General features: G+C 52.7%; 12 protein-coding genes and 2 pseudogenes across 12 annotated transcripts; 8 read left to right on the top strand and 6 right to left on the bottom strand.

Annotated features, from left to right (window-relative positions):
* The first annotated feature begins 31,382 nt into the window (after positions 1–31,382).
* On the top strand, positions 31,383–32,147 carry LOC144248766 (olfactory receptor 14J1-like). The gene has a single exon (XM_077790758.1). The coding sequence runs from the start codon at positions 31,383–31,385 to the stop codon at positions 32,145–32,147; it is 765 nt and encodes a 254-aa protein (XP_077646884.1).
* A 10,592-nt stretch (positions 32,148–42,739) lies between these two features.
* LOC144248778 (olfactory receptor 14J1-like) lies at positions 42,740–43,372 on the bottom strand. Its single transcript, XM_077790773.1, has one exon. The coding sequence runs from the start codon at positions 43,370–43,372 to the stop codon at positions 42,785–42,787; it is 588 nt and encodes a 195-aa protein (XP_077646899.1). The 3' UTR covers positions 42,740–42,784.
* Positions 43,373–137,353: 93,981 nt separating this feature from the next.
* LOC144248765 (uncharacterized) lies at positions 137,354–783,529 on the top strand. The gene is given in 13 exon segments (XM_077790757.1): positions 137,354–138,132; positions 151,995–152,849; positions 158,727–158,754; positions 161,953–162,010; positions 162,197–162,261; positions 162,388–163,196; positions 202,980–203,347; positions 307,229–307,496; positions 432,350–432,810; positions 642,939–643,254; positions 675,919–676,692; positions 677,310–677,312; positions 780,954–783,529. Coding segments are annotated over 13 exon segments (5,709 nt in total). The 3' UTR covers positions 781,879–783,529.
* LOC144248748 (olfactory receptor 14C36-like) lies at positions 172,479–173,492 on the top strand. The gene is made up of 2 exons (XM_077790741.1): positions 172,479–172,500; positions 172,543–173,492. Exons 1-2 carry the CDS (start codon positions 172,479–172,481, stop codon positions 173,490–173,492), a joined length of 972 nt encoding a protein of 323 aa, XP_077646867.1.
* Positions 187,682–188,623, top strand: LOC144248779 (olfactory receptor 14J1-like). Its single transcript, XM_077790774.1, has one exon. The coding sequence runs from the start codon at positions 187,859–187,861 to the stop codon at positions 188,621–188,623; it is 765 nt and encodes a 254-aa protein (XP_077646900.1). The 5' UTR covers positions 187,682–187,858.
* On the bottom strand, positions 213,245–214,177 carry LOC116184802 (olfactory receptor 14J1-like). Its single transcript, XM_031507890.2, has one exon. The coding sequence runs from the start codon at positions 214,175–214,177 to the stop codon at positions 213,245–213,247; it is 933 nt and encodes a 310-aa protein (XP_031363750.2).
* Positions 247,402–284,601, top strand: LOC144248747 (olfactory receptor 14J1-like; annotated as a pseudogene).
* LOC144248746 (olfactory receptor 14A16-like) lies at positions 319,813–320,745 on the bottom strand. The gene has a single exon (XM_077790740.1). The coding sequence runs from the start codon at positions 320,743–320,745 to the stop codon at positions 319,813–319,815; it is 933 nt and encodes a 310-aa protein (XP_077646866.1).
* LOC144248744 (uncharacterized) lies at positions 328,924–380,914 on the bottom strand. The gene is made up of 5 exons (XM_077790738.1): positions 380,900–380,914; positions 379,638–380,694; positions 367,941–368,346; positions 348,829–349,091; positions 328,924–329,354 (listed from the first exon to the last, which is right to left on the bottom strand). The coding sequence occupies exons 1-5, from the start codon at positions 380,912–380,914 to the stop codon at positions 328,924–328,926; spliced, it is 2,172 nt and encodes a 723-aa protein (XP_077646864.1).
* LOC144248745 (olfactory receptor 14J1-like) lies at positions 339,194–346,286 on the top strand. The gene is made up of 2 exons (XM_077790739.1): positions 339,194–340,179; positions 346,207–346,286. The coding sequence occupies exons 1-2, from the start codon at positions 339,261–339,263 to the stop codon at positions 346,284–346,286; spliced, it is 999 nt and encodes a 332-aa protein (XP_077646865.1). The 5' UTR covers positions 339,194–339,260.
* Positions 452,141–460,136, bottom strand: LOC144248775 (syncytin-A-like). The gene is made up of 2 exons (XM_077790770.1): positions 459,376–460,136; positions 452,141–454,093 (listed from the first exon to the last, which is right to left on the bottom strand). The coding sequence occupies exon 2, from the start codon at positions 453,954–453,956 to the stop codon at positions 452,766–452,768; it is 1,191 nt and encodes a 396-aa protein (XP_077646896.1). The 5' UTR covers positions 453,957–454,093; positions 459,376–460,136; the 3' UTR covers positions 452,141–452,765.
* LOC144248743 (olfactory receptor 14J1-like) lies at positions 504,884–505,887 on the top strand. Its single transcript, XM_077790737.1, has one exon. It carries the CDS (start codon positions 504,955–504,957, stop codon positions 505,885–505,887), a length of 933 nt encoding a protein of 310 aa, XP_077646863.1. The 5' UTR covers positions 504,884–504,954.
* Positions 659,014–660,032, bottom strand: LOC144248785 (olfactory receptor 14J1-like; annotated as a pseudogene).
* Positions 738,360–739,292, top strand: LOC110468466 (olfactory receptor 14A16-like). Its single transcript, XM_021526428.3, has one exon. It carries the CDS (start codon positions 738,360–738,362, stop codon positions 739,290–739,292), a length of 933 nt encoding a protein of 310 aa, XP_021382103.2.
* Positions 783,530–847,500: the final 63,971 nt, after the last annotated feature.

The raw sequence follows: 847,500 nt of genomic DNA, 5'->3' as shown, positions 1-847,500 counted from the left end.
TCCTCCTCCTCCTCATCCTCCTCCTCCTCTTTGTCCTCCTCCTCCTGCTCCTCGTCCTCGTCCTCCTCCTCGTCCTCCTCGTCCTCCTCCTCGTCCTCCTCATCCTCGTCTTCCTCCTCCTCCTCCTCCTCCTCCTCCTCCTTCTCTTCCTCCTGCTTTTCTTCCTCCTTCTCCTCCTCATCTTCGTCCTCGTCCTCGTCCTCCTCCTCCTCCTCCTGCTGCTGCTCCTCCTCCTCCTCCTCCTCCTCCTCCTCCTCTGAGTGTGGTTCTCAGGATTCAATGACTCCAGGCTTCCAGGAACATGGAACTCTGGGATTCCATGGCTCTGTGACCCCATGGATGGATTCAGGACTGTCTCCAAGGCCACAAGGGAACGTTGGTGCCAGCGGGAGGGGCTGCAGTGCAGGGGCACCAAAAGCTGAGAGGCGACTGCAGCTGCTGCTGCTGCTGCTGCTGCTGCTGCTGCTGCTGCTGCTGCTGCTTGTGGTGGTGCTGCTGGCAGGGGCAGGGCCCTGGTGTGGCTGAGTGTTGCCATCTCAGCCTGTGAACTCCTGGGAGCTCAGGACAGAGCCAGGACTGACCCAGGTTGGCACTGCACTTGAGGACAGACACAGAGAATGGAAAGTGCCCACAGAGTGGTTCCGAGCAGGTCTGTGGGAAGGAGGAGGGAGGGAGGATGAATCCCCTGCCCAAGGCTGCCAAGGGAAGGCTTTGGGAGGGAAAGCAAGCCTTGACCTAAGTCCTTCAAGGGCTCAGTTGCCCACGCTGAGCAGGATTTCATCGCGCAGAACTGACAGGGCCAGATCCAGGGATGGGGAGGACATCGAGAGGGGTTTCAGGTGAGCAAACATAGCAGTGCTGAGGAACAAGGAGACCATGGCCAGGTGAGGGAGGCAGGTGGAAAAGGCTTTGTGCCGTCCCTGCTCAGAAGGGATCCTCAGCACAGCCCTGAAGATCTGCACATAGGAGAAAACAATGAACACAAAACAACAAAATAATAAACTGCTAGTAACCACAAGAAGCCCAAGTTCCCTGAGGTGGGAATTGGAGCAGGAGAGCTTGAGGATCTGTGGGATATCACAGAAGAACTGGCCCAGGTCATTGCCATGGCACAGGGGCAGGGAAAATGTATTGACTGTGTGCAGCAGAGCAGTGAGAAAGGCACTGGCCCAGGCAGCTGCTGCCATGTGGGCACAAGCTCTGCTGCCCAGGAGGGTCCCGTAGTGCAGGGGTTTGCAGATGGACACGTAGCGGTCGTAGCACATGATGGTCAGGAGGAAATACTCTGCTGAAATGAAGAACATGAAGAAAAAGAGCTGAGCAGCACATCCTGAGTAGGAGATGTTTCTGGTGTCCCAGAGGGAATTGTGCATGGCTTTGGGGACAGTGGTGCAGATGGAGCCCAGGTCGCTGAGGGCCAGGTTGAGCAGGAAGAAGAACATGGGCGTGTGCAGGTGGTGGCCGCAGGCTATGGCGCTGATGATGAGGCCGTTGCCCAGGAGGGCAGCCAGGGAGATGCCCAGGAAGAGGCAGAAGTGCAGGAGCTGCAGCTGCCGCGTGTCTGCCAGTGCCAGCAGGAGGAAGTGGCTGATGGAGCTGCTGTTGGACATTTGCTGTGGCTGCACATGGGCACCTGTTCATGGAGAAAGGACAGTGAAGGGTTAGAGGAGATGCCTGTAATTAAAGTTAACACCATTTCCCATACACCCTCCTCTGTAACACAGATGTATACACTTCTGTATTTGAGAGTTTTGTGGTTTTCTTTTTATGCTGCCTCCATGTTTCTCCTGGTATTCCTGGATATCAGAAACCCTCAGCATATCTCCATCTCATTGATGAATACAGTGAGTTTTCTGAGGAAAGATGATGAGTGGAGACTGAGAGAAGATGATTATTCATTATGTTTGGAGCTCCGCTTGGCTTTCATTTTTCTCACATGAAGGATGGTCACACTCCCATGTTTCTCTTATAAACACTCAGGTACAGGTAAGAGCAGATGGATCCACTACAGCCCAGCTCCACATTTGTAGCCAAGGACTGACCTTGCTCATTTCACCAACCCAGCAGCATTTTCAGTGTCACAACACCTCTACCTTTCCCCATAAATCTCATAAATCAGAGATTCTCTAGGACAGGTTTGCACTCTGCATTGAAGCTCCCAGCTTGGACTGAAATCTCAGGGACACTTCCAAGTGTCCCTCTGATGGCACTGGATGAAGGGAGGTGCAGCTCCATCCCTGGCTGCACTGCCAGCATTGCCCAGAGCCGGGCACTGGGGACAGCTGTGTCACCCTGAGCCAGCTGTGCCCCTGCCAGAGCCCCCAGTGCCGGGCAGCTGCTCCCAGCCCTGTGCTCTGCAGAGGGAACTGGGCCCGGGGCTGCAGAGCTGCCCCACGGCTCTGCTGCAGCTCTGCCTGCACAGGAGGGGCTGCACGCCTTGGAGCCCCGGCCCTGAGGGCAGAGGCTTGGCTGGGGCACAGGAGGGAGGGGGCTTGTGCAGAGGGAGGGGCTGCACTGGAGGGGATCCTCTGGACATCTCTAAACTCTCCCTGCCACAGCATTTCTGGGATTTGTTTTCTCTCCTTCCCTGATCTCTCTGCTTCCGGGAGATTTTCCTCCTGCAGGTGTTTCCCTGTGCCTGATCTCTCTCTGCCAGCATTCCCACACCCCAAATCTCTGTGCACTCTCCTTGGCCTGACAGAACCCTGCCTGTTTGCAGGGCACAGGCTGGGGGCAGGCTCTGTTTGCAGCTTGGGGAAAGGACAGCGCAGACTGAGCCTGATGGCTCCAGCAAAGGTGCTGCTGGTGCTGTCCATGGGCAGAGTGGCTGAAAGCACAATAGGGATCTCCTGTGAACCTATTGATCACTAAAAGTAACAGTTCAGACGTCTCATGCACTTGTCAATATTCATAATCAACCTTTAATATTTATCCTTCTTTCCCTGCCACTCTTCAATAGTAGACAGCTGACTACAAATTCTTAGGAAATTTCCACATTTTTATCAAAATCCTTGTCTTGGAAATATTCTATGACTAATCAGAAGCCCTCAGTATGTCAGAGCTTCATGAGCATTTCACCTCCCCTGCACCAGAAATACTCCGTACTCACAGGGTCTGTGGGCATTGGGATGTTCCAGCTTTAGGAGATCTCTCCAGGAGCTGCAGCTGCATTGTCCTGCAGCCAGAGGTTCCTGTGCCAAGGGCTGGCAGTGATTCTGCCCCAGGCACTTCTCAGCCCCTTCCCAGCCCTGACTGATTGAAGCTCTCTGTGCCTCTGTGCTGTGCTCAGGCTGGCTGCAGGCAGTGCCCCAGCCCTGCTGGGCTGGGAGAAGAGCTGCTCAGCAAGAGAAATGTGCTTTTGAAGCTCTGCTTGCTTACCAGGATCACCCTCTGTGCCAGGAGCCCAGCCCAGCTCAGCTGCACAGACACAGCACAAGGACTTTAATGACCCTCTCAGGGGCTGCTGTTGTTTTCATTAGTCTCAGTCCCAGAGAGTGTGCTCAAAAAACTTCTCAAGAACTCAAAGTTTGATTGAAACACTGAAGTTTCTTGGACTTTTAATGGGTCCCACTGAGGGACACGACTGAGAAAGTGTCCCCAAGTAGAGCATAATGCTGGAGCAGAGATGACAGCAAGGGACAAGCAAGGGGAAGGTGGCTCTGGTGCTGAGCAAACCTGGATGTGTTTCAGGAATGCAAAGGGCCCAGGCCTGAGCCCCAGCCCCTGGCAAGGCAGATCCTGTCCCTCCCTCATTGCTCAGGGCTCTTCCCGGGATGGGCACTGGCATGTGGGGATGTGCAGTGCCAAGGGCAGGACCATGGGGCGGCCCCTGCCAGGCTGCTGAGCAGGGACAAGGAGGCACTGAGGCCCCAGGGCTGCAAGGGTCACTTGTCCCCTGGTGGCCTCAGGCCCAGGGCCAGCAGCCATGGCCAAAGGGCTGCACAGGTTGGCTCTGTCAGGGCCTTGCAGCTGCTGCACATCCCTGAGCCCTCTGCAGCCCAGGCTGTCCCACGGTGTCCCTGCCCTGCGCCTCTGTCCCTGCAGGCTGTCGTCACCCCCGGCTGCCCCACCTCGCTGGCCCTTCCTTTGCTGGCAGCTCTGCCTCCTGCTGCCCCTGCCTGGCCACACAAAGCCTTGGGCTGCTCCAGGCTCCTGCTGGGGACGTGCTGCACCACAGCCCTGCCCTGGGAGGGAAATTCCTTTCTCCTCCTGTGTCCAGTCTGGACTTCCCCAGCTGCATTTGTGGCATAATTTCTCTCCCTGCCTGATTCCCACTATGGAGAAAAGCTCCACCATTTCCATATCCACCCTTCAAGCCCTGCCAGGACACTCCTGATCTGTCCTCAGTCTCTTCACAGCTGAGCCCAGGCACATCAGCCTCCATACGTGGGTTATGTTCTTGAAGCCTGCAAAACCCAGCTCGGGAGATCTCTGGGCCCTGTCCAAGGTGTTTGCAAATGAAAACATTCTGCTCATATCACCAGAGGCCAAGGCCAGGCAGAACTGTCTGTCCTGGCAGCTTTTGTCTGGGAGCAATCCTAGGATATATGGAATTTTGCGGGCCAAATTCCAGTTCCTGCCATGGCCCCTGGACAAGAGGGTCAGTTCTTTTCTGCAGGAAGGAAGGCACAGAGCCCCAGTGCTTCTGAGGCAACTGAGATGCGACCATCAGAGGCCAAGGCCAGCCAGAGCTGGAAGGTTTTTTTCTGGCAGATGCCCTTGCATACAGGAAATTTTTTAGGAGAAGTACCAATTTTGTCCATGGGTGTCTGAAAAGAGGGACAGTTCTTTTCCATAGCAAGGAAAGCACGGAGCCCCAGTGGTTCATGAGCAGATGAGAAGCAGCCCTTGACATTCCAAGATCAGCCAGACCTGTCAGGTGGTCCCTGGGAGGCCAAGCCAGCCAGACCTGTTCCCTGTTCCCCTCATTCCATGGAGCCCCACAGTGTCCCAATGGTCCCTTGCTTCCAGGAGGCCCTGAGGTGTCACAATGCCCCCTTGGTGACACCAGGCCCTGAAGGGTCAGAATGGTCTCCATGGTTCCACAAGGCCCCACAGATTCATGGTGGTCTCTGGGTTCCATGGAGCCCCACGGTGTCACCGTGGCCCCAAAGTGTCACAATGGACTCCATGGTTCCACCAGGTCCTCACCGTGCCACCATGGTCTCCACAGGAAGGGAACAACCCAGCCCCAGTGCTGCAGGGGCAGACGAGCCACAGCCACCAGAGGCCAAGGGCAGCCAGATCAGATGGTGCTGGCAGATTTTGTCCTTGGATATAGGGAATTTTAGAGGTGGAATGCCAGTTTCAGACCTGACTGCCTGGAGGAGAAGGACAGTTCTTTTCCATAGGAAGGCAAGGATGGAACACCGGTGTTTCAGGGGCAGATGAAAGGTGACCATCAGAGGCCAAGGGCAGCCAGACCTCTCTGTTCTGGTATTTTTTTGTCTGAAAGCAACCCTTGCATATAGGGAATTTGGGAGGTGGAACCCCAATTTCGGCCATTTCTGCATTGTTAAGAAGGATGGTTCTTTTCCATAGGAAGGAAAGCCCAGAGCCCCCGTGTTGCAGGGGCAGAAGCAGAGAGAAGGCTCCTGGGAGGCCAGGCCAGCCAGACCTGTTTGTCCTGGCAGCTTTTGTCACTGAGAAATCCTTGGACCTAGGGAATTCTGGAGGAGGATTCCAAACTTTGGCCATGGGCATCTGGTCAAGATGGATGGTTTTTCCCATAGGAAAGAGAAGCATGGAGCCCAGGTGTTTTGGAAGAAGATGAGAGGTGGTGACCATAGGCCAAGAGAGCCAGACCTATCTCTCTGGCACCTTTCATCTGGGGGAAATCCTTGGATATTCAGAATTTTGAAGGTGGAATCTCAGTTCTGGCCATGGGCACCTGGGCAGGAAGAAGAGTTCTTTTCATCAGAAAGGAAAGCACAAAGCCCCAGTGTTTCAAAGGCAGATAAAAATCAGCTCTTTGGAAACCAAGGCCAGCCAGACATGTTTCTCCTGGAAGCTTTCACCTCAGAGAAATCCATGGATACAGGGAATCCTGGAGGCGGATTCCCAACTTTGGCCATGGGTGCCTGGATGTGAAAGGTGCTTTTTTCCCATAAGAAAGAAAAGCACAGGGTCCCAGTGTTTCGCAGGCAGATGAGAGATGGCCCCTGGGTGGCCAAGCCAGCCAGACCTGTCTGTCCTGGCAGATTTCATCTGGGAACAATCTTTGCATAGAAGCAAACTAAGAAGAGGAATCCAAATTTTGGCCATGGGCACCTGGAGGAGAAGGACAGTTCTTTCCACAGGAAGGAGAGCACCAAGCCCCAGTGCTCCAGGGGAGATGAGCAGCAGCCCTGGACATGCCAAGGTCAGCTGGACCTGTCAGGTGGCCCCCAGGTGGCCCAGCCAGCCAGGCCTTGATGCCTTGAGAGGCCACCTAGAGCAGAGGCTGGACAGTGTTACAGGAGTAAAGTGGGGATTTATTAAAAAGGCCTTCAAAGGATTCACCTGGGCAGTACAAGGGCTTGGCTGAGCGTACATCCAGGATGGACGCCAGGTCACACGTTTTCACAATTTTGTAAGATTTGGTTCATTTCCATATTGGGGTTAATTGTCCAATTACACCTTCAGATTATGCAGCCCCACCCTCCCAGTCTGCTCTCCTCAATTCGCTGCTGTTTTCACTTTTTGGGCCTGAAGCTACAGCAGTGTCTTTGGATCTCGGGCAGGAAAAGGATTGTTTTGTCTGACTACACTGTAAGAGAACTTGCTGACACTCTGCATGAAGTTCAGAGTTACAGACTGATACAGCACAGAATCGGGAAAATATGGAAGCTAAAACTTAAGGCATCAGCCTGTCCCATGTTCCCTTGGTTCCATGGGGACACAGTGTCACAATGGCTCCTCCATGACACTCTGGGCTCCACAGTGTCACCCTGGGCCCTTCGATCCATGGGAGCTTCCCAATGGTCCCCTCTGATTCCACGAGGTCCCCACAGTGACACAACTGACCCATGGTCCCATGAGGTTCCCCAGTGTCACCAGGGTGTCTTTGGACCTGCCTTGTCCCAACTGACCCATGGCTGCATGATGCTCCATGAGGTTCCGCAGTGTCACCGTGGTCGCTGTCAGAGGCTGGATGAGATCAATGTCCCCAGACACCTTGGGCTGAGCTGTCAATCAGTCACACAGATGGGACAGCGCTCACCCAGCTCTGAACACCTGAGGTATCAGAAGTCCCAGCTGGGGGGAGGCCCACGAAGGCCCAGGGGCTTAAAACCAAGGAGCACAAGGTCAGCCCCTGGTATGGACTCTGCCTTCTCCTGGGGTTTGTGTCTCACCCACACTGGAACCCCCGGAGCTGGGAGCCACATGTGTGTCGTTCTGTGGAGCTTCTGTCTTCCTGTCTCTCTCTCTCTTTCCTCTCCTTCTAATGCTCTTTATATGGAACAGTTTTGGGTACCTGAATAACTTCAGTGTTTAGGGCTTTCCAGGCTAAATGGGCTGAGGGAATGAAGTTACTGCTATGACAAGTGATTTAAGTTGGATTGGATTTGTATTAAACGCTTTTCCAAAGTTCCTTGTTCTTTTGTACTTCGCCAGTAAAATTTTGGGGGTCCCGAATGGGCGCTGAGGGCACTTGGGGGTCCCGGAGGGTCTGGGGGACACTGATGGGACAGATGGGGGCGGTACCGGGGTTCTGTGGAGCGCGGGGCATGACGGGCGTTGTAGTCCCGGCTTTAATGGGGCTCTATGGGGGCCGCAAAGCATGACGGGAGTTGTAGGCAGATGACAAGATGGCGCACACCTCAGGCCCCGCCCCCAAAGCCATGATTCCTGGCGCTGATTGGTTGGAATCGTGATAGGCAGGAGCCTCGGCCAATGGGAGCCAGTGCGGGCGGGAACAGCCCATTCAACCCCTCCAGTCCCTCCCAGCCCAGCCCAGTTCATCCCCAGCACAGCCCAGTACAGCTCCAGTGCCCCTCCAGTCCCTCCCAGTACAGCCCAGTCCCTCCCAATACACCTGAGTTCATTCCCAGGCCCTCCCAGTCCCCCCAGTGCCATCCATATCCCGCTCCAGTGTCCCCCAGCCTTCCCCACAGCATTCCTGCCCATTGCGGGGCAGCGGCGCAGACGGAATGTCCTGCGGCCCAAACCTCCTGCTCCTGCCACACAGCGCCAGCCTTCTCCCCTCCTCCTCCTCTCCCAGCACGGCACAAATTCCAGCTCGGAGGAGGCTTCCCCAGAGAGGGCTCCGGCTCCTGTCTCAGCCCGAGTGTCCCTGCAGAGGAACAGGGCATCCTTCAGGCACTTCCACAAGCTCAGGGTTCCCATTTCATGGCGAATCTGGGATGCCGGGGGAGAACGCCGGGGCATGGCCGGCCCGGGGCGCTCGGGCGGCGCTCGGGGCCGCTCCTGGCCCGGGCCGAGCGCTGACAGCCGCGTCCCGCCCGCAGGGAAGGCGCAGGAGGCCCGGCAGGAGCGGCCCCGGCGGGTTCGCTGCTGGGCAGCGGCGGCTGCGGCGGCGGCTGCGCGGCCACGCGGCTCTCGGACGGCGCCCGGGGAGCGGCGGGGCCGGCGGCGGGCGCGGAGGAGGGGAAGGAGGAGGAGGAGGGAGAGAAGGAGAAGGAGGAGAAGGATGGGGCTGTGCGGGGCAGGCGGCGAGCTCAGCCCGCTGCTGCCCTCGGCTCGCAGGTGGCCATCAAAAGGGTGCCAGGGAACCGCGTCCGGCACCGGGGCGAGCTGGTGATGAGCGGGGCCAGGGGCAGAAGCCGGGCCGTGCCGGGCGGGGCTGAGCCGGGGCCCGGCAGGGTGGGAGCTGCCAGGACGCCTGGAGGGAGAGCGGGCGTGGGGCCAGCGCAGGGCGCAGAGCATCCCGGGCTGGCTGAGGGGTTCCCGACCCCCGGCACGGCATCAGCCCCACTGACGGCATCGTGCTCCTCCCGCAGCCCCACGGCACCAGCGCAGCCCTGGAGATCGTGCTGCTGGACAAGGTCTCCTCTGGCTATGCTGGTGTCATTCAGCTCCTGGAGTGGCTTCAGCTCCCCGACAGCTTTGTGCTGGTGCTGGAGCATCCGGAGCGGTGCCAGGACCTGTCGGGTTTCCTGGCGGAGCGGGGGTTCCTGCCGGAGGAGGAGGCGCGGGGGCTGCTCCACCAGGTGCTGGAGGCTGCAGCATCCCCCTGATGAACTGTGTCTGTGTTCCACAGGAACCCTGTCCTACAGCCCACCAGAGTGGATCCACCAGCAACGCTACCACGGCGAAGCAGTGACGATCTTCTCCCTGGACCTTCTGCTGCACCACCTGGTCATGGGGAAGCTCCCGTTCAGGAGGGGCCAGGAGATATCTGGGGGCAGATCTTGTTCCCAGGATGGCTCTCTCAAGGTGGATCCTCATCTCTGGGCAGAGGGGCAAAGCCAGGGCTGGGAGACAGCAGCAGCTCATGGGCGTCCTGCTCTGGCAGCTGCTGAGGAGGTGGCACATGTCCTGCTCTCCTGCTCTCCTCCAAAGAGAGAATCCATGGGGAAGTTTAGGCCCAGCTCTGGGCACACCCAGCATGGCCTGGGAGTTGGGGGGCAATTTCTCCAAATGACTGGTGATTGCTGGTTTCTCTCCCCAGAGTGCCAGGATGTCATTAAGAGGTGTTTGTCCATGCAGCCCTTGGACAGGCCATCCTTAGAAGAGCTTTTCCGTGATCCTTGGGTGCAGGGTGTTCCTCTGCCCTAGAAGGTGGGAGAGATCCATGTGCACAGTTGGATCCAGGAGCCTGGCAGGTAACAGCTCCACACATCTCTTGGCACTCAGTGGCAAAGCCAACCAGACAGGTTTTGTTCTGCCTGTAGCTCTGAGCAGGGGTCAGCAGAAGGGAACACGCAGCTCTTGGGCTGGAGCTGAGCTGGAGACCTGGTGTGGCAAGCACTGGGGGCCACCATCCCCCTGGTTTTGCTTGCCATGGTTCATGGATGGCTGTGGCCCTGGGCAGAGCCATGACAGCCTGGTCTGGCCCAGGGAAGGAGAAAAAGCCCCTGGAGAAGCTGTACCAGGTGGGGCTGCTCCTGCTGGGGACAGTGAAGATGATGTCAAGGATGACAACCTCTTGCTCCACCTGGTTTCTGGCAGGCTGGAGATGGTGGACTTTGATTCTGACACCTTCTCCAAAGCCAGGTTCCACAGGGAGTTTGCAGATGAGTCCACACGCAGGGGGATGCTCCCAGATTTGGGCATTGCACAGCCTGGCTGGGAAGCAAAGGTTCCCCCTTTGCTGGGGCGGATGCAGCTGATCCTTCAGTCGGCTGCCAGGCTGCTTTTGGCAGGGCTGGGGGCATGGGCTGGGGTGGGTACGAAATGGGAGTGGGCTCCTGGCCCTGCCAACAGCCCCCAGCACCCACCGTGCCCCGGGCTGGGGCTGGGCTGGGGCAGCCAGCCCGACACAAACAAACCCCCATGGTGGGAGCAGAGATGGGACTCCAGACCCTGTGCAGGGGCTGATTTCCTTTGCAGGCAAAGGAGGGCTTGGGCTGCTCTACTCCCCTTGTTTGCTTTCGGATCACCATGGGGGCCGTGCAGGGGAAGGGAGAAAGCCTGGGATTCCCTCCCCCATGGTGGGTTTTTCCCTGGCATGCAGGGGTTGGGCCTTCCTTAAGGCCCTGACAGAGGTAAGATCTTTGACCTTTTTTCTTGTTCCCCTTTTTGTCTGTAACCTATTTTCCATAATTTGATATTTGTTTTTCTAGAGGAAGTGTTCCAGGTGGGGCCCAGTCTGGATCAGGACGTGCTTGGGAGCAGCTGTGGTGTGGATGGGCCGTGTCCTTGCAGAAGGCTGAGGGCATCGTTTGGGAGCATCTTTTCTTCCAGCGGGGGATGGCGTGAGGTGGGTCCTGTCTGCTGGGGATGGTGGGATCAGAGCTCTGGGGAGATGGCAGCGAGCCAGGAGCGTCCTGCTCTGGGCAGCTGCTGAGGGCTGGAGGTGCCGTGGCTGGCTGCAGGCTGGGCACATGTCCTGCCCTCCTGCTCTGCTCCCAAAGGCAGCAGTGATGGGCAGCTCTGGGCACAGCTCTGGCACGGCCAGCATGGCCTGGTCACCGCGGGCGGCTGGGACAAGGGGACAGGAGCCTTCAGCTGACGGGGCTTTCTGGTTTCTCTCCTTGCAGCCGGGCTCTGTGGGTGCTGAGGCTGTTCTGGGCTCTGCCAGGGCCCTGCTGGAGCTCAGCACCGGGCCGCAATCAGCCAAAGGAGAAATGGGGTGACCTGCAGCACAGACTGGCTTGAGCATTTTAGCAATACAGCTCAAGAAAACATGCAGCCACCCAAAAAATAAACTTGTTCAATAACTTCTGAAATGAAATCAATCTGGGATGACCCCAAATGACTTTTTGCAGCCTGCTCAAGCAGTACCTCAGCCCTTCTCTGAACTGTTCTCTCCCCCACCTGCCTTTTACTTCCCAGTTGCTCCTTCTTTTTCCCCAGTGACTTCCCAGCCTATTCCAGTCTCCATCACACTGTTCCCTTCCTTGCTGCCCCTCGCCATGAGGAAGGCCAAGCCCCAGGCTTAGGGACTCATCCTGTCACTGGCTGAGGAGCAGCAATGTCTCAGAGGTCCGGTGGGATTTTAGTGTCATTCAGAGCTGCTCTCCAGCCCCCAGCTCTCCTCACTGCTGAGTTCCCGCTCCCTTTTCCTCATCCTTGCAGCAGGATGAGCTCTGTGAATCCCCTTGAGCCTCCCCACTCTTCCCAACCCATGCACCCACCTCAGTTAGGCTGAAGCTGCAGCTTCTCTGTCTCCTCTGGCACACCAGTGCAGTCTCCTGTGCAGGGAGCCCCAGCCCCAGAGCACAGCACTCAGCAGTGCAGTCGGGGCTGGAGCAGCTGCCCTGCAGCCCTGCCTTGGCTCTTTGTGGCAGGGAATGCTCCCTGTTTGCAGCTGTCCCTGCAGGATGGCCCCAGGGCAGAGCCCAGCCGGGCTCCCACTGCAGCCCCTGAAGCTTGGGGCAGACAGTGGTCCCAGAGCTGAGGTTCACGGGGAGCTCCCGGAGCTGTGCCTCGCACTCTGTTGCCGTGTGTCACCGTGCAGGCTGGCTTGTACGGGGTGAATGTACCAGCCCTGCTTTGACTGACAGGGGCCGGGCCCATCTCATCTCTCCCAGGGCTGCAGGCATTGCCCAGGCCAGAATCTGAAGGGGCACAGAGATCAGACCAGTGAAATCATCCAGACTGGGTTTTCAAAGGCCCTTTAGAAAGAAGGGCTTGAGAATAAACGTGCTCTGTTTGCCACACGAACATCGGGGTGAGTGGTCTCTTTGGCTCCAACCCACATTCCTCCCCGAGCCAACGTTACCCTCTCCCTCACACGTCCCCCCTGTGCTTTCCCACTGCCTCGTCCTGTCACGGCTTCCGCAGCCCCTCATCCCTTTGTGGCCCCGTCCCCTCAGGGTCTCCCCAGCCCGGCCAGCCTGCCCGGCAGCAGCGCCGCAGCCCCACAGGAGCTCCAGAGGAGCCCCACCAAGAGGCACCTGGGAGCCCTCAGCAATCCAGCCAGCAACACACGGGCAGGAGGACACGGATGGCGCTTCCTGCCTGGGACAGGGCTTGTGGCCATCTCCAGGCACCGCTCTCACAGAGATCCCCACAGCTCCAGCCCCTGCCCATCTGCTCTGTGGGCAGCACAAAGGCTTCAGCAGAACCACCAAAGGCCAAGGGGCTTCTGGCCATTTTCCCTGCAACCCTGCAAGCCTGGGCAGCTTGCTGAGCCCAGGAACCCTTTTCTCCCTCTTCCCCTAGGCCCTGCAGAGCCTGGGCAGCAAAAGAAAGATCCTGGGAGTCTGTCTATTATAACACATCCTATATTAACATGCTAAAGAAAAACAAAAGAAGAAAAGAACAATGTTAAAGAAATAAAACAGTCCTGCTGGCTTGGGTGGCCCTGCAGACAGAGCCTCTGGAATTAGCTCTGTGCAGAGCTCCAGCAGCGCAGCCAGCTGAGCCCCGACAGACGAGGCCGTCTCCTCCATGCCCTGCAGAGCCGATCACGCAGGTTATTGAAGATGGAATATGGAGCTCTCTCTGCTTCCTGGAGAATGTACGATGTTTGAACTGCCAGGCTTCCGACGGTGTCACTGATGTCATTGGCTGTGCCTTCAAGGGCTGAAAGAGAGAGGAACAGAGCCATGGTCAGTTCCCACATCTGAGGGGACCCGAGGGGACTCTGTGCCAGGGCCATCCCAGCCGGCTCTGGCCATGGCCAGCAGGGAGCAGGGACCAGCTGGATCAGCCCAAAGCTGCTGGCCACGAATCCCCCAGGTGCCCTGAAAGCTCTGTGTGCTCTGCCCACGCCGGCCCTGGTCCGCACAGGGAGCAGAGCCCTCCGCAGCCGGGGCAGGGCTCGCAGCTCCCCCGGCAGCCCCCGCTGGCAGCCCGCTGCCCTCACTCACCCTCAGAGAGGAGCTGGAGCTCTTCCTTCCTCCCCCTCAGGTGCCGCCCGGCCGTCCCTGGGAACACAGAGCCTGTCAGGCCCAGGGCACAGCTCCCTGCCAGCAGCGCCGCCAGCCCTGTGCCCACACGCCCTCCTGGCCCGGCTCGTGGCTCACCCAGGAACCTGACGGCCGCCTCTCGCAGGGGCTCCTGTGGGCTCTGCAGGTAGGGCAGGGCCCGGCGCAGGTGCTCAGCCACGCTGCTGCTGTCCTCTGCCAGCTGCAGAGAGCGGCAGGAGGGAAGGGTTGGCCCCGCAGCCCCCCGGGCCGGGGCTCCATGGGCACCCGGCTGGGGCCGCAGGAGCCTGGAGCAGAGCCCGGGTGGCCTCGGGCTGCAGCAGCGGGCAGGGGCACAGCTGCCAGCCCGCACACCGAGCACCGCGCTCAGGGGCTGCTCCAGGCTGGGGCTGCGGCTTCCCGGCCCTCCTTACCAGGCACTCAGGGAACTGCCACAGCTTCTGGTTCTGCACCAGCTGTACAAGATCCCTCCTCTTGAGGAACTCGGCCGCACAGAGCAGTGTTTCCTGAGAAGCCTGGAGAGCAGCAGAGACGCGGAGATGGCCCCACAGCCCAGGGCGCAGGACCCCGTCCCTGTGCCAAGGCCAGCAGGAGCTGCAGCCTGCGAGGCGCCAGGGCAGGGCCAGCCCAGCCCCTGCCAGGGGCCAGCGGCAGCTGCCGAGTCCTCACCTCTGCCACTCGCTGGTTCTCATCGTGGCAGTGGAAGAAGAGTGGCACCAGGCTCCGGCGCACGTGTGCCTTGAGGACCTTTTTTTCCTCTTCTGGAAAAACATCCAGCATCTCCTTGAAGATAAACATGGAGCACAACTGCACCTCGCTGTCCTCCTGTATGGATGGGAGGAAGAAAGGCCTCAGCGTCAGCTGCTTCAGGCCCACCTGGGCACAGCCTGTGAGTGCACAGGGCACAAAGTGTGCGGGCAGCACCTGCTGGCCGTGGCTGGAGGCGCAGAGCCTTACGTTGTCAAAGAGTGGCAGGAGTGCCTCAGCCAGCTGCAGGGCGAGGGCGCTGGTTACTGGGGCACCATTGCACAGGAACAAACCCCTGAGGAGAACCGTGGTCATCCTGAGCATGGTGCTGTCATCTTCCTTCAGGAGTTCCACGAGCCTCTCATGCAGGCTCCACATCCTTATGGCCATCTACTTGTGGAACACAAGTGTGTGAAACACCATCCTGCTGCCACAGGGCCCAGGGGCCAAAGGCCTGTGCCAAAGCCCTGGGGCAGCTGCAGCAGGAGGCAGGAGAGCTGGCAGCAGCTGCCCCAGTGCCCCAAGGCCAGCCAAGCCCCAGGGACTGCCTTCCCCAGCCCCACGCTGGCAGCACGGCTTCAGCCCCTGCGCTCTTCTCACCGAGACACTGGTGGTGCCGAGCGCCACGAGGCCTCGGAGTGCCAAGCGACGCCTCCCCCTGCACTCGCCCTGCAGGTGCTTGGACAGGAACTGCAGGACGCTGTCCCGGCACTCACTCAAGTTCAGGTGCTCCAGGATCTGAAAGGCACAGGCCGGTGACGGGGGAGCGGCCGGCGGGAGCCCAGAACTGCCCAGGGCCGGGCCCAGGCAGCAGCACAGGGCACGGGCTCCGTCCCAGGCACTGCGGCCAAGAGAGGGCAGAGAGCCGGGCAGCTCAGCCAGGCAGCGCTGGCCTTCAGGCTCACCTCCACAAGGAATGCCAGGGCGGCCAAATCCCGGCATGGCGTGTCCTTGCTGAGCAGCCCGAGCAGGTGGAACGCAATCGCGGAACACGCGGCTTCGGATGCGCGGTGCATTTCTCTGACAGGAGGAAACACGAGTCAAAGCCCTGAGCCAGCGGGGGCAAACCTCTCCCAGGACTGCCTCACAGAGCTCTGGCCTTTCTCCACCACCCTGCAAGGGGCAGCTGAGCCCTCTGGGAGGTTGCTGCTCTTGGGCACGCTCCTCTCCCAGCCTTTTGCAGCCTCCTTGGCCGTCCCTTGGTGACAAGGCCTTCTGGCCCACGGCCACGGGGACTGTGTGGGGCACCTCGGGCACAGGGCACACATGCCGGGGACAGCTGGGGAGCAGGGGGTCTCACCTGGCCAGCACGCCCACAGCACAGTGGTGGGTGTCAGCACAGAGCAGTGTGTCCCAGCCACGCTTGTCTTCCATGGCCACCACCACATCCTCATAGTGCAGTCGGCAGAGCAGGGCCTTCAGGGTCTGCTCTGCAAAGCTGTGCACAGAGCAAAGCCCAGGTCACGCTGGGAGCACTGGCCCTGCCCTGGGCACATGGCAGGGACAGGAGGACTGGCATGGAGCACCTGCTGGGGCTGCTGGCAAGACCGTGTTGCTGCTGACATCCCTTCCAGAAGGTATCGACCTCCTCTGGCACATCCAGAGTGCTGAAGAGCACTTGGAAGAGCAGATGCACAAAGAGGCCGGGGAAATGCACGGTGACTACATGTGGCACACAGGGCAGCTGGAGGAGCTTCCACATCACCACGGTTGCCTGCAAAGGACAGAGCAGGCCGAGACAGCGCTCAGTGCCGAGGTGTCCGTGTGGCAGGGCCCGAGCACGGGAGGGAGAGGCCCGGGGAGACGCAGGGGGAGCACCGAGCCTGGTGGCCCTGGAGCTGCCCCGAGGCCAGGTTTCAGCCCAGCGCCTGAGGCAGGGAGACGCCGTGGGGGAGGGAGGATGGAGAGCTGCTGTAGAGATGGCCTTGGGGCCAGCAAAGGCAGAAACTCACAGCCAGGGCAACGACAGCCGTGTGGTCCCCATCGCAGGTGCACGTGCTGTGCTCTGGCCAGCTCCCCAGCACATCAAGGAGCACGAGCATGGCTGGCTCTGCAGTCCTCAGCGAGCACATGATGCTCTTCCACATGGCCAGAGCAGCTCTGTGGGGTCAGAGCTCTGTCTCAGAGGAGTCTGGGACACAGCAGCGTGGCCTGGGCGGCAGCGGGGAGCTGAGCTGCTCTGCCAGCCCTGCCTCTGCCCACTGCCCCTCACTGGCAGCATGCAGGCAGCCCAGCCCTGTGGGCACTGGCCCCTGAGGGGCAGGGGGAAAGCATGGCAGCACGCTGGGTGGCTGGCAGGGGCCAGGGCTGGCAAAGGGAGCAGCCAGAGGGCCCTGGAATTCTCTGTTTGTCAGACACCTGGGACAGGCTGCACAGGGGGAAGGGCTGCTGAGCCCTGAGCCCTCTGGGCAGGTGGGCCCCGTACCTGTCACACAATGGGGCCACACGCAGGAGAGCCATCACCACGTCAGAGGGCTGTGCCTCTGTCAGATCCAGAAGGGGCCTGTACAGATTGTATTCAGGAAACTCATTGGCCACGAGCCACTGGTGGATGAACCTCACCATAGCGGGCACCTGGAGAAGGAAGGGGAGACTTGGAAAGCTGCTGGAGGAAGGAATGTGTCCAGCTGCCCCAGAGAAGTGCTTCCCTTGCCACCACACTGCCATGGCCTCAAAGGCTCCCAGGGAGCAGCAGGTGTGGCTTGGGAGGCCAAGCAATTGCTGGGAGAAGAATAGCCAGGCCACAGGCTGCTTACTTGCTTTGGGCTGGAAGGACCCTCCTCCACAAGCATATCCAGCAGGGCAGCGCTGGTCTTGGTTTTGAAGATGGGAGAGTAGACTCTGAGCACGGTGCCCATGGCGCTGCTCTCTTCCTCCCGAATCCTCTTCATGAATTTGCAAACCATCTGCAGCAGAAGGGCAAGAAGCCCGGGATGCTGCATGGAGTGCTCCGAGCACAGTGCTGGGCTGAGCAGTGCCAGCAGGCCCAGCCCAGGTGGGGATGGCTGCAGGTACCTGCGCTGTTCTGCGGAAGCGGCCCCGGGTGCGTTCCTGCTCTCGTGTGCGCTGCACGGCTGCACCTGGCAAAGAGCGAGCGCAGCCCGAGCTGAGGGGCTGCGAGAGAGGCCGGAGAACACAGCCCAGCCCTGCGCTGCCCAGGCAGGGACAGCCCCGCGACGGCCCAGGGCACGGAGCACGGCTGTGGGGTGTCTGCCCGGCCCCTATTCCATCCTGTCCATGGGCATGGCCCCAGGGGATGGGATGGGATGGGATGGGATGGGATGGGATGGGATGGGATGGGATGGGATGGGATGGGATGGGATGGGATGGGATGGGATGGGATGGGATGGGGACAAGCTGGCTGAAGGCACCGGCCCTGTGGCCCAGCTCTGCCACTCACCCTTCTGCCGTGGCTGGAACTGCTCCACCTCTTCAGGCTGCTGTGCTGGGGCAGCTCCAGGGCCTTTTTTCTCCTCCTTCCCCCAGGCCAGCTTGGGCACGCTCGCAGGTCTGTGATCTACGTCACAGCCTGGATTCATGGCTGCTTGCAGAAGGTGAAAAGGAAAAGGTCCGAGTCAGCAAGTGATGCAGTCGTGCCTTGAGGGCACCTGCAAGAGTGAAGACTTGGCAAGGCTACAGGACAGCAAGTCCTGCACTCTGCTCTTGGGGCTCCAGCCACAAGGACAGGAGACTCCTGTCAAGGACAGTGCTAAGCAAATGCCACAGTCTGTCCTCGAGGGTCAGCTGCAGAAGAGATGCCTCGGGAAGGCCAGGGGTCACCAAGTGCTCTGGTCTGGCCACGAGGTCACCTGCAGGAGTAACACCTCGGGAAAGCCTCAGAGTCATCAAGGAACGAGTGGCTGTGCGAGAGCTCTTCACAGCACCTCTCTGTCCTGTCCTGTCCTGTCGCGTGCACCGAGCACTGTGGCGTGGCCATGTCACTGCCAACACCTATGCCACAGCGTGTCACAAAGGGCCCTTGGATCCCCTGTCCCGTTCCATTCCACGGTGACCATGCTGCACCGTGTCACAAAGGGCCCTTGCACGCACTGCCACCTGCCCTGGGGCCAGCCCCAGCCCCCCAGAGTGGCCCAGGTTGGAAGGAATGCCTTGCCCCAGGTGTGTCAGACAGCCCAACAGGATCTTTAGGAAGGGCTCAGCCCATCAGCAAACGCTGCCCTGCTCTGCGGGCTCAGAGCAGCAGGAGCCCCCGCAGCTGCCGACGCAGCCGCGGCGGGAAGGGCACGGGGCCTCCACAGAAGCTGGCACGGCCTCCTCGGGACACGTCCCACATGGTGGCCATCCTGAGCACGGCCGTGGGACACAGACCAGGAACGTGTGGGCCAGGGCAGGAATGCTGCTCTGAGCCCTGGGGCCCAGGTAGCGCTGACAGCAGCAGGTGAGGCACAGTCCCCGCCCAAGCAGAGTTCCCCCGAGCCCTGGCAGCACCGGTGCCCGTCTCCTGCCCAGAAACCTGTGCCCCAAAAGGGCTTCTCTGCCAGAGGGCAGCCAAAGCTGGTTTCTGTTGGAGCAGTGGTCCTGTAGAAAAGGTGTAGTTGGTCCAGTGGAAAACCCCAGCTGTGTCTTCTTGGAAAGCTGTGGGAAGGCTGCCTCTCTGTCTAGAAATCCCAGGTTAAATCTAGGTGGGAATGTTTAGCTCTTCTCCCCTGGGTGGAGCATCTCACCATGGGCTGATTTCATTCTGAGTAACACAGTGGGTCCTTGATAAAAGCCAGGAATGTCATAAAATGGGAAAGCTGGCCGGACAGAATGCACATCCAACCAATATTATTAATGCAACGTTCTCTGCTTATTTGAGAGAAGATGGCAGTTTTTATACACATCTACATAGTTTACAATTTACAAAGGTACTCTGATTGGCAAGCTAACATTGTTTATCTTTGTCTTAAGGTGGCCAAAACCTTACACTATAAACCTATACTACTTCACACCCAGACAGCCCAGTGCTCCCCATCACACCTTAATACAATTTCTAACTGCGCCACAAACTATTAATTTCTAATTGCGTCAGAGGCTGGAAGGCCTCACAAGGCCCAAATCTGAGGCCCAGACTGGAGTAGCTCAAATCTCATTCCAAACATAAATCATGATCTCTCTCTCTCAGAAATGCTTCAACACTTGATCCCCTGTTAAACAGAAATGGCTCTGGAGGGAGTTATCTCTGAGCCATGTGGGGAGACATTGATGGGCCCATTCACAGGAGATAAGGAAAACAGTCCAGAGGCAACTGCTACACAGATGGCAATAGAAAACATCTGGACTCTCAATCTCAGACAACAAACGAACTGTAGGTTTACTGATAAATGAAATTGGATATTGAAAGATGAAAGAAATGATGGGGAAAAAAACATAGATTCCATGAAAATTAAAATCTAAAAGTGAGGGTCATACATTAGAGGGGAATCTTTGGTATCAGACATATCAGGAAGTCTGTACCGCATAAGTGCCTCATCCAGTGTGGGAAGACAGAAGGGAAATTAGGATAAAAAGGAGGCTGCATCCTCCAAAAATTGGAAAGACCTCAAGAGAATGCCCCATGGCCTCTCCCTTTATTTGAATAAAATAAAAGGACTCCTCTGTCTCTGTTTAGGACATAAACCTGTGGCAGCAGCTCTCTGGCCACAGAGAGAAACAACTTTCCCAGGCATTGTCCTGGGGGCAGGCTGTGAGAAGATCAGAGAAAAGAATGAGAAACAATTCTTATCTTCACTTGCTGCACCTGCTGTTGTGAACATATGGAATGTGTTATGGAGATTTGTTTGCCAAAAGGGTGTTTTTTTAATTAGCCAATGGTGGTGGTGTTTGGATTGGTGGACCAATTAGGTCCAGGTGTATTATAACTGTATAAAAGCAATGGATTTCTTAATAATGATATATAATATAATGAAGAGGTTGATCAGCCTTCTGTGAATCATGGGGTCAATGCTAATTATTACCCAGCTGGGGGCATGTGACAATGACATAAACCTCTGTTGTTTGTGGATTAATTTTCCTGACAAGTTCTTCCCAAACTGTTCCAACGGGGATCACTCTTCCACAGAGCGCAGTCCTTCAAGGACAGCCTGCTCCAGCTCGGGTCCCCCCAGGATCACACGTCCGACCAGGAAACCTCCTCTGGGGTGGGCTCCTCTCTCCACAGGTCTGCAGGTCCCTGCCAGCAATCTGTTCCAGCACAGGCCTCCCACGGGCTCACAGCCTCCTCTCAGGCATCCTCCTGCTGGAGCATGTGCTCCTGCAGGGTTGCAGGGCAATCTCAGCATCCCCGTGCCCTCCCTGTGCTCAGGGCTCAGCTGCCTCCCCAGGGCTGCCCCAGGGCTACAGGGCAATCTCAGCATCCCTGTGCCTGGAGCACCTCCTGCCCCTCCTGCAGGGACCTGGCTGTCTGCAGGGCTGCTCCTCTCATACATCCTCACTCCTTTCTGGACACAATTCCTTTGCTGCACTTGCTTTTCCCTTCTTCAGTGAGTTTACATATTCACAGCAATAACAGAGGCATCAGCACATCCCTGATGGGCCCGGCCCAAGCCAGTGGGCCTCTCCTGGAGCCGGCTGGCATTTGCTCTGTGGGCATGGGGGAGCTTCCAACAGCTTCTTACAGAAACCATTACTTCACCTACCAAAACCTGGCCATGCTAACCCAACAGACTTTCTTATCTATTTCCCACCTCCTCACTACACTAAGAATTTAATGCTAGTGATGGTAATCATCAAGTGGTGACCAAGAGAGAAATTTAACATGTAAGTCTGCAGGCACTGAAGTTCACACTACAGACTAAATGAAAAAATGCCTCAAACCTACTCATCAAAGAGTCTAACTGCTGGCACATTTGTACATGTGCATTTATTCAATAAAACTCATAATTAGTTGTAATGTTTAGGCTGAATACTAATTTCGCACCAAGATCCAGGTGGCACTGAATTTTAATGTTAAGAGGGACTGGAACATACTACATTCTTTATAATGATTTACATTGACAGTTCACCCTTACTGCTTATGTCACAGCCCTCAGGTATCCAGCTGACACTACAGACTGTCTTTCTCAGGTTCAACACCTACACAAACAGAGAGATGGCCTCCCAACACATCTGCATAGGTAAGATGGGTAAAACGAGAGAAAAATTTCCTTTTCTGATTGTCCAAGATTGGAGCACCAAGATGTTTCTTATTACCATCTGAGTAGGAGCTGCCTCTGGGCAGTTTTCCTTAACTCCTGTTAATGGCCCATCAATGTCTTGCCTCATGGCTCAGAGACACTCTCCAGGAGACAGTTCTGTTCAACAGGTGATCAAGGACACACCTAGTGACTCAGAATAACATCAGCCAATTGTGAGATGCTCCAGCCAGGGGGGAGGAGCTAGGCATTCCCACCTGGATAAAACCGGGACTTTCTAGACAGAGAGGCAGTCTTTCCACAGGTTTCCAAGAAGACACAGCAACCACATCTACCAATCCAAGAGAACTGCAGCCACTCCAATTTGGACTGCTACCAGCATGCTGGCCAGAGGGGTGTTAGGTTGTATTCTGACTTTGTCAGTGGTCTTCTTTTTGTATTATTGCACATATTTTTGGGTTTTTTTCTCTTTTCCCAATACATTGTATTTCTGACTTACAGTCTCTCACTGGTTTTTCTTTCAAACCAGAACATTGATACAAAATAAAGAGGAAAGCTGGCAGTCCTCACCCAGAGCTCTGCAGAAGGCTCTGTGGGGAGCGCACCTGATGTTATTGAAGCTGTGTGTTCAGCCCAGAGCCCTGGAAAGATGGGATTGGCCTGGCTGCCTCAGCCTGTTTGGCGCTGGCTCTTGCACCGTTCTGGCCCTGCTGGTACAGCACTCACTGCTTGCCCAGCTTCCCTGCCATGTGTTGTACATGTTCCTGACCCATAAATCCTGTGAGACTATTGCTGATGGAATAGGGAGGAGTCACACTTTGAAAGAATCCTCTTCAATTCCCCTTTGTTTGAACAGAGGTAATTCAACAAATCTATCCACAAATGCTGGAAGATATCCTCCAGTTCTGCCCATGGAGATGCAAATGGCCCTGAGCAGCACAAGGGCTTTGGCAGGAAGGCCACTCCTTTCCAGGATTTCCCCAGGAACCCCGGGTCAGTCTTTTCTTCTCTGTGCTCCCCTCTGGCTCCATTGCTACGCTGCCTCCAGATCATGAATGTGGCAGGGACAGCCAAGCAAACCACCGTGCATGTGTGACAATGGATCTTTCCTCCAGTTCCCACAAAGGCCATGCCAGACACTCCTGTCTGGCTTCCAGGTCTGCAATTTCCTCCTCCAAGTGCAGCTGGTGCTGCCGAAGGGTTACCTCCTGCTCCTTCATCCTCTGGGCAATTCCTTTGTCGTCCTCAGGAGAAATCCCATTTTTTCCAGGGGGCTGGTTGATGCTGACAATGGCCATCAGCACCAGGTACCTATGGAAGATTCCTTCAGCCATGGCTGATCCTTCCCTGAAAGACAAAGAAAGGAAGACAGAGCCAAGATCCAGACTATATTGCCTCGGGAAGAGACAGGAAAGAGGCTCGCCCCTGGCAGGAAGGCTCTGGCCAGCCCTGCAGAAAGGCTGGAGGCCAGAGGTGCTCCTCAGGGCTCACCTGCTGCTGCCAGTTCCAGCCCAGCTGCCCAAAGAGGCTCCATGAGTATGTGATAAGGAGGAAGAGGAGGAAGTGTGAGACACAGGGACACAAACCTGAGCAGCTGGGTCTGAGGAGAAAGAAGCTCAGCATTGTAGATGGCAGGAGAAACCAAGCCCAGTCCCCCAAGCAGGAGGAGGAGAGGAAGGGCCCCCAAGCTGGCTGCAGGCAGACAATGGAGACCTTGCCCAGATGTTCCCAAATGGGCTGGGGGGAGGGAATACACGGCCTTGCTTTCCAGCTGCTCCCACCACTTCTGTCCCTGCCACTGACTTGAGACAAAGCCTGATGAAATCCTGCTCAGCATGGGCAAATGAGACCTTGAAGGGCTTAGTGTCAGGTCAAGGCTTCCTTTCCCTCCCAAAGCCTTCCCTTGGCAGCCTTGGGCAGGGGATTCATCCTCCCTCCCTCACTCCTTCCCACAGACCTGCTCTGAACCACTCCATGGGCACTTTCCATTCTCTGTGTCTGTCCTCAAGTGCTTTGCCAGCCTAGGTCAGTCCTGGCTCTGTCCTGAGCTCCCAGGAGCTCACAGGCTGAGATGGCAACACTCAGCCACACCAGGGACCTGCCCCTGCCAGCAGCACCCCCACAAGCAGCAGCAGCAGCAGCAGCAGCAGCAGCAGCAGCAGCAGCAGCAGCTGCAGTTGCCTCTCAGCTGTTGGTGCCCCTGCACTGCAGCCCCTCCCGCTGGCACCAACGTTCCCCTGTGACCTTGGAGACAGTCCTGAATCCATCCATGGGGTCACAGAGCCATGGAATCCCAGAGTTCCAGGTTCCTGTAATCCTAGAGTCATTGAATCCTGAGAACCACACTCAGAGGAGGAGGAGGGGGAGGAGGACGAGGACGAGGATGATGAGGAGGAGGAGGATGAGGAGGAGGACAAAGAGGAGGTGGAAGATGAGGAGGAGGAATAGGAGGAGGAAGAGAGAGAACAAGGACAAAGAGGATGATGAGGAGGATGAGGAGGAAGAGGAGGAGAACGAGGAGGAGGAGGAGGAGGAGGAGGAGAAGGAGGAGGAGGAGGAGGGGGAGGAAAAGGATGAAGAAGAGGAGAACAAGGAGGACACGGAGGAGGATGACAAGGAGGAGAATAATGAGGAGGAGGAGGAGGAGGACAAGGATGAAGAGGACCAGGAGGAGAAGGACAAGGAGGATGCGGAAAAGCAGGATGGGGAGGACGAGGAGGAAGTGGAGGAGGAAGATGAGGAGGAGGAGAAAGAGGAGAATGAGGATGAGGATGAGGAAGAGGACGATGAGGAGTAGGAGGAGGATAAGGATGAGGAGGATGAGGAGGAGGATGATGAGGATGAGGAAAAGGACAAGGATGAGGAGGACAAGGAGGATGAGGAGGACAAGGAGGACAAGAAGGAGGAGGACGAGGATGAGGAAAAGGACAAGGATGAGCAGGACAAGGAGGATGAGGAGGACAAGGAGGACAAGGAGGAGGAGGACGAGGAAGATGAGGAGGAGGAGGAATAGGAGAAGGAAGAGGAGGAGAATGAGGATGTGGAGGAGGATGATGAGGACGAGGAGGATAAGGATGAGCAGGACAAGGAGGACGAGGATGAGGAGAAGAAGGAGGAGGAGGAGTAGGAGGACAAGTAAATGGAGGAGGAGGATGAGGAGGAGCAAGAGGACAAGGAGGATGAGGAAGACCAGTAGGAGGAGGACGAAGAGGAGGAGGAGGAGAAGGAGGAGGAGGAGGAGGAGGACGAGGAGGAGGAGGTGGAGAAGGGGTTGTTCAAAGAGCAGTTAAAGAATGAGTGCTGGGAACCTGTCCCCATGGGGAACCCATCTCCAGATGTGCTCCATGCCCTTAACAATGGCCCCTGGGGAAATGGAAACCCCCTGGCTGTGCACGGCTGCTCCCAGTGTGCAAATACAGCCCTGGGCAGTGAGACTGGGACTGCCTGGGAAATTGTTCTGGGTGTGATGGCCCTGGCAGGGCCAGCCCAGAGGCTGCAGAGCTGGACCTTCATCCACTGGAATTAGTTAGGATAAATCAGAAGCAAAGGAGAGTTAACAATGCAGGAACAGGAATCCAGATTCCTCCAGGACACTTCGGAAACTGCTCTCTGGAGCTTGGCCTTGCAAAGTGCTCATGTCATGGGAGGAGGAACTGATGCAGATTATCAAGGAGAAATTGAAGTAATTTGGTTAAAGAATAGTGAACAAGATGGGATTATTCAACCCCATGACAGGGTAGCACAATTATTGATATTGTCAGGGTTTAAAACAATTGGAAAAAAGGAGATCCACCTCAAATCACTGCTGTTGGTGGAGATAAAGGGTTTGGATCCAGCAGTGCTAATAATGGAGCCAGAGTGTGGCTCCAGAGGCCAAAAGGCCTCCCGAGGCAGCTGAAGGAACAGCTCCTGGGAAGGACAGCAGTGTTTGAATCCTGAAACCTGGGCAGGAACGATGGGAATGTGTCCCTGCAGCCAAGTGCTCTGTGTGAGAACAGGTAGATATTACAGGGGATTGTTTTACACATCCTGCCAGACCAAATCCCCCTGTTTGCCCCAGTGAAAACTCGTGACCTGGACTCCATTCTAGGATGGAGCCAGGGCCAGGCTCTTGTACTGCCAAAGGTGTATCCCTTGAAGGCCTTTTAATAAATACCTGCTTTATTCCTTTAACACTGCCTAGCTCTGTTCTAGGCAGCCTCTCAAGGCATCACCACCAAACCAAGGGAACACAGACCAGGTCTGGCTGGCTGGGCCTCCTGGGGACCACCTGGCCACCTTGGCATGTCGAGGGCTGCTTCTCATCTGTCCTGAGGCACTGGGGCTCTGGGCCTTCCTTCCGATGGGAGAGAACTCTCCTTCTCCTCCGTGGGCCATGGCCAAAACCGGGATTCATCCTCCAAGACAGTACATCCAAGGATTGCTGCTAAGTGAAAGATGCAGGACAGACAGGTCTGGCTGCCCTTGGCTTCTAAGGGGTCATCTCTCATCTGCTTTCCAAACATTGGGGCTTGGTGTTTTCCTTCTCATGAATGGAATTGTCCTTCTTCTCAAGGTGACTGTGGTCAAAATAGAGATTCCTCCTCCCAGATTCCCTATATCCAATGATTCCTCCATGACAAAAGCTGCCAGGAAGAACAGGTCTGGTGGCTGAGCCTCCCAGGAGCCACCTCTTTCTGCTTCTGCCTTTGAAACACTTGGACTCTGTGCTTTCCTTCCTATGGAAAAGAAAGGTCCTTCTTATCTATGCAGAAATGGCTGGAATTTGTTGTCCACCTCCCAAATTCCCTATATCCAAGGGTTGCTCCCAGGCAAAAGTTACCAGAACAGAGAGATCTGGCTGACCTTAGGCCTCTGGTGGCCGCCTTTCATCTGTCCCTCAAACACCGGTGTTCTGTCCATTCCTTCCTTTGGAAAAAACACATCATTCTACTCCATGTGTGAAAGTGAGATTCCACCTCTAAAATTCCTTATATCCAAGGGTTGCTTCCAGCCAAAATCTGCCAGTACCATAAAGTCTGGCTGGCCTTGGCTTCTGCTGGCTGCCCCTGCCACACCGGGTCTCGGTTCTTTCCTTCCCATGGAGATCACTGTGACACTGTGGGCACCTCATGGAACCAAGGGGATCATTGTGGCACCACTGGAGCCCATGGAACCAAGGGACCATGGTGACACCGCAGGGCTTCATGGACCCAGAGACCATTATGACTCTGTGGGGCCTGATGGAACCGTGGAGACCGTTCCCACCCTTCAGGGCCTGGTGTCACCAAGGGGACATTGTGACACCTCAGGGCCTCCTGGAAGCCAGGGACCATTGGGACACTGTGGGGCCCCATGGAAGCGAGGGAACATGGAACAGGTCTAGCTGGCTTGGCCTGCCAGGGGCCACCTGACAGGTCTGGCTGACCTTGGAATGTCAAGGGCTGCCTCTCATCAGCTCCTGGAGCACTGGAGCTCTGTGCTTTCCTTTGTATGGAAAAGAACAGTCTTTCTTTTCAGATGCCCATTGCCAAAACTGACACTCTGCCTAAAAAATTTCTGATATTCAAGGGTCTCTCTCAGAACAAAATCTGGCAGCTCTGGCTGGCTTTGTCCTCTTGTGGTCACCTCTCATCTGCCCCTAAAATAGTGACACTCTGTTCCTTCATTCCTATGACAAACAACTGGTATTCATGTCCCGGAACCATGGCCAAAATTAGAATTGGCTAATGAGCCTGGCCGGGCTAACGGAACCATCTGCAGCCCCGGGCAGATATTGACTCTGCCAGTGCTGCCATCCTCCCTCCAGTGAGAGAAAAGGACACAGGGCAGGCACACAGAGGAGCAGCATGGACACACAGAGGTCACTGAAGAGGAAGTTGAGTCCCAGATTGGAGGGATGAGGAGATGCCTTGATCTTAGGGCTGAAATCCTCTGGTAAAGCTATGGAGAAGGATGTAATTGATACATCAGACTCTCTTTTAAGGGAAAATTATGGGGAGATTACTTGTTCAGCAAAGGCCTCCATGCTAAAGTAAGCAAAGATTGAAGTAGCTGTGATCCCATGAGAAGTTTGAACAGAGAAACAGAGTAAAGTGATGAGACCCTGTGTCCTCAGGGAGAGAAGACCTCTGTTCCCAGAGATGAAGATGATTTCAGAAATAGATGAAGAGAACATTTACTCTTAAACAGATCATCTTGAAACTAATACCTCATAAATGGACATGGCCCCTAAACACAGCTGTGGGAAAACTGAAAAAATGGAAGGGACTTCATGAAGGCAGATTCTTCCAGATAGCTGCTATTCATGGTAATGAAAAGACATGAGATAACTATTTTATTGTGGAGAAGTCTCCATAACATTAACAAGAAGGACTTCTCTCCCTAAGTGAACTGAAGAAAGACTATTATAGAGGTAGAAAACTGACTGAAAATGTTAGGTTTTGTCTCTTTACATTGTCAGTAAGAAAGAAGATTTTGTAGAGAGAGGGGATGGGTTCTGAAAGTTTTGTTCTGATCCTTATTACTCTTGCTTTTAGTTACTGTTAATAAACTTTTCTTTATACTCTTAAAGCTTGAGGCCACTTTGCCTTTCTCCTAATCCTACCTCACAGCAGGAAATGAGTAAGTATATTCTAGAGAGTGCACTGGTAATTAGCCAGCACTGAACCTACCACACTAATTGAAGCATTGGCCGAAAAATCTCAAAATGTTGAACCAAAACCACTACAGAAACTTCCTGATGAACTGGACAAGAGCAAAGGGAAATCAAGGCAGAGCCATGGTTTTTCAGGACTTGCTTGATCCTAATGAGCCCCGTGGTGCATTTGGAGCTAAGACCTGGAACCTCAGGGCCTGAGAGGAAATTCCAAAAACTTTTCCCAGAGTCAAAGTCAGAAGAAGACACCAAAGTTTTTCAAGGCAATAATGGGTCCCACTGAGGTCCATCCCCAACACAGGCTCCTCATGGACTCCTTCGAGGAGAGAACTGGAGGCCAGGATGGCTCAAAAACCTCTCAGAGACTCAAAATGGTTCAAGAACCTCTCAGTGTACAAAGGAAAATACAAAGCACCTCAAAAAAAGTTGAATATTTCAGAGTATTAATGAGCTCCACTGAGTGTCAGAACAAAGCTCTCCAGGGTCTCATTAAAGCAGATAATTGGGGCCATGATTGCACAAACCTCTCACAGAGTCTGTATCAAAAGGGAAACACCAACTACATTAAAAGAACTGAAGTACCTTGAAGCATTAAAGGGCTCCACTGTGTGTTGTTAATTACAAAGCCTCTCCCGGGACTAATTACAGCAGATAATTGGAGGCCATGATTTCACAAACCTCTCAGAGACTCCAAGGCAAAAGCAAAAGCCAAAGTCCTTTGAAAAACCTGCAGTCCCTGGCAGCATGAAGGAGCCCCCAGGGCCATTCCTGACCAAGGCTCCCCAGGGACTCCTTCCAGCAGATCCTTGAGGCCACTGGGATGTGGGCTAGGGGGGGATGCTGAGGGCAGGACCAGGGGGTGACAGTGCCCAGCCTGGCTGGGGCTGTGCCAGGAGGCCCCAGGGCCTCAGGACAAGGTGTCTCCTCACAGCCGTTGGTGGCACAGACCCTGCTGTGCCCCAGGGCATCAAGACTTGGCTTCTCTTTGTCCCCACCTGGCATCAGTGCCTCCAGTTCTCTGCTCTGCCTGGGGCCTGGGGACACTTTGTCAGTTGTGTCCCTCAGTGGGACCGATTAAAAGTCAGAGAAACTTTGGAGTTGGATTGTGACTTGGAGCTCTGGAGAGGTTTCTGCAGCTCCCTCTCAGGGCCTGATGTTCAGGGCCTGAGCACAAAGCCCCAGAGGGTCATTAAAGTCCTTGTGCTGTGTCTGTGCTGCTGAGCTGGGCCGGGGTCCTGGCACAGAGGGTGATCCTGGTAACCAAGCAGAGCTTCAAAAGCACATTTCTCTTGCTGAGCAGCTCTTCTGCCAGCCCAGCAGGGCTGGGGCACTGCCTGCAGCCAGCCCGGGCACAGCACAGAGGCACAGAGAGCTTCAACCAGTCAGGGCTGGGAAGGGGCTGAGAAGTGCCTCGGGCAGAATCACTGCCAGTCCTTGGCACAGGAACCTCTGGCTGTAGGACAATGCAGCTGCAGCTCCTGGAGAGATCTCCTAAAGCTGGAACATGCCAATGCCCACAGAGCCTGTGAGTGCATTCTCTGCTCATCTCCTGTGCAGAGCAGCCAGGGGTGCCCAGGGCTGTCCTGCAGAGCAGGGTCCTGCAGCCCAGGGCGCTGTGCTGGGCCAGGGACTCTGCTGCCTGCCAGGGACAGCTCTCAGTCGGCCCTGGAGCTGCTCCCAGCGCTGGCCAGGAGCTGTGGGGGGAAGGAGGCACCGTGAGCAGGGCAGGTGCTGCTGCTGAGAGGGGCTGGCTGGGGCAGGGCTGCTCCCAGCTCCAGACCAGCCTGGGCACAGCTCTGGAGGACACTTCCCAAAGACGGTAAGGCTGGGATTGCTGTAAAGGTCAGGAGCTTTCCTGAGAGTGTTTTCAATTTCCTGCTTGGAGCAGGATGGGACAGTTGGTTTGGTGACAAAAAGATTTTTGCTTTTCATATATTTTTCACATATTTTTAGTTCTGGAACTTACTATGAAATTGTTATAAAACTATAGTTCTTACCTAACTCTATTAAACTCTTAATTAACTTTAACAACTATTATAGAGATAATATAATAATAATCCTTAAATAACTGTAGTACGTTTCCTTACCTTTCTCCTAGATTTAAGAACAATAAGCTGATTTTCTAAATACATTTTTAAAATACTAGATTGTCTTACTATCCGGAAGTGGACGTACAAGAAAAGCATTTTGGTTTTAGAATGTGAGCAGTGATAACAAAAAGCTGGGCAAAGAAGCCTTGGACCTACTCCAATGGGTTGAGCCAGGGGTGTGTAACTGGGGCAACTGAATGTCTTCTTGGATGGTCCTATTAAATATCCTAATTAATCAACCATAATAAATTGTTTAAATAAGAGTTTGAATGTTCCTCATCCCCGCTGGGACACCTGGAAGCTTTCAATAAAGGTCTGGTTTTTACTTTACTGCTCTACCACTATTGCAAAGATCCTTTTTTTCTGTTTTGATTATAGACAACAGGGGGATGAGAGAAGCAAAACAGGAATTGTAATCCCAGAATCACAGAACATTCTGAGTTGAAGGGATCATCAAAGGAATGTTTGAACATTTACAGAGACTCCAGAACTGTGACTTTGGGTGGTCAGTGTCTCTGCTGGGAGCCTCCCAAAGGGCCTTCAGCCACTCCTCAGCCCTGGGCAGCAGCAGCATCACCTCTGCAGGTGGGGTAACAAGCCCATCCAGCCCGTCACCTTCTCTCAGCCACAAGGAATCCTTTGCCTCTCACATCTCTCAGTGCCAAACTCTGAGTGCAGCAGGAATATTGGGGATTTCTGACCTCAGAGAGCCAGCAATGGTGTGTGGGTAGGAAAAACATTCCCTACATATTTTCCCTGCTGTCCATGTCCTCCAGACATGGTAGTGCAGATGGTACCAAACCCTTCTGCAGTATGAGCAATTCCCCTGACAACTCCTGAATATCCAGCCTTGTCCCTCTGCCACATGGCCACAAACCCACGGCAGTAGGGCAGGGATGGCTCCTTGAGTGCCCCCACACACAGCCCTGGCTGCTCCTGGCACACTCAGCCAGCACAACTGGAGCTCAGGCAGGGACCTGGGTGAAGGTTTTCCCAGAGCAGGAACAAGGGTGGGTGAGTCCCAGCAGGACAGGCTGCAGGGAATGGCCCAGGTTTGGCTCCAAGCATCCTCTCCTGACTTGTCCCTGTCCTTTCTCCATGAACAGGTGCCCATGTGCAGCCACAGCAAATGTCCAACAGCAGCTCCATCAGCCACTTCCTCCTGCTGGCACTGGCAGACACGCGGCAGCTGCAGCTCCTGCACTTCTGCCTCTTCCTGGGCATCTCCCTGGCTGCCCTCCTGGGCAACGGCCTCATCATCAGCGCCGTAGCCTGCGGCCACCACCTGCACACGCCCATGTTCTTCTTCCTGCTCAACCTGGCCCTCAGCGACCTGGGCTCCATCTGCACCACTGTCCCCAAAGCCATGCACAATTCCCTCTGGGACACCAGGAACATCTCCTACACAGGATGTGCTGCACAGGTCTTGTTCTTCATGTTCTTCATCTCAGCAGAGTATTTCCTCCTGACCATCATGTGCTACGACCGCTACATGTCCATCTGTAAACCCCTGCACTATGGGACCCTCCTGGGCAGCAGAGCTTGTGCCCACATGGCAGCAGCTGCCTGGGCCAGTGCCTTTCTCTATTCACTGCTGCACACAGCCAATACATTTTCCCTGCCCCTGTGCCATGGCAATGTCCTGGGCCAGTTCTTCTGTGAAATACCCCAGATCCTCAAGCTCTCCTGCTCCAAATACTACCTCAGGGAACTTGGGCTTCTTGCTGTTAGTGTGTGTGTAGGACTCAGATGTTTTGTGTTCATTGTTTTCTCCTATGTGCAGATCTTCAGGGCTGTGCTGAGGATCCCCTCTGAGCAGGGACAGCACAAAGCCTTTTCCACCTGCCTCCCTCACCTGGCTGTGGTCTCCTTGTTCCTCAGCACTGCAGCATTTGGCAATCTCAAGCCCCCCTCCATGTCCTCCCCATCCCTGGATCTGGCCCTGTCAGTTCTGTACTCAGTGATGCCTCCAGCCCTGAACCCCCTCATCTACAGCCTGAGGAACCAGGAGCTCAAGGCTGCACTATGGAGACTGATGAGAGGAAGGTTTCAGGAACATTAAACTGCTGTCCAATTTCTGCAAATAACCTGTAATAAAAGTAATCTGTGATGCTTCTTATTGGTTTCATTTTGGAGGTTCTTTTTCTTTGTTTTATTTCTTAATCTTGTCCACAAAGGAAAGCCATTCCATGTGCCATTTCTCATTTTGCTTCTTTCCACCTTCCTTGTGCCCACAGACTGTGTCAATGAGGGGCTGCGCTCTCAGTGGCTTTAAAGGAACTAAAGGATCTCTCAGCAGAGTTTTCTGCAGAGATGTGCTTTTGTTGACTTCTCTGGAGCTGCAGCAGCAATGTCTGTGTGCAGAGCTGGGGCAGATCAGTGGGCACAGCAGCTCTGCTCTCACTGGCCACACCATTCCTGATCCAGGCCAGGAGCCATTGGCCTTCTTGGCCACCTGGGCACACTGCTGGCTCATGTCCAGCCTGCTGTCCATCAGTCCCTGCAGGTCCCTTTCTGCCTGGCTGCTGTCCAGCCCCGCTCTCCCCAGCCTGTAGCACTGCAGGGGTTGTTGTGGCCAAAGTGCAGGACCCGGCACTTGGACTTGTTAAACCTCACCTTGTTGGATTTGGGCCCTGGATCCAGCCTGGCCAGGGCCCTGTGCAGAGCCCTCCTACCCTCCAGCAGACCAACACTCCCAGACAACTTGGTGTCCCCAGGGTTCCATGAGGCCCCAGAGTGTCCCAATGGTCTCCATGATTCCATGAGGCCTCCCAGTGTCACAATGTCCCTTTGGTTCCATGGGACCCCTTGGTATCACAGAGTCCCTTGGATCCTTGGGCCCTGCAGTGTCACAATGTCACCGTGGTCCCCCAAGGCCCTGCAGTGTCACAGTGGATCCTTGGTTCCATGATGTCTGGCAGGGCAGCAATGCTCTCCTTGCTCCCACAGTGTCACAAAGGCCTCTTGGTCCCAAGGGACACTGTCAGTCTGTGGTGGTGGCGGGCACAACTTTCCCTGGGAGTGTTTTGTGCTCACGGGTAGGAGCCACGGGAGCCCAGCACACACACACACACACACACACACACACACACACACACACACACACACGGAGCTGCTCAGCAGTGAGGACACGGGAGGGCCCAGGCATGGAGCTCCAGCGAGGGTTTATCTGGCGGTCAAGGGGTCTGGGGGTTAAAGACAAAGGAGGGTTTAGGGTATAAATACAGGAACAGAGGGGGTTGAGGAGAGCATCAGGGATGTCAGGGTTTAGGGGTGGTACACAGGAAAAGGGACTAATAGGGAATGCCAGGGTGGATAGGCGGGGACATAAAGCAATGAGAAGACAGGGAAGGGAGAACTTGCTAGAACATGAACATATGAGGGTAAAAAGGTTAGGAAAGGCCAACAGGCCAATTTGGAGGACAGATCTGGGACAAATTAACACAGTGCTGCAGAGTACCATGGGGGAAGCTTCTGTCCTCACCCTGAGCTGTGAGGAATGCCCAGAGCCTAAGGTGCATCTCTCCAGGGCATTGCTGTTGCCCTCTCCCCAGTAAGCTCACAGGCCTCCACACACACACACACTGGAGATGTCCGGGGCCATTCATCATTTCTCTGCTCTCAGCACCGAGGCAATGGACTCTGGCACAGCACTGAGCTCATGCCTGTGGCAACCACCCCTGGCCATGGGGCTCCATGGAACTGCTTTCAGGAGACCCCCCAAGAGGTTTGGGAGTGCCCCAAAACTGCTTCAGGAATGTGAGATACCCCAGCATCTCTTCATGAATGTAGACTATTCAAAAACTCACTCAGTAACGGGTTCCCCCTATCTTAATCATCCCCAAACTTTGGCTGTCTATTCCAGACCCCACCTCACCTCCCCAATGCCAACCCCAACTCACCCCACCCATCCTGGACATCAATACCTCTTCACAGGCTGTACTTCCCCCATTTCACACCTCCCAAACCCCATCCCACCCATCCCGCCCCACCCAATGCCCATCCTGATTTGCATCCCACTTTGCCCAATCTCCTTGCAACCTAATTTCACCCTGAGATGCAGTGGAAGCAAGTAGTTTTGGGGTGGGATTCAGTAGTTTTTAGTGGCACTGAGTGGTTTTGAGCTGACAGATCTGTCCCTCTCACCTTTGGAGTGCCAAGAAATAAAGACAACTAAACCAAATACGCTCAACACCCCCATTTCCTCACAGATATCTCCTGGAATCGAAGATTCCCCAAAACACAAGTAAAATGTGAGGCTTTAGATGCCTTTGATGAATTTGTTGATTTTTACCACAATTTTCTGTGTTTTGAATGGAGGAAGAGAAAAGATAACTGGAGCAAAAATAAAAGGAACACCAGCCAATTCCCTTGTGTATCACAGGGAATATGGTCACCAGGGCTCTGACCAGGGCGGGTCCTCTGATGGGGATGGAGCTGGAGCAGCACACGAAGCTCTTCCTGCAGGCGGGGTTCTCGCAGGGCTTCCTTTACTGGTGCCTCCGCTGGTGCTGGATAAAGAACGAGCGGTCTGAGAAGCTCTTCCCACACAGGAGACACTCGTAGGGCCTCTCCCCAGTGTGGATGGGCCAGTGGGTGACAAGGGCAGAGCTGCAGCTGAAGCCCTTCCCACACTCCCTACACTGTGAGGCCTGTGAGACCAAGGGACCATTGTGACACTGTGAGGTCTCATGGAATCCTGGAGAGCACTGTGACATTGCTGGGCCTCATGGAACCAAGGAGACTGTAGTGACACTGTGTGACTCCAGGGAATGTCGGGATCATTGTGACACTGAGAAGCCCCATCAAACCAAGGGTCCATTGTGACACCACGGGGCTTCATGGAACCATGGAGACCATTATGACTCTTTGGGGTGTCATGGGACCAAGGGACCATTGTGACATGGTGAGACCCCAGGGAGCCAAAGGTCCATTGTGACATTGGAAGGCCTCATGGAGTCATAGAGACACCATGAAGAGACTTCACAGCCTCATGGAACCAAGGGGCCATTGTGACACTGTGGGGCACTTTGGAACCAAGGAGACCATTGTGACACTGAGGGGACTCATGGGATCATGGAGACCATTGGGACACTATGAGGCCCCATGGAATAAGCAAAGCATTGTGACACTGTGATGTGGCTGCAACTCTCTGGCCACAGAGCTGCAGGCACAACTTTCCCAGGCATCATCCTGGGGAAGGCTGTGAGAAGCTCAGAGAAAAGATTGAGAAATAATTCTTACCTTCACTTGCTGCACCTGCTGTTGCGAACATGTGGAATGTGTTATGGAGATTTGTTACCAAAAGGTGATGTCTTAAATGGCCAGTGGTGCTGTTGTTTGCATTCAAGGACCAATCTGTTCTGAGTGCATTGGACTGTCTGTAAGCACAATGAGTTTGTCTGAATAAGTATAGTATAGTATAGTATAGTATAGTATAGTATAGTATAGTATAGTATAGTATAGTATAATATAATAAAGCAATTGATCAGCCTTCTGGAATGATAAAGTCAATGCTAATTATCACCACGATGGGGATATTATGCTACAATACTGTGAGGCCTCGCGGCACCAGTGAGACCATTGTGACTATGGGGGGTCCCCACAGAACCAAGGGGACCATTGTGACACTGTGGGGCCTCGTGAAACCAAGAGGCCTTTGTGGCACTGCAGGGCTGCAGGGAACCAAAGGTCCATTGTGACACTGCAGGGCCTCGTGTCATCAGTGTTCTATTGTGACCCTGTGGAGCCAAAGGAGATCATTGTGACATCGCAAAACCCCAGGGCCCAAAGATCCATTGTGACATTGTGGCCTCATGGAACAGAGGAGTCACGTGCCATTGTGGGGCCTCAAGGAACCATGGAGACCAATGTGACACTTGAGGGTCCCATGGAACCAAAGGTCCATTGTGACACTGCAGGGCCTCGCGTCATCAGTGTTCCATTGTGACACTGTGGAGCCAAAGGAGACCATTGTGACATCACAAACCCCCAGGGTCCAAAGGTCCATTGTGACATTGCGGCCTCATAGAACAGAGGAGTCACATGTCATTATGGGGCCTGAGAAACCACGGAGACCCCTGGGACACTGCGGGGCCCCAGGGAACCAAGGGAACACGGAACAGGTCTGGCTGGTTTGGCCTCCAGGGGCTGCCTGACAGCTTGGCACCTGCAGGGTCTCTTCTCATCTGCTATTGAAGCACTGGGGCTCGGGGTTTCCTTCCTATGGAAAAGAACTCTCCTTCTCCTCTAGGCACACATGGCCAGAATTGGGATTTCACCTCCATTTCCTTATATCCAGGGATTGTTCCCATGGACATATTGCCAGGACAAATCTGGCAGGAAGTTGTTTGGAAAGGGTCACTGCTTATCTGCGTCCAAAACACGGGGGAAGGCTCCACACTTTCCTTCCTTTGGGAAAGAACTGTCCTGCTTCTCCAGGTGCCATGGCCAAAATTGAGATTGTCTCCAAAGACTGCCCCTGGACAAAATCTGCCATTCCTGACAAGTCTGCCTGGCCTTGACCTAGTGAGGCTCTCACCTGCCTTCCAAACACTGGGGCTCTGTGCTTTCCTTCCTATGGAAAAGAACTGTCCTTCTCCTGCAGGTGCCAATGGCCATATTGGGATTTCACCTCCAATGTTGACTATTGTGACAGACTGGAGGAGATTACTGGCTGGAAATATTTCATGTGTGGGGGAGGAAGGGGCAGGTCCAGCCTTGCCCTATCCTGGAACCCCAGCACTGCCCTGCCCTGGAACCCCAATCCCCCCAGAGCCTCTATCCCAGCCCAGCAGTGTCTGCCAGTCCCTGGCACAGCACAGGCAATGCTCCACAGCCACCTCTGGAGCCCCAGCCCAGCTCCTGAGTGACCAAATGACCCCAAGTCCCACCTGGGGGAAGGGCCCAGGAAGACCAAGGGGTATTTAAGGCTGACCACAAGGCAAGCACACATCTTGACTCTACCTCCTCTTGGAATTTCCATCTGAACATTGCTGGAATCCAGGAGTTGGTAACTGAGTGTGTGCTCCTCTGTATCTTATTGTTCTCTCTTTTTGTATCTATTTCTTCTATTTCTGTACTTATGCAAATATTGATTAACTTTAAATTGAACAGGCTTAAAGTTTGTGAGGTTGAATGGGCCAAGTCAATACTTTGAGAAGTTTTTTTTTGTTGATTGAATGCCATATTAAAATGTTTGCCAAAGTTTCTCTGATTTTCTAGATTTCCCAGTAAAGGCTGTTTTGTTGTTTAGAGCTCCTGAGAAACTCTTGATAGTATTGCTCCAGTGCATCCAACTCAGAGGACACAAATTATTGTCATTCCTTTTAAATGTCTCCATGAGAGAGTTTTTTAGTGGGTGGGGGTCAGGGCTTGTGTGTCCTGCTTGGCACAGCCCAGGCAGGGCTTTCACAGCCCCATCCCACACTCCATTTCCCACCTGGAGCTGCTGGTGCCTCTGAGTTCTGCTGCCCCAGCCCCAGGGACGCTCTCCTTGTCTGCCCATTCCCCCAGGGTCTCTGGGCAGGGATGGCCTCAGTGGGGGCTGCTGACATCCTCAGCAACTTGGAGGCTGCTGCTGAATTTTCCTGCTCCAGAGGCTTCTTCAGCCTTCAGTTCTTCAGTTCAGGAATTCAGCGCCCCAGGGCTCATTAATATTCAGAACACCTTAACAAGCCAAGCCTCTGGGAATAATTTGATTTAAGCTTTCAAATCCTTTGTGGTTGACTAGGTGAATTCCATTAGTTTAGTTGAAATAAATGAATTTTATTTACACAGGGAGTGAGAAAACATTTTTTAGGTCCTGTTTTGATTTTTTAGTTAATACATTGATATGTGCAATCTCCAATTGAGACTGAATCCAACTACCTCCCCATGCAGTTGAAATAGATATGAATATCAAGACCCTTTATGGCTGACAATCCATCAGACTCTGTCCCTACCCCCACCCCACCATTTCCCCCATCCAAGCCCTGGCACTCAGAGCAGCCTTGTGCAAATCTGAGCTTCCTCCAGCCCAGGCTGCACCTGCAGGTTTCAGCTCCTTGGCTCCCATTCCCACCTGCTTTCCTTGGAGAAAGAGCTGCCCCAGACACAGAGGGATGTTCATTTATTGCCAGCCAAAAAAGCCTGGGGAAGGCACAGCTCCATCAAATGCAAAAGTCATTCCTCTGCTGGATATTAAACCCACTGTGCACAGCAGACAGTCTCAGAGCAATGGAAAACACCTTCTGTGCCCAGCACAGATCCCAAGGTCCCCCCAAACCTTCCCTGCCCCGATTCTGCCCAGATTTGCTCTTTGCACACATGAGTCACAGGCTGAAGGCAGGAGCTCCCTCCATGCCCAGAGGGAGGAAAAGAGGGAAAGTGGATGAAGAGCTCTCCTGTGCAGAGCCAAGGTCCAAGTGCAGCCCCTGCAGTGAGAACCACAACTCATCAAAGAGGAGAGCTGGAAACACCTGAAGGAAGAGGGAGAGGAAATAATAAACAGAATATTGGTGACACTAGTCAACAGGAAGATTAATATTTCTTCTCCTGCCACTTGCAGGGAATTCCTGTTTCTGGTGGGAAAACTTTGCCATTTCTTAAAAGTACTCAAATGACCCAGATAATAAAGATGTCCTTGAATATTATGAAACTAACAGGTATTAATACCTGCACCCTTTCCAGGCAGACATCAGCTGTGTGCCCATGAACAGACAGTGCCACTTGTGCCCTGAGGTGCCGAGCTGGGATTGGATCTCTCAGAGAGGAGCTGAGGGAGAGCAGAGCACCTTGCAAACTGCAGGTCCCTGCCAGCCCCGCAGGGCTCCTGTGCCATCAACATCTGCTCTGCTCCAGTCTGGAACAGGGCCCAGCACGGTGCCGGGACCATCAGAGAGCTGAGGTGTGTGCTGGAATTCCATGCCCTCCCCATGGCGCAGCAGCCCTGCATTTCCCTGCTCCAGCCTTGGTCTCCAGCACAGCCATGGATGCTCTTTGGGCTCCTGAGTGTTCCTGCAGCCCCCAAGGGCAGCTGAGCTCTGCCTTGGGCACAGGCAGCCCTGGCCAGCGCAGGCCATGCTCAGCAATTCCTTGTCTGTGCCCGGCCTTGCTGCCAGCCCCGGCAGCGGCTGCGTGGCCCCTCGGTGGCCCTGTGCTGGCCCAGCCATGGTGCCACAGCCCCTGTGCAGCCCAGCCCAGGACAGGAGCATTGCAGCTGGGAACGGCCCCTGTGCCGTGGGGCCCTGGGCAGCCTTGGGGCTCTGTGCCCCATGGCCTCCCTGCTGGGCAGCCTCTGCCAGCTCCTGCAGAGCCCGTGGCACCTGTGGGGCTGCACAGACAGCCCTGCCTGGGCTCTGCCGGCCTCGGGGCCAGCAGAGAGGCGGCCAGGGCTGGCCATGGCCGGGAACAGGCCCTGAGCCCCGCAGGAGGATGGAGCTGGGCCACAGCCAAACTCAGCCCAGGGCAGAGCTGGGCTCAGCAGCCAGGGCTGCCCAGGGCTGGCACAGACAGAGGCTGGCGCTGACAAATGTCCTGGGCCCCTCCCTGCTCTGGCCATGCCCCAAGGGCACAGAGCAGCCTCCTCTCTGGGGCTCTTGCCTGTTTTCAATGCCTGCCCAGGCGCTGGCCCTGCCCCACGAGGCCTGGGCTGAGTCCTGCCCCTGCCCGCTCAGCCAGGCTGAGATGGACACTGATGGTTTCTGTGCCAGGCTCTCCCAGCCCAGCCCAGCTCCCTGCCAGCTCTGCCAGCTGCCCTGAGCTCTGGGCAGCACCAAGGGCCTCTCCCCAGCACAGCCCAGCCGGCTCTGGCCCCACAGCTCTGCTCAGCCCAGGCTGCTCTGGGCACTGCCCCACGGCCTCAGCCCCTGCCAAGGGCACAGCAGCAGCTGCAGCTCAGCCAGGACTCAGCCCCACCATGGGGGAAGGGGCTTGGCCAAGGCCAAAGGAGCTCCCTGGCTGCCCTGCTCCCCTCTGCCTGAGGTGCTGAGAGCTCTGCAGCCCCTCCTGCCATCCCATCTGCCCAGGCCAGCACAAGAGCCCTGGCCCTGGGGCCCTCCAGAGCTGCTCCTGCTCCAGGCCCAGGGCCCATCCCAGAGCTGGGGCAGCCACAAAGCTGTGCCCATTTCTGCTCATTGCTGCTCTGATGGGGATGCACCCTCAGCCACTTGGAGGTTACTGATGAATTTTCCTACTCCAAAGGCCTCTGCTTTTTTGAGCTCTTCTGTTCAGGAATTCCGTGAAAAAGGCCCATAAATATATGTTATAAACACCTGAAGAAGAAAAACCTATGGGAAAATTCATGTCCTCAATTCATCTGTGGTGAATTAGACAGATTTCAGAAGTTTATTCCAAGTGAATATACTATATTGAAAACAATGCAGAAAGAATTGTTTTGTCTTGTTAAGTTTTCTTTTCCAGTTTATCGATTGATATCAGCAATGTCCAATTGATATTTATCCCCAGCACCTTCTAATACAGTCTAAAAATATATGGAACCAAGGGGCCACTGCTGCTCCTCAGGGACTTGTAGAATTAAGGGAACATGTTTGACATCATGGTGGCCCTTGGGACCAAGAGGCCATTGTGACACTGTGGGACCAAGGAGAGCATTGCTGCCCTTCCAGACCTCATGGAACCAAGGATCCACTGTGACACTGCAGGTCCCTGGGGGACCACGGTGACATTGTGACACTGTGGGGCCCAAAGATCCAAGGGACTTTGTGACACCAAGGGGTCCCATGGAACCAAAGGGACATTGTGACACTGGGATACCTCACGGAATCGTGGAGACCATTGGGACACTCTGGGGACTCATTAACCCTGGTGACACCAAGTTGTCTGGGAGTATTGATCTGCTGGAGGGTCGAGGGCTCTGCACAGGGCCCTGGACAGGCTGGATCCGGGGCCCAAATCCAACAAGGTGAGGTTTAACAAGTCCCAGTGCCGGGTCTTGCACTTTGGCCACAACAACCCCTGCAGTGCTACAGGCTGGGACAGAGGGGCTGGACAGCAGCCAGGCAGAAAGGGACCTACTGGGTCTGATGGACAGCAGACTGGACATGAGCCAGCAGTGTGCCCAGGTGCCAAGAAGGCCAATGGCTCCTGGCCTGGATCAGGAATGGTGTGACCAGCAGGAGCAGGGCAGTGATTCTTCCCCTGTGCTGGGCAATGGTTGGGCAGCACCTCGAGTGCTGTGTCTGGTTTGGGACCCCCAATTTAGGGCGGACATGGAGGGGCTGGAGCATGTCCAGAGAAAGGCAACAAGGCTGGTGAGGGATCTGGAGCACAAGTGCTGTGAGGAGTGGCTGAAGGAGCTGGGGTTGTTGATCCTGGAGAAGAGGAGGCTCAGGGAAGACAAGGTGGTGTCAGGGCACAGGTTGGACTCGATGATCTCCAAGGTCTTTTCCAGCCTTGCTGATTCTGGGATTCTCTGAAAACACCCTTGGAGCAGTTGCAGGAGAAGCCCTGGGCCTCCTCTTCAGAAGCTCCAGCAGCCCAGGTCCCTCAGCTTCTCCTCACAGCCCCAAAGCCCATCCTGTCAGTCCTGCAGAGCCTCTGCAGCTCCTCCTCACTGCCCAGAACAGGGAGCCCCACAGGCAGACACAGCAGCCCAGATGTGCCCCCCTGGCCTGGGGTGCCTCTGGCAAGGGAGCAGCACCAGGCACTGCAGGAGCCTGCAGACAATTCCTGCAGCACTTGTGGGATGATCCTGCTCCCCAAGGGACGTTCCCATGGTGCCAAGTCAGGAACTGCAATGGGGAGTGGGGGAGGAAAGGGCAAACAGGGATGGGCTGTTTGCAGGGGAGGGAACAGGGCTGGGCAAGAGGAAGAAATCTGGACCAGGGAAGAGTAAAGAAAGCAAAGGTGAAGCCAAGGAAATTCCTAGGGCAGTTTGGGGGTGGCTGCCAGGCAGCTCTGGCTCTGAGCAGCAGCGTCTCCAGTGGGACAGGAAACTCCCAGCTGAAAGGAAAAAACTTTCTGGCTGACTGCAGAGGCCAGGACAAAGCTGAGTGGTTTCCCAGGCATCACCCAGCCCTTCCTGGCCCCAGGGGCTGATGGCATTTGTGCTCCCTCAGGTTCATGTCCCCACACCAACAGCCTGCAGCTGCTCACGGGGGTTTTCTGTGCTGAGCATTGGCCTGGCCGTGTTCTTGAGAGAGCCTGGGCAAGGAGCCTGGAGCCCCCAGGCCCTGGCCTGAGGCATCAGCGCTGCCCCAGCAGTGCCCATGGCCTGTCCGTGCTGCAGCCCCGGCACTGCCACCCCCAGGACTGTGCCCGGCCCCGAGAGCACTCAGGCCCTGCAGCAACACCAGGGCCACCAGGGCAGCGGGGCAGGGCCACGGGAGCAGCACTGGCAGCACCAAGTGCTGCTGCTCCTGGGCACAGCTGCTGTGCCAGCCCTGATCTGCCCCAGCTCTGCACACAGGCATTGCTGCTGCAGCTCCAGAGAAGGCAACCAAAGGGAATTCCTGCAGAAAACTGTGCTGGGAGATCCTTTAGTTCCTTTAAAGCGACTGAGAATGAAGCCCCTCATTGACACAGTCTGTGGGTACAGGGAAAGTGGAGAGAAACAAAATGAGAAATGGCACAAAAAATGATATTTAGTGCAGACAATGTGGAAAAAACTAAAACAAAGGAAAAAATACCCAAACAAATCAACAAAATGTGTCAAAGATGACTTTTATTACAAGTGATTGGCAGAAATTGGCCAGCAGTTTAATGTTTCTGAAGGCATCCAGTCATCAGTGTCCACACTGCAGCCTTCAGTTCCTGGTTCCTCAGGCTGTAGATGAGGGGGTTCAGGGCTGGAGGCACCACCGAGTACAGAACTGACAGGGCCAGATCCAGGGATGGGGAGGACATCGAGGGGGGCTTCAGGTAGGCAAACACTGCAGTGCTGAGGAACAGAGAGACCACGGCCAGGTGAGGGAGGCAGGTGGAAAAGGCTTTGTGCCGTCCCTGCTCTGAGGGGATCCTCAGCACAGCCCTGAAGATCTGCACATAGGAGAAAACAATGAACACAAAACAGCCAAGTCCTAAACAGGCGTTACCTGCAATGAGCCCAAGTTCCCTGAGGTAGGATTTGGAGCAGGAGAGTTTGAGAATTTGGGGGATTTCACAGAAGAACTGGCCCAGGGCATTGCCATGGCACATGGGCAGGGAAAATGTATTGGCTGTGTGCAGCAGAGCAGTGAGAAAGGCACTGGCCCAGGCAGCTGCTGCCATGTGGGCACAAGCTCTGCTGCCCAGGAGGGTCCCATAGTGCAGGGGTTTGCAGATGGACACGTAGCGGTCATAGCACATGATGGTCAGCAAGAAATACTCTGATCCAATGAAGAAGGAAAAAAAATAGAGCTGTGCAGCACATCCTGTGTAGGAGATGTTCCTGGTGTCCCAGAGGGAATTGTGCATGGCTTTGGGGACAGTGGTGCAGATGGAGCCCAGGTCGCTGAGGGCCAGGTTGAGCAGGAAGAAGAACATGGGCGTGTGCAGGTGGTGGCCGCAGGCTATGGCGCTGATGATGAGGCCGTTGCCCAGGAGGGCAGCCAGGGAGATGCCCAGGAAGAGGCAGAAGTGCAGGAGCTGCAGCTGCCGCGTGTCTGCCAGTGCCAGCAGGAGGAAGTGGCTGATGGAGCTGCTGTTGGACATTTGCTCTGGCTGCACATGGGAATCTGTAAAAAAATAATTATGGAATAGTTGGGTTTGGAGAGGACTTTAAATATCCCAGCACAGCTTGCAGGCACTCTTCCCCTCACTGCCTGCCCAGGGTTCTGCTGCCTGGAGCTGTCCCTGCCAGCTGCTGCTTTCCTGTGCCCAGGGCTGAGCCCTGCCAGAGCTGCCAGAGCCCAGCCCAGCCCTGGAGGCTCGGGTCTGCCCTGCAGACCCCTCCCAGCTCAGGCACTGCCCAGGGGCAGCTCTGGCTCTGCAGGCTCTGATGGCAATGTCAGAGTAGCCCTGAGGAGGCTGGAAAAGCCACACTGATGCTGTCTCTAAGGGGCCCGGTGCTGATTTCTGTCACTCCCTGGGTTATTCACATCTAGAGATTTTTTTTTTTTATTTTTGTAAACCTAAACTGAGAGATTAATATCTATCTGCAATTTTCCATCCAGGCAACCCAGAATATTAGATTTTCAAAGCAGGATTTCCCCCTTGATGTAGCCCCTGCCTTACTGTGGTCTTTGTATGATCTGCTCGTTTCTAGAGTTTAATGTTATGCTGGGAGCAGTCCTGAAAAATGCAGCATCCTCACCACACAAGAAAATTCCAAGTCCTACCAGCTGTGTCCTTCCACCCAGATCTTGTCCCCCAGTGCTGGGAGCAGCTCCAGGGCCGGCTGAGAGCTGTCCCTGGCAGGCAGCAGAGTCCCTGGCCCAGCACAGCGCCCTGGGCTGCAGGACCCTGCTCTGCAGGACAGCCCTGGGCACCCCTGGCTGCTCTGCACAGGAGATGAGCAGAGAATGCACGCACAGGGTCTGTGGGCATCGGGATGTTCCAGCTTTAGGAGATCTCTCCAGGAGCTGCAGCTGCATTGTCCTGCAGCCAGAGGTTCCTGTGCCAAGGGCTGGCAGTGATTCTGCCCGAGGCACTTCTCAGCCCCTTCCCAGCCCTGACTGATTGAAGCTCTCTGTGCCTCTGTGCTGTGCCCGGGCTGGCTGCAGGCAGTGCCCCAGCCCTGCTGGGCTGGGAGAAGAGCTGCTCAGCAAGAGAAATGTGCTTTTGAAGCTTTTCCTGGTTACCAGGATCACCCTCTGTGCCAGGATCCCAGCCCAGCTCAGCAGCACAGACACAGCACAAGGATTTTAATGACCCTCTGGGGCTTTGTGCTCAGGCCCTGAACATCAGGCCCTCAGAGGGAACTGTAGAAACATCTCCAGAACTCCAAGTCAGAATCCAACTCCAAAGTTTCTTGGACTTTTAATGGGTCCCACTGAGAGACACGACTGAGAAAGTTTCCTCAGGCCCCAGGCAGAGCAGAGAACTGGAGGCACTGATGCCAGGTGGGGACAAAGAGAAGCCAAGTCTTGGTGCCCTGGGGCACAGCAGGGTCTGTGCCACCAAGGGCTGTGAGGAGACACCTTGTCTTGAGGCCCTGGGGCCTCCTGGCACAGCCCCAGCCAGGCTGGGCACTGTCAGCCCCTGGTCCTGCCCTCAGCATCCCCCCCATGCCCACATCTCAGTGGCCTCAAGGATCTGCTGGAAGGAGTCCCTGGGGAGCCTTGGTCAGGAATGGCCCTGGGGGCTCCTTCATGCTCCCCGGGACTGCAGGTTTTTGAAAGGACTTTTGGTTTGGCTTTTGCCTTGGAGTCTCTGAGAGCTTTCTGCAATCCTGGTCTCCAATTATCTGCTTTAATTAGTCCCTGGAGAGGCTTTGTCAGTAACAACACTCAGTGGGGCCCATTAATGCTTCAAGGTACTTCAGTTCTTTTAAGGTACTTGGTGTTTCCCTTTTGCTACAGACTCTGTGAGAGGTTTGTGCAATCCTGTCCCCAATTATCTGCTTTAATGACTCCCTTGAGAGCTTTGAAGTGACACTCAGTGGGGCTCATGAATACTTTGAGATTCTTAACTTTTGTAAGGTACTTTAGATTTTCCTTTCCACATTGAGAGTTCTTTGAGCCATTTTCAGTCTCTGAGAGGTTTTTGTGCCATCCTGGCCTCCAGTTCTTTCCTCCAAGGACTCCATGAAGAGTCTGTGGTATAGATGGACCTTTGTGGGTCCCATTAATGCTTTAGACTCCAACCACTTTGGGGTTTTCCTCTGACTTTGACTCCGGGAAAGGTTTGTGCAATCTCCTCTCAGGCCCTGAAGTTCCAGGTCTCAGCTCCAAATGCACCATGGGGCTCATCAGGATCAAGCAAGTCCTGACAAACCATGGCTCTGCCTCAATTTCTCTCTGCTCTCGTGCAGTTTGTCAGGAAGTTTCTGTAGTGGTTTTGGTTCACCATTTTGAGATTTCTCGGCCAATGCTTCAATTAGTGTGGTGGATTCAGTGTTGGCTAATTACCAGTGCACTCACTAGAATATACTTACTCATTTCCTGCTGTGAGATAGGATTAGGAGAAAGGCAAAGTAGGCTTAAAATATTAGAAGTGTATAAATAAAATTGTATTAATAATAACTAAAGAAAGAGTAATAAGAATCAGAGCAAAATTTTCAGAACACTTCCCCTCTCCATACAACCTGACAATGTAGAGACAAAACCTGAAATTTTCAGTCAGTTTACCACCTCTAGAATAGTCTTTCTTCACTTCACTTAGGTAGAGAAGTTCCTCTTGTTTATGTTATGGAGACTTCTCCACAACAAAACAGCTATCTCATGGCTTTTCATTTTCACAAATAGCAGCTGCCTGGAGAAATCTGCAATCATGAACTCCCTCCCATGTTTTCCCACCTTTTCCCACAGATGTGCTTATGGGCAATGCCAAGTTATGGGGTATTAGTCCCAAGATGAGCTCTTTAAGAGCAAAGGTTCTCTTCATCTCTTTCTGAAATCATCTTCATCTCTGGGAACAGAGGTCTTCCTCTCTTCCTGAGGGTGCAGGGTCTCATCACTGTTCTCCCTTTCTCTGTCCAAACCTCTCATTGGAGATCACAGCTACTGCAACATTTGCTTACTTTAGCATGGAGGCCTTTGCTGAAACAAGTCATCGTCCCATACTTTTCAATTCATTATAGGGAAAAAGAGAGTCTGATGTATCAATGACATCCTTCTCCACAGCTTTACCAGAGGATTTCAGCCCCAAGATCAAGGCATCTCCTCATCCCTCCCATCTGGGACTCAACTTCCCCTTCCCTGCCCTCGGTGTGTCCATGCTGCTCCTCTGTGTGCCTGCCCTGTGTCCTTTTCTCTCAGTGGAGGGAGGATGGCAGCACTGGCAGAGTCAATATCTCCCGGGGCTGCAGATGGTTCCGTGAGCCCGGCTGGGCTCGGTGCTTGCGGCCGGAGCTGTTTTGCCATGGAGGTTTCTGCAGCGGCTGCGCTGGGGCTGTGTCAGGCTGGGCCGCGCTGGGGCAGGGCCAGGATCTCAGCAGCCAGGCCAGAGCCCAGCAGCAGCACGGCCGGGGCCGATGGCTTCTCCTGCCCTGCCCGCCGGCTGCGGGCGAAGCCCAAGGGCGGCAGAGCCTTGGCCGAGCCGGCCCGGCCCGGGGCTGCTCCTGGGGCCCGGCGGATCCTGGCCGGGCCCGGGCTGGCGGCGGGGCAGGGCTCGGCAGGGCCAGATGTCAGCACCCGCAGCCATGGCCCGGCCTCGGCCCCGCGGCCTCCCCTGCCCTGCCCGGCAGCCAATGGCGCCTGGCGGCTCCCTGGGAAGGGGCCCGGCCCCACGGCAGGAGCCGCCCGGCCCCACGGCCGAGACGGGGCTGGGCCGGCCTCGGCACCTCTGTGGGGCCAGAAGGGAGAGAGACCCAGCCAGGCTTTCTCATCTCTAACTTGTGTCTGCACAGAGGCGTCTGCAGCTTCCTTAGTGCTTTAACAGACTGTCAGCTCTCAAAGCTAATTACTGATTGGTTTTTTGTCAGACATGGAGGAAACTGCTAGCAGCTTCTCTCAGGACATCACTTCTGTGATGCAAAACCACCACAGCAGCACAGAGCACAGAGCTCCATGTAGTGGCCATGTGCCCGAGGCCTCGAAACCCCTCCTTGGGAGATCTCTGGGCCCTCTCCAAGGTGTTTTCAAATGAAAACATTCATCTCAGAGTCTAAGAAAATTATCAGGGCATAGGGCTAGCCTGACCTGTCTGTCCTGACTACTTTTGTCTGGGAGCAATCCTTGGATATATGGAATTTGGAGGCCAAATTCTAATTTTGGCCATGGGCCCTAGACATGAAGGCCGGTTCTATTCCATAGGAAGGAAGGAAGAGAGCCCCAGTGAGTGTTTCACGGACAGATCAGGGGTGACCACCAGAGGCTAGATAGAGTGGCAGTTTTTTTTCTGCAAGATACCCTTGCATATAGGAAAATTCTTAGGGAGAATATCAGTTTTAGCAATGGGCATCTGAATAGGCAGAGCGTTCTTTTCCATAGAAAGAAGAACACAGAACACCATTGCTTCAGGAGCTGATGAGAGGTAGCCCTTGACATCCCAAGATCACCCAGACCTGTCAGGTGGCCCCTGGCAGGCCAAGCCAGACAGACCTGGTCTATGTTCCCTCGCTTCCATGGGGCCTCACAGTGTCCCAATGGTCCCTTGCTTCCAGGAGGCCCTGAGGTGTCACAATGCCCCCTTGGTGACACCAGGCCCTGCAGGGTCGGAATGGTCTCCATGGTTCCATCAGGCCCCACAGAGTCATAATGGTCTCTGGGCCCATGAAGCCCCATGGTGTCACCATGGCCCCTTGGTTCCATGGGCTCCAGTGGTGCCACAATGATCCCCTTGGTTCCATGAGGTGCCCACAGTGTCACAGTGATCTCCATGAGAAGGAAAGAACCGAGACCCAGTGTGGCAGCAGCAGCCACCTGAGGCCAAAACCAGACAGATCTCTCAGTCCTGGTTGCTTTTGTCTAAAAGCAACCCTTGGATATAGGGAATTTTAGAGGTGGATCCCCAGTTTTTGCCATTTCTGTGTAGATAAGATGGACAGTTCTTTTCCATGGGAAGGACAGCACACAGCCCAAATGTTTCAAAAGCAGATGATAGGCGACCCCCAAGGGGTCAGGGGCAGCCAGATCTGTCTCTCCTGGATGATTTCACTTGAGAGCAATCCTTGGATGTATGAAGTTTTCGAGGTGGAATCCCAGTTTTTGCAATGGGTACCTGCTCAGGATGGATGTTTTTTTCCTATATGAAAGAAAAGTGTGAAGTCCAAGTCTTCTGGAAGAAAATGAGAGGTGGCCACCCTTCGGACAAGCCAACCAGACCTTGGCACCTTTCATCTAGAGGCTATCCTTGGACACAGGGCATTTTGGAGGGGGAATCTCAATTTTGGCCAAGAGCACCTGGACAGGAAGATGAGTTCTTTTTCATAAGAAGGAGAGCACAGAGGCCCAGTGTTTCAGAGGCACATGAGTGCCAGCCCTCAGGAAGCCAAGGCCAGCCAGACCTGTCAGTCCTGGTAGCTTTTTTCTGGGAGCTATCATTGGATATATGCTATTCCTGGGATATGAGAATCCACACACAAAATTGGCAGGTGCCAAATTTTGGCTATGGGTGCCTGGTCAAGATAGCTGTTTTTTTTTCTTAAGACAGAAACACACATAGACGTAGTGTTTGAAAGGCAGATAAGAGGTGGTCCCCAGGTGCCCCAGCCAGACAGACCTGTTCCATGCTCCCTTGGTTCTGTGGGACCCCACAGTGTCACAATGGTCTCCTTTGTTCCATGAGACCCTGGAGTGTCACAATGTTCCCCTTGATCCTGCAGTGTCACAATGGCCCCGTGCTTCCATGAGACCTTGCAATGTCACAATGGCTTCGTGGTTCCACAGAGCCCTGATGTGTCACAATGGCCCCTCGGCTCCGTGTGCCCTCGCTGTGTCACAACGGCTCCTCTGTGACACTGCGGCTGCACAGGGTCACCATGGACCCTTGGTTCCATGAGGTTCCGCAATGTCACCGTGGTCGCTGTCAGAGGCTGGATGAGATCCATGTCCCGAGACACCTTGGGATGCTCGGAATGCCCGTGTGGGGCCGGGGGCGGGTCAGGCCTTGGTTTGTGGTGGGACAGAGCCCCGCCCCCAGCCTGGCCTGGCAGAGCTGTCAATCACACAGCAGGGGCGGTGCTGATTGGCTGAGCTGTCAACCAATCACACACCAGCAGCTGGTGCCTACCCTGACTCTGATTGGGCAATCAGCTGGCAGTCCCACCCCAGGGGCGGGCCCATGGAGGCCCAGGGGGTTAAAAGCCGGAGCACGAGGCCAGCCCATGGTCTGGATCCTGCCTTCTCCTGGGGTTCGTCTGTTAGCGACGCTGGGACCTGAGCAGTTTGTGCCTCTGTGCATCTTTCTATAGATCTTCTGTCTTTCTGATGTTCTCTATTTCTCCTCTTTCTAATCCTACTTACCTGGAAACTGTTTGGGGTAACTTAGCATTCTAAGGGTTAAAGGTTTTTAGGTTAAATGGACTAAGTTAATGAAGTTAATGATATGATAAGATTTTATCTTGAAGTGGATGTTGTATGAAACCCTTTGCCAAACTTCATTGATTGTCTATATTTTGCCAGTTACGTTTTGTGTAATTTTGACCTCTTAGCTCTGTTGGTTAGAGCATGGGGCTGGTATCACCAAGGTTGTGGTTTCAGTTCCAAAGTGGGCCATTCACTTAAGAGCTGGACTTGATGATCCTTGTGGGTCCCTTCCTACCAAGAATATCCTTTGCATCTGGCTATGGTGAGAATATCAGGTTGATGTTTCTCCTGTGCACCAAACTCAAGTAAAGGAACCTTTGGTGACCCCCAGCATTTTCAGTGTTCTGGGGTGTTACAGCACTGCAGGCTCACAATGGTCTCTTGTTTCCATGAGACCCCACAGTGTCACCCTGGCCCCTTGGATCCATGGGCCCAACAGTGCCACAATGATCCCCTTGGTTCCACAACTTCCCACAGTGTCACACTGGCCCCTTGGTTCCATGAGGATCTGCAGGGTCACACAGGTTTGTGACATTTGTCCTTGCTGCCCCTCACATACCCCTGCCCCACAAACAGCCCTGAGTCACCCGTGAGGGACAGGCCCTGCTGTGCCAGGCTGGGCTCAGGGCTTGGCCTTTCTGCTTCCCCCAGCCAGCCCAGGCCTTGCTCAGCATTGCAGTTCCCTGCTCTGAGCCTTGGGCTCCCTGCAATCCTGGCCTCAAGGACCTGCTCTCACCTGGGAGCCTTTGGCAGTCCCTGCCCTCAGTGGGGCCCAGTGATGCTCCAAGGGACTTGGCGTTTTGCTTCTGACTCCTTGAGCAGCTTCTTCAGCCTTCTCTCAGTGCCTGAGGGTTCTGGACTCAGCCCCAAATCCACCATGGGGATAATCAAAATGCAGGAATCCTTCAGGGGTGCTTTGTCTTCATTCAATTGTCTGCAAATCTCCTGGGCTTGTGTAGCTGATTGGAGTCAGTTTGGAGTCCTTGTAAGGAGGAAGATTTCCAAGTGCACCTCCTGAATTTTTTTTTTTTAATCAAGTGAGCATTCTTAGTTTCCAGTTCAGGGAAGAGCTGATAGAAGCATTCCCCAGGTGACCTTGATGCTCAGTGTCTCCTTAGGAGGTCTGGGCATGTAGAAGAATGAGCCCCCTGAGGACTGACCCTGTTTGGACAAGCTGCTCCTCACCCCCAGCCTCACCATGTCTGACATCGCCCACCTGGCACTGACATCCCTGTGCCCTGCAGCAGAACCTTGTCCCTGAGCTCTGCAGCTCCATGTCCCAGCCCATTGCACCATGTCCCACCTGCTCTCCTCAGGGCTCTGCCTGCACACAGGCCCAGGAGAAGTTTTCCTGTTGGGAAAGAAAGAATGCAAAAACCTGAGCAGGTTTCCTAAACAACAAACACAACTCAGGAGCCACCTGTTCAGTACAGGCTGCCTGTAATGGTGTCACCTTTCTACAAGGGACAGTGTGACCAGAAATGATCTCTGGAAGCAGAATTCTCTGAGTCTCCTAGCTGAATTCTCTGTCCCGGCCTTTTCCTTGTATCCGTGTTGCAGATGGAAGCTGCTGGTGCCATCCTCACCTTTTACCTCTCTTTGGAATGTAAACAGATGTTCCCAGCTGTGTTAAGCAGGATTTTCTCAATGTTTCTATAAATCTTTTGTGTTCCCCATGGAACGAAGGGGCCATTTTGGCACTGAGGGGGTGATGTGGAAGCAAGGAGTCAGTTGTGACCCTGGGGTCCCATGAAACCAAGGGGCCACAGTGACATAGCAGGGCCACATGGATCCAGTGGTCCATTGTGACACTGTGGATCCAAAGAGACCATGGAGACACCTCCAGAACCTCATGGAACCAAGGAGTCCATGGTGACCCAGTGGGACTGCATGGAGCCAATTGTCCATGGTGGCACTGCCCATCCAAGGAGGCCATTTGGACACTGTGGGAGCTCATGGAGCAAGATGGCCATTGTGACACTGAAGAACTTCATGATACCAAATATCCATGGGGACACAGCAGGGCATCATGGGAACACACAAAACGCTCTTGACAGTGTGGAAACTCCTGGAACCAGGGGCTGTTGTGGGACTGCAGAACCAGCACAGCTGCTGCACCTTGTCCCCTGCCCTGCACAGCTCCTTGGGAGGCACGGCAGGAGCAGCACCCTGGGAGCCTCAGGAATGCCCCTCTGGAATCCATGGCACACACTCCCAGGGCTGGAATTCCAGTTCCCAGCCAGGAAAAGATGTTCCTGCCCTTGAAGGCAAAGCTCTTATGGAAGGGCCAGAAGACAAGCTGAGCAAGATCTTAGAGTGACATTTCACTGCCAGCCTTCCTAACTTCACCTATGGTTGTTGTAGCTCATGGATTGGGAAATAAATCAGGGCAGGGTCTTTGGTGGGAGCTGCCCTGGGTCAAAGGAGGCACTGAGAGAGAAACAGAGCAGGCAAAGGAAGGCAGGAGAGAAAGGAGGTGTTTTGGTTTGGAATTGCAGGTGTCCGCTAAGGAGGGCAGGAGCCTCCCCTGAAATGGTAAAATGTAGACTCTTTCAGAATTTTCATAAATTTGAAATTAAGGGGGGGGCTCTCAGATAAAAATATGGGAGCAAGAATAACTGTTTTTTATTAGGGAAGAAAATAGAACTATAAAATAAACAATGCAGTAAACTGAAATAACACTGACAGAGTCAGAATATAACCTGATACCCTTTTGGACAGGGTATTGCCACAATCCAATTGGATTTGTGGCTGCAGTCCTCCAGGAATGTCAGCTGTGGTTCTGTTGGAGAAGTGATCCTATAGGAAAGGGTGTCTTCCTCTGAAGAGGAAGAGGCAGCTGTTCCTCTGAGAAATCCAGCACAGAAAAATCTGTGTTGGTGGGCCAGAATCTCAAGACTAGATGCAGGTAAGAATGCTTGGCTCCTCCCTCTGGATGGAACATCTCACAATGGAATGTTACAGTTCTTATCAGTCATGCAGTGACATTCAATAGCCCATTATCAGCAGATGTCTCCCCTGAGGGAGGATTAATTGTGGAAGAGATAAGGAAAAACTGCCCACTTAACACAGGACAACTGCCATACAGATGGCAAATAGAACACATCTTGCTTTTCAGTCTGGGACAGGAGGACACAAACAAAATCAGCTGAGAAGGCAGCACTCTGAAAATCAAATCAGAATTGACGGAAAATGAATGGGACAGAAATCAATAATTCTGATAGTTTTACTTATTATCAAAATAAATCACACCCACCCAGCCCCACATAATCCTGACCCCACAATCTCAAATTTGGATCTCGCTTCTCCCGATCACCTTCCAACCCCATCTCTCCCTGGAGGCTGAGGAATTGAGCAATTTTGGCATGGGACTGAGGTGGGAACCAGCCATTTTGAGGTAGGATTGAGTCACTTTAGGTGACAGACCAATCCCCCTTGGGTTTTGGAGTGCAAAGATATGGAGAATACTACCAGATATCCGCCAAGAACCCAGAAATTCTCCAGAAGATTTTTCCAGGCAGTGGTTATTCGTGGAAATGAAAAGCCATGAGATAACTGTTTTCTTGTGGAGAATTCTCCATAAGATTAACAAGAGGCACTTCTCTCCTGATGTGAACTGAAGTGTTATAAATTGAAGTGAATAATTTGATTCAGCCTTTTAAGATCAATTAATAATTTTATTAATTACAGCAAGCGATAGCAAGCAAACAGCGCTGGGTGCAGCTGGGAGCCTGGCTCTGCCAAAAGCTGACGACCTTTCCTTCTCTTCAGTCCCTTTTTATCCAGCACAAGTGGGGGTGATGGGTTTCCTTCCACTGTGGTTATCAGTTCCAGCAGTAGTTGGTTTGACAAGTGGGAGTGATGGATCTCCTTCTGCTGTGGTTATCAGTTCCAGCCAGTCCTGCAAGATTTTTCACAATCTTTGTTTGCGGTTACCAGCCTTGCCCAAGCCTGCAAATTCCATGCCCCGACTCCCCAACCCTTTTTATCCTAATTTCATACTTTTGATGAACAAACAAGTCAATGCAGTTTTTCACACTTTAGTAGCCTTGTGTTCCTCACCTTGGGGTGAATGATCCTTGTCAGTCTCACTGGAATCATTTGCTCCCTTTCCTCCAGTGATTTTAACAAACTTTTCAGGGAAGGACGAAAAAATATTTTCTTTGCAATGGACACCCACAAAAGCCATTTTCCTCATAAGTTCTCCCAAATGTTGCTCAGAGGAAGCTGCATCCAAGTTTCCAAGAGTTCCTCCAGAAAGAGCCACGAGCTCCTCAGAGGAGGGAACCGGGCTGTTGTCAAAGGCACTTGGGGTCAGACAACAGTGCCCTGAACTCACTGTGCCAAAATAATATTGTAATCTGGTTAACAAAATTGTTACATAGATACCTCTGCCCCAGTTAAGGAGCTCAGGCGACCAAATCCAAAGTGGATTTTATTGATCAGTAAATGTGAGGTAGAGAGAGATGCAAAGAAAAAGAAAAGGAGGGAGAGCAAGGGAGTGACAGGGACAGAGATCTCCCCTGGTGCGGTGCAAGTGTGACATTGTCGCCTGTGTGCGTGGCCTTCCCAGGGTGGGGGTTTTACACCTGAGCCAGTTTGGGTAAGGGGGGTGGTGTTCACCCCCCACCCCGAGCAGGGATTGCCTCACTGTTTCCAGTTACAATGTCAGATGTAACCAAAAGTGTTTTCAGTCACCATCTCCATAAACTGTTATCAACAGGTGGGGCAGTGTTCTTTATCTCTTCCATGGCTCAGCTCTGATAACGCCCTCCAGGGCCATCTTCTGTTAATGGGCCATTGAGTGTCACTGCAGCACTGATAAAATTACATCATCCCATTGTGGGATGCTCCGCCCAGGGGGAGGAACCAAGCATTCCTACCTGGATATAATCTCACCATTGCAGCACCACGACCACCTTGCCTACTGCATTCCCAGAGGACAAGAGCTCCATAACCACCACTAGACGTTCAGAGGAAGACCAGACCCTTCTACAGGATCACGGCTTTGACAGAATCACGTTCATCATTCCAGCTGGACTGCAGCCACCATTTCATCAGACAGCTACCACCACCCTGACCAACGGGGTGTCAGGTTATATCCTGACTCTGTCAGATTAAGCCAGTGTTTCTGTATCATTGCTGTGATCTTAATTTTCTTACTCAATTGTCATTCTGGCTTAGACTCTCCCACTGGTTTACCTTCAAACCAGTACAAAACTCAATGTGCTCATCCCTTGTTTTTTCCCAAAACAGGATTTCCCATTCCCAAACGTTTGCCAGATGGAGGAGAAGGTCGCGAGGAAGAGGAAGGAGCCCTGGGAAACCCAGGCAGGTGAGGAGGAAGTCAGTGCCCCTTTCTCCCTCTCTCCTGCTCCATCTCCCAGCCCAGCACAGCCCCCAGCTGCAGGACAGCCCCGCTGCCAGTGCCCTCCTGCCGGGGATGCACTGGGGGGATCTCCTTGCCCTTCCCTGTGGCACGGAGGCAAATCGCATCCTCTCCCTGTCCTTCCGTTCCCAGAGCAGGATCTGAGGATGGAGAGCAGGGAGGAAAAATCCCTGCAGCAGAACCTCATGGAAGAGGCCATTTTGAGTGGCTCCACAGTGCAGGAATCCAACGGGAAGGAAAAGCCCTGGAGATCCCACAGGAGGAGGGGCTGCAAATCCAGACCAGGGTGTTCTGAGGAGGAAAGTTCCACCCTGGGCCAGGAAGGTGGGCAGAGCTCCAGCCAGAGCTTGGAGCTGTTGGTCACTGGGCAGCATAATGGTGGGGAGAAGCCCTCCAAGTGCTTGGAGTGTAGGAAGAGCTTCAGGCACAGCAAAACCCTGATCCGCCACCAGATGATCCACACCGGAGAATGGCCCTACGAGTGTGGGGAGTGCGGGAAGGGCTTCGGCTGCAGCTCTGCCCTTGCCACCCACCAACGTATCCACACAGGGGAGAGGCCTTACGAGTGCCCCGGCTGTCAGAAAAGATTTCACTCCAGCTCCAATGTCTTTGTACATCATCGGATTCACACGGATGAGAGGCCCTTCCTCTGCCCTGACTGCGGGAAGGGCTTCAAGCACAGCTCCAACCTTGTCAGGCACCGGCGCATCCACACCGGGGAGAGGCCCTACGAGTGTCCCCAGTGTGGGAAGAGCTTCTCAGACCGCTCATTCTTTACCCAGCACCAGCAGAGGCACCAGTAAAGGAAGACCTGTGAGAACCCCGCCTGCAGGAAGAGCTTCGAGTGCTGCTCCAGCTCCATCCCCATCAGAGGACCCACCCTGATCAGCATCCTGGTGACCACATTCCCTGTGATACACAGAGGGAAGTGGCTGATGTTCTTTTTATTTTTGCTCCAGTTATCTTTTATCTACCTCCATTCAAAACACAGAAAATTGGGGTTTAAATTAACAAATGCATCAAACACATCTAAAGCCTCACATCTTAGTTGTGTTTTGGGGAATCTTGGATTCCGGGAGATATCTGTGAGGATATGGGGGAGTTTGGGGGCTATTTGGTTTAGTTTTCTTTCTTTCTTGGCACTCCAAAAAATGAGAGGGACTGATCTGTCAGCTGAAAACCACTCAGTGCCACTAAAAACTACTGAATCCCACCCCAAAATTACTCAATTCCACCGCCTCTCAGGGTGAAATTGGGTTGCAAGGGGATTGTGCAAAGCAGGATGCAAATCAGGATGGGCATTGGGTGGGGTGGGATGGGTGGGATGGGGATTGGGAGGTGTGAAATGGGGGAGGTACAGCATGAGAAGGGATCATGATGTCCAGGAGGGGTGGGATGGGTTGGGATAGGGATTAGGGATGTGGTCTGGGGTCTGAAATGAGACAGCAAAAATTTGGGGATGATTAAGATAGGGGGAACCCATTACTGGGTGAGTTTTTTAATAGTCTCCCTTAATGAAGAGATGCTGGTGCGGTGGTGTGTTTTTCTTTCATTTAATATTAGTTTAATATCTGTTTCCCCCCCCCAACCCCCCTTTCCCTGCCCCTTTCCCTTTCCCTGGAACCTTCCCTGTCATGTTAGTTCTGCCCTAAACTCCTCCCCTGCTATTCCCTTAGTGGTTACTGTTCCTACACCCCTCCTCCTGAGTTCTGTATAAAACCTCTGCTCCCGCCCCCGAGGGGGTCTTGGGGCTCACTAAATAAAACCATCCCGTTCACCCCCCAAGTCCCGTGTAGCCTTCGTCTGTCCCCGCGTGCCACGAACTGAACTGCAGAGCTTGCAGGGGGAAGCGGCCGCCCGTTCTCTTCCCTTACCGCCCAGCACGGCTCGGAGTGCCGCGGTGAGAGGAGCGCATGCCGCGCCACAACATATGGTAGCAGAGGATGGTTCCCTCCTTCGTCTTGTAGGAAAAATGGGCAAATTCGTGGGGGTGCCCGCCTCACAGAAGAAGAAGGAGAGAAGAGGAAAATCTACGGCCGTAAAAGCTCTGCCGGATGCTATGAGAAGCTGAGCGCCGAGCGAAAAAGATTGAGGCTCCGGGACCTCTTTGTTCTCGCCATCTACCCGCCCTGGAGCAGCCGTGCTGCATGGGCAGCCGGGCTGCAGAGCTTTTTGGTGGGCAGTCTTACCCGAGGACATAGAGAGCGGTTTTGGCAGCGGCTCGGGGGAGCCTGAAGAGGGGCTGACCGAGAAGAGGTTCGTTCCTCGGTCAGCATCTGCAGCGAGACCACCGGAGGCTGATAGTGGCCGAAACCAAGGCTTCGGGGACGAGTCTTGGTTTAACGGGAACACCCAGGCCTCCGGAAGGGCCAAAACCGGAAAGGAACATCCCCAGTTTTTAGCGCGACTTTTCCATCGAGTCGAAGAGAAGATTCAAGCCATCTCCGTCCGAGCCTGCAAGGTAAGGTAGGCTACACGGGGTGGGGATCGCCCCGACGGGCGGCTGGGTCTGCCACTTTTTTTTTTTTTGCGTTTTAACCCCCGTCTGCGCCCAGACTGGGGCTGTAGCCTTGCATGTCCCTGCCAGGCGGGTGGGTTTTCCTTTTCTGGGGGAAGCTAGCACTGAGTGCTATTCTTCGCCTAGTCTTCTGTGGGGACCTAGATTGGATCACTTTTTCTTCTCCTCGAAAATGTTGTCTTCTCTATCCTCCCCTCCCCATTCTGGGCTGGACGGAGGGGGTAGAAAAGACACCAGTAGGGAACAGCTAAGAGGGCGACACGTTAGCTATAGGAGAGTTGTTAAAACGGGGCCCTTTACACCCACGCATTGCGCCGACATCCAGCTGCGTTGGGCCCCCCCCCCCTCCTATAAATTTCCCCTTTTTGCTTCTGTGAAGATCCCTATATCCCCATCCCCTCGGACTTTCCTAAAACCCTTTCCTATCCTCCCTTGGGGATTGCTGTGGCCGAGCCGCCCCAAGTGCCCTGCCGGACACTGCTCAGGCCAAGTGCAGTGTATCTGGCACCCCCTCCCAAGATGGCGCTGGCCACGCCGCTCGGGACCCATTTTCCTGCCTTGACCCTTCTTTTCCGCCCCTGGTTTCCCGCCAGTCCCATTTCTCTCCCAATAGCCCTGCACCATCCCTGCACGAGGCTAGTCCCTATTGTGGGGAGGCGGGGTTGGATATTCCCCAATCCTTCTTCTGGCTCTTCCTCCGGGGGGAAGGTCGGGAGGGATCTTCTTCTGAGGAAATGGAGCCGAAACCCGGGACTGAGGATCCGTCATTTTGTCTTCCCCCTAAAATGGCGGTGCCCCGGTCCACCCCTTACCGATACCCCCTGTTAATCATGGCAATCACTAATTAAGTGATTGTCTGATTCCCCTATCCTATTCCTTAATGTACCCTACCCAATACTCCTTTTTATTTAACTACGAATTCCTCTTTTTGCTTTTAATTATTTTTTGAATAATCTATTTGTTGAGTTATATTTTATAGAAAGAAATATCATCCCAGTTAATTAATACTCAAGATATTATGCCCACCTCGCAAACAAACATTCAAATTGAACAAACCACATCGCTATCCGCTGACTCTGCTTTAAGACAAGCGCCGTTATCCACTGACTCTGCTTTAAGATAAGCGCCGTTATCCGCTGACTCTGCTTTAAGAATTTAAGAAGCTGAACATCGCAAACGCCGTAACGAAGCAAGTTTTAAATCAGATGTAGTCACAAATCCTGCTGTGCTTTGTACCCTTAATTTGGACTTTCGTTTAGGACAATTTTATATATTCCAGATGAAGTTTTTATATGTTTCATATGTTATAATCACAATTAGTTTATCATTTTTGGATGTCTTTCAACTTATGTTTTTTTAATAATATGTAATGTTACAATTTAATTCAATATTAAGTTGTTTTGTTATAATTATAATTAATTCAGTCTTTTCTAATATTTTTTGACTTAAAGGCTGTGTTTTTAACCATTATTGCTACAGGAATCGCATAACTAGTATATCGCTTCAGGCTTGCTGCATTGCTGCGAAGTTTAAAAATTTATTAGTTATATTTAGTTGATCTTTTATTATATTTAATTCCAATAATTCCATTTAATTATTTTATTTAAATTAGATAGTTGTAATTTTAATCATTCTAATTAAATTTTTTAGTTTAATTTCTGTCAATTATTTCATTCTATTTCAATAGTTTCAATTATTTACATTGTTTTAGATTGTTACTCAGAGCAGCAAAACAGCAAGTTTTGTACAGTCTTATGTCTGATTTAGGCTGTTACTACTCTTCCTGCCCTATAAATGCAATAATGTGTCTTTCATGTCCTTTAAGTAATTTACAAAGTTATCATATAATTTTACGTTGTATTAATTTGCTTAAACCACAAAATTCTCCTTCCTTTTGTAAAAGAAAAGAGGGAGATGCGGTGGTGTGTTTTTCTTTCATTTAATATTAGTTTAATATCTGTTTCCCCCCCCCCCCAACCCCCCTTTCCCTGCCCCTTTCCCTGGAACCTTCCCTGTCATGTTAGTTCTGCCCTAAACTCCTCCCCTGCTATTCCCTTAGTGGTTACTGTTCCTACACCCCTCCTCCTGAGTTCTGTATAAAACCTCTGCTCCCGCCCCCGAGGGGGTCTTGGGGCTCACTAAATAAAACCATCCCGTTCACCCCCCAAGTCCCGTGTAGCCTTCGTCTGTCCCCGCGCGCCACGAACTGAACTGCAGAGCTTGCAGGGGGAAGCGGCCGCCCGTTCTCTTCCCTTACCGCCCAGCCTGGCACGGCTCGGAGTGCCGCGGCGAGAGGAGCGCGTACCGCGCCACAACATGCTGGGGTATCTGACATTCCTGAGGCAGTTTTGGGGCACTCCCCAACTCTTGGGGTGTTTCCTGACAGCAGTTCCATGGAGCCCCATGGCCAGGGGTGGTTCCCGTGGGCCTGAACTCAGTGCTGTGCCAGAGTCCATTGCCTTGGTGCTGGAGAGCAGAGAAATGATGAACGGCCCCTGACATCTCCTGTGTGTGTTTGTGGAGGCCTGTGAGCTTACTGGGGAAAGAACAGTGGCAATCCCCTGGAGAGATGTACTTCAGGCTCTGGACATTCCTCACAGCTGAGCGTGGGGAAAGAATCTTCCCCCATGGTGCTCTGCAGCACTGTGTCAATTTGTCGCAGTTCTCTGATCCCCATTGGCTCGTTGGCCTTCCCTACCCTTTTACCCTTATCTGTCCAAGTTCTAGTGAGTTCTCCCTTCCCTGTTTTCCCATTGGTTTATGTCCCTACCAATGCACCCTGGCATTTCCTATTGGTCCCTTCCCTGTGTACTACCCCTGAGCCCTCCAACCATTGCATCCCTGATGTTCTTCTCTGCCCCCTCTTTTCCTGTATTTGAACCAGTTCAGGGAGAGCCTGAGCTCTTTTGTGGCTCTAGGTAGGAAGATGCTCAGGATCTCCCAGAGAGGCTCAGCAGGCAGTAGGATTGTGCCTGCATCTCGCTCTGGACATGCCAGTGGCTCAAGTGAGAGCTGTGGGAATGATTTAGAATGCACTGAGAGGGGCCACAGTCCTGCAAGGCTCTTACATCAGGAGCAAAGAGCAGCCTGGAGGCTGGGGAAGGCTGGAGCTGTACCACTGTGTGCTCATCCCTCACCTTCATGGGGAGCTGCCCCCAGAGTTGCTATGTATCACTTTGATGGTTCTCCCGTTGGGTGTATTTTGGAGCAGCTGTTATCTGTGTTTTTTGATGGTGATCCCGTGGAAAGCAGCCATTTGCCTGCTGTGATGAACTCAAAACTAATACTAATTCCTCATTCCCTTTGGTTTCATCTGGGCTATTTTAGTCTCTGTGTTTGATTGCTTTGCGTGGGTTTGTTTGCTTCTGGGTTTGGTCTGTTTTGGTTTGAGTTTTTTGTTTGCTATTTTATAAGACTCAGGTGAAGTTGGCATAGCCAAACTCAAGAAAATGTACACCAGGCTTGACTTTCCAGAAATTACTTTTGGCTGGGTTTAATGGAATCCTTCAGGCTCAGGATCACCAGTACATTGGCAGGTTTTGCTCTGCAACATCAGCTTGCCCAGACTCTGCTCGGTGTTTCACCAATGGAGAAGACAATGGATATTGTGCCAAGCTTCCTTTCAAACAGCCAAACCTGCATAAGCATGACAGAAAAAAAGAAAAGAACAGAGACTATATTCACCAATTAGAGCAGAACCAGTGTCCCACCATCTTGCCCTCCACTGTTATTAATTTTGTACATTGAGAGGCAAAGCTGGGCCTAAAGCTTCCATCTCCCAGTTCCTGATGCCATTTGACTCCAGCCAGGACTCCCCCTGATCACACTGCCTGCTGTCCACGTGGGGCTGGGGATGCTCAGCCTGGAAAGAGGAGACCCTGGGGAGGCCTCACTGCAGCTCTGCAGCACTGCAAGGGTGCCACAAGAAAGACTGGGACAGAGTGTTCCACAGGGCCTGTGGCAACAGGACAAGGGGGGACGTCTTTCAGCTGCAGGAGGCTGATTGAAGTTGGATCTGAGGAAGCTGCTCTTTGCCACTGAGGCTGCTGAGGCGCTGGCCCAGGCTGTGGATGCTCCATCCTTGGGAACAGGGCTCTGAGCACCATGCTCTGGGGGAACGTTGCTAAGCATGGAAGCAAAGGCTCTCTAGCTCAATGGTCATGTCACAATCCATGTCCCATCTGGAACTGCCAGCAGCCAGCAAGCAGCACAACACAACCGCTGGCCCTGGGCTCAGCACACGCTGCACGCTGCTCCTGCTGCTCCTGTCACCCTTCTTGTTCCTGCCCCCATACCTCATCTCATCAGTCTCCAAAGCTGCCTAAGGCCTGGATTGTGCCATCCATCCCTGCAGGATGCTGGCATTTGTCCTGAGGAAGGTAGGGTGCCATTCCATGGAGGTGGATCCCCCCAGCTGCCCGGGTGGGCTGGAGTTCTGGGCGGATGGGGTGGGACAGGGACCCCACTCTGAGGTTTTGCTACCTCTGCAGGCTGTGGCAGGCAGAGAGGACAAGATGGAGGTGGACACGCAAACTGATAGAGAGGAGGAGATGGAAGTGGAGGGAGAAAAGAATGGAGAGGAAGAGATGGAGGTGGACACAGAAATTGATATGGAGGAGGAGATGGAGGTGGATGAAGAGCAGACTGGAGAGGAAGAGATGGAGGTGGATGGAGAGCAGACTGTAGAGGAAGAGATGGAGGTGGATGTGGATGTGGAAGAGGAGATGGACTTGGACATGGAAGAGTACACCGAGGACATGGACATAGATGAAAAAGATAAAGAGGAGGCCATGGTCCTGGGATGAAGACCAATGCCAGCAGCAGGACAGGCATGTGGTCCCCACAGGCAGAGTGGGTTCCCTGCAGCCAGGCTGGGGCGGGGCTGGACTGGGTGGTCTCTGCTCAGGCCCATGGTACCCAGTGCCTTGGATTCTGGTGGCCATGCCCAGCCTGTCCTGTGCTTGCTCTGGGCCACACAAGCCCCATGGCAGTGCCTGGGGCCCAGCCCCCAGACCCAGCCAGCCTCAGCTCTGGCAGCAGAGTCCCGCTGTGCCAGCCTGGGGACACACGGAAGAGCCCTCTGTGCCTGACTGCAGTGACCATGGCACCTGCTTTTGTTCCTGACTGATGGAGATCCCGGACAGAGATGGCACCCTTTTGTACATAGTTTTTACAGTTTGTTGTTGCCTTTAGGATATAGGTTTTAGGGCTTTGTTTTGTCTTCTGTAAATACATTTCAGATATTGTTGTTAGATATGTTCTTAGGTATATACCTTCTATAAACTGTTGTTATTACAAATATTCTTACAAATCTAAATGTGTTCTGTGTTTTCATTGCTGTTCTTCTGTAAATAAACAACCGTGATTTTTCCCACCCCAGTTCTCTTTCCATTTGCTTCAGGCACAGGCAGTATTGGCCAAGTTGTGGTTTCCACTTGCTCCAGGTTCCCAGGGCTGGAGGTTCATGGAGGAGCTGGCACAGCCACCCCAGGAGGGGTTGTCCCACTCAAAGGGTCCCGCTGACAGAGGTCACTGTCTCCTTGCAGTCTCTCTGGACACACTGGGTAGCTGCAGTGGCAAATCCCAGCGTGCCCTGTCCCATGGGATCCCATGTTGGGACTCAGTGTCCCAGCCAGGGTGAGCACTGCTTGTGGCCCTGGGCTCAGCATGGCAGGCCTGGTGCTCACACCAGTGCAGACTTCAAGCTGGCCATGCACAGCTCCGTGTTTCTCCCAAAAGTATCACTGCTGCAGCACCTGGGTGTTCCCCAGTGCTGGGCTTTTTATCCCTACTGCATGGAGGATCACATGGCAGGGCAAAGGATGGATCCCATGTGGCATCCAAGCTGCCCTGATCCAGGCTGGGCACAGCCTGATGAACGATGAACACATCTCGCAGGGATATGGAAACCTCCCCTGAAAACCCAGTTCAGGGAGAGCCTGAGCTCTTTTGTGGCTCTAGGCAGGAAGATGCTCAGGATCTCCCAGAGAGGCTCAGCAGGCAGTAGGATTGTGCCTGCATCTCGCTCTGGACATGCCAGTGGCTCAAGTGAGAGCTGTGGGAATGATTTAGAATGCACTGAGAGGGGCCACAGTCCTGCACGGCTCTTACATCAGGAGCAAAGAGCAGCCTGGAGGCTGGGGAAGGCTGGAGCTGTACCACTGTGTGCTCATCCCTCACTTTCATGGGGAGCTGCCCCCAGAGTTGCTATGTATCACTTTGATGGTTCTCCCGTTGGGTGTATTTTGGAGCAGCTGTTATCTGTGTTTTTTTATGGTGATCCCGTGGAAAGCAGCCATTTGCCTGCTGTGATGAACTCAAAACTAATACTAATTCCTCATTCCCTTTGGTTTTATTTGGATTTTTAAAATCTATTTTTTTGATTTCTTTGCGTGGGTTTGTTTGCTTCTGGGTTTTGTCTGTTTTGGTTTGAGTTTTCTGTTTGCTTTTTCATAAGACTCAGGTGAAGTTGGCATAGCCAAACTCAAGAAAATGTACACCAGGCTTGACTTTCCAGAAATTACTTTTGGCTGGGTTTAATGGAATCCTCCAGGCTCAGGATCACCAGTACATTGGCAGGTTTTGCTCTGCAACATCAGCTTGCCCAGACTCTGCTTGGTGTTTCACCAATGGAGAAGACAATGGATATTGTGCCAAGCTTCCTTTCAAACAGCCAAACCTGCATCAGCATGACAGAAAAAAAGAAAAAAACAGAGACTATATTCACCAATTAGAGCAGAACCAGTGTCCCACCATCTTGCTCTCCACTGTTATTAATTTTGAACATTGAGAGGCAAAGCTGGGCCTAAAGCTTCCATCTCCCAGTTCCTGATGCCATTTGACTCCAGCCTGGACTCCCCCTGATCACACTGCCTGCTTTCCATGTGGGGCTGGGGATGCTCAGCCTGGAAAGAGGAGACCCTGGGGAGGCCTCACTGCAGCTCTGCAGCACTGCAAGGGTGCCACAAGAAAGATTGGGACAGAGTGTTCTACAGGGCCTGTGGCACCAGGACAAGGGGGGATGGCTTTCAGCTGCAGGAGGCTGATTGAAGTTGGATCTGAGGAAGCTGCTCTTTGCCACTGAGGCTGCTGAGGCGCTGGCCCAGGCTGTGGATGCTCCATCCTTGGGAACAGGGCTCTGAGCACCATGCTCTGGGGGAACGTTGCTAAGCATGGAAGCAAAGGCTCTCTAGCTCAATGGTCATGTCACAATCCATGTCCCATCTGGAACTGCCAGCAGCCAGCAAGCAGCACAACACAACCGCTGGCCCTGGGCTCAGCACACGCTGCACGCTGCTCCTGCTGCTCCTGTCACCCTTCTTGTTCCTGCCCCCATACCTCCTATCATCAGTCTCCAAAGCTGCCTAAGGCCTGGATTGTGCCATCCATCCCTGCAGGATGCTGGCATTTGTCCTGAGGAAGGTAGGGTGCCATTCCATGGAGGTGGATCCCCCCAGCTGCCCGGGTGGGCTGGAGTTCTTGGGGGATGGGGTGGGACAGGGACCCCACTCTGAGGTTTTGCTACCTCTGCAGGCTGTGGCAGGCAGAGAAGACAAGATGGAGGTGGACACACAGGCTGATAGAGAGGAAAAGATGGAAGTGGATGGAGAGCAGACAGGAGAGGAAGAGATGGAGGTGGACACAGAAATTGATATGGAGGAGGAGATGGAGGTGGATGGAGAGCAGACTGGAGAGGAAGAGATGGAGGTGGATGTGGATGTGGAAGAGGAGATGGACTTGGACATGGAAGAGTACACCGAGGACATGGACATAGATGAAAAGGATGAAGAGGAGGCCATGGTCCTGGGATGAAGACCAATGCCAGCAGCAGGACAGGCATGTGGTCCCCACAGGCAGAGCGGGTTCCCTGCAGCCAGGCTGGGGCGGGGCTGGGCTGGGTGGTCCCTGCTCAGGCACGTGGTACCCAGTGCATTGGATTCTGGTGGCCATGCCCAGCCTGTCCTGTGCTTGCTTTGGGCCACACAAGCCCCATGGCAGTGCCTGGGGCCCAGCCCCCAGACCCAGCCAGCCTCAGCTCTGGCAGCTGAGTCATGCTGTGCCAGCCTGGGGACACACGGAAGAGCCCTCTGTGCCTGACTGCAGTGACCATGGCACCTGCTTTTCTTCCTGGAGTGATGGAGATCCCGGACAGAGATGGCACCCTTTTGTACATAGTTTTTACAGTTTGTTGTTGCCTTTAGGATATAGGTTTTAGGGCTTTGTTTTGCCTTCTGTAAATACATTTCAGATATTGTTGTTAGATATGTTCTTAGGTATATACCTTCTGTAAACTATTGTTATTACAAATATTCTTACAAATCTAAATGTGTTCTGTGTTTTCATTGCTGTTCTTCTGTAAATAAACAACCATGATTTTTCCCACCCCAGTTCTCTTTCCATTTGTTTCGGGCACAGGCAGTATTGGCCAAGTTGTGGTTTCCACTTGCTCCCGGTTCCCAGGGCTGGAGGTTCATGGAGGAGCTGGCACAGCCACCCCAGGAGTGGTTGTCCCACTCAAAGGGTCCCGCTGACAGAGGTCACTGTCTCCTTGCAGTCTCTCTGGACACACTGGGTAGCTGCAGGGGCAAATCCCAGCGTGCCCTGTCCCATGGGATCCCATGTTGGGACTCAATGTCCCAGCCAGGGTGAGCACTGCTTGTGGCCCTGGGCTCAGCATGGCAGGCCTGGTGCTCACACCAGTGCAGACTTCAAGCTGGCCATGCACAGCTCCGTGTTTCTCCCAAAAGTATCACTGCTGCAGCACCTGGGGGTTCCCCAGTGCTGGGCTTTTTATCCCTACTGCATGGAGGATCACATGGCAGGGCAAAGGTTGGATCCCATGTGGCATCCAAGCTGCCCTGATCCAGGCTGGGCACAGCCTGATGAACGATGAACACATCTCGCAGGGATATGGAAACCTCCCCTGAGAACCCAGTTCAGGGAGAGCCTGAGCTCTTTTGTGGCTCTAGGCAGGAAGATGCTCAGGATCTCCCAGAGAGGCTCAGCAGGCAGTAGGATTGTGCCTGCATCTCACTCTGGACATGCCAGTGGCTCAAGTGAGAGCTGTGGGAATGATTTAAAATGCACTGAGAGGGGCCACAGTCCTGCACGGCTCTTACATCAGGAGCAAAGAGCAGCCTGGAGGCTGGGGAAGGCTGGAGCTGTACCACTGTGTGCTCATCCCTCACCTTCATGGGGAGCTGCCCCCAGAGTTGCTATGTATCACTTTGATGGTTCTCCCGTTGGGTGTATTTTGGAGCAGCTGTTATCTGTGTTTTTTTATGGTGATCCCGTGGAAAGCAGCCATTTGCCTGCTGTGATGAACTCAAAACTAATACTAATTCCTCATTCCCTTTGGTTTTATTTGGATTTTTAAAATCTATTTTTTTGATTTCTTTGTGTGGGTTTGTTTGCTTCTGGGTTTTGTCTGTTTTGGTTTGAGTTTTCTGTTTGCTTTTTCATAAGACTCAGGTGAAGTTGGCATAGCCAAACTCAAGAAAATGTACACCAGGCTTGACTTTCCAGAAATTACTTTTGGCTGGGTTTAATGGAATCCTCCAGGCTCAGGATCACCAGTACATTGGCAGGTTTTGCTCTGCAACATCAGCTTGCCCAGACTCTGCTCGGTGTTTCACAAATGGAGAAGACAATGGATATTGTGCCAAGCTTCCTTTCAAACAGCCAAACCTGCATCAGCATGACAGAAAAAAAGAAAAAAAACAGAGACTATATTCACCAATTAGAGCAGAACCAGTGTCCCGCCATCTTGCTCTCCACTGTTATTAATTTTGAACATTGAGAGGCAAAGCTGGGCCTAAAGCTTCCATCTCTCAGTTCCTGATGCCATTTGACTCCAGCCTGGACTCCCCCTGATCACACTGCCTGCTGTCCACGTGGGGCTGGGGATGCTCAGCCTGGAAAGAGGAGACCCTGGGGAGGCCTCACTGCAGCTCTGCAGGACTGCAAGGGTGCCACAAGAAAGACTGGGACAGAGTGTTCCACAGGGCCTGTGGCAACAGGACAAGGGGGGACGGCTTTCAGCTGCAGGAGGCTGACTGAATTTGGATCTAAGGAAGCTGCTCTTTGCCACTGAGGGTGCTGAGGCGCTGGCCCAGGCTGTGGATGCCCATCCTTGGGAACAGGGCTCTGAGCACCATGCTCTGGGGGAACGTTGCTAAGCATGGAAGCAAAGGCTCTCTAGCTCAATGGTCATGTCACAATCCATGTCCCATCTGGAACTGCCAGCAGCCAGCAAGCAGCACAACACAACCGCTGGCCCTGGGCTCAGCACACGCTGCACGCTGCTCCTGCTGCTCCTGTCACCCTTCTTTTTCCTGCTCCGAAACCTCATCTCATCAGTCTCCAAAGCTGCCTAAGGCCTGGATTGTGCCATCCATCCCTGCAGGATGCTGGCATTTGTCCTGAGGAAGGTAGGGTGCCATTCCATGGAGGTGGATCCCCCCAGCTGCCCGGGTGGGCTGGAGTTCTGGGCGGATGGGGTGGGACAGGGACCCCACTCTGAGGTTTTGCTACCTCTGCAGGCTGTGGCAGGCAGAGAGGACAAGATGGAGGTGGACACACAGGCTGATAGAAAGGAAAAGATGGAAGTGTATGGAGAAAAGACAGGAGAGGAAGAGATGGAGGTGGACACAGAAATTGATACGGAGGAGGAGATGGAGGTGGATGGAGAGCAGACTGGAGAGGAAGAGATGGAGGTGGATGTGGATGTGGAAGAGGAGATGGACTTGGACATGGAAGAGTACACCGAGGACATGGACATAGATGAAAAAGATGAAGAGGAGGCCATGGTCCTGGGATGAAGACCAATGCCAGCAGCAGGACAGGCATGTGGTCCCCACAGGCAGAGCGGGTTCCCTGCAGCCAGGCTGGGGCGGGGCTGGGCTGGGTGGTCTCTGCTCAGGCCCATGGTACCCAGTCCATTGGATTCTGGTGGCCATGCCCAGCCTGTCCTGTGCTTGCTCTGGGCCACACAAGCCCCATGGCAGTGCCTGGGGCCCAGCCCCCAGACCCAGCCAGCCTCAGCTCTGGCAGCAGAGTCCCGCTGTGCCAGCCTGGGGACACACGGAAGAGCCCTCTGTGCCTGACTGCAGTGACCATGGCACCTGCTTTTGTTCCTGACTGATGGAGATCCCGGACAGAGATGGCACCCTTTTGTACATAGTTTTTACAGTTTGTTGTTGCCTTTAGGATATAGGTTTTAGGGCTTTGTTTTGCCTTCTGTAAATACATTTCAGATATTGTTGTTAGATATGTTCTTAGGTATATACCTTCTATAAACTATTGTTATTACAAATATTCTTACAAATCTAAATGTGTTCTGTGTTTTCATTGCTGTTCTTCTGCAAATAAACAACCGTGATTTTTCCCACCCCACTTCTCTTTCCATTTGCTTCAGGCACAGGCAGTATTGGACAAGTTGCGGTTTCCACTTGCTCCCGGTTCCCAGGGCTGGAGGTTCATGGAGGAGCTGGCACAGCCACCCCAGGAGTGGTTGTCCCACTCAAAGGGTCCCGCTGACAGAGGTCACTGTCTCCTTGCAGTCTCTCTGGACACACTGGGTAGCTGCAGGGGCAAATCCCAGCGTGCCCTGTCCCATGGGATCCCATGCTGGGACTCAATGTCCCAGCCAGGGTGAGCACTGCTTGTGGCCCTGGGCTCAGCATGGCAGGCCTGGTGCTCACACCAGTGCAGACTTCAAGCTGGCCATGCACAGCTCTGTGTTTCACCCAAAAATATCACTGCTGCAGCACCTGGGGTTCCCCATAGTCGGCTTTTTATGCCCACTGCATGGAGGATCACATGGCAGGGCAAAGGATGGATCCCATGTGGCATCCAAGCTGCCCTGATCCAGGCTGGGCACAGCCTGATGAAGGATGAGCGCATCTCGCAGGGACATGGAAACCTCCCCTGAGAACCCAGTTCAGGGAGAGCCTGAGCTCTTTTGTGGCTCTAGGCAGGAAGATGCTCAGGATCTCCCAGAGAGGCTCAGCAGGCAGTAGGATTGTGCCTGCATCTCACTCTGGACATGCCAGTGGCTCAAGTGAGAGCTGTGGGAATGATTTAGAATGCACTGAGAGGGGCCACAGTCCTGCACGGCTCTTACATCAGGAGCAAAGAGCAGCCTGGAGGCTGGGGAAGGCTGGAGCTGTACCACTGTGTGCTCATCCCTCACCTTCATGGGGAGCTGCCCCCAGAGTTGCTATGTATCACTTTGATGGTTCTCCCGTTGGGTGTATTTTGGAGCAGCTGTTATCTGTGTTTTTTTATGGTGATCCCGTGGAAAGCAGCCATTTGCCTGCTGTGATGAACTCAAAACTAATACTAATTCCTCATTCCCTTTGGTTTTATTTGGATTTTTAAAATCTATTTTTTTGATTTCTTTGTGTGGGTTTGTTTGCTTCTGGGTTTTGTCTGTTTTGGTTTGAGTTTTCTGTTTGCTTTTTCATAAGACTCAGGTGAAGTTGGCATAGCCAAACTCAAGAAAATGTACACCAGGCTTGACTTTCCAGAAATTACTTTTGGCTGGGTTTAATGGAATCCTCCAGGCTCAGGATCACCAGTACATTGGCAGGTTTTGCTCTGCAACATCAGCTTGCCCAGACTCTGCTCGGTGTTTCACAAATGGAGAAGACAATGGATATTGTGCCAAGCTTCCTTTCAAACAGCCAAACCTGCATCAGCATGACAGAAAAAAAGAAAAAAAACAGAGACTATATTCACCAATTAGAGCAGAACCAGTGTCCCGCCATCTTGCTCTCCACTGTTATTAATTTTGAACATTGAGAGGCAAAGCTGGGCCTAAAGCTTCCATCTCTCAGTTCCTGATGCCATTTGACTCCAGCCTGGACTCCCCCTGATCACACTGCCTGCTGTCCACGTGGGGCTGGGGATGCTCAGCCTGGAAAGAGGAGACCCTGGGGAGGCCTCACTGCAGCTCTGCAGGACTGCAAGGGTGCCACAAGAAAGACTGGGACAGAGTGTTCCACAGGGCCTGTGGCAACAGGACAAGGGGGGACGGCTTTCAGCTGCAGGAGGCTGACTGAATTTGGATCTAAGGAAGCTGCTCTTTGCCACTGAGGGTGCTGAGGCGCTGGCCCAGGCTGTGGATGCCCATCCTTGGGAACAGGGCTCTGAGCACCATGCTCTGGGGGAACGTTGCTAAGCATGGAAGCAAAGGCTCTCTAGCTCAATGGTCATGTCACAATCCATGTCCCATCTGGAACTGCCAGCAGCCAGCAAGCAGCACAACACAACCGCTGGCCCTGGGCTCAGCACACGCTGCACGCTGCTCCTGCTGCTCCTGTCACCCTTCTTTTTCCTGCTCCGAAACCTCATCTCATCAGTCTCCAAAGCTGCCTAAGGCCTGGATTGTGCCATCCATCCCTGCAGGATGCTGGCATTTGTCCTGAGGAAGGTAGGGTGCCATTCCATGGAGGTGGATCCCCCCAGCTGCCTGGGTGGGCTGGAGTTCTGGGCGGATGGGGTGGGACAGGGACCCCACTCTGAGGTTTTGCTACCTCTGCAGGCTGTGGCAGGCAGAGAAGACAAGATGGAGGTGGACACACAGGGTGATAGAGAGGAAAAGATGGAAGTGGATGGAGAGCAGACTGTAGAGGAAGAGATGGAGGTGGATGTGGATGTGGAAGAGGAGATGGACTTGGACATGGAAGAGTACACCGAGGACATGGACATAGATGAAAAAGATGAAGAGGAGGCCATGGTCCTGGGATGAAGACCAATGCCAGCAGCAGGACAGGCATGTGGTCCTCACAATGCAGAGCGGGTTCCCTGCAGCCAGGCTGGGGCGGGGCTGGGCTGGGTGGTCCCTGCTCAGGCACGTGGTACCCAGTCCATTGGATTCTGGTGGCCATGCCCAGCCTGTCCTGTGCTTGCTTTGGGCCACACAAGCGCCATGGCAGTGCCTGGGGCCCAGCCCCCAGACCCAGCCAGCCTCAGCTCTGGCAGCAGAGTCCCACTGTGCCAGCCTGGGGACACACGGAAGAGCCCTCTGTGCCTGACTGCAGTGACCATGGCACCTGCTTTTGTTCCTGACTGATGGAGATCCCGGCCAGAGATGGCACCCTTTTGTACATAGTTTTTACAGTTTGTTGTTGCCTTTAGGATATAGGTTTTAGGGCTTTGTTTTGCCTTCTGTAAATACATTTCAGATATTGTTGTTAGATATGTTCTTAGGTATATACCTTCTATAAACTATTGTTATTACAAATATTCTTACAAATCTAAATGTGTTCTGTGTTTTCATTGCTGTTCTTCTGCAAATAAACAACCGTGATTTTCCCACCCCACTTCTCTTTCCATTTGCTTCAGGCACAGGCAGTATTGGACAAGTTGCGGTTTCCACTTGCTCCCGGTTCCCAGGGCTGGAGGTTCATGGAGGAGCTGGCACAGCCACCCCAGGAGTGGTTGTCCCACTCAAAGGGTCCCGCTGACAGAGGTCACTGTCTCCTTGCAGTCTCTCTGGACACACTGGGTAGCTGCAGGGGCAAATCCCAGCGTGCCCTGTCCCATGGGATCCCATGTTGGGACTCAATGTCCCAGCCAGGGTGAGCACTGCTTGTGGCCCTGGGCTCAGCATGGAAGGCCTGGTGCTCACACCAGTGCAGACTTCAAGCTGGCCGTGCACAGCTCTGTGTTTCACCCAAAAATATCACTGCTGCAGCACCTGGGGTTCCCCAGTGCTGGGCTTTTTATGCCCACTGCATGGAGGATCACATGGCAGGGCAAAGGATGGATCCCATGTGGCATCCAACCTGCCCTGATCCAGGCTGGGCACAGCCTGATGAACGATGAACACATCTCGCAGGGACATGGAAACCTCCCCTGAAAACCCAGTTCAGGGAGAGCCTGAGCTCTTTTGTGGCTCTAGGCAGGAAGATGCTCAGGATCTCCCAGAGAGGCTCAGCAGGCAGTAGGATTGTGCCTGGATCTTGCTCTGGAGATGCCAGTGGCTCAAGTGAGAGCTGTGGGAATGATTTAGAATGCACTGAGAGGGGCCACAGTCCTGTAAGGCTCTTACATCAGGAGCAAAGAGCAGCCTGGAGGCTGGGGAAGGCTGGAGCTGTACCACTGTGTGCTCATCCCTCACCTTCATGGGGAGCTGCCCCCAGAGTTGCTATGTATCACTTTGATGGTTCTCCCGTTGGGTGTATTTTGGAGCAGCTGTTATCTGTGTTTTTTTATGGTGATCCCGTGGAAAGCAGCCATTTGCCTGCTGTGATGAACTCAAAACTAATACTAATTCCTCATTCCCTTTGGTTTCATCTGGGCTATTTTAGTCTCTGTGTTTGATTGCTTTGCGTGGGTTTGTTTGCTTCTGGGTTTGGTCTGTTTTGGTTTGAGTTTTCTGTTTGCTTTTTCATAAGACTCAGGTGAAGTTGGCATAGCCAAACTCAAGAAAATGTACACCAGGCTTGACTTTCCAGAAATTACTTTTGGCTGGGTTTAATTGAATCCTCCAGGCTCAGGATCACCAGTACATTTGCAGGTTTTGCTCTGCAACATCAGCTTGCCCAGACTCTGCTCGGTGTTTCACCAATGGAGAAGACAATGGATATTGTGCCAAGCTTCCTTTCAAACAGCCAAACCTGCATCAGCATGACAGAAAAAAAGAAAAAAAACAGAGACTATATTCACCAATTAGAGCAGAACCACTGTCCCACCATCTTGCCCTCCACTGTTATTAATTTTGAACATTGAGAGGCAAAGCTGGGCCTAAAGCTTCCATCTCTCAGTTCCTGATGCCATTTGACTCCAGCCGGCACTCCCCCTGATCACACTGCCTGCTGTCCACGTGGGGCTGGGGATGCTCAGCCTGGAAAGAGGAGACCCTGGGGAGGCCTCACTGCAGCTCTGCAGGACTGCAAGGGTGCCACAAGAAAGATTGGGACAGAGTGTTCCACAGGGCCTGTGGCAACAGGACAAGGGGGGACGTCTTTCAGCTGCAGGAGGCTGATTGAAGCTGGATCTAAGGAAGCTGCTCTTTGCCACTGAGGCTGCTGAGGCGCTGGCCCAGGCTGTGGATGCCCCATCCTTGGGAACAGGGCTCTGAGCACCATGGTCTGGGGGAACGTTGCTAAGCATGGAACCAAAGGCTCTCTAGCTCAATGGTCATGTCACAATCCATGTCCCATCTGGAACTGCCAGCAGCCAGCAAGCAGCACAACACAACCGCTGGCCCTGGGCTCAGCACACGCTGCACGCTGCTCCTGCTGCTCCTGTCACCCTTCTTTTTCCTGCCCCGAAACCTCATCTCATCAGTCTCCAAAGCCGCCTAAGGCCTGGATTGTGCCATCCATCCCTGCAGGATGCTGGCAATTGTCCTGAGGAAGGTAGGGTGCCATTCCATGGAGGTGGATCCCCCCCAGCTGCCCGGGTGGGCTGGAGTTCTGGGTGGATGGGGTGGGACAGGGACCCCACTCTGAGGTTTTGCTACCTCTGCAGGCTGTGGCAGGCAGAGAGGACAAGATGGAGGTGGACACGCAAACTGATAGAGAGGAGGAGATGGAAGTGGAGGGAGAAAAGAAAGGAGAGGAAGAGATGGAGGTGGACACACCAATTGATAAGGAGGAGGAGATGGAGGTGGTTGGAGAGCAGACTGGAGAGGAAGAGATGGAGGTGGATGTGGATGGGAAGAGGAGATGGAAGTGGACATGGAAGAGTACACCGAGGACATGGACATAGATGAAAAAGATGAAGAGGAGGCCATGGTCCTGGGATGAAGACCGATGCCAACAGCAGGACAGGCATGTGGTCCCCACAGGCAGAGCGGGTTCCCTGCAGCCAGGCTGGGGCGGGGCTGGGCTGGGTGGTCTCTGCTCAGGCCCGTGGTACCCAGTGCCTTGGGTTCTGGTGGCCATGCCCAGCCTGTCCTGTGCTTGCTTTGGGCCACACAAGCCCCATGGCAGTGCCTGGGGCCCAGCCCCCAGACCCAGCCAGCCTCAGCTCTGGCAGCAGAGTCCCACTGTGCCAGCCTGGGGACACACGGAAGAGCCCTCTGTGCCTGACTGCAGTGACCATGGCACCTGCTTTTGTTCCTGACTGATGGAGATCCCGGACAGAGATGCCACCCTTTTTTTGTACATAATTTTTACTGTTTGTTGTTGACTTTAGGATATAGGTTTCAGGGCTTTGTTTTGTCTTCTGTAAATACATTTCAGATATTGTTGTTAGATATGTTCTCTAGGTATATACCTTCTATAATCTGTTGTTATTACAAATATTCTTACAAATCTAGATGTGTTCTGTGTTTTCATTGCTGTTCTTCTGTAAAGAAACAACCGTGATTTTTCCCACCCCAGTTCTCTTTCCATTTGCTTCGGTCACAGGCAGTATTGGCCAAGTTGCGGTTTCCACTTGCTCCAGGTTCCCAGGGCTGGAGGTTCATGGAGGAGCTGGCACAGCCACCCCAGGAGTGGTTGTCCCACTCAGAGGGTCCCGCTGACAGAGGTCACTGTCTCCTTGCATTCTCTCTGGACACACTGGGTAGCTGCAGGGGCAAATCCCAGCGTGCCCTGTCCCATGGGATCCCATGTTGGGACTCAGTGTCTCAGCCAGGGTGAGCACTGCTTGTGGCCCTGGGCTCAGCATGGCAGGCCTGGTGCTCACACCAGTGCAGACTTCAAGCTGGCCATGCACAGCTCCGTGTTTCTCCCAAAAATATCACTGCTGCAGCACCTGGGGTTCCCCAGTGCTGGGCTTTTTATCCCCACTGCATGGAGGATCACATGGCAGTGCAAAGGATGGATCCCATATGGCATCCAAGCTGCCCTGATCCAGGCTGGGCACAACCTGATGAACGATGAACACATCTCGCAGGAACATGGAAACCTTCCCTGAAAACCCAGTTCAGGGAGAGCCTGAGCTCTTTTGTGGCTCTTGGCAGGAAGATGCTCAGGATCTCCCAGAGAGGCTCAGCAGGAAGTAGGATTGTGCCTGCATCTCGCTCTGGAAATGCCAGTGGCTCAACTGAGAGTTGTGGGAATGATTCAGAATGCACTGAGAGGGGCCACAGTCCTGCAAGGCTCTTACATCAGGAGCAAAGAGCAGCCTGGAGGCTGGGGAAGGCTGGAGCTGTACCACTGTGTGCTCATCCCTCACCTTCATGGGCAGCTGCCCCCAGAGTTGCTATGTATCACTTTGATGGTTCTCCTGTTGGATGTATTTTGGACTAGCTGTTATCTGTGTCTTTTTATGGTGATCCCATGGAAAGCAGCCATTTGCATGCTGTGATGAACTCAAAACTAATACTAATACCTCATTCCCTTTGGTTTTATTTGTATTTTTTAAATCTATTTGTTTGATTGGTTTGCGTGGGTTCGTTTGTTTCTGGGTTTTGTCTGTTTTGGTTTGAGTTTTTTGTTTGCTTTTTCATAAGACTCAGGTGAAGTTGGCAAAGCCAAAGTCAAGAGAATGTACACCAGGCTTGACTTTCCAGAAATTACTTTTGGCTGGGTTTAATTTAATCCTCCAGGCTCAGGATCACCAGTACATTGGCAGGTTTTGCTCTGCAACATCAGCTTGCCCAGACTCTGCTCGGTGTTTCACAAATGGAGAAGACAATGGATATTGTGCCAAGCTTCCTCTCAATCAGCCAAACCTGCATCAGCATGACAGAAAAAAAGAAAAAAACAGAGACTATATTCACCAATTAGAGCAGAACCAGTGTCCCACCATCTTGCCCTCCACTCTTATTAATTTTGAACATTGAGAGGCAAAGCTGGGCCTAAAGCTTCCATCTCTCAGTTCCTGATGCCATTTGACTCCAGCCTGGACTCCCCCTGATCACACTGCCTGCTGTCCACGTGGGGCTGGGGATGCTCAGCCTGGAAAGAGGAGACCCTGGGGAGGCCTCACTGCAGCTCTGCAGCACTGCAAGGGTGCCACAAGAAAGATTGGGACAGAGTGTTCCACAGGGCCTGTGGCAACAGGACAAGGGGGGACGTCTTTCAGCTGCAGGAGGCTGATTGAAGCTGGATCTAAGGAAGCTGCTCTTTGCCACTGAGGGTGCTGAGGCAGTGGCCCAGGCTGTGGATGCCCCATCCTTGGGAACAGGGCTCTGAGCACCATGGTCTGGGGGAACGTTGCTAAGCATGGAACCAAAGGCTCTCTAGCTCAATGGTCATGTCACAATCCATGTCCCATCTGGAACTGCCAGCAGCCAGCAAGCAGCACAACACAACCGCTGGCCCTGGGCTCAGCACACGCTGCACGCTGCTCCTGCTGCTCCTGTCACCCTTCTTTTTCCTGCCCCGAAACCTCATCTCATCAGTCTCCAAAGCCGCCTAAGGCCTGGATTGTGCCATCCATCCCTGCAGGATGCTGGCAATTGTCCTGAGGAAGGTAGGGTGCCATTCCATGGAGGTGGATCCCCCCCAGCTGCCCGGGTGGGCTGGAGTTCTGGGTGGATGGGGTGGGACAGGGACCCCACTCTGAGGTTTTGCTACCTCTGCAGGCTGTGGCAGGCAGAGAGGACAAGATGGAGGTGGACACGCAAACTGATAGAGAGGAGGAGATGGAAGTGGAGGGAGAAAAGAAAGGAGAGGAAGAGATGGAGGTGGACACACCAATTGATAAGGAGGAGGAGATGGAGGTGGTTGGAGAGCAGACTGGAGAGGAAGAGATGGAGGTGGATGTGGATGGGAAGAGGAGATGGAAGTGGACATGGAAGAGTACACCGAGGACATGGACATAGATGAAAAAGATGAAGAGGAGGCCATGGTCCTGGGATGAAGACTGATGCCAACAGCAGGACAGGCATGTGGTCCCCACAGGCAGAGTGGGTTCCCTGCAGCCAGGCTGGGGCGGGGCTGGGCTGGGTGGTCTCTGCTCAGGCCCGTGGTACCCAGTGCCTTGGGTTCTGGTGGCCATGCCCAGCCTGTCCTGTGCTTGCTTTGGGCCACACAAGCCCCATGGCAGTGCCTGGGGCCCAGCCCCCAGACCCAGCCAGCCTCAGCTCTGGCAGCAGAGTCCCACTGTGCCAGCCTGGGGACACACGGAAGAGCCCTCTGTGCCTGACTGCAGTGACCATGGCACCTGCTTTTGTTCCTGACTGATGGAGATCCCGGACAGAGATGCCACCCTTTTTTTGTACATAATTTTTACTGTTTGTTGTTGACTTTAGGATATAGGTTTCAGGGCTTTGTTTTGCCTTCTGTAAATACATTTCAGATATTGTTGTTAGATATGTTCTCTAGGTATATACCTTCTATAATCTGTTGTTATTACAAATATTCTTACAAATCTAGATGTGTTCTGTGTTTTCATTGCTGTTCTTCTGTAAAGAAACAACCGTGATTTTTCCCACCCCAGTTCTCTTTCCATTTGCTTCGGTCACAGGCAGTATTGGCCAAGTTGCGGTTTCCACTTGCTCCAGGTTCCCAGGGCTGGAGGTTCATGGAGGAGCTGGCACAGCCACCCCAGGAGTGGTTGTCCCACTCAGAGGGTCCCACTGACAGAGGTCACTGTCTCCTTGCATTCTCTCTGGACACACTGGGTAGCTGCAGGGGCAAATCCCAGCGTGCCCTGTCCCATGGGATCCCATGTTGGGACTCAGTGTCTCAGCCAGGGTGAGCACTGCTTGTGGCCCTGGGCTCAGCATGGCAGGCCTGGTGCTCACACCAGTGCAGACTTCAAGCTGGCCATGCACAGCTCCGTGTTTCTCCCAAAAATATCACTGCTGCAGCACCTGGGGTTCCCCAGTGCTGGGCTTTTTATCCCCACTGCATGGAGGATCACATGGCAGTGCAAAGGATGGATCCCATATGGCATCCAAGCTGCCCTGATCCAGGCTGGGCACAACCTGATGAACGATGAACACATCTCGCAGGAACATGGAAACCTTCCCTGAAAACCCAGTTCAGGGAGAGCCTGAGCTCTTTTGTGGCTCTTGGCAGGAAGATGCTCAGGATCTCCCAGAGAGGCTCAGCAGGAAGTAGGATTGTGCCTGCATCTCGCTCTGGAAATGCCAGTGGCTCAACTGAGAGTTGTGGGAATGATTCAGAATGCACTGAGAGGGGCCACAGTCCTGCAAGGCTCTTACATCAGGAGCAAAGAGCAGCCTGGAGGCTGGGGAAGGCTGGAGCTGTACCACTGTGTGCTCATCCCTCACCTTCATGGGCAGCTGCCCCCAGAGTTGCTATGTATCACTTTGATGGTTCTCCTGTTGGATGTATTTTGGACTAGCTGTTATCTGTGTCTTTTTATGGTGATCCCATGGAAAGCAGCCATTTGCATGCTGTGATGAACTCAAAACTAATACTAATACCTCATTCCCTTTGGTTTTATTTGTATTTTTTAAATCTATTTGTTTGATTGGTTTGCGTGGGTTCGTTTGTTTCTGGGTTTTGTCTGTTTTGGTTTGAGTTTTTTGTTTGCTTTTTCATAAGACTCAGGTGAAGTTGGCAAAGCCAAAGTCAAGAGAATGTACACCAGGCTTGACTTTCCAGAAATTACTTTTGGCTGGGTTTAATTTAATCCTCCAGGCTCAGGATCACCAGTACATTGGCAGGTTTTGCTCTGCAACATCAGCTTGCCCAGACTCTGCTCGGTGTTTCACAAATGGAGAAGACAATGGATATTGTGCCAAGCTTCCTCTCAATCAGCCAAACCTGCATCAGCATGACAGAAAAAAAGAAAAAAACAGAGACTATATTCACCAATTAGAGCAGAACCAGTGTCCCACCATCTTGCCCTCCACTCTTATTAATTTTGAACATTGAGAGGCAAAGCTGGGCCTAAAGCTTCCATCTCTCAGTTCCTGATGCCATTTGACTCCAGCCTGGACTCCCCCTGATCACACTGCCTGCTGTCCACGTGGGGCTGGGGATGCTCAGCCTGGAAAGAGGAGACCCTGGGGAGGCCTCACTGCAGCTCTGCAGCACTGCAAGGGTGCCACAAGAAAGATTGGGACAGAGTGTTCCACAGGGCCTGTGGCAACAGGACAAGGGGGGACGGCTTTCAGCTGCAGGAGGCTGATTGAAGCTGGATCTAAGGAAGCTGCTCTTTGCCACTGAGGGTGCTGAGGCAGTGGCCCAGGCTGTGGATGCCCCATCCTTGGGAACAGGGCTCTGAGCACCATGGTCTGGGGGAACGTTGCTAAGCATGGAACCAAAGGCTCTCTAGCTCAATGGTCATGTCACAATCCATGTCCCATCTGGAACTGCCAGCAGCCAGCAAGCAGCACAACACAACCGCTGGCCCTGGGCTCAGCACACGCTGCACGCTGCTCCTGCTGCTCCTGTCACCCTTCTTTTTCCTGCCCCGAAACCTCATCTCATCAGTCTCCAAAGCCGCCTAAGGCCTGGATTGTGCCATCCATCCCTGCAGGATGCTGGCAATTGTCCTGAGGAAGGTAGGGTGCCATTCCATGGAGGTGGATCCCCCCCAGCTGCCCGGGTGGGCTGGAGTTCTGGGTGGATGGGGTGGGACAGGGACCCCACTCTGAGGTTTTGCTACCTCTGCAGGCTGTGGCAGGCAGAGAGGACAAGATGGAGGTGGACACGCAAACTGATAGAGAGGAGGAGATGGAAGTGGAGGGAGAAAAGAAAGGAGAGGAAGAGATGGAGGTGGACACACCAATTGATAAGGAGGAGGAGATGGAGGTGGTTGGAGAGCAGACTGGAGAGGAAGAGATGGAGGTGGATGTGGATGGGAAGAGGAGATGGAAGTGGACATGGAAGAGTACACCGAGGACATGGACATAGATGAAAAAGATGAAGAGGAGGCCATGGTCCTGGGATGAAGACTGATGCCAACAGCAGGACAGGCATGTGGTCCCCACAGGCAGAGTGGGTTCCCTGCAGCCAGGCTGGGGCGGGGCTGGGCTGGGTGGTCTCTGCTCAGGCCCGTGGTACCCAGTGCCTTGGGTTCTGGTGGCCATGCCCAGCCTGTCCTGTGCTTGCTTTGGGCCACACAAGCCCCATGGCAGTGCCTGGGGCCCAGCCCCCAGACCCAGCCAGCCTCAGCTCTGGCAGCAGAGTCCCACTGTGCCAGCCTGGGGACACACGGAAGAGCCCTCTGTGCCTGACTGCAGTGACCATGGCACCTGCTTTTGTTCCTGACTGATGGAGATCCCGGACAGAGATGCCACCCTTTTTTTGTACATAATTTTTACTGTTTGTTGTTGACTTTAGGATATAGGTTTCAGGGCTTTGTTTTGCCTTCTGTAAATACATTTCAGATATTGTTGTTAGATATGTTCTCTAGGTATATACCTTCTATAATCTGTTGTTATTACAAATATTCTTACAAATCTAGATGTGTTCTGTGTTTTCATTGCTGTTCTTCTGTAAAGAAACAACCGTGATTTTTCCCACCCCAGTTCTCTTTCCATTTGCTTCGGTCACAGGCAGTATTGGCCAAGTTGCGGTTTCCACTTGCTCCAGGTTCCCAGGGCTGGAGGTTCATGGAGGAGCTGGCACAGCCACCCCAGGAGTGGTTGTCCCACTCAGAGGGTCCCGCTGACAGAGGTCACTGTCTCCTTGCATTCTCTCTGGACACACTGGGTAGCTGCAGGGGCAAATCCCAGCGTGCCCTGTCCCATGGGATCCCATGTTGGGACTCAGTGTCTCAGCCAGGGTGAGCACTGCTTGTGGCCCTGGGCTCAGCATGGCAGGCCTGGTGCTCACACCAGTGCAGACTTCAAGCTGGCCATGCACAGCTCCGTGTTTCTCCCAAAAATATCACTGCTGCAGCACCTGGGGTTCCCCAGTGCTGGGCTTTTTATCCCCACTGCATGGAGGATCACATGGCAGTGCAAAGGATGGATCCCATATGGCATCCAAGCTGCCCTGATCCAGGCTGGGCACAGCCTGATGAACGATGAACACATCTCGCAGGAACATGGAAACCTTCCCTGAAAACCCAGTTCAGGGAGAGCCTGAGCTCTTTTGTGGCTCTTGGCAGGAAGATGCTCAGGATCTCCCAGAGAGGCTCAGCAGGAAGTAGGATTGTGCCTGCATCTCGCTCTGGAAATGCCAGTGGCTCAACTGAGAGTTGTGGGAATGATTCAGAATGCACTGAGAGGGGCCACAGTCCTGCAAGGCTCTTACATCAGGAGCAAAGAGCAGCCTGGAGGCTGGGGAAGGCTGGAGCTGTACCACTGTGTGCTCATCCCTCACCTTCATGGGCAGCTGCCCCCAGAGTTGCTATGTATCACTTTGATGGTTCTCCTGTTGGATGTATTTTGGACTAGCTGTTATCTGTGTCTTTTTATGGTGATCCCATGGAAAGCAGCCATTTGCATGCTGTGATGAACTCAAAACTAATACTAATACCTCATTCCCTTTGGTTTTATTTGTATTTTTTAAATCTATTTGTTTGATTGGTTTGCGTGGGTTCGTTTGTTTCTGGGTTTTGTCTGTTTTGGTTTGAGTTTTTTGTTTGCTTTTTCATAAGACTCAGGTGAAGTTGGCAAAGCCAAAGTCAAGAGAATGTACACCAGGCTTGACTTTCCAGAAATTACTTTTGGCTGGGTTTAATTTAATCCTCCAGGCTCAGGATCACCAGTACATTGGCAGGTTTTGCTCTGCAACATCAGCTTGCCCAGACTCTGCTCGGTGTTTCACAAATGGAGAAGACAATGGATATTGTGCCAAGCTTCCTCTCAATCAGCCAAACCTGCATCAGCATGACAGAAAAAAAGAAAAAAACAGAGACTATATTCACCAATTAGAGCAGAACCAGTGTCCCACCATCTTGCCCTCCACTCTTATTAATTTTGAACATTTAGAGGCAAAGCTGGGCCTAAAGCTTCCATCTCTCAGTTCCTGATGCCATTTGACTCCAGCCTGGACTCCCCCTGATCACACTGCCTGCTGTCCACGTGGGGCTGGGGATGCTCAGCCTGGAAAGAGGAGACCCTGGGGAGGCCTCACTGCAGCTCTGCAGGACTGCAAGGGTGCCACAAGAAAGATTGGGACAGAGTGTTCCACAGGGCCTGTGGCAACAGGACAAGGGGGGATGGCTTTCAGCTGCAGGAGGCTGATTGAAGCTGGATCTAAGGAAGCTGCTCTTTGCCACTGAGGGTGCTGAGGCAGTGGCCCAGGCTGTGGATGCCCCATCCTTGGGAACAGGGCTCTGAGCACCATGGTCTGGGGGAACGTTGCTAAGCATGGAACCAAAGGCTCTCTAGCTCAATGGTCATGTCACAATCCATGTCCCATCTGGAACTGCCAGCAGCCAGCAAGCAGCACAACACAACCGCTGGCCCTGGGCTCAGCACACGCTGCACGCTGCTCCTGCTGCTCCTGTCACCCTTCTTTTTCCTGCCCCGAAACCTCATCTCATCAGTCTCCAAAGCTGCCTAAGGCCTGGATTGTGCCATCATCCCTGCAGGATGCTGGCATTTGTCCTGAGGAAGATACGGTGCCATTCCATGGACGCGGATCCCCCCAGCTGCCCGGGTGGGCTGGAGTTCTGGGCGGATGGGGTGGGACAGGGACCCCACTCTGAGGTTTTGCTACCTCTGCAGGCTGTGGCAGGCAGAGAGGACAAGATGGAGGTGGACACTCAAACTGATAGAGAGGAGGAGATGGAAGTGGAGGGAGAAAAGAAAGGAGAGGAAGAGATGGAGGTTGACACACCAATTGATAAGGAGGAGGAGATGGAGGTGGATGGAGAGCAGACTGGAGAGGAAGAGATGGAGGTGGATGTGGATGTGGAAGAGGAGATGGACTTGGACATGGAAGAGTACACCGAGGACATGGACATAGATGAAAAAGATGAAGAGGAGGCCATGGTCCTGGGATGAAGACCGATGCCAGCAGCAGGACAGGCATGTGGTCCCCACAGGCAGAGTGGGTTCCCTGCAGCCAGGCTGGGGCGGGGCTGGGCTGGGTGGTCTCTGCTCAGGCCCGTGGTACCCAGTGCATTGGATTCTGGTGGCCATGCCCAGCCTGTCCTGTGCTTGCTTTGGGCCACACAAGCCCCATGGCAGTGCCTGGGGCCCAGCCCCCAGACCCAGCCAGCCTCAGCTCTGGCAGCAGAGTCCCACTGTGCCAGCCTGGGGACACACGGAAGAGCCCTCTGTGCCTGACTGCAGTGACCATGGCACCTGCTTTTCTTCCTGACTGATGGAGATGCTGGACAGAGATGGCACCCTTTTGTACATAGTTTTCACAGTTTGTTGTTGCCTTCAGGATATAGGTTTTAGGGCTTTGTTTTGTCTTCTGTAAATGCATTTCAGATATTGTTGTTAGATATGTTCTTAGGTATATACCTTCTATAAACTGTTGTTATTACAAATATTCTTACAAATCTAAATGTGTTCTGTGTTTTCATTGCTGTTCTTCTGTAAATAAACAACCGTGATTTTTCCCACCCCAGTTCTCTTTCCATTTGCTTCAGGCACAGGCTGTATTGGCCAAGTTGTTGTTTCCACTTGCTCCAGGTTCCCAGGGCTGGAGGTTCATGGAGGAGCTGGCACAGCCACCCCAGGAGTGGTTTTCCCACTGTCTTGGTTTGACAAGACAGGAATCTGCGAAGTAGGGCTAAAGCCTCCTGTGCAATGGAGAACGTAAACCCCCTCCCTCTGAATTACTAGGAGTTTTAAATCAAAAGGCTCTCAGGCAATGATATGGGAATGGGAGTAACAATTCTTTACTAGGAGAAAACTAGACAACAATTTAAAAAGGCAAATGCAATCGGTACAAACAAAACCAGTGAAAAAGTCCAGAACCTGAGGATTCGGGGTGCCAGTGGCAGTCCTGCTGGGACGATTGCTCCCCTTGCAGTTGTTGATGAACTGCAGCTGCAGTGGTGATCTTTAGAAGGGTATAGTTTTCCTCTGAAGATCTGGTGGCAGTGGGGCCGGTCTTCTTCTGCGCCGGGGTTGCCTCCGAGCTCCGCTGCTGCCGCCTCACTGGCTGTTTGGCTGCGAGATCCTGTGAAGAAAAAGAGAGAGAGAGCTGCTTCTCTGGGAATCCCGCGAAGAGTGAGAGCGAGCTGCTTCTCTCGGAGTCCCGCCCAGAGAGCTGCCTCGTCTCCCCAAAAAGCTACCCCTTTAAACAATAATAGAGTGCTTGGCTTCCCCCCCTCTGGGTGGGACTCCTCACGGTGTTACATTTACCAGCCCGGCAGTGAGTCAGTCAATAGTGTATAAACAAACCATTGCCTCTACCGGTCAAACCATTGTTTTTTGGGAGAGATAACAAAACCTGCCCTACCTTTCGACAGATGGCAAATAGAATACAAGCTTATCTTACAACCCAGGACATTATACACCCCTTATTCTATTTCCATCTGCACACCATGAAATCTTACACCCAGTTCTCTCTTAAGACCGTTTCCCTGTGGTACACAGTGGGTCTCCCCAGGCACTTTCTGCCAAAGGCTCCAGGACAACCCATAGTTCCCGGCTGCAGAGTAGAGCACATTCTTGACCTCTGGTCCTGTTCTGACTGGGCCAAGGGCTACAGCATGAGCGATCTCCTGCTTGATCTGGGTGAAGGCTTGTTGCTGCTCAGGGCCCCAGTGGAAATCATTCTTCTTTTGGGTAACCAGATAAAGAGGGCTCACAATCTGGCTATACTGGGAATGTGCATTCTCCAGAAACCTATGGCACCCAGGAAAGCTTGTGTTTCCTTTTTGCTGGTTGGTGGGGACATAGCTGTGATCTTGTTGATGACCTCAGTGGGAATCTGGCGCCATCCGTCTTGCCATTTCACTCCCAGGAACTGGATCTCTCGGGCAGGTCCCTTGACTTTGCTCTTCTTGATGGTGAAGCCAGCTTCTAGTAGTATCTGGATGATTTTCTCTTCTTTCTCGAACACTTCTGCTGCTGTGCTCCCCCACACAATGATGTCATCAATGTATTGCAGGTGTTCTGGAGCCTCACCCTTTTCTAGTGCAGCCTGGATCAGTCCATGGCAGATGGTGGGGCTGTGTTTCCACCCCTGGGGCAGTCGGTTCCAGGTGTACTGCACGCCCCTCCAGGTGAAAGCAAACTGAGGCCTGCATTCTGCTGCCAGAGGAATGGAGAAAAACGCATTAGCAATATCAATGGTGGCATACCACTTTGCTGCCTTGGACTCCAGCTCGTACTGGAGTTCCAGCATATCCAGTACAGCAGCGCTCAGCAGTGGAGTCACTTCATTCAAGCCACGATAGTCCACAGTCAATCTCCATTCTTTGTCAGATTTGCGCACAGGCCAGATGGGGCTGTTGAAGGGTGAGTGGGTTTTGCTGACCACCCCTTGGCTCTCCAGCTCCCGAATCATTTTGTGGATGGGGATCACGGCATCTCGATCCGTCCGATACTGCCGGCGGTGCACTGTCGAGGTCGCAATTGGCACGCGTTGTTCTTCCACCCTTAGGAGTCCTACTGCAGAGGGGTTTTCTGACAGTCCAGGCAAGGCGTTCAATTGCTTAATGTCTTCTGCCTCTACAGCGGCTATTCCAAAAGCCCACCTGAGTCCCTTTGGGTCTTTGTAATAGCCGTTCCGGAGGAAGTCTATGCCTAGGATACACGGAGCATCTGGGCCAGTCACTATAGGATGTTTCTTCCACTCCTTCCCAGTCAGGCTCACCTCGGCTTCCACCAGAGTCAATTGTTGTGATCCCCCTGTCACACCAGCAATGGAAACAGGCTCTGCCCCCACGTGTCCCGATGGTATCAGAGTACACCGTGCACCAGTATCAACTAAAACATCATATTTCTGTGGCTCTGATGTGCCAGGCCATCGGATCCACACTGTCCAGAAGATCCGGTTTTCCCGTGCCTCTCCCTGGCTAGAGACAGGGCCCCTCTAACACTGGTTATCATTCCTTCCCTGGGCATACATACTAGAGGTCCCTTCAAGGGGGTCTGACAGATCGTACCCACAAGCTTGGTCACGGGAGGTTGAGGCTACCTTCACTTTGGTGGAACTCCCCCGGTTAGAGTTTCCCTCCTTAAGTTGACGGACCCGTGCTGCCAGGACAGAAGTGGGTTTCCCATCCCACCTCCCCATGTCTTCCCCATGGTCACGCAGGAAGAACCACAGATTAGCCCTTGGGGTGTACCCTCTCTCTCTAGCTGGGGATTGTTGGGCGCTGATTCTGGGGCCTGTGACTCTCACGGGTGCTGTATTAACCTTCCTTATCTCCTCCCTCATCTCCTCTTTAAAGTCCTTAATCACGGCTGAGATATGAGCCTGCATTGGGCCATTAATCATACTCTCATAATTCCTAAGTTTGTTGGCAACAGAACCCACTGTCTCTCGGTGAGCGTCAGCATTGATTGTTGCAATGAAGGTGGTGTATTGAGATGGCCCCAGATTTGCTAGACTCCACAGCATTTGTCCCGTACACCTGACCTTGTCGGGGTCATTATTGTGTCGTCCATCCCTCCCAAAGAGTACCTCCAATACTGCCACTTCCCTCAGCTCTTGGATCCCTTCCTTGAGGGTCTTCCAGCGCATTCTATGATGGTGCTCTTGCATTCTCTCTCTGTGGACAAACCTCTCCCTGACACTCATTAAGAGCCGCTCCCAGAGAGAAAGGGACCCTGGTTCCCTTACAAAAATCTGATTTATACCCGAGTCCTGGGTCAAGGGTCCCAAGTTCCTTGCCTCACCACCGTCCAGCTGCACACCTGTACCCATAAGATCCCAGACCCGGAGTAGCCAGGTAGCATAAGCCTCACACCCTCATCGCACAATGTCTTTATGCAGATTACGAAGACTTTCGTATGTCAGGGACTCGGTGGTGATAGCAATCTCTGGGTCCCCTGTGGGTTGTGAGGTTCCTCCATTCCTGTCCCTATCTGCAGGGTGCTCTGCTTTCACCTTAGACTTCCTTGTTTCTACCGGGGCAACTGCTGCTGACCGTGACTGCCTTTGTGGTTCAGCGGGAACCTGAACAGTGGTAACATTAGTGGGTTCCACAGCTGTACTAATAGACTGTCCCTCCTCAAGGCAAAGGGCCGGTTTCTCACCAGCTGGGGAAATGCACTCCTTCAGCATCTCTCGTATCTCCTTAACCAGAACCCTCACCCAATCTGGGCGGTTCATTTCTGAGGTGGGCTGTGGGGCAGGGTCAGGCTCTGGAGCAGCAGCATCTCGAGTCTGTGGTGTAGGTGTGAGGGTAGTTATCCAGGTTAATCTTCCCTTATCTCTGAGTGCTAAATATAACAGCACTATCAGAGACACCACCCATTGTATGATATCATTAGAACTTAGAGAGGATCTTAACCCTTTGAGAACTGTTTGGGCAGACCCAAAAAGATGGTTAAAAGGTTGGGAGAAAGTTTCCCCAGGTGCTATTTCCTCGCAGTAGGTACCGTTATTAAAGTAACCCCAAAAACATACAGTTAGTGTGTGATAGCTATGAATCCATGTACCTGCCTTCCAGAGGAAATTAAAGATCCATGAATTCCTCACCCAATTAACCCAGAAGCCAAACTTGATAACAGACACAGTAGCCATAGTTATAGGACCCATTTTTAGATAAGGGTCTGCAAATGGGAAAAGTATAGCTACGAACACATGCCACCCAAACCAAGCTAAACTAGACCACATGGTGATGCTTAAGATGTTTCTACACACAACAAAAAACAAATTACTTAAGAACTGTTAATCCTTTTTCCCTCTCAAATGCCCTCGAGCCTCACATTGATGCGCCAAAATCTGTCTTGGTTTGACAAGACAGGAGTCTGAAGGAGGGCAAAAGCGTCCTGTGCAATGGAGAAGGTAAACCCCCTCCCTCCGAATTACCAGGATTTTTTAAAGTAAAAGGCTCTCAGGCAAAGATATGGGAATGGGAGTAACAATTCTTTACTAGGAGAAAACTAGATAACAATTTAAAAAGGCAAATGCAACTGGTACAAACAAAACTAGTCATAAAGTCCACAACCTGAGGATTCGGGGTGTCGGTAGTGTTGCAGTCATGCTGGCATGGTAGCGTGGAGGAAGGTTTTAGCAAGGCCTTGGGAATGGTAAACTGAGGAAAAGGATACATTCATGTATGCCCTATTATATTAGAAAGGCCTTGGGAATGGTAAACTGAGGGAAAAGATACATTTATGTATGCTCCACTGTTTCGGGAAAGTCCCGCTTCAGCATTCCTCTGTAGACCCCCTTCTCCCCACCCCTGAGCAGTTCCCATTGGACCTGGCCCCTGGGGTGGTTCTGATGTGCCTTAGCTGAACACTGTCTCTATTGTTTAAGACCTTATCTCTTAATTTTGCTGTATAAAACTGTATCTGGGCAATAGCCCAGGGCCTTTGGTCACTGCAATGCTTCAGGCAATACAATCTCTCTGGACAAGCATACCATTGGTCTCTCTTGGTCTCTTTATCTCAAACCCTTGCAGAGACTGAGGCAGCGCCGCAGCTCGGACCGTGCTAACCCAGACGCTGCCTGGTAAGCCCAGGGCAGCGGGACCGCGGAAAACCCCGGCCCCGAGAGGGGACAGCTAGCCGGAGGGTCCCGGGGGGCCGGGGAGGGACGGGGGACAGCGGCGAGTAACCCCCGAGAGCAAAGTGGCGGTCGAAAGAGAAGCAACAAGTGGCGCACCAACGTTGGGCTTTGCACTGGTTTGAGCAAGCCTGCCGCAGCCGTCGTGGACATTGCACTGGCTAGGAGCTTTTCCAGACACTTTGCAGTGTCACCGCGAGCTACAGAGCGGAGAGCGGTGTGAATAAATCGCTACGCAGGCTGTCGGCTCCGCGGGGAGAAGCTCTGGGATCACGCTGGTGGTGTGAGGCACTTGCCTCTCCACACAGCCCAGCGGGACTGTTGCCGTGGAGACAGACGCCGATTTCTGTCCAGCGAGGTCCCCACGGGTCGGACGGCACCTCTCCACACCCGGGAGACCGCCCGGGGTTCGGGAACCGTTGCTGCAGTTGGTGTCTAAAGGACAGCGGTGGGTGAGTCTCGTACTGGGGGGCAGGGGCCCGGCCAGGAGACATCGGCTCCTGTGTGCCCGTGGGGGGACACGCCAGCGCGCAGGCGTGACGGGAGTCTCCGTCGTAGCTTTAGAACTTTGGGTTTGCTGCAGTAATTGGTTGAGATTTGCTGTGAAGCCAGCCATGGGTGTTAGGCTGACTACACAGCAGAAAGAGATTTATAAACAAGTTCAGGAGCCCCTGCTGAGTGCAGGTGTCAAATTTCCTAAGAGCCTTGTAAAAGAGTTTGTCAGATGGTTATCAGTAAGTATTCCAGAGGTAACAGAGCAAGTAGTGAGAGAAAGACGCTTTTGGAAGCGTGTTGGTGCAGTGCTGAGTGAAAGGACAAAGGCAGGAGATCCCTCAGTGAAAGAAGGTTTTATGAGAATGTTTTTGGTCATTTACGATGTTGTGAAAGAGAGTGCGGACACTCAGGGCGCCCGGGGAGCAGAAAAGCGCCCTGTCGCGTCCCCGGTGCCCCCCCGCACCCCCTGCGGTGAGAAAACTAACTGTGCAGATGTAGATTTAGTTTCTAACCCTTCTCCGCCTCCTGCTTTTGCTCCCACAGCTGAAAATCCATGCTTTGCACCCCCCATCTCCCCCGTGCAGCCCCCACAAGATGGAGGCGGCCACGCGGTTTTCCCTTCTCCATCCCCGCATTCCCTGCTCCCTGTGCCAGCCCAGAACATGCACCCAGCCCTCGCATTCCCCCCTCCGCCTGTCCCTGACCCCAACCCCTCCTCCCTTGCGGCGGTTCAGCCCACATTCCAGCCCCCGGTCCAGCCCTCAGCTCCTCCTCTCGCAGTTCCATCACCACCCCCTGCCCCTGTCCCTGCCCCGCTCCACACGGCTCCCCCGGCTGCGGCCACTCCCTCACAAGCCGGCCCTCCTCCTCCTCCCCCTCCCTCTCCCGGTCTCCCTGGCAACGGCAGCGCCCAGGCTGTCAGCCGGGAAGTGCTCAGAGAGACCGAGCCTGCGTTCTTAGCCCCTGTGATTTATAATGCCAGGGGACAGAACGCCAAATGGGAGCCCCTTTCGTATGATAGTATTAGGGAACTTTGCAAAACGAAGCGTGAGTTTGGGGAAAGAAGTGAATTTTTTAAGAGCATTTTGAAAGCTACGCTATGCTCCAAGACATTTGTCCCCGCTGATTTGAAACGTCTTTTCAGTTGCTTGCTCCCTCAGTCTGAGTTTAGATTGTGGGAAAGAACGTGGAAAAGACTTGCAGCAGATCTCCTCCCAGAGATTCTGCAAAGTCCAAGCCTTTCCACAGATATAGAGGATGAAGAAATCACTTTAGAACATCTAGTGGGTGAGGGTGATTGGAGCCAAGCTGAAAAGCAAGCAGCAGGCATTCCCAAAGCAGTGTTAGACCTGTCCAGGGATGCAGCAGAACGTGCATTTTTTAATATGCCTTCTAAAGACCCTATTGTCTCATATACCGCTTTAAAGCAGTCTGTTTCAGAACCATTCATGGATTTTGTGGATCGAGTGCGAGCCTCTGTGGAAAAGAGGGTGCAAAATCCAGAGCTCCAAGACCAACTTACATTAGAACTGGTCACCACAAATGCAAATGAAGTCTGTCAGCGAGTCATCCTGGCTCTTCCATCATCGCCTCCCCCCACACTCGATCAGCTCATCGAGGAGTGCACCAGGAAAGCTGTGCTGATGACAGAGGACTCTGTGATAAAACCACGGGAAAGGGTGGTTGCTTCAGCAGCAGCAACCCCGAGGACTCCAGGGTCCGAAGGGCCTCCTCGACAAGGGGGGAAAGTGGGAGGGGGGAGAATCATTTTCCTTTATACTGGCAGAGCAAAAGGTATCTTTTTCAGAGTTAGTTCACTTTGTTGTATGATTTTATCTCTCTTTCAGACTAGCAGAATGTCAATTTCCACATTCCTGCTCATCGTTTGGTTCCAGGGAATGGTCATCTACCCTTCCACGGTGGATGCATGGATTGTTCCACAGCCCAAGAAAAATGTGTGGGTCACGCTAGCCCAAGCCTTGCAACAGGATCATATGTGTTTGTCCACTGCCTCAGCAGAAAATCCGATGTCCACATGTTTAATAGGGGTTCCAAGTAAGGGGGATGAGTTTCCAATTGGTCTGGTCCGTTTGCAAAAGCAGGTGAACGAAAATAAAATACCTAAAGGTGCAGGACAAGTTGAAGCACAAGTGCGAAATCCCCTCATTTTGTGGCAAGGGTGGGTTTCACATTTGCCCACTGCTGAGGGGGAGCCCCAGGAATTAGAACTCCTAGGCTCTGCAAAAGCTGAATTTTGCATTCAATTTGATTTTTCCCCAACCAAAGAAGTAAAATTATATGAACATGTCAAACAGTACAAGGTAGAATTCAGAGCAGGTCAATGGTGCACAGCTGTCTACAAGCTGAAATTTACATCCACCACTGATTTCCGTCCACGCAAGCTGGACAAGGGAATGTTTCTTATCTGTGGGGACAGAGCGTACCCAGGAATCCCATCTCGTCTTATTGGAGGTCCATGTACTTTTGGGCATCTGACCCTTGCTTCCCCCAACATGACCCAAATTCCAATTGGGCAAGCAAAAAGTGGAAAAAAAATTACTAAGCGGAGTGCAAGCCAATTTGATGAACATTGTGATGCAGAAATTTATCATTGGGCAAAATCCAAAAGAGTTGCTGTCTCTGTGTTTTTACCATGGGTTGCAGCAGCCAAAGCATTGAGTGAATTAGGCAATCTAGAATGCTGGGTGACCAAGCAGGCAAATTTAACATCAGCAGCCCTGAGTGACCTCCTAGAAGACGAGGAAATAACCAGAAAGGCTACCCTCCAAAATAGGGCAGCTATTGATTTCCTGCTGTTGGCACATGGTCATGGATGTAAAGAATTTGATGGGTTGTGTTGTTTTGATCTGTCATCTAAAGGGCAGAGTGTCCACTCGTCCATTCAGGAAATGAGAAACCTCATTGGGAATGTGAAGCAAGAAAATGAGGATTGGTTTAAAAATCTGTTCAAAGACTGGGACCTTTCTGGGTGGGCAGTGTCTCTTTTAAAAGACATCTTTTACTTTCTAGTTGCATTGTTTTTAGTTCTGTTAGCATTTGGGATTCTGAAGCGGATCGTCTCCAAGGTCATCACCTCGAAGCCGAAGGCTTCTGCGCCGGTTTTCATTGCTGCTGCCACCACGGAAAGCGATTGGTGGGAAGACGACAAGCAGAAAGACACTGCAGTTTAAGAGCCACAGTTTACCTTCTCCCAAGGCATTGTTCATCTTAGTAATTGAAAAGCGGGGAATTGTTGCAGTCATGCTGGCATGGTAGCGTGGAGGAAGGTTTTAGAAAGGCCTTGGGAATGGTAAACTGAGGAAAAGGATACATTCATGTATGCCCCATTGTTTTAGAAAGGCTTTGGGAATGAGAAACTGAGGGAAAAGATACATTTATGTATGCTCCACTGTTTCTGGAAAGTCCCGCTTCAGCATTCCTCTGTAGACCCCCTTCTCCCCACCCCTGAGCAGTTCCCATTGGACCTGGCCCCTGGGGTGGTTCTGATGTGCCTTAGTTGAACACTGTCTCTATTGTTTAAGACCTTATCTCTTAATTTTGCTGTATAAAACTGTATCTGGGCAATAGCCCAGGGCCTTTGGTCACTGCAATGCTTCAGGCAATACAATCTATCTGGACAAGCATACCATTGGTCTCTCTTGGTCTCTTTATCTCGAACCCTTGCGGCGACTGAGGCAGCGCCGCAACTCGGACCGTGCTAACCCACACGCTGCCTGGTGAACCCAGGGCAGCGGGACCGCGGAAAACCCCGGCCCCTGGAGGGGACAGCTAGCCGGAGGGTCCCGGGGGGCCGGGGAGGGACGGGGGACAGCGGCGAGTAACCCCCGAGAGCAAAGTGGCGGTCGAAAGAGAAGCAACAGATATGGACACACGGACACGGGGACACACGGACACTCGACACACGGACACGGGGACACATGGACACGGGGACACACGGACACAGGACAGATGGATACAGGGACACACAGACACGGGGACACATGGAAACGGGGACACACGGACATGGAATTTCAGCTGCAGCGGCTGCAGTGGCAGCAAAAGCAGCGAAAGCAGCGAAAGCAAGCAGCACTAGGGTGAGCTGGTGAGTGAGCGGCAGAAGCCGGGCCGTGCCGGGCGGGGCTGAGCCGGGGCCCGGCAGGGTGGGAGCTGCCAGGACGCCTGGAGGGAGAGCGGGCGTGGGGCCAGCGCAGGGCGCAGAGCATCCCGGGCTGGCTGAGGGGTTCCCGACCCCCGGCACGGCATCAGCCCCACTGACGGCATCGTGCTCCTCCCGCAGCCCCACGGCACCAGCGCAGCCCTGGAGATCGTGCTGCTGGACAAGGTCTCCTCTGGCTGTGCTGGTGTCATTCAGCTCCTGGAGTGGCTTCAGCTCCCCGACAGCTTTGTGCTGGTGCTGGAGCATCCTGAGCGGTGCCAGGACCTGTCGGGTTTCCTGGCGGAGCGGGGGTTCCTGCCGGAGGAGGAGGCGCGGGGGCTGCTCCTCCAGGTGCTGGAGGCTGCAGCATCCCCCTGATGAACTGTGTCTGTGTTCCACAGGAACCCTGTCCTACAGCCCACCAGAGGGGATCCACCAGCAATGCTACCACAGCGAGGCAGCGACGATCTGGTCCCTGGGCCTCCTGCTGCACCACCTGGTCATGGGGAAGCTCCCATTCAGGAGGGGCCAGGAGATATCTGGGCACGGATCTTGTTCCCAGGATGGCTGTCTCAAGGTGGATCCCCATCTGTGGGCACAGGGGCAAAGCCAGTGCTGGGAGACAGCAGCAACTTGTGGGCGTCCTGCTCTGGCAGCTGCTGAGGAGGTGGCACATGTCCTGCTCTCCTGCTCTCCTCCAAACAGAGAATCCATGTGGAAGTTTAGGCCCAGCTCTGGGCACATCCAGCATGGCCTGGGCATGGGAACAGGGGGCAACTTCTCCAACTGACTGGTGATTTCGGGTTTCTCTCCCCATAGTGCCTGGATGTCATTAAGAGGTGTTTGTCCATGCAGCCCTTGGACAGGCCATCCTTAGAAGAGCTTTTCCGTGATCCTTGGGTGCAGGGTGTTCCTCTGCCCTAGAAGATGGAAGAGATCCATATGCACAGTTGGATCCAGGGGCCTGGCAGGTAACAGCTCCACACATCTCTTGGCACTCAGTGGCAAAGCCAACCAGACAGGTTTTGTCCTGCCTGTAGCTCTGAGCAGGGGTCAGCAGAAGGGAAGACGCAGCTCATGGGCTGGAGCTGAGCTGGAGACCTGGTGTGGCAAGCACTGGGGGCCACCATCCCCCTGGTTTTCCTTGCCATGGTTCATGGATGCTGGGGCCCTGGGCAGAGCCCTGACAGCCTGGTCTGGCCCAGGGAAGAAGGAGCCCCTGGAGAAGCTGTCCCAGGTGGGGCTGCTGCTGCTGGGGACAGCAAGGATGATGTCAAGGATGACAACCTCTTCCTCTACCTGGTCTTTGGCAGGCTGAAGATGGTGGACTTTGATTCTGACACCTTCAAAGCCAGGTTCCACACGGAATTTGCAGATGAGTCCACACTCAGGGGGATGCTCCAAGATTTGGGCATTGCACAGCCTGGCCAGGAACCAAAGGTACCCCCTTTGCTGGGGTGGATGCAGCTGATCCTTCAGTCGGCTGCCAGGCTGCTTCTGGCAGGGCTGGGGACATGGGCTGGGGTGGGTACGAAATGGGAGTGAGCTCCTGGCCCTGCCAACAGCCCCCAGCACCCACCGTGCCCCGGGCTGGGGCTGGGCTGGGGCAGCCAGCCTGACACAAACAAACCCCCATGGTGGAAGCAGAGGTGGTACTCCAGACCCTGTGCAGGGGCTGCTTTGCTTTGCAGGCAAAGGAGGGCTTGGGCTGCTCCACTGCCCTTGTTTGCTTTGGGATCACCATGGGGGCAGTGCAGGGGAAGGGAGAAAGCCTGGGATTCCCTCCCCCATGGTGGGTTTTTCCCTGGCACGCAGGGGTTGGGCCTTCCTTAAGGCCCTGACAGAGATAAGACCTTTGACCATTTTTCTTGTTCCCCTTTTTGTCTGTAATCTCTTTTCAATAATTTGTTGTTTGTTTTTCGAGAGGAAGCGTTCTAGGTGGGGTCCAGTTTGGATCAGGAAGTGCTTGGGAGCAGCTGCGGCGTGGATGGGCCATGCCCTTGGAGAAGGCTGAGGGCATCGTTTGGGAGCAGCTTTTCTTCCAGCGGGGGATGGCGTGAGGTGGGTCCTGTCTGCTGGGGATGGTGGGATCAGAGCTCTGGGGAGATGGCAGCGAGCACAGGAGCGTCCTGCTCTGGGCAGCTGCTGAGGGCTGGAGGTGCCGTGGCTGGCTGCAGGCTGGGCACATGTCCTGCCCTCCTGCTCTGCTCCCAAAGGCAGCAGTGATGGGCAGCTCTGGGCACAGCTCTGGCACGGCCAGCATGGCCTGGGCACCGCGGGCGGCTGGGACAAGGGGACAGGAGCCTTCAGCTGACGGGGCTTTCTGGTTTCTCTCCTTGCAGCCGGGCTCTGCGGGTGCTGAGGCTGCTCTGGGCTCTGCCAGGGCCCTGCTGGAGCTCAGCACCGGGCTGCAATCAGCCAAAGGAGAAATGGGGTGCCCTGCAGCACAGACTGGCTTGAGCATTTTAGCAATACAGCTCAAGAAAACATGCAGCCACCCAAAAAATAAACTTGTTCAATAACTTCTGAAATGAAATCAATCTGGGATGACCCCAAATGACTTTTTGCAGCTTGCTCAAGAAGTAGCTCAGCCCTTCTCTGACCAGTTCTCTCCCCCACCTGCCTTTTACTCCCCAACTGCTCCCTCTTCCCCCAGTGAGCTCCCAGCCCATTCCAGTCTCCATCACACTGTTGCCTTCCCTGGTACCCCTCACCATAAGGAAGGCTGAGCCCCAGGCTTAGGGACTCATCCTGTCACTGGCTGAGGAGCAGCAATGTCTCAAGAGGTCTGGTGGGATTTTAGTGTCATTCAGAGCTGCTCTCCAGCCCCCAGCTCTCCTCACTGCTGAGTTCTCGCTCCCTTTTCCTTGTCCTTGCAGCAGAATGAGCTCTGTGAATTCCCTGGAGCCTCACCACTCTTCCCAGCCCACGCACCCACCTCAGTTAGGCTGAAGCTGCAGCTTCTCTGTCCCCTCGGGCACACCAGTGCAGTCCCCTCTGCGGGGAGCCCCAGCCCCAGAGCACAGCACTCAGCAGTGCAGTCGGGGCTGGAGCAGCTGCCCTACAGCCCTGCCTTGGCTCTTTGTGGCAGGGAATGCTCCCTGTTTGCAGCTGTCCCTGCAGGATGGCCCCAGGGCAGAGCCCAGCCGGGCTCCCACTGCAGCCCCTGAAGCTTGGGGCAGACAGTGGTCCCAGAGCTGAGGTTCACGGGGAGCTCCCGGAGCTGTGCCTTGCACTCTGTTGCCGTGTGTCACCGTGCAGGCTGGCTTGTACTGGGTGAATGTACCAGCCCTGCTTTGACTGACAGGGGCCGGGCCCATCACATCTCTCCCAAGGCTGCAGGCATTGCCCAGGCCAGAATCTGAAGGGGCACAGAGATCAGAGCAGTGAAATCATCCAGACTGGGTTTTCAAATGCCCTTTAGAAGGAAGGGCTTGAGAATAAACTCAATGTTCTTTTTGCCACACGAACATCGGGGTGAGTGGTCTCTTTGCCTCCAACCCACTTTCCTCCCTGAGCCAACGTTACCCACTCCCTCACACGTCCCCCTCGTGCCTTCCCACTGCCTTGTCCTGTCAGGGCTCCCACAGCCCCTCATCCCTTTGTGGCCCCATCCCCTCAGGGTCTCCCCAGCCCGGCCAACCTGCTCGGCAGCAGCGCCGCAGCCCCACAGGAGCTCCAGAGGAGCCCCACCAAGAGGCACCTGGGAGCTCTCAGCAATCCAGCCAGCAACACACGGGCAGGAGGACACGGATGGCGTTTCCTGCCTGGGACAGGGCTTGTGGCCGTCTCCAGGCACCGCTCTCACAGAGATCCCCACAGCTCCAGCCCCTGCCCATCTGCTCTGTGGGCAGCACAGAGGCTTCAGCAGAACCACCAAAGGCCAAGGGGCTTCTGGCCATTTTCCCTGCAACCCTGCATGCCTTGGCAGGTGGCTGATCCCAGGAACCCTTTTCTCCCTCTTCCCCTCGGTCCTGCAGACCGTGGGCAGCCAAAGAAAGATCCTGGGACTCTGCCTATTGCAACACATCCTATATTTATACGCTAAAGAAAAACAAAAATAAAGAAAAGAACAATCTTAAATAAATGAAACATTCCTGCTGGCTCGGGTGGCCGCAGCAGACAGAGCCTCTGCAATCAGGTCTCTGCAGATCTCCAGCAGCGCAGCCAGCCGAGCCCCGACAGATGAGGCCGTCTCCTCCATGCCCTGCAGAGCCGATCACGCAGGTTATTGAAGATGGAATATGGAGCTCTCTCTGCTTCCTGGAGGATGTAAAGTATTTGAACTGCCAGGCTTGCGACGGCAAAGCTGTTGTCATTTTCCAAGCCTTCAAGGGCTGAAAGAGAGAGGAACAGAGCCATGGTCAGTTCCCACATCTGAGGGGACCCAGGGGGACTCTGTGCCAGGGCCATCCCAGCCGGCTCTGGCCATGGCCAGCAGGGAGCAGGGACCAGCTGGATCAGCCCAAAGCTGCTGGCCACGAATCCCCCAGGTGCCCTGAAAGCTCTGTGTGCTCTGCCCACGCCGGCCCTGGTCCGCACAGGGAGCAGAGCCCTCCGCAGCCGGGGCAGGGCTCGCAGCTCCCCCGGCAGCCCCCGCTGGCAGCCCGCTGCCCTTGGTCACCCTCAGAGAGGAGCTGGAGCTCTTCCTTCCTCCCCCTCAGGTGCCGCCCGGCCGTCCCTGGGAACACAGAGCCTGTCAGGCCCCGGGCACAGCTCCCTGCCAGCGGCGCCGCCAGCCCTGTGCCCACACGCCCTCCTGGCCCAGCTCGTGGCTCACCCATGAACCTGACGGCCGCCTCTCGCAGGGGCTCCTGTGGGCTCTGCAGGTAGGGCAGGGCCCGGCGCAGGTGCTCGGCCACGCTGCTGCTGTCCTCTGCCAGCTGGAGAGAGCGGCAGGAGGGAAGGGTTGGCCCCGCAGCCCCCCGGGCCGGGGCTCCATGGGCACCCGGCTGGGGCCGCAGGAGCCTGGAGCAGAGCCCGCGCGGCCTCGGGCTGCAGCAGCGGGCAGGGGCACAGCTGCCAGCCCGCACACCGAGCACCGCGCTCAGGGGCTGCTCCAGGCTGGGGCTGCGGCTTCCCGGCCCTCCTTACCAGGATCTCAGTGAACTGCCACAGCTTCTGGTTCTGCACCAGCTGTCCAAGATCCCGCCTCTTGAGGAACTCGGCCGCACAAAGCAGTGTTTCCTGAGAAGCCTGGAGAGCAGCAGAGACGCGGAGATGGCCCCACAGCCCAGGGTGCAGGACCCCGTCCCTGTGCCAAGGCCAGCAGGAGCTGCAGCCTGCGAGGCGCCAGGGCAGGGCCAGCCCAGCCCCTGCCAGGGGCCAGCGGCAGCTGCCGAGTCCTCACCTCTGCCACTCGCTGGTTCTCATCGTGGCAGTGGAAGAAGAGTGGCACCAGGCTCTGGCGCACGTGTGCCTTGAGGAACTTTTTTTCCTCTTCCGGAAAAAAATCCAGCATCTCTCGGAAGATAAACAGGGAGCACAACTGCACCTGGCTGTCCTCCTGTATGAAAGGAAGGAAGAAAGACCTCAGCGTCAGCTGTTTCAGGCCCACCTGGGCACAGCCTGTGAGTGCACAGGGCACAAAGTGTGCGGGCAGCACGCACTGGCCGTGGCTGGAGGCGCAGAGCCTTACGTTGTCAAACAGTGGCAGGAGCGCCTCAGCCAGCTGCAGGGCGAGGGTGCTGGTTACTGGGGCACCATTGCAGAAAAATAACGCTCTGAGGAGAACCGTGGTCATCCTGAGCATGGTGCTGTCATCTTCCTGCAGGAGCTCCACGAGCCTTTCATGAAGGCTCCACATCCTTATGGCCATCTACTTGTGGAACACAAGTGTGTGAAACACCATCCTGCTGCCACAGGGCCCAGGGGCCAAAGGCCTGTGCCAAAGCTCTGGGGCAGCTGCAGCAGGAGGCAGGAGAGCTGGCAGCAGCTGCCCCAGTGCCCCAAGGCCAGCCAAGCCCCAGGGACTGCCTTCCCCAGCCCCACGCTGGCAGCACGGCTTCAGCCCCTGCGCTCTTCTCACCGAGACACTGGTGGTGCCGAGCGCCACGAGGCCTCGGAGTGCCAAGCGACGCCTCCCCCTGCACTCGCTCTGCAGGTGCTTGGACAAGAACTGCAGGACGCTGTCCCGGCACTCACTCAAGTTCAGGTGCTCCAGGATCTGAAAGGCACAGGCCGGTGACGGGGGAGCGGCCGGCGGGAGCCCAGAACCGCCCAGGGCCGGGCCCAGGCAGCAGCACAGGTCGCGGGCTCCGTCCCAGGCACTGCGGCCAAGAGAGGGCAGAGAGCCGGGAGGCAGCTCAGCGAGGCAGCGCCGGCCTTCAGGCTCACCTCCACAAGGAACGCCAGGGCGGCCAAATCCCGGCACGGCGTGTCCTTGCTGAGCAGCCCGAGCAGGTGGAATGCAATTGCGGAACACGTGGATTCGGATGCGCGGTGCATTTCTCTGGCAGGAGGAAACACGAGTCAAAGCCCTCAGCCAGCGGGGGAAAACCTCTCCCAGGACTGCCTCACAGAGGTCTAGCCTTTCTCCACCACCCTGCAAGGGGCAGCTGAGCCCTCTGGGAGGTTGCTGCTCTTGGGCACGCTCCTCTCCCGGCCTTTTGCAGCCTCCTTGGCCGTCCCTTGGTGACAAGGCCTTCTGGCCCACGGCCACGGGGACTGTGTGGGGCACCTCGGGCACAGGGCACACATGCTGGGGACAGCTGGGGAGCAGGGGGTCTCACCTGGCCAGCACGCCCACAGCACAGTGGTGGGTGTCAGCACAGAGCAGTGTGTCCCATCCACGCTTGTCTTCCATGGCCACCACCACATCCTCATAGTGAAGTTGGCAGAGCAGGGCCTTGAGGGTCTGCTCTGCAAAGCTGTGCACAGAGCAAAGCTGAGGTTACACTGGGAGCACTGGCCCCTGCCCTGGGCACATGGCAGGGACAGGAGGACTGGCATGGAGCACCTGCTGGGGCTGGTGGCAAGGCCATGTTGCTGCTGGCATCCCTTCCAGAAGGTATCGACCTCCTCTGGCACATCCAGAGTGCTGAAGAGCACTTGGAAGAGCAGATGCACAAAGAGGCCAGGGAAATGCACGGTGACTACATGTGGCACACAGGGCAGCTGGAGGATCTTCCACATCACCACGGTTGCCTGCAAAGGACAGAGCAGCCCGAGACAGCGCTCAGTGCCGAGGTGTCCGTGTGGCAGGGCCCGAGCACGGGAGGGAGAGGCCCGGAGAGACGCAGGGGGAGCACCGGGCCTGGTGGCCCTGGAGCTGCCCCGAGGCCAGGTTTCAGCCCAGCGCCTGAGGCAGGGAGACGCCGTGGGCAAGGGAGGATGGAGAGCTGCTGGAAAGGTGGCCTTGGGGCCAGCAAAGGCAGAAACTCACAGCCAGGGCAAGGACAGCCGTGTGGTCCCCATCGGAGGTGCACGTGCTGTGCTCTGGCCAGCTCCCCAGCACATCGAGGAGCACGAGCATGGCCGGCTCTGCAGTCCTCAGCGAGCACATGATGCTCTTCCACATGGCCAGAGCAGCTCTGTGGGGTCAGAGCTCTGTCTCAGGGGAGTCTGGGACACAGCAGCGTGGCCTGGGCAGCAGCGGGGAGCTGAGCTGCTCTGCCAGCCCTGCCTCTGCCCACTGCCCCTCACTGGCAGCATGCAGGCAGCCCAGCCCTGTGGGGACTGGCCCCTGAGGGGCAGGGGGGAAGCATGGCAGCACGCTGGGGGGCTGGCAGGGGCCAGGGCTGGCAAAGGGAGCAGCCAAAGGGCCCTGGAATTCTCTGTGTCAGACACCTGGGACAGGCTGTGCAGGGGGAAGGGCTGCTGAGCCCCAAGCCCTCTGGGCAGGTGGGCCCCGTACCTGTCACACAATGGGGCCACACGCAGGAGAGCCATCACCACGTCAGAGGGCTGTGCCTCTGTCAGATCCAGAAGGGGCCTGTACAGATTGTACTCAGGAAACTCATTGGCCACGAGCCACTGGTGGATGAACCTCACCATGGCGGGCACCTGGAGAAGGCAGGGGAGACTTGGAAAGCTGCCGGAGGAAGGAATGTGCCAAGCTGCCCCAGAGAAGTGCTTCCCTTGCCACCACACTGCCATGGCCTCAAAGGCTCACAGGGAGCAGCAGGTGTGGCTTGGGAGGCCAAGCAATTGCTGGGAAGAGAAAAGCCAGGCCACAGGCTGCTTACTTGCTTTGGGCTGGAAGGACCCTCCTCCACAAGCATATCCAGCAGGGCAGCGCTGGTCTTGGTTTTGAAGATGGGAGAGTACGCTCTGAGCACGGTGCCCATGGCGCTGCTCTCTTCCTCCCGAATCCTCTTCATGAATTTGCAAACCATCTGCAGCAGAAGGGCAAGAAGCCCGGGATGCTGCATGGAGTGCTCCGAGCACAGTGCTGGGCTGAGCAGTGCCAGCAGGCCCAGCCCAGGTGGGGATGGCTGCAGGTACGCTGTTCTGCGGAAGCGGCCACGGGTGCGTTCCTGCTCTCGTGTGCGCTGCACGGCTGCACCTGGCAAAGAGCGAGCGCAGCCCGAGCTGAGGGGCTGCGGGAGAGGCCGGAGAACACAGCCCAGCCCTGCGCTGCCCAGGCAGGGACAGCCCCGTGACGGCCCAGGGCACGGAGCACGGCTGTGGGGTGTCTGCCCGGCCCCTATTCCAACCTGTCCATGGGCATGGCCCCAGGGGAGGGGATGGCATGGCATGGCATGGCATGGCATGGCATGGCATGGCATGGCATGGCATGGCATGGCATGGCATGGGGCCAAGCTGGCTGCAGGTACCAGCCCTGTGGCCCAGCTCTGCCACTCACCCTTCTGCCGTGGCTGGAACTGCTCCACCTCTTTAGGCTGCTCTGCTGGGGCAGATCCAGGGCCTTCTTTCTCCTCCTTCCCCCAGGCCAGCTTGGGCACGCTCGCAGGTCTGTGCTCTACGACACTGCCTGGATTCATGGCTGCTTGCAGAAGGTGAAAAGGAAAAGGTCCGAGTCAGCAAGTGCTGCAGTCGTGCCTTGAGGGCACCTGCAAGAGTGAAGTCTTGGCAAGGCTACAGGACGGCAAGTCCTGCACTCTGGTCCTGGGGGCTCCAGCCACAAGGACAGGAGACTCCTGTCAAGGGCAGTGAAAAGCAAATGCCACAGTCTGCCCTCGAGGGCAGCTGCAGAAGAGATGCCTCGGGAAGGCCAGGGGTAACCAAGTGCTCTGGTCTGGCCATGAGCTCACCTGCAGGAGTAATACCTCTGGAAAGCTCTGGGTCAGCAAGGAACGAGTGGCTGTGCGAGGGCTCCTCACAGCACCGCTCTCTCGCGTCCTCTCTCGTCGTGTGCACCGAGCACTGTGGAGTGTAACTGTAACTTGTAACTGCCAACACCTCTGCCAGAGCGTGTCACCAAGGGCCCTTGGAATCCCTGTCCCGTTCCATTCCACGGTGACCATGCTGCACCGTGTCAGCAAGGGCCCTTGGAATCCCTGTCCCGTTCCATTCCACGGTGACCATGCTGCACCGTGTCACCAAGGGCCCTTGGATCCCCTGTCCCGTTCCATTCCACGGTGACCATGCTGCACCGTGTCACCAAGGGCCCTTGCACACACTGCCACCTGCCCTGGGGCCACCCCCAGCCCCCCAGAGTGGCCCAGGGTGGAAGGAATGCCTTGGCCCAGGTGTGTCAGACAGCCCAACAGGATCTTTAGGAAGGGCTCAGCCCATCAGCAAACGCTGCCCTGCTCTGCGGGCTCAGAGCAGCAGGAGCCCCCGCAGCTGCCGACGCAGCCGCGCTGGGAAGGGCACGGGGCCTCCACAGAAGCTGGCACGGCCTCCTCGGGACACGTCCCACATGGTGGCCATCCTAAGCACGGCCGTGGGACACAGACCGGGAACGTGTGGGCCAGGGCAGGAATGCTGCTCTGAGCCCTGGGGCCCGGGCAGCGCTGACAGCAGCAGGTGAGGCACAGTCCCCGCCCAAGCAGAGTTCCCCCGAGCCCTGGCAGCAGCGGTGCCTGTCTCCTGCCCAGAAACCTGTGCCCCAAAAGGGCTTCTCTGCCAGAGGGCAGCCAAAGCTGGTGTGCACTGGGGGCTGTGCTCCGTCCTACAGGGGCTGCTGGTAGCAGCACCTGCAGCATCTGGGGGCAACACTTGGTGCGTGTCAGATGTTGTTGCTCCTTCCCAGAATTATTTTTTCATGGAAGGGATTAGCAGCAGCACAGAAACACCAACAGCTACTGAACTTCACAGGACAAAGAGACTCCACCAAAACACTGTCATGTTTCCTTGTGCTTTTGCGTCTTTCTTGCACTCTGAAAGAAAAAGAATTGGCCCAAGCCCTGCTATTCAAATCTCCAGCTGCTGTGTGTCTTCCTGTGGCAGCTCACTGCAAACACAACTGGCTGCCTGCTCAGCTGGGCAATGGACGGCCACAAACAGGGAGGGCCCTGGTAAACATCTCTTTGGTCTCGTGGGGCAGCGAGGGCACAGGAGACAAAGACTGCTCCTCCCGAGTTCATGGGGCAACAGAGAGATTTTATTTCCCAAGTCCCCCCTTACACAGGGCATTTGAAAGACCAGGCCTGGAAGCTCTCATTGGTTTGAGCTCCACGCCCCTTCAGATTCTGGCCGGTGAGGTGCCTGCAGTTTTGGGAGATATTTGATTGGTCAAGACCCCTGTCAATCATGGGAACACCTCGCCCTTCTTTTCTGTATAAAATTCTGTGTATTGTTCTCTGTCACCCATCTGCAAGGGCCCTTTGCAAACATGGGGACAGAGGACAGCGTGCATCTAATTTACACTGGAGCTGCAGCATTCCCCTCCAGGAACTGTTAGGGGAGAACTCAGGCCACAGGCATAATGCTTCTTGGATACAAATTGAACTTATCTCTAAAAGCAGAAAGCTATTTAACCCTGAGCCCATTTAACACTTAGAGAAAAACCCAATTTTAAAAAACAACCTTTAAGCACTTGATCCCTTGGGGAAAAACTGAACTCCCAGAAAACAATCTGTAAACAGAAAAACTGTTTGTAAACATGAGAAATAATTTGTAAACAAATCAAGTCCTTCTATGAACTGTCCATGAGGCAGGTGATCATTTGTAATGCTGTCTGTGGTTTCCAGTGTCCATATTTTAGGCAGCTGCATTGTACTGTTGTAGGATTTATTGTAAAACATGAGAACAGACTCAGAGGGGAGGAGGGTGTACCCTCAATCCAACCCCTTTCCCCTTTTTTCTTTGTATAACAAATAATAATAGGAACAGCACATGGATTTTGAATACTATTAACTTATGCAAAGTTTCATCCACATTTACTGATAATATTTTTCTTTACCAGCCAGGTTCAGGGCAAAGTACTTGATTGGGAGATGTTTTGATAAGGGCAAGGAACTCGGTTGGGAGACATTTTCTGTATTTATATTTTATCTAGTGCAAACCATATACTTTTTTCCCTTTGTTAGAAATTAGAAAGTTTTTTATTGACTTTAATAAAAGCTGACTTTTCACTTTTAAAATGATGACAAGTGGCAGAATTTCAGTGAAAATCTCTGCAACTGCAATTTGCTTATGACAAATCGATGTTCTATGTGTACCCCCGTGGCTATTCTTTGAATCATACCAGTTTATCTTGAAGCAATGCAAGAATAATTACACAAATATTAAGAAAAGACATGTTAATGCACATACTAGGACTTCTTTAAGACAATGATTTACTGAAATATGAATATCAATCTAATATCGATATCCGACTGAGATGGACAAAAACTCTCTAAGGGTTTAAAGTTAGAAAGTGTATGTTTATTGAGTCAGACGGACAGTACGTGGGATAATTCCCTAATGCACACTGCAAAAATCACAGGTATTACAAAGCTTTTTTATTTGCAGAAGTCTTGAATACACAAAATATGAATGCATATTCATATCCCTGTCACTTCCTCTGCTCTGCTTCATATGCTAATTGGCAAAAAGGCAATTAAGCATGTGTAGTTCTGTTCCCTGAAATGAGTCAGGGGTCCATTTTGGGGAGGGGTCTCCAAAATGAGGAAGTAAAATAAGTCTTCCTCGTTCTGACCTTTCTGCCTTTCCCATGCATACGTGACAAATGAATCCTTGCCGTTTTCCTGTGCTTAATGGATCCCTAAAGTATGGGAAGACTGCAACTGTTTTTGTGTCCCTGAAATCTGTTTATCACATTCTGTTTCTCATGATAAGCACAGCTACTCAAGCATAAAGCTGGCAAGCAATGAGTTAATAGATCCTGGATATCTTATCTAAGATCCAGCTACTGTTAACTATGAACAAAGCCGATTTATCTACTTCCGATAAGTCAGCAACATCCAATTTAACTATCATCTTAACTTTCCTAAAATTCTTAATTCTTCAAAATTAATGTCTCACCGGGAATGGGGACAGGGAATAGGAATGGGAATGGGGATAGGGAATGGGAATGGGGACAGGGAATGGGGAATGGGAATGGAGACAGGGACTGGGAGTGGTGATAGAGACAGGGAATGGGGACAGGGACCAGGAATGGGGACAGGGAATAGGACTGGGAATGGGGACAGGGACAAGGAATATTGTACAGGGTTCAAGAATGGGGTCCAGATTGGGATGGGAGCAGGATGGGAACGGGACAGGGGGGACACGGGAACAGGCAGGGGCAAGGGGAGTATGGAAGGGGAGTAAGGAATGGGGCAGCCACTGCAGGGGATGAGGCGTTGGGATGGGGCACATGGGGACAGTTCCAGGGCAGGGGGTCCTTGACCAGCTGCCCAGAACCTCCACCAGGGTCTCCCAGGGCAACTGGAGCCGCTCAGCCTGGGGTGCCCAAAGCCCTGAGCAACTCCCAGGTCCCTCCCAGGAACCCCCAAGTCCCTCAAACCCAGCATCCCCCACATCCCCTGCAAGACCCCCCCATGTCCCCATCCTTGTCTTAGCTCAACATCTTTATTTTTACCTGCTTTTAAGAGTTTTGAAAGGGCAAAGAGAAATGAAAAGAAAATCCAGGCCACGGGGAGCCAGGAGGATGTGGATCCCCCCAGCCGGGTGTCTTCCCAACATGGATCAGCAGCACCACGGGTCACCAGGACTCTGCCCACCGGGGCTCATTGGGAATCATCCAGCATGGATCCTCCCATGGGGGATGGAGCTGGAGCAGTGCACGGAGCTCTTCCCACATTGGGGCACTCGCAGGGCTGCCCTTCGTGGTGCCTCTGCTGGTTTGCGGTCAAGGTTGAGCTGTGTGATGAGCTCTTCCCACACCTGGGACACTCGTAGGGCCTGGGACATCAGCAGGAGCGGGGCTGGGATGTGCCCTGGTGCCTGGGACATCACCAGGAGCGGGGCTGGCTCTGATGCTCTCCGGTGCCTGGGACATGACAAGGGGCGGTGCTGGCTGGGGTTTGTTTGGTGCCTGTGCAATCCCAAGGGCAGTGTCACAGCGGGGCAGCTCTCAGTGTCCCCAGCAGGTCACAGTGTCCAGGGCAGCCCATGCCAGCGGTCACTGCGCACACGGGGCAGGCTGGGCTGGACAGGGGACGGGGCAGAAACGCTGCCCCAGGACTGGGGTCTCCCCCTGCCTCTGGGGCCCAGCCCCTGCTGGGAGCGCCTTGGGCAGGGCACGGGGCTGCTGCTGGGCCAGGGGGACAGGCCGTGCCCCCTGTCCCCTGCTGCTGGGCCAGGGGGACAGGCCGCGCCCCCTGTCCCCTGCCGCTGGGCCAGGGGGACAGTCCGTGCCCCCTGTCCCCTGCTGCTGGGCCAGGGAACAGGCCGTGCCCCCTGTCCCCTGCTGCTGGGCCAGGGTGATACGGACAAATTCAATTGGGGAGGCTAATTATAGATAAATCAATTAACAAGAATTTATTAAGCAAGCGGTATTAAGCAAAAGAACAGCGCTGGGTGGCCAGGAAGCCTCTGCTCTGCCACGGAGCACCTTCCCCCTTTGACCTTTTTGGTTTTATAATCCCTTTCTTTTTCGGTTGACGTATTTTCTCTCGATGCACTCTGCGCCGGTGCAATTGGTTCCTGGGGGGGTCTTTTTTTCTGCCCTTGGTGGTCATAGGAATGAAGGCTCCTCATCTTCCCTGCGGATTGTCCTTGGCCTAAAAGTTAACTTGTATATAATTAGTTACACAGTCTTCTATGCTAGTTGCATTCCCTACTCAGTTCAAATTCTTATCTCCTTTAATGCTCATTTTGATGAACAAAGACCTTTTTATTTATTACAACACCCCCTTTTTCTCTTTACCAATTTGTTCATTAAAACGCTTTAACTCTTGGTAGCTTAAGACCAGGGTTTCATCTACTTCTAAGTCCCTGGGCAATGTTTCCTACCTATCTCTAATAAGTGTTAGATGAGCTGCCTCTAATCTTCCTTTTACAATGTCTATGATTTTATTAAAAATGTAAGGTTTGAAAGTTAAACTTAGTAACAACAATATTACGGGATCTGCAATCCCCCTTATACAGAATTCTCCTTTAGTGCCATACCCTGGAGTTTTGCACCCCTCAGGGTACCATGAGACCTTTAAAAGTTTATCTGGATGGGTGACAGCCAAGGCAGTTGCTATGGTTTCACAGCCCCAATACCCACACAGATATTCCCCAGGATAATGACAATATCTCCTCCCAGGATTGGAACTAGGACACCAATAGGTAGCCTGGAGTTCAGGTTTACTCCATCCCCACATAGAGTTTACCAAGTCTTTGTTAGTAACAAAAAACTGGGAGCTACAGTGGTGGCATTATCCTTAACAACTTTCCCTTGGTCTGTTTTGGTCAGAGTCCAATTAAATGGCTGGTGTGCATAGTCCCCTTGTACAGGCCAGGTACAACATATAACTAATATGCACAGAATTTGCCAGCAAGGGTGGAGTCCAAACCGCCCCAGGGTTTGATTATCATTATCTCCCCATTCCCAGTGTTTGTTTTGACATGTTATTGCCTGGCTCACCTTTAACCTTGGGAGATCAGTATCCTTGAGGCAGTTCTTGAAATACTTTGAATTGTCCCAGTCTGAGGGCTCTTTCCTCCACCGCTTCTTATCCCTCTGCCTCGCTCGCCGACTCAGTTGCTCCAAGCCACGAGGCTCACCATCTTCTCAGCAGCAAGGATATTCTTCAGGAGGACCCTTACTCTGTTTTTGTTGCCTCTTTTTGAATGATTCCCAGCTTTTATCCTTCACTTGTGGTGAGTCACACTGAATCCCAGGTAAAGTTTTCCAGCAATTCCCTTTGATAATTTGAACAATTAGGGGAATTGATTCAATGGAGTGGAAACAACAATTTTCGGGTCTAGCCCCCTTAGTAAACACCTCCCACCACTCTTGGGATTCCCTTGGTAGGGTCCCGTTCTCTTCTCCAATCGTTAGGCCTGACTATGTCAGTTCTCTTTCTAACTGATAACACCTTTACAAATACCCCTAGGAGGAGTGCCTCTGTAACTATGGACCCACCACCGTTCCTGCAAATTTTACAAATATAGCATACACAAGGGTAACAATCACTATCCTTATTTGTACAATATACTCTAAAATCATTAGTTATAGGATATCCATAGTCCAATATCTCACTCTACCAGCTGGTTGGTACAATTCTTACTGAGTCCATTCAGTCCATTTAAATGTGACCTTAAGGTCCCCGGGCTGGCTGGTTTTTCTCCAGGGCTCTTTGGCAGCAGCAGGAATCGCTCCCTTTATTCGGCTCGCATGAGTCCACCCCTTCTCGGCAGTTCTGACTGCAGTTTCTGTAGTGAGTAAAACAACATAGGGGGCTTCCCAGTTTGGGGGTAGTGAGGTTTCTTTCTAGGTTTTTTATTAACACCTTATCACCTGGATTTATATTATGGATTGCTAGGTCTAAATGAGGTTGTTACACTAGTAACTTGGCTCTTCTAAGCCCTTCCCGAGCCTTCACAACTTGCATGACAGATTGGTTAATTTGTTGATTACTTATTTCAGGGTGATCTGTAGGAGAATCCATGTCATAAGGCATCCCATAAAGCATTTCAAATGGAGAAATTCCAATATCGGTTCTGGGCTGAGTTCTTATATTTAACAAGGCTAAAGGCAAACATTTTTACCCAGGATGATTGTGTTTTATACATCAATTTAGTTAGTTGTTTCTTAATTTTCCCATTTACCCTTTCCACTTTACCTGAGCTTTGTGGATGTCAGGGAGTATGATATTGCCACTTTGTTCCTAGAGTTGTAACTACTTCTTTAATTATTTTGGAGGAAAAGTGTGGCCCTCTGTCTGAGTCTATTACTTCTGCTAGTTCATAGCGGGGGATTATCTCTTCTAATAGTATTTTTACTACTGTTTGTGTAGTTGCCCTGGAGGTAGGGAATGCCTCTACAAAGTGAGTCAAGTGATCTATTATCACCAATAAGTGTTTATACCTTCCTACTTTAGGCATATCAGTAAAATCGATTTGAATGTGGGAAAACGGTCTATGTGCCAATTCCCGTCTCCCCCATTTCCCACACCACTCAGGATTTCTCACACCTGGGTCTACTCCTGGGTCAGGGGTCTCTTCAGCCCCTCTAGAAATCTCAGCCCTCATTCTAGAGAGACTGCAGACTGTATAGAGAAAGCTTACCAGATTAAACACCAGCAAGATGGTCTCTTTAACAGTCAGGGGAAACGGAACATTCTCTAATAGGGAGCTTAGAGATTCAGAGGAGAAGAAGGAAAGCAACGGCTGAAAAGCCTCAACCCCTGCTTCCCCTCTAACAAACTGGCTGCACAAGCAGGTCCATGAGCCATGCATTCCTGGAACAGACTTCAGCACCTTCATAAACCCCTGAAAGCCATGACACCCAAGCCCAGCCCAATGGATATTCTGGTCAGTGCCCTTCTACTACAAAAACTACATATTAGGGACAATACCGGAGCTATTCCTGAATAAGAAAATAAACCTAGGGACCATAGAGGGATTAAGATCTCAAAAAACCCTAGGGACCAGAAACACATACAGGCCTGCACTCTAAAAGACACTATGAATTCAAACAACATAGCCAGTAACTGCTCCATACTAACACAAAGTAATTGGAACCAAAATATGATTAGAACAGGTTGGTTTTTTTTTTTCACTCTCTCCAGACACGAAATGGGCAGCAAAATATTTGTCCTAGTTTAGGGCAAATTTGGGAGAAAAACCTCTGGAAGGAGCCCCCAGAAAACAAACCCCCACGGCCCCTCCCCACCCACCTGATTGGGGAAGTATTTTCTCTGAGAGAAGTGGAAAATAACCTGTTTATTTAACAAACAAAACCCTTCCCAGCAGTAAAAAAATGAACAACATCAGATGACAACAAAACTCTTTCACCACTCTGCAGAGATGACAAATCCAGAAAGTCTCTCCTGGGGGTGGTCGCCCGGGTCTGGGCGCTGGGGATTGCCCTGGGCACTGGGGATGGCTGCTGCAGATCACAGAGCGCAGGCTCCCGGTGCTCCTCGGGGTTCCCAGGTCCCAGTCCAGAGCAGGTTGGATGGTATTCAGGAAAGGGAAAGGGAAAGGAAACAGTCCAGGCAAAGAACTGGACTGCTCAGCTAAACTAACTAGGAAGAAAAGGCAAAAGCAGAAGCAAGCAAAAAAAGCAAAGCAAAGCAAGCAAAAGCCAGCAAGCAAAGCAAAGCAAGCCAGCACTGGCCTCTTCTAGACAGCAGAGCAGGGGGGGAGGTGAGCCGGCTGATAACAAGGCAAAACAAACCTTCACTTTCAGAGTCAGTTCTGAGAGCACAGAACAGAATATCAAACATGAACAGAACCCATGATTGGAGATACAAACACCATAACATCACCCTCGGACATTCCACCCCTTATCTCCATATCTTCAACATCATGTATAAACTTCATCAAGTAAAAACTTCTTTCATTTACTCAAACCTTTGACACTTACACATTTCCTTCTATTTCACTTGCTCAAACCTTTGACACACATTTCCTTCTGTCTCATGTCTGTGTGTTTTTGTGTACAGACACTGGCAGCACCATCCAGCAAACAGTGATATTTGCACATGAGTCTCACCCCACAATCAGATCCCCCTGAGGTACACATCGTGTTGCTCCATCTCTCTGCATTATCCACCATGTACAACCTGGTCCCTGAGCAAAGACAATCTCACAAATGGGTTTGTCTGTACTCGAGGCAGAATTGATCCACACTGATTTCCTAACAAACCTCTGGCATGTGCCACTGGGACTTTATCTCCATCTACTATATTCAGGGGCTCAGACTGGGCAGGACCTGCTCGACTGGTGGAACCTCGGCTGTTAACTAACCAGGTGGCCTTTGCTAAATGTTGCTCCCAATTTTTGAAAGATCCCCCACCCAATGCTTTTAAGGTGGTTTTTAACAGTCCATTGTGCCTCTCCACTCTGCCTGCAGCTGGTGCATGGTTTGGGATGTGGTACACCCACTCAATGCCATGTTCCCTAGCCCAGGTGTTGATAAGGCTGTTCTTGAAATGAGTCCCATGATCTGACTCAATCCTCTCAGGGGTACCATGCCTCCAAAGGACCTGCTTCTCAAGGCCCAGGATGGTGTTACGGGCTGTAGCATGAGACACAGGGTAGGTTTCCAACCATCCAGTGGTGGCTTTTACCATGGTCAGCACGTAGCGCTTGCCTTGGCGTGTCTGGGGCAGTGTGATGTAGTCAATCTGCCAGGCCTCCCCATACTTGTACTTGGACCACCGCCCACCATACCACAGGGGCTTCACCCGCTTGGCCTGTGATGGCAGCACAGGTCTCACAGTCATGGATCACCTGAGAAATACTGTCCATGGTTAGATCCACCCCTTGGTCTCGTGCCCACTTGTAGGTGGCATCTCTGCCCTGATGGCCTGAGGCATCATGGGCCCATTGTGCTCATAGCAACAACCACTGGTTGAGGCTCACAGTCTGGTTTAGCTGCTGGCTTAGGCTCACAGTCTGGTTTAGCTGCTGGCTTAGGCTCCCTGTCTGGTTTAGCTGCTGGCTTAGGCTCACAGTCTGGTTTAGCTGCTGGCTTCGAGCCGGGGCTGTTGGCTGCAGCCTGAGTGACTGGGATCGCTGATGATTTATCTCCCTGCCCCCCTTCCTCTGTCTGCTGCCCTACAGTATCTAGCAGGGTGTGATAAACATATGTGAGGGCCCAGCTCGCTGCAATGATCTTTTTCTCCTTAGACTTATCATGGCATTTATCTTTCAGGTACTCTGCCACCTCCGCTGGATTCTGAATTTGTTCACATGGGAAGTCCCGGCTATAGGGTCAGAAAATTCCTTTAAGGTTTGGCCCATATGCTCCCATTTCTTTCTTGAACTCCCTCACATCTCCTGAGTTGAGAGGTACCTCCACATAACCTATTCCCAGAATTTGGGTTGGTTGTCCCTGCTGACCAGCACTGGGGTTAGGGATCATTCCCAAAGCTACTTCCCTTCATGGATATAGAGCTTGCCTTTCCCTTTCTCTTTCCCCCCTTGTTAGACTATGAACAATGCAGCGATTTTCCTCAGGGACAGGCTCTGGGATTTCTACCTCTTGGTTATCAAAATCTCCCCCTTGATCTAAATCAGGGTAGACTGCAGGTGGTGCTGGTGGAGGTGGAGGAGGAGGAGGAGGAGGGATGTATGGTAGAGGGGGTGCAGTTGGAACTTCCTCAGGCTTTTTATTTTTCTTTTTCCCTCCCTGGGTGCTTCAGGCAAAAAGTTTTGCTCTTGTTTCCCCCACTATCCAGAGAGCAGCATACTTGCTCTCTTCCATATCAAAAGGTTCTTTAGAGTTTACATAAATGTTTAATGCCTGGCAAATCGACTCCTTGAAGTTTCCAAACACTGGCCAAAATAAATTATCACTACAGATTTGTTTTCCTCCCCATTCTTTTATACAATAATGTATCATTTTTGCCCTAGCCTTCCCTTTCCTTGAAGGATATTCATCCCAAGATTTTACCATTAGACCTAACGGACTGTCAGGGGGGATCTGGGGAAGCGTTACCGGGGTCCCCGTCCCCATGGAAGCAGAGGCCTTGCTTTTCCTCTGCCCCATCTTCCAGGACACCTTCAGGCACACACACACTCGCAGCCCCTGTTGGTGCCCAGCCCCTCGCGGGCTCTGCAAACCGCACTACTCAGAGCTCTGCCCGTGCCTCGTCCTACAAGGACATCTCATGAGTTATGTCCTGGGATCCCAACCCCAACCCAGCGGATCCCCACTTTTATACTCACGCTGTCCTGCGTCTTCGCCCGGCTTCGTGCACAAAGATTACGGGGTTACTGGTATCCCTTGTGCTCAATACCGAATTTGGGTTCGTCGGTAAGGGTCTGGGAAGGAAAAGCCTGCACCAGGGCCGCTGCAGAGGCAGCGGGGTGACTCCCTGATTAGGAATTCCCACCCGGTCACCCTTATCCGAGTCACGGCACCAAATTTGCTATGGACAAATTCAATTGGGGAGGCTAATTAGAGATAAATCAATTAACAAGAATTTATTAAGCAAGTGGTATTAAGCAAACGAACAGCACTGGGCGGCTGGGGAGCCTCTGCTCTGCCACAGCGCACCTTCCCCTTTGACCTTTTTGTTTTTATAGTCCCTTTTTATTTCTGGTTGACGTATTTTCTCTCTGTGCACTCTGTGCCGGTACAATTGGTTCCTGGGGGGTCTTTTTTTCTGCCTGTCTTGGTTCGACAAGACAGGAGTCTGTGAAAGAGGGCAAAGCCTCCTGTGCAATGGAGAACGGCAAACCCCCCTCCCTCTGAATTACCAGGATCTTTAAATTAAAAGGCTCTCAGGCAAAGATATGGGAGTGGGAGTAACAATTCTTTACTAGGAGAAAACTAGACAACAATTTAAAAAGGCAAATGCAATCGGTACAAACAAAACCAGTGAAAGAAAAAAGTCCAGAACCTGAGGGGTGCCAGTATCAGTTCTGCTGGGACAATTGCTCCCCTTGCAGTGGTTGATGAATTGCAGCTGCAGTGGTGATCTTTTGAAGGGTATAGTTTTCCTCTGAAGATCTGGTGGCAGTGGGGCCGGTCTTCCTCTGCGCCGGGGTTGCCTCTGAGCTCCGCTGCCGTCGGCTCAGCGCGCGCCGGCAGCTTCGCTGCGAGTGCCGCCGAAGAGAGAGAGAGCTGCTTCTCTGGGAATCCCGCGAAGAGAGAAAAAACGAGCTGCTTCTCTCCCTAAAAGCTACCCCTTTATACCATAATAGAGTGCTTGGCTTCCCCCTCTGGGCGGGACCCCCCTCACTTACCAGCCCGGCAGTGAGTCAGTCAATAGTGTATAAACAAACCATTGCCTTTACGGGGCAAACCATTGTCTCTGAGAGAGATAACAAAACCTGTCCGACAGGTTTGCCTTCAACAGATGGCAAATGGAATACAAGCTTATTTTACAACCCAGGACACTGCCCTTGGTGGTCATAGGAATGAAGGCTCCTCATCTTCCTTGCAGATTGTCTTTGGCCTAAAAGTTAACTTGTATATAATTAGTTACACAGTCTTCTATGCTAGTTGCATTCCCTACTCAGTTCAAATTCTTGTCTCCTTTAACACTCATTTTGATGAACAAAGACCTTTTTATTTATTACACCCACTCTCTCCCACTGCCTCCCAGCATGTCCATCTCTCTGCTGCCCTCGAGCTCCCGGCCCAGCCCCGACCGCCTGCTCCCATCCAGCTGAGGTGGTTCCAGGGCCAGCAGGAGCTCTCTGTGGTGGCCACCGACGTGGTCCCCAATGGGGACTGGACCCACCAGCTCCTGGTGCTGCTGGAAACCCAAACCCGGGCTAGGCTCACCTCCACCTGCCAGGTGGAGCATGTCAGCCTGGAGCACCCTGTGAGCCGACACTGGGGTACACGGGAGGAACTGGGGGTGCTGGGAGAGCCACTGGGATGTGCTGGGACCACCTGGGAGGGAGTTGGAGGGAGCCTGGTTTCAATGGGAGAGGAGGTTGTGGGTTTGGAAGGGCTAAGAAGGCATTTGAAGGATATTGGGGAGGGTGGGATGGGGTTCTGGGGGTCCTGGTGGTACTGAAGAGGGACTGGGAGAGGCTTTGGGGGTCCTGGGGCAGTGCAAGCGACTGGAAGGAGGCTGTGGGATCCTGAGAGGGACAGGAGGGGCTTTGGTGGGTCCTGGGGAGGTCAGGAAGGGATCAAGAGGAAGGTTTCAGGGGATCCTGAGTGGGCTGGGAGCAACCAGGAGGGTGCTTGGAGGGCCTTTGGGTGTCTGTGAGAGTTTTTGGGAGATCCTGACCCCTGCGGACCACCAGAGACGCTGCCGGATGCTGCCGCAGCAAGATGCTGACAGGAACTGAGACTCCCAAGTTGGGTTTTGTCTTCCTGGCACTGGGGATCGGGTTCTACCTGTGCAAGAATGTCTGGGGGGGTCCCGTGAGTCGTGTCTCCCCTCCTGTGGAGTGTGTGTGCTCCCCGGGGCCCCCAGCCCGGTGTCACCCCCTTTTCTCTGCCCATAGAGTTCCTGAGCCGCCGGCGGCCGCAGCCGCTCCCCGTGGCCTTGGGCCCAGCCGGGACCCCCGCTCCATCCCCACGCTGATTTTGGGGGGGTCGTGTCCCCCCAGCCCTGCTGTCACTCTGCCCCTGCCCCCTGCTCCCAGTGTTCCCAGTAAAGCTTCCCAGTTAAACCCAGCCCAGTTCATGGGGGCACTGGGGAGGGACTTGGGGGGACCCCACGGCGGGGCCGGCCCTGGGCAGGGAGGGCGGGTCCAGGTGGGGAACACTGCCTGCTGCGGGTCTGCCCGGCAACTGGTGAGTCATCAGCGCCGCTCTCGCTGATTGGCTGACTCTTCTCCACCGCGTTCTCTCATTGGCTGAGGAGAGGCCCGGCAGTGCAGAGAAGGAACGGGAGAGATCCCGCCCCGAGCACCGGCACGGGGACAACAGACCCGGCCTGGGCACAGGGAGGGAATTTATTACCAACCAAACCACGGCAGCACCAGGAGAAGGGAAAGAAATCCCTCCAGCGCCTTCCCCCACCCAACGGGGATCACCCACAACAGGGTTATCCACCATGGAGAGACGGGGACATCTGAATTTAGACCAAAGCCAATTTTATTGAGTGTACCAGGTGTTTATACAGGGATTTACTTGTATGGTGCTTATATAGGGCTCTGTTTTTGGTAACAATTTCTCATTCGTTACACATTCTTCGAGACATCCAGTAACCTGGGAACATTTATCTTATCACAAAGACTCACACCATTTTTTCTGGTCACTTCTTGCCCAGGGAGACTTAAACTGTGTCTGTGTCTCCCACAGTTTCTGCTCAGTCAGGCCTCAGATATCAGGCCCCTTTATCAGCTCCATTGCTTTACTCTCTGTTTTATTCCCCATACGGGGGCACCAGGGCTCTGCCCAACGGGGGTCACTGGGGATCATCCAGCCTGGATCCTCCCATGGGGGATGGAGCTGCAGGAGCACACCAAGCTCTTCCCTCGCTCTCTTCCCTCACTCCAAGCTCTTCCCTCGCTCTCTTCCCTCACTCCAAGCTCTTCCCTCACGCGGGGCACTCACAGGGCTTCCCTTAGTGGTGCCTCCGTTGGTGCTGGGTCAAGTGAAAGCTCCTGGAGAAACTCTTCCCACACTTCCCACACTCGTAGGGCCTCTCCCCGGTGTGGATGCGCCGGTGCACGGTGAGGCTGAAGTTGTGCTTGAAGCCCTTCCCGCAGTCGGGGCAGTGGAAGGGCCTCTCCTCTGTGTGAATCCGCTCATGTAGGAGGAGATTGGAGCTGGTCTGAAACCTCTTCCCACACTGGGGACACTCGTAGGGCCTCTCCCCAGTGTGAATGCGCTGGTGTATTCTCAAGGCAGAGCTCCACCCAAAGCTCTTCCCACATTCCAAGCACTCACAGGGCCGTTCCCCAGTGTGGATCACCTGGTGCTGGATCAGGCCAGACATGTCTTTGAAGCCCTTCCCACACTTCCCACACTCGTAGGGCCTCTCCCCGGTGTGGATGTGCCGGTGCTTGGTGAGGCTGGAGCTTTGCTTGAAGCCCTTCCCGCAGTCGGGGCAGAGGAAGGGCCTCTCCTCTGTGTGACTCCGCTCATGTAGGAGGAGATGGGAGCTTCTCTGAAACCTCTTCCCACACTCCCCACACTCGTAGGGCCTCTCCCCAGTGTGGATCCTCTGGTGCTCGATCAGGTGGGAGCTCCAGCTGAAACCCTTCCCACATTCCAAGCACTTGTGGGGCTTCTCCCTGCCATGAGGCTTCTCCACCAGCTCCGAGCTCTGGCTGGATCTCCGCCCGCCTTCCTGGCTCAGGGGGCTCTTTCCTCCCCGCAGCTCCCTGGGCTGGGTTTGCAGCTCCTCCTCCTGCAGCATCTCCGGGGCTTTCCCTCCTCCTCCATCCAGCCACGCCCTGGCAATGACAAATCCTGGTTTGGGGAAAAAAGAAGAGAAGAGCACCTTGGACTGGAGGTTCCTCCTTGCCCAAGTTCATCTCAGGAAGTCATTGGGAATCTTGTGTCTGTAAGAACCTCCAAAGCACCAAGATTCAGCCCAAAAATCCTGTAAACTTCCAAGACACAGAACAAAAACACCCCAAACATCAAAAGCCAGCAAAAACCTCCTCCAAAAGATAAATATTCAGCTGCCACATAAAACCAAAGCACCAACATTTAATCCAAGAAAGCTCAGAAACACCAAGAATCACCCCGTGAAAATCATGGATCCCCCTCCACAGTCACCTGCTGCATGTGGGGGGAGCAGCACTCCTGGGGCTGGGGGGAGGCTGCACCTATAAGGACTGGTGGAACCTTCTGCTGCTTCCTCTTTCTCCTCCTCCTCCTCCTCCTGTGTCTCTACTCTTCCTCACACTCCTCTTCCTCCTGCTATTTTTCCTTCTCCTGCACAATCCCACACTCTCCTCTCACATCCATCGTTTGACCATTCTGTTCCTCAAGCCTGCTTCTCCTTCCCTTCTCCTCCTGCCCCCAGGCCCAGCACCCACTGCCGGCTCCCTCTTCCCCCCAGCCCCACAGCATCCCAGCGCAGGGGCAGGGATGGAGCTGGGGCAGGTCGGGCTGGGGCAGCGCTGGGCTCTCGGCCGCTCCCGCCCGCACTCGGTCCCCACTGCAGCCGCTCCCGCCAGGACAGCGCGGGGGGGCCCGGCCTTGGCGCTGCCCCACTCCCACCTCCCCAAATTCCCCTCGCGGGGCCATGGGGCCGAGGGGGGGCGCAGGTGGGGTCCAGGTGGGGAATGCTGAGATAATTTCAAGAGTGGGACCCCAAGAAGAAGAATTGGAATTTGTGGTAGACACAGGGGCAGAAAGAACCTTTCTGTTAAATATTCCAAAAGGTTATAGTGTAAGCAAAGATACCGTAATAGTAACAGGAGCAAAAGGAGAGAGTTTCACAGTACCCGTTATTAAAAATGTGGTAATAGAGGGAGAAACTAAATTTTGGATGAGGGAGGTTTTCTTGGTCCCAGGGGCAGGTAGCAATTTATTGGGACAAGATTTACAGGTGAAATTAGGAATAGGGGTTGTTCCAGAAGATGGGAAGATGACAGCTAGACTTTTAAAACTAGGCCAGGAGGATGGAAGAAGAATTAACAAGGAAGTTTGGGCTGGGGAGGGAAATAGGGAAAGATTAAATATTGACCCCATAAAGATTACAACTGAGGAAAAAAAATTGTCCCATATGTGTACGGCAGTATCCTGTATCTTTAGAAGGATGGGAATGTTTAAAGCCAGTAATAGAAGGACTAATAAAGGATGGACATTAGAACCTTGTATGTCTCCCCATAATACCCCAATACTCCCAGTAAAGAAGCCTGATGGGAGCTATAGACTGGTACAAGCCTTAAGGGAGGTTAACAAAGGAACTCAGACCCGCTATCCAGTGGTACCAAATCCTTATACTCTTTTCAGTAAAGTTCCTCCCCAGCATCAGTGGTTTAGTGTAGTGGACCTTAAAGATGCCTTTTGGGCTTGCCCATTAGCCCAGGAGAGCAAGTTATCTTTGCTTTTGAATGGAAGGACCCACTAACTGGAGAAAACAGCAATTAAGATGGACAAAACTACCACAGGGGCTTACAGAATCCCCAAACTTATTTGGACAAGCTTTAGAAACAATACTACAAACTTTCCCCACTCCCCCTGAAATACAAATTATCCAATATGTGGATAATCTTTTACTTTCTGGGGAAGCTGAAGCTGAAGTTAGAGAGGCTACTATAAAACTTTTGAATTTTCTTGGGGAAAAAGGATTAAGGGTATCAAAAGGGAAGCTGCAATTTGTAGAATCAGAGGTAAAATATCTTGGACACTTGCTTAGAAAGGGTAGTTGGAAGCTCAACCCTGACTGAAACACAGGGATTCTATCCCTTCCCCCTCCCTCTTCAAAGGGGGAAATCAGAAAGATACTCAGATTATTGGGATATTATAGATTGTGGATTGAAGGATATACACAGGCAGTAAAATTTTTGAATAAAAAAAAAATTGACAGAGGGAGATGATATAAAATGGACCAAAAAGGATAATGAAAAACTAAGAAAACTGAAGTTAAAACTAGCCCCAATATCAACTTTAAGCTTACCTTCACTAGCAAAACCCTTTTATCTGTATGTAAATGAAGAAAAGGGGGTAGCTCAAAATAGGGTTTTGTTTCAAGAGTGGGGAGGAGTAAAGAGACCCATGGCTTATTTATCAAAGATGTGGGATCCAGTAAATCAAGGCTGGCCAGTGTGTATTCAAGCTACAGCAGCTACTGCAATCCTGGTAGAGGAAAGTCATAAACTGACTTTTGGAGGTAAATTAATTGTGTGCACACCTCATGCAGTACTAAATTTCTTCCAATTTGCATTGTGATTTTTATCTTGAAATACATATCTTACTGTACTAACTTTGAAAAACTAGTTTACAGCTGTGACATAGCAAAACCTGCTATTAATTTGAGTCAATGCAGGCTGTTCAATCAAGTGTTCTCAGTGTGTAAAGTTAAACTAAAGGTAACACCAGCTGCTTGGTAGGTCAATGAGAAACATTTTTCCTTCCAACCAGTCCTTTTTCATGTACCCAAATGTGTTTTGCTTTCTTCGTTTTTTTGTTTTGTTTGTTTGCTGTTTTTTCTGGAAGTGCTAACTACTTGCAGTGTATCTAGAACAGAAATTAAAATTGTGCATACAAAACACTTGTAAAAAACATAGGGCTCATTTTTTCCCAGAATGGGAGGTGGCTACATATAGAAAAGGGAAACTACAAAGCTAGATGAAGAAAAAGTTTCAGTATCTTCTAATGTAAACAATTTGTTACTTCCAGCGTCACAGTGGGTGTGTGACACACACATATGAAAAAGATGGTGAGGGAGATCTCTGTTTACTACAGTTTCCTATTTCTTGAATGAGTTAGAGAGCTATGAAGCAATTGTGATTCCTTGTGTGGATTACCCAGGCCTGCAGGGAGGGCTTGGCCATGGTTCCCTCTGTGCTGCAGGCAGCCCTGCAGCGTGGCAGCAGTGGCTTGCCTCTGGTGAGTTTGCAGGCAGGGTGCTCCAGCACTGCAGTGCTCAGGGGCAGTTTCCTACTTTGACATCAAAGCTTAAATTCAAGAGTGCCTCTTCCCATCCAGTTATTGTTTGTACTGTAAGAACCTCTTCAGAGAGTGTCTCCTGGCAGTCAAAAAGAGAGTATTGCAGAGATAAATTCCTTACTTGCTGTCTCCCCCACTGTATCCACATTTTGTCTATTCCCTCTTCAAATTATAGATTGGTAAAACTCATGCTCTGTGTCCTCAGATGCCCTTCCCAAATCAAACCTTGGCTTCTTTGCAAATTATATTGCACTAACAAGCATTGCCTTAAATTTTTTACTGCAGGCAAGATCACTTCAGAAGTAAGTTTTTGTTTACCTTGTTCCTACAACGCTTTCAAGCTTGTGAATGGAAAATTGTGACAGCAAAATAAGTCTTTAGTTTTAGCACTGTCAGCTGTGGGTAGCTGGTAGCCTTGGTGGAGGGTGCCGTGAATTACAAGCCTGCAGAACACACATAACAAAAGTAATTAAATTTGTAAGGAAGTTGGAAAAGGAGGGAGAGGTGATTGGCAGAGTCACCTCTCCAGGATGTAGGACTAATGTTAGAAAGTGGACTGATATTGGAATGTGGATGTTGAAATGTGAAGAGAGAAAAAGAGGGCGAAAGAGAGAGAAAGGGAGAAGAGAGAAGAAGAGAGAAAAAGAGAAAGAGAGAGAAAGGGAAAGAGAGAGAAAGAGAAAGAGGGAGAGCGAAATATGCCCCAAAGTCCCCATACTGCAGCTATTTGTAAGTTCTCCCCCATTCCTGCTAGACAGAGTGACAACAAGGGGAGGGGAGTGAGGAAGTACAGTCAAAGGCAAAGCTGTGAAAAAGAGGGAGAGCTGGACCACCAATAGAGATAAGATCAAAGCAGAGATAGCTGACTCTCACAATGTGCTTTATTTTTTTAAACAAGACTTCTTTTTTTTCCTTCTGATTTTTGTTGTTAAGGAAAGGAGGCTTTTGTTTTGAAGAATGGGGCTGTAAGACTAAAACAGTTGGATGTTGCCTAAAAAGCAAAAAACCAAGAGATGTGATACATCTTGTGTTAAATTTGGGCTAGTCTTTTTTTATTTAACTAATTATAGCTCACAAGAAGAAGAATTGGCCTCTGCAGCAATTAGCACAGCTGGATACAAGAAGAAGAAGCAGCTATAGAAAAAGTTTTTAGTTAAACCCAGAAAGTTTTGAAGAAAACTAATGGTGAAAGTTAATGCAGTATTGTTTTTCTTTTCTTTTAACACTGTGTTATTAAGAAGTCCTTTCCAGGTACTACTAAAGCAGCAATCCCAACCATGGAAAAGAGGGTGAATTCATGCCAGCAAAATAAAAGAATTTGTGAAGAAACGTGAGGAATGGACTATCACATCTAAACCGGGTGATACCAAATTAACTTTCACCCAGGACTGGGTGGTAATGGTTTGGGAAGACCCAAATGACCCAAGGCAGGTACAAAGAATAACACCTAACTGAGAAATAAGGCAAAGCTTGCATCACTGGTTCTAAGCCCTGCCTGAATAAGCCCTGAGACGCCTCCGACACCTCCTTGGCAGAGGAACACTGCCACTTCAAACAGGAGGGTCGGGAGTGTTTGAGTCAAAGAGTTCTGATAGTCTGGCCTTAGCCTGTGACTTGTACAGGCAAGAAGGGAAATTGCCATTAATACTATGCTGTATACTTTATTTGATTCATCCCCATATTGGACATGGCAGCTGGGTTATAAGTGAATGTTTAAATTAAGAGAATAATTGGCATTGTAGCTCACAAAATCTATGTTCTCGTGGCAAGAAGTATTGAGTACTGAATCAATCCCCTATACAGAAAGACCTCAAAAACTGAAGTAATAAATTGGTTTTGTAGATGGGGATTATCAATGCCTGTGGACTGAGAGATACTTGAGGAATGGTGGAAAACCACAGTTAAAAGGTGTCAAAAACAATTTGCCTGGAAATGAGTAAAAAAGGAGTGACAAGGGAAACAGAGGGCAAGCCTGGATTGAGCACTGCACTCACCAGCGAGAAGATCACACGTACCTGCTGTGGGCAGCAGCCCCACAGGCAGGGGAGGTGGGGGTATAAGCCAAGCCAGACCTCTGTCATTCCTGTTTCTGTCTCTCATTTGTTGTCTTTTCCCTTCTGAGATAGCAGCAAGATCGTGTCACAAATGCTACAGAAAGTATCACATGGAAAGAAACCAAAGTTCCTTTTTATTACACACACCCATGTCAACAGCCACTGTTATAACCCATCCAAATCAAGTACCTGCAGGAAAAAGGGGGAAAATTATCACATTACAAAGAACTTTGGAAAAAGTAGTAATACTTGGGGCATGGAATGTCCAAAAGGAGAGAGATGGATTTGTTTTACATTTGATCTTAGAAATATAGTCCAAGATTCGGTAAAGAGACAGTTAGTAAAAAAAAAGGTAAAACAAGCACAGCAGTCTAGCTCTGTGTTAACCCCAAATTATATCCTGAGTCATATTAAATGACTCCAAGCAGTTATAGAGAAGATAATAAACAAAGCTGCTCAGGCATTGGAATTAATATGGAGTCTGCAAAGCCAAACATCACCTGCAGTGCATTAAAATAGGTTGGCTTTACACTAGATATTGGCTAAAGAATGGGGTGTACAGATTGTTGAAAATAGATGGCAATGAGGATGTCATCCTGGAAAAAACAAAGGATATCAGAAAAAAATTACGACCCAGGTATCAGTCCAAAAATGGGAAAATAACGTTAAAAACTAGCAGGTGGGGTAATGTATTGAGAATGGGATGGTGGAAGAAATTAGGATTCTTCCTTTTATGTGTTACAAGTGTTTTGATATTTCTTCTTTGTTTAATCCCATGTTTTATTTGATTACCAACAGAGTCCAAAGAATGCAAGAGGACAGGAAATATTCTTTATAAATCATTTGGCTTGAGCAGTAAGAGGTGGGATTGTGAAAAATGCATATTTATGATTGGCTTTTCGCAAATGTTACAATGAATATTATATGTGTCATGTTAGAAAGTTATGCTGTATTAATTCCCTTACGTATTGTGTTAAGTGTAGTTTTAGGTTACAACATAATGTTAAAATAGAGATTATGTATGTGGGGGGAGTTTTCTTTTTAGGAATGAGATGCTCCCTTCGAAGAACACCTAAATCTTCCAAAGGAGAGGAATTTATGGCTTCTGATCAGGAGAAGCTAATTTCTTCAGGCCTTGCTCAGACTTGAAGACACCAGGGGATTAAAGGGAACAGTTGACATACAACAGAGTTTCTTGTTTAGAACAGAATGTATGCATAACCATGAAGGATGTATGAATATGCAACAAGTGTCTTGGTTTAAGGGTGATTCCTTTGTTCACAAGTCAAGCTTTTCTTGACTTAGGGTCTGAGAGCATCTGGACGTCTGTAATTCTTTGCTCTTTTTGTCTTGTAATTGTCCTAACTCTAATTGTATTATTATTTTTAAAACCATTTTATTACTATTAAACTTTTAAAATTTTAAAAACCAAGTGATTAGAGTTTTTCAAAATTTTCAAAACTAGATGAGATTTAAAGGTGACCCTTTAACTCATGAACAATAAATAGATGATTTGAAGGGGAAAAAAAAAGCAGCAGATTGTGGGGGGGGCACAACTGAGGCTGCTGAAGGCTGCTGTGGAAGAGAAGCTGCATTCCAGGCACCCAGGAGGAGCTTCAGAAATGCAAATTAACACTGCTGGGGCAAACTGGGGACAATGTACCTGGCTCTTCTTGCCTGGGGCAGGAATTGGCTGATTCCCTCTGCCCCTCACCCCGAGCTCTGCCTGCTTGCACAGATGGAATCTGCACAGCTGAAGGCAGAGCCCATGCTGAGGATCTCTGACTCTGCAACAGAAATGGCTGAAGCTGCAAAGGGAAACAGCAAATGGAGAATGTTGGGAAAACTTCACTAAAATAAGGGGGGGATCATCCCTCTGCACACTCCAACATCTGCTGTCACTGTCTGTGCTGTACAGGGTGTATCAGAGCACTGGGGGTTTTGCTAGAACAAGTTCAGGGAAATCAGTTGGAATTCAAGTATATGATGAAGGAGTAAGAAAAAAATGGTCAATTGATGCAGCCCCAGCTTGAGGGAGCGCCCAAACATGGGGAAAAGATGAACGGCCACCAGAACAAATCCTACAACACCATGGACCAGCCCCTGGGAACCAAAATGATTTTGTGAAAAATGCATGTTATATGGCTCTGTGCAGATAGTTACTACATGTATTATGTTATAATGATAACTTGTGCTGTATGAACATCTTAATAGTATGGTAAACGTAGCTTTGTAGATAAAATTAAGCTTTAGCAGTTAAAAGAGAAAATATGCATGTGTGTGTGTGTGTGTGTGGGGGGGGGGGGGGTTAAGGAATGAGAACACCTAAATTCGCTCAAGGAACACCTAAATTCTCCAGAGAAGAGCAATTTATGGTTTTCTTACTAGAAGAAGTTAATTTCTTCAGGCCATGCTCAGACTGGAGGATGCCGTGGGGATTAAAAAAAAATAGCTGACATACAACAGACAGAGTTACTTGTTTGAAATAGAATGTATGCATAACCATGAAGGATATAAGAATATGCAACAGTGTATTTTTTTAGGGGTGATTCCTTTATTCACAAGGTATGCTTGTTGTGGCTTAAGCACCCAAGAGAGCATCTGTCCATCTGTAAGTCTTTGCTTTTTAATGTCTTGCAATTGTCCTAACCCTAAATTTTTAGTAGTCTAATTGTATTCCTACTTTTATAACCATTTTACTAGTATTAAACTTCTAACATTTTAAAAACCAAGTGACTGGCGTTTTTCACAAAATCAAATAAGGAGACAGAGAAACCATTTATGATTTCAATGGCATCATTCGATTACAAGCTGTCCTCAGAATAAGAACCAACCAGACAGCTCCAGCTCCTGACCTTCCTGCCGACCAAGCCACTGAAATGAGGAACACAACATTTCACCAGGGGATGGGATCAGATTATCTGTTAGCAGAAAAAGCAGGAGTTTGTGGAAAACTAAATTACTCAAACTGATGTTGGCAAAGAGATGACAAGGGGAAAGTGTTGAAAAAGATAAGAAAGGAAATAGGAAAGCAGTTTCTGTATTGGTCCAAGCATGGAAAGGATGGGAATGGGACACGGTTTCCTGGCTCCCCGGCAGACCAGGGGTTAAACGTTGGGTGTCTCCTGGATTGTCCCCGGAAAGAGCCCATCTCTGCAGAGACACCTTTTTTCATTTGTAAATTAGGTCTTTCTTTCTCTGCCAACTCTGGTTTTCCAGCCCTGGCTGCAGCCACCGGTCATATAAAACTTTAAGAATCTTTTTCTACAAGCACAACTGACTTAATGTATATTTTACATAAGCACAAATTATTCCATAACATATATTACAATGAGGCCGCAGAGATCCCCCTGCAGGTCCATGGGGAGGCAGAGAGAGATCCCCTGCAGGTCCATGGGGATGCGGAGATCCCCCTGCAGGTCCATGGGGATGCGGAGATCCCCTGCAGGTCCATGGGGATGCAGAGATCCCCTGCAGCCCCTGGAGGAGCCGGGCTGGAGCTCGGCGATGCCTGAGAGGAGCTGTGAGCCCGCGGGCAGAGGGGCCCCGCTGGAGCAGCCTGTCCTGGCAGGACTGAGCCCGTGGCACAGTGACCCACGCTGCAGCACTCGGAGGGGGCTGTGCCCAGGGGATGGACTCCGCTCCGAGAAGTTCCTGGAGAAGTCTCGGCCGGGAGAGAGCGCAGGGTGCAGCAGGGAACGACTCCTGTCCCTGAGCAGAGGGAGAAGCCCCGGGGGATGAGCTGAGCATGGCCCCATTCCCTGTCTCCTGCCCTGCCGGGGGAGGAGGTGCAGCTGGGAGCAGGGAGGCGTGGGGAAAGCTGCATTTAAGGCTCTGCACTGACTTCTCCTGCTCCTGCTCCGAGTCTTTGGAGTTTTCCGCCAGAAATCTCTCCCCTGCCCCACCCACCCACAGGGCTTGGGGCAGGTTTCCCTTTTCGGGGGAAATCAAAGCGAAGCTCTGATGCGCTAACGAGGGGCAGGAGAAGTGAGGCTCCTGGGCTTCCCGCAGAGGCGGAGGCACGGGAGGCGCAGGGCCGGGAAAGCCGTGGCGGGAGGCGCGGAGAAGTTTGTTTGTGTGGGCAGCTCAATCCCGGCTCGGCCCGGGCCCGTGCCGGGGCTGTTCCTCATCTCCGGCTTTCCCCTCACGCAGCCCGGGGGCGCCGAGAGCGCGGGGCGAGGCGGGGCCGTGCGCAGAGCCCGCCCCGAGCTCGCTGCCATTGGCCGCCGGTGCCGTCAGTCGCGGTTGCGGCGCGCTGATTGGTGGGAGCGGGGCGCGGCGCGGCCCCGGCGGCGGGCTGAGGGCGGCCGTGGCCGCGCAGCGCCGCCATTGGCCGAGCGGCTGTGCGGGCCCGGCAGCGGCGGCAGCGGCCGGAGCGCGGTGAGGCGGCGGCGGCGGAGCTCGGAGGCGGCCCCGGCGCAGGTGGGAGCCGCGCTGGGCTCTGCGGGGGCTCGGGGCCGGCTGCGGGCGGAGGGGGCGGCAGGGGGCTCCGGCGGCTCGCCGGTGCCGTGTCCGGCCCGTGCCGGCCCCGGGCTGAGGGCGCTGCGGGAGCGGCTGCCCGCGGTCTCCTTCCCGCCGGGGCCGGGCAGGAGCCGCTGCCGGAGCAGCGCTGGCTCGGCCCGGCTGCTGTGGGTAGGACAGAGGGGCTGCCCCGCGGCCGGGAGCGGGCGGGGAAATTCCCGTCGCCGGAGGTTCGTGTGCCCGGGGGAGAGCGAGGAGTCCTGTCAAAGTGACTTTATTGCCGAGCAGGGGCAGAGGCCGTGGGGCATTTGCCGTGCGCTCTCTGCCGTGGCTGTAGTCCGCAGCCTCCTTTTTATCCTCATTTTCCCGGCCGCATCTCCCTCTGCCTTTGCCCACCGGCTGAGTTCCTTGGAAGGTTCCGACTTCCCGATGCGCCTGGAGCCTGTCCTCGTTAATGTGCACCCTCCTTTTGTAGAACAGCCGATATTCATGGTTCTGTTAAGTCTTTGTTCTTCTCCTCGAAGTTCGGGAATGTGGCGGGACTTTGAGCAGCTCTCTGGGTCAACTTGTAACATTTATTGGAACTGATGGTTTCTTTCGTTACTTCCTTATCTACTAGTGCCCGACCCGATCTCCAGGCAGATTCACTCCTTGACTCTGTTTTGTCCTTCCCGGGTCCTCTTTGGTTTTGGGATTATTCTCGGTGCCCTCATTCGCTGTCCTTTTGTAGCCGTTTGTGGATCAGGAGGCCTGGCTGCCACCTGCATGCCCTGGCTCAGCTGCTGGATGAGCTGCACTGCCAAGGTGTGGAGCATGGTAAAAAGATGAGAGTTGCTGCAGCACAGAAGAGGAGAAGCAGCATTCCTTTATCCCCTGGTGTGCTGGGGAGCCAGGAAAGCGTGTCCCATTCCCATCCTTTCCATGTTTGGACCAATACATAAACTGCTCTCCTATTTCCTTTTTATCTTTTTTAGCAGTTTTCTCGTCATCTCTTTGCCAACAGCAGTTTGAGCCATTTAGTTTTCCACAAACTCCTCCTTTTTCTGCTCACAGATAATCTGATCCCATCCCCTGGTGAAATGTTGTGTTCCTCATTTCAGTGGCTTGGTCGGCAGGAAGGTCAGGAGCTGGAGCTGTCTGATTGGTTCTTATTCTGAGGATAGCTTGCAATCAAATTATGCCATTCAAATGAAAAATGGGTTCTCTGTCTCCTGATAAGAATTTGTGAGAAACGCCAATCACTTGGTTTTTAAAATGTTAGAAGTTTAATATTAGTAAAATGGTTATAAAAGTAGGAATACAATTAGACTAATAAAAATTTAGAGTTAGGACAATTGCAAGACATTAAAAAGCAAAGACTTGCAGATGTCCGGATGCTCTCTTGGGCACTGAAGCCACAACAACCATACCTTGTGAATAAAGGAATCACCCCTAAAAAAATACACTGTTGCATATTCTTATATCCTTCATGGTTATGCATACATTTTATTTAAAACAAGTAACTCTGTCTGTTGTATGTCAGCTGTTTTTTTTAATCCCCACGGCGTCCTCCAGTCTGAGCATGGCCTGAAGAAATTAACTTCTTCTAGTAAGAAATCCATAAATTGCTCTTCTCTGGAGAATTTAGGTGTTCCTTGAGTGAATTTAGGTGTTCTCATTCCTTAACCCCCCCCCCCCGCCACACACACACACGCATGTTTTCTCTTTTAACTGCTAAAGCTTAATTTTATCTACAAAGCTACGTTTACCGTACTATTAAAATGTTAATACAGCACAAGTTATCATTATAACATAATACATGTAGTAACTATCTGCACAGAGCCATATAACATGCATTTTTCACAAAATCATTTTGGTTCCCAGGGGCTGGTCCATGGTGTTGTAGGATTTGTTCTGGTGGCCGTTCATCTTTTCCCCATGTTTGGGCGCTCCCTCAAGCTGGGGCTGCATCAATTGACCATTTTTTTCTTACTCCTTCATCATATACTTGAATTCCAACTGATTTCCCTGAACTTGTTCTAGCAAAACCCCCAGTGCTCTGATACACCCTGTACAGCACAGACAGTGACAGCAGATGTTGGAGTGTGCAGAGGGATGATCCCCCCCTTATTTTAGTGAAGTTTTCCCAACATTCTCCATTTGCTGTTTCCCTTTGCAGCTTCAGCCATTTCTGTTGCAGAGTCAGAGATCCTCAGCATGGGCTCTGCCTTCAGCTGTGCAGATTCCATCTGTGCAAGCAGGCAGAGCTTGGGGTGAGGGGCAGAGGGAATCAGCCAATTCCTGCCCCAGGCAAGAAGAGCCAGGTACATTGTCCCCAGTTTGCCCCAGCAGTGTTAATTTGCATTTCTGAAGCTCCTCCTGGGTGCCTGGAATGCAGCTTCTCTTCCACAGCAGCCTTCAGCAGCCTCAGTTGTGCCCCCCCCACAATCTACTGCTTTTTTGTTTTCCTTCAAATCATCTATTTATTGTTCATGAGTTAAAGGGTCACCTTTAAATCTCATCTAGTTTTGAAAATTTTGAAAAACTCTAATCACTTGGTTTTTAAAATTTTAAAAGTTTAATAGTAATAAAATGGTTTTAAAAATAATAATACAATTAGAGTTAGGACAATTACAAGACAAAAAGAGCAAAGAATTACGGATGTCCAGATGCTCTCAGACCCTAAGTCAAGAAAAGCTTGACTTGTGAACAAAGGAATCACCCTTAAACCAATACCCTTGTTGCATATTCATACATTCTTCATGGTTATGCATACATTCTGTTCTAAACAAGAAACTCTGTTGTATGTCAACTGTTCCCTTTAATCCCCTGGCGTCTTCAAGTCTGAGCAAGGCCTGAAGAAATTAGCTTCTCCTGATCAGAAGACATAAATTCCTCTCCTTTGGAAGATTTAGGTGTTCTTCAAAGGGAGCATCTCATTCCTAAGAAGAAAACTCCCCCCACATACATAATCTCTATTTTAACATAATGTTGTAACCTAAAACTACACTTAACACAATATGTAAGGGAATTAATACAGCATAACTTTCTAACATGACACATATAATATTCATTGTAACGTTTGCGAAAAGCCAATCATAAATATGCATTTTTCACAATCCCACCTCTTACTGCTCAAGCCAAATGATTTATAAAGAATATTTCCTGTCCTCTTGCATTCTTTGGACTCTGTTAGTAATCAAATAAAACATGGGATTAAACAAAGAAGAAATATCAAAACACTTGTAACACATAAAAGGAAGAATCCTAATTTCTTCCACCATCCCATTCTCAATACATTACCCCACCTGCTAGTTTTTAACGTTATTTTCCCATTTTTGGACTGATACCTGGGTCATAATTTTTTTCTGATATCCTTTGTTTTTTCCAGGATGACATCCTCATTGCCATCTATTTTCAACAATCTGTACACCCCATTCTTTAGCCAATAAATAGGGTAAAGCCAACCTATTTTAATGCACTGCAGGTGATGTTTGGCTTTGCAGACTCCATATTAATTCCAATGCCTGAGCAGCTTTGTTTATTATCTTCTCTATAACTGCTTGGAGTCATTTAATATGACTGAGGATATAATTTGGGGCTAACACAGAGCTAGACTGCTGTGCTTGTTTTACCTTTTTTTTTACTAACTGTCTCTTTACCGAATCTTGGACTATATTTCTAAGATCAAATGTAAAACAAATCCATCTCTCTCCTTTTGGACATTCCATGCCCCAAGTATTACTACTTTTTCCTAAGTTCTTTGTAATGTGATAATTTTCCCCCTTTTTCCTGCAGGTACTTAATTTGGACGGGTTATAACAGTGGCTGTTGACATGGGTGTGTGTAACAAAAAGGAACTTTGATTTCTTTCCATGTGATACTTTCTGTAGCATTTGTGACACGATCTTGCTGCTATCTCAGAAGGGAAAAGACAACAAATGAGAGACAGAAACAGGAATGACAGAGGTCTGGCTTGGCTTATGCCCCCACCTCCCCTGCCTGTGGGGCTGCTGCCCACAGCAGGTACGTGTGATCTTCTCGCTGGTGAGTACAGTGCTCAACCCAGGCTTGCCCTCTGTTTCCCTTGTCACTCCTTTTTTACTCATTTCCAGGCAAATTGTTTTTGACACCTTTTAACTGTGGTTTTCCACCATTCCTCAGGTATCTCTCAGTCCACAGGCATTGATAATCCCCATCTACAAAACCAATTTATTTACTTCAGTTTTTGAGGTCTTTCTGTATAGGGGATTGATTCAGTACTCAATACTTCTTGCCACGAGAACATAGATTTTGTGAGCTACAATGCCAATTATTCTCATAATTTAAACATTCACTTATAACCAAGCTGCCATGTCCAATATGGGGATGAATCAAATAAAGTATACAGCATAGTATTAATGGCAATTTCCCTTTTTGCCTGTACAAGTCACAGGCTAAGGCCAGACTATCAGAACTCTTTGACTCAAACACTCCCGATCCTCCTGTTTGAAGTGGCAGTGTTCCTCTGCCAAGGAGGTGTCGGAGGCGTCTCAGGGCTTATTCAGGCAGGGCTTAGAACCAGTGATGCAAGCTTTGCCTTATTTCTCAGTTAGGTGTTATTCTTTGTACCTGCCTTGGATCATTTGGGTCTTCCCAAACCATTACCACCCAGTCCTGGTTGAAAGTTAATTTGGTATCACCCAGTTTAGATGTGATAGTCCACTCCTCACGTTTCTTCACAAATTCTTTTATTTTGCTGGCATGAATTCACCCTCTTTTCCATAGTTGGGATTGATGCTTTAGTAGTACCTGGAAAGGACTTTTTAATAACACAGTGTTAAAAGAAAAGAAAAACAATACTGCATTAACTTTCACTATTAGTTTTCTTCAAAACTTTCTGGGTTTAACTAAAAACTTTTTCTATAGCTGCTTCTTCTTCTTGTATCCAGCTGTGCTCATCGCTGCAGAGGCCAATTCTTCTTCTTGTGAGCTATACTTAGTTAAATAAAAAAAAGACTAGCCCAAATGTAACACAAGATGTATCACATCTCTTGGTTTTTTGCTTTTTAGGCAACATCCAACTGTTTTAGTCTTACAGACCCATTCTTCAGAACAAAAGCCTCCTTTCCTTAACAACAAAAATCAGAAGGAAAAAAAAGAAGTCTTGTTTAAAAAAATAAAGCACATTGTGAGAGTCAGCTATCTCTGCTTTGATCTTATCTCTATTGGTGGTCCAGCTCTCCCTCTTTATCACAGCTTTGCCTTTGACTGTACTTCCTCACTCCCCTCCCCTTGTTGTCACTCTGTCTAGCAGGAATGGGGGAGAACTTACAGATAGCTGCGGTATGGGGACTTTGGGGGGTATTTCACTCTTTCTCTTTCTCTCTCTTTCCCTTTCTCTCTCTTTCTCTTTTTCTCTCTTCTTCTCTCTTCTCCCTTTCTCTCTGTTTCGCCCTCTTTTTCTCTCTTCACATTTCAACATCCACATTCCAATATCAGTCCACTTTCTAACATTAGTCCTACATCCTGGAGAGGTGAGTCTGCCAATCACCTCTCCCTCCTTTTTCAACTTCCTTACAAATTTAATTACTGTTGTTATGTGTGTTCTGCAGGCCTTTAATTCACGGCACCCTCCACCAAGGGCTACCAGCTACCCACAGCTGACAGTGCTAAAACTAAAGACTTATTTTGCTGTCACAATTTTCCATTCACAAGCTTGAAAGGGTTGTAGGAACAAGGTAAACAAAAACTTACTTCTGAAGTGATCTTGCCTGCAATAAAAAATTTAAGGCAATGCTTGTTAGTGCAATATAATTTGCAAAGAAGCCAAGGTTTGATTTGGGAAGGGCATCTGAGGACACAGAGCATGAGTTTTGCAAATCTATAATTTGAAGAGGGAATAGACAAAATGTGGATACAGTGGGGGAGACAGCAAGTAAGGAATTTATCTCTGCAATACTCTCTTTTTGACTGCCAGGAGACACTCTCTGAAGAGGTTCTTACAGTACAAACAATAACTGGATGGGAAGAGGCACTCTTGAATTTAAGCTTTGGTGTCAAAATAGGAAACTGCCCCTGAGCACTGCAGTGCTGGAGCACCCTGCCTGCAAACTCACCAGAGGCAAGCCACTGCTGCCACGCTGCAGGGCTGCCTGCAGCACAGAGGGAACCATGGCCCAGCCCTCCCTGCAGGCCTGGGTAATCCACACAAGGAATCACAATTGCTTCATAGCTCTTTAACTCATTCAAGAAATAGGAAACTGTAGTAAACAGAGATCTCCCTCACCATCTTTTTCATATGTGTGTGTCACAAACCCACTGTGATGCTGGAAGTAACAAATTGTTTACATTAGAAGATACTGAAACTTTTTCTTCATCTAGCTTTGTAGTTTCCCTTTTCTATATGTAGCCACCTCCCATTGTGGGAAAAAATGAGCCCTATTTTTTTACAAGTGTTTTGTATGCACAATTTTATTTGCTCTTCTAGATACACTGCAAGTAGTTAGCACTTCCAGAAAAAACAGCAAACAAACAAAACAAAAAAACGAAGAAAGCAAAACACATTTGGGTACATGAAAAAGGACTGGTTGGAAGGAAAATTGTTTCTCATTGACCTACCAAGCAGCTGGTGTTACCTTTAGTTTAACTTTACACACTGAGAACACTTGATTGAACAGCCTGCATTGACTCAAATTAATAGCAGGTTTTGCTATGTCACAGCTGTAAACTAGTTTTTCAAAGTTAGTACAGTAAGATATGTATTTCAAGATAAAAATCACAATGCAAATTGGAAGAAATTTAGTACTGCATGAGGTGTGCACACAATTAATTTACCTCTAGAAGTCAGTTTATGACTTTCCTTTACTAGGATTGCAGTAGCTGCTATAGCTTGAATACACACTGGCCAGCCTTGATTTACTGGATCCCACATCTTTGATAAATAAGCCATGGGTCTCTTTACTCCTCCCCACTCTTGAAACAAAACCCTATGAGCTACCCCCTTTTTTTCATTTACATACAAATGAAAGGGTGTTGCTAGTGAAGGTAAGCTTAAAGTTGATATTGGGGCTAGTTTTAACTTCTTTTTTCTTAATTTTTCATTATCCTTTTTGATCCATTTTATATCATCTCCCTCTGTCAATTTTTTTTATTCAAAAATTTTACTGTCTGTGTATATCCTTCAATCCACAATCTATAATATCCCAATAATCTGAGTATCTTTCTGATTTCCCCCTTTGAAGAGGGAGGGGGAAGGGATAGAATCCCTGTGTTTCAGTCTGGGTTGAGCTTCCAACTACCCTTTCTAAGCAAGTGTCCAAGATATTTTACCTCTGATTCTACAAATTGCAGCTTCCCTTTTGATACCCTTAATCCTTTTTCCCCACGAAAATTCAAAAGCTTTATAGTAGCCTCTCTAACTTCAGCTTCAGCTTCCCCAGAAAGTAAAAGATTATCCACTTATTGGATAATTTGTATTTCAGGGGGAGTGTGGAAAGTTTGTAGTATTGTTTCTAAAGCTTGTCCAAATAAGTTTGGGGATTCTATAAGCCCCTGTGGTCGTTTTGTCCATCTTAATTGCTGTTTTCTCCAGTTAGTGGGTCCTTCCATTCAAAAGCAAAGATAACTTGCTCTCCTGGGCTAATGGGCAAGCCCAAAAGGCATCTTTAAGGTCCACTACACTAAACCACTGATGCTGGGGAGGAACTTTACTGAAAAGAGTATAAGGATTTGGTACCACTGGATAGCGGGTCTGAGTTCCTCTGTTAACCTCCCTTAAGGCTTGTACCAGTCTATAGCTCCCGTCAGGCTTCTTTACTGGGAGTATTGGGGTATTATGGGGAGACATACAAGGTTCTAATGTCCCATCCTTTATTAGTCCTTCTATTACTGGCTTTAAACATTCCCGTCCTTCTAAAGATACAGGATACTGCCGTACACATATGGGACAATTTTTTTTTTCCTCAGTTGTGATCTTTATGGGGTCAATATTTAATCTTCCCCTATTTCCCTCCCCAGCCCAAACTTCCTTGTTAATTCTTCTTCCATCCTCCTGGCCTAGTTTTAAAAGTCTAGCTGTCATCTTCCCATCTTCTGGAACAACCCCTATTCCTAATTTCACCTGTAAATCTTGTCCCAATAAATTGCTACCTGCCCCTGGGACCAAGAAAACATCCCTCATCCAAAATTTAGTTTCTCCCTCTATTACCGCATTTTTAATAACGGGTACTGTGAAACTCTCTCCTTTTGCTCCTGTTACTATTACGGTATCTTTGCTTACACTATAACCTTTTGGAATATTTAACAGAAAGGTTAATTCTGCCCCTGTGTCTACCACAAATTCCAATTCTTCTTCTTGGGGACCCACTCTTGAAATTATCTCAGCATTCCCCACCTGGACCCCACCTGTGCCCCCCCTCGGCCCCATGGCCCCGCGAGGGGAATTTGGGGAGGTGGGAGTGGGGCAGCGCCAAGGCCGGGCCCCCCCGCGCTGTCCTGGCGGGAGCGGCTGCAGTGGGGACCGAGTGCGGGCGGGAGCGGCCGAGAGCCCAGCGCTGCCCCAGCCCGACCTGCCCCAGCTCCATCCCTGCCCCTGCGCTGGGATGCTGTGGGGCTGGGGGGAAGAGGGAGCCGGCAGTGGGTGCTGGGCCTGGGGGCAGGAGGAGAAGGGAAGGAGAAGCAGGCTTGAGGAACAGAATGGTCAAAGGATGCAGGTGGCAGGGGAGGGTGGGATTGTGCAGGAGAAGGAGGAATAGCAGGAGGAAGAGGAGAGACACAGGAGGAGGAGGAGGCGGAGCAGAAAGAGGAAGCAGCAGAAGGTTCCACCCCTCCCTGTGTCTGCAGCCTCCCCCCAGCCCCAGGAGCGCTGCTCCCCCCACATGCAGCAGGTGACTGTGGAGGGGGATCCACGATTTTCACAGGGTGAATCTTCTTGTTTCTGAGCTTGCTTGGGCTAAATGTTGGTGCTTTGGTTTTATGTGGCAGCTGAATCTTTATGTTTTGGAGGTGGATTTGCTGAGCTGCTATGTTTGGGGAGGTTTTGTACTGTGTCTTGAAGTTTGCAGGATTTTTGAGCTAAATCTTGGTGTTTTGTAGGTTCTTATAGACACAAGATTCCCAGTGACTTCCTGAGATGAACTTGGGCAAGGAGGAACCTCCAGTACAAGGAGCTTTTCTCTTGTTTTTCTGTCAAATCAGGATTTGTCATTTCCAGGGCGTGGCTGGATGGAGGAGGAGGAAAAGCCCCGGAGATGCTGCAGGAGGAGGAGCTGCAAACCCAGCCCAGGGAGCTGCGGGGAGGAAAGAGCCCCCTGAGCCAGGAAGGCGGGCGGAGATCCAGGCGGAGCTCAGAGCTGGTGGAGAAGCCTCATGGCAGGGAGAAGCCCCACAAGTGCTTGGAATGTGGGAAGGGTTTCAGGCGGAGCGACCACCTGGTCCAGCACCAGAGGATCCACACTGGGGAGAGGCCCTACGAGTGTGGGGAGTGTGGGAAGAGGTTTCAGAGAAGCTCCACTCTCCTCAGACATGAGCGGAGTCACACTGAGGAGAGGCCCTACCGCTGCCCCGACTGTGGGAAGGGCTTCAAGCACAACTCCGACCTCACCGTGCACCGGCGCATCCACACCGGGGAGAGGCCCTACGAGTGTGGGAAATGTGGGAAGGGCTTCAAAGACATGTCTGGCCTGATCCAGCACCAGGTGATCCACACTGGGGAACGGCCCTATGAGTGCTTGGAATGTGGGAAGAGCTTTGGGAGGAGCTCAGGCCTGCGAGCACACCAGTGCATCCACACTGGGGAGAGGCCCTACGAGTGTCCCCAGTGTGGGAAGAGGTTTCAGACCAGCTCCAATCTCCTCCTCCATGAGCGGATTCACACAGAGGAGAGGCCCTTCCACTGCCCCGACTGCGGGGAGGGCTTCAAGCAAAACTCCCACCTCACCAAGCACCGGCGCATCCACACCAGGGAGAGGCCCTATGAGTGTGGGAAGTGTGGGAAGAGCTTCTCACAGAGCTCAGCCTTGACCACACACCAACGGAGGCACCACTAAGGGAAGCCCTGTGAGTGCCCTGAGTGAGGGATGAGGGTTTGGGAAGAGCTTGGAGTGAGGGAAGAGAGTGAGGGAAGAGCTTGGTGTGCTGCTGCAGCTCCATCCCCCATGGGAGGATCCAGGCTGGATGATCCCCAGTGACCCCCGTGGGGCAGAGCCCTGGTGCCCCGGTATGGGGAATAAAACAGAGAGTAAAGCAATGGAGCTGATCAAGGGGCCAAATATCTGAGGCCTGACTGAGCAGAAACTGTGGGAGACACAGACACACTTGAAGTCTCCCTGGGCAAGAAGTGACCAGGCAACATGGTGTGAGTCTTTGTGATAACATAAATGTTCCCAGGTTACTGGATGTCACCAAGAAGGTGTAACCAATGGGAAATTGTTACCAAAAACAGAGCCCTCTATAAGCCCCATACAAGTAAATCCCTGTATAAACACCTGGTACACTCAATAAAATTGGCTTTGCTCTAAACTCGGATGTCCCCGTCTCTCCATGGTGGATAACCCTGTTGTGGGTGATCCCCGTTGGGTGGGGGAAGGTGCTGGAGGGATTTCTTTCCCTTCTCCTGGTGCTGCCGTGGTTTGGTTGGTAATAAATTCCCTCCCTGTGCCCAGGCCGGGTCTGTTGTCCCCGTGCCGGTGCTCGGGGCGGGATCTCTCCCGTTCCTTCTCTGCACTGCCGGGCCTCTCCTCAGCCAATGAGAGAACGCGGTGGAGAAGAGTCAGCCAATCAGCGAGAGCGGGGCTGATGACTCACCAGTTGCCGGGCAGACCCGCAGCAGGCAGTGTTCCCCACCTGGACCCGCCCTCCCTGCCCAGGGCCGGCCCCGCCGTGGGGTCCCCCCAAGTCCCTCCCCAGTGCCCCCATGAACTGGGCTGGGTTTAACTGGGAAGCTTTACTGGGAACACTGGGAACAGGCGGGCAGGGGCAGAGTGACAGCAGGGCTGGGGGACACTCGACCCTCCCAAAATCAGCGTGGGGATAGAGCGGGGGGGGTCCCGGCAAGGCCCGAGGTCACAGGGAGCGGCTGCGGCCGCCGGCGGCTCAGGAGCTCTGTGGGCAGAGAAAAGGGGGTGACACCAGGCTGGGGGCCCCGGGGAGCACACACATTCCAGAGGAGGGGGGACACGACACACGGGACCCCCCAGACTCTCTTGCACAGGTAGAACCCGATCCCCAGTGCCAGGAAGACGAAGCCCAATTTGGGAGTCTCCAGTTCCTGTCAGCATCTTGCTGCGGCAGCATCCAGCAACATCTCTGGGTGGTCCGCAGGGGTCAGGATCTCCTAAAAACTCTCACAGACACTCAAGCCCCTCCAAGCACTTTCCTAGTCTCTCCCAGCCCACTCAGGATCCCTTGAAACCTCCCTCTTGATCCCTTCCTGACCTCCCCAGGACCCACCAAAGCCCCTCCTGTCCCTCTCAGTATCCCACAGCCTCCTTATAGTCGTCCCCCACTGCCCCAGGACCCCTAAAGCCTATCCCAGTCCCTTCCCAGCCCCACCAGGACTCACCCAGAGCCCTCCCAGTCTCTTCCCAGCACAACCAACCTCATCCCAATCTCTGCTTTTCCATCCCCAATCTCCATCCAGCTCCTTCAGGCTCACTCTATTCCCTCCCACTTAAACCTAGCGCACCCAAACGCCCTCCCAGTGCCCAACAGGACCCCCAGAACCTCATCCCACCCTCCCCAGTATCCTTCAAACCCCTTCTTAGCCCTTCTAAACCCCCAACTTCCTCTCCCAGTTGAAACCAGGCTCTCTCCAACTCCCTCCCAGGTTCTCCCAGCACATCCCAGTGGCTCTCCGAGCACCCTCAGTTCCTCCCCCATACCCCAGTTCGAGCTCACAGGTTGTTCCAGGCTGATGTTGTTGGCAGGTGGAGGTGAGCCCAGCCTGGGTTGGGGTTTCCAGCAGCACCAGGAGCTGGTGGGTCCAGTCCCCGTTGGGGACCACGTCGGTGGCCACCACAGAGAGCTCCTGCTGGCCCTGGAACCACCTCAGCTGGATGGGAGCAGGCGGCCGGGGCCGGGCCGGGAGCTCGAGGGCAGCAGAGAGATGGACACGCTGGGGGGAACTGGGAGAGAGTGGGTGTAATAAATAAAATGGTCTTTGTTCATCAAAATGAGTGTTAAAGGAGACAAGAATTTGAACTGAGTAGGGAATGCAACTAGCATAGAAGACTGTGTAACTAATTATATACAAGTTAACTTTTAGGCCAAGGACAATCTGCAAGGAAGATGAGGAGCCTTCATTCCTGCGACCTCCAAGGGCAGAAAAAAAGACCCCCAGCAACCAATTGCACCGACGCAGAGTGCATCGAGAGAAAATACGTCAACCGGGACGTATAAAAACAAAAAGGTCAAAGGGGGAAGGTGCTCCGTGGCAGAGCAGAGGCTCCCCAGCCACCCAGCGCTGTTCTTTTGCTTAATACCACTTGCTTAATAAATTCTTGTTAATTGATTTATCGATAATTAGCCTCCCCAATTGAATTTGTCCATAACAAATTTGGTGCCGTGACTCGGATAAGGGCGACCGGGTGGGAATTCCTAATCAGGGAGTCACCCTGCTGCCTCTGCAGCGGCTCTGGTGCAGGCTTTTCCTTCCCAGACCCTTACCGACAAACCCAAATTCGGTATTGAGCACAAGGGATACCAGTAACCCCGTAATCTTTGTGCACGAAGCCGGGCGAAGACGCAGGACAGCGTGAGTATAAAAGTGGGGATCCGCTGGGTTGGGCTGGGATCCCAGGACATAACGCGTGAGACGTCCTTGTAGGACGAGGCACGGGCAGAGCTCTGAGTAGTGCGGTTTGCAGAGCCCGCGAGGGGCTGGGCACCAACAGGGGCCGCGAGTGTGTGTGTGCCTGAAGGTGTCCTGGGAGATGGGACAGAGGAAAAGCAAGCCCTCTGCTTCCATGGGGACGGGGACCCCGGTAACGCTTCCCCAGATCCCCCCTGACAGTCCGTTAGGTCTAATGATAAAATCTTGGGATGAATATCCTTCAAGGAAAGGGAAGGATAGGGCAAAAATGATACATTATTGTATAAAAGAATGGGGAGGAAAACAAATCTGTAGTGATAATTTATTTTGGCCAGTGTTTGGAAACTTCAAGGACTGGATTTGCCAGGCATTAAACATTTATGTAAACTCTAGAGAACCTTTTGATATGGAAGAGAGCAAGTATGCTGCTCTCTGGATAGTGGGGGAAGCAAGAGCAAAACTTTTTGCCTGAAGCACCCAGGGAGGGAAAAAGAAAAATAAAAAGCCTGAGGAAGTTCCAACTGCACCCCCTCTACCATACATACCTCCTCCTCCTCCACCCCCACCAGCACCACCCGCAGTCTACCCCGATTTAGATCAAGGGGGAGATTTTGATAACCAAGAGGTAGAAATCCCAGAGCCGGTCCCTGAGGAAAATTGCTGTGTTACTCATAGTCTAACAAGGGGGGAAAGAGAAAGGGAAGGGCAAGCTCTATATCCATGAAGGGAAGTAGCTTTGGGAATGATCCCTAACCCCAGTGCTGGTCAGCAGGGACAACCAACCCAAATTCTGAGAATAGTTATGTGGAGGTACCTCTCAACTCAGGAGATGTGAGGGAGTTCAAGAAAGAAATGGGAGCATATGGGCCAGATCTTAAAGGAATTTTCTGACCCTAAAGCCTGGGACTTCCCATGTGAACAAATTCAGAATCCAGCTGAGGTGGCAATGTACCTGAAAGAGAAATGCCATGATAAGTCTGAGGAGAAAAATATTGCAGCAAGCTGGGCCCTGGCATGTGCTTATCACACCCTGCTAGATACTGTAGGGCAGCAGACAGAGGAAGGGGGGCAGGGAGATAAATCAGCAGCGATCCCAGTCACTCAGGCTGCAGCCAACAGCCCCGGCTCGAAGCCAGCAGCTAAAACAGACAGTGAGCCTAAGCCAGCAGCTAAACCAGACTGTGAGCCTAAGCCAGCAGCTAAACCAGACTGTGAGCCTCAACCAGTGGCTGTTGCTATGAGCACAATGGGCCAGTGATGCCTCAGGCCATCAGGGCAGAGATGCCACCTACAAGTGGGCACGAGACCGAGGGATGGATCTAACCATGGACAGTATTTCTCAGGTGATCCATGACTGTGAGACCTGTGCTGCCATCAAACAGGCCAAGCGGGTGAAGCCCCTGTGGTATGGTGGGCGGTGGTCCAAGTACAAGTATGGGGAGGCCTGGCAGATTGACTACATCACACTGCCCCAGACACGCCAAGGCAAGCGCTACGTGCTCACCATGGTAAAAGCCACCACTGGATGGTTGGAAACCTACCCTGTGTCTCATGCTACAGCCTGTAACACCATCCTGGGCCTTGAAAAGCAGGTCCTTTGGAGGCATGGTACCCCTGAGAGGATTGAGTCAGACCATGGGACTCATTTCAAGAACAGCCTTATCAACACCTGGGCTAGGGAACATGGCATTGAGTGGGTGTACCACATCCCCTACCATGCACCAGCTGCAGGCAGAGTGGAGAGGTACAATGGACTGTTAAAAACCACCTTAAAAGCATTGGGTGGGGGATCTTTCAAAAATTGGGAGCAGCATTTAGCAAAGGTCACCTGGTTAGTTAACAGCTGAGGTTCCACCAATCGAGCAGGTCCTGCCCAGTCTGAGCCCCTGAGTATAGTTCATGAAGTCCCAGTGGCACATGTCAGAGGTTTGTTAGGGAAATCAGTGTGGATCAATTCTGCCTTGAGTACAGACAAACCCATTTGTGGGATTGTCTTTGCTCAGGGACCAGGTTGTACATGGTGGATAATGCAGAGAGATGGAGCAACACGATGTGTACCTCAGGGGGATCTGATTGTGGGGTGAGACTCATGTGCAAATATCACTGTTTGCTGGATGTTGCTGCCAGTGTCTGCGCATGAAAACACACAGACATGAGACAGAAAGAAATGTGTAAGTGTCAAAGGTTTGAGCAAGTGAAATAGAAGGAAATGTGTAAGTGTTGAAGGTTTGAGTAATTGAGATGGAAGGAAATGTGTATGAGTAAGTGAAAGATGGAAGTTTTAACTTGATGAAGTTTTTACATGATGTTGAAGATATGGAGATAAGGGGTGGAATGTCCCAGGGTGAGGTTCTGGTGTTTGTATCTCCAATCGTGGGTTCTGTTTATGTTTGATATTCTGTTCTGTGCTTTCAGAACTGACTCTGAAAGTGAAGGTTTGTTTTGCCTTGTTATCAGCCGGCTCACCTCCCCCCGTGGTCTGCTGTCTAGAAGAGGCCAGTGCTGGCTGGCTTTTGCTTTACTTGGCTTGCTTGGCTTGCTTCTGCTTTTGCCTTTGCTTCCTAGTTAGTTTAGCTGAGCAGTCCAGTTCTTTCCCTGGACTGTTTCTTTTCCTTTCCTCTTCCTGAATACCATCCAACCTGCTCCGGACTGGGATCTGGGAAACACCGAGGAGCACCGGGAGCCTGCGCTCTGTGATCCGCAGCAGCCATCCCCAGTGCCCAGAGCAATCCCCAGCGCCCAGACCTGGGCGACCACCCCCAGGAGAGACTTTCTGGATTTGTCATCTCTGCAGAGTGGTGAAAGAGTTTTGTTGTCATCTGTTGTTGTTCATTTTTTTAGTGCTGGGAAGGGTTTTGTTTGTTAAATAAACAGGTTCTTTTCCACTTCTCTCAGAGAAAATTCTTCCCGAATCAGGTGGGTGGGGAGGGGCCATGGGGGTTTCTTTTCTGGGGGCTCCTTCCAGAGGTTTTTCTCCCAGATTTGCTCTGAACTAGGACAAATATTTTGCTTCCCATTTCATGGCTGGAGAGAGGGAAAAAAAAAAAAACAAACTCATTCTAATCATATTTTGCTTCCAATTACTTTGTGTTAGTATGGAGCAGTTACTGGCTTTGTTGTTTGAATTCATAGTGTCTTTTTAGAGTGGAGGCCTGTATGTGTTTCTGGTCCCTAGGGTTTTTTTGAGATCTTAATCCCTCTATGGTCCCTAGGTTTATTTTCTTATCCAGGAATAACTCCAGTATTGTCCCTAATACGTAGTTTTTGCAGTAGAAGGCCACTGACCAGAATATCCATCAGGTTGGGCTTGGGTGTAATGGCTTTCAGGGGTTTATGAAGGTGCTGAAGTCTGTTCCAGGAATGCATGGCTCATGGTCATGGTTGTGCAGCCAGTTTGTTAGAGGGGAAGCAGGGGATGAGGCTTTTCAGATGTTGCTTTCCTTCTTCTCCTCTGAATCTCTCAGCTACCTATTAGAGAATGTTCCGTTTCCCCTGACTGTTAAAGAGACCATCTTCCTGGTGTTTAATCTGGTAAGCTTTCTCTCTACAGTCTGCAGTCTCTCTAGAATGAGGGCTGAGATTTCTAGAGGGGCTGAAGAGACCCCTGACCCAGGAGTAGACCCAGGTGTGAGAAATCCTGAGTGGTGTGGGAAATGGGGGGGACGGGAATTGGCACATAGACCGTTGTCATGGTTTGACACTGGCACAATGCCAGTGCCCCCATGAAAATGTGATCCCTCCCTTGAATGCTGTGAAGTGGAATTTAGAATAGAGCAAAGCAGGGCCAAGCTTAATAACAGAAAAAAAACTTTATTAAACTACTACTACAAAAGAAAAGAGAAAACTAAAGAAGGAGAAAAAAAACACACAAAGATCAAATTAAAACCTTGCAAAACATTCCTCCCCCCACCACCCAACTCCAACAAACCACAGTGAGACACAATCTGGACCCCAATCAGGTTTCCACCCTCCAAACAATCGACACTTAGTCCATCAAGGGAACAGAGTCTCTCCTGTGCCACAGACCCCCCAAGAAACACAGCTCCACATCCTGTGTTTCCATGTCACACATGGCACCGCCCGGAGAAAAAGTTTGCCATGGTGACCCTTCTCCTTGCCATGCACAGTGCTCTCACCACAATGCATGGATGGTCACTGCCTTTAGGATTTTTCCTTTCAAGGATGCCCTGCCAAGAGGGGAGAAAACAACAGTTCAGTTTTTCATTGTTTGGGACCACAGTCCCCCCCATTTTCCCCTGGGGCTGAGGGCTCAAGAACAGAGATCTTCTTCTCTTCTCTTTCCTTTCCAGGGCAAGGGGGCACCACCACAAACCCCCTAACCTTTTCTCTGTTCACTCCAATTTTGTCTTTTTCCCAGCCGAAGCAGGTCTCTTGACTCACTGGCATCCTCCCAAAACACAGTCCCTCTTGAAGGAGAAGATTGGTTCAGGTTGTGGCTAACACGGAAAAGTCCAGCCAAAAGCCACTCCTTGTCCCCCTCCCCTCTAGAATTCCTCCTTCCAACATCCCAGGGTCCAAGGTGTCCCTCTTCCTCTCTTTCAAACCGAGGAGGGGAAAGGAAAATTCACAAAGCTTTCATTTTCTCAAGAAAGGGTTAAAAGTCTGAACTCCCAGGGATGGCTCGATGCCCGGACATCCAGCAACTCCCACACAACTGGGCACCTTGGAGCTCCCCCCGCTCCTCCTTCCTCGCGGTGGAATTGCTGACAGGACAGGATCGCTGCCGTCTCTTTCTCTCTCCCCCTCCGGAGAGAAACCGGGGGGGGGGGAAATGGAGACATCCCAGATTTCTTCCACCCTTCCATCTGCAGGGGCCAGCCCGGTTCCAGTCCTTCCACCACCCTTGGGGCCTACCTTTCAGGCCATGGGGGCTTCCCCTCCCCCACCCAGCTCGTGGCTGGGCAGGGGAGGTTTGCACTGCACGCTGACCAGAACCAAAGAGAGCGAGTTCCCCTGGGAATTCTGCTTTCACCCCTCTGTGTTCTCAGAGGCGTGTCTACTTTCAATTGGTCAATATCTAAATTGACCTCTTCCTTCGGGAAAAAAATTCTCTTTCTGTGTCAAACCATGACAGAGGGGCTGCACCTTGGTTCTCCCGTGCCCCTCCCTGAGGAGACTGGCAGGGGTTGCAGATTTTTGGCATTTGTCCTTGCTGCCCCTCACATCCCCCTGCCCCACAAACAGCCCCGAGCCACCCGTGAGGGACAGGCCCTGCTGTGCCAGGCTGGGCTCAGGGCTTGGCCTTTCTGCTTCCCCCAGCCAGCCCAGGCCTTGCTCAGCATTGCAGTTCCCTGCTCTGAGCCTTGGGCTCCCTGCAATCCTGGCCTCAAGGATCTGCTCTCACCAGTCCCTGGGAGCCTTTGGCAGTCCCTGCCCTCATTGGGGCTCTGTGATGCTCCAAGGGACTTGGAGTTTTGCTCCTGACTTCATGAGCAGCTTCTTCAGCTTTCTCTCAGTGCCTGAGGGTCCTGGACTCAGCTGAAGATCCATTGTAGGGCTCATTAAAGTACACAAAGCCCTCGGTGGGGCGGGCTTCCTCTTCCTGCAATTGTCTACAAGTTTTCAGGCCCTGTACAGCAGATTGGAGTCAGTTTAAAGATCCTTTAAGAAAAGAGATTTAATGGAACATTAATTATTTATTTTAACAGAGTATTTTTTATTTTCCAGTTCAGAGAAGAGCTGATAGAAGTGATCTTGATGCTCACTGTCTCCTTAGGAGGTCTGGGCATGTAGAAGAATGAGCCCCCTGAGGGCTGACCCTGTTTGGACAAGCTGCTCCTCACCCCCAGCCTTACCATGTCTGACATTGCCCACCTGGCACTGACATCCCTGTGCCCTGCAGCAGAACCTTGTCCCTGAGCTCTGCAGCTCCATGTCCCAGCCCATTACACCATGTCCCACCTGCTCTCCTAAGGGCTCTGCTTGCACACACGTCCAGGAGAAGTTTTCCTGTTGAGAAAGAAAGAATGGAAAAGCTTGAGCAGGTTTCCTGAACAACAAACCCCACTCAGGAGCCACCTGCTCAGTACAGGCTGCCTGGAATGGTGTCACCTTTCTACAAGGGACAGTGTGACCAGAAATGATCTCTGGAAGCAGAATTCTCTGAGTCTCCCAGCTGAATTCTCTGTCCCTGTCCTTTCCCTGGATCTCTGTTGCAGATGGAAGCTGCTGGTGCCAGCCTCACCTTTAACCTCTCTTTGGAATGCAAACAGATGTTCCCAGCTGTGTTAAGCAGGATTTGCTCAATGTTTCTATCAATCTTTTGTGTTCCACATGGAACAAATTGGCCATTTTGGCACTGAGGGTGTGACATGGAAGCAAGGAGTCAATTGTGACCCTGGGGACCCATGAAACCAAGGGGCCATGGTGACACAGCAGGGCCACATGGATCCAGTGGTCCATTGTGACACTGTGGATCCAAGGAGACCATGGAGACACCCCCAGAACCTCATGGAACCAAGGAGTCCATGGTGACCCAGCGGGGCTGCATGGAGCCAATGGTCCATGGTGACACTGCCCATCCAAGGAGGGCATTCGGATACTGTGGAAGCTCATGGAGCGAGGTGGGCATTGTGACACTGAAGAACTTCATGGCACCAAATATCCATGGGGACACAGCAGGGCATCATGGAACCCAGGAACCGCTGTTGGCAGTGCAGAAACTCCTGGAACCAGGGGCCGTTGTGGCACTTGAGCACCAACACAGCTGCTGCACCTTGTCCCCTGCCCTGCACAGCTCCTTGGGAGGTACGGCAGGAGCAGCACCCTGGGAGCCTCAGGAATGCCCCTCTGGGATCCATGGCACACACTCCCAGGGGCTGGAATTCCAGTTCCCAGCCAGGAAAAGATGTTCCTGCTCTTGAAGGCAAAGCTCTTAACTAGGAGCCACAATCCAAGTGGAGCAAGATCCTACAGTGACATTTCACTACCAGCCTTCCTAACTTCACCCATGGTTGTTGCATCTCATGGATTGGGAATGAAATCAGGGCAGGGTCTTTGGTGGGAGCTTCCCTGGCTCAAGGGAGACACTGAGAGAGAAACAGAGCAGGCAAAGGAAGGCAGGAGAGAAAGGAGGTGTTTTGGTTTGGAAAGACAGGTGTCTTCTAAGGAAGGCAGGAGCCTCCCCTGAAATGAAATAATGTAGGCTCTTTCTTTCTGAATTGTTATAAATTTGAAATTAAGGGGGGCTCTCAGGTAAAAATATGGGAGGAGGAATAACAGTTTTTTATTAGGGAAGAAGATGAAAATATGAACAATGCAGTGAACCAGAACAACACTGAGAGAGCCAGAATACAACCTGACACTCTGTTGAACAGGTTGTTGGTCACAGTCCAATTGGAATTGTGGCTGCAGTCCTCCTGGAGTGATAGGTGTGGTTCTGTTGGAGGTAGTGATCCTGTAGAGAAGAGTGTCTTCTCCGGAAGAGGCAGTGCAAGAGGCAGCTGTTCCTCTGGAAAATCCAGCCCAGAAAAGCTGTGTTGGTGGGCCAGAATCTCAAGACTGGATGCAGGTAGGAATGCTTGGCTCCTCCCTCTGGGTGGAGCATCTCACAACAGTTCTTATCAGTCATGCAGTGACATTCAATAGCCCATTATCAGCAGCCGTCTACCCTGAGGGAGGATTGATTGTGGAAGAGATAAGGAAAACTGCCCACTTAACACAGGACAACTGCCATGCAGATGGCAAATAGAACACATCTTGCTTTTCAGTCTGGGACAGGAGGTCACAAAATCAGCTGAGAAGGCAGCACTCTGAAAAGCAAACCAGAACTGACAGAAAATGAATGGGACAGAAATCAATAATTCTGATCGTTTTATTTATTATCAAAATAAATCACAACCACCCAGCCCCACACAATTCTGATCCCACAACCTCAAATTTGGATCTCACTTCTCCCAATCTCCTTCCAACCCCATCTCATCCTGGAGACTGTGAATTGAGTAATTTTGGCATGGGGCTGAGGTGGGAACCAGCCATTTTGAGGTGGGATTGAGCAATTTTGGGGTTAGATTGAGGGGTTTCCAGTGGGATTCAGTCATTTTGAGGTGACAGACAAATCCACCTTGTTATTTGGAGTGCAAAGATATGGAGAATACTACCAGATATCCCCCAAGATCCCACAAATCCTCCAGAATATGTTCCCAAACAGTAAATTCCACCTCAAATACCTCTTAAATGGTGGGACTTCTGACATCTCTGGTCAATAACAATTTTAGTTATTTTTCAAGTGCTTTTAAGTGATAAAGACAAATTGGAAGAAAATTAGGGACAAACCAAAACCAGAGACCCCTTGAGCATCCTCTGAGCACTGGACAAAACAAACTCAGCAGAAATCAAATTTAACCCTCCATAAAATGCCTTGAGGAAGATTTGCTCTTCCCACAAGTCACTTGTATTGAAAATGCAAACAAATCCCAAACATTAATAAACCAACAACAGAGGCAATTCTGTGGCAATTCCAAATTTCATCAGTTCCAGCACAGTTCCAGCTCAGATGCTGGCAGGTTCTGATTAAAGAAAAGTCGAAATTTGTCCCAATACAGATTATTAAAAGGAAGGGAAAGGTCTGTGTAGCTGTCACAAAGGTGAGAGGGACCAAGAAAATAATGCTTCTCCCCCAAAAGCCCGTGAATTCAGGAGTTATTTGGGAATTTAGCTACTTGAGCTGGGCTTCTTGTAGGACTTTAGTAGCCTTGTGTTCCTCACCGCGTGGTGAATGATCCTTGTCAGTCTCGTTGGTATCATTTGTTCCCTTTCCTCCAGTGATTTTAACAAACTTTTCAGAGAAGGACAACAAAATATTTTCTTTACAATGGCCACCCACAAAAGCAATTTTCCTCATAAGTTCTCCCAAAAGTTGCTCAGTGTGTTATGAACAAAACAGCCTGGCAGGGACACTTGGCTCGAACTAAGTACTGACATTGAAATGTTAATTAGCTAATCGCTCCTGGGAATCACCTACACCCCCACCCAAACTAGGATTAGAATGCAAAATAAGCCAGTGGAATCATGGGAGAGGGTTTTTGGGGATGAAAAACACCCCAAAATGAAAAAGAGGGGCACAGTGGAGGGGGCTGGATGGGTGTGCTGGTTGGGGAAAAGGGAACCCCATCCCTAGTCTGTGTTTAACCTGTCACTATAACCTGCAGAGAACCAGATTGGACTGGGCTGTGGGAAGCAGGCACAAGGAATCAGACACTCTTCCTGGTGTTACCAGGAGGGAAGGAGAGGGATAGCTGCTGCTGGACCTCGGCAGCAGGCTCTGCACATCCCCCCACCCTGCGGCTACCAGTGTGCCAGGAGGAAAGGAGAGAGGACGCTCTGCTGATCCGGACTTCAGATACAGACTGGACACCTCTTCACCTCTGGCTACCAGCATGCCACGGAGACTCCAGGGACAGACTCTGCAGCCTTCTCACCCTTCGGCTACCAGAAGAAGCTACAACTCCCCCCCGCCGAGCTGACTTTTTAATAAAGAGATGAACACTAATAAAGGCATAGACCCTGTTCATTTCAAGAGGAAGCTGCATTGTAGTTTCTAAGATTTCCTCCAGAAAGAGCCACAAGCTCCTCAGAGGAGGGAACCAGGCTGTTGTCAAAGGCACTTGGGATCAGACAACAGTGCCCTGAAGTCACTCTGCCAAAATAATGTTGCAATCTGGTTAACAAAATTGTTAGAGAGATGCCTCTGCCCCAATTAAGGTGCTAACAAGACCAAATCCAAAGTGGATTTTATTGAACAGTACATGTGAGGTACAGAGAGATGGAAAGAAAGAGAAAAGGGGGGAGAGCAAGGGAGTGACAGGGACAGAAATGTCCCATGGGGCGGGGCAAGTATGACATTGTCCCCTGTGTGCGTGGCCTTCCCAGGGTGGGGGTTTTACACCTGAGCCAGTTTGGGCAAGGGGGGTGGTGTTCACCCCCCACCCCGAGCAGGGATTGCCTCACTGTTTCAGGTTACAGTGTCAGATGTAACCAAAAGTGTTTTCAGTCCCCATCTCCATAAACTGTTATCAACAGGTGGGGCAGTGTTCTTTATCTCTTCCATGGCTCAGCCCTGATAACGCTCTCCAGGGGCCATCTTCTGTTAATGGGCCATTGAGTGTCACTGCAGGACTGATAAAATTACATCATCCCATTGTGGGATGCTCCGCCCAGGGGGAGGAACCAAGCATTCCTATGTGGATATAATCTCACCCTTGCAACACCATGACCACCTTGCCTACTGGATTCCCAGAGGACAAGAGCTCCATAAGCACCACTGGACCTTCAGAGGAAGACCAGACCCTTCTACAGGATCACTGCTTTGACAGAATCACGTTCATCACTCCAGCCGGACTGCAGCCCCCAGTTCATCAGACAGCTACCACCACCCTGAGCAACGGCGTGTCAGGTTATATCCTGATTCTGTGAGTTTAAACCAGCGTTTCTGTATCATTGCTTTGATCTTAATTTTCTTATTCAATTGTCATTCTGGCTAGACTCTCCCCCTGGTTTGCTTTGAAGCCAGTACAAAACTCACTTTGCTCATCACTTGTTTTCCTCCCAAAACAGGATTTCCCATACCCAAACATTCGCCACATGGAGAAGGTTGTGAGGAAGAGGAGGATGCCTCAGGACCCACAAGCAGGTGAGGAGGAAGTCAGTGCCCCTTTCCCCCTCTCTCCTGCTCCATCTCCCAGCCCAGCACAGCCCCCGGCTGCAGGACAGCCCCGCTGCTGGTGCCCTCCTGCTGGGGATGCCCTGGGGGGATCTCCTTGCCCTTCCCTGTGGCATGGAGGCAAATACCATCCTCTCTTTGTCCTTCCTACCCCAGAGCAGGAGCTGAGGATGGAGACCAGGAAGGATAAATCCCTGCAGCAGAACTTTATGGAAGAAGCTGTTTTAAGCAACTCCACAGCGCAGGAATCCAACAGGGAGGAAAATCCCCAGCGACACCACAGGAGGAGGGGCTGCAAGCCCAGCCCAGGATGCTCTGAGGAGGAAAGACCCACTCTGGGCCAGGAAGGTGGACAGAGCTTCAGCCAGAGCTCCAGGCAGAGCTCGGAGCTGGTGGTCCCTGAGCAGCAGCATGATGGGGAGAAGCCCTACGAGTGCTCAGAGTGTGGGAAGAGCTTCAGGCAGATCAATAATCTGAAACGACACCTGATGATCCACACCGGGGAATGGCCCTACGAGTGTGGGGAGTGTGGGAAGGGCTTCCGCTGGAGCTCCCACCTCATCAGGCACCAACGCATCCACACTGGGGAGAGGCCCTACGAGTGTGGGGAATGTGGGAAGGGCTTCAGCTGCAGCTCTGCCCTTTTCAGCCACCAACACATCCACACTGGGGAGAGGCCCTACGAGTGTGGGGAATGTGGGAAGGACTTCAGCTGCAGCTCTGCCCTTGTCCGCCACCAACGCATCCACACTGGGAAGAGGCCCTATGAGTGTGGGGAATGTGGGAAGGACTTCAGCTGCAGCTCTGCCCTTGTCCGCCACCAACGCATCCACACTGGGAAGAGGCCCTATGAGTGTCCCAAGTGTCAGAAGCGGTTTCACAGCAGCTCCAGTCTCCTTGTACATCAGCAGATTCACACGGATGAGAGGCCCTTCCGCTGCCCTTACTGCAGGAAGGGCTTCAAGCAAAACTCCCACCTCATCATGCACCAGCGCATCCACACTGGGGAGAGGCCCTACATGTGCCCCACTTGTGGGGAGAGGTTTCACAGCAGCTCAAATCTCCTCCTGCATGAGCGGGTTCACTCCGAGGAGAGGCGTTTCCTCTGCCCCGACTGTGGTAAGGGCTTCAAGCAGAACTCCCATCTTGTCAGCCACCAACGCATCCACACTGGGGAGAGGCCCTACTTGTGTCCCCAGTGTGGGAAGAGCTTCACCCGGAGCTCTCACTTGACCAAACACCAACGGAGCCACTGGTAAGGGAAGTCCTGAAAATTCCCCAGCTGCAGGAAGAGCTTTGTGCACTGCTCCATCTTCATTCCCCATTGGAGGACAATGTTGGGAAGAGCCCTGGTGATCCATGTTCCCTGTGATCCATGCTGGGAAGACATATGTCCCTTTTCTTGCCCCTACCAATGACCTGATGTGGGATTGAAGAACATGAGGGTCTGGCCATGGCCCTGTCACTACATTCACTCCCACCTCAGGTCATTGCCAGGGGCAGGAAAGGGACTCTCTCTGTCTTTCCCTGAGGAGACGGGTGTCCTTTCCATGCAGGAGGAAACACGTGGCCAGGAAGATACAATTGATGGTGATGTAGTTTTCCCTGTAAATAGTTTTCTTATCCCTTCTGTTGTCAATTTTTTTTCTATTCCTGTTTGTTCCTCATCTCGTTGCTATTCCCAGTAAATTGTTCTTATCCCAGCCTGGGATCTTTCCCTTTTTTCATTCAATGGAAGGTGGGAGGGCAATGAGTGCATGCAAGGTTTTAGCAGGAGCAGGAAATTGAGAAATGCCATTCCTGAACCCCAGCCCGTGGAAACCGAGCATCCCAGCTGGTGCCAGCCCTGGTGGCCATGGCAGCAGCCTTGGGAGCGGGTCCCTGGCTGGGGCTGAGGGAACCTCTTCACTCTGGTGCCCAGGTACAGGAGTGGAGGGAGCGGCTGCAGCTGAGTCGGGGCAAGCTGAGGTTGGATCTCAGGAAAAGGTTTTTGCCCAGAGGCTGCTGGGGCACTGCCCAGGCTCCCCAGGGAAGGGTCACAGTTCCAGGGCTCTCTGAGCTCCAGCAGCGTTTGGACAGCGCTGCCAGGCCCAGGCTGGCAGTGTTGGGGTGTCCTGTGCAGGGCCAGCAGTTGGACTCGAGGATCCTGATGGGTCCCTCCCAGCTCAGCCAATTCTGTGGTTCTGGATCCATGAGCCTTGGAATGGGAGTGCCAATGGTTGCCATGGCAACGGGCTCCAGGCCTGAGCTGGTGTCCATGGCAACCACCCCTGGCATGGGGTCTCCATGGAGCTGCCCAGGGACTGACCATAGCAACAGGGGCTGGGGATGGTTGCCATGGAAACTGACCATAGCAACAGGGGCTGGGGATGGTTGCCATGGAAACTGACGATAGCACCAGGGGCTGGGCATGTTTGCCTGCTAAGGATGAGATTTGTTCACAGGCCCTCAGAGGGGTTCCATGGGGACTTTCCAAGAGTCTCCAGGCTGTTCAAGAGCTGGAATGTCACACACAGAGACAGGGGCTCCATGGAGCCCTCCCAAGGGTTTCTGGGCATGGCAAAGAGCCGTGTGGTCAGAGGCAGTCACAGCCATTCCATGGTGACATCCCAGGGCACCTTGGGCTGCAAAGGCACCGATCTGTCACAGGCACTCACGGGGGCTCCACAGTGACATCCCAGGAGTCCCCAGGCTGCCAAAGAGCCGGGATATCCCAGACACTCACAGGGCTTCCTGTCATGGCCAGAGTGGGAGCTTCAGGCAAAGTTTATTAGAGAAGTTCCTGTTGGGTCACGAGGTGCAGAAAGGAGTCCCAACAACCCCCTCAGATCCACAAATACCCCCAGGGACCTCCAGGCTTTCTAATCTCTTTCTGTGAGAAGAGCCTTGGAGCAGCTTGTTCGAATCCCAGTCCCAGACTTTTCAACAGTGTGTGTGTAAAGAATTATAAAGGTGGAATTAAACCTTTATAGAATTTGTCCCAATGGGTTAAGGATGGCAAACCAGGTCTATTGCTATAAATATATATTATCTATTATGGAATTGATTAGACAAAATTATCTTAATAAGAAATATTTACACCAAGGCATAAGAGCTACAAAATTTTTATTATTATATATGATTATTATATGATTATGATATATGATATATGATATATGATATATGATATAATATGATATGATGATATGATATGATATTATATTATATTATATTATATTTATATTATATTTATATTATGCACTACAAAGTGATTTCAAAGCAATTGTATTAAAGAAAAAATAGTAATTAAGCAGAGATTGATGTCACTCCCTCAGAGCAATGACTGTGGGTAAATCTCTTTGGTTCAACCTGGAGCAGTGACCTTGAGGGGTGTCCCCAATGCAGGGAGGAATCTCCACATTCCCCAAGAAGGGAAAGGTCAGGAGACGCTGCTGTTAAAATCTGGGATGGGGCTTTTCTAGTCTGAAGTGCTGCCCTGCCGGTCAGATGTGCCCAGGCTGGGCCAGCTCAGCAGCTCTGCAGAAGCTCTCAGTGGTGTCCCTTGGTTGCTCCTTTCTAGGGGGATTTTTCCAGCTCTGCCACAGCTTCAGCTCCCTCTGAGGATGTTGAACTTTGGGATGGAGGAGTCAGGCTGGTTTCAGCATTATTCACCCCAAAAGCAGCGTGACCCCTCTCCTTCATTTCCCGCTGGGGCTTTGCAAACAGGGCCTGGCTGGAGTGGTTTGAGCCCATTGCAGGCAGAGCCTCCTGCTCCAGCAGGAACTGCCTTTCCTGTGCCAGGAGCAGAGCAGGTCCCGCTGCAGGAACAGCCCCAGGCCAGCCCCAGCACAGGGAAGGCCTCGGGCACAAGGGCAGAGTGCCGTGCTGGGAGCTGTGCCAGGACAGCCCGAGGCACCAAAGGCACCTTGGCAGCAGCAGCTGCTTGCAGGGCATGGCCAGAAGCCTCCCTTGGCACCCGGCCTGGTGGCCAGCGCTGCAGGGTTAGAAATGACACAGGTTCATCAGGAGGCTGATTGGCATAACGTGCCGTATATTTGGAACTGCTCCTTTTTATAAGCTGTTCCAATCCAGGGAGATTTGATTGGTCACTTCATTAGTACATTTCACCTGATCGGCTAATTAACAAGTCACCCTTCTGATAAACAATCTTTGAGAAAAACAAGAAAACAGAGAGTAGGAAAACAACATCTGCAGGTTGTTTATAATAATAAGCTATCTGTGCTTATCTTCAAGTCCCTGAAGTCTCACAGGCTGATTCTGTGAAAACTTACCCAGTTTTCTTGCTCTCTGACTAGGCTGTCACAACCACACTGCAGAGCTGCTGCTTCAGGGCTCATTTCTGGCTGGGCTCTGCCCCAGCCCACAGAGTGTGACCTCAGCCCTGCAGACCAAAGGTCACTGGTGCCAGCCTGGCTTTGCCAGCCCCTGGGGCAGGGACAGGAAAGGCAGAGAAGGGGCTGGGTTTGGCTCTTAGATGTGGGCTCCAGCAGAGACAATGAGGAGTCAAGGGAGTGGATGGAGTCCACTGAGCAGCCCCTTCTCTCCATGCAATCCTGGAATGTGGATGGGAAGAGCTCTGCAGTGCGCATCTCATCCAAACCCCGCCATGAGCAGGGACATCTTTCACCAGATCAGGTTGTTCAGAGCCCTGTCCCTGCTGGACTGGAATGTTTCCAGGCATGGAGCATTGACCACCTCCCTGGCAACCAGCCTTAGTGTATCACCAACCCCATCATCAAAAATTTCTTCCTTATCTCTTCTTATCTGAATGTCCCTCTTTAGTTTAAAACCACCAGGCTTTGTCCTGGTGTGACAGGCCCTACTAAAACCTTTGTCCACTGTTGTATTTCCAATGGGCCGGGTTTCCATGGCAAGTGCCAGGACAGGTGACCCAGGTGTCACACCCAGTGAGGGCTGCCATGGGAACAGAGCCCAGCACTGCCCCTTTCTGTCTGCCTGACCTGGCCTTTGGCCCTGGCTCTGCTCTTTGCTGCTGGTTCCACGGCGCCCAACCAGCCAGCGCGGCACAGGGCAGGTGGCCATGGCACAAGCCCCCGGCAACGGGACCCCCTCTGGCTCTGGGTTGTGACACCAGCCCTGAGCAAGGGGCCCAGGGCAGGTGTCCATGGCAAACAACCATCACAGTGGCTCCAGGCCTTGGCTGCTGTGGCACCAAACCAAGGAACGGGTCCCTGTGGCCGCTGCCGTGGCACCTGGCGGCACCAAGGAGTGTCACTGCAATTGTACCTGGAACAGCTCTGGCACTGCTTTGTCCTGAGGGCTGCCATGGCAGCCGAGGGCAGCAGCAGCTCTGCAGGCAAGTGGCCATGGAACCTGGCTGCAGAAATGGCTCCTTGGGCTGGTTTCCCAGGAAACCTGAACTGATGAGCACTGCCATGGCACCCAAAGCCAGCAGTGGGGTCAGTGCAGTGACCATGGCAACAGCCCCTTGCAATGGCCCAGTGCAGGTTGGGATGATGATCCCCCCTCACAGCTGGCCCAGGGCAGGCCTGGAAGTGTCTTGGTGGCACCTTGGGCTTGGCACACAGCTGAGGACATTGTCTGTTTTCAGTGGGGAAACTCAGGAGTTTTAGATTGCTCTGAAAATGAAAGAAGGGAAATCCCTCTTTCCTTGAGTGTAGCCAGCTCTCTGAGTAAAGCAGGTCCCAGGTGAGTGAGGACAGACAGGATAGGGGTGGGGAATATGGAGCAAGGCTGTCCACACTGGGTCAGACCTCAAGGCACAGCTTCTCTGACCAGACCAGATTTCCTTAGGAGACTCCCTGGGTCAGTATCAATCACTGAATGATGCAAACACCTCTTCTCGAAAGAGACCAGGAATAAAAGACATCCTTTAAAATAGGAATATATATTTCCTAGAAACTCTTTGAAATATTTCTCCAAAACTGGAACAGCAAACCTTCCTGATGAACTGCCTCAAAGCATGAATGGGTCCCACTGAGATCCATCCCCAACACAGGTTCCTCATGGACTCCTTGGAGGGAAGAACTGGAGGCCAGGATGGCCCAAAAAACTCTCAGAGACTCAGTGTATGAAGGAGAATCCAAAGTACCCTAAACACCTTGAGTATCTCAAATCATCAATGCGCCCCACTGAGTGTCAGTACAAAGCTCTCAAGGGACTCCTTAAAGCAGATAATTGGGGCCATTATTGAACAAACCTCTCACAGAGTCTGGATCAAAAGGGAAACACCAAGTACCTTAAAAGAACTGAAGTACCTTGAAGGATTAATGAGCCCACTGAGTTGTTAATGACAAAGAATCTCAGGGGAGTAATTAAAACAGATAATTGGAGGCCATGATTGCACAAAGCTCTCAGAAAAGAAAAAGCCAAACCCAAAGTCCTTTGAAAAACCTGCAGTCCCTGGGAGCATGAAGGAGTCCCCAGGGCCATTCCTGACCAAGGCTCCCCAGGGAATCCTTCCAGCAGATCCTTGAGGCCACTGGGATGTGGGCATGGGGGGGATGCTGAGGGCAGGACCAGGGGCTGACAGTGCCCAGCCTGGCTGGGGCTGTGCCAGGAGGCCCCAGGGCCTCAGGACAAGGTGTCTCCTCACAGCCCTTGGTGGCACAGACCCTGCTGTGCCCCAGGGCACCAAAACTTGGCTTCTCTTTGTCCCCACCTGGCATCAGTGCCTCCTGTTCTCTGCTCTGCCTGGGGCCTGGGGACACTTTCTCAGTCGTGTCCCTCAGTGGGACCCATTAAAAGTCTAAGAAACTTTGGAATTGGATTGTGACTTGGTTTCTGCAGCTCCCTCTCAGGGCCTGATGTTCAGGGCCTGAGCACAAAGCCCCAGAGGGTCATTAAAGTCCTTGTGCTGTGTCTGTGCTGCTGAGCTGGGCCAGGCTCCTGGCACAGAGGGTGATCCTGGTAAGCAAGCAGAGCTTCAAAAGCACATTTCTCTTGCTGAGCAGCTCTTCTCCCAGCCCAGCAGGGCTGGGGCACTGCCTGCAGCCAGCCCAGGCACAGCACAGAGGCACAGAGAGCTTCAATCAGTCAGGGCTGGGAAGGGGCTGAGAAGTGCCTGGGGCAGAATCACTGCCAGCCCTTGGCACAGGAACCTCTGGCTGCAGGACAATGCAGCTGCAGCTCCTGGAGTGATCTCCTAAAGCTGGAACATCCCAATGCCCACTGACCCGGTGAGTACTGTTATAAATGAGAATTTATTCAGACAGATTAAAAATAAAAATCATTTTATTTGAGGTCAAATTCTATCTAGTCAGCCACACGAAAAGGACAGAGCTGAGCCCGGGGTCGACCTTGGGTGTGCAACAAGGAGTCAGCCTCATCAGAGGTTTTCTCCTATGCCCACACACCTCCATCCTGGCACAGGCTGTTTTTATAGGGAAAATTCCGCGTGAGGCCAAGATTTGAGCAGTTAATCTTTTCTTCTATTCAGAGTCTATAGGTTAATAAGATTATAAGATTTTCTTTTTTTGGTGATGAGGAGAAATAATTCAATGTCCGGAGTAGTTGAATTCTTGATGAGAGTTTACGGGAAGGCTGCATTCACATGGATCTGTCTGAGGATTTCCATGATATCCATCTTGGACGATCAGCACTGATGATCGTGACGATTAACACCTGGAGTCTTGACATGGCCCATCTCCTTGCCAAGCGACATCCTTTTACTTGTAAATCAGTTTCTAATATACATCCAGTCTCGCCTATAAAATGGGGGGGGAGGGGGGACTAATACAACGGGCATGATTTAACAAATATCCAATATTACATATTTCATACGAGGAATGGCGCGAATTATATTTATTACACATAACAGTTCTGTTGGAGAAGTGATCCTGTAGAAAAGGGTGTCTTCTTCTGAAGAGGAAGAGGCAGCTGTTCCTCTGAGAAATCCAGCACAGGAAAAGCTGTGTCGGTGGGCCAGAATCTCAAGTCTAGATGCAGGTAGGAATGCTTGGCTCCTCCCTCTGGGCAGAACATCTCACAATGGGATGTTACAGTTCTTATCAGTCATGCAGTGATATTCAATAGCCCATTATCAGCAGATGTCTCCCCTGAGGGAGGATTGATTGTGGAAGAGATAAGGAAAAACTGCTCACTTAACACAGGACAACTGCCATACAGATGGAAAATAGAACACATCTTGCTTTTCAGTCTGGGACAGGAGGTCACAAACAAAATCAGCTGAGAAGGCGGCACTCTGAAAATCAAATCAGAGCTGACAGAAAAGGAATGGGACAGAAATCAATAATTCTGATAGTTTTACTTATTATCAAAATAAATCACACCCACCCAGCCCCACACAATCCTGATCCCTCAACCTCAAATTTGGATCTCACTTCTCCTGATCTCCTTGCAACACCATCTACCCCTGGAGGCTGTGGAACTGAGTAATTTTGTCATGGGAGTGAGGTGGGAACCAACCATTTTGAGGTGGGATTGAGCATTTTGGGATAAGATTGAGGAGTTTTGAGTGGGATTGAGTCATTTTGAGATGACAGACAAATCCACCTTGGATTTTGGAGTGCAAAAATATGGAGAATACTACCAAGAACCAACATATCTTCCAGAATATGTTCCCAAACCATAAATTTCACCTCAACTACCTTGTAAATGGTGGGACTTTTGACATCTCTGGTCAATACTCTTTTTAGTAATTTTTTCACGTGTTTTTAAGTGGTAAAGACAAATCAGAAGAAAATTAGGGCCAAACCAAAGCAGAGACCCCTTGAGCAGCCCCTGGGAACTGGACAAAACAAACTTGGCAGAAATTAAAATTAACCCTCCATAAAATGCCTTGAGGAAGATTTGCTCTTCCCACAAGTCACTTGAGATGGAAATCCAAACAAACCCCAAACATGAAGAAATCAACAACAGAAGGAATTCTGTGGCAATTCCAAATTTCATCAGTTCCAGCACAGCTCCAAGTCAGATACTGGCAGGTTCCAAAAAAGAAAGGTGGAAATTTGTCCCAATACAGATTATTAAAAGGAAGGAAAAGGTCTGTGTAGCTGTCACAAAGGTCACAGGGACAAAGAAAATAATGATTCTCATATTTGGAAAAGCCCCCAAGCTTGTGAATTCAAGAGTTACTTGGGAATTTAGCCACGTGAGCTGGGCTTCTTGTAGGACATTAGTAGCCTTGTGTTCCTCACAGGGTGGTGAATGATCCTTGTCAGTCTCGCTGGTATCATTTGGTTCTTTTCTTCCAGTGATTTTAACAAACTTTTCAGGGAAGAACAACAAAATATTTTCTTTAAAATGGCCACCCACAAGAGCCATTTTCCTCATAAGTTCTCCCAAAAGTCACTCAGAGGAAGCTGCATCCAAGTTTCCAAGAGTTCCTCCAGAAAGACCCACAGGCTCCTCAGAGGAGAGAACCATGATGTTGTCAAAGACACTTGGTGTCAGACAACAGAGCCCTGAACTCACTGTGCTAAAATAATGCCGCAATCTGTTTAATAAAATTGTTAGAGAGATGCCTCTGCCCCAATTAAGGTGCTAAGATGACCAAATCCAAAGTGGATTTTATTGAACAGTAAATGTGAGGTAGAGAGAGATGCAAAGAAAGAGAAAAGGGGAGAGAGCAAGGGAGTGACAGGGACGGAGATCTCCCCTGGGGTGAGGCAAGTGTGACATTGTCCCCTGTGTGCGTGGCCTTCCCAGGGTGGGGGTTTTACACTTGAGCCAGTTTGGGCAAGGGGGGTGGTGTTCACCCCCCACCCCGAGCAGGGATTGCCTCACTGTTTCAGGTTACAGTGTCAGATGTAACCAAAAGTGTTTTCAGTCACCATCTCCATAAACTGTTATCAACAGGTGGGGCAGTGTTCTTTATCTCTTCCATGGCTCAGCCCTGATAACGCCCTCCAGGGGCCATCTTCTCTTAATGGGCCATTGAGTGTCACTGCAGCACTGATAAAATTACATCATCCCATTGTGGGATGCTCCGCCCAGGGGGAGGAACCAAGCATTCCTACCTGGATATAATCTCACCATTTGCAACACCACGACCACCTTGCCTACTGGATTCCCAGAGGACAAGAGCTCCATAAGCACCACTGGACCTTCAGAGGAAGACCAGACCCTTCTACAGGATCACTGCTTTGACAGAATCACGTTCATCACTCCAGCCGGACTGCAGCCACCATTTCATCAGACAGCTACCACCACCCTGAGCAACGGGGTGTTAGGTTATATCCTCACTCTGTGAGTTTAAACCAGTGTTTCTGTATCATTGTTTGGATCTTAATTTTCTTAGTCAATTGTCATTGTGACTTAGAGTCTCCCCCTGGTTTGCCTTCAAACCAGTAAAAAACTCAATGTGCTCATCCCCTGTTTTCCTCCCAAAACAGATTTTCCCATTCCCAAAACAGTCTGAAATGGAAGAGAAGGCTGCCAGGAAGAAGGAGATGCCCTGGGACAACGAGGCGGGTGAGGAGGAAGTCAGTGCCCCTTTCCCCCTCTCTCCTGCTCCATCTCCCAGCCCAGCATGGCCCCCAGCTGCTGGACAGCCCCGCTGCCGGTGCCCTCCTGCCGGGGATGCACTGGGGGGATCTCCTTGCCCTTCCCTGTGGCACGGAGGCAAATCCCATCCTCTCCCTGTCCTTCCTCCCCCAGACAAGGAGAAGAAGATAAAGACCAGGGAGGATAAATCCCCGCAGCAGAACCTCATGGAAGAAGCCGTTTTGAGCAGCTTCACAGCGCAGGAATCCAAGAGGGAGGAAAAGCCCCAGAGATCCCACAGGAGGAGGGGCTGCAAACCCAGCCCAGGGTGCTCTGAGGAGGAAAGACCCACTCTGGGCCAGGAAGGTGGGCAGAGCTTCAGCCAGAGCTCAGAGCTGGTGGTCCCTGAGCAGAACCATGATAAGGAGAAGCCTTACAAGTGCTTGGAATGTGGGAAGAGCTTCAGGAAGAGCAACAACATGATCCACCACCAGATGATCCACACCGGGGAATGGCCCTACAAGTGTGGGGAGTGTGGGAAGGGCTTCAGCTGCAGCTCTGCTCTTGTCATCCACCAACGCATCCACACTGGGGAGAGGCCCTACGAGTGTCCTGAGTGTCAGAAGAGGTTTCACACCAGCTCCAATCTCCTTCTGCACCAGCGGATTCACACAGATGAGAGGCCCTTCCGCTGCCCTGAATGCGGTAATGGCTTCAAGCGCAACTCCACCCTCATCCGGCACCAGCGCATCCACACTGGGGAGAGGCCCTATGAGTGTGGGGAATGTGGAAAGAGCTTCAGCACAAGATCCCACTTGATCTGCCACCAGATCACCCACACTGGGGAAAGGCCATACAAGTGTGAGCAATGTGGGAAGGGCTTCAGCCAGAGGTCCAACCTGATCATCCACCAAATGATCCACACTGGGGAGAGGCCCTTTGAGTGTCCCAAGTGTCAGAAGAAGTTTAAGACCAGCTCAAATCTCCTCTGCCATCAGCGGATTCACACAGAGGAGAGGCCCTTCCGCTGCCCCGACTGCGGGAAGAGCTTCAAGTGCAACTCCACCCTTGTCAAGCACCGGCGCATCCACACCGGGGAGAGGCCCTACGAGTGTCCCCGGTGTGGGAAGAGCTTCACCCAGAGCTCTCACTTGACCAAACACCAACGGAGGCACTAGTAAGGGAAGCCCTGTGAGTCCCCCAACTGCATGAAGAGCTTTGTACACTGCTCCAGCCTTACCCCCATGGGAAGACCCATTTTGGGCACAGGCCTGTTGATCCACATTCCCTGTGATCCATGTTGGTAAGACATCTGACTGGTTATCTTTTTGGTTTGGCCCTAATGTTCTTCTGATTTTTCCTTATCAAATAAAACACCTGAAATAGGACTGAAAAGAAAGTAATTATTCAGAGATTTCCAAAGTCCAACCCTTTAACAGGTATTTGAGAAGGAATTTATACTTTGGGCACATATTCTGGAGGATTTTTGGGTTCTTGGGGGATTTCAGGCAGTGTTGTCCATATCTTTGCACTCCTGAAGTCAAGATGGATTGATCTGTCACCTCAAAATGACTCCGTCACACTGAAAAAACCAAATTTTACCACAAAAGGTTACAATCCCACCTCAAAATGGCTTGTTTCCACCTCAAAAAATTCTAACCCATGACAAAATATCCAATTCCACAGCCTCCAGGGTGAGATGGGGTGGAGGGAAATTAGGAAAAGTGAGATCCAAATTTAAATGGTGTGGGATCATGATTGTGTGCAGCTGGGTGTATGGGATATATTTTGATAGTAAATAAAACTTTCAGAATTATTGATTTCTGTCCCATTAATTTTCAGTCAGCTCTGATTTGCTTTTCAGAGTGCCACCTTCTCAGTTGATTGTGTTTGTGTCCTCCTTTCCCTCCCACCTCTCTTTGCATATTCAGTTTCTCTCTCAGGGCCTCCCTTGACCCAGGGCAGCTCCCACCAAAGACCCTGCCCTGATTTAATTCCCAATCCATGAGCTACAACAACCATGGGTGAAGTTAGGAAGGCTGGCAGTGAAATGTCACTCTAAGATCTTGCTCCACTCATCTTCTGGCTCTTCCATAAGAGCTTTGCCTTCAAGGGCAGGAACATCTTTTCCTGGCTGGAACTGGAATTCCAGCCCCTAGGAGCATGTGCCATGGATCCCAGAGGGGCATTCCCAAGGCTCCTAGGGTGTTGCTACTGCCGTGCCTCCCAAGGAGCTGTGCAGGGCAGGGGACAAGGTGCAGCAGCTGTGTTGGTTCTGCAGTGCCACCATGGACTCCTTGGTTCCATGGGACCCCAGGGTCACAATTGACTCCTTGCTTCCACATCACCCCTTCAGTGCCAAAATGGCCCCTTCGTTCCATGGGGAACACAAAAGATTTATAGAAACATTGAGGAAATCCTGCTCAACACAGCTGGGAATATCTGCCTGCATTCTAAAAAGAGGTTAAAAGTGAGGATGGCACCAGCAGCTTCCATCTGCAACAGAGATCCAGGAAAAGGACAGGGACAGAGAATTCAGCTGGGAGACTCAGAGAATTCTGCTTCCAGAGATCATTTCTGGTCACACTGTCCTTTGTAGAAAGGTGACACCATTCCAGGCAGCCTGTACTGAGCAGGTGGTTCCTGAGTGGGGTTTGTTGTTCAGGAAACCTGATCATGTTTTTCCATTCTTTCCTTCCCAACAGGAAAACTTCTCCTGGCCCTGTGTGCAGGCAGAGCCCTGAGGAGAGCAGGTGGGACACGGTGCAATGGGCTGGGACATGGAACTGCAGAGCTCAGGGACAAGGTTCTGCTGCAGGGCACAGGGATGTCAGTGCCAGGTGGGCGATGTCAGACATGGTGAGGCTGGGGGTGAGGAACAGCTTGTCCAAACAGGGTCAGCCCTCAGGGGGCTCATTCTTCTACATGCCCAGACCTCCTAAGGGGAACTTTAGCGTCAAGATCACCTGGGGAATACTTCTAACAGCTCTTCTCTGAATTGGGAAATAAAAAAATATTACATTGATAAAAGAAAAGAAGTCATGAGGTGAACTTGGAAATCTTCCTCCTTAACAGAACTCCAAACTGGCTTCAATCAGCTGCACAAGCCCTGGAGACCTGAAGACGATTGAAGGAAGACAAAGCGTCCCTGAGGGTTTTCTTTGTTTTGATGATCCCCACGGTGGATTCGAGCCCCTGTCCAGGATCATGAGGCACATAGAGAAGGCTGAAGAAGCTGCTCAAGGAGTCAGAAGCAAAACTCCAAGTCCTTTGGAGCATCACTGGGCCCCACTGAGGACAGGGACTGCCAAAGGCTCCCCAGGGACTGGTGAGAGCAGATCCTTGAGGCCAGGATTGCAGGGAGCCCAAGGCTCACAGCAGGGAACTGCAATGCTGAGCAAGGCCTGGGCTGGCTGGGGGAAACAGAAAGGCCAAGCCCTGAGCCCAGCCTGGCACAGCAGGGCCTGTCCCTCACGGGTGGCTCGGGGCTGTTTGTGGGGCAGGGGGATGTGAGGGGCAGCAAGGACAAATGTCACAAACCTGTGTGACCCTGTAGATCCTCATGGAACCAAGGGGCCATGGTGACACTGTGCTGCCTCATGGAATCAAGGAGACCATTGTGAACTCAGAGACCCCAAGGAACCAAGGGTCCATGGTGACCTTGTGCAGCTGCAGTGTCACAGAGGAGCCGTTGTGACACAGTGAGGGCACACAGAGCTGAGGGGCCATTGTGACACATCAGGGCTTTGTGGAACCACAAAGCCATTGTGACACTGCAAGGCCTCATGGAAGCACGGGGCCATTGTGACACTGCAGAAGCAAGGGAACATTGTGACACTCCAGGGCCTGATGGAGCCAAGGAGAACATTGTGACACTGTGTGGTCCCACAGAACCACGGGAACATGGAACAGGTCTGGCTGGCTGGGCCTCCTGGGGTCCACCTGAACACCTTGGTATGATTAGAGCTGCTTCTCATCTCCTCTGAAGCACTGGGTCTCTGGGCTTCACTTCCTATGAGAGAGAACTGTCCTTCTCCTCCAGGGACCCAGGGCCAAAATTGGGATTCCTTCTGCAAATTTGCTTATATTGCAAAGATTGTTCCCAGATGAAATCTGCCAGGAGAAACAAGTCTGGCTGCCTTGGCCACCCGGGGGCCATCTCTCATCTGCCTTTCAAACACTGGGACCATGTGCTTTTCTTTATTATGGGAAGAAAACATCCATTTCAACCAGGTACCCATGGCCAAAATTGGGCATCTGCCTACAGAATTCCCTATATCCAATGATAGCTCCCAGAAAAATGATGCCAGGAATCACAAATCTCGCTGGCCTTGGCTTCCTGAGGGCTCGCACTCATGTGCCTCTGAAACACTGGGACTCTGTGCTTTCATTCCTAATGAAAATAACTCTTCTTCCTGTCTAGGTGTCCACGGCCAAAACCGAGATTCCACCTCCAAAATGCTCTATGTCCAAGGATAGCCCCTAGATGAAAGTTGTCAGGAGAGAGAGGTCTGGCTGGCTTGGCCTAAGGCTGGCCACATCTCATCTTCTTCTAGAACACTTGGATTTTGTGCTTTTCTTTCCTATAGGAAAAAAACATCCATCCTGAGCAGGCGTCCATGGCCAGAACTGGGATTCCACCTCCAAAACTCTGTACATCCAATGATTGCTCCCAGTGAAATCTGCCAAGACAGACAGATGTGGCTGCCCTTGGCCTCTTGGGGATGCCTCTCACCTGCTTTCAAAACACTGGGGTCAGTGCTTTCCTTCCAATGAAAAAGACCTGTCCTTCTTCTCAAGGTGTTCATGGTCAAAATTGAGATACCTTCTCCCAAATTCCATATATCCAAGGATCTGTCCATGACAAAAACTGCCAGGACAAACAAGTCTGGCTGGCTTGGCCTCTCAAGAGCCACCTCTCTTCACTTCTGTCTTTGAAACACTGGGGCTCTATTCTTTCCTTCCTATGGAAAAGAACTGTCCTTATCTACACAGAAATGGCCAAAATTGGGGTTCCACTTCCCAAATTCGCTATATCCAAGGGTTGCTTTCAGACAAAAGCTACCAGGAAAGAGAGGTCTGGCTGCCTTAGGCCGCTGGTGGAAGCCTTTCATCTATCCCTGAAACACCGGTGTTCTGTGCTTTTCTTCCTATGGAAAAGAACCATCCTTCTACTTCGGGTGTCCATGTCTGAAATTGGGATTCCACCTCTAAAATTCCCTATATCCAAGGGTTGCTCCCAGCCAAAATCTGCCACTACCATCAAGCCTGGCTGGCCTTGGCCTCTGGTGGCTGCCCCTGCCACACTGGGGCTCGGTTCTTTCCTTCCCATGGAGATCACTGTGACACTGTGAGCACCTCATGGAACCAAGGGGATCATTGTGGCACCACTGGAGCCCATGGAACCAAGGGGCCATGGTGACACCGTGGGGCTTCATGGACCCAGAGACCATTATGACTCTGTGGGGCCTGATGGAACCATGGAGACCATTCCGACCCTTCAGGGCCCCGTGTCACGAAGGGGGCATTGTGACACCTCAGGGCCTCCTGGAAGCAAGGGACCCCATTGAAGTGAGGGAACATGGACCAGGTCTGGCTGGCTTGGCCTCCCAGGGGCCACCTGACAGGTCTGGCTGATGTTGGAATGCCAAGGGCTGCTTCTCATCAGCTCCTGGAGCAAAGGGGCTATGTGCTTTCCTTGCTATAGAAAAGAACTGTCTGTGTTCAGATGCCCATTGCCAAAACTGGTATTATCCCTAAACAATTTCCTGTATGCAAGGTTATGTTTTAGGAAAAAACAGCCAGCTCTGGCTGTCCTTTAACTGTGGTGGTCACCTTTCATCTGCCCCTGAAAAAATGGGGCTGTGTTCCTTCATTCCTGTGGAAAAGAAATGGTCTTCTTGTCCATGGTCCATGGCCAAAATTAGAATGTGGCCTCCTAAAGTCCGTATATCCAAGGATTGCTCCCAGACAAAAGTAGCCAGGACAGACAGGATGGGTTAGCCCTGTCCTCTGGTAATTTTCACACATCATGAGCTTAATATTTTTATTAGAAAACACCTTGCAGAGGGCCCAGGGATCTCCCAATGAGAGGTTTTGGGGGCTTGGGCACATGACCACTACATATGGACAAGTTAGAGATGAGAAAGCCTGGCTGGGTCTCTGTCCCTTCTGGCCCCACAGAGGTGCCGAGGCCGGCCCAGCCCCGTCTCGGCCGTGGGGCCGGGCGGCTCCTGCCGTGGGGCCGGGCCCGTTCCCAGGGAGCCGCCAGGCGCCATCGGCTGCCGGGCAGGGCAGGGGAGGCCGCGGGGCCGAGGCCGGGCCGTGGCTGCGGGTGCTGACATCTGGCCCTGCCGAGCCCTGCCCCGCCGCCAGCCCGGGCCCGGCCAGGATCCGCCGGGCCCCAGGAGCAGCCCCGGGCCGGGCCGGCTCGGCCAAGGCTCTGCCGCCCTTGGGCTTCGCCCGCAGCCGGCGGGCAGGGCAGGAGAAGCCATCGGCCCCGGCCGTGCTGCTGCTGGGCTCTGGCCTGGCTGCTGAGATCCTGGCCCTGCCCCAGCGCGGCCCAGCCTGACACAGCCCCAGCGCAGCCGCTGCAGAAACCTCCATGGCAAAACAGCTCCGGCCGCAAGCACCGAGCCCGGCCGGGCTCACGGAACCATCTGCAGCCCCGGGAGATATTGACTCTGCCAGTGCTGCCATCCTCCCTCCTGTGAGAGAAAAGGACACAGGGCAGGCACACAGAGGAGCAACATGGACACACCGAGGGCAGGGAAGAGGAAGTTGAGTCCCAGATAGGAGGGATGAGGAGATGCCTTGATCTTGGGGCTGAAATCCTCTGCTAAAGCTATGGAGAAGGATGTCATTGATACATCAGACTCTCTTTTTCCCTATAATGCATTGAAAAGTATGGGGAGATGACTTATTTCAGCAAAGGCCTCCATGCTCAATTGAGCAAATGTTGCAGTAGCTGTGATCTCATGAAAAGTTTGAACAGAGAAAAATAGAGAAAACCGATGAGAGCCTGTGCCCTCAGGGACAGATGACCACTGTTCCCAGAAATGAAGATGATTTCAGAAATAGGTGAAAAGAACTTTTGCTCTTAAACAGCTCATCTTTAATCTAATATCCCATAAGTTAACATGGGCTATAAACAGAGCTGTGGGAAAGGCTGTGAAAAAATGGGAGGGACTTCACAATTACAGATTTTTCTGGGCAGCTGCTATTCATGGAAATGAATATCCATGAGATAACTGTTTCATTGTGGATAAGTTTCCATAACATTAATAAGAGGAACTTTTCTCCCTGTTAGCTGACAGAAAATTTTATATTTGGTCTCTTTATATTGTCAGGTTGTATGGAGATGGGAAGTGTTCTGAAAGTTTTGTTCTGATTCTTATTACTCTTTCTTTTAGTTACTGTTAATAAACTTTTCTTTAAAAGTTTAAACTTTTCTTTTAAACTTCTGAGCCTACTTTGCCTTTTTTCCTAATCCCATCTCAGAGCAGGAAATGAGTAAGTATATTCTAGTGTGTGCACTGGTAATCAAGCAACACTGAACCTGCCGCACTAATTAATACAATGGCCAAGAAATCTCAAATTGAAAAACCAAAACCACTACAGAAACTCCCCGATGAACTGCACTAGAGCAGAGGGAAATCTAGGCAGAGCCATGGTTTGTCAGGTCTTGCTTGATCCTAATGAGCCCCATGGTGCATTTGGAGCTGAGGCCTGGAATCTTGGGGCTTGAGAGGAGATGGCACAAACCTTTCTCGGAGTCAAAGTCAAGAGGAAACACCCAAATGTGTCTCAAGGCATTAATGGAACCCACTGAGGTCCATACCCAACACAGGCTCTTCATGGACTCCTTGGAGGAGAGAACTGGAGGCCAGGATTGAACAAAAACCTCTCAGATACACTCAGGGTGGAAAGGAGAATCCAAAGTATTTTAAAAACCTTGAGTTTATCAAAATGTCAGTAAAAAGTTCTCAAGCAACTCATTAAATCAGATAATTTGGGCCATGATTGCACAAACCTCTCACAGAGTTGGTATCAAAAGGGAAACACCAAGTACCTTAAAATAACTGAAGTACCTTGAAGCATTAATGGGCCCCACTGATTGTTGTTCCTGACAAAGCCTCTCCAAAGACTAATTACAGCAGAATATTGGAGGCCGTGATTGCAGAAACCTCTCAGAGACTCCAAGGCAAAAGCCAAACCCAAAGACCTTTGAAAAACCTGCAGTCCCTGGGAGCATGAAGGAGCCCCCAGAGCCATTACTGACCACGTGTCCCCAGGGACTCCTTCCAGCAGATCCTTGAGGCCACTGAGATGTGGGCATGGGGGGGATGCTGAGGGCAGGACCAGGGGCTGAAAGTGCCCAGCCTGGCTGGGACTGTGCCAGGAGGCCCCAGGGCCTCAGGACAAGGTGTCTCCTCACAGCCCTTGGTGGCACAGACCCTGCTGTGCCCCAGGGCGCCAAGACTTGGCTTCTCTTTGTCCCCACCTGGCATCAGTGCCTCCAGTTCTCTGCTCTGCCTGGGGCCTGGGGACACTTTCTCAGTCGTGTCTCTCAGTGGGACCCATTAAAAGTCCAAGAAACTTTGGAGTTGGATTCTGACTTGGACTTCTGGAGAGGTTTCTGCAGCTCCCTCTCAGGGCCTGATGTTCAGGGCCTGAGCACAAAGCCCCAGAGGGTCATTAAAGTCCTTGTGCTGTGTCTGTGCTGCTGAGCTGGGCCGGGCTCTTGGCACAGAGGGTGATCCTGGTAACCAAGCAGAGCTTCAAAAGCACATTTCTCTTGCTGAGCAGCTCTTCTGCCAGCCCAGCAGGGCTGGGGCACTGCCTGCAGCCAGCCCGGGCACAGCACAGAGGCACAGAGAGCTTCAATCAGTCAGGGCTGGGAAGGGGCTGAGAAGTGCCTGGGGCAGAATCACTGCCAGCCCTTGGCACAGGAACCTCTGGCTGCAGGACAATGCAGCTGCAGCTCCTGGAGTGATCTCCTAAAGCTGGAACATCCCAATGCCCACAGACCCTGTGAGTACAACTCTGAGTATTTCTGGTGCAGGGCAGGTGAAATGATCATGACGCTCTGACATGCTGAGGGCTTCTGATCTGACATATAATATTTCCAAGAAAGGGATTTTGATAAAAGTGAGGAAATTTCCGATGACTTCGTATTCAGTTTCCTAATACTGGAGAATGTCTGGGTTAGGGGGATAAATATTAAAGATTTATTATGAATTATTAACAATGAAATTTGGCAAGTACCTGAGGCATCCAAATTTTTGCTTTTAGTGATCAGTAGGTTCACAGGAGATCCCTAATGTACTTTCACCCTCTCTGCCCGTGGACAGCAGCAGCAACACCTTTCCTGGATCCATCAGGCTCAGACAGAGCTGTACTTTCTCCAAGCTGCAAACAGAACCTGTCCCCAGCCAGTGCCCTGCAAACAGGCAGGGTTCTGTCAGGCCAAGTAGAGTGCACAGAGATTTGGGGTTTGGGAGTGCTGGCAGGGAGAGATCAGACACAGGGAGACACCTGCAGGAGGAAAATATCCAGGAAGCAGAGAGAAGATCAGGGAAGGAGAGAAAACAAAACCCAGAAATGCTGAGGCAGGGAGAGTTTAGAGATGTCCAGAGGATCCCCTCCAGTGCAGCCCCTCCCTCTGCACAAGCCCCCTCCCTCCTGTGCCCCAGCCAAGCCTCTGCCCTCAGGGCCGGGGCTCCAAGGCGTGCAGCCCCTCCTGTGCAGGCAGAGCTGCAGCAGAGCCGTGGGGCAGCTCTGCAGCCCCGGGCCCAGTTCCCTCTGCAGAGCACAGGGCTGGGAGCAGCTGCCCGGCACTGGGGGCTCTGGCAGGGGGCACAGCTGGCTCAGGGTGACACAGCTGTCCCCAGTGCCCGGCTCTGGGCAGTGCTGGCAGTGCAGCCAGGGAAGGAGCTGCACCTCCCTTCATCCAGTGCCATCAGAAGGACACTTGGAAGTCTCCCTGAGATTTCAGTCCAAGCTGGGAGCTTCAATGCAGAGTGCAAACCTGTCCTAGAGCATCTCTGAGTTATAAGATTGATGGGAAAAGGCAGAGGTGTTCTGAGACTGAAAATGCTGCTGGGTTGGTGAAATGAGCAAATGTGGAGCTGAGCTGTGGTGGATCCATCTGCTCTCAGCTGTACCTGGGGCATTTTTAGGGAAAATGTGGAAAGGTGATCATCCTCCCCCAGAGAAAGGTTAAAGCCCAGAGAAATTCAAAAGAGGTCAGAATGAGAGAGCATCTCCCCTCACTCTCCTCTCATCACTTCGCCGCACAGAACTTATTCTGTTCTCCCTGACTGCAGCAGAAATGCGGAGGGTTTCTGATTTCCAGGAACAGCAGGACTGATATAAGGGTGTTTATGAAGAAAACCCCAGAAGTGTAGAACACAAAATGCTGTCTATGTGTGTTCCAGGGGAGGGGGTTTGGGAAATGTCTTTGATTTTTGTTACAGGTAACGCCTCTAACTCTTCACTGTAATTTTCTCCATGAACAGGGGCCTATGTGCAGCCACAGCAAAACAGCAGCTCTATCAGCCACTTCCTCCTGCTGGCACTGGCAGACACGTGGCAGCTGCAGCTCCTGCACTTCTGCCTCTTCCTGGGCATCTCCCTGGCTGCCCTCCTGGGCAACGGCCTCATCATCAGCGCCGTAGCCTGCGGCCACCACCTGCACACGCCCATGTTCTTCTTCCTGCTCAACCTGGCCCTCAGCGACCTGGGCTCCATCTGCACCACTGTCCCCAAAGCCATGCACAATTCCCTCTGGGACACCAGGAACATCTCCTACACAGGATGTGCTGCACAGCTCTTTTTCTTTCTGTTCTTCACTGGAGCAGAGATTTCCCTCCTGACCATCATGTGCTACGACCGCTACGTGTCCATCTGCAAACCCCTGCACTATGGGACCCTCCTGGGCAGCAGAGCTTGTGCCCACATGGCAGCAGCTGCCTGGGCCAGTGGCTTTCTCAATGCTCTCATGCACACGGCCAGTACATTTTCCCTGCCCCTGTGCCATGGCAATGCCCTGGACCAGTTCTTCTGTGAAATCCCACAGATCCTCAAGCTCTCCTGCTTCAAATCCTATCTCAGAGAACTTGGGCTCATTGCTGTTACTATGTCTTTTGGATTTGGTCGTTTTGTATTCATTGTTTTCTCCTATGTGCAGATCTTCAGGGCTGTGCTGAGGATCCCATCTGAGCAGGGACGGCACAAAGCCTTTTCCACCTGCCTCCCTCACCTGGCTGTGGTCTCTCTCTTTGTCAGCACTGTCATGTTTGCTCACCTGAAGCCCCCCTCCATGTCCTCCCCATCCCTAGATCTGACAGTGTCAGTTCTGTACTCGGTGGTGCCTCCAGCCCTGAACCCCCTCATCTACAGCCTGAGGAACCAGGAGCTCAAGGTTGCAGTGTGGACACTGATGACTGGATGTTTTCAGAAACATTAAACTGCCAGCCAGTTTCTGCATATCACTTTTAATAAAACTCATCTTTGATATTTTTTGGTGGTTTCATTTTGGAGGTTCTTTTTCTTTGTTTTATTTTTTTAATCTTGTCCACAAAGAAAAGCCATTCCTTTTGCCAGTTCTGATTTTGTTTCCCTCCACCTTCCCTGTGGCCACAGACTGTGTCAATGAGGGGCTGCACTCTTGGTGGCTTTAAAGAAACTAAAGGTACCTCAAGCAACGTTTTCTGCAGAGATGCCCTTTTGTTGCCTTCTCTGAAGCTGCAGCAGCAATGTTTGGGTGCAGAACTGGGAACAGATCATTGCTGGCAAAGAAGCTCTGCTCCTGCTGGCCACACCATTCCTGATCCAGGCCAGGAGCCATTGGCCTTCTTGGCCACCTGGGCACACAGCTGGTTCATGTCCAGCCTGCTGTCCATCAGTCCCTGCAGGTCCCTTTCTGCCTGGCTGCTGTCCAGCCACTCTGTCCCCAGCCTGTAGTGCTGCAGGGGTTGTTGTGGCCAAAGTATAGGACCCGTCACTTGGACTTGTTAAACCTCACCTTGTTGGATTTGGGCCTTGGATCCAGCCTGTGCAGAGCCCCGTGCAGAGCCCTCCTACCATCCAGCAAATCAACACTGACATCCAGCTTGGTGTCATCTGCAAAGATGTCCTTGGTTCCAAGGGGCCCCTCAGTGTCACAATGGATTCCATGTTTCCACGAGGCCACACATTGTCACAATGGCCGCTGTGGTTCCACCAGGACACAGTGTCACGGGGACTCCCTGGTTCCATTGGGCCCCAGAGCACCACAATGCAGCCCTGGTTCTATGGGGCTGCACAGTGTCACCATGCTCCTCCTAGTTCCACAAGGCCCTGCAGTGTCACAATGGCCTCAGAGTGTTCCAGTCATCACAGAATGACAGAATCAGGCTGGAAAAGACCTTTGGGATCATCAAGTCCAGCCAATGCCCTAATACCGCCTTGTCACCCAGACCATGCCTCTGAGTGCCACTGGAGAGGGACAGTGACTCTGCCACCTCCCCCGTGGCCTGCCCATTCCAATGCCCACTCACCCTTTCTGTGAAGAACTTCTTCCTCTTGTCCAGCCTAAACCTCCCCTGGTGCAGCTGGAGGCTGTGTCTTCTTGTCCTGCCCTCCACTAGATCAACACTCACACCCAGCTTGGTGTCACCTGCAAATTTGGGGATGGTGGGCTCGATCCCCTCACCCAGATCATCAGTGAAGATGTTAAACAGGACTGGGCCCAACACAGATCCCTGGGGGACAGCACCAGGGACTGGACACCAGCTGGGTGCAGCACCATCCCCACCCCTCTCTGGGCCCAGCCTCCAGCCAGCTCTTCCATCTCCCAGCCAGGAGGGAACCTGCCCCAGCCGTGGGCTGCAGCTTTTCCAGGGAATGCTGTCAGAGACAGTGTCCAAGGCTTTGCTGAAGTCCAGATGGAAACATCCACAGCCTTTCCTGCATCCACAGGTGGGTCACCTGGTTATAAAAGGAGATCAGGTTGCTCAGGAAGGACCTGCCCCTCTTAAATCCACGCTGGCTGGCTCTGACCCCTCGGCCATCCTGTGGGTGCCCTGTGGTGGCTCTCAAGGTGATCTGTTCCATAACCTTGCCGGGCACCGAGGTCAGGCTGACAGGCCTGGAGCTCCCCAGATCCTCCTTCCAGCCCTTCTTGGGGATGGGCTCACACTGGCACCTCCAGTGCTCTGGGACCTTCCTGGTGAGCCAGGACTGATGGTAAATGGTGGGGAGCAGCTTGGGGAGCTCATCCCCCAGCTCCCTCATCCCCTGTCTTGGTTCGACAAGACAGGAGTCTGTGAAAGAGGGCAAAGCCTCCTGTGCAATGGAGAACGGCAAACCCCCCTCCCTCTGAATTACCAGGATCTTTAAATTAAAAGGCTCTCAGGCAAAGATATGGGAGTGGGAGTAACAATTCTTTACTAGGAGAAAACTAGACAACAATTTTAAAAAAAAGGCAAATGCAATCGGTACAAACAAAACCAGTGAAAGAAAAAGTCCAGAACCTGAGGGATGCCAGTATCAGTTCTGCTGGGACAATTGCTTCCCTTGCAATAGTTGATGAGTTGCAGCTGAAGTGGTGATCTTTAGAAGGGTATAGTTTTCCTCTGAAGATCTGGTGGCAGTGGGGCCGGTCTTCCTCTGCGCCGGGGTTGCCTCTGAGCTCCGCTGCCGTCGGCTCAGCGCGCGCTGGCTGCTTCGCTACGAGTGCCACCGAAGAGAGAGCGAGAGAGAGCTGCTTCTCTGGGAATCCCGCGAAGAGAGAGAGAGCTGCTTCTCTCGGAATCCCACGAAGAGAGAGAGAGCTGCTTCTCTCGGAGTCCCGCCCAGAGAGCTGCCTCCTCTCCCCAAAAAGCTACCCCTTTAAACAACAATAGAGTGCTTGGCTTCCCCCCTCTGGGTGGGACCCCTCACGGTGTTACATTTTACCAGCCCTTCATTGAATCAGTCAATGGTGTATAAACAAACCATTGCCTCTACAGGGCAAAACCATTGTCTCTGAGAGAGATAACAAAAACCTGTCCAACCAGTTTTGCCTTCAAGAGATGGCAAATGGAATACAAGGTTATCTTACAACCCAGGACATCCCCCTAGGATGGATCCCATCCCATCCCATCCCATCCACCTGTGAGCATTGGAGTGGCTCAGCAGGTCACCAGCTGCTTCCTCCTGGATTACAGGGGGCTGTTCTTCTCCCTGTGCCCATCTACCAGCTCAGGAGAACTCTTGTCCTGAGGACAACTTGTTCATATATTGAAAATTGAGACAAACAAGGTGTTAAGTAGCTCAGTCTTTTCCTTATCTTTAGTTACTCTATTTTCCAATGCATCCAAAAAAGGGTAGAGTTTCTCCTTATTCCACGTTTTGCTATGAATTTATTCATAGACACATTTTTTATTATTTTTCACAGAAGTGGCCAGGTTAATCTCTTATTGAGATTTCACCTCTTTCCTTTATTTTCCTGCATGACCTAACAACATCCTTAAACAATTCCTAAGCTGCCTGACCTTCTGTCATAAGTTAATGCACCTTCTTCCTTCCCTTGAGTTCCCACAAAAGCTCCATGGGCAACCAGGTCAGTAATTTTCCTCACCAGCTCATCCTTTGCCACACTGGGACACACTGCTCCTTCCCCCTTAAGATTACTGTCTTGAACTGTGTCCATCCTCCCTGGACCCCTTTGTTTTTAAGGGCTGTTTCCCATTAAAAAATCCGTACCTGATTCAGTACTCCTGGGGACCACCTGACAGGTCTGGCTGACCTTGGTATGTCGAGGGCTGCTTCTCTTTCCCTGAAGCCCTGGGGCTCTGGACTTTCCTTTCTATTGGAGAGAATTCTTCTTCTCCTTCAGGGTCCCCGGGACAAAACCAGGATTCCTTCTCCAAATTTCCTTATATTTCAAGGATTGTTCCCAGATGAAATCTGCCAGGAGAAACAACTCTGGCTGCCTTGGCCACCCAGGGGCCACCTCTTATCTGCCTTTGAAACTCTTGGACCATGTGCTTTTCTTTCTTATGGGAAGAAATCATCCATCTCAACTATGCACCCATGGCCAAAATTTGGCATCTGCCTCCAGAATTTCCTATATCAAAGGATAGCTCCCAGACAAAAGCAGCTAAGATAGGTCAGAGACATGTCTGGCTGGCCTTGGCTTCTGAGGGCTGGCACTCATCTGCCTCTGAAACACCGAGGCCCTGTGCTTTCCTTCCTTATGAAAAGAACTCTTCTTCCTGTCCAGGAACCCACAGCCAAAATTGAGATTCCCCCTCCAAAATTCCCTGTGTCCAAGGATAGCCCCCAGATGAAAGGTGCCAAGGTCTGGCTGGCTTGGCCTAAGGGGGGCCTCCTCTCATCATCTTCCAGGACACTTGGACTTCACACTTCTTTTTCTTATAGGAAAAAATAATTCATCTGGTCTAGGTGCCCATGGCCAAAACTGGGATTCCATGTCCAAAACTCTGTACATCCAAGGATGCCCCAAGTGAAAGCAGCCAGGAAAGAAAGGTCTGGCTGCCGTTGGTCTCTTCTGAAACACACAGGCTGCCTCTCATCTGCTTTTGAAACATTGGGGCTCTGTGCTTTCCTTCCTATGGAAAAGAATCGTCCTTCTTATCTACACAGAAATGGCCGTACTTGCAGTTCTACCTCCCAAATTCCCTATATCCAAGAGTTGCTTTCAGACAAAAGCTACCAGAACAGAGAGGTCTGGCTGCCTTAGTGCTCTAGTGGCCACCTTTCATCTGCCCCTGAAACACCGGTGTTCTGTACTTTTCTTCCCATGCAGAGAACAGCCGTTCTCCTCTGCGTGTCCAGGTCTGAATTTTGGATTCCACCTCTAAAATTCCCTATATCCAAGGGTTGCTCCCAGACAAAATCTATCAGTACCATCAAGTCTGGCTGGCCTTGGCCTCTGGTGGCTGCCCCTGCCACGCTGGGGCTCGGTTCTTCCCTTCCCATGGAGATCACTGTGACACTGTGGGCACCTCATGGAACCAAGGGGATCATTGTGGCACCACTGGAGCCCATGGAACCAAGGGGCCATGGTGACACCATGGGGCTTCATGGACCCAGAGACCATTATGATTGTGGGGCCTGATGGAACCATGGAGACCATTCTGACCCTTCAGGGCCTGGTGTCACCAAGGGGGCATTGTGACACCTCAGGGCCTCCTGGAAGCCAGGGACCATTGGGACACTGTGGGGCCCCATGGAAGCGAGGGAACATGGACCAGGTCTGGCTGGCTTGGCCTGCCAGGGGCCACCTGACAGGTCTGGCTGATGTTGGAATGCCAAGGGCTGCCTCTCTTTAGCTCCTGGAGCACTGGGGCTCTGTGCTGTCCTTTGTATGGAAAAGAACTCTCTGTCATTTCAGATGCCCATTGCCAAAACTGACACTCTGCCAAAAAAATTCTGATATTCAAGGGTCTCTCTCAGAACAAAATCTGGCAGCTCTGGCTGGCCTTGTCCCTTTGTGGTCACCTCTCATCTGCCCCGAAAATAGTGGGACTCTGTTCCTTCATTCCTATGGAGAAAAACTGGTCTTCATGGCCAGGAACCATGGCCAAATTTAGAATTGGCTACTTAGCCCAGCCGGGGTCACAAAACTATCTGCAGGCCCTGGGCAGATATTGACTCTGCCAGTGCTGCCATCCTCCCTCCAGTGAAAGAAAAGGACAAAGGGCAGGTGTTGGAACTCAAAATTTCTCTCAGACATTTTTAGAGGTTCCAGGCCTTGGTCAGAATCATTTTAGACCCTGGCAGGCAGCTGCAAACAGCTGCGATTTTGAGTTTGAGCCATGGAATGAGTTACCAACTTTGGAGGTGGAACAGTCACAAAGTGTTAGATAGTACAGTAAAAGTAGTTATAAAGTAGAGGGGAATTTTTTTAGCATTGCACATGGGGGTTTTAGCACCTGTACAGGGGGGTTTTCACTTTGTACATGGGGGTCAGAAGTTCTAAGATGGAGGAAAGTGGGCTGATCCTGTTCTTCCTCCTTCTTTTTCCTTGCCCCCATGTTCTTGGTGATGCTGGCACTTATGGATTGGTTTAGAGTAGAAAAGCACCTTGTAACATAGGTAGTAGGTATTGAGGAAAAACTGTAAACATATAACATGTAATATATCATATAAAAATAGCAGCAGCCAGGGACGGGGGAGAGAAGAAGAAGACAGAAGACAGAGAGGATGTTAGGGGTGTGTGTGCCTCTGCCTGGGCTGCTGACCAAACCGCAGTTAGCCAGAGAAGACAATCTTTTAGATAACTCGCAATAAACTGCCTTGAGACTGAACAACAAGAGACTGCGGAGTTTTCCTTTGGAAGCACAGGTTGGAGGAGAGACTTTACCACCACACAAGACCCCTGACCAAGGCTGGGGTTCTCACAGCTCACAGGGTTTCTGTAAATCCCCTTCTCCAGCTAGCTGTTGGACTGTAAAATCTGGCCCATTTGCATCTTGAGTATAAGTCTCTGAAATGTTTTTAATTGTCTTTTCCAATGCCTTTCCAATAGCATATATTCTGCCAGGGAAAGAAGGCAGTGGGAAATGTTTTTAAAGTCGTGAGGTACCAAAATATGTGCTGAAAAGAGAGCTTCCAGGAAATTTCTGAAAATATGTGAACTTCTACCATGTTCTTTGGCTATATTTAATAGTTGTATCAGTTCTTTATTTGTGTTAGGTTCCCACGTTGTTTTAGTGGTGGCCCCACCTTTTTTCCCCTTTATATAAATTGCTGGGAAGGCAGAAATTCTCTGAGCTAGTTCCCAATCCCCTTCCCGAGTCACTTCCATTTTGATTAGAGCCCATGGATCAATGTCCTCTGTGTCAGAATCAGACTCACTGTGCTCAAACGAGGAGTGAGAGAGAGCAGGAGGTGCACTGCGCTTTTTTTAGCGTGTTGGACAAGGGTTTGCAGGGGTGTGGGGGCTGGACAGAGTGCGAGGGGGCAGCTGGCTGGGCTTGGCTAGAGGGAGGCAGCAGTGGAGCGGCGATGGCAGCGCCGCTGTGGCGCAGCCTGCGCAGGGCTGAGGTGCGTGGGGAAGCGGGGTGCCCCCGTGGGGGTCTCGGAGGTGCCGTTCGGGGGGCGCTGAGGGTGGGTGGGTGGGTGCAGCGCTTGGGGAGAGGGCACGGGAGGAGCGGGGCAGAGGAGGCGGTGGGGCTGGGGGAGCTGCTGCCATCCCGGCGGGGCTGGGCGGGCAGGCAGGGATGGGAGCGGGCTGGGGAGAGCCGCAGCGGGGCCGGGAGGCACGGCTGCAGGGCTGGGGCAGTCACGGGGGCTGCGCGGAGGTTTTGGAGCGAGGCAGGGCGTTCCCGATGGAAACCGACGCAGTTACAGCCGAGCACTGAGCGGGGCACGGGGCGCGCAGCGCGCCGCGTGTTGCGGGACCGGGAGCGGAATCCGCGCCTGCCGCGGCCGAGGGGGAGCCGGGGGATGGGTGGGCTCCACGGACCCCGCGGGTGGGTGGGTGGGACAATTTCCGTGTTCCCCGTCCCGGGGACCGAGAGAGGAATGTTATCTGGCTAATCAGCATTTGAAGGGACAGTGTCTGTTGAGAAAGATAAGGGTGGGATTTCCTCAGCAGAGGGAAGCTGCAGAGAATTTGTCTTTTAGACTGCTTTAGTAATTGAGTGAAATAGGGGTAGAAACTTAGGTACAGAAGAGTTTTCATTAGTTTGGAAAGCGTATATTAGTGTCCCTACTGGTCCCAAAAAGAATCTAAACCAATAGTGTGTGTGTTAGTATCTGGAAACTGGGAAATTATCTATTCTATTCTATCAATTTTTTCAAGTTAGTTTTTGAAAGATTGCCTTTAGAGAAAGAAAAGCTGTTAGCAGATAGGATTTCTAGGATTTGTAAATATAAGTCTCATTCTGGGATCGTTTTAATTTACTAAATTTTGATCCCATTTCAGTATAGTTCCCTTTGCCCCCACAGCAGTAAAAAAAAAAATAAAAAAAAAAAAAAAATGACCCAAGATAAAAGCGTGCAAAAAGGCTATTTTAAACTCAAACTTCTTCAGCCAAATGTAGATCAAAAGTACTGCTGGGTGAGTGGTATGCAGTCCAACTCCTGAGGACCTTGTCCCAGATTGCGATGTGCAGATTTGTTGGACACCTCTTCAGATAACTTCTTCTATAATGGAGGAGTTATCTTCCAGGGGTCATAGTGCACCTGAGGCAGTAACGATTCACAGGGAATGCTGCTCTCAGGGGTGCCAGGATGCCAGTGCTCCCTTCAGGCGTAATGCGGACTGGGGCTCAGGGGTCCATCTGACCCCTGGGCTGCCGCTGCCGTGGGTGTCCTGGATAGCACTGCGCTGTCAGGCTCAGCCTGTCTGGGTCCCTCGGTTCAGCTCCCAGCCACGGGCAACTTAGCGAGCAGCTCTGGAGTGATTTCAGCTCTGTGAGTTCAGCTCTCAGTGATTTCAGCTCTGCGCTCACAAGTGCCTCTGGCAGACACACAGGGATAGAGAGAGAAGGCTGTATGCAGTTCCACAGCAATGTCCTTTATTGCCAGCTCCTCTGAAGGGATGCAGTGTCAGTTCTTCTGCCGAACTGGACAGAAATGGGTGTTTATATAGGGTACTGGGGTGCTGGAAATTGTCCAGTCACCACAGCTGGGAAGAATACAACCCAATAGCCTTACAGAGAGATAACAAGGGTCTGAATGCAGAAAAGGGGCTACTTTGCTCCCATCACCGTGACTCGGCATTTCTTATCTTAGGTGAGTGACTGCCAGGGAGGCCTTGCAGGGCCTCAGACTGCTACAGTGACACTACAGAACCTCTTGGAACCACGGGTCAGTTGTGACAATGGAGATCCAAGGACACCACGGTGACACTGCAGAACCTCATGGAACCAAGGGGCCATGGTGACACTGTGCTGCCTCATGGAATCAAGGACACCACTGTGAACTCAGAGACCCCAAGGAACCAAGGGCCCATGGTGACCTTGTGCAGCAGCAGTGTCACAGAGGAGCCATTGTGACACAGCGAGGGCACACGGAGCCGAGGGACCATTGTGACACATCAGGGCTTTGTGGAACCACAAAGCCATGGTGACACTTCAGGGCCTCATGGAAGCACGGGGCCATTGTGACACTGTGGGGTCCCACACAACAAAGGGAACATGGAACAGGTCTGGCTGGCTGGGCCTCCTGGGGACCACCTGACAGGTCCGTCTGACCTTGGCATTTCAAGGGCTGTTTCTCATATGCCCTGAAGCACTGAGGCTCTGGACTTTCTTTCCCATGGGAGAAAACTGTCCTTCTCCTCCAGGGGACTATGGCCAAAAGTGGGATTTGTTCTCTTAATTTCCTTATATTTAAAGGATTGTTCCCAGATTAAATCTGCCAGGAGAGACAGATCTGGCTGCCTTGGCCCCCCAAGGGCACCTCTCATCTGCATTTCAAACACTGGGATCATGTGCTTTTCTTTCGTATTGAAAAACAAATAAATCCATCTCGACAAGGCACCCATGGCCACAATGGGGCATCTGTCACCATAAGTCCCTATATCCAAGGATAGCTCCCAGAGAAAAGCTGCCAGGACTGACAAGTCTGGCTGTTCTTGGCTTCCTGAGAGCTGGCACTCATCTGCCTCTGAAATACTGGGACTTTGTGCTTTCATTCTTTGAAAAAACCTCATCTTCATGTCCAGGTGTTCATTGCCAAAAATGAGATTCCACCTCCAAAATGCCCTATGTCCAAGGACAGCCCCTAGACGAAAGGTGTCAGGAGAGACAGGTCTGGGTGGCCTGGCCTACGGTGGCCACCTCTCATCTTCTTCCAGAACACTTGGACTTTGCACTTCTCTTTCCTAAAGGAAAACTGGCCAAAACTGGAATTCCACCTCCAAAATTCCAAACATCCAAGGATGTTGATTTCACAAGTGAATCAGCCAGGAGAGAGAGGTCTGGCTGCCCTTGGCCTCTTGGGGGCTGCCTCTCATCTGCCTTTGAAACATTGAGGCTTGGTGCTTTCCTTCCTATGGCAAAGAGCCCTCATTATTGTCTACAAAGAAATGTGCAAAACTGGGGTTTTACCTCCAAATTTCCATATATCCAAGGGTTGCTCCCAGCCAAAATCTGCCAGTACCATCAAGCCTGGCTGGCCTTGGCCTCTGGTGGCTGCCCCCACCACACTGGGGCTCGGTTCTTTCCTTCCCATGGAGATCACTGTGACACTGTGGGCACCTCATGGAACCAAGGGGCCATGGTGACACCGCGGGGCTTCATGGACCTAGAGACCATTATGACTCTGTGGGGCCTTGTGGAACCATGGAGACCATTCCGACCCTTCAGGGGCTTGTGTCACCAAGAGGGCATTGTGACACCTCAGGGCCTCCTGGAAGCAAGGGACCATTGGGACACTGTGGGGCCCCATGGAACCAAGGGAACATGGACCAGGTCTGGCTGGCTTGGCCTGCCAGGGGCCACCTGACAGGTCTGGCTGACCTTGGGATGTCAAGGCTGCCTCTCATCAGCTCCTGGAGCACTGTGGCTCTATGATTTCCTTTGTATGGAAAAGAATATTTTGTCATTTCAGATGCCCATTGCTGAAACTGACACTCTACCAAAAGTATTTCCTATATTCTAAGGTATGTCTCAGAAGAAAATCTGGCAGCTGTGGCTGGCCTTGTCCTCTGGTGGTCACCTCTCATTTATACCTAAAACAGTGCGGCCCTGTTCCTTCATTCCTAAGGAAAAGAATGGGTCTTCGTGTCCAGGAACCATGGCCAAATTTAGAATTGGCCAATGAGCCCGGCCGGGCTCACGGAACCATCTGCAGCCCCGGGCAGATATTGACTCTGCCAGTGCTGCCATCCTCCCTCCAGTGAGAGAAAAGGACACAGGGCAGGCACACAGAGGAGCAACATGGACACACCAAGGGCAGGGAAGAGGAAGTTGAGTCCCAGATGGGAGGGATGAGGAGATGCCTTGATCTTGGGGCTGTAATCCTCTGCTAAAGCTATGGAGAAGGATGTCATGGATACATCAGACTCTCTTTTTCCCAATAAGGCATTGAAAAGCATGGGGAGATGACTTGTTTCAGCAAAGGCCTCCGTGCTAAAGTAAGTAAATGTTGCAGTAGCTGTGATCCTATGAGAAGTATGAACAGACAAAGAGCAGAGTGATGAGAACCTGTGCCCTCAGGGAGAGAGGAAGATCTCTGTTCCCAGAGATGAAGATGATTTCAGAAATAGATGAAGAGATCCTTTGCTCTTAAACAGCAAATCTTGAAACTAATACCCCATTAGCTGACATGGCCCATAAACACAGCTGTGGGAAAGGCTGTGAAAAAATGGGAGGGACTTCACAATTGCAGATTTTTCTAGGCAGCTGTTATTCGTGGAAATGAAAAGCCATGAGATAGCTGTTTTGTTGTGGAGAAGTCTCCATAACATTAACAAGAGGAACACCTCTCCCTAAATGAAGTGAAGACAGACTATTCTAGAGGTAGTAAACTGACTGAAAATTTTAGGTTTTGTCTCTTTACATTGTCAGGTTGTATGGAGAAGGAAAGTGTTCTGACAGTCTTGATCTGCTGCTTATTGCTCATTGTTTTAGTTACTGTTAATAAACTTTACTCTTAAAGTTTGATCCCACTTTGCCATTTTCCTAATCCTACCTCAGAGGAGGAAATGAGTAAGTATATTCTAGTGTGTGCACTGGTAATTAGCCAACACTGAACACACCACATCAATTAATGCATTAACTGAAAAATCTCAAATTGGCAAACCAAAACCACTACAGAAACTTCCTGATTAACTGCTTCAGATAAGAGGGAAACCAAGGCTGAACAATGGTTTGTCAGGACTGGCTTGATCCTAATGAGCCCCATGCTGCATTTGGAGCTGAGACCTGGAAGCTTAGGGCCTGAGAGGAGATGGCACAAATCTTACAAGGAGTCAAATGCAGAGGGAAACCCCAAGGAGTCTTGAATCACTAATGGGACCCACTAAGGTCCATGCCCAACACAGGCTCCACATGGACACCTTGGAAAACAGAATTGGAGGCCAGAATGGCACAAAAACCTCTCAGTGTGGAAAGGAAAATCCAAAGACCCTGAAAAAAGTTGAGTATCTGAAAGTATTCATGAGCCCCACTGAGTGTCAGTACAAAGCTCTCAAGGGACTCATTAAAGCAGATATTGGGGCCATGATTGCACAAACCTCTCACAGAGTCTGTATCAAAAGGGAAACACCAAGTACCTTAAAAGAACTGAAGTACTTTGAAGCATTAATGAGCCCACTGAGTGTTGTTCCTGACAAAGCCTCTCCAGGGACTAATTAAAGCAGATAATTAGAGGCCATGATTGCACAAACCTCTCAGAATCTGCAAGACAAAAGCCAAACCCAAAGTCCTATGAAAATCCTGCAGTCCATGGAAGCATGAAGGAGCCCCCAGGGCCATTCCTGACCAAGGCTCCCCAGGGACTCCTTCCAGGAGATCCTTGAGGCCACTGAGATGTGGGCTAGGGGCGATGCTGAGGGTAGGACCAGGGGTGACAGCCTGGCTGGGGCTGTGCCAGGAGGCCCCAGGGCCTCAGGACAAGGTGTCTCCTCACAGCCCTTGGTGGCACAGACCCTGCTGTGCCCCAGGGCACCAAGACTTGGCTTCTCTTTGTCCCCACCTGGCATCCGTGCCTCCAGTTCTCTGCTCTGCCTGGGGCCTGGGGACATTTTCTCAGTTGTGTCCCTCAGTGGGACCCATTAAAAGTCCAAGAAACTTTGGAGTTGGATTCTGACTTGGAGTTCTGGAGAGGTTTCTGCAGCTCCCTCTCAGGGCCTGATGTTCAGAGCCTGAGCACAAAGCCCCAGAGGGTCATTAAAGTCCTTGTGCTGTGTCTGTGCTGCTGAGCTGGGCCGGGCTCCTGGCACAGAGGGTGATCCTGGTAACCAAGCAGAGCTTCAAAAGCACATTTCTCTTGCTGAGCAGCTCTTCTCCCAGCCCAGCAGGGCTGGGACACTGCCTGCAGCCAGCCCGGGCACAGCACAGAGGCACAGAGAGCTTCAATCAGTCAGGGCTGGGAAGGGGCTGAGAAGTGCCTGGGGCAGAATCACTGCCAGCCCTTGGCACAGGAACCTCTGGCTGCAGGACAATGCAGCTGCAGCTCCTGGAGAGATCTCCTAAAGCTGGAACATCCCAATGCCCACAGACCCTGTGAGTACAACTCTGAGTATTTCTGGGGCAGGGCAGGTGAAATGATCATGACGCTCTGACATGCTGAGGGCTTCTTATCTGACATATAATATTTCCAAGAAAGGGATTTTGATAAAAGTGAGGAAATTTCCGATGACTTCGTATTCAGTTTCCTAATATTGGAGAATGTCTGGGTTAGGAGGATAAATATTAAAGATTTATTATGAATTATTAACAATGAAATTTGGCAAGTGCCTGAGGCATCCAAATTTTTGCTTTTAGTGATCAGTAGGTTCACAGGAGATCCCTAATGTACTTTCAGCCTCTCTGCCCGTGGACAGCAGCAGCAACACCTTTCCTGGATCCATCAGGCTCAGTCTGAGCTGTCCTTTCTCCAAGCTGCAAACAGAACCTGTCCCCAGCCAGTGCCCTGCAAACAGGCAGGGTTCTGTCAGGCCAAGTAGAGTGCACAGATATTTGGGGTGTGGGAATGCTGGCACAGAGAGATGAGGCACAGGGAAACACCTGCAGGAGGAAAATCTCCAGGAAGCAGAGAGAAGATCAGGGAAGGAGAGAAAACAAAACCCAGAAATACTGTGGCAGGGAGAGTTTAGAGATGCCCAGAGGATCCCCTCCAGTGCAGCCCCTCCCTCTGCACAAGCCCCCTCCCTCCTGTGCCCCAGCCAAGCCTCTGCCCTCAGGGCCGGGGCTCCAAGGCGTGCAGCCCCTCCTGTGCAGGCAGAGCTGCAGCAGAGCCGTGGGGCAGCTCTGCAGCCCCGGGCCCATTTCCCTCTGCAGAGCACAGGGCTGGGAGCAGCTGCCCGGCACTGGGGGCTCTGGCAGGGGCACAGCTGGCTCAGGGTGACACAGCTGTCCCCAGAGCCCGGGTCTGGGCAGTGCTGGCAGTGCAGCCAGGGAAGGAGCTGCACCTCCCTTCATCCAGTGCCATCAGAGGGACACTTGGAAGTCTCCCTGAGATTTCAGTCCAAGCTGGGAGCTTCAATCAAGGATGCAAACCTGTCCTAGAGAATCTCTGATTTATGAGATTGATGGGAAAAGGCAGAGGTGGGTGAAATGAGCAATGTGAGTCCTTGCCTACAAATGTGGAGCTGAGCTGTGGTGGATCCATCTGCTCTCAGCTGTACCTGGGGCATTTTTAGGGAAAATGTGGAAAGGTGATCATCCTCCCCCAGAGAAAGGTTAAAGCCCAGAGAAATTCAAAAGAGGTCAGAATGAGAGAGCATCTCCCCTCACTCTCCTCTCATCACTTCGCCGCACAGAACTTATTCTGTTCTCCCTGACTGCAGCAGAAATGCGGAGGGTTTCTGATTTCCAGGAACAGCAGGACTGATATAAGGGTGTTTATGAAGAAAACCCCAGAAGTGTAGAACACAAAATGCTGTCTATGTGTGTTCCAGGGGAGGGGGTTTGGGAAATGTCTTTGATTTTTGTTACAGGTAACGCCTCTAACTCTTCACTGTAATTTTCTCCATGAACAGGGGCCTATGTGCAGCCACAGCAAAACAGCAGCTCTATCAGCCACTTCCTCCTGCTGGCACTGGCAGACACGCGGCAGCTGCAGCTCCTGCACTTCTGCCTCTTCCTGGGCATCTCCCTGGCTGCCCTCCTGGGCAACGGCCTCATCATCAGCGCCGTAGCCTGCGGCCACCACCTGCACACGCCCATGTTCTTCTTCCTGCTCAACCTGGCCCTCAGCGACCTGGGCTCCATCTGCACCACTGTCCCCAAAGCCATGCACAATTCCCTCTGGGACACCAGGAACATCTCCTACACAGGATGTGCTGCACAGCTCTTTTTCTTTCTGTTCTTCACTGGAGCAGAAATTTCCCTCCTGACCATCATGTGCTACGACCGCTACGTGTCCATCTGCAAACCCCTGCACTATGGGACCCTCCTGGGCAGCAGAACTTGTGCCCACATGGCAGCAGCTGCCTGGGCCAGTGGCTTTCTCAATGCTCTCATGCACACGGCCAGTACATTTTCCCTGCCCCTGTGCCATGGCAATGCCCTGGACCAGTTCTTCTGTGAAATCCCACAGATCCTCAAGCTCTCCTGCTTCAAATCCTATCTCAGAGAACTTGGGCTCATTGCTGTTACTATGTCTTTTGGATTTGGTTGTTTTGTATTCATTGTTTTCTCCTATGTGCAGATCTTCAGGGCTGTGCTGAGGATCCCGTCTGAGCAGGGACGGCACAAAGCCTTTTCCACCTGCCTCCCTCACCTGGCTGTGGTCTCTCTCTTTGTCAGCACTGTCATGTTTGCTCACCTGAAGCCCCCCTCCATGTCCTCCCCATCCCTAGATCTGACAGTGTCAGTTCTGTACTCGGTGGTGCCTCCAGCCCTGAACCCCCTCATCTACAGCCTGAGGAACCAGGAGCTCAAGGTTGCAGTGTGGACACTGATGACTGGATGTTTTCAGAAACATTAAACTGCCAGCCAGTTTCTGCATATCACTTTTAATAAAACTCATCTTTGATATTTCTTGGTGGTTTCATTTTGGAGGTTCTTTTTCTTTGTTTTATTTTTTTAATCTTGTCCACAAAGAAAACCCATTCCTTTTGCCAGTTCTGATTTTGTTTCTCTCCACCTTCCCTGTGGCCACAGACTGTGTCAATGAGGGGCTGCACTCTTGGTGGCTTTCAAGAAACTAAAGGTACCTCAAGCAACGTTTTCTGCAGAGATGCCCTTTTGTTGCCTTCTCTGAAGCTGCAGCAGCAATGTTTGGGTGCAAAACTGGGAACAGATCATTGCTGGCAAAGAAGCTCTGCTCCTGCTGGCCACACCACTCCTGATCCAGGCCAGGAGCCATTGGCCTTCTTGGCCACCTGGGCACACTGCTGGCTCATGTCCAGCCTGCTGTCCATCAGTCCCTGCAGGTCCCTTTCTGCCTGGCTGCTGTCCAGCCACTCTGTCCCCAGCCTGTAGCGCTGCAGGGGTTGATGTGACAAAATTGCAGGACCCAGCACTTGGACTTGTTAAACCTCACCTTGTTGGATTTGGGCCCTGGATCCAGCCTGTCCAGGGCCCTTTGCAGAGCCCTCCTTTGCTCCTGCAGGTCAACACTCACATCCCACTTGGTGAACTTCTGCAAAGTTGTCCTCGGTTCCATGGATCCCCTCAGTGTCACAATGTCACTTTGGTTAAACCAGGCCCTGCACTGTCACACTGGTCTCATTGGTTCAATGGGGCCCCAGGGTGTCACAAAGGCCCCATGGTCACATGAGGTCCCACACTGTCACAATGCTCTCTGTGGTTCCACAAGTCCCCTCAGTGTCACAATGGACTCCTTGTTTCCACAAGCCCACACAGTATCACAACAGCCTTCCAGATTCCCTGAGGCCCCAGAGTGTCACAGTGGCCCCTTGGTTACACAAGGTCCTGCAGTGTCACAATGTCCCCTTGGTTCCATGAGGCCCCGCAGTGTCAGAAGGGCCCCTTGGTTCCCCTGGGCCCTGGACTCTCCCAATGCTCTCCTTGGTTTGGCAGTGTCACAGTGGTGAAACCTCTCGGTCAAACAAGGCCCCGCAGTGTCCCCATGGCCTCTGTGGTTCCACCAGGACCCAGTGTCACGGGGACTCCCTGGTTCCATTGGGCCCCAGAGCACGACAATGGAGTCCTGGTTCTATGGGGCTGCACAGTGTCACCATGGCCTCTGTGGTTCCACCAGGACCCAGTGTCATTCCAGTGTAATTCAGTGCCTAATACCGCCTTGTCACCCAGACATGCCACTGAGTGCCACTGGAGAGGGACAGTGACTCTGCCACCTCCCCCCTGGCTTGCCCATTCCAATGCCCACTCACCCTTTCTGTGAAGAACTTCTTCCTCTTGTCCAGCCCAAACCTCCCCTGGTGCAGCTGAAGGCTGTGTCTTCTTGTTCTGCCCTCCAGCAGATCCACACTCACACCCAGCTTGGTGTCACCTGCAAATTTGGGGATGGTGGGCTCGATCCCCTCCCCCAGATCATCGGTGAAGATGTTAAACAGGACTGGGCCCAACACAGATCCCTGGGGGACAGCACCAGGGACTGGACACCAGCTGGGTGCAGCACCATCCCCACCCCTCTCTGGGCCCAGCCTCCAGACAGCTCTTCCATCTCCCAGCCAGGAGGGAACCTGCCCAAGCCGTGGGCTGCAGCTTTTCCAGGGAATGCTGTCAGAGACAATGTCCAAGGCTTTGCTGCAATCCAGATGGACACATCCACAGCCTTTCCCACATCCACAGGTGGGTCACCTGGTTATAAAAGGAGATCAGGTTGCTCAGGCAGGACCTGCCCCTCTTAAATCCATGCTGGCTGGCTCTGACCCCTCGGCCATCCTGTGGGTGCCCTGTGGTGGCTCTCAAGGTGATCTGTTCCATAACCTTGCCGTGCACCGAGGTCAGGCTGACAGGCCTGGAGCTCCCCAGATCCTCCTTCCAGCCCTTCTTGGGGATGGGCTCACACTGGCACCTCCAGTGCTCTGGGACCTCCCTGGTGAGCCAGGACTGATGGTAAATGATGGGGAGCAGCTTGGGGAGCTCATCCACCATCTCCCTCATCCCCCTAGGATGGATCCCATCCCATCCCATCCCATCCCATCCCATCCCATCCCATCCCATCCCATCCCATCCCATCCCGTCCACCTGTGAGCATCGGAGTGGCTCAGCAGGTCACCAGCTGCTTCCTCCTGGATTACAGGGGGCTGTTCTGCTCCCTGTGCCCATCTACCAGCTCAGGAGAACTCTTGTCCTGAGGACAACCTGTCCTAATATTGAAAATTGAGACAAAGAATGTGTTAAGTAGCTCAACCTTTTCCTTATCTTTAGTTACTCTATTCTCCAATGCATCCAAAAAACGCTAGAGTTTCTCCTTATTCCACGTTTTCCTATGAATTTATTCATAAACACATTTTTTATTATTTTTCACAGAAGTGGCCAGGTTAATCTCTTATTGAGATTTCACCTCTTTCCTTTATTTTCCTGCATGACCTAACAACATCCTTAAACAATTCCTAAGTTGCCTGACCTTCTGTCATAAGTTAATGCACCTTCTTCCTTCCCTTGAGTTCCCACAAAAGATCCATGGGCAACCAGGACAGTAATTTTCCTCACCAGCTCATTTTTTGCCACACTGGGACACACTGCTCCTTCCCCCTTAAGATTACTGTCTTGAACTGTGTCCATCCTCCCTGGACCCCTTTGTTTTTAAGGGCTGTTTCCCATTAAAAAATCTGTACCTGATTCAGTACTCACCAAATCTGCATCCGAAATAGGCCAAAGGCTGCCCTTCCTCATTCCAGTGTGGAAGTTTTGTTGCTGCCCCTCCTTCTTTCACAGATCATTGAAAACTTGATTATTTCATGGTCCCTGTGCCCCAGGCAGCCTCCGACCCCCACATCTGCCACCAGCCCTTCTCTGTGAACAGCAGCAGACAGAGGTTTCCTTGGGAGTGGAGTGTTACCAAAAATTCAGTAAAACAGAAAACTCCTTAACACCAGTGCAGCATTAAGAAGCAGCATTCTTTATTCAGCTGGATGCACGGGGGATAGCTCCTCCCAAAGCTGAGCATGCTGAGTACAGGAAAGTTTCTGTTCATATTCTGTACTTTGCACACATATTTCTTGATTGTCCTGGACTAAACACACATCTGATTATCATTTACCCAAAAATCCCCTCCCCTTTACCCATGTGTTCCTCTGTCCTGGGGGTCTCTCTGGTGGTCCCTGGTCATCATGGACCCCAATGTTCCCGTGGTCCTGGCTGAGCTGGCAGGACACTGAGGCTGGTGAACTTCCAGTTCCCCTTTTCCCACAGTGGGCATTGTGTGGTTGCCATAGGCCTGGGGTTTTGGAGAACAAGCTCCAGTTGTCAGCTCACCTGGTGGAGACAATTTATCATCTGGTCACATGAGGTCACAGAGTGACCTATGACATCACAGGAGTGATCTATGACAGAATGGTCCATGACATCATAGAGTGGGTTATGTGAGGTCATCAAGAAGTTATGATATCATAGGCCATGTCTGTTATATCACAGAGTAGGCTTTGATATCACAGAGCTGGCTGTGACATCAGAGACCAGCTGTGTGACATTACAGAATGGTCTGTGACATCACAGGGGGCTGTGTGACATCCCAGGAGGGCTCTGTGAGGTCACTGGGTTGGTCACTCTGCCCCAGCTCCCCCTCACAGTTTCTCCCAACAAGTCCAATGCTGTTCATGCCCAGCAGGGTCCCTGTCCCCTGGTATCCCCCCGGTCCCCCTGGAGCCACAGCCTCCACCAAAGGATGTTCCACAGGATCCACCCCAGAGCATGTCATGGAGAAAAGGGGCCAGGGCTGTGTGACCAGGACATCAAGGACGTGGATTATCCAGGTCCCTGTGGTCTGGGTTGGGTTCCCCAGGGCAGGAAAGATGTCTGGCAGCTGGAGCAGGGTTAGGGAAGGGCCTCCAAGGTGGGATTGGAGCACTTGGGCTGTGAGCAGAGGCTGAGGGAGCTGGTCTTGTCCAGCCTGGAGCAGGGAAGGCTGAGGGGCTCCTCATCCCAGCCTGGCAGTGCCAGCGAGGAGGGGATGGAGAACACAGAGCCAGGCTCTTCACCGGGGTGCCTGGTGGGAGACAAAATCTAATGGGAGGAAGGGGAAAGAGGGGAGATCAGCCAGGCCAGGAGGAGATGAAATGAGTCAGGCTGGTTTCAGCATTTCCTCAACACCAAAAGCAACCTGACCTCCCTTCTCCATCCACCACTGACAGCTTTGCACATCAGGAATTGCCTGAGCTGGTTTTCCCCCACTCCAGGACAAGCATCCTGATACAAAAATGTAATTGTGTTTATACCTATCACAGAACCATGTTTGTCTAAAATCAATTTTAGTATGGAAATCCCTTGTGGATGGTGGACTCATTCAGATGCTGCTGGGGTGATGCACATAGCTCAGGGAAAGGAGTGATTGTTATTAAATTGTTCATCTGTGGTCTGTTGGCCATGAAGAGAAACTTTCTGTGCCTCTGAGTCTCACCAGTTCCTGACCCCGAAGGACACAAACCTGATGAGTTGTGGTTCCCACTCCAGTGGTGGCACTGGGCCCTCCCTCCATCTCCAGAGCAGAGCTCCCTTGTCCCAGAAAGTCCCTGGCAATGCAGGGATGAAGGGAACAGGACAGGCTGTGGGGATCAGGGGCAGGGTACGGCCAGGGATTTGGGGTGGTTGTGAGCCCAGGGCAGGACCCAGCCCTTGGCCTTGGTGAACCTCATCCCATTGTCCTGGGCCCATGGCTCCAGCCTGTCCAGATCCCTCTGCAGAGCTTCCTGCCCTCCAGCACAGCCACACTCCACCCAGCCTGGGCTCACCTGCAACTGCCTGAGGGTGCCCTCGATGGCCTCATCCAGATCAGCAATAAAGAGATTTCACTGACCTGGCCCCAGTCCTGAGCCCTGGGGACACCCCTGGATGTGACTCCATTCCTCAGCTGCTCTGAGTGCCAGGGCTTGGATGGGGGAATTGGTGGGGAGGGGTAGGGACAAACTGTTATTGATTGTCAGCCATGAAGGGTCCTGATTTTCATATCTGTTTAGACTGCATTAGGAGGGGCTGGGGGTCAATGTCAATTAGATATTTCTGATACCAATCCATAAACAGAAAAAGAACAATTCTCTCTGCATTGTTTTCAAAACAGTATATTCACTTTAAGTACCCTTTTGAAATCTGTCTAGTTAACCACAGAAGAACTGAAGACTTCAATTATTCTCAGAGGCTTTTCTTGTTTTGAACAAATGTTTATGAGCTTTTCTCACTGAATTCCTGAAGCGAAGATCTCAAGAAAGAAGAGGCCTCTGGAGTAGTAAAATTCATCACCAGCCTTTAAGTGGCTGAGGATGCATCCCCATCAGAGCAGCAATGAGCAGCAATGGGCACAGCTCTGTGGCTGCCCCAGCTCTGGGATGGGCCCTGGGCCTGGAGCAGGAGCAGCTCTGGAGGGCCCCAGGGCCGGGGCTCTTGTGCTGGCCTGGGCAGATGGGATGGCAGGAGGGGCTGCAGAGCTCTCAGCACCTCAGGCAGAGGGGAGCAGGGCAGCCAGGGAGCTCCTTTGGCCTTGGCCAAGCCCCTTCCCCCATGGTGGGGCTGAGTCCTGGCTGAGCTGCAGCTGCTGCTGTGCCCTTGGCAGGGGCTGAGGCCGTGGGGCAGTGCCCAGAGCAGCCTGGGCTGAGCAGAGCTGTGGGGCCAGAGCCGGCTGGGCTGTGCTGGGGAGAGGCCCTTGGTGCTGCCCAGAGCTCAGGGCAGCTGGCAGAGCTGGCAGGGAGCTGGGCTGGGCTGGGAGAGCCTGGCACAGAAACCATCAGTGTCCATCTCAGCCTGGCTGAGCGGGCAGGGGCAGGACTCAGCCCAGGCCTTGTGGGGCAGGGCCAGCGCCTGGGCAGGCATTGAAAACAGGCAAGAGCCCCAGAGAGGAGGCTGCTCTGTGCCCTTGGGGCACGGACAGAGCAGGGAGGGGCCCAGGACATTTGTCAGCGCCAGCCTCTGTCTGTGCCAGCCCTGGGCAGCCCTGGCTGCTGAGCCCAGCTCTGCCCTGGGCTGAGTTTGGCTGTGGCCCAGCTCCATCCTCCTGCGGGGCTCAGGGCCTGTTCCCGGCCATGGCCAGCCCTGGCCGCCTCTCTGCTGGCCCCGAGGCCGGCAGAGCCCGGGCAGGGCTGTCTGTGCAGCCCCACAGGTGCCACGGGCTCTGCAGGAGCTGGCAGAGGCTGCCCAGCAGGGAGGCCATGGGGCACAGAGCCCCAAGGCTGCCCAGGGCCCCACGGCACAGGGGCCGTTCCCAGCCGCAATGCTCCTGTCCTGGGCTGGGCTGCACAGGGGCTGTGGCACCATGGCTGGGCCAGCACAGGGCCACCGAGGGGCCACGCAGCCGCTGCCGGGGCTGGCAGCAAGGCCGGGCACAGACAAGGAATTGCTGAGCATGGCCTGCGCTGGCCAGGGCTGCCTGTGCCCAAGGCAGAGCTCAGCTGCCCTTGGGGGCTGCAGGAACACTCAGGAGCCCAAAGAGCCTCCATGGCTGTGCTGGAGACCAAGGCTGGAGGAGGGAAATGCAGGGCTGCTGTGCCATGGGGAGGCCATGGAATTCCAGCACACACCTCAGCTCTCTGATGGTCCCGGCACCGTGCTGGGCCCTGTTCCAGACTGGAGCAGAGCAGATGTTGATGGCACAGGAGCCCTGCGGGGCTGGCAGGGACCTGCAGCTTGCAAGGTGCTCTGCTCTCCCTCAGCTCCTCTCGGAGAGATCCAATCCCAGCTTGGCACCTCAGGGCACAAGTGGCACTGCCCGTTCATGGGCACACAGCTGATGTCTGCCTGGAAGGGGGAAAAGGTTTTAATACTTGTACTTTTCATATTATGAAAGGAAATTTTTATTATCTGGGTTACTTCAGTCCTTTAAAAAATGGCAGTTTTCCCCCCCCCGAGCAGGAATTTTCTTCAAGTGTAGTAATGGCAGGAGGAGAAGTTACTGACATTGCCTTCTACTTGTGTCACCAATATTCTGTTTATTCTTTCCTCTCCCTCTTCCTTCAGGTGTTTCCATCTCTCCTGTTTAAATGGCCTTGTCTAAGGACATCTCTTCACTAGCCCAACTGGATCTATGTCCTTCCTGCTGCTCCCAGATTTCCTCCACCTGATGCTTTCTGGTCATTCAAGTACCTCTCAACTGACTGGTTTCATGCTTTGAGCTTCAGGGAGTTGCCCAATCCTTCCCAAATTAATATAAATATTATATAAGTCAACATCCTTATTGTGCTTATATCAATCAAACTACCTTTTCTTATGTCTTTATCAGAAGCTGTTCCTGTATGGAAATCCCTTGGGGATGGGGGACATGTCAGATGCTGCTGGGACATCCCAGAGAGCTGAGGGAAGAGCTGTGATGGATATTAAACTGTTCCAATGTGCAACTTGTGTTTGTTGACAAGAAACCTTTCTGTGCCTCTGAGTGTCACCAGTCCCTGAGCCCAAAGGACACAAACCTGATGAGTTGTGGTTCCCACTGCAGGGTCTGCACCTGGACCTTGGCTCTGCACAGGAGAGCTTTTCATCCACTTTCCCTCTTTTCCTCCCTCTGGGCATGGAGGGAGCTCCTGCCTTCAGCCTGTGACTCGTGTGTGCAAAGAGCAAATCTGGGCAGAATTGGGGCCGGGAGGGTTTGGAGGGACCTTGGGATCTGTGCTGGGCACAGAAGGTGTTTTCCATTGCTCTGAGACTGTCTGCTGTGCACAGTGGATTTAATAGCCAGCACAGGAATAACTTTTGCATTTGATGGAGGTGTGCCTTCCCCAGGCTTTGTTGGCTGGCAAGAAATGAACATCCCTCTGTGTCTCGGGCAGCTCCTACTCCAAGGAAAGCACGTGGGAGTTGGAGCCAAGGAGCTGAAAGCTGCAGGTGCAGCCTGGGCTGGAGGGAGCTCAGATTTGCACAAGGCTGCTCTGACTGCCAGGGCTTGGATGGGGTGGGGGTAGGGACAGAGTCTGATGGATTGTAAGCCACAAAGGGTCTTGATTTATCTTCACCAACTTTAAGCCTGTTCTATTTTAAGTTAATAAAAATATTCAAGAGGAGAGAAGATGAAGATACATACAGAAAGAGAGAAAGACAAAATAGATACAGAGAAGCTCACATACAGCTACCAACTCCTGGATTCCAGTAGTGTTCAGCTGGAAATTCCAAGAGGACGTAGGGTCAAGATGTGTGCTTGCCTTGTGGTCAGCCTTAAATACCCCTTGGTGTTCCTGGGCCTTCCCCCAGGTGGGACTTGGGGTCATTTGGTCACTCAGGAGCTGGGCTGGGGCTCCAGAGGTGGCTGTGGAGCATTGCCTGTGCTGTGCCAGGGACTGGCAGACACTGCTGGGCTGGGATAGAGGCTCTGGGGGGACTGGGGCAGGGCAGGGCAGCACTGAGTTTCCAGGGCAGGGCAAGGCTCGACCTGGCCCTTCTTACTCGCACATGAAATGTTTCCAGCCAACAATCTCCTTCAGTCTGTCACAACAGGCAGTGTTGGAGGCGAAATCTCAATATGGCCATTGGCACCTGCAGAGAAGGACAGTTCTTTTCCATAGGAAGGAAAGCACAGGGCCCCACTGTTTGGAAGGCAGGTGAGAGCATAACTAGGCCAAGGCCAACCAGAATTTTCAGGAATGGCACAGCTGGCCTGGTGCTCACACAAGTGCAGACTTCAAGCTGGCCATGCACAGCTCCGTGTTTCTCCCAAAAATGTCACTACTGCAGCACCTGGGGTTCCCCAGTGCTGGGCTTTTTATCCCTACTGCATGGAGGATCACATGGTAGGACAAAGAATGGATCCCATGTGGCATCCAAGCTGCCCTGATCCAGGCTGGGCACAGCCTGATGAACGATGAACACATCTCGCAGGGATATGGAAATGTCCCCTGAAAACCCAGTTCAGGGAGAGCCTGAGCTCTTTTGTGGCTCTAGGCAGGAAGATGCTCAGGATCTCCCAGAGAGGCTCAGCAGACAGTAGGATTGTGCCTGCATCTCGCTCTGAAGATGCCAGTGGCTCAACTGAGTGCTGTGGGAATACCTTATAATACACTGAGAGGGGCCACAGTCCTGCAAGGCTCTTACATCAGGAGCAAAGAGCAGCCTGGAGGCTGGGGAAGGCTGGAGCTGTACCACTGTGTGCTCATCCCTCACCTTCATGGGCAGCTGCCCCCAGATTTGCTATGTATCACTTTGATGGTTCTCCTGTTGGGTGTATTTTGGAGCAGCTGTTATCTGTGGCTTTTTATGGTGGTCCCGTGGAAAACAGCCATTTGCCTGCTGTGATGAACTCAAAACTAATACTAATTCCTCATTCCCTTTGGTTTTATTTGGATTTTTTAAATCTATTTGTTTGATTGGTTTGCATGGGTTTGTTTGCTACAGGGTTTTGTCTGTTTTGGTTTGAGTTTTTTGTTTGCTATTTTATAAGACTCAGGTGAAGTTGGCATAGCCAAACTCAAGAAAATGTACACCAGGCTTGACTTTACAGAAATTACTTTTGGCTGGGTTTAACGGACTCCTCCAGGCTCAGGATCACCAGTACATTGGCAGGTTTTGCTCTGCAACATCAGCTTGCCCAGACTCTGCTCGGTGTTTCACAAATGGAGAAGACAATGGACATTGTGCCAAGCTTCCTTTAAAAAGCCAAAACTGCAACCGCATGAGAGAAAAAAAGAAAAAAACAGAGACTATATTCACCAATTAGAGCAGAACCAGTGTCCCACCATCTCGCCCTCCACTGTTACTCAATTTTGAACATTGAGAGGCAAAGCTGGGCCTAAAGCTTCCATCTCTCCGTTCCTGATGCCATTTGACTCCAGCCTGGACTCCCCCAGATCACACTGCCTGCTGTCCACGTGGGGCTGGGGATGCTCAGCCTGCAAAGAGGAGACCCTGGGGAGGCCTCACTGCAGCTCTGCAGGACTGCAAGGGTGCCACAAGAAAGATTGGGACAGAGTGTTCCACAGGGCCTGTGGCACCAGGACAAGGGGGGACGGCTTTCAGCTGCAGGAGGCTGATTGAAGCTGGATCTGAGGAAGCTGCTCTTTGCCACTGAGGCTGCTGAGGCACTGGCCCAGGCTGTGGATGCCCCATCCTTGGAACAGGGCTCTGAGCACCATGCTCTGGGGGAACGTTGCTAAGCATGGAACCAAAGGCTCTCTAGCTCAATGGTCATGTCACAATCCATGTCCCATCTGGAACTGCCAGCACCCAGCAAGCAGCACAACACAACTGCTGGCCCTGGGCTCAGCACACGCTGCACGCTGCTCCTGCTGCTCCTGTCACCCTTCTTGTTCCTGCCCCCATACCTCCTATCATCAGTCTCCAAAGCTGCCTAAGGCTTGGATTGTGTCATCCATTCTTGCAGGATGCTCACATTTGCCCTGAGGATGGTAGGGTGCCATTCCATGGAGGTGGATCCCCCCAGCTGCCCGGGTGGGCTGGAGTTCTGGGTGGATGGGGTGGGACAGGGACCCCACTCTGAGGTTTTGCTACCTCTGCAGGCTGTGGCAGGCAGAGAAGACAAGATGGAGGTGGACACGCAGACTGATAGAGAGGAGGAGATAGAAGTGGAGGGAGAAAAGACAGGAGAGGAAGAGATGGAGGTGGACACCCCAATTGATACGGAGGAGGAGATGGAGGTGGATGTAGAGCAGACTGGAGAGGAAGAGATGGAGGTGGATGTGGATGGGAAGAGGAGATGGACGTGGACATGGAAGAGTACACCGAGGACATGGACATAGATGAAAAAGATGAAGAGGAGGCCATGGTCCTAGGATGAAGAGCGATGCCAGCAGAAGGACAGGCATGTGGTGCCCACAGGCAGAGTGGGTTCCCTGCAGCCAGGCTGGGGCGGGGCTGGGCTGGGTGGTCTCTGCTCAGGCCCGTGGTACCCAGTGCATTGGATTCTGGTGGCCATGCCCAGCCTGTCCTGTGCTTGCTTTGGGCCACACAAGCCCCATGGCAGTGCCTGGGGCCCAGCCCCCAGACCCAGCCAGCCTCAGCTCTGGCAGCAGAGTCCCGCTGTGCCAGCCTGGGGACACACGGAAGAGCCCTCTGTGCCTGACTGCAGTGACCATGGCACCTGCTTTTCTTCCTGACTGATGGAGATCCCGGACAGAGATGGCACCCTTTTGTACATAGTTTGTAGAATTTGTTGTTGCCTTTAGGATATAGGTTTTAGGGCTTTCTATTGTCTTCTGTAAATACATTTCAGATATTGTTGTTAGATATGTTCTTAGGTATATACCTTCTATAAACTGTTGTTATTACAAATATTCTTACAAATCAAAATGTGTTCTGTGTTTTCATTGCTGTTCTTCTGGAAATAAACAACCGTGATTTTTCCCACCCCAGTTCTCTTTCCATTTGCTTCAGGCACAGGCAGTATTGGCCAAGTTGGGGTTTCCACTTGCTCCAGGATCCCAGGGCTGGAGGTTCATGGAGGAGCTGGCACAGCCACCCCAGGAGTGGTTGTCCCACTCAGAGGGTCCCGCTGACAGAGGTCACTGTCTCCTTGCAGTCTCTCTGGACACACTGGGTAGCTGCAGGGGCAAATCCCAGCGTGCTCTGTCCCATGGGATCCCATGTTGGAGCAGGGCTGAGCCTGCATTGTCCTGCAGAGCCTCATCCATGGCTCTTCCCTGGGTAGCCCCAGTGATAGTAAAAGGTTTTTTAAATCATAGAGATTTAGGGTTAGCAGGAAAAATAAGCTTAGTAGGCCCTAGAAAAATAAATACCCTAAGCACCAGAAGAACTTGTACTTGCTAGAACTGCGCCTGTTTAGCTAGTACATGATAAATGACATAACAGTTAGATGTGACGATTGTTTAGTAATTAAATAAAGTTACTGTTTAATCATTAGAATAATCATGAGAAACTGTGGTCAGGGGCCTAAGAAAGATCACAAGAAACTCATGTCAATGTATATAAAAGAACAATATAAATTTAATAATTAATAAGTGAGTTATGTAACGATAGAATATAAAATACTTTCAGCTCGAAAGCCATGTTGGAGTCAGATTTGGGTCTGTACACCTGACTCCCAGAGCTCTTCGTAAATCACCTGCATATAATCATATCCTGTGATTATGTGTGTTCCGGAACGCTAACACCCGGGCCAGTGAGGGTGCACTGGGCTGTGGGCAACCCCTGTTCCTGGGCATCCTGAGGGGCTGGAGCAGCCTGGAGGCAGCCTCAGCACAGGGGCCTTGGTCCTACATGGACCAAGATTTCCTTTGGTGCCATGTCCCCGTCCCAGACCACTGTCCTCAGCCCCGGCTAGCTCTCCTGCAGGATGAGTAGGGCGAGTGGAAGCACACTCTGCTGTACCCGGCTGGGCTTTGGAGAGTGCTTTGTGGGTCCTGAGGTCGCTGCTGATTCCAACGGCGAGGAAATGAGGAGAGACACTCGTTGGGGGTGAAAATCCGATGTTTATTGAGGTCCTTGGGTCCAACAGCACCGGAGGGGGCCAGCCAACAAGTGCAACTCGGGGGTGCTGGCAACATGTTACATAGGGAGAGGGAGGGGGGCCGATCAGCCAGTGGGGAACAGACAGGAGTGACTCTTGTGGGGATTGACATCTGGGGATCCAGTGAGGGATGGGCAGGGTAGGGGTCCCAGGACCTCATCCAATCACTCGGTGCCCTGGATGGAAGTTTCCAGAGGTAGAGGAAGGGGCACCGAGTGACAGACAAGGCACTTGGAAGGGGGCAAGGAAGTGGCTTGGCATTTTCTAGGGAAACTGACACTTGGGGAAAGGCGGGAAAACTCAGGGAGAAACCAATACAGTATGGGGGTACACTGGAACAAACAATGACAGAATAAAGATGTAATAAAACATATAAAACCGCAACTCCACAGTTTGGTTAATAAAATTGTTAGAGAGATGCCCCTGCCCCAATTAAGGTGCTAACAAGACCAAATCCAAAGTGGATTTTATTGAACAGTAAATGTGAGGCAGAGAGAGACATGGAAAGAAAAGAGAAAAGGGGAGAGAGCAAGGGAGGGACAGGGACAGAGATCTCCCCTGAAGCAGGGCAAGTGTGACATTGTCCCCTGTGTGCGTGGCCTCCCCAGGGTGGGGGTTTTACACCTGAGCCAGTTTGGGTAAGGGGGGTGGTGTTCACCCCCACCCCGAGCAGGGATTGCCTCACTGTTTCAGGTTACAGTGTCAGATGTAACCAAAAGTGTTTTCAGTCACCATCTCCATAAACTGTTATCAACAGGTGGGGCAGTGTTCTTTATCTCTTCCATGGCTCAGCCCTGATAACGCCCTCCAGGGGCCATCTTCTGTTAATGGGCCACTGAGTGTCACTGCAGCACTGATAAAATTACATCATCCCATTGTGGGATGCTCCACCTAGGGGGAGGAACCAAGCATTCCTACCTGGATATAATCTCACCATTTGCAACACCACAACCACCTTGCCTACTGGATTCCCAGAGAACAAGAGCTCCATAAGCACCACTGGACCTTCAGAGGAAGACTAGACCCTTCTACAGGATCACTGCTTTAACAGAATCACGTTCATCACTCCAACCGGGCTGCAGCCACAATTTCATCAGACTGCTACCACCACCCTTATTATTGGGGTGTCAGGTTATATCCTGACTTTTTCAGATTAAGCCAGTGTTTCTCTATTATTGCCTTGATTTTAATTTTCTTATTCAATTGTCATTCTGTCTTAGACTCTCCCTGGTTTGCCTTCAAACCAGTACAAAACTCACTGTGCTTATCCCTTGTTTTCTTCCCAAAACAGGATTTTCCCATCCCCAACCCTTTGCCAGATGGAGAAGGTTCTGAGGAAGAGGAAGATGCCCTGGGACACCAAGGCAGGTGAGGAGGAAGTCAGTGCCCCTTTCCCCCTCTCTCCTGCTCCATCTCCCAGCTCAGCCTGGCCCCCGGCTGCAGGACAGCCCCGCTGCCGGTGCCCTCCTGCCGGGGACGCACTGGGGGGATCTCCTTGTCCTTCCCTGTGGCACGGAGGCAAATCCCATCCTCTCCTTGTCCTTCCTCCCCCAGAGCAGGAGCTGCGGATGGAGACCAGGAAAGACAAATCCCTGCAGCAGAACCTCATGGAAGAAGCCATTTTGAGCAACTCCACAGAACAGGAATCCAACAGGGAGGAAAATCCCTGGAGATCTGACAGGGGGAGGGGCTGCAAGCCCAGCCCAGGATGCTCTGAGGAGGAAAGACCCACTCTGGGCCAGGAAGGTGGGCAGAGCTTCAGCCAGAGCTCGGAGCTGGTGGTCCCTGAGAAGCTTCCTGATGGGGAGAAGTCCTACAAGTGTTTGGAGTGTGGGAAGAGCTTCAGGCAGAGCAACAATCTGAAACGACACCTGATGATCCACACCGGGGAATGGGCCTACGAGTGTGGAGAGTGTGGGATGGGCTTCGGTTGGAGCTCAGAACTCGTCATCCACCAACGCATCCTCACTGGGGAGAGGCCCTACGAGTGTCCCTAGTGTCAGAAGAGGTTTCACACCAGCTCTGATCTCCTCAAACACCAGCGCATTCACACGGATGAGAGGCCTTTCCGCTGCCCCGACTGTGGGAAGGGCTTCAAGCACAACTCTCACCTTGTCAGGCACCGGCGCATCCACACCGGGGAGAGGCCCTACAAGTGTCCCCAGTGTGGGAAGAGCTTCACCCAGAGTTCTGACTTGACCAAACACCAACGGAGGCACCGGTAAGGGCAACCCTGCGAGTACCCCAACTGCAGGAAGAGCTTCGTGCTCTGCTCCAGCTCCATCCCCCACTGCAGGACCCACATTGGGCACAGGTCTGGTGACCCACATTCCCTGTGATCCATGTTGGGAACAAACCTGGCTGCTTCTCCTGTTGGTTGGGCCCTAATTTTCCTCTGATTCATCTTTATTCTTTAAACACAGCCAAAGCAGGGTTAAATTAAAGAAATTGATCAAAAATATCTGAAGTCCCACCATTTCACAGGAGTTTGAGGGGGAATTTAGGATTTGGGGATGGATTCTGTGTGGAGTGCCCCTGTTGCTAAGAGGTAGGAATTTGATCTCACCCTTCTTGTGTTGCTAACAACTCCTCCCTAGACCCAAACCCTTACTCTACCCCTGGGATACCCTATACAAACCCCACGGCCCTGCCTTTACCCTGCCTTTCGGGGGTAAGAAATGGATTCTGGAACCAAGACCCGTCTCCTTTGTTCCTGCTGCCGGCAGCTGCACCCTCCCTGAACAGTCTGAACTCAACTTCTGGAGAATTTGTGGGTTCTGGGGTGATCTTGGGCAGTGTTCTCCATCTCTTTGCACTCCAAAAGCCAAGAGGGATGGATCTGTCACCACAAAACCACTCAACCCCACTGAAAACAACTGAATTTTAACCTATAAAGGCACAATCCCACCTCAAATTGCTTGTTTCCACCTGAAAAAAACTCAATCCTACACAAAGCTCATTCAATTCCACAGCTGCCAGGGTGAGATGGGGTTGGGAGGAGATTGGGAGAAGTGGGATCTCAGTTTGGAGTGGTGGGATGGGGATTGTGTGGGGCTGGGTGGCTGGAATGTATTTGATAGCAAATAAAACTTTCAGAGTTACTGATTTCTGTCCCATTCATTTTCAGTCAATTGTGTTTGCAGAGTGGTTCCTTCTCAGCTGATTAAATTAATATAAAAATCCCTTTTTAAAATCATCTAACTCAAACTATCTAAAACCTAATATCCAAACAAAACCACCCATCTACAATTAAGTTTTTTAAAAATAATTTAACTTTTTTTGCGTACTTAAGGATGTTATTAAAGTTTAATTATTTGCTTAAAATGTATGATAAATTATAGTGGTGTGGTTTTTTTGTGTTTAGTAAATTTGTAATTTAAAATGTTTTACTAAGGTGTGTTAGATTGTATCTTAGTTTTTTGGATATTTTTTATCTTAAGTCTATTAGATAATGAGTTTAAATTTTCAAAAGGTATTTCTTGGTATATAATTTATTTATTTATATTTATTGGTAATGTTACATTAATAGCCATTGTTGTTTTGGGTTAAATCATTATTGGATTATTGTAAGTAAGAGTTGAAATACTGATGTTTCAATTTTTTTTCTATTTAATTTTAATTATAATTTATTGATTTTATTATAATTTGTTGAGAGAATAGGAAGGAAATTCAAAGGCAGGAACATTTTTTCCTGGACAGGAACTGGAATTCCAGACCCTGGGAGTGTGTCGTGGTTTAACACAGAAGGAAGAGGGTCAAGCCAGTCAGTGATTTGGGTTGGATATTGGCACTTGGACACGCCTCTGAGAACACAGAGGGGTTAAAAGCAGAATTCCCAGGGGAACTCGCTCTCTCTGGTTCTGGTCAGGGCGCAGTGCAGCCTCTCTCCTGCCCAGCCCGTGGCTGGGTGGGGAGGGGAAGCCCCACAGCCTGACTGAGGTTGGCCGAAGGGTGGAGGAGACTGAACCGGGCTGGCCCCCTGCAGATGGAAGAGTGGAGGAAAATCTGGGATGTCTGCGTTCCCCCCAGAGTCTCTGTGGAGAGAGAGAGAAAGAGACAGCAAGAGCGGGGAGGGGAGCGGGAGGTGCCCAGCATGGGAGCTGGAGCTCTGGGCAGAGAGCCCTGCCAGCTGGATGGGGAATTTGGACATTTAATCCCTTCTTGGATGATGAAAGCTTTGTGAAACACTCCTTGATTTGAAAGAGAAGAGACAGTCTGGGGCCTGAGATGTAAGAAGGAGACATTCTAGGTGGGAGGAGATGATGGGGTGGTTTTTGGCTAGACTTTCCCTTGTTAGCCATAGACTGAACCAATTTTCTCCTCCAGGAGACTGTATTTTAGGAGGATGCATGGTAAAGCAAGAGACCTGTGTCGTGGTTTGACATGGGAAAATAATTTTTTTCCTGAAGGAAGAGGTCAATTTGGATATTGACCAATTGAAGGTGGACATGCCTCTGAGAACACAGAGGGGTTAAAAGCAAAATTCCCAGGAGAACTCGCTCTTTTTTTGGTTCCGGTCAGTGGAGAGTGCAGACCTCCCCTGCCCGGCCGTGGCTGGGTGGGGGAGTGGAAGGCCCATGGCCTGACTGAGGTAGGCCCAAAGGTGGAAGGACTGGAACCAAGCTAGCCTCTGCAAATGGAAGGGTGGAAAAAATCTAAGATGTCTCCGTTCCTCCCCCAGAGTTTCTCTCCCAAGAGAGAGAGAGACAGCAGCAGTTTTTGTCACCAATACAACGTGGGGAAGCAAGGTGTCCAGCTGCTGTGAGAGTTGCCGGAGTCTAGGCATCGAGCCATCCTGGAGAGTTCAGACTTTTAACCCTTCCTTGAGAAATGAAAGCTTTGTAAATTTTCCTTTCCCCTCCTCAGTTTGAAAGAGAAAAAGAGAGACACCTTAGACCCTGGGATGTTAGAAAGAGGAATTCCAAATGGGAGGGGGAAAAGGAGTGGCTTTTAGCTAGACTTTTTCCATGTTAGCCACAAACTAAACCAATCTTCTCCTCCAAGAAAGACTGTATTTTAGGAGGATGCCAGAGCAAAGTCAAGAGACCTGCTTCAGCTGAGAAGACAGAAGTGGAGTGAACAGAGAAAAAGTTAGGGGGTTTGTAGTGGTGCCCCTGTCCTCAAAGGAAAGAGAAGAGAAGAAGATCTCTGTTCTTAGATCCCCGGCCCCAGGGGAAAAATGAAAAAATAGGGGGGACTATGGTCCCAAAAAAATAAAAAACTGAACTGTTGTTTTCTCCCCTCTTGGCAGGGCATCCTTAAAAAGAAAAAAATCCTAAAAGCAGTCTGTCCATCCATGCATTGGTGGTGAGAGCACTGTGCATGGAAAGGAGAAGGGTCACCATGGCAAACTTTTCTCCGGGCGGTGCCATGTGTGACATGGAAACACAGGATGTAAAGCTGTGTTTTCTTAGGGGGGGGTCTGTGGCACAGGAGAGACTCCTGTCACCCTCAAAAAGCTGAATATCGATTGTCTGGAGGGTGGAAACCTGATTGGGGTCCAGATTGTGTCTCACTGTAGTTTGTTAGAGTTAAGTAATAGAAAGAGAAATGCTTTGCAAGGTTTTCATTTGATCTTTGTGTGTTTTTTTTCCTTTTTTTTCCCTTTTTTTTTCCTTTTGTAGTAGTAGCTTAATAAAGTTTTTTTCTGTTATTAAGCTTAAACCTGCTTTACTCTGTTCTAAATTCCACTTCACAGCATTCAAGGAAGAAATCACATTTTCATGGGGGCACTAGCATTGTGCCAGTGTCAAACCATAACAACCTGCTTCAGCAGCTGGGAAAAAGATAGGAGTGGAGTGAATAGAAAAGAGCTGAGGAGGGTTGTGGTGATGCCCCCTGTCTTCAGAGAAGAAGAGAAGATCTCTGTTCTTGGACCCTCGGCCCCAGGGGGAAATGGGGCGGGACTGCAGTCCCAAAAATGAAAAACAGAACTGTTGGTTTTTTTTTTTTTTTTCCCTCTTGGCAAAGCATCCTTGAAAAGAAAAATCCTAAGAGCAGTCTGTCCATGGAGCAGTCTGTCCATGCATGGTGGTGAGAGCACTGTGACATGGAGAGGAGAGTGTCACACTGGCAGATTCTCTCCGGGCGGTGCCATGTGTGACATGGAAACACAAAAGGTGGCAGCTGTGTTTCTTGGGGGGTCTATGGCACAGGAGAGACTCCTCTTCCCTCGGTGGACTGAGTATTGATCCTCTGAAGGGTGGGAACCTGATTGGGGGTCCAAGTTGTGTCTCAGTGTGGTTTGTTGGAACTGGGGGGAGCAAGAAGGAGTGTTTTGGAAAGGTTTTAATTTTGGATTTAATTTTTCTTGTCTTGCTTTTTTCATTTTATAGTAGTAGTAGATAATAAAGTTTCTCCTTTGTTATTGAGCTTGGCTCTACTCTGCTCTGTTCCTGATTGCATTTCACAGCAATCATTTGTGGGGTTGCATTTTCATGGGGACGCTAGCATTGTGCCAGTGTCAAACCATGACACAGGGGCCACCTGACAGGTCCAGCTGATCTTGGAACATTGAGGGCTGCCTTTCATCAGCCCCTGGAGAACTGGGGCTCTGTGCTTTCCTTCCTATGGAAAAGAAACATCCATCTGTCCAGGTGTCCACAGCCAAAATGTATACTCCCCCTGAAAAATTCCCTATATGCAAGAGTTCTCCCAGACAAAAAATGTCAAGATAGACAGCTCTGGCTGGCCTTGGCCTCTGGTGGTCACCTCTCATCTCAAGGAAGCCTTGAGGAAAATATTTGAACAGGTTTGGCAGCTGGAACATCAATGAGTCTCTCATCCTCTGAAAAATTCAGATGCTCTTCTGATAAAATGTGTATTTTTTTTCTCATTGTGCATTATGCATGAAAAATAATTTTCAGCAAAAAAAATATTACTCTTATCACTCTCCCAGTGTTATCTGACACAGAACACCTCGTCTACATATGGATCCAGGTCATCTGTATAAACAAACACAATAAAGAAACCATCAGGAATTATTTGTCTCTGCTCCCATCTGTCACATCTCCTCTGGAGCTGGAGGTGCACCCCCAGCACTTGGGAGGGCTCAGGGGGTCACAAGTTCAGCTCCCACACAGAGAACTTGTGGACCTTGGATGATCTTCCTGCCCCTGCCCGCTCAGCCAGGCTGAGATGGACACTGATGGTTTCTGTGCCAGGCTCTCCCAGCCCAGTCCAGCTCCCTGCCAGCTCTGCCAGCTGCCCTGAGCTCTGGGCAGCACCAAGGGCCTCTCCCCAGCACAGCCCAGCCGGCTCTGGCCCCACAGCTCTGCTCAGCCCAGGCTGCTCTGGGCACTGCCCCACGGCCTCAGCCCCTGCCAAGGGCACAGCAGCAGCTGCAGCTCAGCCAGGACTCAGCCCCACCATGGGGGAAGGGGCTTGGCCAAGGCCAAAGGAGCTCCCTGGCTGCCCTGCTCCCCTCTGCCTGAGGTGCTGAGAGCTCTGCAGCCCCTCCTGCCATCCCATCTGCCCAGGCCAGCACAAGAGCCCCGGCCCTGGGGCCCTCCAGAGCTGCTCCTGCTCCAGGCCCAGGGCCCATCCCAGAGCTAGGGCAGCCACAGAGCTGTGCCCATTTCTGCTCATTGCTGCTCTGATGGGGATGCATCCTCAGACACTTGGAGGTTGCTGATGAATTTTACTGCTCCAGAGGCCTCTTCTCTCTTGAGCTCTTCAGTTCAGGAATTCATTGAGAAATGCTCATAAATATTTGTTCAAAATACCCAAACAAGAAAAGTTGATTTGAATAATTGAGGATTTCAACTCTCCTGTGGCAAATTAGACAGATTTCAGAGGTGTATTCAAAGTGAATATATTATACTGAAAAGTGTACAGAGAGAACTGGTTTGTCCTGTTTCGTTTTCTTTTCCTCTTTATAAATTAATATCAACAGTATCCAAATGATATTGACCCCAGCACCTTCTAATGAAGTCTGCAGATTTGAAAATCAAGACCCTTCATGGCTGACAATCAGCAACACTTTGTCTCCAATCCCTCCCTACCATTTCCCTCATCGAACCCCTGGCACTCCTATGGATCAGGAATGGTGTAGCCAGCAGGAGCAGGGCAGTGATTCTTCCCCTGTGCTCAGCACTGCTTGGGTAGCACCTCGAGTGCTTTGTCCAGTTCTGGAGTCCCCAATTTATGAAGTGTCAGAGTCCAGGACATCCCTCTGGTTGCCCTGGCTGTCTTGAGACCCTGGCAGGGATCTTGGAGACCCTGGCAAGAAGTCAAAAAACATCTGTGGCTTCCATTTAAGCCTGTGGAAAGCTGTCAACTCTGGATGATGAATTACAAGTCACAAGGTTTTTAGTATAGTGTGATATTTGAACGAACACCAGATGGAAAAATAGAATTTTGGGATCTTTAGAATGGGGTTCAGGGGACACCATGGAGGGATTTTGTCGCTTCCTAACCTTCTTGTTCTTCTTGTCTTCCATGTCTTGGTGTGATAGTGGCACTTTTCTATTGGTTTAAGGTAGAGATTCACTGTCTAACATAGGTGATGGGAATTGGTGAAGAAATTGTAAACATACACACATTGTTTTGAGTATATAATGTGGGAGCCGCCCAGGCTCCAGGCCAGACTGATATGGCTTCAGTACTAGGCAGACCACAGCAGTTCAGAGAAAGAATATACAGATAAGAAGAAATAAACATCTTGAAAAAGCAACTAAAAGCATTCCAAGACTCCTCATTTAACTGCGTTCAGGCTAGGGAAGCAAAGAGTCTTGGATCTCTCTTGGGGTCACTCTGACCTTCAGGAACCACAAGAGAGAGAAATCGACAAGGAATGACATGGAGGGGCTGGACTGTGTCCAGAGAAGGGCAACAAGGCTGGGGAGGGGTCTGGAGCACAAGTCCTGTCACAGCGACTGAGGGAGCTGGGGTTGTTGATCCTGGAGAAGAGGAGGATCAAAGGAGACCTCATCACTCTCTACAATTCCCTGACAGGAGGGTGCAGCCAGGTAGGACTCGGGGTCTTTTCCCAGGGAACAGGGACAGGACAAGAGGACACAGCCCTCAGCTGCACCAGGGGATGTTTACGCTGGACATCAGGAAATATTCTTCACACAAAGGGTGATTGGGCATTGGAATGCACTGCCCAGGGAGATGGGTGAGTCCCTGGAAGTGTTTAAGGAAAGACTGGATGTGGCACTCAGTGCCATGGTCTGGGTGACAGGGTGGTCTTGGGTCCCAGGTTGGACTTGATGCTCTCCAAGGCCTTTTCCAGCCTGGTGGATTCTCTGATGATTGTGACAGGCAGGGCCCTGGGGAAGCAAGGGGCCATTGTGACACTGCGAGGCCTGGTGGCACTAAGAGGACCATGGTGACACTGTGTATGACATGGCACCACAGAGCCACGGGGCCACTGTGACACGGTGGGGCTGAATGGAAGCAAGGAGTGCATTGTGACAGTCTGGGTCCTGGTGGGACCACCAAGGAAACTGTGGCCCTGTGGGGCCTTGTGGAACCAAGGGGCCATTGTGACACTGTGGAACCAAGGAGATCCTTGGGAGAGCCTGGGGACAATGGAACCAAGGGGCCATTGCTCCATTGCAAGGACTCTGGGAACTGAGGGAACAATTGTGACACTGTGGTGCCCCATGGAACCAAGGGTCCCTGGTGACACTGCAGGATCTTGTGTCACCAGGGCTCAATTGTGACACTGCAGCACCAAGGAATTCACTGTGGCACTCTGAGGCCTCATGGAACCAAGAGGCCACTGTGACCCTTCAGGGCCTTGTGGAACCATGCAGAGCTTTGTTACAGAGCAGGACCTCGTGTCATGATGGGTCCATTGTGACACTGCAGGGCCCCAGGGAACCAAAGGGCCTGAGCTGTCCCTCAGGATCTCACGGAATGAAGGAAACATGTTTGACACTGTGGTGACCCTTGGGACCAAGAGGCCATTGTGACACTGTGGAAGTAAGGAGAGCATTGCTGCCCTGCCAGGCCTCATGGAACCAAGGATCCACTGTGACACTGCAGGGCCCTGGGGGACCACGGTGACATTGTGACACTGCAGGGCCCAAGGATCCAAGGGACTTTGTGACACCAAGGGGTCCCATGGAACAAAAGGGATAATGTGACACTGGGAGGCCTCATGAAATCATGGAGACCATTGGGACATTCTGGGGCTGCAAGGAACCATGGTGACACCAAGTTGTCTGGGAGTGTGGATCTGCTGGAGGGTAGGAGGGCTCTGCACATGGCCCTGGACAGGCTGGATCCAGGGCCCAAATCCAACAAGGTGAGGTTTAACAAGTCCCAGTGCCGGGTCCTGCACTTTGGCCACAACAACCCCTGCAGCACTACAGACTGGGGACAGAGTGGCTGGACAGCAGCCAGGCAGAAAGGGACCTGCAGGGACTGATGGACAGCAGGAAGGACATGAGCCAGCCTTGTGCCCAGGTGGCCAAGAAGGCCAATGGCTCCTGGCCAGGATCAGGAATGGTGTGGCCAGCAGGAGAAGGGCAGTGATTCTTCCCCTGTGCTGGGCACTGGTTGGGCAGCGCCTCGAGTGCTGTGTCCAGTTCTGGGCCCCCAATTTAGGAACGATATGGAGGGGCTGGAGCATGTCCAGAGAAGAGCAACAAGGTTGCTGAGGAGTCTGGAGCATAAGTCCTGTGAGGAGCGTCTGAGGCAGCTGGGGTTGTTGATCCTGGAAAAGGCTCAGGGGAGACACAGCAGTGTCAGGGCACAGGTTGGACTTGATGATCTCCAAGGTCTTTTCCAGTCTGGCTGATTCTGGGATTCTCTGAAACCACCCTTGGAGTAGTTGCAGGAGGGGCCCTGGGCCTCCTCTTCAGAAGCTCCAGCAGCCCAGGTCCCTCAGCTTCTCCTCAGAGCACCAAAGCCCATCCTGTCAGTCCTGCAGAGCCTCTGCAGCTCCTCCTCACTGCCCAGAACAGGGAGCCCCAGAGCCAGACACAGCAGCCCAGATGTGCCCCCCTGGCCTGGGGTGCGTCTGGCAAGGGAGCAGCACCAGGCACTGCAGGAGCCTGCAGACAATTCCTGCAGCACTTGTGGGATGATCCTGCTCCCCAAGGGACGTTCCCATGGTGCTAAGTCAGGAAAGTCAGGAACTGCAATGGGGAGTGGGGCCAGAGATGAAAGGGCAAACAGGGATGGGCTGTGTGCAGGGGAGGGAACAGGGGTGGGCAAGAGGAAGAAATTTGTATCAGGAAGAGTAAAGAAAGCAAAGGTGAAGCCAAGGAAATGCTCAGGGCAGTTTGGAGGTGGCTGCCAGGCAGCCCTGGCTCTGAGCAGCAGCGTCTACAGTGGGACAGGAAACTCCCAGCTGATGGGAACAAACTTTATGGCTGACTGCAGAGGCCAGGACAAAGCTGAGTGGTTTCCCCGGCATCCCCCAGCCCTTCCTGGCCCCAGGGGCTGATGGCATTTGTGCTGCCTCAGGTCCATGTCCCCACAGCACCAGCCTGGGGCTGCTCACGGGGGTTTTCTGTGCTGAGCATTGGCCTGGCCGTGTTCTTGAGAGAGCCTGGGCAAGGAGCCTGGAGCCCCCAGGCCCTGGCCTGAGGCATCAGCGCTGCCCCAGCAGTGCCCATGGCCTGTCCCTGCTGCAGCCCCAGCACTGCCACCCCCAGGACTGTGCCCGGCCCCGAGAGCACTCAGGCCCTGCAGCAACACCAGGGCCACCAGGGCAGCAGGGCAGGGCCACGGGAGCAGCACTGGCAGCACCAAGTGCTGCTGCTCCTGGGCACAGCTGCTGTGCCAGCCCTGATCTGCCCCAGCTCTGCACACAGACATTGCTGCTGCTGCTCCAGAGAAGGCAACAAAAGGGCATCTCTGCAGAAAACTGTGCTGGGAGATCCTTTAGTTCCTTTAAAGGCACCGTGAGTGCAGCCCCTCATTGACACAATCTGTGGCCACAGGGAACGTGGAGAGAAACAAAATGAGAAATGGCACAGAAAAATTCATTTATTGTGGACAATATGAAAAAAAGTAAAACAAAGAATAAGAACCTGCAAAATGAAACCAAAAAGAAATATTAAAGACAACTTTTATTACAAATATTTTCAGAATTTTGCCTGGAGTTTAATGTTCCTGAAAGCATCCAGTCATCAGTTTCCACACTGCAGCCTTGAGCTCCTGGTTCCTCAGGCTGTAGATGAGGGGGTTCAGGGCTGGAGGCACCACTGAGTACAGAACTGACACTGACAGGTCCAGGGATGAGGAGGAGAGGGAGGGGGGCTTCAGATGAGCAAATATGGTTGTGCTGAGGAAGAGAGAGACCACGGCCAGATGAGGGAGGCAGGTGGAAAAGGCTTTGTGCCGTCCCTGCTCAGAGGGGATTCCCAGCACAGCCCTGAAGATCTGCACATAGGAGAAAACAATGAACACAAAACAACCAAGTCCTAAACAGGCACTAACAGCAATGAGCCCAAGTTCCCTGATGTGAGATTTGGAGCAGGAGAGCTTGAGGATCTGTGGGATTTCACAGAAGAACTGGCCCAGGACATTGCCCTGGCACAGGGGCAGGGAAAATGTATTGGCAGTGTGCAGGAGAGCATTGAGAAAGGCACTGGCCCAGGCAGCTGCTGCCATGTGGGCACAAGCTCTGCTGCCCAGGAGGGTCCCGTAGTGCAGGGGTTTGCAGATGGACACGTAGCGGTCGTAGCACATGATGGTCAGGAGAGAAAACTCTGCAGACATGAAAAAGACAAAAAAAAAGAGCTGAGCAGCACATCCTGTGTAGGAGATGTTCCTGGTGTTCCAGAGGGAATTGTGCATGGCTTTGGGGACAGTGGTGCAGATGGAGCCCAGGTCGCTGAGGGCCAGGTTGAGCAGGAAGAAGAACATGGGCGTGTGCAGGTGGTGGCCGCAGGCTACGGCACTGATGATGAGGCCGTTGCCCAGGAGGGCAGCCAGGGAGATGCCCAGGAAGAGGCAGAAGTGCAGGAGCTGCAGCTGCCGCGTGTCTGCCAGTGCCAGCAGGAGGAAGTGGCTGATGGAGCTGCTGTTGGACATTTGCTGTGGCTGCACATGGACACCTGTTCATGGGGAAAGGACAATGAAGAGATAAAGGAGATGCCTGTAACCGAAATCAAAGCCATTTCCCATACCCCCTCCCCTGGAACACACATAGACAGTATTTTGTGTTCTACAGTTCTGGGGTTTTCTTCATAAACACCCTTATATCAGTCCTGGTGTTCCTGGAAATCAGAAATCCTCAGCATTTCTGCTGCACTCAGGGAGAAATGAATAAGTTCTGTGCGGCGAAGTGATGAGAGGAAAGTGAGGGGAGATGGTCTGTCATTCTGACCTCTTCAGAATTTCTCTGGGCTTTAACCTTTCTCTGGGTTAGGATGATCAGCTTCCCACATTTCCCCTAAAAATCCCCCAGGTACATCTGAGAGCAGATGGATCCACCACAGCCCAGCTCCACATTTTTAGTCAAGGACTCATATTGCTCATTTCACCAACTCAGAAGCATTTTCAGTCTCAGAACACTTCTGCCTTTCCCCATCAATCTTACAACTCAGAGATGCTCTAAGACATGTTTGCACCCTGGATTGAAGCTCCCAGCTTGGACTGAAATCTCAGGGAGATTTTCAAGTGTCCCTCTGATGGCACTGGATGAAGGGAGGTGCAGCTCCTTCCCTGGCTGCACTGCCAGCACTGCCCAGAGCCGGGCACTGGGGACAGCTGTGTCACCCTGAGCCAGCTGTGCCCCTGCCAGAGCCCCCAGTGCCGGGCAGCTGCTCCCAGCCCTGTGCTCTGCAGAGGGAACTGGGCCCGGGGCTGCAGAGCTGCCCCACGGCTCTGCTGCAGCTCTGCCTGCACAGGAGGGGCTGCACGCCTTGGAGCCCCGGCCCTGAGGGCAGAGGCTTGGCTGGGGCACAGGAGGGAGGGGGCTTGTGCAGAGGGAGGGGCTGCACTGGAGGGGATCCTCTGGACATCTCTAAGCTCTCCCTGCCTCAGCATTTCTGGCTTTGGTTTTCTCTCCTTCCCTGATCTTTACTCTGCTTCCGGGAGATTTTCCTCCTGCAGGTGTTTCCCTGTGCCTGATCTCTCCCTGCCAGCACTCCCAGACCCCAAATCTCTGTGCACTCTCCTTGGCCTGACAGAACCCTTCCTGTTTGCAGGGCACAGGCTGGGGGCAGGTTCTGTTTGCAGCTTGGGGAAAGGACAGCTCAGATTGAGCCTGATGGCTCCAGCAAAGGTGATGCTGCTGCTGTCCATGGGCAGAGTGGCTGAAAGCACATTAGGGATCTCCTGTGAACCTACATATCACTAAAATAACAGTTCTAATGTCTCATGCACTTGTCAAAATTCAAATTCCACCATTAATATTTATCCCCCTTCCCTGCTACTCTCCAGTAATAGGAAACTTAATAAAAAGTCTTAAGGAAATTTCCTCCTTTTTATCAAAATCGCTGTCTTGGAAATATTCTATGACTTATCAGAACCCTTCAGCATGTCAGAGCTCCATGAGCATTTCACCTGCCCTGCCCCAGAAATACTCAGAGTTGTACTCACAGGGTCTGTGGGCATTGGGATGTTCCAGCTTTAGGAGATCACTCCAGGAGCTGCAGCTGCATTGTCCTGCAGCCAGAGGTTCCTGTGCCAAGGGCTGGCAGTGATTCTGCTCCGGGCACTTCTCAGCCCCTTCCCAGCCCTGACTGATTGAAGCTCTCTGTGCCTCTGTGCTGTGCCCGGGCTGGCTGCAGGCAGTGTCCCAGCCCTGCTGGGCTGGGAGAAGAGCTGCTCAGCAAGAGAAATGTGCTTTTGAAGCTCTGCTTGGTTACCAGCATCACCCTCTGTGCCAGGAGCCCGGCCCAGCTCAGCAGCACAGACAGAGCACAAGGACTTTAATGACCGTCTCAGGGGCTGCTGTTGTTTTCATTAGTCTCATTCCCAGAGAGTGTGCTCAAAAAACTTCTCAAGAACTCAAAGTGTGATTGAAACACTGAAGTTTCTTGGACTTTTAATGGGTCCCACTGAGGGACACGACTGAGAAAGTGTCCCCAAGTAGAGCATAATGCTGGAGCAGAGATGACAGCAAGGGACAAGCAAGGGGAAGGTGTCTCTGGTGCTGAGCAAACCTGGATGTGTTTCAGGAATGCAAAGGGCCCAGGCCTGTGCCCCAGCCCCTGGCAAGGCAGATCCTGTCCCTCCCTCATTGCTCAGGGCTCTTCCCGGGATGGGCACTGGCATGTGGGGATGTGCAGTGCCAAGGGCAGGACCATGGGGCGGCCCCTGCCAGGCTGCTGAGCAGGGACAAGGAGGCACTGAGGCCCCAGGGCTGCAAGGGTCACTTGTCCCCTCGTGGCCTCAGGCCCAGGGCCAGCAGCCATGGCCAAAGGGCTGCACAGGTTGGCTCTGTCAGGGCCTTGCAGCTGCTGCACATCCCTGAGCCCTCTGCAGCCCAGGCTGTCCCACGGTGTCCCTGCCCTGCGCCTCTGTCCCTGCAGGCTGTCGTCACCCCCGGCTGCCCCACCTCGCTGGCCCTTCCTTTGCTGGCAGCTCTGCCTCCTGCTGCCCCTGCCTGGCCACACAAAGCCTTGGGCTGCTCCAGGCTCCTGCTGGGGACGTGTTGCACCACAGCCCTGCCCTGGGAGGGAAATTCCCTTCTCCTGTGTCCAGTCTGTCCTTCCCCAGCTGCATTTGTGGAATAATTTCTCTCCCTGCCTGATTCCCACTATGGAGAAAAGCTCCACCATTTCGGAATTCACCTTTCAAGCCCTGCCAGGCCACTCCTGATCTGTCGTCAGTCTCTTCACAGCTGAGCCCAGGCACATCAGCCTCCATACATGGGTTATGTTCCTGAGGCCTGCAAAACCCAGCTCGGGAGATCTCTCGGCCCTCTCCAAGGTGTTTGCAAAGGAAAACCTTCTGCTCATATCACCAGAGGCCAAGGCCAGGCAGAACTGTCTGTCCTGGCAGCTTTTGTCTGGGAGCAATCCTAGGATAGATGGAATTTTGGCGGCCACATTCCAGTTCCTGCCATGGCCCCAGCACAAGAGGGTCAGTTCTTTTCTGCAGGAAGGAAGGTACAGAGCCCCAGTGCTTCTGAGGCAACTGAGATGCGACCATCAGAGGCCAAGGCCAGCCAGAGCTGGAAGGTTTTTTTCTGGCAGATACCCTTGCATACAGGAAATTTTTTAGGGGAAATACCAATTTTGTCCATGGGTGTCTGAAAAGAGGGACAGTTCTTTTCCATAGCAAGGAAAGCACAGAGCCCCAGTGGTTCATGGGCAGATGAGAAGCAGCCCTTGACATTCCAAGATCAGCCAGATCTGTCAGGTGGTCCCTGGGAGGCCAAGCCTGCCAGACCTTTTCCCTGTTCCCCTCATTCCATGGAGCCTGGTCCCTTGTTTCCAGAAGGCCCTGAGGTGTCACAATGCCCCCTTGGTGACACCAGGCCCTGAAGGGTCGGAATGGTCTCCATGGTTCCACAAGGCCCCACAGATTCATGGTGGTCTCTGGGTTCCATGGAGCCCCACGGTGTCACCGTGGCCCCAAAGTTTCACAATGCACTCCATGGTTCCTCCAGGTCCTCATCATGCCACCATGCTCCGCACAGGAAGGGAACAACCCAGCCCCAGTGCTGCAGGGGCAGATGAGCCACAGCCACCAGAGGCCAAAGGCAGCTAGATCAGATGGTGCTGGCAGATTTTGTCCTTGGATATAGGGAATTTTAGAGGTGGAATGCCAGTTTCAGACCTGGCTGCCTGGAGGAGAAGGACAGTTCTTTTCCATAGGAAGGCAAGGATGGAACACCGGTGTTTCAGGGGCAGATGAAAGGCTTCCACCAGAGGCCAAGGGCAGCCGGACCTCTCTGTTCTGGTATTTTTTTGTCTGAAAGCAACCCTTGGATATAGGGAATTTGGGAGGTGGAACCCCAGTTTCAGCCATTTCTGCATTGTTAAGAAGGATGGTTCTTTTCCATAGGAAGGAAAGCCCAGAGCCCCCGTGTTGCAGGGGCAGAAGCAGAGAGAGAAGGCTCCTGGGAGGCCAGGCCAGCCAGACCTGTTTGTCCTGGCAGCTTTTGTCACTGAGAAATCCTTGGACCTAGGGAATTCTGGAGGAGGATTCCAAACTTTGGCCATGGGCATCTGGTCGAGATGGATGGTTTTTCCCATAGGAAAGAGAAGCGTGGAGCCCAGGTGTTTTGGAAGGAGATGAGAGGTGGTCACCATAGGCCAAGAGAGCCTGACCTGTCTCTCTTGCACCTTTCATCTGGGGGAAATCCTTGGATATTCAGAATTTTGAAGGTGGAATCTCAGTTCTGGCCATGGGCACCTGGGCAGGAAGAAGAGTTATTTTCATCATAAAGGAAGGCACAAAGCCCCAGTGTTTCAAAGGCAGATAAAAATCATCTCTTTGGAGACCAAGGCCAGCCAGACTTGTCTCTCCTGGAAGCTTTCACCTGGGAGAAATCCCTGGATATAGGGAATCCTGGAGGCGGATTCCCAACTTTGGCCATGGGTGCCTGGATGTGAAAGGTGCTTTTTTCCCATAAGAAAGAAAAGCACAGGGTCCCAGTGTTTCACAGGAAGATGAGAGGTGGCCCCTGGGTGCCCAAGCCAGCCAGGTCTGTCTGTCCTGGCAGGTTTCATCTGGGAACAATCTTTGCATAGAAGCAAACTAAGAAGAGGAATCCAAATTTTGGCCATGGGCACCTGGAAGAGAAGGACAGTTCTTTCCATAGGAAGGAGAGCACCGAGCCCCAGTGCTCCAGGGGCAGATGAGCAGCAGCCCTGGACATGCCAAGGTCAGCTGGACCTGTCAGGTGGCCCCCAGGTGGCCCAGCCAGCCAGGCCTTGATGCCTTGAGAGGCCACCTAGAGCAGAGGCTGGACAGTGTTACAGGAGTAAAGTGGGGATTTATTAAAAAGGCCTTCAAAGGATTCACCTGGGCAGTACAAGGGCCTGGCTGAGGGTACACCCAGGATGGACGCCAGGTCACGTGTTTACACACTTTTGTAAGATTTGGTTCATTTCCATATTGGGGTTAATTGTCCAATTATACCTTCAGGTTATGCAGCCCCACCCTCCCAGTCTGCTCTCCTCAATTCGCTGGTGTTTTCAATTTTTGGGCCCGAAGCTGCAGCGGTGTCTATGGTTCTCGGGCAGGAAAAGGATTGTTTTGTCTGACTACACTGTAAGAGAACTTGCTGACACTCTGTATGAAGTTCAGAGTTACAGACTGATACAGCACAGAATTGGGAAAATATGGAAGCTAAAACTTAAGGCATCAGCCTGTCCCATGTTCCCTTGCTTCCATGGGGACACACAGTGTTAAAATGGCTCCTCCATGACACTCTGGGCTCCACAGTGTCACCCTGTGCCCTTGGATCCATGGGAGCTTCCCAATGGTCTCCTCTGATTCCACGAGGTCCCCACAGTGTCACAACTGATCCATGGCTCGATGAGGTTCCCCAGTGTCACCGTGGTCGCTGTCAGAGGCTGGATGAGATCAATGTCCCCAGACACCTTGGGCTGAGCTGTCAATCAGTCACACAGATGGGACAGCGCTCACCCAGCTCTGAACACCTGAGATATCAGAAGTCCCAGCTGGGGGGAGGCCCACGAAGGCCCAGGGGCTTAAAACCAAGGAGCACAAGGTCAGCCCCTGGTATGGACTCTGCCTTCTCCTGGGGTTTGTGTCTCACCCACACTGGAGCCCCAGGAGCTGGGAGCCACATGTGTGTCTTTCTGTGGAGCTTCTGTCTTCCTGCCTCTCTCTCTTTCCTCTCCTTCTAATGCTCTTTATATGGAACAGTTTTGGGTACCTGAACAACTTCAGTGTTTAGGGGTTTCCAGGTTAAATGGGCTGAGGGAATGAAGTTACAGCTGTGACAAGTGATTTAAGTTGGATTGGATTTGTATTAAATACTTTTCCAAAGTTCCTTGTTCTTTTGTACTTTGCCAGTAAAATTCTGGGGGTCCCGAATGGGCGCTGAGGGCACTTGGGGGTCCCGGAGGGTCTGGGGGACACTGATGGGACAGATGGGGGCGGTACCGGGGTTCTGTGGAGCGCGGGGCATGACGGGCGTTGTAGTCCCGGCTTTAATGGGGCTCTATGGGGCCGCAGAGCATGACGGGAGTTGTAGGCAAAAGAAAAGATGGCGCAGGCCTTAGGCCCCGCCCCCAAAGCCGTGATCCCATGCGCTGATTGGTTGGAATCGTGATAGGCGGGAGCCTCGGCCAATGGGAGGCAGTGCGGGTGGGAACAGCCATTCAACCCCTCCAGTCCCTCCCAGCACAGCCCAGTTCATCCCCAGTACAGCCCAGTACAGCCCCAGTGCCCCTCCAGTCCCTCCCAGTACAGCCCAGTCCCTCCCAATACACCTGAGTTCATTCCCAGGCACTCCCAGTTCCCCCCATTCCATCCATATCCCGCTCCAGTGTCCCCCAGTCTTCCCCACAGTGTTCCTGCCCATTGCGGGGCAGCGGCGCAGACGGAATGTCCTGCGGCCCAAACCTCCTGCTCCTGCCACACAGTGCCAGCCTTCTCCCCTCCTCCTCCTCTCCCAGCACGGCACAAATTCCAGGTCAGAGGAGGCTTCCCCAGAGAGGGCTCTGGCTCCTGTCTCAGCCCGAGTGTCCCTGCAGAGGAACAGGGCATCTTTCAGGCACTTCCACAAGCTCAGGGTTCCCATTTCATGGTGAATCTGGGATGAAAATGGCCTTTTTCAGAAAGACAAATGCAGAGGAGATGGATTAGAAATTATTTGGGAAAAGTGACCCTTCTTCCAGACAAAGTCCACCAAGTCATTGCCTGCATTTCTCCTTTTCAGATACCTACAGTCATCTCCTGAAAGGTCCAGATTGTTCTGGTGCTTTTCATGAACTGATTGAAGTCTTGATATATATCAGTGCATGAGATGTGGAAGCTTCTAAAATGAACACAGAAACAAACTCCCTCTGTCAGTCCATTTTCATCTTCTACATCACTTTCAAGCTGTCCATGGGGATGTTGGAATGATTATCACACAGCTCTCCATTTCTGGCTGCAGGCTCTGGAGATTCTTTCTCTGTGTTCAGTCAGGCTTGCATTCCCTGACAATTCCTGGTAGCCCATCATGTTTTCTTAGGGTAGAACAATAACAGTGAAAATCTCACCAATGGCCCAACTGCCCAGCCCACAAGGAAAAGAAAGAACAAATTGTAAAATTTTTCAACTATTTGTCCCGCTTTTCTGCAAGAGTTGAGCTGCACACATGGTGTGGAAAGGCAAGAGAAGCTGCAGCTGGTGGCACATCTTGTGACAGAAGCTGCTCAAACCTTCCTCGTTTTCCAGCCAAGGTTCTTGGAAACAGCAAACAGGACTGTGTAGAATATTCTAGGAAAACTGAAACAGCTTTTAAGAAATGAAATGAAAATGGAAAGAAAAAATCCAAGATGTTTTTCTCTGTTTATTTTTATGCTACCCTTTTCTATCTTTCACTACTTCTCCTTCCCACTAATTGCAAATGGATCTCACTTTTATAATCCACGACGTGGCAAGTTTTAGACAAGTTTTGAGGTTGTGTTTTTTTTTTTTTTTGGATATCAGTGCTGGGGACTAAGTGCAGTGCTTGGGTCAGGTACAAATTCAGCATTCAGGGAATGTGCTCCAAGAGTGTTTGACCCTCAGCAGGGACAATGCACATTCCTGTGCCCCTGGGCAGGACTCCAGACTCTGGGTCTGGGCTGGACACGGCAAAGTTCCCGTGTTTGGACAGGCTCAGGGGCTGCCCCGGGGAGCGCGGGGCTGGGCACGGGGGCGAGCGGGCAGCGGACACACAGACACGGGGACACACGGACACGGGACAGATGGATACAGGGACACACGGACACGGGGAAACACAGACACGGGGACACACAGACACGGGGACACACGGACACGGGGACACACGGACATGGGGACACATGGACATGGACACACGGACACGGGGACACACGGACACGGGGACACATGGACATGGACACACGGACACGGGGACACAGGGACATTGAGCTTAAGCTGCAGCGGCAGCAGCAGCAGCGAAAGCAGCGAAAGCAGCGAAAGCATTGAAAGCAGCGAAAGCAGCGAAAGCAGCGAAAGCATCTGGCACTGGGGCGAGCTGGTGAGCGAGCGGGGCCAGCGGCAGAAGCCGGGCCGTGCCGGGCGGGGCTGAGCCGGGGCCCGGCAGGGTGGGAGCTGCCAGGACGCCTGGAGGGAGAGCGGGTGTGGGGCCAGCGCAGGGCACAGAGCATCCCGGGCTGGCTGAGGGGTTCCCGACCCCCGGCACGGCATCAGCCCCACTGACGGCATCGTGCTCCTCCCGCAGCCCCACGGCACCAGTGCAGCCCTGGAGATCGCGCTGCTGGACAAGGTCTCCTCTGGCTGTGCTGGTGTCATTCAGCTCCTGGAGTGGCTTCAGCTCCCCGACAGCTTTGTGCTGGTGCTGGAGCATCCGGAGCGGTGCCAGGACCTGTCGGGTTTCCTGGCGGAGCGGGGGTTCCTGCCGGAGGAGGAGGCGCGGGGGCTGCTCCTCCAGGTGCTGGAGGCCGTGCGGCGCTGCCCCAGCTGCGGGGTCCTGCACAGGGACATCAAACCAGGGGACATCCTGCTCGACCTGGCCACCGGGCAGCTGACACTGATTGACTTTGGCTGTGGCACTTTCCTCCAAGACACAGCCTACACCCAGTTTGCAGGTGAGCCCTGCCAGGGGATGCTCCTGGGCATCTCATAGCCCAGCCGAGGTGCAGCACCGGGGCTTCCCCTATTGCGGCCGGGATGGGATTAATGCTGGAGCCAGGTTGATTTGAGTGGGGGTGTGAGGGGGTCCAGCTCCCATCCCTTCCGACAGCCTTCAGCACCCACTGTGCCCTGGGCTGGGGGTGGAGCTGGGGCAGCCAGCCCGACAAAAACCCCCATGGGGGTAGCAGAGAGGGGGTCTGACCCCGTGCCCCAGACGGTTTGGTGTGCAGGTGAGGAAGGGCTTGGACTGCTCTGCTCCCCTTGTTTGCCTTGGCTTATTAACAATTTGTGGGGCCATGGAAGCAGGGAGGAGAGGGGGTTTTCTCCACCACTGGGTGAGTTTCTTTTGTGTGTCATGGTTGTGCCTTCCCAGGGCTTCTGCTGCCCTCTTCCAGCACCAGTGGCTTCTTTTCCAGCCCTGTGTCTGTACACAAGTCCCAGGCGCTGGCGAGAGGGCAGCGGTCACACAGTGTGCCACTGGGGCAGCCCCCGCATGCCCAGGGGTGCAGGGGCCAGGCTCTGGGAGCAGCAGCATCCCCCTGATGAACTGTATCTGTGTTCCACAGGAACCCTGTCCTACAGCCCACCACAGTGGATCCACCAGCAACGCTACCACGGCGAGGCAGCGACGATCTGGTCCCTGGGCCTCCTGCTGCACCACCTGGTCATGGGAAGCTCCCATTCAGGAGGGGCCAGGAGATATCTGGGGGCAGATCTTGTTTCCAGGACGGCTCTGTCAAGGTGGATCCTCATCTCTGGGCACAGGGGGAATACCAGTGCTGGGAGACAGCAGCAGCTCGTGCGCGTCCGACTCTGGCAGCTGCTGAGGAGGTGGCACATGTCCTGCTCTCCTGCTCTCCTCCAAACAGAGAATCCATGGGGAAGTTTAGGCCCACCTCTAAGCACACCCAGCATGGCCTGGGCACGGGAACAGGGGGCAACTTCTCCAAATGACTGGTGATTTCTGGTTTCTCTCCCCAGAGTGCCAGGATGTCATTAAGAGGTGTTTGTCCATGCAGCCCTTGAACAGGCCATCCTTAGAAGAGATTTTCCATGATCCTTGGGTGCAGGGTGTTCCTCTGCCCTAGAAGATGGGAGAGATCCAAGTGCACAGTTGGATCCAGGGGCCTGGCAGGTAACAGCTCCACACATCGCTTGGCAAGCAATGGCAAAGCCAACCAGACAGGTTTTGTCCTGCCTGTAGCTCTGAGCAGGGGTCAGCAGAAGGGAACACGCAGCTCTTGGGCTGTAGCTGAGCTGGAGACCTGGTGTGGAAAGCACTGCGGGCCACCATCCCCCTGGTTTTGCTTGCCATGGTTCGTGGATGGCTGTGGCCCTGGGCAGAGCCCTGACAGCCTGGTCTGGCCCAGGGAAGGAGAAGGAGCCCCTGGAGAAGCTGTCCCAGGTGGGGCTGCTGCTGCTGGGGACAGTGAGGACATCAAGGATGACAACCTCTTGCTCCACCTGACCACCGGCAGGCTGAAGATGATGGACTTTGATTCTGACACCTCCTCCAAAGCCAGGTTCCACAGGGAGTTTGCAGATGAGTCCACACACAGGGGGATGCTCCCAGATTTGGGCATTGCGCAGCCTGGCTGGGAACCAAAGGTTCCCCCTTTGCTGGGGCGGATGCAGCTGATCCTTCAGTCGGCTGCCAGGCTGCTTTTGACAGGGCTGGGGCATGGGCTGGGGTGGGTACGAAATGGGAGTGGGCTCCTGGCCCTGCCAACAGCCCCCAGCACCCACCGTGCCCCGGGCTGGGGCTGGGCTGGGGAAGCCAGCCCGACACAAACAAACCCCCATGGTGGGAGCAGAGGTGGGACTCCAGACCCTGTGCAGGGGCTGCTTTGCTTTGCAGGCAAGGAAGGGCTTGGGCTGCTCCACTGCCCTTGTTTGCTTTGGGATCACCATGGGGGCAGTGCAGGGGAAGGGAGAAAGCCTGGGATTCCCTCACCCATGGTGGGTTTTTCCCTGGCACGCCGGGGTTGGGCCTTCCTTAGGGCCCTGACAGAGATAAGATTTTTGACCTTTTTTCTTGTTCCCCTTTTTCTCTGTAATCTATTTTCAATAATTTGTTGTTTGTTTTTCTAGAGGAAGTGTTCCAGGTGGGGTCCCGTCTGGATCAGGACGTGCTTGGGAGCAGCTGTGGCGTGGATAGGCCGTGCCCTTGGAGAAGGCTGAGGGCATCATTTGGGACCAGCTTTTCTTCCAGCGGGGGATGGCGTGAGGTGGGTCCTGTCTGCTGGGGATGGTGGGATCAGAGCTCTGGGGAGATGGCAGCGAGCACAGGAGCGTCCTGCTCTGGGCAGCTGCTGAGGGCTGGAGGTGCCGTGGCTGGCTGCAGGCTGGGCACATGTCCTGCCCTCCTGCTCTGCTCCCAAAGGCAGCAGTGATGGGCAGCTCTGGGCACAGCTCTGGCACGGCCAGCATGGCCTGGGCACCGCGGGCGGCTGGGACAAGGGGACAGGAGCCTTCAGCTGACGGGGCTTTCTGGTTTCTCTCCTTGCAGCCGGGCTCTGCGGGTGCTGAGGCTGCTCTGGGCTCTGCCAGGGCCCTGCTGGAGCTCAGCACCGGGCTGCAATCAGCCAAAGGAGAAATGGGGTGCCCTGCAGCACAGACTGGCTTGAGCATTTCAGCAACACAGCTCAAGAAAACATGCAGCCACCCAAAAAATAAACTTGTTCAATAACTTCTGAAATGAAATCAATCTGGGATGACCCCAAATGACTTTTTGCAGCTTGCTCAAGCAGTAGCTCAGCCCTTCTCTGAACTGTTCTCTCTTCTCCCTGCCTTTTACTTCCCAACTGCTTCCTCTTTTCCCCCAGTGAGTTCCCAGCCTATTCCAGTCTCCATCACACTGTTCCCTTCCTTGGTGCCCCTCGCCATGAGGAAGGCCAAGCCCCAGGCTTAGGGACTCATCCTGTCACTGGCTGAGGAGCAGCAATGTCTCAGAGGTCTGGTGGGATTTTAGTGTCATTCAGAGCTGCTCTCCAGCCCCCAGCTCTCCTCACTGCTGAGTTCCCGCTCCTTTTTCCTTGTCCTTGCAGCAGGATGAGCTCTGTGAATCCCCTGGAGCCTCCCCACTCTTTCCAGCCCATGCACCCACCTCAGTTAGGCTGAAGCTGCAGCTTCTCTGTCTCCTCTGGCACACCAGTGCAGTCCCCTGTGCGGGGAGCCCCAGCCCCAGAGCACAGCACTCAGCAGTGCAGTCGGGGCTGGAGCAGCTGCCCTGCAGCCCTGGCTTGGCTCTTTGTGGCAGGGAATGCTCCCTGTTTGCAGCTGTCCCTGCAGGATGGCCCCAGGGCAGAGCCCAGCCGGGCTCCCACTGCAGCCCCTGAAGCTTGGGGCAGACAGTGGTCCCAGAGCTGAGGTTCACGGGGAGCTCCCGGAGCTGTGCCTCGCACTCTGTTGCCGTGTGTCACCGTGCAGGCTGGCTTGTACGGGGTGAATGTACCAGCCCTGCTTTGACTGACAGGGGCCGGGCCCATCACATCTCTCCCAAGGCTGCAGGCATTGCCCAGGCCAGAATCTGAAGGGGCACAGAGATCAGAGCAGTGAAATCATCCAGACCGGGTTTTCAAAGGCCCTTTAGAAGGAAGGGCTTGAGAATAAACGTTCTCTGTTTGCCACATGAACATCGGGGAGAGTGGTCTCTTTGGCTCCAACCCACTTTCCTCCCCGAGCCAACGTTACCCTCTCCCTCACACGTCCCCCTCGTGCCTTCCCACTGCCTTGTCCTGTCAGGGCTCCCGCAGCCCCTCATCCCTTCGTGGCCCCGTCCCCTCAGGTTCTCCCCAGCCCGGCCAGCCTGCCCGGCAGCAGCGCCGCAGCCCCACAGGAGCTCCAGAGGAGCCCCACCAAGAGGCACCTGGGAGCCCTCAGCAATCCAGCCAGGAACACGCGGGCAGGAGGACACGGATGGTGCTTCCTGCCTGGGACAGGGCTTGTGGCCGTCTCCAGGCACTGCTCTCACAGAGATCCCCACAGCTCCAGCCCCTGCCCATCTGCTCTGTGGGCAGCACAAAGGCTTCATCAGAGCCACCAAAGGCCAAGGGGCTTCTGGCCATTTTCCCTGCAACCCTGCATGCCTTGGCAGCTTGCTGAGCCCAGGAACCCTTTTCTCCCTCTTCCCCTCAGCCCTGCAGAGCCTGGGCAGCCAAAGAAAGATCCTGGGAGTCTGTCTATAGCAACACATCCTATATTAACATGCTAAAGAAAAACAAAAAGAAAGAAAAGAACAATCTTAAAGAAATGAAACATTCCTGCTGGCTGGGGTGGCTCAAGCAGACAGAGCCTCTGCAATCAGTTCTCTGCAGAGCTCCAGCAGCGCAGCCAGCCGAGCCCCGACAGACGAGGCCGTCTCCTCCATGCCCTGCAGAGCCGATCACGCAGGTTGTCAAAGGTGGAATATGGAGCACTCTCTGCTTCCTGGAGGATATACAATGCTTGAACTGCCAGGCTTGCCACGGTGACGCTGTTGTCATTTTCCAAGCCTTCAAGGGCTGAAAGAGAGAGGAACAGAGCCATGGTCAGTTCCCACATCTGAGGGGACCCGAGGGGACTCTGTGCCAGGGCCATCCCAGCCGGCTCTGGCCATGGCCAGAGGGACCAGGGACCAGCTGGATCAGCCCGAAGCTGCTGGCCACGAATCCCCCAGGTGCCCTGAAAGCTCTGTGTGCTCTGCCCACGCCGGCCCTGGTCCGCACAGGGAGCAGAGCCCTCCACAGCCGGGGCAGGGCTCGCAGCTCCCCCGACAGCCCCCGCTGGCAGCCCGCTGCCCTCACTCACCCTCACAGATGAGCTGGAGCTCTTCCTTCCTCCCCCTCAGGTGCCGCCCGGCCGTCCCTGGGAACACAGAGCCTGTCAGGCCCAGGGCACAGCTCCCTGCCAGCGGCGCCGCCAGCCCTGTGCCCACACGCCCTCCTGGCCCGGCTCGTGGCTCACCCATGAACCTGACGGCCGCCTCTCGCAGGGGCTCCTGTGGGCTCTGCAGGTAGGGCAGGGCCCGGCGCAGGTGCTCGGCCACGCTGCTGCTGTCCTCTGCCAGCTGGAGAGAGAGGCAGGAGGGAAGGGTTGGCCCCGCAGCCCCCCGGGCCGGGGCTCCATGGGCACCCGGCTGGGGCCGCAGGAGCCTGGAGCAGAGCCCGCGCGGCCTCGGGCTGCAGCAGCGGGCAGGGGCACAGCTGCCTGCCCGCACACCGAGCACCGCGCTCAGGGGCTGCTCCAGGCTGGGGCTGCGGCTTCCCGGCCCTCCTTACCAGGCACTCGGGGAACTGCCACAGCTTCTGGTTCTGCACCAGCTGTCCAAGATCCCGCCTCTTGAGGAACTCGGTCGCACAAAGCAGCGTTTCCTGAGAAGCCTGGAGAGCAGCAGAGATGCGGAGATGGCCCCACAGCCCAGGGCGCAGGACCCCGTCCCTGTGCCAAGGCCAGCAGGAGCTGCAGCCTGCGAGGCGCCAGGGCAGGGCCAGCCCAGCCCCTGCCAGGGGCCAGCGGCAGCAGCCGAGTCCTCACCTCTGCCACTCGCTGGTTCTCATCGTGGCAGTGGAAGAAGAGTGGTACCAGGCTCTGGCGCACGTGTGCCTTGAGGACCTTTTTTTCCTCTTCCGGAAAAAAATCCAGCATCTCTCGGAAGATAAACAGGGAGCACAACTGCACCTGGCTGTCCTCCTGTATGAAAGGAAGGAAGAAAGACCTCAGCGTCAGCTGTTTCAGGCCCACCTGGGCACAGCCCGTGAGTGCACAGGGCACAAAGTGTGCGGGCAGCACCCGCTGGCCGTGGCTGGAGGCGCAGAGCCTTATGTTGTCAAAGAGTGGCAGGAGTGCCTCAGCCAGCTGCAGGGCGAGGGTGCTGGTTACTGGGGCACCATTGCAGAAAAATAACGCTCTGAGGAGAACCGTGGTCATCCTGAGCATGGTGCTGTCATCTTCGTGCAGGAGCTCCACGAGCCTTTCATGCAGGCTCCACATCCTTATGGCCATCTACTTGTGGAACACAAGTGTGTGAAACACCATCCTGCTGCCACAGGGCCCAGGGGCCAAAGGCCTGTGCCAAAGCCCTGGGGCAGCTGCAGCAGGAGGCAGGAGAGCTGGCAGCAGCTGCCCCAGTGCCCCAAGGCGAGCCAAGCCCCAGGGACTGCCTTCCCCAGCCCCACGCTGGCAGCACGGCTTCAGCCCCTGCGCTCTTCTCACCGAGACACTGGTGGTGCCGAGCGCCACGAGGCCTCGGAGTGCCAAGCGACGCCTCCCCCTGCACTCGCTCTGCAGGTGCTTTGACAGGAACTGCAGGACGCTGTCCCGGCACTCACTCACGTTCAGGTGCTCCAGGATCTGAAAGGCACAGGCCGGTGACGGGGGAGCGGCCGGCGGGAGCCCAGAACCGCCCAGGGCCGGGCCCAGGCAGCAGCACAGGGCGCGGGCTCCGTCCCAGGCACTGCGGCCAAGAGAGGGCAGAGAGCCGGGAGGCAGCTCAGCGAGGCAGCGCCGGCCTTCAGGCTCACCTCCACAAGGAACGCCAGGGCGGCCAAATCCCGGCACGGCGTGTCCTTGCTGAGCAGCCCGAGCAGGTGGAACGCAATCCCGGAACACGCGGCTTCGGATGCGCGGTGCATTTCTCTGACAGGAGGAAACACTAGTCAAAGCCCTCAGCCAGCGGGGGCAAACCTCTCCCAGGACTGCCTCACAGAGGTCTGGCCTTTCTCCACCACCCTGCAAGGGGCAGCTGAGCCCTCTGGGAGGTTGCTGCTCTTGGGCACGCTCCTCTCCCAGCCTTTTGCAGCCTCCTTGGCCATCCCTTGGTGACAAGGCCTTCTGGCCCACGGCCACGGGGACTGTGTGGGGCACCTCAGGCACAGGGCACACATGCCGGGGACAGCTGGGGAGCAGGGGGTCTCACCTGGCCAGCACGCCCACAGCACAGTGGTGGGTGTCAGCACAGAGCAGTGTGTCCCAGCCACGCTTGTGTTCCATGGCCACCACCACATCCTCATAGTGCAGTTGGCAGAGCAGGGCCTTGAGGGTCTGCTCTGCAAAGCTGTGCACAGAGCAAAGCCCAGGTTACACTGGGAGCACTGGCCCTGCCCTGGGCACATGGCAGGGACAGGAGGACTGGCATGGAGCACCTGCTGGGGCTGGTGGCAAGGCCGTGTTGCTGCTGGCATCCCTTCCAGAAGATATCGACCTCCTCTGGCACATCCAGAGTGCTGAAGAGCACTTGGAAGAGCAGATGCACAAAGAGGCCGGGGAAATGCACGGTGACTACATGTGGCACACAGGGCAGCTGGAGGATCTTCCACATCACCACGGTTGCCTGCAAAGGACAGAGCAGCCTGAGACAGCGCTCAGTGCCGAGGTGTCCGTGTGGCAGGGCCCGAGCACGGGAGGGAGAGGCCCGGAGAGCCACAGGGGGAGCACCGGGCCTGGTGGCCCTGGAGCTGCCCCGAGGCCAGGTTTCAGCCCAGCGCCTGAGGCAGGGAGACGCCGTGGGGGAGGGAGGATGGAGAACTGCTGGAAAGGTGGCCTTGGGGCCAGCACAGGCAGAAACTCACAGCCAGGGCAAGGACAGCCGTGTGGTCCCCATCGGAGGTGCACGTGCTGTGCTCTGGCCAGCTCCCCAGCACATCGAGGAGCACGAGCATGGCTGGCTCTGCAGTCCTCAGCGAGCACATGATGCTCTTCCACATGGCCAGAGCAGCTCTGTGGGGTCAGAGCTCTGTCTCAGAGGAGTCTGGGACACAGCAGCGTGGCCTGGGCGGCAGCGGGGAGCTGAGCTGCTCTGCCAGCCCTGCCTCTGCCCACTGCCCCTCACTGGCAGCACACAGGCAGCCCAGCCCTGTGGGCACTGGCCCCTAAGGGGCAGGGGGGAAGCATGGCAGCACGCTGGGGTCTGACAGGGGCCAGGGCTGGCAAAGGGAGCAGCCAGAGGGCCTTGGAATTCTCTGTGTCAGACACCTGGGACAGGCTGCACAGGGGGAAGGGCTGCTGAGCCCCGAGCCCTCTGGGCAGGTGGGCCCCGTACCTGTCACACAATGGGGCCACACGCAGGAGAGCCATCACCACGTCAGAGGGCTGTGCCTCTGTCAGATCCAGAAGGGGCCTGTACAGATTGTACTCAGGAAACTCATTGGCCACGAGCCACTGGTGGATGAACCTCACCATGGCGGGCACCTGGAGAAGGCAGGGGAGACTTGGAAAGCTGCCGGAGGAAGGAATGTGCCCAGCTGCCCCAGAGAAGTGCTTCCCTTGCCTCCACACTGCCATGGCCTCAAAGGCTCCCAGGGAGCAGCAGGTGTGGCTTGGGAGGCCAAGCAATTGCTGGGAGAAGAATAGCCATGCCACAGGCTGCTTACTTGCTTTGGGCTGGAAGGACCCTCCTCCACAAGCATATCCAGCAGGGCAGCGCTGGTCTTGGTTTTGAAGATGGGAGAGTAGACTCTGAGCACGGTGCCCATGGCGCTGCTCTCTTCCTCCCGAATCCTCTTCATGAATTTGCAAACCATCTGCAGCAGAAGGGCAAGAAGCCCGGGATGCTGCATGGAGTGCTCCGAGCACAGTGCTGGGCTGAGCGGTGCCAGCAGGCCCAGCCCAGGTGGGGATGGCTGCAGGTACCTGCGCTGTTCTGCGGAAGCGGCCACGGGTGCGTTCCTGCTCTCGTGTGCGCTGCACGGCTGCACCTGGCAAAGAGCGAGCGCAGCCCGAGCTGAGGGGCTGCGGGAGAGGCCGGAGAACACAGCCCAGCCCTGCGCTGCCCAGGCAGGGACAGACCCGTGACGGCCCAGGGCATGGAGCACGGCTGTGGGGTGTCTGCTTGGCCCCTATTCCATCCTGTCCATGGGCATGGCCCCAGGGGATGGGATGGGATGGGATGGGATGGGATGGGATGGGATGGGATGGCATGGCATGGCATGGCATGGCATGGCATGGCATGGCATGGCATGGCATGGCATGGCATGGCATGGCATGGGGCCAAGCTGGCTGCAGGCACCATCCCTGTGGCCCAGCTCTGCCACTCACCCTTCTGCGGTGGCTGGAACTGCTCCAACTCTTCAGGCTGCTGTGCTGCGGCAGCTCCAGGGCCTTCTTTCTCCTCCTTCCCCCAGGCCAGCTTGGGCACGCTCGCAGGTCTGAGCTCTACGTCGCTGCCTGGATTCATGGCTACTTGCAGAAGGTGAAAAGGAAAAGGTCCGAGTCAGCAAGTGCTGCAGTCGTGCCTTGAGGGCACCTGCAAGAGTGAAGTCTTGGCAAGGCTACAGGACAGCAAGTCCTGCACTCTGCTCTTGGGGCTCCTGCCACAAGGACAGGAGACTCCTGTCAAGGATGGTGCAAATGCCACAGTCTGCCCTCGAGGGCAGCTGCAGAAGAGATGCCTCGGGAAGGCCAGGGGTCACCAAGTGCTCTGGTCTGCCCACGAGGTCACCTGCAGGAGTAATACCTCTGGAAAGCTCTGGGTCAGCAAGGCACGAGTGGCTGTGCGAGGGCTCCTCACAGCACCGCTCTCTCGCGTCCTCTCTCGTCGTGTGCACCGAGCACTGTGGAGTGTAACTGTAACTTGTAACTGCCAACACCTCTGCCAGAGCGTGTCACCAAGGGCCCTTGGAATCCCTGTCCCGTTCCATTCCACGGTGACCATGCTGCACCGTGTCACCAAGGGCCCTTGCACGCACTGCCACCTGCCCTGGGGCCAGCCCCAGCCCCCCAGAGTGGCCCAGGGTGGAAGGAATGCCTTGCCCCAGGTGTGTCAGACAGCCCAACAGGATCTTTAGGAAGGGCTCAGCCCATCAGCAAACGCTGCCCTGCTCTGCGGGCTCAGAGCAGCAGGAGCCCCCGCAGCTGCCGACGCAGCCGCGGCGGGAAGGGCACGGGGCCTCCACAGAAGCTGGCACGGCCTCCTCGGGACACGTCCCACATGGTGGCCGTCCTAAGCACGGCCGTGGGACACAGACCGGGAACGTGTGGGCCAGGGCAGGAATGCTGCTCTGAGCCCTGGGGCCCGGGCAGCGCTGACAGCAGCAGGTGAGGCACAGTCCCCGCCCAAGCAGAGTTCCCCCGAGCCCTGGCAGCAGCGGTGCCCGTCTCCTGCCCAGAAACCTGTGCCCCAAAAGGGCTTCTCTGCCAGAGGGCAGCCAAAGCTGGTGTGCACTGGGGGCTGTGCTCCGTCCTACAGGGGCTGTGGGTAGCAGCACCTGGAGCAACTGGGGGCAACATTTGGTGAGTGTCAGATGTTGTTGCTCCTTCCTGGGATGATTTTTTCATGGAGGGGATTAGCAGCAGCACAGAAACACCAACAGCTACTGAACTTCACAGGACAAAGAGACTCCACCGAAACACTGCCATGTTTCCTTGTGCTTTTGTGTCTTTCTTGCACTCTGAAAGAAGAAGAATTGGCCCAAGCCCTGCTATTCAAATCTCCAGCTGCTGTGGGTCTGCCTGTGGCAGCTCCCTGCAAACACAACTGGCTGCCTGCTCAGCTGGGCAATGGACAGCCACAAACAGGGAGGGCCCTGGTGAACATCTCTTTGGTCTCGTGGGGCAGCGAGGGCACAGGAGACAAAGACTGCTCCTCCCGAGTTCATGGGGCAACAGAGAGATTTTATTTCCCAAGCCCCCCCTTACACAGGGCATTTGAAAGACCAGGCCTGGAAGCTCTCATTGGTTTGAGCTCCACGCCCCTTCAGGTTCTGGCCCGTGAGGTGCCTGCAGTTTTGGGAGATATTTGATTGGTCAAGACCCCTGTCAATCATGGGAACACCTCACCCTCCTTTTCTTTATAAAATTCTGTTTATTGTTCTCTGTCACCCATCTGCAAGGGCCCTTTGCAAACATGGTGACAGAGGACAGCATGCATCTAATTTACACTGGAGCTGCAGCATTCCCCTCCAGGAACTGTTAGGGGAGAACTCAGGCCACAGGCATAATGCTTCTTGGTTACAAATTGAACTTATCTCTAAAAGCAGAAGGCTATTTAACCCTGAGCCCATTTAACACTTAGAGAAAAACCCAATTTTAAAAAACAACCTTTAAGCACTTGATCCCTTGGGGGAAAACCAAACTTCCAGAAAACAATCTGTAAACAGAAAAACTGTTTGCAAACTTGAGAAGTAATTTGTAAACAAATCAAATCCATCTATGAACTGTCCATGAGGCAGGTGATCATTTGTAATGCTGTCTGTGGTTTCCAGTGTCCATATTTTAGGCAGCTGTATTGTACTGTTGTAGGATTTATCGTAAAACATGAGAACAGACTCAGAGGGGAGGAGGGTGTACCCTCAATCCAACCCCTTTCCCCTTTTTTCTTTGTATAAAAATAATAATAGGAACAGAACATGGACTTTGAACACTATTAACTTATGCAACGTTTCATCCACATTTACTGAAAATATTTGCCTTTACCAGCCAGGTTCAGGGCGAAGAACTTGATTGGGAGATGTTTTGATCAGGGCAAGGAACTTGGTTGGGAGACATTTTCTGTATTTATATTTTATCTAGTGCAAACCATATACTTTTTTCCCTTTGTTAGAAGTTAGAAATTTTGTTATTGACTTTAATAGCTGACTTTTCACTTTTAAAATGATGACAAGTGGCAGAATGTCAGTGAAAATCTCTGCAACTGCAATTTGCTTATGATAAATCAATATTCTATGTGTACCTCAGTGGATATTCTTGGAATCATACCAGTTTATCTTGAAGCAATGCAAGAATAATTACTCGAATATTAAGAAAAGACATGTTAATGCACATACTAGGACTTCTTTAGGACAATGATTTACTAAAATATGAATATCAATCTAATATCGATATCCAACTGAGATGGACAAAAACTCTCTACAGGTTTAAAGTTAGAAAGTGTATGTTTATTGAGACAGCCAGGCAGTACCTGGGATAATTCCCTAATGCACACTGCAAAAATCACAGGTATTACAAAGCTTTTCTATTTACAGAAGTCTTGAATACACAACATATGAATGCATATTCATATCCCTGTCACTTCCTCTGATCCACTTCACATGCTAATTGGCAAAAAGGCAATTAAGCATGTGTAGTTCTGTTCCCTGAAATGAGTCAGGGGTCCTTTTTGGGGAGGGGTCTCCAAAATGAGGAAGTAAAATAAGTCTTCCTCGTTCTGACCTTTCTGCCTTTCCCATGCACACGTGACAAATGAATCCTTGCCGTTTTTCCTGTGCTTATTGGATTCCTAAACTATGGGAAGTCTGCAACTGTTTTTGTGTCCCTGAAATCTGTTGATCACATTCTGTTTCACATGATAAGCACAGCTACCCAAGCATAAAGCTGTCAAGCAATGAGTTAATAGATCCTGGATATCTTATCTAAGATCCAGCTACTGTTAACTATGAACAAAGCCGATTTATCTACTTCCGATAAGTCAGCAACATCTAATTTAACTATCATCTTAACTTTCCTAAAATTCTTAATTCTTCAAAATTAATGTCTCACCGGGATTGGGGACAGGGAATGGGAATGGGGACAGGGAATGGGAATGGGGACAGGGAATGGGGAATGGGAATGGAGACAGGGACTGGGAGTGGTGACAGAGACAGGGAATGGGGACAGGGACCAGGAATGGGGACAGGGAATAGGACTGGGACAGGGACAGGGACAGGGAATACGGTACAAAGATAAAGAATGGGGTCCGGATTGGGATGGGAGCAGGATGGGAACGGGACAGGGGGGACACAGGAACAGGCAGGGGCAAGGGGAGTATGGAAGGGGAGTAAGGAATAGGGCAGCCGCTGCAGGGGGATGAGGTGTTGGGATGGGGGCACATGGGGACAGTTCCAGGGCAGGAGGTCCTTGACCAGCTGCCCAGAACCTCCACCAGGGTCTCCCAGGGCAACTGGAGCCGCTCAGCCTGGGGTGCCCAAAGCCCTGAGAAACTCCCAGGTCCCTCCCAGGAACCCCCAAGTCCTTCAAACCCAGCATCCCCCATATCCCCTGCAAGACCCCCCCCTCCATGTCCCTATCCTTGTCTTAGCTCAACATCTTTATTTTTGCCTGCTTTTAAGAGTTTTGAAAGGGCAAAGAGAAATGAAAAGAAAATCCAGGCCACGGGGAGCCAGGAGGATGTGGAGCCCCTCCAGCTGGGTGTCTTCCCAACATGGATCAGCAGCACCACAGGTCACCAGGGCTCTGCCCACTGGGGCTCACTGGGGATCAACCAGCACGGATCCTCCCATGGGGGATGGAGCTGGAGCAGCGCACGGAGCTCTTCCCACACTGGGGCACTCGCAGGGCTGCCCTTCGTGGTGCCTCTGCTGGTTTGGGGTCAAGGCTGAGCCGTGTCATGAGCTATTCCCACACCTGGGACACTTGTGGGGCCTGGGACATCACCAGGAGTGGGGCTGGGATGTGTCCTGGTGCCTTGGACATCACCAGGAGCAGGGCTGGGATGTGCCCTGGTGCCTGGGACATCACCAGGAGCGGGGCTGGGATGTGCCCTGGTGCCTGGGACATCACCAGGAGCGGGGCTGGGATGTGCTCTGGTGCCTGGGACATCACCAGGAGTGGGGCTGGGATGTGCTCTGGTGCCTGGGACATCACCACGAGCGGGGCTGGCTCTGATGCTCTCCGGTGCCTGGGACATGACACGGGGCGGTGCTGGCTGGGGTTTGTTTGGTGCCTGTGCAATCCCAAGGGCAGTGTCACAGCGGGGCAGCTCTCAGTGTCCCCAGCAGGTCACAGTGTCCAGGGCAGCCCGTGCCAGCGGTCACTGCGCACACGGGGCAGGCTGGGCTGGACAGGGGACGGGGCAGAAATGCTGCCCCGGGACTGGGGTCTCCCCCTGCCTCTGGGGCCCAGCCCCTGCTGGGAGCGCCTTGGGCAAGGCACGGGGCTGCTGCTGGGCCAGGGGGACAGGCCGTGCCCCCTGTCCCCTGCTGCTGGGCCAGGGGGACAGGCCATGCCCCCTGTCCCCTGCTGCTGGGCCACGGGGACAGGCCGTGCTCCCTGTCCCCTGCTGCTGGGCCAGGGGTGTTATGGACAAATTCAATTGGGGAGGCTAATTATAGATAAATCAATTAACAAGAATTTATTAAGCAAGTGGTATTAAGCAAAAGAACAGGTCTGGGTGGCCAGGGAGCCTCTGCTCTGCCACGGCGCACCTTCCCCCTTCACCTTTTTTTTTTTATAGTCCCTTTTTATTTCCTGTTGATGCATTTTCTCTCGATGCACTCTGCGTCGGTGCAATTGGTTCCTGGGGGGTCTTTTGTTCTGCCCTTGGTGGTCATAGGAATGAAGGCTCCTCATCTTCCTTGCAGATTGTCCTTGGCCTAAAAGTTAACTTGTATATAATTAGTTACACAGTCTTCTATGCTAATTGCATTCCCTACTCAGTTCAGATTCTTATCTCCTATATCGCTCGTTTTGATGAGCAAAACAATTTTTATTTATTACAATTCCCCCTTTTTCTCTTTACCAATTTGTTCATTAAAACGCTTTAACTCTTGGTAGCTTAAGACCAGGGTTTCATCTACTTCTAAGTCCCTGGGCAATGTTTCCTACCTATCTCTATTAAGTGTTAGATGAGCTGCCTCTAATCTTCCTTTTACAATGTCTATGATTTTATTAACAATGTAAGGTCTGAAAGTTAAACTTAGTAACAACAATATTACGGGACCTGCAATCTCCCTTATACAGAATTTCTCCTTGAGTGCCATACCCCGGAGTTTTGCACCCCTCAGGGTACCATGAGACATTTAAACATTTACCTGGATGGGTGACAGCCAAGGCGGTTGCTATAGTTTCACAGCCCCAATACCCACACAGATATTCCCCGGGATAATGACAATATCCCCTCCCAGGATTGGAACTAGGACACCAATAGGTAGCCCGGAGTTCAGGTTTACTCCATCTCCACATAGAGTCTGCCAAGTCTTTGTTAGTAACAAAAAAAATGGGAGCTACAGTGGTGGCATTATGCTTAACAACTTTCCCTTGGTCTATTTTGATCAGAGTCCAATTAAATGGCTGGTGTGCATAGTCCCCTTGACCAGGCCAGGTACAACATATAACTAATATGCACAGAATTTGCCAGCAAGGGTGGAGTCCAAACCGCCCCAGGGTTTGATTATCATTATCTCCCCATTCCCAGTATTTGTTTTGACATGTTATTGCTGGGCTCACCTTTACCCTTGGGAGATCAGTATCCTTGAGGCAGTTCTTGAAATACTTTGAATTGTCCCAGTCTGAGGGCTCTTTCCTCCACCGCTTCTTATCCCTCTGCCTCTCTCGCCGACTCGGTTGCTCTGAGCCGCGAGGCGCACCATCTTCTCGGAGCAAGGATATTCTTCAGGAGGACCCAAACTCTGTTTTTGTTGCCTCTTTTTGAATGATTCCCAGCTTTTATCCTTCACTTGTGATGAGTCACACTGAATCCCAGGTAAAGTTTTCTGGTAATTCCCTTTTATAATTTGAACAATTAGGGGAATTGGAGTGGAAACAACAATTTTCAGGCCTAGCCCCCTTAGTAAACACCTCCCACCACTCTTGGGATTCCCTTGGTAGGGTCCCGTTCACTACTCCAATCTTTAGAACTGACTCTGTCAGTTCTCTTTCTAACTGATAACACCTTTACAAATACCCCTAGGAGGAGTGCCTCTGTAACTATGGACCCACCACTGTTCCGGCAAATTTTACAAATAGAGCATACAAAAGGGTAACAATTACAATCCTTATTAGTACAATATACTCTAAAATCATTAGTTATAGGATATCCATAGTCCAATATCTCACTATACCAGCTGGTTCGTACAGTTCTTACTGAGTCCATTCAGTCCATTTAAATGTGACCTTAAGGTCCCCGGGCTGGCTGGTTTTTCTCCAGGGCTCTTCGGCAGCAGCAGGAATCTCTCCCTTTATTTGGCTCGCATGGGTCCACCCCTTCTCGGTGGTTCTGACTGCAGTTTCTCTAGTGAGTAAAGCAACATAGGGGGCTTCCCAGTTTGGGGTTAGTGAGGTTTTTTTCCAGGTTTTTTATTAACACCTTATCACCTGGATTTATATTATGGATTGCTAGGTCTAAAGGAGGTTGTTGCACTAGTAACCCAGCTCTTCTAAGCCCTTCCCGAGCCTTCACAACTTGCATGACATATTGGTTAATTTGTTGATTACTTATTTCAGGGTGATCTATAGGAGAATCCATGTCATAAGGCATCCCGTAAAGCATTTCAAATGGAGAAATTCCAATATCGGTTCTGGGCTGAGTTTTTATATTTAACAAGGCTAAAGGTAAACATTTTACCCAAGATAATTGTGTTTCATACATCAATTTAGTTAGTTGTTTCGTAATTTTCCCATTTACCCTTTTCACTTTACATAGCTTTGTGGATGCCAGGGAGTATGATATTGCCACTTTGTTCCTAGAGCTGTAACTACTTGTTTAATTATTTTGGAGGCAAAGTGTGGCCCTCTGTCTGAGTCTATTACTTCTGCTAGTTCATAGCGGGGGATTATCTCTTCTAATAGTATTTTTACTACTGTTTGTGTAGTTGTCCTGGAGGTAGGGAATGTCTCTACAAAGTGAGTCAAGTGATCTATTATCACCAATAAGTGTTTATACCTTCCTACTTTAGGCATATCAGTAAAATCGATTTGAATGTGGGAAAATGGTCTATGTGCCAATTCCCGTCTCCCCCATTTCCCACACCACTCAGGATTTCTCACACCTGGGTCTATTCCTGGGTCAGGAGTCTCTTCAGCCCCGCTAGAAATCTCAGCCCTCATTCTAGAGAGACTGCAGACTGTGTAGAGAAAGCTTACCAGATTAAACACCAGGAAGATGGTCTCTTTAACAGTCAGGGGAAACGGAACATTCTCTAATAGGGAGCTAAGAGATTCAGAGGAGAAGAAGGAAAGCAAAGGCTGAAAAGCCTCATCCCCTGCTTCCCCTCTAACTAACTGGCTGCACAACCATGACTATGAGCCATGCATTCCTGGAACAGACCTCAGCACCTTCATAAACCCCCTGGATGCCATCACACCCTGGCACAGCCTGATGGATATTCTGGTCAGTGCCCTTCTACTGCAAAAACTACGTATTAGGGACAATACTGGAGCTATTCCTGGATAAAAAAATAAACCTAGGGACCATAGAGGGATTAAGATCTCAAAAAAAATCCTAGGGACCAGGAACACATACAGGCCTCCACTCTAAAAGACACTATGAATTCAAACAACAAAGCCAGTAACTGCTCCATACTAACACAAAGTAATTGGAACCAAAATATGATTAGAACTGGGTTGTTTTTTTTTTTCATTCTCTCCAGCCACGAGATGGGCAGCAAAATATTTGTCCTAGTTTGGGGCAAATTTGGGAGAAAAACCTCTGGAAGGAGCCCCCAGAAAACAAACCCCCATGGCCCCTCCCCACCCACCTGATTCAGGAAGAATTTTCTCTGAGAGAAGTGGAAAAGAACCTGTTTATTTAACAAACAAAACCCTTCCCAGCAGTAAAAAAATGAACAACACCAGATGACAACAAAACTCTTTCACCATTCTGAAGAGATGACAAATCCTGGAAGTCTCTCCTGGGGGTGGTCGCCCGGGTCTGGGCGCTGGGGATTGCTCTGGACACTGGGGATGGCTGCTGCAGATCACAGAGCGCAGGCTATCGGTGCACCTCGGTGTATAGAGGGTCCCAGTCCAGAGCAGGTTGGATGGTATTCAGGAAAGGGAAAGGGAAAAGAAACAGTCCAGGGAAAGAATTGGACTGCTTAGCTATACTAATTTAAAAAGCAAAGGCAAAAGCAAAAGCAAGCAAAAAAGCAAAGCAAAGCAAGCAAAAGCCAGCAAGCAAAAGAAAGCAAGTCAGTCAACACTGGCCTCTTCTAGACAGCAGACCATGGGGGGAGGTGAGCCAGCTGATAACAAGGCAAAACAAACCTTCACTTTCTGAGTCAGTTCTGAGAGCAGAGAACAGAATATCAAACATAAACAGAACACACGATTGAGGATACAAACACCATAATGTCACCCTTGGACATTCCACCCCTTATCTCCATATCTTTAACATCATGTTAAAAACTATATCAAGTTAAAACTTCCATCTTTCACTTACTCATAAACATTTCCTTCCATCTCACTTACTCAAACCTTTGACACACATTTCCTTCTGTCTCATGTCTGTGTGTTTTTGTGTACAGACACTGGCAGTAACATCCAGCAAACAGTGATATTTGCATTTGAGTCTCACCCCACAGTCAGATCTTCCTGAGGTACACATCGTGTTGCTCCATCTCTCTGCATTATCCACCATGTACAACCTGGTCCCTGAGCAAAGACAATCCCACAAATGGGTTTGTCAGTACTCGAGGCAGAATTGATCCACACTGATTTCCCTAACAAACCTCTGGCATGTGCCACTGGGACTTTATCTCCATCTACTATATTCAGGGGCTCAGACTGGGCAGGACCTGCTCAACTGGTGGAACCTCGGCTGTTAACTAACCAGGTGGCCTTTGCTAAATGTTGCTCCCAATTTTTGAAAGATCCCCCACCCAATGCTTTTAAGGTGATTTTTAACAGTCCATTGTACCTCTCCACTTTGCCTGCAGCTGGTGCATGGTTTGGGATGTGGTACGCCCACTCAATGCCATGTTCCCTAGCCCAGGTGTTGATAAGGCTGTTCTTGAAATGAATCCCATTTTCTGACTCAATCCTCTCAGGGGTACCATGCCTCCAAAGGACCTGCTTTTCAAGGCCCAGGATGGTGTTACGGGCTGTAGCATGAGACACAGGGTAGGTTTCCAACCATCCAGTGGTGGCTTTTACCATTGTGAGCACGTAGCGCTTGCCTTGGCGTGTCTGGGGCAGTGTGATGTAGTCAATCTGCCAGGCCTCCCCATACTTGTACTTGGACCACCGCCCACCATACCACAGGGGCTTCACCTGCTTGGCCTGTTTGATGGCAGCACACGTCTCACAGTCATGGATCACCTGAGAAATACTGTCCATGGTTAGAGCCACCCCTCGGTCTCATGCCCACTTGTAGGTGGCATCTCTGCCCTGATGGCCTGAGGCATCATGAGCCCATCGTGCCAGGAACAACTCCCCCTTGTGTTCCCAATCGAGGTCTATCTTTGATACCCCTATCTTTGCAGTCTGATCTACCTGCTGATTGTTTTGCTGCTCTTCATTAGCTCTGCTTCTGGGGACATGGGCATCTACATGGCAAACCTTCACAGGTAGCTTCTCTACCCAGGTAGTGATATCTTTCCACTCTTCAGCAGTCCAAATTGGTTTTCCTCTACGCTGCCAGTTAGCCTCTTTCTACCTCTCTAGCCACCCCCATAGAGCACTGGCTACCATCCATGAATCAGTGTAGAGGTAGAGCTTGGGCCACTTCTCCCTTTCTGCAATGTTGAATGGCTTTGAGTTCAGCAAGCTGGCTTGATCCACCTTCTCCTTCAGTGGCCTCTGCAACCCATCATATGGGACTCCATGCAGCTGCTTTCCACTTCCAGTTCATCCCTACGATGCAACAGGAACCATCAGTAAAAAGAGCATAGCGTGTTTCCTCTGCTGGCAGTTGGTTGTATGGTGGAGCTTCTTCAGCCTGTGTCACTTCTCCCTGCTCCTCTTTGTGAGACCAAAGTTTTCACTTTCCATCCAGTCTGTAATTATCTCCAAAATCCCAGGGCGATTCAGGTTTCCAATACGGGCGCGTTGAGTGATGAGGGCAATCCATTTGCTCCATGTGGCGTCAGTGGCATGGTGGGTAGTAGGAACCTTTCCTTTAAACATCCACCCCAGCACCGGCAGTCGGGGTGCCAGGAGGAGTTGTGTTTCTGTGCCAATTACTTCCGAGGTGGCTTGAACTCCTTCAAAGGCAGCCAAGATTTCCTTCTCTGTGGGAGCGTACTTGGCTTCGGACCCTCTCTAGCTTTGGATCCAGAATCCCAGAGGTCGGCCTCAGTCTCCCAAGGCACCTTCTGCCAAAGGCTCCAGGACAAGCCATTGTTCTGGCTGCAGAGTAAAGCACATTCTTCACCTCTGGTCCTGTCCTGACTGGGCCAAGGGCTACAGTATGAGCGATCTTCTGCTTGATCTGGGTGAAGGCTTGTTGCTGTTCAGGGCCCCAGTGGAAATCATTCTTCTTTCGGGTAACCAGATAAAGAGGGCTCACAATCTGGCTATACTAAGGAATGTGCATTCTTCAAAAACCTATGGCACCCAGGAAAGCTTGTGTTTCCTTTTTGCTGGTTGGTGGGGACATAGCTGTGATCTTGTTGATGACCTCAGTGGGAATCTGGCGCAGTCCGTCTTTCCATTTAAATCCCAGGAACTGGATCTCTCGGGCAGGTCCCTTGACTTTGCTCTTCTTGATGGCGAAGCCAGCTTCTAGTAGTATCTGGATGATCCTCTCACCTCTCTCAAACACTTCCATTGCCATGTTCCCCCACACAACGATGCCATCGATGTACTGCAGGTGTTCTGGAGCCTCACCCTTTTCCAGTGCAGCCTGGATCAGTCCATGGCAGATGGTGGGGCTGTGCTTCCACCCTGGGGCAGTTGGTTCCAGGTGTACTGCACGCCAGGTGAAAAGAAACTGAGGCCTGCATTCTGCTGCCAGAGGAATGGAGAAAAACGCGTTAGCAATGTCAATAGTGGCGTACCACTTTGCTGCCTTGGACTCCAGCTTATGCTGGAGCTCCAGCACGTCCGGCACAGCAGCGCTCAGCAGTGGAGTCACTTCATTTAATACACAATAGTCCACAGTCAACCTCCATTCTCTGTCAGAGTTGTGCACAGGCCAGATGGGGCTGTGGAAGGGTGAGTGGGCCTTACTGACCACCCCTTGGCTCTCCAGCTCATGGATCATTCTGTGGATGGGGATCATGGCATCCTGATTCGTTCAATACTGCCAGCCCTGCACTGTCGAGGTGGCAATTGGCACTCGTTGCTCTTCCACCCTCAGGAGTCCTACTGCAGATGGGTTCCCTGACAGTCCAGGCAAGGTGTTCAATTGCTTAATGTCCTCTGCCTTTACAGCAGCTATGCCAAAAACCCGCCTGAGTCCCTTTGGGTCTCTGTAACAGCCGTTCCGGAGGAAGTCTATGCCCAGAACACACGGGGCCTCTGGGCCGGTCACAATGGATGTTTCTGCCGCTCCTTCCCAGCCAGGCTCACCTCGGCTCCCAACAGGGTCAATTGCTGCGATCCCCCTGTCACCCCAGCAATGGAAACAGGTTCTGCCCCACATGCCCCGATGGCATTGGGGTACACTGTGCATGAGTATCAGCTAAAGCTTCATATTTCTGTGGCTCTGATGTGCCAGGACATTGGATCCACAACATCCAAAGGTTATGGTTTTCCAATGCCTCTCCCTGGCTAGAGACAGGGGCCCTCTAGCCCGGGTTATTATTTCTTTTCTAGGTATACATGGTGGAGGCAAGTTAAAGCGGATCTGACAGATCCTACTCGGCAGCTCGGGCATGGGAGGTTGAGGCTACCTTCACTTCACTGGAATTCCCTTGGTCAGTGCTTCCCTCCTTGAGCTGACACAACCACGCTGCCAGGACAGAAATGGGTTTCCCATCCCACCTTCCCATGTCTCCCCCATGGTCACGCAGAAAGAACCCCAGGCCAGCCCGTGGGGCGTACCCTCTCTCTCTGGCTGGGGAACGTTGGGCTCTGACTTTGGGGCCTGTGACTCGCACTGGGGCAATGTGGGAACTGTTCCTCCTCACCTCCTCCCTATCCTCCCTCATCTCCTCTTTGAGTTCCTTGCCCACAGCAGAGCCATGAGCCTGCACTGGGCCATGGATCATACTCTCACAATTTCTCAGCTGTTGGCAGCAGAGCCCACTGTCTTTCGGCTGTTATCGGCATTAATCGTGGCAATGAAGGTGGTGTACTGAGATGGCCCCAGCCTTGCCAGACTCCACAGCATTTGCCCTGTGCACCTGACCTTGTCGGGCTCATTATCATGCTGTCCATCCCTCCCAAAGAGTACCTCCAATGCTGCCACTTCCCTCAGCTGTTGGATCCCTTCCTCAAGGTTTTCCAGCACGTTCTATGCTGGTGCTCCTGCATTCTCTCCCTGTGGACAAACCTCTCTCTGGCACTCATTAAAATCCGCTCCCAGAGGGAAAGGGACCCTGGCTCCCTTACAAAAATCTGATTCATACCTGAGTCCTCAGTCAAGGGTCCCAAATTCCTTGCCTCACCACCATCCAGCTGGGCACCTGTACCCATGAGGTCTCAGACTTGAAGCAGTCAGGTTGTATAAGCCTCACGTCTCCGTCGTACAATGTCCTTGTGCAGGTTACGGAGACTTTTGTACGTCAGGGACTCGGTGATGATCGCAGCCTTTGGCTCCCCTTTGGGTTGTGAGGGCCTTCCCTTATCTGGGTGCTCTGATTCCATCTTAGACCTCCTTGTTTCTACAGGGGCGACTGCTGCTGGCTGTGGCTGCCTTTGTGGTTCAGCTGAACCTGGACAGTTGTAACATCTGTGGGTTCCACTGCTGCCCCATCAGACTCTCCTTTTTCGAGGCAGGGGGAGGGCTTCTCACCAGCTGGGGAATGCACTCCTTCAGCATCTCCTGCATCTCCCTCAGCAGACCCCCACCCAGTCTGGGTGGTTCATATCTGGGGTGGCTGTGGGGCAGGGTCAGGCTCTGGGGCAGCAGCATCCCTGGTCTCTGGGGCCGTGTCAGGTTCTGGGCTGGGTGTCAGGGTGGTTTTCCAGGTTAATCTTCCCTTGTCTCTCAGTGCCAAATAGAACAGGGCTAACAGCAACACAGCCCCCGTATGATATCATTGGTATTTGGAGTGGATCTGAGCCCTTCACAAACTGGTGGGGCAGACCCAAAGAGATGGTTAAAGGCTTGGGAGAAAATTTCCCATGGTGTCATTTCCTCACAGTAGGTGTCATTATTAAAGTAACCCCAAAAGCACACAGTTAGTGTGTGACAGCTGTGAATCCATGTGCCTGCTTCCCAGAGGAAGTTAAAGATCCATGAATTCTTCCCTTTATTCACCCATAAAACAAACCGGAGAACAGCCACAGCAGCCTTGGCTGTAGGAGCCGTGTTTAGATCAGGGCCTGCAAATGGAGAAATGCAGCCACGGTTCCGTGTCACCCAAACCAGGGCAGGCTGGAGCACAGGGTGCCGCTGAACGAGGTTTCTGTAGCAGCACACAGAAATTGGATTACTCAAGAACTGTTATTCTCTTTTTTGTTTCTGTGCCCTCGAGCTGCACGTTGGGTGCCAAAATCTGTCTTGGTTTGCAAAGACAGGAGTCTGCTAAGGAAGGCAGGACCCTCCCTGAAATGGGGAAAAAAATAAATGTAGACCCCCTCCCTGTAAATTGCTATAAATTTGAAGTTAAGGGCGACTCTCAGGCAAAAATATGGGAACAGGAATAACAGTTCTTTATTAGGGAAGAAAATAAAAAGATAAAATAAACAATGCAGTGAACCAACCTCTAACAGATGGCAATTGAATACATCTTGCCTTGCAATCTAGGACAACAACTTATTCAGCATGAATCACATCCATTTACCACATCCCCTTACCCCCTGATATTGCCCACCTGGGACTGACATCCCAAAACATTTTTTAAAAATTGTGCATTTTTCTTCATAATTAAAATTAAGTGAATTTTTAATTAAATTAATTAAACTGATTGATTTTTGATAATAATAATTAAAATTTTATTTTGCTTATGCATAAAAATATTATTCTATATTTTAACATTTCATCTTAATGCTTCTATAAAAAAATCTCTGTATGTTTTTTGCAACCAAAAACGGATTGGTCATTGGTTCTAAGTAACACAATTCCCTTCATTAATTCATTGACCACTATTGGCTATTGATTTTACCCCCTTTATTGTATTTTCCTTTATTTGTATTATTTTTATCATCATTTTTATCATTTTCACAGACAGGGTAAAAGCGGCCACTTTGCGCCCAAGGAGACATTTCTGGGCACATTTGGGGCAGTTTTGTGTCTGGGGAGGGAATTCAGAGAGAACTTGAGGGTCTGGGGGCCCCTGGGGGAGCCGGGCGGGCGCTTGGAGGGGCACTCAGGGATCCTGAGGGGCAGTTCGGGGTCCGGGGGAGCACTCGGGGGTCCGGGGCCCTGGAGGTCAGCGAGGGGAATTTGGGGCCCTTCGGGGTCCGGGGGAGCACTCGGGGGAGCTTGGGGAGATTTAACCGGGTTCCTCAGGGCGCAGGGCGCGGCAGGAATTTTAGGCGCAGCACTGTGTTCTGAGGGGTCTGGGGCCGCGGGGGATGAGAGGAGAGGAATTCCCAGAAGTGGCTGTACCGGGCACCTGTGGGGCTGGGAGCACTCAGGAGATCCGAGGACGCTTTTGGGGGTCCCGAATGGGCACTGAGGGCACTTGGGGATCCCGGAGGGTCTGGGGGGCACTGACGGGAGAGATGGGGGCGGTACCGGGGTTCTGTGGAGCGCGGGGCATGACGGGCGTTGTAGTCCCGGCCCCAATGGGGCTCTATTGGGCTGCGGTGCATGATGGGAGATGTAGGCAAAAGAAAAGATGGCGCTGACTTCAGGCACCGCCCCCAAAGCCATGATGCCTGTCGCTGATTGGATGGAGGCAGTGATGATGGGCGGGAGCCTCAGCCAATGGGAGGCGGCGGGGGCGGGAACAGCCCATTCAACCCTTCAAGACCCTCCCAGTACAGCCCAGTTCATCCCCAGTACAGCCCAGTGCAGCCCCAGTACCCCTCCAATCCCTCCCAGTACAGCCCAGTCCCTCCCAATACACCTGAGTTCATTCCCAGGCCCTCCCAGTTCCTCCCAATGTCACCCACAGTATGCCCCAGTGTTGCCCAGTCTTCCCCACAATGTCCCTAGTTTGTCCCAGTATCCCCTAGTTTCACTCCCGGTTTCACTCCCAGTGTGTCCCAGTGTACCCCCATAGTCCATCCCAGCCCACCCAGATTCCCCCTCAGTGTTCCTCATGTTCCCAGGCTGTCCCAGACCCCAACAGTTTCACTCCCAGTATGTCCGAGTGTACCCCACAGCATTCCCAGTGTTCCCCAGTATGTCCCAGTCCTCCCCAGTGTTTCCAAGGACAGTTTAATTTCTCAGGGCTGCCGTGGCAGCCAAACCCAGCAGTGGGGTCAGTGCAGTGCCCATGGCCACAGCCCCTTGCAGTGCCCAGTGCAGCTGGGGCTGATGATCCACCCTCACAGCTGGCCCAGGGCAGGTCTGGAGTGGTTTTGGTGGCACCTTGGGCTGGCACACACCTGAGGAGGGTGTCTGTTTTCATGGGGAAACTCAGGGGTTTTAGATTGCTCCAAACATAGAAAAAGGGAAAGCCCCTCTTAGGCTGGGTGCAGCCAGCTCTGCAGGCACAGCAGGTCCCAGGTGAGTGAGGACAGACAGGATGGGCTGGGGCAATGTGGAGCAAGGTTGTCCACGCTGGGCCAGAGCTCAGGGCACACTTCTCTGAGCAGGCCAGAGCTCCTGTGGGGAGACCCTGGCTCAAAATCAATCACAGAATGCTGCAATCGCCTCTGATCTAAAGAGAAATGTAATAAAATACACCCTTTAAAACGGGAATGTGTATTTCTTACAAGCACTTTGAAATCTTTCTCCACAACTGGAATAGGAAAACTTTATTGACCCTCTCAGGGCTTTGGTGTTGTTTGCATCACACTCAGTCCCTGAGAGTGTCTTCAAAAAACTTCTCAAGAACTCAAAGTTAAATTAAAACTCCAAAGTTTCTTGAAGTTTTAATGGGCCCCACTGAGAGACAGGACTGAGAAAGTGTCCCCAGATTCCAGTCAGAGAAGAACACTGGAGACACTGATGACAGCTGGGGACAATCAAGGGAAAGGTGTCTCTGGTGCTGAGCAAACCTCGATGTGTTTCAGGAATGCAAAGGGCCCAGGCCAGAGCCCCAGCCCCTGGCAAGGCAGATCCTGTCCCTCCTTCATTGCTCAGGGCTCTTCCCGGGATGGGCACTGGCATGTGGGGATGTGCAGCGCCAAGGGCAGGACCATGGGGCGGCCCCTGCCAGGCTGCTGAGCAGGGACAAGGAGGCACTGAGGCCCCAGGGCTGCAAGGGTCACTTGTCCCCTCGTGGCCTCAGGCCCAGGGCCAGCAGCCACGGCCAAAGGGCTGCACAGGTTGGCTCTGTCAGGGCCTTGCAGCTGCTGCACATCCCTGAGCCCTCTGCAGCCCAGGCTGTCCCACGGTGTCCCTGCCCTGCGCCTCTGTCCCTGCAGGCTGTCGTCACCCCCGGCTGCCCCACCTCGCTGGCCCTTCCTTTGCTGGCAGCTCTGCCTCCTGCTGCCCCTGCCCGGCCACACAAAGCCTTGGGCTGATACCAAAAGGGTTAATTCCATTTTTACCATTCCTGGGAACTTTTAACACAGGAACAAGGCCTGCAGGAGCTGCTTTTCCAGCAGGGACAGTTGGAAGTGTAGAAGACATCTGGCTCAAGAATGCAGTGATAGAAAAAGCAAGGACTGAACCTGTGAACTTGGGGTGGGTTTTATGGCAATGGGTAAATTGTAATACACATTTAGTGACTGTGTATAAGCAATACACTGGTAGAGTTATGTGTCCACATGAGGTTAGGAGTTATCCCTCACTAGACCCAAGGCCTGAATAAATGATCCCCTCTTAAATAGCAAATTAGTGTTAAGGAGTCTTGTTCTGATATTTCAGAGATTTGGTGACCACGGGGCCTCACAGAACCCAGGAGTCAGCTGTGACTCTGTGCAAACTCATGGAACGAAGGGTCGATGGTGACACAGAGGAACCCCATGGAGCCAAAATCCATTTTGGCACACTGGGGCCACATTGAACCAATGGCCCATTGTGACACCACGGATCCAAGGAGACCATTGTGACCCTGAGAAACCTCTTGGAACCAAGGGGCCATCCTGACACAGCAAGGCCTCGTGGAACCACAGGTCCATGGTGACACTGCAAGGTCACACGGAACCAAGGTGGCCATGGAACCAAGGTTCTGCCATGGAACCTCATGGAACAACGGGACCATGGTGACACTGTGGAACCAGGGAGACTGTTTTTGGCAGTAGGAAAGCTCATGGAACCCCAAGTCCATTGTGACACAGCAAAGCCTCATGGAACCAAGGGACCATTGTTAAACTGTGTGGCCTCATGGAACCATGAGCCATTGTGACACAGCATGGCACCTCATGGAGCCAAGAGTCCATTGTGACACTGTGGGGCCCTGTGGAACCAAGGGGAGCACAGTGACTTTGTGGGGCCTCATGGAACCATGGAGACTGTTCTGACACTTTGGGACCCACTGGAACCAAGGGGCCAAAGAGCATGGCAGGGCCTCATAGAACCAAGGGGACTGCAGTGAACACTGTGGGTCTCCGTGGGATGAAGGGTCCAATGGAACCATTGTGTCACCATTGTGTCACTCTGGGGCATCCTGGAACCAAAGGTCCATTGTGACCCAGCAGGGCCTCATGGAAGCATGGAGACCATTTCTACATTTTGAGGCCTTGTGAAACCAAAGGGCCTCTGTGGAACTGCAGAGCCTCATGGGGCCAAGGGGACCATCGTGACACTGTGGGGCTCAGTGAAACCAATGGTCTGTTGTCACACTGCCAGGCCTTAGGTGTGGGTGCTCTGCTTGTTTTTTCTACCTGTGTCCTGGTCAGGATTGAAGATACTTGAGACAATAGTTCGTGTTCAGACTCAGGTGCTTCTTGTTTCTCATCAGTGTTGCAACCTCACAACTGTGAGTTCTGCAGTCTTTCATTAGCAAGTCATAAAATGACCAAATATCTCTTGTTAAGAGGTCTTTTAAAACTATCCAATCAAGAAATGACACCTAAATTATTTTCCCTTTTAACCCAATAACTGATCCCTCGAAGCCAGCAGTGCAGACTTTTCTCTCCAATCACAAAATATCACCCAAACCCATGAAGAAGGAGGTAAGAAGAAGGTAAATGAGAAGAACCTGTCTCCACCCTAAAACTTCCATATTGCTTCATATTTATTACTGTGTTCCAAAACCCAAGCTCTGTTTTCCATCCTGTGGTAGTATACACCTCTAACCAACTATGCACCTGTAACCCCAGTGCTATTAATCAATTTTGGAAGCCTTCTCCACAGCCTCAGGTCAAATGCAGTGTTCTCTTGCAAGTCTGTGCTTTTCAGCACAGCAAGTTTAACATTCTCAGCATCCAGGGTTCCAACACTCATGGAATCAGGGACACTCTTGTGACACTAAAGGCCTCACTGAGCCATTGTGACACCACAAGGCCCCATTGAACCGAGGGGCCATTGTGACACTATGGAGTGTTGGCAGGCCAAGGGGCAGTTGTCACACTGTGTGGCACCATGGAACCAAGGAGCTACAGGGCCCATGGAACTAAGGATTCATGGAACAGTGTGGGACCCCACGGAACCAAAGGTCCATGGTGACATTGTGGGGCCCATTGGAATCCTGGAGGCCATTCTGACACTTTGAGGCCTCGTTGAATCAAGGGGCTCTGCAGGGCCCCATGGAGCCAAGGAGACCCTTCTGACACTGTGAGTGCCCATGGAACCAAGGGTCCATTGTGACCCTGCGGCACCAAGGAGACCCCTGTGACCCTGCAAGGCCTCATGGAAGCAAGGGACCATTGTGACACTATGGAGCCCCATGGAAACAAGAGGCCAGCGTGACACATCTGGGCCTCCTGGAACCAAGGATCCAATATGACACCACCAGTGTGACACTGCAGGGCCCCATGGAAACAAGGGGCCAGTGTGACCCTGTGGCACCAAGGAGACATTTAACTCTCTAATGGAGACATTTAAAAGGAATGACAATAATCTGTGTCCTCTGATTTGGATGTACTGAAGCAATATTATCAAGAGTTTCTCAGGAGCTCTAAACAACAAACCAGCTTTTACTGGGAAATTTAGAAAATCAGAGAAACTTTGGCAAACGTTTTAATATAGCATTCAATCAACAACAACAACAACAACAACAACAAAACTTCTCAAAGCATTAACTTGGCCCACTCAGCTTCACAAACTCTAAGCCTGTTCAATTTTAAGTTAATCAATATTTGCAAGAGTACAGAAATAGAAGAAGTAGATACAGAAAGAGAGAAAAATAAGATACACAGAGAGAAGCACACACTCATCTACCAACTCCTGGATTCCAGCAGTGTTCAGATGGAAATTCCAAGAGGAGATAAGGTCAAGATGTGTGCTTGCCTTGTGGTCAGCCTTAAATACCCCTTGGTGTTCCTGGGCCCTTCCCCCAGGTGGGACTTGGGGTCATTTGGTCACTCAGGAGCTGGGCTGGGGCTCCAGAGGTGGCTGTGGAGCATTGCCTGTGCTGTGCCAGGGACTGGCAGACACTGCTGGGCTGGGATAGAGGCACTTGGGGATTGGGGTTCCAGGGCAGGGCAGGGCTGGGGTTCCAGGGCAGGGCAAGGCTGGACCTGCCCCTTCTTCCCCACACATGAAATGTTTCCAGCCAACAATCACCTCCAGTCTGTCACAATCTGCACTTGGAGGTGAAATTCCAATTCTGGCCATGACCACCTTCAGGAGAGGGACAGTTCTTTTCCATAGGAAGGAAAGCATAGAGCCCTAGTGCATAGGAAGTCAGGTGAGAGCCTCATTAGGCCAAGGCCAGCCAGACTTGGCAGGAATGGCAGATTTTGTCTGGGGGCAGTCTCTGGATATAGGGAATTTTGGAGACAGAATCCAAATTTTGCCCATGGGCACCTGGAGAAGCAGGACAGTTCTTCCCCATAGGAGGGAAAGCATGGAGCCTTCCCTAGTCTTTTGTGGACAGGTAAGCAGTGACCCTTAAGAAATGACTGCCAGCCAGATTTTTCCTGGCAATATGTCCATGGGAACAATCCCTGGATATAAGGAAATGGAGGTGAAACCCCAATTCTGGCCATGTGTGCCTAGAGAAGGAGAGTTCTTTTCCATAGGAAAGAAAGCCCCGAGCCCCAGTGCTTCAATAGCAGATGAGAAGAGACCCTGCAGGTGCCAAGCTGTCAGGCAGCCCCTGGAGGCCAAACCAACCAGACCTGCTCCGTGTTCCCTTGGTTCCTTGGGGCCCCACAGTGTCCCAGGGGTCTCCGTGGTTCCCCAGGCCCCACAGTGTCACGGGACTCCTCTGTTCCATGAGGCCACAATGTCACAATGGACCTTTGGACTCTGGGGGTTTGCAGTGTCACAACGGTCTCCTTTGGCTCCACAGGGTCACAGTGGAACACTGATGACACGAGGCCCTGCAGTGTCACAATGGACCTTTGGTTCCCTGCAGCCCTGCAGTGTCACAAAGGCCTCTTGGTTTCACGAGGCCCCACAGTGTCACCATGGTCCTCTTGGTTCTGTGGGGACCCCCAGGGTCACAATGGTCTCACTGGTGCCATGAGGCATCACAGTGTCACAATGCTTTGCTTATTCCATGGGGGCTCATAGTGTCCCAATGGTTTCAATGATCCCATGAGTTGCCTCAGTGTCACAATGGAATCCTTGGTTCCATGGTGCCCCACAGAGGCACAATGGCCCCTTGGTTCCATGAGGTTGTGCAGTCTCTTAATGGTGTCTCCATGATTCCATGAGGCCTTGTAATGTCACAATGGACCATTGGCTCCCTGGGGTCTCGCCATATCACAATGGTCCCTTGGTCCCATGACACCCCAAAGAGTCATAATGGTCTCCATGGTTCCCTGAGGCCCTGTGGTGTCACAATGGTCCCTCGGTCCCACAGGCCCCACATTTGTGGGGGGAGGGGGGGGGGGGTCATGACCCCAAACTTTGGGGACTGGGAGGATTGATCCTAAAATTTGGGGTTTAGGGGGGTTTGACACCTCGGGGTTTGGGAGTTTTTGATCCCAAACTTTGGGAACTGGGGGAGCTTGACACCCCAGGGTTTGGGATCTTGTTTTTTTTTTTCCCAAGATTTGGGAATCAGGGGGTTTCATCCCCAAATGTTTGGGTCAGGGGGGTTGGCAAACCAGGTGTTTCAACCCCCAGGATTTGGGGTTTGGGGGTTTAGACCCAAAAATTTGGAAACTTGGGGGGTTTACCAACTGATTTTGGGGGATTTAACCTCAAAGTGGGGGAGATCAGGGGGATTTGACACCCCAGGGTTTGGGATTGGGGGGGATTAATCCCAAAGTTTGGGAATTGAGGGGTTTGACCCCAAACTTTGACGAGGAGGAGGGTTGGACAACCCAGATATTTCAAACCCCAGGAGTCGGGTCTTGGGGGTTTTAACCCCAAACTTTGGGGGCTGGAGGTGTTTGACACATCAGGATTTGGGATTTGGGGTATTTGACCCCAGACTTTGGGAATTGGGGGTGTTGGACACCCCAAATATTTTGAACCCCAGGATTTCGGGTCAAGAGGATTTAACACCATCTTTTGGGAACTGGGGAGTGTTTGACACCCCAGGATCTGGGATTTGGGGGGTTTGGGGCAGGGGGGAGGTTGACATCCCAGAGTTTGGGTTTGGGGCTGTTTGACCTCCCCCCTCCCAGTGTTGAGATTTGGGGTGTTTGACCCCAGTGTTTGACCCCCCGGGTTTGGGGTCGGGGCTGGGATAGGAGCCATTTCCTGGAAACAGCGGTGGGATCGGGATCGAGAACAGGAACGGGAATGGGATCGGGATCGGGAATGGGAGTGTAATGGGGTTGGGAATGAGATCGGGAACTGGCCCGGGAACGGGAACAGAAATGGGAATGGGATCGGGAACAGGATCAGGGAACGGGATTGGGATCGGGAAGGGGAGAGACCCTGACTCAATAATGGAGCCCACCCCCAGGGAGCGATCCTGCCCCAGTCCCGGAATGGACCCATCCCCTCAATCCCGGACCCCTCCCCAATCCCAGCCCCTCCGCAGCCGCTGACCGGACCCTCCCTCAATCCCAGCCCGCCCCAATCCGGATCGGAGCCATTCCCGGACCGGACCCTTCAATCCCTTTTTGGGGCGGCTCCTGCCGCTTCCAGCCCATTTTTGGGGCTTCCAAGCGGCTCCGGGGACCCTCCCCATTTTGGGGTGTTGGGGTGGCCCCAAGGCCGCCCCGGGGGCCGAGGGGGGATGGAAACCCCCAAACCCGGGGGGCTCCTGGGGGTCCCCAGTTCCTCCCGGCCCCGCCCCGAAGCAGATCCTGGCCAATCAGAGCGCGCGGCGTTGATGACGATTCAGTTCCCAGGCAGGAACTCGGCGCTGGTCCCGCCTGGCGATTTTCAGCCAATCAGCGCCCGGGACGGCTCTGACTCATCAGTTGCCAGGCAGAGCCCAGCGCCTCTCACAGCACCGGCCAATCTAAACAAACAATCGAACACACCTTAGTAAAACAATTCATACTACAAATATACTAAACACGAAACCAAACACCACTGTAATGTCTCATACAATTTAACCAAACAATTAAACTTTAACAGCACCCTTAAACACTCTAAAAAAATTTAAATAGTTTTAAAAAATATAATTGCAGATGGGTGGTTTTATATGAATGTTGGTTTTTGGATTGTTTGGGCCAGCTGATTTTAAAAAAATGATTTTTATAGGAATTTAATCAGCTGAGAAGGAGCCACTCTACAAACAGAACTGACTGAAAATGAAGGGGACATAAATCAGTAACTCTGAAAGTTTTCTTTGCTATCAAATACATCCCACCACTCCAAACTGGGATCCCACTTCTCCCAATCTCCTCCCAACCCCATCTCACCCTGGCAGCTGTGGAATCAAGTGAGCTTTCTGTGGGATTGAGTTTTTCTGAGGTCAGAACATGCAATTTGAGGTGGGATTGTGCCTTTATAGGTAAAAATTCAGTTGTTTTTAGTGGGATTGAGTGGTTTTGTGGTGACAAATTCATCCCTCTTGGCTTTTGGAGTGCAAAGAGATGGAGAACACTGCCCAAAATTCCCCCAGAACCCACAAATCCTCCAGAAGTTGAGTTCATGGTGTCCAGGGAGCGTGCAGCTGCGGGTGCCAGGAACAAACGAGACGGGGCTTGGCTTCACAAAGCTCCAGAATCCATTTCTTACCCCCAAAAGACAGGGCAAAGGCAGGGCTGTAGGGTTTTTAGAGAACCTGGCAGAGGGGCAGGGCAAGGGAGAAGCCTGTGAAGAGCAGGTTTGGCATCCACCTGGACCTGCAGAGACCAACCCAAGCACCTGCAGCAGCGTGTGTTACCCCCCTTTGGACAGAGGGGTGAGCAGAACCATCTCTGTCCATCTGTGAGCCCCAAAGCTCTCTGTGGGAGCTGTGAATTAAAAGGCCTTTACACACTCACTGTTCACATCTTCCCTGTCTGCTGTGTTTGAACTCTTGGCAAGATGCATTTGCCTCCTGCTTGCTGGGAGCTGCTGTGGCCCAGGGCCAGCACAGAGCTGGGCTGGGTGGGCCAGGCAGTGTGGTGGAGAGTCTTGGCTGATCTTGGTGTGTGCCAGGCCTCAGAAAAGGCTTGGAAGGTTTGCCTCCCAAGTGCCCTGTTCACTGGCTCTCCCTGTGCATCTTGGAGAGCACAAGGTAGGCATTTCTGGCAGCTGGGCATCAGCAGGCCTTCCAATGGGGGCGTGTTGTGGAGCGAGCCCAGCTGAGGTACCCTGAGAGGAGCCCAGGGCTCCTTGCTCCTCTCTGCTGGCCCGTGAGCGTCTGTCTGCTCTCGGGATGGCCCTGGCTGTGTCAGGGCTGCTGCGTGGACACGAGACAGCCGGTCCTGTCCTGCTGGGTCCCAGCAGTGCCTGGCAGCCGTCCTGCATCCACGTCAGGATGCTGGCCAAGAGAGGCCCTGGGAGCTGAGGCAGCTGATTTTAAGCTTTTGCAGGTGCCAACAGGTCAAGGCCAACAGTGTTCCCTCAGGATACAGCATTCCTGAGGGGCTTCCCCAGAGGTGCCTGATGCCACCCACTCCTTGTGGCAGCAGTTGCTTTCCTGTGGAAGGTTCTACCTTCCCCAAGAGCACAGAGGGAGCTGGAGAAAGAGCTTGCCAGGCTGCTCTCCGTCCTTTACCAGGAGCCCTGGGTGAGCGGAGTAGTCCCAGCTGAGCGCAGATGTGCCAATGGAAGAGCCGTGCCAATGGAAGGCTCGGTGGGAAGGATGATCCAGGATCCATAGGCCTGGCAGCCTGAGCTTGCTGCCGGGGAAGGCCTTGGAGCAGATCCTCCTGAGTGCCATCCCATGGCATATCAGGGAACCAGAGCATCTGTGGGAGGGTGGGACAGGGACAAGGACAGGGACAGAGACAGGGACAGGGACAGGGACAGGGACAGGGACAGGGACAGGGACAGGGACAGGGACAGGGACAGGGACAGTGACAGGGACCGGGACAGGGACAGGGACAGGTACAGTGACAGGGACCGGGACAGGGACAGGGACAGCTGGGGGTCCTGGCGGGATGTTGAGGGCTTCTGTGTGGTGTTTGCAGGCTGTTGGTGTTGAAGGTGTGTTGGAGAATGAGTTGTCTGGGAGGTGAGAGGTCTAGGCTGGAATTTGAGTCTGTTTGAAGGCAGCATCTGTGGTTTGGCACAGCTTTGCTTATAGGGCCCAGAAAGAATATCTGTGACTGCTTTTCTTCATGGTCCTGATTCTGCTGCAGGGAACAAGAGGGGAGAGCTGTACTCTAATGGCCACTTAGATCTCTATCCCGGGGCAGGGTTAACCATTTTGCCATCTACTCATTGTTGCCAGCAGTTGCTCCAGGTGTTCCTGCCAACAGCCCCTGCAGGCAGGAGCACAGCCCCCAGTGCCCCTGGGCTTTGGCTCCCTCTGGCACAGAAGCCCCCGGGTGCAAAGGTCTCTGGGGCAGGAGATGGCACCAGCCCTGCCAGGGCTTCGGGGGTGGCAGGTCTGCTTGGGCAGGGACTGCCTCACCTGCTGGTGCCAGCGCTCCCCGGGCCCCAGGGCTCAGAGCAGCATTCCTGCCCTGGCCCACAGTTCCTTGTCCGTGTCACACTTGCGGGTTTGGGATGGCCACGAGCCGGGATGTGTCCCGAGGAGGCCGTGGCAGCTTCTGTGGAAGACCCTGTGCCCTTCCCAGCGCGGCTGCGTCGGCAGCCCTGGGGGCTCCTTCTGCTGCCCTGAGCCTGCAGATCAGGGCAGAGTTTGCTGATGGTCTGAGCCCTTCCTAAAGATCCTGCTGGGCTGTCTCAGACACTTGAGGCCAGGGATTCCTTCCAACCTGGACCACTTTGGGTGGGCAGGGTGTGGCCCCAGTGCAGGGGCAGTATTTCCAAGGGCCCTTTGTGACACATGCAGCATGGAATGGAGCCCGGTGTCCAAGGGCCCTTGCTGACACGGTGCAGCATGGAATGGAGCTGGGTTTCCAAGGGCCCTTTGTGACACATGCTGGCATAGGAGCTGGAAGTGGCAAGAGCACGCCACAGTGCTCAGAGCAGGCGAAGGGACAGGACGGGACAGAGCGGTGCCGTGAGGAGCCCCCGCACAGCGCGCTCGTTCCTGTCCGACCCGGAGCTTTTCTGAGGCATTATTCCTGCAGCTGACCTCGAGGCCAGACCACAGGACTCAGTAACCTGCGGCCTTCCGAGACTTCAATTCTGCAGGTGCCCTTGAGGGCAGAGCGTGGGACTTGGTAGCCCAGAGTTTTCCAAGGCATCTCTCCTGAGGGTAGCCAGAAATCCGGTCAGTGACATGGGGCAGGGAGCCCTGAGAGTGCCCAAGCTGACCTGGATGGAGGAGGAAGAAGGCGACCCTGCAGCTGCCCCAGCACAGGAAACTGAAGAGGTGGTGCTGTTCCATCCACCACAGGAGGGTGAGTGGCAGAGCCAGGCTGCAAGGCCGGTGCCTTCAGCCAGCTTGGCCCAATCCCATCCCATCCCATCCCATCCCATCCCATCCCATCCCATCCCATCCCGTCACATCCCATCCTCTGGTGACATGTCCATGGACAGGACGGAAGAGCGGCCCGGGCAGTGTTGCCTTCATGGGAGGCAACGGCGACCTGGTTGCAAGGAACAGCACGGCAGCCAGTCTCCCCGGGGCCACTCGGGCTAACGACACACGCAGGACACCAATGTGGTGGATGGTCGAAAAGCCTTTATTATCTTATCTCATGGGTTTAAATAGTCCTGGGGGACTCTGCTACGTCAGGGGGAGTTGGCAGGGTCTCTAGGGTTAGTCAGGAGTGGAAAACTACTGGGTTAGGTGTGGTTACATTCTTTGGGGTAATGGATAACATGTTGCAGGGTGAGAGGGGGATGGGGCTCTTTCTTTCCATCACATCCCGAAATCTTCCGTTCACCTTTCCCTATCTACTACAGGTCAGACACCCTGCAGTGGCCGTGCTCCATGCCCTGGGGCATCCTGGGGCTCTCCCTGCCTGGGCAGCGCAGGGCTGGGCTGTGTTCTCCGGCCTCTCCCGCAGCCCCTCAGCTCGGGCTGCGCTCGCTCTTTGCCAGGTGCAGCCGTGCAGCGCACACGAGAGCAGGAACGCACCCGTGGCCGCTTCCGCAGAACAGCGCAGGTACCTGCAGCCATCCCCACCTGGGCTGGGCCTGCTGGCACTGCTCAGCCCAGCAGCACACCTGCAGCACTCCATGGCTTCTTGCCCTTCTCCTACAGCTCGTTTGCAAATTCATCAAGAGAATTTGGCAGGAAGAGACCAGCGCCATGGGCCCTGGGCTCAGAGCCTACTCAGAGCTCCTCGGACATGAGACCAGTGCCGCCCTGCTGGATTTGCTTGTGCAGAGGGGTGTTTCCAGAGCAGAGCAAGTAGGCAGCTGTGGCCAGGCTTCAATTCCCCCATGACTCACACGGCTTCCCAAGCCACAGTGCTGGGCCCTGTGAGCCTTTGAGGCCATCGCAGTGTGGTGGGAAGGGAAGCACTTCTCTGGGGACACTGGGAACACTGCTCCCTCTGGCAGCTTTCCAAGTCTCCCTGTGCCTTCTCCAGGTGCCCGCCATGGTGAGATACATCCACCAGTGGCTCATGGCCAGTGATTCTGCAGAGCATAGGCTGGACAACGCCCTGCTGTATCTCACAGAAGCGCAGCCAAATGACGCAGTAATGACACTCCTGCGTGTGGCCCCATCCTGTGACAGGCCCCACCTGCCCAGAGGGCTCAGGGCTCACCCCAACCCATCGCCCTGCACAGCCTGTGCCAGGTGTCTGACCCACAGAGAGTCCCAGGGCCCTCTGGCTGCTCCCTCTGCCAGCCCTGGCACGTCAGCCCCCGAGCCTGCTGCCATTCTCCCTCGCTGCCCCTCAGGGGCCTGTCCCCACAGGGCTGGGCTGCCTGGCTGCTGCTGGAGAGGGGCAGTGGGCAGAGGCAGAGCCGTCGGTCAACCCAGGCCCCTAGAGATGCCCAGGCCACGGTGCTGTGTCTGAGATCCCCTGAGACAGAGCTCTAACCCCACAGAGCTGCCATGGCCATGTGGAAGACCATCATGTGCACGCCCTGGACTGCAGAGCTGGCACAGCAGATACTCCTGGATGTGCTGGGGAGCTGGCCAGAGCACAGCACGTGCACCTCCGATGGGGACAAAACGGGTGTCTTTGTCCTGGCTGTGAGTTTCTGCCAGTGGACTTTGCTGGCCCCAAGGCCACCTCTCCAGCAGCTCTCCATCCTCCCTCCCCCAGGGCATCTCCCTGCCTCAGGCGCTGGCCTGAAAGCTGGCCTCGGGACAGCTCCAGGGCCACCAGGCCCGGTGCTCCCCCTGTGTCTCTCTGGGCCTCTCCCTGCCACGCTCGGGCCCTGTCACACGAACACCTCGGCACTGAACGCTGCCTCGGGGGGCTTCGTCCTTTGCAGGCAACTGTGGTGATATGGAAGATCCTCCAGGAGCCCTGTGTCCCAGATATAGTGGATGAGCATTTCCCGCAGTTATTTGTGCATCTGCTCTTCCAAGTGCTCTTCAGAACCAAAGAGATGCCAGAGGAGGTCGATACCTTCTGGAAGGGATGCCAGGAAGAACACGGCCTTGCCACTAGCCCCAAATAGTGCTCCATCCCAGTCCTTCTGTCCCTGACACACGACCAGGGCAGGAGCCAGTGTTCCCAGTGTGACCAGGGCTTTGCTCTGCACTCAGGTTTGCAGTGAGGACCCTGAAGTCCCTGCTGTGCCAAATGGACTATGAGGATGTGGTGGTGTCAATGGAACGCAAGTGTGGCTGTGGCATGCTGCTCTGTGCTGACACCCACATTTATGCCGTGGGTCTGCTGGCCAGGTGAGACCCCCTTCTCCCCATTGCTCCCGGCATTTGTGCTCTGTGTCTGGGGTATTCCACTCAGTCCCTGTGGCTGTGGGCCAGAGGGACGAGGGATGGCCAAGCAGACTGGGAAAGGCTGGGAGAGGAGGGTGCCCAGTAGCAGCCACATCTCAAAGGGCCTAGATCCCCCTGCAGGGTGGGGGGTAGCGACAAGAACTGCATCAGTCTGTCCTGGGAGGGGCTTCCCCCCACCCTGGCTCAGGGTCTTAGTGTCATACAGGAGCAGGCCCTCAGCCAGGTAATCATTATCACTGACTCCATGTATTGCAGAAGTCTGATCAATAATAGTCTTTATTAAGAAAACCATTGTTCTTATAGATAGTTATGGTATAGGTTGATTTTAATTGCTTTTCTTGTCTAAACAGTATCACCATTAGTTAATTAAGAAAGTACCCTTTGGTAGACAAATCTCTGTAACATATTCCACATATTCACAATACCAGGTGCAGCATGTTAAGACAAGAATGTTTTTTCATTCTTTCCTCTGATCTTCTCAGGCTTTCTCAGGCGATGCCTGGGAAGGTTGTCTGTTTCTCTCTGAGGCCAGAGAGCTGCTGCCACATCTTAGTGCCATTTCCCCCCTTCCAGGGAGATGTGCAATGAATCCACCCCCTTGTGCAAAAGCATCTCAGGCTGTCTCCTTGAGTTGCTCAGCAAAGAGATGCCATACTGGCACTTCCCTGCCCTGGCATTCCTTGTGGAGGTGAGTCTGAAGGCCAGCGCTGCCTCCCAGCTCTCTGCCCTCTCGTAGCCGCAGCTGCCTGGGACGGTGCCCACGCCCTGTGCTGCTGCCTGGTCCCTGCCCTGTGCGGTTCTGGGCTCCTGCCGGCCGGGTCCCCTGTCACTGCCCTGTGCCTTCCAGGTCCTGCATTGCCTGGACTTGAGTGCATGCAGTGACAGCATCATGGATCTCTTGTCGAGGCACTTGCTGAGTGAGCGCACAGAGATGCGCCGCCAGGTTCTGAGGGCCCTCCTCTTGCTCAGGGATAATCCCTCGCTGGTAAGGAGGGGCAGCAGCTGAAGCCGTGCAGGCAGCGTGGGGCTGGGGAACGCAGTCGCTGGAACTTGGCTGGGCTTCAGGCACTGGGGCAGCCGCTCCCAGCTCTCCTGCCTCCCACTTCAGCTGCCCGAGTGCTGCGGGACAGGCCTTTGGCCTCTGGGCCCTGTGGCAGCAGGGTGGCCTTTCACACACCTTTGCTCCGCACAGGCCAAAAGAATGTGGAGCCTGACCGAAAGCCTCGGGGAGCTCCTGCAGGAAAATGACAGTGATGTGGTCAGGATGGCCATTGTTCTAGTTAGTGATTTGTTCCTGGATAATGACGCCCCAATACCCAGCCCCATCGCCCTGCAGCTGGCTAAGGTGCTCCTGCCACTCTTTGACCACGTAAGGCTCTGTGCCCTCAGCCACGGCCACCGGCTGCTGCCCAGACACTTGGTGCCCTGTGGAGATTCAGGCCTGCACCAACGTGGGCCAGAATCACCTGATGCCAAGGTCTTGTTTCCACAGGATGATAGCCACGTGCAGGAGTTCTGCATGTTTGTCTTTCCAACCTTGCTGTCTGCTGTAGCAGAAGAAGGAAAAAAGCCCCTGATGACACAAGTGTGTCACAGCCTGCTGCCACTCTTCTTCCTCTGCCATGATGAGAATCAGTGTGTGGCAGAGGTGAGGACTCGCGGGCTGCTGCTGTCCCCCTGGGAGGGGGCTCGGCTGCCTCCTGCCCTGGCGCCTGGCGGGCTGCAGCCTTCTCCTGGCCCTGGTACAGGGATGCTGATCCTGGGCCCTGGGCTGCGGGGCCATTTCCGTGTCTCTATTGCTCTCCAGTCTTCTCAGGAAACCCTGCTTTGTTTGGCCAAATTCCTGAACAGGAGAGATCTTGAAAAATCTGTAAAGAAAGAGAAACTGTGGAGGTTCATTGAGATCCTGGTAAGGAGGGCCGGGAAGCCGCAGCCCCAGCCTGGAGCAGCCCCTGAGCGCGGTGCTCGGTGTGCGGGCTGGCAGCTGTGCCCCTGCCCGCTGCTGCAGCCCGAGGCCGCGCGGGCTCTGCTCCAGGCTGTGATGTCAGTGTCACATCAGAGACATGTCAGTGTGACACCACAGAGATGACCGTGTGACATCACAGAGAGCTTCATGGTATCATAGAGATGTCAGTGTCACATCACAGAGAGCTGTGTGAAATCACAGAGATGTCTCTGTGACCTCACAGGAGCTTGCATGACATCACAAAGATGTAAGTGTGACACCACAGACATGTCATTGTGACATCACAGAGATGACCGCGTGACATCACAGGAGGTTGTGTGACATCACTGAGATCTCAGTGTGACATAACAGAGATGACCGTGTGACATCACAGAGAGCTGTGTGCCATCCCAGTGAGTAAATGTGACATCACAGAGATGTCCATGTGACATCACAGATATCTGTGTGACATCAGAAAGAGCTGTGTGACATCATAGAGATCTCCGTGTGACATCACAGAAATGTCTCTGTGACATCACAGGAGGTTGTGTGACATCACAAAGGTGTCCATGTGACATCACAGAGAGTGGTGTGACATCACAGAGATGTCATTATGACATCACAGAGTGTGTGACATCACAGGGAAGTCAAAGTGACATCACAGAGAGCTGTGTGACATCAGAGAGATGTCAGTGTGGCATTACAGAGATGTCATCTTGACATCACAGAGATGTTCGTGTGACATCACAGGAGGTTGTGTGACATCACAGAGATGTCCATGTGACATCACAGAGATGTCCATGTGACGTCACAGAGAGCTATGTGACATCACAGATATGTCAGTGTGACCTCACATATATGTCTCTGTGACATCACAGGAAGTTGTGTGACATCACAGAGATGTCAGTGTGACCTCACAAAGAGCTTTGTGACATCACAGGGTTAGTGTGACATCACAGAGAACTGTGCCACGTCACAGAGGTTTCAGTGTGACATCATAGAGATGTAATTGTGACATCATAGGAGGTTGTATGACATCACTGAGATGACCGTGTGACCTCACAGAGAGCTGTGTGACATCACAGAGATGTCAGAGTGACCTTACACAGATGTCTATGTCACATCAAGTGGAGGTTGTGTGAAATCACAAAGATGACCTTGTGACATGACAGAGAGCAGTGTGACATCACAGAGATGTCCATGTGACATCACAAAAAGCTGTGTGACATCACAGAGAGCTATGTGACATTAAAGACAGTTGTGTGACATCACAGAAATGTCAGTGTGACATCAAAGAGAGTTGTGTGACATCAGAGAGATGTCTGTGTGACATCACAAAAAGCTGTGTGACATCTCAGAGATGATTGTGTGACCTCACAGGAAATTGTGAGACATCACAGAGATCTCAGTGTGACATCACAGAGAGCTGTGTAACGTCACAGACATGTCAGTGTGACATCAAAGAGAGTTGTGTGATATTAGAGAGATGTCAGTGTGACATCACAAAAATGTCTCTGTGACATCAGAGGAGGATGTGTGAGAGCACAGCAATGTCCATGTGACATCACATAGAGCTTTGTGGCGTCACAGAGTTGTCTGTGTACATCACAAGAGATATTGTGACATCAGAAAGATGTCCCTGTGAAATCACAGAGAGCTGTGTGACATCACGGAGATGTCAGTGTGACATCACAGGAAGTTGTATGATATCACAGAAATGTTTGTGGGACATCACAGAGGGCTTTGTGATAGCACATAGCTGTCACTGTGACATCACAAACAGCTATGTGACCTCACAGTTTCAGTGTGACATCACAGAGATGTCCGTGTGACATCACAGAGAGGCCAAAGGCCTTTCCCAAAGCACTGGGGCAGGTGAGGCAGGACAGCTGGGAGCAGCTGCCTCAGCTCCTTAAGTCCTGCCAGCCCAAGGGGCTGCTTTGCCCAGTGCAGCTTCAGCCACTGCCCCCTTCTCACCATCCAAGGATCCTTGGTGAGCACTGCGAGGCCTCAGTCAGGCTCCACATTCTTTTGGCCTGTGCGGAGCAAAGGTGTGTGAAAGGCCACCCTGCTGCCACAGGGCCCAGAGGCCAAAGGCCTGTCCCGCAGCACTCGGGCAGCTGAAGTGGGAGGCAGGAGAGCTGGGAGCGGCTGCCCCAGTGCCTGAAGCCCAGCCAAGTTCCAGCGACTGCGTTCCCCAGCCCCACGCTGCCTGCACGGCTTCAGCTGCTGCCCCTCCTTACCAGCGAGGGATTATCCCTGAGCAAGAGGAGGGCCCTCAGAACCTGGCGGCGCATCTCTGTGCACTCACTCAGCAAGTGCCTCGACAAGAGATCCATGATGCTGTCACTGCATGCACCCAAGTCCAGGCAATGCAGGACCTGAAAGGCACAGGGCAGTGACAGGGGACCCGGCCGGCAGGAGCCCAGAACCGCACAGGGCGGGGACCAGGCAGCAGCACAGGGCGTGGGCACCATCCCAGGCAGCTGCGGCTACGAGAGGGCAGAGAGCCGGGAGGCAGCGCTGGCCTTCAGACTCACCTCCACAAGGAATGCCAGGGCAGGGAAGTTCCAGTATGGCATCTCTTTGCTGAGCAACTCAAGGAGACAGCCTGAGATGCTTTTACACAAATCGATGGATTCATTGTGCATCTCCCTGGAAGGCGGAAAATGGCACTAAGATATGGCAGCAGCTCTCTGGCCTCAGAGAGAAACAGACAACCTTCCCAGGCATCGCCTGAGAAAGTCTGAGAAGATCAGAGGAAAGAAAGAAAAAACATTCTTATCTTAACATGCTGCACCTCGTATTGTGAACATGTGGTATATGTTATGGAGATTTGTCTACCAAAGGGTGCTTTCTTAATTAACTAATGGTGATAGTGTTTAGACTAGAAAACCAATTAAATCTACCTATATCATAACTATCTATAAGAACAATGGGTTTCCTAATAAAGTTAATTATTGATCAGACTTCTGCAATACATGGAGTCAGTGATAATGATTACCCGGCTGGGGGCCTGCTCCTATGACACTAAGACCCTGAGCCGGGGGGGAAGCCCCTCCCAGGACAGACTGACGGAGTTCTTGTCTTTACCCCCCACCCTGCAGGGGGACTTGGGCCCTTTGAGATGTGGCTGCTACTGGGCACCCTCCTCTCCCAGCCTTTCCCAGTCTGCTTGGCCATCCCTCGTGCCTCTGGCCCACAGCCACAGGGACTGAGTGGAATACCCCAGACACAGAGCAGAAATGCCGGGAGCAATGGGGAGAAGGGGGTCTCACCTGGCCAGCAGACCCACGGCATAATGGTGGGTGTCAGCACAGAGCAGCGTGTCCCAGCCACGCTTGCGTTCCATTGACAACACCACATCCTCATAGTCCATTCGGCACAGCAGGGACTTCAGGGTCCTCACTGCAAACCTGAGTGCAGAGCAAAGCCCGGGTCACACTGGGAGCACTGGCTCCTGCCCTGGCCGTGTGTCAGGGACAGAAGGACTGGGATGGAGCACTATTTGGGGCTAGTGGCAAGGCCGTGTTCTTCCTGGAATCCCTTCCAGAAGGTATCGACCTCCTCTGGCATCTCTTTGGTTCTGAAGAGCACTTGGAAGAGCAGATGCAAAAATAACTGTGGGAAATGCTCCATCACTATATCTGGGACACAGGACTCCTGGAGGATCTTCCATATCACCACAGTTGCCTGCAAAGGACAAAGCCCCCTGAGACAGCGCTCAGTGCCGAGGTGTTTGTGTGGCAGGGCCCGAGCACAGGAGGGAGAGGCCCGGAGAGCCACAGGGGGAGCACCGGGCCTGGTGGCCCTGGAGGTGCCCCGAGGCCAGGTTTTAGCCCAGCACCTGAGGCAGGGAGATGCAGTGGGGGAAGGAGGATGGAGAGCTGCTGGACAGGTGACCTTGGGGCCAGCAAAGGCCACTGGCAGAAACTCACAGCCAGGACAAAGACACCCGATTTGTCCCCATCGGAGGTGCACGTGCTGTGCTCTGGCCAGCTCCCCAGCACATCCAGGAGTATCTGCTGTGCCAGCTCTGCAGTCCAGGGCGTGCACATGATGGTCTTCCACATGGCCATGGCAGCTCTGTGGGGTTAGAGCTCTGTCTCAGGGGATCTCAGACACAGCACCGTGGCCTGGGCATCTCTAGGGGCCTGGGTTGACCAACAGCTCTGCCTTTGCCCACTGCCCCTCTCCAGCAGCAGCCAGGCAGCCCAGCCCTGTGGGGACAGGCCCCTGTGGGGCAGCGAGGGAGAATGGCAGCAGGCTCGGGGGCTGACGTGCCAGGGCTGGCAAAGGGAGCAGCCAGAGGGCCCTGGGACTCTCTGTGGGTCAGACACCTGGGACAGGCTGTACAGGGGGAAGGGCTGCTGAGCCCTGAGCCCTCTGGGCAGGTGGGCCCCGTACCTGTCACAGGATGGGGCCACACGCAGGAGTGTCATTACTGCGTCATTTGGCTGCGCTTCTGTGAGATACAGCAGGGCGTTGTCCAGCCTGTGCTCTGCAGAATCATTGGCCGTGAGCCACTGGTGGATGTATCTCACCATGGCAGGCACCTGGAGAAGGCACAGGGAGACTTGGAAAGCTGCCAGAGGGAGCAGTGTTCCCAGTGTCCCCAGAGAAGTGTTTCCCTTCCCACCACAATGTGATGGCCTCAAAGGCTCACAGGGGCCAGCACTGTGGCTTGAGAAGCCGTGTGAGTCATGGGGGAATTGAAGCCTGGCCACAGCTGCCTACTTGCTCTGCTCTGGAAACACCCCTCTGCACAAGCAAATCCAGCAGGGCGGCACTGGTCTCATGTCCGAGGAGCTCTGAGTATGCTCTGAGCCCAGGGCCCATGGCGCCGGTCTCTTCCTGCCGAATTCTCTTGATGAATTTGCAAACGAGCTTTGGAGAAGGTCAAGAAGCCACGGAGTGCTGCAGGCGTGCTGCTGGGCTGAGCAGTGCCAGCAGGCCCAGCCCAGGTGGGGATGGCTGCAGGTACCTGCGCTGTTCTGCGGAAGCGGCCACGGGTGCGTTTCCTGCTCTCGTGTGCGCTGCACGGCTGCACCTGGCAAAGAGCGAGCGCAGCCCGAGCTGAGGGGCTGCGGGAGAGGCCAGAGAACACAGCCCAGCCCTGCGCTGCCCAGGCAGGGACAGCCCCGTGATGGCCCAGGGCATGTAGCACGGGCACTGCGGGGTGTCTGCCCAGGCCCTCTTCTGTCCTGTCTATGGGCACGTCCCCAGGGGATGGGATGGGATGGGATGGGATGGGATGGGATGGGATGGGATGGGATGGGATGGGATGGGATGGGATGGGACCAAGCTTTCTGTGTCCAAGTGGCCTGGCTCTGCCACTCACCCTTCTGCCGTGGCTGGAACTGCTTCACTTCTTCAGGCTGCTGTGCTGGGGCAGCTCCAGGGCCTTCTTTCTTTTCCTTGCCCCAGGCCACCCTGGGCACAGTTGTAGGTCTGTGCTCTACGTCGCTGCCTGGATTCATGGCTACTTGTAGGAGAAGGTGGCTCGGAAAAGGTCCAAGTCAGCAAGTCCTGCACTCTGCTCTTGGGGGCTCCAGCCACAAGGACAGGAGACTCCTGTCAAGGATGGTGCAAAGCAAATGCCACAGTCTGCCCTCGAGGGCAGCTGCAGAAGAGATGCCTTGGGAAGGCCAAGGGTCACAAATGCTCTGCTCTGCCCACGACATCACCTGCAGGAGTAACGCCTCGGGAAAGCCTCGGAGTCAGCCAGGAACGAGTGGCTGTGCGAGGGCTCCTCACAGCACCACTCTGTCCTGTCCTGTCCCGTCGCATGCACCGAGCACTGTGGTGTGGCCTTGTCACTACCAACACCTATGCCACTGCGTGTCACAAAGGGCCCTTGGAATCCCTGTCCCATTCCATTCCACGGTGACCATGCTGCACCGTGTCACCAAGGGCCCTTGAATCCCTGTCCCATTCCATTCCACGGTGACCATGCTGCACCGTGTCACCAAGGGCCCTTGGATCCCCTGTCCCGTTCCATTCCACGGTGACCATGCTGCACCGTGTCACCAAGGGCCCTTGGATCCCCTGTCCCGTTCCATTCCACGGTGACCATGCTGCACCGTGTCACCAAGGGCCCTTGGAATCCCTGTCCCGTTCCATTCCACGGTGACCATGCTGCACCGTGTCACCAAGGGCCCTTGGAATCCCTGCCCCGTTCCATTCCATGGTGACCATGCTGCACCGTGTCACCAAGGGCCCTTGCACGCACTGCCACCTGCCCTGGGGCCACCCCCAGCCCCCCAGAGTGGCCCAGGGTGGAAGGAATGCCTTGCCCCAGGTGTGTCAGACAGCCCAACAGGATCTTTAGGAAGGGCTCAGCCCATCAGCAAACGCTGCCCTGCTCTGCGGGCTCAGAGCAGCAGGAGCCCCCGCAGCTGCCGACGCAGCCGCGGCGGGAAGGGCACGGGGCCTCCACAGAAGCTGGCACGGCCTCCTCGGGACACGTCCCACATGGTGGCCATCCTGAGCACGGCCGTTGGACACAGACCGGGAACGTGTGGGCCAGGGCAGGAATGCTGCTCTGAGCCCTGGGGCCCGGGCAGCGCTGACAGCAGCAGGTGAGGCACAGTCCCCGCCCAAGCAGAGTTCCCCCGAGCCCTGGCAGCACCGGTGCCCGTCTCCTGCCCCAGAAACCTGTGCCCCAAAAGGGCTTCTCTGCCAGAGGGCAGCCAAAGCTGGTTTCTGTTGGAGCAGTGGTCCTGTAGAAAAGTTGTTGTCGGTCCAGTGGAAAACCCTAGCTGTGTCCTCTTGGAAACCTGTGGGAAGGCTGCCTCTCTGTCTAGAAATCCCAGGATATATCTAGGTTGGAATGTTTAGCTCTTCCCTCGGGGTGGAGCATCTCACCATGGGCTGATTTCATTCTCAGTAACACAGTGGGTCCTTGATAAAAGCCAGGGACGTCATAAAACCAGAAAGCTGGCCGGACAGAACGCACATCCAAACAATATTATTAATGCAATGTTCTCCACTTATTTGAGAGAAGATGGCAGTTTTTATACACTTCTACATAGTTTACAATTTACAAAGGCACTCTGATTGGCAAGCTAACATTGCTTATCTTTGTCTTAAAGTGGCCGAAACCTTACACTATAAACCTATACTACTTCACACCCAGACAGCCCAGTGCTCCCCATCACACCTTAGTACAATTTCTAACTGCACCACAAACTCTTAATTTCTAACTGTTTCAGAGGCTGGAAGGCCTCACAGGGCCCAAATCTGAGGCCCAGACTGGAGTAGCTCAAATCTCATTCCAAACATAAATCATGACCTCAGAAATGCTCAGAAATGCTGCAACACTTGATCCCCTGTTAAACAGAAATGGCTCTGGAGGGAGTTATCTCTGAGCCATGAGGGGAGACATTGATGGGCCCATTCACAGGAGATAAGGAAAACAGTCCAGAGGCAACTGCTACACAGATGGCAATAGAAAACATCTGGCCTCTCAATCTCAGACAGCAAACAAACTGTATGTTTACTGATAAATGAAATTGGATATTGAAAGATGAAAGAAACGATGGGGAAAAAACATAGATTCCATGAAAATGAAAATCTAAAAGTGAGGGTCATAGATTAGAGGGGAATCTTTGGTATCAGGCATATCAGGAAGTCTGTACCACTTAAGTACCTTATCCAGTGTGGAAAGACAGAAGGGAAATTAGGATAAAAAGGAGGCTGTGTCCTCCAAAAATTGGAAAGACCTCAAGAGAATGCCCCATGGCCTCTCCCTTTATTTGAATAAAATAAAAGGACTCCTCTGTCCCTGTTTAGGACATAAACCTGTGGCAGGCAGCTCTCTGGCCACAGAGAGAAATAACTTTCCCAGGCATTGTCCTGGGGGCAGGCTGTGAGAAGATCAGAGAAAAGAATGAGAAACAATTCTTATCTTCACTTGCTGCACCTGCTGTTGTGAACATTTGGAATGTGTTATGGAGATTTGTTTACCAAAGGGTGATTTTTAATTAGCCAATGTTGGTGGTGTTTGGATTAGTGGACCAATTAGGTCCAGGTGTATTATAACTGTATAAAAGCAATGGGTTTCTTAATAATGATATATAATATAATGAAGAGGTTGATCAGCCTTCTGTGAATCATGGGGTCAATGCTAATTATTACCCAGCTGGGGGCATGTGACAATGACATAAACCTCTGGTGTTTGTGAATTAATTTTCCTGACAAGTTCTTCCCAAACTGTTCCAACGGGGATCACTCTTCCACAGAGCGCAGTCCTTCAAGGACAGCCTGCTCCAGCTTGGGTCCTCCCAGGATCACACGTCCAACCAGGAAACCTCCTCTGGGGTGGGCTCCTCTCTCCACAGGTCTGCAGGTCCCTGCCAGCAATCTGTTCCAGCACAGGCCTCCCACGGGCTCACAGCCTCCTCTCAGGCATCCTCCTGCTGGGGCATGTGCTCCTGCAGGGCTGCAGGGCAATCTCAGCATCCCCGTGCCCTCCCTGTGCTCAGGGCTCAGCTGCCTCCCCAGGGCTGCCCCAGGGCTGCAGGGCAATCTCAGCATCCCCGTGCCTGGAGCACCTCCTGCCCCTCCTGCAGGGACCTGGCTGTCTGCAGGGCTGCTCCTCTCACACATCCTCACTCCTTTCTGGACACAATTCCTTTGCTGCAATTGCTTTTCCCTTCTTCAGTGAGTTTACATATTCACAGCAATAACAGAGGCATCAGCACATCCCTGACGGGCCCGGCCCAGGCCAGTGTGCCTCTCCTGGAGCCGGCTGGCATTTGCTCTGTGGGCATGGGGGAGCTTCCAACAGCTTCTTACAGAAACCATTACTTCACCTACCAAAACCTTCCCATGCAATCCCAACAGACTTTCTTATCTATTTCCCACCTCCTCACTACACTAAGAATTTAATTCTAGTGACGATAATCATCAAGTGGTGACCAAGAGAGAAATTTAATATGTAAGTCTGCAGGCACTGAAGTTCACACTACAGACTAAATGAAAAAAATGCCTCAAACCTACTAATCACAGAGATTAACTGCTGGCACATTTGTACATGTGCATTTATTCAATAAAACTCATAATTTTTTGCAATCATTAGGCTGGATACTAATTTCACACCAAGACCCTCCTGCTTTTGGAAATATCCCAATTGAAAAGTATTATAATAACCATTACATTTTTGGTAAAGACACATGCCTGATCCACAGCCCACTGGAGCCACAGGTGTCACTGAATTTTAATGTTAAGAAGGATTGGAACGGACTACATTCCTTATCATGATTTAAATTGACAGCTCACACTTACTGCTTATGTGACAGCCCTCAGGTATCCAGCTGACACTACAGACTGTCTTTCCCAGGTTCAACACCTACACAAACAGAGAGATGGCCTCCCATCACATCTGCATAGGTAAGATGGGCAAAACGAGAGAAAAATTCCCCTTTCTGATATGAAATAAAGAGGAAAGCTGGCAGTCCTAACCCAGAGCTCTGCAGAAGGCTCTGTGGGGAGCGCACCTGACGTTATTGAAGCTGTGTTCAGCCCAGAGCCCTGGAAAGTTGGGATTGGCCTGGCTGCCTCAGCCTGTTTGGTGCTGGCTCTCGCACCGTTCTGGTCCTGCTGGTACAGCACTCACTGCTTGCCCAGCTTCCCTGCCATGTGTTGTACATGTTCCTGACCCATAAATCCTGTGAGACTATTGCTGATGGAATAGGGAGGAGTCACACTTTGAAAGAACCCTCTCCAGTTCCCCTTTGTTTGAAAAGATGTACAACCTCGGCCATGCCTGGGAAGAGTTTCCTCACAGCCTGCAGTGCACCCTCCAATCCCTGGAAGTCCGAAGGGAGCACTAGGAATTCCAGCATCCATTAATGCAGACAAGGATTGAAATCCTTTCTTACCTGAAAAGGGTAGGAAAATATATTGATACTGTGAAGAAAGTAACATTCCTTCCCAAAATGCTATGGGTTTGAGATTCAGTGTTCAGTTTAGGAAGGTTTTGTCCCCATCACTGAAGTCCAGACATCATCACTAAACATGCTGAGGCCCTTTTCTCAGCTTCTCTCCTCCACCCTTCTTGCCAGCACTGGATGGCAGTGTCAGACTCCACTTGAGACAAACTCCTCTGTGTGCTCCCCTCCTGCTGAAGGAAAGCTCGTGCCAAACTGTTCCTTCCCTGCTTTCCAGCCACAATGTCCACAGCCTCCTTCTGAAACATCCTCCCCTAAATGTCTGTCCCTTCAGAGGAGCACACACCCCTGGCTGTGCTTTGCACACAGGGTCTCTGTTTCTGTGGTGTTTGCATTTCAGCCTGTAAGGGGAGCACAGGGTGCAAGGAGAATGCCAGAGGTAAAAGATAACAGGAAGTCATCTGGTTGCAAGCAAACAATTCTGAAAAGTTTATTCCTTTGTTTAAATCTATCTTATTAATGGAAGCCTAGTGTTTATAACAATGAATACAGAGAGTATTTCTAATAATCAATACAGAAACTATTTCTAACAATCAATATGGAGTATTTTTAACAGTCAATTCAAAGTATTTCTAACAATGTAGAGTATTTCTAACAATCAATAAAGAGATTATAGCAATCAATACAGTATATTTAACAATCATTACACAGAAATAAGGACATTCTTAACCTAAGGAACTTAAGGAATTTCAAGCAGCAAGTTTTTCTTACAGGAATGAAGCAATTGAAGAGGTAATTCAACAAGTCTATCCATAAATGCTGGAAGATATCCTCCAGTTCTTCCCATGGAGATGCAAATGGCCCTGAGCAGCACAAAGGGCTTTGTCAGGAAGGCCACTCCTTTCCAGGATTTCCCCAGGAGCCCCAGGTCAGTCTTTTCTTCTTTGTGCTCCCCTCTGGCTCCATTGCTACGCTGCCTCCAGATCACAAACGTGGCAGGGACAGCCAAGTAAACCACCATGCATGTGTGCCATTGGATCTTTCCTCCAGTTCCCACAGAGGCCATGCCAGACACTCCTGTCTGGCTTCCAGGTCTGCAATTTCCTCCTCCAAGTGCAGCTGGTGCTGCCAAAGGATCACCTCCTGCTCCTTCATCCTCTGGACAATTCCTTTATCATCCTCAGGAGAAATCCCATTCTTTCCAGAGGGCTGGTTGATGCTGACAATGTTCATCAACACCAGGTACCTATAGAAGATTCCTTCAGGCATGGCTGATCCTTCCCTGAAAGAGAAAGAAAGGAGGACAGAGCCAAGATCCAGACTATATTGCCTCGGGAAGAGACAGGAAAGAGGCTCGCCCCTGGCAGGAAGGCTCTGGCCAGCCCTGCAGAAAGGCTGGAGGCCAGAGGTGCTCCTCAGAGCTCGCCTGATGCTGCCAGTTCCAGTCCAGCTGCCCAAAGAGGCTCCATGAGCACGTGGTGAGGAGGAAGAGGAGAGAGGTGTGAGACACAGGGACACAAACCTGAGCATCCAGGTTTGAGGAGAGAGAAGCTCAGCATTGCAGATGGCAGAAGAAACCAAGCCCAGTCCCCCAAGCAGGAGGAGGAGAGGAAGGGCCTCCCAAGCTGGCTGCAGGCAGACAGTGGAGACGTTGCCCAGATGATCCCAAATGGGCTGGGGGGAGGGAATACAGAGCCCTGTTTTCCAGCTGCTCCCACCACTTCTGACCCTGACAATGTCATGAGACAAAGCCGATGAAATCCTGCTCAGCGTGGGCAACTGGGCCCTTGAAGGGCTTAGTGTCAGGTCAAGGCTTCCTTTCCCTCCCAAAGCCTTCCCTTGGCAGCCTTGGGCAGGGGATTCATCCTCCCTCCCTCCTCCTTCCCACAGACCTGCTTGGAACCACTCCATGGGCACTTTCCATTCTCTGTGTCTGTCCTCAAGTGCAGTGCCAACCTGGGTCAGTCCTGGCCCTGTCCTGAGCTCCCAGGAGCTCCCAGGCTGAGATGGCAACGCTCAGCCAAACCAGGGCCCTACCCCTGCCAGCAGCACCCCCACAAGCAGCAGCAGCAGCAGCAGCAGAAGCAGCAGCAGCAGAAGCAGCAGCAGCAGCAGCAGCTGCAGTCACCTCTCAGCTGATGGTGCCCCTGCACTGCAGCCCCTCCCACTGGCACCAACCTTCCCTCATGGCCTTGGAGACAGTCCTGAATCCATCCATGGGGTCACAGAGCCATGGAATCCCAGAGTTCCAGGTTCCTGGAATCCTAGAGTCATTGAATCCTGAGAACCACACTCAGAGGAGGAGGACAAGGAAGAGGAGGAGGAGGAGGAGGCGGATGAGGACAACAATGAGGTGGAAGATGAGGAGGAGGAATAGGAGGAGGAAGAGAGAGAACGAGGACAAGGAGGATGATGAGGAGGATGAGGAGGAGGAGGAGAAGAACGACGAGGAGGAGGAGAAGAAGGATGAGGAGGATGAAGGCGAGGAGGAGGAGGATGAGGAGGAGGAGAAAGAGGAGGAGCAGGAGGAGGAAGAGGAGGAGGATGAGGACAAGGAGGACGAAGGCAAGGACAAGGAGGATGAGGACGAGGATGAGGAGGACGAGGGCAAGGAAGAGGAGAGGCAGAGAAGGACGGAGAGGAGGACGAGGAGGAGGAGGAGGAAAAGGATGAAGATGAGGAGGACAAGGAGGATGAGGATGAGGAGGATGAGGAGGAAAATGAAGATGAACAGGAGGAGGAGGAGGAGGAGAATAAAGAAGAGGAGAAGGAGGAGGACAAGGATGAGGAGGACCAGGAGGAGAAGGGCGAGGAGGATGAGGACGAGCAGGATGGGGAGGACGAGGAGGAAGAGGAGGAGGAAGATGAGGAGGAGGAGGATAAGGCTGAGGAGGATAAGGAGGAGGAGGAGGAGGAGGAGGAGGAGGAGGAGGAGGAGGAGGCGGACAAGGATGAGGAAAAGGACGAGGATGAGGAGGACAAGGAGGACCAGGAGGACAAGGAGGACAAGCAGGAGGAGGACGAGGAAGACGAGGAGGAGGAGGAATAGGAGGAGGAAGAGGAGAAGAGGATGAGAATGAGGATGTGGAGGAGGATGATTATGAGGAGGAAGATAAGGATGAGCAGGACAAGGAGGAGGAGGAGGAGGGGCAGGACTAGGATGACAAGGAGGACAAGGACGAGGAGGAGGAGGAGGAGTAGGAGGACGAGAAAATAGAGGAGGAGGACGAGGAGGAGCAAGAGGACAAGAAGGATGAGGAAGACCAGTAGGAGGAGGAAGAGGAGGAGGAGGTGGAGGAGGAGGAAGAGGAGGAGGAGGAGGACGACAAGGACAAGGACGAGGACGAGGACGAGGACGAGGACGAGGACGAGGATGATGAGGATGATGAGGAGGAGGATGAGGAGGAGGAGGAGGAGGAGGAGGCGGAGAAGGGGTTGTTAAAAGAGCAGTTAAAGAATGAGGAGCTGGCAACCTGTCCCCATGGAGAACCCATCTCCCAGATGTGCTCCATGCCCTTAACAATGGCCCCTGGGGAAATGGAAACCCCCTGTCTGTGCACGGCTGCTCCCAATGTGCAAATACAGCCCTGGGCAGTGAGACTGGGACTGCCTGGGAAATTGTTCTGGGTGTGATGGCCCTGGCAGGGCCAGCCCAGAGGCTGCAGGGCTGGACCTTCATCCACTGGAATTAGTCAGGATAAATCAGAAGCAAATGAGTATTAACAGGAACAGGAATCCAGATTCCTCCAGGACACTTTAGTTTGGTAACAGCTCACTGGAGCTTGGCCTTGCAAAGTGCTCATGTCATGGGAAGAGGAACTGATTATCAAGGAGAAATTGAAGTAATTGTGTTAAACAATATTGAACAAGATTGGATTACTGTCTTGGTTCGACAAGACAGGAGTCTGTGAAAGAGGGCAAAGCCTCCTGTGCAATGGAGAACGACAAACCCCCCTCCCTCTGAATTACCAGGATCTCCAAATTAAAAGGCTCTCAGGCAAAGATATGGGAATGGGAGTAACAATTCTTTACTAGGAGAAAACTAGACAACAATCCAAAAAAAGGCAAATGCAATCGGTACAAACAAAACCAGTGAAAAAAGTCCAGAACCTGAGGATTCGGGGTGCCAGCAGCAGTCCTGCCGGGACGACCGCTCCCCTTGCAGTGGTGATCCCTTGAAGGGTATAGTTTTCCTCTGAAGATCTGGTGGCAGTGGGGCCGGTCATCCTCTGCGCCGGGGCTGCCTCCGAGCTCCGCCGCCGTCGCCTCAGCGCGCTCCGGCTGCTTCGCTGCGAGATCCCGCGAAGAGAGAGAGAGAGAGAGCTGCTTCTCTGGGAATCCCGCGAAGAGAGAGAGCGAGCTGCTTCTCTCGGAGTCCCGCCCAGAGAGCTGCCTCCTCTCCCCAAAAAGCTACCCCTTTAAACAATAATAGAATGCTTGGCTTCCCCCTCTGGGTGGGACCCCTCACGATGTTACATTACCAGCCCTGCATTGAATCAGTCAATGGCCCACTAACAAACCATTACCTCTTAGGAGCAAAACCAGTTCTTGGAAAAGATAACAAAACCTGTCCAACAGGTTTGCCTTCAACAGATGGCAAATAGAATACAAGCTTATCTTACAACCTAGGACAATTACTTAACCCCATGACAGGGTAGCACAATTATTGATATTGTCAGTGTTTAAAACAATTGGGAAAAAAGGAGATCCACCTCAAATCACTGCTGTTGGTGGAGATAAAGGGTTTGGATCCTGCAGTGCTAATATTGGAGCCAGAGTGTGGCTCCAGAGGCCAAAGGGCCTCCCGAGGCAGCTGAAGGAACAGCTCCTGGGAAGGACAGCAGTGTTTGAATCCTGAAACCTGGGCAGGAATGATGGGAATGTGTCCCTGCAGCCAAGTGCTCTGTGTGAGAACAAGTAGATATTACAGGAGATTGTTTTACGCATCCTGCCAGACCAAATCTCCCTGTTTGCCCCAGTGAAAACTCGTGACCTGGACTCCATCTAGGATGGAGCCAGGGCCAGGCTCTTGTACTGCCCAAGGTGCATCCCTTGAAGGCCTTTTAATAAATACCTGCTTTATTCCTTTAACACTGCCTAGCTCTGTTCTAGGCAGCCTCTCAAGGCATCACCACCAAGCCAAGGGAACATGGACCAGGTCTGTCTGTCTGGGCCTCCTGGGGAGCACCTGACCACCTTGGCATGTCGAGGGCTGCTTCTCACCTGCCCTGAGGCACTGGGGCTCTGGGCTTTCCTTCCTATGGGAGAGAACTCTCCCTCTCCTCAATGGGCCATGGCCAAAACTGGGATTCGACCTCCAAAACTCTGTACATCCAAGGATTGCTCCCAAGTGAAAGCTGCCAGAACAAACAGGTCTGGCTGCCCTTGGCCTCTTGGGAGCTGTGTCTCATCTGCTTTAGAAACACTGGGGCTTGGTGCTTTCCTTCTAATGGAAAAGTACCTTCTTTCTTCTCAAGGTGTCTGTGGTCAAAGTGGAGATTCCATCTCACAAATTCCATATATCCAAGGATTCCTCCAAGACAAAAGCTGCCAGGACAAACAGGTCTGAGCCTACCAGGAGTCACCTCTTTCTTCTTCTGCCTTTGAAATGCTTGGGCTCTGTGCTTTCCTTCCTATGGAAAGGAACTGACTTTCTTATCTATTCAGGAAATGGCCAAAATTGGGATTCCACCTCTAAAATTCCGTATATCCAAGGGTTCCTCCAAGGAAAAGTCTGCCAGTACCATCAAGTCTGTCTGGCCTTGGCCTCTGGTGGCTGCCCCTGCCACACTGGGGCTCGGTTCTTTCCTTCCCGTGGAGATCACTGTGACACTGTGGGCACCTCATGGAACCAAGGGGATCATTGTGGCACCACTGGAGCCCATGGAACCAAGGGGCCATGGTGACACCACGGGGCTTCATGGGCCCAGAGACCATTATGACTCTGTGGGGCCTGATGGAACCGTGGAGACCATTGGGATCCTTCAGGGCCTGGTGTCACCAAGGGGGCATTGTGACACCTCAGGGCCTCCTGGAAGCAAGGGACCATTGGGACACTGTGGGGCCCCATGGGATAGGAGAACATGGAACAGGTCTGTCTGGCTTGGCCTCCCAGGGGCCACCTGACGGGTGTGGCTGATCTTGGAATGTCAAGGCCTGCCCCTCATCAGCTCCTGGAGCACTGGGGCTCAGTGTTCTTCTCTGTATGGAAATAACCCTCTGCTATTTCAGATGTCCATTGCCAAAATTGGTACCCTCCCTAAAAAATTTCCTATTTGTAAGGGTATCTCTTAGAACACAATCAGGCAGCTCTGGATGGCCTTTGCCTCTGGTAGTCAACTCTCATCCACCCCTAAAACAGTGGCACTCTGTTTCTTCATTCATGTGGAAAAGAACTGGTCTTCATGTCCAGGGACCATGGCCAAAACAAGAATTAGCCACCAAGCTCAGCCGGGCTCACGGAACCATCTGCAGCCCCGGGAGATATTGACTCTGCCAGTGCTGCCATCCTCCCTCCAGTGAGAGAAAAGGACACAGGGCAGGCACACAGAGGAGCAACATGAACACACCGAGGGCAGGGGAGGGGAAGTTGAGTCCCAGATGGGAGGGATGAGGAGATGCCTTGATCTTGGGGCTGGAATCCTCTGCTAAAGCTGTGGAGAAGGATGTCATTGATGCATCAGACTCTCTTTTTCCCTGTAAGGCTTTGAAAAGTATGGGGAGATGACTGATTTAAGCAAAGACCTCCATGCTAAAGTGAGCAAATGTTGCAGTAGCTGTGATCCCATGAGAAGTTTGAACAGAGAAAGAGCAGAGTGATGAGACCCTGCGCCCTCAGGGACAGAAGACCTCTATTCCCAGAGATGAAGATGATTTCAGAAAGAAATGAAGAGAACCTTTGCTCTTAAACAGCTCATCTTGAAACTAACACCCGATAAGTTGACATGGCCCATAAACACAGCTGTAGGAAAAACTGAAAAAATGGCAGGGACTTCACAATTGCAGATTTTTCTGAGCAGCTGCTATTTGTGGAAGCTAAAAGCCATGCGATAACTGTTTTCTTGTGGAGACGCCTCCATAACATAAACAAGAGGAACTTCTCTCCCTAAGTGAACAGAAGAAAGACAATTCTAGAGATGGTAAACTGACTGAAAATATTTGTTTTTTTCTCTTTACATTTTCAGGTTGTCAGGAGAGAGGAAGTGTTCTGAAAGTTTTGTTCTGGTCCTTAATGCTCCTTCTTTTATTTACTGTTAGTAAACTTTTCTTTTTACTCTAAAAGTTTGACCTTTGCCTTTCTCCTAATCCTACCTCACAGCAGGAATTGAGTAAGTATATTCTAGTGTGTGCACTGATAATTAGCCAACACTGAACCCACTACACTAGTCGATGCATTAGCCAAGAAATCTCAAATTGGTGAAGCAAAACCAGTAAAGGAATGTTCATGATGAACTGCATTACAACAGTGGCAAATCAAGGCAGAAGCATGGTTTGTCAGGACTTGCTTGATCCTAATGAGCCCCGTGGTGCACTTGGAGCTGAGCCTTGGAACCTCAGGGCCTGAGAGGAGATTGCAAAAAACCTTCCAGAAGTTAAAATCAAGAGGAAAAACCCAAGTGTCACGAGGTACTAATGGGACTTACTTAGGTCCATCCCCAACACAGGCTCCTCATGGACTCCTTGGAGGAGAGAACTGGAGGCCAGGATGGCACAAAAACTTCTCAGTCTGGAAATGAAAATTCCAAAGTAGCTTACAAAAGTTAAGTATCTCAAAGCATTAAAGAGCTCCTCTGAGTGTCAGTGCCAAGCTCTCAAGGGACTCCTTAAAGCAGATTATTGGGGCCATGATTGCACAAACCTCCCACAGAGTCTGTATCAAAAGGGAAACACCAAGTACCTTAAAAGAACTGAAGTACCTTGAAGCATTAATGAGTGTTGTTCCTGACAAAGCCTCTCCAGGGACTAATTACAGCAGATAATTGGAGGCAAGGATTGCAGAAACCTAACAGAGACTCCAAGGCAAAAGGAAAAGCCAAAGTCCTTTGAAAAACCTGCAGTCCCTGGGAGCATGAATGAGCCCCCAGGGCCATTCCTGACCAAGGCTCCCCAGGGACTCCTTCCAGCAGATCCTTGAGGCCACTGGGATGTGGGCATGGGGGGGATGCTGAGGGCAGGACCAGGGGCTGACAGTGCCCAGCCTGGCTGGGGCTGTGCCAGGAGGCCCCAGGGCATCAGGAAAAGGTGTCTCCTCACAGCCCTTGGTAGCACAGACCCTGCTGTGCCCCAGGGCACCAAGACTTGGTTTCTCTTTGTCCCCACCTGCCATCAGTTCCTCCAGTTCTCTGCTCTGCCTGGGGCCTGGGGACACTTTCTCAGTCGTGTCCCTCAGTGGGACCCATTAAAAGTCCAAGAAACTTTGGAGTTGGATTGTGACTTGGAGTTCTGCAGAGGTTTCTGCAGCTCCCTCTCAGGGCTTGATGTTCAGGGCTGAGCACAAAGACCCAGAGGGTCATTAAAGTCCTTGTGCTGTGTCTGTGCTGCTGAGCTGGGCCGGGCTCCTGGCACAGAGGGTGATCCTGGTAACCAAGCAGAGCTTCAAAAGCACATTTCTCTTGCTGAGCAGCTCTTCTGCCAGCCCAGCAGGGCTGGGGCACTGCCTGCAGCCAGCCCGGGCACAGCACAGAGGCACAGAGAGCTTCAATCAGTCAGGGCTGGGAAGGGGCTGAGAAGTGCCTGGGGCAGAATCACTGCCAGCCCTTGGCACAGGAACCTCTGGCTGCAGGACAATGCAGCTGCAGCTCCTGGAGAGATCTCCTAAAGCTGGAACATCCCAATGCCCACAGACCCCGTGAGTGCATTCTCTGCTCATCTCCTGTGCAGAGCAGCCAGGGGTGCCCAGGGCTGTCCTGCAGAGCAGGGTCCTGCAGCCCAGGGCGCTGTGCTGGGCCAGGGACTCTGCTGCCTGCCAGGGACAGCTCTCAGCCGGCCCTGGAGCTGCTCCCAGCGCTGGCCAGGAGCTGTGGGGGGAAGGAGCCACCCTGAGCAGGGCAGGTGCTGCTGCTGAGAGGGGCTGGCTGGGGCAGGGCTGCTCCAGCTCCAGACCAGCTCCAGAGGGCACTTCCCAAAGAAGGTAAGCCTGGGATTGCTGTAAAGGTCAGGAGCTTTCCTGAGAGTGTTTTCAATTTTCTGCTTGGAGAAAGATGATGAAGTTGTGATGATGATAAAAATATTTTTGCTTTTTATATATTTTTCATATATTCATAGTTCTGTAAATTACTGTTACGTAGTTTTAAAATTATAATCCTTAATTAACTCTATTAAACTCTTTAATAACTCTTTTTAACTACTATTATATATTTAATGTATTTATGATCCTTAATTAACTCTAGTATGTTTCCTTACCTTCTCTTAGATTTTAGAACTATAACCTGTCTAAATACATTTTTAAAGTGCTATATAATCTTTTTATCAGAGAAGAACCCACAAGAAGAGTATTTTGCGTTTTGAATGTGAGCAGTGATAAGAAAAACTGGGACAAAGAAAGGCCCTGGACTTATTCCAGTGGGTTGAGCCAGGGGCGTGTAACTGGGTACTGAATCTCCCATAGGATGTTCCTGTTAAATATCCTAAATAATCAACATTAACAAATTGTTGAAATCAGGGGCTGGGTGTGCCTCATCCCCACTGGGACACCTGGAAGCTTCCAATAAAGGTCTGGTTTTAACTTCACTGTTCTAACACTGTTGCAAGGGTTCTTTTTTTTCTCTTTTGATTATAGACAACAGGGGGATGAGAGAAGCAGAACAGGAATTGTAATCCCAGAATCACAGAACATTCTGAGTTGAAAGGGACACACAGGATCATCAAAGGAATGTTTGAACATTTACAGAGACTCCAGAACGGTGACTTTGGCTGGTCAGTGTCTCTGCTGGGAGCCTCCCAAAGGGCCTTCAGCCCCTCCTCAGCCCTGGGCAGCAGCAGCATCACCTCTGCAGGGCCCAGCAGGGCTCTCCTGAGCTGCCCTTGCCCAGCTGCACACAGAGCCTGCCCCAGCCAGGGCCCTGCACACAGGCAGGTTTCTGTAGGGCCGGGCCGAGGGCACACAGGGTGGGATGGGCTCTGTGAGTGCTGGCAGGGACAAGGCACCTCTCAGGAGGGGATGTCCAGGCCCAGGGAGATGCTCAGGGAAGGAGAGGGGCTGAACAGAGCAGTGCTGGGGGAACAAACCCATCCAGCCCCTCACCTTCCCTCAGCCACAGGGAATCCTTTGCCTCTCACATCTCTCAGTGGCAAACTCTGAGTGCAGCAGGAATGCTGGGGATTTCTGACCTCAGAGAGACAGGAATCGTGTGTGGGTAGGAAATCAATTCCTAAATCCAACCCCTGCCATCAACTTCTCTTAGAAGTATAAGTGCAGATGGTACCAAGCCTTTCTGCAGTAGGAGTGATTCCCCTGACAGATCCTGAATATCCAGCCTTGTCCCTCTGCCACATGGCCACAAACCCAGGGCAGCAGAGCAGGGATGGCTTCTCCAGAGCCCCCACATACAGCCCTTGCTGCTCCTGGCACACTCAGCCAGCACAACTGGAGCTCAGGCAGGGACCTGGGTGAAGGTTTTCCCAGAGCAGGAACAAGGGTGGGTGAGTCCCAGCAGGACAGGCTGCAGGGAATGGCCCAGGTTTGACTCCAAGCAGCCTCTCCTGACTTGTCCCTGTCCTTTCTCCATGAACAGGTGCCCATGTGCAGCCACAGCAAATGTCCAACAGCAGCTCCATCAGCCACTTCCTCCTGCTGGCACTGGCAGACACGCGGCAGCTGCAGCTCCTGCACTTCTGCCTCTTCCTGGGCATCTCCCTGGCTGCCCTCCTGGGCAACGGCCTCATCATCAGCGCCGTAGCCTGCGGCCACCACCTGCACACGCCCATGTTCTTCTTCCTGCTCAACCTGGCCCTCAGCGACCTGGGCTCCATCTGCACCACTGTCCCCAAGGCCATGCACAATTCCCTCTGGGACACCAGCACCATCTCCTACTCAGGATGTGCTGCTCAGCTCTTTTTTTTGTTTTCTGTGCAGTAACAGAGTTTTGCCTCCTGACCATCATGTGCTATGACCGCTACGTGTCCATCTGCAAACCCCTGCACTATGGGACCCTCCTGGGCAGCAGAGCTTGTGCCCACATGGCAGCAGCTGCCTGGGCCAGTGGCTTTCTCTATGCTCTGCTGCACACAGCCAATACATTTTCCTTGCCCCTGTGCCAGGGTAATGCCCTGGGGCAGTTCTTCTGTGAAATCCCCCAGATCCTCAAGCTCTCCTGCTCCAAAGCCTACCTCAGGGAACTTGGGCTCCTTGCTTTTAGTGCTAGTTTCTTATTTGGTTGTTTTGTGTTCATTGTTTTCTCCTATGTGCAGATTTTTAGGGCTGTGTTGAGGATCCCCTCTGAGCAGGGACGGCACAAAGCCTTTTCCACCTGCCTCCCTCACCTGGCCGTGGTCTCCCTGTTCCTCAGCACTGGCACATTTGCCTACCTGAAGCCCCCCTCAATGTCCTCCCCATCCCTGGATCTGATAGTGTCACTTCTGTACTCGGTGGTGCCTCCAGCCCTTAACCCCCTCATCTACAGCCTGAGGAACCAGGAGCTCAAGGCTGCATTGAGGAGACTGATGACTGGATGCTTTCAGGAACATTAAAGTGCTAGCCAGTTTCTGCAATTCACTCCTAATAAATGTCATTTTTGATACTTCTTGTTGGTTTAATTTGCTGGGTTTTTTTTTTTTAATTGACTTTTTTCATATTTTCCACAGTAAATGTCATTTTTTTGTGCCATTTATCATTTTGCCTCTCTACACATTCCCCGTGTCCTCAGACTGTGTCAATGAGGGGCTGCAGTCTTGGTGGCTTTCAAGGAACTAAAGCATCTGCCAGCAGAGTTTTCTGCAGAGATGCCCTTTTGTTGCCTTCTCTGGAGCTGCAGCAGCAATGTCTGTCTGCAGAGCTGGGGCAGATCAGTGCTGGCACAGCAGCTGTGCCCAGGATCAGCAGCACTTGGTGCTGCCAGTGCTGCTCCCGTGGCCCTGCCCCGCTGCCCTGGTGGCCCTGGTGTTGCTGCAGGGCCTGAGTGCTCTCAGGGCCGGGCACAGTCCTGGGGGTGGCAGTGCCGGGGCTGCAGCAGGGACAGGCCATGGGCACTGCTGGGGCAGCGCTGACGCCTCAGGCCAGGGCCTGGGGGCTCCAGGCTCCTTGCCCAGGCTCTCTCAAGAACACAGCCAGGCCAATGCTCAGCACAGAAAACCCCCGTGAGCAGCCCCAGGCTGGCCGTGGACAGGCTGGGGGCAAACAGCACGGCTGGTGCTCTGCAAGGGCCCTGGGGGAGACGGGAAGGAGCAGCAGAGCAGGGGCTGATCCATCCCCAGTGCGCTGCACAGCCCAGGGCAGCGTCCCAGAGCCCTGGTACTGCTGGCCACACCATTCCTGATCCAGGCCAGGAGCCATTGGCCTTCTTGGCCACCTGGGCACTCTTCTGGCTCATGTCCAGCCTGCTGTCCATCAGTCCCTGCAGGTCCCTTTCTGCCTGGCTGTCCAAGTTATAAAAAAAAAAAAACAAACGTTTTCCAATTCCCATCTGAGTAGGAGTTGCCTTGGGGCAGTTTTCCTTATCTGTTGTTAATGGCCTCATCAATGCCTGAGAGATAACACCGTCCAGGAGGAGGAGGTGATTAAGGACACACCTTGTGACTCATAATGACCCATCCTGAGATGCTCTGCCCAAGGGGAGGAGCTAGGCATTCCCACCTGGATAAAACTGGAGATTTCTACACAGAGGGGAGCCTTTCCACAGGTTCTCTGAGAAGACACAGCAACTACATCTGTCATCCCAAGAGGACTGCAGCTACTCCAATTCGGACTGCTACCAACACGCTGGCCAGGTTGTATTCTGACTTTGTCAGTAGCCTTTCCCTTTGTATTATTGCATGTATTTTTGTCCTTTTCCCCTTTTCCCAATAAATTGTATTTCTGACTTGGAGTCTCTCACTGGTTTTGCTTTCAAACCAGGACATATTTTTGGCGCCCAATTTGGGGCAAGAAATTACTGAGAGAAGTCAGAATTACAATCTTGTATTGTAGAGGGTACCTCTTCACTATGATGCTTAACATGCTTTTTTGGGTCTTATACCTAGCTCTCTATATTTTCCCAAATGTGGGGAATTATTTGGCAATTGTAATGCTCATGTGTAGACCAGGGTATGGTATGAGAATTGCTTTATTGGTCTACTATGTCTATTGCATTATGACCTCTGAGGCAATGAACATGATTTGGAATAAGTACTCAATTCTGTTTGCTTGTCCTAATCTAGGCTGCTACGTTTGGGGCCTCAGCAACCTCACCCAGCCCCTGGGGGGAGGGGTAAAGATTGATGTTTTCAAACCTTTCAGGCTTGACACAGCAGCTTTTGAAAATGTTAAGTTCCCTCTGGATGCCAAGGACAGCATAATGTTGTTGTTAGTTCTTTGTCTTCTGTGCACAATCTGCAACATGCTTAGAAACAAAACACTACATAGTGTGGTGCAGCAAAACATACATAGTGTGGTGCAGCGTCTTCTTGAGGAAGAGGAAACAAGAAGGAAAGCAGCAGTGTCCGTGCCCGTACAGAATACCACAACAGCATCCATGTCAACACAGGCTGCCATAGAGAAAGAAGAAACCAAAAGGAAAACAACAGTGTCCGTGTCTACGCAGACTGTAATGGAAGAAATAACAAAAAGCAAAGCAAAAGTGTCTATGTCTACACAGACCAGCACAGAGGAGGAAGGAACCAAAAGCGCCATCAGCATCTCCACACAAACCATCACCAAACCAGAGCAGCCTGAACCCATAGTAGTTGCCCCCGTTCAGAAGAAGAAATCGAGGAGCAAATCAGTCCGCATAGTGACTGATGAGGACACTGCAGGACCCTCGCACCCAGCGGAAGAGATGGAACCAGAGATCATCACTCGCTCTCTATCCCTGGGTGAGCTACGTGACCTGCGGAGAGAATTCACCCGCCAGACAAATGAGTCCATCCTGACCTGGCTTCTCCGCATCTGGGACGCTGCAGCCAATGACACCATTCTGGATGGAAGTGAGGCCAGACAACTGGGATCACTATCCCGGGATGTGGTCATTGACCAGGGGATTGGAAGAACCCAGGAAACTCTCAGCCTCTGGCGGCGACTGCTCACAAGTGTGAGGGACAGATACCTTTGTAAAGAAGACCTCCAGGTGCTCCAAGGAAAATGGAATACCATGGAACAAGGTATCCGATGCCTGAGGGAATTGGCTGTGTTGGAGATAATTTTCGCAGAAGATGAGAGATTTCCTAAGAGTCCAGACTGTGTCCAGTGCACATCACAAATGTGGTTGCGATTTGCACGGCTTGGACCAGAGATGTACTCTCGTTACCTGGCAACACGGCAGTGGAGAGAAGGCGAGGACAGGGTGGGCGTCTTAGCCAATAAATTAAGAATTTACGAGGATACGGTCACCGCCCCATTTCGTACCCATGTCTCGTCCATGGAAACAAGGTTGGCTGAGCAAGTCTGGGACTTGATTGAAGAGAGTCATAAGAAACTAAAAAAGGAACTTAAGGAAGAAGGCTACCATATTTCACCAGAACCAAGAAGAATCTCTGCCATTAGGAGCCAGCGCTCCCAAGCCAAGGAGAGAGGATACACTCCACAAGGAAACCTCTGGTTTTTTCTTCAGGAGCATGGAGAAGACATGAGGAAGTGGGATGGAAAACCCACCTCTTCCTTAGCAGCCCGAGTACGTGAACTAAAAAGAACACCTAACACAAAAAGAGTCAATGCTGCTCCAGTCTCTCAAACACAGAGTTCCAGACAATATAAGAATAATGATATAACTGATCCTCTTGAAGGAACCTCAAGAACCTATTTACCAGAAGAGAGCAACGTGTACCATGACCAGGAATAGAGGGGCCCTGCCTCTAGCCAGGTAGAGGACAGGGACAATTGGATCTATTGGACCGTGTGGATTCGATGGCCTGGCACATCTGAACCACAAAAATATACAGCTTTGGTTGACACCAGTGCCCAATGTACCCTGATGCCATCAAGATATGTAGGAGAAGAATCAATTTCTATTTCTGGGGTAACAGGAGGATCCCAGCAGCTTACTGCATTAGAGGCTGAAGTGAGTTTAACTGGGGACGGGTGGCAGAAACACCCCATCGTGACTGGCCCAGAGGCCCCATGCATCCTTGGCATAGACTATCTCAGAAATGGATATTTCAAAGACCCAAAAGGACATTGCTGGGCTTTTGGGATAGCTGCTGTAGAGACAGAAGACATCCGGAAACTGAATACCTTGCCTGGTCTCTCAGATGACCCTTCTGCTGTGGGACTGCTGAGAGTTGAAGAACAGCAGGTACCAATTGCCATGACAACAGTGCACCGTCAGCAATATCGTACCAGCAGAGATTCTGTGACCCCCATCCATGAGATGATTCGTAAATTGGAGAGCCAAGGGGTGGTCAGCAAGGCCCATTCACCTTTCAACAGCCCTATATGGCCAGTACGCAAGTCCAGTGGGGAATGGAGACTGATGGTGGACTACCGCGGCCTGAATGAGGTTACACCACCACTGAGCGCTGCCATGCCAGACATGTTGGAGCTTCAGTACGAGCTGGAGTCCAAGGCAGCAAAGTGGTATGCGACCATTGATATTGCAAATGCCTTCTTCTCCATTCCTTTGGCAACGGAATGCAGACCTCAGTTTGCCTTCACCTGGAAGGGAGTGCAGTACACCTGGAACCGACTGCCCCAGGGGTGTAAACACAGTCCCACCATCTGCCATGGACTGATCCAGGCTGCACTGGAAAAGAACGAGGCTCCCGAACATCTAAAGTATATCGATGACATCATTGTGTGGGGGAGCACAGCAGGGGAAGTCTTCGAAAAGGGAGAAAAAATTATCCAGATTTTACTGAAAGCTGGTTTTGCCATTAAACGAAGCAAGGTTAAGGGACCAGCACAAGAAATTCAGTTTCTAGGAGTCAAGTGGCAAGATGGACATCGTCAGATCCCGACAGAAATAATCGACAAGATCACCGCTATGTCTCCACCTACCAACAAGAAGGAGACACAAGCCTTCCTAGGTGCCATAGGCTTTTGGAGGATGCACATTCCCGAGTACAGCCAGATTGTGAGCCCTCTCTACCTGGTCACCCGAAAAAAAGAATGATTTCCACTGGGGCCCTGAGCAGCAACAAGCCTTCACTCAGATCAAGCAGGAGATTGCTCATGCTGTAGCCCTTGGCCCAGTTAGGACAGGACCAGAGGTCAAGAACATACTCTACTCTGCAGCTGGGAACCATGGTTTGTCCTGGAGCCTTTGGCAGAAAGTGCCTGGGGAGACTCGGGGTCGACCACTGGGATTTTGGAGCCGGAGCTACAAAGGCTCTGAAGCAAACTACACTCCCACAGAGAAAGAAATCTTGGCTGCCTATGAAGGAGTTCAAGCTGCCTCAGAAGTAATTGGCACTGAAACACAGCTGCTTCTGGCACCCCGACTACCAGTGCTGGGGTGGATGTTTAAAGGAAAGGTTCCTTCTACACATCATGCCACTGATACCACATGGAGTAAATGGATTGCCCTCATCACTCAGCGTGCCCGTATTGGAAATCCGAATCGCCCTGGGATTCTGGAAATTATAACAAACTGGCCTGAGGGGGAGACTTTTGGATTGTCTTCTGAAGAAGAGGAGCAAGTGGCACGTGCTGAGGAGGCCCCACCATATAATGAGCTACCAGAAACTGAAAGACAATATGCCCTTTTTATGGATGGTTCCTGCCGAATCATAGGCACTAGCCGGAAATGGAAAGCTGCAGTGTGGAGCCCCACACGACAACTGGCACAAGCTACTGAGGGACAAAGTGGATCAAGTCAGCTTGCAGAGCTTAAAGCTGTCCAGCTGGCTTTAGATATTGCTGAGCGAGAGAAGTGGTCGAGGCTCTATCTCTACACCGACTCATGGATGGTAGCTAATGCTCTCTGGGGATGGCTAAGTCGCTGGAAAAAGGCTAACTGGCAGCGCAGAGGGAAACCCATCTGGGCCGCGGAGATCTGGCAGGACATTGCCTCCCGAGTAGAGAAGCTGACCGTGAAGATTCGACACGTGGATGCACACATACCCAAGAGTCGGGCTACTGAGGAGCATCACAACAACAAACAGGTAGACCGAGCTGCCAAAGTGAAAATATCACAAGTAGACCTAGATTGGCAGCATAAAGGAGAACTATTCCTAGCTCGTTGGGCCCATGACGCTTCTGGTCATCAGGGAAGAGACGCAACATACCGATGGGCACGAGACCGAGGGGTGGATCTTACTATGGACAGCATCTCACAGATCATGCACGACTGCGAGACCTGCGCTGCAATCAAACAGGCCAAACGGATGAAGCCTCTGTGGTACGGTGGGCGATGGTTGAAATACAGGTATGGGGAAGCTTGGCAAATTGACTACATCACGCTTCCCCAGACCCGACAAGGCAAGCACTATGTACTGACCATGGTGGAAGCAACCACAGGATGGCTGGAAACCTACCCTGTGCCTCATGCCACTGCCCGGAACACCATCTTAGGCCTAGAAAAACAGGTCTTGTGGAGACATGGCACCCCTGAGAGAATTGAGTCAGACAATGGAACACATTTCAAGAATGGCCTCATCAACACCTGGGCCAGAGAACATGGGATTGAGTGGATATATCATATCCCATATCATGCTCCAGCTGCCGGGAAAGTTGAACGATGTAATGGACTGCTTAAGACCACCCTAAAGGCACTTGGTGGGGGAACTTTCAGGAATTGGGAACTGAACTTGGCAAAAGCTACCTGGATAGTCAACACCCGAGGGTCCATCAGTCGAGCTGGTCCTGCCCAATCTGAACCCTTGCAGACAGTGGATGGAGATAAAGTCCCTGTGGTACATATGAAAGGTATTTTAGGAAAGACTGTTTGGATTAATCCCACCCCAGGCAAAGACAAACCCATCCGTGGGATTGTTTTTGCTCAAGGACCCGGTTATACTTGGTGGGTAATGCAGAAGGATGGGCAAACCCGTTGTGTACCACAGGGAAACTTGGTCTTAAGTGAGAACTATGTGTAAGGTTTCATCACGAAGAAGATGGAAATAGGAAAAAGGGGTGGATAATGTCCAAGTTTTTAAAAAAAAAAAAAATGTTTTCCAATTCCCATCTGAGTAGAAGTTGCCTTGGGGCAGTTTTCCTTATCTGTTGTTAATGGTCCCATCAATGCCTGAGAGATAACACCATCAAGAAGGAGGAGGTGATTAAGGACACACCTTGTGACTCATAATGACCCATTGTGAGATGCTCTGCCCAAGGGGAGGAGCTAGGCATTCCCACCTGGATAAAACTGGAGATTTCTACACAGAGGGGAGCCTTTCCACAGGTTCTCTGAGAAGACACAGCAACTACATCTGCCATCCCAAGAGGACTGCAGCTACTCCAATTCGGACTGCTACCAGCACGCGGGCCAGGTTGTATTCTGACTTTGTCAGTAGCCTTTCCCTTTGTATTATTGCATGTATTTTTGTCCTTTTCCCCTTTTCCCAATAAATTGTATTTCTGACTTGGAGTCTCTCACTGGTTTTGCTTTCAAACCAGGACATATTTTTGGCGCCCAATTTGGGGCAAGAAATTACTGAGAGAAGTCAGAATTACAATCTTGTATTGTAGAGGGTACCTCTTCACTATGATGCTTAACATGCTTTTTTGGGTCTTATACCTAGCTCTCTATATTTTCCCAAATGTGGGGAATTATTTGGCAATTGTAATGCTCATGTGTAGACCAGGGTATGGTATGAGAATTGCTTTATTGGTCTACTATGTCTATTGCATTATGACCTCTGAGGCAATGAACATGATTTGGAATAAGTACTCAATTCTGTTTGCTTGTCCTAATCTAGGCTGCTACGTTTGGGGCCTCAGCAACCTCACCCAGCCCCTGGGGGGAGGGGTAAAGATTGATGTTTTCAAACCTTTCAGGCTTGACACAGCAGCTTTTGAAAATGTTAAGTTCCCTCTGGATGCCAAGGACAGCATAATGTTGTTGTTAGTTCTTTGTCTTCTGTGCACAATCTGCAACATGCTTAGAAACAAAACACTACATAGTGTGGTGCAGCAAAACATACATAGTGTGGTGCAGCGTCTTCTTGAGGAAGAGGAAACAAGAAGGAAAGCAGCAGTGTCCGTGCCCGTACAGAATACCACAACAGCATCCATGTCAACACAGGCTGCCATAGAGAAAGAAGAAACCAAAAGGAAAACAACAGTGTCCGTGTCTACGCAGACTGTAATGGAAGAAATAACAAAAAGCAAAGCAAAAGTGTCTATGTCTACACAGACCAGCACAGAGGAGGAAGGAACCAAAAGCGCCATCAGCATCTCCACACAAACCATCACCAAACCAGAGCAGCCTGAACCCATAGTAGTTGCCCCCGTTCAGAAGAAGAAATCGAGGAGCAAATCAGTCCGCATAGTGACTGATGAGGACACTGCAGGACCCTCGCACCCAGCGGAAGAGATGGAACCAGAGATCATCACTCGCTCTCTATCCCTGGGTGAGCTACGTGACCTGCGGAGAGAATTCACCCGCCAGACAAATGAGTCCATCCTGACCTGGCTTCTCCGCATCTGGGACGCTGCAGCCAATGACACCATTCTGGATGGAAGTGAGGCCAGACAACTGGGATCACTATCCCGGGATGTGGTCATTGACCAGGGGATTGGAAGAACCCAGGAAACTCTCAGCCTCTGGCGGCGACTGCTCACAAGTGTGAGGGACAGATACCTTTGTAAAGAAGACCTCCAGGTGCTCCAAGGAAAATGGAATACCATGGAACAAGGTATCCGATGCCTGAGGGAATTGGCTGTGTTGGAGATAATTTTCGCAGAAGATGAGAGATTTCCTAAGAGTCCAGACTGTGTCCAGTGCACATCACAAATGTGGTTGCGATTTGCACGGCTTGGACCAGAGATGTACTCTCGTTACCTGGCAACACGGCAGTGGAGAGAAGGCGAGGACAGGGTGGGCGTCTTAGCCAATAAATTAAGAATTTACGAGGATACGGTCACCGCCCCATTTCGTACCCATGTCTCGTCCATGGAAACAAGGTTGGCTGAGCAAGTCTGGGACTTGATTGAAGAGAGTCATAAGAAACTAAAAAAGGAACTTAAGGAAGAAGGCTACCATATTTCACCAGAACCAAGAAGAATCTCTGCCATTAGGAGCCAGCGCTCCCAAGCCAAGGAGAGAGGATACACTCCACAAGGAAACCTCTGGTTTTTTCTTCAGGAGCATGGAGAAGACATGAGGAAGTGGGATGGAAAACCCACCTCTTCCTTAGCAGCCCGAGTACGTGAACTAAAAAGAACACCTAACACAAAAAGAGTCAATGCTGCTCCAGTCTCTCAAACACAGAGTTCCAGACAATATAAGAATAATGATATAACTGATCCTCTTGAAGGAACCTCAAGAACCTATTTACCAGAAGAGAGCAACGTGTACCATGACCAGGAATAGAGGGGCCCTGCCTCTAGCCAGGTAGAGGACAGGGACAATTGGATCTATTGGACCGTGTGGATTCGATGGCCTGGCACATCTGAACCACAAAAATATACAGCTTTGGTTGACACCAGTGCCCAATGTACCCTGATGCCATCAAGATATGTAGGAGAAGAATCAATTTCTATTTCTGGGGTAACAGGAGGATCCCAGCAGCTTACTGCATTAGAGGCTGAAGTGAGTTTAACTGGGGACGGGTGGCAGAAACACCCCATCGTGACTGGCCCAGAGGCCCCATGCATCCTTGGCATAGACTATCTCAGAAATGGATATTTCAAAGACCCAAAAGGACATTGCTGGGCTTTTGGGATAGCTGCTGTAGAGACAGAAGACATCCGGAAACTGAATACCTTGCCTGGTCTCTCAGATGACCCTTCTGCTGTGGGACTGCTGAGAGTTGAAGAACAGCAGGTACCAATTGCCATGACAACAGTGCACCGTCAGCAATATCGTACCAGCAGAGATTCTGTGACCCCCATCCATGAGATGATTCGTAAATTGGAGAGCCAAGGGGTGGTCAGCAAGGCCCATTCACCTTTCAACAGCCCTATATGGCCAGTACGCAAGTCCAGTGGGGAATGGAGACTGATGGTGGACTACCGCGGCCTGAATGAGGTTACACCACCACTGAGCGCTGCCATGCCAGACATGTTGGAGCTTCAGTACGAGCTGGAGTCCAAGGCAGCAAAGTGGTATGCGACCATTGATATTGCAAATGCCTTCTTCTCCATTCCTTTGGCAACGGAATGCAGACCTCAGTTTGCCTTCACCTGGAAGGGAGTGCAGTACACCTGGAACCGACTGCCCCAGGGGTGTAAACACAGTCCCACCATCTGCCATGGACTGATCCAGGCTGCACTGGAAAAGAACGAGGCTCCCGAACATCTAAAGTATATCGATGACATCATTGTGTGGGGGAGCACAGCAGGGGAAGTCTTCGAAAAGGGAGAAAAAATTATCCAGATTTTACTGAAAGCTGGTTTTGCCATTAAACGAAGCAAGGTTAAGGGACCAGCACAAGAAATTCAGTTTCTAGGAGTCAAGTGGCAAGATGGACATCGTCAGATCCCGACAGAAATAATCGACAAGATCACCGCTATGTCTCCACCTACCAACAAGAAGGAGACACAAGCCTTCCTAGGTGCCATAGGCTTTTGGAGGATGCACATTCCCGAGTACAGCCAGATTGTGAGCCCTCTCTACCTGGTCACCCGAAAAAAAGAATGATTTCCACTGGGGCCCTGAGCAGCAACAAGCCTTCACTCAGATCAAGCAGGAGATTGCTCATGCTGTAGCCCTTGGCCCAGTTAGGACAGGACCAGAGGTCAAGAACATACTCTACTCTGCAGCTGGGAACCATGGTTTGTCCTGGAGCCTTTGGCAGAAAGTGCCTGGGGAGACTCGGGGTCGACCACTGGGATTTTGGAGCCGGAGCTACAAAGGCTCTGAAGCAAACTACACTCCCACAGAGAAAGAAATCTTGGCTGCCTATGAAGGAGTTCAAGCTGCCTCAGAAGTAATTGGCACTGAAACACAGCTGCTTCTGGCACCCCGACTACCAGTGCTGGGGTGGATGTTTAAAGGAAAGGTTCCTTCTACACATCATGCCACTGATACCACATGGAGTAAATGGATTGCCCTCATCACTCAGCGTGCCCGTATTGGAAATCCGAATCGCCCTGGGATTCTGGAAATTATAACAAACTGGCCTGAGGGGGAGACTTTTGGATTGTCTTCTGAAGAAGAGGAGCAAGTGGCACGTGCTGAGGAGGCCCCACCATATAATGAGCTACCAGAAACTGAAAGACAATATGCCCTTTTTATGGATGGTTCCTGCCGAATCATAGGCACTAGCCGGAAATGGAAAGCTGCAGTGTGGAGCCCCACACGACAACTGGCACAAGCTACTGAGGGACAAAGTGGATCAAGTCAGCTTGCAGAGCTTAAAGCTGTCCAGCTGGCTTTAGATATTGCTGAGCGAGAGAAGTGGTCGAGGCTCTATCTCTACACCGACTCATGGATGGTAGCTAATGCTCTCTGGGGATGGCTAAGTCGCTGGAAAAAGGCTAACTGGCAGCGCAGAGGGAAACCCATCTGGGCCGCGGAGATCTGGCAGGACATTGCCTCCCGAGTAGAGAAGCTGACCGTGAAGATTCGACACGTGGATGCACACATACCCAAGAGTCGGGCTACTGAGGAGCATCACAACAACAAACAGGTAGACCGAGCTGCCAAAGTGAAAATATCACAAGTAGACCTAGATTGGCAGCATAAAGGAGAACTATTCCTAGCTCGTTGGGCCCATGACGCTTCTGGTCATCAGGGAAGAGACGCAACATACCGATGGGCACGAGACCGAGGGGTGGATCTTACTATGGACAGCATCTCACAGATCATGCACGACTGCGAGACCTGCGCTGCAATCAAACAGGCCAAACGGATGAAGCCTCTGTGGTACGGTGGGCGATGGTTGAAATACAGGTATGGGGAAGCTTGGCAAATTGACTACATCACGCTTCCCCAGACCCGACAAGGCAAGCACTATGTACTGACCATGGTGGAAGCAACCACAGGATGGCTGGAAACCTACCCTGTGCCTCATGCCACTGCCCGGAACACCATCTTAGGCCTAGAAAAACAGGTCTTGTGGAGACATGGCACCCCTGAGAGAATTGAGTCAGACAATGGAACACATTTCAAGAATGGCCTCATCAACACCTGGGCCAGAGAACATGGGATTGAGTGGATATATCATATCCCATATCATGCTCCAGCTGCCGGGAAAGTTGAACGATGTAATGGACTGCTTAAGACCACCCTAAAGGCACTTGGTGGGGGAACTTTCAGGAATTGGGAACTGAACTTGGCAAAAGCTACCTGGATAGTCAACACCCGAGGGTCCATCAGTCGAGCTGGTCCTGCCCAATCTGAACCCTTGCAGACAGTGGATGGAGATAAAGTCCCTGTGGTACATATGAAAGGTATTTTAGGAAAGACTGTTTGGATTAATCCCACCCCAGGCAAAGACAAACCCATCCGTGGGATTGTTTTTGCTCAAGGACCCGGTTATACTTGGTGGGTAATGCAGAAGGATGGGCAAACCCGTTGTGTACCACAGGGAAACTTGGTCTTAAGTGAGAACTATGTGTAAGGTTTCATCACGAAGAAGATGGAAATAGGAAAAAGGGGTGGATAATGTCCAAGTTTTTAAAAAAAAAAAAAATGTTTTCCAATTCCCATCTGAGTAGAAGTTGCCTTGGGGCAGTTTTCCTTATCTGTTGTTAATGGTCCCATCAATGCCTGAGAGATAACACCATCAAGAAGGAGGAGGTGATTAAGGACACACCTTGTGACTCATAATGACCCATTGTGAGATGCTCTGCCCAAGGGGAGGAGCTAGGCATTCCCACCTGGATAAAACTGGAGATTTCTACACAGAGGGGAGCCTTTCCACAGGTTCTCTGAGAAGACACAGCAACTACATCTGCCATCCCAAGAGGACTGCAGCTACTCCAATTCGGACTGCTACCAGCACGCGGGCCAGGTTGTATTCTGACTTTGTCAGTAGCCTTTCCCTTTGTATTATTGCATGTATTTTTTGACCTTTTCCCCTTTTCCCAATAAATTGTATTTCTGACTTGGAGTCTCTCACTGTTTTTTCTTTCAAACCAGGACATACAGTAAAGCTTTTAGGCCGTATTCCTTTTATCCTTGCTCTCACTGGCCTTGTGTCTCACACACACACAGGGACAGTTCTCTGTTTCTGGTCTGATTGCCTGGATTTTTTTTGGTTTTGTTGTTGCTTTGTTTCCTTGCTGTGCCTGAAGTGTCCAGTCAGGGGCAGAGTGACTCTTGCCAAGGAACTTTGTGCTGCTGTCACTTTAATATTAAATCTGGTTTTTGCTGCTCCCTTGCTGGGGATTTTTCCAGCGCTCTCAAGCCCTCGTTAGTCACAGGGTGAAGGAGCCCTGGCCCAGGCTCTGGCCCTGGGGGACACGGGGACGCTGCCGGGGGTTCCCTGTCCCCCTGTCCCACCCCCACAGCCCCGGCCCCCGTCCCCATGTCAGGCTCTGGGGTCGATCTCGTGGAACATCCTCTGGGGGAGGCTGTGGCACCGGGGGCGGGGGGAGCCGGGGGGACAGGGGACCCCGCTGTACATGAGCAGCGTTGGACTTCTCTGGGGGAACTGGGAGGGGGGCTAGGGCAGAGTGACCTCCCCAGTGACCTCACACAGCCTCTCAGATGTCACATAGCCATCTCTGTGATGTCACACAGCCCAGTCTGTAATGTCATACAGGCCCTGTGATGCCTTGAAGTTCCGGCGCCATCCCAGCAGTGGCCTCTCCCTCCTGCCCCGTCCCTCAGCTGGTGCCACCCTTGGGGCTCTGGGCTATGGCTTCTTCTCCCTGGGCATCTCCTGCTGCCCGCCCAGGTTTTCCTGAGGAGCTGCTGCCCCTGATCCAGGGGCTCTGCTCTGCTGCCCTGGGCACCCCCTGGTTCCCAAAGCACCCCACGGCCAGGCTGGGCCCAGGGTGTCACAATGTCCCCTTGGTTCCATCAGGCCCCGCAGTGTCACAGAGCTCCCTGCGCTCCCTGAGGCCCCACATCACCCCGCCCAGGCCATTGCCGTGGTTCCTGTCCCTCCCAATATGATCCCAGTGATTCCCAGTCTCTCTCAGTATATCCCACTTGATCCCAGCATGCTCCCAGTCACACCCACTTCCTCCCAGTTGCTTCCAGCATAATTCCAGTTGCCCAGAACCACTCCTAGCCACGTTCAGTGCAGTACCAGCTACTCCCAGGATATCCCAATTGCACCAACCATGGTCCAAACTGCCCTCAGCATGTTCCTGGTCACTCCCAGTATGATCCCAGTCCCCCTCAGTGTCATCCTAGTTCCACCCAGTATGATCCCAGTTGCCCCCAGTCACCCCTAGTACAGTCCCGCTCACTGCCAGTATGACCTCAGTGGCCCCCAATATAGACACAGTCACTCGCAGTTGCCCTCACTTGCCCCCAAAATGGTCCCAGCTGTTCTCAGTGTTGTCCCCTCCAATATGGTGCCATACACTCCCAGTATATCCCAGTTGCCCCCAGCATGCTCCATCCCAGTCACCCCAGAGTTCCCAGTATGGTTCCAGTTGCCCCCAGGATGACCTCACTCATTCCCAGTATATCCCAGTTACCTCCAGCAGGCCCCCAAACCCCATCCCAGCACCACAAATGTCCCCAAGAGCCACAACAGCCTCTCTCAGTCCCACCAGGAGTCCCTAAAACCCCTCCCAGCCCTCCATGGAGCTGAGCAGGAGAGGTTGGTGGACAGGAACATCCCCAGCAAGGGTCAGCTAGGGCACTTCAGCAGCAATTTGGGCATTTTGTGGGGAACACCTGGAATGGGTAGACCCAGGCCAGGGACTGGGACAGACAACTGGAATTCCTGGAGAACAGATGAGGTTAGATGGACCCGTTCTGCTGGAACAACTACAAGAGCATGGCCATGTCCCTTGGCTTGGATGGTCCCAGAAGAACCAAATCCTCCCCTTAACCTCAAATTCACATTCAAATCCCAGTAAAATGATTCAGCTTTAGATCTCTACTTGATTTCTTTATTTTTACCCCAATTCTAGGTGTTCTGATGGGATAAACATGGAGAGTATTCAAGTGGGAAAAGATCTCCATGATCATCCATTATTGCATGATGCCACCAGGAGAAAAAGTGACACAGCAGGTAAGAATTTCTTGGGCTGTAAAGTCAAAGAAACAGCTCTTCCCAATTAATTTTCAATGTTGATCAGAGTCCCAAAGGATGTTGCTGGTCTGTGTTCATCCAGGTGTCTATAGGGATCCAGGAGGATTTGAAGACCACTTTCCAGGTGTCTTCTCATCAGAGATCACAAGGAATGTGGGTCACCAGGTCTCTGACCAACATTGGTCTTCTAAAGGGGGATGGAGTTGGAGCAGCGCACGAAGCTCTTCCTGCAGTCGGGGCAGTCACAGGGCTTCCCTTACTTGTGCCTAAGTTGGTGTTGAGTCAAGTGAAAGCTCCTGGAGAAGCTCTTCCCACACAGGGGACACTCATAGGGCCTCTGCCTGGTGTGGATGTGCCGGTGCCTGACAAGGTGGGAGTTTTGCTTGAAGCCCCTCCTGCAGTCAGGGCAGCGGAAGGGCCTCTCCCCGTTGTGAATCCGCTGGTGCTTGCAGAGATCAGAGCTCCACCTAAAGCTCTTCTGACACTCGGGACACTCATAGGGCCTCTCCCCAGTGTGGATGCGTTGGTGGATGATGAGTTCTGAGCTCCAGCCGAAGCCCTTCCCACACTCCCCACACTTGTAGGGCCATTCCCCGGTGTGGATCATCTGGTGGCGGATCAGGTGGGATTTCCGCCTGAAGCTCTTCCCACACTCCGAGCACTTGTAGGGCTTCTCCCCATCATGAAGCTGCTCATGGACCACCAGCTCTGAGCTCTGGCTGAAGCTCTGCCCACCTTCCTGACACTGGGTGTGTCTTTCCTCCTCAGATGACCTTGGGCTGGTTTTGCAGCCCCTCCTCCTGCGGGATCTCTGGGGCTTTTCCTCCCCGTTGGGTTCCTGTGCTGTGGAGCCAGTCAAAATGGCCTCTTCCATGAGGTTCTGATGCGGGGATTTGTCCTTCCTGGTCTCCATCTGCAGCTCCTGCTCTGGGGGAGGAAGGACAAGGAGAGGATGGGATTTGCCAGAGGGAAGGGCAGGGAGATCCCCCGAGTGCGTCCCCAGCAGGAGGGCACCGGTAGTGGGGCTGTCCTGCAGCTGGGGGCCAGGCTGGGCTGGGAGATGGAGCAGGAGAGAGGGGGAAAGGGGCACTGACTTCCTCCTCACCTGCCTGGGCATCCCAGGGCATCTTCCTCTTCCTCGCAGCCTCCTCCTCCATCTGGAAGATATTTGGAGATGGGAAATCCTGTTTTGAAAGGAAAACAAGGGATGAGCACAGTGAGTTTTGTACTGGTTTCAAAGCAAACCTGGGAGAGAGTCTAAGCCAGAAGGACAATTTAATAGGAAAATTAAGATCAAAGCTATGATTCAGAAAGACTGGTTTAAACTCACAGAGTCAGGATATAACCTGACACCCTGATAATCAGGGTGGTGGTAGCAGTCTGATGAAATGGTGGCTGCAGTCCGGCTGGAGTGATGAACGTGATTCTGTCAAAGCGGTGATCCTGTAGAAGGGTCTGGTCTTCCTCTGAAGGTCCACTGGTGCTTATGGAGCTCTTGTCCTCTGGGAATGCAGTAGGCAAGGTGGTTGTGGTGTTGGAAATTGTGAGATTATATCCAGGCAGGAATACTTGGTTCCTCCCCTGGGCGGAGCATCCCACAATGGGATGATGTAATTTTATCAGTGCTGCAGTGACACTCAATGGCCCATTAACAGAAGATGGCCCCTGCAGGGCGTTATCAGGGCTGAGCCATGGAAGAGATAAAGAACACTGCCCCACCTGTTGATAACAGTTTTTGGAGATGGGGACTGAAAACACTTTTGGTTACATCTGACATTGTAACCTGAAACAGTGAGGCAATCCCTGCTCGGGGTGGGGGGTGAACACCACCCCCCTTACCCAAACTGGCTCAGGTGTAAAACCCCCACCCTGGGAAGGCCACGCACACAGGGGACAATGTCACACTTGCCCTGCCCCAGGGGAGATCTCTGTTCCTGTCAGTCCCTTGCTCTCTCCCCTTTTCTCTTTCTTTCCATCTCTCTCTCTACCTCACATTTACTGTCAATAAAATCCACTTTGGATTTTGTCTCCTTAGCAGCTTAATTGCGGCAGAGGCATGCATCTCTCCAACAATTTTGTTAACCAGATTGTGACATTATTTTTGCACAGTGAGTTCAGGGCACTGTTGTCTGACCCCAAGCGTGTTTGACAGCAGCGTGGTTCCCTCCTCTGAGAAGGTTTTGCCTCTTTCTGGAGGATCTCTTGGAAACTTGGATGCAGCTTCCTCTGAGTGACTTTTGGGAGAACTTATGAGGAAAATGGCTGTTGTAGGTGGCCAGTGTAGAGAAAATATTTTGTTTTCCTTATTTGAAAAGTCTGTTAAAATCACTGGAAGAAAGGGATAAAATCATACCAGCAAGACTGGCAAGGATCATTCACCACGCAGTGAGGAACAAAAGGTTACTAACGTCCCACAAGAAGTCCTGCTAAAGTAGCTAAATGCCAAATAACTCCTGAATACACAAGCTTTGGGGCTTTGCCAAATGTGAGAATCATTTTCTCTTGCTACCTGTCTCCTTTGTGACAGCTGCACTGAGCTTTCCCTCCCTTTTAATAACCTGTATTGGGCTAAATGTCCACTTTTATCACAACCTGCCAGCAGCTGAGCTGGAGTTGTGCTGGAAGTGGTGAAATTTGAAATTGCCACAGAATTGCTTCTATTGTCAGTTTATTAATGTTTGGGATTTGTTTGCATTTTCATCACAAGTGACTTGTGGGAAGAGCAAATATTCCTCAAGGCATTTTTTGTAGGGTTAAGTTTGATTTCTGGCAAGTTTGTTTAACCTGGTCCCCAGGGGATGCTCGAGTGGTCTCTGTGCTTCTCACCCTGGGGGATGCTTGGGAGGGGCTTGGATGGGTTGTCCCTTTCCCTGTCACTCCAGGCCATTCCCCAGGGGTGTCCCTGGCCCTGTTACCCCAGGGCATTCCCTGAGGGGTTGTCCTCATCTCTTTCACCCCAGGCTATTCCACAGGGGCTGTCCCTGTCCCTATCCCTGTTACCCCAGGCCATTCCTGAGGAGGTGTCTCTCTCCCCGTCACCCCAAGCCATTCCCCAGGGGGTCTCCATCATTCTCACCCCTGTGCCAGGGGAGTGCTCTGTCCCTCTCAGCCAAGATGTGCTTGGGCGTTGAAACAGGGTATTTTACAGGTTAAATTTAACAGGGTAGAAATCCATTTGGATTTAGGTGAAATGTGCTGTTTTGAAGTATTAGCAGCTTGCTAACATAGGTAAAATGTGCTGTTTAGTCTGCTAGCTCTGCTGCTGAAACGCAGATAGAAAATCAATCCCCACAAATCCTGTAAGGAGTTGCAGAGATGGTATGTTTATTGCAGCGCTGGACGCATGTGGGGATCGTTCCCCTTCAAAGGACATCAGCACCCTGTGTAAGAGACGGTCCCAACTTCCCCTCATTTTTGCCTCATGTTTGCCGCAATGGCAGAGACTGAGATCATGGAGACCCTGATTGGAGTTCCGGCTTGGAGAGGTTATTTTTGCAGGTGTATTTGCTGTACCACCACAGACCACTGCTTCGAGCAGGGCCTGGCAAGGACCTGGCAAGGAGTGGCTTGTTCTACGTGCTCACACCGGCTTCATGATACCTGCTGAACCCACGGATTTTCCCACCTCTTGGCCAAATGAACTTTGGGGTAACTCTGGTGATCTCTCATGGAAGACCCCTCATCTCTCTCGTGACCACTGTGACAGACAGAGATCGAAGCCCCTCCCAAGGACTGAGACTGAGACCACCACCACAGGGAGGAGGGCTGGCCTGATCAATGTGAGATGTTTCCCAGGTGTGGTTGATGGACTAAGAAGACAATGTCTCTCTTTCACAGCTGAAAACATGACCTGTTCCTCCTCGGTGGCTTCAATGGACTTATTCTTCATTCTACCTGTTCCCCCTCAATGACTTCAATAGACTTTCATTTTCTTTTGCCTGTTTCCCCCACTTAGACAGAGGACCATGAAAGACCCCTGAGATTACCAAGATTTTGAGATTCTCCCTGACACAAGAAAATAGATTGTCATTGTCTGGACCAGAGAGGATTTTGTCTGCCTTGGAACCTATAATCCCCTTTCCCCTCCTTTTCTTTCTATCCTTTATTTCCTTTCTGTCCCCTCCATTGCATTTGCTGTTGGCACTCTATAATAAAGGTGCATTTGTTGTGATTAAAGTGATGGTCCCCTGCTGTTTGCCTTTTTGCACTTTGGGGATTAGTAAATGAAATATCATGACACCCTGCTCCTCCAAACGGATCTTGACACTCCCTCACGGGATTGGGACCTGCGGGCAGGGTCCCTTCCTACCCCAATAGATCCGGGATTCTGTCAGGGACTCGCTTCCCTTTCCTTCTTCCCTCTGCTTCCAGCTGTGAATGTGTCAGAAAATGCCCAGCAAATCCACCTTTGCTGTGTGCTTTGGGAGCTCACACAGCTGCTGCACCTTGTCCCCTGCCCTGCACAGCTCCTTGGGAGGCACAGCAGGAGCAGCACCCTGAGAGCCTCAGGAATGCCCCTATGGGATCCATGTCACACACTCCCAGGGGCTGGAATTCCAGTTCCCAGCCAGGAAAAGATGTTCCTGCCCTTGAAGGCAAAGCTCTTAACAAGGACCCAAAAGACAAGTGGAGCAAGATCCTACAGTGACATTTCACTGCCAGCCTTCATAACTTCACCCATGGTTGTTGTAGCTCATGGATTGGGAATGAAATCAGGGCAGGGTCTTTTGTAAGAGCTGCCCTGGGTCAAGGGAGACACTGAGAGAGAAACAGAGCAGGTGAAGGAAGGCAGGAGAGAAAGGAGGACACAAACACAATCAGCTGAGAAGGTAGCACTCTGAAAACAGAAATGCCATGGACTGAAAATGAATAGGATGAAAAGAAATAATTTTGTATCTTGTATTTCCAATCAAAACACAATTTCCTCACTTTTTCACCAACCTCCTCCTGGTGTCATTCAGCAGGGCTGTCAGAAAGTTCTTCATTCTGAGCGGATGCTCCAGGCTGCAGCCACAGGAAACAGGGAATGGGGATTTTCCTACTCCTGGGGAGTTTGACATCCTCAGCTGAGGAGAGAAGGAGGCAGCAGCAGAAAAGGACAGCTGGGCTTCACCCTTCCACAAGAAAGAGGAGGGGAAAAATCTCTCATCATGTTTGCAGCTGCTCCCACAGGAATGTGAGGGCTGATCCCAGAGCCCCAAGGATCACATTCAGGGCAGCCCTCAGGGAATGTTCACCTGGTATTGGGGGGCTGCATGGGAGCACCTTGATCTTGGAGCACCCAGCTGCCCCCCATGTTTGGAGGTGCCTGAGGAGGGCTGGGACAATGCCAGGGACATCCTGCAGTGACATCCCCCCTGTCCCACTCTGTGTGTGCTCAGTCCCAACCCTGACCCTGATCCTGGTCTCAATCTCACTCCACGGTTAGACACACTCAGAGTTCCGTATTTAATCTCAGCCCAGTGCCAAATTTATCTAGGCCCAGACCCAATCCCAGCCTCAGCCCTAAAGCCAATCCCATGTTTTGCCTTAACCCCAATCCCAGCTCTAATCCAAATCTCAGCCCCAACTCCAACCCCAGACCCAATTCCAGCCCTTTCCTAAATCCTCAGCCCCAAACCAAATCCCAGGCTCAGCCCTTCTGGGGGTTTGGGGGTGTCTCTGTCCCTCTGACCCCAATGATGTTTGGGTGGGGTCACACCAGGGCCGAGAGGGACAGAGACGCCCCGGCCTCCCCAAGGATGAGAAGGTCGGAGAGCCCCCCCAGCCCCGAGCACCCTCAGCGGTGAGAGGGACACAGAGCCCCTGGTCCCCAGCCCTGCACAAACTTTCCCTAAGGTCAGAGGGATGGAGACCCCCTGAGCATCCCCCAGGGTGAGGGGACAGAGACCCCTTGAATATCCCCTGGGAACCAGACAAAATAAACTTGCAGAAATCAAACATAACTCTGCATAAAGTACTTTGATGAATATTTCATTTTCCCACAAGTCACTTGTGATGGAAATGCAAACAAATCCCAAACATTAATAAACCAAGAATAGAAGCGATTCTGTGGTAATTCCAAGTTTCATCAGTTCCCATGCAGCTCCAGCTCAGCTGCTGGCAGGTTCAAATAAAAGAAAAGTGAAAATTTGGCTCAATACAGATTATTAAAAGGAAGGGACTGCGCTGTGTAGCTATGACAAAGCTGACAGGGAGGAAAAAGATATTGATTCTCATATTTGGACAAAACCTCCAAACCTGTGAATTCAGGAGTTATTCAGGAATTTAGTTAGAGCTCGGCTTCTTGTAGGACTTGTCAGTCTTGCTGGTATGATTTTATCCCTTTCTTCCAGTGATTTTAACAAACTTTGCAGGGAAGGACAAGAAAATATTATCTTTAAACTGGCCACCTACAACAGCCATTTTCCTCATAAGTTCTTCCATAAGTTGCTCAGAGGAAGCTGCATCCAAGTTTCCAAGAGATCCTCCAGAAAGAGGCAAAACCTTCTCAGAGGAGGGAACCACGCTGCTGTCAAACACGCTTGGGGTCAGACAACAGTGCCCTGAACTCACTGTGCCAAAATAATGTCACAATCTGGTTAACAAAATTGTTGGAGAGATGCCTCTGCCGCAATTAAGCTGCTAAGGAGACAAAATCCAAAGTGGATTTTATTGACAGTAAATGTGAGGTAGAGAGAGAGATGGAAAGAAGGAGAAAAGGGGGGAGAGCAAGGGAATGACAGGGACAGAGATCTCCCCTGGGGCAGGGCAAGTGTGACATTGTCCCCTGTGTGCGTGGCCTTCCCAGGGTGGGGGTTTTACACCTGAGCCAGTTTGGGTAAGGGGGGTGGTGTTCACCCCCCACCCTGAGCAGGGATTGCCTCACTGTTTCAGGTTACAATGTCAGATGTAACCAAAAGTGTTTTCAGTCCCCATCTCCAAAAACTGTTATCAACAGGTGGGGCAGTGTTCTTTATCTCTTCCATGGCTCAGCCCTGATAACGCCCTCCAGGGGCCATCTTCTGTTAATGGGCCATTGAGTGTCACTGCAGGACTGATAAAATTACATTATCCCATTGTGGGATGCTCCGCCCAGGGGGAGGAACCAAGCATTCCTGCCTGGATATAATCTCACCCTTGCAACACCACGATCACCTTGCCTACTGGATTCCCAGAGGACAAGAGCTCCATAACCACCACTGGACCTTCAGAGGAAGACCAGACCCTTCTACAGGATCACCGCTTTGACAGAATCACGTTCATCACTCCAGCCGGACTGCAGCCACCATTTCATCAGCCTGCTACCACCACCCTGATTATCAGGGTGTCAGGTTATATCCTGACTCTGTGAGTTTAAACCAGTCTTTCTGAATCATAGCTTTGATCTTAATTTTCCTATTAAATTGTCCTTCTGGCTTAGACTCTCTCCCAGGTTTGCTTTGAAACCAGTACAAAACTCACTGTGCTCATCCCTTGTTTTCCTTTCAAAACAGGATTTCCCATCTCCAAATATCTTCCAGATGGAGGAGGAGGCTGCGAGGAAGAGGAAGATGCCCTGGGATGCCCAGGCAGGTGAGGAGGAAGTCAGTGCCCCTTTCCCCCTCTCTCCTGCTCCATCTCCCAGCCCAGCCTGGCCCCCAGCTGCAGGACAGCCCCGCTACCGGTGTCCTCCTGCCGGGGATGCACTGGGGGGATCTCCCTGCCCTTCCCTCTGGCAAATCCCATCCTCTCCTTGTCCTTCCTCCCCCAGAGCAGGAGCTGCAGATGGAGACCAGGAAGGACAAATCCCCGCATCAGAACCTCATGGAAGAGGCCATTTTGACTGGCTCCACAGCACAGGAACCCAACGGGGAGGAAAAGCCCCAGAGATCCCGCAGGAGGAGGGGCTGCAAAACCAGCCCAAGGTCATCTGAGGAGGAAAGACACACCCAGTGTCAGGAAGGTGGGCAGAGCTTCAGCCAGAGCTCAGAGCTGGTGGTCCATGAGCAGCTTCATGATGGGGAGAAGCCCTACAAGTGCTCGGAGTGTGGGAAGAGCTTCAGGCGGAAATCCCACCTGATCCGCCACCAGATGATCCACACCGGGGAATGGCCCTACAAGTGTGGGGAGTGTGGGAAGGGCTTCGGCTGGAGCTCAGAACTCATCATCCACCAACGCATCCACACCGGGGAGAGGCCCTATGAGTGTCCCGAGTGTCAGAAGAGCTTTAGGTGGAGCTCTGATCTCTGCAAGCACCAGCGGATTCACAACGGGGAGAGGCCCTTCCGCTGCCCCGACTGCAGGAGGGGCTTCAAGCAAAACTCCCACCTTGTCAGGCACCAGCACATCCACACCAGGCAGAGGCCCTATGAGTGTCCCCTGTGTGGGAAGAGCTTCTCCAGGAGCTTTCACTTGACTCAACACCAACTTAGGCACAGGTAAGGGAAGCCCTGTGAGTGCCCCCACTTCAGGAAGAGCTTCGTGCGCTGCTCCCACTCCATCCCCCTTTAGTAGACCCATGTTGGTCGGAGCCCTGGTGACCCACATTCCTTGTGATCTCTGATGAGAAGACACCTGGAAAGTGGTCTTCAAATCCTCCTGGATGCCCATAGACACCTGGATGAACACAGACCAGGAAAATCCATCGGGACTCTGATCAACATTGAAAATTAATTGGGAAAAGCTGTTTCTTTGACTTTAAAGCCCAAGAAATTCTTACCTGCTGTGTCACTTTTTCTTCTGGTGGCATCAAGCAATAATGGATGATCATGGAGATCTTTTCCCACCTGAATAATCTCCTTGTTTATCCCATCAGAACACCTAGAATTGGGGTAAAAATAAAGAAATCAATAAAAGAGATCTAAAGCTGAATCATTTTACTGGGATTTGAATGTGAATTTGAGGTTAAGGGGAGGATTTGGTTCTTCTGGGACCATCCAAGCCAAGGGACATGGCCATGCTCTTGTAGTTGTTCCAGCAGAACGGGTCCATCTGACCTCATCTGTTCTCCAGGAATTCCGGCTGTCTGTCCCAGTCCCTGGCCTGCGTCTGCCCAGTCCAAGTGTTCCCCACAAAATGCCCAAATTGCTGCTGAAGTGTCCTAGCTGACCCTTGCTGGGGATGTTCCTGTCCACCAACCTTTCCCACTCAGCTCCATGGAGGGCTGGGAGGGGTTTTAGGGACTCCTGGTTGGACTGAGAAAGGCTGTTGTGGCTCTTGGGGCCATTTGTGGTGCTGGGAGGGGGTTTGGGAGCCTGCTGGAGGTAACTGGGATATACTGGGAATGAGTGAGGCCATCCTGGGGGCAACTGGAACCATACTGGGGACTCTGGGGTGACTGGGATCGAGCATGCTGGGGGCAATTGGAATATACTGGAAGTGCCTGGCACCATACTGGAGGGGACAACACTGGGAACAGCTGGGACCATTTTGGGGGCAAGTGAGGGCAACTGCGAGTGACTGTGTCTGTAATGGGGGCCACTGAGGTCATACTGGCAGTGAGCGGGACTGTACTAGGGGTGACTAGGTGCAACTGGGAACATACTGGGTGGAACTGGAACAACACCGAGGGGGACTGGGATCATACTGGGAGTGACCAGGAACATTCTGAGGGCAGTTTGGACCATGGTCGGTGCAACTGGGATATCCTGGGAGCAACTGGTGCTGCACTGAGGGTGGCTAGAAGTGGTTCTGGGCAACTGGAATTATGCTGGAAGCAACTGGGAGGAAGTGGGTGTGACTGGGAGCATGCTGGGATCAAGTGGGATATACTGAGAGAGACTGGGAATCACTGGGATCATACTGGGAGGGACTGGAACCACAGCAATGGCCTGGGCTGGGTGATGTGGGGCCTCAGAGAGCGCAGGGAGCATTGTGACACTGCGGGGCCTGATGGATCCAAGGGGACATTGTGACACTCTGGGCCCGGCCTGGCCGTGGGGTGTTTTGGGAGCCCCGGGGTGCCCAGGGCAGCAGAGCAGAGCCCCTGGATCAGGGGCAGCAGCTCCTCAGGAAAACCTGGGCGGGCAGCAGGAGATGCCCAGGGAGAAGAAGCCATAGCCCAGAGCCCCAAGGGTGGCACCAGCTGAGGGACGGGGCAGGAGGGAGAGGCCACTGCTGGGATGGCGCCGGAACTGCCCAGCATCACAGGGCCTGTATGACATTACAGACTGGGCTGTGTGACATCACAGAGATGGCTATGTGACATCTGAGAGGCTGTGTGAGGTCACTGGGGAGGTCACTCTGCCCTAGCCCCCTCCCAGTTCCCCCAGAGAAGTCCAACGCTGCTCATGCACAGCGGGTCCCCTGTCCCCCCAGGTCCCCCTGCCCCTGGTGCTGCAGCCTCCCCCAGAGGATGTTCCACGAGATCGACCCCAGAGCCTGACACGGGGACGGGGGCAGGAGCCATGGGGGGTGGGACAGGGGGACAGGGACCCCCCGGCAGTGTCCCCGTGTCCCCCAGGGCCAGAGCCTGGGCCAGGGCTCCTTCACCCTGTGACCAATGAGGGTTTGAGAGCGCTGAAAAAATCCCCAGCAAAAACCAGATTTAATATTAAAGTGACAGCAGCACAAAGTTCCTTGGCAAGAGTCACTCTACTCCTGACTGGGCACTTCAGGCACAGCAAGGAAACAAAGCAACAACAAAACCAAACAAAATCCAGGCAATCAAACCAGAAATGAATTGAGAGCTGTTCCTGTGTGTGTGACACAAAAAAAATGAGGGCAAGGATAAAAGGAATATGGCCCAAAACCTTAACAGACCTAAAACCTAATAGGAATTACCTTATACCTTTACCTTAATTTCTACATTAAACTTAACAATTTAGCAAAAGAACAGAGCTTAACAGTATTTAACCTAACTTATAACCTATATCTATGCAATTTAAAACAGGAATAACATTTAACAATATTTAACTTAACATATAACTTATATTAAACATATGAACTTAGCAAAAGAGCAACTCTTAGCAGCGTTTAACTTAGCTTTGACCTCATGCTTTAGCCTTAACTACAGGCCTAACAGGCTCAGTTGTGCAAGGCACTCAGACCCCTCAGGGAGCAGCATTTCTGCCACATTTCCCCAGCACAGGCACTCCTGTGTGCTCACAGACACAGAGAGTCAGTGCAAGGCACCTGTGAGAAATTCCCCTGAGCAAAGGGAAATGCTCCCTGGGGATGCTTTGGCATCTCCCCAGCGGGGAAGTGTTGAGCCTGGAGGAGTGGGGGGATCGGCCCAGGCTCCCTCGTTGTTGGGGATCCCTGAGTACAGCAAACGGGAGAGTTCCCGGCTCGGAGAGGCCCCACTCAGAGGGAGTCGCTGGCCCAGGAGAGCTCCAAGGGCTCCTTTTGGAGCGCTGTTTGTAGGGCCCCAAGAGAGGGGCTGCAGTCCCAGCCATGTTTCATCCTGGCCGCACTTGACACCAGCAGCTTTCTTTGGCAGGGTGAGAACAGGGATGTTGTGCCACTGAGGGAACACAAACAGCTCCCAGGGCTGCTCCTAAAGCAGCCAGGAGCTGGCTGGGCAGCAGCAGTGCCTGGAGCAGAGCGTGTTTGTGCTGAGCTCCAGAGGAGCTGAGCCCAGGGGCTGCTGGCCAAGGCCGAGGCCAGCGAGCATTTCTCATCTGGCAGAGAGGCCTAAGAAGGGGAGGGGGGAATGCACCAGCACAGGAACCATGGAACCAAGGGACCATGGTGACACTGTGGCACCTGTGAGACCCAGGGACCATTGCGACACTGAGGGGCCTCATGGAACCATGGAGACCCTTATGACACTTTGGGGTGTCATGGGACCAAGGGACCGTTGTGACATGGTGAGACCCCAGGAAGCCAAAGGTCCATTGTGACATTGCAAGACCTCATGGAATCATGGAGACACCATTAAGAGACTTCACAGCTTCATGGAACCAAGGGGCCATTGTGACACTGTGGGGCACCATGGAATCATGGAGACCATTGGGATACTATAAGGCCCCACGGAATAAGCAAAGCATTGTGATACTGTGAGGCCTCACAGCACCAGTGAGACCATTGTGACCCCGGGGGTCCCCACATAACCAAGAGGACCATTGTGACACTGTGGGGCCTCGTGAAACCAAGAGGCCTTTGTGGCACTGCAGGGCTGCAGGGAACCAAAGGTCCATTGTGACACTGCAGGGCCTCGTGTCATCAGTGTTCCATTGTGACCCTGTGGAGCCAAAGGAGACCATTGTGACACTGCAAACCCCCAGGGTCCAAAGGTCCATTGTTACATTGTGGCCTCATGGAACAGAGGAGTCCCGTGTCATTGTGGGGCCTGGGGAACCACGGAGACCACTGGGACACTGTGGGGTCCCAAAGAACCAAGGGAACATGGAACAGGTCTGGCTGGTTTGACCTCCAGGGGCTGCCTGACAGCTTGGCACCTGCAGGGTCTCTTCTCACTGGGGCTCGGGGCTTTCCTTCCTATAGAAAAGAACTGTCCTTCTCCTGCAGGTGTCAATGTCCATATTGGGATTTCACCACCAATGTTGACTGTTGTGACAGACTGGAGGAGATTGCTGGCTGGAAACATTTCACGTGTGTGGGAGGAAGGGGCAGGTCCAGCCTTGCCCTGCCCTGGAACCCCAGCCTTGCCCTGCCCTGGAACCCCAATCCCCCCAGAGCCTCTATCCCAGCCCAGCAGTGTCTGCCAGTCCCTGGCACAGCACAGGCAATGCTGCACAGCCACCTCTGGAGCCCCAGCCCAGCACCTGAGTGACCAAATGACCCCAAGTCCCACCTGGGGAGAGGCCCAGGAAGACCAAGGGGTATTTAAGGCTGACCACAAGGCAAGCACACATCCTGACCCTACCTCCTCTTGGAATTTCCATCTGAACACCACTGGAATCCAGGAATTGGTAGCTGTGTGTGTGCTTCTCTGTATCTTTTTTGTCTTTCTCTGTCTACATTGTTCTATTTCAGTCCTCATGCAGATGTTGATTAACTTAAAATTGAACAGGCTTAGCGTTTGTGAAGTTCAATGGGCCAAGTTAATGCATTGCAAACTATTTTTTGTTCACTGAATATAATTTTAAACCTTTTACCAAAGTTTCTCTGATTTCCTAAAGTTGCCAGTAAAGGCTGCTTTGGTGTTTGTTTTGAGCTCCTGAGAATCTCTTGTTGGTATTTCTCCAGTGCATCCAACTCAGAGGACACACCAATTTTAATTCCTTTTAAATGTATCCTTGAGAGAGTTTTTTAGTGGATGGGGGTCAGGGCTTGTGTGTCCTGCTTGGCACAGCCCAGGCAGGGCTTTAACAGCCCCATCCCACACTCCATGTCCCAGCTGGAGCCGCTGGTGCCTCTGAGTTCTGTTGCCCCAGCCCCAGGGACGCTCTCCTTGTCTGCCCATTCCCCCAGGGCCTCTGGGCAGGGATGGCCTCAGTGGGGGCTGCTGACATCCTCAGCAACTTGGAGGCTGCTGCTGAATTTTACTGCTCCAGAGGCTTCTTCAGCCTTCAGCTCTTCAGTTCAGGAATTCAGTGGCCCAGGGCTCATTAACATTCAGAACACTTTAACAAGCCAAGCCTCTGGGAATAATGTAAGTTTTCAAATATTTTCTGGTTGATTAGACAGATTTCAGAAGCCAATTCAAAGTGAATATACTATATTTAAAAAGACCATGATAAGAGATTTTTCAGGTCCTGTTTAGTTTTTTTTTTCTGTTAATACAATGATAGTTGCCATCTCCAACTGACACTGAATCCAAGTACCTTCCCATGCAGTTTGAATAGATATGAAAATCAAGACCCTTTGTGGCTGACAATCCATCAGACACTGTCCCTACCCCTACCCCACCATTTCCCCCATTCCAGCCCTGGCACTCAGAGCAGCCTTGTGCAAATCTGAGCTCCCTCCAGCCCAGGCTGCACCTGCAGGTTTCAGCTCCTGGGCTCCAACTCCCACCTGCTTTCCTTGGAGAAAGAGCTGCCCGAGACACAGAGGGATGTTCATTTATTGCCAGCCAACAAAGCCAAGGGAAGGCACAGCTCCATCAAATGCAAAAGTCATTCCTCTGCTGGATATTAAATCCACTTTGCACAGCAGACAGTCTCAGAACAATGGAAAACACCTTCTGTGCCCAGCACAGATCCCAAGGTCCCCCCAAACCCTCCCTGTCCCGATTCTGCCCAGATTTGCTCTTTGCACACATACGAGTCACAGGCTGAAGTGAGGAGCTCCCTCCATGCCCAGAGGGAGGAAAAGAGGGAAAGTGGATGAAGAGCTCTCCTGTGCAGAGCCAAGGTCCAAGTGCCCCTGCAGTGGGAACCACAACTCATCAGGTTTGTGTCCTTTGGGCTCAGGGATGGTGACACTCAGAGGCACAGAAAGGTTTTTTTGGCAGAAAACACAAGTTGAACATTGGAACAGTTTAATAACCATCACAGCTATTCCCTCAGCTCTCTGTGATGTCCCAGCAGCAGCTGACATGTCTCCCATCCCCAAGGGATTTCTGTACAGGGATAGTTTTAGACAAAGACATACCAAAAAGTAATTTTGTGATGGATAAAAATACAATTACGATGTTGAGTAATATGATATTTATTTGAACTTCTGAAAGAGTGAACAACTCCCTGAACTCATAGCATGAAGCCTGTGAATTGAGAGGCACTTGAATGACCAGAGAGCACCTAGATGAGGAAATCTGGGAGCACCAGGAAGGACATAGATCCAGTTGGTCTAGTGAAGAGATGTCCTTAGACATGTCAATTTCAACAGGATACTGGAAAATCCTGAAGGAAGAGGGAGGTGATATAATAAATTGAATATTGGTGATGAAAATAGAAGACAAGATCAGTATTTCTCCTCATGCAATCTGTACACTTACAGGAAATTCCTGTTCCTGGTGGGAAAACTTTGCCATTTCTTAACCATTCTCAAGTGACCCAGATAAAAAAAAAAATAAATAACCATGTATACTATGAAATGTACAAGTACTAACATCTGTGCCCCTTTCCATACAGACATCAGCTGTGTGCCCATGAACAGGCAGTGCCACTTGTGCCCTGAGGTGCCAAGCTGGGATTGGATCTCTCCGAGAGGAGCTGAGGGAGAGCAGAGCACCTTGCAAGCTGCAGGTCCCTGCCAGCCCCGCAGTGCTCCTGTGCCATCAACATCTGCTCTGCTCCAGTCTGGAACAGGGCCCAGCACGGTGCCGGGACCATCAGAGAGCTGAGGTGTGTGCTGGAATTCCATGCCCTCCCCATGGCACAGCAGCCCTGCATTTCCCTGCTCCAGCCTTGGTCTCCAGCACAGCCATGGAGGCTCTTTGGGCTCCTGAGTGTTCCTGCAGCCCCCAAGGGCAGCTGAGCTCTGCCTTGGGCACAGGCAGCCCTGGCCAGCGCAGGCCATGCTCAGCAATTCCTTGTCTGTGCCCGGCCTTGCTGCCAGCCCCGGCAGCGGCTGCGTGGCCCCTCGGTGGCCCTGTGCTGGCCCAGCCATGGTGCCACAGCCCCTGTGCAGCCCAGCCCAGGACAGGAGCATTGCGGCTGGGAACGGCCCCTGTGCCGTGGGGCCCTGGGCAGCCTTGGGGCTCTGTGCCCCATGGCCTCCCTGCTGGGCAGCCTCTGCCAGCTCCTGCCGAGCCCGTGGCACCTGTGGGGCTGCACAGACAGCCCTGCCCGGGCTCTGCTGGCCTCGGGGCCAGCAGAGAGGCGGCCAGGGCTGGCCATGGCCGGGAACAGGCCCTGAGCCCCGCAGGAGGATGGAGCTGGGCCACAGCCAAACTCAGCCCAGGGCAGAGCTGGGCTCAGCAGCCAGGGCTGCCCAGGGCTGGCACAGACAGAGGCTGGCGCTAACAAATGTCCTGGGCCCCTCCCTGCTCTGTCCGTGCCCCAAGGGCACAGAGCAGCCTCCTCTCTGGGGCTCTTGCCTGTTTTCAATGCCTGCCCAGGCGCTGGCCCTGCCCCACAAGGCCTGGGCTGAGTCCTGCCCCTGCCCGCTCAGCCAGGCTGAGATGGACACTGATGGTTTCTGTGCCAGGCTCTCCCAGCCCAGCCCAGCTCCCTGCCAGCTCTGCCAGCTGCCCTGAGCTCTGGGCAGCACCAAGGGCCTCTCCCCAGCACAGCCCAGCCGGCTCTGGCCCCACAGCTCTGCTCAGCCCAGGCTGCTCTGGGCACTGCCCCACGGCCTCAGCCCCTGCCAAGGGCACAGCAGCAGCTGCAGCTCAGCCAGGACTCAGCCCCACCATGGGGGAAGGGGCTTGGCCAAGGCCAAAGGAGCTCCCTGGCTGCCCTGCTCCCCTCTGCCTGAGGTGCTGAGAGCTCTGCAGCCCCTCCTGCCATCCCATCTGCCCAGGCCAGCACAAGAGCCCCGGCCCTGGGGCCCTCCAGAGCTGCTCCTGCTCCAGGCCCAGGGCCCATCCCAGAGCTGGGGCAGCCACAAAGCTGTGCCCATTTCTGCTCATTGCTGCTCTGATGGAGATTGATCCTCAGCCACTTGGAGGCTGCTGATGAATTTTCCTACTCCAGAGGCCTTTTCTTTCTTAAGCTCTTCAGTTCATGAATTCCATGAGAAAGGCCTATAAATATTTGTTCAAAACAACCGAACAAGAAAAAACTCTGTGAATAATTCAAGTCTTCAATTCCTCTGTGGTGAATTAGACAGATTTCTAAAGTTTATTTAAAGTGAATATACAATATTGAAAACAATGCAGAGAGAATTGTTTTGTCCTGTTAGGTTTTCTTTTCCTGTTTATCAATTGATATCAGCAATGTCCAATTGATATTGGTCCCCAGCACCTTCTAATACAGTCTTAAAATATATGAGAATCAAGACGCTTCGTGGCTGGCAATCAATCACACTTTGTCCCCACTCCTTCCCCACCATTTCCCTCATCTAACCCCTGGTACTCCTATGGATCAGGAATGGTGTGGCCAGCAGGAGCAGGGCAGTGATTCTTCCCCTGTGCTGGGCACTGATTGGGCAGCACCTTGAGTGCTGTGTCCAGTTCTGGGCTCCCAGTTTAGGAAGGATATGGAGGGGCTGGAGCATGTCCAGAGAAGGGCAACATGGCTGGTGAGGAGTCTGGAACACAAGTCCTATGCAGAGTGGCTGAGGGAGCTGGAGTTGTTTATCCTGGAGAAGAGGAGTCTCAAGTGAGACCTCATCACTCTCTACAACTCCCTGACAGGAGGGTGCAGCCAGTTTGGGGTCAGGCTCTTTTCCCAGGGAACAGAGACAGGACAAGAGGACACAGCCTTCAGCTTCACTAGGGGATATGTCGGCTGGATATCAGGAAATATTCTTCACACAAAGGGGGATTGGGCATTGGAATGGGCTGCCCAGGGAGGTGGGTGAGTCACAATCCCTGGAGGTGTTTAAGCAAAGACTGGATGTGGCACTCAGTGCCATGGTATGGGTGACAAGGTGGTGTTGGGTCCCAGGTTGGACTTGATGCTCTCCAAGGCCTTTTCCAGACTGGTTGATTCTCTGGTGATTGTGACACTGCAGGGCCCTGGGGAAGCAAGGGGCCATTGTGACACTGCGGGGCCTGGTGGCACTGAGAGGACCATGGTGACATGTGTACGACATGGCACCACAGAGCCACAGGGACACTGTGACACTGTGGGGCTGAATGGAAGCAAGGAGTGCATTGTGACAGTCTGGGTCCTGGTGGGACCACAGAGGCCACCATGACCCTGCAGGGCCTTGGGGGACCACGGGGCCATTGTGCACTGCAGAACCAGAGAGAACCTTGGGAGAGCCTGGGGACAATGGAACCAAGGGGCCATTGCTCCATTGCAAGGACTCTGGGAACTGAGGGAACAATTGTGACACTCTGGTGCCCCATGGAACCCAGGGTCCCTGGTGACACTGCAGGATCTTGTGTCACCAGGGCTCCATTGTGACACTGCAGCACCAAGGAATTCAATGGAGCACTCTGAGGCCTCATGGAACCCCAGAGGCCACTGTGATCCTGCAGGGCATTGTGGAATCATGCAGAGCTTTGTGACAGTGCAGGACCTCGTGTCATGATGGGGGCATTGTGACACTGCAGGGCCCCATGGAACCGAGGGACCAGTGCTGCGCCTCAGGGACTCCTGGAATGAAAGAAACATGTTGGACACCATGGTGGCCTTGGGACCAAGAGGCCATTATGACACTGTGGGAGCAAGGAGCACATTGCTGCCCTGCCAGACCTCATGGAACCAAGGATCCACTGTGACAGTGCAGGGCCTTGGGGGACCACAGTGATTATTGTGACACTGCAGGGCCCAAGGATCCAAGGGACTTTGTGACAACAAGGGGTCCCATGGAACCAAAGGGACATTGTGACATTGGGAGGCCTCATGGAATCATGGACACCATTGGGACACTCTGGGGCTTCATGGAACCCTGGTGACACCAAGTTGTCGGGGAGTGTTGATCTGCTGGAGGGTAGGAGGGCTCTGCACAGGGCCCTGGACAGGCTGGATCCAGGGCCCAAATCCAACAAGGTGAGGTTTAACAAGTCCCAGTGCCGGGTCCTGCACTTTGGCCACAACAACCCCTGCAGTGCTACAGGCTGGGGACAGAGTGGCTGGACAGCAGCCAGGCAGAAAGGGACCTACAGGGTCTGATGGACAGCAGGCTGGACATGAGCCAGCAGAGTGCCCAGGGGGCCAAGAAGGCCAATGGCTCCTGGCCTGGATCAGGAATGGTGTGCCAGCAGGAGCAGGGCAGTGATTCTTCCCCTGTGCATAGCACTGGTTGGGCAGCACCTCGAGTGCTGTGTCTAGTCCTGGGCCCCCAATTTAGGAAGGACATGGAGGGGATGGAGCATGTCGAGAGAAGGGCAACAAGGCTGGTGAGGGGTCTGGAGCACAAGTCCTGTGAGGAATGGCTGAGGGAGCTGGGGTTGTTTATCCTGGAGAAGAGGAGGCTCAGGGGAGATAAGGCAGTGTGAGGGCACAGGTTGGACTCGATGATCTCAAAGGTATTTTCCAGCCTTGCTGATTCTGGGGTTCCCTGAAACCACCCTTGGAGCAGTTGCAGGAGGAGCCCTGGGCCTCCTCTTCAGAAGCTCCAGCAGCCCAGGTCCTTCAGCTTCTTCTCACAGCCCCAAAGCCCATCCTGTCAGTCCTGCAGAGCCTCTGCAGCTCCTCCTCACTGCCCAGAACAGGGAGCCCCACAGCCAGACACAGCAGCCCAGATGTGCCCCCCTGGCCTGGGGTGCCTCTGGCAAGGGAGCAGCACCAGGCACTGCAGGAGCCTGCAGACAATTCCTGCAGCACTTGTGGGAGGATCCTGCTCCCCAAGGGATGTTCCCATGGTGCCAAGTCAGGAACTGCAATGGGGAGTGGGGCCAGAGAGGAAAGGGCAAACAGGGATGGGTTGTGTGCAGGGGAGGGAACAGGGGTGGGCAAGAGGAAGAAATTTGTATCAGAAAGAGTAAAGAAAGCAAAGGTGAAGCCAAGGAAATGCTCAGGGCAGTTTGGGGGTGGCTGCCAGGCAGCCCTGGCTCTGAGCAGCACCATCTCACTGGGACAGGAAACTCCCAGCTGATGGGAACAAACTTTCTGGCTGACTGCAGAGGCCAGGACAAAGCTGAGTTGTTTCCCTGGCATCCCCCAGCCCTTTCTGGCCCCAAGGGCTGATGGCATTTGTGCTGCCTCAGGTTCATGTCCCCACAGCACCAGCCTGGGGGTGCTCCCACCTGCTGTGTGCAATGCAAACAGGGGCTGCTGAGCCAATGCTGCCGTGTCTGTGCCTGCAAGGATGCAGCACCTCTGTTAGCTGGGGAGAGGCCAGGGCTGCAGAGGGGGGATGTTGTTGACAGCTCCATGAGGACGCTCTGGGACGCTGCCCTGGGCTGTGCAGCGCACTGGGGATGGATCAGCCCCTGCTCTGCTTCTCCTTCCCGTCTCCCCCAGTTCCCTTGCAGAGCACCAGCCGTGCTGTTTGCCCCCAGCCTGCCCACGGCCAGCCTGGGGCTGCTCACGGGGGTTTTCTGTGCTGAGCATTGGCCTGGCCGTGTTCTTGAGAGAGCCTGGGCAAGGAGCCTGGAGCCCCCAGGCCCTGGCCTGAAGCGTCAGCACTGCCCCAGCAGTGCCCATGGCCTGTCCCTGCTGCAGCCCCAGCACTGCCACCCCCAGGACTGTGCCCGGCCCCGAGAGCACTCAGGCCCTGCAGCAACACCAGGGCCACCAGGGCAGCGGGGCAGGGCCACGGGAGCAGCACTGGCAGCACCAAGTGCTGCTGCTCCTGGGCACAGCTGCTGTGCCAGCACTGATCTGCCCCAGCTCTGCACACAGACATTGCTGCTGCAGCTCCAGAGAAGGCAACAAAAGGGCATCTCTGCAGAAAAACTGTGCTGGGACATCCTTGAGTTCCTTTAAAGCCAGCAAGAGTGCAGCCCATCAGTGACACAGTCTGTGGTCACAGGGAAGGTGGAGAAAAACAAAATGAGAAATGGCAAAAGTAATGGCTTTTCGTTTTGGGCAAGATTAAAAAAGTAAAACAAAGAAAAATAACCTCCAAAATGAAACCAACAAGAAGTATCAAAGATGACATTTATTACAAGTGATTTGTTATAAATTGGCCAGCATTTTAATGTTTCTGAAAGCATCCAGTCATCAGTGTCCACACTGCAGCCTTGAGCTCCTGGTTCCTCAGGCTGTAGATGAGGGGGTTCAGGGTTGGAGGCACCACCGAGTACAGAACTGACAGGGCCAGATCCAGGGATGGGGAGGAGATGGAGGGCAGCTTCATGTGGGAAACTGAGCCAGTGCTGATAAACAGGGAGACCACAGCCAGGTGAGGGAGGCAGGTGGAAAAGGCTTTGTGCCGTCCTTGCTTAGAAGGGATCCTCAGCACAGCTCTGAAGATCTGCACATAGGAGAAAACAATGAACACAAAACAACCAAATAGGAAACAGGCACTAACAGCAATGAGCCCAAGTTCCCTGAGGTAGGAATTGGAGCAGGAGAGCTTGAGGATTTGGGGGATTTCACAGAAAAACTGGCCCAGAGCATTGCCATGGCACAGGGGCAGGGAAAATGTATTGGCTGTGTGCAGCAGTGAATAGAGAAAGGCACTGGCCCAGGCAGCTGCTGCCATGTGGGCACAAGCTCTGCTGCCCAGGAGGGTCCCGTAGTGCAGGGGTTTGCAGATGGACACGTAGCGGTCGTAGCACATGATGGTCAGCAGGAAATACTCTGCTCCAAGAAAGAAGAAAACCAGAAAAATCTGTGCAGCACATCCTGAGTAGGAGATGGTTCTGGTGTCCCAGAGGGAATTGTGCATGGCTTTGGGGACAGTGGTGCAGATGGAGCCCAGGTCGCTGAGGGCCAGGTTGAGCAGGAAGAAGAACATGGGCGTGTGCAGGTGGTGGCCGGAGGCTACGGCGCTGATGATGAGGCCGTTGCCCAGGAGGGCAGCCAGGGAGATGCCCAGGAAGAGGCAGAAGTGCAGGAGCTGCAGCTGCCGCGTGTCTGCCAGTGCCAGCAGGAGGAAGTGGCTGATGGAGCTGCTGTTGGACATTTGCTGTGGCTGCACATGGACACCTGTTCATGGAGAAAGGACAGGGACAAGTCAGGAGGGGCTGCTTGGAGCCAAACCTGGGCCATTTCCTGTAGACTGTTTTGCTGAGACTCACCCATCCTTCTTTCTGCTCTGGGAAAATATTTGGCTGCAATCAGAGCACAATCACACTCCCAGATCACCCTGGGATAAACCAGACCCTGCCAAGAGCAGAGGGATCCCTGAGTATCTCACCCTCTCCAAAGGTCTCTGGGCAAGGTCTCCGCACCCCCTTGTGCCAAGGACACTCACGGCTCCCTTGGCCAACCCAGCAGCATTTCCTCAGCTGTGGCATCTCTGCACTTCCCCGTGGGACATTCAGGGAACTCCCAGAGGCTCTGGCACAGATCTGCACCCAGGAGGGCAGCTCAGAGCTGGAAAGGGCACAGCAAGGAGATCCCCGGCTGTGCCCATGAGGGGATCTCAGGGAGGGGCTCAGCTCATTCCCCTTTCCCATGGACTGCTTTGCCCACAGCCCCACAGGTCCCAGGGAAGCTTGGACACCCAATTCCCATGGACACCCCTGCCTTGAAGGAATGCCAAAGGAAGTGCCTGACTCAGCTGCTGAAAATGCAGAGACTCTCTGAGAGCCCCAGATAACAGTGACAATATCAGGGGAGTGCAGAAACAAGAGAAGATGTTGTGGGGCTGTGCCTGAGAGGGCAGGGCAGAGACAGCTGGGCACTCAGGACAGTGTTCCCGTGCCCAGCTGTGCCCGGCACCTCCCACACACCAACAGAGCCCTCCTGCCCCAGCACTGCTCTGCTCAGCCCCCTCTGCTTCCCTGAGCATCTCCCTGGGCCTGGACATTTAAACATTTCTTTGATGATCCCATGTGTCCCTTTCAACTCAGAATGTTCTGTGATTCTGGGATTACAATTCCTGTTCTGCTTCTCTCAACCCCCTGTTTTCTATAATCAAAAGAGAATAAAACACCTTGCTGCATTGTTCGAAAAGTAATGTAAAAACCAGACCTTTGCTGGAAGCTCCCAGGTGTCCCAGTGGGGATGGGGGACACCTGGCCCTTGATTTCAACAATTTACTAAGGTTGATTAATTAGGATATTTAACAGGAATATCCAATAGGAGATTCAGTTGCCACAGTTACACACCCTGGCTCAACCCATTGGAGTAGATCCAAGGGCTTCTTTGCCCCACTTTAGTTACGACTACTCACAATGTTGTCAAAAACCAAAATATTCTTCTTGTAGGTCCTCTTCCTCATAATAAGACCATGCAGTATTTCAGGAATGTATTAAGATAGTCAGCTTATTGTTGTACAATCTAAGAGATAGGTAGGAAACATATTAGAGTCAATTAAGAACTACCATTATATAAGCACATAATAATAATTTAACAGAGGTAATTAAGAGTTTCATAAGTAAAGTAAGGATTATATTTGTATAACAATAGAATAGTAATTCACAGAGTTATGGCTATATGAAAAATGTATAAAAATCAAATATCTTTTTGTCATGATCCCAAATTTCCCATCCTGCTCCAAGAAGGAAATTGAAAACACTCTCAGGAAAGCTCCTGATCTTTACAGCAATCCCAGGCTTACCTTCTTTGGGAAGTGTCCTCCAGAGCTTTGCCCAGGCTGGTCTGGAGCTGGGAGCAGCCCTGCCCCAGCCAGCCCCTCTCAGCAGCAGCACCTGCCCTGTTCAGGGTGGCTCCTTCCCCCCACAGCTCCTGGCCAGCGCTGGGAGCAGCTCCAGGGCCGGCTGAGAGCTGTCCCTGGCAGGCAGCAGAGTCCCTGGCCCAGCACAGCGCCCTGGGCTGCAGGACCCTGCTCTGCAGGACAGCCCTGGGCACCCCTGGCTGCTCTGCACAGGAGATGAGCAGAGAATGCACTCACAGGGTCTGTGGGCATTGGCATGTTCCAGCTTTAGGAGATCTCTCCAGGAGCTGCAGCTGCATTGTCCTGCAGCCAGAGGTTCCTGTGCCAAGGGCTGGCAGTGATTCTGCCCCAGGCACTTCTCAGCCCCTTCCCAGCCCTGACTGATTGAAGCTCTCTGTGCCTCTGTGCTGTGCCCGGGCTGGCTGCAGGCAGTGCCTGAGCCCTGCTGGGCTGGCAGAAGAGCTGCTCAGCAAGAGAAATGTGCTTTTGAAGCTCTGCTTGGTTACCAGGATCACTCTCTGTGCCAGGAGCCCTGCCCAGCTCAGCAGCACAGACACAGCACAAGGACTTTAATGGCCCTCTGGGGCTTTGTGCTCAGGCCCTGAACATCAGGCCCTGAGAGGGAGCTGCAGAAACCTCTCCAGAACTCCAAATCACAATCCAACTCCAAAGTTTCTTGTACTTTTAATGGGTCCCACTGAGGGACACGACTCAGAAAGTGTCCCCAGGCCCCAGGCAGAGCAGAGAACTGGAGGCACTGATGCCAGGAGGGGACAAAGAGAAGCCAAGTCTTGGTGCCCTGGGGCACAGCAGGGTCTGTGCCACCAAGGGCTGTGAGGAGACACCTTGTCCTGAGGCCCTGGGGCCTCCTGGCACAGCCCCAGCCAGGCTGGGCACTGTCACCCCCTGGTCCTGCCCTCAGCATCCCCCCCATGCCCACATCCCAGTGGCCTCAAGGATCTGCTGGAAGGAGTCCCTGGGGAGCCTTGGTCAGGAATGGCTCTGGGGGCTCCTTCATGCTCCCAGGGACTGCAGGTTTTTGGAAGGACTTTGGATTTTGTTTTTTCCTTGGAGTCTCTGAGCGCTTTGTGCAATCATGGCCTCCAATTAACTGCTTTAATTACTCCCTGGCGAGGCTTTGTCAGTAACAACACTCAGTGGGCTCCTTAATGCTTCAAGGTACTTCAGTTCTTTTAAGGTATTTGGTGTTTCCCTTTTGATCCAAACTCTGTGAGAGGTTTGTGAAATCATGGCCCCAGTTATTTGCTTTAATGAGTCCCTTGAGAGCTTTGTACAGACACTCAATGTGGCTCATTAATGCCTTGAGATACTCAACTTTTTTTCAGGTACTTTGGATTTTCCTTTCCACACTGAGAGGTTTTTGTGCCATTTTGAGTCTCTGGGAGTTTTTTGTGCCATCCTGGCCTCCAATTCTCTCCTCCAAGTAGTCCATGAGGAGCCTGTGCTGGGGATGGACCTCAGTGGGACCCATTCATGCTTTGAGACACTTTGGGTCTTTCCTCTGACTTTGCCTCCTGGAAAGGTTTGTGCAATCTCCTCTCAGGCCCTGAGGTTCCAGGGCTCAGCTCCAAATGCACCACGGGGCTCATTGGGATCAAGGAAGTCCTGACAAACCATGGCTCTGCCTTGATTTCCCTATGCTCTGGGGCAGTTTATCAGGAAGGTTTGCTGCTGCAGTTACAGAGAAATGTTTCAAAGGGTTTCTAGGAAATATATATTCCTATTTTAAAGGATGTCTTTTATTCCTGTTCTCTTTCGAGAAGAGGTGTTTGCATCATTCAGTGATTGATACTGACCCAGGGAGTCTCTTAAGGAGATCTGGCCTGGTCAGAGAAGCTGTGCCTTGAGGTCTGACCCAGTGTGGACAGCCTTGCTCCATATTCCCCACCCCCATCCTGTCTGTCCTCACTCACCTGGGACCTGCTTTACTCAGAGAGCTGGCTACACTCAAGGAAAGAGGGATTTCCCTTCTTTCATTTCCAGAGCAATCTAAAACTCCTGAGTTTCCCCACTGAAAACAGACAATGTCCTCAGCTGTGTGCCAAGCCCAAGGTGCCACCAAGACACTTCCAGGCCTGCCCTGGGCCAGCTGTGAGGGGGGATCATCATCCCAACCTGCACTGGGCCATTGCAAGGGGCTGTTGCCATGGTCACTGCACTGACCCCACTGCTGGCTTTGGGTGCCATGGCAGTGCTCATCAGTTCAGGTTTCCTGGGAAACCAGCCCAAGGAGCCATTTCTGCAGCCAGGTTCCATGGCCACTTGCCTGCAGAGCTGCTGCTGCCCTCGGCTGCCATGGCAGCCCTCAGGACAAAGCGGTGCCAGGGCTGTTCCAGGTACAATTGCAGTGACACTCCTTGGTGCCGCCAGGTGCCATGGCAGCGGCCACAGGGACCCGTTCCTTGGTTTGGTGCCATGGCAGCCAAGGCCTGGAGCCACTGTGATGGTTGTTTGCCATGGACACCTGCCCTGGGCCCCTTGCTCAGGGCTGGTGTCACAACCCAGAGCCAGAGGGGATCCCTTGCTGGGGGCTTGTGCCATGGCCACCTGCCCTGTGCCACGCTGGCTGGTTAGGCACCGTGGAACCAGCAGCAAAGGGCAGAGTCAGGGCCAAAGGCCAGGTCAGGCAGACAGAAAGGGGCAGTGCTGGGCTCTGTTCCCATGGCAGCCCTCACTGGGTGTGACACCTGGGTCACCTGTCCTGGCACTTGCCATGGAAACCCAGCCCATTGGAAATACAACAGTGGACAAAGGTTTTAGTAGGGCCTGTCACACCAGGACAAAGCCTGATGATTTTAAACTAAAGAGGGACATTCAGATAAGAAGAGATAAGGAAGAAATTTTTGATGATGGGGTTGGTGATACACTAAGGCTGGTTGCCAGGGAGGTGGTCAATGCTCCATGCCTGGAAACATTCCAGTCCAGCAGGGACAGGGCTCTGAACAACCTGATCTGGTGAAAGATGTCCCTGCTCATGGCGGGGTTTGGATGAGATGAGCACTGCAGAGCCCTTCCCATCCAAACCATTCCAGGATTGCATGGGGAGAAGGGGCTGCTCGGTGGACTCCATCCACTCCCTTGACTCCTCATTGTCTCTGCTGGAGCCCACATCCAAGAGCCAAATCCAGCCCCTTCTCTGCCTTTCCTGTCCCTGCCCCAGGGGCTGGCAAAGCCAGGCTGGCACCAGTGACCTTTGGGCTCTGCAGGGCTCAGGCACAAGGGCCGAGGCAGAGGCAGGGCTGAGGTCGCACTCTGTGGGCTGGGGCAGAGCCCAGCCAGAAATGAGCCCTGAAGCAGCAGCTCTGCAGTGTGGTTGTGACAGCCTAGTCAGAGAGCAAGAAAACTGGGTAAGTTTTCACAGAATCAGCCTGTGAGACTTCAGGGACTTGAAGATAAGCACAGATAGCTTATTATTATAAACAACCTGCAGATGTTGTTTTCCTACTCTCTGTTTTCTTGTTTTTCTCAAAGATTGTTTATCAGAAGGGCAACTTGTTAATTAGCTGATCAGGTGAAACATACTAACAAAGTGACCAATCAAATCTCCCTGGATCGGAACAGCTTATAAAAAAGAGCAGTTCCAAATATACGGCACGTTATGCCAATCAGCCTCCTGATGAACCTGTGTCATTTCTAACCAGTAACCCTGCAGTAACCCTGCAGCGCTGGCCACCAGGCTGGGTGCTAAGGGAGGCTTCTGGCCATGCCCTGCAAGCAGCTGCTGCTGCCAAGGTGCCTTTGGTGCCTCGGGCTGTCCCTGGCACAGCTCCCAGCATGGCACTCTGCCCTTGTGCCCGAGGCCTTCCCTGTGCTGGGGCTGGCCTGGGGCTGTTCCTGCAGCGGGATCTGCCCTGCTCCTGGCACAGGAAAGGCAGTTCCTGCTGGAGCAGGAGGCTGTGCCTGCAATGGGCTCAAACCACTCCAGCCAGGCCCTGTTTGCAAAGCCCCAGTGGGAAATGAAGGAGAGGGGTCACGCTGCTTTTGGGGTGAATAATGCTGAAACCAGCCTGACTCCTCCATCCCAAAGTTCAACATCCTCAGAGGGAGCTGAAGCTGTGGCAGAGCTGGAAAAATCCCCCTAGAAAGGAGCAACCAAGGGACACCAGTGAGAGCTTCTGCAGAGCTGCTGAGCTGGCCCAGCCGGGGCACATCTGACCGGCAGGGCAGCACTTCAGACTAGAAAAGCCCCATCCCAGATTTTAACAGCAGCGTCTCCTGACCTTTCCCTTCTTGGGGAATGTGGAGATTCCTCCCTGCATTGGGGACACCCCTCAAGGTCACTGCTCCAGGTTGAACCAAAGAGATTTACCCACAGTCATTGCTCTGAGGGAGTGACATCAATCTCTGCTTAATTACTGTTTTTTCTTTAATACAATTGCTTTGAAATCACTTTGTAGTGCATAATATAAATATAATATAAATATAATATAATATAATATCATATCATATCATATCATATCATATCATCATATCATATTATATCATATATCATATATCATATATCATATATCATATATCATATATCATATATCATAATCATATCATAATCATATATAATAATAAAAATTTTGTAGCTCTTATGCCTTGGTGTAAATATTTCTTATTAAGATAATTTTGTCTAATCAATTCCATAATAGATAATATATATTTATAGCAATAGACCTGGTTTTCCATCCTTAACCCATTGGGACAAATTCTATAAAGGTTTAATTCCACCTTTATAATTCTTTACACACACACTGTTGAAAAGTCTGGGACTGGGATTCGAACAAGCTGCTCCAAGGCTCTTCTCACAGAAAGAGATTAGAAAGCCTGGAGGTCCCTGGGGGTATTTGTGGATCTGAGGGGGTTGTTGGGACTCCTTTCTGCACCTCGTGACCCAACAGGAACTTCTCTAATAAACTTTGCCTGAAGCTCCCACTCTGGCCATGACAGGAAGCCCTGTGAGTGTCTGGGATATCCCGGCTCTTTGGCAGCCTGGGGACTCCTGGGATGTCACTGTGGAGCCCCCGTGAGTGCCTGTGACAGATCGGTGCCTTTGCAGCCCAAGGTGCCCTGGGATGTCACCATGGAATGGCTGTGACTGCCTCTGACCACACGGCTCTTTGCCATGCCCAGAAACCCTTGGGAGGGCTCCATGGAGCCCCTGGCTCTGTGTGTGACATTCCAGCTCTTGAACAGCCTGGAGACTCTTGGAAAGTCCCCATGGAACCCCTCTGAGGGCCTGTGAACAAATCTCATCCTTAGCAGGTAAACATGCCCAGCCCCTGGTGCTATGTTCAGTTTCCATGGCAACCATCCCCAGGAAACCCTGTTGCTATGGTCAGTTTCCATGGCAACCATGCCCAGCCCCTGTTGCTATGGTCAGTTCCCATGGCAACCATCCCCAGCCCCTGTTGCTATGGTCAGTTTCCATGGCAACCATCCCCAGCCCCTGTTGCTATGCTCAGTCCCTGGGCAGCTCCATGGAGACCCCATGCCAGGGGTGGTTGCCATGGACACCAGCTCAGGCCTGGAGCCCGTTGCCATGGCAACCATTGGCGCTCCCATCCCCAGGGTCATGGATCCCAGAACCACAGAATTGGCTGAGCTGGGAGGGACCCATCAGGATCCTCGAGTCCAACTGCTGGCCCTGCACAGGACACCCCAACACTGCCAGCCTGGGCCTGGCAGCGCTGTCCAAACGCTGCTGGAGCTCAGAGAGCCCTGGAGCTGTGACCCTTCCCTGGGGAGCCTGGGCAGTGCCCCAGCAGCCTCTGGGCAAAAACCTTTTCCTGAGATCCAACCTAAGCCTGCCCTGACTCAGCTGCTGCTGCTCCCTCCACTCCTGTCCCTGGGCACCAGAGTGAAGAGGTTCCCTCAGCCCCAGCCAGGGACCCGCTCCCAAGGCTGCTGCCATGGCCACCAGGGCTGGCACAAGCTGGGATGCTCGGTTTCCACAGGCCGGGGTTCAGGAATGGCATTTCTCAATTTCCTGCTCCCGCTCAAACCCCGCAGGCACTCATTGCCCTCCCACCTTCCATTGAAGGAAAAAAGGGAAAGATCTCAGGCTGGGATAAGAACAATTTACTGGGAACAGCAACAAGATAAGGAACAAAGAGAAACAGAAAAAATATTAACAACAGAAGGGATAAGAAAAACCAGTTACAGGGAAAACTACATCACCATCAATTGTATCTTCCTGGCCACGTGTTTCCTCCTGCATGGAAAGGACACCCTTCTCCTCAGGTAAAGACAGAGAGAGAGTCCCTTTCCTGCCCCGGTAATGACCTGAGGTGGGAGTGAATGTAGTGACAGGGCCATGGCCAGACCCTCATGTTCTCCAATCCCACATCAGGTCATTGGCAGGGGCAGGAGAAGGTACAGGTGTCTTCCCAGCATGGATCACGGGGAACAGGGATCACCAGGGATCTTCCGAATGTGGGTTTTTTAATGGGGAATGAAGCTGGAGTGGTGCACAAAGCTCCTCCTGCAGTTGGGGCACTCACAGGGCTTTCCTCACCAGTGCGTCCATTGGTGCCTGGTCAAGTGAGAGCTCTGGGTGAAGCTCTTCCCACACTGGGGACACTCGTAGGGCCTCTCCCCGGTGTGGATGCGCCGGTGGGTGATGAGGTGGGAGGTGCGCTTGAAGCCCTTCCCGCAGTCGGAGCAGTGGAAGGGCCTCTCCTCAGTGTGGATCCGCTCATGGAGGACGAGATTGGAGCTGGTGTGAAACCCCCTCCCACACTGGGGACACTCGTAGGGCCTTTCCCCAGTGTGGATGCGCTGGTGGATGACGAGGTTGGAGCTGCAGCTGAATCCCTTCCCACACTTCCCACACTTGTAGGGCCATTCCCCAGTGTGGATCATCTGGTGTCGTTTCAGATTTTTGCTCTGGCTGAAGCTCTTCCCACACTCCAAGCACTTGTAGGGCTTCTCCCCATGGTGAAGCTGCTCATGGAGCTCCAGCTCCAAGATCTGGCTGAAGCTCTGTCCACCTTCCTGACCCAGAGTGGGTCTTTCTTTCTCAGAGCACCCTGGGCTGGATATGTAGCCCCTCCTCCTGTGGGATCTCCAGGGATTTTCCTCCCTGTTGGATTCCTGCGCTGTGGAGTTGCTCAAAACGGCCTCTTCCATGAGGTTCTGCTGCAGGGATTTGTCCTTCCTGGTCTCCATCCTCAGCTCCTGCTCTGGGGGAGGAAGGACAAGGAGAGGATGGGATTTGCCTCCATGCCAAAGGGAAGGGCAAGGAGATCCCCCCAGAGTGTCCCCGGCAGGAGGGCACCGGCAGCGGGGCTGTCCTGCAGCCGGGGGCAGTGCTGGGCTGGGAGATGGAGCAGGAGAGAGGGGGAAAGGGGCACTGACTTCCTCCTCACCCGTCTCGGTGCACCAGGGCATCTTCCTCTTCCTCACAACCTTCCCCTCCATCTGGCGAATGTTTGGGTACGGGAAATCCTGTTTTGGGAGGAAAACAAGGGATGAGCACAGTGAGTTTTGTACTAGTTTGAAGGCAAACCAGGGGGAGAGTCTAAGCCAGAATAATTGAATAAGAAAATTAAGATCCAAACAATGATACAGAAACACTGGCTTAATCTGACAGAGTCAGGATATAACCCGACACCACAATGCTCAGGGTGGTGGTAGCAGTCTGATGAAATGGTGGCTGCAGTCCGGCTGGAGTGATGAATGTGATTCTGTGAAAGCGGTGATCCTGTAGAAGGGTCTGGTCTTCCTCTGAAAGTTCAATGGTGCTTATGGAGCTCTTGTCCTCTGGGAATCCAGTAGGCAAGGTGGTCATGATGTGGCAAATGGTGAGATTATATCCAGGTAGGAATGCTTGGTTCCTCCCCCTGGGTGGAGCATCCCACAATGGGATGATGTAATTTTATCAGTGCTGCAGTGACACTCAATGGACCATTAACAGAAGATGGCCCCTGCAGGGCGTTATCAGGGCTGAGCCATGGAAGAGATAAAGAACACTGCCCCACCTGTTGATAACAGTTTATGGAGATGGGGACTGAAAACACTTTTGGTTACATCTGACACTGTAACTTGAAACAGTGAGGCAATCCCTGCTCGGGGTGGGGGGTGAACACCATCCCCCTTACCCAAACTGGCTCCTGTGTAAAACCCCTGGGAAGGCCACGCACACAGGGGACAATGACACACTTGCCCTGTCCCAGGGGAGAGCTCTGTCCCTGTCAGTCCCTGGCTGTCTCTCCCTTTTTCCCTTTCTTTCCATGTCTCTCTTAATTTTGTTAAAATCACTGGAAGAAAGGGAGCAAATTATACCAGCGAGACTGACAAGGATCATTCACCCCAAGGTGAGAAACACAAGGCTGCCAAAAGTCCTACAAGAAGCCCAGGTCAAGTAGCTAAATCCCAAATAACTCTCGAATTCACAGGCTTGGGGGGAGAAGCATTATTTTCTTGGTCCCTGTCACCTTTGTGACAGCTACACAGACCTTTCCCTTCCTTTTAATAATCTGTATTGGGCCAAATTTCCACGTTTCTTTTTTTAGAACCACCAGCATCTGAGTTGGAGCTGTGCTGGAACTGATGAAATTTGGAATTGCCACAGATTTGCTTCTGTTGTTGGTTCATTAATGTTTGGGATTTATTTGCATTTCCATCAAAAGTGTCTTGTGGGAAGAGCAAATCTTCCTCAAGGCATTTTGTGTAGGGTTAAGTTTAATTTCTGCTGAGTTTGTTTTGTCTAGTGCCCAGGGGATGCTCAAGGGGTCTCTGGTTTTGGTTTGGCCCTAATTTTCTTCTGATTTCTCTTTTTCACTTAGAAACACATGAAAAATGACTAAAATTATTATTGACCAGAGATGTCAAAAGTCCCACCAATTAAGAGGTATTTGAGGTGGAATTTACTGTTTGGGAACATATTCTGGAGGATTTGTGGGTTCTTGGGGGATATATGGGAGTATTCTCCATATCTTTGCACTCCAAAATCCAAGGAGGGTTGCTCTTTCACCTCAAAATGACTCAATCCCCCAGGAAGCCCCACAGTCTTACCCCAAACTAGCTACAACCCACCTCAAAATGGCTGGTTCCCACCTCAGTCCAGTGCCAAAATTACTCGATTCCTCAGCCTCCAGGGTGAGATGGCGTTGGAAGGAGATCAGGAGAAGTGAGATCCAAATTTGAGGTTGTGGGATCAGGATTGTGTGGGGATGGCTGGGTGTGATTTATTTTTATAATAAATAAAACTTTCAGAATTACTGATTTCTGTCCCATTCATTTTCTGTCAGTTCTGGTTTGCTTTTCAGAGTGCCGCCTTCTCAGCTGAATTTGTTTGTGACCTCCTGTCCCAGACTGAAAAGCAAGATGTGTTCCTTTTGCCATCTGTATGGCAGTTGTCCTGTGTTAAGTGGGCAGTTTTTCCTTATCTCTTCCACAATCAATCCTCCCTCAAGGGAGACATCTGCTGATAAGGGGCTATTGAATGTCACTGCATGACTGATAAGAACTATAACATTCATCGTGAGGTGTTCCACCCAGAGGGAGGAGCCAAGCATTCCTACCTGCATCTAGTCTTGAGATTCTGGCCCACCAACACAGCTTTCTCTGTGCTGGATTTCCCAGAGGAACAGCTGCCTCTTCCACTGCCTCTTCAGAAGAAGAATCCCTTTTCTACAGGATCACTTCTCCAACAGAAACACACCAGGAGGGCTGCAGCCACAATTCCAATTGGACTGCGACCAACACCCTGTCCAACAGTGTGTCAGGTTGTATTCTGACTCTGAAAGTGTTGTTTTAGTTTACTGCAATGTTTAGTTTATCTTTTTATTTTCTTCCCTAATAAAAAACTGTTATTCCTGCTCCCATATTTTTACCTGAGAGCCCCCCTTAATTTCAAATCTATAACAATTCAGAAAAAAAGAGTCTACATTTTTCCATTTCAGGGGAGGCTCCTGCCTTTCTTAGCAGACAACTGTCTTTCCAAACCAAAACACCTCCTTTCTCTCCTGTCTTCTTTACCTGCTCATTTTCTCTCTCAGTGTCTCCCTTGACCCAGGGCAGCTCTCATCAAAGACCCTGCCCTGATTTCATTCCAAATCCATGAGCTATCACAAGCTATGGTGAAGTTATGAAGGCCGGCAGTGAAATGTCACTCTAAGATCTTGCTCAGCTTGTCTTCTGGCCCTTCCATAAGAGCTTTGCCTTCAAGGGCAGGAACATCTTTTCCTGGCTGGGAACTGGAATTCCAGCCCCTGGGAGCGTGTGCCATGGATCCCAGAGGGGCATTCCCGAGGCTCCCAGGGTGCTGCTCCTGCCGTGCCTCCCAAGGAGCTGTGCAGGACAGGGGACAAGGTGCAGCAGCTGTGTTGGTGCTGCAGTGCCACCACGGCCCCTGGTTCCATGAGTTTCCACACTGCCAACAGCGGTTCCTGGGTTCCATGATGTCCTGCTGTGTCCCCATGGATATTTGGTGTTATGAAGTTCTTCAGTGTCACAATGGCCACCTCGCTCCATGAGCTTCCACAGTGTCCAAATGGCCTCCTTGGGTGGGCAGTGTCACCATGGACCATTGGCTCCATGCAGCCCCGCTGGGTCACCATGGACTCCTTGGTTCCATGAGGTTCTGGGGGTGTCTCCATGGTCTCCTTGGATCCACAGTGTCACAATGGGCCACTGGATCCACATGGCCCTGCTGTGTCACCATGGCCCCTTGGTTCCATGGGACTTTGGGGTCACAATCGACTCCTTGCTTCCATGTCACCCACTCAGTGCCAAAATGGCCCCTTTATTCCATGGGGAACACAAAAGATTTATAGAAACATTGGGGAAATTCTGCTTAATGCACCTGGGAACATCTGTGTGCATTCCGAAGAGAGGTTAAAGTGAGGATGGCCCCAGCAGCTTCCATCTGCAACATGGATCCAGGGAAAGGACCAGGACAGAGAATTCATCTGGGAGACTCAGAGAATTCTGCTTCCAGAGATCATTTCTGGTAGTTTTGTCCAGTGTCATTGGAGAGGTGGTACTTTCATCCTCCAATCCACTGTCACCTTTGGAAAACTATAAATGTTGGAGTCAGAAATAAACTTCCTTTATTTTACCATCACAAACGCAAAGGTGACTGTCATGTTTTCTCATGTCCCATAGTGACACTGGGGCTCTGGGCTTTCCTTCCTATGGGAGAGAACTATTCTTCTCCTCCAGGGGTCTATAGCCAAAACTGGAATTCCTCCTCCAAACTTCCTTATCTTGCAAGGATTGTTTATAGATGAAATATGCCAGGAGAGACAGATCTGGCTGCCTTGGCTACCCACAGGCCACCTCTTATTTGCCTTTCAAACAGTGGGACCATGTGCTTTTCTTTATTATGGGAAAAAAAACATCCATCTCAACCAGGTACCCATGGCCAAAATTGGGCATCTGCCTCCAGAATTCCCTATATCCAAGGATAGCTCCCTGACAGAAGCTGCCAGGACTGACAAGTCTGGCTGGCCTTGACTTCCTGAGGGCTGGCACTCATGTGCCTCTGAAACACTGAGGCTCTGTGCTTTCCTTCCTAATGAAAAGAATTCATCTTCCTGTCTAGGTGTCCACGGCTAAAACTGAGATTCCACCTCCAAAACTCTGTACATCCATTGATTGCTCCCAGTGAAATCTGCCAGGACAGACAGATCTGTCTGCCCTTGGCCTCTTGGGGATGCCTCTCACCTGCTTTCAAAACGCTGGGGTCAGTGGTTTCCTTCCAATGAAAAAGAACCATCCTTCTTCTCAAGGTGTTCATGGTCAAAATTGAGATTCCTTCTCCCAAATTCCATATATCCAAGGATCTCTCACATGACAAAAACTGCCAGGACAAACAGGTCTGTCTGGCTTGGCCTCTCAAGAGCCACCTCTCTTCACTTCTGCCTTTGAAACACTGGGGCTCTGTCCTTTCCTTCCTATGGAAAAGAACTGTCCTTCTTATCTACGCAGAAATGGCTGAAACTGGGGTTCCACTTCCCAAATTCACTATATCCAAGGGTTGCTTTCAGACAAAAGCTACCAGGACAGAGAAGTCGGGCTGCCTTAGGCCTCTGATAGCCGCCATTTATCTGCCCCTCAGACACCGGTGTTCTGTGCTTTTCTTCCTATGGAAGAACCATCCTTCTACTTTGGGTGTCCATGTCTGAAATTGGGATTCCACCTATAAAATTCCCTATATCCAAGGGTTGCTCCCAGACAAAATCTGCCAGTGCTGTCAAGTCTGGCTGGCCTTGGCCTCTGGTGGCTGCCCCTGCCACACCGGGTCTCGGTTCTTTCCTTCCCATGGAGATCACTGTGACACTGTGGGCACCTCATGGAACCAAGGGGATCATTGTGGCACCACTGGAGCCCATGGAACCAAGGGGCCATGGTGACACCGTGGGGCTTCATGGGCCCAGAGACCATTATGACTCTGTGGGGCCTGATGGAACCATGGAGACCATTCCAACCCTTCAGGGCCCCGTGTCACCAAGGGGGCCTTGTGACACCTCAGAGCCTCCTGGAAGCAAGGGAGCCCATGGAAGCGAGGGAACATGGAACAGATCTGGCTGGCTTGGCCTCCCAGGGGCCACCTGACAGGTCTGGCTGATGTTGGAATGCCAAGGGCTGCTTCTCATCAGCTCCTGGAGCAAAGGGGCTATGTGCTTTCCTTGCTATAGAAAAGAACTGTCTGTGTTCAGATGCCCATTGCCAAAACTGGTTCTCTCCCTAAACAATTTCCTGTATGCAAGGTTATGTCTTAGGAAAGAACAGCCAGGTCTGGCTGCCCTTTCACTGTGGTGGTCACCTTTCATCTGTCCCTGAAACACTGGGGCTCTGTTCCTTCATTCCTGTGGAAAAGAAATGGTCTTGTCCATGGTCCATGGCCAAAATTAGAATGTGGCCTCCTAAAGTCTGTATATCCAAGGATTGCTCCCAGACAAAAGTGGCCAGGACAGACAGGATGGGTTAGCCCCGTCCTCTGGTAATTTTCACAGACCATGAGCTTAATATTTTTATTAGAAAACACCTTGCAGAGGGCCCAGGGATCTCCCAATGTGAGGTTTTGGGGGCTTGGGCACATGACCACTACATATGGACAAGTTAGAGATGAGAAAGCCTGGCTGGGTCTCTCTCCCTTCTGGCCCCACAGAGGTGCCGAGGCTGGCCCAGCCCCGTCTCGGCCGTGGGGCCGGGCGGCTCCTGCCGTGGGGCCGGGCCCCTTCCCAGGGAGCCGCCAGGCGCCATCGGCTGCCGGGCAGGGCAGGGGAGGCCGCGGGGCCGAGGCCGGGCCGTGGCTGCGGGTGCTGACATCTGGCCCTGCCGAGCCCTGCCCCGCCGCCAGCCCGGGCCCGGCCAGGATCCACCGGGCCCCAGGAGCAGCCCCGGGCCGGGCCGGCTCGGCCAAGGCTCTGCCGCCCTTGGGCTTCGCCCGCAGCCGGCGGGCAGGGCAGGAGAAGCCATCGGCCCCGGCCGTGCTGCTGCTGGGCTCTGGCCTGGCTGCTGAGATCCTGGCCCTGCCCCAGCGCGGCCCAGCCTGACACAGCCCCAGCGCAGCCGCTGCAGAAACCTCCATGGCAAAACAGCTCCGGCCGCCAGCACCGAGCCCGGCCGGGCTCTCGGAACCATCTGCAGCCCCGGGAGATATTGACTCTGCCAGTGCTGCCATCCTCCCTCCCGTGAGTGAAAAGGACACAGGGCAGGCACACAGAGGAGCAGCATGAACACACCGAGAGCAGGGAAGGGGAAGTTGAGTCCCAGATGGGAGGGATGAGGAGATGCCTTGATCTTGGGGCTGGAATACTCTGGTTAAGCTATGGAGAAGGATGTCATTGATACATCAGACTCTTTTTCTCTATAAGACATTGAAAAGTATGGGGAGATTACTTGTTTCAGCAAAGGCCTCCATGCTAAAGTAAGCGAATGTTGAAGTAGCTGTGATCTCCTGTGAGAGGTTTGAACAGAGAAAGGGAGAACAATGATGAGATTCTGTGCCCTCAGGGAGAGAAGACCTCTGTTCCCAGAGATGAAGATGATTTCAGAAATAGATGAAGAGAACCTTTGCTCTTAAACAGCTCATCTTGAAATTAATATCCCATAACTTGGCATGGCCCATAAGCACAGCTGTGGGAAAAGGTGGGAAAAGATGAGAGGGAGTTCACAACTGCAGATTTCTCCAGGCAGCTTCTATTTGTGGAAATGAAAAGCCATGAGATAACTGTTTTCTTGTGGAGAAGTCTCCATAACATTAACAGGAAGAACTTCTCTCCATAAGTGAAGTGAAGAAAGACTATTTTAGAGGTGGTAAACTGATGGAAAATTTTAGGTGTTGTCTCTTTACATTGTCAGGTTGTATGGAGAGAGGAAGTGTTCTGAAAGTTTTCCTCTAATTCTTAATACTCCTTCTTTAGTTATTGTTAATACAATTTTATTTATACCCTTTTAAAATTTTGAGCCTACTTGGCCTTTCTCCTAATCCTATCTCATAGCAGGAAATGAGTAAGTATATTCTAGTGAGTGCACTGGTAATTAGCCAACACTTAACACACCACACTAATTGAAGCATTGGCCGAGAAATCTCAAAACGGTGAACCAAAACCACTACAGAAACTTCCTGATGAACTGCACCAGAGCAGAGAGAAAACAAGGCAGAACCATAATTTGTAAGGAATTGCTTGACCCTAATGAGCCCCGTGGTGCATTTGGAGCTGAGCCCTGGAACCTCAGGGCCTGAGAGGAGATTGCACAAACCTTTCCTGCAGTCAAAGTCAGAGGAAAACCCGAAAGTGGTTGGAGTCTAAAGCATTAATGGGACCCACAAAGGTCCATCTATACCACAGACTCTTCATAGAGTCCTTGGAGGAGGGAACTGGAGGCCAGGATGGCACAAAAACCTCTCAGAGACTGAAAATGGCGCAAAGAACTCTCAATGTGGAAAGGACAATCCAAAGTACGTTACAAAAGTTAAGAATCTAAAAGTATTCATGAGCTCCACTGAGTGTCAGTATAAAGTTCTAAAGGGACTCATTAAAGCATATAATTGGGGCCATGATTGCACAAACCTCTCACAGAGTCTGTAGCAAAAGGGAAACACCAAGTACCTTAAAAGAACTGAAGTACCTTGAAGCATTAATGGGCCCCACTGAGTGTTGTTACTGACAAAGCCTCGCCAGGGAGTAATTAAAGCAGTTAATTGGAGGCCATGATTGCACAAAGCGCTCAGAGACTCCAAGGAAAAAACAAAATCCAAAGTCCTTCCAAAAACCTGCAGTCCCTGGGAGCATGAAGGAGCCCCCAGAGCCATTCCTGACCAAGGCTCCCCAGGGACTCCTTCCAGCAGATCCTTGAGGCCACTGGGATGTGGGCTAGGGGGGGAAGCTGAGGGCAGGACCAGGGGCTGACAGTGCCCAGCCTGGCTGGGGCTGTGCCAGGAGGCCCCAGGGCCTCAGGACAAGGTGTCTCCTCACAGCCCTTGGTGGCACAGACCTTGCTGTGCCCCAGGGCACCAAGACTTGGCTTCTCTTTGTCCCCACCTGGCATCAGTGCCTCCAGTTCTCTGCTCTGCCTGGGGCCTGGGGACACTTTCTCAGTCGTGTCCCTCAGTGGGACCCATTAAAAGTCCCAGAAACTTTGGAGCTGGATTGCGACTTGGAGTTCTGCAGAGGTTTCTGCAGCTCCCTCTCAGGGCCTGATGTTCAGGGCTGAGCACAAAGCCCCAGAGGTTCATTAAAGTCCTTGTGCTGTGTCTGTGCTGCTGAGCTGGGCCGGGCTCCTGGCACAGAGGGTGATCCTGGTAACCAAGCAGAGCTTCAAAAGCACATTTCTCTTGCTGAGCAGCTCTTCTCCCAGCCCAGCAGGGCTGGGGCACTGCCTGCAGCCAGCCCGGGCACAGCACAGAGGCACAGAGAGCTTCAATCAGTCAGGGCTGGGAAGGGGCTGAGAAGTGCCTGGGGCAGAATCACTGCCAGCCCTTGGCACAGGAACCTCTGGCTGCAGGACAATGCAGCTGCAGCTCCTGGAGAGATCTCCTAAAGCTGGAACATGCCAATGCCCACAGCCCCTGTGAGTGCATTCTCTGCTCATCTCCTGTGCAGAGCAGCCAGGGGTGCCCAGGGCTGTCCTGCAGAGCAGGGTCCTGCAGCCCAGGGCGCTGTGCTGGGCCAGGGACTCTGCTGCCTGCCAGGGACAGCTCTCAGCTGGCCCTGGAGCTGCTCCCAGCGCTGGGGGACAAGATCTGGGGGGAAGGAGACAACTGGTAAATCTTGGAATGTTCTCCTTGTGTGGTGAGGATGCTGCATTGTTCAGGACTGTTCCCAGCATGGCATTTAACTCCACAACTTTTCCAAATAAATTATACAGGGAGCATAGCAAGACAAGATCTGCATAAATGGGAAATTTCTGCATTGTTATGTACTAATCTTTGTTGCCTGGATGGGGAATTCCCCATAGATATGCATCTCTCAGTTCATATTGAGAAAAAGAAAAGTTTTTTTCACATCTAAATAAACCAGGCAGTAACAGAATTCAACACACGGCCCCTTAGATGCAGCATCTTTGTGCTTTTTCCAGCCTGCTCAGGATTGCTCTGATGTTACCATCAGAGCTTGCAGAGCCAGATCTGTCCCTGGGCAGTGCCTGAGCTGGGAGGGGTCTGCAGGGCAGAGCTGAGCCCCCAGGGCTGGGCTGGGCTCAGGCAGCTCTGGCAGGGCTCAGCCCTGGGCACAGGGAAGCAGCTGCTGGCAGGGACAGCTCTAGGCAGAGAGTCCTGGGCAGGCAGTGGGGGCAAAATGCCAGCAAGCTGTGCTGGGATATTTAAAGTTCTCTCCACACCCAGCTATTCCATAATAATTTTTCTTACAGATTCCCACGTGAAGCCACAGCAAATGTCCAACAGCAGCTCCATCAGCCACTTCCTCCTGCTGGCACTGGCAGACACGCGGCAGCTGCAGCTCCTGCACTTCTGCCTCTTCCTGGGCATCTCCCTGGCTGCCCTCCTGGGCAATGGCCTCATCATCAGCGCCGTAGCCTGCGGCCACCACCTGCACACACCCATGTTCTTCTTCCTGCTCAACCTGGCCCTCAGCGACCTGGGCTCCATCTGCACCACTGTCCCCAAAGCCATGCACAATTCCCTCTGGGGTATCAGGAACATCTCCTACACAGGATGTGCAACCCAAATTCTTTTTTTCGTTTTTTATGCTACTACAGAGTTTTCTCTCCTGACCATCATGTGCTACGACCGCTACGTGTCCATCTGCAAACCCCTGCACTACGGGACCCTCCTGGGCAGCAGAGCTTGTGCCCACATGGCAGCAGCTGCCTGGGCCAGTGCCTTTCTCAATGCTCTCCTGCTCACAGCCAATACATTTTCCCTGCCCCTGTGCCATGGCAATGCTCTGGGCCAGTTCTTCTGTGAAATCCCACAGATCCTCAAACTCTCCTGCTCCAAATCCTATCTCAGGGAACATTGGGTTCTTGTGGTTACTGGTAGTTTATCATTGTGTTGCTTTGTGTTTATTGTTTTCTCCTATGTGCAGATCTTCAGGGCAGTGCTGAGGATCCCCTCTGAGCAGGGACGGCACAAAGCCTTTTCCACCTGCCTCCCTCACCTGGCTGTGGTCTCTCTGTTCATCAGCACTGCAGTGTTTGCCTACCAGAAGCCCCCTGCTATCTCCTCCCCATCCCTGGATCTGGCCCTGTCAGTTCTGTACTCGGTGGTGCCTCCAGCCCTGAACCCCCTCATCTACAGCCTGAGGAACCAGGAGCTCAAGGCTGCATTGAGGAGACTGATGACTGGATGCTATCAGAAACATTAAACTGCTAGCCAATTTCTCCAAATCACACATTTTAGCAGTAATTTATGGTCATTTTTGTTCATGTGCTTGTAGCTGCTTTAACCCTTTGTTTTAATTTTTTCATATTTTCCTCAAAGAAAAACCATTCCTTGTGCCATTTCCCATTTTGATTTTCTCTACATTCCCTTTGGCCACCTACTGTGTTCAAAGAGGGATTGTGCTCTCAGTGGCTTTCAAGGAACTAAAGGATGTCCCAGCAGAGTTTTCTGCAGAGAGGCCCTTTTGTTGCCTTCTCTGGAGCTGCAGCAGCAATGTCTGTGTGCAGAGCTGGGGCAGATCAGTGCTGGCACAGCAGCTGTGCCCAGCAGCAGCAGCACTTGGTGCTGCCAGTGCTGCTCCCGTGGCCCTGCCCCGCTGCCCTGGTGGCCCTGGTGTTGCTGCAGGGCCTGAGTGCTCTCGGGGCCGGGCACAGTCCTGGGGGTGGCAGTGCCGGGGCTGCAGCAGGGACAGGCCATGGGCACTGCTGGGGCAGCGCTGACGCCTCAGGCCAGGGCCTGGGGGCTCCAGGCTCCTTGCCCAGGCTCTCTCAGGAACACGGCCAGGCCAATGCTCAGCACAGAAAACCCCCGTGAGCAGCCCCAGGCTGGCCGTGGGCAGGCTGGGGGCAAACAGCACGGCTGGTGCTCTGCAAGGGAACTGGGGGAGACGGGAAGGAGCAGCAGAGCAGGGGCTGATCCATCCCCAGTGCGCTGCACAGCCCAGGGCAGTGTCCCAGAGCGTCCTCATGGAGCTGCCAACAACATCCCCCCTCTGCAGCCCTGGCCTCTCCCCCAGCTCACAGAGGTGCCGCATCCTTGCAGGCACAGACACGGCAGCACTGGCTCAGCAGCCCCTGTTTGCATTGCACACAGCAGGCGGGAGCAGCCCCATGCTGGTGCTGTGGGGACATGAACCTGAGGCAGCACAAATGCCATCAGCCCCTGAAGCCAGGAAGGGCTGGGGGATGCTAGGGAAACCACTCAGCTTTGTCCTGGCCTCTGCAGCCAGCCAGAAAGTTTGTTCCCATCAGCTGGGAGTATCCTGTCCCACTGCAGACGCTGCTGCTCAAAGCCAGGGCTGCCTGGCAGCCACCTCCAAACTGCCCTGAGCATTTCCTTGGCTTCACCTTTGCTTTCTTTATTCTTCCTGATACAAATTTCTTCCTCTTGCCCATCCTTGTTCCCTCCCCTGCATACAGCCCATCCCTGTTTGCCCTTTCCTCTCTGGCCCCACTCCTCATTGTAGTTCCTGACTTGGCACCTTGGGAACATCCCTTGGGGAGCAGAATCATCCATCCACATCCTTCCACAAGTGCTGCAGGAATTGTCTGCAGGCTCCTGCAGTACCTGGTGCTGCTCCCTTGCCAGAGGCACCCCAGGCCAGGGGGGCACATCTGGGCTGCTGTGTCTGGCTGTGGGGCTCCCTGTTCTGGGAAGTGAGGAGGAGCTGCAGAGGCTCTGCAGGACTGACAGGATGGGCTTTGGGGCTGTGAGGAGAAGCTGAGGGACCTGGACTGCTGGAGCTTGAAGAGGAGGCCCAGAGCTCCTCCTGCAACTGCTCCAAGGGTGGTTTCAGAGAATCCCAGCATCAGCAAGGTTGGAAAAGACCTTGGAGATCATCAAGTCCCACCTGTGCCCTGACACCTCCTTGTCTCCTCTGAACCTCCTCTTCTCCAGGATCAACATCAGCCTCTCCTCACAGGACTTGTATTCCAGACCTATCACCAGCTTGTTGCTCTTCTTTGGGCATGCTCCAGCCCCTCCATGTCCTGCCTAAATTGGAGGGCCCAGAACTGGACACAGCACTCGAGGTGCTGCCCAACCAGTGCCCAGCACAGGGGAAGAATCCCTGCTGTGGTCCTGCTGGCACACCATTCCTGATCCAGGCCAGGAGCCATTGGCATTCGTGGCCACCTGGGCACACTGCTGGCTCATGTCCAGCCTGCTGTCCATCAGTCCCTGCAGGTCCCTTTCTGCCTGGCTGCTGTCCAGCCCCTCTGTCCCCAGCCTGTAGCACTGCAGGGGTTGTTGTGCCCAAAGTGCAGGACCCGGCACTTGGACTTGTTAAACCTCACCTTGTTGGATTTAGGCCCTGGATCCAGCCTGTCCAGGGCCCTGTGCAGAGCTCTCCTACCCTCCAGCAGGTCCAGACTCCCAGCCAGATTGCTGTCACCACGGCTCCATGAAGCCTCAGAGTGTCCCAATGGTGTCCATGATTCCATGAAGCCTCCCAGTGTCACAATGTCCCTTTGGTTCCATGGGACCCCTTGGTGTCACAGAGTCTCTTGGATCCTTGGGCCCTGCAGTGTCACAATGTCACCGTGGTCCCCCAAGGCCCTGCAGTGTCACAGGGGATCCTTGGTTCCATGAGGTCTGGCAGGGCAGCAATGCTCTCCTTGGTCCCACAGTGTCACAATGGCCTCTTGGTCCCAAGGGCCACCACGGTTTCCAACGTGTTTCCTTCATTCCACGTGTCCCTGAGGAGCAGCTCAGGGCCCTTGGTTCCATGGAGCCCTGCAGGGTCACAATGACCCCATCATGACACGAGGTCCTGCTCTGTCACAAAGCTCTGCATGGTTCCACAAGGCCCTGCAGGGTCACAATGGCCTCAGAGTGCCACAATGAATTCCTTGGTGCTGCAGTGTCAAAATGGAGCCCTGGTGATACAAGATCGTTCTGTGTCACCTGGGATCTTGGTTCCATGGGGCACCACAGAATAACAATATTTTCCTCTGTTCTCAGAGTCCTTGATTCCTGTCGGTCTCAGAAATGCCTCAGAATATAGTGGGGAGGGATTTGGGACAAAGTGTTTTTGATTGTCAGACATGAAGAATCTTGATTTTCATATCTGTTCAGACTGCATTAGAAGGTGCTGGGGGTCAATATCAATTGGACATTGCTGATACCAATTTATAAGCAGGAAAATAAATCAGGACAAAACTGCTCTCTCTGCATTTTTTTCAATACAGTATATTCACTTTGAATACACTTCTGAAATCTGTTTCATTAACCACAGAAGAATTGAAAACTAAATATATTCCCAGGACCTTTTCTTTTTCGTGCATTTTGAACAAATATTTATGAGCTTATCTCACTGAATTCCTGAACTGAAGACTCAAGAAAGAAGAGGCCTCTGGAGTAGGAAAATTCATCAGCAGACTCCAATTGGCTGAGGATCCATCCCCATCAGAGCAGCAATGAGCAGAAATGGGCACAGCTTTGTGGCTGCCCCAGCTCTGGGATGGGCCCTGGGCCTGGAGCAGGAGCAGCTCTGGAGGGCCCCAGGGCCGGGGCTCTTGTGCTGGCCTGGGCAGATGGGATGGCAGGAGGGGCTGCAGAGCTCTCAGCACCTCAGGCAGAGGGGAGCAGGGCAGCCAGGGAGCTCCTTTGGCCTTGGCCAAGCCCCTTCCCCCATGGTGGGGCTGAGTCCTGGCTGAGCTGCAGCTGCTGCTGTGCCCTTGGCAGGGGCTGAGGCCGTGGGGCAGTACCCAGAGCAGCCTGGGCTGAGCAGAGCTGTGGGGCCAGAGCCGGCTGGGCTGTGCTGGGGAGAGGCCCTTGGTGCTGCCCAGAGCTCAGGGCAGCTGGCAGAGCTGGCAGGGAGCTGGGCTGGGCTGGGAGAGCCTGGCACAGGAACCATCAGTGTCCATCTCAGCCTGGCTGAGCGGGCAGGGGCAGGGAGATCATCCAAGGTCCACAAGTTCTCTGTGTGGGAGCTGAGCCTGTGGCCCCCTGAGCCCTCCCAAGTGCTGGGGCTGCACCTCCAGCTCCAGAGGAGATGTGACAGATGGGAGCAGAGACAAATAATTCCTGCTGGATTCTTTATTGTGTTTGTTTATACAGATGACCTGGATCCATATGTAGACGAGGTGTTTTGTGTCAGATAACACTGGGAGAGTGATAAGAGTAATATTTTTTTTGCTGAAAATTATATTTCATGCATAATGCACAATGAGAAAAAAAATACACATTTTATCAGAAGAGCATCTGAATTTTTCAGAGGATGAGAGACTCATTTATGTTCCAGCTGCCAAACCTGTTCAAATATTTTCCTCAAGTCTTCCCTGAGATGAGAGGTGACCACCAGAGGCCAAGGCCAGCCAGAGCTGTCTGTCCTGGCAGCTTTTTCCTGGGAGAACCCTTGCATATAGGGAATTTTTCAGGGGGAGTATACATTTTTGCCATGAGCACCTGGAAAGATGGATGGTTCTTTTCCATAGGAAGGAAAGCACAGAGCCCCAGTTCTCCAGGGGCTGATGAAAGGCAGCCATCAACATTCCAAGGTCAGCTGGACCTGTCAGGTGGCCCCTGTGTCCTGGTTTGACACTGGCACAATGCTAGCGTCCCCATGAAAATGCAACCCCACAAATGATTGCTGTGAAATGCAATCAGGAACAGAGCAGAGTAGAGCCAAGCTCAATAACAAAGGAGAAACTTTATTATCTACTACTACTATAAAATGAAAAAAGCAAGAAAAGAAAAATTAAATCCAAAATTAAAACCTTCCAAAACACTGCTTTTCGCTCCCCCCATTTCCAACAAACCACAGTGAGACACAACTTGGACCCCCAATCAGGTTCCCACCCTTCAGAGGATCAATACTCAGTCCATCAAGGGAAGAGGAGTCTCTCCTGTGCCATAGACCCCCAAGAAACACAGCTGCCACCTCTTGTGTTTCCATGTCACACATGGCACCACCCAGAGAGAATCTGCCAGTGTGACACTCTCCTTTCCATGTCCCAGTGCTCTCACCACCATGCATGGACAGACTGCTCCATGGTCAGACTGCTCTTAGGATTTTTCTTTTCAAGGATGCTTTGCCAAGAGGGAAAAAAAAAAAAAAACAACCAACAGTTCTGTTTTTCATTTTTGGGATCGCAGTCGCGCCCCATTTCCCCCTGGGGCTGAGGGTCCAAGAACAGAGATCTTCTCTTCTTCTTCTCTGAAGACAGGGGGCATCACCACAACCCTCCTCAGCTCTTCTCTATTCACTCCACTCTTGTCTTTTTCTCAGCTGCTGAAGCAGGTTGTTATGGTTTGACACTGGCACAATGCTAGTGCCCCCATGAAAATGTGATTTCTTCCTTGAATGCTGTGAAGTGGAATTTAGAACAGAGTAAAGCAGGTTTAAGCTTAATAACAGAAAAAAAACTTTATTAAGCTACTACTACAAAAGGAAAAAAAAAGGAAAAAAAAGGAAAAAAAAAAGGAAAAAAACCACACAAAGATCAAATTAAAACCTTGCAAAGCATTTCTCTTTCTACTACTTAACTCTAACAAACTACAGTGAGACACAATCTGGACCCCAATCAGGTTTCCACCCTCCAGACAATCGATATTCAGCTTTTTGAGGGCGACAGGAGTCTCTCCTGTGCCACAGACCCCCCCTAAGAAAACACAGCTTTACATCCTGTGTTTCCATGTCACACATGGCACCGCCCGGAGAAAAGTTTGCTATGGTGAACCTTTTCCTTTCCATGCACAGTGTTTTTACCACCAATGCATGGATGGACAGACTGCTTTTAGGATTTTTTTCTTTTTAAGGATGCCCTGCCAAGAGGGGAGAAAACAACAGTTTAGTTTTTTATTTTTTGGGACCACAGTTCCCCCTATTTTTTCATTTTTCCCCTGGGGCCAGGGGTCTAAGAACAGAGATCCTCTTCTCTTCTCTTTCCTTTGAGGACAGGGGCACCACTACAAACCCCCTAACTTTTTCTCTGTTCACTCCACTTCTGTCTTTTCTCAGCTGAAGCAGGTCTCTTGACTTTGTTCTGGCATCCTCCTAAAATACAGTCTTTCTTGGAGGAGAATATTGGTTTAGTTTGTGGCTAACATGGAAAAAGTCCAGGTAAAGCCACTCCTTGTCCCCCTCCCACCTAGAATTCCTCCTTCTAACATCCCAGGGTCTAAGGTGTCTCTCTTTTTCTCTTTCAAACTGAGGAGGGGAAAGGAAAATTTACAAAGCTTTCATTTCTCAAGGAAGGGTTAAAAGTCTGAACTCTCCAGGATGGTTCGATGCCCAGACTCCGGCAACTATCACAGCAGCTGGACACCTTGCTTCCCCGTGGTGTATTGCTGACAAAAACTGCTGCTGTCTCTCTCTCTCTCAAGAGAGAAACTCTGGGGGAAGAACGGAGACATCTTAGATTTTTTCCACCCTTCCATTTGCAGAGGCTAGCTTGGTTCCAGTCCTTCCACCTTTGGGCCTACCTCAGTCAGGCCATGGGCCTTCCCCTCCCCCACCCAGCCACGGCCGGGCAGGGGAGGTCTGCACTCTCTGCTGACCGGAACCAAAAAAAGAGTGAGTTCTCCAGGAATTTTGCTTTTAACCCCTCTGTGTTCTCAGAGGCGTGTCCACCTTCAATTGGTCAATATCCAAACTGACCTCTTCCTTCCAGAAAAAATTCTTTTCCCGTGTCAAACCATGACACAGGTCTCTTGCTTTACCATGCATCCTCCTAAAATACAGTCTCTCTCCTGGAGGAGAAAATTGGTTCAGTCTATGGCTAACAAGGGAAAGTCTAGCCAAAAACCACTCCATCATCTCCTCCCACCTAGAATTTCTCCTTCTTACATCTCAGGCCCCAGACTGTCTCTTTTCTTCTCTTTCAAATTGAGGAGGAATAATGTTTCACAAAGCTTTCATCATCCAAGAAGGGATTAAATGTCCAAATTCCCCGTCCAGCTGGCCGGGCTCTCTGCCCAGACCTCCAGCTCCCCCGCTGGGCACCTCCCACTCCCCTTCCCGCTCTTGCTGTCTCTTTCTCTCTCTCTCCACAGAGACTCTGGAGGGGGAACGCAGACATCCCAGATTTCTCCACCCTTCCATCTGCAGGGGGCCAGCCCGGTTCCATCCCCTCCACCCTTCGGACTTACCTCAGTCAGGCTGTGGGGCTTCCCCTCCCCACCCAGCCACGGGCTGGGCAGGAGAGAGGCTGCACTGCGCCCTGACCAGAACCAGAGAGAGCGAGTTCTCCTGGGAATTCTGCTTTTAACCCCTCTGTGTTCTCAGAGGCGTGTCCAGCCTCAATTGGTCACCCCAAGTGCCAATATCCAACCCCAATCACTGACTGGCTTGACCCTCTTCCTTCTGTGTTAAACCACGACACACTCCCAGGGTCTGGAATTCCAGTTCCTGTCCAGGAAAAAATGTTCCTGCCTTTGAATTTCCTTCCTATTCTATCAACAAATTATCATAAAATCAATAAATTATAATTAAAATTAAATAGAAAAAAAAATTGAAACATCAGTATTTCAACTCTTACTTACAATAATCCAATAATGATTTAACCCAAAACAACAATGGCTATTAATGTAACATTACCAATAAATATAAATAAATAAATTATATACCAAGAAATACCTTTTGAAAGTTTAAACTCATTATCTAATAGACTTAAGATAAAAAATATCCAAAAAACTAAGATACAATCTAACACACCTTAGTAAAACATTTTAAATTACAAATTTACTAAACACAAAAAAAACACACCACTATAATTTATCATACATTTTAAGCAAATAATTTAACTTTAATAACATCCTTAAGTATGCAAAAAAAGTTACATTATTTTTAAAAAACTTAATTGTAGATGGGTGGTTTTGTTTGGATATTAGGTTTTAGATTGTTTGAGTTAGATGATTTTAAAAAGGGATTTTTATATGAATTTAATCAGCTGAGAAGGAGCCACTCTGCAAACACAATTGACTGAAAATGAATAGGACAGAAATCAGTAACTCTGAAAGTTTTATTTGCTATCAAATACATTTCAGCCACCCAGCCCCACACAATCCCCATCCCACCACTCCAAACTGAGATCCCACTTCTCCCAATCTCCTCCCAACCCCATCTCACCCTGGCAGCTGTGGAATTGAATGAGCTTTGTGTAGGATTGAGTTTTTTTCAGGTGGAAACAAGCAATTTGAGGTGGGATTGTGCCTTTATAGGTTAAAATTCAGTTGTTTTCAGTGGGGTTGAGTGGTTTTGTGGTGACAGATCCATCCCTCTTGGCTTTTGGAGTGCAAAGAGATGGAGAACACTGCCCAAGATCACCCCAGAACCCACAAATTCTCCAGAAGTTGAGTTCAGAGTGTTCAGGGAGGGTGCAGCTGCCGGCAGCAGGAACAAAGGAGACAGGTCTTGGTTCCAGAATCCATTTCTTACCCCCGAAAGGCAGGGCAAAGGCAGGGCCGTGGGGTTTGTATAGGGTATCCCAGGGGTAGAGTAAGGGTTTGGGTCTAGGGAGGAGTTGTTAACAACACAAGAAGGGTGAGATCAAATTCCTACCTCTTAGCAACAGGGGCACTCCACACAGAATCCATCCCCAAATCCTAAATTCCCCCTCAAACTCCTGTGAAATGGTGGGACTTCAGATATTTTTGATCAATTTCTTTAATTTAACCCTGCTTTGGCTGTGTTTAAAGAATAAAGATGAATCAGAGGAAAATTAGGGCCAAACCAACAGGAGAAGCAGCCAGGTTTGTTCCCAACATGGATCACAGGGAATGTGGGTCACCAGACCTGTGCCCAATGTGGGTCCTGCAGTGGGGGATGGAGCTGGAGCAGAGCACGAAGCTCTTCCTGCAGTTGGGGTACTCGCAGGGTTGCCCTTACCGGTGCCTCCGTTGGTGTTTGGTCAAGTCAGAGCTCTGGGTGAAGCTCTTCCCACACTGGGGACACTTGTAGGGCCTCTCCCCGGTGTGGATGCGCCGGTGCCTGACAAGGTGAGAGTTGCGCTTGAAGCCCTTCCCGCAGTCGGGGCAGCGGAAGGGCCTCTCATCCGTGTGAATGCGCTGGTGTTTGAAGAGATCAAAGCTGGTGTGAAACCTCTTCTGACACTCGGGACACTCATAGGGCCTCTCCCCAGTGTGGATGCGCTGGTGCCTGATGAGTTCTGAGCTCCAACCGAAGCCCTTCCCACACTCTCCACACTTGTAGGCCCATTCTCCGGTGTGGATCATCAGGTGTCATTTCAGATTGTTGCTCTGCCTGAAGCTCTTCCCACACTCCAAACACTTGTAGGACTTCTCCCCATCAGGAAGCTTCTCAGGGACCACCAGCTCCGAGCTCTGGCTGAAGCTCTGCCCACCTTCCTGGCCCAGAGTGGGTCTTTCCTCCTCAGAGCATCCTGGGCTGGGCTTGCAGCCCCTCCTCCTGTGAGATCTCCAGGGATTTTCCTCCCTGTTGGATTCCTGTTCTGTGGAGTTGCTCAAAATGGCTTCTTCCATGAGGTTCTGCTGCAGGGATTTGTCCTTCCTGGTTTCCATCCGCAGCTCCTGCTCTGGGGGAGGAAGGACAAGGAGAGGATGGGATTTGCCTCCGTGCAACAGGGAAGGACAAGGAGATCCCCCCAGTGCGTCCCCGGCAGGAGGGCACCGGCAGCGGGGCTGTCCTGCAGCAGGGGGCCAGGCTGAGCTGGGAGATGGAGCAGGAGAGAGGGGGAAAGGGGCACTGACTTCCTCCTCACCTGCCTTGGTGTCCCAGGGCATCTTCCTCTTCCTCATAGCCTTCTCCATCTGGCAAAGGGTTGGGTATGGGAAAATCCTGTTTTGGGAAGAAAACAAGGGATAAGCACAGTGAGTTTTGTACTGGTTTGAAGGCAAACCAGGGAGAGTCTAAGACAGAATGACAATTGAATAAGAAAATTAAAATCAAGGCAATAATAGAGAAACACTGGTTTAATCTGACAAAGTCAGGATATAACCTGACACCCTGATAATCAGGGTGGTGGTAGCAGTCTGATGAAATTGTGGCTGCAGTCCAGCTCGAGTGATGAACGTGATTCTGTTAAAGCAGTGATCCTGTAGAAGGGTCTGGTCTTCCTCTGAAGGTCCAGTGGTGGTTATGGAGCTCTTGTCCTCTGGGAATCCAGTAGGCAAGGTGGTTGTGGTGTTGCAAATGGTGAGATTATATCCAGGCAGGAATGCTTGGTTCCTCCCCCTGGGAGGAGCATCCCACAATGGGATGATGTAATTTTATCAGTGCTGCAGTGACACTCAATGGCCCATTAACAGAAGATGGCCCCTGCAGGGCGTTATCAGGGCTGAGCCATGGAAGAGATAAAGAACACTGCCCCACCTGTTGATAACAGTTTATGGAGATGGGGACTGAAAACACTTTTGGTTACATCTGACATTGTAACCTGAAACAGTGAGGCAATCCCTGCTCGGGGTGGGGGGTGAACACCACCCCCCTTACCCAAACTGGCTCAGGTGTAAAACCCCCACCCTGGGAAGGCCACGCACACAGGGGACAATGTCACACTTGCCCTGCCCCAGGGGAGATCTCTGTCCCTGTCACTCCCTTGCTCTCTCCCCTTTTCTTTTTCCATGTCTCTCTCTACCTCACATTTACTGTTCAATAAAATCCACTTTGGATTTGGTCTTGTTAGCACCTTAATTGGGGCAGGGGCATCTCTCTAACAATTTTATTAACCAAACTGTGGAGTTGCGGTTTTATATGTTTTATTACATCTTTATTCTGTCATGGTTTGTTCCAGTGTACCCCCATACTGTATTGGTTTCTCCCTGAGTTTTCCCGCCTTTCCCCAAGTGTCAGTTTCCCTAGAAAATGCCAAGCCAGTTCCTTGCCCCCTTCCAAGTGCCTTGTCTGTCACTCGGTGCCCCTTCCTCTACCTCTGGAAACTTCCATCCAGGGCACCGAGTGATTGGATGAGGTCCTGGGACCCCTACCCTGCCCATCCCTCACTGGATCCCCAGATGTCAATCCCCACAAGAGTCACTCCCGTCTGTTCCCCACTGGCTGATCGGCCCCCCCGCCCTCTCCCTATGTAACATGTTGCCAGCACCCCCGAGTTGCACTTGTTGGCTGGCCCCCTCCGGTGCTGTTGGACCCAAGGACCTCAATAAACATCGGATTTTTGCCCCCAACGAGTGTCTCTCCTCATTTCCTCGCCGTTGGAATCAGCAGCGACCTCAGGACCCACAAAGCACTCTCCAAAGCCCAGCCGGGTACAGCAGAGGGTGCTTCCACTCACCCTACTCACCCTGCAGGAGAGCTAGCTGAGGCTGAGGACAGTGGTCTGGGGCGGGGACGTGGCACCAAAGGAAATCTCGGTCCATGTAGGACCAAGGCCCCTGTGCTGAGGCTGCCTCCAGGCTGCTCCAGCCCCTCAGGATGCCCAGGAACAGGGGTTGCCCACAGCCCAGTGCACCCTGGCTGGCCTGGGTGTTAGCGTTCTGGAACACACATAATCACGGGATATGATTATATGCAGGTGATTTACTAAGAGCGCTGGGAGTCAGGGGTACAGACCCAAATCTGACTCCAACATGGCTTTCGAGCTGAAAGTATTTTATATTCTATCGTTACATAACTCACATATTTATTATTAAAATTATATTGTTCTATTATATACATTGACATGAGTTTCTTGTGATCTTTCTTAGGTCCCTGACCACAGTTTCTCATGATTATTCTAATGATTAAAGAGTAATTATATTTAATTACTAAACAATCATCACATCTAACTATTCTATAATTTATCATGTACTAGATACACAGGTGCAGTTCTAGCGAGTACAAGATCTTCTGGTGCTTAGGGTATTTATTTTTCCAGGGCCTACTAAGCTTATTTTTCCTGTTAAACCTAAAACCCTAAGATTTAAAAACCCTTTTACTATCACTGGGGCTACCCAAGGAATAGCCATGGATGAGGCTCTGCAGGACAACACAGGTTCAGCCCTGCTCCAACATGGGATCCCATGGGACAGGGCACACTGGGATTTGCCCCTGCAGCTACCCAGTGTGTCCAGAGAGACTGCAAGGAGACAGTGACCTCTGTCAGCGGGACCCTCTGAGTGGGACAACCACTCCTGGGGTTGCTGTGCCAGCTCCTCCATGAACCTCCAGCCCTGGGAACCTGGAGCAAGTGGAAGCCGCAACTTGGCCAATACTGCCTGTGCCTGAAGCAAATGGAAAGAGAATTGGGGTGGGAAAAATCACGGCTGTATATTTACAGAAGAACAGCGATGAAAACACAGAACACATTTAGATTTGTAAGAATATTTGTAATAACAACAGTTTATAGAAGGTATATACCTAAGAACATATCTAACAACAATATCTGAAATGTATTTACAGAAGAAAAAACAACGCCCTAAAACCTATATCCTAAAGGCAGCAAAAAACTCTAAAAACTATGTACAAAAGGTGCCATCTCTGTCCGGGATCTCCATCAGTCCGGGAAGAAAAGCAGGTGCCATGGTCACTGCAGTCAGGCACAGAGGGCTCTTCCGTGTGTCCCCAGGCTGGCACAGGGGGACTCTGCTGCCAGAGCTGAGGCTGGCTGGGTCTGGGGGCTGGGCCCCAGGCACTGCCATGGGGCTTGTGTGGCCCAGAGCAAGCACAGGACAGGCTGGGCAAGGCCACCAGAATCCAATGCACTGGGTACCACGGGCCTGAGCAGAGACCACCCAGCCCAGCCCCGCCCCAGCACGGCTGCAGGGAACCCACTCTGCCTGTGGGGACCACATGCCTGTCCTGCTGCTGGCATCGCTCTTCATCCCAGGACCATGGCCTCCTCTTCATCTTTTTAATCAACATCCATGTCCTCGGTGTACTCTTCCATGTCCACATCCATTTCCTCTTCCACATCCACCTCCATCTCTTCCTCTCCAGTCTGTCCTCCATCCACCTCCATCTCCTCCTCCTTATCAATTGGTGTGTCCACCTCCATCTCTTCCTCTCCTGTCTTTTCTCCCTCCACTTCCATCTCCTCCTCTCTATCAGCCTGTGTGTCCACCTCCATCTTGTCCTCTCTGCCTGCCACAGCCTGCAGAGGTAGCAAAACCTCAGAGTGGGGTCCCTGTCCCACCCCATCCCCCCAGAACTCCAGCCCACTCAGGCAGCTGGGGGGATCCACCTCCATGGAATGGCACCGTACCTTCCTCAGGACAAATGTCAGCATCCTGCAGGGATGGATGAAACAATCCAGGCCTTAGGCAGCTTTGGAGACTGATGCTCTGAGGTATCGGGGCAGGAACAAGAAGGGTGACAGGAGCAGCAGGAGCAGCGTGGAGCATGTGCTGAGCCCAGGGCCAGCGGTTGTGTTGTGCTGCTTGCTGGCTGCTGGCAGTTCCAGATGGGACATGGATTGTGACATGACCATTGAGCTAGAGAGCCTTTGGTTCCATGCTTAGCAACATTCCCCCAGAGCATGGTGCTCAGAGGCCTGTTCCCAAGCCTGGGGCATCCACAGCCTGGGCCAGTGCCTCAGCAGCCTCAGTGGCAAAGAGCAGCTTCCTCAGCTCCAACTTCAATCAGCCTCCTGCAGATGAAAGCCGTCCCCCCTTGTCCTGTTGCCACAGGCCCTGTGCAACACTCTGTCCCAGTCTTTCTTGTGGCACCCTTGCAGTGCTGCAGAGCTGCAGTGAGGCCTCCCCAGGGTCTCCTCTTTGCAGGCTGAGCATCCCCAGCCCCACGTGGACCGCAGGCAGTGTGATCAGGGGGAGTCCAGGCTGGAGTCAAATGGCATCAGGAACGGAGAGATGGAAGCTTTAGGCCCAGCTTTGCCTCTCAATGTACAAAATTAATAAGAGTGGAGGGCAAGATGGTGGGACACTGGTTCTGCTCTAATTGGTGAATATAGTCTCTGTTTTTTTCTTTTTTTCTGTCATGCTGATGCAGGTTTGGCTGTTTGAAAGGAAGCTTGGCACAATATCCATTGTCTTCTCCATTTGTGAAACACCGAGCAGAGTCTGGGCAAGCTGATGTTGCAGAGCAAAACCTGCCAATGTACTGGTGATCCTGAGCCTGGAGGATTCCATTAAACCCAGCCAAAAGTAATTTCTGGAAAGTCAAGCCTGGTGTACATTTTCTTGAGTTTGGCTATGCCAACTTCACCTGAGTCTTATAATAAAGCAAACAAAATCTCAAACCAAAACCGACAAAGCCCAGAAGCAAACAAACCCACGCAAACCAATCAAACAAACAGATTTAAAAAATCCAAATAAAACCAAAGGGAATGAGGAGTTAATATTACTTTTGAGTTCATCACAGCAGGCAAATGGCTGCTTTCCACAGGATCACCATAAAAAGCCACAGATAACAGCTGCTCCAAAATACACCCAACGGGAGAACCATCAAAGTGATACATAGCAACTCTGGGGGCAGCTGCCCTTGAAGGTGAGGGATGAGCACACAGTGGTACAGCTCCAGCCTTCCCCAGCCTCCAGGCTGCTCTTTGCTCCTGATGTAAGAGCCTTGCAGGACTGTGGCCCCTCTCAGTGCATTCTAAATCATTCCCACAGCTCTCACTTGAGCCACTGGCATGTCCAGAGCGAGATGCAGGCACAATCCTACTGCCTGCTGAGCCTCCCTGGGAGATCCTGAGCATCTTCCGGCCCAGAGCCACAAAAGAACTCAGGCTCTCCCTGAACTGGGTTTTCAGGGGAGCTTTCCATGTCCCTGCGAGATGTGTTCATCGTTCATCAGGCTGTGCCCAGCCTGGATCAGGGCAGGTTGGATGCCACATGGGATCCATCCTTTGCCCTGCCATGTGATCCTCCATGCAGTGGGGATAAAAAGCCAAGCACTGGGGAACCCCAGGTGCTGCAGCAGTGATATTTTTGGGAGAAACACGGAGCTGTGCATGGCCAGCTTGAGGTCTGCACTGGTGTGAGCACCAGGCCTGCCATGCTGAGCCCAGGGCCACAAGCAGTGCTCACCCTGGCTGGGACATTGAGTCCCAACATGGGATCCCATGGGACAGGGCACGCTGTGATTTGCCCCTGCAGCTACCCAGTGTGTCCAGAGAGACTGCAAGGAGACAGTGACCTCTGTCAGCGGAACCCTCTGAGTGGGACAACCACTCCTGGGGTGGCTGTGCCAGCTCCCCCATGAACCTCCAGCCATGGGAACCTGGAGCAAGTGGAAACCGCAACTTGGCCAATACTGCCTGTGCCAGAAGCAAATGGAAAGAGAACTGGGGTGGGAAAAATCACGGTTGTTTATTTACAGAAGAACAGCGATGAAAATACAGAACACAATTAGATTTGTAAGAATATTTGTATTAACAACAGTTTATAGAAAGTATATACCTAAGAACATATCTAACAACAGTATTTGAAATGTATTTACAGAAGCAAAAACAAAGCCCTAAACCCTATATCCTAAAGGCAACAACAAACTCGAAAAGCTATGTACAAAAGGGTGCCATCTCTGTCCGGGATCTCCATCACTCCAGGAAGAAAAGCAGGTGCCATGGTCACTGCAGTCAGGCACAGAGGGCTCTTCCGTGTGTCCCCAGGCTGGCACAGGGGGACTCTGCTGCCAGAGCTGAGGCTGGCTGGGTCTGGGGGCTGGGCCCCAGGCACTGCCATGGGGCTTGTGTGGCCCAGAGCAACAACAGGACAGGCTGGGCATGGCCACCAGAATCCAATGCACTGGGTACCACGGGCCTGAGCAGAGACCACCCAGCCCAGCCCCACCCCAGCACGGCTGCAGGGAACCCACTCTGCCTGTGGGGACCACATGCCTGTCCTTCTGCTGGCATTGGTCTTCATCGCAGGACCATGGCCTCCTCTTCATCTTTTTAATCAACATCCATGTCCTCGGTGTACTCTTCCATGTCCACATCCATTTCCTCTTCCACATCCACATCCACCTCCATCTCTTCCTCTCCAGTCTGTCCTCCATCCACCTCCATCTCCTCCTCCTTATCAATTGGTGTGTCCACCTCCATCTCTTCCTCTCCTGTCTTTTCTCCCTCCACTTCCATCTCCTCCTCTCTATCAGATTGCGTGTCCACCAAGATCTTGTCCTCTCTGCTTTCCACGGCCTGCAGAGGTAGCAAAACCTCAGAGTGGAGTCCCTGTCCCACCCCATCCCCCCAGAACTCCAGCCCACCCGGGCAGCTGGGGGGATCCACCTCCATGGAATGGCACCGTACCTTCCTCAGGACAAATGCCAGCATCCTGCAGGGATGGATGGCACAATCCAGGCCTTAGGCAGCTTTGGAGACTGATGCTCTGAGGTATCGGGGCAGGAACAAGAAGGGTGACAGGAGCAGCAGGAGCAGCGTGGAGCATGTGCTGAGCCCAGGGCCAGCGGTTGTGTTGTGCTGCTTGCTGGCTGCTAGCAGTTCCAGGTGGGACATGGATTGTGACATGACCATTGAGCTAGAGAGCCTTTGGTTCCATGCTTAGCAACATTCCCCCAGAGCATGGTGCTCAGAGCTCTGTTCCCAAGGATGGAGCATCCACAGCCTGGGCCAGTGCCTCAGCAGCCTCAGTGGCAAAGAGCAGCTTCCTTAGATCCAGCTTCAATCAGCCTCCTGCAGCTGAAAGCCGTCCCCCCTTGTCCTGTTGCCACAGGCCCTGTGCAACACTCTGTCCCAGTCTTTCTTGTGGCACCCTTGCAGTGCTGCAGAGCTGCAGTGAGGCCTCCCCAGGGTCTCCTCTTTGCAGGCTGAGCATCCCCAGCCCCACGTGGACAGCAGGCAGTGTGATCAGGGGGAGTCCAGGCTGGAGTCAAATGGCATCAGGAACTGAGAGATGGAAGCTTTAGGCCCAGCTTTGCCTCTCAATGTACAAAATTAATAAGAGTGGAGGGCAAGATGGTGGGACACTGGTTCTGCTCTAATTGGTGAATATAGTCTCTGTTTTTTCCTTTTTTTCTGTCATGCTGATGCAGGTTTGGCTGTTTGAAAGGAAGCTTGGCACAATATCCATTGTCTTCTCCATTTGTGAAACACCGAGCAGAGTCTGGGCAAGCTGATGTTGCAGAGCAAAACCTGCCAATGTACTGGTGATCCTGAGCCTGGAGGATTCCATTAAACCCAGCCAAAAGTAATTTCTGGAAAGTCAAGCCTGGTGTACATTTTCTTGAGTTTGGCTATGCCAACTTCACCTGAGTCTTATAATAAAGCAAACAAAAAACTCAAATCAAAACCGACAAAACCCAGAAGCAAACAAACCCACGCAAACCAATCAAACAAATAGATTTAAAAAATCCAAATAAAACCAAAGGGAATGAGGAGATAGGATTAGTTTTTAAGTTCATCACAGCAGGCAAGTGGCTGCTTTCCACGGGATCACCATAAAAAGCCACAGATAACAGCTGCTCCAAAATACACCCAACGGGAGAACCATCAAAGTGATACATAGCAACTCTGGGGGCAGCTCCCCATGAAGGTGAGGGATGAGCACACAGTGGTACAGCTCCAGCCTTCCCCAGCCTCCAGGCTGCTCTTTGCTCCTGATGTAAGAGCCTTGCAGGACTGTGGCCCCTCTCAGTGCATTCTAAATCATTCCCACAGCTCTCACTTGAGCCACTGGCATGTCCAGAGCGAGATGCAGGCACAATCCTACTGCCTGCTGAGCCTCCCTGGGAGATCCTGAGCATCTTCCTGCCTAGAGCCACAAAAGAGCTCAGGCTCTCCCTGAACTGGGTTTTCAGGGGAGCTTTCCATGTCCCTGCGAGATGTGTTCATCGTTCATCAGGCTGTGCCCAGCCTGGATCAGGGCAGGTTGGATGCCACATGGGATCCATCCTTTGCCCTGCCATGTGATCCTCCATGCAGTGGGGATAAAAAGCCAAGCACTGGGGAACCCCAGATGCTGCAGCAGTGATATTTTTGGGAGAAACACGGAGCTGTGCATGGCCAGCTTGAAGTCTGCACGGGTGTGAGCACTAGGCCTGCCATGCTGAGCCCAGGGCCACAAGCAGTGCTCACCCTGGCTGGGACACTGAGTCCCAGCATGGGATCCCATGGGACAGGGCACGCTGGGATTTGCCCCTGCAGCTCCCCAGTGTGTCCAGAGAGACTGCAAGGAGACAGTGACCTCTGTCAGCGGAACCCTCTGAGTGGGACAACCACTGCTGGGGTGGCTGTGCAAGCTCCTCCATGAACCTCCAGCCCTGGGAACCTGGAGCAAGTGGAAACCACAACTTGGCCAATACTGCCTGTGCCTGAAGCAAATGGAAAGAGAACTGGGGTGGGAAAAATCACGGTTGTTTATTTACAGAAGAACAGCGATGAAAACACAGAACACATCTAGATTTGTAAGAATATTTGTAATAACAACAATTTATAGAAAGTATATACCTAAGAACATATCTAACAACAGTATTTGAAATGTATTTACAGAAGAAAAAACAAAGCCCTAAACCCTATATCCTAAAGGCAACAACAAACTCTAAAAACTATGTACAAAAGGGTGCCATCTCTGTCCGGGATTTCCATCACTCCAGGAAGAAAAGCAGGTGCCATGGTCACTGCAGTCAGGCACAGAGGGCTCTTCCGTGTGTCCCCAGGCTGGCACAGGGGGACTCTGCTGCCAGAGCTGAGGCTGGCTGGGTCTGGGGGCTGGGCCCCAGGCACTGCCATGGGGCTTGTGTGGCCCAAAGCAAGCACAGGACAGGCTGGGCATGGCCACCAGAATCCAATGCACTGGGTACCACGGGCCTGAGCAGAGACCACCCAGCCCAGCCCCGCCCCAGCACGGCTGCAGGGAACCCACTCTGCCTGTGGGGACCACATGCCTGTCCTTCTGCTGGCATCGCCCTTCATCCCAGGACCATGGCCTCCTCTTCATCTTTTTCATCTATGTCCATGTCCTCGGTGTACTCTTCCATGTCCACATCCATTTCCTCTTCCACATCCACATCCACCTCCATCTCTTCCTCTCCAGTCTGTCCTCCATCCACCTCCATCTCCTCCTCCTTATCAATTGGTGTGTCCACCTCCATCTCTTCCTCTCCCGTCTTTTCTCCCTCCACTTCCATCTCCTCCTCTCTATCAGATTGCGTGTCCACCAAGATCTTGTCCTCTCTGCTTTCCACGGCCTGCAGAGGTAGCAAAATCTCAGAGTGGAGTCCCTGTCCCACCCCATCCCCCCAGAACTCCAGCCCACCCGGGCAGCTGGGGGGATCCACCTCCATGGAATGGCACCGTACCTTCCTCAGGACAAATGTGAGCATCCTGCAGGGATGGATGACACAATCCAGGCCTTAGGCAGCTTTGGAGACTGAAGAGATGAGGTATCGGGTCAGGAACAAGAAGGGTGACAGGAGCAGCAGGAGCAGCGTGCAGCGTGTGCTGAGCCCAGGGCCAGCGGTTGTGTTGTGCTGCTTGCTGGCTGCTGGCAGTTCTAGATGGGACATGGATTGTGACATGACCATTCAGCTAGAGAGCCTTTGGTTCCATGCTTAGCAACATTCCCCCAGAGCATGGTGCTCAGAGCCCTGTTCCCAAGGATGGGGCATCCACAGCCTGGGCCACTGCCTCAGCACCCTCAGTGGCAAAGAGCAGCTTCCTTAGATCCAGCTTCAATCAGCCTCCTGCAGCTGAAAGCCGTCCCCCCTTGTCCTGTTGCCACAGGCCCTGTGCAACACTCTGTCCCAGTCTTTCTTGTGGCACCCTTGCAGTGCTGCAGAGCTGCAGTGAGGCCTCCCCAGGGTCTCCTCTTTGCAGGCTGAGCATCCCCAGCCCCACGTGGGCAGCAGGCAGTGTGATCAGGGGGAGTCCAGGCTGGAGTCAAATGGCATCAGGAACTGAGAGATGGAAGCTTTAGGCCCAGCTTTGCCTCTAAATGTACAAAATTAATAAGAGTGGAGGGCAAGATGGTGGGACACTGGTTCTGCTCTAATTGGTGAATATAGTCTCTGTTTTTTTCTTTTTTTCTGTCCTGCTGATGCAGGTTTGGCTGTTTGAAAGGAAGCTTGGCACAATATCCATTGTCTTCTCCATTTGTGAAACACCGAGCAGAGTCTGGGCAAGCTGATGTTGCAGAGCAAAACCTGCCAATGTACTGGTGATCCTGAGCCTGGAGGATTCCATTAAACCCAGCCAAAAGTAATTTCTGGAAAGTCAAGCCTGGTGTACATTTTCTTGAGTTTGGCTATGCCAACTTCACCTGAGTCTTATAATAAAGCAAACAAAAAACTCAAATCAAAACCGACAAAACCCAGAAGCAAACAAACCCACGCAAACCAATCAAACAAATAGATTTAAAAAATCCAAATAAAACCAAAGGGAATGAGGAGTTAGGATTAGTTTTGAGTTCATCACAGCAGGCAGGTGGCTGCTTTCCACGGGATCACCATAAAAAGCCACAGATAACAGCTGCTCCAAAATACACCCAACGGGAGAACCATCAAAGTGATACATAGCAACTCTGGGGGCAGCTGCCCTTGAAGGTGAGGGATGAGCACACAGTGGTACAGCTCCAGCCTTCCCCAGCCTCCAGGCTGCTCTTTGCTCCTGATGTAAGAGCCTTGCAGGACTGTGGCCCCTCTCAGTGCATTCTAAATCATTCCCACAGCTCTCACTTGAGCCACTGGCATGTCCAGAGCGAGATCCAGGCACAATCCTACTGCCTGCTGAGCCTCCCTGGGAGATCCTGAGCATCTTCCTGCCTAGAGCCACAAAAGAGCTCAAGCTCTGCCTGAACTGGGTTTTCAGGGGAGGTTTCCATATCCCTGCGAGATGTGTTCATCGTTCATCAGGCTGTGCCCAGCCTGGATCAGGGCAGGTTGGATGCCACATGGGATCCATCCTTTGCCCTGCCATGTGATCCTCCATGCAGTGGGGATAAAAAGCCAAGCACTGGGGAACCCCAGGTGCTGCAGCAGTGATATTTTTGGGAGAAACACGGAGCTGTGCATGGCCAGCTTGAGGTCTGCACTGGTGTGAGCACCAGGCCTGCCATGCTGAGCCCAGGGCCACAAGCAGTGCTCACCCGGGCTGGGACACTGAGTCCCAGCATGGGATCCCATGGGACAGGGCACGCTGGGATTTGCCCCTGCAGCTCCCCAGTGTGTCCAGAGAGACTGCAAGGAGACAGTGACCTCTGTCAGCGGGACCCTCTGTGTGGGACAACCACTGCTGGGGTGGCTGTGCCAGCTCCCCCATGAACCTCCAGCCCTGGGAACCTGGAGCAAGTGGAAACCACAACTTGGCCAATACTGCCTGTGCCGGAAGCAAATGGAAAGAGAACTGGGGTGGGAAAAATCACGGTTGTTTATTTACAGAAGAACAGCGATGAAAATACAGAACACATTTAGATTTGTAAGAATATTTGTAATAACAACAGTTTATAGAAGGTATATACCTAAGAACATATCTAACAACAATATCTGAAATGTATTTACAGAAGACAAAACAACGCCCTAAACCCTATATCCTAAAGGCAACAACAAACTGTAAAAACTATGTACAAAAGGGTGCCATCTCTGTCCGTGATCTCCATCACTCCAGGAAGAAAAGCAGGTGCCATGGTCACTGCAGTCAGGCACAGAGAGGTCTTCTGTGTGTCCCAAGGCTAGCACAGCAGGACTCAGCTGCCAGAGCTGAGGCTGGCTGGGTCTGGGGGCTGGGCCTTAGGCACTGGGATGGGGTTTGTGTGGCCCAAAGCAAGCACAGGACAGGCTGGGCATGGCCACCAGAACCCAATGCACTGGGTACCACGGGCCTGAGCAGAGACCACCCAGCCCAGCCCCGCCCCAGCCTGGCTGCAGGGAACCCACTCTGCCTGTGGGGACCACATGCCTGTCCTGCTGCTGGCATTGGTCTTCATCGCAGGACCATGGCCTCCTCTTCATCTTTTTCATCTATGTCCATGTCCTCGGTGTACTCTTCCATGTCCACGTCCATCTCCTCTTCCACATCCACAACCACATACAACTCCATCTCTTCCTCTCCAGTCTGTTCTCCATCCACTTCCATCTCCTCCTCCGTATCAACTGGGGTGCCCACCTCCATCTCTTCCTCTCCTGTATTTTCTCCCTCCACTTCCATCTCCTCCTCTCTATCAGCCTGTGTGTCCACCTCCATCTTGTCCTCTCTGCCTGCCACAGCCTGCAGAGGTAGCAAAACCTCAGAGTGGGGTCCCTGTCCCACCCCATCCCCCCAGAACTCCAGCCCACCCGGGCAGCTGGGGGGATCCACCTCCTTGGAATGGCACCGTACCTTCCTCAGGACAAATGTCAGCATCCTGCAGGGATGGATGGCACAATCCAGGCCTTAGGCAGCTTTGGAGACTGAAGAGATGAGGTATCGGGGCAGGAACAAGAAGGATGACAGGAGCAGCAGGAGCAGAGTGCAGCGTGTGCTGAGCCCAGGGCCAGCGGTTGTGTTGTGCTGCTTGCTGGCTGCTGGCAGTTCCAGATGGGACATGGATTGTGACATGACCATTGAGCTAGAGAGCCTTTGGTTCCATGCTTAGCAACGTTCCCCCAGAGCATGGTGCTCAGAGCCCTGTTCCCAAGGATGGGGCATCCACAGCCTGGGCCAGCGCCTCAGCACCCTCAGTGGCAAAGAGCAGCTTCCTCAGATCCAACTTCAATCAGCCTCCTGCAGCTGAAAGCCGTCCCCCCCTTGTCCTGTTGCCACAGGCCCTGTGCAACACTCTGTCCCAGTCTTTCTTGTGGCACCCTTGCAGTGCTGCAGAGCTGCAGTGAGGCCTCCCCAGGGTCTCCTCTTTCCAGGCTGAGCATCCCCAGCGCCACGTGGACAGCAGGCAGTGTGATCAGGGGGAGTCCAGGCTGGAGTCAAATGGCATCAGGAACGGAGAGATGGAAGCTTTAGGCCCAGGTTTGCCTCTAAATGTTCAAAATTAATAACAGTGGAGGGCAAGATGGTGGGACACTGGTTCTGCACTAATTGGTGAATATAGTCTCTGTTTTTTTCTTTTTTTCTCTCATGCTGATGCCGGTTTGGCTGTTTGAAAGGAAGCTTGGCACAATATCCATTGTCTTCTCCATTGGTGAAACACCGAGCAGAGTCTGGGCAAGCTGATGTTGCAGAGCAAAACCTGCCAATGTACTGGTGATCCTGAGCCTGGAGGATTCAATTAAACCCAGCCAAAAGTAATTTCTGGAAAGTCAAGCCTGGTGTACATTTTCTTGAGTTTGGCTATGCCAACTTCACCTGAGTCTTATGAAAAAGCAAACAGAAAACTCAAACCAAAACAGGCCAAACCCAGAAGCAAACAAACCCACGCAAAGCAATCAAACACAGAGACTAAAATAGCCCAGATAAAACCAAAGGGAATGAGGAATTAGTATTAGTTTTGAGTTCATCACAGCAGGCAAGTGGCTGCTTTCCACGGGATCACCATAAAAAAACACAGATAACAGCTGCTCCAAAATACACCCAACGGGAGAACCATCAAAGTGATACATAGCAACTCTGGGGGCAGCTGCCCATGAAGGTGAGGGATGAGCACACAGTGGAACAGCTCCAGCCTTCCCCTGCCTCCAGGCTGCTCTTTGCTCCTGATGTAAGAGCCTTGCAGGACTGTGGCCCCTCTCAGTGCATTCTAAATCATTCCCACAGCTCTCACTTGAGCCACTGGCATGTCCAGAGCGAGATGCAGGCACAATCCTACTGCCTGCTGAGCCTCTCTGGGAGATCCTCAGCATCTTCCTGCCTAGAGCCACAGAAGAGCTCAGGCTCTCCCTGAACTGGGTTTTCAGGGGACGTTTCCATATCCCTGCGAGATGTGTTCATCGTTCATCAGGCTGTGCCCAGCCTGGATCAGGGCAGCTTGGATGCCACATGGGATCCATCCTTTGCCCTTCCATGTGATCCTCCATGCAGTGGGGATAAAAAGCCCAGCACTGGGGAACCCCCAGGTGCTGCAGCAGTGATACTTTTGGGAGAAACACGGAGCTGTGCATGGCCAGCTTGAAGTCTGCACTGCTGTGAGCACCAGCCTGCCATGCTGAGCCCAGGGCCACAAGCAGTGCTCACCCGGGATGGGACATTGAGTCCCAACATGGGATCCCATGGGACAGGGCACGCTGGGATTTGCCCCTGCAGCTCCCCAGTGTGTCCAGAAAGACTGCAAGGAGACAGTGACCTCTGTCAGCGGGACCCTCTGTGTGGGACAACCACTCCTGGGGTGGCTGTGCCAGCTCCTCCATGAACCTCCAGCCCTGGGAACCTGGAGCAAGTGGAAACCGCAACTTGGCCAATACAGCCTGTGCCTGAAGCAAATGGAAAGAGAACTGGGGTGGGAAAAATCACGGTTGTTTATTTACAGAAGAACAGCAATGAAAACACAGAACACATCTAGATTTGTAAGAATATTTGTAATAACAACAGTTTATAGAAGGTATATACCTAAGAACATATCTAACAACAATATCTGAAATGTATTTACAGAAGAAAAAACAAAGCCCTAAAACCTATATCCTAAAGTCAACAACAAACTGTAAAAACTATGTACAAAAGGGTGGCATCTCTGTCCGGGATCTCCATCAGTCAGGAAGAAAAGCAGGTGCCATGGTCACTGCAGTCAGGCACAGAGGGCTCTTCCGTGTGTCCCCAGGCTGGCACAGCGGGACTCTGCTGCCAGAGCTGAGGCTGGCTGGGTCTGGGGGCTGGGCCCCAGGCACTGGCATGGGGCTTGTGTGGCCCAAAGCAAGCACAGGACAGGCTGGGCATGGCCACCAGAATCCAATGCACTGGGTACCACGTGCCTGAGCAGAGACCACCCAGCCCAGCCCCGCCCCAGCCTGGCTGCAGGGAACCCACTCTGCCTGTGGGGACCACATGCCTGTCCTGCTGCTGGCATCGCTCTTCATCCCAGGACCATGGCCTCCTCTTCATCTTTTTCATCTATGTCCATGTCCTCGGTGTACTCTTCCATGTCCACGTCCATTTTCTCTTCCACATCCACATCCACCTCCATCTCTTCCTCTCCAGTCTGCTCTCCATCCACCTCCATCTCCTCCTCCGTATCAATTTCTGTGTCCACCTCCATCTCTTCCTCTCCTGTCTTCTCTCCCTCCACTTCCATCTTCTCCTCTCTATCAGTCTGTGTGTCCACCTCCATCTTGTCCTCTCTGCCTGCCACAGCCTGCAGAGGTAGCAAAACCTCAGAGTGGGGTCCCTGTCCCACCCCATCCCCCCAGAACTCCAGCCCACCCGGGCAGCTGGGGGGATCCACCTCCATGGAATGGCACCGTACCTTCCTCAGGACAAATGTCAGCATCATGCAGGGATGGATGACACAATCCAGGCCTTAGGCAGCTTTGGAGACTGATGAGATGAGGTGTCGGGGGCAGGAACAAGAAGGGTGACAGGAGCAGCAGGAGCAGCGTGCAGCGTGTGCTGAGCCCAGGGCCAGCGGTTGTGTTGTGCTGCTTGCTGGCTGCTGGCAGTTCCAGATGGGACATGGATTGTGACATGACCATTGAGCTAGAGAGCCTTTGGTTCCATGCTTAGCAACGTTCCCCCAGAGCATGGTGCTCAGAGCCCTGTTCCCAAGGATGGAGCATCCACAGCCTGGGCCAGTGCCTCAGCACCCTCAGTGGCAAAGAGCAGCTTCCTTAGATCCAGCTTCAATCAGCCTCCTGCAGCTGAAAGCCGTCCCCCCTTGTCCTGTTGCCACAGGCCCTGTGCAACACTCTGTCCCAGTCTTTCTTGTGGCACCCTTGCAGTGCTGCAGAGCTGCAGTGAGGCCTCCCCAGGGTCTCCTCTTTGCAGGCTGAGCATCCCCAGCGCCACGTGGACAGCAGGCAGTGTGATCTGGGGGAGTCCTGGCTGGAGTCAAATGGCATCAGGAATGGAGAGATGGAAGCTTTAGGCCCAGCTTTGCCTCTCAATGTACAAAATTAATAACAGTGGAGGGCAAGATGGTGGGACACTGGTTCTGCTCTAATTGGTGAATACAGTCTCTGTTTTTTTCTTTCTTTCTGTCATGCTGATGCAGGTTTGGCTGTTTGAAAGGAAGCTTGGCACAATATCCATTGTCTTCTCCATTTGTGAAACACCGAGCAGAGTCTGGGCAAGCTGATGTTGCAGAGCAAAACCTGCCAATGTACTGGTGATCCTGAGCCTGGAGGATTCCGTTAAACCCAGGCAAAAGTAATTTCTGGAAAGTCAAGCCTGGTGTACATTTTCTTGAGTTTGGCTATGCCAACTTCACCTGAGTCTTATAAAATAGCAAACAAAAAACTCAAACCAAAACAGACAAAACCCAGAAACAAAGAAACCCACGCAAGCCAATCAAACAAATAGATTTTAAAAATCCAAATAAAACCAAAGGGAATGAGGAGTTAGGATTAGTTTTGAGTTCATCACAGCAGGCAAGTGGATGCTTTCCACGGGACCACCATAAAAAGCCACAGATATCAGCTGCTCCAAAATACACCCAACAGGAGAACCATAAAAGTGGTACATAGCATCTCTGGGGGCGGCTCCCCATGAAGGTGAGGGATGAGCACACAGTGGTACAGCTCCAGCCTTCCCCACCCTCCAGGCTGCTCTTTGCTCCTGATGTAAGAGCCTTGCAGGACTGTGGCCCTTCTCAGTGCATTCAAATCATTCGCACAGCTCTCAGTTGAGCCACTGGCATGTCCAGAGCGAGATGCAGGCACAATCCTACTGCCTGCTGAGCCTCTCTGGGAGATCCTGAGCATCTTCTTGCCTAGAGCCACAAAAGAGCTCAGGCTCTCCCTGAACTGGATCAAATACAGGAAATGTGGGGGTAGAGAAGAACATCAGGGATGCAATGGTTGGAAGGCTCATGGGTGGTAGACAGGGAAGGGACCAATAGGGAATGGCAGGGTTCCTTGTTAGGGACATAAACCAATGGAAAAACAGGGAAGGGAGAACTCACCAGAACTTGGACAGATAAGGGTAAAAGGGTAGGGAAGGCCAACGAGCCAATGGGGAGCACAGAACTGGGACAAATTGACACAGTGCTGCAGAGCAGCATGGGGAAGATTGTTTCCCCACGCTGAGCTGTGAGGAATGTCCAGAGCCTGAAGTGCATCTGTCCAGGGGATTGCCACTGTTCTTTCCCCAGTAAGCTCACAGGTCTCCACAAACACACACTGGAGATGTCTGGAGCCGTTCATCATTTCTCTGCTCTCCAGCACCAAGGCAATGGACTCTGGCACACCTCTGAGCTCATGCCCGTGGCAACCGCCCCTGGCCATGGGGCTCCATGGAACTGCTCTCAGGAAACCCTCCAAGAGTTGGGAAATGCCCCAAAACTGCCTCAGGAATGTGAGATACCCCAGCATCTCTTCATTAATGGAGACTATTAAAAAACTCACCCAGTAATGGGCTCCCCCTATCTTAATCATCCCCAAATTTTTGCTGTCTCATTCCAGACCACAGACCACATCCCTAATCCCTCTCCGAACCCATCCCACTCCTCCTGGACATCATGATCCCTTCTCAAACTGTACCTCCCCCATTTCACACCTCCCAATCCCCATCCCACCCCACCCAATGCCCATCCTGATTTGCATCCTGCTTTTCCCAATCCCCTTGCAACCCAATTTCACTCTGAGAGGCAGTGGAATTGAGTAATTTTGGGGTGGGATTCAGTAGTTCTTAGTGGCACTGAGTGGTTTTCAGCTGACAGATCAGTCCCTCTCATTTTTTGGAGAGCCAAGAAATAAAGAAAACTAAACCAAATAGCCCCCAAACTCCCCCATATCCTCACACATATCTCCCGGAATCCAAGATTCCCCAAAACACAACTAAGATGTGAGGCTTTAGATGTGTTTGATGCATTTGTTAATTTAAACCCCAATTTTCTGTGTTTTGAATGGAGGAAGATAAAAGATAACTGGAGCAAAAATAAAAGGAACATCAGCCACTTCCCTCTGTGTATCACAGGGAATGTGGTCACCAGGGAGCTGATCAGGGTGGGTCCTCTGATGGGGATGGAGCTGGAGCAGTGCACGAAGCTCTTCCTGCAGGCGGGGTTCTCACAGGGCTTCCCTTACTGGTGCCTCTGCTGGTGCCGGTTAAAGAACGAGCGGTCTGAGAAGCTCTTCCCACACTGGGGACACTCGTAGGGCCTCTCCCCAGTGTGGATGCGCCGGTGCCTGACAAGGTTGGAGCTGTACTTGAAGCCCTTCCCACAGTCAGGGCAGAGGAAGGGCCTCTCATCCGTGTGAATCCGATGATGTACAAAGAGATTGGAGCTGGTATGAAACCTCTTCTGACAGTCGGGGCACTCGTAAGGCCTCTCCCCAGTGTGGATACGTTGGTGGGTGGCAAGGGCAGAGCTGCAGCTGAAGCCCTTCCCACACTCCCCACACTCGTAGGGCCATTCCCCGGTGTCGATCATCTGGTGGCGGATCAGGGTTTTGCTGTGCCTGAAGCTCTTCCCACACTCCAAGCACTTGTAGGGCTTCTCCCCACCATTATGGTGCCCAGTGACCAACAGCTCCAAACTCTGGCTGAAGCTCTGCCCACCTTCCTGGCCCAGAGTGGATCTTTCCTCCTCAGAGCAACCTGGTCTGGATTTGCAACCCGTCCTCCTGTGGGATTTCCAGGGCTTTTCCTTCCCGTTGGATTCCTGCACCGTGGAGCCGCTCAAAACAGCCTCTTCCATGAGGTTCTGCTGCAGGGATTTTTCCTCCCTGCTCTCCATCCGCAGCTCCTGCTCTGGGAGAGGAAGGACAAGGAGAGAATGGGATTTGCCTCCGTGCCACAGGGAAGGGGAAGGAGATCTCCCCAGTGCATCCCCAGCAGGAGGGCACTGGCAGCGGGGCTGTCCTGCAGCTGGGGGCTGTGCTGGGTTGGGAGATGGAGCAGGAGAGAGGGGGAAAGGGGCACTGACTTCCTCCTTACCTGCCTCAGGGTCCCAGGGCATCTTCCTCTTCCTCACAACCTTCTCCTCCATCTGGCAAAAGTTTGGGTATGGAAAATCCTGTTTTGGGAGGAAAACAAGGGATGAGCACATTGAGTTTTGTACTGGTTTGAAGGTAAACCAGTGGGAGAGTCTAAGACAGAATGACAATTGAGTAAAAAATATAAGATTAAGGCAATGATACAGAAACACTGGTTTAATCTGACAGAGTCAGGATATAACCTGACACCTCGTTGCTCAGGGTGGTGGTAGCAGTCTGATGAAATGGTGGCTGCAGCCCTGTTGGAGTGATGATCGTGATTCTGCCAAAGCAGTGATCCTGTAGAAGGGTCTGGTCTTCCTCTGAAGGTCCAGTGATGCTTATGGAGCTCTTGTCCTCTGGGAATGCAGTAGGCAAGGTGGTTGTGGTGTTGCAAGGGTGAGATTATATCCAGGCAGGAATGCTTGGTTCCTCCCCCTGGGCGGAGCATCCCACAATGGGATGATGTAATTTTATCAGTCCTGCACTGACACTCAATGGCCCATTAAGAGAAGATGGCCCTGGAGGGCGTTATCAGGGCTGAGCCATGGAAGAGATAAAGAACACTGCTCCACCTGTTGATAACAGTTTATGGAGATGGTGACTGAAAACACTTTTGGTTACATCTGACACTGAAACCTGAAACAGTGAGGCAATCCCTGCTCCGGGTGGGGGGTGAACACCACCCCCCTTACCCAAACTGGCTCAGGTGTAAAACCCCCACCCTGGGAAGGCCACGCACACAGGGGATAATGTCACACTTGCCCTGCCCCAGGGGAGATCTCTGTCCCTGTCACCCCCTTGCTCTCTCCCCTTTTCTCTTTCTTGCCATCTCTCTCTCTACCTCACATTTACTGTTCAATACAATCCACTTTGGATTTGGTCTCCTTAGCACCTGAATTGGGGCAGAGGCATATCTCTAACAATTTTATTAACCAGATTGTGACATTATTTTTGCACAATGAGTTCAGGGCACTGTTGTCTGACCCCAAGTGCCTTTGACAACAGCATGGTTCTCTCCTCTGAGGAGTTTGTGGCTCTTTCTGGAGGAACTCTTGGAAACTTGGATGCAGCTTCCTCTGAGTGACTTTTGGGAGAACTTATGAGGAAAATGGCTGTTGTGGGTGGCCAGTGTAAAGAAAATATTTTGTTGTCCTTCCTTGAAAAGTTTGTTAAAACCACTGGAGGAAAGGGAACAAATGATACCAGAGAGACTGATAAGGATCATTCACCCCAAGGTGAGGAACACAAGGCTACTTAAATCCTATGAGAAGTTCAGCTCAGGTAGCTAAATTCCCAAGTAAATCCTGAATTCACAAGTTTGTGGGCTTTTCCAAATATGAGAATCATTATTTTCTTGGTCCCCGTCCTTTGTGACAGTTACACAGACCTTTCCCTTCCTTTAATAATCTGTATTGGACCAAATTTCCACATTTCTCTTTTTGGAACCTGCCAGCATCTGAGTTGGAGCTCTGCTGGAACTGATGAAATTTGGAATTGCCACAGAATTGCTTCTGTTGTTGGTTTATTAATGTTTGGGATTTATTTGCATTTCCATCACAAGTGACTTGTGGGAAGAGCAAATATTCCTCAAGGCGTTTTATGGAGTGTTAAGTTTAATTTCTGATGAGTTTGTTTTCTCTAGCCCAGGACATGTTCAAGGGATCTCTGGTTTTCATTTGGCCCTAATTTTCTTCTGATTTGTATTTTTCACTTAAAAACACCTGAAAAATAACTAAAATTATTATTGAGCAGACATGTCAAAAGTCCAACTATTTAAGAAGTATTTGAGGTGGAATTTATTCTTTGGGAACATATTCTGGAGGATCTGTTGGTTCTTGGGGGATATCTGGCAGTATTTTCCATATCTTTACACTCCAAAAGCCAAGGTGGATTTGTCTCTCACCTCAAAATGACTCAATCCCACTCAAAACCCCAAAATCTTACCCCAAAATAGGTGAATCCCACCTCAAAATGGCTGGTTCCCACCTCAGTCCCATGCCAAAATTACTCAATTCCACAGCCTCCAGGTTGATATGGGGTTGCAAGGAGATCAGGAGAAGTGAGATCCAAATTTGAGGTTGTGGGATCAGGATTGTGCGGGGCTGAGTGAGTGTGATTTATTTTGATAGCAAATGAAACTTCCAGAACTATTGATTTCTGTCCCATTCAGTTTCTGTCAGTTCTGGTTTGCTTTTCAGAGTGCTGCCTTCTCAGCTGATTTTGTTTGTGTCCTCCTGTCCCAGACTGAAAAGTAAGATGTGTTCTATTTGCCATCTGTATGGCAGTTGTCCTGTGTTAAGTGGGCAGTTTTTCCTTATCTCTTCCACAATCAATCCTCCCTCAGGGGAGACATCTGCTGATAATGGGCTATTGAATGTCACAGCATGACTGATAAGAACTGTAACATCCCATTGTGAGATGCCTCGCCCAGAGGGAGGAGCCAAGCATTCTTACCTTCATCTAGTCTTGAGATTCTGGCCCACCAACACAGCTTTTTCTGCGCTGGATTTCCCAGAGGAACAGCTGCCTCTTCCACTGCCTCTTCAGAAGAAGACTCCCTTTTCTACAGGATCACTTCTCCAACAGAACCACACCTGACACTCCTGGAGGGCTGCAGCTACAATTCCAATTGGACTGCGGCCAACACCCTGTCCAACAGAGTGTCAGGTTGTATTCTGACCCTGTCAGTGTAGTTTTAGTTCACTTCATTGTTTCTTTTATCTTTTTATTTTCTTCCCTAGTAAAAAACTGTTATTCTGGTTCCATATTTTTACCTGACAGCCGCCCTTAATTTCAAATTTATAACAATTCTGAAAGAAAGGGTCTACATTTTTCCAATTCAGTGGAGGCCCATGCCTTCCTTAGCAGACACCTGTGTTTACAAACCAAAACACCTTCTTTCTCTCCTGCCTTCCTTTGCCTGCTCTGTTACTCTTTCATTGCCTCCCTTGACCCAGGGCACCCAGTTCTCACTTAAGACCAAGTTTCCCTGTGGTACACAGCGGGTCTCCCCATCTTTCTGCATTACCCACTAAGTGTAACCAGGTCCTTGAGCAAAGACAATCCCATGAATGGGTTGGTCTTTGCCTGAGGTGGGATTAATCCAAACAGTTTTCCCTAAAATACCTTTCATATGTACTACTAGGGACCTTATCTCCATCTACTGTGTGTAAGGGTTCTGACTGGGCAGGGCCAGCTCGATTGACAGACCCTCAGGTGTTGAACATCCAGGTTGCTTTTGCCAGGTTAATTTCCCAGTTTCTAAATGTTCCCCCACCAAGTGCCTTCAGGGCTGTCTTAAGGAGTCCGTTGCACCGTTCAACTTTGCCGGCAGCTGGAGCATGATAGGGAATATGATATATCCATTCGATACCATGTTCTCTGGCCCAGGTGTTGATAAGGCTGTTCTTGAAATGGGTGCCGTTGTCAGACTCAATTCTCTCAGGGGTGCCGTGTCTCCACAGGACTTGCTTTTCCAAGCCTAAGATGGTGTTCCGGGCAGTGGCATGAGGTACAGGGAAAGTCTCCAGCCATCCAGTGGTGGCTTCTACCATGGTCAGCACGTAGCGCTTGCCTTGGCGTGTCTGGGGCAGTGTGATGTAGTCAATCTGCCAGGCCTCCCCATACTTGTACTTGGACCACCGCCCACCATACCATAGGGGCTTCACTCTCTTGGCCTGTTTGATGGCAGCACACGTCTCACAGTCATGGATAACCTGGGAAACACTGTCCATGGTTAGATCCACCCCTCGGTCTCGTGCCCACTTGTAGGTGGCATCTCTGCCCTGATGACCTGAGGCATCATGAGCCCATCGAGCCAGGAACAACTCCCCCTTATGGTGCCAATCTAAGTCTATCTTTGACACCTCTATTTTTGCTGCCTGATCTACCTGCTCGTTGTTTCGGTGCTCCTCATTAGCCCGACTTTTGGGGACATGGGCATCTACATGACGGACTTTCACCGTTAGCTTTTCCACCCGAGAGGCAATGTCTTTCCATATATCAGCAGCCCAGATTGGCTTTCCTCTACGTTGCCAGTTGGCCTTCTTCCACCTTCCCAGCCAGCCCCACAGAGCATTGGCTACCATCCATGAATCAGTATAAAGGTAGAGCTTTGGCCACTTCTCCCTTTCAGCAATGTCCAGAGCCAGCTGAACGGCCTTGAGCTCAGCGAGTTGGCTTGATCCACCTTCTCCTTCGGTAGCTTGTGCAACTTGGCGTGTGGGGCTCCATACGGCTGCTTTCCACTTCCGGTTCATCCCTACAATGCGACAGGAACCGTCAGTGAAAAGAGCGTAGCAGGTCTCCTCTGCTGGTAGTTGGTTGTATGGTGGAGCTTCTTCAGCCCTTGTCACTTGTACCTGCTCCTCATCATCAGTGAGACCAAAGTTTTCACCTTCTGGCCAGTTCGTAATTATCTCCAAAATCCCAGGGCGATTCAGGTTTCCAATCCGGGCGCGTTGAGTGATGAGGGCAATCCATTTGCTCCATGTGGCGTCAGTGGCATGGTGGGTAGAGGGAACCTTTCCTTTAAACATCCACCCCAGCACCGGTAGTCGGGGTGCCAGGAGGAGTTGTGCTTCTGTGCCAATTACCTCCGAGGCGGCTTGAACTCCTTCAAAGGCAGCCAAGATTTCCTTCTCTGTGGGAGTGTAGTTGGCTTCAGACCCTCTGTAACTTCGGCTCCAGAATCCCAGTGGTCGGCCTCGAGTCTCCCCAGGCACCTTCTGCCAAAGGCTCCAGGACAACCCATGGTTCCCGGCTGCAGAGTAGAGCACATTCTTGACCTCTGGTCTCATCCTGACTGGGCCAAGGGCTACAGCATGAGCGATCTCCTGCTTGATCTGGGTGAAGGCTTGTTGCTGCTCAGGGCCCCAGTGGAAATCATTCTTCTTTCGGGTAACCAGATAAAGAGGGCTCACAATCTGCCTATACTCGGGAATGTGCATTCTCCAGAAACCTATGGCACCTAGGAAAGCTTGTGTTTCCTTTTTGCTGGTTGGTGGGGACATAGCTGTGATCTTGTTGATGACCTCAGTGGGAATCTGGCGCCGTCCATCTTGCCATTTCACTCCCAGGAACTGGATCTCTCGGGCAGGTCCCTTGACTTTGCTCTTCTTGATGGCAAAGCCAGCTTCTAGTAGTATCTGGATGATCCTCTCACCTTTCTCAAACACTTCTGCCGCTGTGCTCCCCCACACAATGATGTCATCAATGTATTGCAGGTGTTCTGGAGCCTCACCCTTTTCTAGTGCAGCCTGGATCAGTCCATGGCAGATGGTGGGGCTGTGTTTCCACCCCTGGGGCAGTCAGTTCCAGGTGTACTGCACGCTCCTCCAGGTGAAAGCAAACTGAGGCCTGCGTTCTGCTGCCAGAGGAATGGAGAAAAACGCATTAGCAATATCAATGGTGGCATACCACTTTGCTGCCTTGGACTCCAGCTCGTACTGGAGTTCCAGCATGTCCGGCACAGCCGCGCTCAGCGGTGGAGTCACTTCATTTAAGCCACAATAGTCCACAGTCAATCTCCATTCTTTGTCAGATTTGCGCACAGGCCAGATGGGGCTGTTGAAGGGTGAGTGGGTTTTGCTGACCACCCCTTGGCTCTCCAACTCCCGAATCATTTTGTGGATGGGGATCACGGCATCTCGATCCATCCGATACTGCCAGCCGTGCAGTGTCGAGGTCGCAATTGGCATGCGTTGCTCTTCCACCCTTAGGAGTCCTACTGCAGAGGGGTTCTCTGACAGTCCAGGCAAGGCGTTCAATTGCTTAATGTCTTCTGCCTCTACAGCGGCTATTCCAAAAGCCCACCTGAGTCCCTTTGGGTCTTTGTAATATCCGTTCCGGAGGAAGTCTATGCCTAGGATACACGGAGCATCTGGGCCAGTCACTATAGGATGTTTCTTCCACTCCTTCCCAGTCAGGCTCACCTCGGCTTCCACCAGAGTCAATTGTTGTGATCCCCCTGTCACACCAGCAATGGAAACAGGCTCTGCCCCCACATGTCCCGATGGTATCAGAGTACACTGTGCACCAGTATCAAATAAAGCATCATATTTTTGTGGCTCTGATGTGCCAGGCCATCGGATCCACACTGTCCAGAAGATCCGCTTTTCCCGTGCCTCTCCCTGGCTAGAGACAGGGCCCCTCTAACACTGGTTATTATTCCTTTCCTGGGCATACATACTAGAGGTCCCTTCAAGGGGGTCTGACAGATCGTACCCACAAGCTTGGTCACGGGAGGTTGAGGCTACCTTCACTTTGGTGGAACTCCCCCGGTTAGAGTTTCCCTCCTTGAGTTGACGGACCCGTGCTGCCAGGACAGAAGTGGGTTTCCCATCCCACCTCCCCATGTCTTCCCCATGGTCACGCAGGAAGAACCACAGATTAGCCCTTGGGGTGTACCCTCTCTCTCTAGCTGGGGATTGTTGGGTGCTGATTCTGGGGCCTGTGACTCTCACGGGTGCTGTATTAACCTTCCTTATCTCCTCCCTCATCTCCTCTTTAAACTCCTTAATCACAGCTGAGATATGAGCCTGCATTGGGCCATTAATCATACTCTCATAATTCCTAAGTTTGTTGGCAACAGAACCTATTGTCTCCCGGTGGGTGTCAGCATTGATTGTTGCAATGAAGGTGGCGTATTGAGATGGCCCAAGATTTGCCAGACTCCACAGCATTTGTCCCGTACACCTGACCTTGTCAGGGTCATCATTGTGTCGTCCATCCCTCCCAAAGAGTACCTCCAATACTGCCACTTCCCTCAGCTGTTGGATCCCTTCCTCGAGGGTCTTCCAGCGCATTCTATGATGGTGCTCTTGCATTCTCTCTCTGTGGACAAACCTCTCCCTGACACTCATTAAGAGCCGCTCCCAGAGAGAAAGGGACCCTGGTTCCCTTACAAAAACCTGATTTATACCCGAGTCCTGGGTCAAGGGTCCTAAGTTCCTTGCCTCACCACCGTCCAGCTGCACGCCTGTACCCATAAGATCCCAAACCCAGAGTAGCCAGGTAGCATAAGCCTCACGCCCTCGTCGCACAATGTCTTTATGCAGATTGCGAAGACTTTCGTACGTCAGGGACTCGGTGATGATAGCAATCTCTGGCTCCCCTGTGGGTTGTGAGGTTCCTCCATTCCTGTCCCTATCTGCAGGGTGCTCTGCTTTCACCTTAGACTTCCTTGTTTCTACCGGGGCCACTGCTGCTGACCGTGACTGCCCTTGTGGTTCAGCTGGAACCTGGACAGTTGTAACATTAGTGGGTTCCACAGCTGTACTATTAGACTGTCCCTCCTCAAGGCAAAGGGCCGGTTTCTCACCAGCTGGGGAAATGCACTCCTTCAGCATCTCTTGTATCTCCTTAACCAGAATCCTCACCCAATCTGGGCGGTTCATTTCTGAGGTGGGCTGTGGGGCAGGGTCAGGCTCTGGAGCAGCAGCATCTCGAGTCTGTGGTGTAGGTGTGAGGGTAGTTATCCAGGTTAATCTTCCCTTATCTCTGAATGCTAAATATAACAGGACTATCAGCAACACCACCCATTGTATGGTATCATTAGCACTTAGAAAGGATCTTAACCCTTTGAGAACTGGTGGAGCAGACCCAAAAAGATGGTTAAAAGTTTGGGAGAAAGTTTGCCCAGGTGCTATTTCCTCGCAGTAGGTACCGTTATTAAAGTAACCCCAAAAACATACACTTAACGTGTGGTAGCTATGAATCCATGTACCTGCCTTCCAGAGGAAATTAAAGATCCATGAATTCCTCACCCAATTAACCCAGAAGCCAAACTTGATAACAGACACCGTAGCCTTAGTTATAGGACCCATTTTTAGATAAGGGTCTGCAAATGGGAAAAGTATAGCTACGATCACATGCCACCCAAACCAAGGTAAACTAGACCACATGGTGATGCTGAAGATGTTTTTACACACAACAAAAAACCAAATTACTTAAGAACTGTTAATCCTTTTTCCCTCTCAATGCCCTCGGGCCTCACGTTGATGCGCCAAATTCTGTCTTGGTTCGACAAGACAGGAGTCTGTAAAAGAGGGCAAAGCCTCCTGTGCAATGGAGAACGGCAAACCCCCCTCCCTCTGAATTACCAGGATCTTTAAATTAAAAGGCTCTCAGGCAAAGATATGGGAGTGGGAGTAACAATTCTTTACTAGGAGAAAACTAGACAACAATTTAAAAAAAAAAAAAAGGCAAATGCAATCGGTACAAACAAAACCAGTGAAAGAAAAAAGTCCAGAACCTGGGGAATGCCAGTATCAGTTCTGCTGGGACAATTGCTTCCCTTGCAATAGTTGATGAGTTGCAGCTGCAGAGGTGATCTTTAGAAGGGTACAGTTTTCCTTTGGAGATCTGGTGGCAGTGGGGCCGGTCTTCCTCTGTGCCGGGGTTGCCTCTGAGCTCCGCCGCCGTCGGCTCAGCGCGCGCCGGCTGCTTCGCTGCGAGTGCCGCCGAAGAGAGAGCGAGCGAGAGCTGCTTCCCCCAGAAATCCCGCGAAGAGAGAGAGAGCTGCTTCTCTCGGAGTCCCGCCCAGAGAGCTGCCTCCTCTCCCCAAAAAGCTACCCCTTTAAACAACAATAGAGTGCTTGGCTTCCCCCCTCTGGGTGGGACCCCTCACGGTGTTACATTTACCAGCCCTTCATTGAATCAGTCAATGGTGTATAAACAAACTATTGCCTCTACAGGGCAAAACCATTGTCTCTGAGAGAGATAACAAAAACCTGTCCAACCGGTTTTTTCTTCAACAGATGGCAAATGGAATACAAGCTTATCTTACAACCCAGGACACACAGGAACCCTCAACTCCTTCAAACCCAGCATCCCCCTCATCCCCTGCAAGTTCCTCCCATGGCACCGGCCATGGCCATGTCCCCACTTGTCACTGGCCATGTCCCACCATGTCCTCACCCATGGCTGTCTCCCCACCATGTTTCCATCCCTGTCACTGTCCCCCATGTCTCCATCCATGCCTGTGTCTCCCCATGTCCCTAGGGATGGCCCTGTCCCCCTCCATGTCCATGCGTGCCCATGTCACTCTCCATGTCTAATGCTTTTTCTCTTTTTGAGCCTGGTCTTATAAGCTCTCAGAGATAAGCATTATACCCTTGATAGCTCAGCTACCTCATGTGGCATAAAACAAGCAGGATGGCTCATGTGACAGTGTTGGAAATAAAAAGTTTTAATAAAAGGCAAAAATAAAAAAGCTTTTTACAGAGAAAAGCCAAGTCAGGGCAAGGGTTCTTGCTCTTACTAAAACACTTCACAAAAGCAATTAACTTCTTTTGTTCTCTTCTTTTCTAGGGAATTGCTTAGGTGGGACTTTTTGGCTCCTGTCCAATTAGCTACCCTTAAGTTTGAGGTGAAGTCCCAGAGGTCCTATGAGGTGTCTTTAAACCAAATTGAGGAGAGAAACACCTGGCCTTTTGTCCTTTTTAAGGGAACAAAAGGTTAACTTGTTTACTCTGTCAACAGAGGGCACATTCTTACACGTGTCCCACCATGTCTGTGTCCTACCATGACCACATCCACTAACTTAGTTCAATGTCTATTTTTACTTCAATATTGGATATTTTAAAGGGATAAAGAGAAATGAAAACAAAATCAAAGCCAAAAGAAAGACTTCCATGTCCATGCTGGCTGAGGATCCACGTGCTTGGGTGGAGGGAAGAACCTTTTTGGTGGAGTTTCTACCCCACTGTCTCCAAAATCTTGGTCTTTTCCCCAGTTTTTCCACCATCTGGCTGCAGAAGACACCCTTGGGCAATAGGAAATCAAAATCGTGGAATCCCTGAAGTTGGAAAAGACCTTGTCCTGGTTCAGAGCAAATTTGGGAGAGAACCTCCAAAGGGATTCCTCTGGAAAGCAGATTCAATTGGCTCCTCCCCCAGCCAGTTTGGGAAAAATATCTCCTTGGAGAACAGTGGAAAAAACTGTTTTTTAAAGAATAAAACCTAAACAATATTAAACAATAAAACCTCTTGCTGCTCTAAAAGAGAGACAAACTCAGGAAGTCCCTCCGTGGGTTGTAGCTCAGCTCACTCAGTCTCTTATCAGTCCCTCCGGTGCTGGAAATGCCACAGTCCAGGCCTGGCCCGCTGGGCCACAGGTGTGAGCTGCCGGTGCTCTTCTGGGTGTTCAGGCCAGAGCAGGTTTAAACAGGTCCAAAGAAAAGGGAAAAACAGCCACAGTCCAGGGAACTTCTCTGCCACAGCTAGCTAAAACTAATTAACAGCAAAGGAGAGCTCTGTACCTCTGTCTGTCCATCTGCAACAACCTGGCCCAGGAGCAGGAATGTGGAGGAGTGAGTGCAGTTTCTGAAAACAAACTCTGCCCTTCTCTCCCTCCTTTGCTCTCGGAACAAGTCTTAAAGGTGCAAAAATTATAATTCACCATAAACACAACAAACAACTGGAGATACAAGCATCAAATAGTCAACCTAGGACATACCTCCAAGACCATTCAGTATTCCTTGATGCCACCAGAAGATAGGATTGAATGCAAAAGATTTTATGGAGTTGGAAGTCATTAAATCTGCTCTCCCCAAGGAATTCCCATTGTTGGTCTGTGCCCCAATGGATGTTCCTGCCACTGGGTTTATCTAGGTGCCCACAGGGAATGAGGAAGATGTGGAGCCTCCCAGCCAAGTGTCTTCCCAACACAGATAACCAGGCCCATAGATCACCAAGACTGCCTAATGAAGGTCACTGAGGATCATCCAACGTGGATCCTCCCATAGGGAATGGAGCTGGGAGGAGCATAAGAAGCTCTTCCCACCCTTGGGGAACTCACAGGGCTTCCCCCCTTAGTGGCGCCTCCGTTGGTGTTTGATCAAAACTGATCTCTGTGAGAAGCTCTTCCCACACTTCCCACACTCGTAGAGCCTCTCCCCGGTGTGGATGTGCCGGTGCTCGGTGAGGTCGGAGTTGTGCTTGAAGCCCTTCCCGCAGTCGGGGCAGCGGTAGGGCCTCTCCTCGGTGTGACTCCGCTGATGTACGAGGAGACTGGAGCTGATCTGAAACCTCTTCCCACACTGGGGACACTCGTAGGGCTTCTCCCCGCTGTGGATGCGCTGGTGCTTTCTCAGGTCTGAGTGCCACCCATAGCTCTTCCCACATTCCAAGCACTCATAGGGCCGTTCCCCAGTGTGGATCACCTGGTGCCGAATCAGGGCTGAGCTTTCTCTGAAACTCTTCCCACATTCCCCACACTTGTAGGGCTTTTCCCCAGTATGGATCTTTTTGTGTTCCGTAAGCTGGGAGTTGAGGCTGAAGCTCATCCCACACACCCCACACTCGTAGGGCTTTTCTCCAGTGTGGATCCTCTCGTGTCTCCTCAGGCCAGAGCTGTGCCTGAAGCTCTTCCCACATTCCCCACACTCATAGGGTTTTTCCCCAGTGTGGATCCTCTGGTGTTGCATCAGGTAGCCCTTCTGGCTGAAGCTCATCCCACATTTACCACACTCAAAGGGCTTTTCCCCAGTGTGGATTACCGAGTGCTGTATCAGGCTGCTCCTCTGGCTGAAGCTCTTCCCACATTCCCCACACTCAAAGGGCTTTTCCCCAGTGTGGATCCTCTGATGTTGGATCAGAATGGAGTTCTGGCTGAAGCTCCTCCCACACTCCCCACACTCAAAGGGCCTCTCCCCGGTGTGGAATCTCTGGTGAAGTCTCAAACTGGAGCTCCACCTGAAACACTTTCCACATTCCTCACACTCGTAGGGCCGTTCCCCAGTGTGGATCACCTGGTGCTCGATCAGGTGGGAGCTCCGGCTGAAACCCTTCCCACATTCCAAGCACTTGTGCGGCTTCTCCCTGCCACGAGGCTTCTCCACCAGCTCTGAGCTCTGGCTGGATCTCTGCCCACCTTCCTGGCTCAGGAGGGCTCTTTCCTCCCTGCAGCTCCCTGGGCTGGGTTTGCTGCCACTCCTTGTGCGGGATCTCCAGGGCTTTTCCTCATCCTCCATTTCCTCCATTTTCATTCCTCCCCGGGAATGAAAAATCCTGGTCTGGGGGAAAAAAAAAAGAACAGAGCATCTTGGACTGGGAGTTTCTCCTGTCCCCACTTCATCTCACCAAGTCATTGGGCATTGTGTGTCTATAAGAACCTCCAAAACACCAAGGTTCAGCATAAAAATCCTCCAAACTTTAAGACACAGATCAAAACCTCCCCAAACATCAAGATTCAGTAAAAAATTCCTCCAAAACATAAAGATTCAGCCCCTAAAAAAAATAAAGCACCAACATTTAACCCAATAAAGCTGAGAAATGCCGTGATTCACCCCTGTGAAAATCGTGGAACCCCTCAACAGTCACGTGCTGCATGTGGGGTGACAATGCTCCTGGGGCTGAGGGGAGGCTATAGATACAAGGAGGTATGGAACCTTGTGGTGATCCTTGTTTCTGCTCCTCCTCCTCCGGTGTCCCTATTCTTCCTCACACTCCTCTTCCTCCTCCTATTCCTCCTTCTCCTGCACAATCCCACCCTCTCCTGCCACCTGCATCCTTTGACCATTCTGTTCCTCAAGCCTGCTTCTCCTTCCCTTCTCCTCCTGCCCCCAGGCCCAGCACCCACTGCCGGCTGCCTCTTCCCCCCACACCCACAGCATCCCAGCGCAGGGGCAGGGATGGAGCTGGGGTAGGTCGGGCTGGGGCAGCGCTGGGCTCTCGGCCGCTCCCGCCCGCACTCGGTCCCCACTGCAGCCGCTCCCGCCAGGACAGCGCGGGGGGGCCCGGCCTTGGCGCTGCCCCACTCCCACCTCCCCAAATTCCCCTCGCGGGGCCATGGGGCCGAGGGGGGGCGCAGGTGGGTCCAGGTGGGGAACGCGGGGAGCTGCGAGTCTGCCTGGCAACTGGTGAGTCATCAGCGCCGCGGGCTCTGATTGGCTGAGCTCGGCCCGAGCCCTGGGGCTGCAGCACAGAGGGGACACCCTGCTCCAGGGGGGATGTCCCACAAACGGGGGACCCCATGGAAGGAACCACAGGAAAGTGTCTTTACAAACAGATGCTCTAAAGCTGCTCGGAGATAGGGCCAGGCAACTTTTTTATGTAAGGAAGTGACAGGAGAAGACATCGGTTTCAGAAAATTTTATTAATTGATGACACAGACTGCTGCTCAGCCAAGGTCCTGCTCTATTCATGAACTTCCAGAAGAACAACAAAGACTTAACAGAGCCATTAATATCGTTTGCTATATGAAAGTGGGGTGCATATTAATGGTGTATGTAGTAGGTGGACTGGGATATCTGTAGCTCTCAAGTACTTCAGCCAATTAGGAAAGAGAGAGTGAGATGTGGCCAGGAGAATTAGGATGAAAAGGAGGGCTGTGTCCTTCAACAATTGGAGAGATCCCATGGGAAATGTCCCATGGCCTCTCCCAGTTTTAGAAATGAAATTACTTTTACAGTACTCCTCTGTATTCTTTGTGGACAGAATCGTCTGGTGATGTCAATTTTCCCGCACACCCTGGGGCTCATCCCGAATTCCTTCCACCCTCCGGGGCGGCGGGCAGGGAGTGCAGCTGAAGGTGCCTCACCCACTTTGGGTGATCGGCTCCCTTGGCTGGCAGTGGCACTGGGGATTGATTTGGGACCCGGGAGTGACCAGGAGACAGATGAGTGACACATCAGGGGGTCTGTGAAGAGTCAGCAGGGAGAGAGCACTGAAAATCTCATCAGTGAGTGCCCTGGGATCCTCGGGGAGTGAACATGGCAGGGCACCCATGGAGGGGAGAAAAGGGAAAGCCAGGGAGGGTCCTGGCCAAAGTGATGATTATCCCAAAATGTCTCTGAAGGGTCCCCTGGGAGAATGTTGAGGTAGTTTGCATATTTCCCCAGAGGTAATTAAGGACATGGACACCCAAGGGGGGCAATAAGGGAAGGGGAGAAGGGATTTGGACAACAGGGGATGGATGGGGTTGGTGTGCTGGGAAGGGATCGGGTGAAGAGAAGTGTGCAGGAATATGGTTCAGGTAAGAAGCAGCAGGAGGAATCTATGTGGTAAGAAAAAGGATGATGGAAAAGAGGAGAAAGAGAAAAATACAGAGGACTGAAATGTTTTTCAGCAGGGTCTTATCCTCACATTTGCCAGCTGATCCAGATCCTTTCCATCCCCGGTTTCCAGGAGAGGAAAAGCAGGAGGTCAGGATGCCAGGGGTTTCTCTGCGGTGGCAGCGGCAGCACCGGGCGCAGAGGTGCGGCACCGGGAGCACGGGCTGGGGCCTGTGGGGAGCTGCGGGGCCGGGCCGGGGCTGTGGGGCAGCCGGGGCTCAGCGCCGGGCGCTGCCTGACCCCACCAGCCCCGGGCAGGGCCGGCAGTGGCCCCCGGCCCCCAGGAGGCTGCGGGACGCCCCGGCCGCTGCCCGGCCCCAGGGAGCTGCCGGCCCTGCCCGCCGGGGGGGCCGCCTTTGGACACTGCGGCAGGACAGGCACCGGCTCTGCCACACGGGCTGGGCAGGGACCCTGAGCACAACGGGGAAAACAAAGGAACAGCTGGGAAATGCAGAGTGCACATGAAGGATCAGGATTTGCTGTTCAGGATTTGGTCTGGGTCCCTGCAGAAAGGAAAGGTTTTGCAGAAAGCTCAGCAGCTCTCAGAGGATGAGCACCCACAGGCAGTGACCGGGGCTGCAGGAGTGGCACAAGAAGCCCTGCAGCACTTGGGCACAAGGGCACAGCAGCTGAAGGCAAGAAGGGATGAGCAAAAGGCCAAGCTGAAGGCAAAGGCCATGGCAGAGTTCCCACAGCCCCTGAGGGATCAACCCCAGGGCCCAAGGGGGCCCCAGCACCCAGGGCATGACGGGGTCGGCCACAAGCACCTGGCAGAGGCATTGCCCTCCTGGCCAGGGCAGAGCCCACCCAAACAGCCCCTGGGAAGGAGTCAGGGCTCCAGCTGCAGCCCAAGGACACTGCAAGCACAGACAGCAGCACCCTCAGCAGGAGCAAGTCCACCCCTGCATGGACATGGATTGGCAGGGCTCTCTGAGCTCCCATCCCACCGGGGACCCACCACACTGGAGCCCTGGAGAACATTCAGGCTGGGTCTGCATCCAGAGGAGGCCTCTCCTGATGGACACAGGGGCCTCTCCATCCACTCTGAATCTTACACCTAACGGGGGAAAATTGTAAAGGAGTGTTTTCATTATTAAGGGAATAAATGGGAAAGCTGAGCTGGTGTCATTTGTTCAATCACTATTAGGAGCTGTGGGGGATAGGTTTGAAATAAACTAATTTCTTTTTCTTCCTTTCTTCCTACTGTGATTGTTATTAACTAGGAAGGAATTTGATGGTGGCATTGGAATATTGTAAAAGGTGATACAGAGGCTATTGCTGCTGTACCTTTGTGTCAAATGTCTGGGAAGGCCTGTGCTGAAGGGAACCCAGAGGTGTGGGCAGCCCCATGGAAAGACGGAAAATTTGATGCGGAGCCTCTCCAAATTACTTGGAAGCAACCAGGACAAGTGGTGTCTAAAAGCAACACCCTGTTCCAGGGGAGGGAAGGAAGGGCTCACAGCCTGGTATGGAGTCCCTGCTAAAGGCAGGGCTTTTGGAGCCAGGGATGTCTCCCTACAGCACTCCTATCCTGCCAGTCAGGGAATCAGATGGCTCCAATGAGGAGGACAAGGAGAAGTGGCAGACAAAGCCCCTGTGAAATAGCTCAATTTGCTATCTAAAAAATACCTTTTGAGTATCTTAAAAAGAAGTTCAAATGATGGAGAAAAAGGTTACATTTGGGAAATAGTGGGACTGAAGATTCCTGGTGGATTGACCCAGAGAGGGTCTGGGGAATCTCAGAAGTAACATTTCCCAGGACCAAAAACGACCTGAGACAATTCAAAGGATTAATAGGGAATTACACAGCCTGGATTGAGGATTCTCTTTCCAGCCAGAACATTGTAGGACTTTTTAACCTCAGACAGCCTCCATGCTGTGGTATGGACAGGAGAAAGTGAGCAAAACTTGGGAAAATGAACAACCAAAAATATTGATGCCTCAGCTGGGGCTCTTCCAGACTCAGAAAAGAAATTGGAATTGTAGGGGAATGTTCAACAGGGCCATGCCAAAGGAATCCTTGGGCCAAAATGTTTCACCCAGTGGCCAGAGTGGCCTCATTGCCTGCAGAATTGTGCAGCCACAGCTTCAACGGGAACTGAGGCCCAAAAGCTCAACAGGATCTCCGACTGTTCCAGTCTGCCATCAAGTTCAAGCTTTGATCACCAAAAGAGCCTCGCAATGGATGAGCAGTGCTCGGTTATTACAGTGTGAAACTTGTTCAGTGGCACAGGAGGATTCAGAACTGAGGACAGGGGAAGGGTTTAACCCAGCCTCCTGTTTGAACAGCCCACAGAGGGGCTGGGAAGAAACCCAGCACTGCATTCAAGTGACACAGCTCCAGACCCAGCCTGGGGGAGATTCAGGAGACATTGCCTGGCCTGAGGCAGAAAATGTCTTTGTGGATGGCTCTTCAAGGGCAGCAGAAGGGAAAAGAGTTCCAAGACACGCTGTTATTGAGGAAAGGGAATCAGACAAAGTGCAGGTTACCCCCATGGTCAGCTCAACCAGCACAGCTGTGTGTGCTTGTAAGAGCCTGGCACTGAAATGCCCTGAGCAGGAAGGCTTCAATATCTTCTGGTGACACCATCTCACCTAACAGGGGGGCAAAAGCAATTCTGATTGCTCAGCAACCACTGGATCACTTATTAAGGTATTTCTAAAAGACATAATTCCAACAAAAGGGATTGTGGAAGCAACAGACTCAGAGAGCAGAACTCATTTTACAGGAAAGATCCTCCAGGGGGTTATGGCAGCTTTAGGAATACAATGGGACCTCCAGAACCCCTGGCAACCCCAGAGCTCAGGATGGGTACAAAGAATGAATGGGGAAAGAAAGAAACACCTCTGGAAGCTGGGGATAGAAACCAAGATGCCATGGGTACGGCTTTTGCCATTGGCTTGGGTAAGAAGAAGAGCCAGAGCCAGGGCAGATATTCAATTATTTCCCCTTGCAATTGATCTCTGGAATTCCTTACCCTGGTTATTTTCCACCTAGTGCAGGGTGGAGATAAGGGATGCACATTTAAAGCAGTCTGTGGCCAGAATCCTGTCTCTGGTGCAATCTCTCCCACAGGAAGCTGGGCTGGCACAGAGCCTGCCTTGGCACTTTGCTGCTGCCAACATCCAAGCAGGACATGGGCTCTGCCTAAGGAGTGCAAAGCAGCACCACTGGTGGCCAAGTGGCGTGGCCCATGCCAAGGGGCCCCGAGGCCAGAAACAGCCGCCAGCACAGCTGAACATGGGGGGACCCCTCAGCCTGGGCTCCAGGTCTCTGCAGCCCCGGAGATTTGCACTTCCCGCCTGCAGCAGGAGGATGGGAGGCCCCCCTGAGCCTGCACTGAAGGCAGCGCAGCAGCAGCCAGGGCTCCACAGCGGGGCAAGGCCCTGGGCCTGCCCACACCTCCTCTGCTGAAATCCTCGGCCTGGCCACCCTCCTTGGGCAGCTCCAGCCACCGGGGCCAGCCCTTGCTGCCACTGCTGCAGCTTCAGTGCTCGCTGGGCCTGCACTGCCACAGCTGCTGGGGAGACACCGGGACAATTCCACTCGGGCTCTCACTCACACTCACACACTGCCCTGCCTGCCAGTGCATCCATGGAAAATAGACCAGCTCACAGACTTGAACATTGTTAACCTTTGATTTCTCTACTCAGGCTTGCTTTGCCTTGGCCTTGGGGAAAGAAATGTTAAAGGTTTTGTTAAGGGATGTTACACCACTCAGTGGAGATGAGTTTAACATCTCAACACACTGGGAATGGCCCAAAAGATACCCACAAAGACAACGACCAGCAGCAAAACATCAACCCCAGCAGCAAACAGCAACCAACACCTACCCCAGACACTGCCCCCGGCAGGGCTGCAGACACCTGGTCTGCAAAAGGCTGAGAAGGAAATCCAGCACATCCCACCTCATTAACAGCACAAGCAAAGAAATCCGGGTCCAAGAGGAAACCAAATACTAAAAACTGCACAAGTTGAAACTACAGAACATTAAACCAGTGGATTTAGATTGCTTCAGACTACACAAGTTTGGGAAAAATCGAGTAAAACCCACATGTAATGGAACTATTTTCTTGGCACACCCGGGTTATGTGAGAATGGAATGATTTTTGTTGCACATCCTGGCCAGAATCAAGGAATGCCTTGACTCTAACACTAAAAAGATTAGTGAAGTTTTTCTTTTTCCTGAAGTTTCAGTGCAAAGTTTAGAGCATTAGAGTATTTTTTTATTACTCATACTTCTATATAGCTGGTTAGGTTTGGGTAAAGGATGTGAGAATGAGTTTTCCTTCCGAGGGGAATTAGAAAAAAACTGAATTATCTTGGGATTTTTTCTCTATGTTTTTGCGTAGCTGTAAAAGATAGAAAAATTTTGATCTGGGTTTTTCGAAGTTCACCTTTAGGATGCATCACTAGAAGAGATTTAAAGGTGACCCCTTAATGTTTAAACAGGTAGCCTGGACAGGAGCTTTAGAAATGCAAATTAACACTGCTGGGGCAAAGTGGGGACAATGTACCTGGCTCCCCAGCACACCAGGGGATAAAGGAATGCTGCTTCTCCTCCTCTGTGCTGCAGCAACTCTCATCTTTTTACCATGCTCCACACCTTGGCAGTGCAGCTCATCCAGCAGCTGAGCCAGGGCATGCAGGTGGCAGCCAGGCCTCCTGATCCACAAACGGCTACAAAAGGACAGGGAATGAGGGCACCGAGAATAATCCCAAAACCAAAGAGGACCCGGGAAGGACAAAACAGAGTCAAGGAGTGAATCTGCCTGGAGATAGGGCCGGGCACTTGTAGATAAGGGGAGTGTCTTGGTTAGACAAGACAGGAGTCTGTGAAAGAGGGCAAAGCCTCCTGTGCAATGGAGAACGGCAAACCCCCCTCCCTCTGAATTACGAGGATCTTTAAATTAGAAGGCTCTCAGGCAAAGATATGGGAGTGGGAGTAACAATTCTTTACTAGGAGAAAACTAGACAACAATTTAAAAAGGCAAATGCAATTGGTACAAACAAAACTAGTGAAAGAAAAAGTCTAGAACCTGAGGAATGCCAGTATCAGGTTTTGCTGGGACAATTGCTTTCCCTTGCAATAGTTGATGAGTTGCAGCTGAAGTGGTGATCTTTAGAAAGGGTATAATTTTCCTCTGAAGATCTGGTGGCAGTGGGGCCGGTCTTCCTCTGCGCCGGGGTTGCCTCTGAGCTCCGCTGCCGTCGCCTCTGCGCGCGCCGGCTGCTTCGCTGCGAGTGCCGCCGAAGAGAGAGAGAGCGAGAGCTGCTTTTCTGGGAATTCCGCGAAGAGAGAGAGAGAGCTGCTTCTCTCGGAGTCCCGCGAAGAAGAGGGAGAGCTGCTTCTCTCGGAATCCCGCGAAGAGAGAGAGAGCTGCTTCTCTCGGAATCCCGCAAAGAGAGAGAGAGAGAGCTGCTTCTCTCGGAGTCCCGCGAAGAAGAGGGAGAGCTGCTTCCCCCCTCTGGGTGGGACCCCTCACGGTGTTACATTTTTTTCAGCCTTTCATTGAATCAGTCAAAGGTGTATACACAAACCATTGTCTCTGAGAGAGATAACAAAAAAACCTGTCCAACCGGTTCGCCTTCGACAGATGGCAAATGGAATACAAGCTTATCTTACAACCCAGGACATTATCCACCCCTTATTCTATTTCCATCTGCACACCATGAAATCTTACACCCAGTTCTCTCTTAAGACTAAGTTTCCCTGTGGTACACAGCGGGTCTCCCCATCTTCCTGCATTACCCACCAAGTGTAACCAGGTCCTTGAGCAAAGACAATCCCACGAATGGGTTGGTCTTTGCCTGAGGTGGGATTAATCCAAACAGTTTTCCCTAAAATACCTTTCATATGTACTACAGGGACCTTATCTCCATCTACTGCGTGTAAGGGTTCTGACTGAGCAGGGCCAGCTCGATTGACAGACCCCCGGGTGTTGACCATCCAGGTTGCTTTTGCCAGGTTAATTTCCCAGTTTCTAAATGTTCCCCCACCGAGTGCCTTCAGGGTAGTCTTAAGGAGTCCGTTGCACCGTTCAACTTTGCCGGCAGCTGGAGCATGATAGGGAATATGATATATCCATTCGATACCATGTTCTCTGGCCCAGGTGTTGATAAGGCTGTTCTTGAAATGGGTGCCGTTGTCAGACTCAATTCTCTCAGGGGTGCCGTGTCTCCACAGGACTTGCTTTTCCAAGCCTAAGATGGTGTTCCGGGCAGTGGCATGAGGTACAGGGAAAGTCTCCAGCCATCCAGTGGTGGCTTCTACCATGGTCAGCACGTAGCGCTTGCCTTGGCGTGTCTGGGGCAGTGTGATGTAGTCAATCTGCCAGGCCTCCCCATACTTGTACTTGGACCACCGCCCACCATACCATAGGGGTTTCACCCTCTTGGCCTGTTTGATGGCAGCACATGTCTCACAGTCATGGATAACCTGGGAAACACTGTCCATGGTTAGATCCACCCCTCGGTCTCGTGCCCACTTGTAGGTGGCATCTCTGCCCTGATGACCTGAGGCATCATGAGCCCATCGAGCCAGGAACAACTCCCCCTTATGGTGCCAATCTAAGTCTATCTTTGACACCTCTATTTTTGCTGCCTGATCTACCTGCTCGTTGTTTCGGTGCTCCTCATTAGCCCGACTTTTGGGGACATGGGCATCTACATGACGGACTTTCACCGTCAGCTTTTCCACCCGAGAGGCAATGTCTTTCCATATATCAGCAGCCCAGATTGGCTTTCCTCTACGTTGCCAGTTGGCCTTTCTCCACCTTCCCAGCCAGCCCCACAGAGCATTGGCTACCATCCATGAATCAGTATAAAGGTAGAGCTTTGGCCACTTTTCCCTTTCAGCAATGTCCAGAGCCAGCTGAACGGCCTTGAGTTCAGCGAGTTGGCTCGATCCACCTTCTCCTTCGGTAGCTTGTGCAACTTGGCGTGTGGGGCTCCATACGGCTGCTTTCCACTTCTGGTTCATCCCTACGATGCGACAGGAACCGTCAGTGAAAAGAGCGTAGCAGGTCTCCTCTGCTGGTAGTTGGTTGTATGGTGGAGCTTCTTCAGCCCTTGCCACTTGTACCTGCTCCTCATCATCAGTGAGACCAAAGTTTTCACCTCCTGGCCAGTTCGTAATTATCTCCAAAATCCCAGGGCGATTCAGGTTTCCAATACGGGCGCGTTGAGTGATGAGGGCAATCCATTTGCTCCATGTGGCGTCAGTGGCATGGTGGGTAGTAGGAACCTTTCCTTTAAACATCCACCCCAGCACCGGTAGTCGGGGTGCCAGGAGGAGTTGTGTTTCTGTGCCAATTACTTCCGAGGCGGCTTGAACTCCTTCAAAGGCAGCCAAGATTTCCTTCTCTGTGGGAGTGTAGTTGGCTTCAGACCCTCTGTAACTTCGGCTCCAGAATCCCAGTGGTCGGCCTCGAGTCTCCCCAGGCACTTTCTGCCAAAGGCTCCAAGACAACCCATGGTTCCCGGCTGCAGAGTAGAGCACATTCTTGACCTCTGGTCCCGTTCTGACTGGGCCAAGGGCTACAGCATGAGCGATCTCCTGCTTGATCTGGGTGAAGGCTTGTTGCTGCTCAGGGCCCCAGTGGAAATCATTCTTCTTTCGGGTAACCAGATAAAGAGGGCTCACAATCTGGCTATACTCAGGAATGTGCATTCTCCAGAAACCTATGGCACCCAGGAAAGCTTGTGTTTCCTTTTTGCTGGTTGGTGGGGACATAGCTGTGATCTTGTTGATGACCTCAGTGGGAATCTGGCGCCGTCCATCTTGCCATTTCACTCCCAGGAACTGGATCTCTCGGGCAGGTCCCTTGACTTTGCTCTTCTTGATGGCAAAACCAGCTTCTAGTAGTATCTGGATGATCCTCTCACCTTTCTCAAACACTTCTGCCGCTGTGCTCCCCCACACAATGATGTCATCAATGTATTGCAGGTGTTCTGGAGCCTCACCCTTTTCTAGTGCAGCCTGGATCAGTCCATGGCAGATGGTGGGGCTGTGTTTCCACCCCTGGGGCAGTCGGTTCCAGGTGTACTGCACGCCCCTCCAGGTGAAAGCAAACTGAGGCCTGCATTCTGCTGCCAGAGGAATGGAGAAAAACGCATTAGCAATATCAATGGTGGCATACCACTTTGCTGCCTTGGACTCCAGCTCGTACTGGAGTTCCAGCATGTCCGGCACAGCAGCGCTCAGCGGTGGAGTCACTTCATTTAAGCCACGATAGTCCACAGTCAATCTCCATTCTTTGTCAGATTTGCGCACAGGCCAGATGGGGCTGTTGAAGGGTGAGTGGGTTTTGCTGACCACCCCTTGGCTCTCCAGCTCCCGAATCATTTTGTGGATGGGGATCACGGCATCTCGATCCGTCCGATACTGCCGGCGGTGCACTGTCGAGGTCGCAATTGGCACGCGTTGTTCTTCCACCCTTAGGAGTCCTACTGCAGAGGGGTTTTCTGACAGTCCAGGCAAGGTGTTCAATTGCTTAATGTCTTCTGCCTCTACAGCGGCTATTCCAAAAGCCCACCTGAGTCCCTTTGGGTCTTTGTAATATCCGTTCCGGAGGAAGTCTATACCTAGGATACACGGAGCATCTGGGCCAGTCACTATAGGGTGTTTCTTCCACTCCTTCCCAGTCAGGCTCACCTCAGCTTCCACCAGAGTCAATTGTTGTGATCCCCCTGTCACACCAGCAATGGAAACAGGCTCTGCCCCCACATGTCCCGATGGTATCAGAGTACACTGTGCACCAGTATCAACTAAAGCATCATATTTTTGTGGCTCTGATGTGCCAGGCCATCGGATCCACACTGTCCAGAAGATCCGGTTTTCCCGTGCCTCTCCCTGGCTAGAGACAGGGCCCCTCTAACACTGGTTATCATTCCTTCCCTGGGCATACATACTAGAGGTCCCTTCAAGGGGGTCTGACAGATCGTACCCACAAGCTTGGTCACGGGAGGTTGAGGCTACCTTCACTTTGGTGGAACTCCCCCGGTTAGAGTTTCCCTCCTTGAGTTGACGGACCCGTGCTGCCAGGACAGAGGTGGGTTTCCCATCCCACCTCCCCATGTCTTCCCCATGGTCACGCAGGAAGAACCACAGATTAGCTCTTGGGGTGTACCCTCTCTCTCTAGCTGGGGATTGTTGGGTGCTGATTCTGGGGCCTGTGACTCTCACGGGTGCTGTATTAACCTTCCTTATCTCCTCCCTCATCTCCTCTTTAAACTCCTTAATCACAGCTGAGATATGAGCCTGCATTGGGCCATTAATCATACTCTCATAATTCCTAAATTTGTTGGCAACAGAACCTATTGTCTCCCGGTGGGTGTCAGCATTGATCGTTGCAATGAAGGTGGCGTATTGAGATGGCCCAAGATTTGCCAGACTCCACAGCATTTGTCCCGTACACCTGACCTTGTCAGGGTCATTATTGTGTCGTCCATCCCTCCCAAAGAGTACCTCCAATACTGCCACTTCTCTCAGCTGTTGGATCCCTTCCTCGAGGGTCTTCCAGCGCATTCTATGATGGTGCTCTTGCATTCTCTCTCTGTGGATAAACCTCTCCCTGACACTCATTAAGAGCCGCTCCCAGAGAGAAAGGGACCCTGGTTCCCTTACAAAAACCTGATTTATACCCGAGTCCTGGGTCAAGGGTCCCAAGTTCCTTGCCTCACCACCGTCCAGCTGCACGCCTGTACCCATAAGATCCCAAACCCGGAGTAGCCAGGTAGCATAAGCCTCACGCCCTCGTCGCACAATGTCTTTATGCAGATTGCGAAGACTTTCGTACGTCAGGGACTCGGTGATGATAGCAATCTCTGGCTCCCCTGTGGGTTGTGAGGTTCCTCCATTCCTGTCCCTATCTGCAGGGTGCTCTGCTTTCACCTTAGACTTCCTTGTTTCTACCGGGGCCACTGCTGCTGACCGTGACTGCCCTTGTGGTTCAGCTGGAACCTGGACAGTTGTAACATTAGTGGGTTCCACAGCTGTACTATTAGACTGTCCCTCCTCAAGGCAAAGGGCCGGTTTCTCACCAGCTGGGGAAATGCACTCCTTCAGCATCTCTCGTATCTCCTTAACCAGAACCCTCACCCAATCTGGGCGGTTCATTTCTGAGGTGGGCTGTGGGGCAGGGTCAGGCTCTGGAGCAGCAGCATCTCGAGTCTGTGGTGTAGGTGTGAGGGTAGTTATCCAGGTTAATCTTCCCTTATCTCTGAATGCTAAATATAACAGGACTATCAGCAACACCACCCATTGTATGGTATCATTAGCACTTATAAAGGATCTTAACCCTTTGAGAACTGGTGGAACAGACCCAAAAAGATGGTTAAAAGGTTGAGAGAAAGTTTGCCCAGGTGCTATTTCCTCGCAGTAGGTACCGTTATTAAAGTAACCCCAAAAACATACAGTTAACGTGTGATAGCTATGAATCCATGTACCTGCCTTCCAGAGGAAATTAAAGATCCATGAATTCCTCACCCAATTAACCCAGAAGCCAAACTTGATAACAGACACCGTAGCCTTAGTCATAGGACCCATTTTTAGATAAGGGTCTGCAAATGGGAAAAGTATAGCTACGATCACATGCCACCCAAACCAAGGTAAACTAGACCACATGGTGATGCTGAAGATGTTTTTACACACAACAAAACCAAATTACTTAAGAACTGTTAATCCTTTTTCCCTCTCAATGCCCTCGGGCCTCACGTTGATGCGCCAAATTCTGTCTTGGTTAGACAAGACAGGAGTCTGTGAAAGAGGGCAAAGCCTCCTGTGCAATGGAGAACGGCAAACCCCCCTCCCTCTGAATTACGAGGATCTTTAAATTAGAAGGCTCTCAGGCAAAGATATGGGAGTGGGAGTAACAATTCTTTACTAGGAGAAAACTAGACAACAATTTAAAAAGGCAAATGCAATCGGTACAAACAAAACTAGTGAAAGAAAAAGTCTAGAACCTGAGGAATGCCAGTATCAGGTTTTGCTGGGACAATTGCTTTCCCTTGCAATAGTTGATGAGTTGCAGCTGAAGTGGTGATCTTTAGAAAGGGTATAATTTTCCTCTGAAGATCTGGTGGCAGTGGGGCCGGTCTTCCTCTGCGCCGGGGTTGCCTCTGAGCTCCGCTGCCGTCGCCTCTGCGCGCGCCGGCTGCTTCGCTGCGAGTGCCGCCGAAGAGAGAGAGAGCGAGAGCTGCTTTTCTGGGAATTCCGCGAAGAGAGAGAGAGAGCTGCTTCTCTCGGAGTCCCGCGAAGAAGAGGGAGAGCTGCTTCTCTCGGAATCCCGCGAAGAGAGAGAGAGCTGCTTCTCTCGGAATCCCGCAAAGAGAGAGAGAGAGAGCTGCTTCTCTCGGAGTCCCGCGAAGAAGAGGGAGAGCTGCTTCCCCCCTCTGGGTGGGACCCCTCACGGTGTTACATTTTTTTCAGCCTTTCATTGAATCAGTCAAAGGTGTATACACAAACCATTGTCTCTGAGAGAGATAACAAAAAAACCTGTCCAACCGGTTCGCCTTCGACAGATGGCAAATGGAATACAAGCTTATCTTACAACCCAGGACATTATCCACCCCTTATTCTATTTCCATCTGCACACCATGAAATCTTACACCCAGTTCTCTCTTAAGACTAAGTTTCCCTGTGGTACACAGCGGGTCTCCCCATCTTCCTGCATTACCCACCAAGTGTAACCAGGTCCTTGAGCAAAGACAATCCCACGAATGGGTTGGTCTTTGCCTGAGGTGGGATTAATCCAAACAGTTTTCCCTAAAATACCTTTCATATGTACTACAGGGACCTTATCTCCATCTACTGCGTGTAAGGGTTCTGACTGAGCAGGGCCAGCTCGATTGACAGACCCCCGGGTGTTGACCATCCAGGTTGCTTTTGCCAGGTTAATTTCCCAGTTTCTAAATGTTCCCCCACCGAGTGCCTTCAGGGTAGTCTTAAGGAGTCCGTTGCACCGTTCAACTTTGCCGGCAGCTGGAGCATGATAGGGAATATGATATATCCATTCGATACCATGTTCTCTGGCCCAGGTGTTGATAAGGCTGTTCTTGAAATGGGTGCCGTTGTCAGACTCAATTCTCTCAGGGGTGCCGTGTCTCCACAGGACTTGCTTTTCCAAGCCTAAGATGGTGTTCCGGGCAGTGGCATGAGGTACAGGGAAAGTCTCCAGCCATCCAGTGGTGGCTTCTACCATGGTCAGCACGTAGCGCTTGCCTTGGCGTGTCTGGGGCAGTGTGATGTAGTCAATCTGCCAGGCCTCCCCATACTTGTACTTGGACCACCGCCCACCATACCATAGGGGTTTCACCCTCTTGGCCTGTTTGATGGCAGCACATGTCTCACAGTCATGGATAACCTGGGAAACACTGTCCATGGTTAGATCCACCCCTCGGTCTCGTGCCCACTTGTAGGTGGCATCTCTGCCCTGATGACCTGAGGCATCATGAGCCCATCGAGCCAGGAACAACTCCCCCTTATGGTGCCAATCTAAGTCTATCTTTGACACCTCTATTTTTGCTGCCTGATCTACCTGCTCGTTGTTTCGGTGCTCCTCATTAGCCCGACTTTTGGGGACATGGGCATCTACATGACGGACTTTCACCGTCAGCTTTTCCACCCGAGAGGCAATGTCTTTCCATATATCAGCAGCCCAGATTGGCTTTCCTCTACGTTGCCAGTTGGCCTTTCTCCACCTTCCCAGCCAGCCCCACAGAGCATTGGCTACCATCCATGAATCAGTATAAAGGTAGAGCTTTGGCCACTTTTCCCTTTCAGCAATGTCCAGAGCCAGCTGAACGGCCTTGAGTTCAGCGAGTTGGCTCGATCCACCTTCTCCTTCGGTAGCTTGTGCAACTTGGCGTGTGGGGCTCCATACGGCTGCTTTCCACTTCTGGTTCATCCCTACGATGCGACAGGAACCGTCAGTGAAAAGAGCGTAGCAGGTCTCCTCTGCTGGTAGTTGGTTGTATGGTGGAGCTTCTTCAGCCCTTGCCACTTGTACCTGCTCCTCATCATCAGTGAGACCAAAGTTTTCACCTCCTGGCCAGTTCGTAATTATCTCCAAAATCCCAGGGCGATTCAGGTTTCCAATACGGGCGCGTTGAGTGATGAGGGCAATCCATTTGCTCCATGTGGCGTCAGTGGCATGGTGGGTAGTAGGAACCTTTCCTTTAAACATCCACCCCAGCACCGGTAGTCGGGGTGCCAGGAGGAGTTGTGTTTCTGTGCCAATTACTTCCGAGGCTGCTTGAACTCCTTCAAAGGCAGCCAAGATTTCCTTCTCTGTGGGAGTGTAGTTGGCTTCAGACCCTCTGTAACTTCGGCTCCAGAATCCCAGTGGTCGGCCTCGAGTCTCCCCAGGCACTTTCTGCCAAAGGCTCCAAGACAACCCATGGTTCCCGGCTGCAGAGTAGAGCACATTCTTGACCTCTGGTCCCGTTCTGACTGGGCCAAGGGCTACAGCATGAGCGATCTCCTGCTTGATCTGGGTGAAGGCTTGTTGCTGCTCAGGGCCCCAGTGGAAATCATTCTTCTTTCGGGTAACCAGATAAAGAGGGCTCACAATCTGGCTATACTCAGGAATGTGCATTCTCCAGAAACCTATGGCACCCAGGAAAGCTTGTGTTTCCTTTTTGCTGGTTGGTGGGGACATAGCTGTGATCTTGTTGATGACCTCAGTGGGAATCTGGCGCCGTCCATCTTGCCATTTCACTCCCAGGAACTGGATCTCTCGGGCAGGTCCCTTGACTTTGCTCTTCTTGATGGCAAAACCAGCTTCTAGTAGTATCTGGATGATCCTCTCACCTTTCTCAAACACTTCTGCCGCTGTGCTCCCCCACACAATGATGTCATCAATGTATTGCACGTGTTCTGGAGCCTCACCCTTTTCTAGTGCAGCCTGGATCAGTCCATGGCAGATGGTGGGGCTGTGTTTCCACCCCTGGGGCAGTCGGTTCCAGGTGTACTGCACGCCCCTCCAGGTGAAAGCAAACTGAGGCCTGCATTCTGCTGCCAGAGGAATGGAGAAAAACGCATTAGCAATATCAATGGTGGCATACCACTTTGCTGCCTTGGACTCCAGCTCGTACTGGAGTTCCAGCATGTCCGGCACAGCAGCGCTCAGCGGTGGAGTCACTTCATTTAAGCCACGATAGTCCACAGTCAATCTCCATTCTTTGTCAGATTTGCGCACAGGCCAGATGGGGCTGTTGAAGGGTGAGTGGGTTTTGCTGACCACCCCTTGGCTCTCCAGCTCCCGAATCATTTTGTGGATGGGGATCACGGCATCTCGATCCGTCCGATACTGCCGGCGGTGCACTGTCGAGGTCGCAATTGGCACGCGTTGTTCTTCCACCCTTAGGAGTCCTACTGCAGAGGGGTTTTCTGACAGTCCAGGCAAGGTGTTCAATTGCTTAATGTCTTCTGCCTCTACAGCGGCTATTCCAAAAGCCCACCTGAGTCCCTTTGGGTCTTTGTAATATCCGTTCCGGAGGAAGTCTATACCTAGGATACACGGAGCATCTGGGCCAGTCACTATAGGGTGTTTCTTCCACTCCTTCCCAGTCAGGCTCACCTCAGCTTCCACCAGAGTCAATTGTTGTGATCCCCCTGTCACACCAGCAATGGAAACAGGCTCTGCCCCCACATGTCCCGATGGTATCAGAGTACACTGTGCACCAGTATCAACTAAAGCATCATATTTTTGTGGCTCTGATGTGCCAGGCCATCGGATCCACACTGTCCAGAAGATCCGGTTTTCCCGTGCCTCTCCCTGGCTAGAGACAGGGCCCCTCTAACACTGGTTATCATTCCTTCCCTGGGCATACATACTAGAGGTCCCTTCAAGGGGGTCTGACAGATCGTACCCACAAGCTTGGTCACGGGAGGTTGAGGCTACCTTCACTTTGGTGGAACTCCCCCGGTTAGAGTTTCCCTCCTTGAGTTGACGGACCCGTGCTGCCAGGACAGAGGTGGGTTTCCCATCCCACCTCCCCATGTCTTCCCCATGGTCACGCAGGAAGAACCACAGATTAGCTCTTGGGGTGTACCCTCTCTCTCTAGCTGGGGATTGTTGGGTGCTGATTCTGGGGCCTGTGACTCTCACGGGTGCTGTATTAACCTTCCTTATCTCCTCCCTCATCTCCTCTTTAAACTCCTTAATCACAGCTGAGATATGAGCCTGCATTGGGCCATTAATCATACTCTCATAATTCCTAAATTTGTTGGCAACAGAACCTATTGTCTCCCGGTGGGTGTCAGCATTGATCGTTGCAATGAAGGTGGCGTATTGAGATGGCCCAAGATTTGCCAGACTCCACAGCATTTGTCCCGTACACCTGACCTTGTCAGGGTCATTATTGTGTCGTCCATCCCTCCCAAAGAGTACCTCCAATACTGCCACTTCTCTCAGCTGTTGGATCCCTTCCTCGAGGGTCTTCCAGCGCATTCTATGATGGTGCTCTTGCATTCTCTCTCTGTGGATAAACCTCTCCCTGACACTCATTAAGAGCCGCTCCCAGAGAGAAAGGGACCCTGGTTCCCTTACAAAAACCTGATTTATACCCGAGTCCTGGGTCAAGGGTCCCAAGTTCCTTGCCTCACCACCGTCCAGCTGCACGCCTGTACCCATAAGATCCCAAACCCGGAGTAGCCAGGTAGCATAAGCCTCACGCCCTCGTCGCACAATGTCTTTATGCAGATTGCGAAGACTTTCGTACGTCAGGGACTCGGTGATGATAGCAATCTCTGGCTCCCCTGTGGGTTGTGAGGTTCCTCCATTCCTGTCCCTATCTGCAGGGTGCTCTGCTTTCACCTTAGACTTCCTTGTTTCTACCGGGGCCACTGCTGCTGACCGTGACTGCCCTTGTGGTTCAGCTGGAACCTGGACAGTTGTAACATTAGTGGGTTCCACAGCTGTACTATTAGACTGTCCCTCCTCAAGGCAAAGGGCCGGTTTCTCACCAGCTGGGGAAATGCACTCCTTCAGCATCTCTCGTATCTCCTTAACCAGAACCCTCACCCAATCTGGGCGGTTCATTTCTGAGGTGGGCTGTGGGGCAGGGTCAGGCTCTGGAGCAGCAGCATCTCGAGTCTGTGGTGTAGGTGTGAGGGTAGTTATCCAGGTTAATCTTCCCTTATCTCTGAATGCTAAATATAACAGGACTATCAGCAACACCACCCATTGTATGGTATCATTAGCACTTATAAAGGATCTTAACCCTTTGAGAACTGGTGGAACAGACCCAAAAAGATGGTTAAAAGGTTGAGAGAAAGTTTGCCCAGGTGCTATTTCCTCGCAGTAGGTACCGTTATTAAAGTAACCCCAAAAACATACAGTTAACGTGTGATAGCTATGAATCCATGTACCTGCCTTCCAGAGGAAATTAAAGATCCATGAATTCCTCACCCAATTAACCCAGAAGCCAAACTTGATAACAGACACCGTAGCCTTAGTCATAGGACCCATTTTTAGATAAGGGTCTGCAAATGGGAAAAGTATAGCTACGATCACATGCCACCCAAACCAAGGTAAACTAGACCACATGGTGATGCTGAAGATGTTTTTACACACAACAAAACCAAATTACTTAAGAACTGTTAATCCTTTTTCCCTCTCAATGCCCTCGGGCCTCACGTTGATGCGCCAAATTCTGTCTTGGTTAGACAAGACAGGAGTCTGTGAAAGAGGGCAAAGCCTCCTGTGCAATGGAGAACGGCAAACCCCCCTCCCTCTGAATTACGAGGATCTTTAAATTAGAAGGCTCTCAGGCAAAGATATGGGAGTGGGAGTAACAATTCTTTACTAGGAGAAAACTAGACAACAATTTAAAAAGGCAAATGCAATTGGTACAAACAAAACTAGTGAAAGAAAAAGTCTAGAACCTGAGGAATGCCAGTATCAGGTTTTGCTGGGACAATTGCTTTCCCTTGCAATAGTTGATGAGTTGCAGCTGAAGTGGTGATCTTTAGAAAGGGTATAATTTTCCTCTGAAGATCTGGTGGCAGTGGGGCCGGTCTTCCTCTGCGCCGGGGTTGCCTCTGAGCTCCGCTGCCGTCGCCTCTGCGCGCGCCGGCTGCTTCGCTGCGAGTGCCGCCGAAGAGAGAGAGAGCGAGAGCTGCTTTTCTGGGAATTCCGCGAAGAGAGAGAGAGAGCTGCTTCTCTCGGAGTCCCGCGAAGAAGAGGGAGAGCTGCTTCTCTCGGAATCCCGCGAAGAGAGAGAGAGCTGCTTCTCTCGGAATCCCGCAAAGAGAGAGAGAGAGAGCTGCTTCTCTCGGAGTCCCGCGAAGAAGAGGGAGAGCTGCTTCCCCCCTCTGGGTGGGACCCCTCACGGTGTTACATTTTTTTCAGCCTTTCATTGAATCAGTCAAAGGTGTATACACAAACCATTGTCTCTGAGAGAGATAACAAAAAAACCTGTCCAACCGGTTCGCCTTCGACAGATGGCAAATGGAATACAAGCTTATCTTACAACCCAGGACAGGGAGAAACCATCAGTTCCAATAAATGTTACAAGTTGACCCAGAGAGCTGCTCAAAGTCCCGCTACATACCCGAACCTCGAGGAGAAGAACAAAGACTTAACAGAGCCATGAATATCGGCTGTTCTACAAAAGGAGGGTGCACATTAACGAGGACAGGCAGCAGGCGCATCGGGAAGTCGGAACCTTCCAAGGAACTCAGCCGGTGGGCAAAGGCAGAGGGAGATGCGGCCGGGAAAATGAGGATAAAAAGGAGGCTGCGGACTACAGCCACGGCAGAGAGCGCACGGCAAATGCCCCACGGCCTCTGCCCCTGCTCGGCAATAAAGTCACTTTGACAGGACTCCTCGCTCTCCGCCGGGCACACGAACCTCCGGCGACGGGAATTTCCCCGCCCGCTCCCGGCCGCGGGGCAGCCCCTCTGTCCTACCCACAGCAGCCGGGCCAAGCCAGCGCTGCTCCGGCAGCGGCTCCTGCCCGGCCCCGGCGGGAAGGAGACCGCGGGCAGCCGCTCCCGCAGCGCCCTCGGCCCGGGGCCGGCACGGGCCGGACACGGCACCGGCGAGCCGCCGGAGCCCCCTGCCGCCCCCTCCGCCCGCAGCCAGCCCCGAGCCCCCGCAGAGCCCAGCGCGGCTCCCACCTGCGCCGGGGCCGCCTCCGAGCTCCGCCGCCGCCGCCTCACCGCGCTCCGGCCGCTGCCGCCGCTGCCGGGCCCGCACAGCCGCTCGGCCAATGGCGGCGCTGCGCGGCCACGGCCGCCCTCAGCCCGCCGCCGGGGCCGCGCCGCGCCCCGCTCCCACCAATCAGCGCGCCGCAACCGCGACTGACGGCACCGGCGGCCAATGGCAGCGAGCTCGGGGCGGGCTCTGCGCACGGCCCCGCCTCGCCCCGCGCTCTCGGCGCCCCCGGGCTGCGTGAGGGGAAAGCCGGAGATGAGGAACAGCCCCGGCACGGGCCCGGGCCGAGCCGGGATTGAGCTGCCCACACAAACAAACTTCTCCGCGCCTCCCGCCACGGCTTTCCCGGCCCTGCGCCTCCCGTGCCTCCGCCTCTGCGGGAAGCCCAGGAGCCTCACTTCTCCTGCCCCTCGTTAGCGCATCAGTGCTTCGCTTTGATTTCCCCCGAAAAGGGAAACCTGCCCCAAGCCCTGTGGGTGGGTGGGGCAGGGGAGAGATTTCTGGCAGAAAACTCCAAAGACGCGGAGCAGGAGAAGAAGAAGTCAGTGCAGAGCCTTAAATGCAGCTTTCCCCACGCCTCCCTGCTCCCAGCTGCACCTCCTCCCCCGGCAGGGCAGGAGACAGGGAATGGGGCCATGCTCAGCTCATCCCCCGGGGCTTCTCCCTCTGCTCAGGGACCGGAGTCGTTCCCTGCTGCACCCTGCGCTCTCTCCCGGCCGAGACTTCTCCAGGAACTTCTCGGAGCGGAGTCCATCCCCTGGGCACAGCCCCCTCCGAGTGCTGCAGCGTGGGTCACTGTGCCACGGGCTCAGTCCTGCCAGGACAGGCTGCTCCAGCGGGGCCCCTCTGCCCGCGGGCTCACAGCCTCCTCTCAGGCATCGCCGAGCTCCAGCCCGGCTCCTCCAGGGGCTGCAGGGGATCTCTGCATCCCCATGGACCTGCAGGGGGATCTCTGCATCCCCATGGACCTGCAGGGGATCTCTGCATCGCCATGGACCTGCGGGGGATCTCTGCATCCCCATGGACCTGCAGGGGGATCTCTGCACCCCCATGGACCTGCAGGGGATCTCTGCATCCCCATGGACCTGCAGGAGGATTTCTGCTGCCCCATTGAGATAAGTGGAAGATCATTTGTTCACTGAAGCAAGACTGGGGTATGCTTGCTTACCTTGGTTTGCATAAGAATGTACTGGTGTGTCTTTGAAATGCTTATTTGCTTACAAGGTGATAAGGAGGTTGAGATTAAAGTCCTGGGTGTGTGTATCTGGTCTGCTTGCTGTATATCAAAAGAAGAGACTTAGAAGCTATCACAACGACCAGACTCAGACTATATCTGGAGAGTCACGCCTGCAAGGAGAAGGGGGGGGATAAAAGGAAGGTTGGGACAGAACATTTTTGCGCGCCGTTGGTGGAGCAGGAGACTCCCCGGCCGCCCAGCGCTGTGCTTTGCCTGCCTTACTCGCTTGCTATTTTAAATAAAATTGCTTTATTGAATTAAGACACTTCAAATTGTCGTGTCACAATTTATAACACCATTGTAATATATGTTATGGAATAATTCGTGCTTATGAAAAATATGCATCAAGTCAGTTGTGCCTGTACAAAAAGATTCTTTAAGTTTTAAATGACCAGTGGCTGCAGCCGGGGCTGCAGAAACCACAGTTGGCAGAGAAAGAAAGACCTAATTTACAAATGAAAAAAGATGCCTCTGTGCAGAGATGGGCCCTTTCCGGGGACAATCCAGGAGACACCCAACCTTTAACCCCTGGTCTGCCGGGGAGCCAGGAAACCGTGTCCCATTCCCATCCTTTCCATGCTTGGACCAATACAGAAACTGCTTTCCTATTTCCTTTCTTATCTTTTTCAACACTTTCCCCTTGTCATCTCTTTGCCAACATCAGTTTGAGTAATTTAGTTTTCCACAAACTGCTTTTTTTTCTGCTAACAGATAATCTGATCCTATCCCCTGGTGAAATGTTGTGTTCCTCATTTCAGTGGCTTGGTCGGCAGGAAGGTCAGGAGTTGGAGTTGTCTGGTTGGTTCTTATTCCGAGGACAGCTTGTAATCTAATGATGCCATTGAAATGATAAATTGTTTCTCTGTCTCCTGATAGGAATTTGTGAAAAATGCCAATCACTTGGTTTTTAGAATTTTAAAAGTTTAATAATAATAAAATGGTGAAATAAATAGGAATATAATTAGACTGATAAAAATTTATAGTTAGGACAATTACAAGACAATAAAATGGAAAGAATATCTGAGGTCCAGATGCTCTCAGGCACTTAAGCCAAGAGGAATGTACCTTGTGAATGAAGGAATCACCCCTAAAACAATACACTGTTGCATATTCATATATGCTTCATGGTTATGCATGCATTATATTTGAAACAAAAAACTCTGTCTGTTGTATGTCAACTGCTTTCTTTAATCCCCACGGGGTCTTCCAGTCTGAGCAAGGCGTGAAGAAATCAGCTTCTTCTAATAAGAAAACCATAAATTGCTCTTCTCTGGAGAATTTGTGTGTTCCTTGAAGCGAGTATCTCATTCCCTAACCCCCCCCACACACACACACAGACATAGTTACTTTTTTACTACTAAAGCTTCATTTTATCTAAAAAGCTACATTTACCATACTGTTATATGTAGCAGATATAATTGGCGCCATTTCTAGTATGATATATGTGACATTGAATGTTTGTTAGATTTGTTAGAACACTGTAACACTCTACACGTTTGTATAAGCATTCCCCCCCACCCTCGCAGGTGAGAGCGGGTGTATATTGGAAACTGATTTACAAGTAAGAAGGTGCGGCTCCCCACGAGATGGGCCATGGCTGGGGAGATGCGGGAACCCCCGGTGCTGATCCTTGCCTGAAGGACCCGAGATGGATATCATGGAAATCCTTGGGCAGACACAGGTGAATGCAGCCTTCCCTCCTGTAAATTTCATCAAGGGATTCAACAAACTCCAGACACTGAATTGTTCTCCCTCATCACCAAAGCAGAAAATCTTATTAACATGTGGACTCTGAAGAGAAGACTGACTGCCAAAATCTTGGCCTCAGGCAGAATTTTCCCTATAAAAACCGCTTTTGCCAGGATGGAGGTGTGTGGGCTTAGAGGAAAACCTCTGCTGAGGCTGACTCCTTGTTGCACACCCAGGGCCGACCCCGGGCTCGGCTCTGTTCTTTCCTTGTGGCTGGCCTAGATAGAATTTGATTGTGAAATAAATATTTTATTTTTTCATATTAATTTGGCTGGACAAATTTTCATTTATAACAGTTGTAACACATAAAAGGAAGAATCCCCATTTCTTCCACCATCCCATCCTCAATACATTACCCCACCAGTTAGTTTTTAACATTGTTTTCCCATTTTTGGATTGGTGTCTGGGCTGTTTTTTTCTAGGATGACCACCCCGTTGTCATCTATTTTCAACAGTCTGATATATTAAACTTTCTACAAACACCCCCTTCATTAGCCAATAAACAGTCTAAAGCCAACCTATTCTGATACACTGCAGTTTTTCCCCATTTTGCCTGCAGGTACTTAATTTGGATGGGTTATAACAGTGGCTGTTGACATGGGTGTGTGTAACAAAAAGGAACTTTGGTTTCTTTCCATGTGATACTTTCTGTAGCATTTGTGACACGATCTTGCTGCTATCTTAGAAGGGAAAAGACAACAAATGAGAGACAGAAACAGGAATGACAGAGGTCTGGCTTGGCTTATACCCCCACCTCCCCTGCCTGTGGGGCTGCTGCCCACAGCAGGTACGTGTGATCTTCTCGCTGGTGAGTACAGTGCTCAACCCAGGCTTGCCCTCTGTTTCCCTTGTCACTCCTTTTTGCTGATTTTTCTATGCAAGTCCTTTTCAACGCTCCTTTGGTGTGTTTTGGTGTTGCCCATTTTAGATGTGATAGTCCATTCCTCACGTTTCTTCACAAGTCCTCTGCCTCTATTTCCCACTTTCTCTAACAACCTGAATACCATCTTCTTTCAACTACTCAAAAAGTCCTTTCTCTCACAATACCATTCAACACAATCCACCTGCCTCCAAGGAGATAAAGTAAAGCTCAAAATAAACAATCTACATTATATATACTTCCATTAATCTACATTTACTCACTTTTATTTTTCACTCACTCTCACATACAAGGTACCTTTTACTTTCAAACAGTCTACATTACATATCTACACCCTGAGTGCTCATGGAATGTTAATCCTTCAACCCAGCAGGTTTAATCCTGGATGTCTCCCAACCCAGCAGAATTTTAGGTGTTACTGTTTTCCAACCCCAGATCCCCTTGGACATTTTTAACCTTCAGTCCAGCTGTGTTGTCCAACCCCAGATCCCCTTGGGCATAACCTCAATCTGCAACCCTGAGTGCTCTTGGAATACAAATCCCCCAACCCTCTGGAAGGAGCCCCCAGAAAACAAACTGTGAGATGACTATGCTCCTGCACGGTGGGGGTGTAGGGAGGCAGAGATCTCTGAAGCTTGCTCTTGGGGAGAGAGGTTTCTTGGAGATCCAGGAATGCCCGAGCCTCGTGCTCTCAGGCGTAGCACGTGGCCGGGCTTAGGAGGACGGGGAGGGGAGAGAGAAACCGAGGGTTTAAGAGAGGGGAAGCCCCAGGCGGGGAGGAAGTCCAAGAGAGGAGGAGAGGGCCGAGAGGCCGCATGGCCCCTCGGAGCCACCTTATCAGGAGCTCCCAGGTGGGCCGGGACAAGGCATGGGTCAATGGGGTTACAGACGCTGATGTTTTGGGGGCAGGTACAGAGGTGTGGGATGAGCCACAATCTTTTGGGGGGTGGGATGGAACAGTCCATTTCACTCCAGGATTCATCCAAGGGCAGAAGTGACATTCGGCTAGCTACGAGAACAATCATATCTATCTATCCTCTGCAACAACAAACCCCCACAGCTCCTCCCCACCCACCTGATTCAGGAAGAATTTTCTCTGAGAGAAGTGGAAAAGAACCTGTTTATTTAACTAACAAAACACTCCCCAGCACTAAAAAAAATAACAACACCAGATGACAACAAAACTCTTTCACCACTCTGAAGAGATGACAAATCCAGAAAGTCTCTCCTGGGGGTGGTCGCCCGGGTCTGGGCGCTGGGGATTGCTCTGGGCACTGGGGATGGCTGCTGCAGATCACAGAGCGCAGGCTCCCGGTGCTCCTCGGGGTTCCCAGGTCCCAGTCCAGAGCAGGTTGGATGGTATTCAGAAGAAGGAAAGGGAAAGAAACAACCCAGGGAAAAAATTGGACTGCCTAGTTAAACTAACTAACAGGAAAAAGCAAAGGCAAGAGCGGAAGCAAGAGCAAGCAAACAAAGCCAGCAAAAGCAAGCCAAGCCAGCCCGCACAAGCCTCTTGTGGAGAACAGACCATGGGGGGAGGTGAGCCAGCTGATAACAAGACAAAACAAACTTCACTTTCAGAGTCAGTTCTGAGAGCACAGAACAGAATATCAAACATGAACAGAACCCACGATTGGGGATACAAACACCAGAACCTCACCCTGGGACACCTGGGTTTCCACATCAGCAAGAGACAGTTCCTGACAGTCGAAGGGTCAGCGGCAGGGTCCTCAGCACACCCGTTCCTTAAATGTTATCTGGCCATGCAGACAGTTTTAGCTACTTCCACAAATATTTTAAATCAACATTGGCTGTTTCACAAATACCTCTGAGTTATTACTGTCAGTTAGTTACAAAAATAAAAGCATTAGTTATTATTTCACAACTACAGCTATTTCTGCAAAAGTTAACATTCTAATGCACAACCCATGGCATCCACTTCAATATTTTGCAAAAGCCAAAACTAGTATGTATGTTTTTCACACTGTGCACAAACTAAACTATCATCCAAGAATGATATTCTCAGGATATGAGCTACACAGGGACCAGGGCATTGGCCACAAAAAGCTGACAAATTATATTACAGCAAAAGCAGTTAAAAGTGATTGCAAACTGTACTGTATCAAAATCGTTGTGATTAAGAATAAGTTGCAGAAGTCAAGACATAAGAGCAAAAGCCACCAACTACATAGTTCTCTATAACAAACCCAGGGCAGGTGTTTCCCTTGCAGGGAGCCCTGGGGCCTTCCCCGGGCCCCTTCTGCCCTCTGGCAGAGCCAGTGGCATTTTCCAGCACACGCAGTTTGTAACCAAGAGTCGGGTGCAGCCCAGAAGGCTCCGAGCGCCTCCTCCCAGGCTGACTCTGCAGATCCGAGGCTGCTCTGGGCTCTGCCAGGGCTCTGCTGGGGCTCAGCTCCGGGCCAGGCTGGGCCCGCTCTCCCCTCACATTGCTCCGGGCAGCCGAGTCATGGAGGGAGGAGGAAGGGACACCTCAAGGGAGTTGAGGTTTAAGAGAGTTTTTATTCAAAAAACTGCCATACCAAACAGGCTGTCATAAGAGCCGTAACAAACAGGCTGTCCTAACTACCATAACCAACTAGCACTGCTAACTACCATCACTAACTAGTTGTCCTAACTAACTACTGTAACTAACAGCTGTCCTCCAGTGCTTCATCTCCTCCGCTGCTCCCTCAGTTGCTTTGCTGCGGTGATCAGAGGGGTCAGGCTGGAGAGAGGCTTGGCTGATGATAAAAATGGGTGCTGCCCAAAGGATAAAAAAGAAAGAAATGAACTGTTACTTCCTCACAGGCTCTGTTGCAACAGGACAAAGGGAAATGGTCAGAAACTCAGGAGAGGGAAGCAGGCTCAGGTTAGATCGAAGGCAGAATCTTTTTGCCAGAAGTGGTGAAACACTGACAGAAGGTGCCCAGGGATGTGGGAGGTGCCTCCTCCCTGGGAACATCCAAGCTCAGGCCAGGCAGGGCTCTGAGCACTGGACCTGCCTGAAGATGGCCCTGCTCCTCGTGGGGCACCAGGGGCAGATGCCCTCGAAAGGACCCTGCCAAGCCAAACCCGGCGAGGATTCTGCTTGCTTTGCGTGTGGAATGCAGCGAGGCTGGAGACTATCGGAGGGGCCCCAGCAGAAAACCCCTCCCTGGCGCTGCTGCTTCCCCTCAGCTGCTCGGCATTCACCTGCAGCAGCTCCTGGGCAGACCAGCGCTGCTCCTCGTCTGGCTCCAGGCTGCACTCGAGGAAGTCCCGCAGCAGAGCCGACAGGCGCCGGGGCTCCTGCAGCTGCGGGGTCCCGTTGTGCCGGATCAGAGCGCGAGCCTGCAGGAAAAGCAAACTCAGCGCTCTGCCAGCTTCCTTCCCACCCACAGGTGCTCACAGCGACCCCGGGTTCTCAGCCCCAGCTCCAGGAGCACTTTCCTCCCTGGCAGAGATGCTGCTCACAGCTCATTTTCCTGTGCCAACAAAAAAACCCAAACCCTGGTGCTGCCACAGCCATTGGAAAGAGCTGATGCACTTGATTCACATTTTCAGGTCATCCTTACAGACAGAAGAGCTGGAACAGCATAAATCCCAAAGCAAATTGTTGTTGGAGACTGCAGAATATTTGTCTGTGTTGAGGTTCAAGTGCTCTGGGAATTCCCTTCCCCAGGTGCAGAAACCTCCAGCTGCTGCTCCCAGTGCAGGGTCACCCTGTGCTCACAGGGCTCTGCAGCCCCTGGAGAATTTGCCTCTTACCATGGCCCTCGTTTCCTTGAAGTAAGGAGGTTCTCCTTCCACCATCTCGATGGTCACAATGCCAAAGGACCAGATGTCCACCTTGGGGCCATAAGGAGAACTGGTCACAACTTCTGGGGCCATCCAGTGAGCAGTGCCCACCATGGAGCTGCACCGGTCCTGCTCAGAGCTGAGCTGAGCACAGAGGCCAAAATCAGCTGAGGACAGAAACAAACACTGTCAAAGGCAGCTGGAATGAGGAAACCAAGCACCAAGACTCCCCACTCTCAGTCTGAGAATGGAGTAGTGAAGTCAGCTGGAAAAGTGCTGAGGGCTGTAGCCAAGGGAAGGTGGAACTGGACCCTTAAGAAACCCTCAGCTTTCATGCAGTGGCTTTTACTGATTCCCTTTAAGATTTAGATTCCAACTCCTGCCCTCTGGGAGGGCCATACCCAGAGCAAAGCCACCCCTGGCACCCTGCTGCTCTCCGGAGCTCTCTGCAGGGGCAGCCGCTCTCAGCTGGCAGCAGGGGCCGGGCAGTGCCCCCAGCAGCCCTTGTGGGGCTCTGGCCGGCACTGGGAAGCAGCCCCACAGCCGCACCCGGGAGCGCCGTGCCTGGCCAGGAACACCCACCCAGCTTGACAGAGCCGGCCATGCCCAGGAGGATGTTGGAGCTCTTCAGATCTCTGTGGATCACCCGGTTCGCATGCAGGAAATCCAGGCCCTGCAGGCACTGAGAGAGAACAAGAAACACCAGGACAAAAACCAATGGCCGGAATCTATCACACAAGAAAGGACAGGTCCGAATTCTGCCAGTAGCAGCTTTGCTGTGACAGGCCAGGAGTGCAGAGCAGACAGGCTCCAGGCAAACTGTTCAGGGCAAAGCTGAGAACAGCACATCAAATCCAGAACAGACAGAGAGTGCCACAACAGCAGGAAAGAGAGCAAGAACAGAGCAGAAGTGCAGCGATGCTGGCAGGCCATTCACTGCAGAGGCTCTTTCTTCTCCAGCTCATGAAACCAACAAACAGAGCCCTGAGCATGGAGCCACTCCTGTTCTCACGCCTGTATGGAAGGACCATCGTGTCCAAGCCGTGGCAGCCACAGGCAGGATCCCTCACCTCCCGACTGACAGCTGTCATCTCTCCTTCAGCCATGCGTGTCTGTCTGACAACGTCCTGCAAAGTTCCTCCATCCATGTATTCCATCACCAGCCAGAGATCTCCGCCAACAAGGAAGCTGGAAGAGGAAAGCAGTGGCATGGAGATGAATGTGCAGTGCTCAATTCCCCCATGGAAAAGCCTGGAGTGGAGTTTTGTTTCCAGGTCACTTGTCCATGAGGACAGAATCCCATGGAGAGACATTCCTGCGAGGCTGCAGAGTCCTTGGAATCTGCACAGTCTAAAGGAAGAGACACCTGTGAGAAAGGAGAGTCCTTAGATGGCAAGCAGGTGAAAAATGCAGTTTAGCAACAGCCCAGATCAGTGTGGAACCACAACACTGGCCCCCAGCTGGTTCAGCTTCTGAGCTCATCAGTTCCACCATTCCCTGCAGAACAAGGCAACACAACTCCCAGGGTTATCCAGGGGAGGAGGCTGTGCAGCACTTGGGACAAAAGCAATCAGAAACCTTTCAGAAAGTCCCTTCAGAAACAGGCAAGGCCAGTGCAAAATGGGCAAATGAGGCATTTCTGGAAACAAGGACCTGGTCTTCCTGGCATCCGCAGCAATGGAAAAGGGCTGGGAAGAAGAAACCAAGGGAAATAATTTCTGCTGTGGTTTATCAGCACTTGTTGTAAGACACAGAAAACAGGGTCAGCTTGAAGGAAAAACCAAACCAAAGCAACCAAAGCACACGGAGGGAGCGAACTGCCAGGCTGTTGTTTTGGGAAGATACGGCTGGGTCAGGCATTTTCAAAACAGGCTACAGACTACGGGTGCCAGGAAAGGTTAAGGCAGGGCCCGTGCACGGGATGAGGCCTGGAGCACTCACCTGTCCAAAGAGTTGACAATGTTGGGGTTCTTCTTGTCCTTCAGGAGCAGGAGCTCATTCACAGCGCGTTCCCCGTTCTGCCCTCTGAGACTCATTTTCTTTATGGCCACCTGAGGGGACATTGCAGACCTTTAACTGGAGGAGTCTGTGGCAGGAGGCCACAGCCAACACGGGGCGAGGCTTTTTGGAGCAACGGAGCCGGGCTGTGCCAAACTGCCCTGGGATGGGCACCAGAGCTCAGCAAGGGCCACTCCCACAGCCCATTGCTCTGCTTGCTGGGGCTGCTTACAGGACACATGGCCAGAGACATTTGGCCTTGCAAGCTCTGCAGAAATGGCCCCTCAGCTGTCAGCCTCCCAGCTCTAACCACATTCTCTGCACCTACAGTCTTCTCAAATGGCCTCAACACTCTCATTATTATTCAAATACATTTTGCAAGCAGGAGGTAATTCTGGTTCTGTGAAAACAGAGCAAAACAGCCGGGAACCCTTTAGCAATTGCATGGGATTTGGTCATGATTTCAGATGCAGCTGCTCTGTTTGGGATTGCACAACAAAGCAAACACACACATCCATTGCTCAGGTGATCCCTGTCACAGGCTGTCACTGACCCCAGACCCAAACACAACTGCAGGGTTTAGGAAAGAGCTTTGCTCTGGACATCCATCTTCTCATTTCTCTCCTTCTCTCTCTGTGGACAGCTGAAGTGGAATTAAATCCCCAAATTGAGCCCAAGCAGGATCTCACCCTAATTAAGCCTTGAGGTACCCTTTGAAGATGAAAGGCAGGATGGAAAAACTGCTAGATAGTGCTCCTGTCTGCGGCTGGGGTGAAGATAAATTGGGCCTCAGTCTCCAGCCCTGATGCGTTCACACTTTTAGATATGAAGAGCAAGCCAGCATGTCCTGCTCTGACAGACACTGCTGCCCTCCTTGCATCCCTTTGGGCACTCCAGAAGGACCAAGTGTGTCCCAGCTGTGCTCTGCAGGCTGACACTGCTCTGCCTTCAGAGGAGCAGCCTGTGCAGGAAAGCTCTGCTGGCCCCCAGAGCTGCAGCCACAGCTCCCAGCAGAGGGGAGAGCCCTGGAGAGCTGCCAGACGTGCTGGGCGTGTTGGCACTGACCTCTCCTCCAGTGGCCCTGTCGAGTCCTTTGGAAACGGTTCCGAAAGCCCTGGAGACAAAACAGCAGAGAAGAAAGAAGCAGTGCTTAAGGCCCTGGGAGTGAAAGCCAGCCCAGACAGGAGATCTCTGCTGCCTGCAGCGCTCACAAACACCTGGGTGCATTGACCCTTGCAACAACAGCACAGCAGCCACCAGCCCTCTGCCATGCCAGGTGTGCAAGGGAAAACTGAGACCCAACACGAAGGAATTGGGCTGGAGCAAATCCCAAATGTCCACACTGAATTGCTTTAGTTCAAAACCTGAAGTGAGCAATGGGTGTCTAAAGAACTGGAAAAGAATGCATTTCATCCTTTTCCATTTCCTGCCTAAGACCTGCAGGATCCACAAGGGCCCTGCCATCAGGCAGGTGATGCATTTTCCCCCAGAGTGCATCAGCTCTGTGTCTGTTGCTGAATGTATGGGCTCTACGAGCTGTGCTAGAATAGAGCACTTATTAGTTCATCTCTGGTTCCTGTTTCTAAACCTTTAGGTTGTTAATTCTGACCGGAAGATATTTTATGAAGCAAAATATTTGAAAGAAATCTCCTTGAGAGCTGTTGTCTGACAGTCTCCAGATGGTGAGTGGCTCTTTTAGGCAATCCAGTTCCAGACACAGAAGATCTCCCAGGTCCTGCTCCTTGCTGCAGGCAGGACACTGCCGGCCTCAGGGGCCTGTGACGGCTCCTTCTGACCACAGTTCTCAATTCTGATCAGGACTGAGAGACAGCAGGATGGCACCCCAGTGTCTGAAGGTGTTTGGAGCTCTCCTGACTTCTCCCTTGATCCTGCACCAGCACAGCCCCTGGGCTGCTTGTGCAGAAGTAGCTGCCGTGCACTTACCCTTGGCCAATCTGCTCCACTTCCAGGTATTTCTCGGCAGGCTCCTCCACGCTCACGATGTTCCCTGAAAGAAACCACGTGGAAGAGGCTCCCTCCCAGAGCGAGACCCCACCAGAGCAGAGCCAGAATGCAGCCCCACTCCCTGGGGCCGTGAGCCCCTTGGTCTCAGCTGGGGAAGGACAATAAATGCCCCTGTGACATTCAGCTGCAGAGCAACGCTGGCTGCAGCTGATGCCGAGACACACACACAGCCCCTGCTCTGAACACAGGAACAGAGCAGACGTACTCAGCTGCACCAGGCACCACTCCCCTCTCCCCTCTGGCTGCAGGGCTGTGCTGCTGTCAGAACCTTCAGCCCAGGATCCCACAGCGGAGGGAGGTTCCGTGTCCTCTTCCCAAGCACAGTGAGGTTCAGTGTCCTCTTCCCAAGCACAGGGAGGTTCTGGGTCCTCTTCCCAAAATGCTGCAGGTTCGCCATCATCTTTCCAAGCCAGGGGATGTTCACTGTCCTCTTCCCATGCTGGGAGAAGTTCACCCTCCTCTTCCCAAGGCACAGGATGTCCTCTGTCCTCATCCCACAGCGGGAGATGTCCTCTGTCCTCATCCCACACCATGGGGGCTTGGCCATCCTCGTCCTGCACCAGGGGACATCCACTGCCCTCGTCCCACGCTGGGAGATGTCCACTGTACCTGTCCCACGCCGCGGGAGCCTCGCCGCTGTATTCCCACAGCGCGGGATGTTCGCCCTTGTCTCCCAGAGCAGCGGGAAGTTCACTGTCATCCCCCGGCACCGAGGGAAGTTCACCAGCGTCCCCCAGAACAGCGGGGAGCTCACTGCTGTCTTCCTCCTCTTTGGCCTCCTCTTTGGGAGCAGAGGGAGCCAGAGGAGGGGCTGGTGCTGCTTTTGTGCCCTGTGGACAGATGGCAGCGTGAGGGACGGGAAGTTCTATCTCAGTGATCACCTTATTTACCTTCAGCTGCACATCCAGCTGCACAAAGCAGAAATTGGGTTTGGAGTCCTTCAAACTAACAATGGGCTAAAGTCGACATTGCCACTTATTGTTGGGAAAACGATATTCCACTGTGGCTAAAGCTAGCAAGCAATCCTCTGCCTGCAAAACCAGACCTGCAGCTCTTCAAAAGCTCAGCAGCAGAAAAGGAGAAATCTGCTGGGGATCCCTTTGCTGCTGCTGCTGCTGCTGCAAAGACTCTGACAGGAACTTTCCTTCAGCCTCCCAGGCTGGCACTCGGCTGCCACACTCCGAGCTCACAGCTTGCTGCACAATTCCAAACACCAAAGGTTCCTTTCCCACTCACCGGAGGAGGAGCTGCTCGGAATCCACACATGAGGTGCCCTGCAACAGGAGAGGGAACATGAACCAGATGCTGTCAGGAAAAAACTGCCTGTCGTGGGAAATGCCATGGAGCAAGGCAACCCCGAGAGAGCATTTTGCTTTCCCAGCGTCCCTCCAGGAGCCACAGTCCCTTCCCACAGCAAGAGAACAGCACAAAATGCTGGGCTGGGTCAGTTCTTGGCTGGGCAGGGAGTTCCCGGCTCTGCTGCCACAGACTCCCCGCTGGAGGGAACAGAACCCCCCAGGGCTCATTGCAAATGCTGTGCACGCCCCGCTGGCTGCAGACACCCCCTTTTTCAGCTGCAGCTGCTGGCAGGAGCTCTCCCAAAGCAATGGTGCCTTCATGGCCATTTGGTTACAAAGTCAGCTCGGGTCCAGAGGAAGAACAGAAAGCACACAGCAAGCCCAAAGCCACAGCACCGAGGGAAAACCTCGACTTACGTGCCAAGTGGGTTAAAAAATAGCCCGAATAAGCCACAGAGTACAGCGTGCAAACTGCAGCAGCCACGTGCTGGATCATTCTGGCTGCGCTGCACACGTCTGCAGACTGCAGCCCTGCAAGCACACAAGGACACCCGTCAGGGCTGGGCTGGTGCTGAGAATGCCTCGGGCAGGAGGATCCTCCGGCAACGAGCAGTGCCCAGAGCCACTCGGGACACTGAGGCCTCCGTGTCCCACAGCCACGGGAGCACCTCGGGGACGTGGCAGTGCTCCTGTGACATCACAGCAGCAGCTCACGCAGAAACCGCCCGGAAGGTTCTCCTGGGTCACAAAGGAGCACAAAGAACCCTCCCAGGGCACAGCCTATTGCCCAAAGGCTCCAGGAGGAGCTCTGAAAATGCAGCAAACAGGGACACCCCATAGCCCAGCCTGAACACTGAGGAGGAACAAGGACGGGAGCACAGCAGAGGAAACAGGACCTTTAGTCACTGCTACTTCTGACTAAAGCCAGCAAGCCGTGTTCCCGTGGGGATCTTTGTTCTCGCTCTAAAAACAAGCAAGGTGCTGCACTCGAAATATACAGAAGGCAGGAACTGGGCAGGAGGTGGGATTAGGAAGGAGGAGGAGGAAGATGAGGATGAGGAGCAGGAAAAGGAGGAGAAACAGGAGGTTCCAGTGCCCCCTGAGGCCGCAGCACCCTTGGCCCCGGGACCATCGCCCCCAGCTCATCCTGCAGGTGAGAGGGGAGGGGGAGCTCGCCCCAAATATATCGGGGGGTCTCTGAGAGGGTTTTTTATTGGGGTGTGTTTGGAGCTTGCAGATTGTGGAATTCAGCCCCAGATGTCGTCTGGGAGGCCCAAATAAACCCCGGGAGGTTTTTTTCTCTGTGTGTGTGTAGGTTTGGATCTTGCAGGACCCCAAAGCTGAGCCCCCTGGGGGATCTTTGGGAGTCCATGTGGCCCTTGCCCAGTGTCACCAGGGGGAGGACATTGTCCTGGGGACCCCCGGGGGAGCAGAGGAGGGGAACCCCTGGGACCCCCGGAGTGGGGAGAGCAGAGAGGGGCGATCCTGGAGCTGGGGGACCCCCGGCTGGCTGGAAAGGGGGGGAGCCTGGAGAGGAGGAACCCCTGGGACACCTGGGATCTCAGAGTAGAGCATCAGGGGAAAAGGGACCCCATGGAGCCCCAACAGCCCCTGGATCATCCCTAAGCAGGACACCTGAGAACGGGGAACCCCTGGAGCCATTGGACCCCCATCATCCCAAGGAAAGGAAACCTCTGGAACCCCAAAAGTGGCGAGATCAGAGATAGGGAACTCCTGGGAGAGTTGTTTTGGGCTAAACCTTTATACTGTGGAGATTTTCATGGACACAAGAGTCCTGCTGAGTTCTAGGGATGGACTTGGGTAGGAGGAGCCTCCAGTCCAAGGCAGTCTCACCTTGGTTTTCCCCAAACCAGGATTTTTCATTCCCAGGGTGTGGCTGGATGGCAGAGGAGGAAAAGCCCCGGAGATGCTGCAGGAGGAGGAGCTGCAAACCCAGCCCAGGGAGCCAAGTGATTGGCGTTTTTCACAATTCTGGTAGCACAGGATGGTTTCTAACACCTCTCTGCCGGGGCCTGAGGTGAATCAGGGTGAGGAAGATGGGTCCTGCCCTATTTAGGCAGCATCGCTCTGTTCCCCTGGTGTGTGACCACAGACACAGGTTATGATCCATGGGCAGAAGGAGACAATAAAACAAAGAAAAGGGAAAGGATTCCCTAAAACTGCGGTAATTAGCCTCTGAGACTAAAGTGTACACGAAGAACCAAGACCCAAGGACAAAGGACAGGTGAGTATTTGTTGGGATGGGGCGGATAAGGGGGGAATGAATGTGTGTGACAGAGGCTGCTGGGTACCCCAGACTTGCCAAGTGATTGCTGCAGTCTCTCACGCTGCTTTTCGTCTTTTTCGTGGGAAAAGCGGCCAGTAAAGAGACCAAGGGAGTGATAAAAAAGAGAGAATCCCCCCCGGGGAAACTGGGACTGGGTCTTAGGAAGAAGAGGAACCCCGTGGAGAGGAGAAGCCGAGGGTTTCCTGGCCACTGTTATAACCCATCCAAATTAAGTACCTGCAGGAAAAAGGGGGAAAATTATTAGATTGCAAAGAACTTAAGAAAAAATAGTAATACATAAAACATAGAATATCCAAAAGGAGAGAGATGCATTTGTTTTACATTTAATCTTAAAAACATAGTCCAAAATCCAGTAAAAAACAATTAGTAAACAAAAAAAAAGTAAAACCAACACAACAGTCTAACTCTGTATTAACCCCCAATTTTATACTAAATCATATTATAAAACTCCAAACAGTTATAAGGAAGATAACAAACAAAGATACTCAAACATTAGAATTAATATTAAGTCAGGAAATCCAAACAAAAACTGCAGTGTATTAAAATATGTTAGCTTTAAACTATTTATTATCTAAAAAATAGATAGCAATAGGGAAGTCATCCTAGAAAAGAAAAAAAAAACCCAAAAACAAAAGATATATTTAAAAAATTATGACCCAGGTATCAGTCCAAAAATGAGAAAATAATGTTAAAAACTAAGAAGTGGGTTACTGTATTGAGAATTAAATAGTAGAAAAAATTAAAATTCTTCCTTTTATGTGTTACAAGTGTTTTAATGTTTCTTCTTTGTTTAATCCCATGTTTTATTAGATTACCAACGGAGTCCAAAGAATACAAGTAAATAAAAAATATTGTTCAAGCCAAATGATTTATAAAATATAAGAAGAAAGATTGTGAAAAATGCATATTTTATGACTGGCTTTTCGCAAATATTATAATGAATATTATATGTGTAATGTTAGAAAGTTATTCTGTATTCATTCTCTTAAGTAGTGTGTTAAATAAACTAGTGGTGTAAGTTTTAGGTTCCAAAATAATATTAAAATAGAGACTATGTATGTGGTGGGAGTTTGGTTTTTTTTTTTTTAGAATGAGATACTCACTTGAAGAACACCTAAATCTTTAAAAAAAAAAAAAAGAATTTATAGTTTTGTTATCAAAAGAAGCTAATTCCTTCAAGCTTTACTCAGAGTCGAAGACGCCTTAAGAATTAAAAGAAAGTTTACATACAACAGACAGAGATCTTGTTTTAAATAGAATGTATGCATAACCATGGAAGATATATGAATATGCAGCCAGCTATTGTTTTTAAAGCTATTCCTTTGTCCACAAAGACTGCTTTTGGTAACTTAGTGTGCAAGAGCATCCAGACGTCCGTAATTCTTTGCTTTTTATTGTCTTATAATTATCTAAACTCTAAACTTTATTAATCTAATTGTATTATTATTTTTATAACAATTTTATTATTAGGAAAGATTTAAAATTTTAATTCACAACGGCGATGCCTGAGAGGAGCTGTGAGCCCGCGGGCAGAGGGGCCCCGCTGGAGCAGCCTGTCCTGGCAGGACTGAGCCCGTGGCACAGTGACCCACGCTGCAGCACTCGGAGGGGGCTGTGCCCAGGGGATGGACTCCGCTCCGAGAAGTTCCTGGAGAAGTCTCGGCCGGGAGAGAGCGCAGGGTGCAGCAGGGAACGACTCCTGTCCCTGAGCAGAGGGAGAAGCCCCGGGGGATGAGCTGAGCATGGCCCCATTCCCTGTCTCCTGCCCTGCCGGGGGAGGAGGTGCAGCTGGGAGCAGGGAGGCGTGGGGAAAGCTGCATTTAAGGCTCTGCACTGACTTCTCCTTCTCCTGCTCCGAGTCTTTGGAGTTTTCTGCCAGAAATCTCTCCCCTGCCCCACCCACCCACAGGGCTTGGGGCAGGTTTCCCTTTTCGGGGGAAATCAAAGCGAAGCACTGATGCGCTAACGAGGGGCAGGAGAAGTGAGGCTCCTGGGCTTCCCGCAGAGGCGGAGGCACGGGAGGCGCAGGGCCGGGAAAGCCGTGGCGGGAGGCGCGGAGAAGTTTGTTTGTGTGGGCAGCTCAATCCCGGCTCGGGCCGGGCCCGTGCCGGGGCTGTTCCTCATCTCCGGCTTTCCCCTCACGCAGCCCGGGGGCGCCGAGAGCGCGGGGCGAGGCGGGGCCGTGCGCAGAGCCCGCCCCGAGCTCGCTGCCATTGGCCGCCGGTGCCGTCAGTCGCGGTTGCGGCGCGCTGATTGGTGGGAGCGGGGCGCGGCGCGGCCCCGGCGGCGGGCTGAGGGCGGCCGTGGCCGCGCAGCGCCGCCATTGGCCGAGCGGCTGTGCGGGCCCGGCAGCGGCGGCAGCGGCCGGAGCGCGGTGAGGCGGCGGCGGCGGAGCTCGGAGGCGGCCCCGGCGCAGGTGGGAGCCGCGCTGGGCTCTGCGGGGGCTCGGGGCCGGCTGCGGGCGGAGGGGGCGGCAGGGGGCTCCGGCGGCTCGCCGGTGCCGTGTCCGGCCCGTGCCGGCCCCGGGCTGAGGGCGCTGCGGGAGCGGCTGCCCGCGGTCTCCTTCCCGCCGGGGCCGGGCAGGAGCCGCTGCCGGAGCAGCGCTGGCTCGGCCCGGCTGCTGTGGGTAGGACAGAGGGGCTGCCCCGCGGCCGGGAGCGGGCGGGGAAATTCCCGTCGCCGGAGGTTCGTGTGCCCGGGGGAGAGCGAGGAGTCCTGTCAAAGTGACTTTATTGCCGAGCAGGGGCAGAGGCCGTGGGGCATTTGCCGTGCGCTCTCTGCCGTGGCTGTAGCCCGCAGCCTCCTTTTTATCCTCATTTTCCCGGCCGATCTCCCTCTGCCTTTGCCCACCGGCTGAGTTCCTTGGAAGGTTCCGACTTCCCGATGCGCCTGGAGCCTGTCCTCGTTAATGTGCACCCTCCTTTTGTAGAACAGCCGGTATTCATGGCTCTGTTAAGTCTTTGTGCTTCTCCTCGAAGTTCGGGAATGTAGCGGGACTTTGAGCAGCTCTCTGGGTCAATTTGTAACATTTATTGGAACTGATGGTTTCTCCTGTTACTTCCTTATCTACAAGTGCCCGGCCCTATGTCCAGGCCGATTCACTCCTTGACTCTGTTTTGTCCTTCCCGGGTCCTCTTTGGTTTTGGGATTATTCTCGGTGCCCTCATTCCCTGTCCTTTTGTAGCCGTTTGTGGATCAGGAGGCCTGGCTGCCACCTGCATGCCCTGGCTCAGCTGCTGGATGAGCTGCACTGCCAAGGTGTGGAGCATGGTAAAAAGATGAGAGTTGCTGCAGCACAGAAGAGGAGAAGCAGCATTCCTTTAACCCCTGGTGTGCTGGGGAGCCAGGAAAGCGTGTCCCATTCCCATCCTTTCCATGTTTGGACCAATACATAAACTGCTCTCCTATTTCCTTTTTATCTTTTTTAGCAGTTTTCTCGTCATCTCTTTGCCAACAGCAGTTTGAGCCATTTAGTTTTCCACAAACTCCTGCTTTTTCTGTTCACAGATAATCTGATCCCATCCCCTGGTGAAATGTTGTGTTCATCATTTCAGTGGCTTGGTCGGCAGGAAGGTCAGGAGCTGGAGCTGTCTGGTTGGTTCTTATTCTGAGGACAGCTTGTAACCAAATTATGCCATTCAAATGAAAAATGGGTTCTCTGTCTCCTGATATGAATTTGTGAGAAACGCCAATCACTTGGTTTTTAAAATGTTAGAAGTTTAATACTAGTAAAATGGTTATAAAAGTAGGAATACAATTAGACTAATAAAAATTTAGAGTTAGGACAATTGCAAGACATTAAAAAGCAAAGACTTGCAGATGTCCGGATGCTGTCTTGGGCACTTAAGCCACAACAACCATACCTTGTGAATAAAGGAATCACCCCTAAAAAAATACACTGTTGCATATTCTTATATCCTTCATGGTTATGCATACATTTTATTTAAAACAAGTAACTCTGTCTGTTGTATGTCAGCTGTTTTTTTTAATCCCCACGGCATCCTCCAGTCTGAGCATGGCCTGAAGAAATTAACTTCTTCTAGTAAGAAATCCATAAATTGCTCTTCTCTGGAGAATTTAGGTGTTCCTTGAGCGAATTTAGGTGTTCTCATTCCTTAACCCCCCCCCCCACCACACACATGCATATTTTCTCTTTTAACTGCTAAAGCTTAATTTTATCTACAAAGCTACGTTTACCGTACTATTAAAATGTTCATACAGCACAAGTTATCAATGTAACATAATACATGTAGTAACTATCTGCGTGGAGCCATATAACATGCATTTTTCACAAAATCATTTTGGTTCCCAGGGGCTGGTCCATGGTGTTGTAGGATTTGTTCTGGTGGCCGTTCATCTTTTCCCCATGTTTGGGCGCTCCCTCAAGCTGGGGCTGCATCAATTGACCATTTTTTTTTTCTTACTCCTTCATCATATACTTGAATTCCAGCTGATTTCCCTGAACCTGTTCTAGCAAAACCCCCAGTGCTCTGATACACCCTGTACAGCACAGACAGGGACAGGAGATGTTGGAGTGGGCAGAGGGATGATCCCCCCCCTTATTTTAGTGAAGTTTTCACAACATTCTCCATTTGCTGTTTCCCTTTGCAGCTTCAGCCATTTCTGTTGCAGAGTCAGAGATCCTCAGCATGGGCTCTGCCTTCAGCTGTGCAGATTCCATCTGTGCAAGCAGGCAGAGCTTGGGGTGAGGGGCAGAGGGAATCAGCCAATTCCTGCCCCAGGCAAGAAAAGCCAGGTACATTGTCCCCAGTTTGCCCCAGCAGTGTTAATTTGCATTTCTGAAGCTCCTCCTGGGTGCCTGGAATGCAGCTTCTCTTCCACAGCAGCCTTCAGCAGCCTCAGTTGTGCCCCCCCCACAACCTGCTGCTTTTTTTTTTTTCCCTTCAAATCATCTATTTATTGTTTATGAGTTAAAGGGTCACCTTTAAATCTCATCTAGTTTTGAAAATTTTGAAAAACTCTAATCACTTGGTTTTTAAAATTTTAAAAGTTTAATAATAATAAAATGGTTATAAAAATAATAATACAATTAGAGTTAGGACAATTACAAGACAAAAAGAGCAAAGAATTACGGATGTCCAGATGCTCTCGGACCCTAAGTCAAGAAAAGCTTGACTTGTGAACAAAGGAATCACCCTTAAACCAAGACACTTGTTGCATAGTCATACATCCTTCATGGTTATGCATACAACCTATTCTAAACAAGAAACTCTGTTGTATGTCAACTGTTCCCTTTAATCCCCTGGCGTCTTCAAGTCTGAGCAAGGCCTGAAGAAATTAGCTTCTCCTGATCAGAAGCCATAAATTCCTCTCCTTTGGAAGATTTAGGTGTTCTTCGAAGGGAGCATCTCATTCCTAAAAAGAAAACTCCCCCCACATACATAATCTCTATTTTAACATAATGTTGTAACCTAAAACTACACTTAACACAATATGTAAGGGAATTAATACAGCATAACTTTCTAACATTGCACATATAATATTCATTGTAACATTTGCGAAAAGCCAATCATAAATATGCATTTTTCACAATCTCACCTCTTACTGCTCAAGCCAAATGATTTATAAAGAATATTTCCTGTCCTCTTGCATTCTTTGGACTCTGTTAGTAATCAAATAAAACATGGGATTAAACAAAGAAGAAATAACAAAACACTTGTAACACATAAAAGGAAGAATCCTAATTTCTTCCACCATCCCATTCTCAATACATTACCCCACCTGCTAGTTTTTAACATTATTTTCCCATTTTTGGACTGATACCTGGGTCATAATTTTTTTCTGATATCCTTTGTTTTTTCTAGGATGACATCCTCATTGCCATCTATTTTCAATAATCTGTACACCCCATTCTTTAGCCAATAAATAGCGTAAAGCCAACCTATTTTAATGCACTGCAGGTGATGTTTGGCTTTGCAGACTCAATATTAATTCCAATGCCTGAGCAGCTTTGTTTATTATCTTCTCTATAACTGCTTGGAGTCATTTAATATGACTCAGGATATAATTTGGGGTTAACACAGAGCTAGACTGCTGTGCTTGTTTTACCTTTTTTTTTACTAATTGTCTCTTTACCGAATCTTGGACTATATTTCTAAGATCAAATGTAAAACAAATGCATCTCTCTCCTTTTGGACATTCCATGCCCCAAGTATTACTACTTTTTCCTAAGTTCTTTGTATGTGATAATTTTCCCCCTTTTTCCTGCAGGTACTTAATTTGGATGGGTTATAACAGTGGCTGTTGACATGGGGGTGTGTAACAAAAAGGAACTTTGGTTTCTTTCCATGTGATACTTTCTGTAGCATTTGTGACACGATCTTGCTGCTATCTCAGAAGGGAAAAGACAACAAATGAGAGACAGAAACAGGAATGACAGAGGTTTGGCATGGCTTATACCCCCACCTCCCCTGCCTGTGGGGCTGCTGCCCACAGCAGGTACGTGTGATCTTCTCGCTGGTGAGTACAGTGCTCAACCCAGGCTTGCCCTCTGTTTCCCTTGTCACTCCTTTTTTACTCATTTCCAGGCAAATTGGTTTTGACACCTTTTAACTGTGGTTTTCCACCATTCCTCAGGTATCTCTCAGTCCACAGGCATTGATAATCCCCATCTACAAAAGCAATTTATTACTTCAGTTTTTGAGGTCTTTCTGTATAGGGGATTGATTCAGTACTCAATACTTCTTGCCACGAGAACATAGATTTTGTGAGCTACAATGCCAATTATTCTCATAATTTAAACATTCACTTATAACCCAGCTGCCATGTCCAATATGGGGATGAATCAAATAAAGTATACAGCATAGTATTAATGGCAATTTCCCTTCTTGCCTGTACAAGCCACAGGCTAAGGCCAGACTATAAGAACTCTTTGACTCAAACACTCCCGATCCTCCTGTTTGAAGTGGCAGTGTTCCTCTGCCAAGGAGGTGTCGGAGGCGTCTCAGAGCTTATTCAGGCAGGGCTTAGAACCAGTGATGCAAGCTTTGCCTTATTTCTCAGTTAGGTGTTATTCTTTGTACCTGCCTTGGATCATTTGGGTCTTCCCAAACCATTACCACCCAGTCCTGGTTGAAAGTCAATTTGGTATCACCTGGTTTAGATGTGATAGTCCATTCCTCACGTTTCTTCACCAATTCTTTTATTTTGCTGGCATGAATTCACCCTCTTTTCCATGGTTGGGATTGCTGCTTTAGTAGTACCTGGAAAGGACTTCTTAATAACACAGTGTTAAAAGAAAAACAATACTGCATTAACTTTCACCATTAGTTTTCTTCAAAACTTTCTGGGTTTAACTAAAAACTTTTTCTGTAGCTGCTTCTTCTTCTTGTATCCATCTGTGCTAATTGCTGCAGAGGCCAATTCTTCTTCTTGTGAGCTATAATTAGTTAAATAAAAAAAGACTAGCCCAAATTTAACACAAGATGTATCACATCTCTTGGTTTTTTGCTTTTTAGGCAACATCCAACTGTTTTAGTCTTACAGACCCATTCTTCAGAAGCCTCCTTTCCTTAACAACAAAAATCAGAAGGAAAAAAAAGAAGTCTTGTTTAAAAAAATAAAGCACATTGTGAGAGTCAGCTATCTCTGCTTTGATCTTATCTCTATTGGTGGTCCAGCTCTCCCTCTTTTTCACAGCTTTGCCTTTGACTGTACTTCCTCACTCCCCTCCCCTTGTTGTCACTCTGTCTAGCAGGAATGGGGGAGAACTTACAAATAGCGACGGTATGGGGATTTTGGGGCATATTTCGCTCTCCCTCTTTCTCTTTCTCTCTCTTTCCCTTTCTCTCTCTTTCTCTCTCTTCTTCTCTCTTTTTCTCTCTTTTTCTCTCTTCTCTCTTCTTCTCTCTTCTTCTCTCTTCTTCTCTCTTCTTCTCTCTTCTTCTCTCTTCTTCTCTCTTCTTCTCTCTTCTTCTCTCTTCTTCTCTCTTTCTTCTTCTCTCTTCTTCTCTCTTCTCCCTTTCTCTCTCTTTCGCTTTCTTTTTCTCTCTTCACATTTCAACATCCACATTCCAATATCAGTCCACTTTCTAACATTAGTCCTACATCCTGGAGAGGTGAGTCTGCCAATCACCTCTCCCTCCTTTTTCAACTTCCTTACAAATTTAATTACTTTTGTTATGTGTGTTCTGCAGGCCTTTAATTCACGGCACCCTCCACCAAGGGCTACCAGCTACCCACAGCTGACAGTGCTAAAACTAAAGACTTATTTTGCTGTCACAATTTTCCATTCACAAGCTTGAAAGGGTTGTAGGAACAAGGTAAACAAAAACTTACTTCTGAAGTGATCTTGCCTGCAATAAAAAATTTAAGGCAATGCTTGTTAGTGCAATGTAATTTGCAAAGAAGCCAAGGTTTGATTTGGGAAGGGCATCTGAGGACACAGAGCATGAGTTTTACAAATCTATAATTTGAAGAGGGAATAGACAAAATGTGGATACAGTGGGGGAGACAGCAAGTAAGGAATTTATCTCTGCAATACTCTCTTTTTGACTGCCAGGAGACACTCTCTGAAGAGGTTCTTACAGTACAAACAATTACTGGATGGGAAGAGGCACTCTTGAATTTAAGCTTTGGTGTCAAAATAGGAAACTGCCCCTGAGCACTGCAGTGCTGGAGCACCCTGCCTGCAAACTCACCAGAGGCAAGCCACTGCTGCCACGCTGCAGGGCTGCCTGCAGCACAGAGGGAACCATGGCCAAGCCCTCCCTGCAGGCCTGGGCAATCCACACAAGGAATCACAATTGCTTCATAACTCTCTAACTCATTCAAGAAATAGGAAACTGTAGTAAACAGAGATCTCCCTCACCATCTTTTTCATATGTGTGTGTCACATACCCACTGTGATGCTGGAAGTAACAAATAGTTTACATTAGAAGATACTGAAACTTTTTCTTCATCTAGCTTTGTAGTTTCCCTTTTCTATATGTAGCCACCTCCCATTGTGAGAAAAAATGAACCCTATGTTTTTTACAAGTGTTTTGTATGCACAATTTTAATTGCTGTTCTAGATACACTGCAAGTAGTTAGCACTTCCAGAAAAACCAGCAAACAAACAAAACAAAAAAACTAAGAAAGCAAAACACATTTGGGTACATGAAAAAGGATTGGTTGGAAGGAAAAATGTTTCTCATTGACCTACCAAGCAGCTGGTGTTACCTTTATTTTAACTTTACACACTGAAAACACTTGATTGAACAGCCTGCATTGACTCAAATTAATAGCAGGTTTTGCTATGTCACAGCTGTAAACTAGTTTTTCAAACTTAGTACAGTAAGTTATGTATTTCAAGATAAAAATCACAATGCAAATTGGAAGAAATTTAGTACTGCATGAGGTGTGCACACAATTAATTTACCTCTAGAAGTCAGTTTATGACTTTCCTCTACTAGGATTGCAGTAGCTGCTGTAGCTTGAATACACACTGGCCAGCCTTGATTTACTGGATCCCACATCTTTGATAAATAAGCCACAGGTCTCTTTACTCCTCCCCACTCTTGAAACAAAACCCTATTTTGAGCTACCCCCTTTTCTTCATTTACATACAGATGAAAGGGTTTTGCTAGTGAAGGTAAGCTTAAAGTTGATATTGGGGCTAGTTTTAACTTCATTTTTCTTAGTTTTTCATTATCATTTTTGGTCCATTTTATATCATCTCCCTCTGTCAATTTTTTTTTATTCAAAAATTTTACTGCCTGTGTATATCCTTCAATCCACAATCTATAATATCCCAATAATCTGAGTATCTTTCTGATTTCCCCCTTTGAAGAGGGAGGGGGAAGGAATAGAATCCCTGTGTTTCAGTCTGGGTTGAGCTTCCAACTACCCTTACTAAGCAAGTGTCCAGGATATTTTACCTCTGATTCTACAAATTGCAGCTTCCCTTTTGATACCCTTAATCTTTTTTCCCCAAGAAAATTCAAAAGCTTTATAGTAGCCTCTCTAATTTCAGCTTCAGCTTCCCCAGACAGTAAAAGATTATCCACATATTGGATAATTTGTATTTCAGGGGAAGTGGGGAAAGTTTGTAGTATTGTTTCTAAAGCTTGTCCAAATAAGTTTGGGGATTCTGTAAACCCCTGTGGTAGTTTTGTCCATCTTAATTGCTGTTTTCTCCCAGTTAGTGGGTTCTTCCCTTCAAAGGCCAAGATATCTTGGCTCTCCTGGGGTAATGGGCAAGCCCAAAATGCATCTTTAAGGTCCACTACATTCCTTCTATTACCACATTTTTAATGACAGGAACTGTGAAACTTTCTCCTTTTGCTCTTGTTACATTTACAGTATCTATGCTTACACTATAACCTTTTGGAATATTTAACAGGCAGGTTCTTTGTGCCCCTGTGTCTACCACAAACTCCAATTTTTCCTCTTGGGGACCCACTTTTAAAGTTATCACAGGCTCCAGATGGTATTTGTCCCCTAGAAAATAGAACCTCTGACATCACTATTCTTCCTCGGCGCCCATCTCTTTAAAAATTTTCAGATCTGTTACCCTCTTAGGACAGTCTTTTTTCTAATGTCCTTCGCCATTACAGTAATAGCAGACGTTCCTGGAATGTTCCTGAAACTTTGATTGCATTGGGGTTTTATTCTTTCATGTTCCTCTGTCTCTAAAACTGTCATATCTAGGAGTAGTGCTTGTGTGTTTTTGATTTTTTTTTATTGTAATTGTTTTCTCGCATGGTGACTGCCAAAATCCTTGCTTTTAGTTTGGTTTTGGCTACAGACATTCTGAGCCTCTTTTAATAAATCCTCTAATAATTTGTCATGCTGATCTTCAATTTTTTCCATTATCTGGCCAAGCACAAAGTTAATCCTTAACAAAGCTTTTTTCACATCAGTCTCAGCATCCACTCTGGAACACTGCCTCCTATTTCTCCCAAGTCTGTCCAACCACTCAGCCGGAGCCTCCCCCCTCCCCTGCTGTGCCCCAAAAGTCCCCTCAGCACTTTGCCCTCGAGATGCTGCCCCCCTATTCCCCCGACAATCAAATTTGATACTCATTCATATGTTTTCTCCCCTCCTCATCATTTTGACCCCACTCAGGAGGCGCGGTTGGCATTTGCCCTCCTCAGGGGCCCCTGTGGATTTTCTTTAGTCCAGACTTTTATGCCTGCAATTCTGATCATTTGCCTTTCTTCTTAAGAAAATAGTATCTTTATTATCGACCACATTTCTTCCCAAATATAAATGTTTGAACCTAAAAATTGGTCTAATTGTTCAGCAGTGCTTATGAGATCCTCCAAAATCCCTTTGATTTCCTTTTTAAAATTCCTGACCCCAGAAGAAGTCAAAGGAGCATTCACGAAGCCGGCTCCACCCCTCCCATCGGGACCTCTCTTAGTGGAAATAGATCCATTCCTTTAGCCCAGTCTCTTTCTATAGCCTTTCTCCCGTGCTGTGAGGAAGAGTCCGGAGAATGTTGCCTCCTAACTGAACTCCCTGTGTTCCTGTAAGGGGCGTCCTCCAGACAGAAAGAGTTTCTCGGAGCTGGGGCTGCGGTTCCCGGGGAGCGGAGCTCCGGGCAGGAAGGGGCTGAGGGCAGGGCCGAGCGCCCAGCCCTGGTCCTCCGAAGGCGGAGCCCGGCAGGGTGTGCTGCCGGAGCCGCCGCAGGAGGGGCAGTGCCGGGGGCACCAGCCGGGAGCGGGATCGGCCCGCCCGCGGTTAGGGGCGGCTGGGCCGGTGCTCCCGGCAGAGGCAAAGCAGCAGCGGCGGTGCACAATTCTGCAGACAATGAGGCCACTCTGGCCACTGGGTGAAACATGTTGGCCCACGAATTCCTTTGGCATGGCCCTGTTGAACATTCCCCTACAATTCCAATTTCTTTTGTGAGTCTGAAGAGCCAGAGCTGAGGCATCAATATTTTTGGGTTTTCATTTTCTCAAGTTTTGCTCTCTTTCTCCTTTCCATAACACATCATGGAGGCTGTCTGGGGTCAAAAAGTCCTACAATGTTCTGGCTGGAACAGAGAATCCTCAATCCACGCTGTGTAATTCCCTGTTAATCCTCAAAATTGTCTCAGCTCCTTTTTGGTCCTGGGAAATGTTACTTCTGAGATTGCCCAGACCCTCTCTGGATCAATGCACCTGGAATCTTCAGTCCCAGTATTTCCGAAATATTTAATATTTTTCTCCACCATTTGCGTGGTGTTTTTTTTTTTTGTTTTTTTTTTTTTTTGTTTTTTTTTTCCAATACTCAAAAGATATGTTTAGCCAGGAAATTCAGCCATTTCATAGAGGCTTTGTCTACCACTTGTTCTTGTCCTCCTCATTGGAGCCATCTGATTCCCTGACTGGCAGGATAGGAGTGCTGTAGGGAGACATCCCTGGCTCCAAGAGCCCTGCCTTTAGCAGGGACTCCATACCAGGCTGTGAGCCCTTCCTTCCCTCCCCTGGAACAGGGTGTTGCTTTTAGACACCACTTGTCCTGGTTGCTTCCAAGTAATTTCAAGAGGCTCTACATAAAATTTTCCTCTGGGGCTGCCCACACCTCTGGGTTCCCTTCAGCACAGGCCTTGCCAGACATTTGACACAAAGGTACAGTAGCAATAGCCTGTGTATCACCTTTTACAATATTACAATGCCACCATCAAATTCCTTCCTAGTCAATTACAATCAGAGTAGGAAGAAAAAGAAATTAGTTTATTTCAAACCTACCCCCCACAGCTCCTAATAGCGATTGAACAAATGATTGATACCAGTTCAGCTTTGCCATTTATTCCCTTAATAATGAAAACATTCCTTTACAATTTTCCCCCGTTAGGTGTAAGATTCCAAGTGGATGGAGAGGCCCCTGTGTCCATCAGGAGAGGCCTTCTCTGGATGCAGACCAGCCTGAATGTTCTCCAGGGCTCCAGTGTGGTGGGTCCCCGGTGGGATGGGAGCTCAGAGAGCCCTGCCAATCCATGTCCATGCAGGGGTGGACTTGCTCCTGCTGAGGGTGCTGCTGTCTGTGCTTGCAGTGTCCTTGTGGGCTGCAGCTGGAGCCCTGACTCCTTCCCAGGGGCTGTTTGGGTGGGCTCTGCCCTGGCCAGGAGGGCAATGCCTCTGCCAGGTGCTTGTGGCCGACCCCGTCATGCCCTGGGTGCTGGGGCCCCCTTGGGCCCTGGGGTTGATCCCTCAGGGGCTGAGGGAACTCTGCCATGGCCTTTGCCTTCAGCTTGGCCTTTTGCTCATCCCTTCTTGCCTTCAGCTGCTGTGCCTTTGTGCCCAAGTGCTGCAGGGCTTCTTGTGCCACTCCTGCAGCCCCGGTCACTGCCTGTGGGTGCTCATCCTCTGAGAGCTGCTGAGCTTGCTGCAAAACCTTTCCTTTCTGCAGGGACCCAAAGCAAATCCTGAACAGCAAATCCTGATCCTTCATGTGCACTCTGCATTTCCCAGCTGTTCCTTTGTGTTCCCCGTTGTGCTCAGGGTCCCTGCCCAGCCCGTGTGGCAGAGCCGGTGCCTGTCCTGCCGCAGTGTCCAAAGGCGGCCCCCCCGGCGGGCAGGGCCGGCAGCTCCCCGGGGCCGGGCAGCGGCCGGGGCGTCCCGCAGCCTCCTGGGGGCCGGGGGCCACTGCCGGCCCTGCCCGGGGCTGGTGGGGTCAGGCAGCGCCCGGCGCTGAGCCCCGGCTGCCCCACAGCCCCGGCCCGGCCCCGCAGCTCCCCACAGGCCCCAGCCCGTGCTCCCGGTGCCGCACCTCTGCGCCCGGTGCTGCCGCTGCCACCGCAGAGAAACCCCTGGCATCCTGACCTCCTGCTTTTCCTGTCTGGCAAACTGGGAATTCAAACTATCAGCTGGCATATTGTGAAGAAAAGACTCTGCTGAAAAACATCTCAGTCCTCTGTATTTTTCTCTTGCTCCTGCTTTCCATCATCCATTTTCTTACTACATCAATTCCTCCTGCTGCTTCTTGCCTGAACCATATTGCTGCACACTCCCCTTCACCCGGTTCCTTCCCAGCATACAAACACCATGCATCCCTTGTTGTACAAATGCCTTCTCCACTTCCTCTGCATTCTCCCAAGGGACGCTTCAGAGACATTTTGGGATCATCATCCCTTTGGCCAGGACCCCTCCCTGGCTTTCCCTTTTCTCCCCTCCATGGGTGCCCTGCCATGTTCACTCCCCAAAGATCCCAGGGCACTCACTGATGAGATTTTCAGTGCTCTCTCCCTGCTGACTCTTCACAGACCCCCTGATGTGTCACTCGTCTGTCTCCTGGTCACTCCCGGGTCCCAAATCAATCCCCGGTGCTGCCGCCAGCCAAGGGAGCCGATCACCCAAAGTGGGTGAGGCACCTTCAGCTGCACTCCCTGCCCGCCGCCCCGGAGGGTGGAAGGAATTCCGGATGGGCCCCAGGGTGTGCAGAAAAACTGACATCAGCAGAGGATTCTGTCCACAGAGCAGACAGACGAATCTTGTAAAATAATTTAATTCCTAAAAATGGGAAAGAGTAGGGGACAGTCCTCATGGGATCTCTCCAATTGTTGGAGGACACAGCTTCCTTTTCATCCTAATTCTGGCCACGTGTCCCTCTGCTTTCCCCATTGGCTGAAGTACTTGAGAGCTGCAGACTTCCCAATCCACCTATTACATACCCCCTTAATATGCACCCCACTTCTGTATAGCAAACGATATTCATGGCTCTGTTAAGGCTTTGTTGATCTTCTGGAAGTTCATTAATAGAGCAGGACCTTGGCTGAGCAGCAGTCTGTGTCATCAATTGATAGCATTTTCTGAAACAGATGGCTTCTCCTGTCACTTCCTTACATAAAAGTTTTCTGGCCCTATCTCCGAGCAGCTTTAGAGCATCTGTTTGTAAAGACACTTTCCTGTGGTTCCTTCCATGGGGTCCCCCGTTTGTGGGACATCCCCCCTGGAGCAGGGTGTCCCCTCTGTGCTGCAGCCCCAGGGCTCGGGCAGAGCTCAGCCAATCAGAGCCCGCGGCGCTGATGACTCACCAGTTGCCAGGCAGACTCGCAGCTCCCCGCGTTCCCCACCTGGACCCACCTGCGCCCCCCCTCGGCCCCATGGCCCCGCGAGGGGAATTTGGGGAGGTGGGAGTGGGGCAGCGCCAAGGCCGGGCCCCCCCGCGCTGTCCTGGCGGGAGCGGCTGCAGTGGGGACCGAGTGCGGGCGGGAGCGGCCGAGAGCCCAGCGCTGCCCCAGCCCGACCTGCCCCAGCTCCATCCCTGCCCCTGCGCTGGGATGCTGTGGGTGTGGGGGGAAGAGGGAGCCGGCAGTGGGTGCTGGGCCTGGGGGCAGGAGGAGAAGGGAAGGAGAAGCAGCCTTGAGCAACAAAATGGTCAAACGATTCAGGTGGCATGAGAAGGTGGGATTTTGCAGGATAAGGAGGAATGGCAGTAGGAAGAGAAGTGTGAGGAAGAGCAGGCACACAAGAGGAGGAGGAGGAGGAGCAGAAAGAGGAAGCAGCAGAAGGTTCCACCAGTCCTTATAGGTGCAGCCTCTCCCTCAGCCCAGGATCGCTGCTCCCCCCACATGCAGCAGGTGACTGGGGAGGGGGATCCACGATTTTCACGGGGTGAATCTTGGTGTTTCTGAGTTTTCTTGGGCTAAATGTTGGTGCTTTGGTTTTATGTGGCAGCTGAATCTTTATCTTTTGGAGGAGGATTTGCTGAGCTGTGGTGTTTGGGGTGTTTTTGTTCTGTGTCTTGGAAGTTTATGGGATTTTTGGGCTGAATCTTGGTGCTTTGGAGGTTCTTACAGACACAAGATTCGCAATGACTTCCTGAGATGAACTTGGGCAAGGAGAAACCTCCAGTCCAAGGTGCTCTCCTCTTGTTTTTTCCCCAAACCAGGATTTGTCATTTCCAGGGTGTGGCTGGATGGAGGAGGAGGAAAAGCCCCGGAGATGCTGCAGGAGGAGGAGCTGCAAACCCAGCCCAGGGAGCTGTGGGGAGGAAAGAGCCTCCCTGAGCCAGGAAGGCGGGCGGAGATCCAGCCGGAGCTCGGAGCTGGTGGAGAAGCCTCATGACAGGGAGAAGCCCCACAAGTGCTTGGAATGTGGGAAGGGTTTCAGCTGGAGCTCCAGCCTCATCCGGCACCAGAGGATCCACACTGGGGAGAGGCCCTACGAGTGTGGGGTGTGTGGGAAGAGGTTTCAGAGAAGCTCCACTCTCCTCAGACATGAGCGGATTCACACAGAGGAGAGGCCCTTCCGCTGCCCCGACTGTGGGAATGGCTTCAAGCACAACTCCCACCTCATCAGGTAGCGGCGCATCCACACCGGAGAGAGGCCCTACGAGTGTGGGAAGTGTGGGAAGGGCTTCAGTCACAGGTCTAGCCTGGTCGACCACCAGGTGATCCACACTGGGGAACGGCCCTATGAGTGCTTGGAATGTGGGAAGAGCTTTGGGCGGAGCTCACACCTGAGAACACACCAGCGCATCCACACTGGGGAGAGGCCCTACGAGTGTCCCCAGTGTGGGAAGAGGTTTCGGACCAGCTCCAGTGTCCTCCTACATGAGCGGATTCACACAGAGGAGAGGCCCTTCCGCTGCCCCGACTGCAGGAAGGGCTTCAAGCACAACTCCCACCTCACCGTGCACCGGCGCATCCACACCGGGGAGAGGCCCTACGAGTGTGGGAAGTGTGGGAAGAGCTTCTCACAGAGCTCAGCCTTGACCCAGCACCAACGGAGGTGCCACTAAGGGAAGCCCTGTGAGTGCCCCGAGTGAGGGAAGAGCTTGGAGTGAGGGAAGAGAGTGAGGGAAGAGCTTGGTGTGCTGCTGCAGCTCCATCCATGGGAGGATCCAGGCTGGATGATCCCCAGTGACCCCCGTGGGGCAGAGCCCTGGTGCCCCCGTATGGGGATAAAACAGAGAGTAAAGCAATGGAGCTGATAAGGGGGCCTGATATCTGAGGCCTGACTGAGCAGAAACTGTGGGAGACACAGACACACTTGAAGTCTCCCTGGGCAAGAAGTGGCCAAGCAACATGGTGTGAGTCTTTGTGATAAAAGAAATGTTCCCAGGTTACTGGATGTCACGAAGAATGTGTAACCAATGGGAAATTGCTACCAAAAACAGAGCCCTCTATAAGCACCATACAAGTAAATCCCTGTATAAACACCTGGTACACTGAATAAAATTGGTTTTGGTCTAAACTCGGGTGTCCCCGTCTCTCCATGGTGGATAACCCTGTTGTGGGTGATCCCCGTTGGGTGGGGGAAGGTGCTGGAGGGATTTCTTTCCCTTCTCCTGGTGCTGCCGTGGTTTGGTTGGTAATAAATTCCCTCCCTGTGCCCAGGCCGGGTCTGTTGTCCCCGTGCCGGTGCTCGGGGCGGGATCTCTCCCGTTCCTTCTCTGCACTGCCGGGCCTCTCCTCAGCCAATGAGAGAACGCGGTGGAGAAGAGTCAGCCAATCAGCGAGAGCGGGGCTGATGACTCACCAGTTGCCGGGCAGACCCGCAGCAGGCAGTGTTCCCCACCTGGACCCGCCCTCCCTGCCCAGGGCCGGCCCCGCCGTGGGGTCCCCCCAAGTCCCTCCCCAGTGCCCCCAGGAACTGGGCTGGGTTTAACTGGGAAGCTTTACTGGAACACTGGGAGCAGGGGGGCAGGGGCAGAGTGACAGCAGGGCTGGGGGACACTCGACCCCCCCAAAATCAGCGTGGGGATGGAGCGGGGGTCCCGGCCGGGCCCGAGGTCACAGGGAGCGGCTGCGGCCGCCAGCGGCTCAGGAGCTCTGTGGGCAGAGAAAAGGGGGTGACACCGGGCTGGGGACCCCGGCGAGCACCCACACTCTGGGGGAGGGGGGACACGACTCACGGGACCCCCCAGACTCTCTTGCGCAGGTAGAACCCGATCCCCAGTACCAGGAAGACAAAACCCAACTCAGGAGTCTCCAGTTCCTGTCAGCATCTTGCTGCGGCAGCATCCACCAGCATCTGGGTGGTCCACAGTGGTCAGGATCTCCCAAAAACTCTCACAGACACCCAGGCCTCTCCAAGCACCCTCCTCATCGCTCCCAACCCACTCAGGATCCCCTGAAACCTCCCTCTTGATCCCTTCCTGACCTCCCCAGGACCCACCAAAGCCCCTCCTGTCCCTCTCAGGATCCCACAGCCTCCTTCCAGTTGCCCCCACTGCCCCAGGACCCCCAAATCCTCTCCCAGTCTCTTCCCAGTGCCCACCAGGACCCCCAGAACCCCATCCCACCCTCCCCAGTATCCTTCAAACCCCTTCTTAGCCCTTCCAAACCTACAACCTCCTTTCCCAGTTGAAACCAGGATCTCTCCAACTCCCTCCCAGTTGCTCCCAGCACATCCCAGTGGCTCTCCCAGCGCCCCCAATTCCTCCCCTGTATCCCAGTGCTGGCTCACTGGGTGGTCCAGGCTGATATGCTCCACCTGGCAGGTGGAGGTGACCCTGGCCCGGGTTGGGGTTTCCAGCAGCACCAGGAGCTGGTGGGTCCAGTCCCCATTGGGGACCATGTCGGTGTCCACCACAGAGAGCTCCTGCTGGCCCTGGAACCACCTCAGCTGGGTGTGGGCCGGGTAGAAATCCACCAAGGAGCAGAGCAGGTGGCCGGGGCCGGGCTGGGAGCTCGAGGGCACCAGCGAGATGGACACGCTGGGGGTCACTGGGAGAGAGCGGGGACACACTGGGATCAGCTGGGAGAAACGTGGAGAGAGAGGGGAGGGGAGGTGTGTCTATGGGGCAGAATGGGAATGGACTGGGAGGGACTGGGAATGAACTGGGCAAGACTGGGATGATACTCAGAGAGAGGGGAGGGGATGGGGGGCACTGGCAGAGAGGGTGGAGATCTCGGAGTGAACTGGGGAGGAATTGGGAATGGGCTGGGAAGGAGTGGGAGGGACTGGGGCGGCACTGGGAGAAACTGGGAATGGGCTGGGAAGGAGTGGGAAGGACTGGGGCGGCACTGGGAAGAACTGGGAATGAAGCGCGCGGCACTGGGAGGCCGAGTCCAGCGCGGGGCACGCGGCGCTGCGGGTCTGCCTGGCAACTGATGAGTCATCAGAGACTCGCGCTCTGATTGGCTGAGAGGCGGCAGCGCCACGCCAGGCTGAGATGGACAGCCGGGAGGCACTGGGAGAGACTGGGATGGACTGGGAGAGCCACGGGGTCAGTAATTAGTTGGTTGGTCCGTCTTTGGGATGCTGCAGGCGAGGCTACAATTCTGGATGGCACTGAAGAGAGGCATTTGGGATCCCTGTCACATGATCCTGTCATTGATCAAGGAATGATGAGGGGGGCTCACCCTCACAGCCTCTGGGCACGGGTTCTGGAAAGTGTAGCACAAAGGTACCTGTGTGCAGATGATCTTTATATGCAGCAGACCCAGTGGAAGACTATAGAACATGGGATCCAACGTCTGAGAGAAATGGCAGTGGCAGAGATTATCTTCTCAGATGAAATAACTAGAAATCCAGGCTTGGCACCATGTACATCTGTGATGTGGTGAAAACATGTACGGCTTGGGCCACATGAATACGCTTCTGCTTTAGCAATAATGAAGCAGGAGGAGAGGGATGAGACCTTGCTCGACATGGCAAGGAAACTCCGAGCATATGCAGATGCTGTACATGGCCCAACCCATGCCAGAATTGCAGCAGTGCAAACACATCTGCAGAAATTAGAAGGTAAGAAGAGAATCATAAGAGACTCAGGGAGGAGATTAAGGAGGACCTTTTCCAAATTTCAGCAGTACAGATCAGAGGTTCTGGTATGCAATGTAGATGTTCCTCAGATGGTGAGAGAAGGTACACCCCAAGAGCTGAGCTGTGGTTCTTCCTGCATGACTGCAGAGAAAACATGAGGAGATGGGACAGAAAATCTGCTGCTGCTCTGGCACAACGGGTGCATGAATTGAAGGAAGGCAAGACCCAGAGAGAAGTGCCACCAAAAGGAGAGCAGCTCCAGTTGCCCGTAGCCAAACTGCCAGGCATGATGATGATGATGACATGTCCGATCCCCTTGAAGGAACCTCTAAGACATACGCCCAAGGCAAGAAGGATAGCCAGGCTTAGAGGGGCCCTGCCTCTAGCCAGGTAGAGGTGAGGGAAAACCGTGTTTTCTGGACTGTGGGGATTCAATGGCCTGGCACATCGGAGCCACAAAGATATAAGGCTTTGGTCGATACTGGTGCACATTGCACATTAATTCCATCGAGACATGTAGGGGCAGAATCTGTCTCTATCGCGGGTGTGACAGGGGGATCACAGGACTTTACCTTGCTGGAAGCTGATGTAAGTCTGGCAGGAAAGGAGTGGAAGAAACACCCTATTGTGACTGGCCCAGAGGCCCCATGTATTTTGGGCATAGATTATCTTTGAAGGGGGTATTTTAAAGACCCAAAGGGACTCAGGTGGGCATTTGGGAGAGCAGCTGTAGTGACAGAGGGCATCCAGAAATTGAACACCTTGCCTGGACTGTCTGAGAATCCAACTACAGTAGGACTTTTGAAGGGAGAAGAACAAAAGGTACCAATTGCCACTTCAACAGTGCATCGTCGACAGTACAGAACAACTCGAGATGCTGTGGTTCCCATCCATAAGATGATCTGAGAGCTGGAGAGCCAAGGGGTGCTCAGCAAAACCACTCACCCTTCAACAGCCCCATCTGGCCTGTGCGTAAATCTGACAAAAAATGGAGATTGACAGTGGACTACCATGCATTGAATGAAGTGACTCCACCACTGAGCGCTGCTGTACCGGACATGCTGGAACTCCAGTACGAGCTGGAGTCCAAGGCAGCAAAGTGGTATGCCACCATTGATATTGCTAATGCATTTTTCTCCATTCCTCTGGCAGCAGAATGCAGGCCTCAGTTTGCTTTCACCTGGAGGGGCGTGCAGTACACCTGGAACCGACTGCCCCAGGGGTGGAAACACAGCCCCACCATCTGCCATGGACTGATCCAGACTGCACTAGAAAAGGGTGAGGCTCCAGAACATCTACAATATATTGATGATATCATTGTGTGGGGGAACACAGCAGCAGAAGTGTTCAAGAAAGGAGAGAAAATCATCCGAATCCTCCTGGAAGCTGGTTTTGCCATCAAGAAGAGTAAAGTGAAGGGACCTGCTTGAGAGATCCAGTTCCTGGGAGTGAAGTGGCAAGATGGATGGGGTCAGATTCCTACAGATGTCATCAACAAGATCACAGCTATGTCCCCACCAACCAACAAGAAAGAGACACAAGCTTTCTTAGGTGCCATAGGTTTCTGGAGAATGCACATTCCCGAGTATAGCCAGATTGTGAGCCCTCTCTACCTGGTTACCCGCAAGAAGAATGATTTCCATTGGGGCCCTGAGCAGCAACAAACATTCACCCAGATCAAGCAGGAGATCGCTCATGCTGTAGCCCTTGGCCCAGTTAGGACAAGACCAGAGGTCAAGAATGTGCTCTACTCTGCAGCCGGGAACCATGGGTTGTCCTGGAGCCTTTGGCAGAAGGTGCCTGGGGAGACTCAAGGCTGACCACTGGGATTTTGGAGTTGGAGCTACAGAGGGTCTGAAGCCAACTACACCCCAACAGAGAAGGAAATCTTGGCTGCCTATGAAGGAGTCCAGGCCACCTCAGAGGTGATTGGCACGGAAGCACAACTCCTTCTGGCACCCGGACTGCCGGTGCTGGGGTGGATGTTCAAAGCAAAGGTTCCCTCCACCCACCATGCCACCAGAGCTCCATGGAGCAAGTGGATTGCTTTCATCATGCAGCGTGCCCATATTGGTAAACTGAATCACCCTGGGATTTTGGAAATAATTACAAATTGGCCCGAAGGTGAAAGTTTTGGTGTCACAGATGAAGAAGAAGAACCAGTGACACAGGCTGAAGAAGCTCCACCATACAACCAACTGCCAGCAGAGGAACCACATTAGGCTCTATTCACTGACAGTTCTTGTCGCATCGTAGGGATGAATCGGAAGTGGAAAGCAGCTGTATGGAGTCCCACACAATGGGTTGCAGAGGCCACTGAAGGAGAAGGTGGATCAAGCCAGCTTGCTGAACTCAAAGCCGTTCAACTGGCCCTAGACATTGCAGAAAGGGAGAAGTGGCCAAAGCTCTACCTCTACACTGATTCATGGATGGTAGCCAGTGCTCTGTGGGGGTGGCTGGAGAGATAGAAAGAGGCTAACTGGCAGTGTAGAGGAAAACCTATTTGGGCTACTGAAGAGAGGAAAGATATCGCTACCTGGGTAGAGAAGCTACCTGTGAAGGTTTGCCATGTAGATGCCCATGTCCCCAGAAGCAGAGCTAATGAAGAGCAGCAAAACAATCAGCAGGTAGATCAGGCTGCAAAGATAGGGGTATCAAAGATAGACCTGGATTGGGAACACAAGGGGGAGTTGTTCCTGGCACGATGGGCCCGTGATGCCTCAGGTCATCAGGGCAGAGATGCCACCTACAAGTGGGCATGAGACTGAGGGGTGGATCTAGCCATGGACAGTGTTCCATCACCATCATGTGATCCATGACTGTGAGACGTGTGCTGCCATCAAACAGGCCAAGCGGGTGAAGCCCCTCTGGTATGGTCGGCAGTGGTCCAAGTACAGCTATGGGGAGGCCTGGCAGATTGACCACATCACACTGCCCCAGACACGCCAAGGCAAGCGCTACGTGCTCACCATGGTAGAAACCACCACTGGAAGGTTGGAAGCCTAGCCTTTCCTGTGTCTCATGCTACAGCCCCTAACACCATCCTGGGCCTTGAAAAGCAGGTCCTTTGGAGGCATGGTACCCCTGAGAGGATTGAGTCAGCAAATGGGACTCATTTCAAGAACAGCCTTATCAACACCTGGGCTAGGGAACATGGCATTGAGTGGGTGTACCACATCCCCTACCATGCACCAGCTGCAGGCAAAGTGGAGAGGTACAATGGACTGTTAAAAATCACCTTAAGAGCATTGGGTGGGGGATCTTTCAAAAATTGGGAGCAGCATTTAGCAAAGGCCACCTGGTTAGTTAACAGCCGAGGTTCCACCAATCGAGCAGGTCCTGCCCAGTCTGAGCCCCTGAATAGAGTAGATGGAGATAAAGTCCCAGTGGCACATGCCAGAGGTTTGTTAGGGAAATCAGTGTGGATCAATTCTGCCTCAAGTAAGAAAAACCCATTTGTGGGATTGTCTTTGCTCAGGGACCAGGCTGTACATGGTGGATAATGCAGAGAGATGGAGCAACACGATGTGTACCTCAGGGGGATCTGACTGTGGGGTGAGACTCGTGCAAATATCAATGTTTGCTGGATGTTACTGCCAGTGTCTGTACATGAAAACACACAGACATGAGACAGAAGGAAATGTGTAAGTGTCAAAGGTTTGAGCAAGTGAAGTAGAAGGAAATGTGTAAATGTCAAAAGTTTGAGTAAATGAGATGGAAGGAAATGTTTATGAGTAAGTGAAAGATGGAAGTTTTTACTTGATGGAGTTTTTACATGATGTTGAAGATATGGAGATAAGGGGTGGAATGTCTGAGGGTGACGTTATGGTGTTTGTATCTCCAATTGTGTGTTCTGTGTGTGTTTGATATTCTGTTCTGTGCTCTCAGAACTGACTCAGAAAGTGAAGGTTTGTTTTGCCTTGTTATCAGCTGGCTCACCTCCCACCATGGTCTGCTGTCTAGTAGAGGCCAGTGCTGGCTGGCTTGCTTTGCTTTGCTTGCTGGCTTTTGCTTGCTTTGCTTTGCTTTTTTTTTTGCTTGCTTTTGCTTTTGCCTTTGCTTTTTAAATTAGTTTAGCTAAGCAGTCCAGTTCTTTCCCTGGACTGTTTCTTTTCCCTTTCCCTTTCCTGAATACCATCCAACCTGCTCCGGAATGGGATTTGGGAAACACCGAGGAGCACCGAGAGCCTGCGCTCTGTGATCTGTAGCAGCCATCCCCAGTGCCCAGAGCAATCCCCAGCGCCCAGACCCGGGCGACCACTCCCAGGAGAGACTTTCTGGATTTGTCATCTCTGCAGAATGGTGAAAGAGTTTTGTTGTCATCTGATGTTGTTCATTTTTTTAGTGCTGGGAAGGGTTTTGTTTGTTAAATAAACAGGTTCTTTTCAATTTCTGTCCGAGAAAATTCTTCCCGAACCAGGTGGGTGGGGATGGGTTGTGGGGGTTTGTTTTCTGCGGGCTCCTTTCAGAGGTTTTATCTAAAATTTGCTCTAAACTAGAACAAGTATTTTTCTGCAAAACTTGTGGCTTGAGAGAGTGGAAAAAAACCCTGTTGTAATCATATTTTGGTTCCAATTACTTTGTGTTGGTATGGAGCAATTACTGGTTATGTTGTTTGAATTCATAGTGTCTCTTGGGGTGAAGGCTTGCATGTGTCTCTGGTCCCTAGGGTTTTTTGAGATCTTAATCCCTCTATGGTCCCTGGGTTTATTTTTTTATCCAGGAATAGCTCCAGTATTGTCCCTAATATGTAGTTTTTGGAGTAGAAGAGCACTGACCAGAATACCCATCAGGCTGGGCTTGGGTGTCATGGCTTGCAGGGAGTTTATGAAGGTGCTGAAGTCTGTTCCAGGAATGCATGGATCATGGTCATGATTGTGCAGCCAGTTTGTTAGAGGAGTAGCAAGGGATGAGGCTTTTAAACCTTTGCTTTCCTTCTTCTCCTCTGAATCTCTTAGCTCCCTATTAGAGAATGTTCTGTTTCCCCTGACTGTTAAAGAGACCATCTTCCTGGTGTTTAATCTGGTAACTTTCTCTATACAGTCTGCAGTCTCTCTAGAATGAGGGCTGAGATTTCTAGAGGGGCTGAAGAGACCCCTGACCCAGGAGTAGACCCAGGTGTGAGAAATCCTGAGTGGTGTGGGAAATGGGGGGACGGGAATTGGCACATAGACCGTTTTCCCACATTCAAATCGATTTTACTGATTTGCCTAAAGTAGGAAGGTATAAACACTTATTGGTGATAATAGATCACTTGACTCACTTTGTAGAGACATTCCTTACCTCCAGGGCAACTACACAAACAGTAGTAAAAATACTATTAGAAGAGATAATCCCCCGCTATGAACTAGCAGAAGTAATAGACTCAGACAGAGGGCCACACTTTGCCTCCAAAATAATTAAAGAAGTAGTTACAATGCTAGGAACAAAGTGGCAATATCATACTCCCTAGCATCCACAAAGCTTGGGTAAAGTGGAAAGTGTAAATGGGAAAATTAAGAAACAACTAACTAAATCGATGTATAAAACACAGTTATCTTGGGTAAAATGTTTACCTTTAGCCTTGTTAAATATAAGAACTCAGCCCAGAACTGATATTGGAATTTCTCCATTTGAAATGCTTTATGGGATGCCTTATGACATGGATTCTCCTATAGATCACCCTGAAATGAGTAATCAACAAATTAACCAATATGTCAAGCAACTTATGAAAGCTTGGGAAGGGCTTAGAAGAGCTGAGTTACTAGTGCAAAAACCTCCTTTAGAGCTAGCAATCCATAATATAAATCCAGGTGATAAGGTGTTAATAAAAACCTGGAAAGAAACCTCACTGACCCCAAACTGGGAAGCCCCCTGTGTTGTTTTACTCACTACAGAATTTGCAGTCAGAACCGCCGAGGAGGGGTGGACCCATGCGAGCCGAATAAAGGGAGCGATTCCTGCTGCTGCCGAAGAGCCCTGGAGAAAAACCAGCCAGCCCGGGAACCTTAAGGTCACATTTAAATGGACTGAATGGACTCAGTAAGAATTGTACAAACCAGCTGGTATAGTGAGATATTGGACTATGGATATCCTATAACTAATGATTTTAGAGTATATTGTGCAAATAAGGATTGTAATTGTTACCCTTTTGTATGCTCTATTTGTAAAATTTGCCAGGAACGGTGGTGGGTCTATAGTTACAGAGGCACTCCTCCTAGGGGTATTTGTAAAGGTGTTATCAGTTAGAAAGAGAACTGACAGAGCCAGTCCTAAGGATTGGAGAAGAGAACGGGACCCTACCAAGGGAATCCAAGAGTGGTGGGAGGTGTTTACTAAGGGGGCTAGGCCTGAAAATTGTTGTTTCCACTCCAATGAACCAATTCCCCCAGTTGTTCAAATTATCAAAGGGAATTGCCGGAAAACTTTACCTGGGATTCAGTGTGACTCATCACAAGTGAAGGATAAAAGCTGAGAATCATTCAAAAAGAGGCAGCAAAAACAGAGTAAGGGTCCTCCTGAAGAATATCCTTGCTGCTGAGAAGATGGTGCGCCTCGCGGCTCGGAGCAACCGAGTCGGCGAGCGAGGCAGAGGGATAAGAAGCGGTGGAGGAAAGAGCCCTCAGACTGGGACAATTCAAAGTATTTCAAGAACTGCCTCAAGGATACTGATCTCCCAAGGGTAAAGGTGAGCCCGGCAATAACATGTCAAAACAAACACTGGGAATGGGGAGATAATGATAATCAAACCCTGGGGCAGTTTGGACTCCACCCTTGCTGGCAAATTCTGTGCATATTAGTTATATGTTGTACCTGGCCTGGTCAAGGGGACTATGCATACCAGCCATTTAATTGGACTCTGACCAAAATAGAGCAAGGGAAAGTTGTTAAGCATAATGCCACCACTGTAACTCCCATGTTTTTTTTGTTACTAATGAGGACTTGGTAAACTCTGTGTGGAGGAGATGGAGTAAACCTGAACTCCGGGCTACCTATTGGTGTCCTAGTTCCAATCCTGGGGGGGGATATTGAAATTATCCTGGGGAATATCTGTGAGTATTAGGGCTGTGAAGCCATAGCAACCGCCTAGTCTGTCACCCATCCAGATAAATTTTTAAAGGTCTCATGGTACCTTGAGAGGTGCAAAATTCTGGAGTATGGCACTCAAGGAGAAATTCTGTATAAGGGAGATTGCAGGTCCCGTAATATTGTTGTTACTAAGTTTAACTTTAAAACTTGCATTCTTAATAAATACATAGACATTGTAAAAGAAAGATTAGAGGCAGCTCATCTAACACTTATTAGAGATAGGTAGGAAACATTGCCCAGAGATTCAAAAGTAGATGAAATCCTGGTCTTAAGCTACCAAAAGTTAAAGTGTTTTAATGAACAAATTGGTCAAGAGAAAAAGGAGGGATTGTAGTAAATAAAAAGGTCTTTGTTCATCAAAATGAGCATTGAAGGAGATAAGAATCTGAACGGAGTAGGGAATCTCAAGATGTGGGAGGAGAAGGAGAATGGGGGAAAACAGCAAGTATTCTGCTTAAGAATTGTGCAGATGCAACTAGCATAGAAGACTGTGTAGCTAATTATATACAAGTTAACTTTTAGGCCAAGGAAAATCTGCAAGGAAGATGAGGAGCCTTCATCCTTATGACCACCAAGGGCAGAAAAAAGACCCCCTAGCAACCAATTGCACCGGCGAAGAGTACATCGGGAGAAAATACGTCAACCAGAAAAAAAAAGGGACTATAAAAACAAAAAGGTCAAAGGGGGAAGGTGCGCCGTGGCAGAACAGAGACTCCCCGGCCACCCAGCGCTGTTCTTTTGCTTAATTCTGCTTGCTTAATAAATTCATGTTAATTGATTTATCTATAATTAGCCTCCCCAATTGAATTTGTCCATAACAAGCCTGACTAAAGAAATGAAAAAAAAAAATTAAAGTTGGTATATTATTCAACACACATGTGCAGAGCAAGCCCCCGGCTGCTGAGTCTTAGGAGAAGGCTGAGGGAAATGCACCCACTACGTCCCCTCTGCGACTCACTCGGCATCTGGTGAAGAAGTTTGGATGCCTGCAGGGGTTGCTTGTCTCCTCTGGGTGTGTTCTTCCTTCCCTCTGGGAGGGCCTTAATGGAAATTAGTTCCATTTCTCCTGCAGACCAGAGTGGCAGGGAGTCACTGCAGGCTGGTGATACTCTCATACAAGGAAACGGGTGTGCATACAAACCAGGCTGTGAAAAGCCAGTGTCCATAAGGGAGCCAGAGGAGCCCTGCATCTTTATTTGAATAAAGGGAGAGAGTCCATGGGGACATCTGCTGCTGGGGTTTTCTCTCTCAAAGTTTTGGAGGACACAGCCCCCTTTTAAACTCCTGGCCACATGCTGCCCTCTTCCTTTCCCCACTGGCTGGGGTACCAGGCCAGGGGACCACAGGGACCTTTGTACCCTCTTTTCCTTTTGCAAGGTATTAGTTCTGGTCTCCATCCAAACTGTAATAGATAGATAATGAGATGGATTGGCTCTTGCAATTAAGGGATGAATATTGTGTGTATCTTAAGAGAAGCTTTATTGATGTAGAGTTGTGTTTTTGTGATTTGTTGTTTAGATGTTCTGTGTTCTCCCCACAGCCCCCTTCCCCTCCACTCCCTATTGTTCCCACATGGAACAGGTGGGCTTTCTAGGACAGGTAGAAAGAAGGCATGTGTGATATTCACATATCCTTTGAACAGTGAGAGACACAGACTTTCCCAGGAAAATCCTGGGGAAGGCTGTGAGAAAGCTCAGAGAAAGAAAAACAATTATCTTCATTTGCTGCATCTGTTGTTTGGCACATGTGGAATGGAGATTGTTTACCAAAGAGGGATTTCTTCATTGGACTCTGGTGATGGTGTTTTGATTTCATTTGACCAACTGGAGACACTCTGTGTTGGACTGTCTCTAAGTGTCATGGGTTTTTCTTCAGTATAGCAGTGGTATAGGTTTTAGTATCGTGTAATATAGGACAGCTTAATAAAGCTTTTGTTCAGCCTTCTGCAAACATGGAGTCAATGCACGTCATTCCCTGAGGTGGGGGTCCACCACAATAGGTGTCGACATATACCCCTTGCATGGGAGAGTTAGGAATGGAAAAGCTTGTTGCTGGGGGGATGCGATGTGACAAAACCTGACCTTCAAATGCAGCTGCAAGAAATAAATTCCACCAATAAAGGGCAAAGAAGGGTTGACTGACAGACTCTGGGAGGGGCCAGGGGTGTCTGATGCATCAGACACCCTCCAGGAATGTGAAAGGTGAAGCATCAATCTTGAAGATGAGGCAGCCACCTGGCAAGCAGCCATGGGGCAGGGGCACTTCCCAGGCCTGTTCTTCCTTATTTATCCTTCTCTTATGTTTTTGTAAATGTTTAATAAACATTTTAAAATTTTTAAAGTGAACAGTTGTTTCTCACAAAACCCAGTCCTAAGGTGAGATGGTCGTGTGTCGTGGTTTGACACGGGAAAAGAATTTTCTTGGAAGGAAGAGGTCAGTCCAGTCAGGGGTCAGGTTTGGATACTGACACTTGGGGTGACCAATTGAAGGTGGACACGCCTCTGAGAACACAGAGGGGTTAAAAGCAGAACTCCCAGGAGAACTCACTCTCTTTGGTTCCGGTCATTGGAGAGTGCAAACCTCCCCTGCCCAGCCATGAGCTGGGTGGGGAAGGGGAAGCCATGTGGCCTGCAGAGGTAGGCCAGGGGGTGAAGGGTCTGGAATTGAGCTGGGCCAGTTCCTGCGGATGGAAGGGTGGAGAACGTCTGAGATGTCTTTGTTCCCCCCCGCCCAGCCTAGAGAAAAAGACATAGAGAGCCTGCAGACACCCGGGAGTTTGCGGGCAGAGGAGAAGGAGGAGGAGGGGGGAAGATGCCCAGCATGGGAGACAGCACAGCGTCCTGAGCTGGAGATTTTAGCCATCTGGGGAGTCTGGGAATTTTAACCCTTTCCTGTGAAATGAAGGCTTTGTGAAATATTGCTCCTCCTCAATTTGAAGAAAAAGAGAGACAGCCAGGGACCTCAGTTATTAGGGAAAGAAGGTTGGGGGAGATGATGGAGTGGCTGTTGGCTGGAGTCTTTTTGTCAGCTATAGACTGAACCAATCCTTCCTTCAAGAGAGACTGCATTTTAGGGGAACGCAATGTGAGCCAAGAAACTCCACCAGCAACTACCAGTTCAAGGATGAACAGAGGAAAGCAGAGGAGGGTGTGAGGATGCCCTCCGTCTTCAGAGAAGAAGAGAAGGCGATCTCTGTTCTTGGACCCCCAGCCTCAGGGGAAAATGGGGGGGACTGTAGTCCCAAAATGAGACACTGGACTGTTGTTCCTGTTGGTCCTTGGCAAAGCATCCTTAAAGGGGCCCTATAAGCAGTCTCCGTCCATGCACGGTGGTGAGAGCACTGTGACATGGAGAGGAGAGTGTCACAATGGCTCGATGTGTTTGGGCAGTGCCATGTGTGACATGGAAACACAAGAGGTGGCAGCTGTGTTTCCTGGGGGTCTATGGTGCTAGGGGGACTCCCCTCTCCCCCAATGGACTCAGTATTGATTTTCTTGAAGGGTGAAGACTTGATTAAGGGTCCAATCGTGTCTCGCTGTGGTTTGTTGGAGGTGGGTGGTGGGAGGAGGAATGTTTTGAAAGATTTTCATTTCAAATTTTGTGTGTGTTTTTTTTCCTCCCTTTTTTTTCCTTTTATAGTAGTAGTAGTAGTAGTGTAATAAAGTTTTCCCCTTGTTATTAAGTTTGGCCTGCTTTGCTCTGTTCTCGATCGTATTTCACAGCATTCAATTGATAGGTTACATTTTCATGGGGGCGCTGGCATTGTGCCAGTGTCAAACCATGACATCGTGTTACTCCTGACAGGAATGGGCTGTTCTGCAGCCTGTGCTTTTCCATACCCTGCTTTGCTCTTCAGGTGGCAGATGCCTTGGGCAGGTTACTCCAGACACACGAGAGTGCCAGGGTAGGCCCAATCCCTAAAGCTCTCACAGAGCTGTGCTTCACTCCAAATTAGGTAATCATGAAACGGATTTTAAAGACTGTAGCACATCTGCAGATTCAAGGGATAGTAAAGCCAGTGCTGCACTCTGAGAAGTAAGTCCACAGTCTGAGTCGTTGATGACATTTAACTAATTTGCAGTTCATTGTGATGATGATGATGATAGTATCATAGAACATTTCCTTTTTTTTTCCTCCCCCAAATAAAATGGTGTCATTCAGCTTCTGGAGAAAAGAACTCTCAAAGGTGCAGTTTGGCAGTCATGGAGGCAGAGGTGGGGGAGAGACAGATATGGCCTGGAGGGATTCTCTGGAGGGCTCCAGCATTTAAACAAGCTACTTGGATACATAGACTCGGACATTTTCAATACTATATGGCTGCATTACATGGTTTTCCAAGCCTTACGCTGGCCAGAAAGCTTTTAAAGCCCATGGGAGTTTAGCCTCCATGAGAAAGGCAGTATCAGTTCCTGTGCCAGGTGAGACATAGCGTTCAAAAGCTCAGCTTGTGTTTAGAGGAGCCACCAGCCTAATGTAAGCAAGGCCAGAAAACTTCTCCAGTCCTGCTGAGCGGGTGTGGCAGAGCTGTTGTGTTTCACAGCAGCTCCATGGCAGAGCAGCAGCTGCAGGAGAGGCCTCAGGACAGGCTTGGGGGGAGCGGGGCGGATGGAAGCTGAGCAAAGCCCCCGCTCTATGACACAGGCAGAAGCAAACAAAGATGGTGACTTGTAGAGATTCCTGCTGTGCTCAAAGTTTGCCTCTGAAGACTGAGAGGTGAGCTTGTCCAGAATCCCAGAAAACATCAGGGAAAAGGTTTTAGGTTAGTTGTTGTGATTAGGCACAAGTGTCCAGTGAGAAAAGAGCCTCTGAAGCAGGCTGTGAGTCATAGGGTGTCTTAGTTCTTAGTAGAGCATAGATCACCAATTAAATACAATTTTAATTTTTATTCTAGAAATGTAAAAATATTCTAAGTTTTTCTGAATTCTAAAACTACTTTGAAAAATATAGAACTGCTGTGGGAAAAGGGACAAAATATTTGGAGAATTCTCTATGAAAAATATTCCTAAATCTTGCAAAACGAAAAATAAAGGCAGTAGCTGCTGGTCTCAGGAGCCCGAAGCCCAGTTGCTGCCTGCCCAGCACTGGCTGTGCCCAGACAAGCAGCTCCGCCAGTGCTGGTGGTAGCAGCCAGGGACCAGAGCTGAAGCACAAAGATGCTGCTGGAGTCAGGCCCTGCCCTGGCAGGAGAGCTGCACCTCCTGTCCTGGCTGGACACCAGGGCCAGCACCTTTGGGAACAGAGGGTTCTGTTATGGGTGGTGGCAGCATGTCCCCATCAGTAAGTGGGTATTGCAGCTGTGGAAGAAATGTTGCAAACTGGCTTGGGGATGGCTGATAACAGGCGCAGGTCACCGTGACTGAAGTCTTCGTCTGGTCTTGTGAAGCTGCAGAGGCGCTGCTGTGGAGAGAGCAGTGGCTGAGGCCCCCAGTTGCTGGTGGCACACAGGGACCCTCTTGCCCAGGAGGGCCCAGAGCTGGCAAGGCTCCCCAGCACGGCTGGAGCAGCTGGCACACCTTGGCCCAGCTGCACAGCTGCCCCTCGAGGCCCCGGCGAGCAGGGGACGGCTCTGGGCAGCTCCCTGGCCAGGAGCAGCCCCCAAGCGCCTCTGCCTTACAGGGGCCATCTCGTCCCCGCTCTTTCTCCTGCCCACCTTGCTGTGCCTCTGCCCTGTGCCCCTGGGGCTGCTCTTGGCCAGGCAGCCTCAGGGGGAGCCAGCACTGGCTGCAGCCCCAGCGGCCCCCCAGGACAAGGCCCAGCAATGAAGAGGCCAAGGAAAGCACTGGGCAGCAGCAGAACCCTCAGCAGAGTGCTTTGGACAGCCATGGCCTGCCCACAGCTCCACTGGATACTCACTGGAAATGTTTCCCATCTACATTAGAGTTTTAAAAGAAACTGTTTGAGGGAAAGATGATCAAAACACTCACCATTTTCTCTTCCAGTAACAGCAGATTCCAACACAGGGCAATATGAAGATAAGCTCCAAAAACAGCAGACCTGCAATTAACTGTAGCACACAGTGTGTTTCCCAATAGCAACCACTTCTGAGGCTGTTCTGGGCATCGGGAACAGGTGTTGTGGGGCCGGCTGCATCTGTGGGAGCAATGGGGAGCGTGAGCCCGCGCTGTGCTGCACTGCTGAGCTGGCAGCACGGTGGATACGGCCAGGACGTTCTCTGTTTGCCCAGAGCTGGGGCCTGCAGGCACCTTGCCGCCCCTTGGCACAGGCTGTGCCTCCCAACACAGCCCAGCAGGCCGGGAGGAGAGCCCGGGGCCAGCGCAGCTGCTTGGGCCGTGGCTGCTTGGAGGGACAGGGGCCAAACCCATCCCTGAGCAGCCCCTGCCAGCCCTGGCCCTCCCTGCCCTGGGACAGCTCCCCCAGCCCCAGGGGACAGAGCCAGGCCCTGTCAGGACCCAGTGCAGCCCCTGCCCAGCCGGGAGCCAGGGCTGGCTCTGGCCCTGGGCTGGCAGCAGGGCTCCTGCTCGGGGCTGCTCCTGTGCCCGGGGCCTCTGGGCACTCAGGGCGGCTGCGGGAGCAGCTGCAGTGGGAGGGACGTTGGTGCAGAGTCCCGATTCCCCGGGGCTGGCAACGAGCTCCAGAGGCCTGGAAGCCGAGGCACCTCCAGCTTTGGCTGCTGCCAGGCCGTGCAAGGGCAGGGCCTGGGGGAAGAGCTGCTGCCACACAGCCCCGCCGAGGGCTGAGCCCGGCTGAGCCCAGCACAGCAATCACCTCCTGTGCCTGTGCCCGTGCCTGGCATCGCCTTCCTTCCTGCAGCAGAGGCTGGCACTGAGCCACTCCTTCCTCCGGGTTGTACCGCCTTCTGCAGAGATGTTTGGTCCATTACTTGGAAAAGGAAGAGAGACAGCTGGATCAGATGGAACCATCCACCATTAAGGGAAGTGGCACCTTCAGGGGGCAAAGGTTTTCAAAGTCATGGTTAAGGATCAGAAAAACATCTGGGAATTGGCACTGGGACAGGGGCCTCCCTCCATCAAGCATCTGCCAGGCCTGAGCAGAAGTCATAAGGGGATGGCCCAGGGCGAGGGCACACACGTGCATGATTCTGTCCTGGCACCTGCAGTGATGCCCCTCTGGCCGAGCTTTGGGCTCTGAGCTGGCAGCTCTCACAGCAGGAAAGGCCTTGACCTACCCTCAGCATCTCCCAGAGGCTCCATCCTGAACGTGGGTTGGGAAGCCAGATCACTTTCACTAGCAGGGTTATCTGCAAAGAAAGGCAGGACAGAACATCTCCTGCGATGACACTGTAGGAGATCCTCAGGCTGCAGCCAAGGCTCAGCCCCAGGGCCCAGCCCTGGGCTTGGCTCCTTCCCTCTCTGCTCTTCTCTGTGGCTGCACAGAGCACACAGAAGGACACTCTGGCATTGCACACAGGAAGAAAACTGACAGCTAAATGCTCCTTCCTCCCACTGACAGTAATCCTGTGGGATCACTCAGGGCTCTAGAAGGGAGCAGGTCAGGGCTTCCCAATCTCAACAACCTTCAGGCTCTTAAGGGAATGGCACATGATTGAGCTCTTGCAACATGGACATTGATTGTTCCTTCAGGAAGAGGGACATTGGGAGCTTGCCTCCAAAATTCTCCAAAGATTTCAAACTGTCTTGTGCTAGGCCTCCCAGATAAGCCATGTCACACTCCCAATCTATACAGAAGCACAGATCAGAAGCATTTGCATGGTGTGCTGGGATCTCCCTCTGCCTTTGTGAACCAGGCACTGCAAGGGGGTCAGGTAAGGCAGTGGGAGCCAGGCGTGAATGGCCACGGCCAAAGCTGCACAGGGGCCTGGAGAGCCCTGCACTGGCTCCTGGTCACTCTCCACCCTCTTTGCAGGCCCTGTGCAACATCCCTGGAGGGGTTGCTGAACCTGCCCGGGGCCCATGGTGGTTCTCTAACTCACACAGAGGAAACCCTCACTAATTTCCTGAGGAAATGTGCAGCAGGCAGTGCCACAACTATTCCTTCCTGCCTATCTCTGCTCAGTCAGCTCAGACCAGCCAAGGAACAGTCAGACCCTCTCACACAGGTCAGGGCCTTGGAAAAGAGCTTCTGCCACACAGTCTCAGCAAGGGCTGAGGCCAGCACAGCAATTACCTCCTGTGCCTGTGCCCATGCCTGGAATTGCCTCCCTTCCTTCAGGAAATGCTGCCTTCCATAGAGCATCTCTGTCCATCCCTTGAGAAAGGAAGAGGCACAGGTGAATCAGATGGAAGCATTCCACATCAGGGGGGTGGAAACTTCAGGAGGCAATCCTTGTCAAAGACATGGATAAGGATCAGGAAAAGGCCCAGGCTCTTGGGGCTGTGACAGTGCTCTCTCTTTTCCAAACCGCCAGCCCTCCTGATCTTCTGGGGACTGGGAAATTGCAGGGGACATCAGGGTGTGCATGGCCCGTGGCGAAGTTGGGGCTCCCTGTCAGCTGGTGCCAAATGCCTTCCTGCAGAGGCTGGGGAGAAGCTGCAGCCAGGCCAGCCTGGGAAACAGCCCTGCAGGGCATGAGAGCAGCAGCAGGGCAGCGAGGCTACCATGGATCCCTTCCCACTGTGCCGGGCACGGCCTGTCCAGATGTGCAGGGAAAGCCCCCGGCTGCTGAGTCCCAGGGGAAGGGTGAGGGAAATGCACCCACCTTGTCCTGCCTGCAGCATTTCCTTCAGCATTTGCCTCATGTTTTCGGATGGCTCATGGGGTTTCTTGCATCCTGTAGCTTTGTTCTTTCCTGTCGGAGGACCTTAGAGGAAAACAATGCCATTTCCCAGGAATGGATCCCACAAAACCAGTGCCCAGCCTGTGGGATCAGCAGGGACACACTACTCACCCCTGCGATGGGAGCTGGGCTTGCGAGCAACATCCACCAAAGGATGGGGGAAAGTCCTCCCGGCAGCCACACCTGTAACTCAACAGCCACAGAAGCTTCTGTCATCTCTGCAGATCGGCACGGGCAGCACTGAGCCGCAGGGGCGGTGAGGGGATGGCCCAGGGCGAGGGCACACACGTGCATGATTCTGTCCTGGCACCTGTAGTGATGCCCCTCTGGCCGAGCTTTGGGCTCTGAGCTGGCAGCTCTCGCAGGGGGAAAGGCCTTGACCTACTGAATCAAAGACGGAAGCAATCCGGGCAGCAGATATTCTTTATTGCAGCGCTGGGCACATGGGGGATCTCTCCTCCTAACATGTGCATCGTGCAGCTAAGAAAGCTGTGATTTATCTTACTAAAACATACATATTCATTACAAGTCTTGACAATTATTTACATATTCATGATTATTCCGAGATAAGGATGCGCAAGCGTAGTTGCATTTTTGGGTGGTCTTCGGTGGTCGTTAGGGGTCCTCTGGTGGTCGTCCATAGTCTTCATCACTCTGTCCGCTAGTTGAACTTTTATTTCGAGCATGCGTGGTAGTTTTTCTGTGCTCTGGGCTCCATCTTTTCCTCCCTTCATGATATATGGCCTATTCAACTGACCACAGTCCATCTGCTGAGTATGCATTCTTTACATATTATCAGGAAGCTTATCAGAGTAAAGGAAGCTTATCAGAGTAAAGTACATAGCCAAGGACAAAGTTTCTACATCTGTTTGCTAATGTCTAGAATAACAGGATACTGGTGCATATACATAGCACATAACGTTTTCTTCACTTAATTCTTTTCTAGTCATTTAACCCTTAAGTAGTTCTGAACAGGTCAGGTCCCTGTATCAAGTCCCCCCTTTTCTATAACCATTGCAAATTCTTTTGCAATCATATTACGCCTCCATATCTATATCTTTCAACATTAGTTGCTTCTTTGTTACAAAGTAAGACACACTTAATTAAAATCCAGACTATGATTATTAACAATATTACAAGTATTATGGAAATAAAAAGTTGTTTTAACCAATTCAAATTAGGTAACCAGGATGTTAGGACTTTCCACAATTCTTCAAATCCCCACGAGGTGTCATCCTTGGTTACTTCATGGAGTATCTTAGTCTGTTTCCAGATTTCACTTAAATCTGTAGCAATTCGATTATTCTGATCTACATATACACAGCAACTTGTATTTATAATGGTACAAACCCCCCCTCGTGAAGCCAATAATAAATCTAAAGCCATTCTATTTTGCTGTACTACTTGTGCAAGGCTATTTATCTCAATCTGCTGTGCTTGAATTGCATCTATTGTTTTATTTTCAATGTCTTCTACTACTGCTGAAATATTTATTATAGCTTTTTCTAATTCACTTACCCCTAGCCAAGGGAGAAACCATCTAGCAAAGAAATGAAATGCATTCTGCCTTTTTATTAGGGGATTTTCTACTTCCCGTCTAATTCTTCGAATATGTGTTTGAAGCCAACCTTCGGATAAACGATTATGTATAGTTATGTTTGGGACTACGGCTCCCAGGGTGCATGTTCCTACCCAATTTTCAGGTAATACTTTCCATGCAGTATCATTGCACAGCCAATACCATCCTTTTCCTTCTGGAACTGGCCAGAGGGTACTATTAATAGAGGTGGGGGACCCGATATATTTTATTTTATTACAACCCGTTTGATTTCCTACATATTGGACGTTATTACAACTCCCAACTTTATCTAATCCTTTAGGTGGGTTACACCTCTGCACACATTTATAGTAAGATTTTTTAATTGTAGGGTTATGAATTTTTAATGGCTGAGCTCTATATGTATAATTTACCCAGGTGGTATTCTCCCAATATCTCGTCCACGGATTATTACCAGGTATGGGGATGCCTATTAACAAGATCTGTTTTCCACTGTATTCAGGCATATGTGTACATATCCAACAATTAGTTCTATTCAGAGTTCGAGATATACCTTCCGTCAGCGAAAGATGAAGATTCAAATCCCACCGTGCCCAGGCTCCCCCATAGGTCAAGATAATCTGGAGAATCGCAATCTGGTAGGTCCTACGGGAGTAGCAGTCCATGGTTTCGTAGGGGCCTTCTTTATTTTCGAGTAGTGAATCCAAGCTGGGTGTTCTTTAATCTTCACCGCAGTGAATGTTGTCAGCAGCACTTGATATGGACCTTTCCACTTTTCTTCCAAGGGTTGTCCTGAAAAATTCTTAACATATACATAATCACCAGGTTCAAAGGCATGGAGGGGGTGATCTAATCCCCTTACTCTAGTACCCAAAACATTTTTATGTATTTCTGATAATTGTTTCTGCAATGCTTTCATGTATTCCAGTAAATATCCTTCCCCAATTTGTGCTAATTCTTCACCCTTAAATTGAAGTTGATAGGGTCGCCCATATAATATCTCAAAAGGGCTTAAATTTTCCTTTGTCCGAGGTTTAACTCTTATTCTCAATAATGCCAATGGTAAAGCTTGGGGCCAAGTTAAATTTGCCTCCTGACTAATCTTTGCTATCTGTTGTTTAAGCATATGATTCATCTTTTCAACTTGGCCACTTGCTTGAGGTCTGTACGGGGTATGTAACTGCCAGTCTATTCCTAATGCTTTTCCCACTTGTTGAACAATTTTAGCATTAAAATGTGGTCCTCGATCGGAGGATATTGTCGATGGAACTCCGAAACGAGGAATTATTTCATTCAATAGCGCTTTAGTCACTTCTCGCGCTTTGTTAGTCCTGCAGGGATATGCTTCTGGCCATCCTGTGAAAGTGTCTGTCAGGACTAAAAGATATCTATACCCCCCTTTTCTGGGGAGCTCAGAAAAATCAATTTGCCATTGTTGCCCAGGGCAGTTTCCTTTACCTATCATCCCCAATTTTATTTTGCTAGTTGTGTCTGGATTATTTCGTTGACATATTTCACATTGCTGCGTTACCTGTTTTACTGTGGTATACAAATTTCGCCCTACTATTCTTTTGGTCACTTCTTTGTATAATGCATCTGCTCCCCAATGGGTTTTTCTATGTTCTGCTTGTATTAGGGGCCACAAAATATTAGAAGGAACTAATATGTGACCTTCTTTTAACTGTATCCAGCCCTTTGTTCCGGGCTCACCTCCTAGATCATTAGCCAATTTCAAGTCTTCCTTTGAGTATCTAGGTGACTGTTCTAAATCAATTGGTTTACTGTCTGGTATCAAAGCACATACCTTAACTTCCTCTGCCACTCGCTTGGCCTCACTATCAGCCAATCGATTTCCTATTTCTTGGTCAGAGTTACCTTTTTGGTGTCCTCGGCAATGCATTATAGCTACTTTTTCCGGTAGTTGAATCACTTCCAATAATTTCAATATTTCTTCTGCATGTTTGATCTGTTTCTTCTGGGTGTTCAACAGTCCTCGTTCTTTCCAAATTGCTCCATGCGCATGCACCACCCCGAAAGCATATTTTGAATCAGTCCAAATATTTATCTTCTTTTCTTTTGCAAGTTCTAGTGCCCTTATAAGGGCCACTATTTCTGCTTTCTGGGCCGAGGTTCCTGCAGGAAGAGGGTTGGCTTCGATTACCTTTTGAGTAGTGGTTATCGCATATCCCGCTCTCCGCTGTCCCAGTTTCACGAAGCTGCTTCCATCTGTGTACCAGGAGTCTTCAGCGTCTTCCAGAGGGGTGTCCTGGAGATCTGGACGGCTCGAATAGGTGGCTTCGATGGTCTCTATGCAGTCGTGGGACAGTGGTTCTCCTTGGGCACCGCTGAGAAAAGAAGCTGGATTTATAATGTTAGTAACAATTATTTCTATATCATCTTGTTCTACTATGATGGCTTGGTATTTCAGAAATCTCTGTGGGGAGAGCCAATGGTTCCCTTTTTGTTCTAACACAGCTGAGACAGTATGGGAAACCATTACCGTTATCTTCTGCCCTAATGTGAATTTGCGTGCTTCTTGAATGTTTATTACAACCGCCGCCACTGCACGTAGGCATCCTGGCCATCCTTTGCTTACCTCGTCCAGCTGCTTGGAGAAGTACGCCACTGCCCGCTTGTAAGGGCCAAGTTCTTGGGCTAATACTCCAAGTGCCATCCCCTGTCTTTCATGTGAGAATAATAAAAAGGGTTTAGAGACATCTGGTAAGCCGAGGGCCGGAGCCTTCATCAGTTCCTTTTTAAGTTTCTTGAAGGCGGCTCGAGCCTCTGCCGTCCATTCTATTTTAAGTCGGGTTTTCTTTAGCAGTTCATATAGAGGTTTAACTATTACACCATAGTTGTATATCCATAAGCGGCACCAACCTGCCATTCCCAAGAATGTCCGCAATTCCTTGGCTGTTTGAGGCTCCGGGGTGCGACAAATTGCCTCTTTTCGCTCAGTTCCCAATTCTCTTTGTCCTCTGGAAATTTCTAATCCTAAATAAGTTACTCGCTGTTGCACTATTTGAGCCTTTTGTTGGGATACTCTGTATCCATTCATTCCTAGGAAATTGAGAAGTTCTACAGTCCATGAGAGACACTCTTCCCTGTTCTCAGTGGCTATTAAAAGATCATCAACATATTGCACGAGGACTCCTTTACCATCTGGGGGAGTCCAATTTTCCAAATCTTTAGCTAACTGATTTCCAAAAATCGTAGGGCTGTTTTTAAATCCTTGTGGTAATACTGCCCAAGTTAATTGTGTTTTTCTTCCTGAATCCGGATTTTCCCATTCAAAAGCAAATAGCTTCTGACTTTCTGAGGCCAGTGGCAAACAGAAGAAGGCATCTTTGAGATCCAGTACAGTAAACCAATGTAAGGTATCTCTCAATTTAGTTAATAGTGTATATGGGTTGGCTACAACCGGGTGGATGTCTTCAACTATTTTATTAATTGCCCTTAGGTCTTGTACTAATCTATAACTTTTTCCATCTGCCTTTTTAACGGGTAAAATAGGAGTGTTGTATTCTGATTCACATTCCGTTAGTAAATTGTATTGCAGAAATCGATTAATAATATTTTTGATTCCTTCCCTGTCTTCTAGCCTTAAGGGATATTGTTTAATTCTTACTGGCTTTACCCCTGGTTTCAACTTGATTATGACAGGGCTTGCATTTTTGGCTTTCCCCGGAACTTCACTAGCCCAAACCCCTGGATATACCGGGTCCAGAACCTCTCTAGGTATTTCAGAATGGCTTTGAGTTTGTATTACGGCTAGACTCAAAACTTCCACTAATTGTTCTTCTTGAATTTGAAACTCAATTTTCCCTTTCTGAAAAACAATTTTTGCCTCAAGTTGTTCTAGCAAATCTCGCCCTAGCAAGGGCTTTGGGGAATTTGGTAAATATAGAAACCTGTGAATTCCAATTTGTTTTCCAAGCCGATAATTAAGTGGTTTAAGGAAATAAGCTTTTTCCCTTTGTCCTGTAGCTCCAATTACAGTGATAAAATCTTTGTCTTTCGGCATTAATTGTTGGTTCAGTACCGAATAGGAAGCCCCGGTATCAACAAGGAAATCTATTTTTTCTTCTCTTTCCCTAGCTCAATTTTAACCAGGGGATCCGCTAGGGTGGTTTCCCCCGGTCCCCTTCACTGGTCTGAGCCCATCTGGGCTAATAAAGGGGGCTTTCTTGCCAACTTAGGACATTCCCCCTTCCAGTGCCCTATCTCCTTACAGTATGCACACTGATTTGACTGTAAGGTTGGGCGCTGCCTCCTTTCTTTATTATTTTGAGTTCCACTTTTCTGCTTTTCCAATGCAGCCACCGTGGCTTCCGCAATTACCTGTCCCATTTTATACTTGCCCTGCTCCTCTCGGTTTCTATATATCCTCCAGGCTTCTTCTAGCAGCTTTTCTAAATCCCTAATATCAGGTTCTTTCAGCTTTTGGAGTTTTCTCCTTATGTCTTCTGATGACTGCCCCAAAAATAAGGAAACTAGCTGTTGTCTGCCTGTATCAGAAGCGGGATCTAGGGTGGTATATTTTCTCATAGCAGTCCGTAATTTGTCAAGAAACTCCGTAGGAGTTTCTGCCGAGTTTTGCTTGATTTCATATAAATTTGACCAATTTACTGCCTTCGGTACGGCCGTCCCGATACCAATTTTAATCCATTCTTGGTATCTTTTAAGTAGCCTGTAATCTTGGTCGTCATTTGGGTCCCAATTAGGGTCATCTCTAGGGACGTGGGTTTCGACCGTACCCTGAAGGGTTCCTGCCGTGATTTGAATTTGTACTTGTGTACGAGCACTTTTAATTATTAATTGTTTTTCTGTTTCAGTTAAGGCATCCAACATCAAATCTATATCTTTCCAATCTGGATCCTGATTTTTAACTATTAATTCAAATCGTTTTGCCACCCCTTCCGGATCATCCCGGTATCCCTTTACTACTTCTCGCCAAACATCCAAGTCATTCATAGAAAAGGGAATCTTAATTCTGGTGGGTCCTGTTGCTCCCATCGCTTGCCTTAACGGGGCTTGAATTATCGGCCCCATTTTACTCCGAGTTCGAGCTGTGATGGGAGAAAAACTCATTTTTCCAGGGACAGCCTCACCGGATTTTTCTATGCGATTACTTTTATCTGATTCATCTGATGAGGTAGAGGGTCGGGATCTAGGGGGGGGAGGGGTTTCCGGGGGAGAAGGGGGTTGGGGTGGAGAACTATAATCTTCCATTCTTTCCTCTGTTTCTTTAAGTTTTACACACCTTTGCCCTATACTGCAAGCCGAACAACACCGTTTTAACCTAGTCCCATTCTTTCTCTGTTCCTTTTCCATAGCTAACACCAAAGGATCCTGGGGTGCTACGTTTATCCCACATTCTTTCTGCCATTCAGGGTGATTCCGCAAAGTGAAAAACATATCCGCATATCCCACTTCATCCCACTTTCCTTCCCGCCTTAAAAACAACATTAACTGCAACAAAGTATTATACTGCAAAGTTCCATTGAACGGCCACTTCTCACCATCTTCCAACTTATACAAAGGCCACCACTGGTTACAATATTTAATTAATGTTTTCTTATTCACTGTCCCTCCAGGAGTCCCACCTATTTCCTTCCAATGCATTAAAATACAACCCAAAGGGCTCTTCTTCACGATTCCCCCGCTCTGTCGTCCACCCATTATACTATGCACCAAACAGGACACTTTTTACAGCAACACAAAAGTCCAACAACAATCAGAATAATTCCAAAAATAAGCAACCAAACCCAGTACGTGTTAAACAGTTCCCAAACCATTAACTCAGAAGCGTATGTCTTAATATACCAAAGTAGTAGACCAAAACCAAATACGATCGTATAACAAACACAAACTCCGCGGGGAGCTTATTCAAAACCAAATACGATCGTATAACAAACGCTACCCCCTGCGGGGAGCTTATCCAAAACCAAATACGATCGTATAACAAACGCTACCCCCTGCGGGGAGCTTAACCAAAACCAAATACGATCGTACAACAAACGCTACCCCCTGCGGGGAGCTTAACCAAATGACCGGTCCCAAACAAATAAAAATAAAGGATACCTGTGCCGCCGGGGCGAACGGAGTTCTTGTCTGCTCCCGCGGTGATCCGAATGAGGCGAGGAGCCCCTCCGGGAAGATCCCGGGGGTACCCTAGGGAGTCCTGTTCTCAGCGGGTCCCGCGGCCGAGCAGAGAGTCCTCCTGGCTGGCTCGCCAAATTGAATCAAAGACGGAAGCAATCCGGGCAGCAGATATTCTTTATTGCAGCGCTGGGCACATGGGGGATCTCTCCTCCTAACATGTGCATCGTGCAGCTAAGAAAGCTGTGATTTATCTTACTAAAACATACATATTCATTACAAGTCTTGACAATTATTTACATATTCATGATTATTCCGAGATAAGGATGCGCAAGCGTAGTTGCATTTTTGGGTGGTCTTCGGTGGTCGTTAGGGGTCCTCTGGTGGTCGTCCATAGTCTTCATCACTCTGTCCGCTAGTTGAACTTTTATTTCGAGCATGCGTGGTAGTTTTTCTGTGCTCTGGGCTCCATCTTTTCCTCCCTTCATGATATATGGCCTATTCAACTGACCACAGTCCATCTGCTGAGTATGCATTCTTTACATATTATCAGGAAGCTTATCAGAGTAAAGGAAGCTTATCAGAGTAAAGTACATAGCCAAGGACAAAGTTTCTACATCTGTTTGCTAATGTCTAGAATAACAGGATACTGGTGCATATACATAGCACATAACGTTTTCTTCACTTAATTCTTTTCTAGTCATTTAACCCTTAAGTAGTTCTGAACAGGTCAGGTCCCTGTATCACTACCCTCAGCATCTCCCAGAGGCTCCATCCTGAACGTGGGTTGGGAAGCCAGATCATTTTCACTACCAGGGTTATCTGCAAAGAAAGGCAGGACAGAACAGCTCCTGCGATGACACTGTAGGAGATCCTCAGGTTGCAGCCAAGGCTCAGCCCCAGGGCCCAGCCCTGGGCTCTGCCCCTTCCCTCTCTGCTCTCCTCTGTGGCTGCACAGAGCACACAGAAGGACAAACTGGCATTGCGCACAGGAAGAAAACTGACAGCTAAATGCTCCTTCCTCCCACTGACAGTGATCCTGTGGGATCAATCAGGGCTCTAGAAGGGAGCTGTCAAATTTTCCTGAATCCATCTAACTTGAGATGGTCTTAAGGGAAAGGGCAAATGTATGAGCTCTAGCCACCTTGTCACTGTCTATTCTGTGAGAAAAGGGACATTGAGAATTTACCTCCAGCATTTCCCAAGAGTCTCAAGCCGTAATCCAGCAGGGCTTCCAGATAATCCATGTTCTGATCCCAGTCTAGAAGGGAGCAAAGATCAGAACCATTTCCATGGTGTGCTGGGATCCCCTTCTGCCTCAGGGAAGGGGCTCTCCAAGGGGGTTGGGGAAGGTCGTGGGAGCCTGATGTGAAAGGATAAGGCTGATGCTGCAGAGGGGTCTTGGGAGCTCTGGGCTGGCTCCTGATCAATCCCCATCCACTTTGCAGGCCCTGTGCAACATCCCTGGAGAGGAAACTGGAGCAGCACGGGGCCCATGGGGATGTTTCATTTGCACAGAGGAAACTCTCTTTAATCCCTGGGGAAAACTGCAGCAGGCAGTGCTGCAAATATCCCTTCCTAACTCCCTCCCTCCCTCCTGTCCTACCAACTGCCCATCATCCTTCGGCTGAAACAGCTCCCCTGTCACAACAGGAGATGGCAGAGCTTTTACAGGACACCCTGGAGCCTTGCTCTCCCCCTCTGCCCTTTCCCCACCATGGGCACCCCGTGCAGTCGCTCCCAGGTCTCGGGACATGTCTCCCACGGAGGGACCCCAGCAGGACTGCTCAGTACCCGAGTGCCCTGAGCATAATAATTCCTCTGGGCTGTGCCGGCCCTGTCTGAGCTGTGCACGCACTGCCAAGCAGCAGAGAGGGCAGCTCAAGGCTCAGCAGGGCGCAGGCCCAGAGGCTCAGCAATTACCTCCTGTGACTGTGCCTGGCATTGCCTCCTTTCCTGCAGCAGAGGCTGCCAATGAGCCACTGCTTCCTCTGGGAAATGCGGCCTTCAGACCAGCTTCTACATCCACTTCTGGAGAAAAGACACAGGCGGGGCTGTTCCACATAGTGGAGTTGGCATCTTCAGGAGGCAATGCTTGTCAAAGGCAAGCATGGTTAAGGATCAGGAAATCTCTATAAAATTTCTGGGTAGGCTACGACCCACTCCCTCCTCCAAACTGCCACCTCTCCTAATCTGCCTTGAGACTGGGAAATTGCAGAGGAACTCAGGGTGGGCATGGGCTGTGGTGGAATTTGGGCTCCCTGTCAGCTGGTGCCAAATGCCTTCCTGCAGAGGCTGGGGAGAAGCTGCAGCCAGGCCAGCCTGGGAAACAGCCCTGCAGGGCATGAGAGCAGCAGCAGGGCAGCGAGGCTGCCATGGATCCCTTCCCACTGTGCCGGGCACGGCCTGTCCAGATGTGCAGGGAAAGCCCCCGGCTGCTGAGTCCCAGGGGAAGGGTGAGGGAAATGCACCCACCTTGTCCTGCCTGCAGCATTTCCTTCAGCATTTGCCTCATGTTTTCGGATGGCTCATGGGGTTTCTTGCATCCTGTAGCTTTGTTCTTTCCTGTCGGAGGACCTTAGAGCAAAACAATGCCATTTCCCAGGAATGGATCCCGCAATACCAGTGCCCAGCCTGCGGGATCAGCAGGGACACACTACTCACCCCTGCGATGGGAGCTGGGCTTGTGGGTAGTAATCAGCAAAGGACCCGGGAAAGTCCTCCCTGCAGCCACACCTGTAACTCAACAGCCACAGAAGCTTCTGCCATCTCTGCAGATCGGCACGGGCAGCACTGAGCCGCAGGAGCAGTGAGGGGATGGCCCAGGGTGAGGGCACACATGAGCGTGATTCTGTCCTGGCACCTGCAGCGATGCCCCCCTGGCCAAGCTTTGGGCTCTGAGCTGGCAGCTCTCACAGCGGGAAAGGCCTTGACCTACCCTCAGCATCTCCCAGAGGCTCAGTAATGCGTATGGGTGGGGAAGCTGCACCACCTTCACCAACAGGTTCAGCTGCAAAGAAAGGCAGGACAGACATCTCCTGTGGCAATGTAGGAGATCCTCAGGCTGCACCCAAGGCTCAGCCCTGGGACACAGCCCTGGGCCCTGCCCCTTTCCTCTCTGCTCTTCTCTGTGGCTGCGCAGAGCATACGGAAGGACACACTGGCATTGCACATGGGAGGAAGATGGATAGCTAAATGCTCCTTCCTTCCACTGACAGTGATCCTGTGGGATCACTCAGGGCTCCAGAAGGGGAGCAGGGAAAAGTTTTCAGCATTCTTCAACTTTCAACAAAAATGGAATGTGTGAGTTCTTGCCACCTTGATACTGATTATGCTGTCAGGAAAATGGAAATGCAGAACTTGCCTTCAGCATTTTCCAAGATCTTTAACGTGTCATTTACCAGCACTTGCAAATAATTCAAGTCGCGATCCAAATCTAGAGGGAAGCAGAGACCAGACCCATTTCCATGGTGTGCTGGGATCCCCTTTTGCCTCCGGGAACTGGGCACTGCAAGGGGATCAATAAGGCTGTGGAAGCCAGGTGGCAATGGGCAAGGCCAAAGATGCACAGGGGCCTGGGGAGCTCTGGGCTGGCTCCTGGTCACTCTCCACCCTCTTTCCCTGTCCTGTGTAACATCCCTGGAGAGGAAAATGGGGCTGCCCAAGGCCCACGGGGGGTCTCTCCCTCCTACAGAGGAAACCCTCCTGAAAGCCCACGGGAAAACCATCCCCAGCACTTCCTGGGGAGCAGGGAGCGCTGTCCTGGGAAAGGGCAGCCAGGCTGCCGGCTCACCTGCTCCCCGCGCTTGCAGCGGAGCAGCCTGGGCAGCCCTGGCAGGCAGGGCCACGGCCAGGAGGAGCAGGAGGAGGAGGCGCAGAGCAAGAGCCATGGTGCCTTGCCCTGTGCCAGTCCCGCCGCTCTTGCTGCCACCACTGTCCTGAGGCCGCTGTCCCAATGTCAGCACCGCTGCTGCCACCGCCGCTGCTGCCGCAGCAGTTGTGCTCCAGGACTGCCTGCTCGGGCCTTGTGGTGCTGTGCAGCCACGGGGCTCTGGGACCTCTGTGACCCAGAGCCTGCTGTGACCTCAGCCTGCTGTGACCCAGAGCCCTCTGTGACCTCAGCCTGCTCTGACCCCCAGAGCCCTCTGTGACCTCATGCTCTTAGCTGTACCCCCAGAGTGTACCCCCTTCTGTACAAATGGACTGCCCTGACTGTAAAGGTTTTGCTTCATCCAAGGGCCATTGCTCAGAAAAACCTTCAGGGACACAGGGTTTTGTTTGGGTGGAGGCAGCATCTGCAGAGCAACAAGCTGGTAATGCAGCTGTGACAGGGACATCAGGCATGGGCATGGAGATGGGAAATGTGGGCAGATGTGTCCCTGACTGAGTTGTTTGGCCGTTCTTGGAATTCTTTGCCCCATTCAGAGGAGCAGTTGCTGAGAGAGGAGGTAGCTGAGGCCCCAGTTGCAGCTGGGACACTGTCCCTGGGTGCCTTTATGATGCTTATATCCCCATTTGTCAGTTCAGCCCAGAAATAAGTTTTGCACCTTTAAAACTGGTTCCAAGAGTGAAGGGGGAGGCAAGAAGAAGCGCAGAGTTTATTGTCAGAAACTGCACTTGCTCCCCCACATCCTTCTCCTGGACTCTGCTGTCTGCAGACAGACAAGACAGCAGGATAGAGCTCTCCTTTGCTTTTTAGTTAGTATTTAGCTAGATGAGGAAGGGAATTTCTCTGGACTGTGATTTTTCTTTTTTCATGGAACTGTTTAAACCTGCTCTGGACTGAACACCCAGAAGAGCCCCAGCAGCTCACACCTGTGGCCCACCAGGCTGGGCCTGGGCTGCGGCATTTCCAGGGCCAGAGGGACTGATAACAGAATGAGTTTGCAGAGCCACAGCCCACAGAGGGGACTTTCTGAGTTTGTAATTTCTTCTATGTGGCGAGAGGTTTTATTGTTTAATAATGTTCTTTTTTTTTTTTTTTTTTTTTTTTTTCCTGATGGTGAATGCTTTGCCTGTTAAATATAGAGGTTTTTTCCACTTTTCTCAAAAAAAAATATTTTTCCCAAACTAGCTGGGGGCAGGGCTGCTGTTTTCTCAGGAACCCCTTTGGAGGTCATCTCCCAAATTTGCCCTAAACCAAGATAAAAAGAGGAGCCCTACCTGCACAGCAGGAGATTCCCACTGTGCTCAAAGTTTGCCTCTGAAGATTAAGAGGCGAGCTTGTCAGAAATCCTGGAAAACATCAGGGAAAAGGTTTTACATTAGTTGTTGTGGCTAGGTACAAATCTGCAGTGGGAAAAGAGCCTCTCCAGTAGACTAGGTGCCATGGGTTGTCTCAGTTCTTCCCAGAGTAAATATGACCAATTAAATGTAATTCTAATTTTTACTCTAGAAGTGTAAAAATGTTCTAAGTTTTTCTAAATTTTAAAACTACTTTGAAAATTCTTAAAGTACTATGGAAAAACTGAAGAAATTTTTGGGGTTCTCTTTCTAAAAATTTGTAATTTCTAAAATGAAAAGCAAAGCCAAAACATGGTGTCCCAGGAGCCCCTGCCCAGCCGCTGCCTGCCCACCCCTGGCTGTGCCAGACAAGCAGCTCCGCCAGTGCTGGTGGTAGCACCACCTGAGCTGAAGCCCAAAGATGTTGCTCAAGCCCTTCCCTGGCAGGAGGGGCCTCCCTTCAGTCCTGGCCAGACACCAGGGCCAGCACCTTCGGGGACAGAGGGTCCTGTTCTGGGTGGTGTCACCATGCCCCAGACACAAGCTGATAATGCAGCTGTGGACGAGATCTTGGAACCTGGCTTGGGGATGGCTGATGGCAGGTACAGGTCTCTGCAAGTGAAGATTTTGTCCAATCTTGTGAGGCTGCACAGGCGCTGCTGTGGAGAGAGGAGGTGGCTGAGGCCCCAGCTGCCAGTGGCACACTGGGACCTATTGGTATTGCCAATAATGAGGATGGGACATGCCTTGGCTATTCTGGCCCCTTCGGCTGATCCAAATAGCGGCAACTGTGGTCTCTCACCCCAGAGACACTTTTGGCTAGCTGGATGTTTCAGCTGGGCACAAGGAGACAAATCCAGGCATGCCAGAGCTCTGGTGGCGGCGGGATGGAGCTTCCTCTCATAGAGGGTCCGTTCCCTCAGGATTCTATCTGCTGGAGAAGCTTTTAAAGTGAAAATGAAGGAAAAGAGTCAGTTCTGATGGAGGGTTTTAATCCAGAGCTTTTATTCTGGCCTGCGGGACTCTGAATCCAGCAACTGCTCCAACAGAACTCCCCGACTGCATAGTTGCTTATTGTAAATGCAGGTGAACCCAATGGGAAGAAATGACAATGTCTGACTCAATTCAGAAGGCTGACTGATTTCTTTATTATAACTGTGGCTAATATACATTAATATGCTGTTATGTGTAGTAAACATGATTTGCGCCATTCCTTGAATGAAATGTGTAATATTGGATGCTTGTTAGATTATGCTCGTTTGTATTATCCCCCCCTCCACCCTCGCAGGCGAGACAGGGTGTATATTGGAAACTGATTTACAAGTAAGAAGGTGCAGCTCGGCCAGGAGATGGGCCATGTCTGGAGAGATACGGGACCCCAGGTGCTGATCATCGCCTGAATGATCCGGGATGGATGTAATGGAAATCCTCGGGCACATACATGTGAATGCAGCGCTCCTGTAAATTTCATCAAGGGATTCAACAACTCCGGACACTGAATTGTTCTTCCTCATCACTAAAAAAGAAAATCTTATTAACCTATGGACTCTGAATGGAACAAAAGACTGATTGCTGAAATCTTGGCCTCAGGCAGAATTTTCCCCATAAAATCTGCTTGTACCAGGATGGAGGTGTGTGGGCATAGGGGAAAAACCTCTCCTGAGGCTAACTCCTTGTTGCACACCCAGGGTCGATACCTGGGCTCGGCACTGTGTTGTTTTGGGTTTTTTCCATGGCTGGCTAGATAGAATTTGACCGCTAATAAAATTATTTTTATTTTTAATTTGGATGAATAAATTTTCATTTATAACAATACCATATAAAAAGGAAGAGACTAAAACTACATACTCCTTTTCCTAACTCTAACACAACTTGTGACCCTCTCTCGAGAGTCCAGACACATGTGGACTGGATTGGAGTGGATTGGATTGGATTGGATTGGATTGGATTGGATTGGATTGGATTGGATTGGCCATCAGGCTCAAACGATCCTCACCAGAATCCAATCAAGCAGTCACTCCAGGTAAACAATTCTCCAAACACATTCCACATAAAAAAAACAAGGAGCAGAAATAGAAATTGTTTTCTCTTTCATTTCTCTCTGTGCACATCTATGAAAAATACTGAGAGGGAGAGAAATGTGCTTGCCCATAGTTGCTGTCTCTTTTACCTGGGGAAGGGGAGGAGGGAAGGGGTAAGGGAGCCCAACAACCAGGAACAGGAGAGGAGGTCTCAGGGGACAAAGGACACCTGGATGGTCCAAAGTCCCAAGGGGTAGAGGACATCTTTTGAATCTGCCCAATCACTCAATGCCCTTCTGGAATTCCAGAAGTGACAGACAGTGCTTGGCAGGGGTCAGGGTGGGGAAAGGAGGAGTGATTGACACACCTGGGAGGAAATGATCAGGGGAGAAACCCGGGGTTCAGGGTTAAACCATGAAATCACACTGCAACAGGGACCCTCATGCACAGCAGGGCCCAGAGCTGGCAGGGATCCCCAGCAGGGCTGGAGCGGCTGGCACACCTTGGCCCAGCTGCACAGCTGCCCCTCGAGGCCCCGGCGAGCAGGGGACGGCTCTGGGCAGCTCCCTGCCACCCAACACAGCCCAGCAGGCTGGCAGGAGAGCCCGGGGCCAGCGCAGCTGCTTGGGCCGTGGCTGCTTGGAGGGACAGGGGCCAAACCCATCCCTGAGCAGCCCCTGCCAGCCCTGGCCCTCCCTGCCCTGGGACAGCTCCCCCACCCCAGGGGACAGAGCCAGGCCCTGTCAGGAGCCAGTGCAGCCCCTGCCCAGCCGGGAGCCAGGGCTGGCTCTGGCCCTGGGCTGGCAGCAGGGCTCCCGCCCGGGGCTGCTCCTGTGCCTGGGGCCTCTGGGCACTCAGGGCGGCTGCGGGAGCAGCTGCAGCAGGAGGGACGTTGGTGCAGAGTCCCGATTCCCAGGGCTGGGAACGAGCTCCAGAGGCCCTGAAGCCCAGGCGCCTCCAGCTTTGGCTGCTGCCGGGCCGTGCAAGGGCAGGGCCTGGGGGAAGAGCTGCTGCCACACAGCCCCGCCGAGGGCTGAGCCCGGCTGAGCCCGGCACAGCAATCACCTCCTGTGCCCGTGCCTGTGCCTGGCATCGCCTTCCTTCCTGCAGCAGAGGCTGCCAGGGAGCCATTCCTTCCTCTAGGAAAGCAGCAGTGGGGCAATGAGGCTGCCATGGGGGAATGAGGCTGCTATGGGCCCTTTCCCACTGTGCTGGGCTTGGCATGTCCAGATGTCACTGAAACCTCAAGATAAAAAAAGCCCTCTGTCAACATTTTATTGTCAGAGAATCAAGGCATTTATTCTGGCCACGATGTTGTTCTGGCCACCATGTGTTGCATTGCTCTCGGTCTATGCTTTTTCCCTTTCCAGGGACCCCTGTGACTGGGATCTGATAGTTTGGTCCCCTCCTTCCTGCCCCAACGGGGTTGGCGAAGGGCCAAAGGGCCTTCCCTGTTCTGAGCATAGATGAGGCCTTGTCCCTTCCTGGTCCTCTCTCTTTTCCACTTCGTCTCATGGAATAAACAGCTTGGACAACCACAGCAGGGGAATTGAAGCCTCTTTGGAATCTTTGCCCAACTCCTGACGCGCCTTCCCTCAAGGCCCCCGTATATCTGGGCCAGCCTGGTGATATGGGGGCTGTGAGGGATAGGCGCATCAAGAATGTACAACAGAAATTATTTCAACCACACATAGCATGGGTAGGCTGAGAAAATCATCCCATGACACCTGAGTTTTACAAGATTTTGCCCAAACCTTTTACAGTCCAAAACCAACAGAAGGCCATTTGTTTAATGTTCATTGGTCTCCATTTGCAAAGTTCTTAGTATTAGTTCAATTTCTCCTGCAGACCAGAGTGGCAGGGAGTCACTGCAGGCTGGTGATACTCTGATACAAGGAAATGGGTGTGCATACAAACCACGCTGTGAAAAGCCAGTGTCCATAAGGGAGCCAGAGGAGCCCTGCATCTTTATTTGAATAAAGGGAGAGAGTCCATGGGGACATCTGCTGCTGGGGTTTTCTCTCCCAAAGTCTTGGAGGACACAGCCCCCTTTTAAACTCCTGGCCACATGCTGCCCTCTTCCTTTCCCCACTGGCTGGGGTACCAGGCCAGGGGACTGCAGGGACCTTTGTACCCTCTTTTCCTTCTGCAAGGTGTTAGTTCTGGCCTCCATCCAAACTGTAATAGATAGATAATGAGATTATTGGCTCTCGCAATTAAGGGATAAATATTGTGTGTATCTTAAGAGAAGCTTTATTGATGTAGAATTATGTTATTGTGATTTGTTGTTTAGATGTTCTCTGTTCTCCCCACAGTCCCCTTTCCCCTTTTATAAATGAAAATTAGTCCAGCCAAATTAAAAATGAAATAATATAAAATATATTTAGGAATGAATTCTCTCTGAGCCAGCCACAAGGAAAAGGACAGCGCTGAGCCCGGGTTTGGCGCTGGGTGTGTGACAGGAAGGAGCCTCTCGGCAGAGGTTCCCCTGGACACACACACCACCCTCCTGGACCCGCCAGTTCTTTATAGGAAATTTTCTGCCCGAGGCCAGGATTTCAGTCATCTGCCTTTTCTTTCTATTCAGAGTCACACATAGTCATAAAGTTATTTTCTCTGAGCCAGGGTTGAACAATCCAGGTCCAGGTGTGGACAGTTTTTCCTGATGAGGTTATGGGAACCGTGGCATTCAGATGTATCAGCCCGGAGGACTCCAGCGATCCCAATCTTGGGTCGCTACCAGCATGATCAGCTCCCAGGTGTTCCAGAATCGCCTTTTGGGACAGCCCATCTCCAGACCAGCCACATGTATTGGATTGTAAATGAGGCATTGGCCAAAAAAAACCTGGCTCTGGTGTAACTGAGTATGTGGAGGGGGCAGCTCACAGTGCTGGTGTGTGTATTTTGTAATAACTAAATATTTTGTGGAACTCTGGAATTTTGGGCATTTTATTGGAATTTTTGGGAAATTTAATGGCATTCTTTTGGGATTTGGTTTTTGGTTTTGTTTGTTTTTTTTTTTTTTGTGGTGGGATTTTGGGGGATTTTGTGGGGTTTTTGGGAGTTGCAAGGATTTCTTTGGGTGTTGGGGGGATTTTCTTGTGGTTTTGAGTACATTTTTGGGGGGGATTTGTGGGGTTTATTTGGGATTTTGTGGGCTTTTATTGGAATTCTGGGGTGTTCTAATGAGGTTTTTGTGAGATTTAATTGGGATTTTGTGAGTTTTATTGGGACTTTCAGGGGTTTAAAGGAGATTTTGGTGCCTCTCAGCCCTTCCCCACACCCTGGGACAACTGCAAAGCCCCCCCAAAATTCTTCTTAAACACCCCAAAATCCCAATAAAACTCTCCAAAACCATAAAGAATCCAATAAAATCCCAGTGAAACCCACCACAATTCAAAAAAACTCTCAAAAACTTCAATAAAGCCTCCAAAAAACATCCCCAAATCCCTAAAAAAAATCCCTCAAAATCCAATGTCCCCAAAGCCACAAAACCCCGAAAAATCCTGTAACTGCCACAAAACCCAGTAATTCTCTCCAAAAACCCAATAATTCCCCCTAAACTCCCAACAAAATCCTCCAAAGCCCAATAACCCCATCAAAATCCCCCAAAACGCCCCCAGAGCCCGCCAGACTCACTGGGGGCTGTCCTGGGTCAGGGGCACCGCCCGGTGGAACAGGAGCCACTTCAGGGGCCCTCGGAGCTTTTTGGGGAGGGGGCACCATGGGAGACCCCCAAAATCGGGGCAGGGGGAACCCCTGTTGTGCTCCTCCGCCAAACCCCCAGACCCCGGCTCAGGGTGGGCCTGGGACACCCCGGGACCCCCAAATCTCCCCAGGACCCCCTCCAGGAACTGAAAACCCACCCAGAGACCCCCAAGGTTGGCCCAGGACCCCCTGAGAGCCCCAGACCCCAATCGAGCCCAGCCCAGGATGTCCCCTGAGACCCACGCAGACCCTTCCAAAGACCCCACCCAGGACCCTTCCAGGACCCCCCCAGACCCCCCCTCCAAAACCTCTGAGGACCCACCCCAGACCTCATAAGACCCCCCCAAGACCCCTCCCCCAGCACCCCCAAGACCCCTCCCAAAACCCCTCCAGGACCCCCCAGACCCCTCCCGAAACTCCCCCCGGATCCCTCCCCAAAGGCCCCGATCCCCTCAGCCCCTCCCCAGCCCCCAGCCCCAGCCCCTGTGCGGACCCCCCTCCCCAGCGGCGCCGCCCCAGCCGCTCCCGCAGCTCCGGCCTCTCCCAGCGCCTCCCCCGCTCTGGCAGCGCCGCCCGCAGGGCCCGCCCGAGCCCGCTCCCGGCTCCCTCTGATTGGCTGCCGCGGCGCGGGGAGGCGGGCGCTGCTGAGGGAGCCGCGCGCTGATTGGTCGGTTCGGCACGGGGCGCGCCGCTATTGGCTGGGGAGCCCGCGCGCGTGGTGGAGGCGGGAAACTGTGAGGAGAGCGCGGCTGAGGAGGAGTTGAGGGGGGGCCGGGGGGAGCTGGGGGGGTTTGGGGCGGGTCTGGGGAGAAATTGGGGATTTTGGGGGGGATTGACGGGAAATAGGGGGTGTGCGGTGGGTTTGGGGGCAATGCGGGGGTCTGAGGGGGCTTTGGTGGGTCTGGGGGGGTTTAGGGAGCTTAGGGGGGAGCTTGAGAGGGTCTGGAGCGTTCTCAGGTGGGTTTAGGAAGATCTGAGGGGCATTGGAGGATCTGAGGGGATTTTGGGGGGGTTGTAAGAGGAATTGGGGGGTTCTGAGGGGATCTGAGGGAATTTGGGGGGGTCTGAGGGGATTTCATAGGGTTTAGGCAGGATTCAGGGGTGTTAGGGGGATTTGGGGGGGTCCAATAGGATTTGGGCGGTCTCAGGTGGGTCTGGGGTCAATTTTGGGGTAAAGTGGGGGGATCTGAGGGTACCTGGGGGGTTTAGGTGGGTCTGGGTGGATTTGGGGCTCTGGGGACACCTAAAGGGGTGCCAGGGGGTGAAGGGGTCGCAGCCCCCAGACGCCCCTGAAGCCCCCCTGTCCCCACAGAGGGGTCCCGGCCCTGGCGGTGCAGGACCCCCGGCCCCAGCCCAGCGTCTCCATCAGCAGCTGAGCCAGGAGATCCAGGAGGACGGGGGGGCTGGGGGGTCCTGGGGGTCCGAGAGTGTCCCTGGGTGTCCCCAGGGGCTCAGGCTGTCCCCTGGGTGTCCCCGAGCTGGAGAAGTCCCTCTGCGCCGTTTCCTCGCCGTTTGGGCAGATTTTGGACATTTTGGCGCGGCGCAGTCTCGGCCTGCGGGGCCAGGCCTTCCTCACCTTCAGGGAGATGAGCAGCGCCACCAACGCCCTGCGCTCCCTGCAGGGCTTCCCCTCCTGCGGCCAACCCGTGGGGAGACAGCGACTGGGGGAGTTCTGGCACTGGGGAAAGAACTGCAATGCTGGGGAAAACCCGCCAAACTCTGGCCTCAGATATTCCCAAAATCAAACTTGGAATCCCTCCAAAAGCACCCTGAACACCCTAAAGCTTCCCCTTCTATGACAAGCCCGTGGTGAGACAGAAATGCTGGGGGAAAATCCTGGAATTCTCAGGGGAAAAAAACCAAAATCCTGAGGGAAAAATACCAAACCCAACCAGGATTCCCCCCAAAATCCCATCAAGAATCCTTGAAATCGAATTGGGAACACCCCCTAAATCCAACCAGGAACCTCCTAAAGCTTCCCCTCCTATGAGAAGTCCATGGTGAGATCCAAATCCCTGGCAAAATCCTGACATTTTGGGAAAAAATCCTGAAATTCTGGGAGAAATCCTGAATTCCTGGGAGAAAAACTCAAAATGCAGCCTCAAATATCCCCATATTCCAACCAGGAGCCCCCCAAACCTTCCCCTTCTACCACAAGCCCATGGTGAGAGAGAAATCAGAGTAGAAGTCCTGCAATTTTGGGAACAATCCTGAATTTCTGGGAAAAACTCCAAAATCCTTGGGAAAAAACCCAAATCCAGCCTCAATTATCCCTAAAATCCACCCTAAAACTCCCCAAAGCTTCCCCTTCTGGGACAAACCCGTGGTAACAGCAGAATCTTCAGAAAAATACCCAAATTTTGGGAACAATCCTGAAATTCTGGGAAAAAAGCACAACATTCAATTGGGAACCCACCCAAGTTCACGTGGGAAACACCGAAATTCAGCCAGGAACCCCCCAGAATTCACCCTGAATCTCCTAAACCTTCCCCTTCTAGCCCACGGTGAGATCCAAATCCAGGGGAAAATCCACAGATCCTTGGGAAAACAGGAAATTTTGGGGAAAAGCCTGAAATCCGGGGAAGAAACAGAAATCCAGCCAGAAATCCACTCCCAATCCCCTGGGAATGACCCCAGACCCCTGTTGGAACCTCCCAAATTCCTCTAAACTCCCCCAAAATCCTGCTGAAATTCCCCAAATTCCTTCTAGGACTTGCCAAAATCTCTCAAAAACGTCCCTGATTGCTCTTGGAACTGCCCCAGATCCCTTCTGGAGCCTCCCCAAATCCCTGAGAACTGTAGAAAATCCCTTGGAAAACCCCAAAATCCCTCTTGGAACTGCCCCAAATCCCTGGGAATTCCCCCAGATCCCTCACAAAGCCCCAAATCCTCCCCAGATCCCCTCTGAATTCCCCCAGACCCCTCAGAAAGCCCCAGATCCCCTCTGGAACCTCTCTCAGATCCCCCCAAAATCCTCGGGAACAACCCCAAACCCCCCGAGCCGTCCCCAGCTCCCCCCGGACTGATCCCAAATCCCCCCGGAGCCAGCCCAGGTCCCCTCTGGAAGCTCCCCGAGTCCCTCGGGAAGCCGCAGATGCCCGGGAGCCGCCGGGCAGCGCCGGGAAAGCCCAAAGCCCCGCGGCAGTGCCGCATCCCGGCCGGAGCTGCCCCGGGAGCCCCGCGGGGCCGGGGCCGGGGCCGGGATGCGCCGTCCCAGCGGATCCAGCGCGCCCGGCCGGGCTCGGCCAGCGCGGCCCAGGGCAGGGAGCGCTGGTGGGGCGGGAGCGGGAGCGGAGCGCGAACGGGACCAGCGCAGAGCCAAGGGGGGAGAGGCCCCGGCCCCACAGAGAGCGGGGCCGGAGCGCGGGGCCGGGCGGGGATGGCTCGGCGATTGTTCCGGGCGATTCGGGCACTCGCAGCGATCTCTGCGGGATTCTTGGGCTGCTCCTGGGAGGTTTGGCTGGGATTTTGAGGGAAGTTTTCGTGGGGATTTTTTGGGTGCATTTCCTCGGGCTTTGGGTGGGATGTGAAGGGACTTGGGGGCATTTTTGGGGGAATTGAGAGGGGCTTGGTGGGATTTTGGTGCGAATTTTTTGAGTGGATTTGGTGTGGATTTTGCGGGGGTTTTGGGGAAATTTTGGTGGGATATTTTGGGTGATTTGGTGGGATTTTTTTGTGTGGATTTTGTGTGATTGGGGAACTTTTGGGGGCATTTTTGTACAGTTTTTTTCTGTGTGGATTCTGTGGGATTTTCATGGGAATTTAGTGGGACTTTTTGAGGTATTTTTCTGTGGGATTTCTGGGGATTTTGAGGGCAATTTTTTATGGGGATTTTGAGGGATTTCTATGAGCCTTGGGGTGATTTTTGTGAGGAGTTTTGGGGTGAGTTTTGTGGGCTTTTGGATGGAATTTTTGTGGAGATTTTCCTGGGATTTTGTGTGGATTTTCTGGCATTTTCGAGGATTCTATGGTGGAATTTTTATGTGATTTTAATGGTATTTTTGGTGGGATTTTTTGTGAGGATTTTGAGTGATTTTTATTGGATTTTGGTGGGGTTTTGGGAGTATTTTTTGGGAGATTTTTGCTGGATTTTGGGTAGTTTTTTTGGGGATTTTATGGGATTTTGGTGATATTTTTGTGGGGGATTTTGGGGAGATTTTTGTGAGTTTTTTTTAATTATTAATATTTCGGTGGGGTATTTTTTTGTGGTTTTTTTCAGGATTTTGTTGGGATTTTGGTGTTTTCTCTTGGGATTTTGGGCAGATTTTGTGTTGCGTATCCAGAGTGACTTTGGGCAGCTCTGGGGCAGCTTTTGGGGTTTGTCTCCCGTGTCCCCCGGCTGTGGCAAAGCCCCGAAGCACATCCTGTTCCTGCCCAGCTCCCTGAGCAGCCCCAGGAGCTGATGCTCCCCCTGCTCCTCAGCCAGGGAGATCTGGGGCAATCCCGGCATTCCGGCATTCCGGCCCGGCTTTGGGGCACTGCGGGATTTTGGGGCTTGGGGGGTGAGAGGCTGAGGGGGCTTGGGGCTGGATTTTTTTTGGACAATATTGGAATTTTGGGGGGGAATGTCTGGATTTTTAGGAGGAAATTTCTGAGTTTTTTGAGGAAAATAACAAATTTGAGTGGGAGGAAATTCTGGACTTCTTAGGGAGGAAATGTTTGGAGTTTTGGTGGGAAATTTCTGGATTTTTGGGGATGAATTTCTGGATTTTTTAGGGGGGAATTTCTGAATTTTTTTGGTGGGGGAGTTTCTGGTTTTTTGGGGAGGGATTTTTGGATTTTTTTGAGGGGGAATTTCTGGATTTTTTGGGAATGTTTCTGTATTGTTTGGAAATTATTCCGGATGGGGAACAGGGTTGGGTTTGGATTTGGGGAGAAATGTTTCTGGATTTTCTGGGTAAATTTCCTAGTTTTTTGAGAATATTTCAGGAGTTTTTTGAGGAACATTTCTGGATTTCTTTGGGGAACATTTCTGAATTTCTGGGGGAAATGTTTAGGATTTTTTTTTTTTTTTGAGCATTTCTTGATTTTGGGGGATATTCCCGGGTGTCTGGGGAACATTCCTGGGTGTCTGGGGAAGGTTCCCGGGTGTCTGGGGAACATTCCTGGGTGTCTGGGGAAGGTTCCCGGGTGTCTGGGGAACATTCCCGGGTGTCTGGGGAAGGTTCCCGGGTGTCTGGGGAACATTCCCGGGTGTCTGGGGAAGGTTCCCGGGTGTCTGGGGAAGGTTCCCGGGTGTCTGGGGAACATTCCCGGGTGTCTGGGGAACATTCCTGGGTGTCTGGGGAAGGTTCCCGGGTGTCTAGGGAAGGTTCCCGGGTGTTCCGGGCTCTCCTGGCCCCGTTCCCATCCCAGGTTCCCGGGGTTCCAGGAGCTGCGCTGGTGCCCGGGCGCCGCGACATCGCCTCGCTGCAGTTGGACACCGAGGTGCAGGCGGGCGCCGCCCGCGAGGCCCTGCAGGGCTCCAGCATCACCCAGAGCCACCCATGGAGATCTCCTTCACCAAAAAGTGACCCAGAACACCCCAAACCCCACCAAAATAACCCCAAACCCCCCCAAAATGGGCCTGAAATACCCCTCAAAAACTGCCTCAAACCCACCACTAAATAACTAAAATCTGCCCCCAAACACCCCAAATCCCTCCAAACCACCCTGTAATCTCAGAGGAATGCCTTGAAATCCCTCCAAACCACCCTGAAATTCTTCAAAGCTGCACCTGAATGCCATAAATCTGCCCCAAAACACCTCAAATGCCTTCAAGCTGCCCCAAAATCCCATGGAAACACCCTGCAGTCCCTCCAGACCACCTAAAAATCCCATAGAAATACCCTGAAATCCCTCAAAGCACCCCAAAATCCCATAGAAACCCCTGAAATCCCATAAAAGTGCTCCCAAATCCCATAGAAACACCCAAAAATCCCTCAAAACCACCCCTAAACACCCTAAATCCCATAAACCTGCACCCAAATCCCATAGACCTCCCGCCAAATCCCAAGAAAATACTCCAAAATCTCAGAAAACTGCCCCAAAAATGGTCCTGACCCTGCCCCAAACCCCCTGCACGCCCCCACTCCCCCAGGTAAGTTCAGCTCAGCCCAGCCCAAATCCTCCCTTTTTTATCCTAAATCCTTTTTTGTCCTACATCCTCCTTTTCTATCCCAAATCCTCATGTTTTTTATTCCAAATCCTCCTTTTTTAACCCCAAAATCACTTTTAATCCCTAATGTCTTTTTGACCCTAAATCCTTCTTTTCCCAACCTAAATCCTCCTTTTCCCATGACAAATTCTCCTTTTTTCTCCCCACATCCTTTGTCTGTCCCCAAATCCCTTTTCCAATACCAAAATCTCTCTTTTCCACCCCAATTCCCCGCCTCGTTCCCCTTTCCACATCCCAAATCCCCTTTTTCCCATCCCAAATCCTTCCCTGTCCCCCATAAATCCCCTTTTCCCACGCAGGATCTTTCCCCATCCTGAATCCCCCAATTCCCACCCATTCCCCTTTTTTTCCCGGTGTTGTACCCAGGGTCTTTCTGCAGACATTGCACCTGGAGCTGCCCCAAATAACCCCAAACAAACCCCAAAAAACCCCAAACAAACCCCAAATAACCCCAAACAAACCCCAAATAACCCCAAACAAACCCCAAATGACCCCAAACAAACCCCACTGTGTCCCCCAGGGCTGGAGTGGATATGGGGGGGTCATGACCCCAAACTTTGGGGACTGGGAGGATTGATCCTAAAATTTGGGGTTTAGGGGGGGTTTGACACCTTGGGGTTTGGGAGTTTTTGACCCCAAACTTTGGGAACTGGGGGAGTTCAACACCCCAGGCTTTGGGATTTTGCGGTTTTTTTCCCATGATTTGGGGATCAGGGGGTTTCACCCCCAAACGTTGGGATCAGGGTGATTGGACAACCCAGGTGTTTCAACCCCCAGGATTTGGGGTTTGGGGGTTTAGACCCAAAAATTTGGAAACTGGGGGGATTGACCAACTGATTTGGGGGGATTTAACCCCAAAGTGGGGGAGATCAGGGGGATTTGACACCCCAGGGTTTGGGATTGAGGAGGTTGACCCCAAAGTTTGGGAATTGAGGGGTTTCACCCCAAACTTTGGAGAGGAGGAGGGTTGGACAACCCAGGTATTTCAAACCCCAGGAGTCGGGGATTGGGGGTTTTAACCCCAAACTTTGGGGGCTGGGGGTGTTTGACACATCAGGATTTGGGATTTGGTGGTATTTGACCCCAGACTTTGGGAATTGGGGGTGTTGGACACCCCAAATATTTTGAAACCCAGGATTTCGGGTCAGGAGGGTTTAACACCAACGTTTGGGATTTTGGGAGTGTTTGACACCCCAGGATCTGTGATTTGGGGGGTTTGATCCTAAAATTTGGGGTTTGGGACAGGGGGGAGGTTGACATCCCAGAGTTTGGTTTTGGGGGTGTTTGACCTCTCCCCTCCCAGTGTTGGGATTTGGGGTGTTTGACCCCAATGTTTGACCCCCCGGGTTTGGGGTCGGGGTAGGGATAGGAGCCATTCCCTGGAAACAGCGGTGGGATCGGGATCGAGAACAGGAACGGGAATGGGATCGGGATCCGGAGTGGGAGTGTAATGGGGTTGGGAATGAGATCGGGATCGGGAACTGGCCCGGGAACGGGAACAGAAATGGGAATGGGATCGGGAACAGGATCAGGGAACGGGATTGGGATCGGGAAGGGGAGAGACCCTGACTCAATAATAGAGCCCACCCCCAGGGAGCGATCCTGCCCCAGTCCAGGAATGGACCCATCCCCTCAATCCCGGACCCCTCCCCAATCCCAGCCCCTCCGCAGCCGCTGACCGGACCCTCCCTCAATCCCAGCCCGCCCCAATCCGGATCGGAGCCATTCCCGGACCGGACCCGTCAATCCCTTTTTGGGGCGGCTCCTGCCGCTTCCAGCCCATTTTTGGGACTTCCAAGCGGCTCCGGGGACCCTCCCCATTTTGGGGGTGTTGGGATGGCCCCAAGGCCGCCCCGGGGGCCGAGGGGGGATGGAAACCCCCAAACCCGGGGGGCTCCTGGGGGTCCCCAGTTCCTCCCGGCCCCGCCCCGAAGCAGATCCTGGCCAATCAGAGCGCGCGGCGTTGATGACGATTCAGTTCCCAGGCAGGAACTCGGCGCTGGTCCCGCCTGGCGATTTTCAGCCAATCAGCGCCCGGGACGGCTCTGACTCATCAGTTGCCAGGCAGAGCCCAGCGCCTCTCGCAGCACCGGCCAATCTAAACATACAATCGAACACACCTTAGTAAAACAATTCATACTACAAATATACTAAACACGAAACCAAACACCACTATAATGTCTCATACAATTTAACCAAACAATAAACTTTAATAGCACCCTTAAACACTCTAAAAAAATTTAAATGGTTTTAAGAAATATAATTGCAGATGGGTGGTTTTATATGGATATTGGTTTTTGGATTGTTTGGGTTAGATGATTTTTTTAAAAAGGATTTTTATAGGAATTTAAACAGCTGAGAAGGAGCCACTCTGCAAACAGAACTGACTGAAAATGAATGGGACAAACATCATTAACTCTGAAAGTTTTATTCACTATCAGATACATCCCAACCACCCAGCCCCAAACAATCCCAATCCCTCCACTCCAAACTGGGATCCCACTTCTCCCAATCTCCTCCCAACCCCATCTCACCCTGGCAGATGTGGAATCAAGTGAGCTTTGTGTGGGATTGAGTTTTTTTGAGATCAGAACATGCAATTTGAGGTGAGATTGTGCCTTTATAGGTTAAAATTAAGTTGTTTTTAGTGGGATTGAGTGGTTTTGTGGTGACAAATTCATCCCTCTTGGCTTTTGGAGTGCAAAGAGATGGAGAACACTGCCCAAAATTCCCCCAGAACCCACAAATTCTCCAGAAGTTGAGTTCATGGTGTCCAGGGAGCGTGCAGCTGCGGGTGCCAGGAACAAACGAGATGGGGCTTGGTTTCACAAAGCTCCAGAATCCATTTCTTACCCCCAAAAGACAGGGCAAAGGCAGGGCTGTAGGGTTTTTAGAGAACCTGGCAGAGGGGCAGGGCAAGGGAGAAGCCTGTGAAGAGCAGGTTTGGCATCCACCTGGACCTGCAGAGACCAACCCAAGCACCTGCAGCAGCGTGTGTTACCCCCCTTTGGACAGAGGGGTGAGCAGAACCATCTCTGTCCAGCCACGAGCCCCAAAGCTCTCTGTGGGAGCTGTGAATTAAAAGGCCTTTACACACTCACTTTTCACATCTTCCCTGTCTGCTGTGTTTCAACTCTTGGCAAGATTTGCCTCCTGCTTGCTGGGAGCTGCTGTGGCCCAGGGCCAGCACAGAGCTGGGCTGGGTGGGCCAGGCAGTGTGGTGGAGAGTCTTGGCTGATCTTGGTGTGTGCCAGGCCTCAGAAAAGGCTTGGAAGGTTTGCCTGCCAAGGTGTCCTGCTCACTGGCTCTCCCTGTGCATCTTGGAGAGCACAAGGGAGGCATTTCTGGCAGCTGGGCATCAGCAGGCCTTCCAATGGGGGCGTGTTGTGGAGCGAGCCCAGCTGAGGTACCCTGAGAGGAGCCCAGGGCTCCTTGCTCCTCTCTGCTGGCCCGTGAGCGTCTGTCTGCTCTCGGGATGGCCCTGGCTGTATCAGGGATGCTGCGTGGGCACGAGACAGCCGGTCCTGTCCCGCTGGGTCCCAGCAGTGCCTGGCAGCCGTCCTGCATCCACGTCAGGATGCTGGCCAAGAGAGGCCCTGGGAGCTGAGGCAGCTGATTTTAAGCTTTTGCAGGTGCCAACAGGTCAAGGCCAACAGTGTTCCCTCAGGATACAGCATTCCTGAGGGGCTTCCCCAGAGGTGCCTGATGCCACCCACTCCTTGTGGCAGCAGTTGCTTTCCTGTGGAAGGTTCTACCTTCCCCAAGAGCACAGAGGGAGCTGGAGAAAGAGCTTGCCAGGCTGCTCTCCATGCTTTACCAGGAGCCCTGGGTGAGCGGAGTAGTCCCAGCTGAGCGCAGATGTGCCAATGGAAGAGCTGTGCCAATGGAAGGCTCAGTGGGAAGGATGATCCAGGATCCATAGGCCTGGCAGCCTGAGCTTGCTGCCGGGGAAGGCCTTGGAGCAGATCCTCCTGAGTGCCATCCCATGGCATATCAGGGAACCAGAGCATCTGTGGGAGGGTGGGACAGGGACAAGGACAGGGACAGGGACAGGGACAGTGACAGGGACAGGGACAGCTGGGGGTCCTGGCGGGATGTTGAGGGCTTCTGTGCGGTGTTTGCAGGCTGTTGGTGTTGAAGGTGTGTTGGAGAATGAGTTGTCTGGGAGGTGAGAGGTCTAGGCTGGAATTTGAGTCTGTTTGAAGGCAGCATCTGTGGTTTGGCACAGCTTTGCTTATAGGGCCCAGAAAGAATATCTGTGACTGCTTTTGTTCATGGTCCTGATTCTGCTGCAGGGAACAAGAGGGGAGAGCTGTACTCTAATGGCCACTTAGATCTCTATCCCGGGGCAGGGTTAACCATTTTGCCATCTACTCATTGTTGCCAGCAGTTGCTCCAGGTGTTCCTGCCAACAGCCCCTGCAGGCAGGAGCACAGCCCCCAGTGCCCCTGGGCTTTGGCTCCCTCTGGCACAGAAGCCCCCGGGTGCAAAGGTCTCTGGGGCAGGAGATGGCACCAGCCCTGCCAGGGCTTCGGGGGTGGCAGGTCTGCTTGGGCAGGGACTGCCTCACCTGCTGGTGCCAGCGCTCCCCGGGCCCCAGGGCTCAGAGCAGCATTCCTGCCCTGGCCCACAGTTCCTTGTCCGTGTCACACTTGCGGGTTTGGGATGGCCACGAGCCGGGATGTGTCCCGAGGAGGCCGTGCCAGCTTCTGTGGAAGACCCTGTGCCCTTCCCAGCGCGGCTGCGTCGGCAGCCCTGGGGGCTCCTTCTGCTGCCCTGAGCCCGCAGAGCAGGGCAGCGTTTGCTGATGGTCTGAGCCCTTCCTAAAGATCCTGCTGGGCTGTCTCAGACACTTGAGGCCAGGGATTCCTTCCAACCTGGACCACTTTGGGTGGGCAGGGGGCAGCCCCAGTGCAGGGGCAGTATTTCCAAGGGCCCTTTGTGACACATGCAGCATGGAATGGAGCCCGGTGTCCAAGGGCCCTTGCTGACACGGTGCAGCATGGAATGGAGCTGGGTTTCCAAGGGCCCTTTGTGACACATGCTGGCATAGGAGCTGGAAGTGGCAAGAGCACGCCTCAGTGCTCAGAGCAGGCGAAGGGACAGGACGGGACAGAGCGGTGCTGTGAGGAGCCCCCGCACAGCGCGCTCGTTCCTGCCCTACCCAGAGCTTTTCTGAGGCATTATTCCTGCAGCTGACCTCGAGGCCAGACCACAGGACTCAGTAACCTGCGGCCTTCCGAGACTTCAATTCTGCAGGTGCCCTTGAGGGCAGAGCGTGGGACTTCGTAGCCCAGAGTTTTCCAAGGCATCTCTCCTGAGGGTAGCCAGAAATCCAGTCAGTGACATGGGGCAGGGAGCCCTGAGAGTGCCCAAGCTGACCTGGATGGAGGAGGAAGAAGGCCACCCTGCAGCTGCCCCAGCACAGGAAACTGAAGAGGTGGTGCTGTTCCATCCACCGCAGGAGGGTGAGTGGCAGAGCCAGGCTGCAAGGCCGGTGCCTTCAGCCAGCTTGGCCCAATCCCATCCCATCCCATCCCATCCCATCCCATCCCATCCCATCCCGTCACATCCCATCCTCTGGTGACATGTCCATGGACAGGACGGAAGAGCGGCCCGGGCAGTGTTGCCTTCATGGGAGGCAACGGCGACCTGGTTGCAAGGAACAGCACGGCAGCCAGTCTTCCCTGGTCCACTCGGGCTAACGACACACGCAGGACACCAATGTGGTGGACGGTCGAAAAGCGTTTATTATCTTATCTCATGGGTTTAAATAGTCTTGGGGGACTCTGCTACGTCAGGGGGGGTTGGCAGGGTCTCTAGGGTTAGTCAGGAGTGGAAAACTACTGGGTTAGGTGTGGTTACATTCTTTGGGGTAATGGATAACATGTTGCAGGGTGAGAGGGGGATGGGGCTCTTTCTTTCCATCACATCCCGAAATCTTCCGTTCGCCTGTCCCTATCTACTACAGGTCAGACACCCCGCAGTGGCCGTGCTCCATGCCCTGGGGCATCCTGGGGCTCTCCCTGCCTGGGCAGCGCAGGGCTGGGCTGTGTTCTCCGGCCTCTCCCGCAGCCCCTCAGCTCGGGCTGCGCTCGCTCTTTGCCAGGTGCAGCCGTGCAGCGCACACGAGAGCAGGAACGCACCCGTGGCCGCTTCCGCAGAACAGCGCAGGTACCTGCAGCCATCCCCACCTGGGCTGGTCCTGCTGGCACTGCTCAGCCCAGCAGCACACCTGCAGCACTCCATGGCTTCTTGCCCTTCTCCTACAGCTTGTTTGCAAATTCATCAAGAGAATTTGGCAGGATGAGACCAGCGCCATGGGCCCTGGGCTCAGAGCCTACTCAGAGCTCCTCGGACATGAGACCAGTGCCGCCCTGCTGGATTTGCTTGTGCAGAGGGGTGTTTCCAGAGCAGAGCAAGTAGGCAGCTGTGGCCAGGCTTCAATTCCCCCATGAGTCACACAGCTTCCCAAGCCACAGTGCTGGGCCCTGTGAGCCTTTGAGGCCATCGCAGTGTGGTGGGAAGGGAAGCACTTCTCTGGGGACCCTGGGAAAACTGCTCCCTCTGGCAGCTTTCCATGTCTCCCTGTGCCTTCTCCAGGTGCCTGCCATGGTGAGGTACATCCACCAGTGGCTCATGGCCAATGATTCTGCAGAGCACAGGCTGGACAACGCCCTGCTGTATCTCACAGAAGCGCAGCCAAATGACGCAGTAATGACACTCCTGCGTGTGGCCCCATCCTGTGACAGGTACGGGGCCCACCTGCCCAGAGGGCTCAGGGCTCAACCCAACCCATCGCCCTGCACAGCCTGTCCCAGGTGTCTGACCCACAGAGAGTCCCAGGGCCCTCTGGCTGCTCCCTTTGCCAGCCCTGGCACGTCAGCCCCCGAGCCTGCTGCCATGCTCCCTCGCTGCCCCACAGGGGCCTGTCCCCACAGGGCTGGGCTGCCTGGCTGCTGCTGGAGAGGGGCAGTGGGCAGAGGCAGAGCCGGCAGTCAACCCGGGCCCCTAGAGATGCCCAGGCCACGGTGTGTGTCTGAGATCCCCTGAGACAGATCTCTAACCCCACAGAGCTGCCATGGCCATGTGGAAGACCATCATGTGCACGCCCTGGACTGCAGAGCTGGCACAGCAGATACTCCTGGATGTGCTGGGGAGCTGGCCAGAGCACAGCACGTGCACCTCCGATGGGGACAAAATGGGTGTCTTTGTCCTGGCTGTGAGTTTCTGCCAGTGGACTTTGCTGGCCCCAAGGCTGCCTGTCCAGCAGCTCTCCATCCTCCTTCCCCCACTGCATCTCCCTGCCTCAGGGCCTGAAAGCTGGCCTAGGGACAGCTGCAGGGCCACCAGGCCCGCTGCTCCCCCTGTGTCTCTCTGGGCCTCTCCGTCCCATGCTCGGGCTCTGCCACACAAACACCTTGGCACTGAGCGCTGTCTCAGGGGGCTTTGTCCTTTGCAGGCAACTGTGGTGATGTGGAAGATCCTCCAGCTGCCCTGTGTGCCAGATATAGTGATGGAGCATTTCCCACAGTTATTTTTGCATCTGCTCTTCCAAGTGTTCTTCAGCACCAAAGAGATGCCAGAGGCGGTTGATACCTTCTGGAAGGGATGCCACGAAGGACACGGCCTTGCCACCAGCCCCAGATAGTGCTCCATCCCAGTCCTTCTGTCCCTGACACACAGCCAGGGCAGGAGCCAGTGCTCCCAGTGTGACCCGGGCTTTGCTCTGCACTCAGGTTTGCAGTGAGGACCCTGAAGTCCCTGCTGTGCCGAATGGACTATGAGGATGTGGTGGTGTCAATGGAACGCAAACGTGGCTGGGACATGCTGCTCTGTGCTGACACCCACATTTATGCAGTGGGTCTGCTGGCCAGGTGAGACCCCCTTCTCCCCATTGCTCCCGGCATTTCTGCTCTGTGTCTGGGGTATCCCACTCAGTCCCCGTGGCTGTGGGCCAGAGGCACGAGGGACGGCCAAGCAGACTGGGAAAGGCTGGGAGAGGAGGGTGCCCAGTAGCAGCCACATCTCCAAGGGCCCAGGTCCCCCTGTAGGGTGGGGGGTAAAGACAAGAATTGCATAAGTCTGTCCAGGGAGGGGCTTCCCCCCACCCTGACTCAGGGTCTTAGTGTCGTAGGAGCAGGCCCCCAGACGGGTAATCATTATCACTGACTCCAGGTATTGCAGAAGTCTGATCAATAATTAACTTTATTAGGAAACCCATTGTTCTTATAGATAGTTATGATATAGGTAGATTTAATTGGTTTTCTAGTCTAAACACTATCACCATTAGTTAATTAAGAAAGCACCCTTTGGTAGACAAATCTCCGTAACATATTCCATATGTTCACAAAACCAGGTGCAGCATGTTAAGATAAGAATGATTTTCATTCTTTCCTCTGATCTTCTCAGACTTTCTCAGGCGATGCCTGGGAAAGTTGTCTGTTTCTCTCTGAGGCCAGAGAGCTGCTGCCACATCTTAGTGCCATTTTCCGCCTTCCAGGGAGATGCACAATGAATCCATCAATTTGTGTAAAAGCATCTCAGACTGTCTCCTTCAGTTGCTCCGCAAAGAGATGCCATACTGGAACTTCCCTGCCCTGGCATTCCTTGTGGAGGTGAGTCTGAAGGCCGGCACTGCCTCCCAGCTCTCTGCCCTCTCGTAGCCGCAGCTGCCCGGGACGGTGCCCACGCTCTGTGCTGCTGCCTGGTCCCCGCCCTGTGCGGTTCTGGGCTCCTGCCGGCCGGGTCCCCTGTCACTGCCCTGTGCCTTTCAGGTCCTCGAGTGCCTGGACTTGAGTGCATGCAGTGACAGCATCATGGATCTCTTGTCGAGGCACTTGCTGAGTGAGTGCCCAGAGATGCGCCGCCAGGTTCTGAGGGCCCTCCTCTTGCTCAGGGATAATCCCTCGCTGGTAAGGAGGGGCAGCAGCTGAAGCCGTGCAGGCAGCGTGGGGCTGTGGAACGCAGTCGCTGGAACTTGGCTGGGCTTCAGGCACTGGGGCAGCCGCTCCCAGCTCTCCTGCCTCCCACTTCAGCTGCCCGAGTGCTGCGGGACAGGCCTTTGGCCTCTGGGCCCTGTGGCAGCAGGGTGGCCTTTCACACACTTTTGTTCCACAGAGGCCAAAAGAATGTGGAGCCTGACTGAGGCCTCGCAGTGCTCACCAAGGATCCTTGGATGGTGAGAAGGGGGCAGTGGCTGAAGCTGCGCTGGGCAAAGCAGCCCCTTGGTCTGGTCAGGGCTTCAGGAGCTGAGGCAGCTGCTCCCAGCTCTCCTGCCTCACCTGCCCCAGTGCTTTGGGAAAGGCCTTCGGCCTCTCTGTGATGTCACACGGACATCTCTGTGATGTCACACTGAAACTGTGAGGTCACATAGCTGTTTGTGATGTCACAGTGACAGCTATGTGTTGTCACAAAGCCCTCTGTGATGTCCCACAAACATTTCTGTGATATCATACAACTTCCTGTGATGTCACACTGACATCTCTGTTATGTCACACAGCTCTCTGTGATTTCACAGGGACATCTTTCTGATGTCACAATATCTCTTGTGATGTACACAGACAACTCTGTGACGCCACAAAGCTCTATGTGATCGCTGTGCTCTCACACATCCTCCTCTGATGTCACAGAGACATTTTTGTGATGTCACACTGACATCTCTCTAATGTCAGACAGCTCTCTGTGATGTCACACGGACATCTCTGTGATGTCACACAACTCTCTTTGATGTCACACTGATATGTCTGTGACGTCACACAGCTCTTTGTGACGTCACACTGAGATCTCTGTGATATCACACAACCTCCTGTGATGTCACACAATCAACTCTGTGATGTCACACATCTTTTTGTGAGGTCACACAGACACACAACTCTCTTTGATGTCACACTGACATTTCTGTGATGTCACACAACTGTCTTTAATGTCACATAGCTCTCTGTGATGTCACACAGCTTTTTGTGATGTCACATGGACATCTCTGTGATGTCACACTGCTCTCTGTCTTGTCACAAGATCATCTTTGTGATGTCACACAATCTCCACTTGATGTCACAAAGACATCTGTGTGAGGTCACTCTGATATCTCTGTGATGTCACACAGCTCTCTGTGATGCCACACGGTCAGCTCAGTGATGTCATACAACCTCCTATGATGTCACAATTACATCTCTATGATGTCACACTGAAACCTTTGTGATGTGGCACAGCTCTCTGTGATTTCACACTAACCCTGTGATGTCACAAAGCTCTCTGTGAGGTCACACTGACATCTCTGTTATGTCACACAACTTCCTGTGATGTCACAGAGACATATCTGTGAGGTCACACTGACATATCTGTGATGTCACATAGCTCTCTGTGACATCACATGGACATCTCTGTGATGTCACACAGCCTCCTGTGATGTCACATGAACATCTCTGTGATGTCAAGATGACATCTCTGTGATGTCACACTGACATCTCTGTGATGTCACACAGCTCTCTGTGATGTCACATTGACTTCCCTGTGATTTCACACACTCTGTGATGTCATAATGACATCTCTGTGATGTCACACCACTCTCTGTGATGTCACATGGACACCTTTGTGATGTCACACAACCTCCTGTGATGTCACAGAGACATTTCTGTGATGTCACATGGAGATCTCTATGATGTCACACAGCTCTTTGTGATGTCACACAGATATCTGTGATGTCACATGGACATCTCGGTGATGTCACATTGACTCACTGTGATGTCACACAGCTCTCTGTGATGTCACACGGTCATCTCTGTGATGTCACACTGACATGTCTGTGATGTGACACTGACATCACAGCCTGGAGCAGAGCCCGCGTGGCCTCGGGCTGCAGCAGCGGGCAGGGGCACAGCTGCCAGCCCGCACACCGAGCACCGCGCTCAGGGGCTGCTCCAGGCTGGGGCTGCAGCTTCCCGGCCCTCCTTACCAGGATCTTAATGAACCTCCACAGTTTCTCCTTCTTTACAGATTTTTCAAGGTCTCTCCTGTTCAGGAATTTGGCCAAACAAAGCAGGGTTTCCTGAGAAGACTGGAGAGCAGTAGAGACACGGAAATGGCCCCGCAGCCCAGGGCCCAGGATCAGCATCCCTGTGCCAGGGCCAGGAGGAGGATGCAGCCCACCAGGCACCAGGGCAGGAGGCAGCTGAGCACCCTCCCAGGGGAACAGCAGCAGCCCAGGTGTCCTCACCTCTGCCACACACTGATTCTCCTCATGGCAGTGGAAGAAGAGTGGCAGCAGGCTCTTACACACTTGTGTCATCAGGGGCTTTTTTCCTTCTTCTGCTACAGCAGACAGCAAGGTTCGAAAGACAAACATAGAGAGCTGCTGCACGTGGCTATCATCCTGTGGAACAGGAAGGAAACAAGACCTTGGCATCAGCTGATTCTGGCCCACGTTGGTGCAGGCCTGCATCTCCACAGGGCACCAAGTGTCTGGGCAGCAGCCAGTGGCCGTGGCTGAGGGCACAGAGCCTTACGTGTTCAAAGAGTGGCAGGAGCACCTTAGCCAGCTGCAGGGTGATGAGGCTGGGTATTGGGGCGTCATTATCCAGGAACAAATCACTAACTAGAACAATGGCCATCCTGACCACATCACTGTCATTTTCCTGCAGGAGCCCTCCGAGGCTTTCGGTCAGGCTCCACATTCTTTTGGCCTGTGCGGAGCAAAGGTGTGTGAAAGGCCACCCTGCTGCCACAGGGCCCAGAGGCCAAAGGCCTGTCCCGCAGCACTCGGGCAGCCGAAGTGGGAGGCAGGAGAGCTGGGAGCGGCTGCCCCAGTGCCTGAAGCCCAGCCAAGTTCCAGCGACTGCGTTCCCCAGCCCCACGCTGCCTGCACGGCTTCAGCTGCTGCCCCTCCTTACCAGCGAGGGATTATCCCTGAGCAAGAGGAGGGCCCTCAGAACCTGGCGGCGCATCTCTGTGCACTCACTCAGCAAGTGCCTCGACAAGAGATCCATGATGCTGTCACTGCATGCAACCAAGTCCAGGCAATGCAGGACCTGAAAGGCACAGGGCAGTGACAGGGGACCCGGCCGGCAGGAGCCCAGAACCGCACAGGGCGGGGACCAGGCAGCACCACAGGGCGTGGGCACCGTCCCAGGCAGCTGCGGCTACGAGAGGGCAGAGAGCTGGGAGGCAGCGCTGGCCTTCAGACTCTCCTCCACAAGGAATGCCAGGGCAGGGAAGTTCCAGTATGGCATCTCTTTGCGGAGCAACTGAAGGAGACAGTCTGAGATGCTTTTACACAAATCGATGGATTCATTGTGCATCTCCCTGGAAGGCGGAAAATGGCACTAAGATGTGGCAGCAGCTCTCTGGCCTCAGAGAGAAACAGACAACTTTCCCAGGCATCGCCTGAGAAAGTCTGAGAAGATCAGAGGAAAGAATGAAAATCATTCTTATCTTAACATGCTGCACCTGGTTTTGTGAACATATGGAATATGTTACGGAGATTTGTCTACCAAAGGGTGCTTTCTTAATTAACTAATGGTGATAGTGTTTAGACTAGAAAACCAATTAAATCTACCTATATCATAACTATCTATAAGAACAATGGGTTTCCTAATAAAGTTAATTATTGATCAGACTTCTGCAATACATGGAGTCAGTGATAATGATTACCCAGCTGGGGGCCTGCTCCTATGACACTAAGACCCTGAGCCGGGGGGGAAGCCCCTCCCAGGACAGACTGACGGAGTTCTTGTCTCTACCCCCCACCCTGCAGGGGGACTTGGGCCCTTTGAGATGTGGCTGCTACTGGGCACCCTCCTCTCCCAGCCTTTCCCTGTCTGCTTGGCCATCCCTCGTGCCTCTGGCCCACAGCCACAGGGACTGAGTGGAATACCCCAGACACAGAGCACAAATGCCGGGAGCAATGGGGAGAAGGGGGTCTCACCTGGCCAGCAGACCCACGGCATAATGCTGGGTGTCAGCACAGAGCAGCGTGTCCCAGCCACGCTTGCGTTCCATTGACACCACCACATCCTCATAGTCCATTTGGCACAGCAGGGACTTCAGGGTCCTCACTGCAAACCTGAGTGCAGAGCAAAGCCCGGGTCACACTGGGAACACTGGCTCCTGCCCTGGCCGTGTGGCAGGGACAGAAGGACTGGGATGGAGCACTATTTGGGGCTAGTGGCAAGGCCGTGTTCTTCCTGGAATCCCTTCCAAAAGGTATCGACCTCCTCTGGCATCTCTTTGGTTCTGAAGAGCACTTGGAAGAGCAGATGCACAAATAACTGTTGGAAATGCTCCATCACTATATCTGGGACACAGGACTCCTGGAGGATCTTCCATATCACCACAGTTGCCTGCAAAGGACAAAGCCCCCTGAGACAGGGCTCAGTGCCGAGGTGTTTGTGTGGCAGGGCCCGAGCACAGGAGGGAGAGGCCCGGAGAGCCACAGGGGGAGCACCGGGCCTGGTGGCCCTGGAGCTGCCCCGAGGCCAGGTTTTAGCCCAGCGCCTGAGGCAGGGAGATGCAGTGGGGGAAGGAGGATGGAGAGCTGCTGGACAGGTGACCTTGGGGCCAGCAAAGGCCACTGGCAGAAACTCACAGCCAGGACAAAGACAGTCATTCTGTTCCCATCGCAGGTGCTCATGCTGTGCTCTGGCCAGCTCCCCAGCACATCCAGGAGTATCTGCTGTGCCAGCTCTGCAGTCCAGGGCGTGCACATGATGGTCTTCCACATGGCCATGGCAGCTCTGTGGGGTTAGAGCTCTGTCTCAGGGGATCTCAGACACAGCACCGTGGCCTGGGCATCTCTAGGGGCCTGGGTTGACCGACGGCTCTGCCTCTGCCCACTGCCCCTCTCCAGCAGCAGCCAGGCAGCCCAGCCCTGTGGGGACAGGCCCCTGTGGGGCAGTGAGGGAGAATGGCAGCAGGCTCGGGGGCTGACGTGCCAGGGCTGGCAGAGGGAGCAGCCAGAGGGCCCTGGGACTCTCTGTGGGTCAGACACCTGGGACAGGCTGTGCAGGGCGATGGGTTGGGGTGAGCCCTGAGCCCTCTGGGCAGGTGGGCCCCGTACCTGTCACAGGATGGGGCCACACGCAGGAGTGTCATTACCGCGTCATTTGGCTGCGCTTCTGTGAGATACAGCAGGGCGTTGTCCAGCCTGTGCTCAGCAGAATCATTGGCCATGAGCCACTGGTGGATGTACCTCACCATGGCCGGCACCTGGAGAAGGCACAGGGAGACTTGGAAAGCTGCCAGAGGGAGCAGTGTTCCCAGGGTCCCCAGAGAAGTGCTTCCCTTCCCACCACACTGCGATGGCCTCAAAGGCTCACAGGGCCCAGCACTGTGGCTTGGGAAGCCGTGTGACTCATGGGCGAATTGAAGCCTGGCCACAGCTGCCTACTTGCTCTGCTCTGGAAACACCCCTCTGCACAAGCAAATCCAGCAGGGCGGCACTGGTCTCATGTCCGAGGAGCTCTGAGTAGGCTCTGAGCCCAGGGCCCATGGCGCTGATCTCTTCCTGCCGAATTCTCTTGATGAATTTGCAAACGAGCTGTAGGAGAAGGGCAAGAAGCCATGGAGTGCTGCAGGCGTGCTGCTGGGCTGAGCAGTGCCAGCAGGCCCAGCCCAGGTGGGGATGGCTGCAGGTACCTGCGCTGTTCTGCGGAAGCGGCCACGGCTGCGTTCCTGCTCTCGTGTGCACTGCACGGCTGCACCTGGCAAAGAGCGAGCGCAGCCCGAGCTGAGGGGCTGTGGGAGAGGCCGGAGAACACAGCCCAGCCCTGCGCTGCCCAGGCAGGGACAGCCCCGGGATGCCCCAGGGCATGTAGCACGGGCACTGCGGGGTGTCTGCCCAGGCCCTCTTCTGTCCTGTCTATGGGCACGTCCCCAGGAGATGGGATGGGATGGGATGGGATGGGATGGGATGGGATGGGATGGGATGGGATGGGATGGGATGGGATGGGATGGGATGGGGCCAAGCTGTCTGTGTCCAAGTGGCCTGGCTTTGCCACTCACCCTTCTGCCGTGGCTGGAACTGCTTCACTTCTTCAGGCTGCTGTGCTGGGGCAGCTCCAGGGCCTTCTTTCTTTTCCTTGCCCCAGGCCACCCTGGGCACAGTTGTAGGTCTGTGCTCTACGTCACTACCTGGATTCATGGCTACTTGTAGGAGAAGGTGGCTCGGAAAAGGTCCAAGTCAGCAAGTCCTGCACTCTGCTCTTGAGGGCTCCAGCCACAAGGACAGGAGACTACTGTCAAGGATGGTGCAAAGCAAATGCCACAGTCTGCCCTCGAGGGCAGCTGCAGAAGAGATGCCTTGGGAAGGCCAAGGGTCACCAAATGCTCTGCTCTGCCCACGACATCACCTGCAGGAGTAACGCCTCGGGAAAGCCTCGGAGTCAGCCAGGAACGAGTGGCTGTGCGAGGGCTCCTCACAGCACCACTCTGTCCTGTCCTGTCCCGTCGCGTGCACCGAGCACTGTGGTGTGGCCTTGTCACTACCAACACCTATGCCACTGCGTGTCACAAAGGGCCCTTGGAATCCCTGTCCCATTCCATTCCACGGTGACCATGCTGCACCGTGTCACCAAGGGCCCTTGGATCCCCTGTCCCGTTCCATTCCACGGTGACCATGCTGCACCGTGTCACAAAGGGCCCTTGGATCCCCTGTCCCGTTCCATTCCACGGTGACCATGCTGCACCGTGTCACCAAGGGCACTTGGATCCCCTGTCCCGTTCCATTCCACGGTGACCATGCTGCACCGTGTCACCAAGGGCCCTTGCACGCACTGCCACCTGCCCTGGGGCCACCCCCAGCCCCCCAGAGTGGCCCAGGGTGGAAGGAATGCCTTGCCCCAGGTGTGTCAGACAGCCCAACAGGATCTTTAGGAAGGGCTCAGCCCATCAGCAAACGCTGCCCTGCTCTGCGGGCTCAGAGCAGCAGGAGCCCCCGCAGCTGCCGACGCAGCCGCGGCGGGAAGGGCACGGGGCCTCCACAGAAGCTGGCACGGCCTCCTCGGGACACGTCCCACATGGTGGCCATCCTAAGCACGGCCGTGGGACACAGACCAGGAACGTGTGGGCCAGGGCAAGAATGCTGCTCTGAGCCCTGGGGCCCGGGCAGCGCTGACAGCAGCAGGTGAGGCACAGTCCCTGCCCAAGCAGAGTTCCCCCGAGCCCTGGCAGCACCGGTGCCCATCTCCAGAAACCTGTGCCCCAAAAGGGCTTCTCTGCCAGAGGGCAGCCAAATCTGGTTTCTGTTGGAGCAGTGGTCCTGTAGAAAAGTTGTAGTCGGTCCAGTGGAAAACCCTAGCTGTGTCCTCTTGGGAACCTGTGGGAAGGCTGCCTCTCTGTCTAGAAATCCCAGGATATATCTAGGTGGGAATGTTTAGCTCTTCCCCTTGGGTGGAGCATCTCACCATGGGCTGATTTCATTCTCAGTAACACAGTGGGTCCTTGATAAAAGCCAGGGACGTCATAAAACCAGAAAGCTGGCCGGACAGAACGCACATCCAAACAATATTATTAATGCAATGTTCTCCACTTATTTGAGAGAAGATGGCAGTTTTTATACACTTCTACATAGTTTACAATTTACAAAGGCACTCTGATTGGCAAGCTAACATTGTTTATCTTTGTCTTAAAGTGGCCGAAACCTTACACTATAAACCTATACTACTTCACACCCAGACAGCCCAGTGCTCCCCATCACACCTTAATACAATTTCGAACTGCACCACAAACTCTTAATTTCTAACTGCGTCAGAGGCTGGAAGGCCTCACAGGGCCCAAATCTGAGGCCCAGACTGGAGTAGCTCAAATCTCATTCCAAACATAAATCATGACCTCAGAAATGCTCAGAAATGCTGCAACACTTGATCCCCTGTTAAACAGAAATGGCTCTGGAGGGAGTTATCTCTGAGCCATGTGGGGAGACACTGATGGGCCCATTCACAGGAGATAAGGAAAACAGTCCAGAGGCAACTGCTACACAGATGGCAATAGAAAACATCTGGCCTCTCAATCTCAGACAGCAAACAAACTGTATGTTTACTGATAAATGAAATTGGATATTGAAAGATGAAAGAAACGATGGGGAAAAAACATAGATTCCATGAAAATGAAAATCTAGAAGTGAGGGTCATAGATTAGAGGGGAATCTTTGGTATCAGGCATATCAGGAAGTCTGTACCACTTAAGTACCTTATCCAGTGTGGAAAGACAGAAGGGAAATTAGGATAAAAAGGAGGCTGTGTCCTCCAAAAATTGGAAAGACCTCAAGAGAATGCCCCATGGCCTCTCCCTTTATTTGAATAAAATAAAAGGACTCCTCTGTCCCTGTTTAGGACATAAACCTGTGGCAGGCAGCTCTCTGGCCACAGAGAGAAATAACTTTCCCAGGCATTGTCCTGGGGGCAGGCTGTGAGAAGATCAGAGAAAAGAATGAGAAACAATTCTTATCTTCACTTGCTGCACCTGCTGTTGTGAACATTTGGAATGTGTTATGGAGATTTGTTTACCAAAGGGTGATTTTTAATTAGCCAATGTTGGTGGTGTTTGGATTAGTGGACCAATTAGGTCCAGGTGTATTATAACTGTATAAAAGCAATGGGTTTCTTAATAATGATATATAATATAATGAAGAGGTTGATCAGCCTTCTGTGAATCATGGGGTCAATGCTAATTATTACCCAGCTGGGGGCATGTGACAATGACATAAACCTCTGGTGTTTGTGGATTAATTTTCCTGACAAGTTCTTCCCAAACTGTTCCAGCGGGGATCACTCTTCCACAGAGCGCAGTCCTTCAAGGACAGCCTGCTCCAGCTTGGGTCCTCCCAGGATCACACGTCCAACCAGGAAACCTCCTCTGGGGTGGGCTCCTCTCTCCACAGGTCTGCAGGTCCCTGCCAGCAATCTGTTCCAGCACAGGCCTCCCACGGGCTCACAGCCTCCTCTCAGGCATCCTCCTGCTGGGGCATGTGCTCCTGCAGGGCTGCAGGGCAATCTCAGCATCCCCGTGCCCTCCCTGTGCTCAGGGCTCAGCTGCCTCCCCAGGGCTGCCCCAGGGCTGCAGGGCAATCTCAGCATCCCCGTGCCTGGAGCACCTCCTGCCCCTCCTGCAGGGACCTGGCTGTCTGCAGGGCTGCTCCTCTCACACATCCTCACTCCTTTCTGGACACAATTCCTTTGCTGCAATTGCTTTTCCCTTCTTCAGTGAGTTTACATATTCACAGCAATAACAGAGGCATCAGCACATCTCTGACGGGCCCGGCCCAGGCCAGTGTGCCTCTCCTGGAGCCAGCTGGCATTTGCTCTGTGGGCATGGGGGAGCTTCCAACAGCTTCTTACAGAAACCATTACTTCACCTACCAAAACCTGGCCATGCAAACCCAACAGACTTTCTTATCTATTTCCCACCTCCTCACTACACTAAGAATTTAATTCTAGTGACGATAATCATCAAGTGGTGACGGAAGAGGGAAATTTAATATGTAAGTCTGCAGGCACTGAAGTTCACACTACAGACTAAATGAAAAAATGCCTCAAACCTACTCATCGCAGAGACTAACTGCTGGCACATTTGTACATGTGCATCTATTCAATAAAACTCATAATTAGTTGTAATTATTAGGCTGAATACTAATTTCGCACCAAGATCCTCCTGCTTTTGGACCCAATTCCAATTGAAAAATATTACAATAAGCATTACATTTTTGGTAAAGACACATGCCTAATCCACAACCCACTGGAGCCACTGGTGGCACTGAATTTTAATGTTAAGAGGGAGCATACTACATTCTTTATAATGATTTACATTGACAGTTCACCCTTACTGCTTATGTGACAGCCCTCAGGTATCCATCTGACACTACAGACTGCCTTTCTCAGGTTCAACACCTACACAAACAGAGAGATGGCCTCCCATCACATCTGCATAGGTAAGATGGGAAAAATGAGAGAAAAATTTCCTTTTCTGATTGTCCAAGATTGGAGCACCAAGATGTTTCTTATTACCATCTGAGTAGGAGCTGCCTCTGGGCAGTTTTCCTTATCTCCTCTTAATGGCCCATCAATGTCTTGCCACATGGCTCAGAGACACTCTCCAGGAGACAGTTCTGTTCAACAGGTGATCAAGGACACAACTCGTGACTCAGAATAACATCAGCCAATTGTGAGATGCTCCGGCCAGGGGGGAGGAGCTAGGCATTCCCACCTGGATAAAACCGGGACTTTCTAGACAGAGAGGCAGCCTTTCCACAGGTTTCCAAGAAGACACAGCAACCACATCTGCAATTCCAAGAGGACTGCAGCCACTCCAATTTGGACTGCACCAGCATGCTGGCCAGAGGGGTGTTAGGTTGTATTCTGACTTTGTCAGTGGTTTTCCTTTTGTAGTATTGCACGTATTTTTGGGTTTTTTCTCTTTTCCCAATAAATTGTATTTCTGACTTAGAGTCTCTCACTGGTTTTTCTTTCAAACCAGAACATTGATACAAAATAAAGAGGAAAGCTGGCAGTCCTCACCCAGAGCTCTGCAGAAGGCTCTGTGGGGAGCACACCTGATGTTATTGAAGCTGTGTGTTCAGCCCAGAGCCCTGGAAAGATGGGATTGGCCTGGCTGCCTCAGCCTGTTTGGCGCTGGCTCTTGCACCGTTCTGGCCCTGCTGGTACAGCACTCACTGCTTGCCCCGCTTCCCTGCCATGTGTTGTACATGTTCCTGACCCATAAATCCTGTGAGACTATTGCTGATGGAATAGGGAGGAGTCACACTTTGAAAGAACCCTCTCCAGTTCCCCTGTGTTTGAACAGAGGTAATTCAACAAATCTATCCACAAATGCTGGAAGATATCCTCCAGTTCTGCCCATGGAGATACAAATGGCCCTGAGCAGCACAAGGGCTTTGTCAGGAAGGCCACTCCTTTCCAGGCTTTCCCAAGAAGCCCCAGGTCAGTCTTTCCTTCTCTGTGCTCCCCTCTGGCTCCATTCCTACGCTGCCTCCAGATCATGAATGTGGCAGGGACAGCCAAGCAAACCACCATGCATGTGTGCCATTGGATCTTTCCTCCAGTTCCCACAAAGGCCATGCCAAACACTCCTGTCTGGCTTCCAGGTCTGCAATTTCCTTCTCCAAGTGCAGCTGGTGCTGCCAAAAGATCACCTCCTGCTCCTTCATACTCTGGACAATTCCTTTATCATCCTCAGGAGAAATCCCATTCTTTCCAGAAGGCTGGTTGATGCTGACAATGTCCATCAACACCAGGTACCTACGGAAAATCCCTTCAGCCATGGCTGATCCTTCCCTGAAAGAGAAAGAAAGGAGGACAGAGCCAAGATCCAGACTATATTGTCTCGGGAAGAGACAGAAAAGAGGCTCACCCCTGGCAGGAAGGCTCTGGCCAGCCCTGCAGAAAGGCTGGAGGCCAGAGGTGCTCCTCAGGGCTCGCCTGCTGCTGCCAGTTCCAGTCCAGCTGCCCAAAGAGGCTCCATGAGCACGTGGTGAGGAGGAAGAGGAGGAAGGTGCGAGACACAGGGACATGAACCTGAGCAGCCAGGTTTGAGGAGAGAGAAGCTCAGCATTGCAGATAGCAGAAGAAACCAAGCCCAGTCCCCCAAGCAGGAGGAGGAGAGGAAGGGCCTCCCAAGCTGGCTGCAGGCAGACAATGGAGACCTTGCCCAGATGTTCCCAAATGGGCTGGGGGGAGGGAATACACAGCTTTGCTTTCCAGATGCTCCCACCACTTCTGACCCTGCTACTGTCGTGAGACAAAGCCCGATGAAATCCTGCCCAGCATGGGCATCTGAGCCCTTGAAGGACTTAGTGTCATGTCAAGGCTTGCTTTCCCTCCCAAAGCCTTCCCTGGGCAGCCTTGGGCAGGGGATTCATCTTCCCTCCCTCCTCCTTCCCACAGACCTGCTCGGAACCACTATGTGGACACTTTCCATTCTCTGTGTCTGTCCTCAAGTGCAGTGCCAACCTGGGTCAGTCCTGGCTCTGTCCTGAGCTCCCAGGAGCTCACAGGCTGTATGGCAACACTCAGCCACACCAGGGTCCTGCCCCTGCCAGCAGCACCCCCACAAGCAGCAGCAGCAGCAGCAGCAGCTGCAGCAGCAGCAGCAGCAGCAGCAGCAGCTGCAGTCGCCTCTCAGCTGTTGGTGCCCCTGCACTGCAGCCCCTCCCGCTGGCACCAATGTTCCCTCGTGGCCTTGGAGACAGTCCTGAATCCATCCATGGGGTCACAGAGCCATGGAATCCCAGACTTCCAGGTTCCTGGAATCCTAGAGTCATTGAATCCTGAGAACCACACTCAGAGGAGGAGGAGGAGGAGGAGGAGGAGGAGGAGGTGGAGGATGAGGAGGAGGATGACGAGGAGGAGGAGGACAAGGATGAGGAGGAGGAGGACGAGGACGAGGACGAGGACGAGGAGGAGGAGGAGGAGGAGGAAGAGGAGGAGGAAGAGGATGAGAATGAAGATGTGGAGGAGGACGATGAGGAGGAGGAGGAGAAGGATAAGGATGTGGAAGATAAGGAGGAGGAGGAGGAGGAGGAGGAGGAGGACGAGGATGAGGATGAGGATGAGGAAAAGGACGAGGATGAGGAGGACAAGCAGGACGAGGAGGAATAGGAGGAGGAAGAGGATGAGAATGAGGATGTGGAGGAGGACGAGGAGGAGGAGGAGGATAAGGATGAGCAGGACAAGGAGGAGGAGGGGGAGTAGGAGGACAAGTAAATGGAGGAGGAGGAGAAGGAGGAGCAAGAGGATAAGGAGGAAGAAGAAGAGCAGTAGCAGGAGGAAGAGGAGGAGGAAGAGAAGGAGGACGAGGAGGAGGAGGCGGAGAATGGGTTGTTAAAAGAGCAGTTAAATAATGAGTGCTGGGAACCTGTCCCCATGGAGAACCCATCTCCCAGATGTGCTCCATGCCCTTAACAATGGCCCCTGGGGAAATGGAAACCCCCTGGCTGTGCACGGCTGCTCCCAGTGTGCAAATACAGCCCTGGGCAGTGAGACTGGGACTGCCTGGGAAATTGTTCTGGGTGTGATGGCCCTGGCAGGGCCAGCCCAGAGGCTGCAGGGCTGGACCTTCATCCACTGGAATTAGTTAGGATAAATCAGAAGCAAAGGAGAGTTAACAATAGAGGAACAGGAATCCAAATTCCTCCAGGACACTTTGGTTTGGTAACTGCTCACTGGAGCTTGGCCTTGCAAAGTGCTCATGCCATGGGAGGAGGAACTGATGCAGATTATCAAGGGGAAAATGAAGTAATTTGTTTAAAGAATAGTGAACAACATTGCATTATTCAAACCCATGTCAGGGTAGCACAAGTATTGACACTGTCAGTGTTTAAAACAATTGGGGAAAAAAGGAGATCCACCTCAAATCACTGCTGTTGGTAGAGATAAAGGGTTTGGATCCAGCAGTGCTAATATTGGAGCCAGAGTGTGGGTCCAGAGGCCAAAAGGCCTCCCGAGGCAGCTGAAGGAACAGCTCCTGGGAAGGACAGCAGTGTTTGAATCCTGAAACCTGGCCAGGAACGATGGGAATGTGTCCCTGCAGCCAAGTGCTCTGTGTGAGAACAAGTAGATATCACAGGAGATTGTTTTACACATCCTGCCAGACCAAATCTCCCTGTTTGCCCCAGTGAAAACTCGTGACCTGGACTCCATTTACGATGGAGCCAGGGCCAGGCTCTTGTACTGCCCAAGGTGTATCCCTTGAAGGCCTTTTAATAAATACCTGCTTTATTCCTTTAACACTGCCTAGCTCTGTTCTAGGCAGCCTCTCAAGGCATCACCACCAAACCAAGGGAACACGGACCAGGTCTGGCTGGCTGGGCCTCCTGGGGACCACCTGACCACCTTGGCATGTCCAGGGCTGCTTCTCACCTGCCCTGAAGCCCTGGGGCTCTGGGCTCTCCTTCCTATGGGAGAGAACTCTCCTTCTCCTCCATGGGCCATGGCCAAAATTGGGATTCCTCCTCCAAAACTCTGTACATCCAAGGATTGCTCCCAAGTGAAAGCTGCCAGGACAGACAGGTCTGGCTGCCCTTGGCCTCCTGGGAGCTGCCTCTCATCTGCTTTTGAAACACTGGGGCTTGGTGCTTTCCCTCCAGTGGAAATAACTGCCCTTTATCTCAAGGTGACTGTTGTCAAAATTGAGATTCCTCCTCCCAAATTCCATCTATCCAAGGATTCCTCCATGACAAATGATGCCAGGAAGAACAGGTCTGTTTGGCTGAGCCTCCCAGGAGCCACCCCTTTCTTCTTCTGCCTTTGAAACACTCGGGCTCTGTGCTTTCCTTCCTATGGAAAAAACTGTCCTTCTCCAGGTGTCCATATCTGAAACTGGGATCCCACCTCTAAAATTCCCTATATCCAAGGGTTGCTCCCAGCCAAAATCTGCCAGTACCATCAAGTCTGGATGGCTTTGGTCTCTGGTGGCTGCCCCTGCCACACTGGGGCTCGGTTCTTTCCTTCCCATGGAGATCACTGTGAAACTGTGGGCACCTCATGGAACCAAGGGGATCATTGTGGCACCACTGGAGCCCATGGAACCAAGGGGCCATGGTGACACCGCGGGGCTCTATGGACCCAGAGACCATTATGACTCTGTGGGGCAGATGGAACCATGGAGACCATTCCAACCCTTCAGGGCCTGGTGTCACCAAGGGGGCATTGTGACACCTCAGGGCCTTCTGGAAGCCAGGGACCATTGGGACACTGTGGGGCCACATGGAACCGAGGGAACATGGAACAGGTCTGGCTGGCTTGGCCTTCCAGTGGCCATCTGACAGGTCTGGCTGACGCTGGGATGTCAAGGGCTGCCCCTCATCAACTCCTGGTGCAATGGGGCTCCTTTGTTTCCTTTGTATGGAAAAGAACCATCCGTCTTTTCAGATGCCCATTGCCAAAACTGACACTCTGCCTAAAATCTTTCCTATATTCAAGGGTATCTCTAAGAACAAAATCTGGAAGCTCTGGCTGGCCTTTGCCGCTTGTGGTCACTTCTCATTTGCCCCAAAAGCAGTGGGGCTCTGTTCCTTCATTCCTATAGAAAAGAACTGGTCTTCATGTCCAGGGACCATGGCCAAAACAAGAATTGGCTACCGAGCCCGGCCGGGCTCACAGAACCATCTGCAGCCCCGGGAGATATTGACTCTGCCAGTGCTGCCATCCTCCCTCCCGTGAGAGAAAAGGACACAGGGCAGGCACACAGAGGAGCAACATGAACACACCGAGGTCAGTGAAGAGGAAGTTGAGTCCCAGATGGGAGGGATGAGGAGATGCCTTGATCTTGGGGCTGAAATCCTCTGCTAAAGCTATGGAGAAGGATATAATGGATACATCAGACTATCTTTTTCCCTATAATGCATTGAAAAGTATGGGGAGATGACTTGTTTCAGCAAAGGCCTCCATGCTAAAGTAAGCTAATGTTGAAGTAGCTGTGATCCCATGAGAAGTTTGAACAGAGAAGGAGAGCAGAGTGATGAGACCCTGTGTCCTCAGGGAGAGAAGATCTCTGTTCCCAGAGATGATGATTTCAGAAAGAGATGAAGAGAACCTTTGCTCTTAAACAGCTCATGTTTATACTAATACCCCATAAGCTGACATGGCCCATAAACACAACTGTGGGAAAAGCTGTGAAAAAATGGGAGGGACTTCATGACTGCAGATTTTTCCAGTCAGCTGTTACTCATGGAAATGAAAAGCCATGAGATAACTGTTTTCTTGTGGAGAAGTCTTCATAACATTAACAAGAGGAACTTCTCTCCCTAAGTGAAGTGAAGAAAGACTATTTTAGAGGTGGTAAACTGACTGAAAATTTTGGGTTTTGTCTCTTTACATTGTCAGGTTGTATGGAGAGAGGAAGTGTTCTGAAAGTTTTGTTCTAATTCTTATTACTCTTTCTTTAGTTATTGTTAATACAATTTATTTATACCCTTTTAATATTTTTTGACTACTTTGCCTTTCTCCTAATCCTATGTCACAGCAGGAAATAGTAAGTATATTCTAGTGAGTGCACTGGTAATTAGCCACCACACTATTGAAGCATTGGCCGAGAAATCTCAAAATGATGACCCAAAATCACTACAGAAACTTAATGACAAGCTGCACGAGAGCAGAGAGAAATTGAGGCAGACCCGTGGTTTGTCAGGACATACTTGACCCTAATGAGCCCCATGGTGCATTTGGAGCTGAGCCCTGGAACCTCAGGGCCTGAGAGGAGATTGCAAAAACTTTTCCCAGAGTCAAAGTCAGAAGAAAACCCCAAAGTGGTTGGGGTCTAAAGCATTAATTGGAACCACAAAGGTCCATCTATACCACAGGCTCTTCATGGAGTCCTTGGAGGAGAGAACTGGAGGCCAGGATGGCACAAAAACCTCTCAGAGACTCAAAATGGCACAAAGAACTGTCAATGTGGAAAGGAAAATCCAAAGTACCTTACAAAAGCGAAGAATCTCAAAGTATTAATGAGCCCTACTGAGTGCCTGTACAAAGCTCTGAAGGGACTCATTAAAACAGATAACTGGGGCCATGATTGCACAAACCTCTCACAGAGTCTGTATAAAAAGGCAAACACCAAGTACCTTAATAAAACTGAAGTACCTTGAAGCAATAATGGGCCCCACTGAGTGTTGTTCCTGACAAAGCCTCTCCCGGGACTAATTACAGCAGATAATTGGAGGCCATGATTGCATAAACCTCTCAGAGACTCCAAGGCAAAAGGAAAAGCCAAAGTCCTTTGAAGAACCTGCAGTCCCTGGGAGCATGAAGGAGCCCCCAGGGCCATTCCTGACCAAGGCTCCCCAGGGACTCCTTCCAGCAGATCCTTGAGGCCACTGGGATGTGGGCATGGGGGGATGCTGAGGGCAGGACCAGGGGCTGACAGTGCCCAGCCTGGCTGGGGCTGTGCCAGGAGGCCCCAGGGCCTCAGGACAAGGTGTCTCCTCACAGCCCTTGGTGGCACAGACCCTGCTGTGCCCCAGGGCACCAAGACTTGGCTTCTCTTTGTCCCCACCTGGCATCAGTGCCTCCAGTTCTCTGCTCTGCCTGGGGCCTGGGGACACTTTCTCAGTCGTGTCCCTCAGTGGGACACATTAAAAGTCCAAGAAACTTTGGAGTTGGATTCTGACTTGGAGTTCTGGAGAGGTTTCTGCAGCTGCCTCTCAGGGCCTGATGTTCAGGGCCTGAGCACAAAGCCCCAGAGGGTCATTAAAGTCCTTGTGCTGTGTCTGTGCTGCTGAGCTGGGCTCCTGGCACAGAGGGTGATCCTGGTTACCAAGCAGAGCTTCAAAAGCACATTTCTCTTGCTGAGCAGCTCTTCTGCCAGCCCAGCAGGGCTGGGGCACTGCCTGCAGCCAGCCCGGGCACAGCACAGAGGCACAGAGAGCTTCAATCAGTCAGGGCTGGGAAGGGGCTGAGAAGTGCCTGGGGCAGAATCACTGCCAGCCCTTGGCACAGGAACCTCTGGCTGCAGGACAATGCAGCTGCAGCTCCTGCAGAGATCTCCTAAAGCTGGAACATGCCAATGCCCACAGAGCCTGTGAGTGCATTCTCTGCTCATCTCCTGTGCAGAGCAGCCAGGGGTGCCCAGGGCTGTCCTGCAGAGCAGGGTCCTGCAGCCCAGGGCGCTGTGCTGGGCCAGGGACTCTGCTGCCTGCCAGGGACAGCTCTCAGCCGGCCCTGGAGCTGCTCCCAGCGCTGGCCAGGAGCTGTGGGGGGAAGGAGCCACCCTGAGCAGGGCAGGTGCTGCTGCTGAGAGGGGCTGGCTGGGGCAGGGCTGCTCCCAGCTCCAGACCAGCCTGGGCACAGCTCCGGAGGACACTTCCTAAAGGAGGTAAGCCTGGGATTGCTGTAAAGGTCAGGAGCTTTCCTGAGAGTATTTTCTATTTCCTGCTTGGTGCAGGATGGGAATGTTGGGGTGGTTACATAAAGATTTTTGCTTTTTATACATTTTTCATATACTGTAGCTCTGTAAGTTACTATTTTATAATTATAAAATTATAATCCTTACTTAGCTCCATTAAACTCTTAATTAGCTTTATCAAACTACTATTATGTACTTATGTAACTGTAATCTTTGCTGACACTAGTATGTTTCCTACTTTTCTCTTAGATTTTAGTACAATAAATTGACTGTCTAAATATATTCCTGAAATACTGTATCGTCTTATTATCAGGAAGAGTGTATACAAGAAGAATATTTTGGTATTTGACCACAATGTGAACAGTCATAACTAAAACTGGGGCAAAGAAGTCCTCGGACTTACTGGAATGTGTTGATCCAGGGGTGTGGAATTGGGGCAACTGAATCTCCTACTGGACGTTCCTGTTAAATATCCTAATTAATTAACCTTAATGAACTTTTGAAATCAGGGGCTGGGTGTTCCTCATCCTCACTGGGACACCTGGAAACTTCCAATAAAGGTATGGTTTTTACTTTACTGTTCTAACACTGTTGCAAGGGTTCTTTTTTTGTCTTTTGATTATAGGCAGCAGGGGGTTGAGAGAAGCAGAACAGAAATTGTAATCCCAGAATCACAGAACATTCTGAGTTGAAAGGGACACACAGGATCATCAGAGGAATGTTTGAACATTTACAGAGACTCCAGAACTGTGACTTTGGGTGGTCAGTCTCTCTGCTGGGAGCCTCCCAAAGGGCCTTCAGCCCCTCCTCAGCCCTGGGCAGCAGCAGCATCACCTCTGCAGGGCCCAGCAGGGCTCTCCTGAGCTGCCCTTGCCCAGCTGCACACAGAGCCTGCCCCAGCCAGGGCCCTGCACACAGGCAGGTTTCTGTAGGGCCGGGCCAAGGGCACACAGGGTGGGATGGGCTCTGTGAGCGCTGGCAGGGACAAGGCACCTCTCAGGAGGGGATGTCCAGGCCCAGGGAGATGCTCAGGGAAGCAGAGGGGGCTGAGCAGAGCAGTGCTGGGGGAACAAGCCCATCCAGCCCCTCACCTTCCTTCAGCCATAGGGAATCCTTTGCCTCTCACATCTCTCAGTGGCAAACTCTGAGTGCAGCAGGAATGCTGGGGATGTCTGACCTCAGAGAGACAGGAATGGTGTGTGGGTAGGAAAAATATTCCCTACATATTTTCCCTACTGTCCATGTCCTCCAGACTTGGTAGTGCAGATGGTACCAAGCCCTTCTGCACTACGAGCAATTCCCCTGACAAATCCTGAATATCCAGCCTTGTCCCTCTGCCAAGTGGCCCCAAACCCAAAGCAGCAGGGCAGGGATGGCTCCTCAGGAGCCCCCAGGCACAGGCCTGGCTGCTCCTGGCACACTCAGCCAGCACAACTGGAGCTCAGGCAGGGACAGGGATGAAGGTTTTCCCAGAGCAGGGACAAGGGTGGGTGAGTCCCAGCACGATAGTCTGCAGGGAATGGCCCAGATTTGGCTCCAAGCAGCCTCTCCTGACTTGTCCCTGTCCTTTCTCCATGAACAGGTGCCCATGTGCAGCCACAGCAAATGTCCAACAGCAGCTCCATCAGCCACTTCCTCCTGCTGGCACTGGCAGACACGCGGCAGCTGCAGCTCCTGCACTTCTGCCTCTTCCTGGGCATCTCCCTGGCTGCCCTCCTGGGCAACGGCCTCATCATCAGCGCTGTAGCCTGCGGCCACCACCTGCACACGCCCATGTTCTTCTTCCTGCTCAACCTGGCCCTCAGTGACCTGGGCTCCATCTGCACCACTGTCCCCAAAGCCATGCACAATTCCCTCTGGGACACCAGGAACATCTCCTACACAGGATGTGTTGCTCAGGTTTTTCTGATTATCTTCTTCCTTGGATCAGAGTATTTCCTGCTGACCATCATGTGCTATGACCGCTACGTGTCCATCTGCAAATCCCTGCACTATGGGACCCTCCTGGACAGCAGAGCTTGTGCCCACATGGCAGCAGCTGCCTGGGCCAGTGCCTTTCTCAATGCTCTGCTGCACACAGCCAATACATTTTCCCTGCCCCTGTGCCAGGGCAATGCCCTGGGCCAGTTCTTCTGTGAAATCCCCCAGATCCTCAAGCTCTCCTGCTCCAAATCCTATCTCAGGGAACTTGGGCTCATTGCAGTTAGTGTCTGTTTGGCATTTGGTTGTTTTGTGTTCATTGTTTTCTCCTATGTGCAGATCTTCAGGGCTGTGCTGAGGATCCCCTCTGAGCAGGGACGGCACAAAGCCTTTTCCACCTGCCTCCCTCACCTGGCTGTGGTCTCCCTGTTTGTCAGCACTGCAGTGTTTGCCTACCTGAAGCTCCCTGCCATGTCCTCCCCACCCCTGGATCTGGCCCTGTCAGTTCTGTACTCGGTGGTGCCTCCAGCCCTGAACCCCCTCATCTACAGCCTGAGGAACCAGGAGCTCAAGGCTGCAGTGAGGAGACTGATGACTGGATGCTTTCAGGAACATTAAACTGTTGGCCAATTTCTGCAAAACACTTGTAATAAAACTCATTTTTGATACTTATTGTTGGTTTCATTTTGGACTTTCTTTGTTTTACATATTAATGTTGCCACAAAAAATGCCATTGTTTGTGCCATTTCTTATTTGATTCTCTCCACTATCCATGTGGCCACAGACTGTGTCAATGAGGGGCTGCGCTCTCGGTGGCTTTCAAGGAACTAAAGGATCTCCCAGCAAAGTTTTCTGCAGATATGCTCTTTTATTGCCTTCTCTGGAGCTGCAGCAGCAATGTCTGTGTGCAGAGCTGGAGCAGATCAGTGCTGGCACAGCAGTTCTGGTCCTTCTGGCCACACCAATCCTGATCCAGGCCAGGAGCCATTGGCCTTCTTGGCCACCTGGGCACACTGCTGGCTCATGTCCAGCCTGCTGTCCATCAGACCCTGCAGGTCCCTTTCTGCCTGGCTGCTGTCCAGCCCCTCTGTCCCCAGCCTGTAGCGCTGCAGGGGTTGTTGTGGCCAAAGTGCAGGACCCGGCACTTGGACTTGTTAAACCTCACCTTGTTGGGTTTGGGCCCTGGATCCAGCCTGTCCAGGGCCCTGTGCAGAGCTCTCCTACCCTCCAGCAGATCAACACTCACATCCAGCTTGGCGTCATCTGCAAAGATGTCCTTGGTTCCAAGGGGCCCCTCTGTGTCACAATGTCACTTTGGTTACACCAGGCCCTGCACTGTCACACTGGTCTCCTTGGTTCCATGGGGCCCCAAAATGTGACCATGGACTCCTTGGATCCATGGGGCCCCAAAATGTGACAATGTTCTCCTTGGTTCCATGGGGCTCCACAGTGTCACAATGTTCTCGTAGGTGCCACAGTTTCACAGTGGCCCCTTGGTTCCATGGAGTCCCAGGGTGTCACAAAGGCCCCATGGTCACACAAGGTCCCACACTGTCACAATGCTCTCTGTGCTTCCACAAGTCCCCTCAGTGTCACAATGGACTCCTTGTTTCCACGAGGCCACACAGTGTCACAACGGCCTTCCAGATTCCCTGAGGCCCCAGAGTGTCACAGTGGCCCCTTGGTTACACAAGGTCCTGCAGTGTCACAATGTCCCCTTGGTTTCATGAGGCCCCGCAGTGTCAGAACGGCCCCTTGGTTCCACTGGGCCCTGGACTCTCCCAATGCTCTCCTTGGTTTGGCAGTGTCACAGTGGTGAAACCCCTCGGTCACACGAGGCCCCGCAGTGTCACCATGGCCTCTGTGGTTCCACCAGGACCCAGTGTCACAGGGACTCCCTGGTTCCATTGGGCCCCAGAGCACCACAATGGAGTCCTGGTTCTATGGGGCTGCACAGGGTCACCATGGTCCTCTTAGTTCCACGAGGCCCTGCAGGGTCACAATGGCCCCAGAGTGTCCCAATCATCCCAGAATGACAGAATCAAACAGGCTGGAAAAGACCTTTGGGATCATCAAGTCCAGCCAATGCCCTAATACCGCCTTGTCACACAGACCATGCCACTGAGTGCCACTGGAGAGGGACAGTGATTCTGCCACCTCCCCCTGGCCTGCCCATTCCCATGACCACTCACCCTTTCTGTGAAGAACTTCTTCCTCTTGTCCAGCCTAAACCTCCCCTGGTGCAGCTGAAGGCTCTGTCTTCTTGTCCTGCCCTCCAGCAGATCCCCATTCACACCCAGCTTGGTGTCACCTGCAAATTTGGGGATGGTGGGCTCGATCCCCTCACCCAGATCATCGGTGAAGATGTTAAACAGGGCTGGGCCCAACACAGATCCCTGGGGGACAGCACCAGGGACTGGACACCAGCTGGGTGCAGCACCATCCCCACCCCTCTCTGGGCCCAGCCTCCAGACAGCTCTTCCATCTCCCAGCCAGGAGGGAACCTGCCCAAGCCGTGGGCTGCAGCTTTTCCAGGGAATGCTGTCACAGACAGTGTCCAAGGCTCTGCTGAAGTCCAGATGGACACATCCACAGCCTTTCCCACATCCACAGGTGGGTCACCTGGTTATAAAAGGAGATCAGGTTACTCAGGCAGGACTTGCCCCTCTTAAATCCACGCTGGCTGGCTCTGACCCCTCGGCCATCCTGTGGGTGCCCTGTGGTGGCTCTCAAGGTGATCTGTTCCATAACCTTGCCGTGCACCGAGGTCAGGCTGACAGGCCTGGAGCTCCCCAGATCCTCCTTCCAGCCCTTCTTGGGGATGGGCTCACACTGGTACCTCCAGTGCTCTGGGACCTCCCTGGTGAGCCAGGACTGATGGTAAATGGTGGGGAGCAGCTTGGGGAGCTCATCCACTGTGAGAACCCCGGCCTTGCTTTGGGGCCTCATGTGGTGGTGAAATTCCTCCTCCAACCCGTGCTTCCAAAGAAAAACTCCGCAGGCTTAGCTGTTCGCTCTCAAGGCAGTTTATTGCTAGCTATCTAACAGATTATGTTCTTGGACTGCAGCTATTTGATCAGTGGCCTGGGTAGAGGCACACACACACTGACACCCTCTCTATCTGCTGTCTTCTTCGTCTCTCTCTCCGCCCAGGGCTGCTGCTATCTTTTATAAGATATATTACGTATAACATGTTTACAATTATTCCCCAATACCTACTACCTACGTTGCCAAGTGTTTTTCTACTCTAAACCAATCTGTGAGTGCCAACATCACCAAGAACATGGAGGTAAGGAAAAAGAAGGAGAAAGAACAGGATCAGCCCACTTTCCTCCATCTTAGAACTTCTGACCCCCATGTACAAAGTGAAAACCCCCCTGTACATGTGCTAAAACCCCCCTGTACAATACTAAAAAAAATTCCCCTCTACTTTGTAACTACTTTTACTATACTATCTAACCCTTTGTGACTGCTCGTTCCACCTCCAAAGTTGGTAATTCATTCCATGGCTCAAACTCAAAATCACAGCTGTTTTTCAGCTGTCTGGCAGGGTCTAGAATGCTTCTGACCAAGGCCTGGAACCTCTAAAAATGTCTGAGAGACATTTTGAGTTCCCATAACTGTTAATGTTTTCTCATCGTTTTTTTTATGAGAAAGAAGAAGGGAAGAAGCCTTCCATCCCTGGTATCAGGTTAAGTTCCTCTGCTTGAGTGGAACAACTCAGTACTCCAAATATAAAAGCTCCAAAGAAGCTCACACAAGGATGTTTGTCTCGAACTGTAATTGGAGTAGATCCATTTGTTTGTGTAATTGCTACCATGGTGGAAGTCTGTGCTTCTCTATTTGTGCAACTGCAAATATTTTCTAGGAATGAACCATCTGAATTTTAATATCCCATAGATTCAGTGCAATACAGCATATTACATTATCTTGACCTTTTCAGTGTTCCATAAATTGATTGTCTGGTTGTTCCTGTCCCGCCTCGTTTACAGGCCTGGAAACCTTAGAAGAAGAGGTAACATGGCTATCTCTGAGTCATATCTTTTATATTTATCAGCATTTCCAGAATCACACTTCTAGTGTCTTGAAGGCTTGACAGAAGTTACATACTGTGTGCCTGAGGTGCAGTAGCATATAAAATCATGCCAGAAAAGGCAGGGATGAGTGCCACAGGCGGGCTCACAAGGTTTGCCACAGGCGGGCTCACAAGGTTCACCACAGGTGGTCCTGTTGAAGGTCACATTGGTTGACCAGCATTGTTATAAAATTGTGATCTCTCCAGTGAGTTATTCTGACAGCCAGATAAACCTCCAGCTAAATAATTATCATGGGCAACCTTCAACCAACCAAATGTAACTGTTTAATTAATGTGCTTTTCCTAAGTAAATTAAAAAGCAGAGGGAAAAGGCTTCTGGTCTTTAAAGGATGCATAAAGCAGAAAATGAAAGATCTGAATATGAAAGGGAGAGAATCCTCTTAAAGCTGAGGATACAGTGGTAAGAAAAATTATTATTCATTTGCAGACATCACCTCAAACTGATGGACTAGTGAAAAGAAGATACAAATTTTAATAACTGCAAATGTTGGAGTAAGATGCAGAGAAAGAGCAATTGCCACTTTTTCATTGCTTGTCTTCCATCAAAGAAGGAAGAGGGGAAATTCACATTTGGTAGTGTTTATTACAATTATTATGCCCTCAAAAAAAAGAAAAAAAAAAACGCCGCCAACCCCAAAATTATAGAACAAAACAGAAATGCTCTGAGGTGGCTCAAATTCTTCCTCTGAGACTAAACGCAGGTATTTTTTCTCAAGATGCTTTTTCACTTCCAGATGTGCCTTCAGGTCCAACATGTGCCTTGAGGTAAATTCCTCTGCCTAGTGAGTGTGCAGCTGAAGAGGCTATTACTGTTTTGGTAGCTTCCTACAAGCATAGCTCAAGCCATCTCATCTGCCCCTTCCAGCAGCAGCAGAAAGAGGTGTTGAGGTGTTTTGTCTCAAGCGCTGAACAGAACAGGATGCAGATGACATGCATCACATTTTGAAGTCTCACATCCAGTCTGGGGTAGGGGGAGTGCTGTGTGGCTGTGAGACAAACTACATAAGAGAGTCTGAAACGCAAAAAAAGAATTCAGTTCCTTTCTTCTCTGCATCGGGGCCATGATGAGTTCCATGACCGGGCTGGGACGGCGGGTGGGGCTGGCCTGTGATGCGCTCTGGGCTCTGTGACAGCACAGGGGCCGTGTCACAATGGGGGCAACTATAAAAGGCCCCAGGCCGGTGCCGCTGCCCCAGTAGAGCCTCGGCAAGCCGTGAGTGCACAGCAGAGGGGAGAGGGGGCTGGAGGAGGGCTGGGACAGGAGCGCCGGTCCCCGGGGCTGCCCCGTCTCCAGGGCCCAGCGCCGGGCGCAGCGCCTTGCTGGGGGCGCGGGGCGCGCGGGGCAGCGGTGCAGCCTTGCCAGCTGCCGGGGGCCCTTTCCTTCCTGCCACCACATCCCTGCCGCTCCTGCCCCTCACTGTCTCCATTCCGGCCCCACTGAGCCCCTCCTGTGTGTCCTCCTGCAGACCATGGCTTTACTGTCACTGCTGTTTGTGCTTGTGCAAAGCCTGATCCAGTACCCCCAGCCAGCTGGGGATGGGCTGGATGAGGCCACGCACCAGAGAATGCGGGAGCGTCAGGAGCTGCTGGACCGTGAGATGGCCCGGCTGATGCAGGAGCTGGAGCAGGGGCCCCTGCAGCAGCAGGATGAGGGCTGGGGAGCCATGCTCTTTGGTGCCCTGCAGCAGTGGCCATTCTGGGTTCTTGCTGGCATCCTGCTCCTCTTGGGCCTGTGGCTGGGCTGCAGGAGAAGGAGCTGTGAGGCCAGCAGCAGCAGCAAGGACCAGAGCTCCTGCAAGACCTTGGGAGATGAGAGAATAACTGAACAGGAAGAAGACACCGCTGATCCAGAGGAAGGTGAAGAAGACAGAGATATGACTCTGGAGGCAGAAAACAGTGGCACTGAAGATGACAGAGAAGGCAGTCCTGTGGCTGCAGATGATGGCAACAAGGATGATGCCACTGAAGACAATTATGATGTGAAGATGAAGGAGGACAGCGATGTCAACAGTGGCAATTATGATGTGAAGGAAGACAGCGATGTTGACAATGGCTATCACTTAAAAAAAGAAGGACAGAGTGATGGGGATATGCCAGGAGACACTACCACTGAAGGAAATGAAGAAGAACCTGGCAATGTTGCTGGAAATAAAGAAGATCTAGAGAAGCAAATAAAGAAAAAACTAAGGATGTACAGGTGGACCAAGACAAGGACACTGGAAAGGAAGAAGGAGAAGGAAATGAAGAAAAAAACAATAGTGTTACTATAAAGGCAGGCAAAAACACTGATGTAAATGAAGGTGAAGACAATGTAGATGGAACAGAAGAATACATGGATGTGAAGGTGCAGGAAAGCAGACGTGCCAATGACCAAAGAAGTAAAGACTGGACTGGGCAGGAAGATAGCAATCAATGTGGGAATGAAATTGCCCATAGTGGTTTTCCTGCACCTGAGGAAGTAAATAAGGATGTGATAGCAGAAGATGGCAATGATAGAAACAAGGATGAATAACAGGCTCATGTGAATGTGGAGGGAAACAAGAATAATGATAGACAAGAAGAGGAACAAGGTAATGTGGCTGCCAGTGAAAAATGTGGCAGTGATGGTGGCAGGGAAGAAAATGCCAGTGGTGGAATTGAAAACAGAGAAGACACCCAAGATGCTGGGAATGAGAAGGACATCCTTTTAGTGGATGGTATAGAGTGGCCTGTGGAGGACCTGGAGAGAGGCTGCTCAGTGACAGCTGAGCTGATGGAGAGCTTCACGCGTGTCTTTGTGTACAGCATGAGCAATAGCTTTGATCCGGTGCCTCGAGTAGCCATCGGGGTGGGCAGTGCCTTTGAGGGCTGGAGCCCCCATGAGTGGGATGGGGTGTACCGTGTGCTGGTCCCACTGAATCCCACCAGGGCACACCTTCCACCTAGAGCCAAGCAGTGCAGGGCAGATGGCAGCAAGGACCTTCAGCGTCCGTGTGGAGCTGGTGTGCACGTGTGAGAACGAGCAGCTGGGCGAGAAGCTGTTGTGCCTCCTGCACCACTCGCAGGAGGAGCTGCGGCGGAAGCAGCAGCGCAGCCTCCTGGAGACACTCTGCACTGGCTCCTACCTGGATGTGGAGAAAACCTCCCGCTGGTTCTTCCAGATGGTGAGATGCTCGTGGCTGCATGTGCCTCAGTCATACTCATGGCACTTGGTGTTTCAGCTCTGCAGCCGGTCCTGCCAATTCCAGCTGAGCAGAGGCAAGAGGACCCTGTCGGTGGAGATGCTTTTTGGGGTGTGCCAAGGGGACTATGACATCTTTGTGGTCAACCAGCCCTTAGAGGCCCAGAAAGGCAACTCCGGTAACCTTGTGAGCAGTCAGCCCGCCAAGGCCAACATCCTCACAAGAACAGCATGGCCTGAGACATTCGCTGTGGCGGAGGCAAAATTCTTCCAGCACATTGCCAGGCAGATACCATGTAAGAGGTTGCACCTGAAATACCTGCAGCTCTTCACCTGCATGCTGAGCGGCACAGGTTTTTCCACCTCTAACTGGAAGACTCTGGTCATGCATGTGTTAAACATCTTACCACCGGTCTACTGGCGCAGGAAGGAATTTCCACTGTGGCTGTAGGACATCATGGCATACATGCAGCTCTGCCTGAAATGGAAACGCCTGGATCATTTTGTTCTAGGCAATGAGAAGCTTCCTGCAGAGATCAGCTTGCCACAAGCAATGCAAAAGGTTGAGCCACTCAACCTCTTTGAGTACCTGGCCCGAGATCCGGATGCCCACAGAAAGGCAATGGAGGCTTATGCTCAGCTTCACTTTCGCCTCTGGATGATGCTCTCCAACACTGAGAAGAATTCCCTGCACAAAGCTCTGATGGAGAAGTTCGCAGCTGATTGCTGTGACGTCGACTCTTTGTGATTGTTGTATTTGTCCGTGGCAATCCTGAAGCTGCTTTCCTGCTCCTGTGAAAGGAAGATGCTGCAGCACATGGTTTCGTTGTGCAGACACTTCCATGAGTGGCCTTGCCCTTCACCTTCCATTTACAACAGTGCTGTTGCCTAAGTCAAGGAGGCAGAAACTGGCTCCACCTGCACATCCTCGCAAAAGAACAACAGTGAAGCTGATGGAGGTTGCTTGGAATACCTCGAAGACAGCAACCTACCCTATTAGGGACTTAATGTAGTTATTTAGTGAGTTGTAGTTTTAATTAGACTTGTTTCTTAGCATTCATTCCAGAGGCCCTTTAGTGTTGGCAGTATATAACTATTTTGCAAAACTATCCTTAGTGTAGAGAAATAGAGTTTAGACTAGATTAGTTTAAACCCTTAGTTTAGAGAATTACCCTTAGTTTAGAGAATTCCCCTAGTTGCTTGTCTGCTTTTAAATAATACTTGAATATCTATGTTTGAGAAACTAATAAAAGAAGTTAAGTTTCTCAAATTGCCTGAAATGCGTCATTCTTTGTACGTAACCCTCTATATCTTTGAGAATGTCCTTCCTATACCTCTATCTGAAATAAAGACTCTTTGCAAACAGATGTTGGATATATTAAGTATGCTGTCTCTTGAGCATTTCCATAGAAATGCTTGAAGTTTGAAGTGAAAATGCCCTGAAATGCCTGAATTTTTGCAGCAGAGTACTCCTGAATCTTTTTAGCAATCTTTGGAAAGATTGCTGAAGTTTTCTTTACACAGTCTCTTTTACAACTCCTAGGGAACAATTTAGTCCTAAAAGATTGAGCTACCCTTCAGTAATAGCTGCCCTTCAGCAATATCTACATATATATGTGTGAAGAAATAATAAAAGAAGAAAAATTTCTCAAATTGCCTGAAATCTGTCCTTCTTTTTATTTGACCCACCATTTATAGCAGAAAACAAAACAGGTCCTGATAGAGGCAGCTAATTAAAGGAGCAAGAAGAAGCTTCAACTTCTGAGTAAAAAACTACAAATGAACACAGTGATAGTTACAGCATGGTCACACTGTCTAGGTGTGCTCTAACCCTTGAGCTGTAGTGTAGCAAATTTGAGTAAAGTAGCAGTGTCTTCCAAAAAACAATCTATTTTCCCTCCATATCCAAACTAAAGCTGTCAATGTACCTGCCATTAAAGCAGTTAGTCACTTGCATGGGGCTGCAGGGTAAAACATTGCTTGATCTGCTCAAGTCCCCCAACTTTTTCTGTGGCATTTAAATCCTGAGAAGATATAAATAACCTATCTTTATCAATTTGGCTGATATTTAGCTTTGAGCAGCATACTAATTCATAGTAAAGAGCAAAGTGCAAGAAAAAACAATACAAACAGTAGAAATGAAAATAATATGCAGGAAAAGAAAGGCCAGTCATGAAGCAGGTGAGAGCAGCCACCCCACAGTTTCCTAAAGCCCACAAAGATTTGCTCTAGGTGGCCAATCAAGCTTTTTGGTTCTTTGGCATATCTCAATTCTTCCTTGCTTCAGGTACTCTGTACTTCTCACCTCCTTCCACCAAGGCAGAAATAGGCTGTAATAAATACTGCAACCCAAATCCTCTCAGTCCCCAAGTATTAGTGAATTACTATCCAAAATAAAAAGGCTGCTTTAACCCCCAGCTTGCTCAATGACAGTGCCTTCAGTCTAAGGAGCAAGGTACACCCAGGAGGATTCACAGCAATGACACAAGGTTCAAATGTCGTCATGGGCAGTCAATCTTCGCTTTGTGCTCTGTGAAGCATGGCCAGTGGGCAGCGATTTAATCTCTTCAGTCACCCCTGGTTAAAAGTGCACTGGTTTCCTCTTCTTTCTTTGCCTTTCAAGGTCTTCCAAGCCAGAAGCAAGGCAGAAGCTCACAGAAATCTTGAGGTAAGAAGCAGTGTCCTTCCAAGGATTCTGACCTTGCTATGGCTCACATACGAAGCAAATCAGCCCTGCAAAATAGGACTTCTCTGCATTTTCCATGTGGATCAGAATATTCGAAAATAACTGGAAAGCTTGCTCTTTCAGAGTCATGCAGGGCTTAGGCAATTTTTTCCATTAATGTATATTGACACTACTTACCATTTCATTATCTGTTCTCCTTGTAAAATAAGTTGTGTAGCTCTGAATTTGATTTCTACTGCTTATGCTTATTATGGCAGCATGGTTATGTCACAGTGTTTCCAAGAGAAGAGATAATTGTAGAGAAAAATTTATGAGAACAATAGAAACTTCTAGGATGGACAAGCTCTCAGGCTCTGTTTCTTCAGTTCTGGAAATATTTATTATGATTACAGTGCATTAAAGACACAGAATTGTATGAGTATAGGGGAAAATACCCATAAGTACTTTTGTCACCATCTTTAAAAAGCCATTTAAAGTCATCACCATTCAACTCAAACTCTTTAAAATACTGGTTTACATATTTTAATTGTTGCTGGCAAGGAAAGTTTAGTGCTCATGATTTTTCTGTAAGGCTGCATCCTGACCACAGCTCATATAATCAATTTTCAGGCTCCTCATAATGTTTTCCTGAAGTATCCAAAGAAAAGAAATGCACCTCATACAGAAATGATGTGAAATACAATCTGACATCAAAATGACCTGAGGTACTGTTGTTCCCTAGAAATGAAATAAAATTTAAAACAACATAAAATACTTAAAGTATAGAAATGTTTCTGTATCTGGCAGGGCAAAGTAGCACAACCATCCCAGGAGGCTTGTTCTCATTTTCATTATCACTACTGTATAGTCCACACTTCAGAAAAAATAGCTCTGTAAATTTTGGTTTTGTAGTTTTTAGCTTTAAACAATTCCAGAAAGATTGGGGGACAAAGTGGGGAGTGTTTATTTTTTATTCAGTCTTTTCAGTGGTTATTTTTTTCAGTCCATTATCCTACTGTGGCTACATTATGTTCTTATGCTCAAATTTCCAGATTTGACTACATGTATTTAAAAACAACAGCAGAGGATTTTTTATTAAAAGCATTAAAAACAACCACTTGAACCATGAGCCATTTTACCCAGCTCTGATACTGAATTTCTTTCCTTTGTCAGCTCTATACATATGTCAGAGATTGAGGATTTTTCTTTTTATGCACAAACTCTGTACAGTAATTGCATCTTCTATGGAACATCAAATCTTTTAGCAAAAAGACCATCGTACTGAAGGAATACTTGGTTATATAACTGGGAGATATAATCCAGAATAAGTGCTTGGCCCATGCAATAGTGACTGATATCTCAACATGTCAGAGTAAATGATGGAATTTAATTGTTAAACTTTTTCAACATGGAAAAAAATACCACTGACAGTGATTGCTGTTGGTTTGATCTGTATCTTGGCAAACCCCCAGATTTTTAGTCAAGCAAAAACAAGAACAAAAAATTTAGTTTCCCCTGCAAATATTTAAGGATTTTTATTGCTCACAGAATACAGGAAAGTGACAACAAAAAAAAAGAGAGAAAAAGAAAAAAAAGTGAGAGACACCTGCTTCTGTTAGTGACTCCTGCTTGCAAGTTTGTTACTCACACCATTGGGGGCAGGAGAGAATGAGCACCTGTCCCCAGGCTGAGGAACTTGTATGGCACTGCACAGTCCCTATCTCTGCACAGTGAGAAGGATGGCTGGGGCTGAAAAAAGCCCCATTCTACTTTTTGAGGAAGAAAGGAAGGCAGCTGCAATAGTTTTAGGAGTGGCTGACAGCTGAAAGTATGACTTGTGAAGATGCTCTTTGATGAATGTACAGCATACGTGGAGGAAAAATAAGAGTTTGCCAAGTGCAGACATCTTCTATTCTCTTATAGCTAAAGCTGCTTTGATCTCAACCTGACAAGCGATGTGTATATTATACCACTGAAACCACTTTAGTCTTTTCAACTCAATAAACAAATAGCCCAGGGACCTAAATGCGGGATGACCACGCTCCAGCACGGTGTGGGTGGAGGGAGGCAGAGATCTCTGAAGGTTGCTCTTGGGGAAAGAGGTTTATTGGGGGTGTAGGAAGGTCCGAGCCTCGTGCTCTCAGGCGTAGCATGTGGCCGGGATTAAGAGGGCAGGGGAGGGGAGAGACAAAAGGAGGGTTTAGGAGAGGGGAAGCTCCAGGGGGGGAGGGAGAGGTTCTAAGAGGGGAGGAAGTTCTAAGAGAGGGGAGAAGTTCCAAGAGCGGGAAGAGGTTCCAAGCAGCCGCATGGCTTCTCGGAGGCCCCTTATCAGGGGCTCCTAGGTGGGCTGGGATAAGGCATGGGCCAATGGGGTTACAGACACTGATGTTTTAGGGGCAGGTACAGAGGTGCGGGATGAGCCACACATCTTCTGGGGGGTGAGATGTGAAGAGAGCCTGACAGAGGAATGGTTGTACAACAGGGGACATGATACTGTAAAATTAATCCAAATAGGGAGGGCTACGTGACTGCTGCAAAGTTTGCATGACCCTGAAGAGTAGATGGTGTGCAGAAAGCAGGATATTGAAACTGCTTGGTATGTAGAAATAGATAGAGAACAAAGGGGTACTAAGCTGTTCTAACTGCAAGGCCAGCTGGACAGGCAAGTATCGATCACAAAGATACTTTTAAGATAATAGTACAAGTCACGTAGCAACCAATCATGAGCTTGGCTTTTGCAATATGTATGAGCTAATTAACGAACATATATAAACTGTGTAATCTGTTACAATAAACTGAGACTTGATGATCATGATATCATGAGTCTTGTCTCCCGCGGCATCCCTCCAACAACTGGCTCCCGAAAGCAGGGACCTGATCCGAGCCTAAGGCGAGAGAGGTGCTGCGTTGGGGTTCGGGTCCTGCGGCTGGAAGGACGGCGAAAATAAAGAGAAGAGGCGAAACGCTCTGCTCCGCGCCCTGAGTGACCGTAGAAGCGGGCTCAGCCGATACGTGCTGCCGAAGCCTGAAGGAGCCAGCAACGGTACCGACGTAATCATGGAAAGGCAAGCAGCATATGATTTATTTAGTGCTTCTCTTAGAAAAAGGCAGATTAGGGGGATTGACTTAGATAAGGATCTCCCTTCGCTATTGCATCATGCTGAGTCTTACGGCTTTTTCATTAACCCCCATAGTGTTCATGAACTTTCAGAATGGAGAAGATATAGGGGTAAGTTGTGGGAATTAGTGTTAGATGAGGATAAACCGGGCAAGAAAATGAGTAAACTTTGGAGTGTGGTTGATAACGAATTGTTAATGTGTCAGGCAGAAAAGAGGGCGGTGGAAGTGATACGGACAGCTCTGGAGAAAAATAAGGAATGTAAACCCTCGCTTCTCTCCAGTGAGCCAAACCCTCCGGTTCTCACAAATTTTCCCGTTCCCATCTCTGCTTCTGAAATGCCTGTACCTCCCATAGACACTAGTAGCATTGAGGTGCTGGAAATTGAGATCCAAATTGCTTTATGCAACGGGACTGGGATCCCAAATTCACTTTGTGTGAACGGGGATCAGGTAGAACGGAGCAGGCGCGAGGCCAGACAGAGCGGGGCCGGCCAGCACCGAGCCGGAGGCGAGCCCGGGGCGGAGCGGACATCAGCCGAGAGACGGAAGGCTCCTTGCTGCCGAGCAGCAGCGCAAGGGGGGAGAGGGGCGTTCCTGGGGCTCAGCCGCGCTGGAGCCGGAGCAGGCGGGGCGCAGCCGTGGCGGGGGTGTCTCTTCTCCCATCCACAAGGTGACACAACAAGGACGGGAGCGAGGCGGCGCCGCCCCTCATCTCCCCGCAGCGCCCAGCAATGGCGGCGGAGATGGCGGCACAGTCCTGGTTGCCATGGCAGCGACAACGCCGAGAGCAGCAGCGCCACCGGTGGCGGGATCGCAACACTACAGCAAAAAGTTCAACAGCATCTTCCCAATTTCTTACAAGAGTCAGAGACGTAATGAAAAAGTACAGCAGTACCGAGTGTTTTCCAAGATACCAAGAAGGATGAACATTATGTGAATCAATGTTATTTCAAATATGATATAGATAGAAATCACTATATAAAGATAGAAATGTTAGTAATGATTTAATTACCAAAAATGTCTCTGCAAACAAAGAGTTGAGAAAATGTCATCTGATGGAATTTTAGCATTAAGTTTATAATCTCTGTCTTTGGGTTTTTATAGATAATAATATAAGTAATAATGATTTTTAAGTTTTATAGATAATACAATAAATAGTGATTGTTAAGTTTTTGTAAGTAATGATAAGTAGTGATTGTTACTAATGTTATATGAGTGCTTTAAAAGGATTGTCTTAAACTATTTTAAACATTTCTTGTTAATAGGTTGATCATAAAATGTGAGTTGTCTGATTTTTGTGATAAGAATTATTATTAAGGTATTAAGGTATTAAGGTGTTGTTATAGTATTTACAGTCAGTTTTCATATGTTTTATTGTCTCTTTAGATGATTAATTACAAGATGTTTTTTCAGGATCCTGTGTTTTTGATTTTTTAACTACTCATGTGTTTTCTTTATCCAATCTTTTATGCAGCTGCAATTCATCTTCCTTTAAAAATTCATTATCCAAATTTTAATTCAAAATTTCAGACTTCAAATTTTCAGATTTCTGAAGAAAGGGTTTGTTGTATTTAGAGAATTTTTGTCTTGAAAGAGATTTTAAACAGGTTCAATTATTTAATAGTTTGATAAATTTTTAATAATAAGGTTTTTTACTTATAACTGTTATTTCTAGGACTTTTGTTTTATAATGTGTTAAAACATATCCTCCAATTAGAGTTTGAGCTCTGGCCAAGCTCTGGCTCTACACGGATGGTGTGATTGACCCAGGTGTTTTCTGCATCAAAAAGTATTCAAGTCCTTTTGGCTTAACAATTTGACCATATAGGGCAGCTGAGCCTCAAAGAGAGTTTTGGAGAAACATGATCCGGACATGTTTTATCCAAATCTCTGTTGTTTTAAGGTTTATCAGCTGCTCCAGACTCTGGGATGACAATTTGATAGTGTAGCATTTGGTAACTGTGATTTTATATGTAATGTTAATAGTGTATTATCTGATTGATTTTTATTTGTTGTTAGTTTCTTTACTATATGCATTGTTTTGTTCTTGATGTTTTTTCATGTTTATAACAAAGATGTTGATATTTCCATTTCTTCATGCAAATTTTAGGAAACAGAATTGAGAGAGGACCCTCCAGTCCCTGTGGGGGGTGTTGAGTTTGTTTGTGTTTTAGCAGGTGCAGAATCTAGATAGATTTCAGTGAAGAATGTTAAACTTATCAATTTCAAGAGAACACTAATCTCTCCACAAGTAAATCAGAGGATGCACAGCAAAAGTGGATTGTACAAAGATTTGTGTTTCACCCACAGAAGATTGTAGGCTTTTAAGTTTTTTCATAAGTGTGTTTTTAATTATGTTATAGACTTTTTTGCTAAGTTTTAATGAGTTTTATAATGCCTGTGATTTTTCTGTTCATTTTGCCATTGCTTTTCAATGGCAAAAGAAAAAGAGGGACAATCAATTAGATAATCAAAAGCATAACATTAAGTTTATCATAAATATAGTTTGTATTTAGAATTAAGTTTGTTCCTTTCATATTAAACAGAACAATCAAAAACATGAGAAATATGAAGTGGGGTGCACTTCTGTAATATAACCTCATTTTTCACCCCACGAGTTACTTCAGTGCAAGCTCTCACACAATTGAAAATCCTAGCCTACTGGACAAAATAGTAAATTAGTATTCCATCTAAAATGTTGGGTGAGCTTGCCACAAATATAAGTAGTATCTGTCATGCAGTTCTGCAAAACAGAGCAGCTACTACTAATTTACTTCTTTTAGCCCAAGGTCATAGTTGTGAAGAATTCGAAGGAATGTGCTGTATGAACTTATCTGATCACTCTACATCCATCCATAAGCAAATACGAAAATTGACCGAGCTAACTCAACAGTTGAAGGTGGAGGACGGATTGGGCTTAGAAGGCTGGCTAAAAGGATTGGGGATCGGACCATAGTTAAGAGACATCATCAAATACAGCATAATAGTTCTAAGCATAATTGTGATACTTTTGCTTGTTTTGCCTTGTGTGTTTACTTGCTTGCAAGGCTTGATGCAGCAGCTTTTGCAAAAAATGCCGAATGCACACCTTCTTGTACATAAGGAAAACGGGGGAGATGAAGAGAGCCTGACAGAGGAATGGTTGAACGACAAGGGACATGATACTGTAAAATTAATCCAAATAGGGAGGGCTATGTGACTGCTGCAAAGTTCGCATGGCCCTGAAGAGTAGATGGTGTGCAGAAAGCAGGATATTGAAACTGCTTGGTATGTAGAAGTAGATAGAGAAGAACAAAGGGGGTACTAAGCTGTTCTAACTGCAAGGCCAGCTGGACAGGCAAGTATCGATCATAAAGATACTTTTAAGATAATAGTACAAGTCACATAGCAACCAATCATGAGCTTGGCTTTTGCAATATGTATGAGCTAATTAACAAATATATATAAACTGTGTAATCTGTCACAATAAACTGAGACTTGATGATCATGATATCATGAGTCTTGTCTCCCGCGGCATCCCTCTAACAAATATAATCAAAGGAAGCCAATTTTAATGTACAGAAGCCTGTATTTATAATAAGTTCTGCTGTCCATGCTCCTCTAGCTAATACATAATTGGTTAATCCTAACTGTCCCCGTGTCTAAAATTAAATGCTGATTGGATCACCTGATTCTTCAGGCATCCTGCTTTGGTCTGGCCCTGAGTTCTCTTTTGCATTTCTCAAATTTTGCTGACAACTTTGCTGACTCTTGCTTCCTGTTCTTCTTTTTCTGTCTTCAAGGATTCCCTGACCCCGTTTATTGAACTGGTTACTTGGTTACCAGAAGGCTGGATTGTGCATCTGCTGATTGTGTCCACTGTCCTGCAAAAAATCCTCAACAATTCCCCCTTCTTGTTTCTGCACAAGCCAGACTGAATTAATAGCATCATCAGTTATCTTTCACACACAGTGTAATAAGCAAGGAATAATAACAAAATTGCTACAAGAATTCAGAGTAGCATAACGCCAAAGTGTACTAAGTCCTTAAGCCAGCCCATTATGCCCCAAGGTTTTAGCCATTTGTCAAAAGTGTTCTCAACAACTGTGAGCATTTTCATATTCTGCTTAAGCTGTGAAAGTTTCTTGTGAATGGATTCAGAGTGATCAGAGAAATTCGCACAACACATTCCTTCAAAATCCTCACACCCATGTCCTTGTGCCAGCAATTAAAAAATCTGTGGCAGCTCTATCTTGTAACACAGCGTGGCATATGCCACCTACATCAGTGGCGAGTTCATTCAGTAGTGGATACGTAATGCTAATTTGTTTTTCCTGCTCAATATGCTAATCGTTTCAATTGTGTAAGGACCTGAGAGAAGGCTACTCCTGGTGTAAAATTTGAGGCTAGGATAACTGATGCATGTGACCCACATGTTAGTTTGATGATCAATGTTATATAATCCCTGTGTTTCCCTGATCATTGCACTGATTATCATTGTTATTACCTGCCAGACTATTGCGTTATCGCCATCATTGTTGATTGCACCCACACCTTGCCCAATAGTCTTTGGTCCCGTCCCACTGATTGTCAGGAACATGCTGTCATTGTGGTATTGCTATCCTTTCTCCACACTCAGTAATCTGATACTGCAATAAAATCTGATTTGCTATGGCTTGTCTGGCCAAGTGAAATTGAATACAAAGCAGGCCTCTTTGATCCTGTGTTTCTATCAAAGATAAATCTTGTCTAAAATTCCACTGTTGTAAAAATGCTCCCTCCAAAGGGACAGGAGGAGGCTGTCTTTGATGATTAGGCCCTAAAAATATGGAAAGTGCATTTTCTGGGGTAAGTGTGTTAAGTATGTTAAAGCATCTATTGCATGCTAAGTTAGTGGACCTAAATCTCTGCTTTTTCTTTTAAGCCAAGATTAGATTGTTTTCTTGCCAAATTTGCCGCCAAGATTTCGAATTACATTTTACACAGTGAACCTGAAGCCAAGGCTTATATGAATAGCTGTGCACAGGGCAAGCATTTTCAATCTGATTTACAATCTGTGATGGGAGTGGTGGTAAAGCATCGGTACCAGTTACAGTTACTTTAGGTCCAGGTGTCCATCCTGCTCCTGCAATTTCCAGCAGCCGTGGGAAAAATTCCGAGTGTTGATCAGCCGTCAGATGTTGGAGGAGTGGATCCGGATGTATCCGGATTCAGTATGATTGCCAACGTTCTGCCTCTGGGGATAGCATGGACTGATGTCTGTGTTTTCAAGTAGGGCTTTACCCACTTAGCTGGCACCCAGCTGTTCTGGTTTGAAAGGAAAACCAGTGAGAGACTCCAGGTCAGAAATACAATTTATTGGGAAAAGGGAAAAGAAACAAAACCATACAATAATATAAAAGAAAACCTACTCACAGAGTCAGAATAAAACCTGGCAACCCTTTGGCCAGGGTGTTGGTAGCAGCCCAAATTGGAGTGGCTGCAGTCCTCCTGGAGTGGCAGATGTGGTTCTGTTGGAGCAGTGGTGCTGTAGAAAAGGTGTAGTTGGTCTGGCGGAAAACCCCACCTGTGTCCTCTTGGAAACCTCTGGGAAGGCTGCTCCTTTGTCTAGAAATCCCAGGATATATCTAGGTGGGAATGTTTAGCTCCTCCCCCCGGGGAGAGTATCTCACAGTGGGCTGGTGCCATTCTGAGTCACGGGGTGTGTCCTCGATCCCCTGTTAAACAGAAATGGCTCTGGAGGGAGTTATCTCTGAACCATGTGGGGAGACATTGATGGGCCCATTCACAGGAGATAAGGAAAATTGCCCAGAGGGCAACTGCTACATGGATGGCTATAGAAAACATCTGGCCTCTCAATCTCAGACAGCAAACGAACTGTAGGTTTACTGATAAATGAAATTGGATATTGAAAGATGAAAGAAACGATGGGGAAAAAACATAGATTCCATGAAAATTAAAATCTAAAAGTGAGTGTCATACATTAGAGGGGAATCTTTGGTATCAGGCATATCAGGAAGTCTGTACCGCTTAAGTACCTCATCCAGTGTGGAAAGACAGAAGGGAAATTAGGATAAAAAGGAGGCTGCGTCCTCCAAAAATTGGAAAGACCTCAAGGGAATGCCCCATGGCCTCTCCCTTGATTTGAATAAAATAAAAGGACTCATCTGTCTCTGTTTAGGACATAAACCTGTGGCAGCAGCTCTCTGGCCACAGAGAGAAACAACTTTCCCAGGCATTGTCCTGGGGGAAGGCTGTGAGAATATCGAGAAAAGAATGAGAAACAATTCTTATCTTCACTTGCTGCACCTGCTATTGTGAACATGTGGAATGTGTTATGGAGATTTGTTTGCCAAAGGGTGTTTTTTTTAATTAGGCAATGGTGGCGGTGTTTGGATTTGTGGACCAATTAGGTCCAGGTGTATTATAACTGTATATAAAAGCAATGGGTTTCTTAATAATGATATATAATATAATGAAGAGATTGATCAGCCTTCTGTGAATCATGGGGTCAATGCTAATTATTACCCAGCTGCGGGCATGTGACAATGACATAAACCTCTGGTGTTTGTGGATTAATTTTCCTGACAAGTTCTTCCCAAACTGTTCCAACGGGGATCACTCTTCCACAGAGCGCAGTCCTTCAAGGACAGCCTGCTCCAGCTCGGGTCCTCCCAGGCTCACACGTCCAACCGGGAAACCTCCTCTGGGGTGGGCTCCTCTCTCCACAGGTCTGCAGGTCCCTGCCAGCAATCTGTTCCAGCACAGGCCTCCCACGGGCTCACAGCCTCCTCTCAGGCATCCTCCTGATGGGGCATGTGCTCCTGCAGGGCTGCAGGGCAATCTCAGCATCCCCATGCCCAGAGCACCTCCTGTCCCTCCTGCATGGACCTGGCTGTCTCCAGGGCTGCTCCTCTCACACATCCTCGCTCCTTTCTGGACACGATTCCTTTGCTGCAATTGCTTTTCCCTTCTTCAGTGAGTTTACATATTCACAGCAATAACAGAGGCATCAGCACCATCCCTGACGGGCCCGGCCCAGGCCAGTGTGCCTCTCCTGGAGCCGGCTGGCATTTGCTCTGTGGGCATGGGGGAGCTTCCAACAGCTTGTTACAGAAACCATTACTTCACCTACCAAAACCTGGCCATGCAAACCCAACAGACTTTCTTATCTAGTTCCCACCTCCTCACTACACTAAGAATTTAATTCTAGTGACGATAATCATCAAGTGGTGACCAAGAGAGAAATTTAATATGTAAGTCTGCAGGCACTGAAGTTCACACTGCAGACTAAATGAAAAAAGGCCTCAAACCTACTCATCAGAGACTAACTGCTGGCACATTTGTGCATGTGCATTTATTCAATAAAACTCATAATTAGTTGCAATGATTAAGCTGGATACTAATTTCGCACAAAGACCCTCCTGCTTTTGGACCCAATCTCAATTGAAAAGTATTAAAATAACCATTACATTTTTGGTAAAGACACATGCCTGATCCACAGCCCACTGGAGCCACAGGTGGCGCTGAATTTTAATGCTAAGGATTGGAACATACTACATTCCTTATCATGATTTCAATTGATGGTTCACCCTTACTGCTTATGTGACAGCCCTCAGGTATCCAGCTGACACTACAGACTGTCTTTCCCAGGTTCAACACCTACACAAACAGAGAGATGGCCTCCCATCACATCTGCATAGGTAAGATGGGCAAAACAAGAGAAAAATTTCCCTTTCTGATACGAAATAAAGAGGAAAGCTGGCAGTGCTAACCCAGAGCAATGCAGAGCGCTCTGTGGGGAACGCACCTGACGTTATTGAAGCTGTGTTCAGCCCAGAGCCCTGGAAAGATGGGATTGGCCTGGCTGCCTCAGCCTGTTTGGCGCTGGCTCTTGCACCGTTCTGGCCCTGCTGGTACAGCACTCACTGCTTGCCCAGCTTCCCTGCCATGTGTTGTACATGTTCCTGACCCATAAATCCTGTGAGACTATTGCTGATGGAATAGGGAGGAGTCAAGCTTTGAAAGAACCCTCTCCAGTTCCCCTTTGTTTGAACAGATGTACAACCTCGGCCATGCCTGGGAAGAGCTTCCTCACAGCCCGCAGTGCATCCTCCAATCCCTGGAAGTCTGAAGGAAGCACTAGGAATTCCAGCATCCATTAATGCAGACAAGGATTGAAATCCTTTCTTACCTGAAGAGGGTAGGAAAATATATTGATACTGTGAAGAAAGTAACATTCCTTCCCAAAATGCTATGGGTTTGAGAATTAATGTTCAGTTTAAGAAGGCTTTGTCCCCATTACTGAAGTCCAGACATCATCACTAAACATGCTGAGGCCCTTTTCTCAGCTTCTCTGCTCCACCCTTCTTGCCAGCACTGGATGGCAGTGTCAGACTCCACTTGACACAAACTCCTCTGTGTGCTCCCCTCCTGCTGAAGGAAAGCTCGTGCCAAACTGTTCCTTCCCTGCTTTCCAGCCACAATGTCCACAGCCTCCTTCTGAAACATCCTCCCCTAAATGTCTGTCCCTTCAGAGGAGCACACACCCCTGGCTGTGCTTTGCACACAGGGTCTCTGTTTCTGTGGTGTTTGCATTTCAGCCTGTAAGGGGAGCACAGGGTGCAAGGAGAATGCCAGAGGCAAAAGATAACAGGAAGTCATCTGGTTGCAAACAAACAACTCTGAAAAGTTTATTCCTTTGCTTAAATCTATCTTATTAATGGAAGCATAGTATTTGTAACAATGAATACAGAGAGTATTTTTAATAATCAATACAGAAACTATTTCTAACAATCAATACAGAGTATAACAATCAATACAGATATTATAGCAATCAATACAGAGTATTTCTAACAATTTAGGGTATATCTAACAATCAATACAAAGATTATTTCTTATAATTAATACAGAAACTATTTCTAACAATCAATACGGAGTATTTTTAACAGTCAATTCAAAGTATTTCTAACAATGTAGAGTATTTCTAACAATCAATAAAGAGATTACAGCAATCAATACAGTATATTTAACAATAATTGCACAGAAATAAGGACATTCTTAACTTAAGGAACTTCAGGAATTTCAAGCAGCAAGGTTTTTTTACAGGAATTACTTAATTTAAGAGGTAATTCAACAAGTCTGTCCATAAATGCTGGAAGATATCCTCAGGATCTGCCCAGTGAGATGCAAATGGCCCTGAGCAGCACAAAGGGCTTTGTCAGGAAGGCCACTCCTTTCCAGGCTTTCCCCAGGAGCCCCAGGTCAGTCTTTTCTTCTCTGTGCTCCCCTCTGGCTCCATTGCTACGCTGCCTCCAGAGTGGCAGGGGCAGCCAAGCAAACCACTGTGCATGTGTGCCAATGGATCTTTCCTCCAGTTCCCACAGAGGCCATGCCAGACACTCCTGTCTGGTTTCCAGGTCTGCAATTTCCTCCTCCAAGTGCAGCTGGTGCTGCCAAAGGATCACTTCCCGTTCCTTCATCCTCTGGACAATTCCTTTGTCGTCCTCAGGAGAAATCCCATTCTTTCCAGGGGGCTGGTTGATGCTGACAATGGCCATCAGCACCAGGTACCTATGGAAGATTCCTTCAGCCATGGCTGATCCTTCCCTGAAAGAGAAAGAAAGGAGGACAGAGCCAAGATCCAGACTATATTGCCTCGGGAAGAGACAGGAAAGAGGCTCGCCCCTGGCAGGAAGGCTCTGGCCAGCCCTGCAGAAAGGCTGGAGGCCAGAGGTGCTCCTCAGGGCACGCCTGCTGCTGCCAGTTCCAGTCCAGCTGCCCAAAGAGGCTCCATGAGCACGTGGTGAGAAGGAAGAGGAGGAAGGTGCGAGACACAGGGACACAAACCTGAGCAGCCGGGTTTGAGGAGAGAGAAGCTCAGCGTTGCAGATGGCAGAAGAAACCAAGCCCAGTCCCCCAAGCAGGAGGAGGAGAGGAAGGGCCCCCAAGCTGGCTGCAGGCAGACAATGGAGACCTTGCCCAGATGTTCCCAAATGGGCTGGGGGGGAGGGAATACACGGCCCTGCTTTCCAGCTGCTCCCACCACTTCTGACCCTGCCACTGCCTTGAGACAAAGCCCGATGAAATCCTGCCCAGCATGGGCAACTGAGCCCTTGAAGGACTTAGTGTCAGGTCAAGGCTTCCTTTCCCTCCCAAAGCCTTCCCTTGGCAGCCTTGGGCAGGGGATTCATCCTCCCTCCCTCCTCCTCCCCACAGACCTGCTCGGAACCACTCCATGGGCACTTTCCATTCTCTGTGTCTGTCCTCAAGTGCAGTGCCAACCTGGGTCAGTCCTGGCTCTGTCCTGAGCTCCCAGGAGCTCACAGGCTGAGATGGCAATGCTCAGCCACACCAGGGCCTGCCCCTGCCAGCAGCACCCCCACAAGCAGCAACAGCAGCAGCAGCAGCAGCAGCTGCAGTCGCCTCTCAGCTGTTGGTGCCCCTGCACTGCAGCCCCTCCCGCTGGCACCAACGTTCCCTCATGGCCTTGGAGACAGTCCTGAATTCATCCATGGGGTCACAGAGCCTTGGAATCCCAGAGTTCCAGGTTCCTGGAATTCTAGAGTCATTGAATCTTGAGAACCACACACAGAGGAGGAGGAGGAGGATGGGGATGAGGACAAGGAGGATGAGGAGGAGGAGTAGGACAAGGAAGAGGAGGAGGAGGAGGCGGAGGAGGATGAAGAGGAGGTGGAAGATGAGGAGGAGGAATAGGAGGAATAGAGAGAATGAGGACAAGGAGGATGATGAGGAGGATGAGGAGGAGGAGGAGAACAAGGAGGAAGAGGACAAGAATGATGAGGAGGACAGGACGAGGAGGAGGAGGATGAGGATGAGGAAAAGGATGAAGATGAGGAGGACAAGGAGGATGAGGTTGAGGAGGATGAGGAGGAGAAGGAAAATGAACAGGAGGAGGAGGAGGACATAGAGGAGAATAAAGAAAAGGAGGAGGACAAGGATGAGGAGGACCACAAGGAAAAGGATGGGGAGGATGAGGATGAGCAGGATGGGGAGGACGAGGAGGAAAAGGAGGAGGAAGATGAGGAGGAGGAGAAGGAGGGGAATGAGGAGGAAGAGGAGGAGGATAAGGATGAGGAGGATAAGGAGGAGGAGGATGAGGAGGAGGAGGAGGATGAAGATGAGGAAAATGACAAGGATGAGGAGGACAAGGAAGACGAGGAGGATGAGGAGGAGCAGGAGGAATAGGAGGAGGAAGAGGATGAGAATGAGGATGTGGAGGAAGATGATGAGGAGGAGGATAAGGATGAGCAGGACAAGGAGGAGGAGGAGGAGGGGGAGGACTAGGATGACAAGGAGGACAAGGAGGAGGAGGAGGAGGAGAAGGAGGAGGAGGAGGAGGAGGAGGAGGAGGAGGAGGAGGAGGAGGAGGACGACGACGACGACGACGACGACAAGGATGAGGATGAGGACGAGAATGAGGACAAGGATGGGAATAAGAATGAGGAAGATAAAGAGGAGGACGAGGAGGAGGAGGCAGAGAAGGGGTTGTTAAAAGAGCAGTTGAAAGAATGAGTGCTGGGAACCTGTCCCCATGGAGAACCCATCTCCCAGGTGTGCTCCATGGCCTTAACAATGGCCCCTGGGGAAATGGAAACCCCCTGGCTGTGCACGGCTGCTCCCAATGTGCAAATACAGCCCTGGGCAGTGAGACTGGGACTGCCTGGGAAATTGTTCTGGGTGTGATGGCCCTGCCAGGGCCAGCCCAGAGGCTGCAGGGCTGGACCTTCATCCACTGGAATTAGTTAGGATAAATCAGAAGCAAATGAGAGTTAACAATACAGGAACAGGAATCCAGAGTCCTCCAGGACACTTTGATTTGGTAACTGCTCACTGGAGCTTGGCCTTGCAAAGTGCTCATGTCATGGGAGGAGGAACTGATGCAGATTATCAACGGGAAATTGAAGTAATTCAGTTAAACAATAGTGAACAAAATTGGATTATTCAAACCCATGTCAGGGTAGCACAATTATTGATATTGTCAGTGTTTAAAACAAATGGGAAAAAAGGAGATCCACCTCAAATCACTGCTGTTGGTGGAGATAAAGGGTTTGTATCCAGAAGTGCTAATAATGGAGCCAGAGTGTGGGTCCAGAGGCCAAAAGGCCTCCCGAGGCAGCTGAAGAACAGCTCCTGGGAAGGACAGTGTTTGAATCCTGAAACCTGGGCAGGAACGATGGGAATGTGTCCCTGTAGCCAAGTGCTCTGTGTGAGAACAAGTAGATATTACAGGAGATTGTTTTACACATCCTGCCAGACCAAATCTCCCTGTTTGCCCCAGTGAAAACTCGTGACCTGGGCTCCATCTAGGATGGAGCCAGGGCCAGGCTCTTGTACTGCCCAAGGTGTATCCCTTGAAGATCTTTTAATAAATACCTGCTTTATTCCTTTAACACTGCCTAGCTCTGTTCTAGGCAGCCTCTCAAGGCATCACCACCAAACCAAGGGAACACGGACCAGGTCTGGCTGGCTGGGCCTCCTGGGGACCACCTGACCACCTTGGCATGTCCAGGGCTGCTTCTCACCTGCCCTGAAGCCCTGGGGCTCTGGGCTCTCCTTCCTATGGGAGAGAACTCTCCTTCTCCTGCATGGACCATGGCCAAAATTGGGATTCCTCCTCCAAAATTCTGTGCATCCAAGGATTGCTCCCAAGTGAAAGCTGCCAGGTCAGACAGGTCTGGCTGCCCTTGGCGTCTTGGAGGCTGCCTCTCATCTGCTTTTGAAACACTGGGGCTTGGTGCTTTCCTTCCAGTGAAAGGAATTGTCCTTCTCAAGATGTCTGTGATCAAAATTGAGATTCCTCCTCCCAAATTCCATGTATGCAAGGATTCCTCCATGACAAAAGCTGCCAGGAAGAACAGGTCTGGCTGTCTCAGCCTCCCAGGATCCACCTCTTTCTTCTTCTGCCTTTGAAACACTTTGGCTCTGTGCTTTCCTTCCTATGGAAAAACCTGTACTTCTCTAGGTGTCCATATCTGAAACTGGGATCCCACCTCTAAAATTCCCTACATCCAAGGGTTACTCCCAGCCAAAATCTGCCAGTACCATTAACTCTGGCTGGCCTTGGCCTCTGGTGGCTGCCCCCACCACACTGGGGCTCAGTTCTTTCCTTCCCATGGAGATCACTGTGACACTGTGGGCACCTCATGGAACCAAGGGGATCATTGTGGCACCACTGGAGCCCATGGAACCAAGGGGCCATGGTGACACCACGGGGCTTCATGGACCCAGAGACCATTATGACTCTGTGGGGCCTGATGGAACCATGGAGACCATTCCGACCCTTCAGGGCCTGGTGTCACCAAGGGGGCATTGTGACACCTCAGGGCCTCCTGGAAGCAAGGGACCATTGGGACACTGTGGGGCCCCATGGAAGCGAGGGAACATGGACCAGGTCTGGCTGGCTTGGCCTGCCAGGGATCACCTGACAGGTCTGGGTGACCTTGGGATATCAAGGGCTGCCTCTCATCAGCTCCTGGAGCACTGGGGCTCCATGCTTTCCTTCCTATGGAAAAGAACCATCTGTCTTTTCAGATGCCCATTGCCAAAATCGGTACTCTCCCAAAAATATTCCCTATATGCAAGAGTATCTCCCAGACAAAAACCTGCCATCTCTGGCTGGCCTTGTCCTCTTGTGGTCACCTCTCATCTGCCCCTAAAACATTGGGGCTCTGTCCCTTCATTCCTATGGAAAAGAACTGGCCTTCATGTCCAGGAACCATGTCCAAAATTAAAATTGGCTACTGAGCCCGGCCGGGCTCACGGAACCATCTGCAGCCCCGGGAGATATTGACTCTGCCAGTGCTGCCATCCTCCCTCCAGTGAAAGAAAAGGACACAGGGCAGGCACACAGAGGAGCAACATGAACACACCGAGGGCAGGGAAGAGGAAGTTGAGTCCCAGGTGGGAGGGATGAGGAAATGCCTTGATCCTGGGGTTGAAATCCTCTGCTAAAGCTGTGGAGAAGGATGTCATTGATACTTCAAACTTTCTTTTTCCCTATAAGGCATTGAAAAGTATGGGGAGATGACTTGTTTCAGCAAAGGCGTCCATGCTAAAGTAAGCAAATGTTGCAGTAGCTGTGATCCCATGAGAAAATTGAACAGAGAAAGAGGAGAGTGATGAGACCCTGTGTCCTCAGGGAGAGAAGAAGATCTCTGTTCCCAGAGATGAAGATGGTTTCAGAAATAGATGAAGAGAACCTTTGCTCTTAAACAGCTCATCTTTAAACCAATACCCCAGAAGCTGTCAAGGCTCATGAACACAGCTGTGGGAATGACTGTGAAAAAATGGGAGGGACTTCACAATTGCAGATTATTCCAGGCAGCTGCTATTTCTGGAAATGAAAAGCCATGAGATAACTGTTTTCTTGTGGATAAGCCTCCATAACATTGACAAGAGGAGTTTCTCTCCCTAACTGAACTGAAGACAGACTATTGTAGAGGTGGTAAAGTGACAGAATATTTTAGGTTTTGTTGCTTTACATTGTCAGGTTGTATAGAGAGGGGAAGTGTTCTGAAAGTTTTGTTCTGATCCTCATCACTCACTCTTTTAGTTGCTGTTAATAAATTTTTCTTTATACCCTTTTAAAATATTTAGCCCACTTTGCCTTTCTCCTAATCCTACCTCACAGCAGGAAATGAGTAAGTATATTCTAGTGAGTGCACTGGTAATTAGACAACACTGAAACCACCAAATTAATGAATGCATTGGCCGAGAAATCTCAAATTGGCAAAGCAAAACCACTAGAGAAACTTCCTGATGAACTGCCCCAGACAAGAGGGAAATCAAGGCAGAGCCATGGTTTGTCAGGACTTGCTTGATCCTAATGAGACCCATTCTGCATTTGGACCTGAGTCCTGGAACCTCAGGGCCTGAGAGGAGATTGCACAAACCTATCCAAGTGTCAAAATCAGAAGAAAACCCCAAAGTGTCACAAAGAATTAATGGGTCCCCATGAAGTCCATCCCTAACACAGGCTCCTCTTGGCCTCCTTGGAGGAAATAATTGGAATCCAGGATTGCAAAAAAACCTCTCAGAGACTCAAAATGGCACAAAAAACACTCAATGTAGGAAGGAAAATCCAAAGTACCAGAAAAAAGTTGTGTATCTCAAGGCATTAATGAGCCCAACTGATTGTGAGTACAAAGCTCTCAAGGGACTTGTTAAAGCAGATAATTGGGGCCATGATTGCGGAAACCTCTCAGAGACTCCAAGGCCAAAGCAAAAGCCAAAGTCCATTGAAAAACCTGCAGTCCCTGGGAGCATGAAGGAGCCCCCAGAGCCATTCCTGACCAAGGCTCCCCAGGGACTCCTTCCAGCAGATCCTTGAGGCCACTGGGATGTGGGCTAGGTGGGGATGCTGAGGGCAGGACCAGGGGCTGACAGTGCCCAGCCTGGCTGGGGCTGTGCCAGGAGGCCCCAGGGCCTCAGGACAAGGTGTCTCCTCACAGCCCTTGGTGGCACAGACCTTGCTGTGCCCCAGGGCACCAAGACTTGGCTTCTCTTTGTCCCCACCTGGCATCAGTGCCTCCAGTTCTCTGCTCTGCCTGGGGCCTGGGGACACTTTCTCAGTCGTGTCCCTCAGTGGGACCCATTAAAAGTCCAGGAAACTTTGGAGTTGGATTCTGACTTCGAGCTCTGGAGAGGTTTCTGCAGCTCCCTCTCAGGGCCTGATGTTCAGGGCCTGAGCACAAAGCCCCAGAGGGTCATTAAAGTCCTTGTGCTGTGTCTGTGCTGCTGAGCTGGGCCGGGCTCCTGGCACAGAGGGAGATCCTGGCAACCAAGCAGAGCTTCAAAAGCACATTTCTCTTGCTGAGCAGCTCTTCTGCCAGCCCAGCAGGGCTGGGGCACTGCCTGCAGCCAGCCCGGGCACAGCACAGAGGCACAGAGAGCTTCAATCAGTCAGGGCTGGGAAGGGGCTGAGAAGTGCCTGGGGCAGAATCACTGCCAGCCCTTGGCACAGGAACCTCTGGCTGCAGGACAATGCAGCTGCAGCTCCTGCAGTGATCTCCTAAAGCTGGAACATCCCAATGCCCACAGACCCTGTGAGTACAACTCTGAGTATTTCTGATGCAGGGGAGGTGAAATGCTCATGAAGCTCTGAAATGCTGAGGGGTTCTGATCAGTCACTGAATATTTACAGGTGAAGGATTTTGATAAAAATGTGGAAATTTTCATAAGACTTTATATTCAGTTTCCTACTGTTGGAGAATGGCAGGGGAGGGGGGATAAATATTAAAGGTTGATATTTAATTTTGACAAGTGCCTGAGACATCTGAACTGTTACTTTTAGTGATCAATAGGTTCACAGGAGATCCCTAATGTGCTTTCAGCCACTCTGCCAATGGACAGCACCAGCATCACCTTTGCTGGAGCCATCAGGCTCAGTCTGAGCTGTCCTCTCTCCCAGCTGCAAACAGAACCTGCCCCCAGCCAGTGCCCTGAAAACAGGCAGGGTTCTGTCAGGCCAAGGAGAGTGCACAGAGATTTGGGGTCTGGGAGTGCTGGCAGGGAGAGATGAGGCACAGGGAAACACCTGCAGGAGGAAAATCTCCAGGAAGCAGAGAGAAGATCAGGGAAGGAGAGAAAACCAAACCCAGAAATGTTGAGGCAGGGAGAGTTTAGAGATGTCCAGAGGATCCCCTCCAGTGCAGCCCCTCCCTCTGCACAAGCCCCCTCCCTCCTGTGCCCCAGCCAAGCCTCTGCCCTCAGGGCCGGGGCTCCAAGGCGTGCAGCCCCTCCTGTGCAGGCAGAGCTGCAGCAGAGCCATGGGGCAGCTCTGCAGCCCCGGGCCCAGTTCCCTCTGCAGAGCACAGGGCTGGGAGCAGCTGCCTGGCACTGGGGGCTCTGGCAGGGGCACAGCTGGCTCAGGGTGACACAGCTGTCCCCAGTGCCCGGCTCTGGGCAATGCTGGCAGTGCAGCCAGGGAAGGAGCTGCACCTCCCTTCATCCAGTGCCATCAGAAGGACACTTGGAAGTGTCCCTGAGATTTCAGTCCAAGCTGGAAGCTTCAATGCAGGGTGCAAACCTGTCCTAGAGCATCTTTGATTTATAAGATTGATGGGAAAAGGCAGAGGTGTTGTGACACTGAAAATGCTGCTGGGTTGATGAAATGAGCAAGGTGAGTCCTTGGCTACAAAAGTGAAGCTGGGCTGTGGTGGATCCATCTGCTCTCAGCAGTACCTGGTGTTCTTTAAAGAGATCTTGGGAGTGTGAACATCGTCAAATTGAAAAATACTAAAGCCCAGAGAAACTCCAAGGAGAGTGAAGTAACAGACCATCTCCCCTGACTCTCCACTCATTATCTTGCACCAGTGAACTGACTCTGTTCTCCCAGATGGCAACAGAAATGCTGAGGGTTTCTAATATACAAGCAGAGATATGGGGGAGCTAATAAGCAAGACCACAAACCTCAAAAACACTAGAGACAATGTCCGTGTGTGTTTTGGGAGAGGGGGTATGGGGAATGGCTTTGATTTTGGTAACAGGTATCTCCTCAAACTTTTCACTGTCCTTTCTCCATGAACAGGTGCCCATGTGCAGCCACAGCAAATGTCCAACAGCAGCTCCATCAGCCACTTCCTCCTGCTGGCACTGGCAGACACGCGGCAGCTGCAGCTCCTGCACTTCTGCCTCTTCCTGGGCATCTCCCTGGCTGCCCTCCTGGGCAACGGCCTCATCATCAGCGCCGTAGCCTGCGGCCACCACCTGCACACGCCCATGTTCTTCTTGCTGCTCAACCTGGCCCTCAGCGACCTGGGCTCCATCTGCACCACTGTCCCCAAAGCCATGCACAATTCCCTCTGGGACACCAGCACCATCTCCTACACAGGATGTGCTGCACAGCTCTTTTTTTTTGTTTTTTTCATCTCAACAGAGTATTTCCTGCTGACCATCATGTGCTACGACCGCTACGTGTCCACCTGCAAACCCCTGCACTACGGGACCCTCCTGGGCAGCAGAGCTTGTGCCCACATGGCAGCAGCTGCCTGGGCCAGTGCCTTTCTAAATGCTCTGCTGCACACAGCCAATACATTTTCCCTGCCCCTGTGCCATGGCAATGCCCTGGGCCAGTTCTTCTGTGAAATCCCATAGATCCTCAAGCTCTCCTGCTCCAAATCTTATCTCAGGGAAGTTTGGCTTCTTGTGTTTTCTATTTTTTTATCATTTGGTTGTTTTGTGTTCATTGTTTTCTCCTATGTGCAGATCTTCAGGGCTGTGCTGAGGATCCCCTCTGAGCAGGGACAGCACAAAGCCTTTTCCACCTGCCTGCCTCACCTGGCTGTGGTCTCTCTGTTTATCAGCACTATTATGTTTGCTCACCTGAAGCCTCCCTCCATCTCCTCCCCATCCCTGGATCTGTCAGTGTCAGTTCTGTACTCAGTGGTGCCTCCAGCCCTGAACCCCCTCATCTACAGCCTGAGGAACCAGGAGCTCAAGGCTGCCATGAGGAAACTGATGACTGGATGCTTCTAGGGACATTAAACTACAGGCCAATTTCTGCCAACCATTTGTAATAAAAGTCATCTTTGATAATTCTTGTTGGCTTCATTTCAGAGGTTCTTTTTCATTGTTTTATTTTTTTCAGATTGTCCACAAAGAAGTATCATTCCTTGTGCCATTTCTCATTTTGTTTCTCTCCACCTTCCCTTTGGCCACAGACTGAGTCAATGAGGGGCTGTGCTCTCAAACCACTCTCAGTGGCTTTAAAGGAACTAAAGAATCTCTCAGCAAAGTTTTCTGCAGAGATGTCCTTTTGTTGACTTCTCTGGAGCTGCAGCAGCAATGTTTCTGTGCAGAGCTGGAGCAGATCAGTGCTGGCACAGCAGCTCTGCTCCTGCTGGCCACACCATTCCTGATCCAGGCCAGGAGCCATTGCCCTTCTTGGCCACCTGGGCACACTGCTGGCTCATGTCCAGCCTGCTGTCCCTCAGTCCCTGCAGGTCCCTTTCTGCCTGGCTGCTGTCCAGATACTCTGTCCCCAGCCTGTAGCACTGCAGGGGTTGTTGCGGCCAAAGTGCAGGACCCGGCACTTGGACTTGTTAAACCTCACCTTCTTGGATTTGGGCCCTAGATCCAGCCTGTCCAGGTCCCTCTGCAAAGCCCTCCTACCCTCCAGCAGATCCACATTCACATCCAGCTTGGTGTCATCTGCAAAGATGTCCTTGGTTCCAAGGTGCCCCTCAATGTCACAATGTCCCTTTGGTTACACCTGGCCCTGCACTGTCACACTGGTCTCCTTGGTTCCATGGGGCCCCAAAATGTGACAATGTTCTCCTTGGTTCCATGGGGCTTCACAGTGTCACAATGTTCTCATTGGTGCCGCAGTTTCACAGTGGCCCCTTGGTTCCATGGGGCCCCAGGGTGTCACAAAGGCCCCATGGTCACACGAGGTCCCACACTGTCACAATGCTCTCTGTGCTTCCACAAGTCCCCTCAGTGTCACAATGGACTCCTTGTTTCCATGAGGCCACACAGTGTCACAATGGCCTTCCAGATTCCCTGAGGCCCCAGAGTGTCACAGTGGCCCCTTGGTTACACAAGGTCCTGCAGTGTCACAGTGTCCCCTTGGTTCCATGAGGCCCTGCAGTGTCAGAAGGGCCCCTTGGTTCCACTGGGCCCTGGACTCTCCCAATGCTCTCCTTGGTTTGGCAGTGTCACAGTGGTGAAACCCCTCAGTCACACGAGGCCCCGCAGTGTCACCATGGCCTCTGTGGTTCCACCAGGACCCAGTGTCACAGGGACTCCCTGGTACCATTGGGCCCCAGAGCACCACAATGGAGTCCTGGTTCTATGGGGCTGCACAGTGTCACCATGGTCCTCTTAGTTCCACGAGGCCCTGCAGGGTCACAATGGCCCCAGAGTGTCCCAATCATCACAGAATGACAGAATCAGGCTGGAAAAGATCTTCGGGATCACCAAGTCCAACCAATGCCCTAATACCACCTTGTCACCCAGACATGCCACTGAGTGCCACTGGAGAGGGACAGTGACTCTGCCACCTCCCCCCTGGCCTGCCCATTCCAATGCTCACTCACCCTTTCTGTGAAGAACTTCTTCCTCTTGTCCAGCCTAAACCTCCCCTGGTGCAGCTGAAGGCTGTGTCTTCTTGTCCTGCCCTCCAGCAGATCCACACTCACACCCAGCTTGGTGTCACCTGCAAATTTGGAGATGGTGGGCTCGATCCCCTCCCCCAGATCATCAGTGAAGATGTTAAACAGGGCTGGGCCCAGCACAGATCCCTGGGGACAGCACCAGGGACTGGACACCAGCTGGGTGCAGCACCATCCCCACCCCTCTCTGGGCCCAGCCTCCAGCCAGCTCTTCCATCTCCCAGCCAGGAGGGAACCTGCCCAAGCCGTGGGCTGCAGCTTTTCCAGGGAATGCTGTCAGAGACAGTGTCCAAGGCTCTGCTGAAGTCCAGATGGAAACATCCACAGCCTTTCCCACATCCACAGGTGGGTCACCTGGTCAAAAAAGGAGATCAGGTTGCTCAGGCAGGACCTGCCCCTCTTAAATCCACGCTGGCTGGCTCTGACCCCTTGGCCATCCTGTGGGTGCCCTGTGGTGGCTCTCAGGGTGATCTGTTCCATAACCTTGCCAGGCACCGAGGTCAGGCTGACAGGCCTGGAGCTCCCCAGATCCTCCTTCCAGCCCTTCTTGGGGATGGGCTCACACTGGCACCTCCAGTGCCTGGGACCTCCCTGGTGAGCCAGGACTGATGGTAAATGATGGGGAGCAGCTTGGGGAGCTCATCCACCAGCTCCCTCATCCCCCTAGGATGGATCCCATCTGATCCCATACACCTGTGAGCATCTGAGTGGCTCAGCAAGTCACCAGCTGCTTCCACCTGGATTACAGGGGCCTGTTCTGCTCCCTGTGCCCATCTACCAGCTCAGGAGAACTCTTGTCCTGAGGACAACCTGTCCTAATATTGAAAATTGAGACAAACAAGGCGTTAAGTGGTTTGGCCTGTTCCTTATCTTTAGTTACTATATTCTCCACTGCATCAAATAAAGAGTAGAAGATCTCCTTCTCCTTCCTTTTGCTATATTTTTTTTTATAAACACATTTTTTATTCTCTTTACAGAAACTGCCAGGTTAAGTTCTAATTGAACTTTCACCTCATTCCTTTTTTTCTGAATGACCTAACAGCACCCTTATACACTTGCTAAGTTGACAGTCCTTTTTTCCCCTGAATTGCCACAAAAGATCCATGGGCAGCCAGGACAGTAAATTTCCTCACCAAGTCATCTTTTCCAACACTAGGACAGGCTGCTCCTACGCCCCTAAGATTACTTTCTGGAAATATGTCCATCCTCCCTGGATCCCTTTGCTTTTAAGGGCTGTTTTCCTTAAAAAAAATCAGAACCTAATTTTGTACTCCCCAAATATGCATCCTAAATAGGCCAAAGTCTGCCCTTCCTAATTCCCATGTGGAAGTTTTGTTGCTGCCCCTCCTTCTTTCAGAGATCATTGAAAACTTGATTATTTCATGGTCCCTGTGCCCCAGGCAGCCTCCGACCCCCACATCTGCCACCAGCCCTTCTCTGTTTGTGAGCAGCAGCAGACAGAGCTTTCCTTGGGAGTGGACTGTTACCAAAAATTCAGTAAAACAGAAAACTCCTTAACACCAGTGCAGCATTAAGAAGCAGCATTCTTTATTCAGCTGGATGCACGGGGGATAGCTCCTCCCAAAGCCGAGCATGCTGAGTACAGGAAAGTTTCTGTTCATATTCTGTATTTTGCACACATATTCATTGATTGTTGTGGACTAAACACACATCTGATAATCATTTCCCCAAAACCATTAACATATTTCCCCTCCCCTTTACCCATGTGTTCTTCTGTCCTGGGGGTCTCTCTGGTGGTCCCTGGTGGTCGTGGACCCCAATGTTCCTGTGGGCTTGGCTGAGCTGGCAGGACACTGAGGCTGGTGAACTCCCAGTTCCCCTTATCCCACAATGGGCATTGTGTGGTTTCTATCGGCCTGGGTTTTTGGAGAACAAGCTCCAGGTGTCAGCTCACCTGGGGGAGACAATTTATTATCTGGAAACATGAGGTCACAAAGTGGGCTATGGCATCCCATGAGTGATCTATGACAGAATGGTCCATGACATCATAGAGTGGTTTATGTGAGGCTATCAAGGGGTTATGACATCATAGGCCATCCTTGGGACAACTCAGAACAGGGATCTGAAATCCCAGAACAGACTATGAGATCACAGATTTGGCTGTGACATCAGAGACCAGGTATGTGACATTGGAGATTGGGCTGTGACATCTCAGACCAGGCTGTGACATCACAGAGGGGCTCTGTGACATCCCAGGAGGGCTCTGTGAGCTCACTGGGTTGGTCACTCTGCCCCAGCTCCCCCTCACAGTTTCTCCCAACAAGTCCAATGCTGTTCATGCCTAGCAGGGTCCCTGTCCCCCAGTGTCCCCCCGGTCCCCCTGGAGCCACAGCCTCCACCAAAGGATGTTCCACAGGATCCACCCCAGAGCATGACATGGAGAAAAGGGGCCAGGGCTGTGTGACCAGGACATCAAGGACGTGGATTATCCAGGTCCCTGTGGCCTGGGTTGGGTTCCCCAGGGCAGGAAAGATGTCTGGCAGCTGGAGCAGGCTTAGGGAATGGCCTCCAAGGTGGACTGAAGCCCTTGGGCTGTGAGCAGAGGCTAAGGGAGATGGGCTTGTCCAGCCTGGAGCAGGAAAGGCTGAGGGGCTCCTCATCCCAGCCTGGCAGTGCCAGCGAAGAGGGGATGGAGAGCACAGAGCCAGGCTCTTCACCGGGGGCCTGGTGGGACACAAAAGCCAATGGGTGGAAGGGGAAAGAGGGGAGATCAGCCAGGCCAGGAGGAGATGAAATGAGTCAGGCTGGTTTCAGCATTTCCTCAGCACCAAAAGCAGCCTGACCTCCCTTCTCCATCCACCACTGACAGCTTTGCAAATCAGGAATTGCTGGAGCTGTTTTGCCCCCACTCCTGTCTAAAATTAATTTTAGCATGTAAATCACTTGTGGATGGCGGACTCATCAGATGGTGCTGGGACGTTGCACATAGCTCAGGGCAGAGCATGATTGTTATTAAATTGTGTCCTGTTCAACCATGGTCTGTTGGCCATGAAGAGAAACTTTCTGTGCCTCTGAGTCTCACTAGTTCCTGACCGCAAAGGACACAAACCTGATGAGTTGTGGTTCCCACTCCAGTGGTGGCACTTGGAGCTCCCTCCATCCCCAGAGCAGAGCTCCCTTGTCCCAGAAAGTCCCTGGTAATGCAGGGATGAAGGAAACAGGACAGGCTGTGGGGATCAGGGGCAGGACACGGCCAGGGATTTGGGGTGGTTGTGAGCCCAGGGCAGGACCTGGCCCTTGGCCTTGGTGAACCTCATCCCATTGTCCTGGGCCCATGGCTCCAGCCTGTCCAGATCCCTCTGCAGAGCTTCCTGCTCTCCAGCACAGCCACACTCTCACCCAGCCTGGGCTCACATGGAACTGCCTGAGGGTGATCTCGATGCCCTCATCCAGATCAGCAATAAAGAGATTTCACTGACCTGGCCCCAGTCCTGAGCCCTGGGGACACCCCTGGATGTGACTCCATTCCTCAGCTGCTCTGAGTGCCAGGGCTTCGATGAGGGAAATGGTGGGAATTGGGTGGGGACAAAGTGTTATTGATTGTCAGCCATGAAGGGTGTTGATTTCCGTATCTGTTCAGACTGCATTAGATGGTACTGGGGGACAATATTAGTTGGATATTGCTGATATCAATCTATAAACACAAATATTTAACAGGACAAAACACTTCTCTCTTCATTGTTTTCAATGCAGTCTATTCACTTTGAATACACTTCTGAAATCTATCTAATAAACCACAGAAGAACCGAACACTTAGATTATACCCATGGGCATTTCTTGTTTGGGCATTTTGAGCAAGTGTTTATGAGCCTTTCTCACTGAATTCCTGAACTGAACAGCTCAAGAAAGAAAAGGCCGCTGGAGTAGGAAAATTCATCATCAACCTCCAAGTGGCTGAGGATCCATCCCCATCAGAGCAGCAATGAGCAGAAATGGGCACAGCTCTGTGGCTGCCCCAGCTCTGGGATGGGCCCTGGGCCTGGAGCAGGAGCAGCTCTGGAGGGCCCCAGGGCCGGGGCTCTTGTGCTGGCCTGGGCAGATGGGATGGCAGGAGGGGCTGCAGAGCTCTCAGCACCTCAGGCAGAGGGGAGCAGGGCAGCCAGGGAGCTCCTTTGGCCTTGGCCAAGCCCCTTCCCCCATGGTGGGGCTGAGTCCTGGCTGAGCTGCAGCTGCTGCTGTGCCCTTGGCAGGGGCTGAGGCCGTGGGGCAGTGCCCAGAGCAGCCTGGGCTGAGCAGAGCTGTGGGGCCAGAGCCGGCTGGGCTGTGCTGGGGAGAGGCCCTTGGTGCTGCCCAGAGCTCAGGGCAGCTGGCAGAGCTGGCAGGGAGCTGGGCTGGGCTGGGAGAGCCTGGCACAGAAACCATCAGTGTCCATCTCAGCCTGGCTGAGCGGGCAGGGGCAGGACTCAGCCCAGGCCTTGTGGGGCAGGGCCAGCGCCTGGGCAGGCATTGAAAACAGGCAAGAGCCCGAGAGAGGAGGCTGCTCTGTGCCCTTGGGGCATGGACAGAGCAGGGAGGGGCCCAGGACATTTGTCAGCGCCAGCCTCTGTCTGTGCCAGCCCTGGGCAGCCCTGGCTGCTGAGCCCAGCTCTGCCCTGGGCTGAGTTTGGCTGTGGCCCAGCTCCATCCTCCTGCGGGGCTCAGGGCCTGTTCCCGGCCATGGCCAGCCCTGGCCGCCTCTCTGCTGGCCCCGAGGCCGGCAGAGCCCGGGCAGGGCTGTCTGTGCAGCCCCACAGGTGCCACGGGCTCTGCAGGAGCTGGCAGAGGCTGCCCAGCAGGGAGGCCATGGGGCACAGAGCCCCAAGGCTGCCCAGGGCCCCACGGCACAGGGGCCGTTCCCAGCCGCAATGCTCCTGTCCTGGGCTGGGCTGCACAGGGGCTGTGGCACCATGGCTGGGCCAGCACAGGGCCACCGAGGGGCCACGCAGCCGCTGCCGGGGCTGGCAGCAAGGCCGGGCACAGACAAGGAATTGCTGAGCATGGCCTGCGCTGGCCAGGGCTGCCTGTGCCCAAGGCAGAGCTCAGCTGCCCTTGGGGCTGCAGGAACACTCAGGAGCCCAAAGAGCCTCCATGGCTGTGCTGGAGACCAAGGCTGGAGCAGGGAAATGCAGGGATGCTGTGCCATGGGGAGGGCATGGAATTCCAGCACACACCTCAGCTCTCTGATGATCCCGGCACCGTGCTGAGCCCTGTTCCAGACTGGAGCAGAGCAGATGTTGATGGCACAGGAGCCCTGTGGGACTGGCAGGGACCTGCAGCTTGCAAGGTGCTCTGCTCTCCCTCAGCTCCTCTCTGAGAGATCCAATCCCAGCTCGGCACCTCAGGGCACAAGTGGCACTGTCTGTTCATGGGCACACAGCTGATGTCTGCCTGGAAAGGGGCACCAGTTTTAATACCTTCCTGTTTCCTAATATACAGGCATGTTTTTATTATCCAGGTTACTTGAGTACTTTTAAGAAATGGCAACGTTTTCCCTCTAGGAACAGTAATTTCCTGGAAGTGTACTGATGGCAGGAGGAGAAATATTGATCTTCGCATCTACTTGAGTCACCAAGATTCAGTTTATTCTTTCCTGTCCGTCTTCCTTCAGTTTCCCCTTCTCCTTTTAAAAATGGCCTTGTCTAAGGACATCTGTTCACTAGAGCAGCTGCATCTATGTCCTTCTTGTTACTCCCAGATTTATTCCTCCAGATGCTTTCTGGTCATTCAAGTGCCTCTCCACTGACTGGTCTCATGCTTTGAGCTTCAGGGACTTCTCAAATTTTTCTGAAGTTAAAATAAATATATAATTATTCAATGCCATACTTATATTTATACCTATTACATAATTACATTTTCTTATGTCTTTGTCTAAAACTGTTCCTGTATGAAAATCCCTTGGGGATGGGGGACATGTCAAATGCTGCTGGGATATCGCAGCAAGCTGAAGGAAGAGCTGTGATGATTATTAAATTGTTCAAATGTGGAACTTGTGTTTGTTAGCAAGAAACCTTTCTGTGCTTCTGAGTGCCACCAGTCCCTGAGCCCAAAGGACACAAACCTGATGAGTTGTGGTTCCCACTGCAGGGGCACTTGGACCTTGGCTCTGCACAGGAGAGCTCTTCATCCACTTTCCCTCTTTGCCTCCCTCTGGCATGGAGGGAGCTCCTGCCTTCAGCCTGTGACTCGTGTGTGCAAAGAGCAAATCTGGGCAGAATTGGGGCAGGGAGGGTTTGGGGGGACCTCGGGATCTGTGCTGCGCACAGAAGGTGTTTTCCATTGCTCTGAGACTGTCTGCTGTGCACAGTGGATTTAAGAGCTAGCAGAGGAATGACTTTTGCATTTGATAGAGCTGTGCCTTCCCTTGGCTTTGTTGGCTGGCAATGAATGAACATCCCTCTGTGTCTGGGGCAGCTTCTTCTCCAAGGAAAGCAGGTGGGAGTTGGAGCCCAGAAGCTGAAACCTGCAGGTGCAGCCTGGGCTGGAGGGAGCTCAGATTTGCACAAGGCTGCTCTGATTGCCAGGGCTTGGATGGGGGAAATGGTGGGGTGGGGGTAGGGACAGAGTCTGATGGATTGTCAGACACAAAGGGTCTTGATTCAGCTTCACCAACTTTAAGCCTGTTCTATTTTAAGTTCATCAAAATGTTCAAGAGGAGAGAAGTAGAAGATGAAGACACAGAAAGAGAGAAAGACGAAATAGATACAGAGAAGCTCACATATAGCTACCAACTCCTGGATTCCACCAGTGTTCAGATGGAAATTCCAAGAGGAGGTAGGGTCAAGATGTGTGCTTGCCTTGTGGTCAGCCTTAAATACCCCTTGGTCTTCCTGGGCCCTTTCCCACAAGTGGGACTTGGGGTCATTTGGTCACTCAGGAGCTGGGCTGGGGCTCCAGAGGTGGCTGTGGAGCATTGCCTGTGCTGTGCCAGGGACTGGCAGACACTGCTGGGCTGGGATAGAGGCTCTGGGGGGATTGGGGTTCCAGGGCAGGGCAGTGCTGGGGTTCCAGGGCAGGGCAAAGATGGACCTGTCCCTTCTTCCCCACACATGAAATGTTTCCAGTCAACAATCTCCTTCAGTCTGTCACCACAGACAGTGTTGGAGGTGAAATCACAATATGGCCATTGGCACCTGCAGGAGAAGGGCAGTTCTTTTCCATAGGAAGGGAAGCACAGAGCCCCACTGATTGGAAGGCAGGTGAGAGCCTAACTAGGCCAAGGCCAGCCAGAATTTTCAGGATTGGCACAGCCGGCCTGGTGCTCACACCAGTGCAGACTTCAAGCTGGCCATGCACAGCTCTGTGTTTTACCCAAAAATATCACTGCTGCAGCACCTGGGATTCCCCAGTGCTCAGCTTTTTATCCCCACTGCATGGAGGATCACATGGCAAGGCAAAGGATGGATCCCATGTGGCATCCAACCTGCCCTGATCCAGGCTGGGCACAGCCTGATGAACGATGAACACATCTCGCAGGGATATGGAAACCTCCCCTAAAAACCCAGTTCATGTTGGAGGGATGCCGCGGGAGACAAGACTCATGATATCATGATCATCAAGTCTCAGTTTATTGTAACAGATTACACAGTTTATATATGTTCGTTAATTAGCTCATACATATTGCAAAAGCCAAGCTCATGATTGGTTGCTATGTGACTTGTACTATTATCTTAAAACTATCTTTGTGAAAGATACATGCCTGTCCAGCTGGCCTTGCAGTTAGAACAGCTTAGTACTTCTTTGTTCTTCTCTATCTATTTCTACATACCAAGCAGTTTCAATATCCTGCTTTCTGCACACCATCTACTCTTCAGGGTTATGTGAACTTTGCAGCAGTCACGTAGCCCTCCTTATCTGGATTAATTTTAAAGTATCATGTCCCCTGTTGTACAACCAGTCCTCTGTCAAGCTCTCTTCAAGTTCAGGCAGAGCCTGAGCTCTTCTGTGGCTCTAGGCAGGAAGATGCTCAGGATCTCCCAGAGAGGCTCAGCAGGCAGTAGGATTGTGCCTGCATCTCGCTCTGGACATGCCAGTGGCTCAAGTGAGAGCTGTGGGAATGATTTAGAATGCACTGAGAGGGGCCACAGTCCTGCAAGGCTCTTACATCAGGAGCAAAGAGCAGCCTGGAGGCTGGGGAAGGCTGGAGCTGTACCACTGTGTGCTCATCCCTCACCTTCATGGGGAGCTGCCCCCAGAGTTGCTATGTATCACTTTGATGGTTCTCCCGTTGGGTGTATTTTGGAGCAGCTGTTATCTGTGTTTTTTTATGGTGATCCCGTGGAAAGCAGCCATTTGCCTGCTGTGATGAACTCAAAACTAATACTAATTCCTCATTCCCTTTGGTTTCATCTGGGCTATTTTAGTCTCTGTGTTTGATTGCTTTGCGTGGGTTTGTTTGCTTCTGGGTTTGGTCTGTTTTGGTTTGAGTTTTCTGTTTGCTTTTTCATAAGACTCAGGTGAAGTTGGCATAGCCAAACTCAAGAAAATGTACACCAGGCTTGACTTTCCAGAAATTACTTTTGGCTGGGTTTAATTGAATCCTCCAGGCTCAGGATCACCAGTACATTGGCAGGTTTTGCTCTGCAACATCAGCTTGCCCAGACTCTGCTCGGTGTTTCACAAATGGAGAAGACAATGGATATTGTGCCAAGCTTCCTTTCAAACAGCCAAACTTGCATCAGCATGACAAAAAAAAAAGAAAAAAACAGAGACCGTATTCACCAATTAGTGCAGAACCACTGTCCCACCATCTTGCCCTCCACTCTTATTAATTTTGAACATTGAGAGGCAAAGCTGGGCCTAAAGCTTCCTTCTCCCAGTTCCTGATGCCATTTGACTCCAGCCTGGACTCCCCCTGATCACACTGCCTGCTGTCCACGTGGCGCTGGGGATGCTCAGCTTGGAAAGAGGAGACCCTGGGGAGGCCTCACTGCAGCTCTGCAGCACTGCAAGGGTGCCACAAGAAAGACTGGGACAGAGTGTTGCACAGGGCCTGTGGCAACAGGACAAGGGGGGACGGCTTTCAGCTGCAGGAGGCTGATTGAAGCTGGATCTAAGGAAGCTGCTCTTTGCCACTGAGGCTGCTGAGGCGCTGGCCCAGGCTGTGGATGCCCCATCCTTGGGAACAGGGCTCTGAGCACCATGCTCTGGGGGAACGTTGCTAAGCATGGAACCAAAGGCTCTCTAGCTCAATGGTCATGTCACAATCCATGTCCCATCTGGAACTGCCAGCAGCCAGCAAGCAGCACAACACAACCGCTGGCCCTGGGCTCAGCACACGCTGCACGCTGCTCCTGCTGCTCCTGTCACCCTTCATTTTTCTGCCCCGAAACCTCATCTCATCAGTCTCCAAAGCTGCCTAAGGTCTGGATTGTGCCATCCATCCCTGCAGGATTCTGACATTTTTCCTGAGGAAGGTAGGGTGCCACTCCATGGAGGTGGATCCCCCCAGCTGCCCAAGTGGGCTGGAGTTCTGGGGGGATGGGGTGGGACAGGGACCCCACTCTGAGGTTTTGCTACCTCTGCAGGCTGTGGCAGGCAGAGAGGACAAGATGGAGGTGGACACACAGGCTGATAGAGAGGAATAGATGGAAGTGGATGGAGAAAAGACAGGAGAGGAAGAGATGGAGGTGGACACAGAAATTGATACGGAGGAGGAGATGGAGGTGGATGGAGAGCAGACTGGAGAGGAAGAGATGGAGGTGGATGTGGATGTGGAAGAGGAGATGGACTTGGACATGGCAGAGTACACCGAGGACATGGACATAGATGAAAAAGATGAAGAGGAGGCCATGGTCCTGGGATGAAGACCAATGCCAGCAGCAGGAGAGGCATGTGGTCCCCACAGACAGAGTGGGTTCCCTGCAGCCAGGCTGGGGCGGGGCTGGGCTGGGTGGTCTCTGCTCAGGCCCGTGGTACCCAGTGCATTGGATTTTGGTGGCCATGCCCAGCCTGTCCTGTGCTTGCTCTGGGCCACACAAAAGCCCCATGGCAGTGCCTGGGGCCCAGCCCCCAGACCCAGCCAGCCTCAGCTCTGGCAGCAGAGTCCCACTGTGCCAGCCTGGGGACACACGGAAGAGCCCTCTGTGCCTGACTGCAGTGACCATGGCACCTGCTTTTCTTCCTGACTGATGGAGATCCCGGACAGAGATGGCACCCTTTTGTACATAGTTTTTACTGTTTGTTGTTGACTTTAGGATATAGGTTTTAGGGCTTTGTTTTGTCTTCTGTAAATACATTTCAGATATTGTTGTTAGATATGTTCTTAGGTATATACCTTCTATAAACTGTTGTTAGTACAAATATTCTTACAAATCTAAATGTGTTCTGTGTTTTCATTGCTGTTCTTCTGTAAATAAACAACCGTGATTTTTCCCACCCCAGTTCTCTTTCCATTTGCTTCAGGCACAGGCTGTATTGGCCAAGTTGCGGTTTCCACTTGCTCCAGGTTCCCAGGGCTGGAGGTTCATGGAGGAGCTGGCACAGCCACCCCAGGAGGGGTTGTCCCACTCAAAGGGTCCCGCTGACAGAGGTCACTGTCTCCTTGCAGTCTCTCTGGACACACTGGGTAGCTGCAGGGGCAAATCCCAGCGTGCCCTGTCCCATGGGATCCCATGTTGGGACTCAATGTCCCAGCCAGGGTGAGCACTGCTTGTGGCCCTGGGCTCAGCATGGCAGGCCTGGTGCTCACACCAGTGCAGACTTCAAGCTGGCCATGCACAGCTCTGTGTTTCTCCCAAAAGTATCACTGCTGCAGCACCTGGGGGTTCCCCAGTGCTGGGCTTTTTATCCCTACTGCATGGAGGATCACATGGCAGTGCAAAGGATGGATCCCATGTGGCATCCAAGCTGCCCTTATCCAGGCTGGGCACAGCCTGATGAACGATGAACACATCTCGCAGGGACATGGAAACCTCCCCTGAAAACCCAGTTCAGGGAGAGCCTGAGCTCTTTTGTGGCTCTAGGCAGCAAGATGCTCAGGATCTCCCAGAGAGGCTCAGCAGGCAGTAGGATTGTGCCTGCATCTCGCTCTGGACATGCCAGTGGCTCAAGTGAGAGCTGTGGGAATGATTTAGAATGCACTGAGAGGGGCCACAGTCCTGCAAGGCTCTTACATCAGGAGCAAAGAGCAGCCTGGAGGCTGGGGAAGGCTGGAGCTGTACCACTGTGTGCTCATCCCTCACCTTCATGGCGAGCTGCCCCCAGAGTTGCTATGTATCACTTTGATGGTTCTCCCGTTGGGTGTATTTTGGAGCAGCTGTTATCTGTGTTTTTTTATGGTGATCCCGTGGAAAGCAGCCATTTGCCTGCTGTGATGAACTCAAAACTAATACTAATTCCTCATTCCCTTGGGTTTCATCTGGGCTATTTTAGTCTCTGTGTTTGATTGCTTTGCGTGGGTTTGTTTGCTTCTGGGTTTGGTCTGTTTTGGTTTGAGTTTTCTGTTTGCTTTTTCATAAGACTCAGGTGAAGTTGGCATAGCCAAACTCAAGAAAATGTACACCAGGCTTGACTTTCCAGAAATTACTTTTGGCTGGGTTTAATTGAATCCTCCAGGCTCATGATCACCAGTACATTGGCAGGTTTTGCTCTGCAACATCAGCTTGCCCAGACTCTGCTCGGTGTTTCACAAATGGAGAAGACAATGGATATTGTGCCAAGCTTCCTTTCAAACAGCCAAACCTGCATCAGCATGACAAAAAAACAAGAAAAAAACAGAGACTATATTCACCAATTAGAGCAGAACCACTGTCCCACCATCTTGCCCTCCACTCTTATTAATTTTGAACATTGAGAGGCAAAGCTGGGCCTAAAGCTTCCATCTCTCAGTTCCTGATGCCATTTGACTCCAGCCTGGACTCCCCCTGATCACGCTGCCTGCTGTCCACGTGGCGCTGGGGATGCTCAGCCTGGAAAGAGGAGACCCTGGGGAGGCCTCACTGCAGCTCTGCAGCACTGCAAGGGTGCCACAAGAAAGACTGGGACAGAGTGTTCCACAGGGCCTGTGGCAACAGGACAAGGGGGTATGGCTTTCAGCTGCAGGAGGCTGATTGAAGTTGGATCTAAGGAAGCTGCTCTTTGCCACTGAGGCTGCTGAGGCGCTGGCCCAGGCTGTGGATGCCCATCCTTGGGAACAAGGCTCTCAGCACCATGCTCTGGGGGAATGTTGCTAAGCATGGAACCAAAGGCTCTCTAGCTCAATGGTCATGTTACAATCCATGTCCCATCTGGAACTGCCAGCAGCCAGCAAGCAGCACAACACAACCGCTGGCCCTGGGCTCAGCACACGCTGCACGCTGCTCCTGCTGCTCCTGTCACCCTTCTTGTTCCTGCCCCGAAACCTCATCTCATCAGTCTCCAAAGCTGCCTAAGGTCTGGATTGTGCCATCCATCCCTGCAGGATGCTGGCATTTGTCCTGAGGAAGGTAGGGTGCAATTCCATGGAAGTGGATCCCCCCAGCTGCCCGGGTGGGCTGCAGTTCTGGGCGGATGGGGTGGGACAGGGACCACACTCTGAGGTTTTGCTACCTCTGCAGGCTGTGGCAGGCAGAGAGGACAAGATGGAGGTGGACACACAGGCTGATAGAGAGGAAAAGATGGAAGTGGATGGAGAAAAGACAGGAGAGGAAGAGATGGAGGTGGACACAGAAATTGATACGGAGGAGGAGATGGAGGTGGATGGAGAGCAGACTGGAGAGGAAGAGATGGAGGTGGATGTGGATGTGGAAGAGGAGATGGACTTGGACATGGCAGAGTACACCGAGGACATGGACATAGATGAAAAAGATGAAGAGGAGGCCATGGTCCTGGGATGAAGACCAATGCCAGCAGCAGGACAGGCATGTGGTCCCCACAATGCAGAGCGGGTTCCCTGCAGCCAGGCTGGGGCGGGGCTGGGCTGGGTGGTCTCTGCTCAGGCACGTGGTACCCAGTGCATTGGATTCTGGTGGCCATGCCCAGCCTGTCCTGTGCTTGGTCTGGGCCACACAAGCCCCATGGCAGTGCCTGGGGCCCAGCCCCCAGACCCAGCCAGCTTCAGCTCTGGCAGCAGAGTCCCACTGTGCCAGCCTGGGGACACACGGAAGAGCCCTCTGTGCCTGACTGCAGTGACCATGGCACCTGCTTTTCTTCCTGACTGATGGAGATCCCGGACAGAGATGGCACCCTTTTGTACATAGTTTTTACTGTTTGTTGTTGCCTTTAGGATATAGGTTTTAGGGCTTTGTTTTGTCTTCTGTAAATACATTTCCGATATTGTTGTTAGATATGTTCTTAGGTATATACCTTCTATAAACTGTTGTTAGTACAAATATTCTTACAAATCTAAATGTGTTCTGTGTTTTCATTGCTGTTCTTCTGTAAATAAACAACCGTGATTTTTCCCACCCCAGTTCTCTTTCCATTTGCTTCAGGCACAGGCTGTATTGGCCAAGTTGCGGTTTCCACTTGCTCCAGGTTCCCAGGGCTGGAGGTTCATGGAGGAGCTGGCACAGCCACCCCAGGAGGGGTTGTCCCACTCAGAGGGTCCCGCTGACAGAGGTCACTGTCTCCTTGCAGTCTCTCTGGACACACTGGGTAGCTGCAGGGGCAAATCCCAGCGTGCCCTGTCCCATGGGATCCCATGTTGGGACTCAATGTCCCAGCCAGGGTGAGCACTGGTTGTGGCCCTGGGCTCAGCATGGCAGGCCTGGTGCTCACAGCAGTGCAGACTTCAAGCTGGCCATGCACAGCTCCGTGTTTCTCCCAAAAATATCACTGCTGCAGCACCTGGGATTCCCCAGTGCTCGGCTTTTTATCCCTACTGCATGGAGGATCACATGGCAGTGCAAAGGATGGATCCCATGTGGCATCCAAGCTGCCCTGATCCAGGCTGGGCACAGCCTGATGAACGATGAACACATCTCACAGGGACATGGAAAGCTCCCCTGAAAACCCAGTTCAGGGAGAGCCTGAGCTCTTTTGTGGCTCTAGGCAGGAAGATGCTCAGGATCTCCCAGAGAGGCTCAGCAGGCAGTAGGATTGTGCCTGCATCTCGCTCTGGACATGCCAGTGGCTCAAGTGAGAGCTGTGGGAATGATTTAGAATGCACTGAGAGGGGCCACAGTCCTGCAAGGCTCTTACATCAGGAGCAAAGAGCAGCCTGGAGGCTGGGGAAGGCTGGAGCTGTACCACTGTGTGCTCATCCCTCACCTTCATGGGGAGCTGCCCCCAGAGTTGCTATGTTTCACTTTGATGGGTCTCCCGTTGGGTGTATTTTGGAGCAGCTGTTATCTGTGGCTTTTTATGGTGATCCCGTGGAAAGCAGCCATTTGCCTGCTGTGATGAACTCAAAACTAATACTAATTCCTCATTCCCTTGGGTTTCATCTGGGCTATTTTAGTCTCTGTGTTTGATTGCTTTGCGTGGGTTTGTTTGCTTCTGGGTTTGGTCTGTTTTAGTTTGAGTTTTCTGTTTGCTTTTTCATAAGACTCAGGTGAAGTTGGCATAGACAAACTCAAGAAAATGTACACCAGGCTTGACTTTCCAGAAATTACTTTTGGCTGGGTTTAATTGAATCCTCCAGGCTCAGGATCACTAGTACATTGGCAGGTTTTGCTCTGCAACATCAGCTTGCCCAGACTCTGCTCGGTGTTTCACAAATGGAGAAGACAATGGATATTGTGCCAAGCTTCCTTTCAAACAGCCAAACCTGCATCAGCATGACAAAAAAAAAAGAAAAAAACAGAGACTGTATTCACCAATTAGAGCAGAACCTGTGTCCCACCATCTTGCCCTCCACTCTTATTAATTTTGAACATTGAGAGGCAAAGCTAGGCCTAAAGCTTCCATCTCTCAGTTCCTGATGCCATTTGACTCCAGCCTGGACTCCCCCTGATCACACTGCCTGCTGTCCACGTGGGGCTGGGGATGCTCAGCCTGGAAAGAGGAGACCCTGGGGAGGCCTCACTGCAGCTCTGCAGCACTGCAAGGGTGCCACAAGAAAGACTGGGACAGAGTGTTCCACAGGGCCTGTGGCAACAGGACAAGGGGGGTATGGCTTTCAGCTGCAGGAGGCTGATTGAAGCTGGATCTAAGGAAGCTGCTCTTTGCCACTGAGGCTGCTGAGGCGCTGGCCCAGGCTGTGGATGCCCCATTCCTTGGGAACAGGGCTCTGAGCACCATGCTCTGGGGGAACGTTGCTAAGCATGGAACCAAAGGCTCTCTAGCTCAATGGTCATGTCACAATCCATGTCCCATCTGGAACTGCCAGCAGCCAGCAAGCAGCACAACACAACCGCTGGCCCTGGGCTCAGCACACGCTGCACGCTGCTCCTGCTGCTCCTGTCACCCTTCTTTTTCCTGCCCCGAAACCTCATCTCATCAGTCTCCAAAGCTGCCTAAGGCCTGGATTGTGCCATCCATCCCTGCAGGATTCTGACATTTTTCCTGAGGAAGGTAGGGTGCCATTCCATGGAGGTAGATCCCCCCAGCTGCCCGGGTGGGCTGGAGTTCTGGGGGGATGGGGTGGGACAGGGACCCCACTCTGAGGTTTTGCTACCTCTGCAGGCTGTGGCAGGCAGAGAGGACAAGATGGAGGTGGACACACAGGCTGATAGAGAGGAAAAGATGGAAGTGGATGGAGAAAAGACAGGAGAGGAAGAGATGGAGGTGGACACAGAAATTGATACGGAGGAGGAGATGGAGGTGGATGGAGAGCAGACTGGAGAGGAAGAGATGGAGGTGGATGTGGATGTGGAAGAGGAGATGGACTTGGACATGGCAGAGTACACCGAGGACATGGACATAGATGAAAAAGATGAAGAGGAGGCCATGGTCCTGGGATGAAGACCAATGCCAGCAGCAGGACAGGCATGTGGTCCCCACAATGCAGAGCGGGTTCCCTGCAGCCAGGCTGGGGCGGGGCTGGGCTGGGTGGTCTCTGCTCAGGCACGTGGTACCCAGTGCATTGGATTCTGGTGGCCATGCCCAGCCTGTCCTGTGCTTGCTTTGGGCCACACAAGCCCCATGGCAGTGCCTGGGGCCCAGCCCCCAGACCCAGCCAGCCTCAGCTCTGGCAGCAGAGTCCCACTGTGCCAGCCTGGGGACACACGGAAGAGCCCTCTGTGCCTGACTGCAGTGACCATGGCACCTGCTTTTCTTCCTGACTGATGGAGATCCCGGACAGAGATGGCACCCTTTTGTACATAGTTTTTACAGTTTGTTGTTGCCTTTAGGATATAGGTTTTAGGGCTTTGTTTTGTCTTCTGTAAATACATTTCCGATATTGTTGTTAGATATGTTCTTAGGTATATACCTTCTATAAACTGTTGTTATTACAAATATTCTTACAAATCTAGATGTGTTCTGTGTTTTCATTGCTGTTCTTCTGTAAATAAACAACCGTGATTTTTCCCACCCCAGTTCTCTTTCCATTTGCTTCAGGCACAGGCTGTATTGGCCAAGTTGCGGTTTCCACTTGCTCCAGGTTCCCAGGGCTGGAGGTTCATGGAGGAGCTGGCACAGCCACCCCAGGAGGGGTTGTCCCACTCAGAGGGTCCCGCTGACAGAGGTCACTGTCTCCTTGCAGTCTCTCTGGACACACTGGGTAGCTGCAGAGGCAAATCCCAGCGTGCCCTCTCCCACGGGATCCCATGTTGGGACTCAATGTCCCAGCCAGGGTGAGCACTGCTTGTGGCCCTGGGCTCAGCATGGCAGGCCTGGTGCTCACACCAGTGCAGACTTCAAGCTGGCCATGCACAGCTCCGTGTTTCTCCCAAAAGTATCACTGCTGCAGCACCTGGGGGTTCCCCAGTGCTGGGCTTTTTATCCCTACTGCATGGAGGATCACATGGCAGTGCAAAGGATGGATCCCATGTGGCATCCAAGCTGCCCTGATCCAGGCTGGGCACAGCCTGATGAACGATGAACACATCTCACAGGGACATGGAAAGCTCCCCTGAAAACCCAGTTCAGGGAGAGCCTGAGCTCTTTTGTGGCTCTAGGCAGGAAGATGCTCAGGATCTCCCAGAGAGGCTCAGCAGGCAGTAGGATTGTGCCTGCATCTCGCTCTGGACATGCCAGTGGCTCAAGTGAGAGCTGTGGGAATGATTTAGAATGCACTGAGAGGGGCCACAGTCCTGCAAGGCTCTTACATCAGGAGCAAAGAGCAGCCTGGAGGCTGGGGAAGGCTGGAGCTGTACCACTGTGTGCTCATCCCTCACCTTCATGGGGAGCTGCCCCCAGAGTTGCTATGTTTCACTTTGATGGGTCTCCCGTTGGGTGTATTTTGGAGCAGCTGTTATCTGTGTTTTTTTATGGTGATCCCGTGGAAAGCAGCCATTTGCCTGCTGTGATGAACTCAAAACTAATACTAATTCCTCATTCCCTTTGGTTTCATCTGGGCTATTTTAGTCTCTGTGTTTGATTGCTTTGCGTGGGTTTGTTTGCTTCTGGGTTTGGTCTGTTTTAGTTTGAGTTTTCTGTTTGCTTTTTCATAAGACTCAGGTGAAGTTGGCATAGCCAAACTCAAGAAAATGTACACCAGGCTTGACTTTCCAGAAATTATTTTTGGCTGGGTTTAATTGAATCCTCCAGGCTCAGGATCACCAGTACATTGGCAGGTTTTGCTCTGCAACATCAGCTTGCCCAGACTCTGCTCGGTGTTTCACAAATGGAGAAGACAATGGATATTGTGCCAAGCTTCCTTTCAAACAGCCAAACCTGCATCAGCATGACAAAAAAAAAAGAAAAAAACAGAGACTATATTCACCAATTAGAGCAGAACCTGTGTCCCACCATCTTGCCCTCCACTCTTATTAATTTTGAACATTGAGAGGCAAAGCTGAGCCTAAAGCTTCCATCTCTCAGTTCCTGATGCCATTTGACTCCAGCCTGGACTCCCCCTGATCACGCTGCCTGTTGTCCACGTGGCGCTGGGGATGCTCAGGCTGGAAAGAGGAGACCCTGGGGAGGCCTCACTGCAGCTCTGCAGCACTGCAAGGGTGCCACAAGAAAGACTGGGACAGAGTGTTCCACAGGGCCTGTGGCAACAGGACAAGGGGGTATGGCTTTCAGCTGCAGGAGGCTGATTGAAGTTGGATCTAAGGAAGCTGCTCTTTGCCACTGAGGCTGCTGAGGCGCTGGCCCAGGCTGTGGATGCCCATCCTTGGGAACAGGGCTCTGAGCACCATGCTCTGGGGGAACGTTGCTAAGCATGGAACCAAAGGCTCTCTAGCTCAATGGTCATGTCACAATCCATGTCCCATCTGGAACTGCCAGCAGCCAGCAAGCAGCACAACACAACCGCTGGCCCTGGGCTCAGCACACGCTGCACACTGCTCCTGCTGCTCCTGTCACCCTTCATTTTCCTGCCCCGAAACCTCATCTCATCAGTCTCCAAAGCTGCCTAAGGTCTGGATTGTGCCATCCATCCCTGCAGGATGCTGGCATTTGTCCTGAGGAAGGTAGGGTGCCATTCCATGGAAGTGGATCCCCCCAGCTGCCCGGGTGGGCTGGAGTTCTGGGCGGATGGGGTGGGACAGGGACCCCACTCTGAGGTTTTGCTACCTCTGCAGGCTGTGGCAGGCAGAGAGGACAAGATGGAGGTGGACACACAGGCTGATAGAGAGGAAAAGATGGAAGTGGATGGAGAAAAGACAGGAGAGGAAGAGATGGAGGTGGACACAGAAATTGATACGGAGGAGGAGATGGAGGTGGATGGAGAGCAGACTGGAGAGGAAGAGATGGAGGTGGATGTGGATGTGGAAGAGGAGATGGACTTGGACATGGCAGAGTACACCGAGGACATGGACATAGATGAAAAAGATGAAGAGGAGGCCATGGTCCTGGGATGAAGACCAATGCCAGCAGCAGGACAGGCATGTGGTCCCCACAATGCAGAGTGGGTTCCCTGCAGCCAGGCTGGGGCGGGGCTGGGCTGGGTGGTCTCTGCTCAGGCACGTGGTACCCAGTGCATTGGATTCTGGTGGCCATGCCCAGCCTGTCCTGTGCTTGCTCTGGGCCACACAAGCCCCATGGCAGTGCCTGGGGCCCAGCCCCCAGACCCAGCCAGCCTCAGCTCTGGCAGCAGAGTCCCACTGTGCCAGCCTGGGGACACACGGAAGAGCCCTCTGTGCCTGACTGCAGTGACCATGGCACCTGCTTTTCTTCCTGACTGATGGAGATCCCGGACAGAGATGGCACCCTTTTGTACATAGTTTTTACAGTTTGTTGTTGCCTTTAGGATATAGGTTTTAGGGCTTTGTTTTGTCTTCTGTAAATACATTTCAGATATTGTTGTTAGATATGTTCTTAGGTATATACCTTCTATAAACTGTTGTTATTACAAATATTCTTACAAATCTAAATGTGTTCTGTGTTTTCATTGCTGTTCTTCTGTAAATAAACAACAGTGATTTTTCCCACCCCAGTTCTCTTTCCATTTGCTTCGGGCACAGGCTGTATTGGCCAAGTTGCGGTTTCCACTTGCTCCAGGTTCCCAGGGCTGGAGGTTCATGGAGGAGCTGGCACAGCCACCCCAGGAGGGGTTGTCCCACTCAAAGGGTCCCGCTGACAGAGGTCACTGTCTCCTTGCAGTCTCTCTGGACACACTGGGTAGCTGCAGGGGCAAATCCCAGCGTGCCCTCTCCCACGGGATCCCATGTTGGGACTCAATGTCCCAGCCAGGGTGAGCACTGGTTGTGGCCCTGGGCTCAGCATGGCAGGCCTGGTGCTCACACCAGTGCAGACTTCAAGCTGGCCATGCACAGCTCCGTGTTTCTCCCAAAAGTATCACTGCTGCAGCACCTGGGGGTTCCCCAGTGCTGGGCTTTTTATCCCTACTGCATGGAGGATCACATGGCAGTGCAAAGGATGGATCCCATGTGGCATCCAAGCTGCCCTGATCCAGGCTGGGCACAGCCTGATGAACGATGAACACATCTCGCAGGGACATGGAACCCTCCCCTGAAAACCCAGTTCAGGGAGAGCCTGAGCTCTTTTGTGGCTCTAGGCAGGAAGATGCTCAGGATCTCCCAGAGAGGCTCAGCAGGCAGTAGGATTGTGCCTGCATCTCGCTCTGGACATGCCAGTGGCTCAAGTGAGTGCTGTGGGAATAACTTATAATGCACTGAGAGGGGCCACAGTCCTGCAAGGCTCTTACATCAGGAGCAAAGAGCAGCCTGGAGGCTGGGGAAGGCTGGAGCTGTACCACTGTGTGCTCATCCCTCACCTTCATGGGGAGCTGCCCCCAGAGTTGCTATGTATCACTTTGATGGTTCTCCCGTTGGGTGTATTTTGGAGCAGCTGTTATCTGTGTTTTTTTATGGTGATCCCGTGGAAAGCAGCCATTTGCCTGCTGTGATGAACTCAAAACTAATACTAATTCCTCATTCCCTTGGGTTTCATCTGGGCTATTTTAGTCTCTGTGTTTGATTGCTTTGCGTGGGTTTGTTTGCTTCTGGGTTTGGTCTGTTTTGGTTTGAGTTTTCTGTTTGCTTTTTCATAAGACTCAGGTGAAGTTGGCATAGCCAAACTCAAGAAAATGTACACCAGGCTTGACTTTCCAGAAATTACTTTTGGCTGGGTTTAATTGAATCCTCCAGGCTCAGGATCACCAGTACATTGGCAGGTTTTGCTCTGCAACATCAGCTTGCCCAGACTCTGCTCGGTGTTTCACAAATGGAGAAGACAATGGATATTGTGCCAAGCTTCCTTTCAAACAGCCAAACCTGCATCAGCATGACAAAAAAAAAAGAAAAAAACAGAGACTGTATTCACCAATTAGAGCAGAACCTGTGTCCCACCATCTTGCCCTCCACTCTTATTAATTTTGAACATTGAGAGGCAAAGCTGGGCCTAAAGCTTCCATCTCTCAGTTCCTGATGCCATTTGACTCCAGCCTGGACTCCCCCTGATCACACTGCCTGCTGTCCACGTGGTGCTGGGGATGCTCAGCTTGGAAAGAGGAGACCCTGGGGAGGCCTCACTGCAGCTCTGCAGCACTGCAAGGGTGCCACAAGAAAGACTGGGACAGAGTGTTCCACAGGGCCTGTGGCAACAGGACAAGGGGGGTATGGCTTTCAGCTGCAGGAGGCAGATTGAAGTTGGATCTGAGGAAGCTGCTCTTTGCCACTGAGGGTGCTGAGGCACTGGCCCAGGCTGTGGATGCCCCATCCTTGGGAACAGGGCTCTGAGCACCATGCTCTGGGGGAACGTTGCTAAGCATGGAACCAAAGGCTCTCTAGCTCAATGGTCATGTCACAATCCATGTCCCATCTGGAACTGCCAGCAGCCAGCAAGCAGCACAACACAACCGCTGGCCCTGGGCTCAGCACACGCTGCACGCTGCTCCTGCTGCTCCTGTCACCCTTCTTGTTCCTGCCCCTATACCTTCTATCATCAGTCTCCAAAGCTGCCTAAGGCCTGGATTGTGTCATCCATCCCTGCAGGATGCTGACATTTGTCCTGAGGAAGGTACGGTGCCATTCCATGGAGGTGGATCCCCCCAGCTGCCCGGGTGGGCTGGAGTTCTGGGGGGATGGGGTGGGACAGGGACCCCACTCTGAGGTTTTGCTACCTCTGCAGGCTGTGGCAGGCAGAGAGGACAAGATGGAGGTGGACACACAGGCTGATAGAGAGGAGAAGATGGAAGTGGAGGGAGAAAAGACAGGAGAGGAAGAGATGGAGGTGGACACAGAAATTGATATGGAGGAGGAGATGGAGGTGGATGGAGAGCAGACTGGAGAGGAAGAGATGGAGGTGGATGTGGATGTGGAAGAGGAGATGGACGTGGACATGGAAGAGTACACCGAGGACATGGACATAGATGAAAAAGATGAAGAGGAGGCCATGGTCCTGGGATGAAGACCGATGCCAGCAGCAGGAGAGGCATGTGGTCCCCACAGGCAGAGTGGGTTCCCTGCAGCCAGGCTGGGGCGGGGCTGGGCTGGGTGGTCTCTGCTCAGGTCCGTGGTACCCAGTGCATTGGATTCTGGTGGCCATGCCCAGCCTGTCCTGTGCTTGCTCTGGGCCACACAAACCCCATGGCAGTGCCTGGGGCCCAGCCCCCAGACCCAGCCAGCCTCAGCTCTGGCAGCAGAGTCCCGCTGTGCCAGCCTGGGGACACACGGAAGAGCCCTCTGTGCCTGACTGCAGTGACCATGGCACCTGCTTTTCTTCCTGGAGTGATGGAGATCCCGGACAGAGATGGCACCCTTTTGTACATAGTTTTTACAGTTTGTTGTTGACTTTAGGATATAGGTTTTAGGGCTTTGTTTTGTCTTCTGTAAATACATTTCCGATATTGTTGTTAGATATGTTCTTAGGTATATACCTTCTATAAACTGTTGTTATTACAAATATTCTTACAAATCTAGATGTGTTCTGTGTTTTCATTGCTGTTCTTCTGTAAATAAACAACCGTGATTTTTCCCACCCCAGTTCTCTTTCCATTTGCTTCAGGCACAGGCTGTATTGGCCAAGTTGCGGTTTCCACTTGCTCCAGGTTCCCAGGGCTGGAGGTTCATGGAGGAGCTGGCACAGCCACCCCAGGAGTGGTTGTCCCACTCAGAGGGTCCCGCTGACAGAGGTCACTGTCTCCTTGCAGTCTCTCTGGACACACTGGGTAGCTGCAGGGGCAAATCCCAGCGTGCCCTGTCCCATGGGATCCCATGTTGGGACTCAATGTCTCAGCCAGGGTGAGCACTGGTTGTGGCCCTGGGCTCAGCATGGCAGGCCTGGTGCTCACACCAGTGCAGACTTCAAGCTGGCCATGCACAGCTCCGTGTTTCTCCCAAAAATATCACTGCTGCAGCACCTGGGATTCCCCAGTGCTCGGCTTTTTATCCCCACTGCATGGAGGATCACATGGCAAGGCAAAGGATGGATCCCATGTGGCATCCAAGCTGCCCTGATCCAGGCTGGGCACAGCCTGATGAACGATGAACACATCTCACAGGGACATGGAAACGTCCCCTGAAAACCCAGTTCAGGGAGAGCCTGAGCTCTTTTGTGGCTCTAGGCAGGAAGATGCTGAGGATCTCCCAGAGAGGCTCAGCAGGCAGTAGGATTGTTCCTGCATCTCGCTCTGGAAATGCCAGTGGCTCAAGTGAGAGCTGTGGGAATGATTTAGAATGCACTGAGAGGGGCCACAGTCCTGCACGGCTCTTACATCAGGAGCAAAGAGCAGCCTGGAGGCTGGGGAAGGCTGGAGCTGTACCACTGTGTGCTCATCCCTCACCTTCATGGGGAGCTTCCCCCAGAGTTGCTATGTACCACTTTTATGGTTCTCCTGTTGGGTGTATTTTGGAGCTGCTGTTATCTGTGGCTTTTTACGGTGATCCCGTGGAAAGCAGCCACTTGCCTGCTGTGATGAACTCAAAACTAATACTAATACCTCATTCCCTTTGGTTTTATTTGGATTTTTTAAATCTATTTGTTTGATTGGTTTGCGTGGGTTTGTTTGTTTCTGGGTTTTGTCTGTTTTGGTTTGAGTTTTTTGTTTGCTTTTTCATAAGACTCAGGTGAAGTTGGCAAAGCCAAAGTCAAGAGAATGTACACCAGGCTTGACTTTCCAGAAATTACTTTTGGCTGGGTTTAATTGAAACCTCCAGGCTCAGGATCACCAGTACATTGGCAGGTTTTGCTCTGCAACATCAGCTTGCCCAGACTCTGCTCGGTGTTTCACAAATGGAGAAGACAATGGATATTGTGCCAAGCTTCCTTTCAAACAGCCAAAACTGCAACTGCATGAGAGAAAAAAAGAAAAAAACAGAGACTATATTCACCAATTAGTGCAGAACCAGTGTCCCACCGTTTTGACCTCCACTGTTATTAATTTTCTACATTGAGAGGCAAAGCTGGGCCTAAAGCTTCCATCTCTCCGTTCCTGATGCCATTTGACTCCAGCCTGGACTCCCCCTGATCACACTGCCTGCTGTCCACGTGGGGCTGGGGATGCTCAGCCTGGAAAGAGGAGACCCTGGGGAGGCCTCACTGCAGCTCTGCAGCACTGCAAGGGTGCCACAAGAAAGACTGGGACAGAGTGTTGCACAGGGCCCGTGGTAACAGGACAAGGGGGGACGGCTTTCAGCTGCAGGAGGCTGATTGAAGTTGGATCTAAGGAAGCTGCTCTTTGCCACTGAGGGTGCTGAGGCACTGGCCCAGGCTGTGGATGCCCCATCCTTGGGAACAGGGCTCTGAGCACCATGGTCTGGGGGAACGTTGCTAAGCATGGAACCAAAGGCTCTCTAGCTCAATGGTCATGTCACAATCCATGTCCCATCTGGAACTGCCAGCAGCCAGCAAGCAGCACAACACAACCGCTGGCCCTGGGCTCAGCACACGCTGCACGCTGCTCCTGCTGCTCCTGTCACCCTTCTTGTTCCTGCCCAGATAGCTCATCTCTTCAGTCTCCAAAGCTGCCTAAGGCCTGGATTGTGTCATCCATCCCTGCAGGATGCTGACATTTGTCCTGAGGAAGGTAGGGTGCCATTCCATGGAAGTGGATCCCCCCAGCTGCCCGGGTGGGCTGGAGTTCTGGGCGGATGGGGTGGGACAGGGAGCCCACTCTGAGGTTTTGCTACCTCTGCAGGCTGTGGCAGGCAGAGAGGACAAGATGGAGGTGGACACACAAACTGATAGAGAGGAGAAGATGGAAGTGGATGGAGAAAAGACAGGAGAGGAAGAGATGGAGGTGGACACCCCAGTTGATACGGAGGAGGAGATGGAGGTGGATGGAGAGCAGACTGGAGAGGAAGAGATGGAGGTGGATGTGGATGTGGAAGAGGAGATGGACTTGGACATGGCAGAGTACACCGAGGACATGGACACAGATGAAAAAGATGAAGAGGAGGCCATGGTCCTGGGATGAAGACCAATGCCAGCAGCAGGACAGGCATGTGGTCCCCACAATGCAGAGTGGGTTCCCTGCAGCCAGGCTGGGGCGGGGCTGGGCTGGGTGGTCTCTGCTCAGGCACGTGGTACCCAGTGCATTGGATTCTGGTGGCCATGCCCAGCCTGTCCTGTGCTTGCTCTGGGCCACACAAGCCCCATGGCAGTGCCTGGGGCCCAGCCCCCAGACCCAGCCAGCCTCAGCTCTGGCAGCAGAGTCCCACTGTGCCAGCCTGGGGACACACGGAAGAGCCCTCTGTGCCTGACTGCAGTGACCATGGCACCTGCTTTTCTTCCTGACTGATGGAGATCCCGGACAGAGATGGCACCCTTTTGTACATAGTTTTTACAGTTTGTTGTTGCCTTTAGGATATAGGTTTTAGGGCTTTGTTTTGTCTTCTGTAAATACATTTCAGATATTGTTGTTAGATATGTTCTTAGGTATATACCTTCTATAAACTGTTGTTAGTACAAATATTCTTACAAATCTAAATGTGTTCTGTGTTTTCATTGCTGTTCTTCTGTAAATAAACAACCGTGATTTTTCCCACCCCAGTTCTCTTTCCATTTGCTTCAGGCACAGGCTGTATTGGCCAAGTTGCGGTTTCCACTTGCTCCAGGTTCCCAGGGCTGGAGGTTCATGGAGGAGCTGGCACAGCCACCCCAGGAGTGGTTGTCCCACTCAGAGGGTCCCGCTGACAGAGGTCACTGTCTCCTTGCAGTCTCTCTGGACACACTGGGTAGCTGCAGAGGCAAATCCCAGCGTGCCCTCTCCCACGGGATCCCATGTTGGGACTCAATGTCCCAGCCAGGGTGAGCACTGCTTGTGGCCCTGGGCTCAGCATGGCAGGCCTGGTGCTCACACCAGTGCAGACTTCAAGCTGGCCATGCACAGCTCCGTGTTTCTCCCAAAAGTATCACTGCTGCAGCACCTGGGGGTTCCCCAGTGCTGGGCTTTTTATCCCTACTGCATGGAGGATCACATGGCAGTGCAAAGGATGGATCCCATGTGGCATCCAAGCTGCCCTGATCCAGGCTGGGCACAGCCTGATGAACGATGAACACATCTCGCAGGGACATGGAAACCTCCCCTGAAAACCCAGTTCAGGGAGAGCCTGAGCTCTTTTGTGGCTCTAGGCAGCAAGATGCTCAGGATCTCCCAGAGAGGCTCAGCAGGCAGTAGGATTGTGCCTGCATCTCGCTCTGGACATGCCAGTGGCTCAAGTGAGTGCTGTGGGAATAACTTATAATGCACTGAGAGGGGCCACAGTCCTGCAAGGCTCTTACATCAGGAGCAAAGAGCAGCCTGGAGGCTGGGGAAGGCTGGAGCTGTACCACTGTGTGCTCTTCCCTCACCTTCATGGGGAGCTGCCCCCAGAGTTGCTATGTATCACTTTGATGGTTCTCCCGTTGGGTGTATTTTGGAGCAGCTGTTATCTGTGTTTTTTTATGGTGATCCCGTGGAAAGCAGCCATTTGCCTGCTGTGATGAACTCAAAACTAATACTAATTCCTCATTCCCTTTGGTTTCATCTGGGCTATTTTAGTCTCTGTGTTTGATTGCTTTGCGTGGGTTTGTTTGCTTCTGGGTTTGGTCTGTTTTAGTTTGAGTTTTCTGTTTGTTTTTTCATAAGACTCAGGTGAAGTTGGCATAGCCAAACTCAAGAAAATGTACACCAGGCTTGACTTTCCAGAAATTACTTTTGGCTGGGTTTAATTGAATCCTCCAGGCTCAGGATCACCAGTACATTGGCAGGTTTTGCTCTGCAACATCAGCTTGCCCAGACTCTGCTCGGTGTTTCACAAATGGAGAAGACAATGGATATTGTGCCAAGCTTCCTTTCAAACAGCCAAACCTGCATCAGCATGACAAAAAAAAAAGAAAAAAACAGAGACTGTATTCACCAATTAGAGCAGAACCTGTGTCCCACCATCTTGCCCTCCACTCTTATTAATTTTGAACATTGAGAGGCAAAGCTGGGCCTAAAGCTTCCATCTCTCAGTTCCTGATGCCATTTGACTCCAGCCTGGACTCCCCCTGATCACACTGCCTGCTGTCCACGTGGTGCTGGGGATGCTCAGCTTGGAAAGAGGAGACCCTGGGGAGGCCTCACTGCAGCTCTGCAGCACTGCAAGGGTGCCACAAGAAAGACTGGGACAGAGTGTTGCACAGGGCCTGTGGCACCAGGACAAGGGGGGACGGCTTTCAGCTGCAGGAGGCTGATTGAAGCTGGATCTAAGGAAGCTGCTCTTTGCCACTGAGGCTGCTGAGGCGCTGGCCCAGGCTGTGGATGCTCCATCCTTGGGAACAGGGCTCTGAGCACCATGGTCTGGGGGAACGTTGCTAAGCATGGAACCAAAGGCTCTCTAGCTCAATGGTCATGTCACAATCCATGTCCCATCTGGAACTGCCAGCAGCCAGCAAGCAGCACAACACAACCGCTGGCCCTGGGCTCAGCACACGCTGCACGCTGCTCCTGCTGCTCCTGTCACCCTTCTTGTTCCTGCCCAGATAGCTCATCTCTTCAGTCTCCAAAGCTGCCTAAGGCCTGGATTGTGTCATCCATCCCTGCAGGATGCTGACATTTGTCCTGAGGAAGGTACGGTGCCATTCCATGGAGGTGGATCCCCCCAGCTGCCCGGGTGGGCTGGAGTTCTCGGCGGATGGGGTGGGACAGGGACCCCACTCTGAGGTTTTGCTACCTCTGCAGGCTGTGGCAGGCACAGAGGACAAGATGGAGGTGGACACACAAACTGATAGAGAGGAGGAGATGGAAGTGGAGGGAGAAAAGACAGGAGAGGAAGAGATGGAGGTGGACACAGAAATTGATATGGAGGAGGAGATGGAGGTGGATGGAGAGCAGACTGGAGAGGAAGAGATGGAGGTGGATGTGGATGTGGAAGAGGAGATGGACGTGGACATGGAAGAGTACACCGAGGACATGGACATAGATGAAAAAGATGAAGAGGAGGCCATGGTCCTGGGATGAAGACCAATGCCAGCAGCAGGAGAGGCATGTGGTCCCCACAGGCAGAGTGGGTTCCCTGCAGCCAGGCTGGGGCGGGGCTGGGCTGGGTGGTCTCTGCTCAGGCCCGTGGTACCCAGTGCATTGGATTCTGGTGGCCATGCCCAGCCTGTCCTGTGCTTGCTTTGGGCCACACAAGCCCCATGCCAGTGCCTGGGGCCCAGCCCCCAGACCCAGCCAGCCTCAGCTCTGGCAGCAGAGTCCCGCTGTGCCAGCCTGGGGACACACGGAAGAGCCCTCTGTGCCTGACTGCAGTGACCATGGCACCTGCTTTTGTTCCTGACTGATGGAGATCCCGGACAGAGATGCCACCCTTTTGTACATAGTTTTTACAGTTTGTTGTTGCTTTTAGGATATAGGTTTTAGGGCGTTGTTTTGTCTTCTGTAAATACATTTCAGATATTGTTGTTAGATATGTTCTTAGGTATATACCTTCTATAAACTGTTGTTATTACAAATATTCTTACAAATCTAGATGTGTTCTGTGTTTTCATTGCTGTTCTTCTGTAAATAAACAACCGTGATTTTTCCCACCCCAATTCTCTTTCCAATTGCTTCGGGCACAGGCTGTATTGGCCAAGCTGTGGTTTCCACTTGCTCCAGGTTCCCAGGGCTGGAGGTTCAAGGAGGAGCTGGCACAGCCACCCCCGGAGTGGTTCTCCCACTCAGAGGGTCCCGCTGACAGAGGTCACTGTCTCCTTGCAGTCTCTCTGGACACACTGGGTAGCTGCAGGGGCAAATCCCAGCATGCCCTGTCCCATGGGATCCCATGTTGGGACTCAATGTCTCTGCCAGGGTGAGCACTGCTTGTGGCCCTGGGCTCAGCATGGCAGGCCTGGTGTTCACAGCAGTGCAGACTTCAAGCTGGCCATGCACAGCTCTGTGTTTCTCCCAAAAATATCACTGCTGCAGCACCTGGGATTCCCCAGTGCTTGGCTTTTTATCCCCACTGCATGGAGGATCACATGGCAAGGCAAAGGATGGATCCCATGTGGCATCCAAGCTGCCCTGATCCAGGCTGGGCACAGCCTGATGAACGATGAACACATCTCGCAGGGACATGGAAACGTCCCCTGAAAACCCAGTTCAGGGAGAGCCTGAGCTCTTTTGTGGCTCTAGGCAGGAAGATGCTGAGGATCTCCCAGAGAGGCTCAACAGGCAGTAGGATTGTGCCTGCATCTCGCTCTGGAAATGCCAGGGGCTCAAGTGAGAGCTGTGGGAATGATTTAGAATGCACTGAGAGGGGTCACAGTCCTGCACGGCTCCTACATCAGGAGCAAAGAGCAGCCTGGAGGCTGGGGAAGGCTGGAGCTGTACCACTGTGTGCTCATCCCTCACCTTCATGGGGAGCTTCCCCCAGAGTTGCTATGTATCACTTTTATGGTTCTCCTGTTGGGTGTATTTTGGAGCAGCTGTTATCTGTGGCTTTTTACGGTGGTCCCGTGGAAAGCAGCCACTTGCCTGCTGTGATGAACTCAAAACTAATACTAATACCTTAGTATTGGTTAGTTTGGTTTGCGTGGGTTTGTTTGCTTCTGGGTTTTGTCTGTTTTGGTTTGAGTTTTCTGTTTGCTTTTTCATAAGACTCAGGTGAAGTTGGCATAGCCAAACTCAAGAAAATGTACACCAGGCTTGACTTTCCAGAAATTACTTTTGGCTGGGTTTAATTGAATCCTCCAGGCTCAGGATCACCAGTACATTGGCAGGTTTTGCTCTGCAACATCAGCTTGACCAGACTCTGCTCGGTGTTTCGCAAATGGAGAAGACAGTGGATATTGTGCCAAGCTTCCTTTCAAACAGCCAAACCTGCATCAGCATGACAGAAAAAAAGAAAAAACCAGAGACTATATTCACCAATTAGTGCAGAACCAGTGTCCCACCATCTTGCCCTCCACTCTTATTAATTTTGTACATTGAGAGGCAAAGCTGGGCCTAAAGCTTCCATCTCCCAGTTCCTGATGCCATTTGACTCCAGCCTGGACTCCCCCTGATCACACTGCCTGCTGTCCACGTGGGGCTGGGGATGCTCAGCTTGGAAAGAGGAGACCCTGGGGAGGCCTCACTGCAGCTCTGCAGCACTGCAAGGGTGCCACAAGAAAGACTGGGACAGAGTGTTGCACAGGGCCTGTGGCACCAGGACAAGGGGGGACGGCTTTCAGCTGCAGGAGGCTGATTGAAGTTGGATCTAAGGAAGCTGCTCTTTGCCACTGAGGGTGCTGAGGCACTGGCCCAGGCTGTGGATGCCCCATCCTTGGGAACAGGGCTCTGAGCACCATGGTCTGGGGGAACGTTGCTAAGCATGGAACCAAAGGCTCTCTAGCTCAATGGTCATGTCACAATCCATGTCCCATCTGGAACTGCCAGCACCCAGCAAGCAGCACAACACAACCGCTGGCCCTGGGCTCAGCACACGCTGCACGCTGCTCCTGCTGCTCCTGTCACCCTTCTTGTTCCTGCCCAGATAGCTCATCTCTTCAGTCTCCAAAGCTGCCTAAGGCCTGGATTATGTCATCCATCCCTGCAGGATGCTGACATTTGTCCTGAGGAAGGTACGGTGCCATTCCATGGAGGTGGATCCCCCCAGCTGCCCAGGTGGGCTGGAGTTTCTGGGGGGATGGGGTGGGACAGGGACCCCACTCTGAGGTTTTGCTACCTCTGCAGGCTGTGGCAGGCAGAGAGGACAAGATGGAGGTGGACACACAAACTGATAGAGAGGAGAAGATGGAAGTGGAGGGAGAAAAGACAGGAGAGGAAGAGATGGAGGTGGACACCCCAATTGATACGGAGGAGGAGATGGAGGTGGATGGAGAGCAGACTGGAGAGGAAGAGATGGAGGTGGATGTGGATGTGGAAGAGGAGATGGACGTGGACATGGAAGAGTACACCGAGGACATGGACATAGATGAAAAAGATGAAGAGGAGGCCATGGTCCTGGGATGAAGACCGATGCCAGCAGCAGGAGAGGCATGTGGTCCCCACAGGCAGAGTGGGTTCCCTGCAGCCAGGCTGGGGCGGGGCTGGGCTGGGTGGTCTCTGCTCAGGCCCGTGGTACCCAGTGCATTGGATTCTGGTGGCCATGCCCAGCCTGTCCTGTGCTTGCTCTGGGCCACACAAACCCCATGGCAGTGCCTGGGGCCCAGCCCCCAGACCCAGCCAGCCTCAGCTCTGGCAGCAGAGTCCCACTGTGCCAGCCTGGGGACACACGGAAGAGCCCTCTGTGCCTGACTGCAGTGACCATGGCACCTGCTTTTCTTCCTGGAGTGATGGAGATCCCGGACAGAGATGGCACCCTTTTGTACATAGTTTTTACAGTTTGTTGTTGACTTTAGGATATAGGTTTTAGGGCTTTGTTTTGTCTTCTGTAAATACATTTCCGATATTGTTGTTAGATATGTTCTTAGGTATATACCTTCTATAAACTGTTGTTATTACAAATATTCTTACAAATCTAGATGTGTTCTGTGTTTTCATTGCTGTTCTTCTGCAAATAAACAACCGTGATTTTTCCCACCCCAGTTCTCTTTCCATTTGCTTCAGGCACAGGCTGTATTGGCCAAGTTGCGGTTTCCACTTGCTCCAGGTTCCCAGGGCTGGAGGTTCATGGAGGAGCTGGCACAGCCACCCCAGGAGTGGTTGTCCCACTCAGAGGGTCCCGCTGACAGAGGTCACTGTCTCCTTGCAGTCTCTCTGGACACACTGGGTAGCTGCAGGGGCAAATCCCAGCGTGCCCTGTCCCATGGGATCCCATGTTGGGACTCAATGTCCCAGCCCGGGTGAGCACTGGTTGTGGCCCTGGGCTCAGCATGGCAGGCCTGGTGCTCACAGCAGTGCAGACTTCAAGCTGGCCATGCACAGCTCCGTGTTTCTCCCAAAAATATCACTGCTGCAGCACCTGGGATTCCCCAGTGCTCGGCTTTTTATCCCCACTGCATGGAGGATCACATGGCAAGGCAAAGGATGGATCCCATGTGGCATCCAAGCTGCCCTGATCCAGGCTGGGCACAGCCTGATGAACGATGAACACATCTCGCAGGGACATGGAAACGTCCCCTGAAAACCCAGTTCAGGGAGAGCCTGAGCTCTTTTGTGGCTCTAGGCAGGAAGATGCTGAGGATCTCCCAGAGAGGCTCAGCAGGCAGTAGGATTGTGCCTGCATCTCGCTCTGGAAATGCCAGTGGCTCAAGTGAGAGCTGTGGGAATGATTTAGAATGCACTGAGAGGGGCCACAGTCCTGCAAGGCTCTTACATCAGGAGCAAAGAGCAGCCTGGAGGCTGGGGAAGGCTGGAGCTGTACCACTGTGTGCTCTTCCCTCACCTTCATGGGGAGCTGCCCCCCGAGTTGCTATGTACCACTTTTATGGTTCTCCCGTTGGGTGTATTTTGGAGCAGCTGTTATCTGTGTTTTTTTATGGTGATCCCGTGGAAAGCAGCCATTTGCCTGCTGTGATGAACTCAAAACTAATACTAATTCCTCATTCCCTTTGGTTTCATCTGGGCTATTTTAGTCTCTGTGTTTGATTGCTTTGCGTGGGTTTGTTTGCTTCTGGGTTTGGTCTGTTTTAGTTTGAGTTTTCTGTTTGTTTTTTCATAAGACTCAGGTGAAGTTGGCATAGCCAAACTCAAGAAAATGTACACCAGGCTTGACTTTCCAGAAATTACTTTTGGCTGGGTTTAATTGAATCCTCCAGGCTCAGGATCACCAGTACATTGGCAGGTTTTGCTCTGCAACATCAGCTTGCCCAGACTCTGCTCGGTGTTTCACAAATGGAGAAGACAATGGATATTGTGCCAAGCTTCCTTTCAAACAGCCAAACCTGCATCAGCATGACAAAAAAAAAAGAAAAAAACAGAGACTGTATTCACCAATTAGAGCAGAACCTGTGTCCCACCATCTTGCCCTCCACTCTTATTAATTTTGAACATTGAGAGGCAAAGCTGGGCCTAAAGCTTCCATCTCTCAGTTCCTGATGCCATTTGACTCCAGCCTGGACTCCCCCTGATCACACTGCCTGCTGTCCACGTGGGGCTGGGGATGCTCAGCTTGGAAAGAGGAGACCCTGGGGAGGCCTCACTGCAGCTCTGCAGCACTGCAAGGGTGCCACAAGAAAGACTGGGACAGAGTGTTGCACAGGGCCTGTGGCACCAGGACAAGGGGGGACGGCTTTCAGCTGCAGGAGGCTGATTGAAGCTGGATCTGAGGAAGCTGCTCTTTGCCACTGAGGCTGCTGAGGCAGTGGCCCAGGCTGTGGATGCCCCATCCTTGGGAACAGGGCTCTGAGCACCATGGTCTGGGGGAACGTTGCTAAGCATGGAACCAAAGGCTCTCTAGCTCAATGGTCATGTCACAATCCATGTCCCATCTGGAACTGCCAGCAGCCAGCAAGCAGCACAACACAACCGCTGGCCCTGGGCTCAGCACACGCTGCACGCTGCTCCTGCTGCTCCTGTCACCCTTCTTGTTCCTGCCCAGATAGCTCATCTCTTCAGTCTCCAAAGCTGCCTAAGGCCTGGATTGTGTCATCCATCCCTGCAGGATGCTGACATTTGTCCTGAGGAAGGTACGGTGCCATTCCATGGAGGTGGATCCCCCCAGCTGCCCGGGTGGGCTGGAGTTCTCGGCGGATGGGGTGGGACAGGGACCCCACTCTGAGGTTTTGCTACCTCTGCAGGCTGTGGCAGGCAGAGAGGACAAGATGGAGGTGGACACACAAACTGATAGAGAGGAGGAGATGGAAGTGGAGGGAGAAAAGACAGGAGAGGAAGAGATGGAGGTGGACACAGAAATTGATATGGAGGAGGAGATGGAGGTGGATGGAGAGCAGACTGGAGAGGAAGAGATGGAGGTGGATGTGGATGTGGAAGAGGAGATGGACGTGGACATGGAAGAGTACACCGAGGACATGGACATAGATGAAAAAGATGAAGAGGAGGCCATGGTCCTGGGATGAAGACCGATGCCAGCAGCAGGAGAGGCATGTGGTCCCCACAGGCAGAGTGGGTTCCCTGCAGCCAGGCTGGGGCGGGGCTGGGCTGGGTGGTCTCTGCTCAGGCCCGTGGTACCCAGTGCATTGGATTCTGGTGGCCATGCCCAGCCTGTCCTGTGCTTGCTTTGGGCCACACAAGCCCCATGCCAGTGCCTGGGGCCCAGCCCCCAGACCCAGCCAGCCTCAGCTCTGGCAGCAGAGTCCCGCTGTGCCAGCCTGGGGACACACGGAAGAGCCCTCTGTGCCTGACTGCAGTGACCATGGCACCTGCTTTTGTTCCTGACTGATGGAGATCCCGGACAGAGATGCCACCCTTTTGTACATAGTTTTTACAGTTTGTTGTTGCTTTTAGGATATAGGTTTTAGGGCGTTGTTTTGTCTTCTGTAAATACATTTCAGATATTGTTGTTAGATATGTTCTTAGGTATATACCTTCTATAAACTGTTGTTATTACAAATATTCTTACAAATCTAAATGTGTTCTGTGTTTTCATTGCTGTTCTTCTGTAAATAAACAACCGTGATTTTTCCCACCCCAATTCTCTTTCCAATTGCTTCGGGCACAGGCTGTATTGGCCAAGCTGTGGTTTCCACTTGCTCCAGGTTCCCAGGGCTGGAGGTTCAAGGAGGAGCTGGCACAGCCACCCCCGGAGTGGTTCTCCCACTCAGAGGGTCCCGCTGACAGAGGTCACTGTCTCCTTGCTGTCTCTCTGGACACACTGGGTAGCTGCAGGGGCAAATCCCAGCGTGCCCTGTCCCATGGGATCCCATGTTGGGACTCAATGTCCCAGCCCGGGTGAGCACTGGTTGTGGCCCTGGGCTCAGCATGGCAGGCCTGGTGCTCACAGCAGTGCAGACTTCAAGCTGGCCATGCACAGCTCCGTGTTTCTCCCAAAAATATCACTGCTGCAGCACCTGGGATTCCCCAGTGCTCGGCTTTTTATCCCCACTGCATGGAGGATCACATGGCAAGGCAAAGGATGGATCCCATGTGGCATCCAAGCTGCCCTGATCCAGGCTGGGCACAGCCTGATGAACGATGAACACATCTCGCAGGGACATGGAAACGTCCCCTGAAAACCCAGTTCAGGGAGAGCCTGAGCTCTTTTGTGGCTCTAGGCAGGAAGATGCTGAGGATCTCCCAGAGAGGCTCAGCAGGCAGTAGGATTGTGCCTGCATCTCGCTCCGGAAATGCCAGTGGCTCAAGTGAGAGCTGTGGGAATGATTTAGAATGCACTGAGAGGGGCCACAGTCCTGCACGGCTCTTACATCAGGAGCAAAGAGCAGCCTGGAGGCTGGGGAAGGCTGGAGCTGTACCACTGTGTGCTCATCCCTCACCTTCATGGGGAGCTTCCCCCAGAGTTGCTATGTACCACTTTTATGGTTCTCCTGTTGGGTGTATTTTGGAGCAGCTGTTATCTGTGGCTTTTTACGGTGGTCCCGTGGAAAGCAGCCACTTGCCTGCTGTGATGAACTCAAAACTAATACTAATAGCTCATTCCCTTTGGTTTTATTTGGATTTTTTAAATCTATTTGTTTGATTGGTTTGCGTGGGTTTGTTTGTTTCTGGGTTTTGTCTGTTTTGGTTTGAGTTTTTTGTTTGCTTTTTCATAAGACTCAGGTGAAGTTGGCAAAGCCAAAGTCAAGAGAATGTACACCAGGCTTGACTTTCCAGAAATTACTTTTGGCTGGGTTTAATGGAAACCTCCAGGCTCAGGACCACCACTACATTTGCAGGTTTTGCTCTGCAACATCAACTTGCCCAGACTCTGCTCGGTGTTTCACAAATGGAGAAGACAATGGATATTGTGCCAAGCTTCCTTTCAAACAGCCAAAACTGCAACTGCATGAGATAAAAAAAGAAAAAAAACAGAGACTATATTCACCAATTAGTGCAGAACCAGTGTCCAACCGTTTTGACCTCCACTGTTATTAATTTTCTACATTGAGAGGCAAAGCTGGGCCTAAAGCTTCCATCTCTCCGTTCCTGATGCCATTTGACTCCAGCCTGGACTCCCCCTGATCACACTGCCTGCTGTCCACGTGGGGCTGGGGATGCTCAGCCTGGAAAGAGGAGACCCTGGGGAGGCCTCACTGCAGCTCTGCAGCACTGCAAGGGTGCCACAAGAAAGACTGGGACAGAGTGTTGCACAGGGCCTAAGGCACCAGGACAAGGGGGGACGGCTTTCAGCTGCAGGAGGCTGATTGAAGCTGGATCTGAGGAAGCTGCTCTTTGCCACTGAGGCTGCTGAGGCACTGGCCCAGGCTGTGGATGCCCCATCCTTGGGAACAGGGCTCTGAGCACCATGCTCTGGGGGAACGTTGCTAAGCATGGAACCAAAGGCTCTCTAGCTCAATGGTCATGTCACAATCCATGTCCCATCTGGAACTGCCAGCAGCCAGCAAGCAGCACAACACAACTGCTGGCCCTGGGCTCAGCACACGCTGCACGCTGCTCCTGCTGCTCCTGTCACCCTTCTTGTTCCTGCCCCGAAACCTCAGAGCATCAGTCTCCAAAGCTGCCTAAGGCCTGGATTGTGCCATCCATCCCTGCAGGATGCTGACATTTGTCCTGAGGAAGGTACGGTGCCATTCCATTGAGGTGGATCCCCCCAGCTGCCTGGGTGGGCTGGAGTTCTGGGGGGATGGGGTGGGACAGGGACCCCACTCTGAGGTTTTGCTACCTCTGCAGGCTGTGGCAGCCAGAGAGGACAAGATGGAGGTGGACACACAAACTGATAGAGAGGAGGAGATGGAAGTGGAGGGAGAAAAGACAGGCGAGGAAGAGATGGAAGTGGACACAGAAATTGATATGGAGGAGGAGATGGAGGTGGATGGAGAGCAGACTGGAGAGGAAGAGATGGAGGTGGATGTGGATGTGGAAGAGGAGATGGATGTGGACATGGAAGAGTACACCGAGGACATGGACATAGATGAAAAAGATGAAGAGGAGGCCATGGTCCTGGGATGAAGACCAATGCCAGCAGCAGGAGAGGCATGTGGTCCCCACAGGCAGAGTGGGTTCCCTGCAGCCAGGCTGGGGCGGGGCTGGGCTGGGTGGTCTCTGCTCAGGCCCGTGGTACCCAGTGCATTGGATTCTGGTGGCCATGCCCAGCCTGTCCTGTGCTTGCTTTGGGCCACACAAGCCCCATGCCAGTGCCTGGGGCCCAGCCCCCAGACCCAGCCAGCCTCAGCTCTGGCAGCAGAGTCCCACTGTGCCAGCCTGGGGACACACGGAAGAGCCCTCTGTGCCTGACTGCAGTGACCATGGCACCTGCTTTTGTTCCTGACTGATGGAGATCCCGGACAGAGATGGCACCCTTTTGTACATAGTTTTTACAGTTTGTTGTTGCTTTTAGGATATAGGTTTTAGGGCTTTGTTTTGTCTTCTGTAAATACATTTCCGATATTGTTGTTAGATATGTTCTTAGGTATATACCTTCTATAAACTGTTGTTATTACAAATATTCTTACAAATCTAAATGTGTTCTGTGTTTTCATTGCTGTTCTTCTGTAAATAAACAACCGTGATTTTTCCCACCCCAGTTCTCTTTCCAATTGCTTCGGGCACAGGCTGTATTGGCCAAGCTGTGGTTTCCACTTGCTCCAGGTTCCCAGGGCTGGAGGTTCATGGAGGAGCTGGCACAGCCACCCCAGGAGTGGTTGTCCCACTCAGAGGGTCCCGCTGACAGAGGTCACTGTCTCCTTGCAGTCTCTCTGGACACACTGGGTAGCTGCAGGGGCAAATCCCAGCGTGCCCTGTCCCATGGGATCCCATGTTGGGACTCAATGTCCCAGCCAGGGTGAGCACTGCTTGTGGCCCTGGGCTCAGCATGGCAGGCCTGGTGCTCACAGCAGTGCAGACTTCAAGCTGGCCATGCACAGCTCCGTGTTTCTCCCAAAAATATCACTGCTGCAGCACCTGGGATTCCCCAGTGCTCGGCTTTTTATCCCCACTGCATGGAGGATCACATGGCAAGGCAAAGGATGGATCCCATGTGGCATCCAAGCTGCCCTGATCCAGGCTGGGCACAGCCTGATGAACGATGAACACATCTCGCAGGGACATGGAAACGTCCCCTGAAAACCCAGTTCAGGGAGAGCCTGAGCTCTTTTGTGGCTCTAGGCAGGAAGATGCTCAGGATCTCCCAGAGAGGCTCAGCAGGCAGTAGGATTGTGCCTGCATCTCGCTCTGGAAATGCCAGTGGCTCAAGTGAGAGCTGTGGGAATGATTTAGAATGCACTGAGAGGGGCCACAGTCATGCACGGCTCCTACATCAGGAGCAAAGAGCAGCCTGGAGGCTGGGGAAGGCTGGAGCTGTACCACTGTGTGCTCATCCCTCACCTTCATGGGGAGCTTCCCCCAGAGTTGCTATGTACCACTTTTATGGTTCTCCTGTTGGGTGTATTTTGGAGCAGCTGTTATCTGTGGCTTTTTACGGTGGTCCCGTGGAAAGCAGCCACTTGCCTGCTGTGATGAACTCAAAACTAATACTAATACCTCATTCCCTTTGGTTTTATTTGGATTTTTTAAATCTATTTGTTTGATTGTTTTGCCTGGGTTTGTTTGTTTCTGGGTTTTGTCTGTTTTGGTTTGAGTTTTTTGTTTGCTTTTTCATAAGACTCAGGTGAAGTTGGCAAAGCCAAAGTCAAGAGAATGTACACCAGGCTTGACTTTCCAGAAATTACTTTTGGCTGGGGTTAATGGAAACCTCCAGGCTCAGGACCATCACTACATTTGCAGGTTTTGCTCTGCAACATCAGCTTGCCCAGACTCTGCTCGGTGTTTCACAAATGGAGAAGACAATGGATATTGTGCCAAGCTTCCTTTCAAACAGCCAAAACTGCAACTGCATGAGATAAAAAAAGAAAAAAAATAGAGACTATATTCACCAATTAGTGCAGAACCAGTGTCCCACCGTTTTGACCTCCACTGTTATTAATTTTCTACATTGAGAGGCAAAGCTGGGCCTAAAGCTTCCATCTCTCCGTTCCTGATGCCATTTGACTCCAGCCTGGACTCCCCCTGATCACACTGCCTGCTGTCCACGTGGGGCTGGGGATGCTCAGCCTGGAAAGAGGAGACCCTGGGGAGGCCTCACTGCAGCTCTGCAGCACTGCAAGGGTGCCACAAGAAAGACTGGGACAGAGTGTTGCACAGGGCCTAAGGCACCAGGACAAGGGGGGACGGCTTTCAGCTGCAGGAGGCTGATTGAAGTTGGATCTAAGGAAGCTGCTCTTTGCCACTGAGGGTGCTGAGGCACTGGCCCAGGCTGTGGATGCCCCATCCTTGGGAACAGGGCTCTGAGCACCATGGTCTGGGGGAACGTTGCTAAGCATGGAACCAAAGGCTCTCTAGCTCAATGGTCATGTCACAATCCATGTCCCATCTGGAACTGCCAGCACCCAGCAAGCAGCACAACACAACCGCTGGCCCTGGGCTCAGCACATGCTGCACGCTGCTCCTGCTGCTCCTGTCACCCTTCTTGTTCCTGCCCAGATAGCTCATCTCTTCAGTCTCCAAAACTGCCTAAGGCCTGGATTGTGTCATCCATCCCTGCAGGATGCTGACATTTGTCCTGAGGAAGGTACGGTGCCATTCCATGGAGGTGGATCCCCCCAGCTGCCCGGGTGGGCTGGAGTTCTGGGGGGATGGGGTGGGACAGGGACCCCACTCTGAGGTTTTGCTACCTCTGCAGGCTGTGGCAGGCAGAGAGGACAAGATGGAGGTGGACACACAAACTGATAGAGAGGAGGAGATGGAAGTGGAGGGAGAAAAGACAGGAGAGGAAGAGATGGAGGTGGACACAGAAATTGATATGGAGGAGGAGATGGAGGTGGATGGAGAGCAGACTGGAGAGGAAGAGATGGAGGTGGATGTGGATGTGGAAGAGGAGATGGACGTGGACATGGAAGAGTACACCGAGGACATGGACATAGATGAAAAAGATGAAGAGGAGGCCATGGTCCTGGGATGAAGACCGATGCCAGCAGCAGGACAGGCATGTGGTCCCCACAGGCAGAGTGGGTTCCCTGCAGCCAGGCTGGGGCGGGGCTGGGCTGGGTGGTCTCTGCTCAGGCCCGTGGTACCCAGTGCATTGGATTCTGGTGGCCATGCCCAGCCTGTCCTGTGCTTGCTTTGGGCCACACAAGCCCCATGCCAGTGCCTGGGGCCCAGCCCCCAGACCCAGCCAGCCTCAGCTCTGGCAGCAGAGTCCCACTGTGCCAGCCTGGGGACACACGGAAGAGCCCTCTGTGCCTGACTGCAGTGACCATGGCACCTGCTTTTGTTCCTGACTGATGGAGATCCCAGACAGAGATGGCACCCTTTTGTACATAGTTTTTACAGTTTGTTGTTGACTTTAGGATATAGGTTTTAGGGCTTTGTTTTGTCTTCTGTAAATACATTTCCGATATTGTTGTTAGATATGTTCTTAGGTATATACCTTCTATAAACTGTTGTTATTACAAATATTCTTACAAATCTAGATGTGTTCTGTGTTTTCATTGCTGTTCTTCTGTAAATAAACAACCGTGATTTTTCCCACCCCAGTTCTCTTTCCATTTGCTTCAGGCACAGGCTGTATTGGCCAAGTTGCGGTTTCCACTTGCTCCAGGTTCCCAGGGCTGGAGGTTCATGGAGGAGCTGGCACAGCCACCCCAGGAGTGGTTGTCCCACTCAGAGGGTCCCGCTGACAGAGGTCACTGTCTCCTTGCAGTCTCTCTGGACACACTGGGTAGCTGCAGGGGCAAATCCCAGCGTGCCCTGTCCCATGGGATCCCATGTTGGGACTCAATGTCCCAGCCAGGGTGAGCACTGCTTGTGGCCCTGGGCTCAGCATGGCAGGCCTGGTGCTCACAGCAGTGCAGACTTCAAGCTGGCCATGCACAGCTCCGTGTTTCTCCCAAAAATATCACTGCTGCAGCACCTGGGATTCCCCAGTGCTCGGCTTTTTATCCCCACTGCATGGAGGATCACATGGCAAGGCAAAGGATGGATCCCATGTGGCATCCAAGCTGCCCTGATCCAGGCTGGGCACAGCCTGATGAACGATGAACACATCTCGCAGGGACATGGAAACGTCCCCTGAAAACCCAGTTCAGGGAGAGCCTGAGCTCTTTTGTGGCTCTAGGCAGGAAGATGCTCAGGATCTCCCAGAGAGGCTCAGCAGGCAGTAGGATTGTGCCTGCATCTCGCTCTGGAAATGCCAGTGGCTCAAGTGAGAGCTGTGGGAATGATTTAGAATGCACTGAGAGGGGCCACAGTCATGCACGGCTCCTACATCAGGAGCAAAGAGCAGCCTGGAGGCTGGGGAAGGCTGGAGCTGTACCACTGTGTGCTCATCCCTCACCTTCATGGGGAGCTTCCCCCAGAGTTGCTATGTACCACTTTTATGGTTCTCCTGTTGGGTGTATTTTGGAGCAGCTGTTATCTGTGGCTTTTTACGGTGGTCCCGTGGAAAGCAGCCACTTGCCTGCTGTGATGAACTCAAAACTAATACTAATACCTCATTCCCTTTGGTTTTATTTGGATTTTTTAAATCTATTTGTTTGATTGGTTTGCCTGGGTTTGTTTGTTTCTGGGTTTTGTCTGTTTTGGTTTGAGTTTTTTGTTTGCTTTTTCATAAGACTCAGGTGAAGTTGGCAAAGCCAAAGTCAAGAGAATGTACACCAGGCTTGACTTTCCAGAAATTACTTTTGGCTGGGTTTAATGGAAACCTCCAGGCTCAGGACCACCACTACATTTGCAGGTTTTGCTCTGCAACATCAGCTTGCCCAGACTCTGCTCGGTGTTTCACAAATGGAGAAGACAATGGATATTGTGCCAAGCTTCCTTTCAAACAGCCAAAACTGCAACTGCATGAGATAAAAAAAGAAAAAAAATAGAGACTATATTCACCAATTAGTGCAGAACCAGTGTCCCACCGTTTTGACCTCCACTGTTATTAATTTTCTACATTGAGAGGCAAAGCTGGGCCTAAAGCTTCCATCTCTCCGTTCCTGATGCCATTTGACTCCAGCCTGGACTCCCCCTGATCACACTGCCTGCTGTCCACGTGGGGCTGGGGATGCTCAGCCTGGAAAGAGGAGACCCTGGGGAGGCCTCACTGCAGCTCTGCAGCACTGCAAGGGTGCCACAAGAAAGACTGGGACAGAGTGTTGCACAGGGCCTAAGGCACCAGGACAAGGGGGGACGGCTTTCAGCTGCAGGATGCTGATTGAAGTTGGATCTAAGGAAGCTGCTCTTTGCCACTGAGGGTGCTGAGACACTGGCCCAGGCTGTGGATGCCCCATCCTTGGGAACAGGGCTCTGAGCACCATGGTCTGGGGGAACGTTGCTAAGCATGGAACCAAAGGCTCTCTAGCTCAATGGTCATGTCACAATCCATGTCCCATCTGGAACTGCCAGCAGCCAGCAAGCAGCACAACACAACCGCTGGCCCTGGGCTCAGCACACGCTGCACGCTGCTCCTGCTGCTCCTGTCACCCTTCTTGTTCCTGCCCAGATAGCTCATCTCTTCAGTCTCCAAAGCTGCCTAAGGCCTGGATTGTGTCATCCATCCCTGCAGGATGCTGACATTTGTCCTGAGGAAGGTACGGTGCCATTCCATGGAGGTGGATCCCCCCAGCTGCCCGGGTGGGCTGGAGTTCTGGGGGGATGGGGTGGGACAGGGACCCCACTCTGAGGTTTTGCTACCTCTGCAGGCTGTGGCAGGCAGAGAGGACAAGATGGAGGTGGACACACAAACTGATAGAGAGGAGGAGATGGAAGTGGAGGGAGAAAAGACAGGAGAGGAAGAGATGGAGGTGGACACAGAAATTGATATGGAGGAGGAGATGGAGGTGGATGGAGAGCAGACTGGAGAGGAAGAGATGGAGGTGGATGTGGATGTGGAAGAGGAGATGGACGTGGACATGGAAGAGTACACCGAGGACATGGACATAGATGAAAAAGATGAAGAGGAGGCCATGGTCCTGGGATGAAGACCGATGCCAGCAGCAGGACAGGCATGTGGTCCCCACAGGCAGAGTGGGTTCCCTGCAGCCAGGCTGGGGCGGGGCTGGGCTGGGTGGTCTCTGCTCAGGCCCGTGGTACCCAGTGCATTGGATTCTGGTGGCCATGCCCAGCCTGTCCTGTGCTTGCTTTGGGCCACACAAGCCCCATGCCAGTGCCTGGGGCCCAGCCCCCAGACCCAGCCAGCCTCAGCTCTGGCAGCAGAGTCCCACTGTGCCAGCCTGGGGACACACGGAAGAGCCCTCTGTGCCTGACTGCAGTGACCATGGCACCTGCTTTTGTTCCTGACTGATGGAGATCCCAGACAGAGATGGCACCCTTTTGTACATAGTTTTTACAGTTTGTTGTTGACTTTAGGATATAGGTTTTAGGGCTTTGTTTTGTCTTCTGTAAATACATTTCCGATATTGTTGTTAGATATGTTCTTAGGTATATACCTTCTATAAACTGTTGTTATTACAAATATTCTTACAAATCTAGATGTGTTCTGTGTTTTCATTGCTGTTCTTCTGTAAATAAACAACCGTGATTTTTCCCACCCCAGTTCTCTTTCCATTTGCTTCAGGCACAGGCTGTATTGGCCAAGTTGCGGTTTCCACTTGCTCCAGGTTCCCAGGGCTGGAGGTTCATGGAGGAGCTGGCACAGCCACCCCAGGAGTGGTTGTCCCACTCAGAGGGTCCCGCTGACAGAGGTCACTGTCTCCTTGCAGTCTCTCTGGACACACTGGGTAGCTGCAGGGGCAAATCCCAGCGTGCCCTGTCCCATGGGATCCCATGTTGGGACTCAATGTCCCAGCCAGGGTGAGCACTGCTTGTGGCCCTGGGCTCAGCATGGCAGGCCTGGTGCTCACAGCAGTGCAGACTTCAAGCTGGCCATGCACAGCTCCGTGTTTCTCCCAAAAATATCACTGCTGCAGCACCTGGGATTCCCCAGTGCTCGGCTTTTTATCCCCACTGCATGGAGGATCACATGGCAAGGCAAAGGATGGATCCCATGTGGCATCCAAGCTGCCCTGATCCAGGCTGGGCACAGCCTGATGAACGATGAACACATCTCGCAGGGACATGGAAACGTCCCCTGAAAACCCAGTTCAGGGAGAGCCTGAGCTCTTTTGTGGCTCTAGGCAGGAAGATGCTCAGGATCTCCCAGAGAGGCTCAGCAGGCAGTAGGATTGTGCCTGCATCTCGCTCTGGAAATGCCAGTGGCTCAAGTGAGAGCTGTGGGAATGATTTAGAATGCACTGAGAGGGGCCACAGTCCTGTAAGGCTCTTACATCAGGAGCAAAGAGCAGCCTGGAGGCTGGGGAAGGCTGGAGCTGTACCACTGTGTGCTCATCCCTCACCTTCATGGGGAGCTTCCCCCAGAGTTGCTATGTACCACTTTTATGGTTCTCCTGTTGGGTGTATTTTGGAGCAGCTGTTATCTGTGGCTTTTTACGGTGGTCCCGTGGAAAGCAGCCACTTGCCTGCTGTGATGAACTCAAAACTAATACTAATACCTCATTCCCTTTGGTTTTATTTGGATTTTTTAAATCTATTTGTTTGATTGGTTTGCCTGGGTTTGTTTGTTTCTGGGTTTTGTCTGTTTTGGTTTGAGTTTTTTGTTTGCTTTTTCATAAGACTCAGGTGAAGTTGGCAAAGCCAAAGTCAAGAGAATGTACACCAGGCTTGACTTTCCAGAAATTACTTTTGGCTGGGTTTAATGGAAACCTCCAGGCTCAGGACCACCACTACATTTGCAGGTTTTGCTCTGCAACATCAGCTTGCCCAGACTCTGCTCGGTGTTTCACAAATGGAGAAGACAATGGATATTGTGCCAAGCTTCCTTTCAAACAGCCAAAACTGCAACTGCATGAGATAAAAAAAGAAAAAAAATAGAGACTATATTCACCAATTAGTGCAGAACCAGTGTCCCACCGTTTTGACCTCCACTGTTATTAATTTTCTACATTGAGAGGCAAAGCTGGGCCTAAAGCTTCCATCTCTCCGTTCCTGATGCCATTTGACTCCAGCCTGGACTCCCCCTGATCACACTGCCTGCTGTCCACGTGGGGCTGGGGATGCTCAGCCTGGAAAGAGGAGACCCTGGGGAGGCCTCACTGCAGCTCTGCAGCACTGCAAGGGTGCCACAAGAAAGACTGGGACAGAGTGTTGCACAGGGCCTAAGGCACCAGGACAAGGGGGGACGGCTTTCAGCTGCAGGATGCTGATTGAAGTTGGATCTAAGGAAGCTGCTCTTTGCCACTGAGGGTGCTGAGGCACTGGCCCAGGCTGTGGATGCCCCATCCTTGGGAACAGGGCTCTGAGCACCATGGTCTGGGGGAACGTTGCTAAGCATGGAACCAAAGGCTCTCTAGCTCAATGGTCATGTCACAATCCATGTCCCATCTGGAACTGCCAGCACCCAGCAAGCAGCACAACACAACCGCTGGCCCTGGGCTCAGCACATGCTGCACGCTGCTCCTGCTGCTCCTGTCACCCTTCTTGTTCCTGCCCAGATAGCTCATCTCTTCAGTCTCCAAAACTGCCTAAGGCCTGGATTGTGTCATCCATCCCTGCAGGATGCTGACATTTGTCCTGAGGAAGGTACGGTGCCATTCCATGGAGGTGGATCCCCCCAGCTGCCCGGGTGGGCTGGAGTTCTGGGGGGATGGGGTGGGACAGGGACCCCACTCTGAGGTTTTGCTACCTCTGCAGGCTGTGGCAGGCACAGAGGACAAGATGGAGGTGGACACACAAACTGATAGAGAGGAGGAGATGGAAGTGGAGGGAGAAAAGACAGGAGAGGAAGAGATGGAGGTGGACACAGAAATTGATATGGAGGAGGAGATGGAGGTGGATGGAGAGCAGACTGGAGAGGAAGATATGGAGGTGGATGTGGATGTGGAAGAGGAGATGGACGTGGACATGGAAGAGTACACCGAGGACATGGACATAGATGAAAAAGATGAAGAGGAGGCCATGGTCCTGGGATGAAGACCAATGCCAGCAGAAGGACAGGCATGTGGTCCCCACAGGCAGAGTGGGTTCCCTGCAGCCGTGCTGGGGCGGGGCTGGGCTGGGTGGTCTCTGCTCAGGCCCGTGGTACCCAGTGCATTGGATTCTGGTGGCCATGCCCAGCCTGTCCTGTGCTTGCTTTGGGCCACACAAGCCCCATGCCAGTGCCTGGGGCCCAGCCCTCAGACCCAGCCAGCCTCAGCTCTGGCAGCAGAGTCCCACTGTGCCAGCCTGGGGACACACGGAAGAGCCCTCTGTGCCTGACTGCAGTGACCATGGCACCTGCTTTTCTTCCTGACTGATGGAGATCCCGGACAGAGATGGCACCCTTTTGTACATAGTTTTTACAGTTTGTTGTTGACTTTAGGATATAGGTTTTAGGGCTTTGTTTTGTCTTCTGTAAATACATTTCCGATATTGTTGTTAGATATGTTCTTAGGTATATACCTTCTATAAACTGTTGTTATTACAAATATTCTTACAAATCTAGATGTGTTCTGTGTTTTCATTGCTGTTCTTCTGTAAATAAACAACCGTGATTTTTCCCACCCCAGTTCTCTTTCCATTTGCTTCAGGCACAGGCTGTATTGGCCAAGTTGCGGTTTCCACTTGCTCCAGGTTCCCATGGCTGGAGGTTCATGGGGGAGCTGGCACAGCCACCCCAGGAGTGGTTGTCCCACTCAGAGGGTGCCGCTGACAGAGGTCACTGTCTCCTTGCAGTCTCTCTGGACACACTGGGTAGCTGCAGGGGCAAATCCCAGCGTGCCCTGTCCCATGGGATCCCATGTTGGGACTCAATGTCCCAGCCAGGGTGAGCACTGCTTGTGGCCCTGGGCTCAGCATGGCAGGCCTGGTGCTCACAGCAGTGCAGACTTCAAGCTGGCCATGCACAGCTCCGTGTTTCTCCCAAAAATATCACTGCTGCAGCACCTGGGATTCCCCAGTGCTCGGCTTTTTATCCCCACTGCATGGAGGATCACATGGCAAGGCAAAGGATGCATCCCATGTGGCATCCAAGCTGCCCTGATCCAGGCTGGGCACAGCCTGATGAACGATGAACACATCTCGCAGGGACATGGAAACGTCCCCTGAAAACCCAGTTCAGGGAGAGCCTGAGCTCTTTTGTGGCTCTAGGCAGGAAGATGCTCAGGATCTCCCAGAGAGGCTCAGCAGGCAGTAGGATTGTGCCTGCATCTCGCTCTGGAAATGCCAGTGGCTCAAGTGAGAGCTGTGGGAATGATTTAGAATGCACTGAGAGGGGCCACAGTCCTGCAAGGCTCTTACATCAGGAGCAAAGAGCAGCCTGGAGGCTGGGGAAGGCTGGAGCTGTACCACTGTGTGCTCATCCCTCACCTTCATGGAGAGCTTCCCCCAGAGTTGCTATGTATCACTTTTATGGTTCTCCTGTTGGGTGTATTTTGGAGCAGCTGTTATCTGTGGCTTTTTACGGTGGTCCCGTGGAAAGCAGCCACTTGCCTGCTGTGATGAACTCAAAACTAATACTAATACCTTAGTATTGGTTAGTTTGGTTTGCGTGGGTTTGTTTGCTTCTGGGTTTTGTCTGTTTTGGTTTGAGTTTTTTGTTTGCTTTTTCATAAGACTCAGGTGAAGTTGGCAAAGCCAAAGTCAAGAGAATGTACACCAGGCTTGACTTTCCAGAAATTACTTTTGGCTGGGTTTAATGGAAACCTCCAGGCTCAGGACCACCACTACATTTGCAGGTTTTGCTCTGCAACATCAGCTTGCCCAGACTCTGCTCGGTGTTTCACAAATGGAGAAGACAATGGATATTGTGCCAAGCTTCCTTTCAAACAGCCAAAACTGCAACTGCATGAGATAAAAAAAGAAAAAAAATAGAGACTATATTCACCAATTAGTGCAGAACCAGTGTCCCACCGTTTTGACCTCCACTGTTATTAATTTTCTACATTGAGAGGCAAAGCTGGGCCTAAAGCTTCCATCTCTCCGTTCCTGATGCCATTTGACTCCAGCCTGGACTCCCCCTGATCACACTGCCTGCTGTCCACGTGGGGCTGGGGATGCTCAGCCTGGAAAGAGGAGACCCTGGGGAGGCCTCACTGCAGCTCTGCAGCACTGCAAGGGTGCCACAAGAAAGACTGGGACAGAGTGTTGCACAGGGCCTAAGGCACCAGGACAAGGGGGGACGGCTTTCAGCTGCAGGATGCTGATTGAAGTTGGATCTAAGGAAGCTGCTCTTTGCCACTGAGGGTGCTGAGGCACTGGCCCAGGCTGTGGATGCCCCATCCTTGGGAACAGGGCTCTGAGCACCATGGTCTGGGGGAACGTTGCTAAGCATGGAACCAAAGGCTCTCTAGCTCAATGGTCATGTCACAATCCATGTCCCATCTGGAACTGCCAGCAGCCAGCAAGCAGCACAACACAACCGCTGGCCCTGGGCTCAGCACACGCTGCACGCTGCTCCTGCTGCTCCTGTCACCCTTCTTGTTCCTGCCCAGATAGCTCATCTCTTCAGTCTCCAAAACTGCCTAAGGCCTGGATTGTGTCATCCATCCCTGCAGGATGCTGACATTTGTCCTGAGGAAGGTACGGTGCCATTCCATGGAGGTGGATCCCCCCAGCTGCCCGGGTGGGCTGGAGTTCTGGGGGGATGGGGTGGGACAGGGACCCCACTCTGAGGTTTTGCTACCTCTGCAGGCTGTGGCAGGCAGAGAGGACAAGATGGAGGTGGACACACAAACTGATAGAGAGGAGGAGATGGAAGTGGAGGGAGAAAAGACAGGAGAGGAAGAGATGGAGGTGGACACAGAAATTGATATGGAGGAGGAGATGGAGGTGGATGGAGAGCAGACTGGAGAGGAAGAGATGGAGGTGGATGTGGATGTGGAAGAGGAGATGGACGTGGACATGGAAGAGTACACCGAGGACATGGACATAGATGAAAAAGATGAAGAGGAGGCCATGGTCCTGGGATGAAGACCGATGCCAGCAGCAGGACAGGCATGTGGTCCCCACAGGCAGAGTGGGTTCCCTGCAGCCAGGCTGGGGCGGGGCTGGGCTGGGTGGTCTCTGCTCAGGCCCGTGGTACCCAGTGCATTGGATTCTGGTGGCCATGCCCAGCCTGTCCTGTGCTTGCTTTGGGCCACACAAGCCCCATGCCAGTGCCTGGGGCCCAGCCCCCAGACCCAGCCAGCCTCAGCTCTGGCAGCAGAGTCCCACTGTGCCAGCCTGGGGACACACGGAAGAGCCCTCTGTGCCTGACTGCAGTGACCATGGCACCTGCTTTTGTTCCTGACTGATGGAGATCCCAGACAGAGATGGCACCCTTTTGTACATAGTTTTTACAGTTTGTTGTTGCTTTTAGGATATAGGTTTTAGGGCTTTGTTTTGTCTTCTGTAAATACATTTCCGATATTGTTGTTAGATATGTTCTTAGGTATATACCTTCTATAAACTGTTGTTATTACAAATATTCTTACAAATCTAGATGTGTTCTGTGTTTTCATTGCTGTTCTTCTGTAAATAAACAACCGTGATTTTTCCCACCCCAGTTCTCTTTCCATTTGCTTCGGGCACAGGCTGTATTGGCCAAGTTGCGGTTTCCACTTGCTCCAGGTTCCCAGGGCTGGAGGTTCATGGAGGAGCTGGCACAGCCACCCCAGGAGTGGTTGTCCCACTCAGAGGGTCCCGCTGACAGAGGTCACTGTCTCCTTGCAGTCTCTCTGGACACACTGGGTAGCTGCAGGGGCAAATCCCAGCGTGCCCTGTCCCATGGGATCCCATGTTGGGACTCAATGTCCCAGCCAGGGTGAGCACTGCTTGTGGCCCTGGGCTCAGCATGGCAGGCCTGGTGCTCACAGCAGTGCAGACTTCAAGCTGGCCATGCACAGCTCCGTGTTTCTCCCAAAAATATCACTGCTGCAGCACCTGGGATTCCCCAGTGCTCGGCTTTTTATCCCCACTGCATGGAGGATCACATGGCAAGGCAAAGGATGGATCCCATGTGGCATCCAAGCTGCCCTGATCCAGGCTGGGCACAGCCTGATGAACGATGAACACATCTCGCAGGGACATGGAAACGTCCCCTGAAAACCCAGTTCAGGGAGAGCCTGAGCTCTTTTGTGGCTCTAGGCAGGAAGATGCTCAGGATCTCCCAGAGAGGCTCAGCAGGCAGTAGGATTGTGCCTGCATCTCGCTCTGGAAATGCCAGTGGCTCAAGTGAGAGCTGTGGGAATGATTTAGAATGCACTGAGAGGGGCCACAGTCCTGTAAGGCTCTTACATCAGGAGCAAAGAGCAGCCTGGAGGCTGGGGAAGGCTGGAGCTGTACCACTGTGTGCTCATCCCTCACCTTCATGGGGAGCTTCCCCCAGAGTTGCTATGTACCACTTTTATGGTTCTCCTGTTGGGTGTATTTTGGAGCAGCTGTTATCTGTGGCTTTTTACGGTGGTCCCGTGGAAAGCAGCCACTTGCCTGCTGTGATGAACTCAAAACTAATACTAATACCTCATTCCCTTTGGTTTTATTTGGATTTTTTAAATCTATTTGTTTGATTGGTTTGCCTGGGTTTGTTTGTTTCTGGGTTTTGTCTGTTTTGGTTTGAGTTTTTTGTTTGCTTTTTCATAAGACTCAGGTGAAGTTGGCAAAGCCAAAGTCAAGAGAATGTACACCAGGCTTGACTTTCCAGAAATTACTTTTGGCTGGGTTTAATGGAAACCTCCAGGCTCAGGACCACCACTACATTTGCAGGTTTTGCTCTGCAACATCAGCTTGCCCAGACTCTGCTCGGTGTTTCACAAATGGAGAAGACAATGGATATTGTGCCAAGCTTCCTTTCAAACAGCCAAAACTGCAACTGCATGAGATAAAAAAAGAAAAAAAATAGAGACTATATTCACCAATTAGTGCAGAACCAGTGTCCCACCGTTTTGACCTCCACTGTTATTAATTTTCTACATTGAGAGGCAAAGCTGGGCCTAAAGCTTCCATCTCTCCGTTCCTGATGCCATTTGACTCCAGCCTGGACTCCCCCTGATCACACTGCCTGCTGTCCACGTGGGGCTGGGGATGCTCAGCCTGGAAAGAGGAGACCCTGGGGAGGCCTCACTGCAGCTCTGCAGCACTGCAAGGGTGCCACAAGAAAGACTGGGACAGAGTGTTGCACAGGGCCTAAGGCACCAGGACAAGGGGGGACGGCTTTCAGCTGCAGGATGCTGATTGAAGTTGGATCTAAGGAAGCTGCTCTTTGCCACTGAGGGTGCTGAGGCACTGGCCCAGGCTGTGGATGCCCATCCTTGGGAACAAGGCTCTCAGCACCATGGTCTGGGGGAACGTTGCTAAGCATGGAACCAAAGGCTCTCTAGCTCAATGGTCATGTCACAATCCATGTCCCATCTGGAACTGCCAGCAGCCAGCAAGCAGCACAACACAACCGCTGGCCCTGGGCTCAGCACATGCTGCACGCTGCTCCTGCTGCTCCTGTCACCCTTCTTGTTCCTGCCCAGATAGCTCATCTCTTCAGTCTCCAAAACTGCCTAAGGCCTGGATTGTGTCATCCATCCCTGCAGGATGCTGACATTTGTCCTGAGGAAGGTACGGTGCCATTCCATGGAGGTGGATCCCCCCAGCTGCCCGGGTGGGCTGGAGTTCTGGGGGGATGGGGTGGGACAGGGACCCCACTCTGAGGTTTTGCTACCTCTGCAGGCTGTGGCAGGCACAGAGGACAAGATGGAGGTGGACACACAAACTGATAGAGAGGAGGAGATGGAAGTGGAGGGAGAAAAGACAGGAGAGGAAGAGATGGAGGTGGACACAGAAATTGATATGGAGGAGGAGATGGAGGTGGATGGAGAGCAGACTGGAGAGGAAGATATGGAGGTGGATGTGGATGTGGAAGAGGAGATGGACGTGGACATGGAAGAGTACACCGAGGACATGGACATAGATGAAAAAGATGAAGAGGAGGCCATGGTCCTGGGATGAAGACCGATGCCAGCAGCAGGAGAGGCATGTGGTCCCCACAGACAGAGTGGGTTCCCTGCAGCCAGGCTGGGGCGGGGCTGGGCTGGGTGGTCTCTGCTCAGGCCCGTGGTACCCAGTGCATTGGATTCTGGTGGCCATGCCCAGCCTGTCCTGTGCTTGCTTTGGGCCACACAAGCCCCATGCCAGTGCCTGGGGCCCAGCCCTCAGACCCAGCCAGCCTCAGCTCTGGCAGCAGAGTCCCACTGTGCCAGCCTGGGGACACACGGAAGAGCCCTCTGTGCCTGACTGCAGTGACCATGGCACCTGCTTTTCTTCCTGACTGATGGAGATCCCGGACAGAGATGGCACCCTTTTGTACATAGTTTTTACAGTTTGTTGTTGACTTTAGGATATAGGTTTTAGGGCTTTGTTTTGTCTTCTGTAAATACATTTCCGATATTGTTGTTAGATATGTTCTTAGGTATATACCTTCTATAAACTGTTGTTATTACAAATATTCTTACAAATCTAGATGTGTTCTGTGTTTTCATTGCTGTTCTTCTGTAAATAAACAACCGTGATTTTTCCCACCCCAGTTCTCTTTCCATTTGCTTCAGGCACAGGCTGTATTGGCCAAGTTGCGGTTTCCACTTGCTCCAGGTTCCCAGGGCTGGAGGTTCATGGAGGAGCTGGCACAGCCACCCCAGGAGGGGTTGTCCCACTCAGAGGGTGCCGCTGACAGAGGTCACTGTCTCCTTGCAGTCTCTCTGGACACACTGGGTAGCTGCAGGGGCAAATCCCAGCGTGCCCTGTCCCATGGGATCCCATGTTGGGACTCAATGTCCCAGCCAGGGTGAGCACTGCTTGTGGCCCTGGGCTCAGCATGGCAGGCCTGGTGCTCACAGCAGTGCAGACTTCAAGCTGGCCATGCACAGCTCCGTGTTTCTCCCAAAAATATCACTGCTGCAGCACCTGGGATTCCCCAGTGCTCGGCTTTTTATCCCCACTGCATGGAGGATCACATGGCAAGGCAAAGGATGGATCCCATGTGGCATCCAAGCTGCCCTGATCCAGGCTGGGCACAGCCTGATGAACGATGAACACATCTCGCAGGGACATGGAAACGTCCCCTGAAAACCCAGTTCAGGGAGAGCCTGAGCTCTTTTGTGGCTCTAGGCAGGAAGATGCTCAGGATCTCCCAGAGAGGCTCAGCAGGCAGTAGGATTGTGCCTGCATCTCGCTCTGGAAATGCCAGTGGCTCAAGTGAGAGCTGTGGGAATGATTTAGAATGCACTGAGAGGGGCCACAGTCCTGCAAGGCTCTTACATCAGGAGCAAAGAGCAGCCTGGAGGCTGGGGAAGGCTGGAGCTGTACCACTGTGTGCTCATCCCTCACCTTCATGGAGAGCTTCCCCCAGAGTTGCTATGTATCACTTTTATGGTTCTCCTGTTGGGTGTATTTTGGAGCAGCTGTTATCTGTGGCTTTTTACGGTGGTCCCGTGGAAAGCAGCCACTTGCCTGCTGTGATGAACTCAAAACTAATACTAATACCTTAGTATTGGTTAGTTTGGTTTGCGTGGGTTTGTTTGCTTCTGGGTTTTGTCTGTTTTGGTTTGAGTTTTTTGTTTGCTTTTTCATAAGACTCAGGTGAAGTTGGCAAAGCCAAAGTCAAGAGAATGTACACCAGGCTTGACTTTCCAGAAATTACTTTGGGCTGGGTTTAATGGAAACCTCCAGGCCCAGGATCACCAGTACATTGGCAGGTTTTGCTCTGCAACATCAGCTTGCCCAGACTCTGCTCGGTGTTTCACAAATGGAGAAGACAATGGATATTGTGCCAAGCTTCCTTTCAAACAGCCAAAACTGCAACTGCATGAGAGAAAAAAAGAAAAAAACAGAGACTATATTCACCAATTAGTGCAGAACCAGTGTCCAACCGTTTTGACCTCCACTGTTATTAATTTTCTACATTGAGAGGCAAAGCTGGGCCTAAAGCTTCCATCTCTCCGTTCCTGATGCCATTTGACTCCAGCCTGGACTCCCCCTGATCACACTGCCTGCTGTCCACGTGGCACTGGGGATGCTCAGCCTGCAAAGAGGAGACCCTGGGGAGGCCTCACTGCAGCTCTGCAGCACTGCAAGGGTGCCACAAGAAAGACTGGGACAGAGTGTTGCACAGGGCCTAAGGCACCAGGACAAGGGGGGACGGCTTTCAGCTGCAGGAGGCTGATTGAAGTTGGATCTAAGGAAGCTGCTCTTTGCCACTGAGGGTGCTGAGACACTGGCCCAGGCTGTGGATGCCCCATCCTTGGGAACAGGGCTCTGAGCACCATGGTCTGGGGGAACGTTGCTAAGCATGGAACCAAAGGCTCTCTAGCTCAATGGTCATGTCACAATCCATGTCCCATCTGGAACTGCCAGCAGCCAGCAAGCAGCACAACACAACCGCTGGCCCTGGGCTCAGCACACGCTGCACGCTGCTCCTGCTGCTCCTGTCACCCTTCTTGTTCCTGCCCAGATAGCTCATCTCTTCAGTCTCAAAAGCTGCCTAAGGCCTGGATTGTGTCATCCATCCCTGCAGGATGCTGACATTTGTCCTGAGGAAGGTACGGTGCCATTCCATGGAGGTGGATCCCCCCAGCTGTCCGGGTGGGCTGGAGTTCTGGGGGGATGGGGTGGGACAGGAACCCCACTCTGAGGTTTTGCTACCTCTGCAGGCTGTGGCAGGCAGAGAGGACAAGATGGAGGTGGACACACAAACTGATAGAGAGGAGAAGATGGAAGTGGATGGAGAAAAGACAGGAGAGGAAGAGATGGAGGTGGACACCCCAGTTGATACGGAGGAGGAGATGGAGGTGGATGGAGAGCAGACTGGAGAGGAAGAGATGGAGGTGGATGTGGATGTGGAAGAGGAGATGGACGTGGACATGGAAGAGTACACCGAGGACATGAACATAGATGAAAAAGATGAAGAGGAGGCCATGGTCCTGGGATGAAGACCAATGCCAGCAGCAGGACAGGCATGTGGTCCCCACAGGCAGAGTGGGTTCCCTGCAGCCAGGCTGGGGCGGGGCTGGGCTGGGTGGTCTCTGCTCAGGCCCGTGGTACCCAGTGCATTGGATTCTGGTGGCCATGCCCAGCCTGTTCTGTGCTTGCTTTGGGCCACACAAGCCCCATGCCAGTGCCTGGGGCCCAGCCCCCAGACCCAGCCAGCCTCAGCTCTGGCAGCAGAGTCCCACTGTGCCAGCCTGGGGACACACGGAAGAGCCCTCTGTGCCTGACTGCAGTGACCATGGCACCTGCTTTTCTTCCTGGAGTGATGGAGATCACGGACAGAGATGGCACCCTTTTGTACATAGTTTTTAGAGTTTGTTGTTGCTTTTAGGATATAGGTTTTAGGGCATTGTTTTGTCTTCTGTAAATACATTTCAGATATTGTTGTTAGATATGTTCTTAGGTATATACCTTCTATAAACTGTTGTTATTACAAATATTCTTACAAATCTAAATGTGTTCTGTGTTTTCATTGCTGTTCTTCTGTAAATAAACAACCGTGATTTTTCCCACCCCAGTTCTCTTTCTATTTGCTTCAGGCACAGGCAGTATTGGCCAAGTTGTGGTTTCCACTTGCTCCAGGTTCCCAGGGCTGGAGGTTCATGGAGGAGCTGGCACAGCCACCCCAGGAGTGGTTGTCCCACTCAGAGGGTCCCGCTGACAGAGGTCACTGTCTCCTTGCAGTCTCTCTGGACACACTGGGGAGCTGCAGGGGCAAATCCCAGCGTGCCCTGTCCCATGGGATCCCATGTTGGGACTCAGTGTCCCAGCCAGGGTGAGCACTGCTTGTGGCCCTGGGCGCAGCATGGCAGGCCTGTTGCTCACACCAGTGCAGACTTCAAGCTGGCCATGCACAGCTCCGTGTTTCTCCCAAAAATATCACTGCTGCAGCACCTGGGGGTTCCCCAGTGCTCGGCTTTTTATCCCCACTGCATGGAGGATCACATGGCAAGGCAAAGGATGCATCCCATGTGGCATCCAAGCTGCCCTGATCCAGGCTGGGCACAGCCTGATGAACGATGAACACATCTCGCAGGGACATGGAAACGTCCCCTGAAAACCCAGTTCAGGGAGAGTCTGAGCTCTTTTGTGGCTCTAGGCAGGAAGATGCTGAGGATCTCCCAGAGAGGCTCAGCAGGCAGTAGGATTGTGCCTGCATCTCGCTCTGGAAATGCCAGGGGCTCAAGTGAGAGCTGTGGGAATGATTTAGAATGCACTGAGAGGGGCCACAGTCCTGCACGGCTCTTACATCAGGAGCAAAGAGCAGCCTGGAGGCTGGGGAAGGCTGGAGCTGTACCACTGTGTGCTCATCCCTCACCTTCATGGGCAGCTGCCCCCAGAGTTGCTATGTACCACTTTTATGGTTCTCCCGTTGGGTGTATTTTGGAGCAGCTGTTATCTGTGGCTTTTTACGGTGGTCCCGTGGAAAGCAGCCACTTGCCTGCTGTGATGAACTCAAAACTAATACTAATACCTTAGTATTGGTTAGTTTGGTTTGCGTGGGTTTGTTTGCTTCTGGGTTTTGTCTGTTTTGGTTTGAGTTTTTTGTTTGCTTTTTCATAAGACTCAGGTGAAGTTGGCAAAGCCAAAGTCAAGAGAATGTACACCAGGCTTGACTTTCCAGAAATTACTTTTGGCTGGGTTTAATTGAATCCTCCAGGCTCAGGATCACCAGTACATTGGCAGGTTTTGCTCTGCAACATCAGCTTGACCAGACTCTGCTCGGTGTTTCACAAATGGAGAAGACAGTGGATATTGTGCCAAGCTTCCTTTCAAACAGCCAAACCTGCATCAGCATGACAGAAAAAAAGAAAAAACCAGAGACTATATTCACCAATTAGTGCAGAACCAGTGTCCCACCATCTTGCCCTCCACTCTTATTAATTTTGTACATTGAGAGGCAAAGCTGGGCCTAAAGCTTCCATCTCCCAGTTCCTGATGCCATTTGACTCCAGCCTGGACTTCCCCTGATCACACTGCCTGCTGTCCACGTGGGGCTGGGGATGCTCAGCCTGGAAAGAGGAGACCCTGGGGAGGCCTCACTGCAGCTCTGCAGCACTGCAAGGGTGCCACAAGAAAGACTGGGACAGAGTGTTCCACAGGGCCTGTGGCAACAGGACAAGGGGGGACGGCTTTCACCTGCAGGAGGCTGATTGAAGCTGGATCTAAGGAAGCTGCTCTTTGCCACTGAGGGTGCTGAGGCGCTGGCCCAGGCTGTGGATGCCCCATCCTTGGGAACAGAGCTCTGAGCACCATGCTCTGGGGGAACGTTGCTAAGCATGGAACCAAAGGCTCTCTAGCTCAATGGTCATGTCACAATCCATGTCCCATCTGGAACTGCCAGCACCCAGCAAGCAGCACAACACAACCGCTGGCCCTGGGCTCAGCACACGCTGCACGCTGCTCCTGCTGCTCCTGTCACCCTTCTTTTTCCTGCCCCGAAACCTCATCTCATCAGTCTCCAAAGCTGCCTAAGGCCTGGATTGTGTCATCCATCCCTGCAGGATGCTGACATTTGTCCTGAGGAAGGTACGGTGCCATTCCATGGAGGTGGATCCCCCCAGCTGCCCGGGTGGGCTGGAGTTCTGGGGGGATGGGGTGGGACAGGGACCCCACTCTGAGGTTTTGCTACCTCTGCAGGCTGTGGCAGGCAGAGAGGACAAGATGGAGGTGGACACACAGGCTGATAGAGAGGAAAAGATGGAAGTGGATGGAGAAAAGACAGGAGAGGAAGAGATGGAGGTGGACACAGAAATTGATATGGAGGAGGAGATGGAGGTGGATGGAGAGCAGACTGGAGAGGAAGAGATGGAGGTGGATGTGGATGTGGAAGAGGAAATGGACTTGGACATGGAAGAGTACACCAAGGACATGGACATAGATGAAAAAGATGAAGAGGAGGCCATGGTCCTGGGATGAAGACCGATGCCAGCAGCAGGAGAGGCATGTGGTCACAAACAGGCAGAGTGGGTTCCCTGCAGCCAGGCTGGGGCGGGATTGGTCTGGGTGGTACCTGCTCAGGCCCGTGGTACCCAGTGCATTGGATTCTGGTGGCCATGCCCAGCCTGTCCTGTGCTTGCTTTGGGCCACACAAGCCCCATGCCAGTGCCTGGGGCCCAGCCCCCAGACTCAGCCAGCCTCAGCTCTGGCAGCAGAATCCCACTGTGGCACCCTGGGGACACACGGAAGAGCCCTCTGTGCCTGACTGCAGTGACCATGGCACCTGCTTTTCTTCCTGACTGATGGAGATCCCGGACAGAAATGGCACCCTTTTGTACATAGTTTTTACAGTTTGTTGTTGCATTTAGGATATAGGTTTTAGGGCTTTGTTTTGTCTTCTGTAAATACATTTCAAATATTGTTGTTAGATATGTTCTTAGATATATACCTTCTATAAACTGTTGTTATTACAAATATTCTTACAAATCTAAATGTGTTCTGTGTTTTCATTGCTGTTCTTCTGTAAATAAACAACCGTGATTTTTCCCACCCCAGTTCTCTTTCCATTTGCTTCGGGCACAGGCAGTATTGGCCAAGTTGTGCTTTCCACTTGCTCCAGGTTCCCAGGGCTGGACGTTCAAGGAGGAGCTGGCACAGCCACCCCAGGAGTGGTTGTCCCACTCAGAGGGTCCCGCTGACAGAGGTCACTGTCTCCTTGCTGTCTCTCTGGACACACTGGGTAGCTGCAGGGGCAAATCCCAGCGTGCCCTGTCCCACGGGATCGCATGTTGGGACTCAGTGTCCCAGCCAGGGTGAGCACTGCTTGTGGCCCTGGGCTCCGCATGGCAGGCCTGTTGCTCACACCAGTGCAGACTTCAAGCTGGCCATGCACAGCTCTGTGTTTCACCCAAAAATATCACTGCTGCAGCACCTGGGGGTTCCCCAGTGCTGGGCTTTTTATCCCCACTGCATGGAGGATCACATGGCAGGGCAAAGGATGGATCCCATGTGGCATCCAAGCTGCCCTGATCCAGGCTGGGCACAGCCTGATGAATGATGAACACATCTCGCAGGGATATGGAAACCTCCCCTGAGAACCCAGTTCAGGGAGAGCCTGAGCTCTTTTGTGGCTCTAGGTAGGAAGATGCTGAGGATCTCCCAGAGAGGCTCAGCAGGCAGTAGGATTGTGCCTGCATCTCGCTCTGGAAATGCCAGGGGCTCAAGTGAGAGCTGTGGGAATGATTTAGAATGCACTGAGAGGGGCCACAGTCCTGCAAGGCTCTTACATCAGGAGCAAAGAGCAGCCTGGAGGCTGGGGAAGGCTGGAGCTGTAGCACTGTGTGCTCATCCCTCACCTTAATTGGGAGCTGCCCCCAGAGTTGCTATGTATCACTTTGATGGTTCTCCCGTTGGGTGTATTTTGGAGCAGCTGTTATCTGTGGCTTTTTATGGTGATCCCGTGGAAAGCAGCCATTTGCCTGCTGTGATGAACTCAAAACTAATACTAACTCCTCATTCCCTTTGGTTTTATCTGGGTTATCATAGTCTCTGTGTTTGATTGGTTTGCGTGGGTTTGTTTGTTTCTGGGTTTTGTTGGTTTCGGTTTGAGTTTTTTGTTTGCTTTATTATAAGACTCAGGTGAAGTTGGCATAGCCAAACTCAAGAAAATGTACACTGTTGCCTTCATGGAAGACAACGGCGGCCTGGTTGTAAGGAACAGCACGGCAGCCCAGTCTCCCCTGGGCCACTCGGGCTAACGACACACACCGGACACCAATTTGGTGGACGGTCGAAAGCGTTTATTATCTTATCTCATGGGTTTAAATAGTCTTGGGGGACTCTGCTACGTCAGGGGGGGGTTGGCAGGGTCTCTAGGGTTAGTCAGGAGTGGAAAACTACTGGGTTAGGTGTGGTTACATTCTTTGGGGTAATGGATAACATGTTGCAGGGTGAGAGGGGGATGGGGGTCTTTCTTTCCATCACGTCCCGAAATCTTCCGTTCACCTTTCCCTATCTACTACATCTCCCCCCTCCTTTTCATAATAAAAATGAGGTAGTCGTAGATATAGGCACTGGAGTGAGGTACAAACTTGTAACTTGTAAGGAAAAAGGGGTTTGGTAAACCTGAGTAAATCTCGCAAGGTGAGTTTTGAAGGCTTTTGCAACTGACTGTGTTCGCAGTTTTTGGTTTACAGCATTTGTTGCTGGCCCACGAACAGAATGTTCGCCCGTTCTAGACGGGCCTGAACAAACGAGACTAGTTTGTTCTGCAGGCATGGCCCTATGGTAACAGCTGAAAGCAGTATTGCCAGTGGACCTACTAGGGCGGAAATTATGGTGGTGAGCCAAGGTGATTGATTGAACCAGGATTCGAACCAGCTCTGCTGGGTTTCCCTGTCTCTCTTTCTCTGAGCCAGTCTATCTCGGAGTTCTGCCATGGAGTCTTTAACGACTCCCGTATGATCTGCATAAAAGCAGCATTCCTCTTTCAAAGCTGCACACAGTCCTCCTTGTTGCATGAACAAGAGGTCCAGTCCTCGCCTATTCTGTAAAACTACTTCTGAAAGCGAAGAGACTGATTTCTCTAGATAGGAGATGGATTTCTCGATCCTCTGCAGGTCTTCATCAATGGTCATTTGCAGCTGAGAGAGTCCGTGCTGTTGGGTTGCGATGGCTGAGACACCTGTGGCTGTACCAGCTGCTCCCAGGCCGAGCAGCATTGCGATAGTTAAACCTGTGATTATTTCTCTTTTGTGGAGTCTGTCAGGTTCTTCAAAAAGGTGGTACACTTCTTCATCTGAGTGGTACAGGACCCTAGGAACAATCAGAACTTGGACACAGAAGTCAATAGAGTCATTAAATTTGGCAAGGAACACACAAGGACTCACTCCGGATCGCTGGCAAACCCACATCCCAGATGCGGATGGGACCACCCACTTATTGGTCTTTCTGTTGGGCTTGACAACTTTAGTGCAGAAGTTGCCTTTCTGCTTTGCTAAAGTTGCATTGCTAAAATACTTGCTTTGTCTTGTGATTTGACTCAGGGTGATTCCTCTGCGGGGAGTGTCCCATCTGCACTGGTGGGGGGCACTGGCTGTGGAGTAACTGAAGGTGGTGTCTAAAGCAATGCCTTCGTAGAAAGGGGGTTTAACATCATAACAAAGCCAACAGGAGTTAGTCAGGTTCGGTTTGGTTTCGTTTAGGGTTAGAAAGGTAGCTTCTAGCATACGAAAAATTGGGTTTGGATCGGACTCGGCTGTGCGGCTTATCTGGAATACATCTGCATGGCCAGCCGGGGTGTCGGTGACTTTTGGAGGCAAGGTTTTGGGGTGGGTTGTGTTTTTCCCTTTTATTTCTCCCCAGTCGGTAAACTGGGCTGGTTCGTATTGTGACTGCTTTTCGGTGCAGCTTAAAGCTTTACTTGGTTTTGTTTTAAATTGCGTTAGCTCTGTTCCCTTCGTCTTAGAGTCCCAGCCGGATCCCGGCAGCTCTTCTGAGCTGCCGGAGCTGCTGCCGGACTCCGAGTCGGAAGTCGAGTGCCAGTGCACTTCCGGGGCTCGGTGCCGTTTTGCGCGGCTCCGACCCCGCTCCTCCCCCCGGGGGTGGCGCCGCTGCCGCCCCCCGGGCTCGCCCTGCCTCCTGCAGGGGGGGGTTTCTCCCTTACATGGTGGTGGCGTCAGGCGCGGCTGCCGATCGGCTCCGAGCCCTCTGCCGCTCTCCTCCTCTTTCTCCCGCACACGCGCATTAGCAAAACTCCGCGCCTCTGGGCTCTTCGCACCGAGACTGCCCGCGCCCCGCCCCTCCCCTTGGCTGCCGGCGCCATTTTCAAAGGGATACGGGGGCGGCATGGGTAGGATCTCCTCCCGAGCCGCGGCCTCCGCACCTCTGGCTTCCTCCGCCAGCCTCCGCCAACAGAACCCCGCGCGCCGCTGCACTTCTGGCAGCGGGTCACTGACTGGCGGCGGTGGGGCGGATGGGGAAGCCGCAGATTTTTGGGAAGGTTCCGTGGGGGGATTTGGGCTCTGGTCCGGGGAGGGGGGTGACGCGCTGGGCCCCCCCGGATCCCCGCTCCCGGGCTGTTTGCGTTGCCGCTCCTACGCCTAGCTTGGGTGTAACTAATAAACACGTATGCACTGCTCTCCATGTCTCTTGCTCTTCTATTGCTCTGCGTAGGGCTTTCTCGACTTTGCCCCATGCCTTAAGGCATTTGCCGCTGCCTGAGGATTTCGTGTCCTCGGCCAGCATGGCTGTGCATTTTTCCCATATTTCTGGATGCAAAACCTCCACAGGGCGTTCAATTGCCCCAAGCTCAAGCAGCCTTGCTATAGCAAGATAAAAGTCTTTGGGCTTACACTCAATTCCCCATTGCTTATGAACCTCACTTACGACCCTGGCGATGGCGTCTATGACGATCGTGGGTCCAGGGACGTCTCCCCCGCCGAGAACACGGTTTCACCGGTTTGGCCGCTGCTCTTGTCCAGGCGACACCCGCTACCCGAGCGAATTTTTCCCGGGTTTTGGCACCAGATATCTTGCCTTCATGGGAGGCAACAGCGACCTGGTTGCAAGGAACAGCACGGCAGCCCAGTCTCCCCTGGTCCACTCAGGCTAACAACACGCGCTGGACACCAATGTGGTGGACGGTCGAAAAGCCTTTATTATCTTATCTCATGGGTTTAAATAGTCTTGGGGGACTCTGCTATGTCAGGGCAGGTTGGTAGGGTCTCTAGGGTTAGTCAGGAGTGGAAGACTACTGGATTAGGTGTGGTTACATTCTTTGGGGTAATGGAAAACATGTTGCAGGGTGAGAGGGGGATGGGGGTCTTTCTTTCTGTCACATCCCGAAATCTTCCGTTCACCTGTCCCTATCTACTACAGGGCCACACTTAAGAAGCAAGCAGAACATTGGGACACTGCAGAGCTCCATGAAACCAAGGGAACATGGAACAGGTCTGGCTGGCTTGTCCTCCCAGGGGCCACCTGACAGGTCCAGCTGATCTTGGAACGTTGAGGGCTGCCTCTCATCAGCCCCTGGAGAACTGGGGCTCTGTGCTTTCCTTCCTATGGAAAAGAACCATCCACCTTTCCAGGTGCCCATGGCCAAAATGCATAATCCTCCTGAAAAATTCCATATATGCAAGGGTAATCCCACCCAAAATCTGCCAGGACAGACAGCTCTGTCTGGCCTTGGCCTCTGGTGGTCACGTCTCATCTCAAGGAAGCCCTGAGGAAAGTATTTGAACAGGTTTGGCAGCTGGAACTTCAATGAGTCTCTTGTCCCCTGAAAAATTCAGATGCTCTTTTGATCCTATGTGTGGTTTTTTTCTCATTGTGCATCATGCATGAAATACAATTTCCAGTTAAAAAATATTATTCTTATCACTCCCCCAGTTTTATCTGGCACAAAACACCTTGTCTAGTGGATGTAGGTCACCTGTGTCTGCAAACCCAAGAAAGAGTCCAGCAGGAATTATTTGTCTCTGCTCCCATCTGTCACATCTCCTCTGGAGTTGGAGGTGCAGCCCCAGCACTTGGGAGGGCTCAGGGGGTCACAAGCTCAGCTCCCACACAGAGAACTTGTGGACCTTGGATGATCTTCCCACCCCTGCCCGCTCAGCCAGGCTGAGATGGACACTGATGGTTCCTGTGCCAGGCTCTCCCAGCCCAGCCCAGCTCCCTGCCAGCTCTGCCAGCTGCCCTGAGCTCTGGGCAGCACCAAGGGCCTCTCCCCAGCACAGCCCAGCCGGCTCTGGCCCCACAGCTCTGCTCAGCCCAGGCTGCTCTGGGCACTGCCCCACGGCCTCAGCCCCTGCCAAGGGCACAGCAGCAGCTGCAGCTCAGCCAGGACTCAGCCCCACCATGGGGAAGGGGCTTGGCCAAGGCCAAAGGAGCTCCCTGGCTGCCCTGCTCCCCTCTGCCTGAGGTGCTGAGAGCTCTGCAGCCCCTCCTGCCATCCCATCTGCCCAGGCCAGCACAAGAGCCCCGGCCCTGGGGCCCTCCAGAGCTGCTCCTGCTCCAGGCCCAGGGCCCATCCCAGAGCTGGGGCAGCCACAAAGCTGTGCCCATTTCTGGTCCAATCGCCACCACTGGAGTGGGAACCACAACTCATCAGGTTTGTGTCCTTTGCGGGCCAGGAACTGGTGAGACTCAGCGACACAGAAAGTTTCTCTTCGTGGCCAACTGACCATAGTTGAACAGGACAGAATTTAATAACAATCACGGTCTTCCCTGAGCTAAGTGCAATTAGACTCAGCAGAGTCTAATGAGTCCACCATCCACAAGTGATTTTCATGCTAGAATGAATTTCAGACAAACGTGGTTCTGTGATAGATATAAACACAGTTAGGTTCTTGTATCAGGATGCTCATCCTGGAGTGTGGGCAAAAATATCTCAAACAATTCCTGATGTGAAAAGCTGTCAGTGGTGGATGGAGAAGGGAGGTCAGGCTGATTTTGGTGTTGAGGAAATGCAGAAACCAGCCTGACTCATTTCATTTCCTCCTGGCCTGGCTGATCTCCCCTCCTTCCCCTTCCACCCACTGGCTTTTGTGTCCCACCAGGCACCCCGGTGAAGAGCCTGGCTCTGTGTTCTCCCTCCCCTCCTCGCTGGCACTGTCAGGCTGGGATGAGGAGCCCCTCAGCCTTCCCTGCTCCAGGCTGGACAAGCCCAGCTCCCTCAGCCTCTGCTCACAGCCCAAGGGCTCCTGCCCCACCTTGGAGGCCCTTCCCTAACCCTGCTCCAGCTGCCAGACATCTTTCCTGCCCTGGGGAACCCCACCCAGGCCACAGGAACCTGGATAATCCACGTCCTTGATGTCCTGGTCACACAGCCCTGGCCCCTTTTCCCCATGTCAGGCTCAGGGGTGGATCCTGTGGAACATCCTTTGGTGGAGGCTGTGGCTCCAGGGGGACTGGGGGGATACCAGGGGACAGGGACCCTGCTGGGCATGAAGAGCATTGGACTTGTTGGGAGAAACTGTGAGGGGGAGCTGGGGCAGAGTGACCAACCCAGTGACCTCACAGAGCCCTCCTGGGATGTCACACAGCCTCTCTGAGATGTCACAGCCCATTCTGTAATGTCACACAGCTGGTCTCTGATATCACAGACAACTCTGTGATATCAAAGCCTACTCTGTGATATAACAGAGATGGCCTATGATATCACAACTTCTTGATAGCCTCACATAAACCACTCTATGATGTCATGGACCATTCTGTCATAGATCACTCCTGTGATGTCATAGATCACTCTGTGACCTCATATTTCCAGATGATAAATTGTCTCCACCAGGTGAGCTGACACCTGGAGCTTGTTCTCCAAACTCCAGGCCTATGGAAACCACACAATGCCCACTGCGGGAGAAGGGAAACTGGAAGTTCACCAGCCTCAGTGTCCTGCCAGCTCAGCCAGACCCATGGGAACACTGGGGTCCACGACCACCAGAAACCAACAGAGAGACCCCCAGGACAGAAGAACACATGGGTAAAGGGGAGGGGAAATATGTTAATGATTCTGGGCAAATTATTATCAGATGTGTGTTTAGTCCAGCACAATCAATGAATTAAGTGTGCAAAATACAGAAAATGAACAGAAACTTTCCTGCACTCAGCATTCTCAGCTTTGGGAGGAGCTATCCCCCGCGCATCCGGCTGAATAAAGAATGCTGCTTCTTAATACTGCACTGGTGTTAAGGAGTTTTTTGTTTTAGCGAATTTTTGGTAACACTCCACTCCCAAGGAAAGCTCTGTCTGCTGCTGCTCACAAACAGAGAAGGGCTGGTGGCAGATGTGGGGGTCAGAGGCTGCCTGGGGCACAGTGACCATGAAATAATCAAGTTTTCAATGATCTGTGAAAGAAGGAGGGGCAGCAACAAAACTTCCGCACTGGAATGAGGAAGGGCAGACTTTGGCCTATTTAGGATGCTGATTTGGGGAGTACCAAATCAGGTACCGATATTTTTCAGGGAAACAGCTCTTAAAGGGATCCAGGGAGGATCCAGGGAGGATGGATACATTTCAGTAAAGTAATCTTAAGGGGGAAGGAGCAGCCTGTCCCAGTGTGGCAAAAGATGAGCTGGTGAGGAAAATCACTGCCCTGAATGCCCATGGAGCTTTTGTGGAAAATCAAGGGAAAAAAAGAGGGTTCATCAACTTTGGACAGAAGGTCAGGCAACTTAGGAATTGTTTAAGGATGGTGTTAGGTCACGGAGAATGAAAAGCTGACAGGTGAAATCTCAATTAGAGATTAACCTAGCCACTTCTGTGAAAAATAATAGAAAAAAGTCTATAAATAAATTAGTAGTAAAACATGGGATAAGGACACCCTCTAGTATTTATTGGTTGCAGTGGAAAATATAGTAACTAAAGATAAGGAAAAGATTGAGCTACTTAACATCTTGTTTGTATCAATTTTAAATATATGGAGAGGTGGTCCTCTGTACAAGAGTTCTCCTGAGCTGGTAGATGGGAACAGGGAGCAGAACAGGCCCCTGTAATCCAGGAGGAAGCAGCTGGTGTCCTGCTGAGACACTCAGATGATCACAGGTGGAGGGGATCAGATGCTAGGGGGATGAGGGAGCTGCTGGATGAGCTCCCCAAGCTGCTCCCCATCATTCACCATCAGTCCTGGCTCACCAGGGAGGTCCCAGAGCACTGGAGGTGCCAGTGTGAGCCCATCCCCAAGAAGGGCTGGAAGGAGGATCTGGGGAGCTCCAGGCCTGTCAGCCTGACCTCGGTGCCCGGCAAGATTATGGAACAGATCACCTTGAGAGCCACCACAGGGCACCCACAGGATGGCCGAGGGGTCAGAGCCAGCCAGCATGGATTTAAGAGGGGCAAGTCCTGCCTGAGTAACCTGATCTCCTTTTATAACCAGGTGACCCACCTGTGGATGTGGGAAAGGCTGTGGATGTGTCCATGTGGGCTTCAGCAAAGCCTTGGACACTGTCTCTGACAGCATTCCCTGGAAAAGCTGCAGCCCATGGCTTGGGCAGGTTCCCTCCTGGCTGGGAGATGGAAGAGCTGGCTGGAGGCTGGGCCCAGAGAGGGGTGGGGATGGTGCTGCACCCAGCTGGTGTCCAGTCCCTTGTGCTGTCCCCCAGGGATCTGTGTTGGGCCCAGTCCTGTTTAACATCTTCACCGATGATCTGAGTGAAGGGATCGAGTCCAACATCCCCAAATTTGCAGGTGACACCAAGCTGGGTGTGAGTGTGGATCTGCTGGAGGGCAGGACAAGAAGACACAGCCTCCAGCTGCACCAGGGGAGGTTTAGGCTGGACAAGAGGAAGAAGTTCTTCACAGAAAGGGTGAGTGGGCATTGGAATGGGCAGGCCAGGGGGGAGGTGGCAGAGTCACTGTCCCTCTCCAGTGGCACTCAGTGGCATGGTCTGGGTGACAAGGTGGTATTAGGGCATTGGTTGGACTTGATGATCTCAAAGGTCTTTTCCAGCCTATTTGATTCTGTCATTCTGTGATGATTGGGACACTCTGGAGCCATTGTGACCCTGCAGGGCCTCGTGGAACTAAGAGGACTATGGTGACACTGTACAGCCCCATAGAACCAGGGCTCCATTGTGGTGCTCCGAGGCCAAATGGAACCAGGGAGTCCCCGTGACACTGTGTCCTGGTGGAACCACAGAGGCCATGGTGACACTGCAGGGCCTCGTGTGACCGAGGGGTTTCATTTCACCACTGTGACACTGCCAAACCAAGGAGAGCATTGGGAGAGTCCAGGGCCCAGTGGAACCAAGGGGTCCTTCTGACACTGCGGGGCCTCATGGAACCCAGGGGACACTGTGACACTGCAGGACCTTGTGTAACCAAGGGGCCACTGTGACACTCTGGGGCCTCAGGGAATCTGGAAGGCTATTGTGACACTGTGGCCTCGTAGAAACAAGGAGTCCATTGTCACATTTTGGGGCCCCATGGAACCAAGGAGACCAGTGGGACAGTGCAGGGCCTGGTGTAACCAAAGGGACATTGTGACACTGAGGGGCCCCTTGGAACCAAGGACATCTTTGCAGATGACACCAAGCTGGATGTGCATGTTCATCTGCTGGAGGGTAGGAGGGCTCTGCACAGGGCCCTGCACAGGCTGGATCCAGGGCCCAAATCCAACAAGGTGAGGTTTAACAAGTCCAATTGCTGGGTCCTGCACTTTGGCCACAACAACCCCTGCAGTGCTACAGGCTGGGACAGAGGGGCTGGACAGCAGCCAGGCAGAAAGGGACCTGCAGGGACTGATGGACAGCAGGCTGGACATGAGCCAGCAGTGTGCCCAGGTGGCCAAGAAGGGCAATGGCTCCTGGCCTGGATCAGGAATGGTGTGGCCAGCAGGAGCAGAGCTGCTGTGCCAGCACTGATCTGCCCCAGCTCTGCACACAGACGTTGCTGCTACAGCTCCAGAGAGGGGAACAAAAGGGCATCTCTGCAGAAAACTCTGCTGGGAGATCCTTTAGTTCCTTTAAAGCCACTGAGGGCACAGCCCCTCATTGACACAGTCTGGCACAGGGAAGGTGGAGAAAAGCAAAATGAGAAATGGCTCAAAAAATTACATTAATTGTGGAAAATATGAAAAAAGAAAAACAAAGGAAAAAAATCTCCACATCTAAACCAACAAGAAATACCAAAGATGACTTTTATTACAAGTGATTTGCATAAATTGACCAGCAGTTTAATGTCCCTGAAAGCATCCAGTCATCAGGCTCCTCACTGCAGCCTTGAGCTCCTGGTTCCTCAGGCTGTAGATGAGGGGGTTCAGGGCTGGAGGCACCACCGAGTACAGAACTGACAGGGCCAGATCCAGGGGTGGGGAAGACATCGAGGGGGGCTTCAGGTAGGCAAATATGGCAGAGCTGAGGAAGAGGAAGACCACAGCCAGGTGAGGGAGGCAGGTAGAAAAGGCTTTGTGCCGTCCCTGCTCAGAGGGGATCCTCAGCACAGCCCTGAAGATCTGCACATAGGAGAAAACAATGAACACAAAACAACCAAATGCCAAACACACACTAACTGCAATGAGCCCAAGTTCCCTGAGGTAGGATTTGGAGCAGGAGAGCTTGAGAATCTGTGGGATTTCACAGAAGAACTGGCCCAGGGCATTGCCGTGGCACAGGGGCAGGGAAAATGTATTGGCTGTTTGCATGAGCGCATTGAGAAAGGCACTGGCCCAGGCAGTTGCTGCCATGTGGGCACAAGCTCTGCTGCCCAGGAGGGTCCCGTAGTGCAGGGGTTTGCAGATGGACACGTAGCGGTCGTAGCACATGATGGTCAGGACATAGAACTCTGCTGAGATGAAGAACAGAAAGAAAAAGAGCTGAGCAGCACATCCCGTGTAGGAGATGTTTCAGGTGTCCCAGAGGGAATTGTGCATGGCTTTGGGGACAGTGGTGCAGATGGAGCCCAGGTCACTGAGGGCCAGGTTGAGCAGGAAGAAGAACATGGGCGTGTGCAGGTGGTGGCCGCAGGCTACGGCGCTGATGATGAGGCCGTTGCCCAGGAGGGCAGCCAGGGAGATGCCCAGGAAGAGGCAGAAGTGCAGGAGCTGCAGCTGCCGCGTGTCTGCCAGTGCCAGCAGGAGGAAGTGGCTGATGGAGCTGCTGTTGGACATTTGCTGTGGCTCACCTGGGCACCTGTTCATGGAGAAAGGACAGTGAAGGGTTAGAGGAGATACTTGTAACCAACATCGAAGCCGTTTCCCATGCACTCTTTTCTGGAGCACACTCAGACTCTGGAGCACACATTTTTATTTAAGAGTATGTATTTGTTTATAAGGTCCACAATATTTGTCACAGTATTCCTGGATATCAAGATCTCTGCATTTCTAGTTCCCCCAGGGAGAACAAAGCAAGTTCTCTGAAACAAAGTGAGGAGTGGAGAATGAGGGGAGGTGATCTCTCGGTCTGACCTGTTCAGATTTCTCTGGGCTTTAATCTCTCTCACCTTGAGTGTGATCACCTTCCCATGCGTCCCCTAAAACGTCACCAGGTACTGCTGAGAGCAGATGGATCCACCACAGCCCAGCTCCACATTTGGAGCTAAGGACTCACGTTGTTTATTTCACAAACCCAACAGCATTTGCAGTGTCACAACACCTCTGTCTTTCCCCATCAAACTTAAAACTCAAACATTCTCTAAGATAGGTTTGCACCCTGCATTGAAGCCCCCAGCTTGGATTGAAATCTCAGGGACACTTCCACGTCTCCTTCTGATGGCACTGGATGAAGGGAGGTGCAGCTCCTTCCCTGGCTGCACTGCCAGCACTGCCCAGAGCCGGGCACTGGGGACAGCTGTGTCACCCTGAGCCAGCTGTGCCCCTGCCAGAGCCCCCAGTGCCGGGCAGCTGCTCCCAGCCCTGTGCTCTGCAGAGGGAACTGGGCCCGGGGCTGCAGAGCTGCCCCACGGCTCTGCTGCAGCTCTGCCAGCACAGGAGGGGCTGCACGCCTTGGAGCCCCGGCCCTGAGGGCAGAGGCTTGGCTGGGGCACAGGAGGGAGGGGGCTTGTGCAGAGGGAGGGGCTGCACTGGAGGGGATCCTCTGGACATCTATAAACTCTCCCTGCCTCAGCATTTCTGGGATTTGTCTTCTCGCCTTCCCTGATCTTTCCTCTGCTTCCTGGAGATTTTCCTCCTGCAGGTGTTTCCCTCTGCCTGATCTCTCCCTGCCAGCATTCCCAGACCCCAAATCTCTGTGCACTCTCCTTGGCTTGACAGAACCCTGCCTGTTTGCAGGGCACTGGCTGGGGGCAGGTTCTGTTTGCAGCTTGGAGAAAGGACAGCTCAGACTGAGCCCGGTGGCTCCAGCAAAGGTGATGCTGGTGCTGTCCATGGGCAGAGTGGCTGAAAGCACAATAGGGATCTCCTGTGAATCTATAGATCACTAAAAGTAACAGTTCAGATGTCTCATGCACTAGTCAATATTCATAATCAACCTTTAATATTTACCCTTCTTTCCCTGCCACTCTTCAATAGTAGACAGCTGACTACAAATTCTTAGGAAATTTCCACATTTTTATCAAAATCCTTGTCTTGAAAATATTCTATGACTAATCAGAAGCCCTCAGTATGTCAGAGCTTCATGAGCATTTCACCTGCCCCTGCACCAGAAACACTCAGTACTCACAGGGTCTGTGGGCATTGGCATGTTCCAGCTTTAGGAGATCTCTCCAGGAGCTGCAGCTGCATTGTCCTGCAGCCAGAGGTTCCTGTGCCAAGGGCTGGCAGTGATTCTGTCCCAGGCACTTCTCAGCCCCTTCCCAGCCCTGACTGATTGAAGCTCTCTGTGCCTCTGTGCTGTGCCCGGGCTGGCTGCAGGCAGTGCCCCAGCCCTGCTGGGCTGGGAGAAGAGCTGCTCAGCAAGAGAAATGTGCTTTTGAAGCTCTGCTTGGTTACCAGGATCACCCTCTGTGCCAGGAGCCCGGCCCAGCTCAGCAGCACAGACACAGCACAAGGACTTTAATGACCGTCTCAGGGGCTGCTGTTGTTTTCATTAGTCTCATTCTCAGAGAGTGTGCTCAAAAAACTTCTCAAGAACTCAATGTATGATTGAAACACTGAAGTTTCTTGGACTTTTAATGGGTCCCACTGAGGGACACGACTGAGAAAGTGTCCCCAAGTAGAGCATAATGCTGGAGCAGAGATAACAGCAAGGGACAAGCAAGGGGAAGGTGTCTCTGGTGCTGAGCAAACCTGGATGTGTTTCAGGAATGCAAAGGGCCCAGGCCTGAGCCCCAGCCCCTGGCAAGGCAGATCCTGTCCCTCCCTCATTGCTCAGGGCTCTTCCCGGGATGGGCACTGGCATGTGGGGATGTGCAGTGCCAAGGGCAGGACCATGGGGCGGCCCCTGCCAGGCTGCTGAGCAGGGACAAGGAGGCACTGAGGCCCCAGGGCTGCAAGGGTCACTTGTCCCCTCGTGGCCTCAGGCCCAGGGCCAGCAGCCATGGCCAAAGGGCTGCACAGGTTGGCTCTGTCAGGGCCTTGCAGCTGCTGCACATCCCTGAGCCCTCTGCAGCCCAGGCTGTCCCACGGTGTCCCTGCCCTGCGCCTCTGTCCCTGCAGGCTGTCGTCACCCCCGGCTGCCCCACCTCGCTGGCCCTTCCTTTGCTGGCAGCTCTGCCTCCTGCTGCCCCTGCCTGGCCACACAAAGCCTTGGGCTGCTCCAGGCTCCTGCTGGGGACGTGCTGCACCACAGCCCTGCCCTGGGAGGGAAATTCCTTTCTCCTCCTGTGTCCAGTCTGGACTTCCCCAGCTGCATTTGTGGCATAATTTCTCTCCCTATCTGATTCCCACTATGGAGAAAAGCTCCACCATTTCCACATCCACCCTTCAAGCCCTGCCAGGCCACTCCTGATCTGTCCTCAGTCTCTTCACAGCTGAGCCCAGGCACATCAGCCTCCATACATGGGTTATGTTCTTGAGGCCTGCAAAACCCAGCTTGGGAGATCTCTGGGCCCTCTCCAAGGTGTTTGCAAATGAAAACATTCTGCTCATATCACCAGAGGCCAAGGCCAGGCAGAACTGTCTGTCCTGGCAGCTTTTGTCTGGGAGCAATCCTAGGATAGATGGAATTTTGGTGGCTACATTCCAGCTCCTGCCATGGCCCCTGGACAAGAGGGTCAGTTCTTTTCTGCAGGAAGGAAGGCACCGAGCCCCAGTGCTTCTGAGGCAACTGAGATGCGACCACCAGAGGCCAAGGCCAGCCAGAGCTGGCAGGTTTTTTTCTGGCAGATACCCTTGCATACAGGAAATTTTTTAGGGGAAGTACCAATTTTGTCCATGGGTGTCGAAAAAGAGGGACAGTTCTTTTCCACAGCAAGGAAAGCAGGAAGCCCCAGTGGTTCATGGGCAGATGAGAAGCAGCCCTTGACATTCCAAGATCAGCCAGACCTGTCAGGTGGTCCCTGGGAGGCCAAGCCAGCCAGACCTGTTCCCTGTTCCCCTCATTCCATGGAGCCTGGTCCCTTGTTTCCAGGAGGCCCTGAGGTGTCACAATGCCCCCTTGGTGACACCAGGCCCTGAAGGGTCGGAATGGTCTCCATGGTTCCACAAGGCCCCACAGAGTCATGGTGGTCTCTGGGTTCCATGGAGCCCCGTGGTGTCACCATGGCCCCAAAGTGTCACAATGGACTCCATGGTTTCACCAGGTCCTCACCGTGCCACCATGGTCTCCACAGGAAGGGAACAACCCAGCCCCAGCGTTCCAGGGGCAGATGAGCCACAGCCACCAGAGGCCAATGGTAGCCAGATCAGATGGTGCTGGCAGATTTTGTCCTTGGATATAGGGAATTTTAGAGGTGGAATGCCAGTTTCAGACCTGGCTGCCTGGAGGAGAAGGACGGTTCTTTTCCATAGGAAGGCAAGGATGGAACACCGGTGTTTCAGGGGCAGATGAAAGGTGACCATCAGAGGCCAAGGGCAGCCAGACCTCTCTGTTGTGGTATTCTTTTCTCTGAAAGCAACCCTTGCATATAGGGAATTTGGGAGGTGGAACCCCAATTTCGGCCATTTCTGCATTGTTAAGAAGGATGGTTCTTTTCCATAGGAAGGAAAGCCCAGAGCCCCAGTGTTGCAGGGGCAGAAGCAGAGAGAGAAGGCTCCTGGGAGGCCGGGCCATCCAGACCTGTTTGTCCTGGCAGCTTTGTCACTGAAAATTCCTTGGACCTAGGGAATTCTGGAGGAGGATTCCAAACTTTGGCCATGGGCATCTGGTCAAGATGGATGGTTTTTCCCATAGGAAAGAAAAGCGTGGAACCCAGGTGTTTTGGAAGGAGATGAGAGGTGGTCACCATAGGCCAAGAGAGCCAGACCTGTCTCTCCTGGCACCTTTCATCTGGGGGAAATCCTTGGATATTCAGAATTTTGAAGGTGGAATCTCAGTTCTGGCCATGGGCACCTGGGCAGGAAGAAGAGTTCTTTTCATCAGAAAGGAAAGCACAAAGCCCCAGTGTTTCAAAGGCAGATAAAAATCATCTCTTTGGAGACCAAGGCCAGCCAGACTTTTCTCTCCTGGAAGCTTTCACCTGGGAGAAATCCATGGATATAGGGAATCCTGGAGGCGGATTCCCAACTTTGGCCATGGGTGCCTGGATGTGAAAGGTGCTTTTTTCCCATAAGAAAGAAAAGCACAGGGTCCCAGTGTTTCACAGGAAGATGAGAGGTGGCCCCTGGGTGGCCAAGCCAGCCAGGTCTGTCTGTCCTGGCAGATTTCATCTGGGAACAATCTTTGCATAGAAGCAAAGTAAGAAGAGGAATCCAGATTTTGGCCATCGCCACCTGGAGGAGAAGGACAGTTCTTTCCACAGGAAGGAGAGCACCGAGCCCCAGTGCCCCAGGGGCAGATGAGCAGCAGCCCTGGACATGCCAAGGTCAGCTGGACCTGTCAGGTGGCCCCCAGGTGGCCCAGCCAGCCAGGCCTTGATGCCTTGAGAGGCCACCTAGAGCAGAGGCTGGACAGTGTTACAGGAGTAAAGTGGGGATTTATTAAAAAGGCCTTCAAAGGATTCACCTGGGCAGTACAAGGGCCTGGCTGAGGGTACATCCAGGATGGACGGCAGGTCACACATTTACACACTTTTGTAAGATTTGGTTCATTTCCATATTGGGGTTAATTGTCCAATTACACCTTCAGATTATGCAGCCCCACCCTCCCAGTCTGCTCTCCTCAATTTGCTGCTGTTTTCACTTTTTGGGCCTGAAGCTTCAGTGGTGTCTTTGGTTCTCAGGCAGGAAAAGGATTGCTTTGTCTGACTACACTGTAAGAGAACTTGCTGACACTCTGCATGAAGTTCAGAGTTACAGACTGATACAGCACAGAATTGGGAAAATATGGAAGCTAAAACTTAAGGCATCAGCCTGTCCCATGTTCCCTTGGTTCCATGGGGACACACTGTCACAATGGCTCCTCAGTGACACTCTGGGCTTCACAGTGTCACCCTGGCCCTTAGATCCATGGGAGCTTCCCAATGGTCCCCTCTGATTCCACGAGGTCCCCACAGTGTCACAACTGATCCATGGCTCGATGAGGTTCCCCAGTGTCACCAGGGTGTCCTTGGACCTGCCTTGTCACAACTGACCCATGGCTCCATGAGGCTCCATGAGGTTCCCCAGTGTCACTGTGGTCGCTGTCAGAGGCTGGATGAGATCAATGTCCCCAGACACCTTGGGCTGAGCTGTCGATCAGTCACTCTGCTGGGACAGCGCTGACCCAGCTCTGAACACCTGAGATATCAGAAGTCCCAGCTGGGGGGAGGCCCACGAAGGCCCAGGGGCTTAAAACCAAGGAGCACAAGGCCAGCCCCTGGTATGGACTCTGCCTTCTCCTGGGGTTTGTGTCTCACCCACACTGGAGCCCCGGGAGCTCGGAGCCACATGTGTGTCTTTCTGTGGAGCTTCTCTCTTCCTGTCTCTCTCTCTCTTTCCTCTCCTTCTAATGCTCTTTATATGGAACAGTTTTGGGTACCTGAACAACTGCAGTGTTTAGGGGTTTCCAGGTTAAATGGGCTGAGGGAATGAAGTTACAGCTGTGACAAGTGATTAAGTTGGATTGGATTTGTATTAAATACTTTTCCAAAGTTCCTTGTTCTTTTGTACTTTGCCAGTAAAATTTTGGGGGTCCCGAATGGGCGCTGAGGGCACTTGGGGGTCCCGGAGGGTCTGGGGGACACTGATGGGACAGATGGGGGCGGTACCGGGGTTCTGTGGAGCGCGGGGCATGACGGGCGTTGTAGTCCCGGCTTTAATGGGGCTCTATGGGGCCGCAGAGCATGACGGGAGTTGTAGCCAAAAGAAAAGATGGCGCAGACCCCAGGCCCCGCCCCCAAAGCCATGATCCCTGGCGCTGATTGGTTGGGGCTGTGATAGGCGGGAGCCTCGGCCAATGGGAGCCAGTGCGGGCGGGAACAGCCCATTCAACCCCTCCAGTCCCTCCCAGTACAGCCCAGTCCCTCCCAATACACCTGAGTTCATTCCCAGGCCCTCCCAGTCCCCCCAGTTCCATCCATATCCCGCTCCAGTGTCCCCCAGTCTTCCCCACAGCATTCCCGCCCATTGCAGGGCAGCGGCGCAGACGGAATGTCCTGCGGCCCAAACCTCCTGCTCCTGCCACACAGCGCCAGCCTTCTCCCCTCCTCCTCCTCTCCCAGCACGGCACAAATTCCAGCTCGGAGGAGGCTTCCCCAGAGAGGGCTCCGGCTCCTGTCCCTGCAGAGGAACAGGGCATCTTTCAGGCACTTCCACAAGCTCAGGGTTCCCATTTCATGGGGAATCTGGGATGAAAATGGCCTTTTTCAGAAAGACAAATGCAGAGGAGATGGATTAGAAATTATTTGGGAAAAGTGACCCTTCTTCCAGACAAAGTTCACCAAGTCATTGCCTGCATTTCTCCTTTTCAGGTTCTTACAGTCATCTCCTGAAAGGTCCAGATTGTTCTGGTGCTTTTCATGAACTGATTGAACTCTTGATATATATCAGTGCATGAGATGTGGAAGCTTCTAAAATGAACACAGAAACAAACTCCCTCTGTCAGCCCATTTTCATCTTCTACATCACTTTCAGCTGTCCATGGGGATGTTGGAATGATTATCACACAGCTCCCCATTTCTGGCTGCAGGCTCTGGAGATTCTTTCTCTGTGTTCAGTCAGGCTTGCATTCCCTGACAATTCCTGGGAGCCCATCATGGTTTCTTAGGGTAGAACAATAACAGTGAAAATCTCACCAATGGCACAACTGCCCAGCCCACAAGGAAAAGAAAGAACAAGTTGTAAAGTTCTTCAACTATTTGTCCCGCTTTTCTGCAAGAGTCGAGCTGCACACACGGTGTGGAAAGGCAAGAGAAGCTGCAGCTGGTGGCACATCTTGTGACAGAAACTGCTCAAAGCTTCCTCGTTCTCCAGCAAAGGTTCTTGGAAACAGCAAACAGGACTGTGTAGAAGATTCTAGGAAAACTGAAACAGCTTTTAAGAAATGAAATGAAAATGGAAAGAAACAATCCAAGATGTTTTTCTCTGTTTATTTTTATGCTACCCTTTTCTATCTTTCACTACTTCTCCTTCCCATTAATTGCAAATGGATCTCACTTCTAAGATCCACAACTTGGCGAATTTTAGACAGTGTAAAATACCATGAGCTACACAAAGTTTGCCTTTCCCTGTTTGTTTGTTTGTTTTGTTTTTTTTTTTGGAAATGAGTGCTGGGGACTAAGTGCAGTTCTTGGGTCAGGTACAAATTCAGCATTGAGGGAATGTGCTCCAAGAGTGTTTGACCCTCAGCAGGGACAATGCACAGCCGTGACCGAGGGGATTCCTGTGCCCCTGGGCAGGAGTCCAGACTCTGGGTCTGGACTGGACACGGCAAAGTTCCCGTGTTTGGACAGGCTCAGGGGCTGCCCCGGGGAGCGCGGGGCTGGGCGCGGGGGCAAGCGGGCAGCAGACACACGGACATGGGGACACACGGACACAGGGACACACGGACACGGACACAGGGACACGGGGACACACGGACACAGGGACACACGGACACGGACACAGGGACACGGGGACACACTGACACGGGGACACACAGACACGGGGACACACGGACACGGACACACGGACACGGGGACACACGGACACGGACACATGGACACGGGGACACATGGACATGGGGACAGACGGACATGGACACATGGACATGGGGACAGAGGGACACACAGACACGGACACATGGACACGGGGACACACGGACATGGGGACACACGGACACGGGGACACACGGACACGGGGACACATGGACACGGGGACACATGGACATGGGGACACACGGACACGGGACAGACAGACACAGCGAAAGCAGCGAAAGCAGCGAAAGCAGCGAAAGCATCTGGCACCGGGGCGAGCTGGTGAGCGAGCCGGGCCAGCGGCAGAAGCCGGGCCGTGCCGGGCGGGGCTGAGCCGCGGCCCGGCAGGGTGGGAGCTGCCAGGACGCCTGGAGGGAGAGCGGGCGTGGGGCCAGCGCAGGGCGCAGAGCATCCCGGGCTGGCTGAGGGGTTCCCGACCCCCGGCACGGCATCAGCCCCACTGACGGCATCGTGCTCCTCCCGCAGCCCCACGGCACCAGCGCAGCCCTGGAGATCGCGCTGCTGGACAAGGTCTCCTCTGGCTGTGCTGGTGTCATTCAGCTCCTGCAGTGGCTTCAGCTCCCCGACAGCTTTGTGCTGGTGCTGGAGCATCCGGAGCGGTGCCAGGACCTGTCGGGTTTCCTGGCGGAGCGGGGGTTCCTGCCGGAGGAGGAGGCGCGGGGGCTGCTCCTCCAGGTGCTGGAGGCCGTGCGGCGCTGCCCCAGCTGCGGGGTCCTGCACAGGGACATCAAACCAGGGAACATCCTGCTCGACCTGGCCACCGGGCAGCTGACACTGATCGACTTTGGCTGTGGCACTTTCCTGCAAGACACAGCCTACACCCAGTTTGCAGGTGAGCCCTGCCAGGGGATGCTCCTGGGCATCTCATGGCCCAGCTGAGGTGCAGCACCGGGGCTTCCCCTATTGCAGCCAGGATGGGATTAATGCTGGAGCCAGGTTGATTTGTGTGGGCTGTGAGGGGGACCAACTCCCATCCCTGCCGACAGCCTTCAGCACCCACTGTGCCCTGGGCTGGGGGTGGAGCTGGGGCAGCCAGCCCGACAAAAACCCCCATGGGGGTAGCAGAGAGGGGGGTCTGACCCCGTGCCCCAGACGGTTTGGTGTGCAGGTGAGGAAGGGCTTGGACTGCTCTGCTCCACATGTTTGCCTTGGCATATTAACATTTTGTGGGGCCATGCAAGCAGGGAGGAGAGGGGGTTTTCTCCACCACTGGGTGAGTTTTTCTTTTGTGCATCATGGTTGTGCCTTCCCAGGACTTCTGCTGCCCTCTTTCAGCACCAGTAGCTTCTTTTCCAGCCCTGAGTCTGTACACAAGTCCCAGGCACTTGCGAGAGGGCAGCGGTCACACCGTGTGCCACTGGGGCAGCCCCCACATGCCCAGGGGTGCTAGGGCCAGGCTCTGGGAGCAGCAGCATCCCCCTGATGAACTGTGTCTGTGTTCCACAGGAACCCTGTCCTAAAGCCCACCAGAGGGGATCCACCAGCAATGCTACCACGGCGAGGCAGCGACGATCTGGTCCCTGGGGCTCCTGCAGCACCACCTGGTCATGGGAAGCTCCCATTCAGGAGGGGCCAGGAGATATCTGGGGGCAGATCTTGTTCCCAGGACGGCTCTATCAAGGTGATCCTCATCTCTGGCCACAGGGGGAATACCAGTGCTGGGAGACAGCAGCAGCTCATGGGCATTCTGCTCTGGCAGCTGCTGAGGAGGTGGCACATGTCCTGCTCTCCTGCTCTCCTCCAAACAGAGAATCCATGGGGAAGTTTAGGCCCATCTCTGGGCACACCCAGCATGGCCTGGGCATGGGAACAGGGGGCAACTTCTCCAACTGACTGGTGATTGCTGGTTTCTCTCCCCAGAGTGCCAGGATGTCATTAGGAGGTGTTTGTCCATGCAGCCCTTCGACAGACCATCCTTAGAAGAGATTTTCCGTGATCCTTGGGTGTAGGGTGTTCCTCTGCCCTTGAAGATGGGAGAGATCCACGTGCACAGTTGGATCCAGGGGCCTGGCAGGTAACAGCTCCACACATCTCTTGGCACTCAGTGGCAAAGCCAACCAGACAGGTTTTGTCCTGCCTGTAGCTCTGAGCAGGGGTCAGCAGAAAGGAAGACACAGCGCATGGGCTGGAGCTGATCTGGAGACCTGGTGTGGGAATTTGCAGATGAGTCCACACACTGGGGGATGCTCCCAGATTTCGGCATTGCACAGCCTGGCTGGGAACCAAAGGTTCCCCCTTTGCTGGGGCAGATGCAGCTGATCCTTCAGTTGGCTGCCAGGCTGCTTTTGGCAGGGCTGGGGACATGGGCTGGGGTGGGTACGAAATGGGAGTGGGCTCCTGGCCCTGCCAACAGCCCCCAGCACCCACCGTACCCCGGGCTGGGGCTGGGCTGGGGCAGCCAGCCTGACACAAACAAACCCCCATGGTGGGAGCAGAGGTGGGACTCCAGACCCTGTGCAGGGTCTGCTTTGCTTTGCAGGCAGGGAAGGGCTTGGGCTGCTCCACTGCCCTTGTTTGCTTTGGGATCACCACGGGGGCAGTGCAAGGGAAGGGAGAAAGCCTGGGATTCCCTCACCCATGGTGGGTTTTTCCCTGGCATGCAGGGGTTGGGCCTTCCTTAAGGCCCTGACAGAGGTAAGATCTTTGACCTTTTTTCTTGTTCTCCTTTTTGTCTGTAACCTATTTTCCATAATTTGATGTTTGTCTTTCTAGAGGAAGCGTTCCAGGTGGGGCCCAGTCTGGATCAGGACGTGCTTGGGAGCAGCTGCGGCGTGGATGGGCCGTGCCCTTGGAGAAGGCTGAGGGCATCGTTTGGGACCAGCTTTTCTTCCAGCGGGGGATGGCGTGAGGTGGGTCCTGTCTGCTGGGGATGGTGGGATCAGAGCTCTGGGGAGATGGCAGCGAGCACAGGAGCGTCCTGCTCTGGGCAGCTGCTGAGGGCTGGAGGTGCCGTGGCTGGCTGCAGGCTGGGCACATGTCCTGCCCTCCTGCTCTGCTCCCAAAGGCAGCAGTGATGGGCAGCTCTGGGCACAGCTCTGGCACGGCCAGCATGGCCTGGGCACCGCGGGCGGCTGGGACAAGGGGACAGGAGCCTTCAGCTGATGGGGCTTTCTGGTTTCTCTCCTTGCAGCCGGGCTCTGCGGGTGCTGAGGCTGCTCTGGGCTCTGCCAGGGCCCTGCTGGAGCTCAGCACGGGGCTGCAATCAGCCAAAGGAGAAATGGGGTGCCCTGCAGCACAGACTGGCTTGAGCATTTCAGCAACACAGCTCAAGAAAACATGCAGCCACCCAAAAAATAAACTTGTTCAATAACTTCTGAAATGAAATCAATCTGGGATGACCCCAAATGACTTTTTGCAGCTTGCTCAAGCAGTACCTCAGCCCTTCTCTGAACTGTTCTCTCCCCCACCTGTCTTTTACTTCCCAGCTGCTCCCTATTTTCCCTCAGTGAGTTCCCAGCCCATTCCAGTCTCCATCACACTGTTGCCTTCCCTGGTGCCCCTCACCATGAGGAAGGCCGAGCCCCAGACTTAAGGACTCATCCTGTCACTGGCTGAGGAGCAGCAATGTCTCAGATGTCCGGTGGGATTTTAGTGTCATTCAGAGCTGCTCTCCAGCCCCCAGCTCTCCTCACTGCTGAGTTCCTGCTCCCTTTTCCTCGTCCTTGCAGCAGGATGAGCTCTGTGAATCCCCTGGAGCCTCCCCACTCTTTCCAGCCCACGCACCCACCTCAGTTAGGCTGAAGCTGCAGCTTCTCTGTCCCCTCTGGCACACCAGTGCAGTCTCCTGTGCGGGGAGCCCCAGCCCCAGAGCACAGCACTCAGCAGTGCAGTCGGGGCTGGAGCAGCTGCCCTACAGCCCTGCCTTGGCTCTTTGTGGCAGGGAATGCTCCCTGTTTGCAGCTGTCCCTGCAGGATGGCCCCAGGGCAGAGCCCAGCCGGGCTCCCACTGCAGCCCCTGAAGCTTGGGGCAGACAGTGGTCCCAGAGCTGAGGTTCACGGGGAGCCCCCGGAGCTGTGCCTCGCACTCTGTTGCCGTGTGTCACCGTGCAGGCTGGCTTGTACGGGGTGAATGAACCAGCCCTGCTTTGACTGACAGGGGCCGGGCCCATCACATCTCTCCCAAGGCTGCAGGTATTGCCCAGGACAGAATCTGAAGGGGCACAGAGATCAGAGCAGTGAAATCATCCAGACTGGGTTTTCAAATGCCCTTCAGAAAGAAAGTCTTGAGAATAAAAGTGTTCTTTTTGCCACACAAACATCAGGGTGAGTGGTCTCTTTGGCTCCAACCCACTTTCCTCCCCGAGCCAACGTTACCCTCTCCCTCACACATCCCCCCTGTGCCTTCCCACTGCCTCGTCCTGTCACGGCTTCTGCAGCCCCTCATCCCTTTGTGGCCCCGTCCCCTCAGGGTCTCCCCAGCCCGGCCAACCTGCCCGGCAGCAGCGCCACAGCCCCACAGGAGCTCCAGAGAAGCCCCACCAAGAGGCATCTGGGAGCCCTCAGCAATCCAGCCAGCAACACACGGGCAGGACACGGATGGCGCTTCCTGCCTGGGACAGGGCTTGTGGCCATCTCCAGGCACCGCTCTCACAGTGATCCCCACAGCTCCAGCCCCTGCCCATCTGCTCTGTGGGCAGCACAGAGGCTTCAGCAGAACCACCAAAGGCCAAGGGGCTTCTAGCCATTTTCCCTGCAACCCTGCATGCCTGGGCAGCTTGCTGAGCCCAGGAACCCTTTTCTCCCTCTTCCCCTCAGCCCTGCAGAGCCTGGGAAGCCAAAGAAAGATCCTGCGAGACTGTCTATAGCAACACATCCTATATTTCTACACTAAAGAAAAAAAAAGAAAGAAAAGAACAACCTTAAAGAAACAAAACATTTCTGCTGGCTCAGGTGGCCCCAGCAGACAGAGCCTCTGGAATCAGCTCTGTGCAGAGCTCCAGCAGCGCAGCCAGCCGAGCCCCGACAGACGAGGCCGTCTCCTCCATGCCCTGCAGAGCCGATCACGCAGGTTGTCAAAGATGGAATATGGAGCTCTCTCTGCTTCCTGGAGAATGTACGATGTTTGAACTGCCAGGCTTGCAACGGCGTCACTGTTGTCATTTTCCAAGCCTTCAAGGGCTGAAAGAGAGAGGAACAGAGCCATGGTCAGTTCCCACATCTGAGGGGACCCGAGGGGACTCTGTGCCAGGGCCATCCCAGCCGGCTCTGGCCATGGCCAGAAGGGTGCAGGGACCAGCCGGATCAGCCCGAAGCTGCTGGCCACGAATCCCCCAGGTGCCCTGAAAGTTCTGTGTGCTCTGCCCACGCCGGCCCTGGTCCGCACAGGGAGCAGAGCCCTCCGCAGCCGGGGCAGGGCTCGCAGCTCCCCCGGCAGCCCCCGCTGGCAGCCCGCTGCCCTTGGTCACCCTCAGAGAGGAGCTGGAGCTCTTCCTTCCTCCCCCTCAGGTGCCGCCCGGCCGTCCCTGGGAACACAGAGCCTGTCAGGCCCAGGGCACAGCTCCCTGCCAGCGGCGCCGCCAGCCCTGTGCCCACACGCCCTCCTGGCCCGGCTCGTGGCTCACCCATGAACCTGACGGCCGCCTCTCGCAGGGGCTCCTGTGGGCTCTGCAGGTAGGGCAGGGCCCGGCGCAGGTGCTCGGCCACGCTGCTGCTGTCCTCTGCCAGCTGGAGAGAGCGGCAGGAGGGAAGGGTTGGCCCCGCAGCCCCCCGGGCCGGGGCTCCATGGGCACCCGGCTGGGGCCGCAGGAGCCTGGAGCAGAGCCCGCGCGGCCTCGGGCTGCAGCAGCGGGCAGGGGCACAGCTGCCAGCCTGCACACCGAGCACCGCGCTCAGGGGCTGCTCCAGGCTGGGGCTGCGGCTTCCCGGCACTCCTTACCAGGCACTCGGGGAACTGGCACAGCTTCTGGTTCTGCACCATCTGTACAAGATCCCTCCTCTTGAGGAACTCGGTCGCACAAAGCAGCGTTTCCTGAGAAGCCTGGAGAGCAGCAGAGACGCGGAGATGGCCCCACAGCCCAGGGTGCAGGACCCCGTCCCTGTGCCAAGGCCAGCAGGAGCTGCAGCCTGCGAGGCGCCAGGGCAGGGCCAGCCCAGCCCCTGCCAGGGGCCAGCGGCAGCTGCCGAGTCCTCACCTCTGCCACTCGCTGGTTCTCATCGTGGCAGTGGAAGAAGAGTGGTACCAGGCTCTGGTGCACATGTGCCTTGAGGACCTTTTTTTCCTCTTCCGGAAAAAAATCCAGCATCTCTCGGAAGATAAACAGGGAGCACAACTGCACCTCGCTGTCCTCCTGTATGAAAGGAAGGAAGAAAGACCTCAGTGTCAGCTGTTTCAGGCCCACCTGGGCACAGCCCGTGAGTGCACAGGGCACAAAGTGTGCGGGCAGCACCCGCTGGCCGTGGCTGGAGGCGCAGAGCCTTACGTTGTCAAAAAGTGGCAGGAGCGCCTCAGCCAGCTGCAGGGCGAGGGCGCTGGTTACTGGGGCACCATTGCAGAAAAATAACGCTCTGAGGAGAACTGTGGTCATCCTGAGCATGGTGCTGTCATCTTCGTGCAGGAGCTCCACGAGCCTTTCATGCAGGCTCCACATCCTTATGGCCATCTACTTGTGGAACACAAGTGTGTGAAACACCATCCTGCTGCCACAGGGCCCAGGGGCCAAAGGCCTGTGCCAAAGCCCTGGGGCAGCTGCAGCAGGAGGCAGGAGAGCTGGCAGCAGCTGCCCCAGTGCCCCAAGGCCAGGCAAGCCCCAGGGACTGCCTTCCCCAGCCCCACGCTGGCAGCACGGCTTCAGCCCCTGCGCTCTTCTCACCGAGACACTGGTGGTGCCGAGCGCCACGAGGCCTCGGAGTGCCAAGCGACGCCTCCCCCTGCACTCGCTCTGCAGGTGCTTGGACAGGAACTGCAGGACGCTGTCCCGGCACTCACTCAAGTTCAGGTGCTCCAGGATCTGAAAGGCACAGGCCGGTGATGGGGGAGCGGCCGGCGGGAGCCCAGAACCGCCCAGGGCCGGGCCCAGGCAGCAGCACAGGGCGCGGGCTCCGTCCCAGGCACTGCGGCCAAGAGAGGGCAGAGAGCCGGGAGGCAGCTCAGCGAGGCAGCGCCGGCCTTCAGGCTCACCTCCACAAGGAATGCCAGGGTGGCCAAATCCCGGCACGGCGTGTCCTTGCTGAGCAGCCCGAGCAGGTGGAATGCAATCCTGGAACACGCGGCTTCGGATGCGCGGTGCATTTCTCTGACAGGAGGAAACACGAGTCAAAGCCCTCAGCCAGCGGGGGCAAACCTCTCCCAGGACTGCCTCACAGAGGTCTGGCCTTTCTCCACCACCCTGCAAGGGGCAGCTGAGCCCTCTGGGAGGTTGCTGCTCTTGGGCACGCTCCTCTCCCAGCCTTTTGCAGCCTCCTTGGCCGTCCCTTGGTGACAAGGCCTTCTGGCCCACGGCCACGGGGACTGTGTGGGGCACCTTGGGCACAGGGCACACATGCCGGGGACAGCTGGGGAGCAGGGGGTCTCACCTGGCCAGCACGCCCACAGCACAGTGGTGGGTGTCAGCACAGAGCAGTGTGTCCCAGCCACGCTTGTCTTCCATGGCCACCACCACATCCTCATAGTGAAGTTGGCAGAGCAGGGCCTTGAGGGTCTGCTCTGCAAAGCTGTGCACAGAGCAAAGCTGAGGTTACACTGGGAGCACTGGCCCCTGCCCTGGGCACATGGCAGGGACAGGAGGACTGGCATGGAGCACCTGCTGGGGCTGGTGGCAAGGCCGTGTTGCTGCTGGCATCCCTTCCAGAAGGTATCGACCTCCTCTGGCACATCCAGAGTGCTGAAGAGCACTTGGAAGAGCAGATGCACAAAGAGGCCGGGGAAATGCACGGTGACTACATGTGGCACACAGGGCAGCTGGAGGATCTTCCACATCACCACGGTTGCCTGCAAAGGACAGAGCAGCCTGAGACAGCGCTCAGTGCCGAGGTGTCCGTGTGGCAGGGCCCGAGCACAGGAGGGAGAGGCCCGGAGAGACGCAGGGGGAGCACCGGGCCTGGTGGCCCTGGAGCTGCCCCGAGGCCAGGTTTCAGCCCAGCGCCTGAGGCAGGGAGACGCCGTGGGGGAGGGAGGATGGAGAGCTGCTGGAGAGGTGGCCTTGGGGCCAGCAAAGGCAGAAACTCACAGCCAGGGCAAGGACAGCCGCGTGGTCCCCATCGGAGGTGCACGTGCTGTGCTCTGGCCAGCTCCCCAGCACATCGAGGAGCACGAGCATGGCCGGCTCTGCAGTCCTCAGCGAGCACATGATGTTCTTCCACATGGCCAGAGCAGCTCTGTGGGGTCAGAGCTCTGTCTCAGAGGAGTCTGGGACACAGCAGCGTGGCCTGGGCGGCAGCAGGGAGCTGAGCTGCTCTGCCAGCCCTGCCTCTGCCCACTGCCCCTCACTGGCAGCACGCAGGCAGCCCAGCCCTGTGGGCACTGGCCCCTGAGGGACAGGGGGGAAGCATGGCAGCACGCTGGGGGGCTGGCAGGGGCCAGGGCTGGCAAAGGGAGCAGCCAGAGGGCCCTGGAATTCTCTGTGTCAGACACCTGGGACAGGCTGCACAGGGGGAAGGGCTGCTGAGCCCTGAGCCCTCTGGGCAGGTGGGCCCCGTACCTGTCACACAATGGGGCCACACGCAGGAGAGCCATCACCACGTCAGAGGGCTGTGCCTCTGTCAGATCCAGAAGGGGCCTGTACAGATTGTATTCAGGAAACTCATTGGCCACGAGCCACTGGTGGATGAACCTCACCATGGCGGGCACCTGAAGAAGGAAGGGGAGACTTGGTAAGCTGCCGGAGGAAGGAATGTGCCCAGCTGCCCCAGAGAAGTGATTCCCTTGCCTCCACACTGCCATGGCCTCAAAGGCTCCCAGGGAGCAGCAGGTGTGGCTTGGGAGGCCAAGCAATTGCTGGGAGAAGAATAGCCAGGCCACAGGCTGCTTACTTGCTTTGGGCTGGAAGGACCCTCCTCCACAAGCATATCCAGCAGGGCAGCGCTGGTCTTGGTTTTGAAGATGGGAGAGTACGCTCTGAGCACGGTGCCCATGGCGCTGCTCTCTTCCTCCCGAATCCTCTTCATGAATTTGCAAACCATCTGCAGCAGAAGGGCAAGAAGCCCAAGATGCTGCATGGAGTGCTCCGAGCACTGTGCTGGGCTGAGCAGTGCCAGCAGGCCCAGCCCAGGTGGGGATGGCTGCAGGTACCTGCGCTGTTCTGCGGAAGCGGCCACGGGTGCGTTCCTGCTCTCGTGTGCGCTGCACGGCTGCACCTGGCAAAGAGCGAGCGCAGCCCGAGCTGAGGGGCTGCGGGAGAGGCCGGAGAACACAGCCCAGCCCTGCGCTGCCCAGGCAGGGACAGCCCCGCGACGGCCCAGGGCACGGAGCACGGCTGTGGGGTGTCTGCCCGGCCCCTATTCCTTCCTGTCCATGGGCATGGCCCCAGGGGATGGGATGGCATGGCATGGCATGGCATGGCATGGCATGGCATGGCATGGCATGGCATGGGGCCAAGCTGGCTGCAGGCACCAGCCCTGTGGCCCAGCTCTGCCACTCACCCTTCTGCCGTGGCTGGAACTGCTCCACCTCTTTAGGCTGCTCTGCTGGGGCAGATCCAGGGCCTTCTTTCTCCTCCTTCCCCCAGGCCAGCTTGGGCACGTTCGCAGGTCTGTGCTCTACGACACTGCCTGGATTCATGGCTGCTTGCAGAAGGTGAAAAGGAAAAGGTCCAAGTCAGCAAGTGCTGCAGTCGTGCCTTGAGGACACCTGCAAGAGTGAAGTCTTGGCAAGGCTACAGGACAGCAAGTCCTGCACTCTGGTCCTGGGGGCTCCAGCCACAAGGACAGGAGACTCCTGTCAAGGACAGTGAAAAGCAAATGCCACGGTCTGCCCTCGAGGGCAGCTGCAGAAGAGATGCCTCGGGAAGGCCAGGGGTCACCAAGTGCTCTGGTCTGGCCATGAGCTCACCTGCAGGAATAATACCTTGGGAAAGCTCTGGGTCAGCAAGGAACAAGTGGCTGTGCGAGGGCTCCTCACAGCACCGCTCTCTCGCGTCCTCTCTCGTCGTGTGCACCGAGCACTGTGGAGTGTAACTGTAACTTGTAACTGCCAACACCTCTGCCAGAGTGTGTCACCAAGGGCCCTTGGAATCCCTGCCCCGTTCCATTCCATGGTGACCATGCTGCACCGTGTCACCAAGGGCCCTTGGAATCCCTGTCCCGTTCCATTCCACGGTGACCATGCTGCACCGTGTCACCAAGGGCCCTTGGATCCCCTGTCCCGTTCCATTCCACGGTGACCATGCTGCACCCTGTCACCAAGGGCCCTTGCACTCACTGCCACCTGCCCTGGGGCCAGCCCCAGCCCCCCAGAGTGGCCCAGGTTGGAAGGAATGCCTTGCCCCAGGTGTGTCAGACAGCCCAACAGGATCTTTAGGAAGGGCTCAGCCCATCAGCAAACGCTGCCCTGCTCTGCGGGCTCAGAGCAGCAGGAGCCCCCACAGCTGCCGACGCAGCCGCGGCGGGAAGGGCACGGGGCCTCCACAGAAGCTGGCACGGCCTCCTCGGGACACGTCCCACATGGTGGCCATCCTAAGCACGGCCGTGGGACACAGACCAGGAACGTGTGGGCCAGGGCAGGAATGCTGCTCTGAGCCCTGGGGCCCGGGCAGCGCTGACAGCAGCAGGTGAGGCACAGTCCTCGCCCAAGCAGAGTTCCCCCGAGCCCTGGCAGCACCGGTGCCCGTCTCCTGCCCCAGAAACCTGTGCCCCAAAAGGGCTTCTCTGCCAGAGGGCAGCCAAAGCTGGTGTGCACTGGGGGCTGTGCTCCATCCTACAGGGGCTATTGGTAGCAGCACCTGGAGCAACTGGTGGCAACACTTGGTGCGTGTCAGATGTTGTTAGTCCTTCCTGGGATGATTTTTTCATGGAAGGGATTAGCAGCAGCACAGAAACACCAACAGCTACTGAACTTCACAGGACAAAGAGACTCCACCAAAACACTGTCGTGTTTCCTTGTGCTTTTGTGTCTTTCTTGCACTCTGAAAGAAGAAGAATTGGCCCAAGCCCTGCTATTCAAATCTCCAGCTGCTGTGTGTCTGCCTGTGGCAGCTCCCTGCAAACACAACTGGCTGCCTGCTCAGCTGGGCAATGGACAGCCACAAACAGGGAGGGCCCTGGTGAACATCTCTTTGGTCTCGTGGGGCAGCGAGGGCACAGGAGACAAAGACTGCTCCTCCCGAGTTCATGGGGCAACAGAGAGATTTTATTTCCCAAGCCCCCCCTTACACAGGGCATTTGAAAGACCAGGCCTGGAAGCTCTCATTGGTTTGAGCTCCACGCCCCTTCAGGTTCTGGCCCGTGAGGTGCCTGCAGTTTTGGGAGATATTTGATTGGTCAAGACCCCTGTCAATCATGGTAACACCTCACCCTTCTTTTCTTTATAAAATTCTGTGTATTGTTCTCTGTCACCCATCTGCAAGGGCCCTTTGCCAACATGGGGACAGAGGACAGCGTGCATCTAATTTGCACTGGAGCTGCAGCATTCCCCTCCAGGAACTGTTAGGGGAGAACTCAAGCCACAGGCATAATGCTTCTTGGTTACAAATTGAACTTATCTCTAAAAGCAGAAAGCTATTTAACCCTGAGCCCATTTAACCCTTAGAGAAAAACCCAATTTTAAAAAACAACCTTTAAGCACTTGATCCCTTGGGGAAAAACTGAACTCCCAGAAAACAATCTGTAAACAGAAAAACTGTTTGTAAACATGAGAAATAATTTGTAAACAAGTAAAGTCCTTATATGAACTGTCCATGAGGCAGGTGATCATTTGTAATGTTGTCTGTGGTTTCCAGTGTCCATATTTTAGGCAGCTGTATTGTACTGTTGTAGGATTTATTGTAAAACATGAGAACAGACTCAGAGGGGAGGAAGGTGTACCCTCAATCCAACCCCTTTCCCCTTTTTTCTTTGTCTAAGAAATAATAATAGGATTAGAACATGGATTTTGAATACTATTAACTTATGCAAAATTTCATCCACGTTTACTGATAATATTTTTCTTTACCAGCCAGGTTCACAGCGAAGAACTTGATTGGGAGATGTTTTGATCAGGGCAAGGAACTTGGTTGGGAGACATTTTCTGTATTTCTATTTTTTCTAGTGCAAACCATATACTTTTTTCCCTTTGTTAGAAGTTAGAAATTTTGTTGTTGACTTTAATAGCTGACTTTTAAAATGATGACAAGTGGCAGAATTTCAGTGAAAAAACTTTGCAACTGCAATTTGCTTATGATAAATCGATGTTCTATGTGTACCTCAGTGGATATTCTTTGAATCATACCAGTTTATCTTGAAACAATGCAAGAATAATTACTAGAATATTAAGAAAAGACATGTTAATACACATACTAGGACATCTTTAAGACAATGATTTATTGAAATATGAGTATCAATTTAATATCGATATCCAACTGAAATGGACAAAAACTCTCTAAGGGTTTAAAGTTAGAAAGTGTATGTTTATTGAGACAGCCAGGCAGTTCATGGGATAATTCCCTAATGCACACTGCAAAAATCACAGGTATTACAAAGCTTTTTTATTTGCAGAAGTCTTGAATACACAAATATGAATGCATATTCATATCCCTGTCACTTCCTCTGCTCCGTTTCATGTGCTAATTGGCAAAAAGGCAATTAAGCATGTGTAGTTCTGTTCCCTGAAATGAGTTGGGGGTCCATTTTGGGGAGGGGTCTCCAAAATGAAGAAGCAAAATAAGTCTTCCTCGTTCTGACCTTTCTGCCTTTCCCATGCATACGTGACAAATGAATCCTTGCCGTTTTCCTGTGCTTAATGGATCCCTAAAGTATGGGAAGTCTGCAACTGTTTTTGTGCCCCTGAAATCTATCACCAGGAACGGGGCTGGGATATGCCCTGGTGCCTGGGACATCACCAGGAGCGGGGCTGGCTCTGATGCTCTCCAGTGCCTGGGACATGACAAGGGGCAGTGCTGGCTGGGGTTTGTTTGGTGCCTGTGCAATCCCAAGGGCAGTGTCACAGCGGGGCAGCTCTCAGTGTCCCCAGCAGGTCACAGTGTCCAGGGCAGTCCGTGCCAGCGGTCACTGCGCACACGGGGCAGGCTGGGCTGGACAGGGGACGGGGCAGAAACGCTGCCCTGGGACTGGGGTCTCCCCCTGCCTCTGGGGCCCAGCCCCTGCTGGGAGCGCCTTGGGCAGGGCACGGGGCTGCTGCTGGGCCAGGGGGACAGGCCGTGCCCCCTGTCCCCTGCTGCTGGGCCAGGGGGACAGGCCATGCCCCCTGTCCCCTGCTGCTGGGCCAGGGGACAGGCTGTGCCCCCTGCCAGCTGCCCAGGCCCCTCTGATGCCTGTCCCTCGTCCCTGTGGCTCCTGTCCCCACCACTCCCCACCACCTTCACTCCCTCTGTCAAAGCCCCACTCAACCCCTTCACAGTGACCTCTGGAAAGAAAGAATGAATGAAGGAAAGGAAGTGTTGTCTGTTCACCCTGGCTGGATGTCAGGCACCCACCAAAGCTGCTCTCTCACTCCCCTCCAGAGAAGGACAGGAGGGAGAAAACAGAATGAAGGCTTCATGGGTTGAGCTAAGGACTGCGACAGATCACTCAGCAAATGCCATCATGGGCAAACCATTTTCAAAATTGGAGATATTAATGGAATTTTTGCTATCTGGATCAGGGCAGGATAGTGAGAAGTAAAACAAAGCTTTAAAAACACCTTCTGCCCTTTCCTCCCTCCTTCCCATCTCTACCTCCCCCCGCAGTGGGTGCAGGGAGACAGGGAATGGGGGCTCTGGTCAGTTCATCCCCTGTTGTTTCTCCTGCTGCTTGGGGAGAGGAGTCATTCCCCTGCTGTGCCAGGGGTCCCTCCTGGAGACACTTCTCCATGAACTTCTCCACGGTGAGTTCATCCCACGGACAGCAGTTCTCCACAAGCTGCTGCAGCGTGGCTCGCTCCTCCATGGGCTCACAAGTCCTGGCAGGGCCCTGCTCCAGCGTGGGCTCCTCTCCAGGGGTTTGCAGGTCCCTGCCAGGTCCCTGCTCCAGCACAGGTTTCTCATGGGGTCGCAGCCTCCGCTCAGGCATCCCCCTGCTCCAGCACGGGCTCCTCCAGGCGTTGCAGGTGCATCTCTGCCCTCCGTGCCCTCCATGGGCTGCAGGGCCCAGCTGCCTCCCCAGGGACTGACCAGGGAATCTCAGGGCAATCAGCTCCAGCAGCTGGAGCAGCTCCTGCCCCTCCTGCCCTGCCCTGCCCTGGGGGTGTGCAGAGCTGTTCCCCTCACAGGTCCTCACCCTGTTCCTCCCTGCTCACAGCCACAATTCCAGGATCACCCATTTCCTTAAATCTCTTATTCCAAAGGTGTTACCACCATTTCTAACTGGGCCAGCCTTGGCCAGCAGCCAGTCTGTCCTGGAGCCAGCTGGAATTGACTCTGTGGGACATGGAGGAACAGCTGCTCTCACAGAAGCTGCTCCTAGATCCCCTGCCTTACCAAAACCTGGCCATGCAAACCTGGTATAAGTATGGTAGGGTTTTTATTACCACTATTAATTCTTATTATTTCTATTCTCTCAATTTTTTGCTATTAATGGTACAGTTGTTATTATTATTACTAGTATTTTTAGTCTTTTGGACTCTATATTAATAGTGGCTAGATTAGAACTGGAAACAAAGGTACTTCATTGCAAGTAGCGGTTAGAGTTTTGTCAGCCTCTTTCCCTGCCCTGTTCTCTGTCATTGCTGTGTGTGAAGCTGCTGCTGCCAGGCCTCCCTATTTCCCTGGTTTGAGAAATTCCATGGCATTGCTCACATGTCAGAGAGGGCTTATTCCATTCAAACACATGCTCTTAGCTCTTCGAGTCCCATTGTTGGAAGCTTGTTTTCTAACATTGTTGACTTTCTCAGCTTCTGTTAATATTTGTGATTTTGTAACAAAGTGTTCTTGGGTGTGATTGTGCAAGATTCTCTAATCAGCTTCCAGTTTGCTCTTGGGTTTCTTACCGGTGTGTCCGAGCTGAAGGCAGCATTTTGGGTGGGAGGCTTCAGCGGGAGCTGGGATTGCCTCAGCAGCAGCTGGTTTTGCAATGTGAGCAGCGCTGACAGAGATTCCGTGCGCTGAATATTCCGCCTGGTTGGAGCCGCAGGGCCCGGCTGGAGGGAGCCGCGCCGGGCGCTGCGGGTTGTGCCGGGCCGGGCAGCGGCCGCAGCCCCGGCAGGGCCCGGCCGTGGACACGGAGCCTTTGCTGGGCAGGGCTCGGCCCTGCGGCGCCGGGCGGGCGGTGCCGCTCCCGCCGGGAGCCTGCGGGAGCCGGGACAGCGAGAGAGCCCGAGCCGAGCATCAGCCCCGGGGCACGGCCCGGGAGGGGGCACAGCCCGGGGGTCCCGCAGAGCCTCCCTGCTCCAGAGCCGCGCCTGCCGCAGCGGGGCAGCTGCGGCACCTGCGGGGCACGGAGGAGCCGCAGGCGGCGTTCCGAGCGCTCCTTCGGGGCAGGATTTTGTCCCGCTGCGGGGAATTCCCGCGGGCCGGGCGGGCCGGGGCCGCTGCCGAGCGCCGCCGCCTTTCCCGGGAGCCGCCGGGCAGAGCTCTCTGCTCGGGGCTGGGAAAAACACCTTCACTGCCCTGGGAACATTTAAAAAGTTTCATACAGGACAAGAGGAGACAAGGGCCATAGAGCAAAGGTTGTTAGGGCCGGGTGCATCTCGGCACTGAGCCAAGAGCACACGGTTATCTCCGGAGATACCCCTTGAATACCTTTTCCCTTACACCAGCCTGTTGCATATTCATAGTCCCTTATGCATAGTAAACTTTTTCCCAAGCTAGTTTACATATTCCAAGAACTGTTCAGCATGGCTCCTCCTCGGTTGCACCTTTTTAGGGCATGTGTATTCCTTGGTTGTGGTTTTGGTCCTTTTTTATCATCATCTTCAGTTTTGGCCCCGGCCCACACTGCCTTCAGACGGTGAGTGCTGATGGTTGGCAGATCTGTACAGGTGTCCTCATCCTGTGCTCACTGGATATTATCCCATCCAAGCAGGAATTTTAACACAAGCATGCTTCTATCAGCTATGGCACTACTATGTCTGAGCGTAATCAATGAACAACAGAAATAAAAACTATATAACAAAGTTATTGTAACACCACACATATAAAATCCAATGGAATATTTGCAAAAAGCCAATATTATAATATGTATCTATGACAGGGCCAAGGGCCGGGTGCCCGCTCGGTGGCCCCGGGACAGCAGAATTTTGGGGTCCCGGTGCTGGCTGCCGGCAGAGCCCCGGCGCTGGGCCGGGGATGCGTGGGACCCTCCCGCGGTGGGGTTGGGCTGCCCGGGGCAGGCGCTGCATCGTCAGCCCGGAGCCACCGGGGATCGCCCGGTACCGGCGGGGCGGGGCTGGGAGCGGAGAAGGGCGGCACCGGAGCTGGGGGACCCTCTGCAGCCTGCGGGGTCGGACAGACCGATAAGGGGGTTCCCGGGAGCCTGGAACGTTGTGAAAAACGCTAATCACTTGGTTTTTAAAATTTTAAACATTTAATAATAATAAAATGGTTATAAAAATAGTAACACAATTAGAGTAATCAAATTTAGAGTTAGGACAATTACAAGACAATAAAAAGCAAAAAATTATAGATGTCCAGATGCTCTCAGACACTTAAGCCAGGACAAGCATGCCTTGTGAACAAAGGAATAACCTTAAAAGCAATAGCCTATTGCATATTCATGTATCTCATACATGATGCATAAATTACTTGCAAATTAGGAACTTTTCTGGATTTTGTCAACTTCTTTCCCTTAATCCTGGTGCTTCCATAAAGATGGAGACAAGATGGAAGAATGTTTGTCTTTTCTGATAAGGAGGTTGTAACTCTTTATGTGCCCCAAGTCACCACCATCCCTGTGTGAAGAGTTTATTGATTATCTCATCTCTTGCTTGGGCAAGTAAAAAAATCCTACATCGCAGAGTTTCTATTTTAATATTATGTTGTTACCTAAAACTCTATTTAACACACTACTTAAGAGAATGAATACAGCATAACTTTCTAACATTACACATATAATATTCATGGTAACATTTGTGAAAAGCCAATCATAAAATAAGCATTCTACACAGAAAGTGTTGAAATGGTAAAACCAGTCAAAACCCCTTAGGAATTGGAAGGAAAACCAGAGGCAGTGGCAGCTAACACCTCAGAAACCCGTGGCTTTTGCTCCTCTCTTTGACCTGAGAGCTTCCTGGGCAGGGGCGACTCTTCCAATTGCACCAGCGTGGCCATGGCTGGGAAGGGCAGCGAGCAGATGGGTTGAGCTTCTCCTGCCAGCCCCTGAAGTGCCAGCTGTCATTTGTGTGCGCTGAGGATTCCCTTCAGGCTCGGAGCTGGCGCAGCTGCTCCTGGGCGCTGCTCGCCCGCGGGCGCAGCGGTGCTGCAGCCGCTGTCCCGCACACAGGGAGGGCTCTGGAGCCTCCCAGGGCACCAAGGAGCGGAGCAGGGAACGTGCCGGGATCTGCTGCAGGACCGTGGGGCTGTGGGGGATCCTTCGGTCTCTTGGATGGGGCAGGGAGGGGGCAAATGGAATCAAGGTGAGACAGGATCAGGCAGCCCCACGCCAGGCAGCGTTTTCTCCTCTGAGAGCTCCTCTGAGCTGAGCGAGCTGGTGAATCCTGCGGAGCAAATGAGACCCGGGAGCGAGGGAAGGGCTGGCTGGGAAGGAGTCAGATAAACCCAGTGGGTATTTCCCTTTCCAAGGGGCTCCTGGGGAGACAGAGGAGACAAGAAGGATTCCCCATCTCATGACATTCCCTTTTTTCCTTCAGTAGCCCTATTGCAGTCACTGCATACAAGAGTTTAGTTGATCCCTTTGATGCCAGGGAGCACCCAGAACTTGAACCTCGCTGGATCCAGCCCTGTCTGCCTATCACCGAGCAGAGGGAAAAGATAAAGAACCTGGGTGGGGGTTGAGCCAAAATGGCATTTTGCCACTTCTGATCTGCTCCCAGCTTTTGCAGCAGGGCACCAACCCCATCGCTGCAAACCACTCCCTTTTGCAAGGCACACGTGGACCTCGCTGGTAGCTCAGGGCTCCTGAAGGGGCTGCTGCAGTTGGCAACTGGAGCTGTTGTTGAACTTTTCACATTGCTTAACCCCCCCTGCCAAATGCCATCAACTGTCTGAGGAAGGACACAAGAATATTACCCTGGAGGGGCCAAAAACTTGGAAAAGGATGAAAGAAATGTTCTGATGATGACAATGACAATGACAAAAAAACACAATTTATTTTTGACAGCAAATGAATACCCACAGCCCTCCAGCCCTCCCAGACTGGCAGGCCGAGTGGGGCCGTTTCCATGGCATGAGGAGCTGGCAGCCTGCAGAGAGAAACCAGAGAGCCACGGTCAGTCACAGAAGGCTCCTGTGCCCCTGTCCCACCACGGCCTGTGCCTGGGCCAGGCTGCTGTGTGCTCAGAGCCCAAACCTCCTGACCCATTCTCCGTTTTTAGAGAAGGGCAGAGTGGTAAGCCACATTCCATCTCCTCTGCTGAAGCACAGCCCAGCAGCCTCCTCAGCAGCTGCAAGGGCGGGGTGCCCGTGTGCTCGGTTTCCTGGCTCCCCGGCAGACCAGGGGTTAAACGTTGGGTGTCTCCTGGATTGTCCCCGGAAAGAGCCCATCTCTGCACCCAGCTACCTTTTTTCATTTGTAAATTAGGTCTTTCTTTCTCTGCCATCTGTGGTTTCTCCAGCCCCGGCTGCAGCCACTGGTCATATAAAACTTTAAGAATCTTTTTCTACAAGCACAACTGACTTGATGTATATTTTTCATAAGTACAAATTGTTCCATAACGTATATTACAATGGGGCTGCGGAGATCCCCCTGCAGATCCATGGGGATGCAGAGATCCCCCTGCAGGTCCATGGGGATGCAGGGATCCCCTGCAGGTCCATGGGGATGCAGAGATCCCCCTGCAGGTCCATGGGGATGCAGAGATCCCCTGCAGGTCCATGGGGATGCAGAGATCCCCTGCAGCCCCTGGAGGAGCCGGGCTGGAGCTCGGCGATGCCCGAGAGGAGGCTGTGAGCCCGCGGGCAGAGGGGCCCCGCTGGAGCAGCCTGTCCTGGCAGGACTGAGCCCGTGGCACAGTGACCCACGCTGCAGCACTCGGAGGGGGCTGTGCCCAGGGGATGGACTCCGCTCCGAGAAGTTCCTGGAGAAGTCTCGGCCGGGAGAGAGCGCAGGGTGCAGCAGGGAACGACTCCTGTCCCTGAGCAGAGGGAGAAGCCCCGGGGGATGAGCTGAGCATGGCCCCATTCCGTCTCCTGCCCTGCCGGGGGAGGAGGTGCAGCTGGGAGCAGGGAGGCGTGGGGAAAGCTGCATTTAAGGCTCTGCACTGACTTCTCCTTCTCCTGCTCCGAGTCTTTGGAGTTTTCCGCCAGAAATCTCTCCCCTGCCCCACCCACCCACAGGGCTTCGGGCAGGTTTCCCTTTTCGGGGGAAATCAAAGCGAAGCACTGATGCGCTAACGAGGGGCAGGAGAAGTGAGGCTCCTGGGCTTCCCGCAGAGGCGGAGGCACGGGAGGCGCAGGGCCGGGAAAGCCGTGGCGGGAGGCGCGGAGAAGTTTGTTTGTGTGGGCAGCTCAATCCCGGCTCGGCCCGGGCCCGTGCCGGGGCTGTTCCTCATCTCCGGCTTTCCCCTCACGCAGCCCGGGGGCGCCGAGAGCGCGGGGCGAGGCGGGGCCGTGCGCAGAGCCCGCCCCGAGCTCGCTGCCATTGGCCGCCGGTGCCGTCAGTCGCGGTTGCGGCGCGCTGATTGGTGGGAGCGGGGCGCGGCGCGGCCCCGGCGGCGGGCTGAGGGCGGCCGTGGCCGCGCAGCGCCGCCATTGGCCGAGCGGCTGTGCGGGCCCGGCAGCGGCGGCAGCGGCCGGAGCGCGGTGAGGCGGCGGCGGCGGAGCTCGGAGGCGGCCCCGGCGCAGGTGGGAGCCGCGCTGGGCTCTGCGGGGGCTCGGGGCCGGCTGCGGGCGGAGGGGGCGGCAGGGGGCTCCGGCGGCTCGCCGGTGCCGTGTCCGGCCCGTGCCGGCCCCGGGCCGAGGGCGCTGCGGGAGCGGCTGCCCGCGGTCTCCTTCCCGCCGGGGCCGGGCAGGAGCCGCTGCCGGAGCAGCGCTGGCTCGGCCCGGCTGCTGTGGGTAGGACAGAGGGGCTGCCCCGCGGCCGGGAGCGGGCGGGGAAATTCCCGTCGCCGGAGGTTCGTGTGCCCGGGGGAGAGCGAGGAGTCCTGTCAAAGTGACTTTATTGCCGAGCAGGGGCAGAGGCCGTGGGGCATTTGCCGTGCGCTCTCTGCCGTGCTTGTAGTCCGCAGCCTCCTTTTTATCCTCATTTTCCCGGCCGATCTCCCTCTGCCTTTGCCCACCGGCTGAGTTCCTTGGAAGGTTCCGACTTCCCGATGCGCCTGCTGCCTGTCCTCGTTAATGTGCACCCTCCTTTTGTAGAACAGCCGATATTCATGGCTCTGTTAAGTCTTTGTTCTTCTCCTCGAAGTTCGGGAATGTAGCGGGACTTTGAGCAGCTCTCTGGGTCAATTTCTAACATTTATTGGAACTGATGGTTTCTCCCCTTATCTACAAGTGCCCGGCCCTATCTCCAGGCAGATTCACTCCTTGACTCTGTTTTGTCCTTCCCGGGTCCTCTTTGGTTTTGGGATTATTCTCGGTGCCCTCATTCCCTGTCCTTTTGTCGCCGTTTGTGGATCAGGAGGCCTGGCTGCCACCTGCATGCCCTGGCTCAGCTGCTGGATGAGCTGCACTGCCAAGGTGTGGAGCATGGTAAAAAGATGAGAGTTGCTGCAGCACAGAAGAGGAGAAGCAGCATTCGTTTAAACCCTGGTGTGCCGGGGAGCCAGGAAACCGTGTCCTATATCCATCCTTTCCATGTTTGGACCAATACATAAACTGCTCTCCCTATTTCTTTTCTTAGCTTTTTTACCACTTTTCCTTTGTGATCTCTTTACCAGCAGCAGTTTGAGCCATTTAGTTTTCCACAAACTCCTGTTTTTTCTGCTCACAAATAATCTGATCCCATCCCCTGGTGAAATGTGTTCCTCATTTCAGTGGCTTGGTCGGCAGGAAGGTCAGGAGCTGGAGCTGTCTGGTTGGTTCTTATTCCGAGGACAGCTTGTAATCAAATTATGCCATTGAAATGATAAATGGGTTCTCTGTCTCCTGATAGGAATTGGTTTGCATTCCCAGGGGCTGGTCCATGGTGTTGTAGGATTTGTTCTGGTAGCCCTTCATCCTTTCCCCATTTTTGGGTGCTCCCTCAAGCTGGGGCTCCATCAATTGACCGCTTTTTTCTAATTACATCAGAAATACTTGAATTCCAACTGATTTCCCTGAACTTGTTATAGCAAAACTCCCAGTGCTCTGATACACCCTGTACAGCACAGACAGTGACGGCAGATGTTGGAGTAGGCAGAGGGATGATCCCCCCCTTATTTTAGTGAAGTTTTCCCAACATTCTCCATTTGCTGTTTCCCTTTGCAGCTTCAGCCATTTCTGTTGCAGAGTCAGAGATCCTCACCATGGGCTCTGCCTTCAGCTGTGCAGATTCCATCTGTGCAAGCAGGCAGAGCTTGGGGTGAGGGGCAGAGGGAATCAGCCAATTCCTGCCCCAGGCAAGAAGAGCCAGGTACTTTGTCCCCATTTTGCCCCAGCAGTTTTAATTTGCATTTCTAAAGCTCATCTCTTGGCTGCCTGCTTAAGAGTTTAGGGGTCACCTTTAAATCTTTTCTAGTGATGCAGCCTAAAGGTGAACTTCAAAAAGCCCAGATCAAAATTTTGGTATCTTTTACAGCTACACACGAACATAGACAAAAAATCCCAAGGTAATTCAGCTTTTTCTACTTCCCCTCAGAAGAAAAACTCATTCTTGCCTCCTTTACCCAAACCTAACCAGCTATATAGAAGTATGAGTAATAAAAAAATACTGTAATGCTATAAACTTTTTTTTACTGAAACTGCAGGAAAAAGAAAAACTTCACTATTATTTAAAGTGTTAGAATCAAGGCATTCCTTGATTCTGGCCAGGATGTGCAACAGAAATCATTCCATCCCCACATAACCTGGGTGTGCAGTGAAAATCGATCCATTACATGTGGGTTTTACTAGGTTTTTCCCAAAGTTGTGCAGTCTGAAGCCATCCTAATGCAGTGGTTTAATGTTCTGTAGTTTCAAGTTGTGCAGTTTTTACTATTTGGTTTCCTATTGGACCCAGATTTCTTTGCTTGTGCTGTTAATGAGGTGGGAAGTGCTGGATTTCCTTCTCAGCCTTTTGCAGACCAGGTGTCTGCAGCCCTGCCGGGGGCAGTGTCTGGGGTAGGTGTTGGTTGCTGTTTGCTGCTGGGGTTGATGTTTTGCTGCTGGTCGTTGTCTTTGTGGGTATCTTTTGGGCCATTCCCAGTGTGTTGAGGTGTTAAACTCATCTCCACTGAGTGGTGTAACATCCCTTAACAAAACCTTCAACATTTTTTTCCCCAAGGCCAAGGCAAAGCAAGCCTGAGTAGAGAAATCAAAGGTTAACAATGCTCAAGTCTATGAGCTGGTCTATTTTCCATGGATGCAGTGGCAGGCAGGGCAGTGTGTGAGTGTGAGTGAGAGCCAGAGTGGAATTGTCCCGGTGTCTCCCCAGCAGCTGTGGCAGTGCAGGCCCAGCGAGCACTGAAGCTGCAGCAGTGGCAGCAAGGGCTGGCCCCGGTGGCTGGAGCTGCCCAAGGAGGGTGGCCAGGCCGAGGATTTCAGCAGAGGAGGTGTGGGCAGGCCCAGGGCCTTGCCCCGCTGTGGAGCCCTGGCTGCTGCTGCGCTGCCTTCAGTGCAGGCTCAGGGGGGCCTCCCATCCTCCTGCTGCAGGCGGGAAGTGCAAATCTCCGGGGCTGCAGAGACCTGGAGCCCAGGCTGAGGGGTCCCCCCGTGTTCAGCTGTGCTGGCGGCTGTTTCTGGCCTCGGGGCCCCTCGGCATGGGCCACGCCACTTGGCCACCAGTGGTGCTGCTTTGCACTCCTTAGGCAGAGCCCATGTCCTGCTTGGATGTTGGCAGCAGCAAAGTGCCAAGGTAGGCTCTGTGCCAGCCCAGCTTCCTGTGGGAGAGATTGCACCAGAGACAGGATTCTGGCCACAGACTGCTTTAAATGTGCATCCCTTATCTCCACCCTGCACTAGGTGGAGAATTCCCAGAGTAAGGAATTCCTGAGATCAATTGCAAGGGGAAATAATTGAATATCTGCCCTGGCTCTCGCTCTTCTTCTTACCCAAACCAATGGCAAAAGCCGTACCCATGGCATCTTGGTCTCTATCCCCAGCTTCCAAAGGTGTTTCTTTCTTTCCCCTTTCATTCTTTGTACCCATCCTGAGCTCGGGGGGTGCCAGGGGTTATGGAGGTCCCATTGTATTCCTAAAGCTGCCGTAACCCCCTGGAGGATTTTTTCCTGTAAAATGAGTTCTGCTGTCTGAGTTTGTTGCTTCTACAATCCCTTTTATTGGAATGATTTCTTTTAGAGATACCTTAATAAGTGTTCCAGTGGTTGCTGAGCAGTCAGAATTGCTTTTGCCCCCCTGTTAGGTGAGATGGTGTCACCAGAAGATATTGAAGCCTTCCTGCTCAGGCCATTTCAGTGCCAGGCTCTTACAAGCACACACAGCTGTGCTGGTTGAGCTGACCATGGGGGGTAACCTGCGCTTTGTCTGATTCCCTTTCCTCAATAACAGCGTGTCTTGGAACTCTTTTCCCTTCTGCTGCCCTTGAAGAGCCATCCACAAACACATTTTCTCCATTTTCAGACGAAGACTGAGCGTTCTCCAGGGCTCCAGTGTGGTGGGTCCCCCATTGGGATGGGAGCTCAGAGAGCCCTGGCAATCCATGTCCATGCAGGGGTGGACTTGCTCCTGCTGAGGGTGCTGCTGTCTGTGCTTGCAGTGTCCTTGTGGGCTGCAGCTGGAGCCCTGACTCCTTCCCAGGGGCTGTTTGGGTGGGCTCTGCCCTGGCCAGGAGGGCAATGCCTCTGCCAGGTGCTTGTGGCCGACCCCGTCATGCCCTGGGTGCTGGGGCCCCCTTGGGCCCTGGGGTTGATCCCTCAGGGCTGTGGGAACTCTGCCATGGCCTTTGCCTTCAGCTTGGCCTTTTGCTCATCCCTTCTTGCCTTCAGCTGCTGTGCCCTTGTGCCCAAGTGCTGCAGGGCTTCTTGTGCCACTCCTGCAGCCCCGGTCACTGCCTGTGGGTGCTCATCCTCTGAGAGCTGCTGAGCTTTCTGCAAAACCTTTCCTTTCTGCAGGGACCCAAACCAAATCCTGAACAGCAAATCCTGATCCTTCATGTGCACTCTGCATTTCCCAGCTGTTCCTTTGTTTTCCCCGTTGTGCTCAGGGTCCCTGCCCAGCCCGTGTGGCAGAGCCGGTGCCTGTCCTGCCGCAGTGTCCAAAGGCGGCCCCCCCGGCGGGCAGGGCCGGCAGCTCCCCGGGGCCGGGCAGCGGCCGGGGCGTCCCGCAGCCTCCTGGGGGCCGGGGGCCACTGCCGGCCCTGCCCGGGGCTGGTGGGGTCAGGCAGCGCCCGGCGCTGAGCCCCGGCTGCCCCACAGCCCCGGCCCGGCCCCGCAGCTCCCCACAGGCCCCAGCCCGTGCTCCCGGTGCCGCACCTCTGCGCCCGGTGCTGCCGCTGCCACCGCAGAGAAACCCCTGGCATCCTGACCTCCTGCTTTTCCTCTCCTGGAAACCGGGGATGGAAAGGATCTGGATCAGCTGGCAAATTGTGAGGATAAGACCCTGTTGAAAAACATCCCAATCCAGAGTATTTTTCTGTTCCTCCTCTTTGCCATCATCCATTTTCTTACCACATAGATTCCTCCTGCTGCTTCTTGCCTGAACCATATTCCTGCACACTCCCCTTCACCCGATCCCTTCCCAGCACACCAACACCATCCATCCCCTGTTGTCCAAATCCCTTCTCCCCTTCCCTTATTGCCCCCCTGGGTGTCCATGTCCTTAATTACCTCTGGGGGAATGTGCAAACTCCCTCAACATTCTCCCAAGGGACCCTTCAGAGACATTTTGGGATCATCATCCCTTTGGCCAGGACTCCTCCCTGGCTTTCCCTTTTCTCCCCTCCATGGGTGCCCTGCCATGTTCACTTCCCAAAGATCCCAGGGCACTCACTGATGAGATTTTCAGTGCTCTCTCCCTGCTGACCCTTCACAGACCCCCTGATGTGTCACTCATCTGTCTCCTGGTCACTCCCGGGTCCCCAATCAATCCCCGGTGCCGCCGCCAGCCAAGGGAGCTGATCACCCAAAGTGGGTGAGGCACCTTCAGCTGCACTCCCTGCCCGCCACCCCGGAGGGTGGAAGGAATTCGGGATGAACCCCAGGGTGTGCAGGTAAACTGACATCAATGAATTCTGTCCACAGAGCAGACAGAGGTGTCCTGTAGAAGTAATTTCATTCCAAAAAATGGGAAAGGCCATTGGACATTCCCGATGGGATCTCTCCAATTGTTGGAGGACACAGCCTCCTTTTCATCCTAATTCTCCTGGCCACATCTCCCTCTGCTTTCCTCATTGGCTGAAGCACTTGAGAGGTACAGATTTCCCAATCCACTTCTATATATCCCCTTCATATGCGCCCCACTTCTGTATGGCAAACGATATTCTCGGCTCTTTTAAGGCTTTTTTATGTTTCTGGAAGTTCATGGATACAGCAGGACCTTGGCTGAGCAGCAGTCTGTGTCATCACTTACATTTCCTGAAACCGATGGCTTCTCCTGTCACTTCCTTATGTACAGGTCCCTGGCCCTATCTCCGAGCAGATTCACAGCATCTGTTTGTAAAGACACTTTCCTGTGGTTCCTTCCATGGGGTCCCCCGTTTGTGGGACATCCCCCCTGGAGCAGGGTGTCCCCTCTGTGCTGCAGCCCCAGGGCTCGGGCAGAGCTCAGCCAATCAGAGCCCGCGGCGCTGATGACTCACCAGTTGCCAGGCAGACTCGCAGCTCCCCGCGTTCCCCACCGGGACCCACCTGCGCCCCCCCTCGGCCCCATGGCCCCGCGAGGGGAATTTGGGGAGGTGGGAGTGGGGCAGCGCCAAGGCCGGGCCCCCCCGCGCTGTCCTGGCGGGAGCGGCTGCAGTGGGGACCGAGTGCGGGCGGGAGCGGCCGAGAGCCCAGCGCTGCCCCAGCCCGACCTGCCCCAGCTCCATCCCTGCCCCTGCGCTGGGATGCTGTGGGGCTGGGGGGAAGAGGGAGCCGGCAGTGGGTGCTGGGCCTGGGGGCAGGAGGAGAAGGGAAGGAGAAGCAGGCTTGAGGAACAAAATGGTCAAAGGATGCAGGTGGCAGGAGAGGGTGGGATTGTGCAGGAGAAGGAGGAATAGCAGGAGGAAGAGGAATGTGAGGAAGAGTAGAGACACAAGAGGAGGAGGAGGCGGAGCAGAAAGAGGAAGCAGCAGAAGGTTCCACCCCTCCCTGTGTCTGCAGCCTCCCCCCAGCCCCAGGAGTGCTGCTCCCCCCACATGCAGCAGGTGACTGTGGAGGGGGATCCACGATTTTCACGGGGTGAATCTTGGTGTTTCTGAGCTTTCTTGGGCTAAATGTTGGTGTTTTGGTTTTATGTAGTAGCTGAATCTTTATGTTTTGGAGAAGGTCGTTTTTGCATAGTTCTGACGTTTGGGGAGTTTTTGATTTGTGTCTTGAAGTTTGTGGGATTTTTGGGCTGAATCTTGGTGTTTTGGAGGTTCTTACAGACACAAGATTCCCAGTGACTTCCTGAGATGAACTTGGGCAAGGAGGAACCTCCAGTCCAAGGTGCTCTCCTCTTGTTTTTTCCCCAAACCAGGATTTGTCATTCCCTGGGCGTGGCTGGATGGAGGAGGAGGGAAAGCCCCGGAGATGCTGCAGGAGGAGGAGCTGCAAACCCAGCCCAGGGAGCTGCGGGGAGGAAAGAGCCCCCTGAGCCAGGAAGGCGGGCGGAGATCCAGGCGGAGCTCAGAGCTGGTGGAGAAGCCTCATGGCAGGGAGAAGCCCCACAAGTGCTTGGAATGTGGGAAGGGTTTCAGCTGGAGCTCCAACCTGATCCAGCACCAGAGGATCCACACTGGGGAACGGCCCTACGAGTGTGGGGAGTGTGGGAAGAGCTTTGGGTGGAGCTCAGACCTGACAAAACACCAGTGCATCCACACTGGGGAGAGGCCCTACGAGTGTCCCCAGTGCGGGAAGAGGTTTCGGACCAGCTCCAGTGTCCTCAAACATGAGCGGATTCACACAGAGGAGAGGCCCTACCGCTGCCCCGACTGCGGGAAGGGCTTCAAGCACAACTCCAATCTCACCGTGCACCGGCACATCCACGCCGGGGAGAGGCCCTACGAGTGTGGGAAGCGTGGGAAGAGCTTCTCCAGGAGCTTTCACTTGACCCAGCACCAACGGAGGCACCAGTAAGGGAAGCCCTGTGAGTGCCCCACGTGAGGGAAGAGCTTGGAGTGAGGGAAGAAAGTGAGGGAAGAGCTTGGAGTGAGGGAAGAGAGCGAGGGAAGAGCTTGGTGTGCTCCTGCAGCTCCATCCCCCATGGGAGGATCCGGGCTGGATGATCCCCAGTGACCCCCGTGGGGCAGAGCCCTGGTGCCCCCATATGGGGAATAAAACAGAGAGTAAAGCAATGGAGCTGATAAAGGGGCCCGATATCTGAGGCCTGACTGAGCAGAAACTGTGGGAGACACAGACACAGTTTAAGTCTCCCTAAGCAAGAAGTGACCAGGCAACATGGTGTGAGACTTTGTGATAAGATAGATGTTCCCAGGTTACTGGATGTCACGAAGAATGTGTAACCAATGGGAAATTGTTACCAAAATCAGAGCCCTCTGTAAGCACCATACAAGTAAATCCCTGTATAAACACCTGGTACACTCAATAAAATTGGCTTTGGTCTAAACTGGGATGTCCCCGTCTCTCCATGGTGGATAACCCTGTTGTGGGTGATCCCCGTTGGGTGGGGGAAGGTGCTGGAGGGATTTCTTTCCCTTCTCCTGGTGCTGCCGTGGTTTGGTTGGTAATAAATTCCCTCCCTGTGCCCAGGCCGGGTCTGTTGTCCCCGTGCCGGTGCTCGGGGCGGGATCTCTCCCGTTCCTTCTCTGCACTGCCGGGCCTCTCCTCAGCCAATGAGAGAACGCGGTGGAGAAGAGTCAGCCAATCAGAGCGAGCGGGGCTGATGACTCACCAGTTGCCGGGCAGACCCGCAGCAGGCAGTGTTCCCCACCTGGACCCGCCCTCCCTGCCCAGTGCCGGCCCCGCCGTGGGGTCCCCCCAAGTCCCTCCCCAGTGCCCCCATGAACTGGGCTGGGTTTAACTGGGAAGCTTTACTGGGAACACTGGGAGCAGGCGGGCAGGGGCAGAGTGACAGCAGGGCTGGGGGGACACAGGACGCCCCCAAAATCAGCGTGGGGATGGAGTGGTGGTCCCGGCCGGGCCCGAGGTCACATGGAGCGGCTGCGGCCGCCGGCGGCTCAGGAGCTCTGTGGGCAGAGAAAAGGGGGTGACACCGGGCTGGGGACCCCGGCGAGCACCCACACTCTGGGGGAGGGGGGACACGACTCACGGGACCCCCCAGACTCTCTTGCGCAGGTAGAACCCGATCCCCAGTGCCAGGAAGACAAAACCCAACTCAGGAGTCTCCAGTTCCTGTCAGCATCTTGCTGCGGCAGCATCCACCAGCATCTGGGTGGTCCACAGTGGTCAGGATCTCCCAAAAACTCTCACAGACACCCAGGCCCCTCCAAGCACCCTCCTCATCGCTCCCAACCCACTCAGGATCCCCTGAAACCTCCCTCTTGATCCCTTCCTGACCTCCCCAGGACCCACCAAAGCCCCTCCTGTCCCTCTCAGGATCCCACAGCCTCCTTCCAGTTGCCCCCACTGCCCCAGGACCCCCAAATCCTCTCCCAGTCTCTTCCCAGTGCCCATCAGGACCCCCAGAACCCCATCCCACCCTCCCCAGTATCCTTCAAACCCTTTCTTAGCCCTTCCAAACCTACAACCTCCTCTCCCAGTTGAAACCAGGATCTCTCCAACTCCCTCCCAGTTGCTCCCAGCACATCCCAGTGGTTCTCCCAGCGCCCCCAATTCCTCCCCTGTATCCCAGTGCTGGCTCAGGGGGTGCTCCAGGCTGATGTGCTCCACCTGGCAGGTGGAGGTGACCCTGGCCCGGGTTGGGGTTTCCAGCAGCACCAGGAGCTGGTGGGTCCAGTCCCCGTTGGGGACCATGTCGGTGGCCACCACAGAGAGCTCCTGCTGGCCTGGAACCACCTCAGCTGGGTGTGGGCAGGGTAGAAATCCACCAAGGAGCAGAGCAGGCGGCCGGGGCCGGGCTGGGAGCTCGAGGGCACCAGCGAGATGTACACCGTGGGGGTGACTGGGAGAGAGCGGGATCACACTGGGATCAGCTGGGAGAAACGTGGAGAGAGAGAGGAGGGGTGGTGTGTCCATGGGGCAGAATGGGAATGGACTGGGAGGGACTGGGAATGAACTGGGCAAGACTGGGATGATACTCAGAGAGAGGGGAGGGGATGGGGGGCACTGGCAGAGAGGGTGGAGATCTCGGAGTGAACTGGGGAGGAATTGTGAATGGGCTGGGAAGGAGTGGGAGGGACTGGGGCGGCACTGGGGGAAACTGGGAATGGGCTGGGAAGGAGTGGGAGGGACTGGGGCGGCACTGGGAGAAACTGGGAATGGGCTGGGAAGGAGTGGGAGGGACTGGGGCGGCACTGGGAGGAACTGGGAATGGGCTGGGAAGGAGTGGGAGGGACTGGACAGGCGCTGGGAGGAACTGGGAATGGGCTGGGAAGGAGTGGGAGGGACTGGGGCGGCACTGGGAAGGAACTGGGAATGAAGCGCGCGGCACTGGGAGGCCGAGTCCAGTGCGGGGCACGCGGCGCTGCGGATCTGCCTGGCAACTGATGAGTCATCAGAGACTCGCGCTCTGATTGGCTGAAGGGCGGCAGCGCCACGCCAGGCTGAGATGGACAGCCGGGAGGCACTGGGAGAGACTGGGATGGACTGGGAGAGCCACGGGGGTCAGTAATTAGTTGGTTGGTCCATCTTTGGGATGCTGCAGGCGAGGCTACAATTCTGGATGGCACTGAAGCGAGACATTTGGGATCCCTGTCACATGATTCCTGTCATTGATCAAGGAATGATGAGGGGGGCTCACCCTCACAGCCTCTGGGCACGGGTTCTGGAAAGTGTAGCACAAAGATACCTGTGTGCAGATGATCTTTATATGCAGCAGACCCAGTGAAAGACTATAGAACACGGGATCCAACGTCTGAGAGAAATGGCAGTGGCAGAGATTATCTTCTCAGATGAAATAACAACTAGAAATCCAGGCTTGGTACCATGTACATCTGTGATGTGGCGAAAACTTGTACGGCTTGGGCCACATGAATACGCTTCTGCTTTAGCAATAATGAAACGGGAGGAGAGGGATGAGACCGTGCTCGACATGGCAAGGAAACTCCGAGCATATGCAGATGCTGTACATGGCCCAACCCATGCCAGAATTGCAGCAGTGGAAACACGTCTGCAGAAATTAGAAGATAGAGGAGAATCATAAGAGACTCAGGGAGGAGATTAAGGAGGACCTTTTCCAAATCTCAGCAGTACAGATCAGAGGTTCTGGTATCCAACATAGATGTTACTCAGATGGTGAGAGAAGGTACACCCCAAGAGCTGAGCTGTGGTTCTTCCTGCGTGACTGCAGAGAAAACATGAGGAGATGGGATGGAAAATCTACTGCTGCTCTGGCACAACGGGTGCATGAATTGAAGGAAGGCAAGACCCAGAGAGAAGTGCCACCAAAAGGAGAGCAGCTCCAGTTGCCCGTAGCCAAACTGCCAGGCATGATGATGATGATGACATGTCCGATCCCCTTGAAGGAACCTCTAAGACATACGCCCAAGGCAAGAAGGATAACCAGGCTTAGAGGGGCCCTGCCTCTAGCCAGGTAGAGGCGAGGGAAAACCGTGTTTTCTGGACTGTGTGGATTCACTGGCCTGGCACATCGGAGCCACAAAGATATAAGGCTTTGGTCGATACTGGTGCACAATGCACGTTAATTCCATCGAGACACGTAGGGGCAGAATCTGTCTCTATCACCGGTGTGACAGGGGGATCACAGGACTTTACCTTGGTGGAAGCTGATGTAAGTCTGGCAGGAAAGGAGTGGAAGAAACACCCTATTGTGACTGTCCCAGAGGCCCCATGTATTTTGGGCATAGATTACCTTCAAAGGGGGTATTTTAAAGACCCAAAGGGACTCAGGTGGGCATTTGGGAGAGCAGCTGTAGCGACAGAGGGCACCCAGCAATTGAACACCTTGCCTGGACTGTCTGAGAATCCAGCTACAGTAGGACTTTTGAAGGGAGAAGAACAAAAGGTACCAATTGCCACTTCAACAGTGCATCATCGACAGTACAGAACAACTCGAGATGCTGTGGTTCCCATCCATAAGATGATCTGAGAGCTGGAGAGCCAAGGGGTGGTGAGCAAAACCCACTCACCCTTCAACAGCCCCATCTGGCCTATGCGTAAATCTGAAGGAGAATGGAGATTGACAGTAGACTACCATGCATTGAATGAAGTGACTCCACCACTGAGCGCTGCTGTGCTGGACCTGCTGGAACTCCAGTGCAAGCTGGAGTCCAAGGAGGCAAAGTGGTATGCCACCATTGATATTGCTAATGCGTTTTTCTCCATTCCTCTGGCAGCAGAATGCAGGCCTCAGTTTGCTTTCACCTGGAGGGGCGTGCAGTAAACCTGGAACTGACTGCCCCAGGGGTGGAAACACAGCCCCACCATCTGCCATGGACTGATCCAGACAGCACTAGAAAAGGGTGGGGCTCCAGAACATCTACAATATATTGATGGTATCATTGTGTTCGAGAAAGGAGAGAAAATCATCTGAATCCTCCTGGAAGGTGGTTTTGCCATCAAGAAGAGTAAAGTGAAGAGACCTGCTTGAGAGATCCAGTTCCTGGGAGTGAAGTGGCAAGATGGACGGGGTCAGATTCCTACAGATGTCATCAACAAGATCACAGCTATGTCCCCACCAACCAACAAGAAGGAAACACAAGCTTTCCTAGGTGCCATAGGCTTTTGGAGGATGCACATTCCCGAGTATAGCCAGATTGTGAGCCCTCTTTACCTGGTTACCTGCAAGAAGAATGATTTCCACTGGGGCCCTGAGCAGCAACAAACATTCACCCAGATCAAGCAGGAGATCATGCTGTAGCCCTTGGCCCAGTCAGGACAGGACCAGAGGTCAAGAATGTGCTCTACTCTGCAGCCGGGAACCATGGGTTGTCCTGGAGCCTTTGGCAGAAGGTGCCTGATGAGACTCAAGGCCGACCACTGGGATTTTGGAGTTGGAGCTACAGAGGGTCTGAAGCCAACTACACCCCAACAGAGAAGGGAATCTTGGCTGCCTATGAAGGAGTTCAAGCCGCCTCAGAGGTAATTGGAACAGAAGCACAACTCCTCCTGGCACCCTGACTGCCGGTGCTGGGGTCGATGTTCAGAGGAAAGGTTCCCTCTACCCACCATGCCACCAGAGCTACATGGAGCAAGTGGATTGCTCTCATCATGCAGCATGGCCATATTGGTAAGCTGAATCACCCTGGGATTTTGGAAATAATTACAAATTGGCCCAAAGATGAAAGTTTTGGTGTCACAGATGAAGAAGAAGAACCAGTGACATGGGCTGAAGAAGCTCCACCATACAACCAACTGCCAGCAGAGGAAACACGCTAAACTCTCTTCACCAATGGTTCCTGTCTCATTGTAGGGATGAATCGGAAGTGGAAAGCAGCTGTATGGAGTCCCACACGACGGGTTGCACAAGCTACCGAAGGAGAAGGTGGATCAAGCCAACTCGCTGAACTCAAGGCCGTTCAGCTAGCTCTGGACATTGCAGAAAGGGAGAAGTGGCCAAAGCTCTACCTCTACACTGATTCATGGATGGTAGCCAATGCTCTATGGGGGTGGCTAGAGAGGTAGAAAGAGGCTAACTGGCAGTGTAGAGGAAAACCTATTTGGGCTACTGAAGAGTGGAAAGATATCACTACCCGGGTAGAGAAGCTACCTGTGAAGGTTCGCCATGTAGATGCCCATGTCCCCAGAAGTAGAGCTAATGAAGAGCAGCAAAACAATCAGCAGGTAGATCAGGCTGCAAAGATAGGGGTATCAAAGATAGACCTGGATTGGGAACACAAGGGGGAGTTGTTCCTGGCTCAATGGGCTCATGATGCCTCAGGCCATCAGGGCAGAGATGCCACCTACAAGTGGGCACGAGACCGAAGGATGGATCTAACCACAGACAGTATTTCTCATGTGATCCATGACTGTGAGACGTGTGCTGCCATCAAACAGGCCAAGCGGGTGAAGCCCCTCTGGTATGGTGGGAGGTGGTCCAAGTACAGCTATGGGGAGGCCTGGCAGATTGACTACATCACACTGCCCCAGACACGCCAAGGCAAGCGCTACATGCTCACAATGGTAAAAGCCACCACTGGATGGTTGGAAAGCTACCCTGTGTCTCATGCTACAGCCCGTAACACCATCCTGGGCCTTGAAAAGCAGGTCCTTTGGAGGCATGGTACTCCTGAGAGGATTGAGTCAGACAATGGGACTCATTTCAAGAACAGTCTTATGAACACCTGGGCTAGGGAACATGGCATTGAGTGGGTGTGCCACATCCCAAACCATGCACCAGCTGCAGGCAAAGTGGAGAGGTACAATGGACTGTTAAAAACCACCTTAAAAGCATTGGGTGGTGGATCTTTCAAAAATTGGGAGCAGCATTTAGCAAAGGCCACCTGGTTAGTTAACAGCCAAGGTTCCACCAATCGAGCAGGTCCTGCCCAGTCTGAGTCCCTGAATATAGTAGATGGAGATAAAGTCCCAGTGGCACATGCCAGAGGTTTGTTAGGGAAATCAGTGTGGATCAATTCTGCCTCAAGTAAGAAAAACCCATTTGTGGGATTGTCTTTGCTCAGGGACCAGGTTGTACATGGTGGATAATGCAGAGAGATGGAGCAACACAATGTGTACCTCAGGGGGATCTGACTGTGGGGTGAGACTCATGTGCAAATATCACTGTTTGCTGGATGTTACTGCCAGTGTCTGTACATGAAAACACACAGACATGAGACAGAAGAAAATGTGTAAGTGTCAAAGGTTTGAGCAAGTGAAGTAGAAGGAAATGTGTAAATGTCAAAAGTTTGAGTAAATGAGATGGAAGGAAATGTTAATGAGTAAGTGAAAGATGGAAGTTTTTACTTGATGGAGTTTTTAAAAGATGTTGAAGATATGGAGATAAGGGGTAGAATGTCTGAGGGTGACGTTATGGTGTTTGTATCTCCAATTGTGTGTTCTGTGTATGTTTGATATTCTGTTCTGTGCTCTCAGAACTGACTCAGAAAGTGAAGGTTTGTTTTGCCTTGTTATCAGCTGGCTCACCTCCCCCATGGTCTGCTGTCTAGAAGAGGCCAGTGCTGGCTGGCTTGCTTTGCTTTGCTTGCTGGCTTTTCTTGCTTTGCTTTGCTTTTTTGCTTGCTTTTGCTTTTTCATTTGCATTTTAAATTAGTTTAGCTAAGCAGTCCAATTCTTTCCCTGGACTGTTTCTTTTCCCTTTCCCTTTCCTGAATACCATCCAACCTGCTCTGGACTGGGACCCTCTAAACACCGAGGAGCACCCAGAGCCTGCACTCTGTGATCTGCAGCAGCCATCCCCAGTGCCCAGAGCAATCCCCAGCGCCCAGACCCGGGCGACCACCCCCAGGAGAGACTTTCTGGATTTGTCATCTCTTCAGAGTGGTGAAAGAGTTTTGTTGTCATCTGTTGTTGTTCATTTTTTTAGTGCTGGGAAGGGTTTTGTTTGTTAAATAAACAGGTTCTTTTCCACTTCTCTCAGCAAAAATGCTTCCTGAATCAGGTTGGGGGGGGGGGAAGGGCCATGGGGGTTTGTTTTCTGGGGGCTCCTTCCAGAGGTTTTTCTCCCACATTTGCCCCAATCTAGGACAAATATTTTGCTGCCCATCTCGTGGCTGGAGAGAGTGAAAAAAATTCCCCGTTCTAATAATATTTTGGTTCCAATTACTTTGTGTTAGTATGGAGCAGTTACTGGCTATGTTGTTTGAATTCATAGTGTCTTTTAGAGTGAAGGCCTGTATGTGTTTCTGATCCCTAGGGTTTTTTTGAGATCTTAATCCCTCTATGGTCCCTAGGTTTATTTTCTTATTCAGGAATAGCTCTGGTATTGTCCCTAATACGTAGTTTTTGCAGTAGAAGGGCATTGACCAGAATATCCATCGGGCTGTGCTAGGGTGTGATGGCATCCAGGGGGTTTATGAAGGTGCTGAAGTCTGTTCCAGGAATGCATGGCTCATAGTCATGGTTGTGCAGCCAGTTTGTTAGAGGGGAAGCAGGGGATGAGGCTTTTCAGCCTTTGCTTTCCTTCTTCTCCTCTGGATCTCTTAGCTCCCTATTAGAGAATGTTCAGTTTCCCCTGACTGTTAAAGAGACCATCTTCCTGGTGTTTAATCTGGTAATTTTCTCTATACAGTCTGCAGTCTCTCTAGAATGAGGGCTGAGATTTCTAGAGGGGCTGAAGAGACCCCTGACCCAGGAGTAGACCCAGGTGTGAGAAATCCTGAGTGGTGTGGGAAATGGGGGGGGCGGGAATTGGCACATAGACCATTTTCCCACATTCAAATCGATTTTACTGATTTGCCTAAAGTAGGAAGGTATCAACACTTATTGGTGATAATAGATCACTTGACTCACTTTGTAGAGGCATTCCCTACCTCCAGGGCAACTACACAAACAGTAGTAAAAATACTATTAGAAGAGATAATCCCCCTCTATGAACTAGCAGAGGTAATAGACTCTGACAGAGGGCCACAATTTGCCTCCAAAATAATTAAAGAAGTAGTTAAAGCTCTAGGAACAAAGTGGTAATATCATACTCCCTGACATCCACAAAGCTCAGGTAAAGTGGAAAGGTTAAATGGGAAAATTAAGAAACAACTAACTAAATTGATGTATAAAACACAGTCATCTTGGGTAAAAGGTTTACCTTTAGCCTTGTTAAATATAAGAACTCAGCCCAGAACTGATATTGGAATTTCTCCATTTGAAATGCTTTATAGGATGCCTTATGACATGGGTTGTCCTATAGATCACCATGAAATAATGTCCTGGGTTGTAAGATAAGCTTGTATTCCGTTTGCCATCTGTTGAAGGCAAACCGGTTGGACAGGTTTTTGTTATCTCTCTCAGAGACAATGGTTTGCCCCGTAGAGGCAATGGTTTGTTTATACACTATTGACTGACTCACTGCCGGGCTGGTAAATGTAACACCGTGAGAGGTCCCACCCAGAGGGGGAAGCCAAGCACTCTATTATTGTTTAAAGGGGTAGCTTTTTGGGGAGAGGAGGCAGCTCTCTGGGCGGGACTCCGAGAGAAGCAGCTCGCTCTCTCTCTTCGCGGGATTCCCAGAGAAGCAGCTCTCTCTCTCTCTCTCTTCGCGGGATTCCCGGAGAAGCAGCTCTCTTCGGCGGCACTCGCAGCGAAGCAGCCGGCGCGCGCTGAGGCGACGGCAGCGGAGCTCAGAGGCAACCCCGGCACAGAGGAAGACCGGCCCCACTGCCACCAGATCTTCAGAGGAAAACCATACCCTTCTAAAGATCACCACTTCAGCTGCAATTCATCAACCATTGCAAGGGAAGCAATTGTCCCAGCAGAACTGATACTGGCACCCCGACTCCTCAGGTTCTGGACTTTTTCACTGGTTTTGTTTGTACCGATTGCATTTGCCTTTTTAAATTGTTGTCTAGTTTTCTCCTAGTAAAGAATTGTTACTCCCATTCCCACATCTTTGCCTGAGAGCCTTTTAATTTAAAGATCCTGGTAATTCAGAGGGAGGTGGGTTTGCCGTTCTCTATTGCACAGGAGGCTTTGCCCTCTTCCACAGACTCCTGTCTTGTCGAACCAAGACAGATATTGGCGCATCAACGTGAGGCCCGAGGGCATTGAGAGGGAAAAAGGATTAACAGTTCTTAAGTAATTTGGTTTTTTGTTGTGTGTAAAAACATCTTCAGTATCACAATGTGGTCTAGTTTACCTTGGTTTGGGTGGCACGTGATCGTAGCTATACTTTTCCCATTTGCAGACCCTTATCTAAAAATGGGTCCTATAACTAAGGCTACGGTGTCTGTTATCAAGTTTGGCTTCTGGGTTAATTGGGTGAGGAATTCATGGATCTTTAATTTCCTCTGGAAGGCAGGTACATGGATTCATAGCTATCACACGTTAACTGTATGTTTTTGGGGTTACTTTAATAACGGTACCTACTGCGAGGAAATAGCACCTGGGCAAACTTTCTCCCAACCTTTTAACCATCTTTTTGGGTCTGCTCCACCAGTTCTCAAAGGGTTAAGATCCTTTCTAAGTGCTAATGATACCATACAATGGGTGTTGTTGCTGATAGTCCTGTTATATTTAGCATTCAGAGATAAGGGAAGATTAACCTGGATAACTACCCTCACACCTACACCACAGACTCGAGATGCTGCTGCTCCAGAGCCTGACCCTGCCCCACAGCCCACCTCAGAAATGAATCACCCAGATTGGGTGAGGGTTCTGGTTAAGGAGATACGAGAGATGCTGAAGGAGTGCATTTCCCCAGCTGGTGAGAAACCGGCCCTTTGCCTTGAGGAAGGACAGTCTAATAGTACAGCTGTGGAACCCACAGATGTTACAACTGTCCAGGTTCCAGCTGAACCACAAAGGCAGTCACGGTCAGCAGCAGTGGCCCCGGTAGAAACAAGGAAGTCTAAGGTGAAAGCAGAGCACCCTGCAGATAGGGACAGGAATGGAGGAACCTCACAACCCACAGGGGAGCCAGAGATTGCTATCATCACCGAGTCCCTGACGTACGAAAGTCTTCGTAATCTGCATAAAGACATTGTGCGACGAGGGCGTGAGGCTTATGCTACCTGGCTACTCCGGGTTTGGGATCTTATGGGTACAGGCGTGCAGCTGGACGGTGGTGAGGCAAGGAACTTGGGACCCTTGACCCAGGACTCGGGTATAAATCAGGTTTTTGTAAGGGAACCAGGGTCCCTTTCTCTCTGGGAGCGGCTCTTAATGAGTGTCAGGGAGAGGTTTGTCCACAGAGAGAGAATGCAAGAGCACCATCATAGAATGCGCTGGAAGACCCTCGAGGAAGGGATCCAACTGCTGAGGGAAGTGGCAGTATTGGAGGTACTCTTTGGGAGGGATGGACGACACAATAATGACCCTGACAAGGTCAGGTGTACGGGACAAATGCTGTAGAGTCTGGCAAATCTTGGGCCATCTCAATATACCACCTTCATTGCAACAATCAATGCTGATGCCCAGCGGGAGACAGTGGGTTCTGTTGCCAACAAACTTAGGAATTATGAGAGTATGATTAATGGCCCAATGCAGGCTCATATCTCAGCCGTGATTAAGGAGTTTAAAGAGGAGATGAGGGAGGAGATAAGGAAGGTTAATGCAGCACCCGTGAGAGTCACAGGCCCCAGAATCAGCGCCCAACAATCCCCAGCTAGAGAGAGAGGGTACACCCCAAGGGCTAATCTGTGGTTCTTCCTGCGCGACCATGGGGAAGACATGGGGAGGTGGGATGGGAAACCCACTTCTGTCCTGGCAGCACGGGTCCGTCAACTTAAGGAGGGAAACTCTAACCGGGGGAGTTCCACCAAAGTGAAGGTAGCCTCAACCTCCCGTGACCAAGCTTGTGGGTACGATCTGTCAGACCCCCTTGAAGGGACCTCTAGTATGTATGCCCAGGAAAGGAATGATAACCAGTGTTAGAGGGGCCCTGTCTCTAGCCAGGGAGAGGCACGGGAAAACCGGATCTTCTGGACAGTGTGGATCCGATGGCCTGGCACATCAGAGCCACAAAAATATGATGCTTTAGTTGATACTGGTGCACAGTGTACTCTGATACCATCGGGACATGTGGGGGCAGAGCCTGTTTCCATTGCTGGTGTGACAGGGGGATCACAACATTTGACTCTGGTGGAAGCTGAGGTGAGCCTGACTGGGAAGGAGAAGGTAGATCAAGCCAACTCGCCGAACTCAAGGCCGTTCAGCTGGCTCTGGACATTGCTGAAAGGGAGAAGTGGCCAAAGCTCTAGCTTTATACTGATTCATGGATGGTAGCCAATGCTCTGTGGGGCTGGCTGGGAAGGTGGAGGAAGGCCAACTGGCAACGTAGAGGAAAGCCAATCTGGGCTGCTGATATATGGAAAGACATTGCCTCTCGGGTAGAAAAGCTGATGGTGAAAGTCTGTCATGTAGATGCCCATGTCCCCAAAAGTCGGGCTAATGAGGAGCACCGAAACAACGAGCAGGTAGATCAGGCAGCAAAAATAGAGGTGTCAAAGATAGACTTAGACTGGCACCATAAGGGGGAGTTGTTCCTGGCTCGATGGGCTCATGATGCCTCAGGTCATCAGGGCAGAGATGCCACCTACAAGTGGGCACGAGACCGAGGGGTGGATCTAACCATGGACAGTGTTTCTCAGGTGATCCATGACTGTGAGACGTGTGCTGCCATCAAACAGGCCAAGAGAGTGAAGCCCCTATGGTATGGTGGGCGGTGGTCCAAGTACAAGTATGGGGAGGCCTGGCAGATTGACTACATCACACTGCCCCAGACACGCCAAGGCAAGCGCTACGTGCTGACCATGGTAGAAGCCACCACTGGATGGCTGGAGACTTTCCCTGTACCTCATGCCACTGCCCAGAACACCATCTTAGGCTTCGAAAAGCAAGTCCTGTGGAGACACGGCACCCCTGAGAGAATTGAGTCTGACAACGGCACCCATTTCAAGAACAGCCTTATCAACACCTGGGCCAGAGAACATAGTATCAAATGGATATATCATATTCCCTATCATGCTCCAGCTGCCGGCAAAGTTGAACGGTGCAACAGACTCCTTAAAACTACCCTGAAGGCACTTGGTGGGAGAACATTTAGAAACTGGGAAATTAACCTGGCAAAGGCAACCTGGATGGTCAACACCCGGGGGTCTGTCAATCGAGCTGGCCCTGCTCAGTCAGAACCCTTACACGCAGTAGATGGAGATAAAGTCCCTGTAGTACATATGAAAGGTATTTTAGGGAAAACTGTTTGGATTAATCCCACCTCAGGCAAAGACCAACCCATTCGTGGGATTGTCTTTGCTCAAGGACCTGGTTACACTTGGTGGGTAATGCAGAAAGATGGGGAGACCCGCTGTGTACCACAGGGAAACTTGGTCTTAAGAGAGAACTGGGTGTAAGATTTCATAGTGTGCAGATGGAAATAGAATAAGGGGTGGATAATGTCCTGGGTTGTAAGATAAGCTTGTATTCTATTTGCCATCTGTTGAAGGCAAACCGGTTGGACAGGTTTTTGTTATCTCTCTCAGAGACAATGGTTTGCCCCGTAGAGGCAATGGTTTGTTTATACACTATTGACTGACTCACTGCCGGGCTGGTAAATGTAACACCATCCTTTTGTGAGGGGTCCCACCCAGAGGGGGAAGCCAAGCACTCTATTATGGTTTAAAGGGGTAGCTTTTGGGGAGAGAGGCAGCTGGCTCTCTCTCTTCGCGGGATTCCCAGAGAAGCAGCTCTCTCTCTCTCTCTCTCTCTTCGGCGGCTCTCGCAGCGAAGCAGCCGGAGCGCGCTGAGGCGGCGGCGGCGGAGCTTGGAGGCAACCCCGGCGCAGAGGAGGATCGGCCCCACTGCCACCAGATCTTCAGAGGAAAACTATACCCTTCTAAAGATCACCACTGCAGCTGCAGTTCATCAACCACTGCAAGGGGAGCAATAGTCCCAGCAGGACTGCTACTGGCACACCGAATCCTCAGGTTCTGGACTTTTTTCACTGGTTTTGTTTGTACCGATTGCATTTGCCTTTTTAAATTGTTGTCTAGTTTTCTCCTAGTAAAGAATTGTTACTCCCATTCCCACATCTTTGCCTGAGAGCCTTTTAATTTAAAGATCCTGGTAATTCAGAGGGAGGGAGGTTTGCCGTTCTCCATTGCACAGGAGGCTTTGCCCTCTTCCACAGACTCCTGTCTTGTCGAACCAAGACAGCCTGTCAGCCTGACCTCGGTGCCCGGCAAGGTTATGGAACAGATCACCTTGAGAGCCAGCACAGGGCACCCACAGGATGGCCGAGGGGTCAGAGCCAGCCAGTGTGGATTTAAGAGGGGCAGATCCTGCCTGAGCAACCTGATCTCCTTTTATAACCAGGTGACCCACCTGTGGATGTGGGAAAGGCTGTGGATGTGTCCATCTGGACTTCAGCAAAGCCTTGGACACTGTCTCTGACAGCATTCCCTGGAAAAGCTGCAGCCCACGGCTTGGGCAGGTTCCCTCCTGGCTGGGAGATGGAAGAGCTGGCTGGAGGCTGGGCCCAGAGAGGGGTGGGGATGGTGCTGCACCCAGCTGGTGTCCAGTCCCTGGCGCTGTCCCCAGGGATCTGTGTTGTGCCCAGTCCTGTTTAACATCTTCACTGATGATCTGGGGGAGGGGATCGAGCCCACCATCCCGAAATTTGCAGGTGACACCAAGCTGGGTGTGAGTGTGGATCTGCTGGAAGGCAGGACAAGAAGACACAGCCTCCAGCTGTGCCAGGGGAGGTTTAGGCTGGACAAGAGGAAGAAGTTCTTCACATAAAGGTGAGTGGGCATTGGAATGGCAGGCCAGGGGGCAGGTGGCAGAGTCACTGTCCCTCTCCAGTGGCACACAGTGGCATGGTGTGGGTGACAAGGCGGTATTAGGGCATTGGTTGGACTTGGTGATCCCAAAGGTATTTTCCAGCCTATTTGATTCTGTCATTCCGTGATAATTGGGACACTCTGGGGCCATTGTGACCCTGCAGGGCCTCGTGGAACTAAGAGGACCATGGTGACCCTGTGCAGCCCCATAGAACCAGGGCTCCATTGGGTGGTCTGGGGCCCAATGGGACCAGGGAGTCCCTGTGACACTGGGTCCTAGTGGAACCAGAGAGGCCATGGTGACACTGGGGGGCCTCGTGGAAACAAGGAGTCCATTGTGACACTGAAGGACTTGTGGAACCACAGACAGTATTGTGACAGTGTGGGACCTCATGTGACCATGGGGCCTTTGTGACACCCTGGGGCCCCATGGAACCAAGGGGATACTGTGAAACTGCGGCACCAATGAGATCATTGTGACACTGTGGAGCCCCATGGAACCAAGGAGTCCATTGTCACATTTTGGGGCCCATGGAACCAAGGAGACCAGTGTGAGAGTGCAGGGCCTGGTGTAACCAAAGGGACATTGTGACACTGAGGGGCCCCTTGGAACAAAGGACATCTTTGCAGATGACACCAAGCTGTATGTGAGTGTTGATCTGCTGGAGGGTAGGAGGGCTCTGCACAGGGCCCTGGACAGGCTGGATCCAGGGCCCAAATCCAACAAGGTGAGGTTTAACAAGTCCAAGTGCCGGGTCCTGCACTTTGGCCACAACAACCCCTGCAGTGCTACAGGCTGGGGACAGAGGGGCTGGACAGCAGCCAGGTAGAAAGGGACCTGCAGGGACTGATGGACAGCAGGCTGGACACGAGCCAGCAGTGTGCCCAGGGGGCCAAGAAGGCCAATGGCTCCTGGCCTGGATCAGGAATGGTGTGGCCAGCAGGAGCAGAGCTGCTGTGCCAGCCCTGATCTGCCCCAGCTCTGCACACAGACATTGCTGCTGCAGCTCCAGAGAAGGAAACAAAAGGGCATCTCTGCAGAAAACTCTGCTGGGAGATCCTTTAGATACTTTAAAGCCACTGAGGGCGCAGCCCCTCATTGACACAGTCTGGCACAGGGAAGGTGGAAAAAAGCAAAATGAGAAATGGCTCAAAAAATTACATTAATTGTGGAAAATATGAAAAAAGAAAAACAAAGGAAAAAAATCCCCACAACTAAACCAACAAGAAATACCAAAAATGACGTTTATTACAAGTGATTTGCATAAATTGACCAGCAGTTTAATGTCCCTGAAAGCATCCAGTCATCAGTCTCCTCACTGCAGCCTTGAGCTCCTGGTTCCTTAGGCTGTAGATGAGGGGGTTCAGGGCTGGAGGCACCACCGAGTACAGAACTGTCAGGACCAGATCCAGGGATGGGGAGGACATGTAGGGAGGCTTCAGATAGTAAAATATACCAGTACTGAAGAACAGAGAGACCACGGCCAGGTGAGGGAGGCAGGTGGAAAAGGCTTTGTGCCGTCCCTGCTCAGAGGGGATCCTCAGCACAACCCTGAAGATCTGCACATAAGAGAAAACAATGAACACAAAACAACCAAATGCCAAACACACACTAACAGCAATGAGCCCAAGCTCCCTGAGGTAGGATTTGGAGCAGGAGAGCTTGAGGATCTGGGGGATTTCACAGAAGAACTTGTCCAGGGCATTGCCATGGCACAGGGGCAGAGAAAATGTATTGGCTGTGTGCAGCAGTGAATAGAGAAAGGCACTGGCCCAGGCAGCTGCTGCCATGTGGGCACAAGCTCTGCTGCCCAGGAGGGTCCCGTAGTGCAGGGGTTTGCAGATGGACACGTAGCGGTCGTAGCACATGATGGTCAAGAGATAAAAGTCTGCTGAGATGAAGAACATGAAGAAAAAAAGCTGGGCAGCACATCCTGTGTAGGAGATGGTGCTGGTGTCCCAGAGGGAATTGTGCATGGCTTTGGGGACAGTGGTGCAGATGGAGCCCAGGTCGCTGAGGGCCAGGTTGAGCAGGAAGAAGAACATGGGCGTGTGCAGGTGGTGGCCGCAGGCTACGGCGCTGATGATGAGGCCGTTGCCCAGGAGGGCAGCCAGGGAGATGCCCAGGAAGAGGCAGAAGTGCAGGAGCTGCAGCTGCCGCGTGTCTGCCAGTGCCAGCAGGAGGAAGTGGCTGATGGAGCTGCTGTTGGACATTTGCTGTGGCTGTACATGGGCACCTACTCATGGTGAAAGGACAGTGAAGGGTTAGAGGAGATACTTGTAACCAAAATCAAAGACATTTCCCATTCACTCTTTTCTGGAGCACACTCAGACTCTGGAGCACACATTTTTATTTAAGAGTATATATTTGTTTATAAGGTCTGCAATATTTGTCACAGTATTCCTGGATATCAAAATTTCTGCATTTCTAGTTCCCCCAGGGAGAACAAAGCAAGTTCTCTGAAACAAAGTGAGGAGTGGAGAATGAGGTGAGGTGATCTCTCGGTCTGACCTGTTCAGATTTCTCTGGGCTTTAATCTCTCTCACCTTGAGGGTGATCACCTTCCCATGCGTCCCCTAAAATGTCACCAGGTACTGCTGAGAGCAGATGGATCCACCACTGCCCAGCTCCACATTTGGAGCTAAGGACTCAGGTTTATTTCACAAACCCAAGAGCATTTGCAGTGTCACAACACCTCTGTCTTTCCCCATCAAACTTAAAACTCAAACATTGTCTAAGACAGGTTTGCACCCTGCATTGAAGCTCCCAGCTTGGATTGAAATCTCAGGGACACTTCCAAGTGTCTTTCTGATGGCACTGGATGAAGGGAGGTGCAGCTCCTTCCCTGGCTGCACTGCCAGCCTTGCCCAGAGCCAGGCACTGGGGACAGCTGTGTCACCCTGAGCCAGCTGTGCCCCTGCCAGAGCCCCCAGTGCCGGGCAGCTGCTCCCAGCCCTGTGCTCTGCAGAGGGAACTGGGCCCGGGGCTGCAGAGCTGCCCCACGGCTCTGCTGCAGCTCTGCCTGCACAGGAGGGGCTGCACGCCTTGGAGCCCCGGCCCTGAGGGCAGAGGCTTGGCTGGGGCACAGGAGGGAGGGGGCTTGTGCAGAGGGAGGGGCTGCACTGGAGGGCATCCTCTGGGCATCTCTAAACTCTCCCTGCCTCAGCATTTCTGGGTTTTGTTTTCTCTCCTTCCCTGATCTTCTCTCTGCTTCCTGGAGATTTTCCTCCTGCAGGTGTTTCCCTGTGCCTCATCTCTCCCTGCCAGCACTCCCAGAACCCAAATCTCTGTACACTCTCCTTGGCCTGACAGAACCCTGCCAGTTTGCAGGACACTGGCTGGGGGCAGGTTCTGTTTGCAGCTTGGGAAAAGGACAGCTGAGACTGAGCCTGATGGCTCCAGCAAAGGTGATGCTGGGGCTGTCCATAGGCAGAGTGGCTGAAAGCACATTAGGGATCCCCTGTGAACCTATTAATTACTAAAATAACACTTCTATTGTCTCATGCACTTGTCAAAATTCATAATCCACCATTAATATTTATCCCCCTTCCCTGCCACTCTCCAATAACAGGAAACCAATTAAAAAGTCTTAGGAAATTTCCTCCTTTTTATCAAAATCGTTTTCTTGGAAAAATTCTATGACTGATCAGAACCCCTCAGAATGTCAGAGATTCATGAATATTTCACCTCCCCAGCACCAGAAATACTCAGAGTTGTACTCACAGGGTCTGTGGGCATTGGGATGTTCCAGCTTTAGGAGATCACTGCAGGAGCTGCAGCTGCATTGTCCTGTAGCCAGAGATTCCTGTGCCAAGGGCTGGCAGTGATTCTGCCCCAGGCACTTCTCAGCCCCTTCCCAGCCCTGACTGATTGAAGCTCTCTGTGCCTCTGTGCTGTGCCCGCGCTGGCTGCAGGCAGTGCCCCAGCCCTGCTGGGCTGGGAGAAGAGCTGCTCAGCAAGAGAAATGTGCTTTTGAAGCTCTCCTTGGTTACCAGGATCACCCTCTGTGCCAGGAGCCCGGCCCAGCTCAGCAGCACAGACACAGCACAAGGACCTTAATGAACCTCTCAGGGGCTGCTGTTGTTTTCATTAATCTCATTCCCAGAGAGTGTGTTCAAAAAACTTCTCAAGAACTCAAAGTGAGATTGAAACATTGAAGTTTCGTGGACTTTTAATGGGTCCCACTGAGGAAAACTACTGAGAAAGTGTTCCCAAGTAGAGCATAATGCTCGAGGCAGAGATGACAGCAAGGGACAAGCAAGGGAAAGGTGGCTCTGGTGCTGAGCAAACCTGGATGTGTTTCAGGAATGCAAAGGGCCCAGGCCTGAGCCCCAGCCCCTGGCAAGGCAGATCCTGTCCCTCCCTCTTTGCTCAGGGCTCTTCCCGGGATGGGCACTGGGATGTGCGGATGTGCAGTGCCAAGGGCAGGACCATGGGGCGGCCCCTGCCAGGCTGCTGAGCAGGGACAAGGAGGCACTGAGGCCCCAGGGCTGCAAGGGTCACTTGTCCCCTGGTGGCCTCAGGCCCAGGGCCAGCAGCCATGGCCAAAGGGCTGCACAGGTTGGCTCTGTCAGGGCCTTGCAGCTGCTGCACATCCCTGAGCCCTCTGCAGCCCAGGCTGTCCCACGGTGTCCCTGCCCTGCGCCTCTGTCCCTGCAGGCTGTCGTCACCCCCGGCTGCCCCACCTCGCTGGCCCTTCCTTTGCTGGCAGCTCTGCCTCCTGCTGCCCCTGCCTGGCCACACAAAGCCTTGGGCTGCTCCAGGCTCCTGCTGGGGACGTGCTGCACTACAGCCCTGCCCTGGGAGGGAAATTCCTTTCTCCTGGTGTCCAGTCTGGGCCTGTCCAGCTGTTCTTTGCATTAATTCTTTCTTTCTCTGGCTGTTCTCTGCTATGTCAGAAGGATCCACCATCTCTGAAATCACCCTTCAATCCCTCCCAGGGCTCTCCTCTGCTGTCCTCAGTCTCCACCCCACTGAGCACAGAGCTCCTTTGTCCCTCTAGAGTGGTCAAGTGCCTGAGGACAAGAGCTTCTGGACAAGAGGGACAGTTCTTTTCCACAGGAAGGAAACCACAGAGCCCCAGGGCTTTGAAGGCAGATGTGAAGCTGTCACCAGAGGCCAAGGCAAGTCTGACCTGTCTGTAACTGCAGCTTATGTCTGAAAGCAGCCTTCGGATATATGGGGAGTTTTAGGGTTGGAATTCCATTTCAGCAGTGGGTTCCTGGAATAGGAATGACAGTTCTCCACCTGAAGGAAAGGATGCAGTCTGAGTGTTTCAAAGGCTGATTAAAGGCAGCCCCAAGGAGGCCAAGGCAGACAGACCTGTTTTCAGGGAAGAATCCTTGGGCAGACAGAATCTGGGAGGCCAAACCCCACTTTTGTCTATGGCTGTCTGGATAAGGACAGTTTTTTTCCATAGGAAGGAAAGTACGGAGCCCCGGTATTTGAATGACAGAGGAGAGTTGGCCCTCAGGAGAACATGGACAGTCCTGGCAGGTTTTGTCTGGGAGCTGTCCATGTATATAAGGAATTTTGGAGGCAGATTCTCAGTTTTGGCCATGGATACCTGGACTTGAAAGATGGTTTCTTCCATGGGAAGAAAAGCACAGCCCCCAGTGTTTTGAAGGCAGATGAGAGGTGGCCCCAAAGAGGCCAAGGCCAGCCCAGAGCTGTCTGTCCTGGCAGGCTTCACATGGGAATAATCCTTGGATATAATCAAATTTGGAGGAGTAATCCTAATTTCAGCCATGAATAACTGGAAGAGAAGGACAATTCTTTCCCACAGGAAAGAAAGCATGGAACTCTAGGGTTTAAGGCACAGATGAGAAACAACCTTCAACATGCCAAGGTCACTTGGACCAGACATGCAACCCCCCGGAGGCCCAGCCAGCCAGACCTGTTCCATGTTCTTGGATCCTTGGGGCCCTGCAGCATCACAATTTCTCCTTGGTTCCATGAGGCCCTGTAGGATCACAACAGATCTTTGTTCCCATGAAGCCCAGTGATATCACAATGGTCTCCTTGGCTCCACAGTGGCACAATGGCCCCTTGCTTCCATGAGGCCTTGCAGTGTCAAAATGGTTTCCTTTTTTCCATGGGAAAATGCCACAATGGCCCCTTGGTTCCATGAGGTCATGGAGTCTCAAAATGGCCCCTTGGTTCTGTTGGGTTCCCCAGGATCACAGTGGCCCCTTGGTTCCACCAGGCCTGGATGTGTTACACTGGGCCCTTGCTTCCATGGGGACCCGCAATGTCACAATGTCCACTTGATCCATGAGACCTGGCAGTGTCACAGTGGTTGCCTTGGTTCTGTGAGGCCCTGTGGTGTCACAATGGCCCCTGGGTTCCATGGGGACTTGGAGGGTCAAAATGGTCTCATTGGTTCCATGGAGCCCCGCAGTGTCACAATAGTCTCTTTTGGTTCCACAGTGTCACACTGGCACCTTGGTTCCCTGAAGCCCTGCAGTACAGAATGGATCCTTGGTTCCATTAGGCTCCTCACTGTTACATGAGTCCTCAGTGCCACGGAGTCCTGCAGTGTCACAGAGCTCTCCTGGGTTCCATGGTGCCACACAGGGTCACCACGGCCCCTCAGTTCTGCAAGGCCCCACAGTGTCACAAGGCCCCCTGCTCCCATGAGGCTGGGCCATGTCGCAATGGTCTCATTGGTTCCATGAGGCCCTGCAGTTCCACAATGGCCCTTGAAGTGTCACCATAGTCTCTGTGGGTTCACCCACTGGTTCACAATGTCCTTGGTACCATGATGCCCCATAGTATAACAATGGTGTCCTTGGTTCCACAGTCAGAATGGCTCCATGGTCTCATGGTGCCCCACAGCCCCTTATGGAGCCCCACGGCCCCTTATGGAGCCCCACATTGTCACTGTGATCCCCTTGATTCCATGAGACCATGTCATGCTACAATGACCCCTCACTTATACAGTATCACAATGGCCCCTTTGGTTCCAGTGAGTCATGAAATGTCATAATTTTTGGAGAATGGTTGTTGGAACAAGGCCATGAATCTATGGAATACTTGTTTCAAAAAAACCTCTGTTTAAGACTCCAGAATCAGGCTGTGTCTGACCTGGGAACAGAACTTGGGAACTAGGCTCTGTGTCTAGGCCTGGGAAACCGCATTCTGTACAAGGTCTAGGAATGAGATAATAAGGCCAGGCATAGCCTTGAAGATATGCTTGTACAAGTACAGGCTGTAAGACATGTTCAACAAAGATTAAATGTCCTTGGAAGATGTGACTTAGAGATGAGAATTTACCTTGAGAAACTTAGCTGCAGTTGTAACTGCACATAGGAGAAATAAAACAAAGACCTTTGTAAATTAACTAATGAGAGCTTACTGCTGATTATGCTTGTAGAATACCTATATAAGCTAAGTGGCTTTTTGATTAAAGTTGGAGCTTGCTATCAATCATATTGATTGTGTGCCTTTTTCCCCACTGCCCACGTCACATAATGGTCTCCATGGTTCCATGAGTCCCCACAATGAACTTTTGGTTCCATGAGCTTTTGTACTGCCAACAAGAGGCTCCTTGGTTCCACAGTGTCACAATGGACCCTTGGTTCCATCAGGTTCAGTAGCATAACATGGACACCCTGATTCCATGGGGTTGTGTGGTGTCACAATGATCTCCTTGGTTCTACGGCCCTGCTGTGGCTGCTGTGTAACAATGGACCTGTGGTACCATGAGGTTCCACAGTGCCACCATGGTCCCTTTGGTTCCACAAGGCCTTGCTGTGCCAATGGCCCCTTGGTTCCATGAGGTTCAGTGCTGTCAGCAATGATCTCCTTGGTTCTGCAGTGTCACAATGGATCCTTGGCTCCATGAGGTGCCTGGCCTCCCACAGCCCCTCACGGCCCCTCACAGCCCCTCACAGCCCCTCACGGCCCCTCATGGCCCCTCACAGCCCCTCACAGCCCCTCATGTCCCCTCATGGCCCCTCACGGCCCCTCACGGCCCCTCACGGCCCCTCACGGCCCCTCACAGCCCCAGCCGTGGGGCTCCTCCCCAAGGAGAAGGGGTCGGGCCCTGCCTGTTCTCCTTTAATTTCAGTCCCTTCCCAGTGCCGAGCAAAGAACGGCTGGAATGGAGCCTTTCCCAGCCTTTCGCTCTGGGCTGGCTGCGGGCTGAAGCCCTGCAGCCCCGGCCTTTGCTGTGCCGTGTCCGTCCCTGTCCCGACCCCGCCCGGCTCTGGCAGCAGCAGCAGCCGCAGCGCAGCGGGCGCCGGCCCGGCCCGGCCGGGGCTCCCGGGCAGGAGCAGCAGCAGCGCCGGCCCCTTCCCGCCTGCTCCTGCCTCGGCTGCCGAGGGCTTTTCCAGCTGGACTCTGGAGCAGAGCAACAAGCACCCGCACACAGCCCTGGCTCCTCAGGGCCCGCCTGTGCTGCCCCGAGCCAGCCCCCAGGGGAAGGAAGGATCGGGTTCCAGCGCTGTTTTCAGCACTGTTTTACTCACCCTGAGCTGACAGCAGGAGGCTGCTGCTGCCTTCGCCTTGGGAATTGCAGAGCACGGCTGCTCTTGCCCTGCTACTTACCACCTGAATTTTATCCATAAAACTGCAAGTGCCTCTTTCAGTTGGCGCTAACCACAGTGCTTTCATGACAGTAAAGTCAGTATTTTTGTTGCAGGCATGAGGATCAGCAGATACTGGAATGCCCACCAGTTCCTGAGCACTAAGGTGAGAGGAATGAAAGGCTACAAAGGCCACATTTGCAATGCTCAAACACAGCCCTGTTGCTGGTGCTGATTAAATAGAACCAACTGACAGAGACCATCACAGAAATTGCATCTGAAGTGTGCAATTAAATTTAAAAATCCACCAGGAAAGATGGAAACCAGAACTTCTTGACTCACTTCATTGATTCTTCCCAGAAGCAGGAAATGTCAATGCCCAGAGGTGTTTTTCCTGCTAGGGAGCACAGTGAGAGCCCAGCCTGTGCCCAGTCCCAGCAGGAACCTGAGCCCAGCCCAGGGAGCTCAGCGCACGCGGGGCCAGGCCCAGAGCCCCCGGCACGGCCGCCCATTGCGTGGCAGCGGCGCAGACGGAATGTCCTGCGGCCCAAACCTCCTGCTCCTGCCACACAGCATCCAGCCTTCTCCCCTCCTCCTCTTCCTCTCCCTGCACGGCACAAATTCCAGCTCAGAGGAGGCTTCCCCAGAGAGGGCTCTGGCTCCTGCTCCAGCCTGAGTGTCCCTGCAGAGGAACAGGGCATCTTTCAGGCACTTCCACAAGATCAGGCTTCTCATTTCATGGTGAATCTGGGATGAAAATGTGCTTGTTAATAAAGCCAAAAGCCATGGGAATGGACTAGTAATTATTAGAAGAAAAACACCTTTCTTCCAGGCAAGGTTCACCAAGTCATTGCCTGCATTTCTCCTTTTCAGATTCTTTCAGTCGGCTACTCTGAGAGGTCCAGCTTGTTCTAGTGCTTATCAGGAACTGATTGTACTCTTGATTTATGCATCAATGCACCAGATGTGGAATCATCTACACTGAATTCAGAAACAAACTCCCTCTGTCAGAGCATTTTCACATTCCAGATCATTTTCAAGATGTCCACTGACAGGCTGGAATGATTATTATTACACAACTCTCCACTTTGGGCTGCAGGCTCGAGATTATTTCTCTGAATTCAGACAGGTTTGTATTCTCTAACAATTCCTGGTACCACCTCCTGATTTTTTAGCCTACAACAGTAACAATGAAAACGTTACCCCCAGCACAACTCCCCAGTCCACCAGTTAAAGAAAGGACAAGCTGTCAACTTATCCAAACCTTTGTCCTGCTCTGCTGCAAGAGTCCAGCAGCACACAGGGTGTGGAAAGCCAAGAGAAGCTGCAGTTGGTGGCATATCCTGTGACAGGAGCTCGACCTCATTTTCCAGGAAGGGTTCTTGAGAAGAGCAAAGAGGACTATGGAGAAGATTCCTGAAAAACTAAAACAGCTTTCCAGAAGTGAAATGAAAATGAAAAGAAACAATCTGAAATGTTTTCCCCTATTTATTTCTATGCTCCCCTTTTCCATCTTGTTCTCCATCTTATAAATTCCAAATGCATGTCACCTCTAAGACTGGTGACTTACCAAGTTTTAGACACTCTAACATACCATGAGCTACACACAGTTTGCCTTCCCCTGTGCCAGCTGGAAAGCAGTGCTGGAGCCATAAGAGCAGTGCTTGGGTCGGGCACAAGTCCTGCAGCCAGGGAATGTGCCCCGCCGGTGTGTGACCCTCAGCAGGACAATGCACAGCAGCGTTGCTGTGCCGGGTCTCCATGGAGCCATCCCAGGAGCAGCTGCTGAGCTCAGAAGCCATCGCAGCCAACACCCAGCTCCAAAGGCCCTTGGCAGGGTGGGCTCCTGGCCTGGCTCTGTGTGCCAGGAGCCGGCAGCGCTGAGTGCAGGGAGCCCAGGGAGGGCACAGAAACGCTGGGTGAGAAATGCTGGGGCACAGTGAGATGGGCGAGTGCAGCCGGCCAGGGCAGAGGAGCAGCGTGCACAGGGGCCACAGCCCCAGGACAGATGGGCAGGGCTGGGCAGGGCTGGGCAGGGCTGGGCAGGGACAGAGGCACCCAGGCCTTTGTCCCTGGGCTCGGGCAGCACCTCTGGAGGGCCCACAGAAGGAACTTTCCTCGGAGGCTGTCATGGTTTGACACTGGCACAATGCCAGTGCCCCCATGAAAATGTGATCCCTCCCTTGAATGATGTGAAGTGGAATCTAAACAGAGCAAAGCAGGCCCAAGCTTAATAACAGAAAAAAACTTTATTAAACTACTACTACAAAAGAAAAGAGAAAACTAAAGAAGGGAAAAAAAAAAGCACACAAAGATCAAATGAAAACCTTGCAAAACATTCCTCCCCCCACCACCCAACTCCAACAAACCACAGTGAGACACAATCTGGACCCCAATCAGGTTTCCACCCTCCAAACAATCGATACTCAGTCCATCGAGGGAACAGAGTCTCCCCTGTGCCACAGACCCCCCAAGAAACACACTCCACATCCTGTGTTTCCATGTCACACATGGCACCGCCCAGAGAAAAAGTTTGCCATGGTGACCCTTCTCCTTTCCATGCACAGTGCTCTCACCACCAATGCATGGATGGACAGACTGCTTTTAGGATTTTTCCTTTCAAGGATGCCCTGCCAAGAGGGGAGAAAACAACAGTTCAATTTTTCATTGTTTGGGACCACAGTCCCCCCCATTTTCCCCTGGGGCCGAGGGCTCGAGAGCAGAGATCTTCTTCTCTTCTCTTTCCTTTCCAGGACAAGGGGGCGACACCACAAACCCCCTAACATTTCTCTGTTCACTTTTGTCTTTTTCCCAGCCGAAGCAGGTCTCTTGACTCACTGGCATCCTCCCAAAACACAGTCCCTCTTGAAGGAGAAGATTGGTTCAGGTTGTGGCTAACACGGAAAAGTCCAGCCAAAAGCCACTCCTTGTCCCCCTCCCATCTAGAATTCCTCCTTCTAACATCCCAGGGTCCAAGGTGTCCCTCTTCCTCTCTTTCAAACCGAGGAGGGGAAGGAAAAATTCACAAGCTTTCATTTCTCAAGGAAGGGTTAAAAGTCCGAACTCCCAGGGATGGCTCGATGCCCGGACATCCAGCAACTCCCACGCAACTGGGCACCTTGCAGCTTCCCCCCGCCGCTGACTGCCACTGTCTCTTTTCTCTCTCCTTCTCGGGAGAGAAACTCTGGGGTGGGGGGGGGAATGGAGATATCCCAGATTTCTTCCACCCTTCCATCTGCAGGGGCCAGCCCGGTTCCAGTCCTTCCACCACCCTTGGGACCTACCTTTCAGGCCATGGGGCTTCCCCTCTCCCACCCAGCTCGTGGCTGGGCAGGGGAGAGTTTGCACTGCACGCTGACCAGAACCAAAGAGAGCGAGTTCCCCTGGGAATTCTGCTTTTAACTCCTCTGTGTTCTCAGAGGCGTGTTCAACTTCAATTGGTCAATATCTAAATTGACCTCTTCCTTCGGGAAAAAAATTCTCTTTCTGTGTCAAACCACGACAGAGGGGCTGCACCTTGGTTCTCCCGTGCCCCTCCCTGAGGAGACTGGCAGGGGTTGCAGATTTTTGGCATTTGTCCTTGCTGCCCCTCACATCCCCCTGCCCCACAAACAGCCCCGAGCCACCCGTGAGGGACAGGCCCTGCTGTGCCTGGCTGGGCTCAGGGCTTGGCCTTTCTGCTTCCCCCAGCCAGCCCAGGCCTTGCTCAGCATTGCAGTTCCCTGCTCTGAGCCTTGGGCTCCCTGCAATCCTGGCCTCAAGGATCTGCTCTCACCAGTCCCTGGGAGCCTTTGGCAGTCCCTGCCCTCATTGGGGCTCTGTGATGCTCCAAGGGACTTGGAGTTTTGCTCCTGACTTCATGAGCAGCTTCTTCAGCTTTCTCTCAGTGCCTGAGGGTCCTGGACTCAGCTGAAGATCCATTGTAGGGCTCATTAAAGTACACAAAGCCCTCGGTGGGGCGGGCTTCCTCTTCCTGCAATTGTCTACAAGTTTTCAGGCCCTGTACAGCAGATTGGAGTCAGTTTAAAGATCCTTTAAGAAAAGAGATTTAATGGAACATTAATTATTTATTTTAACAGAGTATTTTTTATTTTCCAGTTCAGAGAAGAGCTGATAGAAGTGATCTTGATGCTCACTGTCTCCTTAGGAGGTCTGGGCATGTAGAAGAATGAGCCCCCTGAGGGCTGACCCTGTTTGGACAAGCTGCTCCTCACCCCCAGCCTCACCATGTCTGACATTGCCCACCTGGCACTGACATCCCTGTGCCCTGCAGCAGAACCTTGTCCCTGAGCTCTGCAGCTCCATGTCCCAGCCCATTACACCATGTCCCACCTGCTCTCCTAAGGGCTCTGCTTGCACACACGTCCAGGAGAAGTTTTCCTGTTGAGAAAGAAAGAATGGAAAAGCTTGAGCAGGTTTCCTAAACAACAAACCCCCCTCAGGAGCCACCTGCTCAGTACAGGCTGCCTGGAGTGGTGTCACCTTTCTACAAGGGACAGTATGACCAGAGCTGATCTCTGGAAGCAGAATTCTCTGAGTCTCCCAGCTGAATTATCTGTCCCTGTCCTTTCCCTGGATCTCTGTTGCAGATGGAAGCTGCTGGTGCCAGCCTCACCTTTAACCTCTCTTTGGAATGCAAACAGATGTTCCCAGCTGTGTTAAGCAGGATTTGCTCAATGTTTCTATCAATCTTTTGTGTTCCACATGGAACAAATTGGCCATTTTGGCACTGAGGGTGTGACATGGAAGCAAGGAGTCAATTGTGACCCTGGGGACCCATGAAACCAAGGGGCCATGGTGACACAGCAGGGCCACGTGGATCCAGTGGTCCATTGTGACACTGTGGATCCAAGGAGACCATGGAGACACCCCCAGAACCTCATGGAACCAAGGAGTCCATGGTGACCCAGCGGGGCTGCATGGAGCCAATGGTCCATGGTGACACTGCTCGTCCAAGGAGCGCATTTGTACACTGCAGAAGCTCATGGAGCGAGGTGGGCATTGTGACACTGAAGAACTTCATGGCACCAAATATCCATGGGGACACAGCAGGGCATCATGGAACCCAGGAACCGCTGTTGGCAGTGCAGAAACTCCTGGAACCAGGGGCCGTTGTGGCACTTGAGCACCAACACAGCTGCTGCACCTTGTCCCCTGCCCTGCAGAGCTCCTTGGGAGGTACGGCAGGAGCAGAACCCTGGGAGCCTCGGGAATGCCCCTCTGGGATCCATGGCACACACTCCCAGGGGCTGGAATTCCAGTTCCCAGACAGGAAAAGATGTTCCTGCTCTTGAAGGCAAAGCTCTTAACTAGGAGCCACAATCCAAGTGGAGCAAGATCCTACAGTGACATTTCACTACCAGCCTTCCTAACTTCACCCATGGCTGTTGCATCTCATGGATTGGGAATGAAATCAGGGCAGGGTCTTTGGTGGGAGCTGTCCTGGCTCAAGGGAGACACTGAGAGAGAAACAGAGCAGGCAAAGGAAGGCAGGAGAGAAAGGAGGTGTTTTGGTTTGGAAAGACAGGTGTCTTCTAAGGAAGGCAGGAGCCTCCCCTGAAATGAAATAATGTAGGCTCTTTCTTTCTGAATTGTTATAAATTTGAAATTAAGGGGGGCTCTCAGGTAAAAATATGGGAGGAGGAATAACAGTTTTTTATTAGGGAAGAAGATGAAAATATGAACAATGCAGTGAACCAGAACAACACTGAGAGAGCCAGAATACAACCTGACACTCTGTTGAACAGGTTGTTGGTCACAGTCCAATTGGAATTGTGGCTGCAGTCCTCCTGGAGTGATAGGTGTGGTTCTGTTGGAGTAGTGATCCTGTAGAGAAGGGTGTCTTCTCCGGAAGAGGCAGTGCAAGAGGCAGCTGTTCCTCTGGAAAATCCAGCCCAGAAAAGCTGTGTTGGTGGGCCAGAATCTCAAGACTGGATGCAGGTAGGAATGCTTGGCTCCTCCCTCTGGGTGGAGCATCTCACAACAGTTCTTATCAGTCATGCAGTGACATTCAATAGCCCATTATCAGCAGATGTCTCCCCTGAGGGAGGATTGATTGTGGAAGAGATAAGGAAAACTGCCCACTTAACACAGGACAACTGCCATGCAGATGGCAAATAGAACACATCTTGCTTTTCAGTCTGGGACAGGAGGTCACAAAATCAGCTGAGAAGGCAGCACTCTGAAAAGCAAACCAGAACTGACAGAAAATGAATGGGACAGAAATCAATAATTCTGATCGTTTTATTTATTATCAAAATAAATCACAACCACCCAGCCCCACACAATTCTGATCCCACAACCTCAAATTTGGATCTCACTTCTCCCAATCTCCTTCCAACCCCATCTCATCCTGGAGACTGTGAATTGAGTAATTTTGGCATGGGGCTGAGGTGGGAACCAGCCATTTTGAGGTGGGATTGAGCAATTTTGGGGTTAGATTGAGGGGTTTCCAGTGGGATTCAGTCATTTTGAGGTGACAGACAAATCCACCTTGTTATTTGGAGTGCAAAGATATGGAGAATACTACCAGATATCCCCCAAGAAGCCACAAATCCTTCAGAATATGTTCCCAAACAATAAATTCCACCTCAAATACCTCTTAAATGGTGGGACTTTTGACATCTCTGGTCAATAACAATTTTAGTTATTTTTCAAGTGCTTTTAAGTGATAAAGACAAATTGGAAGAAAATTAGGGACAAACCAAAACCAGAGACCCCTTGAGCATCCTCTGAGCACTGGACAAAACAAACTCAGCAGAAATCAAATTTAACCCTCCATAAAATGCCTTGAGGAAGATTTGCTCTTCCCACAAGTCACTTGTATTGAAAATGCAAACAAATCCCAAACATTAATAAACCAACAACAGAGGCAATTCTGTGGCAATTCCAAATTTCATCAGTTCCAGCACAGTTCCAGCTCAGATGCTGGCAGGTTCTGATTAAAGAAAAGTCGAAATTTGTCGCAATACAGATTATTAAAAGGAAGGGAAAGGTCTGTGTAGCTGTCACAAAGGTGAGAGGGACCAAGAAAATAATGCTTCTCCCCCAAAAGCCCGTGAATTCAGGAGTTATTTGGGAATTTAGCTACTTGAGCTGGGCTTCTTGTAGGACTTTAGTAGCCTTGTGTTCCTCACCGCGTGGTGAATGATCCTTGTCAGTCTCGTTGGTATCATTTGTTCCCTTTCCTCCAGTGATTTTAACAAACTTTTCAGAGAAGGACAACAAAATATTTTCTTTACAATGGCCACCCACAAAAGCAATTTTCCTCATAAGTTCTCCCAAAAGTTGCTCAGCGTGTTATGAACAAAACAGCCTGGCAGGGACACTTGGCTCGAACTAAGTACTGACATTGAAATGTTAATTAGCTAATCGCTCCTGGGAATCACCTACACCCCCACCCAAACTAGGACTAGAATGCAAAATAAGCCAGTGGAATCATGGGAGAGGGTTTTTGGGGATGAAAAACACCCCAAAATGAAAAAGAGGGGCACAGTGGAGGGGGCTGGATGGGTGTGCTGGTTGGGGAAAAGTGAACCCCATCCCTAGTCTGTGTTTAACCTGTCACTATAACCTGCAGAGAACCAGATTGGACTGGGCTGTGGGAAGCAGGCACAAGGAATCAGACACTCTTCCTGGTGTTACCAGGAGGGAAGGAGAGGGATAGCTGCTGCTGGACCTCGGCAGCAGGCTCTGCACATCCCCCCACCCTGCGGCTACCAGTGTGCCAGGAGGAAAGGAGAGAGGACGCTCTGCTGATCCGGACTTCAGATACAGACTGGACACCTCTTCACCTCTGGCTACCAGCATGCCACGGAGACTCCAGGGACAGACTCTGCAGCCTTCTCACCCTTCGGCTACCAGAAGAAGCTACAACTCCCCCCCCGCCGAGCTGACTTTTTAATAAAGAGATGAACACTAATAAAGGCATAGACCCTGTTCATTTCAAGAGGAAGCTGCATTGTAGTTTCTAAGATTTCCTCCAGAAAGAGCCACAAGCTCCTCAGAGGAGGGAACCAGGCTGTTGTCAAAGGCACTTGGGATCAGACAACAGTGCCCTGAAGTCACTCTGCCAAAATAATGTTGCAATCTGGTTAACAAAATTGTTAGAGAGATGCCTCTGCCCCAATTAAGGTGCTAACAAGACCAAATCCAAAGTGGATTTTATTGAACAGTACATGTGAGGTACAGAGAGATGGAAAGAAAGAGAAAAGGGGGGAGAGCAAGGGAGTGACAGGGACAGAAATGTCCCATGGGGCGGGGCAAGTGTGACATTGTCCCCTGTGTGCGTGGCCTTCCCAGGGTGGGGGTTTTACACCTGAGCCAGTTTGGGTAAGGGGGGTGGTGTTCACCTCTCCACCCCAAGCAGGGATTGCCTCACTTTTTCAGGTTACAGTGTCAGATGTAACCAAAAGTGTTTTCAGTCCCCATCTCCATAAACTGTTATCAACAGGTGGGGCAGTGTTCTTTATCTCTTCCATGGCTCAGCCCTGATAACGCTCTCCAGGGGCCATCTTCTGTTAATGGGCCATTGAGTGTCACTGCAGGACTGATAAAATGACATCATCCCATTGTGGGATGCTCCGCCCAGGGGGAGGAACCAAGCATTCCTATGTGGATATAATCTCACCCTTGCAACACCATGACCACCTTGCCTACTGGATTCCCAGAGGACAAGAGCTCCATAAGCACCACTGGACCTTCAGAGGAAGACCAGACCCTTCTACAGGATCACTGCTTTGACAGAATCACGTTCATCACTCCAGCCGGACTGCAGCCCCCAGTTCATCAGACAGCTACCACCACCCTGAGCAACGGCGTGTCAGGTTATATCCTGATTCTGTGAGTTTAAACCAGCGTTTCTGTATCATTGCTTTGATCTTAATTTTCTTATTCAATTGTCATTCTGGCTAGACTCTCCCCCTGGTTTGCTTTGAAGCCAGTACAAAACTCACTTTGCTCATCACTTGTTTTCCTCCCAAAACAGGATTTCCCATACCCAAACATTCGCCACATGGAGAAGGTTGTGAGGAAGAGGAAGATGCCTCAGGACCCACAAGCAGGTGAGGAGGAAGTCAGTGCCCCTTTCCCCCTCTCTCCTGCTCCATCTCCCAGCCCAGCACAGTCCCCGGCTGCAGGACAGCCCCGCTGCTGGTGCCCTCCTGCTGGGGATGCCCTGGGGGGATCTCCTTGCCCTTCCCTGTGGCATGGAGGCAAATACCATCCTCTCTTTGTCCTTCCTACCCCAGAGCAGGAGCTGAGGATGGAGACCAGGAAGGATAAATCCCTGCAGCAGAACCTTATGGAAGAAGCTGTTTTAAGCAACTCCACAGCACAGGAATCCAACAGGGAGGAAAATCGCCAGCGACACCACAGGAGGAGGGGCTGCAAGCCCAGCCCAGGATGCTCTGAGGAGGAAAGACCCACTCTGGGCCAGGAAGGTGGACAGAGCTTCAGCCAGAGCTCCAGGCAGAGCTCGGAGCTGGTGGTCCCTGAGCAGCAGCATGATGGGGAGAAGCCCTACGAGTGCTCAGAGTGTGGGAAGAGCTTCAGGCAGATCAATAATCTGAAACGACACCTGATGATCCACACCGGGGAATGGCCCTACGAGTGTGGGGAGTGTGGGAAGGGCTTCCGCTGGAGCTCCCACCTCATCAGGCACCAACGCATCCACACTGGGGAGAGGCCCTACGAGTGTGGGGAATGTGGGAAGGACTTCAGCTGCAGCTCTGCCCTTGTCCGCCACCAACGCATCCACACTGGGAAGAGGCCCTATGAGTGTGGGGAATGTGGGAAGGACTTCAGCTGCAGCTCTGCCCTTGTCCGCCACCAACGCATCCACACTGGGAAGAGGCCCTATGAGTGTCCCAAGTGTCAGAAGCGGTTTCACAGCAGCTCCAGTCTCCTTGTACATCAGCAGATTCACACGGATGAGAGGCCCTTCCGCTGCCCTTACTGCAGGAAGGGCTTCAAGCAAAACTCCCACCTCATCATGCACCAGCGCATCCACACTGGGGAGAGGCCCTACGAGTGTCCCAAGTGTCAGAAGCGGTTTCACAGCAGCTCCAATCTCCTTGTACATCAGCGGATTCACACGGATGAGAGGCCCTTCCGCTGCCCTTACTGCAGGAAGGGCTTCAAGCAAAACTCCCACCTCATCATGCACCAGCGCATCCACACTGGGGAGAGGCCCTACATGTGCCCCACTTGTGGGGAGAGGTTTCACAGCAGCTCAAATCTCCTCCTGCATGAGCGGGTTCACTCCGAGGAGAGGCGTTTCCTCTGCCCCGACTGTGGTAAGGGCTTCAAGCAGAACTCCCATCTTGTCAGCCACCAACGCATCCACACTGGGGAGAGGCCCTACTTGTGTCCCCAGTGTGGGAAGAGCTTCACCCGGAGCTCTCACTTGACCAAACACCAACGGAGCCACTGGTAAGGGAAGTCCTGAAAATTCCCCAGCTGCAGGAAGAGCTTTGTGCACTGATCCATCTTCATTCCCCATTGGAGGACAATGTTGGGAAGAGCCCTGGTGATCCATGTTCCCTGTGATCCATGCTGGGAAGACATATGTCCCTTTTCTTGCCCCTACCAATGACCTGATGTGGGATTGAAGAACATGAGGGTCTGGCCATGGCCCTGTCACTACATTCACTCCCACCTCAGGTCATTGCCAGGGGCAGGAAAGGGACTCTCTCTCTTTCCCTGAGGAGACGGGTGTCCTTTCCATGCAGGAGGAAACACGTGGCCAGGAAGATACAATTGATGGTGATGTAGTTTTCCCTGTAAATAGTTTTCTTATCCCTTCTGTTGTCAATTTTTTTTCTATTCCTGTTTGTTCCTCATCTCGTTGCTATTCCCAGTAAATTGTTCTTATCCCAGCCTGGGATCTTTCCCTTTTTTCATTCAATGGAAGGTGGGAGGGCAATGAGTGCATGCAAGGTTTTAGCAGGAGCAGGAAATTGAGAAATGCCATTCCTGAACCCCAGCCCGTGGAAACCGAGCATCCCAGCTGGTGCCAGCCCTGGTGGCCATGGCAGCAGCCTTGGGAGCGGGTCCCTGGCTGGGGCTGAGGGAACCTCTTCACTCTGGTGCCCAGGGACAGGAGTGGAGGGAGCAGCTGCAGCTGAGTCGGGGCCGGCTTACGTTGGATCTCAGGAAAAGGTTTTTGCCCAGAGGCTGCTGGGGCACTGCCCAGGCTCCCCAGGGAAGGGTCCCAGCTCCAGGGCTCTCTGAGCTCCAGCAGCGTTTGGACAGCGCTGCCAGGCCCAGGCTGGCAGTGTTGGGGTGTCCTGTGCAGGGCCAGCAGTTGGACTCGAGGATCCTGATGGGTCCCTCCCAGCTCAGCCAATTCTGTGGTTCTGGGATCCATGACCCTGCGGATGGGAGTGCCAATGGTTGCCATGGCAACGGGCTCCAGGCCTGAGCTGGTGTCCATGGCAACCACCCCTGGCATGGGGTCTCCATGGAGCTGCCCAGGGACTGACCATAGCAACAGGGGCTGGGGATGGTTGCCATGGAAACTGACCATAGCAACAGGGGCTGGGGATGGTTGCCATGGAAACTGACCATAGCAACAGGGGCTGGGGATGGTTATGATGGAAACTGACCATAGCAACAGGGGCTGGGGATGGTTGCCATGGAAACTGACCATAGCAACAGGGTTTCCTGGTGATGGTTGCCTTGTAAGGATGAGATTTGTCATAGGCCCTCAGAGGGGTTCCATGGGGACTTTCCAAGAGTCTCCAGGCTGTTTTTAAGAGCTGGAGTGTCACACACAGAGACAGGGGCTCCATGGAGCCCTCTCAAGGGTTTCTGGGGATGGCAAGACCCGTGTGGTCAGAGGCAGTCACAGCCATTCCGTGGTGACATCCCAGGAAACCTTGGGCTGCAAAGGCACTGATCTGTCACAGGCACTCACGGGGGCTCCACAGTGACATCCCAGGAGTCCCCAGGCTGCCAAAGAGCCGGGATGTCACACACACTCCTGTCATGTGCAGAGTGGGAGCTTCAGGCAAAAGCTTTATTTCATTATTGGAGAAACTCCTGCTGAGTCATGAGATGGAAAAATGACACCCAACAGCCACCATGGATCCTCAAACCCCTGCAGGGCCTCCAGACTTCTACAATTCCTTTTAAGAGAAGAGACTGGGAGTGACTGAATCCACACCCAGCCCCAGAATTTGTCAAAGGTTTATGTATAAATGATTGGACAGGATAGAATTGAACAATTTGTCAATGCAATTTTCTCTACAGGATTAATGATGGAATACCAGATATATTTATATAAATACAATCAGATCATGATTAGATAATAAGCTCTTAACCAGAGTTATTTACTCCACAGTCCAGAATCTATAACAATTATAGGATATTCTGCACTAGGAAGCAATTTTGAAGTCAAGAGGGCCTTGCTGGAGTTGTTTGAGCCCATTGCAGGCAGCGCCTCCTGCTCCAGCAGGAACTGCCTTTCCTGTGCCAGGAGCAGGACAGGTCCCGCTGCAGGAACAGCCCCAGGCCAGCCCCAGCACAGGGAAGGCCTCGGGCACAAGGGCAGAGTGCCGTGCTGGGAGCTGTGCCAGGGACAGCCCGAGGCACCAAAGGCACCTTGGCAGCAGCAGCTGCTTGCAGGGCATGGCAAGAAGCCTCCCTTGCAACCCGGCCTGGTGGCCAGCGCTGCAGAGCTGCTGCCTCAGGGCTCATTTCTGGCTGGGCTCTGAAAAGCCACTTCTGCTCCAGGAGCCTGACTGGGAAGCCATTGGCCCAGCACCTTGGGGACAAGATATTATCAACAAACTCTTCATGCCAGCAGAGACAAGGCAGGGGCAGAGGAAAGGGGAGAGCCAGGCCCAGGGGACAGGGCTGCCATGGTGATGGCTGTGAGGTCACTGCCCTGCAGCAGCCTGGCTGCCCTCAGCAGACATTTTGGCCAGAACTGTTGTGAGGGCACCCAGCACATCCAAGAACCCACACAACAGGAATTCCATCCTTGGGGAGGGGAGGGGATTTCACTGGGTCAGGTTGCACACACTCCCTGATTTTTGAGCATTCCTGGGATGGGAAATCCACTTCTCTGGAAAAACATTTGCCATTTTGTGCCACTCTCATCACTGTAAATATTTCCTCCTTCTAACAAATTTAAATGCACTCTCATTCAGTTTAAAGATATTGACCATTGTTCTGTCACTGCTAGACTTGGGAGAAAATAACTTTGATAACTATTTTTCCATTTTCACAGACCTTGGGGAGGACCCAAATATCTCCCAAGATGGGGTTTGAAGGCTTCATCACATAACGAACACGTAGAGGCTGCAGGCTCTGGGCTCAGTTGTGTGCAGACTGAGGACAGAACAGGAGTAGCCAGGGAAGGATTGAAGGGTGGTTCCACAGATGCTGGAGTTTTATTTCATTGCATAAAACAGCTGGAGAAAGAAATAATGGCACCAAAGGTGTAGAGTGCCCCTGCCCAATGAGGTGGGAATTTTACCCAGACACAGCATCCGGCGAGAGCGTGACTTAAAGAAGATTCCACCCCTCCACGCTGTGGGGTGTGCCCTTGAAAACCTGGGAAAAGACACTCTACCCTATCTGATCAAATGAGGAATGGCCCCAGAATGTTCTTATTTTTCTGTACCCTTATTGGCTTAAATTGTGCTGCAATGTCCCCATTGTAGTTTTTTCCATTGATTGTCCTCCTCAATCCACCCCTTTGCAGTCTCCTGCTCCTCTTAATATTGGACCTTGATCCTAAACTCCACCCCTACCCTGTAATATAAAAGTCTTGACCCTACCACCTCGTTTCTTGTGTATGTCCCTGGGAAAATGAAGAATCCTCAGTTTTCTAAACCAAGACCTGTCCTGTTGCCTTCCTTTCCCTGTTGGTCATTGGTGTCTGCCTGAGGTCTGAGACTCTCGGGCCTGGGGCAGTTGTTGTGCCTTTTGCTGCAGCAGAACACAACAGTGCTTTCCTCCCTATGGAAAAAATAACTGTCCTTATCTATGCAGAAATTGCGGGAATTGGGCTTCCAACTCCCAAATTCCCTATATCCAAGGGTTGCTTTCAGACAAAAGCTACCAGGAAAGAGAGGTCTGGTTGCCCTTGGCCCCTGGTGGCCGCCTTTCATCTGCCCCTCTAACGCTGGTGTTCCGTGCTTTCCTTCCTTTGGAAAGAACCATCCTCCTCCAAGTGTCCATGTCTAAAATTTGGATTCCACCTATAAAATTCCCTATATCCAAGGGTTGCTCCCAGACAAAATCTGCCAGTACCATCAAGTCTGGCTGGCCTTGGCCTCTGGTGGCTGCCCCTGCCACACTGGGGCTCGGTTCTTTCCTTCCCATGGAGATCACTGTGACACTGTGGCACCTCATGGAACCAAGGGGCCATGGTGACACCGCGGGGCATCATGGACCCAGAGACCATTATGACTCTGTGGGGCCTGATGGAACCATGGAGACCATTCCTACCCTTCAGGGCCTCATGTCACCAAGGGGGCATTGTGACACCTCAGGGCCTCCTGGAAGCCTGCAAGCTCTGGCTGTCCTTGTCCTCTGGTGGTCACCTGTCATTCCCCCAGGAAACATTGGCACACTGTTCCTTCATTCCTGTGGTAAAGAACCGGCCTTCATGTCCAGGGACCATGGCCAAAATTAGAATTTGGCCTCCCAATTTCCGTAGATCCAAGGATGCTCCTACACAAAAGTAGCCAGGACAGACAGGTCATGCTGGCCCTGTCATCTGGTGATTTTCTTAGACTCTGATCTGAATGTTTTCATTTGAAAACACCTTGGAGAGGGCCCAGAGATCTCCCAAGGAGGGATTCTGTGGCCTTGGGCACATAGCCACTGCATATGGACAAAGGAGCTCTGTGCTCTGTGCTGCTGTGGTGGTTTTGCATCACAGAACTGATGTCCTGAGAGAAGCTGCTAGCAGTTTCCTCCGTGTCTGACAAAAAACAATCAGTAATTAGCTCTGAGAGCTGACAGTCTGTTAAAGCACTAAGGAAGCTGCAGACGCCTCTGTGCAGACACAAGTTAGAGATGAGAAAGCCTGGCTGGGTCTCTCTCCCTTCTGGCCCCACAGAGGTGCCGAGGCCGGCCCAGCCCCGTCTCGGCCGTGGGGCCGGGCGGCTCCTGCCGTAGGGCCGGGCCCCTTCCCAGGGAGCCGCCAGGCGCCATCGGCTGCCGGGCAGGGCAGGGGAGGCCGCGGGGCCGAGGCCGGGCCGTGGCTGCGGGTGCTGACATCTGGCCCTGCCGAGCCCTGCCCCGCCGCCAGCCCGGGCCCGGCCAGGATCCACCGGGCCCCAGGAGCAGCCCCGGGCCGGGCCGGCTCGGCCAAGGCTCTGCCGCCCTTGGGCTTCGCCCGCAGCCGGCGGGCAGGGCAGGAGAAGCCATCGGCCCCGGCCGTGCTGCTGCTGGGCTCTGGCCTGGCTGCTGAGATCCTGGCCCTGCCCCAGCGCGGCCCAGCCTGACACAGCCCCAGCGCAGCCGCTGCAGAAACCTCCATGGCAAAACAGCTCCGGCCGCAAGCACCGAGCCCGGCCGGGCTCACGGAACCATCTGCAGCCCCGGGAGATATTGACTCTGCCAGTGCTGCCATCCTCCCTCCAGTGAGAGAAAAGGACACAGGGCAGGCACACAGAGGAGCAACATGGACACACCGAGGGCAGGGAAGGGGAAGTTGAGTCCCAGATGGGAGGGATGAGGAGATGCCTTGATCTTGGGGCTGGAATATTCTGGTTAAGCTATGGAGAAGGATGTCATTGATATATCAGACTCTCTTTTTCCCTGTAAGGCATTGAAAAGTATAGGGCAATGACTTGTTTCAGCAAAGGCCTCCATGCTAAAGTAAGGAAATGTTGAAGTAGCTGTGATCTCCCATGAGAGGCATGAACAGAGAAAGGGAGACCAGTGATGAGACCCTGTGCCCTCAGAGAGAGATAAAGACCTCTGTTCCCAGAGATGAAGATGATTTCAGGAAGAGATGAAGAGAACCTTTGCTCTTAAACAGCTCATCTTTAAACTAATATCCCATAACTCGGCCTGGCCCATAAGCACAGCTGTGGGAAAAGGTGGGAAAAGATGGGAGGGACTTCTCGATTGCAGATTTCTCCAGGCAGCTGCTATTTGTGGAAATGAAAAGCCATGAGATAACTCTTTTCTTGTAGGGAAGTCTCCAAAACATTAACAAGAAGAACTTCTCTCCCGAAGTGAACTGAAGAAAGACTATTTTAGAGGTGGCAAAGTGACTGAAAATTCTAGGTTTTTTCTCTTTACATTGTCAGGTTGTATGGAGAGAGGAAGTGTTCTGAAAGTTTTGTTCTAATTCTTATTACTCGTTCTTTAGTTATTGTTAATACAATTTTATTTATACCCTTTTAAAATTCTGTGACTACTTTGCCTTTCTCCTAATCCTATTTCACAGCAGGAAATGAGTAAGTATATTCTAGTGAGTGCACTGGTAATTAGCCAACACTGAACCCACCACACTCATTGAAGCATTGGCCAAGAAATCTCAAAATGGTGAACCAAAACCACTACAGAAACTTCCTGACAAACTGCACGAGGGCAGAGAGAAATTGAGGCAGAGCCATGGTTTGTCAGGACTTGCTTGATCCTAATGAGCCCCGTGGTGCATTTGGAGCTGAGACCTGGAACCTCAGGGCCTGAGAGGAGATTGCACAAACCTTTCCTGGAGTCAAAGTCAGAGGAAAACCCCAAAGTGGTTGGAGTCTAAAGCATTAATGGGAACCACAAAGGTCCATCTATACCACAGGCTCTTCATAGAGTCCTTGGAGGAGAAACCTGGAGGCCAGGATGGCACAAAAACCTCTCAGAGACTGAAAATGGCACAAAGAACTCTCAAGGTGGAAAGGAAAATACAAAGTACCTTAGAAAAGTTAAGAATCTCAATGTATTCATGAGCCCCACTGAGTGTCAGTACAAAGCTCTCAGGGGACTCATTAAAGCAGATAATTGGGACCATGATTGCACAAACCTCTCACAGTCTGTATCAAAAGGCAAACACCAAGTACCTTAAAAGAAATGAAGTACCTTGAAGCATTAATGGGCCCCACTGAGTGTTGTTCCTGACAAAGCCTCTCCAGGGACTAATTACAGCAGAATATTGGAGGCCAGGATTGCTCTCAGAGACTGCAAGACAAAAGCAAAACCCTAAGTCCTTTGAAAAACCTGCAGTCCCTGGGAGCATGAAGGAGCCCCCAGGGCCATTCCTGACCAAGGCTCCCCAGGGAATCCTTCCAGCAGATCCTTGAGGCCACTGGGATGTGGGCATGGGGGGGATGCTGAGGGCAGGACCAGGGGCTGACAGTGCCCAGCCTGGCTGGGGCTGTGCCAGGAGACCTCAGGACCTCAAGACAAGGTGTCTCCTCACAGCCCTTGGTGGCACAGACCCTGCTGTGCCCCAGGGCACCAAGACTTGGCTTCTCTTTGTCCCCTCCTGCCATCAGTGCCTCCAGTTCTCTGCTCTGCCTGGGGCCTGGGGACACTTTCTCATTCATGTCCCTCAGTGGGACCCATTAAAAGTCCAAGAAACTTTGGAGTTGGATTGTGACTTGGAGTTCTGGAGAGTTTTCTGCAGCTCCCTCTCAGGGCCTGATGCTCAGGGCCTGAGCACAAAGCCCCAGAGGGTCATTAAAGTCCTTGTGCTGTGTCTGTGCTGCTGAGCTGGGCCGGGCTCCTGGCACAGAGGGTGATCCTGGTAACCAAGCAGAGCTTCAAAAGCACATTTCTCTTGCTGAGCAGCTCTTCTCCCAGCCCAGCAGGGCTGGGGCACTGCCTGCAGCCAGCCCGGGCACAGCACAGAGGCACAGAGAGCTTCAATCAGTCAGGGCTGGGAAGGGACTGAGAAGTGCCTGGGGCAGAATCACAGCCAGCCCTTGGCACAGGAACCTCTGGCTGCAGGACAATGCAGCTGCAGCTCCTGGAGAGATCTCCTAAAGCTGGAACATCCCAATGCCCACAGAGCCTGTGAGTGCATTCTCTGCTCATCTCCTGTGCAGGGGTGCCCAGGGCTGTCCTGCAGAGCAGGGTCCTGCAGCCCAGGGCGCTGTGCTGGGCCAGGGACTCTGCTGCCTGCCAGGGACAGCTCTCAGCCGGCCCTGGAGCTGCTCCCAGCGCTGGCCAGGAGCTGTGGGGGGAAGGAGCCACCCTGAGCAGGGCAGGTGCTGCTGCTGAGAGGGGCTGGCTGGGGCAGGGCTGCTCCCAGCCCCAGACCAGCCTGGGCACAGCTCCAGAGGACACTTCCCAAAGAAGGTAAGGCTGGGATTGCTGTAAAGATCAGGAGCTTTCGTGAGAGTGTTTTCAATTTCCTGCTTGGAGCAAGATGGGAAATTTGGGATCATGACAAAAAGATCTTTGATTTTTATACATTTTCCATATATTCATAGCTCTGCAAATTACTATTTTATTGTTATACAAATATAATCCTTACTTTACTTATTAAACTCTTAATTAACTCTGTTAAATTACTATTATGTGCTTACATAATGGTAATTCTTAACTGACTGTTTCCTACCTATCTCTTAGATTGTACAACAATAAGCTGACTATCTAAATACATTCCTGAAATACTGCATAGTCTTATTATGAGGAAGAGGACCTGCAAGAATAACATTTTGGTTTTTGACAACAATGTGAGTAGTCATAACTAAAGTGGGGCAAAGAAGCCCTTGGATCTACTCCAATGGGCTGATCCAGGGTGTGTAACTGTGGAAACTGAATATCCTACTGGATGTTCATTTTAAATGTCCTAATTAATTAACCTTAGTAAATTGTTGAAATCAGGGCCAAGTGTCCCCCATCCCCACTGGGACACCTGGGAGCTTCTAATAAAGGTCTGGCTTTTAATTTACTGTTCTAACACTGCGGCAAGGGTTTTTTTTTTTCTCTTTTGATTATAGATGACAGGGGGATGAGAGAAGCAGATCAGGAATTGTAATCGCAGAATCAGAATCACAGAACATTCTGAGTTGAAAGGGACACACAGGATCATCAAAGGAATGTTTGAACATTTACAGAGACTCCAGAACTGTGACTTTGGCTGGTCAGTGTCTCTGCTGGGAGCCTCCCAAAGGGCCTTCAGCCCCTCCTCAGCCCTGGGCAGCAGCAGCATCACCTCTGCAGGGCCCAGCAGGGCTCTCCTGAGCTGCCCTTGCCCAGCTGCACACAGAGCCTGCCCCAGCCAGGGCCCTGCACACAGGCAGGTTTCTGTAGGGCCGGGCCCAGGGCACACAGGGTGGGATGGGCTCTGTGAGCGCTGGCAGGGACAAGGCACCTCTCAGGAGGGGATGTCCAGGCCCAAGGAGATGCTCAGGGAAGCAGCGGGGGCTGAACAGAGCAGTGCTGGGGGAACAAGCCCATCCAGCCCCTCACCTTCCCTCAGCCACAGGGAATCCTTTGCCTCTCTCATCTCTCAGTGGCAAACTCTGAGTGCAGCAGGAATGCTGGGGATTTCTGACCCCAGAGAGCCAGGAATGATGGGTGGGTAGGGAAACAATTCCTAAATCCGGCTCCTGCCATCTGTCAGACCTGGCAGTGAAGATGGTACCAAGCCTATCTGCATTTAGGAGTGATTCCCCTGAGAAATCCTGAATTTCCAGCCTTGTCCCTCTGCCACAGGGCCACAAACCCAGGGCAACGGGGCAGGGATGGCTCCCTGAGAGCCCCCACACATAGCTGGGTGAAAGTTTTCCCAGAGCAGGAACCAGGGCCATTCTCTGCAGCAGGACAGTCTGCAGGGAATGGCCCAGGATTGGCTCCAAGCAGCCTCTTCTGACTTCTCCCTGTCCTTTCTCCATGAACAGGTGCCCATGTGCAGCCACAGCAAATGTCCAACAGCAGCTCCATCAGCCACTTCCTCCTGCTGGCACTGGCAGACACGCGGCAGCTGCAGCTCCTGCACTTCTGCCTCTTCCTGGGCATCTCCCTGGCTGCCCTCCTGGGCAACGGCCTCATCATCAGCGCCGTAGCCTGCGGCCACCACCTGCACACGCCCATGTTCTTCTTCCTGCTCAACCTGGCCCTCAGCAACCTGGGCTCCATCTGCACCACTGTCCCCAAAGCCATGCACAATTCCCTCTGGGACACAAGCACCATCTCCTACACAGGATGTGCTGCACAGGTCTTTTTTTTTCTCTTCTTCATCTCAGCAGAGTATTTCCTGCTGACCATCATGTGCTATGACCGCTACGTGTCCATCTGCAAACCCCTGCACTACGGGACCCTCCTGGGCAGCAGAGCTTGTGCCCACATGGCAGCAGCTGCCTGGGCCAGTGCCTTTCTCAATGCTCTGCTGCAAACAGCCAATACATTTTCCCTGCCCCTGTGCCATGGCAATGCCTTGGGCCAGTTCTTCTGTGAAATCCCCCAGATCCTCAAGCTCTCTTGCTCCAAATCCTCCCTCAGGGAACTTGGGCTCATTGCAGTTACTAGCTATTTAGCATTTGGTTGTTTTGTGTTCATTGTTTTCTCCTATGTGCAGATCTTCAGGGCCGTGCTGAAGATCCCCTCTGAGCAGGGACGGCAAAAAGCCTTTTCCACCTGCCTCCCCCACCTGGCTGTGGTCTCCTTGTTCCTCAGCACTATTATGTTTGCTCACCTGAAGCCCCCCTCCATCTCTTCCCCATCCCTGGATCTGGCCCTGTCAGTTCTGTACTCGGTGGTGCCTCCAGCCCTGAACCCCCTCATCTACAGCCTAAGGAACCAGGAGCTCAAGGCTGCAGTGTGGAAACTGATGACTGGATGGTTACAGAAACATTAAACTGCTGGCAAATTTCTGCAAATGACTTCTAATAAAAGGAATCTTTGATACTTCTTGTGGGTTTCATTTTGGAGGTGCTTTTTCCTCTGCTTAAGGTTTTTTAGATTATCCACAAAGAAGTATCATTTTTTTGTGCCATTTCTCATTTTGTTTGCCTGCACCTACCCGGTGGCCTCAGACGCTGTCAATGAGGGGCTGTGCTCTCAGTGTTTTTAAAGGAACTAAAGGATGTCCCAGCAGAGTTTTCTGCAGAGATGCCCTTTTGTTGCCTTCTCTGGAGCTGCAGCAGCAATGTCTGTGTGCAGAGCTGGGGCAGATCAGTGCTGGCACAGCAGCTGTGCCCAGGAGCAGCAGCACTTGGTGCTGCCAGTGCTGCTCCCGTGGCCCTGCCCCACTGCCCTGGTGGCCCTGGTGTTGCTGCAGGGCCTGAGTGCTCTCGGGGCCGGGCACAGTCCTGGGGGTGGCAGTGCCGGGGCTGCAGCAGGGACAGGCCATGGGCACTGCTGGGGCAGCGCTGACGCCTCAGGCCAGGGCCTGGGGGCTCCAGGCTCCTTGCCCAGGCTCTCTCAGGAACGCGGCCAGGCCAATGCTCAGCACAGAAAACCCCCGTGAGCAGCCCCATGCTGGCCGTGGGCAGGCTGGGGGCAAACAGCATGGCTGGTGCTCTGCAAGGGCCCTGGGGGAGACGGGAAGGAGCAGCAGAGCAGGGGCTGATCCATCCCCAGTGCTGCACAGCCCAGGGCAGCATCCCAGAGCGTCCTCATGGAGCTGCCAGCAACATCCCCCCTCTGCAGCCCTGGCCTCTCCCCCAGCTCACAGAGGTGCCGCATCCTTGCAGGCACAGACATGGCAGCACTGGCTCAGCAGCCCCTGTTTGCATTGCACACAGCAGGCAGGAGCACCCCCATGCTGGTGCTGTGGGGACATGGACCTGAGGCACCACAAATGCCATCAGCCCCTGGGGCCAGGAAGGGCTGGGGGATGCCAGGGAAACCACTCAGCTTTTGTTAGAGGGATGCCACGGGAGACAAGACTCATGATATCATGATCATCAAGTCTCAGTTTATTGTGACAGATTACACAGTTTATATATGTTCGTTAATTAGCTCATACATATTGCAAAAGCCGAGCTCATGATTGGTTGCTATGTGACTTGTACTATTATCTTAAAACTATCTTTGTGAAAGATACATGCCTGTCCAGCTGGCCTTGCAGTTAGAACAGCTTAATACTCCTTTGTTCTTCTCTATCTACTTCTACATACCAAGCAGTTTCAATATCCTGCTTTCTGCACACCATCTACTCTTCAGGGCCATGAGAACTTTGCAGCAGTCACGTAGCCCTCCATATTTGGATTAATTTTACAGTATCATGTCCCTTGTCGTTCAACCATTCCTCTGTCAGGCTCTCTTCATCTCCCCCGTTTTCCTTTTGTACAAGAAGGTGTGCATTCGGCATTTTTTGCAAAAGCTGCTGCATCAAGCCTTGCAAGCAAGTAAACACACAGGGCAAAGCAAGCAAAAGCATTACAATTATGCTTAGAACTATTATGCCATATTTGATGATGTCCCTCAACCATGGTCCGATCCCCAATCCTTTCAGGCAGCCTTCTAAGCCCAATCCGTCCTCCACCTTCAACTCTTGAGTTAGCTCGGTCAATTTTCGTATTTGCTTATGGATAGATGTAGAGTGATCAGATAAGTTCATACAGCACATTCCTTCAAATTCTTCACAACTATGACCTTGGGCTAAAAGAAGTAAATTAGTGGTAGCTGCTCTGTTTTGCAGAACTGCATGACAGATACTACTTACATTTGTGGCAAGCTCACTCAACATTTTAGATGGAATACTAATTTACTATTTTGTCCAGTAGGCTAGAATTTTCAATTGTGTGAGAGCTTGCACTGAAGTAACTCGTGGGGTGAAAAATGAGGTTATATTACAGAAGTGCACCCCACTTCATATTTCTCATGTTTTTGATTGTTCTGTTTAATATGAAAGGAACAAACTTAATTCTAAATACAAACTATATTTATGATAAACTTAATGTTATGCTTTTGATTATCTAATTGATTGTCCCTCTTTTTCTTTTGCCATTGAAAAGCAATGGCAAAATGAACAGAAAAATCACAGGCATTATAAAACTCATTAAAACTTAGCAAAAAAGTCTATAACATAATTAAAAACACACTTATGAAAAAACTTAAAAGCCTACAATCTCCTGTGGGTGAAACACAAATCTTTGTACAATCCACTTTTGCTGTGCATCCTCTGATTTACTTGTGGAGAGATTAGTGTTCTCTTGAAATTGATAAGTTTAACATTCTTCACTGAAATCTATCTAGATTCTGCACCTGCTAAAACACAAACAAACTCAACACCCCCCACAGGGACTGGAGGGTCCTCTCTCAATTCTGTTTCCTAAAATTTGCATGAAGAAATGGAAATATCAACATCTTTGTTATAAACATGAAAAAACATCAAGAACAAAACAATGCATATAGTAAAGAAACTAACAACAAACAAAAATCAATCAGATAATACACTATTAACATTACATATAAAATCACAGTTACCAAATGCTACACTATCAAATTGTCATCCCAGAGTCTGCAGCAGCTGATAAACCTTAAAACAACAGAGATTTGGATAAAACATGTCCGGATCATGTTTCTCCAAAACTCTCTTTGAGGCTCAGCTGCTCTACATGGTCAAATTGTTAAGCCAAAAGGACTTGAATACTTTTTGATGCAGAAAACACCTGGGTCAATCACACCATCCACGTAGAGCCAGAGCTTGGCCAGAGCTCAAACTCTAATTGGAGGATATGTTTTAACACATTATAAAACAAAAGTCCTAGAAATAACAGTTATAAGTAAAAAACCTTATTATTAAAAATTTATCAAACTATTAAATAATTGAACCTGTCTAAAATCTCTTTTAAGATAAAAATTCTCTAAATGCAACAAACCTTTTCTTTAGAAATCTGAAAATTTGAAGTCTGAAATCTTGAACTAAAATTTGGACAATGAATTTTTAAAGGAAGATGAATTGCAGCTGCATAAAAGATTAGATAAAGAAAACACATGAGTAGTTAAAAAATCAAAAACACAGGATCCTGAAAAAACATCTTGTAATCAATCACCTAAAGAGACAATAAAACATATGAAAACTGACTGTAAATACTATAACAACACCTTAATACCTTAATACCTTAATAATAATTCTTATCACAAAAATCAGACAACTCACATTTTATGATCAACCTATTAACAAGAAATGTTTAAAATAGTTTAAGACAATCCTTTTAAAGCACTCATATAACATTAGTAACAATCACTACTTATCATTACTTACAAAAACTTAACAATCACTATTTATCGTATTATCTATAAAACTTAAAAATCACTATTACTTATATTATTATCTATAAAAACCCAAATACAGAGATTACAAACTCAATACTAAAATTCCATCAGATGACATTTTCTCAACTCTTTGTTTTCAGAGACATTTTTGGTAATTAAATCATTACTAACATTTCTATCTTTATACAGTGATTTTTATCCATATCATATTTGAAATAACATTGATTCACATAATGTTCATCCTTCTTGGTATCTTGGAAAACACTCGGTCCTGCTGTACTTTTTCATTACGTCTCTGTCTCTTGTAAGAAATTGGGAAGATGCTGTTGAAATTTTTGCTGTAGTGTTGCGATCCCGCCATCGGTGGCGCTGCTGCTCTCGGCGTTGTCGCTGCCATGGCAACCAGGACTGTGCCGCCATCTCCGCCGCCATTGCTGGGCGCTGCGGGGAGATGAGGGGCGGTGCCGCCTCGCTCCCGTCCTTGTTGTGTCACCTTGTGGATGGGAGAAGAGACACCCCCGCCACGGCCGCGCCCCGCCTGCTCCGGCTCCAGCGCGGCTGAGCCCCAGGAACGCCCCTCTCCCCCCTTGCGCTGCTGCTCGGCAGCAAGGAGCCTTCCGTCTCTCGGCTGATGTCCGCTCCGCCCCGGGCTCGCCTCCGGCTCGGTGCTGGCCGGCCCCGCTCTGTCTGGCCCCGCGCCTGCTCCGTTCTACCTGATTCCCGTTCGCAAAAAGTGAATTTGGGATCCCAGTCCCGTTGCCATAAAGCAATTTGGACCTCAGTTTCCAGCACCTCAATGCTACTAGTGTCTATGGGAGGTACAGGCATTTCAGAAGCAGAGATGGGAATGGGAAAATTTGTGAGAACCGGAGGGTTTGGCTCACTGGAGAGAAGCGAGGGTTTACATTCCTTATTTTTCTCCCGAGCCGTCCGTATCACTCCCACCGCCCTCTTTTCTGCCTGACACATTAACAATTCGTTATGAACCACTCTCCAAAGTTTACTCATTTTCTTGCCCGGTTTGTCATCATCTAACACTAATTCCCACAACTTATCCCTATATCTTCTCCATTCGGAAAGTTCATGAACACTGTGGGGGTTAATAAAAAAGCCATAGGACTCAGCATGATGCAATAGCGAGGCGAGATCCTTATCTAAGTCAATCCCCCTAATCTGCCTTTTTCTAAGAGAAGCACTAAATAAATCATATGCTGCTTGCCTTTCCATGGTTACGTCGGTACCGTTGCTGGCTCCTTCAGGCTTCGGCAGCACGTATCGGCTGAGCTCGCCTCTACTGTCACTCAGGATGCGGAGCAGAGCGTTTCACCTCTTCTCTTTATTTTCGCCGTCCTTCCAGCTGCAGGACCCGAACTCCAACGCAGCACCTCTCTCGCCTTAGGCTCGGATCAGGTCCCTGCTTTCGGGCGCCAGTTGTTAGAGGGAATGCCGCGGGAGACAAGACTCATGCTATCATGATCATCAAGTCTCAGTTTATTGTGACAGATTACACAGTTTATATATGTTTGTTAATTAGCTCATACATATTGCAAAAGCCAAGCTCATGATTGGTTGCTATGTGACTTGTACTGTTATCTTAAAACTATCTTTGTGTTTGATACTTGCCTGTCCAGCTGGCCTTGCAGTTAGAACAGCTTAGCACTTCTCTGTTCTTCTCTATCTATTTCTACATACCAAGCAGTTTCAATATCCTGGTTTCTGCACACCATCTGCTCTTCAGGGTCATGCGAACCTTGCAGCAGTCACGTAGCCCTCCCTACTTGGATTAATTTTACAGCATCACGTCCCCTGTTGTACAACCATTCTTCTGCCAAGCTCTCTTCAGACAAGGACAAGGAGGATGATGAGGATGAGGAGGAGAAGGACAACGAGGAGGAGGAGGAGGAGAAGAAGGATGAGGACAAGGACGAGGAGGAGAAGGATGAAGATGAGGAAAAGGATGAAGATGCAGAGGACAAGGAGGACGAGGAGGTCGAGGAGGAGGAGGAGGAGGAGGACGACGACGACGACGAGGATGAGGACGAGGACGAGGACGAGGACGAGGAAGAGGACGAGGATGAAGACAAGGACGAGGACGAGGACGAGGACGAGGAGGACAAGGACGAGGAGGACAAGGAGGACGACGAGGAGGAAGTCGAGGAGGACGATGACGACGAAGAGGAGGTGGAAGATGAGAACGGGGAATAGGAGGAGGAAGAGAGAGAACGAGGACAAGGAGGATGATGATGAGGAGGAGGAAAACGAGGAGGAAGAGGAGAATGAGGATGAGGAGGTGGACAATGGAAAGGAGGATGAGGAGGGCGAGGAGGACGACAAGGACTAGGGCAAGCACAAGGAAGATGAGGAGGAGGAGGAGGACAAGGAAGAGGAGGAGGCAGAGAAGCATGAAGAGGAGGAGGCAGAGAAGCATGAAGAGGAGGAATAAGAGGAGGAAGAGAGAGGACAAGGACAAGGAGGATGATGAGGATGAGGAGAAGGAGGAGAAAAAGGATGAGGACGAGGACGAGGAGGAGAAGGATGAAGATGAGGAAAAGGATGAAGATGCAGAGGACAAGGAGGAGGAGGAGGAGGAGGAGGAAAAGGAAGATGAACAGGAGGAGGAGGAGGACAAGGTGGAGAAAAAAGAGGAGGAGGACAAGGATGAGGAGGACCAGGAGGATAAGGACGAGGAGGATGAGGATGAGCAGGATGAGGAGGACGAGGAGGATGAGGATGAGCAGGATGAGGAGGACGAGGAGGAGGAAGAGGAGGAGAATGAGGATGAGGAGGACAATGAGGAGGATAAGGAGGATAAGGATGCGAAGGATAAGGAGGAGGAGGATGAGGAGGAGGACAAGGAGGATGAAGAAGACAAGGAGGACAAGGAGGAGGAGGACAAGGAAGACGAGGAGGAGGAGGAGGAATAGGAGGATAAAGAAAATGAGAATGAGGATGTGTAGAGGACAAGGAGGAGGAGGTCGAGGACGAGGAGGAGGAGGAGGACGAGGAAGAAGAGGAGGAGAAGGAGGACGAAGACGAGGACGAGGACGAGGAAGAGGAGGAGGACGAGGAGGAGGACGAGGAGGATGAGGAGGAGGACGAGGAGGACGAGGATGAGGAGGACGAGGAGGAGGACGAGGAGGAGGACAAGGAGGATGAGGAAGAGGATGAGGAAAAGGAGAATGATGACGACAACGACCAAGAGGAGGTGGAAGATGAGGAGGAGGAATAGGCGGAGGAAGAGAGAGAACGAGAACAAGGAGGATGATGAGGAGGAGGAGGTGAACGATGAAGAAGAGGAGAATGAGGATGAGGAGGTGGACAATGGATAGGAGGATGAGGAGGGCGAGGAGAAAGGGGGAGCAGGAGGAAGAAGAGGAGGAGGAGGAGGAGGACGACAAGGACTAGGGCAAGCACAAGGAAGATGAGGAGGAGGAGGACGAGGACAAGGAAGAGGAGGAGGCAGAGAAGCATGAAGAGGAGGAATAGGAGGAGGAAGAGAGAGGACAAAGACAAAGAGGATGATGAGGATGAGGAGGAGGAGGACAGCGAGGAGGAGGAGGAGGAGGAGAAGGAGGACGAGGAGGAGAAGGATGAGGATGAGGAAAAGGATGAAGATGCAGAGGACAAGGAGGACGAGGAGGAGGAGGACGAGGAGGAGGAGGAGAAGGAAGATGAACAGGAGGAGGAGGAGGACGAAGAGGAGGACAATGATGAGGAGGACCAGGAGGAGAAGGACGAGGAGGATGAGGATGAGCAGGATGGGGAGGACGAGGAGGAGGAAGAGGAGGAAGATGAGGAGGAGGAGAAGGAGGAGAATGAGGATGAGGAGAACAATGAGGAGGATGAGGAGGATAAGGATGCGGAGGATAAGGAGGAGGAGGATGAGGAGGAGGACAAGGATGAGGAAAAGGACGAGTATGAGGAGGACGAGGAGGACAAGGAGGAGGAGAAGGACGAGGAGGAGGAGGACGAGGAGGAGGACGAGGAGGAGGATGAGGACGAGGAGGAGGAGGAGGAGGAGGAGGAGGAGGAGGAGTAGGAGGACGAGGACGAGGACAAGGAGGAAGAGGAGGACGAGGAGGAGGAGGAGGATGAGGAGGAGGAGGAGGACAAGGAGGAGGAGGAGGAGGAGGAGGACGAGGACGACGAGAATGAGGAGGAGGACAAGGACGACGAGGAGGAGGAGGAGGAGGAGGAGGAGGTCGAGGACGAGGAGGACGAGGAGGACGAGGACGAGGAGAACGAGGAGGATGAGGAGGACATAGAGGACAAAGAGGATGAGGAGGACGAGGAAAACGAGGAGGACGAGGAGGAGGAGGAAGAGGACGAGGAGGACGAGGAGGAGGAGGACGAGGAGGAGGAGGACGAGGACGACGAGGACGAGGAGGAGGAGGACGAGGACGAGGAGGACGACGAGGAGGACGACGAGGACGACGAAGAGGAGGACGAGGAGGAGGATGAGGAGGAGGACGAGAAGGAGGACGAGTAGGACGACGACGACAACGAAGAGGAGGTGGAAGATGAGGAGGAATAGTACGAGGAAGAGAGAGAACGAGGAAAAGGAGGATGATGAGGAGGAGGAGGAGAACTTGGAGGAAGAGGAGAATGAGGATGAGGAGGAGGACGAGGAGGAGGACAATGACAAGGAGGTTGAAGATGGGGAGGAGAAAGAGGAGGAGCAGAAGGAGGAAGAGGAGGAGGAGGAAGGCGACAAGGACTAGGGCAAGCACAAGGAAGATGAGGAGCAGGAGGAGGACAAGGAAGAGGAGGAGGCAGAGAAGCATGAAGAGGAGGAATAGGAGGAGGAAGAGAGAGGACAAGGACAAGGAGGATGATGAGGATGAGGAGGAGGAGGATGAGAAGGAGGAGGATGAGGAGGAGGACAAGGATGAGGAAAAGGATGAGGATGAGGAGGACAAGGAGGACGAGGAGGATAAGGAGGACAAGGAGGAGGAAAACGAGGAAGTCGAAGTTGAGGAGGAATAAGAGGATAAAGAGGATGAGAATGAGGATGTGGAGGACAATGAGGAGGAGGAGGAGGAGGAGTAGGAGGAGGACGGGGACGAGGAGGACGAGGAGGAGTAGGAGGAATAGGAGGATAAAGAGGATGAGAATGAGGATGTGGAGGAGGACAATTAGGAGGTCCTTGTCCTCCTCCTACTCCTCCTCCTCCTCCTACTCCTCCTCATCCTCCTCCTCCTTATCCTCCGCATCCTTATCCTCCTCATCCTCCTCATTGTCCTCCTCATCCTCATTCTCCTCATTCTCCTCATCCTCATCCTCCTCCTCTTCTTCCTCCTCGTCCTCCCCATCCTGCTCATTATCATCCTTCTCGTCCTTCTCCTCCTGTTCCTCCTCATCCTTGTCCTCCTCCTCTTTATTCTCCACCTTGTCCTCCTCCTCCTGTTCATCTTCCTTTTCCTCCTCCCCCTCCTCCTACTTGTCCTCTGCATCTTCATCCTTTTCCTCATCCTCATCCTTCTCCCCCTCGTCCTCGTCCTCATCCTTCTTCTCCTCCTCCTCCTCTTCGTTGTCCTCATCCTCATCATCCTCCTTGTCCTTGTCCTCTCTCTTCCTCCTTCTATTCCTCCTCTTCATGCTTCTCTGCCTCCTCCTCTTCCTTGTCCTCCTCCTCCTCCTCCTCCTAATCATCATTCTCCTCTTCCTCCTCTTTCTCCTCCTCCTCCTCATCATCCTCCTTGTCCTTGTTCTCTCTCTTCCTCCTCCTATTCCTCCTCCTCATCTTCCACCTCCTCTTCATCGTCGTCATCGTCCTCCTCCTCGTCCTCCTCCTCGTCCTTCTCCTCCTCCTTCACTTCCTCCTCCTCTTCCTCCTCCTCTTCCTACTCCTCCTCCTCCTCCTCCTCCTCCTCCTCCTCCTCCTCCTCCTCCTCCTCCGAGTGTGGTTCTCAATGTTCAATGACTATTGGATTCCAGGAACCTGGAACTCTGGATTCCGTGGCTCTATGACCCCACGGAGGGATTCAGGACTGTCTCCAAGGTCACAAGGGAACGTTGGTGCCAGTGGGAGGGGCTGCAGTGCAGGGGCACCAACAGCTGAGAGGCGACTGCAGCTGCTGCTGCTGCTGCTGCTGCTGCTGCTGCTGCTGCTGCTGCTGCTTGTGGGGGTGCTGCTGGCAGGGGCAGGGCCCTGGTGTGGCTGAGCATTGCCATCTCAGCCTGGGAGCTCCTGGGAGCTCAGGACAGAGCCAGGACTGACCCAGGTTGGCACTGCACTTGAGGACAGACACAGAGAATGGAAAGTGCCCACACAGTGGTTCCGAGCAGGTCTGTGGGAAGGAGGAGGGAGGGAGGAGGTATCCCCTGCCCAAGGCTGCCAAGGGAAGGCTTTGGGAGGGAAAGCAAGCCTTGACCTGACACTAAGTCCTTCAAGGGCTCAGTTGCCCACGCTGAGCAGGATTTCATCACGCAGAACTGACAGGGCCAGATCCAGGGATGGGGAGGACATCGAGGCAGGCTTCAGGTGAGCAAATTCTGCAGTGCTGACAAAGAGAGAGATTACAGCCAGGTGAGGGAGGCAGGTGGAAAAGGCTTTGTGCCGTCCCTGCTCAGAAGGGACCCCCAGCACAGCCCTGAAGATCTGCACATAGGAGAAAACAATGAACACAAAACAACAAAATTATAAACTGCTAGTAACCACCAGAAGCCCAAATTCCTTGAGGTGGGAATTGGAGCAGGAGAGCTTGAGGATCTGTGGGATTTCACAGAAGAACTGGCCCAGGGCATTGCCATGGCACAGGGGCAGGGAAAATGTATTGGCTATGTGCAGCAGAGCATTGAGAAAGGCACTGTCCCAGGCAGCTGCTGCCATGTGGGCACAAGCTCTGCTGCCCAGGAGGGTCCCGTAGTGCAGGGGTTTGCAGATGGACACGCAGCGGTCGTAGCACATGATGGTCAGCAGGAAATATTCTGTTGCAGCACAGAAAAGAAAAAAAAATCTTGTGCAGCACATCCTGTGTAGGAGATGGTGCTGGTGTCCCAGAGGGAATTGTGCATGGCTTTGGGGACAGTGGTGCAGATGGAGCCCAGGTCGCTGAGGGCCAGGTTGAGCAGGAAGAAGAACATGGGTGTGTGCAGGTGGTGGCCGCAGGCTATGGCGCTGATGATGAGGCCGTTGCCCAGGAGGGCAGCCAGGGAGATGCCCAGGAAGAGGCAGAAGTGCAGGAGCTGCAGCTGCCGCGTGTCTGCCAGTGCCAGCAGGAGGAAGTGGCTGATGGAGCTGCTGTTGGACATTTGCTGTGGCTGCACATGGGCACCTGTTCATGGAGAAAGGACAGGGACAAGTCAGGAGAGGCTGCTTGGAGCCAAACCTGGGCCATTCCCTGCAGCCTGTCCTGCTGGGACTCACCCACCCTTGTTCCTGCTCTGGGAAAACCTTCACCCAGGTCCCTGCCTGAGCTCCAGTTGTGCTGGCTGAGTGTGCCAGGAGCAGCAAGGGCTGTATGTGGGGGCTCTGGAGGAGCCATCCCTGCCCCACTGCCCTGAGTTTGTGGCCATGGGGCAGAGGGACAAGGCTGGATATTCAGGATTTGTCAGGGGAATCACTCCTGATGCAGAAAGGTTTGGTAGCATCTACATTCAGACTTCTAAAGGAATTTCACTTTATTTCTAAAGGAAATAGATGGCAGAAGTTGGTTTTAGGAATTGTTTTCTTACCCACACACCATTCCTGGCTCCCGGAGGTCAGAAATCTCCAGCATTCCTGCTGCACTCAGAGTTTGCCACTGAGAGATGTGAGAGGCAAAGGATTCCCTGTGGCTGAGGGAAGGTGAGGGGCTGGATGGGCTTGTTCCCCCAGCACTGCTCTGTTCAGCCCCCTCTGCTTCCCTGAGCATCTCCCTGGGCCTGGACATCCCCTCCTGAGAGGTGCCTTGTCCCTGCCAGCGCTCACAGAGCCCATCCCACCCTGTGTGCCCTGGGCCCGGCCCTACAGAAACCTGCCTGTGTGCAGGGCCCTGGCTGGGGCAGGCTCTGTGTGCAGCTGGGCAAGGGCAGCTCAGGAGAGCCCTGCTGGGCCCTGCAGAGGTGATGCTGCTGCTGCCCAGGGCTGAGGAGTGGCTGAAGGCCCTTTGGGAGGCTCCCAGCAGAGACACTGACCACCCAAAGTCACAGTTCTGGAGTGTCTGTAAATGTTCAAACATTCCTTTGATGATCCTGTGTGTTCCTTTCAACTCAGAATCTTCTGTGATTCTGGGATTACAATTTCTGTTCTGCTTCTCACAACCCCCTGTCGTCTATAATCAAAAGAGAAAAAAAAAAAACCTTGCCGCAGTGTTAGAACAGTAAATTAAAAGCCAGACCTTTATTAGAAGCTCCCAGGTGTCCCAGTGGGGATGGGGGACACTTGGCCCTGATTTCAACAATTTACTAAGGTTAATTAATTAGGACATTTAAAATGAACATCCAGTAGGATATTCAGTTTCCACAGTTACACACCCTGGATCAGCCCATTGGAGTAGATCCAAGGGCTTCTTTGCCCCACTTTAGTTATGACTACTCACATTGTTGTCAAAAACCAAAATGTTATTCTTGTAGGTCCTCTTCCTCATAATAAGACTATGCAGTATTTCAGGAATGTATTTAGATAGTCAGCTTATTGTTGTACAATCTAAGAGATAGGTAGGAAACAGTCAGTTAAGAATTACCATTATATAAGCACATAATAGTAATTTAACAGAGTTAATTAAGAGTTTAATAAGTAAAGTAAGGATTATATTTGTATAAAAATAAAATAGTAATTTGCAGAGCTATGAATATATGGAAAATGTATAAAAATCAAAGATCTTTTTGTCATGATCCCAAATTTCCCATCCTGCTCCAAGCAGGAAATTGAAAACACTCTCAGGAAAGCTCCTGATCTTTACAGCAATCCCAGCCTTACCTTCTTTGGGGAGTGTCCTCCGGAGCTGTGCCCAGGCTGGTCTGGAGATGGGAGCAGCCCTGCCCCAGCCAGCCCCTCTCAGCAGCAGCACCTGCCCTGCTCAGGGTGGCTCCTTCCCCCCACAGCTCCTGGCCAGCGCTGGGAGCAGCTCCAGGGCCGGCTGAGAGCTGTCCCTGGCAGGCAGCAGAGTCCCTGGCCCAGCACAGCGCCCTGGGCTGCAGGACCCTGCTCTGCAGGACAGCCCTGGGCACCCCTGGCTGCTCTGCACAGGAGATGAGCAGAGAATGCACTCACAGGCTCTGTGGGCATTGGCATGTTCCAGCTTTAGGAGATCTCTCCAGGAGCTGCAGCTGCATTGTCCTGCAGCCAGAGGTTCCTGTGCCAAGGGCTGGCAGTGATTCTGCCCCAGGCACTTCTCAGCTCCTTCCCAGCCCTGACTGATTGAAGCTCTCTGTGCCTCTGTGCTGTGCCCGGGCTGGCTGCAGGCAGTGCCCCAGCCCTGCTGGGCTGGGAGAAGAGCTGCTCAGCAAGAGAAATGTGCTTTTGAAGCTCTGCTTGGTTACCAGGATCACCCTCTGTGCCAGGAGCCCGGCCCAGCTCAGCAGCACAGACACAGCACAAGGACTTTAATGACCCTCTGGAGCTTTGTGCTCAGGCCCTGAACATCAGGCCCTGAGAGGCAGCTGCAGAAACCTCTCCAGAACTCCAAGTCAGAATCCAACTCCAAAGTTTCTTGGACTTTTAATGGGTCCCACTGAGGGACACAACTGAGAAAGTGTCCCCAGGCCCCAGGCAGAGCAGAGAACTGGAGGCACTGATGCCAGGTGGGGACAAAGAGAAGCCAAGTCTTGGTGCCCTGGGGCATAGCAGGGTCTGTGCCACCAAGGGCTGTGAGGAGACACCTTGTCCTGAGGCCCTGGGGCCTCCTGGCACAGCCCCAGCCAGGCTGGGCACTGTCAGCCCCTGGTGCTGCCCTCAGCATCCTCCCCTAGCCCACATCCCAGTGGGGTCAAGGATCTGCTGGAAGGAGTCCCTGGGGAGCCTTGGTCAGGAATGGCTCTGGGGGCTCCTTCATGCTCCCAGGGACTGCAGGTTTTTCAAAGGACTTTGGCTTTTGCTTTTGCCTTGGAGTCTTTGAGAGGTTTCTGCAATCATGGCCCCAATTATCTGCTTTAACAAGTCCCTTGAGAGCTTTGTACTCACAATCAGTTGGGCTCATTAATTCTTTGAGATACACAACTTTTTTAAAGTACTTTGGATTTTCCTTCCTACATTGAGTGTTTTTTGTGCCATTTTGAGTCTCTGAGAGGTTTTTGTGCAATCCTGGACTCCAATTATCTCCTCCAAGGAGTCCAAGAGGAGCCTGTGTTAGGGATGGATTTCATGGGGACCCATTAATTCTTTGAGACACTTTGGGGTTTTCTTCTGATTTTGACACTTAGAAAGGTTTGTGCAATGTCATCTCAGGCCCTGAGTTTCCAGGGCTCAGCTCCAAATGCAGAACGGGTCTCATTAGGATCAAGCAAGTCCTGACAAACCATGGCTCTTCCTTGATTTCCCTCTTGTCTGGGGCAGTTCATCAGGAAGTTTCTGTAGGGCAGAAAACTTGGTTTTGTTTTGCCAATTTGAGATTTCTTGGCCAATGCATTCATTAATGTGGTGGTTTCAGTGTTGGCTAATTACCAGTGCACTCACTAGAATATACTTACTCATTTCCTGCTGTGAGGTAGGATTAGGAGAAAGGCAAAGTGGGCTCAAAACTTTAAAAGGGTATAAAGAAAAGTTTATTAACAGCAACTAAAAGAGTGAGTGATGAGGATCAGAACAAAACTTTCAGAACACTTCCCCTCTCTATACAACCTGACAATGTAAAGCGACAAAACCTAAAATATTCTGTCACTTTACCACCTCTACAATAGTCTGTCTTCAGTTCAGTTAGGGAGAAAAACTCCTCTGGTTAACGTTATGGAGGCTTATCCACAAGAAAACAGTTATCTCATGGCTTTTCATTTCCAGAAATAGCAGCTGCCTGGAATAATCTGCAATTGTGAAGTCCCTCCCATTTTTTCACAGCCGTTCCCACAGCTGTGTTCATGAGCCTTGCCAGCTTCTGGGGTATTGGTTTAAAGATGAGCTGTTTAAAAGCAAAGGTTCTCTTCATCTCTTTCTGAAATCATCTTCATCTCTGGGAACAGAGGTCTTCTTCTCTCCCTGAGGACACAGGGTCTCATCACTCTGCTCTTTCTCTGTTCAAACCTCTCACAGGAGATCACAGCTACTGGAACATTTGCTTACTTTAGCATGGAGCCTTTGCTGAAACAAATCCTCTCCCCATACTTTTCAATGTGTTATGGGGAAAAAAAGAGTTTGAGGTATCAATGACATCCTTCTCCATAGCTTTAGCAGAGGATTTCTGCCCCAAGATCAAGGCATCTCCTCATCCCTCCCATCTGAGGCTCAACTTCCTCTTCCCTGCCCTCAGTGTCTTCATGTTGCTCCTCTGTGTGCCTGCCCTGTGTCCTTTTCTCTCACTGGAGGGAGGATGGCAGCACTGGCAGAGTCAATATCTGCCCGGGGCTGCAGATGGTTCTGTGAGCCCATCTGGGCGCAGTGGCCAATTCTAATTTTGGCCATGGTTCCTGGTCATGAAAACCCCTTCTTTTCCACAGGAATGAAGGAACAGAGTACCACTGCTTTAGGGGCAGATGAGAGGTGACCATCAGAGGCAAAGGCCAGCCAGACCTGCCAGATTCTGTTCTTAGAGATACCCTTACAAATAGGAAATTTTTTCGGAGGATATGAATTTTGGCAGTGGGCATCTGAAAAGACAGATGGTTCTTTTCCATACAAAGGAAAGCACTGAGCCCCAGTACTCCAGGAGCTGATGAGAGGCAGCCCTTGGCAGTCCAAGATCAGCCAGACCTGTCAGGTGGCCCCTGGCAGGCCAAGCCAGCCAGACCTGGTCCATGTTCCCTCGCTTCCATGGGGCCCCACTGTGTCCCAATGGTCCCTGGCTTCCTGGAGGCCCTGAGGTGTCACAATGCCCCCTTGGTGACACCAGGCCCTGAAGGGTCGGAATGGTCTCCATGGTTCCATCAGGCCCCACAGAGTCATAATGGTCTCTGTGTCCATGAAGCCCCGCGGTGTCACCATGTCCCCTTGGTTCCATGGGCTCCAGTGGTGCCACAAGGATCCCCTTGTTTCCATGAGGTGCCCACAGTGTCACAGTGATCTCCATGGGAAGGAAAGAACCGAGCCCCAGTGTGGCAGGGGCAGCCACCAGAAGCCAAGGCCAGCCAGACTTGACGGTACTGGCAGATTTTGCCTGGCAGCAACCCTTGGATATAGGGAATTTTAGAGGTGGGATCCCAGTTTCAGATATGAACACCTGGAGAAGGACAGTTTTTTCCATAGGAAGGTAAGCACAGAGCCCGAGTGTTTCAAAGGCAGAAGAAGAAAGAGGTGGCTCCTGGGAAGCTCAGACAAACAGACCTGTTCTTCCTGGCATCATTTGTCATGGAGGAATCCTTGGATATCTGGAATTTCGGAGGAGGAATCTCAATTTTGATGACAGTCACCTTGAGATAAAGGACAGTTATTTCCACTGGAGGGAAAGCACTAAGCCCCAGTGTTTCAAAAGCTGATGACAGGCAGCTCCCAAGAGGCCAAGGGCACCCAGACCTGTCTGTCCTGGCAGCTTTCGTTTGGTAGCAATCCTTGGATGTACAGAGTTTTGGAGGAGGAATCCCAGTTTTGGCCATGGCCCATGGAGGAGAAGGAGAGTTCTCTCCCATGGGAAGGAAAGCCCAGAGCCCCAGGGCTTCAGGGCAGGTGAGAAGCAGCCCTTGACGTGCCAAGGTGGTCAGGTGGTCCCCAGGAGGCCCAGCCAGCCAGACCTGGTCCATGTTCCCTTGGTTTGGTGGTGATGCCTTGAGAGGCTGCCTAGAACAGAGCTAGGCAGTGTTAAAGGAATAAAGCAGGATTTATTAAAAGGCCTTCAAGGGATACACCTTGGGCAGTACAAGAGCCTGGCCCTGGCTCCATCCTAGATGGAGTCCAGGTCACGAGTTTTCACTGGGACAAACAGGGGGATTTGGTCTGGCAGGATGTGTAAAACAATCTCCTGTAATATCTACTTGTTCTCACAGAGAGCACTTGGCTGCAGGGACACATTCCCATCGTTCCTGCCCAGGTTTCAGGATTCAAACACTGCTGTCCTTCCCCGGAGCTGTTCTTCGGGAGGCCTTTTGGCCTCTGGACCCACACTCTGGCTCCATTATTAGCACTGCTGGATCCAAACCCTTTATCTCCACCAAGAGCAGTGATTTGAGGTGGATCTCCTTTTTTCCAAATTGTTTTAAACACTGACAATGTCAGTAATTGTGCTACCTTGTCATGGGTTTGAATAATCCAATCTTGTTCACTATTCTTTAACCAAATTACTTCAATTTCCCCTTGATAATCTGCATCAGTTCCTCCTACCATGACATGAGCACTTTGCAAGGCCAAGCTCCAGTGAGCAGTTACCAAACCAAAGTGTCCTGGAGGAATCTGGATTCCTGTTCCTGCATTGTTAACTCTCATTTGCTTCTGATTTATCCTAACTAATTCCAGTGCATGAAGGTCCAGCCCTGCAGCCTCTGGGCTGGCCCTGCCAGGGCCATCACACCCAGAACAATTTCCCAGGCAGTCCCAGTCTCACTGCCCAGGGCTGTATTTGCACACTGGGAGCAGCCGTGCACAGCCAGGGGGTTTCCATTTCCCCAGGGGCCATTGTTAAGGGCATGGAGCACATCTGGAGATGGGTTCTCCATGGGGACAGGTTCCCAGGACTCATTCTTTAACTGCTCTTTTTACAAACCCTTCACCAGTTCAACCAATCCTGCAGCTTGTGGATTGTCTGGTACATGAAAACCCAGCACTCCTAATCACTGTATTTCTCATGTAACCCACAAAGCATTCCACAGCACAGTATCAGCAAGCCCTATAAAAATAGCCAATTTCATGCATTCCTCTGGTATTTGTCGTACACAATCTTGCAGAGTTTACCACTGACATTTGGGTCTTGGCCAGTCCTTTTCTGTAGGGGATTCAGTGTCACAGTGGGCAGCCAAAGCTGACAAATAAGTATTGTCAGCATTATTTCACATTATCAATTTTTTATTATGTCAAAAAAAAGGATCATGTTATATTTTTATATAACTGCTATTATTAGTAATAATAATTATATTTCACTTGCACAAATGAACCTGTATCCCCAAATCCAACCAGAAACACCTGAATTCACCCAAATCCACCAAAGTTTCCCCTTCTATGACACCGTGAGAGAGAAATCCGAGCAGGAGTCCTGGAATTTTGGGAACAATCCTGAAATTCCAGGAAAAAAAAAGCCAAAATTCTTGGAAGAACCCCAAATCCAGCCTCAATTATCTCTAAAATCCACACTATAACCACCCAAAGCTTCCCCTTCTGGGACAAACCCATGATGAGAACAGAATCCTGGGGAAAATACCCAAATTCTGGGAAAAATCCTGACATTCTGGGGAAAAAAATCCCAAAATGCAGTTGAGAACCCACCCAAAATCCCATGGAAAACACCCAAATCCAGCCAGGAACCCCCCAGAATTCACACTGAATCTACCAAAGCTTCCCCTTCTACCCCATAGTGATACCCAAATCCAGGAAAAAGTCCACAGATCCTTGAGAAAACAGGACATTTTGGGGAAAAAACCCAAAATCCTGTGAAGAAACATAAATCCAGCCAGTCCACCCCCAGTCCCCTGGGAAGGACTCCAAATCGCTGTTGGAACCTCCCCAATTCCTCTGAATTCCCCCAAAATTTCTCTGAAATTCCCCAAATTCCTTCTAGGACTTCCCCAGATCCCTCAATAACGTCCCAAATTGCTTTTGGAACTGCCCCAAATCCTTTCTGGAACCTCCCCAAATACCTCGGAAAATCCCTTGGAAAACCCCAAAATCCCTCTTGGAACTCTCCCAGATCCCTGAGAATTCCCCCAGATCCCTCAGAAAGCCCCAAATCCTCCCCAGATCCCCTCAGAATTCCCACAGACCCCTCAGAAAGCCCCAGATCCCCTCTGGAACCTCTCCCAGATGCCCCCAAAATCCTCGGGAACAACCCCAAACCCCCCGAGCCGTCCCCAGATCCCCCCGGACTGATCCCAAATCCCCCCGAACCAGCCCAGGTCCCCTCTGGAGCCTCCCCGAATCCCGGGAAGCCGCAGATGCCCGGGAGCCGCCGGGCAGCGCCGGGAAAGCCCAAAGCCCCGCGGCAGTGCCGCATCCCGGCCGGAGCTGCCCCGGGAGCCCCGCGGGGCCGGGGCCGGGGCCGGGATGCGCCGTCCCAGCGGATCCAGCGCGCCCGGCCGGGCTCGGCCAGCGCGGCCCAGGGCAGGGAGCGCTGGTGGGGCGGGAGCGGGAGCGGAGCGCGAACGGGACCAGCGCAGAGCCAAGGGGGGAGAGGCCCCGGCCCCACAGAGAGCGGGGCCGGAGCGCGGGGCCGGGCGGGGATGGCTCGGCGATTGTTCCGGGCGATTCGGGCACTCGCAGCGATCTCTGCGGGATTCTTGGGCTGCTCCTGGGAGGTTTGGTTGGGATTTTGAGGGAAGTTTTCGTGGGGATTTTTTGGGTGGATTTCCTCGCACTTCGGGTGGGATGTGAAGGGACTTGGGGGCATTTTTGGGGAATTTGAGAGGGGCTTGGTGGGATTTTGGTGCGAATTTTTTGAGTGGATTTGGTGTGGATTTTGGGGGGGTTTTGGGGAAATTTTGGTGGGATATTTTGGGTGATTTGGTGGGATTTTTTTGTGTGGATTTTGTGTGATTGGGGAACTTTTGGGGGCATTTTTGTACAGTTTTTTTCTGTGTGGATTCTGTGGGATTTTCATGGGAATTTAGTGGGACTTTTTGAGGTATTTTTCTGTGGGATTTCTGGGGATTTTGAGGGCAATTTTTTATGGGGATTTTGAGGGATTTCTATGAGCCTTGGGGTGATTTTTGTGAGGAGTTTTGGGGTGAGTTTTGTGGGCTTTTGGGTGGAATTTTTGTGGAGATTTTCCTGGGATTTTTTGTGGATTTTCTGGCATTTTCGAGGATTCTATGGTGGAATTTTTATGTGATTTTAATGGTATTTTTGGTGGGATTTTTTGTGAGGATTTTGAGTGATTTTTATTGGATTTTGGTGGGGTTTTGGGAGTATTTTTTGGGAGATTTTTGCTGGATTTTGGGTAGTTTTTTTTTGGGATTTTATGGGATTTTGGTGATATTTTTGTGGGGGATTTTGGGGAGATTTTTGTGAGTTTTTTTTAATTATTAATATTTCGGTGGGGTATTTTTTTGTGGTTTTTTTCAGGATTTTGTTGGGATTTTGGTGTTTTCTCTTGGGATTTTGGGCAGATTTTGTGTTGCGTATCCAGAGTGACTTTGGGCAGCTCTGGGGCAGCTTTTGGGGTTTGTCTCCCGTGTCCCCCAGCTGTGGCAAAGCCCCGAAGCACATCCTGTTCCTGCCCAGCTCCCTGAGCAGCCCCAGGAGCTGATGCTCCCCCTGCTCCTCAGCCAGGGAGATCTGGGGCAATCCCGGCATTCCGGCATTCCGGCCGGGCTTTGGGCACTGCGGGATTTTGGGGCTTGGGGGGTGAGAGGCTGAGGGGGCTTGGGGCTGGATGTTTTGGGAAAATATCGGGATTTTGGGGGTGAATGTCTGGGATTTTAGGGGGGATTTCTGGATCTTTGGAGAAAAATACCAGGATTGGGAGGGAGGAAATTCTGGATTGTTAGGGAGGAAATTTCTGGATTTTTGGTAGTGAATGTCTGGATTTTTAGGGGGAAATTTATGGTTTTTTGGGTGAGTATTTATGGATTTTTTGGGGAGGGATTTCTGGATATTTTTGAGGGGGAATGTTTCTGTATTTTTGAAGGAATGTTTCTGTATTTTGTGGGGGGGGGGAATTCCTGGATTTTTGGGGACGCTTCTGTAGTTTTCGAGAATGTTTCTGGATGAGGAATCGTGTTGGTTTTGGATTTTTTTGGGGAGGAATATTTCTGGATTTTCTGGGGAACAGAAATTCCTATTTTTGGGAATGTTCCAGGATTTTTTTTGGGGGGGGAACATTTCTGGATTTCTTTGGAGAACATTTCTGAAATTCTGGGGGAATGTTTCAGGACTTTTTTTTTGCAGAGCATTTCTGAATTTGGGGAGAACATTCCCAGGTTTTTTGGGAAGCATTCAGAGGTTTTTTGGGGAACATTCCTGGGTTTCTTGGTTAAGATTCCCAGGTTTCTGGGGGAATATTCCCGGGTGTCTGGGGAAGGTTCCTGGGTGTCTGGGGAAGGTTCCCGGGTGTCTGGGGAACATTCCCGGGTGTCTGGGGAAGGTTCCCGGGTGTCTGGGGAAGGTTCCTGGGTGTCTGGGGAAGGTTCCCGGGTGTCTGGGGAACATTCCCGGGTGTCTGGGGAACATTCCCGGGTGTCTGGGGAAGGTTCCCGGGTGTCTGGGGAAGGTTCCCGGGTGTCTGGGGAAGGTTCCCGGGTGTTCCGGGCTCTCCTGGCCCCGTTCCCATCCCAGGTTCCTGGGGTTCCAGGAGCTGCGCTGGTGCCCGGGCGCCGCGACATCGCCTCGCTGCAGTTGGACACCGAGGTGCAGGCGGGCGCCGCCCGCGAGGCCCTGCAGGACTTCAGCATCACCCAGAGCCACGCATGGAGATCTCCTTCACCAAAAAGTGACTCAGAACACCCCAAACCCCACCAAAATAACCCCAAACCCCCCCAAAATGGGCCTGGAATACCCCAAAATCCCTAAAAATCTGCCTCAAACCCGCCCCTAAATAACCAAAATCTGCCCCCAAACACCCCAAGTCCCTCCAAATCACCCTGTAATCTCAGAGGAATGCCCTGAAATCCCTCCAAACCACCCCAAAATTCTTCAAAGCTTCACCAGAATACCCTAAAGCTGCCCCAAAACACCTCAAATGCCTTCAAGCTGCCCCAAAATCCCATAGAAACACCCTGCAGTCCCTCCAGACCACCTCAAAATCCCATAGAAATACCCTGGAATCCCTCAAATCGCCCCAAAATCCTGTAGAAACCCCTGAAATTCCATAAAAGTGCTCCCAAATCCCATAGGAACACCTGAAAATCCCTAAAACCAACCCTAAACACTCTAAATCCCATAAAACGGCACCCAAATCCCATAGACCTCCCACCAAATCCCAAGAAAATGCTCCAAAATCCCATAAAACTGCCCCAAAAATGGTCCTGACCCTGCTCCAAACCCCCTGCATGCCCCCACTCCCCCAGGTAAATCCAGCTAATCTCAGCCAAAATACTCTCTTTTTTTTTTTATCCTAAATCCTTCTTTTATCCTAAATCCTCCTTTTCTATCCCAAATCCTCATTTTTTATTCCAAATCCTCCTTTTTTTTTCAACCCCAAAATCACTTTTAATCCCTTCTGTCTTTTTGACCCCAAATCCTTCTTTTCCCAGCCTAAATCCTCCTTTTCCCATGACAAATTCTTTTTTCTCCCCACATCCTTTGTCCCCAAATTCCTTTCTCCAATACCAAAATCTCCCTTTTCCACCCCAATTCCCCACCTCATTCCCCTTTCCACATCCCAAATCCCCTTTTCCCATCCCAAATCCTTCCCTGTCCACACTAAATCCCCTGTTCCCACCCAGGATCTTTCCCCATCCTGAATCCCCCAATTCCCACTCATTCCCCTTTTTTTCCCAGTGTTGTACCCAGGGTCTTTCTGCAGACATTGCACCTGGAGCTGCCCCAAATAACCCCAAACAAACCCCAAATAGCCCCAAACAAACCCCAAATTACCCCAAACAAACCCCAAATAACCCCAAACAAACCCCAAATAGCCCCAGACAAACCCCAAATTACCCCAAACAAACCCCAAATAACCCCAAACAAACCCCAAATGACCCCAAACAAACCCCACTGTGTCCCCCAGGGCTGGAGTGGATTTGGGGGTGGGTCATGACCCTAAACTTTGGGGACTGGGAGGATTGATCCTAAAATTTGGGGTTTAGGGGGGTTTGACACCTCGGGCTTTGGAAGTTTTTGACCCCAAACTTTGGGAACTGGGGGAGTTCTACACCCCAGGGTTTGGAATTTTGGGGTTTTTTCCCAAGATTTGGGGATCAGGGGGTTTCACCCCCAAACGTTGGGATCAGGGTGATTGGACAACCCAGGTGTTTCAACCCCCAGGATTTGGGGTTTGGGGGTTTAGACCCAAAAATTTGGAAACTGGGGGGATTGACCAACTGATTTTGGGGGATTTAACCCCAAAGTGGGGGAGATCAGGGGGATTTGACACCCCAGGGTTTGGGATTGAGGAGGTTGACCCCAAAGTTTGGGAATTGAGGGGTTTCACCCCAAACTTTGGAGAGGAGGAGGGTTGGACAACCCAGGTATTTCAAACCCCAGGAGTCGGGGATTGGGGGTTTTAACCCCAAACTTTGGGGGCTGGGGGTGTTTGACACATCAGGATTTGGGATTTGGTGGTATTTGACCCCAGACTTTGGGAATTGGGGGTGTTGGACACCCCAAATATTTTGAAACCCAGGATTTCGGGTCAGGAGGGTTTAACACCAACGTTTGGGATTTTGGGAGTGTTTGACACCCCAGGATCTGGGATTTGGGGGGTTTGATCCTAAAATTTGGGGTTTGGGGCAGGGGGGAGGTTGACATCCCAGAGTTTGGGTTTGGGGGTGTTTGACCTCTCCCCTCCCAGTGTTGGGATTTGGGGTGTTTGACCCCAGTGTTTGACCCCCCGGTTTGGGGTCGGGGTTGGGATAGGAGCCATTCCCTGGAAACAGCGGTGGGATCGGGATCGAGAACAGGAACGGGAATGGGATCGGGATCCGGAGTGGGAGTGTAATGGGGTTGGGAATGAGATCGGGATCGGGAACTGGCCCGGGAAGGGGAACAGAAATGGGAATGGGATCGGGAACAGGATCAGGGAACGGGATTGGGATCGGGAAGGGGAGAGACCCTGACTCAATAATGGAGCCCACCCCCAGGGAGCGATCCTGCCCCAGTCCCGGAATGGACCCATCCCCTCAATCCCGGACCCCTCCCCAATCCCAGCCCCTCCGCAGCCGCTGACCGGACCCTCCCTCAATCCCAGCCCGCCCCAATCCGGATCGGAGCCATTCCCGGACCGGACCCTTCAATCCCTTCTTGGGGCGGCTCCTGCCGCTTCCAGCCCATTTTTGGGGCTTCCAAGCGGCTCCGGGGACCCTCCCCATTTTGGGGGTGTTGGGGTGGCCCCAGGGCCGCCCCGGGGGCCGAGGGGGGATGGAAACCCCCAAACCCGGGGGGCTCCTGGGGGTCCCCAGTTCCTCCCGGCCCCGCCCCGAAGCAGATCCTGGCCAATCAGAGCGCGCGGCGTTGATGACGATTCAGTTCCCAGGCAGGAACTCGGCGCTGGTCCCGCCTGGCGATTTTCAGCCAATCAGCGCCCGGGACGGCTCTGACTCATCAGTTGCCAGGCAGAGCCCAGCGCCTCTCACAGCACCGGCCAATCTAAACATACAATCGAACACACCTTATAAAACAATTCATACTACAAATATACTAAACACGAAACCAAACACCACTATAATGTCTCATACAATTTAACCAAACAATTAAACTTTAAAAACACCCTTAAACACTCTAAAAAAATTTAAATAGTTTTAAAAAATATAATTACAGATGGGTGGTTTTATATGAATGTTGGTTTTTGGATTGTTTGGGCCAGCTGATTTTAAAAAAATGATTTTTATAGGAATTTAATCAGCTGAGAAGGAGCCACTCTACAAACAGAACTGACTGAAAATGAAGGGGACATAAATCAGTAACTCTGAAAGTTTTCTTTGCTATCAAATACATCCCACCACTCCAAACTGGGATCCCACTTCTCCCAATCTCCTTCCAACCCCATCTCACCCTGGCAGCTGTGGAATCAAGTGAGCTTTCTGTGGGATTGAGTTTTTTTGAGGTCAGAACATGCAATTTGAGGTGGGATTGTGCCTTTATAGGTAAAAATTCAGTTGTTTTTAGTGGGTTTGAGTGGTTTTGTGGTGACAAATTCATCCCTCTTGGCTTTTGGAGTGCAAAGAGATGGAGAACACTGCCCAAAATTCCCCCAGAACCCACAAATCCTCCAGAAGTTGAGTTCATGGTGTCCAGGGAGCGTGCAGCTGCGGGTGCCAGGAACAAACGAGATGGGGCTTGGTTTCACAAAGCTCCAGAATCCATTTCTTACCCCCAAAAGACAGGGCAAAGGCAGGGCTGTAGGGTTTTTAGAGAACCTGGCAGAGGGGCAGGGCAAGGAAGAAGCCTGTGAAGAGCAGGTTTGGCATCCACCTGGACCTGCAGAGACCAACCCAAGCACCTGCAGCAGCGTGTGTTACCCCCCTTTGGACAGAGGGGTGAGCAGAACCATCTCTGTCCATCTGTGAGCCCCAAAGCTCTCTGTGGGAGCTGTGAATTAAAAGGCCTTTACACACTCACTTTTCACATCTTCCCTGTCTGCTGTGTTTCAACTCTTGGCAAGATTTGCCTCCTGCTTACTGGGAGCTGCTGTGGCCCAGGGCCAGCACAGAGCTGGGCTGGGTGGGCCAGGCAGTGTGGTGGAGAGTCTTGGCTGATCTTGGTGTGTGCCTGGCCTTAGCAAAGGCTTGGAAGGTTTGCCTCCCAAGTGTCCTGCTCACTGGCTCTCCCTGTGCATCTTGGAGAGCACAAGAGAGGCATTTCTGGCAGCTGGGCATCAGCAGGCCTTCCAATGGGGGCGTGTTGTGGAGCGAGCCCAGCTGAGGTACCCTGAGAGGAGCCCAGGGCTCCTTGCTCCTCTCTGCTGGCCCGTGAGCGTCTGTCTGCTCTCGGGATGGCCCTGGCTGTATCAGGGATGCTGCGTGGGCACGAGACAGCCGGTCCTGTCCCGCTGGGTCCCAGCAGTGCCTGGCAGCCGTCCTGCATCCACGTCAGGATGCTGGCCAAGAGAGGCCCTGGAAGCTGAGGCAGCTGATTTGAAGCTTTTGCAGGTGCCAACAGGTCAAGGCCAACAGTGTTCCCTCAGGAAGCAGCATTCCTGAGGGGCTTCCCCAGAGCTGCCTGATGCCACCCACTCCTTGTGGCAGCAGTTGCTTTCCTGTGGAAGGTTCTACCTTCCCCAAGAGCACAGAGGGAGCTGGAGAAAGAGCTTGCCAGGCTGCTCTCCATCCTTTACCAGGAGCCCTGGGTGAGCGGAGTAGTCCCAGCTGAGCGCAGATGTGCCAATGGAAGAGCCGTGCCAATGGAAGGCTCGGTGGGAAGGATGATCCAGGATCCATAGGCCTGGCAGCCTGAGCTTGCTGCCGGGGAAGGCCTTGGAGCAGATCCTCCTGAGTGCCATCCCATGGCATATCAGGGAACCAGGGCATCTGTGGGAGGGTGGGACAGGGACAAGGACAGGGACAGGGACAGGGACAGGGACAGGGACAGGGACAGGGACAGGGACAGTGACAGGGACCGGGACAGGGACAGGGACAGCTGGGGGTCCTGGCGGGATGTTGAGGGCTTCTGTGTGGTGTTTGCAGGCTGTTGGTGTTGAAGGTGTGTTGGAGAATGAGTTGTCTGGGAGGTGAGAGGTCTAGGCTGGAATTTGAGTCTGTTTGAAGGCAGCATCTGTGGTTTGGCACAGCTTTGCTTATAGGGCCCAGAAAGAATATCTGTGACTGCTTCTGTTCATGGTCCTGATTCTGCTGCAGGGAACAAGAGGGGAGAGCTGTACTCTAATGGCCACTTAGATCTCTATCCCGGGGCAGGGTTAACCATTTTGCCATCTACTCATTGTTGCCAGCAGTTGCTCCAGGTGTTCCTGCCAACAGCCCCTGCAGGCAGGAGCACAGTCCCCAGTGCCCCTGGGCTTTGGCTCCCTCTGGCACAGAAGCCCCCCAGGGGCACAGGTCTCTGGAGCAGGAGATGGCACCAGCCCTGCCAGGGCTTCGGGGGTGGCAGGTCTGCTTGGGCAGGGACTCTGCCTCACCTGCTAGTGTCAGCACTCCCCGGGCCCCAGGGCTCAGAGCAGCATTCCTGCCCTGGCCCACAGTTCCTTGTCCGTGTCACACTTGCGGGTTTGGGATGGCCACGAGCCGGGATGTGTCCCGAGGAGGCCGTGCCAGCTTCTGTGGAAGACCCTGTGCCCTTCCCAGCGCGGCTGCGTTGGCAGCCCTGGGGGCTCCTTCTGCTGCCCTGAGCCCACAGAGCAGGGCAGCGTTTGCTGATGGTCTGAGCCCTTCCTAAAGATCCTGCTGGGCTGTCTCAGACACTTGAGGCCAGGGATTCCTTCCAACCTGGGCCACTTTGGGTGGGCAGGGGGCAGCCCCAGTGCAGGGGCAGTATTTCCAAGGGCCCTTTGTGACACATGCAGCATGGAATGGAGCCCGGTGTCCAAGGGCCCTTGCTGACACGGTGCAGCATGGAATGGAGCTGGGTTTCCAAGGGCCCTTTGTGACACATGCTGGCATAGGAGCTGGAAGTGGCAAGAGCACGCCACAGTGCTCAGAGCAGGCGAAGGGACAGGATGGGACAGAGCGGTGCTGTGAGGAGCCCCCGCACAGCGCGCTCGTTCCTGCCCTACCCAGAGCTTTTCTGAGGCATTATTCCTGCAGCTGACCTCGAGGCCAGACCACAGGACTCAGTAACCTGCGGCCTTCCGAGACTTCAATTCTGCAGGTGCCCTTGAGGGCAGAGCGTGGGACTTGGTAGCCCAGAGTTTTCCAAGGCATCTCTCCTGAGGGTAGCCAGAAATCCAGTCAGTGACATGGGGCAGGGAGCCCTGAGAGTGCCCAAGCTGACCTGGATGGAGGAGGAAGAAGGCGACCCTGCAGCTGCCCCAGCACAGGAAACTGAAGAGGTGGTGCTGTTCCATCCACCACAGGAGGGTGAGTGGCAGAGCCAGGCTGCAAGGCCGGTGCCTTCAGCCAGCTTGGCCCCATCCCATCCCATCCCATCCCATCCCATCCCATCCCATCCCGTCACATCCCATCTTCTGGTGACATGTCCATGGACAGGACGGAAAAGCGGCCCGGGCAGTGTTGCCTTCATGGGAGGCAACGGCGACCTGGTTGCAAGGAACAGCACGGCAGCCAGTCTTCCCTGGGCCACTCGGGCTAACGACACACGCAGGACACCAATGTGGTGGACGGTCGAAAAGCGTTTATTATCTTATCTCATGGGTTTAAATAGTCTTGGGGGACTCTGCTACGTCAGGGGGGGTTGGCAGGGTCTCTAGGGTTAGTCAGGAGTGGAAAACTACTGGGTTAGGTGTGGTTACATTCTTTGGGGTAATGGATAACATGTTGCAGGGTGAGAGGGGGATGGGGCTCTTTCTTTCCATCACATCCCGAAATCTTCCGTTCGCCTGTCCCTATCTACTACAGGTCAGACACCCCGCAGTGGCCGTGCTCCATGCCCTGGGCCGTCGCGGGGCTGTCCCTGCCTGGGCAGCGCAGGGCTGGGCTGTGTTCTCCGGCTTCTCCCGCAGCCCCTCAGCTCGGGCTGCGCTCGCTCTTTGCCAGGTGCAGCCGTGCAGCGCACACGAGAGCAGGAACGCACCCGTGGCCGCTTCCGCAGAACAGCGCAGGTACCTGCAGCCATCCCCACCTGGGCTGGGCCTGCTGGCACTGCTCAGCCCAGCAGCACACCTGCAGCACTCCGTGGCTTCTTGCCCTTCTCCTACAGCTCGTTTGCAAATTCATCAAGAGAATTCGGCAGGAAGAGATCAGCGCCATGGGCCCTGGGCTCAGAGCCTACTCAGAGCTCCTCGGACATGAGACCAGTGCCGCCCTGCTGGATTTGCTTGTGCAGAGGGGTGTTTCCAGAGCAGAGCAAGTAGGCAGCTGTGGCCAGGCTTCAATTCCCCCATGAGTCACACGGCTTCCCAAGCCACTAGCGCTGGCCCCTATGAGCCTTTGAGGCCATCACAGTGCGGTGGGAAGGGAAGCACTTCTCTGGGGACACTGGGAACACTGCTCCCTCTGGCAGCTTTCCAAGTCTCCCTGTGCCTTCTCCAGGTGCCCGCCATGGTGAGGTACATCCACCAGTGGCTCATGGCCAATGATTCTGCAGAGCACAGGCTGGACAACGCCCTGCTGTATCTCACAGAAGCGCAGCCAAATGACGCGGTAATGACACTCCTGCGTGTGGCCCCATCCTGTGACAGGTATGGGGCCCACCTGCCCAGAGGGCTCAGGGCTCACCCCAACCCATCGCCCTGCACAGCCTGTGCCAGGTGTCTGACCCACAGAGAGTCCCAGGGCCCTCTGGCTGCTCCCTCTGCCAGCCCTGGCACGTCAGCCCCCGAGCCTGCTGCCATTCTCCCTCGCTGCCCCACAGGGGCCTGTCCCCACAGGGCTGGGCTGCCTGGCTGCTGATGGAGAGGGGCAGTGGGCAGAGGCAGAGCCGTCGGTCAACCCAGGCCCCTAGAGATGCCCAGGCCACGGTGTGTGTCTGAGATCCCCTGAGACAGATCTCTAACCCCACAGAGCTGCCATGGCCATGTGGAAGACCATCATGTGCACGCCCTGGACTGCAGAGCTGGCACAGCAGATACTCCTGGATGTGCTGGGGAGCTGGCCAGAGCACAGCACGTGCACCTCCGATGGGGACAAAATGGGTGTCTTTGTCCTGGCTGTGAGTTTCTGCCAGTGGACTTTGCTGGCCCCAAGGCCACCTCTCCAGCAGTTCTCCATCCTCCCTCCCCCACAGCGTCTCCCTGCCTCAGGCACTGGGCTGAAAGCTGGCCTAGGGACAGCTGCAGGGCCACCAGGCCCGGTGCTCCCCCTGTGGCTCTCCGGGCCTCTCCGTCCCATGCTCGGGCTCTGCCACACAAACACCTCGGCACTGAGCCCTGTCTCAGGGGGCTTTGTCCTTTGCAGGCAACTGTGGTGATATGGAAGATCCTCCAGGAGCCCTGTGTCCCAGATATAGTGATGGAGCATTTCCCACAGTTATTTTTGCATCTGCTCTTCCAAGTGTTCTTCAGCACCAAAGAGATGCCAGAGGCGGTTGATACCTTCTGGAAGGGATGCCACGAAGGACACGGCCTTGCCACCAGCCCCAGCAGGTGCTCTATCCCAGTCCTTCTGTACCTGCCACATGGCCAGGGCAGGAGCCAGTGCTCCCAGTGTGACCTGGGCTTTGCTCTGCACTCAGGTTTGCAGTGAGGACCCTGAAGTCCCTGCTGTGCCAAATGGACTATGAGGATGTGGTGGTGTCAATGGAACACAAACGTGGCTGGGACATGCTGCTCTGTGCTGACACCCACATTTATGCAGTGGGTCTGCTGGCCAGGTGTGACCCCCTTCTCCCCATTGCTCCCGGCATTTCTGCTCTGTGTCTGGGGTATCCCACTCAGTCCCCGTGGCTGTGGGCCAGAGGCACGAGGGACGGCCAAGCAGACTGGGAAAGGCTGGGAGAGGAGGGTGCCCAGTAGCAGCCACATCTCAAAGGGCCCAGGTCCCCCTGCAGGGTGGGGGGGTAAAGACAAGAACTGCATCAGTCTGTCCTGGGAGGGGCTTCCCCCCCCGGCTCAGGGTCTTAGTGTCGTAGGAGCAGGCCCCCAGACGGGTAATCATTATCACTGACTCCAGGTATTGCAGAAGTCTGATCAATAATTAACTTTATTAGGAAACCCATTGTTCTTATAGATAGTTATGATATAGGTAGATTTAATTGGTTTTCTAGTCTAAACACTATCACCATTAGTTAATTAAGAAAGAACCCTTTGGTAGACAAATCTGCATAACATATACCACGTGTTCACAATACGAGGTGCAGCATGTTAAGATAAGAATGATTTTCATTCTTTCCTCTGATCTTCTCAGACTTTCTCAGGCGATGCCTGGGAAAGTTTTCTGTTTCTCTCTGAGGCCAGAGAGCTGCTGCCACATCTTAGTGCCATTTTCCGCCTTCCAGGGAGATGCGCAATGAATCCACCTGCTTGTGCAAAAGCATCTCAGACTGTCTCCTTCAGTTGCTCAGCAAAGAGATGCCATACTGGCACTTCCCTGCCATGGCATTCCTTGTGGAGGTGAGTTTGAAGGCCGGCACTGCCTCCCAGCTCTCTGCCCTCTCGTAGCCGCAGCTGCCTGGGACGGTGCCCACGCCCTGCGCTGCTGCCTGGTCCCCGCCCTGTGCGGTTCTGGGCTCCTGCCGGCCGGGTCCCCTGTCACTGCCCTGTGCCTTTCAGGTCCTGCATTGCCTGGACTTGAGCGCATGCAGGGACAGCATCATGGATCTCTTGTCGAGGCACTTGCTGAGTGCGTGCACAGAGATGCGCCGCCAGGTTCTGAGGGCCCTCCTCTTGCTCAGGGATAATCCCTCGCTGGTAAGGAGGGGCAGCAGCTGAAGCCGTGCAGGCAGCGTGGGGCTGGGGAACACAGTCGCTGGATCTTGGCTGGGCTTCAGGCACTGGGGCAGCCGCTCCCAGCTCTCCTGCCTCCCACTGCAGCTGCCCGAGGGCTGCGGGACAGGCCTTTGGCCTCTGGGCCCTGTGGCAGCAGGGTGGCCTTTCACACACCTTTGCTCCACACAGGCCAAAAGAATGTGGAGCCTGACTGAGGCCTCGCACTGCTCACCAAGGATCCTTGGATGGTGAGAAGGGGGCAGTGGCTGAAGCTGCGCTGGGCAAAGCAGCCCCTTGGGCTGGCAGGGCTTCAGGAGCTGAGGCAGCTGCTCCCAGCTCCCCTGGCTCACCTGCCCCAGTGCTTTGGGAAAGGCCTTCGGCCTCTCTGTGATGTCACACGGACATCTCTGTGATGTCACACTGAAACTGTGAGGTCACATAGCTGTTTGTGATGTCACAGTGACAGCTATGTGATGTCACAAAGCCCTCTGTGATGTCCCACAAACATTTCTGTGATATCATACAACTTCCTGTGATGTCACACTGACATCTCTGTTATGTCACACAGCTCTCTGTGATTTCACAGGGACATCTTTCTGATGTCACAATATCTCTTGTGATGTACACAGACAACTCTGTGACGCCACAAAGCTCTATGTGATCGCTGTGCTCTCACACATCCTCCTCTGATGTCACAGAGACATTTTTGTGATGTCACACTGACATCTCTCTAATGTCAGACAGCTCTCTGTGATGTCACACGGACATCTCTGTGATGTCACACAACTCTCTTTGATGTCACACTGATATGTCTGTGACGTCACACAGCTCTTTGTGACGTCACACTGAGATCTCTGTGATATCACACAACCTCCTGTGATGTCACACAATCAACTCTGTGATGTCACACATCTTTTTGTGAGGTCACACAGACACACAACTCTCTTTGATGTCACACTGACATTTCTGTGATGTCACACAACTGTCTTTAATGTCACATAGCTCTCTGTGATGTCACACAGCTTTTTGTGATGTCACATGGACATCTCTGTGATGTCACACTGCTCTCTGTCTTGTCACAAGATCATCTTTGTGATGTCACACAATCTCCACTTGATGTCACAAAGACATCTGTGTGAGGTCACTCTGACATCTCTGTGATGTCACACAGCTCTCTGTGATGCCACACGGTCAGCTCAGTGATGTCATACAACCTCCTATGATGTCACAATGACATCTCTATGATGTCACACTGAAACCTTTGTGACGTGGCACAGCTCTCTGTGATTTCACACTAACCCTGTGATGTCACAAAGCTCTCTGTGAGGTCACACTGACATCTCTGTTATGTCACACAACTTCCTGTGATGTCACAGAGACATATCTGTGAGGTCACACTGACATATCTGTGATGTCACATAGCTCTCTGTGACATCACATGGACATCTCTGTGATGTCACACAGCCTCCTGTGATGTCACATGAACATCTCTGTGATGTCACACTGACATCTCTGTGATGTCACACAGCTCTCTGTGATGTCACATTGACTTCCCTGTGATTTCACACACTCTGTGATGTCATAATGACATCTCTGTGATGTCACACCACTCTCTGTGATGTCACATGGACACCTTTGTGATGTCACACAACCTACTGTGATGTCACAGAGACATTTCTGTGATGTCACATGGAGATCTCTATGATGTCACACAGCTCTTTGTGATGTCACACAGATATCTGTGATGTCACATGGACATCTCTGTGATGTCACATTGACTCACTGTGATGTCACAAAGCTCTCTGTGATGTCACATGGTCATCTCTGTTATGTCACACTGAGATCTCAGTGATGTCACACAACCTCCTGTGATGTCACACAGTCATCTCTGTGATGTCACACAGTATTTTGTGATGTCACACAGACATCTCTCTGATGTCACACAACTCTCTTTGATGTCACACTGACATTTCTGTGATGTCACACAACTCTCTTTAATGTCACACAGCTCTCTGTGGTGTCACACAACTTTTTGTGATGTCACACGGACATCTCTGTGATGTAACACTGGCATATCTGTGATGTCGCACAAAATACTGTGATATTACATTGGCATCCCTTTGATGTCACACATCTCTCTGTCATGTCACGCGGTCACATCTGTGATGTCACACTGACATTTCTGTGATGTCACACAATTTTTTGTGATGTCACATGGACATCTCTTTGATGTCACACAACTCTCTGTCATGTCACACTGTTCTCTGTCATGCCACAAGGTCATCTTTGTGATGTCACACAAGCTCCACTTGATGTCACCTAGACATCTCTGTGATGTCACTCTGACATCCCTGTGATGTCACACAGCTCTCTGTGATGTCACATTGACATCTCTGTGATGTCACAATGATATGTCTGTGATGTCACACAGACAGCTGTCTGTGATGTCACACTTACATCTTTGTGATGTCATGCAAGCTCCTGTGATGTCACAGAGACATCTCTGTGATTTCACACAGCTCTCTGTGATGTGACACTGACATCTCAATGATACCATGAAGCTCTCTGTGATGTCACACAGTCATCTCTGTGGTGTCACACTGACATGTCTGTGATGTGACACTGACATCACAGCCTGGAGCAGAGCCCGCGCGGCCTCGGGCTGCAGCAGCGGGCAGGGGCACAGCTGCCAGCCCGCACACCGAGCACCGCGCTCAGGGGCTGCTCCAGGCTGGGGCTGCAGCTTCCCGGCCCTCCTTACCAGGATCTTAATGAACCTCCACAGTTTCTCCTTCTTTACAGATTTTTCAAGGTCTCTCCTATTCAGGAATTTGGCCAAACAAAGCAGGGTTTCCCGAGAAGACTGGAGAGCAATAGAGACACGGAAATGGCCCCACAGCCCAGGATCAGCATCCCTGTGCCAGGGCCAGGAGGAGGCTGCAGCCCGCCAGGCACCAGGGCAGGAGGCAGCCGAGCCCCCTCCCAGGGGGACAGCAGCAGCCCGCGAGTCCTCACCTCTGCCACACACTGATTCTCATCATGGCAGTGGAAGAAGAGTGGCAGCAGGCTCTTACACACTTGTGCCATCAGGGGCTTTTTTCCTTCTTCTTCTACAGCAGACAGCAAGGTTCGAAAGACAAACATGGAGAGCTGCTGCACGTGGCTATCATCCTGTGGAACAGGAAGGAAACAAGACCTTGGCATCAGCTGATCCTGGCCCACGTTGGTGCAGGCCTGCATCTCCACAGGGCACCAAGTGTCTGGGCAGCAGCCAGTGGCCGTGGCTGAGGGCACAGAGCCTTACGTGGTCAAAGAGTGGCAGGAGCACCTTAGCCAGCTGCAGGGCGATGGGGCTGGGTATTGGGGCGTCATTGTCCAGGAACAAATCACTAACTAGAACAATGGCCATCCTGACCACATCACTATCATTTTCCTGCAGGAGCTCTCCGAGGCTTTCGGTCAGGCTCCACATTCTTTTGGCCTGTGCGGAGCAAAGGTGTGTGAAAGGCCACCCTGCTGCCACAGTGCCCAGAGGCCAAAGGCCTGTCCCGCAGCCCTCGGGCAGCTGCAGTGGGAGGCAGGAGAGCTGGGAGCAGCTGCCCCAGTGCCTGAAGCCCAGCCAAGTTCCAGCGACTGTGTTCCCCAGCCCCACGCTGCCTGCACGGCTTCAGCTGCTGCCCCTCCTTACCAGCGAGGGATTATCCCTGAGCAAGAGGAGGGCCCTCAGAACCTGGCGGCGCATCTCTGTGCACTCACTCAGCAAGTGCCTCGACAAGAGATCCATGATGCTGTCACTGCATGCACTCAAGTCCAGGCAATGCAGGACCTGAAAGGCACAGGGCAGTGACAGGGGACCCGGCCTGCAGGAGCCCAGAACCGCACAGGGCGGGGACCAGGCAGCAGCACAGGGCGTGGGCACCGTCCCAGGCAGCTGCGGCTACGAGAGGGCAGAGAGCTGTGAGGCAGCGCCGGCCTTCAGACTCACCTCCACAAGGAATGCCAGGGCAGGGAAGTTCCAGTATGGCATCTCTTTGCTGAGCAACTCAAGGAGACATCATGAGATGCTTTTGCACAAGCAGGTGGATTCATTGTGCATCTCTCTGCAAGGAGGAAAATGGCACTAAGATGTGGCAGCAGCTCTCTGGCCTCAGAGAGAAACAGACAACTTTCCCAGGCATTGCCTGAGAAAGTCTGAGAAGATCAGAGGAAAGAAAGAAAAAACATTCTTATCTTAACATGCTGCACCTCGTATTGTGAACACGTGGTATATGTTATGCAGATTTGTCTACCAAAGGGTTCTTTCTTAATTAACTAATGGTGATAGTGTTTAGACTAGAAAACCAATTAAATCTACCTATATCATAACTATCTATAAGAACAATGGGTTTCCTAATAAAGTTAATTATTGATCAGACTTCTGCAATACATGGAGTCAGTGATAATGATTACCCGGCTGGGGGCCCGCTCCTATGACACTAAGACCCTGAGCCGGGGGGGGGAAGCCCCTCCCAGGACAGACTGACGGAGTTCTTGTCTCTACCCCCCACCCTGCAGGGGGACCTGGGCCCTTTGAGATGTGGCTGCTACTGGGCACCCTCCTCTCCCAGCCTTTCCCAGTCTGCTTGGCCATCCCTCGTGCCTCTGGCCCACAGCCACGGGGACTGAGTGGGATACCCCAGACACAGAGCACAAATGCCGGGAGCAATGGGGAGAAGGGGGTCTCACCTGGCCAGCAGACCCACGGCATAAATGTGGGTGTCAGCACAGAGCAGTGTGCCCCAGCCACGCTTGCGCTCCATTGACACCACCACATCCTCATAGTCCATTTGGCACAGCAGGGACTTCAGGGTCCTCACTGCAAACCTGAGTGCAGAGCAAAGCCCGGGTCACACTGGGAGCACTGGCTCCTGCCCTGGCCGTGTGGCAGGGACAGAAGGACTGGGATGGAGCACTATCTGGGGCTAGTGGCAAGGCCGTGTTCTTCCTGGAATCCCTTCCAGAAGGTATCGACCTCCTCTGGCATCTCTTTGGTTCTGAAGAGCACTTGGAAGAGCAGATGCACAAATAACTGTGGGAAATGCTCCATCACTATATCTGGGACACAGGACTCCTGGAGGATCTTCCATATCACCACAGTTGCCTGCAAAGGACAGAGCAGCCTGAGACAGCGCTCAGTGCCGAGGTGTTTGTGTGGCAGGGCCCGAGCACGGGAGGGAGAGGCCCGGAGAGCCACAGGGGGAGCAGCGGGCCTGGTGGCCCTGGAGCTGCCCCGAGGCCAGGTTTCAGCCCAGCGCCTGAGGCAGGGAGACGCCGTGGAGGAAGGAGGATGGAGAGCTGCTGGACAGGTGACCTTGGGGCCAGCAAAGGCCACTGGCAGAAACTCACAGCCAGGACAAAGACACCCAATTTGTCCCCATCGGAGGTGCACGTGCTGTGCTCTGGCCAGCTCCCCAGCACATCCAGGAGTATCTGCTGTGCCAGCTCTGCAGTCCAGGGCGTGCACATGATGGTCTTCCACATGGCCATGGCAGCTCTGTGGGGTTAGAGCTCTGTCTCAGGGGATCTCAGACACAGCACCGTGGCCTGGGCATCTCAAGGGGCCTGGGTTGACCGACGGCTCTGCCTTTGCCCACTGCCCCTCTCCAGCAGCAGCCAGGCAGCCCAGCCCTGTGGGGACAGGCCCCTGTGGGGCAGCGAGGGAGAATGGCAGCAGGCTCGGGGGCTGACGTGCCAGGGCTGGCAAAGGGAGCAGCCAGAGGGCCCTGGGACTCTCTGTGGGTCAGACACCTGGCACAGGCTGTGCAGGGCGATGGGTTGGGGTGAGCCCTGAGCCCTCTGGGCAGGTGGGCCCCGTACCTGTCACAGGATGGGGCCACACGCAGGAGTGTCATTACTGCGTCATTTGGCTGCGCTTCTGTGAGATACAGCAGGGTGTTGTCCAGCCTGTGCTCTGCAGAATCATTGGCCGTGAGCCACTGGTGGATGTACCTCACCATGGCGGGCACCTGGAGAAGGCACAGGGAGACTTGGAAAGCTGCCAGAGGGAGCAGTGTTCCCTGTGTCCCCAGAGAAGTACTTCCCTTCCCACCGCACTGTGATGGCCTCAAAGGCTCACAGGGCCCAGCACTGTGGCTTGGGAAGCCGTGTGACTCATGGGGGAATTGAAGCCTGGCCACAGCTGCCTACTTGCTCTGCTCTGGAAACACCCCTCTGCACAAGCAAAGCCAGCAGGGCGGCACTGGTCTCATGTCCGAGGAGCTCTGAGTATGCTCTGAGCCCAGGGCCCATGGCGCTGGTCTCTTCCTGCCGAATTCTCTTGATGAATTTGCAAACGAGCTTTGGAGAAGGTCAAGAAGCCATGGAGTGCTGCAGGCGTGCTTCTGGGCTGAGCAGTGCCAGCAGGCCCAGCCCAGGTGGGGATGGCTGCAGGTACCTGCGCTGTTCTGCGGAAGCGGCCACGGGTGCGTTCCTGCTCTCGTGTGCGCTGCACGGCTGCACCTGGCAAAGAGCGAGCGCAGCCCGAGCTGAGGGGCTGCGGGAGAGGCCGGAGAACACAGCCCAGCCCTGCGCTGTCCAGGCAGGGAGAGCCCCAGGATGCCCCAGGGCATGTAGCACGGGCACTGCAGGGTGTCTGCCCAGGCCCTCTTCTGTCCTGTCTATGGGCACGTCCCCAGGGGATGGGATGGGATGGGATGGGATGGGATGGGATGGGATGGGATGGGATGGGATGGGATGGGATGGGATGGGATGGGATGGGATGGGATGGGATGGGATGGGATGGGGCCAAGCTGTCTGTGTCCAAGTGGCCTGGCTCTGCCACTCACCCTTCTGCCGTGGCTGGAACTGCTTCACTTCTTCAGGCTGCTGTGCTGGGGCAGCTCCAGGGCCTTCTTTCTTTTCCTTGCTCCAGGCCACCCTGGGCACAGTTGTAGGTCTGTGCTCTACGTCACTACCTGGATTCATGGCTACTTGTAGGAGAAGGTGGCTCGGAAAAGGTCCAAGTCAGCAAGTCCTGCACTCTGCTCTTGGGGGCTCCAGCCACAAGGACAGGAGACTCCTGTCAAGGATGGTGCAAAGCAAATGCCACAGTCTGCCCTCGAGGGCAGCTGCAGAAGAGATGCCTTGGGAAGGCCAAGGGTCACCAAATGCTCTGCTCTGCCCACGACATCACCTGCAGGAGTAACGCCTCGGGAAAGCCTCGGAGTCAGCCAGGAACGAGTGGCTGTGCGAGGGCTCCTCACAGCACCACTCTGTCCTGTCCTGTCCCGTCGCGTGCACCGAGCACTGTGGTGTGGCCTTGTCACTACCAACACCTATGCCACTGCGTGTCACAAAGGGCCCTTGGAATCCCTGTCCCGTTCCATTCCACGGTGACCATGCTGCACCGTGTCACCAAGGGCCCTTGGATCCCCTGTCCCGTTCCATTCCACGGTGACCATGCTGCACCGTGTCACCAAGGGCCCTTGCACGCACTGCCACCTGCCCTGGGGCCACCCCCAGCCCCCCCAGAGTGGCCCAGGGTGGAAGGAATGCCTTGCCCCAGGTGTGTCAGACAGCCCAACAGGATCTTTAGGAAGGGCTCAGCCCATCAGCAAACGCTGCCCTGCTCTGCGGGCTCAGAGCAGCAGGAGCCCCCGCAGCTGCCGACGCAGCCGCGGCGGGAAGGGCACGGGGCCTCCACAGAAGCTGGCACGGCCTCCTCGGGACACGTCCCACATGGTGGCCATCCTAAGCACGGCCGTGGGACACAGACCAGGAACGTGTGGGCCAGGGCAGGAATGCTGCTCTGAGCCCTGGGGCCCGGGCAGCGCTGACAGCAGCAGGTGAGGCACAGTCCCCGCCCAAGCAGAGTTCCCCCGAGCCCTGGCAGCACCGGTGCCCGTCTCCAGAAACCTGTGCCCCAAAAGGGCTTCTCTGCCAGAGGGCAGCCAAAGCTGGTTTCTGTTGGAGCAGTGGTCCTGTAGAAAAGTTGTAGTCGGTCCAGTGGAAAACCCTAGCTGTGTCCTCTTGGAAACCTGTGGGAAGGCTGCCTCTCTGTCTAGAAATCCCAGGATATATCTAGGTGGGAATGTTTAGCTCTTCCCCCTGGATGGAGCATCTCACCATGGGCTGATTTCATTCTCAGTAACACAGTGGGTCCTTGATAAAAGCCAGGGACGTCATAAAACCAGAAAGCTGGCCGGACAGAACGCACATCCAAACAATATTATTAATGCAATGTTCTCCACTTATTTGAGAGAAGATGGCAGTTTTTATACACTTCTACATAGTTTACAATTTACAAAGGCACTCTGATTGGCAAGCTAACATTGTTTATCTTTGTCTTAAAGTGGCCGAAACCTTACACTATAAACCTATACTACTTCACACCCAGACAGCCCAGTGCTCCCCATCACACCTTAATACAATTTCTAACTGCACCACAAACTCTTAATTTCTAACTGCGTCAGAGGCTGGAAGGCCTCACAGGGCCCAAATCTGAGGCCCAGACTGGAGTAGCTCAAATCTCATTCCAAACATAAATCATGACCTCAGAAATGCTCAGAAATGCTGCAACACTTGATCCCCTGTTAAACAGAAATGGCTCTGGAGGGAGTTATCTCTGAACCACGTGGGGAGACATTGATGGGCCCATTCACAGGAGATAAGGAAAACAGTCCAGAGGCAACTGCTACACAGATGGCAATAGAAAACATCTGGCCTCTCAATCTCAGACAGCAAACAAACTGTATGTTTACTGATAAATGAAATTGGATATTGAAAGATGAAAGAAACGATGGGGAAAAAACATAGATTCCATGAAAATGAAAATCTAAAAGTGAGGGTCATAGATTAGAGGGGAATCTTTGGTATCAGGCATATCAGGAAGTCTGTACCACTTAAGTACCTTATCCAGTGTGGAAAGACAGAAGGGAAATTAGGATAAAAAGGAGGCTGTGTCCTCCAAAAATTGGAAAGACCTCAAGAGAATGCCCCATGGCCTCTCCCTTTATTTGAATAAAATAAAAGGACTCCTCTGTCCCTGTTTAGGACATAAACCTGTGGCAGGCAGCTCTCTGGCCACAGAGAGAAATAACTTTCCCAGGCATTGTCCTGGGGGCAGGCTGTGAGAAGATCAGAGAAAAGAATGAGAAACAATTCTTCTCTTCACTTGCTGCACCTGCTGTTGTGAACATTTGGAATGTGTTATGGAGATTTGTTTACCAAAGGGTGATTTTTAATTAGCCAATGTTGGTGGTGTTTGGATTAGTGGACCAATTAGGTCCAGGTGTATTATAACTGTATAAAAGCAATGGGTTTCTTAATAATGATATATAATATAATGAAGAGGTTGATCATCCTTCTGTGAATCATGGGGTCAATGCTAATTATTACCCAGCTGGGGGCATGTGACAATGACATAAACCTCTGGTGTTTGTGGATTAATTTTCCTGACAAGTTCTTCCCAAACTGTTCCAGCGGGGATCACTCTTCCACAGAGCGCAGTCCTTCAAGGACAACCTGCTCCAGCTTGGGTCCTCCCAGGATCACACGTCCAACCGGGAAACCTCCTCTGGGGTGGGCTCCTCTCTCCACAGGTCTGCAGGTCCCTGCCAGCAATCTGTTCCAGCACAGGCCTCCCACGGGCTCACAGCCTCCTCTCAGGCATCCTCCTGCTGGGGCATGTGCTCCTGCAGGGCTGCAGGGCAATCTCAGCATCCCCGTGCCCTCCCTGTGCTCAGGGCTCAGCTGCCTCCCCAGGGCTCCCCAGGGCTGCAGGGCAATCTCAGCATCCCTGTGCCTGGAGCACCTCCTGCCCCTCCTGCACGGACCTGGCTGTCTGCAGGGCTGCTCCTCTCACACATCCTCGCTCCTTTCTGGACACAATTCCTTTGCTGCAATTGCTTTTCCCTTCTTCAGTGAGTTTACATATTCACAGCAATAACAGAGGCATCAGCACATCCCTGACGGGCCCAGCCCAGGCCAGTGGGCCTCTCCTGGAGCCGGCTGGCATTTGCTCTGTGGGCATGGGGGAGCTTCCAACAGCTTCTTACAGAAACCATTACTTCACCTACCAAAACCTGGCCATGCTAACCCAACAGACTTTCTTATCTATTTCCCACCTCCTCACTACACTAAGAATTTAATGCTAGTGATGATAATCATCAAGTGGTGACCAAGAGAGATATTTAACATGTAAGTCTGCAGGCACTGAAGTTCACACTACAGACTAAATGAAAAAATGCCTCAAACCTACTCATCAAAGAGTCTAACTGCTGGCACATTTGTACATGTGCATTTATTCAATAAAACTCATAATTAGTTGTAATGTTTAGGCTGAATACTAATTTCGCACCAAGATCCAGGTGGCACTGAATTTTAATGTTAAGAGGGACTGGAACATACTACATTCTTTATAATGATTTACATTGACAGTTCACCCTTACTGCTTATGTCACAGCCCTCAGGTATCCAGCTGACACTACAGACTGTCTTTCTCAGGTTCAACACCTACACAAACAGAGAGATGGCCTCCCATCACATCTGCATAGGTAAGATGGGTAAAACGAGAGAAAAATTTCCTTTTCTGATTGTCCAAGATTGGAGCACCAAGATGTTTCTTATTACCATCTGAGTAGGAGCTGCCTCTGGGCAGTTTTCCTTATCTCCTCTTAATGGCCCATCAATGTCTTGCCACATGGCTCAGAGACACTCTCCAGGAGACAGTTCTGTTCAACAGGTGATCAAGGACACACCTCGTGACTCAGAATAACATCAGCCAATTGTGAGATGCTCCAGCCAGGGGGGAGCAGCTAGGCATAAAACCGGGACTTTCTAGACAGAGAGGCAGTCTTTCCACAGGTTTCCAAGAAGACACAGCAACCACATCTACCAATCCAAGAGAACTGCAGCCACTCCAATTTGGACTGCTACCAGCATGCTGGCCAGAGGGGTGTTAGGTTGTATTCTGACTTTGTCAGTGGTCTTCTTTTTGTATTATTGCAGATATTTTTGGGTTTTTTTCTCTTTTCCCAATACATTGTATTTCTGACTTACAGTCTCTCACTGGTTTTTCTTTCAAACCAGAACATTGATACAAAATAAAGAGGAAAGCTGGCAGTCCTCACCCAGAGCTCTGCAGAAGGCTCTGTGGGGAAGCACCTGATGTTATTGAAGCTGTGTGTTCAGCCCAGAGCCCTGGAACGATGAGATTGGCCTGGCTGCCTCAGCCTGTTTGGCGCTGGCTCTTGCACCGTTCTGGCCGTGCTGGTACAGCACTCACTGCTTGCCCAGCTTCCCTGCCATGTGTTGTACATGTTCCTGACCCATAAATCCTGTGAGACTATTGCTGATGGAATAGGGAGGAGTCACACTTTGAAAGAATCCTCTTCAGTTCCCCTTTGTTTGAACAGAGGTAATTCAACAAATCTATCCACAAATGCTGGAAGATATCCTCCAGTTCTGCCCATGGAGATGCAAATGGCCCTGAGCAGCACAAGGGCTTTGTCAGGAAGGCCACTCCTTTCCAGGCTTTCCCCAGGAGCCCCAGGTCAGTCTTTTCTTCTCTGTGCTCCCCTCTGGCTCCATTCCTATGCTGCCTCCAGATCATGAATGTGGCAGGGACAGCCAAGCAAACCACCGTGCATGTGTGCCAATGGATCTTTCCCTCCAGTTCCCACAGAGGCCATGCCAGACACTCCTGTCTGGCTTCCAGGTCTGCAGTTTCCTTCTCCAAGTGCAGCTAGTGCTGCCAAAGGATCACCTCCTGCTCCTTCATCTTCTGGACAATTCCTTTATCATCCTCAGGAGAAATCCCATTCTTTCCAGAGGGCTGGTTGATGCTGACAATGGCCATCAGCACCAGGTACCTATGGAAGATTCCTTCAGCCATGGCTGATCCTTCCCTGAAAGAGAAAGAAAGGAGGACAGAGCCAAGATCCACACTATATTGCCTCGGGAAGAGACAGGAAAGAGGCTCGCCCCTGGCAGGAAGGCTCTGGCCAGCCCTGCAGAAAGGCTGGAGGCCAGAGGTGCTCCTCAGGGCTCGCCTGCTGCTGCCAGTTCCAGTCCAGCTGCCCAAAGAGGCTCCATGAGCACGTGGTGAGGAGGAAGAGGAGGAAGATGCGAGACACAGGGACACAAACCTGAGCAGCTGGGTCGGAGGAGAGAGAAGCTCAGCATTGCAGATGACAGAAGAAACCAAGCCCAGTCTCCCAAGAAGGAGGAGGAGAGGAAGGGCCCCCAAGCTGGCTGCAGGCAGACAATGGAGACCTTTCCCAGATGTTCCCAAATAGGCTGGGGGGAGGGAATACACAGCCCTGCTTTCCAGCTGCTCCCACCACTTCTGTTCCTGCCACTGACTTGAGACAAAGCCTGATGAAATCCTGCTCAGCGTGGGCAAATGAGACCTTGAAGGACTTAGTGTCAGGTCAAGGCTTCCTTTCCCTCCCAAAGCCTTCCCTTGGCAGCCTTGGGCAGGGGATTCATCCTCCCTCCCTCCTCCTTCCCACAGACCTGCTCGGAACCACTCCATGGGCACTTTCCATTCTCTGTGTCTGTCCTCAAGTGCATTGCCAACCTGGGTCAGTCCTGGCCCTGTCCTGAGCTCCCAGGAGCTCGCAGGCTGAGATGGCAACGCTCAGCCACACCAGGGCCCTGCCCCTGTCAGCAGCACCCCCACAAACAGCAGCAGCAGCGGCAGCAGCAGCAGCAGCAGCAGCAGCAGCAGCAGCAGCAGCAGCAGCTGCAGTCGCCTCTCAGCTGTTGGTGCCCCTGCACTGCAGCCACTCCCGCTGGCACCAACGTTCCCTTGTGGCCTTGGAGACAGTCATGAATTCATCCATGGGGTCACAGAGCCATGGAATCCCAGAGTTCCAGGTTCCTGGAATTCTAGAGTCATTGAATCTTGAGAACCACACTCAGAGGAGGAGGAGGGGGAGGAGGAGGAGGACGAGGATGAGGAGGAGGACAAGGAAGAGGAGGAGGATAAAGAGGAGGTGGAAGATGAGGAGGAGGAATAGGAGGAAGAAGAGAGAACGAGAACAAGGAGGATGATGAGGAGAATGATGAGGAGGAGAACTAGGAGGAGGAGGAGAAGAAGGAGGAAGAGGAGGACAAGGAGGATGAGGAGGAGAAGGAAGATGAACAGGAGGAGGAGGAGGACAAGGAGGAGAATAAAGAAAAGGAGGAGGACCAGGATGAGAAGGACAAGGAGGATGAGGACGAGCAGGATGGGGAGGACCAGGAGGAGGAGGAGGAAGATGAGGAGGAGGAGAAGGAGGAGAATGAGGATGAGGAGGAGGACGATGAGGAGGAGGAGGATAAGGATGAGCAGGACAAGGAGGAGGAGGAGGAGGAGGGGGAGGACGAGGGGGAGAAAGAGAACAAGGAGGATGAGGAAGACCAGTAGGAGGAGGAAGAGGAGGAGAAGGAGGAGGACGAGGACGAGGATGAGGATGAGGACAAGGATGGGAATGAGAAGGAGGAAGATGAGGAGGAAAGCGAGGAGGAGGAGGCGGAGAAGGGGTTGTTAAAAGAGCAGTTAAATAATGAGACCTGGGAACCTGTCCCCATGGAGAACCCATCTCCAGATGTGCTCCATGCCCTTAACAATGGCCCCTGGGGAAATGGAAACCCCCTGGCTGTGCACGGCTGCTCCCAGTGTGCAAATACAGCCCTGGGCAGTGAGACTGGGACTGCCTGGGAAATTGTTCTGGGTGTGATGGCCCTGGCAGGGCCAGCCCAGAGGCTGCAGGGCTGGACCCTCATCCACTGGAATTAGTTAGGATAAATCAGAAGCAAAGGAGAGTTAACAATAGAGGAACAGGAATCCAGATTTCTCCAGGACACTTTGGTTTGGTAACTGCTCACTGGAGCTTGGCCTTGCAAAGTGCTCATGTCATGGGAGGAGGAACTGATGCAGATTATCAAGGAGAAATTGAAGTAATTTGGTTAAACAATAGTGAACAAAATTGGATTATTCAAACCCATGACAAAGTAGCACAATTATTGATATTGTCAGTGTTTAGAACAATTGGAAAAAAAGGAGGTCCACTTCAAATCACTGCTGTTGGTGGAGATAAAGGGTTTAGATCCAGCAGTGCTAATAATGGAGCCAGAGTGTGGGTCCAGAGGCCAAAAGGCCTCCCGAGGCAGCTGAAGAACAGCTCCTGGGAAGGACAGCAGTGTTTGAATCCTGAAACCTGGGCAGGAATGATGGGAATGTGTCCCTGCAGCCAAGTGCTCTGTGTGAGAACAGGTAGATATTACAGGAGATTGTTTTACACATCCTGCCAGGCCAAATCTCCCTGTTTGCCCCAGTGAAAACTCGTGACCTGGGCTCCATCTAGGATGGAGACAGGGCCAGGCTCTTGTACTGCCCAAGATGTATCCCTTGAAGGCCTTTTAATAAATACCTGCTTTATTCCTTTAACACTGCCTAGCTCTGTTCTAGGCAGCCTCTCAAGGCATCACCACCAAACCAAGGGAACACGGACCAGGTCTGGCTGGCTGGGCCTCCTGGGGACCACCTGACCACCTTGGCATGTCCAGGGCTGCTTCTCACCTGCCCTGAGGCACTGGGGCTCTGGGCTTTCCTTCCTATGGGAGAGAACTCTCCTTCTCCTCCATGGGCCATGGCCAAAACTGGGATTCCTCCTCCAAAACTCTGTACATCCAAGGATTGCTCCCAAGTGAAAGCTGCCAGGACAGACAGGTCTGGCTGCCCTTGGCCTCTTGGAGACTGCCTCTCATCTGCTTTTGAAACCCTGGGGTCAGTGCTTTCCTTCCAATGAAAAGAATTGTCCTTCTCAAGGTGTCCGAGGTCAAAATTGAGATTCCTCCTCCCAAATTCTGTGTATGCAAGGATTCCTCCATGACAAAAGCAGCCAGGAAGAACAGGTCTGTTTGCATGAGCCTCCCAAGAGCCACCTCTTTCTTTTTCTGCCTTTGAAACACTGGGGCCCTGTGCTTTCCTTCCTATGGAAAAAACTGTCCTTCTCCAGGTGTCCATATCTGAAATTGGGATCCCACCTCTAAAATTCCCTATATCCAAGGGCTGCTCCCAGGCAAAATCTGCCAGTACCATCAAGCCTGGCTGGCCTTGGCCTTTGGTGGCTGCCCCCGCCGCACTGGGGCTCGGTTCTTTCCTTCCCATGGAGATCCCTGTGACACTGTGGGCACCTCATGGAACCAAGGGGATCATTGTGGCACCACTGGAGCCCATGGAACCAAGGGGCCATGGTGACACCACGGGGCTTCATGGACCCAGAGACCATTATGACTCTGTGGGGCCTGATGGAACCGTGGAGACCATTCTGATCCTTCAGGGCCTGGGATCACCAAAGGGGCATTGTGACACCTCAGGGCCTCCTGGAAGCAAGGGACCATTGGGACACTGTGGGGCCCCATGGAACTGAGGGAACATGGACCAGGTTTGGCAGGCTTGGCCTGCCGGGGGTCACCTGACAGGTCTGGCTGATGTTGGGATGCCAAAGGCTGCCTCTCATCAGCTCCTGGAGCACTGGGGCTCTGTGCTTTCCTTGCTTTGGAAAAGAACTGTCCCTCTCTTAACATACCCATTGTCAAAATTGGTACTCTCCATAAAAAATTTCCTATATGCAAGTGTATCTTGCAGAAAAAAACCTCCCAGTTCTGGCTGGCCATGTCCTCTGGTGATCATCTCTCATCCACCCAGGGAAACACTAGGGCTCTGTTCCTTTATTCCTATGGAAAAGAATGGGTCTTCATCTCCAGAAACCATGGCCAAAATTAGAATTTAGCCTCCCAAATTCCGTATATCCAAAGAGTGCTCCCAGACAAAAGTAGCCAGGACAGACAGGTCTGGCTGGCTCTGTCCTCTGATGATTTTCTTAGACCATGAGCTGAATATTTTCATTTGAAAATACCTTGGATAGGGCCCAGAGATCTCCCAAGGAGGGGTTCTGAGGCCTTGGGCATATGACCACTACATATGGACAAAGGAGCTCTGTGCTCTGTGCTGCTGTGGTGGTTTTGCATCACAGAAGTGATGTCCTGAGAGAAGTTGCTAGCAGTTTCCTCTGTGTCTGACAAAAAAACAATCAGTAATTAGCTTTGAGAATGGACAATCAGTTAAACTTAAGGAACTAAGGAATGCCTCTGTGCAGACACAAGTTAAAGGATGAGAAAGCCTGGCTGGGTCTCTTTCCCTTCAGGCCATAAAGAGGTGCCAAGGCCGGCCCAGCCCCATCTCAGCCTTCTGGCCTGGCTGCTGAGATCCTGGCCCTGCCCCAGCGCGGCCCAGCCTGACACAGCCCCAGCGCAGCCGCTGCAGAAACCTCCATGGCAAAACAGCTCCGGCCGCAAGCACCGAGCCCGGCCGGGCTCACGGAACCATCTGCAGCCCCGGGAGATACTGACTCTGCCAGTGCTGCCATCCTCCCTCCAGTGAGAGAAAAGGACACAGGGCAGGCACACAGAGGAGCAACATGAACACACCGAGGGCAGGGAAGAGGAAGTTGAGTCCCAGATGGGAGGGATGAGGAGATGCCTTGATCTTGGGGCTGGAATCCTCTGGTAAAACTATGGAGAAGGATGTCATTGATATATCAGACTCTCTTTTTTCTCTGTAAGGCATTGAAAAGTATGGGGAAATTACTTGTTTCAGCAAAGGCCTCCATGCTAAAGTAAGCAAATGTTGCAGTTGCTGTGATCCCATGAGAAGTTTGAACAGAGAAAGAGAGAAAAGTGATGAGAACCTGTGCCCCCAGGAAGAGGAAGACCTCTGTTCCCAGAGATGAAGATTATTTCAGAAATTGGTGAAAAGAACTTTTGCTGCTAAACAGCTCATCTTTTAACTAATATCCCATAACATTGGCTATAAAGACAGCTGTGGGAAAAGCTGTGGAAAAATGGGAGGGACTTCACAATTACAGATTTTCCTGGGCATCTGCTATTCATGGAAATTAAAAGCCATGAGATAACTGTTTTCTTGTGGCGAAGTCTCCATAACATTAACAAGAGGAACTTTTCTCCCTTTTAGCTGACAATTTAGGTTTGATCTCTTTACACTGTCAGGTTGTACGGAGAGGGGAAGTGTTCTGAAAGTTTTGTTCTGATTCTTATTACCCTTTTAGTTACTGTTAATAAACTTGTCTTTAGAAATTTAAACTTTTCTTTTAAAGTTCTGAGCCTACTTTGCTATTCTCCTAACCCTATCTCACAGTATATTCTAGTGAGTGCACTGGTAATCAAGCAACACCGAACCAACCCACTAAATAATGCATTGGCCAAGAAATCTCAAACTGGCAAACCAAAACCACTACAGAAACTTCCTGATGAACTGCCCCAGACAAGAGGGAAATCAAGGCAGAGCCATGGTTTGTCAGGACTTGATGATCCTAATGAGCTCCGTGGTGCATTTGGAGCTGAGCCCTGGAACTTCAGGGCCTGAGAGGAGATTGCACAAAACTTTGCCAAAGGCAAAGTCAAGAGGAAACACCCAATTGTGTCTCAAGGCATTAATGGGACCCACTGAGGTCCATCCCCAACAAAGGCTCCTCATGGACTCCTTGGAGGAGAGAACTGGAGGCCAGGATGGCACAAAAACCTCTCAGAGACTCAAAATGGCACAAAAACCTCTCAGATACATTCAGTGTGGAAAGGAGAATCCAAAGTACTTTAAAAATCTTGACTTTCTCGAAGTATTAATGAGCCCCACTGAGTGGCAGCAAAAAGCTCTCAAGGAACTCATTAAAGCAGATAATTGGGGGCATCATTGCACAAACCTGTCACAGAGCCCTACCAAAAGGGAAACACCAAGTACCTTAAAAGAACTGAAGTACCTTGAAGCATTCATGAGTCCCAGTGAGTGTTGTTACTGACAAAGCCTCTCCAGGGACTAATTACAGCAGATAATTGGAGGCCATGATTGCATAAACCTCTCAGAGACTCCAAGGCAAAAGCAAAAGCCAAAGTCCTTTGAAAAACCTGCAGTCCCTGGGAGCATGAAGGAGCCCCCAGGGCCATTCCTGACCAAGGCTCCCCAGGGACTCCTTCCAGCAGATCCTTGAGGCCACTGGGATGTGGGCATGGGGGGGATGCTGAGGGCAGGACAAGGGGGTGACAGTGCCCAGCCTGGCTGGGGCTGTGCCAGGAGGCCCCAGGGCCTCAGGACAAGGTGTCTCCTCACAGCCCTGGGTGGCACAGACCCTGCTGTGCCCCAGGGCACCAAGACTTGGCTTCTCTTTGTCCCCACCTGGCATCAGTGCCTCCAGTTCTCTGCTCTGCCTGGGGCCTGGGGACACTTTCTCAGTCGTGTCCCTCAGTGGGACCCATTAAAAGTCCAAGAAACTTTGGAGTTGGATTGTGACTTGGAGTTCTGCAGAGGTTTCTGCAGCTCCCGCTCAGGGCCTGACGTTCAGGGCTGAGCTCAAAGCCCCAGAGGGTCATTAAAGTCCTTGTGCTGTGTCTGTGCTGCTGAGCTGGGCTCCTGGCACAGAGGGTGATCCTGGTAACCAAGCAGAGCTTCAAAAGCACATTTCTCTTGCTGAGCAGCTCTTCTGCCAGCCCAGCAGGGCTGGGGCACTGCCTGCAGCCAGCCCGGGCACAGCACAGAGGCACAGAGAGCTTCAATCAGTCAGGGCTGGGAAGGGGCTGAGAAGTGCCTGGGGCAGAATCCCTGCCAGCCCTTGGCACAGGAACCTCTGGCTGCAGGACAATGCAGCTGCAGCTCCTGGAGAGATCTCCTAAAGCTGGAACATGCCAATGCCCACAGAGCCTGTGAGTGCATTCTCTGCTCATCTCCTGTGCAGAGCAGCCAGGGGTGCCCAGGGCTGTCCTGCAGAGCAGGGTCCTGCAGCCCAGGGCGCTGTGCTGGGCCAGGGACTCTGCTGCCTGCCAGGGACAGCTCTCAGCCGGCCCTGGAGCTGCTCCCAGCGCTGGCCAGGAGCTGTGGGGGGAAGGAGCCACCCTGAGCAGGGCAGGTGCTGCTGCTGAGAGGGGCTGGCTGGGGCAGGGCTGCTCCCAGCTCCAGACCAGCCTGGGCACAGCTCCGGAGGACACTTCCCAAAGAAGGTAAGCCTGGGATTGCTGTAAAGGTCAGGAGCTTTCCTGAGAGTGTTTTCAATTTCCTTCTTAGAGCCGGATGGGAATGTTGGGGTGGTGATAAAAATATTTTGGTTTTCATATATTTTTCAATTATCTGTAGCTCTGTAAATTGCTATTATATAGTTATAAATCTATATTCCTTTTTTTACTCTATTAAACAATTAATTACCTTTATTAAATTACTATTATATACTTATATAATTGTAATTCTTAACTGACTCTAGTATGTTTCCTACCTATCTCTAAGATTTAAGAACAATAAGCTGACTGTCTAAACACATTCCTGAAATACTGTATAGTCTTATTATCAGGAATAGGATCTGCAAGAAGAATACACACAATGTGAGTAGTTACAAGTAAAGTGTGGCAAAGAGCCCCTTGGACTTACTCCAACGGGTTGAGCCAGGGGTGTGTAACCGGGGCAACTGAATCTCCCATTGGATGTTCCTGTTCAATATCCTAAATAATCAACATTAACAAATTGTTGAAATCAGGGGCTGGGTGTGCCCCATTCCCACTGGGACACCTGGAAGCTTCCAATAAAGGTCTGGTTTTTACTTTACTGTTCTAACACTACTGCAAGGGCTTTTTTTTTCCTTTAATTATAGACAACAGGGGGTTGAGAGAAGCAGAACAGGAATTGTAATCCCAGAATGACAGAACATTCTGGGTTGAAAGGGACACACAAGATCATCAAAGGAATGTTTGAACATTTACAGAGACTCCAGAACTGTGACTTTGGGTGGTCAGTGTCTCTGCTGGGAGCCTCCCAAATGGCCTTCAGCCACTCCTCAGCCCTGGGCAGCAGCAGCATCACCTCTGCAGGGCCCAGCAGGGCTCTCCTGAGCTGCCCTTGCCCAGCTGCACACAGAGCCTGCCCCAGCCAGGGCCCTGCACACAGGCAGGTTTCTGTAGGGCCGGGCCCAGGGCACACAGGGTGGGATGGGCTCTGTGAGCGCTGGCAGGGACAAGGCACCTCTCAGGAGGGGATGTCCAGGCCCAGGGAGATGCTCAGGGAAGCAGAGGGGGCTGAACAGAGCAGTGCTGGGGGAACAAGCCCATCCAGCCCCTCACCTTCCCTCAGCCACAGGGAATCCTTTACCTCTCACAGCTCTCAGTGGGAAACTCTGAGTGCAGCAGGAATTCTGGGGATTTCTGACCTCAAAGAGACAGGAATCGTGTGTGGGTAGGATAACAATTCCTTAAACCAACTCCTGCCATCTTTTTCCCCTAGAAGTGTGCATGCTGATGGTACCAAGCCTTTCTACAGTAGGAGTGATTCCTATGACAAATCCTGAATATCCAGCCTTGTCCCTCTGCCACAGGGACACAAACCCAAGGCAGCAGGGTGGCAGCAGATGGCTCCTCAAGAGCCCCCAGGCACAGGCTGGCTGCTCCTGGCATACTCAGCCAACACAACTGGAGCTCAGGCTGGGACCTGGGTGAAGGTTTTCCCAGAGCAGGAGCAAGGGTGGGTGAATCCCAGCAGGACAGGCTGCAGGGAATGGCCCAGGTTTGGCTCCAAGCAGCCTCTCCTGACTTGTCACTGTTTTTTCTCCATGAACAGGTGCCCATGTGCAGCCACAGCAAATGTCCAACAGCAGCTCCATCAGCCACTTCCTCCTGCTGGCACTGGCAGACACGCGGCAGCTGCAGCTCCTGCACTTCTGCCTCTTCCTGGGCATCTCCCTGGCTGCCCTCCTGGGCAACGGCCTCATCATCAGCGCCGTAGCCTGCGGCCACCACCTGCACACGCCCATGTTCTTCTTCCTGCTCAACCTGGCCATCAGTGATCTGGGCTCCATCTGCACCACTGTCCCCAAAGCCATGCACAATTCCCTCTGGGACACCAGGAACATCTCCTACTCAGGATGTGCTGCTCAGGTTTTTCTGATTATCTTCTTCCTTGGAACAGAGCTTTCTCTCCTTACCATCATGTGCTATGACCGCTACGTGTCCATCTGCAAACCCCTGCACTACGGGACCCTCCTGGGCAGCAGAGCTTGTGCCCACATGGCAGCAGCTGCCTGGGCCAGTGCCTTTCTCAATGCTCTGCTGCACACAGCCAATACATTTTCCCTGCCCCTGTGCCATGGCAATGCCCTGGGCCAATTCTTCTGTGAAATCCCACAGATCCTCAAGCTCTCCTGCTCCAAATCCTACCTCAGGGAACTTAGGCCTCTTGCTGTTAGTGTCTGTTTGGTATTTGGCTGTTTTGTGTTCATAGTTTTCTCCTATGTGCAGATCTTCAGGGCTGTGCTGAGGATCCCCTCTGAGCAGGGACGGCACAAAGCCTTTTCCACCTGCCTCCCTCACCTGGCCGTGGTCTCTCTTTTCCTCAGCACTGCAGTGTTTGCCTACCTGAAGCCCCCCTCGATCTCCTCCCCATCCCTGGATCTGGCCCTGTCAGTTCTGTACTCGGTGGTGCCTCCAGCCTTGAACCCCCTCATCTACAGCCTGAGGAACCAGGAGCTCAAGGCTGCAGTGTGGACACTGATGACTGGATGCTTTCAGAAACATTAAATGGCTGGCCAATTTCTGCAAATCACTTGTAATAAAATTCATCTTTTATACTTCTTGTTGGTTTCATTTTCGACTTCCTTCGTTTTACATATTAATGTTGCCACAAAGAAATGCTATTGTTTGTGCCATTTCTTATTTGATTCTCTCCACTATACATGCAGGCACAGACTGTGTCAATGAGGGGCTGCACTCTCGGTGGCTTTCAAGGAAATAAAGGATCTCCCAGCACAGTTTTCTGAAGACATGCTCCCTTATTGCCTTCTCTGGAGCTGCAGCAGAAATGTCTGTGTGCAGGGCTGGGGCAGATCAGTGCTGGCAGAGCAGCTCTGGTCCTGCTGGCCACACCATTCCTTATCTAGACCAGGAGCCATTTTCCTTCTTGGCCACCTGGGCACACGGCTGGCTCATGTCCAGCCTGCTGTCCATCAGTCCCTGCAGGTCCCTTTCTGCCTGGCTGCTGTCCAGCCCCTCTGTCCCCAGCCTGTAGCGCTGCAGGGGTTGTTGTTGCCAAAGTGCAGGACCCGGCACTTGGACTTGTTAAACCTCACCTTGTTGGATTTGGGCCCTGGATCCAGCCTGTCCAGGGCCCTGTGCAGAGCCCTCCTACCCTCCAGCAGATCAACACTCACATCCAGCTTGGTGTCATCTGCAAAGATGTCCTTGGTTCCAAGGGGCCACTCTGTGTCACAATGTCCCTTTGGTTACACCAGGCCCTGCACTGTCACACTGGTCTCCTTGGTTCCATGGAACCCCAAAATGTGACAATGGACTCCTTGGTTCCATGGGGTTCACAGTGTCACAATGTTCTCGTTTGTGCCGCATTTTCACAGTGGCCCCTTGGTCCCATGGGGCCCAGGGTGTCACAAAAGCCCCATGGTCACACGAGGTCCCACACTGTCACAATGCTCTCTGTGCTTCCACAAGTCCCCTCAGTGTCACAATGGACTCCTTGTTTCTACGAGGCCACAGTGTCACAAGGGCCTTCCAGATTCCCTGAGGCCCCAGAGTGTCACAGTGGCCCCTTGGTTACACAAGGTCCTGCAGTGTCACAATGTCCCCTTGGTTCCATGAGGCCCCGCAGTGTCAGAAGGGCCCCTTGGTTCCACTGGGCCCTGGACTCTCCCAATGCTCTCCTTGGTTTGGCAGTGTCACAATGGTGAAACCCCTCGGTCACATGAGGCCCCGCAGTGTCACCATGGCCTCTGTGGTTCCACCAGTACCCAGTGTCACGGGGACTCCCTGGTACCATTGGGCCCCAGAGCACCACAATGGAGCCCTGGTTCTATGGGGCTGCACAGGGTCACCATGGTCCTCTTAGTTCCACAAGGCCCTGCAGGGTCACAGTGGCCCCAGAGTGTCCCAATCATCACAGAATGACAGAATCAAACAGGCTGGAAAAGACCTTTGGGATCATCAAGTCCAACCAATGCCCTAATACGGACTTGTCACCCAGACCATGCCACTGAGTGCCACTGGAGAGGGACAGTGACTCTGCCACCTCCCCCCTGGCCTGCCCATTCCAATGCCCATTCACCCTTTCTGTGAAGAACTTCTTCCTCTTGTCCAGCCTAAACCTCCCCTGGTGCAGCTGGAGGCTGTGTCTTCTTGTCCTGCCCTCCAGCAGATCCACACTCACACCCAGCTTGGTGTCACCTGCAAATTTTAATGATACCAGCACCATGCTCCATGTTCGGAAGGTGTTAAATGGGACTGGGCCCAACACAGATCCTTGGGGACAGCACCAGGGACTGGACACCAGCTGGGTGCAGCACCATCCCCACCCCTCTCTGGGCCCAGCCTCTAGCCAGCTCTTCCATCTCCCAGCCAGGAGGGAACCTGCCCCAGCCGTGGGCTGCAGCTTTTCCAGGGAATGCTGTCAGAGACAATGTCCAAGTCCACATGGACACATCCACAGCCTTTCCCACATCCACAGGTGGGTCACCTGGTTATAAAAGGAGATGAGGTTGCTCAGGCAGGACCTGCCCCTCTTAAATCCACGCTGGCTGGCTCTGACCCCTCGGCCATCCTGTGGGTGCCCTGTGGTGGCTCTCAAGGTGATCTGTTCCAAAACCTTGCCGAGCACCGAGGTCAGGCTGACAGGCCTGGAGCTTCCCAGATCCTCCTTCCAGCCCTTCTTGGGGATGGGCTCACACTGGCACCTCCAGTGCTCTGAGACCTCCCTGGTGAGCCAGGACTGATGGCAAATGGTGGGGAGCAGCTTGGGGAGCTCATCCACCAGCTCCCTCATCCTCCTACCATGGATCCCATCCCATCCCATACACCTGTGAGCATCTGAGTGGCCCAGCAGGTCACCAGCTGCTTCCTCCTGGATTTCAGGGCCTGTTCTGCTCCCTGTGTCCATCTACCAGCTCAGGAGAACTCTTGTCCTGAGGAAAATCTCTACATATATTGAAAATTGAGTCAAACAAGGTGTTAACTACCTCAGCCTTTCCCTTATCTTTAGTTACTCTTATTTCCACTGCATCCAATAAAGAGTAGAGGTTCTCCTTATACCACGTTTTGCTATTAATCATGGACACGTTTGTTATTATTTTTCACAGAAGTGTCCAGGTTAATCTCTAAGTGAAATTTCACCTCTTTCCTTTTCTCTTTCTGCATGATGTAACAATCTCCTTAAACACTTGCTAAGTTGCCTGACCTGTCCAAAGTAAATGCTCTCTCTGCTTTCCCCTGAGTTCCCACAAAAGCTCCACGGACAGTCAGGACAGTGATTTTCCTCACCAGGTCATCTTTTGCCACACTGTGACAGGCTGCTCCTTCCTCCTTAAGATTGCTTTTTCAAAATGTGTCCATCGTTCCTGAACCCCTTTGTTTTTAAGGGCTCTTTCCCTTAAAAAAAAATCAGTACCTGATTTTGTACTCCCCAAACCTGCATCCTAAATAGGCCAAAGTCTGCCCTTCCTCTTTCCAGTGTGGAAGTTTTGTTGCTGCCCCTCCTTCTGTCACAGATCATTGAAAACTTGATTATTTCATGGTCCCAGTGCCCCAGGCAGCCTCTGACCCCCACATCTGCCACCAGCCCTTCTCTGTTTGTGAACAGCAGCAGACAGAGCTTTCCTTGGGAGTGGAGTGTTACCAAAAATTCAGTAAAACAGAAAACTCCTTAACACCAGTGCAGCATTAAGAAGCAGCATTCTTTATTCAGGGGGATGCACGGGGGATAGCTCCTCCCAAAGCCGAGCATGCTGAGTACAGGAAAGTTCCTGTTCATATTCTCTATTTTGCACACATATCCATTGATTGTCGTGGACTAAACACACATCTGATAATCATTTCCTCAGAATCATTAACATATTTCCCCTCCCCTTTACCCATGTGTTCTTCTGTCCTGGGGGTCTCTCTGGTTATCCCTGATGGTCATGGACCCCAATATTCCCGTGGGCCTGGCTGAGCTGGCAGGACACTTAGGCTTGTGAACTTCCAGTTCCCCTTCTCCCACAATGGGCTTTGTGTGGTTTTCATAGGCCTGGGGTTTTGGAGAACAAACTCCAGGTTTCAGCTCACCTAGTGGAGATAATTTATCATCTGGTAACATGAGGTCAAAGAGTGGGCTATGACATCACATGAGTGATCTATGACAGAATTGTCCATGACATCATAGAGTGGCTTATGTGAGGCCATCAAGGGGTTATGACATCATAGGCCATCCTTGGGACAACTCAGAACAGGGATCTGAAATCCCAGAACAGACTATGGGGTCACAGGTTTGTCTGTGACATCAGAGACCAGGTGTGTGACATTAGACATTGGGTTGTGACATCTCAGACCAGGTTGTGACTTCACAGAGGGGCTGTGTGACATCCCAGAGGGGCTGTGTGACATTCCAGGAGGGCTCTGTGAGGTCACTGGGTTGGTCACTCCACCCCAGCTCCCCCTCAGTTTCTCCCAACAAGTCCAATGCTGTTCACGCCTAGCAGGGTCCCTGTCCCCCAGTGTCCGCCTGGTTCCCCTTGGAGCCACAGCCTCCACCAAAGGATGTTCCACAGGATCCACCCCAGAGACTGACATGAGGACAAGGGGCCAGGGCTGTGTGACCAGGACATCAAGGACGTGGATTATCCAGGTGCCTGTGGCCTGGGTTGGGTTCCCTAGGGCAGGAAAGATGTCTGGCAGCTGGAGCAGGTTTAGGGAAGGGCCTCCAAGGTGGGATTGGAGCCCTTGGGCTGTGAGCAGAGGCTGAGGGAGCTGGGCTTGTCCAGCGTGGAGCAGGGAAGGCTGAGGGGCTCCTCATCCCAGCCTGGCAGTGCCAGTGAGGAGGGGATGGAGAACACAGAGCCAGGCTCTTCACCGGGGGCCTGGTGGGAGACAGAAGCCAATGGGTGGAAGGGGAAAGAGGGGAGATCAGCCAGGCCAGGAGGAGATGAAATGAGTCAGGCTGATTTCAGCATTTCCTCAACACCAAAAGCAGCCTGACCTCCCTTCTCCATCCACTGACAGCTTTGCAAATCAGGAATTGTTTGAGCTGTTTTGCCCCCACTTCAGGATGAGCATCCTGATGCAAGAATGTAATTGTGTTTATATCTATCACAGAACCACGTTTGTCTGAAATTCATTCTAGCATGGAAATCATTAGTGGATGGTGGACTCATCAGATGCTGCTAGAACATTGCACATAGCTCATGGCAGAGCATAGTTGTTATTAAATTATGTCCTGTTCAACTATGGTCCTTTGGCCATGGAGAGAAACTTTCTGTGCCTCTGACTCTGACCAGTTCCTGACCCCCAAAGGACACAAACCTGATGAGTTGTGGTTCCCACTCCAGTGGTGGCACTGGGAGTTCCCTCCATCCCAAGAGCAGAGCTCCCTTGTCCCAGAAAGTCCCTAGTAATGCAGGGATGAAGGAAACAGGACAGGCTATGGGGATCAGGGGCAGGGCATTGCCAGGGATTTGGGGTGGCTGTGAGCCCAGGGCAGGACCTGGCCCTTGGCCTTGGTGAACCTCATCCCATTGTCCTGGGCCCATGGCTCCAGCCTGTCCAGATCCCTCTGCAGAGCTTCCTGCCCTCCAGCACAGCCACACTCCCACCCAGCCTGGGCTCACCTGGAACTGCCTGAGGGTGCCCTCAATGGCCTCGTCCAGATCAGCAATAAAGAGATTTCACTGACCTGGCCCCAGTCCTGAGCCCTGGGGACACCCCTGGATGTGACTCCATTCCTCAGCTGCTCTGAGTGCCAGGGCTTGGATGGGGGAATTGGTGGGTATGGGGTAGGGACAAAGTGTGATTGATTGTCAGCTATGAAGGGCCTTGATTTTCATGTCTATTCCAACTGCATGCGAAGTTTGATTCAGTGTCATCTGGACATTGAACATATCAATAAATTAACAGAAAAAAACCCCAACTAAACAGGACCTACAAAATATTTTTTCACTGTCTTTTTAAATATAATGTATTCACTTTGAATAGGCTTCTGAAACTTGTCTAATCAACCACAAAAAATTTCAAAACTTAAATTATTCCTTGAGGCTTGGCTTGTTAAGGTGTTCTGAATATTAATGAGCCCTGGAGCACTGAATTCCTGCACTGAAGAGCTGAAGGCTGAAGAAGCCTCTGGAGCAGTAAAATTCAGCAGCAGCCTCCAAGTTGCTGAGGATGTCAGCAGCCCCCACTGAGGCCATCCCTGCCCAGAGACCCTGGGGGAATGGGCAGACAAGGAGAGCATCCCTGGGGCTGGGGCAGCAGAACTCAGAGGCACCAGCGGCTCCAGCTGGGAAATGGAGTGTGGGATGGGGCTGTGAAAGCCCTGCCTGGGCTGTGCCAAGCAGGACACACAAGCCTTGACCCCCATCCACTAGAAAACTCTCTCAAGAAGATATTTAAATGGAGTGACAATAATTTGTGTCCTCTGAGTTGGATGCACTGGAGCAATACTATCAAGAGATACTCAGGAGCTCTAAACAACAAAACAGCCTTTACTGGGAAATTTAGAAAATCAGAGAAACTTTGACAAACGTTTTAATACGGCATTCAATCAACAAAAAAAACTTCTTTAACTTGGCCCATTCAACTTCACAAACTCTAAGCCTGTTAAATTTTAAGTTAATCAATATTTGCAACAGTACAGAAATAGAAGAAGTAGATACAGAGAGAGAGAAAAATAAGATACAGAGAGAGAAGCACACACTCAGCTACCAACTCCTGGATTCCAGCAATGTTCAGATGGAAATTCCAAGAGGAGGAAGGGTCAAGATGTGTGCTTGCCTTGTGGTCAGCCTTAAATACCCCTTGGTGTTCCTGGGCCCTTCCCCCAGGTGGGACTTGGGGTCATTTGGTCACTCAGGAGCTGGGCTGGGGCTCCAGAGGTGGCTGTGGAGCATTGCCTGTGCTGTGCCAGGGACTGGCAGACACTGCTGGGCTGGGATAGAGGCTCTGGGGGGATTGGGGTTCCAGGGCAGGGCAGTGCTGGGGTTCCAGGGCAGGGCAAGGCTGGACCTGCCCCTTCCTCCCCCACACTGAAATGTTTCCAGCCAGCAATCTCCTCCAGTCTGTCACAACAGTCAACATTGGTGGTGAAATCCCAATATGGCCATTGACACCTGCAGGAGAAGGACAGTTCTTTTCTATAGGAAGGAAAGCCCCGAGACCCAGTGAGAAGAGACCCTGCAGGTGCCAAGCTGTCAGGCAGCCCCTGGAGGTCAAACCAGCCAGACTTGTTCCATGTTCCCTTGTATCCTTGGGACCCCACAGTGTCCCAGTGGTCTCCGTGGTTCCCAGGCCCCACAATGTCAAGTGACTCCTCTGTTCCATGAGGCCGCAATGTCACAATGGACCTTTGGACCCTGGGGGTTTGCAGTGTCACAATGGTCTCCTTTGGCTCCACAGGGTCACAATGGAACACTGATGACACGAGGCCCTGCAGTGTCACAATGCACCTTTGGTTCCCTGCAGCCCTGCAGTGCCACAAAGGCCTCTTGGTTTCACGAGGCCCCACAGTGTCACAATGGTCCTCTTGGTTCTGTGGGGACCCCCAGGGTCACAATGGTCTCACTGGTGCTGTGAGGCCTCACAGTGTCACAATGCTTTGCTTATTCCATGGGGCCTTATAGTATCCCAATGGTCTCCATGATTCCATGGTGCCCCACAGTGTCACAATGGCCCCTTGGTTCCATGAGGCTGTGAAGTCTCTTAATGGTATCTCCATGATTCCATGAGGCCTTCCAATGTCACAATGGACCTTTGGCTCCCTGGGGTCTCACCATGTCACAACTGTCCCTTGGTCCCATGACACCTCAAAGTGTCATAAGGGTCTCCACGGTTCCATGAGGCCCCACGGTGTCACAATGGCCCCTTGGTTCCATGGTGCCCCACAGTGTCACAATGGTCCCTTGGTCCCACAGGCCCCACAGTGTCACAATAGTCCCTTGGTTCCATGGTGCCCCACAGTGTCACAATGGTCCCTTGGTCTCACAGGCCCCACAGTGTCACAATGGTCCCTTGGTTCCATGGTTCCTGTGCTGGTGCATTCCCCTCTCCCCTTCTCAGGCCGCCCTGCCAGCTGAGAAATGCTTGCTGGCCTCGGCCTTGGCCAGCAGCCCCTGGGCTCAGCTCCTCTGGAGCTCAGCACAAACACGCTCTGCTCCAGGCACTGCTGCTGCCCAGCCAGCTCCTGGCTGCTTTAGGAGCAGCCCTGGGAACTGTTTGTGTTCCCTCAGTGGCGCAACATCCCTGTTCTCACCCTGCCAAAGAAAGCTGCTGATGCCAAGTGCAGCCAGGGTGAAACATGGCTGGGACTGCAGCCCCTCTCTTGGGGCCCTACAAACAGCACTCCAAAAGGAGCCCTTGGAGCTCTCCTGGGCCAGCGACTCCCTCTGAGTGAGGCCTTTCCGAGCCGGGAACTCTCCCGTTTGCTGCACTCGGGGATCCCCAACAACGAGGGAGCCTGGGCCGATCCCCCCACTCCTCCAGGCTCAACCCTTCCCTGCTGGGGAGATGCCAAAGCATCCCCAGGGAGCATTTCCCTTTGCTCAGGGGAATTTCTCACAGGTGCCTTGCACTGACTCTCTGTGTCTGTGTGCACACAGGAGTGCCTGTGCTGGGGAAATGTGGCAGAAATGCTGCTCTATGAAGGGTCTGAGTGCCTTGGATAGCTGAGCTAGTCAGGCCTGTGAGGAGGTCTAACCTAAGTGAAATGCTGCTAAGAGTTGTTCTTTTGCTAAATTGTTACACTTAATAGAGGTTATAAGCTAAGTTGAATATTGTTAAAGCTTATTCCTCTGTTAAATTGCAAAGTCATAGGTTATAAGTTAGGTTAAATACTGTTAAGCTCATTTCTTTTGCTTAATTGTGAAATTTAAAGTAGAAGTTAAGTCCTGTTAAGTTTGAGGTGTTCAGCTTTTGGGCCATATTCCTTTTATCCTTGCCCTCACTGTCCTTGTGTCACACTCACAGGGGGACAGTTTGTGTTTCATTTGTGGTTTGATTGTCTGGATTTTCTTGGGTTTTGTAGTTGCTTTTTTTCCTTGCTGTGCCTGAAGTGTCCAGTCAGGAGCAGAGTGACTCTTGCCAAGGAACTTTGTGGTGCTGTCGCTTAATATTAAATCTGGTTTTTGCTCCTCCCTTGCTGGGGATTTTTTCAGTGCTCCCAAGCCCTTGTTGGTCACAGGGTGAAGGAGCCCTGGCCGAGGCTCTGGCCCTGGGGGACACGGGGACGCTGCCGGGGGGTCCCTGTCCCCCTGTCCCACCCCCACAGCCCCGGCCCCCATCCCCATGTCAGGCTCTGGGGTCGATCTCGTGGAACATCCTCTGGGGGAGGCTGCGGCACCGGGGGCAGGGGGACCCGGGGGGACAGGGGACCCCGCTGTGCACGAGCAGCGTTGGACTTCTCTGGGGGAACTGGGAGGGGAATGGGGCAGAGTGACCTCCCCAGTGACCTCACACAGCCCTTGTGATGTCACACAGCCCCTGTGATGTCACACAGCCCCTGTGATGTCACAGAGCCAACTCTTTGATGTCACCCTGTGATGCCATACAACAGTGCTGTGCTGTCACAGAAGACTATGATGTCACAAAGTCACTGTGTGAAGTCACAGTCTGTTCTGTGATGTCACAGCCTGCTCTATGATGTTACAACACTCTCTGATGCCACAGAGCCACCCTCGATGATGGCAGAGTCTGCTCTATGGCCTCACACCCTACTCTGGGACATCACAGCCAGCTCTGTGATGTCACATCCCCCTCAGTGATGTCACAAAACTCTCAAGATCTCAGTTACATTGAAACATTGAAGTTTCTTGTACTTTAAAGAGATCCCTTTTAGGGACACTGAGAAAGTGTCCCCAGGTTCCAGTCAGAGCAGAACACTGGAGACACTGATGACAGCTGGGGACAAGCAAGGGAAAGTTGTCTCTGGTGCTGAGCAAACCTGGATGTGTTTCAGGAATGCAAAGGGCCCAGGCCTGAGCCCCAGCCCCTGGCAAGGCAGATCCTGTCCCTCCCTCATTGCTCAGGGCTCTTCCCGGGATGGGCACTGGCATGTGGGGATGGGCAGTGCCAAGGGCAGGACCATGGGGCGGCCCCTGCCAGGCTGCTGAGCAGGGACAAGGAGGCACTGAGGCCCCAGGGCTGCAAGGGTCACTTGTCCCCTCGTGGCCTCAGGCCCAGGGCCAGCAGCCATGGCCAAAGGGCTGCACAGGTTGGCTCTGTCAGGGCCTTGCAGCTGCTGCACATCCCTGAGCCCTCTGCAGCCCAGGCTGTCCCACGGTGTCCCTGCCCTGCGCCTCTGTCCCTGCAGGCTGTCGTCACCCCCGGCTGCCCCACCTCGCTGGCCCTTCCTTTGCTGGCAGCTCTGCCTCCTGCTGCCCCTGCCTGGCCACACAAAGCCTTGGGCTGCTCCAGGCTCCTGCTGGGGACGTGCTGCACCACAGCCCTGCCCTGGGAGGGAAATTCCTTTCTCCTCCTGTGTCCAGTCTGGATTTCCCCAGCTGCATTTGTGGAATAATTTCTCTCCCTGCCTGATTCCCACTATGGAGAAAAGCTCCACCATTTCCACATCCACCCTTCAAGCCCTGCCAGGCCACTCCTGATCTGTCCTCAGTCTCTTCACAACTGAGCCCAGGCACATCAGCCTCCATACATGGGTTATGTTCTTGAGGCCTAAAAAACCCAGCTCGGGAGATCTCTGGGCCCTGTCCAAGGTGTTTGCAAAGGAAAACATTCTGCTCATATCACCAGAGGCCAAGGCCAGGCAGAACTGTCTGTCCTGGCAGCTTTTGTCTGGGAGCAATCCTAGGATAGATGGAATTTTGGCAGCCAAATTCCAGTTCCTGCCATGGACCCTGGACAAGAGGGTCAGTTCTTTTCTGCAGGAAGGAAGGCACAGAGCCCCAGTGCTTCTGAGGCAACTGAGATGCGACCATCAGAGGCCAAGGCCAGCCAGAGCTGGCAGGTTTTTTTCTGGCAGATACCCTTGCATACAGGAAATTTTTTAGGGGAAGTACCAATTTTGTCCATGAGTGTCTGAAAAAAGGGACAGTTCTTTTCCATAGCAAGGAAAGCACGGAGCCCCAGTGGTTCATGAGCAGATGAGAAGCAGCCCTTGACATTCCAAGATCAGCCAGACCTGTCAGGTGGTCCCTGGGAGGCCAAGACTGCCAGACCTGCTCCATGTTCCCCTCATTCCATGGAGCCCCACAGTGTCCCAATGGTCCCTTGCTTCCAGGAGGCCCTGAGGTGTCACAATGCCCCCTTGGTGACACCAGGCCCTGAAGGGTCGGAATGGTCTCCATGGTTCCACAAGGCCCCACAGAGTCATAGTGGTCTCTGGGTTCCATGAAGCTCCGCGGTGTCACCATTGCCCCAGAGTGTCACAATGGACTCCATGGTTCCACCAGGTCCTCACCGTGCCACCACGGTCTCCACAGGAAGGGAACAACCCAGCCCCAGCGTTCCAGGGGCAGATGAGCCACAGCCACCAGAGGCCAAGGGCAGCCAGATCAGATGGTGCTGGCAGATTTTGTCCTTGGATATAGGGAATTTTAGAGGTGGAATGCCAGTTTCATACCTGGCTGCCTGGAGGAGAAGGACAGTTCTTTTCCATAGGAAGGCAAGGATGGAACACCAGTGTTTCAGGGGCAGATGAAAGGTGACCATCAGAGGCCAAGGGCAGCCAGACCTCTCCGTTGCGGTATTTTTTTTTGTCTGAAAGCAACCCTTGGATATAGGGAATTTGGGAGGTGGAACCCCAATTTCGGCCATTTCTGCATTGTTAAGAAGGATGGTTCTTTTCCATAGGAAGGAAAGCCCAGAGCCCCCGTGTTGCAGGGGCAGAAGCAGAGAGAGAAGGCTCCTGGGAGGCCGGGCCATTCAGACCTGTTTGTCCTGGCAGCTTTTGTCACTGAGAAATCCTTGGACCTAGGGAATTCTGGAGGAGGATTCCAAACTTTGGCCATGGGCATCTGGTCAAGATGGATGGTTTTTCCCATAAGAAAGAGAAGCGTGGAGCCCAGGTGTTTTGGAAGAAGATGAGAGGTGGTCACCATAGGCCAAGAGAGCCAGACCTGTCTCTCTGGCACCTTTCATCTGGGGGAAATCCTTGGATATTCAGAATTTTGAAGGTGGAATCTCAGTTCTGGCCATGGGCACCTGGGCAGGAAGAAGAGTTCTTTTCATCAGAAAGGAAAGCACAAAGCCCCAGTGTTTCAGAGGCAGATAAGAATCAGCTCTTTGGAAACCAAGGCCAGCCAGACTTGTCTCCCCTGGAAGCTTTCACCTGGGAGAAATCCCTGGATATAGGGAATCCTGGATTCCCAACTTTGGCCATGGGTACCTGTATGCGAAATGTGCTTTATTCCCATAAGAAAGAAAAGCACAGGGTCCCAGTGTTTCACAGGAAGATGAGAGGTGGCCCCTGGGTGCCCAAGCCAGCCAGGTCTGTCTGTCCTGGCAGGTTTCATCTGGGAACAATCTTTGCATAGAAGCAAACTAAGAAGAGGAATCCAAATTTTGGCCATGGGCACCTGGAAGAGAAGAACAGTTCTTTCCACAGGAAGGAGAGCACCGAGCCACAGTGCTCCAGGGGCAGATGAGCAGCAGCCCTGGACATGCCAAGGTCAGCTGGACCTGTCAGGTGGCCCCCAGGTGGCCCATCCAGCCAGGCCTTGATGCCTTGAGAGGCCACCTAGAGCAGAGGCTGGACAGTGTTACAGGAGTAAAGTGGGGATTTATTAAAAAGGCCTTCAAAGGATTCACCTGGGCAGTACAAGGGCATGGCTGAGGGTACACCCAGGATGGACGCCAGGTCACGTGTTTACACACTTTTGTAAGATTTGGTTAATTTCCATATTGGGGTTAATTGTCCAATTATACCTTCAGGTTATGCAGCCCCACCCTCCCAGTCTGCTCTCCTCCATTCGCTGGTGTTTTCACTTTTTGGGCCTGAAGCTGCAGCGGTGTCCTTGGTTCTCAGGCTGGAAAAGGATTGTTTTGTCTGACTACACTGTAAAAGAACTTGCTGACACTCTGCATGAAGTTCAGAGTTACAGACTGATACAGCACAGAATTGGGAAAATATGGAAGCTAAAACTTAAGGCATCAGCCTGTCCCATGTTCCCTTGGTTCCATGGGGACACACAGTGTTAAAATGGCTCCTCCATGACACTCTGGGCTGGACAGTGTCACCCTGGGCCCTTGGATCCATGGGAGCTTCCCAATGGTCCCCTCTGATTCCACGAGGTCCCCACAGTGTCACAACTGATCCATGGCTCCATGAGGTTCCCCAGTGTCACCATGGTGTCCTTGGACCTGCCTTGTCACAACTCACCCATCGTCCCATGAGGTTCCCCGGTGTCACCAGGGTGTCCTTGGACCTGCCTTGTCACAACTGACCCATGGCTCCATGAGGCTCCATGAGGTTCCCCAGTGTCACCGTGGTCGCTGTCAGAGGCTGGATGAGATCAATATCCCCAGACACCTTGGGCTGAGCTGTCAATCAGTCACTCTGCTGGGACAGCGCTCACCCAGCTCTGAACACCTGAGATATCAGAAGTCCCAGCTGGGGGGAGGCCCACGAAGGCCCAGGGGCTTAAAACCAAGGAGCACAAGGTCAGCCCTGGTATGGACTCTGCCTTCTCCTGGGGTTTGTGTCTCACCCACACTGGAGCCCCGGGAGCTGGGAGCCACATGTGTGTCGTTCTGTGGAGCTTCTGTCTTCCTGTCTCTCTCTCTCTTTCCTCTTCTTCTAATGCTCTTTATATGGAACATTTGTGGGTACCTGAACACCTTCAGTGTTTAGGGGTTTCCAGGTTAAATGGGCTGAGGGAATGAAGTTACAGCTGTGACAAGTGATTTAAGTTGGATTGGATTTGTATTAAATACTTTTCCAAAGTTCCTTGTTCTTTTGTACTTTGCCAGTAAAATTTTGGGGGTCCCGAATGGGCGCTGAGGGCACTTGGGGGTCCCGGAGGGTCTGGGGGACACTGATGGGACAGATGGGGGCGGTACCGGGGTTCTGTGGAGCGCGGGGCATGACGGGCGTTGTAGTCCCGGCTTTAATGGGGCTCTATGGGGCCGCAGAGCATGACGGGAGTTGTAGGCAAAAGAAAAGATGGCGCAGGCCTTAGGCCCCGCCCCCAAAGCCGTGATCCCACGCGCTGATTGGTTGGAATCGTGATAGGCGGGAGCCTCGGCCAATGGGAGGCAGTGCGGGTGGGAACAGCCATTCAACCCCTCCAGTCCCTCCCAGCACAGCCCAGTTCATCCCCAGTACAGCCCAGTACAGCCCCAGTGTCCCTCCAGTCCCTCCCAGTACAGCCCAGTCCCTCCCAATACACCTGAGTTCATTCCCAGGCCCTCCCAGTCCCCCCAGTGTCATCCATATCCTGCTCCAGTGTCCCCCAGTCTTCCCCACAGCGTTCCTGCCCATTGCGGGGCAGCGGCGCAGACGGAATGTCCTGCGGCCCAAACCTCCTGCTCCTGCCACACAGCGCCAGCCTTCTCCCCTCCTCCTCCTCTCCCAGCACGGCACAAATTCCAGCTCGGAGGAGGCTTCCCCAGAGAGGGCTCCGGCTCCTGTCTCAGCCCGAGTGTCCCTGCAGAGGAACAGGGCATCTTTCAGGCACTTCCACAAGCTCAGGGTTCCCATTTCATGGGGAATCTGGGATGAAAATAGCCTTTTTCTGAAAGACAAATGCAGAGGAGATGGATTAGAAATTATTTGGGAAAAGTGACCCTTCTTCCAGACAAAGCTCACCAAGTCATTGCCTGCATTTCTCCTTTTCAGGTTCTTACAGTCATCTCCTGAAAGGTCCAGATTGTTCTGGTGCTTTTCATGAACTGATTGAACTCTTGATATATATCAGTGCATGAGATGTGGAAGCTTCTAAACTGAACACAGAAACAAACTCCCTCTGTCAGCCCATTTTCATCTTCTACATCACTTTCAAGCTGTCCATAGGGGTGTTGGAATGATTATCACACAGCTCTCCATTTCTGGCTGCAGGCTCTGGATATTCTTTCTCTGCATTCAGTCAGGCTTGCATTCCCTGACAATTCCTTGTAGCCCATCATGGTTTCTTAGGGTAGAACAATAATAGTGAAAATCTCACCAATGGCACAACTGCCCAGCCCACAAGGAAAAGAAAGAACAAATTGTAAAGTTCTTCAACTATTTGTCCCGCTTTTCTGCAAGAGTCGAGCTGCACACACGGTGTGGAAAGGCAAGAGAAGCTGCAGCTGGTGGCACATCTTGTGACAGAAGCTGCTCAAAGCTTCCTCGTTCTCCAGCCAAGGTTCTTGGAAACAGCAAACAGGACTGTGGAGAAGATTCTAGGAAAACTGAAACAGCTTTTAAGAAATGAAATGAAAATGGAAAGAAACAATCCAAGATGTTTTTCTCTGTTTATTTTTATGCTACCCTTTTCTATCTTTCACTACTTCTCCTTCCCACTAATTGCAAGTGGATCTCACTTCTATGATCCACAACGTGGCAAGTTTTAGACAGTGTAAAATACCATGAGCTACACACAGTTTGCCTTCCCCTGTTTTGGTTTGTTTTTTGGTTTGTTTTTTTTTTTTTTATATCAGTGCTGGGGACTAAGTGCAGTTCTTGGGTCAGGTACAAATTCAGCATTGAGAGAATGTGCTCCAAGAGTGTTTGACCCTAAGCAGGGACAATGCACAGCAGTGACCGAGGGGATTCCTGTGCTCCTGGGCAGGAGTCCAGGCTCTGGATCTGGGCTGGACACGGCAAAGTTCCCGTGTTTGGACAGGCTCAGGGGCTGCCCCGGGGAGTGCGGGGCTGGGCGCGGGGGTGAGCGGGCAGCGGATACACGGACACAGAGACACATGGACACGGGGACACAGGGACATGGAACACACGGACACGGGGACACACGGACACGGGGACACATGGACACGGGGACACAGGGACATGGAACACACGGACACGGGGACACACGGACACGGGACACACGGACACAGGGACACACGGATATGGACACACGGACACGGGGACACACGGACACAGGGACACACGGACACGGGGAAACACGGACATGGACACACGGACACGGGGACACACGGATACGGAGCTTCAGCTGCAGCAGCAGCAGCGGCAGCGAAAGCAGCGAAAGCGGCAAAAGCAGCGAAAGCATCTGGCACTGGGGCGAGCTGGTGATGAGCGGGACCAGCGGCAGAAGCCGGGCCGTGCCGGGCGGGGCTGAGCCGGGGCCCGGCAGGGTGGGAGCTGCCAGGACGCCTGGAGGGAGAGCGGGCGTGGGGCCAGCGCAGGGCGCAGAGCATCCCGGGCTGGCTGAGGGGTTCCCGACCCCCGGCACGGCATCAGCCCCACTGACGGCATCGTGCTCCTCCCGCAGCCCCACGGCACCAGCGCAGCCCTGGAGATCGTGCTGCTGGACAAGGTCTCCTCTGGCTGTGCTGGTGTCATTCAGCTCCTGCAGTGGCTTCAGCTCCCCGACAGCTTTGTGCTGGTGCTGGAGCATCTGGAGCGGTGCCAGGACCTGTCGGGTTTCCTGGCGGAGCGGGGGTTCCTGCCGGAGGAGGAGGCACGGGGGCTGCTCCTCCAGGTGCTGGAGGCTGCAGCATCCCCCTGATGAACTGTGTCTGTGTTCCACAGGAGCCCTGTCCTACAGCCCACCAGAGTGGATCCACCAGCAATGCTACCACGGCGAGGCAGCAACAATCTGGTCCCTGGGCCTTCTGCTGCACCACCTGGTCAGGGGGATGCTCCTGTTCAGGGGGCAGATCTTGTTCCCACGACGGCTCTCTCAAGGTGGATCCTCATCTCTGGCCTCAGGGGCAATACCAGTGCTGGGAGACAGCAGCAACTTGTGGGCGTCCTGCTCTGGCAGCTGCTGAGGAGGTGGCACATGTCCTGCTATCCTGCTCTCCTCCAAACAGAGAATCCATGGGGAAGTTTAGGCCCAGCTCTGGGCACACCCAGCATGGCCTGGGCACGGGAAAAGGGGGCAACTTCTCCAAATGACTGGTGATTGCTGGTTTCTCTCCCCAGAGTGCCAGGATGTCATTAAGAGGGGTTTGTCCATGCAGCCCTTGAACAAGCCATCCTTAGAAGAGATTTTCTGTGATCCTTGGGTGCAGGGTGTTCCTCTGCCCTAGAAGGTGGGAGAGATCCATGTGCACAGTTGGATCCAGGGGCCTGGCAGGTAACAGCTCCACACATCTCTTGGCACTCAGTGGCAAAGCCAACCAGACAGGTTTTGTCCTGCCTGTAGCTCTGAGCAGGGGTCAGCAGAAGGGAACACGCAGCTCTTGGGCTGGAGCTGAGCTGGAGACCTGGTGTGGCAAGCACTGGGGGCCACCATCCCCCTGGTTTTGCTTGCCATGGTTCATGGATGGCTGTGGCCCTGGGCAGAGCCCTGACAGCCTGGTCTGGCCCAGGGAAGGAGAAAAAGCCCCTGGAGAAGCTGTCCCAGGTGGGGCTGCTCCTGCTGGGGACAGTGAAGATGATGTCAAGGTTGACAACCTCTTGCTCCACCTGGTCTCTGGCAGGCTGGAGATGGTGGACTTTGATTCTGACACCTTCTCCAAAGCCAGGTTCCACAGGGAGTTTGCAGATGAGTCCACACGCAGGGGGATGCTCCCAGATTTGGGCATTGCACAGCCTGGCTGGGAAACAAAGGTTCCCCCTTTGCTGGGGCAGATGCAGCTGATCCTTCAGTCGGCTGCCAGGCTGCTTTTGGCAGGGCTGGGGGCATGGGCTGGGGTGGGTACGAAATGGGAGTGGGCTCCTGGCCCTGCCAACAGCCCCAGCACCCACCGTGCCTTGGGCTGGGGCTGGGCTGGGGCAGCCAGCCTGACACAAACAAACCCCCATGGTGGGAGCAGAGGTGGGACTCCAGACCCTGTTCAGGGGCTGCTTTGCTTTGCAGGCAAGGAAGGGCTTGGGCTGCTCCACTGCCCTTGTTTGCTTTGGGATCACCATGAGGGCAGTGCAGGGGAAGGGAGAAAGCCTGGGATTCCCTCCCCCATGGTGGGTTTTTCCCTGGCACGCAGGGGTTGGGCCTTCCTTAGGCCCCTGACAGAGATAAGATCTTTGACCTTTTTTCTTGTTCCCCTTTTTCTCTGTAACCTATTTTCCATAATTTGATGTTTGTCTTTCTAGAGGAAGCGTTCCAGGTGGAGTCCAGTCTGGATCAGGAAGTGCTTGGGAGCAGCTGCGGCGTGGATGGGCCGTGCCCTTGGAGAAGGCTGAGGGCATCGTTTGGGAGCAGCTTTTCTTCCAGCGGGGGATGGCGTGAGGTGGGTCCTGTCTGCTGGGGATGGTGGGATCAGAGCTCTGGGGAGATGGCAGCGAGCACAGGAGCGTCCTGCTCTGGGCAGCTGCTGAGGGCTGGAGGTGCCGTGGCTGGCTGCAGGCTGGGCACATGTCCTGCCCTCCTGCTCTGCTCCCAAAGGCAGCAGTGATGGGCAGCTCTGGGCACAGCTCTGGCACGGCCAGCATGGCCTGGGCACCGCGGGCGGCTGGGACAAGGGGACAGGAGCCTTCAGCTGACGGGGCTTTCTGGTTTCTCTCCTTGCAGCCGGGCTCTGTGGGTGCTGAGGCTGCTCTGGGCTCTGCCAGGGCCCTGCTGGAGCTCAGCACCGGGCTGCAATCAGCCAAAGGAGAAATGAGGTGCCCTGCAGCACAGACTGGCTTGAGCATTTTAGCAATACAGCTCAAAAAAACATGCAGCCACCCAAAAAATAAACTTGTTCAATAACTTCTGAAATGAAATCAATCTGGGATGACCCCAAATGACTTTTTGCAGCTTGCTCAAGCTGTAGCTCAGCCCTTCTCTGAACTGTTCTCTCCCCTACCTGCCTTTTACTTCCCAGCTGCTCCCTCTTTTCCCCCAGTGAGTTCCCAGCCCATTCCAGTCTCCATCACACTGTTGCGTTCCTTGGTGCCCCTCACCATGAGGAAGGCCAAGCCCCAGGCTTAGGGACTCATCCTGTCACTGGCTGAGGAGCAGCAATGTCTCAGAGGTCCGGTGGGATTTTAGTGTCATTCAGAGCTTCTCTCCAGCCCCCAGCTCTCCTCACTGCTGAGTTCCTGCTCCCTTTCCCTCGTCCTTGCAGCAGGATGAGCTCTGTGAATCCCCTGGAACCTCCCCACTCTTTCCAGCCCACGCACCCACCTCAGTTAGGCTGAAGCTGCAGCTTCTCTGTCCCCTCTGGCACACCAGTGCAGTCCCCTGTGCGGGGAGCCCCAGCCCCAGAGCACAGCACTCAGCAGTGCAGTCGGGGCTGGAGCAGCTGCCCTGCAGCCCTGGCTTGGCTCTTTGTGGCAGGGAATGCTCCCTGTTTGCAGCTGTCCCTGCAGGATGGCCCCAGGGCAGAGCCCAGCCGGGCTCCCACTGCAGCCCCTGAAGCTTGGGGCAGACAGTGGTCCCAGAGCTGAGGTTCCCAGGGAGCTCCCGGAGCTGTGCCTCGCACTCTGTTGCCGTGTGTCACCGTGCAGGCTGGCTTGTACGGGGTGAATGTACCAGCCCTGCTTTGACTGACAGGGGCCGGGCCCATCACATCTCTCCCAAGGCTGCAGGCATTGCCCAGGCCAGAATCTGAAGGGGCACAGAGATCAGAGCAGTGAAATCATCCAGACTGGGTTTTCAAAGGCCCTTTAGAAGGAAGGGCTTGAGAATAAACGTGCTCTGTTTGCCACACAAACATCAGGGTGAGTGGTCTCTTTGGCTCCAACCCACTTTCCTCCCTGAGCCAACGTTACCTTCTCCCTCACACGTCCCCCTCGTGCCTTCCCACTGCCTTGTCCTGTCAGGGCTTCCGCAGCCCCTCATCCCTTCATGGCCCTGTCCCCTCAGGGTCTCCCCAGCCCGGCCAACCTGCCCGGCTGCAGCGACGCAGCCCCACAGGAGCTCCAGAGGAGCCCCACCAAGAGGCACCTGGGAGCCCTCAGCAATCCAGCCAGCAACACACGGGCAGGAGGACACAGATGGCGCTTCCTGCCTGGGACAGGGCTTGTGGCCATCTCCAGGCACCGCTCTCACAGAGATCCCCACAGCTCCAGCCCCTGCCCATCTACTCTGTGGGCAGCACAAGGGCTTCATCAGAGCCACCAAAGGCCAAGGGGCTTCTGGCCATTTTCCCTGCAACCCTGCATGCCTTGGCAGCTTGCTGAGCCCAGGAACCCTTTTCTCCCTCTTCCCCTTGGCCCTGCAGAGCCTGGGCAGCCAAAGAAAGATCCCGGGAGTCTGTCTATAGCAACACATCCTATATTAACATGCTAAAAAAAAACAAAAAGAAAGAAAAGAACAATCTTAACGAAACAAAACATTCCTGCTGGCTCAGGTGGCCCCAGCAGACAGAGCCTCTGGAATCAGCTCTGTGCAGAGCTCCAGCAGCGCAGCCAGCCGAGCCCCGACAGACGAGGCCGTCTCCTCCATGCCCTGCAGAGCCGATCACGCAGGCTGTCAAAGATGGAATATGGAGCTCTCTCTGCTTCCTGGACGATGTACGGTGTTTGAACTGCCAGGCTTGCGACGGCGTCACTGATGTCATTGGCTGTGCCTTCAAGGGCTGAAAGAGAGAGGAACAGAGCCATGGTCAGTTCCCACATCTGAGGGGACCTGAGGGGACTCTGTGCCAGGGCCATCCCAGCCGGCTCTGGCCATGGCCAGCAGGGAGCAGGGACCAGCTGGATCAGCCCGAAGCTGCTGGCCACGAATCCCCCAGGTGCCCTGAAAGCTCTGTGTGCTCTGCCCACGCCGGCCCTGGTCCACACAGGGAGCAGAGCCCTCCGCAGCCGGGGCAGGGCTCGCAGCTCCCCCGGCAGCCCCCGCTGGCAGCCCGCTGCCCTTGGTCACCCTCAGAGAGGAGCTGGAGCTCTTCCTTCCTCCCCCTCAGGTGCCGCCCGGCCGTCCCTGGGAACACAGAGCCTGTCAGGCCCAGGGCACAGCTCCCTGCCAGCGGCGCCGCCAGCCCTGTGCCCACACGCCCTCCTGGCCCGGCTCGTGGCTCACCCATGAACCTGACGGCCGCCTCTCGCAGGGGCTCCTGTGGGCTCTGCAGGTAGGGCAGGGCCCGGCGCAGGTGCTCGGCCACGCTGCTGCTGTCCTCTGCCAGCTGGAGAGAGCGGCAGGAGGGAAGGGTTGGCCCCGCAGCCCCCCAGGCCGGGGCTCCATGGGCACCCGGCTGGGGCCGCAGGAGCCTGGAGCAGAGCCCGCGCGGCCTCGGGCTGCAGCAGCGGGCAGGGGCACAGCTGCCAGCCCGCACACCGAGCACCGCGCTCAGGGGCTGCTCCAGGCTGGGGCTGCGGCTTCCCGGCCCTCCTTACCAGGCACTCGGGGAACTGCCACAGCTTCTGGTTCTTCACCAGCTGTTCAAGGTCCCTCTTCCTGAGGAACTCGGTCGCACAAAGCAGTGTTTCCTGAGAAGCCTGGAGAGCAGCAGAGACGCGGAGATGGCCCCACAGCCCAGGGCGCAGGACCCCGTCCCTGTGCCAAGGCCAGCAGGAGCTGCAGCCTGCGAGGCGCCAGGGCAGGGCCAGCCCAGCCCCTGCCAGGGGCCAGCGGCAGCTGCCGAGTCCTCACCTCTGCCACTCGCTGGTTCTCATCGTGGCAGTGGAAGAAGAGTGGTACCAGGCTCTGGCGCACGTGTGCCTTGAGGACCTTTTTTACCTCTTCCGGAAAAAAATCCAGCATCTCTCGGAAGATAAACAGGGAGCACAACTGCACCTGGCTGTCCTCCTGTATGAAAGGAAGGAAGAAAGACCTCAGCGTCAGCTGCTTCAGGCCCACCTGGGCACAGCCTGTGAGTGCACAGGGCACAAAGTGTGCGGGCAGCACCCACTGGCCGTGGCTGGAGGGGCAGAGCCTTACATTATCAAAGAGCGGCAGGAGCGCCTCAGCCAGCTGCAGGGCGAGGGCGCTGGTTACTGGGGCACCATTGCAGAAAAATAACGCTCTGAGGAGAACCGTGGTCATCCTGAGCATGGTGCTGTCATCTTCGTGCAGGAGCTCCACGAGCCTTTCATGCAGGCTCCACATCCTTATGGCCATCTACTTGTGGGACACAAGTGTGTGAAACACCATCCTGCTGCCACAGGGCCCAGGGGCCACAGGCCTGTGCCAAAGCCCTGGGGCAGCTGCAGCAGGAGGCAGGAGAGCTGGCAGCAGCTGCCCCAGTGCCCCAAGGCCAGCCAAGCCCCAGGGACTGCCTTCCCCAGCCCCACGCTGGCAGCACAGCTTCAGCCCCTGCGCTCTTCTCACCGAGACACTGGTGGTGCCGAGCGCCACGAGGCCTCGGAGTGCCAAGCGACGCCTCCCCCTGCACTCGCCCTGCAGGTGCTTGGACAGGAACTGCAGGACGCTGTCACGGCACTCACTCACATTCAGGTGCTCCAGGATCTGAAAGGCACAGGCCGGTGACGGGGGAGCGGCCGGCGGGAGCCCAGAACCGCCCAAGGCCGGGCCCAGGCAGCAGCACAGGGCGCGGGCTCCGTCCCAGGCACTGCGGCCAAGAGAGGGCAGAGAGCCGGGAGGCAGCTCAGCGAGGCAGCGCCGGCCTTCAGGCTCACCTCCACAAGGAACGCCAGGGCGGCCAAATCCCGGCACGGCGTGTCCTTGCTGAGCAGCCCGAGCAGGTGGAATGCAATCCTGGAACACGCGGCTTCGGATGCGCGGTGCATTTCTCTGACAGGAGGAAACACGAGTCAAAGCCCTCAGCCAGCGGGGGCAAACCTCTCCCAGGACTGCCTCACAGAGGTCTGGCCTTTCTCCACCACCCTGCAAGGGGCAGCTGAGCCCTCTGGGAGGTTGCTGCTCTTGGGCACGCTCCTCTCCCAGCCTTTTGCAGCCTTCTTGGCCGTCCCTTGGTGACAAGGCCTTCTGGCCCACGGCCACGGGGACTGTGTGGGGCACCTCGGGCACAGGGCACACATGCCGGGGACAGCTGGGGAGCAGGGGGTCTCACCTGGCCAGCACACCCACAGCACAGTGGTGGGTGTCAGCACAGAGCAGTGTGTCCCAGCCACGCTTGTCTTCCATGGCCACCACCACATTCTCATAGTGCAGTCGGCAGAGCAGGGCCTTGAGGGTCTGCTCTGCAAAGCTGTGCACAGAGCAAAGCTGAGGTTACACTGGGAGCACTGGCCCCTGCCCTGGGCACATGGCAGGGACAGGAGGACTGGCATGGAGCACCTGCTGGGGCTGGTGGCAAGGCCGTGTTGCTGCTGGCATCCCTTCCAGAACGTATCGACCTCCTCTGGCACATCCAGAGTGCTGAAGAGCACTTGGAAGAGCAGATGCACAAAGAGGCCGGGGAAATGCACGGTGACTACATGTGGCACACAGGGCAGCTGGAGGATCTTCCACATCACCACAGTTGCCTGCAAAGGACAGAGCAGCCTGAGACAGCGCTCAGTGCCGAGGTGTCCGTGTGGTAGAGCCCGAGCACGGGAGGGAGATGCCCGGAGAGACACAGGGGGAGCAGCGGGCCTGGTGGCCCTGGAGCTGCCCCGAGGCCAGGTTTCAGCCCAGCGCCTGAGGCAGGGAAACGCCGAGGGGGAGGGAGGATGGAGAGCTGCTGGAAAGGTGGCCTTGGGGCCAGCAAAGGCAGAAACTCACAGCCAGGGCAAGGACAGCCGTGTGGTCCCCATCGGAGGTGCACGTGCTGTGCTCTGGCCAGCTCCCCAGCACATCGAGGAGCACGAGCATGGCCGGCTCTGCAGTCCTCAGCGAGCACATGATGCTCTTCCACATGGCCAGAGCAGCTCTGTGGGGTCAGAACTCTGTCTCAGAGGAGTCTGGGACACAGCAGCGTGGCCTGGGCGGCAGCGGGGAGCTGAGCTGCTCTGCCAGCCCTGCCTCTGCCCACTGCCCCTCACTGGCAGCATGCAGGCAGCCCAGCCCTGTGGGCACTGGCCCCTGAGGGGCAGGGGGGAAGCATGGCAGCACGCTGGGGGGCTGGCAGGGGCCAGGGCTGGCAAAGGGAGCAGCCAGAGGGCCCTGGAATTCTCTGTGTCAGACACCTGGGACAGGCTGCACAGGGGGAAGGGCTGCTGAGCCCTGAGCCCTCTGGGCAGGTGGGCACCGTACCTGTCACACAATGGGGCCACACGCAGGAGAGCCATCACCACGTCAGAGGGCTGTGCCTCTGTCAGATCCAGAAGGGGCCTGTACAGATTGTACTCAGGAAACTCATTGGCCATGAGCCACTGGTGGATGTACCTCACCATGGCCGGCACCTGGAGAAGGCAGGGGAGACTTGGAAAGCTACTGGAGGAAGGAATGTGCCCAGCTGCCCCAGAGAAGTGCTTCCCTTGCCACCACACTGCCATGGCCTCAAAGGCTCCCAGGGAGCAGCAGGCATGGCTTGGGAGGCCAAGCAATTGCTGGGAGAAGAATAGCCAGGCCACAGGCTGCTTACTTGCTTTGGGCTGGAAGGACCCTCCTCCACAAGCATATCCAGCAGGGCAGCGCTGGTCTTGGTTTTGAAGATGGGAGAGTACGCTCTGAGCACGGTGCCCATGGCGCTGCTCTCTTCCTCCCGAATCCTCTTCATGAATTTGCAAACCATCTGCAGCAGAAAGGCAAGAAGCCCGGGATGCTGCATGGAGTGCTCCGAGCACAGTGCTGGGCTGAGCAGTGCCAGCAGGCCCAGCCCAGGTGGGGATGGCTGCAGGTACCTGCGCTGTTCTGCGGAAGCGGCCACGGGTGAGTTCCTGCTCTCGTGTGCGCTGCACGGCTGCACCTGGCAAAGAGCGAGCGCAGCCCGAGCTGAGGGGCTGCGGGAGAGGCCGGAGAACACAGCCCAGCCCTGCGCTGCCCAGGCAGGGACAGCCCCGCGACGGCCCAGGGCACGGAGCACGGCTGTGGGGTGTCTGCCCGGCCCCTATTCCAACCTGTCCATGGGCATGGCCCCAGGGGATGGCATGGCATGGCATGGCATGGCATGGCATGGCATGGCATGGCATGGCATGGCATGGCATGGCATGGCATGGCATGGCATGGCATGGCATGGGGCCAAGCTGGCTGCAGGCACCAGCCCTGTGGCCCAGCTCTGCCACTCACCCTTCTGCCGTGGCTGGAACTGCTCCAGCTCTTTAGGCTGCTCTGCTGGGGCAGATCCAGGGCCTTCTTTCTCCTCCTTCCCCCAGGCCAGCTTGGGCACGCTCGCAGGTCTGTGCTCTACGACACTGCCTGGATTCATGGCTGCTTGCAGAAGGTGAAAAGGAAAAGGTCCAAGTCAGCAAGTGCTGCAGTCGTGCCTTGAGGTCACCTGCAAGAGTGAAGTCTTGGCAAGGCTACAGGACAGCAAGTCCTGCACTCTGCTCTTGGGGGCTCCAGCCACAAGGACAGGAGACTCCTGTCAAGGGCAGTGAAAAGCAAATGCCACGGTCTGCCCTCGAGGGCAGCTGCAGAAGAGATGCTTCGGGAAGGCCAGGGGTCACCAAGTGCTCTGGTCTGGCCACGAGCTCACCTGCAGGAATAATACCTTGGGAAAGCTCTGGGTCAGCAAGGAACGAGTGGCTGTGCGAGGGCTCCTCACAGCACCGCTCTCTCGCGTCCTCTCTCGTCGTGTGCACTGAGCACTGTGGAGTGTAACTGTAACTTGTAACTGCCAACACCTCTGCCAGAGCGTGTCACCAAGGGCCCTTGGAATCCCTGCCCCGTTCCATTCCACGGTGACCATGCTGCACCGTGTCACCAAGGGCCCTTGGAATCCCTGTCCCGTTCCATTCCACGGTGACCATGCTGCACCGTGTCACCAAGGGCCCTTGCACGCACTGCCACCTGCCCTGGGGCCACCCCCAGCCCCCCAGAGTGGCCCAGGGTGGAAGGAATGCCTTGCCCCAGGTGTGTCAGACAGCCCAACAGGATCTTTAGGAAGGGCTCAGCCCATCAGCAAACGCTGCCCTGCTCTGCGGGCTCAGAGCAGCAGGAGCCCCCGCAGCTGCCGACGCAGCCGCGGCGGGAAGGGCACGGGGCCTCCACAGAAGCTGGCACGGCCTCCTCGGGACACGTCCCACATGGTGGCCATCCTAAGCACGGCCGTGGGACACAGACCAGGAACGTGTGGGCCAGGGCAGGAATGCTGCTCTGAGCCCTGGGGCCCGGGCAGCGCTGACAGCAGCAGGTGAGGCACAGTCCCTGCCCAAGCAGAGTTCCCCCGAGCCCTGGCAGCACCGGTGCCCGTCTCCTGCCCAGAAATCTGTGCCCCAAAAGGGCTTCTCTGCCCGAGGGCAGCCAAAGCTGGTGTGCACTGGGGGCTGTGCTCCGTCCTACAGGGGCTGTTGGTAGCAGCACCTGGAGCAACTGGTGGCAACACTTGGTGAGTGTCAGATGTTGTTGCTCCTTCCTGGGATGATTTTTTCATGGAAGGGATTAGCAGCAGCACAGAAACACCAACAGCTACTGAACTTCACAGGACAAAGAGACTCCACCAAAACACTGTCATGTTTCCTTGTGCTTTTGTGTCTTTCTTGCACTCTGAAAGAAGAAGAATTGGCCCAAGCCCTGCTATTCAAATCTCCAGCTGCTGTGTGTCTGCCTGTGGCAGCTCCCTGCAAACACAACTGGCTGCCTGCTCAGCTGGGCAATGGACGGCCACAAACAGGGAGGGCCCTGGTGAACATCTCTTTGGTCTCGTGGGGCAGCGAGGGCACAGGAGACAAAGACTGCTCCTCCCGAGTTCATGGGGCAACAGAGAGATTTTATTTCCCAAGCCCCCCCTTACACAGGGCATTTGAAAGACCAGGCCTGGAAGCTCTCATTGGTTTGAGCTCCATGCCCCTTCAGGTTCTGGCCCGTGAGGTGCCTGCAGTTTTGGGAGATATTTGATTGGTCAAGACCCCTGTCAATCATGGTAACACCTCACCCTTCTTTTCTTTATAAAATTCTGTGTATTGTTCTCTGTCACCCATCTGCAAGGGCCCTTTGCCAACATGGTGACAGAGGACAGCGTGCATCTAATTTGCACTGGAGCTGCAGCATTCCCCTCCAGGAACTGTTAGGGGAGAACTCAGGCCACAGGCATAATGCTTCTTGGTTACAAATTGAACTTATCTCTAAAAGCAGAAAGCTATTTAACCCTGAGCCCATTTAACCCTTAGAGAAAAACCCAATTTTAAAAAACAACCTTTAAGCACTTGATCCCTTGGGGAAAAACTGAACTCCCAGAAAACAATCTGTAAACAGAAAAACTGTTTGTAAACATGAGAAATAATTTGTAAACAAATCAAGTCCTTATATGAACTGTCCATGAGGCAGGTGATCATTTGTAATGCTGTCTGTGGTTTCCAGTGTCCATATTTTAGGCAGCTGTATTGTACTGTTGTAGGATTTATTGTAAAACATGAGAACAGACTCAGAGGGGAGGAGGGTGTACCCTCAATCCAACCCCTTTCCCCTTTTTTCGTTGTCTAAGAAATAATAATAGGATTAGAACATGGATTTTGAATACTATTAACTTATGCAAAATTTCATCCACGTTTACTGATAATATTTTTCTTTACCAGCCAGGTTCAGGGTGAAGAACTTGATTGGGAGATGTTTTGATCAGGGCAAGGAACTTGGTTAGGAGACATTTTCTGTATTTCTATTTTTTCTAGTGCAAACCATATACTTTTTTCCCTTTGTTCAAAGTTAGAAATTTTGTTGTTGACTTTAATAGCTGACTTTTAAAATGATGACAAGTGGCAGAATTTCAGTGAAAAAACTTTGCAACTGCAATTTGCTTATGATAAATCGATGTTCTATGTGTACCTCTGTGGATATTCTTTGAATCATACCAGTTTATCTTGAAACAATGCAAGAATAATTACTAGAATATTAAGAAAAGACACGTTAATACACATACTAGGACATCTTTAAGACAATGATTTACTGAAATATGAGTATCAATTTAATATCTATATCCAACTGAGATGGACAAAAACTCTCTAAGGGTTTAAAGTTAGAAAGTGTATGTTTATTGAGACAGCCGGGCAGTACATGGGATAATTCCCTAATGCACACTGCAAAAATCACAGGTATTACAAAGCTTTTTTATTTGCAGAAGTCTTGAATACACAAATATGAATGCATATTCATATCCCTGTCACTTCCTCTGCTCCGCTTCATGTGCTAATTGGCAAAAAGGCAATTAAGCATGTGTAGTTCTGTTCCCTGAAATGAGTTGGGGGTCCATTTTGGGGAGGGGTCTCCAAAATGAAGAAGCAAAATAAGTCTTCCTCGTTCTGACCTTTCTGCCTTTCCCATGCATAAGTGACAAATGAATCCTTGCCGTTTTCCTGTGCTTAATGGATCCCTAAAGTATGGGAAGTCTGCAACTGTTTTTGTGCCCCTGAAATCTATCACCAGGAACGGGTCTGGGATGTGCCCTGGTGCCTGGACATCAACAGGAGCAGGGCTGGGATGTGCCCTGGTGCCTGGGACATCACCAGGAGCGGGGCTGGGATGTGCTCTGGTGCCTGGGACATCATCAGGAGCGGGGCTGGGATGTGCCCTGGTGCCTGGGACATCACCAGGAGCGGGGCTGGCTCTGATGCTCTCCGGTGCCTGGGACATGACAAGGGGCGGTGCTGGCTGGGGTTTGTTTGGTGCCTGTGCAATCCCAAGGGCAGTGTCACAGCGGGGCAGCTCTCAGTGTCCCCAGCAGGTCACAGTGTCCAGGGCAGCCCGTGCCAGCGGTCACTGCACACATGGGGCAGGCTGGGCTGGACAGGGGACGGGGCAGAAACGCTGCCCTGGGACTGGGGTCTCCCCCTGCCTCTGGGGCCCAGCCCCTGCTGGGAGCGCCTTGGGCAGGGCACGGGGCTGCTGCTGGGCCAGGGGGACAGGCCGTGCCCCCTGTCCCCTGCTGCTGGGCCAGGGGGACAGGCCGTGCCCCCTGTCCCCTGCTGCTGGGCCAGGGAACAGGCCATGCCCCCTGCCAGCTGCCCAGGCCCCTCTGATGCCTGTCCCTCGTCCCTGTGGCTTCTGTCCCCACCACTCCCCACCACCTTCACTCCCTCTGTCAAAGCCCCACTCAACCCCTTCACAGTGACCTCTGGAAAGAAAGAATGAATGAAGGAAAGGAAGTGTTGTCTGTTCACCGTGGCTGGATGTCAGGCACCCACCAAAGCTGCTCTCTCACTCCCCTCCAGAGATGGACAGGAGGGAGAAAACAGAATGAAGGCTTCATGGGTTGAGCTAAGGACTGCGACAGATCACTCAGCAAATGCCATCATGGGCAAACCATTTTCAAAATTGGAGATATTAATGGAATTTTTGCTATCTGGATCAGGGCAGGATAGTGAGAAGTAAAACAAAGCTTTAAAAACACCTTCTGCCCTTTCCTCCCTCCTTCCCATCTCTACCTCCCCCCGCAGTGGGTGCAGGGAGACAGGGAATGGGGGCTCTGGTCAGTTCATCCCCGGTTGTTTCTCCTGCTGCTTGGGGAGAGGAGTCATTCCCCTGCTGTGCCAGGGGTCCCTCCTGGAGACACTTCTCCATGAACTTCTCCACGGTGAGTTCATCCCACGGACAGCAGCTCTCCACAAGCTGCTGCAGCGTGGCTCGCTCCTCCATGGGCTCACAAGTCCTGGCAGGGCCCTGCTCCAGCGTGGGCTCCTCTCCAGGGGTTTGCAGGTCCCTGCCAGGTCCCTGCTCCAGCACAGGTTTCTCATGGGGTCACAGCCTCCGCTCAGGCATCCCCCTGCTCCAGCACGGGCTCCTCCAGGCGCTGCAGGTGCATCTCTGCCCTCCGTGCCCTCCATAGGCTGCAGGGCCAAGCTGCCTCCCCAGGGACTGACCAGGGAATCTCAGGGCAATCAGCTCCAGCAGCTGGAGCAGCTCCTGCCCCTCCTGCCCTGCCCTGCCCTGGGGGTGTGCAGAGCTGTTCCCCTCACAGGTCCTCACCCTGTTCCTCCCTGCTCACAGCCACAATTCCAGGATCACCCATTTCCTTAAATCTCTTATTCCAAAGGTGTTACCACCATTTCTAACTGGGCCAGCCTTGGCCAGCAGCCAGTCTGTCCTGGAGCCAGCTGGAATTGACTCTGTGGGACATGGAGGAGCAGCTGCTCTCACAGAAGCTGCTCCTAGATCCCCTGCCTTACCAAAACCTGGCCATGCAAACCTGGTATAAGTATGGTAGGGTTTTTATTACCACTATTAATTCTTATTATTTCTATTCTCTCAATTTTTTGCTATTAATGGTACAGTTGTTATTATTATTACTAGTATTTTTAGTCTTTTGGACTCTATATTAATAGTGGCTAGATTAGAACTGGAAACAAAGGTACTTCATTGCAAGTAGCGGTTAGAGTTTTGTCAGCCTCTTGCCCTGCCCTGTTCTCTGTCATTGCTGTGTGTGAAGCTGCTGCTGCCAGGCCTCCCTATTTCCCTGGTTTGAGAAATTCCATGGCATTGCTCACATGTCAGAGAGGGCTTATTCCATTCAAACACATGCTCTTAGCTCTTCGAGTCCCATTGTTGGAAGCTTGTTTTCTAACATTGTTGACTTTCTCAGCTTCTGTTAATATTTGTGATTTTGTAACAAAATGTTCTTGGATGTGATTGTGCAAGATTCTCTAATCAGCTTCCAGTTTGCTCTTGGGTTTCTTACCGGTGTGTCCGAGCTGACGGCAGCATTTTGGGTGGGAGGCTTCAGTGGGAGCTGGGATTGCCTCGGCAGCAGCTGGTTTTGCAATGTGAGCAGCGCTGACAGAGATTCCGTGCGCTGAATATTCCGCCTGGTTGGAGCCGCAGTGCCCGGCTGGAGGGAGCCGCGCCGGGCGCTGCGGGTTGTGCCGGGCCGGGCAGCGGCCGCAGCCCCGGCAGGGCCCGGCCGTGGACACGGAGCCTTTGCTGGGCAGGGCTCGGCCCTGCGGCGCCGGGCGGGCGGTGCCGCTCCCGCCGGGAGCCTGCGGGAGCCGGGACAGCGAGAGAGCCCGGGCCGAGCATCAGCCCCGGGGCACGGCCCGGGAGGGGGCACAGCCCGGGGGTCCCGCAGAGCCTCCCTGCTCCAGAGCCGCGCCTGCCGCAGCGGGGCAGCTGCGGCACCTGCGGGGCACGGAGGAGCCGCAGGCGGCGTTCCGAGCGCTCCTTCGGGGCAGGATTTTGTCCCGCTGCGGGGAATTCCCGCGGGCCGGGCGGGCCGGGGCCGCTGCCGAGCGCCGCCGCCTTTCCCGGGAGCCGCCGGGCAGAGCTCTCTGCTCGGGGCTGGGAAAAACACCTTCACTGCCCTGGGAACATTTAAAAAGTTTAATACAGGACAAGAGGAGACAAGGCCATAGAGCAAAGGTTCTTACGGCCGGGCGCATCTCGGCACTGAGCCAAGAGCACACGGTTATCTCCGGAGATACCCCTTGAATACCTTTTCCCTTACACCAGCCGGTTGCATATTCATAGTCCCTTATGCATAGTAAACTTTTTCCCAAGCTAGTTTACATATTCCAAGAACTGTTCAGCATGGCTCCTCCTCGGTTGCACCTTTTTAGGGCATGTGTATTCCTTGGTTGTGGTTTTGGTCCTTTTTTATCATCATCTTCAGTTTTGGCCCCGGCCCACACTGCCTTCAGACGGTGAGTGCTGATGGTTGGCAGATCTGTACAGGTGTCCTCATCCTGTGCTCACTGGATGTTATCCCATCCAAGCAGGAATTTTAACACAAGCATGCTTCTATCAGCTATGGCACTACTATGTCTGAGCGTAATCAATGAACAACAGAAATAAAAACTATATAACAAAGTTATTGTAACACCACACATATAAAATCCAATGGAATATTTGCAAAAAGCCAATATTATAATATGTATCTATAACAGGGCCAAGGGCCGGGTGCCCGCTCGGTGGCCCCGGGACAGCAGAATTTTGGGGTCCCGGTGCTGGCTGCCGGCAGAGCCCCGGCGCTGGGCCGGGGATGCGTGGGACCCTCCCGCGGTGGGGTTGGGCTGCCCGGGGCAGGCGCTGCATCGTCAGCCCGGAGCCACCGGGGATCGCCCGGTACCGGCGGGGCGGGGCTGGGGAGCGGAGAAGGGCGGCACCGGAGCGGGGGGACCCTCTGCAGCCTGCGGGGTCGGACATACCGATAAGGGGGTCCCCGGGAGCCTGGAACGTTGTGAAAAACGCTAATCACTTGGTTTTTAAAATTTTAAACTTTTAATAATAATAAAATGGTTATAAAAATAGTAACACAATTAGAGTAAACAAATTTAGAGTTAGGACAATTACAAGACAATGAAAAGCAAAAAATTATAGACGTCCAGATGCTCTCGGGCACTTAAGCCGGGACAAGCATGCCTTGTGAACAAAGGAATAACCTTAAAAGCAATAGCCTATTGCATATTCATGTATCTCATACATGATGCATAAATTCCTTGCAAATTAGGAACTTCTCTGGATTTTGTCAACTTCTTTCCCTTAATCCTGGTGCTTCCATAAAGATGGAGACAAGATGGAAGAATGTTTGTCTTTTCTGATAAGGAGGTTGTAACTCTTTATGTGGCCCAAGTCACCGCCATCCCTGTGTGAAGTTTATTGAGTATCTCATCTCTTGCTTGAGCAAGTAAAAAAATCCTACATCGCAGAGTTTCTATTTTAATATTATGTTGTTACCTAAAACTCTATTTAACACACTACTTAAGAGAATTAATACAGCATAACTTTCTAACATTACACATATAATATCCATTGTAACATTTGTGAAAAGCCAATCATAAAATAAGCATTCTTCACAGAAAGTGTTGAAATGGTAAAACCAGTCAAAACCCCTTAGGAATTGGAAGGAAAACCAGAGGCAGTGGCAGCTAACACCTCAGAAACCCGTGGCTTTTGCTCCTCTCTTTGACCTGAGAGCTTCCTGGGCAGGGGCGGCTCTTCCAATTGCACCAGCGTGGCCATGGCTGGGAAGGGCAGCGAGCAGATGGGTTGAGCTTCTCCTGCCAGCCCCTGAAGTGCCAGCTGTCATTTGTGTGCGCTGAGGATTCCGCTTCAGGCTCGGAGCTGGCGCAGCTGCTCCTGGGCGCTGCTCGCCCGCGGGCGCAGCGGTGCTGCAGCCGCTGTCCCGCACACAGGGAGGGCTCTGGAGCCTCCCAGGGCACCAAGGAGCGGAGCAGGGAACGTGCCGGGATCTGCTGCAGGACCGTGGGGTTGTGGGGGATCCTTCGGTCTCTTGGATGGGGCAGGGAGGGGGCAAATGGAATCAAGGTGAGACAGGGATCGGGCAGCCCCACGCCAGGCAGCGTTTTCTCCTCTGAGAGCTCCTCTGAGCTGAGCGAGCTGGTGAATCCTGTGGAGCAAATGAGACCCGGGAGCGAGGGAAGGGCTGGCTGGGAAGGAGTCAGATAAACCCAGTGGGTATTTCCCTTTCCAAGGGGTTCCTGGGGAGACAGAGGAGACAAGAAGGATTCCCCATCTCATGACATTCCCTTTTTTCCTTCAGTAGCCCTATTGCAGTCACTGCATACAAGAGTTTAGTTGATCCCTTTGATGCCAGGGAGCACCCAGAACTTGAACCTCGCTGGATCCAGCCCTGTCTGCCTATCACCGAGCAGAGGGAAAAGATAAAGAACCTGGGTGGGGGTTGAGCCAAAATGGCATTTTGCCACTTCTGATCTGCTCCCAGCTTTTGCAGCAGGGCACCAACCCCATCGCTGCAAACCACTCCCTTTTGCAAGGCACACGTGGACCTCGCTGGTAGCTCAGGGCTCCTGAAGGGGCTGCTGCAGTTGGCAACTGGAGCTGTTGTTGAACTTTTCACATTGCTTAACCCCCCCATCCAAATGCCATCAACTGTCTGAGGAAGGACACAAAAATATTACCCTGGAGGGGCCAAAAACTTGGAAAAGGATAAAAGAAATGTTCTTATGATGACAATGACAAAAAAACACAATTTATTTTTGACAGCAAATGAGTACCCACAGCCCTCCAGACCTCCCAGACTGGCAGGCTGAGTGGGGCCGTTTCCATGGCATGAGGAGCTGGCAGCCTGCAGAGAGAAACCAGAGAGCCCGGTCAGTCACAGAAGGCTCCTGTGCTCCTGTCCCACCACGGCCTGTGCCTGGGCCAGGCTCCTGTGTGCTCAGATCCCAAACCTCCTGACCCATTCTCTGTTTTTAGAGAAGGGCAGAGTGGTAAGCCACATTCCATCTCCTCTGCTGAAGCACAGCCCAGCAGCCTCCTCAGCAGCTGCAAGGGCGGGATGCCCATGTGCCTGGTTTCCTGGCTCCCCGGCAGACCAGGGGTTAAACGTTGGGTGTCTCTTGGATTGTCCCCGGAAAGAGCCCATCTCTGCACCCAGCTACCTTTTTTCATTTGTAAATTAGGTCTTTCTTTCTCTTCCAGCTGTGGTTTCTCCAGTCCTGGCTGCAGCCACTGGTCATATAAAACTTTAAGAATCTTTTTCTACAAGCACAACTGACTTGATGTATATTTACAGAAGCACAAATTATTCCATAACATATATTACAATGGGGCTGCGGAGATCCCCCTGCAGGTCCATGGGAATGCAGAGATCCCCCGCAGGTCCATGGGGATGCGGAGATCCCCTGCAGATCCATGGGGATGCAGAGATCCCCTGCAGGTCCCTGGGGATGCAGAGATCCCCTGCAGGTCCATGGGGATGCAGAGATCCCCTGCAGGTCCATGGGGATGCAGGGATCCCCTGCAGGTCCATGGGGATGCAGAGATCCCCTGCAGCCCCTGGAGGAGCCGGGCTGGAGCTCGGCGGTGCCTGAGAGGAGCTGTGAGCCCGCGGGCAGAGGGGCCCCGCTGGAGCAGCCTGTCCTGGCAGGACTGAGCCCGTGGCACAGTGACCCACGCTGCAGCACTCGGAGGGGGCTGTGCCCAGGGGATGGACTCCGCTCCGAGAAGTTCCTGGAGAAGTCTCGGCCGGGAGAGAGCGCAGGGTGCAGCAGGGAACGACTCCTGTCCCTGAGCAGAGGGAGAAGCCCCGGGGGATGAGCTGAGCATGGCCCCATTCCCTGTCTCCTGCCCTGCCGGGGGAGGAGGTGCAGCTGGGAGCAGGGAGGCGTGGGGAAAGCTGCATTTAAGGCTCTGCACCGGCTTCTCCTGCTCCTGCTCCGAGTCTTTGGAGTTTTCTGCCAGAAATCTCTCCCCTGCCCCACCCACCCACAGGGCTTCGGGCAGGTTTCCCTTTTTGGGGAAATCAAAGCGAAGCTCTGATGCGCTAACGAGGGGCAGGAGAAGTGAGGCTCCTGGGCTTCCCGCAGAGGCGGAGGCACGGGAGGCGCAGGGCCGGGAAAGCCGTGGCGGGAGGCGCGGAGAAGTTTGTTTGTGTGGCAGCTCAATCCCGGCTCGGCCCGGGCCCGTGCCGGGGCTGTTCCTCATCTCCGGCTTTCCCCTCACGCAGCCCGGGGGCGCCGAGAGCGCGGGGCGAGGCGGGGCCGTGCGCAGAGCCCGCCCCGAGCTCGCTGCCATTGGCCGCCGGTGCCGTCAGTCGCGGTTGCGGCGCGCTGATTGGTGGGAGCGGGGCGCGGCGCGGCCCCGGCGGCGGGCTGAGGGCGGCCGTGGCCGCGCAGCGCCGCCATTGGCCGAGCGGCTGTGCGGGCCCGGCAGCGGCGGCAGCGGCCGGAGCGCGGTGAGGCGGCGGCGGCGGCGGAGCTCGGAGGCGGCCCCGGCGCAGGTGGGAGCCGCGCTGGGCTCTGCGGGGGCTCGGGGCCGGCTGCGGGCGGAGGGGGCGGCAGGGGGCTCCGGCGGCTCGCCGGTGCCGTGTCCGGCCCGTGCCGGCCCCGGGCTGAGGGCGCCGCGGGAGCGGCTGCCCGCGGTCTCCTTCCCGCCGGGGCCGGGCAGGAGCCGCTGCCGGAGCAGCGCTGGCTCGGCCCGGCTGCTGTGGGTAGGACAGAGGGGCTGCCCCGCGGCCGGGAGCGGGCGGGGAAATTCCCGTCGCCGGAGGTTCGTGTGCCCGGCGGAGAGCGAGGAGTCCTGTCAAAGTGACTTTATTGCCGAGCAGGGGCAGAGGCCGTGGGGCATTTGCCGTGCGCTCTCTGCCGTGGCTGTAGCCCGCAGCCTCCTTTTTATCCTCATTTTCCCGGCCGCATCTCCCTCTGCTTTTGCCCACCGGCTGAGTTCCTTGGAAGGTTCCGACTTCCCGATGCGCCTGGAGCCTGTCCTCGTTAATGTGCACCCTCCTTTTGTATAACAGCCGATATTCATGGCTCTGTTAAGTCTTTGTTCTTCTCCTCGAAGTTCAGGAATGTGGCGGGACTTTGAGCAGCTGTCTGGGTCAATTTGGAACATTTATTGGAACTGATGGTTTCTCCCCTTATCTACAGGTGCCCGGCCCTATCTCCAGGCAGATTCACTCCTTGACTCTGTTTTGTCCTTCCCGGGTCCTCTTTGGTTTTGGGATTATTCTCGGTGCCCTCATTCCCTGTCCTTTTGTAGCCGTTTGTGGATCAGGAGGCCTGGCTGCCACCTGCATGCCCTGGCTCAGCTGCTGGATGAGCTGCACTGCCAAGGTGTGGAGCATGGTAAAAAGATGAGAGTTGCTGCAGCACAGAAGAGGAGAAGCAGCATTCGTTTGACCCCTGGTCTGCTGGGGAGCCGGGGAACCGTGTCCCATTCCCATCCTTTCCATGTTTGGACCAATACATAAACTACTCTCCTATTTCCTTTCTTATCTTTTTCAGCACTTTTCCTTTTTCATCTCCTTGCCAAGAGCAGTTTGAGTAATTTAGTTTTCCACAAACTCCTGCTTTTTCTGCTAAGAGACCATCTGATCCCATCCCCTGCTGAAATGTTGTGTTCCTCTTTCAGTGGCTTGGTCGGCAGGAAGGTCAGGAGCTGGAGCTGTCTGGTTGGTTCTTATTCTGAGGACAGCTTGTAATCTAATGATGCCATTGTAGTGATAAATGGGTTCTTTGTCTCCTTATAGGATTTTGTGAAAAATGCCAATCATTTGGTTTTTAAAATTTAAAAGTTTAATAATAATAAAATGTTGAAAAACATAGGAATACGACTAGAGTAATAAAAAATTTAGAGTTTGGAGAATTACAAGATAATAAAAAGTAAAGAATTACTGAGGTCCAGATGCTCTTGGGCACTTAAGGCAAGATGAGTATACCTTGTTAACAAAGGAATCACCCTTAAAACAATACACTATTGCATATTTGTATATCCTTCATGGTTATGCATACATTCTATTTAAAGCATGAAACTCTTGTCTGTTGTATGTCAGCTGTTTCCTTTAATTCCCACGGGGTCTTCCAGTGTTAGCATGAAGTAATGAAATTAGCTTCTTCTAATAAGAAAACCATAAATTGCTCTTCTCTGGAAAATTTAGGTGTTCCTTGAAGCGAGTATCTCATTCCTTAACCCCCCCCCCCTATACATAGTTTCTCTTTGAACAACTATTGCTTCATTTTATCCACAAAGCTACATTTACCATACTATTAAAATGTTACACAGCACAATTAATCTATATAACATAATACATATAGTAACTATCTGCATAGAGCCATATAACATGCATTTTTAACAAATTTGTTGGGGTTCCCAGGGGCTGGTCCATGGTGTTGTAGGATTTGTTCTGGTAGCCGTTCAACTTTTCCCCATTTTTGGGTGCTCTCTCAATCTGGGGCTGCATCAATTGATCACTGTTTTCTAATTGCATCATCAAATACTTGAATTCCAGCTGATTTCCCTGAACTTGTTGGAGCAAAAACCCCAGTGCTCTGATACACCCTGTACAGCACAGACAGTGACAGCAGATGTTGGAGTGGGCAGAGGGATTTTTATAAATGAGAATTTATTCAGCCAGTTTAAAAAAAAAAAAAAAATTATTAGCGGTCAAATTCTATCTCACCAGCCATAGAAAAAGACAGTGCCGAGCCTGGGAATCAGCCCTGGGTGTGTAACAAGGAGTCAGCCTCAGGAGAGGTTTTCCCCTATGTCCACACACCTCCATCCTGGCACAAGCGGTTTTTATAGGGAAAATTCCGCCTGAGGCCAAGATTTCAGCAATCAGTCTTTTCTTCTATTCAGAGTCCATAGGTTAATAAGATTTTCTTTTTTGGTGATGAGGAGGAATAATTCAGTGTCCGGAGTAGGTGAATCCCTGATGAGATTTTACGGGAACGCTGCATTCACATGCATTTGTCTGAGGATTTCCATGATATCCATCTTGGGCCGTTTATGCGATGGTCAGCACCCGATGATCAGCACCTGGACTCCAGACATGGCATGGGCCACGCCACTTGGCCAGCAGTGGTGCTGCTTTGCACTCCTTAGGCAGAGCCCATGTCCTGCTTGGATGTTGGCAGCAGCAAAGTGCCAAGGCAGGCTCTGTGCCAGCCCAGCTTCCTGGGGGAGAGATTGCACCAGAGACAGGATTCTGGCCACAGACTGCTTTAAATGTGCATCCCTTATCTCCACCCTGCGCTTGGTGGAGAATTCCCAGGGTTAGGAATTCCCAAGATCAATTCCAAGGGGAAATAATTGAATATCTGCCCTGGGTCTGGCTCTTCTTCTTGCCCAAGCCAATGGCAAAAGCTGTACCCATGGCATCTTGGTCTCCATCCCCAGCTTCCAAAGGTGTTTCTTTCTTTCCCCATTCATTCTTTGTACCCAGCCTGAGCTCTGGGGGTGCCAGGGGTATGGAGGTCCCATTGTATTCCTAAAGCTGCCATAACTCCCTGGAGGATCTTTCCTTTGAAATGAGTTCTGCTGTCTGAGTCTGTTGCTTCCACAATCCCTTTTGTTGGAATTATGTCTTTTAGAAATACCTTAATAAGTGATCCAGTGGTTGCCCAGCAATCAGAATTGCTTTTTGCCCCCCTGTTAGGTGAGATGGTGTCACCAGAAGATATTGAAGCCTTCCTGCTCAGGGCATTTCAGTGCCAGGCTCTTACAAGCACACACAGCTGTGCTGGTTGAGCTGACCATGGGGGTAACCTGCGCTTTGTCTGATTCCCTTTCCTCAACAACAGCGTGTCTTGGAACTCTTTTCCCTTCTGCTGCCCTTGAAGAGCCATCCACAAAGACATTTTCTTCATTTTCAGACGAAGACTGAGCGTTCTCCAGGGCTCCAGTGTGGTGGGTCCCCGGTGGGATGGGAGCTCAGAGAGCCCTGCCAATCCATGTCCATGCAGGGGTGGACTTGCTCCTGCTGAGGGTGCTGCTGTCTGTGCTTGCAGTGTCCTTGTGGGCTGCAGCTGGAGCCCTGACTCCTTCCCAGGGGCTGTTTGGGTGGGCTCTGCCCTGGCCAGGAGGGCAATGCCTCTGCCAGGTGCTTGTGGCCGACCCCGTCATCCCCTGGGTGCTGGAGCACCCTTGGGCCCTGGGGTTGATCCCTCAGGGGCTGTGGGAACTCTGCCATGGCCTTTGCCTTCAGCTTGGCCTTTTGCTCATCCCTTCTTGCCTTCAGCTGCTGTGCCCTTGTGCCCAAGTGCTGCAGGGCTTCTTGTGCCACTCCTGCAGCCCCGGTCACTGCCTGTGGGTGCTCATCCTCTGAGAGCTGCTGAGCTTTCTGCAAAACCTTTCCTTTCTGCAGGGACCCAAAGCAAATCCTGAACAGCAAATCCTGATCCTTCATGTGCACTCTGCATTTCCCAGCTGTTCCTTTGTTTTCCCCCTTGTGCTCAGGGTCCCTGCCCAGCCCGTGTGGCAGAGCCGGTGCCTGTCCTGCCGCAGTGTCCAAAGGCGGCCCCCCCGGCGGGCAGGGCCGGCAGCTCCCCGGGGCCGGGCAGCGGCCGGGGCGTCCCGCAGCCTCCTGGGGGCCGGGGGCCACTGCCGGCCCTGCCCGGGGCTGGTGGGGTCAGGCAGCGCCCGGCGCTGAGCCCCGGCTGCCCCACAGCCCCGGCCCGGCCCCGCAGCTCCCCACAGGCCCCAGCCCGTGCTCCCGGTGCCGCACCTCTGCGCCCGGTGCTGCCGCTGCCACCGCAGAGAAACCCCTGGCATCCTGACCTCCTGCTTTTCCTGTCTGGGAAACTGGGAATTCAAAATATTAGCTGGCAAATTGTGAGGTTAAGACTCTGTGGAAAAACATCCCAATCCAGAGTATTTTTCTCTTCCTCCTTTTTTCCCTCATCCTTTTTCTTACCACACAGATTCCTCCTGCTGCTTCTTGCCTGAACCATATTGCTGCACACTCCCCTTCACCTGATTCCTTCCCAGGACACGAACACCATCCATCCCCTGTTGTCTAAATGCCTTCTCCACTTTCCTTGTTGCCACCCTGGGTGTCCATGTCCTTAATTACCTCTGGGGAAATGTGCAAACTACCTCAACATTCTCCCAAGGGACCCTTCAGAGACATTTTGGGATCATCATCCCTTTGGCCAGGCCCCCTCCCTGTCTTTCCCTTTTCTCCCCTCCATGGGTGCCCTGCCATGTTCACTCCCCAAAGATCCCAGGGCACTCACTGATGAGATTTTCAGTGCTCTCTCCCTGCTGACTCTTCACAGACCCCCTGATGTGTCACTCGTCTGTCTCCTGGTCACTCCCGGGTCCCCAATCAATCCCCGGTGCTGCCGCCAGCCAAGGGAGCCGATCACCCAAAGTGGGTGAGGCACCTTCAGCTGCACTTGCTGCCCGCCGCCCCGGAGGGTGGAAGGAATTCGGGATGAGCCTCAGGGTGTGCGGAAAAATTGACATCACCAGAGGATTCTGTCCACAGAGCAGACAGAGGAGTCCTGTAAATGGAATTTCATTCCTAAAAATGGGAGAGGCCATGGGACATTCCCCACGGGATATCTCCAATTGTTGGAGGACACAGTCTCTTTTTCATCTGAACTTTCTTGGCCACATCTCCCTCTGCTCTCCCCACTGGCTGAAGCACTTGACAGGTACAGACTTCCCAATCCACCTACTACATACCCACCTTGATATGTTCCCTGCTGTTATATAGCAAACGATATTCATGGCTCTGTTAAGTCTTTGTTGTTCTTCTGGAAGTTCATGAATAGGGAAGGACCTTGGCTGAACAGCAGTTTGTGTCATCTATTGATAACATTTTCTGAAACTGATGGTGTCTCCTGTCATTTCCTTTTTTACAGCTCCCTGGCCCTATGTCCGAGCAGATTCAGAGCATCTGTTTGTAAAGACACTTTCCTGTTGTTCCTTCCATGGGGTCCCCCGTTTGTGGGACATCCCCCCTGGAGCAGGGTGTCCCCTCTGTGCTGCAGCCCCAGGGCTCGGGCAGAGCTCAGCCAATCAGAGCCCGCGGCGCTGATGACTCACCAGTTGCCAGGCAGACTCGCAGCTCCCCGCGTTCCCCACCTGGACCCACCTGCGCCCCCCCTCGGCCCCATGGCCCCGCGAGGGGAATTTGGGGAGGTGGGAGTGGGGCAGCGCCAAGGCCGGGCTCCCCCGCGCTGTCCTGGCGGGAGCGGCTGCAGTGGGGACCGAGTGCGGGCGGGAGCGGCCGAGAGCCCAGCGCTGCCCCAGCCCGACCTGCCCCAGCTCCATCCCTGCCCCTGCGCTGGGATGCTGTGGGGCTGGGGGGAAGAGGGAGCCGGCAGTGGGTGCTGGGCCTGGGGCCAGGAGGAGAAGGGAAGGAGAAGCAGGCTTGAGGAACAAAATGGTCAAAGGATGCAGGTGGCAGGAGAGGGTGGGATTGTGCAGGAGAAGGAGGAATAGGAAGAGGAAGAGGAGTGTGAGGAAGAATAGAACACAGGAGGAGGAGGAGGAGGAGCAGAAACAAGGATCACCACAAGGTTCCATCCCTCCTTGTATCTATAGCCTCCCCTTAGCCCCAGGAGCATTGCCACCCCACATGCAGCAGGTGACTGTTGAGGGGTTCCACGATTTTCACAGGGGTGAGTCATGGCATTTCTCAGCTTTATTGGGTTAAATGTTGGTGCTTTATTTTTTTTAGGGGCTGAATCTTTATGTTTTGGAGGAAGTTTTTACTGAATCTTGATGTTTGGGGAGGTTTTGATCTGTGTCTTAAAGTTTCGAGGATTTTTATGCTGAACCTTGGTGTTTTGGAGGTTCTTATAGACACACAATGCCCAATGACTTGGTGAGATGAAGTGGGGACAGGAGGAACTCCCAGTCCAAGATGCTCTGTTCTTTTTTTTTTCCCCCAGACCAGGATTTTTCATTCCCGGGGAGGAATGAAAATGGAGGAAATGGAGGAGGAGGAAAAGCCCTGGAGATCCCGCACAAGGAGTGGCAGCAAACCCAGCCCAGGGAGCTGCAGGGAGGAAAGAGCCCCCCTGAACCAGGAAGGCGGGCAGAGATCCAGCCAGAGCTCAGAGCTGGTGGAGAAGCCTCGTGGCAGGGAGAAGCCCCACAAGTGCTTGGAATGTGGGAAGGGTTTCAGGCGGAGCTTGGATCTGATCCAGCACCAGGTGATCCACACTGGGGAGAGGCCCTACGAGTGTGAGGAATGTGGAAAGCGTTTCCGCTGGAGCTCCAGCCTGAGACTTCACCAGAGATTCCACACCGGGGAGAGGCCCTTTGAGTGTGGGGAGTGTGGGAGGAGCTTCAACCAGAACTCCATTCTGATCCAACATCAGAGGATCCACACTGGGGAAAAGCCCTTTGAGTGTGGGAAATGTGGGGTGAGCTTCAGCCAGAAGGGCTACCTGATGCAACACCAGAGGATCCACACTGGGGAAAAACCCTATGAGTGTGGGGTGTGTGGGAAGAGCTTCAGGCACAGCTCTGGCCTGAGGAGACACAAGAGGATCCACACTGGAGAAAAGCCCTACGAGTGTGGGGTGTGTGGGATGAGTTTCAGCCTCAACTCCCAGCTTACGGAACACAAAAAGATCCATACTGGGGAAAAGCCCTACAAGTGTGGGGAATGTGGGAAGAGTTTCAGAGAAAGCTCAGCCCTGATTCGGCACCAGGTGATCCACACTGGGGAACGGCCCTACACCTGCTTGGAATGTGGGAAGAGCTATGGGTGGTGCTCAGACCTGAGAAAGCACCAGCGCATCCACAGCGGGGAGAAGCCCTACGAGTGTCCTGAGTGTGGGAAGAGGTTTCGGATCAGCTCCAGTCTCCTTGTACATCAGCGGAGTCACACCGAGGAGAGGCCCTACCGCTGCCCCGACTGTGGGAAGGGCTTCAAGCACAACTCCCACCTCACCGTGCACCGGCACATCCACACCGGGGAGAGGCCCTACGAGTGTGGGAAGTGTGGGAAGAGCTTCTCACAGAGATCAGCCTTGATCAAACACCAACGGAGGCGCCACTAATGGGTTGAAGCCCTGTAAGTGCCCTGAGTGCAGGAAGAGCTTCATGTGCTGCTCCAGCTCCATCCTCCATGGGAGGATCCACGTTGGATGATCCTCAGTGACCTTCATTGGGCAGTCTTGGTGATCTATGGGCCTGGTTATCTGTGTTGGGAAGACACTTGGCTGGGAGGCTCCACATCTTCCTCGTTCCCTGTGGGCACCTAGATAAAGCCAGTGGCAGGAACATCCACTGGGGCACAGACCAACAATGGGAATTCCTTGGGGAGAGCAGATTTAATGACTTCCAACTCCATAAAATCTTTTGCACTCAATCCTATATTCTGGTGGCATCAAGGAATACTGAATGGTCTTGGAGGTATGTCCTAGGTTGACTATATGATGCTTGTATCTCCAGTTGTTTGTTGTGTTTATGGTGAATTATAATTTTTGCACCTTTAAGACTTGTTCCGAGAGCAAAGGAGGGAGAGAAGGGTAGAGTTTGTTTTCAGAAACTGCACTCACTCCTCCACATTCCTGCTCCTGGGCCAGGTTGTCTGCAGATGGACAGACAGAGGTACAGAGCTCTCCTTTGCTGTTAATTAGTTTTAGCTAGCTGTGGCAGAGAAGTTCCCTGGACTGTGGCTGTTTTTCCCTTTTCTTTGGACCTGTTTAAACCTGCTCTGGCCTGAACACCCAGAAGAGCACCGGCAGCTCACACCTGTGGCCCAGCGGGCCAGGCCTGGACTGTGGCATTTCCAGCACCGGAGGGACTGATAAGAGACTGAGGGAGCTGAGCTACAACCCACGGAGGGACTTCCTGAGTTTGTCTCTCTTTTAGAGCAGCAAGAGGTTTTATTGTTTAATATTGTTTAAGTTTTATTCTTTAAAAAATAGTTTTTTCGACTTTTCTCCAAGGAGATACTTTTCCCAAACTGGCTTGGGGAGGAGCCAATTGAATCTGCTTTCCAGAGGAATCCCTTTGGAGGTTCTCTCCCAAATTTGCTCTGAACCAGGACAAGGTCTTTTCCAACTTCAGGGATTCCACGATTTTGATTTCCTATTGCCCAAGGGTGTCTTCTGCAGCCAGATGGTGGAAAAACTGGGGAAAAGACCAAGATTTTGGAGACAATGGGGTAGAAACTCCACCAAAAAGGTTCTTCCCTCCACCCAAGCACGTGGATCCTCAGCCGGCATGGACATGGAAGTCTTTTTCTTTTGGCCTTGATTTTGTTTTCATTTCTCTTTATCCCTTTAAAATATCCAATATTGAAGTAAAAATAGACATTGAACTAAGTTAGTGGATGTGGTCATGGTAGGACACAGACATGGTGGGACACGTGTAAGAATGTGCCCTCTGTTGACAGAGTAAACAAGTTAACCTTTTGTTCCCTTAAAAAGGACAAAAGGCCAGGTGTTTCTCTCCTCAATTTGGTTGAAAGACACCTCATAGGACCTTGGGGACTTCACCTCAAACTTAAGGGTAGCTAATTGGACAGGAGCCAAAAAGTCCCACCTAAGCAATTCCCTAGAAAAGAAGAGAACAAAATAAGTTAATTGCTTTTGTGAAGTGTTTTAGTAAGAGCAAGAACCTCTTGCCCTGACTTGGCTTTTCTCTGTAAAAAGCTTTTTTATTTTTGCCTTTTATTAAAACTTTTTATTCCCAACACTGTCACATGAGCCATCCTGCTTGTTTTATGCCACCTGAGGTAGCTGAGCTATCAAGGGTATAATGCTTATCTCTGAGAGCTTATAAGACCAGGCTCAAAAAGAGAAAAAGCATTAGACATGGAGAGTGACATGGGCACGCATGGACATGGAGGGGGACAGGGCCATCCCTAGGGACATGGGGAGACACAGGCATGGATGGAGACATGGGGGACAGTGACAGGGATGGAAACATGGTGGGGAGACAGCCATGGGTGAGGACATGGTGGGACATGGCCAGTGACAAGTGGGGACATGGCCATGGCCGGTGCCATGGGAGGAACTTGCAGGGGATGAGGGGGATGCTGGGTTTGAGGGAGTTGAGGGTTCCTGGGCAGGACTTGGACCTTGCTGAGGCCTTTGGGGAGCCCAGGCCGAGCGGCTCCGGCTGCACTGGGAGAACCTGGTGGAGGTTCTGGGGCAGCTGCTCAAGGACCCCTGACCTGGAGCCCCAGCTGGGCACTGGGCTCCTGGAAGGGGATGAACATCCTTGTCCCTAGGAGGGAAATCCCAACACCCCCAGGGTGTCGGGGACAGCTGAGGGGCCACAACAGGGAGGGGAAAGCCCGACAGAGCTGTTCTCCTCCTAAGCTACATCCTAAAAGTCCCAAAACTCAGGGATTCCTCCCAGGAAAAAGCTTCCAGGAGCTGCCTGAATTGAGGGAAAGGGGGGATGTGATCCTCAAACTGAACAGGAGGGGCCTGGATCCCCAAATCCAAGCCCAGGGGTGAGAGGTAGAGCTGGAGGCACAATGGGGAAGGGGTGGGAGAGCAGGGGAAAAGAGGATTCTGACCAGGAGAGGAATGGGACCCTCAGATTGAGTTGGGAGGGGTCTTTGGGTTGGGGGAACAATGGGAGTGGGGAGGGAAGGGTGGGGATGGGATCAAAAATGGGTGGTTCCATGGGCATCCCTTAGTGTCCCCATCGCTTGATCCCTGGAGTGATTTCCGTGAGGCTCTGGGAGGGGGGAATGGATCTGCACTGGGTGGGTCCCCACGCCCCCTGCCCATACCTGGGGGGCTCATGGGAGGTTCCCTCTATCCAAACACTGGTGCTGCAGCCATGGGGGAGAGGTGGGTAGGAAAGGGGGATCTGGGGTGGTCAGGGAGGAGGAGGAATAGGAAGAGGAGAGAGAGATGAGGAGGAGGTTAGGGAAAAGAAGGAACAGGAACAGGAGGAGGAAGAGGAGGAACCGCAGCAGATCCACATGGTTTGCCTGCCCTTCTGCTGAGTCTGCAGCTCCCCTGGTCAGGGCAGCATTTACTCCCCCAGATCCTGCAGGTAAGTGGGGAGGGGGAGCTCACCCCAAATGCATTGGGGGATTTCTGGGAGTTTTTTTTTGCAGGGAAAGGGATATTTGGATCTTGCATTGCCCCAAAGGTGAGACGCAGATGCCCCTTTGGAGACTTGTGAAGGGTTCCTGTAGCGATCTCTGTACCGGCTGGGGCAGTGGTAACAGTTTGGGGGGGACATTGGTTTTGGGGTTCCAATTGGCATCGGAGTGGGGAGAGCAGCAATGGCCAATCCTGGAGCTGGGGGATCCCAGCAGCCTGGAGGAGTGGGGGACTCTGGAGATGAGCAGAGTCTGGGCCCATCCAACTGTGAACAGGGTGGTGACTTCTCGAGCTGGACTTGGGCAGCAGGACCAAGGTGCTCACCCTTTGTTTTTCCCCCAAGCCAGGATTTGTCCATCTGTCCTGGGTTGTAAGATAAGCTTGTATTCTATTTGCCATCTGTTGAAGGCAAACCTGTTGGGCAGGTTTTGTTATCTTTTCCAAGAACTGGTTTTGCTCCTAAGAGGTAATGGTTTGCTAATGGGCCATTGACTGATTCAATGCAGGGCTGGTAACATAACACCATCCTATTGTGAGATGTTCCACCCAGAGGGGGGAAGCCAAGCACTCTTTTATTGGATATAAGGGGGTACCTTTTTGGGGACAGAGCAGCTCTTTACTTTGGGGGATTGCCAGAGAAGCAGCTCCCTCTCTCTTCTTCGCGGGATCTCGCAGCGAAACAGCCGGGGAGGCGGCGGCGGCGGAGCTCGGAGGCAACCCCGGTGCAGAGGAAGACCGTCCCCACTGCCACCAGATCTCCAGAGGAAAACTATACCCTTCAAAAGATCACCACTGCAGCTGCAATTCATCAACCACTGCAAGGGGAGCAATCAACCCAGCAGGACTGCTACTGGCACCCCGAATCCTCAGGTTCTGGACTTTTTCACTGGTTTTGTTTGTACCGATTGCATTTGCCTTTTTAAATTGTTGTCTAGTTTTCTCCTAGTAAAGAATTGTTACTCCCATTCCCACATCTTTGCCTGAGAGCCTTTTAATTTAAAGATCCTGGTAATTCAGAGGGAGGGGGGTTTGCCGTTCTCCATTGCACAGGAGGCTTTAGCCCTCCTTTGCAGATTCCTGTCTGGTGTGTAACTGGGTACTGAATCTCCCATTGGATGTTCCTGTTAAATATCCTAAATAATCAACATTAACAAATTGTTGAAATCAGGGGCTGGGTGTGCCCCATCCCCACTGGGACACCTGGAAGCTTCCTATAAAGGTCTGGTTTTAACTTCACTGTTCTAACACTGTTGCAAGGGTTCTTTTTTTTCTCTTTTGATTATAGACAACAGGGGGATGAGAGAAGCAGAACAGGAATTGTAATCCCAGAATCACAGAACATTCTGAGCAGAACAGGAACACACAGAATCATCAAAGGAATGTTTGAACATGTACAGAGACTCCAGAATTGTGACTTTGGCTGGTCAGTGTCTCTGCTGGGAGCCTCCCAAAGGGCCTTCAGCCACTCCTCAGCCCTGGGCAGCAGCAGCATCACCTCTGCAGGGCCCAGCAGGGCTCTCCTGAGCTGCCCTTGCCCAGCTGCACACAGAGCCTGCCCCAGCCAGGGCCCTGCACACAGGCAGGTTTCTGTAGGGCCGGGCCGAGGGCACACAGGGTGGGATGGGCTCTGTGAGCACTGGCAGGGACAAGGCACCTCTCAGGAGGGGATGTCCAGGCCCAGGGAGATGCTCAGGGAAGCAGAGGGGGCTGAGCAGAGCAGTGCTGGGGGAACAAGCCCATCCAGCCCCTCACCTTCCCTCAGTCACAGGGAATCCTTTGCCTCACATCTCTCAGTGGCAAACTCTGAGTGCAGCAGGAAAGCTGGGGATTTCTGACCTCAGAGAGCCATAAATGGTGTGTGGGTAGGAACACAGTTCCTAAAACCATCTCCTTCCATCCTTTTGACCTGGGAGTGCAGATGGTACCAAGCCTTTCTGCAGTAGGAGTGATTCCCCTGAAAAATCCTGAATATCCACCCTTGTCCCTCTGCCAAATGGCCACAAACCTAGGGCAGCAGGGCAGGGATGGCTCCTTGAGAGCCCCCACACACAGCCCTGATTGCTCCTGGCACATTCAGCCAGCACAACTGGAGCTCAGGCAGGGACCTGGGTGAAGGTTTTCCCAGAGTAGGAACAAGGGTGGGTGAGTCCCAGCAGGACAGTCTGCAGGGAATGGCCCAGGTTTGGCTCCAAGCAGCCTCTCCTGACTTGTCCCTGTCCTTTCTCCATGAACAGGTGCCCATGTGCAGCCACAGCAAATGTCCAACAGCAGCTCCATCAGCCACTTCCTCCTGCTGGCACTGGCAGACACGCGGCAGCTGCAGCTCCTGCACTTCTGCCTCTTCCTGGGCATCTCCCTGGCTGCCCTCCTGGGCAACAGCCTCATCATCAGCGCCATAGCCTGCGGCCACCACCTGCACACGCCCATGTTCTTCTTCCTGCTCAACCTGGCCCTCAGCGACCTGGGCTCCATCTGCACCACTGTCCCTAAAGCCATGCACAATTCCCTCTGGGACACCAGGAACATCTCCTACTCAGGATGTGCTGCACAGCTCTTTTTCCTTCTGTTCTTCCTTGGAGCAGAGTATTCCCTCCTGACCATCATGTGCTACGACTGCTACGTGTCCATCTGCAAACCCCTGCACTACGGGACCCTCCTGGGCAGCAGAGCTTGTGCCCACATGGCAGCAGCTGCCTGGGCCAGTGCCTTTCTCAATGCTCTGATGCACACAGCCAATATATTTTCCCTGCCCCTGTGCCATGGCAATGTCCTGGGCCAGTTCTTCTGTGATATCCCACAGATACTCAAGCTCTCCTGCTCCAATTCCCACCTCAGGGAACTTGGGCTTCTTGTGGTTACTAGCAGTTTATCATTTTGTTGTTTTGTGTTCATTGTTTTCTCCTATGTACAGATCATCAGGGCTGTGCTGAGGATCCCCTTTGAGCAGGGATGGCACAAAGCCTTTTCCACCTGCCTCCCTCACCTGGCTGTAGTCTCTCTCTTTGTCAGCACTGCAGAATTTGCTCACCTGAAGCCTGCCTCGATGTCCTCCCCATCCCTGGATCTGGCCCTGTCAGTTCTGCGCGATGAAATCCTGCTCAGCGTGGGCAACTGAGCCCTTGAAGGACTTAGTGTCAGGTCAAGGCTTGCTTTCCCTCCCAAAGCCTTCCCTTGGCAGCCTTGGGCAGGGAATTCATCCTCCCTCCCTCCTTCATCCCACAGACCTGCTCGGAACCACTCTGTGGGCACTTTCCATTCTCTGTGTCTGTCCTCAAGTGCAGTGCCAACCTGGGTCAGTCCTGGCCCTGTACTGAACTCCCAGGAGCTCGCAGGCTGAGATGGCAACGCTCAGCCACACCAGAGCCCTGCCCCTGCCAGCAGCACCCCCACAAGCAGCAGCAGCAGCAGCAGCAGCAGCAGCAGCAGCAGCAGCTGCAGTCGCCTCTCAGCTGTTGGTGCCCCTGCACTGCAGCCCATCCCGCTGGCACCAACATTCCATTGTGGCCTTGGAGACAGTCCTGAATCCATCCATGGGGTCACAGAGACATGGAATCCCAGAGTTCCAGGTTCCTGGAATCTTAGAGTCATTGAATATTGAGAACCACACAAAGAGGAGGAGGAGGAGGGCGAGGAGGAGGAGGAGGAGGACGAAGAGGAGGAGGATAAGGAGGAGGAGGATAAGGAGGAGGAGGAGGAGTAGTATAAAGAGGAGGAAGAGGAGGAGGAAGAGGAGGAGGAGGAGAAGGAGGGGAGGGAGGAGGAAGAGGAGGAGGACGAGGAGGAGGAGGAGGACGAAGAGGATGAGGAGGAGGACAGGGAGGATGAGGAGGAGGATGAGAAGGAGGACGAGGAGGAGGACGAGGACGAGGAGGAGGAGGACGATGATGACGAAGAGGAGGTGGAAGATGAGGAGGAGGAATAGGAGGAGGAAGAGAGAGAACGAGGACAAAGAGGATGATGAGGAGGAGGAGGAGAATGAGGAGGAAGAGGAGAATGAGGATGAGGAAGAGGAGGAGGAGGAGCAGGACAATGACAAGGAGGATGAGGAGGGGGAGGAGAAAGAGGAGGAGCAGGAGGAGGAATAGGAGGAGGAGGAGGATGACAAGGACTAGGGCAAGCACAAGGAAGATGAGGAGGAGGAGGAGGACAAGGAAGAGGAGGAGGCAGAGAAGCAGGAAAAGGAGGAATAGGAGGAGGAAGAGAGAGGACAAGGACAAGGACAATGATGAGGATGAGGTGGAGGAGGATAACGAGGAGGAGGAGGAGGAGCATAAGGATGAGGACGAGGACGAGGAGGAGAAGGATGAGGATGAGGAAAAGGATGAAGATGCAGAGGACAAGGAGGACGAGGAGGACGAGGAGGAGGACGAGGTGGAGCACGACGACCACGACGATGAAGAGGGGGGGGAAGATGAGGAGGAGGAATAGGAGGAGGAAGAGAGAGAACAAGGACAAGGAGGTTGATGAGGAGGAGGAGGAAGAGGAGAAGGAGGAGGATGAGGAGGAGGAGAATGAGGAGAATAAGGATGTGGAGGACAAGGAGGAGGAGGACGAGGAAGACGAGTAGGAGAAGGAGGAATAGGAGGATAAAGAGGATGAGAATGAGGAGGTGGAGGAGGAGGAGAAGGATGAGGATGAGGAAAAGGATGAAGATGCAGAGGACAAGGAGGACGAGGAGGAGGACGAGGAGGAGGATGAGGAGGAGGACGAGGAGGACCAGGAGGATGAGGAGGAGGAGAAGGAGGAGGACGAGGACAAGGAGGAGGACGAGGAGGAGGACGAGGACGACGACGACGACGATGACGACGAAGAGCAGGTGGAAGATGAGGAGGAGGAATAGTAGGAGGAAGAGATAGGACAAGGACAAGGAGGATGATGAGGAGGAGGAGGAGAATGAGGAGGAAGAGGAGAATGAGGATGAGGATGAGGAGGAGGAGGAGGAGGAGGAGGACAATGACAAGGAGGATGAGGAGGGGGAGGAGAAAGAGGAGGAGCAGGAGGAGGAAGAGGAGGAGGAGGAGGATGACAAGGACTAGGGCAAGCACAAGGAAGATGAGGAGGAGGAGGAGGACGAGGAAGAGGATGAGACAGAGAAGCAGGAAGAGGAGGAATAGGAGGAGGAAGAGAGAGGACAAGGACAAGGAGGATGATGAGGATGAGGAGGAGGAGGACAGCGAGGAGGAGTAGGAGGAGAAGAAGGATGAGGACGAGGACGAGGAGGAGAAGGATGAAGATGAGGGAAAGGATGAAGATGCAGAGGACAAGGAGGACGAGGAAGACGAGGAGGAAGAGGAGGAGGACAAGGACGACGAGGAGGACAAGGAGGAGGAGGACGAGGAAGACGAGGAGGAGGACAGGAATAGGAGGATAAAGAGGATGAAAATGAGGATGTGGAGGAGGACAAGGAGGAGGAGGAGGAGGAGGAGGAGGATGACTAAGACGAGGACGAGGACGAGGAGCAGGAGGAGGAGGATGAGGACCAGGACAAGGACAAGGAGGAAGAGGAGGATGAGGAGGACAAGGAGGATAAGGAGGACGAGGAGGAGGACGAGGAGGACGAGGAGGATTACGAGGAGGAGGAGGAGGAGGACTACGACGACGATGATGACGAAGAGGAGGTGGAATATGAGGAGGAGGAATAGGAGGAGGAAAAGAGGGAACGAGGACAAGGAGGATGATGAGGAGGAGGAGGAGAACGAGGAGGAAGAGGAGAATGAGGATTAGGAGGAGGAGGAGGAGGAGGACAATGACAAAGAGGATGAGGATGGGGAGGAGAAAGAGGAGGAGCAGGAGGAGGAAGAGGAGGAGGAGGAAGACGAAAAGGACTAGGGCAAGCACAAGGAAATTGAGGAGGAGGAGTAGGGCAAGGAAGAGGAGGAGGCAGAGAAGCAAGAAGAGGAGGAATAGGAGGAGGAAGAGAGAGGACAAGGACAAGGAGGATGATGAGGATGAGGACGAGGAGGAGAAGGATGAGGATGAGGAAAAGGATGAAGATGCAGAGGACAAGGACGACGAGGAGGAGGAGGAGGAGAAGGAGGAGAATAAAGAGGAAGAGGACAAGGATGAGGAGGACCAGGAGGAGAAGGACGAGGAGGATGAGGATGAGCAGGATGGGGAGGACGAGGAGGAAGAAGAGGGGGAAGATGAGGAGGTGGAGAAGGAGCAGAATGAGGATGAGGAAGACAATGAGGAGGATGAGGAGGATAAGGATGCGGAGGATAAGGAGGAGGAGGATGAGGAGGAGGAGGAGGAGGAGGACAAGGAGGAGGAAAAGGATGAGGATGAGGAAAAGGATGAAGATGCAGAGGACAAGGAGGACTTCCTCGTCGTCGTCCTGCTCGTCCTCCTCCTCGTCCTCCTCCTCGTCCTCCTAGTCCTCCTGGTCCTCCTCGTCCTCCTGGTCCTCCTCGTCCTCGTCCTCCCCTTCCTCCTCTTCCTCCTCCTCCTCCTCTTCCTCCTCCTCCTCGTCCTCCTCCTCGTCCTCCTCCTCGTCCTTGTCCTCCTCATCGTCCTCCTCCTCCTCAACCTCCTCGTCCTACTTGTCCTCTGCATCTTCATCCTTTTCCTCATCTTCATCCTTCTTCTCCTCGTTCTCGTCCTCATCCTTCTTCTCCTCCTCCTCCTCGTTTTCCTCCTCCTCCTCATCCTCATCATTCTCCTTGTCCTTGTTCTCTCTCTTCCTCTTCCTATTCCTCCTCCTCATCTTCCACATCCTCTTCGTCGTCGTCGTCGTCGTCCTCCTCGTCCTCCTCCTCCTCCTCCTCTTCCTCCTCCTCCTTCTCATCATCCTCCTCATCCTCGTCCTCCTCATCCTCCTGGTCCTCCTCATCCTCCTCCTCCTCCTCGTCCTCGTTTTTGTCGTCGTCCTCCTCCTCCTCATCGTCCTCCTCATTGTCTTCCTCCACATCCTCAGTCTCATCCTCTTTATCCTCCTATTCATCATCCTCCTCCTCATCTTTGTCGTCCTCCTCCTTCTTGTCCTCCTCCACATCCTCATTCTCATCCTCTTTATCCTCATATTCCTCCTCCTCCTCCTCGTCTTCTTCGTCCTCCTCCTCCTTGTCGTCCTTGTCCTCCTCGTCCTCCTTGTCCTGCTCATCCTCGTCCTTTTCCTCATCCTTGTCCTCCTCCTCCTCCTCCTCCTCCTTATCCTCTGCATCCTTATCCTCGTCATCCTCCTCATCCTCATTCTCCTCCTTCTCCTCCTCCTCATCTTCCTTCTCTTCCTCCTTCTCGTCCTTCCCATCCTCTTCATCCTCATCCTCCTCGTCCTTCTCCTCCTGGTCCTCCTCATCCTAGTCCTCCTCCACTTTATTCTCCTCCTAGTCCTCCTCCTCCTCCTGTTCAACTTCCTTCTCCACCTCCTCCTCCTCCTCCTCCTCCTCGTCCTCCTTGTCCTCTGCATCTTCATCCTTTTCCTCATCCTCATCCTTCTCCTCCTTGTCCTCGTCCTCATCCTTCTTATCCTCCTCCTCCTCCTTCTCGCTGTCCTCCTCCTCCTCGTCCTCATCATCCTCCTTGTCCTCGTCCTCTCTCTTCCTCCTCCTATTCCTCCTCTTCATGCTTCTCTGCCTCCTCCTCTGCCTTGTCCTCCTCCTCCTCATCTTCCTTGTGCTTGCCCTAGTCCTTGTCATCCTCCTCCTCCTCCTCTTCCTCCTCCTGCTCCTCCTCTTTCTCCTCCTCCTCCTCATCCTCCTTGCCATTGTCCTCCTCCTCCTCCTCCTCCTCATCCTCATTCTCCTCTTCCTCCTCGTTCTCCTCCAACTCCTCATCATCCTCCTTGTCCTCGTTCCCTCTCTTCCTCCTCCTATTCCTCCTCCTCATCTTCCACCTCCTCTTCCTCGTCGTCGTCGTCCTTCTCGTCGTCCTCCTCGTCCTCCTCGTCCTCCTCGTCCTCCTTGTCCTCCTCCTCGTCCTCGTTCTCTTCCTCCTCCTCCTCCTCATCCTCCTCCTCATCGTCCTCCTCGTCCTCCTCCTTGTCCTCCTCGTCCTCGTCCTTGTCCTTGTCTTCCTCCTCGTCCTCGTCCTTGTCCTCGTCCTCGTCCTTGTCCTCGTCCTCGTCCTTGTCCTCCTCCTCCTCCTCCTCCTCCTCCTCCTCCTTGACCTCCTTGTCCTCCTTGTCCTCTGCATCTTCATCCTTTTCCTCATCTTCATCCTTCTCCTCCTCGTCCTTGTCCTCATCCTTCTTCTCCTCCTACTCCTCCTCGTTGTCCTCCTCCTCCTCATCCTCATCATCCTCCTTGTCCTTCTCGTCTCTCTTCCTCCTCCTATTCCTCCTCCTCATCTTCCACCTCCTCTTCGTCGTCGTCGTCGTCCTCGTCGTCCTCCTGGTCCTCCTGGTCCACCTGGTCCTCCTGGTCCTCCTGGTCCTCCTGGTCCTCCTCCTCGCCCTCCTCCTAGTCCTCTTCCTCCTCCTCCTCCTCCTCTTCCTCCTCCTCCTCCTCTTCCTCCTCCTCCTCCTCCTCCTCCTGCTCATCGTCCTCCTCATCCTCCTCCTCGTCCTCCTCCTCCTCCTCCTCCTCCTCCTCATCCTGCTCATCGTCCTCCTCATCGTCGTCCTTGTCCTCCTCATCCTCGTCCTCGTCCTCTTCCTCGTCCTTGTCCTCGTCCTCGTCCTTTTCCTCCTCCTCGTCCTCGTCCTCCTCTTCCTCTTCCTCCTCCTCCTCATCCTCCTCCTCCTCGTCCTTCTCCTTGTCCACCTCCTCCTCATCCTTCTCCTTGTCCTCCTCCTCCTCGTCCTCCTCCTTGTCCCCCTCCTCATCCTTTTCCTCGTCCTCCTCCTCCTCCTCCCCCTCCTCCTCCTCCTCCTCCTCCTCCTCCTCCTCCTCCTCCCCATCCTCATCCTCCTCCTACTTATCCTCCGCATCCTTATACTCCTCATCCGCCTCATTGTCCTCCTCATCCTCATTCTCCTCCTTCTCCTCCTCCTCATCTTCCTCCTCTTCCTCCTTCTCGTCCTCCCCATCCTGCTCATCCTCATCCTCCTCGTCCTTCTCCTCCTGGTCCTCCTCATCATTGTCCTCCTCCTCTTTATTCTCCTCCGTGTCCTCCTCCTCCTCCTGTTCAACTTCCTTCTCCACCTCCTCCGCCTCGTCCTCCTTGTCCTCTGCATCTTCATCCTTTTCCTCATCCTCATCCTTCTCCTCCTCATCCTCGTCCTCATCCTTCTTCTCCTCCTCCTCCTCGTTGTACTCCTCCTCCTCATCCTAATCATCCTCCTTGTCCTTGTTCTCTCTCTTCCTCCTCCTATTCCTCCTCCTCATCTTCCACCTCCTCTTCGTCGTCGTCGTCGTCCTCGTCGTCCTCCTGGTCCTCCTGGTCCTCCTGGTCCTCCTCGTCCTCCTCCTCGCCCTCCTCCTACTCCTCTTCCTCCTACTCCTCCTCTTCCTCCTCCTCCTCCTCTTCCTCCTCCTCCTCGTCCTCCTCCTCCTCTTCTTTCTCCTTGTCCTCGTCCTCGTCCTCCTCCTCCTGCTCATCCTCCTCTTCCTTGTCCTCCTCTTCCTCCTTGTCCTTGTCCTCGTCCTCCTCGTCCTCCTCCTCCTCCTCCTCCTCCTCCTCCTCGTCCTCCACCTCGTCCTCGTCCTCGTCCTCCTCCTCCTCCTCCTCCTCCTCCTCATCCTGCTCCTCATCGTCCTCCTCGTCGTCCTCTTTGTCCTCCTCGTCCTCGTCCTTGTCCTCGTCCTCTTCCTCGTCCTCGTCCTTGTCCTCCTCCTCGTCGTCGTCCTCCTCCTCCTCATCCTCGTCCTCCTCCTCCTCTTCCTCCTCCTCCTCGTTGTACTCCTCCTCCTCATCCTAATCATCCTCCTTGTCCTTGTTTTCTCTCTTCCTCCTCCTATTCCTCCTCCTCATCTTCCACCTCCTCTTCGTCATCGTCGTCCTCGTCGTCCTCCTCCTCCTCGTCCTCCTCTATGTCCTCTTCTTCGTCCTCATCCTCGTCCTCCTCATCCTCCTCCTCATCCTCTTCGTCCTCCTCGTCCTCCTCATCCTCCTCCTCCTTGTCCTCCTCCTCCTCGTCCTCCTCGTCCTCGTCCTCCTTGTCCTCATCCTCCTCCTCCTCGTCCTCCTCCTCCTCGTCCTCCACCTACTCATACTCCTCCTCCTCGTCCTCGTCCTCCTCCTCCTCTTCCTCCTCCTCCTCGTCCTCCTCCTCCTTGTCCTTCTCCTCGTCCTCCTCCTCCTCGTCCTCCTCCTCCTTCTCCTCCTCATCCTTTTCCTCGTCCTCGTCCTCCTCCTCCTCCTTCTCCTCTGTGTGTGCTTCTCAAGATTCAATGACTCTAGGATTCCAGGAACCTGGAACGCTGGGATTCCATGTCTCTGTGACCCCATGGATGGATTCATGACTGTCTCCAAGGCCACGAGGGAACGTTGGTGCCAGCGGGAGGGGCTGCAGTGCAGGGGCACCAACAGCTGAGAGGCGACTGCAGCTGCTGCTGCTGCTGCTGCTGCTGCTTGTGGTGGTGCTGTTGGCATGGGCAGGGCCCTGGTGTGGCTGAGCGTTGCCATCTCAGCCTGGGAGCTCCTGGGAGCTCAGGACGGAGCCAGGACAGACACAGAGAATGAAAAGTGCCCACAGAGTGGTTCCAAGCCGGTCTGTGGGAAGGAGCAGGGAGGGAGGATGAATCCCCTGCCCAAGGCTGCCAAGGGAAGGCTTTGGGAGGGAAAGCAAGCCTTGACCTGACACTAAGTCCTTCAAGGGCTCAGTTGCCCACGCTGAGCAGGATTTCATTGCGCAGAACTGACAGGGCCAGATCCAGGGATGGGGAGGACATCGAGGCAGGCTTCAACTGAGCAAATTCTGCAGTGCTGACAAATAGGGAGACCACAGCCAGGTGAGGGAGGCAGGTGGAAAAGGCTTTGTGCCGTCCCTGCTCAAAGGGGATCCTCAGCACAGCCCTGATGATCTGTACATAGGAGAAAACAATGAACACAAAACAACAAAATGATAAACTGCTAATAACCACAAAAAGCCCAAGTTCCCTGAGGTGGGAATTGGAGCAGGAGAGCTTGAGTATCTGTGGGATATCACAGAAGAACTGGCCCAGGGCATTGCCATGGCACAGGGGCAGGGAAAATGTATTGGCTGTGTGCAGCAGAGCAGTGAGAAAGGCACTGGCCCAGGCAGCTGCTGCCATGTGGGCACAAGCTCTGCTGCCCAGCAGGGTCCCGTAGTGCAGGGATTTGCAGATGGACACGTAGCGGTCGTAGCACATGATGGTCAGCAGGAAATGTTCTGTTGCAGCACAGAAAAGGAAAAAAAAAACTTGTGCAGCACATCCTGAGTAGGAGATGTTCCTGGTGTCCCAGAGGGAATTGTGCATGGCTTTGGGGACAGTGGTGCAGATGGAGCCCAGGTCGCTGAGGGCCAGGTTGAGCAGCAAGAAGAACATGGGCGTGTGCAGGTGGTGGCCGCAGGCTACGGCGCTGATGATGAGGCCGTTGCCCAGGAGGGCAGCCAGGGAGATGCCCAGGAAGAGGCAGAAGTGCAGGAGCTGCAGCTGCCGCGTGTCTGCCAGTGCCAGCAGGAGGAAGTGGCTGATGGAGCTGCTGTTGGACATTTGCTGTGGCTGCACATGGGCACCTGTTCATGGAGAAAGGACAGGGACAAGTCAGGAGAGGCTGCTTGGAGCCAAACCTGGGCCATTCCCTGCAGCCTGTCCTGCTGGGACTCACCCACCCTTGTTCCTGCTCTGGGAAAACCTTCACCCAGGTCCCTGCCTGAGCTCCAGTTGTGCTGGCTGAGTGTGCCAGGAGCAGCAAGGACTGTGTGTGGGGGCTCTCAAGGAGCCATCCCTGCCCTGCTGCCCTGGGTTTTTGGCCATGTGGCAGGGGGACAAGGCTGGATATTCAGGATTTTTCAGGGGAATCTCTCCCGATGCAGAAAGGCTTGGTACCATCTGCATTCAGACTTCTAAAGGAATTTCACTTTATTTCTAAAGGAAATAGATGGCAGGAGCTGGTTTTAGGAATTGTTTTCTTACCCACTCACCATTCCTGTCTCTCTGAGGTCAGAAATCCCCAGCATTCCTGCTGCACTCAGTTTCCCACTGAGACATGGGAGAGGCAAAGGATTCCCTGTGGCTGAGGGAAGCTGAGGGGCAGGATGGGCTTGTTCCTCCAGCACTGCTCTGTTCAGCCCCCTCTGCTTCCCTGAGCATCTCCCTGGGCCTGGACATCCCCTCCTGAGAGGTGCCTTGTCCCTGGCAGCGCTCACAGAGCCCATCCCACCCTGTGTGCCCTGGGCCCGGCCCTACAGAAACCTGCCTGTGTGCAGGGCCCTGGCTGGGGCAGGCTCTGTGTGCAGCTGGGCAAGGGCAGCTCAGGAGAGCCCTGCTGGGCCCTGCAGAGGTGATGCTGCTGCTGCCCAGGGCTGAGGAGTGGCTGAAGGCCCTTTGGGAGGCTCCCAGCAGAGACACTGACCAGCCAAAGTCACAGTTCTGGAGTCTCTGTAAATGTTCAAACATTCCTCTGATGATCCTGTGTGTTCCTGTTCTGCTCAGAATGTTCTGTGATTCTGGGATTACAATTCCTGTTCTGCTTCTCTTATCCCCCTCTTGTCTATAATCAAAAGAGAAAAAAAACCCCTTACACTGTTAGAGGAGTAAAATAAAAACCAGACTTTTATTGGAAGATCCCAGGTGTCCCAGTGGGGATGAGGCACACCCAACCCCTGATTTCAGCAATTCCTTAATTCATTGATTAATTAGGATATTTAACAAGGACATTTGAAAGGACATTCACTTGTCCCAATTACAGTTCCCTGGCTCAACCCATTGGAGTGGGTCCAAGGACTTCTTTGCCCAGCTTTTTGGTATCACTGCTCACATTGAAAAACCAAAATGTTCTTCTTGTAGGTCCTTTTCCTTATAATATGACTATATAGTATTAAAGGAATGTATTTAGATAGTCAGCTTATTGTTCTAAAATCTAAGAGAAAGGTAAGGATAAGTACTAGAGTTAATTAAGGATTATAACTATATTAACTATATAATAGTAGTTTCAAATAGTTAAGAGTTTAATAGAGTTTCGTAGGATTATAATTTTATAACTATATCATAGTAATTTACAGAACTGTGAATATATGATAAATATATAAAAAGCAAAAACCTTTTTGTCATCACCCCAAACTTCCCACCCTGCTCCAAGCAGGAAATAGAAACACTCTCAGGAAAGCTCCTGATATTTATAGCAATCCCAGGCTTACCTTGTTTGGGAAGTGTCCCCCGGAGCTGTGCCCAGGCAGGTCTGGAGCTGGGAGCAGCCCTGCCCCAGCCAGCCCCTCTCAGCAGCAGCACCTGCCCTGCTCAGGGTGGCTCCTTCCCCCCACAGCTCCTGGCCAGCGCTGGGAGCAGCTCCAGGGCCGGCTGAGAGCTGTCCCTGGCAGGCAGCAGAGTCCCTGGCCCAGCACAGCGCCCTGGGCTGCAGGACCCTGCTCTGCAGGACAGCCCTGGGCACCCCTGGCTGCTCTGCACAGGAGATGAGCAGAGAATGCACTCACAGGCTCTGTGGGCATTGGGATGTTCCAGCTTTAGGAGATCTCTCCAGGAGCTGCAGCTGCATTGTCCTGCAGCCAGAGGTTCCTGTGCCAAGGGCTGGCAGTGATTCTGCCCCAGGCATTTCTCAGCCCCTTCCCAGCCCTGACTGATTGAAGCTCTCTGTGCCTCTGTGCTGTGCCCGGGCTGGCTGCAGGCAGTGCCCCAGCCCTGCTGGGCTGGAGAAGAGCTGCTCAGCAAGAGAAATGTGCTTTTGAAGCTCTGCTTGGTTACCAGGATCACCCTCTGTGCCAGGAGCCCGGCCCAGCTCAGCAGCACAGACACAGCACAAGGACTTTAATGACCCTCTGGGGCTTTGTGCTCAGGCCCTGAACATCAGGCCCTGAGAGGGAGTTGCAGAAAGCTCTGCAGAACTCCAAGTCAGAATCCAACTCCAAAGTTTCTTGGACTTTTAATGGATCCCACTGAGGGACATGAGTGATAAAGTGTCCCCAGGCCCCAGGCAGAGCAGAGAACTGGAGGCACTGATGCCAGGTGGGGACAAAGAGAAGCCAAGTCTTGGTGCCCTGGGGCACAGCAGGGTCTGTGCCACCAAGGGCTGTGAGGAGACACCTTGTCCTGAGGCCCTGGGGCCTCCTGGCACAGCCCCAGCCAGGCTGGGCACTGTCAGCCCCTGGTCCTGCCCTCAGCATCCCCCCCATGCCCACATCCCAGTGGCCTCAAGGATCTGCTGGAAGGATTCCCTGGGGAGCCTTGGTCAGGAATGGCCCTGGGGGCTCCTTCATGATCCCAGGGACTGCAGGTTCTTCAAAGGACTTTGGCTTTTTCTTTTACCTTGGAGTCTCTGAGAGGTTTGTGCAATCATGGCCTCCAATTATCTGCTGTAATTAGTCCCTAGAGAGGCTTTGTCAGGAACAACAGTCAGTGGGGCCCATTAAAGCTTCAAGGTACTTCAGTTATTTTAAGGTACTTGGTGTTTGCCTTTTGATACAGACTCTGTGAGAAGTTTGTGCAATCATGGCCCCAATTATCTGCTTTATGAGTCCCTTGAGAGCTTTGTACTGACACTCAGTGGGGCTTGTTAATACTTTGTGATTCTTAACTTTTGTAAGGTACTTTGGATTTTCCTTTCCACACTGACAGTTCTTTGTGCCATTTTCAGTCTCTGAGAGATTTTTGTGCCATCCTGGCCGCCAGTTCTCTCCTCCAAGGACTCCATGAAGAGCCTGTGGTATAGATGGACCTTTGCAGTTCCCATTAATGCTTTAGACTCCAACCACTTTGGGGTTTTCCTCTGACTTTGACTCTGGGAAAGGTTTGTGCAATCTCCTCTCAGGCCCTGAGGTTCCAGGGCTCAGCTCCAAATGCACCACGGGGCTCATTAGGATCAAGTATGTCCTGACAAACCACGGGTCTGCCTCAATTTCTCTCTGCTCTCGTGCAGTTCATCAGGAAATTTCTGTAGTGGTTTTGGCTTGCCAATTTGAGATTTCTCAGCCAATGCATCAATTAGTGTGGTGGGTTCAGTGTTGGCTAATTACCAGTGCACTCACTAGAATATACTTACTCCTTTACTGCTGTGAGATAGGAGTAGGAGAAAAGCAAATGGGCTGAAAACTTTAAAAGGGTATAAAGAAAAGTTTATTAACAGTAACTAAAAGAAAGAGTAATAAGAATCATATCAAAACTTTCACAAAACTTCCTCTCTCCATTCAACCTTTTCTTTCTTATTGACAATATATGGACACAAAACCTAAAATTTTGAGTACGTTTACCACCTCTAAAATAGTCTTTCTTCACTTCACTTAGGGAGAGGAGTCTCTCTTTCTTGCTATGGAGACTCCTCCATAAGAAAACAGTTCTCTTGGGGCTCTCAATTTCCACAAATAGCAGCCACTTGGAAAAATGAAATCATGAAATCCCTGCCATTTTTTCACAGTTTTTCCCACAGCTGTGATTATGGGCCATGTCAATTTATGGGGTATTAGCTTAAATATGAGCTGTTTAAGACCAAATATTTTCTTCTTCTATTTCTGAAATCATCTTCATCTCTGGGAACAGAGATCTTCTTCTCTCCCTGAGGGCACAGGGTTTCATCACTCTGCTGCATTTCATTGTTCAAACTTCTCATGAGATCACAGCTACTGCAAAATTTGCTCACTTTAGTATGGAGGCTTTTGCTGAAACAAGTTATCTCCCCATACTTTTCAGTGCCTTACAGGGAAAAAGAGAGTCTGATGTATCAGTGACATCCTTCTCCACAGCTTTAGCAGAGTATTCCAGCCCCAAGATCAAGGCATCTCCTCATCCCTCCCATCTGGGACTCAACTTCCTCTTCCCTGCCCTTGGTGTGTCCATGTTGCTCCTCTGTGTTCCTGCCCTGTGTCCTTTTCTCTCACTGGAGGGAGGATGGCAGCACTGGCAGAGTCAATATTTGCCCAGGGCTGCAGATGGTTCCGTGAGCCCGGCCGGGCTCGGTGGCCAATTCTAATTTTGGCCATGGTCCCTGAACATGAAGACCAGTTCCTTTCCATAGCAATGAAGGCACAGAGCGCCACTGTTTTAGGGGCTGACAAGAGGTGAACACCAGATGCAAAGGCCAGCCAGTGATGCCAGATTCTGTTTGAAGAGATACTCTTACAAATAGGAAATTTTTTAGGGAGGATACCAATTTTGGCAATGGACATCTGAAATAACAGACTTTTTTTTTCCATACAGAGGAGTGTTCCAGAAGCTGATGAGGCAGCCCTTGACATCCCAACATCAGCCAGACCTGTCAGGTGGCCCCTGGGAGGCCAAGCCAGCCAGACCTGTTCCATGTTCCCTCGGTTCCATGTGGCCCCACAGTGTCCCAATGGTCCCTTGCTTCCAGGAGGCCCTGAGGTGTCACAATGTCCCCTTGGTGACATGGGGCCCTGAAGGGTTGGAATGGTCTCCCTGGTTCCATCAGGCCCCACAGAGTCATAATGGTCTCTGGGCCCATGAAGCCCCGCGGTGTCACCATGGCCCCTTGGTTCCATGGGCTCCAGTGGTGCCACAATGATCCCCTTGGTTCCATGAGGTGCCCACAGTGTCACAGTGATCTCCATGGGAAGGAAAGAACCGAGCCCCAGTGTGGCAGGGGCAGCCACCAGAGGCCAAGGCTAGACAGACTTGATGGTACTGGCAGATTTTGTCTGGAGCAACCCTTGGATGTAGGGAATTTTAGAAGTGGGATCTCAGTTTCAGATATGGACACCTGGAGAAGTACAGGTTTTTCCATAAGAAGGAAAGCACAAAGCCCCAGTGTTTCAAAGGCAGAAGAAGAAAGAGGTAGCTCGTGGGAGGCTGAGACAGCCAGACCTGTTCATCCTGGCAGCTTTTGTCATGGAGGAATCATTGCATACATGGAATTTGGGAGGGGATATCTCAATTTTGACCACGGACACCTTGAGAAGAAGGACAATTCTTTTCATTGGAAGGAAAGCACCAAGCGCCTGTGTTTCTAAAGCAGATGAGAGGCAGCTCCCATGAGGCCAAGAGCAGCCAAGCCTGTCTGTCCTGGCAGCCTTCACTTGGGAAATCCTTGGATATACAGAGTTTTGGAGGAGGAATCCCAATTTTGGCCATGGCCCATGGAGGAGAAGGAGAATTCTCTCCCATAGGAAGGAAAGCCCAGAGCCCCAGTGCTTCAGGGCAGGTGAGAAGCAGCCCTCGACATGCCAAGGTGGTCAGGTGGTCCCCAGGAGGCCCAGCCAGCCAGACCTGGTCCGTGTTCCCTTGGTTTGGTGGTGATGCCTTGAGAGGCTGCCTAGAACAGAGCTAGGCAGTGTTAAAGGAATAAAGCAGGTATTTATTAAAAGGCCTTCAAGGGATATACCTTGGGCAGTACAAGAGCCTGGCCCTGGCTCCATCCTAGATGGAGCCCAGGTCACGAGTTTTCACTGGGGCAAACAGGGGGATTTGGTCTGGCAGGATGTGTAAAACAATCTCCTGTAATATCTACCTGTTCTCACACAGAGCACTTGGCTGCAGGGACACAGTCCCATCGTTCCTGCCCAGGTTTCAGGATTCAAACACTGCTGTCCTTCCCAGGAGCTGTTCTTCAGCTGCCTCGGGAGTGCCTTTTGGCCTCTGGAGCCACACTCTGGCTCCATTATTAGCACTGCTGGATCCAAACCCTTTATCTCCACCAACAGCAGTGATTTCAGGTGGACCTCTTTTTTTCCCCAATTGTTTTAAACACTGACAATATCAATAATTGTGCTACCCTGACATGGGTTTGAATAATCCAATCTTGTTCACTATTTTTTAACCAAATTACTTCAATTTCTCCTTGATAATCTGCATCAGTTCCTCCTCCCATTACATGAGCACTTTGCAAGGCCAAACTCCAGTGAGCAGTTACCAAACCAAAGTGTCCTGGAGGAATCTGGATTCCTGTTCCTGTATTGCTAACTCTCATTTGCTTCTGATTTATCCTGACTAATTCCAGTGGATGAAGGTCCAGCCCTGCAGCCTCTGGGCTGGCCCTGCCAGGGCCATCACACCCAGAATAATTTCCCAGGCAGTCCCAGTCTCACTGCCCAGGGCTGTATTTGCACATTGGGAGCAGCCATGCACAGCCAGGGGGTTTCCATTTCCCCAGGGGCCATTGTTAAGGGCATGGAGCACATCTGGAGATGGGTTCTCCATGGGGACAGGTTCCCAGATCTTCATTTTTCCAACTGCTCTTTTAACAAACCCTTCACCCATTCAACCAATCCTGCAGCTTGTGGATTGTCTGGTACATGAAAACCCCAGTACTCCTAATCACTGTATTTCTCATGTAACAGACAAAGCATTCCACACCACAGTATCATCAAGCCCTATAAAAATAGCCAATTTCATCCCTTCCTCCTTTATTCTTTGTATACAGTCTTGCAGAATTTACCACTGACATTTGGGTCTTGGCCAGTTCTTTTCTGTAGGGGATTCAGTGTCACAGTGAGCAGCCAAAGCTGACAAATTTGTATTGTCAGCATTATTTCACATGATAAATTCTAAATCTATCAAATATATATATATGATCATGTTATATTTTTATATAACTGCTATTATTAGTAATAATAACTATATTTCACTTGCACAAATGAATCTGAGTTCATTATTTAAACCTTCCTCTGTCCCTCCATGTGGGAGCATTCCAAAACCAATTCTTCCTTCTGTTGGTGCTGTTTCAAATGTGCTGTTAACAAAATCCATCCCCATCTTCCCAAACCCAGAAGTTCTTTTCCTTCTTCCATATGCAATTTTTGGATGCATTTTAAGACATCCGGGGGTTCAGCATCTTTTAACAGACTGCCCCACTGCTCACACGGTGCTCCCACCTCAGCCCACTCCAGAGCCAGCCAGCTCCAGGGAAGGGCTTCCGATCTGGGAATTTCTGATGGGACTGATTGTTCACAATTACATTTAAAAAGTGACATTTTGTTGTGATCTGGCCAGACTGGGTCAGTTTTGTTTTACCAGTGGGCAGGGTCAGCACCAAAGACACAGACACCAGCTGAAGGAATCAGTGCCATTGACTGTAGCTCAAAGCACAAAGGATCACAGCAGGAGCAGCTCAGCAATGCACCCAACCATCACCACCAAAGGTTGCAGCAGTGGTTCAGAAAGATCCAGCACCAGTTACCCTCAGGCTTTGCCATCCCCCAGATCCACACAGCAGCTGGGGAAGCTGTCACAGCCAAGGGCTGCAGAGCCACTCCTGGAAACTGGGAATTCCTGCAGGTGCCTCCAGCCACAGGTGAGGCTCCAGCCTCGCTGGGAGAGGGCCCAGCTCTGACAGTGCTGAATGAACAGACTGACAGCACTTCTGCTGCGGGAGCATCTGGATCCCCAAACCCCCCAAAACCGCTCCAGGACCCCTAGATCCCTCCCGAAACTCCCCCCGGATCCCTCCCCAAAGGCCCCAGCCCTCCCAGCCCCAGCCCCTGTGCAGACCCCCCTCCCCAGCGGCGCCGCCCCAGCCGCTCCCGCAGCTCCGGCCTCTCCCAGCGCCTCCCCCGCTCTGGCAGCGCCGCCCGCAGGGCCCGCCCGAGCCCGCTCCCGGCTCCCTCTGATTGGCTGCCGCGGCGCGGGGAGGCGGGCGCTGCCGAGGGGAGCCGCGCGCTGATTGGTCGGTCCGGCACGGGGCGCGCCGCTATTGGCTGGGGAGCCCGCGCGCGTGGTGGAGGCGGGAAACTGTGAGGAGAGCGCGGCTGAGGAGGAGCTGAGGGGGGGCCGGGGGGAGCTGGGGGGGTTTGGGGCGGGTCGGGGCGGGTCTGGGGAGAAATTGGGGATTTTGGGGGGATTGACGGGAAATAGGGAGTGTGCGGTGGGTTTGGGGGGAATGAGGGGGTCTGAGGGGGCTTTGGTGGGTCTGAGGGGGTTTAGGGAGCTTAGGGGGGAGCTTGAGAGCGTCTGGAGCGTTCTCAGGTGGGTTTAGGAAGATCTGAGGGGCATTGGAGGATCTGAGGGGATTTTGGGGGGGTTGTAAGAGGAATTGGGGGGATCTGAAGGAATTTGGGGGGGTCTGAGGGGATTTCATAGGGTTTAGGTAGGATTCAGGGGTGTAAGGGGGATTTGGGGGGGTCCAATAGGATTTGGGCGGTCTCAGGTGGGTCTGGGGTCAATTTTGGGGTAAAGTGGGGGGTCTGAGGGTACCTGGGGGGTTTAGGTGGGTCTGGGTGGATTTGGGGCTCTGGGGGCACCTAAAGGGGTGCCAGGGGGTGAAGGGGTCGCAGCCCCCAGACGCCCCTGAAGCCCCCCTGTCCCCACAGAGGGGTCCCGGCCCTGGCGGTGCAGGACCCCCGGCCCCAGCCCAGCATCTCCATCAACCACCTGAACCGGGACACCAAGGAGGACGGGGATGGCTGGGGGGTCCTGGGGGCTCTGAGAGTGTCCGTGCCTGTCCCCAGGGGCTCAGGCTGTCCCCTGGGTGTCCCAGAGCTGGAGAAGTCCCTCTGCGCCGTTTCCTCGCCGTTTGGGCAGATTTTGGACATTTTGGTGCGGCGCAGTCTCGGCCTGCGGGGCCAGGCCTTCCTCACCTTCAGGGAGATGAGCAGCGCCACCAACGCCCTGCGCTCCCTGCAGGGCTTCCCCTCCTGCGGCCAACCCGTGGGGAGACAGCGACTGGGGGAGTTCTGGCACTGGGGAAAGAACTGCAATGCTGGGGAAAAACCGCCAAACTCTGGCCTCAGCTATCCCCAAAATCCAGCTTGGAATCCCTCCAAATGCACCCTGGGCAGCCCAGAGCTTCCCCTTCTATGACAAACCTGTGGTGAGACAGAAATGCTGGGGGAAAATCCTGGAATTCTCAGGGAAAAAACCCGAAATCCTGAGGGAAAAAAAACAAACCCAACCAGGATTCCCCCCAAAATCCCATCAAGAATCCCTGAAATCGAATTGGGAACACCCCCTAAATCCAACCAGGAACCTCCTAAAGCTTCCCCTTCTATGACAAATCCATGGTGAGATCCCAACCCCTGGGAAAATCCTGACATTTTGGGAAAAAATCCTGAAATTCTGGGAGAAATCCTGAATTCCTGGGGGAAAAACTCAAAATGCAGCCTCAAACATCCCCATAGTCCAACCAGGAGCCCCCCAAAGCTTCCCCTTCTACCACAAGCCCATGGTGAGAAAGAAATCTGAGTAGAAGTCCTGTGATTTTGGGAACAATCCTGAAATTCTGGGGAAAACTCCAAAATCCTTGGGAAAAAACCCAAATCCAGCCTCAATTATCCCTAAAATCCACCCTAAAACTCCCCAGAGCTTCCCCTTCTGGGACAAACCCGTGGTAACAGCAGAATCTTCAGAAAAATACCCAAATTTTGGCAACAATCCTGAAATTCTGTGGAAAAAGCACAAAATTCAATTGGGATCCCACCCAAAATCCCATGGGAAACACCCAAATCCAGCCAGGAATCCCCCAGAATTCACCCTGAATCTCCCAAACCTTCCCCTTCTACCCCACAGTGAGATCCAAATCCAGGGGAAAATCCACAGATCCTTGGGAAAACAGGAAATTTTGGTAAAAAGCCTGAAATCCAGGGAAGAAACAGAAATCCACCCTGAATCCCCTGGGAAGGACCCCAGACCCCTGTTGGAACCTCCTAAATGCCTCTGAATTCCCCCAAAATCCTGCTGGAATTTCCCAAATTCCTTCTAGGACTTGCCAATATCCCTCAAAAACGTCCCTGATTGCTCTTGGAACTGCCCCAGATCCCTTCTGGAGCCTCCCCAAATCCCTCAGAACTCTTGAAAATCCCTTGGAAAACCCCAAAATCCCTCTTGGAACTGCCCCAAATCCCTGAGAATTCCCCCAGATCCCTCAGAAAGCCCCAAATCCTCCCCAGACCCCCTCTGAATTCCCCCAGATCCCTCAGAAAGCCCCAGATCCCCTCTGGAACCTCTCCCAGATGCCCCCAAAATCCTCGGGAACAACCCCAAACCCCCCGAGCCGTCCCCAGCTCCCCCCGGACTGATCCCAAATCCCCCCGGAGCCAGCCCAGGTCCCCTCTGGAGCCTCCCCGAATCCCGGGAAGCCGCAGATCCCCGGGAGCCGCCGGGCAGCGCCGGGAAAGCCCAAAGCCCCGCGGCAGTGCCGCATCCCGGTCGGAGCTGCCCCGGGAGCCCCGCGGGGCCGGGGCCGGGGCCGGGATGCGCCGTCCCAGCGGATCCAGCGCGCCCGGCCGGGCTCGGCCAGCGCGGCCCAGGGCAGGGAGCGCTGGTGGGGCGGGAGCGGGAGCGGAGCGCGAACGGGACCAGCGCAGAGCCAAGGGGGGAGAGGCCCCGGCCCCACAGAGAGCGGGGCCGGAGCGCGGGGCCGGGCGGGGATGGCTCGGGGATTGTCCCGGGCGATTCGGGCACTCGCAGCGATCTCTGCGGGATTCTTGGGCTGCTTCTGGGAGGTTTGGCTGGGATTTTGAGGGAAGTTTTCGTGGGGATTTTTTGGGTGGATATCCTCGGGCTTTGGGTGGGATGTGAAGGGACTTGGGGGCATTTTTTGGGGGATTTGAATGGGGTTTGGTGGGATTTCGGTACGGATTTTTGGAGTGGATTTGGAGTGGATTTTGGGGGGTTTTTGGGGAAATTTCGGTGGGATATTTTGGGTGATTTGGTGGGATTTTTTTGTGTGGATTTTGTGTGATTGTGGGATTTTTGGGGGCATTTTTGTACAGTTTTTTTCTGTGTGGATTCTGTGGGATTTTCGTGGGAATTTAGTGGGACTTTTTGAGGGATTTTTCTGTGGGATTTCTGAGGATTTTGAGGGCAATTTTTTATGGGGATTTTGAGGGATTTCTATGAGCCTTGGGGTGATTTTTGTGAGGAGTTTTGGGGTGAGTTTTGTGGGCTTTTGGGTGGAATTTTTGTGGAGATTTTCCTGGGATTTTGTGTGGATTTTCTGGCATTTTCAAGGATTCTATGGTGGAATTTTTATGTGATTTTAATGGTATTTTTGGTGGGATTTTTTGTGAGGATTTTGAGTGATTTTTATTGGATTTTGGTGGGGTTTTGGGGGTATTTTTTGGGAGATTTTTGCTGGATTTTGGGTACTTTTTGGGGGGATTTTATGGGATTTTGGTGATATTTTTGTGGGGGATTTTGGGGAGATTTTTGTGAGTTTTTTTTAATTATTAATATTTCGGTGGGGTATTTTTTTGTGGGTTTTCTTAGGATTTTGTTGGGATTTTGGTGTTTTCTCTTGGGATTTTGGGCAGATTTTGTGTTGTGTATCCAGAGTGACTTTGGGCAGCTCTGGGGCAGCTTTTGGGGTTTGTCTCCCATTTCCCCCAGCTGTGGCAAAGCCTCGAAGCACATCCTGTTCCTGCCCAGCTCCCTGAGCAGCCCCAGGAGCTGATGCTCCCCTGCTCCTCAGCCAGGGAGATCTGGGGCAATCCCGGCATTCCGGCATTCCGGCCGGGCTTTGGGGCACTGCGGGATTTTGGGGCTTGGGGGGTGAGAGGCTGAGGGGGCTTGGGGCTGGATGTTTTGGGAAAATATCGGGATTTTGGGGGTGAATGTCTGGGATTTTAGGGGGGATTTCTGGATCTTTGGAGGAAAATACCAGGATTGGGGGGGAGGATATTCTGGATTGTTAAGGAGGAAATTTCTGGATTTTTGGTTGTGAATGTCTGGATTTTTAGGGGGGGAATTTATGAATTTTTGGGTGAGGACTTACAGATTTTTTGGGGAGGGATTTCTGGATATTTTTGAGGGGGAATGTTTCTGGATTTTTGGAGGAATGTTTCTGGATTTTTGGGGGGGATTTCTGGATTTTTGGGAACGCTTCTGTATTTTTGGGGAATGTTTCTGGATGAGCATTCAGGGTTTTTTTGGGGAACATTCCTGGGTTTCTGGGATAAGTTTCCCAGGTTTCTGGGGGAACATTCCCGGGTGTCTGGGGAACATTCCCGGGTGTCTGGGGAAGGTTCCCGGGTGTCAGGGGAAAGTTCCCGGGTGTCTGGGGAAGGTTCCCGGGTGTCTGGGGAAGGTTCCCGGGTGTCTGGGGAAGGTTCCCGGGTGTCTGGGGGAGGTTCCCAGGTGTCTGGGGAAGGTTCCCGGGTGTCTGGGGGAGGTTCCCGGGTGTTCCGGGCTCTCCTGGCCCCGTTCCCATCCCAGGTTCCCGGGGTTCCAGGAGCTGCGCTGGTGCCCGGGCGCCGCGACATCGCCTCGCTGCAGTTGGACACCGAGGTGCAGGCGGGCGCCGCCCGCGAGGCCCTGCAGGGCTCCAGCATCACCCAGAGCCACCCATGGAGATCTCCTTCACCAAAAAGTGACCCAGAACACCCCAAACCCCACCAAAATAACCCCAAACCCCCAAAAAATGGGCCTGAAATACCCCAAAATCCCTAAAAATCTGCCTCAAACCCACCCCTAAATAACCAAAATCTGCCCCCAAACACTCCAAATCCCTCCAAACCACCCTGTAATCTCAGAGGAATGCCCTGAAATCCCTCCAAACCACTCCAGAATTCTTCAAAGTTGCACCAGAATACCCTAAAGCTGCCCCAAAACACCTCAAATGCCTTCAAGCTGCCCCAAAATCCCATGGAAACACTCTGCAGTCCCTCCAAACCACATAAAAATCCCATAGAAATACCCTGAAATCCCTCAAAGTGCCCCAAAATCCTGTAGAAACTCCTGAAATCCCATAAACGTGCTCCCAAATCCCATAGACCTCCCACCAAATCCCAAGAAAATACTCCAAAATCTCAGAAAACTGCCCCAAAAATGGTCCTGACCCTGCCCCAAACACCCTGCACGCCCCCACTCCCCCAGGTAAACTCAGCTCAACTCAGCCCAAATCCTCCCTTTTTTATCCTAAATACTTTTTTTGTCCTACATCCTCCTTTTCTATCCCAAATCCTCATTTTTTTATTCCAAATCCTCCTTTTTTTAACTCCAAAATCACTTTTAATCCCTACTGGTTTTTTGACCCCAAATCCTTCTTTTCCCAACCTAAACCCTCCTTTTCCCATGACAAATTCTCCTTTTTTTCTCCCCACATCCTTTGTCTGTCCTCAAATTCCTTTTCCAATACCAAAATCTCCCTTTTCCACCCCAATTCCCCGCCTCGTTCCCCTTTCCCCATCCCAAATCCCCTTTTCCCATCCCAAATCCTTCCCTGTCCACCCTAAATCCCCTTTTCCCACCCAGGATCTCTCCCCATCCTGAATCCCCCAATTCCCACCCATTCCCTTTTTTCCCGGTGTTGTACCCAGGGTCTTTCTGCAGACATTGCACCTGGAGCTGCCCCAAAAAAACCCCAAAGAAACCCCAAATAACCCCAAACAAACCCCAAATAACCCCAAACAAACCCCAAATAACCCCAAACCAACCCCAAATAACCCCAAACAAACCCCAAATAACCCCAAATAAACCCCACTGTGTCCCCCAGGGCTGGAGTGGATTTGGGGGAGTCATGACCCCAAACTTTGGGGACTGGGAGGATTGATCCTAAAATTTGGGGTTTAGGGGGGTTTGACACCTCGGGGTTTGGGAGTTTTTGACACCAAACTTTGGGAACTGGGTGAGTTCGACACCCCAGGGTTTGGGATTTTGTTTTTTTTTTTTTTTCCATGATTTGGTGATCAGGGAGTTTCACCCCCAAACGTTAGGATGAGGGTGGTTGGACAGCCCAGGTGTTTCAACCCCCAGGATTTGGGGTTTGGGGGTTTAGACCCAAAAATTTGGAAACTGGGGGGATTGACCAACTGATTTTGGGGGATTTAACCCCAAAGTGGGGGAGATCAGGGGGATTTGACACCCCAGGGTTTGGGATTGGGGGGGGTTGACCCCAAAGTTTGGGAATTGAGGGGTTTGACCCCAGCCTTTGGAGAGGAGGAGGGTTGGACAACCCAGATATTTCAAACCCCAGGAGTCGGGGATTGGGGGTTTTAACCCCAAACTTTGGGGGCTGGGGGTGTTTGACACATCAGGATTTGGGATTTGGAGGTATTTGACCCCAGACTTTGGGAATTGGGGGTGTTGGACACCCCAAATGTTTTTAAACTTTAACACCAACGTTTGGGATTTGAGGAGTGTTTGACACCCCAGGATCTGGGATTTGGGGGGTTTGATCCTAAAATTTGGGGTTTGGGGCAGGGGGGAGGTTGACATCCCAGAGTTTGGGTTTGGGGGTGTTTGACCTCTCCCCTCCCAGTGTTGGGATTTGGGGTGTTTGACCCCAATGTTTGACCCCCGGGTTTGGGGTTGGGATAGGAGCCATTCCCTGGAAACAACGGTGGGATCGGGATCTCGAACAGGAACGGGAATGGGATCGGGATCGGGAATGGGAGTGTAATGGGGTTGGGAATGAGATCGGGATCGGGAACTGGCCCGGGAAGGGGAACAGAAATGGGAATGGGATCGGGAACAGGATCAGGGAACGGGATTGGGATCGGGAAGCGGAGAGAGCCTGACTCAATAATGGAGCCCACCCCCAGGGAGCGATCCTGCCCCAGTCCCGGAATGGACCCATCCCCTCAATCCCGGACCCCTCCCCAATCCCAGCCCCTCCGCAGCCGCTGACCGGACCCTCCCTCAATCCCAGCCCGTCCCAATCCGGATCGGAGCCATTCCCGGACCGGACCCTTCAATCCCTTCTTGGGGCGGCTCCTGCCGCTTCCAGCCCATTTTTGGGACTTCCAAGCGGCTCCGGGGACCCTCCCCATTTTGGGGTGTTGGGGTGGCCCCAAGGCCGCCCCGGGGGCCGAGGGGGGATGGAAACCCCCAAACCCGGGGGGCTCCTGGGGGTCCCCAGTTCCTCCCGGCCCCGCCCCGAAGCAGATCCTGGCCAATCAGAGCGCGCGGCGTTGATGACGATTCAGTTCCCAGGCAGGAACTCGGCGCTGGTCCCGCCTGGCGATTTTCAGCCAATCAGCGCCCGGGACGGCTCTGACTCATCAGTTGCCAGGCAGAGCCCGGCGCCTCTCGCAGCACCGGCCAATCTAAACATACACTCGAACACACCTGAGTAAAACAATTCATACTACAAATATACTAAACACGAAACCAAACACCACTATAATGTCTCATACAATTTAACCAAACAATTAAACTTTAAAAACACCCTTAAACACTCTAAAAAAATTTAAATAGTTTTAAAAAATATAATTGCAGATGGGTGGTTTTATATGAATGTTGGTTTTTGGATTGTTTGGGCCAGCTGATTTTAAAAAAAATGATTTTTATAGGAATTTAATCAGCTGAGAAGGAGCCACTCTACAAACAGAACTGACTGAAAATGAAGGGGACATAAATCAGTAACTCTGAAAGTTTTCTTTGCTATCAAATACATCCCACCACTCCAAACTGGGATCCCACTTCTCCCAATCTCCTCCCAACCCCATCTCACCCTGGCAGCTGTGGAATCAAGTGAGCTTTCTGTGGGATTGAGTTTTTCTGAGGTCAGAACATGCAATTTGAGGTGGGATTGTGCCTTTATAGGTAAAAATTCAGTTGTTTTTAGTGGGATTGAGTGGTTTTGTGGTGACAAATTCATCCCTCTTGGCTTTTGGAGTGCAAAGAGATGGAGAACACTGCCCAAAATTCCCCCAGAACCCACAAATCCTCCAGAAGTTGAGTTCATGGTGTCCAGGGAGCGTGCAGCTGCGGGTGCCAGGAACAAACGAGACGGGGCTTGGCTTCACAAAGCTCCAGAATCCATTTCTTACCCCCAAAAGACAGGGCAAAGGCAGGGCTGTAGGGTTTTTAGAGAACCTGGCAGAGGGGCAGGGCAAGGGAGAAGCCTGTGAAGAGCAGGTTTGGCATCCACCTGGACCTGCAGAGACCAACCCAAGCACCTGCAGCAGCGTGTGTTACCCCCCTTTGGACAGAGGGGTGAGCAGAACCATCTCTGTCCATCTGTAAGCCCTAAAGCTCTCTGTGGGAGCTGTGAATTAAAAAGCCTTTACACACTCACTTTTCACATCTTCCCTGTCTGCTGTGTTTCAACTCTTGGCAAGATGCATTTGCCTCCTGCTTGCTGGGAGCTGCTGTGGCCCAGGGCCAGCACAGAGCTGGGCTGGGTGGGCCAGGCAGTGTGGTGGAGAGTCTTGGCTTATCTGGGTGTGTGCCTGGCCTCAGAAAAGGCTTGGAAGGTTTGCCTGCCAAGGTGTCCTGCTCACTGGCTCTCCCTGTGCATCTTGGAGAGCACAAGGGAGGCATTTCTGGCAGCTGGGCATCAGCAGGCCTTCCAATGGGGGCGTGTTGTGGAGCGAGCCCAGCTGAGGTACCCTGAGAGGAGCCCAGGGCTCCTTGCTCCTCTCTGCTGGCCCGTGAGCGTCTGTCTGCTCTCGGGATGGCCCTGGCTGTGTCAGAGCTGCTGCGTGGACACGAGACAGCCAGTCCTGTCCCGCTGGGTCCCAGCAGTGCCTGGCAGCCGTCCTGCATCCACGTCAGGATGCTGGCCAAGAGAGGCCCTGGAAGCTGAGGCAGCTGATTTGAAGCTTTTGCAGGTGCCAACAGGTCAAGGCCAACAGTGTTCCCTCAGGATACAGCATTCCTGAGGGGCTTCCCCAGAGCTGCCTGATGCCACCCACTCCTTGTGGCAGCAGTTGCTTTCCTGTGGAAGGTTCTACCTTCCCCAAGAGCACAGAGGGAGCTGGAGAAAGAGCTTGCCAGGCTGCTCTCCATCCTTTACCAGGAGCCCTGGGTGAGTGGAGTAGTCCCAGCTGAGCGCAGATGTGCCAATGGAAGAGCCGTGCCAATGGAAGGCTCGGTGGGAAGGATGATCCAGGATCCATAGGCCTGGCAGCCTGAGCTTGCTGCCGGGGAAGGCCTTGGAGCAGATCCTCCTGAGTGCCATCCCATGGCATATCAGGGAACCAGGGCATCTGTGGGAGGGTGGGACAGGGACAAGGACAGGGACAGGGACAGGGACAGGGACAGGGACAGGGACAGGGACAAGGACAGGGACAGGGACAGGGACAGGGACAGGGACAGTGACAGGGACCGGGACAGGGACAGGGACAGCTGGGGGTCCTGGCGGGATGTTGAGGGCTTCTGTGTGGTGTTTGCAGGCTGTTGGTGTTGAAGGTGTGTTGGAGAATGAGTTGTCTGGGAGGTGAGAGGTCTAGGCTGGAATTTGAGTCTGTTTGAAGGCAGCATCTGTGGTTTGGCACAGCTTTGCTTATAGGGCCCAGAAAGAATATCTGTGACTGCTTTTGTTCATGGTCCTGATTCTGCTGCAGGGAACAAGAGGGGAGAGCTGTACTCTAATGGCCACTTAGATCTCTATCCCGGGGCAGGGTTAACCATTTTGCCATCTACTCATTGTTGCCAGCAGTTGCTCCAGGTGTTCCTGCCAACAGCCCCTGCAGGCAGGAGCACAGCCCCCAGTGCCCCTGGGCTTTGGCTCCCTCTGGCACAGAAGCCCCCGGGTGCAAAGGTCTCTGGGGCAGGAGATGGCACCAGCCCTGCAAGGGCTCAGGGGGTGGCAGGTCTGCTTGGGCAGGGACTGCCTCACCTGCTGGTGCCAGCGCTCCCCGGGCCCCAGGGCTCAGAGCAGCATTCCTGCCCTGGCCCACAGTTCCTTGTCCGTGTCACACTTGCGGGTTTGGGATGGCCACGAGCCGGGATGTGTCCCGAGGAGGCCGTGGCAGCTTCTGTGGAAGACCCTGTGCCCTTCCCAGCGCGGCTGCGTCGGCAGCCCTGGGGGCTCCTTCTGCTGCCCTGAGCCCGCAGAGCAGGGCAGCGTTTGCTGATGGTCTGAGCCCTTCCTAAAGATCCTGCTGGGCTGTCTCAGACACTTGAGGCCAGGGATTCCTTCCAACCTGGACCACTTTGGGTGGGCAGGGGGCAGCCCCAGTGCAGGGGCAGTATTTCCAAGGGCCCTTTGTGACACATGCAGCATGGAATGGAGCCCGGTGTCCAAGGGCCCTTGCTGACACGGTGCAGCATGGAATGGAGCTGGGTTTCCAAGGGCCCTTTGTGACACATGCTGGCATAGGAGCTGGAAGTGGCAAGAGCACGCCACAGTGCTCAGAGCAGGCGAAGGGACAGGACGGGACAGAGCGGTGCTGTGAGGAGCCCCCGCACAGCGCGCTCGTTCCTGTCCGACCCGGAGCTTTTCTGAGGCATTATTCCTGCAGCTGACCTCGAGGCCAGACCACAGGACTCAGTAACCTGCGGCCTTCCGAGACTTCAATTCTGCAGGTGCCCTTGAGGGCAGAGCGTGGGACTTGGTAGCCCAGAGTTTTCCAAGGCATCTCTCCTGAGGGTAGCCAGAAATCCAGTCAGTGACATGGGGCAGGGAGCCCTGAGAGTGCCCAAGCTGACCTGGATGGAGGAGGAAGAAGGCGATCCTGCAGCTGCCCCAGCCACAGGAGACTGAAGAGGTGGTGCTGTTCCATCCACCACAGGAGGGTGAGTGGCAGAGCCAGGCTGCAAGGCCAGTGCCTTCAGCCAGCTTGGCCCCATCCCATCCCATCCCATCCCATCCCATCCCATCCCATCCCATCCCATCCCATCCCGTCACATCCCATCCTCTGGTGACATGTCCATGGACAGGACGGAAGAGCGGCCCGGGCAGTGTTGCCTTCATGGGAGGCAACGGCGACCTGGTTGCAAGGAACAGCACGGCAGCCCAGTCTTCCCTGGTCCACTCGGGCTAACGATACACGCAGGACACCAATGTGGTGGACGGTCGAAAAGCCTTTATTATCTTATCTCATGGGTTTAAATAGTCTTGGGGGACTCTGCTACGTCAGGGGGGGTTGGCAGGGTCTCTAGGGTTAGTCAGGAGTGGAAAACTACTGGGTTAGGTGTGGTTACATTCTTTGGGGTAATGGATAACATGTTGCAGGGTGAGAGGGGGATGGGGCTCTTTCTTTCCATCACATCCCGAAATCTTCCGTTCGCCTGTCCCTATCTACTACAGGTCAGACACGCTGCAGTGGCCGTGCTCCATGCCCTGGGGCATCCTGGGGCTCTCCCTGCCTGGGCAGCGCAGGGCTGGGCTGTGTTCTCCGGCCTCTCCCGCAGCCCCTCAGCTCGGGCTGCGCTCGCTCTTTGCCAGGTGCAGCCGTGCAGCACACACGAGAGCAGGAACGCACCCGTGGCCGCTTCCGCAGAACAACGCAGGTACCTGCAGCCATCCCCACCTGGGCTGGGCCTGCTGGCACTGCTCAGCCCAGCAGCACGCCTGCAGCACTCCGTGGCTTCTTGCCCTTCTCCTACAGCTCGTTTGCAAATTCATCAAGAGAATTTGGCAGGAAGAGACCAGCGCCATGGGCCCTGGGCTCAGAGCATACTCAGAGCTCCTCGGACATGAGACCAGTGCCGCCCTGCTGGATTTGCTTGTGCAGAGGGGTGTTTCCAGAGCAGAGCAAGTAGGCAGCTGTGGCCAGGCTTCAATTCCCCCATGAGTCACACGGCTTCCCAAGCCAAAGTGCTGGCCCCTGTGAGCCTTTGAGGCCATCACATTGTGGTGGGAAGGGAAGCACTTCTCTGGGGACACTGGGAACACTGCTCCCTCTGGCAGCTTCCCAAGTCTCCCTGTGCCTTCTCCAGGTGCCTGCCATGGTGAGGTACATCCACCAGTGGCTCACGGCCAATGATTCTGCAGAGCACAGGCTGGACAACGCCCTGCTGTATCTCACAGAAGCGCAGCCAAATGAGGCAGTAATGACACTCCTGCGTGTGGCCCCATCCTGTGACAGGTATGGGGCCCACCTGCCCAGAGGGCTCAGGGCTCACCCCAACCCATTGTCCTGCACAGCCTGTGCCAGGTGTCTGACCCACAGAGAGTCCCAGGGCCCTCTGGCTGCTCCCTTTCCCAGCCCTGGCATGTCAGCCCCCGATCCTGCTGCCATGCTCCCTCGCTGCCCCACAGGGGCCTGTCCCCACAGGGCTGGGCTGCCTGGCTGCTGCTGGAGAGGGGCAGTGGGCAAAGGCAGAGCCGTCGGTCAACCTGGGCCCCTGGAGATGCCCAGGCCACGGTGCTGTGTCTGAGATCCCCTGAGACAGATCTCTAACCCCACAGAGCTGCCATGGCCATGTGGAAGACCATCATGTGCACGCCCTGGACTGCAGAGCTGGCACAGCAGATACTCCTGGATGTGCTGGGGAGCTGGCCAGAGCACAGCACGTGCACCTCCGATGGGGACAAAACGGGTGTCTTTGTCCTGGCTGTGAGTTTCTGCCAGTGGCCTTTGCTGGCCCCAAGGTCACCTGTCCAGCAGCTCTCCATCCTCCTTCCCCCACTGCATCTCCCTGCCTCAGGGCCTGAAAGCTGGCCTAGGGACAGCTGCAGGGCCACCAGGCCCGCTGCTCCCCCTGTGTCTCTCTGGGCCTCTCCCTGCCACGCTCGGGCCCTGTCACACGAACACCTCGGCACTGAGCCCTGTCTCGGGGGGCTTTGTCCTTTGCAGGCAACTGTGGTAATATGGAAGATCCTCCAGGAGCCCTGTGTCCCAGATATAGTGGATGAGCATTTACCGCAGTTATTTGTGCATCTGCTCTTCCAAGTGTTCTCCAGCACCAAAGAGATGCCAGAGGCGGTTGGTACCTTCTGGAAGGGATGCCAGGAAGAACACGGCCTTGCCACCAGCCCCAGCAGGTGCTCTATCCCAGTCCTTCTGTACCTGCCACATGGCCAGGGCAGGAGCCAGTGCTCCCAGTGTGACCCGGGCTTTGCTCTGCACTCAGGTTTGCAGTGAGGACCCTGAAGTCCCTGCTGTGCCAAATGGACTATGAGGATGTGGTGTTGTCAATGGAACGCAAGCGTGGTTGGGACACGCTGCTCTGTGCTGACACCCACATTTATGCCGTGGGTCTGCTGGCCAGGTGAGACCCCCTTCTCCCCATTGCCCCCGGCATTTGTGCTCTGTGTCTGGGGTATCCCACTCAGTCCCTGTGGCTGTGGGCCAGAGGCACGAGGGACGGCCAAGCAGACTGGGAAAGGCTGGGAGAGGAGGGTGCCCAGTAGCAGCCACATCTCAAAGGGCCCAGGTCCCCCTGCAGGGTGGGGGGTAGAGACAAGAACTCCGTCAGTCTGTCCTGGGAGGGGCTTCCCCCCCAGCTCAGGGTCTTAGTGTCATAGGAGCAGGCCCCCAGCTGGGTAATCATTATCACTGACTCCATATATTTCAGTGGTCCGATCAATAATAATTATTATTAAGAAACCCAGTGTTCTTATAGATAGTTATGATATAGATTGATTTAATGGGTTTTCAAGTCTAAACATTATCACCATTAGTTAATTAAAAAATCACGCTTAGGTAGACAAATCTCCGTAACATATTCAGATGTTCACAATACCAGGGGCAGCATGTTAAGATAAGAATGTTTTTTCATTCTTTCCTCTGATCTTCTCAGACTTTCTCAGGCGATGCCTGGGAAGGTTGTCTGTTTCTCTCTGAGGCCAGAGAGCTGCTGCCACATCTTAGTGCCATTTTCCGCCTTCCAGGGAGATGCACAATGAATCCATCGATTTGTGTAAAAGCATCTCAGACTGTCTCCTTCAGTTGCTCCGCAAAGAGATGCCATACTGGAACTTCCCTGCCCTGGCATTCCTTGTGGGGGTGAGTCTGAAGGCTGGCGCTGCCTCCCAGCTCTCTGCCCTCTCGTAGCCGCAGCTGCCTGGGACGGTGCCCACGCCCTGTGCTGCTGCCTGGTCCCCGCCCTGTGCGGTTCTGGGCTCCTGCCGGCCGGGTCCCCTGTCACTGCCCTGTGCCTTTCAGGTCCTGCATTGCCTGGACTTGAGTGCATGTGGTGACAGCATCATGGATCTCTTGTCGAGGCACTTGCTGAGTGAGTGCACAGAGATGCGCCGCCAGGTTCTGAGGGCCCTCCTCTTGCTCAGGGATAATCCCTCGCTGGTAAGGAGGGGCAGCAGCTGAAGCCGTGCAGGCAGCGTGGGGCTGGGGAACACAGTCGCTGGAACTTGGCTGGGCTTCAGGCACTGGGGCAGCCGCTCCCAGCTCTCCTGCCTCCCACTTCAGCTGCCCGAGTGCTGCGGGACAGGCCTTTGGCCTCTGGGCCATGTGGCAGCAGGGTGGCCTTTCACACACCTTTGCTCCGCACAGGCCAAAAGAATGTGGAGCCTGACCGAAAGCCTCGGGGAGCTCCTGCAGGAAAATGACAGTGATGTGGTCAGGATGGCCATTGTTCTAGTTAGTGATTTGTTCCTGGATAATGACGCCCCAATACCCAGCCTCATCACCCTGCAGCTGGCTAAGGTGCTCCTGCCACTCTTTGAACACGTAAGGCTCTGTGCCCTCAGCCACGGCCACTGGCTGCTGCCCAGACACTTGGTGCCCTGTGGAGATGCAGGCCTGCACCAACGTGGGCCAGAATCAGCTGATGCCAAGGTCTTGTTTCCTTCCTGTTACACAGGATGACAGGCATGTGCAGTGGATCTCCATGTTTGTATTTCGAACCTTGCTGTCTACTGTAGAAGAAGAAGGAAAAAAGCTCCTGATGACACAAGTGTGTCAGAGCCTCCTCCCACTCTTCTTCCACTGCCATGATGAGAATCAGTGTGTGGCAGAGGTGAGGACTCGCGGGCTGCTACTCTCCCCCTGGGAGAGGGCTTGGCTGCCTCCTGCCCTGGCACCTAGTAGGCTGGATCCTCCTCCTGGCTCTGGCACAGGGATGCTGATCCTGGGCTGTAGGGCAATTTCCGTGTCTCTACTGCTCTCCAGGCTTCTGAGGAAACTCTCCTTTGTGTGGCCAAATTCCTGAACAGGACAGATCTTGAAAAATCTGTAAAGAAGGAGAAGCTGTGGAAGTTCATTGAGATCCTGGTAAGGAGGGCCGGGAAGCCGCAGCCCCAGCCTGGAGCAGCCCCTGAGCGCGGTGCTCGGTGTGCGGGCTGGCAGCTGTGCCCCTGCCCGCTGCTGCAGCCCGAGGCCGCGCGGGCTCTGCTCCAGGCTCCTGCGGCCCCAGCCGGGTGCCCATGGAGCCCCGGCCCGGGGGGCTGCAGGGCCAACCCTTCCCTCCTGCCGCTCTCTCCAGCTGGCAGAGGACAGCAGCAGCGTGGCCGAGCACCTGCGCCGGGCCCTGCCCTACCTGCAGAGCCCACAGGAGCCCCTGCGAGAGGCGGCCGTCAGGTTCATGGGTGAGCCACGAGCCGGGCCAGGAGGGCGTGTGGGCACAGGGCTGGCGGCGCCGCTGGCAGGGAGCTGTGCCCTGAGCCTGACAGGCTCTGTGTTCCCAGGGACGGCCGGGCGGCACCTGAGGGGGAGGAAGGAAGAGCTCCAGCTCCTCTCTGAGGGTGAGTGAGGGCAGCGGGCTGCCAGCGGGGGCTGCCGGGGGAGCTGCGAGCCCTGCCCTGGCTGCGGAGGGCTCTGCTCCCTGTGCAGACCAGGGCTGGCGTGGGCAGAGCACACAGAGCTTTCAGGGCACCTGGGGGATTCGTGGCCAGCAGCTTCGGGCTGATCCGGCTGGTCCCTGCTCCCTGCTGGCCATGGCCAGAGCCGGCTGGGATGGCCCTGGCACAGAGTCCCCTCGGGTCCCCTCACATGTGGGAACTGACCATGGCTCTGTTCCTCTCTCTTTCAGCCCTTGAAGGCATGGAAAATGACATCAGTGTTGCCGTCGCAAGCCTGGCAGTTCAAACATCGTACATTCTCCAGGAAGCAGAGAGAGCTCCATATTCCACCTTTGACAACCTGCGTGATCGGCTCTGCAGGGCATGGAGGAGACGGCCTCGTCTGTCGGGGCTCGGCTGGCTGCGCTGCTGGAGCTCTGCACAGAGCTGATCCCAGAGGCTCTGTCTGCAGGGCCACCCGAGCCAGCAGGACTGTTTCGTTTCTTTAAGATTGTTCTTTTCTTTCTTTTGTTTTTCTTTAGCGTAGAAATATAGGATGTGTTGCTATAGACAGACTCCCAGGATCTTTCTTTGGCTGCCCAGGCTCTGCAGGGCTGAGGGGAAGAGGGAGAAAATGGTTCCTGGGCTCAGCAAGCTGCCCAGGCATGCAGGGTTGCAGGGAAAATGGCCAGAAGCCCCTTGGCCTTTGGTGGTTCTGCTGAAGCCTCTGTGCTGCCCACAGAGCAGACGGGCAGGGGCTGGAGCTGTGGGGATCTCTGTGAGAGCGGTGCCTGGAGATGGCCACAAGCCCTGTCCCAGGCAGGAAGCGCCATCCGTGTCCTCCTGCCCGTGTGTTGCTGGCTGGATTGCTGAGAGCTCCCAGGTGCCTCTTGGTGGGGCTCCTCTGGAGCTCCTGTGGGGCTGCGGCGCTGCTGCCGGGCAGGTTGGCCGGGCTGGGGAGACCCTGAGGGGACGGGGCCATGAAGGGATGAGGGGCTGTGGGAGCCCTGACAGGACAAGGCAGTGGGAAGGCACGAGGGGGACGTGTGAGGGAGTGGGTAACGTTGGCTCGGGGAGGAAAGTGGGTTGGAGCCAAAGAGACCACTCACCCCGATGTTTATGTGGCAAACAGAGCACATTTATTCTCAAGCCCTTCCTTCTAAAGGGCCTTTGAAAACCCAGTCTAGATTTCACTGGTCTGATCTCTGTGCCCCTTCAGATTCTGGCCTGGGCAATGCCTGCAGCCTTGGGAGAGATGTGATGGGCCAGGCCCCTGTCAGTCAAAGCAGGGCTGGTACATTCACCCCGTACAAGCCAGCCTGCACGGTGACACGGCAACAGAGTGCGAGGCACAGCTCCGGGAGCTCCCCGTGAACCTCAGCTCTGGGACCACTGTCTGCCCCAAGCTTCAGGGGCTGCAGTGGGAGCCCGGCTGGGCTCTGCCCTGGGGCCATCCTGCAGGGACAGCTGCAAACAGGGAGCATTCCCTGCCACAAAGAGCCAAGGCAGGGCTGCAGGGCAGCTGCTCCAGCCCCAACTGCACTGCTGAGTGCTGTGCTCTGGGGCTAGGGCTCCCCGCACAGGAGACTGCACTGGTGTGCCAGAGGAGACAGAGAAGCTGCAGCTTCAGCCTAACTGAGGTGGGTGCGTGGGCTGGAAAGAGTGGGGAGGCTCCAGGGGATTCACAGAGCTCATCCTGCTGCAAGGACGAGGAAAAAGGAGCGGGAACTCAGCAGTGAGGAGAGCTGGGGGCTGGAGAGCAGCTCTGAATGACACTAAAATCCCACCAGACCTCTGAGACATTGCTGCTCCTCAGCCAGTGACAGGATGAGTCCCTTAGCCTGGGGCTTGGCCTTCCTCATGGCGAGGGGCACCAAGGAAGGGAACAGTGTGATGGAGACTGGAATAGGCTGGGAACTCACTGGGGGAAAAGAGGAAGCAGTTGGGATGTAAAAGGCAGGGAGAAGAGAGAACAGTTCAGAGAAGGGCTGAGCTACTGCTTGAGCAAGCTGCAAAAAGTCATTTGGGGTCATCCCAGATTGATTTAATTTCAGAAGTTATTGAACAAGTTTATTTTTTGGGTGGCTGCATGTTTTCTTGAGCTGTATTGCTAAAATGCTCAAGCCAGTCTGTGCTGCAGGTCACCCCATTTCTCCTTTGGCTGATTGCAGCCCCATGCTGAGCTCCAGCAGGGCCCTGGCAGAGCCCAGAGCAGCCTCAGCACCCACAGAGCCCGGCTGCAAGGAGAGAAACCAGAAAGCCCCGTCAGCTGAAGGCTCCTGTCCCCTTGTCCCAGCCGCCCGCGGTGCCCAGGCCATGCTGGCCATGCCAGAGCTGTGCCCAGAGCTGCCCATCACTGCTGCCTTTGGGAGCAGAGCAGGAGGGCAGGACATGTGCCCAGCCTGCAGCCAGCCACAGCACCTCCAGCCCTCAGCAGCTGCCCAGAGCAGGACGCTCCTGTGCTCGCTGCCATCTCCCCAGAGCTCTGATCCCACCATCCCCAGCAGACAGGACCCACCTCACGCCATCCCCCGCTGGAAGAAAAGCTGCTCCCAAACGATGCCCTCAGCCTTCTCCAAGGGCACGGCCCATCCACGCCACAGCTGCTCCCAAACACGTCCTGATCCAGACTGGACTCCACCTGAAACGCTTCCTCTAGAAAGACAAACATCAAATTATGGAAAATAGGTTACAGAGAAAAAGGGGAACAAGAAAAAAGGTCAAAGATCTTATCTCTGTCAGGGCCCTAAGGAAGGCCCAACCCCTGCATGCCAGGGAAAAACCCACCATGGGGGAGGGAATCCCAGGCTTTCTCCCTTCCCCTGCACTGCCCTCATGGTGATCCCAAAGCAAACAAGGGCAGTGGAGCAGCCCAAGCCCTTCCTTGCCTGCAAAGCAAAGCAGCCCCTGCACAGGGTCTGGAGTCCCACCTCTGCTCCCACCATGGGGGTTTGTTTGTGTCGGGCTGGCTGTCCCAGCCCAGCCCCAGCCCAAGGCACGGTGGGTGCTGGGGGCTTTTGGCAGGGCCAGGAGCCCACTCCCATTTCATATCCACCCCAGCCCATGTCCCCAGCCCTTCCAAAAGCAGCCTGGCAGCCAACTGAAGGATCAGCTGCATCCGCCCCAGCAAAGGGGGAACCTTTGGTTCCCAGCCAGGCTGTGCAATGCCCAAATCTGGGAGCATCCCCCAGTGTGTGGACTCATCTACAAACTCCCTGTGGAACCTGGCTTTGGAGGAGGTGTCAGAATCAAAGTCCACCATCTTCAGCCTGCCGGTGGTCAAGTGGAGCAAGAGGTTGTCATCCTTGATGTCCTCACTGTCCCCAGCAGCAGCAGCCCCACCTGGGACAGCTTCTCCAGGGGCTCCTTCTTCCCTGGGCCAGACCAGGCTGTCAGGGCTCTGCCCAGGGCCCCAGCCATCCATGAACCATGGCAGGCAAAACCAGGGGGATGTTGGCCACCAGTGCTTGCCACACCAGGTCTCCAGCTCAGCTCCAGCCCATGAGCTGTGTTCCCTCCTGCTGACCCCTGCTCAGAGCTACAGGCAGGACAAAACCTGTCTGGTTGGCTTTGCCATTGCTTGCCAAGCGATGTGTGGAGCTGTTACCTGCCAGGCCCCTGGATCCAACTGTGCATGTGGATCTCTCCCATCTTCTAGGGCAGAGGAACACCCTGCACCCAAGGATCACGGAAAATCTCTCCTAAGGATGGCCTATCCAAGGGCTGCATGGACAAACACCTCTTAATGACATCCTGGCACTCTGGGGAGAGAAACCAGCAATCACCAGTCAGCTGGAGAAGTTGCCCCCTGTTCCCGTGCCCAGGCCATGTTGGGTGTGCCTAGAGCTGGGCCTAAACTTCCCCATGGATTCTCTGTTGGGAGGAGAGCAGGAGAGCAGGACATGTGCCACCTCCTCAGCAGCTGCCAGAGCAGGACGCCCACAAGTTGCTGCTGTCTCCCAGCACTGGTATTGCCCCTGAGGCCAGAGATGAGGATCCACCTTGCTAGAGCCGTCCTGGGAACAAGATCTGCCCCCAGATATCTCCTGGCCCCTCCTGAACAGGAGCATCCCCCTGACCAGGTGGTGCAGCAGGAGGCCCAGGGACCAGATCGTTGCTGCCTCGCTGTGGTAGCATTGCTGGTGGATCCCCTCTGGTGGGCTGTAGGACAGGGGTCCTGTGGAACACAGACACAGTTCATCCTGGGGATGCTGCAGCCTCCAGCACCTGGAGGAGCAGCCCCCGGGCCTCCTCCTCCGGCAGGAACCACCGCTCCGCCAGGAAACCCGACAGGTCCTGGCACCGCTCCGGATGCTCCAGCACCAGCACAAAGCTGTCGGGGAGCTGAGGCCACTCCTGGAGCTGAATGACACCAGCACAGCCAGAGGAGACCTTGTCCAGCAGCGCGATCTCCAGGGCTGCGCTGGTGCCGTGGGGCTGCGGGAGGAGCACAATGCCGTCAGTGGGGCTGATGCCGTGCCGGGGGTCGGGAACCCCTCGGCCAGCCCGGGATGCTCTGCGCCCTGCGCTGGCCCCACGCCCGCTCTCCCTCCAGGCGTCCTGGCAGCTCCCACCCTGCCGGGCCCCGGCTCAGCCCCGCCCGGCACGGCCCGGCTTCTGCCGCTGGCACCGCTCGCTCACCAGCTCGCCCCAGTGCCGGATGCTTTCGCTGCTTTCGCTGCTTTCGCTGCCGCTGCTGCCGCTGCAGCTGAAGCTCCGTATCCGTGTGTCCCCGTGTCCGTGTGCCCATATCCGTGTGTCCCTGTGTCCGTGTGTCCCGTGTCCGTGTATCCGCTGCCCGCTCGCCCCCGCGCCCAGCCCCGCGTTCCCCGGGGCAGCCCCTGAGCCTGTCCAAACACGGGAACTTTGCCGTCTCCAGCCCAGACCCAGAGCCTGGACTCCTGCCCAGGGGCACAGGAATCCCCTCGGTCACGGCTGTGCATTGTCCCTGCTGAGGGTCAAACACTCCTGGAGTACATTCCCTCAATGCTGAATTTGTACCTGACCCAAGAACTGCACTTAGTCCCCAGCACTGATATCAAAAAAAAAAAAAAAAAAAAAAACAAAAAACAAACCAAAACAGGGGAAGGCAAACTGTGTGTAGCTCATAGTATTTTACACTGTCTAAAACTTGCCACGTTGTGGATCATAGAAGTGATATCTACTTGCAATTAGTGGGAAGGAGAAGTAGTGAAAGATAGAAAAGGGTAGCATAAAAATAAACAGAGAAAAACATCTTGGATTGTTTCTTTCCATTTTCATTTCATTTCTTAAAAGCTGTTTCAGTTTTCCTAGAATCTTCTCCACAGTCCTGTTTGCTGTTTCCAAGAACCTTGGCTGGAGAACGAGGAAGCTTTGAGCAGCTTCTGTCACAAGATGTGCCACCAGCTGCAGCTTCTCTTGCCTTTCCACACCGTGTGTGCAGCTCGACTCTTGCAGAAAAGCGGGACAAATAGTTGAAGAACTTTACAATTTGTTCTTTCTTTTCCTTGTGGGCTGGGCAGTTGTGCCATTGGTGAGATTTTCACTATTATTGTTCTACCCTAAGAAACCATGATGGGCTACAAGGAATTGTCAGGGAATGCAAGCCTGACTGAATGCAGAGAAAGAATCTCCAGAGCCTGCAGCCAGAAATGGAGAGCTGTGTGATAATCATTCCAACATCCCCATGGACAGCTTGAAAGTGATGTAGAAGATGGAAATGGGCTGACAGAGGGAGTTTGTTTCTGTGTTCATTTTAGAAGCTTCCACATCTCATGCACTGATATCTATGAAGAGTTCAATCAGTTCATGAAAAGCACCAGAACAATCTGGACCTTTCAGGAGATGACTGTAAGAACCTGAAAAGGAGAAATGCAGGCAATGACTTGGTGAGCTTTGTCTGGAAGAAGGGTCACATTTCCCAAATAATTTCTAATCCATCTCCTCTGCATTTGTCTTTCAGAAAAAGGCCATTTTCATCCCAGATTCGCCATGAAATGGGAACCCTGAGCTTGTGGAAGTGCCTGAAAGATGCCCTGTTCCTCTGCAGGGACACTCGGGCTGAGACAGGAGCCGGAGCCCTCTCTGGGGAAGCCTCCTCCGAGCTGGAATTTGTGCCGTGCTGGGAGAGGAGGAGGAGGGGAGAAGGCTGGCGCTGTGTGGCAGGAGCAGGAGGTTTGGGCCGCAGGACATTCCGTCTGCGCCGCTGCCCCGCAATGGGCGGGAACGCTGTGGGGAAGGCTGGGGGACACTGGAGAAGGATATGGATGGCACTGGGGGGACTGGGAGGGCCTGGGAATGAACTCAGGTGTATTGGGAGGGACTGGGCTGTACTGGGAGGGACTGGAGGGACACTGGGGCTGTACTGGGCTGTACTGGGGATGAACTGGGCTGTGCTGGGAGGGACTGGAGGGGTTGAATGGCTGTTCCCACCCGCACTGCCTCCCATTGGCCGAGGCTCCCGCCTATCACGATTCCAACCAATCAGCGCGTGGGATCACGGCTTTGGGGGCGGGGCCTAAGGCCTGCGCCATCTTTTCTTTTGCCTACAACTCCCGTCATGCTCTGTGGCCCCATAGAGCCCCATTAAAGCCAGGACTACAACGCCCGTCATGCCCCGCGCTCCACAGAACCCCGGTACCGCCCCCATCTGTCCCATCAGTGTCCCCCAGACCCTCCGGGACCCCCAAGTGCCCTCAGCGCCCATTCGGGACCCCCAAAATTTTACTGGCAAAGTACAAAAGAACAAGGAACTTTGGAAAAGTATTTAATACAAATCCAATCCATCTTAAATCACTTGTCACAGCTGTAACTTCATTCCCTCAGCCCATTTAACCTGGAAACCCCTAAACACTGCAGTTGTTCAGGTACCCAAAACTGTTCCATATAAAGAGCATTAGAAGAAGAGGAAAGAGAGAGAGAGACAGGAAGACAGAAGCTCCACAGAAAGACACACATGTGGCTCCGAGCTCCCGGGGCTCCAGTGTGGGCATGACACAAACCCCAGGAGAAGGCAGAGTCCATACCAGGGGCTGACCTTGTGCTCCTTGGTTTTAAGCCCCTGGGCCTTCGTGGGCCTCCCCCCAGCTGGGACTTCTGATATCTCAGGTGTTCAGAGCTGGGTGAGCGCTGTCCCAGCAGAGTGACTGATTGACAGCTCAGCCCAAGGTGTCTGGGGACATTGATCTCATCCAGCCTCTAACAGCGACCACGGTGACACTGGGGAACCTCATGGAGCCTCATGGAGCCATGGGTCAGTTGTGACAAGGCAGGTCCAAGGACACCCTGGTGACACCGGGGAACCTCATGGGACCATGGGTCAGTTGGGACAAGGCAGGTCCAAAGACACCCTGGTGACTCTGGGGAACCTCATGGAGCCATGGGTCAGTTGTGACAAGGCAGGTCCAAGGACACCCTGGTGACACTGGGGAACCTCATCGAGCCATGGATCAGTTGTGACACTGTGGGGACCTCGTGGAATCAGAGGGGACCATTGGGAAGCTCCCATGGATCCAAGGGCCCAGGGTGACACTGTGGAGCCCAGAGTGTCATGGAGGAGCCATTTTAACACTGTGGGTCCCCATGGAACCAAGGGAACATGGGACAGGCTGATGCCTTAAGTTTTAGCTTCCATATTTTCCCAATTCTGTGCTGTATCAGTCTGTAACTCTGAACTTCATGCAGAGTGTCAGCAAGTTCTTTTACAGTGTAGTCAGACAAAACAATCCTTTTCCTGCCCGAGAACCATAGACACCGCTGCAGCTTTGGGCCCAAAAATTGAAAACAGCAGCGAATTGAGGAGAGCAGACTGGGAGGGTGGGGCTGCATAACCTGAAGGTGTAATTGGACAATTAACCCCAATATGGAAATGAACCAAATCTTACAAAAGTGTGTAAACACGTGACCTGGCGTCCATCCTGGGTGTACCCTCAGCCAGGCCCTTGTACTGCCCAGGTGAATCCTTTGAAGGCCTTTTTAATAAATCCCCACTTTACTCCTGTAACACTGTCCAGCCTCTGCTCTAGGTGGCCTCTCAAGGCATCAAGGCCTGGCTGGCTGGGCCACCTGGGGGCCACCTGACAGGTCCAGCTGACCTTGGCATGTCCAGGGCTGCTGCTCATCTGCCCCTGGAGCACTGTGGCTTGGTGCTCTCCTTCCTGTGGAAAGAACTGTCCTTCTCTTCCAGGTGCCCATGGCCAAAATTTGGATTCCTCTTCTTAGTTTGCTTCTATGCAAAGATTGTTCCCAGATGAAACCTGCCAGGACAGACAGACCTGGCTGGCTTGGGCACCCAGGGGCCACCTCTCATCTTCCTGTGAAACACTGGGACCCTGTGCTTTTCTTTCTTATGGGAAAAAAGCACCTTTCACATCCAGGCACCCATGGCCAAAGTTGGGAATCCGCCTCCAGGATTCCCTATATCCAGGGATTTCTCCCAGGTGAAAGCTTCCAGGAGAGACAAGTCTGGCTGGCCTTGGTCTCCAAAGAGCTGATCCTTATCTGCCTTTGAAACACTGGGGCTTTGTGCTTTCCTTTATGATGAAAAGAACTCTTCTTCCTGCCCAGGTGCCCATGGCCAGAACTGAGATTCCACCTTCAAAATTCTGAATATCCAAGGATTTCCCCCAGATGAAAGGTGCCAGGAGAGACAGGTCTGGCTCTCTTGGCCTATGGTGACCACCTCTCATCTCCTTCCAAAACACCTGGGCTCCACGCTTTTCTTTCCTATGGGAAAAACCATCCATCTCGACCAGATGCCCATGGCCAAAGTCGGGAATCCTCCTCCAGAATTCCCTAGGTCCAAGGATTTCTCAGTGACAAAAGCTGCTAGGAAAAACAGGTCTGGCTGGCCCGGCCTCCCAGGAGCCTTCTCTCTCTGCTTCTGCCCCTGCAACAGTGGGGCTCTGGTCTTTCCTTCCTATGGAAAAGAACCATCCTTCTTAACAATGCAGAAATGGCTGAAACTGGGGTTCCACCTCCCAAATTCCCTATATCCAAGGGTTGCTTTCAGACAAAAAAATACCCGAACAGAGAGGTCTGGCTGCCCTTGGCCTCTGATGGTCACCTTTCATCTGCCCCTGAAACACCGGTGTTCTGTGCTTGTCTTCCTATGGAAAAGAACTGTCCTTCTCCTCCAGGCAGCCAGGTCTGAAACTGGCATTCCACCTCTAAAATTCCCTATATCCAAAGACAAAATCTGCCAGCACCATCTGATCTGGCTGCCCTTGGCCTCTGGTGGCTGTGGCTCATCTGCCCCTGCAGCACTGGGGCTGGGTTGTTCCCTTCCTGTGGAGACCATGGTGGCACGGTGAGGACCTGGTGGAACCATGGAGTCCATTGTGACACTCTGGGGCCATGGTGACACCACGGGGCTCCATGGGACCCAGAGACCACCATGACTCTGTGAGGCCTTGTGGAACCATGGAGACCATTCCGACCCTTCAGGGCCTGGTGTCACCAAGGGGGCATTGTGACACCTCAGGGCCTCCTGGAAGCAAGGGACCATTGGGACACTGTGGGGCTCCATGGAATGAGGGGAACAGGGAACAGGTCTGGCTGGGTTGGCCTCCCAGGGACCACTTGACAGGTCTGGCTGATCTTGGAATATCAAGGGCTGCTTCTAATCTGCCCATGAACCACTGGGGCTCCGTGCTTTCCTTGCTATGGAAAAGAACTGTCCCTTTTTTCAGACACCCATGGACAAAATTGGTACTTCCCCTAAAAAATTTCCTGTATGCAAGGGTATCTGCCAGAAAAAAACCTGCCAGCTCTGGCTGGCCTTGGACTCTGGTGGTCGCATCTCAGTTGCCTCAGAAGCACTGGGGCTCTGTTCCTTTCTTCCTGCAGAAGAGAACTGACCCTCTTGTCCAGGAGCCATGGCAGGAACTGGAATGTGGCTGCCAAAATTCCATCTATCCTAGGATTGCTCCCAGACAAAAGCTGCCAGGACAGACAGTTCTGCCTGGCCTTGGCCTCTGGTGATATGAGCAGAATGTTTTCCTTTGCAAACACCTTGGAGAGGGCCCAGAGATCTCCCGAGCTGGGTTTTGCAGGCCTCAAGAACATAACCCACGTATGGAGGCTGATGTGCCTGGGCTCAGTTGTGAAGAGACTGAGGACAGATCAGGAGTGGCCTGGCAGGGCTTCAAGGGTGGATGTGGAAATGGTGGAGCTTTTCTCCATAGTGGGAATCAGGCAGGGAGAGAAATTATGCCAAAATGCAGCTGGGGAAGTCCAGACTGGACACCAGGAGAAGGGAATTACCCTCCCAGGGCAGGGCTGTGGTGCAGCACATCCCCAGCAGGAGCCTGGAGCAGCCCAAGGCTTTGTGTGTCCAGGCAGGGGCAGCAGGAGGCAGAGCTGCCAGCAGAGGAAGGGCCAGCGAGGTGGGGCAGCCGGGGGTGACGACAGCCTGCAGGGACAGAGGCGCAGGGCAGGGACACCGTGGGACAGCCTGGGCTGCAGAGGGCTCAGGGATGTGCAGCAGCTGCAAGGCCCTGACAGAGCCAACCTGTGCAGCCCTTTGGCCATGGCTGCTGGCCCTGGGCCTGAGGCCACCAGGGGACAAGTGACCCTTGCAGCCCTGGGGCCTCAGTGCCTCCTTGTCCCTGCTCAGCAGCCTGGCAGGGGCCGCCCCATGGTCCTGCCCTTGGCACTGCACATCCCCACATGCCAGTGCCCATCCCGGGAAGAGCCCTGAGCAATGAGGGAGGGACAGGATCTGCCTTGCCAGGGGCTGGGGCTCAGGCCTGGGTCCTTTGCATTCCTGAAACACATCCAGGTTTGCTCAGCACCAGAGACACCTTCCCCTTGCTTGTCCCTTGCTGTCATCTCTGCTCCAGCATTATGCTCTACTTGGGGACACTTTCTCAGTCGTGTCCCTCAGTGGGACCCATTAAAAGTCCAAGAAACTTCAGTGTTTCAATCACACTTTGAGTTCTTTAGAAGTTTTTTGAGCACACTCTCTGGGACTGAGACTAATGAAAACAACAGCAGCCCCTGAGAGGGTCATTAAAGTCCTTGTGCTGTGTCTGTGCTGCTGAGCTGGGCCGGGCTCCTGGCACAGAGGGTGATCCTGGTAACCAAGGAGAGCTTCAAAAGCACATTTCTCTTGCTGAGCAGCTCTTCTCCCAGCCCAGCAGGGCTGGGGCACTGCCTGCAGCCAGCCCGGGCACAGCACAGAGGCACTGAGAGCTTCAATCAGTCAGGGCTGGGAAGGGGCTGAGAAGTGCCTGGGGCAGAATCACTGCCAGCCCTTGGCACAGGAACCTCTGGCTGCAGGACAATGCAGCTGCAGCTCCTGCAGTGATCTCCTAAAGCTGGAACATCCCAATGCCCACAGATCCTGTGAGTACTGAGTATTTCTGGCGCAGGGGAGGTGAAATGCTCATGAAGCTCTGACATACTGAGGGCTTCTGATTAGTCATAGAATATTTCCAAGACAAGGATTTTGATAAAAATGTGGAAATTTCCTAAGAATTTGTAGTCAGCTGTGTACTATTGAAGAGTGGCAGGGAAAGAAGGATAAATATTAAAGGTTGATTATGAATATTGACAAGTGCATGAGACATCTGAACTTTTACTTTTAGTGATCAGTAGGTTCACAGGAGATCCCTATTGTGCTTTCAGCCACTCTGCCCATGGACAGCACCAGCAGCACCTTTGCTGGAGCCATCAGGCTCAGTCTGAGCTGTCCTTTCTCCAAGCTGCAAACAGAGCCTGCCCCCAGCCTGTGCCCTGCAAACAGGCAGGGTTCTGTCAGGCCAAGGAGAGGGCACAGAGATTTGGGGTCTGGGAGTGCTGGCAGGGAGAGATGAGGCACAGGGAGACACCTGCAGGAGGAAAATCTCCAGGAAGCAGAGAGAAGATCAGGGAAGGAGAGAAAACAAAACCCAGAAATGCTGAGGCAGGGAGAGTTTAGAGATGTCCAGAGGATCCCCTCCAGTGCAGCCCCTCCCTCTGCACAAGCCCCCTCCCTCCTGTGCCCCAGCCAAGCCTCTGCCCTCAGGGCCGGGGCTCCAAGGCGTGCAGCCCCTCCTGTGCAGGCAGAGCTGCAGCAGAGCCGTGGGGCAGCTCTGCAGCCCCGGGCCCAGTTCCCTCTGCAGAGCACAGGGCTGGGAGCAGCTGCCCGGCACTGGGGGTCTGGCAGGGGGCACAGCTGGCTCAGGGTGACACAGCTGTCCCCAGTGCCCGGCTCTGGGCAATGCTGGCAGTGCAGCCAGGGAAGGAGCTGCACCTCCCTTCATCCAGTGCCATCAGAAGGACACTTGGAAGTGTCCCTGAGATTTCAGTCCAAGCTGGGAGCTTCAATGCAGAGTGCAAACCTGTCCTAGAGCATCTCTGATTTATGAGATTGATGGGGAAAGGCAGAGGTATTGTGACACTGAAAATGCTGCTGGGTTGGTGAAATGAGCAAGGTCAGTCCTTGGCTACAAATGTGGAGCTGGGCTGTGGTGGATCCATCTGCTCTTACCTGTACCTGAGGGTTTGTAAGAGAAACACGGGAGTGTGACCATCCTTCATGTGAGAAAAATGAAAGCCAAGCGAAGCTCCAAACATAATGAATAATCATCTCCTCTCAGTCTCCACTAATCATCTTTCCTCAGAAAACTCACTGTATTCATCAATGGGATGGAGATATGCTGAGGGTTTCTGATATCCAGGAATACCAGGAGAAACATGGAGGCAGCATAAAAAGAAAACCACAAAACTCTCAAATACAGAAGTGTATATATCTGTGTTACAGAGGAGGGTGTATGGGAAATGGTGTTAACTTTAATTACAGGCATCTCCTCTAACTCTTCACTGTCCTTTCTCCATGAACAGGTGCCCATGTGCAGCCACAGCAAATGTCCAACAGAAGCTCCATCAGCCACTTCCTCCTGCTGGCACTGGCAGACACGCGGCAGCTGCAGCTCCTGCACTTCTGCCTCTTCCTGGGCATCTCCCTGGCTGCCCTCCTGGGCAACGGCCTCATCATCAGCGCCGTAGCCTGCGGCCACCACCTGCACACGCCCATGTTCTTCTTCCTGCTCCAGCTGGCCCTCAGTGACCTGGGCTCCATCTGCACCACTGTCCCCAAAGCCATGCACAATTCCCTCTGGGACACCAGGAACATCTCCTACTCAGGATGGGCTGCACAGCTCTTTTTCTTCATGTTCTTCATTTCAGCAGAGTATTTCCTGCTGACCATCATGTGCTACGACCGCTACGTGTCCATCTGCAAACCCCTGCACTACGAGACCCTCCTGGGCAGCAGAGCTTGTGCCCACATGGCAGCAGCTGCCTGGGCCAGTGCCTTTCTCAATGCTCTCATGCACACAGTCAATACATTTTCCCTGCCCCTGTGCCATGGCAATGCCCTGGGCCAATTCTTCTGTGATATCCCACAGATCCTCAAGCTCTCCTGCTCCAATTCACACCTCAGGGAACTTGGGCTTCTTGTGGTTACTAGCAGTTTATTATTTTGTTGTTTTGTGTTCATTGTTTTCTCCTATGTGCAGATCTTCAGGGCTGTGCTGAGGATCCCTTCTGAGCAGGGACGGCACAAAGCCTTTTCCACCTGCCTCCCTCACCTGGCCATGGTCTCCTTGTTCCTCAGCACTGCTATGTTTGCTCACCTGAAGCCCCTCTCAATGTCCTCCCCATCCCTGGATCTGGCCCTGTCAGTTCTGCGCGAAGAAATCCTGCTCAGCGTGGGCAACTGAGCCCTTGAAGGGCTTAGTGTCAGGTCAAGGCTTGCTTTCCCTCCCAAAGCCTTCCCTTGGCAGCCTTGGGCAGGGGATTCATCCTCCCTCCCTCCTCCTTCCCACAGACCTGCTCGGAACCACTCTGTGGGCACTTTCCATTCTCTGTGTCCGTCCTCAAGTGCATTGCCAACCTGGGTCAGTCCTGGCTCTGTCCTGAGCTCCCAGGAGCACACAGGCTGAGATAGGAACGCTCAGCCACACCAGGGCCCTGCCCCTGCCAGCAGCACCACCACAAGCAGCAGCAGCAGCTGCAGCAGCAGCAGCAGCAGCAGCAGCAGCAGCAGCAGCAGTCGCCTCTCAGCTGTTGGTGCCCCTGCAGTGCAGCCCCTCCCGCTGGCACCAACGTTCCCTTGTGGCCTTGGAGACAGTCATGAATCCATCCATGGGGTCACAGAGACATGGAATCCCAGAGTTCCAGGTTCCTGGAAGCCTGGAGTCATTGAATCCTGAGAACCACACTCAGAGGAGGAGGAGGAGGAGGAGGAGCGGTAGGAGGAGGAGGACGAGGACGAGGAGGACGAGGAGGACGTGGAGGACGAGGATGAGGAAGAGGAGGAGGAGGATGAGGATGAGGAGGAGGAGGACGAGGATGAGGAGGAGGAGGACGAGGAGGAGGAGGACGAGGAGGAGTATGAGGAGGACGAGGAGGACGAGGAGGAGGAGGAGGATGAGGAGGAGGAGGACAAGGAGGAGGAGGATGAGGAGGAGGAGGACAAGGAGGAGGAGGAGGAGGAGGACGAGGAGGAGGAGGAGGAGGACGAGGAGGAGGAGGAGGAGGACGAAGACGAGGAGGAGGAGGACGAGGAGGAAGAGGAGGAGGACGAGGAGGAGGAGGACGAGGAGGAGGACGAGGAGGAGGACGAGGAGGACGAAGACAAGGAGGAGGAGGACGAGGAGAAGGAGGACGAGGAGGAGGAGGAGGAGGAGGAGGACGAGGAGGAGGAGGACGAGGAGGAGGAAGAGGATGAGGAGGAGGACAAAGAGGAGGAGGAGGACGAGGAGGAGGAGGACGAGGAGGAGGACGAGGAGGAGGAGGACGAGGAGGAGGAGGACGAGGAGGAGGACGAGGAGGAGGAGGAGGTGGAGGACGAGGAGGAGGAGGAGGAGGACGAAGACCAGGAGGAGGAGGACGAGGAGGAGGAGGAGGAGGACGAGGACGCGGACGAGGACGAGGAGCAGAAGGAGGAGGAGGAGGACGAGGAGGAGGAGGACGAGGAGGAGGAGGAGGCTGAAGAGGAGGAGGAGGTGGATGAGGAGGAGGACGAGGAGGAGGAGGACGAGGACGAGGAGGACGAGGAGGAGGATGAGTAAGAGGAGGACGAGGAGGAGGTGGACGAGGAGGAGGAGGAGGAGGAGGACGAGGAGCAGGAGGAGGAGGAGGACGAGGAGGAGGAGGACGAGGACGAGGAGGAGGAGGACGAGGAGGAGGAGGAGGAGGAGGAGGACGAGGACGAGGAGGAGGAGGACGAGGAGGAGGAAGAAGAGGAGGAGGAGGAGGAGGAGGACAAAGAGGAGGAGGACAAGGAGGAGGAGGACGAGGAGGAGGACGAGGAGGAGGAGGACGAGGTGGAGGAGGACGAGGAGTAGGACGACGAGGAGGAGGAGGTGGAGGACGAAGACGAGGACGTGGAGGACGAGGAGGAGGAGGACGAGGAGGAGGAGGAGGAGGACGAAGACCAGGAGGAGGAGGACGAGGAGGAGGAGGACGAGGAGGAGGAGGACAAGGAGGAGGACGAGGAGGAGGAGGACAAGGAGGAGGAGGACGAGGAGGAGCACGAGGACGAGGAGGAGGAAAAGGAGGACGAGGAACAGGAGGAGGACGAGGAGGAGGAGGACAAGGAGGAGGACAAGGAGGAGGAGGACGAGGAGGAGGACGAGGAGGAGGACGAGGAGGAGGAGGATGAGGAGGAGGAGGAGGTGGAGGACGACGACGAGGAGGAGGAGGACGAGGAGGAGGTGGAGGAGGAGGACAAAGACGAGGAGGTGGAGGACGAAGAGGAGGAGGAGGAGGAGGAGGACGAGGAGGAGGAAGACGAGGAGGAGGAGGACGAGGACGTGGATGAGGACGAGGAGGACGAGGACGAGGAGCACGATGATGAGGAGGAAGAGGACGAGGATGAGGAAAATGAGGACGAGGATGAGGAGGAGGAGGACGAGGACGAGGATGAGGACGAGGAGGAGGAGGACGAGGAGGAGGACGTGGAGGAGGAGGAGGTGGAGGACGACGACGAGGAGGAGGAGGACGAGGAGGAGGAGGAGGAGGACGAAGACCAGGAGGAGGAGGACGAGGAGGAGGAGGAGGAGGACGAAGACCAGGAGGAGGAGGACGAGGAGGAGGAGGAGGAGGACGTGAACGCGGACGAGGACGAGGAGCAGAAGGAGGAGGAGGAGGACGAGGAGGAGGAGGACGAGGAGGAGGAGGAGGCTGAAGAGGAGGAGGAGGTGGATGAGGAGGAGGACGAGGAGGAGGAGGACGAGGAGGAGGAGGACGAGGAGGAGGAGGAGGCTGAAGAGGAGGAGGAGGTGGATGAGGAGGAGGACGAGGAGGAGGAGGACGAGGACGAGGAGGACGAGGAGGAGGAGGAGGACGAGGACGACGAGGAGGAGAAGGATGAGGATGAGGACGAGAAGGACGAGGATGAGGAGGAGGAGGATGAGGAGGAGGAAAAGGAGGACGCGGACGAGGAGGAGGACGAGGATGAGGAGGAGGAGGACCAGGAAGAGGAGGACGAGGAGGACGAGGAGGAGGAGGAGGAGGAGGAGGAAGACGAGAAGGAGGAGGACGAGGAGGAGGAGGACGAGGACAAGGAGGAGGAGGACGAGGAGGAGGAAGAAGAGGAGGAGGAGGAGGAGGACAAAGAGGAGGAGGAGGACGAGGAGGAGGAGGACAAGGAGGAGGACGAGGAGGAGGAGGACGAGGTGGAGGAGGACGAGGAGGAGGACGAGGATGAGGAGGAGGAGGAGGAGGACGAGGACGAGGAGTTGGAGGACGAGGAGGAGGAGGACGAGGAGGAGGAGGAGGAGGACGAAGACCAGGAGGAGGAGGACGAGGAGGAGGAGGACGAGGAGGAGGAGGACAAGGAGGAGGACGAGGAGGAGGAGGACGAGGAGGAGGAGGACGAGGAGGAGGAGGAGGAGGAGGAGGAGGAGGAGGACGAGGAAGAGGAGGACGAGGATGAGGACGAGGAGGACGAGGACAAGGAGGAGGAGGACAAGGAGGAGAACGAGGAGGAGTACGAGGAGGAGGAAAACGATGAGGAGGAGGAGGACGAGGAGGAGGAAAAGGGGGACGAGGATGGAGGAGGAGGACAAGGAGGAGGACGAGGAGGAGGACGAGGAGGAGGAAAACGATGAGGAGGACGAGGACGAGGAGGAGGAGGACGAGGAGGAGGAGGATGAGGAGGAGGAGGAGGAGGAGGAGGAGGACGAGGAGGACGAGGAGGAGAAGGATGAGGATGAGGACGAGAAGGTCGAGGACGAGGAGGAGGAGTACGAGGAGGAGGATGAGGACGAGGAGGACGTGGAGGATGAGGATGAGGAAGAGGACGAGGAGGATGAGGATGAGGAGGAGGAGGAGGAGGACGAGGAGGAGGAGGACAAGGACGAGGAGGAGGAGCAGGAGGAGGAGGAGGAGGAGGAGGAAAAGGAGGACGAGGAGGAGGAAAAGGAGGACGAGGAGGAGGACGAGGAGGAGGAGGACGAGGAGGAGGAGGATGAGGAGGAGGAGGAGGAGGAGGAGGAGGAGGAGGACGAGGAGGAGGAGGACGAGGAAGAGGGGGAGGAGGATGAAGACGAGGAGGAGGAGGAGGAGGACAAAGAGCAGGAGGAGGACGAGGAGGAGGACGAGGAGGAGGAGGATGAGGAGGAGGAGGAGTACGAGGAGGAGGAAGAGGACGAGGAGGACGTGGAGGATGAGGATGAGGAAGAGGACGAGGAGGATGAGGATGAGGAGGAGGAGGAGGAGGACGAGGAGGAGGAGGACAAAGACGAGGAGGAGGAGCAGGAGGAGGAGGAGGAGGACGAGGACGAGGAGGAGGAGGAGGAGGAGGAGGAAGACGAGAAGGAGGAGGAGGAGGAGGAGGAGGAGGAGGAGGAGGACGAGGACGAGGAGGAGGAGGAGGAGGAGGAGGAGGAGGACGAGGAGGACGAGGAAGAGGAGGACGAGGACGAGGACGAGGATGAGGACGAGGAGGACGAGGACGAGGAGGAGGAGGACAAGGAGGAGAACGAGGAGGAGTACGAGGAGGAGGAAAACGATGAGGAGGAGGAGGACGAGGAGGAGGAAAAGGAGGACGAGGATGAGGAGGAGGACAAGGAGGAGGAGGACGAGGAGGAGGAGGACAAGGAGGAGGACGAGGAGGAGGACGAGGAGGAGGAAAACGATGAGGAGGACGAGGACGAGGAGGATGAGGATGAGGAGGAGGAGGAGGAGGAGGAGGAAAAGGAGGACGAGGAGGAGGAAAAGGAGGACGAGGAGGAGGACGAGGAGGAGGAGGACGAGGATGAGGAGGACGAGGACGAGGAGGAGGAGGACGAGGAGGAGGAGGATGAGGAGGAGGAGGAGGAGGAGGAGGAGGAGGAGGACGAGGAGGAGGAGGACGAGGAAGAGGGGGAGGAGGATGAAGACGAGGAGGAGGAGGAGGAGGACAAAGAGCAGGAGGAGGACGAGGAGGAGGACGAGGAGGAGGAGGACGAGAAGGAGGAGGACGAGGAGGAGAAGGACGAGGAGGACGAGGACGAGGAGGAGGAGGAGGAGGACGAGGACGAGGAAGACGGGGAGGAGGACGAAGACGAGGAGGAGGAGGAGGAGGACGAGGAGGAGGAGGACGAGGAGGAGGAGGACGAGGAGGAGGAGGAGGAGGAGGAGGACGAGGACGAGGAAGAGGGGGAGGAGGACGAAGACGAGGAGGAGGAGGAGGAGGACAAAGGGGAGGAGGAAGATGAGGAGAAGGACGAGGAGGACGAGGACGAGGAGGAGGAGGACGAGGACGAGGAGGAGGAGGACGAGGAGGAGGAGGAGGAGGACGAGGACGAGGAGGACGAGGAGGAGGAAAAGGAGGACGAGGACGAGGAGGAGGAGGAGGAGGACGTCGAGGAGGACGAGGACGAGGACGAGGAGGAAGAGGACGAGGAGGAGGAGGACGAGGAGGAGGAGGAGGACGAGGAGGAGGAGGACGAGGACGAGGAGGAGGAGCACGAGGATGAGATGGAAGAGGACGAGGAAGAGGAAAAGGAGGAGGAGGACGAGGACGAGGAGGAGGAGGAGGAAGAGGAGGAGGAGGAGTAGGAGGAGGAGGAGGAGGAGGACGAGGAGGAGGAGGAGGACGAGGAAGAGGAGGAGGACGAGGAAGAGGAGGAGGAGGACGAAGACGAGGAGGAGGAGGACGACGAGGGGGACGAGGACGAGGAGGAGGAGGAGGGCGACAAAGAGGAGGAGGAGGACGAGGAGGAGGACGAGGAGGAGGAGGACGAGGAGGAGGAGGACGAGGAGGAGGAGCACGAGGATGAAGAGCAAGAGGACGAGGAGGAGGAAAAGGAGGACGAGGACGAGGAGGACGAGGAGGAGGACGTCGAGGAGGACGAGGACGGGGACGAGGACGAGGACGAGGAGGACGAGGACGAGGAGGAGGAGGACGAGGAGGAGGAAGACGAGGAGGAGGAGGAGGAGGACGAGGAGGAGGAGGACGAGGACGAGGAGGAGGAGGACGAGGACGTGGATGAGGAGGACGAGGAGGAGGAGGACGAGGAGGAGGAGGAGGAGGAGGAGGAGGAGGAGGAGGAGGACAAAGACGAGGAGGAAGAGGACGAGGAGGAGGAGGACGAGGACGAGGAGGAGGAGGACGAGGACGTGGATGAGGAGGACGAGGAGGAGGAGGACGAGGAGGAGGAGGAGGAGGAGGAGGACGAGGAGGAGGAGGACGAGGAGGAGGAGGAGGACGAGGAAGAGGAGGAGGAGGACGAAGACGAGGAGGAGGAGGATGACGAGGAGGACGAGGACGAGGAGGATGAGGAGGACGACAAAGAGGAGGAGGAGGACGAGGAGGAGGAGGACGAGGAGGAGGAGGAGGAGGAGGAGGAGGAGGAGGAGGAGGACAAAGACGAGGAGGAAGAGGACGAGGAGGAGGAGGACGAGGACGAGGAGGAGGAGGACGAGGAGGAGGAAGACGAGGAGGAGGAGGAGGAGGACGAGGAGGAGGAGGACGAGGACGAGGAGGAGGAGGACGAGGACGTGGATGAGGAGGACGAGGAGGAGGAGGACGAGGAGGAGGAGGACGAGGAGGAGGACGAGGACGAGGAGGAGGAGGAGGAGGAGGACGCGGACGAGGAGGAGGAAAATGATCAGGAGGACGAGGACGAGGAGGATGAGGATGAGGAGGAGGAGGACGAGGAGGAGGAAAAGGAGGATGAGGTCCAGGAGGAGGACGAGGAGGAGGAGGACGAGGAGGAGGAGGACAAGGAGGAGGACGAGGAGGAGGAGGACGAGGAGGAGGTGGACGAGGAGGAGGAGGACGAGGAGGAGGAGGACGAGGAGGAGGACGAGGACGAGGAGGACGAGGAGGAGGACGTGTAAGAGGAGGACGAGGAGGAGGAGGAGGACGAGGATGAGGAGGAGGAGGACCAGGAAGAGGAGGACGAGGAGGACGAGCAGGACGAGGAGGAGAAGGATAAGGATGAGGACGAGAAGGACGAGGATGAGGAGCAGGAGGAGGATGAGGAGGAGGAGGACGAGGAGGAGGACGAGGAGGACGAGGAGGAGGAGGAGGAGGACGAGGAGGAGGAGGACGAGGATGAGGAGGAAGAGGAGGAGGAGGAGGACGAGGAGGAGGACGAGGACGAGGAGGAGGAGGACGAGGAGGAGGACGAGGACGAGGAGGAGGAGGACGAGGAGGAGGAGGAGGAGAAGGAGGAGGAGGAGAAGGAGGAGGAGGAGGACGAGGAGGAGGAGTAGGAGGAGGAGGAAGAGGAAAACGAGGACGAGGAGGAGGAGGAGGAGGAGGACGAGGAGGAGGAGGAGTAGGAGGAGGAGGAGGAGGAGGACGAGGAGGAGGAGGAGGACGAGGAAGAGGAGGAGGAGGACGAAGACGAGGAGGAGGAGGACGACGAGGAGGACGAGGACGAGGAGGAGGAGGAGGACGACAAAGAGGAGGAGGAGGACGAGGAGGAGGACGAGGAGGAGGAGGACGAGGAGGAGGAGGAGGAGGAGGAGGACGAGGTAGAGGAGGACGAGGAGGAGGAGGAGGACGAGGAAGAGGAGGAGGAGGACGAAGACGAGGAGGAGGAGGATGACGAGGAGGACGAGGACGAGGAGGAGGAGGAGGACGACAAAGAGGAGGAGGAGGACGAGGAGGAGGAGGACGAGGAGGAGGAGGAGGAGGAGGAGGAGGAGGAGGAGGACAAAGACGAGGAGGAAGAGAACGAGGAGGAGGAGGACGAGGACGAGGAGGAGGAGGACGACGAGTAGGACGAGGACGAGGAGGAGGAGGAGGACGACAAAGAGGAGGAGGAGGACGAGGAGGAGGACGAGGAGGAGGAGGACGAGGAGGAGGAGGAGGAGGAGGAGGACGAGGAGGAGGAGGACGAGGAGGAGGAGGAGGACGAGGAAGAGGAGGAGGAGGACGAAGACGAGGAGGAGGAGGATGACGAGGAGGACGAGGACGAGGAGGAGGAGGAGGACGACAAAGAGGAGGAGGAGGACGAGGAGGGAGAGGAGGAGGAGGAGGAGGAGGAGGAGGAGGAGGAGGAGGAGGAGGAGGAGAGGACGAGGAGGAGGAGGACGAGGACGAGGAGGAGGAGGACGAGGAGGAGGAAGACGAGGAGGAGGAGGAGGAGGACGAGGAGGAGGAGGACGAGGACGAGGATGAGGAGGACCAGGAGGAGGAGGACGAGGAGGAGGAGGACGAGGAGGAGGACGAGGACGAGGAGGAGGAGGAGGAGGAGGACGAGGACGAGGAGGAGGAAAACGATCAGGAGGACGAGGACGAGGAGGATGAGGATGAGGAGGAGGAGGACGAGGAGGAGGAAAAGGAGGACGAGGTCCAGGAGGAGGACGAGGAGGAGGACGAGGGAGGAGGAGGACAAGGAGGAGGACGAGGAGGAGGAGGACGAGGAGGAGGTGGACGAGGAGGAGGAGGACGAGGAGGAGGAGGACGAGGAGGAGGACGAGGACGAGGAGGACGAGGAGGAGGACTTGTAAGAGGAGGACGAGGAGGAGGAGGAGGACGAGGATGAGGAGGAGGAGGACCAGGAAGAGGAGGACGAGGAGGAGGAGGAGGAGGACAAGGAGGAGGAGGACGAGGAGGAGGAGGACGATGAGGAGGAGCACGAGGAGGAGGAGCACGAGGATGAGGAGGAAGATGACGAGGAATAGGAAAAGGAGGACGAGGAGGAGGAGGAGGAGGAGGAGGAGGACGAGGAGGAGGAGGAGGAGGACGAGGAGGAGGAGGACGAGGAGGAGGAGGAGGAGGAATGAGGAGGAGGAGGAGGAGGAGAGGATGACGAGGAGGAGGAGGACGAGGAGGAGGAGGACGAGGACGAGGAGGAGGATGACGAGGAGGAGGAGGACGAGGAGGAGGAGGAGGAGGAGGAGGAGGAGGAGGAGGAGGAAGAGGACGAGGAGGAGGAGGACGAGGAGGAGGAGGACGATGAGGAGGAGGACGATGAGGAGGAGGAGGACGAGGAAGAGGAGGAAGAGGACGAGGACGAGGAAAAGGAGGACGAGGACCAGGAGAGGAGGAGGAGGACGTCGAGGAAGACGAGGACGAGGACGAGGACGAGGACGAGACGAGGACGAGGACGAGGAGGAGGAGGACGAGGAGTAGGAGGAGGAGGAGGAGGAGAAGGAGGAGGAGGAGGATGAGGAGGAGGAGTAGGAGGAGGAGGACTAGGAAGAGGAGGAGGAGGACGAAGACGAGGAGGAGGAGGACGACGAGGAGGACGAGGACGAGGAGGAGAAGGAGGACGACAAAGAGGAGGCGGAGGACGAGGAGGAGGACAGGAGGAGGATGAGGAGCCGGAGGACGAGGATGAGTAAGAGGAGGAGGAGGAGGAGGAGGAGGAGGAGGAGGACGAGGAAGAGGGGGAGGAGGACGAAGACGAGGAGGAGGAGGAGGAGGACAAAGAGGAGGAGTAGGACGAGGAGGAGGACGACGAGGAGGAGGACAAGGAGGAGGAAAAGGAGGACGAGGACGAGGAGGAGGACGAGGAGGAGGAGGACGAGGAGGAGGAGGACAAGGAGGAGGAAAAGGAGGACGAGGACGAGGAGGAGGACGAGGAGGAGGAGGACGAGGAGGAGGAGGACAAGGAGGAGGAAAAGGAGGACGAGGACGAGGAGGAGGAGGAGGAGGAGGAAAATGATGAGGAGGACGATGACGAGGAGGATGAGGATGAGGAGGAGGAGGACGAGGAGGAGGAAAAGGAGGACGAGGACGAGGAGGAGGAGGACGAGGAGGAGGACGAGGATGAGGAGGAGGAGGAGGAGGACGAGGACGAGGACGAGGACGAGGACGAGGAGCAGAAGGAGGAGGAGGAGGAGGACGAGGAGGAGGAGGACGAGGAGGAGGAGGAGGAGGAGGAGGAGGAGGAGGACGAGGAAGAGGAGGACGAGGATGAGGACGAGGAGGACGAGGACAAGGAGGAGGAGGACAAGGAGGAGAACGAGGAGGAGTACGAGGAGGAGGAAAACGATGAGGAGGAGGAGGACGAGGAGGAGGAAAAGGGGGACGAGGATGGAGGAGGAGGACAAGGAGGAGGACGAGGAGGAGGACGAGGAGGAGGAAAACGATGAGGAGGACGAGGACGAGGAGGAGGAGGACGAGGAGGAGGAGGATGAGGAGGAGGAGGAGGAGGAGGAGGAGGAGGAGGAGGACGAGGAGGAGGAAAAGGAGGACGAGGACGAGGAGGAGGAGGACGAGGATGAGGAGGAGGAGGACCAGGAAGAGGAGGACGAGGAGGACGAGGAGGACGAGGAGGAGAAGGATGAGGATGAGGACGAGAAGGTCGAGGACGAGGAGGAGGAGTACGAGGAGGAGGATGAGGACGAGGAGGACGTGGAGGATGAGGATGAGGAAGAGGACGAGGAGGATGAGGATGAGGAGGAGGAGGAGGAGGACGAGGAGGAGGAGGACAAGGACGAGGAGGAGGAGCAGGAGGAGGAGGAGGAGGAGGAGGAAAAGGAGGACGAGGAGGAGGAAAAGGAGGACGAGGAGGAGGACGAGGAGGAGGAGGACGAGGATGAGGAGGCCGAGGACGAGGAGGAGGAGGACGAGGAGGAGGAGGATGAGGAGGAGGAGGAGGAGGAGGAGGAGGAGGAGGACGAGGAGGAGGAGGACGAGGAAGAGGGGGAGGAGGATGAAGACGAGGAGGAGGAGGAGGAGGACAAAGAGCAGGAGGAGGACGAGGAGGAGGACGAGGAGGAGGAGGATGAGGAGGAGGAGGAGTACGAGGAGGAGGAAGAGGACGAGGAGGACGTGGAGGATGAGGATGAGGAAGAGGACGAGGAGGATGAGGATGAGGAGGAGGAGGAGGAGGACGAGGAGGAGGAGGACAAAGACGAGGAGGAGGAGCAGGAGGAGGAGGAGGAGGAGGAGGAGGAGGACGAGGACGAGGAGGGAGGAGGAGGAGGAGGAGGAAGACGAGAAGGAGGAGGAGGAGGAGGAGGAGGAGGAGGAGGAGGACGAGGACGGAGGAGGAGGAGGAGGAGGAGGAGGAGGACGAGGAGGACGAGGAAGAGGAGGACGAGGACGAGGACGAGGATGAGGACGAGGAGGACGAGGACGAGGAGGAGGAGGACAAGGAGGAGAACGAGGAGGAGTACGAGGAGGAGGAAAACGATGAGGAGGAGGAGGACGAGGAGGAGGAAAAGGAGGACGAGGATGAGGAGGAGGACAAGGAGGAGGAGGACGAGGAGGAGGAGGACAAGGAGGAGGACGAGGAGGAGGACGAGGAGGAGGAAAACGATGAGGAGGACGAGGACGAGGAGGATGAGGATGAGGAGGAGGAGGAGGAGGAGGAGGAAAAGGAGGACGAGGAGGAGGAAAAGGAGGACGAGGAGGAGTACGAGGAGGAGGAGGACGAGGATGAGGAGGACGAGGACGAGGAGGAGGAGGACGAGGAGGAGGAGGATGAGGAGGAGGAGGAGGAGGAGGAGGAGGAGGAGGACGAGGAGGAGGAGGACGAGGAAGAGGGGGAGGAGAATGAAGACGAGGAGGAGGAGGAGGAGGACAAAGAGCAGGAGGAGGACGAGGAGGAGGACGAGGAGGAGGAGGACGAGAAGGAGGAGGACGAGGAGGAGAAGGACGAGGAGGACGAGGACGAGGAGGAGGGAGGAGGAGGACGAGGACGAGGAAGACGGGGAGGAGGACGAAGACGAGGAGGAGGAGGAGGAGGACGAGGAGGAGGAGGACGAGGAGGAGGAGGACGAGGAGGAGGAGGAGGAGGAGGAGGAGGACGAGGACGAGGAAGAGGGGGAGGAGGACGAAGACGAGGAGGAGGAGGAGGAGGACAAAGGGGAGGAGGAAGATGAGGAGAAGGACGAGGAGGACGAGGACGAGGAGGAGGAGGACGAGGACGAGGAGGAGGAGGACGAGGAGGAGGAGGAGGAGGACGAGGACGAGGAGGACGAGGAGGAGGAAAAGGAGGACGAGGACGAGGAGGAGGAGGAGGAGGACGTCGAGGAGGACGAGGACGAGGACGAGGAGGAAGAGGACGAGGAGGAGGAGGACGAGGAGGAGGAGGAGGACGAGGAGGAGGAGGACGAGGACGAGGAGGAGGAGCACGAGGATGAGGAGGAAGAGGACGAGGAAGAGGAAAAGGAGGAGGAGGACGAGGACGAGGAGGAGGAGGAGGAAGAGGAGGAGGAGGAGTAGGAGGAGGAGGAGGAGGAGGACGAGGAGGAGGAGGAGGACGAGGAAGAGGAGGAGGACGAGGAAGAGGAGGAGGAGGACGAAGACGAGGAGGAGGAGGACGACGAGGGGGACGAGGACGAGGAGGAGGAGGAGGGCGACAAAGAGGAGGAGGAGGACGAGGAGGAGGACGAGGAGGAGGAGGACGAGGAGGAGGAGGACGAGGAGGAGGAGCACGAGGATGAAGAGCAAGAGGACGAGGAGGAGGAAAAGGAGGACGAGGACGAGGAGGACGAGGAGGAGGACGTCGAGGAGGACGAGGACGGGGACGAGGACGAGGACGAGGAGGACGAGGACGAGGAGGAGGAGGACGAGGAGGAGGAAGACGAGGAGGAGGAGGAGGAGGACGAGGAGGAGGAGGACGAGGACGAGGAGGAGGAGGACGAGGACGTGGATGAGGAGGACGAGGAGGAGGAGGACGAGGAGGAGGAGGAGGAGGAGGAGGAGGAGGAGGAGGAGGAGGAGGACAAAGACGAGGAGGAAGAGGACGAGGAGGAGGAGGACGAGGACGAGGAGGAGGAGGACGAGGACGTGGATGAGGAGGACGAGGAGGAGGAGGACGAGGAGGAGGAGGAGGAGGAGGAGGACGAGGAGGAGGAGGACGAGGAGGAGGAGGAGGACGAGGAAGAGGAGGAGGAGGACGAAGACGAGGAGGAGGAGGATGACGAGGAGGACGAGGACGAGGAGGATGAGGAGGACGACAAAGAGGAGGAGGAGGACGAGGAGGAGGAGGACGAGGAGGAGGAGGAGGAGGAGGAGGAGGAGGAGGAGGAGGAGGACAAAGACGAGGAGGAAGAGGACGAGGAGGAGGAGGACGAGGACGAGGAGGAGGAGGACGAGGACGTGGATGAGGAGGACGAGGAGGAGGAGGACGAGGAGGAGGAGGAGGAGGAGGAGGACGAGGAGGAGGAGGACGAGGAGGAGGAGGAGGACGAGGAAGAGGAGGAGGAGGACGAAGACGAGGAGGAGGAGGATGACGAGGAGGACGAGGACGAGGAGGATGAGGAGGACGACAAAGAGGAGGAGGAGGACGAGGAGGAGGAGGACGAGGAGGAGGAGGAGGAGGAGGAGGAGGAGGAGGAGGAGGAGGACAAAGACGAGGAGGAAGAGGACGAGGAGGAGGAGGACGAGGACGAGGAGGAGGAGGACGAGGAGGAGGAAGACGAGGAGGAGGAGGAGGAGGACGAGGAGGAGGAGGACGAGGACGAGGAGGAGGAGGACGAGGACGTGGATGAGGAGGACGAGGAGGAGGAGGACGAGGAGGAGGAGGACGAGGAGGAGGACGAGGACGAGGAGGAGGAGGAGGAGGAGGACGCGGACGAGGAGGAGGAAAATGATCAGGAGGACGAGGACGAGGAGGATGAGGATGAGGAGGAGGAGGACGGAGGAGGAGGAAAAGGAGGATGAGGTCCAGGAGGAGGACGAGGAGGAGGAGGACGAGGAGGAGGAGGACAAGGAGGAGGACGAGGAGGAGGAGGACGAGGAGGAGGTGGACGAGGAGGAGGAGGACGAGGAGGAGGAGGACGAGGGAGGAGGACGAGGACGAGGAGGACGAGGAGGAGGACGTGTAAGAGGAGGACGAGGAGGAGGAGGAGGACGAGGATGAGGAGGAGGAGGACCAGGAAGAGGAGGACGAGGAGGACGAGCAGGACGAGAAGGAGAAGGATAAGGATGAGGACGAGAAGGACGAGGATGAGGAGCAGGAGGAGGATGAGGAGGAGGAG

The sequence above is a fragment of the Lonchura striata genome, unplaced genomic scaffold, assembly GCF_046129695.1.
Source record: "Lonchura striata isolate bLonStr1 unplaced genomic scaffold, bLonStr1.mat Scaffold_85, whole genome shotgun sequence".
In the NCBI taxonomy this organism is placed as follows: Eukaryota; Metazoa; Chordata; class Aves; order Passeriformes; family Estrildidae; genus Lonchura; species Lonchura striata.
The sequence above is the reverse complement of the archived record's forward strand: the minus strand, read 5'-3'. Positions and strand labels throughout refer to the sequence as shown.

Excerpts from the sequence above, each read along its gene's own strand:
- LOC144248766 (XM_077790758.1), top strand. The coding sequence starts at position 31,383 with ATGTTCTTCTTCCTGCTCAACCTGGCCCTCAGCGACCTGGGCTCCATC.
- LOC144248744 (XM_077790738.1), bottom strand. Across the intron at positions 349,092-367,940 it reads GACCGCTCGTTCTTTAACCG|GCACCAGCGCATCCACACTG; the intron begins GCACCAGCAGAG and ends AGAACTCATCAG. Across the intron at positions 329,355-348,828 it reads CTTGACCAAACACCAACGGA|TTCACCATGGGGAGAAGCCC; the intron begins GGCACCGGTAAG and ends TCCATGAGCAGC.
- LOC144248779 (XM_077790774.1), top strand. The coding sequence starts at position 187,859 with ATGTTCTTCTTCCTGCTCAACCTGGCCCTCAGCGACCTGGGCTCCATC.
- LOC110468466 (XM_021526428.3), top strand. The coding sequence starts at position 738,360 with ATGTCCAACAGCAGCTCCATCAGCCACTTCCTCCTGCTGGCACTGGCA.
- LOC116184802 (XM_031507890.2), bottom strand. The coding sequence starts at position 214,177 with ATGTCCAACAGCAGCTCCATCAGCCACTTCCTCCTGCTGGCACTGGCA.
- LOC144248748 (XM_077790741.1), top strand. The coding sequence starts at position 172,479 with ATGTCTTTGATTTTTGTTACAG. Across the intron at positions 172,501-172,542 it reads GTCTTTGATTTTTGTTACAG|GGGCCTATGTGCAGCCACAG; the intron begins GTAACGCCTCTA and ends CTCCATGAACAG.
- LOC144248778 (XM_077790773.1), bottom strand. The coding sequence starts at position 43,372 with ATGTGCTATGACCGCTACGTGTCCATCTGCAAACCCCTGCACTATGGG.
- LOC144248775 (XM_077790770.1), bottom strand. The coding sequence starts at position 453,956 with ATGGACTGCTACTCCCGTAGGACCTACCAGATTGCGATTCTCCAGATT.
- LOC144248745 (XM_077790739.1), top strand. The coding sequence starts at position 339,261 with ATGTCCAACAGCAGCTCCATCAGCCACTTCCTCCTGCTGGCACTGGCA. Across the intron at positions 340,180-346,206 it reads GAGACTGATGACTGGATGCT|TCTCCAGGATGGTTCGATGC; the intron begins ATCAGAAACATT and ends AAAAGTCTGAAC.
- LOC144248743 (XM_077790737.1), top strand. The coding sequence starts at position 504,955 with ATGTCCAACAGCAGCTCCATCAGCCACTTCCTCCTGCTGGCACTGGCA.
- LOC144248746 (XM_077790740.1), bottom strand. The coding sequence starts at position 320,745 with ATGTCCAACAGCAGCTCCATCAGCCACTTCCTCCTGCTGGCACTGGCA.